The following is a 973822-nucleotide window of genomic DNA, read 5'->3' as shown; positions in this document are numbered from 1 at the left end:
GGTCGCTTTCTAGGGAGCGCTCAAAATGCCCCGCTTCAAGGAGAAATAGGTCTGCCGTGTCCTTAGAGGCATCAGTAGCGTTAGTTGTCACGGTCGGGTTATTTTTGGAGTATTTAGTAGGTTTTCATCACTTTTATGGTTTAGTCTAGAGAGGAGAGGACTGAGAAGGGATGTCCGTAATGCATATAAATGTCTCAAAGGCGGGCGCCAAGAGGATGGTTGCCAGGCTCTTTTCGGTGGTGCCCAGCGACAGGATAAGGAGCAATGGCCATAAACCAAAACACAAGAAGTTTCACCTCAACATGAGGAAAAATTAATTCATGGTGGCAGACCTCTGGAACAGGCTGCCCAGGGAGGGCGTGGAGTCTGCCTCTTTGGAGACATTCCAAACCCACCTGCACACATTCCAGTGTATCCTGCTCTAGGTGGGATGGACTGGATGATCTGCAGAGGTCTTTCCAACCTGAGCAATTCTGTCGTTCTGTCTGTGAATAAGCTGCTGAGCACAGTTCTGGCTGTAACTCATTTCCTGCTGAAGTTCCACACAAGAGCAAAGCCTGCAGAGCGTTAACTTTCCCAGCAACACACATTCAAGCATCCTTCTTGGGGCAGACAGAACTGCTTTTCTGGAGAGCTATAATGGAAGAATTTTTATTTTTTTTCCCTTACAGAAATTGTAAACACTCTCTGGGGTTACTTCTCGACTTCCATAAACAATTCTCAGTTTATTTCCCATGCATGTCATGGTGCAGTCCCTTTATGAGCAGTGCAGAATAACAGCATAAGCCTCACTTCCCATCCCAGCAATACATGAGTATTTATGTGGCCTAATAAAGTCATGGCATTACATCTCTTGCAGGCAGGAGGGCTCAAAGTGCAAAGATGATTGATGAGAATTCCATTTTCAAACACCAATGTTTTAGTGCAATGTTTCAATAAATAATTTAGAGTAGCAAATCATTCATTATTCATATATGCAACTAAAAAAAACAAATTCAACCTTTTCAAAGCCTGACAGTCACTGCAGAGGAGAGAGCTGTGAAGTTTGGTGCTGTCTTCCTTGTGAGTAAAGGGAAGCAGCAATCCAGCAGTCTGCATGCCACATATGCAAGTAGCAAAGGTGTCTTCCATCAACCAAAAATATGCACAGGATGCTTGGGTGGTTGGACAGGCCAGTCATTCAGTAAATTAAGTTTCTGCAAATCCAGAAACACGAGTACTGAAAAACAGCAGCCAGTCCCAAATTGTCCATGTTACTTGAGAAGACTGAATGTTATACAAAAGAAATAGAATTAAATGGTCCATCTTGGGCAGTACCAGTGTCTTGCATACCTCTGATACTGGGGATAATTTCAACTCTATGAGCCCCCAAGAGTGGCTTTCTGCAAACATTATACAAGAAAGACAAGGTTTATAGAAAGAGGTTATGCCTTTTATTAGGCCAATTAGGATGGCTGGAAAAATGAGACAGGGTTTCAAGTATATAAAATATCTTTCTTCAGTGGAAATAGAATTCTGTTGTTCAAACAAAACAAAAAAATTCGAGGTCAAATACAGGTTGGAATCAATTGCTCAGATCTGAATTAGACATGTATCATCTAATTTTTGAAGTAGAAGTCATTATTTTCTGCAGACTAGAATGGATGTTAATAGGAAGGATGTTAATAGGAAGGAACAGGGAGATGGTAAGCTCCTTGGGATATCCTTGGGGCAAAAGAAAAACTGGCAATTTATAGGTTGTGGAACCCAAAAGGACTAGTAAAGTATGAGAGGGAAAGGAAAATCTGTGCAGGAACACCAATACTGAGTCTGTGGGTTTTGATACCCAGTACATGTACCCACAGACCTTGCTGTACCCACAGAGCAGCCCATCAGAGCCAGACCTTTTCCTGGTTCATGCATGTGCCTACCTGGTCAGAAATCAGCAGTCACTGTATAAAGTCAGGTACATTCACAAGACTGAGGCGCATCTTGCAAAGATGACTGAAGGGCCGAAGATTTGCTCAGAAACATATTGGTACAAGCAGGGTGTTTCACAATCTTTGCTTTAGGGAGTTTCTGTGTGGTCCTGCAGGGTCCGTAGTGTCTAGGACTGCACGCGAGAAAAAGTCTGCATAAAAGCAGCACAAGCAGATTTGCCTTTATCTTCATCTTTACAGCTTTTAGGAACAGTGGTGTAAGTCCACATCTACAATGAGACTTCCCTCAGTTTTTTCTCTCTTGCTCTTACACTCTTTCAGATCTACGTTTCCCCACCTTAAGGGAATTCTCAGCTGTAAAACAAACCCACAGCTGTCATGGTGCCCCATCCACGTTCCCACTGCTGATCATTCTGTGTGTGATGAGGGATGCGATGACGCTGCAGATGTGCAGAGCACATGGCTACGAGTGCCAGCCCCAGGCTGTACCTGGGGGGCAGAGCAGCCTCTGCACAGCACCAGCCTGCACTGACAGGGCAGGAGAAGTGCAGCAGCACCACAGAGGTCAGGGAGGCTTCACTGTTACCACCTCATCCATTTGTGTGCCCAGCAGCTCTCAGGGCAGAGCAGGAGGAGACGGTAGCCAAGGTGAGCACGGAAACGCCTGCAACAGAGTATACAAGGAGCGTGCTTTGTGGTAGTATTTATTTAGGAACCGTGAGTAACTACAGCTGTAGCAGTCTCATCTTTGCAATTCTGATGGTTTAACAAATAGAGAGATCATTAGCATATTTTTATTAAGGTACAAAATACACCCCATTGTTGCCTAAAACATTTAAAAAAAAAAACAAACGTGAGGAAAGCTCTGTATGCTCTAAATCAGATTCACAACCTTTCTGTATAAGGAATTGTGGCAATACTGTGTTTAGTATAACAAGAGGTTTTCATCAATCGAAAAGGAAAAGACATGCTGGCAATCTGAACTTAGCAACAAAGAGTAAAGCAGTTAAAAACCATCGTGTCATCCACATTAACTGAGCTTTGAATGTAGAAGAGCAAATCATATGAAACACATACACAACTAGGTAATATCAAACAACCTAAGGTTGATAATGTACACACCTGTATTAAAGTACACTGACTACTTAATGGTGAGGATTTAAGGTAATGATTTTTTTTAAAAGAGGTAACCTTTGAAATGCAAATGGTTGCGCTTTACACACAAAAAGTGGAAAAGAAAAATAATCACTTTTGGAATGATACATAGATATAAGACACACTGGTTTTGGATTGTGCATATCACCTTGCAGCCTCTGATATTACCTCTGAACAACAACAAAAAAAAATTAAAAAGTGCCAATACTGTGAAAGGAAAGCAAAGTTACTAAGTCTGAGTGCATTACCAATTTCTGAGAAAAAAAAAAGGGAGTTGGATTTTTTTTTTGGTTTTGTTTTTTTGCGCCTTTAAAAAGCGCAACAGCCTTACTGGTGCAGGTTGAAGACAAAAACAAGACAGTCAAGCTCATAAGGTAGAAATAGGTCCTATATAGGTTAAGATTCTTTGGAAACTGCTAAGTATAGACGAGTTTGTAATCCAGGCTACTATCTTTTTGGCTACTCCAAAAATCTGTGGGAGTTTCCAGCTTATCATCAGTTGAAATCTGTTTTGCAATTTCTAAATATATGCAAGTAAAACTTTAACTAACTTGTGATTCCACTCACACACATGCACAGAGAAGTCACTGATTGTGCAATAACCTGTTTTTTCACAGCAGCATATATATGAATCATTATTAGACTGACCAGAAACACAGAAAATATTCTCAGTCTTTATGTTTTCAGTCTGTTTCTTAAACAGGCCGCTGTAACTGCGTGGAAGTGACAGGCTCCATAAGGGAAAGATGACAAAGTGTGATCAGTTGGCTAAAAGCAAGATCAGGAGTATCTTGGGAAACCACCTGGATGTTTAATGTTTGCCAGTATTACAACAGCACTAACAGCACACTGACAAAGGGCAGCAAATGTGTTTGAAGTTAGGAGGACTGTGAGATTCTGCTTAAAGCAAATGAAAAATGAACCATGCCAACATACAAATTGCAATGCTGTCTGTGTCAAACCTTCCCTTATAGCAGACACAGCTCAGGGAGCAGCCTATTCCTTAGGACTGGAGAGATTCACTGCATGTCTGGCCAATGATTCCTTGTAAAGTATATATTGGGGAGCCAACTTAGCTGGAGTTTTGGCTGAGGAAAGTGATGATGTAGAGCAATGAGCTCAGTAAATAGACTAGTTTTCTTTAAGATGTTCAGAATATAAATGTAGTCTTGTTTTCCATACATTTGATTTTAAAAATAGACTGGGCAACTTAGTTGATGATTTGCTTAAAGTCAATCCAATCATGCTGGCAACTTAAAAGTGCCTGCTGATTTGAATTAATGCCCACAGATAAAGCAAACAGGTATCAACTGATCATGCTGAAATAACATTCCCCCAAAGACCTACGTATCACACAAGGTGCTTTTGATAACTTGGTTTTCTGAGCCTTATAAGGAGAGTCTTTAAATATATTTTTTTCTTTTCTTTTTTTTTTTTTTAGCCTTGTTTCATTCTTCCTCCTCCTCATCTTCTTCTTCTCCTTCTCCTTCTTTTCCCATTGTTTCCACAAGGAGCTCTGCGGTGCACGTGGCTTCCCCAAGGCTGTTAACAGCTTTGCAGGTGTATTTGGCATCATCGTCCCCACATACTTCAGAAATAGTCAAAGAACAGTTCCCTTCCTCATCATAATCTATCTGGAAGTGACGGGACTCCTTGACAGGCTGATCATCCTTGTACCACATTACCTCAGGGTCAGGATATCCTGCAAGAGCAGAGAGAGAACAGCAACTGCAATAAACGAATATTTTAATTCCTTTACACTCTAATTCCCTCTCTGTGTATGGACGTGCCAACATGTTGATAGACAAATATTTTATTGAATTCTATGTAAAATAGATGTAGATGATGCAAGGCTTTTTTCCTTCCCATTTACCTGAAACAACCTTATTACGAATAACCCAAATTGCAAGTGAGCGCTATGGTACTCGCTGGATTCCTCTTTCCACTCCTTTAGCAGTGCCAGCAGACACCTTTTTATGTGTCACATCCAGCAGCCAGCGAGGGACTCCTGACAGTGTATTTGAGGCTCACCTTACACTGCAGCTTTTCTGGAAACCACAGTTCCCAACATCAAGATTTAGAATTTCAAGGGTAAAACTGTTTTGGCTTACAACTACAATTTAATATCTTTCTCGGGTTGCTTTGCCATGGCTATTCTAAATCTTCCTCCTCCTAATCTGCTCCTTACAAGACAGCCTGTCCTGTACATGGCACTCCCATTTTCTCTCTGTGTTTGTTAGGATAAGCCAGGGAGTCTCAGAAAAACATTTTGATTATGCATCTCAACAGGAGTTTTGGAGCCTTTGTGAAGCAAATGGCTCTGCAAAGCCTCCAGAGCAGGGCTGTACAATGCCTGCTGGAGAACAATCCCTTATACAGTACTCTTGGCTGCTATAACAAATTCAAGGTTTGCTGTCTCAGCCAAGTTCTGGACTGTGATGGGAGCATAACTTCCCACTGAGCAGAAATGAAGTGCAGCAATCCTTATTACACAATGAACATTACAGCAATACACTGGAAAGTTTGGAACATCAGCTGTGGTACATCCATCTGTTTTATTCCATGCAGTACTTGTGCACATACCCCTCACGCTGAGCATCCATCAGCAATAATAATCCATCCTCACATCTCCACTGTGAGGTAGGAAACATAGGCAGTGAAAGAGATTGGGAGCACAGAAACAAACAAGCAGAAGGTCAGTGAGGCAGTTTCTGAACCTCATTTTAACATCATAAATTAACTTGAACACATGCAGTATGGTACTGACTCTATCCCTTCTGTTTTCACAGCTCTTCTCTCCTAATTTCTAGTTTTCATCCACAGCTGAGATACAGAAGCTTCAATCTCATTGCAATAGAAGTGCAAGTGGTCTTGGCTTTCAGACTGCTGGGCTGACCACGCCCGTGCTCCTTAAGTGCCTTCTTCTAAACTTATGCTTTCTGTCTGCATATTCCTGTCTGAGTTTTCTTTCTCAAACTCATAAATTTAAAAAAAACCCACAAACAACAATACAGTATTTTCTAGATGTGACTTATGTAACCAGAGCAATGATATTAATATTACTTTTCAATCATATACGCTGTTAGGGACTTCTTTGCTTTTAATACAATGTATGTATGGCTTAAAGTTATCTTGAGGCCACCTGAAATTTGTCTGTCATTTCAGAGAAGTGACCTCCCACTAATTCTTGGTCTCTGCTTAGCAGTCTCTAAGAGTATACTCTTTCAATTTATCGAAATATGTTGCATCTTGTTTTTACTGTTTCTACCCTCAAAAATCATATGACAGTTCCCACTTGCTATTCTGAATCAGTGATTCACACATTGACTCTTGTAGATTTCTGTTCTATGGCAAGCACAGAACAAGTTCAGGCAGCTCCAGATAATTTCTGTTATTGCAACACATTCATGCTGTGGTAGGCAGATATTGGTAAAGAAAAATGGCACCAACCCAACAACAATACAGAAAAAAACCCTGAAAAAGTCAAACTGCTCAATGCAGAAAACTAGCAAGGAAGGAAACAAAGAAACAGACATGCTTATTCAAAGTACCTTCAATTTTGCAGTCAAATCTAGCAGCACTTCCTTCCACAACCTCCAAGTCAAGGATTTTTTTAGTAAAATATGGCTTTACATGGGGCTTTTCTTCAGCCACTTCTTCAAGGAAAGCATCTGCAGGAGAGTGAAGAAGAGGTAGTTAACAATTTTACAGGGCATGTTCTCAAAAGATGCAGTTTAATTTTTAATTACCAGATGGTAATTAAAGCATCTTTTATTTCACTTAATTCTGTAAGACAATCGGGACAGCGAGGACTTTGGCTGCTTAGTTTTGTGCCAATCTTTTGCAGCTGGACAAAGATTCAGGCCATAAATAGAAAGAAGTTGACTTGCAGGCCACCATGCTACGCATCGTCAGTATTTTTTTTCTTGAATTTCTTTCTAACCAAACCTGGGCTTTTGCTACTCAGGGGAATAAACCAGCTCCACTTGTATCAGGCCCACAGTCTGTGTGGGTTTGTCAAAATTACTTGCTCGATTCTCAGCAGTGTGAAACATTTGCACCTCTGATTGTTACAAACCACAAATCCACATTTTAGCTGGGGATGTAGGGGAATAATGCAGACACATTATTTTTTTCCCCTAAATGCCCCATCTGAGGAGCATGGTTAATGCAGGGTATGTGTCTTGGTTACAGCAAGTGTTAATACTTTATTGCTTGCTCGCCTGCATGAGAAGGCAATACATCACTGTCGTCTTTGTATAAACATGCATTCCCAAACTCAGAGAAAGTGCAGCTGACAAATCTGCCTTAATTCTTTGACTTTAAAAAGAGAAGAGTTTACTGCCTGTACTTATACCGGGACATTTTGAGTAGCAGAACAATATAAGTAAAATTAATTTTTGAGAGATTTCTTTAAAAAATAGGAAGATTAAAACAGAGAGAGAGAGACAGTGAGAGAGCAAGCAGGATTATCCAACTCAATGATTGGTCTCTAGCATTTTGCTAAAAGTTTTAGTAAGATTGATTCAGAGAGACGTAAAAATATGGTGCAGAAAAATTCCTTACCTTCGTTCTCTGCTTTGTCTGCATTTATAGGGCTGGTAGGCGAGCTCCCAGAGGCCTTCCTCCCACTCATACCAGAAATCATTGCCATGGATGACAGTCTTCCTATTGCTCGGACAGCATGGCCTGTTTTCTAAGACATAACATAAAAGGCTTCTGATCAATCCAGTCCAACAGGCATGTGATTTTCTGCAACAATCGTGCTTCGGACAAATTATCTGGGATCTCTGCAAACCTCACTGGAATTGTTGGACAAACTGCTTATATATAGCTCTGTTGTTTTAGGAGAGACAGAGCAGGCTGGACTGAATTACCAAATTTAGTTGCAGATATAAACTTCCCCTGATGAACTCATACCTAAATGAATGTCTCTGTTAGCCGCGGATAAAAAGCACTGTGCGAGAGGAGGGCCAGCAAGAGAGCTATGTCCTGTTAAACTGGAACTGAACTCTGGTGGGGGACGGCTCTCTCCACAGCCATATGGGCTGGACTGAGCTTCATCAAAGGCGAATAACGAGCTAATATGGAATGAATGAGAAAGTACCATCTGCACGATGGAAGCAGACCTCTGACAGGATCGAGGACCAACCACCAGCATACTAAAATATGCACAAACTATGCTTTAGTACGGACACTTGTATTTCTGTACAGCTTGCATGAGCTCCAAGAAACATGTACAGTAGAACATAAAAGGAAATATAAGGTAGATTTATATAAATTAATATTTTGTAGGCTGGATGCAAGATTTCACACAGCAGCTCCTCTAGCTATCAGATGGATAGCAGCACAGATGGACCTGCTACAACAGTCCCAGCATTAAGAAAAATGAAGATATGAAGACCAAATAGGTCAAAGAAAATTATTAAACCAATTTGACCAAATCCATGAGAAGCTTGAGGCTCCAACAGGACAGAACTACTGGCTCAGTAGCATGAAACTACCACAAAATAAAGTGTCTTTGCAGAGGCCAGGTGGATAAATTTTACCTGAACTGTTCAGGTTCATTAAGGACCACATAACCCCCCATTCCTCAGTGGCATGGAGAGGGGAGGGAAGGGAAGAGAGATGGGCATACCCCAAAAAGAGTAGGAAAAACTATATTTGAGCTGATATGCCTTTTAGCAGCCTGAAATGGAATCACCGCGTGCAATGTATGTGCAGCTGTGCACTCTCCTACTGCTCGATGCAGAAACCAAACCCACTGTCCTGCATTCACACTCTGGCCACACCAGAGCTTTCGCCAGCATCAGAAACCACCTGACGTGACGTGTTTCTCAGAATCACAAACATTAAAAATAAAGAGACTTATTAAGATATTGAGCCCGATTCCATGTCCTCTTCATTACCTGCCATTTTCTTCTGGCCATATATTTCTTCATCCTATCTTTGGAAAGTTTTTTGGCTTCCATGTTTTTGGTGTCTTTTTGCAGCCAGGGATGCTGAAGACATTGAGTACAATTGAAGCGACTCCTGTTTTTACATAAAAAGACCTGTCAGTGTTGCCAGTAACAAGAGGCGAACCTACCTGCTGTAACATTGTTTTGTGCTCTATTTTCTGGGAGCTGATTTTCCTGTTTCCTAAATTTAGCAACATAAATCACATGGCCCTGCTTTCCCAGCCCTGCTTATTTCTTAAACTCACTTTCATAATTTCTGTAGATATTTTTGAGAGAAAACTGTGCAATTTTAACTGTTAATAAAACATTATAAAACAGAGCAGGAAAAGCCATATGTTTTAGCCGTGGAACACATAGAACAGAGCCACAGTGTCAGTGATTCAGCTACTTCGTGCTGGCAGAACCCCATCCCAGATCTTCTTTCCTTCACTTACAGAGATTTCTCTGTCCCACCACTTAATACCATCCCGAATATCTTAAAGACCAGAAATGTCCAAATCTCTCAAGTCACACCCATTCTTCACTTTGCTCAAGGGCACAGATAAATAACCCTCTGCTCTCCATCCATCCAATTGCTAACTCACTGGAAGAAGTATGTTTCCTTTCCTTGCTCTGTTCAGGCACTACTGCAAATAGGGCTTCCAACTCTGATTTTTTTTTTTTTCTCGCCCAATTACTGCATTTATAGGAAAGCTGCCTACTTAGAGGTACCACACTTAGAAGCAACACATGGCAAAAAATTGCAACCCATTCAGATCGAGACAGGACACGTCATGCAGGAATCTGTGTCACGAAACAGAGGAGATCGGGGTGGCCACACAAAACCTCAGGGTGCATCTTGCCCGAGGGAAGGGAAGGGCGGAACGAGCCGGCGATTGAAAGCGGGTGCTCCATTCAGCCCCTGCTCCCTGCGGTAAAACAAGCGAGCGCTGCACGCACAGACAGGCGGGCACCCAGAGCTCCTTATAAAGTATGGCCAGAGGTGCTGCGGCCATGTGGAGATTCACAGCGGGGAAACACGAGCGACAAGCTCAGCTAAAATGCAAACACAGAAAGTGTATCAAGTCCAGCAGCTTTACTTCATGTCTTTCTTTAGCAGATTGCTGATAAAGTCCTTGGCATCGTCAGAGATTTCATCAAAAGCCTCATCATCGAAGTCCCACGTTGCGGAGGTGACGTTGGCGAGGGTTTCGTTGTCGTTGTCACCCATGAAAGGAGAAAGCCCGCTGACCCTGGGGGTAGAACAGACAGGCAGACAGGTACAAAACTAGCCGTGTCAATTTGCAAATTATTGCAGGAGTGAGTTAAAATGGTGTGACATCTCCTATACTCAGCAGCTCTTTATCAATAAAAGCTCCTTTTAAAAACATAACAAAAAAAAAAAAAAAGAGAAGGACTCAAAGCTAACTAGTCTTATGGGAAAGAAACTAGAATTTTGTCAGCAAAACTGAAAGGCACATTTTTCTTGTTTCTCTTTTCCCCAAGACATTTTTGAGGAGAACTAGAATTAGGTGAAATTGGAGCATACTATTTTGTTAAATGACTTGTCTAGTCCTACATAAGTAATCCTGGAACTTTCACATCAAATTCAGTTGAATATCTTTTTTTTTCTTTCCTGGCACTTTCGCAGAATTACAGAATTATTAGGGTGGAAGGGACCTCTGGATATCATCTAGTTTCAGAGTGACTTTGCTGTCTTTACTGTCAAACCAAGGTTTTTTTGTACATTTTGTTCCATTGACTGCTGCAGAGAGAGCCCAAGAAGAAAGATGCACAATGAAATCATGAAATCCACAGGGCTATTTTTTAAACAAACCCACCCTGAATTATATAGACAGATAAAACAGTGCTACATCACTGCAGGCTGTGGAGTTATGCAGATGCATCCAAAAGTAATTTGGTCTTTATGTTCTCAGTCAATCATGACGATGCATGAAATGGAAATAATACTCTCCTATCACCTACTTGAGCTTCCAAGGCTTTTTACTCAACATAACTGATAAATTGTCTGTGAAAGGCAATTACAGAACATCATGGTGTCATTTTTGCAGAGTATTTTTCTCCAGTGGAGCATTATCCTTTATTATACTATGCCTTTGTGAATCTGGATACCTTTGATGCCTCCATATCGCACTTTCAGTAAAAACTTTCAGGTGAAAGGTTGCTTATTCCTTAGAACTACAAGTTAATCGGTTTTTCTGGTCTTCCTGGCACACAATTTACTGAATAATCTATTCTTCATGAAATTTTACAGACTTTATTTGCTTTCTCTGTACAATTGTGTTAACCAGTTAAAACAACCAGTTACATTTCAACAATAATTTCTTTAAAATATGGAAAAATAACTCTAACTTATTAGGGTTCTGAAAATACTATATAGATATCATACTATATGAATACTGTGATGCCACTGAATATCACAGAACAGACTGGTAGAAAAAAAGACTGGGGTCAAATAAAGTGAGCTATAAGATTAATAATATAGAATGATCTCCCCCTTCAAAGTTATTTTTCTTCCTTTTTTTGCCTCTAATTACTTTCAAAATCTGATTTGGAATTTGTTCCTAAGGATTTTATTTCTATAAGCAAAGCAGAAACACACACTCTTTGAAGTCTCAGACAGAGCAGATACTAAATCTTTTACCATTTCTGGAAGTTGTGTGCAGTATAGCAGACTCCAGAATCTTATGTGTATACTTCAGAAACTTGTTAGTAATAATACATGAGATGAAGATAAAAGGTTTGTTTATTCTCAGGCAGAACAAGGTAAATCAGAACAGAATGTATTTGGTGTCTTACTTTCCATTATATGGGGTGCATTCAAATGCAACAGTGAAGCATGATTTTGTAAATGTGTAAGGTGGCATAAACCTATTTATGAAGATATAACAGTCACAAGTTACTGAAAGCTGAAAGACTGACATGCAAAAAATGCTCATATAAACTAACTTTACCATGACTGTTCTCTGTGTTTGACACTTACTTTACTGGAAGAGGGAAGGTTTGTGTCTGACAGCACTGCAGAGCTGGCACAGCTGTGGCGCAGTGAGAGGCTCTGCTCTGCCCTCACAGCCAGCAATCGAAATCTCTGTCCTGGAATCCACAAAGTGTTCCTGCGGGGCCTTAAACCTATCTCCACTCCAAGAGCTAAGCATTTTCTTATTTATGGCAATGTCATTTTTGTCCATAACATTTTTAGAAAGTGCAAAAATCTCATGCAGACTGCACTTCTGATTTCAGTGCAAAGTTGTCTCTTTTTTGACTTTGTAGTAAGTACAATAATCCCTCAGCCAATTCAGTGGCTTAGACAATGACAGGTCTGTGAAGTATTTTTTTAGTTCACTGACAATAGAGGAGATGCACGTCTGCATCCAGTTAAGCTTCCAGAGGACACACTTAGGTAGCCAGAGCAATAACAATCCCATTTCCCTTCAATACTTGATTGAAGTATGGCAAAGGTGACCTTTGCGTAGTATTACCACAAATAGTGTTGTTGCAGCTCTTGTGCTACATTAGACAATATTTGGCCTATTTCCAGAGATTAAAGATGCATTACTGAGAGATCATTTGCATGCTAAAAAGACTGCTATAGGTACAGAGACACTGCTTCATGTGGGAACACCACTGCTCCACACTGCCATAAGAAGCAGTGCTTATAAAGACAATCTAAATTTCTGGGCAAAGGAATACTGCATGTCACACACAGTTTAAAGTTCTGTAATTTGTAATTTTTTTTGTTTGGTTGGGTTTTTTGGTATTTTTTTTTTTTCATTTATTTTAGAACTGCATGACAGAATTATCTGATAAAATCTTAAATGCTGTGGTAGGATTGCATTTGGTAAATGACTAGGTGGTTAGCAGTTAAGCCTCCATTCACTTTGTCATTTCCAAACACCAGTGTAACAGTTCCCATTCAAATGTTTCAATGAACCTATTTTCTGAATGTGCTGTTGAAAATTTATAAGGCTAAAATAACTTTCTCTGTCTACTACAGTTTTACACTCTGAATCAGTTGCATTGTTGTGGAAATACTTCTAAGGAGAACTAGATCCTTGTCCATAGTCAGAAAACAAAATCCAGCGACTCGTGTAATTACAACCAGAAATTCTTATCTTTAGCAGAGATTTCACTGACTGAAGTTTTGGTTGTTCATTTCTTAATAGCCATTTAAAGTAATAATGGCCCAGCAACTCTTTTGACAGTTAATGGAAACAATTTCTTTTTGGAATGCTTAAGTGATAAAGATGAGCTACTGCACTAGAAAATTAACTCTGTGCTTACACTGCGAAGTTACTGTTAGACAGGCAGCAGGTTGTTTACTGAAAACATTCTTCCAGCCACTCAACCAGGCATCTTCCTGGCATGTTAAGAACTATTTGTTTAGAAAATCTTTCAGAGTTTCCACTGCTAAATAAAGAAGAAATATATTTTATCCTGTAGAAGTTCCTTAACGTTTATTGGTCTGTTGTAACAAAGCTCCAAGTGCAGACTTAGAAATGTTAAGATCAAAAGGGCCCAGTGTGCACACCAGTCTCTGTGCCTGTATAACAAACACCACGGCATTTCAACTGGAGATCTTTGCATTAAGACTCCCACTAGTCCAAGGAAGATGACTTTGCTGCTTGTCCCAAAATGTCAGACTCTGAGCATTACTCTGCAGGCAGAGCTTGCAGCAGCAGCTGACTGGGACTGCTGGCAATGAGCTCCTCCTCACAGTCCTTGCCTTGCATTAGCAGTGCAAAAAAAAGCAACCCATCTCAGTATGGAAAGTAGTATCTGCTTCTGATAAACCTGTGCACGGCACGTCAAATAAGCACGTAACGCCTGCAGCCTGGAGATCATGTAGTAATTTCATTCTTTTACAAGTGCAATAAAACAAATAAATAGTGTCAGGCTACTTTGTGGGGAACACACATCCATGGGACAACACCACTTTTTCCTTAGCTGAGTGCTGACTGACTCCCACACTGGTTGTCTTCAGGAGAAGAGACCACTAAACCCATGAAAAGAAGAAAGCTCACTGCTGAAGCAAGGGTGTTATGCTGTTCTCATCCTTGTTTCACATGCCCAGTGGATTACTGAGGAACCACAATTTGCCACGGAACAAATAAAACGTTTTCTTTTGAGCGGTACTGTCTTGAAATTAAGGCCTTCCTAAGTTGCTTTAAGGAAAGAACAAGGAGTGTTCTTACATCTTTATATTGAGGAGGCATAAATTTTTGATACAACATGGGGCTGAGTGTAAGCCAGTATTGTGTCTTGCCTTATTGAAGTTCCAAGTCAGCACACCCAAAAGATGAACGATGCCAAAAGATCTTTCAACCAACCCAAACTGCCAAACAAGGCAGGAATAACAGCAGTGATGAACAACACAATAGATAAAAAGGAAAGGGAATGAATGTTTGAAGAATCAGGGTGAGTGCAATTAGGAAGGTGCTGAAGGAGAAGAGTGTACAGCAAGATCAAATGTGATATTAAAACACAGCCTAAGATACAGTACATTAAAAAATATTAACTGACAGAGATCAGCTATGCTGCAAAGATACACTGCCTGGCACTGATAAAATGAGAAGAGCTACTGGAAAGCAAGCAGAGGTTTGAATCAGCCACAGCCAATTCCTCCCTGAAACTAATCAGATCCTGTGGAGCCAGAAGGAAAAGGGCTATCCACGTTCAGTGTATGTACATGCAGTGCTGAAAGCTTAGACTGAAAATTGGTTTGAAATAAAGATAGAATTTAGAAATTGTTTCAGATTACTAAATATTGAAAACACTTACTATCCATCAGAAAAGAACTAGAAATAGAAAAAAACCCAATAAGCAAATTCAGCAATGCCTAGAAGAATGAATTCTTTCCAGAAAGAGCTGGAAAGAATTCAGGAGGTTTAACCTTCATTAGATAAAGGTTAATGTAAATGCAAAAAGAAATTCTGAAATAGACATAAATGGAGATGATATACAGAAGCTATAATATTTGTGGCCTGTTATTTCTAAGGCAATAGATCAACTTAAGTATGTGGGACAGTCCTGTGATACAGAACAGGACAGGGAACAAGATAAAAGTGGAATATAAAAAAACTTAAAGTGGAGAATACAAACAGGGAAATTTAAGGAAGAACAAAGACAGATGAAGAGACAGGACTGAATAAGTTATCCAGGAAGATTTAAAGGATTTAATGCATAGCTTAGAAATGTGGAAAGGGAACCCATGAACTGTAGGATGGAATTAAGTCAGTCATGTCATAAGGAAGACAGATGCAGATCCCAACAGGGAGTGTGATATCTGTACTTATGCCTGCACAGCAGAGGGAAAGGAGAGGGGGTTTGCTGCAGGGTTTCGTCAGAAGTGCTGTCACCCTGCTTCCTACTGAAGATTACATCCTATTTATTCTTCTGCAGGGAAGACCCTTCACTCAGAGATCTCTTTAGCATCTCTTTGCTAACCCTGGTTTGTATTCACTGTTGTGCAGCACATCATGGAAACACAGGCACTTTCTAGGCAGGTTACAGGTCTCTCAGCACTCTGGAATCCTACCTTAAAAGAGATGTTATGTCAAGTCATGCAGTAGGTGCTCCCTGCTGCTTCACTTAGATCAGGTGGTGGACACAGCAGCCTTGGGCCATCAGCTGCCTGTAGCAGACCTGCCCTCGAGTGCAGTGCTGCTGCAGCACTCGCCTCTGCCTTCATGACCCCACTCACCATGGCAGGGAGAGACGGTGCCAATGCCAAGTTACAAGCACAGTGATGGTACATGAGGCAGACAATAAATGAGCGAGTCTTACACTTGGTGCATGAGGTTTGGCGGTTCTGAGCTTACAATCAAAACAGGAAAGCAGAGCTACAAGTAAAGAGATATGCAGTTCTCAATGACTTTTATTTGCATTCTGCAATGATGATGTGATGGTCCATTTTAGATAATGGCTCATAGCTCTGAGTCTGTAAAAATAGCTGGGCTTTAAGAAAGTTAAGACAGATCAGGAACCTGTCACTCTGGGGTGGAGAGGGAAAGTCCAAGTGATGACTCACAGGTCTTTCCTAACTTCTACTACATTATTCTTATGGCAAGAAAGACAAAAGCTGATTATTACTGCTAATCACTATTGTGGCAATAGCTATGCATCAAAAAAAGATTTTCATTATGTTTGGGTAATGTAGTTTTCCCCTTATGAGCGGTTAAATGAGCTTAAATACACCTCAGCAAACAAGTAATTTCTTAATATATTTCACAAGGCATATCAGATCAGCTGCGTCAAGTGTAACACCACCCCAACCCCATCAGCTGGGTGGTACAGCATCCAAATATCTTGCTTCTGGTGGCACAGAGAAACTGGGAAGAAGCAGTTCTGCCAGTGCTGGCATAGTGTTTGGCAAGATGTTTCACCTTTTCTCCACCTGTTTCACCTGCTCCCTTTGTTTTGTCTACTTAGATGATGCCGGTGTTCCCCAGCACGGACTGTACAGGAGCAGCAGCCCTGGCTCCATGCCTTAGGAACACACCACTGCCAGCACCGATTTGTGCCTTGCTTGTCTGTCGCTGCCTGTACGGGGAACACACGGAAACTCGTCACACACTTTATTAACAAATGCCAGCAAAAGACGCGGAACTCCCCAAAAGGGCGGGTAACGCTGCGGCCAGACCTCCCCTCCCCAGGGTGCAGGAGGCCTCCAGAGGGCACTGCAGCACTGAGGGTGTGCATGGATGTGCCCGGAATCGCCATCCTGCCTTCCAGGAGCCTGCAGATCAGGAGACCTCGAAAGCTAGAGAAATGCATTAATTTGTCTTCCGAGTGCTGCCTGTGTGGTCTGCATTATTTGAACTACAGAATGATCCAAACGAGCTTTCAAGATCTAGAAAGAAGTGCTGGAAGTGAATGGAAAATAAAAGTCCTGTAAATAAACTGGCAGAACAAAGTGACCTTGAAGAGTGTAGCACACTTCACATAAGAAACAGAAGATAACAGAAATATTCAGAGTCTTCGCTGGGAGTAAGAGAGAGTTGATGTAGTAGCTTTTGCACAGGACATGTAAGGGAATTATGTTGCTTAGTTTGGAAATGAGAAGAGTGTGAGAACAAGTACAGGCTCCTGAAGCAAGCAGGAATGCAGAAAGACCAAGGAAAGATGAGGCAAACAACTATGCATTGCCAGGTGTCAAGGAGCAGGGTAGCCAGGGCAGTGGAGACTCTTTTATTAAAGGAGAAGGGCATGGAGAGGAGCCTTTTAAAAGAATGAGCGCAAAGCAAGTCTTCTGTTTACTTACTGCTGAAGCTGGAGTGAGGAAGAAAGAACTATGCTCCAAGCTGAGCTTTTCTTTACACTTGTTTATGTGGCATCAAATATGTACAGTCACAGTGGGAGGAAGAACAGCAAGTGTGCTGTTCTAGGCATGGAGATGCTGTTTCCATATACATTTCTCTAGACTCATTGATGTTCATAAGCACGTGTTATCAAATCATATATAAAAATCAAATCTAATACTGAAATATGTAACCAAGAGCTGTAGCTAACCATCTCTAAAATGCTTCCACAAGCTCAATTCATGCTTCTTATAAAACATATTTATCCAGTGGTTTGTGCTTAATAATAAATTAAAATGCACTCTGAACAGATATGGTAACACTGGGATACTTAAGTGTGTCCCATGAGACCCCAAAGTTTCACAAAAATTTTCTCTCTTGTAATAAAAGAATGGAAATTAATGGTTATTAGTGCATTTTTCTTTAATATCTGGAAGGGAAAAATAGTTTAAAGTTAACAATAAAATACTGTCGCACTGTGTTTTTAAATGAAGTGTCGCCGGTTTGTGATGTAAGGAGTACAACACTAAATGGCTGAACTTCCCAAACTGCCAGTTCTGCAGTTTACCAATCACACCCTTCAGAGAACACAGAACTTTTATTAAACATGCCGGAGCTGGTAATTAGAATAGAAAAGGCCTGAAAATTGGAGAAAACTTCAGAAGCTGATGAAAATTTTGTATGTTCAGCAACTGACAGAATTTGTGTTAAAAATAGCAAAGGTACTCACAAAATGTAGCAGATAACTCCTATACTCCACATATCTGTTTCATATCCAATGGGTTCATAGTTTATAACTTCTGGAGCCACAAACTCAGGTGTCCCAAAGAGAACTTTCAGAGAACCTGCATTTTCTGTGAAGAATAAAAGAGAAAACCATTAACTGCTGCATGCAGATTTTTAAAACCAGTTATTCTCCAGTAACAGGAAAACCAGTTTTGCCCTTATATTTGTGATTTTTTAAAAGATCCTTATCAGAACCACTGAACTGCTATTTTCTTAGCTGATACATGTATAAAAATATTTATTTATTAAGCATCCTCAAGCATATTGCACTGTACAATCACATAAGAAGGTTCCTATTGCAAGAAGCTTCCATAAGACCAAGTCTAAGAAAGAGGAAAAGTGTCATATTTGGATGTCTGAAGTACAAAAGTGTTTGAGCCTCCATCCCCTTAGCAGTTTCACAAGAGGATTGCAGGAATCCAGTGTGAGACAGAAGTTAAAGTTTTCACAAATTATCCAAGACTTATCACAGCTAAGGGCCCTGTGTGTTGTGGTAAAAAGAACCAGTAGTGATAAAATTATAATAACAAGAAATAACTATTTCAATCCAACACATTTTTTCTAGCGTAAATAGGAAAGAAAATCAATAATGGGTTGCATGTCGCTGAAATTCGAAGTGGCACTGGCCAGCAGTGAAACAAGAAAGGAAACAGATGATGATCGTCTGTCAGATCACTGCCTCTCAGTAAAGCTGGACTTGGGCATGCTCTCAAAACTAGTCCTGCCTACAGCCACACCTGTGGAGATGCAAAGTGGTGAAGGGGAAGCACAAATCATCAGCCTTCAGTCATCATCTGCTCCAACCTTTTATTCAGCTGGCCTGTAGCACAGGTGTTCCACATTTGTCTCTGCCTAAACACAGTGTGGATGCTTTTAAAATGATCTACAATGAAGCACCTGCTACCAGTATGAGCTGAAAGAATAAGGTCATGAGACATGTGAACTCACTTGTCATTTTTCCTATGCTGGCCCACCAGTATTGCTCCACTGGAAAATACAGTGGTGAAGGTAGAAGAACAACCTGTTCATAACATAGTACTGCCAGTTTATTCTGCCAGTGTGCAACTGAGTGATATGTCTGACTTCCAGTCATAGTGTGAAACACAATGTAAGTCACTAAGTTAGAAATTGTTAGGCAAACTCAATGGGCTCATTTTCATCAATGCTCATTCTAAATAGGATGGAAGAAGAAAAGAACAAGCAAGATGAAGAAGGAAGAAAACTAAGGAATAGATTAGCGACTGGGGGAAAAAACCCACATCCCAATAAAAGAATTGTATTATAAAAATATAAAAATGTCAGAAAATAAATTGTTTATGACTTGAAACAGGCTTGGATTTAGGTCAAGAAACTCTTGTCCAGTCTGCACATGTGCCTGAGCAATCAGTATCTGCCTTGAGTGAGATTCATTGCATTATGTTTATCTTTTGTGCAAGACTAGCATCCAGATTAGGCACAGCAGAATGTCCTAATAGGGGACCATTGGTCTCCCAAAGAGATTACCATCTAAATAAAACAGATATGGATGGGAAGGAAAACAGATGTAGCAGAGTTCAATCCTGCTCCTGTTAAGGTTACCATGAGTACAGATATTTGCAGCTCTATAATCAAGAGAAAAGCTTAAAAAAACCCCAAACAACAGCAAATCAAAAGTTTTGAGAAGACTACAGTAGAAGTGAATTGTCCACAACACTGAATCTTAATAGAATATTTTTATTTACCAGAACCTACTTTACCAAGTTTTGCAACAGAAACGCTGATCTCAGCACTGACTCCACTCCCACTCTCACCTCCATTGAAAGCTCTTAAGGCATTTCATGAAATGTAATCAAACACCTAAGGTAGTGGTCTTTTGAGGTGTGGAAATCCCCAATTTACCAAATGAAATCTGAAGGATATATGGGTTAATAACTTGCCTAAAGATTTAACACTGTGCTTAAGGCAACTTTCAAGCACTACTGCAGCAATTCACTCACGGTCACGCCTCTTTCCCATTTTAAATTCCGTGAAACCCTTTTTGCTCTGATTAAGTATGGTTATAGTAAACTAATTGCAGAAGCCTTATTGTTACATGTTTTCCCTGTTTTCAGAGACCCCTCCATGCAGGGAGTACCCATTTCCAGAGACACACAGACAGAAGAATGCTTGGGAGCAGCTGCAGGAAGTCACCCATATCCTCCCATGCAAGTTCACCAACATCAAGACCCTCCTGCCAGATCTGTGACCAGCCTTTAAAAAGCACATTCAAAAACTATTCCACAACATCCCTACAGTCACATAACCAGTTTTCTTATCCCAAAAAGTAAGATCCTTTTTCTAGTATCCAATCTGAAGTGACTTAGCCCAAAAGAAGGGCAATGTCTTCTTCACAGTGGCCATGAGGACAGAGAGATCACCCTTCCTTTTTCAAGTGCAAATAAGCCCAAGATCCCATTTTTCCATTTGACTTCTTTTTAAAGTCAACACCTACATTTTTTTTCTAACTGTCTTCATGAAAAGTTACTGAAATTTATGACAATGAACCTGTTTTCCAAAAGCCTAATCGTGGTTGTCCAAATCTCAGGCTCAGATTTTCACATCCAAGTTTGGAGGCTTTTCTGCGCACTGTGTAAACTACCATGAGCCACTGTGTATGCAAAAGTCTGGTGTATGAAATGCACTGTCCATACATCAGAGAAATGTGGGGGTTTTTTTGAAAACATGGCATTTGAGTGCAAGCATAAAGTGTGAAACAACTGATACAGCATTTTCTGTGTATAAAAGAAAAAAGAAAGGAAAAGAATAAGATCTTTTCTATGCAATAATATGTCAAATCTTTACCCAGTTGTTTACAAGCTTAGTACACAAGTAGGATCTGTGTTTGGAGATCCCTTAATTCAGACAGAAAACTGACAAGCTAATTGGAAACTGTTGCTGACACTGTGTATAATCAACTGATTAAAAAAAAAATCTTTACAGTACTCAAAAATCATTCGCCTTTCTCCTCAAGAGGTTTATCTTAAACAATTTTCTACATGTCTTCCTCAGCACACCAAAAATGGTCAGGAAAATATCCCACTGCAGCTTTGGTATTTCCTGACAGTGCAGGAGAACTAATTAGCTGCAGAAGATGACTGCAGAAGGAACTGATCTTAATATCTTTAAAACTGATCAAAACAATGAATATTTAGAGGCATTAGTTTGCACTGGTTACAAAATGTTAAAAGTAAATCTCAGAACCTGAAGTGCAGAGTCAGCCATTGCTCCCTTCAGCAATCCCTTGGTTGAGCAGTTTCTGCTCAGTCACAGTCAGGTCCGTAGTATGAGGGCTCCAGTCCCACATCTATCAATGCCAAAGTGACTTTGACAACCAATTTCAAAATCACAAAGTTTGAAGGAGCACAAGTGCCCTCAGTGCACCACGTAAGACAATTGACAAGAAGCAGGCATTAGTGAAAAGCATTTTTAGCAATTTTTGCAAGGAAATGAAACAGCAGAAGTTGTTTTCTGCTTTTGGAAATCATCTCAACCAAACTGTTACAATTGTCTTCCCAATGAACAGAGTGCTTTTGCTTTATGGGCATGAAATGGCAGGGCACTTTCTCTTCCTAGGGAAATGCCACACACAGCGGAGTTATCCAGAACAGCAGCTGATGAATAGCAAATACCTATAGTGGCCTTTGGCAAGAATTAGCAACATACTAAGCCATACAGCATTGTAAAATCAAAGTCAGCATCAGTGCCCATAGCTCTCATCCTTCTACATCACAGAAAGTTATCTGGAGTTTAGAGATTTGCTACACATGGTACGACTGCAGCAGCTCACAAGCTGGTGTCAGCCAGGCAATGCACAAGATTACCAGAAAAATGGAAAAGCTGATGGATATGAACAGGCTACTGAAAATAGGATCTTCTGTTTGCTAAATGTCAGTTTAACTGTGGCCTGAAGTTAAAAGTAGTTGAAGAAGTTTCTATAAAAAGGCCATTCTGTGTTTACATTGTATCTCTTGTTGATGAAATCCACTCCCTGCAGCAATAAATGTATAGTTTTCAGGCTGACAGCTGGAACATCATGGGCTGAAATCTTTCACACACCTCTGATAACCAAAACATCAGCACTGGAACTTAGTTAACAGTTTATCTGTTTCCTCAACAAGAACAAAATCCAGTTCATGTTCCTAGAACACCATTGGCTCCTTTCTACTGAATGAACATAAATGGCATTAATTTCTTTTTTTAATAAATAAAATAAATATCTTTGAGTTAACAGTGTCCGTGTGACCAAGATTCATGCAATACACTTTTGGAGCTGAACATCATGTAAAATTCTGAAGAGTGGATTTGTTTTCCCCCATTCATTTAAAAAAGTATTTTTTGTTTGTTTTCATAAAATTATATTCTTGGGAATGCAGTAGTCTGTTACTTAAGTGTCAAAAGAACTAGGATGAGCAGCATTTAGGCAGATAACAAAAACCAGGTGGTAGTAATTCCAAAATGTACTCTTCCAAAAAACATTGTTCTATTTTTAATAAGTATTAAAAATAATTTTGTTAAAAAAGGAAGAGAAAAGATTGCAAGTAGGAATCTAGCTGTGGACCCCTTATATAGAGAGCAAGAATTCATATGAGTTGTCCCAATCAATTATTGTCAGTAGAGCCACAAATCTCAGCTCTCCCAGTAACAGGTTCATAAATTATTTTTGTTCCTTTTAATTCTTGGAATATTTTTTTTCTTTTGTGAAAATACAAGATTAAAAAAAGATCAGTCTGTGCTGATCACTAACACTGGAAGCACAACTGGAGGGCTGCTTTTTAGAGCTGAACTAATACTGAACAATGTGAAGACAAGAACCATTGAAGGTCTTTGGCTTTCAAGTTGCAAAGCATGCTGGAATCTTAGACCAAAATGAATGATAGAAAGCTGCTGAAAGCAGCTTAGGAAGAGGAGGAACTTGTCAAGTGGTACTTCCCCCTTTGTATTATTTTTAAGTAGTACTATTACACAGCTCCATATAGAATTCCTCTGATTTTTAACATGTATGAAAATATCCTGCTGTTTAAGTTAAGAAGTGATAAAACTAATGAGTAAATGCAAATCAACTATAGTTATCCAGATCTGAAAGACCTCTAGAAAATCACCTTAATTCCTGTGATTACAAAAAGTTCAAGGTTTTGTAGTATTCATGAAGTATTTAGTTAGAAAGTTAGTGATTTATAGTTTCCTGTAATAAATGTATTTGTTAACATTACCACTACTGTGTATTTTACCTGTAATCTACAGGGATACCCTACCTATAGGAACAGACACGTAGTTTGTATACAGTTCACTGCACACTCCTCTTGAATACCTTCTTTTTCCCTTTTGTATTTTTTCCTAAACCCAGAACTATTTATAGGAAACATTATTTACTCTTTATATATGAAAGACTATATTAGGTAGCATTGTCCTGCCCCTTTCCCCCAGTCAAATTGAAATAGGCAGAGAAGTCATTACCTAATCTTCTTGCAAGTCCAAAGTCAATGAGTTTGATGCTTGTACCAGTTTTGTTGACACACATAATATTTTCTGGCTTCAAATCCAAGTGGACAATACCCTGCTTATGAATGTACTGAACTCCTTCTGAAATCTGCTTCATATATTTAATGCACTCTCTCTCTGTCAGCTCGAAGTCTTCATCAATGATGCGTTCAAAGAGCTCTCCTCCAGAAACCCTAGGAGAGACAGAATAAAAAGAGGACTTCTGCAACATTTTCATTTGGGGAGTAATCAAACTATTTCTTTTACAGAAATACAGAGAGTTCAAGCTTGCAGTAGTCAATTCAGGATGCAATCTGTGTTTTGTAACAGCACTTTCCATAGGCACAAGGATAATATGGGAAGAATCACCTCTTGTGTGTGGTATAAATCAATAGATGTTTTCCACTCTGAATCTCTGCCCCAGGTGAGGGCTGTGAGACACCCATACTGTTACCCCAGGCAGTAGGGATTTATATCCTGCCTTTAGGATCCATCACCTGCAGCTGACAGTAAAGTGTGTGCCATGTGACTGTCACCCTGCTGACATGTGTTCATAACACCACTCCAGACTCCAAGCGCACGTTTCTCGTTGCTTCCTTCCCTCCTATGATCCACCACTACACAAGTGCAGACAACATAATTTAGAAATAAAGAAAACTAAAGTACGTAGAATGGGTCCCAGAAAAAGAGGACACAACTTCTAGCAGATGAGCAAAAATTTGGGAAGAGGAGAGATTGAGAGCAACAAAGAAAGGCTGAAGAAGGAAGAATTCTGATGATATGGTCAATTGGAATGCAAAGCTCAAAGGGTAAATTACTGACCCAAGTGAGTTCAGAGGGAATTTCCTCCTTAGCTATGACAGGACAAGGATATAACCCACAACACTTTCAGTGCTGCGTCCTCATCACACTCCTTGTAGGACAATTCCATTTTTATGCTTATTAAAGATGTGAAATAATTGGTCTTTTCACGGTAGAATCTCCTGGATTGAACTGTCAGTGGAACTAAAGTGGGACATTTTTAATCTACATTTAAAAAAGCATAATTTAAGTTGTGGTTTGTTAGTTTTGGTGGGGTTTTTTGTGTTTGGTCTTTTGTTTTGTTTTGTTTTACATTCTGAGTAATCACTCAACTGGTTTATCTGCTTGCATCCAAAGATGGGAAATACTTTTTTCTTATGCTGCAGGGGAATGACCCATTGAGAAAGGATCAAACAGTGATGAGAGCTTTGCTTTTAGAAATCTGTTCTAAATTAAAGACACCATAGTCTTTATATGGTTTAATATTTTGCAGCATTCGTGCTTATTGCCAAATGTAATTGCACATTTCACTTACAGAAAGAAAACACAAAACTGAAAGCTGGCCTTGCAATTCTTGCAGGTTGCCAGATATACGATTATATCCCTCAAGTACCAAACTGAAATTGAAACATCTGGAGTTCTGGATGCATTTGTTGCTTTGGCTATAAGATTTCAAAAGAAATATGTAATTAGAAATGCTACTGCAGCTTCCTATGAGCATGAAAATAGTAAGAATAGCATATGTTTGACAAACCGAGAGGTTGTGTTGTATTAGAGCACATTTGTAACATAAAGCAATAATATGGCCAGAGCTGTTGAATAAACATTCAAGGGATCTAGTATTTTGTTACTTCAGTAAGACATTAACCAGAATGGAGGTGTTTATGAAAACATCTGCAGGCAAAACGTTTATATCTGGAGCACTGTGCAATTCCAAATGATAGTCATCCTAATACTAAAATGTACCAGTTGTTTTTGCCTGTTTAACACAGATAATCATGACTTATTTTTACTGTAAATGTGCCATAATTTTCAGATCCTTAAAGCAAAAACTTTTCAGAAATCATACCATTGTCTCAAGCCCCCCTTTTTAGCATATTTTTGGAAATTAACTACTGTTAATACATCTGCGTGCTGGTTTTACCATGGGAGCTCTAGACACTCTGGTAGCAATGTTAGATTAAACTGCTATGCATTTATAGAATGAATAATGTTGCATTTATATCCCAAGCCAAATCCAGTTTAATTTTTGCCAGATTAGGAAGCTGAATCAAACCAGCGCAGATCAGGTTCTACCCATACACAGAAGGAGAAGTTGGCTTTGTTCAAACAGCCACAACTAGTTCAGAATCCTCTTTTGTCTTCTCTAGATGAGGCCATAGACGAAAATATTCATGTCTATAGAACCACAGAATACACATTTCAAAATTGTTTTATTATAAACTTTAGGTCGTGGAGGAACAGTGAGAAGAATCTGTTGTCCAGACAAATTCTCAGCTGCATTTTAATAAATCTATCTCCAAACCTTAGTGACTTGTTCTGACTTAAATCACACCAAATGAATGGAGTTTAGTGCTGAGATTTTTCTCCAATAATCTTAATTTGCAATACAATAATCTTTTTCTGATCTATGTCAAAATGAACTGACTATCTGAAGTATATAAAAACTTTAAGGCACTTATCCCCCGTGCTGAATGACATTTACAACATGATACTATTTTTCAGATTTAGTTTTTCCACTGAGATGCTTATTGTGGTACCAGTACCTTCCTATATTTGAAAAGGAAATGCCTGAGACTTGCCCCTGACTTCCAGCAAATGGTAGATGGAAAGGTTTTCAGGTAAGAACATCTTATTATAGTGTTTGATTTAAAATTAATAATAAAAAAATCTGATTTTAATTTAAATATGAAATCAAAGCATATAATATAGTGTAATGAAAAATATTAAAAGGAGAGAAGGTGAAGTCTAAAAGGTTCTAAGAAAGATATGGGAATAAAATTAAAATGAAAAATTTATAATAAATACCAGGAAGAAAATGCCAAAGCTGCTTCTTACCAATAGCTCCAATTCAAGTAGAGGGGGATCTGCTAAATTCCATTCACTACTAAAATCTGGTTTAAAATGAGACTAATAGCAGGTAAGCTGGATTTATTTGAAATCCGTGCATTACCACAGTTCTGCTGCAGGGCTGGGACACACTGCTGCTGCCTGCTGCTTGACACTTGGAACTTCCAGTGGGGTGTCTCAAAAGCCAGAAAAGGTGGCCACCCCAAACTAAAATCACATCCTAATTATACTGGTTAACAAAGCTACTTTAAATTTGATTGCACTTTTCCGTATTTTTGAAAAGTAAAACCCGCTTGCTGTCGGGGGGAACTAATGGAGTGTAAAGCCATATGCTATTCCAGACTCTTTATACATCTCCCTGTTTTCCATTAGGTTTGCCAGCTCCCAGTTCCAAGCTAAGTAGGGTTCCCTTCCCTTACCATCATCAGCTTGCTCAACTGCTCAGTCTAAAAATAAAAACACCTTCTTGCACATAAGTTCCAGGGTTGTAAAATCCAATTTTTGAAATATGCCAGTGCAGTAGTAGTTTGCACATAATCTAAGCAAGTGCCAAGCAAGCAAAATAGACATATAGTCTCCTTTGCCTCAAACAATTTCTATCTTACTCAGAACTTGCAGCTAGCAAAAAAACTGCTTCTCCTTCTTGCATCAGACAGCACATGAAGTAGGTGTGGCAGCAGAACAGTAACTGATGTAACTTTTTGGGAAAAACATCAGCACAGATCAGGATTTAATTTTCCTTTCAGCTGCTGCTGCCAAAAGTATGGGATTCAAACCAAGAAGGTGCATTATGGAGGATGCAAACAGTGGTCATGTTGGTCATTATTGTTTGTGAAGCCTGACCATTACTTTCCATTTTGAACTGTGTAGATTCTTCTCTTATAATAAATTTTGTTGCAAGAACATGTATTGAATCTTCTTTTTTTTTTCTTTTTTTTTTTCTTTTTTTTTTTTCCCCGGAAGTAAATATCTACTATCTTTAAACACAAAGGTACCCAAGTCACAGCCCTGTGAGATGCTTTACAGCACTGCTTCTGTGGTGCTTTTCTGCTGCTCCCCACAGTAGTGTGGCATGAGAAGCCCATGATGAACAATTTCTGGGAGGTAAAATGGGTTTTGCTGTCTTACTCAGCAAGAACAAGACAGTGGCATAGCCTGTCTTCAAATTCTTTGTTACTTAATTATATAGTTTTGGATGAAGTTACTTTCAAGTAAAGGAGAGATTCCCTTCTGCAACTGCTACACCTGGGCCGTCATGGAGAATTTGTGTATTGACCTTGGGGGCAGATCAATTAATGTTTAATTAGTTTTTAGGGAAAACAGCGTAATCTTTCTGCATCTACTGATCTAGATTTAGAACATTCACTGCCTTTACCTGTGGAGATTTTTTTATACAGAACTTGTTATAAATAAATGTTTTGCAATCAAAGTATTTATGTGTTGCAGGAAAACCACACTGGGCTAACCCTTTAAGGTCTCTTAAAAATATAAAAACAGGATATTATGAAAACTGAAGTGTTCCTAATATCTCTTGAGCACTATAAATTTGTCATGATAAATTTTTTATGGAAATTCAACTATTTTATTAGAATGTGGCTTAGATTTTTGCATTCTGATCCACATCTTTCCTACTGTCTGTTGTGCACCAACATTCAATTCTCTGCAAGCAACATCTGATATATTCTTCAATACATGTTTAGAACTGCCTAAAGGAAAAAAAGAATTCTCCTCCTTAAACACATTTTTAGTTCTAAATGAAAGTCCAAAATACAGCTTACTTTCTTTCTCTGCTCTCCCAAGCTGGCAATAAAAGAGTGAGCTGCAAACATGTACCACATGTACTTTAAAAAACAAGCAAACAAGACAATAAAAACTGTAACACATCTTCACAGATTTTTAAAAGATACAACACAGATTCACTTACACAGTTTAAACAAGTTGGATAAATACTTGGAAAACCTTGCAAGATGAGAAAGCCATCCAGGCCCTGCAAATCCTGAAGTTTTTGACAGTTCTACATCTGGGTAAGTTGCTACTTTTGTATACACAATTATTTTCAACATTATTACCTTTGCCAGTGTGATCTGCTTTATACTTACATTTCCAAGACCATAACGATGTTGGCTTTTTCTTCAAAGGCATCTACACATTGGACGAGTTTTGGATGATGTAGACAGTTCATGATGCTGATTTCATCCCTTATGTTCTCTTTTTCCTTAGCAGAATAGGCTTTGAAAAATTTTCCTGCCCAAACTTTTCCAGTCTTCTTTTCAACAAGCCTAAAGACTTGTCCAAATTTTCCCCTGAAAATATATAACTATTTCCATAAAATGTTTTTGCAATGTATGGGCCACCACGAATAGCAACATTTTACTAAATATTACAGCACAACCAGTCCATTCTGAAATAAAAGTGTCTTAATTATTGTTCTGTAATGATTTTGTGCAGAGTAATCTGCAAGAACTCCTGAATGAATTTAGAGATACCCTGCCACTCCAATGAGCAAGTTTTATATAAGTGTTCAAAAACTGGAATCCTACCAGGTTTTAACTCAAGTGACTGAAGTCTTTCTGCACAGTTTTCTATAGGTTGTAGACCTCTGAAGGGGCAGCAGATGAGACATGGCAGACGTAGGATACAGGTGAAATTAGAATCTGAAATGCTCAGCACTGTTATTTCACATTGCTGTATATGTACAATTCTACCTCTACGTTACACTTATCAAGATTTATTAATGACAGCACACAGGATCCCCTGGCCTTCAGCACAAATCACTGAAAGATTATCACGGCATGCAGTTCACACAGCCACGAGTTGGAGCCCTGAGAAACACAGCCAGGCTAATCACTGACCTTCTCTTAGCAATACTATTAATGCTCTTTGGGATTATGACCCCTGTCAACAGAGGTTCCAGCCTGTGGGCAGGATAATCTTATTACTGCTAATGGATATAATGGAAATGCAAGTATACAATGTGTATCTTTTTTTTTCAGATAGCTTTTAGAACACTGACAAACAAATGAATCCTCTAGCTTTATTCATTTGTGGGCTCTGTTTTCCTTGCCACAAATACATGTAAGTGCCTATTTAAAATTATCAGTTAATAAGAGTAAATGATCTTTATGGAGTGGAAGCCAACAAACGTTAAAATCTATTTAGCAGGGGCCCAGCTGGAATGTTGAAAGTGCAAGACACCGTCAAAGAACGAATGCATGTGATCTTTATAATTGACTGGTAGCCTTGAAAACTCTGTCTTGAAAAGCACAATACAGTACTTACGATCCCAGCCTCTCTTCAATGTTATAGACATCTGACACCTTCTGTTCAGTGTTGATTGTAACCGTCCGATATTCCACCTCTGTTTCTTTTCCCTCTACAAACAGGTATCAAGGGCCATGATTAAAACCTCCAGAAAACGTGAATGAAAAGCACAGACTTGCATTTGTCCTGTTTAAAATATGCACTTCTTACCATCGTCAGATAGCTCCGCTTCATCCTCTTTAGGTTCTGTGATGAAAATAAAAGACACGAATAACATTTTATATAGGATATGGTAGTTACATAAGACAGTCAAATTATTCACAGTGACATGGACAACTGATAGATCCTATGGCAAAGCAGCAAAAAGCAGTCAGGGAGTTTGTGCATTAGCTTTATAGTTAAAATCTCTTCACCACTTCTACATGAGTATTAACTACACAATCACAGTCTGGTCACCATTTCTGAATACATCAAGTTCATGTGGTTTGCAGTACTTGTCTATCACACCTGCCTAGTAGAAACATCAGCATGGTCCATCAGTTCAAAGTGACCTAAGAATTACCTCTAGGAATGTCCTAGGGAAATAGAAAATAAATTAAAAATATTAAAACCAATAACACTTCTGGTTCAATGACAAATCTTTTTCTAGCTTTGATATGCCTTTTTAGGATTGCAAAGCCAAATGTTAAGCAAGTTTGTACATGAAAAGATTTCTAAATTTTTCAGACTCAAGATATCAATAAAATTTGGACAGCATGCATTTCTCTGAGCATGGCTGAATTTTGTAATCATTGAGGTTCAAATGGAGCCTCAGTTCTGCAGCCAAAGACAGGCAAGATGTTGGCAAGCCCAGTGACCTAAGTCAGAGTAAAAGCTGACCTGAGTGTCCTGATTTTCATTTTCAATTTTCATCTACATGAACTACCAGTAGCACTGTTTTGTGAATTGCTCCCTATATTGCCTGCAGATATGCAGGGAAAGGGGGTATGGCTGGGATGTTGTTCTATATTACTGAGATGGGTTGGGCTTGCTCCTAAGACCTGTGGCTATGACCAGTAATTTGAGAAGCTGCAAAGGCAGTTGCACAGTGACCTGTTCAATTCTCCCCGTAGCTGCTGAAGCTGCACTTTGCCATTGGGGAGTGCAAACCTAACCAAGGGATTTATCCCTGCTGTGTCAACAGATTTATGTTATGAAACATTAATTCAGTACTCTGGGTGCTGTGAGGTGCTTAAGAGTACAGAGTTATACAGCAGATGAGAAGAAAGCAACAGAAATAAAGGATGCAGGGTGAGCAGAGAGCTGCTCTGGTTCATCACCCTTTTACATCCAACACATAATGCTGCATCTGTGTGCTGGTAGCAAAGCCAATCAAGCAGATATAGTCTGTTGCTAAAGCCTTTCTCTCTTTCCCTCTGGGGTTGTGACCCTCGTATGTTCCAGCACAGACGAGCTGGTTTTCAGAGATCTACCAGAGGAGCAGAGAGGGAAGCGAGCCTTCCCCACCCGAGGTTGCTGTCCTCAGATCTTCCTCAGCTCCAAACCACCCTTGCATAGAGCACATCGCATTTTCCTCCCCTTTTAAGGGCTGCATAAGGGAGCTGTTCCCAGCCACACTGCCAGTAGTTAATGTTTGCCAAATACTGATTAGGCAAGAAGTCAGTTCCCTGTTCTGCAGTGACATGGTATTGAAGCCATGAACTAGAAACATTTTGGTCCACCGGTGGAAGCCTAAATTATATAAGTGGAACGTATCTGAGCTTGGTAAGTGCTGAGTAGCTGTGCTAAAACCTTTCTCAGAAGTGAGTCAACAGTACCAAATTTTCCTCAAACATGGCAATGTTCACTTTAATCTGTTGTGACTTACAGCCTTAGCTTAGTAGCTGTTTTCTTTAAATGCACAGTGAAAATTTAGCCATGCCTTTCTTCGCTATGATTATATTGAGATTGCTAATATGCTCTGGCCACCTCAGTATGAAAATCAGTAATCAAACTTCCTGGCAGCCACAGAAAATCCCTGGTTACTCAGCTAAGTGTTTTCATAGATGGCAGCTCGAAGTCCTGACTTTGGCAGGTGATGAACACATGCATTTTCCACTGACTTTAATTAAAGCACCAGTTATATTCACACACTTGAAAAATCACTCTTTAGATGACTTGTTCTTTTTCCACACTAGCTGCAGTATCAGGAATTGAAATCAAGAAGCCATGGGATTGGGAGCACAATGACAACCCACCCTCCTGCAAACAGAACACATTATCTTTTCACTCAAAACAACTTTTTGTTGCTTTTTTTCTGTATGTATCACAATGACTCATACACTTTCTAACATTTTTTTACTAAATCTATATAAGAAAACTCTCAGTCTTAAAAATAAAAATATCTTGTTTGCTTTTGTCTGGTACAGATAGTGCTTGCTCTAGGAAAAACAAATATAGAGAAGAGTCAGGTCCCCAACTCTAGAAGGTGTTTGTCCAGCAACTAAAGAAAGAGGGCATTCAAACACAGGGAATTTTTTTATGAGGAACCCGTACCATCTATTCAATTTTATTGCTACTCTTCATGTTATTTTTCCTCCCTTTGAAGAGAAGGTGCGTTTTCATTTTGAGTGGGTTTTAAATCTTACAAATAGCAGGAAGTCAATTCTCAGAATGCATCCAATTTATCTCTTGAGGAGAAATATGATTTACTTTTGTTTAGAAATGTCTGTTGAGAGGCTTACACAGTTGTGTGATGCTGCATCACTTTGCTATCATTTTGTCTTGCTTTGGCACTGAAAGATAACTTCACAAGGGCAAGGTAGAACACTTAAATCTCCAAAGCCCTACATATATAAGTAAGGAGCGAGAGATACAACATACAGTCCTCTCCTCAAAGGCAGGAAAAATGGCAAAATACATTATCCCTGGCACAGGATTTTTGCTGAGATGACTATCAAAGTTGTCTACAGTAGGTAGATGTGGGTGTGCACAAAAATGCATAAAATCAGTCTCTGGTTTTGAAAATAATGCTGATATTTGTGTGTTTCAAATTTTAGTACCAGTTTCTGAATGATTTCTGCAATGATCCAACTCTGCCTATTAGTCCTTTGAGAAGATCTTAAGCAAAAATTAAGAAGTAAAAGATACTGAAAAATATTTTTCAAAGTACATACAACTGTAATCAAAAACCTTAAAAATATTTTTAGCATCCATAAAGTGGCAAAACCAACATGCTAACTCAGGTAGCCTTGAATTCACAAGATGGGTGTACTAGAGGCAACAGGACTGAGGTGCTTTATCATGCTAGGATTGAAAGCATGGGAACTACAACTAGGTATGAGATGCCAGTTCAGTTTCTGCTTCATATTCTGTGCTTGGCTAGCAGCAAGCACGCTTACTTTTTCCAAAAGCTAATTTGGGATAGTGTTTATGGCTTGTTTTTCCATGGCGTGTCCAGTATAAACTATAATGAATCCATCAGTGTATTTTAGGTGATCCACCAAACATCATTTTCCAACTGGGCATGGACTGAATGTGTAATGTGTGAAAAGTTTTGTCTCCCATTACCTGTGCACTGCACTGCAGAACCCTGTCAGCCAGCACTCACACGGCAAGCCAGAAGGAGAATTATTGGTTGCTCTCACCAGGCAGGGATTTGGGATCCCTGAAGCCAAGTTTTCACACCGCAAACACGCAAATTTTATGTTCTTAGACACCCACATGGAGTCTGGGAAGGGCCTTCAGCACACACAGAGCGAGCACAAGCACTGACCGCACAGCAGCACATGCAAAGTGTGTGCAGCTGCCTGGCCTCACTAAGGAACTTAAGATAGAGTTTCATTGAATTTAGATATTTTTTCTCCTAAGAACTAACCTTCTTGTTTCTCTCCAACCTTTACCAGCTCAGACTCTTGGCTGGGCTCGCTGATGCCGTACACATTGGCAGCCCGCACACGGAATTTGTACTCCCGGTCAGCCTGCAGGTCCTGCACGTTGAAAGAGGTGCTGCGGCAGGTGGTGAGGTCAGTCCATTTGTTGTCCACTGAGTTCCAGATCTCCACGGTGTAGGACTGCACTGCACTTCCACCATCATAGGAGGAGCCATACCAAGAGAGAGTGAGGGAGGAACTCCGTATGTCTGATGCACAAGGTGTGCCGGCAGGTGGGTCTGGCTTATCTGCAGAAACACAAGCAAAGCACCTTGGATGAAATTGTGAGGATGAGAGACGGAATTACCATTAGGCTATAACTGGCCCTAGCTAACAGCCCTTTTCTTTCCATTCCTTTGCTCTGCTTCAGAGGTTTGTACTGCAGAAAGAAGGAGCAACTGGACCGCAGACAGATGTACATGAATTACTCAACAGGGATGCCAATCCCACATTGGCTTCAACACGGGTTGTTCAGTTCCGTGGGCATCTGGCTAAGCCATGCTGAAGCCTAATGCCCTTCACAGGCATCATTACAGAAAGTGGAGACTAAAACCAGTCACAGCTATGCCTGCAATCTCCCACAACAGTACAAACCACTCCTTGGTGATCTTCCTTAGAGGAATATCCCTGTAACAGTCCCATCACTGTGATGCTCTTTTTTCAGTTCCCTTCATCTGCTTCCACACTTCAGGGCTATTGATAACCTTTCACAGCCTCATAATGTGCCACTCATCCAAGCATACCTGGGTAGCAGACATACTAAAACCACTTTGTTGGCATGAAAACAAGACCTTGAAGGGTGACAACTTTGTCTGCTAACAATTTAGTGAACAACTTCACCTATCTGCAGTTTTCGGAAGCCTACTGCACTTTTTGGTAAGAAGGAATTCAATTTAGAGTACATCATTTCAATATTGAGAATTTCTCAATCTCATATGTGTTTTGGAAATTGTTGAGGAAGTGGAAGATAAAAACTTCTGGTTTTCCTCAGTTAGAGGCTTGCTCCTGCAGTCCTTATTTGCATTACGAGATCAAATATTACCAGAACCTGGAGTGCAGATGAGCAGCCAACTATGAAAACACCCGATAAAACACAAAAACCTTGCAGTTATACAACTTTTTCAAAGTTAAGTTTAATGATTAGTTATCAAAATTAATGTTCTTCTAAGACAGAAAAATGATGACTTTTTTAAAAAATTACTGATTTAGAAAATAATTGTGGGAGTTAAGCACTTCAAAAGACTTTAAAGGGAACAAATATCTTGGAAATAATCCTCTCAGAAATAATCTAGCAAAACCTACAAAATAATGATGATGTTGATCTGGATGAACTAGTGGCCAAAGGTTGAATGAGAAATCAAAGGATGGGATAAATGAGAGAAGATGAAAAGAGAAAGCCAGAAAGTGTGAGATCCTACAAACATTGGTTACACTGGACATGGACTGATAAAAATCTTGTCCCATTTTGCTCATTAAAACTGCTAAAGGACATTATCACTTTCTCTTTAGGAAAGGCATAGCTGACAAAGCCACTTTCTCAGCAATAAAAACATCCAAATGCTGGAGAAAACTGTTGTGGACTTTGATCAAAGCCTTACTGTGGCAGACTATATCAGTTATCCCTCCATACTCATATTATTATTCCTAGGAAAATTGCTGAACAGACAGAAATAGCCACAGTTTCTCACAAACGTGCCTTTAGTTCTTGGACAGAGAAACCTCTCCTCTGACTGCTGTGGTTTTCCTCATAGAGAGGGAAATTGGGATAGTCTAATCTGACAATTAAATATCAGTGCACTATTTGGAAGAATGCAAGTTTCGTTGCCCACTGTTTTCCCTTTAAAAAAAGGTTTTTAATTCCTTTTAGTTCAGTTGTGATGAAAAATAGATCTCCGTCCACAACTGAAACACATTAGAAGATATATAAATAGAACTTGTTAAGTATGAGGGAAAATACTGTGAGGGAGGAAGGGAGATGGACACTAAGTTTGCCACTGCATTCAGTAGAATGCCCAGGTGGAAGAAAAAGGGACTGCCAGAATCTAGGTTGTCCTTATTCATTTTGGCAACACTTAAAACACCGTTCCACTAGGAGTCATCATTATACAGTACATCTCTTACTAAACACGTGTCAGAGACCATATATCCTTAACCCCTGGAATGGCTTATTGGCCCTGCTTAGTTGTCACATTTTACTCACCTCATTTCTGGCAGAATAAAAGGGACTAATAAGCATGATTTTATAGTGTAGATATAATGAACTCAATGACAGAGGGGTTATATGGTTTGTCTATGATGAGAAAGAGAGATTGTAGCAAAAATGAGAACTGAATCTTCATCTCCTGGAGCCTGAACAGCAGTACCCCTCTTCCCCATACCAGTCCTGCCCCAGCCTCCTTGGAGCTGCAAGAAGTGAGAATTCAGTGCTCACACTGTTTTCAGTATCAGAACTCCTGTACCACACTACTCAGCCACCAGAAAGCTGGTTGCATGGTACACATGGATTGTATGATTTCAGTCAGACAGTGGTAACAGCCACCTTTTTTTTCACTACAGCTTATTACCCATGCAGACCTTGTTGGGAATGATGCTTAACCAGTCATCTGTCCTTTTCAGAATCTTTGCAGAAGAATATTCAGCTCTGTGTCTTGTTTCCCTCCTATATAACCATTACTTTATCATCTCAAGATGCAGATAGAACTTGAATAAGTATTATCCTAAATCCAAACAGAACTAGAGCAGTTCTGAGAGCAAGAGGAAAATACTTGGAAGAAAAAGCTAAGCCAGTAGTTCATCACCTTACAGAGGCATCTGTTCAGGATTGTCAGTGTAGTGGTTCTCTGACACCTTCTGTGCACACAGCTTGATCTGGATGGTATGTGTTGGCTTAAAAATAAAGTGTTAGGTTGATCTAATGCTCTGCACTAAATTTTATATTGAAGGACGAAAGTGTGCCTGTGTTTCGGTATTTGCAGAGCATGGTAGCCTGCTTCCTGTGCAGGACATGAAAATACATCTTCCATTGCTGACTTTCAACACACTTCTGTTTTCAAATGAAACTCTGGGCATGATTTATCAGTTTCCCAGGTCACAGTTACCTTAGTGACCTCTCTTTCCATGACTCACCTAGATAACTGCAATCCCTTTGGCCAGCAGTTTACAGAAGCAAGGTTTAGCTATGTGAGTATTGGAGAGAAAACATTCATGGCCAAGGGGACATCAGTGGCAAAGGAAATGTTACATGGCTTTAGACTAGTATGTGCTAGCCTTGGGAATATTTATACTTTCCTAATAAATTTTTTTCCAGTAGGCAAAGATGAAAACCTGCAACCCTGGCTGGGCTCTATAGAGCCAGAAAGATGCATGTTTTTGTTTGAAGTCTACCATGTGCCACTGCTTGCAGGTCTGTTCAGTGCAGAAATACTGGGTGGTAGCTGCTATGGGAGATCATAAACAGGAATGAAACCCTAATCTTTGCTCTTTATTAATATGACAGATGTATATGTACCATTTTACCATGCTTAAAAACTATTTGATATCAGGCTGGATGGTATTCTACAGCTCTGCACATTCAGAGAATCTGCAGATGGTCTCTCCATGTGCCTGTTTTGTTTCTCACAGTTTATTCTATGGGGATTTTAAAGGTTACCGTGTATTCATTGGTCTGTATTGAAAGCTAGAATATTTTGCCAAACTACATTCTCTTCTGGAATGTGAAACCTCTATCAGCACAATTAATTACTTCCAATAAAATTATCCTGTGGGTTGAGGAGGGATGTGGGAGACAAGCACAGTTCCCTATTCTCTGACTTTCCCATCTCCAATATTTCACTGCATGCCATGTACAGTCTTTGACACACACAGACATATTTCATACTTTGGCTTATGTTAGGAGGGCTTTATATTGGCTTTATCAGACCACAATTTTGTTCTTCCTGTTTTGGACCAAACCATAGCTACGAAACAACATGTAAACTAGAAGGAAGGGAGAGTATCAAAAAACACACTGCTCCTTGTGAACATTTCTATAGGAGAAGGAATTAATTTAAAATATTGAACTGTAACTTCAATTTCACTGTTATATGCAACAAAAGAAAACCACCATAAGATGTCTTAACTATGTGAAACTAGGGGTACTCCAGTCTTGGCTAACTTACAGCACACACATAATGCCTAAATTAAGATGTAGCTAAGCATTATGATATTCCAGATTGTCGTGGTCAAACTGGCTATATCCACATGGTCCTGTTGAACTTGATTAGAATCCTACAAACTCCAATGCCTTTGCAGCAGACAGTTCTTACACCTCTTTTACTAGGATGCCTGATCACCTCATTTGCCTAACAGTATGACTGCAGAGGCTAATGAGGTATTTGGAGGTTGGACAGTTAAATGCTAAGGGGGACTCAAGCACAAAGCTCCTCACATAATCTCTTTAGGAATATCAGTAGGGCTGCCCCAAGCTGGCTTCCAAAGCCTTGTGGCAGGCAAAGGAGATGGATAAGCAGCTAACTTGGCCTCAAGCCTCACTCAGGGACTATTCTGCACAGAGACTGCATTGAGTCACTGACTCAAGCAGCACAGAGGAGACAGCAGTAGCAACTCCTATGTGCCATAAGCCATGCAGAGAGGAGGAAGAGGGGAGTGGAGGTGACATGAAGGAGGTGCTTTCTTCCCTTTGTGCTCCAGCAAACTAGGCACGCTATTAAAAAACCCTACTTCTCAACAAAGGGAGGCATAAATTACCACTACCCCAGAGCAAGGAGGACAGATTCCAGTTTACTCTTTGTGGCATGTATTCCTTGGGGTAGATGATAAGGTCATGAACTGGCCTCACATGAAATGTATAAGTCACTTTTAAGACCACACCAGGATTGAAACACACACTTGTTATTTACTCCCAAATTGAATTCAGCTGCACTCCTTCCTCAGACAAGTTCTTGGAAATACTTTGGTAAACAGGTTTTGATATACAGCCTGGAGTAACCTTTAATTAACTTGTATTTGTGCACTCTGAGAAGCATAAAACATAAGCATGCCCAGCCTTTAAATCATTGCTATTTATCAGACAAATTTGACTTGATGTCCTTGCTTTTTTTTTTCAGTGGTGTATAACCCAAAATTCCTTCTGATAAGGAAAGGGATTTTCTCGCTTTCTGCATAGGAGGCAAACCCACAGCTCATCCAGGACACCCACATAACATGAAACTGTGCAATCTAGAGCTCACTGCCTTCTCCCCATGGCTCAGTTTACAGAGCCCTCGGAACATAAGAACCATTCCAAGAGACCAAAAAAGGCAGCAATCTCCTTATCTGAGTGCAGGGAAATGGAAATTGTTCTGCTACTTGATGTGAGGGTCGGGCTGAGCCAAAGATAGGGCTTGCTGTGCATTAAGAGCTTGGAGGGCCCTGGCCCTTAAGCAGTGATGTTGTTCCAGCAGAAAGCCTCTGAAAACTGAGAACAGCACAACCACAGCCTTTGAAAAGTGTTTTTTTTTTCTTTTATGAACAGAGACAGCACTGAAGCAGTGTCTCTGAAGTAGTTTTCTTTCTCTCTTCTCAAAATTGGTTTGTTTTCTTTCTAAATTCAGTTATCATATTACTGTATAATACTATTATTAGCTATTGTGATATTTGTCTGCCAGATAAAGAACAGACAGAAAGAAACAATTTAATTCCATCCCACAAGCTGTTTAGCCAGAGAAGGTATTTAATATGCTGCAAAAGCCAGTTGAACACTGTCCATGCCGACAGCACTGGCAAAGCTTTCATTTGAAATCCATCAGCAGGAGAAAAGCAAAACCATAAAAGGTCATAACTGAACTCGGCATTATCGCTGACAGGGCTCAGGGTCATGGCAGACCTCACTGCTTTCCTTGGAAAACTATGCCCTGTAGCTCTTTTTCCAAGGGAGAGGAGTGCTACAAGTCGATGTATTATTACCCCTTAACACCCTGTAACAAGCATTAACACCCTTCCACATGTCAGTGTACCACAGGTTTAGGATAAAATTATACTAGAAAATGCCTGTGTTCTCTTGCAAAACAACACAAGAGAAACTGGAATGAGCAGAAATTCTCTCCTAATGAAACATGCTCCCCGGCAGAGCGGAGGACACAATGGTCAAAGTTCATTAGCTCAGAGTTTGAATTTCACACCTCCCCTGTAATATACACTGCAGACTGCTCTCACCACATTGCCCCTCCCGACAACTCTGACATAAAACTAAGTTATTTAAAGACTGCCCTTTTGAGACCTGTGGATAAAGTAGCTCACAAATACTGGTGGCCCAGAGCATCACTTTGTGCTGTTGGGGTAACTGAGGCATAAAAGAGTAAAATGACCTCGCCCAAGGACACACAGGAGAATGGAGCTGGGAATGAAACCAGAGCTCACCACTCCCACGCAAATGCCCTCAGCACAAGAACATCTCCTTCTGCCACAGGCCTAATGGAACAAACAAATATATAATGCATTCTCAGGAGCCTTTTTCTAAACCATCTGCTCCTGTGCCTGAATCAACAAGCTGTTCGGATTACTCATGTGCTACACATTAGGTATCTGGTTTGATAACTGATTGAATTAGAGCTCCCATACCTGTCCACTGAAAGGCAGAATAAATTTGTGGAGTTTCCCCAGTAGGACTACCAGCAGATTAGTCTCCACTGGAGTTCGGATCCTAGGAACCCTATGTTCATGTGCATGTTGTGATGAATCATTTTTTAGTAACTAAGACATTCCTAGCATTTAACAGCAGGTAAAACACAGGAATTTTGCTGTGAGGAATAATCATGATATTTCCTTTTTTTTGTTAGAAAAAAAGGTGAAGGTAAGTATCAGGCGAAAGTAGTTATGCAGGGAGTTCTACTGAAATTTCTCCTAACACAAATGACACTGAAACCAGATGGCCATTCAAGGAATAAACCTGGATTAGTTTACCAGCACTGATGCAAAGGACAACATAAGCTGGTTTTCCTCTACACATTGTTATCTTGCTGTGAAAATTTAATTTTGATACTGCTGCAGAGTTTTGCCACCAAGCATTAGTTACTATACTGTTGAACTACAACAGCAGCAATATAAGACACATCTTCCTTAATCGCCAGTCTAGTTACCCTTTAACCATAAAACCAGTGACAAAAATCCTCCAGCAATCCAGAGGAATTTAAAAGGTTGAAGGTTAGAGACTGAGTCCACCCACATATTCCTACAAAATTCACTGCATTCTTGACCCAACTGTAAACAGGGAATCACATGGATACTGCAAGATATAATTTGATGCTTCTCAAAAGAAGCAGCTTCAGAATCATTATGTTAGCACTTCTGAACTGCAGTATTCTCTGTCAAGTGTCTATGGTTGTTCCACTTCACTGTCTGCTTCACAGATGTCTGCACTTACTTGTCCAGAGAGGGAACAGTTTCTGACCACTGCTGGCTCCACTCAGGCTGAGCACTGAGCACTGAGCCAGATCTCTCAGGCACTCACACAAAATCCTTGTAGAGCCACTGTGAGCTGTTGGTTCTGCTGCCACATTTCCTTGTAATACAGTTTCGGGGCAAAGAACAAATGCTAATACAGCTTGCATATATGTGACTTGTTGAACCAGAACAAAGCCCTTCATACAAGCAATTAATAATCCTACCATTATGTTCAATGACTATTGGAGTTAGTGATGATCAGACCTTGTTCTCATTTAAAATTGTATTTTCTCATTTCTGCTTTGAAAGACTCTGCTCATACAGATTCTGCTAAAGGCATGGAAGTAACAGGTTCCTCACAGAAAGTAACTTCTCCATCCCAAGTCAAATAAGGAATGGAGCAGAGGCGCAGGCATTACTAAATTCTTGCTATACAGCTTGCATGCCTGTGTGCATCATCCCTGTATATGTGTTCTTGAATACTTGCTTTATCACTTTCCAACAGTGCATAAAGATGCAAAACACAGTATGTACACCAATGCTTAGAGTAATAAAAACTCATAACTATTAACTTTAGGCCTCTTGGGGTCTAGTGACACTGCTCTCTTTTTTTTTTTTTTTGCATATATCTACCATATAGCTTACTAATCACCATGATACTTTCATATATATATATGTATACACACACACACACACACACAATACCACACCAGGAACAATACAAATCTAAGGGATTTAGACAAACAAGGTTGATCAAAATCAGCTTCCAGGTAGGTAGTACATGTGTTTCTACTTCTATATCTAAGAAAGAAAAAGACATTGCTAATATCCAAAGTATTCACCAAACACTGATCATCAGAAAGCCCTTGTATATTAGTGACTCTTTGTTATAGTCTCCAGTATAAAAACCAAGTTCCTTTTTCACGAGTGGTTACAGATTGGGGTCTATCACATAGCTAAAATGTTCAGAATCATGAATTTGATGAATAGGTCCATATACATCCAATAAAAAGTATGAAAGGAGTGAATATTCCTTGCTGTCACTGTAGAGTGAGGGCTCTTCCTTGCTTAAATCATCCCTATCTTACACTAAGCTCATCAATGGCTCATTCAATAGCTTTGGCAACTCAAGTCCACTTTAATCTGACACAGTGTCTGCTGTAAATCATTAGCTCTGTCTCACATCAGACCATTTTGGTTTTGGAACAGACACATGATGCAAAATGTCCCTTGAGAGATCACTCAGCAAGGAAATAGCTTATTTAAGAGAGCTAATCATAACAATAGAGAAGAGCTCAGCATGCACATTTTGGGACTAGTCAAATCCTTCAAAAGAAGATGTTGCTTAACTTGAATATCTCACTTCTACTGCATGTCTCCCAGTATTATTAATGCTTATAAAGACAAAGTTAAACAATGAATCAGTGTAAAACTCAAGGCTCAGTCCTTGTGTCTGAGTGCTGTGTGCTCATCACCACACCATCAGTGAAAAAGTCTCCTCTAACTTATCTACATATCAGTGGTTTTGGTGTGTGGACTGCAAACAGCTCACACTGGAGGCTGAGTGTAATGGACACTTTGTTCATTGATACTCATTACAATTGCAAAGGAAAAAAATTCATTACAATAAAGTTGAATTTCTTTCAAGAGCATCTTTTTCCATGGCCCAAACTGATCAAATCATATATTATTCAAATGCTTTGTGTCAGAACCTCTGTGCAGTTCAATTAAGATTGTAGCTAAAGTCTGAGTCTGACAGTGCGAGCAGTTAAATTTATGACTTTAGGAGCCAAATTCAAAGGACTGCAGGGTATCTTTGTTTCCCTAAAAGTCATTATTAAAAATGATTTATAAAAATTGTACCCAGATAGAGTTTACAATCTAGGACTCAGGGTTTAAATCATAGCAGGATCATTTCTGATTTGAATCCTGGCAAATAAGCTCAATCCTTTGTCCCGTGGTTGGAGGTTAAATCAATAACATTATTTAATGGGGTTTTTTGTGAAGAAAGGTGTTTGACAACTGCAAGTATAAAACCAAGATCCAGGATGTTCTTAAACATCCTCAGGAAGGTCTTTAGACCTGCTCAAAGCAGGATCAGCTATAAGGTCAGATCAGATTGTTCAGATGCTTATCCAGTCTGAACTTGAATACCTCCAGGGATGGAGACTGCACAACTTTTCTGGGCAACCTGTTCCCTGGTATGTGTTACAGTCCAAATTTAATTTAAGAAATGCTTATTGGAGTCTTTCACATGAGAAGCTTGCCCATCAGCATGAAGGCTTTGCAAGTTGTAAGAGGTAATAATAAAAGAAATACTTCTTCATTAACATTTATTTCATTTTATATTTTAACAAATGTCTTTGATTTGCCAAACTTCAGAACAGCCAAGCCTGTTAGCTAGCTCTTTGAGAAACACAGGACTGGGTCAGCTCAGACACACTCCTCCAGAAAGCAGATGTTCTGTATTTGTAGTTTCCCTCAATACATTCAAGGCTCAGTTGTGGACTTTGGTCAGGCAGCAGCATTTTGAGCACTCAGCATACATCTGGATGTGCCTTTTACCGCTAAACTTACAGGGAGGCAGCTCACACAGAGTTTAGAGCCTTATTATAAGTAGTTGAGGCAGACAGAGCTGATCTCTAGCACCAGGACTTTCTCCACAAATGCTTGTTACGAATGCAGAGTCAGAGCAAGGCAGGTAAGTTTCTTCCCAGTACTTTGGATGGAGCAGAGAGAATGGACAGGCAGGAATTTAGGACTAAGAATGAGCTTTGATAGAGTCAGAAATCTCAGGTTCTGTATATTCAGAGAAACATATCTTCCCTATTTTGATTGGCAGGCTTTGGAGAAAAGTACTTTCCAACGTTCATGAACATTTAACACCTTTAAAGGTGCAAACAGTGTGAAGGATTTTGTCTCAGTAGTGCTATTTGAACCCACTTCCTACAAGGAAGACATTTTTACTCCCTTTTCCCACATTTTTGAGTACCCAGATGGAAAAGTCTGGCCTTAAAAATGCATGTGTAACAAACTAGGAGTCTTGAGGCCTTGTCATGCCTTCGGCAGTGCTGACATCAGCAAGATGTCTCACTGAAGAGATGGCAATTTTACAAGAGAATTTATTCTTTTTAGTTGGAAAGAGATAGCTTGTCATCAGCCAAAACACATGGCAAACTCCTGCACGTTGTAAGGATTATTCACCCAACTCTCCCAAAAGCATCTCTGGGAATCCCACTGTTCTCTGGCACATTTCTTAGGGAAGAGCAAAGCAGGAGGCTGAGATGTAGCTTTATAAGGTTATAGAATTCAAAGACTTTCCAACCAATTAACTCCAAAGGACATAAACCAGTGACTGTTATAATAGTGAGTCAAGGCTCACACAGTGACAAGATAACAGGAATTGTCGACCTAGTTCAGCTGAAATAATCCATCTTGCCCAATAACCTACTATAGTCAGCAGCCTACAGCAGTTGTCTAGGAAAGAGTGAAAAGAAGGGGCATGTAAAGAGCAATTAATCTCCTGCCATTCTTCTAGCTGCTAATCAGCTGTGTTGGGGCTTTGGAGCCAAATGCTGCACCCAAAACAATGTATACGATGATTACTCAAGGACCAGTTTTTCCTGGAGCTCATTTTTAACTGAGTTATACTTCTGACCTGCACAACCCACTGTTGGAAGAAGTAGTACAATTTATCTGTGCATCATGTGAAAATTACTGATTCTATTTTCTTCTATTCCTGAATTCTCTGGCACGTTGCTGGAATCTGCTTGATATTTATACTCATTCATTCAGTTATCTTTTAAGCCACAGACTGGATGAAAGAAATTAATTTAAATAATCAGGAGACCTTTATTGACAATATGTAGAGCAGTGTGCAACCAAGGGACATTCACTCTGTAGCAGTGGATATTGTACTTGAAAGTGTGATTCTACTGTTAAAGTTCACATGTTATTTACTGGATTTCTGGAACGAATTTCCAGTTCAACTTGGGTTAAATACATTTTGCCATTGATTTCATTGGAATCAGGTACTCGTCTTTGGCCTTATACCCGTGTTTCTTCCCCTGCTCACAGTCCCCATGGCTGCCAGCACAGCAGAGCCAATGCAGTTACAAGTGGTGGCTGGGATGCAGCCTTGCTGGTGGAACTATAATTCATCCAACTACCTGGGGGAGCTCTGCCCCACCTTATGTCATAAACCCCCCGCAGGCCACAGGTAACAGAACCCAGAGACAGACCCATCCCGTGGATCAATATTTTACACCAATCACCATTTTTGCTTGTAGAACTTCCCTAGATTTCCCTGGAAACTCTTTGCTGTGCAGCCACACCAAGGTGGGTTCATTAGCCCTTTCAGACCTAGATGTCACAGCTCTAGATTTTGGCTGATACTCCAGCTAGCTGGTCTAGAACCAGGCTGCAGGTTTATCTGCAAACATACTGCAGCCTACAACTATCTGCAGCTGTCCACACCCTGCTGCAACAAACCTGATAGCCTGGAAGGGTCATCTGACAAAGCTATTGGAAGCTTTAAGTTACATGTGGAAAAAATATAAAGCCCCTACATATGAAGAGCTTCATATTCCAACCAGAGCGGCTCTGTTCCCTGCTTTCTGTCACTGTAAAACAGCAGACAATTGTAGGAATTTAAATTAAAAGGACAAAATCTCCCTCCCCAAAGCAACAGGATGTTTTCAGTTGCACAGACTTTTAGAAACTACCTCAATCCTTCCTGAACTAACAGTTTTAAAATTGGCAGTTCAGCAAACATCTGGATGCTGCAAACACTAAATGGGAAAAACAAGTGGTATCTAACAAAAAATGGAGACAGGAGCTGTTTTTATCTTGTGGGTGGATTTTTATTTTTTTTTTTAAGTCTGAGCTATTTATATCTTCGTCTGGAATTGGAAATTTTTCAAAATAAACACAGTATAGCCCTAATGAACTTGCTTATAGTCCTTATTACAATGTCACTGCCCAGTCCTGATATTTTTTGAAGTACTAGTTTTTTATTTTAGTGTTTTTAACTTATCTGATTATTTTATTTAATTTGTTGTGTAACTTTATATGCAATTCAAATGCAGAGTGATGTCTGAAGAATGAGTATATATATAAAACATTATCATGGACTTACCAACAACTGTAAGGTTGACTTGTGCTTGTCTACTGCCAAGTTTGTTCTCTACAACTAGAGTGTAACATCCACAGTGTTCCTGCTTTGTCGATGATATTGTTAGCTTGCTGCTGTTTTCATCATTCTCAATTTTAATATATTCATTTTCTTTAATCTGCCAAATAAAAAAAAAGTTATAAATATCTTCATATCTGAAAGAGCTCAAAATATTATCATATTTAACATTATCTGCAGATAACTTTATCACAGAAGTGAAAAAGTTCAGGAGTGAAAAGTGCAGCTGCTAAACCACGCAATCAACACAAAGCATCTAGAAATGCAGGGGAACTTTATAATGACTCCAGTCCTGCAAAGGCAATAGGGAGCATTGTTGTTACTGGAACCCCACTAAAGACCAGGAGTTTCACTTTTCTAACTTCTCTTTGACAAGCTGAAAGTGGAAACTGTGTAATTGTCAAAAGAACAAAGTTTGGTCTCACGTATCTCACAGAAAGCACAGTGGACCAAGGGTTTAGCCCCAGTTCATTTGCCATTCCACTACAGAGGCCGAAGGTGCAAATCATCCATGGCTGTGACTTTTGCCCTCTTGTCTTAACCAGCCTTATTCTGTACTTCCACATAAACCAGAGCACACAGTTTCTTGGGTTTGAACAGTTAAAGATGATGTTGACTGAAATGGAGATGTAATGCTGCAGCTGTGCAGAGAGACATTCAAAGAGCAGAATGAGCTTCCCTATAGCACTTTTATTTTCTGCAGAAGCGAAAATCAAAATCTCTGCTGAATACCATGGGCATATTATGAACCAGTTTTTAATTGAAACAGAGCTATCATAGCATAAATGGCCAAGGTGACTTAGATTTTAATCAGTATTAGCTTGAGACATGACAGATTATTTAAAAAGCTCATAATGCTACACTGCAATTAGAGAAGCTGTACACTGTGTTCTTATGAAACAGACAACATAATGTCAATGCCCTTCTTCCTCCCACCACTTCCTTCTTAGATAAGTGACTCTTCCAAGTCATTCTCAGAATTTCATTAAAAATGAAGACTATTTAGTTTGCCTTATCTTGTCTCATATATCCAGAGAACAGAAATTAAAAGTTTAAGAGCAGGACTTTCCCTGCTCTTTCCTCAACTGAGATACTACACATGCACTGCCATATGCCCCAAAGTAACCCGAGAAAGATTCTCCTACAATAACTCAGACAGAAAATTAACAAACGGGATTATGTAGCATTACAGTTTAAATTATACTGAAAGTTGCTCTGCTCTGGCCCCATACTTGTGAGATTCTAAACTCCTTATGTTTTGCTTCATTGGAATCAACCAAAGGGTAACAGTAGAACTAGATCTGTGTTATTCAGAGAAAGCCCTGAAAGGATGCTCAGCGGCTTGCATCGGTTATGGGGAACATGAAGCTGGATCCCTGTATTCCCTGGCTTTGAAAGGCTTTCCCCTCTTCAGCTGAGCACAGCTGGAGCATCCCTCCACTACACTGCTACCACGTACAACAGCATGGGTCACAAATTTGTGACATTCCCTTTCTTCAAGTGAAAGGTATTTGCCTGGAATATTCCTGTGAGTAGCTCTCTTGCACCTGAGGGAATATGAGGAAGGAATGTGGAGAGGACAAGTTCCTTGGCACACTGCAGCAAACAGTGGAAGGGCTGAAATCACAACTCACCTCCTCCTGGGTCTGCTCAAATAATGAGTATGAATAACCCCCAGCAAATTGTTAAAACACTTGGCTGATTTTCACTTTTAGGATTGGGAATGGAACAGAGCTGAAATCAACCACACTTATAGAAGAGGAAGAAATCCAAGCCTAGAACAATATGTGGTGAAGTATAAGAGAAAAATAAAGCAAAATAATGGTGCAGCACAGGACATAGTAACTGGCTCCCCATTTAAAGTAATAAATGAGAGACTGCTGCCCTCACTTGTCCTCCTACAGTTTTTAGTAGCCTTCCTGAAGTTTTTTTTCCTTTTCTATCTCATTTGCCATAATGAACCATATAAAAATTTTTATGTAATTTTAATATATGTTTTTGCAATACTTTGTCTCATAGTGAATAACTAAAAAGAAAGTATAAAGATGGTAAAAATAGAATTTTACAAAGGAAAAAATATGTCGAATCACAGATTATGGATCTAATATGGGCAATAGGAGCTGCTAGTCTCTGTTATCATATAGCTCTTGTATATAAAAAAGGCCTTCAAGTCTATGTAAATAAGATTATGGTTTTCAAAAATTAACTCAGAATTCTGCACAAACCAGAAACTTACTTTTGAGGGTACATTTTACCTAAATGTTAAGATAGTGTTTAGCAAAACCGTACACTGAATGTCATTGGAGCTTCTGAGACCTATTTTTTGTGGAAAGAAGTAGTTAACTACAGAAGAAGTAATAGTCTTGAATAGTAGTAGTCTTGAAGCTAAAGAATTTTAAGAAAATATAGGAGTTCAGGAAAAAAATCCACCCTTTTCCCTAAAGTAAGAGGTTATTTGGAGTTAGGAAGGATGGACTCTGGAATACCCTTTGCACTAGCAAACTGTTTTGAATTCTTTCAGTTAAATGCTGACACATCTGGATTTAAAGTCTAAACTTCCTTCTAGGAGGAGATGTTTTTATTTATGCTCTATAGAGTGCATAACAAGTTCAGAATAAAGTAAACAGAATAGCAGCTCCAGTACATATTTATACTTGCTCTGTCCTAACATGACACTTCATCTTCCAGTTTGAACTTGCATATTGGTTTATTTAATTTAAAGTGGTTTGATTCTAAGTTGTTTCATTATAGCAACTCGCTTCAGGAGCTGTCCTTACGGACACTTGTATTATAGTTTAAGTATATTAATTCAACTAGAAGGAACTTTAAACCCAGAGTGTGAGGGCACTCATGCCATGGATTGCTGTTGTGCCTTGTACGGTGATATTTGTGTTGTCATACAATTCACTCAAGCTTTTTATATGGCATTTTGCCCCTCTGACATAATTTTAGGCTCAGTATCAATGAAGAAGTCATTTTTGAAGAACAGAAGTATCTCCTGTGACAGATACTTTTAGATACCTAAATATTCTCCATCACCTATCCTTTAATTACATGGTCTAAGCCTTTTCACAAAGAAAAGATAATTTGTTATAGGAGGATACAGGCAGAAAAGGGTTTAAACTGTAGCAAGAAAAATTTGGGTTTGGCATCAGGAAAAAAAATTCTCCCACTGTAGATATTTAAGCACTACAATAATTTGCTAATGGAGATTGTGAAATCTTCATTAGTGGAACTTTTTCAGCAGACAGGAGGAAAACATCTGTCAGGAGTGACATGTTCCTCAGGAAGGGAGATGGACAAATGGGAAATGGTCATTGGTGCTCCTTTCCAGCTCTACTTTTTCAATGATTGTTAAAGTAGACCAAAAAACAATTTACCTCCTTACGAAATTTCATCCAGGTGCAAGTTATGGGTGCTGTTCCTACCACCTTGGCAAACAGTTCCACTGATTCACCTGCACGGACTTTTCTATCTTCTGGGAACTGAGTAATCTGAGGAGGAGCAGCTGATGGGAAAAATAAAATAAACAAAATCTCTCTTTAGGTTTCTATACTTTATTTTTTTTAAAAAATTCAAAACACATACATGTCTCAGCTCAACTGTTTCAGAGCAGCATTTGAAATCCAGATTAACAGTTATATGTTGTTTGCAATGAAACAATTCTGTGGACATTGTTAATTCTAGTGGAGTGAAGCAATAGCAATCTATCCACCCGAAGTTTGCTCATGCAAAACCAAGGTACAGACATCCAAAGGACAAAAACATTTAGACCTACCACTAGTTCCAAATAGACAGCTTATGAAATTTTTTTGTTGTGGATTTTTTTCAGAAAAACTTATTTTTTTTTTCTTTTGCACTTTGTATCTTTGAAGAATGGCTCCAGCTAACTTCTGATCAATCTCCATGTGTGGAGGGGGTCTGCAAACCTGCTCCCTGATGTCATCAGCAGCACTCAGAAAAATTTAAGATTCAAGACCTATGAAGATTCCGGCTTCAGTAGTCAGATAAACATTATGTGGAACAGAAACATCATGAGAGACAAGGAAGGAATTTGGTGTCTTTATCCATCACACTAAATTTTCCGGTGAGCAGTGATGAATCATTTTGTTTGTGTATTGCAGTGCTTCTTTTAAACCTTGCTGTCCCATTCATACTTCTCTGTTCCTGAATCAGACATTCCTCCTCCTCTTCCCTCTCACTGCCTGAGTATCAATAGATGGCAGAACATCTCTTCTGCTAATAGTGCTACATCCTTGTCTCTCAGTTGTGATACTGAGTGTGTCAGACTCTGGTAGCTGTTGGGGTCAGATGCCAGAAATATCATAGGCCAGACAACTCCAGGGTGAAATCTGTACTGTTGCTTTATAAAAGCAGCACAATAAAAAAATATTCTTGTGTGTGTGTGTATCGGAGGGGAAGGGGGCAGACTTGAGGACCTATTGACAGAAATGGTAAGAGGCACTCCCTAATATTAGAATGACCTCACTGCCAAATATAACATTCCTTTCCAAAGCACAGGGCTACTGGGCATGAAAAAAGTGCTTTCTTTTCCTTTTCAATGTAATTAAAACAAAGAGGCCTTCCCCTCGATCCTCTAGGCTTTTTCTTTGAAAAGTCTTTTTTAAAATATCTGAAGGAAACTAGGCTGAGGCACGTATCTGGTGTACAAAACAGCTTGAACAGTTTAAAAGTCTGACAAAGTTTCAAGACACTGAAAGCAGGTTCCTATAGAGGAACTTTCCATGTAACTTTTAATATAGATAGCTTTGCCTAGGAGACTGCAAACACATGAACAGGCTACCATAATGCCAGTGATGAGGAAAAGTAGAATCTATCACCTTATCTGTGGTAGCTACTCATGCAGAGGTAGCACTCTGTGATACACAGAAAAGTCTCTTTTCACAGAAGGCCAGGGTATGTTGTGGATATGTAGAAGGGCACGAGCAACACACTGCTCCTAGTATTTCGTAGGACCCTGTCTCAGACAGACCTTGCTATAGTTTATCTGATAGTAACTTCTTTGGACGCTCATAATTTGATTCTTAGTACAGTGTAACCTCATAAACAACTCTGAAAAGGGACTTACCCACCATTTAATCACATATACAAACAAGTTTATTAAGTGAACAGCTGTACTTGGACATGTGGGTGACGTGCAACAAACTACCTGCTTTTGGAGGAGTCTTTGGAGCTGGTTTCTTCTTCACCGTTGCTTCGCCTAGTTAAAAAAAAAGACAAAAAATCAAACAAAAAGTAAACCATGTTAATTCAAAGGTGAGCTTTGGGAGGCACCAGATTAACTACAAACATCCATATCAATGCCTTGTGGGTACTGGAAAATATGATATGTTCTTCCAGCATATTAAACTTAAGAATTAAAAATACTTTCTAAAAACACTTTTAGTATCCTGAATGATCCTCAGAATATTCACAGTTAAAGCTGAAACTTTTAAAAGAATCAAAGAAATCTGCTACACGTCTCCCATGATCTGTCATAGTCCATTCCTTATAGCAGTTTAACTGAGGAGAAGAAAAGATCCATTTCATACTGAATTTCTGCTCAGATTTCCAGCATAATCAATGCTAAATGAGCTCAGTTAACACCACGTACTGCTTGTCATACCACTTGTGAGCTAGCAAAGAAACAGTGATATACCAACAGTAAATACTAGTATCACCCCTCTGCCTCATCCTATTCCCTAAACAGGTATACATTTTGGCTATATTCACACACACACAAAAAAGGGTCATGGCAACAAAAATATGGCTTAGAACTTGAAATCTGGACATGTAAAAAAGATAATGTTCTACAAGTTGTGAATTGTAAGTAGAAACACAGTTGAGAAGAAAGGTAGGTAGAAAATGGACTATTAACTCTTTTTCACAAAACAAGAACTAGAGGCCACCCAATTAAATTACCAGGCAGCAGGCATAAAAGAAACAAAATTATTTTTAAATACAACATGCATAATCTGCGTTCACAGACACATAAATGTTTTACAATGTAGAAACATAAATAGGTTCAAAAGCACAAATTAATCGGAGTTAGGTCTAGTGGGGGCCATGAAATGTAACAGTTTGGATGCTTTCAAACCACTGAATTCCAGAAGCAGAGGAGCTCATTCCTTTTTGAGCACTCTCTTTTTGTCTGCTGTCCTAAGCGTCCTTGTCAGAGGATGGTGTCTGCTGTGAAAGAACATTCCTTATTTCCTTATATAAGCTCAAGTAGGCAGCTTGATTGCAGTAGTCTGGCTTTTAAGATGTCATTGCCTCCAAGGGAAGCAGGATGTACTAAGTGCTTTAGAATATCTGGCAGAATACACATAGGTGCCTAGTGATAGCCATAACAGTCTGAAAAGTTTTGAATTTTTTTGTTCATTGTTTTCTTTATTTACTAAAGTTATTTCAAATTAGAAAGACACTGAGCAGCAAAAAAATCACCCTAAATTCACCAAGCCAATAAAAGCAGGTTTTTTTATTTTAACTCCTTTAACTGCAGCAAATAGAGCTGATACCCCAGAACTTATCATCTGATGCCCCATGAAACTTGGCAGCCATGAGCTGCAAAATCACCTTGGGAGTTTCATGCTATAGCTCAGGCAACAGACAGATATGAAGACTGAATTTAAGTTTTAGAGTAATTGGACATAGTAGGTGATGTGCTGTAGGTTACGAAAAGACCAAATTATTTCAAAACTACCTAATGGTTTAGCTGTCAACACCAGTGTTTATTCAGTTCATTCTGGAGAATATTTTGCTATGCAGTGAATACAGAAAAGTTTTTGCAACCTTTCCTTTTATAAACCTCTATTTTATTGTGATTTTCTCTCAAAGTATGCTTAGCTTTCATATGCTCTGCCTTTATTGATTTTGCAGGAACTAGAAACACAATAATGGAGAGGTAGGATATTCTTGCAGTACTTATGGCTGAGTCAGAAAAGAATAGTTGCATATTTGCCAAGGAAGCCTTTCTTCGATGACTGTCAGCTCAACAGAACCGGTTAAAGGATAAGATGAGAACTTGTGAGGTGTTTATCCTGGTGTAACTGGACCTCCAGGGCATGAGCTGTGTATCTGTCCTGCTGCATCTTCCATGTGGACTTCATGCTTTTTAAATTGAGGCCTTCAAGGAGCACAACTGTGATTAAAGGGACACACTACTCTTTGGACCACCAGTAGAGTGACACGTACCCTGACTGCTGTAGTAAGTGACAGCAAATACATTTCCACATCCTCTTTCCTGCCAAAGCTGTACAAGCAAAAGCGACAAGTAGTGTTTTCAGAGCAGCTTTCCTCTTTGTCATTGCATGGTCACACCCTGAGCTAAAACTCTTATTTCAGGTTGCAGCCATATTCCATGGATGAAACTACTTTTATTTTGAGGTGCCAGCTGGAAGAGCTGTAGAGTCTGCCATCTGCTTTTAAACATTCCTATTAATGCAAATAATGCATTAGTTACTCATTAGATGCACAATCCCATGTAAATTAACTCAGTTATATGATTTAAAAATGTGTAAACATTTTTGGTTTTGCGTGTGCTATATTTAGAGAAAAGCAGACTCTCTGCTTTTCTCTAAATTGAGAATGAAGTAGCTGTTGGGTCTCTCCTCAGAGCTCAAATGGCTTGCAATACAAACTACAATGACACAAATTGGTTTGCCTCCACACTACGTTAAGCTTGATATGAACAAAGAGCAGCAACGATGAAGGAAAAAGCACCATTTGTGAAGTGCCATCTTGGGTTGCAGAGTTTTTGTTGCTATTTTTCAGAAATGTCACTGCAGACAAATAGAACAAAAACCAACTTCCTGAATCCAGTATGATTTTCACTCAGCTCTTGGCCTACATTGCATATTTGTTGCAGTACCTCAGTAAACAAGCAAAGTGCTGGTGGAGTCATCACACTCTCCAAATGTTCATGTTTCACACTGATTCTTTAATGTCTCTAAAGCTTTTTTCCTCCTGGCTGACAATGTAATTCTCTTCCTTTGCACAATAACTGCACAAAATGGACATCTACATACTCAGATACCCCTCTCACTTTTCTCTGCCTATTATCAACCACTCAGTTCATCACAGAAGGGATCCCAACTGCATAATTTGTTCATTCACAACTACAGCCAGTGACATTCAATTCATCACATTAACAAGAACAATGATTCTATACATGCTAGGATGTATTATGAACCACTAGGTTCATTTACCCTGTAAGTGGAGTAAATTCATGGTAAAACTCCTAGCCCTGGAATAACCAAGGCAGCAAAGCAGAGATCATGAACACATCATTTCATTCAGCTAGGGTACTTCCTTTTATAAGTAAATAAAATTTTTTTGCTTAAATTTTAGTTTTTACCCTCCAGGACACTATATTCACTTAACTGAGGATATACAGACTGTCACTGGATTTCATCAAACCATGCAGGCTTGCTGGAAGGTCTGGCTGAATATCCTGTTTTGCAGACACAAATAGCCCTGAGCAGAAATGAAAGGCAGGGATGGGGTGGAAGGGGATGAGTACAAGGACAGGTCTCTGGCTCTGTGAAGCCATCTTCTTTGGCTAATAGTGTTTACTCCACTGTTTGTAGATCTTCCTTGAGAATACCAGCTCATCTTATGCATCTTTTTGAAATGCAACTTTTGTTTCAAAAGCTGCTGGAGACAGTGAAAAAATCTAATAAAATTACCAAAAGTTCACAAGGTCAAATGACTGTTTTCATTAAAATATTTGAGCTTCTTGGAACTGTTAGTTCAAGTCTGCTTCTGCTGCATTTTTTTTTTTTTAAAGACTGTTTGTCTCTCTTTTGATATTTACATTGAAATAGGCTGAAGCTGAAAACCAGCCTGGAAGAAAAAGGACTAATATTCCCCCCTTAAATGAATCTCCCTTCTAGAAACAACTTAACATAAACATTAAAGGGCTGGTATTTACATAACTTTATAGGCAGGTTTGCCTCTTAGAGAGCTTGTGTTTGAGTGAGGGGGACATAAACTAAAAAAAGGGAAAGATCCCATACAGGCTGTGAGCTGTGGGACATTTGGTTGTGCTATTCCTTTCCTCGATGGTGTATTTGTGAGAGCAGATATGTTCAGAGCCTCTGTGTTTCTTTTTTGCTTCCCTTTTTTGGAATTTTACTAAAAATAGGCATAGACCTCCCCTGAAATGGCTCTCTACACAACTTGCTTTCATAGAGCATGAAGTAAAACTCTTAGGATCTGAAAAAAAACCAGTACTCAAGATAGTATTTCCAACTAATCCATAATTCCTACTGTCTTCCCCAGAGGACATGCCTAAAATTATGTGCACATGCTCTGTAGTGATGGATTTCAGCACCTGGTAAACAAGTACAGGTATTACCTAACTGGGTTAACATAAGGATGTTATCCCTGCTTCTGTCTGCTCATGGAATAGCTCAGGATAGGAGAAGGGCTGATGATTAGGGCACTCTAATACTACAGACACATAGGAAACAATTTTCCCCTCATGCAAAACATGTCAAGATTTCATCTTCAGAGTTCAAGAGAAACTGAAAAAAGAAGTCATGTCTGTAAGGTGTCAGACACTATGGTAAGAAGAATATTTATGGAAAATTTATGGAAAACGGAGATTCAAGTATCTGCTCCTTCTTCCCCATCTCACTTGAATCCTTTGGACTTACAGGATATGATATTATGAGGTCTCTCTTTTTCACATGTAAATGAATCCCTTCAGTGTAATTTCTTTAAAAGCCTTCTGGGGGTAGATATCGGGGTCTGAATCAAAGGTGACTGTTTGTCTGTAAAGTTTCACTACTCCTTGCTATGCCAAAAAACATAGAATGACTGACAGCTAGAAGTGCAGAAAAAAATCAAACACTTGGCCTTGTGGTCAAGGCAAAGAATTATTCTGATCTATACTTGTTTCGCCCACAGACTTAGCTGATGGTACAAAACCTTGTTACAGGCATTAGCACAGACAAGATAAAATAGGAGAAGGATGATGGCTACAACTGTAGCAGAAAAAGACAACACATCATTATTTACCAATTTGTTCATAAATCCATTAACCTATGCTAATTGCTAGAGAGTAAAATGACAGTCATAATGCACCAAACACCAGCAGCCTGAAAAGGTTTGGAAGCTTTAAAAGTTTTGCTACGTTGCTTCTCAAAGAGCAAATTTCTCATAATATTTAGTATCTAAATATAATAAAACAGAAAGCAACTCTGATTAAATTTGATGAGAAGCAGAAATTAGAAAACTAAATTCCATACAAGTCAGTTATTTGAGTTTGTGTGCTTCAGAACAGTTTTTAAAAGCTTTTATTTTATTTTTCATTAAAAACAACTGTCATTTTGTTGCAACATCCCATATTTAGTTTCTAAATCACGCAGAGATTGTACTCCAAGTGAAAAAAAAATACAGACTCCTCCGTCTCAAAATAAAAATAAACCCCAGGAAATACTCACTTTTGCATTGCAGTCACAAGAGAGCTAGCATACACTAGCTTCAATAATGTGATATGGTACACTGAAAATAACTCAGTATTTGAAAACAGCTTGGGTGGAGGAATAAACAATTCCATAGCAGTTGAGTAGCAGAGTGCTTGAGCAACCTCTGCAATTAAAGCAAATCTGAGCAGTGCAGAAGAGATGCAGTATCAAATAGAGCTTATAAACAACCCGGGTCATGTGAATTCCACTAAAATTCCTCTTGGTGGGAGCAAGACAGCAACGTAAGTTTCTTAAATATAGATTTAATTTTCACATTTCCCATGTCCTGCAAGGACATCTACAATTAGATGGCAAAACCCTGTGCCCAAGTGTGTAGGAACAGGAATCTAAACTAGGTTACTAGCTACCAGTCCATTACACAGGAAAATACTGTCAGGTCATCTGCACATTCAGGAGCTCCAAGTGGTGTCAGTGGGAAAAGCTACGTACTATGTGCTTTTTGCACACTAGTGAAGCCATTGGATTTAGGTCCCTGTTTTATAGAGAAGAAACTTTGGTCAATGCTTCTATGACATGCCTCAGATCTGCGATTTCTGGTCAATGACTGAACTGGAAATTAATGATGCACAGCACCTCTTCAAGGCCGTGTTACAGTAACTATCCATTTTTCTCTGCATGAGACAGTCAGTAAACATTTCTGTCTTCTTCTGTCAACATACAGATATGTAGGTTGGACTGCATGAAATACACATGGAAAATACTGTTCTGTGCCAACATTAACTCAGAAAATATCAGTATGGTGAGAGTTGTAAAGTAACTTGGCAGAGGTTCAAAATGCCTACCCAGCATTAGTGAAGCAGGGCTGAACGGGGCACTCAGGGGAAGGGATTGGACAACAAATTAGTTGTTTCTCCATAGCTCACTTTATACATACAGTAACTGAATTTTCTTTTCATCTGTGGTGCAACTAACCTTCAGTCTCACCAAGTTAAATTGCCTTTTTACTTCAGCCCAACTTGGCTGTGAGGCCCTGTGGCACCCTTGAGCCCTGAGCCTGAGGAATGAAGGCAGCACCTTTCATAACCCAGAGTTTCAGAGAAATCTTATTTAGGTCTTAAAAATAGCTAATGGCAAGTTGATTTACATATACTAAAAGCGGAATTTTCAGCTTCCCTTAGGAAAAAAGATTAATTTTTCCTTGAAATGTTTGGTCAGAGGCTTCACTGACAACGTAAGTCATGTTGTTCCAACACACTAAGTACTTGCACTCACTGTGCAGAAGATGTCTTGGATCTTGCAGCAGCCAGGAGCAGAGCAGCATGAGCCTTCTGGGAAATGAATGGGACTAAGGGAACTGGCTTGGATAGCCTCTTTGACCCTAAAAGCATCCCAGGGACCAAAGAGGTCAGGAGAAGTACAGTCACCAGATCACAGCTGCTATCCAGCCCTCTTATTTCTGTAATTAAAAGAACATCTCTGACTTGATCAGCTTCCTTAGCAATTGAGTTCTTCACTTAGCAAGTGGCAAGTTTTATACTTGGGACAAAACAATCTGACATGAAATTAAGATTTTGAAACATTTGACATTAATCAATGCCGTGTTTCATATTATTTCCATAGAATGGAAATCAACAGAAAATTGGAAGCATTTACTGGCATAGTTATATATTATCTAAACTGGACGCATCAAGTTTAATGGTTTAATGACATTTTCTTAAAATGGTGTTTGCAGACTTGGATTTTCTGACAAGATTGTTTATTAAAGAGTAAATAACAGAACTGCATGTTAATCACTTGGCCACTGACTCATAATTTTTCCATGGTAATTAATACTTAGAATTCCCCCCACTAGGAAAAGAATATATTAACATGATAAGGAGTCCTGTCTAACACATTTACTTTCATGTTCCAGAGATGTCACTGGGCAGCCTTGTATTCAAGTACCAATAATGCTAAAAATTCAGATCAGGGAAGATAACAGTGCAACCTTCCAGAGGATTTGATCTGGACAGTGTCACTGGTGACATTTTATTCAGAACCATCAGCAAGAGAAGTTACTTTACCAAAAATGTGTTTGACATGAAATCAAACATTTTATATAGTAGCAGATATAAAAGATTTAAATCAGCAAGGTACCAAATACTGCTAAATAACTCAAAGGTGTGTGGAGAAAGTCGTTTTCTTTGATGTAACTTTATTTTTAACTGAATGGAAGAACTCACATTTGTGCAATCAACCTCTGTGCTGGGTCATCCCTTCAATGTATGTGGTCTGGATACCAGAACAGTGGGTTTAACAAGTGTTACTCAGATGAGAGAATCCAGGATATCCTGTTAAGTTTTCATACCAATGATTATGACAGGTGATAATTGCCATTTCTTAATATTTACTGAAAGTAGTGCTGTGAATTAGCCCTACAAAAAAACCACTGGGCATTTCTTTCCAAACACTTTAATCCAATGCTTAGATTTATGAGGGTTATTTTCTAAAGCATTAAAGCCATTTTTTTTCTCAGTAGCAATAATTGGGATACAGTTTCTTCCTACTATAGTAAAGTTATGTTGCAGGGCTTAGCTGTGGTAAAGTTTAAAAAATAGCATCTGGCTTCTGTAATGTGCCTTTTTCATCAGCAAATCTCGAAAAAAGCCTTTAAAAATATGCTTTTGGAAATTATTGGGATGTCAGTTAAAATAATCTGTAGTATTTTCGATATTGCATTTGAGCTAATGATAAGACTGAGAATCATGAAAGCTGGGTTCCAGATCTGCAAATGAATGTGCCTGATCATGGGCTAATTTTGGTCCCCAGCTTAAGACACATTAAGGACAACAACATATTTGGAAGTGTGGAGTAGTAATAGTCTTTTTTGAAAAAGAATATTTATTTATAAACCTTGAAATCTTTATTTACTCTTAAAAATCTCAAGCAGCACTTTGATTTTTCCACAGTCTGTTGTGACAAAAACATTTATTTAATAGGCACTGAAGATTTTGCAAGTGGCTTTGGTAATTGCAATAAGCCCTTCCCTTTAAGCTTACTTTGAAGTAACTTCTAATTTCAAAGGGAACTGGACACCTAAATCCCTTTACAGCAGTTTCAAAGCTCCCTACAGAAATGTTCAAGTGGTGAGAATTTTTGGCTCAGTGTTTCTGCTGCAGGGCTGTGTCAAACTAGAAGACCCTTATATTACCCACTGATTGTTCTGGCATAGCACAGAGAATGCAATATGGTAAATAATGAAGGGTTCCAATTTTCCACTGCCTCTTTTAGTCTTTTATATCTGCACAGAAGAAACTTGACACTTTATTATTCTAACTCAGTAACATTTGACATCCACCTAGAGAAGACACGAGTGGCAAAGCCCAAGTCAGTACAGTCAGTGCAGAATGAACCAGCTCCAGAAGTGCCCTTCCTCTCTTCTTCCTTAGGATTTTTTCACCCAGATTCAAAGGTGGATCTGTTGGTTATCCTCAGAAACTTCGCTATTTATTCTATTTATCATTGGAGAGTTGCATAATTATTAATAAATTATGGTGACAGAATACTATTTGTAAGCAAAAAGAAATACATTGTAATTTTCCTAATTTACATGGGAGCAATCTTGCTGCATGTAAAACTGCAAGCATCCATTCAGAGATATTGTTAATTACTGAATGATACAAAGCTGCCTTCAGAGATGCTCTTCTGAGAATAACTGTCTATTTTACACCAGAATCCAGTATATAGTGCATATCAAAACAAGTAATACCCAAAATTCTACTTACTATTGGATTTCTGTAGCTTATAATACCCAAGCTTCCAGTAATAAAATTATGTTGTCAGAATGAGCAGTCAAATGAACTGGGTCAGCAACTCTTCTCACAGCGAGACAAATTCTACAGGTTAAAATACTGACAAAATTCACCATTCTCCACAAAAAAGAAATGTATTGATCTTTGCTTTCAGGACCCTAAAGTTAATTACTTTTCTGAAGGTTCCTACTGGGGCAAAAAAACAAGGATCACTTATAATTTATCTGAAGAGAGAAAAGGTTGACATATCTGCTAACCATGAAATTTGACTTGCACTTCCTTACAGAAAGAGGAAAACATGGATCTTTTCTCCTGAAAACCATTTGTAAAAGTGACAGAGAGTTTATACTTTCTGTACCCCATAGAGTATATACTGTTGTGACTGAATTCACTATCCAAAATTCGGAATTCATTCAGTGGCATTTTTAGGAATTTTTGTTCTCTGTTTCTTCAATACCGTTCCGTACACTCTACTCGCCATTAGGACTGTTGGTGACTTGACATGGCAACAAAGGCTAGAAGGGATTAGAGTAAAAATGTATCTCCTTATTAGATTGGGACATCTTAATTCACAGCCATTCTCTATTAACCCTCTTTTCAAGAGAAATAAAGTGAAGATGCACAAACTTCTGACTTGTTAAGCCCATCCTCTTTTAAGTAAGGAAATTTACAATCTCTGCATCTGATAAGGATTTCAGTATCAATTGAAACTGGATCAGTTTTGTGTATTTTGCCCCTGACAAATGTACAAATAAAACACTCAGGCAGACAAATACCCACTGTCCTCAGGGACTGAGATGTTAAAAATCACCTGTGAAATCTCTGCAGCCAAATCCTTTTAAAATTAAATATATATTTTTCAAAAGTTTTCCAAAAATTCTTCCAAAGCCCAGTTTCCTAACATTCTCTCTGGTTACCTTGATCTTTTCTGTGCAACAGAAAAGATGGTTTATAGGCATTTTGAAAGAGCTTATGAGAAATTCAAGAACTTGAAACACTGGTATAATGTGCTATGGAGCAACCCTAAGAAAACCATTCCCCATTATTTCAACCTTCTTTTCCCAATCATTTCTGTAGCCAGAGTAGCAAGCTTCTGTTTTGCTACCTATGTCCAATTTCCACTAAAATCAAAAGCAAAACAAGCAGGATGTGGATCAGGTCATACATCTGCATATTTAGACTGAATTTCCAACTCACACTTTCCCCTGGGAAAGCTGCAATTGATAACACTGCTGGCAGGATCAGAGGAAATGTGTGTGTTTGTGTGCATAGAAAACACTATTCAAAACGCTATCCCGTGGAGATTTAAACAGCTTTAATATTTTCTTTTCTATTGATGTTCAAGAACAAAATGATTGTTCCTAATTGCTACCATTTACAGCATTTGAAGCTCAGATGCAGAGGTGGAGAATGTCAGCGTGACCCTTCCCACACCTCCACTCATTAGTGGCTGGAGTGAGAGTTATAATACTCAGCCAGCAACTCAAAAATAGCTGTAGCACAGGGCATAGATCTATGTAAGTGACAATTTCAGAAGCACAGTTATTACCTGTGATCATCAATTAGTACAAAACTGCACTGGGTCCTGCTTAAAGCAGCTGAAACCCTTCATGCTGGAAGATCAGATCATAGCTTTTTATTTTTGACAGAGCTGGATAAAATATTTCATGTTTTCATTAAACCATGTCTTTATGTTTTTTAGGGACTCCCATGGTGGACATCTTAGATAAACAACTTTCAAAGTCCAGTTTTGATTTAAAAGATATTTGTATCCCCTGTCCACTTAATTTCAAAAATAGTAGTGGTATTAGGAATTTCTAAACTGACATTAATGTGCTGCCTTTACCATTTAAAGTTTCCTCTTAATCAAATGCATGTTTGCAGAGTCACAAACATGGGAATTTATAGCTAACTTGTTATTTCAGAAAGCATTAAAAGCAAGTTAAGCATTTGGGATTAAAACAAAGAATGCAAAATTCCCCAAACCACTCCATGGTCATGGAAAAAAAGGACAGATTATGCTACAGCACATTTCAGCCAAGATGCCTTGCCTACCAGTGGTAAAACGCTATATTGTCTACACAGGACACAACACGACTTGAAGCAAACTACTCGAGTATTTCTGTGCTTTTTGGGAGGCAGCCAAAAATAAATTGGTGTCACAAGTTTATTGCACCATTATGAAAAACTGAGAGCAGAGCGGGCTTGGTTTGAAGTCACAGTTTCAGCTCTTACTTCTAATCCCCACATGGCAAAAACTCATTTCATGTGACTTATGTGCAAGGGCTAAAGAAACAGCACAAGCTTCTGATACTGTGTCTGCATACAGAAGGGAATGACCACAGAATCCCAAAGCACTTTTCTGTTTCCACTGAAAAGAAATCAGTCCAAATCCAGGTCACTTACTCTCTGTTGGCAGCACCGGGGGAAGTGTGGTCTTAGGTTTCTTGGTCTTCTTGTCAGTAGGCTTTGAGGTCTTTGAGGCATCTGCAATCAAAACAAATAATAAAATACAAACCCTATTTAAAAATTAATAATGAAAAAGCTGTCTAATAAAATGTTTGTTTTGGATCTTTCTGCTAAGTTAGAGGAAATTGCTGTCCTTCAGGTTTTTAAGAAAGATTTTCTGCACAGATTTGCTCGTGAATGTTACATTCTGAAAGGAAGAAGGAGCAGAGAGGGAGAAGCCCTATATGAAAGCAGCTGCACTGAGAACCCAAGGAAGCAGCTAGACAAGAGCTGCCATCTAAGCTGATAGGTCTGTTTTAGCTGAATAGGACAAAGTACGATGTGCACAAAGCTGCATTAGGCAGTGTATGGGAAAGGGAAACATCATTTCATCCCAAACAATCCCTTGCCATGCAATTCTTCTATTCCATTGTCTATATAATCTATACCTATTTACCCATTTGGAGAAGTAGCATTTCCTCCATATGTTTAAATCTTTCTAAGAAAATACTGCTACACATTAGTTCATTCCTAAATAAAAATGGCAAAAAGGCATCATAGGACTGAGGTTTGATGGATTTTATTATTTTCACAATTGCACAGCTCATATCCAGAAACTGGCTCATCACTGCAGGCTACACTGACACTTAAGAGAGACAATAAAGCTCCCTTCCACATGTTTCCCTTATGACATGGACACATTAATAGAAGGTGCAACTGTTTTTCAGCAAGGCTATTCCAGGTTGAACACAATCAGAAGGCTGGAGCACCTCTCCTACGAAGACAGACTGAGAGGGTTGGGGTTGTTCAGCCTGGAGAAGAGAAGGCTCTGAGGAGACTTGAAAGCCCCTTCCAGTACATAAAGAGGCTACAGCAGAGCTGGAGAGGGACTTTTTACAGAGGTCTGTAGTGACAGGACAGATGGAAATGGCCTTAAGATGAAGGATGGAAGGTTTAAATTTAGATATTAGGAAGAAATTTTTCACTGTGAGGGTGATGAGGCACGGGAACAGGTTGCCCAAAGAGGTTGTTGTCTTCCTATCCCTGGAGGTGTTCAAGACCAGGTTGGATGGGGCTTTGAGCAACCTGGTCTAGTGGAAGATGTCCCTGCCCATGGCAGGGGGTTGGAACAAGATGATCTTTAGGTCCCTTCCAATACAAACCATTCTAGTTTCTATGATTCTGTAATGCAAATCCTAACAAGCTTCACTTGATATTCAGCTTTCAGAGGATTTGTGAGTGAGAGAGCTGTTTGAAATTTGGTTACCAGACAAAAGATGACGTAAATGTTATGGAATCAGCTATTTCAGTCACCCACTTATAGGTACTAGAGCGTGAAAATTCATCTAAGTTTCCTAAAAAGTTAAAAAGGGAAGACAGAATCTCCTGACAAACAATTCAGAGTAGGAGGCTGTGTGAGATCTCAGTTCAGACACTTGGATTCTACAGATTTGACAACTGAAGTCAAACATTCCTCCAATCTTACGTAAGTCCATGGTGCCAAAAGGAATATAATGATAATTATGGCTACTTGTTGAGTCTAAAAACCGGCATCTGGGATCCTAACAGCAGACTGAAGAAGGGAGAAATTTTAGTTGTTTTTTTAGATCACAATTCTAATTTAAAAATAACAGTCATCCCCTCTGCCAGTCAGACACAGGATATCAAATGGCGCCTTTCCTAAATAGCTGGAGTTTGCTGTGGTGCCATTCCTCAAAAAACTCTTCTCAGCAGCACGCCAGGAGAGAATGAAAAAGACAGATGAGGCAGCCACTGTCAAGGTAAGGAATGTGGTCATTCTGGTGCCCAACATCATGTGAGCAATGAGCTCCTAATGCCATGGGTGCCACCACCACAGTGAGCCAGACAGCTGATATCATGTCATTCGTATCATCAGGCAATGAATACGGCATGAGCTGACAGCCTCCCATGATCAAGATTTTGCAAGCCAAAGTCTACCTTGCAGCCTCCTAGAGCATGCATTGTCCAGCAGGAAACTGGAAGCGGGAAGTATGCTAAGGGAGGCTTCAGGAAGAAAAGGAATGTACTTGAAGGAGATCAGACGACAAAGGAAAAATACGTAGGTGACTGAGATATTTAAAAGATGCTAAGGCAGCTCTAGAGAACTGCTGTATGCTAAGCATTTGATGATCTGATCCTTTACCACTCTGCATCTGTGGTAGTTAAGGTGTTGCTTAAAGTAGTTAAGATTTTGCTTAAAGCCTCTTGATAGTCTTCTTTGATCTTCAGCGCTGGTAAAATTTATTACTTTAAATTATAGAAATATAAACAATAGTTTATCAAATATCTAATACAGATTACGCTGTGACCATAGTATCACAGAAGGTGCCATTACAGGAGCCAACATAATTAATTGTAATTTTATGTCTAATCAATTCCCTTTTCAGCTACATGAAGATTGATCTTTAGTGAGGATTTGTGGGACCATATTCTTACCTCATGTCATGTAACATTAGGAAAACAAATAATAGTTTTCTTTTCTAGATCTCCTGCCCCAAATACCACATCTGCAACACAGTTGTGAGGGTTCAGTACCCAAGTTCTATATTATTAGGCTTGCTGTTTAGTTTTGTATTCTTTTTAGTCACAATGGAAAGTCTCAAAAGTATTTAAGGATGAGCTCACCAGAAGGTAAGCTGGTAAGAAGCACATTTGGTTACTTTAAGCCCCTTAAATAACTTAAACTCCATGGCAGTTTTATAAGTCTGAGTCTCACTCAACCTCACAATAAAATACTTGCCCAAGGCCAAGACTTTTTGGCAAGAGTACAGTGTCATCAGCATGACCAAGGCTGAAAATGAGTACCTCCATGTTCCAAGACTATGGCATACAAGGATGGTTGAGCTGCTAATTTGTTTATTTTTGCTCACTTCCACTAGAAAACCAAATGACCAAACATCAGTGAATGCAAAGAATTGGAAAGTTCTAGGTCGAGAAACGTGCCCTACACAGTCCTGAGGCAGACTGATACCCAGGGTCTCACACTGAATTCTTACATGCTCTCAGAAGATACATTCAACTCAGAAACAAATCATACAGGTTCAACTGACTGCTCTAAAAACCTTGTAGTGATACAGTGGGCAGCAGGAGGATGTAGATTATTCCACAAAGCAACGAGAGCCCTTGGTTCTGTACTGTCTCTCTGCTCATGCCTCTTTATGGTAGACATTGAATTATCTATTGACCAAAAAGTGCAGAAGGGAAGGGGGTAGAGCTCTTTCTTTTTTGTGTAAGTGGTTCCTAAAGGCTGGTATTGGGAAATAAGGGGGGGGAGGAGGAAGTTCTGAGGAAGGGTTTTCCTGTATCCAGCACAATACTTACCTTCTACCACCACTTTGCAAGCACATTCAGCTTTTCCTGCTGAGTTCTCAGCTATACACTTGTATTCGCCCCCATCTTCAGGCATGGCCTTCTCAATGGTAAGTGAGCAGAGTGTCCCTGGTACAAAGGAGGGAGAGATCAAATGTTACATTGCAGTTCACAGAAACCTCAGTGCTATTAAGGAACAGAATGCATCAAGTGAGCCAATCCTTCACCACAGGTGATCTTCACTGCTAGAAAAACCTGTATTGGCCTTAAAAGTTTGACATAAAAATTGGAACCTTATTAATGCTAAATAAATAAAACCACACTGATAGATAAATTGAATCTTATTGCTGTTCCCTACGATACTCAAAGCTGTCCCTGCAGCCCTGGACAAGTTAATGGATAAGGGTAGAGAATACCCAGAACAGCACCTCTGCTGCTCTTCTTTGCCTTATAGCACAAACCAGAAGTCCTCACTCAGATGATTTTTTCCAAAAGTGCTAGTAGTTTAGGACTGTAAATAAAAGCATTACTGTCAAAGAGCCATGTGCAATATTTTGGTTCAGCCTTATCTCTACCAATCCCATGAACATCCACATGTAAAAGCAGAACTTCAGCTTAGTGTCTAAGTTTAAAAATGCCACTGAGAGACATTGTCTTTTTGCTTGAACTATTTAATGAATAAATGTCTGGTATTGTAAAGCATCCATTACAAAGCCCAATATAACAGTGGCAATCAAATTTGTCACTCTAACAAATCCACTTCTTTTCAAAGAAAAAAGCCAAATTTGACTTAATTGGGTTTGCAGAAACAGGATGCAACATAAGCTCCGTAGTTACCAAGGGAAGCTTGGTATGACCCAAGGGAAATACGTTTCCTCTTAAAAATTAAAACTCTGTGAACCAAAACAGAAGTTGTTCCCAGTAGGTGGGGGATGAGGAAGGGAAACCTAATCCCTTATGTTCACTTGCGTTGCTTGGAACAAAGAGGTACTTTCTTTCCCAATTAAAATGCTCCATACTTTCCCCTTCCAAATATCCCCCATTAAGTGAGGGTGAATTGTGGACTTGCCTTCTTCCTCACTGGAAAGCTGTGCCTGTCCACTAAACACAGCCAGAGACATTGTGCTCTTCTACCCCACCTACATCTACCCATTGCTGTTCCCTTGTCCAGAACACCTCTCACCCCCTCCACCTACCTCAGTTGCAGTAAAACCTTCCCCCCTTCCTCCATTTACCTTTCTCACAGTCTCTCCTAATTAATGACAAGATTGAATAGTTGTTTGTTTTTTTGTTTTTCAGATATCTACCCTGGTTCCTGAGATCTAGGAAAAGTTCCCAGCATCTCTACTTGCCCCCTTTCTCTCTATGTTAACTGGAGGCTGCCTTCTACCCTTCCAGAGTGCTTGATCTCAGGTTCCCCATCAAATGTATCCCCTGTGATGTGAGAACCGGCAGAGGCACAGATGATGGTGACTCATGAAAATGACCTTGAAAGGTCCTTGAAAAGAACTCCCCTTCATCAGAATAACTTGGGAGTTCACTGATTCTCCTTGGAGACAAACTCAGTTTTGATATAGCAATTATGCTTTTGGCATTGACATTTTCCCTCACTGTAAACCTGGATGTCCTTATTCAAGACAAATCTTATAAAAAACACTCAAATGGTTCCAAACAGATCTGGTTTGCCACAAACACACAAGGGTTGGAAGAAAATTTTTTTCCCCCTCTTTATCATCCTCCATAAAATCAAGAAGCTCTAAATAATGACTATTTTCCCCCTGAGAAATGATGCAAAAACTATCTCAGAAGAGGAGCACTGACCCCTCACTCACATGTGCTGCGCTCAGCCAACCACAGAGTGAAAAGAAAATCCACGTGCCTTCCCTGAGGCAACACTTCTCCATGAGTCAAGCCAAAGCCAAAAATGTCACGAGCTGCAGTTCCATTCCAAATGGAGGAGAGACACTAGAAAAGTATTTTCACAGGCATCTAGCAAATATAAATTCACATGTCTCTGCTGTTTAAAGAGACAGTTGGAGAGCAAGCCAAAGATAGCTTCCAGTCTAAGAATTTGTATAAATATATGTAACGTGATTAGAAAAGTTTGCACATCAAAATCTAAAAATGCTATTGCAAAAGGACATAAACTATGGAACAGACACATACATATGAAGGAGATGTCTGGTCACCTTCCTGCAGGAAAGGAGTCTGGCCTGTAAGGGCAAGTGAATCATGAAGGGACTGGAATAAAGCAGAATTTACTTTAGTTTCTGCTGGAGAAGCTAAGAAGCCCTTCCTAAGCTTGCTGAAGACTAATGTGACAGAAGGTGATTCCTCACCACTCATACTGTAGTGCTGCCCATACAGCAGTGTGAGTTAACACCTCAGGGGAAACACTTTGTTATGTGGCACATACAAAACAGAAACATCTCACCCTTACAATATGTAATTTCCCACAGTTATACCAAAATCTAGAAGCAAATCCTAGGGTTTTCTCATGATGATCTTCGACTTGCCATATGCACTCAGTGCTCTGCTGGTTTTGCTTTTAAAATCTAGCTCTGGACAGTCTGTGTGGCAGAGCTCTTATCAGAGCTCCACTTGGCTTATTGCGCTGGGAGAAGAGTTCTCATGAAATAATGTCAGTTTTAGTCCTTCCAAAATAATATTTATATGTGTTGAATTTTAATAAAGTTATTTTGTGAGAATGAGGATGAAGGAAATCTGTTTCTTTCAAGGGCTGCATCCTTCTTCTGCTAACTTCCACCTCCCTGCAGCAATAATCTGTATCCTATTTCCCTCCAAGTCTTCATTCTCCCCAGGAACTACACTGGAACACCACATGCAAAGTTCAAGGGGATTTCTGGGCTTCTTGCTGCCACCAGATAAAATCATAGTAGCCCTCAGTGGAGGAGTGCAGGGAAAATGAGATAATTTGGATCATTCTCACTTATTTAGCCACTAGTTTCATGAAATTTTAGACTACTAGGACTTGGTATGAAATTGGCCAAAGGATTGAGAAGTATTGGCTGTGTTGGATTGGGAGTACAGGGGAAGTCTGAGAGAGCATGGTTTACAAACCTCATTTTCTTAGAAAACCAGAAAAAAAACCCAACAGTGCAAAAAATCAGGCAAAGCTTGGTGAGATTTTATAAGGACAGGAAACTCCTCAACAGGCCTATGTTCTGTGATCTAGAGCTACAGTCAATTCCCGGGGCTAGAGGGCCAAATGTCTTTCAATGAAGTATTTGGTATTTCCTCTGCAAAACCCCTTCATGACCTGAAACAAGCTTATTTTCTCATAACTGCTAGAAAGCCCAGACTCGTTATCCCAGTTGGGTATTCTGAAATTCTGGCACTTCAAAAATCCCAGTCAAATAAAAATATTTGCTATCCATTTTGTCCCCCCGACCCTCTACATTTCTGAGAACCAGGCCAAAGACAATTTTTAAACACTGTCACAAAGTGCAGGATTGGACTAAACATGAGTGTTGGAATCTTCCACTTAGACATTGGAACTACTGCAGCTCTAGAAAAGATCTTAACAGCCACAGAAACTGAGAGTGTACTGGGGGCTCTGGTTTAGACACACAAAGCCTTTCCCTTGAATTCTGAGCTATTAAAGGATTCTCTGACTTACTCAAAAATAGTGCAAGGCAGTTTAAAATATCTCCAGGCTTCTGCATTCTTTCCATGAAACTCCACAGAAAGTCAACTGCAGATATAAAACAAATATACAAACCAACAAAAAACAGTTCCTTAGTCTTGTTCCCTGCACTGGCATCTTACTGGCCAACCTCCTGACTCCTATCTGTGATGCAGACTGAAATTTATGCCTTTTTATTTTGTATCCCATGCAATAAAAAATTACTATGGAGTATTTAGGCAACATTAATAAACACCGGTCTATGAGAAATTGTGCCTAGGAGCCATAATAATTTTTAAAGAAACTCATTGGCTTATAGTGTTAATTTCCTAATAAATCTCAAATTGTCTGGGAAAGTGCTAATATGTGCTATATCACAGTCATGTTTAAAAATGGGAAGTGGGTTGACTTGGAAAATATTGACAACAGTTACGACAAAAGCAAAAACAGGGAAAAAACTTGTGAGTTTCAGAGAAGAAAAAATGTCAAATGTAATTACTGCTAATTGATAGAGTTTTAAGGAAAACAACTTAAGAAACCTACTTTCATGATTCAATGAGATTAGACATTTAACTGGTAAATATGTTGTGTAAAGGTAATTTTCTTAATCTTTACTGAAATATTTGTGATATATCACATTATAGTGCTTGCAATTATTATATTAATGACATTGATTTAGGAAGAGTTAGAGATGCCAAAATAAAGATCTCAAGAAGGTGACAATAGGAAATCACCACTCAGTCTGTTTCTAGTGGATCTCCTCTGTGATCAGGCTAGAACCAAAGTTATTATGTATTTAATCTTTGATGTAGAAGTATTCATAAAATAACATTGATAAATTTACAGATGCTAGAAAGAATGTTGGAAAGGGAAAAGACAGAAAGAGAGAGAGAAAACAGGGCAGTCCTCATAAAAAATCTCGTTTACTTGTTAAGCTGAGTCCTATTCACCCAAGGAAAAAAAGGGGTTTAAGATAGTGAAAAGAAACGCATCTATGGTGGTAAGGGATGCTGTATATTCCAGATTTAAGGTTTTATAGAGAAGTACTAAACATGAGTTCCAGTGTTGGGAGGTAAGAAAGAAGACCAGTGACCTCCAGTAAACACAGCAGTAGGAAGGTGACCTCCATCTCACTGATGCTGATACCAAGCATACAGTTCTACTGCCTATTTTCTAAATAGGATAATAAATCAACAAACAGCAACTGGAGAGGAGATATCAAAAAACCCCCACCAAAATAAAACAACTCTAAGTCTCCAAGGGCTCAGTGAAGTGCATCATGGAGAGAAAGTCAGTAAGAACTTAACTTTTCAAGTTTCAAAAAGAACACAGAGAGAGAGAGAGAGGTATCTTGGTCACAGAGTCAAAGCCATTCTATCCAGTTAACAATAAGTAATTGCTTTGTTTCTTGATTTAAAAACAAAACTCTCACAAGAATGGTTAGACATTGCAATAAATTACCAGTGGCTATAGCAAACGTGTCTCTTATGCTGTATTAAAAACTACACTACATGTATTTCTGGAATAAGAAAGATTAAGACAAAAATGGCAGTGTAAAGAGAAATGTAGCACATGGCACGTGACAAACATGGAGTTGAGTCAGAACTGATGCTCAGATGATCTTCCCAGCCTTAAACTTTCTGAAGAAGCTTTTTTTTAAGGTGCAAAATTCATCTACTTTCAGCAGTATATAGAGTTGTGTTAATTACACACCAAACTCCTACTCAAAGTTAATTAAAAAGAAAAAAAAAAAGTCATGGCAGATCCTTGTTAGACTGGCAGACACAGACTTGCACAACTGATAGGAAGATTTAGGAGTTATGTTAAGTCACAAGAAAGTTGTTAAGGCATTATTGCTAATAAGATTACCAAATCTTTATGCTGCCAAGACACTTAGGAAGAAAAAAAATGCTGTTTTAAAAAAGCAATGCAAACTCAGGGCATTTTCTAAGCTACACCGTCACTGCTACCTCTGTGTTTATGTTAGGCAGTTCTTCTTCAATCTATATAGTCACATGGCACTTAATCTATCCAAAAAAAGCAAAACAAGCTGACTTAAAAAAGGGCAAGTTTGCTTGTTTTGACTTGTTATTCACAGTGCATCTCAGTTGTCCAGTCTGGTACAGATGCTGGCTTGCAAAGCCCTTTTGCTGTTGTCTTATAGAACACTTTTTGCAACCATGCAAGAAGTTTCTTGGTGGATTTTCTGTCCAAGAATGAGTCACACAGCAGGACACTATCACAGGGCACTGCTGTGCCAGTGCTATACAACTGTAAACCAAAATGGGCCCTGCTCTAAAGAGTTCATTGTGTGAGGAAACTTGTTCTATTCAGTCCTTATATGTCTAACTCCACTGTAATGTCTGCTAGAGCCTTCTTAAAAACATTTTTCCAAACAAAAATTCCCCCCATAACTTCAAACAAAGAACTCTCTCATATTAAAGTCAACTGTCTCTTAACCATGCAGCACCTAACCCCTCCATAGAAATGCTCTAATTTATGAGGACCCTCTTTTGTTTGTTTGTTACTAACTGTAATATTTACTTTGATATTTCACTGGCAAAACCCACATTAATATCTATCCCAGGAATGTAGATAACTGAATTCTGGCAAGTTTAAAAGAAGAACAACATAAAATCAAACCATTGACAAAATTGTACCATGTCAGACTTGTTTGTAAAAGAGAGGTGGTATAAGAGCTTTGTCATAAAAATGACACTTGAAGCAAAAAAACCACTCATGCCAATCAACTGACACAACACTATTTGGGGAGTTGTTAAAGGAAATAGAAAAACAAGTACTGATGTTCATGATTTCAAAAGGAAGCAAAGCCGTATTAATAGCTGAAATGTAAAATGGAAGGAATGGGACATGATTATTAGATATGTTGTGAATGTGACATTCAGTATAATTCTGACTTCAAATTGCTAATGTAAACTTAATCCTGGAATCATAGAATACATTGCAAGCCCTGGATTTACTACCAGAATACAGCACAAATACTGCATAAATATGCCTGAGGATGAAGGTCTTTTCTGGAGCAGGGTTTAGTTTTTCTTTTGCCAAAGGCCTCATCAATCAGAGATTATTCTGATCCTGGTGTTTGTATTCAGGCTTCTCCAATGGAGTAGAAGCAGGGCTAATACCCTCCCTTCTCCTGCACTCTAATGGCTAAACCACCTTGGACAGGCACTGCAACCACAGAGGAGACCTGTGAACAGCATTGTTTCTAACAGGTAAAGGGCCTTACTACCAGTTAGGACACATATTCCAAGGAAAGTTATTTTCAGTGAGTGACTGCATAATGGGACATAGTTTTGCACAGTTTGCCTGTCGTGTGAACTTGTTTCATGCAAGTACACTTCTAAGTTTGACCTTCCTGGCCATATATGACACTTGCTTAATCACCTGGGCATGTTCCTGAAGCCAGATTTTATGTATTTATCTTTATAATATATTTGGCACCATGAGATGAACAAACTGCTGTCTCTTTTTGCTTTTTTTTTTTTTCTCTTCTCTCTTTGTGGGCCAGTGGCCCATACTAAGATAAGCTAGTAGTATGATAAGAAGCAGATAGACATGCCTTACTCTAGATACAGGATTTTCCAGTATCCAACTCACTGAAGAACAAGTAAGTTATTATTTTGTGAGATACCTCTGGAAAATCTGAAAAAAACCACAAACCTTCTGTGGTCACCAAGAAACATCACGGCTGCACAAAACCAGGTGGTGAAATGGCTAAGAATGGACCAGCTCTGTCCTGTTCCATAGTGGATTTTGTTGTTGAACACAAAAGGAGCAAGATCATAACAAAGAAATAAAAAATGGCTTTGCAAGATCTAAATTCATCAATGTGAGCTAGGGTCTGTTTGCTCTGAATTCCTCTGCTTCCCCAGAGACTCAACCTTCTTTCAGCTGAGGATGATTCTAGGGGATTATCTCCAGGGCCCATTAAATGCTGCCCCAAGGTTGGCCAAGGGCACTGCTGCTGAAGGACATGACACCTGTGGGTGTGACAAAGCTGCATATGCGTTCAGTGTTTGGTGCAAAAGGTGGAAACTGGGATTTTGGCTTTGGGCTGCTGAGTACTGCATCCATTTTTATTGTTGCTCTCTATGCTTGATGCTGCTTCAAACACTATCTATGAGACTAATCCATACAGTTTCCCTATTGAACAATATTTCCTGATATTCATCCTGGATTTGTTATTTCTCAATTCTAGTCTGTAGCTCCAATTATTCCTTCTCCTCTCTTGGTTTCCTCAACTATGTACGTGTTCCTAATTAGGGAAAAAGAGAAAACTGAATTTCTGTGAAATCTGAAACTTACTTGAAGTAAGTATCATGCATACCTAGTTAATTACTTAACAGTTGGCATGAAAGCATCTTACAGTGGGAAAGCAGCAACTTCTCCAAGTGCCAAAGTTAGCAGGTACTGTCAGGAAAAAACCACTAAATTAACCATCATGCAATGCACCCCCTCAGCATACCAGAGGGTAAGTAATAAGGTTTAAAAAAAATAGTTCTAATCCTCATTCCATTTCTTTCCATTAAAGGAGAAAACTTACTGCCCTGTGGAATATTTCTTTCTAAGATCCTCTGCAAATACATGCAAAAGAAAGCCCGACTTTGAAGCACTGATAACACTGACTACCTAAGCTTGATTCAAGTGTAACAGTGCAGGCACAAGTAGAACATAAGGACAGTTTCTTCACTCCCTGCAAGAAGCTGTCCTGGAACAGTGGATTCTGTGTGCAGTAGGGAACCTTTGTTCCCTACCCCAGTGGCAAGCACTGCTAATGTGTGACACTCTGGACTGTTGTGACCAAGAGTCACCTCGTCCAGACAAACTGGGTGGGATAGGTCACACACCCGGCTCAGGCAGGTGGCAGAGCATTCCTGTTACTTCAGTGTAAACACAGCTACACTGGATTTTCAGCTCCACAGTACCATTTTATAGAGTGAATATGAGTTAAGGGATTATAATGGTCAATTACTCAGATTATTTCAGTCAGGAAAACAGCTTTCTGCAGTACCATAACACTAAAGCTTTGGGATTTTAAAAGGCTCCACCATAGCTCAGAAGCTTTGATACAGACATTATGTCTATCTGATGTACTTTGATAGGAGACATGGAACTTTAGGATGCATAATTTCTTTTTCACTCGGAACAACTCCAAGAAAACTCTTGAAACCCTTATACCCCAGTGTAAGGCAGGTTAAATTGGTTGATCCTGTCAGTCCTCTTTGCAAGGACAGCGTTTCTACCAGTTAGCTTTTTCTCATGTACATGGCACTTAACCTTATCCTATACAGTCCCCTCTGGTGACAATCATCATCTACTTTTAAAAAAAATAAAATCATGTTACTTCAGACACATGCCAGACACAATGCACCTGCTACCATTTCCCTTTCTCCATCTAATTACTTTGGTATCCCCTAAATGTACTATTTGGGTACCCCCACTCTATCTGAAGGCAATGTTTCTTCTGATTGCATCCTCTTTAGAAGAATGCTTATGTGTCAGTGCTTGGAACACTGCATAAGGATTCACTGGTTGTGCTGAACCATTGTGCATATTAATTTGGTTCTCATTTGGTAACACTAAAAATAGTCTGGACTGAATGAAGAAAGATTCAAAACTAGTGCAGATTCAAAAGAGTGCAGACTCCTGTATGAAGCTATAATTCTTACTGTGAACATGAACTACAATATGCCAGACAGTGTCATTCTTCAGATAATTCCCTCAGTGTTTTATGAAAAAAACATGAAGTAAAGAAGTTTTTTTTGTGCTATCAGTTGTCCTCTCTATTTTTGTCCCAATGAAAATTTATTTTGTCTAGATACAACATTAACTTTTGTAAAAAATACACTGGAAAGCAGTTCTCAACTCTGATCTTAACTATGTAACTTGAAGTTGTAGTAATTTCTTTCTGTGACACAACCCCTCTTTGCTTCTGTGTTTTTCATTGCAATAAAAAGCCTGAAATATTAAACACACAGAAGAATTAAATTAGAATTTGTAAACCAGCAATAATATTATTATGTTTTCAATGTTCTAAATCCTTAAAGTTCAGTTTAAATAAGCATCATGTGCCAGCTCCTTAAACAGCGTTAGCAATGTAAACAGCATTTAAAAATGCAAGAAGTTCAACTTTATAAAAATTACATCTGCAGGCTGTTAAAGGGGAATCTACAAGAAATGTCAAACAATACTGTTCCTTGTGTACTCCACTGACATAACAAGAAAGCTGCATCTGGAAAGAGTTACTGACACAGGACTTACATAAAGCATCACATTACCTTTAACAAACTAAATATTATTAATCAAGAGACAGATATAACAGTGTGCCATCCAGCTGGCTTATAATTCAATTAATTTACCTTCTTGGGAGATGACAATGGACTTCGATGACTTGATGGCTTTGCTGTCTAGAGTCCAGGTGACAGCTGCCGGGGGATCAGAGGAAATCCGACATTGTAAGACCAATTTCTCACCATCTACAACTTGAGCATCCTGAAGTTTCTCTGTAAAGGAGGGTGCTGTTCCTTTGCTTGCTGGTGGTTTGCTTGCTGGTGCTTTGTTTTCAGCTTTTTTCCCAATTATTCCACCATCAACCACTGCACACCCATGCTCACAGTTTCTGTCGTTCTTCTCCTCTTTTTTTGCTGCTGGTTTGGCAATGGGGGCTTGAGAATTGGGGGTCGCGTTCTGGGCTTCAGAGTTGGCGCGGGCGTTCGGTGCTGGGGTGCCAGCGCTGCCATTCTCTGCAGGTGGCTTTTTCTTTGAGCCCAGCACAGACCTGAAATCTGTAACAGCAGGTTTAGGAGGTGGCACCTTCTCTGGTAATGGGGTTTTTGGGGTGCCTTTCTTGGCCAGCACAGAGCGGAAGTCCACCTGCTGAGGACCATGGACTTTCCTCTCCTCCTCTGACAAGGTCTTGGGTTTGACCTGCCGCTGCAGGTTTGCTCGGAAGTCCATTTGCTCGGCTGGGATTTCCTTCAGTTCCTCCTCAGAAAAACTTTTGGTGCTGACTTTCTTGCCTAAAATGTCACGGAAATCAAGTTGCTCAGCTTCCTGCTGCCTCAGGCTTTCCTCTGTGTGTTCCCGAGTTTCCACTCGCCTTTTCAGCACACCTCGGATGTCTTCCTGCTCTTCTTCAGCTACTCTGGTTGCACTGCTGTTCTTTTTGAAGCCACTTGTTCTACCAAATGTTAGTTTACCATGATCTCCACCATCTCTTTGCTCTCCAGAGCTGGCTGTTTCCCTCCCACTATGATCCGAAAAAGAAAAGAAAGAGAGAGCCAGGAAAGGGGCTGGTTTAAAAATGTCAGGGAACAATCTCAGAGCAGGAACAAAATGTGTTTATAGAAGGGGAGGTTGATTAGAGGAGCATACTCCATTAGTTTATTGCATCAATGATGACTTCAGGAGCCATATAAGGGCACAAACAAAAAAGATCTTCTCTACTCTGGCTTGGTACAATGTGCTTAGCTTGTATGATGAAAACAATTTGTTGGGTCACATTTGGGGATTAGGTTGAACAGCAGCCAGCCTGGGTCTGTAAGGGCAGGGAATTAACGGAGCAAAAAATAGAACCCACCCATGCAAGTCCCTGGGAAAAATACTCACTCTCTGAGCATTTCTGCTGTGGAAGCTGAACTCTCCCGCAGCATCAGAGACACCTGGCAGCTGCATTCTCCAACTTGGTTCCTGAAATATTTAAGTGAAATCAGAAAAGCAGAGGTTTCTCCCTCTGTAACTTGCTTGAGCTAAGTGATTGTGTATTGTACTAAAGCAGCTCAAACCCAGTGGCCTCCTGCTTTCCTATGCCCAGCATTGTGGTGGTGGACTGAGTGGATCTGGACCCCTTATATTTGGAGCCAAGCTATCTCAAACAGCTTTTACTGATTTGTTGCTATCTGCACTGGGAACAGCATACTCCCTGAACAAAAATCAAAGCAATTTACAGCATGAAACAACTGCAAACAAACGAGCTAAAGGAAAATAAATACAAAAGCTGGAAAATCAAGTCAGAGGAAGGGGATATTTTGCAAAGCTGAAAATCTTTCCAACCATGCCTACTGTTTATTTATTCAAACCCAAGCCCTTAAGTTTTTTAATGTTAAGATATTAAAAGCAGGGTCTCATTTCCTTCCCTCCCCCCTGGCCCAACCAATCAGCAAAACCCATCTACATGGATTGCTCCAGCCTGTACATGTTTATATTAAAAAACATAAAAGTGTCACCATATATGGTGCTGAGTACTTATTCTTCCTTTTGCAGAGGAATACCATGGATGCCTTCTGGAAAGGGCTCCCATTAAAGAATTCATTTAAAGTGCTCCCCCCTCCCCTGCAGCTCCCTCCCTCCCGCAGACATATATCATTCTTCCAGCCCCAAACAGCTCTTCTCCGCTTAACACAGGAGATGCCAAAAGCAAAATTTAACTCCCCCAGGGCAGCAGTTGTGTAACTGTTGCCACCCCTCCCCTGACTGCTATTAAAAACCCAGACTTGAACTGATTGAGGACTGGAGATCTCTTTTATTAGTGAAAATACTTCTGTCCTTCCCAGTTTAAGTATAAGGTTTTGAATGGACCACAAAGTTCTGGATGATTTTTCTTTTTCGAATAAAAATAATTCCTGCTACTGAAAACATTTCCTGGACATGAGCAAAACACATGTGTGTTGAGGGGGAGGAATGGAAGAGAGGCAGGTTTTCACAGCTGTGTTTTCCTTTAAAAAGACTTGCTAGATAAGAGCACCTTCAAGTCTACTTAGCCCTGAAGTTTAAAACATGGACTCAGGACTGCCTTTCTGTTGGCTTGCCATCAATATGTTGTCCTGCCTGTTTTTTAAACTGCATGGAAATACATTCCTAGATATGTTACTGTTTGGGCGATAAAACTATAATTTCATCCATTTGTAACTTGCAGTAAAGACACATTGTAGGCAAGATCATTAACACAGATCACAGAATCACAGATGCAGCACAAAGTTTTGTCTTTATAACAGCAATTAGTGCCATCACCTTTTCAGAGAGATTTCTCTTGCTTTCTATTGTTTTAGAAAAAGAAACAGTGGATCAGCCTAATATGAAAATCAAGCCTTCAACACCACAAAGAAATCGGTGGGTTTGACCAAAGTAACTGGATTGCAAAGTAAAGGCCCTGCTGGTAGGAACATATCTTACTTGACCTTTAGACCATTAATAACAAGAAACTATAGAAATATTTCCAACGCTTTTATATCCAGTAAGTCAGAACATGTACACTAGAAATTATTATTGAAGGCACTCCATGAGGACAGCAGTGAAAGCCACAACCCTTATTTCCTTCAATACAAAAAACTAGATAACATCTGAGTACCAAACATAAATTGTCCAAATGGCAGGAGAGGATCCAAGTCGATGCAAAGAGTAGTTAACTGAGCCCCACACTGGAGACCTGCCATTCTTACTTCCTCTTATGTGTGGCCTCCAGTTGGAAGCAAGAGAAGTAGAAAGAAGGCAAGACAAATGGAAAGATAAATAAAAAGAATAACATGTCATGTCCTCCCAACATACTGATTGGCATCCAATGATGGCAGGGTACCAACATTGCTGAAAACCTGTTGTCTTGAAACAATGCATTTCAAATTGTCCCCTGTTGCCACTATTGAAACTCATGGTTTTTTTTCCTGCTCCTCAGAAGCTTTTAAGAAAAGCAGATACACTCTGGAACTGCTCATTCACCAGTGCTGTAGTGCTGTTAGCAGGCTTTTGGTTTACCAGAAGATTCCTCCTGTTCAGGACTTAAAACCAATCCAAAACTGACAAAGGAGAAGCCATGCATGCTGAAGTATAGACAATTTACAGCACACATCAAATAGTGAGGCACCACTGCTCAGCTTCTGTCATGACCATATGGCAAAAATATTTGCCCACAAGAATTGTGTCACCAGTGGGAGAGGTTAAAGTAACAGAGACAGCACTCTCCCAGGAGAGGGATTTAGGGTTACTGGATGTGGTCCTGACCACTGTGAAGAATAACAGCATTTCTGCAGGACCCATTTCTGCAACGCATCCTTCCCTCTGCAAATTCTTCACTTATGCAAAGAAGCAAATAAGGAAAGCAAAGTAAACCCTTCTAAAGTAAGCTAAGTAAGCTATTTTTCACAGGGTTTGGAAAATAAAGGAGGGGGTAAGAAAGATGGAGAGCATTTTGTTCTTTCTATTTTTAAAACCTTGGGAAGCGCTTATAAATTACGGTAACAGTGGGACACACAAGTACCTAGATGGAAAAATTATTCACAAGGTAGTTTTTTGGTCTTAGTTATAATTTCCAATTCAAGTGAGTGGCTATGATTCAAGTGAGTGACTAGACTACTGGATACAAACCTTGAATCTGTGTCTGATTCATCACATCCCTGTTCAAAAGTGTAGCCTCCTCAGGGCAAGTCCTGCTCCCACTGAAATCAAAGTGAGGATTTTAGGAGCAGAGAGAACATACTGTTGTCTTCTGAATTCAGTGGCAGAGTCTATAAAGGTAAGTTAAAAACATTGACCTACCTTGGAAATCACAAAATGGAAAAGGAGAAACAAGCCAAGAAAAACTAAGAAGGACTGGGGGGTTTAGATGCTAAATTCAATCAAGAATAATTCTGGAAGCTTGGTAAATATTTTTACATTTATGCAATTTTAGAATCTAGGCAAGGCAGAGATGCATAGGGGCACTTAGAAAAGACAGAGCTTTGCAGTACACAAGCACATCTTCAAGTCTTTCACGTCTCTGCTGTTTTGAATCTTGGCAATAAAAATATTACTTGTGCAGCTTGAGCTTCTCCATGTTGGTATTTTATCAGCAAAACCCTAGACACAGATAGATCTTAGTGTCTCTGTTGTTCTGGAATAATGATAGACATGGATAAAACCTATGCTTAGGAGCTATGCTGTAAAGAAGTGCCTGGAAGTGTTGACTTTTGCAGGACTGTTCTGTAGAATACTCATGCACAGGACTTATCTTTAAAATGTCAAGGAATAATAATAATAATAAAAAAAACCACCAAAAACAAATAAAACCCCAGCTGCAAACCCTGAAGCAGTTTTAAAAATAGCTCTCTGTCCTATTGTGGGATCAGTTTTCCCTGGAATGGCTTTTATGTTCAAAATATCTTGAAATACTAGTTTCTTGGCAGAATCTACTCAAATATTTTCACTGAACCTTAGATGAGACTTATTGTCTGCATGTCCCTAGGAAGCACTCTCTGGAGGAACAGGATTGATTATAGTTGGGGTACACAACAAAATTTCTTACCAGCCTACCAAGTGTGAAACAAATATTGCAGAGTAAATTATATTTTCTCAAGAATAAACTGATAAGGGGCAATGAAGGTGATCCCTAGTTATAGCTGGTGCTTCAGAGCAGGAAACTGCAAATCCTCAGTAGGAGGGTTTGCAACTTTTCTGTGAGTTAAATGGAGAGAAAGTCCAGACTCCACGAAGTTTTAACCCCAAAGAAAGCAACTAATCTACTGGATCACAACTTAGCTGACATAAAGCAGAGCAACTCTACTGGCTTCAAAGAGGATGCTCACTTGAATGTTTTGCCAAAAGCTTTTTCTACCTGAAAGACCAATCATTTTATTTGCATTTTACAGCACTGAGTGGGAGAATGGAATGAGAAGGGGTCACGGTTTTCTTCTCTAAAAATATACAGTGTGTTGGTAGCAGAAAACAAGGTTTGCAAACTGTATATTACAGAATGACAGAACTGTATTTACTGTTTAGTGTAACAAAATGTAATCTGACAACTGCTTTTTATATAACCTGAGTTGCAAAGTATTTGAGGTACCACTGATTTATAAAACAAATGTTTACCTCTGATTTTAAGCAGATTATGCAAATCTCTAAACAAAGACTAATCAACACTAACCAAACCTTTATGGAAGATAGAGTGGGGGAGAAAAGAAATACTTAATGTCTGAGAAGACAAAGGTTAACAAAACAAATGATTTGTTTAAGGAACTGCAGGAGGATTTGTGAGGTCTCTCATGTTGACTGTGCTGCTACAAAGGCTTTGCTCATCTAAGAGTCTCTGTCCAATTCTCACAGTTTCTTTGCTTACATCTTCCTTTATGATGTACACACTGTGTGAAAGAATGTGGGGAAGTCACACTGGATATCAGCACTTGCATCACTGGAAGGATGCATGGGACAGAAGGGGAAACAAATATCTGTGTTCTTCTGAGTGAAAAAAAGCATTTCTATTTCCCATTTCAAGCATCTTGCAGGCTGTAAAATGTCCAGATTTCAATAGATGAACTGCAGTAGTGGGTGACTGGTTTTTTTATATTTATGAAACACCAGCCCTCTAGGCCTGAGACATAACAGGTTCATTGGACCATTATTAGGATAATTAAAGTGGAGAATGCGAATATTGAGGAGTCAGAGGTTTGTGTAAATTTAAAACAAGGACCAGGAGAGGCTACAATGACTTCTCTCCTAAAAGTCAGATGCAGCAGTCTGCTGAATAGTAAAAGGCAAACCAAAGATGTGTTCTAAGTAATGATATGGGTTGGGAAGACAGAAAGCCAATGAGCAATCACTGATGGATCACAGTAGGATCACACTAAGCTACATGTCCTCATCACCTCACTGTGATGAAAGGAGAAAGAACTGCAAGAGACAAACACATCTTTTGTTAAACCCACATTTTTAAGACCAGAGTTTTAATTTGTAAGCAGCCAACACAAACGGAGAATTGTGGAGGCATTAGAATAGAATTTATAACTTAAGAATAATGGGGAAGAAAATTGGAAAATAATTAACACTGGAGGAAACCATGCCCAGACTAAATTAATGGAGTTGGAGAAGGAGTGACTCCCTAAAAGCAGCTATGCAACATGCTTCTAAAATTAATACATGAAAAGGAGACTAACATTTTATTTGAAATGAAAATTATTATGTTTAAAAACAGTCTACTGTCAACTCCTCCATAAACTCTTCAGTGAATTGACTTGTGTTATTCCATATTTTTAATGGACTTTGTAGGAGTTTTCAAGAGGAAGACACTAAATGCAGTTCTCCTCCTCTCAGGTACTGCTAAGACTGTTTCTGAATACATAAACACTTCTCAATCAAGTATTCAAGACACATGCAGCCAGTTTGACAGTTATTTAGACAAGACTATTTAGGTCTGAAAATTATTTTAGGTCTATTGCAAACTTGAAATTATACAGCTCACTTCTGGCTCCTTGGGTATTCCTGAGGCCATTACTTCTCTGTTACTCACAGTACATAAGCAGTTGCCTAAAAGCATATGGCTTTCTGTTACCTGAACAGTAACTGGAATTTTACAAATGACAGCAGGGCAAAATGAGGTATCAGCATTCCCCTTGCTCTAATTGCAGCACAGCTTTGCTCATCATGGATTAGAAAAAGCCAACAGGAATGCACTGATCTTTGTGGGATCTCCAGCTTTTTCTCCAGTAAAAGGATTAGGGAATAACTGAAACTAGCACGTAATCTGCTGTTGTTTTCTAGCTACATTGCTTTTTCTCACCCTCCCCCAAAAATTGTTCTCATATGCTGATTTTCTGAAATTATTTTCCAAGTGTACATTCTAGAGTCATGATATTGCCAGGCTTCCACTTTGAAAAATGACGAATGTGGCCTGGGTGATCACATGATCATTACAGCCACTTCCAACAAAGTCTTCCACAAAGCCCTCTTGTCTGTCCTTTGTTCTTCCTGCCCTGTCTCTTTCTTCCATCCCCGAAGTTTTGCTGAAATATCTCTTTCAGTTCAAGTGAAACCACCAGCTTATCACAAGAGAAGATGCCCATGCCTAGGGCATACATGCACTGAAATGTGGAAAGGTACCAGTAGAAGGTCACAGCTCTCCCAGTCTCTGCTCTCTCCTGCAGAGGTGACTGACCTTAATAAAACTCAACTGGCATTTCTTATCCCACCAGAGGTATTGAGATGTTCGAACACCGAGTGGTGTTAGAAACACCACTGATCCCCAAAGAGACATAGATGCAAGGATTTAGGTAGACATGACCTGCACAAATCAGCATCAGGAATGTCCTAGATGACCTGGGATGATTGCAAACAACGAAGTTGTTCTGAAATGAGCCAGTTCACAATTTATTACAGACTATAAAGGGCCTAAATCTACTGAACAGCTTGTTTGCAAGAAGGTCATGGCACATATGGCTCTACCTACATAAATGTTAGTAATAATACTTGAAATTAAGTGCAGAAATACTTCATCATAGGAAATCTTGATATTCAAGAGCTGTAATCTTCTAAAGCGCCTTTTTCTGGTGAAAAGTGAGTGCCTCGTCTGACTTTAAATACTAAAATATACTGAAGCTCCTTTGTGTCTGCCTGTGGTAGTCTGTGAAAACACACCTTCAAACTAGGCAACGACACAGTGACATGTCCATCATTTGGGCCACACTGGTTGGAAAATAAACTATAGCTATAAAAGAATAGCTCATTGTTTAGAGGCTAAATGGGTGGCATTTATTAAGAAATTCCCCCTCTCCTTGTGTTAAGGAGACAAGAGTAATTTATTTTGCAAGCAGGCAAAGGACAATTCAGACTAATCCATCAGGACTAAAATGTTAGTGTGTGGAGCAGATCAGACAGTTTTCTTCCAGTGTAATGGATTCAAATGTGAATTAAATAGTTTTAATTAAAAAAGCCACAAATATTAGCCAAGTAAGGCAATACACCTATGCACAGTAAATAGCACAGAGTAATACATCAGTTTAAAGTTGTACACTATGTTTTCTGTAGTCACACAGGTGCTCTATTATTACACCTAATCTTCACCATTGGAGATGGAAAATGCTGTGACACTTTCTACAAGATAAAGAACCAGCAAATGTAATTTTTCATTTAAAGAACAGTTATTTTACCAGAATAAAATAAAAATAAATTCATAGAATCAAAGAATCAACCGGGTTGGAAAAGACCTCCGAGATCATCAAGTCCAACTCTTGATCCAACACCACTGTGGTTACTAGACCATGGCACTAAGTGCCACATCCAGTCTCATCTTAAAAACCTCCAGGGATGGTGAATCCACCACCTCCCTGGGCAGCCCATTCCAATGCCTGATTACTCTCTCTGTAAAAAATGTCTTCCTAACATCCAACCTAAGTAAAAAACAGCTCTTCCAGATTTTGTAGAAATGACAAGATGTTCAAAGCATCAGGGTGCCTCATTTCAAAGATACATCAGAAAAAGGGGAATACAACTTGCATATAAAATTCAGATATTTCAAACATGGCCAGGAAACATTTTTTCCTGTTAAAGGTATGGATAAAAAGCTTGTGTAATGGCCCTTCCTGGTCAGGCTGTTCCCATGGAAAGCAGGCATCTTTACAAATACCTAGAGAGACACCAAACATCATAAACAATAACTCCAAACTCAAGATACTGATTGTAGTTTCCCTTGCTAGAAAGTCAAATTGCTTCCCATACTGCTGCCACAAAGCTTGTTTTTCAGGATACCTAAAGGAAATCATACTGCTTTGTCTTTTTTTTTCCTGACCCTTCTTGTGTTTTCTTTTTCCTCTTTGAGTTTTATTAGGTCTTTTCATCCGTCAGAAATATTTTATTCCGTTACTACCCTAATGTTTCACGTGAATAGAACGGAACTCTTGTCTTCTTCAGGTGGGAATTTCAAATTGAGGGTAAATATAACTAATTGTTCCAAGGGAACAAGCTTTTTCACAGCAAACGTACCTGAGCTGAATTTCATATTGCCCTGCATGACGAGTCTGCACATTCCTCAGGACCAGTGTGAAGATGTCTTCATTTTGCAGGATTTCACATGCTGTTCCTGGCATTATTTCTTGCCCATCTTTAAACCAGTGAACAGTGGGGAAAGGATCTCCAGCAATGGCACAGGATATAAGGACATTTTGCCCAGGAGCTGCTGTCACTGATCTCGGTTTGCTTATGAACCAGGGCTGAATACCATCCTGGGGTTCTGTAGTTTACAAACACAGATTACAAATCAGAACAAAATGCCAAGCTTGAATGTAACTACTAAGTTAACTAATTTCAGGGAAAGCAGTCACAGGCAAGGAAAGTTATTTTGAACATCCAGGGTATAAGTTTTTAATCTGAAAATAAGTCGGGCTTTAGTTTTGGAAGTAACGTGTTCGTACCAAAATGAATCATTTACTTGGCACTTTACTGGCTTTATCCAGGCTTATACTAAGAGCAAAACAAAGAGACTTTAAAGCTGCCCTAAAAGGAATCTTGGAGATTTGTCCTTAGAGAATATGGGTAGGAATAGCTTTAAGGGTAAGTAACAGTACTATGACTGCTGTGCAGCTGAGAGATCATGTAGTAAATCATCATTAACAATTCCATAAAATTGCATTTAATATAGAAGATTGACCCCAAGGTTAGATCTCAGGGGGGCTTAGAGGATAGAGGAAGGTCTGAATTCAGAGCAGAAAGTGACAACGGGCTGCAGACCCATCCCTGGAGGCACAGTTTGCTCAAATACTGCAGATAAGATTCTTTGCATTAAAAATAATAAAAGTCTCACTGATTTCCAATAATTCTCAGTAATGACTATGAGAAAATGTCAGTATACAGCAACATTAAATGAAGTCCCCTGTCACAAAGGTAGTGAATGCCCAGTCATAGGAAGTTTGTAGGTATTTCAGTGTTTACTGTGGGATTTACATAATATGTGGAGATTCAAAGTCAAATTTTTTACAGCTAGTACTCAGATTGCAGAAATCATGTGTTCCTTACCTGCTACCACTACAATGTTAACATTAAAGCCAGGACACCTTACTTCTAGGCAGCTTTTCCAAATACTATGGCTTCAATTAGAAATAAAAACATAATTGAAAGGTTTACTTCAAGTCCATAGCTAAGTAAGCATGATAATTATAATTTGCAGCTGCATTTAGCAGAAGTTTTGCACTGTCCCTAGAAATAGGACTCAGGAATGCATTTTTGAAATAGTAACATAATGTTCCAGAGTGAAAAGGTTTTTTTAAAGATGCTTCTGCTTGATATCCTTTTTAATTCAGATGCAGAGACAGAACATGTAGCATCCCTCACAACAAACACTCATGTACTTTAAATAGACACTTGAACAGCACATTAAAATTATTTTAGCACTTTGTAAGGTGAAGAGGAACTTTATACCTTGTACTGTCAATGTTGCCTGGGTTTGACTTTCGCCTACTTCATTCCAGGCTTCACAGGTGTATTTGCCTGTGTCTTCAGGAAACACCTCCTGGATGTAGAGGCTGTACTCATTGCCTTTCTTCTCAAAGTGGAAATCTTCTGTCTCCTGGATTTCTTTCCCATTATGCAGCCAGATAATTTCAGGAGGTGGGTTAGCTGAAAATTATGAAACAACAAAAATCAGAGACACACAAATACCCACCATATGTTGATTAAGACCATTATTAAGGTTGGTAGCTTTTTTTGCCAACTGATTCTGCAATTTCATCTTACAAACATTCAAGAATTTCATTAACTCTTTCAGTGCTGTGTAATGTGGAATAGTCCGTCTTTTATTGGTTAAAATAAAAATGAATAAGGGAAGCATGTAGACAACAGAGAGGGAGAATGAGTTCTAGATCCCACAAAGGTGGTTATCAAGAGTTTCTGTTACCAAGGTTCACACCAGGACTGCTCTTTTCTGCAGCACTACTCTTATCCCAGCTGACAGGAATTCAGTCTTGTTTGGTTCACAACAAAAGCTGTTACAAGTCCACCGAGACTTAGTTTTAGTTCAACAACAGGACCCAATAATAAACTTATGTTATTATTATATCATTCCAATGAAGAAACACTTGTAGAGGTCTGAACACATTAACACTGGACAATGTTCATCCCCCTGAAGATCCTATTAGACAAACCTAGCTTTTAAAGAACCGGTTCCTAGAAATATTATTTCCAAATGCAAAGACACCTGCTAAAAAGATGGAAAAAACCCACAAACTTTGCAGCAGGATTTAATTTCTTAAAATAATACTGTCCTATAGCTACGCACCTGATACCTCCACAGTCATTATCACTTGACTTCCATCCATTACTTTGAGGTCAGTCAGGCCTTTAAGGAAGATGGGTGCAAAAGTCTTGTTTAGCTTGGCAGCCTGTGCACTTTCTGCCTTCTTGCTGCTCTTCTTTTCTGTGAAGTTAAAAAAGAATAAAAGGGGTCTTTTAATGGAATTTTCCTGACAAAATGACCCTATATTCAACATGATTTTGAGACAGTGGTTTTGTTTCAGCTTTCAGAAGGTAAAAATAACTGAAACCACCCAATATAGCTGTTTTGCTTTGCCAGTATTCCAGGCAGACAGACAAGAAATGGGAATGGAACTGTCTTTGTTCCAGGAATCCTTTTAAATCATTGTTAAGAGATATCATAGAGTATCATTCAGAAATTACACTCAGTTTCCAAAAATACACAAAGCCAGGTGAAAAAAAACCCCAAACAACCCAACAACTTGTAACCAACAACTCAATGCCTTTTTTAATCACTGCTAAACTCACATTAAATTTTAAGGTTTGTTGCAAGTTGCTATTCTCATGATTGATAAGTTAAAAACATAAACTCACAGGATTACAGAAGCTGCAACTCCGCAAGAAACTACAAAACTTTTGTTTGTTAGATGGTCAGTATTGAATGGTTTTGAGTTCACCACATTCCTCTCCTGTAATTCAATTAGGCAACTGCTGGTGGGAAAGTTTGAAACCTGAGGTTATCAATATATATCCCAAAACAAACTGTTGCATTATGGCTTTTAATTTTTTGTTGTTGTTTTGAGGCTGTACAGTCAAATGCTGAGTGCTGGAATTAAATTAATCACTCTTAAAATCTATCTGTGATATGTTGTTTCCAGTATCCACAGTGATCTCTGTCTTGGATCCGGAGGCTATGAAGCAAGACCATTTAACTGTGATCTATGTGGTACACCAGACCAGGAAATTCACTCCTGTTCTAAAAACCTGAGCAAAGAGAGTTGTGAAGCCAAAGCAGTGATCATGACCAAATGCAAGAAGTCATAAATATTTATCGGTCACTTGGATACAGTTTTTGTTTAGCTTGCATTCAGACCTTTTACGTCTTGCCTGTAAAATGCCAACCCTACATTCTATCCATACATGAAAATAGCTTTATTTTGCTTATTCCTACCTTTAAAATTTTCAAAGGTATACCAAGAACATCCAAAATAGTATTACAGCAACATAATGTTCCAAGCTGGAGAAAAATCATAATTCATAAAATTGGTGATTAGAAAAAATGACAGCACATCACTGAGCAGGCCCACTGAACCTCCCAGAGGCAAAAAGTTAAGTTTGTCCCAGGGTAATTTGAGCTCAGTGTAAATTTGGAAGCTGCCTGGAAGGGAAGTTTTTCCTTTTCTCTAGCAAAGCTTTTTCTAGCCAAAATCTTGTCTCGCTGGCTCATGTCATAGGTCTTTTCTTGGCAGTGAGCTTTGAGACATTGATGCATGTGAGAATGGAAACAAGGGACCTGACTGAGACCCACTGGGATCGGTGTTATGGTCCTACTACTCTGAAGTGCCTGATTCACCATCAGACCACATTGATCAGTGTTAGGGCTTCCCATAGCACCTGCTTGTAAGTGACTGATGCTTTACAGAAAATAGCCATGAAGTTGGGTGAAAATCTTCTACAGTGATGAACTGCTGTGGTTCACCATATCCCTCTGTTTTGTAATGTTTACTCAGGGAAATAGCTTCAAACAATTGCTGTACTAAGCAATATCAGCACATGCTCCTTCACTGCCCTGATGCCTTCCAGAAAATCCTTTTGTCCCTCAAAGTGAAACAGATCTGTGGAGGAAAGCAGAAACGCACAGATTTGGAAAAAAGGAGGAAAAGAAGATAAAGAAAGCAAGAAAAGAAAAAAAAAACAAGAGAATAGTAGGACAGAAAGAGGTATAGGGGAAAAAAAAGAAAAGTAGACTTAAAAAAATATTGTTCCCTTTATCCCTTTTACTGAAATAACTAATAACATTGCAAATCTAGAAGGCAGATATGCAATAAATGGAGAGCAGGGAAAGAAAAAAAAAAAAAAGCAGAGATGTGGCTCTGGACCAAGAGAAAAACAGGCCTGGGTTCTGATCAGAAAAGTTCAAGTCTTCAGATAGGGGCAGATAACAACAGTTAACAGTGACCAGGGAACAAATTTGCTCGTAGTGGCTCTAGCAGCAATTCTCCCAGACCAGACTGAGCTGCCTCCAGCAGAGCCCTGGTACAAACAGCATTAAGTCTGAGCAGCTCTTCCACATCCCTCCCAACTGGCTCTCTGCTCCATTAGACTGACCTGCCTGTTGCATGTAGTCTAAATAAACAGATTTTTATATTCTAGGAAGACAATACAGTATAACAGCCTCAGCTTATTAAAAATATATGGGTGAGCAACTGCAGAAGGAAAATCATTTCCCAAAAGGAATTTTTCAACAATGCTAACTCCTCCAAAATATGTGCTGCAGAAATGAAAGATTCATGTACTGGAATAAAATCATCTTCTCGCACAGAGCTGCAGAAACATCAAATGGAAGCAAGCAAATAATTCACAGTAATTGCATATATGAATCACAAACCCAACAAGTTTACAAAAAATGTTAGGTCTCAATTTTTCTAAGTTGTCTCAGGCAGATGTTGGTGAGGAGACCTATTGATATGAGTGACATTATGAAGATTTACTGGGGCCACAGGCCTCTACCCCTAAAAGAGTGACCTGCAGGATTAAAGGATGAAAACCAACTCACCATTTTTACTGATCAGTGCTCATACTTCATAAATGAAGCTGTCAAATTGAAATGAATCTGTCTCACCATTGCCCAAAACTTAAAAAAATAATAGTGCTTACACTAAATTTAAGCACTGCATAGGTTTGTGCTGATCTCCTGGATGAAGGCCAGTTCTGTGCTTAAACAGAAACTTATGATGGCAAGTATCAAAACACCAGAAGTCTGTGGTACGTGAGTAGTAAAAAACTTAAAAGAACGCAGCTTAAACAGTTCAAAAAAAGTTACTGGAGAGACAAATTAACTATTTCAATAGGGGAAACTGAATGTAATTACGCAGAAGAACATTAAGATAGATTATTAAGTCTGAAATATTGAAAACTTGAGGCTTAGTCCCGGGACAGAAACAAAAGCAATTTTCTGAAGGTATTCCTATCCTTGTAAACCTACCGTATACAAATGCACATACACTTTGATTTAGTCCTTGAAGTATTACCTGATTTCTCAATACCTACTGTAAAGCAGGAATGAAAACATCTCCCTGTCTGTTGCTGATGTTCTTCGGAGCACAGGGGCAGTGAAGGCATTTTTTACCAACGGATATGAAATCTGTTGTACGTAAGAGCTCAAAAATTAGAAGCTATCATGGCTGAGGCAACCAGTACTCCTAATCAAACATGTGGCATCCAGGATACAGAAAATATATGTCTAACAAGTCTGATTCCATGGCAACTTGAATAGGCTCTCTTCAAAACACAAGAATTCTCCCCTACTTTTGAAATCTTTATTTTTATTGGGGATCTTTTATCCTATACTACTGTTGTTCAGAAGTGTATATTCATCAGTAGCATATGTTTATTGAACAAACAACTTAATCAAAATATCACAAAAGCAGTCCAGTGTTTCTCAACTTGGCAGCAACAATTAAAAAGACTTTCATTCTAAGCCATAAATGCTATTTGTTCATTAAGAAACCACAGGGGATCATTTCATGTAACATTTCTTGCTTTGCTTAAAATTTGATACTGTGGACTTCTAGACTTAGAAAAAAATTGAAATTACTACTGCCAACTTTAGTTTCTCACAGATGTTTTACACAAGACAACACGGTCAGTTTTAGATATGTTATTTAGTTTTATTTAGTCTTAATCTAAAGTCACTGCATTTTCTCCGAAGGGACAGATACAATCATGCAAAGGCCATATTACAAAGACTGAATGTTAACTATTTTCAAATTCTTCTGAAGCTTGTAAATGCTTTTAGTTGTTTATTTATGACATAGCACCACGCAGTGACTCAGTGTTTGTCTGATGAAGGCTTTAACATTTCACAATTTTACAATGAAATAGCAGTGCTGTACATTTTCACAGATTATTTTAATATAAGGGCTTTTAATACAAGGGCTTCTTCAATTTTAACCTTTACAGGTCTTGTTTGGAAAAACAGCAACCAAATTGATTTTGGAGGGACAAGAAGGGACGCTGCTTATTCAAGATTAAGCAAATAACTCCCATTCCCATTTATGCTGAAAAGATACTGCGTGATTTTACTTCCTTTTGAAAACACCTGGCTAATTATTTCAACAGGAAAATACTACAAGGAAAACCACACACAAAACCCCAGGAACTGTTTGCAAAAGGGTAACTTCAGAAAGTGCAACAACCACAGAAGTTCACATTCCCTGGCCACATCTAGGTGCTTGCTATTATCATACACTAGGAACAAAATCTGTAAACCAGGAAAATAGTGAGCAATCAGATCAGAAAAACAGGACACAAATAAGCAAGCTGCTAACAACAGGTCGGTATTAGGATTGCTTTCCCCTGGTCCTCTAAAGTCCCTTTCACCACATGAACTCTGCTGGGGTTCAAAATCCAAATGCTCTCAGTGAGAGCTGGCTTCAGAGCCCATGGGAGAAGGAAAGAAGAAAAGGAAGAAAGCAGAGGTAAAGTTCCCAGCTCAGATACTGCAAGTCACTATGCTTCTGGCTGAAACATCCCCTTTCAGAACACTGCAGGGTATTTTTGCTGCCAAAACTACAGACAATAAAAATGCAGCATATCTGGCACCAGAAAGGAAATGTGGAACGTAAGGAAAATTTAGTTTGACATTAGCATAAGGGGATGACTTCATTATGTATCTACACATCCTCAAGCTTATTCAACTGGATGTGAAAAAGAGGAGATCCGATCTCTCTCTTCCTATTATGTTAATGCTCTCTAATCGCCTATAGCCATTTAATAGCTCCCTCATCACTCTTACTTCTTATTGCTTTCAAGGTTCACCTCTAAGAATGAAAACAAGGAACATAAGAGTCAACACAGAGTGACTAAAAAATTCTACCCCAGGCAGGTTATTTTCTCCCTCCCTTTCCCTTCCCCAATCAACTTCTGCTGGTGGACTCAATTCCCCCCACCTGGATCATGTCAAGGCACTTCATGAGGAACATCAGGGAGCACTACCCAGGGTGGGCTTGATGAAATACAGGTACATTTCAATAACTTGTTTTCAGACTGTGCAATTAGTTTACTTCATCGTAGCTTATGAAAGCTGCCACGATTTTTTAACCACAGCTGTTGGTTTCCTGCAGGTCAAACCATGAAAGATAATAGAGAAGAGAACTCTGATTTTCTCAAATGCTACTCACAGAGAACAATTTTCGCACAGGGCTGTGGTCTGGCACAACGTGTAAGCCCATGTAAGGCATTTCTGGTGGGCAGTAATCTCTCTGTCATTTCAACAGGCTTTTGATAAGGCTTTACACAGGGTGTTTGATTTAAAAGTCCACCACAATGATCCCACTTACATGGTTCCTAAGATTTTTGCCTTTCCTCAGGCTTTAACGTGCGTGAATGTTGGGAAACAGCAAGTAATAAGATGCACAGCTCAGTGGGAAACACAGCTTGGGAGCCCAGAAATAGTAAGCAAAGCATGTAAAGGGTACTTTATATACCCACATATATTTTCTGCAAAGCAAAAGGAACACAGGCTTTTCCCACAGCATTCCCTTACCCCTAAGGGTTCGGGGTTTTTTATTGGAAAGACACTCTAATAAGCATCCAAGCCTATGTTTAAAAAAGCCTCTCAGTACATTAAATCTGCAGAGATTAAGGAGAATTTAAACTCTTCCAATTTCTTACAAAAAAACCCCGAAATTCTCAGCATATTTGGATGGCAATGGGAAAATATATATTACCTCTGATAAACAACTATTTCTATTAATCTCTTATTCTGTTTTCCATTATTTGTGCAATCAACAGTAAGGCACTCTATCTACAGTGACCGTATCAAATTTCAGATTATTTGTTAACCTGTATTAATAGAAATTTAAGGTGATAAAAAAATGCTCTCCTATTATTTGAGTTTTCTCAATCCAGGTGTTAAAGAGTCCTTACACAAATTTGACCTCTGGATATCTCCAGATTGGAAATTATCATTAGAGGAGTCTTAATGTTAGCTGTGGGCCTAAGCCAAAATACACTTGAATTTTTTAAATTCAAAGATTCAAATTAAAGGTCTGAATCAGAACTTGGGGACTGAGTGGAACTGTAAACATCTTTATATTGATAACCAAGGGCGAGTTATTGTGTTGAAAGTGGAAAGAAGTTAAAAAAAGAATCAATATCTGCGCTGTGGCATGACCATCCCCAGATCTGCTGTTGACACTGACGTGAGGAGAAAATCCAGCTCAGGATGCAAACTTTAGGAAGGTCTCCAAAGACTGGACATGGCCTGGAGTCAAAACAGTCAACATTTTAGGGACATCATATATTCTAATAAATTTTCTTCTTCATTTGCCTACCAGATGTACTGAAGATGTTTTCATGTGAGCTGCAGAATGCTGACATCTCCTGTTGAAATATCAGGACTTCAGCATGCTCAGCCCTGCACAGAATCACACAGTAACTGAGTTTGGAAGGAACATCTGGAGAGTGGCTATTCCAGCCCCTGGCTCAAGCTGGGTCAGCTACAGTGCTGCATATATACACATATATATACACACATATATATACACCTCCCACTGCACCTACATGTGCAGTAACTCAGCGGCGCAGGACCAGGGTTACAAATGGTCACAAGTTGAGGACACACAAAGAATAGAGTTTGCTGCCTTGTGTTCAGAACACCGCAAACAACTTGCAGTGTTTAGTCTTACAAGAGGTTTAATTATACTCAAGGAATCTGTTTGCCAGCATCATGTGGTGAGCTGCCAACTAATGCCTGGTCTGAGCCGTGCGGAAGGACTGCCTCAGCAACATTTACCATTTATGGTGTTTAAATATCATTTTGGCTCACAGGGTAATAAGTCAACTGAGCTGAGGAGAATGCTTAACTCAAAAAGCTCTGCGTGAGTGGGCTCAGAGAGAGCAGCAGCAGATTCTACTAAAACCTCTCAAAGCAATACCCAGGTTCACACACATCTTTGTCTTGAAAAGAGTTTCACATCCTCAAATGTTTTCAATGTAAACAAATCCAGCTGCTACCAGAGCTCATGTTAACAATGATATCAACTCAAAAATCAAGATTTTGTAAGGCAGAAAATAGATATGAGGATACTCATCTGTCTTCCTGTAAAGTGTTTTTCCTCAGGCCTGAAGTGATATGGTCAAAACATTTTCTGCAAGTTTCCCAGGAAGCCCAAACTTGATTTATAATGGCATAAAAACAATTGAGAGTTTTATATTCTTGAGACATGTAGGAACATTTCTGCTTTATTAAAGATCTCAGGTTAGTATGCCATTTTGCAAACTGAATTCATGAGAACTAGATGTTTAATGACCTAGCAGTGTTCTTTACACATCTACCTCCCATCATTTATTTCTGCAGTTCTAATCTGTCTTTTGTAAATGGAAGGTAAGATTTAAATATCCGTGGGAGATGCTTTCACTGAAGAGCTGTATGTTGTGCCTTGCATTACACAGAAAAACTGTTAATCTAAGACTGACAATGCCCTAAGGCTATGCTAGTTCAGGATGGTTAGGGATATATAGAGGAGACCAAGTTCCACTTTATCTCATCTGGCAATCTCTTTATTTTACTCCAGGCCAGTCTTCCAGCCCTACACTGCAGCCCATGTATGCTCCTTCTTTCCCAAGTCTTTCCTCTGTATCACCAGGTCATCAGCATTTTAACCTGTCTTGTCTAGTCAGTTTGTTCTGCAACTGAGGTGTCACCCCAGAAATCCCACTGTCAAGAGGTTGACTGCACCAAGGAAGAATCATGATTTGAGAGAACAGCCAAAACAGAATGGAATAGACCATTTCAGCTGGATGGGACCTACAAGGATCATCTGGTTCAACTACCTGACCAGTTCAGAGCTGACCAAAAGTTAAAGCCTGCTGTTAAGGGCATTGTCCAAACGCCCCTTAAACACTGACAGGCTCGGGGCATCAACCACCTCCCTGAGAAGTCTGTTTCAATGTTTGACCACCCTCTTGGTAGAGAAATGCTTCCTAACGTCCAGTCAGAACCTCCTCTGGCACAGCTTCAAACCATTCCCACACATTCTATCACTGGATCCCAGGGGGAAGAGCTTAGCAACCCACTCTCTGCTTTCCCTCCTCAGGAGATATCTCAATTTGGAGTGAGGGGTCAGAGATACAAAGTAGACGGCTGGGTTCACAGCAGATCATTTTGCAGTCAGCAGACTGAATTCCTCCCTGACAGCCTCACTGGAAGTTTCTGCAGCCAAAGTGGTGTTTGCTTTTGCCTTCATAACTGTCTGCCTTATTAATGACTAACCCTGTTTGCAAGTTATTTATATCAAGTAATTGCTCCTTTGTCACTGTCACAGACAGCAACTCCATGGAAGGCCTGAGAGCGTGTACACCTACCAAATACATTTATAAGGCAGCTCAGCTGGCTCACTGCTTACAAATTCCCCAGCATTAGATACCAGTCTGACTCAGAGAACTGCAGAAAAGGTGCTTCCCATATGCTAGATCAAGCCAGATTATCTCTGCAGTGAAAATGTGCATTCTGCTGAGGCAGAATTTCACCTTCACATGCACAGTCTCAATTTTTTGTGTGGCTGTCCGGGTAGATTTTAATTGAATTGCAGCACATCATGATGTATAGAGGTACTGCTTCCATCACAAAAAAAACCTGGGCTGTGAATGAACTGAAATGCAATGGAAACACAACAGGAACAGTCAAACACATAAAGCACAAGTGTCCCTGAGGATGCCACTGATCTAATGAGTTACAGCCCCTTCAGCCTCTGGCAAATCCACACTGGCAACAGAATTAGTTACCCTGTGGTAACATTAAAATAGTTCTGCTCCTCTCTTGGGGGAGTAATCAAAAGGATACTGTACTAAGAATGATGTTAAGGAATCCCTCAAATAAGACAAATAAGACAGCTTGAGAGCAAGAAAACTTTTGAAATTAGACTAATATGAAGGAGGAAAAAGAAGAAAAAGTACAGCAGTGTTGTATTTCTGGGTAAAAGTTGGTTTCAGAATGGAATTCTAAAGCAAGACTTGTTTGACATTTAAGTTCAAAAAAGATAAGGTAGTTTGACTACAGCATTGTTTGTGGTCAGTTGTCTCTTCTTGATTAACTTACGTTAAAAATCTCTTGAACCTAGACATTACCCCAAAAAAAAAGAAAAAAAAAAGGTCTGTTTATGTGGACTGAAACTCAAGCCTTCGTTAAAATGAAGCTGCAGAGAAGCACTTCCAGTGGTATACAGCTATACAAGGTTCCTACCCTCTGTTCCATTCCTTTACTGCAAAGGAATGATGGACACTTCCCTTAGGCAACTTCTGGAGTGTTTTTAAAATTGAGCTTATTCTATGAGATAGTTTGATGGCTGACTCTTTGAGTTCCCATTAGCTAATCCACATCAACTGATCTTGAAAACATTCTTTGGGGTAACACCATGCCCACGCTTTCAAAATTTCTCAGGCGTATATTCAGTTAACAGGTTTTACACGTATTTTGATGACTTCCACTTTTCAGCTGAAATTTAGAGCACTTACAGAATGTGGCAATCTAAGCTGGGACAGTTTGCCCCTTGGCCAATGCAGGGCCATTCCCATGTCTGTTGTAATAACCATCTGTTTTTTGCCATTCTGGTACATAACAGCTTAATGTTCGCGGTATTTGATCACACCACAATTGATGCAAGGGTGAGGGTTTTTTCTTTTCTTTCTTTTTAAATTAAATTATTTTCTTTCTGTCAACATCTCATCTTTGTTTTTCATTTATAAGAAATGTTAATGCAATTTCTGACATTTGAATTTTCCTCATTCTGCAAGCACTCATCCCTCATTTTCATCCAAATTTGGCTTCCCTTTTACTGGAAGTGATTTATATTAAGAAACTGTCTTTAGAGTGCATTGTTTATGTTGATGGCACATCCTCTATCATTAAAAGCTTCCACACATGTTTTGCTTTTGTCCTTCAGTTTTGGTCTCTAGCTGGCATTGTGTTTCACGTTTGGTCCTGAGGTGCTGCAAGAAGGCAATTAAAAAAACCCACCCAAGCTTAGTCTTACAAGGGTTACAGCTGCTGGTGATCCATACCAAGTGATGTACTGAGAACCTTGGGACACTCTTGAAAGCACTGGAACAGTTTCTTTGATGCTCATGACAGCTTACTCCTGACTTTTCAATATCGTAACAAAACCCCTCTCCCCTTCAGTTAGTGCTCTGAAACCAATTATTACATAGCCAAGTGGTTCCACAAGTCTACTGGTCTGGAATGCCTTTTGGGCATTTAATAAGGCTAGACTTGTGTATTTTGTAAAGTCACCTACAGTCCTTTATATTTATGTTATGCTTGAAATACAGCAAAATGCTTTCAAATAAGCAACGACTGTGAAAAGCTGTCACAAATATCACTGTAGGCAAGTAAGACATCATACTTTGCTTACCTTAGGCAGAAATGTGTATCTCAGAGAAACAGAGCTGTAGCCTCTCAATTAAGTCTTCAAAGAGAGGCTGCTTATTTCAGTGATAACCTCCTTTAAAAGCTTAATGTCTAAGAAAGGTCATTCTGAGAGAGAAAGAAAAACAACCTATGACCTAAAGACACAATCTCTCATGACTAGAGGAAAAGACTCCTACCTGAAAGCTTTTCTTCTACCTGGTTATATTTTACGGTCCCATTCACACCAGATGGAAGAGTGACAGGAACAAAACAAACTGCTTTTCCGGAAAGCATCTCCCTTCACTGCTCTGATAAACTGGTTACCAGCAGGGACTCTGACAGGCTTTCAGGTGACTAATCTGCTCGTCCAGTGATCAATGAATGACTACAGTAATCCGATTGTAAGGGCTACAGGCTTCCCAACATAGACACATGCTGGGGAAGCTGCACTGAAAAAAAAAAAAGCATGAACAGAAAGTGGTGGGGGAGAAAGGGGAACAGATGTGAAGTCAGGAGAGTGCACTGCTGGCAGGGAAGGAGAAATGAGGTCGAGAGCCAATAAGCAGGAACAGCAGTATCTGCTGAATAGCATTTGCTCACCAAGAGCAGCAGTATTAGGCCTCTATTTAAAAAAAATAAAAGCAGTGTGCAGAAGACAAGCATCAGCAAAATGGGTGGCTGCAGAGTATTAGAGCCCACAGAAATACCCTGGCTGCCAGCCTGCCCTGCTGCCATCACTACCCACACTTCATGTCCTCTGTCTTGAAAACAATCAGTGATGCTGCTGCCTGGTGGGAGGATGCTGGATAAACCTCAAGGAGAGTGCAGTGGATCAGATATTTTGTTTGTCATCCACAGCAGAACTGCAAGACAGGACATTCTCCTAGGAGTCAGCCCTCATGTAGCAAGCACTCCACTTTGATACCATCCCTAGAGAAAGCTGGGGAAGGCAATTAACTACCTCCCCTACATGGAGAGGCTGTTTGCAAAAGAAGAGAAGCTTCCTACATGCAGTATTGATTTGGTTTGGCACAACAGAGCCCATCGTATGTCCTACCCCAACTCCCAATCTCCTTCCAGTCTGTAATCTTGTGTAGTGCACTCAGGTATTGGTGTGAATGTCAGGTGGTTAAATATCCCTTTGACACATTTTTTCTGCAGATGGATCTGACCTGTAATTCCTTGTCAGTGATTAGTTAACTGACAGAGAGAGCCACATGTCAGAAGGCTTATCTCAGGCATGAGGCAGACCTGAAGAACAGTCAGTATGTCTGCGAGTGGCCTTACCTTCCAACTAGACCAGTTATTACCAGGAGCTGTCTTGTCTTTATACTCTGATTGTCTCAGGCTCAGCAAAGCATGAACACCAACTTACTACACAGGTATATCCAAAGTCAATTCAATTCTCCTCACCTCAGTTTCCTATTCATAAAAAACTCATTAAAACGTTCAACCACCCTGATAAAAAGCTGATTAATATTAATATTCAACTTCAGTATCTGCAATCTCCATCAGCATATAATCACCATATAGTTCAGGTGACCTGAATGTACCCTGCACATCCCTTTTTAAGGAAGTGGTTTGTTTGATTGTTTTTAAATGGGATGCCTGGTGAATTTAAAAAATGGCTTGTATACTTATTTTCATAACATAGAACAACATGAAAATTGTAATATGAGATGTGAACACCAATTCAAATACAATAGCTTGCACATACAATAACAGAAACAACTCACTCATGCACGTTTTTTAAAAACTTTAAAGAAAATTTGTGCATCAGCCCCAAAGTCTCCCAAATATTGATTTTTCTTTGTATAAAAAACAATGCAAAGGTGTAAAGGAAAAAAAAATCTAACATTCTCAGAGTAGCACATGGCACCAGGAATGTCTATAATTGAACATTTGAGTAACCTGGACCATGTTTATCACCTGTGAGGTTTTCCTGCATTAGACCAATTAGTCTGGCATTACCCAGTGCACCCGACTCACGGTTCTGTTAGAAAAAATTCTCACATTAAAGACATTTGTTAGGCAGGTTTTCAAAGAAGTACTGCTCAATCTCTGTAGTTCATGTCTCCCTGTATTTCAGCTGCAAGAAACCACTGACACAGGGAAGACGGATGTCAGGATTCAATTTAGTCTACTTAGTCTTTTACAAGGCCAAAATTAGCTTCACCTTGATTAACTTAGTTTCTCCACAGACTACCTAATGGATCTACCCCAATTTACTCGGCCTTTAGATCACTTACTTAAGGAAGTGTCATCTTACTTAAGTGATCTGATGCTAATTTCTCACTTTAAATAAGCATAAGACTGATTAGTTTGAATTTTTTAAGACCACAGCATTTCTTATGCCCCATCCATATGAAGTGTGGGACTTTTCAACACAGTGCCAAAAGCCTCCTACAAATAGCTAAGTACCTTCAGTGTTTTTCATACAAACCCAAGGAATAATACTGAGGCTGTCAGTGCTGGACAGAATTTATCCTTCTTAATAATAAGGAAGCAAAAGACAACCATAAATGAATCTGAGAGTGATGACTTAGAAGGAATGCTATGCCACAATAAGCCTAGCTAATTATCCAGGGCCCACTGCAAAGTACTGGAAAAAATCCCACCTTTGTATTTGACAGGACTTGGAGCAGTAGCCCTTTATGGGGCAAAGGGCCTTTAAAATGTTTTCTACATTAACCCCACAAAAGAAAATTTCCTTTGACAAAAACAAAACAACAGACATTCCAAAGGGCAAAGAACACGCAGAAGTTGATCAGAAATCATAATATGTGGCTAGATAACACCTGTAACCTACCAGCAGGTTTAAGCACCATCCCCTAATATAATTCAGACAGGGATTGAACAGTTTGCCACTGACTATCCTTACTGCTGAGTTTTCTGAGTAATCTGTGAGCTGAATTTAATTTAGAAAAATAAAATTGAGTTTTATTGTTAAGGCAGACTATTCACTCCAGGTAAAGTTTCCCCAGTGATTGCAGCACAATGTTCCTTCATGAGATCCTTACAGTACAACAGCAAAGCCAAAAATGGCAATATGAAGTGAAATGTAGACCCAGATGGACTCAGAGATGTGTCCAAGGACCACAGTAGCAAGTTAAGGAAAAGTTGGATTCTGACACTAGTTGGATACTGATGATAAACCAAGAATATCCATTCCTTCTCATATTAAATAAAAATTACTTGCCACATACAAAAGGGAAATATTTCTCTAACAATGAATTAACAAACTGAGCACTGCATGAAATCCTTAAATCATCTTGGAGACAAAAATGAACTGGAGAAAGATGGGTTACAATTCAGAAACAGTTTTACAGACTTTATTCCAAAAATCAGTGTCCGGTCAGGAGACGATTTTTGAGGTTTTCTCCCTTTCTGTATGTACAACGATTTTTTGCTGTAATCTGCTTGCAACAGCTGAGCATTTAGAGAAGCCTTAGTGACAGCATTCAGAGACTCAGAGAACTCTAATGCCAATAAGCTTTTGCTAGAGGTTCTGATGGAAAAAAAAAATACATGAACAGATAAGAGATTTGGAGACCACGATTTTAAATTTTGTACTATTTTTGGCAGACAAATCCACATTGATCTGAGTCTTGGGGAGAGTTACTGTAATCCTCATGGCAACAGGGACATAATGAATTTTAGGGACGAAGCAGAGGGGACAGCTAAAACTGTGAAAATGTTGAACACGTGGGTTTACAGCCTATCATGCATGTTCTTAATTCTGCTCTTGTTCCTCTCACTCTGCTATTCCATGACTCCCAGAAAACAGAATGGGACGCAGAAGAGAGGAACTAACTCCCCATAATGGTGGCAATGCAGCTTTCTAGCCCCAGACTAGCTAAAGAACAGGAGGAATCCCACACAGTGCAACAGTGACTACGTGGCCTGAAATAGCCCAGCAGAGTACACAAGCCCAGGGAAAGTCTAGGTCACTGCTGCTCCCACGTTAGCATTGTATGTCAACCCTAAAATAACTCAGCAATGGTTAGCAAGAGTAAGAGAGGGGCTGTCTTTTGGGTTTCTGAGTCCCAGTGAAGGATCAGCAGGTCCCATGTCAAAGACAGCTCCCTCGAGATGGGGGGCTCTTGACCAGCCCTTAGCTAATGCAGATGAAATGCTTCAGAGAAATTATAGGTGATAGCTTTGAGAACAGATTAGTTTCAGGCTTATTTTAAATCAGTGTTTTCCTACTTTGTACTTTTTTTCAGGGGTGGGAGGGCAGGGAACTACTTTTCCAGTCTAGTAATCAAGAAATTAACTCACAGGTTTACTGGAATTTGTTTTCATTTTAGGTTTTTTAGGGAATTCATACAGACAGAGTAGGGGCAGGCATAGCACTGAAGTGCTATAGACAAACATCCCAGAACACTGCAAAACAAAGACAAATCTTGAGATCCCAGGGATCAGGGTACATTTCCCATCAAACTGCATGTACAAATTTAGGGCAGGTATTATTTAGTCATAGACAAAAGGAATAGTTCCCTTGGCAGCTGGCCCTCACAGCAATATATAGTGACCAACTATATAAATTTGGAAAAATATCATTTACAGGTGACAAATACCAAACACAGACTTGATTGCAGAGGGAGGAGGAGTCTGAGGGAGGGGGATTGAAGAGAGAGGGAGATGATCATCTCCAGGCCATAAAACAAAGCACCTGTATAAACTGATGCCAGGGGAGATTGAAAGAATAAAGACCATAATAATGGATGAATACTACCTCACTGTTGAATTTATCAATGGAATTCTGTCATCTCTTTTCTTCATCGTGAACTCTGATCTTTTAGACTGTGTTTGTTCAGATCCTGGTGCAGAATTATGGCTTTCGCAGACAAATCAACTATGTCAATTCAGCACTGGTACACCTTTCCCAGAACAGCCTCACTGCTCTCTGTGCACTAAGCCCTTGGTAAGGTCAGAGCATTAATACCTTTTTCTGAAACATGAATATTATTTTACACTACACAGTCCTTAAGCACTTAAGTTGTACATACCTCCAAGGGGCAGAAAAAGTACCCAGCTGACAGAAGCTTAGAAAAAATATGGAATCCACTTACAACCACCTCTTTTAAGTGTCCAAGATTACTTTTGTTAAAAAATATTAGTTTATATGATTTTAGTAATTACAATAGGTTGAGATATTCACCTTTGACTGTGACCTGAGCACTGCAAGATGCCTGTCCTTTGTTGTTTTCAGCCAGACAGGTATAAATGCCATCATCTTCTGGTAGGGCATCTTGGACAGTCAATTTTGCAACTCCATCTTCAAAAGTGGAATGGGCATATTGAATTGGCTGATCTGCAGACAGAAAGGAAGAGAATTGACTTAACACAGCCACAAGTTTCAAAAGCACATCTAGTTTTCAGTGAAATCTGGATGCCTAACACCAGCTCAGTACACTAAAGTACAGAGCCAAATCCCTCTCTCTGGTGCACAGCCACTGCACTCTAGTGACTACAGCCAGCAGCATCCCAAGCACAAAGTGTTTTATGGTTGTCAGACAAAGCTCACCATTAGATTCACTGAGTGCTACCTTGACTAGCAGCAAGAGGGGAAAGGTTTATCCTTACATTTTGGATAGATTCTCTTTCAGCTGGATAAGACAGGAACTGTCTTGTGTGTTTGCTTCAGACATTATTTCCATCATGTAATTTGCCTGGAACTAGGTAAAATGCAGATAGAACTAGATGTGCAAGATCTGTTGGGCATGGAGGACCACCTGAAGTCCTCCACAAGGTCCTCTGTAGTGGAAGACATTCCAAGAGAGACAGCAAGATCCGTGGCTGATTTACAGAAGTCAATCTGCACTACAGTGTTAGTCCAGTAACAGACAGGTGTGGTCTGATCTGTGGTGATGCGACTATTAAAGAAGTTCATTTTAAGAAACTGGTTCCTTAAATTGCTTTGGAATGTGTTTAAATATTAGTGTAGGTGGTTTAAAGTTGCCTTGCTATTGTCTCAGGAACTGTCATCAATCTTAGCCTTGCTTTCTGAAATGCTTCTGCAATCTGTTTCCCCAATATTAAATAGTTTCCACTACTGACTCATCTTTGGTTGCTTTCCCAGTGTATGCAATGCTTAAGAGGGCCTGATACCTGTGCATAAACATCATGATGGAAAAAGAAATTAAAGTCATCTAAGAGAAGAGGATGAAACAGAAATTGTGCAGGACTGAATCAAAGACATCTGTCATTTGGGAGTTGATGGTCAAAAGGAAAGATCAATATTGATTTCATTGCCAAAATAATTTCAAAACAGGACAAAGCTCTGGGGTTTCTAAGAAGCAGTTCTGTACTATGAGGATAAATTAAGTGATGCAACAGATTTTTCTCTCATCTCTGATTTTCAACACTGGCAAACTCAGAAGGCAGGCATTGTCTGTGCACTATCTATCTGCATAAAAAGTTGGGGTTTTTTGTTCCTTTATTTATAAGCCATCTGTTTGTTAAGTTAGCAAATTTTCTATTGCATTAATAATTGGTGTGAATATTCAATCAACTACCCAGAAAACTCCAATTTTAGAATAAACTCTCTCCACCTTTGTCACAGGTCACATATTCCTATTACTGGTTCCCTTGAGCTCCTTTTCACTCAGTTTACACACAGACTGTTGTAACTATTATGTTGAACCACATAGTTTTTGCATGTGGAAATAGCACTGTGCTCAAATATGTAGATGTAGAGCTAAAGCCCAAACACACAAAGTTTTCTGTAAGAGGACACTGGGCATTGGACTGCCTTCCTGGTCCAACTATGGAATATCTATCCTGTCTGGGATTCTGACATTCAAACTATTAGTGGGGCCAAATGATACAATGATGCCACATCAGAAATGCATTTGAGATAAAAGCTGCACCATCAAAACCAGAAAAATGCCTTTTTATTTCTGTTGTAAGTAAGCAAATGAATAGGGTAAGTGTTCTGTGTGGAAAAATAAAATGTAGACTCCTTCACCATGTCCTCAGATCTTGTCAGGGCTCTTTTTCACTCCAGCTCCCAACAACACTGTGGCTATTTTTCAGCAGTATTCACCAAATAGTGAATTCACTTACAGATCAGCCTTTTCATTAGGCCCCGGAAAAGAAACACAAGCGTATAAGCCCTTAGGAATAACCTGCAGCAAGATTCTAAGTTACATCCATAGTACTTATATTTTGATGTAATAAAAACAATACTCCCAGTAGTGAAATGTTCCCTTCTCCAGAGGCAAAACAGTCAAATCTCCACGACAGCTTGGCAGCAGGAACAATAACAAAAAATACCTTTCTACTGGCATGTTATGCCTGAAGAAAGGAAATTTTCCCCTGGCCCATTTATTAAAAGTTTTCTGGACAAATCACAAAGCTATCCTAAAACCAAACACTACTCAGAGAATTGTTATGCTAAAGTCACGATCATACTGTTCTTAAATTCAGAAGAAAGAGGTTCAATTCAAGTCTGTGAGAAAAAAAACAACTCAGAAAGCAATATGAATAGAAAGATACTTAAAATAGTAATACACTCCTTATTTCTGCAATTGAAAAAGAAGTTACCTGTAAAGTACTTAAAGAAGATGAAGTAAGTTGGAGTGACACACTGAAGTATTGTCAAGAGAGCACATGCAAAAAGTTATTTATAAGGCTTTGGTGAGGCCAGAACTAAAACATAAGAAGTTTACTTTCAGAGTATTTGCCAGTAAATCAGCAAAAATTCAGAAAGAAACTTAAAATAAAGGTAGAGTGAGAGCAATAGGGCAAAAGAACCATCTTGAAAAAGTTATAGAAAAGCTTTAATGGTAGAGTTGCAGAGAAGAGCTCTAATAAAATTCATAGTTCAGTCAGGTACACTTATTTGTGCAGTCTATGAATATGGAAAAAGTACTCATCCCCACAGATTCTGAGATGTAATTACAGACAATGCAGAGCACACACCATATACTTTTTGTCTCGGTTGACCTTAAAGAGAGGTCACTCTGCATAATGCTTGGAAAATGTTTGAACTCGTGTGTAGTCACAGCTGGTAAAAATTATTGGTATCTAAAGTAGTACTTCTACTTGTACAAGAAGTTATTGCAAGGCTTTTAGTTCTCTGGTGGTTTGGATTCCTTGGAGATTGCAGGAAGGCAGACTGGACACCATGAAGGCTGTTCAGTATCAAGGGATGGCCAGCCTGGAAGGAAGACTGTTCTGCTTTCTTACTTCCCCTTCTTTTTTTTCCTCCTATTTGTTTCTCAAAGCAGCCTTCTGTTCGTGTTTCTTCTGATGTGATAACTTGGCCTTTACACTCATTTCACCGAGATATACATCCTTTCCTCACGATTCTGCTTAAAAATTAATTCTGGCCTGTGATCGCTGTCATGCTTGGGAGATAATTTGCATTTGATATTTTCTAGTGAACTTTACCATCCTGTCCCGTAAGATTTTTATTCCTATGGAGTTCTGCAAAAGTGCTGTGTTTTGAACAGCAGTGTGGTTGCTCTCAGCAGGCTGCTTTTTCCTCTGTCGCAGCCAATCAGTTGTGAATATAAAAAGCTTTATATTCCAAATATGGACCACAGATGCTAACACATCTTTTTTAAAAACAAAATTTGTCTGCCTGCCTCAAATTATATACTGTGAATATACTGTTTTCTTCATATGGTCAGTTGATGAAAGACTCCACCAAAAAGCCACTGTTATGTCTGCTTGGAGTAATATTTCAGGACCAGACATACAACTTTCTCCTTTATTTGATCATGGATATAAATATGAGAAATTTGTAGTATACAGCTAGCTGCTAGACAGAAAGGAAATGTTTGCATTCAAATGGATATCAAAATAGCCAATTTGATCCTTAAGTAAAATAGTGATCCTAGGAGCGTACATGGAATTATCAACATTAAACAACTGTTTATAATCCATTCAAGTTTGTATCAAAATAGTATATAAACAGTTATTTCTCATAATCAGTTGCAAGACAGAAAAGCATTAAACTATAGTGATATGTTTTAGGAGTCTGGAATGAAAGTTCTGTGCTTGTGTCTTTAGAATAATATATGATGTCCCTGATTTTCATTATTATGATAGTTTCTGTTACTGAGACTCATGACTGCCTTTTGATTTAAGAGCAGAGTTAATACACTGACTTTTTACAGAACCCTGATGGTTTGAAATCCAACTAACTACAGCAAAAATCCACCTGTATTTTCCTCCTCATAATATTGATCCACCTGCAGTCAGAAGCTTGGATGCAATATAAACATGGTCATACCTGAACAGGGGCAGACTTATATGAGATCAGTGAGAAGAAAGGTCAGCGTAGAACAAACATCCTGAAAAAAGGCAGGGGGGCACAGTGCATCACAGAAACATGTTGCTTATTTATCTCTAAGCTGTATTTTTCAGGAGACAACAGTCTTCTAGTTAGCACAGCAGAACATGGTTACATAAATGGAGGCTGTTTTTGTGCCTGATAAACTGTAAGTCATTTGAAAATCAACTCAAAGTCAATCACCTGAGACAGGAAGATGCTCTCTGTGTGAAAATAACTGAGTATAAGTAGATCATTCAATGACTAAGGGAATACTTTATGACCAAGGATACTCTTTTATAAAGATAAAATGACTGATCCTGAGCTGCAAGACAATTCTTGCAGAGCCCAGCAATGATTCTACTCACATCTGCAAAGGAGGAACTTCAGAGTAGCCTTCAGACAGAGAAACAAATTTTGTCCAATGGGAGAGTGTCAGAACCTTTACTCACATGTTTTATGTTGTAAATAAAGCATTGGCCTTTCTATTCTAGACATGGGGTTATTAGGAAGGTGAACAGACCACGCTGTGGGAACATACCAATCTCAAGGTCATGGTTCATTTGCCCTGCCACCTTTTTCAGTTATCCCGCTTTGAATGACTAAAGAAAAACAGAGATCATGTGCAAATAATTAATTTTAAAATAATCCTGGAAGAAACATCTTTATGGCAAAGAATGCTATTCTTTGTTAATAATCACACACACACAGATAGACAGCCTGAGAGAGTCTGCAAAAAAATCAATTGCACTTCAGGAGTAAAAGAGGTAATCAAGGGTTAAGCTGCATAAATTTGTCGAGTGTTTAATAGACATGGCTTTAAATGGAAAGAGCCCTTAGCCAAAGCATGTAGTGCCTGGATTTCTGAAATCATTTGAAATCTAACCAAAACGCTGATGTTTGGGCCTAGCTCTGGTATTCAGAGAAAGTTAAGGGAACTTGACTGTTCAGTTGTGTAATGAGGGCAGGGTGGGAGATTATGCAGTCTGATAAAAGTAAAACATATTTTGCTTTTCAATTTATTTTTTTAGTCAGCTTTAGGCAAACATTAGAATCTCAAGGAACATATTTCTAGCAGAGAAGTAACCAGAAGAGCCATGGCTTCAAGACCTTGGGAAGGTAGCTGCTAATACCAATTATAACCTGCCCAGCTGATGGAAGGCTGGAATCAGGCATTGGTTTCCTTCCTACTGTAAAGAGGGATAGACTGCATTTATTTTGTTTAGAACTTATTATCCCTGCAGGATCACAATGCCAACCTGTTATGCTCAGAGCAGAAGCTCGTGCCAAAAGGGTGGGGGCAGCACAGGATTCAGCACAGGGCAGCAGCACCACAGATTTGTCACACATGGTGAGGGGCTGTTTGACACAGCCCAGGTAACTCACCTGGGCACAGCCTGGTCACCAGCACAGCACAGGCGTGTCACAGCTAGTGAGGGACAGTGTGACACAGCCCAGGACACTCACCTGGGCACAGCCTGGTCACCAGCACAGCACAGGCATGTCACAGCTAGTGAGGGACAGTGTGACACAGCCCAGGTAAAACCCACCTGGGCACAGCCTGGTCACCAGCACAGCACAGGCGTGTCACGGCCGGTGAGGGACAGTGTGACACAGCCCAGGTAAAACCCACCTGGGCACGGCCTGGCCCTGGTCCCCAGCGCTCCCTGCTGGGCACAGCGCGGAACTGCGGCAAGGCAGAACCTTCTCCAAGCACTCTTGGCGCACGGGATGTGAGCGTAAGTAAATTTTCTTCAGGTGCCCCGGGGGGTTGTATTGGGGTGATTTAGAGCGCTTTGTGCAGTATTCAGAGTCTACGGGTGTCAGGTGTTGCAGGGCAGGGGATTCCTTACCATTGAGAAGCCACGTGATGTGAGGCACAGGGACCCCTCCCACGCAGCACTGCAGCACGAAGTCTTGTCCTTCACTCACAGTGCAGCCTTTCAAGACACTGGAAAAGCATGGAGCGACCTCTTCAACTTTAGGCCCTTTAAAACCAAAATGAAAACAGGTCCTTTAATCAGCTTTAGCACTTAGCGACTTTTTCTATGTGTGCTTAGGTGACATGGCTGGGCTAACCATGGTGATATGTTTTAATGATTTTGAGCAGTGGCCTGGTATAAGAAAAGGGGGTTTTCTATTATCCACAAGGCAGGCATCGTCAGCCCTCAAGCTCTGTCTTAGGTGGTGGTTTTCTGTGCCAGAATCCACCATTTGCAGCCAATCACTGTAAGTGTATGCAGCATATTACCAGAGAGCTCAGCACAAGGAACAGGAAAGATAATTCTTCTCTGCTCTTGTCTGTCTTCTCCCAGTCCCCCTCCCAAATCTCCCCTGGCTGGCAGTGAGAAACAGGGAGACTTAAGGATGCAGTTTATAAGTCTCTCATGAGACAGAAAGAGAATATCTTGGGTATTCTAGTTTAACTTCAGGTACAGCAAAATGCTGCATAAACATGATCATGGATACAGGACAAAACCTAAAACCAGGTGTAAACATTAGAATTGAGGATAAGAATTGCTAGAGGCCAACAAATTTTTCAACCTAGTAAGACTAGTAAGACAGTGCCTTCAAGCTGAAAATAATTTGTCACTGGGACGTGTGCTTGAATTTAGCAAAATGCAATTCTCATTCCTTCCCTTTTCTTCTTATTAGCTTTACTGCACCGGATTGTTATGTGCTTTAAAAATATTTCAGATTTTCAGTGTTCTATAGAAGTGCTTAGCAACTTCAAAAGAATTAAATGCAGAACAACAAAATCTTTGACAACTTGAATTAAATACAAGCATCAATAGAAAACCCAAGTAAAGAATAGGCCTCCCTTGATACAAAACAATCATTAAGATGGTTTTAGCTGTACAAACAACAAAAAATGATAAGTCAGAAGGGAAACTGATGCAAAAACTGTCTTGCCAGCTGTCCCACACCACATTACTCACAGGGGTAGGAATCTGAATTAACCTGCATTGAGAAGTCAAATAAAAATCATGTGGTCACCACCCTCTGACAGTTTAAAAAAGCCCAGCCACAGTTTTCAAAGTGCAGATGGGCTCACGAGAGCTACTCACTCCTGACAGTAAACAACCAGCTGGTGGAAGTCTGGCCTTTGGCGTTGACAGCTGTACAGCTGTAAGATCCACTGTCCCTCAAACAGGCTTTCTTTAACCATAGGCAATGAATCCCATCTTCTTCATATATTTGAATATCTTCTCCAGCTTTAATAGGTCGACCTTCTTTGAACCACTGCAAGTCTGGTTTTGGTTTCCCTGAAACTAGACAATCAGGCATTTGGATTTTCATGAACAGGTATTCTCCTAAGTGTAATTCCATTATTTACTTTACTGTAAATTAGGTACAACTCGCACATACATAATTACAGAAACCTTAATGGACAATACACAGAACTATTGTAAAAGAAGACAGTTTGATGTCCCTGCTTTAGGTGGTGCTGTACCAACAGGCAGGAGGGCCTGTGAAAGCAACCCTGATCACTGTTTGCAGAGAGGATTCACAGGAGAGTTTCTTGGATTACTCATTAGAGTCCATTAGGGATGTTCCACTGTAACTCCCTGCAGACACCTTGCCCTTGCAGATAATTATGAGTTTGTGCTTTGGGTTCAGTGCCAAATGAAAAGGCATTCACTGGCTTCAATAAAAACTGAGTAATCTTTCTCTACAATAGGGACTACATTTCCTGCCTAACAGGATCATGGATTAGTTAAAGCTTGCAAAATGTTTGAGATGCTCTGACAGAAAACAATTCACGTTTTTAGTACTAATGTACCTGAAAAATAACCTATTCAAAAGGTGCCATGATCTTTGGAATTTTTTTGCCCCTCCTTACTCTCTGAGCTTCTGATATAAATTATCTTCCGTACTCATGGGGCAAGAACTATCAGGAAATGAAATAAATTACCATGGTTGTGTGTGTGATTTTTTTTTTTTTTTTTGCCTCCAGAGACATAAAATCCAATTTCTCTCTCATTTGTGGGAACACTTTAAGTGCAAATACAATTTAGAAAAAAAAATAGCAGAAAAATGCTTCCAAATTATTTTCTACTAAAATTGGAATAGAAAAAAAAAAAGATAAGTGTTCCAAATCTACTCCCCGTATTCAGCAAAACGCAGCTCTTGTTACTCTTCTGAGAGGGTTAAAACCTGGTCAAATTTTGTGGAGCAAACTCTAAATCTCCCTTTTAATTCTGACTTTATGATTTCAGCTGTTTGGAAGCACTCAGGTCAGGTTGACCAAATATGAGATGTAAAATTAGATGCCACAAGGGAAATGCAGTGACTAATTGTATTTCCTTATCTGATAAATTTTTTGGCTCAAGGGCAATCTAACTAATTACAGTTCTGGAAAGTGTACCATCCATTTAGTCTCTTGCACCTTCATATAGGAGGGCCTAAAACTACCTCCTAGAAAGAGCAGCAATGGTTATATCTGGGGAAACCCCAGCTGAGAGAGGAGATGGACACTGCAGTATGGGATGGTTTGAAAATTTCATTAAGACAAGTATTGTGGAAATAGCATTGGATTCTGCATCTATTTCCAACAGGCTTTAGGAGGAGAACTTGCTGAGAAAGAGGAATTGCTTCCCCATTTCCACACACAGAAGGGGAACCTGACTAAACCCAGGGCCTCTGATAACTTTCATCCCTTTACCTTTGCTCTTGAATTTAACCTCCTGGCCTTCTGATGCTTCCAGGCTCTGTGGATGGCTCTCAAACCGAGGGAGAATTCCCAGGGGCTCCCTCTTCTCCTCCGTTATGGCCTTCTGGGCTCCAGATCTGTTTTCTGCTTCTCTACTCCTTGGACTGGCTTGCCTTGTCAGAGGTGGAGTTTGTTGAGCTGACATCAGGAGCTGCACAGCCCTTTTCCTGTCTTCCCCCTGTCTCATGGAAGTGGCCTGGGGTTCTGCCTTTGGTTCTGGTTGCAGCTTGACAGCTTGAAGAGTGATGGTGCTTGAAGTTTTCTGCAAGACTGGAGGTCCCTTTTTTCCTTCTTTATGTTCTTGAGGAGACACTGCATTGGCTTCTTGGTACTGTCCCTGCTTACTTTCTTTGCCTTCTCTGGTGAAGTAAAAGGACTCTTTCTTTGCTGACACCCTGTCTTTGGTTTCAACCATGAGTTCTGTGCTGCTGCATTTCAGCTCTTTAGCAATCCCATTGCTAGTTGACTGTTTGAATTCTGAATTTTCAACAGTTTTAACAGCAAGTGTGGTTGGTTTTGATGGCATGCTAAAGAAAAATGAGAAGTTTACAGATATATGACACTGCGTAAAGACTAATTATTATCAGCACTGATATAAATGTGCAAGCCCTTAGCGAGAAGGTGAAATGAATAGCCTTTACATTCTTTCACACAGATGAGCATGGATAAAAGAAGCGGAGTGAAAAGCTTCATAAAATGCAATCAGGGCTCAGACACTGTGTCAGCTGAGGAATTTCTGGATACAGATCCACTGCTCAAGTTCTAACAGGTTTTGTGAGTCAGATACTAAACTTTCACACACTGCTTTAGATAGTCTAATTACACAAGACCCTGAATGACCATGATGTAACACTACTTCATGCTTTCATAAATTGAGGTCAGGTATAATTATGGCTCAAATATCACATAAAATAGTTCCCTCAAGGGAAATGAAAATGTACATTGTGCAGCAAATTTACTATTTCTAATTATGGTGTCTTATGATTCAAGTGATTTTAAAAGAGGACTGATAGGAAACTTGACCAAAGCCTAGAGAAGGGAGAGGGGGGTTTGGCAAATTAAAAAAAAATAAATTGGATGGACATGGCAATGTCAGCTATGGATTTATTAGGTGGAGTTTCTCAGAATTTTTGCTTTCCTGGACCAGACCAGAACTCTGTACTTCATAATGTTGCCACCAGTTCCACCAACTATTTCATAGGAGTCTACCAGGACAGCTGAATTTGGCAGTAAAAAAGAATCTCATTCCAAGTAAACATTTCCTAACTTCCAAATACAGACTGATCCAAAAATATTTATCACTTTGTGAGGAAACCTCATCCAGTAAATGTCAAAATTAATGCACTGCAATTAAATATTCTGAGAAAGTACTACATAAAAACATACCATGGTGGCTGAGCATATGTGTCAGTCTTATCTGGACCTCAAATAGAAAAGAAGAAACAGGTAACTTATACATATAATACTGTACATAATTCCATACATTTGAAAGATTTTAAGCAAAGTATATACTTAAGAACCTTCATTTTTAATCCAATGAAATCACGATTGACTGTCACCACACTGAAATTGGTATGGACCACAGCAAGCTGCTGAGCTGAAACACAAAGAGGTCTTGGTCCATACTGAGACATTTCTGGGTCATGTTCTCAAGTCCCTTGAGAACTGAAGGTTTTGTGAGCCTCAAAAGCTCTGTGTTGGGAGAGAGAAGTAAGGAAGAGATTCCAACTGGGAGGCAGCTCATCAAATCTTATGATAACTCCATAGAGATTGCAGAAGTGGAGAAAGACAAACCATCAATCAGTGCTGCCCCTGAGCATGCTTTCAGTGAAATTGCAGCTGTCCTCTGGCTAAAACACAAAACCGAACTAACAGTAGGAAAACCTCCCAAAACATGGGCCCACCTGTGAACATTCACCAACTCATTTGCTGTGTAGCAAGTGTTATCATGTTTAACATGAATAACACAAAAGCTAATGCATCACATTTTTTCACTTTGCAACACCACCAGGAAATCTGGGAGCATGGCTGAGCTATATTGATTTGCCAAGGTGCCTCATCAGCTGCACTGATAAAACTGAGCACATATTTGCCCACAGTCAGTCTCTCAGTATGTAATCCTCCAGGCATTTTCCCAAACCTTGACAGTATTTGTTTCTCTTGGGGGCAGCACGAGTTAATAAATAGTTGTGAGGAGAGAAATACCATTCCAGGTCAAATACCAACCACATCTCTCCATTTCCCCCTAATCAACACTTCAGGATGAAACTTGTTTTCTCCTGGTCAGATCAAAGTTGCACCTACGCTGTTGTCTACAAACTACAGTAGAAAAACATGTAATAATTAATTTGCAAAATAATGAATTTTTCAAGTCATCAATAAGCACTCCATAAAAATGCTTTCAGAGTCTCTGCCTCAGGGAAAAGACACAATCATATGGTGGATGATACCCTGATCTACACTGTGTTTTGCAAGCAAAAATCCACATCTAAATGCTTGGACTTGCCATACCATTCAGAGTGACCAAAAGAATCTATTTACATACAAACAAAAGTTGCAGTGGGAAAGGGAAATAACCCATTGACCTCACGTCAATAAACCTGTCAATAAACAGTAACAGAAATATAAAAAATAAAGCTGAAAACAGATTGGATAAATGTAGAAGAGGAAGCTGAATGGTTGCAAACAAGACAATAACATGCAACCCTGTCAATTAAAAAACTGTTTTCCTCCTCCCCCTCTACCTTCCTCTCTGTGAATTTGGAAAAAATGTAGCTACTGCGGCAAAAATATCTCTATGTGAGATTGCATGGATTTGAAAGAAAATGTAGTAATTCTGAGCTTCTTGACTGTCTGTTAGCATCTTGCAGCAACCCTGACGACCTGATTTAATTGATAATGAAAGAATTAGGTATTATATATTGTGGTTAGGTAAGTGGAATCATCCAATTAGTCAAGGACGTTGCAAAAGAGTGCCCTTTTTACTGACCTGTACTAATCCAAGAAAGAATGCCCACATTATTCAGAGATGTGGTCAGCATCTGAAGCAAACATACACCACAACTGACTTTGTGACCCCAGTTCTGCATCATCTCTCGAGGCAGATAGACCCATTACAGAACAGAAAGCTCACCACTTCAGGGGGAGCAATTAAGGATAGAGTTTCATGTTTAGAAAAAGACTTATTGAAAAAACCCAGCCTTTTCTATAAAACCTCCGTTGAATAGGCAAACTGTAGAAGCTTCCTCTACAATGCCTTCATCAGATTGGAACCTACAGGTAAAAAGTACAGCTTTAAGTTATATAAAGGTTCTGAGCATATATTGTGGTTCTGAGCATCCCAAATGTTAATGCCCTTGTTATTTATATTATTGATACCTTACAGAGTGCCAGCATTGATGTGAACCTAAAAATCTTGCAACAAAAAATTACCCCACTGATCTTATGACTGCAGCTGAAGCCAGCAGCTGTTGATTGGATTATTTAACTGCATCCATTGACTCCTTACCCACAGACTGAAGAAATTCTCTTTAGTGTGGTTGCTGAAGGCTGTATTTTGAGGCTATTGTAAAGGGCACCCTAAGAAGTATCAAACTGCAAAATGAACTGTATATGATAAAGCATATACAGAATAGAATGTCCTAAACTATTTATGCAAAGACACTTGTTTCCTTTACAAGCAGTGAAATAGGTGGGGTCGGGAGCTGAGAAGCCTAAATTTTAATCTCATTAAGCTGTTCTTTACAGTCTAGAGTTATGATTCTTTACTTTACTTCCCTAGTTCTACAAATATAGAACAATTTTTTTTCCCAAAAGAGAGTTGGTATAAATGTGCATCTGGTGCTAGTATTCAAGAAGTACAAAATTAATTACTGATTACAATGACAAGTGAAAGGCTTCCATTTGCTGAAATGAAAATCTATATTCAAAACATATAAAAGTCCAAATCATAGTAAAAGTGAAAACTCGGTTTTAAAGAAAGTTGTTACAAAGCACTTCAATAGCCTTTTTTTTCCACTGAACCAACGCAATGTTTACAGCTGCAGCACATTCCAGGCTACCACAGTATCATTTAAGGAAGAGAGAAAGAGGAAGACAGTGGGGAAAAAGTGAATGTTTCTTGTGGATATACTGAGAACACAACCAGAAATATTTTAAAGGAAGGTCTGTGGTTCACTTTTGTCTCTCCTGCAAACTCTTTGCTGTACCTTGCACGGTGAGCTCTGCAGACACAGATGCCTTCCCAGCGCTGTTTACCACTGTGCATGTGTAAATTCCCGAATCAGCAAGCTGAACATTTTGGATTTCCAGGAACTGGATGCCTGTTTTCTCGTACATGTTGAAACGCTCATTTTGCTGCAACTGAGTATCACCCTGCAAATGTCACAAGACACCATGAGACAGACAGCTATTGTTAAGAGAAGGGGAGCAAAAATTTGTTTGGTAAAACACCAGGTCAAAATGCCTTTCTCCTACTTTTTAGCCAGATTCCTTCTATGAATAATACTCATATGGTATAAACAAAAAACTGTGTCCAAAATTCTGTAATTCATGTCTGCAGGAGACTGTTTTTTCCCTCTCTTTTGTCATCTCAGTTTAGTTTTGGCTTTTCATTATTTATTATACCCATATTCCTAGAAAAAATTCTTTTCACTCTATGTGGGCTCAAACCAGTTTTGTCTTCATGCTTGTTCCAGGAAATCAAACATCTTCTAATAAAAAAATCAAATGCTTGTAAGTAAAAGCTTCCAAGTTGGAGAGTAGTTCTCTATCCCTCAATAGCTCTTTTAAACTGTGTCACTTCAGAAAGTGCAAAAAGATTCTGCATAAGAGGACCTCATCCATGGCCAGGTGGAGGTGGCAGAAAGTTCTAGGTATACTAAGAGATGCATTGCTGCAACACAGCTCCTTTGCAGCCCCATACTAGAGTTATATCCAAAGATATGGCTTTGAGATAGGAATAAATGCATGTAGTTCTATGCTCTCTGTTATACAGAGCAGGTGATCAGAATGATAATTTTTCCCTTTACATTCTACAAAATAATTGACCACTCAATTTGCTCACTCATTTGTGAGCAAATAAGTGGTTCTGCTTCAGCACCAGCCACTAAGGACAAGTGCCTTGCTATCAGGCACCACAGCTTCTCCCATCCTAAGTTTAGGAGACAAAAGCAAACAAATCTACAATTTGTAGGGCTTTGGTCAGTAAATATTTGGGGAACATTACACTGTTTACAAACACTGTCATTCTTGAATTCTATCAACCTGCTGCTATCTGGGTGCTGTAGGTCCTAAAGGAATTAAAAACTAGTTCACATCGGGGGGGGGGGGGGGGGGTTAACTGATAATACAGAAGCTTCTGTTCTTTGCAAGTTAACAAGTAAGAAAATTGGAAAGAAAACGATAAGCAGAGTAAGACATTTACACAAAGGCTTATTCATCAGTTCTGAAAAGTGTCATTTTAACTGCTGATAAAGCTTCCACGCTGCAAGGAAGGTGGTCATATGTTGTCTCTGCAGTAGCCATGTGGTCCAGCAGTCATGGAATTTCATTTCCAAGAGTGTCTGAGGCAGAGCTGAAACACCCACCACTCAGCAGGACCCTGCAGTGCTGTCCTGATATGACCAGTTGTAGGCCTGAAGTTGTTCACAGGTAGCCAAAGCACATGCATGAATACCAGTTAATCCATGCCTTATGAACAGGGATGCAAGGACAGGATTCACAATAACAACCTTCCAATAAAGCTCTGATAAAGAGCAACTACACATTTGCATTTTAAAGGCATATGGACTACAGAAAAAACTTCGTGGTGTTTAAAATAGATACTAAAATAATATTATGAAAGTGTGAAGAAAACCAATTTAACCAAAAGCAATGGATTGAGGGTAAGTTCAAAGGAGTGAACTGGGTGTCTGCAGGCCAGCAATGGTATCACTACTGAACCTCCAAACAACACAACTCTGGTATTTTACAGAAAAATATATGCAGAACCTGCAAGTGTTAAAATATGTTTTTTAGGGACATCAGTATGAACAGAACATATGGGGCTGCTAATAACAAGAACTTTACTTACTTCTCCTTCAAATCAGAGAATGAATGCCAGATTATAGCATTAACGCATTATAGAAGCTGACAATCAATACCAAAATGTAAAATATAACCTCCAGCAAAAAATGTATGAAGAAGTACCAAAGTGTAGATCCAAACTGCTGGACTGGTAGTCCCTGCTTCCTGCTTACCACACAGCCCTGAATAAAGAGAACCGAATAACAAATCCTGTTTTGCATGGAGCTTCATGGCTGGAAACCCTGACCGAGTGTGGTGGGACTGGAAGCAGGCTGTTGTGGAGCAGCTGCAGTGCAGACTGTCCTGAGAGCCAGCAGGTCCCAGAGAACTGCCAGCAGCTGGAAGGAGCAGCAGACTCCAGGTGGAGCTGCCAACTCAAGGAGATGTCAATGAGTTCTCCCACAGCAAGAGGCTGCTTGTTTTCAGATATGTGCCCTGGCATTCTTGTATTACAGACAAGGATAAGTCTAGAATAAAGCAGATGATGACTTGGAAGCATTTCCGTGTTCTATGAGCAATTTTTCTGTTTTGTTTTTTTTTTATGGTTTCTTCCCCTCCTCCTCCCCTCATCCACCAAAAATCTTAAGACACCAGGAGAAAATCTAGATCTTCTTTGGTGCTTTCAGATGATTTTTTTGGTACAAATATTTTCAACAATGAGACAGATAAAGGAGAATTTTATACTGAGAAAGAACACTATTATCTTTTGTGAGTTTATTCAGCATAAAAAATGAGGAAAAATACCTCTCTCCTTATATGTAAATTCTCAAGAGGAATATTTTAAGTGTCAAGTGCATTTCCTTCTTTCAACTCACAAAATTTCAAAAGAGAAGAAAACATAAATTTTTGGGGAAATCATACCTTAAACCAAGTTACTTGAGGCTGAGGTCGTCCTGTTATTTTACACGAGAATTTGCCTGTTTGGCCTTCACGCACAACAACTCTATTGGGTTTTGTAGCAAACTTAGGTGGACTTTCTCCCCAGATGCTTGGCCTCTGCTCCACAGATGGAACAGCAAGTCTTCCCCTGGAAAGGCAATTTACATTCTGGTTTTACAGAAGAACTGGAAGCTGTTGTGGTTAGAGCACACATCAGGTAGCATTTTAGGCCAGCGGTCTGCCAACAAGGGTATATAATTGGTGGCAACCAAGGCTGTAGTTACTCCATATTTTTTTTGGCCAATGGAAGAAATGGAAATGCTGGTAATTACTGCTTTTGACTCCTCATGCAACTAAATAATATTATGCTAGGTACTGTAATCTATCATATGCATAACAGATCTTGGGGACATTTTCAGTTACTTATAAGCAGAGCTGGGCAAACCAAATGATAGGAAACACTGTATGCATTTAGTTTTTCCCATTTTCTGTTTCTTAGTTGCCTTCCTAATAGATTATTTCTGCAGACTTGTTCACTGTTCACTGTTTTTTATCATGTAATTTGTTTTGCTATTGAGTGCAATGACATAGTAATTAATTTCTGATTTATGAATCAGCACTTTGTTTTTGCAACACTTCTGACATGTCCTGGTAAATATTTTTGGTTTGGGGAAGAATTTTGTTTGTAATCTCATTACTGCAATGTTTGCAAAGCAAACATGAAGAAGGCACAAAACCAAAGTACACCCATCTCGGGTGAATGACTGTTAAGTGTAAATGCCCAACTCTACTTACATGGCTGGCACAGCTGGCAAATGACAGGTGGAATGAAACTAGAGTGGCATCAGTGACTGCAGTCCAAAACCATAAACAGTTACACAACCATAAAACATCAAGCAATATTATAGGATGAAAAAATAAAAAAGATGCAACGTCAGGTCTGTTAATGTCAATGGGAACACACTCACTCTTTGCTCTGAAGCCTTGGTACAACAAAGACACATTAGCAGATGGCAGATGGTGATTTCTTTTCTTTTTTTTTTTTTTCTTATGTTTAATTTCAAGCAAACTGAACCATTTTCAAGGCCTTTGTTTCCAGATGGCCCTTTGCCACATGCAAGTAAGATGTGTCAATACCTCACCATTCCTACCAGGTGTCAGATACTAACAGAGACCTCATTGCCTCAGTCCAAGGTGCTGCCAAGACATGATGGTTGCCAGAAAGGCAGCTTGAGGTGTCTAAGTAAGAGATGATACCATAATGAAAGGGTTTACATGGACAACAGGACCAGGAAGAAGTATTGAGAGAGAAGGATGACTGTAATATGCTAAAATGAAAATTGCTTTATCATATAATTGAATATCTGATAGCTTTTAATGTCGTCTTCCTCATGGTACCACTAAAGAAGGGTATAAATGTGTATTAAAGAAGTCTTTTAGTGACCATCTTTAGGGTGTTTTAGGTTCCTATAGTTATATATCTGTGCACATATACTAACTCATTAAAAGAAAATCACCTACTAGCTGGCCTGCAGCTTTCTGGTTGGTTCCTAAACATGCACAAATGGAAATGTATATTTTTTTTCTTTTCCCCTTTCCCCATTTATGTAAAGGCATAAACTTGCCATACCATAAAATTATTAATACTGAACAGGAGCAAAACATGGGAGCATGAAAAATGAGGACAATCACTCTAACTCTGTGCAATGCAGTGGATTAGGATTGTGCTTTGTAAAGTCTGAATGTACAACAAAACATAACAGCAAGCTTAACTGTCCTTTCTTGCTTTGATTATTTGTCCTGCATGTATTTCTGCAGCACATTTACAATACAGACTTTATCATGTAAAAGCCTTCCTGATTATTTACCATTTTCTTTTACTTAACCATTTTCACTATTGTAATCTCAGTTAATTTTAAAATTCAAAACAAAGATAAACAATGTTCATATCAGTGATGAAATTAAAATCTTCAGTTGTAACTATCTGTATTCTGATCACTAACGTAATCAGAAACATGGATTTTTGTCTATATCCAGGGAGACTCATTGCCAGGGACGTGAATCAGAAAAAATTCTGCTTAAATTCAAACTACTTATAAAACAAAATAATTCAGCTCTTGGAAGAATTAGGTCTGAGGTTTTTAAAACAGTGGCATTCACTTAATTGTAAATGTTTACTGAAGTGCATAAAGTACATGACAAGAAGTAGACTATTTTATGTGCCAGCTTAGATCACCCCATCGGCCCATTCTTGGTACCAGTTATTCCAAACCAGAGCATTTATTTCTTCCGGACTACAGTTTACCTGCTGTGTTGCTTGGAAATATTTAAATTCTGTGTGAGAGAAGGCTGATTTCAGTTGCTTTTATTTCTTACTGACGACTCTTAAAGCAGTATTTGCTCTGTCTTTATAAAGAGACTGTCAGGTCATGGAAGTTTTGGGGAAGGATTTCTGAGTATCAGAGAGCAGAGACAAGAGAGTGCAATATCACATCAGAGGACGGTGCAATATTGCAGGTATCAGCAGGATGTTCTGTTTTCAGCCAGATTAATTCCTCAGTCAGCATGTGGGAGCACTAGCTGTATCCTCACAGTCTCAACCATTTTGCTAACCCTGCAGCTCTCATGGTAGCTATTCTGCTTGGGATAAATGGAGATTTTCAGAAAGAGTAATTTTACTTGTTTTCTGACCAAAATATATTAAAGTGTCTGGCAAACAATATCAAAGCCATTGGACTTCTTACCCAGGGGTTTTGGCACTGGATGGCAGGCTGTATTTCATCAAGGAGCTTCCTGTAACATAGGATAGAAAAACGGGAAGTCAGAAGCTTTGTCAAGACCATTGGGAATTACAGACACTAAAGACTATGTAAAATATGCATTTCTACAGGTTTCAAACGCAAAGGAGAAATGCAACATTTGCAGTGTAAGGTTATGTCATCTGTAGTCTCAAAGTTAGGCTCTCCAATTTCAAAAACAAGCTTTAGCACAGTTACTGTCTACTTAGTAGTAACAACACTGCAGAGTATTAATGCAAAAATATTTTTAAACAAGTGAATGAAACACTATGTTTAATTTCTACAGTGCAGCACTAATTCGAATTAAGATAGCAAAAGAAGGTTTTTGGACTGTGAAAGAAGTCTTTACTTGTTTGGGTTTTCAGCCCCATGCTAGCCCACACCACCTTTTCTGTAAAGAAAACAAATCTTCTCCCTTGCTGCCGAGCGCAGGAGGGAGATCCCTGCGCAGCCGTGTAATCCCAGCGCCACCTGGTGCACACAACGCCCGGGGAGCTTTGGGACCGACCTGGGAGAGACCCAGAGCCGCAGCATCAAACAAACAAGTCTGATGGCTGTGAAAAAAATACTTGTTCTAGAACCTTATAAGAACCCACATCACTGTCAGACAGGACAGCCATGCAGATGGAAAGACTGGATCGTGTTTCAGTAGCATTTGTCAAGTAACAGTCGGCCTCACACAGGTATCTTTGCTGAGAAGAGAAAAAAATCTGTGCTTTGCTATCTTGATGCATAAAGGGATTTTTAGAATAAGGACCATATAATTCTCAAACTCTGAGAAATTCAGTCATTGGGTACTGCCTTGAAGTTTCTTTTAAACTGCATCAAAGCCCAGGTCAGAAAAACTGATATAAAAGCAGCTTTAAAAAAATCTTCCACCTCCATGTAAATTATCACTCATAAAGTTGTCATGGCTTAAAACTAGGGGCATAAAAGATTTTGCATGATTTTTACAACAGAAGGCATTAATAATCATGCCCAGATCTATACATATTTCAGTATGAACTCTGATGATATCTGTTAGAGATTTTGACTGTGAATAAACCTAAATGCCGATTGCTTCAGGAATGCTTCAGATTTTTTTCTTTGCTTCAAGAATTCAACACAAAGTTGTGACCAGAGAGGTCGTGACATTCAACAGATCTCTGACATGACCAAATTGCAGTACAATTGATTTCAATCCTTCCCTGGCTTTGTGTCACTCTTTAAATTTTACATTTGGCAGTTTGCAACTATCTAATATGCAGATGTTCTCTTAAAAATTCCTGGGTTTGATCTTGGCTGTTTCCCGTGTGACATTAAGCATGTGATTACAACCAGGCGTGCAGCTGAGCAAATGGCAGCGTGCATGGAGAACCCCAGAAACCCACTGATTCAGTGTGCCTATTTGTGAGGCAACCAAGATGGCCACAGTTTTTACTGCCTGAGAGAAAATGTTAAGTTTCCAGGCCTTTGTTTCTGTCCTGAGTGGTGACTTCCATGAAAATTACAGAGTTCATAGCAAAATCTGTAAAGCTAGGACTTGTGTTAGCTGGGCATCATCATACACACCTCAAACTGAACACACACTTTATCCAGCGGCAGACATTTAGTTCCCTGAAAAATGCCTTAAAATGGGAAGTTTCTCTTGCCCCAATAAGAAAACACAAGTTGTGATTTTAACTAGACAGTTTAACTCAGCTTATTCCTTTAATTAAACTCTATAATCATCACTGCAGTAATGTAAGTATCCTCTTACCTTCCACTGTCAGTTCCACAGTCACTTGACGAACCCCACCATCATTTGCAGCCTCACAGGTGTATTTACCACCATCACCTTCCTGCACACCTTTGATCACCAAGCTGAACACCCCCCGAATGCTGTGGTCCATGACATAATGGTCTCCCTCTGGGACAGGATGCCCATTTCTGTACCATGTGATCTGGGGCTCAGGGTATCCTCTGACCTGGAAAGATGTGAGAGAGATGGAGAAAGAAGGTAAACTTAACAGATGATGACATCAGGAAGAAATGTCGGACATTTAGCAATGCAGTGGAAAGTTCTTGACACGGGAGCTGTTAAACACATATTCTTTGCAAGCCAAATGGCAGAACATAGTGAAATGAAAAAACTCTTGGATAAGTCAAACTTAAAATCATAAGACTAGTCAGGCAGATAGATACCTATGCAGAAAATCTTCCCACTTCTATGGTTTCTCCACAGAAACAAAGTGACAGCGCCGATGAAGAATCCTTACCCTGGGTCCTCACTGTTCAGAAACTGAAGGGCAATAGTGCTACTACACCTCTAAGTATGCAAGACTACAAGGTAGCCAGACCAAAAATTTCTAGTATGATTGCCAAGGATTGGGCTTATAATGTTAATGTAATGAGATATAGTGGCTCCTGACAATATACAGGCAAGAAATGCAGACACGTATCAAATTTTGCCTTGATCTTTAAAAGCAGAAGATAAGGAGTTGCAATTTATGAAAGTGTCATTAAGGGTCATTCTCATATTATGGAGGGAGGGAGACTATAAGCACCTACACATATTCACACAAAAACACTACTCAAACAGCTTTGCGGTCTACCCAAAAGAAGAATTTTCAAAAAAATGAACCAGCCGTGCGTTCATTAAATATTAATATATCCCTTCCTGCTATGGCATTAATGATACCTTCAGATTTGCAGACAGATCCTCAGTTGGTATAACTGAGAATTGAGTTATTGATTTCAACTGAGCTGTTGCAACTCGATGAGGATCTGTGTGTTTCTTTTGCAAAAAAAAAAAAAAGGAAAGGGAAAAGCAGACATACACCAGTTTCCACCAACAAAATGACTACTCAGGCAAAGGTTCTTCTTCTGCTGTATGAGAGATCCCATCCCCTTTGAGGGTCACTTTACTATGTGTTAATTGTAAGTTTCTCCAGTCATCATAACAACTCCTGACTGCAGAACTTCTCTCCTAACCCCCACTCTGATATGTTCACCCCCCATCTTCCAACTCTTTGATCCTTTGCCTACATGTCATGAAGTAACTGAGTGGATCAAGATGAGCTGGGATGAGTAATAGTTGTGGCTGTGTTTGCTCACTGGGAAAGAAGTACTGTTGCATTCTGAACTACATTATCAAATTTTGGCAACTGAACAGGAAGTCCCTTCAACCTCCAGGTGGGCAAAATATTGATGATCTATCTTGATTTGAAGAAGGCTTGGTTGTGGCTTGGGCGAATTCCTCCCAGCATTCTCCTCTCAGTTTCCAATCCTCTTTTCAGCTCTGCTTTCTCTGACTGCACAGCACTTACTTTCCAAATTAAAATCTTTAACCAACCAACCTTACCCATTCCTAGGTTCTCTTCTTTCAAAACCTTTCATTTTTAATCCAGCCCCACCTCTCTCCAGCTGGGTTTCTCATCTGCTGGAGCTTAACCTACAGCTGTCAGAAATTTTTCTCTTTCCTTTAATTCTCTAGGTATCAGTTCAGAGAAATTAATTTTGCCAGTGATGTGATGACCTTTTCTTCCTGACACTACTTACTCAATATAAAGGACATTAATGTTTGCCAAGTGCATGAATATGCTGAATAAGCTGAAGAAACTTTCCACTTTGGTACAAACTTCTCCAGTTCTTTCTGAGTCTGTCTTTACCTAAGCAAGAGCCATGTTCCATGAAGAATAAATTGTGGGATCCTGCACATTGAGAGCTGATTCCTGTTTAAAAAAACCTGCAGCATCTTTCTAAAGCCATTTTGTGGCCATGCCTTTTCTTTTCTGTGCTTTCTGTAAAACAACAGCTCCCACTCAACCCAGAATTCTAACCCTTCTCCAGCAAATTGGTTTAGTGCTTACTCAGAGCACAGGCTCCAAGGAATATCTTTCTCAGCACAATTCATTTTCAGAAAAAGGGAATTGTGAAGCATCAATATGAGATTGTTACAGTACTGTAACTCCTGTTAGTTGATAATGTGCTCACTGGCACAGAAAGTACTTGTACCAAATAACTGCTTCTTACTATTAAGTTGTCAATGCCCTTGTACTCATCTTTTCATTCTAGATTAAGAAACCAACAGAGAGATTAAGTGATTTACCCAAAGAGTTACTACCTCTCATTTTTACTTCACTAAATATTAAGATTTCCTTGAAATATTTGAGGTAAAATGGCTTTCAAACTGTTACATCAAGTAATACAATACAGTAAAATGACAGAGTAGCACTTGAATGATGTGAAGGCAGAACCACCTTTTCAGTGCATTACATCACAACCCCTTCACTAAAATCAGTCTAACCACATCTGTTTACAGCTGCTGAGATTCTGGCCTGTGAATGCAAGTCATCAATTACACATCACTTAATATATTTACTGGTTTTTTCCAGTTCACAGTAATTCTTTCTGGTGTTTTCGTTGTATTGTTCAACCCAGCTTCAAAGCTCCCAAGTATTAACATTCCATCAGTTATCCCAGGGAACAACTGGGGTCGAAGCAATGGGAAGTACCTTTCTTCCTTTTCCTTTTTGTTTTATAATATTCTTAAGTCCCTCTTGGACCACATGAGGCCATTTTTAGCTGACCCCTCAAGCTCTGGTATACCATTATAAGTGTCCTTCCAGTATCACATGACTGAGGCTACAATAAGTATTTTTCCATTTCTTCTATGTGTGTTTATTTTATGTCTGTGTTATTTTGTTCATCCACACCTCTACACTGAGGAAATGCCACACCGAAAATTACAAACACAGGCAATCAGCATGCCATTTCCTTCCAAAAGTTTGAGTCATTCCCTTCCCAAACTCCGATTTTTTTTCTTTCATTTTTTGTCAAAAATGAATTGATGGGAAAGCAGAAGTTTACAGAATTGCTCTGTTGCAAGGATTTATTTCAGGTTTGGGTTTGGAATGTGTTTCAAACTGAGCCAGACCTCTCTGAAATACATAGTCTTGCCATAAAAGTGTCAGGGACCCTTAAACAAATCACTGGTTACTGGGTTTTGATCCTAATGGATCAATTCCAGAACTGCAGCAGGTTTTATATTCCTCCCAACCTTTCCAGAGCTCACTAAAAACATCTGCCTTGAATAAATCCACAGCAAACAGAAATTTATCTGCTTATTTAATGCCCAGCAGCAGAAGGCTATAACCTTTATTTACAGCTTGGCCTGTGTGAGTATTGCCAGTTCCATTGAGGCTACAGCTTCTCTTTACCTGTTCTACAACAATAACAAGTGGAAAATTGACAGCAAGCAGCAAATAGCCATTGTATCAGCACAAACATGAGTTTTGAGTTTTTATCTGGACGCATCAATTGCTTAGAGTGTTCCTGGGAAAGTCTGCTAAGGTAAAAGAGGCCTTCTGCTCTGTGCAGAAGGGGACAGCAAGGGGACAGAGCTGAGAGAGAACCTGTTGTGTGTGAAACTCCCAGAGTTAGGATTGTTTTGCATCTGGGTCTGAGGGAATGCTATTGAAGAGGGCAGCACCAGGTGCCCAAAGAAAAGAAGTAAGGGGTCAAAAATAGAACAAATCTATGGAAGCCGTACACTAAAGGATAGAATTATTAAAAAATACACCAGTACAAACTATTCCCCTCTGTCACAAAGCAAAAGGCATTCAGTGACCACCAATGGCAAATATATTCAGTGATCCTTTTGCTTGTTCAAAAGGAAAGGAAAGATTTTTTAAAAATTAGCCTATATCTAAAAAGAGCTGTTTATACACTAATTTCAAAGAACCATAGGTTTGCCTACTTAGACACATCACTGGCTCCAGTGAGGTCAACAATGAACGTAAACCCACAGCACCCAAAAGAGTCAGCAGTAAGTGACAATAAACCAAAGTGTAAGTGAAACTGTGAAACACTGATGGGCTGTGAACCATTATTGAGTATTTCTCACTTTGACAGTAACACCTAAAGACTATTAGAAATGATGGCAAACATTAACATGACATATTCAAGCACTATAATCATTATACTGGCTGAGGTGTTCAGTGCTTGATGTTAAGGACTAGATAAATGTCCCATTTTCCTACTTAAGGTCATATTTAACACACAAGCAATGAGATCAGGAAGAAAACAGCTATCAAAAGGATTTATTTGCTCGCAAAATCTCCTCAGATTGCATCATATATAGACAGGCACCCACAAATTGTACTAAGACTGGCAACATTACAGCTGCTAAGAAGTCGCTATTCAAAATAACTCCCCTCCTAGAGATGATTTCATATGCTGCAATATGAGTTCACTAATGACTAAAATTGCTCAGAAGAGACAATCCTTCTCCCATGAAATCAGAATTTTAGGACATCCAGATTTTGTCAGCACACAGAATTCAGTTGTGCTGCTATTTCTGTAGACTACCTTTGCCTTAATTCCACAAAGTCCAGAATTAAGACCTATGTGTGTGTTGTATTCAATCAATTCAATAAAAGAATCAGTTGTATTTGTGGGGTTCGATCCATCTGAAGAAACTTGATTTTGAATTTACATTTGAAAGACAGAAATATTATCTATTCACATGCTATTCAAAATGAAGCTTTCAACCTAATTTTCATACCTTGCTGCTTTTTGAGGAAGGTTGTCCCCTTTGTTGGCTCTTAAAGAATAACAGGGTGGTATTTGAGGACACGGTTTAGTGGTGAACATGTGGGGTGAGAGGTTGGTGGTTTGACTTGATGATCTCAGAGTCCAACCTTAATGATTCTATGATTCTATGATGTAACACTCCAAAATAAGCAGGTTTTGTGCTCCTGCAGCTAAGTGACACTGCTTTTTGACACTTATTTCTCAGTGAGAAGAACTTGGAACTGCCCATTTATATTTGAGACAGACAAATACAATATATACTTCTTACAGTAAATCTGTACATGTACACGAATAAAGCATTATGCAAATACAGACTATTCCACTTGTCTTGAGACTTTTAAGGATATGCAGACCTTGAGGCTACCACGAGTGATGCTCTTAGCCTGTATCTCAATCATTGCAACACAAAGAAATGATTTCTTTAAAACACTGATTGTTGGTACTGTAGTTAGCATATTTATAGTTAGACTGTAGCTTCTGGAAGTTGTAAAGCAACACAAAAACAAGGTTTGGATGACCTGGGTAACAAGTCATATATGAAGAAAAGCAGTAATGAGAAATGTTTTCTAATGCATAAAAATACCTGCAAAGCAGAAGAGAATAAGCTATTTCCCACACCACAGTGGACAGGGCAAGCACTAAACTTTCAAGAGAAATTGGTCAGTGGGTTGGTAGATGATGTCTGACAGCAGTGACCTCCTCTAAAGGAACAGCAGGTGTTTACTTATGTGGCTACCTGTCTATCTTAACATTAAGGAATACCAGAAACTGAGGGAAATTTGAGAAGGCTTTGTAGCCCATTCTCTGTTCCACGCCCATCTTCGAGCAGAAACCATCAATTTCTGGGAGCTACACATCAGAAAAGGCCACAGAGAACAGAAGCTGCAAGGGGATAAAATGAGCATAGCTTCACTTAGGGTTGTCAGATGTTACCACTGAGCTCCCAAGTGTTTGCTGTGGGCAGATGATTAGAAGTCACACCAGAAGGACACGTCAAGAGACGTGAAAAACCACTCAGAGTATGTGCCAAACTTTGGCCTTTATTCTGCTGCCTGTGAACTTGGCATAGCAAATACTCATTACTACTAGGGAGTAAACTACTTGCACTTTTTGCAAAACTTGGAGTAATGAGCTCATCTGAAGGTCATACAGTTGAAGGCTCTCATGCCAAGAGACTCAATCCAAACAGTAACAGCTGTTCTGTGGATGGAGCTCATCCTAGGTCCTACAAAAAAAGAGGTGTTTCCCATAGTCATCAGACTCTATCCACTGTCCCCTACCTTCCTTGGACTGAGAGCCAAGAGATTTTGGATCTGGACCTTGATTAAAAGACTTGTGAGGGGAATTAAGTACTTGAGAACAAACTTAGCAGAGGATGCTAAGAATTGGATACACCATAACATGTAAAGAGAGCTGTGCATTCAAACTAGAAAAAAGCACCACTTCTTGTTTTAATAGTTTATACTGCTGTGAACTCCTAATTTCAGTCTTAGGAAAGAAGTACTATAAAACTGTTGAGACTACAACTGAACATCATGATTACAGCCCACCTAATAGGTAGTATAATTTGATTTTAATTTATTTTTATGGTTAGTGCAGGTGGGAGACACAGTTCTGGCCAGTGCAGGTCTTTTGTGAGTCTTGTAACAAAGCTTCTGTTAGGCTCAAGCTGCAGTTTGCTTTAACAAATGAACAGCAGATGTTCTTGATAAAGGAAAGTGGACATGATACATTGTTAAGCTCCTTCTGAGACTTTAAACACACACAAACCATATCTCAAGAATAGCTTACTCCTTTTAAAAGCTTGCTTTTAAAACAGAGAACTTGCCTGGCAAGGTTAAACATGAAAATGTTAAATATTTGGAGACTTAGCTATAACCTTGCAAACAAAGTGAATAACCTGCCTCTTCTACAGAGCAGTCCAGAATCCACAGCTGTCTCATTAAAGCAAAACTGCAGTACAGTAGGAACAAAAATGCTCACCTCAAAGCATTACCTAATGTGCATACAAGAAAAAATAATGGTCTTTCTGTAAACCTTGGGTGTGTTCTATTTTTCTACTCTGTACTCATCAATGCCAAATGGCACTTCATATTTTATAGTCCAGACACCAAATATGAAATCCTTTTGCAGATGGCACCCCACCAATTTTACTTTTGATTCTTTAAAAGCAGTTCCGCATAATCTGCTTATTCTGTATCTGCCTTTTCAACCCCTTTTTGCAGATTGCAAAGGTGCTGAACACTACATATACTACCACAGTTCTTTGGGGGAATCAGTTTTTATGGTACTCAGCAGGGAAGAATTTATGACCTATCCATGGAAGACATGGTCTGCTAACTGAAAAGCAGACAGCAGCTGCAGATAATTTCTTCTTCAATCTTCTACATTTAAACATATTTCTTTTGTGAAACTCAGTGTCAAGGGTTTCTAGAGGTGCACAGAGTATTGGCTTTGTGCTCAGTCACCAGGGTGTAGCTGTTTGAATAAAGCATTGCTTCCCCAGGTACCATAACCTCAACAAGTCCATTTGTCTTATGTTTTTTTCTGAAGGACTCCAGTGGAATTTCAGAGTAGCACTGTGTGCCAAGCTGCCTTCAGTTTATATAATTTCTGAGTTCAAACACCAGTCCCAATTAATGCAGCTCTTTAGAGAATACTTAAGCCCCACTTATTTCTTTAGGAATTAATCGTATGTGCTTTTCTTAAATTAGATGTTCTTTCGTTTAAATAATAAATTTAAATTTACTGCATTTAAAGTAACACTGTTATAGGAGTCTTCAGACACCCCAAAATAACCTGAAACATCATTCAGCTGAAATTCAGAACACTATCAAGATGGATTCTACCCTTTCCTGTACAGAGGACACGAAGGGAACACACTGTATAGAGGAGCACGTGTCGGTGTAGCTGGGATGTCAATCAGCAGCTGAACCAGAGGCTGTAAACCTCTGTTACACTAATGGGGGCATTTTCACACAGATGTTGCTGTCTCAGAGTGGCAGAGCTGTTCTGATGGAGCTTTGATAAATCATTCTACCAGTAGCAACATCTGCCTTTTTACTTTCCCCACACTGTAGCCAGCTGACCTGTAGCCATTAAGTGCATGACAAGAGTTTTATGCTAACCACCCACAGAGCTCACCTGGACCTTTTTTCCTGTAAGTACAGGTTTTCTAAACTTAATATGGGATTATAAATAGACTGAATCTCTGTCCATCTTTAGTTCTATATTTAAATTTAGTCATTGTCTGATTTTTCCCCATTTTTAAAAAGGTTTCCCTAGGCTGCCAATTCAAAACCAAACAGGTGCCATAAACCTTGGATAAAGACTAGGAGAAAGCTTAGCCTATTTCCTCCAATGCCACCCAGATGCCATCCTGACACACAAACTTGACAAGGTCTCTGCAAAGTGGTAAAATTCTGGCATTTTATCAAAGTAAGAGTGTGCAGGAAACTGAGTTTTGTACAAACTGAAGACAATTTCAGTTCTGAAATAGGTAGCTGCCACTCGGGAAAGTGTAACTTTGACTTCATAACTTCACAGCCGAGGATCTGAGACATGGAGACAGTCAGACTTTGTCAAACTTACACTAAAAGGAACTTAGTTTCCATATTTAGTAAGGTTAGATCAAAATAATCTGGCCATATTTCCTCCTTGCCAACAAATTTTCTATTGCAGGAATCAATGCAAAGACTGAAATGAAGCTGCAGCACAGGGAGGCCACTGCTCTTCTTACCACAAATAATAACAGAATGTGTTTGTATACAGATATCAGAGCATAGTATTGAGTGAACAGTAAAGAGGATCCAGACAGAATAGGTCCAGAGTTTTGGCAGCAAAATGAGAACCATGTAAAATAGTGTTACAAATAAGAGCATTAAGTCACTGCCACAGCAGAATGTGAGCAACTTACTTAGATACGGCTCTGTCAGCTCTGAATAACTTCAATGATGCCACATGTATGGGCCAAAAAGATTTGAAAGGCAAGGGCAAGCACAAGAGCTCTCTAAAAAATACAGAAGATAAACTTAGAAGCCATCTCTTGGATGAAACTCTCATCAATTTTAATGAGAATTTTCTCTGGTTCTGAGTCTCTCCTCAAAGCAAAAAATAAGGTAAACTGCAAAGATGAAGCTTTCTTTCCACTTTCTTCCCATGGACCAACTTTTAAAAGTTGATAAATTTTGTGAGGTCCTGAGTAGCTTAAAATGCTAAAAAATTGCAAAGAAATAGCTGACCTAAGTGCATAGTTAGGGGTCACTTAGGATTATGCTGTAAGGATGTAAAGGAGTTCAAAGGGAAAAAACTGTGGCTGCAGAATGGAAATAAGCTCTTGCTAGTTGTTCCACACAGCCCACTAAGCCCCATAAAATTTGCTCTCTTGCACTATCCTCCCAGCTTTGGTGATTCTGACTCAAGATGTCTATGAAATATTACTAAATGAAGCAGCTGCTTTAAGTCAGTAGCCATGAGTTTAGGAGAATTTCAGAAGTTTCCTGGTAGGACCAGTGCTCATTTCAGAGCAGCAGTAATCTTTGCTAGAGGATTCTGAGAAATCAGACCGGAGTTTCACTTTTTTGTGAGAAGTTTCAGAACAGGAGCAGTTCATTCATTTCCAGTTCAACAGGACAGCCTCATTTCCTGTGTTTGCCACTACTTTTGTTCATAAATTTTGTTTGGCAGCAGTAGAGGATTGAAACATAAAACAGTTTAACACAATAATAATAAATTTTTGGGAAGTTGTCTCCCCTCTTCCCACCACCAAAAGCTTAGCTTTTAAGACTTGATGCACATTTTTACTTTCAGTTGTGAATCCTTCATTCATCCTTCATTCAATAACAATTCAGAAAGGTGGATAATGGTTGTTTAGACCCAGCATCAGCACAAGGAAGCCCCCTGAACAAGTACAGGATGAAATGAACACCAATATTTTGCTCTGTCATTAGCAAAAGATGTGCACGTCCCCACTTAGAAACTGTAAACATTTTGCTGTTTTACCTCACAAAACTGATCACAGAATCCAGATGCTCTGAGCCACAGCTTGAGACTGGGACAGCATCAGGTCAAAAGACTCTGTTGATACCACACAAAAGAAGCACAACCAAACAGCATCAATTATTTTCAGAGCAACAATCCTTTCATAACAATAATATTTGGGGTTTGAATTGGCAGACACTTTTTAAAGACGACAATCCACTCTGTTTCTTTTTTTTCTAAAGAGAATGTTCATCATTGACCGCAGTAAAACTTGCAAAAAATATTTTTCCTTTGCACATTATTTCTGGAAGACTGAAAGACTTTGTTTTTTTAACTTACTGATGTGAAGTTTCTGTCTTAATGGGACATGAATTTATTTTACATGTCACTGACTACTAGTGGCCCTGTCTTCTTGTAGGAGCTATGCCACTGAACAAATGAGCTTCATACTTTCCTAGCTCAGGGATGTTGTTCTTAGGGATTCAATATCAGTACATCCTATTAGTACATGCTATCAACAGATAAGGAATCTCTACAAATTTACAAGAGTACACACAGTATGCATGACCCATTGTGGAAAATTAATTAAAAAAAGAGAAAATATATGCTTTCATTCTGTGCCCAAACACACAGCTACTGGCAAATATGTTTAAAGCTATGAAAACCATAATTAAGGGCAGCAAACCGCATCTGGAATGTAAAGTGGTAACAAACACTCTGTGCTCTGAATGAACATGCCCTCAGCTTCCCACCAGACAAGATTTATCTCCTGCAATTCAGGAGCCTGGCCATGGCCACAGAGAATGCTAAAACTTTGTTGCTGAGTTGCCTGCACAGTTGCATGTGCATTTAAAGACTGTCTGCTGAGAGTGACGAATGCTGCTGGCAAAGGCTGTGCTCTGGATAGGCTACAAAAACTCTCCTCAGTTCTGTGAACTGCTTTGTTGGTGCTTCCTGGTGGGGCTGAGAAGTGCCATTTGTTTTAAACTTCATTAAAAAGTACAACTGATGGGATTACAAAGAGATATAAAATGCAATGCTGGATTGTGAAGATTTAAATACATTAGACAACTAGCATTTCTCATTGCACTGTTTGTTCCATTATGTGCAACTTCTGGCCATGCATTAAACAATTAAGACTTCCATACAAAATCCTATTGTGGAACATCAACTGCTCATCAGCAACTGTCTTTCATCCTGTAATAATCTGTTAAATCTATAAGCTTTCCCAAATACACACATACACTTTTTAATAACAGCTTAGGAGAGGTAATTCAGACAGCACAATGTATGAATGGCTGTGTTTAAAATAAAAATAAAAATGAAGAGCTGAGCAACAACTGTTTAAAAGGAAAAACCCTCAAAGCACTAACTGAAATACTAAGTACAAATTGATATGGCTATAAATTTCTAGTTCAACAGTTCAGGATAAATATTTATAGACATGCTGAGTTCAAGAGAAAGTTTGTGGGCTCGCCTCTTCTTTCTAATGCTTTCTCTCAAAACTGAAATTGCTGTGATCTTGGTAAGAGAAACACACATGTGCACTCAAAAGTAGCTCCATTTGTTTGGGTTGTGGAAGAAGCGCTTACTCTGCTTATGCTTTCAACAGAGCTCCACTTCACTGCCGTTGCTGACATTGCTATTGAGAGGTTTGAACAAATCCAACAGTGTTTTCCATTAAACCTGTGGCTGTGTAATAGTCTCCTGAGCAGACAAATCTTTGTCTACACTTCCATCCATTAGCAGATCCCAACAAACGAGCTTTGTGTCAAGACTCTGAGGACCTAATTCTGGCATTGAAAAGGTGATGCCCTTAGTCCATCAGCAGTCACCTAAATAGCTGTGATATTCACACCTATTGCAAATCTTAACTTTCTCTTCCAAAATCAGAAGCTATTTATCTCCAAGAAGGATAGATTTGTGTCTGAGGTACTGGATGGGAATTGAACCTCTGGAACACAGCAGTTCAGCTCTGAATCCAAGCATGTATATCTGTGTGATCTTGCACAAGCCAATAACTCTCACCACGTCTCAGTACCCCACATAAATGTCAAGGAGGTAACAATGACTATTTCCTCTGCTGCTTTAGCTAGGAAGGCCAGCAGAGAAGGATCCAACTCTACTCTGGCCTGTGTATGTGTTAAATACCATCCGCAGACATACACTAGGACTCTACTTGAATTAGGCTGTTTAAGTGGTACCATGAAATAAGCAAAAATCAATACCATTTGCCATAGTTCTTTAATCTGTATTTCCAAGATTTTATCATAATTTTTCTTCTAGTGCCTTGGCTTTCAGCATAACTTTGTTTTGAAATATTTATATTTGCCTCCCTGCAGAGACGAACTGCTGAGTTATTCTTTTATAAGGGAACACCAGGGCTCATATAGACAAAAATAATCAAGCTTAAGTATATTGAACTCTTGTTCCAGGGTGTTCACAGAACAGAAAAATTCGTTATTCACTTTATTTTTTTTTAATAATTATTTATAATTCATTATCTCTCTTTACCAGTATGGGAGTATGACATAAATGAATTAGATTTCACATACTACCATGTGTGTGGGTGCATTTACAAACCTTCTACAAAACAGTGTGCACTACATTAATATTCTAAGCTTTGCAAAAACAATTTAAATAATACATGCACCATAACTATAGGTTTGCTGGTGTATAATGGGGCACATGGAAAGAATGGCAAACTCTCAAGCCACAGAGTTCCAATTTGACTCCACTATGCAGTTAGAGGAAAATTACCATTCTGATTCAACGTGAGTTGAGAAAGTGCAGAGCTGGATGAAATAATCTCAATATTCTGTTGCCAAAAGGCAAATAACCATGAGCAGAACTATTTAATTTGTCAGTCTTTGCTTCTCTATTTTCTTTGGGCTATGTGTGGAGATTGTTGACAACTTCAAATGAAAAGTTTTTGTATACATTGCACTTGGCATGAAGTATGGCTTTTAATTAGTATTTTAACAAGCTAAGCTGTTGTGTTTATAATAAATGCTATTTCTATAGAGTAACATTTACCACAGTATTTTGAAAAGGTGCAGAAAAAAAAGGAAAATACAGAAAGAAACATAACTTATTTTTCCATTTTGCCTCATTCTTCACGTGAATTACAAAGGTCTCCACATAAGCAATAAAACAATGCAAAACTGACTATGAATTTGTACCAGTTTTAGCCATAGTATTTTCAGAAGACAAGAATTGCTTTGTTCTGTCTGGCTACAGGTTTACAGTGATGCACTGACTTACAGAGAATAAAGCTGTCTTCATCACCAGAAAGCCTAGAATTTTTTTTGAAAATGGAAGATTTCCAGGTTTCCACTATGTCTATTCCTAAAACTCCTGTGAAGAATAAAGGCATAAGAGCTTAGATCATCCCTAGACTCTCACTACAACATATTCTTCATGTGGGATGGCTAACTCAGAGGTCAAGTCACCAACTTGTGAGTCAACAAACATGATTTAATGCCCAACTTGGTTGTCAGGTCTCCTAGAAGAATAAAGTTAACATATTTAGGCAAGCAATTCCAAGCCCTTATACTGGAAGAGTCACCTCAGGGACATTCCCCTCAGTGGAATGCCTTGATTTTCTGGCTCCAGCTAGTGCAGAGAGCTTTGACATGTAATCTCTGACTGCAATAGGAGTAGCAGTGTCTCCCTCATCACACACCACCCCAACACATCAACATCTTTCCTCTTCCAAAGGTTATTTCCCCAACATAAGAGAAGAACACAGAGATGTGTATTCACATGGGATGCTGAACTATGAACTGGCTCAAAGCTGACTTTTGGCTTAAAAATCTTGATGAAGGCAAGTTTGTCCCCTAACAAACACTGAACAACGAGCTCTTGGCAACTTAGGTACAAAACCAGGTGCTGTTTCAGGCCCTTGCCAGAAATGCAGAAACCTCCAGTAACCAGATAATGTCTTACAGACTGAACACTAAAAACTGAACTGGGCACCAATGGAAGGACAATTTGGCCTTGCCTACTTTTGCTCCTGACTGTATCTGCTTTTGGGATCCTGAACCCAGTTCATTGCTTGCCATGTCTGGGACCAGCAGTAGACCCTGTCAGAGCCCATGGACTGCCTGATGTGTGCAGAGCCTGTGGGACTGTGCCCAGCTGGTGATGGCACAGCTTGTGTGTAGCTCCTCCTCAGCTCCTGGCTCATTCCTCTGGGCAGCAGCCAGCCCTCCCTGCTCCCTGTCAGACAGACTGGCTTCTCCCCTTCAGTAATGGGTTCAGTTGTACACGATTCACAGCAATGTTTCTTGCTGTTCAGCATGCACTTAGATACTAGGGAGTCCAGATGTTACACGGAAAAAAAATGATGTTGTCTGGTTTTGCCCAGTAGGTTTCCGAACTTCATACTGCATCCATGAGTGAACAGAGCCAAGCAACATGTCAAAAGCAGAAATTTTTAGCTTTGGAGTCTAGGTGCTGGAATGAGTGTGGACTGAGCAAAACCACAATGAGTAATGATGTGTTTTGATTATAAACCTTCTCCACATGTGGCCTTCTGCAGAGATTCTGAATGCATCATGCTTGCCAGCTATTAATGACTACCTTCTTCTCCTGCATCAAAATTGTGACCCGGTGGCATTTGGTGCAAACTCTAAAGGACACATTTATAGACAGTCAAATGCATCCTTTGCTATTTTAGGTGGGGCTCTCGTTGTTATATGTGGCACTGAGCCCCTTCCTGACCTTTGTGGTTTCATCACCCAGATGGAGACAAGGGCCTGGAGTGAATTTAAGCCTTCCTTATGATGGCAGAAGGCAAAAATATTACTAGTTAGCCAAATGCTTGCCTGATGATAAGCATTCTGTTCTACCTATTGGTAAGCTAGAAAAACAAAATTTAAGCTAGGGGCATATTTGTGGAAGAAAAAAAAAAATCAACCAAAATACTTTCCCCACTTTTTCATCCCTCTCACACCACTACAGGTTATTGCAGGGCAAGGAAAAGAAAGTCAACTACTCACACACTTCCATTTACTAGGTCTTTTTTAACCTTTAAACATATTATGACCATGAAATGCACAATTCCCCAAAAAATCAAATTTAAAACATCGTTATGTTAAGTTGCAGTCATGTTTCATATACTGCTAAGACCATTTACTTAAATAAGAAAGCATAATGTTACATGATGAGTTTTATTGCCAGTGGAATTGACCACAACAAAGACTTGTGCACTGACCCAGAGGAGCAAGGGAGACTAGTCTGGAAAAGATGATGATATTTTTCAAATTAAAAGCAGAACTGAAGAACCTCATAAGACTTTGTTGAAATTTGAGAGATTCATGATTAACCATCATGGGACAAGAATAATAAGAAGAATTATACTGACTGGTTCTACTCTGACCTACATGATCTCAATCTCTGATTATATTTTTGTTCAGCTATTTAGGATATGCTGATTAGCTGTTTTTCTCTTGGGAAACCACTAGATTTTGTTCTATTCCCTTTTCAGACATTGTTATGCTATCATGCCTAAACAGTGGACTTTATGATTAGTCACGGTATTTAGTCCACCATTATTTTTGTAAAAACTAAAGCTCCTTTACACCACAATATGAATATTTTATATCTCCTTTTCCTCTGGAAATTTATCAATACGTAATTCAAGATTTTTTTTCTGATTTCTGTTTAATTACTATAGAAAATAGCAAGTCCAGAAATCCTTACTAATGAGGTAAATGCTCTTCAAAATCAACCTTAGGGACATCCTTGTAGATAAATTCTTAAATAAACACTCTTGTCCTCTTTAGCTGACACAAACCCATGCTTTACAACTATACATTACAGTAGCAGGTGATCACAAATCAGATACCTTCAATACCCTTGTCAGGGTCAACAATTTGTTGGCTTCCTCAATGCAAACTGGGGGCAGGTAAATGCAGTTAAATCACACAGATTTTTTTGTCAGCTTATCATGTGATTTAAATTGCTTCCACCTCAAAATCCAAAATACTTGGAAACACATTGAAGAAAAAGTAAAGAATGAAAGAAAAAGTGGTGACCAAGAGCAGCACAAATGCATGGCCTGGCTTCAGTTAAAACAATGCTGATTTGGGTGGATACTACACAATATAAGATTGTCTTTGTTTTCATATGTACATTAGTTAAAGTGTTATAAAAAACTTTTATTATTATTCTTACCACCATTATTATTAGATTGTTTTTGATGTTCCTTTAATTACAGCAGTGAGTACCACAACAACCAAGAATAGGGACCCAATCTTTCTGCCATTGCATGGACCAGCAGAACTCCTGTCCCTAGCTGGCTGTAGATAAGCAATTAAGGTGGGAAAGGAGACAGAAAGTAAACACAGTAATAAATGGGATAGGGGCAAATAGCACCTTTCTCCCACAGTTTAGTGGGTTACTGAAAACAGGATCAATTATACAAAAGAATAAAATCAACCCTGAAAAATAGCAACTCAGAATAGGGATACTGTATGTTCAGTGTTCCCCAGTCATGGCCTCTTTCTGGCTTAGAAATTTTGTCTGGGTGGAATCTGAGGATATTCAGCATTGTCCAGGATTTCTGAACATCTGGCAGATTGAAACAACTCTGCAAAAGGTCTGACCAAACTTTGCTGCCAAACATCCAGAAATATTGGCTGTTGCCTCAGCACATGCACTGATTGGTTGCATGGGACAGTGTATTAAGTGCAGCAATTTTAAGCATCATCACACACTCTGCACAAAGACTACACAAGGAATGCTTAAATACTTCTACCAGGAAAGCCCTAAGTATAACTATGATGGCCACAGGTGAAAGGCAGACAGGTATGAAATCAATTTATGAGAAGTAGAAGTGGAGCATACAGGCCATCATTCCTGTCTAAAACCTAGAAATTTCTTGAGCAGCAGTTTGCATACCTGCAGTTTTTTCCAAAGGACATATCATTTGCAAGGCAGGGAAAATGGGTGTCAACACATGGGTGGTTGTATCAGTTGATGAAAGGAACTGTCTTTGAATAATTCTGGGATGACACTGTGTGGGGAAGTAATGTTGAGTGGCACCTTAACCACTTCCCAGCAGAGCAGCCACTTCCATTTTGGCCTTGTGTAAAGCTGAAAGTCATTTGAGACACTGTTTCTGTATGACAATACAGAGTTATACAGTAAAATAAAACCAAATAAGATGATGCATGCATTACTCATGAGAACATGGGTATGGATAAAAAACCAGCACTGTGGTAAGTGAATATAATGGGAGGTCGATTACACCAAGGAAGGAGACATAGCAGTAGAAGATCCAAACAGAAAAATGTGCAATGAGTTGTTCACAGCCACCTGATTTGTGTTTATTTTTGTGGGGTTTTTCATTTCAGCTGTCTACACCCCAATGTCTGTCTGATACAAAATGTCTCAGTAACTACTCGCTGCACCACATTTTCCCCAAGAATGCTCAGTGGTTTGTGGAAAGAAAGCTCAAATAAAATCTCCAGTCAAGTGGAGAACTTCTGCAATTCTTTTCCCCTCAAAACATGCCTCATTATTTTGTATCATGTTTCTGGGAGTATCACAGTGCATGTTAGTTTTACAGATCAGTAAAAGTCTTCCCACAGCAATCACTTCCATCAGACAACTGTCTCCCATGAAAACATGGGTCTTTTCTGGGTTTCCTCCTCAGATGGTCAGAACAGGCACCCCTCCAGAAAGTGCAGATCCAAATCCACTGGCAGCTTCATGCAATTGGCTGCCCAGGATGTCTTATAACAGCAAGCATGTCATGCCAACAACAAAGGATTTTGCGCCATGTCATCCTCCTCTGACATGATATGCACTTCTGTCAGTTCCTGCCATCTGAAATCTTGGCTTACAATGTAATTAGTGTTTACTTCTGGAGTGCCTGCTGATTGAGGCTTGGAAATGGAGCACACATTGCTGCTTTAAGCCCCAAACTAAGAGAAGATACCAAAGGTTTTGCCATGCAAAGCTGGTACAGCATCCACAATAAAATAAAATAGTTAGAAATCAGTTTTTCCAGTTTTTAGCAGGCAGTTGAAAGAATTTACAAATGCTGTGGGAGTGTTTCTCTTTAACACATTCTTCATTCTTGAAATGCTTCCCTATTCTTTACCTCTTAATACACCACATAAATGGGTCTCCTCTCCATCTCAGAACAGACAGCAGAATCATTGTTGATCTTCCCAGTACCTTTTGTTTCCCATTGCCTAATCCCAGCTCATTTTCTCAGGCAGGATGTTTCAAACAGTACCTGTGCAATCAGCAGTAGCAAAAGCAACTCAGACATTGGCAAACTGATGCACATCATTGGACTTCAGTGATTTGAACAAACAGACAGGGTGTTGCAACAGCAGGGTGGTAAAAGGACAACCAGAAAGTGCATTAAAAGGGCAGGATTTGACATTGGCCTGGTTGACCTTAAAATTTACCATCCAGGTCCTTTAGATGGAGGGGGATGGAAGGAGAAGATTTAGTAGCTTAATATCTTGGTTCTGCAGTGGACCATGTATGATGGTTCACATGAAGCAGAAAAACAACCCCCACTTCACTGTTGCCAAGTGTGCAGCGCTTTATCCAGGGAGAAAAATTCTTTCCTGACCCCTAGGCATGCAGTCTGTGGTCTGTAGCATGATATTTGGTTGTTCCTCTCAAGTAGAGCTGTAGCACAAATATTTTTTAGGCTCATAAAATGAATGAACATTAATATTACTCTCAAAAATTATACCAAGGCAGGTTAAGTGCTTGCTGCAATCAAATGCAGAGGTTAATATCACTCTGGACAGGGAAGGGTTAAGTGGAAACTGATGGTTCCTTGATTTGTCATTTTTAACTGCTTGACTCTCTGTGACATTACAGTAAAGAACCAGATGTATTGATGCTATATTTTTTATGTAGTGACTCTATTGCTGCCTAAGTTCAGCAAAATTATGTGCAGGCATCTAATCACATATTTATCAATTAAAAATACTTGTTTTGGTCAACCACCTTAATTTTATTATTTTTTAAGGCAAAACCCCTGATGCAGACTATTGTATTGGTCTCAGAACCAAAGTTTAAATTGGAGGGGAAAGATGATCTTCAAGGTCCTTTCCAACCCAAGCCATTCTATAATTCTATGTTTCTATGAAAGATCACATGAAAGTGGTTCAGTGGTTATAGAACACTAAAGATTCTCATTTTTTGTTCTCAGCTTCTCCAAGGGTTTGCTGCAGAAACCTGCATGTCTTAAGTATTTTTCTGTACAGAATTTAACATGGACTAGGGAAATGTGGATGAGAGTTGACTCCTTATGTGGGCAGTCACGGAGCAGAGCCCTGCTGGAGCCAGTCCATCCTGCTGCTCTATTCACCTACACACATACCTTCAGATCCTGGTATTTTTTCCTGCCCCGAGAAAGCTAATCTGCTTTCTAAGATTTCCCCAAAAAGTAATGAAAGAATTTTTTAGTCTTCTAAATGCAGAAAGGGAACTGGAGGATTGGCTTGCCACCTTAATACACACATGACAAGGCTCACAAACCCCAGCAAAAGCTGAACCTGAGCCATCAGGATGGGCCAATTTAGGCTGAGAGCAGCACTTAGGCTGTGGGTATATGTGGGTACAGAGTGGAGTCACGGCAACATTTAAATAACTGCTCAGTTCTGTAGTGGAGATGTATCTTCCCCTCTAACAGTTAGAGGGGAACTTACAGCTGGATAAACTTGGCCAATATTTAGAAGTCAAATTTCTAAATATGAAGGAGGAGGTCTTCTCAAAAAGGATGGAGTTTCAGACATAAGACAGGTTTCAGTCTTAAATCACTGAAACTGTAGTCCCTGAAAGACCAGTAAACAGGATAATAAAATCAGGTAGGCACTAAAACATGCAACATTGTGGAAATCTGTGGCCACCTTCTGCCCATCATAAGAAAATTGTACAGATTTGCAAATTTCAGTGAAAAAATCTTTCGAGGGGCTTCTGCCCAGCACTTACATTAGTATATGCTTGCCATCCCCATGAGAGTTAGAAAAGTTAGTGAAACTCATGAAGATGTTTAAAAGCTTTGTTTCATTTGACAGTGAGTACAATTAAACTATTACATCCTTGTTGATCTCCTGTGATGTTTTTAACCTTTGCTATGCAATAGTGCAGCTGAGTTTCGGAACGTGAGAGACACCGAAACAAATTAAATTTTAAACTAAATACATGCATGATGACCTTGTACTTGTAGGTCAGCATAGTAATGTGCTCTGTGTCCTAATTAACTATCCTGCCAATTCAGAAAGTAAAATTTAGGAACACCAAAAGTCTGTAAGACTTTGATAGGATACTCTGCTTGGATTACAAATGGGTCAAATGTTACCAGCAGCATCAAAATACCACCTTCTCTGACAATTTACAGATGCTTATTCAAGTGCTATGGGCTGAAAAAGATTTTCCCGTTCTCTCATGTGACACTTGCTACAGAAATCCCCATGATATTTGCTACAAAGAAAGGAATCTCCTTCATTACCATGCCATTCAGCATTATAAATCCAGTAGTGTTCAGAAGAATTAGAAAGATTAAGATATACAATCACAATTTAAGATGGCAAAGCATTGATAAATATTCTAGTGTTTAATACAACAGAGAAAGAAGCATCTTAAAATCTGGTAACATTCTGGCCTACTCTCCTTTTCCAGGAGTTTCTTAAAGGCTCTGACAGACAAGCTATGATGCCTTAACACGAGGCATGAATTACTGTCCTGAGCTGTTCACCTCACACATGATGTGCAGTTAAGAACAGCACATCAATCAAGTCCTAAGGAATTGAGAACACATAACACAATTTCATAATAATCTCGAATGGTTTCCCTAAAAATCATCTCAGTAATTTAGTGGTGAACAACTGAGATGTCCATGCAGCAGATATTTGGGGAGCATCTAGAGAAGGTAACTTGCCTTTCCCTTACTAAGTGTTTCTACCCCTCAGTTTGTGCTCCAGGCCAAAATCATGCTCATACTTCTGAAAAATGATGATTTAACTTTTATGTTGAGGTCACACTGGAAAACTGAGATCTGCAATCAGATGTAGATAAACTTCCTGAGATTTTAGTAAGAAAACCAGGGTGGTAACAGGAGGAAGACAAAAAGGCATTAAAGGCAACTCCAGTTCCTTTCTACCTCCTACATTTTGGGGCTATTTCTCAATTTCTGCACTCCCCTTGATCTTGAATTGCCATTTCACACAACTTATCTTACATGCTGATGGAAAGAAAACCAGAAAGTTTAATTCTGAGGCCCTCTCTTCCTTGTTCACTTAATGAGAATACAGGATCACCACAATATCAGATTTATATCCTGTCTTGGATTCTCAAAATGTTTGTTCTTTCTGATAAGATCAATTCCACTGCAGAGGAACTCTTTGAAGAAAAGCTCCTGTCTAGCCATTTTTAAAACTTTTTATTTTCCTTTCGCCTGAGTCTGGTTTAATATTTACACTGCAACAACCCATCATAACATCTGTAGCCTATTTTCCAGGATAGAAAAAACTAAGTATGTTGAGTAACTTCTATTACTAAATCTTAATGAATTGTTTTGGTTAAGATTGTCCCTCTGAACCTGTTCTTCTGAACAGGTCCACTGTTCTTCTGCACCTCTGAAACACTAAAGTGACAGAAGAAGCAACACTGTACTAACCAGTTGAAGATGGAGCCAGATGACAGAAGCTCAGCAGCTGCAGCTATTAAGTGACAGTATCCTTCCAAACTGGACTAAGACCACAGACAAAATACTAATGCTGTCACCCCCATTTTAAGAATGGAAAATTAAAGGTTTTAGCCATGCTCAGATACCAAACTGGCAGAAGAGATAAATTTAGATTTTCATAAAGCAGGTCCAACCCAGGACTTCAATCAAAGTTTTGTCCCTTCAAGGAAATTCAACTTGACAGTTTAATTAGTATTGAATTTGTGTATTTTTTTCCATCTACTAAAAAAATCTCCTCAGACTTTACTCTTCCAGCCTTCAAAGTGGCTTTAAACAGGGGATAAGTATCCCTGGAAAATTAACACTTTAAAACCAGATCTAAAAAGAAATGCAAAGCAGTGATGGCACTCTAGCTTGTAGGTCATTATATTTTACAGTTGTTTCCATTTGACTTAATAATAAAAACTCTGTGGAGTGCAATAAAAACTGGAAATATCCCACCTGAGCTTTTAATTAGGAAACACATGAAATGTAAACCCAAATCTTAGCACATGCTTCAGCTTTGATTTCACTGTACTGTTATTGCCAGTTTCAGTGTTGTCTGGAAGAACTAGTTGGAATTAGAACAGCATTGTGGCACAGGTGTCACAGGCATAAAGCAGAAACACGTTGCCATTTTCTCACTGTGTTGGCATCAAAGTGAAACAATCATGAGAAGAAAAAAAAAAGAATAAGTAAGAAAGGAAATGCTCATTGGGACTGCCCAATGTCATACACACAAAGAGTTTCTGAGTGGTGCCTTAAAATCACACTTAAAGTAAACATTTTTAAAAAAAAATAAATTACTGAAGGTTTGATTAAAAAACTGTTCTTTGTTTTGAACACTTTCATTGAAATTTGCTTTCTATGAAAAATGCCAACTTTTCTTCAAAAATCAAATCCATTCACTATTTCTGAGTTTTGCTTTTGCACTTAAAAATTCATATACACTCCAAAACCTGTTTTTCTGCATGGCTCCTGTTGAAAAATCCCAGTTCCTGGCTTGCTCTTACATAAACAAATAATATAAATATCAGATGCCCTCTACCGGCCCTCTGTTTAAGTTAGAGTTTCAGAAGTTATGAATTTCCCAAATTCCTTCTGGCCCTTGCTTTTGTTACAGTAAAGTTGCAGTTTCCTGCCTCTGTCAGACAAGTCCCACCACTTCAAAGATTAAAAGTGTGGTCAGTTTGATGACGTAGCTGTCAGCATGCAATCAGAGTGTGACATGAACAGAAGGAAGCTGAAAGGACTGGGAGGGAAAACTAACAGCTCCAGAAAAAGGAATTGGGGTAAGAGAAGAGAAAGGAAGATACCTAGAACAAGCAAGAGTACATAACAGGATTGACACATTAAAGAAACATGGATGCCAGGAAGCACAGTTCAATGTCCCAAATATGAGGGAATGGGTAAACCTGGGACACACAGCCCACTGCTCACCAACCCTTTGGGTTAACAAGTTTTCTTGGACAAATCAATCTTTCCTCTTGAAAATGCTCTTTATGCTTTCAGATTAACAACATTTGTGGCAGGTGGTGCAGATACAAAACTGTCACAACACTGGTAACAGATTCCTAGCCTTACTGGGAAGAACATGCTGTGGCAGGGTTAGATTTGTGTCACACATGAAGCTCCATGAACAGGCAGATTCAGGATGCAGGGGTGTGAATATGCAGTAGGAGAATATGTAGAGTTGTGGGAGGAGAACATGCTGATTAGAGACAGCCCTTGAAGCAGTTTTCCACTGATAATAAACTCAGTGCCTGGCACGCTCAACGAGGTCATACTTAGCACATACTCAGGTTTTGGAACACTCTCCTCTACACAGAAACAGATCTGAAGAGCTCCTGCTCCCTCAGGAGGGTAAACACCATGTATTCCTCTTGAGTAAAGGTCCTGTGTTGCAGAGGCAACTTCACTGTCTTTACAGCCTACTGGTCAGCTTCAGGAAAGGGCAAAACCAAAAGGAGATTCTTACCAAAGGGATTCTTACCTTCCCCTCGAATCTTGCAGTGGCTCCCAGCTGCACTCGGATATTCCGAGGAGGAAGAGTAAATGCTGGTGCTTCAGCAGGGACAGGGGGGCTGAGTGTCAGGGAGGTTTTGGAGACTCGAGTAGATGTCACCAGTTTCACGTCCCCCATGATGTGGACTGTAAAAGAGAAACAAGTGGTAGTACAGAAGCTGTGATGTTTAACTACAGAAACAGCCAAGACTCAGACAAGGGGCAGGCAGATGTTCCATATCTGTGCTGCATTTGTATACACAGCAGGAGTCGTCAGCCTAAGGTGACAGGTGCTATTTTTTGGGCTGGGAACTGAGACCCAGGAAGATTGCCTGGTGTGGCTACAGTGGTGGTCAGGGTCACAGTCTTGAGGTGAACTCAGCTTGAACTCTCATTCCAGGCCAGAGCCTTAACCAAAAAGTCATCCTTTACAACTGCATTAAAACGTAATAACTTATTTCGGGAGGATATTTTCACAACGTGACTTTGATTTTCCTGGCCTGGAATACACCAAAATCAATAAGTCTCAAGAGTAGAGCCAGTGTTAAACAAGTGCCTATGAAATAAAGAGACCTCTGTTTGCACTGGATTTAAGTTGCAGGCGGGAATGTGGAAAATCTGATTTTTCATACCGAGCTTTCAAGATCTTAAGAAATATCTGGATATCTCCCTGCAAAGTACTGCTAGTACAGAACAAATGCTTCTGCAGAAATTCCAAGTCTCTACTTTACTGCAAATCCTTCTTACAGCACACAGACTAGTAAAATAGCGTGGAGACCGAATTTCATAATGCTACAAGAATGGCCTTTTAGAGACCTATTTACAGATATCTGCCTCAGAGGTTATTCTTCTGCTGCACAGCTCATCCTTCCCAACAAAAAGCAAAAATTATTCTATTTTTTAAAGGTAAAATTTAATGTTTTACAGGAAAAAAAAGTAGTAGTTGACCCTAGTTCTAATTCCTTGAATCATCTATGTAAATTAGAAGTCCCACTGTAAAATTTCTATTTAATGGACAAGTTTAACAAAAAAAAACTCCTGGGAAATTTCTTGACCCACTAATAGGTCATGTTAAACCAATGAAAAACACTGGGCTTCCAGTCATAATCCTCTGCCATACACACCAAACCATGACAGAATATGTATTTATTCATCTGATTCTGGTGAAAGTTGCAATAAACAATTTCAGTGTTGAGTAAACACTGAAACTTCAATTTGAACAAGAGAAAAATCAATTAAACTGAGGCCACATTATTCCTGACTGTATGAAGGATACTTTTCCTAGGACAGGCTGCAGCTGTTTGGGGAGCAGGGGAACAGAAAACTCATTCATTTCCAAATGGGACTTACACTCCACTGTTGCACGCAAGCACCTGCAAACCCAGTCTGAGAATGTAGTTTTCCACATCACATACCTGACATGCTCCTTAAACAAACAGAAACACCTCTACACTTTTTGAAAACAGAGGGTAGCTTCTCTCAGGGAAGGTAGTCTAAAAGTTAGATCTTTAATCTGAGTTAGAAGTTTTGCCTCTCTCACACCCAACAGATAGAGGCACCTCCAGAAGGTGTTTTGTTCTAAGGTGAGGGAAGCATGGCTTTCTGCTTTGCAGAAATGTAGTTCCTGCAGTTGTCAGGAACTATAGTTTAGAAGGTAAATCCTTCCAAGATATCAGTCAAATTATGTACACGCACAGATTTTCAAAAAATGCTTGAAATCTCCTTCCTCATTCATAAGAACCCAGACAATGTGGACTTCAGATTTCTTCTGGCACAATGCTCTCTTAGCATTTCTGTATATCAACATCAAATTGCCCAGAAAATCCTCTAGTGTTTCTAGCATTTGAATTGCTGAGACCAACACAGAAATGAAGATGATTTCCTTAACCCTGATGCAAAGCTTTAAACTGAGAAATTCTGCCTTCATCTATATGAGAGTTAATCCTGCAGTGAATGTCTGTATTAGCACTCAGTCACTTGAGAGCACAGCATAAGTCTCCCTTTCCACTATAAGCAACTCACAAACAGAAAATAAAACCAAACAATTTTATTTTTTTACCTTAACTTATCAAAGAACTGTATGAAATCAAATTATCATGTAAATAAGGAAGTAACTGATTGTATTCCGGAGACAAGAGGTGAAATCAAAGGCTCACTTATCTTCTAACAAATGTACTTAGCACCTGAAGGGACAAAGAGTGACAGTCTCTCACAGCTATAGTCACTGTAATAAACAACAATTTGCCTGAGAAAGAGAGAGAATGATTCATACAATTAATTGTTCTTTCATTAAGGACAAGACTCCAAATTCAGTTCTCCATTCAGCTAAAATCACAGTTTATCCCAGCGGACTTTCAATTAATTACACAGCTGTAAACTGCTGCATAAGGAGTCCATATTTGCCAGTACATTTCTGAAATTTATTTTTCTTTATATATTAAGACCAAACATTTCCCAAATTGCCATAAATATCTATTGTGGTCTTTTTTCCCTCTTAGTATAGATGCTGATAATTTTCTATCTTCTTACCTCTTCTGAATTGGCCTAAATCTCATTTTAAAGTTTATTTCTCATTTTCTTTTTTTTATATCCTTTTCCACAGATGATCACTTTTCAACATGCTCAGCTAAACACTCAGTTTTGACTTTTCCTTCCCACTTGTCCTTCTCCTCTGCTAAGATACACACAGTCTACAGATGCCAATATGTGCAATGTCTTTCTAGCTGTGACACTCTTAAACAACAAATCAATCTGCCAGTACGAAACTGCAATAAAATTTTCTGATCACCAGCAGTGACAATAGAGTGTAAGGTATAATGTGGATGCTATGAAAATTTTCTCCTGTCAGCAGACACTGTAATGCAACACAAACTATATTGCAGTGAAGTTGTAAGCCATAAGAGGCCAGTAACAAAACATATCCTTCCCCATGCATCTGTATCAACTTTGCAGAGTGTTTACAAGACTGAAACAACACCAGAAAAAGCATGTACCACCTAAATGTTGTTTTAAAAATAGCATTTTAAGGGTAGTAAATTTGAAAACAAAACGCAACAGTCAACATTCAGAACCCAAGTCAAACTTGATATTCACTCATATAAATGGAATTCCGTTTTGGTCACTGCCATTGTAATGTCTGAAACAAGCAAGAGAGAAAACTCCATGCACTGCAGATGCTCACAGGACTTCTGTAGGGACCAAATGCTCAAGTATCTGTCCTTGGATGCAGTGCACTGCTTACACAGTGACTGTGACACCTCCTTACCCACAGAAACCTGGCTATGGTCCAAGGCCAAATTCACCAAATACCTGAGACAGCCACCAGCACACACCTGGAAAATACACTGTATCCAACAGGAATCGCTGGCCTCCAATGTCTGGACTGCACTGGACAAACAGTCCTGTGGCCAAAGCCCAACTCCAAGCCCTACACAAAATGAAATTTAAAAAAAAAAGAGAAGGAGGGTAGGAGGAAGTAGAAAGAAAGAAAGAAAAAAAATCCTGAACTATTAAGCCACCGTTACTGGTCAGGTTACATTTCTATTACATATTGGTAAAATGCCAAAAACTATCAACAAATTGATGTGTAATAGAGTGAGGTTGTAAAGTATAAAATGAAGAAATAGCTAGTCTTTTCCATAAGCACATCTTGCACAGATTTACATTTTTTCTAAATAAAGTGTCTAAACAGGACTGAATTTACAAATTCAATAATAGCTCAAGTCAGCACAAGCAGTTTTCTAGCAACATAAGCTTCTAATTATCCACATTTAGCAGTCTGACTTTAATTATCTATGTATGCTGAGGATGCTTCTAGTAAATAATTAGGAAGTATCCTTTTTCAGCTTAGAGGATGTTTAACAATTCTGTTCCCAAATAAATAACTTAGTTCCATGTTGTGCAGTCTGGTGTTACTATGGAACTACCATGTGAAAGTATTTTAAAGAAATAAAGTTCCAGCGAACAAATCTTGTTCAAGCTTGCAAGTTGGTAGACAGGAAGAAAGCAGATACTTAAAAGCCATGGAATGTACCTGATTTTTTTCCTTTTATTTAAGCAAATCTATAGAATGAGGATATCCCTAAAATCTTTTTCTTAGGTATTTCAAGCCTGCTACTGAATAAGGTTTCAAGGATGATACGTGAACTCCTAACATTTCATTTCACATGCTGTGTGCACCTAGACTCTGGTCTTTAAACAAAACCAACTGTAACTGAAGCTGCAATACAAACATTGTGGTATAAAACATAAGAGAAACCCACCATGCAAATGTTGGCTTGTAGGGTAGGGATGTGGTTAGACAGCATTTCTAATCTGGATTTTTTTTTTTATTCTTAATCCTTTCTAAAAAGCACATAAATTCTTACAAATTCTCACAGTGTGCCCTCTAATCTTTCTAATACCAAAGCAGACTAATGTGTTTCAAGCATTTTCTACTGGGAACAAATCTCTGTCACTCAATACTCTGCTCACAAAAATAAACCCAAAAAAGCAAACACTAAGAAATCCACCTCATAGGTTTTTTCTCCTGCACTTATTTTATGTAAGTAAATACTTACCATCAGCTTCCTACATAACCATTTAATTATACCAATTTCCTTTTACCAAGTCCTTCCTCCGAGGCAGAAGAAAAATGAGTTGCAGAGAGTGCATGTGTGTGTATGAGAGAGCAAGCTCAGACAAGTGAGAGGAAACCAGAGGTGCCAGTGGAAAAACCTTTGATTTACTGATATTGCAGCTCTACACTAAGCAGCACATTTTCACTTGGTCCAGTTATTCTGTTATTTTAGTCAGACTGGATTCAATAGCCCCTGAACCATCTCTGAAATCTGGATACAGATTTTGAGGGCTTTAAAAATAGGAGCGAAAGGACAGGCAGCCTGGGGTTGGAGCATTTGTCTGCTGTTTGGGAGTCCTAGTTGAATTCCCTGCTCCGTAATGGGCTGCCTGCATGACCTCAGGCAAGTCACTAAGCCTCTCTTTTGCCGTGGCTCCCCATTTGTAAAGTGGGGATTATTGTGCTTCCTTACCACAAAGAACTGCTTTGAGGATAACTATATTAGAGGGTGGGAGTCAGGCTACAGTAAAGGACCACATAAATAGCCCGACTAGCAAAAGGCACAAAATTACCATAAACTTACAGGAAGCTGGATCTCATTATACCTTTCTTTTTTTATAAATCAAATGAGGGATGTTTTCAAAAGGCACATATTTTAAAACTTTATGTAAAATTTACTCTCTTATGCAGATCACTGAACTGAGTTTTGTTAGGGACTAAATGCTATACCTTATGCTTCAAAACATTCAGTGTGTAAAAGTTTCTTTCAATTCTAAACCTGCTTGACAGCTTCCCCTTCTCACACACCTTATTTCCTTTCCTAAAGCTTCTTCCTTTACCACAGGACTAGTATGCACAAGGACTAACATGTGGTTACCACACTTCTATACAAGTCTAAAACTTAACACATTCTCCACAAGACTACAGACATGAATTTTTGGGGCCATATAACTTGTGACTACATTTTCAGTCTTGCTCCACAAGACTAGACAAGGAAGCATCCTGTCTCCTGTCAGCTACTGGTACCCAAGAGACAGCACGTAGGAAAAACAATAAACAGTAAAGGATCAGCAAAGGTGGTGAGTTCATGTGTCAGTTTAGGAGATGGGAAGAGGTTGGAAGCCGGAACAAGTAGTGAGGGACTTGTAACATCATCAACCATAGTCACACTGGTGCTCTGGTGAAGGAATAGCAAAAAGATGTTGCAAATAGGACTAATTTGAACTGGCAATACTATTAACACAAGAGAAATAGATATTTTCCTTTTCTAAGGGACAATAGGGTACTGTCCACAAATCATACTTTTGTGATGTTCAGATTGCTTGTGCTCTGCTATTTGTAGGTCTCACTAAGTGCTCTGGTCAAAGCAGAACTTCAGAATGTGTCCTGACACTATAGGAGCAAGTGAGATTTTCTGTCAGTCCTGACTTGGTTGGGGATTCTTTATCACTCCTGACTTGGTTGGGGATTCTTCCTCTGTTATCTCATCCATAAATGATCATCAATATCCTTCTTGTTCTGAAAGATAGTTTCTAGAAAAGTTTCTAGAAAAGTCCTCCTGTAAAAAAAAGAAATTGCAAGGCATTTTCCACCCAGACTCCTAATTGTCCTGCCCTTTTCGTAGTAAAATTTGATAGCTGCTATTAGACATGGCAGTAGGAACAGGACCAGATGCCAAATCTTCATGCACAACCCCATGATCCAAAAATTTTGCAAGCTTAAATTCTGGCAACACCACGCATGTAAAATTCCTGGTTTTGTTCCTACAACATGCATTTGCATAACTGACCCACACAAATGGGAATTACAGATCAACTTGTAACTTGTGCTAAAGCTTAGACTCAGTAAAGTGACAACAGAAGAACTCCAAACTAAGTTACACTTTGATTTGTGATGATCGCTTCAAAGATTTTCCCAGAAGCAAGCAAGTTCTTCAAATCCCATAATTTCAGTGCCTTGAATCCCACATTTGGCACATCAGCCATGAGGCCCTGCATTAGCAAGGATCTTGCTTGTACATGGAAAAAGGAAAGTACAGGTTCAAACTGTTCCAGGTGCTGATTTTAACAAAATACTATTACAGCCCCTGTGTTTCATTCTGGAATAATTATGTTCTCCAGGATGCTTCAAAGGCTGAAATGCCATTAAGCTCCAAAGGAAATGTAGCTGCATGTGAAATTCTGATACAGAGTTTGACCTATGAAGTATAGTAGGAGCTCTCTGAAATGAAGGTCATTTTTTTAAGTAGCAATGTATGATATCTTCTGGGAGTTTGGCCTACACTGTTAGAGATAGGAGGAGATTAAAGGTGTTTTGGGGTAGATTTCCTTTAGTTTACTGTGTGCCTTTTGTATCTTTGCAAGAAGGACAACTATTTCTATGCACTCTTCCAGGGCTTCTGTGATGCTCAGTACATTAATTTTTGTTGAATATGCAAATCACCACAGTGGCTACTGTAGAAGTGGCTGAGAACAAACTTCATAACTAATATTCAGCTGAGAAGTCTCTAAAAGTCACTAAAAGATATTGTCATATAGCTTAGGTGACACAGAACCTCATTATTTTTAGTGGAGAGATGTAAGAAGAACATCTATTTCTCTAATCAACAAATTTTGTGCTTTTATTATATTTGCATAACTAATGCAGCATGGACTTTAACCTGAAATGATTTCCATGGTACAGTAACATGGATGAGTGAAGAATTTCATCCTGATCTTATGTAAAAGAATATCTCAAGATGATGTTAATGACCTATATTTATTTAAAGACAGGTTTACTACAGAAGAAGAAGGATGGAAGTCAAAACCTCTATTTATATAAATCCTATAAGAAAAAAAAACAAACAAATGAAAAATCACACATATCCTTTTAAAGGAAAATCATGCCCTCTGTAGGTGTCTGTGCTGCCCAGCAAAAAAATCACTCACAACCATGAGACTTTCTTCCAGATACACACAGTTGTAAACATCTTGTAATTTTCCTCAGCTTATCTGAGCTCTTTAGGATACTAAAGATACCAGGTTCACTGGATCTGTAGAGATATCCAACTTCACCTACTCTCAGTAGTCATGTTGCTGCAACAGAACATCCAACATGGCCCCGGTATGTGCCCTCGAACAATTGCACCTTAAAGGTTTATTGATACACTAAAGTAGCTGCAGAAGGTATTTTGAATACAAGGAAGGGTGTGGAAATACATACAAGAGTGAGAAATTATTGTATACTTCTGAGAACATAGAATCATCTTCATTATAAACAGACACACTACAATTCAATTATTCCAAAACCACTGAGCCCTACATTTTAAGAAAGCAGTTGAACATGTGTCTTAAAAGAATGCCATCACATTTTAAGACTCAAAACCTTGCATGTTTAATTTCAAACATCAGATTAAAAAGCAGTAAATCAGGAGAGATCACAGGAAACACAAGTCCTTTGCAGCTGTTATCTTAGAAGAAATATGAATAACTACGTGTGATGTGCATTGGGCAGGTTCAGTAGAGCATCCATACCTAACAATTATTTTATAGCAGCAAATTGAAGCCAGAGGGAAACCCAGATGGCAAATGAGATGCAAGTTGGGCTTGTTCTTGCTGATTCCAAATGGGTTTCCTATGGAAGCACACTGGGGAGAGTAATTAAATCTGACTTCAAAACCTCCTACAATTCTAGTTTATAAGCAACATTTATAAAAGAAAGAAAAAAAAAAGCATGACCTACAGAAAGGTTTTCAGTGAACTAAGCAGGAGGTCACTGGAATTAAAATCTACTCGTTTTCCATTAAAGGATCATTTTTAATGCTCAATATATACCAAAATCCAAACAACTTTGTCTTGAGAAATTTGGACTAAAAATCACGATCTGAATTTTGTCATTGACAGCTGGTGTCATAAACAATCAAACTTCTAATAACACCTTTCATAGTCCTTAAAGAAGGTTATGCAGAGCAGGCACTTATAGAATCTGAAGAAAGAGAGATTACACCAGTTCTCATCTTACCAATAAACCTTCATATTTAATTTCTGCCATTTTCTTGTGCTTTACAAGTACAGAATAACTGCTACAAGTTGGTGTTTATGATAGAAACATGCATGTGACAAAGACCATCCAAAATTCAGGGAGTCCTCTGGGTGTGGGTATGACCTTGATCACCAAACAGCAGGACCTGGACTGCTAAGCCATTTTTGCAGGAAGGAAAACAATTTTCCCAGTACTGTGCTGCCTTTCAGGACATACACTGATACCAGTAGCAGAGGAATCTGCAGGAAGACATTTGTTTCAGGTCATCTTCACACAGCAGGTGAGAATTACCACTGTCTCTCTCCAGCTCACATCTATGTGTCACCAGCAACTGGACACCAAAGAATACCTGAGGATCAGCTGGGAATCCCAGATGACCATGTATATTTAAGAGGACTTAGGTGAAACATTTGGAATAGAGGCTCTTGAAACCATCTTGAAATGCAGCTTGCAATTCTAGAAAAATTTTCAGTGCCAGTGGAGGTGAAGCATGTCAGGCTAAGCTGATAATAGCAGGAAGTTTCAGGTACACAAGCACAAATTTGCAACTATAACTCTGGCTTCAGACCTTAATACTCAACATACACAAACCAAATAATACTGCTTTGCTAGCAGTAGTACTTAGCACTTAAACAATGCCTTCCATTCAAGCTCCTTAAAAGTCATTTATATGCATTGACTCTCTCAGTATTGAGGAAGAATGATTCAGTTCTTCTATTACCTCTTCTAAGATTATAGAGAGAAAATAAAAAGTAAAAACAAGATCTCAAAGATACAAGAGTTGAATAAAAAATGAAAACTTTTTAAAAGAAAGGAAAATCTTATTCCCTATTTATCTGGTAAGGTAATTCCTTTTAGCTGAGTGCAGATTTCAGCAAGGCTTCTAGCAGAGCTAAAAAGTTTACTTCTGGTGCATGTAACATGGGGCAAGTTTTGAAAGGTCTGCCCACCACTTGATTTAAATAAAAAGATTTATAGAATCAGTCATACTGTAGTGATGTCTTGGTGGTAGAACCTTATGCTAAATCAGCATATTACAGTGGAATTCCCTTTGGTTTGGGTTTCTTTTTTTTGAGTTCCACATTTCAAAGAATAACCACAGCATTAACTTTCCTTGATGCTGATGCTGCAGGTGGCCAGTTGCTATTGCCCATTTCCAAGCCAGTAGGACCATAAAATTGCATGAAAGGTGAGTCATGGAAGATTTGTGGTTCATAAACCACAGAAGTTTAGACTCTAAATTTTGCTTTGTGCTTCAAATATATCCAGAACTCAAAAACAAAGAGACATGGGTCTGCCAAGTTCTATGCCATTTGGGAAAATGAACACATGTACTCTACTGGCTGAGGTGTGTGAACCCTGGGGTAATATTGGAAAGAAACCTGTTGCCTTCAGCCAGAGATAGACAGGGTCGTGGATAAACACCACTAAGTTTCAAATTATACTGCAAATACTTAATACTAAAGGAATTAGTCCCTCATTTGAAAGAGCCACTGGTTCTTCATGCTGAGACACTCTGCACAAAGCCAAATTCTATGCTGCCTTCTATTCTATGAAGTCCCATTAACTGTCAGCAGAAAAGCTAGTCCATAAGCTCTCCTGGAAGTTTATTTTTTCTGGAAACAGAAGGTTTATTCCTGTATGCAAGCCAGAGTAGTCCACCAATCAGTGCTATACATCAATCCTTAACAATGTATTTGGCACAGTAAAGCAAACAGAAACATCACCTTGCTGAAAAAGTTATAACATAGATGTGAGATGGGGCTATACAATGACAATACCTTCTTTTTTCTTAATTAACAAACAGGCCGGTAATTTCCTAAAACCACTAGATAGCATGAAAATCTTATGGTTGCAAGATGCTTCAGACAGTTGGACAGTTAAACCTTCAACAAGAACATCTCCAATAAGATTGCAGAAGAAATTTTTCTACATGGGTAACAGCTCTCAAAACTTCTGGATAGAGCAATGTCTGTCCAAGGGAATGAGTTCGTGGCTGGCCCACAACACCCACATGATCCATCTGACACATGACATCTTCCTGTGACCTTCTTCCCATCTATATTGATAGATAGATAGAAGTGAAACCTTTAAGAATGTCATCCAAGAGAGCTGTAACAGAGATCAAGAAGTTAAAGCAGTCTTCAGATGATTAAATGTGAACCCTATATGCATCCTTTGAGCTGGGGACTTCTTTTCTACTTTACTTCCACTGTCCAGATTTTAGCAACGATGTAATCAAACAAGACCAGCTCCTAACACTGAGGCCATCTGTCTGCTCTTCTTACAGCTGGTAATGTCCCACAGCCAGTGCTACAAGCTGCACTCCAAGCCTGAACCAGCTGCAAACTTCAGAAACAAGCAAACAAAAAGTGGTGGCATTTTTATAAATTCTTAAACTGAATAATTTCCCAAATGGGCCCCACTATATGAAGTTGAGGTGGCAATTATACTCAAACAATCAAGCTTGCTGCAAAGAAGATGAAGACAAATTTATTCTCAATATACACAGGGAATAAGATGTGGAGTCATAAGCTTTTAATTGTACCAGGGACAAATCAGACACTTGGGAAAAAGTTTAATAATAAAGAATTGAAGGATTCCTGGAAGATATTGCTCAAGGAGTCCTGTGAAGTCTTCAGTGCTGGAAGTCATACAAATGTCTGTCAGGAATGACACATACAATTGATCAAGCCTTGGATATGGAAAAGACTGGATGGCCCTCTGAAGTCCCTTCCAATCCCATGACTCCATGATTCATATAACAATTGATGTTAAATTTGGACTACAGTATAGGACTTTCACATGCTGGGTATGGGCCAGCAAGACAACTATTACTGTCTAGAGAACACAATAAATCTGAAAAGAAACAACTGTTATGAGGTAAAAAAAAAATCAGCCTATGAAAACGACAACAATATCAATCTATAAATCATTAATGTTGCAGAGCTTAGTGAGGAGGAGTAAGACAGAAGGAATCTGGTTTAGCCTTAATTAAGCACCAGTTTGCAGATCTCAGCCAAATGTCCATTTCTGACAACCAGTGAACACAGTTTTCATTTGAGACTACAGAGGGAAGAACGTGCAGGCAAAGAAATTAATGCCTTTAAAGAGACATTTCCATCTTCAAATATAAACTGTCCTGTTACATTCAAGCACCACATTGCATATAAAAGTTCTTTTACATACTTTTTACTGGATTTGTAAAGTAGAGAGTTACAGTAAGTTACTTAGGTCACATCACATTTGTTCAGCTTTGTTCCACAAAAGCACACAATGTGTATTCTCAAAGCTATCAGCTTAAAAGCATATATAAAAGAAGATTCAAATGTGAAACATTGGTTTGGAGCCTCTTCATACTTCCATGGGGCTTGTATGAACAGAAGAATGGTCGGACTCAGTCTGAGATCCAGAACTGTCCTAACTGCTTCCAGCTGGGAGACAAGGCCAAATATCAACATTTACTCCATCAACAGGGAAAAAAAACAGTAGGAATAATAAAATCTTTCCAGCATGTCCACCATGTTTTCCTATCCCCTTCTAAAAGGCCTAAATTGAGCAAGACATAGCACTTCAATGCTTTTGTGAAGATATTTTACAGAGACCTGATCCCATCAGTCCCATCACCTTGTCTAACATTCAGAGCAACTGGACTACTCTTCTCATGGGCAGTGAAAGGTAGGAGGTGAATACACTGCCAGGCAGAGATGATCCCTAGCAAGGACAGAACAGGGAAAAAAACCTGTGATTAAAACAAAGGGGAAAAAAAAGAGAATAAGAAGGGAAAAGAAATAAACAGGAGATGAAAGAAACAACTCTGAAGATCCAAAAAGTTGCCAAGGAGGGGTAGGAGAACAGGTCATACAGGCAGAGAGAAAATAATAAAGAACATATGATGAAAGCTGTCAAAGACCAACTAATATTCAGATATACTGGCACTGTGGCTGAGAATCATGGTGGTTCCATTGTTGCATTCAACAATTTTAACTGAATGAACTTTAGGACACTTTCTCTGATTTCCAACCCCTCCAATAAGAACAAACAAATGATCCAAGAATGAGCGAGGTTCGTACAAACCTCTTTTGACTGACTGTCAACAACAAAGTTGTTAGTTGAAGAATCATTCTCTCCAATGTCACCTTCCCCATTTTTTAAGCTTTTATATTTCTCCCCACCCAAGTGCCTCACTCAATCTCTCTAGTTGCCAGTTTAGGGCAATTCTCCTTTTTGTGAGATCCCAACAACTGCTCTGCGGGCCAATACTGAAAGTGAGCAGGTCAGAAAGACGCCAATTATCCAAGTGTTTACACAGATGTGAATAAAAATATGCAACGTTGATATTAGAAACAGAGAAATGCATTCTTCACTTTTTTTTTTTTTAAAGATAAAGCATTAAAGAAGACTTTAAAAAACCCCCCACATATGGAAAAAGCTAGTTCTTTACATGTTGTTGACACTTCACATCCCATTACCTCTTTGGTATATTTCTTACATATACAAAAATTGATTGCATTTTCTCCATCCTTTTTTTTTTTTTTCAGTTCCTTTTGCATGTAGTTCCCCTCAGAGATTTCTTCTTTGATGATAGATTAAGAAAATCATCCCTCTCCTTCACTTAAATTAGGTCCCACTACCACACTGAGATAGTTACGCTTCTTAGCAGACAAGCATATTAAAGCCTTGAGATAAAAATTTAACCTTGCTCTGTTAAATTTATTCTGACAACCAATTCCAGTCATGAGGACAGAGGGCAGAACCTGGCCAGTTTCTGTGTTCTATCCCTGACTACACATTTTATTCTACAAACTGTATATTGGAGATGAGCAACAGGCAAAATAATGTTGTCTCACTTCAATTTTGCTGAAGTCAGTAGAAAGGTTGCCAGTGCCTTCAGTGAGACCTGAATATGGAACCATGTCCAAGGCAAGCTCTTAATTTACAACCACTTGCCAGGAGACTTCTGTGAGCTCCATACAGAGCTCTACAGGCCCTGAAAACCACTTTAGAACTGGAGACACTTTTAAACTCTGCAGAGAAGCTCTAAACTAGATGTGCCTCAGGGATTCATTTATCAACTTAAAACATAACATACGCCTTAGTTCTAGATGTTCAGACAAAAGGCACTTAATTATGTTGGAAGTAACAAAAGAACTGGGAAAAGTAATCTTTGATTAAAAATATCAAATAATTTTGTAAAGCTTGGAAAGGGGGATTGAGAAAATATCAATAAAATCCATACAATTTCATACCAGAAACAAGAAGAAAGTTACCCCATGACATTGTCACAGAAAGTGTCAAATTAACATGAGTTCTGCAAGCCACATAGGATCCCATTTTAGACAAAAAAAATCTCCATGCACTGAGAAGGTAAGAGAAGAATAGAAAACTACTTTTCCCGGTATAGTCTCAGATACAGCATAGATACAATTCTAGCAAAGTGTGGTTTGGCCAGTTGCACAAGAAGCTTTTCTCTTCTTTGTTTTCTCAAAAAAACAGTGTTTTTTGAATAAAAGACAATTATATCTGTATCAGAACCAGTAAATAGAGAGTAGAAATAATTTCACTGAAAACTGCAAAGGTACCCAAACAAAGTTCATTGGTCTTGCTGAGAAAATTCCTGGAATATTTGAACCTCGTGATACATAACCAAGTCTGCTGATCATGGAATGTTTGTGCTTCAGATTTAAAAGATGCCTCCAAAGTCACATGCAAAATAATTGATTTTTGAAAATTGCTGTGAGTACAAACATGAATTAAGAGAAATCAAGCCCTTAAGTACCCACTTGTCTCAAAATAAAAACAAGAGGACTCATCAGAATGAGGTGGGGGTTTTTAACATCAGGTATGGTTTCTGAGGAATCTAGCTTTGTTCAGAGGAATAAAGTAAGATAAATAATGAAAATAAGACCGTATGAATAGATAGACTAGTTAAATGTATCACTAAACAACTCCAAATCAACATAGCACTATTTTGACAAGTGTCAGCAAATTGTCAACCCTCAGTAAGTACCTCTAGGATCCATAGCACAGGAAGCTGAGATGACGATAAAAACACAAAGACCTTTTTGCACAGTAAGTTAGAGGTCTGTAGTGGAATTCCAGCCATGCCACAGCATCAGTTTCTGTGACCAAGCCCTGGCAGTGCATTGCCACACAGGCTCAGAGAGCACAGGGATGTCACAGGTTACAACACAGGAAGATTTCCCCTATGCCTCAAATACTGTTCCTTCTTTTCCTGTAAGTTCAACCACTTTACTACTTTCTCCAGTAGCCATGGACCCCTTCCCTTGAATCACAGAACCATTAAGGTTTGAAGAGACCTCCAAGATCACTGAATTTGACCTTTGAGCAAATAGCAATGCTTTTGTGATTAGTATTATGTTTCCATAAGGGAGAGGAGTGTTTTAAGGTACAGAGCTAAGATCTAAGCTGGTTTAAATCAGCCTGTTTTTGTAGGGCCACAGAAATGAACCAGTTTACACTGGGTAGGGATCCAGTAGCACATCTTTCTGTAAAAGTTTTGGCAGCTCACTGTAAACCCATTAATCTTGAACTACACTAGTAACAGTTCTGGAAGATCTGCAATCACAATGACTCTGTATTATTTATTCTACTGCTTATCTGACAGGAAAAACCAGCCTCTAGGAATCTGCCTGGTGAAGTACAGGACAATGCATGATTTCTGCCTCTGAGGCAACAGCCTCATATTTGGAATTACTTTGTTATCTGAAACCAGAGGTAGAGTAGTTAGTGAGAGTTTTCTTCTTTAAATGAAATAGATGGTCTTGTTTTCAAATAGTGGAGACATTTCAAGGCATCTTTTTTATTGCTTTAATAGATGACTTTTAAGCAGAGTAACCCAAGCAAATTCCACACAAAATCCAGTAATTTGAGGAAAGGATTGGGATCCCAAACTTACAGATTCTGCTTCTGATACTTATTCCCAACATCACCTCACAGACTCATGAACACAAATTAAAAAAAAAACAACAAAACAAAACAAAAAAACAAAAAACCAAAACACTTTTTGAGGAGTCAGGGGAGAAAAAAAGGCAATTCCAACAGTCAGGACAGATACTGAAAAGACTTGCTACTGCCCTATTTTCTAATTTTAAGTTTCTAACGAGCAGTAAGAGCAAGAACAAATAACAGGATGCAGCAGAGTTCCAAATAAGAATTGGTTTGTTGCTTTAACAGACAAGAGCAACTTTTCCCAGCACAGTTATCTAAGTCCATGAGATATCCAAAACAATTATTAACCACTTACTACAAAGAGGTAGTTGCTTCTGTGCTGGAAAAGACAGACACTATCTGGATTTATTGGTGCTGTGCATGAAGAGAGATCTGGAAGAAAATAAGAAGTTAACAAACTGTTACAGGTTTTTGATATTATAATTAGAAATCTTTCGAGCAAAACTTGCATAAAGAACACAACTGCTCAATTTGAAATGGTTTCTTGTAAGTCTAAAATTTAGGCCAGTTTCCTGAGGTTGGCTAACATTTCAGTTACCATTGCCATCCCTAATCACAGCAAGTTTTTCCTTCCAGCATTGGCTTTTCTCTGAATTTGAAACCCAAGCTTAATGCAAAGCCACATCAAGCAGAAACAGGACAAAATAGATCCATGCTGAGCCTCTATGGGTAAAGCTGCAGAGATTCTTGCTGCTCTAGTCACAATAATAGTTTTAGCTGAAAAACTACTGGTCCATTTCAGGAAGTGGCTGCTTTGCTGCTGTGCCACACAAAGCCACAGAGAAGTGAAGCTAGACTTCTCCCAGGGTTTTTTTAACATATATTAGCTGGGACACAGCAGCATAGAATCTTAAAAGCTTGTAAAATGAATTAAGCAGACAAATGCACTGTATTTGTTTTCAGTTCAGTAGAAGGTTTTAATATTGAGTACATAGGAAGGAAGAGACATGCTAAATTGAACGAGCCTGGAGGCTTAAAGTTATATTAATTCCACTTGCATTCAACCATGTGGATCCAATGATCAAAGAGATTTGGAAGCCAGGAGGGAATAATGGAAATATCAACACTCAGCAATATTCTGTTGCCTCAGGGCAGCACAGGACACTAACAGATGTGAGGAGAGCAGCAGGGCCATCTCTGCTCACACTGAAAGGAGACAGGAACTACAGTCACACTGGATTTTCATGCACCAACCTCAAACCTTCAAGATGCTGTTATGAAAGTGTGCCAATTGCACATCTACCCTTTTGCTTTATAAGCTTTATAAATACTGTCCTGGTTTCGACTGGGGTAGAGTTCGTTTTCTTCTTAAACCATGTCTTGTAAAACCATAACAGAAACTTTCTATATAAAGCACCACTAGTGATGGCCAGCACCTCTTAGCATGGCTTTGAGGAAATGAAAGATGAGCACCAAAACACAATTGTGGTAACTGAAAATTATCAGGTAAGTCTTTTTAAGAGACCAGAGACAGGGCTGTGGAGTAAGCAAGTGTTTATTTGAGCACTTGCCACAGGAGATAAAATCTTGGTTTGAGCTGTTTAAAAAAGCCTTTCCAGATCTAGCATATGTATTTTGCATTATCCAGAAGCAATAATAAACTAAGCTAGAAATATCAGCTGTTTAAAAAATAAAAAAAATTAACCCTGCCCCCAAGATTCAGAGCAACTTTTTGCCAGAAGGTTCCTCCACCAGCGCAGGAGATTGCACTTCCAAATCAAACTAATAATGAAAGCAAGTTCTCACAGTATCAGGGCCTAAATTGTTCTCTACATTCTTGTAGAAAGACAGATCAGCTGAAGGCCAGTGTATTATTTTTTTTATTATATGCCAAGCCTTAATTCTGTGAAAGAACGGACCTGATATTGACACGGGCTGCAAGTTTAAAACAACTGGTTAAAACTGGACATGTAATGAATAACTTCATATTTAGCTTTAGTATTCAGCCTGCCTCAACTTAAAATAGGGTTAATACCTCACATTCAAATTCCACTGAAATGAATGGGAAGGTTCCCCTGATTTAACAGAATTTTGATCATACCTTTTGGCAAACTTCAACAGTTACACTCTTTCATATTCTTCTGCACAACACTTCCATCCAGAGAAGTGGAAAGTATTCTTGCAGCAACTGGAGATTGCTGGAAGAGTATTTGATGATGAACTGTTCCTCCACAAGTGTGCTTGTTTTGTTTTTAAAGTAGCAATTGTTTTCAAGGACTAGAGGACTTGGATTTTGTTGTTCCTAAATGTGTAAGTTCTTTGTCTTTCTGCCTTGTTTTAAAAAAGTGCCAGTGATAACTTCCCTGATGTCTTGCAGCATTTTTTAAATAGTTTAAATTTACTTTGGGAAGGTCCTGTGGTACCTTATAAATCTCCCAGAGAGTAGAAAAGGATTTTTGTGGGCTTTCTTTTTGCCAGATTTCCCCATGCTATGTGTATTTTAACTACTACTTTCTTTAGACTGAAGTGCTGCCTATGTTTTAACCCCCCTTATGCTGAGCTGCTGTATCTTCTGCATGGAAGATTCAAATCACCAGAGCCCCAAATGGTCTGTTACATGCAAAAAACCACTTACATTTCATTCATATAACTGGTAGATGTCCTTACTGTTCCAACAAGATAAGGATTGTCAGCGTGCAATAGTCAACTAAAAACAAGTTCCACACAAAGACATGTATCTTCAGGTAAAAAGGTGAATGATGAAAAGTAGATAAATGTCTACTTATAGTTTTTTAGCCTTTCAAGCTGTCTGTGCTGTTACAAAGCTATTTTTCCTCCCATTCTTTGAAGATGGCTGAGCTGATTTTCAACTACAAACTACTGAAGGTTGGGGTTTTTAAATAATTTTAAATCATGAAAGAAAAAAAAGAATCAATGGGAGATTTGCATTGTAAATGTTAAAGAAATGAAAGAGAAATGCAAACCACTTAAGACATAGCAGTGTGCCCTCTGGTTTGAAAATACCAGCCATTTCTCCCTAATTGCTAGTCCTAGTTAATGTCAGTCCCTTTCCTTAAGGACTGTGTTGACAGATACATAGCCTTGCACATACATAAAGCTCTTCATGAATTTAGTGAGTCTAGTTAGACAGGCAGTATTAAGTATGCAGACCTAGATGGAAATAAAGATGAAGCAACAGCCGTGGAATATAGGATACAAAATCTTGGTACAACTTTCAGCCAGAAGAAGCCGTGAAGGTCCTGAAGCCTTTAGATGTAACTTTACTGGCATCTGGCAGAAGTGAATCCTTGGCAATACTTCTGCATTTGAGTCAAGCAAACATTGAGGAAAGCAAATACTTTAATGGTAATGATTGATTCCAAACTTACAGGGCATGAAAAGCATCACTGTAAGACAGATTGGGGCACTGCTGACAGGTTTAAGGCTCAAGAACAGACATCCAATAAAAGAGCACATAAACATGGCTAAGTGAGACATCTGCTCCAAGTTACTCAGTTCATCCACAAAGGTGACTCTGGTTTGCATTGTTTACAAATAAATATAGCAAATAATCAGGCAAATCTGTTGCAAGTTAAAGCATTAGGAAAAATACACCCTTTACAAGACCTCTTGCAGAAAGACACCTGATAACTGGAACTCTGCAACCCAAATTGCTTACAGAATCCTTTATCTGGGTTTACCTTTTGTCTCTTCTCATTTCATTTTCTGGTCTCACAGGTCACTTTATTAGTTATGTTTTACAAGCAAACATCTTTTCTAGCAACAAAGGGTATCAAAATTTTGGCCATATGCTTACCATTACACCCAAGACTCAACAATCAAAAACTATCTAACCAGAAAAAGATTCTAATCTTTTCAAAATACTTTGGAGACAAACTTATTCATCTATAAAGAAAACAGACAACTTGTTTGGACTACTACATATGTAGTATTAGAGACTAATGTGCTTAAAAGACCAACCTTGCTTTAAGGGAATCTCAGTAAGAAATTTAAAATGAGAGCTAGATTTACAGCTGTAAACTCTTCCCAGGACAAGCAGTTTTCCTATTAGTGCATCTTCTACAATCATCTGCTTTCTGCAGTGTGATTTTTCAGTCTGATCCCACTGAGAAAAGAATTAGCCATGGTATAGTGGCTTCTCCTGAGCTGAGCCAAGTGCAGAGCATTAGCTCTTGAGTATTAAAAGTCAGATTTTAATTTGTTACAATTTGTTTCACAGAGGTTACTAGCACAAACTAGTAAGGAAAAGCAGCACATATGAATGTCTTCCACTGTTTTAAAGGAAAACAATCAAGATCAGCTACAGACTATTAATTTTCCATTCTAACAAATGGTTTAACTTCCAGGATCAACTCGACTTTCTGGACTGGATTGACTCCATTGGACACCCTACTTCAGGCTGCATATCAGCTGCTTCAGAGAAAGTACATGATGAATCTCATTCACTGAGAAAGGATGCCAGAAGAAAAAATAACATCTAATAACACTTTAAAAACAGAGAGGTGATTTTTATGCTGACAGAAGTACTGCATTAACATTCTGGAAACTGGTGTACTTTCAGTATTGAAGACTCAGAGTCTTTTGGCAGCTGGCAGGGACAATGATGGCACCTTGCTGTGGTTAAACTGGAGGTGTCTACTACTGTCAACACACAGACTACACCTCTAAGCTTCCTCTCTTCATGAGGGACAATGCACACAAGATAATGAGTAAGGAATGAAGATCTGTGTATCCTTCTAAACCAGCACATCACAGGAATAAAGATAAAAATAAGAGTGAAAACACAAACAATGAAAAGACCCAATTAAGCCACTGTTGACAGTCCAGCACCAAAGCACCTTCTTTGCAGGTCAGGTACTGCCTGTTCTTGGCACACAATATGTTTCTACTCAGTAGGGGCAGAAAAGGAGATATGTAAATTGAACTGCTGAAGTTCTGCAGAACACTGGGAGCTATTTTGACTTGCCTTCACTCAGTACAATTGCTATTTTCTTTTTGCTGAAAACATATTTATCACTGCAGTGCAAAACAGACATGAAACCACAGAGAAATCAGGATATTACAGCTGGTGGAGGATCAAAATATCTTCATTTGATCCTATGTGGATCATCACAAGACTGACTCTGTAGGGAAATTATTGCAGTATCAACAATGAGAGAAAACAGATGAAGCAATACCTGCTTATGATCCATTTTTGTCAGCTCCTGACCTCTCACTAGTGCCAAAACTTGGAAAAAACACATACTAAATTAAAACCTAATGGCTTTAAATGTTGGAAAATATACTTCTCTGGAACGAACCTCTAATAAAAAAAATAAAAATTAACATCTTCTGCTCTTGTAAATTTTGGCTGCTCCATCTCTATTCATATTCTTTCTTTATGCCTGCAATGACATCACTCAATAATAGGGAAAATGGAAACTTATTGCAAGCTTAATTCATGGCCCTTTAAAGGATTCAAGATGCAAACTGTACTGAACTAACGAATTTACAGGAATGGGACCTTCAAGAGTTTTATGCAGATGTTATTTAGAGGTCCAGACACCCATGAACAGTGGAAAATACAATAATTCAAAATTCAATCATTGACATATCTTTAACCAGAAGAAGGCTATACTAGTTTTCAGCTTGAATCATAAAAGGAGGAAAAAGAACTTAAAACATAATTTTAAAAAATGATTACTATAATTTGCAAAAAAAATTTTAGTCTAGAATTTTCATGTTTAATGCTCATAATAGTTAATTTCTTCTTCTTTTATTGACTACACAATATAATCTTGTTTATCTAAAATTCTTTGGGGATTTCTGAATCCACTTGAGAACAGACATTCATGATAGGGGAATGGAGGGATTACAATGAATTGCATCAGTTTTTAGAAGAGGTGGAGTTCCTTTAATGTAGTCTCTTAAAGTGAGCCTTTGTTCTTTTTTTATTGCACTGAGAGGGAGGGGACAGGGGAGGAAAGTCCAATCACATATTATATAGCAAACTATCCTTTAACTGAGATTTAAATTAATTAGAGCTGTTAATTTATCTGTAAAAATTATATGCTACTCCCAGTAAGGAGTACAGAACTACTACTAGTTTTCATAAGATTTTTCAATAACTAGAAAAATATTCCCTTATACACTGAGTTCCCCAGAGAAATATTTCTTCCCCAGAGGACTGTGCAAGGAAAAGTGTTTCTCACTTCTAACAGCAAGCCTGCCCAAAGGAGAACCCTCCTTGTTACCTCTGAATTCCAAGACATCCAAAATAGACAGTGCTTTGCCTTATCCACGGTTAACGTGTCATTGCTGAAACAATTGCTTTCAGCCACTGCTTTTGCCTGTAGCTGAAAACTTGATGGCTTTTAATAAACAGAGATTTGGGATTAGTCTAGTGCAGCATCACGCCCCATTCAGAGCTAACAGGTACAGAAGGAAGAGAGGTACAATTCAGTTTCCTCTTTTCCTTTGCAGTAGCTAACTCAGGTTAGAGGCAAAAGTGGCAGCTACACCTAGAACTCTGCAGGAAAAAAAAATGAAAATAGCATAGTACAGATGAGACAACCTGCCTGGTAAGAAAGTAAGGACCTTGGCCAGAAACAAGACTATACTCTACAGGTTATTAAGCAATCTGCAAATAGAGAAGGTAGAGAGGTAGACAACAGATTCATACATTAAAAGAAACACAGAATAATCACTGGTCCTGTAAGTCAAACCTGGTGGGTTTAGGTTTATGATACCCTATCATAGCAAACAAAATCCACCCTAAGATGCATCTCAGCCAACCATGGGCATCCATCTCCTAAATTGGGACTGAGCATAATAATCAGGGTTACTGCTTGTATGCTTGAGCTTTGTGAACACAGGTGAAGAGAAAATAACCCCTCTGTTTAAAAACATACTGTACAACTCCTTGATTCCAGATATTTCCAAAAGACATATAAAAACTCTGCAAGAAGAGTGAGGTGTAGAGACTGACAGCATACATAGAAAAACATTTGCCGCCTCCCTTAAGATGATCTCTTCCCCAGAATACCCAGGAACACAGGGCATCTTTCTTCCACATGTATTGATCACTGCAATCTATAAGCCTAAATTCTTCTATAAGCCTAAATTCTTCTCCTCTGTGCCAGTCACCAGACTCTTGAATTTCTGTGGATCTGAGTGAGACCCAGGCCTTTTCCAACCAAAAAAAAAAAAAAGATAACATTTACAGCTTTCACCCAGGATGATTTGTTGACTTTGGAAAAAAACAGCCTCACAAAATAAGGTTACTTAAAAAAAAGAATCTGTTTACATGAAAAGCACTAGCACAGGACAATATTTCACTCGGTGGTGGAAATACTGGGCTGTTACTCTTGATGTTTTTGCTTAATAAAACCTGATTGCTTTCCAGTTTTTTATCTCAAACTGAGATCAATACATTCTTAATTAGATGCTATACAGACTTCCCTGTAACAGAGACGGTGGCAATTCTCTTTAAAAGTTTGCAAATTACCCCTAAAAAATAAGTAATTACCTTTGTGCCATAACATACATATTTTTGTTATCACTAGCTGACAACTCAGCCTGACTGAGGATGAAGAGAGTTTATTCTTATTTTGTGTTTCAATTTGAGTATGAGCTAAGAAGTGAGACATTTTAAGAGACTGCCAGTTTTCCCATAGTTCTGACAGGAGAAGGAGACAGCAGTCCTTCCTGAGGCTTGACACACCTAACAGTAATACTACCCAGCTGCACTTTGTAGCTCTCTTCAGTCAAATTAGTATGATTGTTTTTAAAGGTCACACTTACAGTGGACAAAATAACCCAAATCACCCTTATGAAGCTTGAGTTCTCTTTAAGTTTCTCTGTTTCACACAAAAAGCTAACCCAAACTTCTCTTGCTGCTTCACACAAATCTCACACTTAAGCATGTTCTGGACAGATACACACACTTGTGCTCACTTTGGACATTTTTGACTGAAGTGAGTTCTCAGAAACTGAGGGGAAACAGTGAGACTAAAGCTCAAAAATTTCCCCCTGTCCTGTGCTCTAAGGCTGGCTGTACACTCCAGTTTTTCCATAACATACCTGTGCTACAGTACAAACAACCAGAGATTCCAGCCTTCAATTGGCCTATAAGTCATTCAACATGATTTATGGGAAGACATTCTGCTGTGACTCAGGAGTTAAAGCAATATGGTAACAATAAAGAAGTGAACTATCAAAATCATGTAGAATCCAATGAGGCTTTCCCTCAGCACCAGTTATAAGGATGCTTTATAACACATATCTGTCCTTCAAAAATAAGACAACTCTAATCAGATTTTTAATAGGTCTTCAGATAAGTTATAAACTGGACCACAAACTGGAAATTGAACTGAATTCAAAATAGTAACTGAGAATTTTTCCTGAGTTCAAAGTTAGAAGAGACAGCCCAAAGAAATCATGCAAGAGTTCCTCCACTTATTTAAGAACCTTTAGAGAAGACATCAGTCACCCAAGATGTCTCTAAAGCCATATTATTACTTTTTAAGATTTGGGTATCTCAGTTCTACTGAAAATTAAACTCTCCTTTAGATTCCAACTTCTGAGTCCAATTCTACCATCAGTAACCACCTACCCAGGTAGGTACAATTATAATCAGTTAAAGTCATGTTTTTATCCTTCTGAAACATTAAGTGGACTGAGCTTCTTTAGTCTGTGGCTTCAAGGTATTTTTCCAGACAGTGCATCATTCTTTTATCTCTTTCCTGAATCTTTCCCAATTTCAGCCTTTGTAAATTGTGGCTATCAGAATTGGATATGCCAAGTGTAAGTGAATCATTGTCTCCACAATGTTTTACAAAAAAAGCCAAAACACCCCCACCTCTCTCCTCCCTGACTTTCCTTTCCCTTCTCTAAGTGTTCAATAAGAGCTTAATCAGATCTTTTGCCTACAGCATCACAAGAACAGTCCATATTTCCTTGTTTATCCAGTATTAGTCTCAGAACATTTCCAAAGCCACTTTCAGATGTAACATCCCATTTTGTGTCACCCACATTCTGCTCCCATATACATGATCCAACAAGTGACTGTTACCACACGTGAGTCTGCCTTGCAATAAGATTGAGAGTAGCACATATGTGCTCCTTACATTATTAGTTAAAAAACAAACATGAAACCAAAAAAAAGGAAAAAAAACCCCAAACAACTCTCTGTCCCAGTGAGGCTGGTATGCTGTCAATAAGTCCTTGGAATTATCCACTCACCTAGAATCAGAACATGGTGTACTGCAGTCAGGGTGCTTCTGATATGAGGGAATTTCCCGTCAGATTTCAGTAGAAGCAAAGGTCAGGAGACAATCACAGTTTTGTATGTGTTGTACAGAAACACTAATTTGAAACACAGTGTGGATAAAAAGTATTGAATTTGATCCATTTCCAGTCAATCTTGGAAACAAGTACTGGGCTTTTACTGATGTATTAATAGATGGACAAAATTCACCTCTGATGCATTGATGCCAGGGATGGATTTACTTGGAGCATTTAGCCTGCTAATCCCATTAGTGAAGGCCTAGTTGATAGAAAAACCATCCCAGGAGATGTCACTACTTTCCCCTCTAGAAATACTAAGAAACAACAAGTGAATGATTTAGGGATTTTCCACACATATCATTCATACAAATCTTCCATTGCTTCATGCTACTGACAGTCAGACAGGTAGCAAATATCACAAAGTGGCAGAGACAATTTCAGTGGGGAAAAAAACCCAGGGATTTTGCTAAATCTGTCTTCTACTGAAAAACTCATAAATGGAAACTTATTTGGCGTCTTTGTTGGAGCAGAATTGGCAGAGTAAGATGGAAAGCAGTCCTGTATCTCATTACTTCCTCTACTATCACTAGCTGGAAACTTTGGAAAAAGAGGCCCCTTTCTGTTTAGATACAAACGTGATGTTGCTGTACAGTGTGTCTGCCTTTCTCTTTCCTTCTCCTTAGTTTGGATGACACCTGCATACAAAGGCTCTTTGTCTTTTTAAAGCTTCGCCTACTACTGTTTATCTCCTACCTGACATCTATTTGTGATATCATAGGCATTTCCTAAGTAACAATAACAATGTCAGCAAAAGATGGGTAAAATGGCACCACCACACAAACATATGTACTAAAGTGTTCCCAATTTCACTTTAACTTGGTGTAGTTAAACCAAGTTTTTGGTATTTTCATTAATTAGCTAAGTGCAGACAGATACAGCTTTCTAAAAGAGGACTGCAAGTTAGTGCATAGGATGAGCAATATCAACAGCTACCCAGTTCAGCCAAAATGAGACAATGATTAAAGGTGATGGGAAGAAGCATAATGTGTAAAAAACCCTCTGCTTCATGCCAGGATTTCCCAGAAATAAAAGATGATGAAAAAAGACATCAAAAGCTATGATACAGGCTTGACTGCAGTTGGTGAACTATTTCGAAAGAGCTGCATTCATAAAAGGACACAGCAGCTGCTTTAACAGAACAGGAAAGGTGTTCTTACATCTCACATAAGCCTAATCAGGGCAGTACAGTATTCTATAGACACATCCAGGACAGTTCAAAGCTAAAATAGCAACAAGAGCATGCTAATCCACTGGACTAATTATCACTCTTGAGACCTCAGCTAATTTTTCAAGGTATTTGTTTGCATAAGATGTATCAGCACAGAAAGCAAAACAGTGGACTCTCAATATTTTGCCTTGCTTTTCTAGGTTAGGAAATGCAGTTTCCATCCAAGAGAAGCAGAAATCTGAATTCTATCGTTACAGTCCTTAAAGTCTGACATTGAAAAGACAACATGACATAGCAGGCAGAACAGTCATCTAGCAGGATATGGAATAGCTGACACTATTTCTGTATAAAGCTAGTTAATTTTTCACTTTTCCTTCTTTTTTTTTTCTGTAGTTTACTCAGTGCAAAGCATCTGTGTGCTTGTATAGAGCCAAGCACAATGGCATCACAAGAAGTCTTTTTTTCAGTGAAACAAAAATACTACATTTTTTTGTTTCCAGGTTCTCACAGTAGGGTAGGGCTCTGTCTCACACATAAAGGTGTTGGGTGAAATGGAATACTATATCCAGAGCAGCACAGAAGAAAACAAAAGCTTAAGTCAGTCATATAGCACAAAGAACCATAGTCCCTTTGCACATCCAGTCTTTAGCTACTCATGTCACAGCTAACACTGGAAATTAGCCCCCCACCATCCTCTTCTCTCACTAATAAACTGATTTCTTTTAAAGTCACACACACTAAAGGGCACATTTGCTACAATTGTGCTGTATTGTGTTCAGACAAAACTATCTCCAGTCAGATTGGGCACTTTAGACACGGTGAGATCAAACAGCTCACAAAGTCCTTTGATGGAAATTTAATTCTTTAAAAATATGCACAAGGTAATTGAAAACACATTTTATGATATTTCAGATTATAAACAGCAGATCTCTGGCTGGGCTGAACAAATAGCATTAAGCCTTTTTCTTCCTTCTGAAAAACCACAGTGCTTGGCAGCATGAGGCACTGATGTGTCTTCTGTACCAGCACAGGGAACCAGTGATTATAATGAAGAGTTTGTGTTAGGATGCAAATTGTACTCCAACAGAAGAAACTGTCTGTAATCAGTTATTGTTCATTCAAAGCCATTTTGTGATATTAGCATGTTTTTTCAAGATCTAGGCACAAGGCCTGGGTTTGTTACATCTCTCCCCCAACCCTTTCCCTTGCACAAGTCTTTAGGAAAAAGCAAAAGTAAGTATTCTTTGCTCACAACTTCCAGTCTTATCATCAATCCCCTGCACTCAAGAACAGTATAAAGTGCAATTTCAGCTTTGCTCACTTGATTTTCAAACCTCCCTGTCTTCGCTAGTACTGTGAAACTTTGATGAAACAAATCTGTATGCAAGCTTTATAGAACAACAATTATAGAGGGAGACATGCTGCTTTATCCATGAACTACCACTTTCACACACATAGAGATCTGTTTGGTTCCATCACTAATACTTTGTGTATTTGCTACATGAACAAGAAAGCCCTGAGCAGCAAATGCCATGGGCTGTCCAAAACTCCAGTGTTCCATGCTGCCAGACTACTCAACTTTGCTTCTATTTGTGCAGCAAGGCAGGGCCCTGTGTTGGGTGTCAGAGAAAACACATGTGAGAACAGGACAACCAAGGTCTCATCTTCCTCTGAAAAAGACAGGATGTTAAGGGGGTAGAGTGAGCGAGAACTTCTCTGGCAAAACCATTTTAGAAAACACCTTTGTAACAGATGAAGTATTTCACTCAGGTTACTGTGAAGCAGGTAATTTCTAATCAAAGAAAAAAAGTACAAAAACAGCCTTAACTTACCCCCCAAAGAAATAAGGATCCAGGAGTCCACAGGTGTTCAAGACTGTGGAAGACCCTGCTTTAGACTCTACCTGAATCATACATAAGCCAGCTATGACTTAATGCATAAGTGTCTCAGTGCATTTAAAACGTCTTTTAGTAGTAAGAGCATAATGATTCTGTGTCTCCACTTTCTCCTATCCCAAGAGAAAAGAGGTGGGGGAAATCTAGAACTATCTGGAGTTTCTTCTGTGGCAGAGCCACAGAAAAATCTTGATGCTCAATACACCAGGAGTCGGGGTCAATTTGAGATTGTGTTGCTCTTCATCATTTGTAATATTTTTGACAGACTTGGAGTAGCTAAGGTCCTACATTTTCTTCTCAAACTACAAATTATACTACCTCAGTCCTAAAAAGGAAACAGCTATAATTTTTATTTCCATGGAGTTGATGTTTCTGTTAATCTTCTTCCATGTCAGTGACCATTGAAATACACGGAACTTTTACTCCTGAGTTGGAACAACACTGGCCAAGGAAGGTTGGAAAAGTGGGCCAACACTGACGTAGCCTTTCACTAGGGCAAAATGCACCTTGTTGCTTGCTGCAGCTTCCTCACTGCTTAAGTCACAAATAAAAAAGCAAAGACAAACTTTTATTGAAGAAATGGTATTCACCATCTCCCTCTCTGCTTCCCCTCCTATTTATATTGATAGAAGCCTCTTCATTGTGTGAGGATTAAAGAGAAACCCTAATTTTATAGAAAATTCTTCCTTCACTTCAGAAGAAGCAGTTGATGTTTAAACTAAGGCTTCCTGCTTTGTTAGTTTCACAAAAACACATACACCGACTGGAAAAAAAATGGTTTTTAAGTGTTAGGGTATCATCCTTGTTTTAAGCCACTGCACTTGCTTTCCCTGGGTCACTGAAAGAATGTGCTGCCCTTCATACAAAAGGAATAAGAAGTTAATGTGTGAAGTCTAAAAGGCTCCACTCTTCCATAAACTCTTCATCATGAAGAGATTCTTCATCCTAACTAAAGTTTTGAAAAGTGAAACAATCCAAAAGTACAGTGTAATCTAACAATAAATCAAGCTTTAAAGTGACAGCATGCTGAAACTCTGCAGGAGGAATTGCAATCCAGTGTGTAGGGAGGCATCTGTGCCTAGGTAAAGCTCAGCAAACCAGTGGTCAGGCAAAACAGAGTTGGCTCCTTTTTGTTCTGCACCACACTCCCTGGGTGAAGTGAAAGTACAGGAAAATGAAGTCTTTCCCTCTCACAACTGAAGCTACAACAATGGAAATCACAGGGCAGCATTGACTTGTTAAATAGTTTCTGCTGGCTCTATTTTAAAGCTCCAAAGGCTTTGAAGTGGAGTTGTAAACTCAATTGATTTCAAACAAAAGGCTAATGTAATCCACTTTCAGCACCAGTACCATGCTGGCAAGTGAATACAACCTTCTCAGTAATCGAAATTACTTATTAGTGTTTAAAGCAGTTCACTTCAGTGTTTTCAAGCCACTTAAGAAGTTGGACAGGAATGATCTTGGCTGAATTCAGGCACAAGGAAAACAAGCCAATATCTGGACCTGTTTTACTGGGGGACAGTGAGGTCTCTCGGAACACTGACATTAATATCTCACACATCCATGTGCCCTTTTTGTCCCAAACTGCTTTCCAGGTATTGTAGTTTTATATGTGACTTGTTACACACAAGTCCTGGAGTGCAGCCATCTCTGAAGTGGGATGCACAGATTTAGCTGTGCAAGGTCAGCAGAATCAATTAGGACAGTAGTAGACACTTTATCAGCTTAAGGAGCTGGGTAGCCCTCAGATTCAGACATTGGAAAATGGAAAGTTTGGGAAATACTCGCCACCCTTTAAAAAATTTATAACACAAGTCATGAAAATGTGGCAACAAGATCAGAAGTCTGCAAGAACAGCCAAATGGAAAAAGATCTAGGCAGGAATTGATTATAAGAACATGGGACAGACTGAATGGAATTATCAATTGTAGAAAGTCTAAGAAAAACAGAAACAAGTGGAACATAGAACAGGTCAAAGATTTTAAACCTTTCCAACAAGTTTCACAGCATTTGGCCCTTTCTTAGGAAAGTACATGTGATATACCAGAGAAAAGGAATGACTCAAGGCAGAGTGTGAAACTAGGCAGATTTTAAAGTGGCCTTGACATACTTTTACATACACACAATAAAGTTCCACTGCCTGTTTCATGGGGTTTGTGTTTCTAAACAAAAGGTAAACCCATTGAGTTGGGATGGAAAAACCTCCAGCTTAGTTTTCAAAGACCAGTGCTTGGCAATGGGCACCCAGGATAAAAAACACAGGAGTGATTCAAACTTCCTGGGGTAACTGGAGGCCTGTTCAAGGCCCAAGGGACTAGAATTATGATCATATTGTTCAGCAAATGTATTCTGGACTAGGTCTGCTATTTGACCTTTCAGGTCTCTTGCAAAAATCTACTACGTCATTAATGTCCAGCTAGATTTGGATAAGGAGAATCTGCTTTCAATAAGTGTCTGTAAAGGAAGAGAGGGAGGACAGAAACTTATTCAAATTAACATTCTCCTATTTTTGACAGTTTCCAACATCTGTCTGCTCCTTGCTTCTGCAGAACTGACTTCCATGTGAAGAGCTCTCCTTTATTGATAATGCTGATAATCTTCACTGATAGTCTACAATGAATGTCTTGTAAAGCTTTACTACCTTCCTCTTCTACTTTCATAGCCCTTGACCTCATTCCTGACTGAAGCACTTCAAGGCTAGCAGTGTCTTCCCCAAAACAGGACACTGAAGTCCTTTAACATAACAGCAATTTGAAAAATATCAGTGACAATTGTAATTAGAGGAATTAAGTCATGTTTGATATAGAGAAAGAGAAAGAAGATTTTTAGATGTATCTCAGCCTCTCAGAATGGTTTATTTTAATACACTTCATTTATTTTACTAACTTTATTAATTTTAATTCATTTTATTATTTAATTAATTCTATTAATGGTTTATTTTAACACACTGAAAATAAAAGTTCATACAGTAAATTTCTTCCATGTTCTCTAGCACAGATGAGCACAAAACCATTTTTAATGGAAATGCCAATTCCTCTCAAGTCAGATTACATAGCAATAGTTCTCCCACTCAAATTAAAAATTTTGTGCTAAATGAAAAATAGAAATAATTCTTTACTTTGGTCAGTAACAAAATACAGCACGCACAGCCCTATCTCAAACTTCTACTCACCAGGTAGGAAATAGTTTCTCCTTCAGAACAGATAGGTAAAAATCCCAAATCCAGGAAGCAGGTAAACATTTTGCAAGTCAAAGGTGTAAAAGAATTTGGTGAGTATGAGAACGCTAGCAGGAAAATACATGCCTAAATCCAGAGGAAATGTTATTACAAAGGTCTATTTTTCCTTTTCTTTTCACTCACTTCAAACTTTCTCTAGTTTGCTGCAGCTCATCTCTAGTTAATGTTTAATTGAGCAGACTGGGGTTGCAGATACTGGGAAGCCGATGTTTAGCTTGCCCTGTGCTGTTAAAGAGAGCCCAATACAATACTATTCACCTTCATTACACACTCTCGGTATTTTTCTGGCTACTTTGATGCACAGTGAAACAGTTAACGTTCACCTTTCGAGCTGTATCCACGCCATTTGAATTAGCCATCCATTGAATGAATGAGAGGAATTCAGCACCTCAAGGCTTGTTTCAGGCTGCCTGCCAACTCAGGTGGCTGCGGCAGTTTCTGCACTCTTTCAACAGGGTTTCTCCACAACTACAAAAGCTAAAATGTTAGTTTGAGAACTTCTAGTAATAGAAATGGAGTATAAGTGTAGTATCTGTCTAGTCCCCAAACTTTACCAGTCCTTTTGAAGGAAAAGCCTGTCAGTTACTAGTTGAAAAGTCCTGTGTCTGCCCGCAGTTCTTTAATTTTCCTCAGGACAGCCTTCTTAGGAAGGCAAAAAAATTTCTTCTGCTCCCTGAAGATGACTTTCTTGGAGCTGTGTATGTTTACACTGTATATGAGCTGTATTTCAGTGTGCGTGGCCAGGGATAAATGCAGCCACCTCTTCAGTCCCAGAGGAGTGTGAAGGCTGGGCTATGACACAAACCACAAAAATAGGCAGTGGGCCAGACACCAGAAAGCAAAGCAATTCTCATTCCTAAGTACTTGCTGGTTTCCTATTGATTGCAGTGGGAAACTTCCAAGTTCCCACTCCCAGTCTCTGGGACAGCAGCAAAAATACACACTTTCTGAGCACAGCACTAAAGAGGTCAACAAAACAGCACCACCCTGCAGCTTCACTACACTGGCTCACACACCACTAATGTGACACTGGCATTGACCTGGAATTCACTCATGGCAGTTACAGGATTAAACAAGCAAAATCCAGAGTGACAAAATCTCACATGCACTCTGCCCATGTGAAATACAATTGTCTGTCACTTGTCAAAGGAGCTTTACAGAACTAACAGCTTACAGTACTGCTTCCTTCACATTCACAAACATGAACCAGGGCACCACACTTCCATTCTTTCCACGACAAAAGCAGGAAATTCCCCCCAACCATTATTTCAATATTTAAAACCCAAAGTGGACAATCAGAAAGGTTAGAGGCTGGAAAGAAGCATGGGTCCCAATTCAAGAAGCAACAGCTAAATTACCTGGATAACAGTAAATAACTTCAACAAACAGAAGTGGAAAAGGCTTTCAAGATGATTAAAGTAACAGCAAGTGAAACTGAAGTGAGTGCATAGATGCTACTAAAGTGGCAAAACAGAACTGAGATCAGCACCTCTCAAAGCAATCATTCTGATGAAATGGATGGAGCCACACTGAACTCTGAGAAATTCCTAGATGAAGTTCTGGCAGACAAGGCTACTGTGAGCCTTGATGTATGAAAAAAGGAGTAGAGAATAAATTGTAGGATGTAGTTTGATCATTAAGTGGAACATTACCAAAATATCATGTCTGTAAATGAAGTCAGACAGCTAGAGATGTTGGAAAGCAAGCCACAAAACTGCCCCAGTGTCTCATTCTTATGCATATCCTATCTCCAGTGACCATCAGTAGCACTTGCCTTGGGAAAGAACACAAAGCCAGGGTAAGCTTACAGCAATTCTTTCCCAAATACACCCTCCTGGCTTCTGGCAATCAGCAGTTTATGGACTTAAGAAGTCAGACCATTGTGTTTCATAGTCCCTGAGTTTAACCTCTATGAATTTAACCTCTTTCTGAACCCAGTTTGGCCTTCTTGACATTTTATTGCAGTGAGTTCCACAATCAATTGCACATGCCTTGTATGAAAAAAAATCCCCAAATTGTTTTAAATTGCTAGTTGTCTAAGTTTTACTGAGTTCTTCCTTTATTCAAATGAAGCTATGTCTGATTGCTCCTTGTTTACCTTCTCCCCATCATTTTTAGTTTTATGACACCCTCAGCCTCCAACCAAGATTTTTTTTTCCCCAAACTGAAAAGTCCTCATCTACTCTCTGGTCCTGTGGATGTCATTACACACCCACGGTTTTTCTGCATATCTCTGAATCCTTCTGAGGTCTATCAAACCTTTCTGAGTTATAGACAGAGCTGCAGATACATGTTATGGAACTACCAGAATAATTATTTCTGGTTTATTCCGTATTATAATTTCTAACTTTTTTATGTGGCCACCCCCGGAACTGACAATTTGAAAGAACTATCCACTATCTAGTAATGCCAAAACCATCCTGCTCTACCTAAGAATTGAAATTACATTCTCCATTAACATATTACATGTAGATTCTCAAAACCTCAGTTGTATTTGTTACTACAGTACTTTCTCACAGCTAATCTAGAATTAGCCCTGACATAATGCTCAACACAACAACATCTCCCCAATGCTGTAAATGTAGGAGAACAGTCATTCCACTTCAATAAAGTTTTTCAAGTAGAAAGTTGTCTTGGGAATAAAGCATACCATGAACTAGTCACATATCATCCCTAGCACTTAAGGATATTTGACACAGAGAGAGACAAAAAGCTGCAAGAAAACATTCCCTACATTTCTTAAAACTTGATCTATAATGAATAGAAGCCTGAAGAAAAGCTGTGTGATTGATTCTCACTCTCAGCACTCTTGCTTTTTCCCCTTCTCCAAGAGTATGATATAGGGATATAAACCAGTAGCCTCAATTCTTCACACAAACACACACACACCTCCCAAGTTAACAGAAAAGATGAAAACCAGCTGCCTTCTAATTTGCCTCTGCTCTAAGTAAGTGATTCCCACATTTATCAATATTTCATCTAGCTTTTTTTTGGCACCAACATTTTCCACATCACTTAGAAGTAGAGGGGAGACTAGGGATGGGAGGGGAGAACGCAAATATAACTCCCACACAAAAGAAAAAAACCCCTCACTGGTGTCAGGTTTCGCAGTAGGACACTTTCTTTGCAAGATTATTCAATGCCTTTAATGATTTTTCTCTCACACAACAAAACTTTAAGTCATTTTCTGATTTTAAACAACCAGAACAAGCAAAACTAATATAGGTTCCTTTGGAAGTAGAAGAATGCTTCTAATTCACTAGTTCTTCAATGTTAACTCAAAGATGAACCAATATTAATGCACTCTTTAAAACCAAATGTACCTCAAAGGGTGCTTGGAAAAGGTTGCTTTCTTCTCACCTACTGAGAGCTTCCGGGTTCCAGACATGCAACAGCAGGTTCCAAAACAGAAACTGGCTCAGGACACTTCTAGGATACCAAATCCACAGGTGGAATGATGCTTCCCTGGATAGCAAGTGAGAGAAAACTACTTCTGAAGGCTCTTGGGAGGCAGAACTGGAGTTTTATCCTACGCACCAAACGCGCACACGCGCTCCGTCCATAGCACAGGGAAGGTCTCTGCCGGCTCCCTGGTAACCAGTTTTCTGTTTTGTTGACTAGACTCTTGGAAATCATTAGGGAAAGAAAAGCCTGACTTGGCAGTAGTGCTCTGGACTCAGAGTACACGAGTTGTGCCACCATCAGTTTCTGTGAGAAGGGGTAACTACAGGGACCTTTGTCAAGGTATTTAATCTTTCCCAGGCAGAGTTCCTCACCTCTTTGCTTGCAAAAGGATGGGATCCTTGTGTTTCTTAGTGGAAACTCCTTATCCCAGGAGCTTTGTCTGTAGTTAGTGCTTGTACAACAACATGAACAGGTTTCTAATCTCCAGTCCTGAGGGATCTTGGATACACACTTTAAGTATCAGCTGTTATCAATGACAACATTCACCTCCTCCTTCCTGTCCCCACTCTGTTCTCGTATTCTTACCCTTCCCTTTTTACTAACTCTAGCATTCACCCAAGCACCAGGGGATCTGGATCAGGACTAGATCAGGACTGGATCAGAAAAATAAAATCATCTTACATTCAAAAGGACCAGAATTTGGAGTTTGAATATCTTCCTCTATTCCAAGATGCGAGTACATGGTGTCTTAGAAATGTATTCTAGGTTAAAGTCACAATATTCCTTAAATTCCTTGTTGAGGAGAATAAGAGATGTAAGAAAATATAATTTCCATGAAAGATCAATAGACAGAAGTTGTTTGTCACATCAGGAAAATATGGTCAAAATGTACCATTGTTTGCTGAGATCCAGGAAAGTGTAGAATTGGGATAACAGAAACAGCTTCGGAAACTTTAAACTGGATGAGGTGTCCATGTTTATAAACTATGAACTGGGATTTTGAGCAACCCAGTCTGGTGGAAGGTGCTCCTGGTCATGGCAGGGGGTTGGAATGACATGAACTTCGAAGTCCCTTCCAACACAAACCACCCTATGATTCTACAAACCAGGACCCCAGACAGACTGAGAGTTCACCAGTTTTACGAGATGCTGAAGGAGGTCTTTGCCTTACCCAGGGATGAGGATGAAAGAAGGAAAACCAATAAACAGATAATATAATGGCCGAGTCCCAGGAAATGTTAGCTGGAAAGGAACTCTACACATCCCTAACACAAAATCCCACTTGAAGCAGAACTGTCATCAATACCCAAATAAATCAGTTGGGGTTTTGTCTAAACATGTCTTGAATACCTCCACAGACATGCCACAAAGTTTCTGGGTAACCAATTCCACTGCTCCACTATCCTGCCAAGCTTCAATAGCAACCACTCAAGCTACCCCTCATTTTTCCATCTGCCACTACTGAGAAAAAGCTTGGCTGGTCTATCTTTGTAGCTCCCCTTCAAGTAATTGTAGGCTGTTATTTGATTGACAGCTCAGTAGCAAGACTAAATATGAAAGCTTTGTAAATCTCTCACTAGAGTAGGATACACTTAGCAATGAAATCTCTTGGAAAGTAAAGAGTGAGACTGAAGAGTAAAATTTTCATTTTCCCACTAATTTGGGGAATTTTAAATTATATAAAATAGTATACAGAATAAAACAGTATATTTCATTAAAAGTAGAGTTCAGTTAAAAGGGACATTTTTCTTCCACACTATTTAAAGAGAAATAACTTTTGCCATATTGGCTGTGATTCCAGGCTCTCTATTCCTCCCAAGAAATAAAATAAGAAATTTCAATATAAGCTTATTTTCCCATTCTAAGATAGGACTAGAAAAGGGGAAGAATTTAATGAGTATTATCTGCTCTGTTGGCACTCAGAAGGGCTATGAATGAGAGAAAAAACACCCCATGGAATATGTAAAAATGGATTTAATTACAAAATATAATTATTTCCTGCAAAAATATCCATTTTAAAAGGAATTCTCTTCCAAGTTTACTGTCATTATTACAATCTAAGTTATATACTCAACTCTATGCTATTACAAGACATTTGTACTAGCCTGTTTCCTTAACCAAAACAAACACACAGTCTAACTAGAATAGTATGCTTAAACTAGACTACTATGCCAAGATACTGCACTTTCACTATTATTTGGTTTTCTTCCCTCTGCTTCTGAGTACCTTTGGGATGTGTCTTCATAAAGCAGCTATTGAACTAACACAGAAAATTGCAATATGTATTCAAGTTACTTTAAAGATAAAATTTTGGACCAACTAACTAATTTTGGGGGGAAAAAATGATGCATTTACCTCACTGAAACCAAAACTGCTCCCTAGGTAATTCTCCCTGACTCTAAAGGTCAAGAGTACATAATGTTTCCAACTCAAACTACTTGTGTTCTTAGATGAAAACAGGTTAGTGACCAGATCCAGACTGGGTGCAAATCCAATGAATTCATATGGTCTCAAACACTTTCAGAAGAATAGTCATGGTCGTGATAAGCATGAGCTGGTCCATCCCAAGTATGAAGCCCTTCATTTCTGAGTGAGAGTTGTCTAAACCTGGCCATTCTCATAAAAATCAGCATTTCCATACTGTCCCAGTCTCCTATGCACTGAAGTCAAGCTGCTGAAGAACCACAATGAGTTTTTTTACTGTCTTTCTACATAAATTTCTGTTCTTATTAGGTGGCTTATTCAGCCCATATTAAAAAGTTCAAGTCAAAAAACTGCTGCAGTTTTATTTAAACAAAGATTGTGGGGTTTTTTAAGAAAATGTATCATAATTTACACAGAGAAGTGACTGGTATACTTTTAATCTTAAAATATATTCTATACGGCTGTAACTTAAGGGTTTTGTGCTCATTTTCAAAGTATACTTAACTAAGAAAAAACTGCAGAATGGTAATTTTGTAAAGAAAAATGGAAGGAAGAACTCCAACACCAAAATATTTGTAACATGAAACAGCTCTTTTCTAACCAGAGCTTGACCACGCTTTTCAAAAGGAGAAGCATCAATTATGAAAAGAAGGTGATGTTTGGTGAATTTCCCAGAGGCTACAGGATGATTAGGACAGTGGGCAACATGTAGTACAAAATGTACTGTGCTGCTCTCACAATGAGCTCTCTTGAGTAAATGGCTCAGTTGCACTGTTTATCAAAGGAGAATAAACACAGACACGAAGGAACACCCATATCTGAACCCCACACTGGTGTAAAGTTGTGTTTTGCTTCAGTATAGGCAGTTAGGGGGTGGGGGTGTCTATTTTTTTTCTAAAAACATTTCAATGCAATTTTTGACAATTACAACAGTCAGAGTAAAAATGAGTGGAGAGGGCATGCAAAATGCAGAAAGCAGGAGGTGGAAGAGAGCAGTAGTCTGTCAAGTCAATAGTTTTTTTAAGCCCTTGTTTTTCCCTCATCGCTTTTCCCCAAATCCAACTAATTGGGAAAAAAAACATCAGACAACCAACAGCAGTATCCCCACTGGAAGACGGATGTCTTCTATAGAGCTCATCTGCAACGGTATTCATGTTCCTTTAAGCCTCTGTTTGAACAATATCACTATGGAAACAGATCTGTGATGCCCTGCACCTTATCAGGCCTTCTCTATTTGAATTCTCTTCTTGTGTTTTCAACAAAGCCATTCACTGAACCTCAACTAATCCAAGATTCTGTTAGGGGTGAGGTTTTTGCTTGGTGGGTTTTTTTCCCCTTGACTACTGTGTCTCTTCCAAAAGGTTCGCTCTCCCACTAATGCCATGTGACAAGTTTTATTTGACTCACACCTCTTCAGTTCTTAGCTCAAAAATATTATGGCTGTATTTATTGCCTAACAGATTCTGTAGTTTTTATTCCTCCCCACCTGCCCCCCAAGTGACATAGTTTTCAATGAAAATTCCACTCATTCAACAGCAACTTTTTCATTTTGTTTTTAGCTGTTCAGACTCTGCCTGCATCTACATCAGATGTGCCTGTAAGTTCTCTCTAGAGCATTCCTGGGTTAGAGGTATAAAGGGTTACATCTTTGTAATGCCAACGGTTTATCAATTCCAGATGCATATGGAATCCCAAATCCCATGTTTACAAATTCCAAATATTAGAATACTTTTGGGGAACAGAGAACAGGAGGGGAGCTGGGAAGCTTCAAGGTTACATTATGCAAATGAAAGAGGGCAAATCTAGGTTTGTCCTCACTGCATCCAAATCTGGTGCACAGGCAAAAACCAGAGCAATTCTTCTGCAAACTAAGCAAATGTTAATACTGCCAAGGCCTCTGCAGTGGTAACAAATTCATGTTATAATCCTCCACCTAAGCAGACAGGAGACAAGTGTTACTTAAGCTTCAAGTTTTTAATGCTGCCTATAACTGTAATTCAAAGTGAGGCTACAAGAAACACCTTTAAGGAGAGTTTCTGGTACTTTCTAGTGCAGGGAGGAGATGGAGTCTTATCAGCTTGCAAGAGAGTTTGGTGAAGAGAGGAATGGGAGTTATTAAAAAAAATTATTTTATTCTCTTACTACCTTAGGTATTCTGGGTTAGCTGAGGAAGCAGAAGATACAGCAACACAGTAGCCTGAGACATGCTGTAGTTCTCAGAGTTCCCAGGTGGACTAGTTTAAATACAAAGGCAATTGTCATTAGCTATGCAAATGAGTTGCACAATAGAGAATTAATATAAAACCCGACTTCCACCGCGACAAAGCAACTGTATGTACAAAGATGCTTTAAAAGCAGGTGAAACTAGAAGAAAGCACACAACTCAAACATTCCTCTTTATAGATTTAACTGCATTATTTCTAGGCTTTCATGGAGCAAAATGTCTGATGGAGGCAGGACAGCACAGTTCACAAGCAATACTTGCTAGGGCTCAGTTACTATTTCAAATGGAAATAAGAACAAGTTTTAAAAACCTCATAGCAAACCAGTTGATACTGCAGACTTGTGTTTTCTTTCTCTCTCCATAATACACCACCTAACAGCTTTTGTGAGGTGTAAAACATGACACATTGCAGTAATGGATTTTAAGTAATATGTTGCACAGCTAATTTTGGTTTACTGAGGAACGAGTTTAGGATGCAGCCAAGGAGAGGACTAAACACATTGCTGATTTTCAGGGATTTCAAAGTTGTGATATAAAATGAGGAACTAGGAAGAACTGTGCTAACTTAATCCCTTGCCATAGCTCACCTTTGACTGGGTGAGACTGGGGAGTTCCCAGGGGCCCTGTGCATAAGGCCATCACTGCTCCAGCCTCCTCTGGCACAGACGGCGAAGGAGCACAGCAAGAGGTCAGCTGTGCTTTTAGAGAGCAACAGTTCCACACCAAAAGCTGCAGCTTTACAACCTAGTTGGGTTAACTTCCATGTGCACAGGCGCTCTGGGTTCATTTTGTTTCTCATCTTAAACACCCCTCTTTTGGGTTTCACCCCCACTCTTGATAGCATACTGTTAACTGATACCAAACCACCCAAACCAAACAGAAAAATACTTAAATAACACAATTCAGAGTAACAAAAGGCTGGGATAACCAGAGACATAAAAGTCACGGGTGGAAAAGGAACAGTGAATATATTTAGGTTAGAAACTAGAAGAATGCTTCCAATATGGCAGAGGAGCAGCTTCCCACTAACTAAAGAAGTCTAATTTCACTGAATTATCAGAGTACGAAAGAGGTTGTAGGGCACAGTTATTGCAAATAGGGCTGGACAGGCTTCCCTGGACCACTGGGTCTCATTTCCTGCAAGGACAATGCCAGAGTTGGATACTTCTCTGTCCCACATTGTCCTTTCATTATGTTGTGAAGTTCTCTCTGAAATGACTGAAAGTTGTGCTTATATTTCTGAGGGCAGATCTGGGCAATTTGCCTTTAGCCTCATACCACTGGATACACTTTCTTTCCTCCCTCCCTGCCCACAGTTTTAAGAATTAAGCTGGGAACATAAATCTTTATTTCAGATTTCCTTGGTTAAGTTGGACTAAGCCAAGACACTCCCTGCCCCTCTCAAGCTATAGCAGTGAACCCATTTTGCAGTAATTTCTTCTCCTATGGAAGACACTCGCCAATAGCACTGATATGTATTTTCTGTCCACATTACTTTGATTTTGTAATCCAAACTAGAGCAAGACTTTGGTTGCTTCTGTGTTCCTGAGGCTGCTGTGTGTCCTCAAAAGACAACTGAAGTGGTGAAATGAATTTGGAACACTGGTTTTCCTTGAAAGCTTTCTCACAGAAAGCTTTAGTGATCCTTCCGCTACAGACTGATCACCAGACAGTTGCCATTAATTACTGCATGGAGACATTTGGCCAGATATACACAAGACACAAATCATGCATTAGGGATTTAGCTGGTTTAGAACTATGGCAGAAGGAGTTGTCTTTCTCACGTTGTGTCTTGTATCCATCCTTTCAAATTCCTGTGGGATTTTTGCTGACCTGCCTGTAGAAAGAAGCAAGTAGGACTCAGGAGTGAAGCTGATGAAGCACAGGTCACAAACTGAATTTAAATGAAGCAGAGAAGTGGAGCTTTGCCAAAACTATGAGCCTCTCCCTGCTACACTGCACCCTACCAGCCTAGAGGCTGTAGCAGGTTTGAACCCACCATTAAACCCACGTCTAAATGGAAGACTCTATTTCATGGTCTAGGAGAACATTAATTTGATGATTAAGAGAGAAAACAGGGTTTACAGCATTGTTGATGCAAGCAGCAGTAGAACCAGCTGCCAGTCCTCTTGGAATGAGGAGGCACATTGCAATAAGAACCACATTTTCTGTAAGAAATCTCAGAGAACATTATGAGCAAGTTGTCTCTAACATCTCAGATTTATAGCATGACCTGGCTCAGAATCATTGCAATTTCAGAGCTTCCTCACAACAAAAACTGTTATTAAGGCTTGAAACTTTGGCCAAGGCTTTTATTCCTATAGCAGTTTATTATCTCCTCCTCTTCTAGCCCTGGAAGTCCAACAGCACAATGATCTCCCAAGGTTATATGTTAAAACATGTGCAACAACAGTTTAGAGCTACAGCATCCACCTTCCTGTACAGTACTTTCTCACAAGCCACTGGTGGCATGTGGGGTCCTGAGGTCAGCAAAACACATCATCTCATTCCATCTTGATCTCTTCTGACATTAAAAGAGATCAGCAGATAAGAAAGGAAGAAAATTGCCCCAGCATGTCTCTACATAGAATCAAGCATTTATGTGGATATGGTGTGAGGCAGTAATGTAATGAAGGTGAATGAAAGAATCCAGGGAATTTTCTATCTCATTCCTTGTAAGCTATGATGCACAAAACAAATGAACATGACTGTTTGTACAGAGAACAGCTCTTCTAGACACAGTTGAACTGGTTTTAAAATGAGTCAGTGATGGCGAGACAGCACAGCTTGCAAATCCCACCAAGAAAGAAAATAAATTTTCAGTTAATTAGGACAGGGACTTCCCACTGGATCTGACTCTTTTCCCTTCAGAGAAATGAAACATTTTTCCTAGGACTGAAAGGACTCAGATCCAAAGGAGGAACCACACTGTGACACTACCAGTCTCCCAGCTGATTCTTCCGCCCAACAAGTCTGCACTTTATGTATTGATACATGGAAGAAATCCCCTTGTAAGGAAAAAGAGATTGGAGGTTAATCTTTGCTTTAACAATAAAAATATGAAGCTACTTCACAAACCATTTCAGTCTCGTGGGTTAAATGGAACCAGTTGTATGTGTGGCCATCATGCAAACAAAACACTGTCACTAAAAAAGAAAAAGGTGTTTCTTGTTAGCACAGAAAAATGGGTAGGACACTACACTGCTGTCAAAAAGGGACAGTCTGGTCATTCAGTTTGACCCACTGGATACTGTCATTAATTCAGTTTAACTCTTTTACATCTGTATTGAGCCTGGTCAGTGCTGCCTGGTTGAAGCACAAAATACAGGAAGAAAATTCTAAGCAGTGGGTGAAGAATTTTTAACAGCTGCTGCCTGCTGCATTGATTGAACACAATTCTCAGAAGTAAGTCCTGTGAAATCCAGTATTTGCCCCAAGAAACACGTCTGGGATTATCCCATAGATTTCACGTGCACAGAATACATGCAGCTTCAAAAGACAACTCCCTGCTGACTGAAGGAGGAACAGGTATTATGGGGCTTTTAAGCCTCTGCAAACAATATAGATATCATATCCTTTTCCTGTATTACTCTATAGACTCCAATAAATCTACAGAATTCAGCTTACCACAAGGCTACTGTTTTTCAGACCGACTGACCCAATGACTGGTATTTATTTGCTGAGACAAGCTCCATAAAAATAAAAAGTAAAAAACCCACACTCTTCCTCCTCATCACCACAAAGATGACATCTTGTTGCCAATCTGCCTTCCAGGAAGCCATATGGAAACAATATCAGTACCACAATCTATAGGCACCCTTCCAATGCATTAATCAGGTCATTAGAGTTCAATACTGACAGCATCTTTAAGAACTGGAAAGGATAAAGCTGTGGTAATAAGGCATAGTCAAGATTGGTCCCCAGGGCCTGGTTAGATCTTCCTTTCCTTTGGTTTTTCCCTTTTTTTCTTTAAAGATCATACAGCATTAGCATTTTTTCCCCCCAGTATTTGGTTTAAATTTACCATTTCTGAGAACCTTGAAGCCCAAGCAAGGCCTTTCAGTTTGATGCACAAATCCATAATGGAAAATGTATTCTGCCTCACTGAAGCAAATGCAAGTCCCCTCACATGAGCCAGGAAAAGTCACAGGCTTCTGCCTTGACAGTAGAGTTACCCACATAAACCCTCAAAAAGGCATTGAAAAAGTCTGGAGAGAATTAAATGGGGCATGACAATGATTTGGAGACTGGGGAAAAATAGATTAAAAAATATAAATATATACATATGCACGTATTATAGCCAAAACCCACACAAAGTTCAGTTTAAGATGGTTACAAGGTTTCTTATCACACATAACAGTACTTTCAGGGGGAGAGTTATCTCAGAGACATACCAAAACCCAGGGGTGGAAAACTGAAGCTGCAGAAATCTAAATTTGACAGTGTCTTTCTTCTAAAGCATGAAGAAAGATAACAAATGGGGGAGGGGGGGAAAGAAGGTGTTACATGTGGTTTTGGTCTCCTATCTTCCTTTCTCAAAAGAAAAGAAACCACATCGTTTTCTGAGAGATCTGTTTTAACAAGTTATTGAGCACCTTATAGCACAACTGAAAAGAAGCACACTTTTGGAAAGCAGCAGAGAAAAAGTAGAAGGAAAGCAAATCCCCCTAGATTAGAAAAACAAACAAATCACAAATATTCAGTTTTATCTGCTCAGTACAGTTCTCCATTAAAATAAATAAATAAATAAATACATCAAAATCACTGCACTGGAAGCAAGCAGCTGTTTGTCATCTTGGACAAAACTCTTTAGGGGCAGTGAAAAGGCTTTACTCTATGTTTGCACAGAAGGCTGGCATAACATGAGTCCGAGTTAATTGTTGTACTACATAACTCCATAATACAAAAGGGAACACTCAGCCCTTGTTCTGAATTTAAGTTAACCAGAGCTGTTCAAAATAACAGCATCAAATTCTGACACTGATCCGAAACTCGGGTTTTGTTTTCACAAGTTGAGATTCAGTATTTGTCAAACAGTTCAAAACTTTTTATTTTTCTAGTAAGCTCATTTTTTTTTTTAGTTTCTAGAGGTATTTCTGTCTCCTATAAGTCTGGAAACTTTGCAGAGCAATATTCCTATAAAGCAAGTTTAAACTCTCTCATTTGAAGATGGAAGAAAGTGAATAACTTCATCTGGAAGGGGCAAGGTAAAGGGAATCCATGTATTAAATTTAAAGGGTTAGTTTTATCCTTATTTCTTTATTTTTTATGCTACAAACTTTCAAAAGTAGCTAGTAATAGCTTGATGTCCAGTTTATAAGCACCTAAAAACCTTTGTGATCTGCAGATGGAACGAAACAGATATGGGTAAGAAGTCAGAATTAATGTACAGTTATCAGAGATTCAGTCTTATTTTGGAAGAAATTATTACTTTGTCTTGCCTCTATTACATAATTTTGAGCTAATTAATCCAGCTGAACGAACAGAACTAATATTAATTTGCAAGTATAGGGGGAAAAAATATTACATTAAAGACTCACAGTGAATTAGGCTAAAAAAATTCATCCCCAAAAAAATTCTCTAATGAGCTCCAGAAATTCTGCATGTGAAGCACACACTTTAAAGGTACGAATTTAAATATTTAATAATACCTAAATATTCTCATTAGCTACATTTGCATTTCTAAGTGTCATTTTTGTTGTTTTCCCCCCCGGTACATCAAGTTAAATCCAGACTAAGCCTACATTATTGGTAATGCAAGTGTATTCACTCACAAGTTTTATTTAGTGGCCTCCTAAACTTATTTTAGTAAGAAAAAGACAACTTCGCATTCAGACATGGAAACAGAAGATTCTCCTGGCTTACCTTTTTTCAGGCCTTGGAGAAGTCCCTCCAAACTCCTTTCCTTCTGATACTTCCTTGTAAAGTGTTTGAAACCTAGTGATGAAAGTAGTAAGAACTACATATTTGACGTACCATTTGAAAAACATTCTACTAGAGACCCTACAAATAATTCAAGTCAAGGAATGCATTGTACAGTTACAAAAACATGAATTATTACACTGTTGAAATTATTGAAACATAAATATCAGAATAGTGAAGTCTGGCTGGAATAGCTACACAAACCCACCATTCCATCTGCAAAGTAGAAAATGATACCTAGATAATAAGGAAAATCCTTCCAAAGCCTGGCACTAAGAACTATACCACAGGTTCTCAACAGAAGCCAATGACTGCAAAAGACCCTGAGAGCCACCAAAATTTCATTTGATAAGAAATCACTCAAGATTGGATTAGTCAGATACAGGACTGTAAGAAGTGTTCTGAATGGTGAAGTCCAGTTCCTCTCTGGGACAAGGAACTGTTTCCCTTGACATCATTTCCCTTGCACGTCTCACAACGAAGTGATGAGGTCCAGGTTTTCACCACAGCTGTTGTTTCAGTCGGCTTTGACGAGCTCTGCTCAATTTCACTTTCATTCTTTTTGCAGTAACTCTCACAGTGCACAACTTGACTTCATTATTTAGCTCATCATATGATGGGGAACTCCTGCAACTCATCAGTAAAGTCATCACCCAGAGACAGCATGTTCACTTCCAACAGCTTTCTGCTCCAGGAAGATATGTAGTAGGCTTGGATCCAAGTCTTTCAAGAACAAAGCACAGACACACAGCTAGATTTGAAGCGAGATTGGTCCAGCACTCACTGGTTAAGAAAAGGCTCAGACAGACAAGCTCTGCAAATTTAGGTGCATCTATTTACAGAATGCAAGGACAGCTATAGCAGGGACAGGATGTGCCTCAGTAAAAACAAAACAACCCAAACAAAACCCCAACAAACACTCCAATCCTGTGCTCCTAGTAGAAAGAATGTATATATAACTTCAGTGATACAGGGTAAAGAGAACACAGAACTAGGTTTATTCCCCTGTCTAGGTTTTATTAGTTAATATTAGCTTCAATTAGCTAAGCAATATTAATCAACAATAACTTGTTTGCATATCTTGTTTCAGTGCTGGATTGCGTCTATAAAACCAGCTCTTATAAGTGCATCTATAGAGAGTAAACATCTGTACTGCTCCTTCAACTGCATGCACATGCTTTATGGAATAAGGACAATCTTCCAGTAATTGCACAGAAGTCAGTATAAACACGCTTCAGCTCTTGTAAACATGTCCACAGAGACCTCTCATATAACCACAGAGCATTCTCCTTCAGGTTTTTTTTTTCACCTCTGCAAAACTGGAAAAGCAAGGCTACCTTCTTGTCAGATGTTTTAAGTGCATAGGTTTTGAATTTTATACATAATCCAGCCCATGATTTCAGGAGTGCAAAGTTTTAATCATTACTGCACATACTGTGTGTATGCAAAAGGTAATAACATATCCAGCTCCATTAGCACCCAGAATGCTTTCACACCCAGCTTGTATCCCTCTATGTTAATAGAAAGCTTCCACAGACTATTGCAATACTAATAGCTGCTGTATACCAACAGCACATGAGGATGTTTAGAAATACTCAGTATTAGCCCCTGGGGGAAAAAAAGGGGATGATATAGTGCCAGTCATTTTTCTAGATATACAGTTCTCCAGTGGAAAAGAAACTTCTAAGTGCAGGGTACCATCCAAAACAGATAAAACTATAAGGGCCACTTGTTAGGAAACACAAAAACCAGCACTGATATAAGGGTCATCAAACAAAACCAGTGTATAGCTATTTAATTTTAAGAAAGAGAATGACATAAGGATGTGCCAGTAAAGAAAGAGGATGCTAAAAAGGAGCAGTTCAAAAACCAGGAAGCCTCAGGGAGAGTTAGGAGAGTATTGCAGGGCATAGGTCACCCCTTAGAAAATGGATTGCTTAAGTAAAGACAGGGGAAACCCATAAAACATGGTAAGTAAAATGTAAGCAGGAAGTTAAGAGGGCTAAAAGACAATCCAAAAATTGCCTGCAAACAAAGATCACTGTGTAGTAAACAGCTCTTGAAATACATCAAGGACAAGAAGCCAGCTAGGAAAGCGGTCCAGGTGCTGGATGACAAAAGGTGTAACAGGGAGAGATGGGGATAATGCAGTTGTAGAAGAGAAGCTCAGTGAATTCTTTTCATCAGTCTTTACTGCTGAAATCTTTGGGAGTTTTCCACATCCATTGCACCCTTTGTTGTAAATCTGGCAGAGGAGCCAGGCCAATCCGAAATAAAATCAGGAAATACCAGACCAAACAAGGAAATTAGATGTTAATAAATCACTAGGACAGAACAATGTTCACACAAGTTCTGAAGAAATTCAAATATGAATTTAAGAACCACTAGCCAAGGTGTGTAAACCAGAGCTATACTGGCTCTGGCCAGTACTTGAGGACTTGCAAATCCTGCCTGCACAACTCTCAGTTATGGGAAGGGCTGTGTAGAAGAACCTGGAAACCACACTTTGGCAAGTTCAACTTCATTCACAGTAATGAATGCAGAACATAACAGAGTTCAAACATTAGAAATAATAAGAAAGCAAAGGATAGAGCTTAACAGGCTTTTTAAGATGCAGTGGAATCAGCAGTGCAATTCCTGGGATAACCCCTGGGACTGCTGTTACTCAGCATGTTTATCAATCAATGACTAAACTAACAGATTGGGAAAAAAGTTGGCAGATAGACATTGGTGTAGTAATTCCTCAAGACAACATCAATTCTAACTATTCCTACTCAGAAGCTGGAGCCATCCTTGACAGTTCTCTTAAATCCTTGGTTCAGTGTTCAACAGCAGTCAGGAGAGCCAGAAACATCATCAGAATCTTTGAAAAGAGAACAAGATGAGGGATTTCTGCAACTTCACACAACCTGAGCACTTCCACAACTTGAGTGTTATAACTTGCTCTCCCCATACCAAGAAGGACACAGCAAGTGGCCAAAAAGGGCAACTAAATGGAAATGGAGCAGACGCTTTACATGGACATACTTTTTAAAAAGGCTGTGACTCTTCAGTTTGGAGAGAAGGTTGAGGGTGGATATGACCAGGTATAACAAAAAACTCATTAGCTGTTAAATGCAGAACTCTTATTTGTCCAATCCTACAAAACTAGAACAAGGCAGTACTCACTGCAACAAGCAATCAACTAATTTAAATAGAAACCACTTGTTTACCCAGCAGGTTACAAGCTTCTGGAACTTGCTGTCACGCAAGCCTGTGAAGGCAAAGGATGTCCATGGGTTCAAAAAGGGATTAAACAAACTCTGGACAACAGGTCTATAAATAGACACTTAAAGGACTAAACAGGTACACATCCTCTAATATCCTTAACACAAGAGCTGTGGAAACTGGAGAGGTAGGGAGAGAAGTGGATCTCAAAAAAAAAGCTGTTGAAGGTTCTCCTGTTAACTCGTCACAATATCGGGCTAACTGGAACACTGAGCCAGTTCTAATGTCATTTATTTTTTAGATAGACTTCAGCATTCCCACATATTACACCACTTCCTGAGGATAAGCAATGACCCCAGCAAAGTAGCAAGGTGATAGATTACAAACATTCATTACCCCTCATGGCAGGGGTGAGAGTGGGACAAGGAGATACCGACAGCAAAGAATAGGAAATAAAACAATTTAGACCAGTTACAGGTGCCAGAACTTTTCTTATAACACCCTTCCCTCTGAAAGCACCTTTAACATCTGTACACACAGTACAGACATCAACTACATAACAAGTATTTTTTTTACCCATATAATTTAATTTTTAATTCACCAAAGTTTCACTTTAGAAGTATTTTTTAAAATTAACACCATCTTTGAAGACAGTAAGTTATTTATAGCTTTAAAAAATGTAATCAGCAAACTTGTATTTCCTGTCTTCTAAGTGAAATATGAGCTTCAACAGAAGAAAAAAAAACTCACAAGAAATGCAATTACAGCAAGTTTGTTTTCAAGACAATAAATCCTTTGTTTTGAGATTCAATTTAGTTCATCATCCTGTTTCTCTTACAGTTTAAAAAAAAATTTTTTTTGGTTCTTCAGGAAAAAAATTCTTTGCCACACAGATAAAAAATTAACAAAGTTTGACAAAGTTCCCTTATTCCTGCCCTTGACACGATCCATCTCAAAACCTTACACTCGTAATAAAACCAGCTAGAATGGAAATAGCACTGGAAAGCTATATAGAGAATTCTGGTCACCACAGAAAACCTCACAAGCATGAACAGACATGAATCATCACGCATTTTTCTCCTTCCCCTTAAATTAGTGAGAAGTAGGCCTATTACTGCAATTTCCTGCTCCAATATCGATATCCATATGTTGCTAATATAATATACAGGTACCTGGCACCCACACGGGACCCTGAACAGCTCATGCACTGATGAATCTTCCCAGCAAGTTCAAAGAGGGTTACCTCAGTTGTCAAGCAAAGTACAATGTAATATAAAACCAATATAACATCAAGTACCAAAACTTATTTACACATTTATGTTTGCTTTTACCCTCCGAGACAAAGCAAAAGAGTGGTAAAGTGTTTGCAGTTAGAAGATACTGCATTAAAGTCAATGTGGAGAATGGAGTAAGGTCCACACTATTTTACCTGGAGAACTATCTGACCATCTCTGACTGTCCTTGCTGGTGAGATGCTATGCCAGTAGTTGACTTTTATAACCTTATTTTCTGGCTGTTACTATGGTCCAGTCAGGAACAGAGCCCCCACTTCTGCTCAGACTAAACAGGATGACCCTAACATTCACAGCTATAGCTTGGAAATTCCTTGGAAAAGGAATGTAACTGAGTTCCATATCAGATAAGAACTAAATAGATTGGATGAAAACTAAATACTTTACTAGTCAACTGAGATGAACTCAATAAAGGCACACTTTCAGGTAAAATGAAGGAGCAGTACTTCTGCTCACTGAGTTTAGAAGCATTTGAGGAAAACCCAGATCAAATAGCCATTTACTGACTTTTACTCTCTCTGAGATGTGCTTAATTGATCCATCAGTATCCCAGCACTCATGTTCAGGCCTACTTTAGCATGTAACGAGCAAAATTCCCCATCAGTTGCAATAAAACCTTGGTCCCACAGGTCAGGACTGAGCTAAAATGGAGGGAAGCGCTTTGGAGCCTGCCTGGCTGTTGGTAAGGCCTGCCCAGCACTGCTCCTGCCTTGTCACTCACCCCTCGGCATGAGGGGATTCCCTCAGGGATACTGACTGCCATCCCGCAGCCACAGCTCTAGACACATCCCTCATAGAACCCACTGGGAAATGGCCTGAGGGACAAGAGGCACAGGGGCCCTTGAGCCACCCCAAGCCAATCCCAGATGGTTTCCACCAGCTCTGGCACCAGGGGAGCCCGAGTGGTAAAAATTGCTACACACCAGAGCGTGTCATGGCGCCAAAAAGCCCATCAGCCAGAGAACATCTGGATACCAGGAGTTAGGGAAAGAAAACAGCAGCTCCTGAGGGCTGGAGGCACCAAGTGGGGTCACATCCTGAGGGACAGGAGTCCTTAGGGCTGCTGCTGTCTGTGACCTGCACTGAGTGCACAGCAAGAGGGGACCACAAAGGAAGGGGTGAAGTAAATATTTCTGTAAGCGACTTCATACTTGTTTGTGGTAGTCTTGTTCTTCAGTATCCAAGTCGGTGATCTGAAGTTTGTATCAATTGACAAGAAAATAATAAAAAAAGTGTAATTCTCCGACTTGAGGCTGCTTTCCTGGCTACACAGAGGTGGCTTGCCAGAGCACCACACAGTTATGGCACATCCCTGAGTAGGGTTGAGGCAGCACAGAATGCAAACCCTGCCACTCCCCTAGGAATGCCAAAACTCAGACTTCACAAACCCTCTTCCATTCAAATGTGCTCACTCCACTCACAAGCACGGACACTTTCACAGCAAAGTGAAAAACTGCGGTACTGCAAAGGAACAGGAAAATGAGTAGGAATAAGAAAGGGAAATGTAGAAAAAAATGAAACAAACCTTCTTTCACCACTCCTCTCTCCATGAGAGAGATGCACCCAGACATGCACAGGTTCACAAGCCAAGATCTCTTCCTAAAAAACCTGCATGATCCATGCTCAGATATTTGCTTGCCTCTTATATGAGTTCAGTCAGCACTAAACGCCTCCAGCTGGTTTCAAATTACAGCCAGGGGAAGTAGTACTATGAAATTCCTCACAGCCACCCAAACCATTACTCTTGTATTTTTTTCCATGTGGGGTCATCACACCCCCTCTGGAAAGCTTAGAGGCATGATACCACTGCAGGCATCTTCAGAGAGAGCCTGACAATGGTGTATTATGAGGCTTGTTGTAACATCTTTTCAATATTCTTAAGGTCCAGTGGTTTAGAGAAGGGGGTCTTTTGTGTCTCCTGTCAGTTCCAGGAAGCTCCTGTCACTGGCATGGAGACTGCATATGGAAAAGGGCTGCTAAATAGACCATTTAAAAGAATATAGGCCCAGTTTCGCTCCCACATCACTGAAAACCATGAATGCTGCAACTCTGTTGAGGTCAGAGGAACTGCACTGCTCTGGTGCTGGGGGTGAGACACCCATACACCAGCTGTTAAATTTCAAAGCCAGGACTCCCTCTGCAATGGTCTCTCAGGCTCTGTCCAAGATACACCCTCTGAGACTACCACAGCCACAATGTCAGAACTTATACAGTAGCAGCAGAGGCAGATCTCACCCACCTAACACACCACAGCACTGGCAGAAACTTACGCTGCACAAAACAGAAAAGGCTTCTCACCTCCAAAACCAGACTGGACTTCAATTAGTGATGTGGAATCAGTAACTCTCAGACATGAAGCACTGATTTAAGACCTTCCTCCTCATCTTACACCAAAGGAAAGGAAAGCTATGATCTTAAGACATCTGAGGTAAATAACCTGAGTGAAGCCGGCCATTCTTGACAAATTTCTCTTTCCTATGTATTTGAAACACAGCCTGTTTACTGCTTCAGGTTTGTAACTTTCCTTTCGATACAGTCAAGAGCATAAGAACATACAGACAGTGGTTCCCTGACCTAGTCTTTGACAGTGCTTCTTACAGAACATGCCCTTTATACTTTTTTTTTTACCCAGCTAGGCTGTTAATTCTTGCCCAGGAGAGATGGTCAGTGTTTTGTCTTTTTTTTAATGGCACTGATTCCAAATACATAAAATATGTGAAGGAAAAAAAACCCTTTAATATTTAACAAACTACTTACATCATTTTCAAGAATCAATGGAATTATATATCTATTCCATTAAGCAACAAGCAACTTCATAATAGTTAACATTGCCAAAAATATGATTAGACAACTATGTTATAATGGGGTATTAAAGCAGGCATCCTTATTATTATTTGCACTGCACATTTACACAACAAATGAAATTGTAACTCTCACTTAGTATATATGGAAAATCTCACATCCTTATTTCACCTTGTTTATCTATTGTTTCACACCGTAAATATTTATAGAATTTAGAAAAAACAACATCACCTTGAAACGAAATGCAACAATGTCCTGATAGGGAGCTGGGAGCTCTAGTTCCTCTGCCCCATGCTGACTGCAAAATGCAACTCTTTACAGGCCTTGGCAGCAAACAGGAAACTTGCAGTACTTCCAGGCAGATAAGAAAAAGCTAACTCACAAAACAGGGATCCTTTCATTATTTGGATCATCTCTGAGAGTGTCTGTACCACTGTGTCTCTCCAGCCACTCAAATCCTCTTTATAAGAGTATTTGCAACTCAGTTCTTGGTCTCCATGTTACTCACTCATCCCTTAACATTTTGCTGAGGTTAACAATCAGGATAGTGATTTTTGCTACTTAGCAGTGGTTCCCACTGAAAGCTGGATTACACTGGTTTAAAGAGTATATAAAAGGTCTCAGGATGAAACTACAGCCTTGGTGATCAGATTATCCTTCACTACACAGTTCCAGTGTCCTTCTGGGCACATTTTTCTGTTCAGATATCATCCTGCCACTCTGCAAATACATCAGATCACAAGACTGCTGAAGAATAACAGAAAAAGCAGTAAAAAGACAACTCAAAATAATGATCTTAACCTGCTGTGCAATAATTAGAAATAAACCGCAGTGGGTGTGTAAAACAGCACATGCCATCACTCACTTTCCTCAGCCAGGATGTCTCTGGACTCTCAGCAATTTATCACATTTCACAAGAAGCACCAGTAAGCGATGCACATGACTGGCAAATAGAGCCAGTCATTTCTTCTCCCACAGGTTATATCTTCTACTTTCACTTTTATGATGAAGAAAAGTGAAAACATCCCTCAGTGACAACTCTGTATCCCTCTGGCACATCAGCTGCAATACAAGCCCTAAAACATCTTTGGTACCAAGGAACCTATGCCTACAAAACAGCACTTCAGTCTGAATAATTAATATGCTGTCAGCTGGCCGTGTTTTTGGCAAGTGAGTGAATTTAATCCAATTACAGCAGAGGTGATGAGGTCAAGCTGAGTCTTAGTAAAGAATCACCAGCAAGACTGTCCTCAAAACAGAAGACAGTGCAGCTTGCTAGACTTCTTCAGAAGAGCAGACACGCTGTAATGAAGTTTAGCAATGCTCAGACTTGTTATAACAAAGGTAAGTGCCAAGAAACTGCTTTGTGCCAGCAAGCAGAAGAGGAAAAGGATTCAGCAAGAACACACTTTGTAAAGCACACTGTAATCCTAAGCACTTAATTGCCTTTGGCAAGAGCTGCATCCCATTGCTCTCTCAGAAGTCGTTTTATCTGCAACTTGATGCTCACAGCTACAGGGATGAATGGAGTGGGGGAGGAGAAGAAACTGAGGGAACCAATAAGAGAACTACAGTTACCAGTCTGTCTCTACTGGACTACCAAAGCAAAATATAGAAAATATTGGTGCCTGCAAGGCCTGATCTGCACATCAGATGAATCCAGAGAGCTCTCATAGCAGCAAAAGAAACTGACCCTCATCCAGGCCCTTTGAATTGCCTACAGGGGCAGGGAAATTTGCTGTAGAGTTGGACACCTGTATTTATACTTCAGTACTTATGTAGGGCTGGCCTCACTTCCAGACATTCTGACTGAACCCATATAGGTCAGTGTAAATTTGAAGGTATAATCAGAATTTGCTTCTTTTCGCTGCTTATAATGCAGCATTCACAAATATTTCACAATATGTTAACCCCAACTCATTGTTCCCACATAAATGGAAGACTCAAAGGTAAATAATGCACCAAGCCTCTTTAATTAAATAAGGAGTCTGTGGGAGGAGTTTTTGTAGACCCTTTTAAATCTTAAAGCCTACCAACTGGATGAACAAAAGGTAGATTAGGCTCACATGATAAATCCCAGCAAACCTTAAAAGCCTTTGTTAATAAGTCACTAAGGGAATTTCTTTCCCCCCTAGAATTTCTGCCCACCAGAAGTGAGAGTTAGGATTATTTGAGTGAGTTTGCCTTCCAGCAGCATTAAAGGGGTATATGCCTCATGGAGCTCTAATCTCCTCATTTCTATAGAGCTCAATTCTCCTTTCATTTCTACCAAAGCAGAACTAGTTATTCCCAGCTTTTATACAGGGAGCAGCTGCTGAAACTCCAGAGGCACAAAAATGTTTATTAAATTAGTCAAGATGCCCACAAAAACTAAACTGGAATTCTATATCAACTTTAGTAGCAACAACAACAGGAGTACAAATGTATTTTCATTTCATCTTGGCATTTCTTTCATGTAGCAGGTTGCTAATGAACCTTTTAAGTTTCCATTCATAAGTTAGTGTTCAGTAGCTTGTTCAAAGAGCCAAACAGCATGTTATTCTGGCAATTAGTATACTCTTCTGTTTGTAGAGACACTTAATGAAGACATTATTAGAGACAGACCTTGCTGTAGCATGTTCAACAAACCCTGTACAAAAGACCCAGATTTTAGCAAAACCCACACTGTAATCACAGATGACACAGACAACATTTAAAGCTGTGCTAAATTTAAAAAAATCTCCCAGAGTCCATCCTACCTGAATCCATCTGGCTTCACCAATGAATCCTTTTCAGCACTATGGATTAATCATATCTTCTCTGCATGCAGTGCTGAAATCCAAACAACATGTAGTCCTAGTGTACATCACAGAAGCATTTCTGTCAGTGAAGGGGATGGAGGCAGCTATACAGGGTTTGCTAGGATGCTGTCTGGCACAGTAGATGCCGCTGAAAAAGTTTAGATAGTCTACTGCAACACATGCAGCAATGTGCTTCTAGAGCAATGAGAGAAAGGACACCTACCTTCCAAAGGGAGGTTAAAAAAAGAGTCATTTAGCATCAAAGAGAGAAGAGTGTATTAACCAGCCAGTGGGAAAAAAAAATTATCTTCGTTACCTCCTAACTCATACCTGTGGAACAAAGTTTGGAAAAGCTATTGAGTGCAGCTCTAAATACAGCAAAAGCAAACAACCGCAGCATGTTTTATTATGAACTTGACAAGTTTATGAAGGAGAGGAGACAAGTCTGCCCACAAAACCAGGATCACTTCCAGCCCATGCTCAGACCTTAACTCAAACTACCTAGAAGAGTCCAACAACCACAGACTGTGGCTGCAGTTCTCCAGTGTCTAACCAAAAACTTCAGCCATCTCCTTACATGGCTTGCAAACAGCTTCTGAGCACATTTTCTGGATTTAGACATCCACAACTTTAAGGCACAGCATTTGGAACTGTTCCGAACTCTATTTACATCTGCATTTTGTTTTAGGAGGGCTCTGAAAGTAATTTGTAGCTGTTGGTTTGTAGTCTTTCTAAATACAGTGTATTTGGCCTGCGTAAGGATATTGGTATGGATTTTGATTGACTGTAAAAATCAGATCACCACGCAGAGGAAGTCCTAATGAACTTAAAGGAGGAGCCAGGGAGAACACAAAACAGACCAAAAACTGGTGAAAAATTGTGCAGCTCTTACATTTAACTTAAGCCAATGGCAATACATAATCCCTGCTCATTTCAGACTTTATAAATTCCCTTTCAGCATCCTACAAGCAAACCAACAGAACTTCACTAAATTATTTCCTTCATCCTCCTTTGCACCATGCAGCAAAACAACTAAAACTATGGAGAGATGCTTGCAACAGCAAAGTATCAGATTTCTAACTTGCTTTGCAGCAGACCTACTAAGATTTCCCTACAAGACCAATAAAAATTGGGTCAGCGATATTAACTTCTGTGAGCCTCCCACATTTATATAAAATCCTAGCTGTGATGTTTATTAAACCAGACACTCTCTTTCTTTAGATAAGCTCATGCTTATCTAAAAAGGTTAAATGCCATTAATATATTGCACACCAGCACAGGACATGCTCCCTATCATTCTAATGACTGGTCCTCTGGCAGCAAACATTCTCCTACTAAAACAAAGTCAGTCCAGTTACTTTCAGAGTTAAAGCACTTGTTCTGTAGCATTAGGATGCAAAGTGTTCAGGATGAGTGTAATATTAGTGTATCATGAAAATGTGTTATCATGAGCACTTTGTTACAAACTACAATGCACACAGTGACCAGCTACAGAAGAACAGTATCATTTGAGGAAGCAGAAAGTACTTTAGATATGTACCAGATGAAAATTAACAATTCAGCTATTAGTAAATATAATTCTGATTTAAAAGCAGAAGTTTCCTAAAACGCGCTCTTAAGAGCCTAGTTCCAGGAACATCTCAGCAAACAAAGTTGCACAGGAAGACACATATCATATTTGGCAAATAATAATGCAAGTCATTAGCAAAATAAATAAAGATGTGTGCAGGAAGTAGAGGGATGTAGATAGTAGTTCTGTTAGGGATTTAAAATACAAGAGGAACTACTACTTTTGTTACAGCTTCACTGACAGAAATGGCTTTCCAGCACTGCACAAAGAGGTAGCATAATTTTGAAGTCTCAGTAGGAACACACCTTCTGCACGTCCTGCAATTCCATGCTCACCCCCCATAGGGCTCAATGCTTGGAATCCTCTGGGAAGTAGGGTGTGTGGAATCAGGTATTTACATTTATCCTCTCAGCCATTCCCTTTGTAGAGAGCATAATGTAGCCTTCAAAACACTTATGATGCCACTTCCTGACTCTGGGAGAAGTATTCCTATGGATTTACTCTGCAGAAGACAAGACTAGTGCTTTTTAAAAAGTATCTTTAAACTGTAAGAGGAAGGAAGGAAGGATTCTCTGTCTTTCCATCCCTGGTCTCCAACCCCTGCTAGTCTGCCATGCCACTCCCTTCCAGGCTGAGTGCAGGGAGCAGTGCCAGGCCAGAGTCCAGATGTGCATACACAGGAAAGAGGATTAAAAGGCAAAGAATCCCCAAAAGTACATTGCTCTACAGCATGAAAGCAGCATGCAGAGAAGTGATTCCCCCTCCCTGCCAAGTTAATGATTTTAAATATTCATCTCCTTCCCCCAACCTTATGCAGCATGTGTCACCAGGATTTACTCTTCTCTCAGACACTAAGCATATTGTGCAACGTGGTACAAATTACTTTGAGAACAGCAGAAGTTAAAAAAAAACCCCGACACATAATTTAGTCTGAAACATTAAAGATGTGCATGTGGAGCGAAGGAACATTCCTACATGTGCCTCCACATATGCACCTTTGTATTTGAAAGGCTCAGGAGTCCAAAGGAGAGCCAGAGAGATTATCCTTACAACCGAGCCTATAAATACTTTTTCCTAAAAATCCTTTGCTACCTGCCAGCAGAGAAGAATAAAACTTTAACAAATCATACATAAAAGATGACAAGTACTTACTACCACGTTTGCTTGCTCTCGGATTAATGCACTCTGGGAGAGGAGCCGTAGGTGAGCCCTCCTCCCTGCAGGAGCCCAGCTAACGCTCTCGCAGGGGACGGGACGGGACGGGAGCTGGGCTGAGGCACCCGCAGGAATCCCGCGGCTCCGGTGCTCCAAGCCCGGCATGTGCCCGCAGCCCGAGCCGCTGGGCTGGCCCGCTGCAGCGCCGCTACCTCGTCCCTCCGGAGAAGCAGGTTTCCCTCCTTCTCCTCCTCCTTCTCCGCCTACTTCACCTCCCCCTGCGGAGGATGCCCTGGTACCCCCCACCCGTGCCCGCCCACGGGCTTCCCCCCGCGTCCCGGGGCGCAGCCGGCAGGGAGAGCCCCGCGGCCACGAGTCCGCCCGCCCGCCGAGCTCCACAGCCCCGGACCGCCTCCCAGAGCCCACCTGCCGCTCGGCTCGGCTCAGCTGGGCTAGGCTAAGCTGGCCGCGGCTGCCCCGCACAGTCCGGGAGCGGGGGAAGCGCGGAGCCCGCGGGGGAAGCGGTGCCCGGCGGCGATACCGGCTGTGGTCTGCGCGGCTGCCTTTAACTCCTTCCCTGCGGAGCCTTGCTCGGCAGCGGCCGGGGGGCCAGGGGGAGCCCCGGGCACGCCCAGCCCAGCCCAGCCCAGCCCAGCCCAGCACCTGTGGAGCGCACCTGAGGCGGCTGTGTGGGGGCTGTACAGAGCGGGGCCTGGGGGTGTATGAGGAGTATGTAGGGGTGTGCGTGGGCACTGTAGGAGCTGGGCACAGGAGAGCCATGTGGTGGTTGTGTAATGGGTACATGGGGGTTATAGACCGTGTATGTATGGGCTGCATGTACGGGGAAGCACAGAGGACTGTGCTTATGGGCTGGCATGGGACATGAATGAAATACACACGGGGTATGTACGTGTGTTCTGGGGTGAGAGCGTATCCTGCATTTAGGGGGAGTGCACAGAGGATGTATGGTATGGGAAGGTCTGCGTGGGACTTTGATAGGATGTCTGAGGGGAGTGCAAGCATGTGGGTGTGTATGGGGTGTGTAGAGGTCTGTATGGAGCTGCAGCCCTGCCATGCACTGCCCCAGTGCCAGCAACGGGGCACTCTCACAGATGCACAGGGGCCTCGGGGATGGCTTTGCCTCCCCTCCTCCTCCAGAGCCTGGCTAGGGCCCATGCGCTCGCACATCTGTCTAGGGATGTCCAAATCTGGGACAGGGGATTTAGTTTAATAAACCGTTTACAGTTAATTGTGTTAAGTGCTAAATTAGTGTACGAAGGAAGAGCAAATGAGAGATGGGGACAAATTGAATCCTCTTCAACAATAAGACCTTAGAACTGCTGTTTTACAATGTGGAGCTGGAGACCCTGAAGGGGAGGGGTAGGGAAACCAGGTACATTGCAAACTTAAAGCCTTTTTATTCCTGTATTTTTTAATTTTTTTTTATTTGCACATTTAAAAAAAACCTAGTCAGCTATTTATCTGAAATGGATTTATAGCCAGATCATAAACATACATGGGGATAGACACAAAAGATAAAAGATAGACATAAAAGATAGACAAAAAGCCCAGGTTCTATGGATAAAGCCTTTTTTTTCTGTTCTCTTGCTTTGTCCCGCGCTGTGGTCAGATTACTGCTGGGTACCTTTAAATGTGGTTCTGAACTGCTACGGAAAAAGGAAAGAAAAAGATGCAGAGAACTTCCCTCCTCACCAGGCTCTAAGATACCTCTGGGGTGGTAGAGCAAACGACAGTCCAGGTTACAATTCTTTCTCTCCCCCTCACTGTTTCAGCAACCATCAACTCAGAAAAATATGGCCAAGATAAGCAAGACACAGCAGAGATGTACTTCACTGCAGTGATGTCAGGAGTTTTATATTTGCAGAGACCTCAATGTTTTTCATTTTGATTCTGAGGTGAATTTTTCTGCCATTGGTAGAGCATGTGCCCTGCTACCTGAGTAGGCTGTACAAGGAGGCAATGCTTGCTTTTTTTGGTACATCATTCCTGGTACCTGAGCACAAGCCTCTGCAAAGGACAAAAACAGTTACCAGTATGAGTCTATGAAAAGTTATAGCCATTGCTTTTGACTCTTTCAGGTGCAGTACAAAGTGAGTGAACTGGGAGGAACTGCTGCTGCGTCTTCAAGAGAAGGTGGTGATAGTTTTCTTATTCCTAATTTCTTTAGATTCACCCTGTTGGGAGAAGAAGAGGCTATTCCTGTTTTAAAGGCTCTGGGACTTTGAAAACAGATTAATAGAGACTTATTTTTTTTATTTTTATTTAAACTGGAGTCACTGAAATGGGAGTCCTGAAGAAAAGTAACTTTGTTGTCGGAGGTTCTGAGTACCTCAGTCCTCTCACCGTTTCTGTTAAACCTCTCTCTGCAGATTTTCTTCTCTATGAAGTTACAACAGAGTTTCAAGAAAATTTTAAGAATATCTGTAAAGTAAAGTAAACCCGTGAGTTGATACAAATGAATTTTAAAGACAGCTCTTGGTCAGTTTACTTCACAGGTAAACTGGTGCCAGGTAACACCATTTATAGTACTAGCATTCAACTGTATGTACATACTGTGCTAATTACATCCAGCCAGTCTGTTACATTGTCTTTCTCAACGCAGGGTTGTGGCATATTCTGGATTGCCAGATGTTTTCCTCTTTAGTCAAAAACAAGTGGACATACATCCCTGATCTTTGATGAATTGTGTGACTGTAGTCACACTGTAGTCTGCACAAGCACAGAATTCCACAGCTACATACCCATTGGCACATGAGCTGTTAAAAGAAAGATGCTTGTTGTATGAGCATTTTCTTTCTGCAGATAAATGTTTATTTGGCATTAGAATGAAGAAAGGATATGAAAACCCAAGAGCTATGCAGAGCCTGGTACAAGCTTGCTTTGATCGTCTCCATGGTCTGACTGAAGTCTGTACTGCCAACACCTTTTCGGAAGGAGTTTTCCTCTCAACATTTTTAAGTATTGTTTTAAGGAGATACTGCTCTGCATCATGCTTATGCTTTTCTGTGCTGATTTTTAGCCTAGGCTTCATGAAACCCATTTTCTTTTAAATGTTCTCATGTCTTACCAGTTGGGAGTTGCTGCTCTAGACAATCTTGTAATAGCATCACCGTATCTGCTTTCAATTTAAAATGATTGCTCAGGCCCTAAACACTCACAAAGAACAAGGCCCAGTGTTGCCAGTGAACCCACATCTGCCTTCAGCTGAGAGGGAGGAGTAGGAGACACTTGAATTGTGATGAAAGCCACTGAGCTCCATAAGGAGAGCAGACGGTGCCCCTGCTGGGTTTCAAGGGATTGACTCATTTTCAGCAGAGCTCATATATTTCTCTTTTTCTCTTGTTGTTTGTTTTTTTTTTTTTTTTTTGCTTGCACAAATCAGATCAAGAAAGAAAAAAAAAGAGTGAGGGATCTCCCATCCTAGTAGAAGCCAGTGTGACATCACACTTCGTGCCCAGCCACAGTTTGTCCCCAGAGTCTTTTGGGACCATTTATCTTCTAGTTCAGCCTTTGTCCTAAGAGCTCTCTAGGATGCTGGAAGTCAATAGTTCCACTTCTTTAGATGCAGATCCTAAATGTGATCAAGTTTAAAACAATGAAATTTCAGATATGATGTTTAATGAATGCTGCTCACTAGAGTAATCCTGTGCATTCTTAACTGGCTGCTTGAGAGTTGTTTTTAATTGTAAACATCCTTCGCGCAGCTGCTTCAGAGACATGTTTAGGAAACAGTGGCTGGCTGTTTTTAAAAGATTTCAACTCATCTTGACCTACATTTAGATTTTTGTAGCTTACAAGCCACGGACTGTAACCAGCAAAACCCTCAGAGAGCTTATATAGCTTCTGTAGGGCAAGGAACGGGAAATGAGTGAAGGATGAAGTTACCCGGCTGAAGTGTTTGGAATAGTGAGTTACTGGAGCTGAACTACGGGGTTCAGATGATTATCAGGTGATTAGAAGTACAAGGAGCATAAAAGGAGTAAAGATAAGCTCTCCTTTTGCCTTGTGCTTTCTTCCCCATTCATTCTTTCAATTGCAACCTTTCTGTAAAATCCTTTAGGCTCCTTTCAGGATAAAGTTCAGGAGGTGCCTAAACACAATTGCGTTTTGATATATTTGGGAAGTAACTTTATTGTGAAGAAACACACATTCATCCATTTCCCAGAGCCCATTCTTTCTTTTCTTCTGACATATGAGGGCTTGGTTTTTTGCTTTTTTTGTTTTCGTTTTCTGAATGTAAAAAATTCATTCACTCATTCTAAAAGCAATGCAGTTTCTAATCTCTTGAGATTAGAAGACAATCTTCTGAAAGGGAGCCACTGTAATATCTTTCCAAATCTGCAGGCAGACTAAATTATCGTCTTCATCCTGCTTATGTCTTTGCTGATCATGAACATAGAAAGCATTAAAAGCCTGTGAGTTTCATGCTGCAAATAGAGATTGAGTACCTAAGGAGGGAGGAAGCCAAGAGGTCAGTCACAGTGTAGTACTAACATTGACATAACGTTTAGTCCAGCATCAATTCACCCAGCTCAGGAGCAAGAAAAATGAATTAGATGTGTCAGCAAAAGACCACACAGGCAGTTTATTCCTATCTGGTAACTTGTACAGATATCTGAGCCTTTACACTTTTATGTTTGTTGGAAAAAGGCAGCAGGGCTATAAGCATTTGGCTGCTAGGGAAATTTCATATTTGGAAACTCAGCAGCTGTTTTATCCTCTCGTATTTAGAGGCTGAAATAACATATAAGCTGGTGGAATAAACAAGGAGAAGCTAGCAATCTCACTGATTTTAAAACCAGCTAAAATAATGTACAACCTGTGTTTCAAACTAGCAAAATGTTCAGACTAGCAGACCAAATATTTGGTTGTGTCAGCAAAAATTCTGCACCTTCATTTTTTTAAAGCCACTGATGGTGTCAGAGAACTTAAGCATTAAAGCATTGAAAATATTAACTGCTTCTGACTGTTGCTGAATGAAATCCATTGGCAGAGTGCTATTGGTTTTCACGTAAGGCAAGTTATGGATAAAGGGAGTGGTAACTGTGTTATGCAAACAGAGAAACAGGTACCAACTGAAGCCAGATTGACCCTGCAGAAGAATCATAGACTCATAGAACATCCTGAGTTGGAAAGGACCCACAAGGACCACCAAAGTCCAACTCTTGACCCTGCACAGGACAGTCCCAGAAATCCTGTCATGTGCCTGAGAGCATTGTCCAAAAGGTTCTTGAACTCTGTCAGGCTTGGTGCTGTGACCTGGGGAACCTGTTCCAGTGCCCAATCACTTTCTGGTGAAGAACCTTTTCCTAATATCCCTCCTAAACCTTCTTACAGTTCACTATAAAGACAATCAACAGAAATACGATCTTGCCAATCTGCACCATGCAGTTGGTTTTTCCTCTGTCATTAAATGGAAACAGATAGTGCCTGCACGTAGGTGGAAGACACAGCTTTTTGTCCTGAGCTCTCACTTCAGCAGAGCTAAGTTCATATTGATGGGGGGAGTTTTGAGATGATTCAGAGGCTGGAAAAATTCAGCAAATATGCTTATTACTGTTTCTACCAGAGCATAGTTACATTCTGCTCAACGGCCCAAAGTAAAGAACTTCCATTACATCTGCAGTTAGTGCCCATTCCCATTCCCAGAGACCAGCCAAGACAACTGTAGAGTATAATTTACTTTTATTACAACTTTCAGTCTCTAATCTCAATTTCTAGCCTAAAGAAAGAAACACTGGTCATGGCTACATGGCTACAGCATGATTACAGAGATGCACACAATTCTTATTTTATTTTTTCTCCCCCTTTTTTTTTTTAATACAAAGCTAAGGAGTGCAAATACCCCAACTGTTGGGAATGAAAGCGAAGAACTGTGATAGAAACAATGTCTGATAAGTGTTATACAAGACAGATGTGTTACCCTGAAGAAGTAAACACGATAAATTGAGAAGATATATTTGAAGATTGCTTAATTCATGGCAATAAAGTTGTTATTATTTGACAAAACTCAGGTTAGGTAAGTTCAACAGTTATAGGAGAGTAATGCAGTGTTTGTAATTAAAGGTTTTTGCCAGGAAATTCTGTTCAGTTATAAACCAATACACAAAAAGTAGATATGCAAGAGGATATTATATTTACGTGTAAATGCAGCACATGCCTGACCATGCTCCAATGCACTTTTGGGATTTCCAACCGCTCTCAGCAGGAGTTTCACATAAATAGTTCACTATCTATATTTTGGAAGCCAACCTCCAGTTACACTGTAGATATAACCAAATTTCTGTATTTATAGCCAGACCTCTACTGCAGAGCAAGTGAAAACATGCAATTTAGGGAGGGGAGTACTCCCCTCTAGGCAAGGGAATGCAGGATTTCCCAGACACTTCCAAAACAACTGCATTTGCACATCATTCAACTATGGCATATGCTATCTGAAGATATCATATAGATGTAGCTAGTACAGTTTACAGATTTAGGGAGAGAGAAAATGAATTCTTTACTAGTCCCCTTCCTTCTTTTTCCCTGAAAGAGGAAAACATTCATTTTTACCAAGCTTAATGAGAGAAACCAATCCTCTATGTCAGTGCCCTAGCTGAGAGTATTGTCAGCAAATTCCATTTAGACTAAAAACTTTAAGTCCCTGTGGTGGTGTCAAATTTCTCAGACTTTAAGTTAAAAATGAGTTTGGGCAGATTAACTAGCTGGGACTTGAAGATAAAGCTGGCTTCTCTGAAAGAAATCTGTTTTACACAGCGTTAAGTGTGCTTGGTTCCTCTTTTATTCAAAGAAAGCAAAGGAGTTTTGTGAAAAGAGCCTTCAATAGGGTCTTTTCCTTTTAAAACTGTGGAAGAGTTCCAGCCTGTCTGTAGCATTGGCTTGAACTTTGTTTTTCTCCAAAGCAAGAACCCTCTAGTTTTCAGTGGCTTCCACATTTTTTTCTCCTCCTTTTGTAAAATGTGCCAGTGAAGTCAAGTGTGTTGTATTAATTCAACATTTTTCCAAACATTCACACTTAGGACCAAAAAAGGGAACATTTAATAAATATAACCAGGAATATGTTGGAATGTTGATTTTCTGATGATCATAAGAATTTTCAGTCATAAGGTCTAATTAAATATCCCAAATTGGAAATGCTTCCAGTGACTCTTACGTCTCCTTGTTATCTGGTGAAACATTTTTAAGTCAGCCCAAGTGGCTTCTGTGCCAAAGTGATATTTTTAATGTGAATAACACACATACACAAGAGATTGCATTAAAATTCACCTAGGCTAGTGACATTTTGGCATCGCTAATCTGAAAGCATCAATTTATTTCTGTGCACAGGGGGATAACTGGCAATGAAACAGCTCTGCAGTGGTAATTGTATGCATTTGTCTATAATAAAATTTTTTGACCTAAGAAAAATTTGTCTACATGTATGGCAGTTTGGACTATCACTGCTGACATTCTTCAATTTTGATGGAGTGGGATAAAAGGGAAATAAAGACATCATGTGAGACAGTTTTCCAAAAGTACTATGTGATGGTGTTATCCAAGAATAAAGCATTTTTGCCAAGATTAGATAAAGAACACAAAAATGAAACCCAGAGATAACGAATGACTGATTAACCACTTCTTCTGATCAGGAGCAATAGAAATGCAGTGGTACTCAGATAGCCAGAGCTGCTTTGTATTAACTGGTAAAACGAAAAACATTCTAAGAGACGATCAGCGCCCCAAGGAGCATCTCCTCTAAGTAGACAAGTCAGACAAAGGAAGCTCATTGTTTTAGAATTAGGGAACTGAGGCACAGAATAATTGTGTTGTCTGCAGCCAGTCTGTGGTAGGACAGTAATTGAATGCAGATCTCCTCACCACATGCACATTCTCTATCTATATTCCAACTGGTCAGCTGAAACAACCTTTCATTACTGCTCTGTCAACATACCAAGAATTACACAAGACCATGAGCATTTCATATGCTTCAAATCCTCTTCTCCCACCTCAGTATTTAAAAGCGTGTAGAGCAAATACTTACCATAGACACCCTGAGTTCTCCAGCCCAGAGAGCAGGTTGGAAGTTTACAGTCCATCTGGAGACAACTCCTCCTGCAAAATTCCCACTGATGTTCTATTTTGAACTTCAGTTTCCTGTTGCAGGATCAAATTTTTCTTTAAAAAAATCTTTAAAATAATTTCCAGCATTTCTTGCTGTAGCTGTAAGATAAAGCTTCATTTACTTTAAGCTAAGATCTGCCTTCTTACCTTACCTCACACATTGACCTGTACCATCCATACAAAGAGTAAGACTATCATAGCACTAAAGGCAGTAAATGCAATTCTCAGGTGTACCAATAACCAGCAGAATCCAGGTATTAATCTTATTTGTGTCAATATAGTATTTGGAGAAATCAAATACGGAAATAACTACAGGGGGGTTTTGGGAGACCAAAGAAAATTAGAGTCTGGCCACTTAGCTGAGCTCATTGACTGCAGATGAAAGGGGCAATTCACAGTCCTACTCTGCTTCTAGGCTTTGACACAAGGAGGGCAGAAGGTGTTCCCCAAAGCAAAGTATTTTCTTTTATAGACCTGTGAAAATACCTCACCCAGTGGGGCTTCACAGGCCTCCTGCAGTACAAATAACCAACTGTCAAAGTCAGGCCATTTGTTTTGCTAAACACAACCCTCTCCAAAGCATTTTTATGTAACACATTTGTGTATTTTATTCATACACTTCTTAACCTACTGGGAATGAGGGAGGAGAAAGCACTTAGAGAACAAACTGTGAAGGCTTCCATTTGCTCACAGGACAACCAGGCAGCTATTTAAGAACTTTGGCACATGGGCCATGATATATACAGCATTCCATGTGCTTAAAATGAGGAATAGTAAGAAGTAAAAGAAATAGAGAACACTTTGGTCCTTCTCTTTGATGGTTTCTCTTTGCTTGAAATCCAGAACATCTTACTTTGCATGACAAGAAGCTTAGCACAAGGGAAACTTACCAAGTAGGAGACAAATCTATGACTCCTTAGAAGCTCTGGCGTGCCAAATGGGTATATGTTGGCCTCACTGCCATCATCAGTGCCAAGTCACACTGGCAGTCCTGCTGCCCAGCTCTTTCTTCATAGTGTGACGAAGCCAAACTCTATATCCTACAGTATTCCTCTGTTACAGTTTGCTCCTGGAGCACTACCCTAAAGCCTGTTACTTTGAAGACTCAGTGTTTGCTGGTGTCCAGGAACACATTCAGATTATTTCAAATCATGCTATTTCTCTGTTCCCAATGTGTCCTGTTGCGGGAAGTTCCTTGAGTTAGACCTTCTTCCCCATCTCCAGAGGAAGGGGTCCTTTCTCTGTTATAGAGGAACAGAACTCCTCAAGGAGAAAAGCAGCTGACTCTGTCCTGTGTTCACCCTTGAGCTAAGCACAGAATGACTTACTTTTGGGCTGAAAATGGCTGAGCACAAAAATGAGTACCAGCTCAGAGATACACATAGTACTGAAAAGAAATACAACTCCTTTTTTCCTCAGGTCTTTCTCTATTCAACTTCCTGGTCTCATCCCACGTGCTCCCTGTAAGATATACTGTATCTGCTTGCAGTCACAATATGGTTCTTCTAGTACAGTGTCACTATGAGTTGCAGTTCCAGCGACAATTTCTTAATACCAGTTTTGCTCTTCCTTTCACCTGTTCCAGGAAAGGAGTAATTTAAAAATAGATTGTCTTCCTTGCAGCAGAGAATCTGCAGACATCAAGTTTGGCATCTCTGTTCTCTGCAGCCCTGCAGTGAAACATTGGGTATTCAAGTCATTTCTGATCAAAAGAAGTACTTTTGTCATGGGCTGCTCTATGTCCTTGTAGTTCCTACATTTTTTGGCAGCCAAATCCAAATGAATACACTTATAGTAAACACTCTGTTTTCACACAGCATTGATGCAGCTCAGTGTCTGTTCCAAGCAGTGCCAACTCCAGCCCAGCAACAGGACAATCTGATCCCTGTCTCACTGTAGCGTTTGTTCCTCCTGTGCATCACAAGATTTGTTGCTGCTTTTCAACAAATAAGCAGACTAATTCCCTGGACACCAGTCTACTGAAGCTTGGGTTGCTGTTTATTTGTATTTCTTGATCAACTACAATTTTGGATTCTAGGTGTTCGGTTTTGGGTTTTTTTTATTCCAGTGGAGAAGAATTTATAAGAAATCTTTACTGCGGGCATTATTTAATCATGTGCATTCTTGCAGCAGGCTTTCAAGACATTTCTATCTCTCTCTCTTCTATCCAAATTCTAATTTCCAAGCAACCTGTAGTAGCTCAATTATCTTGTTGTTCCCCCACTTCTGTCACATTAGCTTGAAATCAGACAATGAGTTCAAACCTATTAAAGGGACACAGACAGATACCAGGATCATATAAGCCTCATTTCCTTGATGAAGTAAATTAACATTTCAGATGGTGTCTGGTTCTCATTGCTCACAGTCTAGACGAAACAGGCATACATAGGACAGCCGGTCTATTAGGTTGAAATTTATTTTTATTTTTACTATATTTTCACAGAAAAGAAACTGCAAGTTTACAGTAAGAATAATTTTATGTGGCTTTAGGGACAGCTCAAGAGAATGGTTAAAGAAGTAGCAGCTTTTTATTTCTATGTTTCCAGATTTATTCCAGCATAGGTCAATACTGATTAAAAGTAAGGAGTGTCTAAATGCAGCTCTCATTAGATGGGTACACACTGCAGACAGCACTGGTTGTCAAGGCCATTTTGATTTTTAGAAGTTATCTCTAAATTGTCTTTTTTGGATATCAAGTCCTCCCACTGCTTCCAGGTGATGACAAAGAAACCAGTACAAAGACATGAAAAAGTAAATATTACATGAAGGTTGGAAACAGACAATAGGTGTGTGTGTGGTGGCAGGACATGAGCAGTAACCTGCAAACTAATGCTGAGTTTGAAATGGAAAAAAAAAATGAGGGAGAAAAGCAGACAAAGGAGAAGCTTTGAAGTACACTCCAATGTCACAGCTGAAAGACTCCATCATGAGAAATAAAAAGTGAACATAGATGGATATTGCTTTATAAGTGCCCATAAAAACTGGATGTGCAGTACGACAGTTGTAATAACCCAAATGCTGTGAGTTAATCCATACTTTTTTCACAAGAGCACTGAAGCTAATCCATACTGGCATTAGCTTCAGTAATTACTCAGTGCAGGTGCATGCATTTGCTATGCCTGTAGCCAGCTTTGATGCTGCTCCAACACAAGCTGTTAGCTGGGGAAGGACGGCAGCTGTGGGGAGGTATTTTGTACCTGGCACTCATTAAGATATCCAGCATATATCCCTGCTGGAGCAGCCAGGATTTGACTCTGGTTAAAGTGTGTACTTCGTGGATTTTTCTTCTGGAAGTGCTTTGGATACAGAAAAGTGTGACTAATGCTTTGTTATTCCACCATAAGGATTAACAAAATACTAGAGTCTTTTAAAAACAATGTTGTGGCTGTAGGAATTTTTTGCCTTTATGTGTGTACATGTATGAATATATATAAGTATATATGTGTCACTGTCTTTAGCATGAAGGCAATATTTAGTCATTAAGCGGAGGACTAAGATCTTTCCAAACCTTAATCTGGAAAAAGGTGGCTAGTTTACCTCTCTGGCCTCCAAAACAGACTAAGATGTCATTGCAATGCAGATGTCAACTCTGATCATTATTTTCAAAAACAATTCCTTTGAATGAGCTTGAAATATTTGAAGATTCATGGCTATGACAGCTCAAAAAGCTAAATACATTTTTGGTAAACTGCAGAAACAGAGCAGAACAAAAATATCATAACCAGCAAATTCTTCCAACAAACAGTATTTTCAAGCTTTTCCCAAATTTTCAGACATGTACTAAGCACAAGTTGCTTACATCCCCAGATCTTTGGTGTGATTTCATGACGATAGATGTTTCTACCGGAGTATTGCAAAATGTCCACCTTAAAGGTGGAGAAGACCAAGTCCTGAAAAAGATACATGTAAAGTGTGAGATCCAGATGAATTATGGTAATATCTGGCTGTTTATCTGTATGTTTGCTGCAACAGATGAGAATCTCTGCTTCCACACAGAGAGTGTTACTTGAAAGGTACCTGGACAGTTTTATGTGTGGGGTGTGGTTTTTTTAAGATCTAAAAGTATTTCTGTTACATCTTAATTATTCCTAAATCAGCTTATTGCTCAGACTACTTATCTCCCTAGTAGTGCTAATTTAGCACCTTCATGGGCCACCTTCTCAGAAATTATGGGCGTTTCAATAGAGAGAACAACCTTGCTGCCCAACCAGTTTCTAGGCAGGTGTGAGAAGCATAGAAGAGGAACGGATGCTTCCACATGTGGATAGAAAGTGTTGGTCTCCAGACTTGCCAATTTCCAATGCTTTCATAGACTTTAAGGAAAAATCAGTTGCAATTTTATCCCTTAATGAAACAGAGAGAGGCTTCTGACCAGCCGTCTTTCTCTGCATACATATAAGTTGTAAAACATGCTCACTTCAGTTGAAACACTGCATTCATTTCTCCCTGAAGCATCCAAGAGGCTGGGGTTACAAACAACCAAAAAAGACTCCAAAATCTTACCCCAAAATAAACCGTAGAAAAAAACCCTCAGCCTACATGTTTTGCTGCCAGAGTTTCACTTTCAATGGGAACTGTTTGACATGTTTATATGTTGCACATATTGCTTTTATCCCCGAGTGCGAGCTCATTAGTAGCAGAAATGTGTCTCTCATGTTAGCTGGAGATTGGAAATTAGGGGTAGCGTAGTCACATCAAAGTGAAATGTTTTCACTGTAGCTGTGGAGCTCAAGAAACATTTTAATTTCTTTACCACAGTCTTACAATGTAATCTAATTTGGGCAGCTTTTTATATCTCAGCCTCCCGCTTTTAAATGGAGGTTAATAATAGTAATAATAATAATTAATTACACATATTCTTTGCCTATTTGTATGAGACTTTCAGGACTATAAGATTTACGATGACTTTTTCCCTATATCCCTCATCCTCTAAAACAGAATCTAGTTTGCAGTCTTTTAGCCTTATAACAGTAGCAATAATTATGTTGACTGCACAGAAAAATGGCCTCAATTAATGAACAGAATGAGCTAGAGTCTCAGACACAGATCAGACTCCTATTCATCATTAGAGGCATTCAAGTGCTAAATGATTTGCAAGAAATCTTGTAATTAAAGCTCTAACGGTTTCTCCAGTGCAAAAGATTTTTTTTCTCTGAGAACATTTCAAAATAATTTGTTATATGTCTAGAGAACTGAGAACATGAATGAATTAGTTGTTCATGGAACTATGGCTTTTAATAAGTTAATCTCATTAAGACAAATGTAATGATAGATTGAAAACAATTAATCAAAGAGATCTAGAAACACAAGCTAAGTAAAAAAATTGCATGCTTTCATTGTACATTGAAACCTTCTTAAGTACTGACAGATTGGCTGCTCATAACACACTTCTACCTGAGGCTTTTGACTCTACAGCTGCTTTTGGAAAGCTCATTTCCTCTTTACACACAATCTTTGTCTGAGGCATCAGCTTTCTCATTTGGCTTCAATAAAGCTGAATAACCAATTTTAGTATTTTTATGCAAGTAACATCATCTGCTTTTACTGTGGCTATGTATGTGTGCAGTCTAGAGAGAAGGGAATTAAGAAGTAGGATTGTGAAATTATGTATGGTACCAAAGGAGATGTCAAGTGGTCCTGTTATCTTGCTTGCCAGTACTGGATTATGGAATATCAACTGAAACTTCAAGGAAATTTATTTACAACTAAACAAAATGGAAGGTGATGCCACTAGTCCCCAAAATCACCTCTACAGATTGATGAGAAATTATCCCATCTCCCAGCATTCCAGATATGCCTTGGATTGCAGGCACCCAAGGGCATTATATTTGCACTACTGTTTCAATTAGATTTGATGTTTCCAAAGAAACGACATACCTTGTGCCTGCTAGAGGTAACTGGAATCCTTTGTAGGACCAGGCATGCTTAAACTGTAAACAAAGACATTCCAGCAACAGTTCCTGGAAAAGAAAATTAGAGAGGAGAAGCCTAAAACTAATAGAATATAAACTATGAGGACATCTAAATATGAAGCTGGGCCTCAGGTGTTTCAGTGACTCAATCATTCTGGAAATGAAAAGACGGACGAGTCAACCAGCCTTGTGTCTGCTGCTGTTGATTGTGCAGAATGTTTTTTCCTCCTTTATTTACAAAAGAAATTTTCTCCTTATCTCATCTAATTCTCTCCCTCTCTCCTTTTCACTTTCCCTCTCTCATATCCGTTTCAGTCACAGTCTGACTTGCACTGTCATTCACTGACACTGTAACAAGTTAAGCCCAAGCCCTTTCCTTGAGAAATGAGGGAAGCAATGGTATTCCTAGATTTGTCTATCTAATGATATAGGCAGCACCATCTTACCTTGCCACCTTTAGAGCCCTCATTCATGCTTAAATGACTTCAGATGATCAGAATGATACAGGAGAGCTACAAAGCTTTGGAAGTCATATAGCAGCAAGTTTTTGCTATATGGTAAGTCTTACAAAACTTACAGGCTTCACTTTGCCCTGAGCTCTTCAGGAGAATTGCATATCCAATGTAATGATGCTGGCAGCGGGTCTAGCATTAATGCTCAGCAGTGCAGGTGAAAGACCTTTCCCAGGTCAGCTCCAGCTGAATTTCCATGGAAATTTCTCATGAGAGATTAGGGCTATCACAGTCACCACTCCTACCTTCTGCAAATGTCTAGGGCATATTTTAAGCTTGTCTTTCACCAAAACATAGAATTTAGTTGAAAAGAAAATAAATAGGACAATACAAATGTATTTGGTACATCCAAGGCTCGGGTAAGAGATCCCTGGCAGAATCCCACTGCCAGACAAATCATACAGTCGCATATAGGGAAAGTGTTTAGGAAAAATCCTGCCTGAAGTTTAGCTAGAAGTTACTCAGCCTAACTGTAAAAAATGGAAATATTCAAGGAACTCTGGCATCAGGATTAAGTTAGTGCTTTGTGTTTGTCTCTATGTAGCAACAGAACAAGTGGACAGGAAAGCAAAGCTTTCCTCTTTGAAACCCCAAAATAAAGCTTGTAGTAGTGATACCACATTGCTGGGGTAATTTGTAGAGTATCTTTTTAAAACTGGTTTTCTGTCACTAGATACAGGTTATAGCTGGTGCATAACTGGAACTTCTTTTCTTTTAAAAGCTGTGTCTCAGTTTCATATCTCTTTGGATGGTGATTAGCTTCACTAATAAATTTCAGGCCTTGATCTCACTGGAAGCAGATTCAGAATGGCTGTACAAGGGCATTTAATGTTATAATGTTATAATAAAAAACTACTTGAGTACATTTCTTACTAGCAAACTGCTTCTTTTGTTTCTGAAGCACCAGACACACAAGCCTTCTTTTATCACAAAGTCTCAGATCTCTGTTTATTTGTGTTAACCTTTCCTGTACATAGTAAAGCTTTCCATTGTAAGAAATGGATCAGGAGGTGTCATCTTGGTACTGATCCTTCAGGGAAAGTGATGATAAATGAATAACAGAGTGACACAGTGATTCTGAATTAACCGAGTACACATGTAAGGGTTACACAGATTTCAGAGTGGTGAATATTGCTGGTGGTGTTCTATTTGTAGAATAATAGAAATTTGTAGAAAAATATTTGTGGCCCTCAGCAAAGGAGGCTAAAGAATATGGAGTTGAATCTTTGTTTTTAAATATTCTGGGATGACCCTTTAAGTCGTTCCCTGTCTGTGGAAAAAGTCAGTTTTCATTAAACTCCAGACACCCTTCTAGTAGTAGTCCTAATATTCTCTAGATCAGTGAAAGCATTTGGTAAACACATTGGGCCTGAAGCGTATTGCAATTTATATGAGAATATGAGACTATTGCAATTCATTATCAATTAAGGATGGAGCAGGAAGAACAGAATAACTGCAAGCTTAGCCAACACATCCTGTCAGCTATTAGTTTCTCTATTAAATAGTATAAGCACTGAATAATTTAACAAATACAAGTCCTGATACTAAAACTGAGATTCAGAGCACATTCATAGGCTTGGAGCCAAGATACTTACACTGATCACAAGTGCACAGGCTTTATAAGCGTTCTTTGGAGAACTTGGCTTGAAGTTTCCCTGCAAGTTAAGCTATGATTTATAATGAACTACTCACAGACATTCAGATGTCATTATGGTAAGTGTTTGCTTCCTCCAACGGATAACTGAGGAAGACTCTTATCCCAGTAAGAATCTTGGGAGGAAGATGGGAGTAGAACCATATACAGTGTGGTATTTGCAAGGAGAGAAGTATGGCAGGAAGGAAAGGGAGAGGCTTTAAGGTATAAGCATAAAGCCACAAAGATTAGACCAAGAAATGCAAAACTGCTCCAGAGGAAAAGAAGTGCAGTCTCTGAATGTTAATGAGTGCAATAATCACAGAAGGAACACATTAATTGTAACCTTGATTTAATTGTCAATATTTGCGAGAGGTGGATTGGAACAACGAGACTAGTTAATGTTCCCTTAAACTGTCAGAACAACTTCTTTAGAATCCTGCAAAACCACAAATACTAAATCTCTAGTGCCTCGACGGACTACACTGCCAGACTGTCTAGAGCATGGGCTGAGAGTGATCAATTACAAGCCTTGTGACTCAAGTAATGAATCTTCTCGCAAGCCTGTAAAGTAATCTTCAAAAGGAAAAGGGTTCTTTTGCTAATTTTTGGAGCCCTGAATGATTTTTCAACAAACCCAGGCACTTTAAAATGACTTCCATTTGCAGTCCTCCCAGGTCTCTGTAAAAGAAAAGCTATTTCGGTACATTTAGGCTATAGGTGTGTTCCTGTTTACAAGGTAAAGAAGCTGCTGCTCAGTTACTTCAGCAGAGGAGATCCAGCTGAAGGAGCCAAGTGAGGGGGAAATTCTAGACTTTTAAAAGTTGTTTCTGGAATTTAGAAGCAAAATGTTTCTAATTGTGGCTTCTGTGGGATGAAATGACTGATGAAACAGTGTATTTGGAAGATGTGGCCAAATCCCAAGCAACCACTTTCTGCAGCATGGCTGGATGACAACAGCTTTTGTTGTAGCCGGGTAAAATAGCATTTTAGAAATTCCCTGAGCTGTTTACAAAGGAAGAAAATCAGCTTCAGATAACTTTTAGAAATGGTCCCTTTTGTACTCTCATGGGCACCAAATTTTGGCGTCGCGCAAGATCGTGCTTGGAGACCATTAGGCAGGAAGGGGCCTGTACTGCAGGCACATGACTATTGTCCTATCACTTTTGGAATCTCTGGTGGAAGCTTCTAAGAGGCCATCAGAATATATTTAGAAAACATCTCAGTAATTTAAAATATTAATGGTGAACATGTGTTGTAACTGCAGTTAATCAAGTGTTGATAAAAGAATCCGAGTGTAAACAATTACACACTCCCCAGAACATTTCCTGAGTGGCACTAACAATAGCAGCTCTTCTGTACATGGCCTGAGCTGGTCTGTGTGAATGAAGGGTGTCTGAATCTCCCTGGTGGGCTTGTGGTAATGATTTCTGCTCTTGTTTCCAGAGCCAGCTGCTGGGAGAGAGGCTCTGCTGCAGGGACTGCACTCCGAGTCTGGCGCTCGGAGAAGTGATTTCCCAGGGGATGTCTTAACCCTTTTGTAAGGGTTAGGGCTGGATTATGAGATTTCAGAGGCAAAAGTGGAGTAAAGACAGTGATGGCACATGAAGGAGTGTTTGAGGGGTGTTCACCAAACACAGTGAATGAACAGGCTGGGCTGTGACTCCTTGGTCTGTACACAAACTGCTCCTGCTATGTCAGTTGACACTATGGTTGGTGTTGCTGCCTCCCCTTGCAGAGGGAAGGTTGGTGTTTGTGACTCCTTGAGATGAGGCATCTCAGAGGCTTCCTAACAGCATAGCAGTGGTTGCAAGGACCCTGTTCAGGTACGCTCCTTGGAAGAGCTAGGAAGCTTGAACAGATAAATATCCATATCTGCTCAGCATATGTTGCACCGAGCAAATTGGACTGATGATGGACAGTATTTTTAAATTAAAAATAGTAAGTGCTTTTGAAAGAACTCCAAATTTCATCTGAGCCTGTTGTTCCTTAGTCAATGGCTGCTACGAAATGAATCACCTAACCTCTATCTTCATTGTTTGCAGAGAGGCTCCACTGCTCTCTTGCACAGAGGATCATGGTTTAAAAGCTGGACTAGGTGTCAACATTCCCATGTGGTTGCTGTTACAGAGGGAAAGTGACAATCAGTAGTCCTTAAATTTCATGGCCTGGCCCAGGGGTCTGTGCGAGACACAAAAATTGCCATAGTGAAATTTTTTCTGAATGGAAATGCAAATTTATTTGGAGACACCACCAGTTCTGGAGAGAGCTCAGTGTCATGGTGAACTGCTGCATCTCTGCAGACTGGGAGGGAAGGGGGATGAAGGTTGAGGGAGTGTATGTGAACATCTTCATGGTGTTGTCAGTCTGAAGTCTTGGGAGGCAGAGTTGTTGGCCCCACTTTGCTTGTGTTTCTTGGAAAGGGGGTGCTGGGGCAAGGGTGTTGTTGGGATGATCTTAGTATTGATACTAACTATGGAAGAGAACTGGCATTCCCTAGGGAATAAAGAAAACCAGAAACTGATGTTAAAGCTATTTATACTCTAGATTATGCCAAGAAAAATATTTTACACTTAGCTTAATATCATAATTGCAAGTCCAAAACCATCACTGCTAGCTTCTAAATACAGAATAGAATCTGGGAGGAGGCAGTAAGAAAATATATGTTTTGGCTTTATGTTTGCAGCAGAGAAGTAGCCAGAATTCATCATGGGCTTGGACAAAACAAGGAGTCCTAAAAGAAATAATACTTCTAAGTAGTCTTTAGACATTCAAATACTTCAAGAGCCTATAAACCACATAATGTTAACTGTAGCACAGGTGGCCACTACACTGACTAGTTTAAGCTGCTCTTTTTGCAGTCAGTAAAGCACCAGTTTTAGACTGTCTTTGTAAAAACTTCAGTAATGGATGTTCACATTCATGCAAAAAGGAGATTTTCAGCCTATGTCACTACTGTTGAACTTGCAATGCTACTGGTGTCACCTCATGACTGGGGGTTGTCGCATGACTGTGCACTGTGACTGAAGTATTTTGTGGGGCCAAGAGGTATCTGTGGGATAATATTCTCTCCATTCTGTGCCCTGATAAACAGAAGATATCTGTGAAAGCACTGTGTTTTTAGTTCAGCTTGGTATTTTTTCTTCAAACAGCATGTGAAGTCATTTACTGATGATGCATTTAAGTATGACCACAGCACCTGTGTAAATCCAAATCTCAGTTGACATATTTTGTTCACATGTGATTTCATCCCTAAAAATCACCATGTAACTGTGGCATTTCCACCAAGCATTGGGAGGAAAAGCAGTGTCATCTGCTTACAGAGAGGTACCTTTCCCTCAGCTCACTGCAATAACAAGTGAAAACAGCTATAGTGAATACACTGGCCAAGACAATCCAGAAACCATCCATTTTCACAGATTAACAGAAATCTGGAGACTAAAAACTAAGGAAATTACTTTCTTCTCTACTGAAAAGATTTCTCAGCATATGTATAGTGTGTGTAGACACCGTATGTGCTCAAGTGTGCATCTTCAAAAAAGCCCATCAAACTCTCTCCTGTTCTTATGCTGCAGAAAGGCCTGGTCATCTGCAATAGTGATTGAAGCTTGGGGGAAAGGACAGGTTGTTCTGTTCAGGCTCCAGCTGGTTACAGCTAAATCATAGGAACAGTCATGCAAGTTACAATCACTCTTAGCTTCACCTGAAAGCAGAGATGCTGAAGTGAGCTCAGCAACAAGACCTCAGTTTGACTGCCCTGTATCAAAGGCTCTGCAGGCACTGTGTTGTGTAAAGAAATTATGGAAGGGATTCCCTGAATTTTGGGGAAGATGGATACTTTGTCTAACACCATTTGCATTAATCTTGATTAAGAACCACTTGAGATGACCTGCCTGAGCTTAGTTGGAAACAGGTCATGACAGATCATCTGATCTACCTAGGATGGTTTAGTGCTAAATCTGTGTTTGGACTGAATTGTTTTTCATACCCGCTTTAATACTCAAAATCTGACGTGAGATTTTCATCTGTCCGTGTAAGTTCTGGTGCAGTGGCAGGTGTGCAGACCTGTCCTAGCTAGTCTATTCAAACTTGAATATTTCTCTGTGCTATTTGGGGATCATTGCAGTGACTAAATCTGTGATTGTTTTTAAATTTTTTTTTCCTTCATCTGTTTCTCTGATCTAACAAGGGAAATGTTTCTTTCCCTTCTAAGGAAAAAAAAATCACCCTTGTTAAGAATGCCTGAGTAAGTCAGTGACTTAAGAAAGTACTTGAGGCACAAGCAGAAATCCCTAGGGGGTTTTTATATTTATTTATTTTGTAAAATATTGAGCTGTAAAACCTTCCTTCCATACACAACTGCATGATGTTGCCACTTGATCACAATCGGTGTCTCAGGTAGCTTATTTACACACACAGATGCAGCACTGGCTTCACTTCAGCAAATCTTTCATTCCCTATGAAGTTTCTGATGGAATTGGACACAGTAGTAAGACAGCAATCCTCTGTGTCAGCAGGGAGCCATTACCACTCCCCAGTTCTTGGAATGGGACACTGGACTACAGGCATTTATTGCTCAAGAAGTCAGAGGAGGGAATTACATACAGGTTAAACTCAGGTATTCAGGAGTATTGTCCAATCTTTTCTATTTTTCATAAGGAAAAGTGTTCATAAAAAGAAAATGACTGTTAAGAGCTTGATGAAATGTGTTTTAAGAGTTCCTTTCTTTTCACACCACTGAGAAGTGCAGATGTCAACTTCACAGAATATGCTTTGTAAAAATGAAACTCCTGTAACTTCTGTGTTTACAAGAAAAATCTAGAGGAGGCCACATAAAATCACAGAATTGTTTGGTTGGAAGGGACCTTAAAGATTATCTTGTTCCAACCCCCTGCCATGGCCAGGGACACCTTCCACTAGACCAGGTTGTCCAAAGCATTGTCTAACCTGTCCTCGACCACCTCCAGGGATAGGGCATCCACAGCTTCTCTGGGAAACGTGTTTCAGTGTCTCACCACCCTCATAGTGAAGAATTTTTTCCTAATATCTAATCATGATCACTGATATTGTAGCTGCTGAGCTGTTACTTCTAAGTTTATCCTTGCAACAGAAGAAATGATTCACAGCAGCTATTGCTGAACATAGAATAATGATTTCATGTTGAGCAGAGCAGTTTCATATATCCTTTTTATTTGGAGGCTGATACAGTGATGGATGGAACCTGAAACAAGCTTTTCTGGCCAAACTGGAAAGTCCTGCTGAATACTTGTTGAGCTGTATGATCAAGTAGCCACCTGTGATAAATTCCTCTGCCCAACTAGTTGTGCTTTTCTCAATTTGGCATCCTAAGGTTCAACTGTAGATCTTTTCAAATCCTGAAAATACACTATAAGTACTTACAACACAGTGGAACAAAATCTTAAGCTGTTTTTTTCATGATCCTGGTAAAACAGTGGGTGTGGAAGAACAGGCTTTGAGACGCACAGGAGATGGTTCCTTTCAGAACTGCCCCAAACATCTCATGGCTGTTTACACGAGTGATAGCCTGGCTACAGAAACAGGCTCCACAGCTGGCTGCCCTTTGTCTGATTCCTCAGCTCTGAGGAAGGTCTGTACTATTCTGACACAATATATCTAACTGAATTTAAAGAATACCTTTTATTTGTTCCTTAGAAACAACTGCAAAATTTCTTGTGCAACACGAAAATGACTCGTATAGCTGACACAGTGGCTCAATTCATTATTGTATTCTCTTGCCTCTTGCAAGCTCTCCTAAAGTATCCTTAACAAACCTGAAACAGAAAGGGAGTTTGAATTCTGTTGCAAATACAGTTTGACTCCTCTACCTCATTGTAGGGATGTGTCCAAAACCAGAAGTCAAATGAAGATTGTATTGCTCTTATTGGGGTGGTTGGTGTGAGTGCTGGATTTACACAGATAAAAATTCTGTCCTGCTTCCAAATAGAAAGTTACAGTTTTTAGCTGCTGGGGAAACAAAGTTTGGCGTTGGAATCTAGCCAGGCAGCTCAATCAATTGGATCACAGTGAAAGGTTCTTAAATGTAACTCAGGAATGTAACCTAAATCAGGAATTTAACTCAGTCAATGAAAGATACAGGCCTAAGGACTATGTGTGTGCAACAAGGATGAATCCTAGTAACTCCCAATTCATCATATCCTGATCAATGAAGAGCAGAAATACGTGCTGCAGCTTGAGCTACTCCAATGTTCCAAGCATTGGTGTTGACAAAAGTGATGCCTTTGGTCCAAAGTGAATTTTACCTCCTTATTACAGGAATAATTTTTAAACTGCTTTATGCACCAAAGATAAAAATTTCTTTCTACTCAATTATTTGGGATCTTATTTAGGATGTACTTGCAAGACTGCAAATTTGAGTGGTCAAAACACATGACAAAATGTGCAAATTTAGGATTTCCTTTATTTTCTGTAGGGATTATTTACTATAGACACACATTAAAAGAATTGAGTTTGTAAGCTTTCTGTTGAGGCTATCAGAACACCAGTTATGCTGATTTCCACAGATTCAGTGCCCTGTTTTGGGTTGAATCCTAGAAGCCTTTCCCAGCTTTAAGAGGCTTAGATATTTGATCTTGTTGAATTTTGCTTCCACAACAGTGCACATTCATAATGCCCATAAATGGGAAGTTTTATAATTCATTAGGATGCTATAGTCCTGATTGACATGTTTGAGTACAAAACAAAGAACCACATTAAAGACGTTGTCTCCTTCCTCTTTCTTCTTCTAAGCTTCTCCTCCTTGCAAGCGGATACACATTTCAAACCTGCTCATATGTCATTATCCCCAAGAGGGTTTTCCAGTAGTCATCTCCTGCTTTGATAGGACTGACTTTGTGACAACGAACAGGACAGGAGTAAGATGGTGTAACATCTTCCCTCATTGAGACAAAAGTGAATATAAATGTTCTCAACCAAAGAACAACATGCTTGGGTATCTTGACACCACAGCTGCCTACTATCTTTGGCCAGGACAAATACCCTCCTTCAAATGGAGAAAGTCCTAGCTGCAAGAAGAAAACTGAATTAGTTTGTCTATTAATGAATATTCTCCCCATCTTTCCTCAGCTTTCTTGTGAGTTTTAAAGACTAGAATTTATTGTAGCTTGTCTTTAATCCCCACCGTAATAATAGTTTAAATCTTGCTTAGCTTCTGCACTGAAACTGCTTGTAAATATTTAATTAAAGCTTTCATACCATCAACCTTATATTGAATGTGAACACAAGGAGTGTGGAGAGTACCAAGAAATCCAGGCCAAGCCTTAAAAGCATTCTAAATCACTGAAGTCACTATTTAGTCTAACTTTCCTTTTTTGAAGCAGGAGTGCCAGTTGGCATCTTCTGTAGTATGTGTTGTCTTCATACCTTTGTATGACTCAGTTACCAGTAACTAAAATAATCACAGAACTGCTTCCCAGCACAATGCATGGACAGCATCCTAACTTTAAAATGTGTTCATTCAAGCAACTAACCATGAGGGACTTTTCTTCTACTTGGAAACATACAAGAAAACAGTACCAGGAAGCACAGCAATGTTTTCTAGGAAAAAAAAAAAAGCAATTCTGTAGAAAGAGCAATCTTAAATTCAGGTCCTTATATTGCTGTTTCTTTTCCAAAGATATTTTCCCTGAAAAACAGCACTGAAGCACTGCTAAGAGCACAAGAGGAACAGAATGGTGGCAATAACACCACCTTCCTGTACCTGTACCTTAAGCACTTATATTATGCATATTCTTGAGACTGAGATGTGGAAAGGCCTGGTGGGGAGAACAGCAGACTGGAATCATTCCCCCTTCCGCTCCCATTCCTGTGAGAGTCAATCTGGGTGATTCAGTCCAGACTCTCTGTATTTATGCCCAGTAGATGTTTGACATCTCAACAACTGTGGAATTTCCATGGCTTCCTCACACTGTACATTCTGGTGCTTTGCTAACTGCACTGGTTTGCCAGCTTGCACTAATTCCTAATTTGTCTCCTTTGTGTCAGCTGTGCTGCTTCTGTTTCTCAGTGTCGTCCTGTTTGTTCTGTGTTTATCCACAGGTTCTATATTCTTTTACTTTAGATAAAAATCAAACATTAGTAAAAAGTATAACCTAAAACAGAACTGTAGAAAGCAACAGAACTTTGACAGTTCTTCTCTTGCTCTCGCCTGAACTCTCCATACACTTCTTCCTTTGAGTAAAATGGTCCAAAGAGAAAACTGAGTTTTATCAGTGATGAGTGAAAAAGGATTACTTCATGTATTTTATATGATCTACCATACACTACAAATCCCATATGATGGCTGCATTTATTTTTGGAATAGCATGATCCTGACTTAGCAACTGTAACTCTCAGCATTCCTGCTGCTCTGTAGACACCTCTTCCCTGGCCTCTACCTGTGGAACCTTTTGCTCATGTATAGCACCTTGCAACAGTTCTTAGGGGAAGGAAAAAAACCCCATGAGTAAACAAGTACATTTAATTTTCAAGTATAATTAATTTTGCAAGTAAAGAGTATAAACCTAAGTAATAATTAAAAAAAAAAACAACAAACAACATTTATATTTTATATAAAAAGCCAGTTATTTCAAGTTGTACACATCAAGGGAAACAGTGCCACAGCTTAATAAGGAACAAATTCTATCCATAGCTGAAACAGCTAAGCACAAGTTATTACATAGAAATATACATATCTGCACCATACTTATTAATATACTTTAGAAAAACCTAATTTTTCCGAACAAGGGCAGCCCATTTGCCCTCCTCATAATCATTGTTTCCTGATGTTACTCTGCAGAGTCCTTTGTAACTTGGCTATGTTGGCATCCAAGGCTGCTAAACTATTCTTAAAGTCCTCTTCATCTCGAGAAGTAAATGTTGAGAAAGAAGTTGCACTCCACTCAGATCTCACTGATAAACCATCAAATGAAATGCAACTAAAATCAGCTGGTTTACTACCTTTTCTCTGAGAAATCTCTGTTGGAAATGGCATTGATACACGAGGGTATGTACCAGGCTGAGGTTGGTCTGGTTTATCTGTGGAATCTTTTGCAGCTCCACTTGGAATGACTTTTGATTTCATTTGGACTTTGTCTCCTTCCAACTTTGCTTTATCCCCTGTAAGTTCAAGAGTGTTTTCCACAGTCTTTTTCACACTGTACCCAGCACTTAACTTATCCAGTACAGTTGGATCCTTTGATAGCTCACGTCCACACTGTGGCACAGAACTTGGGAGCTCACAGAAATCCAAAGTTTTACAAACCCCTCTACTCTGGGGTAGCACACCACTTCTGTCAGAGACTGGCTGCTGTTTTTTAGAGGCACTGCTAGTCAATGGAATATAAATTGTCTCATCCAACTTGTTTTGGTCATCTAGTAAAGTCCCAGAATCACTAATTGTTTCTGCATCTTGGTTCAATGAAGTTTGTAGTGCTCTGGGAGCTGATGTTCCTTCTTCTACGAATGTACTGTTTATTTTACTTCCTTCAGCATCAAACTTTTCATAGGCCAGATTTTGCATTTCCCTGTTTCCACTTTCATTTGCGAATTGAAGATCTGTATCTATCAAAACATGATCCATTTCTAATTTTTTAAGGTAAGTCATTACTGCAGTACTCCCAGGAAATGGCTCAGGCTGCATCTGCTTTTCGTGGTCTTCCAAAAGAGACTTTGAGAGAGCTTTTTCAGGTTTGGGTCTAACGTTGTCCGCTGTGAGGTCAGACAGAAGCTTGGCCATACTGCCCTGCAAGGTTCTGTTTAGGTAAGATCAATACAACAGGTTCAAAATTAGTCACTAAAAAGAGTAGTTAAAAACTTTTCTATAGGACCAAAACAGTAGATTTATCAGACTGTGGCAATGCTCTTTCTACATATTGTCATAAAATGTAGTACAAACATGAATCAATTCCAAGTTTCTTGAACTTTTCTTCAGCTTAGTATGGTTATAAAACAACTCAAATAGCACAACCCAAGGAAGTTCTCCAGATTATTCCTGGTTTATCTGACTTTGTGTGGCACAAAATGAAATAAATTGATGCCAAGAAACTGTTCAAAGCAGATAGAAGAAGTTATCAAAATCCCTACAAAATGTTTTCTGAATTATTGTTCCCATTACATCTAAAAATATTATAAAAAACATTATAAAGGAAATAATTCTTCTAATTTTTTGCTTTGTACATCAAAAGCAATTCATGTTTAGATGCTTAAGTCTATAGCAGATACATAAACACAAGCAATAAGACATTATTATACCACCATCTGGTGGTCAGTATAGCAGCCACAGAAGTGTCTAAAATTCTACTGAATAATTTGAAATGTTGATTAAAAATATTCTGCTGTTTCCATCAGTACCAACTATAAACATGACAAACAACAGTTTTGTTTCCTGTACACAGAATGTCCAAACCAATTTTTTGTGCATACCACTATGCATCTGCAAAACCCTATTTATGTCTCCCAGCTTGCTGCTATTTTTATCATAAAAGACTGTGATAAAATAAATACACAATAGTAGTTCTAAAAAAAAAAAAAATGTGAGTAACACCACCTTCATTCAGTGATTGAAGAACTTCTACCTCTACCCATAATTATATCTGGGCATAATCTACTTCAAATGTCTGTACAGTAAAAGAAAGGACTGCTCATTCCCACAGGAAGAGCTTGCTGTGGGTCCTGAAGGCAGATCTTCTCTGCCAGTTGTTCTCAAAACTAGACCAATATCTAAACCAGTGTAAAAAAAAAATTCAGGCTAAGAGTTAGTTTCCAAATTCTACACCTCAAGGGAACTATCAGTACGTTTTCAGGTCCTTGCCCTTCCCATGGAACAACTTACTGCCAGATCTGCTATTAAGAGTTAAAACTTCACACAAGTTACTGCAGATGTTATTTTACTTTACCACAGAATTCAAGTCATGGAATATGACAACTCTGTTTAAACAAAATTATATCACCATTGCTACAAAAGTAACTACCAAGAGAAGTTTTAGCCTGTGTTACCTCTTACCACCAAGATACTAAGATTACAGTAATCCACAGCATAAAAAAAAAGAAAAAACTAGGGAAAAAAAAGAAAAAAAAAAACAAAAAAGACCAATGTCAAGAGGCAAAAAAAAAGGCTTAGCCACCTGGTTAATTCCCGCAGTCTCTTAACCTCGGCATCCCGCTGACGTAATGTTATGCCCAAAATCTTATTTTCTTTCTCTGAAGCTTCCAGCTTAAACTGAAGGCTCTTCACATTTCCTAATGCTTCTTCCACTTCTGAAATGCCAAGAAGAATTTACCTAATTATTTGAGTTCTAAAACATTAAACAAAGAATAACCAAATTGAAAACACGTACCAATCTTGAGCTTGGTGGAATGAATGTCATAATGCTGTTTGTTTTCAAGCAATTCTTCTTCTTTATCTTGAATAACTTTTGCAAGATGTTTATTTTCTTCCTTCTGACTTTCTACTATTTTAAGAAGTTCTTCATTTTTAGCCTGCAGTGAATCAAGGCCTTTCTGCGATTCTTTCAATTGACTCTGGAGCATCATATTCAAGGACTGCAAAGAAACTACTACCAAAAGTAAAACATAAAAAGTTTAAGTGTTTTGTATGGTAGTTTGAATTGCTAAACCAAACTAAGTTTTTAAATAATCTTGGTAATATGCATTTTGGTTACAAATAGATTGTATCTTGCAGCAGCAGGATAAAGCTCAAGCTTTCTTCTTAATTATCTGTCATCTTCATTTTAAGAGGCACATAAGGAAAAATAATCTGCTTGGCAGCTGAAGAGCCAAGTCTGACTGTGGAGCCTAAAGAGGTCCAACAGTCCATGCAAATGCAGCTGCATGATTAGACCCACAACACTTAGTTTGGTTGCCACTAAAGGCTGCAATACATACAGACATAGGAAGATACAAATATATAAATAAAAAATAACAGTATCTATTGAAATAAAGCTGTAACAAATATCCCCCTGACAAGCAACATTATCAGTACTTTACATTCATAATTGCAGCTCTGTCCAGATTTCTTCTCACTGGTGTCTTGTTCCCTGAGTTTCTGGTTTAATATTCTTAGTCTCCTAAATGTGAATTGTGAAAAAGCACAAATTCAGAAGTATTAGAATTAGCTCAAAAGCACTGCACTTTAAATTAGTTTGGTAAAAAGTTGCTACTGAGAATTAAATGTCATGGAATGTTTCAGAAATATAAAAAAGTTCTAATAACATGTACTTCTTCAACACAAAAGACCCTTTGCACATTCTGGTATATATCCTTCCCCCTGTTCTGAAGTCAAGTGCTACTCAGTAATGCATTTGAGAGCTCCCCTGAAATGAGAGACACTTTTGCATTTGAGAATGGTCTACAAAAAGAATATGAGCAGGCTAACTATGTTGATACAGTGCATTGATCCCACCCAGCCAAAGGCCCAATCATGAGATAACCAACACTATTAAGACATCGGTATTAACTGAAGACTTGCTGTGTGTATACAGCCTTACCAACACACTTTCTAGTACATAAATAGGGAAGAGCCCTAACATGTCTACCATGACAATGATAGAACACAGGCAATTTAGAAGAGGCCAGTTAAAGATGCTTTAGGCACATCTGCAGTAAGCACAGGATCGCTGACAGTTCCTGACCTGCGCAGCTGGGCATTTTCACTCCTGAGAGGCTGTAAAGCCAGTGCTATTTCAGCTTGGATGTTTGTACTTCCCACTACAGCTGGGAGCAATGATATGCAACCTTCTATTTCACTCATCAACCTCAGCATTTCTGAATCATCTGCAAGAGATGAGGGAAAAAAGGACATTCAATAAACCTATAAAGCTGCAATATGACAGTAATATTTTACATGTGATTAAGCAATCTACAAAGTATTTTACTAGTATCTACATTTTTTTTCCCAAGAAAACCTAATCTTTAACTATATTTATTTAAAATTGCTATGCTTGACTATGAAAACTATGCTTTACATCCTCAATAGAACACAAGTCAGCATCTCTCCAACCAGCCTTGGTGGGACTGCTGTTGCAACATGTCCACACTGGGCCCTCTCTCAGGAGAAAGGTCTGTATATGAAATAGGAACAATCCTTACCCCAGATGTTATGATAATGTTAAAATAGTCCAAAAACAAATTTAATACTTATGCAGAGTGAAACCTGAAGGTATTGCTCTTGTGGAAAACCATGCTAAGATGTCACACACCATCTGACACACACAACTTGCAGAAACTGAAGTGCTCACATTTAACAGAGCTCTTGTGTTATTTGTACGTAATAACTCCACTGCACAACAAAAATGTCCTCACCTTGATCTGTTATCAGTTCTCTGAGTTCACCCAAAAGATATTTTACAGTCATAACTTTATGGGCTGTTTCTTCTGGACTTTCTCTTCTAGACTTTAGAACTTTCTTCATACAACTTGTCCTACAGCCTGTATCTCTCACTGGAGCTATGTCAAGGACATTCAATTCATCTTCCTCACTGACCATATCCTCACTGTGCTCTTCAGGAGTATCTTCCTCCGTGTCACTTGAGCCATCATGTTGTGCTGGACAATGCTGATGGCACCTCTGTTCAGTGCTGCCATTCAGTCCCTCCCGTGATTGTAACAGGGCCAAGTGAGCTTGTATGCACCTTATCAAATCTGCTTCTTTGGTCTGGTGCTCTTGGCTTGGGGTCATCTCTCTGGCAGAAGATGCTGGGATCAATGTAGGCACTGTAGGGATCGAAGGACCTGGTGCTATACAAGGGACCACACTAGGAAGAGCAGTGCCAGACTGCACTTGTGCAGCAGGAGCAGCAGAAACTACTGGGAAAACCACAGGTCCTCCCATCTCTGGCACACATTCACTGGCACTATCTACAGGAACACCCTGCATAAAGAATATTCAAATTAAACAAAAACTTAACATAATTTCTAAATCTTTAAAAAAAAAAAAACCAAACAACACTACTTTTGTCTGACTCAATGTAGTCTTGATCATTCTTTACTAATTATAAGAACAAATTATTAACTGAATAATTTTCCTCTATAATAAGGAGTAATTAAAATGTAAATCTGGTTTAGATTGTCTTTATCTTAAATGTTACTGGCAACATTAAAGCACAGTTCTTTTTCAAGTGTTCTATAAAGAAAAAAACCTCAGCGGTGTTTCTTGAATCCATCCAGAACAGGGAAGAAAGAATAAAAAAAAAAAGGACAACACTGTTACCTTTCAAGATTTTATGCAGATGAATTTCAAAAGTCAAGGCCAGCACTAGCTACACATGGACTGCCTGCAGATGGAAGGTAAGTCTACAGTCTTACAGATTCAAGGTGCAAGCCCTCTACCACATTTCCTGAGGGGGTAGCTGGTTCTCTCCATTAGTTCTATTCTATACCCTGAAATACACAGGCATTTTAACATGTGCCTGTAAGATAATACAGACTGTCTGAAGAAATTATTAACTTGATCATTGGCAGGGAAAAGCTCCATTTGATATATGATTTCTTCTATCAGGAGTTGGTTAATGATCCTAATGTGCATTACTGAGAATGCCATTAACAGTAATCAGTAATTTCCTGCACCTTCCATGTTTATTGTCCATTACAGAATTCCCCATTCAGAAACAAGCAGCCAGTTGAAATGCCTCTAATTCCATTTTTTGGTGTCTATACAAGATGTGTTTTGAAAAGTGATATTTTCTCTATTTATTTTGTTCATCGTTACAGATTGAAATATGCAATTTTTTTAAAGGAAAAGCATTAGGAAAACTGACAAAATTAAATGTATAAATAAATAGGCAGTGCTAATTCAGTATGTTTATTAATAGTTAGAATCAAACTTCTACTTACTGACTGAGTAGTCAAGGGATTAGCTGAATGCTGCAGGGACAGTCCTGATGTGGACGTAGGTAACAGATAATTAAAAGCTGCAACATTTTGACATCCTGAAAGAAAACAGCAGAGATCAGGGAAATTTGGGGCAAAACTCTTGCAGTTAAATAGTCAGCTCTACATTAATAGTTCCACTAACCCTGATTTGAGGTAGGAGAAGGAGTTATAGTAGGAATTTCATTACTATCCTGTGGTGGTTGGCCAGTTATCAGAGACATCTGAGTTTCCACATGCTCACATAGTTTCTGATACATCACAGGAGACTGCTGACTGCAAGGCACATGAATAGGTTGAACCATCTGATTCTGTGCTGCACTGGAAAGTTCTTTCTCAGCAGAAGGTGTGGTGGACGAAGGAAATTTTCTATTTGATATTGGCACTGCAGAGAAATAAGGAACAAAAAACCCACCTGAAGTTGCCTGTCTTCTCGAGCTACACAAACCCATTGTGTTGTCTGGCAGATTCGTAAATGCACTCAACTTTCTTTCTTATACATGTAACTCAAACATTTGTGAATTTCAATAACTGTTTACTAAACATTTAAGGTTTTAAGAAACAGTAATTTATGTCTACACCCTTTTGTGGATTCAGTCTGGGATCGGCCCATAACAAATGGCAACAATTATTTGAAGCCTTGCTGTATCTCAGTAAGTTGAGGAGTCTTTTAATGTTGTTCAAGAAAAAAATCAAGCCCAAGAAAGCCCACTTACGAATTTCTTTTCGGACAGGGGCAGGAGTAACATTTCTTGCTAACCCCTTCTTCTTGGAAGTATTTCCTTTGGTTAGCAAAGGCTTGGAAGTAGGTGCTTTCCCAGGTGGTTTATGGATAGCCTCCTTTCCTAGTATTAGTTGAAAGAAAAAGCAGTCAACAAAACAAATCAAGAGAGTATTACGAAACCTAAAAATGTAACTTGCATTTTCAATAGCTACAACCTGTAGCCCCATTTTGTATGAAATTCTTCAGTAAAGCTGCACACTGGTCAAGTCCATCGTGGATAGCATCAACCTGCACAAAGAACACTGCAGTCAGAAAATGAGTACCACTGTTTTCTTTCAGTAAACTCACGTTTGAGGGGAGTATTCTCCACTCTGTCACCTGACAAAGAACAACTGATAACCAGAAAGAAGTTTTCCATATACTACTTTACAATTATATGGACTTTTGCAAACATGTAAATTTCACAAAATAACTAAATTGTGTTGTTGCACCACGTCCATTTGCTGGATTTTGTGTCTTGGTAACTGCATGTGTGTCTTTTCTAATTCTCATTTCCATGTACAGTTAAACTATTATCTACAGCCTATTTGTATTTTGGAGACAATTGGTTCAGCACTACAGAAATCCCAGTGCTGCAGCACTGACTCCATACCACTCTTTGTGCTCTTTTCAGCACAAAAACTTAACAAGTGTGTCTGTTCTGCCGAGACCAGCCCCCGTCCACAAGCAGCACATTTGTGTTTGCAAAATGTATCCCGTGCTTTAATGAGATTTGTCAGAGCCAAAGTCACTGCACACAAAACCAACTTGCTTGAATCTGCAAGGTGCAGTACAGACTCTCTTGCTTTGCAGGAGCTATTTCAGGTTCAGATTTACCTGCTTTTCTTCTGTTACTCATGGTATTACAATTTCCCTTCTCTTTAGATAACAGGGATGACTGTATTAAAAAGTCACTTAATTACCTGATTGTCAGAGTCGGTGGAAAAGAATTCTGCATCAGAATAACATCCTCTCCTTAAGCCAACCCTGAAAAATTTTATCAAGAAAAAAATAACTTTCACTTTCTGAAAACTTTGCATGGCTGCAACAAACATATTTAGCCGACAATAACAGCTGAAGTCAAAAGCAAATTCAGTCTCCATTCAACAATCTTACATACAGCTAGCAATTATAAAAATTCAATCTACTACAAATAAAACATATGCAGAGTCAACTCTCTATTTTTGCATGCAAAATTTCTATTCAGTTTGTGTCTGTCTATTAATGGGCTGCTTAGAACCTGGCCATACTGACTTTCAGTTAAAACCTTTTCTTTACATATACAACAAATTTTGGTTAGTTGTGCAGTGTGACAAGTATAAGATTCCCAAACACTCACACATACACTCAATCTTAAACAGTATTTGTGATCAAAGTCTTACTGTTTTCTTCCATTTGTTAGCTTAACTGCTCCTGACAGCCTTCCAGAGGACAAACCCTGTTGATTACAGAAATACACTTTGATTTTCATGAAGTACTTTCACAACATACTTGAAGACTACCATTGCCCCCCAGTTCCAAGAACTTTTGCAGAAGTGGATCAGTCCAAGGCAATTTACAGCTCCCAGGCCAAGGAGGGGGGAACTGCTGCCACCAGGGCCTTAAACTTGTAGGTGTCATTTCACAAAATGTGCCTTTACAAAGCATGATGCTTTGATAATTTCCACAGCATTCTATAGATACAGTGATTCACTTACTGACACGTCGAAGAGCTGATGTACAAACTCAACAAATACCCACCTGAACCTTGGGGACTTTAAGGATCACACACCACGTGCACACAGGGTGGAAGAACCCTCACACACTCCAGAGTCACAGGATGGGTCAGGCTGGGAGGGACCACAGTGGGTCCTCTGGTTTAACCTCCCTGCTCAAGCAGGGTCATCCCAGAGCACATGGCACAGGATCGTGTCCAGACGGTTCTGGAATACCTCCAGTGAGGGAGACTCCACACCCTCTCTGTGCAACCTGTTCCCCCCTTTAGATATTTATACACATTGATGAGGTGCCCTCTCAGCCGTCTCTTCTCGAGGCTGAGCGGACCCAGCTCCCTCAGCCTTCCCCCGTAAGAGATGCTCCAGTCCCCCAACCATCCTCGCTACGCTCCGCCGGACCCGCTCCAGAAGCTCCATGCGAGACTCGCTCAGAGCTGGACACCGCGCCCCGCTGGGAGCCGGGTGGGCCCCGGAAGGCCCGACCGCTCGCGGGAGTCGTTACTGGATGGGGAGAGAGACCCCCGCAGCTCCCCTCAACCCATCCGGGTACAGCCGGGTCTGTGAGGCCGCGGACGAGCCCGCCCCGCGCCCTCAGCCCCCCGCCCCGCTGGCACCTTGCGCGGCCGCGCAGCCCCCGCGGCGGCCATGGCCCCGGCCCCGCCCCAGCCCGCGCCCGCCAATAACGGGCCGGTCCGTCCGTGAGGGGGCGGGCCTAACGGAGGGGGCGGGTCTAACGGCTGCGCCGGCGGCAGCGGGCGCGGGAAGGGGAAGGAGCGGCGCTGCCGAACGCGGCTGGGGATTGGTGGAGAGCGGGCGCGGAGGAGCCAATGGGAGGAGAGAAGAGGAAAGGGCGGGGCCAAGGTGGCCGTGAGGGGCGGGCGCGCGCCCCGGCCCCGCCCCGCCGCTCCTGAGGCGAAATTCCCCAACGTAGGCGAATTGTATGTCCCGGTCCCTTAGAGCTCCTTTCGGAGCAAGAAAATCACTGTAATAGAACAACTGAAGGAAGGAATATGAGCTAGGGGAACAAAAAAGAGGATGAAAACAGCTCAAAACGATGTGAGGCAACTACCAAGTTAGAGCCAGAACCACTGCTACATTTCTCTCTTAAGGGAGTTTCCAGAAGTTTATAGGTAAATTCTCATTGAAGTGATAGATGTGGGTGCAAGATTTAAATAATGAAGAATTATTCCAAGTCGTTTAGCAACAAGTAACATATGAAAAAAAATCCCCACACCCCAATCCCATCCTTTAGTTTGAAGATACACAGATCAGCACTTCATCATTTTTATAAAATACATCACACTCTTAAAATATGTGGGAAAATTGAGCCTTGCAGGTGGGTGGTCACAAAATCAGAGAATCAATTGGGTTGAAAAAGACATCTTGGATTCCAACCTGTGACCCACCACCACGAGGTCAGCTAGACCACGGCACCAAGCGCCAAATCCATTCTTTCCTTAAACGCCTCCAGGGGTGGTGACTGCACCACCTGCCTGGGCAGCCCATTCCAATGTCTAATCAACTTTTCTGTGAAGAAACTCCCCTGACGTCCAACCTGAACCTCCCCTGGTGCAGTTTAAGACTGTCCGCTCCTTCCGTGTGGTCCCTTGGGACCTCCCTGCGCTGCCATCACAGCCCGTGTCCTGTGTCCCCTCAGGGACACACAGGATGAAACCAGGCTGGCAGCCAGGCACAGGGAGCTGCTGATGTGCTGTGTGCAGGCTAAATCCATCGGATCTTTGTCCTCCACGCTGGCTTCCAGCTCGTGTTAAACCTGCTGTGGCAATCCCTGAAAACACTCGTCCGCACGGATCATCAAGGACAGTGCCTCAGGTTCCACACTCACAAACACACCCTTGTGTTTATCACTGGCATATCAGTATTCTGCATATCCTCACTTTTATTAGCTGAATAATAGACCTGCTGAACACACAGCATTGAAAGCAATCACATTGACTCAGGCTGAAAACTATGCTATTAAGAGTACTATAGCAGAAGTAAATATACATAGTCAAACATCTCTGCTCTCCCAATGTGTAAATTGTGTTGTTATTACTGTGTTAACATTTATGCTGAAACTATACTGAACTCAAAGTAAAAATATATTGTGAACATATTTATCTTGTCAGAAATAAACCCAAAGAAAACAGTAACCCAGAAGGGTTTTCTTGCAGAAATTTGGAGACTGCTTCAGTTCTTCTCTTTGAAAAGTTTAAAACAAGAAGATCACCACAATAGAACAGCTGAAGGAAGGAATATAAGCTAGGAAAAAAAAAATGATGAAAACAGCTCAAAAAGATGTGTGGCAACTATGAAATTAGAGCCAGAGCCATTAGTATACTTTTCTCTTAAGGGAGTTTCTGGAATTTTATGGATAAATTCTCATTGAACTGATAGATGTGAGTGCAGTATTTAAGTAAGGAAAAATTATTCCAAATTGTTTAGCAACAAGTAACATATAAAAAAGCGCAATCACCCCACCCCAATCCCATCCTTTAGTATGAAGACACACAGATCAGCACTTCATTCTTTTGCATCAAGAGGAAAATAAATACAGAAGGCCATCGAGCTCAATTCTTGCCAAGTGAACCATTTTGAAACTACAGATGAAACAGCAAGGTTGCCTTATAAATAATTTTTTAAAATGTGGAGAACCACTGAATACCTCTGGACCTGTCTGTAATGGTAAAACTGTGATTTAAAAAAAAAAATAAATTATTCTTTGTCTTACATACCAAAATGCTTCAATGTAATGTGCTGAGTTCATACATAGTTATGACATATTGTATATCATCGAGATATACAGAGAGAAAATTAAATGCCATATCATGAAACCATTTTTATCTTTTTTTCCAGTTTGACAGAAAACTAGCATTCCCCAAACATTTCCAGCACATGACTTTGGATATGGTTGAGGCCTTTGGGAAAGCAAACCGACAATCTTCCTGGTTTCAGCTGTGGTGTAGAAATAATGCTTAAGTCAATTGGAAAAAAACATAAAAAAGCTGGTAAAAAAGCTGGCAAATGTGACATAAACAAAAGTATAGTATATGTGGAAGAAAAGACTCAAATCATTAACAAAGGAAAAGCTGTCTGAATTATGAATAATTAAAACATATATGTGGTTGCATTTCAATCTTAATGCTTGAGGTACTGTCCATATTGCATGATGCATCACCAAAAATAACAAAAAGCTTATTCTTACCCTAAACTATTTACAGTGAGTTGAAATACCAGAGTCTTACAGCAACTGTATACATGACTGATGTGCTTAATAAGGAAGAAATAAATATATGTAGAACAGCTTTCAGGGATCACAGATTTTTGAGGGGGCAATTCTTAGATAAAGTAAAACAAAGCTCTTTTGTTTCAGGAAGGAAAGCAAAGAAAATGAAGCTAAAGGTGAGAGAAGACACTTATCAATCAATCCAGTTTCATCAGAAAATGGGACCTTTCCGGTACCTACCTAGGAAAACCAAGGCATATTTGCATTCAGTGTAAGTTTCAAAAGCCTCTTGCTACCAGTACCAAGTTCTAGTGACCTAATTAAGTACTAACCTAAGCAGGATCAAGCAATAGCACAAACTAATATAAAGTTTTCCTCTGAATGGATTACAACCAGAAGTTTGCTGGACTTAACAAGGGAGCATTTCATGAAATGAGAAGCTTTTTGTAAGATCAGTAGGCCAGGAATATGTTTATTACTTTGAGACTAGTTTGATAGTTGCCCAAATCCCTGTAAGTGTCCAGTTAGGGAATAAAGCTACAACTTGAATACTGGAAAAAAACCAAACAACTCTTTTGTTTATCTGTCTGTCTTTCAGTCTACAGCTGGCCAACAGAAAAGGGGAGGTGAATAGCAATGAATATATAATTAATAATGCAACCTGCAGAAAACATGTACTTCAGAAGCAGGTATGTCAAAATCATGCTTAAGGGATGTCATATCAATTAAAATGGACCCTAGAACTGTAATGCAATTGTAAAAGAGGTTTCAAAATGATCTACACTAGATTTTCAATGTTTCAGTCCAAGACATGCTTTAGTTCAATCACACGTAGTGAAAGCTGCTGCAGGACTCGCTGCGTGGTCTGTGTGGTTCAGAAAGCCTGGCATCAAATTCTGATTTTCTGATATATTTGGAATTAATGTGTCTATAAGGCATGAGTTTCTTCTTCCTGTTTTGTAAATATAGCGGGAGAAAAAAATAACTTGGTCTGTCTGCTCACATGTAAGTGAAGGATCTTATGTAAAGCACATTAAATGCTCCTCACCTTGAGAAGTTCTCACAAGAACGAGATCATGAGGGTCTTGACTTGCAGGAGACATCACTAAGACTAAAGCTGTTTTGACCTTTCTGAGCTGGTGGCAGTGTAAGTAACACCTCGGAGTGCTCAGACAGTGGATGACGCTGTGCTGACAAAGGACTGGTGCGGGAGGTTTGATCGCCACAAGATGGAGCCACGAGAACGGTAAATAATTCTCTCTGCATGGAATCCAATGCTTGTTGTTTCCGTACGATAAATCCAGGCACATTTTTGTTTAAATAACGCTAAGAGAATTCCAGTGATATTTTACAGAATCTTTGTCAAAACTTGTCTTTTCGGGCAATCCTACTGACAGGAATAATGTTTTGTTAGGGAAAGTGCATGTATGAAAATAGTACTTTTTTGGCTAAAGCACTATTTATTTGTTTCTCTACTAAATATAAAATCTACTGTGACATCAAAATGACCTTTAAAACCACATAAACAATTTTCACAGTATGCGAGTTTAGTAGCAGATCTAGAATCTGATGGCTTTAGAGGGAGAAACAAACTCTAACAACAGATGATTTTCTCAAATACTCATTTTCATTCTGTGTTAGAAAAAGAAATGAAGCAATAGAAGAACAGCAAATAAAATGCCTGAACAGAATTGTCCCTAAATAGAGTGTTTGTCCCAATTTCCTATGAGACAGATTTTGGAAGCAGTACTGCAATGTGAGTGTTGAAGTCAAGGGTCAATGAAGTTCGTCCCACCAAGGTTAAATCCTATAACACTTGTTGTTTTAGGAGCAGATTCATAGATAAGTAAGTTATGGTACCTAAGAGACTTAAAAATAATATCGTTCTGTTGCAAAAAGCCAATAGATCTTTAACCACAAATTTCTTCTTGAAGCTTTAACTTCCATTTGAACTGTACCAGCTCCTTCAGATTGTCTCAGGGGGTCCCTTCCAAGCTAGATAGCTCTGTGATTCTGATTCAGAACTTTTTTCTTCCACTTTTTTTTCTCCACATCCACTTTTGATTACCTCAGTGTAATCTATTGCCTTGCTCACATCTGTGGCCTAACCTCATCTGAATTAAAGTTATCAGCTGGGAAATAAAGCTGGCTATACCAGTATAATAACAGTGCCATAACCAGTGCTCTATTAATTCTCCACATGATCCCACATAAGAATTATGGAACTAAGTAGTCTTCAGTATGTAAACCTTTGCCCAACTCTGATAATTAGGATGAGCAAGAGGTCCTTCCCTAATATCTGCAGTGAATCAATCCCATCAATGCATCTAACTAGTCACATCAGCACAGTAACCTGGTTGTCTTCCACTGATAATAGAAATGCACAAATCCATTTTCCTCTCTCTATTAAATGGCTAAAAGAAGTCACGCCTTTAAGTGCTGTCAGAAGTATGTAGGTACTTTTCTGAATCCATAGTGAAACCCGTGACTGTATTTCCTGGGTTGTCAGCATGAACTGATAAAGCTTTTAAATTCTGGTTTCTTGCGGTTACGTGAGAGGACTGCAATCTGCTTTCCATACATATTGACTATCAATTGCCATTAGATCCAAAACCACTCCCTGCCCTTTGGTTTTCTTAGTAACTGAAAACACGTGTTGTGGTACTGACTTCAACTCATATTCTTAGGTTTCTTTGACAGAGACTGTCTGAATATTAGGTAGTGTGGAAAGATGCTGATCTGTTTCCTTTGACAGAAGGGGTTTGCTCCGGTCTTCTACATTAGCTATACAAAATCTGAGTGAGTGAGAGCAACAACAGACAGAACCAGGATACTTGTAATCAGTCCTGGCTGCTGAGTGATGCTGGAAACAAAGGAACTCTTGCACTCACCCTGAGAGCAGAAATGGCTTCAGCAAACTATGAGATGAACCTTACAACCTTTGTCCCTGTCTCTCCAGCTTTCTTCCCCAATGCTTAATCTGTTGCCAATTCTCTGGAAAGGAAAAAGCTATTATAAATATTCTTGCCTCATTGATCCCTGAAAAAATATAGTTAAAGTAATTCCCCTACTCCTAAAAAAGATTTCCTCCTGATTTTTAGTGGTTACCTGGTTAAAACATGCGATTGCACATGCCGGTAATCGCAAAACATCGGTCTCCTTTTTCAACATAAACATCAACTCAAAAATCACAATATAGAGGAAATTCATTCAGGACACCATGAAAGTATGAACAAACTTAGAACTCCAATCAGGAATGCCAGGCCTAAAAGCTTCAGCCACTCGATTTCTTCAGTAAAGCGTCCAGTATTCCCTACACTCGCAAATAAGTCTTTTGAGTGCCTCCCACATGTGAGCCAGTCCAGCTACATGCAATGTCTCTCTCCCTTCCATCTGGAGATAAGCACAAACTAAAAACGCATCACAGGAAGATGCATGCTATTTGCCTCCATTCAGAGGAAGACAAAGTTTTCTGTAATCCAGTATCACCCCTGAAATACTTGAATTGGGCTTGACCTAGGTTTTTTTTTTGAAGTGTGCTGTGATATATAGGGAGCATCAGTGACATCAGACACTAACTGGGTGCCCAAAGCACATGTTTGTTGGGTATATCTAATAAAGATTATAGCAAAAGCACTCCATAAGTAAAATGGAAGGAAAAAGTAGAAGCACATAAATGATTACAAGTTATAAAAATACAGGTAAAATTAACAGTGTGAGTACAGGAAATAATTACTTCTGTAACATCTGGAAGGATGTTAATTTTACAGAAGTGTGGCCTGACTATAATTCAAGATTTGTTAGTAGACATTTATTCATGCATATTCTTTCTTTGGCAACTTGTGTGAGCAAGTGATCTGAGTTTGAAAACCATAAATCTTCAGGACCAAAAGAAGCACAGCTGAAGAAATAATCTACTTTCTACTACATAGAAACAGCTAATACATCAGTATTCATCATCCATTGCATTTATATTAACCATACAGAACATTTATAGACATAGAAGTGGAAGCAGATTATCCAAACTACAAAAATGTAGTCAGTGTAACAATATAACTGAAATAATAAATGTAGTAAGAAGCCTATGGATGTAAATTATCAATGTTTTATGTATTTGCCCCAAAGTGGGGAGTATATAATTTTCTTTTTGATCCAGGACTTTTAAGAGCTTTGATGTGATGTCTTTCCATGCTGTGCAAGGCACCCTTCCTGATGTCTGGGGGAACATCACCAAGGGCCACAGGAGCAGTTTGATAATTCAGACCTATGGCATCAAACTTAAAATATAAAACCAAAGAAGGCAAGCCTAGAGATCACCTGGACTCTTCTTCTGCTCCAAGGCTGGGTCAGAGACATCTGTGCCCATCCTTCCAGGAGCCTGCCCTTGAAGACCTCCAGCCTTTCCTCTATGTCCCACAGCCCTGAGGGCATCAGTGGCCTGAATAGCCCTGACCAGCCTCCCATGGAATAATCTCTATTCCCGTCCTTGGGCCCAGGGCTCTTATTTCAGCCCAGCCCCATCAGTCCATGCCCCAGCAATGCCATAGGATGCCAGGCTTGGGCTGTACCACAACCCTGCTTTGCTTGGCCATGTGCCCTCCTGATCCCAGCCTGCTGGTTTGACCCTGGATCTGCTGCATTGCCAGAACTCGCCAGATAAGTTTGGCTTGAGCTGCCTCCCCTGGCCTGCCCTGACTCCTTGCAGTGGGATGGGCCCTGGGTGGGGGGTCTCTGCCCTGCCAGTTGTGGCATTGCATGTGGCTCCTGGCTCTGAGCTACCATCCCCCTGAGCAATCTGTTGCAGTGCTTCACTGTGAAAATGTTTGTTCTAATCCCATCTTAAATCTTCCCTGCTGCATTTTAGCCTACTGTTTTCTTTTCTATTCTCTGTGAAGATGGAGAGCATCACTTCCCTTTCTTCTTTGAAGTAGTGTTTTAAAGATTCAAAGGTAATTATTGTGTCATGTTTGGTATTCCATTTTCTGTGGTAAACAACCTGAAATTGCTCAATCCTGCCTGTGGGTTCTGTTTCATAGAATTTTAGTTACTCTCATCTGAAGGCTTCATCTGATACACATCTTTCTTGAAATATAATGCCCAAAACTGGACAAAACACTCCAGTTGAGACCTTACCAGCGCTAAGAATAACAAGAGGATTACATCATCTGTCTATAAATGTTACCCTTGTTTATATTTCTCAGTACAACGTTTTTCTCTTTTGCAACAGCACTATGTTGTGAACTGAGGTTGAATTTGAATTTCACTATAGTCCTCAAAACTTTCTGCAACAGTGTGAGATATCCACTTATTCTTTATATTGTGTATATTGTTGCTAAACTCTGACTCACTGCAGAATTTTGCACATTCCCTTATTGAATGGCTATCTTTTTTTCCACAATATTTCTTTATTACTATATTAGCATAACTTTTAATCTAGGTTTCATCCTCTGAGTCCTTGGGGTTAGAATCTGCTCCCTTTAATCTATCCACGTGTAGCTGCCTTTACACACTTCTTATATCAAATACTTTCCCTTCCTATCAGCAAAGTAGTTAATAACACAAACATTTCAGTTACCATTTTGATTCAATGTTAACACAACAGGATGATGAATCGGTTCTGCCAGAAGGTGTTGGGGAAAAATTCAGTGTATGGCACTTGCTGTACTGCTTAGTTATTCCAGGCTAGTCTTGCTGCTGCAGTGGATTGGCTTCAGAGTGTGGCATGGGGTGATGAAGAAACAGGTTCACAACAAGCCTTGTAAACGTACATACCATGCCTATGTGATTTTCATTTACATTATTATTGCATATTATTTTTGTCAGTTTGAGGAATTCCGTGATATTAAAAAAAACAAACAAACAAACCAGACCCTTCTGCACGTGAACATTATGGGCTTTTGTTATCTCTCTAGGGAATTAGGTAAAACATGGGCCTGATGCTACTATCCATTTAAAATGGAGTCTCAGCTGGGCCATTGATGTAAATGCCATTGATGTAAATGCCTGCAACTCCATAGTAATCAGTACATTGACCCAAGCAAGGAAGCTGACCTGTATTCTCAGTTTAACTGCTGGGAACTTTCTGAGAGCTCTAAATACTTTTTACTCCTTTTGGACATTAACATAAAGCATTTGAAATTATTAGGAAGCTTACTATTTATTTAATAGTGGGCTTGTGATTATTTTGTTTATAAACTAAATAACAGTGCTGAAAATGTATCATAATCTGCTCCTTGAAACAATAAGGAAATGACCAAAAATACTCATGTGTTAGATATGTTTCCTGATGTAGACCTGAGTCTACATCAAAGGATGCAAGTAGCAGCTTGAAGGGAAAATGTTGTCTTCATCTTAAATTATTCAGTAGAATTAAAGAGCATTAAATCATTGATATTATCATCTGCACCTAAATTGTCTTTTCTGAGAAAAGAAATTATTGATGTAGAATACACCTTAATCCCAGGAAAGCATTTATCCTCTAAAACTGGCTTTGCCTAACATGTTTTATAGGGTGGGAACTATCCTTCACTGTTTCTTATCCTTCACTTCTCCAACACAGTCTTTACTTGGAAAGTCTGGTTTTGATCTTCCATTTCATTTCAATATTTCTCAGCTAAAGTTCTCAAGCAATCATTTTTACTTCCACTTGTGGAATAGCCACGTAAATCCTTCAGTGGTATCCCCCTCATGATATTTTCTGAAATTTTTGGGCAAATACCTACAAAACCTTTCCCAGGATCTGTGTTGTATCTCTTTTATGTAAAAAAAGTTATACATAAATCACCTAAAAATCACTGACTTCTACAGAACTGAAGTTGTACAGAAAGTGACTGGAGATCTTTTCCTATCTTATGACTGTTTTCTTATGAGAAATTAATTTAGTGCTCTCACTCTGCTTGCTAGTGAATATGTTAGCATAATTCATGACTCCCACAGCAGAGAAGGCTGAAAATATAGAGACTTGAAAACAGTTTTTCCTTTTCTCATGTAAGTTATCTTGTATTACCGCCGAGGGACACCGCCTGGCTTAGGCAAGGGAAGCTTGAACTGCTGTGCCTGTGCATCTCCATATGGAGAGACAGAAAGGAGCTATATATAAGCATTTCTCTAAGGCTGCATCCTCTGTACTTCTCCAACAGCTTAAATTGCCTATATTGACTTCAAACTCAGATGTTTTGTGACGGCTGTTATATCATGGGACTGGCTGTCTTGTGAGCTCTGTAAGCCTTGCCTCAGGTGGACGAGGGTCTCCTTCTCAGAGCTGAATTTGGCTAAGGTGACCTGGTAGGTCATACAGTGATGACCTGACATGCAGAGACTGTCCTGGATTTTGAGCAAAAAATTTTTGAGCAGAAATCATTTTTTTTCCCCACCTGTTTGGCTTCTGTCAAGACGTTGGATTTTCTCCCTTTCTTTCTCTTTGATTTGATTTCCAGGACTTATAACTTATTCACAGCTTCATTTCCAGTTTCATTCTCAGAGATTAAACTGATGGCCTCGGTCTTGGTGTCAGTGTCAGAGCACATGGAAAAGGTTGCTGACCTTTTAAGTTGTTTCAGTGCTCAGTGTCTCCCACTGAATTCCTTACTTTTACTTGTAACTCTAATCCCCATTCCAAGTCCAGTAGTTGCCATCTCGCTTAGTTTATTTCCTCTTTCTTTGCCTTCTTTTTGCACCAAAAGTGTCAGTCCTTTAGTTATGATGGACCTACCCTTACAAGGTTCAGTGCTGGTGTCTTGCTCCCCGTCCCATCTGGTCTCTTCCTGGGAGGAGTGTGACCTATGCTGTCATGTCATGAGCTTAGTGAGCACTTCAGTATGCATGGGATAGACCCTTGAAAAGACTACATGTGCTTAAATTGATATTATTTACCTTAGGTTCAAAATTCAGGGTTTTTCTAAAGATTTCCAGAGCTTGATATTAAAGAGATGTCTAATTTCTTTAACAAAAAAAAAAGTCAGGAAGGCAGATCTGATTTTAAATATTTTATTTAGCATTTGGATTATATTTCTGCACATGAACCAGATGATGAAACTGAAAAAAACTATTTACAGTCTTGAAATTTATTCATCTACTTTTGCTGTTCAATGTGATTAAAAGTTAAATGAATGGAAAACAAATTGTTATAATAATCTCCCAAGTGATTACTAACAGACAAAATAGGACTTGGAAAGTGGTAGCTCAAAAAACAGTAAAATTAAAAAACACTTTTGGAGTTTAATTCCTACTGTGCAGAATGCTAATGGAACTGGTGGATCAAGAAATCATGCCAAGAAAATTGCATTAACTTCCTAAAGATTTTTAAGACACATCAAAAAATGACATCCCAAAAGCTTGAGCTCCTTCAGACCTTGTCCATCTTTATTTCTACCACTGAAAAATTACCAGCCCATGTAATGTTACTGCCCATGTTCTTTGCTGTGCTTAGTGGAAATTTCTCAGTGTAAGTCTGGTAATTCCCATCTTGCTGTTTTTAAGTCAATTATCTCCTTTTCTGTACTATTTCACCCCCTATTCTTGTTCCACTTCTCAACCCTTTTCAAATCTTCATTCTGCAATACCTCTCTGAACCCTTAAACATACAGGTCACCACAAAACTGTCCTGTAGTAGATAGTCTCTTCCCATTTCATGACCAACATCCATGCAGATATCCCACCTCTTCCTAATTTTCCCATCTTAACACCACCCTCTCCACCACTGTCCTCTGCATATTAAGTTGTTCCTGCTCCATGCTCAAAACTCCAGTTATCTCCTTCGTCACCTGCCTCTCTGTGCACTGGCCCTCTATCCACATTTCCAAGAGCCTTCCCATTTTCCATCATCACCAGAGACTCAGGTTTTCTCCATGAAGCTTGGCCAGTCTTAAGGAGAAGAAACATTGGACTTGGTTCTAGAAGCATCTCTGTGATCCCAGTTGTAGTCTACTGGCAGGAGCAAGGCTCTCCTTTCCCTGCATCCCTGTGTGAATCACAAACACCCTGATCCCATCAGCTGTGTGATGCCCAAGGAAAGATGAGGCTGGGGAGCTTGAACAGGTCACTGTGGCACCAGAAAAAAAATCTGTTCACAATCATTCTAGAGATCAGCAAAGGACAGAGCATTTGAGCACTTCAGGGTGGTCACCTTGAAATACTTTTGTGGCTCAGGATAGAGAAGGTGCTGGTTACACACACCTGCACTGCCAAATGCCTGAAGGTGGCACAGAGGGTGTAAATGTGGTGGGGGGACAGGGACAGCACATGCCCTTGTTCAGGGAGCTTGCAAACACACTTGTACAAATAGAGTGGCCCTGGGCTCGAGGAGCTCCGTGTCTGGGAGACAAGGGCTCCACTGGGACCAAGGGAGAGCAGCCTGCAAGTGTGTTTCTCAGGAGAATGGCAACCTGTGTGTGACTCTGAGGGGACACCAGCACAATATGGTTTGAAAGTCCAACTTGGTTGTCACCTTCTAGAATTTAAATTATATTTAAATTAGGGCCTATTTTATGTTTTTGTATCCCCCAAATCCCCTGTTTAAATTAACAATTCAAGTGGAATGTTTTAGGCAGACAGCCTAAAAGCAGAAGCTCCAGGAGGTCATCTGAACACTGAAATGTAAAAGCTTTCCAAAGGAAGGCAGGGTCATGGTAAGGCCTGGTTCCTTTCCATTTACTCTGAAACAATACATAGTATTAGTTCAAAACCAACAAATTAGTATGCTGCAAGTAGCTCCCACTCATTGTGTATTGCCTTTGTAAATTGTTCGAATGCTTCAGTCAACAACCTTCAAATGCAAAACACATTAAAGGATGAAGAGTTAGAGTCATGAAGTACAGCACATTATGAATTACATGCTGTCAGTATATAACAAAATAGATACAAATATATTGATGTAGACATAAACTAGATATCTACCAAAAGAGATCTGTAAATAATACTACTCCGAAAGAGGGATCATTCAGTAGTTAGAGCAGAACAACTACAGAAATTGCACATTTTTGTAATTATTACAGTAGAAAAACTTGAAAGGTTTTATATCAGAATAGTGTCATTCCTGCAGTCTTCCTTCAAATTTATGGAAGGTTGGTGCCGTTGTTTCAGGTGACAGGAACTGTGCTGTATGTAGACTGCAGTGAGGTTGGTCCAAAGGTCAAGCCCAAATAACTTCTAGCAGAATTTGGCAGTACTTTTTTATGTGAGTTCAGTCTACAAATGAAATAGAAATGGTTATTTTGTTTCTGCATACAAAGTTTTTTGCCCTTCCCAATGTTTTTGTCTAAAATTGCATCTAGGCATATCTTTGGAGGTCAGGAAATGCTGGGGAGTTATCCTGCTGCTTTGTGGAAGTGAAACAACAGGGATATACAACTCTCTTCTTTCGACCAGCTTTTTTTTTTTTTTTTTGCACAGATACAATCTAAATAATGTTGCTAAATCATAGTTCACCAAAGCATGAACTGGATCTTTGGGTGTAGCCAGCTGAAGTCTGTGCTGAAGTGGTTGCAGGCTTGCTGAGGATTCCTGATGAAGTTCTCATGCTCGATTATGTGTTCCCCTATGTAAGTGATTCATGTTCTGAATAGGCTTTATATGTCCTAGAGAGATTTGTTGCTAACCAATTAGCACTAATAATATTACTTTCTCCTTCCTGTTGATGTCAGGGTAGGCTTTTGTGCTTGAAAGTTGTGGGAAGAGGATGGGCATCTTAATTACTGAGGGCTGGATCATGCTGCCTTGTAGGGAAACTCTGTGGGAGGAATACAAAAGAGAGCAAGATTCCTCCATCAGAAAAGAAGTAGTAGAAAACCAACTTCTCCTTCCCCCTGCACAGAAGGTGCAGGGAACCCTGTCTCTAACACTTGTAAACAAGTTGCAAGAGACACTGGCCTTAGCAGCAGCTGGACTTCGTTCTCTTCAGGTTGGCAAAACACTGCTTACATAAAAGGACACAGAAGCTTGGTATAAATTAAATCCAGAAAACTGTATTTATCTCTTTTGTAGACTCCCCATAGCATCTGGGAAATGAACAGTTATCAATGCACTTGCTCACCTTCAGGATTCACAGAAACCATTTGGGAGTCATCTGAAAATATTCACCTTGACTGCATATACATAATTATTTTTTTCTAGATATACATATTTATTTTTAAACTTACTGCTACCTAAGCTGGTTATGACAGGCAGATAATTTTAAATCATGTTTTGTGTGTTTTAGTAAGTCAGAATATAATGACAAAACCATCATGTTTCTTTCTGTGTCTTCTTTAAGGTATTTTGTGATATTCTATTTCCCCATTGCATTGGTTTGAAAAAAACATAGCAATAATCTAAATATTGGGCAAACTGTCAGGGGAGCTTAATAGCTTTTATATCCCTGCTGAGAGGGTGCAAATGCAGTAGAACATGGGCACAGAAACTTTTTTTCTGCATATTGCTAAGAGCAGAAATAAAGCTTATGGAGAATGAATTGAATCAATCCAAGAAACTGCAAATATAGACACTTCTTCCTTGAGAATATTAAATTAAGCAAGTTTTATTGATATTTGATTAAATAATGCACATGATTTTTGTTGTGACTCATATGTATATTCTATTATTCTCTGCCATAATTTATTACTATGCAGAATAGTTCATAAGCCTTTTTTAAATAGGAGTGTATTTAATTAATCTAAGGAGAGACATGAATTCTTTTAGCATAGCACAGTAATGATGAAACCAAAGTGTTATAACCTTATGCTTAAACATAATGAGCAGATCCAGGTGTGCCCAGGCAGTGTCTCAGAAGTGCTGTGTGGTGTCCACATCACCATTCCTGGGAGCAAGTCACAGGAGCTGCTGTGGACATGCACACTGCTAGCCTCAGAAAACTCTGCTTACACTCTCCCCCAGTTCGTTCCTGGTGATTCATCCTTCTTTAATCCATGTTTTGATAGGAAGGTGAGCAGAGGAAGAGAGGCTAATCAATCCTTCATGGATTGGAGCACTGGGATCATTTGACAGAAGCAAAATAAGAGTCAGCAGCCCAGTCAGTGGAGACATGCTGTGTTTGCATCTTATCTTTCAGGAAGAACAAATAGTCTGTGAGAGATATGGGAGAAAGACAATGAAGAGGAGTTTGCTGGTTTTGTATCACCATACCCTTAAATAGAGAGGGAAGACTTGGATGTTTATTATTTCCTTATTTGTAGCCATAGCCAAGGGAAACAACAGCCTTGCACACACAGCCTTGCATATATGGTCTGCTCTTGGACCTTAGCAGGGTGCAATATGTATGTAGGTGGAGGGTTTTGAATACTGAATACATTTTAAAACTCAGATATTCCCATTCTCATGCCAAGGATACATCTTTCAGCAAGCCTGGGAGGTCAAAATCAATTATTTACTGTAAGTTCCCTGTTTGATCTTGGGTTTTTGCCATCCAGTCTGACAATCCAAGGGCAGCAAAATTAACTAGGGCATCTCCTTAAGGCTGCAAATTTTCCATTCCTTAATTCTCTGGTGCAGGTGGGATGACACAGGAATGGCATGTGGCCATGGTGCTGTCACTCATCCTAAATGACCCCTGAGCCTTTCTAACCACCTGCTGCTCTGACACTTGGCAGGAAAAGAAAAAGGACAGTTATGGTCTGGTTGCTGGATTTTCTTATTTCATGGCCCCAAGGCGTACTGTTTATCACAGTTCATTTGGATCTCATCAGGCATTCCTCCACTCCAGTTCTCCTGTAAATCCCAGGTTTCAAAATAAAACAGAATAAAGCATCCAGAGTAGTTTTCTCTGTCACCTTTCCATGACCCAGCCAGCATTCAGCAGAGAGGATACTACACCTGCAGCAGGGAAGGAACACTGGCTCACCCAGCCTTGGATGTACCTGCAGCTACTTCCCAGCTTGCTGGGGAGGAGGCAGAAGAGGTGTTATGTGAGGGATTTCCAGCTACAGTGATAACAACTGATCCTATAAAAAGCCTCCATGTTTTCAACTTGTCATCAAATACATATTTTTCTTAAGTCAAATTGGCACCACAGGAACTACAAGCCATCAGCAGGTGAAGGCACAGCACCTCTGACATGCTGGTGTGCAAACCTGTTTGCTTTCTGATCTTGGCTTTGGAAGTTTGGGATCAAAGAATGGAGGTCAAAGTGAGATAGAAAAAGGAAATTCAATGTACAAGCTGTGCATAAGAAATGACATTCTGGATCTTCACAACAGTTCTGTGCATCCACCTTGTATTTGTCACTGCTCACTGCCCTTCAGTCTCTCCTTTCTTCTACCCTCCATGGATTTCTCACTCCCCATATCTGTATCCCTCTGTGTCAGGGAGGAGATTTCAGTGTCCTACTGCATCTGTCCAGGTGTTCCCAGGCACAGAAAAGACCCAAACAGCCCAATGAAACATTTTTCCATAGAAGGGTCTCTATGCAATGGTATATTGCAGAGTTACAAGGTGATATGGCAGCTTGGGAGAGCACATTCCTGGGAGGAAATTTGCTTTGAGGACATCTGTGGATCATATATCACCCCCTTAAATAATCCACAGAGATTTACCCACCCAGCAGCCTCAGCTTCTTGGGCTACTTGGCACATAACTGAGAGGTGTAAGAGCCCAAACCATGAGTGCAGGGAAGCCTCCACCACCACTGACGTGACTGGCAGGAGCACTGCCCTGCACTGAGCAGGTAAAAACACACTGGTCTTCAAAAATCAGCTGGGTGCCCATGTGGTATCAGTCCAAACACATTTGTTCTAGTTGTCCCCAGTCCTCTTCCCCATCAAAGCTCATGTTAAGAGGTTATTTACTGGCAGCATTACAGTAGTGCCAAGGGACTGTAGATCATTTGGTGTCAGAAGTTCAGTGAGTAGAACAGAGGAGGCCTCAACATCATAAGTAGATCTCAGACATCCATTTGTGTTTTCTCTTTCATAGAGGTTTCAACTAACATGATTGCTCCACAGGTTAAGTGCAAATATGTAGAATTACTTTGGTGTGGTTGTTGTCCTGCAACTTATTAAATCACATAAATTTGGTCATGAATCTTAAGGCTGATGGTGGTGTCCATCCCGTTGGTGTTGACACTAGGCTTTAGAGCAGTCAGATCCATGATTAGGAATTTGATAACAAAATAAAAATAGCCAGCAGGACTTCCACTCCATTACAAAATAAAAAGAGGCTGTTTAAATGTTTCTGACCACATAATCTTTGCGAGACAGGTATCTTGACTTTAGACACACAGTATGAGCCAGAAAGCCTGTGAAGGTGGTGCTCAAGACAGGCTGAGGCAGCAAAGAATGGGAACATGTGAACGTGCAGTTCAGCAACTGAGAGCCTCTGTGAAACCTCTGCAAGGCTTCTCAGCAAGTTAGAGGTGCTCTACCTTAGAGTTCTTACCATTTAGCGGAAACCTAGAAACATTTCTCACAAATATTTGAATGTTTGGGCAACCTTCATAAGGTCCAAGTGTGCAGCTGGTGCCCTGATGAAGGGTTTGTTGTGAGGTCTATCTGGGCCCTGTCTTGTGCAGAGACCTCACTGCAAAGTGCACCTTGAAACTGGCACAGCAAAGTAAATGAGCCAGGAATCTCATGCTGGCTGGGGGAATCTTTAAGAAGAACAGGACAGTTATAGAAGTCCTTTGTTACCAGTAAGCTGGGGGAAACCCACAACTGGGGAACACAGTCTGCTTTCCTTTCTTTAGTAGGAAAAGCTTTCAGCTGCTTTTTTATCTGCCCCACTCATAAATTTGAAAAGAAACACGAGGGTGAGGTAAATTCCTCTGCTCCCTTTGTAGATCCCTCTGTGGAATGGCACTGTGTGGTTTGGATGGCCCACGCTGACTAACCCGGGAGCCAAGTGCAGTGTCCACCCATGTGTGTGCTGTGTGATGGGGGCCATTGGCAAATGTGACATGCCTGATTCTTGTTTTCCAATTGTGCAGCTCACTCAGTCCCCTGCCCATCACTAGGAATCTGCCAGTGCAGATAAACATCTCTTGTTTTGGTCTGCTTTAATTAATTGGGTTTTTTTGTATTGCTAATGTTAAGAGCAATAGAGTTACAAAGAGCTACAAGAGTTACAAAGAGCAGAACGTAATGAAAGATGGAGATACTGTGTGTACATCTACACATAATTTTAGCTAATATCTAAATCAGCAAAATATCTAAAGGATCTGAATTTTGCTTTGACTTTTAATTATTTTGGTCCTTTACCACACTCTGTTAATGCTGCATCAGTATACTGTCAAATGGAAAGCCACAACTCCATTTTAATAGAACCCATACTGAAAATTGGAAAATAAGATTGAAGATGAAGTTTTTGACTTCTGGGCTTTATCAGTCTCTAGGAAAAAATTTACATTTTCAGTTGAAGAGAAGAGGAACTGGGAAGCCAGAGCACAAAAATGAAGAAAGATGAAAGCAGTTGAGAAAAAAGAGGAGGAGGTCAATGAAGCAAAAAGGGGTAGAGGAAGAATGAAAGGGTCAGGTGCCCTACTAGGAAGAAAAAAAAAGGATCAAAGGGTAGGAAGCCAAGTACTAGAAGAAAGAATTATAATTTTCAACAGTTAGGGAGAAAACTAGAATAGAGGAGTCTTAACGGTGCATAGTTGAAAAGGGAAATTGAAAGGTACTAAATCAAAAATTTATAGTAAGACAGAACTTGTGGGGGAAACAGAGAAGCAGAGAAGAGCAAATAAAGTAGCTGCTAAATGGAGAAGCATTCTGTCATTTGTAGCAAGGGATGGTGGCATAAGAACAGTAATAGCTTCAGCTGTTCACCGAGAGGTGTTGGAGATCCTTTTGCAGTGGTGCAAAGAGAAATATACTTTGCTTGTTATGTTCAGCTGAGGCTCTTCAGCAAACTGGTGGGAGCAATTAGTACAGCTGATGGTTTAGCATTCTTTCCATGCTGGTCTGCTGGACCTCTTTTTGGCTAACACATGATACTTACAGACATTTCTTTCAAAGCATTAAATTACAAATTAAGAAACTAATGAGAAACTCATGATAAATATGATCCTGCTTTTAAGGACCTGAGCTTGGTGGCAGAAACTGAATAATGATCTTCATGTGGATTGACCTTCAGGAAGGTTATCAGGTGGGAATGGAAGAGAATCAGAGTGACTTTCTCATCTTCTGACTCTGTTTTTTTCTGTATCAGCTCTTTTTGCAGCCTGTTTCTGTAGGTGGTGGAGAGATTTGAAATCTTTATCATGGGATCCTGCAGAGGAATCCATAATTTCCCTAAATTCTTTGCATATTTATGCTGAAAATGATGCAGCAAAAACACTTTTCTCTGCATATGTTTTCTTTTGCTTGCACCTTTTTTTTTCTGCTGTATTTTTCAGGGTTATTTCTCCATTCTCTACTATATGACAATCATTAGTGAGGGTTTTATTCTGATATTGTGCCAACAAACGATCAAGATTTTTAGCACCTGTTTTGGATTTGGTTCCAAGAACACAGCAGAGCAAAATAGGATTGCCCTCCCTCTAATTTCTGTGTTGGAAAAAAAAACAATCCAGAAAAATCAGGCATAGACACAATGTTTTTTCTGTAAAAAAAGAAAGAGAGTGTCAAGAGAGAAAATGTATTTTTAAAAAATAAGTTCTATTCACTAAATCATAACTTCTGATTAGATTCCATCCTGTTTTCAATGAACAGAATAACAATATTAATATTTGCAATTTTAGTGGCATTCAAGTAAATGGCAGAAGACCTCCAGTTCACCCTCTCTCCTTGCAGTGTTTTGTCCACTAACAAGGGAAATATGTAAGGGATGATAGGTCAGCAGAGAAATACTGAAATCAGCCTCAGTCATGAAATATTGAAAATTTGATGGAATAAATTATCTGGCATACAGGCTGCAAAAAGCTCTCAGAGGTAGAAAAAAATAGTCAGTGGTATTATTAAATCTTGAACCAGATCCTTTAGCATCTCCACAAGACTTTCTTCTAGGAGTGTGACTCAGTTTTAAACATTACATTACCAATGTAATGAAATTTTAGCAGAAAGTGCTTCATTGCTTGAGATACTTAAAAAAAACCTGATAAAAGTAAAAAAAAAAAAATGGTGGAGAATCATGCATCCTGAAAGGGAGATTAAAATTATCATCTGACTCCTTATACTTCTAAAAACTCTTAGATTTTTCTAATGGCAAATGTGGGCAATAAAATGTGAAGAATTTATGTGCGTGTGCAGGTGATGTTATCCCCTTCCAGTGATGACCCCAATGACTTTCACGTGTTGGACATCTCAGCAGAGTGGTTTGCAGAAGACTTGTACATGCATGTGTACAAAGGAAGTCAAAGAGGACAATATCACAAAACAAGAACAGAATTGGTTATTTACTCTCACAAAAAGAATATGCAGACAAAATATTTAATGGATATGCATTAGCAGACCAAAAAAAAAAAAAGCTCGTTGCCTTGCAAAGAACCTGTTAATTTTCTTCTTTTAACCTCTTTTTGTGCTCACCTCCAGTTGTCATGTTCCTGTCTCAAATCATGAAGTCACCTGTGCATATGCTTCAGTGAATAAGAGCTCTGAAATGGGTCCAGCTTAAACAGCATTGGGGGGAAAATGGTATATGGAAACTTGTCACATTTTCTAGTGAGCTGTTGGATACTGTTGCAAGTTTTTACAGTGTGTTGACATGGGCATGTGGCAACTGAGGGAGAGCATGGAAAAGCTGAGGATTTGAGCCACCTTCTTCCCTGGAGGGAGCAGTAGCTGGTGAATTTTAGCAAGGGCCCAAATGGAAGTGGCCACTAAATGGAAGTGCTCTGTAGGAGTAATCTGGGGTTCAATCCTGCTGCTTACAGGCATCAGTGACCCCTTTGGTGCTGGCATCCTCCTGCCATCAGAGCTTAAGCCTGGGCTCTTATCCATGGGTTTTGTATACTGTGCATGGCAGCCTGCAAGTAGGATATTGTGTTTTCAGCTCCCAGCTCTATAATCTATTTTTCTGAAGTTTAGGTGTCCCTACTGCCCTGCATTTTGCCTAGCATGATTCTTTCTTGCCCAGTTTCAAAGCTCTAGAGTTCTGCAGCCAAGACAGGAGTTTCTTGCTCTGCCGTGCTGGGGGTGGAAAGATATTCTGGGACAGTGGAGAAGACAACTGAGGTTAAAGTGCCACTTTGTTTATTTCCCAAATTAGCCACAAGGCTCATTTCAGTAAATGTCATTGTAAATGAGCAAATTAGACTGACTTCATTGTTACCATGTTATTTTATATAATTAAGGTTCAGAAAGACTCTGGAGGTTTTTTTAGATAAGAAAGAAGTGGTGCAACATGACTACAAAATTTTTAGTGAAAATAAAATAAAACCTTGCCTTTTCATGACCTTGAAGTGTATTGCAATGAAAGTACTGAGTGGGGTACTTATCATAAACCCTTTAAGTGCAGAAAGTCTATCTCCTTCCATTGCCTAAACAAGATTAAACCAAATGGGATTCTTTTTGAAGTTTTGCCTTGTACCTAAATTACAGTGCCCTGGAAGAAAGGGGCATGGGGGAAGAGGTGGACCAGGGTGGTGCTGGGTATAGCAGGTTGGTGTTGGGCCAGTGGGAGATGGGGCAGTGCTGGGAGAGGAGCCCTGGGTGGCCTGGTACAGAGCCATGTGGTAGCAGAGAGAAAGACCACCATGGTGGCCTTCAGTTGCTAACAAGGGGAAAGGATAGAGACTGACATCTAAATAAAAGACAAATCTTTCTATACAGCAGTTGTCTGCTAGTCAGGAAGGCTGCTAAATCACAGCTTTAATTTAGAGAAAGAGCTGATGTATTTGAACACACAGTGAAACTAGAGAATCATGTAATCATGTTGTTACAAAGCTCAGCCCTTCTTCTGTCTGCTTTGTCACTTTTCTCTTCTGGATCATTTGAAAATGAGAGCCTGATTTCTCTTCTGGCACTGGAAAGGCAATCACACATGCCTGCACAAAGCCCCTTCGTGTGAGTCCATCCCCACAGGTCTGAGATGTGCTCCTCCCATCACCTACTGACACTGGCAAAAGGAGCAGTGTCTTCTGCTTCTCCTGTGAAGCAGCTGTTGCTGTACAAATAACAACATAATGACCACAGGATGAAATTACTTGGCAGTGAAAGCTGGAACAAAACTACTGTTGATTAGCTTAGCTGCAGCCAGAGTCTGCTTTTTTCCACCTTTTGCTTTGATAAAAGTGGTTGGAACTCTTACACCAAATAGAGGTATTTGTTGTAAAGACAAGTTGCCAGTAGCATAACTCTGCCCACACCATGCAAGCACCATTTATAAAGTGTGTGGGGGAAAGCTAGAAAACACAAGGAACTTGCATATCTGCATGTTATGTACTGTGAGTTGAGTCTTCATCAAGCCTTTAAAGGAGCATCTCTTCAGAAAAAAGCAAGTGTAACCAAGTGTATGATGCCAGTGAAGGATAAATTCTTTATTGACTGAATCAGATTAGTTAATTTAGTTGTACCCAGAGTCCATGAAAAGCTAGTGAAAAGGGAATCTTTGGATCAGGTTAAGAGAAGTGGAACAAAACCATGAAAAGGTTTTGATATGTCACAGCACCTTTGAATTAAACCAGACGTGATGACTAAATCAGAGTCCTTGGACTGACATGGAGGTTTCTTTTCTTGTCAGCAGAGACTTCTTTGTGCCTGGAAATCCTTAAAGATTATTGTTGGAGAAGTGTTTCTGAGAGATGAAAGAATATTTGTGCCTGCCCAACCTGCTGCAGAGCTAAGCACAAATGTAGGATTCAATCTTGCCATACCATTGCAGTGTTGCAGCTGTGATGATCCAACCTTAATGTATAAGCCTGGCAAATGACAGAGCAAAACATTCTTTATTTTAGATGAGATAGTATTACTGGGAAAAACAGATATATTTGGGGGAATGTGTACCTCTTTTTAGGGAAGAGTATTTCAAGGGCCTTATGGAAGAGTTATGTACTCAAAACCATATCCAGTGTCTCCCAGTTCTACCTGCTGAACTAATAGAAGATATTCCTTGCCTTTGCACACCATATCTCCTTTTGTGACAGCAGTGTGATTTAAGATACAGGATCTCTGCAATTTATCCTGTTTAGTTCTGCTCATCTTCTGTGATGAGGAGCAGCTGGAGCAGCCCATTGCTGCCCCACCTCTAATTTACCATGGAAGAAATGTCAGGTGAGTTAATAAATTATGGTGGGGAAGAGGGGTTTTAGTAAAAAACTCACTGTTTTCTAGCTGTTCTGTCTTTTGTGACTCAACATAAAGCAAGTACTGGAATAGCTGCAAGGTTTTGGTAAAAGCTTAATGCAGGAGGCACATTAAGGTAGTGAAAAGTCACTTTGGCATTATATCTCACTTTTATTTTTTCTTGCCTTTAGATAAGGAATAATCAAAGTGGAAAGAAGGAATCAAAGAAGGAATTTTATCTTGCCTCTTTATATTTTAATGTGTGTTTTCTCTTTACTTGAAATAAATGGCTTTTGTTAATTCAATCAGTGGTCAAACATCTAGAACTTTCAAGTCTAATTTAAGACAATAATCCTTGTGTCTGAAGAAAAACACACCCGAATCCCAAATCTTTCTGGCCATGTCATGAAAACAGTTTAGAAGTAAAAGTTTTGTAGGTATTTCCAGTCTTGGCCAAGTCTTTCTTTCACACTCAACCCCCCTTTATTCTCTGTGGATGCTTTTCACTTTAGTGTATTCTAAAATACACAGCTTTTCCTTTTGTTCCATTTTTCACAGTCTTCCTCGGTGACTTATTTCTTTCTTCCTCTAAAGTGCAAAACCTGGGTGGAGAAAAAAAATTTGTAATTGTATGTGCTCATTAATCCCTGTGATTTCAATTATACACAGGGCAGGATAATTGCAGTTTGAACTCAAGGCTGGCTATACAGGTCTCATTGACTTTTAAAATATGTTTCTGACAAATGGTTTTAATTAGATTCAAGTGATGGGGTTGCTATTTTGGGTATGTAATCTTCACAAGGTATTTGTCCACGAAGATTCAAAAGAAAAAAAAAGTCTCTTTGAACTTTGAAGGAAGTTTTTATCACTGGAAAAAGCTGTCCTAAGAGTGGTCAGTGACACATTTTAAATATGCAGCTATGGTGTTCCTTATACTCAGTCATGATAACGTCAAATTCAGAAATGCTTAGAAGTTATATTGAACTTGTGTTCTCTTTTACTCTGAAATCTTAGGCTAATGATTCACATTCATATATTTTAAACTAATGCAGATTTATGGGGCTTCAGGCACAAAGAGCCATATGCTTCCTCAAGCAGAGAGCCCGGAGTGAACAAGACACTTGAAAGACGCTCCCCTATGTGCCCAACACATGCTTGCTTGCACAAAAGAAAAGAATCTCTATGTTAAAATACAGTCACAGTTTCAGATCCTTACGGGCTGCAGAGCACAAAGATCTGATCCATCACTCTGTGAAATCGGTGAGGATTTTTCTATTGATTTTAGTCAGAGATAAATCAAGAAGAGGCATTTTGTCCAAACTGAAGAGCCGTGAGTGTGTTAAAACAAATCAGCTGAGGAGCCTTATCCTGCGTTATTAAGAAATTCAGTAGAAAATGAAAGTTATCTCATTCCTTCTTGCAAAATATCTCAGAGAAAGGATAAATGGGCAATATTTAGCTGGAAAATTTGGAGGTGTATAAATCTTTTCTGTTCTGTGAGTCTTGGGAATCTTTATCAAAGATGCTGCTGCCTGTGCAAACACCAACCAGGTCCAGGGGTGATGTTCCCACATGTGCCTCCCCTCAGCCCCTCCTTCACTGGACGCCCTTTGCTGTTGATTGCTCTGAGCCATAGCAGGGACCAAGAACAAGAGAAGGCAATTTCATAGTGCCTCCCAGCAGGAATTTTGCACTAAAAATCTAGCTGCTACACTCTCGTTCTCCATTACTATAATATTGCAGAAACGATGGAAGAGCCTTTTTTCTTAAATTACAAATCTCTAGTTGCAAAGGAATAAAGCCTGTGAAGAGAGCAATTTGGTGCTGAGGCAACTCCTTTCTATCCTCTGCTCAATAGCAACCTATTTTAAGATGGTTTGGATAAAGTGTTCGACCTCTTTGGTTTTTGACAGAGACTTGGAGTTTGTTTGAAGACTCTCTGTGTCAGCCCAGCACGTTGGCACTGGGAGCGTTCGCCTGCCGAGCTGAGGAACAAGGCGGTTCTGGTAGCGGAAGGCCGTGCGTTACTCAGTAATCTGCTGTCCCATCCACGTACAATTCAGCCCCCTAAATCTCCTCATGAATCACATTCTTGTTTATTTTCCACTCTCCCTGATTATTCACTGATTTCCTCAGTGCTGATGTTCATAATGGGAGGCTGTTCAGAAGGTCAAAATGCCTCTCGCTCTGCGCTTATTATTTCCCTTTTCCCTTTGCCACTAGGAAGCAAGGCTGTGATCAGTGGCAGAAAGGTTTCCTCATGTGTTTATATTTTTAAGTTAATTTTCATCTATGACTACAGCTAGAGTTAAAACCTATGAATATCTTGCTGGTTTTCTGTGTGTTGAAAAAAAGAAACAAAAAGCAACATATTTTATTGGATATTCTTTCCACTGCCTTACAAGAGAACATAATAATTTGCCATCCTAAAAAAATTTTTTTTTGTTGATGGTTTTTTAATTAGTTGAAGCATTTTTAATGACTTGTAGTGTATCACCTGCAGTAAGAAATCATGGATATTTACAGTAGAGGGAGCAATAGCCCCACTGCTGCTCTATTTCCCTTTGGTTGTCAGTCGTGTTAGAGCTTTATAGAGCAGACATATAGAGAAACAACAATTATCAAGATAAAATGATGTGTTCTTTTCTGTAGTAAAGTTTCCCTTGTGGTTCATACTAACTATTGAAGTAATACATTCTTTTATAAAAAGCAGAAAATTTTGCTTATGGGGAGTCGTTTTACAATTCAGCTGGCTAAGTGGAACTTCAGCTGGATAAGTTTCCACCTGAAGGAGATTTCCTTTTTCAATTGCTACCTTAAAATTATGCTCTTATCAGAATTTTAAATTATAATCAGCATATTTAGCACCTTTTTTTTTTTTTTTGAGACTTGCAGAATGGTTTAAAACCTTCTGAGTGTTTTATGCTACCTGTGGTTAACAAGGCCCTTCTGGTGTTGCTATGGAAATTGTGAGGTTACAGTATACGCAGGCCAGATCCTCTCCTCACTCAAATGGGAGTGGAAGAGGTGATGGTGGTTCAGCATCTCTTTGTTCAACTACACTTCCCTTAAGCAGGAGGCAGTCAGAAAAATTAGGAAATTTTTTGGGAAAAGGCATATTAATGCGGGATGTTGTAAGACTTCTATTCAGTGCAATGAGCCTTGCAGGCTATTTGTAGTATCAGCCTTCCCAGACTGGACTTTTAACTGCAGGTCAAATAAAAATCAATGCCATTACTGGGCAACCCATTTCACTAATCCTCTGGGTGGTCACTTGAGAAAGATTTCTGTATAGTAAAATATATTTCCTTACATTAAAGGGCCTCTTGAAAAGGAGGAGGAGGAGGATGTACTTGGCATGAATGTGTTAGCTGAAGTTTTTGTGTGAGGATGCAGTGGCTGCACATCAGTGTAAGGTTTGAGCTGGAAAAAAAAGAAAGTTGGCAAATCAGGAATTTTCCTATGGGGTAATTTTGAAATTTTTCTTAAAATGTAATACTTAGGTGAAAACTTCCTAGTGAGTTCTATTATTCAGGCTACAAATTCCTCCAAGCAAGGAACTATCTACAAATATGGTCTATGTGGTAAGATAAGATCTGATCTTATTCTCTGGGTATTAAAGTAAAAATGAGACATCATAGGCAAGAAAAAAATGTAGGAATAGAGCTTTTCTCTGGTGGTCACTGACAGTGAATAAATATTGATCTCAAGAGTGTTGTCTTTATGAAACCACTCTTCTTACCAGAAATGCACTTTATAGCCTCTTTGAAAAGGGATTAGAGGAAGGGAGGGAAAAAAGAAGGCTTATGGCTCAGATGATCCTTTTGCCATTCAAGATGAACTGTCAAAACATTGTCACTTATTGTCACTGACTCATTTAAAAAGCTGAATCACTAATGCATAAATGGCTCTTGTTCATAACATGATTTAAATGGAATGCCTCTGATTTAGTTTAGTTTAATTTGGACATCATACCATCTTTACAGAATCATGTTGGTGTCACTTCCATTTTCTTGTTAAAGATTGCTCTTCAGCAATTCACAGCACCACCCTTTCATTTCACTTTGGCAGCATTGCCTCCATACGTGCACACTGACAGTGGCTGGGGTATCATTGTTTTGTTGTAATTACATCATAATGTCTTGAAGCAATTAATATTACAATAATATGTTACAAAAAGTATATGTGATGTGTGCATAGCAGTCTGTGCTGTAGCCCTTGTTAGACTTGTACTGAAGTCTGTTTGCAGGCCTCCAGAGAGGGGTAGTTTGTAATAAATGCTTGTACAATAATTAGCATTCCAGTACATTTCAGCAAAAAAAACCCCAAACTTTCTACCTTGTCATAATTAATTGCCTTTTTCTGTGTTAACTCAAAAAGAACTGACGCATTAAAGCTATTTTTAACCAAGAGGATGACCATAAGGTTGACAGTTTATGAACCAATTAACTCTCCACTTTTCTATAGCACTCCTTGAGCATCTCAGAGCGCTATAAACTGGAACGAGGATTCCTTGCCACTCCTGGGAGGCAAATAAGTATCACCATAACCATTTTACAGAAGTATGAAAGAGGTACAGAACTGTGAATTGCTTGATGTCATTTTGCAAATCCGTGGCAGAATTGTTACAAGATCCAGAGATTCCTGTGCATGTATGCAAATCACCCAGAGGCTTTATGTATGAAAATATGGTAGCATTTAAAATCTTGTAAAGGGCAGAATACCTTTAAACCAAAACCAAACCCCCCAAATCTTTGTGTTCATGTTCAGTGCATTCCTCCTGACCAAAGCTCCCCTGTTTCTCCCTTGCGGGCAGTGTAACTGGAAGGCAAAGGATCGAGAGGGAACCTCAGGATCATCAAGCCCTGCCACTTACCTGACAACTCTGTCACACGTTGTCAAGTTTTACTGATCAACCTCCAACTCTGTTTTTTATTTAGATACTTTGTCTTTCACTAAGATCATAGAGAAAAAGATGGGAAAATGAGATTTCTAGAAACATGGGTAGAAAACTGCCCGTTGCAGGGAAAATGAAAGCACTGCCCTAAAGAATCAGAAACTACAAATAAGAGTCAAATCTTGCAGTTCTTCTCTGTTTGAAATCTTGGGGAAAGGCCAATGGCAGTTTTGCTTTAGTTGAGAGTATTTCCAAAATGAGTAAGGAAGTGACAGCCCTGGAACTCCAGCTGTCTTTCTGTTGACTCCTATGATAATTATACTGGACTCTGAAAACATGGGTGTCTTTTCTTGTGGAGTGAACAGAAAGCAACATCTGTTGGGTAGGCTCAGAAGGAGGTTTCTGAAACCTTTTAATGGACTGGTTTCTCAGAGACTGTGACAAACTTTTGTCAGAGGGAGACTTCAGAGTTGACTCCTGTGAGGTTGAAAGTTCACAGCAGATTCTGAGTCAGTAGCTCCTCTGCCTGATGTTAGTGTCTGAAAATGTCCACCTACACTGTTATGGACAAAACCAGAGCACAGCAGGGAGGCAGCTCCACGCCTTGGCAGAGTGTGCCATATGTAGTCATTTCTTTAGGGATTTTTGAAATTATTTGGCACTTAACACCTACAGAACTGTAATGGGAATGGAGTGCCTAAGTCTACTGGGTTCTTGGCACATTCCCAGCTTTCCTGGTGATGTTTTCCTTATCTTCTCTATTCCATTTCATCTATCTCCTTCTCCCCCTGGGTTTGCAGGAGATAGCAAGAGCTCCTAGGAGGAAGGAGAACATGTCAGCGAGCAGTAGCATGCTTTGGTGCTCTTCCCAGGCACAAGGAGGACTAAAGCAAATGCAGCCACTGCTGCTGCAGTGGGGATGTTCAACTCCCTTGAAATCATCAGGCTCTATTTTAAGTGTATGCTGTTTTGTTAGCATACCATAAACCACAGAAAGTGTTACTGGGCCTGGAACAACAAACCACGGTGTCCCTGGTGAGGATGAGAAGTCCATCTAACTTCTGTTTTCTTTAGGGACATATGTTGAAGTATTTGTCTAATGCTTTCATGGTTGTGTTTCTTGCACCACTAAATGTATCACAGCAAAATCCAATTCAATTTTAAGAATAATCACTTTGTAGTGTGGAGAATATACCTTTCAATGTTCAGTAATGATCTAGAAGATTAATTGAATAATGAGGTGGTGAAACCAAGCAAGAAAGTATGGAGGACTGGGAGAGTGTCCTGAAGGATTTAATAAACTGGATGATTGGGCAATATGATGGCAAATGAAATTCAGAGAAGATAAATACATGATAATGCATTGGAGGAAATAATTTAAGCTGCTCCTGTGCACTGATGTATTCTGAATTAGCTGCAACTTCTCAACTGTAAGAACTTGGTGTTATTGAGGGTAGTGCAAGGTCTAATAACTGATGCAGAAGAAAGTAGTTGGGGAGATCCTGGACCACATTAGTACAGGGTGGAAGAATAATTTTCTGAACAATGTGCTTTACTGAAAGCAAATAGAATGCTAAAATATTGATCTTAATTCAAGGAAAAGAAATGTCTCCTGACTAAACTTCCTAGGATTAGTTCTGGTTCCACAATCTAAATAGATGATGAGTTGTGCTGACAGTAGTATTTGAACCCTGGGTTTTTAGCAATAAAAGCATGTTATACTGATCAGACTGAAGAGCATTTAGATGAAATTCAGTCTTCTTGATATTAGAGGGGCTTTTAATTTCACCAGAGCAGGGAATTTACTCTACTTTAACTACAGTTAAAGTCTGTAGTAGACTTAGGACACTTATGTACACTACTGACTAAAACTAAATGCTGCTGTTGTCCCAGTGTTGCAGATACAAGGCATAGAAAATATATTTGGTCTAATAAGTTAGACAAGATAACACTCATTGGTAAATAAAGAAAACTATTTAGTAGAGAACTTTAATCTTCATTGCCCAAATTAGTTTTAATTTGGTTTCCCACACTTGAAAAATACATATATAAAAAGAAGTGTGTGAAACTTTCCTTTGGCCGGGGGAGAATCAGCACAAGTATGAGTGTATATCCACATGTACATAAAAGGAACAGGAGGGATGGCCTTTCAAAGAAATTAAACTAAAAGGATTGAAATGCCATTACATGTAAACAAATGCAAAATCACGGATTTCAAACTATATTTGATTGTGTGAGTGGTAATAATGACTGCAGTGTTTATTTCTGTTGCCTAGAAAAGCCACATATGTTTGCAATATTGACATTTGAATCTTAGATTCATTTGTCGTGTTCTGCTGTTCCATTTTATAACTGATGAAGAGATGTATCTTTGAGATAAAAGTTTCTCCTGGACTTGCAATTGGTTATTATTTAGCACTTGCAGAAAGTCAGACTTGGGGAAGGGGTGGCTGGGTTTTGGGTGTCACTCCTATGAGCAAATGGGGACCAATGTAGCTGTTGCCCAGACTGTGCCAACTGGGACGAGTAGACAGAAGGGGAGGGGATTGTGTGTCCCTTGGGCACCAGAGTATCCTGCTATAGCACTATACCATCCACCATAACTGGGAATGTGGAAATTGCCTCTGTGCAAGAGATCTGCCAAGACTTCTCATAGAAGGAGAATTCACCCTGAAGTAGTGTGTTGTGCAGCTGTAGATCTAAGAGTATTTCACTGAACCATAACGAATTTAGCCTTTCCCTGAAGGCAAGAATACACAATAGCCCTGTTGCAGATGGGTTAATTATTATTTAGAGGGGTAATTGTTCTCTTGCATGTCACAGTTCGCAGCATAAAGAAACCTTGGATTTGAATGTAAGAATTCTTACTCTCAATATTTGTTTCTATCTAATATATATTTATTGTTCTGGCTGTTGCATTGGAGTAGAAGTTGTTTTTTTCCTTTGGCTACATACCAGACTGAATATTGATGAGCATGTGCTGCGTGTACACAGGTTCAGTTTTTCCAGTAGCCATAACTACTCAGGCTGCACAGGCACCCTGTATTTCACTTTCAGGGTACCTGGCTTGTCTTTAACCACCAACCATTTAAAACAAAAATCCCTGAGGGAAAAAAAGAACCCAAACCCACAAACATTTTCAAATATAGTCAAATATTGATTTGCCCCAGACAGCTCTACCAAGAAACAAAGTCCTGATGAAATGAGTTATGCTTTCTCTAATCACTGACAAGGTGGTGTATGAATGTCTTTGTAGATTTGTGTCTGTGTTATATACCAGGTCTGCTGGTAAAACAGCCTGTTCTACCAGGACCAAAGAGGCTTGGTCCAAAGACACTGGATCTTGGTAGCCAGATGGCCTATGGCCTATAGCTCAGACTTCTTGCAGCTCTGGAGCATGGGCTGTCTAGTGCTGGCTATGAAATAAAGCATGCTAGCAGAGCATAGCAAGGAATTAGTCTTTCCAGATGTTCACCGGAGCCCAAGGAAGAGCTGACACGACACAGCCAAGGAAAGGAAGATGGTTGGTTCTTGTGTACACTTTCTAGATTCATTATATCAGTCAGAGTGATACAGAGAGCTTTTTTATAGCAGATAGCAGATATCAGTGTTCCTAAACAGATCCAGACGACCACTGAGGGTTTACCCTTTGAAGGAAGGCAATGCTTCAGCTCCAGCAGCTGTGAGGCATTATGTTTTCAAAGATATTCAGAATCATGTGTGGTCCTTAAGAATTTATAGCACAGCTTCCCTGGAGGTCAATTTTGATACCAGCCTCTATCAGACTGACAGATGGGGCTGTAGAAATACCTACCTTGAAGGCAGCTCTTCTGCAGAAAGTATGTCAGTCTTACCTGCTGTTATATAAATGACCTCCCTCTCAGAGCAAGTGTCACAGTGGTTAGGAACATATTGTTTTGAAAATAGTGTCTTCAGATACGGTCTTGCCTCTTCTGCAGAACAGTATCATCTGTGTTTTCCCATCTGGTTCCTAATTTTGTCTCCTTCTAAGCTGTCAGCACACCAGATCTGCACTTCTGCACGAATCTTGGTCCCATCAGCACTGGAACTAAAAATAAAAATATCAAAGTGGCAATTTGTACTGAAACCCCAAACTATACAAATCTACAGAGGCTCTTTCTTGAATGTTCTGCCACTGAAGCATCTCTTTTAGGGTGAAAAACATTCATACTTGCAGTTGTTGGAATGGTCACAAACCTCATCAGGAATCTTCAATACACCATATGTACATTATCCTCCCTGCCTGGCTACGTCTCCTTGTGAATGGTGGGAATCCATCCCTGACCTTTTAATGCATGGAAAGTGTAAAATACTATAAGCAAGATGTGGTGGCAGTAGAGACCTACTTTTAAAGTTCAGAGCTAAGCTGGGCTATGAGATCTGAGAGATCTGCAAGCAGTTAAGTGCCAGTTCTGGAGTCATTGCAGAGAGGAGAGGAAGGCTGGGCCTCACCCCAGGGGCTCTGGGAATCAAGAGGATGTGGCTGCTTGGACACATCTTCCTCCTTGTCTAGTTAGGAGTCTGGTTGCAGTCACATGTGCTTCTCTTGTATCCCCAGTATCCCAACACCTGCCCTCTGTCACGCTTGCCTGTAGCAAGGAATACTGCGAGGAAGCTGGAGCTACTCTCTGTCCTTGTGAACCTCTGCTTATAGGCAGCACTGAGAGGAGACCTGCTATTAGGCAGAAAAGAAAAAGCCAAAAGGACCATAAATGGAGGAGAATGTCTGAAACCTTTCCAGCCATAGCTGTAAGCCAGGCTGAAAATATACCTGTGGAAAGCGACAGAAGAGGAATTGTGCTCAGCAGGACTCTCAAAGTTCTCTGGAGAGAAGTAGTTACTGGAAAGCAGGGAGACACTGAATAACTGAGCCCTGCTCATTGTGTCAGGAGGAGTGATGGCTGCCCCTGAGATCTACCTGCAAGAACTGCTGTGTGTGCTTTCAGGAATGTGGATGAAAACTCAAAGTCACTGAATGACTCCAGTGCCTCAGATTTGGTCTCAGTAATTTACTGATTGCTGCCTTCAGAAATGCTAATTCTGATTTTTCAAAACAAAATAAACCACCACAAAATCCAAACTGCCACAAAAAACCCCACTGAGAGGTATCTTCTAACAGTTCCTTGAGTGAGACTCCACAGATAAGAACTTATCCAAATCTGTTACATGAACAATACTGTGATGTTCACTTAAAGGCAAAATAAAATCTATTTGATTAACTTTATTCATTTAGGTAATTATTGAAAAAACATTTCACTTATTGTGGGGAGTCTGGTGTGAATATCACAATGTACATGTTCAGTGTTACAGCTATTGCAAAGCACTGAGCAGGATAAACAGGTACAGAGGCTGTGAGGATTGCTGTCAGGATTTATGAGGAATGTATAATGTACTTTGTAGTAAGGAGGTCTAGGGGATTTTGAAAGGTTTTCACCTGATTCAGTAAGAATGACTTAATCATTTGACATCCTAAGGATACTTTTAATGTGTTAGCTAATTAAGTTTACTAGAGCTTCTTAGAGGAATCCAAAGCTTAAATATTATGGCACATTTAGAGATCCAATAACTTAGTTTTCTAATTTTTTGTAAAAAAAAAAATATAAACGGGGTTCACATTGTTTTTTGGGTTTGCATACAACACCACTACTTTTGTCCCAGGAAGAAACTTCTTTCTCACACTAATTTATATTGGTGAAATGGAAAACAAGTTAGTATTTATGTCCAACCATGTGTGAAATTAGTATCCTACAAGTGCACTGAAATGAATGCTTGTGGTAATAAAGTAGTAGTCACTGTTTAATTTTAATGCATGCTTCACTTCAAAATTGGTTTTCTGAATAGCTACCATGTACATTTACATTCTTCCCCAAACACTTCAATATTTAATACTTCCTTTCTCTGTTCTAGTTCTGTAACTCTTTCTGCACTGGGCAGAACTTGCCTGGGAGGTTGCTTGGAGTTTAGGAGCTCATGTCAAATAAGTACTGCTCAGTATCGCTAAGAATCTGGCAAAATTTCAGGATCAGGATTAAATGTTTTCAGGAAACTTAGTTAGAATAAAATGTTCCAGCTTAACAGTGCTTAAGGCTCATGTTCTGTATGTACATAAAAGTACAGCATAGACTTGGCCGATACAAGCTTTTTTCAAGTCTGCTGTAGCAAACAGAACCTGGCTGAGGGATACCGCCTTTGTGATTAGATTTATTTATTTTATTTCATTAGTTAACAGAATCTGTGATCCATTAGCACTTATTAGCAACTTATTTAACAAACGTATCCAAAGAGTTGCCAGGGAGAAAAGGATTTTCAATCACTATTGGCTCTTCTAGATGCATATCTGTAAGCTTAACTGGACCTGTAACTTCTTGGATGCATCAGCTGTTTTGCTTGCTGCTAATTCAGTTTAACTTCTGTGGCCAGAGTAGCAAATGCAATTCTGAAATTTATGGAAGAGACATATTTGTCTGTCTCCTGATGCTAGCAAACCTCTGTACTGCCACGTTGATAAAACAACTCTCTGTTTTTAAAATTGTCTTGCTAATTGCTATCACTTTCTTCTGAGCAGAGTGATGTTTCTGCAGAGGAGTGATTATTGCTCAGCTTTCTGTCCAAGTTAGGGGAAATGGGAATTTACATCCACTCTGAAAGCAGGAGTGTGGATAGCGACTGAGTAGACATTCCCACTTCAGCTGTGATCCAGAGAGGGAGGATAACCACAGTGGGGATGATGCTGAGACAAGGGCTTTGGCATAGAATTAGAGCTTGCTCCATGCCTGCCCAAACAGCTATTCTACATCTAAGCAAAGGACAGAGCTAAGCCACATGTGTAAATGTACATGTGGATGCTGCAAAGCCAACCTTGATGTGCACATGCTGAGCCAGAAATTATCTTTGGCATATATATGGGCATTTGAGCCTACACATATGAAACGTGTCTTCTCCCTCCTCCATCCTGCCCTCGAGTCTTCTCTGAATACCCTGTTTCTGGGGACTTGCAGATTTTCCCTTGCAACATTCCTGATAGTCTAGAACGTGGATGGAAACTTCCACCCCCTTGTGCCTGGTGCCATTTAAAAGCGTAGTAGTCTCAAGTCTAATACCTAAACATAGGTCTGAACGGGTCTCTGGGTGTGAGAAATTCTTCTCACATACCCCAGAATGTAGCTGCAAATAAATTATTAACAAGGCAGCCTTATGTGCTTTTAAGACTTATATTTTCCTCTTCTGCTATTCAGGTTTTCTCTTGATCCCACCTATTAACACTCTCTGTTTAGACGTTGCTGTGTCGCTGAATGGGAGGCACTTTCTGCACAAGTAAGTCTCTGCAGCCCCTTGCAGGCTGCAGCTCCTCTACTGAGCCTCCAGGGTGGTTTTTCTCCCTGTCCCTTTTGAATGACAGCCCTTGCCCCTCGTACTGTGTTTTGCAGCTCTGGACTCCTGATCCTTCGTGCAGGACACCCATGTTGCATGCGCTTTCTCAGAGTGCTATTCTGTTTCCAGCAGTGCAACTGTCCTAGAGCCTTCAAATGCATTTCTTCTGTCTTGGATCTGCTCTCTTGGAAAGATGAATTTTGCTGATTTCTTGTTCAAATTCTTCTCCCTCCTCCCATCCTATAGCTTGCAAGCTCATGATGTTTAGGTAAAAAGTGTTTCACTCAGATGCCACCTATTGCCATCCCACTGGAAAACTTGACTGTAGCAGAAGCCTTAAATCAAAAGCCTGTGTGACAGTTTCTGATCTTTGAGCGGCTTTAGGGGCTGTCAAAAAGAAAAACATTCGTACCTAGTTAAAGTAAGTTGTGTGGTATGAATTGAGCATTTGTCAAGTTGAGCCATGCAAAAGATTAAAAACTGTGTCTGTCAGTGAAACTAGTGTATTTTGGCTTATGTAATTCTACAGGGGTTTTTTTGTGTTTTGTTTTTCAAGGAAACTGTAGGTGCCTTCAGCATTTTATCTAAAAAGTGAATTATACATTGCAGAAAGTATTTTATTCTTTATTTAACGGCTCTTCTTTGAACAACAAAAACTGTAAACTCCTTGCCGGGACTTGAACGGAAGTCATGGTGGTTCCCACTTGTTAATGATATTTTACAGTGACAACCCTGTTCTGCTTGCCGTGTTAATAAAAATAGTAGCTCAGTGTCTGGGTTTGCACTAAAATTTACTGATAGCAGACTGTGGTACTCCCCACCCTGCATTGCCATGGTGTGTGCAAATAAGAGGTGTGTGCAAAATGTGACAGCAGGACTAATGCTTCAATGATAATTCCATGAAAACAGTGAATATATTGTGCAGAGCTTCCCTGGCTGATGGAGCTGCAAGCAGAGAAGAACAAACTTGGTGTGTCTTGCACAGCAGAGATGGGCAAGAAATATTCACAGCTAAGTCTTGATAGACCTTAATGAAACTCTATGCAAAAAAACTCTCCAAACACCTTTATTCTTTAAAAAGTGGAACTTCTCATTTGTTTTAAATTATGAGAGATTTGGGACCATTCTTGTTGCAATGACATTTTTCTGTGAAGAAAAAAATAATTTGTTTTCAGAAGATATTGGTATTTTATATGGTTAAATATGAGTGTCTTAGATGGTTTAATCATTACCCAGGAATCTGTGTAGGTATTGGGATGACAGGCCAACTAAATGAACCACTCCCTCCCTCAGTATTTTCTAACATGTTTGATTGCAGGTTATACAGAAAAATGTGCTTTCTGTAGCCTATATGATTTCTACAGCTGGTGCTGCAGGCCACGCCTGCACTGTTCCTAATGAGAGGGGAATATAAATCTTTCCATCACTGACAACATTCACTCCCTTTGGAGGATGCTAAACCTTCCCTGCTTATGAGTAACCTCTGTCTAGCTTCTAAGGATGCTCTGCAATGCTTTAACTCTAAAGCCCACCAGGTTGTAGCAAATCCTGAGTGGATTCAAAGTGCTTCATGAGGAAGCCACATTCTTCCCAGCTACCAAGACTTTAGCTCACACTCCTGAATGAACCTGGGGGAGAATGAGGGTTAAGGAGTGAATCTGAGTTGGGCTAGTGAGTATTCAGAGATGAGATCTTGAGATGGGATTCAAAATGGTGCAGCTTCCTTAAGCCTGGAAGATGGAAAGCTTTTCTGCTTTGTGCTGTGATGTGGAAGAAGGGGTGAATGGTCACTGAAGAAAGTCTGGTGCTTGAAAGACTGATTGTAATCAGGCACTTGTACTGTGGTAATGCCCCACTGCTGGCATGCCTGATACTGAGGTGGTCCTGGAATCCTGGTTGTCCTAAGGAGGTGAGCTCAGAGACAGCACAGGGGTCTACAGTGAGCTTCAGCAGCCTGGACATAGCTTTTGTGTTGCTATTTTCTGCAGACAGTTGTGAAATGACCCTTTTTATCCATAAGCATAGAAGGATAAATGGCTTCAGCTAAAACCAGCGTGAGTTAGGCATGGGAAATCACACTACATCAGAGATCAGGAGGGAGGGAATAAGGCAACCAGAGGGAAACTAAATGCTAGATGGATCTCTATAGGATGTTTGCCCTTTTCTGAGTCTCTGGGCATGACATATTCTGTTTCAATTCCAGTAGTAAACAGTAAGGTCAGAGAAGATGTGACTGAGATCTCTGTGCTCATCCTGCCTGGTCATTACCATTTTGAAAGTTAAGTTTCTGCAGGGAAATTTTCAGTCTTTTAATCAAATACAATATACATCCAAATCCAGCCTTCCTCTCACTCAGCTCTATTGAGAAGAGATCAGGTGGAAGAAACCTATGCTCCTTTGGCATCTAAAGTAATCTGGGCTGAAACAGGAAAAGTTCTGCCAGGCTCAGTTGCTAACCTATGTACGGATTGAGATCTGATCCAAACAGTGTCACTCATAAGCAGTTGGCTCTGACACTTGTGTTATTCCAAGTATTTTCTGTCTTGGGATGCACTAGACTGATACATCTTTTGAAGTGCTCCAGTGAGTGTCTCTGTGGTGACCAGGTTCTCAGAGGTGTTTTGTCCTCAAGTCCCTTAAACATCAGAGTTTTTCAGTGGCACAGGAGTGGTGACTGGACATTACTCCTATAGAATAACGATACAGAGTCCATGGGGATGTGCTGGCTAAAGGACTTCTATTCTTGAGAGTGATGGATGGCATTTTACAGCAAGGATGGGTTATCCAAGAGTAATAGAGCCAGAGGGCTGATAACACTAACAGTTGCTTTTTCTTCCTAATAGTAGAGGAAACAAAAATGGAGAACTGTGAGGTGTGAGAGTAACACTCCTGTTTTACAGCCGTGGTTTGAACAGGTGAAACAGCAACATTTCTCCTTAAGCAGGCTGCTCGTTTTAGAGCAGTTACGTGATTATAGAAGAATGAGGAGCTGGGGCAACTTCAAATAGGTGAACAGCAGAAGAAAGTGCCCAAATGGCAAACATCTGTCTTGCTGTCTATCTCTGCCTGTCTGTGCTTGAAATCTTGATAGCTGGGCTCAGGGAAGAATATTTAACTCGGCAGCTAACAAAGTACAAGTATTCCTCACAGCACTCCTTTTGAGACGACACTTATTGTCCCAAACCACAAATACCGGAGTTACAGTAGAGAAATCAAAATCGTTTAGTGAGTTGAATCGGTGTCTGACCTGGGACCAGGGTCTTGGCTTTTCAAACTCCTTTTTGGCTCTCTAGTCACCTAGGATTATAAAGAACAAAATATGAAGGCATACCTGCAACAACATGCAGTTTCACTGATCGTTTCCAAAGCAATAGTGCCCTACAGCTCATGAACATTAAAAAAAAAAAAAAAAGAAAGAAAAGAAAACCAAGGAAGAATTTTTGTGTCTGTGTAACCACAGTAGCGTTCACTTTCGCTGCCCGAGTACCTGCCTAGCTGACAGCCGAGCGCCGCGCCGAGCCCCCGCGGCTGCTCCTCGCAGAGGAGACATGGCAGCGGTGCCGCCCGGGGATGCACAGCGACACGGCTGCGGAGCGCACAGCGGTAGGGAATAAAAACCCCCTGCCGGCCCCCGCTGGGGTGTCTGTGCTCGCACCTGTGCCCGGCCCGCCCCGCCCGAGCGGCCGCGCCCCGCGGAGGGGCTGCTCCTGCGGCGGGGGCGCCGCGGCCGGGCCGGCCTGGCTCAGGAAGTGCCGGCAGGGGAGCGGCGGGGGCGGCCGCCGGGGGCCGGGCCGGGCTGGGCTGTCAGCGCGGCGAGGGGCAGCGGCGGCAGCGGGGGGAGCGGAGCGGAGCAGGTCGGAACAATAGCGGGCGGAGGGGAGGGGGCCGGCGGCGGCGGGGCTCGGCACTCGCACCCCGCCCCGGCCGCGCCGCCCAGCGCAGCCCAGCGCAGCCCGGGGGCAGCGCAGCCCAGCCCCGGGGCAGCCGCCCCGCAGGCACCGCGGAAGGGATGATCCGGGCGGCGCTCGGCTGGGCTCGCTGCTGAACGCGCCTCCATCCCTCCCTCCCTCCTCTTCTCCCTCCCTCTTTTTCTCTCTCTCTCTCTCGGCTCTCCTCCTCCCTAACTCACTGGATATTACCAGCCGCCGGGCTCGCTGCCGCCTCTCCCCCAGCCATGAATCCCGCCGAAGGGGCGGCGGAGGAAGGCGCTGTCCCTGACTCCGAGGTGGATGCTTTCTTCCGAACAGGTAGGGGAGCTGCGGGGAAGGGGCCGGAGCAACACCGGGCCCTGCCTCCGCCGCGGGATGCGGGGCTGGCGGCTGCGGCGCGGGCACCGCCGGCAGTGGAGTCGCGAGTAGGGGAGAGGAGGGGATGGAGGGGGTCCCTGCCTGCCTCTTCGCTTTGTCTTCTTCAGCCCCTCGCGCGTACGTGCCCCGGTCGCCTCTCCCGCCCCCCGGGAGGATGTTACCCCGGGGCTGCGCTCCCACCGCCTTGGGAGAGGACCGGCCGGGCCCCCTCCCCAGGCAGGCACAAAAGCCCCGCGGGGATGCTCGGGGAGAGCTGCCGCGTTGTCACCCCCCGCAGGAGGCAGCGCCGGCTGGGCCCCGCCGGGCCCCCGCCCCGGGCGGCGGCACCACCCGGGTACCGGCCGGTGTTTGGGAGCGGAGCTGGCCGCCTGCCCTGCCCACCCCGCGCCGGCCGGGTGGAGCGCCGGGAGCTGCCCCTGCCGCCCTCGGGTGGGCAGTGAGGGCAGAGACGCCCCGGGCAGCGCTCGCCTGCAGCCTCGCTGCCGGCCGGGGAGGCTGACCCCGCGGGGAACGGCTCGCGAAGTATCTCAGGGCTGGGTGAGAGTCCTGTGTTTCGCTCCCCGGTTCAGAGGATGCTGAAGTGGAGCCAAGTGTAGCTGGGCTACGGCAGAGCGTGGTGTTGCTAATGAAGCAGTGGTTAATTAAATTCTATGGGCAATAGCTCCATGCTGGGGTCCCCACTGCATCACCCGTTTGTGGGGTGGTATTTGTGTGGGAGCCACCAGCACAGTATCAGCATCTCGAGTGAAGCAACTTGTGGTTTGCATGACACACCCCCCTTCTCTCCCTTCCCTCCATCAAAATCTTAAGAAAGTATTATAATCTTCTTGGTAGATTTTTAATTAAAAATTGTAAAGGATTAAATGCTTCTTTCACAAGGGCATTGACCCTTATGGGCTAGGACTGACACTTATTGCCACAGCTGTTTGTCAAAACTCTGCTTTTCAGCTGTTTTCCTCCCTCTACCTGCTCATTAGCTACACACAGTGCTTTGAGCTCCACTTACCAAAAAGAGATTATGTAATCACCAAAACTTTAAAGAAGTAAAATCCTGAAGGCCTGCAGCAGCTCCCTGCTATGGTAGACTGCACCCCATTTATGTGAAAACCCTTTGATCCAGAGGATAAGTATAATAAGGTCTGGCTGTGTGTATCTTGTGATCCACAAGTCATTAAGCCATAGGATATTTGCTTGTTGATAGCCTACCTGGTTACAAGCTAATTTCCTAAGTCTCAACAATGACAGATTTGTTAGGAGAAAAAAAAAGAGAAAAATAATGCACCAATTTTCCTTTAAAAAAAACCCCTGTTAATTAAGGTTTCCCTCCACCTTTTTCCTCTTTCCCCTTCTTCACCTCAGGCTGAATCATTTCTCTGCAACACTTCCCTCTCGACATAAGCACGTTAGCAGAATTGAATTTGGAGAGAGTCAAACCTATCTAGCTTATATGAAAGAGGTATTCCTAAATGAGGGAAAAACACAGGGAGGCATGTGGCTAGACATTTCTACCAACCTGCTTCCTTCACCTGAAATTTCACCTGTAGATCCACAAATACACTTGTCACCTGCATTATACATTTAACATGGAGATTTCAGAGATTCTTCTAATACTTCTGCTTGAGGAAACAAAATCGCAGGAACCTGGGCTTGGAAGGGGGGCCTAGGCCACATCCTTGCAGTGAAGCATGTATCTGTAGGCTATCTCTGATGCTTGTCTCCTTTACATTAAGGTTCATCAAAGAAGATGGCAAAATTCAGGTTTCTGCACCATTATGTAGCATCTTGCGTCCAAAAAGATGATACGAAAAAAGCGCCGAAGTTATTAGTAGTTAATTTTGATTGTCATTGGTTAGAATGGCTGGGCAACATCTCTGAGAAATGGGGAAAGCACGAGAGCAGGCACGACTTGTGTGAAATGAGACTGTTGGTTCTCTGCATTGTTTGGGCCCCCTTCTCTTCTGGGGTTTGTGTGCTGCTGTTGTGCCTGTCTGAAGTTGGGTTAATGGATGGCTGAGAGAACAGCTCATGTGGGGCTTGGGAGAACAGTTGTAGCCAGGACACAACTGACTCTCCCGCACCTCTCAGGCTGGCAATAACAACCCTGCCTGAGTAGGGACTGTGAGACAGGGTCTGTTAGACCTGCAGAGACCTGCATTGACTTAGCATCCCTTTCCCCTTGGTATTATCTTTTTTTTAATTCTTTGTCCTGACTTATATTCTGGTTTTGTAAAGCATAACCATTGTCTTATGTGCCGTTGTACATTCACATCAAATAAAAAATGAATCTGTGTAGTTTAAAGATTAGCTGCTCTAAAAGCACATGCATATACTAAACAGCCTAAACTCTACCCAAATTCACAGCTACCACATGGAAAAGCATGAACTCATTATTCTCCATGAAAATAACAAGGGTCCGAGTAACTAATATCTCTCTCAGAGGCTTTTAGCAAGCGGCTGGGCTTTGCACTGAGCCGGGAGGATCGATAGGCTGCTCCCTGGTACCGGCAGAGGAGGCTGATGCTGGGAGTGGCGCCGCACGCAGAACAGCTCCCCCAGCAGCACCCAAACACTCGCGGTACCAGTCCCTTATCAGCGGCGACAATTGAGATAGCAGCTTTCTGAGCTGTACCTGGAAAGTCAAATTGAAAAAGTTAACACCAGGTAATAAAGGAAGGTCTGTTCTGGTGCTTAACACTGATGAGAACTAGGAATGACTTTAGAAAGAGGGTGGATTTAACACCTGTGTGGTTGATGCTGGCAGTCAGTTAAATCTCCCTGGAGACAGGCAGGACAGGGACTATTCCAATTTTCACCATGAGATGTACGCGGAAGGAATTCAGGAATTCTCCTTTAGACAATCAATCCTGTGTTATTGGGATAAAAATTAACAGGCAGGGGGACTTGAAGGGCAGAAATTACTATAGCAGTCTCCAGCTCTGATTTCTAGGATAACACTGGATGCTGAATTGCAGCAGTAATTTCTGTGTGATGTCTGTCGCTTCTGTTTGAGCTTATGTTTCAGTAAGAAACCAAATCTATGCCTAGGTATTCCTTATTAAGTTTCTTATGTCTTATTTTGGTGACAGATAAAATATGAGCAAGTTCTCTGGAATTCTCAGTAGTCTATATTTAATGTGTACTGAGACTTCTATATTGCAAGGAACAGAATCCAAATACTTATTGTTTCAAACATAAAGTAAGTCACTTTGTAAAGTGCACAAATGATAGATATCCCTTGGATACAGACACAGAGGGAAAGTTTTCACTTCCTGCCTAAGCTGCAGTAATTTATGCAATGTGTTTTGGAAACAGAGGTGAAACACATGAGGAAACCCTTTTCCAAAAGTTTTTTTACAGAGGTCAGAGACAGAACAATTTAGCAAACTACCAATTACTAACAAGAGTAATCATCAATATTTCTTATCCACTATCAGGTACAGTTTTATTTTCTAATTTATTTTTCTGGCACTTAAATATAGCATTGATTGTGTCTGATATGAAGATGCCAACTTTGTCATTGATACTTCCCGTGTGTGAGTCGAAAATTGATGTTGTTCCATCTCCTTTGAACGCGATGAATTATTCTGTTTGCTTTCTGCTTTTCATCTGGTTATACTTCTAGCATTGTTCATTTGTGCATGAGTGACTGGCGGCTCTGCTGTTAAAATAACTTTAAAATAATTGGCAGTGGCCAGGCTGTTTGATCAATAGATGTGCTTGAGATGATGTCTGCAGAGAAGTGCTCCTCGAGGTTGATGGACTCAAGTGTCTCCTCGTAGAGCAGGTAAATTGATTCAGTCGAGTTGTCACTGGGGGTGAGGTGTTCGTGTGATGCCTGGCTTCCTCACCTTGAGACTTTTTAATTCATAAGGCCTGGTCTGGCAATGTGTGCTGATAAAGGAGGCTCTGTTGCAGAAAAGACTGTCAGGTCTTTCCTACCACTTGGAAAGCCCTTGTGTTCTTTGAGGTGATGCTGTTAATTAAAAGCTGTACCACTCTCTGGAGGCTTTGACCTCTGACCCTGTCAGGAATGTGAGTTTTGTTGTTTTCTTTCTTTATTGTCTAATGCAGGTGTTTTTTGTTTTGTCGTGTGATTGACATGGGGGAGGAGGACAGTTATCTCACTACATGTGGGGCCCCAGAAGCCTCTTGTCACTGGATACCCCAGTGCACGTGGAAGGCTGTGTGGCTCTGCCCTGCTGTTGTCCCATCTTCTCCACCTCAAGACTTTGAGGCAGCTCTGTTAGTCTGGGAATTCACGTATAGACATGGCAAAGGACATAAAGGTGAATCAAGAGGTCTTGGTGAGAAGGCTGTCCTCTTCCCCCTCTCACCATGCTGATGCTGCTCAGAAATGGGGCAGAACCTGCTGGTTTGTGGGGTCTTGTGACAAAAAGTGGATCTCTTTTTGTCTGATGCTGAAAGGGCACAATTTAAATGAGTGATTTATATTCAGATAATAATTTCTTTCCTATACTACTTCCTTCTTCCTCACTCAGAAGGGCATCAGGGATGACATCTGATAGTTATTTACAATGTGTTTGTTCAGGATGAGATTGCATTGTGTTATAGGCCAGTAGAAAGATACTTATTGTGTTTGATATTAATTCAATTAATATTGAACAGAATTACTTCCAGAGGAAGGGGCCTTTCACACCCAGCTTCTGTTCAGAGCTCATGTGTACGGAAGTTCACAATCCCTGATTTCCAGGACAGGGTGCAATAGGAAACATAAGCCCATAGCACAGACATTAGTGAAGTGCACAGGCACACAAAGCTCGATGTGGCACCTACAAAAGCTGTTGGTGGGGGCCTGTTGCCTGTGTTGTGTTTTGGGGTTGAAATTCTGAAAGAAGAAAATTGTATTCTTGAAGTCATCAAAAAGGAACAAGCTTCCTAGTGTTTGTGTAGACTATTTTGCCTGTGGCCTTAGATGACCATGTGTGTCTTGGGATGATGAGTGGCATGGATAGAAATGAGCATCCAACCTGGCCAGGTAGATACAGCTGTTGCTGTTTCCTACCACCTGCCTCCCATACTGTATTTTTTATCAAGTCCCACAATAATAACCTACCGGGGAAACATGAGGTTTTAAAAATGGGTTTGGTGGGTTTTCCTCGGTGTAATTTCCAAGCACACCCCCATGTTAAGAGCCTGTTGGGGAGTCCTCTGGCTGGACAGGTGCTCTGGGCCTCTTGAAGGTTGGGAATGAAGTATTCTGTTGTTTCAGCTGCTGTGACCTTGTGGTCTTTGGGAAGGTCGATTATGGATGTCGAGCAGCTTTATTGCTCCATGGTGACATGTACCATACAGTACCCAGTGGTATTTTAAGTATTTCATAGTTACATCAAAGAAAATACTTATGGAGTATTAGGCCTTATAAACCCATAGTGCTGTGTCTTTTATGGCTGGAACTTAAATTCATGAAACGACTTAGAGGTATTTGTGCTTTTGTTTGATTTGGACTAGTGTCCTGCTTTTAATATTTCTTTGGATAAACAACTCCCGTTTTACAGCCTTGCATGGCTCACGCACCCTGTGTTTAACTGAAGGGACTTTGCCACTTGGGGAATTTTGCCTAGAGAATCTGGCAGGAATAACAGTGAATATTACAATATACGTTTTGCAAAAGAAAGCTGGATACAAAAAGTCAAGTATGATCGTCTGAATGGAGAACCTTAAAGTGTAAAGGGCTGTAAAAGAAAGAAGTCATAATATTTTAAATTATTTCTTTCCCACTCGGTCCTGGGATGGATCGTGTTACTGTTGTACAGATCCAGAGAACTTCAGAGGAATTGTTTGGGAGTTTTCACAGATATAACAGAAAACAGAACTTGGCCCAGACACTGCAGTGGCAATCGTAAATCTGGGTTTAAGTCAGTCACCTGCGTGATATGTGGACTGCAGTGTGTTGAAATGGGATTTAGAGCATTTTGTGCTAAGAATAGAGTAACATTTCAGCAAAATATGAAAGTATACATGTTATATTTCAGATTTGGTCCAGAATGAGCACTGCGTTTGAATCCAGGGCAAACACTTTCCTCTGTTGTTAGTCATTGTGAAGGTCGGCAACCTGTGTGATTATTGTGGATTCATGTTAGTTTCAGTTGTTTTTCATTTATTTTATTTTTAACTATTCAGTGAAGGTTAAAAGGGGTACATGGAAACAATGTATGTTCAGTGCTGAAGAGTGTAATATCATTTAAAACATTTGTTGAAGTTTAAATAATTTCTGTTTCCTAATCAAGGGATTAGAAGATAATTCTGTTTCTACTTTTAAATATAAACATAAATATTCATTTTGTTTGCTCATTTTCATTAACTAGTGCCTTGAATAAATTGTGGTTTATTGGGGTGCTTTGTGTCTTATCAACGTGTGGCTTTGCTACTAAAATCTAGGAGTGTTTTCTGTTTCTTTCAAATTACACAAGCTGAGAACATACAGGTACATAGGTCTAATTTGTTGCACTTCCACTTCAAGGCAACAAATTACCTTTAAAACTAAAAATGGAATTCCTTTTTTAGTAACCTTAATTATATGAACCAGCATTTCAGTTTCACTGATGGAACAAAACTACCATAATTAGGCAGCCTGTAGTTTTTAGTGTAAGGTCACATCATGCTTTGCTGAGAATAATAAGAGGAAATGATCTTCAATTTAACATCTCGGTGACTGGCAGACCAGCTGCTCTAGTCATTTCTTTTAGTGAAGTGGCCTTGGGAAAAAGGGTGAATGTGTGTTGTTTGTAAGAGAAATTAAATTAACCTTGTTGCATAATTGGTACCCACATAGACATGGTGGAGTTTTCAGTGTTTTAAAATACATTTTGGGGATGGGGTTGGGGGGGAAAGTGGTGAAGGGGAAGGTGTGATATGTGGAATAAGCTGTGCTGAAGTGGCAGAAGACATGCCTTACCTTTAAAATAATAATAAACAACATTACAAGGAAAGATTTGACACCAAGACGTTGCTGTCTTCTGGGGATTGTGACCATTTCTTTACCAGGTGAGTGCTTGGTGAAGCAGTAAAGGCAGTAGGTCAGGCATGCTCAGGTGCAACTGAGATAGAGAGGGTGGTTTATTACCTGAAATCAGAACATATAGATATATATCTCAAAAAGAGCTTTGTATAGATTCACCCGGTAATATCGGCGCTGCTGGCACGGTTCCTGACTCCTGGAGCGTACTCTGGCGCTCCCGCTGTTTTAATGGCAACTGGCAGCCTACTTTGGGAGCAGCATCGTCAGCTGGAGACAATAGTGTCTGATTCTTGTTTGTCAGCCGGGACAATGGCCCTGCTGATGGGCTGCGGCGGAGGGGAGCAGGCTGCCTTTGTATGGCAGTGCCGGCATGGCAGATGGCTAATTGGACATGATAAACCACGGGGGCAATGGGGGAGAAAAAGGAGATCTGCGGGGATTATCGGCTTGTATCCCCCACACTAGGGAAGAAATGTATTTTAAAGACGTTATCAACTTTAGCGCTTTGCCATGAATATATCCTTCAGTAACGAAGGAGGAGGACACTTATCTAAAGTCTTGCCTTAGCTGATGTGAAGTTCACTTTATTATCTGGGAGGAAATCCCATTACTCTATGGCAAGGTAGGCAAACATGTGGCCCCCAGAGACACTGGCGTGGCACTTAAGAAAATTAGCAGTGCATATTTTTCACCAGTCTTGTAAGCGAATGTCAAACTGTTGTGCCAAACAGCATCCAAGCTGAAAACAAAAGAGCTTTGCCAGCTGTGTTCTTTAGGAGTGGAAAGTTATGATCTACCATAGCCTGTCTTGACATGAAGAGATGTCATTCAGTGTTGGAGCACTGAAAAGCTCATTAATAAAGATGGAATTTCTTTATTGAAATGTATTTTATTAATCTTAATAGAGTATACACTATGAAGCCAAAAACCTGAGACCCTTGCACAAACAAACCTTTGCTTATTTAAAACATCTTAGTGAAAAATGAAATTAAAGCCCCAAGGTTAGGTCCACAAAAATGATCAGAGAGGTTGGAAATGGATTCTGTGAGGAAAGGGTTCTTCAGCCTGGAGAAGAGAAGGCTCCAGGGATACTTTCTCATGGCTTTTCAATATTTAAAGTGGGCTTATAAAAAGATGAGTAGGGCCTGTTGTGATAAGACAAGAGGTGATGATTTATACTAAAAGAGAGTAGATTCAGACTAGAGATAAGGAAGAAATGTTTTAGGATTAGGGTGGTGAAAACACAAGCACAGATGGCTCAAAAAGGTGGCAGATGCCTCCACCTCTGTAAACATTCAAGACCAGGTTGGACAGGGCTCTGAATAACTTGATCTTTTGGAAGATGTCGCTTCTCATGGCAGGGACCTTTAAAGGTCCCTTCTGATCCAAACTATTCTATGATTCTAAAGTATCCTAGATAGTTTTGCTACGAGATATGTAGGCTTAGCTAATGGCTTTAGTGGCTCCAAGCTGTGGGCTGTGAGTCCAAGGCTGTGCCCACAGCCTGGTAGCAGAAATCAGAAGTTCATCCCACTGGATGCATTTTAATTCCTTGTTTGCTCCCTGCCACCCCCGTTAAACAGCAGGAGAAAGCACACCACAGCTTGGGGAGTAACTCCACAGAGGAGGTATGAGGAGTAAGGCTAAAGGGGGGTGTGTGTCGTGTGGCTGGTGGTTGTTGCAGTGAGCTGCAGTCATCGCTGGCTTTAGTTCCCTGCTTTGTAAAACGGTATCAAGTGCCTAGAATACTTTGCTATTTTAGTGTCTCTCATAATAATAATGTTATGGCGTATAACAGATACATTTAAATTGTAGTAAAAATAAATCTGCAAGAGGTTAAAAATAATAGCTAGCAAGAAATAGGCAGTTCTCTGTGGAAGCAGATTTACTTTCTGTGGAAATATCTGGACTGTGTTTCTCTTCCACTGTTTACTATTGTCTTTTCCCACGGCACGAGTATAGTGGAAACTCCAGATGAAAACTTTCAGCGAGTTGCCTTTGGTTTCACAGGCCTTTCATGTGCTGTACCTGTCAGTCTGAGTAGCTTTTGAAGCTATAGGTGCAGGAGACTATTCAAAGTATTCTGAGTGAATGCAAATAAAACTTTGAATTGGGCAGTCTTCTTATAGGGTCTGTGATACTGTCATGTTATGATGATTCTTTACCAGGGTTTATTATTTGTATTATTGTCAGTCACTGATTAGTTTCTTCTGAAGCAGATGCCCTGGAAACACTAAACAAAAATATGGTCCTTGCCATTGAGTGCTTATGATAAAAGCTGTCAAGTGGATTGTGAATTTCTTTAACCAAAGACTCATGTTTTACTTTGCTTTGTTTTTAAACATATCTGAAGGACAAGCTAGAGGAGTTACAGAGTCTAACACTGGGTGTGGAGCAGAGGGAATGGCTGAGAATAAGGTACTAGCAGAAAAACAGGGAAGAAATGAGAAGCCTGTAGGGAAACCATGGAAGAGTGCCACAAAGTTACATCGCAGAGCACTTCAGAACTGGAGGGCACTTGGCTGAGAAAGGGATCAGAGTCTGCATCCTCTTTGGAAGGGAAGCAGGTGATGTCAGTATGGGAAAGGTCAGAAGCCAGAGGAAATCACAGAAATAAGACAACAATATGTTTGACTAGAGTTGTAACTTTTGGGATGGAAAGCCAAAACTAGGGGTTTTTTTTAGAGAAAAAAATTGAAAGACTCTCTGGGTACACAGTGAAAGCAGGGAACAGGCAAAACCTGCGCACGTACCATGCTTAGGCTGAGGAAAGCAGCCGTAGGAGGTACTGCAAAGCACAGGAAAAATAACAAGGTTTTCTCTTCTAGGAGATGTCCCATATCATTGAAGACTGTTATTATCACACTGCAGTCTTTTAATAGTGATGCACCAAATGCCTGTCTTGCTTTGATGCTGCGAAGAGGAGGCATTTCCGTATGAAGCAAAGACACAGAGCCAGAATCCTTGGGTGTTCTGCTTCACATTTAATGCATCTTGTTCACAGAAATATGTCATGAAGAGCCAACCTCCTTGGACTTGACTGCCACTCTGTTCACAGCAATTTAACTTTCCTGCTCTGCTTTTCTGTGCTGAGGCAGGGAGTTCAGGAGTGATGTTAATTGAGTCAGTCTGAAGCATTCAGATAAATTTAGTCTTAAGGAGCAAGTCAGGCCTACCGGGTAAATAGTAATGATCGTGTGAGTTTGGAGGACTTAGATCTATGGTGTGTGAATCTCCAGTTAACAGCTTGCTCCTATTCAACTCAGTCCTGCTCAAAAGTTAGCTGGGGTGTTAAATAGGTCAGCTATCTCTTACAGGTGCCTGTTAGTCTGTAATCTGTCTGGTGCTTCAGGTTATTTGTCAAATCCCTAATGAGATGGTCTTGAACTATTTGAGGCCAGGAGAAAGTTGTTAACACTGTCTCTGGTACTAAAACTGAGCAGAGGGGAAACCCTGTTGGTTGGATGAGTTTAGACCTATTGAAACTGCTCCGTGTGGTAATGGGAGTCTGTAAAAATGACACTGCCCAACATGTAAGCCCGTATAATGGGAAAAGATTTTTTTTTTTTTTTTAAAGCTGATTGACTTCCTCATTGAGCTGTGCAGTAAGGTGTAACTAGCAGCTCAGACCTGGCTGCTGTGATAGGGACTAATTCCAGTATTTTTCAACTCCATCATGTTTCAGCCTGGGAGCTTTATGATGCTCATTTGCAATACCTCAAAACCAAAGACTGGCAGGTTCTTCTTTGGGTAGTCAAAGGACAAGTTTCTGTAGCATCCACCTCCAAAATCAGGAAGTGCTCAAGATGTGCACAATGAACAATAATTTCTTTGCTTGGCTCAGCTATTCTCAGCTCCCCTTGGTGTGCAGTAGTAATGGAGATAACAGGAATTAGAAGTAATACACAGAATTAGTGCAGCATTTCAGAACATTTTAAGTGTCACAGCCTTTGTGTAGAATAGGGAGATCTCATCTATAAAAAGGGATAACCAGGCACAAAGCTGTAGTAAGTGGTTTTCTTGAGTTTGTGTGGACTTTGTGTTCTTGAAAAACCCGTGTCCTGGGGGTGGAGCAGATCCTGACGAAGCTGCATGGCTTTACCTTCTGTTGGTAGGGCACAGGCCAGGAAAAGCACACCAATCCTTTTCTACTGTAGGATTGTCAAAAGTCATGGCTGAAGTGACAAGTGAAATCAGAGAGATGTGCAAACACTTGGCTCTTCTTAAACCACTTGATATGGGTGCCTATATATGGATGCAGGTGACCTACTTCAGACAGGTTGTACATCTTGGCCTTAGTCCTGGAAATGAGATTAACACACCTTGCCTATGTCCACACCAAGAAGTCAAATGGTCTTAAGATTTTTATTACACTGACCATATTTTTAAATATACGTAGGTCAGAACTACAGCTGGTATAAAAAATGGCCTGATGCCAGTGACAGCAGAGGAGCTACAGTAATTTACACAGGCAGAAATTTTGGCCTGTGTTCAGCTGTCAGACTCGTGTGGGGATGGGGCCAAAGAAGACTAGTAGCAGAGTAAGGATATTTCCAATGTAATGTGTTAAGACATCCAGATGATTTTGCTCATCACTGTGGTACCCAAATGCTGACAATGAGGCACTTGGGCTCTGGGTGTGTTCTGCTCACTATTTGGTAAGGTCCCCTGTGCCCTTTTTGTAATGAGCATGCTGCTGTGAAAGTTAAATCTATTAAATGCTAAATGTAAGAGAGATTTAATGACATGCTATTAAAAAGTTCCACCTACCTAAGAATGCTTTGCTTTCCAGCCCAGGTTTGCTAATATATTCCATATTTTGCAGAGATCTCTCCATGAAGAGAATGCTGTCAGGAGCCATTTACAGCTCTGATTCTGCTTTGTTGTCATTTACAAGTGCCAGATTCCCTGTTGCTGCAGAGCCAACCACTGTGCCAGGAAGTTTCTGCTGTGGATGTCTCTCATGGGCACGTTAGTTCCTTGGGGCATGGGAAGGTGCCTCCTGACTGGTTCCACACAGCCGAATTTAATAGAGCTATAACCATAGTATATGATTTCCTTTTCTTGGCCTCATTTTTCCTCATACTTTTTCCTCTTGGAATATATCTCGCAAATGTAAAACCTGTGTCTTGCTATTCCAAACAGGGCCATTTGCTTAACATGGCATTATCCAGGGTAGAATGGCCTTCTGAAGAGTACCAACTGATTGCACACACCACCTGCGTTTACATGGGGAGAGTAATGCTCCCCATGTAACATGTGAATGAGGCAACTGCAAAGAGTTCTAATTAGGTGCTGCTCCAAAGAGTAATTTTCCCACTGACAAGAAACAGACAGTCATGTTACATCTTCCTTTGGGAATATATAGACAAAGGAAAGTTTCCTCTTTGGAAGTTATCTTTAGAGACAGAAGCTGTGGGAGGTGTAGTACAGGCAGTGATCACCAGCCTGAGGGCTGTAGAGATTCGTGTGGGAGCTCTCTTGCCCCTGCAAATGCCTGCGGCAGGTTGACCTTGGCTGGTGCCCATCCGGCCATTCTATCACTCCACTCCTCAGTAGGTGAGGGAGAAGAAAACAAGATGGGAAAAAACCTTTAAGGGATCAAGGTAAAGGCAGATTAATAAAGAAAAAGCAAAGGTTGCATGTGGAAGCAAAGGAAAACCAAATATTTTCATCTCTACTTCCCATCAGCAGGCAATGTACTTCCTGGGAAGCAGGGCTTCAGTGCACATAGCAGTTGCTTCAAAAGACAGGCATCATAAATAACAAATTACCCCCCTTCTTCCTCCTTTCTCTTACTGTTTATTGCTGAGCAGACATCATACGGTATGGAATACTCCTTTGGTTCATTTGGGTCAGCTGTCCTGGCTACATCCCTTCTCAAGATCTTGCCCACCCCCAGCCTACTGGAGAGACAGGGAATGTTGGAGAGACAGTGCTGGTGCTGTGAGCACTGCTCAGTAGTAGCCCAAACACTGGTGTGTTATCAACACCTTTCTAGTTACCAGTACAAAGCACAGCACTGTGAGGGCTGCTGTGAGCCAGTGTGTGCCCTGGTGGCCAAGAAGGCCAGTGCCATCCTGGCTTGTATCAGCAATAGTGTGTCCAGCAGGCCCAGGGCAGTGACCGTCCCCCTGTGCTCGGCACTGTTGAGGCACCACAAATCCTGTGTTCAGTTTTGGGCCCCTCACAACCAGAAAGACTTTGAGGTGCTGGAGCATGTCCAGAGAAGGGCAACAGAGCTGGGGAAGGGTCTGGAGCACAAGTCTGATGAGGAGCAGCTGAGGGAGCTGTTTAGCCTGGAGAAAAGGAGCCTCAGAGGAGACATTGCTCTCTACAATGACCTGACAGGAGGTTGTAGCAAGGTGAGAGCTGGTGTCTTCTCCCAGGATGAGAGTAAATGGCTTCAAGTTGTAGCAGGAGAAGTTTAGATTAGATATTAGGAAAAATTTCTTCACTGAAAGGGTTGGAACAGGCTGCCCAGGGAAGTGGTGGAGTCACCATCCCTGGCGGGATTTAGAAGATGTGTGGCTTTGACACTTGAGGACATGATTTTGTGGTGAACATTTTGGTGGTGCTAGGTTGATGGTTGAAATTTATGATCTTAGAGATCTTTTCCAAACTTCACAATTCTATGATTTTATGGGGAAAGTTAACTCCATCTCAGCCAGATCCAATTCTACTGCCCCTCCATTGCTCCTTAGTCCAGACAATAGCCCTTACTTTTTACTGGCTGCAGGTCCCCAGCAAAGTCTTTGTTTGACTCATGTATACCTGGAAGATTGGAGAAGTAGCAAACCCATTCCTTGGCTCTGTTTTCTAGATGTCCCCAATCCAAATGGGCCTCCAACTTTTACTGAATGAGAGTGCTATAGGGGGAGTCTGTCTGTTCTTTTCCTCTTGTCCTGGGATGCACCATGACCTCAGTTTGTACACAAAATAGTTTTAACGTCAAGTGGTCAAGACAGAATCTTTTACAGATTAAAATAAAAATCTTGAAACTAATAGGAGAGCCTGGAGGGCACACTAAGGATGCCTAAGTGGCAGGTGTGCAAAGAGCACAGGTAAACAAAGCAGGACTATGAGCTCTTTTTTTTCTTTAATTTTTTTTTTTTTTTTTTTAATCTGACATGCAGCTATGTTAACAGCTGCAGCTAATGACTTCTGAAGGGATCTCCTCTCCTGGCTTCCTTTTTGCACTTCCAATCTATGTATGTATTTTCCCTGAGAGCTGTTCCAGAAACTGCATTAAAACCTCTCTAGTTATTACTTTTCCTACTGGTGTGCAAACACCCTGCAAACGGTGGCTCAGGCAGGAGCCTGAAGCAGTTCAGTTTCAGAGGAAACCAACTGTAGCAATCTATTTTTAAAAGGTTATTTTGATGAATTGGATTTTATGACCTGATTTGAACTGCTGTTGAGCACCCACGTGTTATGCTGCTGCAGCCTGGACCCACAGGAGTGTCACTGTGTGCTGTTTTACCATTGGAATCCTGTTTGCTTTCTGTATCAGGCAGTAAATCCCAATCCTGCTTGTCCTGTGTGTCGATAGTGGAAAACTGCAGATCTTTGGCTGAGGAAAGTAAAACTATACTTGTTACATTGCAGTTTCTTGGCTGTCCTGTTTCCCTTCAAGGAGTGGAAGTCTGGAGTTGGGGCTGTCACCTTTTGTGAAACACTTTTACATTTCTTTTGATTATCTTAAAAAATTATTTAAAAATCCTCCATGACCAAAGAGTTTATGCAAGAGTTTACATAAGATTCATCCTTAACTTTGCTATAGAGTTACAGATATAGGTACTGTATTAAGATGTTAAAACACCAAACATGCAAACCTCTCAACTACAGAAAAAGAAACTTGAACAACCTTGATCCAGAAAACCGCAGGCAGTTGCACCATCAGTCCCTGATGCCTTGTCTGGACAGATCTTTGCAGAGCTCCTCTTACTGTCAGTGGCACGGGAGCTTTACTGTGGGATTTTGGTGGGCAACAGCCTGGGCTTGTACTTCCTTGTAGGAGGCATTCAGCATGTAGGAGTGAATATAAACCTTGTATTCAGTGTCTTGAAACTGTCTCAATATTTCTATTGTGTAATTCTACACAGTATTTTAATTGTGCTGAAGTAACTTGAGTTTATTCTCAATCCAGAAACAAATGGGAAAACTGTAATGGATGGTTTTGAATTAGGTATTGACGCCCAAGAAAGCTGTCTAAGTGACACACTTTTATACATGGATAAGTAAATGAATATGTTAATTTGGAACTTTAGGACTTGTCATGGGGTTTTTTTCATTCTGAAGTCCTGCTGGGACTCTTCTGACAACTGAGATTTTTAGATGGAAAGCCTGCATGGATGAGTCGGTGCTGATGGCTCTGTTGTTGGCACTCATCCATTTGAGCCCCCAAGAGTCACCTAGATATTAAAAAGGCACTTTTTTTTTTTAAGTTAAGACTTGAAGCTCATGGTTTTGAAGCTGTTGGTGCAACTAAGGTATTCCCCAAGCAATTTCTATAGAGAAAGGCTGCATTTCTGTATCCTGGCCAGATTCCTCTTGATATAGTTATGTTGTCTTGCTTTTCTACATTTCTGCTCTTTTCTACATTAACAGCTCTGAGGTTATGCTTTGCAATGCTGGTGTGCATGAGTAGTTGCTGAATTTGACTGTATGAATTGCTGCACTTAATTATTGAGAGGTAATTTGTATCTGTGATTCTTCCATAGGGCTTCAGGGTGAAGATCATATTATTCTTAGCCCCTCTGCTGTTTTTGCATAACCTCCCTTCCTCTAGTCAAGGTAAAACAAACACTGTCCCTGGCAGCTCTGTGTCGGGAACAGCACATGCAGACACCGTGTCCAGGCACCCCATCCTTCCCGGCTGCTACTGAAGCCGTCCGGGAACACACGGGCTTCCCCTGCGTCACGGCCCAGCCTGCCTGCCTGAAGGAAACCTCCTTGGATCCTCGGCTCTTCCTGCCCAGCTGCGCGTGGCTCCAGCACGTCACAGCTCGCTGTTTCAGACGGCCAAGTGCGCTGCCGTCTGCAGCACGAGAGGAGCTGTAAAATGCTGTTCCACAATGATGTTATTGTTATTAAAGAAGTTTATAAATTGTTAAGTATCACGTGTCGGTCAGACAGAACTTTCCTACTTATGCTGCTTGATAAGAGGCTTGTGAGTGAACACCTGCTCTATGCAAAGATGGGGGAAGGCAGGCTCTGGGTGTCTACAGCATCCCAAATCAGTGAGTGCTTTTTCTGGTGCTGACTGGAGTTGAGTTCCCAACATCTCAGCCCTCTTCTGCTTCTTCATGCGTTGTGTTCATATAGTGTTAAATTAGGGTGCAGCAGCGGAATTACAAGTTCTTCTGACAAGAGCTCTTGAGCTTCTGCATCTGTAACTTTCCCGAGGCTCCTGTAGGTAAAGCCTGGCGTACTTCATCTGACAGACAGATTGAGACTCCTGACTGTTTACTCTCCTGGTGTCAGTGCATTTCGGTGCAGCCAGAAATGTTCATCCTAAAGTTGTAGGTATCCCCAAGTTATATTTACAAGCAGCAATGTTGCAATAGAAATGCCTCAGACGTAAGGCATTAAGCAGGCATAAAGCAAGAAAGAGTGTTACATCCCCATGAGGTGAAACAGTTCTGCCTTTTTGGGTGGGAACCATAATTTGTATATGGGAATCCAGGCTTTTAATTTTATGCATTTCACCTTTTCTGCTCTCTTCGGGGTATGTGTCAGACCAGAAGGTTCCTCAATTATTCTTGTTCATCTTAAATATCAGTTATCCCCTTGCTGTGTAAACTGATCCATTGCAGAACAAGGATTTTTTTTTGCCTTGGAGTAATCCTAGGAGAAAAGATTGCTGCTGTGAAAAGCAAAACCCTTGGTCTCGTTATTCTGTGTTCCTCTTGTCATCATTAAAACTCCTCATGTTAGACCATGAGCAACCCACATCATCACTGGCTTTCCCTGCTGCTAGAGCCTGCAGTGAGACCATAATCCTGCATTTGCTATCACAGTGTCTTCCCATACAGCGTGATTTTACAAATCTAATATTGTGCTTTCTCTGCAGGAACAACAGTAACAACAAGCCAGGCTGCAAACAGCAATGTTAGCAGAAGCAAACATCTGACAGTGCTGGACAAACAGCAAGCTAATTTTCACCTTGGAGTATCAAGGTTGTAGATAAGTTTAGAGGATAATGTAAAATTATGGAGAGGAAGGTCCTACTTCTGCTGTGGCCTACTGGATGACATTAAGCAGTTAGCATTGCTCAGTGCCTCAGTTTCCCTCTGAGAATTGGGTAATTGGCTGTGGATAAAAAGCTCTATAAAATAATAGCACTTAAAGCAGTGCATATAACAGTTATTAACAGAGAGTGCTGTCATCATCTCCGCTGCATAAATGTGAGGAACTGAGGCAGAAAATGGTTTGCCAAGAGCTATTGATGTAGCTGGGGCAAGAGTCCTCATTAGACCCCTGGAGCTGCCTGGCCAGCCTGCAGGCTTCGTGCTGCTCATCACCCTCCTGCCCTACCCCTGAGTGCCCCAGTGCAGGGTGGGTGCACGGCAGCTGGGTGTGTGGAGCAGAGTGAGGCTCGTTCCTTTCACTGTTCCTGCTGAGTGAATTGGAAAAGTAATAAACAAAATCGTTTTTATCTAGGAAAAATGCTCTAGAGCCCTCTGTTTTTAACAAGCATTTGCTAGTAGTGCAAAGTATATGGGACAGCGTTGTCCTAATTAGTTTTCTGTCAAAATTAACAGCCTTTGAGTTCAGTAGGAACAGATTTAGGCCAACATAATGTCCCTGAAAAATTCACAGAACTTTTTGCTCTGTGGTTTTGTATGAGTTGAAGCTTCAACATCATGGAACATCCTCCGAGCAGAGCTTTACTCTTCATTTAAAATGTTCTCGCTCTTTAAAAGTCTGCTCCTTAGTGTAATTTGAATCCATCTTATTTTAGGGTATATATTTAGTATCCAGCTGATTTTTTTCCCTCTAAAGTTCTTGGATAGCAAGTCCACTAAGAAATCCATTGCCAAACCAGTTTAGGACATTTGGAACTTCAATTACCTGCTGAACTCTTAAAAAGTAATCTGGTAATGAAAGCAGTGAATGCATTCTGCAGTGTTTAAAGATTGCTTACATAGATAAAATGGTTTTGGCTGCGTGTCAGATAAATACTTTTATGATGAAGCATATGTGCAACCAGTTTTTCTCCTTTTTTTGAATGAATCTGAAGAGCCTAATCCTCCAGAATATCCCCAAACAAATTTTGGATTACTAGACCCTCTGTTCTTAACTAAAGAGAAACATTTAGTGTTTTGCACCTAAGCAGCATCTTTCATCTCTGGATCTTGATGTATTTTACAAAGCCAAATATGTTCAGTCTAACCAAACTTCTGTGAAACAAGAAAATATCATTTCCCATTTTAGAGCTATGTTAGCCAGCAGGACATGATCTGACTCTCATGTTAGGCTGGTAGCAGAGATTGTTGGAGGATGATTTGGGATGGAATGCCTAGGTAAGAAACTTGGGCAACAGATTCTTGGAGTCTTGCTATTTTGACATTGACTTGAATGTGGTCCTGGTCACGAGCCTGATGGCTCTTGCAGTTGAACAAAAGAAGTGTGCAAAACTGTTGGTCTCCCACTCTGAGTTGTGGATTATATCTGCACGAGTCCCTTGGTGAGTTCTGGCCATGCCTGGGGAGCCAAACAAGGGCTCTGATGTGCATAACAGTGGCCAGCATAGAGGGAGAAAGATCTCAGCCACCTTGCTACCATACAGGTAACACCTGAGGTTTTGCTTGTGGGAGAGAAGCTTCTCAGCTCTTCCAGTGTGCTTCCATTTTAAAATTCACTTTTCTGGAGTTGGGTTGGCTGAAATAAATACACACTTAGCTCTAGTTTGAGAGGTGATTGAATTACTGTGGGATGCCTATCTCTGCATGTGGCTGTGTAGTATTAACAAGTCTATTCTAGTCACCCTAAAATGAAGAATTTAGTTGACAAATGAAGACCACTGGTACCAGAATGGTGGGGGTTCTTTTTTAATTGTGATAATGGAATCTGAAGCTGAGTAGTGTTTCCTGTGAATCATACCCTAAATTTTTACACTCCATAGTTCATCTGTGACACTGAATGCAGCCTCGTTTGCCATTTTTTTTTCCTGAACAGTATCTACAGCTGTGGCCAGATGTGCTATTTGGCTTGCAGCTGAACTGTGTTCGAAGGCTTTGAACCCAAGCCAGGCTCAAAGTGGCTGGGCCCTGTCCCCACTGCTGCAGGGTTGGTATCTGCAGGCGTAGCTGCACGTGCAGTCCTTCTCTAACCCAAATCAGTCAGAGTGATCTGGGTTAAAGAAAACCCTCCATGCTTTTAAATAGTAAGGCAACCTGGATCATTTTGACACAACCGGGTTAGGGAGCGACTGCGTGCAGACATAGTGACAGATTGGAGGGGGCAGTAACACAGCTCTGCTGAGCCGAGATGGGAGCTGGACCACAGGCCGAGCCCTGACTGTTGTCCTCGACAATAGTCTTGTTTATAGGAAATCATTAAATAGTCGAAGGGCTAAAAGTGCAGCTGATGTTTCCCAGGTTTGGCCTCTGATGAGCAGTTTGCAGCCCGATGCCACCTATTGTAGATGTATGTTCCTGCTCAAGGGAACATACTGGTAGTGGCTGGTTTTAAACCTACAGGCAATTTAAAGCAACTTCAAGGTTCTACTAAACTGTGCTGAAAGGAAGCTGCTACCCAGGCAGTATTTTCTGGATAACAGCAGTGTTTTTCAGATGTTTATGCACATGACTGACATGTGTGTAGTCTTGACATGAGAGGTGCTCTATGGGTTTTCACAGCATTCTAAATGTGCTAATAAGGGGCAGATATAGCAAGGCTTTCTGCAGAAACTGAGTGAAAACATTAAAGATTTTAGTTCAGAGGGGATAGTATGAAAATCTCTGGAACTTTGTCTTGGGCAAGTTTGTAAGTGTATGTGTTTGACACAGGACTTGACAGTGATCTCATTGATTTCTGCTGGGCTATGACTCAATTACTCTGGTTTAGCATCTTTGCATGTGAGACCAGAGTTAGGCCTGCTGAAAGTATGGATGCTTTTTCTTTCCCCTTAGGGAACCCATTGGCATTGGTTATGCAGGTCATGTCCACATGCTGTGACCTATCTGCACAACAAGCCACCACTCTCTGTCACTTGTCATTAGATATTTCCAAGATATCCTCAGCTATATAAAAAGCATCTTTTCACCCTGTCTTCCCTTCCCAGGAGACACAATCCCCTTGTTCCCATAGCACACACACTGAGTGCTGTGGTCTAGCTCCCAACCAGGGCACTGTGTTCTTGCCATCATGGGACCTCTTTCAGTTTCCTGTGGAGGCAACAATAGGAGAATCCTGTTTTGGTGCACAGGCTCGTTCAGGAGAGTTGATCATCCAAATAAACAAGTGGAGGAAGTCCTGCTGCAGGGAGGGGTGTGTGCATGGCGGTGAAGAGAGCTGGCTGGGCCACTGGATGGGGAGCCCCCAAACACCCATGTCATTGCCTTCAGTAATCCCATCTGGTGTGTGTTGCAGGTGTGTTGATGGTGACTTGTGACAGCTTCATGTCCTCTAGCCCTCAAGCTGATGATAACCGGAAAGAAAAGACTTTCTTTTGCTGGGAATTATTTCAAAATGCATTCGCAGTGCAAGGCAGTGTTTCCTCTGGCTGTCTTAGGTGAAGACTTGACCTCTCCTTCTTTCATGTCTCTTGACATTTATTTGTAACAAACAGACCTAGATGTTGCAGTATGTTTTTCTGGGTCATTGAATGCATTATATGCTTGTCCTTCAAAGAAGAAATACACTATCTTTCATCTCAGCCCATCAGCTTGTTTTTGTTGGTTTTACTTTTGTTGTAATCTTTAAAACCCAGTCATTTTGTCAATAAGCATTATTCATATGAGAAGAAATAACTTGATTCATACTGGAAGCACAGTTCCTTGTGCACACACTCACACAGGGCTGTAGGCTGAGGCAACAGCCACAAGTCCAACCCAAAGGGCCAACTCCACTGCTGTGCAGTCTGGGGAGTTATTTATACCTGAAGGAGTGGGATGCAAAATCCCATGACAGTGCTCAGCTATCAGTGGGGCTGAGCTATCCCAGAACACAGTGTGGCCTCAGGTGGTTGCACTTGGCAAATTTAAAATTTCTCCTGTGTCATGAGTACATGCTCCCTGTCCAGGCTCTCCTGCTTGCTGTGCTATATAGAGAAACAAGTCTACATGCAGCCTACAGGCTGTCTTCAGCATTTTGGAAACCTCTGTGCATGACAGTTTATCAGCATATCTGGAAACGAGCTTGACTGACACAAACACACAGGAAAAGCTGCATCCCAGATGCTTTTGCTATGATTTCGTTGTGTTTTCTGGGAATACTTGGCATTTGTAGCAGTCTGTCTGGTCTCCTTCAAATCATGTACCTGCCTGGAGGCTAGGACCCTGTGAGCTCATGGCTTGAACTGGAATTGGCTACCTTCAACCTTAAACACCACTTTTCTGCAACAACTGTCTTTTATTTGTAGAATTTCTGTCCAATTTCATGGTATGCAGGCTGTTTCACTTACCATTTCCCATGCTTTTTCCACACTGTCTCTGCATCCCAGTAGTGCAATGGTCTCCACATAATCTCATCCTGAAAATTTTGGTGGTAACAATAAAAATGTCTATGTATATTGATGGTTCCAGGAGAAACCTCTTCAGCTTTTGTTGAAAAAAGAAAACCAGGTAATTTGACATGTTGGACAAAAAACACTAATAACTGAGAAAATTGTTTGAAAACTTGCCAGAAAATTAGAGTAGAAATCGTTAGCTCATGAGTGCTGTATGTTCTCCAACAAAAAGACTACATTTTCTCTGAGAACAAAGGACACCCTCCTTCATTATTTTGTTGAGTCAAAGCCATATTTCATAGTGAAGAGAAAGTTTTGCTGGAAACTCCTTGTTCACCCCTGCTCCTCCAACTAGTTCATTAAGCATCTTCTAAAAAACCGTTCTGTTAATTTCCATGCTTTAATATTTTTGTTTAAAATGTGTTTTGCTAATATATTAACAAACAAACAAGCAAACCTACGACCTGCACGTGCCAGAGTTAATGGAGCTGTCAGCTCTGTTAGTGCCACAGTGATTGATGGGTGCTCTGTTGGAGTGGCCTCTTCCCTCTCTTTCTGTCTTGTCTGCATGTTAATGTCTCCACTCACTGAATAATGATGCACTTTAACACAGATTTGTCTTATTTTTGTTTCTGAGTGCTGGCAGGGCTGAGGTTATGTCTTTGTTTCTCCAAAGTTGGAATAATTCAGCTGGAGGAATTTTACCTGGAGTTGAGCATGCCCTTGCATTATGGGAGCACCAACCAGTAAAACCAGTTGCCATGTAGTATTTCAGTGAATCTGCAGATTTGTTACTAGGGGAAGATGAGGTCCATATCTTGGAGCTTATGGGATCACTTGGATCTGCACGAGTGTGCCTGGCCTTTTGGTGTGGTTTCAGCATGAGAGAGATGTGGGTTTAGGGGTATGAGGAGGACACACCGGAGTGGAGTGTTTTTTGGCTTCTTGCAGGAGTTTTTCCAGGCAGTTCCTGGGGGAAACTTCTGCAAATAGGGAGCAGACAGGGAGATCTACACCCATGTTGGACTTGGATCTGCTCCTGAGCCAGCTTGTGGGGACACAACCAGTGGAATTGTATGTGATTCCCTTGTGGATATGCTGGTGGATATGTGATGGATGCACTTGACTTTTATGCTTTATGTACTGGCATCTGAAGCTCATGTAAACCTTCAGAAGCAATGGAAAGATGTCCATAAGGATGATTTATTTTGATCCATGAACCACATATCTCAAATGTATGAATTGCCAGTATTTTGTAGAAATGTTTAAATCCAAGTGGTCCCAATGAATTTTAAATTTTAAATTTTTAAGTGTTTCTATTGAAAACAGCTAACAAAGTTTACTCCTCCTCCACCCCCCAAAAAAACCCCAACCCTAACTCTATACAACTACCTGAAAGGAGGTTGTAGCAAGACTGGAATCAGTCTCTTCTCCAGAGTAACAAGTGATAGGACAAGAGAAAATGATTTCAAGTTCCATCAGGGAAGGTTTAGATTGGATATTAGGGAAAATTTCCTCACCAAAAGGGTTGTCAAGCATTGGAACTGGCTGCCCTGGGAAGTGGTGGAGTCACCATCTCTGAAGGTGTTTAAAAGATGTGTTGCTTAGGAACACAGTTTAGTGGTGGCCTTGGCAGTGCAGGGTCACCATTGGACTTGATCTTAAAGGTCTTTTTCAACCTAAGCAATTCTGTGATTTTATAATGCCTTTAAGAGTTTTTGCTTGTCACAAAGGTGGTCCAGATCACTATTTATTCACTTCTCTGTGGGATGAAAGCAGATAGGCTCCCTCATGCAATGCCCCTCCTGTTTATCCTATTCGATATTCCTGTCTCTGGTATAGGTATTTATGATAGAGCCAGCTCAGCGTATTACTAAATTTCCAAGTCCTTGGTTACATTGCTAGTAAGAATAAATATTTTAAAAGACAAGGGCAATTTGGAGATCCTGGGTTAGGTGTAGCAATTTAAACAGGAAAAGTCAATTGATGCTCTGAATAGCATGTACCAAGACTAGTGATTTAGCAGTGTGGGAGGAACGGGGCTTCAGGGACCTCTGCCACCAATGCATATGGGATAGTTTCAAAGATTGCAAAAAGACCTAAAGATATTTTGATCAACTACTGCCTGTGTGATTACAATGTGTAAGGAGGGTATATATAAGAAGTAGGAAAGGCAAGATTCCCACTAACAAAACACAGTGAGTTCCCTACGTATTTTTATACATTTTAAAAAAATTGTATTTTGGGAGTCTGGTGGGTTAAGGAGGTCCCAGGGCTGCTGTCTGTGTAGGATACTTGGAAATCAGGAGATGTTAAGGGTAAGTGATTCTTTCAAGATTACAATTCCCCTCTCCCTCCGTTATTTACTTCAAAGATTAGTCTTGAAATAAAAGAAAATCCCCCGTTCCTGTTGACAAATATTGCAGAATATAGCATGAATATATAGTGTATGTGTGGGAAAGCAGCAATTCACCCTGTAGCTGCAGTCAATTTTCTTGCTTTTTGGAAGTCATAAAGTAGCAGAGTTCCAGAAGGACAACAGAGGCTGCAGTTTGCAAGCTCTGCTCCCTCCTGCTCTCCTGCAGTATTTATCCACCAAACTGTGCAGAGGGCTGTTAGTCACCAAGGCACTTGGGGATTTATCTCCCTTGCTGGCTTTGTTTCACTGAGGGGTATGGAGATTTCATCCCTTCATCAAGCTACTCTGGAGAGGTTTAGTGTTGCGAATATGCCAGTGCATGGTACAGCTGTCATATTCCTGCTGCTCGAGCAGAAATTTATGGCAAGGAAAGACAGATACATGTGGTGTTGGGTTATGAGACTGACATATTTGCTGTCATGTCTCATAGCAGTTTAGGTGAGATAAAGCTGTTTTTTGTTTATTTTATTTTGTCATGGAGTGCAAAACTTGAGCAGAAATAAGGGGTATTAACAAATAAATGAAGCCTAATTTTCCTGTTGGTGTAAATTTGGAATCTCTGATTAGAGATGAATAAAAAAATCAAGCTCAGCTAAGTGACTCAGAAGCAGACAAGGTAGCAGGCAGTGACAAGCACAACCTCCAGCATTCTGGGGATGGCATCCCAACACTCACGGGGGACAACGTGAGCAGTGCTCACCTGCAATGGGGTTATCACAACTTCACTGAAATTGTTTTCATGTGTGAATTGTTGTCTTCCTTGCAGCAGCTGTCAAAATCCTCCCTTGGGTATCGTCTCAGGTTGGTCTGATCCTGCTGCAGGAGGCCACCTGAACCTGGGCCCCCTGAGAGTTTGTTCCACGCCACTGATCACGTGAGAAGATGTGCTCCACCACACTGAAATGAAGCAATTAGGGAAAAATGTGGAAAATGCGTTTTGAGCCAAGATTTTGAATAGTTGTTACTAACTTCTTAAATTTTCTGGAGCCTGCTGGTGGTTCTTAAAACTAGGACTGGTCCATGCTGCAGTGTCTTTTGTGGTGATTTTTGGTTAGTATTTATGCTTTGAGGCCAAAGATGTGACTATTGGTGTCAGAAGCTCTTGCCTTAAGCAAACCAAGTAGTGAAATAAAGGTCAGAGTTTCCTTCTCCTCTTCTATACCTTCACAGTAGGTCTGTACGCCCATAATCTGTCCACTGAATGTGATTTAGGATGTCTAAGAGGAAAAGGATATTTTCCTGTATATGTGAGTGTATTTCTGTCTCTGAAGTAAAATGTGAAGAATTAAAAGGAAAAAATCCCTTCAATATGTAATTTCCTCCCTCACTTACTGTATATCCTTTTAAAAATGTAATTCCTATGACACTTGGATGTTTCAGTGAATTTGTTTGAAAAATCTTACAGGTGATTCCAAATACTTATTACTTCCTTAGTGGAAAATCAGTTTCTAGAGACTTCTTGGCAACTGTCTTTTTTTTTTTTTTTCCCTGTCTTCCTACATCATGGTCACACTTTCTTTTCTAATTTATTGTCCAGCTCTTTAGGAAAATAAATGAATCTAGGAAAGCCAGGTTTATTTGCTCTGTGCCTGGTTTGGGCATCATTCAGCCTTGCTCCTATTTGGACAGTTCCAGCTTTTTAACTTGTCTTCATATCCTTTCTGTTTCTCTGGGTGGATTGTGTTAAGCTCCTGGCGCTTCTTCACATGTTTCAGAATTGTCACAGCAGGGCTGGTCTGGATAGTGCAGCATAAAAGCATAGGCAGTTACTGGCCTTGCCCTGTGAGGGGGAAGAGAGAGAATTAGGACAAGTACTGCACATTGTACTCTGGAAAAACAGCAGGCTTCAGTAGAACAGGAATATCTGTGTCTGTGTGGCTTGCAGAACATGTGGAATATAAATCTGATTTATTCTAGGAGTTTTAGTTTCGCATTAAAAAGAAGTAAATTCAGATGTACTTTTTTTTTTCACTGTTTGACTTGTCACATGGGATGACCAGAACCATAGAGGGAACATTGACCTGGCTGTGGCTTAAGGCATCAGAAAAAGTGTGTCCTTCAGGCTGGGATGATTCCTTCAGGATTGCTCAGAAGAGCCGGCAGTAGATACAGACCCATCTACCCTGGACATGGCTGAGATGTGCACTTAGTGCAGATTCTGCATTTACCACATTGACAGGGTGGCACAATGTATTGCTACGAGCTGTCTTTTGTAACACTTAACTTCCTTCTGTAGAGCTGCTGCCAGATGTGTTTGGGGTTTATTTCCCCTTTGTCTTACATATCTTTTTGTGTCCCAACAAAAAAGCTGCTCTGCGTATAGATCTTAAATAATACTGCTGTTCTGATACAGATACTCAGCCATCTGAAAAGGAGACCCACTCTGTTTTCGTCCAAGACAGATGTCCTAAAAAGGAAAAAATAAAACCTTCATGCTTGCTTTGAAAATCTTGACATTCACTCAATTTTTTAGAAAACTGATTTCTTAATTGCCTTTGCCTACAGAGAAACTAGAAATTGAATGACTGCAATGCTCGCTTCTTTTTATTATTTGTATATTTTTGGTGCTTCACAAAGAATATTGATATCGGGAAAAAAAAGCTTGAGCTGGTTTTTTTCCTTTTCACCTCTGAATTTGTCAACCTCTGTTATTTAAAACCTGGTATTAAAATGTGCTGGACATCTTTTGGTGCCCTTGGTTGTGATTTGGCATCAATTTATATTGTGCCTTGGGTGAGATATTTTGTTGTTAGTTTTCTGAAGGTTAATTTCTGCTTTACCTAGAGTATTCCCTCAGCTAATGCAGAAATTTATGGTTATCTGTCTTTTATCCTTTGGAACAACAGGAGTTGATGACATCTGAACACCTTTACAATATGAAACCTCATTGCTTCAGTCATTAGGCTGCTGAAGTGTACATATGCTGACAAATTCACTGTGTTGCTGAGCCTTTAGTAACTAATATTCTGAGTATCACCAGTTCACAAACAAGCAAACAAAAATCCCAAACCAGCACTACTGAGTATCTAAAGCAACCCAGTTGTTATAAGTATCAAATACTGCAATTTGTAAGCAACACATAAAGGTCTTGTCTTCTCCCTCATTGTGAAAATTGTTTTGATACCTGAGCTTTATGGATGCTTCTGTTAAAAGATTCAGATTGCAGTTCCTAATATTAGATATATAAGTACATTTTGGACTTGAATATGAGTTGAGACTGCATTTTGGAAAAGAGCTATAACATAGCTCTCTTGGGCATCTGCAAATGAAGTAATTTGTCCGGGAATGTGAAATAGGTGTCTGAGATGGCTGTAGCTTTCAGAGTGTACGAGATGTATCACAACTCATACTGGTGTTTACCTGGAGCATCCTGATGTCCACGATGGGAGCTGTATGTCTATGAACATAGAGCAGCCTGTGGTGATGCTCGTGCAGCACAAACAACAAGGTAGTTTTGTCTGTTCTGAACAACCCAAGAGATAGAACTATTTCTGGTCTGATTCATTAACAATGGCATGTTTGAGCTTCCACACCAAATAAGGCTGTGGTAGCAACAAAAGGTCAGTTTTCTGTGACTTTTGTTTTCCATGGTTGCTTTTATTGCTTAGTTTGGTGATCAGGTGCTCTGATAGAGTAGTTCACCTAATGTCTCAGACATGCAGCCTCGAGCAGAGAAAATCTGAGAAGGAAAAATATGTTTTCTCTAAACAGTGCAATTAGGAGCTTAGACTGATAAATGCAGCTCTGGCAAGTATTAAACAGTGTGTCTCAGACTGTTTGTTTGGCCCCAATTTGTTCTTCATGGAGTGACTTCAACTAAAATGTCAATGCTGTAAAAGATTATCACCCTTTAAAGAAGAAGCAAGACCTTTGTAGGTTATTAAACTGTTAGTTAGAATTTGGGTTCCTGACACCTCTAGTATAGCTGTTTTCAGTAATCCTTCTTTCAGTTAGGTCAATGAGAGCTTTTTCACTGCCTTTGGTAAGCTTAGACCACTCTGCAGCACAGAGAAACTGAGATCAATGATTTACTGAACCAGACTGGTCTGTTCCAACCACCAAAAATTCCATTTTCCTCTAGTCACCTGATCATTTCTTCCATTGCTGTTCTAGCAGACGTAAAAAGCAGTAGAGTAGCAGCACTACCAGAGGCTTACTCAAATTCACATCTGTCTGCTGATGTAGCAAAGCTCTGTGCCCTGCTATCTGTGAGTTTTCCCCAAATTATGAAGTGTGCACATACAGAGAGGCTTCCCTCTGCCTCTCCCCAGGGCCATCTGGGCTTTGTTTATCTGTGTGTGAAGTGGGGGATTTTATGTGGTGCACTGTCCTGATGCATGTGGAGTGAGCCAGCTCGCTCAGGAGATGATCTGGGTGTTGTGAGTCTCAGCCCCAAGCACTGTGGCTGCACCAGGAAAGAGAAGGCTCAGCATGTGCCCACGGGGTTCTGCTCTGTCCAGGACCAGCACCAGCCTCAACTGGTGCCAAGCTGCCCTCCAGACCTGGATCTTCCCAATCCTGAGATTATGGTATCAACAATTGGGGTACTGATGGGAAGGCAGCTGAAATGTTTGAGCTTTGTTTCATATTTAGTGGTCCAGTGAGCCTACATCTGCTTCGTCCTTCATCCAGTTCCATCCATTGCAGTTTATTCACTGCTGTGCCCCTACAAAACAACCTCTGGCAGTTTACATGAGCTGACTAATTGCTCCTGTCTGTAATTTTGCCTTCACACCAAGTCACACAGTGATTTTTAAACCAATTGAGGACCAAAAAATGGAACTGAAGGTTACAAGAGGCCAGGCACGGAATGAGGGGCTGCTCATCTGTCCCTCTCATCAGATCTGCGGTGCTGCCCATCCTCCAGAGTGCCAGGGATCAAAAAGCGTGTTCTTGCTCTGCAGTGCTTTCTTACTCTGCTGCTCTGTACTGGACTGGGAGGCTGCAAAAGGAAAGTTAGAATTTAAATTTTAAAACACATTCCTACAAAGTGATGATATGGAAATATGGAAATGATATTTATTTGGTGGTTGTTCTTCGTTGACTGTGGCTTTTCTATGGTTTTTTTATGGGTGGTTTTTGTTGGTTTTGGTTGGGGTTTTTTTGTTCCCCCCCCCCTTCTTAACAGTAAAAACCAGTTCTGTTTTTGTCAAATTCTTAAATCTCCAGTCACACTTTCTTTGAAGCAGAGTATGATCCAAACTGGACTGCAAAGGCTATTTTTGCACAAGTTGCAAGGAGACCGCATGCGGTCACAAAACTGATCTTACTTGAGATCATGTGATCTCACTTTACCCCACACCATCCTGAAATGTGAGATTTACACTGAGGCTGATAAGAGAAATTTCTTTCACTGGATTTCCTGCTCAGAAAGGAACTGCATATTTTACTGACATGGTTTGATATTGCTGGAATTGTGAGAGAAGTTGGGCTGTTCCCAGGATCCCTGTTGTGGACCCTGCCAGCTCTGGGAGCCACCATGGATGGGGTTGGCAATGCCCTCTTGGGAGGGTACGTGGTGCCAGGGCATGCAAACCGCTGTGGGGCTGAGGATCTTGGCATCACAGGGTCTGTGGCTCAGGAAAAGGCTGCCAAGCCACTAGGGCCCCATTTTTCTTTTGGAAGAAAACCAGGTTTTTAAATACTAAAATCCAGCATTAGGCAACAGCTTTTTCTTCCCCGCTCTTGTTATTGCTGACCCAGAATGAAGAGAACCATCCCAAATCCTCTTCTCTCAAAAGTTAACTATTCCTTGGATGTCTCCCATTTAATTATTTGTTTAATGTGGTCCTTAAATCCCAACAGAAGGAGATACAGCCCAGACAGTGTGAGAGAAGTCCGTTTAGTCTAAAACAATCTTTATGAGAACTTCCTTGATTATTCCATGAAAAATTTCTGCAAAAACTACCATGATTGCTTTTTAATTTTTAGGATCTGCTATGGTTATAAGACTGTTGCTGTGTCCCATTTAGGAAGCTGAGTGGAAAAGTAATATAAACATGCACTTTATGTGTGCAGGCTTATCGGGTACAGCTGAAAGATGAAGGCTTTGGGCTGGCATTGTCTCCCACTACAGAACTGTTTAATATCAGCCCAAGAGGAGACATAACTGCACGCAGCAGTAGGCAGTGATACAGCAACACTCATTAAAACAGGGTGAAAATTATATATTGATTAAAAGTTTTGTCATATCCAAGAATGCAACAGATGGTTGATTTATAGGCAGGGAAAGGTTATTTACTCTCAGTTATTTGTGTATTTCAGCAATTCAAACATACCCAGTTGCAACACCTGGAGAACACGTGCAGTAATTAATAAGCTGACAAAGGGAAGAGGTGATGCTGTGGTGTCCTGTTAGCGCCCGTCAGCACCGAAACACCGCTGAGCCCTGGCGAGTTAATTCATGGAGCAGCTGTGAGACGTGGGGATTATTAGCATCTCTGTTTTGCAGATGGTACTGAAGCATGGAGAGGTGGATGAAATGCTAGGATTTGACAGTGGTGGGAGAATAGAAATGGATCCAATTTTCTCCTGTTTAACTTCAGAACCTCCTTTCTCCCACCACAGCCTCTTGTAATAAAAATTAGACCCTGTGTATGAATAGTCCAAGTTTTACTTGAGCATTTTGTCTGATACTCTCTGAATAAGCAGTAGAGGAGGACAGGAAAAGACTTTCACAGAGCTGCAGCCTCTGAGGGGTTGCTAGCCTGTTAATGGGTTGGATTGCAACCAAGAAACCAGTGAGAAGCTGGTCGACCTGGCTCCCTTAAGCTCCCCCCTGTTGCCTCAAGCAAGCAGAAAGTTACTGGCTGTGCAAGGTGAAATAACTCCACTGTCACCCATGAAGTAACCTCAGACAGGCTTGGTGGGGGTAATGGTCAGAGAAGCTGCCTGAGTTTGATGGAAGCAAAAACTGAAGGGAATATATCTGCCTATTTTGGCAACAGAAAGATCATGGAATCATACCTGATATAGGGGTGCAGATCATAAGAGCCTGAGCCTGCTTTGCTGGATTTCAAAGAAAACAGGGGAAACAATACAGTAATAATATTAACACTTATGAGCATCTACCAGGCAGTCCAGAAAACCAGGTTTTGAGCACCAAGCCTTCATTCTGCTCCATTAACATCAGTGGACTGCCCAGACTCCTCCAGGAGCTTACTCATCCCTTTTTCCTCCAAAGGAAAGTAGAACTCCTTGAGACCCTCACTGATAGTGAAGTTGTTACCCTTGTGGTTTGATGGCAAGTAGGGGTACTTGACTTATTTATTTATGGCAAATAATTTGAGGCCTCAATCAAATCTGGCTATGTTGGTCATTCAGGTGGTATGTGACAGTCTACACTATCAAGTGTTGAGCTCACTAAATGGATGAGATGGGAAAGATGAACAGTTCACTAGGATAAGCTATGCTCTGTGGTTGCATCTTTTAAAAAACCCAAGGTGTTTGGGTAGTATCTGTATTTCCTGAATGCTGGCATTAGGAACACAAGGTTCTAAACTGTTGTTGTGTAGATAGGAGATAGTGAGCTCCAGAGAGCTACACACTAGTCTTAAGTAATAAAAACTCAGCCTTTAGGGAATAAGGAGTTGGATGTCCCCTTAAGCTTGTCTGACTCATATTTGGTGCATATGAGTGAGGTTCTGAGATTCCACTTAAAGCCATTGTCTTCATGCATCCCTCGAGATGACACCACTGAGATTCCCCTCACTTTTCTTTCCTTTTCTTTGTTGCCTTGTAGGGAGTTTCTCTGTCTCCTGAGCACACCTGTCCTTTGTAACAGTCATAGCTTTGGAGGTCTTTAACAGTTCAAGATCACCTACATGTCTAAAGAACTGGGACTGAAACTCTCCAAATTTTAATTTCAGATTTCTCTTTTAGAGAGTGATGGATGAAATTTCTTGTTCACTATTGCACTGGTGCATAATTCTAAAAACAAGGTGAGGGAGGTACCCACTTTTTTGTTTTTCTGTGTGTATAATAAACTTAATACTCAGTTTGTCAACTCCCAGCTTCGATTTTATAATTTAGAGTTAGTCAAAGTGCAGTTTGTTCAGCAGCCTCATTAGGTATTTATGTTTATAACTGCTGATTTAAACAGATTCAGCTTGCAAAGGGCCTCAGAAATCTTCAAAGAATATTTACTAAAGGTCCAAGACAACACAGTTCTTCTAATTGTATCCTAAATTCAATAGGGACATTATGCTGCTGGTTTCATGCTAAAATTATTATTTATATTCAACAAAAGAGACACTTCCATTTGCACATCTATCAGTTCTTGCAGAGCACAGTTGTTTTCTCAGGATATTTCTTACCTGCACACTAGTAATTAAACAAATAAATAAACAAATGCCTTGTAAAATGGGCTGAGAAATTGAATTTCGCTAAAAATACAGGGAATGCCAAGCCAGCTTGTGTGTGGGCTAGATGGTTATACCAGGTGGTGTAGAGGTCTAAATGACAGTTTATCAGATCCTTTAAAATGACATAAAAAAAAGCTACTCTTCTGATCATAATTCTGGAGAAATAGTGTTGCCTAGAGAATAAGTTTTATAGCACTTTTTTAGTGTTAGTAAGCTGTAGCTAAAAGTAGGAAATATATGAAGACTGGAAGTGAAAGTCTTATATTTTGGTCTAATTTTAGGTAAGGAGACACATTTTGTGGATTTAGAAAATGGAAATTTCTTGCTGAGTAAACCCAGGCTCTCTAGCCCCACATTTTATTCTCTTTCAATGCTGCTCATCTATAATGAATCCAGTTTTAGCAGGTAAAGTACTGAGTGATATATTAGAGCCACATTTACTGCTCTGGGGATTAAAATCACATAACAGAGCAAAGCTGAAGGGAGTGCACTTTCAATGAGTATGTGTATCTAAGCAGGGAAAAGCAGCTTTCTATCATCCTAGAATTGATACAAACCAGCTTAGTCACATTGAGGAATCACTACAAGAAGTACAAACCCAATTTTGAATGCACTTCTTTGTTCACTGTGTTGGAAAGTACAAAGGTCAAGTTAACCAAGGGACATCATGAGATGATACAGAAAAGATACAGTAGGAGAAAATAATTGAAAACAAGTACCCATTTACTTGTTCCCATACACTTCGTAGGTGGTAAGAGAGGGATGGAGTAGTGTCATTAATGCACTGTCACCATTGCTGGGACTGAGATCCATTCATACAGCGTTGTGTTGAAGCATATAGCTTTTAAATCAAACCAGCACAATTCCCACCACCACCAACTCTGCAGCTAGTTCAAGCAGATGCATTTGCACTGTGTTTTGGAATTCCAGGTTCTAGCAACAGAAAGTCCTTATTGTGCTGACTTTTCCTTATTTTGGTGTTATAAGTGAAATAATGTGATGTAGCCCACGAGAATGATGTAACAGAGTCCTCTGCCTGATTTGCAAATGTAGAGTTGTTTATCAGGTCTTATATCTTCTGAGCTGAGTAGGAAGGTCTTTGTCATGTCCCACTGAACATTGGAAAGATGTGGTGCTCACCCAGTAATGACTTAAACCAGAGAGGGGATACTAGGAGGAGTTGTCTCGAACCTGAGAATTTTCCCTTCTTTTACTGGGAAAGCACAAAAAGCTCTTAGTGAGTCTTTGGAGACATTTGAAGGCAAACATCAGGGTGATACCTGCCCTGGGAAACTAGCAAGGGATGTTCCAGGTGATGGGATGCATCTCAGGGAAAGCAGAGCAGCATCTGAAGTGTGTTGCTTGATGATGACTTTGGCACACTGCATACTTGACAGTCCCAATAGGCATCTTTTGAAAATTGGTCCTTTCAGTAGTTATTTTGTGTAAAGGTATAGACAGGGTTAGCTTGTCAGGATTTTACATGTGTTTCTCATAAGCTCCATGTGCAGGTATCTAAGTAACAGTTTACAACTCAGCAATGTGTGAGAATGGAAAATATTATTTTTGTTGTATTATTGGCTGGATGACTGAAGTTTCTCATAAAGGATCCAGTGCTTCTGAGGTGCCTGTGTCTGGAGGAGCCTTCATGGTCGGAAATGGATATATCTCGTGGCTCAGGACTGACTGCATCCCACACTCTGTAGGAATTTGAAATGTCCATAGGAACTGAAATGCTGTATGTCATTCAGGCTAGACAATTTTTGGCCTTTTGAAAGTTTTCAGTGTACACAGGCTGGGCGTGATCCTGCTCTCGTTAAAGCTAATGGGAGCTTTGCCATCAGCTTCATAGGAGTAGGAAAGAATCTGTCACAAGCTATGCCTATCCAAGCCATGGATTATTTTGCACAAGTCAAGGTCTTTGCTTTAGTTGCCTTTTTTTCTTATTGCTAGGTTTTTCTTTATTATTTTTATTCCAAGTGTACCCAGAGACCATGACTGAGCTTTACTATGCTGTGCACTGTACAAACAGGTTCCTGGAGGGGAAACATGCCACAAAGAGCTTGCAATGTAAACAGGAAGATAAGGGAAAGCTGGCAGGCAAAGAAAGAGGGATGTGCAGAAAGGATACAGGATAAAACTTTGTTGGAGTGGCGGGCAAGGATGAGGAGTGCAGCCAAGTCTCTTTAATCCAGGTTCAGTGCTTCCAAGTGCACTATTCTATTCTGTGCTGGAGTAATTTTGGATCAATTCTGATGGGATTGAAGGAATTTTCAAACTGATTTCAGCTGAAGCACTATCTGCCCCTTGCTGTCAGAGGGCAGCAGGAGGAGGAACAGAGTTTTGTGTATTGGGGAATTACAGTACCTGAGTTATCATGGGGAGTAGAAGCTACTTACACCATTTCTGTTTGGCTTACCTGCTTCTCTGAATAACAGTTTGCCTTCTCAGGAAAGCTGTCCTGATGCTGAATGATTCAATGTGCTGTGGCATGAACTGCTAATAAGATAAACACAATTAATTGGTGTTTTTCTTATTGGCATTTCAGAAATACCAGAGATCCTTGTTAAAACGGGAGTGAAGTAAATCTCCTGGAATTAAAATGCACCATTATAGACAGTTTGTTTCACACGGGCTGGTTTATTCCTTGAAACTGTCTTCACCTGTTGAAAAAAGGAATTAGGAAAGCTTCACAAGTTCTAGATTTGTCTCAATGAACTCATCTAGTCTCTTCAGGGCAATATCCCAGTCTTCTTCTGACTACAGGACAAACATGGTATCTGTTTAGCACAGGAGAACATGAATTTTACTGTGAGCAAAGACTACATTGCCCACACAGGTATGTTTATTTTAAATATGTTGGTATCAAAATTTATGCCAGGATAGAAATCCTTTTCTATTTTCCAAGGTCTAGAAATGGCTGAAAACTCATTTCCCAAGTGGATGATGGGGGACATTTTCGTGCTAAATTTTGAGTGAAATTAAGTCACTGTTGCAATAAGAAAGATTACATCCTAATCTGGTTCCTCCCTGTAGCAACATGTACAACATGACAAGTTGGCTGTTGCTGTCAGGAGCTCTCTTCTGTATGTGATACTATTTGAGAAGTAGAATGCTATGGTGTATTTAAGGGCTGTGTTGTAAAAATGCATATGCATGGGGGGGCTAAAATTAAGGTTGCCTGGGTAACCTTAATTCTGGCATTTCCTGATTTTTGAATGCTATTTTGCGCAACCTTCTCATTGACTCAGAGTGGTGCTTGCACTGTGTGCTATTTATATGCACATGGTATAAACAAAAATAAATGTTTTGTAATGTTAGTGGTGAACTTCAGCAAGTTATTTGTTCTTCATGCTGGAGTTGTTTTGTCTTTGGGGTTTGTTTTTGAACATTTTAAACAGTTAATATTCAGAGGAAAATGTTATGGATTTTGTCCTTTGCATACTCAAGACAGCTCTTTTCAATTGAACCTGGCTGTGCAGGGGTGAATCAGGAAAGATTTTTGCTCAAGTGATTTCTATTTCCTTTGGGACTTTTCTCCCTGTTTTGCAGTAGTTCTGGATACAGCTTTTCAATGAGTAATATGTTTCCCCTACAGTTTCACTTAACTAGAGAGATCAGGATGGAAAACATAGCATCCAATCAAAGTGATGTAATCTCCAAGGGAAAAGTTTCTTCAGCCTGCTATATGTAGAAATTACGTTTCTTTTTAGCAGGTCTCCTGGATCAAGCTGTTTTGCACTTCTAGAAGGGAGTGACTGCATCTAAATGGATTTTCTCCAAAGTAAAATGTTCTCTTTTCTTTTTTGGCTGTGCTTTTAATAGCAAAAGTTGCTTTAACTCTCATCAATTTCTAAAGAAGCAGAACAGTGAAGTTCACTGAGTCATCTGAAAATGTAGCTGATAGGTAATCTTAAAAGTTGAATTGAGGAAGCAGTGACTGGAGTGTAACCCATGATGTATGGGGAACTGGAGGAAGTAAAGATGAATGAAGTGTTTTATTGGAGGTGGGAGCAGGAAGGAAGCAGGTGGGCAGAGCCAGCTCTAAATCAGATAGCTGTAAATATGGTGCAGGTTATTTTTAATATTATGTCTCTCTTTCTTCTAATGTTGGGGAAAGTATTTTGGTTTCCTGAGGCCTGACGATTGAACAGTGAAACAAATGTTGTTCTGCCATGACTGATGGTGAAATCAGAGTTGCAAGAAAACTAGGGGAAGAACCAGGTCAGTAATTAATTCATCTTGACTATCAAACTCAGTAAATCTCATTGCCCTTTTGAAAATGAGGAATGAGGGCAGGTAAACACCTTCCCAGAGATGTGAAGGGGTGCAGTGCTGGGGTAACACCTCCATCAGCAAGTTAATGGCTTTCAGCAGTGCTGTGTCCAACCCACTAGACATGACCTCTTTCTAAAAATGTTTGCTTGCACTGTGATTTAAAATTAGCATTCCACCTCGGCACATCATATGATTTTCTAGCAGGGGTAGAGTGAATAAGAGTGTTCAGGACACTCCCAGTATCAGCTGTTTTAATCTAAGTACTAAGGAGGAGTTCAGTGTCCTTCGGACCTGCTTTCTAGTCTGGAACATGCTGTTCCTTTCTCCCATCCTGAGCTTTACAATATGCTTTGGGCCAAATTGTCTGCTGCAGTAAACACCCAGAGTTCCATTTGAGTTCATACGATCCCAGACAGGTCTTCTTCCCAGTGGGGGCTGGGGGAGGGTGGGGAGTATTGTATTGTAACTTCCCCAAATCTGAGCACTGCAATCACAGGGAGTTTGAAGTTAGAGACATTTAAAATAAATCACTATGCTATAACATGAAATGCACAATTAAATCAGTCAAATAATCTACTTTATACTAATGCCCTGCAATAATGCTAAATGTGTGATTAAGGCATTTTAGTAGTTGTGGTCCTAGAATAGATGCAGCTGATTATGAGGCACATTTGAGATATTTCTTCTTCTCCTTGTGGTATCTTGTAAGGCAAAGACGATTCCTGCAAGACAGAGCAATTGAATCTTTGATTTAATTTGCAAAATGAAATTCAACCTAAGTATTGATTTGCTCAGAGTACTGTCACAGTGAGATCATGCAATGACTTGCAGCATTTTGTGCCAGCTTCTGTTTCCATCAAGATTACTGGGAACTTTGTCACCGACTTCCTGGGGAGCAGCTCTGAGCTGTTCACGTGTACTTGTCGTGCCAGCACTCCCACTTAGCAGGGCCTGAGGACAAACTGGTCTTGGAGGTGATGCTTCGTTGCTCAGAAAGCCAGCAGGGAGAAATGTGAATCTTTTGATGTGAGGTTCTCAGTCACTTCCTGCACTAGCTGAAGCCTCAGTGCCATGTGGTTGTCACTGCTGAGCTCCTGTATCCATCACAGCTCTTCTGACCGAAGGCCCTTGCACAGATGAACTTCTACCAGTGCAGCTGTGCTCACCCTGCCTTGGAAAAGACCAGCACAAATCTGTCAAGCAATTTTACCTTTTTTATTTATAAATTCTGTGTCTGCAGCCCCATCAGCGCAGTTGTCCTGGTTTGATTGAAACTCTTGCACTGGCACAGCTCTGTGAGCTGGACCAAAGACCTCAGCACATCCCTGACAGACACAGTGTGCAGGCAAAATTATGTGGGCATTTTGACACCTCCTCTGTGCTGGTATAAGCCTTCCTTGTTTACTTTTCTCCAGGCCATGACATTCTCAGTGATTAAAATACATCCCTTTGTAAAGAAATTACAGAAACTGGTCTTGCCCTGGAGATCTGCTCAGTGCACATAGTGAAAGTCAGGTCTTGGAGTTTGTTACTCTGCTCTACAGACCTACCACCATTCCAGCCAAAAATCCTGAAAGTTTTCCTGTTTCTGCACTGTCAGAACTACTCTTACCTGCATTTATCTTGCAAAGCCTCCCGTATAAACTCATTGTCTTCCAATTTACAAACTCATTGTCTTCAAAGTATGCTCCCAGTGACACATGTACAACCCAGAGAAGGAAATAGTGTTGGCCAGATGACACAGGAGCCATAATTAATGAGTAATGGATTTACACAGCACTGGACCTGGGAGGACTTGTATTGTTACCGATGATGCATGAGCCAGAAATAAAAAGAATTTGCCTTGCAACTTGAGGTGAAGTTTGCAGCAGTGCTGCTTTACTTTTAATCTCAGTGTCTTGCTGTGGTGGTTCTTAACAGCCGTACAAGCCATGTAGTCCCGTTGTACAGTCACAGTGCAGGGCTGAGCAACACCACACAGGAAGATGGCAATCCTGAACAAAAGGAAAGCTCTTCCTGAAGACACAACAGTCCTCTGATGAGGAAAGCAAAACTTTTTTTTCACCCACCGTGAAAATATGTGATGAAATGTGAAATTCAGGAATACTTTCCATCTCCTAATTCACAGCTTTCAGATCAACGTCACAGTATGTTTGAAAAATTAATAGCTTCAAGCTGAGTTTTGTCACAACATCCTCAAGTTTGTCTTTACAGCCCAACAAAAGCACAGACAGTGCTGGTTAAGTTGCTCTCTTAGGCAAGTCTTCTGGTTTATTTACTTGAGCGGTGTTTAGTTACTAAATATAATTTTAGGGCCTAAATTCTCACTGTTAACACTTGGATTTACTCTTATTATAATTTGTTTGAAACCAGCAACGCTACATTGTTACAAGAATGAAGTAAAAGAGAAATCTCTTGCTTCAATCTAAAGAGTTATCGGGTGCTAACAGTTCTGAGGAGAAAGGGCCAATATTTTCAATGCAGGATTCTAAAAAACTTCGACATTTCAATCCATATATGGCCGTGTCTTTAACACATGCCTGCTTTCAGACATACTGGATCTCTGCAGCCCTCATTGACATAAATGGAAATCAATGTGTTTGTTGCTTACGGTCGCGTAAGGCTCTGGGTCTGCTTTACACATGTGCATGCCCAGTATCCAGGACTTTGAGCCAGATGCTGAGCCCCCAGCTCTCTGGGATGGTTGGGCTTACCATTCTCTCTTTCTTTTTGATGGACTTCCTGTACCAACCCTGAACATTTGTGAGCAAATGAACCGTATTGAAAGCACAGAAGACTATGACAAGACTTCCTTCAAGTCTCATCAATGCTTTTCCTTATCATATAGTTTCTAGCTTCCAGACCCCAATACTGGGGCCGAAGTGGGCTATTGCTGAACAAGATGAGATGCACACTTTTCTGAAATAAGTGGCTTCTGTTGCCTCTTGAGTGCTCCCAGCCTCAGGAGCGGGTGACAAGGACCATTATTCAGATGTGGCTTGGCAGAGTCACTAAGCTTCCAGGCTGGCTACAAGTTGGTTCAATTGAGCAATTTTACACAAGGCCAGTGGAGTACTTCTTTCTGTCCTTTTTTTTTTTTTTTTTGCTTGTAAGAGAACAAAAAACTTCATATTCTTTGAGTTTGATTGGAAAGAAAATGATCCTCTACTACTGTATTTCCCAAACTGCCACATAATCCAAATAAGTCTGGATTTGACTGAACTCCTGTAAGAGGCTTAGTGATATCTGAGCCATTGTTTTAACTTAATGCTGTCTGATGGGTTGATTACACCTAGTGCTGCAATGCTCAGAGGTTTGTTTTGTTTGTTAAACTGTGGATAAAGAAGTTCATTTGAAGATGAGATCCCTTTCACCATAACAGAAATTAACAGGTCCAGCAGTTGTTCATTTGACGATTAACAGCTCCTGGCATGTCTCACTGGAAGGGCTTTTCAGGTTGGACTCCCAATTTGCACTTCTGATCAGGGATCTGTATGATTTTGGCAGAGCTGTGTGCACAAGACATGATGATTTTTTGGATGTTTCAGTTGTTTAATGTAAGAGCCTCTCTCGATGGGCCTCAAATTCCTCACTTTCACTGCTGCAAATTTACTGCAAAAACTACCCAGTGTAACACATCCTTGCTTCTTCTCGTAATGGATGAGATTCACTGGCATAATGTTCCTTGTTTGTTCTTGGCTAGCCAGTGTGATTTGCTGAATGATTACCTGCCAAATCTGAATTACATGCCTTCTTACACCTTGTGAGGATAAAAACATGACAAAGTATCAGTCAAAATGTTGTCTCTGAAGCTATTGTTGGTAAACTATAACTGTCAAAGGGCATAATATTAAAGGCAGAAGAGTAACTCTGTTCAGATCTTGTAACATATAGCAAGAATTTTTTTTCCCAAAACTTTACCATCAGCTATCAGCATCAGGAAAGTGTCACAAATGGGCATCATTAGAGCTGCAATGCTCAAATCATGCTCCCACTCATGTTAGATGTAAATGACCAGAGCACATTCACAGCACAATGCTGGAGTTATTAAACACTGAACCAGATTGTATCCTAGTGATTACCATCATGAATGTGCTCTAATGAAGTGGATATTTTGGAGGAGACATGCACCTCTCTGGTCGCGTGGCGGGAAACGTGCCCAGCACCTGTGCCAGGCTCCCAGCATCAACTGTATGTCCTGCTCTGATGCCAGGCCTGTGCTTGAGCTGCTAGATGGGAAGGAGAGTTGGGCATCATGAGGGCTTGAGAATCCCAGGGTGTTTAATTATAACATCATCTGGCCAGGAGAAAGTTGATACCAGCGTGACAAATGAAACTGAAAACCAAAGAGACTCTGGGGAAAGAGGCAAAATTGATTCCCTCTTGTCATGCAGGTATCGTGTCTGATATTTCAGTGACATTTATGGTGATTAAATAGAGAGGCTCTGAAAACCTGTGATTTAAGTTTGGGGTTTTTGTTTGTTTGTTTGTTTTTTTAATTTTACTTTAAAAAAAGAGTAATTGGGAATTTGGAAGAAAGCCTTTATGATCTCTTTAATCAGTTGGGGAAGACTTGGTACTGTACCAGCTCATGAGAGGCTGGCCTCACAGCATCTCTTTTCCTGAAGTAGTAACTGTTCGCTATATCATCTATAGTTTGAACTAACCAAAAAAGTATTGCACACTGGGGAACTGCTCTTTCCAGCCTCACTTCTTTCTATCATTTGTATGAATAATGTCATGTCATGTGTTAGCATAACATACTCCCCAGGTTCTTGCCATATTTTGAAGAATTGACTTGATTTTTCTCTCCCCCCTTCCGTGATGGTTTCAGTGCTGTTGCATTCCTGGTGTTTGAGATCAATCCCATATGAGCTAATGACAGCAGGCAAAGTTATAATTCTGATAATTTTATTAATTTATTATTTGGTGACACCAAAAGCCTCAAGGAGGGTGTAGGGTCTTTCCCAGGACCTATACAGGTGCTTGCTGCCTGGCATCCAGATTTGAGCATGTATTTAAGGGCCTAACTTTTATTTTATGCTCCTAGGTCTCTACAGAAATGAATAAGAATTTAGGGTCCAGATTCGTCAGAATATTAGACTTTTATTTTCCATTGATTTTCAGTAGACAAAGTCTCATATGTAAAGACTTATGAGAACATGAAGTAGATAGTGTGGATGCAGGTTTTGGAGCGAGTGCTGTAGCCTCTTAAGTATTTTGATAACTGTCCATGAGTAAACTCTTAAATTAATGAGTCACATGTTGAAACACCTTTTGAAATCTGTGCTTTACTGCTTTAACTGCTGCACCTGAGGCTCACAGTCCTCTCCATGTGGCCTGGCATCAGGGGGGACAGCACACCAAGCTGTGCTTATGTTGGTTAGGTACCTCCAGAAGTAGCAGGTCTTTTCTTGCCAAAATTATAACCTCTACACCTGGACACTATGCTCTTATAACTCCAATAAACACATATGGAGCTAGTTTTCCAATTGGCAACAGCAGCATATTTTTATTTGATGGCACTTGAGTCCTAAGTGGGGAACATGCTATTAATAATAACTTACTGAAAATATTTTGTAGTGAATTTATCACTAATGCAAAATGTATTTTCCTTTTTTGGAATAACTTCTCTGATTGCTCATTGCATACTGGTGGATTTGGGCGCAATGGCCTGTGTAGAAACTTGGATTCTTAATAACAATTTCTTCTCGGATAACTTTAAAGCTATTACGTTGGAAACTTACTGGTTTCATTTTGTCATGATTATAAATGCAAATCTGAACTGTAACTTCTAGTTATTCACCAAATGTTCCTCACAAGTATTGTAACCAACAGCTAAATTTGGCATGGATTGGGTCCTATCCGAAACCCACAGACAGGAGAGAGGTAGAGATCACATTGGCACACACAGCTGTATTGTTGGTATTATGGTCTATATGAACAGTCTCATTTAGGGTCCTGTTACAATAGGAGCTGTTCATTTCATCGTATGTGGGATGAGAGGTGTAAACCTCACCTACCAGGAGGAAATCTGTCTTAATGTGCAAGGCATACAAATTGTGAGGAATGGGCACTGTGCTATAAAGCCCTAAAGGCTGGCAGGTGACACTCCTGCTGTCTGTACCTTTCTGAAGCATTTTAAGATTAAGGATAACTTCAGGACAGGATCAGGAAATTTTGGTCACCAGCTCACCTTCAAGGAGAGAAAATAACCCTTGAAGGACAAAGTATTTATTTACTCATTATACTATATATCTGCACACTGCTTCTCAGCAGGTTTTTATTTAAGAGGGAAACCTAAGGCATCCCTCTGCCCCTGCCTGAATCTGTTCTTTTTTATTTGTCTTGCACAGTCTTGGAGCTGCAGTTTCAGTTCCTACAACACCAGAGTCAGGGCAGTGCAGCACATTGTGCCAGTGGGTACCTGTGTCCCATCCGCAGTGCCTGCCCTTGGTTGGGCTTCTTGAGGGCACAGATCCTAATTGGGATTTGCAAGGCTCTGGTTATCCATCTTTCTTCATTTTCAGTAAGAACTCAGTGCTAGTTTACCTTCTTCTGGCTTTCTTGGAAATTTCAGCCTGACTTCGTCCTGAGCTGGAAGAGGACCTGTGACCGGCACACAAACCTGATGTTTCATATCAACAGGGAAGGCTGAGCTGCAAATAGACTTAAGAAACCTTAGTAGATCTCCATTGATGTTTTTCAGTCCCAGTAAACACTTTAATACAATCTTGCAGAGTGCTCGAGGAAGGAACCGAGATGGAGCTGGACACCTTTGAAATAATAAGTAACTGTGCTCAATGAAGGGGACTGATACCCAGTGGCTGAGAAGGGTGGTTTAGTTACTTACTGAATCTCTCCCATGCTCTGATGTTCATTCATCAGCATCAGCTCTCAGATAGGTTCCTGTGCCATCAGGTGCCTCCCAAAGCCCTGTTCTAGTTTCAATGCCATCACAGCTGGGCATTGGTAGCCACACCAGTGGTGGAACCTGAGGCATCCTCTTCAAACACAGCCTCAAATGTGCAGCCATTTGTGTTGGCAGGAGAAATAGATTTGTAATGTCCCGTGTCATTCCTGCAATCACTAAATTTAGAGGGTCCCTACCTGTCATTACAGGTGGGCAAAGAAGATCATTCTGGAGCCCTCCCCTTTCCACAGATATTGTTTTTTCATTAATATCTAAGAGAATATTTGTGATTCTCAGCTCAAACATGGGGCTAAATTGATAACTGCTCTTATGCTTACAAAATACTTCAACCAGAAAGAGGAAATGTCTGAATTTGTATAGTCCAGCTTTGAAAAAACATTGACTTTCTCTTTATAAGAAGAAAGATTTTGTGTTGAAGGAGAAATGGAAAACATTTCCAGACCTGGGTAAGTCTCTTATATAAGCCATCCTTTCTTTTCAGATGCCCAGTAGTAAATGATGCAAATGAAAAAGATACAGTGTGGGGAGTACTATTTCAGTGTAATCTTCCACCTCACGACTGATGCCTGAATGATTTTATTATAAGAACAACATGGTTTGGGGCACAGTGTCAGAAAGTCAGCTCTTGCCTGGAGCACACATTTGAATGCCAGTAACTCCTCTGTTCTCCAGAGAAATCCTGCTTCCTTATCTTTTAAAACTTTTTCTTTCTATGCTGAATAGTACCACTGAATTTCAAACACAAACCCATTGAAAAGGCTTCATAGAAGTGTGTGCTATGTTGGTACTGCAGGAACAAGTTGCCTGCATCAGGGAGAAAACACAGTCCCAAAGAGCATGTGGAGGGATAAATGAGGATCAGTGAGATTTACCTTATGTAGACATATACTAGGCAAACTGTCATTGTTCTGGATATTGTGCTGTTCTTCAGAGTCTGCACCAAGCCTGTCTATTTTGGGAGAAGAACTTCCTGTCCTGACCCGTGAATACCAGCTATATTGAGTGATATAATTAATGTTTACTCTGTGGTCAGTCCATAACATATCTTACCTTCAGGCTAGTGCAGAAGTGCTGTTCTGAATTACAGCCTCCCACAGGGAGTGCCTAATGGGTGTAACTCATGGAAATAAATAACCTTCCTAGGGCAACACGGGGCCTGCTCACCTGCAGCAGCTTGGGCAGCCCCCACACTCTTCCCTGCTTGGGACACATGAAGGTGCTGACCTGTGTTCTCTCAATCTTTTCTCATCATCTTATTTCAGATGTTAAGCTGTCTGCAGTGAATGTTGTCTTAACTGTGTGTATGGTGGCCAGCTCAGTTTTGGTTGAAAGCTTCAGCTGCTGCCGTAACACAAACAATAATGAAAAGGCAAATAGCTGCTGCTGCAAGGAACCTGGAGCAGCAGGGATGGGGAAGCTGCTCTCCCATCTATATGGATGCTGTGGGTCTCAAGAGGAAAGCAGCCTTCCTCACCCAACACTGTAGCATTGATTTTTGTTTTCTGGGAATCAAATAAACCCCAAGGTGGCTGGGATGAGAGAAGCAGCAGCAGTAATAAGAGGAGGAGCAGGAAGCATTTGGCTGGTGTTCGAGAAAGGGAGAGAGAGTTTACCTTGCCTTCAATTGCATGTGAGGAAGGTTGCAGAGGGGCAGCTGCTGGAAAGCTGAGGGTTCTGGGTGCTGACGAGCAGGCAAGTTAAATGATGACTCAGTGGCTGGGTTCTGATGTTCAGACCTGGTCACTGAGCTGCCCTAGCTGATAAAAAATTCGATGTTGTTTGGGTGTAACATATTTCCTTCAAAAACACGTTTCCTTTCCCTTTCTACCCTCCACCTCTCTTTAGTGCACAGCCCCAGGCAGTAATTGATTCCCAGAACCTTGGAGATGAACCTCTCAGCACTTTTCAGCTTCTGCACTTTTGGACCTCACATTAAAACCTTTACTCTTGGCTGGCTATGTAGGGTGCAGCACATTTCACAAATCTGAGGGCATCTTGCACGACAGGGAAGCATTAAAGGGAAGGAAATAGTTTTTCTGCCCAGAACATAATTAAACTAGAGAATTCATTGTCTCAGGAGGTTGTAGGGTTATAAATGGATTCAGAGAGGGATTTAAGGAACTCCAGCAAAAATAGTTTGTGAAACAGTTTAATTAGAATTTGTTTCAGAGAAAACTCTTAAACAACTGTTTGCTGGAAGAGCATCCTGGAGAAGCATCACTTGTCAGGTGCCTGGGTCTTATTGCCCAGCCCCTCTGTGAGGTTCCTCTGGTTATATCAGTCCTTCCTGGGGTTAGATTTAGGGCAGGACAGGTATAGTGCCCCAGCATGGATGTTCTCCAGAATGATGCTTATTATATTATCTTTGTGACTTATTTTTTTTTTCCCTGTGGTAAGTATGAGAATAAAAAGAAAAGAGTTAGTAGGATGAATAAAGGTGAGACGTGCATGTGTATTCTCACAGGTCTCAAGAGAGCACGGTAAGTCCTGTCTCGAAAAACAGAAGTAACTTCTTGGGACCCAGGGGCACATGAGTCCTGTGGATGTGGACACTGTTTCTGCTCGTGGCTCTTTGTGTTTCCTGTGCAAACTGGGCTTTAAAGACAGCACAGAAGCATTTTTTTCCTGCCTTGACTCACTGTATGAGTATTTCTTGGCAAATTATTCTGAGCAGAAACACATTTGAGAAAATCTGCAAGGTTTTATTTGAGTAATCTGTATACAAAATTAGAAGCTTAATTTGGCAAGTGAATTAGGTACTCTGAAGTTTTTGCTGGTATCTGATTTTGGACCAGGCGGGTTTATTTTTGTAGCTGATATTACTTATGTACCTATTTAAATGTCATCGTGCTGTATTGAACTCTAAATATGCCACCTATAGTAGTACGTAAAGAGTCAATGTGTTTTGGTTTTTTATCAAACATGGGAAAATACTGATGTATAAGCATATTGCAGTCTTGATTTCTTTTACAACTTCTTTAAATGCTTAACAACTGCAAAATCCCAACTTCAAACACTTCCTGCAACTACTTAGGGATTAATTTGAATTAAGATAGTTCAAATGCTGGCATGTAACTAAGAGTTGGGCTTTAAAAAAAAAAATCTTTGCAAAATGAAAGGATTTAGTTTTTTTTTCCTAATAAAAACAAACAGCTGGGTCTCCCATATGGTATTCTCTTGTAAAATATTTACATTTGAAAGGCGCCCAGACTCCTTGCAGTAGAATACAATTTAAACAATGAGCCTAAGTGAAAAAAATCTATTGTTGTTGATTCTGATCTCAAAGGTTTTTAGTAAGCACCTTCCCTCTCCGACCTCTCTGCTCATCGTTAGTCTGTGCTCTTTGTGTTGGAAGATTTTCCAGGTTGAGTAACTCAGTGTTTCCCTTTCTGAAGAAACAGTAATTTTCATCAAAGCTCGACCTGATGCATGTCAAAGGGTGTGTGAGGAGAAGGCTATGGTGAAGGAGTGTGGGGGGGAAAAAGGGTAGAAGGGAATGAACTCTTAATACATGAAGTTTTGTAATGGTTCACTGCTGTGAACTGCAGAAAAGTTGGCTGTAGGATTGTGTCCCTGGAAGCACTATCTCTCCTTGGTTAGTGGAAGCAGTTTACTTGGCTGCCTGGCTGCCAGAGTCTGTCTTTTTTACCCAACTGCTAGGATAAATGTTAACTTTCCAGCTGGAATTGCTCTGTTTGCTTTCACAGTGAAAACAGAACTAACCATTCTGGTAATGTTATTAAAAAATATTTGTCATGTCAAAAAGTCTTGCTGCCTGTAATTATGTTTAAACATCCCAAACTGAATAGCAACGTTCAAACTCAGCTAAAGTATTTGATTGGACTCAGTTAATAATTACTAATGGCTGTGCAGCTTTTATGTAGGACTCAAGGGAGAGAATAGGGGAATTAATGGCAAGCATATTTGGAAAGCAGTGAATGACTGAAGAGCATGAGGTCTTGAACCTCGTCCCGTCCTGTGCAGGAAGCAGGGCAGGGAAGGCTTGTGCCAGGCCTGTTTCATAAAGCAAAAGGTCTAATTTTACCAGATTAAGGCAAGATCTTAATAGAAAACAAAACAGTATTTATGGCAGATGAATGCAAGGGTGGTGGGAGTTTCTTTATCTTTTTTTTTTTTTTTTAAATTTCTGTTTTGTCTCAAGCCCACAGCAGTCTCTTCGCTGGCTGTGTTTGTGCTGACGTTATGCTCTGCAGAGCAATGGGGACCTCAGTCCGTAGCGTTTCAGCAGCAAACTCTGATTATGGCTCTTTCATGGTGCCGGACACATCATCTCCTGAGCCTGCCAGACACCCACGGTAGTTTTCTAAGGCCTTGTCTCTAGGGGAGTTATATCACTAGGAACAGCAACAGTGCTACTAAACTAATCCGTCACTCCCTAATGTAGCCCGAGGCTGGAGAGTTAAAGGTGCTTTTCACAGAACAGACTGTTGCCCAGGGCAAGATCTACCTGCATGGACAGAGGTGAGCCCTGCAATGACCCAGTGATGCCACAGCAGGGCTTACATGGGACACTGTATTTATAACTGTGTTGGTATCAAATCACATCCCTGACCAGCAGTCACACATGGGAGGGAACTTGGAAATTAGAGATAGCTGTGCAGTTTTACTTTTTATTTTATGTCACTCCTGTTTACCAAGGCCCCTTGGTGTAAGATTCCCTGCAGTCCATGAGGATGTAGGAGTGTGTTATAAGGAAGCTGTTTTACCCTATGTGATGACATCCCAAAGAATTAGTTTCCAGCACAACTTTGTCCTTTCTCCGGTTTTGTTTTTTTTTCTGTTTTTTTCCATTCTGAATACGTGCTTTTCTAGTTGTAGTAAAAGAGTATTTCCCATTTGAATTATTTATCAGCTCCATCCAGTGCATGTTGTTTCTCAGGAATAAATATGAACTCCTGATAAGAAGGTAGTTTTATGCTTTTTGGCAACAAGCACAAGGTGGTCCAAAAGAGCTGCATCTTTTAATTATATGCAATATTTGGACTTTAGGAATACATTCTATTCAGAAATAATGTGTTGCCAGCACCTTGAGAAAAGCCATGAGACTAAAGAATGCTTGTTTTTGTTGCCTAAAAGAAGGATTGTAAGGATAGTGTTTGTGATACATCTGATGTTTGAGATAAACTTATTATTGGGGTGTGAGCAGCATGCTGGTTTACTTGCTGTTTTGAATGGAAGAATTCAAAATTCTGGGTTTACAAATGCATTTTTTTTCCTAATTGAAAAGGAGAATCTGATGAATCAGAACACATGAGCAGATAATCTGCGTGCTGAACTGATGGTGTCTTTGAACAAATCTTAGTGGTGCATTTCTGAAACAAGTGCTAGAAACTAGTGACCATTTTAAAAGCAAGGCAGGAAGGGCACAGCTATTTTATACTGGAAAGGAAAGCACCTGGCATGGTTACATTGATTTCAGAGACCTACATCACCCGCCTGTGTTTTTGGACAGGTCTGGAGGAGATGGCAGGAAGATAATAGCAAGTTCAAGGGGTGCTGCTTACAGCAAAAAAGCCCAAAGCAGCGATTTAACCCCTTGCTGGCTGCTGCTTTTCTCCTTGGCCATGTGTTGCCCTGGAACAGCTGTCGGCAGCTCCGAGCACACCAGGCTCGGTGCACACAAAGGCTCAGCGACACGGAGGTTATGACCTAATGTTAATGGTGCTGCCATTTATTGTGTGGCTGCCATGGGACTTCCCCTGCTTTGTCTAGGGTCCTGACTAACCTAATAGTCTCTTTAAAAAGCTTCCTTGCACAAGGAAGAATTGTGAAATCAAACTTTCTCTTTTATTGTAGCAGCTCCTGTTTACTCTTGACGTGCTTGCTCAGAAAAGCTATTTGTGTCACCGCTGGGGAGAAGAGAGTAGGTTCCTGTGCATCTTGTTTAATCAGAGTTTCAAATGGTTGTTTTCTAGGGGACAAAAAAAAAAATCGGGTCAGCAGTCAAGGGATCTTTTTATGTTGATGGTGACAGTTTTTATTCTGCAGGAGTTATAATCTAGATGAGAGAGGCAAAAATACTTGGGGACAGATATCTGGCTCTGTAGACTAAAAAATGTTAAGTGTTGCTGCAAGGCTGAATGTAAGTCTTTTTCACTCCACTGCTCTACTGTATTCAGTCATGTAGTGGTGTAATTTTTCACCATAGATTTTCCCTTTTAAAGTCTATGCACATCTGCTTTAAAACTAGCTGTAGTTTGTTGCTCCCCACCAATCAGATGGTGGGAAGCGTACATTTATTACATGCTTGAGGGTATCTATTATATTCCCCCAATAATAATATGAATAAATGCTGCAGATCAACTATGATTAATGATGATAATAGTAATAATTAAAAAATCAGTCCTTAGATATCTAGAAGACATCTATCTATCTATCTATCTATCTATCTGTCTGTCTATCTATCTATCTATCTATCTATCTGTCTTCTATCTATCTAAATAGAAGATCTCTTATCTCCAGTAGAAGATAAGTCTAATTACTAAAGGGCAGCAAGGATGGAGCATTGTCCTCCACTTCAAAAGCACAAGCCCTTTGCTAGCAACATCTGTTCAAATTTGTCTGTGCTTATTAACTTATAGTTGACCTGTAGTACACATTTAGGCAGTCCTTTTCGGGATGGTGAAGGGCAGCACTGCTCATACATGCTGGCCAATTCATTATAATTAGTTTTGCAAACTGGGAAATCTAGAAGAGCAAAGGTTGATTAGGCACAGGATAATCAGAGCTGCAAAATTCAGTAAAATGCCATTTGGTTTTAACTGTGCCCAAGGGATACCTAGGGGAAAAGCAGATTATAGATACATCACGGTAGAGACAGTGCTATGCAGTCATGTCCAGAATTATTCCCAATGTTTTTATTCAAGTATGCAGTTAAACTTGCCCTTTGGTTAGACAGATTTAATTTGAGATTCAAGTGCCAGAATGAGTAAGGTATATTTCAGGTTCTTGTAGCCATTGCCTCTAGCTGGTGCCTAAAACTGAGATGTCTGAAATAACTATGTGCTTGTTAAAACCTTTGCTAGGTTTTCATTCAGAAAATGATAAATGGATGGGCAGGAACAGGAAACATTTAAACTGTATGAACATAAAAGCCTCATGTGGCAGTAGAAACAGAATAGTGGCTCTTTGCCAAATGCCTGGGACAGACACAGGGCCCTGAGCACCCCCACGTACTTGTGATGCCAGCGCTCAGCCACATGGTGAAATTCTAGCTCGCCAACTTTGTCTCATTACTTGGAGAATCTGTTTCAAATTTACTTATATAAAAACACCGCAACCTATTAAATATGGCTCGTTACCAAGTTTAAAGGAATCTGTAATGGATATTTCACAAACCTGCAGGTAGTGGAGGTTGCCCTTTGGACAGTTACCTAAAATGACCCTTTGCATGTTTAAACCATTTAATACTACCACTGCAAAATCAATTATAGGGGTATTTTAAAGGAAACACATATTGATTAAGAGACTCCTGGGATCCTTTAGTGGTGGTTTAGATTTGTCACAAGGATGATGCTGTCAAGTGTCTGATGTTTCACAACTGGAGGTTGCATAGGGGCACACCCCTGTTTTATCTTACTAGAGGCATAGGAAAGCCCAGCACCTCAGACAGGGTAGACTGGTGTGGCATATTGTTCAGCATCAGTATATCACCTTTTGAAACATTGCTTACCAAAGTTGTTGGCACATTGTTTGCAAAGCAAATCAGAAAATATGGACCTCAAGAGGTTGCCTTGTTTATCCCCTGCTTCACGGTGGGGAGAATGACTCTTGTGTTATACCTGGCAGCTCCAGCGAGGAGATACCCACAGCCCTTGCAGTGGCCTCTATTCCAGCACTTCACTCTATACACCGTTTTCAAATATTTTTCCTCAAACTTTATCTCATTTGCAGAAATTTAAACAGTAATCTGCAAGTCTGAAGCTGTCCTTTCATGAATTTGTTTGAAAACCCATAGTGTGTTTTCCATAGACCTTTCTGATGAAACAACCCCAGCTCTTTCAGTCTTTCCCAGGACCTCATGTGCTCTGGACCTCTGCACACTTGCACTCTTCTTTTCTGGCCTCCCTCCAATATATCTCTATCTCTAGGGGGACTTTTTGGTTGGTTGTTTTTTTGTTTTGTTTTGTTTTTGTGAGTGACAAAGTTACAGAGTGTTTGAAAACAGTTGATTGGGTAAAATAGAAGGCAAAACTGAAGAATTAACATTTCATTATTCAACTAATTCAGCTTGTTCCAGGTGGCCCAGTGCCAATTTAATGAATTTCTTGTAATTCTGATGGAAGAGATTTGGATGCTTTTGTTTCCTAATGTAATTGTAATTCACTTATTGTCTCTTTACTTCCTCCTGCTCCATTCTATAGTATTTACTTGCTGCTAGTTTTCAAATGGAATTTTTGAGTAACTGAGAATGAAATTAACAGATCCAGCACAAGAAGGTGGAAATTTACTGAGTGTTCTGTTCCATCCCAGCCACACACTGATTTATCTCTATCTTCATCTGCAAGCAAGCTCCCCTCTCTGCTTTCTAACTCTGTAATTCCTGCTGTAGTCTGGGACATAAGAAAACTTCTGTGTTTCCTCGCTATCCTAAGATTGTTGAGACTGTATCCTAGCTTTTTCTTTGTGTCTAAGGACAGAAAATTCAGCCACAGAAATAACCTGAACTTAATTATTCTGTGTTTTGTGAATATAAATCTTGAATGGCTGACACCAGCCATCCTTATGGCTCTAAATGAGAACAGAATATGGTCCTGCTTGTTTGTAGAAAAAAAAGAAAACCCACATAGTTTGGACTTTCAGTGATATTATCTTTTGGTTTCTGATCTGTCCAGTGGTTTTCAAATTATGCTTTCTAAAAAGTTACTCATAAGGCATCTGCTGAAGGATTTTTGGCCTAAGCAGATTGGCAAAGTGCTGGTTTTATGGGATCTATATCTGGGTTCTTGACTGTTATTGCTTCTACTGGCTTATCGTTTCTATGCTGATTTGCAGCTCTGACTTGTGGTTACCTGCAGTAATAACTTTGGCCCTTTCCACTGAACAAATGGCCCAGTTTCAGAAGTGGAGTTGCAGAGAAGTTGCAAATCAGGGCCACATGTATAGACTTAATATTTGCAGGAATATAGATTGAAGGCGCATTTCTTTCAAGGGAAAATGCCAAAAGGACAGAGCCTCATGGAAGCCAAAAGTTTGAGTTGTGCAGTGAAAATACTCCAGTTGAAGTCATGCTGAGATGACTTGAAAGAACAGCTCTTACCTAAGTTGGCAACAAGAACAAGAAAAAAACATTTCAAAAAGCACAGCCCATTACGAGAGAGAGGCATCAACCCTTGCAGTTGTTCAAGCCTCTGAATGAAACAACCTCCTGTGATGGCTACATGTCTTCTTCAAGTGTTCTTGGGTTTGTAGCAAAATGTGAGAGAAATTTTCAGTAATCTAATACTGTAGAATAAATTTCTGTCACAGCTGTGTGCAGAAAAAAAAAAAGAATATAAACCACTGAACTTTCCCAAACTCAAAGCAGTGTCTTGGATTGATGAAATGGATGATGGAGACCTGTGCATGACCGTCCCCTCTTCTGCAGATTTCGTAGCCACAGGGTGTGATGTGGTGACAACAGGCATTTCCTGGCTGGGCCTGTAATTCTTAGAGCAGAATATTTTTCCATGCCTCAAGTACAATGAGATCTGAATGTCCTCTTTTCTTCTGAAGGAAACCATCTATCTTACCAGTCCTTTTCTTCACTAACTAGCTGTGCTCAGCATTTTCCAATTCACACTTGTCTAAGTGATAGAGAATAGTTAGCATGGACTTTCAGTCTTGAAAAATGCATCTTGTGGAAGGAACCATGTGCTGTCCCTGTATTTGGAGCTCAGGACACTCAGAAATGCTGAGAAATCCCCAGTGGTACATGCTGCTACATTATGGTGGCAAATAATGTCAGAGGGAGTGAATCTGTACTGAGAGACGGTTGATGTGAAGGAGCTGATGTTGGCACATTGTGCATTTCAATTGTTGCACTTTAGAGTGGCCCCATGGATGCCCAGAGCACCCATTTGTGGGTTGTGTGCATCAGTCATTTGAGCATCATCCCAAAGGGTGCACTTTGGGTGCCCATCAGCCCCCTTGGCAGCACAAATCAAAGCACAGAAAATCGGAGCAGTTGGGAGATTTCTTCAAAAGTGCTTTCTGGACCTGTGTGTGCTGCTGCAGTCCCTGCACCTGCTGTTGCCCTTGTGAGGTGAGGGGCCACTGCCTTCGTGACTACCTTATCACTCCTGCTCCTCTAATCAGTGACAATTATTGCTGTGGCTCTGAGGGATGAATGCACATCCCGAACTCTCCTTTATGTTCTCCTTCTGCAGCGCAACACATTTGTCTCTGGCACCGTCTCTAAAGCTCCACGTTGCAATGCAGCCCCTACCATCGGCCATGGGGGCTGGGCTCTCCCCCTCAGCCAGGTGAAGAGCAGGAACTCAGCTTCCCCTCCACCTCCATCTCTCCCTGGGAGCTGTGTGCATATATCAGCACTGCTCCCACTCAAGTGCTTGCTATTTTGGAAAAGAGCAGAGAGGATATCAGCCCCTGTGTGCAGCACTTACTGGAAGTGCCTCACTGACTCACAGCAATTACTGGGGTATCTGAGGTTAAGGGAGTGATGAGTAATTGCGGTCTTTTTCACTTCAGGGATGCCAGTCTCCTTATGCATCCTATGGAGAGAAGTAATTTGCAAGCCTTAAGTAAAGAATTTATAATAGATGGATTTTTTTTTTTTTTTACCTCAACAATACTAGCAGTGTCTCTAAAATGTCCCTTTGCAATGACTGGGGATCTCTAGGAGGATCCTGACCTTTCCCTGCATAGCCCCTAGGAAATTTGTTGTATCACATACAACACAGGGTCATGCCTAAAATTTACCTCTGGTTCAGCATCTATGGAGCAAGAGCCCAGTGAAACCAGGAAGGATAAGATTCTTCCTGAAAATCTTCCAAGAGTGCTGTGTGCCTCTTCTTTATCAACTGGTGAGCCACGTCCTTGGCAGACTAAGGATTGATGCCTGATAGCAGACGTTCCTGGGAATACAAATCCCCGCGCTGCCGTGTTACACATTCATAAGGCAATTATCAAAATGGAGGTGATCTTGCTGAGCGTATAATTTGGATGCTGAATAATCTCCACTCAAACGTAGTGTCGGGGCTGACTGAAGGAGGTGTTTTTCACGCCTGAACGTGTGTATCTCAGAGCAGAGAATACAGCCCAGCAGCTCTGGTGGCAAAAGCTTATCAGTTCAGTGCACCCACAGAGAAGAGTCCATTTACTGCAGTTGCCTCACCTTCCTGAAGCAGATTCTGTTGCAGAAATGCTTAGTAATTATCTGACACTGTATATTCCCATGGATTATTGCAGTTCCACCAGATGTACCACATGGTTGTTCCTACTTTTCTTTTTAGGCTCAGCATGGTTTTACTATGGGCTTTTCCATGTGCCTGTAAAAGAGCGAGTTCGGCTGTCATTAATCTCTTGCCCGCCTTCCATCACCAACTTTCCTTTCCTTTTTTGTGATGCCTGCTGTGCCATCTCCTCCTGGAGGATGCCTGCCACAAGGGACTGAGGCTGCAGCCCATACACATTTAATATTTGAACTAAAAATACAGAGATGTCATTCCAGTCATTTCTACCCTGAGGCCAGACAGGCTTGTAGGGTTTTTTATCATGTAATGAAATGCTTCCAGTGACACAGTCTAAATGAAGAATAATAACTTATGCATCTTGTGGAAATCAATTCAAAACTGAAATGTAATTAAAATTGCTTTTGAAGGAGGACAAATCATGCTGAATTCAAAATATGGAAAATTTAACTTTAAACACTTTTCTGAAGAATGTTGGGTTTGGTTCTGATTCACTGAAGTAATGAGAGGCTTTCAGAGATCAATGTTTGTCTAAAAAATACTGCCTTCCAGTTATGTAGTCCACATGCAACGTGAGTGGATGAGACCATTCACTGGAGAACAAGTTTTGGTATCACTATTTAAAAGCAAGTCAAACAAAGAAGCTTTGAATAAAAGCCTTCATCCTAAGCTCTGGGCAGAGTAGATGTGGGACTGAAGAGTGGCTTGTAGGGTCACAGCATCACCCTTTATTCTTCTCATGACAAGGGTAAAGTGACCTGTGGCAGCTCCTGGGTTTTATTGCTTTATGGGACAGTATAAAGTGCGGGTTCACGAGGCAAACCTCCTCTGGCATCACACTTTCCAAAACTTTCGGAACTTTTGGACAGTGTCTTCTATCACACTTATAAAGCTTCAGATCTAAACCCAAAAATGAGCCAAATTAAAGCTTTTTTTTCCTTGATGGATCGTGGTTATGCAGGGTGGATTTCTGACACTATTTTTTGGGGCTTAAACCAGGAGTCCATCATGGCCTTTGGGTTTTCCCAACCCCAATCAGGGCACTGGGGCACTGACCTTGAGCAGACCCAGCTTTCTGCACCAGCGCCCATTCAGCCAAAGCCTGGTAATTGTGCAGCCAATTAGTCTTTGTTGGGAGCATCTGTGACAAAATACACTTTGTTTTAATAACAATCATTATTTGTAAAGCCACTAAAAATTAAAACAGATGCAGCCATTATGTAGCTGCTTACATTTGCGTGGCTCTACCGGCTTTCTTCAGTCATGAGTGAAATTGTAGCTTGTTCAGGGAATATGACAGACCCCTAAATATGGTGATCAGGCAAAATATTTTCACCCGGCTGCCTTCACACAGAGGAGCTCACACACGCCTGTGCTCCCAGTGGCTCAGGGTGAGACAACGAGCTGACAGATTCCTGAATTCAAAATAAATTCAAGTCAGCCTCAAAGGCAGTGAAGGGAGGGGAGTATATCTCTTTCTCTCCCTCCCCCTCTTCACTCATGTGAGTGTTTGGTCTTGGTAAAGCTCCAAATTAAGTTATAATTTTCAGGTTATAGTTCTGCGAGCATTTTTGTGAGCTTTTGAAAAATATTATCCCAGGAACTCAATTTAAAAAAAAAAAGTTTCCTCCACCTGTAGTGGTGGGAAGGTATTTTCTGGTAATTACAGTATCAGGAGTTACTGTTCTTACATTTTTCAGAGACCATCCAATCTTTTTCAAGGGAAAAATTGCATCAGAAAAAAAAATACATCAGCTGAATGCTCATAAAACAGTCCTGGAAATACTGTTTGAAAATGTCTAAGTCACGACTAAGAAGACCCCAATGTCTTGTCTCAAAGCCTGGGATTATATTCTTCCATTTTCTTAACATGTTCATTACCAGCTAACACTGCAGAGGTCAGTTAAGGAACATTTATATCTGCTATGAGAAGTAATGGGGACTTGTTCAAAGTTTTCATTGTATTGTTGTCTGAAGAATGTGAGAGACTAGAAAGGACTGCAGTGAGGCAGATGTCTCAGTTTAGTACAAGCCTCACTTGCTTTTTCCAAATGGTCCCCTATTTGCCCAAAGTTCCTTTCCTTTTGGTGCACAGGGTGGCTCATGCCATGAGCTCATACGAACAGCAAGGCCTCTGCTCTTCATTTGCTAAAGAGAACAACAATGGGATTCTCTTCTTTTTCTAACCTTCATCTTTCACATCAGAGCCTTCTTCAGAAATTGCTCTTCCCCATCGGGTCCTACCTGCCTCCCTGTTTCTGACTGTTCCCTGAAGTTACAGTTCTCAGGAACAACCACGAGTTATTGGACATCGTGTGTCACAGGGAGCACCAGGACATGTAAAACCAGAAAATCCTTATCATGATCTTTAACTCTCCTTCATTTTTCTCTGGTCATATTTCCTGCTGTGTTATGCATCCAGTAGGGCCCAGTTTAGTCAGTACCTGAGCATTTCCATTACAAGCACTGGGATGAATAGTGTCAGCAAGAGCTGCTCACCTGAGGAAGATCTAAAGCATGGCACTGGAATTGCAAGTTAGATCTCCTTAGGCACCTATTGGCTTTACTTCTAAATCTGTTTAAAGTATATTAGGAGACTTAAAAGTGAATCACCCAGACCTTTAAATAAATAATTGATCCTAACCATAGTCTTGTAGGGGAAGTTGCTGAGTAGAAACTTTTTTCCACATTTTTCAAGTCACAGTCCGGGATGCAGTCATGTCAGTGGACTTGTCCAAAACGCAGACAGACGGTTTCAGAAGGAGATTAAGAGAGCAGGAATTCCTGGCTCTTGGCCCTGCATTCAGACCGTTTGCCCTGACAGAGAAGGGGAAACCACAACACACCAGGCTCTTGGTTGGAGTGCACTCCATTAAAGAGAATACGAGACTTTTAAATTAGGCTCTATTTCAGCAAGGTGCTTTCAGCGTGCACTTAATGTTGTGTGATTTATGCAATGACTTCACATGTTTTCCATGGGGTTACTCACACTTAATGTTATTTGTTTGCTGAATCAGGGCCTAAATCAGATCTTCTTTTAAAACTTCCTAGTTAATTAGTGATCTCATATTATCTTGTGCCCAGAGCAGTTTCCAAACCGGCGTTTTAGAGCCTGTGGGTACAGTTAGCTTAGAGTAATCAAGATAAATGTTGGATTTGGAATGCTAGTCCTATTCAAATTGCATGTTAACTAAAAATACTGTTTGCATATGCACTATTGAATGCAAATAATATTGAGGAACTGAACTGGCCCATGTGTGCAACTGAGGAGATGTTAAAGATCAGGAAGAAGAGGGAATAAGCAGGAAAGCCACTGGTGTATTGAAGAACAAGCCTCTTATTTCTGTCAGATTCGTGACACAAGGTTTTGCAGTAACTAGGGACTATTTTTTTCCAGCTGTTGTAACTTGGCTTAAACTTATGGTTAATTTTTCAGCTGAAGTAGAGGCATAAGATGATGGAAGAAGGCTGGTAATGCGTTTATACTACGTGACAGAAAGTCTGTGTTCAGTTCTTTTCCTTGCTATAAATGTCCTATTGGTCTGTGGGCAAATCTCTAAAGTTCTGTGGGCCTCAACTCTCTGTTTTCTGCTTCATGTTTCATTTATCCTTTGGTTGCATATCCAGAGTTTGGGCTTTGCAGGACAGAGCCCAGTGTCAAAAAGCTGAAAAAGTTACAATACTGCTTCTGGAATTTCCATATCCCAAGACCTAAACACATATTTTCCATCTAAACAAGTCATTTGAGACATAAAGAACCATGTCAATGGATAACCATGAGTCCTAGGAACAAATCTTCCCTAAGGGCAGAACTTTTAGAAATATAGAGATGCTGTCCAATGCATACACAAAAGAAAAATCATCTTTTTTCCAACTCCACGCATGATATTCATTATTTCTACCATGTAATATTCACCTTAAATAATACTGACACTTCATGCTTAAAAGTATTTTGAACAAGACAAAAGGGCATATTGATCACACTAAATACTGTGAAGCAAAATACAGAGTTTGAGCTGTGATCCTCGATCAGGCTCTTGGGGAGGTAAAACCATGGAGCACTGCATCTGAGATCACAGCCCTGAACAGTGCAGGTTGTTGTGGTGGTACCAACAGGAGCTGGGAGAACTTCAGCATATCCCTTAGGGAAACAACCTAGCTTCTCGTAGGATGGTATTTTCACAAAAGAAATGAAGCCAGGAGAGTAATTTTTCTTTTTTTCCAAACAAATAAAAATGACCAAACATTGTAGTTCATTTTATTTTATGATTTGATTATTGTACTTTGCATGTTATTACTTGTGTTATAGAAACACCTACATATATTAACCAGACGTAGGGCCCAGTGTGCTAAAATTGTATCCTTCTGTAGGACATTTGACTTGCATATCTTCTTCCCTGGTCCTTGTGCAGCAGGGTTGAACCAATGTAGTGTTGTTTGGTCTTACCTTGAAATGGAATGAAAAATGACTCCTTGACATTTCTAAGATTGCCCCTCTCCATTTTCTTTAATATTGATTGCTTGAAGGAGATCTAGCCTGTGAAAGTAAATAATCCCAAATACACCTCAGAAGCACCACAGAGTAAATTCAGATGAAATAGTTAAAGAATTAATGCCATCTTGTAATAAAATTAATAATTTTGATATAATAGTAAAACTATATTTGTTTTCTTGGTGTTCGTGCTGACATAATACTATTGTGCATTATACTGAAACAATACTGAATACATTATACTGCATAGTACTGAAAGCATGAGGTTGTATTTAAAGTTCATCTTTATCACACATGGTTTCAACTTCAAGGTGATGTAACCTCCAAAGCAATTAGGAAGTATGGAAAAATTTACTTGCTGGGTAGAATTCATCAATTAATTTGAACTGCAATAGGAGTCTGTGTAGATGATTTTAATCTCCATGTTGCCAGTAGTTCTCTATGGTGGAGTAAGATAACATTTTATGACCTGCCAAAGTTGTTTCCATTTTTGACACAGATACCTGGCATTACTAAGGTTAAGTGCAAGGAACCAGAGGGAATTAAATATGAAAAATTTATTAAAGGCAGAGAGAAAGATATTTCTACTATATGTTAAAAGACATCCACCCATCACTGATAGTCAGAAGCTGCGAGATAGACTTTTTTTTCCTAGAGTCCTTGCAAAATAATCCTGGAACTGTTCCAGAGTATTCAGAAAATCTCTTTACGGCAAATAGTATCGAAATATATTGCAAATCTTGCACCTCTTTTCCAGCTGTCACATTAAGCATTGCTAAGGTACTGAGAAGGAATTTCCAGATATTTTCATTGTCAGCCTACCTCCGCCTCTCTGGTTGTTGAAGCTTTACCAGTGGTATCTGTAGGGAAACCTGACCAACAAAGAGCTCTGAATGCTTCCTTTTCTTCTTATACAGCCAACCTGTAGATGATCCCAGTGCTATCAAGTCATGAATAGGCCTTCAGCCCTGGGAATACACACCAAAAAAGCATTGCATAATGCATAAGGCTCCACATCACTGAAACTCCTGAATGCCAGTTAACCACCAGATCTTTTTTTCTAACTTGTATGTGAATAGCCATTTCCAGGGGTTTCAGTACTGGGGCTGTAGTTATTTGGCCAGCAGTATAAACCCACACTAGTGCGGAACCTAACGCGTGATTTGCAGCTAGAACTAGGAAAATTGGTCTCTGGCTTTTATACCTGTATAAATAGGTATATTAATATAGCTATATTAATATAATAAACAGGAATATTGATATATCTGTATATTGATCTGGACATGTAGATACCTCATTTGTAAGTTCATTCAAATACAAAACCAATTAAATGATCTCTCCAGAAACAGTTGAAATTGTAAAATATACTTAACAATATTCCATGAAAATGTAGAAATAAAACAGGGGCCTAGCTAATACAGCTTGAAATTGAAGGTCTTCAAGCTTTGCCTGCAAGTCCATTGAAGCTGATAGAGGGATTCTCATTGCATTACGTAGGACTTGCGTTTGAGTGCAAGTGTACACCAATATTTTAGAAGCATAAAATAGGAATAATTGTCAAAGCAGCACATGAAAATACAGCAAACAGTCTAAAAAGCTGTTGAACTAATTAATTAAGGGAATCCTCCACAGGTTCTCTGTGTTGTGTTAAAGTGCTGGGAGTTTGGAGATAATAGTAGGTGAGGTATAATTAAAGGGCTTTTCAATTTAATGCTCCAAAGTTTGAGGTCTGCATGGTAGATTATCAATCACTTAGCCTGGATTTTATTGCGTGCCCTATGCAACTCAACAGCTTCTGAAGAAAACTAATTTAAATGCTCTGAAATGTACAGTATTGATTTGATGTGTATCCTATTTGATTTGAAGATGGAAAGCAACACGAGCCTCTGGTCTTTGTCCTGGATTCCTGTGTTCAACACATGGTATGTCCCAGGTAGGAAACAGTCAGTGAAATGAAGAGTTTCACGGGCAGAGCAAGCACAGGGTCTGCAGTGATGCTTCCCAAAGGTCCTCCTGGCTCTCAGCAGACCAGTGCTCCATTCTGCTGTTTGAGTAGAGGCATTACCACTGGGGAAAAAATTCCCAGTTAAACACATGTAAACCTTCAGCAGGGCTAAAGGGGATTTAACTGCATGGGGGGATTTAACTGTAGGCATAACTTGGCAAAAATGGGAAAATTATATGAGAAATAATAAGTTTTGAGCTAGGGAAAAACTGATGAGGCCTTGGTAGCATTTGATGGATAATTTTTATTCGTCAGTCCCCTTTTTCTCCCTTATGGTTATGATTTCTTCCCTCAACTGGTTAGAAAAGTACTTTGCTGAACTGGATGTAGTGGTGATTCTCCCTTGCACAGATAAGGTTCAGATGCCAATGCAATTGAATGGGTGTGAAAAATATATCTGTGGTATAGGAGTGACTCCAATCACATGTTCTTTTATAATGCATTTACAGATCCTTCTTTTACATTTAATGCTGTATAGTGTCACTAAGGAGATGCAAAAGGTTGTTGCCTGTAGTTACAAAGGGTCTCCTCATTTATCATCATGAGCTGTTTTGATCAACAGATTGGGATTTTCAGCATTTCCATTAATGAAGAAGAGGTTTGAAAACCTGTAGATCTTTGCAGGCAATGTTTGCTGCTGCCTTTCATTGTGCATACGAGCACTCAATAGAGACTATAGCAAGTCAAAAGGCTTAGTGTGAAATTTTGTGTGATTTACATGCAGTAAGATACAGGAGGTCTTGAGGAAAGAGTCGGTGTTCAATAACAAAATAGTCTGTGGGAAATGCAGCCAAACAGCTTTAAGGTGCTTTAGGGGAACTAAGGAGGTTGTCAGCAATAGGAGTTGGGAGGTTTTAATCACTGAGAAGTGTGGGTGGGACTGTCATCACCAGCCACTGCTGACCATAAAAGCTCATTCCTGCAGCCCTCAGGCAAGGCTTTCCTTGCCTGAAGAAGCTGTATAATCACACCTGAAACGCCCCATCACTGTTAATGTCTGCCAGATCATTTCACAAAGCATCTTTTGGTTATAACTATGTGAGCATCCTTGCACTCCCAATAACTAAACATTATTATCAGCTGGTGGTTAGGAGCATATGTCTTATGTTCTGTCCACAGAATAGACTGAATCTATTTACATTTTGGCACAGAGGCAAATTATATAGGGATGGTTTGATCAGCATTTATAGGGAGGCCAACAGCTCCCATGCCATCAAGAACAACGTAAAAAGGCTGTTTCTTGACATAGCCCACACAGTTATGTTTGATGAACCTGAAAATGTTTTGTACAAAGAGACCTTGCAATGTTTTGTCTAATTGTCACAAAATACTAATGATATATCCAAGTTGCTGTTGTTTTCCAAAATAAAGTGGTAATACTCAACAAGGAATAAAATCTTCCCAGCAAAATGATGTAATACATTTAAATATGTAAACTCTGTAAGTGGCTCTTCAAATGATTTGAAGGAAGCCTATAAAAAGAAATTGGACACTACCCTTGTTTGCCCTACACAGAGGGTCCTCCTCAGCGTTTTGGTGCGCTCGGGGTGGTCACCAGTGCCCGCGGGACACCCCTAGCTGGTGCAGAGGTGCAGAGCTGTGCATAATCTCCATTTCTCTGAGGCAGAGACCATGCCAGCTGATGGCTCTTGGGTGTCCTTCATCCACAGGCTGGCTGAGCGGGTGACTGATGTTCCTAAACAGCAGTTTAGCGCTGGAGAGCCCTGGGGGCTGAAGTCATTTATTTATGTGCAGAGCGTCCTGCACTCAGCAGTGCAGTCTCTGGCCCCTCATGGGAAAGCACCCAAGGCTGCCTGCATGGGACCCAGCTGTCCTAGGCATCCTGGTGACTTTCTGGCATGGATACATGCCTGGAGAAACTGTCCAAAGGCCACTAACACTTTTCCCATTCACCTGTGGTTCCCAGGTCAAACTGGGAAGTCTGTTACTGGTGTTCCCTTGGGAGTGGTAACGCAGGCACCCCCAGCCACAGCCACGCTTCCAGCTGCCAAAGCACCTTAAAGGGTGGCTTTGAAAATGCTGGAGTTGTCCCTATAAGTAATGGCTGGAATGGACATGTGAGTGAATGGCATGGAAAGTGTCTTCCAAAAGAGAGCAAAAAGCAAGGGTATTTGGGAAAGTCTGGAAAACACGGATGCTATAATAGAGCCTTAAAGCCGTACAGGGATTTTACTTCCAGGAGACGTCAGATAGACTTGAACTGGTGACATGAAAGTGACTGTGCAGGGCTTCCTATGCCCTGATTTGTCTCACTCCATCTGAGGAATTGCTGTAATATATATTGGTGTTTGACATATCTGCTGGTAAACAGTTTCCTAAAGCAGGGATGGAGTGGCAGAACAGTTAATTTATGGATGGCTTTTTTCCTTTGTCCAGTCCATATTCTGCTTCTCAGTGGAAAGAAGATGTTTACAGTTGGGCTAGATTATCAAACTGCCACTGATGTTATCAGGAGTGATGATTTAGCATTTATTTTTACCCACCATTAGGAAGTGATGGACAGTGATGCCTCTGGCAATTCTCACCCACGAGTATTTAAAGGAGCCAGTCACAATTTTATGCAATCAGAGTTCTTGTTGTTGTCTCAGAAACAAATTAGAAGTTTAATTAAAATCAGCACTGTCTTTATTGGCTACAACTCCAAATATCCTAAAATGATCAGACATATGTCTGCAGCCTTTAGAATTGTGAATAGTGAACAGTTGCCAAACGCTGAAATGAAGGAAAGTGTTGGCATGCATTTAAAACCCATATAAATGCTAAATTAAATCTTTTAGATTGGATAATAATCTCCATATTTATTTTAAACTATTTTAAGTATATCTGTCTCAAAATAGAGCAAGGAGGCAAAGGGAACGACATATACTTCAGACAGAACAACATTACTCATCAGACTTTTAACTTTAATGATCACAAGGCTTTTAAAAGACTCTCTGTTCAATACTCTAATGTAGAACATATTTTCAGCTGAATATTTAGGACAAATAGAGTCAGTTGCTACAAGACAGAATCAAGCCTCCAAAAATGAGCTTTTGAGAGGCCCTGGGATGGCACCATGGCAGGGAAAAGCTGGTCACTTCTCATATAGTTCTCTTCTCCTCCCCATTATGCTCGTTAGATTACTTAGTTTATGTTTACTTTTTAAAACTGTAATAGAGTTTTGTTGAATTTGTATTTCTTCTATTTTAATTTATGTCTTTAATTTAACAAGACTTTGGCATATATTATAGGCAAAGAGTCTTGTTCAGGAGAAACATTGGTTTGAGGAGGAAACTGTCCCAGTGTGGCCTGGATCTGAGTGCAGATGTATAGATTTACATGAACGTGAATATGTCAGAAAACTTCTCCTATTTTGCTCATTAAAGGTTAAACCACAGGCTTGGTAGCTAACTTCTTCTTGAAGATATAGAGTCAAAGAATGTCTGCATTCATGAGGTGTCAGGCTGTCAGCAAAATAGAGGAAAGAATCAAAGACAGTGTAAAAAAAGGCATTTTTATTTTAAGGTCCCTTCTGTTTTGCATGCTTGAGTTTGGCAGTTTCACGGGGTCTGCAGGAGTGTCCTTCACTTTCAAACAGAACCTCAGTGTTACACAATGGATCTCACCCAGGATGTTGTAAAAGCCCTTAATGGTCCATGTTGTGGGATTTAAAGCTGCAGGGTACTTGAGCATTCGCCTTATTTGTTATGATTTTTTTTTTCCTATGCAAAAAGAAACCTCAGAATTGTACATAATTACTAATATTAGACAGTCAGTGTGTGGTAAAAATAACATTCAATCTTGGTGTAGTTATAGTTGCAGAGCTGTTCTTGCTGGTAACAGCCACACGCTCAGATGCTCCACCAGATCACGTTTGCCAAGAGTCCGACTGACTATTCTGCAGTCTTTATGTACATAGAGACTGTTGCTGTGGACAGAATTGTTATTAAAAAGGCAGAGAAATCATGCTTTCTGCTTTTTCTGTCCCATCCTGAAAGTGCCCTTCCAGTGCCCATTGTAGCAGCTGGTTGGGTGAGAAATCAGAGGTGCACAGAGGAAAGAGTTTGAATTTTCTTTTCTGTACGTGGATGCTCTCATCAGGGCTAGTGGTCGATTGCAGCATGATACTGTTGTTTTCTCCATGTTAGAAGGTATTTTTTATTCCTTAGATATGTGCCTTGATGACACAGGGAAGTCCAGATTTCCTTCTGTCACTGAGACAGACATTCTTCAAGTGTAGCCCCATTCTTCTGGCCTGCTTTTGTTAATCATTGTAAACAGGCCAAAACCCTCATCTCCCAGAAATGAGAAAATAGCAACAGTTCCTTTGGTCAGTGATGTGTAGGAGGAGACAACACATCAGGAGGTTTATTCCCAGAGAAGTGTTGCAAGTGGGCTTCAGGCAATAAGTTTGGTTAAGCATAAACTTGGTAAGCATAAATAGTGTCCCAATAAAAGCAGAAATAGTAACAGAATCAGATGTCCAATAAAGGAAAACTTAGAAAATGTCTCAAGTGTTCTGTACTACTTACAGTTGTGAATGTACTTAAACCAAACCTCTGTTTCTCACCTTCCTATCACCAAAAAGGTATTATCAGGCACAAGGTTGTTTAGGGCTGCAAGGTTTCTCCTTCCTTTCTGGCATACAGCAGGGATCATTTGATAAACGTAGTCAGCTGGAAGCCTTATGCAATGTTGTGCACCTCAAGCTTTCAAAAACTGCGGGTTGGGCTCACCAACGTCTTGAAAACAAGATTTGCAAAAAATATATTTTTGCTGACCTTTTGTATCTGTATCTTGGCCTTTAGGCCTCTAGGATCTGTCCTCTGAAAGTTTACATCGTTAACCAAGTTTAAAGGAAAGTTTCAGGAGGTTTCTGGTAAAATCAGGAGCAATCAATCTCTGGTTTATGGTATGTTAAGTCCAATATGAACAATAGTGGAGAATTGAAGTTTTATATCATATTCTCTTACGTGTAACATATGTACTTCCAGATGTGACACAAATGGGACTTGTTGATATTCATCCAACACAATGCACTGATCAGGCTTTAATTGTATGCAGAAATATTTCACTGATTTTATTGAGATAAAATTCTGGAGTTTGGAAACAAATTAGTCAGGCTTATTTGAACACAGTTAAATAGACACTCTGGGAACCTGCAGAGTTCTGGGTGTTTTCCATTTCTTGTAAGATCTCCAAAGTTAAATTAGAGCAAAAGGCATCATTAAAAGGCCACACAACTGCCACAATTGTCCCTCCCCAACCTGTAATTACAAATAGTTCCCACCAATTTGCCCCACTGACCTCCAGTGAAGGTAAATGAGCATTTATTTGACACTGTGTTGCAAATTGTTCCGTGTGTTTCTTGATGTACATTGAACTTTTTATTCTTTCCGCTTTGTTTCTTTGGTTTTGGGGGAATCATGAGTTGGTAGTATTTGCTTAAAAGTTATAAAAACAAGAGAAAGAAAACTTTAAAAGCAAGAGGGAATGTGTTGGCAGAAAAAAATCCATTTGAAGCCACTGGAGAATTCCTACTGTCACTTGAAATGGCTGTTGTGAGGGGAGATAGTGCAAAGGCCTGGATTTTTAAATGTGATTAAGATAAACAAACAGTGTTTCTTATCCTTGAGCTGGTTACAATCTAATCCAAGCAGCTAAGTGTAAGAGTGCATTTTTGGCCTTAATTGATATTTTCAATAATGTCAGTGCACAGTCTGGAATGATCACATTTTGCTTTGACAGCGCAAAGCTTTGTGTAAGTTTTCACCCGTACCACTGAACTATAAACATCGCCTGAGCCAGCCCAGCAGAGCTTGAACGTTTGAACTGGGACCCACTTTGCCTCGAGTGCGGGAAGGAGATGTTCTTGCCCAGAGCAGAGTTATCAGTGCTGGTTTAGGGGGACACCAGCAGGGGCTGGTTGCAAGAGTTTTAGATTTTATGGGTCTGATTCCATAAAGTGCCTGGCCATGAACTCTCAGAGTGCAGAAGGATCTGTGTGTGTGAGAGAGCCAGGTAGGGCTTATCCCAAGATAGTTTAGCTGCCTATTCATGGTGCAGTTTCAGTATTAATGGTGAAGAGAGAAATTTTTTAAGTACTGATGGATGCTAAAGCTCCTGTGCAATGTCTATCACAATATATCCTCCCTGGTTATTTGTTTTAAGAGTGTTAAGTCCATCTAATTTCTTTGTAAGTCTGAGGCTGAAGTTTTTGTTGGAATCTCTATCCATGAGCAGTGTTTCCACTCCTGGTGGGTTATTCCATCTGTCCCAGAAGCATGCTCACCTCCAGCCAAACAGGACTTTTGCCAGAGGGTGGTTCTCTCTCACTCAGAGCTACACTGCCCTGTGCTTAGAAGGGCAACAGCAAAAGGAAGGATCTCAAAAGGAGACGTGAATCCTTCCTTATCCTATCCACAGTGCAAATCAAAGCTTTGTCTGCTTGTTGCTGGCCCAGGGTGTGGGGAGCAGGTGGTGGCTGGGGAAGTTGCTGTGGGTGCTGGGAGCCATCCAGACTTCTCCATGTTTAGGTGATCTTGAAGAGCCCTTGGGTAGAACAGCATTGCCCCCAAACTGCTGCCCCAATGCAGTGGATCTCTCTGCTCTGGGCCTGGCTAAAATGATGCCACCATAGGTTATAATATAACATATTACAGAGAGATTCGTAGGTTTTCTGCAGCAATTTCCATGATTTGAGTTCAACTGTTCCATTTGGCATTTTAGATTCTGCCCTGCCCCCAAACCCAGGAGCACAGAGGGTGAAAAGTTACAGGAGGAAAAACTACAGCTTTTCCAAGCAGCAGTTACGATTTGATTTAGACTTGAGTGGAAAAAAGCTCACCAAGAAGCAATAACAAAAGCGAAAGAAACCAAGTCAGGATGCCACAACATAAAAAATATATCCAACAAATAAAACAGGAAGGGAAGATACAGTAATTCTCTATTTTCTTTTGAATTTAGAAAAAAGAAAAATCATAATGCTATAAACCCATATCAGTTATATCTTAGCCCATTTTGTTTATTTGGAGTAGGAAAAGTTTGTCCTTGTATTCACTCAAACTAACTCATTTGCTTCAGGTAGTTTGTTTACAGAAATGAGCGATGACACTACTTTTATTATTTCTGCTTCATCCCAAATCTGTATCTTTCATTTACATTCTTTAGTGGCCTAAAATTATAAATACCACTTTAAAGTTAGTTTGCCTGTGGGAAAAGAAAACTTGGGACACGTTGGCTGTGCAATCTTCAGACCAAACCTACAGCATCAAATGAAAGAGCAAAAAGGATACAGATAAGGCACGGTGGGAAAACCAAGAGGGGTTAAGCTTAAAAGCTGCTGCTCATGAGAGTAAATGGGAAATAAGATGTGGAAATGCCATATTTCTTGTCCATATGAATGGAAACGAAGTTCATCTTGACCCTAAGAGCCAACGCTGACATGGCAGAGCACATCCACATGCGTCCAAGGCTGGTCTGAGCAGGACAGCACTGGGCTGTTACCAGCTTGTCCCCTTGCATCCTTTTCTGCCTCTATGAGAGGAGGAGAGCCGTGGTCATGGTTGGCCCTATCATGAGAAAACTCGTAGCTTTGAGTGCTGAGCGAGCTGGGATTTTAAGAAAATGAATGGTTTAGATACATGTGTTTGCATCCAGGGGCTGCTACTGCTCATGTTCTCCTTTTACCTCTTTCCAGTGCTGTAAAGCAAAGGCTTGTTCTGAGTTTCCTCTCAGTTTATCACTCCTGGTATACACGTGCTTCAATTCATTAAAAATGTAAAGTCAGGAATCTCTCTGGACCAGTTCCTCTTGCTCAGTAAGATATAGAGTAAGACAAATAACAATTGGTACTACCATGTGAAATATTGTACTCACTGTGTCCATGCTGACCCTGCAGCACCAGCCAGCTGGCTCCTCAAAAAGAATTTTAGTCCCCTCTGAAACCTGTGAAACAATTCACAAGTTCACACGGCCTCGGTAGCCAGATCTTGCCAAGGTTGGCTGGGATCCACACCACCCTGCATGTGGGTAGTTCAACATGCCAGACTCTTGAACAGTGTATTTGGAGCTGGTTGACGATTGTGTATTTATCAAACAAACCTTATCTGATTATATTAATTCACATCCTCTTTGTGTATTTCACTGTCAAAAAAACAGTTTAACCTCTCCTTAATTTCCATGACACATCTACTCCGGGATGAGGAACACCTGTACATAAATTCAAGGTCTGTTGTCCAGCTAAAACCTGTCTCTTCATATGTCCCTCTTGCTATCTTCCATGCCAATGAAGAACTCCATCTACTCTATGGTAAAGCTGGTACTGATCCAGACATCTGACGTTGACTGCACGAGACCTAATCCGTTGCACCAGATCTTGGTTTATTTCTTGCTCTTTCCCAGTCGTCAATGAGGATCAGTTCCCAGAAGATACTGTAGAAGACATGGCTTTCCAGAAGGCAAGACAACCTGGCCATCCATCTGAGCAGGAAGTTTATTGGTAAATATGAATCAACTCTTAAGTAATACAGGCAATATTCAAACAGAAATATTGCTAATTGTGGTGTGTTGGCCAGGGGAGCTGGTCAGGGGAGAGAAAATGTAACGAAAGGCCTGTGGGTCGAGATAAGTACAGGGAGAGATCCCTCACTGATTACCATCCAGTGCAGCCTTCCCACAGGATCACAGCCTCCTTCAGGCATCCCCCTGCTCTGGCATGGGGTCCTCCATGGGCTGCAGGTGGATCTCTGATCCCCTGTGGACCACCATGGGCTGCAGGGACACAGCTGCCTGACCATGGGCTGCACCATGGGCTGCAGGAGAATCCCTGCCCTGGTGCCTGGGGCACTTCCTCCCTCTCCTTCTTTACTGACCTTGGCATCTGCACAGTTGTTTCTCTCACACATTTTAACTCCTCTTCAGCTGCTGCTGCTGTTAGGCAGGTTTTTTACAGCCTTCTTAAATCTGTTATCCCAGAGGTGCTACCGCCATTGCTCACAGGCTCAGCCAGCAACGGGTCCATCTTGGAACTGGCTGGCATTGACTCCATCAGACATTGGGAGCCTTCCATCAGCTTCTCACAGAAGCCACACCTGTAACCTCTCCCTGCTACCAAAATCTTGCCACTGAAACCCAGTACACTACTTTAGACCTGTCTACTAGCAAAGAAACAAAAAACATGATTACTCCATTCTGGGATAGCCAGAGCCAGTTTGGGACTCAGAGCTCTTACATGCACACCATAGCATCCCAGGGACCTTCAAGCAAGTCTACTAAAACAAATTTCACAGCTCTGACACAGTTAAGATATGTTGATTCTTTAACCTTTGATATTTGCACTCTACAGTTTCTTATGATTATACACTTAATCCTGGATTTAATCTTTCAGAGATAGGGCCAGGCTCTGCATCCTCCATCTCACCAAATGGATGCCAAATGGCTCTTTTGGAAGAACAAGCTCACATAAATATTCAAGAGATCCTCACCAGCAGCAGAAAAGGCTCAGTTATGAACACTTACCTGGCAAGGTAGGAAAGGATTTCAGTTTGGCTCACTGACACCTTCTGTCTCTATCCAAAGCACAGAGCCAAGGTGTTTTAAACCTGCCAGTGGAGAAGTCAGGCCCCCCAACAAGATCACCAGAAGTTCTATTTTAGAAATGGTCTGGTTTTGCTTTCTGCAAAGATAAGAGTTTAAAATATTTAAGAAAGAAACATGTGTCTTCCAAGGCACATAACTCAATTTCAATGGGACTTTAGAGACAAATTTTGCAACCAGCATCCTCATTCTTTCCTTTTCACTTATAGGTGACTGGGAGAGCTACAAAGCTATAACAACAGGGCTCCTTTCCAATATTCTATATGCATATGTCACACAGAGACCTCACAGACATCTATCAGAAGTGATCTCAGAATTTCATCCAAATTGGCCAATATATCCATCAATAGTCTTTCCAGAACTTGAAGAAACATGGAAAAGCTGAGCTTACAGGACATTTGGGTACAGTGGACTGTATGGACCAGTGGACCCAATGGACAGACACACATTTTAGATCCACTCCTTGGCTTTTCCCACCTTTTGCAAGAATAATAATTATAAAAAGCATATCTATCTCAGCATAAGGTAATCTAAGCCCAGCTCAACTTGCATTTTGGAGACAGCCTTTCCACCAGACAGCTTGTGGCGCGTGATGAGCACTGCGTGGGCTGTTCAGAGGACAACAACTCCCTGGGTGTGTGCCTTGTACTCCAAGGGTGCTCATGACTGCAAAGGCCTTGGTCTGTCTGCAGGGGGTTTTTGATTCCTCACTGTCATCTTTTGATGACAACTGCAAAGAAATGAAGAAAGGAACTCCTAGAGGTTAAAACATGTCTTTGTGATGGTTCAAATCAACACTCAGTTATGAATTTGGGGAGTTGGGGTGTTTTGTTTTGTTATTTCTTTTTTCTCAAACAATCTTTCAGAAGAGCATGCTTGCTTAGAGCATCTCAACTATAATCTGTGACAAAAATGAAGATTGTTTTCTTGACTCAGAATCAGCTATGATAAACTTCAACCATGTGTGTGTATGTGCATGAGAAAGTGAAAGAAAAAAGGAAATTTTAAGAGAAGGACTTAGCCTGAAGAGCTAGAAGCTGTGTTGCTTACAGTGCAGCAATCCTTTTGCTTCAGGCAGAAGTGTCGAAGGCTGGTAAAGGGTAGTTGATTGAAGACAAGGACACTGAAGGTATTGAAAACATCCAGCAAGTGGGTAACTTCTTTGTTCATGGTGATGCATTTCCCTAAATCAGTTTGCTTAGAGTGAGTTATCTGGTAAGAGCTCTGCTCCTTGTTTGAATGAGAAGTGGGGATATTTAATTTGTGTCATCAGAGGCTAGGTAATGCTAAATCAAGGCAACTGTGCTGACAGATGGGAATGCTTAGTCACAACCAGCTCCTGGAGGCTGTAAGATCTACGATCTATGAGGACAAGTACATTTGTTTTCTTACCAATGATACGGGAACAAGAGGCCCTCTACAGAAACATTGATTAGGTCTTATTTTCTCTCCTAATGCTTTTAAGTTCATCTGATCCCTCGTAAGAACTTGTGCCTACTTATCCTGTTTAATTTATTGAAATACTTTAAGCCATTCAAATTATCCATAGGTACAGAAGGACAGATAGAAGTGTCTACTTCAGCAGCAAAATTGTCTTATTTTGCTGCAGTTTGGAGGAGAAATAGATGCTGAGACTGAGAGAAAACCCCACTGGTATGCTGGATGTATTCATGGCAATTAGTCAAGGAGCTATCAACAGGAATCCTTACATTTCTTTTGTCTGTGGTATCTTGAGAATATCTTTTCCCAAAGTACAATAAACTTCAGGAGGCAGAGAATGCTACAAGAAAATTCCAGATATGAAATACAGTGTTTCTTCAGTGTTATAGAGAGAACTCTGATGCTTGTAAGAATCAAATAGTAGATCAGACCAATAGTCCCTTTAAATGCAAGTTTCTGGGGTTTCTTTGTTTGGTTTTTTTTGTAGTTTGTTTGTTTGTTTGTTTGTTTGTTTTTGTTGTTGTTGTTTGTGTTCTTTTCCTGTGCTTTTAATATTATTTTGCTTTTTCTGTGTCTTTCTTATTTATTTCCTCCCTGCTTATTGAGACAGAATTGCATATAAAACATGTTACAAAAGCAGTGGTGCTATTTGTTTCAGGGTATTACATTTTTCTCATCATTATCAATCTGTTTGGGGGAAAGTTCCATAGTGTGCTTTGTTCATGACAGGTATTGAGAAATGGATGTTTCTATCAGCTTATATGTCTCCTTTTCCTTAATGATTGCAGTCTTCTGCCATTGTAAAACTAACTTGATCTTACTGGAAAACAGATTTCACCTAATGTGTGTTTGTTGCAGAAAGATCTAATCATCTAGCCTGATAAGACACACAATGAGTACATTGACACAAGGATAGGATTCATAAGGAGAGCCTCATAAAGGCATTGTCGATTTGGGTCAAAATTTGAACAATCTGAACTTTTTTGAACTGACATCCTCCCTCCCAAAAGCCACAAGGAAGTTTTCAAGGCCAAATGATTTGTCATGAAAAACTTCATCTGGCTCAGGGACTGCAGTCTGGGCTTCCCTGAGTCAGGGTTGCTTAGGGGCCACAAGAGCAAAGAAGAAATATCCTCTGTTGTTGGACATTTTCAGGGGAGCAGGAGTGGAAGGGAATTTGTCTTGGGGGAGAAGGGGCGGGGGGATTTGTTGGAGAAGAGAAGATGGGAGCAAGGAAAGGAATTACAGGAGGAAAAAAGGGTTTATCTGTGGGCCTTGTGGTCTCCTTTGGTGATGCATTTAGGGGTTCACCACTGTAAAATCTGTAAAGGGTACCCAAGTGTCCCTTGGCATATACCCGGGCTGGGGTGGAGCACTGTATCCAGATGCTCCCACAGCAAAGAACTTGTCCTTCGTTACTGTCCTCTCTAGACTTTGCTGCTGACCAAAATGGTATTTGTGTTCATTCCTCAGCATACTCTTTTGCAACCTCAGTTAAGAAAAAGTTCAAGCAAGAGCTGTGCACTCAACCCCATGAAAAAGCCACTGTGGCCTTGAATCTTTCCTCCCTCTTCAGATGTTGCTGGGGATGCATTCTTTGAAACATTGATATTGTGTTGCTTCCAGACTGAGCCATTTCAGGATTGTGGTTAAATATCATATTGTTGAAATTACTGCTGTTGATATTAAATTGGCTGGATGGTGACTCTTGCTTGGGGTTAGCACAAGAATAAATTCCTTCTCTAATGACTGCTTTCAGGTTCAGCGCCACTAACATTGTGCAGCAAATCTGTTCTGAATGTGCTTAACTAAACCTCTTGGCATTAACAGATGTGTTGCTTCCACTGGTGTACACAAAACAGAGCTTGCAGAATTTCTTTGTTTTGGGAAATCTGGACTCTTGAAATCAAAGGGGTGAACTGAACGTTTAGAGTAGATTTATATGTGTTTTAATTCTTGCCCTGTGGAAATACTGTACTGTCTCTTAGATGAGATACCTTTAGATTTACATCCAATACCACTGACAAGATGTCTCTTAAAATTTGACATCTCAGTACAGTGCCACATACTATTTCAATGTGGAATATTTTTCACTCATTCTGTATTCATTTAAAACCTGCTAGTGCCAGCAAAGAACCCCTAAAAAGTAGTAATTCTCTGCCAAAGTAAGCTTGGAGATACACAGGAGACAGGGCATGAGAAATGCAATGCTCTGCTCTACTATTTCTCATTTACTTGCTAGAAGCAACATTTCCATCTTGGTTCTTCTGTTTGTGTTGTTTCATGTATGCGGATGTTCTGTGTATTTGTTAAGCACTCGTAATTTTATCAACTCTCTATGAGATACAAATATCACAGCAATCCCTTCCTGGGGGATTTCACAGCCTGGAAAATGCAAAAGCAAAATAAACACCTGGGTCAGGATACCCATAAGTCACCCAGGCTAACCTGAGGGGACAGAGCAGCCCTGCAGAAAATGTGTCAGTGAAACTTATGTTCTGATCTTGGAAAAGAAATGAGCCTTTTGGAGAGGTTGGTCTAAATGGGAAACATGAACTTTTCTGTGCCAGTGTTTGGGTGAGAGGGAACTGTTGGATACCCTTTTTTGATAGTAGCTGCAGAGGGTGAGGCGGGGGCACACTGAGATGGGAGAGTGGGCCCTGTGTGTGCTGCAGTCTCTCAAGCACATGAAGTGGAAAGCAAAGGTGGTAGGTGGGCAAGTCGCAGTAAGTGGATCGGTGGGGAACCCTCTTGAGATGCTCAAGGATGTGTCCTTGAGATGGTGGGTGATGGGGAGGCTCAGCTCGAGGACAGGGTGGCCATGGCCAGCTTTGGGTGTCTGCCTTGGGCCATGTCTTTGCCATTGTGTTTAGCTCAGCGGTTCTCTGATCTGCAAGGATTTGCAGCCTTGCACCTTCTAGCAAGAGGCCCTGTCTTCTGAACAGGGAAAGGCTGGGTTGGAGAGGATCATAAAGCAGAAAGTGGTTTATTTTTGTGATGACTTTGTGATTGTTGTTTACATGGATGATACATAAACTCTCTATCTCCTTACTTTTAGGCCATCTCCTGCAATCTACAGCATCCAAGTGGAACCAGTTATGTTTATTTAAACAAACTGTCGTGTTCTGTCCCTTTTACAGCTTGCTTCAAGTCTCTCTTTTCTTACTTGAACCATTAGTAGTCTGACTCCAAAGGGGAAGTAATCTTTCGAACTATTCCTGGTGCCTCTAGGCACAATGTGGGAGTCACTGTCTTAATAGACCCTTCTGGAGATTAATAAAAAGCAGTTGCTGAACCAGGGGGGACTCAACATCTACTCTGTGCGCATAGAGTGCTTTTGGGGTGTACTCTCAGTAGGGGAAATTTCTTCATGACAAAGACTCTTCCAGAGGAGTTCATTGTGCATTAAAAAGTGTCAGATTTTTATTTATAATGTGAAACTGAGTAATTTGCTCTTTTCATTAACCTGTGAAAGTGCAATTGCCAGAGGTCTAACAAAATCAGCAGAATTGAGGCCTCTCTAATAATGACAATCAGTTTCTAGCCTTAATTTACGAAAGAGAAACATGATAGTACTATGTGCAAAGCCGTTATTAACTTTGTAATTAATTTTCTACATTCTCCTAACAGTCTTTTTGCCTCGGTCATTTGCTTTATAAATCTTTCCTGGAATGCCATGGGTCTAAATTTTTAAAATTGAATGTAATTAATGTATAAATGAGGTCATTTGTGTTGTAAACAATGCTAGGAATTCTGACTGAATAAGTAAACGGATCTTTTAATTCTTCTGTTGTTACTAGACTACCAAACACTGTCAAGAACCATCATCTCTAGTGATGGATCTGATCTAAATTGCTAGACAAAGATCTTCTTAGAGTTTAAGTTCACAGTTGTTTATATAGTCCTAGTTAGCTATTCACAAAGCATAATCAGCTCAGGCAAACATCTGGCACGTTTAGAAATACCTGGAGTGGGATGTGCAAACAGTGACATCTATACAGAGCAGAAGAAGATTTAGAAAAGGTTTTGCAAAACATATTGATAAGCAACTGGACAAATTCAGTTTGCTCCTTAGGCCAGTTTGTGAAAGACTGACACTACTGTGGTGGTTGAGAGATACTGCCAGTTCTCTGGATAATAATTTTTGAGCCCAGTGGGAAAAGACTGACTATGACTTGAGTTATATCATTATTAGACTGCAGAGAAAACCTATTGTAAAGGGTGGTTCTGAAAACTCGAGCTGTAGAGAAGGCTTTAGATCAAAATGTGTCTTACACCCCAGGGAACCCCTCTACAAGACAGAAACCCATAAGAAATGGGCATTGTTAATGCTGGTGTTGATTGTACTTAATTAGGGCATGAAGCTGGGAAGCAGTAAATCTGTCAGTTTGTTGGGTTTTTTTCTAACTTTGACCTTAACTTGCTTCAACTGTTTGAGTAGTTTTTTTTAAGCTCTTGGATAAGGATTAAAGTGTTTTTCACTCTCTGCTACTCATGGTGATAACATTATGCTTTACCTAGAGAAATGGCATTTAGCCTTTGTGTCATCCAGGCCTCCTTTTCAATATGAGTGTAATATTCTCATTAAAGAGGCTGTTTCTGGAAACTCTTATTCAGCTGCAGAAGCAGGGCAGTGTTACTGAGCTTGATACCTACAACTTATTTCACCCTTCAGAAAGCTTGATTTATCATTAGCATAAGGCCCTCTCAGAGTCTGGAAGGGCCAAAAACATGCTCTTTTGTGACATATTATTTCTGGGGAAGCACAAACACTAAGTCAGTGTTAATGTTAGGGTGAAATCATTTGAGTCAAATCAGTGGAAGCTTTGCCAATTGCTTTGGAAAACCCAAGCCTGTAACATAATGACTAATTAATGAGAAAAAATCCTCATCAGGAAACTCAAGAAACACACTTGCTACCTCAAAAGTTCAAACTCAGTTTACACTTTGATGAAAACAAGAGAATGTTAAAAGCTTGGAATCAACTGGAAATCAACAAACCATAAGCCTCTCCATGACTATGCTTTTCATCCCTGCTCCAGGCTGTTAACCTAATAGGAACTCATTGATAAGAGCATTAAAAACATATCGATAAACTGATGAGAAGAGCTGTGCAAAACAGATGGGCCTTGGAAGACTCCCTTCCCAGCTGCTAATCAGTCTGCAGATACTTTCCAGCCTTCCAAGCAGCCAATCTGAAAAGCCATTTACTTTCACACATATCAGGATGGAGTTCTAGCAGCTGGAGCTGAGTGAATAATTACTTCAATTAAAATACATTCTGTGAGAGGTCAGTGAATATTTGGTGTAACAACATATCTAGTACTTAGCAGCTTAGATGTGTGCAGATTTTTCAGCTGTACATACATACAGGGTGTCACTTTGGGCCAGTTGTGAGAAGCCCAGGAGAGCAGCCAGGAGGTCTGGTTTTCACTGCCCTGCTGTCTGATGGTGTTTGTGGTGGGCTGTGGGGTTGGAGGTGGCATGTGGGACCAGCACTCATGGGTGAGGTGCTTCCCTCCTTGGGTCAGGACTCAGAGAAAACCATTGCTTGCCTCGGGGTTGGACTGAAGACTCACTGACACCCGAGACATTATATATGAACACTGAGCACGCAGCTGGATTGTCTTCTGTTATTATTATGCAATAACTGCACAAAAATGCTATTAAGCTACACATGAAATTAATTGAACATAATATGGAACAGACTCATGAACTGACTCCATGGTCTGTCTGAGACATCGTGGTCTGGTATCCACAAATATGGATTTATTTCTAGGTCCTATAACCCGTTTTAGTTGTGACAGATAGTTAAGGCACCTGACAGGGTGTTCAGGGAATAGCATGTCCTAGCTCCTTGATGACCTACTTATTCTATTTGTGGAGATATAAATTCTACTCATCAAAAGACCATGGAAAATATTCTTAATTTGGAAGCATTTTCCTTTCCTCTTTTTGAGCCTTTCCATATAAGTATCCCAGTCTGAAAAATTTTAGTCCTTTCCCTCTTTTTCTCTTTCAGTTGAATAGTTCAAATTCATTGAGCCCTCACCAACTGAAGGGCAGCAGGGGCTACCCAGGTAAGGGGCCCAGGCCTGAATTGCAGCAGTGCACCAAGTTCCCAGTAAGACATCAAGGCATCTGTTGTGTGACAAACAGTGGATCACACCATTAAGTTTTGCTGCCGTGTGCAGGATTAAGTAGGGGACTGTGGGTCAGGATGCATCTATTGACTTCCATGCTGATTGCACAACTGTTTAAAGGAAAATATTTTACCCAGCCAGGGTCATTAAAGGATCTGAGCCTTAGCAATTCAATTCACTTGGCTGCCTTTTTTTTTCCCCTGTTTTTTTTTCAGGGGGAGGAGGGTGTTCTTGTTTTTTGTTCGTTTGTTCATGGGGTTTTTGTTTGTGTTTTGTTTGGTTTGGTTTGTTTATTTGTTTCTGGAATAAAATCAAATTTGATACAAAGATAGTGAGAACTGGAGAATTGACATAGATCTTCCTGTAGTCAAATCTATGGCCAGCCATGCTCTTTATATAGTTTTTCTCATCTGAACTTTTTTTATAAAAGAGGCAGTAGTTAGACCCTGTAGTGCAGTCAGATGCTTTATTGCTGGTAAACTAGGCTTTTAACAGTCTCATTTAAGATTTATTTTTCTATACCTTTATTTTTTATGGCGGTTTCTGCATCACTCAAAATTTCAGTCTCACTGTAGCAATACTGATTATAAGCTGCAGTAGTTTTCCAGTTCTTCTTCCTGTTCTCCTTTCGCAGTCCTCAGTTTGCAGATCCCTTTTGTAACATCACTGAATAAAGAACTGGGGTTCAGCTGCTGTAGCTCATTAACCTAAATTACTTCAGACCTGCTGCCTTCCACAGACAAGTCCCACTTTACTGTGCACGTTGTTTCTTCTATAATTTTTCACCTTGCTTTGTAAAAAATACGTGGTTCTGGAATGGATTCCCAAGCAACCTGTATTGCTGCTGTACTAGAGTGACGTGCCTTCATCCCCCTTTACTGCTTTACAAGCCTTTTATCAATAAGGCATTACAGTAGTAGCAAAGTTACTTTTACCTCCTGAATGCTCGTGAAAATGTTCAGAGTCTTCAAGCATAACAATAATAATTCCTGAAGAAACCTCTGCAAACACCCATCCCTCATGTGTGGTTTGAGACGTCAGTTAGCAAGGTCTGAATTCATTTAAGGCACACGTCATTGGTACTCTATCTTGCTTATTATTAATATGGGTGTCGTGCTACATTAATTTAAAAATTTTATAAAAAGATAACTGCACTGTATCAATACAACTTCAGACTTCAGCAGCCACACTTTGCTGCCTCATTAAAGAATTAAAGCAGGTTTGTTTGACAAGATATTTCAGTGATTGAAGTATGCACTGAGGTATTGACCATATTCATCTTTATCAATTGCATTTTTTATTAACTTTTGCATTCACTTCCTTGTGGTTGATGTCAGACTCTATAGTTTATAGTTGTCTTAAATCTGTGCTTGTACTTTTTCAATGTTGGCACAGCATTAATTTTCTGCTAAAGATTTTTCCCTGGCTTAATTTGCAGGCCAAACTTCTTAGCTGGGGTTTAAGACTTTTGGCTTTGCTGCTTCATGTTTTTGCATTTCTTTCCCATAGATGCTGCCTGAAAGTGTTTTCAGGTTTTGATTACCTGGGTTCATCATCTTTGCATGATGGGAATTCATTGTCCTACTTCTCTCAGGGCAAAGTGCTTTTTTCCCTGGTAACAATTCACCTTCTAGTGTCTAGCAAAAAGGGCCTACATAATTGCTAGGATTATAATTGCTGTTATTTCTTTTTCTGTAGAGGTTTATATAAAAATTTGAAGTGTACAGAAATACAGCTGAGGACGAATAATTTACTGTAGGAAGTAGATGTGCACTCTGTTCTTACAGAATGCTCAGATCTAAAATGAAAGTTCAACTTGGCTTCTGGTGCAGCATGCTGAGTAGTTTTCCCTTTAAAGACTTTTCCTCCTTTTTCAGTGAAACCTTTTCATGTAGGCCTTTGCTTCCTTGAGAAGATCTCATGCTGCTTAATGTCAGTAGATACACCCACGGCTGGTCAGGAGGTAGATGTCAGAAAGGCATCCTGCTGGGTTTGAATTCCCGAGGCAAGCCAGGTGCCCTGCTCAAGGAGAGGAAAGAAGCTGAATGTTGCCTCGTGCAGCAGTCAGTAATTTTCCCTGGTTAAAATGAAGCTTTGAATTTAAGCCCTGTAGTCCTTCCCCCACAAGCCCAATCGAAATACTTACTTCTTTTGTTTAAAAAGCATAAATCACTATCATTTCATGTACTTGTGCAAGGCATAAACTGAAGCTATCTGCTTTTTCATTATAAAGACCTCTATTATTATGATTTGTATTATATTTGTTTTTTGCTATTTGAATTTTTAATCTTTGATGTTACTGTGGTCTGTAGCAGCATGGCCAATAACTTTTTTCCTTGTGTTTTGTCCTGTCCTGTCCTATCATATCTTATCCTATCCAACATTTGTGTAACTGTGCTCCTCATATCCAGAGCTTACTGTCTTTGAGTGGTGCATTAGGCAATCTGAAGAAGATCTGAAACACACGACAGCATTACCACAGCTTAAGGAATTATTATGATTTGGTGAATAACTGACAAGTACAAATATGTAGTACTTCCAAGCTATTAACAAAATATGTACAAAAACCTGGACATCTCTATTCAAGAAAGGTGACAAGAAGGGCTATTGGTGTAATCAGAAGACTGGAGAAGATATATATGGGAATGTCACTGAAAAGATACTAAAGGGGTGATTGTTTATTTACCTAGAATAATGAAGACAGAGGGTAGGTAGGCTTTGTTTTCCTGTAAATCCAGGAGGAGGTAATCTATTATCCCACCACTAGAAGAAATTGATCTCCAGCTTCTTGTCTAGTACAGATTGTCTCAGAATATCAGGTCAAGTTAGATTGGGCTAGCAGCTGGTCTTGGAAATTTTCTGTGAGTTTTCTAGGAAGCAGGAAACTTAAACTTGGTCATCATTTGTGAGAACATTGTGAAGTTCTTCAAAAGTCCAGATAGGTCCTTTCAAATCATGACCATTGTTTAGTGGACTGGATCAGACATCTTGAGGTAACTTCATTTCCTGTGACTTGTAAGCGTCCTGTAAACACTTTCAGTGATGGGCAAAAGGAGAAGGTGGAGGGTCCCGTGACCAGCTAAGGTCACATATGCACCAGGCATGTTCCAGCATGGCTGGAATGGTGTACAGACAATTGTTTCAATCAGCTTGAACAGAAAATGAGAGACCGGGGAAACCATAGGTAGCTATTACTTATGTGAGAAGCAAATCCTGGGCTGTGGCCAGTCATCGTGGACTGTTCCTCCCCTTCCTACACTGCTGGACTCTGGAATCAGGAGTTTGATCTTCAGAGAGTGTGGCTGATGTTGCTCAGCAAAGGCTGCAGTTATGGCTAGTCCTATACTCCCTAAATCCCTACAACTTCTACCACCACTTGGCAACACAGAAAAAAGAGGCACAAAATTTTCAGTGAGAGCAGCTTTACAGTACTTTTAATTGTCATACAGTTGATAATCTCCCTTCCCCCTCAGTGTTTTCTGACTGATGGGTAATTTGATAGATTCAGGATGATCCTGGAAATATGCGTGGAAGACTTTTTGTCTTTTGTTTTGTTTTGTTCAAAGAGAAATAATTAATTCCCTTCCTGCTGAATTCAATTCTGTTGCAACTTAGTTTTTATGCCTCATCTTACCACTTGACAGGCAAATATGTTTGTGTAAGAACTGGCTTATTAAAGTGGGATAGCCCAATAAACCAGAAGTAAACCCACTGAATCCTAGTAATATCCTTGCCTAACAAAAAGCCAAATCCCATGCAAGTGTCCTTGTTTATTGTTCCAGATTACATGAAAGTTGTGTCAACCAGTGATGGGAAATAAATTCTTATTTTTCTTCTGATATTTGAGTCTGAGGGTAAAAGAAAAGAGGAAATATTCAGCTCTTTGAGCAGGAATGCCATCTGACCTCAACTCGGAGATACAGGCCAGATGTCTGTGTACCTATCCTGGAGGTCTGTGGGAGGGTAATTTCAGGGCAGAGATGATCCAAATTGTTGGGTGCCAGATAGCTGGGACTTGACTGACCACAAATATTCGGCCACATTTGGATGACTGATGTTTTTGTTATTCTGAGGGTAGGTGTTTCTTTTTGTCTTTTCTTACTGCCAGGGCTTTGCCTTTTTATGAGCATCTCTGGTGAGGGGGAGGAAGGGTTGTTGAGTGCAGCAGGTCGTCAGTAATTCCATTGCTTGGAGTAGTCTCAAGCTGTTCAGAGAGAATAACCTCCCTTTCTCCTTATTAAATGCTAATAGCACATTGGCTTTTGAAAACCTTTCTTTGCTCAGGTACTTGGCTGGAACCTGCAAATCCTGGTATTTTATGGAGGTGGGCTGAATATTTCAGTAGCTGCAGAGTATTGTGTTCCCATAGCAATGGAGAAACCTTAGTGCCTTGCACAGGCACTTTCATGATTCACAGTTAGGAAAGAAAATTAAGGGAGAAGGGTGGTAAATCCTACACAGTCCTGGTTCTTTGGGACAGTTTGTCGTGTCTGCTCCTTGCTGAGGGTGAAATGCTGACATGGCAGTACTTGGTGAGTTGATCAAATCACACTGAAAAGGAAGACGGATGGTAAGATTTCACGTACTGGGGTGACTGTTCACCTGGATACATGTTTCGTATCCTGGCTGTCCTGTCCACAGATGACAACAGGTGGGTTTTCCTATTTGTGTCTGCCCACCACACCTTTGCTGAGGAGAAGGAGTTTGGGAACAGCATTTTCTCTGCAGTGCCATTCTCCACTCTGCTTTCCTTTTGATCAATGCAGAGTAAAGAAACTATGCATTGTGAATACCGAGGCACTGAGCTATTGAGGTAGCAGCTGCATGGTTATGGTTTTACCACCTTCAGGAGCAGCCAAATTTGGGAGACGAGCTGATGGAATGAATTGAGAGAGAGAGAAGTATCTGAGTATATTTTCTGTAAAATAATCTTCTATCATTTTTATAATTTCTTTGCTTGACAAAACATAGAACCAGAGAAGCAGGGGAAAAGGGAATCTGGATTGTATAGTCAGATTGTCGTCTTCTGAACAATGGAGAGACACCCAAACTTCTCCCTTAACAGGCTATTTCTCTTTGGGATCCCAGGTTACAGCCATATCAGCTGGGTTTGGTGGTGGAAGGGTTTACTTGGACAAGGACATCAAGGACTGGATGCCATCCAGTGCTTGGAAACAGGTTAGGGTGATTTGTGCCCTATCACTAATGTGCTGGGGCTGTGCCAGGACACATTCCTCTGGCTTCTCAGAAAAAAGCAATCACTGGTTTCCGTGTATGAATGTGCAGGGAGGAGCTTCAATTGCCTCTAGCCAGCACATCTTTGAGAGTGCTATTGCAGTGACCTTCCAGACCTGTTGTGAAAACCAGGCTCAGAAATGGCCCCTGAATACTCAAAGGAAAGTGCACTGTATTAAACAGTTGTTTCATTAGTAGGAAGAGGCATACTGAGATCCCCTCTCTGGAAGCTGTAGTCAGCTAAACTGAAACAGGAGAGGTGGGTGACACTTCAGCAATCAGGGTTATGGCATCTACAGTAGCTTTCCAGCATATGTTGAAAGTTCTTAATTACCTGAATTTTTCAATAAAGATTAAATATCTTTCTGAAGTAAATGATCTAATGGGACCACAGCATGTAACTTCATTTCCAAGAACTGTTAAGGAACTATCTGCAGCATGTCTGAAGTGGTGGATCTAAATTCCTGTGCTTGTGATAGTCTCTTCTTGCTTCACAAGTATCCATGCTTTGATTATTTCTGCAGATACCTAAGTAGTGAAACTAAAGGGGGTGATCAGGCAATGGATTGACACCAATTTCTGCACTTTATGCTTTTAGGCCTAAAGAATTCTCAGAATGACTTTCCAAATACTTCTTGACTCAGGCTTATTTGTTATATATGTCTTACTGATGAAAGAAAAAGCATGCTGAAGTAAGCTGCCTTGATTAAGGCCACACAGGAGGGCTCTGACATTACTGAGACTGGAAACATATCTTGATTTTTTTATTTTATTTTTTATAGCACTGAGGAGAGACCATAGGATCTATACTGGTATATTCTCTCCAGTTAAATTAGCCTGGTTCTACTGGTACTTGATATAGTGAACTGGAGAATTAGAGTCCTTTGTCCATTGCTAAGAAATAATGGGGGAAAAAAAGGCAAGACAAGTCTCATTTATTTTGCATCCCATTCCTTGAGCTGAAAGAAGTGTTTAGCTTGTGAATTTAAAATCCTGTTAGCAGATACTCTTATCTATGTGGCCGAAAGAACCTTGACAGAAGTTGTAGTAGGAGCAGATGAGAGATGTTGAATATTTTTCACTACATATACCTTCTGACCATCTATGCAGGTCTGGTGACAGATTCTGGCAAAGGCAGTCCAACATTTTTGTATTTAATGATGTGATATTCCCTGTATCAAATCAGCAGAGCTGAAGATTGAAGCTCTTTCACAGGCTGCTCATTATGTTCCTAAGCAAAGACAAAGGCACAATTGTGCATTTTTCCTCCATTAATTAATAAACAGCAACACAATGGGAGTACACATAGTGCCTTTTATCTCTGAACTTTGCAATACTTAGCAGAGGTAGATAACCTTCTCAATTCATTCAGAGGAAGAAGAACAAAGGTGAGGACCACATCACTCAGTGAATCAAACAGTGCTAGTGCTGACAACAAAGTTCCTCCGGTTCAGCTCCACTTACAAGCGGCTGTCAGCTACCAATAATCAATGTATTCAATCATGACTTGTAGCTCCTGTTCTATATTATGATGAGTTACAGTGGCATACATAACTGGAGTTCATTTTTAGTGTCTGAACCATAAACAGTTTTAAGAGCAAGTCTTCTTAAATGTCTCTCAACATCACCTGCTATTTTTAAATATTCAGACCTGTTTTCATGTAAATGTTGCTGATCTCTTTGTCTTCTCAGGAAAATAACATGTACTTTTAGGTTGCTCTCAATCTGACAAAAGCTAAGATATCATAATAGTTCCCTCTAGCAGAAAGAATATGCTATCTGAACTATCAGTGGGATGAAGTTTAGCTTTTTTAAGAATTTAATCTAAATCGTGAAATATATCAAAGATCATGGTGATTTACTAGAGCTTAGCTAAACCTCCTGAAAGTTCTCCTTTAATATTCACTCTACTGAACTTCTGCTTCTGACGGTATTTGAAATGTCTGAGAAGTTGAATTTTCTTTTTACAGAAAGCTCGCTTGATTTAGCCCATGAGCAACAGCTGTGAAGATAATAGACCACTGGTGGCAAGGAATAAATTATATTGGCAGGTTTTGTTATCAAGAGAGAAAAAAAACGGTTTTAGAATAAAACTAGGAGGTTGATAATGCATTTCTGCTGCATTTATAAGATTTCCTATGAGCTTCTGCATAGCTTTGTATAGACAAATTGGTATAATTCTTAACCCAAGCGAATATTAGAATAAATATTTAATCAAACCACTTATAATGTGAATCATAGAGTGAAACATAAATCTCATGTACAAACTTTCTATTTCTTGCCCTGAATTTTGATGCAATATTTATTGACTAGATCAAGTTAAATAATTTAGGCTAGCATAGCTGGATTTCCCAGAGCTGTGTGTACTCTGCCTGTCATTTACCCAGCAACCTTCCCATGGACATACCTTGTTTGCCATCTTTCCTTCAGGAACAAGTGAAATAATAAATCTCCCAGTATTTTTGATTTCTGCATCATGAACTTAAAATGACTAACACTAAAAGTAGAGGCAGTGTCAATAGGCTGCTTAGTAACGAAAGGGGAAGAAAGCAAACCCTGCTGTATTTTTTGTCTCAAGTATCTCTTCAGCAGATTGTTTCTGTTTTTGTAGGTTGGTTGTGCTATGAACAGCATTAATGATATAAACCAGTACATACTTGCATTGTTGTTAGACCAGAGGGACTTTCAAAATGAGTGTTTCAGGAGACTGGGCTCTCCCCAGGCTGCCTGTTAGAGAAAGTAGGACAGTTTGAGCATCTGATGTGTGCCAGTGTGGTACACTCTAAACTCTTTCTGGTTTCATAAATCTACGGGGAAGTGACTCTTCTTTCTCCCAGCTCTCTGATACCTGAAGGTGTTTCTGTGGCCTGGTGCCTTAGCTCTCTTTTTGGACATATAAATCTCCTGGTTGTCTACTGATCTTGTGGCAATACAGCATTGTATATTTTTTTGTTGTTACTATTAATATCTATAATTTGAGACTAGAACAATTACTTGCAGTGAATTTCTTGCAGAGATGTTCTGATCTATGTCTGAAGTACTTCTGGTTTGGTCCCTCATTCAGTAAGGAGACAGATGGCCCAAATGAAGAGAAGATACAGGGTCGCTTTCCTGATGTGCTGTTCCCAAAAAACACATTTCATGCTACTTCTAAACGAAATCCTGAGACTTCTCTTTACTTCCTGTTCAGTGCTGTGACCTCAGTGCTACAGGGGCAAGGCTGAAACCTGATTTTTGATGTAAGAAACTAAACCTTGTGTGGAAGGCCTCTAAGTAATCTGGTGAGTATGTTTGAGTTCTGAAGTAAGCAGTTTTTCTATAAGTTGCCCTGGCTCCTTTGCTACTCAGATGCTTCAGTGATAAGCACAGTATAGGCATTAGGATCAAGAAGTTAGACAGAAAAGAAAAAGAAGCAGAAGAAAGAATTTTGAGCACTGTAGATAAAGAAAAAGCTACTGAAGCATTAAAAAGAAAGAAACGTTTTTGACCACAGGGATCTGTATTGGGTTTGCGTGACAAGGTTTTGGTAGCAGGGGGACTACAGGGGTGGCTTCTGTGAGGAAGTGCTGGAAGCTTCCCCCATGTCTGATAGAGACAACACCACCTGGCTCCAAGATGGACCTGGCCGAGCCCATCAGCAGAAATGATAGAGCCTCTGGGATAACAGATTCAGCAAGGGGTGGAAAAACATGCACAGCAGCAACTGCAGCCATAGAGAGGAGTGAGAATATATGGGAGGAACAGCTCTGCAGATCCCAAAGTCAGTGCAGAAGGGCAGGGAGGTTCCAGGCACCGGAGTGGAGATCCCTCTGCAGCCCATGATGCAGACTGTGGTGAGGCAGCTGTGCCCCTGCAGCCCATGGAGATCCACACAGTGGAGCAGAGACCCACTTGCAGTCCCTGGAGGGCCCCACACTTGAGCAGGGGGATGCCTGAAGGAGGCTGTGACCCTGTGAGGAGCCTGTGCTGCATCAGGCTTCTGGCAGGACCTCTGGACCTGCAGAGAGAGGAGCCCATGCTGGAGCAGGTTTGCTGGCAGGACTTGTAAACCTGCAGGAGACCCACACTCGATCAGTCAGCTCCTGAAGGACTGCACCCTGTGGAAGAGATCCACACTGGGGTAGTTCATAGCAGACTGTCTCCCATGGGAGCAACCCCATGCTGGAGCAGGGGAAGAGTGTGAGGAGTCCTCCCACTGAGGAGGAAGGAGCAGCAGAGATGTGATGACCTGACCACAGCCCCCATTTCCCATCCCTCTGCACTTCTGAGGGGAGGAGGGAGAGAAAATTAGGAGTGAAGTTGAGCCAAGGAAGAAGGGAGGCATGAGAGGAAGGCACTTTAAGATTTGGGTTTATTTCTCATTATCCTGTTCTGATCTGATTGATAGTAAATTTTTCTCCTTTCCCCAAGTCAAATCTGTTTTGCCTGTGTTGGTAATTGGTGAGTGACCTCTCCCTGTCCTTATCTTGACCCATGAGTTGTTCATTATATTTTCTCTCCCCTGTGGACAGGAGTGATAGAGCACTTTGGTGGGCACGTGGTATCCTGTCAGGGTCAGCCCACCACAGGGTCTCAGATACCAGATTTTTATTGGCAAAGTAAATCTGTGCTTTATGCAGCACAAACATACAGAGCAGCAGTGACCAAACAAAAATGAAATCTATCTCTTGTCATTGAATTATAAATAATACCTAACATATGCATGTAATTATGACCAGGATTACATATACACAGAGAGCCAAGTGAGAGCTGTAATGTCTATGCTTTAAGAACCGGCAAGGTCTTTCCAGTCCTGTAGGGATTATAGGGCAGCATGTTCATTTTACAAATATGTTTGTGGTCCTAATATGCCAATTTCTGTTTCTGTTGAGTTACTGTTGTTTTAACTCATCTTGACAGCTGTTTAACCTGGAGATCTTTAGTTATATTGTCTTGGGGACCTGGAAAACTCAGGAGATAGCTGAAGGGCTAACCTTCAAGGCCAGGTTGTCCTCAGATGCCATGCATCTACATATCCCACTGAACAAAATGCTGACTGTGGCAAGCATTGAGGGAGTGAAAAAATGGGAGAGAAAAATCCTTGTTAAAAATGTGACCAAAATGGTAGCAAATCTGTGGTTTTGTAAGTGGTTCCCCACTTATGACCAAAATCCTGTGTAGTTCACTGTTACTAAATTGGCAACACCTGTACCACTCTCACATCTCTGCTGCCTCCAGAAGTGTCAGACATGGAGAAAATCGAACGGCCCAACAGAGAGACAAGGAATGCCTCTCACTTGATACCAGCTGAGCTCTTATTACACATATTATTACTGATACTTACCCCGAAACGACTTGGATATCACTTGTTTAAGCAACAGGGAAAATCCATTATTTTTCCCTGTTGCCTTTTGTTATAGAAGAATTCTGTTAGTGCTAAGCTGCTCCTAGGAGAGGTGATCAGCTTGAAACTCTTCCATTTAGAAAGGTCCCTCCTTTGTGAGTCCAGATATATCCTACTGGGAATTATCTTGCTCTTCCTGACATCCTGCACATCTTGCCTGTGCTCCTGATTTGAGCTGCTGGTCATGGAACACAACAGCAGTGCAAGGGACATGAGAAATAATGGAGCCTCCTACTCTCATCAACTTGGAAAACTGATCAGATGCCTGAATACTGTAACTCTGAGCACTTTTGCACCAAACCCACTAATGTTTGCAGAAGTAATTTTAAAAATCATTATTTGTTTGCATTTTTGGTTGTGATCATGCAAAACAGAAAAAATTGACAATTACCTTAGATATCCTATCAGGATAAGGCAGACAATTTTCCCCTGCAGCTTAGTTGTAGCTCTTTAGGGACTAATAAAAATTATAATACTCTATCTTGTTTAAATCATTAAGTAACTTTATCCAGTTTTGTAGGAGAAAATATTGTCAGATTATCTGCCTACTTTGATGTAGAAACTTTTCCTTGGGTAAAGCTTTTTCCATTGAAGTCTTATTCATGTTGCTTTTATTATTTTATTGTTTTCACACGTGGACTCTATTATCAGCTTAGGGATGAAACAGTGCTTCTGTATTTCTTTAAATAGAGAGTTCAATGAAAATAATATTAATCTTTCTGGGATATTTGTTCAGCATTATGAGTAGCATATCTGTGGCGTCAGTGTAAATCAGTTTATGCAGAAAGAAATGACATCTCTCTATTGACCCTAAAGCATTGTGGGTTTGCCAAGTATTATTTTGCAGCACAGATATCTACTACTGATTACTGTGGTCCCATGAGAGGGTCTATTAGCTGTAACATTGATTTTTCTTGTGCTCTTACATATATAGGAAAAGATGTGTTTGCTACAATTCATTTGAAGGGGGATCAAACAAGTTTTTTGCACTCCTCTAACCTCAGCTCACAGGACAGTTTGGGTCCTGCCTTCCTAGGTGATACTAAGGTGGTAGTGCAAAAAAAAGGTAGATTTTTTTTAAAAACCATGGGATAATGAGCTACAAGTGAAACTTACTGAGCCTGTACTGCCTTATTGTACTGGAAACTGGGGTGGAAAAGAGAAAAAGTCAAAGTTGGGCTCTGAAATGGAGGGTGGTAGCTGATGCAGCACCCTGGCCAGGACCTGACCACTGCCCATAGTGGAGGATGCCAGAGAAATGCTTGTGGGTGTACCTGTCCACTGCTCAGATCAATTCTGTAGCTGTATCAGGCGTGACAGGCCCCCAGTGCTGCACATTAACTCTTGTCACACCGTCAGGTCTGGATCTGTCTGCCCAGTGTATTTTTAGACGTGATTTGATAGAGAGAGAAGTGCAGAGACTTGCCCTTTCCCTGTGGAGGGGATCTCTGATTATCCCTTTAGCTGCTGCATTCTTGTTTGGCCCTCTCTAATCTACTGTACCTCTGGAGGCATTTCTATTGCACTCATTACTGTGGTATGTGAGCACTGTGTGCAGTGAGCTGAAGAGCAGAGTGAGAGACAAAAATCCCCCGGCAGGATCCTGCACTATGTTCTGCTTCTCTCTTTTCAGGATGGTGGGTGGGGGGGGACTGCTGAGTTTGCTTTTCCGCTTCTGTACCTTATGTATCTGGCCCCAGGGTGGTTATTGCTTTCTGTGGTTCCCGTCCCACCACCATGTGCTGGAGTACTTCTTATATGGGGGTTTCCACCAGGATTCCAGCACACCATAATGACATCGACCGTAACACAGCTACTGCTGTTCTGCCCAGATAGTACCCCTGAGTTGCAAAACAGTGATATCCCCCATTAGCAGCAACATGTGTCCTCCTTTGGACCATTTCAGAGTGATGTGATTTTTAAAGCCTTTTTTGTTTGCTGTGCTCTGAACTACTGACTCACCCCCTCCTTTTCTAGCTTGGACAGCTATGCAGCTCCCTGTGATCCGTGACCCTTCCCCTACAAACAGGTCTTTATCTTTTCCCTCTCACAAGCTTGTATGATCCTTTAATTGCACTGCTGCCTGCCTGTGCCAGGGTTTAGTCACAAGGCCTCAGTGTGTGTTTGCTTCCTATGCTGAATACCTGAAGGATGGTGGTTTTGTCCTATTCCTTGGCGCAGAAGCAAATTGCTGCCAGAGAAGCTGAGGGGTGAAGAGCCATGCACAGAAAAGTAGAAGCACATCCAGCTCACACACTTGGTGGCAACTTGGCATGTTAGGGTCATGGTTTCCTGTAGCTTTCCCCCTCTTATATCCATAGTGTTATAGAAAAAAAAGACAGGCTAAAAAGTGCTGGTTTGGCTTGGAGCCTGGGTCTCCAGAAGATACAGTTCTGCTGACTACCCACCCTCCGTGGTGCTGCTGAGGTGCCTGTCTTATTCTCAGCTATGTCTCCCTGTGCAACATTGCAAAGAAACATACTTGTCTGTGATGGTTCAAATGCTCTGGTAACTGCCAAGGTGTTTCTTTTTTCGTCCTTTTGGCAGGGGATCCCCGTGAGGTGGAAAACTCCTGTTTTCAGCAGTGATGGAGAGAATAAGAGCGACTCGTTCTCCATCTGCTGAGCTCCACTTAAATTGTTATTCCTTCATGCTTTCTCCACCCTTCAAACATAAAATTGGCAGAAACAAATGAAGCTGTAAAATAACAGCTCTGAATTAAAGCTTAATTGTGCCAAGTGCTGTTAAAAAGAGCATTGCCCTCAGTACGCTCTTAACACTTCAGCTGTTCTGGCTGCTGGGAAGAGAGGAAAGTGGTTCATTTTTACCTGCCTGGATACTATGGGGTTAATAGACCCCACGCTGGGTCGGTCAGTGTTAAAATCATTGTCTGGAACAAGTGGAAATGCTGTGGAAGCCACTACAAATGCAGGTGAGCAGCACCAGCTGATAGCCTGGCTGTTAAGAGCGGGATCTATGGGATTGCCAGTGAAAATACCCAGAAATGGGCTGGGCGCTGCTTAGAAACAAAACCTAGTAGGAGCATGCACAATGCTGCTGGGAAGGGGTGGGATTTTCACTTGAGTCATCAAAGACTGATGTGGGTGTCACGTCTCTTGGACGAGACTAAGTGAGCAATGTAATGCTGATCTATCATAAACATTTGTTTAAAGTCTTCCCGGAGACTCACCCCGGCCCAGGCAGGGGGCTGGGTGCATTTGCTGACTGTCAAGCAAACCTGCTTTGTATTCATAGGAAGGTAGCAGCGTGTCTGAAAAGCTGCCAGATTTTCTATTTAATTATCTATGAGGGACATGTCACTATTAGGGCTGTTTCCTATTTTGCATTCTTTGAGGAAACACAAGAACAGGCTCCCTCTGCCAGTGACAGGGAAATTCAAGGATGCCTGAGACGAGTGGCTTTGCTGGGGCTGCAGCTCTATTAGGGATGGTCAGAAAAAATTTGGCAGAGTCCACACACTGTGCATTGCAGCTGAAATGTTTTGTGGCAGCTGGTCTCAGGGATATTTTCTAAACGAACAATTTGGGAACCAATGCTGACTGCAATTACTTCTGAAAAGAAGGAGAAATGTCTCCATCAGACCTCTCACCTTTTCTGCCTTGAAACAGATATTTTGACTGTACTGATTTTCCTGTAAAATTTGAAAAGATTTTCAGTCCAATGATGAACTCAAACAAAAGAAAAGAAAGTATCCTTTGTTCAGCTCTAGATTATGTCAGGGCACGGAGATTCAGAGAGCAGCATATCTGAGAACCTAAAAGCCCTTCTTTGGTTTTTGTCAGTAAGAGGATGCATGTCCTGTGTAGTACAGGCTGAAAAATCTCTTTAAAACCCAAGCTGATTTTCACTGGGGTTGAGTTTGGTTTTTTACTTTCCTTTTCCTTTGATTATTAATTGTTGGGTTTCTCTGTGGTGAGGAAAACTGGTCACTCAGAGCAATAATCTCAAGCCTGTGCCTGTCAGATAAAGATATGTGGTTAATTGGCTGCAGCGAGAAGGGTGTCTCATTTAGATGATTAGCTTGGTCATGGGTCTTCAGGTGAACCAGCTGACCAGGTAAATGCAGCTGCCTGATGAGCCTGTAGCAAGACTATGTTGCTTATAGGTAGCATCAGATCTGGAGCTGCCCTGGACCTTTATTGTATGTCATGTCTATGCACTAAATGGGATTTATTTGGAGCATCATGGAAATATTAGACAATAGAATAAAATGAACAGATCTGGTTACCAAGGTTTTGAATTATTTAGAAATTCAACTTAGACGTCTTAGAGTGTGGTGCTCCCAAGAAAGTTACAACATCCAGGGTATTCAACCAAGAAGAGTGGAGCTCAGATTCCAGCTCCACCACTGTTATAGTGGATAGTGCTGGGAAACAATTTTTCTTAACATTTTTCAAAGGTGACTGTTTGTTTTGGGTGCAGGAGGTAATGTGCTGTGGGCCTGGTTTTCAGTTCCAGAGCCAGGAACTCGTGCAAGTGCTTAGAGTTCACCAGTGCTGAGAATTTGTCATGGCCATCCTCATATTTGACGAGAGAACATTATAAAGCTCAGAGTCATGAATGTCTTTTGAAAACTGTGGTGATGGGCATGTGTGGAACTGGAGTGGCAGCACAGGCTTCAGCATCTTTCAATCCCTCATGCAAGTACTGAGGAAAATGGCAAGTTAAATGGAAAAAATGGCATCAAGGACTTTGGTGCAGTAAAACAAACATGAACATTAAATTTGCAGAATTTACAGTGGTTCACCCTTGAAAGCCTTTGGAAATGAATGGGAAATACAAAATTTAGTTATTTATTCAGGCAAACCAGGTTTCTGGTATACCCTTTCCTTCAGAAAGGGATGTTAGCGAGTGATTCTTGGTCCAAGAAATGTATCTTAAGGATGAATTTTTTAAGTCAGAAAAGAAAAAATAGAAAAGCTTTATGGACATTCAGGGAAACTTTGGCTGAGAGCAGGTCAAGATACAAAGGAGCCACTACTCTACCCTTTTCCTGCAACTTTATACTGATATTATTGGAAAAATACATTAGCAGATGTGCACTTTATGAGAAGAGTGCAAGTGGCCATAATTAAGAGAGGGGTGATGTATTATTTAAGAGTAATTTGCAATTAGTGTTCCTAAGTGCTATGCTATATTATTAGTTTCTTCTCTCTGTCTTGATCAAATGCAGTTGGAAAATCTGAAAATTACTAATGATGGAAAAATCACTACGAGTACATCTCTAGCCCTCTGGACTGAGAAGAGCTGGAAGAGGAATTGGCAATTTGCTGCTCTGGTTGCAGAGGGCAGGTAGCAGAGCAGTGGTGGTGGGACCCTGGGACACCGTGGTCATGAGAGATTTTGAGGGAAGATGTTATCTGGGACTTTTCAGCCAGTCCAAGGCTGTGCTGGCAGGGCTGGGAGGGAGGGGATTTGTGCAAAGTTCCCATGGGACGACATCTCTGCAAACACTTCTCTCCTTGGGACGGGATCTCCCCATAGCAGGAAAAGCAGAGCTTTGCTGTCAGACCTCCTGGGTGTTCACTGGGAGAGAAACCCACCTGGCACCAGGCCTCTCAGCCCTGCCTGTGGGGTGGGCTTCTCTCACCTGCTCCTGACTTTATCTTTGTGAATTCACTGGAAAAGGCCATAATTATGCTTCACATGTCCAGTGACATCCAAATGCTGATGGTTTAATTATTTCCTGCATGGTGTTGAATAATGGATGTCTCATCCAGTGTCCATGCTTCTCCATGGACATTGGATGAGACATTTACATGTGCTTTGGGACCATGGAAGAGTTTTTCAGACTGTTGGAAGCTCTTTCTCCACGTAGGCATGAGGCAGCACATGTCACCACTGTCACATAATGCCAAATGAACAAGTTTCTCAAGCTCTTCGTCACCTTCCTGCGTTGCCACATTTTCCTTTCCCTTGGCAGATTTATCTTTGGAGCGGCTATGGCCAAGAATGATCAAATATAATTGATTATTTCAGACAGTTCCCCACTGTTCGTGGCTTTAGTAATGTGGTAGGAATATAGAAGTGTTCAACCTGTAATGTCAGTGCAAGCAATTAAATATTTATCATATGTATAGTATTCCAGGGAGTGATTTGGGAGTGATTAACATATAGATTTGCATACAGGAGCATTAAGGAACCCCATAAAGTGGATCGTTCATTTCTAAAAATATATGCAGAATCATGTTTTGTTTTCAAATTTTCAGATATATGAGTTTAAAAGAAACCTGAAGAACTGTGATTGACATGATCCTGTAATTCTGCTTGCTTCAATGTCTGATTATGCTCCGTATCCCATAGGGCAGCCATCTCAAAGGCTTCTTGTCTATCTATGACTGTCAGTCTCAACTGTTTCTGAATCAGCAGCAGTTTTAATTTGAGCTGGTGTCACTGTGAGCACCTAGTCTTAATTTGCATGGTTGGAAGCAGTCAAATAGCTGTGGCTTCACAAATTCTAGTTTATCAGGCAAAACATGCTAATCTACTGTTAGTGTGCTCTTAGCTTACTCCAATCAGTGGTGGGTTAAAACCTCCGTGAAACAGCTGCAGATATCCCCCGAAGCACGTTTTCAGCAAATGTATTTTATTTCAGTATTGAAGTGGGCTTAAAGTGCTCACATACTTATTGCAACTCAGTGGATGGGGAGTAAATTGCTGAGCTGTAACAGCTCAATCATTTTTGGTTATGGGAATGTACCCATTCTTTCTGTTTTTATTAAGAGTTTGATTTTTGTTATAGGTCAAATTTGACTTGGCAATGACAAGCTGGAAATGCTTTTGAGTCTTTTTCAAAATCAAGCAGAAGAACTTCACTTACAATATTTTAAAGTGTTTTAAATTCACTGTCACTGGTGCTACCTGGCCATTTAAGCTAGGAGCTCATTTCTTTCATCTGGGCAAATGAAATTGCTTTACTCAAACTAGAAAACCAGGAGGATTTTAAACCTCTTTTCACTAAGAGGGTATTTCAGTCTCTCCTATGGCAGTATGTGAGATACATGCCCAAAAGTGAGAGACCTGGTTTTTTCTCTAAGCCAGGCCTATTAATGTGCTTGACAATGGTCTGGCTTGTGGAGCTTGTGCTGAATCCTGCTGTGGACCTGGCAGTTCTCTTGCAGAGATCACATCCCACCATCCTGTTGGAGGTTATGGCCCACAGAAGATGTGTTTGTTCGGCAGCTCTGAAATATCTTTCCCTCTCCAGAAAGATAGGAAGAGCTGTGTTTGATTCCACAAAGCTCCACAGATGTTAAAGGGAAATACAGAATAGAACTGAGCTAACTTACAGATATTGCAATGTCTACCTTGCCATCAAGTTTTAACAGAAAATTATGGCTTTCAAAAAGCTTTTGCATGTAATGGAAGTGAAGAACTTCAATTGGAGCCCCCCCCATCACAGTTCTACTCTTAATGACAGTTTCCAGCATATTTGCAACAGTCAACATGGCTTGAAGTGTTTAAGAATCATAACGAGTCAGAATTGCCAAAATCTCTTTTATTAATATTCTTTTCATTTCAAGTTTCTTGGGTCCTGGGGGCAGAAAGAGTACCAGAGTGGGCATCCAGAAGAGTGGGTGACCAGAGGACCAGAGGTGTTCCTCATATTACCTTATTTCCTGTCTTACCAACAACACTGGTTCTAAGAAGTGGCTTTTTTCTGTATAAAAACTCATTTCAACTAGAGTTAGGAGTTTTATTTCTGCAATATGCATTTTTTGTGAGAGAGTTGGCTTAACTGTGTGAGATTTGTAAATATTTGATACATTTATTTTTGTTTTCTTTAGTCTTTTAAGTGTTCAGAGCACCAACGCGATAGGATGCTGGGAGTTTATATATTAACTGTGGATATAGTGATGCTATTCTGGGAGTTAAACTAGATTCAATGTACAGCCAACATTTCTTTTCCAGTTTTTGACTTTCTTATAGAATTCAGACTAATGAGGAACAAACCTGAAAGAGTTATCGTTTGTGTGTACTATCATGATGCCTGATGGGATAGCAGGTTGTTGAATCAGCTGGTTTTAGAGCCCAGGTACCAATCCCGTGGTGTTGATGAAATTCCATAAAAAGAAAAAATGAAATAAATGGAAAGGAATAAAACAAGGACCAAGAGTTGAAATATTTTATGAAACACATGCTAAATCTCCCATCTTTAGGGCTGGTGGCCTACAATGGAGCAGAGCACTGGGCCAAGAGGAATAAATCTTATTCTAAATCAGTGAGACAATTTTATGCACAGCATGAATTTAGAAAGGGGAGGAAGGGAGGAGGCCATAAGACAAAGCTTAGCAGAGACAGAGAGGTAGAATGTGTCTGCAAGAGAATGCAATCGTAAAAGGATAGGAAAATTGACACAATATGAACAAAATAAGATGAACTTGCTTTTTTTGTTCTATGGCACTTTGTCTTCTCCATCAAAGCCTATTCTACCATTACCTCATCCTTGTGCTGAGTACTAAACTGTGCTTTCACTGGGTCATCTGTTGTTCCCAGGAACTTTACTGCCCATTCAGATCACCTCGAGCCTTGATTTTGCATTATGTCCATGGCACTGGGGTTAGTCCTGATTTATGTTGTTCTAATCCTATAAAAATCGCACACTTCATCGGTAACACTCAGCATTTCTTTAGGGTTTATCATTCATCGATCTCAGAGCACTCTGTGGCAGTAAATAATGATCACTTCCAGCACACGGCAGATGATTAAAAAAAAAATGGAAAGCGGAGAGCACTTGCATGTTTTGCCTGTGATCACATGGCATGGTGGGGAACACAACCCAGATCTCCTGATGCCTTGCCTATGAGGTCATGCTGCCTCCCTAAATAAAATTAAAATGGAGTTCTGCAGTAAAAAGGAATGACTCCGCTCTGATACCAGTGTTAGTGAGGTCAGCAGTGGGCCTCCCCTAAATAACACTGTGTTACTGTCAGATTCACTGGGAACACTGTTAGACTCCTTCAATAACTGGAGAAGAAAGTGCCCAAGCTTTGGTTTCAATCTGTACGCAAAATGCTGTAACACATGGCAGCAGGAGAACTTCAGCAGGTGAAAAAACAGTCATTCATTTCACAGTTTACATAGCAAAGCAAGGATTTGCTATATCCATCCATTTTGCATCATAGCCGAAAAAAACACTGATTTTTTCCCTAAGGTAGCAGTGTCCCCTGATTTATCTGTAATTTTCTGAGACTCAGCTATCTTCGGTGGGATGCATGTCTATCCCACTATCCCCTTCCCTCTCTTTCTACTCCATTCTGATTGGAAAATGTGTTTTTAATATTGTGAATCAGACATTGTGTTTTCATGCTACCAGCACCACAGGAAATTCAGCCCTTACTAACAGTAAAAAAAGATTCAGTGATTTCAATTGGAAGGGAGTTCAGGACAAGTGCAGAGTGCAGTGTCCCACCACAGGGATGTGAGGATGGGGGAGCTGGGCAGCGGTGGCCATTGGGAAGGGCTTTGGTCGTGTGGAAAATACAGCACACTAGGGAAAATGAAAAGCAGTACCAGAATATGAAGCAGTTGGGATGGCTGCTTAGGCCTGTCCCAGTTGGTCTGCTCAGATGCTCAGCTGGCACAGTGTTGCTGCTGTATGATAATGCCTCGTGGAGAAACGGAGGGTCGTGTTGCTGAAGAGCACTGAGTTTGTAAGTTCCCCTGTGAAAATTAAAAATTTGGGTTGCCATACTCTAAGGTGAGTGATATACACGAAACTATGCCTGCCCATACGAAAAAAAGGTAGAGAGAAAAACAGGTTACTGTTTCATTATCTGTAGGTCTACCATTTGTCTGGTTTTCCCTGCAAGCGTACACTTTTTTCTTCCTGAATTTCCACCCCACCTCCCCCTCCACCCCCAAAAAAAGTGCTGTATATCAAAAGGCTTGGACAAATGGTCCTAGCAGATGTTTAGGCCACCTTAGTGCACATCCGTTTATTTGTGTTGGACCTGTTGGGCTCTGTGTGGTGTGTGGCCCACTCAAGAAAGGAAAGTTTTCCTTACAGAGAACAGGGAGACTCTGCTTCAAGCAGCCTGACCCCTGGGTATCTTCTGGGGACTTCTTCAGTAAAGCTCTCTATGTCAATGCAAATGGGTGGGTGCCCTGAATTAAGATGCATTTTGCTGGGAAATACTAAACTTAGGGGCAGTGGAGCTGTTCATGTACATGATCATAAAATAGTCTGTGATAAATGAGAGGGCAAAGACGTAGTGCTGCTTCAATGAAATGGAGCCGCTGTTCTTTTATCTTTCGAAAATACAGCTGTGATTTATCTTCATGGGTCAAGGTCTGTTTGTGATCCAGTAGAGGAACATGTAGGAATCTGACAATGAAGTATCTTAATACTGCAAAATTGACCTGTAATACGGTGGTGGCCTGCAGTGACCTGCTGCACTTTCATGTGCTTCTTCACAGCTGTGAGTGGTCGGGGCATCTTCTGAGATACTTCTTTCATGATAACCTGTCCATGTGTGGTAAGTCACATCTGTAGTGATGTTTTGCCATGACTGACCACTTCTTTTTAAAAGGGTTTTTAAAGGACATGTTTACTATGTATGCTTGATGGCAGTAAAATATTTTGGTTGCTTTAAAACATCGTAATAGGAACAAAGAACAACTTTGAAGTTGGTGTGGAGTTCTGGCCTTCCTTTGCTTCGGTATTTCAAGTTTATACAGAAAAGAAATACTGGGTTGCCATGGTAACTGCTTTTTCACAGTTTCACCCCGTGTAACATGCTATAAATCTTTCTTATGTGCTAGATGGACAGAGATAAGGAAGTAAAATGTAGGCTCAGAGTCTGATGTATGGAAAGGTAAGTATAAAGTGTGATTATGTGGAAGTAATTCAAGCAGGGCAGAGCACACAAATGTGCCAGTCTATCAGTGCATCTCTCTCTATTTTAATTAGTATTCCTCTCTTGGGAATACCTGCTTCATCGAATTCACTGTGTTCATAGGCCATCCAGTAGAACTGAAATTGTAATGTTATAGCTCTGTCACGTGGCTCATGGTTTTCTTAATAAACATTTCAGCCACCTATTTCTTAATGGGATTTGCTCAAAGCAGACTGACAAACAGTGTTTGTGATGACCTCTGTGGAAAATCATTACTGCCTTGCAAGGCAGTTAGTGTCCCATAAATCAGTAAGATTGTAACTCCACCACTCTCCACAAAACGCAGCTCCTGCCTCCTCAGTTGCCCTGCCTGGCTTGCACATTTGTGCTGAGGATAATGCCTGTGATGGGCTAATCTCCCATTGCAGTAGCAGATTTTCTAAGTGTTTCAGTCCTGTTTGACATATAATTTGTAGCCAGTGTCTAAATATTACTAAGGAAAAGCTTTAAAATACAGAGAACTGTGTGTCATAACTGGCAAACATCTCTTGATCATTTTTGGGAGTGCAGCAAAATTCTGGCCTAAGCAGCTTCTGCCTTGGAAAAAACTTTCAAACCAAAGAGAAGCAGCAAACAGAAGCTTTAAGGGTAAGGACAGAAATACAGGGGTGACAGAGCTCTCCAAAGATCATACAGAGATGCAGCAGTGTAGTGGGGAGCCGAGGGGAGCTGAGCCCAGAGTCTGTCTGGCTGTGACACATCCCCAGGTTTGTCCTCAGAGTAGGATTTTGTACATGTTCATGACTTTGCATGAGACAGAAAATTGAACTTCTCAGTGTCTCCCGGTGATTGTAACCTTGATGTATGTTGCAGGGTGAAGCAGGGTGAAAACTGAAGTGAGAATCTTTTGAGTGAAAAAGTATGAAATGGTTTATTATCATTTTTCCCAGATTTTAATGACATCCTGGGTGCGCACAGAGAAATATGAAAAAAAAGCAGTGTTTGGTCACAGAGTGTTGTGTCTTACAGGCATTTGCCTTGCAGGCATTTGTCTGAGAACCTGATATTCATGAGTTTCTCAAGTTCACCTCATCTCTTCACCATTTTTCATTTGTGGGGAATGTGTTCACAGTGAAATACACATGGGAGACAGTACATTAAAACATGAATAACTGGGAACATGCTGTACTTCTCTGCAACAGGTAGATCAAAACAACCTAGAATCTCCAACAAAAACCTGGCTTGAAGCTCCATTTCTGTTTTTACTAGTGGCATGAATGTCCAAGGAGAACCTTGAGAGAAAGCAAGTGCTTGTAGCTGTTTGGCTTCATCTTTTTCTTAACAGATACTAGGAGGCAGTTTTACTAAAACTCTGAATACTTGATCTATGCTTCACCAGGCTGGTATAAAGGGAGATCTGACACCTGAAATACTGGTTTGAAGGGCTATCCCATGCTCTGATAATCTGCAGCACTACAGCACCACGTTGGTTCTTACGGGCGAAATTCTTTTTGCCAGGCCATAAACTTAGTAGAGGAAATTACCCACATGTTATAATTAAGTTAGAAGTGTTGTGGCTAATTGTAAATATCCATATTGTCTTTAGTTATCCTGGACCTAGGGGGCATCTCAGACAAAAGCCTAAAATTCAGATTCTACTTACTGCAAGAAATAAGTTGGACAGCATCTGATTTTGTTTGCATTGATTGTTTTGTCCATTAAGCTTACGCACAAGAAAGCTTTTGTGAATGAGTACTGGGCTGTAGGTAGGCAGCATAAAGAACTGAGAGCAGGATGCTTTGCTTTTTACCAGACATGCCGTGGTTGGGGGCATCAATTGCCAGGAAAGTATTGAACGGGAGACAGATGGCTGACCTTGTAATGGGCAGCGTTAGGGACTTGTTATGGACCATTTCCTGGATGAGTGAAGCACTTCGGCACCGCTCTCATCCTCCACCAACACTGGAAACAAAAGGGCCTGAGAACCAGAGCCAGCCTTGGCCATCGGGCTGTTCCTGGCATAGGGCAGGGTCACTTGCTTGGGAGCTTCTGTGTGTAAAGAGAAGGAGCTGCAGCCTTCACCAGATCCCAGAGGTTTGATCCTTAAATAAGGGTGACAGGTATTACTTGTTAAAAAATAAGAATTATTTGCTGTCTGGAGGATAAGGCTGCAAAATGACACAGCAGCAGTGATGGGGTCACTAAAGGCCTTTATAAGATTCCTGGGTGCTGAGTGTTTGCAACTTTCTATGAGTCTGGAGTCCCAGATTATTTCATTGGCTCCAAAGCACATAGGGCTCTGGTCATTCAATGTTTTAGAGCATAATTTGGATTTCCTGAGTTACCAAGGTTTTTTTCCAGTTGAAAACAGGACCTGGACAGGAGTCAGTGGGACTTAGCACTTTCCCTGATGTTAAGTTGGGATGTAGCCAGAGTATACATGCAAAGGAGTGGGGAAAATTTCCCAGACATGATGGTTTAGATGTGCCCATGTAAACACTGTCTGCTTCTCCTGATTTATTTGACGATGTCACCTGGATAAACTTTTACAATGCTAGGCAGTACCTTTGAAACTTCATCTCCTGCAGGGAATATTCGCATCCCACTTTCAGGCATTTGATCTGGATGCTTCAATCAACAACTTAGGTGATCTGTACCAGCTCACAGCAGTCTCCAGCGGCAATTCAGAGCCTCTAAGCATCAAATTAGAAGCCACTTCTAAAGGGAGGGTTTTTTACATGCCTTTTTCTAAATCTGAAACAATCCAGTAATGCTCTTTAAGTGCACTGTAGGAGTTTATAAGAAGTCATTCAGTGACTGCTTTGGGAGCCTTGGGACAAAAAGATAAAAAACATCTTTACTTCTACTCTGGCTGACTCTGTTGCATCCAGATGGAGAATAAGTCCATGTCTCAATAAGAACAGTATTAGGTTTCTAGGGGGTTAGAAGTTAGAGGGAGCAAAGCACATGGTGAAATTACTATTAGAGGTGATGAGGATGTTGACTTTTAACATGTGCAACAGAGTAGAGATGATGATATTTTTGTAATGGTTGCGTAAAGGTGTGTTAGGAGGTGGAAGTGAGGCTTTCTGTCTACTTGAGGTCACTCTTTCTGTACTGAGAGTTGAAATCTTGGACAACTTCTGACTAGCTTGAAAAGTTTACTGAAGCATTGAATAGCTTTTCGGCCTGGTTCTCATACAGGGCATGGCACAGTGAAACCCTTCTCTAGAAAAGGGATCTGGTGCGGTCACTGGGCAGGTAATACGTGTGCTTCTTGGCTAAAACGTTTGCTTTCCATTGAACTTTATGTAGAAATTCCAGATGCATCCATGATCTTGTTAGTAAGATAACTAAATCCAGGTTACAAACAGAAGGCAGCCTCTCCTGTTGTTATGGTACTTTTAATGCATCGATAAAAAACAATAGAAATTTTTTCAAGAGAACATAATTTGCATGCACTGAAGTTCACTCATACTGTCATTTCTTCAAAATGGAAGAAATTTGGTTCGGTTTTCTAGGGTGCAATCATCAAATCATTAACATAAAAAAGGATAAAGCAGTAATGAAATGGAAATAATTTAATTAATCATATTTAAAGGTTTTTCATATCTGTGTCTTGTTACTATTTATCTGCTTTTTTCTTTCCTATCTCAAATCTATGGCAGATTACAAAAACTGGAAAGCTTTTATTCTTTCTTCACCTTCTAGAAATCTGTATGAAAGGCAAACCATACAGGCACACACACTAAACTGTTAATGAATTAGCATCCTATTTAATTTTAAAGACCCCATCAGGAGACAAACCATAAATAGCAAATTATGAAATTTTGCCTTTATATGTGAATTACCTACAATACTCCCTCAAAAGAAGGTTTAGTCCCAGTGAAAATTATATGCCCATATCCTCATATATCCAAAGCATGTAGCATAAGCTTTCCTTTAAACTTCTGTAGTGACTAAATGTAAGTTCCTTGTATTTTTTGAAGTATCCATAATTGATTGAGATTACAAAAGTGTGACAGTAATTTATCTTTTAGGAAAGTTGCTTTGCATTAATCATACTTGGTTGTGGGGAGAAGTGCGGTTGTGACTTTTCAAATTAAGCAGCCACAGAGAAAAAAACAGTGATTTTCTTCAAGTAAGTTAATGTTTTGAAAATTATTTTCATTTGAAAGCAAACAATCTTGAGAGCTGGGTTGGAGAAGGAGGAGCGATCTTTTATTTTTATTCTCATTTAATGTTCCACCTTCGTCCTTGCCATTTTTGTTGCACTAAAAAAATTAATTAACTTAATTGAGTTCATTTGGAAATAGTAACAGAAGGATGGCAGATGCATTTGTCGACCCTCTCCCTAATGAGGGAGCATTGTCTCATTCAGTAGCTGCCCAGAGCTGTGTGTGCATGGAAGGAATACAGTGGTGGTCCCACTGCCTCTGCCTCTTAATGAGCAGAAAAAGTCCCTCCCACTTTATCACTGCTCTGTAAATAAAAGCTGCAAAGACGGTCCTGCGGGTCCCCTGCTGGGGGGGGGGGGGGGCAAGGCCGTCACTCTGAAGCCTGTTCAGGGGCTTCGTTCTCTATGTGTCAGGATCAAACAAGTTTTAGTAGGACAAAATCCATTGGAAAAAACAATTGAGAGAAAAAATGAAGATGTTTCCATCTGGAGGCAGGAGGCGGATGCCTCGGTCCTCTGTGCCCCCGCCATCTCTGAGCAGCAGGCCTTGGCATCGCTGCTGCAGCCCCATCCAGTCCTGCCTTTCTCTTCCTGGGGGTATTTACAGTTGCCAGCTCTTTGTCAGCCTTTCACTGGGTGTTTGCACAGCACTGGCTCCTGATTTCTGTCAGGGCCCCCAGGTGCAACTGCTCTTTTTGAAAAATCGTTCTGCACACCTGAGGAACAAGCATCACCTGGAACAGGAGCTTCACTGAGAGAGATCCATTCAGTGTGAAGTTCCTGCTGGGATCATGCAGGAGAAGCTGACTAGATGGAAGACTGAAATAATCACTCAGAGTTGAGTCTGAGTCTTTTTTCTTGCATGAATCATCCTTTAAAGAAAATAAATAATTCTTCACTGAATTTTAAGGCTGAAATTGAGGTCATTATTGTGGGGTTTTTTGTTTTCTCTATCTAATCAGACATCCAAGGAGACAGCCCAGAAGTCAGAAATGGGCACAGGGGGGTTGGGAGCTTATCCTTTGTGGCACACAACCACCCTGGGGTTCACATCCTCCTCCCCCCGAGTGCAGTTGAGTAGCTCAGTTTCCCGTGGTGCAGGCACAGGTGAAGACAGCTCCTCTCCCACATCAAGCCTCACACCAAGCTCCAGAGGTCCAAGTTTGTCTCATCATTTACGGTTTCAGCCTGGATGTTGAAAACATCTGCTAACCTGTCTACAGGCATGGAAAAAAAAGGGGGGATTTATGTATTGTAGTCAACTTGATTTAAAGAGGTAAAAGTTATTGCAAGACGAGGAGGCATCAGCTGTTCTTCCTCGCAGAGGGAGAACCACCACATGGCCACAGTAGACTGTTTTTGGCAAGCACAGCTGAAGTGCAATAATGTGCGTGTTTCCTTTGAAACATGGGGGATGAGCCATGAAAAATGCCAAGCAGCTCTGCAGGAACAAGGCACGCTTGGCTTTCCTCACTGCTGAGCCCTGTACCCCCGGGGTGCCTCTGCTCCTGAGACCTTGGTTTACCACACCTCCCCTGTGCAGCAAAACACAGACACACATGCTTGAGGTTAAACCTACTCCTAAGTCTTATATAACTCATTAAATACAAGCATATGCGTTTAAATGCTCTCCTGAGTGACACCCTCACAGCACATGCCAGCAAGCACGTATTTAATTTCATGCATTTGGTGAAATGTTGATTTTGTTTTATTTATTTTGGTGCCTGGTGAGAAGGGAAAGCTTTTTTTATTTAATTTTTCTGCAAATTTCTGTGTAGAGAGTGTTGAAAATAGGGACTCTACACCATCAGTGAGGAGCTTTGCTACCTACTAAATCTAGTTACATCCGCCTGTGGTTTTTAAAAATCCATGGTGATTTTTAAATGAATATGCTAAATAGTACATTAGGTTATTTTCATGACAGCTTTTATCTTTAATATCTGGCTACAAGGTAAGAGGTGTTGGCAACTGGGCATGATGTGTAAAAGCAGAGGCATCATTCCCAGTGCCCAGTACACCTTTGACAACAAACAAGCAGTAACATTAATGCATTAGAGAAGGAATATGGATTCCAGTAAAGGAGATGCCACCATGCAGTCCCAGCTCATGGGAAAAGATCCTAGCTTTGCTTGAATTTTGCATGACTATGGCTTTAATGGAGCAAGGGAGGATTTTGAGGAGTTTTCTCATACATTTTTCCTCCCAGTGAACACCAGCTTCCCCCTTGCATGAGGTGTGCAGTTTCCCTGTTTAGATTGGTCTAATCATTACAGACCTGGTTCATCAAAGCTTTTAATCATGTTCTTAACTTTAGCATGAAGTTAATGAGCATGCTTTGATGCTTGTGGGTTCATCTCTGTAGTACCTGCAAAGCACCTCCTGGGTAGTTTTCTGTACAGAAAATCCCATGCAGGAGCGTTATGTGCATAAAACTTGGCTGCTGGAATTTCCGATCTGCAAGCGAATTGCAGTAGGTCCTGTAAGAGCAGAGTGGAAAGCATGGTGTCCTAGATCTCCCTGCTGGTAGACCCTCTTTAACATTAATATCAGGGATGGAGGAAGGAGACTTTGGCCTAATTGTTGGATGCTGGATGCTAGGTATGAGCTGGCCTAATTGCTGGATGCTGGTACGAGCCTGTCACTGAGAGTGAGAGAGTTGAATTTGCATCAAAAAACGGTACAGTTCTAATTAGTCACCTAAAATTGTGTTAATCATCAAGCAGCTGAAAAAGACCACTAATCAAAGTCCTTAGAGCTTTTAACAAATGTTAGCAAGATCACTGTAAAGCATCCAGCCCTTCTACTGGGCATCTTGCCCACAGAGCTGATGGTATTTTGCAAAGGGTGTAAGTGTGATATGTGAATCTTTCAGGTCTGGTCCTTTAGACTTTCCTCTTATTGTGCATCTGAAATAACTTCAAAACAAATCAGTGTAGGTGGACTTCGTGGAAATTGTGGGAGGGAGAGACTGGACCACCAGGGAAACTTCCAGACTAACCTGCAAGGGCTTACGTATGTGTGGTTTGGGATCTGTGGTGCTTCAATATGGAAGTTCACACAGGAGGGTGTCCATTCCTCTGGGACACTCAGGGAGATGTTTGGATTTATCATGTATCTGAAACTTCCGGGCTTGTGGCCTTTGCCAGAGCTTTGGTGTTAACCTAATATAAAACATTTTCTTTAAAATAATATACTGATATCTGAAAAAGAGAAGAGGAAGAACAACACAGGAAATAATGAGATCTTTTTTGACAGCATCACTGTGTTAAGCCAGTTTGTTTCAGCAGAGGTTTTGGCTTGGGATCTCCGCGGGGAAAGATGAAATGCTTCCACTTTTCTAAAAGTTGTATTACTGGCTTAGTGAGATTGTTATGTTTCTCTTTCTAAATAATGTCTTCCAGGTCTGGAAAGCAAGCCCCCTTTCATTGTCTGGAGTGAATGTGCAATGGGGTTGGTGAACCATAAATGGACCTATTTGAAAGCACTCTCTTCAGAAGGGTTTCTGAGGAAAGTGAAGGACCAGACAACATATTTTTATTATCTTTAAATGGTTAAGAGATGAACTGGAAAACTGTAGCCTAGTTTACTTAACATCTCCTGTTAGGACAGGAAACTTATTGGAAGATTTCTCAAATGATGTGGTAAGAAAACACCTGGAAAAGTGTATTTTGCCTTTGGACAAGCGGGGTGAGAACTGGCTGGGGAGGTCATGGTCAGCCAGCTTCTGGTGACACTTTAAGATATCGGTACCATGGCAGAGGAAACGCATTTTGTAGAAGAACTGCACTGTAGAGGCCTAATGAGGGGGAGGGAAGGAAAGAGGCAGGTTTTAGAAAGAGGTCTGCATGGATGAGCAGTGGCAGAGGAGCAGTTGTGTGCTGCTGGAAACTGGCCAATAACAGATCAGCATAGATGGAAAATTCAGATTTGAAAGGGGTCGATGGCGTGGAACCCTGTGGCACAGCTCCGCTCCTCCTGACCAGCTGGTGAGGCAGCAGGAGGGGTACCAAGGCAGATGTGGTGGGAGACTTGAGGCTTCCAACCCCCCAGGCCTGCAGCAGCTGTGCCCCTGCAGCTGGGGGTCCACTGTGCACATGGGACTGTGCCTGCCCTGGGTTGCCTGCTTGGTACTGAGGAGCACAGTCAGTGTTAGGACTAAGAAGCTCTCTTGAGGTATCATTGCCTTTGTTAAAACAGTATGAATAGACAAGATTCTGGGGTTTTTGTTCTGTAGGTGGGGGGGTTGTTCAGGTATAAAGGTTTGACCTGAAGCAGCGTTAATACTTTCCTATTTATTTTCTGTCATGCCAAAATGAGAAATATAAGGTGGCCATGATGTCTTATACTCAAAATCTATACTGATACAAATGCATGCAATTGCATATATTCATCTCTTTTGGACACAGGAGGGAATTCTTGCTCATCTTTAAAGGTCATTGTCCCTAGTTTGTCTAATAGCAAAATATTAATTAGGGTAACTGGTATAATCCTCCTTTATCCCTGAGAGTCTGCTAAAGCCTGCATCACCCTGCAGGCTTACTGCCAAATTTCAGTGAGTGCAAAAGATGCCTTGGATTTGTGGGCATGGTCATTTCTTGTGCTGTAAGTAAATGAAATGATCAAAATGCACAAGCAGCATCTGACATTAATTGCATGAAATACCATTCTATTGAGAGTTAAACAGAAGAGAAATTCACTGCTGGAGACTTCTTGTCTTTGAGATTGATGATATGTAGGACAACAGCCTTAAAATTCATTATTTAAAGTTCATTGGAGGCTGCTGACAGGGGAGGCCATCTCGATGAAACGAACTCTTCATGTGGGATTTCCTAGTTTCTCAAACAGGGTTGGGCTTTAGAGAAGACTGTGTTAATAGGAGTTAGATCTTTTGGGTTTCCCTTACGTTCTTTGTAATGCCCAGGAAATCTGTGATGTTGCCCCCTATTCTCAGATTCAGAAATAAGGTAGTGCAGGTAAAGACAGCTGCTTGGTGCACTGTGTTTAAAAAATGACATTTCCATTCTTGTTTGGAAGCAAAAGCACTGTGAAGCTTATTAGAGCCCAATTAACGTAATATATTGCAGTTATTACTCTCAGAATGATACCAGACATTCCCCTCGGAGGGGGTAAATTGAATCCTCATAACTGGCATTTAAACAAAACTGGAAACCAGCACTTAATAATAGGCAGTAAAAATAGAGAATATCATTGTTCCTCTTCTGAATTCAGCTAACTCTGGTTGCAGGTGAATAATTAACCATAGACTTCCATCTTTTGTAAAAAAACAAAGTAAAAAACAAAGAAAACTTTAGCCTGAAATAATCATTACGCTTCATAACGTGGTTTGCTGTCAGTATAGAGCTTAGAGAGAAGGAGGAAGGTTTTATGGTCCTCAGCTTAGCACTTGATGGACATTTATGGACTTTATCAGGCATTTCTTCCCAGGCCCTGCTCTCATTTTCCTAAAAGACAAGGGTAATCATTTTTCAGTCTGCTGCAATCTGCTAGACCTCTTAATATGATCCTTTACTGTTAATACAGGAAAAAAAAAAGTGTTCCAACTAAAGCCTTAGGCAGAATTCTCTGTGTCCTCTGGTCCTCTGCAACATGATGGGAGAAAAATCTAGGGTTAGGTTAGTGCCTCAGAAACAAAAATTCAATGGCTACTATGTTGCCCACAAATCAATATGATTTTCAGGCTTCTGAACAGAGCTTGGAATTATTTTTGTATTGTAGCAAACAGTTTATTTGAAAGTCCTTTTCTCTATATATCTGTTTTTTCCATGATCCCCAAATCACGTGGTTTTAAACAAAATAATTATTACAGATACAGGAAGTTTTAGTACATTAAAGCGAATTGCATTTAGTCAGTTCTTCCTCATGCCTAAAAGAGAGGTTGCCATGGCAAGATGCCAAAGTTGTCTCCATAGATTGGTGTGTTCCCAAGGCTTAGCTCAGTGCAGCAAAAACTCAAGCTGGGAACAACTAATCAGAGAGTTCCGTGGGAGGTTCCCCTCTTGCTTCACCCAGTAGTGTCTCTATATTACACAGAGACCTACTAAGTAAGAACACTCAGTGCAGACAGTTTTGGAGAATGGTCCTTGATTTAAAATGTAGTCCCTGCTAGAAAGTGTCAGCTGGAAAATTTGTCAGTTGGAAAACTGAAAAGTATACAGGGAAAGAATGCTGAGTTGCAAGACCTGTTAAAGATGTGGGGATCTATGAAATAGAAAAAACCATTGATGATCTGAGGGTATAAAGTTATTTTCATCGCATATAAAACCCAAGTAAAAAAAACTTACTTTTTTTTTCCCATGTAACCTGAAGTAATTATGACAAACAGCTGGCAGGGAGGAGCTGCCTTCACAGGCCAGTAGTGACCACGGTCTCCTCTGCACCACACTTTTCTGAGGTCCTCCCCACACTCACATTCAGCAAGAGGCTCAAAGCCATGCTTAGATGCATTAAAGCTCTCTTAAAGGTACGATTAAGTATTTTATTAAATGCAAACCTTGTCTGAATTGGGGCAGTCAGTACCAAGTCTGCCTTTCTTCCAGCCTGCTGCCTTTCCCCCATCCTGAGGGCTCCGTGCCCTCAGTGGAGCCCATTCCCTTCCCTGCAGGGTGTTGAAGGCTTGATTACTGTTTGTTAAATGGTCTGAAATCCTCGGAAGGAAATTGTCACAGGAAGGCAAAATATTGCAAAATATGTCTGTTTTGATGTACTTGTTAATAGGTTCTGGGATCCCTTGGAGATGGAAAGTGCTGCATAAATGTGAAATTTTAATTATTTCATGTAGCATTACTCATGCAAAGGTGCTGCAGACCTACTTCTATCTGATTAACATCTGAGCTGGTTAATTTCAAATATGTTTAAATATCATTATTGGACAAATTGAAACTACAGACAAAACCTAATTTGTTGTTTTACATTGATGGTAAAACTCCATTATTATTTTTTATGTAACTTAATAAAGATTATGTGCATATATTAATTATGAATAAAACTACAATGGAATGGGTCATGAGTGGCCAGTATTTCAGTGATTAAAATAACAAAGCACAGTGGAAAGAAACGTAAATAAATCGAGACCCGTTTTTAATTATTATTAGCCTCTTTTGTCATGCAGGTCTGAGAGTGGTGCTGCCGATGTCCATTGCCGTTTAATAGCCTCCTTTGTGTGATTCCAATTTGCATGAGATTTACTCGGGAATTGATTCTTCTCCAGCCCTGCTAGCTGCTATTTTGGGAAGACAAAAGGGACCAAGTATGGTGCTGTAGCTCCAGCTTAGGGCAGGATTTCAAGAGCTGCACCCCGACAGGCTTTGTATGGCTGTCAGGCTTTGTTTTCCTGAGCTGCTCCGGTCCAAACGTTGAGTTTGTGAGCTTTCTATCTCAGAGAATAGAAATAATAATAGTTCAATTATTATTTCTAAAAATAGAAATAAGAGACAGTCCAATTTTCATTGGACCTCAGGCATTTAATAATCTTTCAATGATTCCTGCAAGTTTGGAGCTTCTTTATAGCATTTGAAGCACAAGTGTCTGTCTGAGTTCCTCACTCCTGCCCTAGCAGCCCTGTTCCTGGAGCAAGGAGCAGGGCAGTGCCTGAGCCCTGCCAGGGCAGCTCTTTCCCTACCTGGAAGCCAGCTGCCTCTCCAGGGTCCTGCAGGAAGGGTTTGATGTATAGGAGGCAAGAGCATATAAGGGACATAGATTTACTAAGGAGACTGTGACTGTATTTGACATAGTGCAGTATAACCAGAGCTCACAGGGTGATGGAGGAAAGGCTCTAACACAGAGAAATCGTCACCAAATTATGTTCATGGCCTTTCCAGTCCCAGGGTGTTGGGATTTGGAGTGAGTAAAGAGGGCTTTGAGCCACCCAAGGCTCCTCTGCCCCATGGGCTGTTTGCTTTATGCTGCAGTTCATAGCATGGTCTCATGGCAGGTGGCCTTACTGAAGTGGCTCTTCATGGGCAGTCATGGCTTTTATTTCCACAAGGACTGGAGTCTTCTGGGTTTTTACCTATGTAACACTCACTGAAGGTAACTTCTTGTGTAGGTGGGACCATGACTGTGTTTGCTTTCACCACCAACTTGACAAACCTGTGAAGGTGTACAGGTACAGCACTGAAGATCAAACATGGGAAATGTAGTTTACACCATAGCCCTAGGTATCTCTGTTGAGTTTGCAGACAAGGGTGCCAAGCAGTGTTGGTGATAGAGTGATTTTTGGGATAAAAAGACCTATTTAGCAGCTTTAGCACAAAAAAGATTACAAATTTGAAGAAAATGAAGAGGTAAAATCTAAATCAACAGAAAGAATAGCTCAGCTGAAAAACTGAGGGTGTTGTGACAGGGGTTTTATGCAGTCTTCAGAGCAGAAACATATAATTCTAGCACCATCTGAGTCTCTAGGAGAGGCCAATCCTGCATGGTTCAGATTCTTGTAGGAAGCAGAGCGTTGGTGGGAGCTGAGATGACAGAGCTCCTGGCAGGATGAGACCAGGAGCTGGCATGTTTTACAAGTGGCTCTTTTTGCTGCTAGCAACCAGCTCTTCTTTGACAAGTAGAGAAATAAAATGAGTGATGTGCTTTTTTGGTTCAAGGAAGAGTTTTAAAATGTGATGGAGAGCTGCCAGGATAGGAGACAGCACTCCTCTCTTGCTTTGCTTCTGATGTGCAGCAAAGATGAAGGTATTGCCTTGAAATAGTCTCCTGCACTGGGCAAACAGGAAAAGATAAAAGGGAAGAAAAGTGGGAAAACAGTCTCGATTTAGACCATGGCAAAAACAGTGTGCAGAGTAGCCTCTGTAAAATGTGTCACAATAGGAAATCAATTTTGAATTACACTATGTGATGCATACTATATTTTCCATCCTTCATTGTAATGAGCAAACACAACCTTACATAATGATGGCTTTTTAAGAGATTGCCTTTGGCTGAATTTATTGCCAGACAGATATATCCCATGGCATTTAAATTCATAATGCTGTGAAATGTGCAAGCTGGCTGAAGTGGCAGGAGGATGCTTGTAAAACTTCATGCCAGTGAGGGCCATCTTTCTTTTGCTCTTACACCTCATTGGTCCCTTGCAACAGGTGAAAACCAACAGAAATTGATGCCACAGATCTCTTGCAGGAGCTGTGTCACCTCCCTTTTGCTGTGCCACAGCAGCAGCAATGCTGCTGTAACAGGAAGAAGGGGTTTCCCTCAGCATTGAGATCCTCTGTGCATGTATCATGTCCTGTAGGTCTGTACCAGCAAGGAAGACTGAATAGCTGACGTTGCTGAGCATGCAAGATGGTGGCAATTGTTGAAATAAATTGTTGAAATAACTCTCTGCACAACATGGGGTAGTGAGGCTCGTGCTGTCTCCGTGGAAATCCCCTGACAGTTTAGAACTGACTAGCTGAAAGTTGTCAGCATGCAGCGTCTGCAGTTTCACATTCCTCCTCTAGACATTTGGGCACATTTTCCAGTGTTGGCAAAACAGTGTCCTTGAGTGAGCCTGTTGGGCTCAAATAGAGGGGGAGACACTCATCTCCCGTGCACATTTGCTTCCTCTGCCTTGCAGCTGAGGATGCCAGTGAAGATGCAGGTTATAACAGTGACTTTTAGCATGTGGGCATCCTTCCATTCCAAAGCCTGTGTATGGATGGAAGGAAGGATATAATTTCATGGAAGCCGGATATTTCATGTGGATAATAACTTTCAGAGGCTGGATTTGAACTAGATTGCTGTGCAGGGAGTGCTGTACTAATCGATTGCTGCCTTCCAGCAGGCCAGCAAATGCACTTTCAGTTGAAGTTGCAGTGAACTATCCTGTTTTAGGGTGTACTCATAATTGTCATGACAAGATGAGATTTTCACATTTTTCTGTATTTTTGGTACTAAGTTTCTTTCTTTGGTATGGTGAAATCCCCCTCTCCTTTTCAGAAACTGTAGTATTATTTAATGAATATGAGCTCCCTTTCAGCTTGGGTGACATTTTCAGCAATGCTTAAAATGAAACTCAGTGATTTATTTACTTCTGGAAATAGCCAACCATCCAAAATTCATCCTGGAATGTCAGAATGCTTCTCACTGAGTTGTGTTATAACCCTACTCAGCTGCATGAGATGCCAATTCACTTAAAAAATAGAAAAACTGAGGGCCCAGTTCCTAGTTTTGTAAAGTGAATCAAAAAGATAATTTAAATTAAAAAACAAATGTTTTTGAGTTTCCATTTTGGAATCTAAACTGGATTTGGTTGAATTATTCACTGTGTCTGCAAATTTTTTGAAAAATGTTGGTATTTGTCCTACATTTGTCCACTGAAATTAGGAGGTATCTCCTGGGTCTGAGATGGATGAGAGGTCCCCAGTGTGGAGCCTTGTCCTGACAGGTGTACAGGAGCCCTTCAACATACATATTCTCTGCAGCCCGGCTTCACCGGCTCTTTAAGGATTGCTTCCTGCATGTTGAGAAGGTCAAAGCACCATAAGGAAATTGAACACAACTTCTTGACATTTGAGATCATGAATTTTCCTTTTGAATTAGAGCAGTAAATTTGCAAGTTAGTAAGAATAAAACTCTGAACCCTTCAGATGGTTTGGGGAGGGGGGGAATGACTCCAATTAAATCCTCCAGGTCGAGCAGTCCTTACTCGCCTGGTTTGATTTTGGTGAGCTGCCTGAGCTGGTGTGTACAGAAGTGTGCTGCTGTTTGTTTTGTTTCCCAAAGCACAACTGCTACGAATCCCCCAGTGACAACAACAGACCTGGACGTGCTCAGCTGTGGCAGATTGATTGTCTTGGCTTGCCCTTGGAGTCACCGGCTGTTTGCACAGCACACAGGGATGGATATATATCACTTTATCCCTTAGAAATGTGGTGAGCTGAAGCTCCCCAGCAACAGAGACTGGGGGATGCTTAAATGCAGATCTGGTTTGTACCTGTACTTTTCCTGTTCTTGTTACCCTCCATGCCTGCTGCTCACCATTGCCTCAGCTGGTCTAGAGGGCTGTAGCCAAAATCCTGCCCGGCACCATTTTTTCAAGAGCAGAAAGCATTGACATCCAGCCTGCATTTAGTTTACTCATCAAATGCAACCTGTGAAGTCTGAGTTCAAAGAAATGACCATCTACTCCAGTTTTTGGAGGAGGCAAGAGGAACTGGCTGCTCCCCAGCTCTTGGAGACTCCAAGAGGCTAAACTCACCCAGCATATCCTGCAAGATGAGTAGGGAGACTGGAGTTGTCTGAAGAATAGCATGAGACCTGGAGTTAGACCAGTCTGACTAGGATTGAAAAGAACTGTAAAAAGCAGAATAGCACAGCTATTTTATTAGAATTTTCCCAGGGAAGCACAGAGCGGTCGGTAAAGGTGTCTGGAAGCAGAAATGAGCTATCTCAGCTGCTTGTGTAAACAAGTGGTAAATCTAAAGCCAAATTCAGATCTGGTTTGCAACATATAATCTGCCTTGGTTTAACGAGGGTTAATGAGGTCTAACCCTGGGCTGGTAATGGGCCCTGAGAGGTTCCTTCTCTTCTCTGTAACAGACCATGGATTCTGCCTCTGTCACTGATAATTATTATGACAACAGTGTTGGGTCCAGAGCCAGGAGACTTATTTGTTCTACATAACAGCAACTTTTCAATTTATGTATGTGTTTTACATTGCTATTTTTATTATCACTGGACTTATCCAATTAGTCTCTTCTAGTTCCAATTTCTATAGTTATTTGCAGTACAGTTGTACTGCAGACACACATATGGCAGCATTTCTCATATCACTACTGTTTCCTATATGGGGTTCCCCCAGATTTTGGGTGGGTTTCATTAGCCCCTCCTACACAGGTGTGTTCCAGCTTACAGTCACCACTTCAGCCCCTTAGCCCTTACTGGGTCCTTGGTCTGTGTTTGAGCAAAGCAGGGAGTCTTCCTGGCTTCTGGTCTAACGTGGGAGCCTATAGGACAAATATTAAGTTATATATTTTCTAAGAACTGCTTCTGTCTACTTTCTTGTGTGGTGCCACATCTTCCAAGATTTTAACGACTTTTTGTTTTCTTTTCAAAGACAAATATTTCCTTTCCTTTTACATGCTTCATGCATCTTTTCAGAGACACACAGGGGATTTTTGAATCACCAGTTGTTTCCTTTCAAGATCTCTTTGAAGATCCCTGGGCCTGTACTCCTTACTCAGCTCCTGGGTAGCTGCAGGGTCCACGCTCCGTGCAGACTGCAAGGGAATGGCTTCCAGCCTCTGTCTCACCTAAGAGTACCCGGGGCTGCCTTGTCTCTCTGACTTGTGGCAAGTCAGTCATCCCAGTCCATGGTGGAAGCAAGTAACATATATATGACTGTCATTGATAAAAATTCCTTTTTCTCATGCCCGGTGAGATGTGCCTCCATGTTAAAGAGCAGCAAGGCAAAACATGGGCAAAGTGAGAAAATGCATTCCTATACTATTTGCAGTCAGAATTTAGATAACAATTATATAGAAGAGGTGGAAATTTTCACAGCTGGTTTGTGCTAAAGAGTGAAGGGCTACAGCAGATAAAATGTGCTCAGCCTCCAACAAGTTTAAAGGCACCTGCTGAGAGCAGCCACTGGGGAAGGGTAGAAGTGGTAATGCTGGGCTTGTTCCTGAAAACATTCCATTGCAGTAACGGGAAGACTATAAGTGGTTGACAAGATAATGTCCCAACTGATCCCTGGTACATTTCTGGGCATGTCCTTCATTTAGGGTCACCATCAGGATGCTGGAGCTTTCCCCATGAGCGCTACTCCCACCTCTGTGACAAAGGTGTCTGGTGTCCCCACGGCACTGATGCTGCCCTTGCCTGGACACTGCCCACCGTCCTGGGGTGATTGTTCCCGCAGAGGTGACCATCATTCCCTCAGCTCCATGCCAAGATCTTCACAAAGTCAGGAGCCTTGAGATATGTTTGAAACTGAGAGGCAGCAACTTGGTCCATCTGTGAAGGGGGTGGCACTGTGTGGGCCAGTAATGGGGTCCCTGGCTGTGCTGTGAATATTGGCCTCCACAATCCCACCTAGTTCTGTCCATCCCTCCCTTGATCCCAGAGAGAGGATTTAAGGTGTTCTGGCTAATTCTGTGAAGCTGCAGCTCTGCAGCTCAGCTACCAATGCCACCCTGGCGTCAGCTCCCTCTGAACTTTGCAGTCATCATGGAGGCATGAGTTGGCTGTGTCCGTGCTGGTGCATCCATCGCCACAAAGTGCAGGAAGTTTTCCCTCTGCATGGTGCTCCATCATTAAGAATTTTAGCACCAGGTGTAACTAGTAAAGCCCAGTTACGAAATATTTGTTCTAATGACGCATTTGTAGCATTGCTTTTGTTGCTCTCAACAATGGTAATTGCCTGGGTCCCTGGAAGACCCTGCAGCTAAGAGATAACCATGGCCTTTCTACTGCAAATATGCCTATGGGTAACTTTTTATGCATATGCAGTCTCATTAAGCCATCTGTAGAAAATTAGACTGCTTACTGTTCTCAGGAACAGGAACTGGGTTCATCGCCTTTCTAACAAAAATTGTATATCTGTCTAGAGCCTGATGACTTCATTTTAATTTGCATCAAGGCGGTGGTAATGAAGTAGGCTTGATGAAAATGAAAAACAGACTATGAGAACCTCGCATCAGTAGTGAACTACTGATAACATGGTCTCATTTTCAGTTCATCTTGAGTGTGCTGTGCATGTTCTGGGAAAGTCTCATTTTGTATCCTGAGAACATCAATCTATCAAAGACCTCTATACCAGTGTTGATGCTGTGTTCTTACTGCTTATCCTCTTACATACATGTACTCTCTTTTTAAAGAAAACATTTATTAGAATTTTCATGTTTTTCTTCTCTTTTTGAAGGGTAGGACAGTCCTTTATTGAACACTTGACTATGCTGGATTGAGACGGTTTCATTCCCAGCTTTTCCTCACTCTGATACTGCAGTTTGCCAATGGCATAAATAGGATTGTGCTCTTTCCCTTCTCCTACTCCATGTGTACTGTCTTTAGAGATTGTCTTGTCCTTGACAAGTGCTAACTCAGGAACCCAGCTAATGCAAGCAGAGGTTGCCAAAGGACGGACTGGAATGTCCCATATGCCCAGACCCTCATCCCAAGTGCAGCCTGGTTTTGCTCACCTACAGACAAATCTCTAGATGTAAGACTGCTGGAAAGAAAAGGTTGTTGCTGTGTTGGTGACCACACTGCCAGGCAATGCACAGTGTCTGTGATGTGTTAGACACTCAAAGTTTGGGATCTTAGGTTAGTCAGCGGAGAAAAACTGAGGTTAGGTTAGTCAGCTTTTGCCTAAACTGTTGAAAATCTTCCTTCATGCCGTAGTTAAAACCCTGTGCTGTTTTCCAAAGTGTTCACCCTCTAAAGCAGTGTGTGTGATGCTATTTGGCCTAAACATGTGGGTTTGCTTCTAATGGCAAAACTCTGGGCTGAGGAAGCTCGAAGGCACCCCAGGATCTCAGCTCTCTGAAAGTGCTGTGGGTGGGGTTGATGGATCCTACTTCAGAAGTTTACAACATTTACACCTCCATCTGGACTAGTCAGGAATCTCTTTGTTGTTAATTGTGAGATGTAGACACTTTTAGAGAGTGATGCATTGATTTTTTTAGATGTGTCTTTCAAATGAGATGAATTCTCCCCTACATCGTCCCATTTCTCTGTTCTCTCCTTTGATTCTGTTGTAAGCCATTTGTAGCCCATGAAGCAAAACCACCAAATGTTGGTCTCTTCAGCTGTCTTCCAGCACCCTGCTGCAAAAGGAGAGCTTACAGCTGCCCCAGCCCTATGCAGAGTGAAGGCTCATCAGGAACCAAGGAGCTAGGTGTGCTGCAAAGTGTTCCTACCTGAAAAAACAGTGATCAAAACCCACAACCGAACATATTCCTTGAGCCTGCATGGTGCTGTAGGGCTTTACTACTTTCTGTGCACATCTTTGCAACCTACTGTATCTCTTGTATTTTCTCCTGCTTTACTTGACCAAGGAGCAGCTTTGACTTTGAAAGAAGCCGTCAGAGACTGCAGCAATCTGCACTCTTCCACTCTGTGCTGTTTGCTGCTTGAGGTGGAATCCTCACTTGCATTTTGCCATCACACACAGCCATATCTTACAGTCAGGGAAGCAGACATTGCATATGGAGCACTGATTTATTTCATACCATGCTCTTGTGAGGCAGCCGTGGGTTGAAGTGGAAGCGCACGAATCGGCCACTGCCATTAGACAGCCTTAATAAATATTAATTTAAGTGTGTGCTCTCCTGCTAAGAAAGTCACTGGTGAGCAGAGTGCATGCTGGCAGCTGTGCATAAATTAAGCTTTTACATTTGCTGAGTTCATGCATAGCCACAGAATTGCATGGGGAGAGGAGATGCACCGAAGTGGGCAGATGCACCTTGATGTCATCCCACCACGGAGTCCATCTAGTCTCGGTAACTGACATGAGGAGTGTCTTTGTTTTTACTTTTTGATCCTTTTACAAGCGACACTTGGTTTGATTTAGTAAACTTTAGGACATGATGATTTGCCAAGGCAGATAATTTACACCAAATCTGGCAGTTTTGCCAGCAAGTAATTATATTAGAAGTAATTATATAGCTTCAAATAATTCAAATAAAAAGCTTCAAATTTCTTTCTCTTATTTTTAACTTTTAGGCTTTAATCACTTAGAAGATAGTGAATAATTTCATTTTTATTTACAGCTTACTTTTCATTCATAGTTTATATCAAACTTGCTAAGATGGAAATTGGATTTCCTTTAAAATGCAGAAAACCTGCACTGTAAAATAGCTTTAGTGTTGGTTAAGTAAATCTACTTTCCTTGTCCTGGATAAAGAGTTTTGGGGTTTTTTACTAATCCATGTATACTTGTATTTTAAAAGGTTTAAAATATTATTTCCATGTAATAAACCTGATTATTTTGGGCAAACTGTCCTTCCAAATTATTAAGTCCCAGTTTTCCACACTCATTTCTTTTTGATGTATCAGCAGGGGAAAACAAATCTTCCTGTTGTGTTTTGTTTGTTGGTTTTTTTTTCCCCAGTACTCAGTCCTTTTCTTAATCCTGGGTGAACTGATTACCCTGACTTTACTGAATTAATTAACCTAAGCTAAATGGATCATTCCATTGAGGCAGTAAATGTTTGCAAGGGTGACTGAACCTGGCCCTAATGATAGATAAAGCAGTATCAAAAGGAAAGAGATGTGCTAGATTTTATTTTCCAGGCCTTTAAAGTTTTCTGTAAAACTCTATGTAACCAAATGCATACCTCAGTCATTCCTAGGTCCCCAGGGATCCATTGGTTGTTACTGATTACCAATGCTAGTCTTGATCTAAAAGGGACAAGAATTGATTTTAGAAGGGTATGTAACACTTTTAAACGGGATGAAAGTTTTTTTGTGTCCAGAAACATTCACTAAGAGATCTAGCTAAGTGAATAACCTATGATTTCAGGATTGAATATAAGTACAAACTGAAAGACTTATTATTGTTAGCAAAGATAACAGTAGATTTTTAATACATAATTCTTATTATTTATCTTTAGGGTTTGTAGAGCTAAGAGTTGTTTATACATTGCAAGTCAAACACAAAATAAGTACTTTATATGAAGAAGAAAAAAAGACATGTAAATATATTGGGTTGGATTTAGTTGAGCGAGGTTATTAAATTATTCAGTTCTTCATGTGATATTTAGATAAATAAAGTCTCATTTTCCACTATGCAGCTGATCTCATTAAAGGGAAAAAAAACCCTTTAATGTTTAAACCATCCTCTAATTCTGAGCAAATCCCTAAGAATGTTCTAAGGAGAGAGAATTCTTAAATCGCTGGATTTTGTATCCTAATTAAATCTCTTGACAGCTCTCTGCATTATGTGCAGCAGTGGTTCAGTGAAATACAGGAGGTGGAGCTCAGCTTTTCATGAGTCTCCTTTTTTTACAAAATAAGGCTTATATTTCCTTTTTATTCTGTGTACTGAGCAGCCCCATGTCCGGGTGATCCAAGTTCAGTTACTCCTTGGAGGTGTATGTTATCTGGGTTTTTTTCTTGACTGGGAAAGTGGGACTGTCCAAAGGAGGGGTGGATGTTTCTAGCAGTGCAACAAATTAGGAGGAGGAGTGGATCCATTTCTGAAGATGTCTTAAGAATGAAGTATGGGATTTGACTGATAGATTTTAAACTATAAATGGATTAATTAGTGTGTGACTGAGATCATGTATAAAAAAGGAGCCAGCTAATTAAGTCTGAGCAGTACTCCAAATGCCTTTTGTACTGATGACTGGAGATCAAAGGCTAGAGAGAGTTTTTAAAGATTATATTTCTTTAAATGAATAAATGAGCCTCACTAAGGGTGGACAGGGCATTCTTTTCAGTCAATCCAGGCATATTTTCTACCTGGTGGATATGCTTAGAAGTGTGTCTGGGTTTTAATTGATGCTTGGGTATTCAGATATATTATACTCCCATGCATTATGGAAGAATAGATTTGTACTTTTGCATTTTGATACTTAATTTAAGTGCAAGAATTTTTCTCCTATGATTTTGGCTCCATTCTCAGAGATTCTGGAAATTTTATTACCGATGGACTGTAGCTGCACCAATCCAGGAATTGCATATGCCCTAGAGACTTAGCCCTCCTTTCTTTCAAGGAATGTAGTCAAGTTTACTCTGTCCTATGTCTCTGCTGCCAGCTCTCCTTTCTTTCTGCTGCTACATGTGTGGTGGCTATAAATACACACCAGATCTGGGGATTGTGGAAGTTTGTTGGGGGGCAAGTTATAGTCATCTTGTATCTCTTTGTGGTGTCACACAGGACAATCTAATCCCAAGCCTTCTTGTTTTGCACTGGGCTTTTGTTGGAGAGTTGTGGATTGGAGGCAATAGCAATGGAAAACAAAAAGTATCTCTGTGATGTGCTGAATGCCTGACATCAACACAAAGTTCTAGGGAAAATAAGGACACAGCTCAATACAAAGGAGCGCTGAATGTGATTAGGAGTCTAAGTGGCACTTCAGTTTTTCTTTAATATTCCATTGCTTGAGTTTAAATAGAAATGATGATCTCCCGGAGCAGAACAATCCAAACCCAGATACATTGTTGTGGAAGTCAAGAGACAGTAGGAAGACAAGTCTGGGGCAGAAGGACAGTACACCTCACTGAATATACTTCTCTCTGCCCACAGTCACAAAGAACCCTATTCAGTATAGTTTTCATGTTTGGACATGGTTTTGCACAGTTATTTCTCATGTTTTGACGCTGTACCATGGTACTTAGATGTTGATGCTGGCATTTCCAGACTTATGTGATGTTGATGTAAATTTTCTGTGATGAAGTTGAGGGAATTTTTTCTTATAGACAAGAAAATGGCAAGGAGGAGGCTGCTAATTTTTGATGGCTCCATTCTAAACTGAGAGCTATTTCTGTGTGGATTTTTAAAGAAAAGAGTAGATTTTTGTCACTTATGGGGTTGGCATAGACCAAATGATGTCTTGAGGTCCTGCGTTTTGATTTTGCCAAGTATGTCTTAGAAGCGACCCGGCCATTTGGAGTTACATCATTTAATTCATGAGATTTGTCCCTTTTCCTGTCCTGTGGTTCAGCTACCAAAATTTAAAGGATCATTTAGGACCATGAGAGTCACTGGTTGATGCCCAAGTGAACGTGCAGAGTCTCCTGCTGAGGGTCTTGACAAGCTGGGCAGCAGATGAGGTTTATAAGATATTGCTCCTGGCAATCTCATCTTTCAGACGTGGTCTGATGTGCAAAGACTTGTGAATGGGATTGAAGGAGGATTTATTGTCCTCCTGCCCTGGATGGCCCAAGGTGGAGTGCTGTTCTCCAGACTATGGATTGTTTGCAATATCCCTGTTGCTTCCCATGCATCACAGCACAAACTACTTCAGTCTGTAATGCTCTTGGAGAAATATTACTTTTTCATGACAGTAAACATCACTTGATGGATACTCCAAAACAGGTTTTATTGACCTTTGTGTCTTTTTATATTTTCTGATTTGTTCCTTTTTTGGAAAATTGTGTCTCGGATAATCCATTGTAGAACTATATAATTTCAGAAATGAGAGTAGCTGGAGGCTTGAAAGCATCTCCTATTGCCAGGTTTGACCAGTAACAAAGGAAAATAGGAAATAGGTGGTTCCTCAGCATTTTCCTCCTGTGTAGAGTGAATTGATGTTTGATGTCTTTCAGTCTTCAGCACTGGTTTAAGCCAAGAAGGACCTCCACCTCACAATGTGCAGATGGGTGTTCTGCAAGCACCTCTTTCTTTCTCCACTTCAAAACAGAGCACCCAACAAATGGTGATGCTGACAGTGGTATTTGGACATTGATAAGCCCAAGGCACAACCTTTAAGACAGTGGTTTTTTAACATACTCAATAGCAGAGTGGACCTTCGAGTATCCAAATCAATAGGAGATCTCCTGGACTTGCAAAAAAATCCTAAATACATCTAAGAACAGATCTGTGTACAAAGAAGTGTAAACATTACCTTGTGGGTCTTGCAAAATCCACTTAAATGGCTTTCCTAGATCTGCAAGCAGGTACTATTTGGAAGACAGATGACTATCGGCCAGTGTTCAAGCCATATCTCCCTTTCTCAGGGCCTAACTAAATGAAATTATGCCTCACAAGCATTTTTATTTGCAAATAAAAACTGCTTGAAAGCATATTATGGACAAAGGAAGAATTCTGTGGAGAGTGAGATGGAATATATTATGCCTGTTCATAGAAATTTAAACTGGGTTATTCGGCAGGGCACAGCATGCACACAACTACCTGTATTATGGAATATTATAACTGTATGTAGTAGACACAAATCAAGTGCTATTACATAAAAATGTTATCATCCCCATTATTCTAATTCCAGTGGCCATTTTGCCCCGTTCAGGTGCTGGAGTTGCTCTCCAGGCCCACAAAAGCACAGAAACAGCAAAAAGCTGTTTGTTGCTCAGTTGCTCATCACATACAAGTCTACAGTAAAGTCTTGTATTCAGGTGCACAGTATGAGCCAATCTGTTATAAAATTGGGATGGTAATTCCATTCTCTGCAGAGATGTTAAGTGAAAGGCCATTAGGGATGTAAGTTATCAGGAATTACAATGGAAAGGACAATTCATTTCTATGTAAGGGTATCGATCACTCTGCCCCTGAAATCAACGGTGTCACCCCCAACACCTTAATCAGGTGGCAGCCAAAAAGAGCCATGGATGTAATGTGGCCTGCTGCTGGACAAACAGCACATGCCATCTGGGAAGCCAGAGCAACACAGTGAGTCCCCACTGCGCAGAAAGCCAGACATCTCACAGGTAGGGATGGCAAAGCAAAAAGCCCCTTCCATGCCAAAGCATCTCCAAAAATTGTCTCTTTCAACTCATAGTAGTGTTGCACTTCTTTTATACATAGGCTGGTAATCTGACAGGTCTATACCATCCATACCTGTATATGTGTATATATATATATATATATATATATATATATATATATATATATATAAATAGGTATACACAAACACAAGCATGCTCAGTTTTCTCTGTCTGGCTTTCACAACTCTTGACTTTTGCAAGTGGAATGAACAGTGTATTTATAACAGAAGTTATATTCTTTGATATTTCTTTTTCTTTTTATGTGGATGAGTTTCTAAGCTGTGCTCTCACTGCCATCTCAGAGCAGTGCTGGTGACTGGGAAGTTGCTTTAACAAGACACAAGCAGAAATCTGAGTTTGATCTAGGTAGCAAGTAGTCAAAGGAATTTGAGATTATTGCATGGAAGAAGGGATGGTTAGTGCAGAGCACTCATGTACAGCTTTTTGAAGGCATGAGCCTTTATTGTGGTTTTCAACCTTCTAAATGAACTTAGGGTGCAGAATATTCTCTGGGTCTTTGATTTGCAGCCACAAAGAAACAGAAGGAAGCCCAGGTATTCAGCCTGGCTCTCCCTTCTTGAAGGCTGGCATACAAATAAGGATGCCCTAATTATGCAAAAATTACACCTGCAAAAGCATTCTTCATTTGAAATCTAACCCTGTCTGAAATGCAAGACGGAAAGGAAAGCTGGTTTTGTCAGTGAATTGGGAAAATGTGGAACTTATGTCAGAGCAACTGCTCTTATATGTGCTGCTGCTGTTCGTCTTTCACAGGAGTAAAATTTAATAGGAATATGTTTATTATTACCTCATAAAGCCAAGCAGCATTTTAGAGCAGAGTAAGAAAATATCTTTGATGGATTGTTTCCCCCCATTGGAATGAAATCCCAGTGAAAAGAATAACATGGTTAAAGAGTCCTTTGGGAAGCAGAGGATGACGAGACTGGAAAGCCTTCTGCCATTTCACACCAGCCTGTAAATAAGCTCACACCTCTCTTCTGACTCTTCGTGTCTCTGACATTTAATTTTAGGACATACCTGTGCTTATATTACTGTCTCTGGAACTAGCAGCAGTTCTTCTACTAACTGGATTTACTTTGGAAATTTTTGAAGCTGTGGGCAATAAAAATTAAAGTTGTCCTGTCCCTTTCTAGAGTTACTTGGATGTGAAAGCCCCAGTGTATTTCACACCTCCAACTGCTTGTAGAGCAGGGTACTGTGAGTGACGTGTGTGCTGGGGGAGGTTTTGCAGCTGAGAGCTGGAAGCACAGGGAAATGGATCCTGCTCCTGAGGCGTGTTGGCTGCGGGGCCTGTGTCCACTGCTCCACCTGTGTGCATCGTTCTTCTGGGTTTTTGTGATGCCAGAAGCCACAGTGACTGTACTTCTCTGTCTCTCTGCTTGTAAGACTTGGGCATGGACAGATCACTTTGAAGTTTAAAGGGTAACTTAATTGACTCTAATGGACATTGTCTCTTCCCTGTTCTTGATCTCTTCAAAACACTTTGAACTCTCCCAACTAGAAGTGCTAAACAGGTGAGCAGTATTTTCCCTCCTGCACATACTAGAATATCCTTGTTTTTCTTAGGGGTTTGAAGGGTTGTTTCTGTCTCTTGGCAGAAGAGCATCATAGTCTGTTCCTGTCTATAAAGAAATACGGGTAATTTGATTAAAAAAACCCAGCACACACAAATAACCTTCACCATTAGTCATCAAAGGTGTTAATAAATAGAGCACATAAATATTGCATTGACTATCTGTCTCAAATATTACAACTCCCGCAAGATAAGCTTCATTATAAGGATTGACCTGTCTCTCTGTGTGTTGAAATTTTTATGGAATTATAGCATGCCGTGAGCAAGGATTACATGGGGGAAGCAACTTAAATTACCTGGAGATTTAAAGATTGGTGGGAAAAAAAAAAAAGAGAAACAAAAGCCAAGTCCATTGCTGCAAGATCCATGGGGGGAAAAAAAACCACAACAAAACTAAACCAAAAAAGCCCTCTCCCCAAACCCCCAAACTCAACAACAACAAAAACCAAAACAAACAAATAAACCCCCACCAATCCGAAACCCCCAAAACAAACAACAAAAAAAACCCCAAACACAAAACGACTTATAGAAGGAGAAAATTTAATTAAAAGATTGGCTTGGAGGCAGCAGCTGAATCAGATTTACAGTCTGAAGATCTAGGACACCCCTGCATCTCTTCCATCTGGATCACTTACTTGTTAGGAAAGACAGTTTACTATTACACAGCTAACATTTATGAAACCACAAAAATAGAAACGCTAAAAAACCACCCACCACCCCTAAACAGAGAAATACCCCAGTTTAGGGCAGTGTCTTGCCCCAGCCAGTGCTGAAGGTCAGCTTTGGTTGTGATGTTTTCCCTCCCATACGACTCACTTTTCTGTTCAACCTCTCAGAGACGTCCATCTCCTACCAGCAAATCTCTGTGGTGTAGAAACTAGAGATGAAAATCTAGGTGGTCCTGTTCTCCAACTGTCCTTTGCAGAACATTATTCGTAAGTATAGTTGTCATTTACTACTTCGTTATGTTAAAACTGTAAGTGGCCATACTGCTGGAGATGAAAGTAATTTGAAAGTGCTGTCTTTCAAGGTGTTGAGCATCCTTATGTCTATTAAAGTCAGTGGGAGTTGACAGCACTTATCACCTCATAGGAGGAATTGAAGATCCCAGAGGGTTTGAGTTGCACATTACAAAGCCCCTCAGGGAAGGAGTTTGTCATGATTTATTTGTCTTTGAATCTCCAGAGTCCCCTGTGGTGCTGTATAAATAACAACACCCTTCTGGAAATGCCATTTGTGCAGCCTTGGTAGCTGACCCACTTATCTTAAACATCTTAAGCAAGATCCTACTGTTAAGCTTCAGGGTGCAATGTTTGTGCTCTCAGTATGCTGAGCAGGGGGTGCTGGCGGAGATCTGGGGCACCCAGCCCAACAGCCTCCCCTTCAGCATCACAATGGGAAGTGACACGGGCCCAGGGGCTTCCCCTGCCCTGGGAGCACACAAGTGCCTCACTCGTAATTAAAAGTTTATCTGGAAACTAGTTTATCAAAGAGGTGACCTGCAAACACGGCAAAGAACAAAGAATTTTAGGACAATGTCTCCAATGTCGCAAAGACTGAGCAGGTGGGGGAGATTTGCAGCTTTTCTCCCTGTCCTCATTAGTGGGCTCCCAGCTGCTGTTTGGGGAGTCCAGTGCAGGATGCACTCAGCTGCCCGAACCATGGCATAGGGGAAAGCATTCATCCTCCACCGCTGAACGTTCCTGTGTTTTGCCACTGGTTTTGTTAGTTTAGTTTGAATGGTACAGCAGACAAGCTCACCCTTGCCTCAGCATCCTGCCTCCAGCCTGTGGTGGAGTGTCATCACCTCGCAGTGATGTAGGCATTCCCCTGAGAGGGTGGATCTCTCCAAGTGATCCACACAAGGTGCATCACTGCTCATTTCCACGAGCCCGATCAAGCAGATGTGTCCCCAGGTGGGAGCATGTGAGACCCACTGTCTAGACTAGGAAGAGAGGGGGAAAAAAAAATAAAATCTGACATCTGTTCGATGTCAGATGCCCCCCCCTTATCCTGCTGCTCAGCATGCCGACTGAATGACAGATTTACTGCAGATAATGAAGGCTCTCCCTTTTAACACAGCCCAACTGAGGCAGGTTTAAAGGGCTACTTTGTCAGCTCCTTCTGATAGAAAGGTTAGATATTCCTTTGCTTGTAGTAAGTGATTCCTCAGCGAGCAAAGAAACCCTCCAAGCTGTGCTGCTGGTGCATTTGGTACTGGGAGTGTGTAGAGTGGGGAGGCAGGACGCCAGCTCCTGTAGCAACTTAGGTTTGTGTCTGTGCAATTGCATGTGATGTACCTTTGGGGGTTGTGGTTTTGTACTGGCTGTAGTGGGGCAGGGGAGGATTTCAGGCTCAGCTCTGCAGCTCGAGGTGACTGTGCGCTCTCAGTTGAGCGGGTAAGTCACGCTGCAACCCAGGCACTATTAGCGCTGTCACCAGAGCAAACCTGTTTGCTGCTCACCCCTGCTCAGCTCAGGACAGGGTTGCCTTGTGACTTGCAGGACAGCAGTGAATGCAGCTGCTCAGGAAGCAGTTTTTCACTCGGTTTTGGTCATTTTGAATTTCCCTGTTAGAGCTTTCCTGGACTTGGTTAATTCAAATTTTTGATTTTAGTCTTCACTGCTGTTTTCTCCAGGGGAATATGGAGGCTGAGCACAAGTGCTGTTTCCTTCTGACCATACCAGCCCCACCATTTCAGCAATGGCAGGAGCTCTATAAAAGCTTTTAAGCAGGGATTGCAAAGGGATTGCTCCATACTAAAGTGCTTTCTGATCAATGATTATCAAGGTCAGCTTCTACACTGTAGAAGTTTCCAACCTACTTGTTAAATTAGAAATTTTTTTAGGGATGCAGTCCTGGAAGTGCTGCAGATGATGTGTGTAAGCCCTCCTGCAGAAAAAGCTTCCAGTCTAATTCAGAAATACTTACATCTGTTTTTCAGTTACTTTACAACTTTTTTACCCCCCTTTATTACATGTTCATCACCAATAAAAGAAAGGAGAATCTAAGATCCAAAGTTCATTTCTCTGGTCAATTTTTTGTCTCTTGTGAAAAAATTTTGCTGCTAAATGCGTTATATGCTGTGGGAGACAGAGCTGACAGGCTCTGGGCTGGGAGTTTGACTGCTAAATCCCATGAACAAGGCTGCTGATGACTTTGACAGATAGCATGGCTTTTATGTTGTGGCTCAGCTTCACATTAGATTTTTTTAACCTCATAATATTGGGATCTTCTCACAAGGAGATGCTCTGACAAGCTGAAATATTAATTCAGTGATTGCTTGCTGTACATATCTCTTATGAAAATTAAATTCTTTTGACTTTCTCTGTAATTACAAGCTGCACAGTGAGGGTCAGGGGCTTGCTTGGGGACATGCCTGTTGATGAACCAGTCACTTTCTGAGTTTTTTTCAGAGGCTTGTCTTTAATGTTACTCTGCAAGGGACATCAGGACCACACAGAGGCTGTGGAACACCCCAGGGTTGGGGTGCACACAGGGTAACGTGAGATCTAATGTGTAAATGCAGAAAAGGGGCCCAGGATACAATGTGGGTTGTACACCTTCTTCCATGTTCCCTGAATAGCAGGAGCTTTTCTTGCTCTCTTATGCAAAAGGATGGGTTCATCCATGGATTTTGGAGACACTTCTTCCCCAAGAGCCTGGCAGCCATCCCCTGCACAATGGTTCCGCTCCCCACAAAGCAACAGAACGAGACCACAGGAAAACCACACACTGGGGTTGGTCCGTGACAACATGGATGAGAGGTGTCATGATGGCTGCTCAGAGTAGTCTTGCTCAAAGAACCTTGAGGTTCATCCTTGCCTGTGATGTTACTTACCAAGTAGTTCACAGCCTCCTCTGGTCATTACTTTGTGTTGAATTTTGAGAAAAACTAAAAGGTTGCTTTTTCTCAATTTTTTTTTTTTTTTGGGAGGGGAATATCAAATCTGCGAAGTGCAGGGTTTTATTTAGGCCTCACTTGTGCCAGTGAATGAATTAGAGAGTTGTGGTGATGCAGCTGATTTATATGCAGAAAAATGCATAGCAATATCCAGTGCAAAGACTGGTGCTTCCAAGGAGGAGAGGATCCCATATAGGGGTTTATGTCCCAGCCCAAATGCAGTGCAGAGCCGCACAGCCAGGTAGCAGCTCATTGGGGTCTTTCCTTCCTCTCCTACTTTTAAAGTGTGTCAGCCCCTTGTGCTGCAAAGCCAGATGGCAGACTCAATGGCTCCGCAGTCCTGCTCCTCAGGGAAGCTGTTTCCCTCATGATGTGATCTCTCTCCTTCTGTGGGCCAGATCCTCAGCTGGGAAAAATCATAGCAGCTCCCAGGGTTTCACTGCAGCAATGTGAAGTTACAGCTGCTGACTTCAGCTGCTGAGGATCCAGCTGGTACCAAACAAAGAGCCCAATGAAAACCTTAGCTCATGGAGGTAGCAGCCAAAAATTCAGATGAACAGCTGTAGATCCAAAAGCAAATCCAGGCTGTGATGTCATTGATCAGCATTGTGCCATTGTACTAGTGCTTTAAACCTGATGCTGCAATAAATGCAGCAAAAGTGTTTGCTACACCTGCACAAATCCCCTTCCAGACCCAGGGACTTGCAGGGCTGCACAGACGTACCTGAAGTCAAAATCTGGCACTCGGCTTTCCACCTTGAGCCTTTGCTGCCTACTGTTGGCTCCCTTCGACAGGTGCCAGCTGGCCCTCAGCCTTTTGCCTGGCTTGGGTCTGGGGAGCAACATTTTCCCCCCCCACTGTCAGTGGTCAGCCAGTTACGACGTGTTTATTCTTGTTGAACTGATGAAACACTCAGTGGGGAGAAACGCCTGCCAGTCAGTTTGGTAGGAATGGGACTGTTTCTCATGCTGTGCCATTCCTGATGTAAAATCCATGAGGAGTACAGCTTTGTGCAGGGTTTTGGAAGATGCCCACCAAGCTGTGAATGAAGGGCTCCAGTGGATTTCAGCACGGCTTTGGTCCCAAAGCATCCAGGGTTTCTGGCAGCAGGTTTCTTCCAGCATCACACTTTATATATATACATAATTATATATATTGGATCTCACTTAGTCGTGAGTGTTTTTCTTTTACAGGAACGAGGAGATGCACAGAAAGGAAATGTAATGGCTGCATATAGGAAAAATGTTACTTTCTTTGGCTTTAAAAGTTTAGTTCGTACAAACCACAGGAATATTCCTCCTCCCACTGGGAGAGTCAGGTTTTGTCTGCGTATCATGTCATCTGTCCACATTATTTTGTATCCAAAGAAATTATTAAAAGTGATTGAAAAATCAGACTTTGAAACAGTTGGTATGGAAGTGTGAGACCTGTCTATCACCTTCCATCAAGGAAGTCTTGGCACCTCTCTTGCCGTCTGACAGTTCTCCTCCCTCTGCTTCTGTAAAACAGAAATGCTGCCTGCTTTGGTAGGGGAACACAACCTAGTTGATACCAGCAGATATTCTGGGGATGGCTCACCACGTGACCTGTTGGCAAATACTCTTGTTAGAAAACTAATCCTTTAAAAGAGAATTAAAGAGACTGGAGGTTACGAGTGTGCCCTGCAAAGCATGTTGGTCTCTGGGATATGGTCCACAAGAAACCCTTTTCTGCTTTTTGTAAAGGAGGTGCTGTCTGTTCTTCATCGTTGGCCTGTTTGATTTTTTTCTGCTGTCATTGGTGATGCTTTCTTGGTCAACGCCCTGCACCATCATCAAGGCAGCTTTTCCTTTCAACTATTTGTTTTCCAGCATTATCCCTTTTCTCTTCTGTTTTCAGAATTGAGGGATTGACCTATTTTCTCACTTCTTTGTGTTTCTGCATCCAGTCTTCCCCTGTTTTATTATTAGCAAGCTGAGGCGTCACTCACTAATCTGGGAAAACAGCCCTGTCCCAAAGTAGCATAGCCATATGCCCAAGTGCCTTCTTGAGTTTAGAACTAAATCCATGGCCTTCTCCTGCTGTCCCCCACCAAGAGAGAGCTGTTTCCAAGCAAGGACTCCAGTCACAAACCCGAGGCCACTGCAGGATCAGTACACAGAGTCAGTTTGGCAGCCCCAAGCTGTGATTAGGTTAGAGACTGGGATTCAGAGCTGTTGACTGCTCTGCTAAACAGCTCATAGGCAGCAGAGCAGCTGCAAGGTGGGAGCAGCAAATTTGGACTTGCTGCTGACACAGACTTTCAGTAACCAGATCCTGGGTGCAGAACACCTCTGTATAAAATAGTATGTATACAGCTTTATGTACAATAAGAAAAACTAGCCCACATGTTACTTTTTCCCCTACCTGCTAAGTTACCACATATCTACAGTGTCTTCTCCACTTGCTGTCATTGATTATAGAGAAGGTACTTGCCTGCTGAAAATTAAGTCAACAAGATTGGCTTATTCATCCTGGGTCTGTCCTCATTGCCATCTTGCTCCAGGGAAAAAAAGAAGTCTGTCCACCTTGACATCCTTCCTGTCAATGTCTGTCACTCTTCTTTCAAGCTACTGCCAATTACTTTTCCCAGTGCCAAGACTGGGCTCAGGGAGCCTGATATTCCTCACTCGCTGTCCTGAACCTGGGCCCTCCTGGTGTCTCATCTGCACCTCATGGGGAGTTAAAGGGCTTCCTCCATACAGATTCTTCAGACTATTGCTCCTGCCTTGCTGATCCTCCCGAACCCTCCAGAGCACTGTTTGATTTTAATTGTTCTTATCCCCTTTCTTGGTTCATTTGACATACTTGCGTGTTGCCTCGCATTTCATTAATTTTTCATTTTCTGCCCTCGGGAAATTTCTCTCCATTTTTGGCATGTTTCCCTCATTCTCCCCACAGAACACTGAGTCAAAGAAATCATTTAGTTTCCTAGCAATATCCGCCTCATCTGTCATCGAGAGATAAAATTACTAAAACAATGAACAAAAGGTTAAAAAAAACTGGATGTCTCCAACTGCTTGATTATAGGTCCCTGCAGTCAAATACTGGTTGTGTGTGTATTTTCCCTGTATGCCTTCACATTTACCTCCTGCTCACTTCCCTCCCTGTGCTGAAGCAGCTTGGTTTGATCTGATCCATCCTTCTTGTCTAGAGAACGGGGAGGAAACCTCATTTCTGTTGATGGGACAGATGGAAGGTGTTTGGAGATGTCTCTTTGTTGACTGTCATTAAAAGGAAGTATAGAGTGGTTTGTAGTACTAGAAGTTTTACTGGGATGCTTGTGAGTAGGAATGGGCAGTGCCTTTGCCCTCTCTAAGTGTGTAGGTAATGCTCAAAACATTGGGCAGACAGAGCCAAAAGTAAGTAGGAAAAAGAAGTGAGTCTACTTAGTGGAAAAGAGGAAATTCTTGGTTTATTATTATTCATACTGTAAACAGAAGTGTTTTTCTTGGGCAGCACATTGTACACAGCACAGTTATTAGTGCTGAGGACAAGGATCTGCTAGTGGATATACCTAATTTCTGCGAGTACAGGAACTCCTTTGGGTGGCAGGGGCTCACATAGGTGTGATGGATTTGGTGAATGATTGAGGGCTTCCTCTGGTTTGCCTTCTGGATCTTGAGACAGCAGCTGTTAACAAGGTGTGCTGCTGGTCCTCATGGAGCTGGGCATGGAGGAGAGCACCAGAGCCAGGCCCTGTCCTCTGATGCCTGGTGCAAACCTGGAGCTCTTGTGGCACTGGCGTCGCTCAGATGTGCTCTCTTCTAACTGGGAGTTAGTTCAAGACCTTTAAACCCCCAGAGATCTTCAGGTCTCTGAAAATTACCTTGAAGGTTTTGCACAAACAAGTGTTATGTCCCAAGTTTGTAAAATTGAATAAAAGTTGTCTGAGTCGTCTAAAATTTATACTGGGAAAATCTTGTTCAAGAGAATGAGATTATCTGAATGTTTCAAACAGCTGTCAGGCTGAAGCTTGCTTTTGTCCCAGATGTATGAATTTCCAGCAATGTCATTAACTGGATTGTTCATCCTCAGCGCTGTATGAAATTCCTTCCTGCCATTGCCATTGAAGGGAACAAAGAAAGAAATAAAAGGCTGGGTGGGGTGGGGTGGGTGTTGCAGGGTGCCTTCTGCTTTCCTAGAGTGATTATAGAATAAAGCTTCTGTCAAAGCCAGACTGTGCATGTCAGTGGATATGTTTCATGTGATAAAGGAAAAAAGGTGACAAACCTCTAATTTTGTGTCCGTCTGGAAGGTTCTGCTTTGGGCTTCTGGCAATTTTGGCAGTTATTTTAAAGGTGGAATCCAAAGAATGTAGAAATATGTGATGACTTTTTGGCGTGTTAGTACCAGCCAAAGTCACCAAGTCACCACTGTCAAATGGCAAAAGTGTATTTTTGAAGCCTTGACAGCAAATACCTTTGTGTTTTGCATTTCAACTATGGTTCAGTTTGGGCTCTTTGAAGATCTTCTCATCTGTGCTCCTCTGGGTTGGGATTTTCTCTTCTAACATGTGACAAGGAACTCTTCCTGTTTGAAAAAAGGCCATGACTGTGCCCTTATAGTGCATTGATTTTCATATTGTTTAAGCACATGCAGAGCAGAGAAATATTACCAAATCATGACCTTTATTTACAGACTAAGTAAATATTGGTAACCATTAAGTTTATATCAAGAAGTCAGAGGAAAGGCTTATGTCCCGTCACTGATTGTCCAGAAAGCGTGTGTGTGGTCTGTCCTTTACAGCCTGTGGCCACACTCTGTTATGAATTTGCCAGAAGAATCAGTCTTTCAAAAATGCATATTTTTCCCAACTGCTATGGGAGTAGTCCTAGACCACTTGCTATTCCATAACTCTGGTAAGTAAAACACTGTAAGTTTGCTTTTCTCATCTTAGCTTGATGACCTGTGATGAACAAAAATTGAGTGAGGTATTCCAGTTTATTTCCCATGTGCATTTTAATTCTGCATCCAATGCAGGTTGCTCCATCAATTTATATTTTTCTTAGATCAAGAGTTGCTATTTAATTTTTCCTGGTATTTCAGCTGTTTCAAATTTGCTCTTTTAAATGCTCACTAAAGCATCAGGATGACAGTTAGTCAACACTTGGAAGTCTGTTTTATGAAAAAGTTTGACATTACCGAATTTGTTTTCTTTCAAAACTAGAATAAACCCAACCTTGTTTGAATTTCCCTTTGGGACAGAATTTGCAAAGCTAGAGGTGAAATACCTCCTTCCACCATAATTAAAAATTGCAGAGGGCTGAAAAAGGCTACAGGAATGAAACCTCATCTATTGGCAGCACAGAGAGAACTCCACCTCTAAGAGAGGAGAAAAGCGTAGGGATTGAACAGACCTGAATTTTAAATCCACCTCCATGGCCCATTATTCCTGTTGCTTCATTGCATTTGGCTTCAGAGCCCATCAAGGCCCACTCCGTGTCCCCACAAATGCGGCAGAAGAGGACAGGGATGTCTCTGTCTCTCTTTCTTTCTCTCTTTCTTGTGTTTAAATGTACAACTCCAGTGAACTGTAGTATACACCACCAGAAGAGGATATATGACTCCTTTTACATTTTTATTCAAAGGAATTGGAATTCTCAGGTGACATTTCATGTAGACTCTAATGATCAGGCTTATAACACGTGTTCGCATATGTATCCTCTTATATAAAATCTCTACATCTTGCCGGGGTGCCAATGACTTCACACTGTAAATGTCTTTAGTGCCTTGTATGTTAACAGCCCTAATTGTTTTCAGTGATCTGTCGTGAATTGTTAGCTGAGGACACCAGCTTTTAACAGGAGACGTTGCACTAATTGCCCAGTTTTCACAGATTGGCTAAACCTTTGGCCTTCTGAAGTTTGTGTGTGTGTGTATAGTCTTGTGAATGGCATATAAATGATGAATAGAGCATTCAGCTGTGCTGGCATCCTCTAACAGGGGCTACGGACCTTAGTGGTTACTACCAGTGAGTTCCTGGGAAGTGACAGCCAGCTGCTAACGACTCCGGCTGCACTCTATGTTCAGAAGCTTCTGGAATAAAAAGACACTACAGAGTTTAGCATTTGTGTGAGCCCTTGTTTAGCTTTGAATTATTTGGAATCTTGTTTCTTGTAATCTGGGATCACATTATACAAACACACTTCAGCCATAAATTCTGCAGACTTGTAGAAGTGGTTACAAACCCCAGTGCTTTGAAGTGGTGAAAGCCCTTCCTTGGTGCTTTACATGGTGTCTCACTCATTTGCAACTAGTGAAATTCAGCTATAAAAATTCTTTTCTTAATGAAAGGAACTTCTGTAGTAAATAATTCTGACATCTGTGAAGCAACCCAGAATAACAGCCATCTTCAAAGAAACGTGACTTACAAATTTCTGATTACTTGCAACTCTTTCCTTCTCAGAGATACAGGATGTAGAAAGCCAAAATAACTCACTGCTGATCTGACTCTGCAAGACGCATTTTTGTAGTTCCAGGATGAGGGCCACGATGAAAAAGCAATTTGAGCATGACTCTGAGCTTCACCTCTGGCATTTGTTGGCTGCAGTGGCTTCAAGTTGCTGTAATAGTTTGGTGCTATTGTAACGTGTTTGTTTTCACCTAGTGCATCTGCAAGACTCAGGTGATAGCTGTTGGGTTTCAGATTTTTTTAGGGGGAGGAGTTACGTGCTTCAGGGACTCATGTAGAAGATGTTGATCCCTCTGAAGAGCTCTTGGAGTTATCAAGCAGTTTCTGAGGGCTGGTGATGTTAAACAAGCCTCTGTATGTTCATGTCGCTCATTTGAACTTATTACTACAGATTTTAGGTAGATAAGATCCAAAACCATGTGGAAATGTTTGTGAGGTGCATTGATCAAGTATAAGCACTTGCCTTTGAATCACAGGCAGGATTTCTCTGTACAAAGATCATAGAGATGATTCGGAATGGTAGAACCTTTAACAGATAAAAATGTGCTGACCAGCTTTACTCTTTCATATCTTGACTACAGCTGATAGGGGGTTTTCTAATCCTTGGCTCCACAGGCTGTGCTGTTACTGGGGACCTGTCAGTGTAAAGATCTCATGAGAGTAATTTAATGGCAAAAAGACATTTTGTCCAGAAGACCAGGAAAAACAGTTTGGGGACAGTAAGCATTTCTCTTGCTGACCAGCTACTGGAGTGAATCCCTCTGATTCTTGGTTCAGCACCTCCCTGCCCTGTGGTAATTTTGTCCTGCTATATGAACCTGACTGTAGGTCCCCTGAGCCAGGCTTGTGGTGGTGATTTCCCTGTCCACAGTGTCACTCCATGCTGCTCTGTGGTGACAAATAGCCAAGCTGACAGAAGATGCTGGGACCAAGGGAGAGCCCTCCTCAAATTGCCAGATATACACACCAAATTTCTAAAGTTCTCATGGTGATACAATTTTTTTGGTCCTTGGGTCAAGGGGTGCCAGAGGCTGGGGAGTGATCATTGAGGGAGGGAGCCCAGCAGATGGGCAGGTTATGCTGGGCAACCATTTGTAAATTGAAACTTGATGGTTGCAGGAAGAAAATGAACCCAGGTAATGGAGGAAAAAATATTTGGTTTTGGCAGAAATTTGGAAGCTCTGTTTCCATCAGCCTCTGTTAAAAGAGTAATTGTGACTCCCTCATACTTGTTACACAGACTTTTATTTTCCAAAGAAACCAAAAATTAATAGATTCTGAAAGTGTAAGACCTTGCAGTGCTTGTGTTTTGATTTATGGCTCCTAATGGCAAAGGAAGCAGTACTGTGTGAACAAATTATTCAGAGATCAGAAAAAGCTGGGGGGAGGGAATGGGGAGAAACAGGAGGCTACTAAAGAAATTTGCCTGAAGAAGCACCTAAAGGGATCTCCATTTCCCAGTGGAGAGCTGGGATAAAGTGTGCAGCACTGAAATGCAACTGAGCCTGTCCCAGATGTATATTCAGCAATGCAGAAAGAGGAGGCAGAAATGCAGAGCAGAAATGTTGTTAAATGTGGGGGAAAGGAGGATGTCTGGGTTTTTGGGGGGAGAGGATTTTTTTCTGTGCTGTGCTGTGCTGCTCTTGCAGCGGTGGGAATTAGGAGGCTGCCTGGTACCACAGCAGGTCTATTGAGGACTCCAGTCTGAACCAGTACTTTAGCATTCATGATACATAGACTGAACTGCTGACAGCCCATTCAGCAGGGCAAGTGAAAAGGACAAAACTGCCCTGTGTTCTGCTCAGCTGCACTGCTCTTTGTTTCGAACTAGTACAAAAATTCCACTCCAACAGTAAAAGGAAACTCACATCACAGTGTAAAGCCTGATTCCTACTAGTAGTCGATTAAGCAAGCCTTGGCTGTACCTGATATTCCAGCAGCTGAGGTGTGGTGTGAGATGCCAGAACGCTATGCTTTCAGAATTGCAGGTTGAAAGAGTTTGTCATTCGATAATCTGATCTGCACAATTCTCTTTAATCTCTTTTCCTAGTAGAATCCTTAAGTACGCAGGAGTGTTTGGCAGAGAAGGGATGGATTGTGATATATCTCCTTTTGGAAACTGACTTTCCTTTTTAATAACAATGAACATTCTTTCCACCCATCACTTTTGTGACTGACACAGGAGATGTAGTAAAACTCCTGTTTAGAAGAAGTGTTAGGTCAATCTGCAGCATTTCCTACACACAGGAACAGTTAACATCATTGTCTGGATGAACTCCTCAGATTTACAGCCAAGTTCTTGTTTGAACTTCCTAAGCATGCTGAAGGATTGATTTTAGTGTAAACACAACCTGCTTGCAGCACTGACAATAACACCTTACTTTAGTGTGAGCAGGAGGAGGATGCACAGGGGATCCAGAAGGCTATGTCAGATACGACACTGGGGGTGAGATTTTGCCAGTGAAAGCAGACGTTTTGAGGGTTTGTATTTTCAAATTCCCCTTCTGGAGCCTCCTAAAAAGATGTAAGGTTTAGAGCATGTTTGTCGCTTCTGTTCTTGAAATCTCTACCCCTTAAGAGGTCTCCTACAGTTGCTAAGAAACTGGGTTCTCCAAATGGACATCCCTTTGAAAATCCTGGTCTTTTGTCAGAAGTATTTGCAGTATTTCAAAGCAGACACAAAACATTCAATAGTCCTTTTTTTTTTTTGGTTGTCATTTTTGTTGTTGTTGAGGTTTTTTTGTTCGGTTTTTTGTTGTTTTTTTTTGTTTGGTTTGTTTTGTTGTAGTTTTTGTTATTTTTGGTTTGCTGCTGTGGGCAAGAACAAAAAGAACCATCTTTTCTCATAGAGACGCCTGACAGGTGAGAAATTTGGCAGAGGAAAGGATGTCCATCATCCCTGGACTTAGGAGGATGGTGCTGCTTTTATAATATGAGAAAATTGGTCTATGTACACAGGGCAAACACAGCACAATCCCAACTCACTCTGGTCTCTTTTCCAGGCCTGCGTGGCTAATACAGGTGAGAGGGAAGTGTAGGGGCAGAACAGGGAGCATCTTCATCTTGAAGGCATGTCCAGCTTTTGCCGCTCAGACTCTGCTTTTTCACTGCTCTGCATATCCCTATATCCCTGTTCCAGACCCCAAATCCTGCAGTGACCAGGCTCAAGGAAGAATGTCTGGATGGTAGAGTTGTTCTTGTGGTTTCTGTGGTAAAGTGACCAAGAGGTTGGCTCAAACAGGGCTAGCTAGAGCACTACTGATGCAGCAGCCTGGGGCAGTCATTTCTCTTGCCTAGGAGATGGGTAGTGGCTTTGCCAAGCTTTTTAATGTGGTAACTTGTCAAGTGCACTTATAGCTGCTTGATTATCTGTACATTCCACTACTGTCTGACATAAAGACATTCTCATGTGAGCTGTCCTCAAAATCCTTCTCTGCTTCTCCATAGAAGTGAAAAGCCATCATCATCCTTTGCACTAACACGGTCTTGTGTTCTTCCCTGGGAAAACAGCCATCATTTGAGCCTATCACCAGCCTCTACCTTGCTCCATTTTTTGTTTAAAGATATACTATCTTATAAAATATAAATCAAGGGCCAACTTCTTCTCTGATTCATACACTCCATGCTACCACCTGGTCCTGAATCTGCAGTGACTCCTTGTTGAGATTTCCCATCTCTTTCAGAGGGTGTTTCATGCATGGATTGGATGTACTGACTTGGCCTTGTAATGATATGTTTGCTTGCAGTATGTTATTTAGCTGCTAGTTATCTTTGCGTACTGTAGAGAAATTCAGGCAGGATTTGCTGCTTGGTAAACAGGAAGGCAGGGTAGGAACCAAACCCTTTTTATTCGTGTCAACTCCTTTAGGTTTTGTCTATAACAAATACCTGCTGTTTAAGAAAACTGTGTGTGACAGGAGAAAAATGGGAACAAAATGATAATGGATTTTCAGCTTGGAGAAGAAATTGCCTACTGCTTTTATTCAGATTCTGGGTTTGAATATTATCTTCTCTGGAAAGGTTTGATGAGGTTTTACCGCCAAATATCAGGATGTTTTTATCAGCCCCATACCCTGTCTTCTGGTCACCGTGGAAAAATGGATCATTCAGGCCTGTTTCATGTTCAAATCAGCAGTTTATAACTTGAGCAAATTAGCCTGGAATAAAGAATTATGGCTTGGATGTCTGTCTTCCTCATCTGCATGAATTTACAACATCTATTTGAACTGGCACTAATTTGTAGTATTTAAAATAGCAAAGGGCATTTAATTGAAGAGAACTGACAATGTGCAAGGAATAATAGGCTGTGAAAGGAATAATTGGTTATGAGATTACAATGCTAGATGTTTTCTTTTTCTTTGTAATTTGTTTTTAAGCCTAGGTTAAATTTCCTTTTCTGTGCATATAAGATAAGCAGTAGTTATTGGTCTTGGTTTGAAATGGTTTCTCGATTTCATTAAGAGTCCAAAGCATCCTGGAAAAACAGAGGCACAAGCCCAGTGCACAAGTCACACTCTGCCTGAACTGCTGATCTGTAACAATGCATCAACCTCAGACCTGTGGATTCCTCCCTTGGTTTCCAGATCTCCCAGCTATAATGGTTTCCTCTCTTGAAGTATTTTTCCCTCATTTTTCCTAAAAATGCTTTCCACAGTAGTAGCATCCTAGGATGTCTAATGGCTGTTGGGTGTGTGTCACACAAAGATGGACATAGCTCCTATTCATGCATTTAGAGAAAGTGGGCTGTGAATTTTCTGGTTTCCATGAGCTGGATATTGGGGTATAGCTGTAAATGACAGCCCAAGTAACCAAGAGGTAAGTTACTAGGCTGTTTCTGAGGACAAGAAAAAGAAAGGACACACGTGTTTAACAAATTATCCCGAAGCTTTTCACCATCATCTTAATTGTTAGTTCCTCATGATTTCCTTCCATAAATAATTATGAAGGAGAAAAGTCATAAATTATAACTTAATTTGCCCCAATTAATGTTGAATGATCAGTGCAGTTTGCAGAATTGAGTGATTCAGCTGCACTAATGGATTGTGGTGAAAATGGGTTTCTGTCATGTTATATAATGTTCTGTTATTGTCTTTAGCTCAGCTCATGAGATGCTAGAAAATCTCTTGTTTGCGCTTGCTTGGAAGCTGTAATCTGTCTCACATTGCCAAGCGAATTACGTGGGTTTTCTCCTCAATGCTGTTACCAGGAATCCTGACAAAGTCCAAACCAGGAAATGGCTGGATTTCTTATTCAAGGGTTATCTTCATGGCAAAAAACCCAGTATGGACTCATTACAGATAAGTGTATTTGCTATATCCTTCTCTAAGATCATGATCTTACATATTAATTTTCAAGACTACCAATTTCCCAACGGTTTGACTGGGATCTGCAAAAGCCATTGATAAGAGTTTATTTCCTGTCATGGGACTAGACTCTGCTTCCAATTATCATCCTACAGTTTTATGTGCAACAGATCATTGACTATTTAGAAGACAGGATAAAAAAAATCTGTATAAAATGTAATTCTTTTAACTCGTGCCACGTTCAAATTTTCTTCTTTTGACTTTTAATTGTGCAATTTCACAGGATAATATTTTCATTAAAAAGTGGGTCTTCCTGTCTCGCTTTCTCTTTTTTTTGATTCCTTGTCCTCATTTCCACATGTTAACTGTCTGTTCTCACCCCACTGCACTTTCAGCTGCAGAGGCCTGGCAGTTCTGAGCTATCACACAGTCTTGTTCTTTTAGGAAAGCCCTATATGTTGCATTAAGTTTCTGTAAATTCCAGTTGCGTTAAAGGAAGATCTTAAGGTAGTTGGATTACCCTGTTTTCAAGAAATAATATGTCTCTGTGACTTGAACAAAAATGTATTCAGCCTGAAGAAATGATAAACATTGTCTCCCAGATGACACAAGTTCTCTAACAGGAACCTTCTATAAAGAGATACGGCTCCAGATGAGCACATCTCTTTATGACTTTCTGACTGACTTTCAGCACAAGTTCCCTCACAACAAAATCCAGGCCTTGGCTGAAAAAAGGCCTTGGAAAGGCATTGGAATTTGGCCTTCTTTGCCAGAAGAACATGTGGCTGGGACCCGTTATGATGGAGATGCATCTGAGGCCTTGGACGCTTCTCTGGTCTGAAGGAACAGTTTTGACTTGCAGCTACAAGCCCTGTGTGAGACCTAATTTCCCTCACAGGACAGCAGGACAAAGGAAAAAGATAATCTAGTCATTAATAACATCATATAACATTTTTCTGCTGCACATTCCCCTTTTTTCCTCATTTTTGGTATACATTCATTTTTTTTTTCTTTTGCCACATTATTGGTTAGTTGACCCAATTTAAAATCACAAATTCTATCAAACACAATATTCCAGAGTGGGAAGCTGCAGTGCTTCTGATGTGCTTCCTCTTCAGGTTTTGGTCTAGATGTGACTCTTTGACTGGAAGACTGGAAGCAGGGGGAGTATTTTCTTTCTGAAGCTGTCTGGGTTTTAACCACACTTAAAACACTGCTGACTGCCAGCTTCCTCTCTCTGCCCTGCTTAGTACCTCCCATGCAGATATATGGGACAAGCACTTCAAATAATGAGAGGTAATCTGGCATCAGTGTGGGTTCACCTGAGATTCACTTGAGTGGAGACAAACTGATTATTTCAAATTTCAGTGTGTAGATTTTCCTATTGAGGACCAAATTTGCATACTCATTTCACTGAACATCTCAGAGTTGGGGCATATGTCTTAAAAGTTGAAGGTGATGGTTTTGGTGACCAAGTGTTCTTGCTTCTGCAAAAAACAAACAAAAGGCTTGTGCTTGTTGCCCCACACTGCAGCTCCTTTCTCAACTGTGTTGGCAGCTTTCAGGCTCATAGATGGAGAAATTATATGCTCCAGTACCCAGGCAATTAGGTATATGATTTCATGTTTTATTTTCAAATCTGTGAACTTTTGGAACTGTTATTGCTCAAAAATTGAGTGCAGTCTATTGCAGATACCAGGAAGACTTGAGGAGGAAAAGATCTGGGCTAACACCCACTCTGTGCTTAAGTGCCTCTTCCATCACCCAGACTCCATACCTTCTGAAGATCACTACTTGCTGTGGTGGGAATTTCAGATCTAATGAAATGTTTGAAAGCTCAGAAGATTGAGAATGTGTAAGCAGACTCCTGAGAGAGGCACCTTTTTGAAGTGTTTAGTGAAAATACCTGTAAACATCTGCAGCGTGGAGGATAAGCAAGTGACTGGTTTAGTCCTGGTCTTTGTCAGCAGAGGCCATGCAGTGCATGGCACGAGGCTCTGCACAAGGGCTGAGGGGCTTATCCTGAGCTTCTGATAACCCCATGTGAGGCTTTCCCATGCCTCTCTTCCTTCACCCACAGAGTAGATTCACTTTGCCTCCAAGCACGCAGTTCTCCATGGCAGCTGCTCCAGGACAGGAGTGATCCTACTCAGGTGTGTTGTGGAAAGCTCAGAGATGACTCAGACAAGCTGGGTTTCTTTCTGAGTGCAGTATTTGCCACTCTTATTTCTCACTTGCTTAACTAAAAATTTGCACTGGGCGATGAGTTGCACCCAAAGGTCTTCACTGGGTCCGAACAGGCAAGTGGGGCAGCTGAGAATAGCTCTGGCTGAGCACCCTCTGCTGGAAACATACTGAGGCTTACACTGACGGTAAGTTAGACTACACCCAGTGAAGTTCAAGCAATCAGCAGACTAATTGCTCAAGACTTCACTTGGCAGCAGTGCTAAATGTGTGGAACTTGTAATATTTTCTCACTTTTCTAGAGATGGACATTTTCTTTCAAGAACAGCTTTACATCTTTGCTTTCTGCCTTTTAATTTCCCTCTGAGCAAACCGTACAGAGAAAACACCCACTTACCACTGATGGTAAGAAATTTTCTTGGCCAGTGAAAAGACAAGATGCTGCTTCCAGGCTCTGAGGCTGCTCTCAGGAGTTAGGGAGACATGCTGTCCCTAGCATATGGGTGAACTGAGATACAGGAAGAGCGAACCATTTGCGTGTGATCACGTTACATCTGTGGCCAGCATTGAAAAGCAAATGTTTCCAGCTAACTCGAGTAACCATTATCCTTCCTTATCTTGGGACCACCAGGGAAAGTGTCAGAGCTTCCTGGAGACTGGAGCTGGCACAGCAAGACCCCAGGCAGAGCTGCATGGAGCTGGGGGAAGATCTCACATATAGGGCCACCTGCAGCTTTTATCTGCCTCACTATGACACGGGTTACTTCCTTCACAGGCTTTTGGAGAGGGTACACCAAGGAAGGGAGGGCTGTTTCCTTCCAAGGAATAAAACTCAAGTGTAAGTTCAGTGTTAATTTCTAGAGAGCTTTCTTAAAGGAGCCACAGAAAGGGGTTGGGACCTGCACTGATGTCTGGGTATCTCCATTATCTGTTTTGTTGCAGGAAAACAGCTAAATGAATGGTTAGAAACATCACATGTTTATAAGGCAGTAACTGTTTCTTGGGCTAATTTAATTTATATGCAACTTTTGAATAAGATATACATCCTGAGGCTTTTAGCCAACAGATTGTCCGTGATGGCTTTATTGCCAGATTAATGTGCTATACCTCTGTGTTACTCTTAGCATACAGATACGTGGTCTCCTTTTTCTCATCCTAAAATAATTTAATAAGGTAAAGATAAAAAATGAAATGAGCTTTCAGTATCAATTTAATCTGCAATGGGCTTTCAATATCAATTTAATCTTCAGCTATCAGTAGTGGTGCACATTAGCCATAGCTGCGTGCTTGCTCCCTGCTGTCCCTGGAGGGTCTCTGCAACCTTGCTGGTATGCCTTAAAACTGATATCCATACCTTAGCCATCTTGGTTTACTTCTACATTTAACTCAGCTCTGAATTTTCTGGATTTCTTTTTGTTGTGGAACAATTACAACTTCCCACAAAATGCTACTTTTACTCTCAAATATCTGAATTTACTCAACTTAAACTCCAATTTAATGTTTATTTTTCTTGTGAATCCAAGTAGGAAACTTTCAGGTCTGAGCCAGTAACTCTACAACATCCTGTGCTGTAAATGGCAAGGCAAATCCATTTCTTCTTATAAGGAATTTAAATAATTCCCAGAGGGATCATGAGGAAAGTCATACATAAGTGTGGAACTGAAGGATGGCTTCAGCAGGGTAAATCTACAGTTCTCTGAATACTGTGCAGGGCTGCTCCTCTCTGCCTCAGCATGACTAAGGATAGGGTTTAATCCAAAGTCTAAAGCCAATAGTATTGGGAGGGTTCTGTTTTCCTTTCAGCCCAGAGCATTTCATTTGCTACCACCCTACCACCCCACCTGTACAAGGCCCCTTCCCTGGACATCGAACATCCCTGAAGTCTCCAGGACTCAGCTCAGCTTGGAGCACTGTGAGGGAAGCCAAGCTCTCAGCCTGAAAACAGAAATGCTGCATTACTGGTTGGGAACTATTCACATTCTCAGATGAGGATGACTCAAATAGCACGAGCTGTGACTAGTGCTGGGAAAATATCATCCGGAGGATGGAGTGAACCACAAGTACTCCCATTCCTTCTCACTGTGCTCGTTTCAGAGCCCCCTTGACAGTTTATGAAGGCAAGTCAGTAGCATCTTGTTGCAGGAACAGCTTTGTCTTGCATGACTGTGGCTCTAAAATCTCCAGGCAGATTTCATCATCACGGGCAAGACCTTGGCTGGGGCTGGAGTGGGAAAGGATTGGCAATTGCCTGACACTAAAAGGCTATGTGACTGACAGGACTCCTTAGGAGTGAATATGTCCTAAGCAGCACAATTAGCATTTGAGGCTGCACTTTCCTTCCCTTTACACCTGAATACATACACAGAGCCAGAGAACAGAAATGCATCTCTCAGCACCATAACAGCCGTAATTGGTCTGATGTTACATTGATCACAGTGCTCTTTAATGATGGAAGCCAGGAGCGCTGCTTTCCAAATGAACAATTTTACACTTAGCTAAAAATGTTAGCATTTGGATGTAATTAAACACCCTTGCTTGTCCTTGTTGGAGGGGGATAGGAAAGGGGGGAGAGCCACAGTAAAGCTGCGAGGATGGCCTGGCAGTGCTGCCCCTGCAAGCAGGCACCTCCAGCTTATGAAACCAGCGTGGAAAGGCCGGGTGTGTAAAACCGGCCAATATTTTGGAAAGTTCCTCTCAACTCGCTAACTCGGTACATCTGTAAATACTGGCCATGTTCCCAGCCTTTATTTTCAGCCCACTTTTCCAGTAAGCTCTCATACATTATCTCTTTGGTTGCCATCATACGTTGTCATTAACTTTCAAAGGCACAAGGATGGAGGAGGCAAAGCCCAGCTCCAGACAGGGTGGCCATGGTGGCTGCACCATGGGTCACGAAGGAATGCTTTGTGACAACTGGTGAACGGAGTGAACACTTCTTCAGTTTACCCACCATAAATTGTGTTCACATACAGCTGTTAGCTAAGGCTTCTGCAAATCCTTTGCAGGGCTCGAGGAGACCATCCCACTGGGATCCACAGAGCAGCACTGGGTATAATATGTGTTTGACTGGTGGCATCCAAAACCATGTGGCAAAGGAGCTCAGAAGGAAAGAGGGAGGGATGAAATGGAGAGAAGCTGAAGAGTGGAGGTTTTGCTGTAGGGAACTCACAGGGGACATGACAAAGAGCTAGAGGATCTGTATGTCAAGGTGGTAGGTAGCTTATCTGTAGCAAACCAGGTTTCAGGAGTTCTTCTGCCTCTGGAACATCTTGCTTCTTTCATCTGCAGGTCAGTGGGGCTCAGATACCTGATTACAGTGTGTCAGAGTTGCCATGAGGCAAACCTGCTAACCTACTAACCCCTACAACGCTGAGGTTTTACAGACAGCTGGAGAATGGTTGAGTTACACATGTGCACATGGGTCTGTGTAAGCAACTTGGTGTTGTAATGCAATAATTTGCAGCTGTCAAATAGTTAATGTACACTCAGCTTGCAGACTCATAAATTTTAGTTTAACATGCAATTCTGCTCCGACAAGTGTCTATATAAAAATAACACCTTGCTACAGAAATGATCTGCTTTCTATGTGTAATCACATGCAAATCTGATTAATTTGCTGACTAAATTAAGGGGAACAGTTTTGAAAAATGGGTACCTAAAGTTAGCTACATACTATTTATGTACTTAAATATGCAGTAAGATTTTATGTGGTACTTAAATCTTGTCACTTCAAGATGCCCTTGGAGTAGCTTTTAAAATCAGATTACCTTTCTGAAGCCCTGAAGCACAGAATTAGATAAGTGGGTTTGAAAATATTGTCTTCATTTTTATTCCTTATTATCTCTGAAGCTGGAAATACACAGCCACTCCGGGAGCGAGCAAGCAGATTTCTTTTTCATTCCTTTTGCAATTGTACAAGCCAAAAAGATGACAACTTAACTTCTAGATCCCAGCGTGAGTTTGTAGACCTGGTAGTTGGAAAAGCAAACCAAACATCTCTTTTACTTGTAAACTGACTGCATTTGATCTGGAAATCATTGAGACGCAATAAACATGAACTCCATGATCCTATTTTTATGGAGTCAGAGTAGAACCACACGTAACAAAACAATCATTATAATTGAATAGCAGTGCTTTTGAAAAAGGGCTGGATTGAAAACACTGATGACAGAAGCCTTCTGTTTATCCCTGGAACAGCAGTGACAGTGGTAGCGCAAGCTACAACACACTGTTCCTCAAACGATTGGCACCCGAGGGACTCACTGGTGTTATGGCTTCAAGGGTACTGTTTTGCCCAGTACCTGTTTTCTAGCAGTGGTGGTGCTCCCAAGCTCCTGGTGCTGTAAGTGCTGGTGGGTTCAGCCACATTGCTGAATAGGTAGAGCCGACTTAGGGCACTTCACCTTGCTGGCACTTGTGTAGCTACACTACTGCTAAACAGTTTTCAGAAGCAAAGGGGTGAGGCACTTGCTCAGTTGCTGTTGGTTGTTTGGTCTCCACAGACAAGCTCACTGCTGTTCTGTCGATTGCTGCTGGCTCTTCAGGGCTTGGACTTCCCCCCCACCCCCAGTCTTTTTATGCTGACATCTGTCTGTTGGACTTCAAAGTGCAATCTTTCAAAGCCACAGAGTCATGTGACTTACCAAACACTTAAGGGATGATCTGCACAAATAGGGGCAGGCTCGCTCCTGGAAGAGGCATTCTTCTGTCGTGATGCATTAAAACAGATCTTTGTACTTGGGCAATAACAAAGATTCATTTGAAAGTATCAGCTATCATCAGGGCTTGACCTCTTCAGAAAGTATTCTTTAGTGAGCGCTTTAAAGTGGATTTGGAAAGATAATTATTCTTGTCCTCGGGTAGAATCTGGGCAATTTATGTGCTCAGCTGACTTGCCACTTTGGCTTCAATGGATATTTATTCCCATAACGTAAGATTTCTGTGCATGGTTTTGCTGTGGTGGCTGAGAACGATGGTAATGGGCAGATCAGATACATGCAGACAGAGATACTGTTCAGGGTGACACATCCCTAATTGTCAGTAGTCTTATAGCAGCAGTGTGCTCAGTACTGTAGCACTTCAGTGCAGGAGAAGAAGAGACTGTTTATCTCTTTGTTTTTCTCTGTGTGTGTGAGTTCGCAACATTCGCAAAAAAGCACCATCTCATGGCCGTGAAAAGGCTGATTGTCTATATTTTAAGCCAGTGTACCACTCAGAAAATTGAATTTTGTGCCTCTCCTGCCTAATAACTTTCTTTCTATAATATTTCAGTATGCGTTTTTTGTTCCCAAGCATGCCATTATTGCTTTATCCTGCAGCTTTCATTAGTAGCCAGTGTCATGTATCTTGGATTTCTGGAGTTAATGTACACCTTGCTATAAATGGATATCACAACATTTGATAGGGCTTCCTAGGAAAGTGCTAGAGAGGGTAGATGTATGTCCACAGGCTGCATTTTCATCATATCAAAAAATTTAAGCAGGCATTACCACGAGGGTATTTTTCTGGCTCTCTCAGTCCCATGTAATATCTCAGAACTCTACTGTTGGGCACTGGGCCAAATCCTGCACTGGGATCCACTGGATGAGGTATAAAACAGAGATCTGCGGACTTGTGAACATTTCCATGACATGTTCCTCAGGAATGAGAGCTCTGTTGTAAAGTCCTATCTACTTTTCCAGGGCAAGTTTATAAAAGCTTATTATAAATGTCCTGCTTCAAATACCTGGCCTTGACACCTGTGCTCTGCCATCAGTCAGCTCCCATGAAATACGGGAAATTGCATTATGTGTCTGGTTGTCTCCCACCATATCTGGCTCTGGCCATTTTAGGGACTTTGGGGTAAAAACTGCTCCCCATTATCTGTTTGTGCAGCTCTGTACCAGTGCTGCTGACTGGACCCCATAACAAAGCTGCAGGATGCAGGCGTAAGATGGATGGTGAGGGGCACCAGCACAACTACTATTTTCCGTGACTGACACACGCATGTTGCACCAGCTGGTGGTGGCAGAGGGGTGGAAACAGAGCTTCTTAATGTGCACCTGCTAATATAAATTAATTATTATAATAATGAAGCCAAAGCGTGATGAATCTATTCTCTCCAGCCCGTCTTTCATTCTGCATTTGCTTTGGAAGCAGACAGAAAAATCTCACTGCATTTCTTTCTTTTCCTTTGTGCAGTTAGTTTGCCATTTCTGATTTGTCATCACTCCTAATGTTTCATTGACTTCTGGCTGTGACTTGTCATTTATTCAAAGCCTTATTAGCACGGTAGTGCCTAAGAGTTATTGAACAACTAACATAATGGATGAGTCATTCCAGCAACAGAGCTGGAGTTTGCAGGAAAAGGTCATGGAAATCCTGGGTTGAGTTGTAGGCTGGAAACATGGACACAGTCTGTCCTTTTATCAGCAAAGCCAGAACCAAAATATGAGAAGGTGTGTGGGTACATGTTTGTGTGGGAGAGCAGGGATGCCTGGCATGAGATGTTTATGCAGGATGGATTTGTGGCCAGGGAAAAATATAAAAATGGGTTATTAAAACAGCTGCAGCCAGAGGAGTGAAATCTCACCTGGAGTAGGAGATGTGGGAGAAAGGAGATGTGTTTTCCTTTCATCTCTTATTTACTGAAGATAATAAATGTCCTTTGGTTGACTGAACTGGGTTTAGATGGAGGTCTACTCCTCAGTGTTATATTCAAGGAAGGCTTGGCAGCCACCTGCAGCAAGATCCTACAGGGTGCAGTAAGTCATCTCAGATCCAAGTATAATTTCACTATCTTTAGAAGACCTTCCTAATGAACTATGTGGACTATTACTGACACTTTGCATGTGACAATTTCCTCCTGCCTAGAATTGCTATTTTTTGCAGAGCATGCTACTCAGCGAAACCACCAACCAGTAAAATCCCTTTAGAAGAAGGGAAAATGTGTGTGGGAAAAGGATTTTATAGTTCAGTCTGTGAAATTAAAAAATCATTGCCAATATATTGCACTTCTGTCACCTCTGTTGAAAGCAAAAATTGCAACCTGGCAGTGGGCTGGAAAGAGGGGCCCCAAACTATTTCCCTGTTTCAGGGATGAGTTGGATGGTCATTTGACTCCAGCTGTCAGGGATCTATAGAGCAGCAGCTTGCACCCTCTGGAGATCAGTCAGATCTCATTAACCTGTAGCCAGTTATTTGTGCAGCTCCCCCTTAGTGAAAAAAGGCAATTTGCTGAGTTTAGGTGATAATCTTTTAGCCCGTTCCATAAAGAAAGGTATGTTGGGGATGAAGAACTTATTTCTGGTAACTCTGCTACCCAGAATCATAGTCTAATGGGTTTAGTGGTGAACTTGGCAGTGCCGGGTTAACAGTTGGACTTGATGATCTTTTCCAACATAAATGATTCTATGATTCTGTGATATGTAAAATGAGATTAAATGCATCTCCTCTGTCTTTGAAGCCTGCCCAATCACTTTTTGTAACCCTGCCTTCTCGTGAGTATCATTTCAGCAAATTTTAGGACTACTTGTCCAGGAAGATATCCAGACAGCTCATAAGGCTTTAATCCCAGTCATCTCTTTATATGTGTCCTTAGCTGCAACAAACTAAAGGGAAGCTGTGTTTTCAACCCATTGGTGATCCTTTTGAATTCAACAGTACAATAACATCGCAGGTTATTAGCACAAAAATGTCAAGCTTCTTACAGCACTAAGTCTTAGGGCTATAAACATTTATACTAGCATGCTAAAGAGATTTGGGCATAAGGGGCCATAACTGGCATCAGGGAGCAGCTGAAAATATGAGTAGGCTAACATTAGATTAAACAGAGGCAGGCTGTAATTTAATTGGCATTTATACATTGAGAGAAGGAAAAAATAGTAAGTTTAAAAAAGAAATGCAGCTAGGAAGCTTTTGGAAATCAGGGAGGTAATTTGCTTTCCAAAATGATTCACAGCATCTCGTGTTAGCTAATTAAGAAAACAGCAGGTCTGTGAATTTAACAGCAGTGGGGTTAGGACTCGGTGGGCTGGGCTCTCATCCATGTGTTCACTGGGGTCTGTTCCGCCCCCTCAGTGCTTTTGCTCTGCCCTTTGGCATCTGGGGGAGCCCGGCTTCTTCCAGGGGGCAGAGTTACAAGTGGCTGCGCTCTGCGATAGGAGCCAAATGAGGGTGAAAGGGGCAGGTGGAGAGGCAGGAGATTATCCATTGACTGGCATGACTCAGCCATCCATAAAATGATGTTCATTAATGTTTAATGTGTGTCAAAAATGTCAGCATCCGCAAGAGAGGCAGATAAATTATTTAGCCCTGTGAGTGTCTTGCCCTCCCCCTCCAGCTGATGTATGTAAAATGTTTGCCCTGGTTTTGTTTAGATTTAGGATGCTGTTGGGGAAGTTAAAGCAATTGCTGTTACACCCAGAGTATTTCCTGGTGAGATCCTCAGAGGAGCTGCTGCCACTGCCACTTCACAGTTCAGTGCTTTATGAAAGAGGTCTGGGAAACCTGAAGTCAACTGCAAGTGGGTTATATACAGGCCCTGCTGGTGGGCTGTGGTTGGTTTTATATTGGTTTACAGAGGAGTAGACCCTGGGAAACTAAAATAAGAGCAGAAGAGTGGGGTGTGGAGGGAGGTCCTGCTTGCCAGGTAAGGGCTGCAGAGTGGCTGTTGGAGTAGCCCAGCATTGCAGCATAGCCTGAGCCTTCCCTGTGCCCCTGAGATGTGCTCTGCCTGACATCACCTGGAGTGCTTTCTGCTGCTGTTCTTGCTGCCTTGGTTTTGTCCAGAGATGCATCACCTAGAGGCCTGCAACTGCCTTTCCTGGATGAGCTGTGTCCTGCTCAGGGGTGGGGACAGCCTCTGCCATCCCACCAGGGACCCATGTACACCTCTGCAGGGATGATTTCTACTTTTGCCTGCCCTGTTTCAAGAGCTTAGGGCATGGATCTCCCTTTATCCCTAACCAGGGAATTCATGCACAGGAAGGGAATACTCCCCTTTGAATTGAGGATTTAGGTTTTCTTTTTCTTCTTCCTTTTTTTTTTTTTTTTTAAATCAGCTTCCCAGGGTGACACAATAGCTGCAAGCAGAAATCATAAGCCCTGACAGAAAGGAAAAGGGACCAAAGGAGATGAGCAAAGGCAGAAATGTATGCGGTCAGATGGGATTTGAAGCGAGGTGAGATGGGGAAATGTAAGCCTAATTAATAGTGAGGTGCTAGTTTGTGAATGGCAAATGAACCACAGTCAGAAATGACTAATTTAAAACATACTCTGACACTCGTACTAGACACAGCCATGCTTCTGAAGGCAATGGGAACTTTGTCAGACTGTGCATCCATTTAGATGAGGCATGTTAAAATCTGTCAGAAAAATTAAAAAGAGAACTCTGCATTAAAAGAGAAAATATACAGAATGTTTTTAAACATTTTTGTTTGTTTGGGATGTTTTTTCTTTTCTAGGGAAGTCACAGGTTTTGGGAAAAGGATCTCAATTGGCCTCTAATTAAAGTTGCTTTCTTACTGTCTGGCATGAAATCCCCTGAGAGGCAGATGTTTGCAAAGCACACTTGGGGCACTGGCATATGGTTCCTTTGTAAGGCTGGCGTTTCAGCTAAATGTCTCCTCAATGTTGTACATAATTAGATATTTTATTTTATTTTTTTTGTCCTGGAGAAGTTACTGGTGGCTTGGGACCTCCGGGATGTGAGTGGGAGGCTTTCTGGGAGACGGATGGGAAACCCTAAGCACGTCCCTGATATGTGACAGGTGCTGGCAGATGCCCTTTTGCAGCTTTTTGGGAAAAGCCTGTTGACTAAACCAATGCCAGTTAAAGGAAATTATTCTAACCTACAGAATTTAATAGAGGATGAGACCCTGGGTGCTCAGCTTCTACAGCTTCACTGGGGCCCTGCATCCTTCCTACAGGAATCCATCAGCAGTTCTAAACTTTTTATGGGATTATAAAATTCTGAGGAATGTTTCCATAAGGAACCCAATTGTAATTGAGAAGGGAGTGAAATGAAAAGAAAATATTCATGCACACTAGGCCTGGGTAGAAACCATGGCTATGTCTAAAATGTGACTTCAGATTACAAATGGCCCGTAGCTGTTTATTAACACCATAAAAGTCTGCTGCATCTGGGTGGTCACTGATGTGTAGAGAAATCTGTAGATTGCAAGACACTTAACGACTAAAAGCTCAAGGTGCTGAATATACTTATTTCCCTTTGGGGCAGCACATCTATCCCTTGCACACTTAAGAAATAAAACACAGGATTTTGTGTCAGATGACCTAATTTTTCCAATTCTCCCAACGTCTCCATTTTTTTTCCCAAAAAGCCCTTTCTGTGATCACCAGAGCAAGTCTTTCGTACTGTCAGTGCCTCATTTTTGCCTATCTATAAAAGTGCACTGCAACAGTTCCCTGCCTCAGAGAGGTTTTTTGAGGCAGAATTAATTCACATTTGTAAGGTGCTTTTGAGGTCTGTGAACCTGACTGTGCTTTACTAATGTGGGCAGTCATTATTTCCGTTCTGCAGAGAGGGAAACCAAGATCTGGCACAGTTAAAACAGCTTGTTCAGGATCATAAAGCAATTTAGGAGCAGAACCACAAATAGAGCCAAGTCTTTTGACTAGCAGTCAGATGTGCTATCCACAGGGCTACCTATAACGTCTAATTATTTTTCCAAGGGTAGGAACTGAAAGATCTCAGCCTGATTCCAAAGTCCTCATGAAAATAAAAGGGAAACGCGTACAAGATTGACTCACAGTCATTGAATTCTCTTAGCATCTCTATTAGTATATGTTTAAAATGAAATTATTAAAATCCCCCATGGATAGAGTTGAAGCAGAGCCTTGGCCGCAGATTGTGCTTAAATTCAGTATCCTTCTGAGGCTTTGAGTGGTTTTGTGCCATCTATTGAAAGGCAAAGCCTGGCTGTCAGCTTAGGTGGTGTGCACAGGGTGGGACGTTTTAGGTTTCAGATGCTGAACACGGCTTATTAGAGGCCACACGTGCTCAGAGGCTGATGAATTTGCATGCTTGCTGCAAGCGGCTCTATCTTTCTTGAGGCCTTGCCTATTCTTTGGCGAGCTTTCAAGCTGAGGCTACTGTTTAAATGTGTGGACATTCGAAGGCTGTGCTGGGAGGCTCGATGCTGTCAAGTACCTTGTGGAAGGAATAACAATCTTAGCAATTAGCAAGGTCCCCCAAACCCCAGCCCTGCCTCTCTCAGTGTTACAGGCAGGGGAGGGGGGGAAGCTGTGCTGGCAGTGGCTTTCCCTATGCAGGAATTCAAGCAATGGGAAATCAGAGGATCTAACCTGTCAGTGTAGAGGTGGCAGAAAAGCAACTGGACCTCTGATATGCACTGGCAAAACTTGGAAGCAGAGGTAGCCTGTAGTACTGCCACCTGATAGCTGTGACCAGAAGGATATTTCAGTGAGCAGTAATGGTGTATAATTAATAAAATGAAGGACAGAGTAAGGAAACAGAGAAAATAATATTAGTCATGGACTGAGGCTAAGTATTATGTATAAACCCAATCTTCATCTTTTCATTTTAGAATAAATGCAACAATGTAATGCATGTGACTTCTGTCTCAGCTGGGATAAGGAGTGTGGCATGTGGTGCAGTGGGATTAGTCTTCTGTGCAGATCATCTAATTGTTGTCCATGGTTCTTGCAACTTCTGATGCTGTGGCACGAGTCTGTGTGTCAGTCTGCACACTTGATCTGGTGGCTTGAGAAAGAGAATGGAGGATGGAGGGGCACAGATACCATCCTTGCCTCAGGGCTATGATGCTAGTCCAACCTGCCTTTTCCCCCTGTCCCTGCCACACTCTGACCTGCAGTCCTAAATGCTTCCTGTGAGACCAGGTATTACCTTTATTGGTTATTAAGGAGAAGTATATAGCTCTGGGTTAATCTTCAGTAATAGTTTGTAATAATATTTACAGCTTAATTTTGTGGTATTTCTGTCTGGTGCTGCCTTTAGAATCAATTCAATTCAATCCAATCCTTCCTTCCTCCCTCTGTGAAATCAAAACCTGCTCTTCTGCTGCCTGCAGCGTGCAAGTATGGCAGGAGAGCGTGGTGGGCTCCTGGGGTGCTCAGGGCACTAAATTGCTCTTTCTTTGCATCAGGGATCAGGCTGTTGTCCGCAGAGGAGCGACCAGCAGATGCGGAGTGTCCAGCCCCATTTATCTCTGCCAGATGGTGCTAAAATAGTAGTCCAGAGCACATGTTGCTTCTATTCAACCAAATGCTTGTGCCATGCTGTGGCCTCTCTGCCTCTGAACCAATGAGCCTCAGCCAACAAAATCCCAGCGGCAAAGGCCCCAGCAGCCCTTGGCTAAGCCCCTCTGCACGGCTTGTGGAAAATCAGAGAAATCAAACTGGGAAGGCTCACAGCCCTGCAGGGACAGACAATAGCCTGCAGGAAGGGGAGGAAGGGGTTAAAGAGGGTTTATCACACATAAAAAGTAAATATTTGAGGCAGAAATGCAGAAGGAAAGAATAATGGAGAGAGAAGGGCAGGAGGAGGAAACCAGAAGTGTAAAGGGAAGAAAAAGGAGGATTATATTCTGCCAGAAAACAAAGGGATGTTTGTATGAGAAAAGCATTGGGGAAGCATTGGGGAAATGAGGGTTCAGCTCTGCACAAACTTACTGTCTGACACAGGACAAGTCAATCTCTCTGTGTCTCAGTTTGCAAAGGCTGCAATGGGAATAATAAAGTCTCCTTTGTTCTGCCTCTCTCTGCTCACATCAGACGTCCCTTCTGTTTGTATGTTGTAGAAAGCCAAGATGCCACCATACTGCAAACACGAGTAAAATCCACTGAAACTTTGAGGGGAAAAAAAGGAAGGCAATTAGACTATCATAAACCTGGGAGGTAACTGCCCCCAAAACTCGGGGGTGGGGTGGGGTGGTGGTGTAGAAATACAGGAAAGGCCTTTACTGAGGGAAGAAGAAAGAAAATATGGACCAGATTAATCCTACTGTTGCATACTGGACTCCAGTGGAGTTCCTCGAGGGATGGGTTTAAGCCCAAGGAGTTCAGTTTTGTTTGGTTAAAGAAACTTTGTGCCAAAGTTTTTAAATAGTCAAATCTGTTCTGAGAACTATGAGAATGTGGGCTGCCTCTCCTGAAACATTGCATGGGACTTGGGATGAACAACTCCTGCTGAAGGCATCAGGAGCCAAGTGATTAAGCCCCATGCAGTGCTCTGACAGGAGGCCTTCTTCTTGCCTACGCATACTTTTTTTAAGTATAGAAAGTATTTCCATATTTCCAGCAGCTGATCTTTATTTGAAGCCAAGAGCTGCATTTTTCAGACTAGAACTGAAGCTTTTCTAGGAAAAGCCACTCTGGAGCAGATCATTGCTCCATCTAGCCCCAGACCGTGTCTCCAACAGAGGTCCTGCACTCTGCTTAGAGAAAGCAAGCTGAAAGCTCACAGAGCTCTCTCCAGGCATAATTTATACTTCATTCCAAGAGTTAGAGCTTGGCTTTCACTTCAAAGTCTGTAGGCTTACATTCTTTTCAAAACTCTTGCTTATTTTATTAATCTTCACAGTTCCCTGGAGATTGTTGTTTGCAGATCTCCAACCTGTTCAAGAAGCCCCTTGAGCTGCTGACCTCCATGTCCTGCAGCAGTTGAGTTCCCCAGGCCAGCTGAGGCATTTATGCAGGGGAAAAAGGAATTTTCTCAGTTTCAGGATTGCTACATTTAACGTGGAAGCATGCCTTAAGCTTCTCGTCTCACCCATCTGGCTTCTCATTACAGCATGTCATCTAAAACAGTGAGCTGCTTCTGCCACCCAGGGAATCCCTGCTGGGAAATGGACTGTGCGTGTGTGATGCTGCTCTGCCCTCACATGTGACTCAGCCATGCTGAGGATCCACTCTTAATTTTCCAGTGCTTCCAAGTTTACAAGAACACATTATGCTGTCAGCTGCTCAAGCTCACATGGTGTGCTCTCTTCTCCTGTCGCTGGAGTGATACAAGTTTGTGGCCAGTCGTGGTGTCCCTGTTACGTGGATGGCACACTAAGCCAGGACAGGAGGGAGGTGTGATGTGTTGCAGGGTGACTGGGTTACAGCACTGTGCTCTCTGTGTCTCTCTTTTGGTAAAGAGGAGATTGCAATATTCAGATGTCTTGGCAGCTCTTGGTGAGACCTGCTGGGAGAAAACAAGAGGCACACTGTTGTGTAGTTCCATGCTTATGAGGGTGGTGAACCTGCAAACAAATACCTGGACAATGGGGAGGATGCCTCAGTGTCCAGCCTGCCCTTTCTTCATACCTCTGTCCTCTGTCTGTCTACTGCAGGAGGGCTTGGGTCTTAGAGGGGTGGCAGGGAGGAGTAGGGCAGGATACAAAGTACAGCCTTGGTGTACATGGGGCTCTGCAGCCAAAATCAGATGGTGCTATGCAGACATGGCCTTGGATCCAGCACGCAAACAAACAAAACAAATGTATTAGAAACAGCTGGGGAATAGGATGAAAATAAGCATTTTTAAGGATATGCTTATAATAACTTATGAGCTGGGGAATGAATAGTTGCTACACTGGACCCTCCTGGAGACAGATTTACTGTTGGTTTCGGGGTCCTTATTAGAGCCATAGGTTTTCCCATTTATGTATACCTTCCCCTAGCCCTTGCTGGAAAACCTCATAGCATGTGCTGAGGTGTAGCCTCTAACACAAGGATTTTGTCAGGAACCGGAATGACCTCTGAAAGCAGTGGCCATGGCCTCATCTGGGGGTCATGAGCTGCCACTTGGTTGAGCACAAACATGATCCAGAGTGAGGGCATTGCTTCAGGCACTGATCTGCCTTCAGGAGTTTCGTTCCTCATCCTGAGGGAAGTTTTGCAGATCTTGGGGCTTTTTGTTTATTCCCTGGCTGTAGGATGGGCTCACGGTTTTCTAATTCATTCATTGTGTTGGAGCAGGTCTGACCTATCCTGAGTGATACTAAGAAGGGGGAAAGTACCTTCTGGCAGCACTGTCCCCTTTCAAGTCTTTTCTTGCCTCTCCTGTGCACAGTCAGGACATTGGGGCTGTTAGCAGAGAGCCTCATGCCTGCAGCCTGCCCCGCTACAACTCAGGAGATGACCATCTTTTAAAGTCACACATTTCTCTCCTGGCCTCCATGCGCATTACCTTCGTGGTTTGCAGCCCTTCCTTGTAGAAGAGTGTCTGAAATTGTCCTTCAGCCCTCAATATAGTGGGCTTTTGCTAAGAAGTCCTTGTTATGTGCTCTACATACACCCACTGACTTTTTTTCTAATGTTCATTAAGATCTCAGTTGTATAGTGTCTGTGTCTGCTGCATAGTTAAGTGCCTAAGAATTGACTTTGCCATTTCCCTGAAAAATTTAATAAATATTGGCCAAAAATCAACTTGCACTGACACTGCTGAACATGCAGCTGGATAAGTTTGGCCCACTACTCCATTTGAGTGTCTTCAACACCCCGTGATGTGTCTAGCACATTGGCTGTTCTTGTTTGCTTCACAGTTGGATGAGATGCTTATATATAAAGCTGCTTAAACTCCAAACATTGCCTGTGGCTGACAAGTTCCTACCTTTGATGTGAGAGCTAGCCACAGCCAGGGATCTGAGACGTTATTCTTGTTAGGAGGAGAAGTTAATAGCAAAGTCTCCTATATTTAATACAGAGTGCACAAAGTCATACTTACTTGATTACAGAAAGACTTCAGCAACCAGGACGCTTGTGCTTGGTCCCAAAACACTTTACCGATACAATGCACTCTTTAGGGGTCCCTCAGGACCGTGCTTTGGTGACTGTTCAAAATGCAGCTACATTGGCCCTGGCTTTTCATTGAATTACCTCACTCCTTTGTCTGCTAATTTTCACTAGCTTACCGGTCAACTTGTGCATCTTTTGGAGCTGAGTGCCACAGAGGTGACACATGAGAGCATACAGGGACACACAGAGGTAGCTGTAGCCTTTGGTCACCAGTGATGGACGTGTTTACATGTACGAGATAGTCTTGTTGCACAACCTGACTGTGAATGGCAAGTGCTGCCTCATTTGCCATTAACAGTAACTCAGCCGTAATAATACTAACACTTGTAGTTCAGCTGCAGGTGAAAATGGCTTTTACAGTCTTCATCCTGTCTGTTCCAAATGTCTGCATGGAACAAACCACTGTACTTTTGCAGGCTGCATGTTGGAAGTAATAGGTGGCAGTATAAAGGAGGTGCTTTTATCCTCAGTCCCACTTTCAGTCCCAAATGTTCGGGTATCATTTGCTGTGTTCAGCAAGGAGGGTGTGATGGCTGCAGCAATGTTGCCTTGTCTCTAGAAAGCTGCTTAGTGAGAAGACTTTCTTTCCCTGGTACCATTTCAGAAGATCTGCCTGCCTGTGAAAGGCAGAAAGTAAAAATACAGGGTTTCAAATGTGTTATATTCTTTGGTGAGCTGGAATAGATTTAAGGCCATATGGAAGATCACTTGTCATGATGGGTATTCACTACCCAGTGATGGATGACTTATTTTTCAGAGTAACTACAAAGATGTCCTTCAAACCCACCTTTTGTTTTGTAATTGCACTGATGGAGTAGCAGTGTCCAGCTTTGCTCTGGGGTTATCCATTACTGCTGGGCTTTTGCAAACAGAAAGATGCTGCTGGTGCCTGAAACTGTCAGCAGTTCTTTTTCCGAGGCTTTCAGGAGAGTAAAAATCTGTGATTTCTTTGGTGAAATTTTAGGAGACATGAAATAATTTGGCACTGCAGGGAAGGCAAATGGCCTGTGCAGGTACACTTAACATGTAAATCAAACAGCATGAATTACATGAGGTTGTGTTGTGGCTTCAAACTGCTCCTTACCCAGGGAACACTCGTCAGGAGCATGTCCTCCCTCTGACCACAGTCCACACCTGGAGATGTCTGGGCAGTGAAGGGAGAAGGCTCCTCGCTTGGTGTGCAAGCTGGACATCTCCCAGGCTTGATAGTATGGTCTTGAAAAATGCAGCAGGGATAAATCTGGTTACTTGGTGGGAAATTTGTTAACCTTTCAGAACTTCTGAAGGGTAGAATGGTGAACTGATTCTCTGTATTTTTTTTTTACAAGCATATCTCTATTGATATTAATGCTGTTGGTGTATCAGCCATTTGGGTCCATTTGTTGGTGCTTTTATGTAATTTATAGACTTTCTCCAGTCTGATTTTAAAAAACATGGCATGTCCATGAAGCTGGGAGCAAGGCCATACTTCCTATTAATGTGGCTTTCCTGTTTTTCTCTGTTTTGCAGGTTCTTTTCGAAATGATGGTTTAAAAGCTGCTGATGTCCTTCCTATACTGAAGGAGAAAGTGGCCTTTGTGTCAGGTGAGCACATCTTTTCTTGATCCCTCCAGCTCAGCATGAGCACCGTCTGCCACATCCTGGTCCTTATGGCGCTGCAAAGTCATGAGGGACCAGCTTCAGGTTTTGGCCTTGGTAGTACTTAAATTAGCTCTTCTGCTAACAAAAGGACTGTATGTGGAACAGGGCTATCCAGTAATACTCAGAGCATTGGAAACTGGCCCATATTGGTTTTCTTCATATTCTGAGGAACAGGTAAATGGGCAGCACAGGTAGGATGAAATGCAGCTTCTCAGCTCCAGCCTAGATGTGGGCTGTCTCAGCACTCAGGGCAGCTCAGGGATCCTGCTTTGGTTTCAAGGTCAGTGAATAGTGTAAATTCCTGTTTGTAGGCAGCACTCTGACCCATAAATCACTGGTGTTCCATTTACAATCCCAATCATCTTGCAGTTAAAAGTACCATTGATGCTGCATTTGCATAATAACTCAGATGCTCAAAGCTCTCCTGCCACCCTGTACAAAGATTTACAGCCTTCATTCAGGAGACAAATCTCGAGGACCTGGGGGTGGATGAGGACTAGACAATATGGAAAAGGCTTTGAGAATAGCTTGGATGATAATGTTTCTGGCATGAATTACAACTTGTCAGTGAGAGGGGGAAGAGAAAGTCTGAAGCAATCATAATCTTGCATGAAGTCACTCAAACTGGCAGCATAAACCCAGGATATTTCCAGTGGCAGCGTTTCTATGATTGCAAAGCACTCAGGCTGCTTACAGTGAAAAAACTTGCATCAAGAATAGCCAGCTCCCCTCGTTTGCAGTTTTTGTTTTTTGTTTCCTGCATCTCCACAGTAATGCTGACTGCAGAAGGGAGGAGAGGAGCAGCAAGGCTGTTTGGTGCCCAGACTCTTCCTCCTTGGCTCTCTCCCCAGATGTGGAGTCAGGCCCATGAGGATGGGGCTCATCACCCTTCTGAGCCATGGAGATGCTGTCCAGGCAGGAAAAGCTTTTGCCTTGACTAATGTTTGGTGTGAGATGTCTTTCCATGTAGCAGCAGCTAAATAGTGCAGGGATCATGAGTCCGGCAGTGACTTGGGCAAACGATTTCTGGCCCTATAAAAGCTAAACCTTCTCATCAACAACATGAAAATCCAGGAGTTTGAGGGAAGTTTCTGAAACACCAAAAGCCTCACATGGAAATCCAAGACTATCCCAACAGTCCTCACATGCAGGAGTACTTTATCTCACACTGAAATCTCCTTCTGAATGTCCTGAAATGTTTTATGTGGTTGTTGGCTTTCACTGCTCTGAAGAGGGGAACATAGTCGTAAAAACACAGTGTACCTGCACCCTTGTTTGTGACACAAAAGCTGAACTGGGTGCTCTGGGGAAGTGAAGGGGAGGAATTTAGGCAGGGACTGTACTGCAATTTAGTTCTTGGCTCCTGCTGTTGCTTTGCATGGAAATGACTGCAGGATCATTTGGTAATTCATGGAATATTTAATAACGACAACCTGTCTGGATTGTTTATATAGCCCCTTGCACTGTTGGTGCCTGCGTTCAACTGTGAGCCAGAGGGTCTCACACCAAATCATCAGCTCATTAGACACTATTCTGGGCCAAGCTTGCCTTTGGGTGGGAAACGGTGTCAAATAAGCAGCTCCAGCATGATCCCCTGGGGTTTTGCACCATGATCAGCTGCAGGCAGGGTACAGCTTGCTCCTTATAGACTCACCAGCCTCCAGACTTGGATCTGCTCAAAATGTGCTGTTCCTGACACAGCTAGATGTCCTAGGATTTACACCTCCTCTTCATGGTCTCCAAATGCAGTGAATACAGCCAACAGTTGCCAGAGGCCTTTGCAGGCAGAACACTTTGTGATTCTGGTGTCCCACTGCAACAGCCCCAGCATCACCTTCCAGCCCAGAGTGTAAGTACTGCCCAGTCTTCCCCTGGGTTGTAATAAAGCAGATTAAGAAAAGGTTTGAGCATTTCAACTGATGACTGAGTTCTTTTTACTTAAAATGGAATAATTTCGTAGAGTATGCTTTGAGCACAGAATGTTTTGCAAAATAGAAAAATCAAATAGTTGGACTTCGCAAGATAAAAAAAAAAGTTCTGTAGTTAGCACAGACTCTGAGAGCACATGGTGTTTTAATCAAGCTTCCTTGAGGAAAAGGAATTTTATTGAGTCTTCTTCAGATTTTAATGCTACAGTTAATTTTAACGATAACAGTACAGTAAAGTTGTTGAGGGGGCTCTCCTTACACCAGCAGAATTTATCAGCACGCACAAAAACTCTCAGCTGAACCTCTCAGTTGCATAGTTTATTTCTTTTCCCATCAACTATGCCTCACCAGCTGGTTTCTTAGTCCATGATTCCACAGGAAAATTGCAGAGAACACACAAGACCCCTCAGGGAGGGGATACACCACTCTTTGTGTTTCAGTGTGGTGGATGCTCCACACGTGGACCCTGCAGAGCAACAGGGCAGAACAGGCAGGGAAGGGAGAGCGGCTGCCGCCTGCTCCGGAGCAGGCACAGCAGGACCTGCCTGCACAGCCGTGTCATCTCAGAGGAGCACTCAGGCTTTCACAAGGGCACTTAATTTCAGAGTTGACATACAGCTCTAACTAGCTGGGCATGGATTCATCCAGCCTAAGTGCTGTCTGGGGCTCTGTGCCTGGCACTTCCCCTTGGCTGACTCAGCTGGCAGCGAGCAGCAGGCTCTGCATCTGCATCCCTGCGCTGTGGGAGAGTTGAGGGATGGTGGATAATATCGGGATTTTTTCCTGGAACTGGTTCTTGATTTCTTCCAGTGATCTCATGCATGAGCTAGACTGAACCCAGAGTTCATGTGTGTGCCTAAACAGCACCTGAAAATCCCATTCCATAACTCACATTCTGAGTGATGGACTGAGCAGTCACAGGGGCAGCATGTCCCGGCCATCGCTGTCTGATTGCTTCCATCACTGACCTCCTGGAAGCAGATTAAGCAGGGGGTTGGCAGGGAGTGGCTTTGGCCACCTGTTTGTTGTCTAAACCCCAATAAAATCTTGGCTGTGCCTGGATGGTTCACTGTGTTGCTTCCAGCAATGGAAAGGCTTTGGGAACCATTAGTGAGTGAGTTACAGGCCAGAGACTCATTTTTGTGTTCTGAGAAGGAGATGAACACCGAGGAGAGGAAATAAAACAGATTGTAGATTATTTTAGGTGTTTTTTTTCAGTGAGAGGTGGTGAAATATTTTGGAAACTGGCCTTATAGTCTTTCTTGGGAAACACAGACGCTGTTTTAGAAGAGTAGTGTAATTTGGGGCGTTGTTCAGCTGCTTGATTGTATTTATAGGAGATTTCCTATTGATCAGTGCAATGCAGGAGGAAGAGTATGAGGCTCTCAGGAGAGGGAGGGGAATGTGTTGCCATGTTCCTTTCCCATGCATGGAGCTTTTAATGCACTTAGGCTATAAAAAGCTTCATTGTTGACTAATGTCATGGGTCTCGCTGAAAGCATTTCCCCCATCCCACCCAGAAGAGTTTCTCGGGATCCTTCGCGGTCCTTCTGCTCCCTCGAGGGCTCAGAAGAGCAGTGGTGTGTGGGCTTCCACCTGTCACCCAGGTGCTGTCTGCTCATCTGCCGAGGCAGGAGTACAAAGGAGGAGGCTGGCCAGGTGTCTGAGAGGCTGGTTGAGTGCTGAGGAACCAACAGCACATGGCAGAAGTGTGTAATAGGCTGGTGAGCTGCTGCAGCTGTGACAAGCCTAGCTCCCAACCCGTGTGTTTCACAAAGTAGGAGGTTTTTCTGTGGACTTTGGGCAACAGAAGGCACAAAGCAGGGAGAACTGGATGTAGTAACAGCTCAGCCATCTCCATCCTTCAGAAGTCCACTGTCCCCAGCACCACATGTCTTGGGAGCAGCCTTGTGAGGTGAGTTTCAGTATAAATAGACTGGGTGAAAGGACAGCTTTGCAATTAGGTTCCACCAAATTTAGGCCAGCAGGTTGAATCAGAGAGGAAAGCTCAGAGAGGGAGACACTGACCTTCCCAAAAACTTGTCCAAAGACACCACAGGTCACTTATTGTCAGAGGTACCACATGTGGAGGAGCATGTTTTTTCTTTTTATGTAATGGATGAACTTCACTCTTCAGAGAAAGGGTTGAAATGAGACCCCCAGTGCCTCTGGGCACTGGAAGACTTCACATCCAGGTTCCAGGGGTTCTCAAATGCTGATTTGAGTACACTGGAATTTGTACTGAGTTGGGAATAAAACTAACTAAAATATTTAATTTTTGAATAAAAGTAACTAAAATATTTAATTTTTGAACTATATAAACATTCTGTATTTGCACGAAAAGTTCTGATTTAAATTAAAAGTTTCCATCCTCTTCTTCCTCTGAAATGGAAATTTCAAATGAAACATCAATAATTCTTCTGTATTTTGTTACAGAAAAGTCTCTTCCATTTTATACCATTCCCTATTAACATTGGGGTAGTTTGAAATAAATGAAAATTCCAAGAAAAGAAAATATGCTATTACAAAAACATGGCATTGCTTGACTATTGAATTTTCCTAGTGGTTTTGGGCCATGATGCTTTCATCAGGAATTTGCTGCTGCATTAATAGAGATTTTTCTTTAAAGAAGAAAATGAAAATCTTTAGACTGTGACATTTCCAGGTCTTTTGATGAAGTCTGAGCCTGATATGTTTTTTTTTTTGTTTTTCTTTGTTTTGTTGTTGTTGTTGGTTTGGGTTTTTTTAATTGTCGTTTGATTTTTTTCTTTTGTTTTCCAAGAGTGTTAGCTGATTTTTGAGGATAGAGAAGAGCTTTTACCTATAGTGTTTGTTTAGATATCTTCATAGGTCTCTAAAGTTAAAGGAGAAATCAAAAAGTCTCCTTGGATTTCTGATTTCATTTACAGGTAGTAAATATAGTGTGCAGAATCAGTTAGTTGCTCTGTATTTTTCCACACATTTTAACCATAGCCATGGGACATTCTGTGGAGAATGTCTCGTTACTGCCAGCACTTACTGTCCCCGCATCCTGTCACACAGGTATAGCTTCTCAATTAATGTCAGGGACTTTGAAAAAAAACAATAAAAGGGAGGAACTGAGTCTGTGAAGGAGGAAGGTCTGTATATATCCCATCCTGTTCCAGCTCACAGGGTTTTCTTGTCCTTAATATAAGGACCCAGGAAGGTGACTGTAGCACTTGAGATATTTAAAACAATAACACCCAACCATTTGAGTTGTTTTGCAGTAAGATGTGCTCTTCTGTCCCACTAATGAGACTTGTCAGCTCTGGAAACTTCCTTATTTTTGTGAAAGCACTTTGGTTCCAGGCTTGTGTTTTTTTCCTAAGGAATCAATTTTAACTGACAAGAAGCTCTGAAATTCACAACTGGACATCCTCTCTGTTTCTTGTCTTTGTGGGGTTTTTGTTTGTTTGTTTGTTTGGGTTTGTCTGTTTGTTTCTCTTTTGGTGTGAAAATATAGGCTATTTGAAATGGAAATACTTTGCTAGAATGTACAATTTCAGAAACATTTTCATCTGCCAGTGTTTTCCAGCTCTAGGCTGAATTTCTTCCTAAAGCCGGAGGGGGGAAAGACTTCCTAATAGCAATTACATAAGTCCAGTAGCTTAAACTCTCCCCTGAACTTCCATTACTTTGCAGGATCCTCTTTTTGGCTGTAGATGTTGAGGACTTCCCTGCTGGGGATGTGGCAAACCTGAGCAGCCAGTTATAGTGAATCAGTTTATCACATATTTCTCTTCTCTGATGAACACCAGAAACTTTTCCATTGCCATTTCTCCATACTTGTCTCAAATGAGGAAGACAAACAGTGTGTGATCAGGGTGAATCTGGCCTCTCTTTGTTTCTCCTTATTCTCTACAGCTTCTAACATTGTGCCAAGTGGTGTGAGTTTGGAGTGTCTGTCAATACCACCATCATCCAGTGCTGTGTTCTTCCCTCCCTATCTCCAGGGGCAAGAGGGTGTGCAATGGGCTATTTTGTTTTAGAAGACTTGGGGGTTATTTTGTTCAGTTTGTCAATTGATTTTTAAATATATACGGCTATTCCCATACATCTGCAATAAAGGAGGCAAGATCAAAAAAAAGTAATTTGCATCTGAGGCAAGAGGCAGAGAGGTTTAGGGTCAGTTTTGAAGAGGAGGGTACTGGTACTCCCTTGATACTTCAGAGCAATCCAGCTACTTCCAGAGGAAAGAACAAGCTTCTCTATACATTCTCTGGAAGTTTTGCTTTCCACATGAAGAAGCTTTTCCTTCCTTTTATTGAGTCTCACTTGTCCTTAGTTTTGCTTTGCTAGCGTAATAACTTGAGACCATTTCCCCAGGGGCTTGTTGACCAGCATACATTTAAAGTTAAGGAAGTACCCCAAAATACTTGCATAAAGCAGCAGAAGTGTATTACAAGCCACAACAGGTGGTCTCTTCAAATCCATGCAGTGGCTTTTTGGAGGGCGATTGCAGAATAAATCTACTTGGTAGGAGATGGGGACCCTCCAGGGATTGCACTGGGCATCCTGACTACAGCCTCTGATCTGCTCTGCCAGGAAATCTTCTGGTGAGATCAACTGGTCTTGTTTTTGGAGTCATTAACCCTAAATGTACTGCTGTGTTTGCTATTAGGATTTGATTCAGGTGACTGCACTGCAGCTGTATTAATTGTCAGGTGCGCTTGTTGTGGGAGCTTACATTTCATCACAGTTGCATTAGAATCACCTGTGTTGGAACCAACGGAATTTGAGGGCGGTCACACAGATAATCTGTATATGACCCATGCAAGACATTACTCCATTTTGAAGCTGGAGGATTTTTAGTGTAGAAATTTGTTCAGAGGAGGTCTAGTGGCAAGCAGTCTCACACAGCTCAGCTGTGGCAGGGAAAGGAATGTTATTTTAAGACTGGATACCAATTCCTTGATACTTTCCTTTCCTAGGAAGTCTGTCAATTAGATTTAGAAATCCAGAGTGTATTGTTTATCATTGCATTGAAGTGCCTGACATCAGCTGAACTCCTGTCTCCTAGTTCTCTTCATTGTCATTCACTTTTTCACCACATTTTGGAGTGAAATACCCGTTGAGGATTATTTCAGCTCCTCTGGAAACTCACTTATGGTCTCAGCAGAGTCTGCAACCTCAAGATGGATCAGCATATGATCTGCAGGGTCAGATGAAGCAGTGTGTTCATTTGAACTGCAGAGACATCTGAACAGGGGCCAGAGACACTGTGTGCTGCTCCCGCTTCCGTTCCCAGTGTGCTGCAGGACATTAGACAAGGTACTGGGGAGCCTTGTCTGTGGGGATGTTTCTCTGAGTCTCTGGTTAATCCTTGTGAATTTATGCTTATAAAAAGAGTGAAGAAGGAAGTAGAGGGTTTGGAACCCTTAAATATGGGTCACTACAAGCAGGTAAGGTATTGTGGTTGAATGGCTGATAGAAGTGGAGAGATGGAGCTTGAAAACAGAGCTTGATAAGATCATTATCTGCTTTATACAAGGAGTCTGCATTAATGGAAACTGATAATTTCCTGTCCTAAACAGGACTGGCCATAGTTGGAATTCCAGCTTTTTGTGTTAATGGGGATGAATGTACCTCAGGACTTGAGACTGGTAAGGCCAGTACAGAGAGTTCGTAGCAGCAACACTCAGGGTTGGGCAACATCTTGGCTTACCTGTGGGCATTTGGGGCCACCACAGGCAGAAACATTTGGGCCTACTGCTAAGAGGGTTAAGATATCAGTTCGGGCAGCTGCTAGGATAGGGATCTTCTTGCTGGAGTCTCTTTCTCCTTGGATGCATGCTTGACTAGATGAGTGGTCATCAGAAGGCCGCTGACTATGCAGCCTGCTTCCATCCAGGTCTTCTGAGGTTTCTTCAATATTTTCTTTTAATGGGGTGTGCATCACAACTCCTTGTGCTATCACTGCAATATCCCCTGTATGATTTGTGGAGGAAAAATGATGTAATTCTATTTCTGGGAATAAGTGCTGACTTTAGCAATGGGTTCATATAGGCCAGAAGAAAGGGAGATGGGAAGAATCAGCAAGGAAGCCACTGACTGGCAAGGCCATCAACAAAGCATTTTTGTAGAAGAAATGCAAGACATATATGGCTAAATATTTGTTCTCAGTGTACTCTGTGCCCTGAAGAACATGTGTTTTTCTAACTCTTTTTTTCCAGAGCACTAATAACCAGACCATCTGTTTGCCTCTCTAAATCAGAGCAAAGCCCATGAAAACTCACCTTGAAAACCAATAAGAAATTATCAGCTCTTTGTTTTAGCATTTAATAACTGTAATTAACAAACCTAATGACATGTTTGATTATTGCATCTCATGTCTGTGAGTCCAGGGGGAGGCAGGAGATGGGACATATTGATTAAAGCAATTGAAACTCTTTACTTCCTTCTACTTTTTATTTCCTCTTAAAACAACGTGCTGAGTAGCTCTTTGAAGACTGTTCATATACAATTGATGTTGAGATCATGGCTGACTTGGGGCAAGATTAGCCTCCTCGAGTGGATTACTGACAAGCACAGACAGTTTCAAGTACTATGAAGTTCTAACATAGTGGGCCAAGTCAGAAAACCTCATTTCTACTGGTTCTTCAAGTGAACTTGCTGTGGGATCTGGGCTGAATTTCTTCCCCTCTCTCTGTACTACACTATTGCCCTCAGTAAAAAGATAATAATAAAGAAAAGGAACAATATAAGCTGCCTATACGGCTGATACCAAAGGATTTTCTTCTTTTTTAGTGTCTGTTGCTACCTGTCCAGAGACTCTGTTAGGGCAGATAGGTGTCCTCATATAGACATGTTTGGTGTCTGAAGTTTGATGGTGGTAAGATCATATTTAGGCTGCCTAGAAAAGCTGACATTTTTGGTTATAAAGTGCAACAAGAAAGGTACATATTATCAGTATTTAGAGGAGTAAACCACAGTTACTGAAATCTGTAAGCCTTATGGTGAATTAAACATACCATGGTTTGTTCTGGAAGAAATCTGATGTTTCTTCATACAGGCTCTTGATAAAATCATAAATTATGCAGGCATTCATAAAAAATACAGATTTCTCAATAATTGGGATTGGCTTGAGTTGAACTGAATAATTTGGAAGCAGCTGAAGGATTCTAATATGTATGATGCACTTGTAATAATAATTTCACCCTATTGCTCAAAGCATAGAGCAGTACTTTTATCACAAATGAGAAACATTTGTTTCTAAACCTCATATATCTTGAGATTTGCCCCATGTCTCGTTGTTTTTCTGTGCTGTAAGACTAGAATGAATCAACTCAGGCACTTATTTATCCTTCCATCATCCAGAAACCTCCAACTGGGTCATCATGTAACCTTCCTCCTCCAATGAGAATTAACCCATTTTCCCCAGTCTGTCCTGGTAACTTCTGACCCTGTGCCTGAGCCTTATTTATCCTGCTCCCCTGAGGACAGTTTAGATGAACCGTCGAGGGACAGTTTTTATCCTGAAGCAAAGACACGACGGGAATGTTCTGGATCCTGTTTCCTTTTCTGTAGCTGAAATCCTTGTGTTACCATTAGTAAAATGGTCAAGAGTTTTCTCACTTTTTCAGCTTACCAGAATTTAGATAATTTTTAAAAATTATTTATTTATTCTGCAGAGCTCACTTTGGTGGAACTGTAGGTGTCAAAGGGGTCCCAGAAACATGAGTTTTGGTTTACTAGGTAAAGGTGAATGGGCAGCATCAAAGTGATGAGGGCTGATTGGGAAGCTCATGGCCCTTTACAAGTGTTTCATATCCTGGGGGAGGATTATAACTGTGGGCTTGGATGTCTCCTGATCTCATCTCTTAGTACTTTTTAAAGTTGTACAAATATTTAAATAATTGGGAATGAAGAAACAGAGGGAGCCTGACTGTGTAGAGGGTAGCATGATCTTCTGGGATGCAGTTCAAGTTAAGGTCTCTGCTTCAGTGAGTATCTGGAAGCTTTTGAAAGCCTTAGTTACATCTTGATATGATGGGAAATTTTTCAAAACCTTGAAAAGCTTCCTGTGTTGAAAAAATATTTCCCTCCAGCTTTAGTTACTGTACTGGTTTGCCATTCTATAGGCTGGCTTGCTTTTCTGTTGGACACATCGTGCATGATATAATGGCTTTGGCATTGATGTGGTGTGTGAAATAATCTCAACAAAGGGAGAATGTACTTAAAATGGAAAGCTTTTTTCATAAAAAGGTCTGAAAATTTAAATGAGCTTATTTCCTTGTAAATTGAATCCGTTTTACATTACACCCCCATTTTCATGCTGTGTGGCAGAGACATGGACCAGCCAAGGTGACACTGGATTCCAGTGGACCTTCCTCACCTTCGTGGTGTGAAGCCAAAGGCAAACAACAGGCACAGAGATTTGGGGCAAGATTAGGCAGGACAGTTTTTTTTCTCCATGTGTACCCCTGTCTGCATGAGGGATCAAAATAAGGATGACATCTCTTGCTTTCCTCTCCATTTTTGTCTCTGAACAAATCAGATGTGACCTGGTTCCAATGGAGAGTTGCACAATGTAGCCATTCAGGTATGTTGCATCCACTGGAAACCATGGGAATGTGGACTGATGAACTGTAACATGGGGTACCAGTGGCATCTCTATTAGTAGAAGTTTAGATGAAGTTTGTGTAACAGATTTTGTCTGGTACAGGCAGCAGCACTGTAGAAGACTCCTTAGACAGGTCTTAGCAATTAAAAAAAAAATAAATCTGTATTTTAAGAAAATGTATAAATAGTAACAAGAATGTTCCAGTAGCACAGACTTCAGGTGCCCTGAGTTCTGCATGGGGCAGTGCAACATGGATCAGTGCTGGAGATGTGCATGTCCTTGTGTAGCCTTTTCTTCTTGTTGGCCAAGTAAATTAGCTCAGAGAAGCACGTGATTTTCCTTTCTTAGGAGTGATATTTCTGGTAAAGGGATTACACTTTTAGTGCAAATTCATCTGCATTTTTACAGCTTGTTTGTGAGGTCCTTGCAGTTCCATGGTAGCTTTTTGAGCTGTAGTTTTGCTATGGCTTTTTCCTAGATAACAGTGCAAACATGTATCTAAAAACACACAATTCCTGGAAAAATTCCTGAGATAATACGTGAAGAAAGAACTAAACATTGAATAAGGCATTAGACTTCAGTTTTGAGCTTCTTAAACTTTAGTCACAGAAGAGAATAAAATAAGGTACAGTAGAATAGATCATATTCATGCCTGTACTTGTGACTGTATAGTTCAGAGTAGAGTCATTCCTTTATGGCTAAGCCTTCAGACAATTGCTGTAAAAGACTGAGTGCCAAACACTGGCAGTTTAAAGGGAGTGGATTTTAAGACAGGAAAGCTACAGAAAAAAAAAAAAACCAAACTAAAAGATTATTCTGATTGCCAACAACTTTCTAAATAGAAAGCATAAGAGGCATGAACTTGTACTCAAAATTTCAATTTTAATGAATTATCTGATAGATTAGAATGTTGTACTGCATAAACTTTACTGGGATACATCCCTTCAACCTGGCAGGACGTTGTAAACTATCTTGCAATGAACTGTGCAACACACTGAGCAACAGTAAAAAATGCTTTCACTTTCCTGATGTTGACCAGTCTAAAACTATCCCCACAGTAGGATTTCATTAGCTTTGCCTGCTTGGATTGGCAGATATATTAGATTTGATGGGATTAGGTGAAAGAAGAAATGCTAGAAGCAATTTTCCTAGTGTGGGCTTTTTTTTTAATATATATCTTCCCCTTTGGAGCTCCAGCAAATGCAAGCCTGTCTTCCTCAATTAGGCAAGCCTAAAAGCTACAGAGAGTGCATGGACTCTTGAATGTGCTGTAATTTATGTTTATCAATTCAGTGCACATAGTTTTTTTGACATGTGCTTCCTGCCTGATTTTCTAACAATCCTTTATTTTCCACAGGTGGCCGTGATAAACGAGGTGGTCCTGTCTTGACCTTCCCAGCCCGCAGCAATCATGACAGAATAAGGCAGGAAGACCTTCGGAAACTTGTGACTTATTTGGCCAGCGTGCCAAGGTAAAGCTCGAAAGAAAACACTTCAAAGCTTAGGGTGGATGGGTGGGTGGAGAACTTGTTCTTGGCAGTTGCTGCTTTCCAAGTATGAACATTTAGTACCTTGAGTTCTTGGGGTGGAGGGACAAAAGTGTTCCCTTCCTTCTCCTGTGTACACCCCGGTGGTTTTAATCGCACACGTGGCAATGCAGGAGCTCCACAGCGGAGGCAGTGTGAGCAAACCCAGGCTCCTGGCTTGTCACAGCAGCGAGGAGCATCTCATTCCCTGTGTTTCTGTGCAACTGTTTTAGAGGATTGCAAAGGAGGAGAGTGCTCAGAGGCCTGCAGTTAAATATAGCAAGCTGCAGAGAGCCTGCTGTCTTGTTTGTTGCTTTCTAATACCTTGTGGGAGGTTCAGGAGAGCTGGGGAAGGGGACTGTAGTTGCTTGGGAGGAGAATGCGCCTGTACAAGGAGGCAGATTTTCCTGCTCCAGCACTTCCCGGAGATTTCTCCAGGCTGGGGAGGGAACATAGGTGGACTTAAGGGGAAGCTTTCAAAGAAAGCCATTTCAAATTGTTCTGAATGTAAACCAGCACCTTTCTCCACATTAGTCCCTGTGGCTCTCCTCCAACAAATAGGTCCCCATCCTTTTCCCAGGGATGCTGGTGGAAAGGTGTGTTGCCAGAGCATGTTTATCTTTGCAGGCTTTGGGAGACCGTTTATAGGGCTCAGTGCACAGGCAAGTATTTCTGATCCAGCCTCAGGGGGTATGAGGCTATGAATGCCCTCATCCAGCTTCCTTTTCCTGATTTTAAGCTTGCCAAATATCCTTGCCCAGTAACTACTGCACTGGCTACTGAGATGAATGTTATCCCCAGGTAGGTAAGGGGCTGAGAAGGGACACTCAGGGTTGCAATAACACACCCTGTGCCACCCAGGAGCAACTTCTCTTTTAAAGCCACTGTTAAGCAGTGCTCATGTTTTTGCAAAGAGTGTGAAGTTAGGACATGAAAGGCAAGGGAATTGGCTGCATCTGGAAGTCAAGAGGTAAGGGTCTCAGGTCACACATGCAATGTGCAAAGAACAAAGGTCGTGTTTGGTATGGAAGAGGGGTGAGGGTTCTCTGGAGACTCATCACTTGGCTGCAGAGAGTGAGTGGCAAAAGCAGCTGCGTGTGCCATATCTGACAGTGCTTGTTCCCTGGATGTCACAAGTCCTCTGGTGATTAACTTTTTGCTGCGTTGAACTTTCGGTCATCAAGGTTTTGTTAGTAGTTGAATCTCTGAATCTGTTTGCTTTTCTCCCCACCACTCCCCTTTTGTCCTCTAGCCAGCTCTATTTTCACCCATATTGTGAGCGAGATTACGGACATGCTGTGGGGCTGGGAGAGCAGTAGGTCACTCCCTAGGAGTGCATGTCCCAGGGCTTGACAATCCCCCTCCAGCTGCTGCAGTAATGAAAGTACTCCCTTACATCTTATCATTTCTTTGCATAGTTGCAAGTATGAAGATATGACATTGCTTGAGGTTGCAAGCAATTGCAGAGCAAAAATGACCTTCTAACGTGTCAACCTTTTTTATTAATTGCTTTTCCCTCATGGAGGTGGCAGCAATAGCAAGATACATCCCTTCTGCTCCCCACTCACACAACTAAATTGATTAGCTCAGTCTTTGATGCTGCTTTTGGTTGCCTTGCTCTGGATCAGTGCAGCAGTGATTTTTCTCTGCTGATGCAGACACTGGGGTCAGAGGTGCATGCTGAAGGAGCCAATACAAGATCTAGCTGCCTGTCTTTCTAGAAACACTAAAAAAGCTTTACCCCCACCGGTCCCCACTGCAAAGCCTTATCCTGCCCTGATGTGTGAAGCCTTTGGAGGATCAGAGAACATTTCTTCCTCTGTGATACAACCACCCATTCAGAAAATGTGCCAGCAGTGAGGGACATGTGAAACACTTCTACAAGCTTCCAAAGGATCCTTGCAGATTGGACCTCTGGAGACATTAGCTAGAGTACTGTCTCCTTCTTGGGATATTGCACATTGAGGGGTGTGGAGCAGAAAGTAGCAAGAGTGATCAGTGGGTCTTGGAAGAGTAGCCTGTCAGGGAAGGATTGAAAGGGTAGAGTTTGTTCAGCCTAGGGTGTGAGTAGGGTCTGTGGAAGCACATTGTGACACTGCAGAAGGAAGGGATTCACAGGGCTAAGACAAACAAAAGTGTTACACTGAAGCAAGTGAAGCTTAGGCTTGTTATAAGGAAGAGATTTCTAGTAGATTTGTAAGTTATCTAACTTCTTAAATCCTTCCATTACTCTATAGACAAACCTTTGGCATGGGTATAAATGTTACGAGGAGGGTATGATCGATCATGAGGTGATGTCTCTTGGTTCCTTCTAGTCCTATTTTGTCTGGTGCCACAGATGTGAACTTGCTGCTCTAGGAGGGAAATGTGACCACAAACTTCATGGGTCTGGCACGTGGGATTATGTAACCTGTGTGGTGTAAGGAAACCCTGAAAACTCATTTTCCCTAGACATTTTGTTCACTTCAACAAGGGCAATCAGCAGAGCTTTCAAACTTATTTACTTTTTGGAAACAAATATATGGACAGAGCAGTTGCAATTCCTATGGTTGGCTCTCAGTTCATGTTTGTTCCAAGATGAGTGCTATAGTGACTAACTGCATCAGCCATCTACCAAAATGAATAATTTCATTAGCGGACCCTCTGAACAGGATGTCAGGAGAAACTGCTCTGATGTTGAGTGCTAAAAGCAGAAGAGTTTTCTGTGCTAGCTGAAAAACTGGAAATTCTTTTTTAGTAAAAAGAGACTGTAATTCATCATATTGACACCAGGATAATAATTCTTTCTTTATTCCCGGTGCATTGGTTCCTGAGTGAGACAGATTGCTATCCAGGTTGATACAATCTGTCACTTAACCCTTGGTTTATATCTTAATGGAGGGGGCAGAGGTGGCACAGCGCTGGGAGCTTTGAGCAGGTATGAGATTGGTGATGAAATGTGATGATAGATTAGGGTAAGTGAAACCAGGGTCTTGCGAGCACTTTTGAAAGTTTCTGATTCAGCTTTCTGCAGTTCCTTTTTCAAAACCAGAATAATAATGTGGGTTTTCTGAAAGCGGCTGTGTGTGCTTGAGTTAGAGCAGAATAGTGAGGGCTTTCATGCAGCTGGGAGTCATGGTCAGGCAGGTGCCTGCAGGCAGCGGGGTTCCCTGTGTGGTTGAGGATTACTGCGTGGGGGTGAAGACCTAGGAACGCAGTTTTTTCCTTTCCCAAAATGGTAACCTTTCAGTCCATAGTGCCTGGGGTGACTTAGGGCTCCTGGAAGGTTCAAAAGCCTGCTCCTGCAGTCTTGGGTGCCAGGAGAAGGTGGTGAGTGGGTATGTGACGGTGTGAACTAATGCAGTCCTGGTTCGGTGCCCTACGTTGGCTCTTTCAGGCAAATCACGAGGTCCTTTTCTCCAAACAGTTCCACTGTAATTAGTTACTAAGGAACTAAGACTCTATTCATTAGATGTAAAGGTAATTGCCACGGATGCCAAGTTTCTACCACTCTGCCATTTTCTGCTTGGTTTACATTTGCACTGATGCTTTCTGGGTAGGCAAAGCTCTATTTCTTGTGAATCAGGATAGCTCCTATTTATATGCAAATTTAAATGGATGCGATATTTAGAAATTTGGAGGGCGTGACTGAATGTAGGATAACATGGTGTTTATGCTCAGGCAGAGGAGGGGAAATCTTCTGGCCTTGCTGATCTTATATTTTAACACCAGTGCAGTGCCATCTATTCCAGTAGACTGAGCTTTGATTTATATGTGTGGAAATGAAAGTAGCACCAGGCCAATCTCCTCTGCGAGCCCTTTGGAATTAAGAATTAAGTTATGCGTAGGCTATAGGAGGATAAAAAGCAGACAGAATATTATTAGCCTGAGTTATCTCCTCGCACGGAGAAGCAATACGATGAAGGAAATGTTCTCTGTCAGCTACAGTGAATCTTCCGGCTGAACACATCCATCTGTTCTGGAGCCAAGATAAGCAATCTTCTGTGCTCTCTGCAGAGGGGGAAACCCGAGATGCCTTGGAGGCCTGTGTTTTTAAAGACATCTACTTTTTATTTGTCCTCTGTTCAAAAACCTGCTCAAATATTTCCCTGTTCTGGGGGACATCCAGGGCTCATAACAGCAGCAAAGTGTTTCCAAGAGCCAGCCCTGTGTGTTTGAACAGTTCCTCAGAGCTGCCCGAGTTTGATGGAAGGTGCTAGGATCAGTAAAACAACTGAAGTGCCTCTAATAATTAGTTCAGTGACTGGGGCTTCGTAAAATTAGAACAATACAGGGGATGGTAAAATGTAGCAATACTCACCCACTCTTGGATTTATTTTAAGCTCTCCTCTGGTGACCTGTGGTACTGTATATATTAGCTCCTCTGGCCAGGAGTAGTGTGAAACTCATTTTGTTGATTGATAGGAATTAAACCCTAGAGCTCTGCTTTCTGTTATGTGATCCTAGCACAAAAGGAGCTTTTGAGGACTTTTTTTTTCCAGAGGCTATTTTAGATCTACAAAAATAACCATCTATTTAAAAAATAACACCAGGGAATTCATACTAATTTTAGTAACTAAATATCTGGTGCCATCGATAATTATTCCACTGTGCACTTGTATCAAAATACCACAGTAAAAAAATGAAGTGAAACTGATGAGCCTAATGGAGGTTTAGTATTTTCTTCAGATATAATTTGATTTAACAGATAATTGTAAGGTATTTTGGAGCAAGAGACTCATTAGGAATATATAACTGACACGAGTGCTGGGGATTTTAAGAGCCTTCTGCCCCCAATAGCTAGTTAAAATCCAGCCTCTACTGTGTGTGGTACTGGTAAGTGATGTTATTATCACCATCCGTTAGGGATTGGGGGACTTCTGTTAAAATAATGGTGGTCTTGGCTTGTCCTATTAAAGGGCTTCTGACCACACTGCTCTGTTTTGCTTCCTGTGTCACCTTACTGAGCACCTCAGGACCAAGTTACACGTTCACTGCTTGTTGGAGATCAGGTCTTCAGAAGAGGATCTCTGATTTAATTCCAGATGTGGTAACAACCTGTTGAGGCATTATATTCCTAGATGAGTGAACAGTGGCTATAATTGGCATTCTGCAGTGTCTACAGCTGCAAGCTTGGCAACTTTTTACCAGAAACTGCTAGAAAATGTGGACTTCCTAGAGGTGCAGAGGCAGTGATAAGAGCTGCCAGAGCCTGGGGAGCAGGAGTTATGAGAAAAGATTGAAGGTGTTGGGGATGCTTATGTTAGAGAGGGAAAGTAAAAGCGATGCGTTACAATCCACTATGCAAGACTGAGCTAAAGTAAACAATTTGGCCTCAGTCTACACTGCAAATGGGACAAAAATAAAGGCATTAAAATCAACAGATTGAAGAACTGAAGCAGGTTTCTTAGCATACCCATCTTAGAGACCCTGTTAGAAGGCATATCAGGAGGGATCCAGATCTTGTCACTCCTGTCTTGCAAAAGAAGGATGAAAACAGTCTTTCCAGCTCTTGTGATACTGTTTTGTATAAAGATGTGGGGTTTTTTAAAACAGGTACATAATTTTAATTTCCTATGTTTATTTTTAATCCCTGGAATTATTTTTTTTAATCCACCCAAACCTTAGGTAAGTGGTGGGAGCTTCAGTACTGGTTTCCAAATTATTTCCTGCTTTTATTGCCTGTTGCTGGTTTCTTGGGATAGTGTAAGGTCTGATCTTGCACAGCTCTGGACTTAAATCAGATGTCCTCTTTTTCTCTGTCCTCTGTGGGAGGTGGGAGTGCCCTGAGTGGTTCCAGCTTGGTTAGCTGCTGAGCCCTGCTCTGCCTTCCAGCTTGATAACAGTGCAAGTGTTTTTAGTCTGGTTTTGTGATGGGCAACATAAATAACATGATACAGAGATTTGCAGTTAATGTACTGTGACTTGCACAGCTCATATAGCCTTTTTCTTCTAAAGACTAATAAAGGGCAGGGTAAACTGGGCTCTGAACCTCACTTCTATTAGCCATCATCAGTATGGGTTTAATGGAAGCATATCTCTATTTTGAAATAGAAGCAAGTGAGAGTAACCCGATGTTAATATTGAAACAACCTCATGAAGATTTGATTGCCTTATTTCAGAACAGTAGTTTGGGAACTCAAATATATAAATAAAATAAAGGTTTATGTTATTTCAAGACTGAAATTGTTATTTGAAGTAAATTACTCAAAGGACACAGAAATTACTTTGCAAATCCTTTTGCAAGCTGTCTGTCTTGTATACAAAATTTTTGCACCGTTTTGGAAGACCCGAAAATCTGAATTCAGTATGTTTCTTCACACCAAATTATACAATATTTCTATGTTCTTAAGTATAGGTTGTTCCATTTCATTATATTTTAATTGGATTCCAATAAATAATTGAAATTGCTGATTGCCACATGCAGAGAAACTGGGATTTCAACTTGTCATTGTGTTTTTAAGCATTCTATTCAACACTCAACATCTGCTTAATTTTAGACTATAAATCTGCAGTTGAAAACAGTTAATATGAAGGAATCCCTCATTTATTATGTCTGAATTATTTCCAAGGCAATTGTTCTATTTTGCAGTGTAGGGAAGGGAGTTCAGTTTTCTCTTACTGCCAACCATGTAGACTCATGCTGAGATTTCAAAGTCATATTGGGTTCTTTATGATTCATCTGCCATCTCCAACAAAAATTCAGTGGGTTAATGATTTGAAGATTTAGGATTGTGGAGGTAGCCCTGCAGGCCAAGTTTAACATACAAAAAAAATGCACAGGTCTGGAAGAGAAGTTCCTTTTCCTGGCACTGGGCTGTTTTCCAGCCCAGTGAGAGCTCAGTCACGCCTTCTTCAGTGGAGCCAGGGAAAAGGGCTTGAGGAGGCACACATCCAATGAAACAAAGGTCACTGTTTTACTTTGTGCTCTTCCCAGGCAGCAAAGCAAGTGTCTCTACCCAGTTCAGGACCAATGCCTTTTGGTTTTACTGATCTGGCCTTTTTGCTTCAGCCCCACCTTCCCAGCTGTGGGGTGTTTCTCCTCACCACAGGCAGTGCATTCAGGCTGCAAGTTCAGAGCAGCCAGAGGGATGGCAGTGAGTGGAGCCCTTCTCTGCAGCCCCCCATGTCCTCTGCACAGAAAGCAACCAACAGGCAGCTGCTGCCCAGCTGTAGCTCTGCAGCACCTCCACACCTGGCTTCTCTCTTTCTTACTGTGAGAGGAGGGAGTGGATGGCTCTTAAAACCCTCTGAGAAAAGTCAGAGATGCCTGTGGCAGTGCTTCTCCCATGGCCAGGGGGTACAGGGCTGACCTGGAAATATGTACCTCCTGTATGGGTGGTGATTTGGTGCAGCAGCATCAGCTGAGCCTTCTTGAGGGTTGACGGGCTGTGCTGAGGAGTGTGTTTCAAGGGTCTGAGCTTTGCCAAGGCCCTGAGTAAACCTCAGCTGTCTTCTCAGGGGAGTCTCAGATGCTGCTCATCTGCTCTGCATGAGCTGGGAGTGCTGATCTCTGGCTCTCTTGCAGAGGATGGTTGCCTGCCCTGTGCAACTGCTCCCTGTGTTGCTGTATTTCTGTTAGCAGTGTTGTAGGTAGTGCCTGACTGCGTTTCCAACAGGGGGTTCATGCTGAGGATTCTGCTTGGATTTCTCCCAGTCTGGAGTGAACAGTAGAACAACCCCCTTCATCATGTATGCTGCCACTGCGAGGATACAGGAGCCCCCATGACCAAGTGACACTGCCAGTGGCACTGGCAGGGTCTGGAGCCTGATCCCATCCCCTGAGCTGTCTCACGTACAGCTGTGCTGCACACTCTGCTTTTTGAGCTCTGTCCAGGCCCTCGGACTGGGGATTAGATCAGCATTGTTCCTTGTCCTAAATGGCTTTTGCATGTTGGTTGTACTGGAATTTTCTGCCTGGAAGAAGGAGCTGAGGTGATGGAGAAAAGGCATAAACTTGTAAACTAGGATATATTCTGCACCCACTCGCTGGTGAGGGAGCTGGCGGGCACCACAGCCTGCTATAAATTTTATGCAGAGCATCATTTTCTCCATCCTCTTTCTCAGTGGTTCTCTGACAAGTGGTCTGTGAGTCTCTGCAGTACACCTCACCGTCCAGCCCTCCCTGGCCTTTGTCGTGCTAGCGCTGATGTAAAGCTGTTGCGTGTTCCTTGTGGGCCTTTTAACCATCAGACCTGTGGCTCCACAGTACTCTGAGAGGTCCAGGCAGCAGTGACTAGGAGAATTCCTTGGAGAAGGCAAGTTTGTGTTAACGTGGGGAGTAATTCAGAAAAGCTAAAATTAGCAGGCAGAGATGTTTTGTGGGAGCGCTGTGCTGGCAGCAGAGCTGGCACCGGCGGCGTGTGGTTCCTCCTGAAGCTGTCAGCAGCTGTCAGTGGAATGTGCAGTGGCTCAGCCAATCCTAACTTTTCTTTTAGGTGATCTCTTTCCTACGGTTTTTGCAGAGACTGTTCCACTGTGGATGCTTGTGTTCCTCATCAGTAACTCCAGTATGTGTTATATCCTCTTTACTCTCAGAAATTATTACAATTTGGAAGTTGCTTATGCCATCCTCTTCATGGATGTCATTAGAAGCAGGAAAACAACTGCTGTGCTTTGCAGTCTTCTTTGTAATGGGAATATTGTCAAGTGTATCTTAATGTCAGTGGAAAGCTCTTCTGAACTCCCATTGAGAATGGATGAGACCTTTACTGTGTGCCAATATGGAACAAGTAATGGGAGACACAGAAGTGGAGTCGTCCCAGCCCAGACTGCCTGATCCTTATCCTTACTGGATGTGTGGAGGTATTGTGGACGCTGCTCCAAAGTCTGGATTCCCCAGTACACAGCTTGGGTAGGACCAATGATGCATTTTCACAAATGTATTTTTAACTGTGTCTCCAAATTAATGATTAATAGCTTGTGCCATCGTGCTGTCTGTCAGTCACTGTAAAACCAAATCTGTCAGAGAAGACTCTCAAGAATATTAAATTCTTACAAATTTAATGAGAATAGACAGCTGCATCAAGGAAAGAGACCTAATTAGTGTCCACAGAGAGGGAAAGGTGGTCTGAATTCAGCCCTTTTCAGAGACTAGAGGTGTGGAGGCATCTCCAGAGCATGTAAGAGTCACATTGATTCTCTAATGGTTAATAACAAATGTGTAAACCACCACCAAGGGTTCGGCAGTTCCCATGCTCATAAAAGCATGTGCTAGTTTATGGTATTAGAAAATTGGATCATACTGAAATAGAACAATGACCAATTCATGGTAACATGTGGGATTGAGTGTGGGTTGGGACTGGTAAACTTTGTCTCAGAGGTTGGGATGCTCAATTCCCTGCTGTTTGCAAGTTTGGTAGACAGTTGTAAATCTCATCAATGGTTTCTTCTCATTTTCCACAAGGTGCTCCTAACCAAGTCTGTGGTATTTGATGTCTTTCTTGTGGATCCTGGCACTGCTCAGAGCTCCCTGTGGATCCTGCACAGCTGCTTGCAGCAAATGTGATTGTAACTATGTGGTGTGAGACTGTTGGGCTACTTAGATTAAGAGAAAAAAAGAAAGAGATGCTTTAACACAAAGTAAAATCAGAAAAATAAGAAAAATAATTCTAGACTCTCTCCTTTCCCCCTAAGAAAAAAGAGAAAAGTGTAACAGAGACGTGCTTTTGGCTTGGCAAACATTGTCTAGTCTGCAACGTGTGCCACAGTGTACTTTTCTACTATTAACAAGGGAGCGTTGGTTTTCCCTGCCTGTGTACACAGGGCTTTACTTTATGTCTGACTTTAAAGAGAAATCTTAGTCTCTGGAGAATTTCCCAGCAATACAGTATTTTAGAAAGTTCCTTTGTGGTACTTCACCAACAAGCTGAAGCACCAGAACAGCTCTCTCTTGTCCTACGACTGCTTTCGGGGAGATACCTTCCACCTCTTGCACATACCTGTGCTACAGCACAAATGGGAAAGTAGGAACCTGCTGTAGGTTTGATGCTGCATTTACAAGGGATATCTTTGCTGAGTGCTCCTTCTGGATTAAAGTCATTGGATAGAAATTGTAGCAGAGGACTGGTTTTGTAGAATAACTGCATCTCTCTCTGAAAACTGTAGCAGCAGCAGTTCATCTCCAGCCAGATTCAGGCTGCTTTCATAAGCCTTTCCCATGCCTTTCCCCCATTTCACACATGAATACAAAAAATTGACAATCTCTAATATTAATGCAGTGTTATTAGCAAACTTGCACTAGAAGGATGACTTAAGTTTGATAGATTATTTATTTGAGCATCTGGCAAGCCAGATGCTTCTGCTATTGATGTTGTCATTGAGGATTGAATAAATATTACTTTTTTGAAGTTTAGTATGAAAGAATTACTCATTAAAAACCTTTGCTTGGTAAAACTCAACCCTTCTTCCTCCACCAGTCCCAAACCAGGGTCCAGCATCCAAGCAGTTATAAAATGTACCCATTTAAGGAATAGAATAATATGGATACCAGCACAGCATTGATATGGAGATGGGTGGGATCCTTAGCAGGAACTTTATGGTATTTTAAAATACACATTGTACCCATACAGGGGCTGTGACACTTTAGAACTCCAGGGAGTGTTTTCAAATTTTCTCTGCAGGTTACTATTCTGCAAGGCATGGTTCATGGCTCTGGTGTTCTTGAGGCATGATCTGCAAAACACTTAGTTTCAGGTCAGGACTGAATGCTGTGTTCTGAAGTGCTGTTGCATGATATTGAGTTGCTCCATGGGCAAACATCATGTCCCACTGGGAGTAAAAGGGTTTTTTTCCCCTTAGAGAACTCCAAGTGGGCTTCTTGTACATCTTTCATCAACTGTGCATGTACACTTTGTATGTCATATAGAAAACTCATGCTGTCAGTCATGGTGGATGGAGACTAATATTCGTTAAATTATATTGCTACAAACTCTAAGTCTAAAATAGTTTCCCATCATTCTTCTTTATTTGCATGTTAATTTAATGCTAGTGAAAAATTAGCTGCAAGAAAGGTAGGCTTCTGGTACTGATTACTGTTCTTTCTTGGCTAAGTACCAACAACATCCCTGGCTATGATGATTAGTTAGGTCTCTTCTATCTCAGTCTTCTGTGATTCAGCAGCTGACTGCCCTAGAGGCCAAAGTCCTCTGCTAATGCAGCAATGCAGATTTTTTTCCTTTTATTGCTTTTCTGTTGTGTGTCAGTCCTAATTGGAGACTAAAATTACATTTCCTTTTTGGAAGAATTAGCAGCTCTTCTTAGCCCACCAACTAAAGACTATGTTTATTAGCAGCTCTGCTCATGTCTTTTGTGATCTTTGTAGGTGATAATTGCATGGACCCTGAGGTTTAATTTAGGTCACCCATTTAGGTCACATTTGCACTAAGGTAGGTGCCATCCTAGAACATAAGAGAAGACACACAGTCAGAGTTTCCTGCATTTTAGTTCAGGACTCAACACTGAGTTTTCTTCTCCCTTGGCTTAACTGTATAACCTGAATTTACCAGTCCATACTCCCTAAAGTTTGGGAAACCAAATTAATTGATATTTTACATCTTGAAGATATAAAACCCTAAGTGTTTTGGTTATAGGTATGCTGTATGAGGCAGAAATACACATCCCCTTTAATGGCATGCACTGATTAGACCTCTAATTTCTGGGAGACAGGGCCTTAAAGCTGCCTTTCCCAGTGCTGAATTGGGAGCACTGTGTAAGAAATTGGCTGTGTACTGTGTTACTGCCTGACCTGAGAAAATGTGCTTGAAAAACCTGTCTCCATTACAAATGTACCATTTTGCCATGCAGTGATTTTTGGGAGTATAAGAAGAATGTAGGGGAGAACAATAGTTCCAAAACCCAACCTAAATAAAAAGCATGTGCCTGATTAACTAATGGGTGATCTTGCACACGGGAAGAATGGCTGGAAAAGCTTATTAGTAAACTCTTAGTTTAAGAATTAATCAAATGGATAATATGTTGTTTTTCTTTAAGACCTCTTTTTTCCTCCATTCACAAGACAGAACTGAACTCTTAAAACACTGATTAATCACATCCAATTTTGTGGTTATGTCTCCTTATTTCTCCATTCTTCTGTTTCTATGACATTTGTAAGTTAGTTCAGAAACTGCATCTGGAGAAGCAAACATTTCTGGGATCACAGATTAGTTTAGATTTTGCTTCCCACTGGAGATTTGTGGTAGGAGCTGCAATTCCATTCCAAAATCTAATTAAAAAGCAGGTACATAGGAAAGTAGTGAACAATCTTACCCATAGGAAGAATGTCTGGGAGCTTTGCTTTGTTAATGAACTGTTAGACTAGGAATCAAATACACAAGCAATATGTGCAGGTATTTTAGGGTTTCATTCTTCTCTGTTCACAAGGCAAAACTCAACTGTTATATCATTCCCCACTTACCAGGCTTACTGTAAATCTCAGTTTCTCTTTAATTTCCAGAGCAGCCACCCCAATGATTTTGCAGTGTTGGATTGTTCATGGTAGGTGACAGGGAAATATGGTCAGCTAAAAAGGTTTCCTGGGATTTTCATTTTGGAATGAATTGTGTAGGACACTTCACCTCTGTAGTTTTATGGACTGTTAAATTGTATCTGTGGTATAATAGCATCAGCAGCACTTATCTGATGACCTGTTGGGCACTACTAATTATATGAAAAAGGCATACATTTTTGTTAGGTAAAAACCACTCAATACCTTTGAGAAAAAGGCCACTTGAGAATCCACCTGCTGTAACTTTGACACAAGGTTTAGAAATATTCATCTAAGTGAATAAGGTGCTAGTTGTCTTCATTATATATTTCGTACATTCCCAGGGGCACTTGGAAAATTAAAGCAGACATGTTTGATAAGGTACAGAAAGTGGAACAATATAAATCAAATTAATGTATTATATACAGTACCAGTGCAAAGCTGTCTTGATCTCCATTTCTGGGCTTTTGAAATTGGTGACGTCAGTGTTTTCAGGAGCTGAAGTCCATCTTGCCAATATTGTGCTCACATTGCCCTTTTAGAGGTTGACTTATAATTGTTTTTACAAATGAAAACATATTTTTCCCTTTTTTTGTGGGAGTGTACAAATGCACAAAGAACTTTAACTGTGTTCATGCTGCCTTGAAAAGATGCCAGAAGTCAGATGTGTAATTAGGGATTCTGTTAAAAGTCTAATTCCTGCACCTGTGAACATTTTTTTGGCACATAGCTTGTTGAGTCCTTGATTTTCTTTTTGTATTTCTCATTCTCGTGGCCAAGGAGTAAGTTCCTTTTCAAAGGAAATTTTCAGAGATCTTCTGGGGTGTAATTTGTTCTTTGTTGAAGAGCAATACAAAAAGGTGGTTTTCTCTGCCTTTGTTGTTAAGTGAAATACTCTAAAGCATAACATTAGACCCTGTTTTATTTAACACCTGATTACTCATGGTAAAGTTCTTTAAGATCCTTTTTAACATGTTGCGTGTTAAGATGCTACAGCAGGTTATGACAGCATTCTTGTAGTGTGGGTTTGATCGTGCAGTGCTAAATGTTTCTGATGCTGTGGCACTTTATGTTCTAAATCACATAAGTTCAAATATTGGTCAAGTTCAAACAAAGCTAATGATAAACTATTTTAGTTAGGTGGGGCAGAGAGAAGAGCAAAGAAGCCTTTATCACCAGATGATGTAACAGGATTTTTTGTGTGGATTTTAAGGTAGTTGGAAACAAATTAATATATCAGGTAATTTTATGAGTGAGTCTCAACTGATTTATCAGACCATTAGTTCCTCCTACCTTTGATTGGTGCCTCTTGTGAAGATCACAGGATTCACCTGTTGCTTCTTCCAGGATACAGCTGACTTCCAGAATCTGAATGAATTGAAAATATATATCTACTCTGCAAAAAGAATCAAGCAACAAATGAATCTCAAAATAACAGACTAGAAAGAATCTATCTAGGCAGCCATTACCAACCCTAGGACTTTTCCACAACTCCTCTACATCTTAAGACAGAGCAAAGATATTTATTCATTGTGTAAGTTGCCAGGGGCATAAGAAGGAAATCATCAAGGTGGAAACATGCATTCACCATATCTGCTCTTAGTCACAAATGACAGGAGGATATCAATACTTTTCCAGGCTAACACATTAATTTACTACAATAAACTTGGAAATTGATGCAAGAAGTCAACCAAAGCAGTAAAAGGCCTGCCTGGCCTGCGGGCTTCTACTTACCATGTCCTTTTCCTAATTCTTAAGTACTGTCATCCTCCTCCAGAAAACCAGTCAAGTGTGATCATAAGTCCATCCATATCCAGCAAGTGTAAACATGTGCTTCATGCACCATCTTAATTGCTTAATCAAGCTCCTTCTATTGTGAGGCACAACCATCCAAACAGGAACCAGATGGAAGATATTTTTATCAGACGGACCATGGGATTGAAGAAACACGGTCATTGAACATCGCTGTCCTTGAAAAACCCAGCATTAGGATGCGACTGCATCCATGCAGCACCCCCACAATGGGATAATTCAGGCAGCAGCAACTATCATAGACTCAATCTTACCTCTTTATTTTCAGACACCAACAACCTGTGTGAGTTTGCTTGATGGACATAAACACTCATTGATAATTATTTCAGAGGAGCTTGTATCAAAGAAGATTGAAACAGTTATTTACATTTGGAATCGGTAATTACAAAAAATACAGGCATAGTCAGTTCTACTTAGAGTCATTAGTTTTGTGGGTGATTTTAGCATGTAAGTTGATATAGTGTCACTCTCATAAGAGACCAGGGCAGCATTCTTATTATTTTCAAATTGTAGGAAAATGTCTGAGTGTATTGGAGCTGTTTACTCTGCTGTTTCTAAAGCATGTCATAGCAACAGAGATTTTAATCTGTTTTCCTTAGTTTTATCTCATAAAACACTTAAAATTATGCATTAGGCTAGTGCTCCTGTGGGTTCTACATCAAATCCACAGTAATTGTGGTTTTGCAATCTTTTCCACTATAGGCTTCTAGTAGTAGTTTGATTATGCTGTGATCGCTTTTTTACTCCACACAATAAAAAAAGAGCAAAATCTTTGATTATAATTGCAGGCATAAATATTTGGCTAGGTACTTTCCTGGTCCTGATTGACAGCCTGAATTGTACACCACAGTCATCAAAATGGGAAAGAACTTATGTGAATAATTCGTGGCTTTGACAAACATTGTGTCTGAAGGTTTGTGGTAAAATTAACAGAAATGAAATAGTTAAGAATTGTGGTATTTAGGCTGTCAGAATTGGGTTTTTAGTTAACACCCCAATAAGATGGAGAGTGCAAGTTCACTATTCTCCTTGTCTCATTGTTTCCTTCCACTGGCTGCAGACTCAGCAAGACAAATGTGCATTAGTTTATATTGTCAAGGCTATCTTTGCAAGCAGATGGGCTGGAAATCTAATTAAAAAACCCAAAAGCTTTGATTCTGGCAAAAAAATAGAAAAGTCTTTGGGACAACCCTAAATCCTCTGAGTTAAAAGGATCTTCTATGTCAATGCCATTCTATTGTCCCACTTTATAAATAAAATATGAAGGGCTCTGCTTTCAGATAGACCCATAAATGTGCTCATTTTTGAGTTTAATAAAGCATGTATATTCAGTACAATTAGATAAGCATATGTGTAGAGCAATAAACAACTCCTATATAAAATCAGCATAAGTGTAAAAGAGGATATATCTCAGCATGGATAAATAAGCACATGCTTAGATTATTAAGTGATATCTCTTAATCTTTTGTGAATCAACCCTGAAGTGGCCAATGACTATTTGCAATTCTCCTTGTCATTATGTATCCTCCTCCCTGTGTCTGAAGATATGGTAAATACATGTTCAAAGGAAAAATGCACTAGTTTCAATAAAGAAAAGTCAGGTAACATGCAGAGGTAGAGTTGAGCTGTTACATAGAAAACACAAGAAAGAAGCGAGTAACCCAATTAGGCTCACCTGGCTCAGTCTCATCCCTTGGACTGCAGTGCTCCAGCCATATGTGAAGCTGTAATTGAAAAGAAAATAGTTACATATATTTGTGGTATCTCAGTATCAGGGAGTTACACTTAGTAGGCTTTTCTTAAACTGTGTGGTGTGTCCAGTGTGGGGCTGGAGGTTTGCACAGCGACTGTGAAATGGCATCTGTTGTTTCTCATTAGCTGTTTTCTGGGGGGTGTGGGGATATGGCTGTGGTGGTTCAGCTTGCTACAGAAAGCTGCTGTATTAGGCCCATTTCTGCACAGGATGTTATATTGCATTAGTTTAACTGACAGGTAGGAAACCATTAGTCTGGTGGAGTAGATGTGGCCTGTGATGTATGTTTGATGAGTCTTTTCCAGATCAAATGAGAGACTCAATATTAGGCCAAATATCCTTAGGTGCAGTGTTTCATGATTCTTCTCTCTCTGATTTTCATTACCACAGGCTTGCTGATATCAACAATAAATTGTAGGAGTTTTCTGACTAGCAAATTCCTATCATTCCTATCCTGACGTATGTTAATTTGTCAATATAATTTTCAGGTCTGGCAGCAAGAAAAGCACCACCTGGGGTATGTAGTTCTTGAGATGAATAGGGTGATGTGTGTTCACATGTGGTACTTGTAGATGGGCTTGCCTGGAAGTTTTATTGTGCTTTTGATAGAGATACAATATAGCTAAGAGGGAAAAGGGAGCAGGCGGTTGAAACTACATCATTTATCTGAACCTGCTTTAGCTGATAAAACAGTTACTCTGAGTTTTTCCAGTTAGAGGTGACTGATGGGTGGAGGTAGTTATGGAAAACTGGAATTACTTACAGTCATGATGAAAGTTGAGGATCATAAGGGAAGCAACATTAAAACTGTGTTGCCATGACACCAGTGTGTGATTTCCCATTCATGTGGGAAAGTGCCTTTGCATGATGGACTGTAAACCCGAGAAGACCACACACAGGCACCTAAGGAGCTCAGTCTCCTAAAAAGGTGAGAGTATCTGAGGCTGGAAAAATACCTGAAGTGATCTTGGGAAGACAGGCAGAGCATTAGCTCAGAGACTCAGTTGAGGTTTGCACGATTATTGCCAGGATTTGGTTCCATAGTTTGACTGTTGGATTTGTCTTTGGTTTCCAGAAGCTTTTTGGATCCAGCTTTCTCACTCTCAGGTCTTCCACTCCCTGTGAAATACAGAGTTATTGACTTGTTTGTGCTCAGTCAGCGTCAGTGATTTTCATCTCTCTCACATTTATGTCTCCACAAATAACAAGGGATACCTCACATCCAGTAGCTTCATTGGCAAGGCTTAGCCCCTCTTGCTGGATACAGACAGAGCCTGGCCTTGCTAGGAGACAGATTCAGAATAAATGGGATGTGAGCTGGATGTTTCGTAGCTGGGTTGTCAATAGCACATCAGTTTCCACTGTCTCTTGAGAACTCTGTAAAAAGGACTTTTTCCACTCTCAGTGGCCATCATGGTAGTTATCTGAAAGAATGAGTAAAGTCTGCTGTGTAAATGAATGCACAAAAATTGATTTTACAAGTGTATCTTATAACATAGATTGATTTGTAGCTTCAGAGCAAGCCCTTCTGAATGTAATACAACAGGCAGTCTTCACCCAGCCTAGCATGGCAGGAAGTATCTATCTGATAAGGGAACTATTTTAGGTAAATCATTGTGCCTATGAAGACCTGCTTTGTTTGTATATGGGTGGAACTCAAAAAAAAACCAAAAAAGGGTACCACTCATTTATTAGTCGTGGTCAGCCCTCATTGTCCAACCCAGGGAAAAAGGAGGCATCAGCTTTTTAATTGTGCAATTCTAAAGAAAACTGAAATACTCTTGTAGTATCATAGCAAAATAGACCCGTAGAAGGGACCACAGAGTGTTTCTGGGATGTAGCACTCAACCTTTCCTCCTAACAGATACACTTGAATCCAGTGTTTGTCCTTAAATAAAACATGGAGTGGGTGGACTCTGGCCAAATCTTGTAGGTCTCAAAGAATAGTTACATCACTTCTGCTTAGGAGATAGAAAGTGCGAATCCCGTGCTGAACTCTGCACTGCAAAAGGGCAGAAGCCAAGTTGCTAAGTTGTGGAAGAACTTGCTGGTTTGAAGTGCAGATTTTTCAGTGAGCTAAAAATCCAAAAGCTTTAAAAGATTCTCACAAAAAAATACCTCTAAAATGCTATGGCAATCAAAATATTTTGATAAAATTCAAAATTTCCCGCCCCATTTTTTTTTTAGTAGACTGATCAAAAAAAGAAACGAAAAAAAAAAAAAGACATTTCATCTGAAAAGGACTAAACAGAATATTTTGCTGCTATAAAAGCTTTTTTTCAGTTTTTAATTCAGTGGTAGTTCCATGAGAACCTGCACTCAGTGTCTCATCTTTTCTCCCTAGTTCCTTATTTTAATTACAGCACCTCTGTAAATGGATGTGCATTGCTCTCCAGCGCTGCCAGGAGCAGCGTATGAGAACCGACGAGTGCTTACTGCAAGAAATGTCACTACCACGTAGAAAAAGGGATTTTACCATCTTTGAAGAGGTTTTTTTTCCTGTCCTCATCTATGAGCCCAGTTGAGCCCTGAATCAAATGTGCTAGTCCCAGAGTGGTTATACCTGCTTGCATCAGCACGGAATTTGGCATGGTGTCTGCCTCTGGACATATATTGGATTTTACCAGGTGCTGCTGTCGACTGTCTAGACCGACATTAATCACCCTTTGCATGAGCCGAACATGTTTGCAGGCTTATTTATGCTATAAAAGTTCTTTCCCCTGTGGGTTTCTCTGCCTCCAACAACGCGTTTCAAGGAAATGTATGTATTTGCAATCTGGAGACTTTCCACTCTGGGGTGACCGTGTTTTACAGTGCTGACTGGAATTCCTGGAGCTGTTCACCATGCTCCATTCACTCCCTTGTTAAGTCACCGATGTCGAGAACTGATAAATTAGGATCCCGTGTCTAAGAGCCCCAAGCACTCATTGCCCAGATGAGAAAAGTATCCTTTTCCTTATGTGAAAATCTGGCGGTGTTGGCTGTAGACTAAACTTCATAGCGACTGCACGTGAAATGGACTTCATGGTCTCCTTGCTTGGACTATGAAAAAAAAGCTTAAAGTGCAGGCAAAAAGATATATTTATTTTTTGAATCTTATTAGTTTGGTTGTCCTAGGCACAACCATGTATATTTATTTCTCATCTGGAATCCAGTGGATTTGAATCTTCAAACTTACTTTTAATAGCCTCTGCTCATCCAAACCTTTTCAAGAATAGTGTGTTTATATTTCAGCACAACCCTAATATTTATTTTTTCCAGCAAATGTCAAGAATGTGTAATTTTCATTTGGTAAAGCATTTTTGTTTTGTTTCTGCTAAATCATCTCAAATACAAGACTTTAAATGCTCAAGAGAGAGTTGAATGCTACTTACTGTTCAAATATTTCTTTGTTGTAGTAACAAGTCTTTAAATGTAGCCCTGCTTCAACAAAAACAAAGCCCTGATTAATTTCATATTTATCTCAGCAGCTGTTTCAAGGAAGACCTGCCAGACAATGATCCAAATATAGGAGATGTGCAACAACAAAAGGGGAAGAGGGTAAATGGGTTTAGATGAAGGCATCATTTACCAGCGGAAACTTAACAGGAATGTGAAAAATTATAATATTCATCCTTCAGATTTGGCTTTAATAGCTGTGATTGTGCATTTTTGGACACAGCTGTGTCTTATATCTTTGCTATTTGAATGAAGACAGGAAGCTTCTCAAATAGTGTTTATTTGCTCAATTAAATAACAGAGCTCTGGATTCCAATTCTGGTCTGTAACTATGTCGATCAGGATTTTTACCTGGGTGGAAGAGAGCACAACACAAACCTGCTGAATTCCGATCTGCACCTCTTAAAATAACTCCCAGAAGCTCATGGGATCATGGTTACATGCAGGGAAAAGGTTTTCTTACACCTAGTTGGTGTCTGAGTTCTTCCTAGCTTATATCATTTTACAACAGAATTGCTTTGAGTTCAGAGTAATTTTTTTTAGAAGTAAAAATCGAATACCAAAATGAGTTACTTGCTTGAGAATAGCAGGAGGGCCCTTTCTGGCACCAGTTAGCTTCTGCCAAAGTATTTGGGTTTTTTCTGTCTTTTTGTTCCCTCCTGTTGACTTGGGGCCAGGGGCAGGGGTTGAATGCAGACATTGTGCAGCCCACACATCTGCATTCTTGTGCCATTTGCAGTCACACCGTGTGTCCCCTAAGAGCAGTGGCTGGAAACCAGAGACAGAAGGTTTGTCTCTGCCTGGACCTCACTGGCTCCAAGTCTTTTTACAACATGTCAGTGAAATTTCTCTAGATTGCTGCTTTATGTCCAGTTCCAGCCAGTGTGAAATGGGCTTTGGTTTCTTTCTTTCCTTCTCTTTTTAAATAAGAGAAGTGAGAATGAGTGATTCCTTTTCTGTGCTGAAAGAGAAAAAACAAAGTTAGATCACAGCAAGGAAGAAATGGAGGCTGGGTGTCTGTTTCTTCTCTAATTGCAAAAAAAGCATTGTGAAACCAAGTTAGGAAATGTAACAAGGAAAATTTAGGATGAAGACTGTCTACCTACAGTATTTTAAGTAGCTGAAGTTCTCTGGTGGGAATTGTTATTCCAGAGTAATGGTGCTCTCGAGATGTGCATCACTAAGTTCCTCCACTGGTTTCTGATGAGTGGGCACGTAAGGGAGGTGTGAGGATTAGGAGTCACAGGTGCCCCAGGATCTTTGGGAAGACAATCTGCCTCATCACAGCCAACAGCCACAGTCAGTGGGGGATGTGGGTGATAGCTCAGACTGACACTGTGACAGTGCAGGAACATATCAGTTAACTGGGATAATTAGCCACGTCGAGTTTGCTGAGAAGGATTAAATAGAGTAAGCTATTTTAATAAATAACTGTGATTCAGGAGTGCTTGACAAACGGGTCTACTAAAAAGGACTTTGCCTGGTCCTCTGCCTCCTGTACTGGAAAGTATATTACGAGTAGAGATGACTATTTCTACTGACAAGGTGATATTCAGGCTCATCATGGTGATGTAAAATCAAAGTACGAAACCCTATAAGTTAAGTTGATTATAAATCTCTTTGTGTAGTTTCATTTTCAAGCTGAGTAAATGAGCCACAGACAAAATGAATAAAAATTTGCAATTAATCAAAAATATTAACACATAAATTACAGAAGTGATCCTCAGTGCATTTTGATATGGAAACTAGGCAGTGGAATTAGTTTGGTCTCAGTATGAAATGAAGCCTTTGGGATAACTGTTTTTGCTCGGAGGCTTTCACATACCTGTTTTCAGATACCTCCTCTTCCTCTCCCTTTTCCACCCTCAGCTTGTGAATCATGTGGCTGACTATAGCCACATTTGTCAAAGGAATGGTGATCTCAAAAATAATTGGGTTCCTGTAGATTTTGTGCTTACAAATTGATGCTTGAAGAGCTACTTGTTATGCTGAGAGTGTCTCCTGACAAGGTTACACCGACCCACCTTAAAAGAGATCTTGCTCTCCCCGTTAACAAATCATATTTTGAATGAGATGCTAGCCATGTCAGATCTGTGCTTTTAATGGTCCAACAGGTGTGCTAAATGTGCTGCTTCATCATTAACTCATGACTGCAAAATGGGAATGGAGATATTATGTTATTTCAGCTAATCAAGTTCTAAAGCTTTGAAATGCCAGAAGCTTTGGCCAAACCATAAAGATGAAAAATACACATAATCAGTGATAGGTATTTGAAAGATTAATCAGAAAGCATGAAGTCCTCAAATTCATTTGGTACCCAGCAAACCAGTTCGTGCCAAAGAAAATACAATTTAGAATGTGCCTGAATTAAAGAGGAAATTTGAGAAAATAACCTTATGAAAGCACCCTAGAAAAAAAATAGAGGCATTTATTTGGACAAAATTATCACATCTGCTTCTGAGTTTCAATTTTATGCTTTTTTTTTTATTAAATTCAGATCACAAGTACTGTTTTCACAAATATTCTAGGGTGTTTTTATTGAACTTAGAAGCTGGTCTTTGTCTTTTCTTAAAAGCAGTGTAGCAACTGAATTGACGTATCAACTATCAAATATTTTGTGCTCACCGTTGCAAATCTAGTCCAGATGAGCACAGCCAAAAGTCTGATGGATTGTCCAAATACCTTGATCTGAGCGTTTTTTCCAGCTTCTGGTCAAATATCGATACCGGAAAAAATTAAGCACCACAATCAACATTAATTGCCATACTAAAGTGATTACTTGTGCGTAATAGATATGTCTTGATGGAGCATCTTGGGAGCCAGGAATAACGCATTTCTTGCTTGGACAATGTGGAGGAAGCTTGATTGCTACTGATGCTTTTCCCGGATCAATTGCTGAATTAGGAAGGGTTTCAATTGTTGCTTTTAAGCAATAAAGTTAATAAGCATGGCTACACTATTCAAAAGGAACCTCCGGTCATTTCCTTAATCCATGCTGAGGTAACTGAAGAAAAATGACTGACTGTCAAAGATGACTAATCTTCACAGGTTGCCTCACCAGAATTTATCAGTGCTTCGTTATGTCTATGTAAGGCCAGCTTTTTTGAGACCTGATCAGTAGCTGTGAATATTTGGATATTGCAGCTTAAATTTTGGTCTATTTTTAGTTTTGTTTTGTTTTTTGCTTTTTTTTTTTTTTTAATTAAACTGCCTTTGAGGTGTCCCCACATTTATGCAAATCTTTTGTACTTTCACATACGTGTTAAGTTTTGGTTTTGCAGATCATTATTACTCACTATTTTTAATTCCCTGGATTTGCATCTATGGTTTCCTGAAAAGTAAATTATTGGAATTCATTCCCGACAGCTGAAGACTGTAGTATGAGTATAGGCAGCTGGAGACCTCCACCAAGGCAGGCTCCTTAGACAAAAGCAGCGTAGCAGATGCCCTGAAGAGTTTACAGTCTAAATAATTTTCTTATCTCCCACTTCTTTCTCTGAGATATTAGTGCCTGATTAGTATCTGGCTACCTGTTTGTACAGTATAAGTGCTCTCTCCACAGTAAGCTTGGCAACTGAAAGCAGAAATAATGAGCAGACAGCTTTCTGTCTTGCAGCAGTTTAACCACTATTAAATAATAGCTTTTGACAAGCAGGTTTAAAAATCAGGTGCTAATTTTCTGCAGAGTCAGAAGAATGTGCAGTTATCACTGTGCTGGGGAGATTAAATTGTAGAGACAAGACTACAGACCCTTAGATACTGTTACAGCTCAGTACCATTCATCACATTAAAGAAAAAATTTGCAAGCAGAACTACTTCTGCAAGTACGTGAAAAATGCTCTTGAAACAGAGTTAGATTTTTTTCACAACAATAAATACCATCCATTTGTATGTTTCCTGCACTAGGATTAAAAGGGATACTCATCTTTGCACTTATTTCATACAGGAACTTACAGGCTTAGATGATGGATGAAGTAGAGAAATCCTCTTTGTAATTAGGAGCATCGTTTGGAGTTTTGTATTACTAGTGAAAGAGTTGTTAATGTTGATGTGTTTTGAACCAAAGAAATCTATGATTATTCTTCTTCCTTTCCTCATTCTCCATCCCTGTTTCCTATCAGTTTCATACTTTAAATGTTGTTGAAAATTTGGTCTATTACAAGGAGTGTGGATAGGGCTGGTAGTGAATAACTGTTTTTTCAAGGAAGCATCTCGATCCCTACCCTGGGCTGATGTCCCAGCCTGGTCCACAGCATCAATGGTTGTTCTCAACTGGGAATTGTTGCCTTTTCTTCTTCCACTGAAAACATACTGTGAAGTCTCCAAAACCCTGTCTGATCCCTCTACTGCTTCTCTGCACCTCCTGGGCCTGCAGAGCCTGTTATCTTTCCGTAAACAGACTCCAGCCCACAGTTACGTTTCTTAGTTCCCTACCTGGAATATCTGTCTCAGCGCAGACTGATCTTCTACTCGTGGTGGTAGGTAATCATGGGTATGGAGGTATCACACTGCCCATGCTCCAAAGCTGGGGACAGGGTTTTATTTTCGATCTGTTTGAATCTAAGGCTTTAGTTCAGGTTCATACACAGAAGATGTCAGTCCCTCAGGACATTCCTGTTCTGCTTACTGAAACAGGTTTTTATGTCGTTCATCAGTAAGCATTAATTCATTGGTTTAGGTCAGATTTGGTAAGTTCTCAGGATGGCAGCAGCCATGGGGAGTTGGAATGGAGCTCGTATTGGCTATGCCTTGCTGTAGTTGCACTGGGGTGGTGATGTGCTTATTTATTTATGCCAGAAAAGAGAGATTGCACTTACCTGTTACTTCTCTGCTGTTGGAGCTCTCCACATTCCTGTATGGCTCCTCGACATCTTTGTCAAGTGTTTGGAGAAAAAGAAATCCTTGAAAAAGTCAGGTCAGTATAACTGGGATCAGTGACTTGACAGGAGTTCCCAACGACTCTATAAAGCTTTGCAAGAAAAATAACACAAAACACAAAACGCCTTCTATTCATCCCTTTCTGATTTGATTCCTTGTCTCAGCTCTTGTTCCAAAAGCCAAGAGGCAGTAGCACCACCAACAAAGCTTCTTTTACAGCCTTTTTTGGCATTAGTTATGGAAGGATTAGATGTCTGACCTTTCAGCAGTAGGTAAAGGGAGAATAAAAAGGTCTGTATTCTTGACAGTGTTTGGAAGTGCCTGGTCTCCCTAGTTTTTCTTTGCACTGACTGTTGTATGCTGTGTGCTCTGGATATGCCAATAATGTTAAGGCAGAGGACCAAGCTTGTTGTCTTTGACTGTTACAGTCTGGCACTGTTGAGACTGTTCAAGCTAGTGAACTCTCTTAACATATATTAATCCAGTGTGCCTCCTATGAAGAGTATCTAAATCCTTGTTCCAGCCCAGAAACCTAGTTGTAAGCTTTAGAGAGTTGTTTTCAGTTAAATATATAGGAGATGGATCTTATTAGCAGAAAGAGTGTTTTAAGAAGTTAAAGAGGTAGAGTGAAGTGAAAATCATCCTGTCTTTGTGCACTGAGAGTATTTGTGTGGAAGCTAAACAGAGTCTTACAATTTCTGCATTATACCAGTATGTAATAATATCTGTCCTCGGCATATTTCAGATTCAGTCAGGTGATATCATTCAGTGATATCCAGTATCAGTTACTATTTTAAATTATCTTACATATGCCTCTATGTACACAATATTGATCCTATTTATGTTGATGTCCCATTTGCAGAAAAGTCAAAGGTTCTATATTCATGTATTAAAGAGGATTTCTTGTTCTGTACCTCACTGTTTGTTCATTATACAACATATGTTCATGTTCTGCCATCTTTCTTTCATTGTTTTTTTCTGTTTTCATCCTCCTTTCTCCTTTCCACACTTTCTTTCTTCCAACAGCTTCTCTTTCAGTGGAAAAGGCTGTGACCTCCATCCCACTTTAAAAAATAATAAAACTAGATCAATATAGACCATTCTGGCATCTTTAGTGCATCACGAATAAATTTTACTCCTTTACCATACCGATAATGTTACTGGGAATGGGGACATTCACATTTTGTGCAAGAGTTTGTGTCCTAAAGCAGACCCATAGCTCTCAAGACTTCAACACTATGAAAAGCAGATATATTAACTGGTCAGTCAGAGGAGTAGACACTTCCTAAATCTCATCAAATGTTGGATCTGCAGATGGAGGATGACACTTTTGAACCATACCTCTTTCCCTCAGGACAAATAATACTACATCCCTTAAAAAGCTATACTGAAATCTGCCCAGATTTGACTTGAATCAACATGTCCTTTTATTCTTTCTCCTCTTGAGGAAAAAGAGAAGTGTTTGCAAGCTCTGGTGTCGTTGGACCCCATGCATTGCAAGTGACCAGGCCAGATATCTGTCTTGAACTTCTGACAAGGGAGGAGCACAGGCTGGCAGAAAAGCCTGACTGCAGATTGAAAAAGATCCAACAGCATTTGGAAGATCAGTCAGGAGGGAAAAGGGCCCCAGTGATAACAGTGCACATGCTGAGTGACAAGGACCTTCCTGTCAGGGAATGATTGCCTGGCACTTTTCTGGAAGTGACACTTTTTTTTGAAAAGCTCTTAGAGGGACCTCTGAAAATGAAGGTACCCAACCTTAAAAGTGGCTAGTAATGTTAAGGCACAGGACCCTGCCTGTTGACTTTGGCTGTGGGTTGAATTCAATACATTGAAAGCAGAATCCACTCTAAGTACATATAAAGAGCTTCTATACAGGCATATATGATTCTGGTTTCAATTGTGTGGAAGTATATATGGTTTTAGTGAAAATTTGCATTAAATGTGTTTGGCAAACTATAATATGGACACTTGAATTTCATGTAAATTAGATTATAGTAAGATTAATACAACCTTTCTGAAAGCCTTCATGCTGTGCAATATTTTGTCTTTTATTTTAAAGTATAACATTCCTTGCTTTGCCGTGAAGCATGGAACACTAGCAACAAAAGTTAAGTCTCAGTGTGACTTCCCACAATATTAATTATAATGATATGCTTGTATTCCTACAGCGAAGATGTTTGTAAACGAGGATTCACTGTTATTATCGATATGAGGGGATCCAAATGGGATTTGATCAAGCCTCTCCTAAAAACCCTTCAAGAAGCCTTTCCTGCTGAGATTCATGTTGCCCTGATTATAAAACCTGATAATTTCTGGCAGAAGCAGAAAACAAACTTTGGCAGTTCCAAGTTCATCTTTGAGGTAAGAGCCACAAAGAAATGCATGGTAAAGTATTATCTGTGATGAGAACTTTTCTTCAGGTAAAAAATAATTCCTACACCCTGTGACTGAAAGCAAAAAGTACATCTGAGGACTGGGAGTGGGAGCAGGAGTGGGCTCATGCCCTGGCATCAGGTTGTCTTCTGAGTACACTGATGGAATGAGTTGCATATTTCATGTCAGAGGTTCACATAGTTCATTTTGCTGAGGGTTTTTTTGTGGAATTTATTTTTGGTGGTGTTGCATTAAGTCTTTCCTTTGTTTCTCATAGGAAAAACCCATCAGCAAATCAGTTAAAATGCTAAAGACAAAGTTCTTTAGAAGCAAGTGTGTGGGTTTGTTAGTTGCCTTCTATGCAGCTTCATGTAGTGACTTTTTTTGGGTAAAAGATATTTACTAAATTGGCACCTCTTTATATTGCCACCTCCTTCATTTAATTGAGCTTTACAATTCAGGGGTAACATTATCACGTGAATGATAAGGTACCTCAAGCAGTGCACTTTAGTTTTTTGTGAATTTCAGCTTCTTACATGAAGAGAAGCAAAGCTTAGATGCATGAAGTGCTCATACTTCAATCATGCCCAGCCATGACTTAGTCATGTGTTGTTTTTTCTAATTCACTGAAAAACAATTATATTTTTGGCTGTCTTACGAATCCATTAATTCCAGAGAGACACTCAGATTTTGCATCTCTGGAACTCAGTAGAAAATTTGGCTATAGCTCTTAATGTTTATTGCAATGGAAGACTGTATTTAAGTATATATTTAAGATTTGTTGACATCAGCGTGATATAAATATATCCTTATTTTGAACATTTCTTTGAAGCACTCTTGAATTGGTATGGGGAATTAGATTGGTGTTACACATCACACAATTTTACATTATTATCACAATTTAAGTATTTGTACACTTTCCCCACCTGTTTCACAAAACCCAGTCAACTTATAAATTTTGCTTTGATTAAATAAGTCTTTACATTCCTTGGCTACTTTTGAGGACTCTGCCATCAAAATAACTTGCACTTGCTATCCCATATGCTATCCCATGCTTCCCTCTGAAAGCAAGGCTGCCTCCATTCTGGGTTTGTTACCTCCAGAGATCCCTGACACTTACTGAAATCACTGCTCCTGGCAGAGGCAGCTGCCATCACAGTGCAATGGGATTGGCAATGCTGCCTGTGGGGAATGAGATGGATTGGGGCAGTGGGAAGGAGGAGGGAGATGTATGGACACAGAAGAACGTGGAGCAGGAGGGAGCCTGTGCAGAGACTAGAAATAGAATAGTTTTGCGGGATGGGGACTGTCTATTTAAAAAATATATGGGTGCTGAGGGGCAGTCCCATAGTAGCCCAAGAAAACACAGGGTATGCATGTATATCCAACGCTGAATTTCAATCCTCCAGTGCTTTAGTAAACAAAAACAATGTCTTCCTAGAGCTTCAAAACCTAGAAGTAGAGTAACAGAATTAAAATACATATTTTTAGAATATTTGTTTGTTTTTAAAATGAATTAATAGTTTCTGCAGGCTTTTTTCTGTGTGGAGTTGGTGTGATGATAATAAAGAGTAAACTGTGATCAAGCTATTCCTCATAGTTACAGATCTGACTCTGTATTGTGTTAAAAGCTCTGGACTTGTTTGCTGTACATGCTGGCACACATGAAGGGCATTTAAATTTTGTGTGTGTTGTTTGTGCCTTTGAGCCTTAGTCTGTCTGCTGGGCTGTTCACGTGGGTGTCTGTAATGGGTTACAAGATTTTGGACTGGAGGAGGAGCGTCACTGCTTTTGCTGTGTACTGGACCACCTGCAGATACTTGGAATCATAGAATGGTTTGAATCCTTCAATTCCACAGTGTAAACAAAGATTTCCTAAGCTGTGGTCCACCCTGCAATATATGCACCACAATCCAGGAACTTCTCTTTTAAAGGATTCTTGGGGCTGAGGCTGCTGCTGCTCATCAGTAAGCTCAGGCTCTTGGGCAGCTCGTGCTCTCATAAGAACTGAGTATCAAACAAGCTTCACAGTTCAATATGACCCACATTTATTTGATTTATGTGGGGCAGCTCACAGGTACCTTCTCTGCACTGAACTGTCATGGTGATTTCCCACAGCTCGGATCAAACATGAGGGCCTTGGCAGGAACACACTGCAGTGGAAGGCAATGTAAGTCTCTACTGAGTTGCCCCATCCACAAATTCAGCAATAACCAGTGTCAGTTTTAAGGCCAGATTTCTCTTTTGAGCTTAATGGAAGCATTATGTGTGTGCCAAGGGACTGTAGGACCCTTAGTGGAGGCTAAGGATTTGGATTTTGTGTGGTGAGACTTCAGCAGAGTGTTTATGTGTCACAGTCCAAAGTGAAGCAAACCCACAGATCTTCACACAAAGGAAAAGGTTTGGTTTATGTATGTGGACTCCAAAGCTGCCTGGCACTTTGAGGAATGGACCAGGCAGCTTAGTTATCAGTAATTCAGAGATGCCTTCAAGATTATTTTCTTTCTTCTGCTGAAAGAGTCTAAATAGTGGACAGCACTTTTTAAAGTGATTTCTAAAAGAAGGATGGTTACCACCTGCCTGCCTATTAAGATTGTTTTCATTAGAGTTTAAAAAACTCCTTAAAAACTCAAACCTGAAAAAAGGAAATTTCTACAGAATTTGTGAAATGAAAATCCTTTCTGCTATCTCATGTCAAATTTTGTCCATGATTAGACCAGTGCTTCCATTAGCTTGACAGGGGGATTCCCAAGTGTTAACCATGAGCAGAAGTGTTTTCCTGACAGGCAGTTAAACTGTTAAATTGAGTTATCTTCAAGGGGTCATTGTCCAGGTCAAGAGATTTAAAAATTTGAAAAACTTCTGAAGCTACATACTTCCCTTCCCACTGTTTGTTGGCTCTTCCCACTGTCTTCCCCTTTCCTCAAAGCAAGGAATAATGCAAGAAAGTTTTAAAATAATCTTTCTCCTGAGCATAAGTTCAGTACAATCCCAATTTTAATAAGTTCCAGAATGCCTGATATTTTTAGATAGATACAAATTGGAAGAAAAGGCTTATTATTAAATTTAAACCAGTGGTCAGCCTGTTCTTTTGGACATAATTCAGGAAAATGATCACGACTTCAGGTGTTTTTCTTTGTAGATGACTTTTATAGGATTGCTGTGACTACTGGGTTCCTCCACTTCTGAAGAGCACAAATCCTTACAGTCTTTAGAGGCCTGATCTTTAGGGGATAGATATGCAGTCACTGATGAATATCACAGGCCTTTAAGGACTGCCAATTTGAGTGTTAAAATGACAGCACTGAAAATCTCTAGTTACATATGAAACCCTAAGCTTGTATTTCAGAAAAAGAATAATTTGTCTAGAATAAATGGGAACAGCTATCGGTTGTTGCATCCTTAAACTGTAATCTGCTTTCCAGACACCCAGTGCTTTTCTCTATCACTCAGTTACTGAGTTTGAATGAATTAAAACCATCTCTCATTGACTGTGTGTGATTTGTGAGCAGTACTTTCTATGGGCAATAAATTCTAGTTGTTAATACTCCAATGACATTTCACTTTTACATTGATTTTGGCTTAATTACATTAGGAATTGTTAATATGGAAGAGATCTGCCCGTGGCTGAAGCCAACTGGAATAATCTGGAAGAAAAAACTCAACACGTTGTGTGTTTTGGCAGGTTGCAATACCTGCTTCAGTTCACATGCCTAAAATATTTGCTTCTGTATAGCCACTGGCTGGGGTGTAACACAAGTAGCAGAATCCCTGTAACACCATATACCTGTTCAGCGAACAACCATGTCCAGATATCAAAAAGCTGCAGGAAGATGTCTTCAGTGTCCAGCTGCGTTGATGTAATCTGTAGCAGAAGCATTCTCATTATTTGTTTTTTGATAGTCAGGCCAGCTGAAAAAGGTAGACATTATTCCAGTAGATATAATGTCTTTTAATAAATAAGTAAATCAATACCATTAATAGCAAAGTTTCCTATCCAGTTAATTCATCAAAATTAAACATAGTCCTCAATGTGTTTTACAATGTTCCTTCAATTATGTATTGATGGGGAAAATAATCACTTCATGCACCAGGCATCGCTTTATGGATTGCACTGTTGTTTCTGATTAGATGGTCACTGATTCAAATGCTGTCCTTTTCCCTTCCTTAGACGAGTATGGTGTCTGTTGAAGGCCTGGCAAAACTTGTGGATCCTTCTCAACTGACGGATGAGTTTGAAGGGTCCTTGGATTACAACCACGATGAATGGATAGAGTTGCGTGTCTCATTGGAAGAATTCTTCAACAGTGCTATCCATTTATTATCAAGGCTGGAGGATCTCCAGGAAATGTTGGCTAGGAAGGAGTTCCCAGTTGATGTTGAGGGCTCGAGAAGGCTGATTGATGAGCACACACAGCTGAAGAAAAAAGTGATTAAAGCTCCCGTGGAAGAACTGGATCGTGAGGGTCAGAGGTTATTACAGTGCATAAGATCCAGCGATGGTTTTTCTGGTAGGAACTGCATTCCTGGAAGTGCGGATTTTCAAAGTCTTGTGCCAAAGATCACCAGCCTTTTAGACAAGCTGCATTCCACCCGGCAACACTTACATCAGATGTGGCATGTCCGCAAGCTGAAACTGGACCAGTGCTTTCAACTCCGGCTTTTTGAGCAAGATGCTGAGAAGGTAGGGAACAATCTTTTCCTTTCATACTTTAAACAAGACACAATTGCAAGGACACTGTGACCATTTTTTCTATAAGTGGCAACATGAGGTGTTCATCCCAGGTGTAAATCTCATGTTGTCAGCAGATGTACTTTGTGTGACTCGTAAACCAGATTCATTGAGCTAATTGTTGGATATAGCAGACATAATGATATCCAAGAGTAGCTTGTCTCTGTGACTTTTGGTGAAAGTTAATCTGATTTTCTGTGTCACAATGAGTATATTTAGTAGACATTAGCACGAGAATTGGGCTTTTTTTCAAGTTTCTTTTGCAAGGCTTATGAATATATTTATCTACTTGTCACAGCACCTAAAGAAGAATGATTTTAGGGTTTGGTTCACTATGATTATTGTTTGCACTTCTTGGAGTCTATGGGAAATTTGCAGTTTAAATCCTCCTAACTGTTACCTCGAAGAACATTTTCAGTTTCCTGTTCCTAGGAAATCCCAACAAGATTTTAAATGGGTAAAATCTTTAGTAATGGCTTTGCACCAAGACCGTGGCCACTCAGTTCCCACAGAACAGATCTGAGTCTATGTTTAGGTTAAACATATGAACACTCCAAGAGAAAGTATTCTGAAGTAACAGCAACATGCAAAGCCCAGTGTGGCTGTTTTGCATTTTAAAGCACATAAGGATGGCTTTTGAATTCATACCTGACACTGAGTCAGTGCCCTGTTCCTGTTCACCAGCACAAGACCTTATTTGAGAAATATTTAACAATAAAGTATTCCATAGAGATTTCATCACACCTTCCTGTTTCTTGGATGTTTGCAATGTAGTGTGTCAGCCTGAATGGCATGTAGTGTGTCTTGAAATGCAATACAATATACAGAAGTATGTAGAGCAGCAGAAGTACAGGTAAGTAACAGGGACTTAGGAAGCTAAAGTTTCACAGGTGTACAGTACCACATCCTCATTTCCTGCCTCTTCAGAAGATACTAATTCAGGAACCTGTATTAGATAAGGAAGTCCCCTACAAGCAAAGCATAGCAACTTGTCATGTTTGTTGAAAAGGCTGGCTAAAAACCAGCCAGAGTTCTCAAACCAAGTCTCACAAACAGCAGCATGTACAAATTTCACTAATACACGGTAAAGTGTGCTCCTTACTACTCGAAGTTTTTGTCTGTTTGCCTCTGGAAGCACATGCAAGTACAGGTTTTGGGAATTTACTTTATAAAAATTGTGTTGTGCCAGAGTCTTGGCTTTCTTACTGCAGGAATGCTTGACACTTTCTTAGGTGGTTTTGTGAGAAGTCTTTCCTGCACATTTAAAATTCTAGGCCAGAGAGGTAGGGTACTCTCAGTGGAAGGTACTAAGCTCTCAGACCCATGTTTATCTAGTCTGTACATCCATCAAAAACACCAATCTGTGAATCTTCTCTTCTTAATGTATTATCCAGTTGTTTCACTAGTGTGTCTGCCTGGACAGACCCAGGGGGATCTCACTGAAGATGGTTTTTTTAATCAGCTACAAGTTAGTATTATTTTAAAACATCAGGGAAAAGCACATTGCTGAAACAAACATAATCTTCAGTAGTGCTGAGCAACACACATGACACTGTTTTTCAATGCATGTACTAAATATCTCTAAGACATGTTAAGACTGAAAAGGCTCCATCATTGTATAATCAATCCTCCTGTTGGGAAAACCTTCAATTCAGATGAACCCCTCCAAAATAAAAGTCACTGCAGCATCACTCAAGAATGTGTAAGGGCAGAATTTTAATTCCAAATGCTCCAGTTTCTTCTTCTCCCTTTTCCTTGTGTGTCAGGTGCTGTAAGGAGATCACTCAATTCTGTGCTTCCCAGCAGTGGTTGTATTTCAGTGGTCCAGTATGGATTTTCAGTTTCTTTGGGATTATTCAGATGACTGCTACTTAATAACATAATTTTTAAATTTATGATTGTGATTATTAGTAAATTATTAATATTTAGGAAGTTGTGATGAATAAAGTTATAAGCTGAAAGCCTCTCAGATCAAGTCAGTGTCTGAGAAGTTCTTGTTGCCAAGCACTGTTCTGTAGTGTTGAAGGAAGTCTCCAGTATGTTTCCCTTTTACCTCCTGAACAGGAATAAAAGGATGGTGTGATGTAAGTCTGGCAGTGTGACAGCTACAATCTTTGCACATGTTATTCTGAGGTTGTTAAGTGTAAGGTTTAGGCAAGTCAACAAAAAGGTGAAACCTTTGAGGTGAAGGATGAAGCAGTGAGAATGTGATTCCTGCCTTTGTAACACTGTCCATCTTGAGTGACTCCTGTTTGACAAAACTGGCATTCTGGTATTCTTGATGTCTCTTATTCATCTACCTCACATTAACTAAACACACAGTCTTGATTTGGCTTCTCTCTGCTTTGGCACTGCTTGCCTTTCCTTGACTGCTACATTTTCCTGAAGAATAAAAAATATTTTGTTGTTTTATACTTTCAAATCTGTCCTTTTAACTTCCCCAGTTGGAGAGTCCCTAAACTCTTCCAGGAAAGGTTGCAGACTCTTTAACTTCACGTTTCACACGCGTAGACTGATTTAAAATATTGATGTGCCTTTTCCATGTAGCTGCCTTTTGCAGGTCTCTTTGAAGTAGTCTGATCATCTCAGACTGGAAAGTACTTGTTTCATAAAATGTTCAGAGCTAAATCAAGTCTGAGCACTGTCTCCACTGTAGAAATAACCACCAGTGTGTCTGTGTGTTGAATTTTAGAGTTTCCAAGTACGTCCATTTGCTCAGTTGCACTTTACGCTCTACATGTAGGTGTGGTAGCAGAGCCAGGATAGTCTTCATCTCCCAGGGAGAGGTGCAGCTCTTTCCATCTAACCTGGATATGTCATTTAGTTCTAATCAAATGACAACTCTAATACCCTGTGAAAGCTCGAATTCCAACATAAAATTCCGAATATAAACAAGGTTTTAGATTGTTTTTTTTTTTTTTTAAATATCTCTGTATACTCATTGGGTGATATTTCAGGAAACCTGTTCTAATAAGGAGAAAACGAACAAGGACTTTCCATTTTCTTGACATCTGTGATTTCAAAAATTTCAGGTGTCCTCATTACCTGAAAAGTTCTCAAAACTGGGATAGAAAAAAAAAAAAGGGACACAAGAACTAAAAACACAGAGTATTTTAAGGTAGGTTAATTTTTGAACCCTTTCATATTAAAACACCCCAAATGTTCCAAGCAAATCAATTCAGTTTTTTTCCTCCTATAGATCCCCTCTATTGGAACATTTAGAAATGGCAGTCATTGCCTTGACACACAAATCATACAAACTACAGGTATTACAACTTAGAGAAGTCTGTAGAGTTGTGTGCTGAACAACTCCTATTATTGGCAAATAAGCGGAATGGGTGGCAGTCACAGCCTGGGTTTCTCCCACTCAGATCAGTGAATGAGAGCAAAGCTGTCTATGGAGAAACTTTGTCTCTAAGTCAGGCCTTTAGGATTTTATTTTCCTGTACTGGGGCCAAGGGAGGGGAGAAGTGGAGCTCTCACATAGGCAGAAGCAGTGCAGTGAGATTGAATCCCCAGATGGAGACTGGAAGCTCCTTGAAGCTCAAGTCAGCAGGCAGGTCAGCCACGTGGGGAGCTTTGGCAGAGGGGTGTGAGGAAGCTCACATGCTGTGCAGTGCTGACTGTAATGATCTGCTGATAAATAACACATTTCAGCTGCTGGCATAGCTCTGTTCAACAAATTTATTCCTCACCAACTAATATAGAAATACGTATGTACATACATATAATTTTGAAACTAGAACTGAGGCTTCAGTATGTTTTTACTGGGTAACAGGGAAAATATTTTTAGTCACCAGTAACTTAAAAAATGTAGCCCAGTCTAAACTGAATATTGTTTGAAACAAAAAAACCACGATCTGCGTAGATCCAACTATTAGAACTATCTGAGAAATGATAATTGGTTGGTTGAAATCTGGACAGGGAGGCTAATTCAGGCAAGAGTCCACATGTTTTGCACTTGAATAAATACCAAAAAAAGACAAAAATTATCCTTACACGCTGTACTTTCCAGCTTTTCTGGAAATCATTTGTAACTGGCACCCAATTTGACTTTTTGTAGGAATTTCCACATCATTCTGGGTTGATTCCATATCAATTTTACTACCCTGGCATGTATGTGAATGAAAAACAGCTATCATGATGTAATCAGCAATGTCCACATTAAGTATAAACAGTATAGTCACCAGCTGGACTGAACTGAGAGTCTCCACTGTAAACTTGTCACAGCAGAGCAAAGAGGAGGCTGCTCTAATACCACTGGGGTCAGCCCCAACAGGAGGCAGAGGGGGCTTTGCACGTTCTCTCTGTCCTCACCTCCCCTTCTGCTTCCTGACTTCCCATCCACTACACAAAGGCTGACTCCAAAAGATGGCAATGGTAGTTAGAAAATGCCACAAGTGAATTTCACTGGAAGTTTGCGGTGGGAGAAACATTTTATTTGGATCAGGCCAGCTTTGTAGAAAGTCTAGTGGCAAACCACAGGCCACATCTAGTCTTCAAGGAGCAGTGAAGCATCAGGCTTGCAGTCAAAACCAACTGCCTCATGCACACCAAAGCTTCCCTTTGAAAAAACACAGCTCTGCCTGTGATTTTCCCTGTGGAGCAGGCTCTGGGAAGCTGTGCTGGCTGCTGGGGGCTGCCGTGGTGCTGCTGCTCTGCAGGTGGCTGCAGTGAGAGGGAGTGGGAAGCAAAAACGGCTTGCAGCTCATACCCCACAGCAGCTGTTGCTCCCATTTCCCAGGTGATGTGACCAGCTGGAATGGCAGCGAGCACAACAGTGATTGGAGTGTGAGTGATTGGGCAGTGAACACAAGAGTGACTGGAGATTAACAATGCAAAGTTCATAGATAGAAGACAAGTTTGGAGGGGGCTATAAGCAAAATGATTGAGGGGGAAATAGGGTGCAGTAACAGTTGCATCAATTCTCCTGCATCCTGCTCCCTTTGCAAGTGTGGGCAGTGAGACCGTGGCACTGAACAGCACACACTGTGTCCCTCCTTTCTCACACCTGCTTCAGGCCTCTTCCTCAGTCAGATTTCCTTAAATAAGGGAACTGATATGTTATTTTACTGGATAAGTGCTATTAAACTTGGCCCCAATGTAGTGAAATAAATAATTTGGCATTGGTTTCCCAAGGAGGAAAATCACAGATATGTCATCTATACTAGATTCCTGTCCAGTATCCTATTCCAATCCCCCATGAAAGTATTGGGAAGACTTCTACTGATTTTCAGCAGAAGCACAAGATAGCCATTAACTAACAATATACCCACCCTGAAGTGCTAGAGAAAATTTAGGAGTTCCTTGTTTAGAATGTCACTTAAGACCAGACAGATTTAGTCTAGAAAAATACAGATAAGCTCTAGCTCCACAGCAAATACAGTGGAGGGAGAAGAGTATCTGAGAAGTATATAATCTGAGTGTTTGAACCATGCTCATGTTGTTATTGAAGTATTACATCTGCCAAAGGTTCGTGTTCCTCAGAAGGAAGGAATGCTCTGCAAGCTACTCTTCGTGTAAAAAGATGCAAGATGGCTTTGATGGATAGTAGAACGTAAAATGTGGAAATTTATGGTGTGGTTTAGGTGAGAAAAGATGGCTTTAAGAAAGAACCACTGATATCTTGATGTTTGAGAGAAGGAAAACTATCAGTATATTTGTGTCTGTATGATACTCACTTTAACTGTTTCATACATTTCTTCCCCTCTACTGCACTTAAAAATTCTGGTGCTGTATGTTCTGTAATAAAATGCATTACAAATCTGATTGTGTGATCCTTCTTGCTAATAGAAGGCAGTTTATTTTACTACAGTCCATTAAGTAGAGCAATTGTAACTGCTCCTTTAGTCAAGTGATGTGTGGGGAAACATTTCATAGAAATGGGTCTTAGTTGACTTTCTGGAAAAGCAGCACAAGAAAGACTAAAAAGATTATCTTTTTAGCAACATCTTCACTTTCTTCTACATTTCCCATCACCTCATTTTTTTTTTCCTTTAGGAGTATCAAGAGACCCTCGAAGTGATACATAAGCAAACAATAGAGTTTTTCTGTTTGCAATGTCCTATTAACCCTTAAGGATCCAGATAATGTCAAAAGGCACAGCACCTGGGACAGACTCCTCTAAGATAAAATCCACTCAGTGAAGGACCATTTCTCCTCTCTTATTTCACTGCAGGAAGGGCTCGGTTTCTTTGATCTGTGCTATGCGCCAGATATACAATTGCCTCCAAGATTTCATGTGAATTATTGGCTTAGAAATTACTGTAAGAGGGATGTGTCCCAGGGAAGGAGAGTGGGAAGCCAACAAGGGGAGTACTAAGAAGCTGACAGAGGGAGCTGTCATATGTGAAATGAATACAAAATGAATGAGTTCTGGGGAGGTGGTTAATTAGGACTGGGGAGGAGGCAGGAAGCATATTAAGAGGGGACAGAACCAGAATCAAGATTGAGAGCACATCCTTAGTGCCTTGTGTCAAGGAGAAGTACATTTGCCCTGGGTGCTGTTTCACTGTGAAAGGATTTGTTACTGAATGAATGGTATTTAACAGTTAACAGTAATAATCATACAGGCATAATAATCATGGATTAGGCATGGATTTTTGTATAGGATTTAGATTTCATTTAAGTTATGTGAATACCACATTGGTGTGCAGAACTCAGCATGCCCTGGATTTTCCATGTAAGTACTTACACCATGGATATCACAACAGCACAGTAAGTGAGCGTCACAGTAAGGAGCTTTCCTGGAGATTTTGAGCACGGGGGGTGTTGTTAGACCTGGGGTAAGCTCTGTAAGACTTCTGCAATAAAAGGAGTCAATGAGCTTAGTGTCTTCTGCACAGACATTTGACTGAGGGTCCAAGTGAGGCTCATTTAAGCATGTTTCTTTTATCCTTAGCCCATTCCAAATGTCTGTGCAGAGAAAGGACAGGGCCTTGGGGTATAGATACTGTCTGGGAAAGGCACTGAACTGGCAGTCTGTGTTTGTGAACAGGCGTGTTTGCTGAGGGCTTTATGAGAAGAGTGACCAAGAATTTACCATTGAGCATAAATTAAACCTCTTACCCATGGTCTCAGAAAAGGCATTCTGAGAGGACCAATTTGTTGTTGGTACCTACCCCTCTCAGACCAAAGTATCTGCTTCACTCTTCATTGGGTGAAAACACTGAGTTTTAGGCCAGTTTTAGCTGTATCCCTGATCTGATTGCATTTTGTTGCTTGAGGTCTCCCTGAGTTGTCTGCTAAGAAGACAGAGACCTGGTCCTGTACAACAGAGAGAGTCTCAGCTTCTACTGAAATCAGTGAAGGACTCACGGTGTCTGTAAGAGCTCCCCCTGACAGGCACTGCCTGAGCCAGAAAGTGTATCATGTCTGGTAAAAGTTTCTGACTGTGGCTCCAGCCCTGATGGTGGCAGGATTAGCCAGTGCCACCTGCTTATGGTAGTAAGACCATATTTTTGTCTGTCCATGTTGGTGCCTCCCCCTCCAGTATTCCAGTTGTGTTGGTACACATTTGCAACATCATGGGCAGCCTGATTTTCCAGCGCTTGAAATACTCCTAATATAAGAACAACAAGCTTTGAAAGTGTTCTTGACAAAATTGGTTCTCATTTTTATCATAGAGAAGGAACATACAGATCTCTACATTTGTGGATTTGGAGTAGATGTTGCTCAAGAGGAACATTTAGTCTAAGTATTTTAAATTGCCTTTTTGCATCTTTGTCTCTTCTCATGCTATGGACTCTTGAACAGAGCACATAGTGTCTGTTCTCTCTGGAAACCTTGTTTCCAAATCTGGCGTCTTCTCCCTCATATTGCCAGTGAAAAATGCTTTCTTTTATAATCTGAAGTTTCCCTTAACATATGGTACCTTTTTTTTTGCTATAGAGATTCTCACTAGACAACTGTTCATAAAATCAGACTTGGGATGCCAATATTGTGAAGGAAAGTCAGCTAGCAGCTTAAATAAGCGGCCATGTGAATAGAAGATCATCTTGTCCCATCCTTTGTACTTAAGCCCACTCTAAAACTAGAGCAGAGGAGAGGATAGGCCTCGTGTTCAACATGAAGTGTCCCTGACACAGAATTTCCAATACCAGGCAGACCACAGAAAATAGGTGCAGATAGGTTCCCAAATTGTTGAATTGGCAGACACTGTCTTACAATATCAGATCTTAAAATGTTAGAAAAATTATTATATAGGTGATATGGAAAGGAGGCTTAAATTGAGACTGAGCTGGGTGTATAAGCAATAGTTAAATGCTTGTTTATATGGCATGTAGCATAATAAGGCCCTGAATTTGACTGTGGTATTGGTTGTTTCAAGCAAAGAAGTGCATATTTTCAGTTGTAGAATGCCCTTGGAGATGTAAGGGTATGGAAACATTCCTACTGAATACAGATATATATGCACACATGGTTTGGGTTGCTTTAATACGATACTGCAAATATTTGGCTTCACTTCAGCTGTTTTGAGCAGGACTTTTCTGATAGCACCAATCAAGCACAAAGGACCAACACGGGAAGTACATATCAAAGAGGGAAACTGTATATTCATTTCTAAAAATCTGTTTATTTCCTCAAATGAATGTATGCCAGCTCTAATCACTTTTACTTAATTACTTCACACATCTTAGAACAAAGAAGGTTCTAAAAAACAGGTGAGAATTGAAAGCATGTAGCAATAACTCTATTGTAGCAGGTTTTCATTAATTTTCAGTGTTTATTCAAATGTGTTCTTTGTTGTGTTTCTTTTTCTTTTTCCTTCCTGCATTTTAAAATAATTGAATTCTTGCTACTGAGTGCTGCTCCTGCTTTGTCTTGAAGCACATTGGTGCTCTCTGTCATGGGTAAGCACCTATGAGGTGTTCAGTGCAGCTGAATAGACAGTATGATGCTATGAATACATCTTTACTGATTATTTATATGAAGCTCTGTGGTAGCGTAACAGGGCTTTGGCTCATGGATTTCCCAAATTACTGGGTTTACTGGCTCTCAGAATTTAATTTTTGTTTTAATAAAACAAATAAAAGAACAAAGTTGGCCTAGAAGCAGAAAAAATGTTATAACCAGGGTGGTTGTGCACAGAGTGTGTGTTGGCAGTTCCTTTTGATGCTATGAGCATACATGTCATGTGCTAAAGAGATTTCATAGTGGGATCAGCACCTTCATTTTGGAAGGCTCTCAGAGTGGCAGCTAAACTGTGTCAAATCTGCAATTTCTCTCACCTAGTCATGTACACAAAAGAATCATTGGGGAACTGTGGAGGTAAATCCTCTCCAGCATCTACAAGGATAAATTATTTGAAAAATCCTTCGCCTTTAAGAGGAAGATGAATCCTGCATAGCCCATATCTCTCAGTTCAGGAACCTGCATGTCGGGACTTGCAGTCTTTGCAGGCTGTAGCTCTGAATTAAAGATGCAGTGAGCTGACATCTGCTCTGTTTAATATGAACTCAGCTTCTGACAGGTTGTTAATGCCATCCACAATTTGTTGTCCCCAATCTAGAGTGAAGAGTTGCTGGAGCGGGAAGTAATCATGGTGGGCTCTGTGGGAAGTGTTCATTATTTTGACCACTGCTAGTCACACTTAATAAGATCCTGTTCTTGGTACCTGTAGGAAAAAAAAACACACAGATTTTTGCAAGATCAGGAGATAATTATAGAAGTTTTCAACTTTCCTTAAAGCACAAACAGAGCTCAGTTCTGCTAATTGGACTGTAAAAGCAAAAAGTCTTCATTATTAATGATATTCCAAAGAAGCTTTCACCGTGTCAAGCTTGTATTCTGCTACTTTCCTATTTATCAGTCAAGACCACGGGGGGTCTTTCCCTGTGTGCTGATAGCATTGTGAACGTTTGCTTTTCTGCCTTTCCATCCATCAGTAGAAAGCTTGGGGACAAAGCTAACAACCACAGGACAAATTCACAAGTACATACCAACTGCTTTGTGCTACTCCTACAACTGAAAGCAGCTACAAACCCTGTTTTGCCATCTGGTTTGAGGAAGTGTGGGATTGCCTTGCCTGCTGAGCAGAGCAATACAGGGAACAGGGTAAATATATATCAGAAATCCTCTTCCTTATGGCTGTTATTTTAGTGGTGAATGTCACCTACCATTGCTGCAACCATCATTTCTTTCCCTGTGGTGAAGGGGGCAGGACCCCTTTTGGAGCCTACCACTGACATTTCTGTTTCTCCTGCAATGAGTCAGTTGCTGGTTTGACAGCTCTGAGGGTACAAACTTCCTCCCTTCACACTTCCATGACCTGAGTTCAGACTCCAGAAGCAAAGCACATTAAGAATCTTCTGAAGGCATTTGTACTGATTTTTCAGATGTGGACAGCTGTCCATCATGAAGGGCAGTCATCTGCCAGACACTGATTTCTGTTGATCTGGATTGGCTTTGGAGCAGCAAAATGGAAGTACAAAGGATGCAAAGTTCAAGGCTAAAAATTGGGAATTAAAAACCACAGGGGTTAACTGCCTTGCCTCCTGTCACAGAGAAAGCCTGTCCTGCAGTAGGAGCCCCAATCTGATGTGTAATATAGATATCTTAGTGCTTTCCTTCTTTCTTTTAAAATTCATTCTGCCCTGTTCTGCGCTGCCAAATCTGGTGGTTTGTTTTTGTTTTGTTTTGGTTTTTTTATTATTTTTGCTGGCAGCTAAATATGTTGCCTCCACAGCACTTGGAATTGAACCTGGTCTTTTCAATGGGAATGTAAAAGCAATAACAATGCCTTTCTCCGCTGCTGTAGCTCGGGAGGAGGAAGCCTTGCGCATTTCCTTCGTGCTGAGCGTGCCCTATAGCATAGTTACAGCACCAGGGGACACCTTCTATCCCATTTACACTGGATCATCCAACACGCTCCTGACCTTTCGGTGTAAGAGGGCAGAACATTATCCGAGGGATGGCGTAGTTCCTGCTTTATGTTTCCAGGCTCTGGCAGCAGCCGCCTCACAGCCCGTCCACTCCTGACTGTAAGGAAACGGCTCTGCCGCTGCTGGAGCTGGAACATGGTGTGCTCTGCTATTTGTAGTTTCCTGCTGCCGACACTGGATACGCAGTTACTATTCCTCTTGCTTCCTCCATGAACATTAAAATGGGTCCAAAAATAATTGAAGGCAGTATGTTCTGGTGGAGTATTTTTGCATTTGCAGAAATTTCCTCTTTCTTTTGCTTGCCAATTTTGATAGGGAGCATTTCAAGACCGTTTCAGCATCTCCAACTTGGCACCGCTGGGAGGCACAGGAATGCTCTCCTGATCAGTATGGCACAAGAATCTGTTTTGGCATCTGAACACAGACATAAACCTCATTTTTAAGGATGATTATAGCATATTTTAAGCATGAAGTTGTGTTTTATCTAATGAAGACTAGAAGACCCAAATGCTCTAAAGGGCAACAAAGCCCACACTTCTAGAAAAAAAGAGAGAGGCCAGCACATACAGAAAAAGAGAAGAAAGCTGCTTTTTTTAATTTATTGCTTTGATCTTCAAGAAGGTTAGGTGATAAGAGACTAGCTGTCAGGAAATAATGTAATTAAACTGTGCATGAGGTTCACAGACTTACTGTGCAGCATCTTTCAGATGTAGCCATGTGATTATTTCTAAATTAATGTCTTCCTGGCCTGGCTGAAATGCTTTCAATGGCCCACACTTGGCAGAGCTTGGGATTTTAAAAGTGTATCTTAAATTATGCTTCATATCTATTTATAGGGAACAGATAAAGGTGGGTGTGCAGCTGAGAGGTTGCCTACCCAGGAGTTGGTGAGGGTTTTTTAAGAGGAAAAACCAGGAGCATGGTCTGTGGATCACTTCCAGAAGTATCAATGTAATTTTAAACCACATCATTCTGTCTTTGCATCTTACATATCATGCACATATCATGATGGAAACTAATTCAGAAATATTGTCTTCAATCTTCATGTCTCACAAGGCCCCTCTGTATTATTTGGCATCAAAGTCCTGGATGCCTTGTGTCCTACACAGGTGCTGAAGAGGTGTCGTAAAGGAAACAGTCTTGAGTTGAGGAATTTTGCTCAATTTATTGCTAATGAACACAAATGTCTGCTCTTAATTTGGGTGTTAAAAGGAAAAACCAGGACGCAATGCCATAAACACCTACTCTTCCCCAAATTCAATTTCCCTTAATTTTGTCTTCGTTTATACCCAGTCCATCAAAACTTTTTTGGTGGGGTGATGGGGCAGGGATAATATTTGTGTAATTTTTTTTCTGCTGCTGTTACAGCTATTCTCTGATTCTTACATCTTTTCATCTGCTGTTCCTTACAGTCCCTGCCCTGGCATGAGCCACTCACTGTCCCCCAGGTGAGACCCCACAGAGTGTCTCCAACCCTCAGCAGCCATCATTTTATTTCCCTAGCACCTTGTATTCAGGTGTTCTCTGGCTGATGGGTGTTTTGGCACCATGGTCAGGCTCTGGCGTGTGGTGGTTCTCCCCCCTGGGAGGAGAGGCCACCTCATGAAATCCAGGGGGATGCTGAGAGGGCAGTGAGACCCAGTGCCACCTGTGGAGCCACCTGTGCCCCCGCACCAGATGAGGACACTGCTGTCCCAGCTCTGCAGTTTTGCCAGCATTGAGGAAAACATTGGGCTGGGCCCAGAGAGTGGTGGTGAACGGTGCTGCGTCCAGCTGGTGGCCAGTCACCAGTGGTGTCCCCCAAGGATCAGTGTTGGGCCCAGCTCTGTTTAATATCTTGATGGTTTAGATGAGAGGATTGAGTGTACCATTAGTAAATTTGCAGATGACACCAAGCTGGAGGGGAGTGTCAATCAACTGGAAGGCATGAGGGCTCTGCAGAGGGACCTGGACAGACTGGAGAGTTGGGCTGATTCCAATGGGATGAGGTTCAATAAGGCCGAGTGCACTTTGGCCACAACAACCCCATGGAGCGCTACAGGCTGGACACAGAGTGGCTGGAGAGTGGCCAAGCAGAAAGGGACCTGGGAGTTTGGATTGACTGGAAGCTGAACATGAGCCAGCTGAACATGAGCCAGTTCAGGTAGCCAATAAGGCCAATGCCATCCTGGCCTGTATCAGGAACAGTGTGGCCAACAGGTCCAGGGAAGTGATTCTTCCCCTGTACTCAGCGCTGGTGAGGCCACACCTGGAGTACTGTGTCCAGTTCTGGGCCCCTCAGTTCAGGAAGGATATTGAGGTGCTGGAGCAGGTCCAGAGAAGAGCAACAAGGCTGGTGAAGGGACTGGAGCACAAGCCCTCTGAGGAGTGGCTGAGGGAGCTGGGGTTGTTTAACCTGGAGAAGAGGAGGCTCAGGGGAGACTTCATCACTCTACAACTACCTGAAAGGAGGTTGTAGCCAGGTGGGGGTTGGCCTCTTCTCCCAGGCAGTTATCAGTAAGACAAGAGGGCACAGTCTTAAGCTGTGCCAGGGGAGGTTTAGGTTAGATATTAGGAAGAAATTCTTTACAGAGAGGGTCATCAGGCATTGGAATGGGCTGCCCAGGAAGTGGTGGATTCTCTGTCCCTGGAGATTTTTAAGATGAGACTGGATGTGGCACTTAGTGCCATGGCCTAGTAACCACAGTGGTAATGGATCAAGGGTTGGACTTGGTGATCTCAGAGGTCCTTTCCAACCTGGTTGATTCTATGATTCTATGATTGAACCAGTTGATTCATGGGATGGGGAAACAACCGGTGCACAGGGGAAGGAGGGCTGGGCCCCCCAAAATCCAGCAGAAAGCTGATATCCTCTGCTTTCCATCTGTGCAGAGATCTCAGCTCCAGCCACAAAGTGCCATGGCATGTCAGGATTTTAAACCTGTGATTACACCACAGCTGTATCTTTGGGTCTCAGACATAGGTGGGTTTGCTAGTGGAAATGCCATGATTCTGGTACAAAACAGTAAACACCCATCTGGCAGTTTTTGTTTTTCATGGCAGCTATTTGGAATGACAAGAATGTCACACATTCAGCCAGGAATAGAACCAGGGTCTATAGTAAAGTCACCAAACTTCTATGGCGTTTTAGAACCAAATGAAAATTTCTTCTGAAAACTGAGAGGAAGATCCCTCATCTGGGAACCCACTGTGATGTTTTCATAATTTACGTTGTGGTTTGCATTCACGAGACTGTTGTCTGTTTATATCTTTTAGTATTACAATTTGTGTTCAGCCAATGAATTAATTTGCACTTAGACAGTAGGAAGTTCTCTGTAGATGATCTGTGCCCAGGACAGGCCATTTCCATTTTAAGGAACAGAAAATCCTTTCCAGGAATGCCTGAGTGCTTGATGTTATTAGGTGTGGTGGAACGGTGCAATATTTCAAAAAGCAAGCAAACAACACAGACGTATAAAATACGCCCAGATATCATTAGTCATATTTATCTGTTTGGGAGCTGTAATTTTCTCCCATCTTCAACAATAAAATTCTTGCTTCTTTGTTCAACATTATAGGAATCACATGCTTTGTGCATGGCTGTGGCTTGATATCTGTCAGGAAAAAAATACACAGTTCTCTTACTCTGGCATTTAGTAGGAACATTCAGTGTGAATATGTTGGAAATGGTGCTCTGATATAAATACAAAGCTATTTGTCACGTCACACATCTAGCTGATTTTCTAGTGGGTTGACAGTTGGGCCCATTGTCTGGAATAATTTAATGTGCTGAAGCTTAAACTTACTGTACTCTGTGAATCATATATACAGATATTTATAATGGAAAAACTGTGTTCATGCAGCATTGAGGTTACACAAATACAGCTGTGGGTCTGAATCTTCAGCTGGTGTAAATTGGCCTTGTTGGAACGGCATCAATTTATCCTGGCTGTGGACCGCTCCGAACACATGTGAAAGGGAAAGATCTGGCAGAAGTATTGCCTTGTCCATCACCATCTGTAAACAAGAGACAAACAGAAAAACAAACACAACATTGTATTTAGGCCCTGGCTTAGCAAAGCATTTAGATGTATGCCGAGTTCTATTTTAAAGCTACAAGTAATTTGATTTCATTAAGGCTGTATTTATAGAGTGGCGACAGGAATTACAGCATATTGGGGCTTTTTTTTCTGTTGAAGCAGTTTTCATCAAATTTGTTGATCCATGAAAAAAATTAAATGTGCCATCAAAGTTTTCTTTAAGTACAGAATTTATTCTGGGGCCATTACACTGCTGCCTGGTGACCCTTCACATACCCAGCCCAGTGTCAGGGCCCTGTGGGCACTGATGGACATTGATGGCCCTGACCAACCTCACCTCCAGCTTTTCCACAGCCCTGCCCTGCCAGGCCATGAGCCCTGCTGTGCCAGACACTGAACAATCAGCTGCTTTTGTGGCATGACCTGGGACCTTCCTCATCCTTGTGGACCTGTGCTGTGGTCACAGGGCTGTGTCTGAGCCTGGCTACCCTCACTGAACCTGATCCTGACCTGCTGATTGATTTCATAGTCAGGAAGCTTGGACTTGTTTGGCTACCAGAACTTGTGTGATGATCTCTTGTTTAAACCTGGTTACTATAAGCTCTCAGGGGCTGTGGGACCGGCTCTGATTACTGAGGGCCCCTGTTTTACCTGCTGGGTCTTTGTTTCTGGTTTCTTGCCCCCTTCTGGCTTCTTGCCCAGCTAGTCTGGACAGCCAGAATCAGCCCTCTGTTCCACTGAATTTAGCTCAGAGCTTAAGAGTAGGGATTTTTCTGTTTTCTGGGTAAATGTCCTGATTCTTCAGGCTGTTGGCATTTCTCATGTGCTCCTTCATGGAGATGTTGCACTTCTGTTGGCCTTTCCCAGGCCTTTCCCAGATGTACGGGTGACCTAGACACTAGTTCCAATTAAACTGCAGTTCTGATTCTAGTCTGGATGCAATAGGGGACTTTCTTGATTGTCTTTTATAAAGATAGCTCACACGCAAATCTTTCCTGGATCAGGCCCTTGCATGTCAATGCAGACGGTATATGTGCCACAAATCTGTTGCACAGTATTATTTTTTGTTCAAGTACTGGCTAAATTCAATTGCAAAAGATGTAAGAAATATGTCTTCATTTTTGTTTAATTGAATTGCTGTGAATACTTGAACTCCCTTAATGAGATAGGAATAGGCCTTGTAGCTGGAAACTTTGTAAACCTCAAGAGAGGGACTCTGGCAGTTACTGTTCTACGTGTGTTATTATTTTGTTTATATTGTGGAAACATATGAAAATGAACTTGCTTAGCTGTAGATGTTCTCAGAGTGGAACTTTCCACTTTCTGTTGTAGATTACTTAGTTTAACATTGGCCAGACAGTTTTGAAAATCCAAAATGCACATGGACTCTTATATGGACCTCTCTTTAATAAGCAATGTATGCTTATCTCCAACCTTTCCCAACCTGTGGATCATGGATATTAAATACCAACTTAGTAGTTGGTAAAGGTATTTGATAAAGCAGATTTATGGTTTGAGGATTCCAATTTGCTATAGCACTTGCTTTGAACAATTGTATGGGGTCCACAAATTGGAAGAGACAGAAAAGCACTAATCTAATAGGGATTTAATCTGGCAAGACATTCATTTAGATTACCAATATTTTTCTCTTTGTTAGCAGCATATGGAGGCATAGTGGGAGAATGCATTTATGCCTGGTGCATTACATGTGAGACTACCAGGAGTTTATTTCAAGACCCTGCCTCATATTTTTCCTAAGTGCTCTTGAACTTGCTCTTATTTGGAACATCACCCAAGTTATTCTTTTCAGAGCAAATCTGGTAAACACTACTGGTCTTTGATACTATTTACGCAGGAGGCTGCCAAGAGAAAGATGGTAAGTACTGGTGATCCAGTACTTGTTGCTCTTTCATTTTTGTATCTTCTTTTCTAAAGTTGATGCCAGAAGCAAAGGTTATCGTACATGATTTCAACTGGAGTATTTCCAGCAAAAAGAAATCAACATTCCACAAAGTGCTACTAGGACCTTAGTTGAGATTGAAAGATATCTGAACTAGAACAAATGCAGAGAGAGGCTGTGTGTCTTAAGATGAGTTAAAAGCACTGGGCTCTAGTAAAACAAACAGCAGGAGAGACAATGAACCCTCACCAGTCCACACTGGAAAAGGTTAAACACCCGGGAGAAGAACTTTTTTAACTTGAAGGAAAATGTTAGCCTAAGAGTAAATGTGTATAAACTGGACATGAGTCTTATTTGGGTCAGAGAGTGTATGATGAGTTCAGTAATGAGCAGAAAGTTTCTGGAACTGCTTCTCATAGGAGAAACTGAGCTGAAGCACTTCACTAGTTTTCAGGTGGAGCTTCATCCCTTTATGAAAGGAAATTTTATACTGTGGTTAGCTGCCAAAAGCAGTGATTGGACTTGATCTGTATGTCCCTTTGGGACCCTTTTCTTTATATGTATCCCATATTGTTCTTCGAGACGGTGTGGTTATAGTGGTTATCATTCTGCCCTTAATTAACCGTATGAGTTTGCTATTTACAGTTCAGAACTTACAGAGAAGATGATTTGCTACAAGCTGGTTCATAATTAATTCCAGCCCTCATACAGTGTTCAATAGATTTGGGATTTATTATTTTCAGCATGTATAAACAATTTCATTAATGAATATATTCAGTTCACTGGCTGCCAAAGCCATGAAGGCTCTAATCCTCCCATCAATAACACTTGGCATAGGGTGTGCTGCCAGCTCTGTGCTGGGCACATGATCCTGAGGTGCTCTGCACCACTGTTCCAGAATCCAGTGCTAATGCTTCTCAGCAAGCTCTGACAAAAGCCAGAGAGCAGAGGTTTTTATCTGAATGATGTTATAAATCTCATTTTATCTGAGGTAGGGCTGGACTGTGCACAGGCTGCATACATGCTGTTCCATATCCGTGTTTCTTCTCTGTTCTCAAACAGCTGTTCTCACCCTGTACTCGCTAGCCTGCCAGATGTTACAAATCCAGGGAAAGCATGGAGTCACATTCTCCCTCAGCAGGACTTATTCATGACCAGCTTGAGACCTGCTGTTTGGTCTAACGCTTAACCTGGATTTTCTAGTAACTTATCAACTAGGATGACAAAACATGAGGTTAAGAACTCATTGTTGCCAGCAGGACTGATGCTGGAGATGTGATCTGATACCCTGATCTCAAGTGAAGTGGCCTCAAGACCACATGTATAATAATTACTGGTGCGTGTATGATCACTAATGACAGTCAGGCTTCTCAAAGCACTGGGCAGAGACCCTTTGGATCATTCTTAGTTCTTCTGACTCTCTCATAAAAGTCTAATTTCCTTAATTAAATGTAGCACTTAACATTCTTCAGCACATGCATTCAATTTCCTTTATGTATTGTTTGAAACGAGACTACAAGAGATAATCACATTGAAAGTTGATCTTCTGTTTTAAGTGTGCTTAACTCCTCTCCCCAGCATCTCAGTCACTGGAAAACTCCAAATGACTTAACTGGTCTCCAGATTATCTACAGCAGTGTGGAGAAGTGCTAGTCTGGGAAACATTGAGGACATTTGGTTCATGTGTTTTTAGTGATATAATGTCCAATCTTAGTTATTTTGTGCTGCTGTTTGGTGAGAATTCATGAATCCAGGAATGATTAGAAGGCTTACGAGAAGAATTAAGTCACTGGCAGTCACCATAACTCCAGCTAAGAAGTAAGTCATAGGAATAATTAAAGATCCAATAATTTTATGATAATCACTTGGCTAGGTTTGCTAAGACAGTCTTTTTCATGGATGGTATGAGATCAATTGATACAGTGCTGTGTAGCAATGTTAGAATGACAAAGGAAATCTCAGTTTGCTGAGACACTGTATGTGGTTTAAGCTGATCTCATAGAGCACATTAGCTAAATTTTGATATTTACTGTATTAAAAACTCACTCCTTTGACAGGGAAACTAACTTGTCAAAGGATCTTGAATGTTTTTTCAGGAGCCCAGATTAACCCCTTGAAACTGGGGCAGTCCTCGCAGGGTTGAGTGAAACAGCAATTGTTGGGTCATTGCCATGTTCACATCCGTAATGGCGTGTTTAATTAAACAAACTAGGCAACACACTCACTTCAGGAACACAGGAAGCATCAGAGTTTCTCATGTGGGAAACAAGTTTAACCTGAAAGCTTTCAAGAAATATTGCTAGTAATGTGGGCCAGGCCAGACAATGTTGACAGACCTTCATATTGAAACCTGGCCACACACTGCAAACCTGCTGCAAACTTTCACAGCAGCATCACAAGTTGTCTGACATCTGGTATTTTCAGCACCTCAACTTTGAGTCGTATTATTATGAGAAATTTTTTTTAAGTCCATTTTAGACTTTGTGGTCAAAGAAAAGAGTTTGAAAACACAATCCGTTAGATCTCAAAAGCAAATAAGACCCCATTTTTAGGTATTTATTTATTTAAATACCACAATTGTTAAGGAAATCTCATGACCTGTGGGACTGTGTAATACTTACTGTTTTCACGCATCTTTGATTAGGAGGGTGAAAATACAAAGTATTCCATGATGCCAGACTCCCAGTACTCTCTTCTGGGTACTTGGGAAAATGTCTACAGTTAAGTAAGCATTAAGCAGAAATGCTTGAGAAGTCTCTGAAGGAACCAGCCCTGGAAACAAAATCAGTGTAGATACAAATCCAAGCAGTACTGAGCTCAGACTGTGCTGTTTTGAGGGTCAAGTTGGCACTTCTACACAGCATGGGACTGTGCTGTGCCAAGGTACCAGTTCATCTGGAACTTCTTTGGGTACCTCAGACACACTATTGCATTGCTTAGGGTTGGCATGTCTGCAATTTTGAAAAGCCCTGGCTGCTTTGTAAAGCAAGACTGTTTGTAAATACTGCTTGTTATTCATTAAGACTCAGGAGCAATTCGTGTTTTCACAGAGCAAAGTCATCATTAACCCTACTTCTGACTGTACTGAATCTACATCTTTTTTACTCTGCATTTGTTCCGAGACGTCTTGCTTGATTTTCTCCCAGCTCCAAACCACATGAAATGCAAACTTCTTCATTCTCTGGGCATTTGTGTGAGATGTGAGAGAGTCAGGGCAAGACTCCAGATCATATTGATAGGGGATAATTTGCTACAGGCATAGGCCAGCTGAAACCAAAATATTTTTTTATGAATAATATCATAGAAGGATGCAAAGTCTAAACTGAAATTGAGTCTCTTTCAAAATCTGTTATTGGCTGTGGATAGAAGTTTAAAAACCATATTGTTTTAAAGGTAGTACAGATTTCATCATCAAAGTCAGTTGCTCAGTGTTGCTCAAAACTCTTGAAGGACATCCTTTAAACTGTTGTTGTGTATTTCAGTTGATTAAAAAAAAAAGACAAAAAAAGATTAATCATCTCCTAAAGTTCCTTTCTTTTTCCTCATAGTTTACTATTTTATATTAAAAGGCAGAAGCATGGTTTAACTTAAGCTGGATTCTCATCCAACAATAAGTGTGTAGATTAGATGGAGGAAATGCTCCCTATCCACAGAACAATAGATTACTTGTTTAAATTACGTGTCTTAAAAAGATCCTGATTCGGCTTTACTGAGCATAAAATATTAAATTTACTGTTTATTTTTAGTGGATTGCTGCCAGTTTTCTTCTCCCTGAATGTCTTTAGATTGTTTAAAACATTAAAAAATGTTCACATCAAACATATATCTACTTACAAGAAATCTCTGTTGGTCTCTCAGCAGAGACATAAAATCTTGTTGTTGGGATGTGAACTTTGCTGTTATGGAATTTTCCTTTCTTTATTAGCTTTATGGCTTTTCTCTTCTTTTTTTTTTCCCTCTAAGACCGCAAGTGTGGCAAATTATTTTGTGCTAATGTTGCTTATTAAATCTTCATAAAGTGAGAAAAAGGAATCCAATGAGAAAGCTTTAGATGACTCTTCAAGTGTACTAGGTTGTTTTGTTCTGTTTAATTGGCAGTAATGTTTGAAACCCTTGACCTCATCCTTGCAAAAATGTTGTTAGTTATATTTCCTGCAAAAATGGTGATAGGCCTGATCAGCTCCATGGGTACAAATGAGAAATTAATTGTGTCATTGATATCACTTTGGACTTGTATCTTTGTAACCTGAACCAAAATTGGCCTTTAGGACTATTCATCAACATAAGATACAAGGTGGTGCAGACTCTGTAGCTGCAATTGTATTTGCATAAATAAAAGGTTAAAAAGTCAGGCATATGTGACAGATTTTTGGGACCAGGTTAGTGTAGCATGTCTGGTGACACTTGCAATGTTCATTTGCCTTCTGTTGAAAGGGATATTCAATATTATCTTTGCAAATCCCCTGCACAAAGCAGTGCACTCGAGTGCTGAATGGAGTGCTCAGTATGAAATGTTGCTTTTACTGCAGGAGTCGTAGGTGCCCTGTACAGGGCCTTTTCTCTCCTCTCGGGAGCACCATCTCTACGGGGAACGGGGCACCGACCCTGAGCAGCTCCAGCAACATACCGTGCCTGAGCAGTGGGCTCCGAGTGTTCTTCAGCTGTCACAGGGCAAAAGTTGTTATTCAGGGCTAAGGAACAAACCAGCTCTTTACTGGAGGACATGCAACTATTACAGCAAGGATCTGGACTCATTCTGTGACTGTAAGGTGGTTACTCAGAAGCTGCATCGCTGCCTTTTGACCCTAAACCACTTCAACACCGAGGATTGTACTCACCTGAGCTCTGCTGCCTCTATAATTAGCTTTTCTTTTCTTATAAGGGATTAATGACTTAGGGTTTCATTTGTTTATTTTTTTATTATGAAAGAGTCCTTATTAATGGACAGTCCCCTACCTTGCTGGGATGGAGATGAGGGAAGGTGCTTTGAAGGGATTCTGCAACAAAAATATTTGCAGAAAAGAAGAAATCTGAGATTGTATTTGCCTGCAGAACTGTAGTCAGGAGTAAAGAATTAAAGGCTCTCACTTTCAATGCATTTAGTCTCTAATACAACACAAAACACCAAAACATAAATGCACTATCTCCTACCTGACTTTTGACAGCTTATAATGAGTTAACGTGCTGCAGATTGAAATGTCACATTAATGTACTTCAAAATAAGGAGTGAGTTCTATCAGCTTTATTCAATATATTTCTATCTGTATCTGAAGTACAGAGCAATCCATTTTGCTTGGAAATACATTTGGAAGTGGAAGAAGTTGAAATGTGTGTTATTTGTAGATATTAATATAATACATTTTTTTTCTTTTTCTCTCTTCATTCCCAAAAATAATAAGTGGAAGATAGACTAGGTTATGGCTTAGGAATTGCAAAGACCTGGGAAATATAGGTGTAGGAAGTCAACTGGCTATTTGAATGTAACATTTGGAAACTTTATGTACAGACGAAAAAGAAAGGGGGTAGATAAAATTGCATCCATAATGTTTATGGCATTTTTGGTCCATTTGTGGATTAAAGGTACTTTATGAACTACTAGAACTTTGGTCAGTGAAGCAATCCCTGATTATGGTTTACTTATAGGAAAAGACTATGGGATCAGCTTTCTGAGGAACGTGCTTTATGAATGTTTTCCTGGGTCTGTCATTCTGTTAATAATGAAATATGATTATAACTTCAATGCTTCCATTGCTTGACAACAGCTTATTTTAATGAGGAGCATAGATGAGGTGATTTTGTCTGTGTTGCATATACATCTATGAGCATATACATATATGCATATACATATATTATGAGACATAACAGGATTTTTATATTTTGCACTGTCTCTCATTGTTTCCATCCTTGTCTAACTCTTTTTTCCCCTTTATCTTATGTAACTTGTAGATGTTCGACTGGATCAGCCACAACAAAGAGTTGTTCCTGCAGAGTCACACGGAGATCGGTGTGAGCTACCAACATGCCCTTGACCTGCAGACCCAACACAACCACTTTGCTATGAATTCCATGGTGAGTTGAGAGCATAATGTGAACAAGACATGAGGGAGTAAAGGGCCTGCACAGGGGGCCATCTCCAGTTCAGAGAGCACCACGGAACTGTGAAAGGTGAAGTCAGGAAGGTCAGGCTGGGCTGTGGCAGCAGCCCTCATTCTGCAAACAGTGTTGCTCTGTCCACCCAGACGCTGATACATGATTATTTCCTTGACATAAGTTCAGCAGAGTTCTGTGGAGTTAGTTTACATTTTGGGGAGAAAATACAATATTTTTTAAGCTTTGACATTTCTTTGATGGGGAATTATTGAGAGCTATAGGTGGCACCTTAATAATTTATGTTTCTACACTCCTACCCTGCTAAGGTACTTTTTAGAACCTTGAAAAAGAGACAATAATCAAGCTGTCAATTGTGGCCACAGTAGGATTTTGCCTTTTTCAATTATTAATCAGGCAGAATTTTTGAATGCGACTAAATTTACCTTTTTTCTTCAAAAAAAAAAAGATCATCACTATACGTTTATAAGTGCTTTCCTCATTTTCTTATTCCTTCCAGGCATAAAGTGTTTCTTCTGGAAACTGCTCTGCTTTCAGCACAGAAATGAGGACAGAGTGTATTGATGTTTTGATTGTTGCAGTGGGTTAGAAAGATGCACGTATACCCCCTGCTGCAATTGCACAGTGCAGAGATAAGCCCTCTCTGAATGCTCTCTGCCAAGTACACCAAAGCTTGCCCTCAGTAAACCAGCTCCTACAGGTGAACCTGCTTATGCTCTGCATGGTCAGGCTACAGCTGCAAGGAGCTGAGACCTCAGAGGTGGTGGTTGATGTTAAAGTTGAAGGTGTAAGTCACTGGAGAGCCACACCTGCTGTGCTGCTCAAGGACAAGGTACTGGAGAGCAGTTGTCTGAAATGTGAAAAAGAGGTCCTGGCTGCCTGAGGTTGTTAAAACCCCACACAGCTTTCATAATGCTACAGGCATTAAGCCTGGTATTCCAGCCAAATTCCAGCTTGAATTCCACCCCCCATTTGCACCTAGCTGGCTATTTTCCACTTAAAGCACTGTGCCCCACTAGGGCACTGCATAACAGTGGGAGATGAATAAATGTTTATAATGCCTATTAATGTATTTATTATGATTATATCTGAAAGAAGCACTGAAAACCAGGCTCTAGGCACTGATTTATAAGCTTGCCCTCACAGTGCCATCTAGCAAAATACAGGATGGCACTGTCTCCATATAACACTTGCTGCTCTCAGAGTCCTAACAAATAAATGTGTCCTGGAGGTTAGTACATTAAAATTCATTTGGCTTATGAAAGATCCAGAGTTGGTCATAATTCTTCAGAAAACACCAATGGAATTGGTGTCAAACCATGGAATTTTCCTTTATTCTTTTTTTGTGGTACTGGATGGTATTATTTTCTTAAAATAGCTGAAAATTAAGCTTGGAAAGGGATCATTGCTATTAATAGAAAATTAACAAGTGACAGGAATGGTCCACCTAATGGAAGAAAAATTATTTTCCCCCATTCTTATTCCATCTGTCCCCAAGTACAGTAAGAGATGATGCCCAGTTCTGCCCTGTTTAATGGGACTGAAACATACGGGGGAATCCCAAAATGTAACAAACGTGCCAAACCCTATGTATGTTCTTAGATAATCCTATGTTCTTAGATATTCCTATAGGAATATAAATAAAAAAGAGTAGTACAACTGTATTTAATTTTTGTATGCTATTTTTTGTTTAGCTTTAGTTGAATATTAGACCTGGAATCCCCTCTGATGACGGGGTGATGTCTTCTGTTTGGTTTTGGATCAACATCAATTCATACAGAAAACAGGAACAGTTTATTCAACTTAAATTTCCATTTTAAAATTTCTTGTGATACACTTTCTCAGTAGGAACTTTTTTAAAAAATTGTTCAACAGATTTCAGTTGTCAAAGAGAGATTAGATAATGAGTTGTGGTATTGTTACTGCAGTGTGGCAAAGTCAGGTTAAAAAAGACTGCAGAAATATTTCAGGATACAGAAGCAACTCAGACCTATATTTTTCTTTTTTTTTTTCCTTCTTTTTTTTCCCCCAGTCTAAATGAGGCCTCCATGGTATTTTTTGGCAATATCAGAGCTTTACTCAGTGATTGAAATTCCTCACAATCAAACAGGTTTTTAAAGACTTTCCCTGTTGCTGAAAGGCAATTTGGGCTGTGCTTCTGCACAACATTTCAAGAGGGTATTTCAATGCTGGGGTTACACAGGCTGGCATGTGAGGTGAGTTTTACAGCCTGAAGAGTGGAATTAAACAGGGCTGTGGAATTAACCAGGGCTGTTGTCCTGCAGAAGGCTGGGCATCCTATTTTTGAAATAGCTGATGTGGGGATGTATCAAACTGAAAGGATATTTGGAAAATAGTGGGAAAAGTGTAATAACCGTAAGCCGCAGCTACTTGAACTAAACTGAAGCTGCTGCTTTTATGTCAGTAGTGATGTACTTTTTTTTAGATGGAGAAGATTCTTTGCTAGAAAAATGTGGAGTGAGTCCCAGTGTCTCCGCAAGACAGCATTGTGAACATGAGGGTGTTGGCATGCAGGAGACATCACTTTGCTGCATTAGAGTGTTGAGCTGCATACTAGTCACTCCACAGGTGGTAAAGCATGCAGGAAGAATGAGAGGAGTCTGAAACTAAAGCAACCCTTTCCTGTCTTATTTTTATGGCAACATCTTAGTTCACTTGTTCATGCTGCTGTTTGATTTCTGTTGGAAAATGACTAACACATATTATTTGGTGATATTTATATTTCAGTAAGGATAGTAGGTTTAGGCCACTGTTACACTTAGGTGCTGTACACTTTCAGAGGAAGAAATTGTCTTTGCCTTGCTGTCGGTTCCCAAAGACTCTGCTCCTACAATACTGATATACATAAAATACTTTTGCATATAGAGAATATTCTTGCATTAAGGATGGCTGTATGTTTTGCAGGGAAAAACCCTACAAGCTTCAGTGGAAGTTGGATCTAATCTTGGATTTCTAAGGTGTTTTGTTTTGATTGTGTTTGTTGTTGTTTTTTTTTCTTTACACTGTGCCTAGTGTCCTTTAAGCCTGGCATAACTAATAATAGTTAAAATATTGTCTTCAGTCCCTCTAGAAAATACACACTCCAAATGTTTATTGGGTCATGCTTTTTGTCGCATGATCTTCGCATACATCTCTATAGGCATGCTGTGACCAAAGCTCCTGCTTGGAAAAACAATTTGTTGCTCTGTTTGTTACAATAATAATTCTTCCTTTTAAATGATCAATGTGGGATGTGGGGAAAATCATATATTTGAGGTAATAAACTGTAGTGTGTTATTTTTCTTTCAAATAAGGACCATAGATTATTTTTTTTCCCTGTGATTCAAGGCAGTGCTTGTTTTCACTTCAGTTTCAAAATAAATTATGTTAGTCTTTATCACAGCTGTATAATGTTTATACTAAAGCAATAATACTTTTCACAAGGATGAATATTTAGCTCAGACCTTTTTTGAGGAATATCAATAGTCTAATAAATCCACTAGAGAACAAAACCCTGATGTTTCGATATGGCACAAAGCAGACTGGTTGTAGCTCTGCACCTGGATACATGGTGTATGTGCCATTTGCTCTGAGTAACTGAAGTTATTCCTGTTGCTTTTGCCTGGACTTTTTTATGCCTGGATCTGTTAACCTCCTTAAAGAATGACTTCCAACTTTCTGTGGGGAATGCATAAAAACGGCAGCATTCAGAGCTGTCATTGCTGCCTATCCTGCTGTCTGACACTACATGGACACCCGTGCTGTCCTAAGTCACAATATATTTCAAACACGTTACAGTTATCATGTGAAGGCTAATAGTGTCTGTTGAAAATTCCCAACATCTGTCTTAAATGAATGGTATTTTTCTGTATGTAGGCAGAGCTAAAATGCCATCCAATATTACTCTGCAATAGGCTGCATGTAATGGGCCTTGTTATAGAAACTTAAAGGTCTTAAAAGATATCTCATGAGTTTTTTTTGTCACTGAAACATTCTGCTTTGGAGTTATGTGTTAGGTTCATTTCACATATGGTTTCTAAACTCACAATAATACAGTGTAAACTGGTTATTTTTAAATTTTGTTTTAAAGAACAACTCAACAATCAAATTTCACCTTCAATTAATCTGCAAAACCCTTCTCTAGCAGCCCACCTTTGCTGCTTGCCATCACAACATCTCAACTAGTTCTCTAGGAAATGAGATGAACACAGCCAAATTCCTTGCAGATTTAATGCTTCTCACTCCTCATTTTTCTTTTGTGAGTGTAAGGTATTCTTTTCATAAGTGTATCATAAGAAAGTATTGTTCCAGCTAGGGTTGGAGGGTTTAATTAAGAGGGAAGGTCCCCCAGCATGCCTGCAAGATGATCAGGGCTGAATTACTGTATTCCCCTGTGGGATATCATTCCACAATTCAAACTCCACTACTGTCAGTGCTTATTGCTGAGACTGAGGGCTCTTGTCCTGCCGTGTGCTCAGGACCTCAGCAGCGCGTGCCTGTGCTACAGGAACAGCTGTGTGACACACAATGACACACACTGCTGACCACACTCAAGGCCTTGGTTGGGCAGCAGCAATGGACTAAGAATCGGTGCACAAAGAGGGGTATGTTCACTTGCAAAGCACTGCACAAGGCCTTCCTAAACTGTAAAAGAAACTGTTATGCATCATGATGCCAACGTACGTGTGGGGAAATTTTTATTTTGTTTGCCAGTCTGGTGATTTTTAGAAGGCAAAAATCCCCTTTTTTTGACTAAAGTTTCAAAGCTGAAATAAAGTCAATACCAAATTAACTCCAGCATGTGGAGTGCTTTTGGAAAGTTTGCAAATACATGTAAAATAAAGTTTTTTCAATGATGAAGGATATATATTACCCAAACATTTGGTGTATCTTAGTGTCATGACTACAGAATGTCAACTGAAGTGCTTTTACTTCTATACATCAATATATTGTTTTTTAATTGTTTGACCTATTGTGGTCCTATATAGCTTTGCAGTCCTTTCTGGGGACATCTCTATTTTGAAAAAAAGGTGAGGCCTTAGATTAAGATTAAAGTGAGACTCTTCATGCATCTGATGAAGTGGATTTTCTGAGCCTAAAGGAAAAATAAAGTCACAGACATTAGTCACTCTATGTAATTTGTATCATATAAAGATAAGAAGATCTATATAATAGTGACACAGAAAAAAAAAATCTCAATTCACTCAGTTTTTAGAGGTGAACAAACCAGAGGGAAAGGAAGGTTTAACTTTGTGAGATGTCGACAGTTGAATTTTGTCAGCATAGATTTTCCATTTTACTCAGACCATTACACATTGGCAGATAAAGACGAAAAAAAGGCACTTAACAATCTTGTGCTTCTTCAAGGTGGAAAAGAAATGTCTTGCATTTTGTGAATTGTGGTCAACTAAATGTTTTTCTCTTGAAAGTAAATTATGGTGTGCCTTGAAGCCATACTGCATTTTATATCAATCTGCAACAGAAACCCGTATCTTCCAGTTTTTCCCAGGGATTTCGTCTTTTCCAGTAATAGTGACATTGAGCAAACGTCCTGAAATTGTAAAATGTCTAGTAGGATGTGCTATCCTGAGTTCCAGTTCTTCAGCCAAATCTTTGCTCTGTCATGTTTTTCGGTGAGACCTTGAACAAATCTTGTGTGTCCAAACCCCACTTCAGTGTCTCTGCATCACTGAGATGGGATGAAAAAAATGAAGATAAAGAGTGCATGTGTCAGGAAAGTGGAGGTATCTCCACTGAATGAATTTTTGGAGCTACAAAGAGCACATCCTGGTTGATACTGGATTGGAATGCTCAGAAACTCAGACTTGTTCAGAAAGGAGCAGGGGAAGATCAGGGCTCTCTGTTTCCTGAGCCTGTTCCACTTGGTGCACTAAGAGTGGAGGTGTGGGCAAGTGATTCCCAAACTGCTCCTTGCTTTCTGCTGAAAAAGCTATGGAGTTAGTGAATTGGTACCCTTCCATGAAAAATTCTCATATAGGAAAGAAATTTCATCCTCATCTCTGTATAAAAATACAACAGACATAAAAAACTATAAATGTCTCTGACTTAAAAAACAGACTCTCAGAACATCTGATGTAGTTCAATACCTTTACCTTCCTGCTAGTTAACATGCCTATACACTGTAGTGAACCAAGGAATTCACAGTTGTTTTCCCATTGCATTGCAGTGGCTGAGATAATTCTGCAGGGAAAAAAAAATAAAATCAGGATGAAAGCAACCATTTTTTACATGAAATCAAAAACTTCTCCAGCAATTTTTCTTTTCCTTCAAGCACAGCAAAGTTCCATGTCTTGTTTTGACACAACTCATCCAAGTTTTAGCAACTATAATGTAGCAGTGCAGTCATGCTACACTGCTTTCCACCAGAAGGACTGACCTGAAATATTGCAAAATGATCTTGGTTGAGGCTTAGTCATGAAGACTTTCTGGGAAAAAGGCTTAAATATTTAGTCAGAATTCCAGTTTTTAACCTGGAGGGACACAAAGAAGTGTTTGACTATGGCTGGTGGTTAAAATTTGAAATCAGAGTATCTTTCTTTAGTGTACCTTAAACTCCAGAATAATTTTGATTGGTTTCTCTAACTGTACTGGAAAAAAAAAGAAATTCTTTAAAATTAATCTGACAATTTTGGGCCAAGTCCAATTTTTAAGAAAAGGCTTTGTGATCAGGGGAAAAAAACACAACTGAAGGCTGATTATTGCTTTAGATCTGTGTTATTGAGGTGGCAACTTTCACAGTCATGGTTTTACCAGGGAGAGCAGAGTGGCTGTATGGGGTGTGGCTCCATCCTTTTGCCCTTTATCACCTGCAAGTATGATGAGTGTACTTCATAGTTATACCTCACACTTGGCAGACATACTTTGCCCTGCTTTACAACTTAGTTTGGAACTGTGCCTGACTTGGCAGTGCTCTGTTGTGTTTCGTGTTTGGATTGGCAGATACCTTTCCACATTGTACTCCCACTCACTATGATGAGATCCTGCTCCAACATACACTTCCATCTCTGATTTATTATTTGCCCATGAGTAATACTGTTAAAATCATCAGGGCTGTTGTCTGTCCTTGCACATAAGGGTCTTACAGATTCTAGTCTCAGAAATTCCTAAAGCCCTTTTGAAATACTTCAGTGAGACAAGAAAGCAGCAGTAAGTCAACACTAGCAAAACATCTGAAATTCTGAGATGCTCCTTTCATCTGGTGAGGAGGAAAGAGAAAGGAAAAGTGCTTACATCAAATGACATTCCAAAAATGTGCAAAACAGCTGCCATTTGTCTTTTGATGGTGCATCTTTGTAAGACATTGTCATGATGGCTATTTATTTTCAGCATTACATTCCTATGCAGAATGGGGGTATTGTAATGCAATTATATTGCTGTCCACAGTTCAGTTTGAGAAAAAACTGTTCTTCCACTTCTTCAAGGATGAATAAAAACTGTAATGGAAAATTCTTATGAAAGAACAGAAAATATTACCCTTTTAGTAGGCTTTTTGAATCCTTCTAAATGCAGAGTGAAGTTAAATAATATCTCTGCTAGAGAACAGCTTAAAATAGCCTGCAGAAAAGATAACATTTTAACTGAAGCCTATAATGTAATAGACATTTCTATGGAAACACTTATATGTCTATAGAATATCCTTATGAGCTCTTTTAAATTCTGTGAGACTTTTCCATTTGTTGACACTGCATGTCTATAAAGGATTATCAGAGAGTTCTCAAAGGACAGAAAGCAAACATTTTACTTATGAATACATGGATATAGCATCCAGATATATGAAGTAATGCAACAGAAATAATAAAAACGTAGAAACAATAAGTAGACCCTAACAGGGGAGTAAATAGGTGAAGTATGGCAAATTAGTTTTACATAAATAAATTCAAGTAGAGAAGGGGAGATAATAGTGTTAGATAATGGCATAGATGAGCAAAAAGATTCCAAAGGGATGTATTTTTAGAGTGGAAGGTAGTATGCCTGCTATTCTCGCATATTTAAGCAGGTGCTTGATTGCTCTCGCTGAACTGCTTGGCTTTACTCCAGCTGATGGTGTTTGGAATGTGTAATGAAAGCAGAGGGTAGTCACAGTTCTTCCTTCTCTTTATTTATGTGTGCTTTTTAATTTTCAGAACGCCTATGTCAACATCAATCGAATCATGTCTGTTGCGTCAAGGCTCTCCGAGGCAGGCCATTACGCTTCCCAGCAAATTAAACAAATATCCAGCCAGCTGGATCAAGAGTGGAAGAGTTTTGCTGCTGCTCTGGATGAGCGCAGCACCATCTTAGCCATGTCTGCTGTCTTTCACCAGAAAGCTGAACAGGTGAGTTGCTTTTGTGAGTGGCAAAACGATCCACTGCTACATCGATAATGATGATGCTGCAATTATTACTTGATGGCTTTTGGCTTATGTGCAGAGAGGTTTAGAGCCTTGTTCCTAGTGGCTCAGTCTCTCAAAAACAAATAGTAACATTTCCACCCCAAAAACGGCCCATGTTCCCTGGTGGGCAAGAAATTATGTTTTCACTTTAATAATGAGGAGTCTGATCATGAATGAAGTGCAATGGTGCAATAACAAGCTGTTTTGTTTCTATTGCCTAATATTTCGTTGGTGCTGTGGATAAATTCAGGATTATTATGGTCAGGAAGACAGTATGTGTCTGCACCCATATGTATATGTGCTATGTGCACATAGGAATGTTCATACATAGGACATAGATCCATACCAGCAGTCAATTTCTAGGAGCCAAAGAACATTATTGTTAATGAAACTTACAGAATTCATTCTAGCACTTACTCTTGCAGTGCTCTCCATAGCCCCAGACTTTATTAGACCTCACTAAGTAAGAGATTTCAGAGACAGGAACATCCAAGAAAATTTTCCATGTCCATGAACTCTGGTTTGTGTCTTTAAAACTACCAGAACGATTCCATAATTCATAACTACAAAAGATTTAAAATATGTCAGTGAATAAACCTTCTGGTTTTTTTGCACCTAAACCAGGTCCACCTAATGATGATGGCTCAACATCGATCATATGTTGATTACATTCATTTTCCAGTGACAAAGACTGCTTTGGAGCTCTTTTCAATGTTGTTGTGTGCTTGTTTTTCCAAGTGGTTAATATCAAGGCTACCGAGTGGGTGTTCTCAGCGTTTATAAAATGACCCATACCTGAAGCATCTGAAGAAGAAATTGTAAGATAAGCCAGAAACTGTGCCTCTTAAGATGGAATTTATGTATAGAAAAGGTTAGCTCAGAGAGTAAAGATTTTCCTTATTGTTTGTTTCTGACTGTAGAATTATAATGGATTTTTCTTTATTCTGTGTTTCCTATTGACAACAGGCCATAGCATAGAGCAATTACTCACCCTACTGGGCACTTACTCATGTAAGCACACTCTGTGCCTCTGATGGGACTGATACTCAAAGAAGATTCCCAGTACAAAAACTTTCATCTCCTTATAATAGGCACTGTAGTGTTTAGGAGTAGTCTTCATGTTAATAATTGTCAATCATCATGTATTCATAAAGAAAACTCAAAAAAAGAACTTATATCCAGTCTATAGTCACAATGTAAATGTTTAAGGTTTATTATGAATTAGCTATTACTTCTTTGCGTGGTTTAGGATTGGATGTTTTTGGGGTTTTTTTTATGAGTGATCCCCTATTTTTCTGAAGTGTCAGTCTTGTGAGCTACTTATGAGGTATTGTACAGCATGAAAGGCAATAAAACAGAAAACTGCACTGAACTGTCTCTGAAACTAAAGGTGACTATGTTTTGTCTTCTTGCCTTTTGGATACTCTCAAAGTGGGTATTTTGCCTCAACCTTACCTTGAAAAAGAGCCACAGTAATGTCACTCTAAGCTTTGGGTCTTTCTTCTTTACAGTTGTATGGATGGGTCTGAAAAACCCAGTCCTGCCTTGGCATGTCCTCACAACAAATTGAAGTTTGTGCTGTCTGACAGAAGCGAGTCTCATATTACTAACAGACAATTTACTAATTGTGATAGGAGTTGCTCCTCACTTGCAATAAAAGAAAATTCAGTGCAAGATAAATGCTGATGTGAAACCTGTGAATTCAGATTGCTGCAAAAAAGAAATGTGGGTGTCAGTGTGTCCATGAGCCAGGACTAAAATTTCAGCCCTGCCTTAGTAACTCTGGTAAAATAAACCAATGACCCAAAGGCTAATAATTTAGTCATTTGACTTCTGTATAGTATAAATAGTGAGGTGTTTGAGATTTGGTTTATAACAGTGTTATCTATCCAACATTCATTCAAAATGTGATTCTTTATTATTTCACATCACGCAGGGTTTGGTTTTTTAAACTTAATTCAGGGCTTCATTATTTTACAATAAATAAGGCTTAAATCTGTGAAGCAAAGATGTAGATAAACCCATTATTTCCTCTGTTGCAGATCAAATCTGGTTTTGCTCCCTTTGTTCTGTCAGTAAGGGTAATCTTGCTGTGGATCCAACCATTTTTCCCACAGTGTACCCCTGCTTCCCTCGCACAGATCTGATGTGCAGATTGCCTTTTTCTCCACTGTGATAAGCTGCTACAGTCTCTTTGTTTATTCCTTCCTATTGATTGAAGTTCTCTGTGATACCAACAGGAAGCCAATGTATTAGGACCATAATCTTCCAGCCTTTTGCACACCCCAACCTGCAAGGAAGTTGTTGGTTTGGGACAGAGATTTTTGCAAAGCTCTGCGATTTCTATAACATGCAAGCTGAGCAGGAAGAAACTTGTTTTTCGAGGTCTCTTCCTAAAGACCTCACACAGAAAACTGCACAGAATACAATTTATCTGGCTTGGAAGGATGAAAGGCTGAGTCAATTCTGCTGGGAATTGAACCTCACATCTGTCTTCATGTGCCTCAGAATCACATCGCTTTCCTGGCTCTTATTGCAGATACATGTGGCATTTTGAATGGGACTCAGCTGAATGGATTCCTGGATGAAAGCTTTTTTATTATTATTATTTTTCTTTTTTTCCTTATTTTTTTTTGTGGGTGTGCACACACCTGTGTCTTCCTTAATTCTTTTAAGCACAACCTGTACATACTAAGTCATCATCAAGAAAACAGCAAAGAAAAGGAAAAAATGGAAGAAAAGAAAGAAAACAAAACAAACCATTCCAAGTTAGCCTCCAGCCAGGGATCCTTCAACACGTGTGTCTGATCAAAAGCCAGTAAACTAAACTCCAAACAACTTCTATGTCCAAGTCAGGGTACCATTCAGCAGATTCAGTGGAGGTGTTTCCCAAATGTCCTATAATTCCACCTGGTACAAATCTCTTGATTGTTTATTTTTTCTTCTTTCCTCTTTCTGTTGTTTTTTTTTTTTTCCCCCCTCCCTTTCAAGTGCTAACATGGAGATATTCTAGTGCAAAAGAGAATCTGCTTCTGTATGTTTAGGTTTGTCTGAGCTATTCAAAGTTGCAATAGAACATGGGACAACGTGCCTTATCTCACTGTGATTTCAAGAGACCTGTGCTGATGTTCTCCAGATGAGATTCCAGCTCCCTAACTGCCAGATGGGGGAAGCACACATACCAGGTGTCCTCCCCTGCTTGGATGTAATCTCTGAAAGCGTGCTAAATTGTTCATAAGATGTTCACTGTACAGATCCTGTCAGAATGAACACATTAATGTTTTCAATCAGCTGAGAGATCTCAGCCAATTAATTCTGGTTCAGAATTCTACCCTCAGAAGTGCACAAGCAGAGTTACTCTTTAAGGTAGCAGGTGTTAGGTGCACACACTAGACATTTATGCTGATTCTCAGAAAACTGACCCCTGGCCATTTGTTTCATATTACTTTACTCCCCAACCAGGAAGACTACTGTTCTCATCTCTCATTTCTGCCCAGATCTGTCTAAGCACACTCTCAACTCCCCTGTATGAGGAAAGGAAATGAAAAAGAGAGGAAAAGAAAATAGGGAGGAAGAACTTGATGAAAGGGAGAAAAGGAAAATCCAGTTGATATCTACAAGATACAGGCATAAGACCAAGATTACTTCTGCATTAGATAGGGAAATTCCAGAAACAGCAACAGGAAATATGGAATTAACCTCATACAAAAAAATCAGGGTATCAAGATGTATTAAAAGTCACTGAGGAAAGTGGCTTCTTGGCCTTCTTCCCACCTTTCCCCACAGCCATTCTGGAGCATGAAAGCACACTAGAGTTTTGTTCTAAATTTTCTGGGTCCTAGGAGAACCACCATGGTTATTCTGCAGCTTCCACACAGAGGCCTAGCATGCAGTAGAACTGTGCAAATCTGTGGAGAAATACAGAGTACAAAATGTCTGAGCTGTGCTTTGGAGCAACCATGTGACACAGCACAGCAGTCCCTGAGGAAAGTTAGTAAGAAGTGGTCTGAGAATACGTTATTACCAGCTAGAATCTGCATACAGAATTTGCAACTTAGGTGAATAGGTTGTGAGTCAGTAATAAGTGTAGGTCATTACTTTAAAGTTACTTTTGGATTGGATCAGAGGCACAAAGATACCCTATGGACTTCTTTATTTTTGGGGAGAAATTTTTCTCAATCTTTCCTGAAGCCTTGAAACGCACGGACAATTATTATTTCAAATCTCATTTAAACAGTTTTTATGTTCCCAACAGGAGATATTCTAGTCAATAGACTAACTATAAATTTAAGCATTCAATTTAAATGGTACTGAGTATCCAGTGGACAGTAATGGCTCCTGTTCCAAACTAACAGTTAGTAATTTATAATTTTAAATGCAACTTCTTCCAACTCATTCAAGTGGTGATTTTTTGACGTGAATATGCTTCTAGCATGAAGGGTTACATTGAACTAAGCTTTTTGTGCCTGCCACAGTGTGTGACAAATAATAAAAATTAACAGAGTTACATTTTTCAAAATACCCAAATCAATAGTCCTATGCCATGAACTAACACTGTAAAAATCCTTAAAAAAAACTTGCTCTGCGTATGTGACTCTACATACACAGCACAGACCACTTTGCATTGTTTCAAGATATCAGAGTAAAGCATTCACGGGCTGCATCTCTTAAAAACTTTTTAAACCAGATGATGTCAACTGCTCCTGCTAGTGGCAGAAGCAAAATTAACAAAGTAATTGATGTGACATTGTCTATATCCAGCAGATCAATGCCAGACAACCTGGTGGACATGTGGTTATATGCATTGGATCTTCTTGAGACTTCTCCCACCTACTGTGCAAATCACAGTCCGGGGATCCGGCAATAGATGACTTACATGACTACAAGAGCTTTTACTAAAATTGGTAGAATTCTGCAGTTTTGATAAGAGCCATAACAGTGTGATTCCAGCAGCAGGAGCACTGGTCTATAAGGTATAAAGGTCTTTTGTTCATTGTTTCGATCAAGAGGTTCATGGAACATCCCCAAAAGGGACTGATCTCGGCTCAGTGCTCTTACACTGCATAGGAAATTATGTGAATTCCACCGCCTTGGCACAAAATACGATGACTTCAGCTCTATGCAGGGGTGTTTGGGGATTTCATCTGAACAGATTCGACAGATTGTAAGTCAAACCGATCCAAGAGAACCTGCCATCCTTTCCTCTAGTCTTCTGGAAAGCATAGTTGTCCCTGATAGATTTGTACTTTGTAGACAGGAATGTTTTGGAATTGCTCTTTGTCACTGCATCTTTGTGCACTGAAGTGTTTACAATGCAAACACTTTATATCCTTGATTACACAGCAGCATGGTGAATAGCTTTACAGTACTAATAAAAGAGGATGCTGATGCCAGAGTTGAATTGGAATTCTTTGCTTTGAATCTCATAGCAATTCATGCTGCAAGTGCTTTACTAACAAGCCACAGGTGAACTCTTCAGGAACGGATAAAACTGTGATTCTGGAGTGGTTTTGTGGCATTATACATTCATCCTACAGGGTACTGCATCTGTTATATAATTAGCTGTTCTTTTTTATAAATAACCCAAAGTATGGCAGGCTGATTTAACAGAAAAATGGAGGAAGAGAAAACATTAATGAGAAGTAATGAGGTGGCATAAGACAGTTAGTATGGGCAAAATATGAACATGTGTGCTGTGTCATTGAACTAAGCCCTGCTTAAAAGAAAAACAGGGTGGGAACCTTAGAGACTAAATTCCTCTTTTCTTTTGCAGAACAGGCAGCACACAGCAGAGCTTCCCCAATTTGTTCTGCCAAAGTGCATCAGCACTACTCTGGAGGCCTTTAAGAGTGAAAACATATTTTTTTCCACCCCTTTGCTCCCCAGAGTGTTCAGTTTCTGGCTGGCTGTTAAGGCTTCCAACCAAGGTGCTAAACCATATCAATTGCAATGGCATTGCCTTTTTTCTTTTTCTTCCTTTTCATGGATATCTGCCCACTGGCTGCCTAGCAGTCATCAGATGGTAATGGTATCTGAGCACTGCTGATCTGGGCCAGAAGAACATGTGAGACCCAGGGGGTTAAAGCCTTGGTATCCTATTAGCAATCCCACTGAGCTGGACCAGGATTGGGAACTCCTTGAATACACACTGTCCATCTTTCACTGAAATGAATGTGGAAAGTGATTTTAATGGGAGTTTTCTGTTGCTCAAATGAGTAGTGTTCAGGACAGGTAAATGACTGAGGGAAGACTGACAGATGAGACAATGCCAGAAACAGCTGGAGCTGTCACTGTGTCCTTTTGTGCTTCACGCTGATGGTTTTTTCTAAACATGCTGCAGCCTCCCTTTTTGGATTGCAATATTGTGGCCTCCCTGCATGGTATGCGAAGACTTTTAGAAGGAGTGTTTGCTGAGCCTGGTTAAATGAGCATTTGTTTTTAATCCAGAAGAAACAAAAAACATGCCTTTGGATCTAGGTGTCCCTCAAGTACTGAGGAGGTGACAGGTACGCACCGTTCCAAGGTGCCCAAAAGGACTCTTTTATAATTGTTATGTTTTTCTCAGTTGTTGCTGCAGACATAAGTGGCACTCTATGAAGTTTTCTGATGTTGATGAGATGTTGTTCTGTGTCACTGTTGCTTATGGTTCCTGGAATTCAGTTCCTTTCAGGTGTGGATGCCTGGTGCAAAATGTGCAGTGACGGAGGCCTGCCCTCAGAAATGCAAGACCTGGAACTGGCCATCCACCACCACCAGACCCTCTATGAGCAAGTAACACAGGCCTACACAGAGGTATGTGCTTCCCAGAGAAAATGTGAGTATCTGTTAAGTGATAACAGACATCTGACTGCATTTAGGAGCATAGCTTTTCTAAATGAGGTAGGTTCTGGTTTCCATTTCTGCAACTCTTTCAAAGATGGAGTCAGACCTAATCCCAGGCTGTAGTAGGTGACTCCCAGCAATCTGCTTGTAAGGACAGAACAAAAGGACAAATCTGAGGGACAAACCCCATACAGAAATAAAATCTAGAACCAATGTTAGCACCCAAAGAAGAACCATTTCACTGCCTTTGCTGAACTGGGAACCCTTTTAAGCCACCAGCAACTTTACTACTTTTGCTTTCCTCCTGTGCATGAGTCCAGGCTCTAGCAAGGGTATGCTGATGGCACAGAGCATGCCAAAGGCTTTTTCCTTTAATATACAACATCGAAGACATGTAAGGTCCTAAGTGCAATGAATGTTGCAAAAGGCTGTGCTTTAGACAGAATCTAGAGTCATTTAGACTGAAAAAGATCCTTAAAATCATGAGTCCAACTGCTGGGCTAACACTACCAAGTCCACTACTAAATCCTGTCCCTAAGCACCATGTCAGGTGTATTTGTATATACTGTTGTAAAATACTTCCAACCTAAATAGGTATGCGATTTTTTTTTCCTTTAAAAGAGGGTGGCAAGAATGCTAAGGCAAATTCTCTGGCATTTTGTCAAAAAAATCCACAATCCACATGAAGTTCTTTACTTGCTTTTTCCCCCATTCAGGCTGCAGCATGAAATAAAAGCTATTGACAGTCAACACTCAGTGCCTTTGACTGTGCAGTCCAGGGTCTGTGTTTAGTCCATGTCATTTTGCAGAAGGGCTCCAGGACCTTCCTGGCATCTAGGAGAATCCTTTTAGGAATGAAACTAGTCTAGATGTTCATCCCAAATATGGGCCAACCTGCACTTTACCCTGGTAGTAGGAATCCATATATGTTATCTGTTATATTCTGTTAAACATGTGTCCAGGACTCAGGTTTGTTGGAAAGTAAACGTCAAAATTACCTGAACACTTGGGTTTATTTGCATTTCTCATTTCCCTGTACTGTGTTATGCTTGACTGTCTTGCTGGCTGTGAAAGGATTGTGCTCCTTGCAGTTTTCTAAGCTGGACTAGAGGACTGTGGTAGTGTTTGCTGTACTTAGTAAGTCACCAAGTGAAGACTGCATTATGGAATATAGCAGCTCTCCTACATGCCCAGCCCTTGTTCTGGTCATCGTGGCCTTGTAAGAATCTATAGTATACAACAGAAGAGAAACTGATTTGCTCTTCTAGGCTTGGTGGTTTGCACTCACACATACACAATGCAGTTGTGCAGATACCTTGATGATAAATATAAGGAATGTTAGATACAAACCTCTTCTTTCCCAAATGCCTGCAAGATTTTGAGAGTTAGTCAATTAGAATGAGCAAGTCTGGGTTGCAATGACAAAGGGTGCTTCCTTATTCAGTCCTTAGGCTTCTTGGAAACAGTGGATTGTGTGAGCAAAGACAGAACAGTCTTGTTGGCCTCTAGTTGCAACTATGAATTTCATACAAATGCCCAGTCAGGTGAAACTAAGTTTTTTAGGTTGCATTTAAAAATATTTCGAAAAACTATGTCATATTGGGATTAAATAAAAAATAATAATGTTTGAAACTGGCATTTTGTTTATAAGCCCCAATGTTAGATTTTGTGAAATCAAAATTTGTTTAAAACTCATTACCAAAAGCAACTGTTAACATCCATATTGCTTTTGCTGATGCTTCCTCAGAAAGCTATAATTAGTCACAAGCACAGCTGTTTAAAACATCTCTATACTATTTTACTAATAAGTAAATTTTTAAATGGTATGTAGAATTGCCAGAAAGGTTATAGTCTTTCATTTCAGAAATGTTCATTCCTTTTTCCCACATGTGGTAAGGCGAAAAGTCTTAGGAGTCCTGCCTCCTATCCACATGCCTATTCTCCAATCTATATAATGCCCCTTCTCATAGCAAACAATGTCTCTTCCCTCAGAGCTCTCTATGGTAGGATGAAAACTGTAGCATTTTCTTTCCTTTTCATTATCATTGAAAACTCCTGTTTCTATTTTCCTGCAGTCACTTAAAATCTCTGTTTCTATTTCTATAATTCTGAAAGATTTGAAATAAGAGTAATCATTCCTTGAAATAACCATTTAATATGGATATTTAATAGGATACTAGCTAACATTTAATATGTTATGGGCCTATTATGTTCTCTTACAGAGTATAACAAAGCAGTTCAAATTCACTTCAGTAACCTAAGAGCCATCCAAAGAATCTTAGGAAGACTCTTTTTATCCATCTTGCCATAATTGTAGTCATAATTATTTGCCTTATTTCCTTTATTAAGCTTGAGTGAAGCTTGGAACTAGTGGAGCTGGAGATCATGGACATGGTATGCAATCCACATCTAAGAAAACTCCTGCACTAAACCAAGCTGCTGGCAGAACAGGCCCTCTTCCTTTGAAGAACTTAGTTGTGGCGTTGCTTTTCTTTTGGGTAGAGCAGGGCTGGAGGGAGGAGAGGCACACAAGGTGTATACCTTTGGCAGCTTTCCCTCTTGCAAGGAGATCTCCTCTTGATTTCTGTAGCCAGGGTGTATTTATGTTGCTCCACCAGTGTTTCTTGTGGATGAGGAGACAAAAATCTGCTGAGGAGACAAAATCTACTGCAGACCTCTACTGGGGTAAAGATAAGGTTAGGAGGGAAAGAAAGGCTTTCTCCAGTTATGGTTGATGGTAAGAGCATCTTCTTCACTGTGCCATAACTGCTCTTCACTCTCTGTTCCTACATGGTATATTCACTCTAAACCCCATTTTTTTCCCCAGTGCCAATCGTAGCTGTTTCACAGATGGCACTATTAGTCCAGCCACTTGCAAGGCTCTGGAACTCTTTCTTACCCTCTTTATGGAATATCTGCAGATTTTAACTTATTCTCTAGTTATGTATAGGGCATCCATGGAGATTATTCCACTAGCACAATAAAATCTATTTTTTGCTTCACCCAAGGTCACATAACTTTTGCATTCTGCCTATCCTTCTCCTACCATGAAGCCAAAATGCAGGAATATCACCAGATGACAGGAGTGTATATGTGTGTTGTGTCAGGTAATGAGCTAAATTTTCCCATGAAGTCCATCAGCAATTCTATACTTTTCAAAATAAGTGAGAAAGTATCAAGTTTGCTTTGACAAATGCAACACTGGCACTTACACCTTACTGGGACTTCAAGTCATATGGGCTCCATTCAGCCTAAGACTTTTGCAATGCTTAACAATACGTCATTAGTGAGACGTGAGTGAAGTGATGTGACTAAGCTGGGTTGTTAGTGCTTGTCTCCTTGCACAGTCCTTGAAAAATTAAAAAAGATTCACATGAAAAGAGATTTGTTGATTTATTTTTGCAGTTACAAGGAGAAGGAAATGACTGCAAGAGCACAGTAGGTAGCTTCTCGATTTGTGAAGCTGCTCCCTTCCTTTCTGAAATGTGTTCAATTGGAGAACTCTGAGAGCACAAATCTTCTGAACTTATTGATTGGGAATGCAGTAATATTCACAACAAAAATACTTTTGGAAAATAAAGTTTTTAAGCCAAAGAATTTCAGAGCTGCAGAAGATATGAAACTCTGGAATATGTATGTAATCCTTGTGAATACTGAGTACCACTGGTTACCTTATGGTCAGCGTGCTCCTTGCCGTATATTTAGTCTGGTATGACAGGACAGGCATGTAAATTGGAGAGCACTGGAGCACTTCTAGTAGCCTCCAATTTGTATTAATGATTATTGGCAGGACAACAGAAGCCCTTAAAGTCTGGGTTTTATCTCTGGCTGTGCAGAGAATAACTGGAAGGCTATGCCCATCAGGGAAAAATCATAACTTGTAGTCTCTGAGGCTTTTTAAATAGACAGCAGAAACAAATTGCTATGCAAGAGATCAAAGCCTACATCCTATAGAAGAGAAAGGAGTATGAGACAATGCAGAAGCTGTAGGTATTAATAGATCTATATTATGGCACAAACTTTCCAGGAAAGTTGTCCTGAGTAAAGCATGTCCGTCATATTTTCTATGCATTCTCTGCAGTCAGGGCAAACTTTTGAACCTGCATTGTTAGTCCCAATTCTGCTGTGATTGCTATTAGTGTAAATCAGCAGGGACTATACTAAAACTGTTGTACCACCACCCAGGGACTGATTCAGACCAACTGTAATCCCAGAGCCCAGTAACAGGAGCATAGTGAACATAGACAGTGAATTTTAGCCAGTGCAAAGAGGGAGTTTCTAATAAGCTGCACCCAAATGTGTCCATAGCCTTGGTTTCCTGTTCCCAGTGATTAAGTTGCTGCTGATTGTCTTCCCACAGATAAAATAGGATGTACTATGCCTTATCTCTTTGCCTGTCTAGAAGCTGCTTCTTCCTGAGTATCAGATAATACCATATCCATAATCTTGCCGAGGTAACATCTGTGCCTCAGTGTTTCCTCCTGAAGTCCTCCCTCATATCACCACTATCCACTATTGCTGTTCCTTCTGTGACCCCAGAAGGCACCAGCATGTGAAAATTGTTCCAGCTGATCTTCAGCAGCAACTGAATTTAGTAGGGAAAGCCACTCCCTATGGACTGGCCAGTTATTTCTGGATCTTATTTCAAATTGCCTTGAATATTTAAAAAAATCTACAAGGATTTACCTAAGCCCACCCAACAGTCATAAATATGATGAGATTTGACTCCAGTTTTTGCCAGTATAAATCTCAAAGGGTCTCTTGATTTCTCTGAAAATGCACCAGATACACAGTGCTGCAACAGACTGGGACGTGGCATGACTTGCCAAAAAATACCCAAAAAGTTTGGGTATTTAAGGATATTTGCTACATTTGAACAAGCAACTTACAATACAGAAACAAATGAGACTTGGCAATCCTTGTGATGTGTTTAAACTTTGACTGATAATGTTCAAAATTTAAACTAGATGAAAAACATTCATTAATCTATTCCCTGGCAACATTGGTAATTGTGATTGCATAGAAATAAAAACACTTTTCAGAAAATCTTGTCATTTTCATTGCAGTTTGTTTTAGAGGGAAAAGAAAAAATTGAACCAGGAAAAGAGAGGGATTCTAAGAGCGTCCTCATTCACCATTTCTGTTGAAAAAATATTTTAATTTTGTAACCTGCAACTGAAAAATATTTCAAAAAGCCATTTCTAGAGAACCAGTGCATGCACACACTTTTTAATAGCAATTTGGTTTTTATGGTTCCATTTTTCATATTGCCCCCGCAATATGAAAGTGCTCCAGGAATGTTCCAGGAAAAAATTCTGGCATAAAAAATCTGTCATTCTTTTTCTTTAAATTCCCAAATGCCTTTGCATCTGTAAATGTATTTTAATATTCTCAAAAAAAGTTACATGTGGCTGGCTTTGCATTAGCTAGCCAACTGTAGTCCTTTGAAAATGGAGACCATAGGTTCCTCTGAGCTATTCCTGGGGAAGAAAAGAATCACTGTCATATACTAATTTATTTTTCACTGCCACTAAGTGAAAATAAATGAAATACAGAATGGAATGTCACACTTCTCAACGTATAGACATACTTAGTAATCCTTCGAAGAAAGGACTCTCCTTTATCATACAGAATATGAATGACTCTGCCATCTGTGGTTTTCTTAAAATGCCACCTCCTCACAGAAATAGGCCTGCTATTGCAAATGCCACCTGTCACTAGCCAGGATATGTCAAAGATTTTCAGTGCCCGAGTGTCAGAATGTAACATAGCCTTGGGATGTGTGCGTGCAGTCCCAGCAGTGCAGTACCTCTGCTCCTGCTGAGTGACACAGCAGGCTCACTAGGAAGCAAAGGCAAGTGCTGAATGTGTAACTACAAGTCAAAAGGAGATGTGATGAGGTCTTTCTTCCTTTTTGACTTAAATAAGGAAAACACACAGGGGAAAAAGAATGAGCTAGAATGTTCTCTGTCGGCTACTGAACGTTTAAGTATCAGTGCAGTGAAGTAGACCTATTTCTTCACTCAGGTGAGCCAGGATGGAAAAGCCTTGCTGGATGTTCTACAGCGTCCCCTGAGCCCTGGGAATTCTGAATCCCTCACTGCTACTGCAAACTACTCCAAGGCTGTTCACCAGGTGTTGGATGTGGTACATGAAGTCCTGCATCACCAACGGCGCCTGGAAAGCATCTGGCAGCACAGAAAGGTCCGGCTACATCAAAGGCTGCAGCTCTGTGTGTTCCAGCAGGATGTTCAACAGGTAATATCACTACTAAAAGAGATAAAAAATGACCATTTCTTTTCAACCCATAAAGATTGGTGACTCGTCTAGAGGCTATTCCCATAACCAAGGTTTCACAGGCAGCTCTATATATGCTAAAATCCTAATTCACCTTTCAGTACATCTCTGTTTCACATTGGCAATCATCAATCAGTCCATTGATTATTGATCAGTCCATTCCCCATAAGAAATGTGACACTATTTTCAGAGTTCAGTTTTTCACAAGTGAGCAATTAGCTGTAGGTGCTCTACTGTTTCTGAGAAAGTGATGTTTGATTAAAAAAAAAGAATTTCAAGTGTAAAAAGCCATTGAACTGTGGTGTATTTCACTTTCCTGTGAGGAAACAACATAGACATTTTAGTGGTGGTGTTTAGATGATCTTTAGATGTTCCTCTGCTATGAGTTTGCTGGCTCCAATGAACTTCACACCCCAATGTTCCGAGCCCATCTCACAGAGGTACAGTGTGTAGGGTACAGGCTCACCTCTGAGAACTTAGGCTCCAGGTGAATAACTTTTCTCTTCCAGAGGAATCCATATGAATGGATAAGTGACAGTAGGTGTGAGATGCCATGTTTGTAGCTGCCTAATATGCAAGCACAATCAACAGATGTTACAGGGCTCTGCTCATTCAGGATGGTGTGGTTTGTTAATGGGCCCCATTACAGCCCGAAGCAGATGTTGGTGGCAATATGGTACTTGCTTAAATGAAGAGCCTGAATGCTGTAATCATGTTTATGGAGCATTCTAATGTCCCTGGGGTTCTTTATGTCATTGCTTTCCTCCAAGTGAAAAATGAGGCGGAGACAGAGCAACAAAATTGTCACAAGTAAAATAGACATGAACCAACAAGGAGAGGGGACAGGCAACTTTAATTCAACATGCAAATCTGGGGTCCTGTTAGTGGCACAATTGGAGTGCACCAGCACAACTGCAGCTGTAGATGTCCTTTGCAAATATGTATGACCATTTCTTTGGCAGTCTCGAAAAGTTTGCCATTATTTCTACCTGCCTAATTATTCCTCTAAACCCACAAAAATATTCATGCCGTATATATATAACTAAAACTGGGACTGAATGTAGTAAATGCTTAATTTAAGCAACTTTGCTTTCATTATATGTCAGCAAACATGCTGCATGGTAATGAAATTCATAAGCTATATATTAAATAGAGCATGTTAGAATACTTTCAGCAAACTATACAAAGTTAATAAGTTTTAGGGTTACAATCTCAAAAATCAAGGGTTGTAAATTGTGATGGTTTTGTGATTTTTCTAATTGTGGTATATAATGTCAATAAGAATCTTAGATGTTCTTCATTCCCTAGGGTGATTTACACTTTTTTTTTCGCTCTTTCCAAACCAAAACTTTCTCTCTTACATCTTCTGAATTCAGTAGAAGCATTTATGAGATTCATTAATAAAACCCATTCAGACTTTTACTCTCCACATATACAAGGCAATGAGGCTGTGTCACTGGGTTTCAGAAGGAACAGGTCTTTTGTATGTACTGTGACTTTTGGTGAGAGGAAAAGAAAGAAGCAGTAAGAGTCACTGGAGCACCATTGCTTTAGAGAGCAATACTCTGTGTGAGTTCTGTTGGCAGCAGTCTTTCCAAATTTTTCTCTTAATGGGTAGTTATTATCTGGGAAGCAACAACTTAATGACAGACGTCTTTCCATCCTAGCACACACTGGAGGCATCTCTTTGTCCTACTTAGAAAGTAGAGAGGAAGAGATGAATCATTCTGTTCACTAAACATCTGTACTATTCAAGATAAATGCTTTGTAACTCATAAATGAAATTATCAGCTAAATGTGAAATATGAATTGTAGATTCCGTGAGGAGGAGGAAGATATCTGAGGATGTTGATGAGGGCTTTGAAAATAAACACCTGTATATTTGTCGTGCAATTCCTATTATGCTTATTTTGTTAAATGCCCATCAGTTAGCAGATGAAGCTCTCTACCTGTATGTTTTCACTAAAGATATGCAGCATTTATCTGTAATAATTTCTTGACTTGTCAAAATTTAATAACCTTAACTGACTTCTTCCTGGTTCAAGTCTAAAATGAAAATATGTGGGAGAACAAATCGTGACAGGAGAGCTTAGAGTTTATTAGAATTTGCTGTCTTCTAGACAGGTAATGATACAGTGCAGTTTCTCTAAGGAAGATACTCCCCTTTCCACCCAGCTCAAAATTAAATGTGTTCTCAGAGATGCAGTCTTCCCTGTCAGGATGTCCCGTGGCTCACCCTCTCCAGCTGTTGGCTAGTACAGTAAAAATTCTGGTGAAAGATGATCTCTCTGTCAGAACTTTCACTCCCTCACTTGTTCATCTATACCTTTCTCTTCATGTCACCTGTTCTGTGTCAATCTTGTTTTAAAAGTGGATGTGAATAGGGACAGGTTTTGTTGTTTTGCACGTTCTTAATACAGACTCAAATATTATTTTGCATCCTCTCAGTCTGCTATTAATAGCTATTAATAGCTTTTGGGAAAGACACATCTCCAAGAAGAGATACTTATGGATCCTGAGAGATCAATAATTCCTCATCTAGCTACTCTAGTGAGTCTTGCCAGAGGGATCAAGTATTTGGGCATCAATATCAAGTGTTCACATAGAGGCCTTGCAAAACTAATTAGCTGGATGAAGGCTTTATGTAGGCCAAGTGTGTGCCATTTGGACTGGATTTAAGGATTAAGATATGTTAAACAGGGCTCATTCATATAATTCCTGGTGTACTCTGCACTGTTTGCAAGGCCAGACTCCATGCTGTATGTACTAATGGCAGGTCAGGGCTGTGTTCTCAGATAGTTTCACACTGTCAAGGAAATACTTCTGATTCTAGCTGGGTTTTAGTTTGAACTGCACAAAATCCTTACAGTCACAGCACAATCAAAATACATGTTGTGCTGTAGAAAAAAAACAGTGTAAACACTATGGATTGCTAGGTTACAATATTAATGTAAGAAATGTTATGCTATAAAATATCATTAGAAATAACTATTACTTCACACCATCAGACATTTTACAAGACTGTTTGCTATTATATCTATGTATTAATACAATGACATCCATTTGCACATGTGAACCAAGGTAAATAATGGAGTGCTAAGGACAATGAGTAATGAATATACAGTGTTTTAAAGAAGGAAAGAAAATAAATGGCGTGAAACTGCATTTGCAGCCTTTACAGGAAGTAGAGCACCATTCACACAAAAGCAATAGCAGTTAAGACAATTTGTGAGCTGTTATGAGGCTCTGCACAGGCAGGAACTGACAAGGAACTCTTAACACTAAAAGTATTTAGGATCATTATAAAAATGTTGGGTTGCTAAGTGTGTAAAATACTTAATTGCTTCAGTTGCTTTTTAGAAGTTCTAGGGTTTCGGATAGGGAAGAGCTACAGTGTTTGATCCTTTTAGAACACAGCTGTGGGAAGAGGTGATGAGATTCTGTCCTGCAGGCAAGGAAAAAAAATCCCTTTGGCATTCACACTGGTATTTTGTAATTGCTGCAGATTCTTCAATTTTTGTTACCTTTTCCCTTTTACCTCTCTCTGCTCTGGGTCTTCCCCTTCTGCAGACGATTTACCAGCAAATTAACACCATTTCCATCACTGTTGAGATTTGAAATTGCTCTTGTGTAGGCTCAAATTTCCACTGCTTTGCACTGTTATATTCTGATTTATCCTGCCAGCCTCTGCATGCATCTCTCCATGCATCTAATATGTTCCCTTTGCCCCTATGAACATCAACACTGAAAGAGCAAGAGTAGGATAAGGGTTGTACCAGGAGCAGATGTTACCATGCAGCCTTTGAAAGAGGTGAAGGAAGTTTATAAGGCTGTTCTCCACCTCATTGCCTCCCCCATCCCATTTGTTTCATATGGGCAAGAATTTCATCTGAATTCTCTACTTTATAAGAAACTCATTCAAGAGAAGTTTTAAAGCCTGAAGCATACCTGTTAAAATAGAAGGAAAATGGAGACCCATTAGATGCATTATTGAAGTGGTCTGGGCAAACCTTGAACTTGGTATTTTAACACACTTTCATGGCAGAATAGTCAAAGTGCTATTCTCATTCTACAGGCCTTATGGCTTCTCACAGAAATTCTCGGTTCTTTCTGTCATTTCCATACATACATACAACACATAGCCTGGCACAGGCAGCCTATTTCTCCACAGACTCACATAATTGTCCCAAGGTCATGGCTGGTGCTACTTTCTTCTTGCTTCACTTTGGTTGTGTTGGCTGCCTGTAAAGGAAGAGCTGAAAAACAGGTGGATGTAGAGGTACTGTGTGGGGCGTTTCTTGGCTATGTACACAGTGCTGAGGTAGCTGTGGTGGCTCTGCATGGCAAAATGGAACAGGCCCATCATGCCAGATGAAGACCAGTGGCAAACAGCAAGATGACACTAACAAACAAGAGGGTGGGGGTACTAAGAGAGCTAGGACTGTTGCCTTACCAGCTGTAGCGCTGTCTGAAATCTTCTTGGTTATTGAAAAGATCAGGCTGGACTAGTGTCAGGTTCATCTGATTTCTCTAAATTTGGGGATTTGCCTTCTGTTGGCTTCATGCCCAGATACATTAATGGACATAGTTTTGGTTCCCTTGCGTGGTTATCTGCCTCTGGTGACGGATAAAAAGGCCATGTGGCCATTCTGATAACATTACATTTACCAGCTGCCATTGTTGTGGGAGACTGCAGAGTATTGCAGAGGAAGGGCTGTCTCTCTTCATAACCAAGCACTTTAACTTGTAACGTGTCTGGCTTTTACTGGCAGAGAAAACAGATCAGGGCATGATTCCGACATAATTTGTATGGAAGAGTGTCCTGACGATGTCTGTCTGTCTCCATACACTATCTGAGAATGCTGAACACTTCATGTGATACATGTGATCTATGTAGTTCATTTGCAGAAGAATGCTAGGGTACTTGAGGCAGTTCATGTTTCATTTAGCTCTCACACCAGATTTTAGAGGATTAGGTCTGTACATCCCCCTCCCTGCCACATGCACATGCATACTCAGTTGTTTTGATCATTTGATCACTTCAAGGCAATGAAGAGTTCTCCACCATTCTGTAGTTTTCCAACGTGTCATAGTTTGTTTCAAAGACAGAAGAAATCAGACTATATATCTCCTTTTATGCTTTTTTTATAATAGTACTTGTAAAACAAGAGATTTATACATAAACAATTGCTAAGAAAAAGAAAAATTAAGTCAGGATTATATTTACTACCAGATGACTTCAGCCACAGCACCCTGCAGAAATACATCACATGCTCTGTGTGCCATCTGAGCAGATTTAGCCTGTAAGTAGCTACCCCTGACAGATCACTAATTAAAACATTACAATTCAAAGCATCCTAGAGAATTTTCACAACCCCTTTGGTAAATTGATCAAGTCATGAGATGCACTTAATGTTTTTCATTTATATGTTTATATTTTCAAGGTATTACTGCTGTAAGTTCTCTGAGCTTAGAAGGTATATGTGACCTTACCAGCCATGAGTGATAGTGAGTACAGGTTCTAATTATGGTTGTATTGCCCCCAAAAATTAATGGAGAAGGAACTCAGGAATCAATACCAGTAAAACTTCTTGGCAGCCTTCTCCCGATGGGATGCAACAGGAGGGAAAGCAACCTTTTGTCATCCGTGACCTAGAGATAAATCCCTTTGTTCTCAATAACTTTGTCCTTCCAGCAGTTGGTGAGGCCACAATGTCCTGGTTTGTTATTTGATATAAATATCTCACCACAAAATTCTGATAGACCATACAACTTTTACCTACAGAGCTCTAAAGGACCAACTTAATAATATGTGCATGTGTTTCCAAACCCAGGTATGTCTCTAACAGCCTCTTATGCTGTTAAATCTTCTCTGCTCTATTATTTATGCAGTAAAGGATGGTACAATAGTAGCAAAAGGGGGTTTTGTTTGTTTGTTTCCATCCAGTCTTCATCACAGACCATGCAATAAAACATTTTGGCAACTGCTTTTTTAGGGCAATTTTCGTTCCATTCCTTTTGTTCCTGCCAAAGGAACTGGCACATTTTCAGTCAATGTGAGTGCGAGTCCAGGCAGTGAACAGACCTGTGGCCCCACTCATCTTCTGAAGAGGATTAACAAGTAACTAGCTCTGTCTTGAAAGTAAAGTGGTGGTTTATTTGTGCTGATTAGTATCCTGCAGATATTATGAAAGGAATTAATAACAGCATGGCCATTTAAATAACAAAAACGTTGCTGTGTGACTTATTTGCTTATTTTGAACTCTTCAAAGAGGACTGCCATTCCTTAATTTGGACCCTCAGTAGCATGGGATTATGCAGTAGTTTCAGATGATTTCTACTGGCTATAGACATACCTCTAAGCTCTGGTGGCGGCAGAGAGTAGTAGAATAAGAGCACCCTGCACAGCTACACAATCCCTACTTCTCAGTGACCAGATTGTGTTGGATTTGCTGCACAAGGCAGCCATGCTAGGAAGGAGAATGAGAATGTTGCCCACCTATTTTCTGGTGATTTCATATGGATGTTTCCCTAGTTCCTTTAGCTTGTGAAGACACAGAGCATTTATAGACAGTGCGCTCAGGGTTTCCAACACAAACAGGACAGGGTTCTAGAAAAAAGAACACAACTGAAAGCAACTTGCCAGTAACTCTGGCTTAGAAATCTGCCCTTTAAAAGGCCAGAGCAGAGCTTCCTGACTGAGAGTGCATATACTTGGCACATTGATACTTGAGCATGTTCAGACAGTGGCTGTTGGTACAGAGGCAGGCTCTGTGTTTCTGTCCAGGCAGTCACATTTGCACTCTGTAACCAGTGATCAGTGCATTGTGTAAGAACACCTGGCATGTCTTAGGCTATCAGGTTAAGAAGTAAATTGCTTTAAATACTTTGAACTCACATGAGAGAGAGAGGGAGCTCTGTTCTAAACTTCTGACAGTGCTCTTAAATTTAGACCAGTATTATCCTGTATTTTTTTGTGCCAAAATTCATCACAAAGAACTATAGTTTTAACTTTTCATTTAATGATATCATTCTGGAAATTCCTTAAAGGTTACTGGTTAACAGTACACTATCCTCTTCATAATTTGATTTAAAGTGTAACTTCAAATTATCTGGAAACAACCTTTCTCTCGTTCTTCCTCTTTCTTCCTCTATATGGTTATTAAGCCAAGAAGACAATTGTTCTTTGTGCTTTTAAAGAGTCACTGATGAAAAAATAATAATGATCACTTTTTAATTTATACACAGAGCAGTAGTGCAAGGGATGTCAAACTTCAGGGGCCAGATTCAGTTACCAACTGAAGTTTACTTAAGACTGATGTATGAGCAGTGCGAGAACACTTTGATGAGCTTCACAGCTGTCTTGGGAGATAGGATCTGTAGAAATCTGAACCAGCCAGCTTGATCTCTGAACCTATTGAAGTGAGAAGAGGAACTGAAAAATAAAATTCCTTTGTCTGTCAAAAAGAGGTTTTCTTCTTCAGAGCACTGTCTGTCCTTCAAGACCTACTACTTTCAGATGGTCTGTTTTGCTGCTTCTTGAACTGCAAATGTTTGGATTCTAACTGAGAGCTTACGCTAAGAAGGCCTTGTGGAAACCCTCTGAAATCTTACTGATTGACTCATTGAAGTTTTAGATCTGTCTTTTAGTGGATGAAGAGGAAACAACTCACAGTATAAAGAAATGGAGAAGGTGATATAAAGATGCAGTTAGTTCTCTGTAGGTAGATGTAACTATCCGTGGTCTGTATTTATCCTGCCCGTTGTTAGTATCGTAACTGAATCATCCAAGTCAGGAGCCTAATGCGTGGGCTCCTTTTATGGTCAACAGAGAGACACTGGCATCTTCAGAGAATGACTCACTCTGTCTAAGATCTGAATTGTACCCTGGATACTTCCCTCTCTTATTCTTGACTGTCAGGGAAATAATGATAAGGTAGGCTCTTCAGACCAGACCTTCAGTTCTCTACCTAATGGTGGGTGAGATGTATTAGGATGCAAGAGCCCAAAGCCTGTGTAGTGTGAAGCACCTCTAACCATTCTGCCAGACATTCAGTGTCTCCTGATACAGGATTGGCTTTGCAGAAAACTGCAGGGAAGTCAGTCCTAAAGGAACTGCTAAAATTTGCTGGTACACTTAATCAGAATTTGTAGTCATTATGTATCATGTCCTCGTTGTCTTTTTCTATCCCAGGATTGTTTGCATGGCAGCATCCCTGAAACTATCATGTGTAGTTTATTGTTCCTGAAAGGCATCCTTGGCTCTTATTGTGGTGGCAAAGGAGGAGAAAGAATTAGGCTTGTCTGTTACTGATTAGCCCTACAAAAATAGGAGGGTTGTAGTGGTGAAGAAAAGAAATAAAATAGAGTTTTCTCCAGAAATATGTATGGTTTTTGAAAACAACTGCTAGAATGTAATTGTCACTAAAGACATGGAGAAAAATAAGATCTTTGAATAGATGTAGACTGGAATTCCAGAAAACTTTCTCCCCTGTAACTTTAAGAAGCAATAATAACAGTAGTTCTTCTTTCTTATTAAGGTTTCTTTCATTTCAGGATTATGGGTTTTCTAAAAGGTTGATGTTGAACAACTTGCCAAAGGTCACTGAAAGCTTCATGACTAGAACTTTTCATCTCAGGATGTCTGATTAAGAAATCCCTGCTCTAAACTCTCAAAATCATTGCTACTCCAGTTTTACCCCTTATGGAAATGTCTTATAGGATTTATTGGGACTATCTAAAAATGAAATAAGGGTCTGTTATGCTAAGAAAAAAATATGCTATTTTGGGCATTGGTTTAGGAGTCCAAAATAGTCATTCTTTTCTACTCCATTTGTTTCCCTTGATCTTTCCTTTCAATTAGCTCCTGATATGGCCTCCCAGCTTTTTTGTCACTCAGAGTGATCAATCCTCTTTCATATTGCTTTTGACTGATGGCCAACAAAAGGTATTTTCATTTACGTGAGAAAAAGCCTTGCCAGACAACAAAGAGGGTAATGATAGCTAGTTCCCAAAGTATAACTATAACAATTTCACTGTGTTTTCCTCCACAGAGCAGCTGCTCAGCCAGCTGGTTACTTTCCCCCCTGGTAATGAATTACACTCATGATTTGAGATTATTATGTCTTGCTGGGTAGCAAGAGCCAATTTAGGTTGAGCTGATCTGGCACCATTACCTGTTTCTCCTAGCTGCTCCTCTCCCTGCTAGTCATTCCCGCTAGTTCTCACTCCTCCTTCTGGCAGCTCTACCCTACTCCGTGCCGCAGACTCCTTACGCTATCCGTGCTCCACAGGGCTGTGCCTGTCCTGTTGGCTGTGCCTGCTTTCTGTAGCTGACTTACCAAACCAACTTGACTGAACAGTTCTGGTATTTCTGTCCTTGAAAGAGAGGTTGTGCACTATTTTGGACTAAACAGACTGTTTTAGCTCACAGGAGACTTTTAGGTGACTTCTTTTGTTTCATATTCCTCATAGGGAACTCCTACTTACAAAACTTCTTGCTTGTTTTTAAAAGCTGTAACCTGGATTGTAGTTCTGGAAGCTATTGCCTGGGTTGGGGTAACCCTTCAGGCACATTTAGACAGAACTGGTTGGCTCAAACCCCTGTATTCTGTTACAGCTATAAACTTCTTTTATGTTATGCTACGGTTCCCTTTTAACAGAAATGTCTTTCAAATGTGAAAACACACAAACCAAACATATTTCAGGCCTGTCCATTGGTCTTTCACCTTTGTACTCCCTTTGTTTTGATAGCTCTTGACTTGTTTCTTTCCTGCCTTTTGAATTTTTTCAGATGAAAAGTGTGTTGAGGGATAGAGAATTTTTTTTTTTTTGGCTTCAGCAACATATAAAAGTTTCTGACCTTGAGACAATTCCCTTCCCAAATAAGGAGGAAAAGTTGTGGGGGAGGGAAATCACAAAATGAAACTTTTTTTCTACTATTATTTTCCCTTTCCCTCCAACAAAAACTACTAACTTCACACAATCAAAACACATTTTGGGTATTGTTACTGCTTGCTTACCTCCACAGGATTTCAAAGTGCGCAAGGTGTCAGGAAACAAGAAGAGAAGGAAGTTTAGAGAGCCACTGAGCTAGGAGAAAAACAAGAAAGAAAGCAGTTTTTCACAGAAAACTTCAGTTTGGAGAAAACTGAGTTTTTCTTTAAAAAGGTTTCTGCTCTTCATTCTGCCTGTGACTCTCACTCCTAGAGTCATTTAGGTGTCTCCTCTTTTCTCTTGAACAGCTCAAGGTTGCTGCTTGCTGGAGGGACTTTTCATAAGCCTCATCCTGCTTGCACATATATTCTTGTTTATTATTGCATTACTAATCTGCCACAGGACTCTGGGGTCACTATCAATTCATTTGCCTCCTACAAACAGCTCCTCACTGCTGTTATCCATGGCCTCCTTTGGTGAATCTGTGAGGTTATTGGCCTTTCACCCTTCGAAACCCTCACAGGATCCTTTTCTGCTGTGACATATAGAAGAATCAACCATAGATTACACAATGATGCAAACATCCTGGGCTTTTTATCTCAGCTCTGCTGTGTCCTGCATACCCAATGCCTGGCTCAGCATGGGCTCTGTGTGCTACATGCAGAGCTTCTCACACACCACAGTAACTCAGCCCTTTCCCCACTTACTTGCAGTACTGAACTGTGACTTCTTTGCCCTGGACACCCTGTGTCAAGCACAGCTGGTTTACTTGAGCGGGGATTGACAGACAGGCAGCATAAGCAGAGGACATGCTGCAGTAGCCCTACAGCAGGAGAAAAGGTGTGGTGCAGGCTTGAATCCCTGGGCAGGACCAGTGTCAGGGGAGCGCTGCCAGCAGGTCAGACACAGCCTTGCACTGCATTCCTTTCTCCCTGCACACAGCCTGACACACATAAACTGGGAGATAAAATGTTTGGGACATCTGGCTATTTATTTAAAAGACAAGAGATCCTAGAAAACTCCCTGATGAAGAATATCCACTCCTTTTATCCTTGTTCTCCTTCTCCTTTCCCACATGGTTTGCACTCTTGTATTTTGCCTCTAGTCTCTAATTAGGTCAGAGCCCTATGGAGAAAGGTTATGTTTTCCTAGCTGTTGGCATGATGCTCAGCCCCAAAGGGCTCTGTTCCTGGCAGGGCTGTTTAAGACTTCTGCAGTGCTGTGCCATCCTGGTGAGTTTTTCTGTAATGCTACGAGACTCTGTACCAAGACCCATTTGTCCCAGTTGGGATTTGTTCTCTTACTAAACCTGTCTCTGCTGTGTGCTGTGATTGTAAGCCTTGTTAAACCAGGATGATTAAATCATCTGGTCCCAGTAGTAACCCAAAGCAGTGCTTTATTTAATATCTTGGTCAGTCAGCAGTTTCCTTTGCGGTGAAGGAGACAACTCAAGCACAGTGAGGAGTGCCTGTGTAGGGCCTGGAGCATAGTGCTTGCATTAAAGACTACCCTGTTGTAAAGCTCATCCTTCCTTTATCAGTCCTTTCTAATTGTTACTTACCTTTAAATATCTTGTTTAAACTAGTAACAATTTAGGTGGGTTTATGCTATCAAAATGTGCATTTAGTGACAGAAGTAATGATATCGTTATCTTAGTCTGAAATTTATCTATCAGTGGATTTCTTTCTTTGTTTTACAAACTGAGGCACTGCAAGGGACCATAAAGCAAATATCAGGGTTGGAACTGTGAAGAACAGTTGTGGTTTTTTCTGAATCTTTATCCACTATTAGTTTTGTTTTGTTTCTTCTTTTGAAGACCATAGCCACATCTGTCATTGGCAGAGTTAAAATAAGTAGTCCTACTTACATATTTGAGGATAACGTACTTTTCTAAAGAGCTCATGTAGCTCCTCTTTTCCCTCCTGTGTGCCTGCTGTATTTCAAGGGGTCCTTTTACATTTTTGGACACTCCCACTGAGAAAAAATCCAAAGCAAACAAATGCAAGGAAAACACTTCACAAGCCACAAAGGGCCACACTTTAAAATGCACAAATTTCTCTATAGAATCAGAAAACTTTTCCTCACAAACATGAAAATCAACACTGTGATGCTGTGTTCACAAACATGAAAATTAGCTGTGATCATAGATGTCATTAGTAACAACTTGGAGGTCAAGACCTTAGAAATCTAAATCAGCTGGGTCCTGAGTGTGTCTCTACTTACTATCAAGTTGCAAATACTGTTTTTCTGTCAGTGTGGTGCCAGGGAAGCAAAGCAGTTACTAGAGGTAGGAAGAAACACAAGATGCTAAATAACTATTTGAAGAATTAATAAAATCCCTAGTACAGATGGTCACAGCAGAGTCTGAGCATTAACTGAACATACAAGAGGTTTCTAATAATTAGGATATTGTTTTATCTGTTGATACCGAAGAGCTGTAGAGATCCCCTACATAAGTGCACATGAGGAGGGAACTGGGCCAGACACTGAGCATGCTCAGATATTTCTATTCCTGAGAACTTCAAAGCCTAAAGTGGTGGGAGCAATCAGAAAGGAAAATGAAATGGAGGCTTGCTTGAGTAAAAAATCAAGAGCTTTGCAGGTTGCCTTTTCTTCAATGCTTACTCTGCCTGGGACAGTGTTCTTCCCATCCTCTTAAGCTATGAGACACCTGGGATATTCTTTCAGAAAACACTGATTATGACCAAGCAAACAGCCCAGATGGGGGGACCCAGACCTTAGACTAGATATGGCCCCAGCTCTGCCTGACACAGCAGTCGCACCCTGTAAAACTGATCTGAAAGGACAAACTTGGGACAAGAAAGAGAGACCTGGGGAAAATGTATTAGCCTCAGAAGGAGAAAAATCACTGTTCTAACTAGTGCTATGGACAGCAACAACCAAAACCTTCTACGCACCCTAGGTAAGAAAATACTTCTGAATATTATTGTTGGTAAGAGACTGACAGATTTGATGAGTTGTATTACTAAGTGATCACACTACAGCTAAGTGCCAGGTGTGATTCCTGAGAGCTGGAGAAAAGACTCACAAAGAGCAACACCAGCAGCATAACTGCAAAAGAAATATTCTACCCGCCAGCATCAAGAAGCTTCATGCAGAGCGCAGCATCATCTTTCTATGCTGATGCAGAACACACTTTCTGTGCCTTGTACAGAAGGAGCATGTACAAATGTGGTTATTTATAGCTTCTCCACCCACATTCAGCTTTGAAATTTGCTCTAAAAGAAGTTCAGCATTTAAGGAATACAACAAGGTTTTTAACCTGAAGATATTTTCTTTTCTTTTGATTTCCTTTAAAACAATATTCTGGGAACATTAGTAGCAATCCAGGCATTAAGGAAGAAACATTAGTTCTTCATTTGTCTGTCTATTGTTCTCTTACTTGGAATGTTTTTAAAGCGGCAGTTGCCAAATTTTGTGAAGTAAAATATTTAATCAAGAAAATTAAAGATAAGTGGGATACATTTGATAAACGTGAACTTTGCCAAAGGAAAGCAATGTTAAGTTGAAAGAAGTTCTTTCTCAGGGTAGGAGAGGCATGTGTATATTCCCACTCCCTTTTGGGGAGCTTGCATCCTAGAGGCTGGGGCTGTGTGACCTCAGCCAGTATCCAGAGGAAATGGACAAGTACTGCTGTGACAATGCCCAGCCTACACCCAGCCAGCTCTGCCAGAGCCCTGAATGGAACGTGCTGTTTCCAGAGACATAACTAAATCCTACATCTCACTAATTATTAGAGCTAGGAACAACTCTTCTATGCATGAAGGTGGAGGGGACTCCAACACATGGTACTCTCACTATTCTCCAAATGTGAATCAGTTTCAAACCATCATGATATGTTTATAGATGTAAAGAACTGTACAAGTACATAACAGCCATCTGCAGAAAGCAGAAAGCAGACACTGGGTTATTTTTGCCATATAAGCCTGTGAAAAGGTAATGAGTTAAGGTGGAGCAGGAGGCAGTGGGTACCTCATCATGGCGTGAAGTGAGCAGCTGTGGTGCTCATGGGAGGGCGGCATATCTGGGAGCAGACAGGTAATTCTGACTATTGTCCAGGTTTATAGGTCTACAATAATGTGAAAGTTCTTGGAGGTGGGTGGGGAATGGAAGAGCACTGCTACAGCAGGTCACCATCAACTTTTGAGCCTCTGCTCGAAAAGTTGAGAACAGTCTTATTGGTGCACGGGCCATTGCTATGAAAGATACTTAGAATGTCTTCACTTAGGCGTACTCTGGAGCTCTTTCATAACTATTTGGCATACTTTTGCAATAGAAGCTTCTAGGAAGGGGGTGCCTGGGGGAATTGTTATTCTGTAGAGATTTCCACTGCAGAAGCTGTTGATGAACAAGGATCCTGCTGCAGGCACTGTCTTGTCTGGATAAACTCCTACAGTCTTGTTTCCAGATGGGCTTGTAGGATATCTGTAGGTGATAGAAGCAGTGAGAAGTGTGAATAAGACTATATGCGTTTATTTTTACATATTTAGGACACTGTTCTGGACCCACTTGTCTCAGTAGTTGTATAATTTACTCAGATGTGTTCACTAATATCAGCTGTGCTTCACAAGGCTGCCCCCACTGCAAAGAACACAACATGGATGTTCTGCTTTTGACAGACTAGTGGGGTTTTTAACTACAGAGGTTAGATTTCTGTTGTTAAAATGAGAAATTGTGCAGAGGTGAAACTTTCACAAAATGTCCAGAAAGCTCATAAAAACACCTACAATCTGACCTCATGGGGACTTCTTTATTTGGTTGAATGTAGACAAAGGAATAAAGGAAGGTTTTTTAAATGTTTTAATTGGCTCTGTATTTAATTCCCCTCGTTAATTTAGTTGCAGTATGCAGCAAAATACTGATAGGTCTTTAAGGTTGTTTTTCCTTCCCAGGGTAAATGGGACTGCATGTTTTTTCTTTTGAAAAGACCTCCTTAATTATGTGGTGGTATTTGGAATAGCTACAATTAGAGAGCAAAAGCAGAGAGTGATTAAAAAATCATACTTAATAGCAGCTGCATTAGTTCCCTGACTTTTGAAAGAGACCCAGGCACAGTTGAGTACATACATACCACATGGAGGAGTTGTGATGAAAAGGAAAGGCAAAATGATGCTCAAAAATTTTTGACTGACTTCAGGGAACATTATCTGTTGTAACGTTTTAAGAGAGATCCTCCTTGAGAAAGGATTGAAGAGGCATCAAAGTTCATCCTTCTTGTCCAGTCTTCAAACTATGTTAATGAGTGTAGCTCTGTTCACTCAATTCCACCTTAAAACAAACAAACAAACAAACACACCCAATAAAACCCTGAAACCTCAGACTGCTTGTCTGGTGATAGTGGGATATACCACCTCTCAAGCCAGTTTTAAAGAAGTGACTTATTACTTAATGTCTGAGGCTGAAAAAGCTTCAAGGCAGCTTTCACTCCAAGCACTTCCTCTTTCAGCCTTGCTTATTGCATCTGTAAATGTGGGTAATGTCATTTCAGAAATGTGAATGGAGTCATTTGCTGAACTGCAGTGCTGGGCATTGAACCAAATCACTCCAATTCCAGCCTGCTTTAGATATGAAATCCTTGTTGCTTTTTTGCTTATTTCTTAAAACTCTAGCAGGAGTTGATGTGTTTAACCAAAGAAAAGTGAACACAGTAAGGCACAGTTCCCTCCCACCACTGCTGAACTGCATCAGCAGGGCTGTATCTGCATGGGGAGTGCACTTACCTGCATTAACCTGTGCAGCCTGGGACATGCTGTCATATGAACTACATATGTTCAGAAGGAAAACAGAACATGGTGTGTGTCCAGAGACTCAGGTTCTGCTGGATGCATGCATAGTTCCTGCCTTTTAACTTGACAAACAGGGGGTCTTTGATCCGCGTTTGCCGAAGTCAGTTGAAACTTTGCAGTGGCTTTTGGTGAGAACAAGATCTGAGTTACAGACTCATATATAGATGCCTCTGAAAATAAAAATAATTTCATGGGAGCCAAAGATGATGTTTCTGGTTTAAACATGAGGTGTGATCCCCATCTTTAAAAAATCTGTCAAAAATACTTTACTGTACCACCAACATAAATTTATAATGAAGAAAGAAGTGAAAAAGGGAGCTCAGTTTTTATTATGAGGTAAAAAACCACAAATGAGAATGGCTGAATTTTGTTTTGGGTTCTATTATAAACCATTAATAATAGCAGGAAAAGCCAGAGGATAAGTTCCTTTGTATTTTGGTGTATTTTTCTCAGCTAGACCTTTAGTTGACATTACCCTGCTGTGACAGGGCCAGGGATAGGAGGGAAAAGGAGTCTATATTCAGCAATGATTTGGAATACAAAAAGAAACTGATTTAAATCAGACTTTGTGCATTTTATTCATTATAGGGGATTAGGTCTTATTAAGTCTCTTTCAGTTGTTGTGGTTTTGGGGGGATTTTTCATTTTGTTTTTCTTCCGATTCCCTGTGTTAGTTCTCTCTTCCCTGGTGCTATTGCTGACACCAAGTTCTCCCAGAGGGCTTGGTAGAAGGCATGGGACTGGGCTGGCCATGCCAGCCTGCACAGAGCAACACTGTCCAGGAGATGGAATTGCAATGGATAGAAGCCGACAATACCACCCTGGCTACTGCCTCCACTCAGATTCAGTGGTCTCCCTGGCAAATGTGCAAATTATCAGTTAGAGGCCCTTTTACCTCCTGATAAGGGAATGGTTCATGGGTATCCTGAGAGCACATCTACTTTGAACTGCATTGCTCATAAATACATGCATGATGTGTAGCTTCTAGTTCTTCTACTGGAAGAAAATGAAGTATTTTCAGCCAAGAGATTCTCTGTCTTGTATTTGCAGAATGTAGTACAGTCAGGAAGTCTTACTTAGTAGGCTTGTACAGTCTTGAAGGGCTTTGACAGAAAAGATTGGATTTTGTTGCTGTGCAGAGTAACAAAACATTTACATTAAGCTTTGGACGTAAAGTATGATCTGAAACACAAACCTTTTAACTACACTTCCTGGTTACAAAAAAGCAGGCTTGGCAAAAGCAGAGCTTTTGGAATAGGAGGTTTCAGACATGCAAGGCCTTGGAGTTACTGGGCATTCATAATAGTAGCTACAGAGAAGGTAAAGATAAGGTTTGATTTTTGTGAGTGGAAACAGTGATGAGACTATAAAACCGCAAGTTTTGGAGTGCCATATGAATGCCTGGTATCACACCAGAATTTAGTTATCCCATTGTATCTCAAGAGCAAGCAATAAAATGCTCATGGTGGCAGCTTGATACTGCTTGGCTTCCTTTCACTGACATAAGCCTTGCAGATTTTTAGAGGCTCTATTCATGTGTTTGAAGTTAGGCAATGCTTATGCACCTATTCGAAATGACGCCTCATTTAAAGCTGAATAAATTGGGTGGAATTGCTCTGGAATTTATTACAACTCTCTTACCAAAGAGTTAAACTAACCCCTTTGAGCTATGCCAGGTTTGTGCTGTTTTGAGATCAAGATCTGACTCTTTACTGCTTAAAGTGTAAAATGTTATAACTTATTTTCCGTTTTCAGAGTAGCCTAGTTTTAAGAGCCACTATGGCAAAACAGTGGGTCTTAGAGTAACAAAGATTAATGATTCCCATGGCTGAGGCACTTCAATGGGTCATCTCACTCAGGAAATGGAACGGTTCAACATGGGCCTGGGTCAAATGCAGACGTCGGGGTGCTCTGTCACTGCTAACACAACAAACTGCATCTTAATCACCAGCTTACACTTCTCATCTCCTCCTGTAGGACGAGGGCAGGGGTCAGTGACTGGTATATTTGAGCGAGCCTCAGTGTTCGGGCTGCCCAGGGAAGTGGTGGAGTCACCATCCCTGGAGATATTTAAAAGATGTGTAGATGTCTTAGGAACGTAGTTTAGTGCTGGGTTAGTGGTTGGAGTCAATGATCTTAAAGTTTCTTTCCAACCTTAATGATTCTGTGATTCCTATCGAAGTTATTCTTATTTCATCTTCATTCATTTATTCAAAAAGATATACAGTTTAAAAGATGTGAAAATGCAGAAATCTTTCAACTAACTTCAACAACAGATATAGTTCCTTAGAGTAATGAATTTATTACTTCTTTCAAATTTTGTATTCATGTAAAATGGGTGCATATCATGAGGACTTGCTTAGAAAGAATTGTTTCCCAAAGAGGTTTTAATTTAAATCAGATAAACATATGAAATGTTTCTTATTTTTCGCGGTTACTGATTAGGAAAGATACTTACAGAAAGACTTCATTTTCACAGAGCTATGTTGAAAAGTCTGCCCTTTAAAAATAGTGCCCCATTGCTTTTTTTTTAAATTTAAAAATCAAATTAACTTTTTTAAAGTTATTAAAAGACTTGACCTTAACTGCACTAATGCAATCATCTTGCCAGATTTCCATCATACAAATTAGCCTAGAGGAAGAGCAATTATCATTCCAGAACTTTGCTTAATTATTGCCTGATTGCTTCTTCAACCTTTTCCCTTGAAAACCAGTCTTCCATTTCTTTCTTCCATGTTTTCCTATGTTATCCCATACGATCACCATTCCCTGCAAATGGACTGACAAGAAGGTTTTTCCCTGACCTCACCTGGGCCATATTTATTTTACCAGCTTAGGCGTACCATAGGTCTCAGACTTCCTGTAGGCAGAATTTCAATTGTCAGCAAAAAGGAGTGTGGAGAGGGCTCTGGAACTGTTTCTCTTCGAAGCACCTGCCTCCCAGTGCTGTGCTCAGATGAAACCTGTCTGAATTGCCACTATTATTATTTTTGCAGTTACACAGATCATTCTAAAGGGACAGTTATGGCTATTCTTCCTCCAGGTAGCATTTTGAAACTGGTGGTCATCCAGCCATATAATGACTGTAATAGCCAGCACACTCAGCCTGCTGTAACTGTACTGAGTTTTATTTAATTTTCTTGGTGACCTGGGTTTGCTGTTTATTTTGTTGGGTGTGTAATTGTGCCCCTCAGGAGATAAGGAGACAGGACATGCACATTATGATAGAAAGAAAAGACTGCCTCTACCATTTTTGATCTTAAACAAGTTGGGGAAAAAAAAAAGAAAGAGAGAGAGATTAACATTGTTTTAACTCACATGTGTGTCCTGTAATGTTCCTACCAATATACATTGCTGACATCAGCTGGGCTTCTTGAATATATTTGGTTTGTGTTCTGCTTCTGTTACAGGCTCCCAGCAAACAGTCATGCTTTTGAGCCTGATGCTCAGTTTGCTAACTGGAAATTAAGCACAGTATTAGGAATCTCCATCTGGGAAAGAAAGGGAGCCACCTTCTCACCTCCTAGCCTCACATGCACAGTTTCTGCAGTCTCATGGAAGTTACTATCAGGGTTAATGGAGCAGCTCATTTATTTCCTCCCGTGGACATCCTATGGGACTGAGCAGAGGAATAGCAGAAACAGCTACCCCAGTGAACTCGCCTGTAGTGATGGGGTCAGTAGGGGGTGGGATGGGAATTTGCCATAGCTGAAGGAAAAATACCAAGCCTCTTATCCTGCCATTCTTTCAGAAGTTGTCTGTGAGTTTTGATGCTTCCTGGGTGATTCCAGGGACAGCTGCAACCATGCTTGGAGATGTGTCTTGAAGTTTGAAGTCAATTACGTTTTTATTAATGCAGGATTATCTAATGGACAGCCTGGATTGGAAAATGCTGCCTACATGGGGAGTGTGTCCACAGAGCAGTGGTTAGCCTGGATTCAAATTGCAGTGAGGCAGGATCAGGCTTTCCTGTGCTAGGAGCTGTCAAGCAGGATGGAGCTCCTGGCCCCTGTCTCAAGTAGCTTTCAAACTAGTGTGAGTACAGTAGTAAATACACTGAGAAAGAGAGCTGGAATATACTGGAGTTAAAAAATAAATGTTATGTTTCAAGAAACACCTCAGATGATGCATCTGTAGTACAATATTTTAATTCCAAAGAACTCATGACTTACAGCCTTTTCCTAGCTAGAAAAAAAATAGTTTAGCAATTAAGGACAATTAGGAAATTTGAAGATGCAATTTGGAAAACACTCTTAACTGCATTTTTAATGGCATCTTCAAGCTCCTTAAGTTTTTAAGGAGTAATTAAATTATTTGAACTAAGTTACTGTAACTTCAGTGGCTAACTCTATCTCAAGATGTTAATTTTCAGCAGTAGAGTAAGTTACACAGTCTGTGCTCTCAATTAAAACATTAAATGTTTATCTTGAATTATTACACAGTTATGCTGTTCTAAAGACATTTCCTCTCTTCAGAGTAAGGGAGAATTTCTCCAAATTCGCTGACATGTAGATGTTTACAAATGCTGGTGATTTCAGGTTTAACTGTGACCTTTCAGAGTTGTTCCTGTATTTGCCACAGACTAATTGCTTAACATTTCTCATTATTTGCACTGGAGAGTAAGTGCTTTGTGTCTGTCCAGATTTATGTTCTTGCTGTTGCTATCCTCACTCAGTTATTCCATACATCTGCTATTCCGTACCTGAACTCCTCATTGAGAGCAAACTTTCTGTGCCTTGTAGAATGGAAACAAAGATGTGATATTTCTCCATGGTTGCAAGTTATTGTGAGCTTATTAGATGCAAGTGCTTTATATAAGGAAAAATGTATTTTTTTCAGCATGTTAGTAAATGCTGAGAATTCTTTTGTTAATTAGGGCTATCAGATTATCAGAACCTCATCCTAATATCCTGTCTTTTGTCAGCTTTCTGGGACACCCCAGCAATTCACTTAGTCTTTATATATATATACGTGTGTGTGTGTATGTATGTGTATATATATGTATGTAATATATGTATTTTCCCCTCCTTTTATGCAAAATGAAATTATAGCATTTATGTATTTCACAAGATGGTTGTGAAAACAAATTCATTGAAAACTGGAGTGGTCAGATATGTTAACATGGTTTTCCGAGGCATAGAACATGCTGTTAAGCAAGTTATTCTCTAAGAGTAATTATTTGTAGTTATTTCTCGAGGGAATTGGCAGCAGAAAAAAAGACCTAATAAAACAATTTAAACCACAACTTTTTAAAGAGAAGGAAGGGTATGTCAAATCTGAGACTTGGCACTCAAAGCACAGAAAAGACATAGGAAAGAAGTAATCAAATAGGGTGTCACAGCAAATGTCTTAAGTGGATGATTTCTAGATTATTTTTTTAATCTTGTCTGCTCACAAGGATTTGATTTATTAAGTGGGTATACAATTTTGATACCTCAAGGGGTATTTCATATCTAATTTTATAAATTAAAGATTTGGAAACCTAATCAATACCTGCATAGATAACTTTGGAGGGAAGTTTTCATGGTAGAGGAATGTCAGGCATTATGGAATAACTTCTCAAGTGCAAAATTAAGACACTGCTGCAGGAGTTGCCAGCTCTTATATGAGTCCTGGAACAAAGGCTTATTACCCGTGTATGAATGTTTTATCACTTTGGTTTTTGGCTTTTTTTTTTTTTTTTTTTGAGAGTAAAGTTTCCTTTTTTTGACCAGTACTGTGGTCTAGATTAATTTTCTTTATTTTCATCTTTGTTAAAAGTGGGTGTCGTGTGTTTTATTTCTTACTCTGAATTGAGGCGTGTAACAAAACATCTGTTTATAAAATGGAAGAGTCAGTCCCTGTCAACAGTCACCTAATAGTGACTAAAACAGGCCAGTTTAACATTGGTTGGGATAAAAAATTTTGTCTTTATGTAATTACTACTTCAATGCTATAAGCATGAAAAAGTTCCTGGAATAGTTTCCTGTAGTTACAGTGAGTGGCTATCAATTATTAATAAACAGAAAGCACATACTGCATACTAATTTAATATGAAACATTGTTTAAATTAAAGCCACTTGCCATTTAAAAAATAATATTAGATGAGATTTTTTCCAAACTTGAATTTGGGTCTGGTTCCATTTTTAATAGGTAAGTTGAAAACTACTGACAGGAGGAAAGATGTTGTTAATGGAATTATTTGCAGACTGTTAATGACACAAATGCTAGAAGGCTACCCTCCAATAATTGTTAATACAAATTATATAGAGATTCCTGGTCAAAAATATATTGCAGAAAAGCTCTTAGCAGACCAGTTGGCACACGACTGTCAAACAGTTTGAAGGAATTTATTTAGGATTCTCTACCCAGAGCAAATGGGAGACAAACTGGTCAGAGAAAGGGAAGCAGGAGGTAATGACTGTACTGCCAACACATCTGGTCCTGCTTCCTCATACCCACAGTGTGACTTGTGCCAAATATGTGTTGTCCCTGCAGGACATAAAGTACTTTGATACCCCATTTTGTGTAATTATTTGTACTCTGTGGATGAAAAATATGTTGTAAGCACAGAGCATTAATTAAAAAATGCTTTTCCCAGCAAAGAAATAGGGCTGGAACCTAAGTATATGTGTATAAAGCTTTGTTTGTACTTAGAACTTCCTATAAAAATATGCTTGCATTCTACACTACAGAAAATGCTGAGAGCCCAGGTGGTTTAGATTCTGTACAACCAAGCCATGAAATAGTTTTACTTGCCTGAAATAATAATTAAAAAATAATCACATCTTCCATTTTTCTAGTCTTAGGTTTCTGTGCTTAATCAATAATACCTGTGGTAGTATCACTATCCTGGGGGTGCTTGCAGTGTCCTATCCCTTGTGTGACAGACATCCCAGCTGTTGTCTCCTAGTCCATCAGCATCAGTAGCAGTGAGGATCCACAACTCACTGCGAGTGCAGAGCTCCTCGCTGGATGAAGTCCTAGCTACTGTTACAGAAATACCAGCACTGATCTTTATTCCCTTAGCTTCTGTGTATTGGGAAAGGGATGTAGAAAGCGTGGCCATCACCTCCTGAAATTTCCCAAGCTTATATGGTCAAATTGGTTTTTTTCCAGCTTGCAGTAGACCCCAAACAGGTTTGATCTAAATTTTAGTGCCGGTGTTACTGTGAGAAGAAACTCCACGTGGATAGTCAACATAGAAATTACCTATTTTTGAAAGAAAATTCTTTAACTAAGAATATCAGATTTGTCACCCTACTTTTCCATAGGGATCAGTAACATTTGGAACTCGAAACTCGAAAGACTTGGAGGGTGCACACTGTCAATATTTTATGGCCTACAGTGAAGGTTTCTTAACCTTTTCATTCCATTTTCTCTGATAATGCCTTCTCCTCACATAAAAATAGGTTTCGATTGATCCTTCTGCCATGCTTTTGTACTCACTCTCACATTGACATATGAAATCAGTTATTGCTGGTTTTCAGTTTACTCAAGGAGCTCTTCAGAGGAGGGTACTTCCTGTAAAAGATTCCAGATTTCTGATTCCCATTCCCCAAAATTCATTTATGTGAAAGTAAATATTTAATATCTGCCAGGCTCAAATAACTAAGCTACACTTCAAAATAAATTGAATAGTAAAAATTCAATAAACCTAATTTACAGTAGCATCTATAAACATTTATCTTCTGTGTAGTGGAACGGACTTTGACAGATCTGCATGTGTTCAGCCATAGCAAGTAGAAAGCATTCCTCTGCAGCTGTTTCATCCTCACCCTCACAGGGTTTCTCTGTGCTGCTGCTACAGGAGAAGTAACTGGATGTTCTTTTTTGGCAGGTACTGGACTGGATTGAAAATCACGGGGAAGCCTTTCTGAGCAAACACACAGGCGTGGGGAAGTCCCTGCACAGAGCACGTGCGCTGCAGAAAAGACATGATGATTTTGAAGAGGTAGCACAGGTAAGAGTCTAAATTGGAGACTTTTGCTGTCTGAAGTGATTTTTGTTACTCCTTCTGTATACTGAGAAAAAGCTATTGCTGTGTTGGGTCACGCTGCCCACTTCAAACATTTGGAGCTGAGCAGGATCCTGTCTCCGAGGTTTGGAAGTCAGCATGCACGCTGCAGAGCATGGCAGCGGCAGGAATTACAATCAGAAAATCACCACACTGGGTCGATGAAAGGTCTCAAAGCCCATGAGAAATTGCAAGCAGTTTACAGGAAAGCATCACAAACTGTTGGGACATAGAGGAGAATGGTTTATGAGAGACAGTGATAAAAAAATCAATTGTAACTCCTGCAGTGGAGACTGAGGGCCTTGAGAATAGGGTGGGAGGCAGTTAGCCAAGAAGCAGGGGAAACACTAGAGTGTGTTTGCAGTGAGGGCAACTACCTTCCACTCCTTCTGAGAGTACAGTGGAAAGGAATTTTTGCTTCTTTTGGAATTAGAGGCAACTGTTACAGGTAGACCTACCTTCCTTCCTTCCTTCCTTCCTTCCTTCCTTCTTTCTGTCCATTTGTCTGTCTTATTTTTCTCTAAGTATCCATGGCCAGAAATTATCCAGTCTCAGCTCTGGCTGTCAGATCATGTTACAACATTTTGGCTTAGATTTGAAGCATCCTCTATCTGTAATTGATAATCTGTAAATCCATTAAAATCCTGATTGATTTGTGTAAAGCAGAATGGATCAAATGCTTTGTCTTGCTGGTGCACCCGAGGCAAGTTGTTGCTGCAATGTTTCACTGCATCTTAAGACAAAAATTTACTAGACTTTAGTTTTGGTTTTCTGCAGAACCATTCCCATGTGATGGCCTAGTTTAGTTAAAGATATTTCCAGTAACAGGGACATACCTCTTTCACTGTTTCGTCAGGGAAAATATTTCACTGCCTGATGGCAGCTACTGACTAGATGTTTATTTTTTCTCCTCTCCCTCATATTCAATTTATATTTTTCTCACTCTTTTGTTTTTTATTATTCCCTTGTTTATATCCCTTTGGTCTTATTTATCTCTCTTAAGGAGACAAATGCCAGGAAAAGGGATGAATTAATAAGCCTGAAATGAATATCTGTAGAATGTTGGCATGTCTTCTCTGATGTGCCTCTTAACCGTATTAAACATATTTAATTCTGCTAGCATGTTCTCATTCACCAATCCCTTAGATGTCTTTTCTTATCTATGTGGTTGGAAATTCAGATTACCAATATTCTTCTTTAAATTAGATTTTCAGCTGTTGATGGAGTATCCAATTGCATGGCTTGCTAATGAACTTTGGTGTTACCTTTCAGCCGTGATGGGAAATCTTTACATACCATTGACAAATCACACAGCCTGAGAGCAGCAGTTCTAGATTGATGGGTTTCTAAAATGTCATGGGACCACCTGTGGATTTAAGCCTTCTGGTAACAGGCTTGAAACTTTGAAAATTTAAATCTGCAAATTTATTAAAATGGACCTGAGGCTGGAGGTTGCAAATCGTGGCTCTACAAGGCCTCATCCAGTGTGAGGTTTCCTCCTGAAATCAGCATTAGATGCTTTTTCAGAATATATACTTGAGTCAGCTGTTACTGGATACCATCCTGGGCTAGCAAATGAAAATGAAGATCATACAATATACAGGAGCTGAAACTAAGTGATTTCATATCCTTACTGGCATTATTATTTTCTAAATATCCCTCCTCTGATACATTAGCTTCATAACTCTAGTTCCATCTCTCATTTCTGGATCAGATTAGCTTTTTTTTTTTTTCTTTTTTACCTCCTCTCTGAGACTATTTCACTGGAGATGTAGGAAAAAATTAAGAACAGGTGAGAAAAGACAGAAAAATAACGTGGTCTTGACAATAGAGATGAGAGCAAGCCATGTAACTGTCTGCACATGGAAACAACAGCTCATTTAAGGCTTGCTTTGCTGGCTGATGTAATTAGGAGATACATCCCCTCATCAGGATCGAGGAACCTTACAGATGTGCAGCTTGCATGTGTAGGTACTAAGGCAGAATATAATTAGTTCACTAAAGACTTTTCTAACCCATCTGTTAGTCCTTCTTCCCTATTATTTTAGCATGTCTGCCTGTGAATAACTTTAGACACATTTCCTTTCATTTCACGAGGCCAAATTCAGAGCAAATGAATCTTGTTCACTGGCTCACCACATGTGTTTAAGTGAGGGGAATGGAGAGGAAAGAGAAAAATGTAGTTTGCTTGGTTATGAAACCTCTTGGGCTCCTCTGAATCTGATTCCTTTACATCCTATGTGGTAGCATCAATGAGCATCTCATTGCTCTGCCTGGACAGCTTAGAACAGTCATGATCAGCCCTGCACTCTGAGAATGAAGTTTATGGTGCCTCCTAATTGGAAATAATTGACGCAAGTTGAACCTGGTTATTTCCCAACAGCTTTGACAGGAGTAGTTTCCTCTGGTGCATTCACGAGAATATCACTGCTAATTTATGAGGCCTGTCTGCAGTGTGACACTGGAATGTGGTGCTGGCAAATGGACATGGGGACATGCAGTGAGGGGAAGTGAAAGGAATCTCAGGCTTTATCTGAGGTCAAGGACTTGAGAATACAATACTCTTTGCTTTGGAAGGAGTAATAGTGAGGGTAAGAGGGGAGGCCATAAATTTATCACACCTGGAGTTCTCTTGCAGAAGCTTCTAGCGGGGTCGATTTGGGGGAATAAATCTCCTCCCTGCTCTGATTATGACCAGTTTTTATTCTTCCTGACTCCCTTCTTGATGCTTAACTCCTTAGAACTGGTTAGTAATTAATTCTAAGTTAAGTTTAAATATTTGCCATTTTTCTCAAGCTATCAAATGTCTTTGCCATGGGTGGATGACTGGCAGGACATATTCCCAGTACAGCCATATAATAAAGCACGTGTGCTAACATTCTAAACAAACTGTCGAATTTGCCCATTCCTCTCATCAGGATGTTAATTAATAACATTAATGGCAATAAAAAGAGTTCAAGGTTTTTTCCTTAAAAAAGTAAATAATAAAAAATATCATTCTGACAGATCTGGTGAGATTGACAGTATAACCAATAGTATTTGCTATTGGCAATTCTCTGATAAAAACACTTAGCCTGCCATACAGTATAAATCTATTTTCCAAAATATATTTTCCTTTAGCTCTGATATATTTGGTCTTATCTCCTGCTGTTTCAGGAAGGCATTTACAAAGGTCAGACTAGAAGCAATTTTAATAAGTTTTCTTGATATTGTCGACAAAGGGCAAAACATTCCTGGTTTTACCTGTCTGCATGTAAAGCAGAATTGTGTATCCAGGATTGCTGTGCGGAGAAATGCTCTGATTGACTGACCTGCCAAGGCACTAGATTGAGAGGTGGAACGTGCTCCCTCTATGTCTGATTAGAAACTCCACAGATTGATAAATCTAGATGTAATGATTCAGTCAGGCATGGCCCAAATAGATCACATTCCTGCAAACAGCTGTGCTTGGAAAATGTCAGTGATTTTACAGCACTGTATTGTGGGCAATAGGAAATATAATTTGGGGCCTCCTTCTCTCATAACTGCTGTTTAGACAAAACCCTGGCAATTTTTCTGACCATAAATACACTACATGGAACGCACAGATGGCAAATGTTTGAATTTGGATTAAAAAGCCTGAGCTCCTGGGAGGGAGGTTGTTATCTTGTATATACCTGCAACTGTTTCTCAGGCAGTGCTAAAACTGTTCACAGGCTGCCACCCTGAAAATACCAACCTCAGCACAGCACAGTGCCTACTACCATGCAGTGAAATTTAGTAGTCAGGCATTATCGAGATATGACCAAAGGAATATCACTCTGAATGTAGCTGCAGTGTTCCAATGACGGCCTCATTGCTTGGCTGAAATTATTTTGTGCAAATCAGATAACCACAGTCCAGCCACTCATGGTTGTAAATCCAAAGATAACTTCATTTTAGACTCTTTAACTTTTCCTTATTCAGGGCTCTTACCCTGAAAACATCATGCCTTCCAGTTGGAAAAATCTCCCCACACTTCAGCACTATCAAGCTGAGCTGCACGTGTTGGAAGCCCGTCTTTGTAGATAAAGAGAGAGGCCACAGATCATTTTCCTTTCTGCCATTCCCAGCAGCCAGAGGTTAAGGTGGCCTTCTCAGCATTCTCCTCTGCTCACAAAGAGCATTGCTGCCTTTGTGCTGGTGCAGAATTAGGAAAGATGCTGGGAAACTGCTCTGTTAATCCCCCGCATTCTGCTGCCATAGGACTGAGTGGTTTCGTGCTTTGAATGATCCAAAACGAACATTTCTTTAGTCTTTCTGCCTTTATGAGCTTTTCCATCAGATGTGCTGTTAAGATTTCCTATCGTGTAGGTTTATCCACATTTTGGCAGGCGAACGCCCACCAGTGCGGATTTCAACCTGCAGATGGCAGTCGCAATGCGCTGTAAAGCCTTTAGCTCTAATGGTAAACACAGCCGGTGTTTCTCGTCCAAACTAACCAAACATTGTCTCGGAGTGAAATGAAGCAGAAGTGGGAGCTGGCTCGCTCGCTGTCCCGTGGTGTTCTCCCACCCCTGCCAAAGCCCACATTGTTCAAGGTCACTCAGAAAAACAACCCTCTTTAATATTTTTTTTTTTTTTTAAATATAATGCTGGGCGATCCCTGGTTTAATGCAAGGTAGTGTTTGTCATCTGTGTTTATGGGATAAGCTGCTCTCGGATCTGTAGAGCTGCTCTTGGGCCACATTAAGCTCACTGCTAGAACTGATTTTGTATCTAGTACCTGTGTGTGTGTTTGCGTGCAACAGCGTGTGTATTTTCCAAAATCACCAATGTTTACAAGGTAAAATATCACAACTCCAGCACACAACAAAGCATGTGTTCTGAACAGCCTTGGCCCAAAATGTGTGGGGTTGTCCCTTGTTATCAAACACAGTGAGAAGGGTGACTGGAGGTGGTGTGTGGCCATCAGATTTTATGGGGTGTGTCCAGTGTGGCAGCTCTTGATTCAGGCCTCATAACTAAAAGAGTTTTGATTTAAGTACAGGTTTGGATCCTTTATTCCCGACTTTGCAAGTTTGACAGGCTCCATTTTGCCAAGGTATACATGCAATGCAGTGGACTGTTCCTGAGATACTACAAAGAAGGAGAGCCAGACAAAATGTGATCAAAAATGCTGGACTTTGCAGTATGACATTTGAGAAGCCATTCAGTTTTCCTGTTCTTGGGTATCCATGCTTGCCTTCCTCTGAGACAGCTTTTGGAAGATGATGATTAAGCACCTGAACACTGGCTTCATACTGTCAAAGTTAAGCTTACATGTATATACATAGTTCTTTTAAGATTCAGCTCTTCCTTTTATATTTGTCTTGGGGAGGTAAATGTATTTCCTGCAAGGGAAGGCTTTCAACAGAGACCTGAAAGCCAAGGGCCTGTATCAACTACAAGAAATCAAAGATCAGGTGATTTTCTTCATCTAAGAAGTAATTTGTTCTCCAGTGTTCCTGTCTGGCGTATTCCCTTCCTCCATTGTGCTGTTCCTAAAATACTGTCAGTTCAGAGTTTTCAAAAAGCTCTTGCAGATAAAAAAGAACTTTTAAGTGTAAGTATGGTGAAAAAATATGATTATATTGTTTGTCATGTGAAATATCCATTGGATTCAGTAAGAAATGCTGCAGGTACAAGTGGTATTCTGTGATCTCTCAGTCCCACATAGTTTTACTTGAACTGCTTTAAAACTAAGTGTGGTAATAGAGTAGTCAGGCCAAAGCTGAATTGCAAACAGCTACTTGTTTGGCCTTCAGAATAAAACCCTAGTGCTTTCCCATACAAATTCCCAGCTCTGTTGGATGTCATTGTTCTAAAGTTTGGCATGAAGTTCAGTACTGATGTAAAACATCTAGGAATAAATTAGGAGCCCATGTTGATAATAAGCACGTAGGAAGCATTATCCCTGGGTGGTTGTTTTAATTACTATTTTGTTATTTTGTTTCACTTTTTAAAATTTTGTGACCTACCTGGTTGTTGAAAGGAATGGCTTGCTGGGCATACTGGATTTTTGCCTTTGGGTTGAGTGACTGAAGTCCTATGTAGGATGAAATATTAGGCCAAAACAGGGCAAAAGCAGACAATTAAACCTGGTAAGAAATATACTCAAAGTTGGCAATAATAACTGTGCTTTCAGAAATGCCAAATCTCTATAATCTGCATTTTTCCTGTTCACTTCATTTATGTAAATGTATTCAATTCTACACTGGCAGCAGATTACACAGGCCTTTGTACCGTGGTACAGGAGCTCCAGAATTCCTGGTTTCTTCCCCTGGCTGGCAGCAGGATGCATCTGGCAGTCACAGGCAGTAGAGATCAGTGAAACTGCCAATACATGGGTTGTCTGTGAAAGTTATCTTGGGACTCCTGGATCCAAAACCTTCTAAAAGCGTGCTGAAGAGCCAGATAGTTTATCATGGAAGCAATAGTGTAACTTTGTGCAGGAAGTCTTGAAGCCTCTGGGTGACTTGGGACATATCTGCATTGCAAGGACAGAGATACTGAATTGGTCCTTCTCAACCTGAGCCAGGAACCAGAAAGGCTGAGAAGGGCTGAGCAGAGTGCCTGTGTTGGATGTGGTGCTATGGAGACTTGACTGTCAGATCTAAGTCAGAAGCAGGTCATGTTTTTTCCCTGAGGAAGTGTGATACTCTTCAGATGCTATGGATATCAAGACTGTGTTCCATTGCATAATCTAGGCGTGCCCATGGAGACTGTTAGCAGGGGCTGCTGAAACAATGTCTTAGCTGAGCTTCTGGAAGCAATGGAATTGAGTTGGTAGCCATTGGTACTCCATGGTCTAGTGGGAGACCTGTTTTTAGAGAGGCTCTGTAATAGTACAGAAATCTTCCTGGTCACCATATGAAGAGCTGTGCCTATTATGCTGTGTCTCTGAGTTTGAATTTTAGTGTATTTCTCCTCCAGCTCAAAGTGATTTTCTTTCCTATTTCTTCTCTTCCAAAATCACTTGACAGCTGGATCTTTTCATTAAACCTCCTGCAGCATGATTCACAATCTAAATGCTCCCTATAAAATCTCAAGGTTTGGCAACACTGTGCATTTTTTACAATTGCCAGGAGCTAGCTTCTTATCACTGGTTTATTTGGGTAGGTTTATTTTTGTGTCTTTAAAATATGTTCCTTTAATTTGCCTATAAATGCATAATTCTGTTCCCATGGCAGACAGGGAGACAATGAAGCTATTTAAGAAATATGTATTTTTAATTCTAGAGGTTCTGGAAAATAGAATTTCTATTGTGTGGGGAATTCAGAGACTTTTGAATTAATTTCTTTTTGAATCAGAAAAGACAGACAAAGCTTCCTAAAGAAGAAAAATCCTGGAATTTGTTTCTTCAAGGCCCCAAACTTCTTAAAGAGAACATTGGAAAATTATAACACTGTGTGTTATATAGGCCATGTACTAAACATACATTCAATGTGGTACTGATGTCTCAACTGAATAAACCTACAGCTGAAATGAATGGTATTTAAAATTGATAATTTCTGTGAAATATACCTGCTTACATGAGCTCTTCTGTTCTGGCTGTCCTGTCTATGTTGATGAACACCATCATCATCTAAAGGCTTTTGAACCTCTCTGGTCATTTTTCTTTGTGCTCTTCTTATTGGCAGGTCAGTGGGTTATCAAACTGTACCTATTGATTCTGGAAGATTAATTGCAGCAATGTCCAAATGTCATTTGTAATGATGGTGGACTGGTACTCTTCAATTTCTTGTAGCTATTGATAGTGAGGGGGCTTGAGGGGAGAAAAGTGACACTGTGAAACATAGCAGCATTTTTGCTTTCTGATTCTGTTACAGGGCAGTAGAAGGAGCTGGCCATGGCTGTGCTGCTGCTCTGGGACAGCCAGTGCTGGCCTTAGGAGAACAACACAACCTGAGCCACAGCAACTGGATTAGGACATTGCTGCAAACAAAAAATATGCTGCTTTGCAGACACCAGTAAAGGAAATTTCATGTAGATTAAGCCAATATCAGAGATTTATATTCAGTAACAGAGCAAAATAATTTTCAAGGTCAGGTTTTAAGTATTCATTAACACTGAGCAAATGTTCTGGAAATAGACTAACTGGGTCCGATTGATCACTCTGCTGCACAAGACTTAGAACAAAATCACACTTCCAATTTCAGATAAATTGCTTATAATTAACTTGTTCCGAAGAGTGGAGAATCCAGTTCCATGGCTCTGCACTGCAGAGAAGCTGCTTGGCTGTGTGGTTGTCCCTTCTCTTCCAATCCCTAATTGTCCAGATGAAGGATGTCCTTAGTCCCACAGCAGGTGTTTGATTTGTCTAAAAGCTACACTTGCATTATGAGACTATTGCAATGTTTTTATACTGATTATATATAAATAGAGAGTATTCAATCAGCATTTTATTGCATATAAACCTATTTTTAAAATTTATTTCCTTGAGATAGAGTTCTGATCTCAGTTTCCCCTGTACAAAAATACGGTAACATCAGCGGATTTGTAGAGGTCTTTTGGAATTACATGTGTGTGAATAGGGACAAAACCCCTAAGGACTATATAAATAATTCACTTGTTGATTCATTGCTTGTAATCCAGCCATTAATATTGCCCTCCATAACTGTGGTCTGTGAGGTCTGGTTTTGCATAACCAAGCCCAAGGAAGCACTGGTTTGTGTCACTATGGGAATGGGGTCTGGTCTGAGGCATTTAGGCACCTTTGTTTAGTGTCTGGTTCAGAGCACCAGCACATGCAGAAGTGTGGGTCTTTCTCATCCTTTGCTGAGCTAGGGAGAGAAATTAAAAGATTGGCACGAGAAAAGCAGGCAAAATCGGCTTTCTCATGACATTACATTTCAAATGAAGCTACTTTTGGGAAAAATAAATTGCAGAATTTGCCAGAAGTCAGGAGCTGAGACAGGAGGTGTTTCTGAGCTGTCAGTGAGTATGTGCACACATTACTCTTAGCATGATTGCATGTATTAGTATGCAGCTAATACAATAGAAACCACTATGTGCTCCAAAACAATGACACTGTCTCCTATTAACATGCAACCCTCATTTTTATTAGACTGTTCTGTCCAATGGATAAGGTTTTCTCAATGCAGTTTTTTTCTGCACAGTGTAGGTGTCTCCTCATGACACTGGTGAGATCCACAGCCATGCAACAAATGCAGAGCCAAACCTGCTTTTACCTCCCTGGAGTAATGTAAAGGCTCAGTTCAGAAGTGCACAGTGTAAAAGGGTGTTTGTGACTCATTATTGTCAGCAATGGAAAGTGCAGCATTTACATTAAATGTGTCAACCCAAGAGCTGAAGTGAGTGCATTGAGAGTTTGGTGGAATGAAGGGTGTTTCTGAGGGGAGAGATGGTTGAAAGCACTGGTTTTTGGCAACCGACTCCTGGTTGTTTTGCCTGTGGCCAGGATTTATATTGACAACCAGAACTTGGATTTGTCAATGCCCAAATGCCAAAGTTGAGTGCAGGAAGGACTGGAAACCTGCAGTGGAAGGGGGGGAGGTCTGGTGCAATTTCAGTGTTACTTTTTGTTGTCTTCTGGGGTTTGTTTTAGACTCAAAATGGGCCCAGTTGAAACCTTTCAAAAAGCAGAGGTACATGTTTGTTCCTACCACAAAAGTGGTTCAAACAAATACTGCCCAGCCAGGAATGCATTCACGTCATTCTTTTTTGGAAAAACAATAAACATTTCTGACTCGAGGTGTAAAGCTGCTCCTGCCAGTTCCAGGCCCTTTCTCTCCTCCCAGTTCCAGGCCCTTTCCCAGGGGATTCATAGTTTTACCTGTGCCAAAGCACAGTTCCTCAGTGCACACCGAGTGATGGGCGCTGTTCCGGCTTCACTCCTCTGTCGTGCACTGAAAATCAAATGAGAGGGAAACAGCCTCCCAGCACAGCCAGGGCTGTGCAGCCACGCTGAAATACCAGCCATCTCACCCAAGTGCGATGGGGAATTGGGTCACTGGGTCATTTAACCATTGTAAATTCAGGTTTTTTATAGTCTCATGGAAATGTGGGACAGGAAAAAAAACCCAGGTATTTCAGAGCACAGAGCACAATCCGATTTGTGTGTTAACATAGGGACATGAAAAGAGGAGATTATTTTGGGATGTGAATGCTGAGAGGAGTGTTATTTGCTGCTTGGACCTGCTGGATGTGCCTCCAGGATTGGGGCAGGTGCCTAAATCCTACTGTTTGGGGTTTGGCACAAAACTGGAACTCTGGGATAGCAGGCAGAGAGAGATCAAAAGACAACTCAAACAGAATTTCTCTGATCTTTGCTTTTGTCTCATATCATGGCCAGTCTTATCCTTTGGGGGCTGATTTGGGATTTCTGGGGGAAGGGGGATTGGATAGGGAGAAGGAAGGATTCAGTAACACTAAATAAAGAATACACCAGAAAGCTGTCAGGATTTTTTTTTATAGTAAAAAATGTGGCAGATGTTGACTGTAGAGGCAGTATCTCATATGCCTGCAATATTCCTAGAGATCTACTACTTGCCAAAAAGCAATACATTTTTTACCATGAAGATTTCTGGTGGGAATGCCTCTGTACCAGATCTCTCACTGTAAGTCATTATTAAGATATATTTATCTCAGATCATGTGTGGCCCCCTAATAAGGGCCAGAAATAAAAACACAATATCTTTCTAAATCTTTGTTGTGCTTATGGATAAGCTGAATTGAATTTCATTCACACAGTAGAACACATTTTTAAAATGCATCCCATATGAATGCTTTCTGGCCAACATGAAAAATGTTAGTTCCTGTCTGGAACTTTTCTGAAGTATAAGAATAAGTCTGGTGTAAAATAAATAAAATGGTCTATTACTTCCAGGGTAGTGAAACATCTTTCTATTTTTCCTCATTATAAGTACACAGTACATCTCCCTAGCTGTTACAGATTTTAATCCTTTTAAATTTTAGGGAAGAAAAAGCCCTTAGTCCATTTTGCTTTAGTGGCACCTCTGAAGGACTAATTTGACGGGTAAGCTGTACAGACAGTTCACATGTCAGGGAAATAACAAAGGTGAAAAATTGGTTTATAAATGTAATAAGATTCAGAGAACGATTTCTACTCATTTGAAACAAATTCCGATGTGTAAACCACAATGGAGAGATGAATTAATGTTGACAGTGAAGCGATTCTGAATCCAAAGGGACTGTCTTGCTGACCTGCTTCTAACGATGCTAAGCTGGAACAAGGAGATGAAGTAAAAAGTTACTTCAACTTTAATTGAAGCTGAGGAGACTGTTTTATTCTTGTAGATAGCAGAAGGGCATTCTCCATCAGGTTACCTGAGGTCCAGAGAGTCGGGGGATGGAGGTAGAGGTTATTTCAGTGGTGCACAGGTGGTGTGTTACCATTCCTGTTCGCAGGGTATGTTGAGAAACCTCCTTATGCCAAATGGAAATATCCAAATTGTGAACAAAACCAAAGTGCTCGTGTTTTATTCTAATTGTGTGTCTGTCTCCAGCAGCCAGTGTACTGGAGTGTGAGGTTTACTCTGGATGGAAAGTAATTTATTTTTTAAGTGATTGATTTATAAGTGATTCTTTACTATGACTTAAACTTACCTGAACAAATAGAAGGGATACAGGAGAACACCAAGGGACTCCCTGCTTGCCTCTGAGTCTAGAGGGAACACAGACAGTGCTAGCACATGGCACCAGCTCAGCTGCACCACAAGATGTGGTGCCCTCCCTGAGAGCATCTCCTGTACCACTCCCACCTGGGTTGGTGCATGGGAGTGGATGCAATGCAGCATGTCAGGGGGGCTATCTCTATTTCAGAGGAGCAGCAGCAAAAATTTAACTAAATCTCTCCATCCTTCCTCAGGTAGCAGCACTGCACTGACCCTGTTAAAGGGCTGTGGCATGTCTTCCTCTGTATTTTTTCTATCAACAATCAGTTTGCTTGTCAGAGGTGGCTTTTCGCTTACGGCAAAATAGTTTACTGCAGAGCTGGAGGTCCTGTAGTGCATTAGTGTTACACTTACCTTTTTGCAGCAGCCTGTGTAGCATTTTTGTCATATATTACCAGACAGAAAGAATGATTGTTACGTGATGTATACACAGCACCATGTTATGCTCCAGACTGCCTTGTCTCTATGTTCAGCTGTATAGCAATTCTCAAGCTGAAAGCTCTGGAGAATTTGGGTCAAAGTTTTGCTGAATTTTCTTCCATTAAACATTATATCATTCCATAAACAGTCCCATGTCACTTAAACTGTGCTTCAGTAAAGATGTTATAACTGTCTTCACATTAATGGAAATAAAAACATAGCTGTGTCAGGGTAGTAGCTGTGGGGGAAACAGAGAGAGGAAATGCTTTGGTGTCTTATTTAAAGTAGGTTTAATAAAAAACTAGACAACAGAAACAAAACCAGGCAGTTTACAGAATTCACATTCTCACAGGTTTATTTCTGCTCCTGTTCTCAAGGCAACAGTGCTGGCAGTTGTACTTGGTACTGGCTTTTCCCAGTGCTGCTGACAGTCCAAAGCCTTCTAATAGTGTTGTTGCTGTGTCTTCGAAATCTCCAAACTGTGAGATGATATTAAACCCAGAATGCCTGAAGTTATTTCAATTCAGGATACCAGCAGGACTTGATAAAGCTGTCATGATTGCACTTTTGTCTGTAAGGCTCAGAAAAGATGTGAACTGAGCCTTTGGGACAGAAAATAATATCATGCCCTCCTAGGTTGCTGCTCACCTTGGAGCTGCTGCATGTTTATTTCTCCACTTGCCTTCCCTTTTCCTCTTATCATAAAAAAGTTGTGAAGCTTTGCTGTGAACTACCTGTCTTTTTGGTAATATTAATCATTTAAGAAGCTTTCAGAAGGAAGTGCATTTCACTCCTGACAGTCTGGCTGCTTGTGCTCCCTTGTCATTTCCACAAAAGAACATGCTTTCCTCATTTTTGCTGAGCGTTAAAGGTTCAGTTACCAGACAGTCACTTGAGCAGGTCTCAAACAGTTATCAAATCATTGGGCAGTGCTAATACTGTTTTACTGGTACACTCACTATGCTGCATAACACTGACCAGTTTGGTTTCACATTTCATACCAGAACTACTCTTATGTTTTCTTCATTGTCCTGCTCTGTTTGTTGTTGTTCATTTGCACATTTCTGTTCCTGGGGAAGGATGTTCTCAAAGTGAAGGGGCCAGACTCTTTTTGTGTATATTACCAGGGATCAAATGCTAGGATAAAGCCTGGCCAATAATCATGAATTTCAGATATCTTTCCTAATTCAGGAACCATCAAATATTGAAACAGCAGCAGGAGTATTTCATCATCTTTTTTTTAATATGCTGTTTTATATGCTTCTCCCAGAAGAGCAGTAGGGTGGCAGAAAATAAAAATTAAAATGTTCTTATAAGCACAAAATGAGCCTACATCTAATTTGCTTTCGCAGCTGGTCACATCTCTTGGTCTCGGGAAAGACATTGAAGATGGTCTTTATAGGACTAAAACTTCATTCTTGTGCCAAAGAAGTCTTCTCCCAGTTCCTATGTGGCGCTTCACAAATCAAAACTTCTTAAATCACATCTCACAAAGAATAAAAGTGCATGGTGCAAAAGTTCTGGTAACTGTGAACTGCAGTTTCTTCAAGGATGTGTATCAGAGTCCAGTGTAATGATGCAATGATATGCCCTCCTTATAACACAAAGTAAGCAGATTGCTTCCCTGGAAAGCGTAGAACTATTTATTTATCTCATATTAAGCAAACGCTTAGTAGTTTATTTAATAGAGGAGATTGCACATATATACTGACTAAAATAAATGGGGGAGGAAAGGGGAAGTTTGCCAGACTGCAGGTGAAACCTTTGGTGGGTATAGTCTTTTTACCTACAAAAAGAATAAAATGCCTCATCTTTCCGCTTGCAATAAAAACAAATTAATCTTACAACATAAAAAAAGGAAAAGCAAAAAAAAAGCTTTGAAATCTGTTTGGTCTTTGCCAAATGTGCTTTTGAACATTCTGATTTAGAATAATAAAATAGCTCTCGTGGCATTCAAACTAAAGTCCTTGCATTCATGGTATTCTAAGGAGCGATAGTTAAGTTTACCCCAGTGAGCTAAAAACGTAGCTTGTTCTTTGTGTATATGTAGCAAGTAGACAGACATGTGCATCTCTGTGTCTTAGCATACTTACTGATATTGGATGTTATGTGTGATTTTAATTGTAATTTAAAACATTATTTCACTATATATTTCATTGTCATTTTATTGAATAATGGTTGTGATCAGACTGGAGTTAATTTGCGAGATTGTGGTAATAGGAGTATTCCCTACTTGATGTATGACTGCACTCCTGATTGAGATGAACAGTTGAGAGGATAAAATATACCATAGCCAACATTTTTTTTAACCTAAAGTAAGCACTCAATATGAAATAGCACAAAGAGGAATTCTTTTAGCTAATGTATTTCCAGCTAGTAATTCTAATCTTGCTTATTTATTGGTTTAAAGGTCTAAGGCAGCTTAGAGTCAATTTATCTAGGGGTTCAGCATTTGATGTAATGTGTAACTGTCACTCTTTTAAATTCAAATAATAAATTCATCTTGGTTTGTGTGTGAACCCCGAGGGAAAATCATAAATAAAAATAACAATACATGTAAAAATATCTGGTTCTTGTCAATGATCAGTGAAGATTCTGTGTTGTATCCACGTTAATCATTCCTGGGAATATTTTATAACTAATTCACACTGAAAAACCCCATATGCTTATATATATATATATATTTTAATATATATATTATATAATTCAGTGAAACAATGGAATTACTGGAGGTGTAAACAGTCATTAATATCACCATGATTTTATATACGGCCTTTGAGCCATCTGAAGTCAGACACAAATTCATGTTCCCCAAATCTGTGGATGTTTTTGAATAGAGCTAAGCTTCAAATCATAGAATCCTAGAAAGGGTTGGGTTGGGTTGGATTGGGTTGGAAGGGACCTTTAAAGGTCATCTAGTCCAACCCCCCTGCAATGAGCAGGGACATCTTCAGTTAGACCAGGATGGTCCCATCCTGCCTGACCTTGATTGTTTCCAGGGATGGGGCATCTACCACCTCTCTGGGCAACCTGCTCCAGTGTTTCAGCACCCTCATCATAAAAAAAACTTATTCTTATCTCTAGTCTGAATTTACTCTCTTTTAGTTTAAAACCACTATCTCTTATCCTATTGCAACAAGCCCTACTAAAAAAGTCTGTTCCCATTTTTCATACAAGCCCCTGTAAGTATCAAGAAGCTGCAATAAGATCTCCTTGAAAAACATCAGTGAGGAAAGTAGCAATGGATCAGTAAATATAGATACCCATACAGAAAATGTCTAAAGAAAAATAATTTAAGGCATTGTGAATGATGCATGGTCCCACAATGGGAGATGAGAGGTGTAAGGACTTTTCAACCCCATATACCAGCTGCAAAGATAGCTTTTCCAGGAGCTGGGAGAGAGGTTTTCTATGCAGTGCTGGTCTGCTGAAGCATAGGTGACATTCCAGGCACTCTGGTTCCTAGGCTGTGTTTTTAAATAGGTGCAGTTCTGATATTAGTAGTAATTTCATTGAAATTGTCAAGTGGTTGATACTTGGACACACATTCACATTTGCTTGCACTCACTAATTGAGACCCTTATTTGTTGAAAGTAGTTAAATAAATGTGATTAATTAATTTAAAGACAGGCATGTTCTTACACGTTCATCAAAAGATGCATATAATAACCTGTAGTATTTGAAGAGCTCAAACTTCAGGAAGGAGAGTGCAAGGAGAACTGGGTTGATATGACTAGGAAAAACTTAAGATGAATTTCCATATTTAAGGAAAAACAGTCTGACAAAAAAGGGGGTGATGGAAATCTCATTAGCCTGAATATGTTTTAAAAGGTCTGAAGAAGTTTCCATTCTAGTATATAGTAGGGAACAGTCATGTACTGATACAGCAAGTGGCTGCATGACCTCTGAGAGATGTTCTGCCTTTAACTTCTGTAACTATAATTCCTGGTAAGTCTGTTTTGAATTAGAGCAATAGAGCACAAGTAAGACTATAGGTCTTGATTTGATTACACGAAATTCAAACAGAATAAAATCACATCTTATATTAGATCTTCATATGCACTTAGCCTTTGCCCTTCTTAAGGGGGGAGGAGTTTTGACAAAGATGGATGCTTCCTTAAATCCCAGATTTATTTATCAAAGAAATGTTTCATTGTGGTCACTTATTTTAGCTTTAGAATATCAAGTTACTAAAGATATAATTCTCCACGAAAGCCTGACTGTGAGATCACTTAACCTCAACAAAAAGCTGGACTTAATTTTAACAAAGTAGCTTGAACAAAGAATCTGATAGCAGTAAGTGAGCTTCATAATTAAAGATAACAGTTTATAAGGCTTGAGAAGAAATGCAGAATCAGCTCCATAATTATAATTTTGCCAATGTGAATCATGTTGTATTTCTTTGGGGAGGAGTGCTGTGCTCTGTTTATGCACAGAACAAGGGTACAAAGCCTCCAGAGTTCTATTTTTAGCCCTTTGCCATTTTTTGTCTCCTCCTTTGATCTTGAGTAGATGTCTAGGAGGCTGACCCAGTTCTCCCTGAAGTCAGTAAGATCCTTTTTACTGTTTTCAGCAAGAGGTGGATCAGGCTTTGAACTTTGTCTCGACATCCCATCTTCCCAGCAAGAGTCTAATACAGAGATTTCATCTGTGGTGTTGGAGAGTCGAGTCACGAGCCTAAAGAACATGAAGATATCACATCAGAGAAAGACTAATAAGTCCCCTAAGCCTCAGTCTGCAGGCATAATATGGGATTCACATCACTAGTCTTTAGTAAGAAAGATCAGATCTAAGCTAGTCATCTTTCTCTCTGTAGTCGGTACTTAGTGGTCTCTAGAGATGCCATTTCTTCCGTGCCTTTACATGGTAAAACACAGGTGACAGAGCTCTCTGAACCAATACCAGGAACCTTTGCCTGGAACTGCCTTTCACAGCCCCAGAACCTGATCAATACTGAATAAGGCAGACTAGTGCTGCCTCATTCCCCTTCCGCATATCTGAACATCTACTTGGGAAGTGAAGTCTGGGGGATGTATTTGTGTTTAATGTGATGATGTATCTGATCACCTGCCCTGTCCCCTTACCTCATGTTTTTCCTGATGTTTGCAATTAACATCTTTTTCTGGCTGATGAGCATGGTTCACAACACATTGGAGAACTTGGAGACAGTTACTATGAAAACCTCTCAAATGTAATAAACAGCTGTAAAATAGTGTGCAAGGGGAGATTGTTCTGGAAAAAAATTGCCCAGATAAGAGAATGAACTCTGCCCTGGTCTAGCATTTGACACAGCTATTTTCAGTGTAATCAGCCTAGAAACACACAGAAATAAACTAGTTACAAGTGTAGTTCCTAGGAGTATATAAAAACTACATGGAATAATTTTCTGTAAAAGCAGTCAGGTCAAAACTGAAATGCTGTGCTAAACTGATTGTTGTCTTAAAAATATGTAGAAGGGTCAGTGAAAACGCAAATATATATATATATATATATATATATATATATATATGGTTGGTACTTTCCTTTTTTTAGTTTGAAAAGGATGTTAAGGCACTTGAAGGCGTCCAGAGGAAGGCAACCAAGCTGGTGAAAGGGCTGTAAGGAATGTCTTGTGTGATGGGAACTCTGGGTTTGTCTGGTTTGGAGAAAAGGAGGCTGAGCAGTGACCTCATTGCTTTCTGGAGCTTCCTGTGCAGGGGAAGTGGAGAGGGAGCTGCTGATCCCTTCTGCCAGGGATCCAGTGATAGCACACATGGGAATAGTTTGAAGCTGTTCCAGGGGAAGTTCAGACTGGACATTAGGAAGTATTTCTGTAGTGAGAGGGTGGTCAAACCATGTAACAGACTCCCTAGACGGTTGGTCAATGCCCCGAGCCTGTCAGTGTTTAAGAGGCATTTGGACAATGCCCTTAACGACAGGCTTTAAATCTTGGTCAGCCCTGAAGGAGTCAGGCTGCTGGACCAGATGATCATTGCAGGTCCCTTCCAGCTGAACTATCGCATTCCATTCTAATTTGTTTCTAACTCACTAAGATATTAGTCATATTAGTCATATTATTATATTATATCATAAATAATAAAGGCAAAATAACTGTGTTCTGCTTAAACCCCGTATCAGTCCAATAATTAACTGATGCCTTATCCAGTATCTTCTCATTTCATTATTTTTTTTTTTTTAGTTAGGGAAAAAATGACAAATACTTTCAAACCAGAATTAGGGCCCTTTGGTTGGCTTGTACTGAGAAATGCAATGCTATTTTTTGTGTAACAATTGAGGCCAAGCACACACTGCATGCAGGCAATGCTCTCTGATGCTGAGAGTTAGTGCAACTCCTACTCTGGGCTAAAAAAGATTTGAAGAGAACAGTTGTGGAAACACTTCTCTGGCACAACGACTGTGGACAAAATAATGTTAGTTTCAACTTTAAGGAAATCTCTTAGGAAGCAGTTTGCTGAAAGAGTTGTATTAGGATAGTGCATTTCCAATGCAAAGATGGTTTCATGTGCATTAACTTGGAGACACTGTGGAATCTCGGCTGAGATCTACTGCCTAGATCAGAGATGAATCCTGACATTTTGATACTTGTTGGTCTGAAATGCAAAGGAAAGCATGATAAATATAACAGGAAAATGTCACATCAGTGTTTTCATAAACCTTTTTTTTCAACTTGCTATAGAATATCAAACTGTTAACAATTAATGAGATAAAGTTATAGGGAATCCTGTTAGTAAATATTCCTGTGGGATAAGACACCAATCACCTCCAATTCTGAATTGTGATAGCGATTGTTGTATAGGTTTTTATAGTCTATTTCTTTTCCATAATTGTGTTTCTTTGTTGTTGTTTGGAAGAAACAGAAGGCATATGAAAGCCCCCTGATTTCATCTAAAATTAACTTCAAAAGCATATATTACAGGCATTTCCACTCTGGAACTTGAGGGGTGCAGCTTCAGTTCCTTGTGTTTGCAGATTTCATGATTGAAATAGGTCATTATGCAAAGATTGGTATAGAAAGACTATTAAGAGATTTGAGGTGGAAGTTGGTTTTGTGCATGCAGTGGTGCAGAAGTGTGTAATGCCAGTTAGCAGCTCACTGAAAACCTCAAGGTTTGCACATGACAGTTCTCTCACAGGTTAATACAATATTAGGAAAAAATGCCCACAACCCTAAAATTTCAGAAAGCATATAATTTTATAACTAGTAGATTATTTTTTCTGTGTAACTTGTGCTTTTATTGTTTGGCAGGAACTCATTTCCACAGATGCAGAGGAGAGATTCTTCCTGGGATCTCCCCTTGGAGGGATTAGCCATTTTTGGTGTCACTTTCCTCAGTAAACTTTCCATGGATCTGTGGTTTGCAGAAAAGGGGACAGCCACGATTGTCCTTCTAGTAGGAAAAATTTAATTCTGCAGTTACATTAGGTCTTAACCTTCTTCCAAAGTTTTGAATCTTGATGCCAATTTGGAGATGCACCTAGATCCTGTGCTCCTGGCAGATCCTGCTACACCTCAAAAGGGCTTGGAATCTGAGTTAACCTCTCCTGGCTGGGGTTACTGGGACAAGGAGGCATTACATGCTTTTCTTCATCATAAGACTTCATTCTCTCTTGGATTCTCACCCTGCATGATCCAGGGTTGTATCACATCAAGAAAGTACAAAGTGCTTCAAACATATAAAATAAAGGTATCTACTCTGAAGAGCTTACTAACAAGAGAGTAAGCTCAGGATGAAAATGTAGGGAGCAGGGGAGCAGTGCAGGAAGTATTATAGTACCAACCAGGATATGAAACTCTCAGGTTCAACAGAGCATTGGTTCAGCACTGTAGAAAAATACATGTACATAAAAATATTTGATATGTGTAACAACTTCTGCTATGATTTATGAGCACTTTAAGCAGATGAACAGAACAGAAGTAGAGCAAGCCCTCACCAAATGACCTCCAGCTTATTCAGCCTGTGCTCTGTGTAAATCTCAACAGATGACAACAGATGACACTTCTTTCATGAGTACAACAAACTGGAGTTCAAGGCGAGTGTGGTTAACTCCCAAATGTGGCTGTTTATCTGAAATGTATCTAAGCCTCTTAAATTTGCAGCAATGAGCTGGAAATCTCTCAGCACCAGGCCTTCCTTCTAGAATGGCAGGGATAAAACCATTGGTGTTTTTTTCTGTCAAACTGCATCTGTTTTTAAACTCCAGACACTTACCTGTGAACTCAGCAGATAAAGGCAGAAAAAGAATAGAACAAAAATTTTTCCATACTTAAAATGCACCGTGTTCAAGCTTTCTGTGCATGACACATTTATGCAACCATGTCCAAAATTAGGTATGAATGCTTCAGGGAAGCATCCCTGTATGCTGACAGTGCCTGTCACAGCCCAGGGAAAACACTGTGTGTGGCTCCTTCCACACCCATCCAGCCTCCTTGCAGAAAATCCCCTTTACCTTTGGAGAACCTTGTTCAATGCAAAGGGGCTTCTGCGGGACAACTGCATCTTTTGTTGCCTGTGCAGTGTGGCCAGAGCCTTTGTTGAGGCCAGTCTGCATTCTTTTTCCCCAGATTCTAGGGTTCATCCTCTACCCCTTTCACCAGTGTATTTATATCTGGTCATTGTATCAGTGCACTCCCCTTATCCACATGTAATTTGATGGAGCACGTGTTGGAGACAGTAAACTTGTAATGGTTTTCAGCAGAGATGGACATAAGTATATTAGGGACAAATGCAACAAAGCTGTATTCATACTGTATTTCAACAAAGGTGTTCTGTATCCCAAATCTGTGCATGAGGAGAGACTGAAGGCATTTAAAAGTATACTAAATAACATGTATAAAAGCAGAAGCAGTCTTCTACTCAGGGAGCTGGACTGATGTTTGAGCTGTTGTAGTGGTAATGTGTGAAAAACCCTAGTGGACTAGACTTTGAAAAATAGTGCTAACTTTGGCATTTGCTCCAAATATTATTGGAAGAGGATCATTCAGAAAGGATGCTGTTAAGTGAAACTGGACCCTAAGTCAGATCACATTATGTGGAACATTTTTTACAAACTCTCATCTGAAGAGATTTCCAAAAAATTATTATTAAAACATAACATTTTGCTGCTGTTAACAGCCTAACCATTATAGGAGTAGCCTGAAAGTGAGGGAATAAAAAATTTACTATTGGTAACAAAACTGCCTCAAATATGTTCTTCACAGTCCAAAAGGAGAAATGCAAATACTGTATATTTATAGTCAGCCCTCAGAAACTGGGAAAATGAACAGTGAATGAGCTGTTTTCTTTCTTCTTTTTATAACTGGAAATATTTTCCCCCATTAAACACTTGGAGGTCAGTGCTCCATTTTTGTACTGAATATTTTCTTAAACAACAACTGTTGACTGCAGCAGGATGTTATGTAAGTAGGAACAACATGACTTGATTCATGGCTTTAATGTTTGACACTGTTCCTTTAATGCTCAGCAGTACATGGGTGTCCACAGTGTTCAAAGGTAGTTTGTGTATATGCATCAGTTGAGTACATTTTTAAACCAAAGAGGATTTTGAAAAGGAAAGTGCTACAGTTCTGCTTCTATTGATGAGGAGATTAAAATTCCCAGTGGGAGCAGCCTTAGGCCAATGCTGAGCGGTTGTGAAGAACTTGCCTGATATTGGAAACACTCTTAAGCTGATATCAGTCTCTCCTTATTTTTGTTAAGTGTTAAATATCACAGAGCTAGTGGCCTCATCTTGAGTGAAGAAAGCCTTTCTATAACAGCAAGGGCTGGCTATGTTTAGTTTGCTGAACACAGCTGACTAAACCATAACTCCATAGATATGGAGAAGATGACTGCACTCCCTGTCCGTTTCTGCCGTTTTTTATGAGACTCTCTGGTGTTTTAGTTGAGTGGTGTTTTCCGTAAACATGAAAGTAAGAGAAAGGATGGGTAGGTGGTTTGAAACTTGAGGTAAGTTTGGTGGAATTCCCCTCTGTTCCTTGACAGTCTTGCGTGTCTTGGATACATCACTTCACTTATGAGTTCTTCAGTTCCCTCTCTGTTAAGCAGGAGTAATACATCTCATACAGCAAAGTCCATGGCTATGGGGTAAATTTGTTCAGGATGGTGCAGTGATCAAATTCTTATGTAATGCAGGACAAGTAAGTGCCTCAGACAAACTGGAAATGAGCATTACACACTGGCAGCTGCAAGCTAATCACACAGACTTACTCCATTTAGAAATATGATGCAGACCAGGAAAAAAGTAGAAGGGGCTTGAAGACATGGTCGTCTCAAGCTATCTCACAAAAGCTAGTGGAAGGCAAGTATTTCTTGGGGCTGAGACATCTCTGGCTAACATGATTACATGCTGTAATGTGAGAGCTGTTGGGAGGCCATCGCAATAAGCTGGTGGCTGAATGTCACGTGAGACACTGTAGGCTTCTGAGGTGGTCAGCCCCATTTGCTTCATTACATTATCTTTGAGAAATGGCAGGGAACTCGGAAATAAACAAGTGGGCAGCCCTGTTGCTGTGTCTGGCAGTATTGAGCTGCAGTGGTGTGTTTCAAATAAGAAACTATTTCATGTGTACTCAGGGATTAGTCTATGGGGCTTTATACATTCTCCTTTCACAGATGGCAGTGCCAGTAGGAAATATTACTATTGTTTTAAAACTCTGGTAATCACTTGCTTTCATGCCTTTGAAAGTATAAAGAGCCTCTTTCAGGGGTTTAAATGCCACAGTTGTATTACTCATACTGTGTTTCTTGCTTTGTTTGCCGGTAGAATACATACACCAATGCAGACAAGCTTTTGGAGGCTGCAGAGCAGTTGGCTCAGACTGGGGAATGTGACCCTGAAGAGATCTATAAAGCAGCCCGGCATCTGGAAGTACGGATTCAGGATTTTGTCCGGAGGGTGGAACAGAGGAAACTTCTCTTGGACATGTCAGTCTCCTTCCATACCCACACCAAAGAGGTAAGATGCGCATGAGGGAATTTTGCTGTGTGTTGTAGGGTGCTGCAAGAGGCTGACTTTGAAAACTCAGATCACAGAGAAAAGGCATCTTCACCAGACAGGGCTGATATTATCTAGTTCATTTCATGCAGATGACTAACTGTCGTAACGAGGAAATAAAATGTGAATTAGACATATGAGCGTTACACTAAAATACAGGGGCAGCAAATCAAGTGGTACTTAGTTCATGACTAGAATGTATTGTTAGAAAGTAAGAATTCTCTTGTAAGAACATGAGTTGATATTAACACATTAGGTATCAGCATGCCAGTAGCCTGATATGTATTCTCAGAGGGATTCCATTTGAATGTAATGTTAATTAATTTAGCCATTATTATTATGTGTTACTGGAAATCTTACATTGTTTAATGAGTTAGACTTGACTTTTCAAAGTAACTCTTAAAGAGCAAATAGTCTCATACTGAAACAGTGAATCAGTGGGGACCTGAATAAATGCTGTTTAGTGTAATTGAGAAATATCCAGAGATAAGGCTGTCTTGCCAGAGATACAGTGGACAGGACATCAAATGGGAGGCCACTGGGGATGTAATTAAAGCATACTTCAAATTTTTCTGCAGGCCAGAGGCCATTCAGTGGTGAGTGACTTTTACAAATAGGGTTTCTGCTGAGAGAGAGATGGAATTAGTTGGGATGGTTGTTTTCATGCTCTGCAACATCTGTTTGCAAAAGCACTCTTGATCATGCCTGTGTTTGTTGATTTACATGTTACAAACCAGTTGTGTATAGCAGGCTTCAGTGTGTTGGGGAGCCTCCTGAAGTAGAGGGTGTGTGCACATGTTCATATTTATGTGTGTGGAAGATGGACTTACACCATGTCTACTATAGCTGTTGGTACACGAAGGTTTTTCTTTTACATTCTGCTTCTGCAATATACTCAAATATAGTTAACTTTCAGCTTGTGAGTACTGCTGTTGTTTCCAAAGTAGCTCAAATGTTTGCAGCTATGCTGGTTTGCCACTGGGGAAACTTAATTGGTTATTTCCTCAGTAAAAATTATTTCTTAACAGTTTCCTACTGTGATTAACCTTGCTTCACCTATGCAGGTGATGAGTAGTCAAAAAAAAAAGATAGGCATGACTCTAGGAAGTTTTTGGTGTAAATATTATGTGTTCTATCATCAAAATTTCTTCTGATAATTACTGGTACTGTGTAGCCTAATTTGGGTTTGGGAAATAGAGCTTCGTTACATTAAGGGTTTGGGATTGCAGTGCATTATACTCACTCCTGTCTGTCTTCAACAAGAAGGGAGTTTACCTGCTCCAAACACCTGGTTTTAATGAGCTCCGTTTTGGTGAATAGAAAAGCAGATGTATAAAAATGAACATTTTTTGAAAATTGTTTTAAAAACCAGTCTTTTGTGATAGCATCAATGCTGTTTCATAAGGTGTTGAGAGTAAATGCTAAATCTCTTCCTCATAAGTGTTTACCCATGGGACAGATTGGTGTCGTGATGCCTTTTTGGAAAGTTCAGTAATTACTTCATGTCACTTTTAAGAAGATCCAGAGTGGACAAACTCTGGGTACCTCTCTCCTATAAAAGTCCCTTGCAACCCAAACTATTCTATGGTTCTATAATTCTCTCTCCAGAGGACCAGTCAAGGGAGCTGTAGCATAAAACTGGGGCATCAGCAAAGTCAGGGTGGACACAGGAATCCATGTCCATCAGAATGAATGAAAGCTGTTGGGTTGGGTTGCTGAAGTTATTGCAGTCTCAAACAGTTGCCCAAAATCTGAGGATGCCCAGTAGCTCTGCAAGAAGAAGGAAGTTTTTGTTTACTTATTTCTGTGTTACTTCATTCCTGTTGGGACCAAACACTGATTTTCTGGAGGTTCAATGAATTTCACTGTGTGTCACTACCTGCTTCCTTCAGGGACATTTTTCTGCACTGGTGGGGGTCAAGCAACTCAATACTTCATTTCTTTTGCCAAAAATAACAAGTGAGGAAATTGCTGTGGTTTTAGTGTTTGTCTGCCAGCCGTAGGGATCCCCACAGACACAGTGAAGTAACAGTATACTGCCAGGGATGAACTGGTACAAAGGGCAAAGCATTACAACAAGAGAGCCTTAGCACATGTTTGGATCTGTATCTGCCTTTTTAAGCTATAAATAGATGGGCTCAAGTAGAAATGACGCATTGCTTGGCCTTGCTTGGCTCTTCATGTATATTGTGAAATATACATGAGTATACCATGTATACATACCAAGGTAATTGTCATTCTTCAATACTAATAAAAAACAGATACACATTTAAATAATAACAGATAGAGGGAGGCCCTGCAGACCTCAGCAAATTAGAGAACTGAGCGATCAGCAATTGTATGAAGTTCAACAAGGGGAAGTGACGGATTCTGCATCTAGGATGGGACAACCCTGGATATACGTACAGACTGGGGTAAAACAGTGCCAGGAAAGGAACCTGGGGTCCTGGTGGATGGCAAGTTGAATCTGAGTCAGCAGTGCCCTGGCAGCCAGGAGAGCCAACCATGTCCTGAGGGGCATCAGGGAAAGCATCGCAAGCCAGTCGAGAGAGGGAATTGTCGTGCTCTGCTCTGCACTGGGGCAGCCTCACCTTGAGTATTGTGTGCAGTTTGGGACAGCACAATATAGGAAAGATATTAAGCCATTGGAAAGTGTCCAAAGGAGGGCCGTGAAGATGGTGAAGGGCCTTGAGGGGAAGCCATGTGAGGACTGACTGAGGTCGCTGTTCAGCCTGGAGGAGGCTGAGGGGAGACCTCATTGCAGTTACAACTTCCTCAGAAAGGGAAGAGGAGGGACAGGCATTGATCTCTGCTCTGCGATGACCAGTGACAGAACCCAAGAAAAGGGCCTCAAGTTGTGCCAGGGTAGGTTTAGGTTGGATATTAGGAAAAGTCTTTTCACCCAGAGGGTGGTTGGGGGCTGGAACAGCTCCCCAGGGAAGTGGTCACAGCACCAAACCTGACAGAGTTCAAGAGGCGTTTGGATGATACTCTTGGGCACATGGTGTGGCTCTTGGGGATAGGCTAAGGGTTGGACTAGATGATCCTTTTGGGTCCCTTTCAACTCAGCATATTCTGTGATTCTGTTTTTTTGGCCCTAATGCAGGGAACTATGGCCTAGATGTATTTTTCATCTAAGTTTCACAAATTCTCATTTTTAAACGTTGTATTAATATATTGAGACAAAACTGGTTAAAGAGAGAATTAAGTAGAAAGAATCTGTCTTACTGATGCTGTTTTTATGGAAGTATTCTAAATATCTTCCTACAATGAACATGTTTCTTCTGACAGTCTTCCTATCACAGATGAATTGTGTTTCTGATGTGGTACTTCTCAGGTGTGGATGAATTCATTGATTGTGAACTTCTCACTGCTTCACCTGTACTCTGCCCAGCTCTTCATCTCCACGTGAGGCTGCTCAGATTCCCAGCACCTGAGAAACTCTTAACAGCTCCTATTTTTGAAAAGTGATTTTGTCAAAGAAATATTTCCTTTTGTAGTCTGTCTTCCTAGAATTTCTTCACCATTAGGGAGTCATTTAAATGCAGATATCCCACGGGTAATGAAAGTTAAGCATTTTTTTTTATAGTACAGTGGACTTGAATTACTGCTCAGTTCATATGAAAGCATTATAAGAGGATTCTTTCTGCTAAACACTTACTTATACAGTTGAAGGAATATGAAAAATAAAGTCAGTTAAGCATAACAATAATTCTGATATTTTTTTAAGTGACCTTACTTAACAATAAATGCAATAGGCTGAAACAAGGACTTTCTGGTATGGTAATAACATTTTAGAGGCATAAATTTAGAGCAGTTCCCTAAGTGATTGCTAGTGTCATAACTCATGAGTGATGTAGTTGTCCTGCTACCATGCCTATAAAAGAGTTTTTGTGCGTCCCACTGTCCTACAGTATTCATTACACTCTTTTAGCCTGTAGTCAATATTTTTGTGCCCTTTTAGACCAAGGTATTCCTGATGGTGCGCACAGAAACCTGATACCTTGGGGATCAAATCCAATTATCTGGATGGCAGGGTAAAGTTATAAATTATTATCGCTGGCATAAATGCATTCAACAGTCTTGTACCTGAATAATTTCTCTCAGGATTAAGTGTGATTGAATTCAGGTTTTACTTCAGATCTGAATAAATTATTGGCAGGATTGTCAGATCTTACACTTTTATCACAAATCTCATGATAGTTGAAGTTTTTCTGTGAGTTTTCAGCTGCTATGATCAAATGATGATACAGGGTTCTTGGCATTTGATTTTGTTTAAAAGAAAATAGTTTTTGAGCCTCTTGGAGAAGAGGTTGCAGATGTGATGAAATCACACCCTGAAGACTCAAAAACCTCAAGGCAAATAATAAAAACATCTTGTAATTCATTGTCTGAATCTTAATAATTTAGTGTCTCACAATTTTATACTTAAGATTCTGAAGTGTACTTTACAATTCCATTAGAATGTAGACAGGAAACAACACTGTCACCATTTCCATATCATTAAAAACTTTTAAAATACTCTTGCTTAATTAAATGATGATTTAGGTTTGTTGTGTTACTTGTTGTATTGGCTGATAATGCACTTGCTAACTTAAGAAGAAGAAGGAACTTCACTGAATTTGAATCCTTCTACAGCATATTGGTCTTAACTGAACCACAAAGCAGTTCTGCAATTGTTTCGTAGCTCTTTGGGGCATGAAGAGCATGTTCTACCACTTCTAGGCTTCTCATTTCTCTGTGGGCTTCAGTTTTCCACTCCTGCGTTGAGTCCAGCAGGAAAAAGCCAGAGTAGTGTGGTTTCAGGTCATGTGCTTTGTTGGCCCTCAGTGGGTCAGAAGAGCAGTAGGATGAGGTGCTCAGGGCTTCCAGCTCCATGTGGAGCCTGCCAGGTCTACCTGGCCCACAGAACAGGAGGATGAGTATGCTCAGAAAATATTTTATGTTGAGAACAATGAACTGCCAGACTCTTAACAGGTTCTTACTGAACGTGTGCAAACTGAAACTTGGCAGAGGTCTTCTGAGTGACCAAATTTGGGAAAATTTTCACAGGGATGACATAATGTATATTCTTGACATTAAGGCTAAACCCTGCAAAATTTCAAACCCTTGCTTAAAAGCATGGAGGGTCTGGAGCATCTCATTTGAGCAGAAATAAGACTCCTAACACAGGCAAAATAACTTCTTTTTCCCCTTCCTCTCATTCTGGACCTTTTACCTCAAATTCCATCAAGTTGTACCTTAGGCAGATACCTGGTATGGAAAGTTTCACTCCGAACAGCTTATCTGATAAGACCATGAGAAACCGAGAGCAAAGTCCTGGACCATTAAGTGTCAGACAACTTCCTGTACTATAACCTAAATTATTTGTGGTCAGCAGGTCACCTTGGTCACCCCACAGAGATCAGTGAGGTTACTCAAGTGAGTAATGGAGTGGGTCTGCCCTGTCAGTCAGGAACAGTAACAGCGTTTTATTGCAGGCACTGCTAACTTTATTTTACTTGATAACCAAGACCTGTGAAATTAAATTCGCTCTGCTTCAGCTGAATATTGTGATTAGGCGATTATATCAGTGTAGATCACTAATTTTGACAGGGCTTGTCCCTCACTTAGAGGCAGAGGGAGCAGAAAGCTCATGGGGCTAAGGTCCGCTGCTGTTGACTCTCCTCAGAAGAGTTGACAGAATGTATCGAAGTTAATCATGGAGCAAACATGACAGTGGTTCTGGGATATATAGTGTAATCCTGTCATTCATTGTAAATTGACCCAGGATTCAAAGTTAATGTTACAGTTGTTTGACTTTTACTGCTAATACTGACTTTTTTTTTCAGAGCAATTGCCCATTCCATAATAGAGATTTGTGGTGCAGGGCATATACTCAGTTTAGCAACTCCACTTCCTGGCAACTTCTGGAAATTCTGGAAAAGTCTTGTTCTCTGAACATGTCTACCACAAAGTATTTGTCTTACACACTTACACACTACTCCTGTCCTGAACAGCGCTTTTGTTCCTTTTCTTGTATTATGTCCAGATTTAAAAAACAAGGAAAAGATGAAAAATTGAAATGACCCAAACTGTCTCTGTGCACATAAAATAATCACTGAGTGGCCATTTCACATCCCATCACTTTACAGTGTTAGAATGAAGTACTGTGTGCCTTATTCAGAAGCTAGAAATTTGTCCTTCATTGGCATAACATTACATTAACCTGCAAACTCAAACTTTGAAAGTCTCTCTCACTGCAGGGCTGTGAAACCTCAAATCTTAGACTTATGCCTTTTATAAGCATGAACATTATTTTTTCTGGGAGCTGAATCCGTGTAGTTTGATTAGGAGAGTATTATAAGCATAGAAATCATAAGACAAGAGGATGAAAAAAACCCAAATGCTTTTATAAGGGATTGAGTGCACCCTATGTAAGTTCACAGACCACCAAGTTGGGTGGGACTGTTGATCTGCTGGAGGAAGGCTCTGCAGAGGGATCTGGAGAGACTGAATTGGTGGGCTGAGGCCAGTTTTGTAAGGTTCAATAAATCAAAGTGCCAGGTCCTGCACTTGAGTCACAACAACTTCATGGAGTGCTACAGGCTGGGGCTGGAAAGTTTCCCCATGGACAAGGACCTGGGGATGCTGGCTGACTGGCTGAACATGAGCCAGTGTGTGCCCAGGTGGGTAGGAAGGCCAATGGCATCCTGGCTTGGATCAGCAATAGTGTGGCCGTAGGACCAGGGCAGTGACCACCCCCTGTACTTGTCTCTGAGGAGGCCACACCTTGAGTGCTGTGTCCAATTCTGGGCCCTTCACTTCAAAAAGGTCATTGAGGTGCTGGAGTGTGTCCCATGAAGGACAATGAAGGACAACTGGTGAAGGGTCTGGAGCACAAGTCTTATGTGCAGCAGCTGAGGGAACTGGAGGTGTTTGGTCTGGAGAAAAGGAGGGTCATGGGGGACCTTATTGCTTTCTATGACTCCCTGAGGTGGTAGTGAGATGGGGGTCGGTCTCTGCTCCCAAGTAACAAGTGACAGGATGAGAGGAAACGGCCTCAAGTTGTGCTGGCAGAGATTTAGTTTGGGTATTAGGAAATTCTTTTTCACAGAAAGGGTTGTCAGTCATTGGAACAGGCTGCTCAGGGAAGTGGTGGAGTCACTAACCCTAGAAGTGTTCAAAAAATATTTGGATATGGAATGTAAGGGCATGGTTTAGTGGTGAACAGGGTGGTAGTGGTAGGTGGATGGTTGGACTTAATGATCTTAAAGGTCTATTCCATCCTTAATGATTCTGTGATTCTAAGTAACTGCTGGGTGTTTTGGTTGGTTGGTTTTCATTTTGTTTTGTTTTGTTTTTTAAGTGCTCAGTTCCTAAACATTCTAATATTCTCATCAGAGGTGGATTTGCAGGCAGAAAGCAGAGGTAGAATTCAACTGCCAGAGCTGCACATAGAGGTTACGTGTGTGCCATCCCTTGCCTGTGTGGCAGATCCCTTGGAGAAGATAGATGGGTTGTGAGCTTACTGTTATCATTCTGATAATTGTGGCTATGAAAAGTGGGTTTTTTTGTGTGAGATATGTAAAGCAGCAAAATAAAAGCAAATCTCTCTCTAGCTTCAGAGGATAGACTGTGGCTTTGACCAAAATGCCAGCATTCACTAGTCATTAACTTTGGTGGTTTCTTTCCAGAGTTAAATCTTGTCTGTAAAGCTACCAATGACCTGGGACTGAGGAAGAAGGACAGCTGGGGTGGTGCAGGGTGCCCTTCTTTCCTGTCCATTTGTTGCCTGAAAGCAAGTTTTTTTCATGAAGGATTAAGAAGCTGAGAATGAAAAGAGCTGTGGTATCCTGGCAGCACATCCCGCTCTTGAGCCGGGGAGTTTGAAGCACAGCCAGACCACTAGTGAATAAAATTCTGCCATCTGTGATGGCAAAAAATTGTGGGACAGAATCAAAGTAATAAGAATTAAATGCTTGTAAATGCAGCCACATAAACCAAATGTCAGGAACGCAAACCTGCTGCAGAGCGAGGGCAGGCACATGGAAGAGAAGTTTTTTCAATCTTTCTGCCATGTACTAGCCAAAGGATTCCTATAGACTGCATCTAAGTTCACACTTTGCTATCCACATTTTTCAGGCCATTCACCAGCACTGCTGCTGAATGATGGCTCCACTCAAATATTGTCAATGGCTTTTGAGGGCTTTTGCATGTGTTTTGTGTGTTATGGAGATGGGTCTCCAGCCTGTATGCCCTGTTCTCCAGATAACTGTGGTTCATGCTGCAGCTAGAAGGGAGTTTTATGAACATCTTTAAATAGGACGTGCCAACTCACATAAAGTACCTTTTTATTAGACACGTGACTGCCCGTTGTCCCGATTGCCTGAAGCTGAGGAAGATGAGCTTCCCCCAGTTCCAGTGCGTGGGCTTTACCTCTGTGTACAAGGCAACAGCGTGGGCAGCTGGTGCCTGCAGTAATTTGTGTACTGAGTAAATCTGCATCAAAGCCATTCAGAGACACTCCTGTAACTCACTCATCACTTCAAAGGCACGTTCTGTTGTGCCTTAAGTACACGTGTGCAATAGAGTTATGCAACAAGTTTAAAAGGGTGTCAGTGTAGTGTTTGAAGTTGATGGATCTAACAAGACTGTTTCCTTAAAGAAAGGCCCCACAGTTTGTTTAATCCTTAGCAAGTTTCAGAATGATTTGGAATTGTCACAAATGGTTTATTTCTGAGGTTCCTAGGGCATAGTGCACAAAGTTGCAGAAAAGGCTCAAAGCAGCAGATCGGGGTAAGACTGCAAGTGGCCAGTCACTGGAAAAAGCACAGAGGAAAGAGATGGTGCAAATTCCATTTGAGAAGTAGTGAAACAGTAAAAAAGTAATGAACCGGTGAAAAATTAAAGGAGAATGTAATGGTACCTGCATTTATTTTAGTAAATTGCTGATTTTGTAGTATGGAAAGCTTCTCCAGCACCAAATTGTACTGTGTTACACTGGTGTAAATCTGAGTAAATCTTTGATATAGGAAGAACTTTTCTAAGCCTATTATCAGAATGATCAAGTGCAGAATTTTCTTGGTACAGTTGCTGAAGTTAATTACATCCAGATTCATAATTACAAGTAACATATTAAAATTACAGTAGAAGAGGAACATGTTTTTACAATTTATGATGGTAGTAGAAGAAGCACAGAACATGTACATCTGATTCTTCAGTTATAAGCCAATTTTCCCTCCTAGAGCAAACAGTCCCTGAATTACATTTACATGACCTTGAGCTGGGGATCTACACATTCCCTGATGTAAGCCTAGCTACCCAAAGCATGTTTCCCTTGAGAGGAGATTATTTTGTGCTATATCAGTCTGGTCCATGCAGGTCTTGGAAGAAGCATCAGATGTTTAGGCAGTGCAAATCCTTTTGCCACAGGCAAGGTTACTAATTAAAAAGCATCAGCATACAGAAGCACCAGATGCAGCCCAACCAAGGATGAATGTCAATAAATTGGCCAGGAAAAAGCAAGAAAGAGGTTAGGAAGAGATCAGATTTTTCACAGAATGTTCCCTTTCTTTCCACTCGTCGTTTCTTCCCAACCAGTTTGGTGGTATCTGACGTTACTTCTCGCAGCAGGGAGTTGTCTTACCATGGAAGTCACGTATTGTGGCATTTCATGTGTAGTGTCTGGTCATATCCCATCCTGTCACGTTTTATTATGTGTGCTGTCATTATGTGACACTTCACTGGTGGCATGTGGTCACTTTGCAGCTCATCATTACACACATCGTTTTCTGTGTTTCTGTTGACGTTTCCACAAGACCTTGAATGTGACTTTGGGCAATGTTGTTGAAATACACTTCCAATTTAAAACAACCACCAATTCTTTCAACTGAAACAGGACTGGATGCATTCTAAGTGTGAATAAACATCACCTGATGTAGGTTAATTGTAATTGTGCTAGAAAGTTTTAGCATCTCCACCATTTTAGTGTGGGGAAGTCAAAGTAGAACAGGCAATTTAGTAAAGGTTGTGCAGTGAAAGCAGATGCAAAACAGTACTTGAACAGGTGCTTAAACATAAGCACAGACAAGTCCTGCCATAAATTACTCTGAGCTTGAGGTCTATGTGACTTCCTAATGCATATTATGAAAAAGCTAAATGGAATAGGTTTGTGTAAGCCTGTCATAGTAGCAGAGTCAAATAGGGTTGATGGACAACTCTCTGTGGAGCAATTCTGTTTGTGGTTTGGTTGGATTTTTTTTCCCCAGCCCGCCCTTGCTTCTCTGAACAATTCATGGAGTAGCACCAGGGTCCCTGTATTTCACTGAATTCTTCTTCATTCTGCTCTAGTCTTCATTGCTGTGATGAATGTTCACTTGCTGAGTTGTCATGAGCACCTTTTTGGGGGCCTGTCCTACAATACATGATGCTTCTCTAACATAGTGAAGGGGTAGCACATATACCCTGGAAAGTTGCTCCTTTCCATTAACATGCTTGTTTTGAATGACTGGCAAAAAATGTTGTACAATGGTAATTTTCATGGATTGAACTGTCTGGTTCTTTGCTGTGCAATGGTCTCATTACTCAGTGTTTTTAAACTGCTTTTGAGGGGAGTATAACTCATCTCTGTCACTTACAAATAGCAGCATACAAACATTGGATGTTTAACAGTTATTCCAATCATGCAGGCAACATTTTCTTAGCAATCCCTTTAGGTTTCAGGTTTTGTTTAAAGAGTCCCTTACTCTAAGTCAGAAGCATTAATTTCTAAGTAACAGACACAGATGTCCTTCAAACCTACAGTAAGTGGTCCCATTAAGTACTTGAGTAAAATGAAGGGTATTGCATCAGCTAAAATAGCTGGGAATAAAGAGCTGTATTGTCTCTTGGATGGTGGGAAGCTGCCTGTGTTTTATATCCAAGAAAGATGCAGAGGTTGTTACAATATATGAGAGGTACCAGATGCTCCCTCAAAAGAAAGAAGGGGTGTCGTTCTTCTTTTCCCCTGTTCTAGGAGTCAATTATCTAGGAGATAATTAATTTTCTTGTGTAAAGCCATGTTACCTTGATAAATAAAGCCTCAATTCTGGAGCCTCTGTGGACCTTCAGCATGAACTTTTTAGGGTGAGGTATTTGCCTGAGTCTTTTGTGCAGCTGATAATTATAACATTTTTGCATGTGGTTTGGATCAGTCAGATTTGTGGTCGAATCTCTCTGATAGACATAGTTCAGGTTTTACCACTAATGCATTAGTATCTCCATATCCAATTAATCATACCAAAGCCCAGATCAATCAAAGGAAGCACAAAAATTATTTTTCTGTTTCTTCTTTATGGTTTTCAGGATTCTGCATTTTTGACTTAGTACATGTTAAATAATGCAATGCAGAAGTTATCTTCTTTTCTGGAGACATGTGTCACTGGAAAACTTAGTAAAAGTCATCACAGGTGTATGTGGAAATATTGCCTTAATATTTGGAATGTTTGCATGTATCTACATATTCCCTCTGCACGGGATCAAGTTTGGAGTACGTAGGTGAATGGATCAGGTGCTCACAAATTTTGCTTGTGCTAAGAATAAAAGAAGTCAGTTTCTGCACATATGAAATAAAAGTTGTGCTGTGCAATGTGTGAGATTTCAATGAAAAATTGAAACAGTTCACTCAGTCTAGACTATCTAACTGCTTAGAGTAGGTCACAGCATGAACTGGAAATGCACAAGGTGTCTAGTGATTTGGGGCTTTAATAGTCAGGATTTTTTTTTAAGTGCTTGAATAGTTGCAGTGGAATGAAACATCAAGCACTAACAGGGAGTGATTTTCCTGAGCAGTGACAACCAGGATGTGATTTCTGTTTCATGATTAACAGCCTTTCTGACTCTGGTGTTGCAGTGACAGTGTAGTTCATCTTTTCACTGCTGTGGCATTCACAAGTGGGGCTTGGTAGCAACTTATTCCAGGTGCTATTAGTTGTAGCACATAACCTGGGAGATTTTTGAATCAGGTTCCTATTGTGAATTGTTCCTGAAAGATCTTCCTAATATTATTGACTGATCTTTGTATTAGGGTTTCCCAGGGATTGGTGAAGTCTAGAGGATTAAAGGCCTCTGAGTCAAGGATGACCTAGATTCTGATAGATTTTATTATGCAAATCCTCACAGTCAGAGGTCATTAATGGAAACATCTGAAGCTAATATGAGTTAATATATTTGAATGCTCTCAGACATTAATGAGTGTTTTGGTTCCAGGTGAGTACAATAGAGTTTAAGTATTTTAAAACTGTTTTGATTTAGAAGTGTGCTCAGAAAGTGATTTAGGATCTTAAATGTCAAAATCCTTTTGGCTGCTGGTAAAAGTTGGGTTCTGAAGACACTTTTGAAAGCAGGATTTTCCTCTGAAATTGGGGGATTGGAAACTTTCTACTCTGCCCTTTCTAATGATGATTTCAAGAGATTCCTAACATTGAAGCAAGTTCTTGATTTCACTGTCATTTTTGTAAAGGAGTGTTTTTTGTTATCTTAAATGGGAAAACGAGATATGACAAAGAACAGAAAGAAATTAAAAAACTGTTGGCTTTCCCACCTCGAAACAGGATGATGGTTTAAACACATAGCCATTTTTCTCTTCTGTATTTACAACGTGCTCTGTTACTTGAAGATCTGCTAAGCAGAAAAAGGAATATTCCTGAACAACCTGGTCCTCGTCTGTTATAATGCAGCTGTCCCTACTGTTTGAGTGGCTGTAGGGATTGGATCAAAACCAGAAAGATTCTGAGTGTAATTTATATATAAAGGCATTAATGCATTTTCCTTTATGGTGGCTTCTCAGAGTTCAGGGCATGAATCTAAGGCCACAAATGAAAAAAACTTTCTATTTGACTGTTTAAATGTGTTTTTGTTCTTTCATTTATTTCATAAGCCTGACTGCTTACTTACATTTCATTCTTTTATACTATGCCTTTTTCCTGAGAATGTAAAAATATGTAAAATACCCTGAGCAAATACATTCCATTGCAGGCCAGTAGTAGTGCAGTCCATTATGATTACGCTACTTATGAATAAACAGAGGTGTTTACCCAAAATATTCAAAGGTGACTCTGAAAATCTGAAAAGCCTTCAAATTAAGCATATGTTTTAAAACTTGTTTTTGTAAGTCTGTCAAGCAAGGAATCAGTAACAGAGGTGGGGACAGAGCACAAGGTGTTGGGCTCTCTCTTTTCTGGTATCATGAGCAGTGCTGGGACAGGTTCTGATTTTGATTATTTTGGTTTAGGTCAGCATGATATCCCTGAAGTCCTTAGTGTGTGTATAGTGTAGCATTTGGTGACTGGCCTTAGGTGGAGACCCTGGGCTGTGAGAAGCTTTGCTAGCTGGAGCCTTAGGTGTCCTTGTCCTCCTCTCGTGTTATGTGGACATGCAGAATTCGCAGTCTAAGAAGCAACTCATTTTGAACACAAATGGTTTTACCAGCTCTTTGCCACCCACACACGTCTGTTGTCCCCTCCATGTGCACCCCTAGGTTCCTCTGAGACCAACTGCTCTGCAGCTCCCTGGAATGGCAGGCAAAGCTACCTCCAGCACCTCGCCCCTTGACATTTCCCAGTGCACTGGCGCAACGTGTTGTTTCTCACTCCCGTACTTCTCTGCTACCTCACAGCATATACCAGCAAAATGTGGGTTAATGGGGCAAGCATGGCACAGAAAACAGTCTCTCTGGTGGAGTCATTAGGATTTGCTGGCAAGCTGCCAGCTCAGTAGGTGGAATTTTACACTCACTCTTCAGAGCAAGCTTAAAGGGGAAACCTCCGTTCGCTTTAAGCCTTTACAGCCAGCAAGAGGCTGCTGGGACATGCCTGCCCCTGTCCAGACCTCTGATGAACAGCTGGCTGGAAATTCTCATCCAAGCACTTGCAAATGATTTGTTGCTGTGATTGTGGTTTTAAAATTGGTAGTCAAGACCATTTAAAATTAATGCATCTGCATGGGGTTGATTGGTGATATTGCTGTCTCCTATGTTTGGATTTTCCCAGAGTTAAAATGCAGAGTCTGAAGTGCATTTTGAGGAGGAGGTTTAAGTGTTGGAAACAAAAAAAAAAACAAAACCCCAAACCCTGGGAAGGCATAGCTGAGTAGGCACAGCTAGACTTCAGCCAGTACCGTGCATACATACCAAAGATTTTAGGTCTGTTCTGCAACAGGCTTCAGCTGCATGTAAAATTAATAGCAGCTGATAGTGCTCAGCTCCTGAAAGGGTTAGGTTGTCACAGCTGTAGGAGTCTGTAATTTGTTACTTGTGTAAAGAGTTAATGAGAGTAATATAATTAGTTATTGTCGTAGAATAAACTGAAATTCAAATTAATTTTTGAAAAAACCTACCTCATACTGTATTTATCTTACTTCCTTGCTTTAAATGGGATCGATAACAAATGTATCTTTTTGATTTTAGAAATTTTAGGTCAGTTTTCATGTGAAACATGCAGCCCTGTTTAATGCCTATGGATCTGGAAATAGAGAGCAAAAGGGTTAAATCTCAATCCCTCTGTGATTTATATTTCCCTCCCCTCCTTCCCAGCTGTGGATATGGATGGAAGATCTGCAGAAGGAGCTCTTAGAGGATGTCTGTGCTGACTCTGTGGATGCGGTTCAGGAGCTTATCAAGCAGTTTCAGCAGCAACAAACAGCCACCTTGGATGCTACCCTCAATGTTATTAAAGAAGGGGAAGATCTAATCCAACAGCTCAGGTAAGCATCCACCTGGAGGACAGGTGTTGAGAAATCTGATACATGCTGTGGTTTAGAGGTGCATAAATAGGGAACTGTAAGCTAGGATTAATTGGGAGAGTTTATTAATTCTTTGCTTATTTATAATTCTTCAGATTCCTTGAGTGTTTCATTGAAACTGCAAGGAGTGATTTGTGTGGACTGATTAGAGTAGTCTGTGGATCAGCATGGGTTTTCTGTTTGACAGAGAGATTATTTATAGGCACAGTGAAGTGAATTGAAATAAATGTGTTTGAAGTGAATATTTTTAGTTGGTATTTATAGAAGATTGTTAAATGGTTGTGAGCCGAGGCCTCGTGATTTATGTGGTTATTCCCGATTTAGGAGAAGTGTATTCCTCTTAATAAAATACACACGTGTCTAACAGTCTTCACTATTTCATTTTGCATGCAGCACCCTTCTATTTATCTTTGTCTATGTGGGGTTTATTCATAGTGTCAAAGAGGCTCTTATACTGCTGGTTCTCCTTGCGTTATGAATTAAAACAGCTCATTTTGCCTGATTTAAAATACATGAAGAAGTTGGGGTTTGGGCTTTTTTTTTTTTGCTTTCTCAATCTGCAAGTATCATCACATGAATGTTTGCAGAGTAAACTTATATAGAATTTGTAATTGAGAAATCTCTCTCATTTATTCTTACAGTGGTTTACTGTGCCTTCAACTTTGTTGACAGCAGTGAGTTTTCCTGCCTTTAAGGGATGTACTGAGTGTCAAACCAAGTCCAATGCATCACTTATTATTTAGATCTTTGTATTGTTACAGGTTACCCTTATTTACAAGCACACAGTGTGCATGTTCTGTATACATAAATACTATGCAAATCTCCCAGGTCTTATGCATTTCACCAGACACTGTCCCAGAGAGTTAGATCACCCTCCTCACCCTGAGCTTTCCTAATCTGATGCCTTAACTTCCCACCTGAAAAGTTCAGAAAACCATGAGCCATGATAGGAAAAGCCTAAGATGCTCTAGAGCAGAGTGGATAATGAAAGACTGGTGGAGTTCTGCTCTTAAGAGCCCTCCTGGAGTCCTTGAGCCTTCTACTACTGCATGTGCTGAGCTTTTCTCTATGCTTTTTCCTGTCATTCTGGAGGCAGAGTCTCCTGTGGGTCAGAAAAGAGGTCTGAGAGGGCTGCTCTAGATTTTGATTGCCTTTCAGGCCTGGAGAGCCCATGTAAATTCCTAGTCTTGCTGTATATGGCTTACCTGCATCACAGTGGGAGAGTGAGGGATCTGAGCTCTGGTACTGCTTGTTGAGATTAGAGTTAGAGAGGAAGGATCAGAAGCAGACATAGCTAGGTTCCATCCACCTTCACCTTTACTGATGAGAAAAGTAGAAAAGAAACATGCTGGGTTTGGAAAGTGAACTGCCAGAGGGAAGGAGTTTTAGCTAAGAATGTATGTATGGCCAGCCAGAGCAGATAAGTCAAAGTTCTGCATGGTAATTTCCCTTTATGCACAGGAAGTGTTTGCAAACTTTATGGCAATTCTATGAGATCACAAAAATAGCAGTGAGATTCTGAATTTTGGTTATTCTTCCCACCTGTTGGTGTAGCATCACTTCAGTGTGAACACACCTGAAGTGCCTGAAAGGGACCTTGTATATGCTCATCAGGTGGAGTGTGGAATGGTTTGTGGGGTTGCAGAAAGTGTCTGTGTTCAAGCAGTCCTGGTTCTGGTTGTGGGATTGGCCTAAAGGTTTTTTGCCTGCACCTGAGTCACAGGAAATTGGCATGTAGAGTTGGAGCATGGCCAGGGTAATACCTGGAGCTGGAAGTCAGTGGAGCCTGGGAAGAGGTGAACTGCAAGATGGTGTGTGGGACTTCAGCTTTTTCTTAATGTAAACTTAGTCAGTTCTTAGTTTCAGTCTTTGAAAAGAGACAGTGGCCTCAGCTTTGGGACTTTTGGTTTGGAATTGGTGTCATGTCCAAATATTTGCAAAATGCCAAGGCAGGTTTTGTGGCAGTTGTGTTTAACAAAGAACTGTTGGGTTTGGTGTCTGGCTTGTATTCTGGGCAGTGAGCAAGGTGGAACAAGGTGAGCATATTTGTGCAAAGTGATCCCCTGCTTCTGATAAAGTCAAGACCAGACACAGAGAGAACGCTGTCTGGAAGACAAAACACACAAAGGTTTGCAGTATGGAACTGTCAAGATGATCTTATTGAAGTGTTGGTTTTGAGCACTCTGACTAACTCCAAAGCCTGTAATGGGATCCTGGACTCTTGCAAATAGTGAAACAGAACTGTGTGGAAAAAACCATGAAGCCGCCTCTGCATGTGCCCACTCTAACAGCTTTTGTGGCTGCTGGTGACAGTAAAGAGGACACAGATAAAGGATAAAAAGCAAAAAAACTAAAATTGCTGCAATCTTTCCTTAACACAAGGTTGCATTTCACAGTGTGGATCACCTTGTACCTGCTGTGAAGAATAGCTGAAGATTGCAAATGCAACAATGAAGGGAATGAAATACATCGCTCTTATTAAGCATGTCATAACACAGGTTAAAAGCAATAAAATTACTAGAGCTTTGGGAAGTTTTACATTTCTTATCCTTATCTTTGAGAGAACAGATATTGGTTTAGAAAAGATCACTTGTGTAATGGCACTCTGTGTCTCCTCCAGAGGGGTGAAGAAAAGCTCAGCTGCCTGAGCTAAATACGATACCTGGAACTGTCCTTCACACAAGATCTTCAGGGCCACTGTGAGTACAGAGATCAGAGATGCTACCTGTCAGAAATAAAACAGGCCTGGCTACCAACTCTGTACCTGTCATGGTTAACATTGGAAACTTTTTTTCCATCCTTCCCTATCAGTGTTTTACTGAGGTGATCATCGTTCTCAGCAGCCAAGGCAAAGAAAATGTTTTGAACTGCAGTTCTAGGGGTGCTGCTGGGGGCAATATTTCTGCTCATCTGTGAAAGGCAAAACAATAACTTGCTTCAGTGAGGTGTGAAAGAGCAGGAATGTTAGGGGCTGAAAAAAAAGCCAGTGAAGAGTTGTTTATTTTACCTTTTTTACAGTAGTTCAGCTTTTGATAATGGGTATATCTCACTGAGCTTTCTCCCAGTTAAAGCACTGAAAGTGGTTATAGGAGCACAGTGTTCTTTTTTAACAAACTCAGCAGCAATGTCCTGAGTTCAGTTTTATGTTCCCCAAAGTTTATTTTCTTATATCTTCTTCCCAATAATTTTCTTGAATTTTATAACTGTAATCCATAACCTTTCAAAGATTAGTAAGGATCTTATATTAATTCTCTCCCAGAATTTCTCACCAGAAAGAGCAAGAAATATTGTGACAGAAGCATTCCAATCTCAGAAATGTTTTTTTTCTGAAGGGAGATCTTTCTCAAACCAAACTAGTCAGGGATTGTCAACACCTTATCTGACAGGACTGTTAAAAAAATACCAGATTAATACTCTTAAACCTTTGTTAGTATCAGTCACTGAAATGCAAGGGTGGCTTGATTTGGAGAGTGAAATATTTAATGAAAAAGAATTTCTAAAACTAAGTGTGTCTCTAGATCCCATGAGAGATTATTCAACACCAGTCTTGAATAATTCATTGAGTCGTTTAGGTAATATATGAATAGTAATAATCCTGCATTTGAATGAAGACATATTTCATGTCCTTTTATAGAAGACAGGTGCTGTCTGAAGGAAACAGAACTTGATTGGATGCAGCCTCAGATTAAGCTCTAGTTTCAAAATCTCACCTAGTTATTTTCATCCCTTCTACCTCTGTACAGCTCTAATGTAGAGGCAGAGAGAGGGACTCTGGGATCATCAAGAACTTGAAAACAGACTGACAGAGTGAGGCATAAACCATAACACCTGGAGAGCAATATTAGTGTAATATTACCTTATAAGCAAGGGAAATTGGTAGTTCTTGCTTCAGAATAATGCTGGAGCATCTGAAGTTCAGTGTATCAAACATCAAATATTTGAGGAAAAAGAGGCAAAACACATCCAAAGAGCTAACTACTGTGCAGTTAATAGCATTCTGTATTTTTAGTTTTACTCTTAGACTTCAGATGTTCAGGCAAATGCTTGCTCTTTTCCTCTAAGGCACACTGAAAACAGAATAACGTGTGTGGTTTTTTGCCTTAAAATCTTGAAGGTGTGTTTTAAACATAGTTAAATGACTCTGTGTCAGTGCCTAGTTCAACTTAAAACAATTTTAAAAAATTATACTTGGTTTTTTCTCAATTATGCTCAATGACAGGGTTAAATTAATTTGACTGTACGTTGTTTTGATCAGACCCTACGTGACGATAATTCGCAAAGAGCAAAGCATGAGAATTTCAGTTAAGTTCTGTAGAAAACTACAGAACTATAAATGCTTTGCTGTATATTTATGGAGGGAAAATTCAACCCAGAAAAGGGGAATAAAAACCTAAAAATTGCAAGCACGCTAGCACTCTTCCATAGTGGGGAGACTCCATGGGAACCCCTCCTCAGCTGCCCAGGTTTGCTGGACAGAAGAATGGCTCCCAGTCTCATTTGGTCCCTGCAGGACAGTGTGGTGGCTTGGCAGCATTACCTGACATCTCACTCATCTCCCAGTATTGTCAGCTGGGTCACTGCACATGTGGGAGTTTGTTGGTGCACTGATAGTCTGATAGGTGCTGTTGGATTTGTAATTGTCCTCCCCACCTTCTCCAAGGCAGAACTGGAGATCGATAGGAAAGATGGTAAGACCTGCTTGCTTACCCACTTCATCCTGTCATCCTACCAGTGTATTTCGTAGGGTTTTCTGTTGTCTTGGATTAAATGTGCCAAATAATGCAGCTGCTCTCACACACCTTTGAGGAGGTTGGATGGAGAAGACCATTGCATCTAAATCTTGTTTGAGCCTAAGTACTAAAGCCAAGATTAAATTTTGGCCTCAGAGTTTCCTTTCTGGTTCTTCTGAAAGCTGAGGGACCTATTGTGGAACATTTGAGGATAGCTTTCAGCTCTTTATGTCTGCAAAGGTTATTTAACCATGAAATAGTCATTGAAAAAAAATTACTGAGGACATAACAGACTGTAGGTGAGCTTATTAACGTATGTGAGAGCACAAATAGAAAAGGAACTGTCAGGACTGTCCTTTCAGGTACAACAAACTCCCTCTTGGTCCTAGCCCACTAGTTTAAAGGGTTTGCTCCCTTCTGCTGCCTGTATATGGAAAATGTAAATGGAGCAGTATCTGACCTGTTACAGGCATGTTTCATTTCAATTACCCCAATGAAAAGACAAGTCAGTATCTCTTGGAGTGTTTGAAAGGTGTTTTCCTTCAGTGGAATTTTTTACAGTGTATTCTACATCTATTGCTATACCACGTAATCCAAAGGAAATCAAGGTATCCATACCCCTTGGTCTAAAATGCTCATAATTCTGATTCAATTAGTCCATAATTAATAAAAAAATGCAGAAAACTAGCTTGTAAAGTTCTAGCATCTCTGAGTTTGATGTGAGTATAGGCTGGAGCAGGTCACTCTGTAGGATTAAAGGGTATTGCCAGCCAGTCTCCTCAAGAGAGGCATTGAGATTGATGTACCATTCTCTTCCCCTCCCAAGTATGCAAGGTCACAGTGTCATGACACAAGAAAGGATGATCCTCTTGTTCAAACTTTGTGCCGAGCTCAGGAGCCACAGGATTTTGGCGAGTAGACGAGATGAGTCTTGCATACACGTTCCCTCAGCCCTTTGTGCTTGGGTATGCTTCTCAGCAGCACACAGAATCACAAGTGTGTAGTTCTTGCTCTTACACGTTCCCTCAGCCCTTTGTGCTTGGGTGTGCTTCTCAGCAGCACACAGAACCACAAGTGTGTAGTTCTTGCTCTTTTGCCTGCCTTGAAGCTGAGCTTTAACCATGCTTTCTGCCTTGCTGCAGGGACTCTGCGGTTTCCAACAATAAGACCCCACACAATAGCTCCATCAGCCACATCGAATCTGTCCTTCAGCAGCTCGACGAGGCCCAGGTACAGATGGAAGAGCTCTTCCATGAGAGGAAGATTAAGCTAGACATTTTCCTTCAGCTCCGGATTTTTGAACAGTACACCATTGAGGTAAGAGCTGGCTGCATGACCCGAGAAAGGTAGAGCTGTGGGACAGGGAGTGCATGTAAACATGCTCTGTTGGGATACATCTGGAGCTCTTTGATTGTGCTCAGCTGTCCAGTGAGGGACAGAGAGAGAGCTACAACCGTGTTTTAATTCAGCATGTTGAGCCTAAAAATATGCTTTAGGATATAGTGCTGGAATGCACTGAAATAGATTCATGTGCACTTAACTGACTGTGCAGAGAATCTGCCTGCTTTGCAGAGAAGCTTCATAAGGTGCCCATGTTATAACTCTCTGTTGACTCGAGTCTGTCAGGGATTTGAATGTGTCACTTCTGAGTGAGGTTTGTCTCTGCAGATACAAACAGATACATGCTTGTCTTTAAACCACAGAATGAAAAAAACATGTAATGCATAAAAGGAAGGGATATTTAAAAGGTGGGCTTCTTAAGCATTACAGTGGATTTATTTAAAAAGGAAAAAAAAATTAGAGGGGTAAGTTAAAGTGCATTTTCATGTCCTTATGTAAAAAAAGGTCTTTCGGTTCTGTCTTGAAATCAAAAGCACTGGATGGAAAACTTATCAAAACACTAATAATTGAGGTATTCTTGGACTGAGAAACTTTGAAGAGACTACAGCCAATCTCAGTAATTACTTGCTGTAATTCTGATAGGACATGAGGGAGAAAGAACAGCATGTAAATTAACTTGTGCCCACAAAATCTCTGAAAGACTCATGTCAGCATTTGTGTCCTTTCTGGGTTGTGTTCTTCCTGCTGTATCCCACTGGTGCTTGCTCAGTTCATGGAGCACTTTTGTGTTTTGTGATGATACATTCCTGAAGGCATTTTTTGTAAATCTGTAGGTAATCTCAAGGTGGGTACTGGTAAGTAATGGGAGCCTTAGAGTGCCTTGTTGTATTCCGTGTTTAAGACATGGCATGATGAATTATAGTGAAATAAAAGGCTGGAAACAGAGGTGTCCTGTTTCCTGAAAGGTGTCCTGTTCTGTGACTGGATGCCAGAGATAGAAATCAGTGAGGAGTATCTGAGCTTTTCTATTGAGACTGCACAGTTAGGTATTGTAATAAAGTCTGTCCTACAGTACTTGTTAATTATGTAAATTAGAATAGTTTCATTTACTTGCCAGTTATATGCAGCCTCCTTGATACTGAGAGACAGTGTCTTTTGTATGTGTGTGTAAGTATAAATGTATGTGTGTATTTCATGTCAGATAACATACTTTGCCATAAGAGTAGTATCTCCTATATTTTAATAGAAGATTTCAAAAATAAAGAAAAAAAAAAGAAAGAAGCAGTATGTGCTTCTGAAACACCCAAATGTGTCTGTAGAGAGTATATGGTGAATCCACGTGAGTTATTCGTTAAGATCTCAGCCTGTTTCACTACAAATTCTAGGTCTGAACCTGGAATTATGTTCATCAAAGTAAAGACCTTAAAAAACCAGAATTAAAATAAATCACCGCTCTCAAATTCTGTTTCTTTGTAAATAGTCTTTCAATCAAAGATCTCACAGACAGTTACCACCCCACATGACTTTACTGATGGGGCAGCTGAGGCATTAGGAGATCATGTGGCTTACACCAGTCCCTTCCATATGTGATGCCAGAATGGGAAGACTGTGTGGATGCCTCTGATTTTGTTTCTGCATGAATCTTACTTCTGTGTATTCATAGAATGGAGTGGTTGTGATACATTAAAATATTTAAAATTGAAATGTGTTTCAGAGTCGTCTAAAATCAGATTAGCTAGAAAGGATTTTAAAGAAAATCATTAGTTGTCACTGCAGATTTTCTATTTTTTATCATATGAACATCTGAATTCCCTCTGCAAGATTAATATTACAGGGAAATCTGAGAACATTTTTCATAGAGAGTCTATGGGCAGATGATTTTATTTAGAAAACTCCCTCTTTCTGAACAAAGTATTTTTATTTTAGAATAATTATGACAATTTATAGCTGAAAACAATGAAAAATATATCCAGGTCAGTATCTTAAATTTTGTAAGTTCATTTAGTGCTTAAACAATAAAGGCAGTTTGATGGGTAATAAAAACAAAGGCATTTTGAAATAAAATATTATATGAGACATGTATGCTATGCTTTTCAAGGAACAGCTGAATTGACTCAAACTGACACAGTAATGATCCTTAGAAAGTAGATTGCAGTCAGTTGCCTCAGCTTTTTAATAAAGATTCCAAGTCAGTAGGAAACTGTTATAAGAATTAACAGAATTATCTCATGCCATTGTGGAGAAACAAAAAGATTTTTTTCATCACTATAATTAAAAAGCATGTAGTATTGCTGATGGTTGACTATTCCAAGCTGTTGAGGGAAAAAGACAAGGAAATTTAAATCAGGAAATTAAGTGGTTTTTTCTACTAAAGACAAGTAGCTTGAGCTATGAGTGGAAATGTATTTAGGTTTTAATTTTCCATAATAGCCTAGATCCTGCATAGATTAAGAATCGTGAAATAATGTGTACCAGTATGATTGATTGTCAAATGAATTTCTCCTCTTCTAGTCTAGATAAGCCCCCTTCCATCTGTCCAAAGAGCAATGCCATATTGAACACATCCTTAATGAAAGCCCTCTACCTGCTGCAGCATGTTAATCCTCCCTGCACTCACACAAACTGTCTGCAAAAAGTGGGCCCTCCTGTTCCTCCCAGACTTGAACACCTTTGTTTCCAATTTTCCCCCCTCAGATCTGTGTTCTCACCCTGGGTTCTCACGTTCTTGAGCTCCAGGGAATCCCTTAAGACAAGGACCCTTCTCTGGCAACTCTGGTGAGAGGGAGACTTGCATATTTATGGTGGAAGCCAGAAGGATGCAGCAGTGGGAGCCCATCTGCTCCCCACAGCTTTAGAGAAGGCTGTGCACCAGAGCTCAGCCTTAGAAAATAGTTACCTCCTCTGTTGTCTCATTCCATCCAGTTCTGGTACTGAACAGTTTTGATTAATCTGTTAATTTTCCCTGCTACCATCTCTCTCTCTCTCTCTCTCTCTCTCCTTTCTAATTAACAATGCAAACTGAAAATATTAGGATTTTTAAAAGCTCACAAATGGCAAATGAGTGATTTGCCTTTTGTTTTATTTAGAAAGTGTCTGACTGTCATTTGTTCTTTGGAAACCTTCCTTCTCTGACTGTTCTCCCCAGCTATCAAAATTCGTGCCATAGATCACATAACCCTTTCCTTTGGCACTCCTTCCTAAACTCGCACTGTACCCATCTGCTTTGTAGCCCTCCTGGTTTGTGAGCTTTTCTATAATCTTCTCTTCTTGACAGAGGTTTGGAGCCCAGACAAACTTCAGGATTAATGTTTGCTGCACAAGCAACACTTACTTCCATCTATATAGGCATTATTGGACCTTTTCTTGTACTTCAATGAAATCTGCCAGCTATTGTTGCATTTTGTCTTCAGAAAAAGTATTTTACTTTAAGAGAAGCCACCTGCCTATTTTTGTGACAGGGCAGACCAGCTGTGTTCATTTAGGACTTTTAAAGGTCTTCTAAGCCTCATAGGCAGCTTTTGTGTTGTACTTGAGTCATGGCAGGTTTGGCAGATATGAGTTTGGATACAAACCCACAGGCACAAAGCATGTGCTGCCTGCTCTTTCTTGCCTTAATCTCATTATATTGACTGATATTTACACACTGGGTTCTTGGGGTAAATTATGAAACCTAAACTATGGCAACACCTGGAATCAGACACAACAGAAACATGAGAGAGCCTGGCTGTCCCTATGGGAGGCTATTTTGCCTTAGGTTTTAACACCATAAAATGACAACCCATTCTTTATTTCGGAAACATGTCTAACTCTGGTGCCTGGTATGTTTTATTCCTTAACCAAGTCACTGCACTTTTCAAGGCAAGATGGGATCATCAGGATTTTATGGTTGGTCTTTCTCTATGATACAGACTTCAGCTGAGTTAGTGTGAGTAGTCAGCCAGGTAACTCAGGAGATTCCATGCAATGTGAATGTGGTAGCTGATCCGCTGTGAGGAAATGGGGTGTAAGGCTCAAGGGACAATAGCTGGCAGACATCAGCAGCAGTCCACTGAGAATGTTATTCATACAAAGCACAGTCTTGCTCCAGACTGCTTCCTATATCCTTAGGAAGGTCTGTCAAGTATACTTTGTCCCTTGCCTCAGAAATAGTAATTTTAAGGCTTATTAATGATTACTTGCATGAGTGCTAATGTAAAGTAAAATGCTGAGTAAATGCATAAGAGCCAAATGGTAAAATACAGTGAGTTGCAACCCCTAAAAAAATTACTGTCATCCAGAGTCTTTCTGCACATTTTTTCCTTATCTTTTGTAGAGAGATGATCAAATTCACCTGTAGGCCTCTATAAAATGCCGTGACTGAAAACAGGAATGATCTCAGCCAATGCCTGTCTAGCAACAGTTGTTGGTTACCTCCAAAGAAACTTCCCTCTCTCTTTCCAAGAAGTACTCAGCTCCATCTCTTGTGTGTTGATTTTTCCTACAACTTGTAGGGATCTGTTCAATGCTAGACAGAGCCTCTGCATTGTCTGAGAGTGACATGGTTCCTACACCAAGACATAGTGCTGGAAGGGATTAAGGGGATTCCCACTATACAATATAAATTTGATCTTGTATGCTGTATATTATATTTTAGAAAGCCCCATGATCACTTAAATCTTCACCTGCTGGATATCTAATTTTCCACTATTCAATTTCTTTGACTTTATTTCATCTGCTAATTGAATTTTTCAGCTTTGATTTCTCTTGCTGGCTCCTCTGGCTGTTCACAACCATCCCTGAGCATGAGTTTAGGAGGAAACAAGAGCCAGCTTTCATGGTAGTTTATTTCACTGTTATTTACAACTCACTTGAGTTTCCCATTCCAGGTTTATAACACTAGCAGACTTTTTCAAGTGAATTAGCTGCCTACATAAGGTACAAGATGTTTTATAGCCCCCTCATCAACTTAGAGCTGACACTCAGGTATGAGCTTCTTTGTTAGAAATGTTAGAGAGGGTTTGAGATAGATTTGAAAGAAAGAGAATGGTGAGAAGAATTTCAGCCTGTCCTGTTCATAAGCTGAACTCCTATAATGTCTCATGCTTAGTGAGCTTTTGTTTCTCTTTTCCATCTATTCCTAGTTTTCAAATTGCAGGTCACTTCATTTTAAGGAAAGGAATACTCTAAGCTCTTCTGGGCACCCTGTCCTTTGGAGCGGAATTCCATTGTTTCTCTTGATATTTTTGGGACTCAGGAGTCAAAAGCACCAGAGCAGAATCATCACTTTGACAGTCCTTTCACACTTCAGTGGCTCAGGTCCCTACTAAGCCAGTGTGGCATCTCTGTCTGTTGTCAAAAAAAAGGGTGACAGCGTTGCCATACTGCACAGCATCAGCCAAAACCAAGGCCTGAGAAGGAGGAACAGCAAACTTTCTGCTTATATGATCTCCAGAAGTGACAGTTTCATTTACTCTTTCCTACCTACAGCTCCACTACCATATATCTTTGGTATTAGTCTGCTCCTAGATCCAGTTACACTGTCACATCCAGACCTCTGCTCCTTCAGCCTGCTCTGAACACCAAGGCAGAGCCAAGTGTTGCCCTTGGCATTCCTGGTGCCCAGTCTCTGATATGTGCCTTAGAGATCTGGTCTTCTCTACTCCATTATAACTCCTTTCTTTCTGCACTCACAGATGCTCCCTCTGCATCCAGGAGTTAGAATCACCTCTTTTTTGATTCCTTCCTGGATTGTATCTAACATCTCATGTCATCCATCCTCATTCTCTGCTGATTCCGGCTGTAAGGCTGCCAATTTTTTCCTCTTGAAATGAGGTAGAAATTCCCTCATCTATACAGATCTGCACTGTGCCTGTGTGACTGTTCTTCCTGTCCTGTCTCATCTCTGTGTTTTACCCACTCTTCTTGCCTTTGCTTCTCTTCCTACTTGCACCATCATTTTTCTTGCAATCTGCCTCCTACATTTGCTTGTTCTTCTCAGGCATCTTTACTCCTTTTCAGATCCCTCTTGCAAGCCCACTCTCTGTGTTGATAGCTTCTGCTCCCAGGAGAGAACTTTCTTCCCCTCCTCCTCATATGCCCTTCCTCAGCCCATACTTTGGAATATCAGTTCCTATGTGATTCATTCGCCATATAGCATTTATTTTCTATCACTGGATTCCTCATTTCCCCTCTCTACCTCCTTCAATTGGCAAACAAAATTTTCTGGTTGGCATTAAACAAGATGACTTTGGATGTCAAACACTGAATTAAGGCCAAGCAAGCAGCATTCAAGGCTCAGCAGCACCATTTTGTAGAAAATCTCAGCAGCAGCATAAAAAAAAATATACCTAAGGATTTAGATAAGAAATTATTTGAGACATACAATTGCTTGCACAGCAGCTGCAGCAGCTCTGGCAGGCTCTTTGGCCTAATTCACAAGCAAGCTGCAATGTAGGCATGAGATGCCTGGGTTACTCCTGTTCTTACTGGTTTTCACCTGTGTACCTCTTCTCTATACCTCTCACTCTGCTCCAGGGTTGAAGGTGAACATGTCTCTCTCCATTTGGTCACATTTCCTGCTGGTGTTGCAACATGATAAATATGGGAAGCAGCAAATGCAGCAGTATTGCCACAGTGGGATTTTGGATATATTAAGTTGCTGCTTTAGGAGGATTCCTGCCTAAAGAGAATGTGGTCTAGACTGTGGTCACTGTGTCTGCATGAAAAGCAGACCTGGCTGTCATAGTCTGTATATCCATTATAGCTCTGTGATAGTAACATGGAGCTGACACAAAACCCAGTATTTTCTCACTTGCTTCCTCCATTTCCCTGATAAGGATATCTCAGGTAACTCAACACTAGATTGGGTTCACTACCAAAATTGCTCCTCCCATTATCATTGCAGCAGGAGCATCTGTTTCTGGTGAAGAAGGAAGAAATGTGCTTCCTAGGCTCATTGTAATCATGAGCCTTTGTCATGTCTTTCTCTTTCATTTGTATTCTCGAGTCATTTTACTTTCCTTTAGTAAGGAAGGCCTGTTTCTTGGCCCCAAGCTTATATGACCCACAAAGAAGGAGTGTGGCTTCTTCCAAGGAATCAGATGAAGTGTGACTGATATGTGTGCAGCTTTCCTTGGAACAGTGTGGGAACGGGGGGATAAGTCTGCTGCTTGTACTAGTGTAGACCTGTGCACTGCTGCTGTTGCTGTACATGTGACCCTTCTGCTTTGGTACAATTTCTTTCTCAAGCCAGAGCAGAGCAGAGCTCAGGACTTCTATTACATCAGGGCTTCTCTCACGGCATATGAGGTTGCTGAGGTCTATTTAGGATCACAAACACTGGGAAGTAAAGTGAGTAAACATAAGTGCTGTCAGTTCCTGCCACCAAAAATCTAGCAGATGATCAGAGTAAACTCTGATCAGCCATTCTTCTGTGTCAAAGGGGAATAAAACAAGTTCATGGCCAAGTGAGCTTCATCTATGAAATACTTCTGACACAGGCTCAGTGCAGTCTTACCACAGCTCAGGACACTTTTGTTTGATGCAGTCCAAATTTTATCATAGATATCAAGGCCTGACCAATCTGTGAAAGCATCCATTTTTTAGACTTGAAAAATATACATCTGTAGTTAACAGGAAAAAGCTGTAATTAGGCAGCTCTGAAGAAAAACAAATCATTTTCCCTATACCCAAGTCAAACCAGTAAATTCACACTCTGGGAATATTTCCAAATGGTCCAGTTTGAAGTACAGAAAATGCTGGGATTTTGAGGCATTGGCTGTACAGACAGAAAAGGAAATGTCTTAATGAGATATGCAAAGCAGCATGGTCTGTGGGATAGGGCACCAGATTGGGATTCAGGAAACCTGTGTTGTTATCACAGCTCTGGTATTGCTTCTTGCCTGAGTGTGCTTTAGATTCCCTTCTAGCCATCTGTTAGTCTGTTACTCAGAGCAATGTACCCAGCCTTCCTGTACATGCTTAGCCTGAGAGATTCAGTGATGTTCCACCTCTTGCTGTGCCTGATCCCTTCCTCTCTTCCCCTAACCCAGCACATGGGATGATTGGCACTCCTTCATCAGCCCCCACTCAAAGGCTACTTCCCTCCTTCCTTACTTCTAACCTCCACACTGGTGGCTGTGCTCTTGGCCCTAGTAGGGCTGGCACTGGGGCAGCAAACCCTGCTGGACCTGTCCAACTGTCCAGAGCTGCTCAGGTGCAGGCTTAGCCTCTGTTCCCAGTCCTGACAATGTAACACGGAGCACCATGGGCTGGCCTTCCATCTCGCATAATTTATCAGCTTGTGTCATCGCTGCCTGTACTGTCCTTCCCTCTTTATTTGGAACCACTCATTTGATCTGGGAAGTGTTGATAATAGAACAAAACCCCTCTTTGCTCCACTATCTACAAGGGACAGGTAGATATTCAGGAGCATCTCCTTCTGTGTGCAGAGCCTGGTGGGAGCTGCTTGCCATCACGAGGATGAGCAGCACTGGTTTCCTGGGAGCAAACCTTCTCCTGAGTGTTTGTAGGTGCTTCTCTGCTACAGACATGTCTTGAACACAGGCCTGAGGGACAAAAACCAGTGCAGTCAGGAACAGCCATCTCCCCATGCTCAAATGGAAATGATTGTAGATTTAATGATAAGAGCAATGCTGATCAGTGTCCCTTCCACAGCCAAGTGGATGAGTTACTAAGAAAAACAGCACCACAGCGGAGAGGTTTACCCAGGAAGTATTGGATCTCAGCATATTTGTCAAACTTCTGCTGATTCCTTCTTACGTCCGTCATTAACTCCCCTGACAGTTCAACCCTACAAAAGATTTGTATTTTTCTGTCCTGGATTTGACATCCATAGAAGTAAATGGGATGGAGAGATTTTGTTTTGTTCAGAAACTCTCAATCATAAAGTCATGGCTCTCAGAGCAAACTCATGTAACACATTATTTGGTTGTTTTAATCTTTTCTGTTACTGTCACTTATAAATGGTTTTAGATGTCTTGAGTGCACATATATAAGAATGTCACAGGAAATTGGGAAGTACTTTGTGAATCCTTGCAAAATTTCAAATAATTATGTGTTAGCAGCCTGACAATCCATACAATTAATTCAAACAGACAGTATTTTTAATAGCTCATAACAAATAAAGTTCTGATTCACTTGTGTCACATGCTTTTCCATTAGAAAGAACAGAAAGGGCTTTGTATTGAACTTTAAGTGTTACTGTCATGACTGTAGGAACCTGCTCTCATTCTGAATTCATTCTGCTGTTTGTAGTTTTTGAAACGAGGTCAAGATCACCTCAGTTCTGATTACTGTTAGCTGAACGTTTGTCTCTAAGTGCAAATGTATCTAGTAAAACTCTTCTCCAGAACATTTCTTCATAACTGTTAAATCTGCCAGTAAGTCTCCGCTGTCCAGGGACTCCAGCTGTGATATGTGAATGAATCAGAGGCTGCTGGAATCAGGAATGCGGCCAAAGACAGTGTAGAGATAGTTATTATTTAAAGGTAATTGAGTGGAATGGGCAAAGGAACAAGCTCAAGAAAAATAGAAACCCCTCAGGATACCCATGCTCTGCCTTTCACCCTGCAGCTGAGGTCCCAGGTTCTTGATTGAGTCTGCTTTTCTGCTTCGCTCAAAAAAAAGAGCATTAAAACTGGTTTTTTTACTCCTAATACAAAACTGTACTACTGTCCATTCTAACATGAGAAGGGCTGAGAACTGGTCTATTTGGTTTATCTTCCTAAGCCTGTATCGGATATAATGTATGTTTTCTGGAAAGGAAAACTGAGTGGAAATTTTTGAGTCTTGGCTACTTAGGAAGTTAAGCGTCTCACTGCACACTGGTGCTGAAGAACATTTTAAGTGAGAAACAGAACTTTTCACTGCATCATAATGCACAAGTGGGAATGTAGATAGCTAGATTCAGAAGAGTTAAAACTAGGTATGAGGAATTAACCTATTAATCAAAATTGAGGCATTTATTTAATAATTTTAAATGCTTTTAAAAATTGTATTCTGCACAGTACCTATGTGCTTGACGAATTCCCATTTCTCTTTTTCCCCCATCTCTCATTCATAGTCACTAGAATATTCCCTCTTTTTAGCCTGCAGTAGCAGAATCTAGGTTGAGGTGAGACTGATGTTTGGCTGGCTGCTGAATCTTGCTTTAATTGTAGAGGCAAAAAGGGAGAAGGACTTTGATACCAATTGGCTGCTTGTGGACTAAGAGGTAAAACAGAAAGTACAATAAATGGACTGCTAAAATTATCAGACTTTGTGTCACAATTAGGAAGCAGAGAAAGCAACAGAAGATTTTACATGTTCCCATGAGTTATTGGCAGCTTATATAGGTCTTTGGTTACAGCCAGGTACCATTCCTGAATCTACTGGTGGATCTCCTGGCTCTTGAGTGTGATGTTTCTGTGTTGTGTGTTACATCTGTGATATGTAATAAATAGTGTGTTGCAAAATGTTTGTAGAAACATTCAGGCCATTTGGGGATTATGTGGTTTGCAATTATGCAAGCATTATTTTTTCATTTAAATTTTAATTTATTCAGAAACATTCTCTCTACCATCCATGCAAATATAGTGGGTCTTCTCTTCCCGTGTCCTTTGAAAGGTATAAGGGAAAGAGGAGGTGTCCAAATTCTTGTTGGGCTGATAATCGTGTTATGGATCCTGGCTTAAGAAAAATGTGAAGTGTGACCATTAAGTGGGCAGGATCTGGAGTGTACTGAGGCTGTGGTTTGAATGTTTCTGGATCAGAGTCGAAATGTGAAGTACTTTCTGATCCAAACACAGTTCAAGGTATTTCATTGGTCTTGAGCGAATAAGGTGTCTGTCTTCTGCCCATGAAGGTTACAGCAGAGTTAGATGCCTGGAATGAAGATCTGCTGAGGCAAATGAATGATTTCAATACTGAAGACCTCACTCTGGCTGAGCAGCGACTGCAGCGTCACACTGAGCGCAAGTTGGCCATGAACAACATGACCTTTGAAGTCATCCAGCAAGGGCAAGATTTACACCAGTACATCATGGAGGTCCAGGCTTCAGGTGAGCAGGAAAATTTGATCTCTATTTTACATGGGGGGGGGACACGACCAAAAAAACACACCCAAAGCAAAAACAAGAAAAAAACCCAACTCCCACAAAATATGTTTCAAACGAAAATAGCCCAATACGTATTAAATACATCAGCTTTTAACATAACTATGAGCAATACCTGTTTCTCCACACTGGAATTGTTTCAAAAGTTTTGGTAATTATTGGATTCAGGATTATATGTTAACTGCTGCTTCTTTGAGACTGAAACTCATGGAGGAAATGAAGCTAAATTTCAAGTTTCATTCAGAAATTTTCACAACTGCAGGATGGAGTTTGTGATTGACTCCAAAGTGGATGGAGAGGGGAGGGCGAGACAACTTGCTGTGGTAGGCCTTTGTCGTTGCACCAGCTCAGAAACGAGCACTGCAGAGTCACAGGTTACAGATCCTTGAGCTGGGCAGTCAGACCTCAGGTCTGGATGAAGTCTAGTTGTTCTAGACTCCTAAGCTTGTTAACCTTCCTGCAACTGGACTTTATTGACTGACCAGATGTGCTGGCTTCCTTCTCCACAGACCTGAGTGCCTGTTCCCTGTGCCACATTTCAGGGTGCAGACATGCCCAACAGAAAGAGAGAGAGGAGTGAGGGGAGAAAGTAACTAGTTTTGCAAGAGTCCTCTGGGAAAGAATCCAAATATGAGAGCCTTGAAACCAGTCATGAAATGGAACTCTTGTTTCCAGCCAGTTCTACTTGGAATTATTTTGTATGAAAAGGGAACATGATAAACCATACTGGAATTTTCCTTTTCAGAGTGCACTTGAAATTTAAAGGTAGCAACTTGGATGTTAAAAAAACCCCCTTTGGTATGTGCTCTTGAATGAAAGACTTGATTCATTTTGATAGGGAGTCTGTCTGATACTTTTACTCTGCTTTTCAGCAGTAGGATCCTATTTTCTAATACATCATATGAATCAGGATTTTTGTCTCCTTGCATTTTGTGTTTGGAAAAGGAATATCGTAATTCAGATTAATCACTGCATAAAGCCCAGAAGTGAATGTTACTTGTGAAGTGCTTTAACCTTCTTAAATGTCTGGAAAGAGTGCAAAGCAAGAGCAGTTCCTTCCCTCTCAATCTGCACTTTTGAAATAAGAAGTTTTTATTCTTTGGCAAACATTTTACCTCTAGGCACCTACATTTAAAAAAATCTGGCAGTACTCAGCCTGATTTGGCAAGCTGAACTCAGCAGAGGCTTAAGGACTGCTACAAGAGTATGTTGTGAACGAGACAATCCAGTGCTTTGTGTGAACCGTGTGTGTGAGCTTCTCTGAGATCTACCCACACGATGTCTGGCCCTGTACTTCAGCTTCCTTGCTTTCTAGGACAGAAAACTTGTTCTAATAGATTGGTTCAGATGCTTGTGCTTTTTTGATTGTTTGTTTTTAATCGTGGAAGAGTCATACAAGTAAGAATCTGTGGGAGGTAAAGAATATGATCCACAACAAAGCCAGAAGTTTCAGTGACAGATTTTTTAGAAAATAGAAAATAAGTAAATACTGTGTCTTTCAAGAAGTTAGAAACAAATTCTTTTGGATTGTAGACAAAAGATTAGAAACTAAATGAAGTGACTTGTAAAATGTTTTTGTAAGATTATCTAAGATCACTTTCTATGAAGCCTACCCAATAAAAATCCACTGCTCCCAAAGGCAAGGAAGCAGAAGCCCATAGGAAGTAGCATAACTGTAGTTAATCAAAGATAATGGTAATGTCTGCCGTGCATGGAATGCTAAATGCTGGGAGAATGGCAAAATAAGGGAGAGAGATGGTATGTGGGAGCCTACTGTTTCTTACTTCAATAAAGGACAATTATACTTCATAAAAAAAGTGGTTTGATTTTACTCCCTCTTTCTGAATCCTTTATCACAGTCATTCAGTGTATAAGGTAAGGGATGATTGTTCTTAACTGCCAGAGCTGCAAACTTGCAGGAGTCCTGGGAAATCAGCTGCTCTTGCTGCTTCCTATTGTACACTGTCACCACTGCTACCATCAAAACTCAGCTGTAGCTATAGAAGATAAAGCCAGAAAAAATGTGATTTTCCAGAGCCATTCTACCTAACCAGTCACCCTTAATTGACCAAGTTTCTTCCTTTCCCTATAAATCTCTTTGAGCTTTATTCTTTTTAACATGTCACACAGGAAACTGATTCAGTTTTGATCACTCTGTCATTTGGCTTGGAGGTCTTTAAGCCAGCAAGTCTGTCAGATAGAATCACATCCAGGTGTTTCCATGCATGATGCCTTTTTTCTCAGAAGTCTCGTGGAGGTAGAAAATGAAGGTTTCAGACATTTGCCCATAATTTTTGCATGTCCAATGCAGACTTGGAGCAGTGATTCTTACAGGACTGTGGAGTGTGTGGAAATCCCTGTGAACATGCTCATGTTGTTGCAATAAATCCAGAGGTTCAGACTCTGTGTGGATATTGAGGGCATCTGTGCACATCAGGCATCGGCGCAAGTCCTGTATTTCCTAAGTTCCATACAGCTCAAGGTTATATTCCTGTGATTCCATCCACTATTCCAGTGCATGTGAGTGAGCCTGCTTTGGATTAGCCTGTTTTCACCAGCAGAATAATTATTTTTCAAAGAAATGTTTGGTTTTATTAGGGAATATCTAAGATCTGGAAGTCAGGTTGTGTTTTCTGAAATTTAGTAGTACTTGCAAATTGTCTTCATATCTCACTAAAATCTATGTCTTTAACTAAACTTATTTGCATTTAGAGGCTATTATAACAGTATTCTTAACCAAGACTGGACTTTTGAATGAGCCAGCTCTTTTTATTTCAACAAACCTATCTGCTATTTTTCCAGTTTTATTGTAGCTCTCTGCTGCTGATAGCAAAGCTAAATATGTCGGTAAATATTCTCAAAAATGGATATTGATTTTTTTGGGTGCCTAACTTAATACGTTGAAGGGTCCTGGCATTTTCAAAAGTGACAGCTTGGACATTTCTGAGAAATCCATTTCCCATGGAAAGTTTAGGATAACATTTTAGTAGTGATTTAGCACTTTGGTCCAAGCTGCAGTGATGACACAGTCATGTAATTTTTTTAGCATATGCAACTTAGTAATTCTCATTCTAGGAATTAAAAGAGTTACACTCTAATAGCTGGTTATCATATCATATCATGGCTAGGCTTCACGAACGAAGATTTAGGAAGGCTCTATCCACGTTTGTTACAAGCACACTGGTGGCTTATGAGGCCAATACGAGATAGACATATCCAATTGCAAAAGGCAATAGCTGGTTAATTGATTATACAAATTTATTTGATTATTAAAGTCCATTTGCATTGTCAGCATCATTGTCATAATGAGCCCTACAGCTGGGAGTCTCTCATGGTTTACAGAGCTCCCTTTTTATATCTTAGAAGCAATTTGTCTAAGTCAAGCCTGAAACACTGTAAAGCTGAAGTTGGGGACATTTATTCAGTCCCAGCCTGATATGTGGAAAATTCAAAGCCGTTTTGGTTCCTGGTCATCAAGTTAACATTGTTCACCTTTTCTCCCAGCATTGCATTACTTAAAAGGGAAGTGGAAACCTATTACATTTTGTTTGTGATGTCCTTTATAGTTAGTTATAACTATAGTTTATATTGCAAAGAAGAGAATATAAACTGCTATCGCAGGCTTCTAATATTTCAACCTGAAGCAGATTCAAAGCTGTTTCAAAACAGTTTTTTACAGGTCAAAAAGCTTTCATCAGACTGAATTGTATCTCACATTGCTAACAGTTCAGGTGTCACTAATGCATGTTTTGTAGGATGCCAGTTAGTGTGGCTCAGTACTCTTTTCTGTAGTATTTTTTAAAAAATATTTTCAATTCAATATCGTTCCCTTGACATCTGCTGCACTGTTTGAGATATCAGAAGAAAATGGCAACCACGTTCGGTTTATCAGAAAGTCACCTGTGCTTTTCGAGCTGTCAAAGCACAATGTAAAGATAATATGTATGAAATTATTCAGGAAACAAAGCTTTCTATCTTGCAAACCAATTCTTGAGAAGAATAAGCGTTCTCACCGCATGTGCTGGCACTGTAGAATAAATCTGCATGACATATGACAAGCAGGAAAGGGCAGATCATTCATCATGGGGAGCGCAGGCTGCCCTTGGATAGCATCCCAGGCAGTTCACTGGTTGCTGCTGATGAGTTAGCACAATCAGAACCAGACCAGCTGAGTGTGCACGAAGGAAAACCGTGCATTTAATATCCAATAGGTGTAGTGAAGTCAAGCATACAAAAAGCCGTCATGTCCCGAGGATACAGAACCATATGCAGGCTAATTGTAGCAACAATGCCTGGTGTCTGGCAATTGAAAGGAACTTCACTCCCAAGAATAGAAACACATATTAAATTTCCAGTTTTAAATGGGAATCCAGGGGCCATTCCACTTTATTTGGTAATGAAGGAACTGTTTTGTTTTGGCTGGGAAAGGGAATAAGCCAATCATTTGCATTCCCATGTGCTTTTTCTGATAAAACCAGAAACCAGAAAAAGGGGATAGGGTTAGTAATAAGGTCATGTTTATTTTGCACACTGTCCTCTGTAGATATGGTTGTGAGAGAGAAGGAAAGTCATGAGTCTCTGAGGAGGATAAAGGAGGAGGCCAAGACAACTTTCTAAATGGGTTTTTTAAAGTGTCCAAGTTTTTATTTCAGCAGCTTCTAATTAACACATTTCTTATATTATTCCATGAAATCAAATGGCTTTGGAGAAAAGTGCAGTGTTTTCTCAGCATTACTGCAATTAGATTATTTTTATATTAGGTTCCTGATCCTTCCTGCATTGAGGCCAATGGCAAAATTCCAATAGACCTCAGTGAGGGAAGAGTTGGGTCTTTATTAGTTTATAGTCACAGGGATTACAGTAACATGGGATGACATCATATTTCCTGCAGGCCAGACTTCCCCAATTGCACTGGTAACATACCCAGCAATGTTATTGCATGGGTGTAAGCGAGAAGGAAGGTGTGAAGCTCTGTGTTGTATTTCTTGTAATGACTATACACAAGGCTCAAAGTGTCATAAGAAAATTCAGGAGGTAGGAAGGGCCTCAAAAGGTCCCTCTTTCAATCTCCTGATCAAGTCAGGGCCAGCTATGAAATGAGACCGGGGATTATCAATCTCATGCAGGATGCAAGGGACAGGGAATGTGGTACCTGTCCACCTTTTCTCTCTGATATGTTATGACTGGACAAAAGCCAGTCTGTGGAATAATTCTGAACTGTAGGATGGTTTAAACTAATTAATTTTTAATGATCCTGTGTCCAGATGGAGAAAAAGTTTGGGCTGTGGAGATCTCTGTACTTGTAACACCACTGTAGATCTGGTGACTAGAGTTTACTTCCTGTATTTCACTTTTGTATTTTCTTCTTCATCTCTTTTCTCTTCTAAGGTTTTTTCAACATACATTTCTAAAGTGTAAATTAATGAATTACTGTAAGAAAGGGAGTTTTTTTCTGTCTTTTTTATAAGTTTGATGTTCATGTAAGTTTCTGAGAAAGACTCTGTCTAAATCATGTCCTACTGGCCAGATGCTGATGGGCAAGATGAGCAATGATCACCAGAGAAACACTACTTTGTGGAAAAATGTAGTGAGGCAGAGTAGGAAACTGGGAAAGCCAAATATTACGTGTGAGAAAATTTAATGAGAAATAATTACTCAGATAGTTGCAAATCAGTGTGTTAGGTGGCAAAAAATTTTGAAATTCACATTTATGCAAAATTGAAATTTCAGTGATCTCTCTCTCTCTGCATGTTACAGGTATTGAGCTGATCTGTGAAAAAGACATTGATCTTGCAACACAGGTTCAAGAACTGCTGGAATTCCTTCATGAGAAACAGCATGAGCTGGAGCTTAATGCTGACCAAACTCACAAGAGGTTAGAGCAGTGCCTACAGCTCCGGCACCTACAGGCTGAAGTCAAGCAGGTGAGAGCTTTTAACCACCCATAAGGAGTTTAAGTGGATTTTCAGCCATTACATACGTACAACTGCTAAACCAGCTTTTGCCAAGCAGCATACCTTTAGGAGGACAATCTTAATCCCTCTTTGCTTAATGATACTTGATTTGCTGACAGGCTACAGAGTGGCCCTTTGGCTTCATGAATAGATATTGGGAGTCTGCGCAGAACTGACCCAGTAACTTCTCAACTGGAGAAAATGCATCAAACTCCAAGTGTTCTGAGAATATAATTATTTGATTTGGGACTCAGACTTAAGCTGAGGTGGAGAATTGGCCCAAAGCAAAGGAAATTGAGCTGCGAGGTCTAAGTATGAAATTATAGTAGTTTCACCTTTTCACTTATTGCTATACAACTGTTGACCTGCAGGAATCTTTAACATCTTCTGGTGATTCAAAAAATTCTGGCTGTGGTCTTTAGATCCAAGGTCTTGTTTAGACATCTCAGTATTGTTACATTGCCTTTCTTTCAGTTTTCATCCTAGTGTAGGCAGTCATATTCTGCCTCCATTGGTTTTCCCTAATATTTAATTTGGATGTCTCATGTTTCTTTGTTTTCCTTTGCTGCACAGGGTGACACTCCACTTCCTGGTCCTAACCCATAGGTGGCTTCACACTGCAGTGTATGTCTGGATTTCAAAGGAATGGTCTTGGTTTCATTAGGAGAACCAAGAACATCTTTTCAGACACCTGGAATATTGAGGTTTCTATTTTGACTGTACAAGTGGCTGAGGGGGTGGGAGAGGTGCCCAAATACTACAAGGTGTTCATTGAAAAGATGTGCTTATTTGTTTACTACATATATATATATATATATATATTCATACATATGTATATATGTATGCTGAATCCTTAGTACATATGATCATAAATATTCACTTTTGAAGAGGGAATAGCCAAGTGATACTTTACCTGAATTGTTTCATCATCACTGGACAAAAATCCTTCATTCTCAGACAACACTCAAGCTAGAAGCTGGAGCACCTTCACTAGTGCATACATTTTCTTTCAAAGTCTGTTATGATGTGAATATTTTACAACCCTACCTAAAACCTAAAAGTTGCATAAAACTATCCTAAGTTTTTATTTTTAAATGTAGTAATTTTGCATTTGTGATTATTGAAGATGAACTCCTCATGAAGTTCTAGAGCTCTGTAGAGTGCTTTGGCTTTCTTCTGGAAAAAAAGAGAGACTCTGTGATATTTATAATCACCACTGTAATATGATTATGAATTGTATCCTTTTATTCCCATAGGTTCCCCAAGTTTCTTACACAGAGCTTAGCTAAGCTTGGAGTTTTGTGTGATAGATTTATGATCAAGTAGAGACATTTTATGACAGAAAACAGGAGGTTGTACCTGTAGTAGAAATGCTAAAGATGCAGGTTGCCCACTTGCCCAGGATGAAGTGCAGTGGGTCAGGCCTGTGGCTGCTCCTGGAGCCATACAGTGACAGTGCAGCACTTTCTGCAGGTACTTGATGTTACCTACCTTATATCAGGTATCTGCCGGGCCTTAAGTATTTTACAACCCAAAAACTACCCAAAGGAAGTAGTTGTAGGACTGAGCTATCTAACACTGTGAGAGAACAGCTGTCTTTAATTAGTATTTCCTTGATGGAGCTTGGGACCATGTGAGCTCTCGTTACTAAGTGACCTTTCGGCAAACCAATAGTGAAAACATTTTATTTGTTCAGCTGAATACTAAGGGCTCCTTTGCTTGTTAACCTATAAATTACCACAGCTACAGTTTCCCTCAGGAAGAGGCCAGTTACAATATTTCTGTGTCCTATCTATTTGGTTTCCTGTAGATGAGTCATATTCCCAACCATTTAGTGGGATTGGGAAATATATTGATTTTGGCTTGTAGTTCATTTCCAATCTGGTCCAGGTTTCCTTCACTTTAATTTTAGTGCATCTGAGACGATGGATGATCTCATTACCAAATTGCTCTTGCTCTTGTGAGTGGGGTGAGATGTGGTTGCTGCAAGACACCTACTGTAGCTGTGTTAAGTTCTGCTGACACAGTAAAATTGGTCAAGGCTGCTACATGTACATGTGTTTGCATTTTGATATAATGGCTCATGGAAATAAAAAGTCTTTTAACTGTCTCTATCTATTTAAGTTTCATTTACCAGAGATTTCTGCTTTATATCATATGCACCAAGGGTTTGAATGCCAAGACAATGAACTGAAGTTTGGGACCATTAAAGCAGAACGATTCCAAATTAGATGTTCTGTGAACTGCTTTAGAGTGGAAATAGTAAAGATCAGTAATTCACAAACTCTTTGTTATTAAGGAAGATCCTGCCCAAGCCTGATTTCCCTCATTTGGATCCTACTCATTTCTGACAGAAACTACAGAGGTTGGACTGCTTACATAAAAGTAATTGCAGAATAGATTTGTGGAGATCAGTTTAAAGAAAACAAACTCTAATGCTGCGCCTGCAGCTGTTTGGCTTCCATATCCCCTTATTTTATCTTTGTATGGTTCGTTTTTTTTTTTCTTGATAAGTGTTGAACTTGACCTAATTTTCTTCAAGATATCCTCACAGTGCCCCACTACACTTGCTTTCCAGGTTGTTTTGAAGAATATTTAATCCTTTTGATGTGCCTGTTATCCATCTACTTTTGCTGTTTGGCATTAGATTTGCTTCCATATGCATATGCCCAAAGGATGATGGGAAGTAGTCATTTGAGAGACACTGAATGTATTTGTTTTTTCCTAATCTAACATCAAATAGCTCCTGGAAACCTTATGCAGTTTTGAACATGGCTAAAATTTCCAGAGGTTGTCCTTGCTGATGGCTGTGTCTGTGTGGTACAGTCCTGTCAAAGAAGCTATAAAGGGTCTGGAGATGTAAAAGATTCACTTACATTGTTTTATCATTTAAACTTAAAAATCTTTTCCCATCCAACTTGACAGGTATCCATTGCAAGGCCTTAAGTCTTTTTTAGAAACATGAAGGAAGGCATTTGGACTAAACTAAACAGTAGATAAAAGTACTACATGATACAGAGCTCTCATTCCTTAAGAATGGCTGCACAAAGGGTGCCTCAATGTTTATTTTTCCTGGAGAATCTGCTTCTGTGCTCAGTGAAGATGGCAAAGTTTCAGGGAAGAAATTATGAATTTTAGAAGAATTTGGTTCTATTATTTAATTAAAGACAAGGTGTTGTACAGGAGTGTAGCCTCTTTAAAGCAAATTGGAGTCAAAAGTGGGAGTTGTTTCAGAACTGTGGTGGCTGCCCTGTAAATAACCCATTCCTTGCAGAGAAACTGTTCTCCAGTGTCAAGTGGCTGTTATATAAGATGCTGTAAAAGTATTTCTGCTTCTCTGCTATTAAAAAAAAAAAAAGTTAGGCATTTTAAGAGAGTCTTTGGAGATTTATTTAACCACAGAATTATTTAATCAGTGCTTCTACAAAGCTGATAAAATCTGTAATTTGTAGGAAATGTCTGTTTAAAGCCATCTTTTTCTGTCGACCCAACAGCATGTTGCCAGATAACGGTGAATCTGTTAATACAGGAAATGATCATAGAAGGGTCTTGGTGCTGTATTAGCAGCTTCCCTACATATTTTAATGACAAGGTATTAAACACTTTATGAGTAGGAGTCAGCTTGTGAGCAGGTCTCGTAAACCAGATACAGAGGTGTAAATGCTATATTTTTAGCATAGATAGTATTTTCTACACTCTAAATTGTCCAAGTCAGGATGTATTGTGGTGTGTAAAATGTGAAAGCATGTCTTGCATTATCGTGTCCTCACTTCGAGTCTTTCCCAGGTACAGTGATCCTTTGATTAACTTCAGTGTTTGGTACCATGTAGTTGGTAATAATGTAGGTTTCTAGTCTGATGGATTATAGAAAATACCAGTCAATATAATTTCCTATGATAACTCGATTTCTTTTCCTATAAATCTTTGTGGCACTTCCCACAGGAACAATTACACCTGATGATGAAAGAAAGAAAGCTGACAAATGAAATCTACCACACTGTTGTACTGAGCAGAATGTAATTTTCTACAAATTAGGGTCAGCTACATGTGTAGATGGCTCCCCTTTCTTTCTCCTAGGGAAAACTCATTTTTCTACCCTACAGGGAATTGAATGGCTATAACTAGGGTGATATATGATGTAGGGATACAAAAACAAAGTAACAGAAAATTTGTATTTCTTTCAGGCAATTTAATGGATCGCTTGGTGAAAATGATAGCACAAAAGGGAAATTACTATGTAGAATACTGCAGCAAAGTCAATTTTGGAACTTTGTAAATCATGAGCTATATTTAGGGCAGTGACTGAGCAGTCAGGATTTCCTGTGCATCCATGAATTGGATTCAGCAACTTTCTGGCTTTACTGGAATAATTTTACACCTACAAAGGTAGAAAATAAGCTTTGAGACAACACAGAAAAGAACTTGCACATGTGTTCTGGGTGCTAATTTCCCAAACATGTATCTTAAAAAGGCAGAAAATGCTGCTGCTTAAATGCATGAGTACAAGCTTGATAGATTAATTATGTATATTTAGGATTTGATTCTGCAGTCATTACAGCATGGTTTGCATGTCTACAAATAATCTGAACATCTCTGAAGTAAAGTCTCTTGATTAAATACAAAATGCAGGACCTGATATTTATTCCTAGCTCTGCGTGCAGGTGGAACTCCAACTGCATATTAACTCTATGCTAGATGAAACCATCTGTGCCTTCTTCATCCTCACCCCTAAGCTCTGACTTTTGTGTAAAAGAAATACAGACAAGGGGGGCAGAAAGGTGTTGCAACATCTATGATGCCAGTTGGAAATTTGAAAAAGAGAGAGATATCTTTGTTTAAATTCAAATCTCCCTCATTATGATTTGTGGTTTTGCTGTGAGGTATTTGAGGGGAACATTCACTTTTGTGATCAAACCTTGGAAATGAGTGCCCTTTGCTATCTAAATATCCATGTAAATACTTTGGAAGTTTAATTCTTCAGGCAATAACTTCTTCAGTAAGATCTTTGCCAGTAAAAACGTAGGTCATTCTTATCCTAGGATTTCTTTCTGCTCCCAGATTCAACATGAGACCACAGTGGGCAAAACACATGGTTGTTCACCCAGCCTGAAGCATTTTCTGATCTGTGACTACATAAACCTTAGTACTGAAGCAACCTTTCCATAAGCATATCCTTTCTTTACAGGTGCTTGGCTGGATCAGGAATGGGGAATCAATGCTGAATGCAAGCCTTGTCAACGCGAGCTCCCTCTCTGAAGCTGAGCAGCTCCAGCGAGAGCATGAGCAGTTTCAGCTGGCCATAGAGGTAACACCAAGGAGTTAACTTTGTTTCTCCTTCCCAGGTGAACATCATACAAAAGGTTATCTCTTGAGCATCGATCATTGCTTGCTTGAAGGAAGGGGAGGAATAAAAACTTTAGAAAATCAACTTATATCAAACTGATAATGTAGCCAGAGGCTAATAGTGAAATAATTATTTATAACCTGCAGCTAATTTTTCTGCTGTCAGATATCAGCCTTTCCATTCATGAAAATAACGCTCACACATCTCCTGGTAATTTCTTTGATAACAAAATAACATTGAAATTCACAAAGTGATCTGAAATGGGAAAAGTTTGTGAAGTCCGTTTCTTCCCACATCCACAGTTTGCAGGTCATTTCACAGCATTCATTTATGAATATCTTTGTTACTGGATAATGCTCTCACACTAGATCATTTTCATTCAGCTCTCCTTTTGTGGACAGCAGAAAAGAAACTCATTCAAACTCTCATCCTCAAATAAGTTTGACAAAGAGGCAAGAGAGGCAATTTTTCAGAATTGCCTGCTAAACTGCTTTTGCCCCTTCTTGCTCTGGAGTAACAACACATCTTTGACCTGGCCCTTGAAAACTGGTTGTGAGCCAACCCATTTGCCTCACTTACAGGGCCAGGACTTGGCAGGAGGAATAACACCTGATTTGAGCTGCTTTCCTTTGAATGAGAAAGCAGTGGAGGGCTAAGGACTCCCCTGAGTAGGGCACTATAATATTTATAGTTAAGCTCAGTACTTCATGTATCTCTGTCAGTACAAACAAACCCTACACTCACAGGGTGTGCTCACTTCAGCTGCTAGAAAGAGGTTCCATTGCTTTCTCCCATTCCTGTTTAACAAGGTGTATGTGCTTCCCAAATTATGTTAATTGTTAGCTACTTACAGAGCAAAGAACAAGCTGCAGAATCCCTATATATTTGAAAACTAAGCCAAACATTAAACTAGGAAACTATGGAAATTCAAAGAGATGCCTGACTGTGTGAGGGGGGCAGGGGGAAGAAGGAGGGGGGAATGTCTACTGGTAAACTTGGAATAAGTCAATATACATCCTAGTGTTGCTAGTAAGTATAGAGTTTAAATCTTAGCTAATGATCTATTTGGATCCAACTCCATTCACAGTAAGGAAGGAGTAGCTGCTGCAGCTCCTAAAGGAAAAGGAAGAAGTTTTCTGTCAATTCTGTGTGAGCTGGCTGGTACCAAGCTGTGCTGACCACATCTTGGCAGCCACCACCAGACAGCAGCGGGGAACAAGACACCCACTGGCTGAGTTATCACAGCTTGCTGCCATCGGGGAAGTGCTTGTACTTGGTGGTAAATGCAAATCACAGAGGGAGAAGAGGGTTACACCACAGTAAGGGGAAAATAAGTTTTTGAAGGGAGAAAACACTAGATTAAATATTTAAAATGTTTAAAGCTCAACATGGGGAAGAGATCAGCAAAGCACACAGGGTAGGCCGTTCTCTAAAGGCATTCTAGATGTGGAATTGATTTTCAGTTGAAATCCTTTAAGTCTATTTAAAACAAGTATTACAATTCTAACATCAGTAAAGCAGCTGGATATTAAATTTAACCAGTTGTTCTTGAACATCTTCCTAAGTGTTTCTGCCAAGTATTAATGCTTACTTTTTGCTAATAGCTTTCTCTACATTGCAGTATTCATCAGTGTATTACTAGATGATTTCAAGCTTCTTTCCAGGTTCAAGGACTAGATCATAAAAGTATCACATGAGAATTTGTCAGTGGCAGTTACAAATGGGATGTAGCACAGAGGAGTCTTTGAGAGATTTTAGAGCTTCTGTTCAGAAGATTAAAATCAAATACTGGACTAAACTATGTCTGAACACAGTTACTCAAGAGGCTTTGAAGGGACTGGGGCTATTTTACTTTCAGCAGGCCACAGACGGAAGTTTAGCCACCACTTGGTAATTCTGAGGGGAGCTGGTACAGGCTGGGGAATGGGGCAGTCAGGAATTCAGTCCTACCTGTAAAGTGGCCACTGAATAAATTGAGGAACGGTGGAGAAAATGGTTTGACCCTCCCCAGTTCTGACCTTAAAGGTAGCACAGTCTAGTCTCTAATGTGAGTGAACTGACTTTCAGAAATGTATCTTTGTGGTGTAGTTCATGCACCTTAGTAAGACATCTCCATATCTTCTGGTATAGATGTTTTGTATCCTGTGGACAGGACAATTACAACACACAAGTAAAGCTGCTGCTGCCAGGTAAATTGCCTGGCAACAGTCAAATTAAGGTGATTAGGCCCATAGTTTGCCAACTCCTCGTTAGGGTTCACTTTTGGATCTGCAGATTGTGTGGCATGCAGTCAGCACTGAGGCTGGGTGAGAGCTCAGCACAACAGCTACCTGCTCTGGGATGACAAAATGGACCCACCAGGAACCCCACCCCAGGTTGCCCAAGGAGCAGTAGCTGATCAGTGGAGCTAACCCATCTTAGCAGTGCTTATGTGTTCCAAGCTCTAATACTGTGTTGCAAATATGTGTGAATAATTGAAACTAAAATGCTTTGCAGAAAGTAACTGTTAACTGAAGGTAACCCTGAAAATATTTCACTCTCTCGCATCTCCATGCTCACGCCTCGCCTCACCTTTCTACCATACATCTGGCACATCTGTACGACCTCTCTTTCCTCCCCTCATACACAGTCCCTCTTTCATGCCACTTCCTTACAGAAGACACACCAGAGTGCCCTGCAGGTCCAGCAGAAAGCCGAAGTGTTGCTCCAGGCTGGACATTACGATGCCGATGCTATCAGAGAGTGTGCTGAGAAGGTGGCCCTGCACTGGCAACAGCTGATGCTGAAGATGGAGGACAGGCTCAAACTTGTCAATGCCTCGGTGGCCTTCTATAAAACCTCTGAGCAGGTGAGCAGTGTTGTATCTGGGCCATAGCAAACCTATTTCTGAACCAGTCTAAATTCTTTCTTTGGCAAGTATTGTAACAAAAAAACCCAAACCAGACAAAGCACAACCCCCCAGGGAAAAAAAAACCAAACAATGGCAAACAAAGAAAACATGGACAAAAGAAAAGCAGCAAGTGGTTTGTAATAACTTTCATCTTAAAATTTTCAGTGAAGCAATGTAATTCTTGAAGTTGTTTCTTTGGAGTTTTTTCCACTTTCAAACAGCAATAATTTTTGAAATCCCACCATTTTTGTTTAAAGTTCTCATGATATCAAACTTAATTTTGAGGAATATAAATCTGCTTTTACTTGAGAACTGCTTGCAGTAACTGCTTGTTACTTTGTGAGCAGTACTAGCCAATGTTTTCACTAGTAGTTAAACACCACCATGCTGAAAAAGATGCCAATATGCAAAGGGATTTCTCTTAAATCCACCTGCAACACAGATAATTACAGCAGTAACCCATTGTATGTTAACATTCCAGGTGGTCATGAATTTTAAAACAACTTCCAGTTGGCTGCTGGTATGGTGGGATTATTCATCCCTTGCACAAACAGGTGCCATTTCTACTGTAGTCAGTGAGAATTAGTGCCTCAGTGTGGCTACTCGAATAGCCTTGCCTGATATAATTCACTGCAGTCAGGCAGTTGGTGTTAGCACGGACATTGCAGGAACCTGTGGTTTTACACAAAGGGCAGCAGCGATTGCCATGACATTTTCTGTTGTTATTATCATCACACAGTTAGTTCCTCAATTAGAGAACCGGACTTGATGAGATTTTTAACACAACTAAATATGTTATTAGGGAAATAACTTGTTTTTCCTTAACATCAGGCTGTTGATGATCCTTGGGCCACTTTTTGGTGTCATTTGTTTAATGCATTTTTAAGATTAAAATGAATTAATTCCTTATAATGAATGTCTTTCGCTCTGAAGAGTTTCAAACAGATTTACAGTCCCTGATGAATTCAAGATCAAAATGAATTACTGCTGATGGAGCTTTGTGAGAAATGAAAACCATTGAGGGATTCATTAAAGCATTAGACAGTTAAATGTCCTGGCCAAAACATGCATAGCCAGTAATTTATCAATTCAGTCTCTCTTCCTGTTTCCAAGTCATAGACAAACATACACTGTAGTGCCCACCAGTTCATTCATAAGTTGTGTCTATTCAGCAAATGTTTAGAGCAAAGACCGTTCAGTCCTTAAATGCTCATGAACTCACTGCTGCAAGTACTCTGTCATCCTCTCTTGGGCTACACAAGTGATCTACAGTCCTTAAGGGTCTGCTCCCTGACTGGATGACAATGGATTGAATGATTTACTGGATCCTGAATTCTCTGAGTATCTAGAAAAAACAGCTAAAAGGGTGGAGAGGCTGTCACATCCAGCTGAACTTTTTCACGCCTGTCTTCCCCAAGCATATTATGTTCTTGATGTTAGTGGTGAAGCCCTGGCTTTCAAATAGCCCAGTTTCTCTCTGACTTCATTGACAGCCCACTTTACATTCGCTTCTCTCATCATCCTAACAGAGAGAGGATATTTATACGTGCAGGGATGATTCTTTATGGAAAGGTGTGGATCCTAGGCAGTCCATTTACTTTCATTAAGTCACCAAAGTCCAATAGAATGTCAAGGTTTTCAAGAAGTAAAATGCAAATGCTTTTCTATGCCTAAATAACACAAGGGTTACTTGCTCTCCAATAAATGTTCGAGAGTGAATGCTGGTTTGCGTCCAAACAAGATGATTTTAGATTGCCAAATGCATAATGTCCTTGCATAATGCATAGTGCACAAGCCTGGCAGCAGGATCAGTTGATCATTTCACTTTAACTCACCAGTTTTAAAATGGACTTTGATGTTCTCTGGAATGGTGGGTGATGCTGGACTCCAGACTGTGCTCTTAATCATGTGGGGCCATCTGAATTAAAACTGTGTTCCTATGAAAGTTGCAGGAGTAAGCAAAAAAAGGATGAACATGGTTAGCTGGATCCCTAGCAATAACTGACTGGATCTTGAGTCATCTCAGCAGGGGACTGTGTAGGAAGAGCCCTCTGGGAAAGAAGGGGAAAGTTCCAAATGTTCTGGAAAACTTCTGCAGTTTTTCCAGTGCCTCCACGAGCCACTGAGAGTATTTTCAGGATCCGCAGCACAAAAGACTCAGCTTTGTCTGAGGCCACTGCATAATTTCCAGGATGTGTTGGTTTATTTACCTCATTCCTACTATTCTACCAACATAGAAGATACATTTGTGAGCCCTGTAGAGTGGAACATCTGCATCCACCTAGGCTGTGACACTAATTTAATATTTATTGGTTTCAATCAGTCTTTACAAAAGCTGTATAGGGAGCAACTACCATGCAGGCAAACAGAATTAATTCCAGCTTCAGGAAAGTATTTAAACATGTGTTTTTCTTTAAGTATGTGCTAAGTCTCTTGACTTAGGTAGGATTTAAACACATCCAAAGCATTCTTCTATAATAGGGATTGTTTCCTGAAGGATCCACTGGGTCTGGACTGATCTCTGCCTTGATTCAACCTTTGTACTCCGCCCCCCATTATCTATTAGAAGAGAAGAATGATTTATCAGCAGCCTTAAAGCAGATAAATTTTATCCCAAACAGTAGAGATCCCTGTGGGTAAGAAGAACTGCTAGATCATTCTGTCCAGGGCCTGTTTTATACCCAGGTATCCCCATGCTGTGGCCCATTAGCACAAAACATTTAGATTTGAAATGTCATTGGTCATAGACTTTTACTGAACATGCTCCTCCTGTTTAGATTGTAGATAACTGAATTACTGTGCTCTGGATGTGTTTCAGGTCTGCAGTGTATTAGAGAGTTTGGAGCAAGAATACAGACGGGATGAAGACTGGTGTGGAGGTCGAGATAAACTTGGACCAGCAGCTGAGATAGACCATGTCATCCCTCTGATCAGCAAACATCTGGAGCAGAAGGAGGCTTTTCTCAAGGTCTTGTTTTAGTTCTTTAATAAATCAGGAAAACTCTTCATTAAGTTGACAGGTTAGAGCAGTGTTAGAGCAGGTAAGTTTGAGAGGAGGTTCTGAAGTGTAATTCCAGTTCAGCTACTGGCTGGCTGTATAAATCCCAGGCCAGTTTTACTTTGTTATAGCAGGGGTAATAAGCTTTATCATCAGTGCCTATTTCAGAGAGATGTCACCGGGACTGTTTGGGTGGTATTTGCATTGCACTGGCAGAATGCTTCTTGTTGTGCTGGTTCGAAGTTAGAATTCTCAAAATTGCATTATAAATGACAGCTATTACTCATTATTTTGGTGTTGGCTTATACAAACCATCCAGCATTTCAAATTGTGTCCTCCAAGCCAATAACTGAAGAACTAATAACAACTGAAGCAACCGTGTCTCTGCAAGGCAGCACTAGGACGGAGACAGAGATTTCTTCCTGCCTTCCAGGTGCTGCTTTGTAAGAACTGTGCAGCTGACAGGCTGACAAGTGAACTGTCAGCCAGCCTTTCACCTTCCACTAAAACTGGTACACAGCATGAAACTACGCTTGCTGTCCAGGCTTAAGAAATTATGCCTCTAGATTGTACGTTTTTTGAAACAATTAGTACTTTTCTTGAGAGATGGGTTAGGTTTGGTTAGACTGAAAATGTGTGAGGTACCAGTTCTTTACAACCAGTTGTTTTATTATTGTCATTAATTCCCTTAATGTATAAAATGAGCCATTATATTGAAAATTACTTATGTTGTAATACATTTATGAGGCTGTTAGTTTATTAGCTGAGTTTATTGACTCAGCTGAAGGTCTCATCCTCCCAGATGAAAGAGAACTTCTCCCTGCAAAATAAGCAGAGAACTCCCTTGGGTGCCTTTTGCTTTCTTTGCTCATCCTTACTGATTCTTTTTGGTGGGGACTGTTTTTCTTAGGCCTGTACACTGGCCCGAAGGAACGCCGAGGTATTCCTGAAGTACATCCACAGGAACAATGTCAGCATGCCTGGAGTAGCAAGCCATACCAGAGGGCCTGAGCAGCAAGTGAAAGGTTGGTGCATTGGTGCAGTGACAGCACTGAAGGTTTTGTTTGCTTCCCCCTCTGCTGTCTGCTCATCCCAAAGTCTGTGCACATGCTGAGAAGGCACCCTAAGTTTTGCCATATACCATCACTAAATGATGCCTGTGCCTGACACCTTTAGAAGGGATCCCTCCTGTGCCAGGCGGGAGTTCTTACACAGAACTGGCTGCTGCAGGTGGTAATGGGGGAAATAGAAAAGGTGTTTGAAGCACAGGCTTCTCTTGTCAGAAGAGTTTGTGGAAGGGACACTGCACCAGCCCCCATCATGCAGATTGTTAGCTGAGATCATCAGACACTATTTTGCCTCAATATCTAAAAATGCATAAACAAATAAGCATATATCAAATACACAGTCTGGATGCATCCTGTTGCTGCTGAGCACTGGAAAATAATGAACCCCAAACTAGTTTGTCCATAGGATGGATCTCCTATTATTTTGTCCCTGGAATTCTGTTTGATGTCCTACTACATCTAACAATCACCAGCAAAAGTACCCACCTGCACTTATTTTCTTTTGGTCAAAAAATCAGCATTTACAATCAGATGATACATCTGAAATGTCTGAAATTCTTCTATTCTTCTGTTTAATAATCAGTTGTTAATCTGTGGCAAGAAATGCTCTGAGGTACAGATAGGAATGAACAAAATAATTCTGCAGAAATAAAGCATTTTTGATATTATTACTGGCTTCCTTAGAAGCTGCAGAAAGCTACAGGTTAAAAGCAGTGCAGTCATTATATATGTGGAAGGGATAGGAACTTTGGTTATAAACAGAAAATGAAATTGGTGCTACTGAAGAGGTTATTTTCCTTTCTCTCAATACCAGTCCTTCAATGTCAAGATGACTTTGTTCACCCACTGCTGTGTCAAATGCTTGGCATTGTTATGGACATTTGTTCCTTACAGTTGAAAATCATGGGAAAGCTAATCAAGCCCTGACTCAGCAAGACCTTAAATGTGCACCTGATATAAGCTTGTGAGTGTTCCTCGTTGAGCTTGTTTGAAATTATTTGCTTATGTAAAAATCAGCTTGTATACCAGTCCCTTTCTAAGCCAAATACGTAGTTCTTGTGCCTGGTGACTCTATCCACAGAAAATGTTTGAAGTGGACACTTCAGTTTAGAATAAAAGCATCATCTATTAGGATATTTATTGTGCTTCCAATGCAAAGTTATTAATATGGAGTAAAAATTAATTTTATTCAGAATAAACCATTGATGCAGAGACCTGATCTAGAGCACCTACAACAAGGTCCAAGTTGCCTTTGTCACTCAGATCAAGTTCTCAATGTCCTCAGCAGGGACTAGGCCAGGTTTTGCAATTAACTTCAGTATTACAAATTTTTTGACCGTAGTCAGCATCACACTTGCACATGGGGAGGGATACATCCAAATCTGTTTGCCACCTGTGTTGATACATAAGCAGTAAATATAAATATATTCAGAAAGGTCTTAGGGTGGGAGAGGTTAATAAGAGGTGCAGTAAATGACCCTGAGTCACTGTAAGGGGTTAAGAACCTGCCTCATTGTGCCAATAGACCAGGGTGCAGATGCTGTCCGGGCTGTCTGTGCCCGAGCCCCCTCTGGGGGCTGCTCTGCTGTGGGGCAGAGGCAGGGGCTGCCTCACCTGAGCTCCATCCATAGCCATGGATGACACATGACTCAGCTCAGTTTAAATAGAAAAACTGAAGTTTAACTAAGGTTTGTGTTAGCCATATAGTATAAATCTCTTGCATTCTCTCCATGTTGTCTTTTTGGTTAAACCCATGGTGCTTTTTCAAGAGTTAAATGACACCCATTTATCAAGTTGATACAGTCTGTCTGTGCTCTTTTGAAGCGGTTTTGAAGGAGAACACAGGTGTCCTAGACTCAAAGGAGTAGCAAATCTCCTGCAAATCTCCTCCTAAATCTGTGTGTCTGTCCCATCCCCACCACATAGAAAGCAGTTTAGAGGACCAATGACAGACCTCAGCCCAAAATCACAGCCCAGGAGTAGCTGCATGGGGAGCACACAGAGGGTCTCCAGGCAGCACAGCTGTAAAGAAATCTTACCAAACTAGGGGCTCAGGTCTGAATTAAATTCAGTCATGACCAGAGCTCTAATGGCAGAATAGGCTTTGGTGCCAAGTGCTGAGTAGCCTCTGGCCAGAGCAACAGATGAGGCAGTAAAAGAACAACTTCTCCTATGTCACCTGGTACCTGACTCCTGAAATAAGTAACAGAAGAGAACAAAAGGACTAGAAATCATATAACCTGCTGTATTTACTGGAGTAAATCCCAAACTTTATCCTAGCATCTTTTCCTTTACCGGATAATCCTCCTGCAAACTATACTTTCTTTGTGTTGGTTTTTTGAGTGTGTGATTTGTTTGGTTTGTTGTTGTTGGTTTGGTTTTAAAGCAGCCCCTTTGAATCAATGCTCGTTTTTAAGAAGTACGATATTGGGCACTCTTGCTCTCGGGAATGTGTGCACTTGGCAGAGGGATTAAATTCAGCTTTTTATGGCTTATTTCTGTATGCACTCAAAGAATCACTAGTCATGCAGGTGTTTTCCTTTGCCCTATAGCCATTCTGAGCGAGCTGTTGCAGAGGGAGAACCGGGTCCTTCACTTCTGGACCCTGAAGAAGCGGCGATTAGATCAGTGCCAACAATACGTTGTCTTTGAGCGCAGTGCCAAGCAGGTAGTGTAAAAACCCCACTTTGCCTTTCTCTCCTGGCAGCATGTAAATATGTCCTGTTATCTATGTAGTGCCTCTGTGTGGGGTTCCTGTTGCAATCTCAAGTTGTATTTAAACATATTTAAACACTGTAACTATTGAAAATGTGACTAATAGAGATTTTTTTTTAAAATACAACTAAAGATAATACCAAAACTGAACAACAAAACTCAGTATTTTTGCTACCTCGGATTAATTTCTGTATTTGTTCATTTTTTTGAAAATAAATATAAGAGCAAACTTGTTTTATGGAGCTATTACTGAATGAGAAAACTATCTGTGTGAAGATTTATCTGTATACAGGTAGAATTCCCTACACTCCTTTTTGTCCTAGAAAACATAGAGATCTTCATGTATCCTTTCCCACCTGCTTTCATTACTTTTTTCTTTATGCATGCTCCTAGAAAGTATTTTAGTAGACACAGTATTAAGTCCCAATGGGTTTGCTATCCTTTATTTGGCAGGTTTGGGGGTTTTTTTGCCAGAGCATTAGTTCTTGAAATACAAAGACTATTTGTTTTGTTTTTCCTTTGATTGTTTTTGATGTTCACAGGCCTTAGACTGGATCCAAGAAACAGGCGAATATTACCTCTCTACTCACAACTCCACAGGGGAATCAGCAGAAGAAACTCAGGAACTCCTGAAGGAATATGGGGAATTCAGAGTACCTGCCAAGGTAAACAGTGATTTTAATCTAATTATGCAATCTACTTCAGTCTGTACTTATGGTTCTGTTTCAATGCCTCAAATCTCTAGTAATATTCTCTTGATTTTATATTTTCCTTCTAACATTCCCAGCCCAGAAGATAAACGTCTTTTGAGAACTGTGATCTTTCATTTTTAGTAAGACACAGACATAAAATGGAGGTTTTTTCCACCTTGGTCAGTACTGGTTACAGAGAATTTTTATTCTGATCATAAGGAAGAAGAAGTTCATTTGTATACCGAGCAACCTAATGAGACATACCCTAATTCCATCATCAGACAATCATTCCAGAATGGTATACAGCACATAATTGTTCTGAACACATCCAAGGTCATGTTGGATTCCTGGCCTCTTTCTTCTGTCATTGGGACTACAATTTGCTTCACTTATTCCAGCTGTGTTGCTCACAGATGATCATTTGTCTCATTAGAAATAATCTGCTGATCCCAACAAAGTACTTGAAATAGATGAGTTTTAAAACTCTGGGGTGAACATTTTTGAATAGAAAACTGCATTACCAAGAATCTATTCATTTATATGGAGCAATTCTGGGAAATCTGGTGGGGTTTACGGAGGAATGGTGATTGGATCTGCTTCAGGCAAATTAATTCAAACCATAAGTAATTTGTAGACAGTGAATCCACGGGAGTATTAACAGTCACTGATAAGGATGTAAATTGCAAAGTCAGACTGCAGGAAGACCATGGCTTTGGTATTATGTAGCTGTATTTCACTGTGTCCTGAAATTGATCTTCTGTAATCCTTAAATTCCTCATTAGGCTGTCCATGCTTCCATGGGTTTGATTCACAGGCTTTGTGGTGTTCTTGTCTCCTTCTTTTCGCTTAGCTTGCATGTTTCTGAAAGTGTTAGACAATTAGCAGTGGATGGAAGTTAATTTTATCAGACAGGGACATGTACAACACTCTTTTAACTAATTCTGAACTCTAACCACCCATAATTAGTCCACCTGAAATTATATTCCAGTTCATAATTTCCATAATTTAATTTTTATCAGAATAATCCACATTCATCCTGAAGTTTCAAAACTATTTCAGCTCTCGACTTACCCTCGGATTGATTTTTATACCTTGTTCCTATTAACCATTACTGGCTGCTCCTTACAGTGACACATCTAGTCTTGCTCCCTAGGGCTGTCATAAATCACTTTCCTACTGCTGACCTAGGACACTTTCACTGCCATGTGCAATCTGGTAAATGCATGTCATTCCCAGACTGATGTTATACTCAAATTAAGCTGTAACTGAAAGCCTTCCTGATACAAATAACTTTCTGGCCAAACCAATTATTTGGAATGCAGAAACACTAGTAGCCTTTGGGAATGAAACACACTTTAAATATGACAGGAAATCAGATTTTTACATCTCCATACCTACCCTTGCTTAGATACTCAGTTTGTTAGGATGACCTCTGATTCAGCTGTTAATTTATTATGGTGGTGAAATTTCTTGAATTTAGTTTTGGGTTTGAAATCTGCTAGATATTTTTGGTGTGACATGCATTTGTGGCCAAATTACTGATGACAAGTACCTGACAGCATATCTTGCTTTAGGCATGGTGGAAAGTCCTCCTCATCTGAAAAGAAACTTGCCAGTACCTCACTTCCTGGGATAGACTTGGAATTGGAGCTAAAGTTTATAACTAGGTTCCTTGTGCCAATTTCGCACAAAGTTCCTCAACATGGAAAACCATCATAACTATGGGATATTGAGAGCATAACGGGAATAGAAAAGACCTCTGGAAGGTTTGGGGGCTCAATGTATCTTTTGGAGTTCAGGCATCTTTTAGTTGGTAATGTTCTAACTGGAACTAAAATACTGATGGAGGCTTTTATAGTAGACCATGAATTTGGATTTAAATTCTGTTTGGTTTTGAAACAAAGTAGTACTGACTCAAAATCACTTCTTGGGCTAATAAGTGTATTAATGACTTGCCTACACAGATCTGCAGAATGACCCAGGTATAGACTCAGAGTAATTTGGTGTGTTTTATGAGGCATGATTTTTTAATCCTGTCTTCTGCTCCAAGGCTCACAAAAAAATAAGCTTTTGGTTATAGGAAGGAGGCATGTCTAACTTCCAGCATGTCTTCTTTGTCTGTATGTGCATGGTTTCAAAATCTTGATTTTTTCTATTTTCTGCAGCGTCATAAGTGTCCTTATAAAAATGTCTTTAAGTTTTACTGGGCAAAGTTTTCAAGTGTCTGATTCCATATAAGATGAAGCACAGACAACCTTTAATGACGTATAAAAAAAATTGCGAGCTGCTTTTGATTGCTGTGTAAATTAAAAGCAAAGGAAATAATTCAACATAATCAAGGACCTTCTTTTGGGCAGCAAACAAAGGAGAAAGTGAAGCTCCTCATCCAGCTGGCCGACAGCTTTGTAGAAAAAGGACATATACACGCCACTGAAATTAGGAAGTGGGTCACCACTGTTGACAAACGCTACCGGGACTTCTCTCTCAGGATGGGGAAATACCGCTACTCCCTGGAAAAAGCCCTTGGAATCAATACAGAGGTACAGTAAGACCATGTCCTGCTGGGGTTTTATACCAAAGCTGAAAGTCATAGGGGAAGGTGAAGGCTGTGGTATGAATGGTGCAGGTTTTCGTGTACCCATTAGAAACACTTAAAGCTCAGCCAGCCTACCCAGCCAAGCTCAGAACTGCCCCTGAAGAGAAAACTTCTCGCTGTGGCAGATCAATGATATGAAGAGGAGGCAGATGGAGATCAGAAAGACTTTCTAAACAAGTGTTTGCACTATTTTCCAGGAGACCATAACAGCTCTTGGGAAGGAGGGGAAGCACATTATTTGAATAAAAGTCTATGTTAATTTTAGTATAAACCATAAATCCTGATCCCGCACCATTATTTTGAGTTTAACTCAAATTTTGCCTGTAAGTTTCCATTCTCTCATCCTTTAACTAACATAAAAATCTGATCCTCAGCCTCACCTCTGAGCTATTTTAGGTGACACAGAGCACACAAGAGAAACAAAAAATAGAACCTCTTGCTGTTCCCTGCCCATAGTATTAAGGGGGAGTGCCAGAAGCAGAAATGCTTAAAAACCTTTCAGAAAATGATTCTTCAAAATTAAGTGTCAGAAAGAGGAATAAATTCCTTCACACCCTCAGATGCTTTAAATGTACTGTTCCTTGCAGGGTCTGTGGTTTACACAGAGTTACTAACCACAGCCTGGAAAGGTATTTTCATGGTAAATGACCACTGAAAGTTGGGATTGTCTCTGCAAGGTTCTCTACTTTATCAGGCTATTATTTAGGAAGTCCCACATGAGGCAACTAATTTAGATATGAAAGAGTAAGGTAAAATATAGACATTTTTCATCGATACCTATTCCTAGATAGGAGTAACAGTGAAGACTACAGTGAATATCATAGTTGACATTTTTAAGATGTCTCTCTCACCTTCTTCTCCTTCTCACGGTAGTTCTACTTCTCTCGGAGTTTCCTTCTTTTTGAGATGATCTTACTTTTGTCCCTTCTTACCCATTTGATCTCATGAACATGCTGCACTTTGCTCAACAGTAGGATTGCAATGAATTTAAAATCTGTACTTTTTTTTTCCTAGGATAACAAAGACCTAGAACTAGATATTATTCCAGCAAGTCTTTCAGACCGGGAGGTAAAGCTGAGAGATGCAAATCATGAAGTCAATGAAGAAAAAAGGAAGTCAGCCAGAAAGAAAGAGTATGTCCCAAATGCTCACAGCCTGCCACGGCACATTATCTGATAAAGAGTGATTCTACAATATTTGCATGACCAGAACTGACAGACAGTCCTATAATTCCTTCCAGTTGCAAAGCTACTGAGATAACTCTGCATATGTAGGATGGAAGTTGTTACTTGTAGGACAGAGAATTTCAGAAGATACACATTGAATTTCTTTTGGGTTTAATCAGTAGTTACTTTTGGAAAGGAAAAGCAGTGAGTCAAGCACTTGGATTAACCCTGATATCCTGGCTTTATGTGAAAAGTAAAACGAACAGGAAAAAATAAAAACATGTTTAGATGTCTAAGTATTATTTTAACTTCAGTGACGACTAGAGGAGTTAACAGGGTTTCAGTGACACTTGAAGTTTAGGTTCAAATTTCAGTCAGTATAAAACTGAGAGACCTGGAATAGTTCATACTAGAGGAAATACTTGAAGAGTGCTTGTTGTACTTAAATCTAAATCCAATATATTTTCAAAGTATTTTGTCTTGATTTTTGTGCAAGAATATTTGGAAAGTATTTGTATATGTAGTCCTTCTCAGCCCTCTGAAATCGTCACTATAGTGCCTAACTTTGATAAGAAACCATTTCTGCTTTAGGAAATGTCATTACTCTTGGTCTGCCTGTGGCATATTTTCAAAACATTGGGCACTTCAACTTTGAGGTGATGTCTCCCAAAATCCATCTGTATTGCCACAGAAGGTCAAGTTTTAGGGTGGCTTACCACTGACTGTCAGCAAAGGTCCAAGTGTTTTGGTGAATCTCAAGTCCTTACTCCTGGGGAAAAAAAATTTGAGAATCAGTTGGTTATTAAGGATGGGCACGTAGACAGTAAATCCCAACTCGGGGCTGCAGAAATACAACTTAGTAAGATTTTATGCAGAAAAGATATTTAGAAAATAAAAGCCCTTCAAGAGACTGGGATATGAAGTGGTTTTTCAGTCATAGAGCTGAAAGATGCAAAGTAAGGCAGCTGAAGGTCTAGGGTGGAAATGCCTGTATTTACTAAGACAACAGGAGGATGTTTTTCTGTTCACTGTACAAATGCTTATAATGCCCCAAACACCTAAAATACTTTATTTTTTTCAGATTCATTATGGCTGAGCTGCTTCAGACAGAAAAAGCTTATGTCAGAGATTTACATGAATGTTTAGAGGTAAGTTACAGCGCGGGAATTCCCCAGTATTCCCTGGGAGCACGTGTTATCCTTTGCAGTGGTGATGTTCACTTTACTGCACAGGCTGATCTTGGCAGGGCTCTGTGTGAAGGTACCACCATTGGTGGTTTGCTGCAGAGCCACATCCTGCTGGGAGTGGGAGCTGGGTGGGCAGCAATGGGAGCTTGTTTCCCACTGGTAGGACTGTGCCCTGTTCTCTCCACTCTTGGCTGTGTCTGCACCTCCACAAGCACCTCAGTGTGCCTTGATTGGCCAAGCTTGTTGGTTTATTTTTCTTTTTTTTAATGGATTCATGGAGCATTTTTGTAAGAATTCTAATCTATTCCTTTGAATACTCACTCTTATGCTAGAGAAAGATCCAGATTTGCACACTCAAATACCTGGCCTAACTGTACAGCAGGGTGTTCCTGAAAGGATCAGTGATATTCAAGGCAACAAAAAGAGTGTATTTCAGTGAAATCTTTCAGCTTTCTTATTCCTGCAATCAGAAAGAGATTTTTATGTATCTAAGGATCCTGAAGTGGCAAATCTGGCCTATCTTTCAGCTGTTTCTACCTGCAGTATTTGAACACCATCAGGTGGACAGCAAAGACTGGTGTTGTTGACTTGTTTCTGCTTTTTCCTCAGAAAACTTCTAAGTGTCAGCACTTCGAATTTCTCTGGAGACCTTTCTGTAACACTGGAAAATTTGGGTTTTCTTAGCTTCTTTGTTTAATCTCAAAGTACACAGTACCCTTGTCAGACTGTGCCCTTGGCAATAAACCAGGGAGATCTATTTTTTTCACTGCATTTACTCTAAGAATTTCTGGTGCCTTCCAGACTTACCTTTGGGAAATGACAAGTGGAGTGGAAGAAATACCAGCTGGGATCCTCAATAAAGAACACATCATCTTTGGCAATATTCAGGAGATATATGACTTTCATAACAAGTAGGTTTTCCTAACAGTTCTGTTAATGTTTAATGACTAAGGAAACCAAGGGCACGTATAGGCACTTGTGTATTTCTGCAGTGTCTGCAGAGAACACCTACAGTACAATGCACACAGGAGTGTAAAGTAATTCATCCAGATTTGTAAAATAATGTTTGATTTCTTGTTTTGTTTCTTTTACAAAAATGATTTGCAACTTCGCCTTCAGCTGATTAACAATATTAAAGTCAGAGGATACCAATGCTTTGCCGTCCTATACATGTTTTCCATCTCACAGCACTAGATCTAGTCTGGACTCTTGCCTGTCAAAAATATGATCCTGGAAAACATGAAGGGCAAAAAATGAAATTGATGGCATGAGCTGGGTTAATAAGTAGCTTTCCTGCTACTTCTTGGAGACTTTCTATATTTAATCTGTAACTAACAGTACTCCATTTTATTAAGATAAGACTGCATACCACATCAGCTTAGAGGGCATTGTTTCCATGCTATAATGTGAATGTAACTGCAATTATAAACTTAACATTTAGGGGCGCTGAATCCCACAAGTTCAATCTGAATTCCAAATCTGTCTTCAGGTTACATGTCAAAATGTAAATGGTTTTGAAAACAAATCAGGAAATCCTTCCCTGGTCAAGTTATGGGAGATCTTAAGTGCTTCAGCCAGACAAATGTATTATCACATACACATAAATATGGTCCAGCAGAGCCTGCCATACGCATGCTTCTGTGCAAGTAGCTTCAAAGCATAGCAGGAGAGCAGATATAAACTACATATTGCATTAAAATTGACTTCCAGCCCCCAAAAAAATTCCCTGTCATAGAGGCGAATAGTCTCCTCCCATTTAAAACTATGTTAGGGTCACCCAATTGCCAGCCCACTTGCCCTCACTCTGTGGTGCTATATTTTTGTTTTGATGACCCTAACTGATGCCATCAGATTGCTCTCCTTTTTGACTTTCCTCTGTTCCCAGCTGCCATCCCTTCAACCCTCAGTCATGCCCCACAGCTCCTCGCTGCTGTCATTTCTCCTTTCTCTGACATCTCCTCCTTCAGCCTGCTGCTTCTGCATAATCCTTTTTCCTATAAAACTTGTAACAATACTAAAATAAATTTCCCCTCTGTCACCTCTACCAGTGTCCTCCACAGCCTTCTCCTTTGGCTGGTGATGTTAAAGCATCTTCCAGACTGATTCAGAATCCATGTCCAAAGAAGGACAACAAAGATGTCTGGTGAAGGGTCCAGAAAACATGTCTTAGGAGTAGCAGCTGAAGAAACTGGGGTTGTTTAGTCTGGAGGAGAGGAGACTCGGGGGGGACCTCATTGTTCTCTACAACTACCTGAGAGGAGGTTGTAGGAAGGTGGAGGTCGATCTCTTCTGCTGTATGTCAGGTGAAGCGATGAGAGAAAATGGCCTTAAGTTGTGCCAGGGGAAGTTCAGGTGAGGCATTAGAAAAAAAAAAATCACTGAATGAGTGGTCAGGCATTGAAATAAGTTGCTAAGGGAGGTGGTGGAGTCACCATCTCTGGAAGTGTTCAAGAGGTGTCTGGATGTGGCACTTGGGGATATGGCTTAGGGGTGATTATGGTGCTGCTGGGTCAATGGTCAGACTGGATGATCTTGAAAGTCTCTTCCAATCCTGATGATTTTGTCAGTTGGGGAAACAGCATATTCACTTGCTGCTTCTTCTGCAGCCTCTGTTTCACATTTCTCTTTCCACCCAGGCATTGGACAGGGCTCTGTCTGCAAACAGAGATGTCACTTTGTGGTACAAGTTGTTGGGAGAAAGTTGATTAAAAAATTTGTATTTTGGGAGTTTACTACTTACCTGTGAATGTTGAGTTTTTTCGAATTATTGTCCTTTGTCCAGTGTGCTGAGTTCAGTGATGGACAGCTGGCAGCCTTGGGCTTCTCTTTTTGTTCTTCCTCTGAACCACTACACAACAACTCTTTGAAGATTCATGTTCTTGATTATCACTTTGCAGCCCTGGACACACTGACTCTCTACTAGGGATTGCCATCTTTTCCTTTCTAGAGGAGTCAGGCATGACTGTACTCAAAACCAAAGCACACCTTGGCAAGAGACACTTTTTGCACTGGCAGGATGCTTGATTAGCCTCATAATCAAGATACAAGCATTGATCATTAGTACTGATTAACTCATTGGTCATTCTGCATCTCCTGGGTATTTGAGTGTAACTAATTACTGGTGTCTTCCTCTTTCAGCATTTTTTTAAAAGAGCTAGAGAAATATGAACAACTGCCTGAGGACGTGGGCCACTGCTTCGTCACCTGGGTAATGAGGCTGCTTCTTCTCATTATTTATTCACATTAATTCCTGCAGCACAGATGGAAACAAGCTGGGAATAGGTGCAAGGGTTATGTCCTTGGTGATATGTGAGATGGGGAGCTAGTCTAGAACTACAACTGCTTTGTCCTTCTCCTGTCTCTGGATGAAAGGTTCCTCCCATAACCCCTCTCCTGAACAGTGTGAAGGCTTTCAGAGCCTCTCTCCTTGTCCTGCACGGACCAGCACAGCTTCTGCCTCTGCTGGTTTCTGTTTAACAGGAATTGATCAAACAAAACCTGTGTTTGGGGTTTACATTCATTTCCCTGTGAAAGGCCATAGGAGGACAGACATTAAAAATCTTAATATACCTTCCCTAAAGAATTTTAGTCATGCCAAGAGAACTTTACAAAGGCATGAATAACATGTGTTATCAATGTTTTTCTCCAGAAATTAATGTCAAATTTCTGAGCCACCGTGCTCTCTCATTCCATTACCCAATGCCAGGATGATTTCCAATAGGACTTTGAAATCTTGATGCTAAGAATCTCTGTGGGTGTAGGAAGCTCTGGGATTTGGCTACAGTGATTTATCTGTATGAAAGCTATTCTCTTTTCAAAATATTTACCAGTCAAGCCAGCCATCTTCGTGTTTACTTTGATGGTTTTATTCATATTTCAAAGCTAGGAATTAGTGTTTTAAGAGTAATGATGGAATAATTTCACCTATCAAAAAACTGAGCATGTTTGGATGATTTCAAATGGGCTTTTAATTTAAAAACATGTCACAACTATTGATGAAATGGATTCAGGAATATTGTTTACAAAGAAGAGGTTACATATTTAGAAAAAATGGATGCATTTATATGCAAAATGTGCATCATTCTGTGCAAAATCTTCATGGTACTTTTAAGACACTACAGTATCATCTCAGCAATAGTGAATGTCCGGAGCTGTGGGTATGGTTACAGACATACATGCAATTGCTTGCCCAATTGCATGGTCCTGTTGTTTAGATACCTGGAATAAAAAAATGCAATAGTAATAAAAGGAAGCCATCCTCCTCTTTTATTTGCCTGCCTCTTCTTGAGACCAGAGTACAGCAATATGAGGTGGGAGTGCACAATTGCTTTTTATTTCCTCTTAAAGGTAAATAAATTAGGAAATAAAATGCAAAACACTCCTAGCACAACATAAAATTTGAGCCACTTAAGTATGAGCCAAGGTAGGAAAGGCATCTCTAGGCCAGGTGTCACAATTTTCAAGTAAATAATGTTGGCTCGAGCTAGGTTAAGCCAGGTGAGTCTCTTGCCCATAGTTTCTACACTGGCTTTATCTTCAAGTAGGTGATAGAGTCAACACTTCATGGTTTTGAGACCTGCAGACTCTTGGATACAATCTGTGTAACATCATTACAGCTCTTAGAAATTACTTTATATCTGGATTAAAGTTTTAGGCTTTCTCTCTGTTATACTTGTTAAAGAAAGCCTCTCATAGCCCTCAGAACTGCTCAGGTAAGGTATGAACTTTAAAATCTTCTGTTCCTAATTTACAATTCTTGTGTTCCTTGATGGGGAGTGGGTGTGTGAGAGGGTGTTGTCGCCTTTATTTATCCTGGTAAGCCTTAATAAAAGACTGCGGGAACAGAGAAATAGATGATCTTGCATTTCCCTTGATGTTTGTTTTCACAGGCAGATAAATTTCAGATGTATGTCACCTACTGCAAAAACAAGCCTGACTCCAACCAGCTCATCCTGGAACATGCAGGGACTTTCTTTGATGTAAGCAGCCATTGCCATTTTCCTTCCATACACCTAGTGTAGCCGAAACACCTCCTTTACATCTGAGCAGTGGGTTCATTTCTGTGCCTTGGTATTGGGGTTTTCATTCCACTGCAAATATCACATGCTGTGAAAACTGAGAGGCTGTGGTGTGATGTCTGATCTTCATCAGTGTGGCAAGGTGGTTTGAATTCTTATGGGAACTTTTATGCTTTTTTCAGACCAAATCCTTTCTAAAAATCTGGTTTAGATGTACTCTCTATTTCTGGGTTTATTGGTAAGGCAGATTCTATTATGTTTTATGATCTGAAATCCCTCAGTCCAAAACAAGATTCTGTCTTCCTGTTCAGCAAATTTTACCCAGCCTATTACAGATTTGCTTCATCATGCTGGTAAGAAACTCCATTGACTGCAATTAGACTATGTTCCTAACAAGCACTACACCTGGTGAGAAACATTTTTAGGCTCCAATCCCAATTTTGTAGGCTGAGAAAATTGTTAACGTTTTTGAGTACGTTTAAACTAAGCTCTTCCTCTTATTTTTGGAACCTTATCCATTCTGCCATATTCGTCTGCTACCTTATAGTTTTAATTAGTTGCCTCTCTGAAAAAAAGCAGTGCTAAGACCTCTTTCCCAAAGCACTGAAAATCTGTTTGCAAATGTAACCACTCAGCAGGATCCAAGCTGTGATGTGGTTGGCAGCTGACATAAATCAGCTCCTCTGGGGTCTGTATGTGCCAATGGTTGTAGCATTTCAATCACGCTCGACAATGAAAGGTCTCAAATGAGCCAGAAGAAAAGTGATGAACAACTTTTTCGTTTGCCTTGGTTTTTGCCTTGTTACCAAATGGTCCAAAAGCAGAATGGAACTGAAAGGAATTTTCCAGGAGATGGCGCTTGAGCCTGTTGAATGGTTCATACTGGTCGGTGACTCGTGGAGGGTTGTGAGCTGCCCTAGGTGTCCGTCAGTGCTTTTTGCACAAGTAAAACTGTTTTCTCTGCTAAGCTTTTCCACTCCAGCTCTCTATATGGGCTGGAAACCTCAATGATGTTCCTTAGTAGTGAATATTCCTGTGTCATCCTCTGCTGTTTTGCAAGGGGAGATGTTTGCTTTTCATCGGTGCTGGGCTATACCCAGTGACACCTGTGCAAAAAGAGAAAGATGACTATGCCCCCCAAAAATCTCCAAGGAGTCACCCAATCTGAGTGACTAAAGTAATGCAAAGTACCTGTAGATCCTTCTTATCTTGATCTTGGAGAGGCAGTGTTTCAGTGACAGCACAGGACAGTCTGGTACAAGGAATACAGAGGAAATGGCTGGTTCTTTTGTTCCAGGTAGAACTTGGAATTTCCCAAAACACCCTGATGATGAGAGTGAATTATTTTGAATAACACCCTTAGTAAGAAGTTTGCTTGAAGATCAGAAGTATACAACCCCTCAAATTGCATAAACTGTCATAGAAAGACACCTTTGAGTTGAAAACAAGCAGTCCCAGTAACCTGCTTGAACTGTGGAAAACTTGCAGCTTCAGGGCTCACTGCAAGGATTAGCTAATTAGGAGAAGGAGCAAAGACAAGTGACATATCTTATTGGAAACCATGAACTACTAGTGTTGCTATGAGAGGTGGGATGTTCTAAGGGTACAAGTGAAGCCATGTATGTAGATAAAAGCAGTTTCTTTTACTAGACCAGCTGAGGCAGGTGGAAAACTATGCACTAACTCTCAATTATGAAACTTGCCTAGTTTATCTTTAATGAAGGATTAAGACTACTGTCTTCCCTCCCTACAGATCATGCTCTGTTTATAAAATTCAGAAGTTGTTGGTATGGTTATATGAGCTGAAAATTGCATAGGGAATGAAACTAATGTGCTTATTCTGATATAACTGCAGTAGACATTAATTTGGTTCTTTTGCTTTTTGTATTTGTCTTGTTCATTATCTGAGAATTTCTTAAAACTTTATTCAGTAGTTTCAAAGATAAATGATGCCTACCATGTTTAGCAATTTTTAATATTTGTAATACCATAAACTTCAGGCTAGCAAGATTTTTTTTTTTTATTACCGACATACGTTAGCTCTCGAGTTGGTGGAAATCAGCATGTTATTGAGGGGATCAAGTTGATTTTAGTGTCTGTTATTTGAGCAAGCTTTGGTCCTCGGGAAGAGTTTGGTTCAGTCACCTACATGCTTCTGCTATTTTAAACATTTTTTTCTTTAAATCTTGGAAAAGATGATATTCAAGAAGCTTCAGGGCACTTTTGACTTGCATGACCAGCATGGAACATGCTCCTTGACTTTGGTAGCACTGCAGAGCATTGTGCTTATGCATGGGTGGTGGTTCTTGAACAGTTTCTCCACTGATCTGGAGTGTCCCTTAGGAAATGAGCAGAAGCACAACCAGGGTCTCAGCTTCTGCTTACTAGTATTTTTTCTGAAATTGCTCATCAGATTTGTGTCATGCATCACAAAACCTAAATGTCTCATGAGAGTTTTAGTGCTGAAATGGTCTACTTACCAAATCTTTGGTCTGTACATCCAGTTCAGGATGCAGTTTGTCCTCCTACCAACCAACTGTACACAATTAGATGACATCTAAATTTGTGAATCTCTTTAGACATTTGATACAAAATCTAGGCACTTAGTCACTACTTCATGGCAAATTCAGCAGTCCTGATGGTATGACATTATATTTAAGTATTCCTGTCTCAATGTTGTCCATCCAAGGACTTCTGAGGGTCCTGTGCTGCCCTACGCAGAGGATATTTTTGGTGCTTGTCTGGGATTCTGTCATTGCCTCAAGACTACACGTTGATCCTGCTCTGCAGCTCATCTGGTTTGCAATACACAAGTACCAGCACACAGTGCCTGTCAAATATCTTCATTTCTTCCAGGCCTTTGGGACATTTTACCCCCCAAGGAACAACTAAAATTGTGTCTGGTGGTGAGCCATGGTGATGGACTATAACGTGAGCCAAGCTTGCTTTAAACAAGCAGGGCAAAGTAGAGAGCACAGAGCCTGTGGTCAGCTTGCTTCTGAAACCTGGCAGCTGCTGCAAAGCTCAGACACCTCTGTGCTCCCTGTCCCCAGAGGTGTGTGAGACATGTCTGCACTGCTGGGCTCTACCCTGCACAGACCTTTCTCACTTCCATCTCCACCCAGAGTAAGTCCAGATCTCTCCAGCTGTTACAAAGCCAACCCAAGACACACTCCAGCAGGCTGTCATCTTACTCCCACGCTTCAGGGACCAGAGGGAGGAGCTGCAGGGAGAATGGCCCTTCCCAGCAGTGTACTTGTCTGATTGCCATGTAGCAGTGCTGTTGCTACAGCAGGGACACTCCACCAATCCACTGTGTCTCCACACAGTCTGACCAGGGAGCATCCTGACAGAGCAAGGAATGCCCAAAGGGGAGGCATCTTACTGAGAGATGCCCTGCTGTTCAGAGAGCTGTCAGGAAGGAGTAGTGCTAACTTGGTTACTTGGATCCTACAAAAACAAGTGTACTTTGCCAGCTCCAGGAAGTTCACAGACGTGGCTGAGGTCTTGCTGGCTCCTGCAGTTACAAATTGAGTCCCAGCCATGTGCTCTGCAGGCTCAGTTCCTGTGTGAAGCCAGCCATGACTCAGCTTCATGCAAACTCCATTAACCCCCAAACAGAGCCCCTTCCCTTTTGGGTCTTGTTCATGGCACCAGAGATATTTTTTTTAAAAAACTCATCTGCTTAGAAAAAAAAAAAGGCACACGGTGTGAAAAGTGGGTATTTTTGCATCCCATCATACAGATAAACATTGGGGCTAAAAAGAAGCAGTAACCTCCCTAGTACTCAGCAGAAAATCAGACTGTATACAGAAAGAAAATCTCTGTTCTTGGCAGCTCTTTCCCCTTCCTTTTCTGTACCTTCTTCCCTTTACAGTCTCAAATTTACCCTTCAGCATCTGGAGATAAGTCCCATTCCCCTTCCTCACCTGCTCCCTTAGGAACTGTGGATTTCCTGATGTCCAGGAGCAAGGGGAGGTATACCCAGGGCTTGGTGGAGACAGAAGGGTTTCCAACCTGTTCTATTTCAGCAGAAAATCTGCCTCTGTAGGGAATGAGTTTGAGGTCTTTTAGACGGCTAAATATGTGCATTAGGGTGCTGTAGGATTTTCAGGAGCTCCTAACTTGCCCTGGAATCTGTTGGAGGGAGGCAGCTGAGCCCTTTGCAGACCTCACCAAGTGCCTGTCTGTAATGTCTGCAGAAATTCATGAGCACATCACACTGATCAACCCAGACATTTTGGTTGAGGTTCAGATGGCGAAACAGAAGTATTCAGTGCTGTCACAGGTATCATAAAGGTATCTCCTGGGACCCACGTGCCACCTCAGAATAGCATGGGTCTGTCAGCACTGTGTCAGACCTGTTACTCACATGGGGATATTTCAGCTACCCAGGGCTCTCAGATGGTACTAGATGACTATGTTTAGACAGCTAAATTACACCCTACGCATGCAATTTAATTTAATGTCACTTCATTTTAATTGAATGTTAAGACTCTGCTTTCAGCCTTCATAGCTAGGGGAAACCAGATGACATGACAGGTAAGTTATATTTAAATCGAAGCCTGTGCAGTTTTATTCAGCAGAGCCTCAGCTTGACTTGCAGAGGGACCCTGCAGTTTAAGTGGCCCTAGGGGGACTCTGCAGTTTATTGCCAGCCTCTGAAACCACACTTTAAGCATGGGAGCTTAAAGAAAGTTTAAAAAACTAAATGTAGAAATGTAGGGATCCACAGCTAAAATTAGCTAAAATTAGTTATGGGTGGTTCTGTCTGGCAGGGGATTAATAGTTTTCCATGACTGACTGCTGTTTTTATCTGTTCTAGGAAATTCAGCAAAGACACGGTCTGGCCAACTCCATCTCTTCTTATTTAATCAAGCCTGTCCAGAGGATCACAAAATATCAACTCCTACTGAAGGTACCTTAGTGAGCTGCACAAATCAGCTCATGCAGAGCAGTTCACAGGTGTAATGAGTTACCTTGCACTTAAGGGAGCTGCTTCATGACCCCTAAGCAGCTGCTGCTGAGCTGCTACTCCTACTTCCCAGGCCTGGGCATGACAACAAAGTGTGAAATCAGGTTGGCTGTTTTAAAGGAAAAGACTCGTATAAAGAAAGAAAAACCAAACCAAAACCAAACAAACCAGTAAAAAACCTTTTCAGCTAGCTTTCATTTTTGTTTCTTTTGCATCCAAGTGGATTTCATCCTCAAAAGCAACAAATGGGAAAAGAAAGTTGAAGGGATGACAGAACTGTTTATTTTGCTTCTTGCCAAGTTTCTGATGTAGTATTTTGATTAAAGGCTTCAATGATGGTAGCAATGAATTTCGGGAAATTTCACTGACTCTTGACAGAGACGCCTTCATTGGCACTGGATTCTGTTTGAGAGCTAACATGTTCGTGTTTGAAGAATCAGGGAAAAGTTCCAAGGACTTCCAAGTGAAACATTAACATTTCCCACTTAAAAAAAAGGCAGACTTTGTTGTTTTTTGTAAATTGGTTACAGGTTTTTCTAGTATCTTGTGCATAAGTTAATTTTAGATCTTACTTAACCAGCCATTGTTCACTTCAAACTAGTAAGCCAGAGAAGAAAAAATTCTGTGGGTTAAGGGAAAAAACAGATTCTGTCTTTGAAAACCTAGGATCAGATATGATACTTCTCTTTAAATCTTCCTGTGTATATACCAAAGGAGTGATATGCTGTACTAAGAAGGTACTTGCTACGTTCAACACACTGACAAATCCGTGCTTTATACCTGTTTACTGAAACAACACTCAGGTTTACCATAGCCTTGTGAGTGCTGTGGGACAGCAAACCTGCACTGCATAACCAATCTGCTGGTGGGAAGGCTAAAGCACCACTTTGGTCTCTCCTCAGATGAATCTTTCCTGAAAGGCCCTCCCTGCCCTGGAGTGCCCACCAGCACTGCAGGATCAGGCAGGAATCCTGCCACCCACTGGGCACAGCTGGATGGAGTGGTGGCTGCAACATGAGCAAAAGTCCCCAGAAATCTTCCAAATGCACAGTCTCACTTGAGAGCACCTTGCTTTATCTCGTTTTATAGTCATTTCTGTTTGATCCCCCCTATTTGTGAGCATCCACAGTGGGGTTTGCTATAGTTCAGCTTTCTCCTATCACTGGTAGTGAAGCAGTTGCATGTACCAAAAAACACAGTCAGACACAAAGCCAGCATGTTGGTCAGAGTTTGTTTATGGGTGTTTCTGCATTGCTTCTTAGGAACTGCTGACCTGCTGCGAGGAGGGCAAAGGGGAGCTCAAAGATGGTCTGGAAGTGATGCTCAGTGTCCCAAAGAAGGCCAACGATGCAATGCACGTCAGCATGCTGGAAGGTAGCAGATGGGCAGGTGGCCAGGGCAGGGGAGGGACCCACAGATAAATAAAGCCTGCTTGTAACTTGTGTGGAAAGTTAGTAGAGGTTGACTGTAGCAGTACTGTTGTTTGATCATAATTTTCAGGTACCTTCTGGCTCCTTTCTGATATTTTTCCACAAGTCTTGGAAGAATAAAGCTGGCTAGGAAGTTTTGGGGGGTTATTTTTTTATCTCTTATGTGTGTGTGTATATGTACATGCACGTGTATGTACATATATGTGTACAATGTATGTATATATATATTTAGTTAAAACATTCTTTCTTAATGAAAAAAAAATCCTCCTGAAACAGTATCAGTTAAGCTGCTGGCAGCCGTAACAATTATTGGAGCAAAACATTTCTAAATACTGTTTCAACATTTCAAAAGTTCTGTTTTTCTGAGTCAAAACAGCTTGTGTTTCAAAATGTTAGCATAATTATGCCAAAGATGTAAAAAATATTATTTTAAAAAAAATTAAAATTACAGGAAAAATTTGATTGGCATAAAGTCTTTTATTGGCTTTTTGATGTGTGGAGTATATCTAAAACTTAAAAATTTTATTCTGGACACAGATACTTTATTTTCTCAAATGTTTTCTTGGCCTGAGAAAATAATTTCCAACCTGGCCTGAGTCAGAACCAAGAAACAAGCAGAGTACTAAAACAGGTGAAACATAGGAAACTGTGCCAGTAGCTAGGCAGCACATTAAGACCAGGTAATTAAAATTGCAGGAGAGCAAACTGACCCAGCGTAGACAGAAACACTATGAAGATGGTTTTAACTGTGGTGTCTGGTGAAAAACAAGGGTTCCCAACATAAGATCTGGATATTCTGTCCTCATGAGATGATCAGCCCCACACAATAATGAAGAAGCAGGAATGACTTTGTTAGGGTAGCCAAGCACTTAGAGAGTTGTCTTCTGAATAAGACATTACTCCTGAATATTTGGAGCAGGGACCAGGACTGCTTGCTGCTCTCCAGAGCTGTCTGACAGAGCCAACCAGACTGTGCTGGTGGTAGAACAGCCCCCAGCTCTGGAGAGAAGTGTGACCCGTGAGCTGCCGAGAGCAGCTGCTGAGACAGGAACTTGATGGCACCTTGCACTGCGGACTCCCTTTTCTCCAGTTAAGTGGAGGGAGGGAGGGAGGGAGTCCTGTGATCCTCAGCCATGTGAAGGTGTTTGACAGGCAGCATGAAAGATGGGAAACTTCTCCTGGAAAACTTGTTTCAGACACCATACCACTTCACTCAAAAGATGTAGCTCCCCCATGCCACTGCTCTCCCTTGAAGGTTGGTTGACATGCTTGAAAGCATCATGGTAGAGTGAGGCATTTCTACCCACCACACACTACATTTCTCTGAATTTGTATTGACATGCATAAGATTTCTTGCAATGCAGTTCTGTGTACAGTAACCACCACTGAAACCTTCATAATGTTTGTTTTTAAGTAATTCCTACTACAGTTTAGCAGCAGTCTCATTTAGCACATATGATATATTTGCCTCTGGTGAAATACTTACATCATTGCAGTAGGGAAAAAAAAAAAGGGAAAAAGAAAAATATTTTCACTGGGGCAATGGGTGCCAATAAAGTCCTTTCAGGATATGTGTAAAAAAAGAAAAAGACTTTTATTTCAAGTCCTTACTGCTCTGGTGTTTCTGGGAATTGCTGGTCCTAAGAATAAATAAAAGCCAATCTGTTTTGTGGTTTTAGGGTTTGATGAGAACCTGGACGTCCAGGGAGAGCTGATTCTTCAGGATTCCTTCCAAGTGTGGGATCCCAAGTCTCTTATTCGGAAAGGCCGTGAGAGGCATTTGTTTCTCTTTGAAATCTCTTTGGTGTTTAGCAAAGAGATCAAAGATTCTTCAGGACACACAAAATATGTTTACAAGAACAAGTTACTGGTAGGTGTGGCTGCAAAGAAAACATTCTGGGTGTTGTGTTTCTTGTAGGTAGAGGTGGAGTTTGGTAGATGGCTCTCAAGTCCCCATGCTGGGTTTGGGATATTAATGCCACCTGGAAGGGCTGGCTCTCAGTCCTGCAGGGCTCACCTGGAAGTCAGCTTGCAGCGAATCTGGAGAGTTTTAAGATAGTGAGATGTGAAGGATGGGTGGGAAATGTAAGCAGGATCAGTCAAGCCATTCAATTCCCTGCCATCCCCAGTGGTCTTCTGTCTCTTTTATCTATGTGTAGCAAAGCAGAGATAAGATCTCATTCCCTTACCCATCCCAGCCACCCCACTTCTTCCTACAAGTCCAAAGTTTTCTGGACTCATGAAGCTTCATATATATGAAATCTCTCATCATCTTTCCTTCACACTAGACCTCAGAACTGGGAGTGACTGAACATGTTGAAGGAGATCCCTGCAAATTTGCTTTGTGGTCTGGACGAACACCGTCCTCAGACAATAAAACAGTGCTGAAAGTAAGTCTTTTCTGTTTGTTTTCTTTACATTTAGAGCTTCTAGTTCAGGCCTTGGGAACACTACATGAGAGGACAGTTTCTTCCTTCCTCATATTCCCTTGGCTTCCATGTCCGTCAGTGGGGTCATGCCAGCATCAGGAGCACTTCAGCTCTAAGGCTCCAGTTGGAATTGGAAATGTGGTTGTGCAGCCTTGCTGGAATTGCATCTCCTCTTGCAGCCTGGGTTGAGTAGTTGCACAGTGACACAGGGCACATCTCAGGGTGTTTGGCTGAGAGGTGTAATTCTTAGTCCTTTGCCACTGGGCATATCAACAGTCACCCATTCCTCAAACCTCCAGAGCTGACAGCCTTTTCTGTCAAGTGAGTTTCTAATGAATTCATATTATGGTTGTTTTGTCTGAGGAAATCCCATTTGTGCACTGATAACCTATTTCCCCTCTACAGACCATGCTGTATTGCTTAGCATTAAATATGTTTATCCAGAGCTTAGCTGCTTTGCTGCTGCTTGCCAAGTAGATCTGGTAAAAATGCTCTCAGTTCTCTGGGGGCTACCAGGTAATCCAGTACAGCAGAGAGGACAAACAGGTAATCATGCATTTTCATCAGCCAACCACGATTCTTCTACACAGGAGGTGACATCCTGAGAACATGATAAAGTCTCTGTCTTTCTGCCTTGTGGAACTTTAGGCATCCAGTATTGAAACAAAACAGGAATGGATCAAAAATATCCGGGAAGTTATTCAAGAAAGGATTATTCATCTGAAGGGAGCTCTGAAAGAGCCAATTCAGCTCCCCAAGACACCAGCAAAGCAGCGAAACAACAGTAGAAGGTAACCTCAACCATTCCCTATAACATGAAATCATTAATGTTTTCTCAACCCAGTGTAGTGTAGTGTTTGTGGGCTTTTTCCTCTAGTCAAAACAGTTTTCATTGTCTTTTCTTTTTATATGTTGTCTTGGCAAACGTAGCTAGAAAGCTTTTCTATGTGCAAAGATCTTTTATTGTACTGCACTCCAAAGTATTAGAGAGAAACAAACAGTAAACATTCTTCCAAGTCCAAGGTTATGTTTCTTTCCTAAAGTAGATTTTACTTCTTCACATTTGAATAAAACCATAATTTTTTCCCCATTTGGCATTTTTAATTGTTTGAAATGAAAATCCTAGTTGATCATGACAGTAAATTATTACAGTGAAGGATCTGTTTTTATCATCAAATACAAACTCATTTCAGCCCGTGAAGTAATACTAATTTTTCTTGTCAATTTCTTTCAATCCTGGATTAAATAGAAATTAGACAAAATGAATTGTTCTTTCTCTGTTGTGGCATTCCCAAAAGCCACCTGTAATTTGAGCACCTCTATTTCCTCACAAGTTTTATGCCTCTCTTACTTCAGTATGTATTATAGAGACATCCAAAGCTTAAGTATCCAAGGTCACCCAGGAGACCTGTACCAAGGCAGAGATCCAGACATTTCTTCCTGGGAACAGGCACCAATACAAGAGTTTTCTAGTACAGAATGGAGATCCTTTTTTTTCTTTGTCCTTAAATATGTATTTTGGATTATTTAAATGTTTCATTTGAAAGACCAGTAAAAATTTAGAAGTTTATCTATACAGCAAAACAGAAGAAAATACCCTCTGTTATCAGCCTCTTAGAGGTAAATTTGTAGACCCTCTACACTGTCTTTATGTTTGTTTGGATAGCATATTTAAGGCTATCCAAACTTAAATTTTAAATATGCAGTATTAAATTTCTGAAGATGTGGTTCCTGTGAGGCAAAAGAAATGCCCTTTCCTTCAGCGTTACATGTAAACTAGGCTGAATGCTTTTGGTTAGGGCAGAAATCTAATTGAAGGAAGATTTCTGCCTGACACCCTCATTACACAGATATTTCTGAATGCCAGAGTCTTCTATGCTGTCAATATGCAGGCAATGGCCATCCTGTTTCCAGCAACAAATGTTGTGATTATGTGCTAATCCCAACCCTATGGCTAAGGGTGACATCATTTTAAATTGCAGTTAAATAGCATCATGGGCTGCATTAGTGAGGTAATTGTGGCACAAAGCCAGCTCTGTCCCGCTGACGCTGCTCTTCTCAAATCCACCTGTAAAGCTGTGCACATTCTAAGGTGGAGTGTTCAGTAAGCGTCATTGTTCCCCTATTATGTCTCTTGCAGAGATGGAATAGATGATGCAGACAGTCAAGGGGATGGCAGCAGTCAACCTGACACCATTTCCATTGCATCCAGGACGTCACAGAACACAGTGGACAGTGATAAGGTAGGACTGGAATGTGAAAATACATGGTAGCTAATTGCCTCCTGGAAAATATAAGTGAAAAGCAGAATAGAAGGCAAAATAAAGCAACCTGTCATCTACTGAGTGAGTTGAAACTTCTATTCCCCCTTGCTAGGCTATTAAATTCCAGCCTGTTTCTATGTGCTCATCAGTACTGCTGTTGTACACGGTAACATCTCTGTTGCTGCAGCTTTTTGTGGTTAATACAGAGGCTGGATTGGCTCTGAAGAAACACAGCCCAGAGCAACCTTTTCTTCCCCAGTAGAACTTGTCCCGTGAGAGCCAGCTTCTGAATAAGCAAACAGTTGGTTATGTTACATATTTACCCTCTGAGCTGAAATCAGTAGTTTGTTGGCGGGAATACAGGTGCTTACACACCAATGAATACAGCAACACTGGGATCCTGGCTGGTATCTTGAGAGCCTGGGAGACCTACCCTTTCCAGAGACTGTGATTCTGGACCCCTTTCCTCACAGACATATGGTGGAGCATATGGATGGCCCCGAGACGCGCTAGATTCTGTTGGAATGCTGCACACTGTCGGCACGTATGTACTCATTGTTTTACATGTCAGACAATCTGAGTCCAGATTCCCAGCTCCACCAGGAGGCCTCACTTCAATTTGTCACCCTGATACTTCCAACTGTGGTCTTCCACTGAATTAGCAATTGGTGCTAGGAGTAAATTGGTGGTTAATAATTACCTTTGCTGATGGGGTTTGTCATATCCACTGAGATAATGCCCGTGTTCACGTCATGTGTTATTTAGAAACCACAGGTAGCTTGAAAAAATATCAATTCTTCCATGCCTTTATGGATTTATCTGTTTATCAGGGCTTTAATTATGCTACCACTTAAAAAGGTAGAAGGGTGTCTTCACAAAATCAGAGTCCAAGTTTTGGTTGTAAAGTTCACAGGTAAGGTTCAGTGCAGGCATTATTTTGAAAGCTGGCCTCAGAAATATAAGTTAATTGCAAATAAATTACCTTTGTAAGACCAGCTATTGTATTTATCTTAAAGGCACGTCCCCATGATTTTGCTTTTTTGTCCAATAATGTGCCTTATAAAAGTATTGATCCTCACAATCCAAAGGCCACTGTAATGTATGCAAATACTTTGCCCGATGTCTGAGAAGTATTTTCTTGTGTCTTCAACCCTTCAGTGGACTTGCCTTACTTTCTGCGTTTTTCACATTTATCATTCCTGATAAAGGCCCTGACTTCAGTAAAGTACTTGAGCTCATGTTTAATTTTAAGCATTTGCATAAGCTTTGCTCGTTTACCCCAAGCCCATTGACTCGGTTGCATGAACTCTGGTAATGTCTAGGTGAGATGCTCCATATTGCATGCTGCAGCTGCATACAAGAGCTATGGTGCCAAGTCAGGCTGTACCCTGAAAGACAGCCCATCGTGGCAGGAGTTTGTTTAAGGATGCAAGACTGGAAAGGGTTATAGGAATTTCTATCCAAAACCTTGTTTGAAATGAATGGTAAATGTGTATGAGATAAACTGAGTACCAGACCTTACAGGGAAGAAGCTATTACCATTGGGGAACAGGTTATGTCATGCTTTTAACTTTTTTAAGGTGGGTAGGTTCACTTGCTGACTTGAGACTGTGTTTGTGTGTCCTTTTATACATTTAATGAATAGAAATTTGAGTGTGCAGCTAAGGCTTAAATACACTTGTCTGAGATGCTAGTGCATCATCTTTAACTAGAGAGGCAGTTCCTGCTGAACAGCTTCCTTCTTGTTACTGCCAGAATACTGTGTAGAATTTAGCTCACAGACTGCTGCATTATCATGTCTTTGCTCCAAGGAAAATCATGTCCCTGCATCTCTTTACAGTTCTTTCTTGGTTTTTCTACACAATGTTACCCAAATTAATGACAGATGAAGCTGAGTTGTCTTATTTCCCATTGAAGAGGCACAGAGACACACCTGCATTCAGTCTCAGTTCAAACATCTGTCTGTCGGCAGATCCAAAGCTGTGCAAGGACCCGAGACACACGACTCCTAGTGGTGAAGTTTTACCACATGGGAACAATTCACTGTCATTCTAGTGAGGTTATTTTACTCTCCAAGTTTAAAATTGTATTTTTTTTCCTCCAGTGTGTAGTTGAGCTTATCTTCTAGGATGGTCTGAGTGAATGTCAATGGACTGGGAAGTTTTATATTCTCACATAGGCTGGTGCTGGTTATTGACAGTGGAAGACTGGACCATATTACGCTCTCTGATTCAGTTTTCTTAGCAGAGTTAATAGCACTTGGTAAACACTGTAACATAACATGCTGTAATTAACTTGTGTGGGACTGATAGCAGCTCTGATAGGTAAGGTGTTCAGCAAATAGTGGTTTCCCTGCCTATTTAACTACAGCATAATCAGCAGAGCTCCCCAGGAGCTCCAATTCAAGCTTTGGGGCTTTTCACAGCAGTAGCCTCCATGGATGACCTCTCTGTGTGCCCCAGTGAGATCTCCTTCCTGTGGAGCCAATAGAAAGAGCTCTTACCTTTAAAAACTCTGGCTGTTCACGGCAGCCTCATTTACAGCAGGGTTCTGCAGTGCTAGCAGTGTGCCAGGATGGCGGCAGATTATTGCTACATTGGGACCATATATGTGTTAACTCTGTGCCAGAAACAATTCTCAAGTAACACATAAGAGTTGACTCTCTGAAGGCAAAAGAATTCAAAGATCCAGCTGACACACTTTGTCTTTTCCCTAAACCTGGCTATTGCACCTGAGGATTACCTAACACATTTGCTGAATGTTCAGACAAGAATGCCAAGCAACATTTTAGACAAAGAAAATCACAACTTCTCAAAGATAATCCATCTCAAGTAGCACTTCTGCTGTAATAACACTCCTCATGCCTCAAGTCATATGTATTTCTTTCAACTTATTTGTGAGTCAATTCCTTCTGGCTTGTGAGTAGTGATTTCCATCTCCTCTCATCCCAGCGCAGCCCTAGAGCTAAGCTTTACCTTTGCATTTCAAACTTCTAAAAATACAGAAGGTTTTTGGTTTTTAAGTGGGAACGAAATAGCATTGCTGTAAATTCAGCAAGGATTTTGTTTTCTCTCAAGACAGCTGAATGTAGCCACAACATTTATCAGGGGGATCATTTGATGCAGAGGACAGAGCCCTTGACTGGGGGCCAGAAGAGCCGAGTCCTCGTTCTGCTCCGTCACTCACATGTTGGAGGCCATCACAAATCATATTTGGTGACACAATACCCTTTCCTCTTTCTTTTCTTTGTTTGGATGAGGAATTGGGGGGAGGGGGAGACAGGAATTCTTGCAAACATTACATTTGTACATTAATTATAGCATTACCCTCTGTTGTCCCAACATAGGATACAGACCCAAATTTGGACCTATTTTTGTACATTAAAGGAAATTCACAGCAGCCTTTATAGTAGCAGACTCTGCTTTAAAAATATTCTTAATTATATGCCTGACTCCAGAAGTGTTACTAAGCATTTAAATATTCAGGCTTTCCTGGCTGCAGGCAGTGGTCAGGTAATTATACAGACTCTTCAGATTAAACAAATTAATAATGTTCATGTCTGTTTAAATTAAATATCTGATTAAGTAGCTTCTTAAATCTGGATCTTAGTGTTTAATATTGTTCACTTTCTTGGATTTTTGTCTCTCAAAAATATATAAAGCAATTATCCCTGGGCTCAAACATTTCATTTTCATTAAATACTATATAGTAGAAATACAAACTTGAAGTAAAGTCTGTAGTCTGCACCTTTATAAGAGGTAAGAAAGAGACTACATATAAAATGTTAATTTTTACATTTGCAATCCATAATTTTTTCTATATGCAATTTATAATCTAAAATATTTCATACAAAGAATTATTTGGATTGTCATTTGTATTGTGTAAGTTTTATATAGAAGGCAGAAAGCTGGTTGATGACCCAGACTTAGTGCTAAAGAATCAATAGATAATGAATACTATTACAGCAATTGTAATTCCCATTGAGCATCCAGGTCAGGTCTTAGGTAACCTACTATGCAAAATTTCTTCATCCTTTTCCAAAAGGCAAAGGAGAGAGCTTTTGTTCTATACAGTAAGCCCTCTTCAGCATGCTATCTAAAAACCTCTCCTTAGGGAGAAATCCTTGCCCTATTCAATTCATGGCACACGGGATTTCAGTCTTTATATTTGGATTCAAAGCAATGGGGAATTACATAAAGAAAATGCTACATGCAGGGCATTCTCATTTGTTAAGCCCATTGAGCTGTTGGCTTGTGAAACAGCTGTTTCTGGCGATACTGGTCCATCTTACAATGGCCTCTTTTGTCTTGGTTTTTGCAGAATACTGAGGAGAGCAGTTCTTATTTCCTTCTGTTGTTTTTGGATGTGGAAAAAAGCTCTGAAATGTGAACTGAAAACTTTTTACTCTCTAAAAATAAATATACACAATACACTTTTATCTTTTCCATTAGCTGCTAGACTTAGCTCATGTTTGAGCAGTCATGAGACTGAGATCTTGGTATTATAAAAAATCTGGGAATAATAATTTTTCTACTTGAAGGTAATCACTGTAAGAGGGGAGATTTTAGAAATAAGGCTTTTTGGAACAAGTCACTTAGGGGCAAATTCTCTTTTCTTGAAAGGTTTCTAATCAAGGTGATTTCTCCCCATGATATTGTTGCTGAAGCAGGAAGTACTGCTTCAGTTTCTTTATTAGGAAGAATTCTCAGTTCCTTGGAAGTTTCCTTTCCAAGTAACACAGATATGAGGAGTGTCTTGATCCCCCTCTTTCTTTCTTGAGGCTACTCATCATTTTGAGTTTGAAATCCATGAAGTTGTGCACCAACATGCTGCTCTTTTTTCTAAACAGGTTGTGTTTCCTTGTACTGTCACTTAGTGTTAATATGTGTTATTTAAAAAGAAAAACACACACACACAAACCCCCAAAAAAGTCCATAAACCCCCAAAACAACATAAAAACCCAAACAAACAGAAAACCAAACAAAAATTAGCAAACAGAAATGCCCACTCATTACATAGTAAAGGTAACTTGCTGTGTTGCATACCTCACAAGGAGGCCATAAGGAAAATCACAGAATCACAGAATGGGTAAAGTTGGAAGGGATGATTGGTAGGGCTAGTAACCTTTAAAGGAAAATCTCCTTGAAATAAGAACATCAACATAAGGAAGAATAATTTAAAAATTATGAAAATATTAAATATTACTTTGTCAAATACAGAAAATGCAGATATGGGATAAATATGAAAGGGATCCCCATTTTCATAGATGGAATTAAAGTCACAGGGAAATTAAAAGCAATACCATAAGGCAAATGCATACATTAATTCTGCTAACAAGAGCACTCTTGCTAAGACTGAGCTGACAATTTAATTTCTACTTAGTTTCTCAGCAAGGGAACTGACATACCAAGCAGAATTAAAAACTTCATAACAGATCTCTGTCTCTCTTGAATGTTGCTAAAGTATTCTGTAGCTCTCACTTATATAGTTTACTTTCCTGAAGCATTTTTTTTTCTTTTGGACCCCTGGTACTAGGGTTTTTTTAACCATGTTTAAGCTCTAAAAAAATATTTACACAGCTGGTGATTGAAGCCCTCTATCCCTCTGACATTATTATGACACAATGTGTGCATCCCATGATCTGAGTTTTGGCCTTTTCTATCTCTGCCAGTGAGTTCTGTGTTGAGTCATGTGTAAGAGACACATTTCTACTGCAATACTGGGGGGATGTCAAAGGGCAGGACGTGTTGGCCCCCAGCAGTGCTTGTGTATGGCCAAAATGTGTCACTGTGGACTGGGGTCTCTGCAGTACTTGAGCAGTGAGACTGAACTGAACAGTCTCTCTCTGCCGGTGTTTAGTGGGTGCTGTGGATTGTAGCTGATGTAAAGGAAACTGGAAGGTGTGATGTAAACTCTTGACTGTGGCAGAGTTAAGGAAGAGCATGATCATGGGAATATGGAGTGGGTGGTGAAGCAGGTAGTCACTTAAATACAAAATCTGGACTATTTCTTCAGCAATCTTCCTATTTTCTGGAGCACTGTGATAGGTGCCAGCACTTGGTCTGCCAGGTGAGGCTCGGCATTGATCTGAAGAGGTTTCTTCCTCCAACCAAGATGTTTTAGTCTCAATAAATTACATTAGATTAAACAGTTGTGAGTTTCTAAAGGGCAAGGAAAGGAATTGATTTGGACTCATTTATGTAAGTATTGTTGTGGTTATTCTGCACTAAGCCTGTTCAGGCAAGTGATGTGCCAGAATTCAGTGTACTGTCTGGAGTGCTGCTTCCTTATAGTGATTGATGAATTATGGCACCACAAGAAAAATTAAATTTATGTAATAGAAAATGACTGCTGACTGTTAAGTGAATTTTTCCTGTGAAGGTATGATAAAGAGGAGTGAATTATGGCCCAGAGGATGTATTTCTATTGCTTGAATGCTGCCTAGCATTAGTGCAGTTGTCACACTGAATTCTTACTGCCCTCACCTGTGGAAAAGGGAAAACACGATAGTGATCAAAGGAAAACCTGACAAAACATTTTGGCACTTTAATTAGCCTTCTTGAGTGCTCACTAGCTATAGGTGGTTAACTCTCTGTCATGTAGTAGCAAAATGTTTATCTTATCAAGGAAATAAATTGTTCAGCCAGGAGATGACATCTCTCTCCTTTCCCTCTCTGTCTCTCTAATGGTAGATTTTTTAGGTATTTCCTTGGGCTTTGGGTGACTGTCTCTCAGTTTTTGCTTTGAATCTTAGCTAGGACCCCTGTAAATTCAAGTCTTCCCTCTGAATGGTTCCCTGAAACTGAAGTCATTGAAGTGACACTTGGAGCTGATAAAATGAGACTGGGTTATCTCTGCTGGCAATGCTTTCTTTGGAGTGAACTTGCCTTTCTAATCACTGATGCTCACTAATGGCACTTTTCTTTCTTCTCTCTTTCCTAAGTAAAGACTTTCTCTCTACTTTCTGTATTTATTATCAGGAATGCAGCAGTGCCAGCATTATGAAATATTCCAGCATTTGATTTGCAGAGCTGTACCTGCCTGTCTACATTTGAGATTTTTCAGTCTTTTGGAAAATAAACGTGAGGCTCTTGGAGTGAAATATAACACACTCAAAGAGACAAGGTATAAATTAAATTTTTTAGATTTCTAAATGAAGTCTTCCCAGGACTTAAGTGCTATACACATTTTATTTAAATTGTTGTGCGAAGTTACACAGGCACTCACAGAAAATTCTGAACCCCAGAGGGGTTCCAAATAGTTACAGTGCTCAGTGTTAGACCTATGCTCTGCCTTAGTATGACTTAATCTCTGCTTTAGGGACTTGGTTGATAGGTCTCACTGCCTTTTTTTGTCTACACCAGTCACCCCATGGCTTTTACTATACAGGAATTTACCCATCTGCCATCTGCAAGCAGAGTCAGTCAACAGCTCTTTTTTTATTGTTTTATAATGCATGTAGCACAGGATCTCCAGCTCCTCAAAACAGGTATTAATACTGGCTCTGCCTACAACACATATCTCCCAGGACAATTCTGGGGCCTTTGGCCCTCTTTTTTTCTCTATGAACTTAGAAAAAATGGACTTTGGTCTTCCCTGGATTGGAATCAGATTCCAAAACAATAAAAAAATTAATTCTTACCAACCTTAATCTTCAGCCAGGTTTAATCCTGGTTTGAATTACATGTTACCTCTCTTTTCCAGCACCCATTTCTAAATGTAACAAGTAGATGATTAGCAGTTTACCTCTGAGAAGAGATCTGTCAAGGGTGCAAGTGCTGCTGAGAGTAAGGACATTTGCTTTCTGTTGTTGCCAGCAAAGGTTTGCTGCAGCTGTGGGTGGAGGCAGCACTAGCCATAGGCTGTCTTGTTTCAAAGAGCTTTCTCGGAAAAGGTGTATGTGTTCTTTTGAAAAACAAAGTAAAATATGATCAGCTGCTTTTAAAATATAACACTTGTTGGAAGCACTTGCAAAATTCATAGTGATTACTCAGGGGACTTTCTCTAACCAGGTAGTGGAGCATTATCCATTTCCTATTGTACTGCATGGCTGGACAATTCCTCACACACCTACTACGGAGATGATGAAGTGGATGAATTTCCCCAGAGGTCTTCTTTTTTTATCTAACAGTTGAATTTTAGCAAGAAATTTCCCAGAGATTTGACTGTTTCGCACAACCCTGGCTTCATCACTGTGAAAATATAGCAAAGCCAAGACAAAGGAAAGAATGCATCAGAAGCTTCTGAAGGGGACCTTTCATTCTCACATCAAATGACATTTAAAGTAATATGAATAGCGCCAGATTTTTAATTGTATTATATTGATAAAGTTTTAATCTCACTGTGATTGTTTCTAATGTACCTAAACAAAAGACAAAACCAAACCAAAACAAACAAAAAAAATCCCAACAAAACCACCAACAAACTGCCTATTGAGAGTTTGCTGACTGTGGAGGATCAAATTCATGGGCAAAAATGAATGAATACCTAGAGATATGGACGTCTGCAGTGCCCATGGAAATAGCAGTCATACTGTTCCTTGGGTAATATTCCCAGAAACTACCTTCATAAAGGGCAGACAGGAAATTTGCCATGCCTCTTAAATATCTCAGCTGGGATTTCTGAAAGTGCTGTGGAATTTTAGTTGGACTTCTGCTCTCAAAATGCTTGGGCACAATTCTCCCCAAAGGAAAGCCATTCCTGTGGTGGTCAGTGCAGGGTCACTGCTCAGCACTCACAAGTTTATTTCCAGACTAGTGCCAGAAGCAGCAGATATTTTCTTAACACCTCTCCCAGGGTTTTGGTTTTCTTTCAGCTATAAATAACTGCAGATATGAATCCAGATGCAGTTGAGTGATCAGATGCTGAAAACAGATTCAACTGAAAGTCCCTGGAAGTGAAGTCCTACAGGAAGAGATTCTTAAAAGATTTATTTTCAGCATTTTCCTCCATGCACAACTGGCACCTACACCCAAGGCGGATTGAGTATGCTCCACTGCTTTTATAAAGTGCATTCTTTTGTAAATTTTCATGTCTATTGCTATCCATTTCATAAAGAACATTTGTTATTGATTTTAATAGATTTTTTTTTCATTTAGGAAATAAGGGTCAGCATTTAGTATACATTCAGTCTTATTCTTAGATCATTTCAATCTAATCCATCTTTTGGTGGAAAATAAGTAAATCAATAACATTTGAAAATATAAGTCAAGTCCTTCTATAACAAAACAAGTGTATGGAACTCCTTCAGGCTGAAACTCTCCTAAAACATTTTAGGTATGAATATCAACACTTCCATGTTGAGTGTATTTAAATGTATTTTCTGTGGCAACCCACTTGATCTCTCCTTTCTAGTCCTGCAAGCAGTGTGAAAATCAGATTCTATACTGATGTGCTGATGGACACATTCCTCATAAGGGCGCAAGGCACACAGATAAAGGTCATCTTAGTTCATATAGCAAGTATCCTAAATTCACGGTAAATGTGGTATCTCTCAATCACAAGACATTTCTGAAGAACATGTGATCCTGCTTAGACAGGATGGCTGTAAATTTAAAATGTCCAGAATAAGGTGCAGAGTGGTGCCTTTGAAATGATGGCTGAAATTCAGCTGTGAACAACATTATGGTCTTAAATGACAGGAAATAAATCAAGGTCCACATCAATAAATCTATATTACTAAACACAGAAGAAGATATTTTGATGCCTATTGTGAAGAAAGAGGATGTTTAAGTTATAGGGATGTTTAAGTGAATCAGTTTGAAGCAATCAAAACAGATTAAAAAGGAAGGAAGTGCAGTAAAATCCCTATCTTTATTTCAAAGATATCACCAACCCCAGTCATTTTAAGACAGAAGAATAAAAATAAATTATTAATTTGCACAGAAGAATTAAAGAATATTCTGGTTTTCAGCTCTAAACCGGGACCAGCTGTTGTTTGACTTTTATAGATGTGCTGTGGTTTTTCAAAGAGCCAGATGTCAATGATTTGTTGCCATTTACCTTACATTAGAAACTGAGTTGAATCTCAGGTGTCAGAGAATTTTCTAGCTCTGAATTGATCTTTGACTGATTGGGAAACACTTAAAACTGATTCATGTTAGTCAAAAATAGTATTTTTTTCCAGCAAGATTCCATCTGTAATGGTTAGACAAAAAAACACCAACATATATATTAAGAGATCAAGAGATTGAGTTCCTTCTTCCTCTAAATATCCACTAATGAGTGTGAGCTCAACTGTAAGTCATTAAAGGCCATTTCCTCATCACTGCTTATCAAAATTAACATTGTATTCCTTCCCTTTCTTCTCATGAACAATTCCTTTTCACTTCTGTTCTTCCACAGCACAGGATGTCAGTCCTGGACTGACACTGGCCCAGGTGATTCCTTATCCTGCCCACAGACTGACCTGCTCTGTCACATCTCATAGGGGTACACTGGCACCTGCCCAGGCCCATGTTCCTAAAAATCTGAGCACCACTTTGGAAACCAGCCTGCTCAGGACACGAAATGGATACTCCTGGCTCAGCATCATGCTGTTTTTCTGTTGATAGAAGGGACAAAAGGTGGCTAGATTGTGTGGTTCCCCAAAATGAGGACATAAATAGAATAGGAATTGTCCATCAGTATTCTGTGGTTGTCTCTGTATCTATTCTTGGGCTACCAGATCATCTAAAGTGCTCGACTTGGAAAAAAAAGGAGCAAACAGTATTTAGAACTTGTTTTTAAAAAGGGTATTTTATTATTTTTTTAATTTCATCTCAAGTTCTACCTTCTATGTTGTCATTAAGCAAGAAGTTATTCTTCATCTAAATCTGATCATTCTCCTTCTGTTCTTCAAAGAACCTGAGTTCATATTTATTTTTCCTGTGCTGTTGTTTTGAGTTGTTTCTGGGGTTTCATTCTAGTGATTACAGTGTGTTTGTTTGATTTGGCTGTACAATATTAAATATATCCCTCTGGAGGAACAATATGTTTTCTTTTTGGCATACATTTTTTTTATTTTAGAATTCATCATTTGTGTGCCATTAATGCTTACTAGAAGTGCCAGGTTTGTTCAAAAAACTTAGAAAACCTTGGAACAACATGGTTCCAGCTGTAAAGGGCATATAGGGATAACACAGAATAACTGTCTAGAAAGGAAGAAAAGTTCAAGTAAGATCAGAAATTAGTGTTAGGAACCAATCTCTGAACAACACTGTAAACTTCATTGATCAAGGATGTTAGAGGACATGGAGATCATTCAAGTTCAAAGTTAATATTAGCAAGAAGTTTGGTATTGGAAACAAAACTGTCTATGAAGGAGGGTGACAAAGGGAAACAGTTCCAAATTCCTTTTTTCTTCGTATAGGGGATCAAATCAGGAAAACACAGATATTCATAAGAAGACCTTTAATTCGGGTGTGGAGGTCTGTACTGGTGAGCAGTAGCTCTTAGGCAGGTGTTCAGAAATTCTGTTGAAGGGTCCTTTTTTATCAGGAGTATGTGTGAATCTGCACACAGTAGCTATTGCCACCTTGGATGTAGTCTGAGTTATGCTGGTGTGTGCTGGTGGCCTTGCCCAGATCTGGCTGACTCTTGGTGTGCTGAATTTATCAGTTCCTGGGGATTAATCAAGGCTGCTTATCTCCAGAGCTGATCAGTTCTTGGGAAAATTTCACAGCCCACCGTCTCAGCTCTTACTTCTCCTCCCTTCAGCTTGCTGTCTGCTGGTAAATGTTTCTCCATCCAAACCTGTATATAGAACTTATATAAAACTCATTCACACATTCTCATGTGGAAGTGGCATGGTGAAATGCGTGATCAAGGGCAAAAGAGAGCAGGCAGACAGTGAGATAATTCATTTTAACTCTTTAACCTCAAGTCTTTGTGTGTTGCCTGGTCAAGTACAGCTATGACCATGGAGGACCATGAAGTATCACAAGAACATAGGTACTGCAGGGGGAGGCAATAGAAGGAGATGTAGGAATATGGAGGACAAGCCACAGGGAAGCACAGAGCTGTGCAAGTAGCTGAGGGAGGTGAAAGCTTCCAGGAGAACTGGAGGAAGAGATCACACCACGCAATGTATCATTATTTTATCTTCTCTTTCCCCTTAAATCCCAGTAAGGGTTTACCTCTTGTCACCCCTAGGTCAATTAGGGAAGAAAATAAAAGGCTCTGAGTTATGGGGAGGGCTATTCTAGTTGCTTCTGCTCATCCACAAACTCATGGCCTCTTCAGTGTTCTGAGGCAGTATTTATTCTGGAGCCAAATATTTTTGCTGCAGGATGCCCCAGGAGGCACTTCACTGCCTTGGAGTCAGCATTCTCCCCACCTTGTAAACCACATGCATGCCTTGCTACTGGCAGCCTACAGCTGAGAGAGAGACATCCAAAGGTCCCCTCAAGCCTCTGTTTCCAGAATCACAGCGCTGCTGCTATCCAGACAAGCTTTATTTTTCTGTTTGGATCTTGCCCTAATTTAAAACTAATTTAAAACAATCAAAATCAAACTCACCCTCCTCAAATGTGGGTGAGAAACAGAGGGGTGTGAAACATATGGCACAACTCCACAGGCCCTTTTCTCCCTGGGTTCACTTTTCCTGATACTACAGCGTCACTTCCTGACCATACTTGCAAATAAACAGTTATTGAAAGAACATGGCTGGACCACACATGCGTATTTTCCACTGTCATGGAGAAAAGCTTTGTGTTGACTAGTGGTTGTTTATTTTTGCAAGAGTCAGTTGGGTTTGTTATTGTGACTTTGGGGCAGCATCTCTCGAGGTGCTGAGCCTTCTTAGCTTGCAGGAAGAAGTGAGGGTGGGAGCTAGCTGTGCCCCACAGGTCCTGGGCCTCAGTTGGCATCATTACTTCTAAATGTTTTCCAGTGTTGATATTTACTGCATGATCCTAAGGAGTCAATAGGAAAGGACAGCAGGAGTCTACCCAGCAGAAGAAATACTTAGCCAAGCCATGTGATGTTCCTTTAAAACAGGAGTTGTTGTTAAACCATCATTTAGAAGTGTGATATTTATATAGATAAGAAAAAGTAAATTGAAACACAGAAACTTCAGCTTTCTTGCTTGCTGCAGACAATGCAGAGAGCACTGATTTTTGTATGAATTTAGCTGATTGTCCTTAGAAAGGTAAAGGGCTGTGTTCTGTACCTGTTGCTCCATGTAAAATCGGGCAAGTGCCATTCCACTGGCTGATCTTTACCTTCACAGTTTGGCATCATGCGTCATGGATAATCCTCCACTGTGCACGCTTCCAGTGTGTGCTGGGACACTTGAAAGGCTGATGGCACCCTGTCTCTGCTTCCCTCCTACCTTCCCAGCAGCAGAACCCAGCCTCCCCCAGATTTGTACTGGCTTAAACAGCTGCTGACTGCAGGGTACAGATTAGGGGCTGAGGGCTGTTCTGGAATCACCTTCTGGCTTTTGTTGCAATGCTGAGCAGATTATGGCTGCAACACCCCTCCCTCTGCTGCTCAGATATAAGAGGTGTAAACCAGGTTTTCAGGGGTTGTTTTTGTGGGTTGTCTTTTGAAATCTCTGAGGTTTCATGTTCTTGCAAAGGTCCTGGTCTCAGTGCTACAGGCAGTTATTTTGCAGAAACTCTCCCATAGCTCTGTAGTTCTGCTGCCCTCCCCAGCAACTGAACCTTTGGTACCTTTTACCTTTATGAAACCTCTGCCCTTCAGACTTCCTAGGAGAGAAATCTGAGGACTGAGAAAGGACTTTAAAAATCAACCCTTTCTCAGGCTCATCAAGTTCCTCCCTTATGACCTTCTCTTTGTATGATGCCCATGTGTTATTTATGAGCACTTGGCCACTCATTTCCACCAAAAAAAAAAAAAAAAAAGGAAAAAGATAACATTGTTGAGGCTGAAATGCAATTAATTACATGGCACTGGAGAAAGGGGTTGGTGAGAGCTGTTATACAGGGTTAGGCAGCTGTTGGGTCAGAGGTGCAAGGCAGAAAAGATAAGTTATTTGAAAACATGGAAAGCAAACAGGATGATAAGTAAGTCAGTTTTCTTTCACCAAGTCAAGGAAAGCACCTCACTCTGCACCAGATGAATATCTGGCTTTGAGCATCTCGTAGCTCCACACCAGATCCAGCCTTTCAGGAATCCATTGCTGCTCAGGGTTTTGTTTCAGTAGTAGCAGGATTTGCCTCCAGCCTTTGAACAAAACACTTTCCCTGTGACGGAGGAGATAAATGAATAAAAATAGTTCAGTAAGAGCTGGGCTAAAGCGGATGTCTTCTAAACAAATATACAACTTATTTTCCATCTGCTCATTCCCAGTCCTTGATTGCTGTGAGAGAGAAAAGCAGCACTGCTGCATTTCAGGAGAACCAGAATGTGCCTCTCCAGGTGCAGATCTGAAAGGTGGCCACTTGAATCCATGAACCTGGTATTTTTGTTGACAGGACTAATATAGAAACTGCTAAAATTGATCCTAATGAATGAAAGTTTTCCTTTGCATTTCTTAATGTATAACTGATTAATTCTCCGAAGAATTCTTCTGGGCATCCCATCCCTATGTAAAGACTATGGCTAAGTGGCTTAATAGGATAAGTGTTTTATAATGACAGCTCTGTCATGTTTTGGTTGCCTCTTTTCATTTCAGTAACAAGCATAAGGGAAGCTAATGTCCCAGTAAACAGGGATTTGTAATCACCATTAATGGAGATAATTCCCCTCATGGGGAACAATAAAAAATATCATTGCAAGAGCTAGAACACTTTTCTAGCTTTGCATTTTCATCACAACAGATTGTGTCTCTCTTGCTAAATTTCTTTGTGCTGTAGAGGAGAAAATAAATCTAGCAAAGAGAAGCAAATTTAAATCACTGACATAAACTCTTGATTGGGGACAATAAAGGCGTGACTCTGAGTGTCCCAAGACAGCATATATATGATTGAGGAAAATGAAATAAAATCATGGCAGCAATTAGCAGTTTAGTGGGTTTTAAATGAGCCCTGAATGATGGCAGAATTAAGAAGAGCTTTGCCTCTTTCACATTATCATCACTAACGTGAGAGGTCTTGCTGTTTGTTCTATTTTGATGGTAAATCCTGTTTTAACAAATATGCTGACAAGCTAGAAAAGAGCAACCAACTTCAATTGCATGGGATGTCTATCTCATATTCTGTAGTCATAGATCTCAGGCTACTGCAAAGCAGTCAGTGTCATTTTGTGGCTGAGAAAACAGGTCACAGAGCACCGATGTGATTTGCCAGAGCTCACACTGCTGCCCAGCACGAGGAGAAGTTCTGTCTCAGCCTCACTTGGTGCTGAATCCATTGGGCACTCTTTCGTAAGGGAGATCAAGGGACAATACTTGTTGGTTGTCAGATTTGTGTTGCTATGCCACAGGGGCTGAGAAAGAATCACTTGCCTACTGTTTTCCAGTTACTTTATGTTCTTAAGAAAGCACTGGGCAAAGGTTGTTTTGATGCTTTGCAGATCTGACCAGAAAAAGTGTAGCAAGAACCTTATTTTGTTCCTGAAACTTTTTTGGGAAAGCACTTTTCTGGGGCTGAATACCAGGTTACAAATTAAACGTGCTGTAAGTATGAGAACATACAAAGGAAGGAGAAGCCTTTAAAAAGCCATTTTAATGTTATTTTTCCTTTCTTTTCAAAATGCAGAAGCAGCTTGAGGTGCTCAGAAACTCTTGAAATCTGGGCTTCATGTCTTTAAAACACGCAGTGGAGATTAATACATTGGTTTGGTTTCTAATGAAGTGAATCTTGGAACTGGATTTCAATATTTGCTGCAAACGTTTTTATTTAAATGCTTTCTTATTTATGGTGCCATGCTTACAATGTTATGCATAGCATTATCTAACTATTAACTCGTGTGACAAGATGGATTTTAGGATTAAATAAATTGTGAGCATTCCTTTTAAATTGCTGGAGCCAAAGGGGTTAGGAGTGTTAGATTATCCAGCAGCAGCCATTCTCTCTGCATAGCCTCATGGCACGCTACAGGAGTTGTGGTGGCTGAGCAGGAGGGAAGAAGTCACTGGAAGCAGCTTGAATTGCACATCCTCTACTCACCACATAGGGTAGGTGGCCAAACTGTTTCATGAGCAGCAGGCAGAGAGGGGGAATGGTAGCTTTGATTCAGCACAATATAAGCTCTATGCTGGGCGTATAGTTATTGTCCTTTGAAATCAGTCAGATTTAAACATTTTGTGCTTTTTTTGCCAAGTTGTGGTTGGTATGCTGAGCTACTTTTTTTGCTTTGCTCAATTAGCATTATGAGCAATGTGCTAATGCAAGTGATTATTCCAGGAGCTGTTTGAGGGGCAGCATGTTTCCATTGTGTGACTGGCCCCAGTGATCTTTTAGGTGCAGAAAAATAGATGGTTCCTCTTTTCTTCAACTGCAATATAGCAAATAAAGAACTCACTCATGTAAAAGTGTTGTGTTAGACTGCATGTATGAGCTGTCTGCATTCAGCTGCCCATCACATATGTGTGTTCCCACCTCCACTTTTGGAAACCAGTTATGATTCCAGGCCAAACCCTGTTCCTTTTAAGTATGTGAGGACTGCCTTTAGCAGGACCTGAATCTGTAATCCTTCTCAAGCAGGTTATTGCCTTGAACCTTTATACTTGAAACTAGAGAACATTATGAGCCTGATAATGGCTTTGAGCCAACACTAATCTTTCAGTCAAGCAAGAAAGAGTCGTGTTTTTACATCTAAACATTAAACATTTCCTTCCTGCTGTCACACCTGTTTCCACTAACAAGTGTGGATTGCATAAAGAGCTGCTACCATTTCAGTCAGCTGTTCCTTGGAAAAAGTCATCTTCTATACACACCTTTCCAGTTTCCTCTAAAGCATGTTCTTGGGTGATTAAGTCCTATGCAAACAAACCCTTGACTGGGTGATCATTTCCTCACCTGTTTCTCATATTCATATATTATTGCCCTGTCTGCTACATAGTGTGTTTACTCTGTCTTCAGATTTTTGAAGAAAAAAATTAAATTTATCATCCGTCATTTCTCCATACATCTAGATACAACCTCTTTGTTGCCAGGAACTTTGTTCACTGAGGCTGATTAGTCAAGGAAGTGTTTTTGTCCCACCATCTAGTGTTAATTTCCATCAGTGATTTGACTGGATGAAATGACTGGTGCAATTACTCAGGTCAGTATGTCTCAGTGTAATCAGACAAAGATATAGAGTTTATCTTATTACATTCACTTCACAGAAATCAGTGTCAACTTGAATGTCACTGTTGAGTAAGGCTTTTATGTTCATGGAGTGGAAAATGAACAGGAAGAGGGAGGACAGAAAAGAATGAGTTTCTCAGTTCCACAGAAATGACATCACGAGATGTGAATTTTAGTAAGAAAGAACTAGCAGAAGGAGCAGAAGGAATCGTGTGAACCTGCCTCTATGACAGTGGATAAACTGGGCATGTTTCAGCAAAATGGATAAATGGGAACAAGTGATACTGTGACTTTCTTGTCTGTTCTGTAGGCTTGAACAGCAGTGTGACTGTTTTGTCTGATCTTACCTGTAAAATGGAGAGCACAGGGTGCTTGTGACAACTCTTTGGTCTGATCACTGTGGCTTTTATTTTGCAAAGATGAGAAACACCGTCAGGCAGTGTGACTGGATAGCAAGAGGTGGGAATGAGTCATCGTGCCTTAAGTGCAAAGGTAGGGAGCAGAAGAATGGGAATAGCAATAAAGCTTAGAGGCTGAGATGTGGAAAATAACAGGGAGTGAGGCATGTGGAACAGCCCCAAGCTGTGGCTGGGTGTCCCTCACTTCGGACTTGATCCCATCAGGTCCACAGTCCTCTGGAACTGTTTGTGTCCAGGTGGCCAAATGGGTCTTGCACACGGGTTAGAGCAGCCCGTGGCAAGGGCCCCAGTGCAACTTGATTGTCCCGCTGCAGCTGAGCAGGAATCTGACACTCACCGAATACACCAGGGAGCCTGTTGGCTGAGATTCCTTCTCTAGGAATGAGACAGTATCACTTAAAGATGCTCTTGGTGCTGCTGTGCTAATGTCTTTCACAGAAGAGTAGGAGAAATGATTGGAAATACCGTCTTTCGGAGAAGGCTCCTTGCAAGCAAATTACAGACCATGAGTAATTAATGCATTTGACAGCAGAATTTCTGATTTTACAACACATTCATAACACCTTGGAGCACTCAGTACCTTGTTAACCCAATTAGCATATGCTAAAACTGCCAAGGAAATCTGAACAGTTATTAATCACATGCCAAACTGTCCAAGATCATGCTTTGTTATTACTGCAGAGGCAGCTAAGATTGGGATAGAAGCAGTTTTAAGCGTCTACGTGCACAGGCAATTGGTTACAGCAAAGCCAAATAATACTGAATCAGAAATTAATATAATAAAACAAGCCATCCTACCATAGACTGTCTTGCCTCATCAGCACTGGCAGAACTATAGTAGTGTATAAGCGGAAGTTGCTTATCCTGAAGCCATAAAAAGAGCCCTAAATGGTTTGTGCTGAGAAATCACTGATAGTACTGTTCCAGCCCATGGGCTGTGCAGGTTGTTTCTAGCATGTCACAGAAAATGGAAGTGTTAGTGAAAGACAACTGCAGCCTGCAGGCAATCAGACATGGACCTATGCTTGTATTGAGCAACTCCAGATTGTACCCACCATGAGTCATTTCCAGCCTCTGGTGTTCACAGCTAACATTTAAGTACAGTTCAGCTCACAGGCACAGGTGATCCTTGACCTCTGTTGCAAGATAGCTTTTACAGGTGTTAATGCAATGGGACTGTTTGGTCCTGCCCAGGAGGAATGGGACAGGAGATCTATGTCACAGTTGGGCTGCATTAGCATGTCCATTAGGGAGTTGCTTTTCCTTATCTGTTGAAGTTCCCAATAGCAAAGTCTCTTATAATAGAAGAATCGTTTAACCTATAGAAGTCAAAACTGGTATGGTTTCTAATGACATAGTAATGGGTATCTGTGTTCCTGCATGAGATATAAGCAATAGAACAGATCCTGAGAAACTTCAGAAGTTGAATTTAACCTAAAAATGAAAACAGTAAGAGGATTCATAAGTATCAGATCATTTCACTTTAACTGTGAGTTGATACAGTTCTTAAAGTCTGCTATGTCTCTTTTGTAGTTAATATCACTGAATTGCAAACCTGGTATATTGACTCCAGGAACAGCAATGAAATGACAAATAAAGAGCATGAGTTAATGATGGATTAAACCTTGTGCTTGTAAGTAATGCCAGTTAGCACCTGATTATAGAAAATAAAATTAAGCTAGCTTGGCATTTTTTATGAAGTTATAATTCAGCTAATAGAGGAAACAGTGATAGACTTTTGTGGCCATTTGATTTGGGCCATGTGACAGAGCAGAACAATAGAAAATAAACATGGCATGTGCTAAACGATGGAAACCTGGCTACTTGACAGATATAGATATAATAGCATTATTATAGGGCAGACAACTTTGTAGAGAAATCCTGAAGAGACTTGTGCTTACCTTTGTGACAGGAGAAAGTTTTAAACTTTATTTTCTGTGGAAACAGTGTTTTCTTTCATGTTTTGCACATCTGTTTGTACTCTGCACTCTAACAAGTTCGGTACTCACTGGACAAATTCCAAGCAAATCAGCAGAAGCTTCTGATCTCAAAAATAACTTCTGTGGAGATCAGCGTAAGGATAGGGACAGCAACCCAGAAGTAGCTCTAATTAGGAGAAATGCAGTAGTATGAAGACATGTCTTTGTGGACACGCACATTACTGAAGACTGCACATGGCTGAGAGGCCTCATAGATGCTTGACCCTCAGGAGAAGCTTCCATTGTATCTGGAGGGTGACCACACAGCCCAGACCCGTGGGAAGCTCGCCTGCCCTGGGCCTGCTCCGTGGGGACTGCTAGTTATGCATGAGAAGCCAAAAAAATTAGAAGTATGCCACTAATGCCTGCAGCTGGGTGAGCAGTCAGGAGCAAAAAGAACAGGCTGCTGATCCAAACAGATCAGTAAGCTTGGTGCAGGTAAACAGGACCAGCCCTAACACACAGATCTCATCGTCATGGAAGGAAGAATATCAGCCACACTTTTAGGCACAGGGGTTAGTAGGGGTATTGAGGAGACTGGTGACTTCACCAACACAGAGGTGGCTTTTGTCTTGCCAGAAATAAGCTAATCCAAACAGCATGTTTCTTGCAAAAACATAACCATTAGTTCAAATGCAAGTTTGTACATGGTCTCATGACAAAGTGACTGGCGCTATCCCTATTTCCAAGATGCAGAAGAGGTATAGGAGAATGGAGTCATCCAAGTTAAACACTGACCAAAAAAGACAGTTGGAGTTAGAACCAAGATGTCCCAGGCAGTGGCCTTCTGCTAGGTCATTTTACCTTCCATGACTGTATGTTTCCATCTTTAAGTGGCAAACCAGTCCATACAAATGTAGAAATGGCATCATTTTTATATGAAGGTTCATAACAGCTTGGGGCACTCAGCGCTCTTGAGACATAATTATAGTCTGTCCCACTGCTAAGTCTTTCAGATTTTAATTATTTTGCAAACACATCTGTAACAGGATATACAAGAACAACAGGGTAACAATAACAATAAAGTTGTGTTGTGTTTTTTTGGTATAAACTCTTTGGTTTGAAGTTTACGATTTATGTGTTCTGGAACTGGATTATTGCCTTATAAAACAATGCAGCAGCCTTTTCTCATTTAGTTAGCCATCTATTTTTGTTAGGGTGCTCTATACAATGCCTGCAATAATATTATAAAGGTGCACAAAGTTCATTATTTCACAACAAGCAACTAGCCAAGACCATTATTATTTTTACAACAGCCAGGCTTTCTATTGAAATATAGTTTGGATTATAACCTTTTTATCCTCTTCCCTCTTTCTCTTTTCTCTACCAAAAGCTGAGATGTGCAATTGTTCCTTTTCAGATTGCTTTTCCACTCCCTTACAAAACATGTCGTTTTCTGTGAAATGGATGGATTATAATGGGAACAGATCAGTGATAATGCATTACTGGAATATGGCCATTCCTAAGGGAGCTTATAATAATATCCAGCCTTCCTAAGCTTTAAAATCTGCAGTTTGGACAGCCTATAGCTCTAATATGGAATCTAGTTCTGAATTTTCCCTGCACTTAAAATTCTTTGATGCTCAGTTATTGTTTGGGTTCTGCCCTCCCTGTCACATTGCCATGGCAACTGCCTTGCGTAAAAATCCTCTGCTCAGACAATACAGCCACTGCTTTATAGAGGGCCTACAGGCTCAGAAAAGTTGAAATTGTTGTTCAAAGAGATTACTCGAGATTAATGACTCCGCTTTGAGCACTGCACAGCAAATTTCTGAAAATCGTAGTAATTAAATAAAAAATACATGCAGGTGGTTTGTTCTCCCAGTCAGGAGTGTTGACACCTGCTGGGAGTGGTGGAGTTACAGTAAATCTGTAGTAAAAACACCTGTGGGTATTATTCCAGCATTTAGTTTTGTTGTGCTAAACAGCTCCGGTGTGTAATTAGCTGTGGTGGTTTTCCTTCGCCTGTTCTCTGGTTGCAAATGGCACATGTTGGCCAGGGTTTGCCACTGGGACTGGTGTGAGTTGGCTTTTCCTGGTCTAGTGCTGGTGCTGTGCTCACTCAGCCTAATGGCTCCATCAATGAGACCAGTGCTCTGTTTCCTGCCCCCAGCCTGTTGTAATTCTGTGGACACCTTACTGGTTGTAAGGAGGATGAAAACAGAGCTGCAAATTGCTTGTGCTGAATCATAAACCAGGATGTGTTTTATGAGCCCATTAAGTACATGCCTCTAATGTTAAGCATATGCTGTACTCTGCTCCATAGGAATAGAGTTAGCACTGGCTTGAGGTTAAGTGTATGTTTTAAAGTCCTGCACTGGCTTGAATGTCTTAAGAGTTGTGAACCTCACTGGGACAGTGAATTAAACACATTGATTAGATTTGCAAAAGTGTTAGCTGTTTTCATATTCAGTAATAACATCTTTACTATTACATGCCACATTAGTTGTAAGCAGCTGTCATGCAGCAGGATTTAAAGTTATCTTAACAGAAGGCATTTTGTCTTCCCCAAAGACAATAGCACACCATTGGTTTGGGCTTTGCCTCCCTCTGAAGGTGAGCAGTACTCCTCAGGCTAGCCTCCAAAATCACATCTGTTGGAGAGCAGTATATCACAACCTTATGTTACTAAAACATGTGTATTAGGAAAAGCCTAGCTTAGGAAAAAATCATGGGTATTCTAAGGGGATAAAAATATTAACTCAAACCAGATGCACAAAGGCTAGGGACATCTTTGTTCACTACACAAGGTCTTTCAAAATCTGTTTCAGAACTTATGTCTGCCAGATATAAGATCTGAGTTTGTGTACATCAAGAAACCTGCAAATATGGGAATTAATGAAAAATCAGAATGTGTTCACAATGTCAAGCAAAGAAGAAATACATGCAGTCTGAAAGGGAACAGTAATTCATTTTGAGATCTAAACCTGTTTTCAAATTAGCTGTTTGTATGCTAACTTCCTCAATTCAGAAGCTTAGCCATCTGTTTCAGTTAATTAGCTAGCCTTTGGCTGAAGTTTAATCATTGTAGGAACAAGAGGTAGGGGAATCAGCAGTCCTACAGGATTCACAGAGACCACACCCATGAGGTTGAATTTAGCATCAGATCCAGTGCTTAAAAAAAAGGGCAGCTTTGCGTTGCTGCACAGGGTAGAATCTCTGCCGGGGCCAGCGTGGCAACTAAGACTGGTGGGGTGGCACAGCTGCACTGAACCATATTTTATTGCTCCTGGAAGATTCTTTGGTTTTGTTTCCATATCCAGGATATGATCCTCTTTGACGACTGCTGGCTTCTCCCTCTCTGTAGTGAGAATAGCAAGGTTGATAATAAATAAATTTGTACCTTCAAATTTGCTAAGCTGATGTTCATGGCTGAAATAGTCTGTCCTCCTGCTTGTGGTGAGCTGTAGGTCTGGGGTTAATTGTAGCAAATGTAAGAAGCATTCAGGCACCTGGGCCAGCCTTTTTCATTGGGGTTATTTCATGTCAATTGCTGCAAATTAGACACATATAAAATTTATAATGTGTGGGAGCCTGTGCACAGAAATTTAGCTTCCTCAGTATTTACAGAACATAAAACAGTCCTCCTTGTTCAAGGCTAGGATGAACATTTCTGTCACACTAGGAAAGGCAACCTTATTTCATTCTGCAGCTGCTATTTAAATTCTACAAGATCCTTTTAATCTTAGGCAAAGTTCAGAACAAGATATTTCAAACATCTGCTAACTATTATGGGCCATGCCTGTTAGTAGAGCTAATAAATTATAGCCAAGAACAGAATCAAGTGTCTTAATAGTGGTTTTGTTCATTGCTTCAAAGTTTGTCCTCTTTCTATGTTATCTGTTCTCTTTTTGAGCATGGTAGCCTGCAAAGGAGGTTGTGCTGTGAGTGAGGTGGGTGGGATCACTGTGGAATGAGGGTGACACCCTCTAGTTTAAGTAAGGGGAAAAACAACAAACAACTTGGGTTCTCTATTCCAGAACAGAGGGAAATCTAAATAAATCACAAAAACGCACCCTCTGTGCTATGTGCCAAAAACAAGATGGGTGGGTCTAGCAGAATATGGGAGAGAGGGCATTTTAGTTTCCTCCAAAGGGGAGATAACAGATCAGCTTTCTCATTTGTCATGGAAACCTTTTGTCAACCCAGTAACAATGACGTCAAGGTGGCAGTGGCACAGAGACAGGATTGGTTAATGTAGCACACACCTGTTGAACTGCCAGAGGGGAAGGTATGTTGGCTTTTACATTTTCCATCCCTGATTCTAAACAGCTTTGGTGAATGAAGGTTTAGGAAGTGTTACTCAAGTCCCAGGGCAGTTTTCCTGAGCTGTGGCAGGTTCCTACTCTGAGCAGATGGTGCTGGAGCTTTCACTTATGGAGAAATCCAGCTAAGAGGCATTTGCTCAAGCAGTGCAATTGTACAAATCATCCTCTTTTTGGTATCCATTTGGAGGGTGGGGAGAGCAGACTTGTACCTCAAAACAACAGCACCAAATTCCTTAAGTGTTTGCTTTGCTTGAGAGTAAAGGCTTTGCTAGTGGTTGCCAAAGGAGTTTTTTAGAAACACTTCTATGAAAAGAGAAAACCAAACCTATATTTACTATACCAGATCTATAGCTGTAGATGTATAGCAGAGGACTGTAGCCCATTTTTGAAATGACAGTTTTCCTGCCTATTTTTCAGGCAGGTGCTATGCCTTTGTGTTTAGTGTTGTTGAATGGCTACTTTTTCTTTTTGTGAAGTGACATTAGATCACTTTTTCACTTCATTCAGTGTTGCTTTTGTGGCTACCTTCCCATTTTCAGTAATTAAAAAATGTTTTAACAATTCCTTTTAAAATAAGCTTACTTCTTTTCACAAGAAAAGTGTGTAAGCAGGGAAAGCAGTTCATTTTTTCTGGCATGTTCACGTTTACCAAAAATCACAGAGGATGTGTTTGCAGAAGACTTTGAATCAGTTAAAGTATTGCACTGTGTCAATAGTTGATGCAGGTTCAGTTACCATGGCTAAAACATGAATTTACATTGGTTGCATTTATTTCCTATGGTAACACAGATAATTCTCATAAATTAAAGTATACCCTTGTTATTGCTAAACAATATACGTAAAACAGAATAATTCCTATCATATGGTTTGTAAGAAGAAAAGTAGAGCCTACTTAATGGATGATAATTCAAATTATATTGGGTTGCAGTGTGGAATTAAGGCTGAGAAAAAAGAATGACATAAAATGACGGACAGTCGTCAGAAAAAGAAAATGGAGTCAGCCAAAGTAAATGATATTTACTGTACAAATAGAATTCACCTGTATGTAGGGATGCCAGTGAGCGGTAGAAATTTTTGCAAGAGAACCATCTGGGATTGTAATTGTCCAAATAGCCAGTGCTGATAACCCATGGCATCCTAATAGAGACAGATGATGTCAAATGCCTGCCAAGTTTCAAGGAGGTAGAAAAAAATAACTGGGTGATAAGCATTGTTTTCTGTAGAAGATGAAATTGTTTTTCACATGAAAGAAATAAGGTTTAGCTACATTAGTACTATTGCCATTGTGGTCTGTGTAAATACTCTGGAAATATCTATGAAGAACTATAATTCACCTTGGCTTCAGTTTGGAAAATGTTGCACATTCATCTACATTTTTTTTTACGCTTATTACTCGTGATTTCAGCCTGACAAAGATATTTCGTGTGATCTAAAGTCTCTGTAGTGTTGTTTGATTTTATTGGGGACTTCAGCTGGAAGGCTAGAAAAAGGCATTATAGACATTCCTGAAATAAGACTCTTCATAAGTCTTTACTATCACTGATAGGGAAACTGAGACACGGCAGAATCTATTGTCTAGTTTTGGAGGTGCTCTTCTTGCTTTCATCATTAATATCCATGTGATATGACTGTGGTCTCCATAATAAAGTTGCCATGTGCTTGGCATAACACAAAGAAAATAAGTGGAGACATGGAGTCTGGGGAATGGAACCAAGTTTTTTATTTCTCAATGACCCACATCCCTCTCCCCCAGACATAACAGAGCATCCCACCCTGTAAGATGCTGCAGAATCATGTGATCAAATGGTTTCACCACATACTTAAATCCCTCTTCCTTTTTTGGGACTGCTGCTTGTTTTGCCTGATTGCGAGTACTCACATCAGTCCTGACTCACAAAATAGCACCCTTTGCAATTTAAGTCCTATTGATTTTTACTAAGCTTGTGCATAAATGTGGCTGCTCTTCTGTGCCTCTTTGTGCCTCTTGCATCAAACTCTGCAAATTCAGAAGGGAGCATAAGAGAGACATTTGTCAGTGTACAGAAATGTCTGTTTACCCCTTTACATTTCTTTTTGGCTTTCTGTGCCAAACTTTCTCTTAAAATTCTGTAATGTGGAGATTTAGCGGGGGGTGGGAAGGAAGGAGCTTGCTGCTGCAGCTGGACAGTGCTGTGACCAAAAACCTCTGTCTGTCTGCCAGGAGCAAACCTGCCTCTGAATACTGTTTCCCCTGAGTTTCTCTCTTTTCTGCAGGGACTTTTCAGACTTACTTTTCAGACTCTCTTTGCTTTTTTCCCATGTCTCAATGGTGCATATTACAGACAAAAATACCTTTGATATAGGAGAAGCAAATTCATTTATCTGCACTTTTGATCCAACCAGACATTAGTTATGGTACAATACGGAGCAGTGTGATAAAGAGTCCCTTTTTTTGCTGAAAGGACAGAAAGGGGACCCAGAAAGAAGAGAAGGAAACAGTGCAGGCTGTGATAAGTTAGGTACATGCTCTTAATAGGGTTACTACTTGCTAAGGCCTTACATGTGAACCCCGAGAAGGAAAAATGATTTGTATTGTGTTTTTATCATTTTCTTGCAGAAATTTATCATTGAAAGAGCTACCGCCTTATAACCATAGTGTTAGGCATGGTGATGCAACAGTAAATTCCTATTTCATGCAGTAAAGGCTAATTCATTTTCTTTTACTTCAAGCATGTTTTCCCTCCTCTTAGGACTCATTCTGGCAACCAGAGCATTTCAGCAGATTCTTCTTTAGATTGGGTGGGGATTAATGAGATTTGAACACACAGCTCTGCTACTGTATTACCTGGGATAGAGGAAATTGCTTACTTATTATTTATCATTCTTGTTTTATGAAAGGAAACAGATGCTTATGCCAAAAATCTTACAGTGTAGACGAGGTAATAGTGAATTCATAAAACAGAATTTGTTGGGGGACAAATAATTCTGTGACTGAAAAAGGAAATATTCAGCCAAGAAAGTGTCCTGTTGGATGTTCAGGTTAAGTAGGTGGGATAATACAAGGTTAATAGCTACAAGCACAAGTATGGCAGGCAGGCTGTGGATGTAAGAGTAATAGGAAGTGAAGTTGAAGCAAGTGCAGCAAAGATTAATAATTTTTTCCTTCATTTTAGGATTCTTCAGTATGCACTTTCAGAACCTGATCTCAGATTCAAGTTTTGTATGGGAATTACTTGGTTTTGTTACAAGTGCTGATCAGCACTGAAGGCTGGGTATCAACCAGGCCAGTCACTGCTGCTGGTATTCACCATCTTCTTTTGCTTACCCCCAGGCTCCCATGTTGCCATCTGTCCTCCATCTCTGCAGCCCCAGTTCTACCACAGCCCTATTCTTTTCCAGTGCTTCTATCCCTCCATGCATGGGCTCCTGTTGTCCCTCTTGCCTGCCCCTAGGATGCCACAAAATCCCTTGCTAGTCCAGCTGAAACAAAGCAACTCAGATCCACTGTCAAACTCTATGGATTCACTGTAATAGAATTTTTTACTCAGTTTATTTTTATTTCCCAGTTACTAGCAAAAAATCAAATGTGGTTCCCTTGAGCACACATCTTTAGATCTGCTAATTAAGGATAAGATGGAGATTTAGCCGAGGGTTTTCAAAAGAAACCCAGAGGAAGTTAGTGTTCGGTTTACACTGAACTTCACTGACTTCAGGCTCTGGTCCTCCTCTGTGACTCTGAAATCCCCAGCAGTAACTCTAATTGAGCTGCCCTGAACGTGTCCTCCACACAGCTTTATAGACACGCTGGATATGGTAATGTCAAACACCAAGTGTACTTGGATTTCAGGCTGAAAATGTTACACTCCTCTACCAGAACCTTTTGTTTATCCTGGACACTTGTATTACATGTTGTCAAATACCCTGAGGATGTTTTAAGCTCAGGTCGTGTCACCTTCCTCTGCATCTGTGGAGTGCGAAAGAGAAATATGGTTTTAGGGAACAAAAGAACACGTGTATGAGTGCTGTGGATAAACATAGACATCTGTCTGTGAAAATTGAGGCCTCCATATTGATTGAACTGAGTCTAGCAAGAACAGAAATGAACGTATTCGTCCGGGAACAATTCACATGTAACAGTGATTGCACAGGCCATAGTATTTTATTGGAAGTGTCTTCAGGGAAAGAAATTAAGCAGGAGCTGGGAATGTGCTTATCAATAGACCTTATTATTCTGCTCATCCTTTGATAAATGAACATAGCAAGTTCTTTCAGGCTCCTCTCAATCTTCTACTTGTTTGTGCTGGACTTCATTGATCCATATTTAGCCCTCCTGATAATGTGACGTGACAGCAAATGTAAATGGCAAAGTCAATGAGCATTTCCTTTTAGTTGAAACAAAGCAAGTCAGATCAACTATCAAACTCCTTGGATTTATATTCTTGTTTGAAATAGAATTTATTACCTTGTTAGAAACTAAAACAAAACACACCAAAAAAAAAAAAAGCGTGCAACCATTTTTTATTATTGTAGTTAAAGAAGAAAATTTTATGGGAGGAGTGTCCTTTGGGCATGCTTCAGTCAACTCTATCAAACAGAGTGGTCAAGAATGATAAAATTCAAAACCTGCAGCTGCTGGTTCCTTTGGGAGTCACATTACAGTAGTACAAGCAACAGTCTTTTATTTCAGAAGGGAAGCATATGATGGAGCCAAAGGCCTTTCAACACTATTTTAGGTAAGCTGATCTGCATAAAGGCCATTGTAATCTCTTGTGCTGCTCAGGTTTTAGGCGATATTTTCTTTCATAATGCTGTTTCTGTGTCCACTGAAAACATCTGCTTAGACGTGCCAGGCTCGATCGTGCACCCTGTTACATCACTTGGCAAATGAGGTCACCTCAAGTAAATAGCAGTATTATGGAGAAGGGAATGAAAGCTTCAGGATTTAACTGTGGGACTCAAACCGCAACTGTTGTGATGGCTGAAGATCGTGCAGCAATGCTGGAAAGGCTCAGTGGGTGCAGTGCACAAGGCAAGCAATAGGGAGGACTCAAACTCAAGTAATCATCTCTCCCAAGTTCCTTTTTTCTCAGTGCCAAACACTCTCTGAGGGCAAACTCCTGTGTTCAAAGTTGGCTTTGCTTCAAGCAGAGTTCGCCCATGCAGCAGCAGTGGCCTGGTTTTATGTGGTGATTAATGGGAATACTGAGGTGAAGCATATCATTAGGATGATACTTTAATATAACAACCAGTAAACTACAGGTACTGGAGAAAACAGCTGGGGAGAAAGGGAGAAGGATCTGTGGGGTTGCCTGGCTGCCTCCAGCTGCTATCAGACTCACTGCAACCACCTCACCCAAACAGCACCCTTAGTTTACATTGCACCCCCAGCCTCTTAAAGTGTGATTTAAATTTACCAGGAGCATTATTACTCTCAACTGATGAAAATTCATGGGCTGCATTGGGTGCAATTGAAATAGGCCCCAGATGGCCAGGCTGCACTGAGCTCAGCCACATGCCCAGTGCAGTACTGGGGCAGGGAAGTGCCCTCAGCCATCACATGTTCTTCCAGCCTGAAGCCTCCCTGGCAGCTCTGCAGTGCGACACTGGCAAGGGGAGAAGGAGCAGGAAAATGTGCCAGCCAGGAGCAGGTCTTCCTTTGGCAGCTTGGAGAAGAACTCACTGTCATCATTCTTCCCAATGCATTTTCTGTATCTCAAATCTGGATTTACCTTTCCGTTCTGTTAGACCAACCTACCACCGAAAATCATTCAAAGCAACTTCTCCAAATCCACCTTTGAATTAATTTTGGGCCTCAGGCCCTGATTTATAGTAATGGGACCTAGGGACCAACAATAAAAAAGAAAAATAGCAGCTATTAAATCTGTAAAAAGGAAATGACTTGAAAACAGAGAGGGATGCCAAGCTAGCCTCTCCAGCAATGGCAGAGGGGAGTCAGACTTACAGGACCATATGGCCTAGACATAGTTTAAATAATCTCCTCCAATTAAAAACAAAGCCAGTTTTATGTAAAACATCTGTTCTGCAAATTCATCAATTTGAGCAGAAAAAACATCAGGGGATATTTTAAATACTTCATTGTGGTTTTGGTTTCTTTGTTCAGATCCTCACCCATTTTGAGAAGCTAATATCCCTGAAGGAGGAGTGCTGGGGTTTCCTATGATGCTACCAAGCATCAGTGCAGGCTTTTGCATTTCTGTGTGCTGTGCTCCCTATCCACGGTGCCTTCAGATATCCAGAATTTATTAAGGAGTTGTGTGTTCCAGAGCACCTGAGGCAGGCCAGTGAAGATCAGCAGAGGGTCTGCTGGAAGCTGGGCATGGCTGTCCACTGGAGAGAGTATTTATCTAATGTAATCAGTCTAACTTGTATCTAAAACACAGTGGCACTTGGCTACTAAATCCTGATTCCTCCATGCTGGCAGAGGTAAAGAAGAGAATATAAGATTATCACTTTTCTGCCTTCAAGCACTCACTTCTTACATCAGGACCAGGAAAGCATAGCTTTGAAGCAATCTATAACTTCTAGTCTTGAAAGTGTCTGCTTTTTGCTTGAAAGGGGAGGGAAGATCAGTTGCAGGTATTGTTTGAAATTTTATCACTTTTCATAATTTCATTAAAAGTGTAACTGTGCAGACAGCAATGTACCTGTCTAAAATAATTATCCAGATTATAAGGGAAATATAATCTGGGGATATGTGTATTGAGCAAAATTGATTCAGTGCGCGAACTGAGATTCACTTTGTTCTAAAGCATCCCTAAGTGATCTTACTGTGCTTTTCCTCTGAGTGTCATTTGTTTCCTTTCCAAGAGGGCATCATTCTGATGTTTCTCCTCTGGTTACTGTGAGCCATTGTTCCCAGTTCTTCAGGTAACTATATTCATTTTGCTGTAATTTAAAAGCTGAGGTGGCTAATCAGGGACCTGTAGGTTCTAATTACTCTCTGATGTTGATATCAGGGAAAACATAGATTCCCTGATGATAAACAATTAGTGGGGGGTCATACTCAGCTGGGAGCCCTGAGGAGCAAATAAGTCTTCTGTAAGATTTTTTCATTCCTCCCTTCTCAAAACTCTGGTCAAGGCAGAATGCCCCAGTTAGATAAAGACAGATGTGTGTATTGCCCACCCTTTGCAAGGGCTCATGTTCTTGTCCCTTGTTTCTCTAAAGCTTTTGTTGGACTCAAATTCTCCTTTTCCACCAGCATCAGGTATGTCATGCAGGCAGCTGGGTTTCTATTTTAAACTCATCAGCTGTGAAGAAAGACATTTTACTGTGCACATTTTGCATCTGCTGTTTATACCTGAAGGTGTTTCATGAACTTCCTTGCCAGAATACATGATCAGATTTTGTGTACTTGCTAGGAGTGTCTTGGGAATTGGTGTCTGATGAATCATCTGTGACTGGAACGTTTGATCCCCCAGATCAAGATTGCTCAGACTGTGGCGCACGTAGAAAAGAAAGCAACTAGTTGGTGCTTCCTGATCTCAATCTATTCTTGCATTTTTATTAACCCTGGGTGAGTTTAGAACATCTTGTGGTTGCAAAAGACAGCAGGTAGGGTTTACCCTGGAGGGTTTCAGCCATCTGCCTTGCTCACCTTTCTTACCCTCTGCAGCGCTGGCAGGGTTTTGGAGCCAGTCGTGCTGGCAGTGTGTCTGAGGAGCACAGGCAATATCTGCTCCATTTTGTGCCTCTCCAGGGAAGAAAAAGGACTGGAATTTGGGTACCAGCTCTTTGAGCCAAATACCATGAGGAAAATGTCAATCTTATAGGATCAAACACAGACATGCTCTGGTTCAATTTGTTGTGTGAAACAAAGTGAATCTGGTTGTCTTTATCTTCAAAAGAATTTTTTATAGTTAGAAGTACTGTTTCATTTGGATCGACTTTAGTCTTACTTTCTGGAAAAAAGGTTCCCGAAATAATTCAGACAGCTCCATTCAAGCTGTTCTGCAGATGTCAGCATATGCCATAGTCCAAAATCCAACATAGTCCATGGTTTTGTAGTGGAGACTCCAGCAAGAGATGCTGGACAGGAAAGGTATGTGCTATTTGAGACTATAACACCAAATTTCCTTTCTGTTAGCATATTTATATGTCCCACGTGCCATCTCTGTCTCTTCTTCCTGCTGTGGAATAACTTGCTGTGTTTATATTTATAATGCTGCACATCCAGATGCCTCTCTTATCTCCTTGCTGAGAAGAGCAAAGATGGTACATTTGAACTACAGGATGTCACCATTATCCTAGCCATGTGTTTGACTAATTGGCTAAATATAAACAGACCTTCCCGTGAAGCTCAAGCAGTGCTCCTCTCTGTTCAGTCAGACAAAACAGAAAGAGTGGGAAGCACCAAATCCGTCTTAATTGAAAATGGGTAGAGGGGCCTGAGGACTAAGAAAGACTCGGAGATGAGCCAGGTATTCCCCAGTGAATTTCCAATTCTGAACTCAGTCCAGAGCCATTCTACTGACCACAGTAGGTTATTCCTGGTTCAGTTCATAGCTCCTGAAATACAGTCTGTCCCCACAGAAACACCTCCATACAGATGCAATAAAGCAGTCACCAGAATCGCTGGAGCTCACAGTTCAGCATCCTTTAGAGCTGCAGAAGCTTTAGAGGCAGGAACATAGGTGACTCAGAGTTCACCCTCCAAACAGAGCCTGTTACAGAGTAAGAAAACTAAAGGAATTCTCTAGCACTGAAATTCTTCAAAGGCTTTTTCTGAATTTGATCTCTCACTCTCTAACGTCCCAGTAAAAAGAAAATCTCTATGATATTACAGAAATTTTCACAAGGAGCTCTGTGGGGGATAAGATTTCTCATGCCTGTCCTCCAGCTAGAGTGACAGCTCATGGATTTATTTCAGCACAGACAGAAACAACATCTAAGTGGTTTTATTCACTTTTTTTAAAGCTCTTGATAAAAATGCAAATCCCATTCTTGCTCCTACTGCCTTTCTCACCCTCTTGAAATAGGCTGTTTATGGTGACTAAATGCTTCTATGCAAAACTGGCTTTCATCCAAAACCAGATGGGCAGAAAGCCTAAAAGCAACAGAAAACTAGCAATTTATATTAGGCCACAGTGCTGCACCACACAGGATGCTTTGTTTAAACTAGCAGAGCTCTGTGTGCTATTCAATAGATGTAAATAACCAGCTAGTGTGGATTTCTGCAACAATGTTGGCATATTTCAAAATACTTAAACAGACTTCAGACACGCACCTCCCAAATACCTGCTCACCCTATTACAGAGCTAATTGTTCCCACTTTACTTTCAACTGGAGTGGATTTAGTACTACTTAAAATCTATTTTAGAGAGAAAGAAGGACAGCCTGTGACCTGATAGGTATTTTCTGTCTGCAGCATGATGAAAAATATGCCTCTGGTGTTCAGCCTTACTTCCTCTGGCTGCTGCTTTGTGGCTGAAAACTAAACAGGTGCAGCAGTGGCCATGAACACACACTGTGATTCAGGAAATACCATCTCATGGTAATCCTGCACTAACCAGTACCTGCTGGTCCCTGGAGCTGAGCTGGCTCCTTCACTTGGAGCACCCTGGATGCCTCTGCAGCAGGGTATGACTGGTTCCTGGGATCATTTTGGTTGCTTGCACTTCACCCTCCTGCAGCTGATGGGCACTCAGTTGGGTGTTCCCAGAAGCAAAAAGGTTCATGTGAGTGACGGAGCTCGTTCACCAGGGTCAGTGTCTGACAGTGCTCTGAGGTGTGTGAGCAGTGTCCTGCAGCAGAGGGGAGTTGTCAATGGTGTGGTTGGGACCCCGCCTGCACTGGTGACGTAGGGCACAGCTCCATTCTAGCTCAGGTTTGACCTGTGGTAGAACATCCTCATGAAACACTTACATGCTGAATGCACAGTGATGCTTTCTAACCCAGGAACATGTGAAGGCAGAGGACGGGAGATGGTTTGCTGATGGCAGGCACAGTGGAGGCAGGTTGGGGCTGCTGCTGGCTTCTTTCAGGGCATTAGGCTCCAGACTGCCTGGGGCCCTCTTGCTTCCTCATTACATTTTGCTACTTGCTTCTTCCATTTCCTTTTCTTCCTGATTTTAAGGCTGTTGCTTGCTGTGCAATTCATTAGATCTGTCCCTGTGTCAGATCTTTCAGTTATGCCTTGTGCTCTGCAAAGGCATGTTGCATTGTTATTTTTATTTTTATGTGTCTCACCAATCTTGTTGTGCCATATACAGATTAGGGTGCTGTCTGGGTTTTAAATATATCCAGTCAGTGGCTTTAATGGTGGTTTTAATCACAGGAATAATAAAAGTGAACGTTACATGTTAAAATATGAAGCCATTTACCTGTGAAGTTCAACCTTAAGGGCATTCTCTATTTTCTTTCTCTTTCCAAAACAAATGCAATATGTGTGAGAAACCAACAGCCTATCTGTATTCCTATTTGTGTGCTCCAACATAGAGAGAAGCATGATGCACTTCTCTGAGACTGGAAAATTACTCCCTAAAAACAAATTAAGTAACTAATGGCTTGAGCGATCACTTCATAGGTGAAAGGATTTCTGTCATCGGGAATCAGATGTATTTGCATTATTCCTCAGTGGCTTAACAAATTGTGCATGTATTAGTGTATTGTAAGTTTTCTAGAGAGATTACTTTGCTGTGGGCTAATTTGGTAAGTAAATGTTCTTTGTGGTGTGGTGGTCTGTAAGACACAGAACAGGCCTGAGAAACACTTGGAAGGCCTTGGGCAAAAGGAGGGAGCTCCTTTTCTGTTCTTTGCAGGTGGCACCTAAAAATGATCTATGGGCCCCTACCTGAGCTAACTGCTTGGACCTACTACCTGCACCTACCTGTAAAACAGAAACTGCTTAATTCCACCTGCCAAAGATGGGCTCTTTCCCAGAAAATGTGTTATTTTAGCACTGGCTCCAAGTGGTGAGTTGGAGCATACAGAAACCCCTGATCCACAGTTTCATTCAGAGAATGCTGGAGGAGCAGATAATATAAATTCATACCGCTTCCAGGAAGCTGAGGGAGGTTGGCTCCCTCCCTCACACATCAAAGGTATGCTTCTAAAGCCAGGGGGGTGAATGTCTCCCCTGCTGAGGAAGAGCTTGATCACATCAGGTGCCAAGCAGCTCCTACAGGGGATGATTACTTCCAGTTCTCATTATTTTAAATTGCTATTTTTAATGAGTCAGAGAAAACAGGCACACAGGGCTGGATGGTACCTGAGGGTCATGGGGCACACCTGCATCCTCTGGGATAGTGTTTACAGGTGTTGCCCAAATTGAAGCATCTGTTTGTGTCACAGATGTTTAGTTATTTCAGAAGGCCTGTTAGGTTGGCTGCCACTCAGGCCCCAGTGAGGAGGGCAGAATCACAGGCATGGAGCAGGCAGCTGCTTAGGGCAGCACTTCCCAGGCAGATGCTCCCTAGGAAATGTTTTGTTAGCCCCAAATTGCCCCAAGTGCTGTTTTGACCAGGCCTTTTCCCCTGGATTATTTCAGGGCTGTTTCACGTTTCCTGCCTAAGCAATAAAAATTACTTATGTTTCAAAATTCAGTTTGAACCATCTGAAGAAAATTTTTTAATATTCTGTAACATCCTCTTCCTTTATTATTGAAAGCAGTGAGTCTTGGGATCCTGTCTGAACCAGCTCCTTCATGCCCAGACACTGCACCTCATCCTTAGATAAGCACATTGAAGACAAGCGAGAGTTAATTCTTTATAGCAAAATTCACTTGCTGTGTGATGGCAAACACGGACACCTAGTGGTACTCGGGGACAGGGCATGGAAATGCTCTAAATAGCTCTATGGGTGATAAGTTGATATAGCAGAGTATTTGTTCACGTTTTCCCCTAAAAGAAGGAGAGACTTGATTATTTTCAGAGAAGATATGATAGATGGCATAATTTGGGGGACAGAAAATTTACCTAGCAAGGAATAGTGAAAGAGTTAAGGGGAAATTCATCACATTTGGTGAGATTTGTCTGTGTATTTAGCAAGAAGTAATCAGTTTTTTTCTTGTGTCTTAAATATCCCACACCATACAAAATCAGATATCATATTGGATCAAGGAGATTTCATACTCCCCAAATTAGTCCATAGCAAAGAAACCTCAGCAAATGCCACAGCAATATCTTATTCTTACCATACCTGTGAATGTCTGTACTCCAGTTATGTGGAGATTATGTCAGTGTGACAAGAGGTTGGTTTGCTGATAAACTGCCCAAATAGGTACTACAATGATCTCTTGTGTGCTTTCATCAACCCATTGAGCTCTTTCTGTCGGGATTAATGCCAGCAGTTTGTCTGAATGGCCTCAAACAGCTGCCGTGGTTTGTTTTGTTTGTTTTTTCTATTTATTTACAAATAATCTTTCAGAGAAATATTTCCTTCTTCTTCCCCAAATCTAGCATTTCGTCTACGGCAGAGACACAGGACAGGTGAGAACCAGTCCTTGTCCACTGACCCCTTTCTGTAACTGTGAATATCACCCCTGTGAGTGGGATTTCTCTCACATCTGCATTGGTCACACAAACCCCTATCCCACTGAGTGGGGAGACAGGCTGTTCCCATGGGAGTGTGTATTCAGGGCTGCTTGGGCTAAGATAAGGGATTTTGAGATTGTACTAGCTGAAGAATAAAGTCTGTAGAGATGAATGTGATCTCCTCAAGGGTTCCCCCATTCAAGCTGATAAGCAGACCCCAGTTTTCACGGATTTTGCATCTTACAAGATTTATTCTAATTCAGTTGGATTGACAAGTTGTTCCTTTAAAAATATTGCATGTTATCCTTTGTTTTAGCTTCATATCCTAAGAAAATTAGGTTTATGGTATTATTCTGTTTTAAATCAGCTTGTTTACTATTCTCATCTTAATAACTTTTGGATCAGTGAACTAATTTCCATCAAAATTTCTACCAAGTGTGACACTGGAATAAGGACCTCAAAGATCTATGGATACTTCAGGGCAGTAGGCAGCATGTTGGACAAAGAAGGAGGGCCCCTAATGATGGGCAGACAGCAAGAAATCCACATTGCAGAGGAGCATTACAAAAGATTCCTCATGCCAGAAAACTTAGATTTGTTCTCACACCTTTTTAGACACACGAGAATCCAACTCTGAGATCCAAATCTGTAAAAAACCCAAACTTTGTTAAAAACAAGCTTGTGCAATCCCTTCTTCTATTTTGCTCTGCTGTATGCACAAGTGCTTATATATCCAGTCTCTGGTTATAGAGAGACTGTGATTACACAGAGACCAGAATTGTTCATCCAGAGTCACAGGGTGTGAGGCTGAAGGAAAGCAGCAGGTTGCCAGTGCTCAGTACGGAAGTAAGATGATACATTTATTCTTAGGTACAAATCCTGGAAGTCAGCATATAATCAATCACTCTGTGTTTATATATTTACACCTCTGGGTTCCATCAGAAAGCATGGGAGGAGCTTTTCTGATCTGCCCCCTCAGGATTTCCTAGTCTCCCAAGAGGTCCCTAGAGCAAGACGGGGGAGATGAGGGTATGTTTCTTGTCTTGCAAGAAAAGAGAAGCTGTTTCCTCACTGCACTGGTGGCGTGTGGGAATGTGTCTAGGTCAAGCTGTAGAGGGGCAAGCTGGAATTTGTCCTGCCCTGAGGCACAGCACTGAGGCAGCCTGGGCTATTGCCCTTCTAGAAAGTCACCCCAGAAACTAAAGCAACACAAAAAACCCCAGGGTTTCTGATGAACACTCACAGCTAGAAAATTCATAGCTCGAAAATTCCCCCACAGCTAGCATTCAAAAGGTTAGTGGGTGGGTAGCTTTGGTGTCTCACTTCAGCCCAGGAAAATCAATAAGAAGTAAAGGAAACCAGGGCCACAACATGTTGAACTTTGACAAAAGAAATTATTAACTTGGCTTCTAAGGAATACAAATCCTGTCTTTGCCAGTGTAAATATGATGCAAAGATGATTGCTTTCATCCTACCTCCTCTAACGTCTATTCCTTTTCTTTTTTTTTTTTTTTCTGTTGACCCTGGGCAGTTGTCTGGAGGGTGTGAACTAACTGTGGTGCTCCAGGACTTCACAGCAGGCCACAGCAGCGAGCTGAGCATTCAGGTGGGGCAGACAGTGGAGCTGCTGGAGAGGCCGAGTGAAAGGCCAGGCTGGTGTTTGGTCCGGACCACAGACCGGAGCCCACCTCAGGAGGGTCTGGTCCCCAGCAGCGCTCTCTGCATTTCCCATTCCCGCAGCAGTGTGGAGATGGATTGCTTCTTCCCTTCAGGAAAAGGTAGGCAACAGTCTGACAGGTTTGAGACTGTTTTGGATTTTCCCTTTTGTATCATGTAAGTGCAAAGCTGTTTGGGCTGCTCCTGCAGTTGGCGTGGGTAAAAGGCTGTTCAGTCATTGGTGAGTTTTGTTCCCAGGTCTCTGTGAATGGGCACAGCACAAGCCTGACTCCATGTCCATGAATCAATGTTTGTACATGTGTGTCTTCTGCTATGTGGTAATCATTATTGTCTTGAGAATATGGATAAAAATAAGACCTTTAAACAACAAAGGGACTGTTTCAGTGCCTAATGGCCTACTGGGAGGGGAAGTCATGCTGTATATATACCCAGGATGCCCCAAATTGTGGATATGTTATTTTATGAGTACCACAGTGCACACCAGTTCATGTTCTTTTAGTATAACCCTACTGCCTGTCTGTAATTGCAAAGAGGCCACCAGTGAGTACTGGTACACACTACTGCCTTTTGAACTGGAGACATTGTGTGTAATGGCACGGTAAAATGGGGAAAGAATACAATTAGTGTGGAACAAAACACATCCCTGGTATTGTCCTGAGAGCTTGGGCTTCACGTGCAATGAATGGTGAAACGCTGTCTCTGTGATGTCTGTGGCCTCTTTAGTCGACGTTCTGTTCTGAGCAATGTGTGTCCCACGTATAGCATCCATGCAGCCAGGCTTAGGAGACGCTCCAGACTGATAGACCAGAACTGGTTCAGCTCAGTGTGGCCAGAGCAGGTCTCCTTTTGGCTGTGACCCCACTTCTGGCCATGCACAACGCAAGGAAGGTCCAGGTAGGAAAGGCTTGTATCATCCCAACTTGAAGCCTCCAACCTGAACTGACTTTTTAAATTTTTTTTCCCCATCTGCATTAAGAGAAATAGAATTTGAATCATTGTTGCTTGAGCAAGTTAAGCTTGGTGGTTTTGTTTGTTTGGAGAAAAAGCACTGAAGCTGAGCTGTAGTCTGTCCTCGTTCCCTGCCTGCCCTCCCACTGCGGAGGCTGGGAGTGGGACACATGCCCAGGACAGAGCAGCACTGTAGGACCAGGGTCTGCTATCAGACTTTCCCTTAAAGAGGCATCTGAGCCAAATCCAGGGGAGGAGAGCTCAGCTCCTTCTCTCAGATTCGATGCCCTCAGCTGTCAGCTCTGTTTGTGGTGTGAACTGCAAACTCCTCACACACCTCTTAGACCCACTGCCACCTCTCTTGCCTGTCACATGCCCAGGGCCCTGCCCTGCTGCTGCTGCCACAGGAGCCTGTCCTGGTCTGCAGCTCTCCACTGAGAAGTGCTACAGTTGCTTACATGCAAATTAAATCTGGGAATAAATGGAAAGGTAAAGCTGAGAGTCAGCCTGGCCTGTGTAAGAGCAGTCACTGCCTGGCATGACTCGCAGGAGGCCAGGGACATGTCTGCTGGGTGCGTGGTCCAGCAGTCGGGCTTGTGGCCTCTGCTGAAGGACACTTCACTGGGTGACACCACTCAAACTTCATATTATGTCCACCAGGTTGTAGAGCTTTTGCTTAAATGAAATATATCTAAAAATTGTGAGAGTAGGCTGTGGAAAGGGAGGCAGGAAATCCTGAGGATGGAGACAGGGTGGTGCAGGGGCTGGAGGCTGGCAGGGGACATGGGAACTCTGCTTTTGGCATGACTGCATGAGCTCCAGGGCACAACTGCACCACAGGTATGGCAGGATGGGCACAGTGCTGGGCTGCGGCTGGAGGTCCAGATCTGACTTCCAGATGCCTGGAAGCCACCACGCTGTGTCAGCAGAGCACTGAACCTTTGCTAGCATGTTTTGCCTGCCAGTGGGCAGGTTCTCTCACCTGACATGCTGCCACAGCTTCCAGGTTGGAGCTCGCTCTTGGCCCAGCATCTCTAAACAGCTGCCGAGTGAGTCTGGGGACAGCTGGCTCCAGCCGTGTATTCATGGCCTTTATTTCCTTATACCTCTTTCCCCCTTGGCCTCAGTTTTCTTCCTGCACATACCAAATCTGTATTAGGGAGCCTCAGTATTAATGAGATCTCCAGAAGTGCAGCTAGAAATAATAAAAATAACCACCCTATCCACTATTTTGGCTAGAGTACAGCAAATAGGCTCTGTGTCTAATCAGTTCTCCCTCTATTAGGAAAACAGGAAGTTGTTTAAACTGAACGAACAGATGCTGGGAATAAAGAAAGAGGGGTAAGTTTAAAGGGGGAAATGCAGTAGCTGCTGAAAGAGCCTGCTGCTCTTATGAGATGCTGGAAAGATTAGCATGATAAAGGGCTTCTGACTATTCAGGGTTATGCCCTTCTCTCCTTCCAGGAGCTTTAGGCACAAGTTGGATATAGAATTCCTTGATCCAGGCTTCCAAAATTTCTGGCCTTTCTCAACAACCCAGAACAAAGGCTGGCACATCTTACATCAACATTAATGGTGTTCCCAGTCTGCTTCAAGTATGTAAACATACACAGTGGCAGGAAAACAGGTTAACAGCTGAATTTTGCTTGCAATTACCAAGACACATAATTCTTTGCTTTTACAAGCACTGTAATTTCAAGAACAGAAAGTACCTACACTCAAAACTTAACATTTCTAATAATAGAATTTGCCATCTATTTTAGAAACATGCAGAGTTTTGCCAAGTATCAAAACATAGTTACATCTGCATAGAGGGAAATGGCAAATTACTCTGTTTTGTCTTATTATGAGTTATTGTGGAGTGTAAATGTAAATCGTGGCTTAGAGAAGCTGCCTACTATCCTTAATGTGCAAGAGTAAGGAAAGTAATATGTCAGCCAACATCTGAACATATACTTAACAGATTCGGTGGGATCACCAGGACATTTTGTAAAGCATCAGTGCAAGTCCTCATCAAGCTTTTTTAAAGAGTCTAACCAAAAGCCACTGGAAATGCAAAACCAAAGTTCACAACTGAACATGTGCTCTGGGTCTTCCTCACTCTTTTACACCTCCTTTGAAAACAGGTGGTGAATTAACATAAAATATTGCAAAAGGAAAAATGTGGTGTCAACAGAACAGAACAAACCTAGAAGAGAACACTTCCTACCTTTTGTAATGAAATATCTGTACAGATCTCTCCTATCGATCAGTAAAAGTGCAGAGACTGTAAGGACTGGCCTGCCAGCCTTCAGTCTGACTCCTGACTGTGTTCCTTTGGAGGATATACACTTGATTTTTTCAGCTCAACACACAAGTATCCTCCTGCCTGTCCTTCCTTTCCGATGATCTGACAGTGTTTGCAATTACCCTCTATAGAAAGGCAAACAGATTTCTGGAATTAACCTTTTGCAAGTGATTTACAGATGATTGAGTAAAAGGAGCTCTGCAGTCTCTGTTACTGTACTGCAGAATCTGCAGGATGTTTTTTTTTCTGACTAGCATCCCTAGGAAGGAAAAAGAAAGATCTGTGATACCAGCAATGAAGCTCTGTTTGAACTATTCCACATGACTAATTACAGGAAAGCTGTGACTTTTATTTCTTTTATTTCTCTTATTTCTCTTTTACCCTATAATTGAGATCTAAAGTATTAAACTATACATTTCAAATTAAGAGAGCAATCCACTTGGATAGAAAGCAGCATCGTGATCTAGCCAATATTCATTAAGCATGTTGCCACAAGCATATTCCTGGTGTCAACCTGTTAACTTTGAGTGATTCCAAATTTGAATTTGGCCCATGAAACTATTAGATGAAATCTTGATCATAAAAGTTTTTGTCTTATGACCCCTTACACAGCATTTTTCTTCTAAGATCAAATACACAGAGTATTTCAAAGAGAAACAAAGGTTAGTTCTTGCAGTAATTTTAAGCAACCTCCACACAAAAAGAAAGCCTTAAAAAAAAGGTAGAGTTTCATGGCACTTGTTTTGGATTGATGATATGTGAAAGGAGGGTCCCATTCAGGGCCTCAGACCAGATCCTGCCCACAGGATGCTTGTGTCTGGTGCATATCTCTGGAGGAGATAAGGAATATATTTTTTTAAGATGCTATGCAAACATCTTGCTGTGCAGGCAGACGGCCACCTAACAGCAGGGCTTTGGTGGCAGTGGTGGGTCCTTGTAACAGAGCAAACAGAAAAATAGTTGGATCTCTTTCAACTAAAGAGGGAACACAGGTCTTGCAGGGCATATGTTAGCAGCGTGAACATCTTGCCTGCACTTCCCACATGGGTCACTTTGGCCTGGTCCATCAGCTGGGAGAGCATCAGACTTTGGGCGGGAGGAGCAGGAGTTGTCACAGCTTATGCATTTGGAGGGTCTCCTACCCAATCCTACAGCCAGAGAGAGCCTGTGGCTGGGAGGTGCAATGGCAGGCTGGGCTGTGGCAGAAGGAAGCAGAATAAGGATTTAACCTAGTGAGAAGGGTGGTATCAATGAAAAAGAGGTCACACTGAGACTTGAAGTTTTGTAACTTCTCCTCGTGGGAAAGACCAGATCGTTTAATACTTTAGTGTGCAAAGCTGGTCAGGGTAATCCGGCTCGAGTTGCATTTTAAAGTCTCTTTCCTTCAGTTACTGATCTCAGAAGAAGCATCTGTGTAGGGAAAAGCATTATTGTTTCTTCCCACGTCTCTTTTTAAGAACATCTTGGATTTTAGTGCGGGAAAAGAGTCTAGGTTGCTTTTATTGTATCCCTGTTCCTGTTGAGTATTAAATTGCGATCTGCATTGGCTCACGCATTTTCTCTGCTGTGTTTTAAACAATCTCTGTTGCAAACATATTCCATGGTAATGATTCCTGATGTCCCAGGGGAGCTGTGTGAGGACGATTCAGAAGTTTTAGTGTGCTGCATTAAACCTTCATTTGTCCTTGTAGAGGCCGAGAAATTGTTTTTGTTTTTGAAAGTCTTAATGAAGAGCAGTCGATTAAAATGTTTGCAAGGCTCTGAACTAAAGGAAATATTTCATTAGGTAACACAGTTGATATAACTGTTACATAAACAGGTCGTGGGGTTTCTATTAAACAATGTTCAGGCTCCCATTGTCAATATAAATATGCAATATTTAAATTAAAAAACAAACCCTCACCTCTGTTCTTATTACTGCTCCAACAAGGGTGTTCAGAGTCAAAATTTCATAGTATAGGCTGTCTTTCAAGAGAGGTCACGTGGAGCCCTTCTGCTGGCATTTAGTGCCTCCCTGTTACAAGTTCAGGACATAACTTATGAAGAAAAATCACATCAGGAAAGTTTTTGCCGCATTTTCACTCCTTTTCAATTATGATAGAGCAACTGGAAACAAGCCGGTCAGCCAGCATGGTGTGACATGGCAGCTCTCGGTGGGCTGGCACCAAGGCCTGCCATAGCCCAGCTCAGGACTACTGCTCTGCCTCAGTGTACAAATGTGGCTCTATGCAGTTGTGAAAGGAATGGGAAAAGAAAGACAAAAGAACTCAAAACCACTTTGCTATTTCAGTCAGGTCACCTTTTTCCTTTTTTTCTCTGCTGTGTCTCCCTCCTCTCCCTCTTCAAACGATGTCCATCTATCTTCACTTTCATGGCCCTTCACAGTTTCTCCCCACCATATCACTGCTTTCTACCTCAGTGGGCAATGCCTGCCCCAGAGCTGGAGAGCCGATGATGCCTCACTCCCCGACCTACTGGTATATTTTGATCCCAGACCTCTGTGCTTTCTCCTTCTTCAAAGTCCCTCTGCAGAAGAACTCAGACACTCATAAAGTGTCCATGCTTGGAGTTATCCATCTTTATACCTTATCCTGGACTCTATTATCTCCTAAACAATAAAAAAATGAACAAATATTCAGCAACAGTTGGCAATACGGGTGATGAGATCTGATTCTCATCGTGTCTAAGGGGTAGGCCAAGTTGAGGCTGAGAGGATGAGCCATACCTGTGTAGGGATATTCATGTCACTATGCCTGTAGCTCTACCAGAGATTTTACCTGTTGGGCACATCAGAAAAACAAAACTATACTGACAAATCCTTGCCTAGTCAACCCTAAGATGCAGTGTCAGTCCAAGCACTACCTGAGTAACTAAGTAAGCTGGACACAGCCTGACCAAGCATGGGAAACATGTGGACACAGATTGTATGCGGGCTGTTGGAGCCATGCTCTCATGGCTTGTGAACAGCCCTATTTCTCTGATGTGGTATTTCTGTGTTATGATTTTTTCTTGTTTTCAGTATGGCATCACCAGATATTAACACCTACATTCAGCCATGTGGACTTGTTTAGGACATACCAGGTACCACTAAAATCAATAATGCTTATTGCTTCAGCTGCTTTGTTATCTAATCAAAGCAAAAGGCCTCCAGTGCTCTACCTGAGACTTTATTTTTGTGGAGAAGTGCAATTTTGATGAATGCTTTGATAAAACAGGAAAGGCTATTTTGGGGGAAGTTGCTTTGCTTTTGTACGGTGGATTTTTATTATTTTAAACACAGGAGTCTTTGTTTAAAAGAGAGAAGGCCTGCAACTTTTCTTGTTTACTTTGCCTTTGCTTCCCCTTCTGACAGGGGGTAAAATATATCCACCTAGTCCCCTGACAGCTTAATCCCAAATTTCAATGTACAATGTCTGTGCTGGTTTTATCACTGGGAAAACAAACAAACAAACAAAACCAAACAAACCAAAAACCCAAAACAAACTAACATAAAACTGGAGGGAATTTAAAATGCTATGGCACACTGAGCTCACCAAGAATGCCAAAGGGTTCAGCACTTGGTCTGACAAAGAAACTGGCGAGAAACTCAGTAGTGGGACTGAGGGCAGGGGAAGATGGATCTCAGCTCCAAAGAGGCTTTCTCTTATGGCCTCTCTGGACCTGTTTCCTCTCTTGCTTTTTTTTGCTCTTGCCTTATTTCTGTCAGTCAGAAGTGTTGAGAACAATACTCAGGTAGATATGACTAAGCATTTTAAGGTGAGACAGAGAAGGAGAACTGAGTTGCCAAAACATAACCATGCATTCTCCCAACTCTTTGATGTTTCTCTAAAACTCTCACATCCTGCTGAAGTTTTCTTGTAAAGTCATTGTTCGAAGGCATTTTCATTCTTCCCCACAGAGAAGAAAAGAACCACTTATGCAGAGTCCCCCTCTGTCAGGCTCAGGACTGCAGTGTCTCACACAGCCTCTTGTGGAAGCCCACGCTTTCCAGGGCCAGGTTAAGGCAATCCAGTTATGTCCCTCTTGCTGTCCTGCAGAGAAGTGAGAACCTCCCTCCTTGGCTGCAGCTCACAAAGGGAAGGTCCCAGCTGGTCCCTGTTGCTGGGACCTGGCTGCTTAGGTGAAGGGTGAGTGGGTGGCTGCAGCCCTCTCCTGACCCCACAAGCCATCTGAGAGGGAACAGTCTGAGAGCACTTCAGCTGTGCATACCTGGACAAACAAGACTGCATTGGTCCTTTTTTAACAACTTCAAAGATATGGTGGAAAAGGGGTCTTTAATTTTTATTGCTTGTTTATTGACGTCCCAGCTGTTGCGACATCAACAAAGGCCAAAGACAGCTCTACTGAGTAAATACTATACTTTTAATTAAGTGAGATAGTTTCCCAGGGTAATGTGGGCTGTGAAACATCCCATGTGGCCTAGTGAAGACCAGAGACATCTTCTATATAAAGGACTCTAAGCGAGTCCCCAGCTCTTCAGTGATCCCATCACATGCCTGTTCACAAAATGGCAGAGCTCAGCCTTCCGCTGTGTTCGCAGGATCAAAGCAGAGTGAGAGGCCTTTGAAGGGACTCCACAAATGGTGCTCACAGAGTCTTAGCAGTGGTGGTTGTACTGAGAAAGGACTTGGGCTCCTGCTGTGGTAATGAGGTTCAAGAGACCAGGTCAGGTATTTTCTAAAGCACTCTGCACAGTTATCCAGGGAAGACACCTACTGAAAATGGTCTGAATATTCTTTTTATTAACTGCATAGGAACCTTACAGATGCCTCCTGTTTCTTCTCCTTGGAGCTGTGGTGCCTCAGTGCAGTGCAGACACCAGAACAAGCAGGCAGCATAGAGAGTTCATTTTGTACCACGAGGTTTTATACGAGCTCTGACCTAAAGCCAGCAGCCATAGCATCTCCATGCCTCCACCACACTAGTGAAAAACAAGCAGCCTGGAGGAAGGGTATAAAAATAGCTCCTTGAGTGAAATTTATTTCCTCTGTATTTAGTTGTGTGTCTTGAAATACATGTAGTGTGGTGGGAAGGGGGGAGTTGTTCTGTAGCGCTTGGCCCATCGAGTTAACAGGAAGGTCATCCTCAAAGATCAACGGGAGCATGTGCAGGACTTGTGTCTTGTGTTTCCTCTGAGGCCAGACTAAATTTAGCATTTTCACAGATGGACATTGAACCATAATCCATCTAGGACTGTGGGGTGAAGAGTGGAATCTGCTTTTTCTGTGTAACCGGCCTTAGTGCACCACTGTTCATTATTACCTCATGGTTTTCTGCCTTGCTCAATATTCTGTAACTTACTGCCTGATCCTTTTCCCTGAAATGTTTAAAGTTTGAGCATGAAGGAAAAATAAACTGCTGGTTCTGGGTTCATGCCTGACATCCCTACTAACTTAGTGTCAAACTGTAGGTGTACTTTTTAACAGCACCATCACAAAGATTGAACCTATAACTGGTACTTGCAAGAATCGCAGTAACGCAAATACTAATGACTGATGATTTTGACTTACCTAAAATGTTGCCTCCCCACTCTTTTAGCTTCCAGACAGTTAAAGGGACTATTCCTAAGCATAGTATTTGCACCCTGCAACGCCTATATACTGCTGGGCTGGTCCTTCCGTTGCTAATCTTAAACAAATATTTTATAAGCATGTTTTGAAGTGAACTACTTCTGCTAAAAACCCCATTTCCCTGACTGGTCTGAGCCAGAGATAGGCAAACTGTGAAGCAAAGCCCATGTATATTAAATGATGTATTTCCAGTAATAGAAATTATGTTTCTGTGTATCTGCTTCAGCCCATTGCACAGATTTGATATATTGATCCTGACATGAGAAGCCTGATTTTCCTGTCATTTACACAAGCATTTTTTCAGAGCACTTGTTCCCAGGTTACACATTTTGCAGAAAAGCCTGAAACAATGTCAACTTTGCTTAGTTCAGATTAATCCCAAATTTTAGAAAGTGGAATTATTGTTCTTGTCACTCTGATGGTCTAAAAATCTAGAGCAGGAGGTCATTTATATAAATATCAGTGTATCTTTTTCCATTCGTATTAACTGGTCTTATAAATGATATTATCTCTTCTTAAAAATGTTGCCTTTAACTCTAGAATCTTATTTTTCTTTTCTTTAAGGCATAGTCTTTGACTACATTTTCCTTAAATCTGTTTAAATAGGCGTCTCACAATTCAGAACAGGATAACAGAGGTTAAACCATTCTTGTTCTTGGATATGCTAGGCATTTATTAAAAGATGCTATTTTACATATGTATTATATATTCTTCATAAATGCACTGAACAATTATTGATTCTGCAGAATTGAAAAGCAGTGAAATAAGTATTTTTATTTTTTCTTTCCAAAGTTTGCAAAATACAAATTAAATTTTACACAGCATAAAAATAGAGATAATTGCTTGCATATTGCAGGAAAGATTGGGATGGCCTCCAGCCTCACTAAAGGTGTGCCTTCCAACAGAAACAATAATCATACACTTCACATAATAAAGCAACCCTGACTTCTCTTAAGCAAGACAATTTGCAGTTCATGAGTGTTGGTGACTCCTGTTTTCATGGAGTGAACGCTCCATTTTTTTTCACCAATAACATTAAACTGCCTGATGCCAAACTACAGGTCTTTTATTGTCCTTTTCTTTTGGAAGCCAAAAAGATTACAAGTTTTAAAGTAGCACCCAGTGTTCATATTTCAAGGACATTTTTCTATTTTCTACACTAGGGAGGAACACTGAAATCTTTGAACTCAAGACATACTTCTAACAAGTATTTTTAGGTCTTCCTACATTTTAGTTTTCTTTCAGACTGTATTCCAGTTCTTTAGTTTGAAACTCTGTAGACTTCATGTATCTTCAGGATTTTAAGGTAATAGCTGTATTTTGCCAAGGAATACATACATACTCAATGTCCTTGGAAATCTATGGGAATTGCATTTAGGTACTAGAGAACAGATTCTGGCTGTAAGAACCAAATGGCATTCTTCAGAAAAGCACTGAAGAATTTATTAACTCTGCAGGACTCTTACTCAGTGAAATAAGAACACTTTTCCTCTCACTAACTGCAGAAGTCAAATCAGGTTTCATGCAGTGTGAAGGAATCGGGGTGCTCTTGCTGCAGAGGAAGGACAATTTGACCTGTGAAAAACCTTAATGAAAAAAAGCTTTGTGCACGAGTGGCCAGGCAAGGTAGTTCAGGCTTTGCACCCTGTAGGCTTCATGGTCATTGCACATCTGTTCAGACAGATCTGCTGTGGTTGTGCTGTGCATACATAGTGCTGCTCCACGGGACAACTGCTGGTACACAGCCTTCACTTGGGATTTATACACACTCTGCAATGTTCAGTCTGCTGCAGCCTTTCCTTATTATTCCAAAGATGTGCCTTTCTGCACGTAAAGATGCAAAAATGTACATTCCACTCCCATCAGCTTCTGATTGCCATCATAAAACAGGACATTCAGGCTCAACAGAGTTGGGCCTGTGCTCAGCAACACTTGGGGCTAGTGCCTCTCCCTCTTTGCTGAGCAAAAGATAGTCAGCCAGATGGAAGTACCTGTTTTATCTCACATGGGGAGGCTGAACCTCTCTGAGCATCAGGTATGTGTCCTGTGCCTACTTGAGAAGCCAGGATCTACCACAGTGAGTGGGATCACTGAGGCCAGGAGGCAGCACAGTAGTACAGGTGATGCAACTCCAGGCTTTTGCAGTGAAATCTGAACAATACTGACAGGAGAACCAAGGCAGACCAAGGAACCAATCTGGGCTAAAACAAACTCTTTTTTTTTTTCCACCCTAGGTTAATTTTAACCTGGATCCATTTGCGGATCAGATTCACTGTGAGGCTGCACAAACATTTCTGTTGGCACAGGGGAAGCGGCAGGAAGGAGCAGGCACCTGGGAGAGACAGGAAAGGCAACAAAGGGTTTTGGCAGGGCTGTTGGCTCTTGACAACTCAAAGTGCTCATGGAACTATCATGTAATGTGGAGTTGTTACATACCAAGATTTTGCCTGCACATAGGGATTAAAAAGTAGTCCATGACATCATGTACTTGTCCCTCTCACAGAAAGACAAGAGGTTTTTCTGTCCTGTGGTGATTTGAAATGCCAGTGTGCAGAAATCCAGCTTTTGGCAATGCCTGATGGTACCAAGCAGAAGGGGGATTTCTAGAGTATTTGGTGCTAGACTAGCAATTGCTCTCTGGTATTCCCGGGAGCAGCATTTCTGGCAGTGTATCAGCAGAAATCCTGCCCGTCAGAAAGCTAACCTCCTCAAAATGCCATTACTGTGCTAGTATGTGGACACCAAAGAATGAAAGCAGGCAGAGGTTCTCCACACTGAGAAAAGCAGAAGGGTTGTTTTCTAGCCAGTCATTCCACCAGCTGATAAAAATAGCTTTAAAACTACTTTTTTTTTCAATTTTCCTCACAGCAGGTTGCCTGTTATGTGTGCCCTTGTTATTTATACCCACCATAAGTTTCAATAACAGCTTTACAGGTTCTTTTATGCTTGTCTTAGATCTGGTATTGTAAATCAGAAAGCTTTGCCATCCTAAACATTTGAACAGTAAGAAATCCTCTGTTTTCTTTTTACCCTAGAATAAAAAGGAAGTGGAAAATATAGTGAATGCAATAATTTGGTCTGAATAAATAAAAGCTTTTACAAGATTGACATTGAATTTTATTTTAATTCCAGACCAATTCCTCCAGATTGGCAAAAGAGAGAAAATTTTCTCTCTAACTAGCAAATAGTGTATGCCAGTTTTTAAATTTTTCTTCTACCTTGCCTTGAACCATAATTGTGTGGGGTACTGGGTAGAGGAAAGGTGATGAATAGAGTTTGCAATTTGCTGCAGCACATCTCAGGGAAATAGTCTGAATACTCTTTCATTAAACAAACAAACAGGTAAAACAAAACAGGTAACAACTTCCTCTAAGGAAGGAGAAATGTCATTTAAAGAAAAAATCAGCTGTGGCTTCTACCATCCAAATAGAACAACCTCAGGCAAGTTGAGACAGGCAGGCCAGGAATACTTTTGTTACACTATTAGTTTATAGTTGCTAAAACAACAACTCACCTTTGTCAGGCACAAGTGGGTGAGGCTCCTGTTTGTCTTGGAAAGCAGACTGTGATGGGCTGAGATAGGCTTATGATTTCCCCACTGAGACCCAACACAGCAAGGCAGGAGCCAAAACATGTCCAAAAGGCAGTGCTTTAATGCTTCTTGTCTTCTGTCATTGGCTATTGCTGTAACTCCCAAAGATATGTCTCTGTTCTAATGGAGATAAGTGCTTCAGGAAACAAACACACAACCTGCTTTAATTTTTTATTTCACTCTTTTCTGCTGAAGGGTTTGGTTTTTTTTTATTCTGACCAGTAGTTTGTTCGGGATGTGCCCACCGTCCAGCACACCTCTCCAACAACCAGTCAATACCATACTAACATAACGTGGTACGTGGTTTTATTTACTGGACCTTGTAGGTTAAACTAGTTCATGAGATGAAGCTCTTTGCTACAGCCTCATCTGAGTGTAACTGATCTGGTGGTACTGCTGATGGGTCAGAAAAGCCCTCTCTGCTCAAACAAGACCTTGCTGAAGCAGTAGAGCCAGTACAGGAGCAGGTGAACCTACCCTGAGGTCTTGGAGGATGCTAGCAGGGCTGTATTTTACATCAGCTTGTAACTGTTTTCTTAAGCAACTCGCTGCCAGCAAATGGTTACTGCTTAGGAAGAAGCTGTATATATAGTGGAATTGGTCCTGTGCCCAGGAAACCAGAGGAACTGGACAACGTAGGAATCTGTTCTGAGATCTCTGAGAGGCAAAGTTAGACTGGAGGTTGAAGGGGCACATGTGTTCTGCAGATGTGTTCTGCTCCTGAGAGTGGGTGAAACTATTCTAGATTATACCTACCTGAATATTTTTGGGGTAACTCTAAATTGCCTTGAAACAGACTGAATCACATGAAAGCAAATATATGTATCTCATTCTGTGGTCTGCTCTATGGCCACCCACCTTTACTTGATGAACTTTTATAAGATAGTTTTGGGGATAAGTCTCCAAGAGACTTCTCTTCTTCCATAGACTTTTCCTTCTTTATAGGATGCTGAGAAAGAGAAAAGATGGGTTATAAATTAGGAAAGAAAGTTAGGCTAGTGTCAGTAGGGGGGTTCTGATGTCCAGGGAGGTGGGTTGAGCAGTCTGTAAAGGTGAGGTCCATCACAGCAGAGCAGACAGGTCTGGCTTTAAGGTTCTACAGTAGAGCTGGTGTGCCAGGATGTTATGAGGTCATGGCAACTCTACTGAGTTGCCATAAATCCATCCCGTGCTGACATCTACAGCAGAGGGATCAGGAATGATATATTCTAACATTTGCTGAACATATGCCTACATTTCAGTTCAGCATGGAGGTTGTGCTGGACTGTCTATATTTCTTCTTAATTTGTTTGGTTTAGCTAGTTGAGAATGTTCTTTTTTTACCTACCACTGTGCTGAACTGAGGAGCCAAAAATCTCTCCTTGGAATTGTACTCTCTTGAGCCAGGAGGGAATATGACTCCATTTATTTATTTATTTTTAATTTATTTTATCTGGTTTAGTACCCAATAAAGTTGTTGTTTTTTCCAACTGGCACGACAAGGCTCTGGCTATTTTTAAAGAATGTGGTTCATTTGATTTAATCTAATGAATGTTTAGTGCTGTTGAAAATAGCTGGAGCCAGAGCCAAGAATAATGTGCTGAAATGTGCTGGTTGAGCAAGGACTGCTTCACTCTGCCTATCTGCTTTCCCTCCAGTTGTTCAGATTTACCTGGTTTTGCAAGTAGCGTTTGCAGGCAAGACATATCGATCGCGGTGCTTTTTTATACTGACTCTAAAGGCCAATAATATCAGAGCCATATTTTGTCACTCCCATTTCAAGATACATCTAACAATAACAACTGTTCTTGCTGTTCAGTATGAGATGTCTAATCTCTGTTTCAGACCACTTTAAGGGAACGTGAAATGCTAATATCCTTTTATTGCACATAGAAAAATTGAGGCATGAAATGGTAATTTTTTCCTCTAAAGTCACCCAGAAAGCAAGTGAGAGAATGAGTAATGAAACAAGTCAGGTTGCATCTACTGGGCTCCCGAAGTTGGTGTGTAACTCTTGATTTCTCGATGAACTGAAACAAGGCCATAATCTGAAAGCAAGTTCTGTTAAGTCTTTACTCCTGGTGTTTCTCACTGACTAGTTCTCAGTCCATGAGAATGTCCATGTTTACTGTTCTGTCTGCCCTGTGTGAATTGCTCTGCAGAGGTACCTAGCTCTCCCTATCAACAAAATTTAAATTTCATGCATGTCCTTGTACTATCTGAATATGACTCTGCAAGTCATATCACAAATTTAAATTATCTCTTTAAAACTGTAAGAATCCATCTTCCTTTTGCCATCCATGAATTATTTCTGTTAGATAGTTGGTTTCCAATTCCTTCCTAAGAAATGAGTAGCTAACACTTAAGTTTCATTGGATTAAAAAAATAAATCAGCCATAATACATCTTATTCCATCATAGTGGTGCCCAGAGGGATGGATTTTCTGCAGAGATCACTTTACACCCTAAAGCACAATGTAGGATTGACTTGCATAAGTAACGAACAGATGCTCCTGACAGCTATTACATTATTCATCTTCCTGTGTATATGATGGGGGGAAGGAAACAGCACCTGTTATTATGGGAGAAATATTGTCGCTGCTGTTCTGCATTACAGACCTCCAGGGCAGTCTGAGCTAGACATTTGTGTTGACCCAAAATGAAGCCATGCCAGTTTACATCCCCTAGTTGCTCTGTCCTGCGTTTCCCTCAGTTATGTCTGTTGGTGTATAACCTAAGAAAATGAAATAGCTGCTGCAGGTATGAGGGAGCACTGGAGACAGAGAAAAAATTTATGTTCCATCTTTCACCCCAAATTTTGCACAGTGAGGCTGGGTCAAAATATGAGAACTTATTTCCCCTCTATGACAAAAGTAATTTTTTACAGGCTTTCTTAAATTTCATATGAAAGCAACTCATATGCCTGGGGACTCTCTAATGGTGTATTTAGGAGCAGACAGAAGTGATTTCCTTGTCATCCTGACATTAGACTGAGATGACTTCCCTTCTATCATATGGTTTGAGCAGGGCAGCTCTTGGCCCATGGTGCAGGCATACTGCTAATTGCCTTAGTTTCAGATGCAGCAAATCAGCACCCTAATATTTTCTTGTCCACTCCACTGCAGATAATGATTGTGTTTAGAGTATGATGCCAGGAGATGTTTCCTCAAAGAACTCCTGTGACTCAGCTTTTCGGTAAAAGGGGCTTATAACAAAGAGAGAGAGTGCCTTTTTACATGGGCAGATAGTGATAGGACAAGGGGAATGGTTTTAAAGTAAAAGAGGAGAGATATAGATTAGATGTTAGGAAGAAATTCTTTACTGTTAGGGTGGTGAGTCACTGAACAGATTGCCCAGAGAAGCTGTGGCTGCCCCATTCCTGGAAGTGTTCAAGGCCAGATTGGTCGGGGTTTTGAGCAACCTGTTCTAGTGGAAGGTGTACCTGCCTATGGTGGCTGGAACAAGATGATCTTTAAGGTCCCTTCCAATCCAAACCATTCTGTGACTCCATTCTTTGACTCAGGCATCAGTTGGAGCAAGGGTATGGATGCTTTCTTTGCCAGGGGACATCCAGGTTATTCATGACCACAGTCACATACTCATGCATCCTGCTGATAATCTTCTAGTCCCAGACAAGCAGCTCCTCATCCCTCACCTAGAGCAAGTGGGCTGTACAGATTTCCACCCCCTCCCAATCTCTGCAACTCTTCTACATCCCAAAGGCCAAACTCCCTACTTGAAGCTAAAGGCTCAGTGCACTTGGCAGTATAGTGCTGCTGCTGCTGAGTGAAGCAGGGGCTGGAGCTGAGCTAGACTGCACATCTCCCCCTCTGCTTTATAGGAGCTAATTGGATGGGTTGTGATTATTAAGAATATGGCTTTCAGTCTTATTTTGTGAAATATTTATTGCATGTATAATTCATCAGTGAGTATGCATAAATGTATGGGGGTTTAAAGAGTAACTTCTTAAAGATAACCTTCAAGACATTGCTGGAACTGTAGATTGGGGAGGGGTGGAGCCTGCCTCCCCCACAATAATGACTTCAATTATGTTTTAATTAGGCAAAGAGTTTTTTCAGAGCTGAGATTGCACCTTAATTATGTTTTAAAGTTTGCTGCAATTACAAGAGCTACGAACTTGCTTCCAAACCCTCCTCACGGTCTCAAGACTCCACATCCACGTGCTGGCTTAGCCAAGCTTCGTTCCCAGGCGGGGTTTATTGCAGTGCCTCTGCCGTCACACACTCCACGTTTTTCTGCCGTTCTCTGGCTTTCGGCCGATGTCTCCGAGCATCCCGGTCCCCCGTCGCTCCAGGCTGTCCGCGCCGTGCCGGGCCCCGCCACCGGGTGTCCTCGCCGGCTCCGCCACCGCCGTGCCAGGGACTGCTGGTCCAGCACGCCCCGCCGCCGGGCTCCTCTCAGTGGACAGCTCTTCCGAATTTAGGGCTGAAATGTGATGCTTAGGATGTTTCCTAGTTTCTTATAAGAAGAGTCTTAAAGGTTTTCTTACGCTGACTTTTAAAACCCACCGAGAGCTGGACTCTGGTGAACCAGGCACTGTATATGGACTGCTCCTGCTTTGGAGCCTGTATTGCCCATCAGGGCAGATGCCACGTGAACAGTGAAATGCCAGTAAAGAGCATGTTCATCTTATGCATCTTCTGTTTGCACAAAGCAAGCTGAGATCAGGTGGGAGGCATCCAGCCCATGGGGCAAGAGGTGGACATGGTGTGTGAGGGTGGGTTAGAAAAGAGAGATGCAGTACAAAGTAGAAAGCAGAGAAGCGAGGACCTGCCTTCTCAAAATAGCCCTTCTGGAAGTTTCCTGAATCACTCAGGCCCTAAGCTGCTGCCTTCTTACTGCCTGGCACTTCTGGTAGCCAAAATAGCCACCTTGAAGAGCTGCTTCTAGGGGAGCCGTGGCAGGGACAAACAGGGAAAGGAAGAGGTGCAGAAGGCAAGGGTGTCCCAGCTGGTTCCCTGTCTACCTTTTCCTTCTCTGGCTGCAGCTGCGGTTTCTGCTATGTGTGTGACATATTATCTCCCTGCTACAGGCGTAAGAGCCCTGAGTGCACCCCCGAGACATTCCCTTGCAGCTCCCAGATAGGCAAAGACCCAAGTCAAAGAAAGACAGGACACACAGCAAGAGGGAAATAGAGTTCCAGTGGCCTTCATTCTTGTGTACTGGAAAGCACCTTGGTGCTCAAGGGCATTGGCAGGAAAATTCTGTGTGCTTAAGGCTTGTTGTGAAGTTGTTAGTCATTCCAGTGAGGTTGTAGTTGACAAACAGTTCCTGCAGAGCAGCCAGAAGTAAAGAAGAGAGTTTCCTATTTGCCACTGTGGTGGAGGGAGTCTCTCAGGGAGGGGCTCTGGCCCTTTACTGGCACCAGGTCCTGAGGTCCTTCTGCCAGGATGGCTCCAGGGTGTGCATGATCCCAGCTGATGGTTACGTGGAATCAGCCAGTACAGGCCTGCCCCTGGACAGCAGCACCCTCTACATAGGCACAACCCAAGGTGGGTTTGTGAACACTCTGCTGTGGCCACAACCCTCCCTTCCTGTCCAGAAATGGCTGTTGGCCCCACGGGAGTGGCACAGGAGCCATTACCAAAAGCCTTAGTCGAGATGACCAGTCTGTGGCATCAGTAGAGCCGTGCCTGCTCAGGCTGAAGCCCTGGCACACAGAGGCACAAATGACGGCACATCTGCCCTCTGCTCTTCCCTCTCAATACCTATTCCTGCCTAGGAGAAGTAGCTTGTTGGGTTTGTTCAGGTTTTGATGCAAGAGTGCAAAACTATGATGCTCTCGCTCTGGAATCCTGCCCGACCTCTCCTACCAGCTGCCTCCAGCAAGATTCAGGATGTTTTTGGCACCTCCAGTTTTCTATGCTTTAGGTGGGAAATCCCAACACAACAGGCTGGCACCTTCCAAAGCAAGCTGTGCTCCTGGATCTCAAGTGTCTTAGTCCATGTGTCAGAAGAGTAGGCATTCCCACTGCAGTGCTTCAGGCAGGTCTACTGCTGCAGAAAGCAGGCAGAGCCCTTGGGATCACAAGACAGCTGGGCAGTATTTTCAGCTAGTTGGAAAGAGTTTTAGCTGTCAGATGCTTAAGCTAAGGAATGGCACTGGGGGAAGGGGAGACGGGGAGGAGAAGTTGTGAAGTTTAAAAAACCCGTAGCGGTACAAGTTTTGCCTTTTAAAGGCTTTGGAAGAACCCCCCCTCCCACAACGTATCGGGTCTTTACCAAACTTCCTCCCAGGCTTTTTTTATTTCTCGCTACCGACTTCGCATGCCGCCTGCTCGGGCACAGATACCGCCTTTCTTCATTTCTTCCCCCGAAAAACTCTCTCTTCCTCCCAGACAGCGGCGGGAGCCCCGTCCGGCCGCAGCTCCGCCCTCGCTGGCGGCACCGCCCCCGAGGAGCGCGCCGGGCTCGGGCACAGCGGCTCCGGTGCCGCGGCCGCCAGCGGCTCGGCCGCCCATCACGGCCGTTCCTCAATAGTTTTTTGCCTTCAGGGCTTTTTTTTTTTTTTTTTTTTTCCCCATTATTATTATTATTTTTTGGTTTGTTGTTTTTTCCCGAGCGGGCCGGTGGCTCCTTGCCATGAGCAGCCCGAAGGCAGCATGAAAGCGGGCAGGCGCGGCTATCCCGCCCGCTCCGGTGTAGGATGGCTCCTGGCGAAGTACTGCTGCTGCTGCTGCCGCCCCTTCAAAGGTCGGTGGGGCCCGCGGGATCCTGTCCCGGGGGGTTGCTGCGGGGCCGGGAGGTCAGCGGTGTCCTCGGCAGGGCAGCGACCCCCGGCCGGCTGCCCCGGGGACAAGCGGGGAACAGGGGCGGGCGGAGGGACAGCGGTGCCCTCGGTCCCGGCGACAGCGGAGGGCAGGGACAGGCGGGGGGACAGCGGCGGGGCAGCCGGTAACGGGCACCGAGAGCGGGAGGGCTGTAGTTGATACAGTTTATACAGTTATACATTTTATCATTACTTGGAGGAAACACCCTGGGACTGTACGGTCAATAGGGCGGGGAGAAATATTTGCTTGAATGAGATTTTTTTTTTATTATTTTTTTTTTCCTTCCTCTCTAGTCTTTCTTGGGCTCGGGTAGGAGCTAAATGCTTTGAGAACATCTGTTTCTCACAGTTCACAAATCTCTGAATGGTGATGGGGGGAGGTCTGGGGAAGCTGGCTGAGCTGAAGCGCCGAGAGAGATGTGGGAAAGCCAGGGCAGCTGGAGAGCCTTGTAAAAATAAAATCAAAATCATGGAACAGTGCAGCTCAGATGCTTTGACTGAAGGTTTCCCAGCCTGCAGTTTTTATGCTGTGATATGGCTCTTGAACTGGTTCTGAATAATGTGAGTTTTTTGGAGATTGTTTGTGGTATTTGTGTTTCCTGTTCTCTGGATGGCCGAGCAAAATGTCCTGAACAAAACTTGGCTTTTGTTTTCTGTCTTTTTTTTTTTTTTTTAGTAACTGTAGCTTTCAAATGCATTTTTTGGTAACCCTGAAATCCAGATAAAGAACAGATAAAGATGACTTTGAGGATGACTGAGACTACTAATTTCTTGAGGCACACATATGCAGTGCAAGAGCCCTCTTTCCTCTAACCTATTCAAATCTACTGAATTAGAGTCATGCTTATGTGGTAATAGCAGAAAACTAACTGGTGATGGAGTTTGCCATGGCTTTGTAAGACACTGATCTTTTTCAACCTGGGGAGAACCCACTACTTCATGCCAAATAAGTGATTCTTGAGGTCAACACACAATATTCCACTATTTTGCAGCCTTTAAGAAGGAACATTTAATCTGGTTGTAGGGGTAGGGCTGCCTGCAGAAAGGTTGTGGTACTAAACTACTGTGAAAGCCAAGTCTCTTGGACAGTCTGTGCTTTAATGTGTTGGCCCATGCAGCAGGCTGGAGAAGTATTCAAGCTCTCTGACAGGGCTTGGTCTTATACATGTTGATTCTAATGGATTAAAATCTCCCTGCTGCCTGTCCTGCCTACAGATGTCTCTAGAAGGGGGAAGGGGAAGCAGCTGGCTCTTCTCTCCCCATTTGAAATGTTAACTTTGTTTGCAGTTCTAGTTTATTGAGTTGGTAACAAAACGTGTTTTGTGATACAAATTGATTTACTTCTCTCTTGTCCTTGGTAACAAACTTCAGGTAAAACTTGTAAAAGGCTATCTGTCATGTTGTATTTACTAAAGAAAACCAGAGGTAGTCAGATGATGGAAATATTCCCTGAATTTAAGCAGGTACCAAGCTGACATTTGAGTAGGGATTCAGGTGCCTCAGATTACAGCATCAGTGCACCCGTTTGCAGCTTCTGCCATTAAGCTTGGAGATGGTTTACTGTGGCCAGTAAAAAACAGACTTTTGAAGCTCTAACTTCATGTGCTCTGTGTTTTCAGTGATCACCTGGGCTTCTGGAGGGGACACTGTTATCCCAGGGCTTCTCACTGATCTCAGCCTTGCAGTGCAAATGGGTGACTGTAGCTTGTATTTAAGAGAGGTGTGAAGCGCCTTGGAACTATTCTCAGTGCTGCCCCATAAGTGACCTTCCCTTTTCCTTTGGAAATTCGGCTCTGCTTTTTTCTGGTGACAGATGCCTAGTGTATCTTGGTCTTTTACAACAACTGAGTAGGTTTTGTTGTGCAAATAAGAACCTTTGGGAGAGAGAAATTGATGAGTGTGCAGTCTATGTTCAAACACAGGTTGTGTTGGTATGAGCTGCATCACTGCTTTTCTTGCTGTGGAGCTTGGAAGTGATGTGGATGCTTGACATCCTAAATAGCAGCAATAATGCAGAGCTGAAAAAACCCAAAGCATAGGTCCCCAGTGTATCATGAAATACGTAAGTTTTGTGTAACTGGGCATTTCTCTGAAGGATTTTGACAGATGACTCAAACTACTCTTTTGCATTAGTCTTCTCCCATCTATTGCAGCAGTGGAGACCTTGATGCTACTTTTTTGCTTTCTTCTCTTGGTGAGTTTCTGATTCTGTCAGCTTTGCCCATGTACAGAGCTATTGGGATCCATCCAGAGAAAGCAAATGACACTTAGTAACATTTACAGTTTTGCTCTGACCTCAATAGTCCCCTGCATGAACTAAATAAGGACTACTTGTCTGTTCTGAAGTATGGAGAGATATGAATCCTAATATAGGAGTGCCTCAGAGCAAGAGTCTGTCACTTGCTTTCAGCCATAGAGGGGTGTAGTTAGGAGCAGTAAACTAGCATAGCCTCTAGGCCAATGCCCTTAGTAAGCCAAGAGTGGGCAAGGAAGGCTTTTTGCTGTGTCTCCTAAATGCACAAATGCAAAGTGACCTAGTGTAATGGGATGCTTCTTAATGCTGCAAAACTGGCCCCGATAAGAGGGTTCAAATTCTGATGGTTTTCTGATAGCTAGAAAGTCATTGAACTCTCCTTAGAAATCAGTCCAGGACTTGCAATTATATACCTTATATGTAACAGATATACCTTATTTTCTTTTAACATGAAGTCTATATCTCCTTAGTTACCAGTGTGGCTCAGATTAGAGGTTGCTTTAAGAGAGTACCGATGAGGGAAAGTGAAGAGATGGGAAGTATTCCTGCTTTGTGAAATGTTTTTCCTAAAGGTCCACTGCATGCCTTGGATGTGAGGAGCTTAAAATTTTGTTGCCTTTAAGCACAGAGCAAAGTCCAGTGGGTGAGTCCCATTACTCTACACTACCTTCAGCGTAGGGCTTTGAAGCTCATCAGTGGGTGGGAGCATGGAGATTGGGTGGAGACTAAATTCCAGGCTTTGATGCACAGGGAGCTGTAAAGACTAGCCAGTGACTCAGATTTAACCCAGAAATTAAATGCTGTGTGCAAGGCCTTATTTAGAGGACATTTTTTTGCAGTAGCTCAGCTCATTTGGTTCTAGCCCAACCTGGAGCATGCTGGGGTCTCATTGCCCTAATGGGCACCAGGAGGGTAGAAAGCACTAAAAAGGTATAGGAAATGCTTTTCATTAAGCATGAGAAGAGAGATGTTCCCATCTACTCGACTTGAGAAGCTGGCTATGAGTGTATCAGGTACAGACAAAGAAAGTGGTTAAAAGTAATCAACTGTCAGAATAACTTCTAGAGTTCAACACCTTACACCCGGTTGTAGGTAATATTATGTGGCTGCAGAGTGGTTTCAGGTGAGAATATAGAATACTTTCTGCTTGAGGGTAGCCAGAAACTGGGAGGATGGATTTAAATGGATGTGTTATATTGGCTTCAGTAAAGAACATGTCCTCTGCCTGCTTGTACAGTTGCTCTTCTGAGTAGGCTGCTGATTGTATCCAAACTTTTCATTTCAGAACAAAAGAAACTTAACCTGAATGTCAAACCTTTAATCTCAGTGTGTTAAAAATGAAAGGTTGAGTGTATTTGTGTCTGTGCTAAGCTCCTGGTAAAGCTCTTATTTTAAATTTTCTCCCTCCGGCTGCTCTTATCTCCTACAGTTTTGGTCTTCCTTCTGCTTTTTTTTTTGTTTGTTTTACTATCCTCTTTTTCTTTCTTTCCTTCCTTCCTTTTCCTCTTCTTGCCTGAGTCTTTGATTTGTTACTGCTGCTTAGCTCTAAGATTAACAAAGACAGCTTCTCTTGACAGAGTGATGGTGACTTATGTGCAGTGAAGCGAGTTCAGCCAGCCACCTTGTACATCTTTCCTAGCTGGTCAGAAACAGAGCCTTAACTGGAAGTTAGGAAAACAGGCATCATTGCAAGGGCTGTCAACAGCACGTTAATAAAAGTTATTTCTTCATTAGGGAAAAAGTGAGATCTGATGGTGCTTTTTATAGAAGGTGCTGACACTTACAGAGAGCTGCAGAGCTTTGCTAAGGAAACTGGTACCTTTGTGCTGAGTGGTAGCAAGAGAGTGATCTGCAGTATTATATTCAAGCCCATAACATTTCCTAATTTGAACATATTTTATTTAGTGCTTCAGGCTGAGCCATGGTTACACTGTGTAAAGCATAATGGAATGCATGGCCAAAGCAGTTCCATCAAAATTGAGGCAGAGGAGAAAACAATAGTAAAATTAAGGGTGTCAACCAAAGCTTGCTTAGTTTCCTGGTCCTTCTTGAATGAGAAATATGAGGAAACTGTTACCTTCCCCAAATAATCTGCTTGGGTGATGTCCATCTGTTGCTCATTAGTTGCATCTCAGTAGAGTCAAGAGGATCAAGTGTACTGGTCTTCTGTAGGCAGTCTTTCTCTCTCGTGCCAGAATTGAGCTCTGCTCTTTCTCCTGGCAAATTCAAGAGCAAATGGCTGTGGTGAGGTTTGTGAGACTTGTTATTTCCTTCCAGTTCTATTAAGAGAAAACTGGTAAGCCCATGACAGGAACATCTCTTCCAAGTCCTGTGTTTTCCCACCTCTGCAGGCTGAGTCAGGAGTCAGAGTAGGTCATAGCAGAGGGTTATTGGAAGAGACAAAAGAGTTGATGAAAATGCTGCTCAGTTGAGCAAGCAGGATTAACTTGACAAGGTGAATACTGTTAGGAAAAAAAATACTGTTTTTATTAGTGTGAAACTGTGCTTTCCCACACCTGCTCTACACCGTCCTGACAGATAGTTCTGAGTTAAATGTGTCCCAAAAGCATGACTGACAGTCCCCATGCCAGTCTTTTGGGTAAATAGACTCACTACTCTAAACCTGTTAGCATTTGTGTGCATGGCAACAACACAGGGGGATTTCAGGAGAAGACCTGGGTCTGATAAGTAACCTCTGAACATGGACAGAAGGAGAAGCATGGCCACTGCTCTGCTGGCAGGCGGGGGGGAACAGTTAGGTCACTATAGGATTACTCAGTTTTAAGTGTTGTTAAATCTTACCTGTTTGCAGGAGGGTTTTTTGAGGTAGGAACCTTGTTCATGGATACAGCAGGTCAGATTTTCAGTGGGTCTGTGTTACTGTAAAATATTAAGTGTCCAAGAGCACAGGAGGTTCAAGGTTTTTAGAAGTGCTGGTTGCTGCACAAGTCTTTCTGCTCACTGCTCTCATCTACCACCAGCCACTCTCTGTAAATATGATGTTTATCATATCAGTGCCAGAGTTGGGATGCTTTAGGAACTTTCTCTCCGTTTCCAAGATCCAAGCAATAATAGTGTTACCTTTTTTCTCTCTTTTGAAATTTATGCACACCGCTAGACAGCTCTAACTACTTTCAGATCTTAATTGTCTAAAATATATAGCGAGAGCTTCCATAAAGATCAGCTTGCAGTTAGTAGTCTGTAGGTGAATACGTGGTTGGGGATCCTCATTATTCAGATTGCTGCATTGTTTTCACCTTCTATACATTTGTCCAGCTTTAAAGAAACATGGGGTTTGCTTTTATGTAGGCAAAGCTCCTAAACTTCCCATTCACTCCAAGAAGCATATAGGAATTTACAAGGCTTTATTCATCTTGCCAAAAGCCTGAAGAAGGGAGACTTTATTCTAAGTGAAAGAGAACAGATAATTGTGAAAAATATAGCTTGGGTAACTCCCTGCTCAGTGCAAAAACACAGGGTAACTAAACATGCTGTTTTCCTATAAAATAAGTGCCAGATAGATGTATTGTTCAGGAATTCAATGCACGGATGCTGAAATAAAACCTATCCATTTTGAAGTGAAACAAAAAGGGCAGTTATTTCACATGACCCCAGAAGGTTTTTGTTTGGGTTTTTTTTCCCCAAACTGTTATATTTCAGCATACACCTTGTTAAAACTTGCATACGTATTGGGAAAACTAATCTATCATTTCAAAGTTAAAAAAACCCAAACCTCAAAATATTTCGGTCTAAAAATAGCATCAAGATACTTCTCAAACGCACCAGAACACTGTTTCATTTCAGTCTAATTCTTGTCTGTTAACAGACCTTATGAAAACATTTTCATGTTTGGCAAAAGTTGCAGTTTCTTTTCAAAAGAGCAGTTGGTGGGCAATCAGTGATTACAGCAAGGATCTGCAGATGTTGTGGTTTTCAGTTCAGTAAGGAAATCCAATTTTCTGCCAGTTTAGCCACTGCGCATCAGTTGCTATTGCAGGACAGTTCAATTGCTAATATTGTATCATGTAATTCAATGTCAAGTAAAGATACTTTTTAATCCAACTATAGAAACACGTCAGGCTGTTTTCTTAAAAAAGATGCTTAGATCACAAGTAGGACTTCAGGACATGTAAAGAATTATTAGAAAATACCTAATGAGATAAGCCTGAATACATTTCCCTTGGCCATCCTTTGTCGTTGGAAAACCACAAAACACAAGTTAACCTGTTTGCTATTAGCTCCTAATGTTTCATGTGGCTAATTGTGCTGAAACACAAACCAGTCCTTTAATTAAAGGTAGTTAGTGCATCCCATTGGGTCTGCTGTTGAGTTTGACCTGCCTCTCAATCCTTCAGCCTCTGGCCTGGACCAGCCCCGCAATCCTCTTCCCAGCAGGCTGAGACCATGGAAATCGCACACATCACCTGGGCTCCTTTCAGATAATTAGGCCAAAATATGAAAATTTCTTCAGTGAAGTCCTAATGAAATGAAAAGTAGAACCTGCAAGCTGAATTTAGCAGTTAATAATAGAAGAGCCATGGGGGTTTCTTCTCTGTGATGGGGAGAGACCCATTGTATGCTTCAGTTTACTATACAGGAGCTGTGGTTGTTCAGTACTTTCAGAAAATGAAAAAACTATGTCTCCTATTTTGTGTGTTGCCACAAGTTAGGAATTCCTATTCTCTTGCCTTTTTTGCACCCCAGTACACTTGGTTGTTCCATATGGTACAGCCATTGCTAGTCCTGGTGCAACTCAACAGCTTTGAAATCTTGGATCCCTGCAAAATTGTATTTCAGGCTGTGAAGTTCCATAAAGGGATGAAGCCTGGAGGCCAGACCTGTTGGGAACCCATTAGCAAACATCATCCTAAGGAACCAGTAGGTGGTTTCTGGTCAAGATTATTATCTTGTGTATTGGAAGATTGTAAATTAAACATGGAAATTTAATGTTGCTATGTACAGGAGAGCACAAGTAGAGTCTATATGTGAGTTTTGAGCAAAGATCCCCTGTTCACTAGCACAAAACAGCATTGAATTAGACATTTAAGAAAGAGAGGGACTCTGGCCCATGATAAGAAGGGACTGGATTTAGCGACCCTGGAGGTGTCTCCACTGTTGTGTGTTCTGAGCATTTTTCCATGTTCATTTTTCACATGGAGCAAGCAGATCAGAGCACAGGGAAAAGCTGGGAGTGGCACATCCCCAGCTGCAGCTAAATCCTCTGAGGACACTTTTTCATGCAGTTCAGCCGTGCTGACAATTACAGCTACAGAGTACAGCAGCCGAGGATGTGCCCTGTTATGCTGTGTTGGATTTTTGTCTCATCTCTTCATAATGCACATGCAGCTTTAGTGAACAGAGGTTTCTTGCATCCCGGGGACATGCAGTACAGTCATAACCTATCTGAAAACACATTACAGCTCAGTGGGTGCCCAGAAATTTTCTTGAGGTCATGTAGGAAACCGGTGACCAACTGCGCATCAAATATTCAGCAGTGATAGCTTCCAGATTCACATGGACCAGTTGATTTCAGGCGCGCGTGCCCTGGGAAGCACATCCCACACGTACCCGAGATCATCTTGTTCTGTGGCACCAGTTGGCTGTGGCCAGAACAACACCCACGGCGCAGTGGGGAGCAGCAGGGTTGCGCCGGGGGGGGGAAGGCAGCACCCGAGTGGTGGTGAGGCAGGAGCACGAACCTGCGTGTGTGTTCCTTCTCATGGACTGGGATTCGCTGCAGTCCCGGATCAGATCTGCTCATGTGGAGCACCCCTGATGAACAAGGCCCCAGCTGTCTGCTGCCACGGGAGCGTGTGCCAAGGCAGGCCGTGAGGAGTGTTGCACAACTGGTATAATTTAACCGCATGCTGAATAAATACACTTTTGAGAACTCTTTTGAAGAGATGTTGCCTAATTAATCCTGCAGGGGGTATAATATGTATACTTTTGAAATCCAGTTTTAGCATCCTGCAATTAGCTTTTATGGCCTAAGGATTTAAGACACTCTTTAGTTACTAATGGTAATCTGTTTTAATTAGAAATGCAAATGTATTTTAGATCCAAATGTGTCTGAGTGGTACAATGTAAAATGATGATTCACAGCGAATACCATTGAAGTGCCTCAAGTCTGGTATTCTTTGTACCTTCTGTAGTTTGAACCCTGAGGATCAGCACAATATTCAAGCATTGCTCTCAGCTGAAGCCTGTGGAAGCTGAATAGATTTCTTTAGGAAATGGAATAAGTATTAATCAACAGGGATCCTTTCTAGAATGGCAGAAGGAAAATCATAGCTTTAGGCAAGAAGGAGGCGAATGCTTTGAATGTTAGTGGTAACTTCAACTCCACAGTAGCAGAGCATAGCTCCTGCCAGGGCACAGGTGCTGAGCAGACAGCAGCATCTTAGTTGACTTTGTCTTAGTGTCAGAGAAATTACTCAGGCTTAAAGATCCCAGGCTGCTCATAGGTGGGGGGGAGGGCTGTAGCTGCTCAGCGCTGTGTTGCTGTAAAATTTGATCCAACAGTGTGTCTAAGACAAGCCTCTACAGCAAGGCAAGCTCCAGACAAATATCTAAAGGATGATGCTTGTTGAATATTCACTGCAGTCACTTGTCCTGGAGATACTAAACTATGAGGCAGGTCGATGTCTGTGATCAGACATCTTACATTGCAGTAACAGATCGCTTATATTTGACAAAGTCTTTCTAAAATCAGAGCCTCTGCTGCTAGACTAATCCTTGTGTTGTGTTCAAGTAAGTGTTTCTTTTACCTGATTTCTTTGAAAGACGGGGCCAAAAGAAAGCAACTACTCAGCAATAGGGAAGATGGCTTTTATAATGATTATAGTTTATTAGACGTGTTGCTTGGTAGAGCGTTTTTACAGCTATTTATGATGAGAGTCAGTGATGCAAATGGGAATGAAGCAGCACAGTTTATGCAGTACACCTCTCCACATCTCTGTTAAGCTGGATGCAGAATTGTTTTCCATAAGGAGGCTGCTGGTAGGGAGCAATGGTGTGGGCACCACAAAAGCTGTGGGAGGTTCTCTGTAGCCCTCCAGAAGTCAAAATCAATAAGTTTCTTAGGACTAGCCTTACTGGGAAGGCTGGTGGCTGGGTCAAGGCACTTGCACAGTTTCAGAGGGGCTGAGACCTCAGCAGGGTGCTGCAGGGAGCACTCCTGTTCCCATGCAGCAGATGCTCTCTGAGACTTCAAGTTCCTTTCTTGCTGACGCAGATAGAGTGTAGCAGTGACTTCGTCACCTGAAATTTGATAAACTTGTTGACTGGTATCAGAGGGAAGGTTCCTCACAGATCTTCTCCCTGCCCCAGAGAGCTGTCAAACAAAAAACCAAGGCGTAGATCGCGTGAGCCTGTTATATGGGACAGCAAGTGATGTTCTGATTTTCCTGCTTAAGCTGAATGAATGAAAGCTTCCTGCAAGTCTAACTGATGGTCTTGAATGTGCAGTTAAAAGTCTCCGAGCTGCTTAGCCATTTCCCTGTGCTGTGTTCAAAGAGCAAAGCATCACAAGCACCAGCAGTTCTTATCTGTGTGTTTTATTTCCAAACCGCTGTTTGCATTGACTTCATTCATTACTTCTTTTAATTCATCCCAACCAGTACCTTTGCTGTGAGCTTGTATTTTCCACTAGTATTTCTGGAGGACAAGAGTGTGGAGGAAGCTGCTTTGGGCACCAGCCCTGGAGGCTCCAGCTGCAGTGTGTCTGTCGTCAAACACCCCAACCTCGTTGTTCTTGGTGGTTACGTGGTGTCCACCCTTGCCCTGCACCACTTGCAACTTATTCTTATTCCATTCTTTTCTTTTCAGGGGCTGTCAGAGCCTGAATAATTTAAGAGTGAACAAATGAGAGACGTTCATGGAGGACTCTGTTCTTACCTAGGCACAATTTGACAAGCATGTAGATTGCCTTGGGTTTCCACTGCACCTACCACAACTTTACTAAGTGAAAAGCCCCCTTTCCCAAACATCTGTGTCACTCTTGCTTAGTAAAGTTATTCAAGATCAGCGCCTTTGGAATTGGTTGGTAAATGGACAAAGACTTTCTCTTTGCCCGGAGCTCCTCACAGCCTCCAAGTACCAAAGAGAACTCCACAGCACTAGAAAGCAAGAGACAGCTGCTGAATGTTGGAAGCTACTGCATTTGGCAAAAGAAGCTGATGCTAAGATGCACACAGTTGTGTTTGTTTGTTCTGCTTGTTTTCTGTGCTTTCTGAGGCCTGTGTGTGCCTGGAAAGTTTAATGACCAATCCCTTCTTTCTCAACATGCAGTTTTTCTTCCTATCCCAAAAAGCTTTGGGTTCTGTTCTTGCTTTTTTTCCAATTCCAATTTTGTCATTGATATTCTTCTGTTGTTTCCATGAAGAATTGTTTGGGTACATGGCCACACTTTCCTTTGAGGTAGGGAGACCTAAATATGACATTGAAATGTCGTTGTCCTCCCTCCTCTCCCCCAATTCAGCAGAGTAGTCCACCTTGTCATAGAGATTGCTGGCTTCAAGTGTAAGCCAGAGTTGACCTTAGCAATGATGTCATTTAACTGAGAAATTACTTCAGAATTCTTACAGTAGCTCAATTTGGAAGCTGCTGAATGAAGCTGACCCTTGACACTTCACAAAAGAATAAGGCTTGTGTTGTACTAACAGCTGCTTGGAAACCATGTGTAATAAAGTTTGTTTTTGTGCCCAATGTCTGGGATAAAAGATGGTATTTGCCGACTCTGGTACCCTTACGCTCCCAGCAGAGCAAAACTGCTTAGATCAAAGTTAAAAAGTCTGCTTCTATGTGTGGGTGTCTAAGCATTTCACAGTTCCTTATGCTAAAAGTAACAGTGTACTTGCAAAGGCCAGCAAATGCTGCTCTTCTTGTTCAGCTTCAAACATGACATTTACCCCCTCATCATCCCATATAGCTTTACATAAAGGTTCAGGTTAAAAGTTTTTTTACGGAACGTGCATAAGTCTCCCATCAAAATATATCAAGGGAGATTTTTGCTCTGTGTTTGGGGCTTTGTTATTTTTGCTGCTGGAAACTTCAGGGTCGGGAATTATTTTTGTCACAGAACAAGGACAGTGTAAATACAAAATGTAAAGTAGAACTTAGAGAAGTGCTTCAACGACTTGTTTGACTAAATTGAAATAAATGTTGATTTGTTCAAAAAAAAAAAAAAGCATGCCCTTTCTGGATCTTGTTAGTCTTGACTTTTTATTTCCTTCCTTTGCTAAAGCAAAATGTGTGCCTCTGGCTTCAGAGATCTGCTTTCCCAGCTGGGAGACATTACGGGAAGACTACTCCAACGTGTGCTCCCAGCAGATGTGTTGGACTTGCTATTGCTGTGCTCTGGGCTGGTCCAGGACATGTGCTGGGCACAAACTTGAGGCAAGAGAATGGGTGAATGAAATCAGGTGTGTACGGATAGTGCATCTGGCCCTAAAGTCTGCTGTGTGGAGCAACTACTTTATTTCTGAGCTTTTCCACAGCCTTTCATTCAGTAAAAACCTATTCTAAAAAGCTGTTGCTTCAAGGTTCCCTTGAAGGTACATTATTGCCCTGCCTTGAGTCATATCTCATAGTATTTTGGGATAGGAGCTGGCTAGGAGTATCTCACCAACACGTTGGTGGATTCACTGTGGATGTTTATTCTCTTACTATGTGAGGGGTCAGATGGGACTCTGAGGCAGGATGAATTGGGCTGATAAATGGAGACAAAAAGGCTCAAACTTCCAACTAGAGAAGTTGTAGATACCCATCACAGTTGTAAGCTGTTATATGGAAACATATTTCTGAGTGGGACACTCAGAGAGGAGGACTGCAAGCACTTCAGCTGCTCTTCAAGTGCTTGGTGCCATAGGGTTGAGTTGCACACTTTCCTGGGGCCTCTTCAGAGGCACAAAGACATGTTCTGCCTTCATGTGCAGCAGCTCCTCAGTTAAATGCTGATCTGTAGGAAACAAGACCCTGCCCTATATTCACCTGAGGACTCATCCTGCTCTCTTCCCGGTGCTCTCCCTACCAGTCAGCTCTGATAAAAGCTTAGATCCATATGAAGCAGCAGATACAATAGAGAATTCCTGCAGCTGCTCCTCTCCCTAGGCACTCTTGGAGAGTACTGAAGTCATGTTTTATTTCGGCAGGCTCTCTCTGTGCATTCCCCTTGTGCTGTTTCTCTCCCTGGAGACCCAGCTCACTCATTCAGCACGCTCTCAGGATTTCAGTAACTTTTCTTGCAAGGTCTCTTGGGACCACGCGCCTCTGTGCTGTTCCTCCAGGCTTTTGGTTTTATCTCACTCTTTGAAACTTTCCCAGAACTGCAGTGACTTTTCTCTGACCTCCAGGAACTGGAGCTCTTGAGCCCTAACACTCTGACTGGCACAACCAAGACCTGGAGACTACTTTGAGATGTCAGCTTTCCCAGCACATGCTGGATGGAAGCTGCATCTGAGCAACACCAGCTAAAAATAAAAGCTATTCAACTGAAGCTAATGGCAGGTTGCCATCAGTTATTGCTCATTAAAGTGGATTGTCAGATGCTTAACTTCAGCTAATCATTCCCTGCTGCGAGATCGGCCTGGTATGAAGCGTACTCAAATGTGGGAAGGGGATTCACAATAACTAAATTTAGCCAAGGGTATAATTTCCTCCGACTCCCTCTGTAGTTAATGGAAAGAGAGAGGCTCCTACAGAGTGTGAGTCCCACTCTGCATCACCCTTGGGCAGAAGTGTGTGCAGCTCCTTGACTGCCAAGAGCAGGAGGTGAGCTACGGCGTGACACAAAAATGAGCAGCTCCAAGTGACAGTGTTTACCCACCCCAGCTGGGTGAGTGCTTGTTTTCCTCAGCTAAGGTTTCAACCTGCAAGTAATAATCAGAAAGTTGAATGTGAAAGCCAGCAGATAGGTGACCATTTCCCAGAGGCAAAACCCATATGCAAAATCCCCCAGGAGCATCTCCTGCTTTGCGGTGCGGCTGAAAGGAATTCTGCAGATCATTCTTTATCTCAAAGCAGCTCTTCTTTCATATTTCCAAGAAATACCAGCTATTTAATAATGAAACAGTGTGTTCTGAATGTCGTGTGATTAATTTAGATTCTAGTCCTTTTTTTCCCCTGTTCTTTTTGGAACTTAGTCATGTTTGTGTGTTTGGCAGTGAAACAGAAAGTCAAATTTTGAGTTTTTACATTACAGTCAATGATCAGAAAGTTTGTCCAGTACATTTGCTACTTTGTCTATTGGACTAGAAACTTTTTTATAAAATATTTAACTTCAGACCATTATTCTTGAGTTTGGACAGAAGTCATTTCATCCATATAAATGGAGTTGTGAAAATCCTGCCAGATTGATTTGTGCCTTTTGATGGTACTTCCAACTTGAAACTTCAAACAATACTCCCAAGACACAAACAAAAGTCAGTTGAACCTTCTCAATTTGCTCATTTCCAGGAGATTATGGAGTTAGGGAGGGCATTTGAATCTCCAAACAAAATTAGTATTTAGATTTCAATGGCGTAGTTTGAACGTGCCTTTACCCTCTGGTGTGGAACTGGCTCCTACATGGTCTCGTCTCATTTTTAGCTCAAGCTGAAGCACGGGGCAGGTCTGCAGTTGAACACGTGCAGAGTGGCTGAGCAGAGCTGGGAGCCAATGGGGAGCTTTGGAAGTCTCCAGGGCACGTTTTGCAATTCCATTGCGAGAGTTTAATGTACTTCTAATCTAAAGGGCTTTCCAAGCCAGTTGTCCTCTGTCTTTGTCTGACATGGGCACTGAAAATTTCGTTGTGTTCACTTACACTCTTCACTAGAGCCTTCTTCAGAGGCTGTGCCTGAGGAAAGAAACAGCTTATCTGTTGACATAAGAAGTTGTCAGATTCATGATGTACATTGTTAAAACCTAGTTTTTTTACTTGAGGAATAGCTGTAAAGTGACTTTGTATTATCCAAATGTTGTTGCTTCCCAAACTTTTGCAAATCCATGCCAGGTTTTACATGCAGAATAGGCTCTAACACTATAACTGGGATTGGTACTGTCATCTGCCTAAGCCACAAAGTTTTGTAACCCTGACTTGTGCCAATAAAAATGTTTCACTGAGCATGTTTTGGACATTTAATACAAAAGCACAGAAGAGACCAAAGAAGCAGTCTTCATACCTCATTCTGCCATCTTTGCATGTGTCAATAGAGCTTTAGCCCTGAATCCCTCAAGCAGACCCAAGGTGGCTCTCAAAGCAGCATTTCCTAAGGGAGATCATAAAACTTCAAGAAGCTGAGAGCTGTGAACTGGAACCTACGGCCTGTATGCTGGACATGCTCTTGGAAAGGGCAGGAGAGGGTGCATTTTGGTGGTTTAGATGATTCTTGTTTGTTTAGTGTGAAATTCTAACATAGGGGCTTTGAGCATAGGGTGGGTCTAGATGATTCCTGCTTTCCAAGGTTTGTTTTTTTTACGGAGATTCCTATTCTTTAGGAAGCTTGCTCAAGTAAAGACTGAGTCTTTCACCCATGTCTGATTAAATTCTGTCTTTGTCAGAAGTATTATTTTACAAGAATCACTAAATGTGGAAAACGGTCTCTGCTGAGCACAGCAGAGCTGATTTATGTGCTCATTGGTCAGATTGCCATTACTGGCTTTCATTCACAAGTGGAATTATTTCTGAAAAAAAAAATCATTGATTTAAATGCACATTCTGGGAGGATTACAGAGTTCCCATTCTGACACATTTTCTTTGACTTCTGTGGAAAAATCTTTTTCTCTCAGTCTCTTTTTCTGGAATAAAATTTCTGGAGAAATCGAGCCATAGATAAATGAGAAGAGGATTCACCTCACCTAAAGCAAGGTTGTGCCCTGCTCTACTCACCTGTCTTTATAGCTATATTCTGTATTATCTTCTGGTTATGGACACATATTTCTTTCCTATCATATATGATCTGTGATTATTATGTACCAAAAAGACAAGCCTGATGTTTTCTTTGGAGTTGCTGTGAGAGGCCTTTCCCTTTCCCTGTTAAAGAGTTGAGTTCCTGCAAAGGAGTCTGGTGCTGCATGACTGATCAGACAGACCTCCTCTCCCATGTGTGCTCTGGGGAACAGGGAGGTAAAAATAAAATGCCTTGAATTTATGTTCCACCAGTAATTCCTGATGACTCAAATGGGAATACAACTATGCCTCTAAAACCAGGTCTGTGAGATTTTCATTTTTCCTTTCACCCAAGGTAGCACAGAACTGGAACCTTCCATTTTTCAAATACAAGAGCTGTGCTTTTATAGATGTCCGTTCATTTGAGCAACAACAACAAACATTTCATGTCTCCAGCAGTGCAAAAGCACTGAATGTTAAAGCTCTTTGGTCTGGCTGAATATCTCTCACAGTCATCTTGCCAGAAGTTTTTTGGAGGTTTGCTTAGGAGTGTTTTGGAAACCATCATTTCTTCTCTCTGAATGAATGGTTTGGCCAGGAAATCAATCTAGCCACACGAGTCTGCTGACCTCCCTACACCCATTTTGCTTCACCAAATACCTTTTTTTAGACATGTGTGTCCTGGGACACTGGTGGGAGGACAACTGCTCATGGCAGTGTGAGGACAGCCACTGCTTCGCTGGTCCCTGTGGGCAGCAGCAGCTGCCTGAATTATCACGCGATGAGCTGCTGCATCTTTTCCAAAAGCTCTCTGGCTTTTCTTAAGCAAACTTTGTTTCCAAACAGCTCTACTAATGCAGTTTGCAAAGCACATATGTGCTAGTGCTTTGCAAGAAGAGCACGGTAACGTGTTGTCCTCTTCCGCTCGATCCACCTGGTGTCTGCATCTCAGGCCAGTATCAAGTGTCATGATTGATGTGTTTGTAGCTGTATGTGCTGCAGAAGCAGTGGAGCTCACACAAGCTCAGCTTAGGAGCTTGTCTAAAAGGTCTTTCCTGGCAGATTTTTTTGTGTTTCATGTTTCTGTCTCTTATTTCACGAGCTCTGCTCTTCCTGGAGCTTCAGTCCTGCCTCTGCGACCATGTCAATCTGACCTGCTTTATGTGCAGAGGAAATCACTCTCAGGGCTGGCAAAACAACAAATGTGACTTGCTCACAAATGTGTCAAAATTTGCAGTTCCTTTAAGAAAGAAAAGGAAAAAAGGTTATGAATATTGTGTGTGGACTCTCGGTGTGGCTTTTGCATAGTGCATGTGTGGTGGTAGTGGTAACTGGAATGATGAGGTTGGGAATACTTTGTACCTATGTAGGGTGCTGGGTAGAGAAAAGTCACCCCACCTCGAAGGGCTCTAATGGTGGCTGGGGAGCAGGGAGATTCGTACCAGTCCTTCTCTCCCACCTCCCTGCCTGTCCTTCAACCACAAGGAGACTACACTACCATGTAAAGGGAAGATAAGGCCATGTTTCTAGCCTTGGGCTGCGTGGACCAAGCAAAGCCCAGGCTCTGTCCTAAATGCCTTACAGTGCTCCAGCAGGGCAGTTCAGCAGACAAGGAGAAAGAAGGGGACTTTGTATTTGCCAGGGCTGCACACAGCATGGTATGACCAACCCACGTTTAGTAACCCCTTGGTAAACAGCCTTTTTCATCACCAAAGGCATGACCTTGGGCAGGAAAATCCAGAGCCTTGTTCAGGTGGGACTGTTGCGTGGTGTAACACGCCTCCCTCTGGAAACCTGTGGATTGGCTTTCGCAGTGGCTTGTGGCTCTTGGGGGCTGATGTTTGGTCTGCAGAGTTTTCCTGGCCCTGGATAAAACTTTGGACAAAATTCTTGCAAGCAGGGAGGGTGAGCTGTGGGCCAGCTCGGGACTGGGGCTGTTTCTGCCCACCCGCTGCCTTACCTGGAACGACAAGGGACAACTGACTGTCGCTTCCCCGGGCCGGTTGAGCAAAGAGTGCTGTGGCAGGAGAGGTGCTGTGTGTCTGTCCATGCCCTGGCTGTGGCTGTGCTGCCTGGGTAAAGGAGAGGGAAGCAGCAAGGCTGGGGCCTGGCCCTGCTCGTAAAACCAGGGCTGTTTTATGGTGGAAATGGAGGTCCCTGCCTCTTCCATCATGGACCTCAAGGTTCCTTTATCTGGATATGCCTTGAGCCTGCTGGGCTGACATAGGATCGCATGTCACAGTAATAAAACCTTCGGGTGGATGGGGTTGTCCCAGGCTCCATTAGCCTCCTGTCAACTCCCTTCCATTACCAGAAGTTAAATTGGCAAAGTGCTGTCAACTGGAGGTAGGGATTTGGACTATGTTACTTACAAGCTGTCGTAAAAACCTCTCTGTACGTTAATCAACAAGGTGAGATCAGCTTGTCGTCAGTTCTCCTGAACCTCCCAGCGAGCCCAGTCCCCACCAAAGGCAGTGAGTCTGTGATATGGCTGCTTGCTCCAAGTCATCCCTGGGAGTGGCAACCTCACAGAGTGATCAGTTCCAGCATTTCTCCTTCTGTGACTGCAGCCCAGCTCCCTTTGCACCAGTAATGGCCAAAGTTAATCCTCCTGCAGCAGCGGTGGGAGCATGAGCACCTGAGGGCACTCCTCTTGGCAAAGCCCCTTGGCAAGGAGCCCTCAAGCTTCCCCCACTGCCTGTGGGGCTTTCAGTGGGTGAGGGCACTTGGAAAGTCAAAATCAGCATGATGAAACACTGAATTTTGCTGATGCAAGGTGCACTGATAAACTCGCCAAGCATCACGTGGAGCCTGCGAGGGGGAACTATCCAAAGGCTTTTGAGTGGAAGATAAGCTGCCCCCGATAAACATTATCTTGCACTAGTTGATTTAACGCCACTTTGTGTACATGAAATAACATCAACAGGAGCTGGCTAAACCCAGACCTTTCTGGCCTGCTATTTTGCCCCTATGGAGGAATGTCAGTAAGTCACCTGGGATCCGTCCTCCTCCCAGCCCCCTCTCTCACTTACTCCTCCTGTTGTCAAAAGACAGATGATTTGGATTTTCTTCCTGTCTGGGAAATGAACTTTGACTTTCTCTAGCTTGTTAAAATGATTCCTGTATGTTCTAAAAATCTAACTTTTGACCTCAGGTATGTAATAAATTATTGGTTCAACTTCTGACTGAGGCTGTGTATGGTTATAAAATATTCTGACTCTCACAGTCTGTGTTGTACAAGCTGGCAGACAAGGCTGGCTGCAGGCTCTGCCCTGTGCACAGCCAGCTGGGAGCAGCAGCTCCACTCAGAGCAGGTACAAGCTCTGCATGCTCATAGCAGGAACTGGCTTCTAAAACAACACAGGTAATGATTCTCTGGAAGAGTAGCTCTCCCTCAGCATTTGTACAACCCAGCGTCTCTAATGATATTTACTGCTGAACTGAGAATATCTCAATGCACCAGGCTATGTTCATGTGCTATAACTTAGGTTTTTGGTGTCTGCTGGGGCAGATAAAATATTCAGAGATAACAGTCTAAAAATGTTTAATAACATCAGCTGACTGCTTTCTGACTTGTATTTTACAGGCGTGTGACAATGTTTGAATTTTGTAAAAAAACCCTTCATCTTAAACTGTGTGGGATTAAACATCGAAGTCCCCGATTGCTCCTGGGGAGGGAGTTGCCTTGCCATGGTTTCAAAAAGTTGAAAACAGGGCGCTTGTTCCTAAAGGGCAATTGAGAAATCTTTGAGCAACTTGTTTGTTTTGGTTTTAAAACCTTACTGACGTTTGCACATCTCTGGTCTGTTGCGTTTGGGGGGAGTAAGGAGGTTGCACCCATTTCTAAGGTGCTAGTCTGAACATGTATATTGATGACTGCAGTTGAAAGCACTTCAGCAGAATCTCCTGCTAATGGGACTATTGGTTAATTTAAGCCTGTCTTCTGTCTCATTACTGAGAGTTTCCTTTGATTTGAATAGTTTGTCATTTTTTGTAATTGTTCATTCCAGTTTCTTAGTTCTAGGGAATGTGTGAATTCTTCTGACAGGGTGCTTTCAGGGGCAAAGGAAATAATTTTAAGGTACTTCAAAAGTTAGTAGGTAGTCTAACTAACAGTCATGTAACTGGGGTCTGAAACCAGCTGAGAAACAATTATGGAATCGGAACCTGACAATGTGTTGGTGGTTGTCAGGTCTCCTGTAGCAATCTGCTTTTTGTACTTATTTTCTTCCTGGCAGTTCACACTGAAATTGTGGGAAGAAGCTGAAAAGTTCAACATTTAGCATGAAAGTCAGGCTTTCATAAAAAACTAAGTAACTTTGCTGTGTGTGATCTTTCATAAGGACAGATAGTGTGGTAGGAAATGAGAGAAGTGTGTAAGATTGTGGGAAATGCCAGTTGCAGGGCATATTCCACTCTCTGGTGTGCAATAAAGTTTACACAATGTCCATAGGTCACAAAGCCTTTCATTGAGGCAGCTTGTATTTTCATGCTTAGTGCTGCCCAGTGCTTGACGTGCACCAGGGAGCAGAGGAGGTGCTGGTATGAGCTCTCACCTGTATCGCTTTCTTCCAGATGCGTATTCGGTCTCTGCCAACGACAACGGGGGCAAGTCTGATTCAGTGGCCAACTTACAACCTCAGCCATCCCTCAACTCCATCCAGAGCTCTCCTGGCCCCAAGCGCTCAACCAACACCCTGAAGAAATGGCTGACTAGTCCTGTGCGCCGGCTGAACAGCGGGAAGACCGAGAGCAACATCAAGAAACAAAAGAAGGTGCGAGATGGCCGGAAGAGCTTTGACCTTGGCTCGCCAAAGACTGGAGACGAAACTACTCCTCAAGGAGACAGCGCAGATGAGGTGTGTGTTGGTGTTTGTTGCGGGGAAAGACTGTGTCTCCAATAGTCTCTTCTATGGTCTGTGAGTCATGCTTGAGTAAACGCAGTTCCCTCAGGGTCTAGAGGGAACAACAAATCATATGTAAAATCGCATTGTTTAAAGCAATTAAACAATGTTTAAAGCTGTGTTGCAAACAGCTTTGTCATCCAAAGAGCAATGGAATATATAGGGAAGAGCATTTCAGAGTTTGCAAATGTTATTGTCCTTTGACTAGATTTTTAAATAGCCTATTAGAAAGCTGCCAAAGATAAAAATGAAATTATTCTTGAGCAGCAGAGGTTCGTATCAGCTTTATCCTACTATACCAGTGTAATTCCTTTTTGAAAGAAAATACTCAGCCATCTTTCTGTTAAATCTGCTATGTTTCTGTACCTACAGTTTTTCTGCAGGAATGTTCTTCACCAGAGTGGTGCTTTCCTGATAAAATGAATGAGGAATTAAAAACCAAAAGTGCAAAAGATACTAACTGAATGCAAACAGAGGAACACATTTTAAAAATTGTACATTGAACAGTTCTTATTTGAATGAAAAAAATACTATTCTATCAGCACACAGCTATAACTGCCTTAGCTGCTTGGCTGACCTATAAACTGTATTTCTGTAAGCCTTAGAATGCACCAGGATTAACTGGCAAAACCTTAAGTCGTTATTGCTTCTCTCCCATTACCTGCAATTCTGTCCATCCAAAGCAATATTGACCCTGGGACTAGGGCTCAGATACCTAAAAAGGTAAGGGAAACCCGTCCCTGCTTCTAATTATATCTAACTTTTCTTCAGAAGAGCAAGAAGGGTTGGGGAGAAGATGAACCAGATGAAGAGTCTCACACACCTCTTCCTCCTCCTATGAAGATTTTTGACAATGATCCAACCCAAGATGAGATGGTAAGGCCTCTCCCCTACTATGTAATTTTTCTGTTTAAGTGCATTTCTCGCATAGCTATACACAGTGGTTTCATAGTGGTCTTCTAGTATCCGGAACTAGCCTAGACTTGTGGTTATAAGAGACTCCTACAAGCAAATCATAATCTAATACCTTTTTCCAACTGGATTTACAGGTAGGACTAGATAAGCAATTTAGTCCTGGCATCCCATTTCATGACAGGTTGATTGTGTGCCTGTGCTATGTGTGGTCAGAAACTCCATTCAGACTAATACATCTAATTTAAAAGTACTGTTGGTGTCTGGCTGTGGCAGTAGAAATGGTATTTGGTGGCATTATGCTGGTGGTGGTAGTTCTCTGACGTTAAGTAGAGTCTCTTGAGCGTTAAGTCAGAATTTGCCATGGTAGATGGCACAGTGGCTTGCAAAGTCCTTCAGTTGGTCTCAGGATGAGAATCTGTGAATGTGGCTTTCACAGTGGTTTGCATTGACAGTCAGTGCAGGTCCTGTCTGCACGTCCTCCCCCACCCTTTCCTGGTTCTGTCGTTCTCCCTTGTAGAAAACTATCCTCCTGTTTAGCAGTTTCCTGCTTTCCTGCTGACATCTGTTTTTAGCACTGCCACTTCTGTATCGCTATCCTCTGATTGTAATTGCTGCAGGCAAAGAAGCAAGGATAGGGGAGATTAATAAATTGTCAGACAAAAAAACAACCCAGAATGTTCTTGGGGAAGGTTCAGGCAGGAGTTTGGAAATACAGAGAGAGAAGGATGTAAATATTTCTGGGACTCGAGGAGCAGAGCGATGGAGTAAAGGATTTGGGGGCTTTCTGCTAATCTGTCAGGAAATGTTATGACATTGTGGTGGCAGCGAGACCAGAAGGAAGCAGCTGGAGTTGTGGACTCTTGCCCTTTCAGTGCTATGTGTGCTGGTGGCTGTCTGGAGAGGGGCAGAGGCGAAAGGTCGGCGAAGCAGAGCTGTGGTGGATCCATGCCCAGCACAATAGCTGTTGCTCCTGGCTTGTTCCCCATGGAGTTTAGCTAAATGTTTGGGGGCTAGCTTGCTTTTTGTGTGTGGGGGGGTTGTTTTATTTTGTTTTTTTTAAAGAAAAACAAAACTGATTTAGGTCAGGTCACTATTTTTGGTGTCCAACATGCCATATGACTTCAGTATTTCTTAAATACATTTCTGACAGCGTAAATGTTGTGGAACTAAACTGTTTTCTGCTTCTGATGTTTGAGCTTTATCAAGTGTTTTGGCATCCTATTTCTTTACCCACTCCTAACAGACGAGATGTGTCTGAAACCCTTTTTCTCTCTGTTTTTCTTCCCCTCCTCAACTTTTGTTATGGGGGAAAAAAAAAACCCTAAAGCTCACAAACCTGGGTCCCAAAATTCCCTGGCACAGAACACTGTGTTAGCAATGTTCGAGCCATGCTGGAGCTGAAAGCTCTCTAATCACGTTAATTTGAGCACAACTTCTTCCTCATGTGCTCCCTCTCTGCTTACAGGCACAGGCTTAGGTTGGACCAGCAGCAGCAGCATGGGGCAGTAGCTGTGGCAGGGGTGAACTGCATGGTGTGGGAGGTGACACTTTTCCCTGAACCCATCTGCAAGGCAGCAGTAATCGTGCCTCACTGCTCCTGGAGGCTCTTAAAAAGATAAATTGGAAGATATCTTTGTATTAGAAATTCATAATTTGCTCCCTGGGAAATAGAAATACAATATTTTGATTTGCCCCACACCAACCAGACTCTTGTCAATCCCAGAAGTTTTATTTAACCCTGAAAGTCTTGTCAGTAGCAAATGTTTCCTTGCTTCCTTTAAAATCTTGAAGTTATTTATTTTTCAGAGATATTGAGCAATTTCAGTTAAAATAAGTGAGAGCAACAGCTGTTTAGTGCCTCCAAAAATTGGACTCCTTCTGCTAGAATGGTTATGTTTGGCCATTATCATCAATATTGTCCAGTATCTCTTCAAAGTCCTTATTTTCAGTCTTCTTCTTTTCCTAGACATGTCTGTCTGCATTGTAGGTGAAACAGGCTGTCTGAGCTTTAACATTTGTATGAGATTCCTGCATTACCAGCCTAATTCCTTAATTATCAGCCTGATTACCTGTAGTTTTTGTTGTTGTTGTAATTAGAATTGCTGATTAGATGTATTATTTGTGAAAGACAAGACGATGACTGGCAGGCTGTTCAGGTTTCTGCTCTATCACAAGGCTTCTGGTTAGGATTAATCTCCTTTGCCTTCTTTTTCTTCTCCTGGGGCTGTGTCACTCAACAGGAGAAACCTTCCCAAAGGGCTGCAGAAAGAGGTGGCCAGGTGCCTAATTCCTGCCATCACATTTCCACCTCTCATTCCCCAGCACTATTTAATCTCAGATGCGTGTTTGTTGGCACCTGCACAATGATTTCACTGGAGTAGCTGCTCTCCAGAAGACTTTTATTAAGCAACTGAGAGATGAATAAACTTTTTAATGCAAAATTTATAAAAATTAGCCATGCTTTAGTCTGTGTCAGCCTGCTGAAAGCAGGTTATAAAAGGGCTTATAGTTTTAGTCAGTGCTTGTATTGCCTTCAGAAGAAATGTACATACAGGTGAGCTAATAAATCCCAATTCCCATGGCTATTGAGTGGGTTTGGATGTTCAAAGTGAGGTTTCCCAGGACAAAGATCAAGGAGTGATATGCCCTTATAGAGCAAAAACCTTAAACTAAAACTGAGTATTTCACACAGAGCCATGGGGGTGCTTGGGAGCACATTGAAGAGGTCTTGGTGTTTCTGGAGATCTGTAAGTGGAGACATCCAAAGACACGACATGATGTCAGGCACCTAAAATTGAATACCTGTGACCAGCAGACAGGCATAGAGGCAAGACTGTGCCAGGTACCCAGGATAGATGAGACATGTAGGGGTGTTTTTTCTCCACTGGTTGCAGAGAGAAGAGAGGGAGTTACATGTTTTGGATGGCTGAAGTTGCATGAAGGGGAGGTGTCATCCAAGTTCATTTGGAGTTGCAGTTGATCTGTGGGGGAGAGGGAATTATTTGTTCCTCCCTCCTCTACTGCCTGTAATTCTGTGTGTGCCTTGTGCTTAACTGCACTTATTAAATATGTATGTATGGGGGAGGGGGTAATTTCTTACTTCTGCAGTAAGATGATCAATTTTCTGGAGTCTGTAAGACCACAGATGTCCTTTGAAGGAGGAACCAGCCGACTTCAGGAGTATTGTGACCTGCTTGTAAATGAACTTCAGTTCTTTGATGCTGTTCCCTGGTTCCCAGTCTTGGAACTGCTGAGGGAAATGTGTAGCCAGAAGTGGATGGCAATTCCATGCTTGTCTGATACGGCGACACTCGCTCACCTGTCCGTGCATGTGGCCCTCTAACCCTCCAGCTCCCCTTCCGCATTCGTTCTCCTGCCTCAGAAGCTTCTTCGCTGACCGCTTGGTTTCCTACTCCCTTCTCATCCTTTTAACTTGCTTTTCCTTTGCAACCTGGTGTCTTGCAGTCCTCTTCTTTGCTAGCTGCTCGACAGAGCTCCTCCGATGTCCCAACTGCTGCGGATCTTGTCAGTGCAATAGAAAAGTTGGTCAAAACTAAGCTGGTAAGTTTAGTGTTGTGAAAACTGTGTACAGAACAGGCCTGACGTGACTGTAGGGAAGTGCTATAAAGGCTGCCTCTTGTTTCTGGCTTCCTTGCTTTCTACCTTCATCTGCTATGCTTTTATTAACCTTGTGTGCTCTGCCTCTCAGTAGTGTCTAATATTTTTGCTCCCCTTATGAGGTGAAGCCCACATCTCACGTAGGCTCTACACTGCACAGTCAAAAGTCACTTCTGGAGTGGGCTTTGCAGAGCATGAGTTATTGTACTGTTCTCTTTCTGGGGTCTTGTTGGTATTCAAATATTTTACACAGTGGGATGTTTTGATTGTTTTGTTTTAAAGCTTGTTCTGAGGCACGGGAGTTTTACTGTGTGAATTTGTTTGGTATTCTGGTTTCTCTTAAAAAGACCCTCTAAAGAGTAGAACTGCTTGAAGTGCCACAGCTGTGCTTTAATTTTACAAAGATTCATGTGGCACTTTTAATCTGCCTTGTCAACTCTTTCTTACAGGGACTGGAATAAGCAATAAAAATGCTTTGGAATTAATTTGTTCAAAAATTTCAGTGTCGTACACTCTCCCTGTCTGATCCCATGTCTGCTGGGCAAGGAGTAAATCCTGTTTCATATCCTGGCTTCTCTTAAGTTTTCCCTAAGCAGTTCAAAATCTTAAAATCAAAGCTAAACCTTTTTCTACATGTTCCGGGACCTCTAAAAGTAGCTAAATGCTTTCTTTGAACAAGTTAAAAGCAGGATTATAATGGACCTACAAAGGTTCATTTCCTTACATATACTGGAACAGTGAAGAGAGAAAAAAAACCAAAACAATCATTAAATTACTACAGCTCTGTGCAAGCAGTTTTATCTAGTGAATCATTTCAGAAGGTTTTGGTATTTTCTCGGTTTGACATATTGGTACATGGAAAGACTCAGCATTCATAGCGTGCTTGATAAGGAGTGACGGGTGAAGGAGTTCTTTATGGGAAACCAAGAAGGATATTCCCAGAAAATTTACTCAAATAGTTGTATTCCATCGAGGGACTAAAAAATTGAAAAGTATTTCATTAATCCAGTTAGTCATATTTTTGGAGGTTATTTTATTTTCTCTCCCCCGCATACAGTCTATTAGACCATTACAGTTACTTTCCAGGGATTTGGGGGAAGCTTTAATTATTATGGAATGTTACTGTGTGTCCATCTTTCTGTTTCTTTTTGTGTATTACTTTATTACAAGAATCCCCATTCAGCTTTTGGCAGAGAATCTTTGACCACATGTAGCCTAACAATGGTCCTGATTGAGACATCAGGATATTTCCAGGTTGTTTTGAAATAATTTGGAAGAGTTTTCTTGGAGCTACTGGAATATCTTTTTCCACCTTCTAACAGAAGGACATTTTCTCTATTTTAAGGCTTCTTTTTGTGGGGTCCTACATCAACTTAAAATTAGTTTGGTTGTGTTTCACTAAGTCCTGCAGGAAGGTGTTGCTGAATACTCTGCTTGTTGCTGAATACTCTGTAGTGTTGATTGCAGAACTGACTCGAATAGTTATGCTGGAGTTCAAGGCCTATGCTTATTCTGTTTTCTTTGGGGTTTTTTTAGACCCTTGAAGGAGGATCTTACCGAGGAAGCTTAAAAGATGCCACTGGCTGCTTAAATGAAGGAATGACACCTTCAACGCCCCCCCGAAACCTTGAAGAGGAACAAAAAGCCAAAGCAATGAGAGGCAGAATGTAAGTTGTATTGCTGGTTCTTCTTTCCAAAATGTGCACCCAAGGAGGACACAAAGCAGCACTGAAAAAGTGAATGAACATGGAACTGGGAGTAAAACTGTGTTCTGCTTGCTTCTACTTTTTGTTACATTTAAAAACACTTCATAAAAGCAATTCCACACAGGAGGTTCATCATCACTCTAAAATGTACAGCTTTTACCCCAGATAGCACATATCTAGTGCTGTAAAAGCCTCTGAAAAGCTCGACAAGTATTACTGAGATGTTTGCATTGGTAATTACTTCATTGCCAGTGGTGAAATCAGCTCTCAGAGGGGGAATATGTGATTGACCTTGTTAGCTACCTTCAAGGAATAGAATAGAGAATCCCACTAGGATTTTTTGAATGAGATAATATATTTTTTTTGCCTTAGTTATTAGCGAAGGAAGGGACAGGATTCAGATGCATTTTTGGTGCACCACTGAAGAGAAAACTTCATTTGGGAAACCCTCATGTTCATGGTAATGGGAGAGAAAAGAAATGGTGACGGCTCATGAAAGTTATTTTTTAAAATTATCTGTGCACTCCCTTAAATGTAAATAAAAAAGAACACTTGTCCCTTCAAAGCCTATAATGATTAAAGCATTTCTTAAATGCATAGTTCAGCTGAAGAACACAGAGAATTGGAGAAACAGAATCAAGAATTATATGAAAGAGAGCTGAGGTAGCTGTTATCTTTGTATCACCTCTTGTGCTAACAACGGTAACTGCAGCGATCTAATCAAATGGTAGATTGGGGGGAAAGTAACGTTCCATACAGCTCTCATTGGAGTGTGGAAAGGTGAGAGGTGGAGGAAGAGCAGCCCATTTGGGAAAGATACCAAGCAGGGAAGGAAACCAAGCTGGGGAGAACAAGGAGGCCGTTAAGAGTAGAAGAGGAAGTAGGAGCAGTGTCACAGGACTGTGAAAGCCATCATTTGCTCCTGCAGTTTGTTGTAGGAAGCCAGAGAAGTGATACAGTGAAGAACTGGAGCAACTCCCAGCAGCAGACAAGGACATGACACTCCTGGATGTATTTCTGAATGGGAGAAGTTTCCTACTAGGCAGCTTCTTGCAGGGAACATCTCTGCCCATGAGTGTCTCCTGAAAGTTCCTCAATATTACAGGTTCTGGACTTTCTCTAGCAGCAATTCATTAATTAGGTAACTGGCAGCAAACTGCAGGTTGCAGTTTTAGTGCAGAGACCTCTGGCACTGTCAGCATAGTTACAGGAACACTCTCTAGCGTGTGATGCTTCTGGCAGGGGAACTGGTAGCGTGTTATGTGTAATTAATTAGTAGCTGCCAGAATTCCAAACACCAGGATGTTTAGGAGCACCTGCTAGTGGCTTTCAGCACAAGACATCTGTCTCTGCTCCAGCTCCTTTGTGTCTGTGTTCTGTATCTCTGCAGCTTCCTGGGCTTAATTCCATAGTCATGTGAAGCAGCTGAGCTCCCAGCTCGAGCTGTGATCCCCTATTCCCTCACAGAACAGCAGCTGAACCCTTGCACAGGCATGGGCAGTAATGTCCTGTGGCCCTGGCAGCACACATGTGCCAGCAGCTGGCCCTGGTTTTAGGAAAATCCTATTCCATCAGGCTTAGTTGCTGCATTTCTACAAGCAGTAAGACCATAGTCTTATTGAGTGTCATTGTTCAGTATGGATCGAATACAGAGTTACCAAAATATACAGATATTCAGATTTAATCAGAAGTGAGGAGGCTCTACCCTTGTTCCAGTTCGTGCCAGTTTAAATACAGCTGTGTAGTCAATACCTGCTGGTGACCAGGGCACTTTGCAAGCAACTGCCTGCCCTTGCTCCGTGTTATTAGAGGAGAAGATGAGTGAACTTGAATTTTTGGCTGCATACATCTTAGAAACCTTAAATTTGGGAGTACCTCTAAGGTGCTGTGTCAGGTAGGCTTCAGAGAACAAATAGAGATGATCAAGATTGATTTTTCTGCTTGCTAGGAAGAGGGGAGCTGAGGGAATGCTGGTGCTGAGTTTAAGGCAAGAAGTGGAGGTGCAGACCCTGGATCCTAATAGAGTTGTAAACGTGCAAGTTTCATCTGTTCACCAGAAACCTGGTTGCTGCACTGATTTTTAATAAACACCCACCTGCCTGCATGACCTGCAGCATTAGGTACTGCAAGCACCTGCTGCTTCACTTTTAGAGCAGAATTTGGCCAGATAACCTTGTAGGAGGGAAAGGTTCTCCCCATTCCCTCAGCAGCTCTCTGTGCTTGTGGGTAGCAATGCAAAGGGAGGGTGGTGCAAGCTGAACAGCACCTCCCAGCACCCGTCCCCGGGCAGAGGGGATGTGGTGAGCCTTTCACAGGGGCACGGTGGGTCACCACAGAGGGGGCTGTACAGCACACGCTTGCTCAGGCCACATGGTGCTGGGCTGTGAAAGAGCAGCCTGTTGCCTTTTGCCCCGCACGTGTTTGCTGCCCAGGCACACAACTTGGCAGGGCACTTTGGAGAGCACAGGCATCTGGTGTGGCCGCTGCCAGCCCTGCCTTCTGCCAAGGGGGATGGATTTCACTCTCAAACGAACAAGAAGCTGTTTGACCTTTTTCTGACACATGTCCTAAGAATTGCCTCCGCTTTGTCTGAGCAACAGACACGTTGGGAGCGCAGCAGGAGCAGGATTTATTTTCTCAGTAACTTCTCCTAAGTCTCTCCTTGCAACACTATTCTGTTTTCTTTCCCCTCTAGGTATTTTAAACCAGCCTTTTATCTTAGCACTGTTTGCCCTCAGCCCTATCACTTCAAGTGGGTCAGTCTGCTGATTGATGTGGACATGAAAGCACTCCTCTATCTAGTTAGCCTTGTTATGCTGTAGCAAACTTAAGCACAGATGGAGTTTATTTGTCATGTGCCAACTCTATGTATTGGCGTAATTGAGAGACAAACTGTCTGCAGCAAGCTGTAACTTTTTGAAATTGTCCTCGAAAGAACATGATGTGATTAGTCAGTTTGACTTACTTAGGAGGGACTTTTTTTAGCTTGCTGTTGTTTGCATGCATCAAGCCTTCATTAGATGACTCTCCTACATGGGATTATTAGCTCTGAAATCAGTATTAAAACATTCAACACCCACACATAGATTACCTAGTCTGAAAGATTAAGCTCTTAGTTATGACGGGAGAGGGGATTTGTTTTCCAAGTATTTGAAACTTCCGAATTAAAACTTAATAGATGACTCTTGGGCAAAGCCAGAGGAACTGGGACAAGAAATCCTCTCCTGCTTGCCACAAAATGGGTCAGGATATGTCTCCATTGTTCTCAGGGGGGGCTGTGTAGGGCATGGAGGAGGGGAGGTCAGGGAGGGGTAGTTCAAAGTGCAAGCAGCTGGTTGTGCTGCTGCTCTTGCACCATCCTGGGCTGTGGGGGCAAAGAGGGATAGGAGGAAAGAGTGGTTAAGAAAATTGTGACTACCCTGACCTGAAATGTGACATTTTTTTTCATTTACATTCCACTGAGCTCTAAGTGAGTGACGAGTGACACGTTATGTGATCTGAGTGACAGTGGGGGTTTATGGTGAAGTCATATGTGGTAAGAGGAGCAAACATCAAGGAATGTGGTCAAATATGTGTGTGTTCTGTTTTAATATAGGTTTGTCTTAAATGAGCTGGTACAGACTGAAAAAGACTACGTCAAAGACTTGGGAACTGTTGTGGAGGTGAGCTGAAGCAAACCCTGCTATGCAAAATGTTTTCCCACTAAAAAGCACCATGCTGACAAGTGACAACAACAAAAATACAGCATGAGAAACAAACTGCTTTATTTTGCACTCTGCTTCCATGGTCCCCTTCTCATGTTGACAGAAACAAGGAGAAATGCCTTTGGAAACTATTTTTGTTTCCATCTAACAAACGTTGTGTTTTAGGTCCAACTCCAGTGTGCAAAGATTTTTCTTGGCTACCCTGCTTATGACAAACTCTTTCTGCTGTAATGCAGCCTTGGGGGCAGTGGTGGGGAAATAACTTTTGCTCCTACCACTTATTTCATGCTTTTTTTCCTGTCATATTGAGTAATGGTAACAGATACTTGAGTTAGCACCTGGGCTAATGTTCTGTGTCTGAGTACATTTCTAGAAAGTGGGCTTGGATCTGTGTTGAGGTGCATGTGTGGACCATGGATTATTGTTTTGAAAAAAAAACCTGAAAGAAACTAGAGTTTGGGGGTTTTTTTCTGTTATAAAACAGTCTTTCTTTTTTTTTTTTAACTTCAACTTGTGAAGTTCCCTAGGGATCACCTGTCAGATCCAACTCACTCGCAGGGTCCATTTTTTTTCCCAGCAAGGACTCAGATCTGGAGGCATGTGATTCACTAGTGGCATTCACCAGTCCAAGGAGAATTGTCAGCCTATCTGATTTTCAAGAGCTTCCAAACTTGAAGACCTTTGTCTTATGTTCTGTTTATATCATGAACCACTGACAAACCTGACAGGGCTGCAGTGCTCCCAAGGCTTACAAATAAACTCTCAGGAGTTGTGAGAAATCCTGTTCATGTGACTCTTTAAACTTACTGCTTGGCTTTGTGCTCTCACAAAATACTCATGGTGATGAATGGAAGAACTCTGTACAAAGTTCTTCTTCCTCTTACTAGAGAAGCCAAGAGCTTGATAAACTACTTTGTTTAACTTTTATCTTACATTTGCACTTGTCACTTCAATTACCTCTAATAGTGGTTTGTGTAAGTATTGTAGATATTCTAAACAAATTCTTTAAAGTTTTGTTTTAAGCAAACTGTGTAATTTAAAGTATCTAGTTGGGTTTCTGGTTTTAATTTGTACAAAAGATATTTTAATGCCGATCACTGATCCTTAATCCTAAAGGGCTTCATGAAGAGGATGGAAGAAAAAGGAGTTTCCGAAGATATGAAAGGGAAAGATAAGATCGTATTTGGCAATATTCACCAGATCTATGACTGGCACAAAGAGTAAGTTTTTCGTTTAGTTCCTTTTTAAGCACCTTTCTAACCACTGTCCATAAAGGATTCAGCTACATGGTGTCTGTATGTCTAAGCTGCTTTTAAATGAACATGAGCAGGTCATTCAGGGCTGAACTTCCAAAGGACATTGCCTGTCTTTAAATGGTCTCTGTTGGTTTGTAAGTGCTGCTTAATAACTTCACAAATCATAGCTACCTTGAATCCTGAAAACATGTTCTGATTCATGTGCTTTTAGCCACAGTTTCACTTTACACTAAATCCTGATAGAGGGCTTTGTCTACCCAGCCAAAACTGGCACAACTGCATGATGCAAAGCATCAGTCTTACATGAAATCATTTTTCCCAGTGAAAAAAAAAAAACAACTTTGGTGGACTATAGCTTTGCACTGCCTGGCTTCATGGGAGGATGTTTGTCATGCTGTCTCTGATCACAGATACAGCTTTATGCTGGTTCAAACACTATGCCAGGAGTGCTGGTCAGTGTGACAGAAATGCTGCACACAAGAGTCTGCTCTGTGTCAGAGCTGTGCTGCCAATGGCTCTGCCACTCCTTGCTGGGGAGACGCAGCAAGAGGCTTCACTGGGATATACCACTGTGGTCCATCCACAGCTCCTGAGCTACGGCTCATAAGCATTCCCAGCATGGCCCTCGGGGAGTTGCTGCTTGTGGGGTATTTGCTGGATCCTCGGAAAAGCTATTGAGGCTGCCATAAATGTGTTTTGTGGGTCACAGCTGTAGGCTCAATTCATCCTACTGATGTGCAGTAGCAGTACTGGAAAGTCATGAACATCTTCACACGCAGCTGATTGGGTCATGAAGGCTGACCATACCAGTGGTGTTTGGCTAGAAGGGCAATAAATGCAAATTCCTTCAAGATCCTTCTCACATGAAATCTCTGACATACTTTGGCCTAATTGATGCTTTTGGCTCTGAGTTAGGAACTCCATTTTCCCTGAAAATCTTACTCATCCAAGTAGATTTTGAAAAGCTGCTGGAAACACAAATCCTGGGCCATTTCCATTCATTTATGAACAATAATCTCTTGCTTATGGACAATATGATCATCATTTTAACTCTGTCACTCAGAAATACTCTACAGCTCCAACTAACTAGAATTTGAGCATGCATGGGCAGACTTGAGCAATGGACACTGGGCTGGATCTTCCTTCAGCTCTGGACATTTCCCTCACTCACGAAGCACAGTATACTTCTCATCATGTGTCCCATAGGTGCTTATCTTATAACCTGGGCCTGTCCTTATGTTCTGACAGATGACCTTGTGAGCACAAACTAAGAAATGTCAGGAAAAGCTTCACCATATATTAAGTTGATTCCCGCAATGGAGTGTTTTTACCAGAGCCATTCCTTGTTTAGCTGTGATGGTAGGAGTTTTCTGTAACACATAGGAAAGGATTCCCTATTTTTAGTTCTGCCTATCTGGGTCAAGAAGTCTATTTAAATGCAGATGAATGTAACATTTATAGAGGACTGAGTTATGGGAGCAGCTTTATCTAATGGTAGTAGCAATGGGGATTTTTATTTGGGACAGATTTCCAATTTGCATCCTTTTTTTGTGATTCTGGGATTTCTTGGGACCAGACCATTGCAGGCATGACCTCTCCCCAAATCTGGCTACTGTAGTAAATCCACAGAGGTATTTGAGACAGAAATCCTGAAGTGAAAAAGAGTAAGTTCATGGATAGGGAGATTGTCAGGGTTTGCCAGCCAGATAGAAAAATCTAGCAGTATTTCTGAAGTTTACTTTAGCTGATTTTACCTCACTTTTAGGCATCCGAGTATATTCTTGATAAGGGCATTTGTGCTGGAATGAATGACCTCCCCAAAGCTGCAGGCCCAGATAGAGATGGTGTTTATGAATTACATATTATGATTTATTATGAAACTAAAAACAGTGACAAACAGAACATACTGTAACTCCACCAGCAAAACGTTGATTTGTTCATTCAGGTGGAAACTGCTGCGTCTCTTTCACATTGACCAGTACTCCAAATCTACTCATGCAACTGAGAATTCCTGGTAAAGCTTCAGTTGAGTTTTCACAAGTATTTTGGTACATGGAAAAGTTTTACTTTGGGAGTTCTCAGTGAAGGAAAGCAGCTCTTGTAATTAGTAATCGGCACTTTCTGAAAATTGAAACCACTGTAATAGTAAAGAAGAGCAGACAGTTTGCAAGAAAAGACCTCCACATTTCACAGCTCTCATCTAATGCTTTAGAAATCCCACCATTAAGGGCTGAAGCCAAGCTTACCTTTTCATTTATTATTGAATACTATAGCTAAAATTGTACTGACGTATCTGAAGGACGACCAGTTTGCTGCTGGGATGGCCTAAAGAAGTATTCTGAAATGTTGATGTCCTTTCTTTCAGCTTTTTCCTGGTTGAACTGGAAAAATGTCTTCAAGAACCTGACCGTTTAGCACAGCTTTTTATTAAGCATGTAAGTTTTATTTTGTTACCTGTATCTAGTACAATTGTCATTTAGGGTGTGATGACTCTTTTCCAAAAACGTCTGTTAGTTTTCATGTCTAAACTTAATTTAAACATCAAGTAACCCTTTAGTTATGCATTTTCAAGTGTACAGCTGAATTGCACTAAGGCATTAATTAATTGCCTTCTTGCAAACAACTTATTTTGGAGGCAAAATTGATGTGGCCAAGGACATCTGCCAAAATATAATTATGGCAGGTATTTGCCAACTGCTACAATTTACATGTTCATGTGATATTAGCCAGAGCACAACTCTAGCAAATTTCAGACCTGCCATTGTGGGTATGACATCTCTCACTGGCTACCCCGTGGAACCTTCCCCTTGCTTAAGGTGAAGTCTAGAACAGAACCAGTTACTGATTTTCTTTCCTACTTCAGCAAACTAAATCTTTGATTAAACTAAAAATAAGGAAGACCAAGCAGAACGTCATAGCAATTCTCTGCCACCCTTCAATAACAGAACAGTAGCCAAAATCTCACCAGGCTACTGTGCCTCTTACCTTCACAGGAGCGGCGATTGCACATGTATGTGGTATATTGCCAAAACAAACCACGATCTGAATACATAGTAGCCGAGTATGAAACATACTTTGAGGTAAGCACGGCGCATTACACATTACTACTGCTTACAGCTGGGAGTCCTAGTCAAGTAGACTATTCTGTAACCCGTGGGATTTGTCTAAAACAAACTCTAGAAGATTTTAATACTGCTTATACTGCTGAAGTCTCTGCCATAGGGAGAAAATGTTATTATTTAATTGATTTCAAATTCTCCTATTGTTAATTTCTAATTCTCCTATTGTTAATTTCTAATTTAATGCAGTGCTGACTGTGTGTGGCCCTTATAGTGGCCCTGCACTAATTTCTATCCAAAATAAAATATGACTTTTTAATCAGTAGTCTACAAACACGGGAGGAGGTGAAAGCTGTTGGAGTTGGGTGGTGCCTCTCATAAATTCCGATTAACTTTGTCTGTTTCAAAAAGTCTTTGGGACTAGACATGTTTAGATAGTAATGTGAAAGAAGCTTGTTTAACAAGGGAAGGATGTTTCCTTTTACCCCAGGATGTGAAGCATGCCTTGCAGGACTTATTTGTGAGCTAATCCTGCTGCAGTATAAAGAGTGATCTTCAGACCTTGCAGTGCTGCTGGGTCAGCTCAGAGGGGGGAGGGATCCTGTGCTTTCCAACGCCTTCCAGCTCGGTCATGACTTTTACCCAGTCCTTGCCTAACTAAGATATGCCAGATTTTTAAATCCTCAGAAATTCCCCCTTGTAAACAAAAGATTAAGAACAGACCAACTTTCTGTGGAAATAAGTCTCTGCTGAGACATTTTATCGTGTTCTGTCTTACTCTGTGATTGTTTGCAATTGTTTTTAATCCTCAATTTGTAGGAGGTTCAACAGGAAATAAGCCAGCGGCTAACCATCAGTGACTTTCTGATCAAACCCATTCAAAGAATAACTAAATATCAGCTTCTTCTCAAGGTGAGTGGAAAGATCCACTTTGGACTAAACTATAGTCTGTATGTTGCATTAGATGCTGTTATTTTAAGTCAGCCTTAGACATAACTGAGGAATAAATTCATCATATTAAGAGAAAAGAGGAGTCTGCTCTCTGGGCATACAATGACAGAGGCCCATGGAAAATGTCCAGAGGGCACGAAGGCCACATCTGTGCAAGTTGTTTGTAATTTAGGATAGTAAACAGATTTTATTTTTTTTTTATTTTCTTTTGGGATTTTTTATAGAAGAGTAAACTTCAAATAGGAATTTTCTTCCTCTGAGGTTTAAGAGCAAAATTTCAATTTTTTTTTAAATTGAAACAAAGATACACAAGTGTGTTAATAAAGTCTGTCTTTGGTGCTGAATGGTGTGCTTTTAGTAAATGCTATAGCCTCCATTTCTGAATAGCTCATTTCAAATTACCCTAAGAAACTTATTTCCAGAATATTCTGACGTCTTAAAATTTGGGGAGCTCCTCACAATTTTTTTCTCAAGGAGCCTGACCATTTTGGGTTATACTGACTTATCCACAATGCCAATTACTCAGCATTTCTGAAAATTCATCCTGAGGGGTCTCAAGCTAATATCTAAAATCGGGCACGTCTGAACCCTACCCTGCAATCGCCAGCAGCACCGGAGCTCGCAGCTGGTTTCTTCTCTCTTTTGAACTAACCTCAAGCAGGCTGCCATCAGCCCACAGTTTGGTAATTGCACACTAGCAAAGAGACAGCAGCGCGTTCCCCAAAATGCCAAAAGGAAAAGAAAAACCTTCATGTGTGTGTGGTCTTGTGGCTTAAGGCAGGGACCAAGTAAGCATTCCTAAGGGCTAATCCCAGCTTTGTCTTTTTTTATGTGATGTTTTCAACAATCATCCGCACCCCTTTTCCATATCTTTAAAGTGGTTATGACATTCAGCAATCTCTGCAGATGGATTTATTAATATTAGCAAATTTTTTCTCAGAAAATGACATACTGAATATGCTTTTTTTCCTTTTCAAACTGGCACCTTTTGTTCTCTCTTTCTGAAGTGCCTTAATGCAAACCTTTCTGCTTTCTCCAGGACTTCCTGAGGTACAGTGAAAAAGCTGGTCTGGAGTGCTCCGATATAGAGGTACGTTTTCATGTCTAGGACAATACTGCTAATGGCATTTTGTATGGAGGATTGAAAACCCCAGTATTCCTTTGACAATAGTTGAAGATCCTGCTGGTATTCTAAATGTGGTTTTTCTCTTAGCTTAAATCAGAATTAAAAAATGACGGCACAGTCCTACGTTTTTGGTGCCCCATCCTCTTTTTAGACATTAGCACACATCTTCAGTGCATGAGGGCCTCACCATGAAAAACTGACAGCAGCAATTGTGCTATTGAACTTCATTATTTGACACTGGGCTTTTAGGAACCCCCTGATTCTCTTGTAATAATTCAACATCCTTTTTCCTCAACAGAAAGCAGTTGAATTAATGTGCCTTGTACCAAAACGTTGCAACGATATGATGAACCTGGGTCGCCTCCAAGGCTTTGAGGTATGTATTAGTGTTCTGTTCATAATAATAACTAGGCAAGGAAAATTATTTTATCTTTCTGTGATTGTCTCTACTCCAAGCTGTTTATTTGATGGTTTTTCTTCTCCAGTACTGAGCTTACGTGTTTTGGTGAGGTTTTAGAGGTGAGGGAGTAATATACCTCTCACTTTAAACTTGTGATAATCTATCTATTGTTTCTTCAAAATATAAGGTCTGTAAAAGCTTCTGCAAGCTTTAATGAGACTTCTTATAGCTATAGCCAGAGCAAAATAATTGATGAACCAGCCTGCTCTGCCTATTTGTAAGGTCACCTGGCGTTAACACGTTAACAGCTCTGACTGACTTTGGCATCATCCAGGAGGGGACTTTTGAGTTACAACCCCACGGGTTACAACTTGTGGTTTGCAGTTAAGCCAGTGTAGGCTTTCGTGAGATGTCTTATCTCCAAAATGAAGTAAAATTTGTCTTACTGTCTTATGCACTGTAGCATTCCTACGAGCAGGTAGGTCCTGGTTTTTTGCACCTTCAGAAGTGTTGTATCATTGACTGCTGGTTTAGGGGGTGATGGAGAGCTCATGACTAGAGAGAACAAGACACTACAGTTACCAACGACATAATGGGAACAATGTTTGAAATGAAGCATACAAAACAATCTGCTTTGAGACCTCTTGCTTTTGGTTTTATATGCACAACCAGTGGCAATGAGAGCAAAGAAAACTTACGTTATTTTTCTTAAACTGAGGTCACAATTTACTAGATTGCTGCTTTGATAACCTGGGGGGGATATGTCTCACATGAATGTGGTGCTGCCTGGAAAACTTGGACTGCATGAAATACAGCAGTTCGTCTTGTGGGACCATGGTGGGTCAGGGTTTGTAATGGTGGTGCCTTGTCTGCTTCTCAGGGCAAACTGACAGCTCAAGGCAAGCTGCTGCAGCAGGACACCTTCTACGTGACAGAGCAGGATTCCGGAGTTCAGTCTCGGCCGAAGGAGCGCAGGGTGTTTCTCTTTGAGCAAATAGTTATCTTCAGTGAACTCCTTAGAAAAGGATCTCTAACGCCAGGCTACATGTTCAAGAAAAGCATAAAGGTAAGACATGGAGAGGGAGAGGCATATTCTGTTTGATAGTCCTATAAAGAAATGTTTCCAATTTTCTGTGCTATGAGACTGGTTCATCCTGTTATATGTGGACAGCAATGTGCAGGAAACATTTGCATCCTTTCAGTGGATCAGAAGCCATTTAAGACTGTCTCTAAATAAACCACTGGGTATCTAAATTTACTGGGTAATTTTTACAAGGAACACAGCCAGGGCAGGTCCTGTGTCATTCATAGCTCTGAGTTAGCAAATATTGCTACAAAGCCTGCAGTAGTCAAAGGAAGTATGCAATAATCACTTTTAAGCACGATCATAAAAGGTAGGGGAAGGTAGAGTATCAAAAAGAATCATCTTAGGCCAAACTGTAAGTCGATACTAAACCTTTATGTGACATTACTGGAAATACTCTTCCCTAATTCAGAGGAGGGCTGTTAGTTCAAATGTGAATGTTGCATGAGCATTTCAAAAATAAACAAAGCCACACAGTTCTGAAAATGCAGCTACGAGGAATTATAAAACCAGCTAAACTATAAAGAAAGCTGTAAGAAATTAATTTTGGTTTTAAATAATCTGTCCAGATTATGGGGATGGGACTAAAAGTAAAAACTGAAAGTGACCAGGAAAAATACTTCTTTGTTTCCTTGTTTGTTTAAGGGGTTTTATGTTTGTTAAACAAATGCAAAGTTAACCTCTGAAATGGTAAGTGAAGGTGAATGAATGCTGCACATCTCCTGGTAGAACAGCCATTGCTGTGCCTGCAGAAAGAACAAAATCACTGGTTCATTTGAATTTCTTGATCATTCGAAACTGAGAAACCAGTCTGGGATTGATTTCCTTTTCAGAGATACAGGTTAAAAGAGATGTGAGAGAATTCGCCCACACAATTTCAGATTGTGTTTGCTGTAAGTTTTAAATGGTACATTAATATGAAATAGAAAAGAACAATATCAGGTGAAATAATGCATATTAACCATGTATAGCTAAACAAATCTATGATAAACAGCATATTTACTGAAATGGGGGCATCATCTTGGCTGACAGAAGCTGCAGCATTTACTGAAAAGCCTACATCCATTTGCAAGTCAGTATATTTTATAGTTTCCAACCAAATAACAGGCTATAAAGAAAAAACCTAAAGCGTATAAATAAACAATCATCTTGATTTAGATGATTGGCTTTGATTTTATCTTTTTGCTGATTTAAATCATTATTAACGTTGGAGATGGAAATAGCATGAATCATTTTTACTTCAGTTTATTGTATGTATAACAATGAGGCTTTTATCTGCAGGAAACAATTCCTGAATTGTATATTGTAGATAAAGAGAGAAAAATAAATCTCTCCTAATGTCAATAAAATTAGCTTGCCCCGAGGGTATGAGTTGCTTTTCTAGTTAAACAGCCTACGAAAGGAATGATGTTCCCACTGTCTGAGTTTAAAATTTTTTGTGTGATAATTTTCCAGTCCCTTTTCTTTCATTTGGCAAAACAGCTCATTCTCCTACAGCAAGTGTGGGATCCCCAGTGGCTCCATGTGCATCTCCCCCACCACAGTGTGGAGTCCATGTGCTGGCAGCTCTCACACCTCTCACACTCTTGACTACCAGCCCATATTTCAGCTTCACGCTGCTTTTGCATTTCTCTTGTGCTTTCCCACAGAGATGAGCTGTGCCTCACAGTGCAGCAGGACCATTCCCTATAGCAGGATCATTCCCTGCCTCTCTGGGCTGTGGGCATCCTCACCTCACAGTGGAGCCGCCACCTGAGACAGCACCATAGATCCCACTTCCTTCCTCTGTGTCACAACCACTGCTGAGCACTGAGGTCTCTCTGTTAGAGTAAAAAGTACATATGACTTCAAATGCAGCTGTTCTGGTCTGTCAGGGACATGAGGCTCCCAAATATTGTTCTCCAAGGTCTGTCACACTCAAACTGTGACAGAAGCTTCAGCATGATGTCCTACATTAGCTAAGAACCCTTTTTTGTGCAGTGAGGTAATTAGTGTTGAAAAATGGCACATCCCTTCTGAGATACTTCTCAGTTGGGTACCTTTCAGACTCTCAAAATACCTAAGTGGGAGCTTTGGCAAATGCATCTCCCTGAGACACAAATAGGTGGTTTGAGGCTCTGACCTACACGTCCTTTTCCTGGAGTCTTAACAGGATTGACTTGCTTGCTTTGGCTATCAATCAGAGGAGGAAGAGCTCAGACCAAAAGGAATACCACTGTCCAGGCTCACTGTCTGTCCCTTTCCTTGTCCCCACGTCAGGGGAGTTTCTGCCTCTCTAACTTCACAGGGATCCCCTGAACCAAAGGAAGAGGCTAATTCCATCTTGCAGTTTGAATGCTAGGCAGAATTACCACGTGAAGTGGATCTCTCCATATCTTGACAGATACTTAGAGCAGTTGAAGATAGACTTCTAGAGGAATGTTACTGCCTTAGTCTTCAGAGCTGTCTGCTTTTGACATGAAGACTCTCCCTCTTTTTTTTTTTTTTTTGAGAGGCTATGCCAACCTATTCTTGTATAGTATCCAGAGTATCTCAGAAAAAACTAGAGTTACAAGTACACTTAAAACAGAAGCCTCACAAGGACAGAACAGCAGCCAAAATTACCATCCATATGATTTCCAGAAAGAGCATCCATGACTACAGTCAAGTGAAATGATTGCACACAGGTGACTTTAATCTGCAAGAAATAAGATCTGTTGGAGCATCAGGGGAAAATTTATCTTTTTTTTTTATATCTGTGCACAGTCCATTCCATTTTTAAAATACTCTAATGACTGAGATTTTCTTATCAAAGGATAAGAGATGTAAACATTTATTTAAATTGGAGGAATGATAGACTTTATTACCATATTAATAGGAACATTTTTTTCTCTATTTATGTGTTACAGTAAACTTTTAGCACATCAGTCAGATCTATGTTACCTTAAAATAGAAGTTGTAAATCAAGACAAGGCAGGTGGATGTCTGGTACATCTATCAGAGCTTTATTAAACATCTTATTTAAGATTTAGATTTATCTGGGTAAATCTATATGAGGCAAATTCTACTGATTATGATCTGACAGTTTCTCATTGGACTCAGTTATTTTCAGGAACATTTCACAACAGTTTTGATTCTTGGGTAACGTTAACTCATGCTCCATGTAACATGCTTACCTTGACTTGTTTCAGATGAACTACCTTATGATTGAAGAAAATGTGGACAATGATCCCTGCAAGTTTGCTCTAATGAGCCGGGAAACATCAGAGAGAGTAATTTTACAGGCAGCTAATCCAGAAATTCAACAAGCTTGGGTACAGGACATCAACCAGGTCCTGGACACACAAAGAGATTTCCTAAATGGTACGTACGTGATCTTTGCTCTGTGAACAGTCTTAAGTTCTCCAGTTTGACCAGTTGGTATCAAAACCTGGATGGTTTTGTGCCAGTGCAGTTGGCTTTAAATGAGGAATTGTTGGAATAGAAATAAGCTCCACTAATATTTAGCTACAGACTTTTTTTAAAAAAACCTTGTGAGAACTCCAGAGGCACTGATGCAGGCGTTTTCTGTTCCTTCCACATCTTTGTTACTTGGTTTTTTTATTTTTGATATATTCGTTCTTACCCTTCCAGGACTTACTGCCCTGTGAGACCCTTTTTCTACTGAAACATCTTCATATACCCTATTTAGCCCATCTTCTGTGAGACCAGCAAGCAATTTGATGGGATAGGAACACAATCATCACTATCTTTGAAGCTAAAAGTAAAAATAGATTTATATTAAAATGCAAGCTTAAGGATTTACCTTAAACCTATAAATAAATCCAAGAAAATTATATTGTATCCAGTAGAGCCTGTCCAGTCCAGAACATTTTAAGTGGCTTTTAGAATGTAATCTTATTGAGGCTGACTAATCTTTAAATACGTTCTTTAGCTTTGCATTTCATTAAAGCAGATGTTTTCTGTCTTTAAAATCATACTAAATCCACGTTGAGCCTGTGCTGTGTAAACTTAATAACAAAATATTCCCTGTGAGTTCTTGCTCAAGCTGTCTCTTGATTTTCTCTCTTCAATAGGGAAGCCCTAAAGAGTACAGGGCTACGTTCAAAGCATCCACAGTTCACAAATGTAAAACTTAGTACAATTACACTGTAATATTCAAATTTTTCATATTTTTCCTTGAAAAAGCAAAGGCTACTAAGCTTGAGAAACAGGCTGTGCACCAAAAGACTCGTTAGTGTGACTGTTCTTTTGTTTTGCTTTAAGAATCAAACTGTAAAGAAAATATGTCACTGATGGATATATTTCATGAGGAAAATGCCATTCATCTGTACCTTTTTTTAATCATATTTTGAGGGGCAAGTTGAGAGAGAAAGAGAAAATGCAAGTACCTACACACTGATTTTGCCAGAAGCTTCTGAGAATACCAGATGTTTGACAGGAGGCTGGAAGCCAGGCATGACCGTGATAGTTAGTGGTGGAATTAGTATCACAAGTGGACAGTTAACTAAATACCTTTTAAAAGCACTGAGTAGAATAGACTATTTCAAGATAGATTGATAAATATTCATTCACATCTTACTGCTAAAGACCTTGCAGCTGAATCTGCTGTATACAATAGAAAAATGTTACTGTCAAAGTCGTTGTCAAAGTTCTCCCCAACCTTCCTTGCCCTGTGTGGCTGATCTGCAGCAGGACCAAACCATTTCCAGCTGCAGCTGAAGTAAGCAAGTGAAACTGGCAGTAACTGTGGCATAAATACAATCTGCTTTTGTAACAAGGGTCACCACGCAGGTTTTGGAGCCAGTTAATCTTCCAGATCTGTGTTTGTGTCCTTTTGAAGAAAATGGTGATCTGGCGTCCTCCTTGATTTTTTTTTCTTTTGTTCTTTAGTATGAAGTGATTTCTTTTTGGAGTTGTTCTGCCTTTCTCTGGAAGGAGAATGCTAGAGAGTGTGGTGCTGAGCCTTTCTGTTTTTCTTTACTTTTTCTCTTGTTGGGAAAGACATTCTTTCTGTTGTGGTTCCCTGGTGGGGCTGATGCTGTGACATTATGTCCTCTGTCTGCCTCTTGCTAGACTAGTCTCTCTGCATTCCAGTAGGTTTAGTCTGGTGCATGTACACAGTATTAATTGACTATAAATCATCCATTAAAGCCACATGACATGCAAGAAACCAAACCCAAAGGTCTGGGAATGGTAGTCTGAGCCCAGAAAATCTGTTCCTTTCCTATTCATTGTGAGTTCCAGCCCTGCTCCCTTTTCCTCCAAGCATAACAAATTATTTATTTTTTTACAATCTGGAATTTTTTTCCTTCCCTTTTCCAGTGTAAGCTCTCTTCATGACTGTGAAACATGCACTCTCACAAGCAGACTTTTTTTTTTTAAAGGCTTATGAAGCTGTTTAGTATTGCCTGTTGGGTGTTTTCTGGAGAGGCCTGGACTGCTGGGGTTGATGTCTTAGAACCATCTATACTTTCTCACTTGCTGGTCAGTTACAGCAGTTTCCTTGAACCAAAGCAGCTAATGTAAAAAGCACATTGAAAGCCAAGTGCCAGTGCATCATGTATAAAGAGTATTTAGTCGTCGCACTTTTGGGAATATGCAAATGAGACTTAGGGATCTTGGCCTGTATTTTCTGAGGTTACCAAAATTCACTGTAAATGTATTATGCATCTCTTAATCAGGTTTTCATTTATTTTGACTAGGGGATGTGGTTAATTTGTATGATTTCAAAGAACATGAATGCAGACGTATATTTTAGCCCACTGTGTTGGTTAGAGAAGCTGTTCTTTGCAGTAGCTGTGTTCAGTTCATGCACAGCACGGTGTAACATGCTTGTGTCCTGTCTGGCCATGAATGCACCGTGTGCTTTCATGGGTGGCATCTCCTGTTGCTGTTCAGTTTGCAGCTTACGTGTCTGTTCTGTTTGGATCACTCCACACACCCCCTGCAGCCCTTTGCAAGGCCGTGGAAGGCGTGTGGCTAATCCTTGTCCTCCCTTGCAGCGCTGCAGTCGCCCATAGAGTACCAACGCAAAGAGATCAGCTCAGCGGTGCTGAGGCCCCAGGCCGGGAGGGCCCCTCAGCCCAACAGCAGACCCCATTCCTCTATCCCAGTGGGGTCTGAGAAGCCTTTGAAGGCTACAAGCCGTAACCCATCTCTCCCACCCCTGAAGATATCTACCTCCAATGGCAGCACAGGGTATGAACACTCACAGCCTGGAGACAAGTATGAACAAAGCAAGGTACTGAGCTCATCTGATAAAACATGATCTCATAGCCCATTTCTTGTGCCATAGACGATCTCTGAGGTTAGCTCTATCAGCTAACCAGGTCGACAGGAATCAACATACTGAAGCAATGGTGGAAAATGGGATTTGGGATTAAACAGAGACTGCCATCTAGATGGATGGCATGTCAGCTGGGAAATGGATACAAGAGCCTGACCCTGGAGCACCGAGCCCAGTGTTTTTCAGGGCACTGTGCTTGCAGATCTGGTGAACTAGATATCCATTTGCAGTACTGGCAGCAGCAATGTTCAGGCTTCTCTTAACATCCATTAACCACCCATTCCTGAAGAGGTCTACTCTGCTGGTATTCGAAGAGTTTAGACCTTTTGCCACGTAACATCTCTCAAGGTGCAAGCTGAAAGTCATAATTTGGGTGCACGTGCATTGCACACAAACCACCAAAGAGTCAGTAGCCACCAGCAATGTTTCAACCCTGCTGCTGACTGAGGTTGGCCAAAGCCACTTTCAATATGACCTATACATAAGTGCGAGTATTCATTCAGCTTCTAACATTGAGCCTTCATTGGTCTTTCCCCCACTTTGGCTCAGCACAGACAGTTCATCTGTAACACCCAACAAACAAGAACGCACAAGGGGCACCGTCGCTAGCAGCTGTGAAATCTGATGTGAAATAGGAGATTGGTCTTTATCACATCATTGCTACCTTTTAGAGTCTTAAAATCCTTTTCTGCCAATGTGAACTTCAAGTGTTTTGTATCTTTTTCCCTGGTACGGTTCTGTTGGAAATAAAGTATCGGGATTGCTGCTGAGAAAAACAGGTTCCTTAGTGCCGCCCGCTCACCGGTTTCTGTTGTGTCCATTTTCACAGCCTGATTTGGGAGGGTGCAATGGGACCTCTTCCATGGTGGTGATTAAAGATTACTATGCACTGAAGGAGGATGAGATCTGTGTGAATCAGGGACAGGTGGTTCAGATTCTTGCTATCAACCAGCAGAACATGTTCCTGGTGTACCAGCCTGCAAACGACCACTCTCCGGCCGCTGAAGGATGGATCCCTGGCAATATCTTGGCTCCCCTCACTAAATCCACCACAGATAATAGCGACGGAAGCATCAAGTAAGTGCCATGTTGGCTTCGCTGGGAACACTGTGTGGATTTTTTGAGGAAAAAAAAATAATAAATAAAAATAAACCCAAATGGTAGGGCATTCCTGCTGATTTTAATCTACAGTGCCATTGGAACAAGCTGGTCAATCCGCAGCGTCGGGCAGCCATGGTGGATAGCTCGGGTTTTGCTTATTTTCATTTTGTGGGGGTTTGTTTATACTTTGGAGAGAAATAAAACCATAGACGGTTAAAGATATGCTTTACGTTACACCATTTTACACCGACATGGACCTGCTTGGACTGGACTTATATTTATGTTGTATTAAGTTACTAATCTATATATTGGTTATAACAGCATCTAGCAAAAAAAAAAACCCACAAAAAAATCCAGGCCCCGTGTTGGACTGAGGTTCGCTTCTCAAGGAGGAGAGATTTTGTTGTCTATGGCAATTTCCTTGTACAGCTTGTATCTTTTTTTTTAATTTTGTTTTGATTTGTTTTATTTTTTTTCTGTTTGCAGTAACTTTTGTAATATACTTTTTGGTTTGCAAGTCCCCCATCCAAGTACATTCCTGTATAAAGTATTTTGCACTATTTAAAAAAAAAAGGAAAGAAACAAACTCATATTGATGAAGTCAGGTTGTGCAATATAATGGATAGTCGCAATGTTCATCATTGTACCTGTAATGTAACTAATTTTAAATGTACTATTTTAAATATGTAAAATAAATTTTCACCATGAGCATGTTTTAATGAGGTAAAAGAACTAGTTTGACCCTTTTTTTTGGTTTTGTTTTGGTTTTTTTAATTTTGTTTATAATATTTTGTTGCTTATTTAACAAATGTGTGGATATATATTTTTCTTTTCTGATTTTTAGAACTTTGTCAGTCTGAAATGACTAATGCAAGAAAGTGGTTTTTTGGTATTAAATACAGAAGGTACAACCCTCTTTTCAGTAATACCTGTTGATTTCTTTTAACATCTAAAATGACTAGATGGTAATGCATGATGTATGCTACAAATTGTGTTACCTTACGCAAGTACCTCAAGGCGCAGAATTGAACACGAGGAAAGATTTTGTGACAGGTTCGCTAAAAATAATAACTTGATCTCTGCTGCCATTTCAGTTAAGAGAAATTGTGACTTTACCTGTCAGTCAGTAATGAATGCTACCTGGAATTGCATGTTAAGCCAAAGGAATTGCTTAGCACGTCTCTTGCACATCCGCCACGGCCATTCCTGGGTTCCTCTCTAACCACAGTATGCAACCACATGCCCTTAGATTCATCCACTGTACCAGACTCCTGGTGAAGACTGATTTCATGGCAGCTGTACAGTAAAATTCTGCACCAAATTCTGTAGTCTGATGAATTGTGGCCAGAAATGTGTAACAAAATTGGAAGACACATACATTGCACTTCTCTCTTTCTTACTGCAGTGAGATTTAAAGTCTTAAATAATTTTTTCAGACTCAAACAGCTAAAAACAATTCTGAAAACAAAATCAGACTTGAATTATAGAAGTCCTTTGGGTAAAAAAACAACCTGGAACTGGTGTTATCTTCAACCCTATCTAGTCTGCCAGATCATACTGACTAATTAGTTTAGGTAATAAAATTGTTTCTTAACAAATCCTGTACACAAAATACATGGTAATCCAGTAGTGCTGTCACCATGTATTATTCACCGACAGGTCAGGGAGTCCATCAGCCACATCCTTGACTCTTACTGTATCTTAAAGGAAAACGTAACTGTCCAGAAGTGTTGGATAACTTCCCCTGCTCTGCACATCTCATTTGGACCTTCTCCAGAAACGCCCAAATACCAGTCAGCACTTACTGTCTGGCTGAGACTTGCAAGGTGCTCTGGTGCTCCTTGTGCTCAGGCGTGACTGCCCATGCCAACCATGTGCACTGGAGACACTGATCCTGGTGGCAAAAAAAGTCAACATGACCCAGTTCAGTTTTGCGTCAGCGGCAGCATTTGCTTTTTGTTTAATTGAGCTATTGTACAGCTCCCATCAGGTGCTGAAGTATAACCAGAAAACGCTTAGGAATCAGACTTAGTGTCCTTGGGGGAGCGTCAGCTGTGGGGCATCCTTTGAGTCCTACCTTGCTAACATACTGCGTTTTATTGGCATCGCAGGTGATCCTTGGATTACATGCAACTTGCTTTGTAAAATGTGTCAAGGTACTGTAGACGTGACATGTGCCAAACTTTGGGCTTAAACATGCAAATCAAATTTGCATGACTCGAAGGTGGGCAGATGCTTTGAACCTGGTTCCCAGCTCATCACCCTGCTGTTTTGAGAGCTTTACGTTTTAGACAACATACCCCTTCCCAAATTCCCCCCCAACCTGTCCACTATTTAAACCAAATGAAATCCATATCCAGAACTGGTTTGTTTTTTTCTTAATTTTTTATGTCTGCTTTGATATGCAATTTCTGTTGTCGACACAGCATTGCTCTTACAAAGGGTGACATGGTCTTTTATTGTTCTTTTCCAAGAATAAGGTCATAGGAACAGTAATAAGGAGTGAAAAATGTACTGGAAATGGTGCCTGCTGTGATGCTAGCCAAAACCCATGGGCTTCCTGATGTCCTCTCTAACTCGATTGGCAAAATCAGATGGGAAATTCTTGGTCTTGAGAGGCAGAGAACACGTCATTCTAGGAAATGACTTGGAAAGTTAATGATGCAGCTCCTATTTATTGAGCTATTTGTGTTCTGAGCAACATGTAGCAAGCAACACCTTGAATTTCTTAAATTTTTTTGTGTGCTGTACTGAGTAATCTATTAAGATTATTCTTAAGTATTTATATTTCACTGCTTTTAACCAACAAGACTGAGGACCAGATTGGTCTTTTAACTGTAGCAAAATTGAATAAATTTCTATTTGTGGCAATGCAAGACAAAGTCCCTGAAACCAGATGACCAAGTTCTAGTTGCCTATGCTTCCATCATGGACATTTTTTTCCTGCTCCATGCATATGAACAGCAACTGTGGCACAACATCTGCTTTGCAGAACTCTTTGGTTTTTTAACTTCAACTCTCATTGCTGAAATTAAGACAGGCATATTGCTGGGGGCTTTCACCTTCTAGGGAATTGCAGTAATTGCAAATGTGGATGCTGGTTCCCCTTTCCAAATCCTTCCTTCCTTCTATGATTTGCCATTTGATTGCTGCGTTTTTTGGTACAACAGGAAGTCATGTTCATGGCATACCCTGCGCATGAGAAAGCGGGCGGAAAAGGAGAGCAGTGGCAAAAATGAAGCCAATGGGCCACGTAAATCCAAGGATATTCTGGGAAACAAAGTCTCTGTTAAAGTGAGTAAGGCCATCTGAAAACTCTGTGCTGCTCTCCTGCTTCCCATCCTTTCCACCCCCTATAGTTCCCTCTCCTGAGAGAGGGAGGGGGCGGCAATTTTGAGTTTGGGTTTTGCTTTTTTTGTTGATTTTTTTTTCAACTTTAGTTACCTCTTTTTTTTTTTTTTTTCCTTTTTTTGTAGTATCCATTTTAGCAGGATTTTTGCATGCAAGATAAAATGCAGCCTTTGTTTTTTGTTTTCTTTTTCCTGGCATCTCACATGCAAGTAAGTAATCTTCATTAAAAAAACCCAACTATATACGTGGTTAAATAGCTTAAAATTGGGACATTAGTGATTTACTGACCTCTAATCTAGCCCAATCTGCAGCTCCATCAGAGCAGCTGCAGCAGTGAGACAGCCACTGGATGAACCAATGGCCTTGCTGAAGTTGATGAGTTTTCTTTAGGCTAATATTTCACCACATCTCAAGATAAGGGGTTCCCAACCTTGAGATGCTTAAGGTTTTTGGTCCAAGGAGATGGTCTCAATGACCTTTTTCTTTCCATGTTAAACAGACAGGGCAGAGATGCTGACTCTGTCTTGCCAGGAGAGGGTCTCGTGTGTGTCTGTTCGTGTGTGTGTGTGTGTGTATGTGTGTCTGCGTCTCTCTCTCTCTCTCTCTCTCTCTGAGATCTCCCAGTATGGAAAAGGTTGAGAACTGTGGGGTTAAGCTCCATCTTCTGCTCTGGGTGCCTGACTACTGTGCTCCAACTCAGAGGATCCATCCCTATATACCGACCATGAGGCCTGCTCAGGACTCATCTGGGGCTTTCCCCCCAGAGGGAAACAGAGGCAAGCAAACACTTGTTGTGATTTTGACACAACCAAAGCCCAGCCCTGATTCAGGAAAGCACTTGAGTATGTCCTTTGGATCCACCTCTCTCCAGAAGAACCCATGATTAAGTGTTTTCCTTTGCAGAGGCTTTCAGTCTTCCAAGCCTAGTGAAATAGCCCTGGCATGTGCAAAGGGAGGAACCTGCCACTGCAACCCAGGTGCCCTCACACCCACCGTGCAGCCGCCCTGCAGCGCCGAGGAAGGACTGGGCCCACGGGAAGCAGTTGCTCCAGCATGGTGGCACAGTTCTTCTTCCTCTTGCTTCCTCCTTGTTTTTACTACGTGAACAAATTGCAGAATCACTGCTGCTTCTTTGGCAAACGCATGTCTTTGCCCTTGCTTCCCTTGTTCTGTTGTCAGTTTGTTTTTAGTTTGTTTTTTTTTAGGAGCATTTTCTCTACTGTTACCCATTTCCATGCTGCTCACAACTGTGCTGCTTTGCCCTGACTAACCAATCTCTTTTCTAATCTCTTGTTCTCTTTCTTCCTCTTCATGCTGCCAAACAAGGAGACAAACAGCTCAGAGGAATCAGAGTGTGATGACCTTGACCCCAATACTAGCATGGAGGTAGAGACAATCATCCTTGTGATTATTTTTTTCCCAAGAAAATTTTCCGTTTTGAAATGCCTTTGCTGAAAGGGGAGCTGGTGGGTCTGTATCACTTGCAGACATGTGCCAATTCAGTGTGAGTCACACAAAGCGACGATTCTGGGTTTGCCAAGGGCTGGAGTTTGGGCTGCCTTTGTGGTGGGAGCAGTGGAGGAAGCTGAGGAACAAGCTCCTGCTGAGCTAGAGGCTCGTGTAGTCACCTTCAGTCACTGTTTCCCGCCTGGTACCTCATTCCAACAATAATGCATGTGTGTCAACTCTGATAGACATAGCAGCTTTTTATGTTAAAAACAACCCTTGCCCTGGCTGAGCTGCTGGTCAAGCCTCTGTTATAAATCACTGGAGCAAATGTTGTTGTACCACAACCAGCGCTTTAAACTATCTAGAAAATCAGAAAATACAATGTTTCCTTTTTCTTCTAAAAGAGTGGGAAATTGCATTTCTGTCAGAGTACTGAAGGACAATGGTAAAAGAGCTGTGTGAATGTACTCGTATCACAGGCAAAGCTGATGCAAATAGGTGAACTCAAATCATGGTACATTATGCTACTCTTTTTCCAGTGTGAAACCACCAGTTCTAGTGGAGTGCCTTGTTGAGAGAGCCTGAAGGAGGTTAAAATCATGAACAGTTATATATCTGGTTCTTCTCAGTCCATATCTTGCAGGATCCATTTTTTTTTCTGTGTACAGTGGCCATGCCAAGCATTTCTATACATTGTACCAATGCTGAAACAAGCAAAGACATGGTTCAGAGATGTAGTAGTTTTGTGGCAATGACAGGCCAGGTCACTGGAGAGCAGGGATATCTGTGTCCTAGCAGATCTCCCGGATGCTGTTAGCTAGGCTGCACTATAAACATCCTGCAAAAGAAAGCTGATCCTTCTCCTGGAAGGAAAAAAAAGAAGAGGGAGAAGTGTTTTCAGGTGCACCACCTTAGCTGTTAACCTGAAAGGTTGCTTTTATTTTAATTGTGTTGGGATGTGTACTAAAGGAAAGCTTTTGACCCAGCTGACATCCTGGAGTTTGAATTGTCCTTACAACTAAAGCTGCATTATTCTCAGGGGTGTGTTTACATTTTCAAAGAGCATTTTGCCAGTCACAGGTAATAACGAGAAGTGTATGTGTTTGTTAAAAGGCAGTGCCCAGTTACTGCATGGGAGTCTGTGCAAGCTTTCACTCACTGAAAATTGCCCTGTAGGGTAACAGGTGGCTGAGACACAGGTGTATTGTACAGAGCTGGGTAAGAATCACTGTTCTTTTTGAAGAGGATTTCTGTGTTTTGACTTTGCTCAATAGGAGGAAAAACAGATGTTTTAAAATTGCCCATGGGCGTATCTGAGTCCTACAGTTTTGGCATTTCTGGTTAGTTCCAGCATACTCCACATGGGTCTTTTTAATTGTTTGATTTGGGTTTTTACCATGGTGCAGTCTACTGTTCTGAAGTTCAGGAGAAAAAAGCATTTCTATTTAAATCAAAAGACATTAATGCGAAGTCTTAGCTATGATATCAATCTGTTATTGGAGGGGTAACTATGTGCCTGGTGTATGACTCGATTTACACTCAGAAACCACATCCTGCATCTCCCAGGTCACTGGCTGGAGGTGCTAGTGTCACTGTGCTGAAGTCCCCAGGAGCCACACTGTTCCTCATGGCTTGGAAAGCTCAAATTGGCTTCTGAGAAAAACTCTCTGGGGCTGAGCAAATGTTTAAAATGGCAGAGGGAGAGAAATTAAGAGAACAATTGTGGGGGTGACTTGCTAAGGTCACACTGTCCTCCAAGGAGCAGCATGGCCCTTGCCTTGTGCTGGGTTTAGTACATTTGCAGCCTGGAGTGATTGTGGTCAGCTCGTTGGTCTGACTGAGAAATCCTGGGGCAGGGGATTGCTGGTATCCAGTATAAACTAAACAAAATCATCTGGAGTGAGCAAAACAAGGACAGGCTCATAAATGCTCATGAAGACCTAGAAGAGGCCATGAGAAAGTCTGATCTGTAAAGGTCTGGGGTATTCACCTACTGGGAGCCATAGTTGTTCTCCCTTTCCTTTCATTTTGAGTGTTTTTATTCTCCTTTTCAGATGTGTTACAAGAAATTACCTTTATTACAGCCTTGGAAGCCAAAGTCTTTTCTCATTAAAACAGAGGCAAGACAAACTACTTCCACCACCGGAGCCTGGTTCAGGGCTTCATCAGTGTTCTGGGCTTTGTGTACTAGGCTTAAATAACTGTTAAACAGCTGTGCTACCCCTCCACCCCTGCCTGTGTGTGCAGTGAACATCACCATCTCACCTGGTTTTCCTTTCCCTGCTCTGCATGGTACATCCCAGCAGAGCCACTGGTGACCTCCCAGGGCAGTTGGAGAAAACATGACCAGCTGCCCAAGGAGGGAGAAGACCTTGTCCTCACACTTGGCTAGGCTCGTGATGGATTTCATAGACACTGGGAGTGCTGTGTCCCAGCCATCAACATTCAGAGGTGCATGAGGCCCTTCCTGTGTCATTAAGGTGGAGTCGTCTGTAGCTGTCATTACAGCCAGGTAATAACAGGGCAAGTCACCTGGCTTCTCCTATAGGACTGTCACCCCTGACATCCCTCTTCCTCCCACTATGCATGAGAACATGCACCCAGTGCTGAAACAGAGAGAGCAGTCTCTAAATGCAAAGCAGACCTATTAATTACATGGAAGTGTCAGTGCAATTTGCCTCCAACCTACTCACTGTGTAAGAAGTTGGTAAGCTGGTCATAGTATCCATGAAGTCCCTCAGGTACTGTGGCTTTTCAGATCTTGCTTGGCTTGCTATTTATGAAATACCACAGTAAATTCTGTTCAGGAGATTGCCTTTGTTTCAAGGGGACACACAGTCAGAAAGAAATGTGGAAAACATATATCATGAGAGCAGGAAACTGAAATTCTGGGTGACACTGCTTAAAGGAGCTAAAAATGCCATTACTGGGGTTTTGCCCACACAGGGACATGCTGGCCTCAGAGAACTTCTTATTCATTGTAGCTTTAACTAGAAATAGTATCTCTTGATGACTGGCTTTTTTCCCTCTTTATTAATATGTAATGAAAGTGCATGAGGGTGGAAATGAAGTTTGATTTTTACCTCTAGTTTTCTGCTTTATGCTGTAGTTTCACAAAACAGAAGGCACAAACTCATCTATTAAATATGTGGGTGTCGGAGCAGGCACTTAAGGAACATGTGTAGCCACGTGAGTGATAGAGGTAACCTATATTTAAGGAAGTTTGGAGACTCCCTTTCCACATGTCTGTAGTTAATTGCACAGAGACAGACAACTCCACTTCTGGGAATAAGGTGTATGCCCTTGTGAATCAGCAAATATCATCCACACCCGAGTCTGGGGTCCTGAACAGTGACACAACTAATTGTCCTACAATTCTGTGTCGTAAAGTCTCATTGGGTTTCGATAATGCTAAGGGGGTCATAAGTCAGCTGTGCAGATCCCATTGGGCTACCTCTCCTGTCTAAGTGAATGATCTTCCAGCAGTCTGAAGGTCTGACTGAGCTAAATCTCAATGAATCCAGCAGGAGCTTCTCCCCACTCTGGGATGGACCCCACACATCTTGTTTTGCACAGCAGGACTCCAACTGCAGCGTGATACAAGTACTGCTGGTGGACACGTCTGTCACTGAGCCTGTAGTGTTTGTTCCTCTGTGTTAGGAAAGATGAAACCCAGGCCTGCCCTGAGTCACTGGACGTGCCATCATTAGATTAGTGAGCTGGGCTGTTGCCAAGGTACATATGTTGGGCTTCTTAATCTGCTTTTTTCAGTTAATGACATTTTAGCGTTTTAGAACTACTCAGAGACACTTAAAGCAAGATAAGCACTAGGAAACATCCTGTAAGGATGAATACTGTGTTGAGTAAGTAACGGCTTGGTGGATACAGCATTGGCTCCAAGTCAATACTCAGCTCAGGCCAAGAATTCCCAAGTGCTTTAGGCAAATACCTTCACCCTCTGCCTGAGGTTGTCCATCTCCAGAGCAGATCTAACATACTCTCTTGGCAAAATCTTGTACAATACTGGAAAGAAAGCCTTTCCTGGCCTGTTATTACAACGTGAATGATTACAATCCTGAGAACTCCCTATGTTTCCCTGGGACAGCCTCCATGGGCAACACCACTGTGCTGCTGCCCTGCCCTGAGTAGCCAGGGATTGTTGAGACAGATCAGGAAGGTGGCTCACCAGGTGTGACATAGCCTGAGCTGGCAGCACAGACATGGTGGTTTAGCTTTTGGAAAAGCAAGATGTAACACTTCACGTGCAGGAAGGGATACAGTGCTATGAAGTGGTGCCTGGAGTACAGAGACATCCAACAGCCTCAGCCATAGAAGCAGCCAGCCATTAAGGCCTTGCAGCAGGAATCTGATGAGGATGAGAGGTCTTCTGACTGTACAACAATCACCATTCCTTGTGGCTTCTCCATCACTCTCAAAGGTAGCTGAGCCCATCCATGCTTAGGTGCCAGAAGGCATCCCCCATCCCTGCCAAAAGGCTGATGCCATGGGACATTTCACCAGATGCCATTTTAAATTATATTTTTTCTTTGCTGGCACCTATCCATGTGTGATGGAATCCTTATTTGCTCATTTTATCAGGAACTTCCTCTTGTTAATTTGTTTCTCTTTTGGGGAAGGGGAGGCTGGTAACACCATGAGCTTGTCACCCCAAAAGTCTCAAAGTAAAAGTTGACCTAGTCAGTCATGAGTGATAGATCTTTTCCTACAAATTGGAGTTGGCTTAATTTCTCTGTAACTAATTTCTGGGAATCGTTAATTTTTTATTTTTTTTTTTGAGTAAGGGAGCAAGGAATATGATGCTGACTCTACTATCAGCATGTGCAAATGTGTCAATATTTTATTTTAACTCGGTGACCAAGAGGTGCCATGAAGTGTTTACAAAATGCTGAGCTGCTTGTCTTGGAGTAAACATGCCCTCTGCTGTTTAGATGAAGCACAGGTCTTGTTTCAGAGGGCTTGGTTTACAGCCTAGCCTTATGCTTTGGGGGAAAAAGAAATGTTCTCACTCCTGGTTTTGATATGCACCTCTGAAATTGGATTGAAACATGGCATCAGAAAAATACAGGCATCTGCAAGACCCTTCTGTGCATTGGTGTGTCTGAATTGGGCATAAGCCTCCTCCGGGGAAGTGGAGTAGGAATGGCAAGGACATCTCTGCAATGGAAAAGCAAACCCTGGCCAAGGTGAGAACCCTCTCAGGCAGCCGAGCTGTGCTTTCAGAGCATTTTGGGACCGGTGGCTTCTCACTCCCCACCAGATAAAGCATGTGTACACAAATGAAAGATAAGCTTTTGCTAAGAATTAGGGCAGCTGGAGTCGCTTTGGAAGGGGACTTTACAGTTACTGCTGCAGATGCCTTTCTGTCTTTATAACATGAGCTTAACAAATGAGGAAAAAAGTGGCCCAATACTGCAGAATGCTGAGTTGTTGGATGAAGCACCCATGCCACTTTTCCAAAGCCTGACTGTTGAGTTACACTTAATTCACATAGATCTAAGTCACTTAGATCCCTGCAGGTCCTCAAAGGCATTCAAGTACGTGTCTCATGTGCCTTTCTTGATTTGAGTCCTGAAACCATGCAGGCTGGAGGAGGGAGAAGGAAGGTCTATTTCTGGCTTTTTATTGAATAACCCTGAGACATCCTCCCATTTCTTTATCTCACACCCCTCCCTCCAGCTGCCTGTCTTTACCTGGTCAGTGTTGGACCCCGCATCACTTGAGCAGAAGCTGTTTCATGTTCTGCCTTTGTCACCTTGTGTAAGGTTTCCATTTTCAGCTCTCACTGTATGGGAAACAGAAACTCTCCTGGCCGTGGAGGGAGCTTTGTAAGTTTTCACCTATGCTGGATGAAGCTACAGGTATTTCATCCAGTGGAAAAAAAAAATCTATCTCATTTCAATTAAAATTTTGTTCCAAGAAAAAAGAGACAAGCTGTGTTTCCTACCTGCCTTGACAACTAAGTTTCATCCCTTAGGGTTTGTGTTTGCATGGTATGGACTGACACTGAAGATGGTGTGAGAAGTTTTCATGTTGGGTAGTTCCATCCCCATGAGTTTGTTTGCTCACAGGCCAGACTGGCACCCACACTGTGGCAGGTGGTGTTTGCTGGAATTTCTTCAAGGAGCCTTTGTCAGCATGAGACCCTGGCCCACCTTCCCCTGCTTATGGCCCCATGGCCAGGTTATGGCTGTCAGGACTGAGCCTCATATTGCTTTTCAGAGAGAAGTAAAAATCCACAAAAGCCACATATCCAGCAGGGTTTTTTCCACCTGTTAAAGCAGTGCAGGGCATTCCTTGAGGCAGTGATGCCCAGAAGCCAGGACTCCTGCATCCCCACAAACACCACTGCTGCCCTTCATCTTGTGTGGGAGCTCCCAAGGATGGGCAGGGGCTTTAAAAAGGGGGAAAACGTGCTGGAGAGGGCAGTCTTTCAGATCCTTTTTTCTGAGGGAGAAGTCACCTGGATTTGGAGCCCACCATGTTGCCCATGCAAACATCCCTGGCAGCATCATGTGCTGCAGGTGCATGTGGTGGCCCCTGAGCCTCAGTGGCTGCAGGAGACCTGCACCCCTTGCCCATAATCACCATGTCAGTGCACAGCACCTCACCCTGCTTGCCAGAAGCCCACCTGGGCCCTTACCCACAGGGATTTCTGCTCTTCAGAGCAACCTGGCCTGGCTTTCATCTCTCTGCAAATCCCTGAGGAAGAAAGAGGAAGAAATTGTGAAAAGTTATTTCCATGGACTTTAAGATCTTTTCATATAGCTTTTTGTACAGAGCATCATTTTAAAGAGGCACTTGGCAAGTGCATCCACCAGGGAAACCAGCCCTGGCACCAGCAGGAGGCTCTGTGTGAGCAGTGAGTGAGTTCCCATCCTCTGAGGGCAGTGAGGCCACGCTCTGGAGCCCCCTCTCCACCCACAGGAATTAAAAACCTATTTGGCAAATGAAGAAATTGTCTCCAAATCCTGTTCCCTAATTAAGTGATGTGCTTTGGTAGCACTTAAACATTCTCATGCAAACAGACTTTTACTTTTTTCTAAGCTTACAGCAGGCAAAAGCTGTGACGTGGCTGTGGGGGTTTTGTTAGGTAACATTTGATTAATTAAAAGATGAAGTTTTGGGAGAGGAAACGTAAATTTTACCCACAAACTCTTCCAATATTATCTAGCAGTAATAATTTTATTTCTGCTATTCCCATGGTGAAAAAAACATTGGTAAGGCAATTATTATAAATTATTGTACCTTGGATGTCACTAGAAATGTAGAATTCTTTATTTGTAGGTATATTCATTACATTCATCATTGTAGTTGCATCTTCTAATGAATCCTTTAGAGTTATAAAATTAATATAAAGTGTTACGGGTGTTTCTTTCTCCTGATCTCTAATCCTACAGGGATGGAGATCGGTGAATAATAAGGGAATTTAGTACATGCTGCAGGGAAGGAAGGGGAGAGCTTTAGAGGATGGATCTCTATTTCAGTTAAGCCAAACACTACAAAAATGAAGATGTATGTGCAAATGAGCTGATGCCTGGGGTTACTCAGCTGAAAAGTAGATGGTGCCTCTGTGAGGGAAAGTGGCAAGCAATGGTATCCACAGAACAGCTTTTTCTTTCTTTGCTGTTTGTGTGAGCAATACAACTAGATCATAGAGATCCATCTCTCTTTCTTCCCATGCACAGAGGGGAGAGAGGATGTTCTTCATCCAGTACCCACCCCATTGTGCCCCGATTTCTTTCTGTCTGCAGGGTCCAGGGGGCCGACCACACAGCCAGTCAGTCTGTACCTGGTGGACAAAATGTAAATATAAATCTTGAAGATGCATCTACCTTATTTTGAATGGTTTTTGCTTCTATTTCATGGCCTGGTTTCTGAGCCTCTGCAAAAACCTCCCATCAGCTTTGTCAGGCCACGAATTAGGTCACTGCTTCATTGGCATCTTCCAAAATAGCTCTGAAATAAATAGTAACAAAGGTATTTAAGGTGAGATAAACCACATTGGGTTTTTTTGGTGCTTGATATGAAATTGTTAGCTTGAATTTTAATGACAAGGCCTTACGAGATTATTAAAACTTTTAAGAGGGCTAAAACCCCTATACTGTTGTACACTACAGTTTAGGTAGGGTTGATTCTGCGTGTAAGAACTTAGTGGCATTGTCTTTGCTTTTCACTACTTTGCTTCCAGAGTTACATGGAAACAAAGTTAGCACACAGAGACCACAGAGAGACTAGCTTTTCAAGCCTTTGATAACTTGATCAATTAACTAGTTAGATAAAATAATTCCTTGTTATTCAAACATAGTTTCAAGTTGGAAAGTTTCCAGCAGTCCAGTGAAATGAGTGAATTTTTATTCACTGTGATAAACCAAGAGTTGTTGCAGGACTGATCCTCACCAGTGGGCAAAATGAAGTATTTCTGGTTAAGTGCTTTACTTTTTTTTTTTTCCCTGAAGCTGAGCAGAATTTAAAAGACATTTCCCCAAACCTGGTTAGTGGCCAGAGTATTCATGACATGCCCCAGGTATGTGGTGACTGCAGGTGCTGTGCGACATGGGTCTGGAGCCAGGCATGGGAGGAGCACAAGGAGAGTTGGGAAGAAGAGTTGATGGCTTCAGCATTATCACCCAGGCAAAGAGAAAACACGTCCACCCTCCTCAGCCTTGGTGCTGTTGCCTGTTACCTGTGATGTTTTATCAGAGATGAAGAAGCCATAGCTTTTCTTTTACTTTCCCAGCTGTGCCCAGGCCTGTTCTGTTGTCACTAAAGCTTGCTGCACCTTCTGCTTGTTAGAAGGCACTTGTTGCCATTGATCTGTGCTTCTGCAGTACTGGTCAGGTTCACCACCTTGTGAAATCAGATGTTTCTTTTTTACCATCCAGAAAATAAATGCTTTTATCTCTTTGTATTTTGCAGATAATCAACCCCAATTTCATTCAAGAAGGTGAGTTAAGGACAGCTGTGCAGCAGCTGTGATTTACTCTGGTGCCACAGCATGCTCTGCACCCCGCATTTGCAGCAAAGGCAGCATTTGCAGCAAAGGCAGCTCTCCACTGCTCAATCCCCAGGGAAAGTGGGCTTCCTGCTGGCTGCTCAGTCAGACAGCCCAGGGCCACGGGAGAGGCTGAACCCTCCAAATCTACCCTCACAAAGTCTCATCCTCCTGCCAGGGCACAGGGCTGAGGGTGGACAGTTCCCACTACCTCCTTCTCTGAGCTGTTGACAGCTGGCTTTTAATGAAGGGGAGTTTTGGTAAAATAATCCCAGGACCCCCACCTGTTTGGGACCCAGATCCCATAGTTGGTCCTGTAATGTATCCTCTAGACTTGTATGACTCTAGACATCCTCACCTGTAGATAAAAAGTGTCATGTGTGTGTCCCCATGGTTTTTTTTTACAGTGGCTCCTGAGTTTCTTGTGCCATTAGTGGACATCACTTGCCTGCTTGGTGACACAGTGATGCTGCAGTGCAAAGTCTGTGGACGACCCAAACCAACTATAACCTGGAAAGGACCAGATCAAAACATTCTTGACAATGACAACAGCACAGCCAGTTACACGGTGTCATCCTGGTAAGGTCCTGCCTGTGGATCCCAACACAACTGGTCATGATGGTCGTGTTCTGCTCAAATATGGCACCAGCCCAGCTACAAGACTCAGTTAATCAAGTCTGTCATGGTGTACAGGCACATGGGTGCACCACACATTGGGTAGAAAGGGTCAGACTTTGGGGCTCAGGTAGCCCTATTGTTTCCTGAGCTGAGTGTGCTGCTGGCAGATGTGAGCTTGCTCCTGTTGACCTGAGCCAGCTGCAAGCCAGAAGCCAGAATGCTTACAGCCTGCTAGTTTGGCTAATATTGCTTCTGCCTTGCTAGCGCTTCTCTGCTTGACTTTGATGCCATGCTCACCTTTGGGACTCAAGCAGAGCAAGCCCCCACCAGCTTGCAATACTATTATTGGGCATTTTCTCATCTTATGGGCAGAGGTGGCAACTCCTGCAGTTTTCCTGAGCATTTCCTCAGCTGTTCCTAAAAAAGCCCACATGTGCTCCTGGGAAGGCTACATCTGGCTGTGCTTGGACAGAAAGATGCTTGTCGTGATGTTTCCAGCTTGGCTAGGGAGGAGGAAAAATATCTTTACAATAAGCATTGGGAAGATTCAGAAAGATCTGGAGTTGAATTCAGGTCAGGTAACAGCCTGATGCTGGATGCTCATCTGCAGCTTATATAAGCTTATATAAGCAATTTGGGCCAAACTGCAGTGGAAATCTCCAGGAGGCAATCTTTCATTTGAACTTTTCAGCGCTTCTGGCTCAGGCTGAAATGAATCCAGGAAGTACAAAGCCACTGAAAGTGAAAAATGAACACTAAGAGAGAAGGGATTTTACATGTTCACTAAAAAAAAATTAAATATGATCAGGAGCTTTCTTCAGAGACCATTTGCTTATGTGACTGCCCCAGAGCATCAGAAATTGTCTTTAGCCATTACTTAGTAGATCGCCAGTGCCTTATCTTCAGGCTGGGGTTGGGATGGGGGGATTTTTCCATACAGGGTTCTGGTTTTCATCACAGTCCTCTGTCTGTGCATTGGCTCCCTGTGCATTATCAGCACTTGTATTGTCTTGTTACTCACATACGTTTTCCAGTGAAGACACTGCCTGCCAAGGAGAGGCCCAGAGGAGCAGTGCCTCTTACAGATCTTGCTGGCACGAGTGTCTGGATTGCAGGGAAAGAGGATATTTTTGTCCTGTTTTAAACCAGTACAGTCAGACCAGCAAAAGCTGCAGTGTCCAGACAGTTATCCCAGCAATGTCCTTCTGCAGTTTCCGACAGATTAAGCATTCGAGAACTAGCCTAGTTTTGCCATCAAGGGAACTTACTGTTGGCTCTAAGCTGGGTCTCCAGTACAGCTATAGCAGTTACACAAGCAAAATCCTTTAATTCAGGCCAACTCCCACAAGTTGCATGTTTGAAGACTGAAATGTGCAAACCAAAGTGACTATGAACAGACCTGCTATAAATTCACTAGACTCTGCAGAGCTGTTTATTTTCTCTGATTGGCCCAAAGACTGAGCGTCTCTCACGAACTCGGCGCTGTGCTCTTTATCCCCAGCTCTTATGAGATGTCCAGCCTTCCAAATGGGGGCCTGGCAGCAACATAACATCAGTGGCACATGCTCCAGGGGTCCGAAACTCCCCAGAAATGTCAGGCACCCTGTGCTGTGTGACTGCTTTCTGCATCTGCAGGAAGCCCAGTTTGTCTGGTGTGTGTTGGACTTCACTGCAGAGGTACAGCAGCTCAGCATCTCCTGAGATAGGAAAGATTCTGAGATAGGAGATCTTTCCACATATATGGAGTCTAAGCATCCAGCTCTGCACAAGCATAGGAAATGTTCAACTCCTCAACTTTGCTTGCTGCTTGAGTGATCCTTCATCACCTCCTCTGAGGCTATAACAGACAAGCAGATTTGCCTGGCAGGCAATTTGGACCAAAGCTTTCCTCAAAGGTTTAATTAACAGCCTAATCCTGATATATGAGGGGTTGTACTCAGGTACCAAATTGCTGGGGGGGTGTTCCTTCAAATAAGTTAACAAGATTTGTGTGTTTGTAATAAGGCAGGACAGGAACTGTATAAAAACCATTAGCAAGTGAAGCAGCACTTTATAATTGGGGCTTTCCTGCATTCACAGTGAGTCTGGAGAGCTCACCTTGAAGATCTGCAACCTGATGCCTCAGGACAGTGGTATTTACACCTGTGTGGCAACCAATGAACACGGAACCGCCTCAACCTCTGCAACCATCAAAGTCCAAGGTAGTGCATCTGACCTTAACATGTGGGATTTTTCCTGTACAGGATCCCTTAGTGGGGGCTGAGAGCACACAGGAACAGCCAGTGCAGAGGCAGCCGGATGTGGAGCAGTGCCAGGTGAATTGAGATGTTAAAATCACAGAGCCATTCCTCAGCCACAGCTCCCACTGATGGCTGAAGGCTTTGCATGTTCTTTGTGCTTGATTAAGTCATCTGATCATAAACATCACATCTGGGAAATGAAAATGCATTGGCACTGGTTCAGCTCCTGCATCCTGCTCACAGCACTGTTCTCAGGGGCTTGGTGAGGTCGGCCAGGGGAAGCTCAGCTCCCTTGGGCTGCTGAGTGCCTGAGGAGATGACGCCCCAATTAACTGCAGGAAGCTCTGGGCTTTAGAATCTGCCTGGAGCAGGGGGACCTGGGATCCAGTGACACCGATTTTCTGCCTCCACCTCTCTCTAGGGGATAGAGGAGGTGAATTAAGGATTTGGCCTGGGTGAACTGTTCTGCAGGATTCAACTTGGAGACATGTCTCCAAGCCTGAATTCTCAGCACTGTAATTAGTGACCCATCTAATTGTAATAAATACAACATAAGGAGTCAATGCTCATTACCTCCAGCTTGGAGGTAACGTTCTGGGATCTGCTAGCGTGAGAGATGAGAGGTGCCTGCTGTTTTGAAGGAGAGGGTCCAGAGAAGAATGTCTAACTGGAGACTTACAGATGCAGCAGTGTCATGAGCATCTAGAAGTCAATTTGTTTGGCCTCACCAGATGCCCTAGAGATATAATTTCCCCAATTTATCCAAGCGAGTTAGTGGCTGCACTAACTACTCCTGTGCTGAAGGGAGCCCTAAGCACAGCACAGAAGAATTACTGGTCATTTGTCAATCTGCTGCCAAGCACACAAAGCCTCATACAGACAGAAGAGCTCTGAATGCCTTGCTTGTGTCATTTTTGGACACTTCAATGGCAACAGACTCCCCACCCTCAAAACCTAGCTTGCTACTTAGTGAAGTCCAACAGATCCTCTGCATTCCAGGGGTGATTCTCATGGCTGGTCTTACAGGGAGCTCTCTAGGCCTCACAGTGAGCTGACCACCAGCTGTGAGCAAGAAGAAATTCCCCCCATGCTCTAGTACTGTGGGACCATGTTGATGCAGCAAGGCTTCTCTCCTGGCTGCTAATATGGAAGTACCAGCCCCTCAGTGGTAGGTGAACGGGACTGTGACACTGCCTTTCCTCTGGCTGTGCCAGAGTAAACCACAGTGCTCCCTCTACAAGGTGCAGCTCCTCCATAGTGACCTGATGTACCTGATGCACCTGATCTTCAGAACAAAGCACTAGCACTTGTTGATGTGATGCTGGACTTGGTGCTTGTTTTCTCTTCCCAAGGTGTCCCAGCTGCCCCAAACCGTCCTATTGCTCAGGAGAGAAGCTGCACCTCTGTGATTCTACGCTGGCTCCCACCATCCAGTACAGGCAATTGCACCATTTCAGGCTACACTGTGGAGTACAGAGAAGAAGGTGAGTGGTTTGAGCTGTGCCCTCTGGCTGAGAGAATGAGAACTAAGTCTCCTTTATGTCACAAAAGGTCCCAAAAGCGGTCCCAAAAGCATTTTTACCACCACTGGTGTGCTAGTAGTTGTACTTTACAGATCCCAAAGTCTTAGGCCAAAAGAAGCCCTTCTATCATCCAGTCCAATCTCTCATATGTTACAGACCTTTCTGTTTTCTCCAGGCACTTATGACAAGTAAAGTGTGCTAAGCTAAAATATATCCATCACTAAGGTATCCTTTTATCATTTGCCTACCACTAGGTAGAAAGATATCCATCCTTTCTGGCGTGTGCTTCCCAGGAATGCCAAAAACAAATCAGCTTTATTATTTTTTTGATCTGGATAGAGATGCAGATCCCTGTATATTTTTAAGCTCAGCTCTGAAATACATTCTTAAATCCAACCATCCTTTTCCCCTGAAGAATGAAGTAGATATTAAGTGCACTGTTTTCCCAATATACACAGGCTCTTGAAAAGGGCATTTGAAATTATTCACATTCCTTTTGCATTCTTCGTGCAAAAGTGTGAAGGTTCCTGGGCAGTAAATTTTGTCTTAGATATATGGATTCTGGTTTTAACCCTTCGTGTTTCAAAAATGTAGTAAATGTGCAAACCTAATTACTCCATCATATTAATTCCTTCTCTTAGCAAATACTCTCCCTTTGGCCCTCACTGTGCCATCAGTGTAACTGGCATTTTTGTGAGAGAATAAAAGTTCCTCTATTAACAACAGCCCCCAAAACAAACAGCAACAAAAAAAAACAGCAGGGGTTTTAGTTTTCAGTATTCCTCCCACTCCACAGGTAAAACTGACTCTTCCCTGTAAAACCAACTTGACCTTGTGAGACCTGGCAATCAGAATTTGTCCACAGTGCACAGAAACTATATGGGTCATGGTAAATAACATAAAGGTAAAAGGCCCTGAATTTACTAAAGATAAAATTTTATATATTCTTGAAAGAAATCACAGTCTGTGACAGGGCTTAGTGTCCCAGGGTTCCTTTTCTGTTCTGTGACCCTGTACAGATGAGTGAAGTATTGCTCCTTTGGATACCACACATTAGGCAATGGTTTTGTTTCTGATAGGAGCAGAAACACATGAGAGCCACACATTTCTTTGCTGCAATTCTGCTCATCTGCAAGATACCTGTACTAAGCCTCAGAAAGCTGGTTCTCCTCCTGCAGCTGCAGCTGTCACTGTAGCCACCACATCTTCATCTGCAAAAGCATTTGGATTGCACTGACACCCTATCTCAGCTTCATCTGTGACTCCTTTGACCATGGTTTTGGGGCTTTTTTTGCAATATTTCTGCTACTGTTTCTCTTATAGCAGAGTTGTCATCAAATCAGCCCTCCACTTCTGTGTTATCACGCTGCCCTGAGACATCACTTGCAGCACACAGCCCCAGCACACAGCTGGAGAGAGAGCTTGTCCCTGGGCTGCACTTTTTCCATCAGTCAGCTGAGGGGCATTTCCTTCTTCAATCATTTAGCCAGATGGGAAGGTGGCTACAACACAATATAGCTTCCTGTGATCCATTTCTGGTGTAACAGTCTACTGTAACATTGCCTCCTAAAAACCCTGTAGATTTTAACATCTCAGGGTTAAAACCCAACATGTGTTGGGCAGAGAAAGTCTTTGCCCTAAATTCAGGCAGTGAGACTGTTTCCTTCAGCTCTCTTTCTCTCCCTATGGTAAATGCAGGCTCACAGGTCTGGCAGCAGTCAGTAGCCTCAACTCTGGACACATACCTCGTCATTGAGGACCTGGCCCCAGGCTGCCAGTATCAGTTTCGAGTGAGTGCCAGCAATCCCTGGGGGATCAGCTTGCCCAGCGACCCATCTGAATTTGTGAGGCTCCCGGAGTATGGTGAGTGGGCAGGGCAAGGAGGGGCTGATGTGCACAGGAGTCCATCTGTGCCATTTGTATGGTGTGCTTTGATGGATCTCAATAAAAACACAGATCCTGGACCTGGTAGAAATACAAGAAAAAGCCTGGGAAATAGCCAGCTCCTGCCACCATTGTCATGTCTTCACCTCCATCCAGGCTCACAGCCGCCCTCTGCCATAAAAGCTGTTTCAGTTTCCTAGCAGGTCCCTACTTTGTATCCCAAGACTATTTCTTGTCTTTATCTCTGCACAACAGGCTCTGTGTCCTGGCTGGTGTTCCCCTGCTTTTCCAGCAATGCCGGCTGCACCAGAGGCTTCTGCTGGGCATCCTAGCTGGAAAGCTGCAATTCCACTTGCAGGACATACCCCCTTGAGCAATGCAGCTGGAATAGGAATCCTCAGTGCTGCAGGAATTTGGGGTACAGCTCACTCAGGACAGTGCTGTGAGCAGACCCCACATTTCCCCATGTTTTAGCAGCTCCAGTGTGTAATCAGGTCTGTGACTGGCTTGAATAGCCAGTGCTGGATGGTACAAGAGTTCACACAGCATAGCTCTGTCTCCCAGTTACACACATGCCCTTAGACTGTCTGTGTGGCCCTTCTCAGCGCAAAATTGCAAGGACAGATTTGAGTCCACCTTATCCACACCTCTCTTTGGCGAGCTCTGGTGTTTAGTGGTCCAACACACTGCAACTGTGCCTGAGCAGTATGAAACTGGACTCTTAGTGGCAATGTTTCCTATTTTAAGTAATACAGTCCCACATAACTTTAAAATATGCTGTTTATATTCCTCAGGAAACTGTCTTTATAGTTTCTGAATGTTCTTTATTCTCTCAAAGACTCTGCTGCCGATGGTGCCACTATTTCGTGGAAGGAAAACTTTGACCTTGCTTATGCAGAGCTGCATGAGATTGGGAGGTAATATTAACCCTGCTTATCACTGCAATAAAACACTCAAACAATGGATTGAAGCTTTTTCCTTGGAGGAGAGTTTAGGTTTCTTTTGTAGTTAGCCTGAAAATGCTGCTCCTTTCAAAGAGCATTGCACATTAGATACTGATTAACATACTAACTAAATTTTGGGTTTCAAGGTCAGTTCTGATTTGAGGATTGCAACTTGGCAAACTAGTGAACTATTAGGCAGCCAAATCTCTGGAAGCTGGTATCTCCTCTGTCATCTCTGATTTGATGTCATCTTTTGAAGTCATGACAATTTACTGGTTCTGGATAAGCTTAACCTCAAAGACTGAGTTTGCCAAAGCACTTGGGCATGTGACTGACTTAAATCACACACCAAAGCTTTGCTGATTAGGAGGGTCAGTTGAACAGGAGCCTAAATAGGAGCTGCATATGTTGTGATCCCTGGGTGCTCTTTGCAGACAACAGATAAGGGGCATGCAAACAATTCAGGTTAATGCAGTTAGTTCTTCAGCTCAGTGGTCAGAGACCAGTAATTCTTGGGCTGAAAGGACAGGAGTCATTCTGGTTCTGTGTAGAATAGAATGATGTAAAAGCCCAAGTTCAGCACTGGGTGTTTTACTTTCAGGAACGGTACTAGGCACTAGTCTGTACGAGCTTCCTAAATGCTTTCCTGACAGCTTTTTTCTTAATTTCTTACTGTGCATCTGAAAAGGTGAGACAAAATGTTAGGTTAGCGATTATTTAATAAGGCTGTTCTTTTACTTGTCTGAGAAAGTTTGGTCTCTCTAATAAAGCAACCGGAGAAGGGAGACCAAAGCTAAAAAAAAAAGATATAGAATCTGTAAAAGTGGCAGCAAATTGAACCCAGGGGAGGTTGTTAGAGGACATCAGCATGGCTGCACAAAGCAAAGTGACACCATTTGCTCTCAGTGTTTGCTAATCCCCAAAGAATCTCTACACCCAGGGTAAAAGACGGAGAGCCTTTGTTGGAAAAGGTTATGAACAACTTGTTAAATCTGATTCCTTGTGAAATATTAATGTGATGAATGAAATAACACTTAGAAAATCACTCTGTTATTGCACTGAAAACTAGGCGTGATTTATTCCTGAGGCCACTTCATTATTCTGTTTTCTTTATCATTTCAGGGGTCGATTCTCCATAGTAAAGAAATGCGTTCACAAAGCCACCCGGAAAGACGTTGCTGTAAAATTCATTAGTAAAAAAATGAAAAAGAAAGAGCAGGCAGCACACGAAGCAGCTTTGTTACAGCACTTACAGCATCCTCAGTACATCACTATCCACGATACCTACGAATCTCCTACTTCTTACATCCTAGTTTTGGAACTGTAAGTACGCAGAGCTGCAGGTCAAGTGTCTGGATAGGAATCACAGCCCTATTAAAGCCAAGGATAAAATTCACCCACTCCGAGTTCAACAGGGCAAAGATTTTGTCATCTGCTTTTTATTTATTGTGATGTCAAATGAAAATAGCCATTTTCTGCAGAGTTTCCACTGTCTTTTCTTTACAGTAAATAAGATTGAGAGGGACAAATAAAACTGCTTTCTACTGTGGTGAAGCTTGGATAATTGTGTCCACAGTTAGTTTGTCCCATTGAATAACATTAGATTTATTTGGGCAGTTTTGTCCACTTTTAAAGTAAATATATATTTTTATATAAATATGTTTCAGCTAGAATAAAGCCTACATCATTCTAATACCTCTTGGTGAAAAGGCCTGTTTAGCAACCATGCTTGCATCTGTAAGGAGAAGTAACAACCACAGTCTTTGTTACAGTGTGTTCAACAAAGTATATTTGGGCTATTTGATTATTTGTTGGTACAGATGAAAAAAACTAGGTGGAAAACTTTTATTGGGTTAGTTTTCCCACAGAATATATTACCAACTAAAAATGTCAGTGATTTTTTTTCTGCATTATGCAACCAGCTCTATAAATAAACAGATGAATCCAAATAATTAAGAAGCTCTGTTTTCAAAGGGATTGCCTCTGTCTATTGAATCCATCCTTAAGCAAATGAGTTTACTTTAAGACTGTTGCTAAATTTGTCAAGGACCAGAGATAACAACTGAGGATTAATCATTCTACCATGGCCTGTGGTATCTTGAGAGATCATTAAATACTCATCAGATCTTGCATTGTAGTTTCCTCCATTTTTAGGTCATGAAGTTTCCATTTCAACTTTGTTTTCAAATATTAACTGTTCCTAGAGATACCATGTGATCTTTCATGTGCAGGGTTTGATTTGTTTGTAGGATGGATGACGGTCGTCTCTTAGATTATCTGATGAACCATGATGAACTCATGGAGGAAAAAGTGGCGTTTTATATAAGAGACACAATGGAAGCCTTGCAGTACCTTCACAATTGCAGAGTGGCTCACTTAGACATAAAGGTAAGAACAAACCAGAATGTTGCTATTATTCCATGCCCTGGAACAGTGAGTTCCCAGCTGTGCAGATAGGGAGGAGGTGCAGTCTGTACTCCCAGGAGATGATCACTAAATGGACAAGACTGCCTTTCAGACCTGTTCATCAGAGGAAGGATTTACTGACCTGCAGCGCCCGGTTTTTGCCTTCAGACGAGACACACCTGTTTCCTTGACTCACTGGTTTGTTCTTAAGGGCTTTTTGGATTTAATGAAGCAGGAGGATGTCTGAGGCAAGAGTGAGATGTCATTAGCCCCTGACTGAAGGGGAATTATAAGTTAAATCTATGGGATATGGTTTGGGCTCACACCTCTGCCAACTTAGCCACCAAGCTCCCTGAGCAGAGCTGGCTTGTGCCCAGGCAGCTCAGGGCAGGCCAGAAGGAGCATGTGTCTCCCTCACATCTGCACCTGTACCCTGGGGAGCCCAAAGCAAGGGGATGGGAGCGAGCAGGAGATGGGGGGCACTGGCAGAGGCAAAGGAAAGCAACACAGTGCATTGTGCTGCAGAGCCTGAGAGGGGAACTGGGTGGGAAGTACAACCAGGGAGAGGTTCAGAGGAAGAACAAACAAGAAATGTAGGTTCTGTGCACTGTGGAGAAGATATTCAGGCATATTCTAACATCACACTCGGATTGGTACAGCTCGTACCTCCTTTTGTTAGTGCACATGGCAGGAGGCACTGTACTGTCCTGGATTCAGCGTTGTACTGCTGCCCTCCCCAACATCCCAGTTATACTGGATGACAGAGAATTAGCAATTGAAGTTATGATCAAGTGTTTTGAGTTTTGTGATCTGCAACATTTTGATTTTGGTTGCCAGGATATCAGATAATCTATAACTTTTTGCAGACTTAAATGCCAATTAAAAATGGAGAAAGAGAGATGAATTTTACTTTCCTAAATAGTGACAATCCAGCTTCAAGGAGATCTTTTCTCATCTCTCTAAACCCCAGAAATGTCAGATGAAGTGATACTTTCATTCTTCTGCTGCCTACTACTGCTACAAAAAAAGTTCCATTCGTAAAGTACCTTACGTGAGAATTAGACACAAAAGGCTAAATCATCCTGGTTTCTTTCTATAAGATTGTTTGTATTTATAGGACCTGTCAAAAAGTAGGTATCACTTGCAGGTAAGAAACTTCACTGAATACTCTGTTTGATCATAAGATACTTACCAGAAACAAGGTGGGAAGCTAATTTTCTGTGACCTATTTACAGTTCTTCTGAATGAGAGATGCTAAATAAAGCACCTTCTGTTGCTAAGTGGGAAGCAGGAAATGCACTGGCAGTGACAGCAGACATAGCCATGGACTGTGCTGTCCCAGGATCCAGCTCAAGGACATGTTGATTTTGTTGATGCAGACTGCACAAGAGAAGAGCAAGCAGAGACTGGAACAGCAGTGTAGTGAACTTTGCTTTACATATATATATAGCCATGAGGCAGCACTAAAATATGAATGAGGATGAGGGAGAGAAAAAGGGATCTAGAGAGTGTGCAAGAAGTAAATTCAGAAATCATCTCAGAGACAACAAAGGAAGGAAAATTCATGTTAAGTCCCCAGAGCAGAGTGTGTAGGCAGTGCTCAGCACCTCTCACTGAGAGAGAGACTAAAACAGAGAGAAAAACAACTGGGATGAAATGTAATTGCACCCTGGCCTGGAAAGCATGATCGTGTCCTGATGTGTAAAAGTGAACACTGGCAGCTCCATTCATGTCAACTGACAGCAACAGTAATGGCACACATGAGAGTCCTTCCCAGGATATGTGGTAGAGGGAGAAAAGTTGAACATTTACTCCATGAAGAACATTTCTGTTACAAGTTACACACACTTACTTAGCCAGTTGTCATGTGAACAAATGGAATTTAAACTACTTAGAGATACACAAATCTCATCAAAATTTAAAAATCTGTCAGTGCTCTTAATCTGTAGAGATTAGTTTGGGAAAATAAACTGTAAGTATTTGGGACAAAGTGCAAAATCCCAGCGTGTTGCCCTAGTGCAAAAGAGGATGTTGTCATCACAACTTCAGCGCTGATCTGAATTTAGAGCAAACAGCAGCTGAGGTGGTTCTTTATCATTCATTCCCCTGATCTCTACCTTGCATGTCTGATTAAATGTGAGTTTTGATTGGCTATTAAACCTACATGAAACCTACACATTTTATTTGCCAAAATATAGTATAATTAAGTTTGTATTATTGTATTTTCAACAGCCAGAAAATCTGCTCATTGATTTAAGAATCCCGGTACCTCGCGTCAAGATCATTGATTTGGAAGACGCAGTTCAGATCACAGGTCACTACCATGTCCACCACCTCCTCGGAAACCCAGAGTTTGCAGCTCCTGAAGTTATCCAAGGCCTTCCTGTCTCCCTTAGCACAGATATCTGGAGCATTGGTGTCCTCACCTACGTCATGTTGAGTGGTGTCTCTCCATTCCTGGATGAAAGCAGAGAGGAGACTTGTATCAATGTGTGCAGAGTAGATTTCAGCTTCCCACATGAGTACTTCTCCGATGTGAGTCATGCTGCCAGGGATTTCATCAACGTCATCCTCCAGGAAGACTTCAGGAGAAGGCCAACGGCAGCCACCTGTTTACAGCATCCATGGCTGCAGCCACACAATGGCAGCTATTCCAAGATGCCACTGGACACCTCCCGCTTGGCCTCCTTCATCGAGCGCCGCAGGCACCAGTACGACGTGCACCCGGTCCCCAGCGTCAAGAGTTTCCTGTTAAGCAGGCTGAACCCAGGCACGTAATTCCTCTATCCCTGGGGTCCTACGCTGCTGGTCCTGAGGCAGGAGCGCCAGGAGCAAGCAGGCACCAAGCAGATCTGTCTGTACATAGCCCCGTATTTGGTGTTTGCATTTCACCTGGCCTCCCCAGCTGCAGGGTACAGACCACTGCAGAAGTGGCAGTACCTGGGACCAAGGAAAAGGGGGGAACAGCAGCAGGGACCCGCTCCCTCTCTTGGGGCACATGTTATTGTCACATCCACTGCCAAAAAAGGACTGCGGGAAGCAAACACCAACTGGAAACGAGAGCCAAAATTGCAGTTGCCTTAATCTTTGTGAGGCAGCCTTATAAGAAATCCTCTTGATCTTGCTGAACTGAATTAAAAATGTACAAGAGATTAGGAGTAGGGTAGTAGAGGGGAGTGAGACCAGGCTGACCTTAGCACGTACAGCAGAACCAGACTGGTCAGTTTTTGCTGAAATCATTGCAAGCCTGCTCCAGGTTAACAGACAGACTTTTCATGCCCCATATGCCCAGGTCTGCCATGATTTCAGTGGGGACTTTGCCTGCGTAGGACATGCAAGATCAGGCTCTAGTCACTGCTGGATCAGCTCCCGTGGTGGCGTGGCTTAGGTACACTCCTGTGGCGTGGTAATGCTCAGACCAAAATCCTCCATTAATCCTTGGGCTTTCTGCTGTGTCAAGTCAACGTGCAGCACCTTTTGCAGCTATGATTAAGGCAATGAATCACTGGAGCAAATAGCTGGTTCTGACTAAGCACAATGGGACTATGATGGTTTTTTTTAAAAGCATTTTATACACATTGTACAGAAATCTTTTGCAAAACCTGTGCATTGAGAAAAGGCTGAGTCCAATTTTTGCAGTATCTGTAAACTAGATGATGATGATGAAGACAATTTTTTTCTATCACAGGTTTTCAGTATACATATATTGTATCATATATATAAATATATATAAATATAAAGGTTACTGTTCCATTTCTAGTTTCAGAATTGCTCGTCCCAAAGTCCATCTGAGCCTTTCAGAGTGCAGTAGGAGTGGTGAGTTCATTCTTGTGCTTACAGCTTGAAAATCGTTTTCAATGTTTAAAGTATGTCATTTGTTTCATTTCCAAACTTGTAAATATCTCTCAGCCACCATTAGCACCTCATCACCAAAGCATTTGTGAGGATATTTTTATGTCCAAAGCCTACTTTGTAATAATAAAAAAAATATTCACAATTAAAACATTTTTCTCTTGCAAGCCAAGTTGCAACATCATCATATTGATGTTACAGTGACGGAGCCAGCCTTAAGTATAACCAACACAGGGAGTCTGCAGTGACAAATCAGCAGTTTGTAGGCTGGCCAAATCCTCTCTCCAGCAGTGGGACTGGGAGGGGAAACACCTCCCTGGCTGGGGCTTCCCCATCCTACTGCCATACCACCATAGAGATCTACAGCCTCTTGGTTGACCATCAGAGAGATTTATTTTTTTTCCTCTGGCATGTGAGGACTTTGTCTTGGTGCTGAGTGCAGTTGCTGTGCCTGTAGTGGGATGTTACCAAAGGTTTTCCTAAGGAAAAGGGCTTGATCTGACCGTGTGTGCTCAGTATAGACTCTCTTGTTAGTGCAAGAGTCAAATTTGATTTACTATCCAAGTAACTGTACTGTGAGCCTGCATGAGCAAAAGCTATCTCTGCCAGCAGGTGGTGGAGATACCCTGTGAATCCTGTTAAATTCTGAGGGCTCTGATAGCCCTTTTTTTGATCCACCCCTCAGCTCAGTTTCATGGCAGGTAGGAGACCTGGCCCTTATCTTTGTGCTTGCTCTATCAGTACGTGGGGGTGGTCACTATTTTGCTAGTGGAGAAGAAAGGAGGCTCAGCAAAAAACTCAGTGTTCATGGAATACAAGAACAAACCTTGAGATGGGAGAGTCACAGTAAGAAGGGTGAGCACAGTCAGAAGCAGTGCACGAGGCTTTGTGGCCAAGGGAGAGAAATCTAATACAGGGAGGAGTTGTGGAAAGGCTTGGAAGAGACAGTGTTCACAGAAGGTTAAACTTTTTGGGTCATATAGAACCTATCTCAGTTTCCCTCTGTAGTGCAGCAGCTGATTTTCTAAGCAACTCAGCAGCACTTCTTAAAAAAGACCAGTCTTGTCCTGAGCAGCAGTGCAAAGTATGCAATTTCTTAGCAACTGAATACAGACAGCAGTCAAGGGGTGTCTTTAATTATAGCACCTGCCTCAGGTACCTTCTACAGAATTGTCTGTACTTCTTCCTATCTGTCAAAACTGGCTCTTTGTACTGTGATTGCACTGCCCTTAAAAAAATGTTTATGGAAGTGTGGTCTATAAAACCCACAGCTTTTATTAGGCCCATGGGTACAGTTTAAGCCACAGGCTTTCTGCTTGGCATTAATATGAACAAATTCTCATGTATCACATGAAACTTGGAGTTATTTAGCATTTTATTTTCCTTCCTCCTGCATTTGCATGTCAAACTGCAATAGCAGACACTTTGGATGCACAGTGGGAAAAAGCTGGATTGCTTAAGGGAATATTTAGGCCTCTCATTGCTATCAAATAATAGAAAAGAACACCCAAAAGGCTGAAAGAGGATACATTATTACGTTCTGAGATTCAAAAATGATTCCTTGTTGAGAGCTGGAAGTGCTAAACTCTGAAGACTTTGAATGCTATGGGGTTGCTTTCCTTTGTGGTTTTGCTTTTTCCATATACACATTAGAGAACTCCTCTTCTTGGGCACCACTCTTCGTACAGCACATTCAGGAGTATTTAAACCTGTTAGAACTTCTAGATAACGTTTGTGATTATCAACCATTCTTGTATTTTGTCTCAAAGATTTCTTTTGCCTGAATAATGTCAAGTTGACATGCAATGCTGCCATATGATAGATACAGAGGAAGTATTCTGAACTTGCCCTTTTGAGGTCTTTCTCAGCCAATCTGTGGCCTCTCTACAGATCCTACAGGTGCTGTAACTCTGTTGTAAACTGTAACTTTGTTGTAAAGAGATTACAAAGCTCAGTAAATTGGCCTGGAGTGTACCCTCTGGGTGAGAAGCACCACAGCCAACTCCCTGTGCAGCATTCTCCGACTAGAGGATTTTTTGGTGCATGAAATATTGCCTGTAGCAAACACAGGAAAACAGTTTCTTCATAGAACTCCGTCAGGCCTTTACAAAGCTCCCCAGGCTGAGCTGACTCTGAGGGGAAGATTTCTGCCTGCAGCTGTACCACTCCAGGTGTTCCCAAGACAGCCGAGTGAAGGTGTGGTGGGAGCTGCACTCTTTAGCTTCTGCAGCAGCTCCAGACCCTGAGCCAGGATGACCAACAGGAATACTGGCAATGGCACACCATGAGCTCCGTGCAGAGTGGCACTTACCCACACAGCCACCACCTTCAGACATCTCCACAGCGCTCCTACCCTGCTCTGACACCAAAGTGTTGCTCACAGTGTTCCCTGGCGCTGGGTTGGGTGACAGGAAGGCAGCAGGTGCCAGTAAACAGAGCCCAGAGGACATGATGACATGGGGTGCTCTTTATTTAAGACAGCTGCATTTAATGAATGTGTCTGGCAATGAGATTTAAACTAACTGGCCTCTCTCCACTTCACTTGGAGCAGCCTGGCCAGGCCATTTGACTCTTAGCCATCAAACAGGAATTCTGATGGCCCATGTAACACTGTCAGCTTCCATCAGGTGTCTGAAGACCTTGCTGTCCTGTGGGAGACCACCCCATCCCACCACGCTGCCAGGCCCCCTACACATGTTACTACAGGGATGAAACACAGCCAGTCCAGGGTTCTAGACTTTATTTTAAAGCAATATAGACTTCCAAATTTAAAAAATTTTCCCACTTACACCAACAAATTTTGTTTATTCTTACTGCCCCTTTATTTTAAAAGACTATTTTTTTTTAGTAACAGTAATCTTTAAAAGCATTTTACTGGTAAACTGAGTTAATGCTGAGACAAAGTCTGTGCCCTCAACTGACCCATACAAGTGCTATGGCTTCAGTGGACTTCATTAGCATTTCTGATGATGCTACTAGGCCTTTGTTACAAAGACTGTGCCTAAAGGCTGAATGCAGAGCCACACATCTGACTATGTATAACCCTATTTTAATACCCTTGCAATGAGGGGACTGCATCCAGTAACCTGGGATAATATAAACTTCAGAGACAGATGTAAAGGCTATTCTGTATATAAAGGTCTAACAGATAATTAACATGTACAGGTGCTAACCACCTGGTTTTGTTTCAGTTCCTTTCACTGCAGAGGTGGATTCTCCACTAACACAGGGCTTGGATTAATTTTCCAGCTCATTTGTTCATGTCCCATCAGAAAATGGTGCTTTCCCAAGGAAACAAAATAAAGTCCCATTTTACTAGGCTGACTGCACACTGCCATCAAGTGATGAACTCTTGTTCTGGGATCTGTATAGTGCTGAGTGTTTCCATAGCGTCAGGATGCTGAATGTTTGCTGTAACTGTAGTCTTTATTATGGAGCTAGTGAAAAACCAACATCTTTTCTACTCAAGCCATATTTCACCTTCATGTCCAACTTCTGATGCTGGTGCTTTTACTTCTCTTTCTACCAAACTGTTCAGCACTGCTCTGCCACTGAGGTCAATTTGCTGATTACTTTTGGAAGGCAAATGCAATAGGAAGTGCAAAAAAACCAAACAATAAAAAAAATAAATCTATCTCAGACTTATTCACCGAGATCAGAGCAAACAGTTGGAATGTATTGATGCTTTTCAATCTTTGCAACAATCCACCGAAGGAGGAAAAAAAGAAACAGTATTGCTAACAGCTCAGCATTTTCAAGGTGCAAAGTAATTCCACAGCCTTAATTATTTCAGTGTATTGCTGGTCTGCCTTAAATGTACCTTCAGTTTTATTGCGGATTTCATTTTGTATGCACACAATGTTGGTTTGTAAAGGCAGGTTTGTAAATATTTCCTTTGTAAGTCTAATCACTCATGTGTACTGTTGTGAGGTGACTACTTGCTGTCCCATGTTGTTGTTACTATACTGCAGTATATATGATCATCTACAGATGTAGCTTCGACTTGTACATCTCCTGTCCTATAAATAGAGTATACTAATGACTCCGTTTCTGGGTTTTTTTGATTAAATAAAATTATTCGGAGAAGACCGAGTCAGTCTTATTTCACTTGTATGGCATCTTTCTGAGGCCTTGACGGCTCAGGGCTGGCTGATGCCTTTATTCAGCTCATCTTTTTCGGAGGGATCTCACAGGAAACCAGCACCGGGGACCGTCACTGCAGCCAACCCTCAGCGTGGCTCCATCCACCCAGCGGCCTTTTGGGTGTCACCCCGAGAGAAACGCGGCGAGAAACTCGGATCACATCCAACCCTCCCCGCAGCGGCGGTTTCTGCTTCCCTGGGGAATGGGGTGACGGGAGAACCTGGAATCGCTGCGCGGCGTGGGGTGGGGGGGCCGGGGCGTGGGGAGGTGGGCGCGGGGACCCCGGGCTCTGTGCGGGGCTGGTCCCCACGGCGCGGACACATGCGGGGATGGGCGGACACATGCGGGGAGATGCCCGGCCCCGCCGGGTCGGGGGTGTGTCCGCCCCGCGCTCCTCCCGCTGCTGCATCACTTCCCTGCGCCGGGACGGGCGATGGCGGCCGCGGGCATCGTGGCGGCCTCGCTGAGCGGGGCGGGCGCGCTGCGCTTCGGGCACTTCGTGCTCAAGAGCGGCCGCGCCTCCCCCGTGTACATCGACCTGCGCGGCCTCGTGTCCCACCCGCGCCTCCTCCGGCAGGTGCGGGACCGGGTGTCCGTCCCCGAGGGGCCGGGGGTGTCCGTCCCGTGCGGGGTGACGGGTCTCCTGCAGCTCAGGGGGGAGAGGGGACCCGGGAGCGCTGCTCTCCAGGGAGCCCTTCCCGGGGCCGGGCTGTCGGATCGCCGTGGGAACATGTGAAGGAGCGAGGTTTTCATTGCTTCCCGCGGTAATGCATTAGTTTAGTCACTTTCGCGCCCGTCCGATTTTGAAAAGCGTTTGGTTTTCCTTTTTCAGGTTGCGGATCTCCTCTTCCAAGCAGCCAAAGATGCGGGTCTGGTGTATGACTGCGTGTGTGGTGTTCCATACACGGCGCTGCCGCTGGCCACAATTATCTGCTCAGAAAATCAGGTCCCGATGCTCATACGGAGGAAGGAAGCAAAAGACTACGGTAAAACCATCAAATCAAGACTTTGTGTCAACTTGCTGTCTTGTTTGGGAATTACCTTATATACTGGTGATTCTTTTGTGATGTACAGCATTTCAGTTTAAGGTTATTTAAAAAGCAGCTCCTTTTCACCCTAAAGCATACTTCCCACAGGATCCCAACCTGATCAGGCTCTCCCAGCTGTTGCCCACTAGGCTGCAGCTTGAATCCTGCTGTAGTAGGTTAGGAGAGTCTTGAAGGGTGTTTTTTGTTTCTTTGGGTTTGTTTGTAAGGGGTTTCTTTTGTTTGTTTCTATTCTTTAGCAGTGTCTTTTTTTTTCTCTTAGCCCATTACTGTGGTTCTGGGTTAGTGGCCTCTTCCAGAAACAAGGATTTATAACTCACATTCTCTAACATGCTGAGCAGAACTTTTTGCGTACTGATTCCAAGAAGAACCTTTCTAGTCCCTTCTTCATTTATTTCTCAAACCCCTTTAATTTTCCTGTGGTCCTGTAATCAGTAGGCTGGGTTAGCAGCAGTCCCTTCTCTACCCAATGAACCATTTATCTGATTTTGATAAAGGAAGAGAGGACTGAAGCATTAACCTGCCATATAACTGGATTTCTACGCATGATAAGAGCTGTCCTGTTCCAACAGCGTGTAATTAGAAAGTACGCTTGTCAAGACTAAATGCTACTCCTGTGTCAGGCAGTGGGCCAGGCATGGAAACGTTTGCTTTTCCTTCTTGTGAAGCACAAGCCAGTTGTGACAGCAGTTAACTGCCTGACACAAAGTTTCTGGTGTCATAGGGATTGCAAAGCTGTACATGTGCTTGTTCTCTAGGCTGCCATGGTCTAAGCAATGAACTGCATAATGTTCTCCTGCTGCTCTGTGCTTCCTGGGAAAGCCAGGCATCCTTTGTTGTTTCCCTCCAGGAGGCCTTTCATGGATGTGTAGCTGTTGTTAGTTAAGACAAAGGCATTTGGGGCTTTACTTCTCATTGTTTAAACAGGCATATTGAGCACAGAATGCTGTCTGTGGAAAATAGGAAACATGCTAAGGAGTGCCAATTACTCGTCTGCTTTAAACATGTTTGAAATAACGAGAAAATAGTTCTGTAATTCTGAGTTTTCAATTCATGACAATAATAAACTTCTGAAGTCATTCAAACATTTGAATCTGTGCTGTTAACACTGTGTCAGTTTTGTTAATAGAATGTAACTTCTGGAAACATAAAGTAGTATTTCATGAGCTTGGAAAAGTAACAATCCTTATTAATTAAGTTACAGATAAGCAACTGAGCTGTGGTAAGAATTGTGATAACTGGTATCACATTCTAATAAACAAATTGCCTCTCCATACTGACAGTGAATGTGAAATTCCTAATCTCTTGAAGTCCAGTTCCATTGGAATTCAGGATATGCTGTAGTTTATGCTTGTATGTGGAACAAATATGATCTTTATTTTAGCAGAGCAAGTTAAAGTTTTGATACTTTTAAGGTTTTTTTGGGTCTTTTAAACTTTCTTGATGGAATGTTTGCTTTTTATTTTTAAGGTACTAAGAAGATGGTAGAAGGCACCATTAATCCGGGAGAGACATGCCTGATCATTGAAGATGTGGTAACAAGTGGATCCAGTGTACTGGAAACTGCAGAAGTTCTTCGGAAAGAAGGATTAAGAGTCACAGATGCCATAGTGCTGTTGGACAGGGAGCAGGGTGGGAAGGCTAGGTTAGAGGAACATGGAATTCGCCTGCACTCTGTGTGTACCTTGTCCGGGGTGTTGGAGATTCTCCAGCAGCAGGGAGAAGTGGCTGCTGAGATGGTTGAAAAGGTGAAGGAATTCATTCAGGGAAATATGTTTGAGTCAGTGGCTCAGAATGGTCCTGCTCCTGTGAAGAGACTCTGTAAGGAGCTGAGCTTCAGTGCTCGTGCCCAGCTGCCAGGGGTGCATCCTACTGCAGCCAGGCTTCTCATGCTCATGGAAAAGAAGCAAACAAACCTGTGCCTTTCTGCTGATGTCACTAGCTCCAAAGAGCTGCTGCAGTTAGCTGCCATCCTGGGCCCCAGCATTTGTATCCTGAAGACTCATATAGACATCTTGAATGATTTCACCCCAGAGGTAGTAAAGGAGTTGAGGACCCTTGCAGACCAACACGAATTTTTGATTTTTGAAGACAGGAAATTTGCAGACATTGGAAACACAGTGAAACATCAATATGAAGGTGATTAACATCAACCTTGATTTACTGTTACTTTGCTGCTGGTGTGTGTAACTGCAGTGCTGGCACAGGTTGCCAGGAGAGAGTGTGGAATCTCCAGCTTTGGAAAAGACTCAAGGTGTCAAGGGCCTGAGCAACCTGATCTAGCTTTGAACCCTGCTGAGAGGGTGTGACTTCCTGAGGTCCCTTCCAACCTAAACCTTTTTATGAATCTGTAGTTGTGCTCAGTAAGTACTCCTGAGCAGTTGTCTCCTGTGAGAAACTGCAGCCTGGCTTCTTAAGGCAGCCTGCTATTATTGTGTGATTGTTACAGCTTTCATTTGACATTGGATCTGCAACTGTAGAACTGCTTTTCTCTTTTGCTGATCCTTATGTCCCATATGATCTGCATACTGTCTGGGAAGATAGCACCTGTGACAGTGGATTTCTAGTCTACCATAAATGTCTCAGTGAATAGTAAAGGTGAGATATTAGCAAGTGTTTGTGACAAGTAAACTGAGAGGTTACACTTTGTGGTTATCAGCTATCAGAACTGTCTGATGAGACTGAACTTGCAACTGTCAAGCTTCAGTAGTAAAACTGTCTTTTAAAATGTGAGTGATTTAGGGTGCAGCTGGTTTTGTTTAACTTGTGTTTCCTGTTTAACAGATTTCTGGTGACTCTTTGTCCATGTCTTCCTCTCCCTGTTCCCAGGTGGTGTATTCAAAATCGCATCCTGGGCAGACATCATTAATGCCCATGTGGTTCCAGGCTCTGGAGTTGTGAAGGGTCTGAAGGAAGTGGGTCTTCCTCTCCAGCGTGGCTGTCTCCTGATTGCTGAGATGAGTTCCCAAGGGTCACTTGCAACGGGTGAATACACAAAAGCTGCAGTAAGTAGGCAGACTTGCTTCAGGTTAAAAGCTTGTAAAGTGTGACACGGAGGTTTTATGTGCTTCTAATATTTGCACTTCCAAAAGTCCCTCCAGCTCTAACTATTATAGGTGTTTTTTCCTTGGAGATTCAGGAATCTGACAGTATGGTGGTTAAAGGTTGCAGCTGTAAGCTAGTGATGAGAGGTGGTCAGAGTTCACACTTGGAATTGTAGTAAACATGCCAAGTTTGCTATTAGCAGCCCCGCTCTTTTTTGTTTTTCTTTTTTTTTGTTGTTTTTTAAGCAATGTTCTAATTAAGCATAATTTCTAATTAGTTTAAATTCATTCACTGTAGTATTTATAACACAGAAAGAAACATAACATTCCCTTCCCTGACAGAGGGGTGAGTATGGGCACTGAAGGAGAAAATGAGGCTGCACACACAGAGTTCAATTTCAGCACTTGTCCACAACCCTTTTTGGTGTTCCCCTTTTTATTCATATTCTCTCATAAACAGCATTTGTTGTTTTAGTTAACCGAAATTCCCAGGATCATCCCAAACCAATGCCATGATCCCACACATTCACACTTGCATCATGTGGTGGCTGTGTTCAGCCACGGCAGAAAAACACGTGCTTGTCAGGCAGGCTGGTTAAAGTGGTTTTCCACTTTGAGACATAACATTCTGTCTCTCAAAGCACTTAGCCAAGGTTGATCCTCCCGTTTGATTCCCATTAACTAAATGCAGGTGCAGAGTGACTCAGCTTGTTCCCACAGGTGAGTCAGCTCTGGGTGACTTTACACTGGTAATGCAAGAAAAGGTGTTTCAAACCCCTGCCTTGCACAGCTTAGTGTGTCAAAGGGTGGATGAGAAACAGATTGCTAGTCCATCTGAATTTTAGGTATATCACTTCTAACTCTTCACTGATCTTCAGGTACAGATGGCTGAAGACAACTCAGATTTCGTTTTTGGATTCATATCCGGATCTAGAGTTAGTAATAAACCAGAATTTCTTCACTTAACCCCAGGGGTGCAGCTGCAAACTGGAGGTAACGTTTTCTTGAATATTTATAGTCTGTTTGCAAGTACAGGAGTGATCTGGCCTTCAGTGAAGAAGTGGCTTCTGAAGAGAATTTAGTTGCTGACTCTCTGTGGGAGCAGTCTGTTTGCCACTAAGGGCTGTCCTCCATATTTCTGGGTATGCTGATCCCTTTCCTGGGAGCTCTGAAAGGCAACCAGCAGGCTACACAGCCTTTTTTCTTGTTTTGAGGTCCGTGCATACCATAAAGCACAGTCCTGAAAACACGTGAAATGTCTTCAGACAGATGTTAGATTAGATGTTAAACTACTGAGTAGTAGAAAAAAAAATACAACAAATACAGAAGTTCAGCTGTAAGACTTGTAACTGACACAGATGCGCAGTATCAATTAATTGAAAGTCTTCTACTGACTAAACAAGTTATCACTGAAGCAGATAGGGGAGATATGTTTCTCTGCAGTACTTAATTCTTGTGAAACCTAAAGTGAAGTCACAAGGTTTTACGTTAATGTTTGGGGAGTTTGGCTGTTTTAAGAAGGCTGAGGTTTATTTCAGTAATCCTGATCTGTGCTTCTTTGTGTAACTGCTCCATCTATTCTGATTGGTAAATCATGAAAAAGGAGGGTGCTGGCTGTCAGATTTGATCTGTGTAATAGTATTTGTTGGGTGGTGACAGAGCTTCTAGTTATGTTTGTGGATTGTTAGGATTAGAGTTGGAACAGCATACCTGTTCTCTGTTCCAGCATGTCTTTGAAGATTTGTAATAGATATGGTTTTGTAAAAACTAAAAAAAAAAATGGTGTCTCTGTTTCAGGTGATAACCTTGGACAGAAGTACCTGAGCCCCAAGGAAGTTATTAGTGAAAAAGGTTCAGATATCATTATTGTGGGACGTGGCATCTTGTCAGTTCCAGACCGCCTTCAGGAAGCAGAGAAGTACAGGACGGCAGCTTGGGAGAGCTACTTGAGCAGGCTTGGTGTTTGTGCAGAAGATTGAAAGCTGGACACTGTCCTAGTCCATAAGCAAAGCTGATGGAGCTGCAGCCACCGTGAGAGTTCCAGCTAAAACGTCGACACTTCAGCCTGTAAAAAACTGCCCTTTTGGAGAAAAATCTGTTACTAAGTTGTTTTAATTGTACACACACAGATCAAGTTGTACTTGCCATGGTTGTTTTTTAATATTTGAGTTTAAGAACCCAAAACTTCATGACCAGTTTTTAGCCTTAATAGGCTTTCTTGTTTGAAAAATATTGCACAGAGCACTCCAAGGGTATTTAGTTGGCTGTTGTTGCCTTTGTTTCTTTTCTCCACCCTCAAATTCCTTCTGGCTGTGGAAACAGTATTTTGCTGTTCTTCATAAACTTCACCCTCACACCTGACCTGCTGCCTCATTTTCACAGGTTTATTCAGCTCTGCTGTTTCCAAGGAACAAGTATAGGTTTTAATGCTGTATTGTGAAATTGAGTTATATGTTGTTTAATAAATACCTTTTTTGCTACTGTTTTCCTGTCACTTTCCTATGCACTCTTCCTTCTGTGGCAGTATAAAGTACTGTTTTCAGAACCCCAGTATCATAAAAAAATAAATCTGGTATGTTTGTGACTGCAGGAATTATCATGATTCTGTTTACAGGAGCTGCAAAGAATTTGTCAGAGCAGTTAGTTGTTTTGTGCTTAATTACAGTGGAGCTGTTGATTGCTCTAATGAGAAACAAAAATGTACTTTGTTGACCTTTTTGTGACAATAGGTGGAATACTTCCAGGATTTACTTTCCACTCTTTGCGGTGAATAAGGAGAAGCAGAAATATCTTGTACAATTGGTTTTAATTAGAAAGTAACCTTATGTATATCTAGCGTGTACGTGGTGCAGATTGATAAAATTTTCATCCCTCTCAAGAAGTCCAAGACAAATGGTGATGCAGTTCTAGACTGTTGCTGTTCCAAAGCACACAGAGAAAGCTGAGTTCTTTTGTTAATACACTTATCTGTAGACTAGGGCCAACTGTAGTGAGAAGAGAGTTTTTGGCATTACTGCTGAACTTTCCACCAAGTCTTTCAAAATAGGAGAGTGAAGGGGTTTTTTTGATTGGATTAATCTATACAGTGTCTAAGACTGGGGGAGACCAGCTTGGATCTGAGGGCTCTGCCTTATGCCTCTTGTATTAGTGACACTGTTCCCTGTTGGCAGTCAGTTTAGAAACACACAACTGAACGATTTTGTGCTGCCTGGGTGTATTGGGTGGGATGACTTTACCCTTTGACACTCCATGTGCTCTGGAAGTGCCCAACTCCCCTTCGTGACAGGGCTGCTTGTGTGGCTTATGATGGTTATTGTGGAGAAAATATTAGAACTTTGTCTATGTGTGTGTGTGTTTTGTTTTCCTTGGGGCTACCAATTCTTCAGTAGTCATGTATCATAATTTATGTCGGGAGAACTCCACCCTGGGGAAGATGGAACGTGATGATTGTGTTGTATATTGTTCAGATGCCCTGCAACAGTCAGTCAGTCAGGATATTTCACATCTGCTTCTAAGAAATTCCAGTCCTCCAAAGTGAACAGAGGATTTGGGATTTGTTTGCTTTCTCATTATCATGGCCTTGAGGCCTGTAGCAGAAACAAAACTTCCTCAAGTAAACTATTTTGCAGAAAATTACTTTTTCCACCAGAGGGAGCTGAGACTCTGTTTTTCAGGAGCGTTGAGGTCCTCCTGGCTCTTTTATAGCTAATAGTTTCCAACGATGATACCACCTCTAGATATCCCTAAGATGAAAAAACATCTGGTTTTTCAAACATTTAATATGCATTTAAACATCATATGAAAAGATAAAACAGTAGTCTAAAACTCATTTAAAACAGTAGTTTATCCAAGAGCTGCCTCAGGCTGAAGCTCAGCACTGTGTGTTGTTGTAGGCTTGCTGTTACAGCGCAAGCAGAATTTCATGAGTTCAGTATTTTCCACTAACTCTGCTGAATTGTGTTTGAGTGTGTGGCTGATATCCACAGAGCTAAATCCCTGAGCAGGCTCTTTGGAGAGCTGGTTTATCAGGCCTCTAGCTGAAAAAATAGCAACTGGATTTGGAAAGATGGAGGTGATCTAATATCCAGTCACTTCTAGAGGATATGCACAACTTCTTGCTTTACAAAACAAGTTCTGAGGAACAGATCAGTTGGGAAGCTTCATTTCACAGTCCTTTGTGCACTCCAGAGAGAACTGTATTCTGGCACTTCATTTGACACCAATGCCGCAAACATTTCAATTAGTAAAACAAAAACCTGCTACCTCCTATATGCATTCTCCTGTCAGAATGATTATAGTAAACAAGTGTGTGCACTTCCTTTGAGGCACCTGAAAGTGATTAAAAATCCATTTCAAATTAAGAACAAATGTTAATTTCCTTGCTTGCCCCTGCTGCTCACATTCACTGCATAGTTCTTGCTGTTGGTCCCAACCGTTCCTAACATGGGAACTAGGTCACAATTTACAAAACTCATTTGCATCATAATATATGAATCTGAAAGTCTCGCAGTTCTGTGATCTGATTGAGTCTGTGGTAGAGGCATAAGGCTATATGTAGGTTGCTGTGTTTAATATTATCTGGCAAGTAGGCATTTATATGAAATTGTGATCCTTAATCCACTCTGGAATATGGTTTATAACAGAATAATTAAAGGATATCACACTTTTCATAGTGAAATTAGACTGTAACCAAGCGTTGCCAGTGCTTGCAGCAGAAAGCAGGCTGTCTTTCTGCAATTTCTGAGCAGCAGTTTCTGAGGTCTGTTTGAGGGACCAACACAAGCTGGAACCACTAAGGAATTGTTACGTAGCTTTTGATATTTGTACATAAAGTTCACTCTGTCTCTCTGAGGTTGTGGGTATCTGTGTATAGCACAAGGAGTGCTGTGTCAAGAGAACCCAGCCTGGGCACTTTAATCAGTATAACTGCGTAAGAACAGTGCTTTACTTGGACTTAAAATTCCTGCGAGATCTTGATAAACCCAGCGCTGAACTAAAACCAGCCAAGTTAAAACTTTTGTCTTTAAAAGTATGATTTGTATGTCACAGTATCAACATTGCTTTATTAACCAATAACTGGCAGGTCACATTTTAGTTTCCATAGCCTTGTCTACGAAAATTTTTTTGAGACTTAATCCCAGAAAAATAACTGAATCACTTCCTATGTGGAAAGCCTGTTGCTGTGGATTTTTTTAGTAAGAGACACAAACATGGCATTTAGGGAATAGCACCAAAGGAATGTGAAAGACCCAGAGGAAGTTTGTTTCCAGATCTGACTTTTGGAGGTCACTGTCTCAGGGAATGGTCTGTTTTGGAAAGCTTGTGACTGAGCTGTGGGCTAGACGGGCTGGATGGTTTGTTTGTTTGTTTGTGATCACACTGGTGGTTCTTGGTCGGCCTGTACCACTGTGACAAGTACAGCTTCCAAGTTCAAATGCTGTAGGAAATTAAAACTCAGCCTGCTGCCTTCTCCAGCTTCAGGTTTTCTTCTAACTCCTTTGGCAGGCATTTGCAGGCTGGGAGAGGACACCTTGCCTGTGTGTCTGGGCTGACTTTGTCCTCAGTCCTGGTTCTGTTTCTGCATGACCCATGTGCTTCTCTGAACATTTTCCCATTAGCTGGTGCCAACCACAGTCAGGCTGTGAAAGTGCAGGGCTGTGGTGGAGGCTGTGGCCAGCATGGAGAACAGGAGGAAGCCTGAACAAGGCTGTAACTGCACATGGACTCAGGAACAGAAACATGATGGCATGATGTCACAGGCTGTGTTTAGCCCAAATAGGTATTGCAGGAGGAGAAGCTAAACAGTACAGTCACTTTTGATCCACTCCTGAACAACTAATAGTAGCTATGCAAAAGATACTTTGACAAACAGGACTATTCAGACAGGGAAATTCTGCAGTGTTCCCTGCAAGTGATCATTTCTGCTTTGCTAAGGGGTATCATTTTAGGCTGATGATGGAAACAGCCATAAAGGTGACCTGGTTATAAGGGGGAAAATAGTGAACCAAAGAAGATCTCTGCTCAAATACTGACAGAGAATATGCCTGCCACCCTGGGAGACAGGCCTGGGAACCAGAAGCATCCTTGAGAAGTGCAGCTGGCACTTTTGAAGTGCAGCTAGGTACCGAGAAACCAAAGATATCCAGAGATACCATTGATAAGTGCAAAAACAGTACAGCAACTTATCATCTGGGAAGGCAAAAAAACAACTCTGGAAAAGGAGGAAAACATTCTGAGAAAGGAAGAGTTGGTAACTGCAATTGGCTGTTCTAACTCACAGAACAGAAAAACAGCCTGACAAAACAAAAACTGGTCTGAGAGAACAGAAAACATCACCAGTTATTGGCTATGCCAGGTGAAAAATAGAAATTGGCAGCATCTATTGGCTGTGCCAGGTGGTGGTGCTCCTACACCCCTTTATGTCTCCATGGTATAAATAGGACTTATTTTTTACCCGAAATGGAGCCTCTTTGCTGCACAGAAACCCTTTTTGTCCATGAGATTTCTTCGGCACAGCAGACCCTCACCAGGGACACCAGGCTGACTCCAGGGACACCAGGCTGACTCCAGGGACACGAGGCTCCACAGTGAGGATCGTCGTCCCCGTGAGACCTCATCCACTGTCGGCTGGACCCACTTCTGGAAGGGGTTTGATTGCCCTCACTGCTGGGATTGGTTTGGTGAGCACTTAGTACAGGTAACATTTTTGAATATATATCTTTATATAAAGGTCTGCATGTTAGTAATTACTGATAAGTGCATTTCCTACTTTACTAGTAGTAATTCTGGAGTAATTTGTAATACTTGCTGCTAGTATTGATTGCAGCTGCTGTGGAAATATATATGTCTGCTTTATGGTAGTAATTTGTAGTAACTTGTAGAGTAGATATACTTGTTTTGCCAAGTGTAACTATAATTGCCTTGATAGTAATAAACTGTAATGAACAAGAGAACATAGGTAATAAATCCTCCATGTCTCTGTGGATGACAGAGTCAGTCAAACCTACAAAGGGTTGCAATCTTTGCATACTCACAGGCCATGTACCCCTTCTGGGCTGTGGCATTAATTCGTGTCAGAAGTGGGGCTCTGTGATACACGGGTCATGGATCATTGGGAAAAGGCAGTAGAAGAGCAGTGAAAATAGCAAGAGATTTGTGGAAAACTCCTGTGTGGGACAGGGATAGCGTGTCTGAGAATTGGTTGACTTGGGAAAGGCTGTGAGCTGAGTTTCGGAGGTGGCAGGACACTCAAATGCAAAGCAGAGAACAGCAAGGGGCCCTTCATCAGGCTTCTCACAGAGGCATCAGAGGCCATGGGTGCTTTCTTTAGCAGTGCTAGGCAGGAACTGGGATCTTTGCAGCAAGCTAAGGATGCAGAAGTGCGAGCAGTTGCCTTTGAATCCTATTGTTTTGTTGCAAACCAATTATTCAGTGAGAAACTAACCTCAGACCTCTGGCTGTACAACAGCTAGAGCAAGAGCCTACATGGCTGGGCTCAGAACAAGATCATTGAAAAGATACAAATACTGAAAACAGAAAACAAGGAGGAGGCTTTGATTCTGGCAGCGGGTCTTCCTCCCCCGCTTCGTTACCCGAGCTTTGTCGGGATAATGCAGCCTCCTTGTACCCTCACATTAAGAATTCCCCGGTACTACTCCAGGCTCATGCTGGAAAGGAAGGTGCTCACCCGCCACCTGAGGGGTCACGATGACCTCTACGGATTTTAATGATGCTAAGGCTAAGGCAGCTGTCCCTGCAGGACAGCAAAAGCCCCATGAGGACTGGGTGGGGTGGGTGGTGCAGAGCTACCCACTGGGGGCTAGAACTGTGATTCTTCACAGGCTGAGGCTGGACAGATATTCCTGGCAGGAAGAATATTTCTCCTAAACACTGATGCAGGGGCCAGAGTGAATACCTTCTCCCTGTTATTATTGATCATAAATGCTGTTACAAAAGTGGGGGGACTGCTGAGCTTCTTCTCCTCCCTCTAGTACTCTTGATGGATTTTCTGGCTGGACGATGAGACTGGCTGCTCAGGATGTCCTTAAGGGACAGGAGCAAGCCCCTGGGACATGATGGCTGTGCCAGCAACAGCAGCAGGGAAAATTCTTGCAAAATGCTGCATCTAGAGTTGCCAAAAAACCTGGCCTTAATGTTATGGCATGAAACCTGACACTGGAATGCCATAGTGGCCCAAGGGCTACAAAATTGACAGTCCTTATGGGGAGGCAACAAGGACAGAGAAGCACTCCCAAAGTGATAGTCTGTAAAAGGGAAGGTCAGGTCAGGGTTATCCAGAGGTTAAAGGGAGCTCAGAGTAAAAAGAATAAGGGACAAAATGCTTGAAATGCTGAAATTAATCAACCTGATGCAAAGTGATCCCCTACAAACAGGACCATGATCTGGAATGGAGACACTTACAGGATCACCTGCAAGGAACAGGATTCACAGCAGGCTGGTTAGAGGAGATGCCCATGTTCGTCTTGCACAGACTGTGGGACAGACTCAATGGGGGTGGCACCAGCAGCCTCTGGGCAGGGAAGGAGCCATCTCCCCTCAGGAAGCTGCGGAGATCAGTGAGGTCTTGCCTCAGCCTCCTTTTCTCCAAACTGGATAAACCCAGAGTCTTCTGGAAGCATGCAGAGACTTATTAAATTGTGGGGCCCAAAACCACAGACAGTATGTGATTCAATTGTATTTAATTCTCATTACCGAAATCCCTCCTTACCAATGCTTAAAACTTAATCTACATAGTTAAACCCTCTTTATAATCAACATACAGATTTGTATGTTCTCTGTCCTTTAACAGGTTACTGTCACGGGCCATGGGCTTCCTCCACTCCTTCAGATGTTCACAGACAGGCTGTGACTTGGGCCCCAGCTGTCAAGATGGGTGTTCAGGACAGAAGAATTAATATGTTCGATTGTTGAGCACCAGCACCACGTGGTTTGGATCATCACTGCACTCGTCTGGTTCCTTGTGAAACTCACTCTTCCTTGGTTCAGGTAATTTCTGCTACATTACTTCCTACAACATACTTCTCACACCACAGATTACTTTTCCTCCAAGGTTAAATATCCTCAAAGCACACACTGGATATCCTCATACTTACATATTACCCACCAAGTACACCCAGATCCTTGAGCAAATACAATCCCATTAATGGATTTGCCTTTTCCCATGGGAGCAGCAATCCACACTGCCTTCCCCAGCCACTTCCCAATGTGCATGACAGGGACCTTATCTCCTGCCACAGTATGTAGTGGGTTTGTGTGAGCAGGACCAGGACACTTGTTATATCCTCTGGTGTTAACCAGCCAATGGGCTTCTGTTAAACTTGTATTCCAGTGTTCCCATGCCCCATTGCCCAAACCTGTCAACATAGTCTTTAATGGTCCATTATATACCTCAGTCCTTCCAGAGGCTTGTGGGTATAGGGGGTGTGACACACCCACTCAATGCCGTGTTTCTTTGCCTAGGAGTTTATGAAGTTATTTTAGGAATTTGTCTTATTGTCTGATTCAATTCTTTCTGGGGTACCATGTCACTACATAATGTGCCTCTCCAGGCCTAAGACAGTGTTTCTGGCAGTGGCATGGCTTACAGGATAAGCTTCTAGCCAACCAGTAGTTGTTTTCACCATGGAGAGTGCTTGCATTAGTGCATTCGTAGTCCAAAACAGTCATTTTGCCAGGCTTTGCCATATCAAAAACCCAATCACGATCCTTTATTGCAGGGAGATTTTACTCACATGGCTCACTTGATTGCAGCACTTGTTTCACACTCATGAGTGACCTGTATGTTGGCCTCCATGGTCAGGTCCACTTCTCGATCATGAGCTCATCTGTAGGTTGCAACTTTCCCTAGATATCCCAATGCTTCTTGGGCCTGTCAAGCTACAGACAGCTTACCCTTACACTCCCAGTATAGGTCCACCTGAGCTACTTGGCAGCCTTGTCTACCTGTTTATTGTTTTGGTGTCCTTCAGAGATGCGGCTTTTGGGCATGAGAGCATTGCACACCTTTATAACCATGTTTTTGTACCCAGTCACCAATATCCTGCCACAGTGCAGCAGCCCTGATGGCTTTGTGCCTGTGCTCACAGTTGGTCCTTTTCTACTGCTGTAGCCACCCCCACAGAGCATTAGCCACCATCCAGCAGTCAGTATAGAGGTAACACACTGGCCAGTTTACTTTTTCAGCAAGCTCTAGGGCTAATAGGATGGCTTTCACTTCACAGAATTACAGAATATGCTGAGTTGGAAGGGACCCAAAAGGATCATCAGGTCCAGCTCTTAGCCCAGGATCCTCCCCAAGAGTCACACCATGTGCCTGGGAGGATGACCTAAATGCTTCTTGAACTCTGTCAGGCTTGGTGCTGTGACCACTTCCATGGGGAGCCTGTTCCAGCACCAACCACCCTCTGTGTGTGAAGAACCTTTTTCTAATATCCAACCTAAGCCTCCCTGTGGTGGGTTGACCTTGACTGGACGCCAGGTGCCCACCCAGAAGCTCTATCACTTCCCTTCCCAGCTGGGCAGGGGAGAGAGTAAGATGGAAACAACCCTTGGGTTGGGATAAGGCAGTTTATTTAAAGCAAAAAGCAAAGTGGAAGCTTGTGCGTGCCTCCATGTCCCATTACTTAACGCTCTTAACATAGTTTTCAACTGTCCACTATACCTCTCAATCTTCCCTGAGGCTTGTAGGTGATAAGGGATTTGATAGATCCACTCGATGCTGTTTCTTTGCCAAGAGCTTATAAGATCATTCCAAAAGTGATCTTCTCTCTGGGGTCCCATGTCACCACAGAATGTGCCTCTCAAGGCCTAAAATAGTGTTTCAAGCAGTGGTCTGGTTTACAGGCTATGTTTCCAGCTAGCCAGTCATTGCCTCCACCATGGTGAGTTTGTAGCTCTTGCCTTGGCAGTGGTCTGTCCCATATGTGTTGCGTGATTGCACTTAGGACGATCTGCTCCACAACCTTGCCAGGCACTGAGGTCAGGCTGACAGGCCTGTAGTTTCCTGGGTCCTCCTTCTGGCCCTTTTTGTGGATCGTCATGACATTTGCCAACTTCCAATCATCTGGAACCTCCCCAGTGAGCCAGGGCTGTTGGTAGATGATGGAGAGAGGCTTGGCGAGCTCTTCTGCCAGCTCCCTCATTAACCTTGGGTGGATCCCATCTGGTCCCATAGACTCCTGGGGATCCAAGTGCCTCAGCAGGTCGCTAACTGTTTCCTCCTAGGTTACAGGGGGCCTATTCGGCTTCCTGTCTCTGTCTACCAGTTCCAGAAACCAGTTGTCCTGAGGACAACCTATCTTACTCTTGAAAACTGAGGCAAAGAAGGTGTTAAGTACCTCAGCCTTTTCCTCATCTTTAGTGACTATGTCCCCCCCCATGTCCAACAAAGAATGGAGGTTTTCCTTGCCCCTCCTTTTGCTATTGATGTATTTGTAGAAGCACTTCTTGTTATCCCTAACAGAAGTGGCTAGATTGAGTTCAAATTGAGCCTTTGTCTCTCTAATTTTCTTTTTACATGACCTAACTATAGCATAGCCTCTTTCATTTTCTGGTAACTTGTTGTATGGTGGTGCTTCTTGGGCACAAGTCACCTCTTCAGGCAATGCTTCAAAATCTCGGCCTTCTGGCCAGCCCATAATCTCTTCCAGGATTCTTGGGAAATTGGGTTTTCCCATTCAGGCTAGGATGGTAAGCAGCCAAATCTTTTATTTAAAGGAAAATGACCCCTTATATACCCTTCGGGGGGCATGTGACCTGCCTAGACCCAATCACAGTAGAATACACATTGCCCATGTGTGTGAGTGTGCTTCGGGAGACTACAAGACCCAGAATGCCTCACCCTGCATCCCTGGGGCATGCCTCCTACAGCAAATTGTTCTTTCTTTTTCAATTCCTCTTTCAATTTCCTGATCTCTAGCAAGGCATCCCAGCTGTTGAGTGTGGGGAATAGGGCCTGGAAAAAAACCAGACCTTTGCAGAGAACAGAACAACTCATTACAGGAGTGAGCTGTAACTCCGAAAACTGCCGTTTCAACTGCTGTGACAGCTAGCAGCCAAACATAGAATCATAGAATCAGCCAGGTTGGAAGGTGTGGCTTTATTCATATAATAAATAAACCATACAACCCCATTGCTTGGATTTCCAAGAAGCAAATCCATTTATTGGAAGCGAACATCACCTTTTATATGCCTTCAAACAACACATGATTCACTTAGCCAGCCACCATGGGACTTACCACTGTCCATGTATTAGAGTATGTTTTGGGAACTACATCTCCCAGAATGCATCGTCCAGCATCCCTAAAACATGTTCCCCACAGGAAGGGACCTCTGAGATCATCAAGTCCAACCCTTGATCCACTACTGCCATGGTTACTAGACCATGGCACTAAATGCCACACACATCATTGTGGCTAGGCTTCATGAATGATGATTTTGGAAAGGGCTCTACCCACATTTGCTACGAGCGTGTTGGTGGCTAAAAAGGCCAATACGAGATAGACAGGTCCAGTTGCAAAAGGCACAGCAGAAGGAATCCTTAGGTGGTATATTCTGCAAGGCACGATTCTTTCTGCGTTGTCTTTTCTCCTCAAGAGTGATCCTGTGTGCTTTCTCCAAAGCATCAGTGGCATTATAGATGGTGTGTCTCCAGACCTCCCAATTGGAGGCCAGAGTAGACCAGTTATGGTGATCAATATGGCCAAGGCTGAGATGTTGTTTCTGGGAGTCCTTGTATCAATGATCCTCATGGGTCTCTTCCAACTCAGAAAATTTTGTGATTCTGTGTGAAACAGTGATATTAACTATAACTGTGTGATATTAACTATACATAAATACCCTGGCCCCAAAACACAAATGGTCTTCTGATATTTTCTGAGTGAGAATCCAGGTGAGACTATGCTCCCCAGCTGCACTGTGAAGTACATTTTGCTCAGCTGGTCCTGTCCAGACAGGTTTATGAGCTACTGCATGAGCTATCTCCTGTTTGATATGCTGAAAAACTTGTTGCTGCTTAAGGCCCCACTCAAAATGGTTAATCTTTTGAGTTACTCAATAGAGAGGGCTCACGGGCTGACTATAACCTAGTATATGCATTCTCCAGAACCCCACAAGGCCTAGGAAAGCTTGTGTCCTTCTTGTTAGCTGGTGGAGTGTGTGAGTCAGCATAGGCAGGCAGCCAGGACAACCACAAACCCACGGCTAGAATGCAAAGAGTAAATTTATTTCCATTACCTCACTAAGCAGGGGATCACTGAAGCAACACCCAGGCAGAGTCACACAAGCAGAGACATAGGCACTGTTAAACTCGGTCCATGCCAGAGGATCACTGGCCTGCAGTTTACATCAGTTTATCAAGGGTTATTTCCAGCTGCAAGCTCACTGGAGCATGGTGCATCATGTTTATGATTCTGTTGTCATCCCTACACACTATTGGTCCCTAATGGAAACTGGATAACAGTGGCCAGTGCATTCATAGTGTACATTCCTAAACCTACTCGCTCTCTCTCATAGGTCAGGGGGTGGCAGCAGATGTTCTGGCACCAATTAATAGTTTATTACAGATATTAAAAGATGTTACAATAAAAAGATAGATATTAAATACAGAGATTTACAGTCCACCTCATCCATCTACCACTTTTAACCCATTCCTCCCAACATGGGGACATAGTTGCTATCTTGTTGATCACATCCATAGGCACCTGATGGTGTCCTTCATGCCATCTTATTCCCAAGAACTTAATGTCCTGTGCAGGTCCCTTGATTTTGGTTTTCTTTATGGTAAAAACAGCTTTCAGAAGAAACTGAATTACTCTTTCTGCCATCTCAAACTTCTGCCTTGTTGCTCCACACAACAATGTCATCAATCTATTGTAGATGTTCGGGGCATCACTTTTTTTCCGAACAGTTTATATTAGTCCATGACAAATGGTAGAGCTGTGCTTCCACCCCTGGGACAGTCAATTTCATGTGTACTGGACACCCTTCCACATGAAAGTAAACTGTGGCCTGCACTCTGCTGCAAAGGAGTTGAGAAAAATGTGTTGGCAATGCCAATTGTTGCATACCACTTGGATGCCTTCCACTGTAGGTCGTTTTGTACCTCTGACATGTTGGTACAGCAGCACCCAGTGCTGGCATCACTTCATTACGCCCACAATAGTCCACTTTAACCTCCACCCTCCATCAGACTTTTGCACTGGCCATATAGGACTATTCATTAAAAGGTGAGTGAGTCTTGCCAATGACTCCTTGGCTCTTCAACTGATGAATCAGCTCATGGAGGGGAGCCAACGAGTCTTGGTTTGTCTGATATTGCCACCAGTGCACCATCGTGGTAGCAATTGACACCTGTTGTTCTTCAACTCGCAGCAATCTCACAACAAAGGGATCTTCTGAGAGACCAGGCAGGGTAGATAGCTGCTTGATCTTCTCTGTGTCCACAGTGGCTTTATCAAAAGCCCCTCTGGGTCCATGAAGTACCCTCTCCTGTGGTAGTCTATGCCAAGGATACAAGGGGCCTCTGGGCTGATCGCAATGGGGTGCTTTTTACACTTGTGCCCTGTTAAGCTCACCTCAGCCTCCAGTATGTGCTTATTATAGGAGATCTGGAAATTGCAAGTGGAGGGTTTGGGATGTTTTTCTTGATATTTCATGATTTCTCTGGTGATAAAAGGTTTTCTATGGGAGAAATCTTCATTAAAGACTTCTTTTAATCTCTTCAGGACATCTTTTTCACAGAGTGGTATTAAACTGCCATATTTCTTTGTAAATTCATCTAGAAATTCACAAAGCTATGTTGCCAATTGCTCATCAGTTACCCGAGAAGTTTTTTTGCTGTCTTTTTTGTCTCTTTTGTGAGTTCCTGATTTCAGTCCTGTGCTTTCTGGTGAAGGCTTTTCAAGAGGATTTTTACAGTAAGGGTGATCTAGTAATATTGAACTAAAAATGTTTAAGGAGTCTTCTCTTTCCCTTTGGTTAGGGCTATTTTCATTTTGTGTCGGCTCCATGGATAAGACTCTATTTGTATGATCGGATAAAATATATTTTTATCTCTTTTATTTTTCTATTATCAAGTTACCCACAGCTTGGGATTTGAACAGTATTTCTAATATTGATCATTCATTAGGATATCTTCTAGTCTGGATCTCATTTTCACAGGAGCACTGTAAGTGCCAGTTGGTTCAGTTACATTCCCGAGGTTGTCACTGAAGGTGACAATGATGTCAGTGAGGTTGCAGGTGGTGGTGGTGCAGGACAGGTTTGCGTGGTGTGGCATCATGTTTTGGGTGTAGTTGTCCAGCACAGGATCCTGTTCGATAACTGCGTTGATCATATCAGGGGAGCAAAGGTTTGTAGATGGAACAAGGGACAGTCCATATGCTTGAGCTAGCATCTCAAGTTTCTGTATTCTGAGCAGCAGGTGGTTGTTGGCATGTTCAAGTTTCTTCAGGTTGTTTTCTAGCTCTTTTGTGCACTGCAGGTCTCTTTGCAGTTTACGGATGTAATCAACTGAGGCTTTTAGGATCGTTGTTTTATCCCAGCATATATTTGGGTCATTGGGTATTAAAGTGCGCAGTTCTTTTAAATGATTATTAATAAAAAATCTTCTTCTTCATTCATTAAAGTTGTGTTTGTCTTTCTTTTGTCTCTCTTTAACTAATACTCTTGCTTCTGAGTCTGTGAGTTCTCTTTTAACATTAGGAAGATTAGCTGGACATGAGTTGCTGATGTTTAGTTCTGGAGGATGCACGCTTTGGTTGTCATGAAGGTTAATTAAATCGTCAAACATGGGCAAAGTATTTGTCATTTTTAGTGTAAGGATTCACGCGGCGGCAGGAGTTCAGAAACAACGCACAGACGACCAATATGATCAAACGATGTTCAGTTTATTATTTAAACCGCTTAGCTTTTATACAGTCAGCTCCTTCCGGGTACGTGATTACAACAAAGCAATTGGATAGCTCAGTCCGTGCACGCGCTTCATGCCTTTAGTTCATTGGTCCCGATGCCCTGTCCACGCGTCCTGACGTCAGCCGCGCCGCCCGAAGTCCCTCCTACCGATCCGCCTTGGGGACTTTCCAGCTTTCTCTTTATCGGTCACGTACACACAGTTTCACACAACTTGCAACTATAAACTGTTCTTTTAATAACCTCCAAAGTTATGTCAAGTGAGGCCTACCACTCCTCAGAGCCGGTCGTATGGATTGTTCTCAAAGTGTCCATTGTGCTGTAAATACTCCACAAATCCCCCTTTCTGTTTTTGAACAATCCATACTTGATTGAAAGCCTTGTGGATCATTTTCATTATACATTGTAAAGCACAACTAGCAATTACTACACAACAAATTATAGCTACCAAAAGTGTCAACCCCTGAATCACCAATCCTTTCACCCACCCAGTGATGCCAAATTTACTAAGCCAATTGGATAAGGTCTAGGTGTTTGCTTAGCCAATTTGGTCTAGGTGTTTGCAGCTGCCTATTATGCCAGTCCACTATGGCCCATTAGCAGAGATGACCCCACAGGCTGTGAAGGTGCTAATGCCTCCCTGGAGGGGAGTTATCAAAGCTGAGTCATTAGTGTGAAGACAAAGAAACACTCCTTGTAGAGTTTGTAGCCTGAGGTGTCAGGTGTGCCCCAGGCAGCTGCTGGGAATGATCCATTATTAACAGTCAATCAGAAATGACATAAAGGCTGTAGAATACACAGTTTTGGTTACACCCACATAGTGATAAACTGGTCCCAGCCCCTGTAACTAGGACACCAAGCCATGGGCTGCCAGCTTCTCCAGGAGAACGCCGTGGATGACAGTATCAAAGGCTTTGCTGAAGTCCAGGTAGACTACATCCACAGCCTTTCCCTCATCCACTAGGCCTGGTCTTTTCCCCTCTGCCCTTCAAACCTAATTTAAAGCCCTCTCGATCACTAGGGTGACAGGCATCTCATTTCTAAGTAAGGAATATCCATATTACCTAATATCCAAAAGGAATGAAGCGATTTTGTTTTTCTTTCAGGTCATCCTAACTGCAACATCAGCAACCAGAAACTCATACTGTTATTCCTGGATTTTGGTCCTACTTTATTCATCATACCGATTTGGCAAGTTGGCATGAAATGAAACAACATCATGAGCATTTTTCTTTCTTATAATTTTTGTATTATATCTATCAGCTCTCGTAATTACATTATTGCTTGTTCCCTTATTTCAAGAATGGAATAGTGATCACGTTCAATTTATGAATATGATTTCTCAAGCAGGCAACAAATTGGATTGTTAGTATTGCTTACACCACCCTTGATCATTAGATGCCAAATTTTGATGCCCAGCAGACCCTGTCTCCATAGCACCTTGGAATCAACCCAATTTGGCATACTTACTCCCCAATACACCAAATTATTGACAACCTTTAAATCACATTGATATGGTGAGGCCCCATGGTGCATTATGATGCTCCAGGACATAAATTCAATCTGGGCGAGGAAGACAAGCAATTGTAATTACACTTTGTGTTACAACCACACCCAAGCATGGTTTCTGTGTAAATAGGACAGCATACAAGCTCATATTGATTCCGGAAATCTCATGGACCTGAAATAATGAATCAGCAATTACAAACAAAGGGGTTTTTAATGGACTCTGGCATCTTATATGGGACATGAATAACATGAATTGTGAAAGATACTGTAATCTCATCGGTCCTAATGCTACATGCTGCTGTTTACAGAGTTGGCTTAGTACTAATGATAATTGGAACATAATGATGTAACATAATTGGCTGTATAGATCGTAACCTCTTTTGGACATTCTGATTAACAAAACCAAATTCTTTTTCTATTCATTCTACAAACATGACAATGACTATGAGTGAAGCTGGTGGTCAACTTTTAACCCCTGGAAGGTTCTGGCTTTGCAGCAGTAATCCCTCTAAGAGTCTACCACCACAGTGGACAGGCTCTTGTACTACAGCACATCTTGCTCCATAGGCATTTCCATCTCCAGATTTGACATTTAACTTTCAACACAAGCATTAACCTGTAGGTAATCAGAGCAGAGTGTTTAACCCTGCAGTAACAAGACCATCTAAGTTTGGACCTGCACTATTTCCAAACTTGGGTATTGCTTAATTAAACTGAGTAGTTGTTATTAATTTCACTACACTTGAAATTACCCAAAATGTTAATATGGAAGTTCTAAATAATCTACAGATGGAGATTAGCTCATTCTCACAGTTGGCTACTGTCACAGGTAAATTATTAAGGAAATCATCACTGTGGGGTTAACTAAACCTACTTGGATTGTCTTTTAGGCACACAAAGGGGTATTTCTGTGTTAATAAGTACTAACTACCTGCTGCTTCTATGCTAACAAAGCCAAACAAATCGAATATGAAGTGAATGTTACTCAGCAACACAATAGCCCAAGGGCAGCCCCCGCCCGGGGTCTGGCCAGTGGGCCAGCCACAGCAATAACCCGACTGCCAGAGCCCAGAGCGTGGGCACGGCGCTTCTCCGTGACATTAGCTCTTGTCTAAGCTGCAGGGTCTGTGCTTTTCTATCTTGTATCAAAGCACTGACTGCATCACTTTTACCCAAAGCAGTATGGTATACTCGTGCCTCAACCAGCAAACCCTCTCAGGAACTTCAGCAGCTCTGGGCCTGACATGGACATGGGTCTCCTCCGCCTCACGCATTAGGAGGCAAGAGAGACGCACCGGGCAGGTGTAGTCTCACTCCTAGTGACCTGTCAGTGGTCATGGGCCACAGGGTGGAGCAATGGGAGCAGCCCTGATTGTAAGGGGGAAAATACTGAACAGAAGACGACCTCTGCTCAAATACAGCGAAAAAGCCTACCAGTCTGGGAGCCAAAAGCAGCACTGGGAGTGCAGCTGGGTATTGAGAAAGCAGAGAAATCCTGAGATACCATCAATGCAAGGTGCAAAACTAAGGAACTGTAACAGCAATCTATCTACTAGAAAGCTGAAAAAAAAAAAGGCTGGAGAAGGAGGAAACCATCCAGAGAAATGAAGAGTTGGTAACTGCCATCGTCTCTTCTAACTGATAGAAGAGAAAAAACAGTCTGGAAATACAAACATTGCTCTGACAGAATAGAAAATACCATCATTTATTGACTGTGCCAGGTGAAAACAGATGTTAGCAGAGTCTATTGGCTGCTCCAAGTGGCAGTGTCCTATTCCTCGTTATGTCTCTGCGGTATAAAAAGGACTTAATTCTACCCCAAAATGGAGCACCTTTCTCTGATGCATCCCAGTGTGGACAAACAGCTGTTCCCCATGATACATCCCTCACCAGGGATGCCAGGCTGACTCCAGGCTCTGTGATGCGGATCATTGTCCAAGTGAGACTTTGTCCATTGTCAATTGGCCCCACTTCTGGGATGGGTTTGATGAGCACTTGGTACCAGCAAAATTTTACATATATGTGTGTATATATAGATGTATATATATGTTCTTAGGGCTGTCCTGTGTGGGTACAGGAGTTTGGACTTTGGTGATCCTTTTGGGTCCTTTCCAACTCAGGATATTCTGTGATTCTGTATATACATATATGTATACACATATACATAGACAGTGGCATACACACACACACACACAGACACAGACACACACACACACACACACACGGACACACACAGACACACACACAAAGGCATAGAATAATTTAGGTCGGAAAAGACCTTCAAATTCATTAGTATATATTTTTAGTCTGTGCTGCCATCCAATAACCCTGGGAGCTGAACACACAAGAGGAGGGTTGCTGCCTTTCTGAGCATCCTGTCTGTTTTTGAAATACCTCGGAAGTTAAACACGACCTCTTCACTCCAGGAAAGAAAGATTTAGACTAGAATCATAAAATCATAAAATCACTTAGGTTGAAGAAAATCCTTAGGATCATTGAATCCCAGTGTTAACCCAGCACTGACAACTCCACCACTAAGCCATGTCCCTAAGTGTCTCATCTACTTGCCTTTGAAGTACCTCCGGGGTTGTTGACTCCACCACTTCTCTGGACAGCCTGTTCCAATGCTTGACAACCCTTTCAGTGAAGAAATTTTTCCTAATATTCAATCTAAACCTCCCTATGGAAGTATACTGTTGGTATATTGTATATAGAAGTATTTAGACTACTTCTAAAAATTACCTTGGCACAATTTGAGAACATTTCCTCTTGCATTAAATAATAATTACTGATAAGTATATTTGCTGCTTTACTAGTGGTAATTTTATTGTGACTTGTAAAACTGAAATATAAAATTGCTACTAATATTCTTTACTGCTAATATTGATTTCTGCTGCTGTTGATTTGCTTGTGATGGTTTTGGCTGGGATAGAGTTAATTTTCTTAATAGCAGCTAGTATGATTTTGATTTTTGCTGGAAACAGTGTTGATAATACAGAGATGTTTTAGTTACTGCTGAGCAGTGCTTGCACAGAGTCAAGGCCTCTTCTGCTCCTCACCCCACCAGCGAGGAGGCTGCGAGTGCACAAGGAGTTGGAAAGGGACACAGCTGGGACAACTGATCCCAACTGACCACAGGGATATCCTAGACTATATGGTGTCGTGCTCAGCACACAGAGCTGGGGGAAGAGAAGGAAGGGGGGGATGTTCAGAGTCATGGCATTTATCTTCCTACGGCACCATCACCGTGAATGAACCCAGCTTTCCTGGGGTTGGCTGCACACGTGCCTGCCACACTGAAGGAATGAACTCCTTGTTTTGCTTTGCTTGTGTTCAGCTTTTGCTTTGCTTATTGAACTGCCTTTGTCTCAACCCACAAGTTTTCTCACTTTTACTCTTCTGGTTCTCTCCCCTATCCCACTGCAGGGGGAGTGAGTGGCTGCATGGTGTTTGTTTAACCCCATGTCTGCTGGGGTTAAACCACAACAGCCTTATAACTGTAGCAGTTTGTATTATAGATATACCTGTTTTGCTAATCATAAGTATGCTTGCCTTGATAGTTGTGACTTGTAGTAAAATGCAATAAAGTAATTTAGGAAATAAAGACTTTGTGTCCTTGTGCATGACAGGGTCCTGCAAACCCACAGTTTCAGCCTTTGCCCACCCACAGGCTTGGTGAGCCTGGGTTGTGTCAGCTGAATGGAGAGGTTTCTGACAGGCTCTGTCCAATGAACACCAGCATAAACTAGAGGGCATGAATAAAGGATGAAATAAACTGCTGGGTCTCTGCTGTATTGTTTTAACTTTTGGCAGTCTGGCACTAAAGAGGAGGCAGAAGAACAACAGTCAATTCCAGTTTGGCATGTACTCAGTTATGGAGATGATAAAAGGGCCAGGAGATGCTACTGGGCTGCAGATGTAGTGAGTTACCTCACCTTGGTATTTCCTGTCTCGCATCTTAGTGATTCCCTTCTCAATACAGTAGCTCCTTCGCTTTCCGCGTGGCTGGAGAAATCCAAGGTGCAAGAGTGTGCAGAATTCATCTTCCAGAGCTCATGCTCTGCCTTGAGCTATTGAGCACCTTAGTCCACCATAAAGGGCAAGAGGATGCAGGAGGGCATGTCTCACTCAGGCTTGTGTAACAGTGAAGGGGTTACACTGCATCTCCACAATTAACAAAGTAATGCTGCCATTGGCCTTGACTTTTCCCAAGGAATGGTGTTCTCTCCTCCCCCAGAAACACCAGCAGCGCAGGGAAAAGGCATTGTGAGCCCCAGGCCTGGTGGCCCTGCAGCAGCAGACTCCAGCTGTGGCTGGGGAAACAGGAGGAGCTGATGTTGCAATGGCATCCGGATTCCAGCTTGGCTAGACAAGCACTGACATTCTTCCATCACATTTGACCCGCTGATGCGTTTTGCTGGAGTTTTCATTATGGAATGCTAGCTGTGGTCAGGCTGTGTGTATTTACAGACACAAATAAACTGCTGCTGACTAAAATACACCATTCTCATGACTGTGCTTGGCACTACACTTGCAGGGGTAAAGGCAGATCTGCTTACACCATCATGCAAAGCCTTAGCATCACTTCCTTCTAATTTTTCAGATGTAACCTTGTGGATAAGCTAAATTTGGTGGGGACGGATGGGGGCTGCTCTGCACTATCCACTGCAGTGCCACAGGCAGCAGGATGCTCTTCACTGACAGCACCAACTATTCCCTTCTTTTTCTATACTGGCTTGGGAGCCTGGCCTGTGGCATCCCTCCCTTGCTTACTTGCTCCCACATTGTTCCCTGCCCACTCTGCAGACCAGTCTGCTTTACAGCGGAGCATCCTTGTGCAGGGGAAGGAGGGCACTTGCAGTCCCATCCCCAAGCCTTTTCTCTGCTCTTTTCCACTCTCCCTGCCCAAACCACCCCTTAGCAATGAGTCAAATCTTGGCTCCCGACAACTGCCTGGATTGCGCAGTGTCTCGATACTAACCCAGTGTTGGGGGAAATGCCACAGCACAAAGGTAATCTGCTAGGGTGCAAGGGAAAGGGTGGCAGGGGGGCACTGCCCATGCCTTTCCTTTCAGAGTGCAAAGGGATGGATTTATTTTTAAATTGCTTGGTCCCTTATAAGTTGATTGCAGCAAAACTGTATTCACAGTGTTTGCTGCTTTGGGTAGCAAAGCTGGTTTAAAGCATTCCTGTCCTTCCTTTCTCTCCACTTTTCTTCCTGCTCCCCCCTTCCCTGCCTGGGGCAGTATGGCTTGTGTGAGGCAGTCACATGAACCATGCTAAAACTTGCTCTGTCTATTCATGATGATTATTTTTTGGCTGTTTCCTATTTTTAGTTTTGTAATAGTGATGAAATCTGTCTTGCCAGCCTGGCACTAGGCAGTGGGTTAGTCACAAAATCCAAATGCTCCTTCCCATTGTGGCAGCATTAGTCCCAGGTACACAATGGGACAATGTCTCAGCCTGCAAACTTAAGCCTAGACCTCAATATTGTGTAGGAAACATGGAGCTCTGAATAGCTGCTCCTATGCAGTGCTCAGGCCTGTCCTGATGCTTGTGCTGTTGTGGAGAGGAGGCAGGACAGCTCCCAGCCCACCCACAGTGGGTGGCAAAAAGCCAAAGGCAAAGGCACCACCAGCATCTAACCAAAGCCTGCCCTTGCACCCTCCACCCACTGTTGGGGTAGATTTAGTGGAATCAAGTGGGAAGACAGGGTACAGACTTCATTTGCTTGAGGTTTTGGATTTTTTACCCTACCTGATCAGTGCCGATGCTGCCAATGTGCCACTTGCTGCCCTCCTCAAAATCCCCATTCCAAGATATTTCTAGTCTGGTCTGCTGCATTTCTTCAGTGCTGCTAATAGGAGGAGGGGGAACCATAAAATTCTTGAAGGAGAGCTGTTCATACTGAACAAATAAGAGCTTCTGTTTATAGAGGCAAAAACACATTAAAAAAAAAATCCGGAAGGATGGGCCCGTGGCCCTTTTCCAATGAGAAGAGCAAGTCAAAACAATGAACACCATTTGTTTTTGCTTTTCCCTGGCAAGCTTCCTTCAGCTGACTATTGCATGATCTGCTCAGGGTGAAGAGCCAAAAAAAAAGAAATTTAAAAAAAAGAAGGAAAAAAACCCCAGGCAGTAGCAATTGCTCCAGCTTTTTCCTCCTGTGTCGGCTCCAGCCCCGCTGCTGTCTGTGTGGGTTTAAAGCTGCAGCTGTCAGCATGGTAACCCAAGCCCCAACTCCAGAGGAAAACACATGGGACTGGGGGAACGGTTTGGGTGGGGGAAAGGTTTGGGTGGGGGAAAAGAAACCGAAAAAACAAAGCGAAATGTATGCTGTAAAGCAAAAACACTGTGTTTTATTCAGCTCCCTTTCCAACCAAAAGCTCAGGGCTCCCTTGCTTTTCCAGCTGGGCTCCACTGGACCCCACAGCAATAGTCTTCTGGTAAAAAGTCTGAGGTCTGGATGAGCTGCTGTGTGCTCCCAGTTGCCCTCCTGCAGGCACCCAGGCCGGATGCCTGCTTGCACACTCCAAGGGATGGGTGTTTAATTTAGTTTCCTCAGCCTAAACTCCCATTTCCCTTGAGCTCCCACCAGTTTCCCATCTGTTTAACACCACCAGCTCAGAGAAGGAGCTCCTTGAAGCACTCCCCGCCCTGGGTCAACACCAGGGTATTAAATCAACATAACTTCTGCAGCAGTCCCTGCGACTCCACCTCCTATTTTTATAGCTATGCTTTGACTGATAAGGCTCTACTAATAAATCAATCAGGCAGTACCACTCCTGCTTGCAGTAGCAAGCCCCATTTTTCGTGGGGGGCTCAGCAAGGAAACAATGAACTCTCCTCACAGCCATCAAATATGCACAATAGTTTTATTTTGTTTTTTATATAAAAAAATCCTAAAAACTGCAGAACATTTGTATCCTAATTTCTTACACAAATTCTTCCAACACCTTCCTCTTTTTAAGCTAATTCCCCCCTAAGAACTTGTGATGGCGTGGGTTCCCGTGATTTTTGATCTAGTCACCCTTTCTAACGGGATATGTCTAAAGCTGCAACATGGCACCTGGTTGACTTAGTTGGCAGGTTTAATAAATCCAGAAAGCTGGGGTATGGAGTCACACACGGCTCAGAGTCCATCAGCACAGGCAGGGAGCCTGCCTCCACGTCCATGCCTCCAGAATGAACCAGACCTTTCTCCTTACTGTGCAAATAACAGGCTTTGGTCATCGACCAGTCCTGTCGTAAGGGATTCTCATACCTGAAGAGGATCCCATCTTCAAGTGGGGAAGCAGCACGTACAGTCAAGCAATTGTCCACAGCAGTGCCAGGCACTCAGACCTCATCAGTCAACTGTACCGTTGTAAGACTTATTGAGCTTGTTGAAGGTGAACTCTACGTTATGTGTGGAAATTGGCTTTCGGTAGAGAGGGTTGGATGCCTTCGGAGAAAGGAGCAAAGAGAACAAGGGTGAGGAACAAAGTCTGTGTCATGGTGAAAATGTGTCAATTAGTTTGGAGATAGCACTATGTTTAGCTTTGAGTGAATTGAGCATTAAGATCCAAACTGCAGTGTTGTTTATCCAGAGATGGTCCATCAGACACACCTTCCATCCTGCCTGCAGGCAGAGGCGATGCCCTCAAATGCTGATCAACCCCACCCAAAGCTTCCCAGAAGGACCCCCTTGGAGACCTGACCAATCTGGCTGCCACCACAGTTGGGGTGTGGTCCTCTCTCCCCTACCCCCTTCAGCCTCAAGCTCTACTGGGAAATAGATGATGAAAGCAAGGGCTGGGTATAATTTTGCAGAGCGTTTGTAACTTGCCAAGGGGAAGGCAGTGCGACATGCTGGACCCTGAAGTGTGCTGCAAGGCACTGCAGGGCATGGCACCTATATCCCTTGTTCCTGCCACCCTTCTCCATCACTGCAGAGCTGTTTGCTGCCAGCACATCCCAACAGCACCCCCATACACCAGCAGCACCCCTGCCCCAGGCTCACCATTTCATATCTGGCCCGGGAGCGTTCGCTCTGGAATCGGTCGAACTCCCGTCTGTCGTGAATAGTGACGAGCAGCTTCCAGAGTGCCAGCAAGATGATGCCAATCAGCACCACACTGCCAATCACTGCCAGCACGATCGTCACAGCGCTGGGGGCTGAGCTGCAGGCTGGTCATGAGGGAGAAAAGGTAATTAGCTCCAGTGTGAGTGTAGCCTGTATCTGGGTCCTGGAACATAATAATCTGGACTGCAGCCACTATGCGAGTGAACTCAGGGCAGCACTAGCAGCAGTGACTAAATTAAAAAAAGCAACAATCCCCTCTGAAATCAAAGTGTTTTGTTTGTTTGTTTTTTATTATTAAATAAATGCCTTGCTAGAGGCAGGTCAAAGGGACAGCTCTCATGCATGTCACCAGAGCTGGGATGTCACGTAGCGCTCCAGGGGAAGAGTAGGGCTGCAGTGCCACTGTCCAACAGTGACGCAGGGTTTTAATGCCAGGTGACCCATGTGGGACGCAGAGCATTAAGGTGCCTCTGGCAAAAGCCAGCTTAGCCTTTGGCCCACAGGGACACAGGTGATCTCTAAGGACTTTAAGTAAGTACATTAACTGTCAGCTAATCAACTAGTCTTTCAATTAAGTGCAAGCTGCAGCACAAATTAAATAAAACATAAGGAATCTCAGTCTTTCCCATATTGGCCTGTGTCTCAGAGGACCAGAGCAGATCACAAGAAGCTACTGCTGGATGCTTGCCAGCTTGTCCTAAAACCCCATGAGGAGTTTTCTTTGAGCAACTGCATTGCATGTGATTAAAATAATGCTGGGAAGCACAGCTGTCTGTGCAGTCTGGGGAAGGGAGCAGGGACACATAGCCCTTACACTGCCTGGATAGGAGCTAGCTCTTAGGCAATGTAGAAATCCTTAGTTGGTACAGGGATTTCCTAACATCCTGACTTAACCAGCAGCACCAGGTGTCCCCTTCTGATGTTTTTGTTCCTGGGGGCTGTATCCCCAAATCAGGCATGCTTTTTGCTACCTAAATAGGCTCTATTTATTTTAATTCAGTATCCTAAGTTGGCAGAAAACCCTTCAACCATTTGCTAGCAATGCTGGCAGCTCAGGTGCATATTTTACTTGGAGTCCTTTTTTGACTAAGTTGGGAGCATTTGTAGTTGGGTTTCAGCACTATAAAACACTTCAGTTTAAATCATCCCAGTTTATCTGCTCACACACACAGCCAGTGAAACCAGCCTTGCTGCAACTCGCTGGGCTGCAGCCCATCACCTCTCCTAAGGCAGCCTCTGCTGTTAAAAAGGAAACCAAAGGAGGGCCAACCTGGCTCTTTGAGGACGGTGAGGTTGGATTTCCCACTGGGAAGCTCCAAGTAGGTGAACTTCATGACGCAGTTGTTCACCGGGTAGGCGCAGAGGATCGCGCTCGGGTCATCCGTTTCTGGAACGAGATGTAGAGTCACAGAATTTTATTTGGGAAGCAGGCCTGGAAAGCAGCACACTTTGATCACGACTCATGCAAATTGTAACTGAGCAGTGTCCAGATTTACTGCTTGAAAAAATGTGGCACTTGGCAAATGTCCCATGGCAAACAGACTCAACCTCTCTCACACACACAAGCACACACACACACTTTTCCTTCACACAAGTCTGCTTTGGCAATAAATGCTGTTTTCTTCTTAATTTGCTAAATTTCTTGAAGAGTGGAAGGTGAAAACAAGGGGCACAGACTCAGATGGGGCCAGCAGCAGCAGCCCATGGCCAGCTCATGCTCTTCCAGCTGTGCTGAGTGGCTCCAGCTCCGGAAATGGCTGAGAAGCTTGTTTTTAAAGAGTGAGATAGAAGAGGAAAATGTGAAAAGGGAGGAGAGGGGGAGGAAGGGAGGGGGAAGGGAGGAGTTGGTTGGAAAGATGATGTGTAGATGGGTCACAAGAAATGAGAGGACTTTCATATAGGTACTGTATGTGTGTTTGCCTGTCTAACATACCACCAGGCAGAGCCTGTTGCTGCTCTGGTCAGTCGAAGATGCTCCCTGAGGAAGGCTGCTTCACAGAAGCAATTTAAGATTCAGCAAAGCCATCACCTGAGGTTTGCAGCTCTATCTTCAGGTGTGATTTCAGTAAAGCCACTGCTCTGCGTGGCCACAGCTTGTCAGGTGTCCCCATTGCAGGGACAGTGACTGGAGGGAGATGGGGCAGCATCTCGGGCCATGAGAGGTAGCTCTGCTGAGCACATCTCTGCAGGCCTGCATGGGCTGAGCGTGTCAAAGGAGAGGAAGGGATTTAGGGACCCAGTGCTATGGGCTGGCAAAGACATGACCTTGCTTTAGGCACCTGGAAAATGCTTCCCACAGCTCTCTTCCTCACTCCTATCCGTGCCTGTCTGTCACGCTGAAAAATGATCGCATTAATGACCACTACTACTCCAGCCCCTTAGCCTTCTCCTGTCTGTTTGTTTTTCCTTTCAGTGCCTTTGACCTGCATACAGTTTAAAGATTAATACCCTACATTTCAACAGCTGAGCCCAGATGCAGCTGCCCCTCTGGTGAGTTGCGACGAGTTCCTGGTGTGGACAAACCTCAGCTGTTCCTACCCTGGGACACAAAAACCTGCTCTACCTACACAGTGGTAGCAAAGGCAGGGCTGGAGAAGTGCTGATTGTTACAAAGTAAAGTACTAATTAGATTAATATAGATAAAACTTCCATGTTTCTTGACTAACACCCTTCTGAGTTGAGCAGCAAACCTTAGTTCCTCCTAGCTGCTTTCACTCCGATCCTTGCACCGCTATTCTGCTAAGAGAGACAGGGATTAAAGTCTCAATAGTAATTATCTCTGTTGGTCTTCACTAGGTTTCAGAGATCACATGTCCACTTAGAGAGGTGTGAGGGCCCCACTGAGTTTTCAGGTCCACTGATGTGTGCTGTTGCCAGGTTCAGCTCATGCTCCTCTTGTGTTTAAACTTCCTCTCTGGAACCACTAGGAATGCAAATGAGATACTGCAGAAGTGAAGGAGATCCTGCAGAGTCCAAAGCAAGTCATACAAGCCTCCCACAAGGCAGCATTCTGGCTTATGAGTCCAATGATTGATGCCTCTGCCATACAAAGCTTTGAAGAACTGGCTGCTTCATACTCAGAGTCAAAAGGCACTTGAGATGCTCCAGGGTGTGCTCATTGCAATTTGATATTTAAGGAAGTCCCATCCTCCTCTGCCAGGGTACTGCAGATCTATGTACTGTGTGACAAATATCAGCATTTAGCCTCTCAGCAGGGACTTATAATACGTGCTGAATAATACAGAAGTGCTTGAAAACCAGGATTTGGCAAAGTCCGCCTGTAAGGAAGTCCATAGTACCCAAGAGCTTTCTTGAGGAATATTTTGCTTTATCTCTTCCTCTAGCAGCCCAGATCTCCAAGCACCACGTGCAATCCAACTGTAATAGTTCAACAAAAGCATAAGCATAATTCCCCAAAATGTCTTAAAATAGAAATTTGGCTGTGTTTTTCCCTGAAAGCCATGCAGGGAGTTTGCAAACCATAGCCCAGCCTCACCTTCCAGGGCACAGTCAGCACAAAAGCTGGCTTTGGTGTGGTACAATAACCAGGCAGGAGGGATGAGCTTTAACCCCCAGTATTTGCTGGCTCCTAAGAAACATGGGCCAGCCAGGCACCAGTGTGGTGGGGGGAAACAGTTTTCCCCCTGAAGTTCTAAAATGGTAAATCCATGACAACCAGAAAGAAGCTTTGTGTAGTTTGGACTTCTACACCTCTCACAGTGTGCAGGTGTAGGTGCCCTCCTGGCTGAACTGCAGGGAGAATGGAGAGAACAAGAGCAGGTGTCCCAAACAGAATGGTAGGAAACCTCACTGGTCATAATTTAAAAGCTAGAAACTGGATGTAAGAGGAAAATGGGAAAAACATCACCTGCAGGCAACTCAGGGGGAAAGGAGTGAAAAGGCAAGCAAGGTAGGGCACTCCTACCTCTATAAAGTATGGGAAGAGAAGGAAATGTCAGATGCAGACAGTAATCTATCCCTGATTGATCTACAACCCTCTCTCCAAGGCGTATGGCTAAGAACAAGGTCAGGATTGTGATTAACGCTGTCACAAGTTTGGAACGCCTCTACTCCTCCCAATAGCAACCAGGACTCCCAGAATGGATCTTGAAAAGAAGGGGGAGAAAGTAATCTGCTGAGATGCACACGTAGGGTGACCTCTAGAAGAGGGCACAAAGGGCAAGAGAGGACCTTGCCAGGGTGGCTTGTAGCAGTCAGGTCTCCCAAAGCAGAACTTGTTTCCAAAACAGCTTTGCTTTTCCTTACAAGCTCCCTTCTTCCAAGATGAATTCCTTTTGTACTCTCTCATGGCTCATCTCTTCTTCCGTCTCATCTGACCTCATTCCACTCCCTTTGCTCCTTGCACTGGTGGTAGTGGTTAGATGTGGTAAGATGTTATTTAAGATCAAAGAGTTTTTTACTTCATTATAGATTATAGCCCAGAGAGAGTGCAACACATACCACGTATACACATATACATACTACCTGCACATATACATTTCTAAATACTAGGTATTCCCTGAGGGTTTCTTTACAGATGTGTCTCGGTCTGGTTAAGAGGAGCTCAATGCCACAGTCACTGGCTCCCACTGCCTGCAGTCCTGCTTGCTGCCAACTTACCGAGAACATCCACAGTGGTGATGATCTCGTCCTTGCAGTGCTTTTGGCAGGTTTGGTTATCAGCCAGTCTTCCTGAGTTAAACAGCTTGCATTCAATGCAGTCCCTGCAGGAACACACACACAGGGGAAGATTAAGCACCCACAAGAAATTGTATGAACACAGAGATTCAGCCCTTGGAAAAGGACTCCCAGAGTGCTGCACATCTGAACCACAAGGAAAGAGTAACTTCAGGGCCAAGCATCTCCATCTCAAGGATGGATTTATTCTAGAGGTGGATTCGATTAAGGTGTAAAACAACTGGGAGGTTTGGGGTATTTTTGCCCTTTGGATGTCTGGAGCTGCATGTCAGCTACTGCAAAATCCTGCCTGAGATCAAGGCAGGCAGCACTGCTCTGTACTAGCCTGAGGCTGATGCCCAGGCCACCTCAATTGCTGTGAGGCCCCATCCTCCCCTCCTCTGCAGCTCACAGCTCTCTGGACCCAGATGTTTGCAGCTCAGAGTGCAGCAAAACTGTAGTTGCCAACCTTTCCTGAAGAGTGGGACAGCACTGGAAATGAATAGGGACATGAACCTCTGTGAGGACTGGAGCAGCAACACTTGTTGCTGCTCTACCTGGGATACTTTCAGGTTGCTTGGCATGGGCTCCTAGCAGTAAAAGGCTTGCCTGGGCGGATCTCCCATGTTTAACAAAACAGGAGTAATTCCTTAGCTGAAAAGCATCCCAGGATACAAAGAGCTGCCCTTCCCACCCACAAGAAGACCCTCCTGAAATGCCCGTGAGTACCTTTTAGTGCTACAGACACCTGGGCAGGTGGGACACTTCTCACACGTCTCTCCAAAAGCCCCTGGCTCGGTGCACTGACACCTCCCACAGACGCAGGCGCCCCTGCCACTGCACATCTGGCCATCACTGGAAACACAGCTGTCCATCTCGGTGGAGCAGTTGCAGTTGTCCCCGATGTAACCAGCGTGGCACTTGCACTCCCCACAGTGACACTCTCCATGACCTGAAAGCAAGAGCAGGGGAGAGGCATCAGCAGCATTCGGGGCCAGCAATCGGTGCTGTGCCCAGCAGGAAGAGCTGCCAGAGAGACCTTATTTGGCAGAGCAACAAACAGATGGTGATGGGAAACACCTAGATATCAAATTAATATCTACATTTAGCAGCAAAAAATACCTAGTCACTGATCTCCCAGCTTCCCTCTACAGTTACTCAAGACAAATGGGCACCTCTCCCTTCCTACTTTTGTATGAATTAATCTCTTCTTTCTCTGTCTACATCAAAAGATATGAAGATGGAAATGGAGTAGTGCTTCCTTGCTGGTTTTGAACACAGAGTTTAGCAGCAAAAAGCCTAGCAGGTTGCCCACTTCATAAAGTCTTTCCTACCCTTCTTTCCTAACAGTTTTACTTAAGAAGTTCTCACAAAAACCTTGAAAAAAAAATTAAATCAACAAGCAGTGTCTTCTGTGTCCAAATAGGACCTTTGTGTCCCAGCCAGAAACATGAAGGTTGCTGGGACCAGCTGAACCCCCTCAGGGAGTAGCTCAGGGCTTCTCACAGCACAGATGGATGAAGAAACCGAGTGAAGGCACTCTACTGAAACATCCCCTTGCAGCTACGGGGTTTAGCAATGGGCTGAGAAAGTCAATAGGCTCCAAGGCTTTCAGTGACAGTAAGAGCAGTGGCTGGCTGCCGAGCAGCTGCTTTCAGAGAGGCATCCATCAGCTTGCTGGAGAGGCTGCTTGAAATCCTCCTTGGTCAGTCCCTAGGAGAAGGGATGCCTTTGAAGGCACAGTTCATAGAGTTGAAGGGTCTGTATATGAGGCTCATCAGCAACCTCATTACAGCTCAGCTTTCCCACTGGAAACAGCCTGAAGCACCCCAGACATGATAAATTATATACACACTCCTTTCATCGACACAAAACCACTGATCTCCCTGCCTCTCTCATCGCGCCAAGATTATGAGAGAGGCTGTGGACTGTCAAGCTATATCCCTTGCCAAAAGTCACAGGAGCACCTTCTGTTTTACTAGGCATTTCATATGTCCCAGAACATCACAAGTTGCCTTCCTACAGCCTCTTTTGCACTCCCACCATTTGCTTTGGATCCAGCCTGAAAATTCAAACATTACCAGACAGAGGAGATTATGTTTACAAGATCTCTAGAGGTGATCTACTTCCCTGCCTACATCTGATGGAGATTAAAATCCCTTGCTCTGTTTGCCTTCACGGCAACAGCCTTACCCTTTCCCCAGACACAGATGTACAGGCAGGTTTGGTTTGCCCCCTCCCTACAAAGCTTTGGGTTTGAGCCCATGGGCACAGCTATGTCCACAACTGCTGCTGTTCAGGGTACAGCTGCAGGACTGGGACCCTCACGACCTCCACTTCACAGGCAAACCAAATGGGGTGTCTGGCTCTCATTCACAATTAATTCAGGCAATTGGTCTCATATACAGCAGGTTTGGTGCCTCCATGGCAATGCATGTGTCCAAATTAGCTATAAATCATGGATTTCTTAAATGGGCACTATTTCAAAGAATCCAAAGCAACTGGCATTGGGAATTCATGTACATGGCATATTGTAAATGCGTTCGGGCTTGAATTTGAGCTGTGAAGGACAAGAGAAGCAAGCCAATGGCATTCATATTGCCCCACAGTCCTGACCTGGGTGGGAGCTACTGGACAGAGGGGCAGAGCCCCTGTATCGTCAGCCTTAGCTCAGTTCTCCTAGGACACCACAGAACCCAGCACAAGATGTGAATGCATTGGTAATCCGTCTCTGGACCATAAAATGATTCAGTTTTTAAAGGCATCAGTGCCAGGCCATAGAAGGCTAGAGAGACTGCACATCCCTTCCAGCCCCTGGCAGGCTGGAGATGGAGCCTGGAATGACTGTTGGATGGGAAACGGCCATTTCCAAATAATGCATCCTATTAAACCACTGTGATCGGAAAACTTAAGAAACAGCATCTTAAAGGAAGTGGTTTTGTTTATTGAAGGGGATGAAGAAAAAGCTGTTTTGTATGAGGGTGACTAAGCATGGGGTGTGACCTTAAAATTTAGAAACATGTTGACATGTGTTTCCTGCCTTGGCCACACTGGCTCACTATGCAAGAAATCACTGGCTGAAGCTCACCATGGCAAATATGCCAAGAGTGGGAATTTTCCATCTTGACCTGTAATGGCAAAGATGTTACAATCTTCTCTGCCTACATCAGTTTGAAAGAATGGCCACTCCTGCAAGCACCATGAGCTCCATTTCTGGTGCCATTCATCTCCCACACAGCCTGAAACTCAGTGAGTGGGAAACATTTATTTCTCATATGGACACAACAAGAGTCAGCCCACTTCCCAATGTCCGGCTGGAGCACTGGAGATGGGAATCCACTCTGTCCTCTTTCTGAGGACACAATCTGAGAGGAGTCTCGAGGTAATGTGGCACTGAGTCTTACGGTGATGATGAGTCAGAGCTGAGGTTTGCAGAGTCCTACCCAGTACTCACATTTTGCAGGAAAATGTGCTGCACATTTCCAGTCACACACAGTGCTGATGTGGTCAAGCAGTCTCTGTGCCATCTAAGATCATGTCTGCAGGAAGCCTTACACCACCATGGCCAGGAAAAACCTCTGCTTTACTTCCCAGTTTCATTTCCAAGATGACAATCCGTTTTCAAGAAGGGTGTGTTTCAAGACACCTCTGCACCGGCAGCAGTCTCGTGGTGCAGGACATCACACTGGACTTTAACCCCCTTCAACTTTGAGATTGCACATTCTCTATTAAAGCCGGTTTGTGAAGCCAAAATACATTCATTATGTTCCTCAAACATAACAAGAGATATTTTCTTCTGTTCCCACCCTTGAAATGAGACAAGCTTAGAAGTTTAAAAGACGGGAAATTAAATGTTCCCTTTGAATTTGATAACATACTTTCCAAGCAGCTCTTTTTAGGGGGCTAACACAGAACACATATCAGGGAGGCTGCAGAAGCATGCTGGGAGGGTGTAGCAGAGGAAAGCAATGCTTTTGTCGGGGAAAAGCAGTCCCCACACTAAGTTTGACTACTCTGGGATCCATCAGGGCAGGAGCCATGGGGTGCATTGCTCCTCAGAGGCATCCTCTTCCCTGAGAGGCCACCAAGGTGGACTGAGACCCACAGCCCAGCCGGTGCTTCCCTCTCTCTCTCTGCCCTGAAACACATCCCCATCCCACTGCTGTGCCCCGGCTGGGCTGCACCTCTCACTGTCACTCAGGCCAGCTTTTGGCAGGACATCCAACCATCCTCATTTCACCCCAGCTGCCTCTGCCTTCCCCCATCAGCTGCTCACCAGGATGACAGCTATAGGCCAAATCCTCCCTGCCCTCACTCTGGCACCACAAAAACCCGGGCTGGCATTCCCACACCACCGCTGTGTCTTGCTCTGGTCCCAAAGCAGGATCATTGTCAAACTGGGATAGCAGCTTCTGGCAGAAGCTTCCAGCCTCTAACCCTGATTGCATCCCAGGCTTCCTGAGAGCAGGCTGTGACCCTGCTGAGCAGGACAGCCTGTCTGCCCTCCATGATAACTGTCCGCCTTTTAGGAATTGTACCAAGAGGTCTGAAACTCAATGCACTAAAAGCTCTCTCACTAGGGATTTTGATAGAATAGAATGTGGTTTTCCTAAAGCTTCCTACTTCTGGGGACCACAAAGTTATGCAAAAATACCAGTTTTCTTTTGAAAGAAAAAACATCATCCCAGTTTTTACGGAGAGGGCAAAAATGTTTGAAAACAAGCCCCCTTCAACACTTTTTTTTCAAACCTTCTAGAAAATTAAACCAATGTGCCTACCACACAACAAAAAGAAATCCTCATGATTTTTAAGCCAGTTTCTTGGTTTCTGAGCACTCGGGAGGGGAAAGATCATACTGTATTTTCTTCCCATTTAATCAAGCCACTTATTTTTTTTGCCTCTGTGCTCACACACAGACTTTGGGTCAGGAACTCCAAAGGGCTGTGCTGTTGTCATTTTTGGTTACTTGAACAACTAGTTTGAAATAGGAAAAGCCCCAAAGGAAAAACAATTAAGAGAAATAAGTTATGGCAAACGATTTCCAGATTCCCCGGTGCCATCCCTTTAAGAAGCCCTGGCTGCTGTGCCCAGCACCTTGAGAGTCCCAATGCAGAAGACAACATTTGTACTTCTGAGGGGTGGATTCATCAAAAACATCTGCTTATGAGAGAAGAAGTCAAACCCTATTGATGCAGAGCAGCTTGAGCATCAGTTTTGTACCAGATCAGCCAATCTCTCAGCAGAAGTGCTCAAAATTTGTGGGAGAGGCTCTATGAACAGCCCATTTTGAGTGGGAGGAAGAAGGGCAGCAGAAGAGGCTTTGGACACTTGGAAAACACAGACCTTTCCATTTGGGAAAGGGCTATGGTAAGACACAGTGCCTGCTTAGGCAAATAAATCATCCTACTAATCTCTTTCCATGACTCAAAGTAGCCAGCACTGCACATCAAGAGGCCAGGCAAAGCAAGGTGAGGCAGCCTGCCCATGGCACAGCTCAGGTCCATGGCTCTGCCAGATGGTCAGCACCACTAGGGAGTCGGGAGAGCTCAGGAAATTTTAGACAGTGAGGATGGGTTTAGGATCCATTCCCTGGGTCATGACAGTCTGGCAGTGGAATCAAGGGTGGCAGGTTGGCCAGAGCATCCCCAATCCCCGGAGCCTGCTGAGCATAACAACCTCCTTGTGAAAGCCAGGCTACTATGTAAACACAGACAGACAAATGTCAAGGGACCAAGGTTTCTGTGTAATCTGAAATTCATCCTCTGACTGCCTCCATTCACACCAGAAGAGAGCCTGCCCACACATTTATCCACAACGCAGTACTGCAGCAACAAAACAAACACTAAGAGGTCAGCAATAAGTAAATACTGTTTTTCTGAATGTTATTTACACCAGACACCATGGATCTGTGCATCTTTCAGTTGCAATGGATATTTATATCCTGAAGCATATGGGTTTGACCAAGAACTGCCAAGGCTTTAAATAAGCCTTTATTTCAATCCTAGTGCTGGCTGAGCTCACCAGTCATCAAAAATAGCATCGGAGATGCAGACTAATGAAACCAAAGGTTAAGGAATAAATACAGGCTTGAGCTGCTAATTTAGCCATGGGTACCAGAAGCCCCATCACCAGCTCGACATTACTGACAGCAATCACGGTGCAGCACTGCCATTGCAAAAAAAAAAAAAACCCAGTTCAGTATGCTGATTTCTCATTCACTTGGGAATTTCTGGGTTAAATCAGAACTGGACAGGGAAGACAAGGTTTTGGAAACTGCTGTCTCATGAAGGCAGCTGAAAGCAATCCGAGGCAGGCGGATTTCCTGTGGCAGCCCTGGCCAGCCTTTCCTCATTTTCCTTCTCTCTGCTGCAGAAGCAGAGGTGAAATGCAACCACAAGATATGGCTGATGATCCACCAGAAAGCCAAAATGGGCAGAAAGGACTCATTTCCTGAAAGAGATCTAAAGCTGCATTTCTTAAAATAAAGCCTTCCTTTTTTTTTTTTCTTCAAGTAAACTCAGCACTTCACAAATCTCTTGACTTCTGCTTACGTTAGTGCCTCAGCCAAGCCTGCCACACGTGGCCTTTTGGATGGAGACCCAGAGCTGGGAATTGGAGCTTTTAGGTCCTGCTGCCAACTCTGCTACCAATGCAGGGAAAGATACGGGGCAAAGGCTGCAGTCAGATCCTCCCAGAGACACAAGCACTTCATCCTGACGGGGGACAATTGGGATGGGTGTTTCCTTTGAGCCATAGGCCCAAATACCATCCCAACACATAGGGCACATGCTCATCCTTGACTTTGTCACCCCTTAAATAGCTGACATAGAAGGCACTGCAGGAACTGCTAACAATTCACATAATTCCTCAAGCCAGATCAGAAGATGGGGGTGTGTGGGAATCCTCCGGGGTTTTCCCCCTCCTGTGTTTCCCTCCAAACTCCTCACTCAAGAAGTGCCACTGTCCTTTTCTATTGACCTTGATCTCTTCACATGCAGGTGTTTATTGGGTCTACCATGGGACGCACCAACACCTCTCCCACAGCAGCGCTCCTCTCTCCAGCCAGCTCTCCAGCCCCCCTAACAGATGAGACTTGCTCACAGATGAAACCCCTCTGGATGCAACTCTCTCCATTTGTTTCCTTTCTCCCCAAAAAGTCTGATAAATAAAGGTGCTTGACAAGAAAAGCATTTTCCACTTGGCTCTCCCAACCCTGCCCAGATACCACCAACACCCCTGGGTCCAGAAACAGGAACTTCTCCACCACTTACATACTTCTTCGCCCATCTCTGCCCAGGTCTGCCTATACAACTCTGCACTTAGCCTTCAGCTTTAGTCACTGTGAAGGCTCTGGAAGATTTAGAAACATCAGGGGACACATGGTAACCATGCACTTCACTGAAAGGCAGACAAAGGTCTTGAGAAAACCTATAGCTCTGCAACCCTTCCACTGAGGTATGGTGCTCCCACGAAGGACAAGCTTCATCTTCCCTGATGCCTGAGTAGACTCCTACCAGCTCCTACTGCACAAAAATCCTCCAGATATGTTCTTAAAAGAAAACCTGACTCCAAAACAAAGCTGCATGATCCCAAATCCCTGAACTTCAGAACCAAACTCTATGGTTCAGGTCCATCCTTCAAATGAAAAGCAGACTAATTCCCGTCCTGCTGAAGCCCAAGTGGGCTGAATGTCCTTTCAGCTGGACCTTGTTGAGAGGAGTGGGCTCTGGAGCAGAGAGATATTCTTCCTCTGCAAAATTCAGTGCCATGGGAGCCTTGCCCAGTTCTGTGTTTGGATGCAAACACATAATCTGTGATGCAAGTTCACCAAAGGTCTATGGTTTTGGAACAGATTTTTCCCTTCCCAAAGTACCTGGAAGAAGTTAGAATATCACTCAAAATAAGACCAAAAAAAAGGAGAAAGAATGAACCCACAGCCTGCACTGCATTTCCCTTTCAGGTCAATTATTTAAAGCCAATTTTTTAAACCAAACTGAGCAAAATTCACAGGTTTTCATTGCATGTGAACAAGAAATGCAGACACAGAATTTCACTCACCTGCTGGTGGGAGGCTTTCATCTGCCTCTAAACTCCAAATGCAACATTCATTTCCAAATGTGCATATCTGTTAATTACTTTCATCAGATGGACCACATTCAAATGCCAAACTCAGTGAGACACTGGCCAGAAGACCATTTAAAGGGAGTTTGTTCTAACACCATCTTCTCTCTTTGGGGAGTGAGTGGGCTTTATTTTCTGAGTTCATCTTGGTGGGGGTTTTTTTTGGAGCTTTCTATGGGGCTCCTGGCTGTGGGAGGGGGCAGCTGCAGCAGGACAGGGGGTTTGGGTACCTGCATGCACCATCAGATGACACCTCCAATTGCAACCCACATGCTGTGCCACTTTAAGAGCAGAGACCCAGAGACGGGGCTCTGGCTCCCATAAAGACGTCAAAGACGTCACTTCTGTATTCTTTAATTCTGCCCGGGCATTTAATGCCTCATTAGTATTCATTAACGCTTGCAAAAGGTCCCCTCAAGGACAAGGAGAAACCACAGTGAAAAGAGGCAGGAACAGCAGCGCTCTGTGTGGGTTGGTCCTCAAGGAGCTGTTGCCAGATTTGGGAAGAACTGCAAGACTTGGACAGCAGTGAGAGCCCAGGCAGGGAGAAAGGAGGGGTAAGAAAGGGCAGCTTTGCCCTTTCGTGCCAGGAATGGAAACTCTAGTGAGCAGTACTCAATACACTGGGGAGAGAAAGTCCAACTCAGTTGCTGTTTCATTGTGAAAGACCAACACAAACCCCTGGTGTGAGCAAGGTGGGGCAGACAGGGTATGCCTGCTGCCAGGAACACCAAGGAAGGTGAGGAATAAACACAGCACTAAGCACAAACACAAATGGAAGTATCATTTGTGTTCCTGTAAGAAATCCATGTAAAGATCATAAAATATCTCAAGTTGCAAGGGACCCAGAAGGACCACAGAGTCCAACTCCTATATAATCAATATTATTTAATAGGCAACAACGTAATGCTAGTGCCTAGTGGTACAATACCTAATAGTGCATTTATTTACTGTGAAAGAAATGCAGAGGAGCATATACATTGAGCACAGAGCATTCTGCTAAGAACCATCCACTGCACTGATGGGCAGCCTCTGACCTGAAACACAGCACAGGAGGTCATTAGCAGCACAATTAGAGGAGGGACCAGGCATTTTTACACTGCAGCTACAATCACTGGCCATGCTTTCACAGGTCACAGCAAGCAGATGAGGGTCACCCCGTGCTGTTTGCCCCAGCCCAGAGGCCATTTGAACTCTGGGATGTTCATCCTTTTGAACCAGCACAGAGCAGGATGGGGAGCTTCACACTCTTGGAGGGCAGCGGCGCATGACTCAGGATTAAATTGGAAAGAGAACAGAAACCAGGTTAAAGGGGAAAAAATAAATTTGGAGAAGAAGAAGAGAGAGATTGGGGAAGGATGGAAATGATACCGTAGGAGGAAGTGGTAGGGAGGTTTCAGGAGCCTCCCAAGGACTGGAGATGTGAGGAAACACATGCACTGAGTCAGCCCCATTCACATCCAAAAGGCCACTGAGATTTTGCGTGCCAAATTCCATGAAGACAAAATTTGGAACGCAAAACACCTCCCACATGGTTCTCAGCCCCTCTCTACATCAGGGCTATGAGCCACAGCTCCTGCAGATGAGCACAACCAGAACACCGTGGGACACCCTGCAGTTGATGTTCAGGAACCCTTTGCTTGCAAGGAAAAGTCAAATACTGCTACAGAAGAATGCCACTGCCAGCCAGCCACTCACACAGCTCAAGGGTGGAATCTCTCTCCACCCTTTCAAATTATCTGGGAGCCTGGGGCTGGACATCCCTGCTTCCCAGCACAGAAGGTGCCTCTCTGGTGCAGGGTACAGTGGGGCACTACAGGCTGCCCGCAGTGGGCAGGCACGTCCCGTATATGTCTTTGTCATTTCTCCTCCTCTTCACACTGTGTAAAGAGTGGAGAGTTTCTCAATGACACTCCACACTAAAGTCTGAGAGGTTTCAAGTGTTGCTCTCAGAGCTCAGTGCGGTCTGGCAAAGCATGGCCAGACCCACCCTTTCGGGAAGGCATCGTGCAAAGCAACCTGGGATCACCTCAGGGCTCAGACACCAGCTCTTGTCACCAGGACAAGACCTAAAAGCCAACATCCCACATGTGTTGGCAGCAGCAGGCACCTCCACAGTTCCTTTCTCACCTGCAGAAATGTTTTCCAAATCACTGCTTAAGCAATCATGTGCTGTCTGCCCAAAATGTTGCAACAGCATGGTAGCCCCATGCTCTGCAGGAGGTCAAGCAGGAATGCAGGAATACCAACAGCTGATATCAGAAAAGATCTCATAAGCAGGGCGAAAACAGCACCAGTTTCAGTGGGATGAAGGTGGATTCAGGTGACTGCTCCTCCAGGTAATCTCCATCACAGTCCTCAGCCCTGCCTGCCCCTGCTGACCTGGACCTTACATGTTTTAGGCTGAACCACAGGACGGAAGTAAATGGAGCTGATCTAAACCTTCCATTTCTTTACACTAATCCATGTGATCAGAGTAAGTGCAATATGCCCAGCTTCACAGTTTAACCCCAAAAAAGGAAGAACACAACAGAGGTGCCTCATTTGATTAATTTCTTACTAAATGTTTGCAATCTATTCTTATGGGAGCCAAAATGTTTCACAGCTGGAGGGGAGATGTAAGCTGGAGAGGGGGTGCTCACCCAGGCACAGGTGGTCTGGCCTCAGTTCCTCACAGCTATGGGACACAGTAAGTGAGAGATTTATTTTTCCTTCTTATTCAGGTGGATTATTTTTGTTTTATCCACATTTGGGACAGGGCCCTTAGCTGAGCAGCTTCTGCAAGTGACAAAAGCAAAGGACAAATGGGAATGCAGCAAGAAGAAAGGTTTTTAGGAAGCTCTAGGATAAACATGCAGTCTGACTGAGTCTTGATCACATCTTAAGAGAGAGATTTTACCACAGCGCCATTGTCTTGTTATTTATTGTGGCCATAAGGGCCCCTGGGCTATGCAGTGGCTCTGTAGAGAGGAGACCTCAAGATACCTGAAGCCAAGTTTGCTGGCTGCTAATGGGCACCCTGTGCCCACACAGCGTGACCACATCTACATACTTTTGTGTTTTATAGCCCAGACTCAGCTGGTTTTTAGCTCCTTGTCCCCTACCCTGCTCTTTGGTGAGGAAAAGGGACATTCAAAATCCAATAATCCACTCTAACGGAAAAGGATTTTGGCTCAGAGGACTTTACCTGGTTCTGTTCACCCCAACCCACTCCCCTGCCCTGCAGCCCTGACAGCACACACAGCTGCAGCCGCTGACCGGCCCCCTGAGCCCCCAACCTGCTGCTAATGACTGGGACTATTCCAAAGCAACTGGTACTGTGAGGCTGCAGCTCAGTGACCCAAGCTGACACTGCATTCTCTGTCACCAAAATATAAGCCTCAAATATGGCGGTAGATGTGTGTTCCCCATCCTCCTCCCACACGAGAAGCAGAGAGGGATTGATCTGTGAGGCAGCTGCCCCAGCGACAGAGCTGCATGTCCCTGCAGCTGCGTGGCTCACAACTGCACTAGCACTTAGCAACTGCCAAAAGATTATTTTTAACTTCCATATTTATATGGTCATTTTATCTCTCCCCTTCAGGTCCTTTTTTTACTAAGCAGTGCTCAGATTCCACCTTTTTACACAAACTAAATAAAAAAAAAAGACCCAAATCAAAAGCCTAAAGATAACAAGACTTGACATAACTTAAAAGGAAACACTGCAGATGTGGTTTAGGCTCTGTTCCCTATCTTCCTTCTGCAACAGGCCAACCTCTTCCCTTCTGGTAGGGGTACATTTGCTTCATGCCACCCCAATCACGGCACAGCCACAGACAGTGGGCACAAAAGAATCTTCCCTTCCTCCCCAAACCACACTCAACCCACCACCTGCACCTCAGAAATTAATAAATCAACTACCCATTTCTTCTTCTGGTAAAAGCTTACATATTAGGAATGAAGACAATTAAGACCAAAAAAAAATGCTGGTGTGCATCTGAAAAATGTGGATCACCTTTATTCTCCCACCTCAGCTTTCACATGCACACCAGCATCTTCTGTCCAGGCACTACCACTGGGTAGGTGAATAATAAATACAAAGGTGTGTGTGGAATAAAGTCTATTTCACTAGGATATGTCCATGAGCATAGTGATTTGTACAGTAACAGACCCAACCTGAAACCCCAGGGTGGAGATACCAGCAGTACCATCAAACTCAAGTGTAACTCTCAAAGCTCGGGGCTGTAATGCAGGACCAGAAACTGAGGCACTGGCACCAGAGCCATTGTCCCACCAGATGCCCTCAAACACAGCACTGTTAAATGCCATTCCGGTGCTCGGGACAGGGAACACCAAAAACAAATTGCAAAAGTATGAGTGAGATTTCTAACTTGAGGCTATGTTAGAACAAACAGAATAGCCTTATCTCCCTGGGCTTTAGTAAAGGCTAAAACTCCCTGAGCTTCCCCATTTACTAAAACCAAGAGAGGAAGCATTCAGAAGTAAATACTGAGGACTTGTACATCCTCAGCAGTTTTTGAAGTGGTTTCTGGAGGGCAGCTGGAGTCGCATTGCATGTCAGCTTGGTTACTCTCTGCAAAATAAGCAGTCACTTTCCAATGAGCTGTCCCTTCTCACATCCCATCGCAGAAGTGATTCTGGCACTTGCATGTACCTGCAGATTTGACACTTTATTGCTGAGCTGAGTTTTTTGTGTCACTGGAAGCCCTGTGCTGGCAAGTGAGGCCATTCTCCACCTCCTCTGCTCCGAGGCATCGCGATCACGCTGTTCTTTAGCCAGCCACAATCTTTAGTCACCTGAACCAGTTAAGATGCTCACAGCAGCTTACAAGCTAGAGAGACTTTCCAGGGCTTGATTTACAGGTGCATAGCATTTATAAATCTGATTTATTGTCTAATTCTAAAAAAAAGAAGAAGACAAATCCCAAAAGATCTGATCCCAAAGCTGCGCCAACGTCAGCAGTTGCTGTGTTGCTCAGGCAGTATGGATTTTCCAGACAAATCCTTTGTGTTTTAGGGGGAGGAATGGCTGCAGTGTGGTGAGTGCTCTTCACTTACACCTCATTAGCAATGTGCTTGCACACAACCAGAGTCCTGGGCTGAAGAGCACAGGACAACCACACAGGGAGCCAGGGAACAGTGGTGATGGGTGAGGGGAAATTTCTCTAGAGACGCCACGATGCCATATTACTCTGCATCCCCCCACTCAAGAAAAGATAGGTCTGGGGCAGTGAAGCTAATGAAGCTTGGCCTCTGGCAAGCCAGTCTCTCTTCATTAGAGGCAAATGTGTGATGCCCTCAGTGGGGCCTCTCCTCCCTCTTGCCACCTAGTTTTATGGCACCTTCAGGAATGCAATTAGCGCAGAGATGTTTCCTTCTTTGTCAAACTGCCTGGCAGGCAGCCAAGGGGTTCAAAAGCCTCTGGGTTGTGCATCCAGCTGCCCCTTCCCCAGCACAGCTGCAGGCAGGAAGGTTTTCAAATCCCCTCTCACAGCCACCCACATTTCAGAGCAAAGAGGCCAGAGCGATGTGGCGAAGGTTTCAATGCAAAAAGGCAACTTCTCCATCCAGATTAAAACTGGGAACAAAGGATTCTTGGATTTGGGAAGCGACTGCCTGCTTTGTCAGAGCATGGTGCTGCGGACAAAAAACACAGCCACATATGTGCAAAGCAGTTTGCATGAGCGGATTTTTACCTCTCAGCTTGAAAAATGTGTTTTCCTCCTGGTCCTCCCCCTCCTCTTGGGTCAGGTTGGACTGGCTGCTTTCCTACTGGCTTGGCCTGGGATAGGCACTCAGAGGTTCATGATATCATCTCATTCAACAACTTGGGCAGGTGTAAATGCATTTGATGGGAGACACCACATCCTGTGTGTGCTAAACCTGAGGTTGGGTTCCATTGGGGTGAAAACGCTGTTCAAAATACAGTCATCAGTAAGGCACTAAGAGGAGGCATTAAGTGCCTTCTATGCTACCAGAGGATTCATAGAGTATAAATAAAGCCCTTGACAACAGTGATGAGTTCCCCTCATGGGTGGAAGCCAAGGAACTCCCTAGCAAGGACAGAGACAACAAGCGATCTGCAGCAAAATGACAGCTCCCTACGTGCTGCTTTTTTTGGTTTGTGCGTTAGCTAAAACCCACTGGTCTCTCCTTGCAGTGGGATTCAGCCTGTACTGGGTACTGGGATGCCAGAGCCTTTCAGGGACAGACATTGTGCCCAGTGAGGGCAGAGTGGCACTTCGCTCCCTGGAAGGAACGGGATACCCCATGCAACTGCCCTGGAAGTCATCCTGCCCCCAAGGCATCACCTAAACCCTTCTGGCTACCAAGTCTACACAGCTCAGTGCTGAGCTAAACACACAATCTTTTTCAAGAAGGCCTCATTTGTAGGAAGGAGAGAGTTTGCATCTGCTAGAACTGCCCAGGGATGTTTGTGTAGCAGAGGGCTGCTTGTCAGGGGCAGCTTTGGACACAGCCTCCCCCCCCCCACAAGCTCAGACACTCTTGGTAGGCTGGTGAAATCCCAAGCCTCTTGGCCTGACAAAACCACCTCAAAATGTTATGTCACTGGCCCAGCGCTTGCTACAGCTCAGATTTAGCATCATAACTGCTGGAATAAAAAAAACCCCAAACAATGAAGCCAACAAACCAAGAGCAATAGAAATACCAGGAGGCATAGGGAGAACCAGCCCACGCAGCCATGCCAGACTCCATTCCATTCCTGGAGCAAAGAGGCTGCTTGGCCTCAGCCTACCCTTTTGTTTTCTTTCATAGCTATAAAAATAACTTTTAAATGACTTTTAAAAACTTTGGCAGATCTGAAAACAGCTATGCTACTCTTCCCAGCACCAGACACCCTCCACAGGGACAGAATCAAGCAGGTGCAGCAGAAGAAACGCAATTTGCTTTCCTGTGGAGCGGCAGAGCTCTGGCTCTCCTGCTGAAAAGGAAATTTGAGCAGAGGGGTGTCCTTCTCTTGCAGCAACTGCTACACCAGTAACCTCCAACCTCTCTTTATAGCACTGCTGCCCTTAAATATACTCCTTTTGGATGGGATGATGCTATCAAAGCAATATGGTTCTTTGGAGAACCCCCAGGCAGTACTGCTCTTAATTACTTCACAGCCGAGTTTATTTTTTCCCTCATCTACTTTCAAATACCTTTTTCCTGCTTGCTCACCCCTATTTCCGCTCCTGCATCAGCAGGGAGAGTCCCAGCCCTCCCAGTCTGGGCAGTCACTGTGGGAGGTGGTACTGCCCTTTCTCACTGCTCTGCAGCAGGGAGCTCCAGAGCAAATCCAAAACCCAGAGTATCACTCCCCTTATCTTCAGCAGTGACAAAACAGGCTACAGGAAAATCAGCACAAACATTCTCTACCTCTATAACAACACGATTGTCTCAAGCAGCCAGAAACTTGCAACCAAAGGGTGCCCCATCACTTACTGCCCAGCTCTGAAACATGCAGGGTAAGATAAACAGCAGGGAAAAACCCTGCCAATTCCCTGGAGAAAATGTGAAAAATAGCTATTTTTTTCCAAGCTTACACTTGTTTCAGAAATTCTGTCCAGGATTTTCAGCTAAGGAAATATTTTACTTGCTTGAAAGCAGGCAAAGTTTAAAAAATCCTTTGCCCAGATCGAACTGGGGGAATTATGTCTGGGGGCTAATCCAGGCAATTACATTCAAGGTAAATTATGTGACCTTGGACTGATGAGGTTTTAAAACCATTTTAGCAAACACAGCTAAATAACTCCTCTGCCTTTGTTTAAGCAAAGCTGACTGGCTACATCTTTCCCAATGAATGACTTGTTTTCCTAGTGGGAAGAAAAATCTATACATAAAATACCTCTAGGAATCTTTAACACAGCTTTTCTTTAATAAGTAACAGCCTGAAACACAACCTTTCTTTTCACTTGCGATGCACCAGGGGATTACTCCAAATGTTTCATCTTTAAAAAAAGATTGTTTCTGCCTAGGCAGGGAAGGATGGCTCACATAGAAAAAATCCAGCCTATGAAAACACCAAAAAGCTTCAGAGGATTCTGAAGCCTGTGCTAGTTTACTCTTTCCTAAGGATATATGTTAGTGTGCAAGAGATTTGCATAGTTACATCAAAATAACATCAAAGCCAAGACTCCGCTCATCTCCGTGGGACCCAGGCAGCAGACAAGCCTGCAGGGAGCCTTTCACTCCGACACCTGCAAACCCAATTCTGATGGGGATAATGCAATTTTGGTTCTTTACTCTGGATGCACTTAAACCTCTCCCTCCTTTTTCCCATAAGGAAAACTAAGAGAGCACAGATTTCTCCAGAAACAGGGTAGACTTGGGCAGGTGGGGCAGGCGCAGCCTCTCACACACTGTGCACAGCCCAGCCCAGCAGCCTTCCCCACTTCGGGGTGGTTCCCCCACTGCCACGATGTGGAGGGCACGAGGGAGGAAAGGCTCCTACCTGAGCAGAGGACTCCCTTGTACCTGGCGCAGGAGAAGTCGTCGCACTCGCAGAAGGGCCCGTAGATGTTTCCGAACTCGCTCTCGTAGCACAGGCACTGGTTGCAGCTGCACTCCCCTCTCCCGCTGCACAGAGGTTTGCCCTCCGCCTCCCGGCACATGGCGTGATGCATGTCCCCGCTGGCCCCCTCCTCGCACTCGCACCTGGCCCCCAGGTAGCCGGGGTCGCACTCACACAGCCCGCAGGTGTAGGTCCCGTTGCCGCTGCACTTGCCGCTGGCGGGCGCGGCGCGGCCGGTGCAGCCACAGCGGCAGTTGTAGGTCACGGCCACCTCCAGCGTGTCCCGAAAGCCAGCGGGCTTGATGGTGAAGGTGTGCGAGGTGTCCTCGGCAGGGCAGCTCCGCGCCTCCACGGCCACCTCGAAGGAAACCTGGAGGGCAGGTTGAGATGTAGGTTAAGGGGCACGGCCCCAAAGCAGCCGTCAAGGGTGTCCCAGGAAGGAAACAGCAGATGTCCTGAGGAAAATCCATGGAGCAATTCCATGGAGCGGGGCCAACTCAGCGCATTGAGCTTCGTTCCCAGGTGTGCAAAAAGCCCCCTAACAACTGCACATCCAGCAAGAGCACCTGCAGCTCAAAGCACCAGCATCTGCCATGAGGGGTTGGACAACCTCAGCGTTGTAAAACTCTTTACTGTCAGCCATTTACAGCAATTTTCCCCATCAGGAACCCTTGCTTTCTGTGAGATGGGAAGGAACCCACCTATTTCCAAAAAGAAACAGGGCAAAACTCTAGCAAATAGCCCAGTTTCCACGCTGTTAAAAATAATAAACTCTGTCAGAACAAACACTATCAAATATCTAACCAGCACAGCACAAGGGCCTACAAGATCATGGATTCAGAGGGTTTTATGGGACTCCTGATTTGCACATGGAGATGTGCACCAGCCACAAAATCCCAAGCTTTCAGCATGCCATTTTTTTTCAACAGGCCATTTTTAATGGATGCTTCTATCAAGACTGACTTCAGAAGAGTTACACATCATTATATGGTTATACATCAACCCCCTACTCGTTTTATGTGGCTACAATCCAGTGTCAGGGATTTTCTCCTGGAGAAAACCAAGGTCATATAATGGCTGCTCCTTTGGTCCCTGATTTAATCCTGTTGTTTGATGGGGCCAGCCATCACTGCCCAGAGCTGCCTTATAGCAAAGAGGATTAACCTTATTCCAAGGAAATGAGACCCTTTCCTCGGGTCTCATAATTCAGGAGGGAATTATTTCTCTCTGGAGATATTTGGGGGTCACCTCAAGTTCTCACTGTCTGCACTGTCCCACATATCAAGGGGTGATGTACAAAGGATGGCAGAGCAGCCACCTCCAGTGGGAGAGCTGCACCCCCAAGAAACCTCCCTTGACATCCCCCTCCTTCCCAAGGCCTGAAGCAATTAAGATAGGAGCTCAAATTACAGAGGAGAAGGAGATCAGAAAGCAAGCTAAAGGGATCAGGGTAATCCTGCTCCCTTTCACCCACTGACACCCACAGCCCCAAGACTAAACCCCAGCAGATTAGGGTCCGGTGCCAGCATTATCCTCTTTGGGGAAACTTTCTTAGCAGGAGTCAAATCTTGATCCATGTGGAAGCACTGGGGCAGAAAGCAGTTGAACAATACGGGAAGGAGGGACACGACCCCCACAATCCTGTGGCACATCTCCCTGTGCAAGCACCTCTATACTCAGGGTGCACCTAAAACAAGAGTGGTACCAGTGTCAGCTCCCTGCTGCACTCACTGCCAGACCTCTCTATAGCACAAATTGCAGTGGCTGGAGCAATGCCCCTGCTCCTGCCAAAGCCAGGAGCTCGGGATTACCTTTGCTTCCTTGGGGGCTCGGGCTTTGCCATGGAAACAAAGCGCTACCCACTTTTACCCACCCATCCAAGATACAGTAAAGTCAGCTAAAAAAGCAGGGCTACCTCCCTTTTTAACACTTCACATGATCCTTATTTGGCGGGGTAGAACTGCTACTGTTGACTCTTTCAAACTATTTTTATATGCCTCAGCACTGAGAGCTCTGGTATGTTTGCAGAGTCACTCTTCTCAAATAAGGCAATCAGGCTGCTAACAAACCCACGCCCATGGCCTCAGACAGCAAAAGTCTGGAGAAAGGGAGCAGGTTCCCCACTGGTCTGAGCCCTCCTGCCCTAGCCCTGCAGCCCAGCAACCTGTTTATCTGCTTCAATACTCAATTTAAACATGCAAAGCTTAGCTTTTTTGCTTTTTAAAAAGCACAGGATGGATTATGCCATGTATACTGTTAACATTAAGGAGGAAATGATAATTTTAGTCTGTGCTGCCATCCAACACCCTAGGAACTGAACACACGAGAGGAGGGTTGCTGCCTTTCTGAACACCCTCTGCCTTTTCTTGCAGTACCTCCAAAGTTAGCCATGATCCCTTCACTCACTGACACAGGAAAGACAGGTTTAGATTAGAATCACAGAAGCATGGAATCATTTAGGTTGGAAAAGACCCTTAAGATCACTTGAGTCCAATCACTAATCAAGCACTGCTGAGCCCACCACTAACCATGTCCCTAAGCGCCACATCTACACATCTTTTAAACACCTCCAGGGATGGTGCCTCCACTCCTTCCCTGGGCAGCCTGTTCCAATGCTTGACAATCCCTTTGATGAAGAAATTTTTCCCAATATCCAATCTAAATTTCCCCTGGTGTAATTTGAGGCCATTTCCTCTTGTCCTGTCACTTTTACCTGGGAGAAGAGACTGCCACTCACCTCACTAGACCCTTCTTTCTCGTAGAAAGCAATAAGGGTCCCCAAGCCTCCTTTTTTCCAGACTAAACACACCCAGCTCCCTCAGCCCTTCCTTATCAGACCTGTGTTCCAGCCCCTTCACCAGCTTTGCTGCCCTTCTCTGGGCACACTCCAGCTCCTCAGAGTCTTTCTTGAAGTGAGGGGCCCAAAACCGAACACAGGATTTGAGGTAACTCACCAGTGCCAAGCACAGAGGGTGGATCATTGCCCTCATCCTGCTGGCAATGCTATTTCTGATACAAGGCAGGATTCTCAAACAATAACAATGAAACCTGAAATATCTAATGGACTGGGAAAAGATCAGCAGACCATGGAAATAAAAATTTCACAGCTGAGAGTGTGATGTGAATATCTGGGATTACAGGAAAAAAACCTGTTCTTGACTACTGTGTTCTCCTGCCTGTTTAAGACCTTTACCTCAGTGCTGTAGACAAGACACCTGTATTCCCTCTTTCCTCACAGCTGACCTTAGGCTGATCTACACCACTCAGAACTATTTCTAGAAGAAACACACTCTCTGGGTTTTTTATATCATCGTGGCACAGCATGAGAAGAGCAGAGGAAAATGAGCAAAACTATATTTTATTGCCCAGGACCACTCATCGAGAGAGTGAAGTAGGTGAAACAACCTCTCCAGGGAACAGACTGAAAGGCAGACTCACCGTATCTCCAATTTTGAGATCCCCACACTTCCTGAGCCCAGGATAGGACAACCCATCCTGGCAGGTGGCAGTGAAGGTCAAGCCAATGTCCTCAGGGCTGTCCCAGACCGTGAGCTCCACCTTGGACCGAATACTCTAGAAACATAACAGAAAAGCAAACCATCAGGCTCCCAAAGACAGGTGGGTTTCTTCTGCTTTAGTCTCTTCTCCTGATGTTTCCAGATGATGGCTAGGACATCTCTGCACCTATATGAAAAAAAATCACCCCTGCAAACACATTGACATTTGAGTTTGACTTAACCAGCCCAAAAAGCTTCTGATGAACACAACTAGACTCATGGGGGGCTGCCTACACACTATGATAAGTGTGATAACCATAGCAGCCAGTACTGAAAATATATGGATGCACAAGAGAAAAAAAGAAGAAAACATTCTCAACCCCAGATGGAGCATCTCTGAAGTGAAGGTCAGAGCTCTGTGTGCACATCTGCACCTCCTCCTCCCCATAAACCAGCCCCTTAGTGAAGTGCAAAGCCTGATTCTCCACCAGCAGTTGTCCTACAATGTCTGTGGTACAGCACAGAGAAGGTGTAAAACTGCATTAACCTCTGTCCTGCTTTCTTCTTTTCACCCAGTTGGTCAGAAAAATATATTTTCCCTCCTAGGATAATGTGCCAAACAAAAAGCATCCCTTCATAAGGATCAGCTGGAAACAATGCCATGGGAAAAAATAAATGAACAATCTCTTTCTTTGCAAAACTTTTTGAAGTGAAAAGCATTTTTCATCAGTGAGGTTTTGGTATGCTCCTACTCTCTTTCTTCTGCTTCTCATCTCTCCGCCCTACTGCATGCACAGACTTTTTAAGTCACAACAAAATGAAGTTTATAAGTATTAATTTGGAATTATGTTTTGTTTAATTCTTCCAATGGCTGGAACTGATTTTTATACAAGTGGTGTCCAAAAACGACAAAGTTTTTCAAAATGGAGCTTTTTGTACAAATATTCTTATTTTCCAAAGCCAGCTTCCAGCTCCATCTGTCTCCCCCTTGTCTACAACCCTCACCAATGAGGTCAGATTAAGGAAAAGTGCTAATTCAGACCTCTTGCCAGTACATGTGATGACAAACCAGGGTTCACAGGCCAGCAAAGAGCCAACACTTTTGGAAACGGACAGGAAGTAAATGAGTTTTGGCTGAGTGAATCTAAATAGTCCTTCAGGAAAGAAAGGAAAAATTTCCCATCTCTCTGCTATAACAGAGAAGCTGTTCATGGGGTGGCAATTGGGACCATCCATCACCTCTGGGCTCAATGTTGCATGTGCCAATAAATCTCAGGATACTGCTCGGCCCCAAATTATCCTGTAGAAATCAGCTGCCACACTGATATGCTCTCCTGTCTTCTTTCCCAGAGCATCTTGTCTGGGGCATGGCAGAAAACAGGACACCATGCCAGACCTCAGTATGACCTTGCAAGGGCTCTTCCTATGTTCATACACAAATGCCAAGTTTTCTTATTACCCTCTATGGTCATTCTGTTAACCTAATTGTGATTTGCACTGTTACACAACGATGTCTTCTGACAGCACCACAGCTACCACGGAGGGCAACCAACATGAAACACATCCAAGACCTGCCTGGATTTAGTTTAGGAAAGTGCTTTTTAAACCAGTGTCCCATTTTCTCTCTTTGGTCCAAACTCAGTCCTGTGTCTGGGCACAGCCCCACATGAGCCATTCCATCTCTCAGGTATGTTGAGATTTGGGGGAAGGATTTGTTCTTAGTTTTTTTTAGTTTTTTCTTTCCTGCCCTCTTAGTGAGGGCAGGAAGAAAGTAGTCCCTGTTCTCTTCTGCTTCACACCTTGCAGGATAAGGGACAGAAGACAGCATGCTAGGCAGAAGAAAAGAGAGTTGGAACATGAAGGGATGGGGGGAAAAGGACCTTGAGGGTAATGTAAGACCCACACAAGTCCAATGTGTGGATCAGTGGAGGGAAGCAGGGGAGAGAGGACCAGAGATGTCCAAAGCACTGAAGGGAAGAGGCTGAGCTCAGGCCCAGAGCACCAGCCACTGGCACCCTGCAAGAGAAGATGGTCCCTGTCATAGATTAAGGATTCCAGGCTCAGAGTTTCCTTTCCATAAGAAATAAAAAAAGGTTTACTCCCACTTAGAAAACAGAATTTTAACCTTCTCCCTCAGTGAGAATTTCCTCCATCATTTCAGGACAAAAACAAAGCTACCAAGAGGGGATGGCTGGGCAGGTGCCAGGTTTCCGGCAGCCTCAGGCTGCCTGCGGTGCAGGCAGGAGCTGCCAGCTCCTGGCAGCACACCCAGGGATCCCGGCCCACACCCACCACCCAGCTGAACAGGCAAGAAACCAGCCCACGTCTCAGCAGCCACTCATCCCACAGAGGTCATTCCATGGGGCACACCTTGGTCTAAGCACCCTAGTGGTTTCCAGCCGGCTGCACCGCAAAGCTCACAAGCAAAGAGACGGAGGGAGCAGATGTGGGGGTGTCAGATTCCCAACAGTTTTCATTAGCTTATATCTATCTGCAAAGGCTTGAGGGGTGCTGAAATGGAGGCACGGATGCATATTTCATCCATGAAACTGAGGCAAAGGGATGTTTTCATGTGACGGCGCTGAGATCACAAGCAAAGCCAACGTGGAGTGAATGTTCATTTCTTTCTCCCCAGACAAGCTTCTTATTCGCAAGACTCTCCGTCCTCAAGGGGACAAACTGGGACAACTGGGCTTTTGTTTTGCAGTATCTCCAGGGCCTCATTAGCAGCATTAGCTGTTCATTGCCTTTCCTCAGAGGGTGAAGCTTTGGGAAGCACTCTTCCTAAGGGTATAACCAAATGCTGTTTTAACTGCAGAGAGCTGGAGGCAAAGGAAAGATGACTTTTACAGCATAACACAATCCTACATGGCCTCTGGATGTGTGAATTCCTCCAAAGATGTTCTTCCTCGCTCCGTTGCACTAATGAGCACAGTACTAAGAAGAAGAAAGTTGTGTCCATGGGTCCCACTCATGAATAATTCTATCTGAGGGCTGACCCGTTGTGGGGTCAGATCTCCATGCCCAGCACCTAAACAGCAATATCTTTCCAGGATCATGAAGAGTTGACTCATAAGGATTCAGGGAGAAGACCAACTTGTGATGCACAGAGAGCAACACAAGGATGTGACCTCAGCTGGAGCTGGTCTCATCCTTGGGAGGCCTCTGAACATCAGATAACAAAAATATAATCTATTTTACCTACTGGTGGGGTGCTCTGAAAGAGAGCTGTTTTAGATGGAGGCTGTATTTTGAGGGTAATTCTGCACATGAGAGATGTGGGGTGAAATTTCTGCTGTGCTGCAGGCTCTCTTGGGCATCCCCATGCTCCTTCTCCTCCTCACACACCTTGCTTCCCTCCCCAGGGCGAACATCCCAGCCCAGCAGCGTGCAGAGGACCAGGGAGGGAGGCGGCCAAGCTGGGTGGAGCCTGCCAGGGAGGGGGGAGCCCGGCTGGCGGAGCTCCTGGCACTTTTCACTTCAGCAGCTGTGGTATTAAAATGCACTTACGTTGTAGGCTTTGACGATCAGCTCAATGATATTCTTGGAATCTTTGTGCAAAATCTCCACTGTTGTCCCAGGAATCAAGGCAGTAAAGTTCTTATGAAAAAAAAAAAAGGAAAGCAGAGGGTGAGGAGGGACCGACCCCATGCCAGGGACATTGGCCACACACGCTGCCCCATCACCCAGCGGTGTGCATGGAATGGTTTGGCTCCCATTAACGTGGAGCTTTCAAAAGTAAAGCATCTTTAACGAGGCATGTCAAATATTAAACAAAACTCACGGCCACAGGACAGGGACAAACAGACTTGGGTCTGCTGCCGGAGCCGCTATGCACTCGGGCTGGCCCAGGCAGGAGGGAGGTGCAGCTGCCCCAACTTCCCTCACAACTCTGAGCATCCCCAGGAGAGGGGGTGGAGAATGAGCTCAGCCCTCCTGCTGTCCATGGGCGAGCAGCAGCATCCCGACCATAGCAACACGGCTGCTTGTTGTTTCTGCTTGAGTCTCGAGAGCCTCAGCAGAGGTTTCCAAAAGCAACCCCGCCTGAAACACCATCCATGCACCTGCAGAGCAGCAAAACCCTGCAGAGCAGCTCCAGACACAGGCCAGTCCTTGTGCCTAGGGCCACCTTTTCTTTTGGGAGGCTAGAGCAGGAATGGCAAGAGAGTTCTAATTGTGTGTGGCATGTCAGGGCCCTGGACTCCGTGATGGAAAAACACAGCTGGGCAGAAACACTGTGCATGATTAGGTAATGGGATTAAGTCACTGCAGAATGGGCTGAGCAGGTTTCTGCTCTCTGGCATGCTGTGTGCTGGCAGCCGTCCGAACATCAAGATTAAGATGGAGTCTATTTTAGGCCTTCACATGCTCACTAACACATATATATCTGTTTGCTCTAAGAAGCTTTAGCGCTTTTTGCTGAAAGGACTTAGCAGGGCGGGACAGCGGCTGAGCCTTGCCTGCCTGCACCAGGCAGCATGTGGCCATGGGCATGCACACCTATCACTGCACACACATGTGTTTGCCACTGCACACTTGCCTGTTTGCAGTTGCCTCCACTCCCCAGGGCATTTCATTCCATTCCTCAAGAGGCATTTCAATCTCCCCCCAGCCCGGGCGGTTTAGCTGTGCTTACCTTGTAGAGGACATAATGACTTTTTGTAACAGCAAAAATCAGGTGGATGTTGTTTTCAGCGAGTTTCTCCCCAAGAAGCGCCAGGGAAGGATAATCCTAGGGGCAAAAAAGGGCAGAAAAACTGATGGGTAGCACAGAAATAAAGATTAATCTCATTGTTCTTCTCCTCCCAACAGCAAAATTTGTTCCAGACACATGCCATGTTTCGCTGTAGGATGAAGTCCCTGATGTACCAGCATAACCCCAGCTGAAACAGTAGAAATCCCTTAAATATTTCTGCTGCACCCTTCACTAGAATACATGACTGAAAACACCATTAGCTACAGCAAAACATGAAACACTGAATTTCTTTCTTTTGTTCCTTCTTTCTTTCCACTTTGCCATCAGCAGACACATGTGTGTACTAACTAGCTGCTACCTCCAGGGATGAGAGGCAGGGAGATCTAGAACTGCAGCAAGTGGATTTTTTTCTCCCAAAGTGGAAACATCCATTGCCTGATTTTTCTGCATACTGGGACCATAAAGAGATTACAATAAGCTCTTTAATTCTGCAGATATCCCAGACAGAGAGGACGGCAGGGAGATACTGCTCTAGATATCCACAAGCAACAAAATAACGAACCTGGGCTCAATTTCAAGAGACCAGCTTGAGTTTAGAACTCCCACCTGCTTCTGAAGTGCTGTCCTTGGAAAAAAATCCACCTGATTTACTTGCAGACTAACGGGCTGATTGAGAGCCTCGGAGATTCAAACATGGAAACACCAAGGAAGCATCCCCATGCCGGCTCCACAGCATTAACTTCACATCAGTACAGGACTGTGCTCCCTTATGCATATATATACTTACCAGGATTGCATGGATGGATGGAAAGGGGTTCCACCACAGAGCCCAGCTTGTGGCCATAACACAAGCCACCCAGATTCACCTCCCCTTATGCGGTGACATCCATTCAGGAATCATAATTAGTGCACTATTCTGTAGAAGGATGTGCTAATGAGGTGGCAGGCAAGTGCTCATTCATTCCAGAGGTTTCCTACACTGAGTTAAATTTTAAAAAGGGCTGATTTGCCTATTTATTACTAAGACCTATGTTAGTTTTGTGCTCAAAGGCTGTGAATAAGAGAAGCATTCTGTTGTACTCGCTATTGTAGCCACATCACAGTAGATACAGCTCCCTCAGGAAAAAGCTGGCAGTCCACTGGAGATTTTAGAAAAGGGACAACATATTCTATGCTTCCTCTACACTTTGCAGGCAAAATACAATGCTCTTCAGGACACCAAGTTAGTTTTCACTCTCTTGCAATGGGCCCTGAAAGAACTCGCTACACGCCTAACTTGTTTTTGATCATCACAGAAGCATTCACTGTGGGGGGATGCCAAAAGGGAACAGCAAACTTTATTTGCAAATTGCAGGACCAGGTCAAACCATGCTGGTCATGCGCTGTATTTGCCAAAAGATGCTGGAGTGGGGGGGTTGGCTGGTCTCCAGAGAGGTTCGAGGTCGCTAAGGGCTGGGCCCCTGTGTCCCACTCACCAGCTGGCTGGACGCACTGTACTCGTTGGCTTCATTCAGGTGGCACTGGCCATCATGGGGCTGCACCAGCCCCCCCAGCTTCCCATCCAGGGCTATGTGTGGCACATCATCCGTTGTGAAGACCAGCAGGTGAGATGCCTCCTTACGCCAGCCGATCTTCTCCTGGAAGAAAACAAAGCCTGTGAGACAGCTGGTCTGCCTCTGCCAAGCCCACACTTCACCCCTCACCCTGCACATGGTCCCAGCCACGTGCCTGGCCAGCAGCAGACTCATTAGCACTAATTAGGAGAGTACCATGCTCCTGTCCACCCATCCCTGGTAAGAAAACAAAGTGTCAGGAGCCCATCCAGCATTTCCCAGCATCTCCTTCCAACACACTTACTTTAAAAGGCATGAGGAGGTATGTGGACTGTCCACCAGACCTTCTCTACCCAGATCCAAGAATAAGAATTTCAACTGCTTTTACGGCCAAAGGAAAGCTGCCAACTTCCTCCACACACATTTAATCTGACCTTGTTTCCTCAGCTCTGTGGAGCAGCCAAGGCAACAGCAAGAGCAAGAGCAATATCCCTGCTCAGCATTTTCATTACCGCCCGCTCATAAAGGCTGTTTCTGAGCTGTGACGGACAAAGTGAGATCCCTGACCAAGGGATCTGGCTTTGGTGCACCTGCATTCATGCACAGGCACTGTGCCCTGCTCCCCTTCTGCACACATCTCCTGGAAGCTGTGGTGCCTCCAAGCCTCTGCCATTTCATTGTGCACCTCTACACATGCTCCAAACGGCTCCATCCCCCCTGCACCACAGCCCAGAAGAGCAGGGACACACACAGCCAGAGCAGAGTGGGGCAGGGACCTTTAGCATTGGTGCTGGCACTGATCCACATACAGCTGCCCTGCACAGTTCGGCCATGAGCAACTTCTGCCTATTTAAAAACATGGTAATGCCAAGACATGCTCTAGTGGTCCCTACAAAAGCACTGAAGTGTCAAGCACAGCACATGAATTGTCCTCCAAACCCTCCTTAGTCACTCTGTGCAAGGACCAGACATCACTGTCTTCACATGGAGAGAGATGCAGGGATTTTTTCCAAGTAAAGAGATAAGATTTAGATTCTAAACATTTCCTTCCCATTGAGCTTCCCCAGGTTTCCAACTTTGCATCAGCTCAAGAAGCAGATCTGTGCCTACAACAGCAAGCTGAAGCACTTAGTTGCAATGGAAGTGGAAGGAAACAGAGGTGCCCAAAGAAAATTTTTGGAAACCACAGCACTGCAGCAAACTCTTTTGCACTCACTGGATGCTCCTGCTCATTGTCAGCTCATTGCCAAGCAGGGTGGGTTGGGGTCTTGCTGCCAACCAGGGCAGCTAGATCCTGCCATGGCACAAACTGGAGCCAGAAAGGCCCATCACCCGGAGGTTCCCCTTATCCTGGCCACCCTGCCCATCTGCCAGCAAAGACACAGCTCCACACCTTCCCTCTCCACACACTTCCAGCTTCTCCATCCCTCCAGATCCTGGCTCAGAGCAACACCACACAAATGCTTTGGGAAGGGACGAGGAAAAAGCTAGTAAAAGCCTACTGATGGGAACATGGTGCAGATGAAGATGCCCAGCTCCTCCAGAGCTTACTGCTCAGCTTATTTAGCAAAACCTGGGCTCTGCCCTGTTTACCAGCACACGAGCTGCCACAGTCCCACAGTAAAGGCACTTCCTTATGGAAAGCAGGCGTGGGCAGGGCAGGAGGGTAGAGCAGGCAGAAGGGTGCAGAATCATGTCTGCTAGCACAATTTTCGCCTCTAAATGTGAGTCATAGCCCAAAGGCTGCTGATCTTTCTGATAAATATAACTCTTCCTTCAGGGACACTATGCCAAAGTAGACTCCTTTTTCCTCCCTATTTCAAAAGGTATTTTTTCTTCATGGTATTTTAAAGACCCACGCGATGCAAATAAGGCCATAGGAAGAAATCCTTGGCAACACACTTCCTTTGCCGTGCACCAGCACATTACAGTCCAGCTCAGTATGCAATGAGGACTTATTTGCTCTGGGAAGCAGGATTTATTCCACTGAAGTTACCCAACTGGACAAAAGACTAAAACATCATGCCAAAATGTAACTTCTTAAGAACTCAGCCCAAAAGTGATTAAAGCCCTAACAGTGCAAGAGGCAGATTTCAGTCTACTCAGCCACCAGACAGAAGCCCATCCAGTTCACTTTTCTTTGAGTATCCAAAGCTGATTTCTTTTTAAATGATTGAGGCTAAGAAACTTCCAAAGAGATTAGAAGGATTAATCTGAGTTTCATTTCCTTAGAAATGTGCTACACACAAAGAAAAGGAGCTGCATTTAAGCAGCAGCTAAAAAAGCCACTTCAGGGGTGATGCTGCCGGTCACCTGCCTGCTAAGCCCACCTTTAAATCATGGGTTAAGCACCCCTTTGCAGACAAACTTTTCATGCCTCTGACAGAATTTCCCACATCAACAACATCAAAACTGCTGTGACTGCTCAGTTCAGGAACTCACTTCCAAAAAAGCAACGAGCACCCAGCATCCAGGCACTGAAAGCATTTGATGCCTCAGAGCATCAGACCAGTGTGTTTTGGATGGGGTGGCCAAGCCGATGCTGATGCCACACCGAAAGAGCTGTAGGTCTATGAAAATCGCCCCCAGGGAGGCTGGCATACTGAGGAGTCACTGCATCTCACAGTGCCTCTGCCAGCGGCTTCCAGGCACTGGAAAAAACAGCTCTTTAGCATGCAATTTCCACTGAGAAACCCAGAGCAGCACTCTGCTCCACTTAAAACAAATAACCAAGGAGTCTTTCATTTATTTTTATTGGACTGGGATTGTTGAACAAAAAAACCTGCACTGATGCCTGCCCCCTCATCTGGTTTTTGATCCTCATGGGATATAAAGGATTTTGAAAGCAGGGGTGGGACTGGACCCAAAGCAGAGTAAGGTGGGAAGACGTGTTTCCACAGGGCTGGGCATGCTGCGGGTCCTGTCCCTACTCCTACAACCAGTTGCAGTTGTCTCCCATACCCCAAACAGCTTCTCACTCCATACAGCCAACAGTGACAGGCAAAACTGCCACAGCTGCCTCAGCACAGGCCTCCAGATACTATTGAAAAGGCTGCAAAACCCATGAACAGTATTTCCACGCATGAAAAAATATCTAAATTTATACTTTGGGCACTGAATAAAATCTGTTCAATTGCCAAGATATCAACTGCCAGAAAAGCCCTCTGGATTCATCAATATGTCTAAAACCTCACCAGTTTCTCAGGTGCAGACCTTTTTGGAAGCAAGAAACAGATACAGGTGCAAAACAAGAATGCCTTAGGGGTTAAAAGCCAAAACCTCCTTTGTTTGGTGTTGCTCTGAAAGACACCTCAGTGTCTCCCACATGTCTTCGCTATCGCCATATACCAGTGTCGACCAACTACTAATCAAAACTGTTTCAAAAGACACTTTATTTTTCAATCAAACATTATCTCCTTACTGCATCTTAGCATATAAGATCTGAAACTTACACATACTACCAAGCCATGTGAACCTTGCACTTGGAAAATGGCAGAAAACCAAAATACTGCAAATGGAAAATGTAATTATGGAAGGTTGATTAATATTCCTGGCTTACTATTTTAGCATCAGAATAAAGGCTTATTGTCTATGGCTCTTTCACTGCCTCCAAAATAACATTTACCATATCTTCATCTGTCAGAAAAAAGCCAAATCCTGGGCCTGCTTGTTAGTCTGTATTAGCTGTACAAACTTTCCCCACTCTTTGGGTTGAAAACCAGGCCAAAAAATTACTCGAGTGCGACAGAGCTCTTAGACAGCTCAGGCAGAAGAAATGTTTGATATAAATTACTGTATAAAAACACCTAGTCAACAAGAGTAGGTATTGTTTCTGACACCTCAGAAGGGGAGGGGAAGACCACACTCAGACACCATGCTTGGAGACAATGAGGCTCTGCTATGCCATGGTTAGCTCTCCCCAGGACATCCCCCCTGATGCCACAAACTCTTCTGCTGAGCACAAAGTAATTCATGGTCAACACGCTGCATCACCCAAAGGCAGGGGACTTTCTAAGGTCATAACTGCCCTGGAAAAAGCCAATGAGATGCAATGGGGTCCTAAACCCACCCCAGAAAGTCACCAAGGTACTTGTACGCTGCTCTCCTTGCATGGTGGGGAAAATAGTTCCTGAGCTAACAGAAACTAGTGACTTTGCAGGGTTTCAACCCCATGTTACTCCATTAATCACTGTGGATGCAAAACACTATGCAAAGAGCATCCACATCACAAGCAGCACTTCACTGCCACCCCAAATGTCCACCACCTTTGCCCTCCTCAACAGTGCTGAGCCTCACCACAACCCCTGGCCACTGACCAGCCTGGGCCATCACTTGACCGCTGTGAAGGAAATTAGGCACTAAGATCCCCTTTTGACTGTGGGGCCAAACATCCTAGTGTCAAATCAGCTGGCTTGAAATTTTGGCTTTTTTAACTCTGGACAGAGTCTTTGCTGCTTATGGCTGGGATCAGAGGCAGCTGCTCCACCCACAGCAAGAGGCTGCCAAGGCAGCACGAGTCACGGCACAGCTGGTTCTCCTGCCTCGCACACCAGTCCCATGGTCTTTCTCTCCCACACCCAAGCTTCAGTAATTGCAGCAGTAACTGCTGTGGCTGCAGAAACTCCTCCATCATGACCTGCCAGATCACACCAAGAGCCACACATTGCACATGCTCACCTTTGCTCACCCTTCCTAGAGGATGCTCAGTCCTGAATTTAGATGGTGCCAGAATCTAACTTTGCCTTATGAATTTAGAAGGGACGAGGCTGTGCACTCAACAACAGTCAAAGATTTTGATCCTTACCAACAGCCTGAGATGGGCACAAATGTGCAGGAATTATCTTGCAGGTCTCCTGCCTTCCACCAATACCTCCAAAATGAGTCCTTGTGATACACACTGAAATATTGCTGCGCCGTAGGGAAATGTTGTCCTGTTTTTGCAGTAACATGGTGGAAGGGACTGCAAAAAACTACGTGGTGGGTGGCACAACTAAGTCACCATCCTGAGATGTCCCTATTCTAACCATGAGAGCCACCTCTCCAAAACTGAGAAGCACTTTATACCCAGACAAGTATTGGGAGTAGCTCTGTAGTTGTGCCAAGAAAAATACCTGTGTCAGGCTAGGAGAGGCAAGATGACTGTTGGCTGGCATCAGATCCAGTGGGGCAGGTTCACTCCTGCCGAGACTATGAAGCGTAAATGAAGCCAACCCAGGTGGAGAAAGATCTGCTTTCCCACATGCCTGCATCCCATCACTCCCACAGACGATGCCTATCTCCCGGCTCCCATAATTCAGACGCAGAAGAAAACATCAAAAGGACTTTGAAAGGCTGAAGCAAGCAGAAAGCAAATTGTATGCCAAGAGGGGAAACAGCAAAAAGAGCCATTCCTGGTGAGCAGGGAAACTCAGCTACACGTTGGAGTGCAGCAAAGACCTCCATCCATGACAGACAAAGGGATATGGAGCAACCCACTACTCATTCCAGAAAAATATTCAAGCAAGCATCTCCAAAAACCCTAAGGTTGTGGCTAACATGGCACCAAGCTAATGAACTCTGCTCCAGTTTCCTTGACAAAGTGGGAGAACAGGCTACCAGTGCCCGGAGGTGGGATCATCCAGCCCCACACGCAAAGGGGTCAGGTACGAGCAGTAGGAACCAGCTCCAACCCTCAACATGGGTCAACCACTGCAAGATGTGTTTGACACACTTAAGAAAAGCACTGATCTGACATGTGGTGCTGCTGTACAAAAGTGTATGTAAATCTTACAGGATTATGTCCCAGGTGCTCAGGGATCAGCACCTACAAGTCTAACTGTGTGATGAAATCTCAGCCCTAAATTTGCATTTGCGAAAGCTCTGTTTTTATCCCTTTAAACTAGAAACAGCATTAACCTTTTTTCCTTTGCCTGTTTATCTACAAAAGCACATGAAAACAATAACCTCTGCTTTTCAAAGCATTTTTCATGATTTCTGCAGGAAAAATTTTTAGTAGTTACTTCCAAGAAATGGCATATTGAAGCTTTACCCTAGTCCAAGAACAGAGCAGAAGCAGCCTCCTCCTCCTCTTTTGCTTTGTTGTAAACCCTTAAAATCAGGGCAACTCACCTTGCACACAGCTGCCTGCAAAATCGCATCAAAGCCACCCTCTGGAGCATCTCGGTTGCGGGAAACCTTCTGTTTCTGAACTTCTTCGTTAAAACGGTCAACTTTATCCGTCAGGGACAAGAGGTGGCGGAAGCCAAAGGATGGGACGCAGCTGGGGAACAGCTTGTAACTGTGAGAGGAACAGAGGAGTGGTCAACTGGGAGGAATCACATCAGCAGCCAAGAGCCGCAGAGGCTCCCGGCTCTACTAGGTTGGTTTCTAAAATTCTTCATTTAGAGGGCTGAAATACTCTCACAATTCTTCATGTTTTGGACACTTTGATTTTTGGCTATCTATATACAAAACCCTACAGTAGAACCCATATTTTTTTGGTTTCCCCTCAGGAGCTTTGAGAAGCTGAAGTTTCCAGAGATCCCACTAGGACTGAAAATCTGTCTCCATGTACCGTGTGAGTAGAGACACAAAGCACCAGCCCACCCTGGGTCAAGCAGCTCTGCAGTTTCAGCACCTATAAAGTGGTTTTCACATTGGGAATCTGCAGTGAAGGATGCAACCCAGTGATAGGGAGGGTATGTCTTCCCAGCAGGCTATGGAGATGGCTATGGGGACTATGCCCCATGCCTGTAGAACTGATGGGCTGGTGTCAAAGGGCACCATGCAGGAGCATCACTGATGAGAGGTACCTTTCCCCTGTTTTGCAACATTGATTTTCACTCTGTCAGCCAGTTTTCTTGCCAGCATGTGCCACTCTACACCCACCGCACATCACCAGGCACCTGGCAATTGCCCAGCATGAGATGCAATAATAACTAACACCAGCTCATGCTTCCTCCCACTCTCCCTGCAAGCCAGTGAGCAAACACCGTCCCTGCTTTCCAGGGCGTCACTGGAGCAGAAAGGTAGGAGGGGCACCCTAAGACACAGAAATGCTTCAGCAGGCTACCAGAAAAACTTTTTTTCCCATACAAAACCATGAGAAAGCAGCTTTGCTTCTCACCACATGGCTGGGAGAGCTCAGCAGAGCAGCTCCTGTGGTATGAGAAATCAGGGAGCATGTGCAGGGGAGAGGGATGGGAAGGGTTAAGAAGAAATGTGTTTACAAAGGAGTTGGGTTGGCACTAATTCACTCTTATCTTCAAAGATAAAACCCAGAGAACAATTAAAAGCCTCTGCTGACACATGACCCTCTATAGGTAAGTTGTTAAGAGGCTTTTTACACAAAGGAGTATTTAAGATTTACCACCACTGAGAATTCAAATCCCTCACAAGGGACCCCAGAGCAGGGATTTCCACCCACACAGCCCTGCACACACCTAACCATGGGGCACGTCCCACTGTCCTGGGCCTGGCTGCCAATTGGAGCCATTCCCTATGATCAGCCCCCATGTCCACTTGCACACAGGGCCAAGGCAAAGAGTTTGCAATGTCTGAAACCTCTGCACTGCAGGGTCTCAGCAAGCTGCTCTTAGCCCATATGATACAAACCCATATGGTTTGTCAGAGCCCTGCTGCACAAAGAAAACACTGACACACTGTAGGGTCCTACCTCCCATGAAGATGTATAATTTAATTCTTTTTTGTTTGTTTCACACTCCAGGTTTGCTGGCAGAAGCTGCAAGGCAGCAGTAGGGCAGGCGCCCCATAGCTGAGCAAGGGCACACAGTGGTGTGGGCGGGTTATCTTGGGCTGTGACCTCCACAAGCCATATCACAGAGAGACAGGCAATTAGGGGTTCAGTCAGGCACTCTGCCTTCCTTATCTTTTTAAATTTAGTGTTTGTTTCCTTCAAACTATCATCTCTCTTGGACGACACCATGGCTGCAGGAAGCCACTTCCTGGCTTCCTGGGAGGTCCCACCCAGGATGCTGAGTCAGGAGCAGGGATGAGAGCAGGCACAAGGGATCCCAACCTGACCCTGTAGGAAAGCAGGGCTGCACCCCACCCAGGACCTGCAAGTCAGACATCACCACAAGGAAGTGGAGGAGAGAGCCTGGACCAAGGGCAAAAAGCACCCACTGCAGCTCATGTTTACTTGCAGCTTTTCATAGAAGCTGAACAGTTTGTTTTGACACTAGAAATAGCTGCAAACAAAACCATACCTCACAAACCTCACTGCAACATCAGTGAGCCACATGGCAGCAGCCAGAGCCCGCTCACAGACTGGGCAGGGGAAGGAGATTCCACCACAGAGCAGGGAGCCAGCACCCCTGGTTTGGATGAAGGAGATATGGCAACTGGAAGGGAGCACCCACCAGATGAGCTACCTTAGGCAATCCTTCCTAAATACTTTCCCAAGAGAAGGCTGGCTTGATGTAACCCACAGAAAGAAAAGCAACCACCTGGGAAAAGGCAAAAGTACATACAGATATCCTGATCACAGTGGGAAAAGCTGAGGAGACAGCTCTGGATGTCCTTGATGAAAGGTCATCGGTAGTTGCAGGTATTGCTGAGCTGTCCAGTTGCATCCTCTCCTCCTTTCCCAGCCCCCTCCTCCTGCATATTTCACTCTATTCCACTTGGCAAAAGCCATGTTACTCCAATTAAATCACAAAGCAGCCAAACAAAGTTACCAAGATTTCTCCAGCTGGAACTAAACTCTGTCCCCAGCCCTCAGGCAACATGAGTGGTATCAGAGACTGAGAATGATGGAGGTGACTGAGAGGATCTCTCAGAAGCCACACCAAATTTCTGGGAGAAGTACTATGAAGAGGCATGGTGTGCTGTGCCATTGTGGCAGATCCACCTTCCTGGCTCAGTCAGTGTGGTCACTTCTCACTTCATGGCTAAAGTATGAGTTTTCAGTGTTAAAATCCATTTGACTTTCCACTCTGGACAGAACTGGTGAAAAGAGAATACAGATAATTTTTGTCTGGTCAACAGTCAACGTGCAGTGAGATGCCAAATGCTTGGTCAGTGCCAAAAGCTGGCCTAGAAACTCACAGCTGATGCAAGCTCTCTTTATCTGCCTCTCATGCTTGAAGCATGCACAGAGCTTGGCACCCATTCATGAGGTGATCTTACAATGTAAGTATCCACAAATGGCTCAAATAAAAATGCTAACCTTACTGTCTTTACATGACTAGAAAGCACCTCTCTGATGGATGAGGTAAAGACGAGGACTAGAAAGTGTAAACGGTGACATCCTCCCAGGAGGGCACTTGCTGCTGTATCCACTCTTTGATTCCAACATCCAAACCCATCTGAGCCTGGACACCCTCCATTACACCCAATTTCACTCTTGCATAATCCTCAATTCAGTGGATTTGATCCCAACTCTGATGGCTAAAAGGCAACAAAAAGACTCTTGCAAAGACACTAACAAACAAAAAAAAAAGGAAAAAAGGACAGAAGGCTCTCATATCACCACAAAGCAAACCACATCACTTGTGTCTTTTGCAACTGCCAGTTTGCTTCCTTCTACAGCAATAAAGATGAAAAAACCTGCCTGATGCCTTCAAAACACTCTACGAGAACTCATTAATCAGCACTACACCCCATCACAAATCTCAGTTCCTCCAAACACTTTTGTTGGGAAGGACTTACATTGCCTTGGTCTTCTTATCTGTAAAATGCAGACAAAAAGCTTATTTGATTTACTCAAGGCCAAACTATGACTCAGAGCTAGGATCAGAAATCAGGAATTTCTGGCTCCTTTTGCTTAACGCCTGTAAAAAAGCTGCCATGTCTGCATCCTTTTCAGGTACTTAAAAATAACTTCAAGCTCTCTGATACGATAGTTTCCTATCTCTAGACACAGTGATCTCCCAACAGCCACAGCAAAACTGGAAGTTGTCCTATTTTGAATTGCTCAAGTATGACAGCCATGGCTTATCAGCATTCCCAAAAGCTGAGGCTGAAGTGTGGTTCATTATTTAAAGCAAGAATGGAAGAGGAGACTGCAGCCAGGCTGTGTGCAAAGACAGGGTTTGTCCCTTTAGGGTACAACCACCACTTACCCAATGCAGGGATTGTTTTGGTATCTTGGTGCTGTGTAGGAGAAAGGAGAAATGTTTTTATCCACAAAAGAGCCAAACCCCAGACGGAAATTGCTCGTGAGCTTTCGCATCTCTTCAGCCAGCTTGGTCCCCAGATTGCGGATATTATCCAGGTCATCGTTCATGGACAGGGAGAGATCCATCAGGTAGTAGAGGTCCACAGGATAGTCCTCCACTTGCCGAACCTGAACTCGGAAGGAGGTCTGGTCACCTGCACACACACAGGAGTTGAGAGTGGTGAAAAGGAAACTCCGAGCACGCATAAAATCCAGACTGCACATTCTTTTTTTTTTCCACTGCAGAGCAGATAGATCACTTGCAAAAGAAGATGGTCAGGGGAAGCTTTTCCAGATTCATCCCTTAGGAGACTACCAGGAAAGCAAGTACTGACGTTGGGTTCTCTTAAGCTATGTAGTGTACTGGTTGGTAAGAAAAAGACACATCTATGGAGTGCACGTCTCTATTTTAGCTCTCTGGACATATGGTAAAATGTCTTTCTATCTCATCTGAGAGAACATCTAAAGGGGGGACATGTGAAAAATGCCGTTGCCCTGGTATGTGTACAAGGGTGTTTTCCTAGAAAACTGGTAAGAAAAGCAAGCAGAGTGAAACTCAAATGGATGTTTCGTGGACTACTGAGACAGGGACCCTGCTCATGCTTACTTGGGTACATCCTCAAAGCAAACCAGAAGGAGTCTAAGAAGTCCTGTACAAAAGAGAGAATGAGTGAAGCAGGAGGAGAAAGTAGAAAACAGTCACTGTGAGATGAATGCAAGATGTCCTCTGAGCTGTGCAGGGAAGAAAAGCTGATGCAGACACAGAAGAAAGACCTTTAAAGAGGACCTCCCACCCAAAAAAGAGCTGTGCCACCATGATCCTGAAGAAAGCAGGGCAAAAGGGAAGTGAACTGGAAAAAGAAGGTTGTTAGGGTGACCCAGGGAAGCACTGAAGCAGAGGGTAAAGCTTCCTGAAGTGAAGAACAGAAGGGAAGGACCTGACAGGGCTGAGTCACAGGCTGTGCAAATGTGAAGACAAGCAGAGGAAACCTGTCCCTGACCTTCCCCTTTGCCAGAGTGTTTTCTCTAGGAATGCCCTCCACAAGGGGTACCAGGGGAGGCCAATGCTAGCACCACCTATGTCTCAAAAAAGGTCAAGAGGTTTCAAAATGAACTCAACTTCACACCAGACAGGAGGCGGTAAAAGTCTGCCTTATGCTTTGCTGAGAGACGGGTCTAAATGGAAAATTCAGACTACAGCACCTCACATCCCAGCTGGTTTGGAGATCCCATGTCCTCAACTGCCACCTCAGCCCCTTTTCCAGCTCAGTGGAGCCTCAGACTCAGGGAATCAGATACTTAAAAGCCCAAGTTTCCCCTCCTGCCCTCTCCCAGCCCTTCATGGCCAAGGCTGAACTTTGGGTACTGGCGAGTTCTGCAAAAACACTTGTGGCTTCCCCTCTTCTTCCCCCGAAATGAAAATCAAATTTTTTAGCATTGTGAAAACACTTCCTTAACCACTTTATTGTTCTCCTCATTGTGCACAGCGGCACAGCTGCTCCCACTTAATTCCAGCCCAACAGCAGCAGCAGCATCCCAAAACTGCCGTGCTGGCAAGGCAGGCCATGAGGGGCTCTGCAGCCCAGCTGGCACCAGGGCCAAACACTGTCCCTGGCTCCAGAATCTGCTCTTTAGTGATCCCTGCAGCCATCTCCATGTGTTGGGAGCAAGTGGACACCCTCCCAGCCCCTCGATGAAGGAGCCAGAATCCCAGCACCCAGGAGGATGCATTTAGAGGTTAGAGGCTGCCCCTTCTGCAAACAAAGCTGGGAAGGGTTTAGATCCCCGTCTGCTCTTTCCTCCACCAGCTCCCTGTGCATCTCCCACAGCTCTGTGCTGGGGTACCAGAGGAGTCAGCTATAGCTCCTCAACCAACACCTTCTTTCTCTTTAACCATCTCCCTGCACTCTGCTACAACCTCACTGGGAAAAGGCAGGGCTGTGAGAGGCACCACGTGCAAACACGCAAATGTAGATATTGCCCAGATACCAGCTGTAGGAAGCAGGAAGCTCATGCCATAAATACTCCTCTTTATTCTCCCCATCTTTCTTTTCCAGCAGGACAGGACTTCCCTGGCTGAGATGTGGAGTGCAGCAAGATGCAGCTCAGCACTGGCCCTACAGTAAGCAGAGATATTGAGGTGGCTTAACCAAATCACAGAACCCTAGAAAGGTTTGGATTGGAAGGGACCTTAAAGATCATCTCATTCCAACCCCCTAGACCACTTTACTCAAAGCTCCTGTGACTATGACTCCATCCAACCTGGTCCTGAACACTTCAGGAATGGGGCATCCGCAGCTTCTCCGGGCAACTTGTTCCAGTGCCTCACCACCCTCACAGTAAAGAATTTCTTCCTAATATCTAATCTAACCCTGCCCTCTTTCCATTTGAAGCCATTACCCCTTGTCCTATCACTACAGGCCCTTGTAAAAACCCTCTCCAGCTCTCTTGTAGGCTTTCTTTAGGTACTGGAAGGTGCTCTTAAGGTCTCCCCAGAGCCTTCTCTTCTCCAGACTGAACAACTCCAAGTCTATCAGCCTGTCTTCACAGCAGAGGTGGGCCTGACGCTGTACCTGGCATGCATTTTGTGGGGGAGCAAAGAACATAATTTATGTAGTGCAAAACCTGTTAGCACTGATTGCAGGGTAAAAAAACATGATTGCAAGCTTGACTCTAATTCAGTGCTGCAAAATATGTTTAAATCTGGAAAAATTCATTCCCATGCTGATGTTTTTCATTCCTACACATTTTTCCCACTGGAATACCCAACCCTTTCAGAAAAAGAGGATGTGTCCTTCTGCGTTTTGCAACATTTCCATTTCCAAAACACTATTCTTCCTGCCAGAGAGGATTTTTGGTATGGTCTGATCCAACCTGCCTCTCTTAATAGTTACAAATTTATTAGTCCCTGAGAAGCACCAAAAACTACAGGATCCTGTGCTTAGTTCTTCTTTTATTCCTAACTGCACAAACCAATTATCTCAGAGAAACGACCACTAATGTATGAAGATGTAAGTGCAAAAGAATTTATTATTCTCTGTGCACAGTATTACTCTCACACTTCTAGGGATAATCCAGCCCCCTCCTTCCTCATGTACCGTCACCACCATCCTCTCCTTAGGGCTTTTATTGAAAAGTTTTAAAACTCAAAATTTAATTCAGAAATGTTTCTCGGATACTGTCACACAGAGGCAGTGCAGAAACTGGAAAAACTGATTTTGGCCAATTTAAGAACACAAACTCGACAACCGTGCTTATCCAAAAAAAGCTTTTTTGTGCTTGGTGAGGCTTATGGCTTGATGAACAACACAACTTGCACCTATTACTTTTTTAATTCCTTTTACACTATTTATATTATTCATTTAACTAGGACACACTGCTTTATAGCTGGACTCAGGATTAAAAAGCAATGTAATAAAAGCTAAATGCTCAATCCAAAAGCTACCTTGGAAGGACATCAATTTAATGCCTTTGGAGTTTAGCTGCAGACACAGATTTGGGGATGTGACTTCTGCGACAGGATGATGAGATCAAACTGCTTGGGTGGGAAGAGCAAACAATTGACAATCCACTCCCTTCTGCTTCTGCTTAGCAATTGAAGAATACAAGATCACCATTGCCACAGACCACCGCATGAATTCATCTTTGAAATAGTACACCCTTCATGCCTAAAATTAAATCAACATTGTCTCCTTTTTGTCTTGGGTTCATAGGGTGACATCCATTCTCTCAAGATGAAGGATTAATGGATAATTTAAACTGTGGCTGCTAATACAAGGGTTTAGGAAGTCAGTAGCCCAAAGGAGGAGTGATGCCCAACATCAAAAATAGAGCAAAAATGGGAGATACTCTTACAAACATCTAGGTATCTACCCCCTCCTGCAGTGACTCTGATGCTCTGCAAGAGGAGCACAGGGAGGGGAGCTCGCTGGCTCAGTATGGGAATTGCTGCAGGGGTCCTTGGGGTGATTCCTGCAGTTCAGCCCTGACCTGGAGGGCTTCTCTGTCAAGAAGAACTGAACATGGCCATGAGTGTGGTCCCCTGCAAGGGCAGGCAGAAGCAGCACACCAGCCCTCTGCAGCCCAAGGTATCTGACAGCACAGGCCCTGGGAAGCCACAAGGAGATGGACCCCTACGTCCTGCCGCAGATCAGAGTGGTGGGAATCAGCGCCTTGGCTGGGCAAAACTGCCAGGGATTGGGAAAGGGGAATTCGCTGAGCACCAGGCACTGAGCATGAAGAGGGGTGTACAGGAGGCGAGACGTGGAAGCTGAGTCGGCCCTTTCTGCCAGGAATTGCCTCAAGAAAGAGGAGTAATAACAACTCCCTTTTTTTAACGGGAGCAAACCTGTTTCATCAGCAGCACTGAGTGGCAGAAGCCACGCATCTAAATGTACATACAGTGGTGACTGCTCTCAGGTACCTGCTTTTAAGGCTTTGAAGCAAAATATTTTAAGATTTGAGGGTTTGACTGATGACAGCAGTCATATTGCTGGAGAAGTTAACTGAGAGCCATAACAATCATCCAACCTGTACAGCTAAAACAGAACTGCTGCAGCAGCTGGTAGGCTCTGGGAGAGCACCAGTAGCATGAGCACTAGCTCCAGCTCCTGTTTTTCTTGGGCAAAACATCATATTTCCTTTTTCTATATGCAAATGAGAGCTCTCACAAAACTGTAAGCCTTAGAAACCCACACCAATCGCTTATAATGAATCAAGCTTTTATATTTGCTTCTTAACACTGCAATAAAGAGCTTTTTTTTCCCCCCTTCAGAAATATCAGCTGCCACATTTTTGCAAGAATTCTAAACCCACATTAAAGCCTCCCCCCACCAGGCAAAAACTTTTGATAACAAGCATGCTCGCATGGCTCAGATGAGACACTCCCTTTAAATTTTTAATTAAAAGGAAGAGATTGAAGAAAAGTGATGGCTCAGGGGAATGAAACAGGGACCTGGCTACAGTCCAAGGCCTGAGTCACAAGTTCAAATCTCCATCTTCTCCCTTGATCCAATGGCTCTTTCGCATACCAACAGAAAACAGATATGTGGGTTTGTTTCCAATTTATAGAAGGAGCCGTCTCAGTTTAGAGCCATGCACTGTCAGCTTGGTCGAGGATCCGAAGTTATTTTAACTCATTCTATCCAGTGATTCCATTTTTAAGCTGAGCAGGTTCCTTTTAAACACATGCAAGGGTTAAGACTAGTATTGGCAACAGTTGTGGGTGGGTTTTGATTGACTTTGCCCAACAGCAGTGTCCTCTCACAGAGGACATGTGCCTCAGCTCCATTTGTGATGCACCACCGAGGTTCACAAGTATGGAAGGGGCCAGCAGTCACCTGCTTTAGTGGGTTATAAGGCCATGAGCTACAGCACCCTCTCGGCATGTCCTGGTCACCCCTTCTCACTTCCCTCACACCCCACATGGCAACTGGGGACTCACCAGGACGAAGATTCAAGGCGACCTTCTGAGGCATAATCTGCGTGACATCCAGGTGGGTCTGGCCAGAGCCCTTGCTGCTCAGAGGGATGTTCTTCACCACGCTGATGCTGCTGCTGGGGTTTTCGATGGCTCCGGCACAACCGTTCGCAATCAGGTTCTGCAGGAAGTCGCACCGGGATGCGATGGACTTTGTGCTGCCAAACTCCTGGGGGGTGAAGAATGGACAAAAGGGAAGTGGAGGCGAATACATCAATCCCCACAGCAGGGGCTTTGTTTTGACATGCTGGTATCTAGCAAATAGGAGATGACAAGGAGAAGCTGGTGTCCTTTGTGGTGACTGTACTTGGAAGGAGCCTGGAGCCTTTCAAAGGGACCTACCAAAAAAGGAAACTCTGCAAGGATTTGAACATTGAATTTGCTCGCAGAGCATCGCAAGAGAAAGCTAAGCCTGGGTTTTCAACCCAGCCACAGCAGCAGCACTTGCTACCAGCCCTGGTTTGGGCCACATGACAGCAAGGCAAAATGTCTGGTTTGCTGCATGGACAGCCCATTGCCATCTCTAATATTTTATGCACAAGCATCGCCTCAAAGGAACTTGGCAAAAGACAGAAGAGAGGACAAGGAGGTGACACCGAGGAAAGACGGACAAACCCACCAACCAAATCAGAATGTGAGCACTGAGGGAGCATTTTGATGTGGGCAGGCTGTCCTGGGCAGCTTTGCTGGAGAATAAGGGAGGTGGGAGAGACTTCATGGGAGCTGGTTAAAACACAGTCTGTGCCTGCCACAGGCAGTGAGGCACAGGCAGCAAGGTGCAGGCAGTGGCTCACTCCCAAAGGACAGGCTGCCAGGGCCGGGAGTCTCCCAGCACCCGTCCCAGAGCTCCAGCCCTTGCTGCGAGCCTCGTGCGTGGAGCACAATGCAGCCTTGTGCAGGGCAGCACTCGGGAACAGCCAGCCACACAATGCAGCCTTTTGCAAAGAGCCCATTTGTTAGAATGCCTTTTTTTTTTTCTCCTCTCCCCAAAAGTGCCAAAGGGAACAAGTCACATGCCTAAAACTTACTGGATTTTAAATGGTCGATTCCTACTTATTTCTGCACCACAACAATAGAGACAACCCTCTTCCGCTCCAGGGCCGAGGGACTAAAATGACATGAAAGAATGCAGAGAAGATGCTCACAGCCATGCCAGCCCCTCCTTCAGCTGTGCAGCCAAAACCAGCATGGGGCTGAATAAACCTCACTTGTTGCTGAAGCTCCAGCATGGCAGAGGACAGAAGACATATCAAGGAGGGAGAGGTTTCTGACAGATCCTGGGGTAATCTCCATGAGTCCCTCAAGGACAGCCTCAGATACAGGGCCCTGGGACACAGAGGCTTCCTGCTGCATTTTTCTCACTACAAGGTCCCAACGCTATTTGAGAAATGCGAGATTTGCATTCCAGCATCCAGCACCGGGGTCCAGCCAAGAAACCGACGACGGCACATCAGATGGATACGAACACAAATTTCTTGGAACGTGTCGTGTAAACAGATGAACTTCCAAAAAGGAGGACTGGGACTATTTAAGTCATCTCCAACATTACAGAAGAAAAATCAGAACCCCTCACAAAACTGAAAACAACGCCCATCCTTTCAGAGCAGCACGTTTCAGGCAGCCTTGGAGAAAAGTTTCTCTCGGATGTGGTTTGACCTCAAGTCAGGGAAAAGCTGGCGGGGTCCAGGTGCTCTCCTGGGCATGTCCACCCAACAACAGGGCACCTGTGGGGAGATGCTCTCTGGCTCTCCCAGTACCTGGACCCCAGCTCCAGGTGAGCACCTCTGCCAGCTGATTTCTGCAGCCACCCATTAGAAAGGACACTCTAACTGTGCAAAAAGCAACACACAAAAAAAAAAAACCATCCAGCCTCAGGGGTACAAACACCTGTGGGGATGGGGATGCAGCTCAGCACTCAGGAGGGCAGGACTGACTCCTATTTCTGCCTGATTTCTTACCCAGGAAGCATAACTCTGAGCAGGGGCGTGACAGTGGCCTTGGGAAAGCCCCAGCAATCACCACAGCACCCGCAAACACCCTCCTGTGCACCCATGGGTCAAAACTCAAAGCCAGAACTGGGGCTACCAGGTACTATCCAACTCAAGTGCAAAGTTTTCTGTGACAGAGATCAAGGCTCATGGAGGTTCAATGAAAGGCAAAAAAGGATGAGCAGATCTGGGGAATAAAGGGCATTGCACAGGTCCAACTAGCTCATGAACAATCACGCTGAAAGGCAACCCCACACCAGCTGGTTCAAACCCCAAGCAGAGGACCCCTTGCAGTTAATTAAGCAATTCAAATACCTGCCAACCATCTGCCTGCATGCCTGCTTTGGCAAGAAACCCAAGAGATGCCCCACACAAGCAGGATCTACCCCAAACATTATTTCATGCCACAGAGAAGCACTGGCTTGGGAAGGTCCCACCGAGTCCTCATCAGTAACTCTGCCTGTCCCCAGCCCAGTGGGCACGTTGCAATCCAGCCTCTGTGCTAACAAGCTCACAAAAGCCAATGCTCACAAGCAGAAACAGTGAATGGAGACAACAGCGTGACAATTACATGCTCATCAGTTTGACAGTTTTAAGACAAATTGCTTGGTTCATGCTATAAAAATGGAGAATAGCACTGACTATCTAACTCCTGACTGGGCATGTCCCTGACATTTTTTGCTTTAATCAATCCAGCTCTGCATTAATTCAGTCTGAAATATGCCTGTTTTCTCCATTAAAAAAAAAGTGGACATGTTCCCTTTAGGAACATCATTGAGTTTCCTTCCTCATTCTCCAAGCGCACATTCCTGAGATGGGAGAGCATGGGGTAAAAGCACCTGCTGGAAAATAGAGGGTGCCATTGGGGAAATTTCTGTTCAATTAATCAAAAAGGACATTTTGGCTTAATTAAGATTCCAGCAAGGATGGAAAGGCTACAGCAGTCTCCATCACCCCAAGAGTCATTTTCCCTCTGAGCTCTGTTTCAAGGCATGCTCAGGTGGTGGTTAAGGCCAACATTCACATCTCCTCATCTAAGCACCACTGAAATCAACACCTTCAAGTCCTGCCTTTCAAGGTATTCTTCCAACAGCCAACAGAATTGATGTCTGCTTCCAAACTTCCAACAGCCCAAGACTTGTGGTTAGCTCAGCAGCTCCTGGGGGCTCTAAGGCTGCTGCATACCAGAAGCTGCTATCATCAGCTCATCCATCACCACCCCTTTGGAGATGATGAACACAAGCAGAAGTGAAAAGAAGTCAAATCAAGCCAGGTTAGGAGGTGGCAGTCATAAAGTGACAGCATTGTGACTACTCTGTAAGCATCTACCTACACACATACTCTTATCCTCACAATTCAAGGCATATAAATTCAAGGAACCTTATCCTTCCTGGAAAATTATCGGGATAGGTCTCCTTGCATCCACAGGATCGCCTTCATGCACTCCTAACCCACAGCTGCAGTCTATGACTGTCTGCTGCTCTGTGCTTACATGGAGGCTGGATCCAGGAGTGCAAAGGGTGATGGAGGAGAATGAAACACTGGGGGAGCCTGCATGAAGTGTGACTGTCTCTGGGAAACAGCACAGCTTTCCTGTTCAAATTGCTCCTCTCCCACAAACAGATAGGATGGTACTGCCAAGTAATGTTATTCCCCAAAGGAAACACAAGAAGGTATACAGAGAGATGATGATAAATAATATTAAACTTTGTGTGTGTGTATATATATATACACATACTACATATGACAGACATCTCTACACTTCCTGTACACATAATACATACACACATAATACGCACAATTATATACAGAATTATACTATATGTGCTGATAGACTTCTACTATGTATGCTTCCTGACAACATTATTAATTGTTGCCTACCAAGTTGACAAAAGCTAGCCCAATTTGCTCCTAAACCTGTTAAGTGAAAGCAAAGGGAGCACAAAATACACACAAATCAGGCTTATTGAGGTTCTACCACAACATGACTACCATCTGTGGAATCCACTCCAATATCTTACCCCAATATTTAAACAGCAGCAGAGCTATAGAATTTGACTGGCATATACTCTCCCAGGCAAATGACAGCTGAGGAAAACAGATTACGAGCTATTTAACAAATTTAATAACCTGACTAGGCTGCAACAGAGGGAAGGGGAATAAGGTGGTGAAATGACTATGAAAAGAAAGAGGATATTAGAGAGTTTATAATATTACTTTAAAACTTTTGAAGTCGAAAAACTCTAGGTGTCTTTCAAAATCCCATTACCTCACCTGATGATCTCAGCTAAAGAGAAATAATTAGGGTTTCAAACAGCAGATTCTAAAAAAAATAAAAATACACAATTAGAAAAGAACTTGCTAAGTTTTAGCATGTAGCATGTAACGGGGACAGCAGCTTTTAAACATGTAGCTCTTGGCATGAAACACCTTGAACTGTGCTTTTAAATAGCTGCTGCAGGCTAAAGGTCAGGAAGTATTACAGCACTTCCCCGTAAACACCCATCTTCCTTCTTGGCCTCTCCATTCCAGTTTGGAACACTTTTTTTTGGTAACTATTCTGTTTGCAAGATAAGAGTCAGGCTGCCAGTCCCATGGGCTGCTGTACAATTAGTGGTCACAGCGACCACCAGACAAACATTTCCACTGCAGCATTTTGCAAAAAATTGTCTTTTGAGGCCAAGAAGTAAAAGAAAAACAAAAAAACCCAACAGAAAAGCACAAGCTATTGGGTACCCATAGCTTAATAGCCAGCGTTCCTGGATCCAATCTCACCACCACAGATTAGCTGGCTCGAAGAGGAGCTCTTACAGCTGTTTACAAGATGTCTCAGAAGAGAGATCTATTGCTTTACCCTTTCCCTTCTGCACACCATTTGCCTTTCTGGAAAAAACAACCCATGAAGGCTATTACACTGTCCGGCAGCGTGGTGTTTGTAGGGTTACAAGTTTTTCCCTGGAAAGCTGCAACTGTGCTTACAAGTAAGTGAAAAATGCAGTAAAATAGACCTGGAGAGCCAGCACATGGGGTACATCCCAAGACCCAGCCAAACCATGGGGAGTGGAAGCCACTTCTGCTCCATGTTCATACCCATCCCCAAACCCATCCTCTGCCCTGAGGAGCTGCAGCTGCCCCAGGCAGGCCTGGCAGGAGGAGGGATGGAAGCAGCAGAGGGGCACATGGACAGTGCCTGCATTCTCAACTCAGCATCACCATCTATAGCTGGAAGGTGAAGCGAGTGCTCAAAATGGGACCAGGACGGCCACACTACAGGAGTAAGGGTCAGCAGGGAACAGAACAGCAGCATTCTTGGCCATTATCCACTGCCCTGCAGTTTCTCAAAGCCCAAACCCAGTTCCTGGCACAGCAGCTGTGCCTGCAAGTAGGCAGGATTTTTCCATGCATCTTTAAGCACCCATCTTTCTCTCTTAAACACTCGGGACAGGCAATAAGCAGACAACTGCTATCTATGCATCAGATGTCACCAAGTCTTTCATGCACCTTGTTCTCTAGAAATTGTAAGTCTACATGATAAAACATATACTGGATTATATCTATCTATCTATCTATCTATATCTAAACTGATGAGCATCTCCTAGGGAGCAGGGAAAGATACTTGAAATTTCTCACAAACAAGGAAGTGCAATTAAATTACAGGTGAGCAGCTTCAGCATCATTACAAGGATGTATTTTCACTCTGAAGTGCTCGGTTAAGCTGTGCAACTCATGGCCACGGCATGGCATGGATGCCAGAAGCACAGGTCACCCCCCCAAAATGACACAATAGATTCAGAAAGGAGAATTATCTTTCTTACAGACAAAGAGCCCATGCCATGCCAAGCCACACGACAAAGGACACGTAGCAAGACACCAGCCAGGGGCTTGGGGCTTTTTAGGGAGAGAGCTTCTGAACAAGCCTCCCTCCAAGACAGAGCCCATGCAGGGATCCAGCATCCACCAAAAACAAGAAGGTAATTGAAGGGACAGAAGGACTGAAGGAACAGTGCTGCTCTGTTGAGGATGTGTGGGGGCCAGTGGGGTCAAAGACTTACTTCCTATGATGTGAAAAAGCTGAGGAGTTGCAACACCCAAAATATGCTCTTCATGGAGCACCCACTGCCCTCACTCACCCCTTCCAGCATGGGACCGACTCAGGAACAGGAAGGGGAGAAAAGCTCTTCCTTTCAGCATTACAAAAAGCATGCAAGACAAACGAGGTCTGCCCACATACCTCCTTGGAGCACCAGGCACACTTGGGATGGATGAGGAGACACTCTTCGCAGGATGTGGCACTTCCACTGGTGCACAGATTGAGACCTTCAACAAGAGAGAACAAGAGAGCAGGGTGGGCTGAGAGGTTACTCTACTCCAGAACAGTGTTCAGGGGCGGCCTGAGACATTCTTAATGGTAAACATACTGTAAGTTTAAACAAGAGCAAAGAATCTCCCAAGAGCTAAAAAAGGCAGAAGAAGCTGTAAATCTCACTCCACCTGCGAGGAGGTCTTGTTTTCTTTTCTTTCTCCAAGATAAGCAAAAAGGACAGAAATTTGTTTTGGGGTGCTGAGAACCTCTGAAATATGACTGAACTTCGTGACTTTTCTTCCCTCTTTTCAATGGTTTCTGGTTAATCAAAGAGTTCAGCTATTCATCTTCCTAATTAAATACTTACTGCAGACAGAAGGCAATAGCTGTTTGACCAGCCTGAAACACAGAGCTGGGCTGTCTGAAACCCCCTGAGATGCTAACTTTTAAGGTCACATCTTTAGGCACATCTTCTGAATTTTTCCAGCTGAATATATTTAAATTTTCATATTAAAGCAATCTTGGAAGATGCTCATCTCCCTCTTCCACACAGGTGATTTCCAGTGGACTCATGTTACAGTAAATTAATTCTATTTTATTTCAAGAGTCATTTCCACAGGATATCCAGGTTAAGCCTGTCAGTGTGTTTGCACTGGGACATGTCCAAGGCTGGCAGGGATGGAAGACACTGAGGGCTCTCTCTGCCCATGAGGCCACCAGGACCATCAACCAGGGCACCAGTGATGCTCTTTCTCCTGTATTGCTGGTGTCCAGCAGCACAAGGCGTACCAAGTGAGTTTCACTTGCAAAATCCACAATTTGGGCTTTGGTCTTCAAAAATAAAGTAGAACCACACAAGTTAAACTGAAGCAGACACCAGTGGTGTGGGCTTTGAATGCTGCAGCTTGTTTAAGCATGCCTGTGGCTATGAATGTGCCCTTCGATACCACCGATGCCCCAGCTCCCCCGGGTGCAGCTATTAACTTCCACTGTCAATAACTGATTAAAGAAATTGTCAGCCCAGGATTCAGCACAGAGGCTGCATACTCCAAATGAAATGCCTCAGGCTTGAACTCCCAGTCTGCTATTTTTTCCAACCCAAATGTCAATAAAAGCATTGTCAGGCCTCTGCTTCCAGCCAGTTGCATCTGCAAATACCAGCGCGCCATGCTGCTACTGGGTATAATCTGTGCAGGTTCCACAGACTTGCCGATAGCTGCTGAAGAGCCACACAGAGTTTTCTCCTGTCCCAAGAACTTTCTGCCACAAGAGCCTTGGAAGAAGGATTTTTGCTGTATCCCATGTGAATATTGCACCAAAAAACGAAACGCAGTGGCCGCCTGGGCCACTCCCACACAGGGCCAGGCTGTGAGCGCAGGAAGCAGTGAATCAAACTGGACAGCTGGAGGAAAACCTAGCATGCCCTGGGCTAAAAACAAAAAGAGGATAAGTAGATCCTGTCAGTCATACTCAGTCATCACTGAGGCGTGACCGTGTCAGAGCCCTGCACTGACGGGCCTCTGCTGCCCACAAGGTGGTTAATTCTAACCCGGGAGCGCCAAGCCCTGGACTTTCTCTATGGCTCTCATTCAGACAGGCTCCTTGGGCTCATTCATACCAAACAAGAGCCTTCTTAAGGATGTTGGGTTTTTTCTGGCTGTTACCACATACCCAGGCGTTTCATTCCTTGTTCATGTTCAGAAGTTATATTCCAGCTCCTGGACATTGCAAGAGCTCAAAAGACGAATAGGTAATATAAAGTAAAATGTAACTTGTTCAACTGAGTTATAATTTAGACAGCCATTAACACTTGCATTTCCAAACCCCACAACATAGTCCAAAGCCTCTCCTCAAGAGCTGCTGCTTTGCCAATGGTACATGGGGTAACATAGCAATAATAATGTGCTTTATATAGCAAACACTTGCGTTTGTACTCTGGCTACCCTGCCCTGGTTCTCCCACAGCTCCACTCGCCCATCTGCATGGAAATAGGATAATATTTATCTCCATTTCTGACTGCTGGATTTTTGAGAGTTTACTTAGTAACAGCTGAACGAAAACCAGGTCCTCCTCCTTCCACCGGGTGCCATGACCAAAGCAGCCCACGCTCCTGTGGCCAAGCCATGGGGTGACATTCCTCCCAGTGGCAGCTTTTGAAGTTTCAAGTATGCTTTTCTTTCCACTCTGCAGCAGCACTAAACCATTTCCAGCATTGTTGTGAAAACAAGAGCTTTGTGAAGCCCTCCAGTTTTAGACTGAAACCTGAGCTTTTTGAGCTGGAGTAGAAACACGCAGGATTTTCCAGATGCAAGTCTTTGCTGTGCTTGATTCAGCACAGTCTTTCCGGAATCGGGCAAAGGAAGGATCTGATGATGCTCATGCTAGTCCAGATCCTTGCAGATGCTGGGGCAAGTCACTCAGTAAGACTGGAAGAAACTCAGTCTGCTCCTTGACTTATGATACATTTAATTAAAAGACTCCTGAAAATCAAGTAAACTTCTTATAATGGGGAAAATTCCATCCAGGATTTAGCTGGGATTACTCTGGAGGAAAATAATCCACCCCCCTGGATCACTGAGCTGCATAGCCCACATACAGTCCTTTACACTGATGCCACTGAGTACTAAGCCCTGCACCCTGTTTATTTTGCAGACCAGTATCCAGCAGGCACTGGAACGTCTCCAAATGACATCCTTCCCTTGGGTTGAGCTGCAGGAGAGTCAAAAAAGCAGAGGAAGACAAGTGTATCTCACTAGACAGCAGAGATTTTAATACATCAAACCAGAGATGCAAAGCGAGATAGGAACTCTCATGAAAGGTACTCAACAAATTTACTCATAACGATGCTCCAGGCAATCAGACATCATTTTAAACCTGTTCTGCAAGAAATCCTAGTTTGGGCAACTCCTCAGAGATGAATGTACTGGCCTGCTTGGGAAAGGAAAAAAAAAAAAACTGATGTACATTATTAGAGATCTGTGAAAAAAAAGATCATTTTATTTATGCTTCCAATGAGCATTCTAACAGACTCGTCCCCGAGATGGTCTGCTGCAATACTGAACCATCAATTTCACGGATCAGAGACACAGAATAAATAAATAAATAAAGCGAAGAAAACCTCTTCTGAGCTTCTGCAGTCGAGTGCCACAGCACTCTGGAAGATGTGCCTCTTCTTAAGATCACTCATTAAAACATTAAGCAAGGAGAGTAAGTACCAGACTGGTGGACTCTGAGCATTTTGTGGGCTCCCTTCATATAAAAAAGTTTCCCCAAGTGCTCAGAGAGGAGCGAAACCCCATTTTCAGTACTACTGGAGTGGAGTCACCAACTGCACAGCGACTTGTGTGTGTGTGTGTGTGTGTGTGTGTGTGTGTGAGCCGTCAGAGCATCCCCACGGGAGATGAGGACCACTCTCTGAGTGTCACGCAGACTTGGGTGGACGACACAAGGTGCGAGTGAGGGACGGTACGAGGTGCGAGCGTGGAGATCGGTCACCGGCAGGGCGAAAGTTTCTGTGTGGCTTTCTGCTACCGCTCCTCATCCCATCGATTAACACACAACGCTCAGTCAAACATAACGGGGCAGCGCTTGTCCCTGAACAGAAGTGGCTACAGTTGCTTCCATTAAGAATATATAGCGAGCGATGTGTATATATAGCTGTTCTGCGGTTTTTAAGGCGAAGGTGTAACACCCCGCGAATGCAGTCCGTGCCCCGCCGCGCTGCCGGAGCGCGGGTCCCCACCGCTCGCAACCGGGACCACAGAGGGAAGGGGGGGCAAGGGTGCAGCGCAGTGCTGGGGGCCGGCGGGGATGAGCGGGAGCCGCAGCAGGGATGAGCGGAGAGCCCCGGCCCCGGGCAGGGGGGCAGCGCGGACCCGCGTCCCGCCGGCAGCGCGGAGCGGGCACTCGGCAAAGCGGGGCGGCGGAGGGGCAGGCAGCCAGGAACGGGGGCGAGAGGAGAAGAGGACACAAACGGTAACGGAGAGCACCGAGGCGGGTTTGGGGGACAACCCGCCTTCCGGAGCGGCGTTCGCGGGGCCCGGGGCGGCGGGAGCGGAGCGGCCCTTACCTCTGCAGGGCTGCAGCGGGGCGGCCAGGAGGAGGAGGCGGAGGAGGAGGAGCGGGGGGGGCCGGCGGGCGGCGGCGGGGGCCGGCAGCCCCCCTCGGCGGGGCATGGTGCGGCGGCCGGGGCGGCCGGGCAGCCCTTCCCGGCCGGGCCCTCCCCGCCGCCTTTTGTGCGGCCGCGGCGGCGGCGGCGGGAGGAGGAGGCGGGGGCGGCGCCGCGGAGCTGCCCGGGGGCGGCGGGACGGGACGGGATGGGAGGGTGTGCGTGTCCGCGTGTCCGTGTCCGTGTGTCCGTGCGCCTGTGCGTGTGTCTGCCCCGCTCCCGAGGGCGCGCTGCCGGCTCCCCGCCCCGCGCAGGGAGGCGTAGCCCAGTCCGTGCGGACGCGGAGCGGGACCCGCGGGCACGGCCGGGCCCAGTCCCACGGGTGGGTTTGTGTGCGCAGGGGCACACACACGATCACACGGGCACGGACAGGCTGCCTCTGCACGCCCGCCCGCGTTCATACACAGCGCTCGCATGCGGACGTGAGTGCCCGCATGTGCGTGCCCGCATCACGCGAGTACATGCGTGCGCAGAGCATCCCCGCACCCGCACACACGCACCTGCGTGAGGACACACGCGTGCACGTACCCGCACACACATATATGTGCACACACACGCGTATATCCTTCACAGACACACTCACGGATCCACAGGCAGCCGGGCAGGTACCTACAGTCAGACACGCCCGGTGCACAGACACACGCACAGACACACCCACGTCTGTACCCACAGGCACACGAAGAATGCGCGCCCTCCTCTCCCGCTCGCAGCAGGGCTTGCGCTCATTCCCCACGGGTCAGTGCCTGCTCTTACGTGGCGTTTTCCTGCTTCAGGGATTTTCTCTGTGCAAACAGACTGTGTCCATCTGCTGAAAGGCTCTCTGAGCCAGGGCACCCAGGCAGCGCTGCACTGCCTGACGGCTTTTTGGCACTATTCGTGCACCCACCGCTTGGGCCATCAACACTTCAGATCTAGAGGAAACATACGATTTACTATTGTGTTTGGGTTGCTGGAGGGCTTTCTGTTTTCTTCTGTTTTTAAAATAAATCGTAAACCAACCACAGAGCTGATCATTGATTTTAAAAGCAATTTGTAGTAATAGGTAACTTACCTATGACCTGCAGCCCTTCATACCACTTTAGCATAATGTCTAATAGATCTCACCGTCAGATTTTGCTTAAAACACATATGCTGTGTTGCTGTTCTCAGACAGAAGTGATTAACTGTTAATGCCACCTGCCAAAGTTTCCCTTTATGTGCACTGATTTCCAATGCTGCTTTCACAAACCTCACTGATTTCTTTAGCCTCTCCAAAGCACTGGGAGAATGCAGGTTTGCAGTTAAAGTGACTATTTGTTGTTTTAGGAAATACACACCTACAAAAGTTGTAGCATTTTAACTGTCCCAGTGCTGGTAAATCAGAGTAACTCCTGTTGGGCTGTCGGAGCATCGCAACCATACTGCTTGCAACCAGTGCAAAAATATCACTAAATGCCTCACTGCCATGGTAGGAATGTGGTGTGTGGGCCAGGCAGTGACCTACAGGCTGCCCTCAAGCTTTGTCTGTGCATGGGGAAAGGGACAGCATCATCTCTCCCTGTTATCCCAAGAACACAATAAGGTTCATGCTGTCACCCTTTATTAATAATAAAATTAGTATTGACCATGTTGAGTCTGACCTGGAAATGCAAGACATTTAAAGCAGGTTGTTCCTCTGTGGTATGTTTTTAATATTCCTGTGAAAAGAAAGAAAATTAAATGCATAGCCTGCACTTGCAAGAGATAAAGTACCTGATATGAGCTGTACTGCCCCAAGAAGCCTCATGTAGACCTAGAAGTCCCTTCTCAGATCTTCTGGCCATGCCCAAGTCCCCCGAGACATGACTACATCTACTGCCATCTATGGATAGGCTCATGTGTGAGAGCTTTAATCACATTTGTAGTAGGAGCAGGGAGACCCTCATCCCTTGGCTCTGTGTCTGCCATGCTGACCAGGGACTGCTGGGTGGGGGAGCAGATGCACAGGGGCGAGTGGTGAATGAGCAAGAGGGAAAAAGGAAAAGCAGGATCACGGGAGAAAAAAACTATTTGGAGGGAAGGAAACCACCTTCTGAGACTCAACTGTGGCATCTCAAGGAGCAGAGAAGAAGGTTTGCGGAAGAAGGCATTGCTTTCAGAAGGAATGTGTTGCAGTGGGACTGGAGCCAGGCGAGGCGTAGGAGCTCACCAGTCACTGGTTATATTTAGCTGGGCTCAGTCGAGGTCGAGTGCCTGCTCTTGCTCTCTGCAGGCACCTGGAGCATTGCTACAAGCACCCGGTGCCTGCTGTGCCCAGGCTGACCTCATCCCACAGACCCTGTGAGAAACCCCCACGAAAAGGGAGAAGGTCAGGAGCTGGTACATCTTTTCAGCCGTAAGCTGTTGTCAGTGCTCAGCATCTGCTATTTGTCAGGTACTCCTATCATCGTGTTTTTCAAGCCAAACCCCTATGAAGGTCCCACAGGGTCACAGGACACATAGCTCATCCCATTAGACCACTGTTGATGAACAGACTACAGTTCAGGCCCGGGGCTCTCCAGGGAAAGACCCCTGGAGCTGCAGGGAAGGAAGTGCTGTGGCTTCCCCAATGAGAACAGTGTTAATACCCTTCTCCAAAACCAGTGCTATGCTCTTGCCCCACATGCAGCAGCAAAAGGGGATGTGGTTGCACTAATGACCAAGTGAGCAGCTGTGACACCAAGAGGGGGAATTTGCAATGGCTGAACATGGGGAATGCACCCACCATGGGGTGGGCAGCTGGGCCCCAGAGCAAGCAGGGAGCCTTGTGTCCCTGAGGTTGGCCATGGACCAAGAAATGAGGTAGGAACAGAGGTAATGTGTGGCCTGGAATGAGCTCTCCAGAGAAAGTGTTGATATAAATCCTTCCTTTTTGCTGGTGATAAGGGTGCCAGACCAATGTGTTTTTCTGGGTGTTTTGTTTTTCTGGAGTTAGGGATGGGGTGGCAATAGATGCCCAAAAAGAAGATTGTCTCCTTGTACAAAACCAGATAATCCCTTCATCTTTCTCCTGGGATTTCCTTGTTCTAAATAAGGGACTGAGAAAAAAAAGCTATTAGTGCTCATGTCTTAATGACATTGTTATATGATATACTCAGTAGAAGATGAGTTTGAGGCAGCACCAAGATTTTGGGATGAGAACCAAAAGACGGGCTCTGTCTCCTGGGGATCATGAAAGGATGACCTGCAAAGTTACCCTTGACCTCCAGGAACAGCTATCACCACTACCTATGTCTTTTCTCTCTTGACCATCATGTCTCCTGTCTACAAAATGCCATTACTGAGCATCACATAGCCCATAGGACTGAGATCCCTCAAGCTCCTTGAAGTATTTAAGTGCCACAGGTGCCCTGGGACTTGAGTTTTCAGTATCATTGCACAGTTCTGCTGGAATATAGAAAGGAAAATCCCGGTCTGGGAAGGCCTGATCTTTGTGCTCACTTTCTTATCATTTGCATTTTAAAGCTATAGTCAAAGTAGGACATAAACCCAGTGTATCTGACCTGGGCATGCATTTGCAAGTGATGCAATTGTAAGTTGGTTCTTTGGCTCATTTACTATCAGTTAAAACAAATAAAATCCTTTATCGGAGATACTTCAGATGCATTAAAGATAGGTTTTCATTGTCATATCTTCCTTGTGTCAGGAAGGGTGGATAAAAGCATCTGAGTCATGTCTAGATGTCTGCAATGGCACTGAAGAGGTTCTAGATTTTTAATGATGACTCTTTTTTCTGATCCAGTCTGAGCAAAATGCCAGTCCCAGGTCACTGTCCAAGACAACTGCGTGTTTCAGGATGAAGCTCCACCTCTGCCTTAATGTTTCACGAAATATTGCCACCATCCTGCAGTAAGATCCTCTGACTTTCTCCCATTTCTAGACTCTGTGGTATAAGTTAAGGTTTGCTACTTAGCTAGCAGCTCCAACTGGAAGAGATATCTTCCAACTGGATGTAACTCATTATAGCCACATTTTTTGGTATAATATTCTACTACTGTCGTATCAACTACCATATTTGCATTAAATTCAGAAACCATAGGATCCCAGACATGCTCTCTAGTGTGCCAGAAGGACCAGCTAAGACAGCTAAGATTACCCATTTCATGAAGTCACAGTGAAGACAGGGATGGCTGGAGGGGGAATTTGGGTGCAGCCTGGCCTCAGGCACCACTGGTGCACAACAGGTCCTGAACATCCCTCAGTCCTTTGCTCCAGGCAGCTCTCTATAAAATAAAAGATGGTCAAACTGGAACCCAGATGGTGAACAAGCTGGACTGATTTATGGTTTTAATAAAAAGGATTTTGGGGGGAGCTAGGGTCAGGCTAGGATGTAGAATCAGAGCTATGAAATAAAAGGCAAACTCATTTGAACCTTGGAAACCTCCACCATGTCACAAACAGTTCTTGTATTAGGAAAACACTTTCTTTTCCTTTCCAGATCCTCACCATGCTGCTGGCTGGGTCCTCCTGGCTGTGATGTGCTGGGAAATGGGAGCACAGAAGCACAGGCTGTGGGCACCCTGCAGCTTTGCTGTCCCCACACTGCCCCCCTCCCAATCAGGCCACAGACCTGGCTGATGGGGTTTTCACCACCATGGAAAAAGTTTGTGTCCTGCTTTTTCCAAGGAAACTATAAGAAAAAATACAATTCACACAAAATTCTTGTCAGTAATAGGCAACTACCACATGCCAAAAATTACAGCCATGAATTCAATCCTATTTCTATTCTCTGGTTAAAGATGCAGCTGGTGTCGCTTCTGCCTGCTATAAAAATAGATATAAAAGTATCTATTTTTACCATCTGAGAACCAACCTCTGTTCTCAGACACTCAAGAGGTACTACTCCTGACCTGCTGAAAAGCAGCATTGCAACATTGCTGGGAAGCAGAGAGCAACACCTAAAATTCTCTTGCCAAGTTTTGACCCTCTCCTACATGAAAAAAGGCAAAGTTCAGCATAAATCTCTGAGCAAGTCTATACCTGAAGCTGCTGGGCTGGAAAGTGAGGGAGGTACGTGGGGGAGATTTTCCTCATGCCTCTAAGGTGCAAAAACTTGAGTCTTTCAGACAAAGATGATGAAGCCAGACCAAATATGGCAAGTTTTGGTGTTCCTACAGCCCCTAGAGCAGGCTGGGGGGCACTTGGCTGCCCGAGCAGCTATTTCAGGAGGGGCTCACTGATGTGCTGAACTGAAATGGGTGATGGATATCTCCAGCCATAAGCCACCCCAAAAAATATGCCCATATCCCCCGGAGTTAAGGACTGTGCCATCAAAGGGACAGGCGTGGGGATGCACAAGGCTGTGACACAGGAGAGGGTTAAAAATTATTAGCTCCATGGAAACCCGCCTGTGGTATCTGTTAATGGTTAGCTCCAATTAAAATGTGCCTTTGGTGTGCCCTATCCTGCAACTGCAAAGAGCCAGCTCCATCTTGTGGCCAGGGACTCTGCCTGGTCCCAGAGAGGAAGGAGCGAGCGGGAGGAGGGTTTGATAGCTTGAGGATCCGTCCCCACCACCCTGCACGGCGTGATCAGAAATATTCTCTCTTCCTGCACTTCTTGCCTCAGTTGAACCTGTCCCACTTTGGTTAGCGCTCCGGGAGAGCCACAAAAGCCAGGAGTATTTGCTGGACACATCTAGCAGAGGGTTTCTTATAAGCAGAGAGCCCAAAGAGATTCCCTTTGTATGCCTATGTGTAGGGGAAGAATCATTAAATATGATTTAAAATGTCAGCAGGTAAAGCCAGACAGGTTTGGCTCCACTCAGATCTCTGGCAAAATTCCCACTGAATGAAGTAAAAACTTCAGTCCTAAGCACCTGGACAAGCAGAGTGCTCTGGAGGTACAGACAGATTTCCGAGGAATTCACCTGGATCTGTGCAGTTTGGACCTCCCAATGTCCCATGCAGCTTTTTCAAATCTCAGTTGACACTTGGCTATTTAATCTCTACATGAAATAAATCACTGGACTCTGGTATTTTGCTTGTTTTTCTGGCAAGCAGTTTTTGCCCAGCATGAGCTTGCTGCAGAGTCTGTTCACACCAAACTTGGAGGACAAAATAGTTGAGAAATACTGAAGTCTACAAGGAAAAACCTTGCTTTTAAAAGAATAATAATGTACTGTTACACATATGCAACACAAGCCCTGTTTCATTTATAGGAATGATATACAGACCCAGATCCACAATTCCTCCCCAGAGACCCCTATTCCCATTAATGTCAGTGCAAGTTAGGCACTAAAATACCTGCCTGGACTTGACCCCTGGTTCACACCAATTTAAACATTCCTCTGCTTGAGAGGGGATTAGGAACCTTAGCACTATAATGACCTTTTGAATTCATTGACTGTTCCAGATATGAAACATTTCTTTTTTTAACTTCTGGCTGATTTACCCCATAAAAGGATCTCTATGGATAAAAGACTTCAGAGAAAGACTTTTTTTCCCCAAAGTCTCATTCATGCAGCAGACTTTCTTTCCCCAGCTACATCCAGACATCAGGGACAGGTAGCAATGCCACTGAGGAGGGTCTAGGGGGGCTCTCTCAGGAGCATTGAGGGATTTCCTTGCGATGGACGTTACTCTGGGAAGCTGTTAATGTCACTTTCAAAAAATGACTGCCAAGAGATGACCAAACTGGGAAACCAGCTGGGACAAATGTCCCTTTAGGGTGCTACCAGTGTATTAGTGTTTCAGAATGGGGGGGGGGGGGGGAAAGGAAGAAAATTCTTGGTTGGCATAGATGCCCACCAAAAGCAATGTCGGTCCTTCCACAGTCCTCTTTGGAGTCCTGGGCAATATTTTTTATTCCTCCCAGTGCCCTGTTTTTCTTTTTCCACTTTATCTGGCCCTGAAAGTCTCCCAGTTCCCCTGGGGAAATCTCTGCCATGTTTGGGCCACCAGCTGGGCAGATATTTTCTTTCTCTGCTTCCCTTGATGTTGCCCACCCTAGAGGGTGCCATGGGGGACACTGTCCAGGATTTGGAGACATGGCCCAGGGAATTTGGAACAGAGGGAAGCAGATGAGGCACAGATCCTTCATAAGCTGTTTTGCTTCTACCAGGAGAGGGAGAGTGGGAGCTGTTGGTCTTGGTTTGTTTTTCCTGGAGGAGAAGAATAGAGTTTGCTCTCTAGAGATTTGTCTTTGGAGCTTGTGTGTGAAAGGCAGCACCTTCCGCATTCAAAAGCAGGAAGCATTTTGCATTTTTTCAGTTGCTTGCTTGTGAAATTTTTTCTTTGTTTCTTTTATGAGACTGTTTTTACATAAACAGCAGAGCCTCATGTACAGCACTTACCCTGCCTGTCCCTGTTCTATGAGCAGCCTGAGCATAATTAGGACATACAAGACCCACTATGTACCCATGAAACAGGCATCACCTTTCAGCCCATGCTGTGTTGAATAAAACAGGGCAATGCATGCAGGTGAGAAATGTGCCTCTGACCTAGGGTGTCCATCCAGTCCCAGTCTCTGCCCCAGAGACTGTAACAGGAGGGAATGTCTTGGGGGCCCAGTTCCTTTTATAGTCCCTTCCTCCAGCATACCTGCTTTCTCATCCTGTTTTTAGGCATTTGCATCCTTGAATTTGCTTAATCTCCTCTTGAACCTGCAGATACAGCATCCACAGCATCCTGTGACAGCAAGCTCACAGCTTTGTGTACCCCTGGATTCTGGTGGGTGTTTGGCTGCCGCCCTGAGTCAGTGGCTTCGGAGACCCACCAGTGAGAGCTCAGTGTGTCTCAGTGAGTCTATAGGGTGTGATGGGCTGGCCATGCCTGGGCACACAGCTGGGTACTGCAGCTCCCTGCACCTGCACCACTGGGCTGTGTTGCTCCTCTGGTCCTCAGGATCAGTGCTGCCTGGTCCTGGTCACTTATTAACAACCACTTTTTCTATTTGACCTTATCCCTCCTGTTACCTAGTTACTTCACTTACTTTCCTTTACTCCTGTTAGCTTTTTATGCTATGTTACCTTTGTACTTCTGATAGCTCTGGCTCCTCCGGCTGATCCACTGCACACTGGCACATATATGAAGCTCCCCAACAGCTTCATCTATAAAAGCAGCCACAAAGATATCACTGACCTTCTCTGCTACATTATCATCCCCATCTGCCCCTTTTATACCCTTGATATCAACATTCCCACTGATTTCCTGACTACCTTTGTGGTTTTGATGCATTTAAAGAGCCTTGTATCAGCAACAAGGCAATTTATGGATTCTTATTTTTCGCCCTGTTTATTTCCTTTTCAGTTGCAACCTGACATGTTTTATGGATTCCCCTGTTCTTAGAGCACTTTGGGCTTTTACGGTTGGGTTTGGGGGTTTTTTTGACTAGTTGCTGTAAAAATCAGTACCTTCAGCTCATACCCCAAAACCTGGAAGAGGTCAATTTAATCATACTGGGAACCCTTGGTAAGGAAAGCTGCTCCATCCACAGACACCAGACAAAAGGTTTTGAAGTGGAGAGTGTTACTGTGCTAAAAATGGTAAGGTGAAGGGTGGAAAATGGGGATAAAATAGCAATTGATGACTTTGCATTTGCCAAACTTGACAAATGGCATTCCTCCTCTCACAGGAGTGGCAGATGAGGCAGCGTTAGGCTTGCCTCGCTTGCCTTGCTGTGATTTGTGGCCCTGGGCTATTGAACCCAAAATTTCAAGCACCATCCCAGGTCTCTAGGTTGTACCAAGGTCCAGTCAACCTCCTGAGCCCCAGATGAAGCCAAGGTGGTCTCCCCAAAACCAGCTAGGGACAGTCATGTTCACCATGGCACCTACCTGAATGCCTTCAGCCTTCACCTGAGTTTCTCTAAACACTCTCCATACTGGGGGTTTCTGTTCGGGAAGCCATTCCTACCAAGGAGGTGAACACTTCTCGCTGGAGGAGAGGTTCATTATCCCTTACCTCTGTCCCTCTGGTTGTTAGGAGTGCTATTGTTCACCCTGAAAAGAGCCAGCCATCAAACTCACAGTACAGAAGAAATGAAAAGTAGGACCTCTTGGTCTGTAATAGTGTCTTACCTCCATTATTCACTCTTACTTGTTTATGCCTCCAGCCTGGCACATCACATGCAGGATCTATGTAAAAACAGTCTCATAAAGGAAAAAAGGGGTGGTTCTCACCAAGAGATAAACAGAAAAAAATGCAAAGTGCTTCCTGCTTTCAGGCCTGAAAGGTGCTGCTTTTCACATGCTAGTTTGGATGCTGGGCTTTGCTGGTGAGAGTGTGGATGCAGAGTTTTAGGTCTCAGTTTTCAGGCTGCTTTCAGGTATAAGCAGTGCTAACAACAGCAGGCCTGATCACCCCACCCATTCTTACCCCACATCCCATTACATTCCTGTGGTGCAGCTCCTCTAATGCAGCTGCCCAGACTCATGTTCTTACCCCACTACCATCCCCAGCACCATATCCTTCCCCTCCCACCCCACATTGGTTGAGTATGCTTGGGTGTATCCAGAAAAATGAAGAATGGCATGTGACTGAAGCTATCCAAATATCCCCATACAAGTACATGTTATAACCAGGTAAACCTCTATCCCAACTCCTTTAGCACTGTTTAGCACAACCTGTGCAAATGTGCCAAGCAATTACACTCTCTAGAGTAATTTTTGGTCTAGGACAAAATTAGGTGGCAGACTTGAGTGGCAGCACCTTTCCACCTCCTCTGCAGGTCATGTGCCAGCAGGACACTCTGCATCTCAGGGAAGAAGATGGGTGGGAAAATCCGGGATGTGAAACAAGTGTGGCAGATCCTTGGAGCCTCTCAGCCTGCAGGCATGTCCTCACTCACACAGATGGATGAAGGTTGCACCCAGATCCCTTTTCCATACCTGGTTGGATTTTGAAGGATGGACAGCTGAAAGAAAGCATGAGCCAAGCAGCAGCAGCCATAAAACACCACAAAGAGCTCTTTTCCGTTATCACATTTCCCAGCAGAATCACACACTGTTAATAGCCAAAGAGAAGTAAAATATCTGAAAGCTTGCCCTTTCAGTACAGAATTCCAGTCCAGATAAAATAACTGTATCCGCCTTTGAAATGCTAAAGAGTAGTAGGCTCACTGTGGTATCTGATAGCCCCTCCCTAGCATGGGCTAAATGAGACCTGCTTGCAGTAGCGGAAATTAGCTTTGAATTAGAGCAATGAAAATTCCAGCCCAGCTAAATGACACACACACCTGACTATTTTTGCTGCTTTTATTATCAGTGGCAGCAAATATCTGGATATCACACCCTCAATAAAGTTTTACTGCATTAAAGTTTCGTTTATCATTGAGCTTTCAGCTGCATTTCCAATCTCTATTGCTTTGCAAAAGAATAGGAGATAACACTTAAAGGCCTTTTCATGTGCCTCTGTAGCAGGCTACTGTTACTTGTATTTTAAGGATCCTCTGCCCTGAGTGGATGGAACCAGACCATTCACTTCAATGAAAAACCACAATGACCTGTCCGGTGGGCTGCTATTTCTTGATATAGAGAAATCTCTTTATTTGACTCCATGTAACCCCAAGTTTCACTCTGCCATATAAAGAAGGGGAGGAGGGGGTATTCCAGCAAAAGCAGCCAGCTGAAGGAAGTAGAAAACTACACTCAGCTTCATGACTTTTTGCCAGTTCCTGTCTATATCCCACCCGTTTTCCAGTGTCTCACACCGTGCAAACTCCCCGGAGTGGAGTTTGCATGAGGTTAACGGAATGCTGCTGGCAGCAGAACCTTTTCCTGCTGCTGAAAAATCAGAGAAAAAGGGAAAAAGGAGAGGACTTAGCAGAAGTATTAGAAGCTGGGAGAATCTTCTTCACCTGGGTTATGGTGGAGACACACAGGGCTCAAAGAAAAAGAAAGGGGCATTAGCCATGCATTAAACTGCTGGGGGAGGGAGCCAGTCCCCCTTGCAGGGCTTTATTAGCTGGAGGAAGGATGGGGCCTCTGCCTCTTGTGGTAAGTGTAGCCACCATGCCTTGCTTTGCTCCTCACGGGTGAGTAGTCTCAGAGGAAAAGTCAAGAAAATAAGACTAAACCTCTACCATCCTTTGAATAAGGTATCATGACTAGCCAAATCCAGCTAGCCCTGCTCACATGGAGTAAAGGCTACCTTAAGCAGGTTGAGATGCACTCAGATGGTGGGCATTGGCTAATGCCATCAGAAGCTACAGGCCCTGCCAATGGCAGACACTGTGCAGCCAGGTGACAGCAGCAGAGGGGACAGGAGTCAACAGGAAGAAAGAAATAGTGAAAGCCCAGGAAAACAACAGAGACAAAATGGCACCTTTTCTCACCAGTCTACTTCTGGAAAGCAGGGTCTACTTTCTTTTGCTAGAAAAGCCACACGAAAAAGATCAGGACTGTTTCTTTCTCAGTTTTCAACTGCAAAAATTAGGAGCTCGTTTTGATCATGGAGAGCACTGAAAATATGTATCTGCATGGACATCCTGGTAACCTTTACAGCCACATACAGTGTTCTCAACCACTGACCCCCAAACTTGTCACTTAAGCTGAAAGATGCTTCTTTTTTCAGCTGTGTGCCATTAGCAGCTGCCATCAAAGAGAGCAGCTTGTCCAGCATTTTCAAAGGAGATCCACTGCATTAACTACCCAGTTCTCACTGAAAACAACCACTGAAAAGTGGTGCCAGCCTTACAACAATAAACATTTTAGCTTCATTAAGATTTAATAACATTTCTGATCAGAACCGCTGAGTAAAAGCTGGATGCTGATGTAACCAGTCTGTGCACACTTGTGTCTAAATTCAGCACAAATTTCAACATAAAATAGTCTCCAGAGTTATAAAAAACCCACTTACACCACTGGGAGCAACATAAGAAAGTCTTGGTACTGAGAAAAAATAATGTTTAATAGGAAAAGTTAATCTGCATATATAAGATCCAAACCAGAAAATATAACAGAATTAAATGATGTTTTAAATGAATGTAAACTATAAATATATGTACATATGTGTGCTTATACATATTTTATATATATATATATAAAGGAAATGTTAATGCTAGCCAATAGATAATGCATACTCAGTAAAATGTGGATTCTTTTACAGATAGATTTACTGACCATATGTAAGAAATCGGGGGGAAAAAAACCAAACACCAACCTTAAGATCATTCAAATATAAAGAGTGCAAGAGAAAAAAAAATCTAACACTTTCCACAGGAACTGAGAATATAAAATCAATGCAGTTGGGTAGCAAGGAGAACAAAGTTGTTTGTTTGAAGATATTGTTTCTTGCCATTTTATTGGGAAGGAAGGCTGTGGAAAACATCAGACAAGTGCCATTGTCTTACACAACACATGTCAGCAGAGATCTGAACAAAATGCTTTCAGATAGGAAATACGGGGGGTTGAGGAGGGTAAAAAAGACTGTACCTGATATAGTAAAGTAAAACAGGGTAGGATCTCATGAAGAACAGTTTTGATCTGCCCAAAGCCTTAGTTGAAATTGAGTGAGCACAAATAAAGGTAAAGGTCTGGATGCTGACATTTTTCAGCATCACACATACTGCTTGGACCATCTTCCAGAAGAACTGAAAACCAGCAGGATTAAAATCCTGATATCTTGTATACACTCGCTCTCTTGCCAGTGTACTGACCTTCTCAAAGAAGTCTAATGTTTATTGGAGCTCATTAGTTTTTTCAAAAGATATCTTCTTCTTTTCCCTATCCCCTACTACATTTTCCCCTTATTTCAGAGTTGTCCATGATCTCTTTCAGGCGGGGGTCTTCTTTTAGAAAATCTTGAGAGAATCTGGAGTCAAGGACTTTGTAGTCTCCTCTGCTGAAGTAACTGCATTGGTGAGAGGCTGCGAAACTCTTTGGTCTGACCCATTGTTGCAGTGGTCGTAGGTCCTTCTACTGCTCTTGTCACTTAGTATCTGCTCTGCATCCTAAAGCCCCCACGCTCCTGTGATGTTTCGTACTACAGAGAATTTAGACAAGAGGAGAAGAGAAATGAGAAGTAGCTCTGGGTCAGAAAGTTCCTTTCTCAGAAGAGTTCAACATGTAGCACACTGCATGTGAGAGCCCCTTCACCAACCCTCAAGGAAAACCAAACAGGCAGACTTGAATCAGTGAGAAGTAGACACCTTTGGAAAGTTAGAAATGCCCAAATCCATGCAAATCTGACCAATCAACTAACTACTTAGATGTTTTTCTTCTCTTAATTGGCAGCTTTTTAAAAGCTGTTGGTTTTTTTAAACATCAGATATCCGGGTTGCTCCTGTCACGGTTTAGACCTCAATTCTGCAAAACATGTAAATGTATTACAATTAAACAGATTTCTTCACTTAACAGGGACATTTTCTTGCACCACAGAGGTGGAGCAAAAATGTCATTTCAACAAGATTTGAACATACAATGTGCTTCCTATTTACTTGATTCATGTTGAACCCAGCAAATTAATCATATCATAGCATACACTTCTCAAGGCCCAGCTTCCTCTACAGCTCCCTTGCAAAATTCAGGGATAAAACAGGCATTTTTTTTTAGAACACGCCTTCCAGCTAATGACACACCTCTACTGACCAGGCTCCTCTGGGCTATAGCAATGCAAAAGCTTCTTCATGGCACTTCACACTTTGCCCCTTTGCAGCGCTGCAGCAGCTGCAGAGGCTCTTGCTGTGAACAAAGCAGCAGCAGAGCAGGTGGGAGGACACCGACCCTCTGGGCAGCTGTCCCAGCTTAAACTGTCTGTAAATCTTGCGTGATGCTGCAGCTGGGAAGTGCCACTGCAGCACCTGTTGACTCCACAACTGGCTTAAAAGAAGCACAGGTGGTAACAGCCTGTGATGCTTGCAGGCACACTTGTGGTGAGGAATGTTTGGACAGTGCAGTCAAATGTTCTATGACACAGCAGACCCCTGGGCAGCCAAGCTGTTGCTTTGGCCATTGCTTTTCACTTGTGACTCAAGGATGACTACTGGGACTTTAGAGAGATCTTTATGAGTTGAGTGCTGATCTCTGTAATAAGGCAAAGTTTTTCAGCTGACGCTACAGTTGTTTGGATGCCTTTATACCACTGTGGCCTTCTAGATCAAGGGAGGATGGACAAAGTGAAGTTTAGGTTCCAGCAGTGTCTGTAGCCCACAATACTATGCTCGTCTGTAGGACTTACTCTCTAGACCCTTCACCATGCAATTCCCACAGGTCTATGTGAAACACTTACCAAATCATCATAATCCCTCTCCAAAAAATGACCTTTATTTGTGGAAGGTATCTCATATGGGTTGTTTGGCTGATATCCTGGGTTTGCATGGCCAGAAGTGGTCTGGACTCTGGGGAACGTTATGGTCGGTCTATCATCAGAGATATCTGTGTCGGAATATCCTGACTTTATCAGCCTCTTCTTCTCTGGATTTTGTTTGTGTTTGGCTCTTCAGAGGAAATGAAAGAACAAAGGAGGTTTTAAAAGACCATTTAGTGTGCCTTACTTATTAAGTCAGTCAAACTTATTGAGTTGTCCACTCCCACCTTATTTTGACTTCTCAGTCCTGTTCTGAAACTCACAACTGATTTTTGTAGCATACCTACTGCATAACCCTTGTTATCATTGTTATAATTGTTATTATTGCATAAGAGTACAAAGTTTGGCGTCTTTTCTCACAGGTGAGGCAAAGCTGCCAGGAGAGACAGAGGGGGACTTTGGCCTCTTTCAGCTAGTTCCTAGGGTAAAGGAGTTTCTTTCAACCGCCACTAGCTCTAACTGACTATCCAGAGGAAGAAATGAGGCATTCATTAGACTCAGTTAAGAAAAGGTGCCCTCGTGCCTGCAGCCAAAGCTGGACAAGTACACTTGACACCAGCTTGTGCACCTGCTGGCGAGCAGTGTCTGCTGCGGGCGGTCTCGTAGGCATCGTTGCTTGGGCAGTGCTGGGAGCAAAGGCAGAGGAGCTGCTTGACTATTTATTGTGTGGAGAGAAGTGAGGAGGTGCAACTGCAATCAGACATTTGCCAGTACACCAGGAATAGCAAGCTTTGAGGAGATGCTTGGCTGAAAATTACACCTGTATTGAGCTGAAAAGGCCATACCAGGCCTTGAGCTGAAGTGTGAGCAGGGAAAGCTGCAGAGGGTCTGAATTTGGGCCACACAGTCTTCTGATATCAGCATCCTTCTTCAGTCTTATCCAGATGCCATATCAATACTGGCTAGGGCAGGATTATGACTCATGGATCAGGTGTGTATTTTGAAGACTCGACTGAAGCTTTCATAGTTGAATTCACAGCAAGACAATAAATGCTTCTTGGAAGAGCACATAGGTAAGAGCAAATTCTGATGACTGTATGGCTTAAATGAACATGTCTGCCCAACTAGGCCTGCAACCTCATCCACAGCCCTGCTCCTTTCTAAATTTCTGCTTAGTTCTCTATGAACATGCAGCAATGCAGCTTCAATTATAAGAAATACTCTTACCTTGCTGAAATTACAGAGACTGCTATCACTAAACTCAGGATAATGGCTCCAAGAATTGTACCCACTATTATAAGGATGAGTTCAGTGTCTGCAGAAAAAAAAACCAGCAAACAAAACACATCAATTGATCAATTGAAAACTCATGGTGAATATTGAAAAACAAGTTCTGTACCTATCTGGAAGGAAGGAAGGAAGGAAGGCAGGCAGGAAGGAAGAAAGGAAGGAAGGAAAATATGGAAGATGTCATTTATTCCCAGGCTCCTTGTGCTTACAAATGTCTGTGGGCACAGGAAGATGTATATCAAGGATCTGCATTACAGACCATCTCTTCTGAATGCTATTTTGATCACAGCTCAAGTTCCTGACACCATGCACTGAATGGTTTTACACATAGTTATAGCTGAGGGACAGGAACAACTAAGAGGGTGCAGGGGTTCTTAAGCTAGTATTGCTGCTAAAATGTGTAGTTAGGTATCAAACAGGCTCTTTCCATGCCCTAAGCATATAAGGCATAAGATAAATTTCACTCCTTTTTTTCCCTAAAGTTTCCCTGCTGTAAGTGCAGAACAAAGGCATGCCTAAAGGCTGCTACTTGTAATGTTTTTAATTTCAGACAGATTAAACATTACCAGGTATTTTTCCACATTATAATTAAAAATTGGAAATTCTTATACTTACTGTCAGTGCAGTTCTCCCCGGAATAGCCCACTTGACAACTACAGGAGAGAACACAGAAAAAGAAGAAAGAAAGAAAGAAAAGATAATGTCATTAAGCAGATGATTTTTAAAGTCCTTTCTAACCAAACCATTCTATAATTCTATGATCACAAAACAATAGTATATTTCCCCCTTTTATCTGTAATTTCACTGCAAGGTGTGTTCGTTACAGGTTTCCTCTTAATATTGAATTCTTTACTTTCATTAGAGTAAAACAATCTGAGATTTTCAGAATGATTGGTGATCTGGGCACTCAAAGTTTCAAGTTCTTAGTCTGAAAAACGTTAAAAAGACCTAATTTTTCTAAAGAACTAAGCTCTGCACCTCTGAGCCACTGTCTTTATCAAAAGCCTCAACATAAGGTCTGTAAGGACTGGGCACTCTATATCTTCCTTCCATACTAGTTTCTTGTGTTTGAAATATATCAACTTTATGGTAAGAAGTGTTCAGTGTGCAGCAACAATAACTACAAAAAGAGCTGAATTAATGGACATGGGGAGTAAGGTCCCCCTGCTTATTCACCAGAGCAGAGCACAACCAGTCACTTACTCAGCTTTACCAGCAAAACACCACCGTTCTGCTCTGATCCTGACAGAAATACCCTCAGAGAGAAAACCAAGATGAAATAACATAGGTCTGAAAGTTATCAGGAAACACTCCCCACTGAAATCAATGGAAACATTCCAGGGATTTGATGCCTCTTGCTCTAATGCCTGTTGCTTACTAAACACTTCAGCATACCAGTTCCCACGGTCCATTTACTCTGAGTTTGTGTTTATGTAGTGAAGTAGTTTATCCTCTTCGCTGACTCATGGGTGACCCTGGGCCTCCTTGGCTTTCCTCTCAGGTATTATGAGTGACCACGAAAGACTAATGCCAAGCAGTAAAAATGCCATAACTTGGGACACAATGGGAATTTGTCCACCGGTGAACCACCTTAGGCACCTCTCTGATTCACACAGCTGCAGCCTGTTCCTCTAGACTGCGTCTGACCCCATGTCAGATGTCCCTCTCCCCTATCTTTGCCTAGAACATGGGAATGCAGTAAAAGGCTGAATACTCACGGTACGCATTCTCCATCTTCTCCATCTTTCTCTTCAAAGTTAGTCATACATGTGCATTTTGGGATCCCTTCTTTTATTGTGCAGTACTTGTGTGCTTGCGCAGAGCAGCTTTTACTGCAAGCTGTATTTTCAGGGGGAAAAAATACGAGTTAATTGAAGATAGCCCCTCCCCAAATCAGTGTTAAAGGTAGCCCCTCTCCCCCCTTTTTTATTGCACTGAGAACATATACAACTCTCTCATTCTTCAAAGCACCAGAATGGCTTTTTTAGGACTATACCTATGTAGAACAGAAACTGAAATACAAAAGTACAAAATTAGAAGTAAACTGGCTTTGTTTAAAACCATTCAGCTTTATCAAAAAGGAAATCTATCTAGACTGCATCTAACATAGGCAAGCAATGACCTGCAGTTTGATCTGACAGCAGATAATTTGTATTGCAACTGATCTAAAACTGGATCAGATTTAGACAGGTTAAGACAGGTTAGGGGCCACAAAGGCCTACACTGGATCACATCTCACTGGGCTTTATTGCAGCCAGCTTTCATAACTTTATCATAGGTGTTTGAAATATTTATTGTTTTTCTTAAAATCTCATATCTTAGAGCTTTTTTAGTTTCTGTAGTGTAAAAATTTTAGTTTCCATAAGAAGAAAATAAGGTACATCTCAGGGCTTTGGAGGACAGCTAAAAATATAAACAGAGTACCCATTAAAACATTCAAAACTGTAAAGAAAGTAAACTCAACAACTAACAGCTCCTAAAAGTCACAGAAATAATTCTTTCCACAAAAACCTGTCTAAATCCAGGTCATGCAAACCTAGAATTATGAACAATGAACAGGTCGTTGTAGTGCATCCTGAGGGTTCTAGTTCTGTCAACATTCCCATAGCTGCCTTCAAGTAGCATGCAGAGCTTATTCCCAAAATATGTACTAGCAGAGAAGGCTGTGAATATAGGATTCAATTTGTTCCATCCTTCACCTGTTTAGGTTTCAGTTCTTACCAAGAGTCTAACAATGCATTTAAAGAATTGCCCATTCACTGCTTTCAGTGATGATTTTGTCAAGCTTTAGTAGTTTATTCTACTGGAATAGAATTATGGATGTGTTCAAAGTGAAATGTGAGAAGGTGTTTCTATGGCTTTCTTAATAAGACACACATTCCATGATTTTTAGAGGTCAGCACAATTGCACAGCATCCTTTTTCAACAAGGGACTGAGACAGGGAATAAGCAGGTCAGACTTTCAGGGATAGATAAAGGAGCAAGGTTCTTACCTGAACAAGAACGATCATCCCATTCTGTCTTTTCTAAACCACTTTTGCACTGGCATTCTGGAAACGTGTCTTCTACACAGACTGTGGTTTGAGTATCACATTCAAACACATCACATTTCCTTGCCTCTTTAAAAGAGAAACAGGGAGCAAACCTGAGTACTAATAATATTTCGTAGAAAGCAGTGCACTTGCTCAGTAAATCATAAACCGATTATTTAGTAATTCTAAAGAAAAAAAACTTGTGAGTTCTTTTCCTGGGACATCAATATGCAGGTTTTTGGACCAGCCATTTCTTTTCCCTTGCTCTTTACCAGTTAAGGTCCTGTTTCCATCATACATTCTGACTTCCTTTTTCTCAGCCTCCTGCAACTGCCTCCAAACCTTCCTGGCTTCCAGTCTATGAAAAGGGAATTTCTACCCATAAGTTCATATTCTGAACACTGGATTTCTGACTCACCTTGAAAAAAACCCTACAGAAAAAAACCATCACTATTCCCTTAGTTTTTTCCACAGTTGAACTGTGAGGCCCAGATCCCATACAGCTCTACATAGATATAAATATTTATGGGCAAGCAGCTCATTTCATGAGCAGTGTTAGTATCCTTTTTGCCCAGTACATTGCTCTTTAGATGTATGACCCAGTGGTGGGAATGGTTTAAAAACCTCAGTGCATGGCACACATTAGAGGGATGTGCTGGTGCTTTTCAAGCTCTCAGGTTTTTTCTATTCCCTCTCACATTTAGGAACAGCACACAAGAAAATGTCGTGGTTGAGGTGGATATGGTCACCTCCAGAGACCAAGCTCAGGCTATAAGCCATGAAATAGACAATTCTAATTATTAGCTATACCTTGAGAGAAAGCTGGTTTCAAAATAGGATCATATTAAAAAAAAAAAAAAGAGAGAGAGAGAAAAAATCCATAGTTTATTTAGGAAATCATTCTCCAAGTAATTTAGTAAAGCAAGAATTTACTAGTTTAGATCAATGAATCACTTAGCTCTGTAGCTAATCAGTGAGGCCTCATTTCAGTTACCATAGCTAATTATAGAAGTCTAAAGAGAGTTTCATCCTATTTTTCCAGAAAAATACTGACTTACTCTCAGAAGGACAATATATGTCTGTATATATTTTATCCTGATTTTTCCCACCACTTAACACTCAGCAGGTTAAAATCACCATGCCATTGCTTACTTAGGAGTAAGTATTTTCCTTCTCTTCTCTACACAGGAAGTAGAAAGCCTTAATAAGACAAAAAAGCCTAGCACTGCATGGTTGAATCTTCAAAATTATACAAGATAGAACATTAAGCTCCTTAAAATCAACAAGGCTTGTGCTTTGATGGGCTTTTATGCACACAGAAATCCTCCAATCAGGTCTCGAGATAGGAACCTCTGTTTCTGCTGATTATTTACTTCCACAGTAAGGAGTTACATACCTTCGTAAAAAGAGACATAGGACGAATTTTCTTTTATTGCTTGTCGTACTGCAAGAGAAACTGATTCATTGGTCACACTTGAGTTCTCCTTAAACAGGTTCATCACGGTTACAGTCGTTTGAGAAGCACTTCTGGATTTTTCTGAAGGTCTGAAAAGTACAGATAGTTCCATTTTAAAGTCTCATATAATCCATACGAATAGCAAAGACAAGAGAAATTTTCTGCCAAATCTCCCTCTCTCCCCTAGCTTATTTCTTCCCATAGCATAGGTAATTGCCAAGACACCTGCAAATGAGTTTGTCTAGCTTAGGAATGCATTAACAGCCATCTTTCTAGTAGATCCAAATATAAATAGGTAGCTGTTGGATTTAATGCTAACAGCATTGCTCCTTCGTGTGCTGTTGACACACAGTTGACATTTTTAACTGAGCTAACCTCAAGTTAGCTGCAGTGTGGAGGACCTTATCTGTTAAGCCCTAACTTTCACATGCTTGCATCAGCCTTGGTGTCATCCAGGCATGGTGTGGAGAACCCATCCTGAAGCATGGTGAGGATAATTCAGGGTATGACCATAGTGAATTCAGAAGGGTCTGTTTGCAATGTAGAGGTATCTATGCCAACTGCACACTAGCTGGGCTGGATTCAGCTGGACATCAGCCTCCCTGGGGCGAGGTGGAGAACAGCAGTGACTATCCAGTTCTTCAGTTAAACTTCATGCTGCTGGGATATGCACACAAATATCTTTAAGTGGCAGATTGCTGTAGTACCTTGAGATGTTACTGTGCCCTGTGTGTTTGTCACAACTGCTCTGTTGGAAGTTACTGCCCTCGCAACCCTGCTGGAACAACACTCTGCTTAACTGCTTAGTCCATGGGGTTCACTGAAAGGGCTTACACTGCTGTGTGTGCTACCATGCCAGGCTTTGCTTGATGTGGCTTAGGAACCACTCACAAAGAAGCTGGCAGAGCTCTGGGGACAGTAACGGAGCTCTAACAGATGGAGATGGGAAGAGAGAGATATCTCAGTGTCCACCTAGACCAGCAAAGGACCTTATTTCCACAGCTACAGTCACCACAGCTCATTCAATTCAACCTGCCATCAGGAGAGACCAACAAGTGCACAGTGAGATGCATTTTGTATGCCTTCTGTAATAAGGGTGTTTTTTAAATTAATTGGGAGTTCGAGCTGGATCTCCAAGTATTCATAGGAACCTCAGAGTTAACTGTTACAATTTCAGATATGTCAGATGTTACAGGGGACTGCTAGTTATAGCATAGTGCTATATCCTACATGGTGCTAAAAGTGGGACATCCGCAGTGGACCTGTCAGCCAGCCCATTTCACAGACATTTTGGGGGAAAAATGGGGCCAGCATTCCAGAAACCTTAAAAATATGAAAAGAATGTCCTTCTTTAAGGGAAAGTGTTCTGAACTGAACTCATCTGATATCTTTTATTGAACTGAGTATTCCATGGGGAACAGATTAAAATGGGGTGTGTGGGAAACACGTACTGTGCAAAAAACAAACTGGCAAACTTACTGAATTTCCACGATGACTGTCTGTTCATAGGTCGATAAATTTCTGAAGGCCTTTTCAAACTATAAAAGAAGAAATGAATTGTGGTTAAAGGAAGCAGAAACATAGACCAAAATCACATGAACCACTGAGGCTTCAGCTGTAAAGTTTTAATCAAGAACATGCTACTATAGGCACAAATAAAGCAAGCTGGTCAGTTACATACACTGGCAGGGTGTTGCAGAAGAGGAGTAGTGGGGTGGTGCTGTAGAATATGGGAGGACAGGGAGTATGGGAGAGCAGTGGAGGGAGGGAGATTGAATGTCAGGCAGTGCATTAGGATAGCTGGACTGGACTGGACTGGCTGGATAGCTACAAACACTCTATTGCAAACTCACTGCTTAGGAGGCTGTCTCCTAAGCAGTACCAATCTACGAGAGAGAAGAGGGAGAAGTAGGCATCCTTCCAGATGGCACATGTCCCTGAGATGCAGTGAAATGGGATCATAAGGGGTTGATCTTGTGGGGAGAAGCACAGCACTGATGAAAGCACTGGGAGTGGAATGGAGGCAGTAGAAAAGTCACTGCTCTCCCTCATCCCATGTGAAGCAAGGAACAACTAGTGGTGGCAGCTGCCTTCAACTGCCACACAAGCAAGAGACACCATGAGAAAAGGATAGGATGTCTAATTCAACTGAAATGAAAGCTAAACTATCCTTTTCAATAACATTAAAATAATTTTCTATTCTATTTTCACTTTTGCATTCTGTTACTACATTATGCCTATTCTAGTCCTACATATCATTCTCTTCTGTTGCCATGCCATGAACAAATGCTGGACAAAAAAATTGAGGAAAATATTTTTAAACATTCTGGAGGAACAATTTTTGGTCACTTTCTGATAAAACATTCACAGGAAGCAATATAATAACAGGCAGAAATTGATAATCAGTTTTGATGATTTCTCATTAATATCTGGTGAATATTTTTTGATCAGATGTCTAGTAGAGGTGCATATCTCTTCTTCCTTACTACCAGAAAGAGACATAAGCAAATCCACTTGTTTCAACATGGCAGTATAAATTAAACTGCTCATCTTATTTTTCCAGGAAATCATTTACCAGATTTTATGTACAATCATAGAATACTCAAAATGTGTAGTATCCATTTAATTAACAGCATTAAAATGCTAGTACTGGTAGGCTTATGGAAGAGGCTTGTTATTCAGGTATTTAGAAACAGCTGAACAGCCATTCTGAAAAGTTTGTGCTGTGTGAAAATGATAATTTTCTCAAAAAAAAAAATTGTTCATTTTTACTTATACCCACTGAGTATTGTTGAATCTCCAGTGAACAGTGGAGTTCAGAAACTCAGTAGGCTGAACAACTTCACTCAGCCCCATTGTTTCTGGAGAGGGACCGGTGAAAGATGCAAAGCAATTTATGTGAGAACTCCCCAGAATCAAAGTGGTATTAAAAATGCAGACATTACTTTAATCAGGTACTTCCCTGAGGGCAAAATTCAAGTCTTTTACAAATAGGTCTAAAGTAGTATGAAGAGTTCTTTGAAAGAAGTAGTTTTCTCAAGTGCAACTCTTCTGGGCTCCACATTAAAGGCAATGTGTGTCCTCTCTGTCTGTATAACACCCAGTACAACATGAAATATACAGAAAAAAACCAACATTGTCACTCACAAATTCTGATACACCGTTGAACACCTCTTCATATGCTGTGGAATTCACAGTTTTAACACTATCATTGGAGTATTGATTCACACTAATGACCCCTGGGTATACATCCCCTGAAATGAGAAGAGAGAATACAAGTTAGAAAGCATTCAAGAAAGTCAGGTTTCACCTTAGAGTTCTCCAGCCTTCAGTAATGGGGAAATACAATGCGGAAGGCAACCATTGCTATTTTTCATATACTGGAGGGATCAGTAGGGAACAAATGTTTGCTCAATCAATTTAGTCACAATGGGGTATTTACTCTGGCTACCTGGGAAGAAGGCAGGATCCTGGGCTCAACCAAATTGTCCTGATTATGAAACTGAATAACATTAAACTGTCAGAATGGCCTAAAACTAAAAGACTCTCCGTGAGGTGTTACAACATTTAATGAGAAAATATGTATATAAAGGACTCCAAAACTGCAGCTACTAAGCAGGTAACATGGTTCACCATATCAGAGAAAGTGATTCAGTATCAACCTGCTTCTTAGGCCTCACAAGTAAATTTGAGAATCTTGCTTGCTGGCACTTAAAATATTTGCTCACACACTTGGCCTTCAGCAGCATCTCAGAGAAGCATTTCAACAGGACGGTGATGAGTATTGGGGAAGTCAATCTGGTTGTTCAGAGGTCTTCATGAGTTTGGACCTTTGTAAATCCTCAAAACTGATACTGATGGTAGGTTTACACTTGCATTTTTTCCTGCTTTTCACTCATTTCAATCTCCAGCACCCCTGACAGAGAACTCAGCTTTTCCTAGAACCTTAACCTCTTTGGCTCTCACTCTTTTGTGAGGTAACAATCTAGGTCATTGTAGCAGTGGCTATCTGCAAAGCAAGGAATTGCTGAGCAGTCACTTTCCCAGATTGATTATGTTTTCAGTTATAACATGAAAACAAGGGATATGGGAAGAAAAATTCACCTGAACAGGCAACTAAAAACACAGATGCCCTTCTGCAAACTCACCTTTGTAACAATTCTTATCCTCGTTGCTATAGTAGAATCCATAGTCACACTGGCAGGTATACTTGCTTTTTAAAGAAACACATTTAGCAAAATTTCTTCCACAAGGGTCTGAACTGCAGAAGTTCTCTGATACAAAATTGAAAGACATTGATGTTAGTATTTCTATGAAATTGCAATAGCCAGTTCACATATAAAATACTTCATATATTGAATAGTTCATGTGTACTTCTACTAAAGGAATCTACCAGGTATGTTTTAGAGAGTATAGATGCAATTACAGAGCACACAGCTGTATGTTGCTTGCTTAATGTCCATATAGTAACTGTTTTCCCTATACAATCCAGCAGGATATCACAGTGAGGACTCGGGGTATGGCTGAATTTCATTATCTGTCATATTGAGCATTCACAACTCTACTTAATACAACTAAAACCAAATCAAACAAAGAAAGTATATCAAGGCTTGTCAAAGTCAGTGACTGTTAGAAAAAGGCAGACTACAATAGCCTGTGAGTCTTTAATACTGCACTGGTGCATACTTGCCTTATTATGACAGTCATGGCACGGTCCATAACTGCAGACAGACTATTAAAATGAGGACTCCAAAGTTAATTATCATAGTATATTTTCTCTGAGTAATTGTACCTTTTGTAAAGATTTTAGAGTATATATTTTATATCTATCACTAATTTAAATGGTTAAGAAGTAATTAAAAGTCATATTTCAATATAAATTATACTTAGGATGGTATTACAGTTCTCTTCCGAGACAACAGATTCTTCTTTTTACCCTGCCTGGTATCTTTCACTTAACTCTATAGGTATGTTCTTGTGGATAAGACATTTTCTGTGCAATGGGGAAAAAAACAGTAATTTTTATTCAACCTCCAAAAAGCAAAAAGAAAAACACTGAATGAAGCTACAACGCCTCTAAGGTTCATCTTCAGATATTGTTTCCAGAGACCCTACTGAAGCCAATATTTTCTCCTGATGGAAGAGATCCCAAGTAGAAAGAAACAACACTTGTGAAATCATCTAAACACAATCCACTTGCAGCAAGAGCCAGCAGGGAACAGTGATGGGGAGACACAGTATTAAATGGGGACATGTTATCTACTCTGGAATGCCCTAGTGGGATGGGGGATGGTGGAGTATGGAGAACACCTGGGAAGGAAAGATGTACAGTTCCCCAGACAAGGCTCCTGGGCTCAGCCCTGTGCTGCTGTGTGCCCCAACTCCCTCCCTGCCTGAGCTCCAATCAATCTAGGACACAGCTACCTGCAGGGCCCTGGCAGGGGCTGCCCTGGACATGTCTTTGCAGGGATCCTCTTCTACCCAGGCCTGCTGCAGGCGGCAAGGGCAGCAAGCAGGAAAACAGCAGCCTGCATATTCACAGCCTTGATCTGGACACCTTTGACTCCCCTGGGAGAGGATCTCAGGGAAACCTGGGCACAGGAACTTATCCCACTCTGGGGGCACTGCAGAGCTCCCAAGTACTTGGGTACTCCAATATAATCCCACAAGGGGCTGCCTGAAGTGATTGCTCCGTACCTGGAGATTTTGGGGTTGTAATCACTGGTTCTGAAGGAGTTGTTACAGTTTCATTACCGCTTCCTGATGAAGAGAAAAGAAACATGGCAGCACTGCTTAGCATCATCTGTTGGAAAAGCCTGGGAAAACTGTGCGTGCAGGACAACCTCTGAGAAAACTCCTTGGTCCCTAAACCTGGTCCCTCCGTTCAGCCCTGTGCTGCTGTGTGGCCCACCTCCCTCCCTCCCGGTGCTTCAACCAATCTCAGGCACAACTCCCTTGAGGGCACCAGCAGGGGCTGCCCTGGGCATGTCTTTGCAGGGATCCTCTTGCAGCCTGGCCTGGTGCAGTAGGCAAAAGTAGCAAGCAGGAAAACAGCAGCCTGCATATTCACAGTCTTGATCTGGGCACCTTTGTCTCCCCTGGGAGAGGATCTCAGGGACACCTGGCACAGGCACTCATCCCTCTCTGGGGGCACTGCAGAGCTCCCTGCAATTCAGTTCCTCCAATCTGTGCCCAGAAGGGGCTGCCTGAAGAGATTGCTCCTTACCTGGATTATTTGTGGTTGTATTCACTGATGGGGCAGTCGTTGATTCAGTTTCATTATCGCTTCCTGATGAAGAGAAAAGAAGAAACATGGCAGCACTGCTTAGCATTGTCTGTTGGAAAAGCTTGGGGCAACTCTGTCTGCACAGGACAAGCTGTGAGCACGTAGGTGGTGGGGGAGCCATGAGGGGCTGAGCAGCCAAAGCTTGAGCAGCCTTGCCCTGCCTTGGGCATCCTTGCATGTGGTGCCTGTGTCATCTGATGTGTCTGTGACCCCTTGTCCCCCAAAGCTCAGGGCTTGAACACGTGCCCCACACGGGCACTGCATTGCCCACAGCTTAGCTGTGCTCCCTGGCCACAGCTGTCTTGGCCACAACCACACACGTATTCCACCTGGCAGGAAAGCTCCCTCCAGCTTCCCAAGGAAGCACCACACATCCAGGAGCATCTGTCAGAGCAGCTTGAGCTGGGCCATCAGCCTCCTACAGACTGCACACCCTCCACTCCCCATAGGGAAACAACTCCCAGAAGGGCCCTGGCAGGGGCTGCCCTGGGCATGTCTTTGCAGAGATCCTCTTGCTGCCAGGCCGGTTGCAGGAGGCAAGGGCAGTAAGCAGGAAATTGGCAGCCTGCATATTCACAGCCCTGATCTGGGCACCTTTGACTCCCCTGGGAGAGAATCTCAGGGAAACCTGGGCACAGGCACTCATCCCTCTCTGAGGCACTGCAGAGCTCCCTGCAATTCAGTTCCTCCAATCTGTGCCCAGAGGAGGCTGCCTGAAGAGATTGCTCCTTACCTGGATTATTTGTGGTTGTATTCACTGATGGGGTAGTCGTTGGTTCAGTTTCATTATCGCTTCCTGATGAAGAGAAAACAAGGAACATGGCAGCACTGCTTAGCATTGTCTGTTGGAAAAGCTTGGGGCAACTCTGTGCGTGCAGGACAAGCTGTGAGCACGTAGGTGGTGGGGGAGCCATGAGGGGCTGAGCAGCCAAAGCTTGAGCAGCCTTGCCCTGCCTTGGGCATCCCTGCATGTGATGCCTGTGTCATCTGATGTGTCTGTGACCCCTTGTCCCCCAACTCTCAGGGCTTGAACACGTGCCCCACACGGGCACTGCATTGCCCACAGCTTAGCTCTGCTCCCTGGCCACAGCTGTCTTGGCCACAACCACACACGTATTCCACCTGGCAGGAAAGCTCCCTCCAGCTTCCCAAGGAAGCACCACACATCCGGGAGCATCTGTCAGAGCAGCTCGAGCAGGTCCATCAAGCTCATACAGCCAGCACACCCTCCGCTATCAAAAGAGGCCTTCTCCCCAAGAACATTCCTCAAGAACATTCCTCTGAAAGTTGGAGGCACAAGGTTGTTGATGATACTGGGCAATCGTGATGGGAAAATGGGAAACTATCAGGAAGGTTGCATTCCTGCAAGTCCCCCATGAAGGAAGAGCTGAGGGACTGGGGAGGCTGCCCCTCCTCTGCGTGACCCCAGCAGGGGCTTCGACCCACCTGGATGGGGCTTCCCAGTTCCACACTGGGACAGGTAGCTTGGCCAGGATGGAGGATGACAGGGAGGGACTGCTCCCTGGTCCCCAAACTCAGTCCCTGGGCTCAGCCCTGTGCTGCTGTGTGCCCAGCTCCCTCCCTGCCCGTGCTCCAACCAACCTCAGGCACAACTGCCTTCAAGGTGCTGGCAGGGGCTGCCCTGGGCATGTCTTTCTTTGCAGGGATCCTCTTGCAGCCAGGTCTGGTGCAGGAGGCAAAAGCAGCAAGCAGGAAAAGAGTAGCCTTCTCAAATCTTCCCCAACACTTGCTCCTTGAGACAAAGAGCAACAGGGAAATGGGGGAGGGTCGAGGGAATTCACAGCCTTGATCTGGGCACCTTTGACTCCCCTGGGAGAGGATCTCAGGGAAACCTGGGCACAGGCACTCATCCCTCTCTGGGGCACTGCAGAGCTCCCTGCAATTCAGTTCCTCCAATCTGTGCCCAGAGGAGGCTGCCTGAAGTGATTGCTCCTTACCTGGATTATTTGTGGTTGTATTCACTGATGGGGTAGTCGTTGGTTCAGTTTCATTATCGCTTCCTGATGAAGAGAAAACAAGGAACATGGTAGCACTGCTTAGCATTGTCTGTTGGAAAAGATTTGGGCAACTCTGTCCGCACAGGACAAGCTGTGAGCACGTAGGTGGTGGGGGAGCCATGAGGGGCTGAGCAGCCAAAGCTTGAGCAGCCTTGCCCTGCCTTGGGCATCCCTGCATGTGATGCCTGTGTCATCTGATGTGTCTGTGACCCCTTGTCCCCCAACTCTCAGGGCTTGAACACGTGCCCCACACGGGCACTGCATTGCCCACAGCTTAGCTCTGCTCCCTGGCCACAGCTGTCTTGGCCACAACCACACACGTATTCCACCTGGCAGGAAAGCTCCCTCCAGCTTCCCAAGGAAGCACCACACATCCAGGAGCATCTGTCAGAGCAGCTCGAGCTGGGCCATCAGCCTCCTACAGACTGCACACCCTCCACTCCCCATAGGGGATCAACTCCCTGAAGGGCCCTGGCAGGGGCTGCCCTGGGCATGTCTTTGCAGAGATCCTCTTGCAGCCAGGCCTGGTGCAGGAGGCAAGGGCAGTAAGCAGGAAATTGGCAGCCTGCATATTCACAGCCCTGATCTGGGCACCTTTGACTCCCCTGGGAGAGAATCTCAGGGAAACCTGGCACAGGCACTCATCCCTCTCTGGGGGCACTGCAGAGCTCCCTGCAATTCAGTTCCTCCAATCTGTGCCCAGAAGGGGTTGCCTGAAGAGATTGCTCCTTACCTGGATTATTTGTGGTTGTATTCACTGATGGGGCAGTCGTTGGTTCAGTTTCATTATCGCTTCCTGATGAAGAGAAAAGAAGGAACATGGCAGCACTGCTTAGCATTGTCTGTTGGAAAAGCTTGGGGCAACTCTGTGCGTGCAGGACAAGCTGTGAGCACGTAGGAGGTGGGGGAGCCATGAGGGGCTGAGCAACCAAAGCTTGAGCAGCCTTGCCCTGCCTTGGGCATCCCTGCATGTGATGCCTGTGTCATCTGATGTGTCTGTGACCCCTTGTCCCCCAAAGCTCAGGGCTTGAACACGTGTCGCACACGGGCACTGCATTGCCCACAGCTTAGCTCTGCTCCCTGGCCACAGCTGTCTTGGCCACAACCACACATGTATTCCACCTGGCAGGAAAGCTCCCTCCAGCTTCCCAAGGAAGCACCACACATCCAGGAGCATCTGTCAGAGCAGCTCGAGCAGGTCCATCAAGCTCATACAGCCAGCACACCCTCCGCTACCAAAAGAGGCCTTCTCCCCAAGAACATTCCTCAAGAACATTCCTCTGAAAGTTGGAGGCACAAGGTTGTTGATGATACTGGGCAATCATGATGGGAAAATGGGAAACTATCAGGAAGGTTGTAATCCTCCAAGTCCCCCATGAAGGAAGAGCTGAGGGACTGGGGAGGCTGCCCCTCCTCTGCGTGACCCCAGCAGGGGCTTCGACCCACCTGGATGGGGCTTCCCAGTTCCACACTGGGACAGGCAGCGTGGCCAGGATGGAGGATGACAGGGAGGGACTGCTCCCTGGTCCCCAAACTCAGTCCCTGGGCTCAGCCCTGTGCTGCTGTGTGCCCAGCTCCCTCCCTGCCCGTGCTCCAACCAACCTCAGGCACAACTGCCTTCAAGGTGCTGGCAGGGGCTGCCCTGGGCATGTCTTTCTTTGCAGGGATCCTCTTGCAGCCAGGTCTGGTGCAGGAGGCAAAAGCAGCAAGCAGGAAAAGAGTAGCCTTCTCAAATCTTCCCCAACACTTGCTCCTTGAGACAAAGAGCAACAGGGAAATGGGGGAGGGTCGAGGGAATTCACAGCCTTGATCTGGGCACCTTTGACTCCCCTGGGAGAGGATCTCAGGGAAACCTGGCACAGGCACTCATCCCTCTCTGGGGGCACTGCAGAGCTCCTTGCAATTCAGTTCCTCCAATCTGTGCCCAGAAGGGGCTGCCTGAAGAGATTGCTCCTTACCTGGATTATTTGTGGTTGTATTCACTGATGGGGCAGTCGTTGATTCAGTTTCATTATCGCTTCCTGATGAAAAGAAGGAACATGGCAGCACTGTCTAGCATTATCTGTTGGAAAAGCTTTGGGCAACTCTGTGCGTGCAGGACAAGCTGTGAGCACGTAGGAGGTGGGGGAGCCATGAGGGGCTGAGCAACCAAAGCTTGAGCAGCCTTGCCCTGCCTTGGGCATCCCTGCATGTGATGCCTGTGTCATCTGATGTGTCTGTGACCCCTTGTCCCCCAAAGCTCAGGGCTTGAACACGTGTCGCACACGGGCACTGCATTGCCCACAGCTTAGCTCTGCTCCCTGGCCACAGCTGTCTTGGCCACAACCACACACGTATTCCACCTGGCAGGAAAGCTCCCTCCAGCTTCCCAAGGAAGCACCACACATCTGGGAACATCTGTCAGAGCAGCTCGAGCTGGGCCATCAGCCTCCTACAGACTGCACACCCTCCACTCCCCATAGGGGATCAACTCCCTGAAGGGCCCTGGCAGGGGCTGCCCTGGGCATGTCTTTGCAGAGATCCTCTTGCAGCCAGGCCTGGTGCAGGAGGCAAGGGCAGTAAGCAGGAAATTGGCAGCCTGCATATTCACAGCCCTGATCTGGGCACCTTTGACTCCCCTGGGAGAGAATCTCAGGGAAACCTGGCACAGGCACTCATCCCTCTCTGGGGGCACTGCAGAGCTCCCTGCAATTCAGTTCCTCCAATCTGTGCCCAGAAGGGGTTGCCTGAAGAGATTGCTCCTTACCTGGATTATTTGTGGTTGTATTCACTGATGGGGCAGTCGTTGGTTCAGTTTCATTATCGCTTCCTGATGAAGAGAAAAGAAGGAACATGGCAGCACTGCTTAGCATTGTCTGTTGGAAAAGCTTGGGGCAACTCTGTCCGCACAGGACAAGCTGTGAGCACGTAGGAGGTGGGGGAGCCATGAGGGGCTGAGCAACCAAAGCTTGAGCAGCCTTGCCCTGCCTTGGGCATCCCTGCATGTGATGCCTGTGTCATCTGATGTGTCTGTGACCCCTTGTCCCCCAACTCTCAGGGCTTGAACACGTGTCGCACACGGGCACTGCATTGCCCACAGCTTAGCTCTGCTCCCTGGCCACAGCTGTCTTGGCCACAACCACACATGTATTCCACCTGGCAGGAAAGCTCCCTCCAGCTTCCCAAGGAAGCACCACACATCTGGGAACATCTGTCAGAGCAGCTCGAGCAGGTCCATCAAGCTCATACAGCCAGCACACCCTCCGCTACCAAAAGAGGCCTTCTCCCCAAGAACATTCCTCAAGAACATTCCTCTGAAAGTTGGAGGCACAAGGTTGTTGATGATACTGGGCAATCATGATGGGAAAATGGGAAACTATCAGGAAGGTTGTAATCCTCCAAGTCCCCCATGAAGGAAGAGCTGAGGGACTGGGGAGGCTGCCCCTCCTCTGCGTGACCCCAGCAGGAGCTTCGACCCACCTGGATGGGGCTTCCCAGCTCCACACTGGGACAGGCAGCTTGGCCAGGAAGGAGGATGACAGGGAGGGACTGCTCCCTGGTCCCCAAACTCAGTCCCTGGGCTCAGCCCCGTGCTGCTGTGTGCCCAGCTCCCTCCCTGCCCGTGCTCCAACCAACCTCAGGCACAACTGCCATCAGGGCTCTGGCAGAGGTTGCCCTGGGCATGTCTTTCTTTGCAGAGATCCTCTTGCAGCCAGGTCTGGTGCAGGAGGCAAAAGCAGCAAGCAGGAAAAGAGTAGCCTTCTCAAATCTTCCCCAACACTTGCTCCTTGAGACAAAGAGCAACAGGGAAATGGGGGAGGGTCGAGGGTATTCACAGCCTTGATCTGGGCACCTTTGACTCCCCTGGGAGAGGATCTCAGGGAAACCTGGGCACAGGCACTCATCCCTCTCTGGGGCACTGCAGAGCTCCCTGCAATTCAGTTCCTCCAATCTGTGCCCAGAAGGGGCTGCCTGAAGAGATTGCTCCTTACCTGGATTATTTGTGGTTGTATTCACTGATGGGGCAGTCGTTGGTTCAGTTTCATTATCGCTTCCTGATGAAGTGAAAAGAAGAAACATGGCAGCACTGCTTAGCATTGTCTGTTGGAAAAGCTTTGGGGCAACTCTGTGCGTGCAGGACAAGCTGTGGCCCATAGGTGGTGGGGGAGCCATGAGGGGCTGAGCAGCCAAAGCTTGAGCAGCCTTGCCCTGCCTTGGGTATCCCTGCATGTGATGCCTGTGTCATCTGATGTGTCTGTGACCCCTTGTCCCCCAACTCTCAGGGCTTGAACACGTGCCCCACACGGGCACTGCATTGCCCACAGCTTAGCTCTGCTCCCTGGCCACAGCTGTCTTGGCCACAACCACACACGTATTCCACCTGGCAGGAAAGCTCCCTCCAGCTTCCCAAGGAAGCACCACACATCCGGGAGCATCTGTCAGAGCAGCTCGAGCAGGTCCATCAAGCTCATACAGCCAGCACACCCTCCGCTATCAAAAGAGGCCTTCTCCCCAAGAACATTCCTCAAGAACATTCCTCTGAAAGTTGGAGGCACAAGGTTGTTGATGATACTGGGCAATCGTGATGGGAAAATGGGAAACTATCAGGAAGGTTGCATTCCTGCAAGTCCCCCATGAAGGAAGAGCTGAGGGACTGGGGAGGCTGCCCCTCCTCTGCGTGACCCCAGCAGGGGCTTCGACCCACCTGGATGGGGCTTCCCAGTTCCACACTGGGACAGGTAGCTTGGCCAGGATGGAGGATGACAGGGAGGGACTGCTCCCTGGTCCCCAAACTCAGTCCCTGGGCTCAGCCCTGTGCTGCTGTGTGCCCAGCTCCCTCCCTGCCCGTGCTCCAACCAACCTCAGGCACAACTGCCTTCAAGGTGCTGGCAGGGGCTGCCCTGGGCATGTCTTTCTTTGCAGGGATCCTCTTGCAGCCAGGTCTGGTGCAGGAGGCAAAAGCAGCAAGCAGGAAAAGAGTAGCCTTCTCAAATCTTCCCCAACACTTGCTCCTTGAGACAAAGAGCAACAGGGAAATGGGGGAGGGTCGAGGGAATTCACAGCCTTGATCTGGGCACCTTTGACTCCCCTGGGAGAGGATCTCAGGGAAACCTGGCACAGGCACTCATCCCTCTCTGGGGGCACTGCAGAGCTCCTTGCAATTCAGTTCCTCCAATCTGTGCCCAGAAGGGGCTGCCTGAAGAGATTGCTCCTTACCTGGATTATTTGTGGTTGTATTCACCGATGGAGCAGTCGTTGATTCAGTTTCATTATCGCTTCCTGATGAAAAGAAGGAACATGGCAGCACTGTCTAGCATTATCTGTTGGAAAAGTTTTGGGCAACTCTGTGCGTGCAGGACAAGCTGTGAGCACGTAGGTGGTGGGGGAGTCATGAGGGGCTGAGCAGCCAAAGCTTGAGCAGCCTTGCCCTGCCTTGGGCATCCCTGCATGTGATGCCTGTGTCATCTGATGTGTCTGTGACCCCTTGTCCCCCAAATCTCAGGGTTGAACACGTGTCGCACACGGGCACTGCATTGCCCACAGCTTAGCTCTGCTCCCTGGCCACAGCTGTCTTGGCCACAACCACACATGTATTCCACCTGGCAGGAAAGCTCCCTCCAGCTTCCCAAGGAAGCACCACACATCTGGGAACATCTGTCAGAGCAGCTCGAGCAGGTCCATCAAGCTCATACAGCCAGCACACCCTCCGCTACCAAAAGAGGCCTTCTCCCCAAGAACATTCCTCAAGAACATTCCTCTGAAAGTTGGAGGCACAAGGTTGTTGATGATACTGGGCAATCATGATGGGAAAATGGGAAACTATCAGGAAGGTTGTAATCCTCCAAGTCCCCCATGAAGGAAGAGCTGAGGGACTGGGGAGGCTGCCCCTCCTCTGCGTGACCCCAGCAGGAGCTTCGACCCACCTGGATGGGGCTTCCCAGCTCCACACTGGGACAGGCAGCTTGGCCAGGAAGGAGGATGACAGGGAGGGACTGCTCCCTGGTCCCCAAACTCAGTCCCTGGGCTCAGCCCCGTGCTGCTGTGTGCCCAGCTCCCTCCCTGCCCGTGCTCCAACCAACCTCAGGCACAACTGCCTTCAGGGCTCTGGCAGAGGTTGCCCTGGGCATGTCTTTCTTTGCAGAGATCCTCTTGCAGCCAGGTCTGGTGCAGGAGGCAAAAGCAGCAAGCAGGAAAAGAGTAGCCTTCTTAAATCTTCCCCAACACTTGCTCCTTGAGACAAAGAGCAACAGGGAAATGGGGGAGGGTCGAGGGAATTCACAGCCTTGATCTGGGCACCTTTGACTCCCCTGGGAGAGGATCTCAGGGAAACCTGGGCACAGGCACTCATCCCTCTCTGGGGCACTGAAGAGCTCCCTGCAATTCAGTTCCTCCAATCTGTGCCCAGAAGGGGCTGCCTGAAGAGATTGCTCCTTACCTGGATTATTTGTGGTTGTATTCACCGATGGAGCAGTCATTGATTCAGTTTCATTATCGCTTCCTGATGAAGAGTAAAGAAGGAACATGGCAGCACTGCTTAGCATTGTCTGTTGGAAAAGCTTGGGGCAACTCTGTGCGTGCAGGACAAGCTGTGGCCCATAGGTGGTGGGGGAGCCATGAGGGGCTGAGCAGCCAAAGCTTGAGCAGCCTTGCCCTGCCTTGGGCATCCCTGCATGTGATGCCTGTGTCATCTGATGTGTCTGTGACCCCTTGTCCCCCAACTCTCAGGGCTTGAACACGTGCCCCACACGGGCACTGCATTGCCCACAGCTTAGCTCTGCTCCCTGGCCACAGCTGTCTTGGCCACAACCACACACGTATTCCACCTGGCAGGAAAGCTCCCTCCAGTTTCCCAAGGAAGCACCACACATCCAGGAGCATCTGTCAGAGCAGCTCGAGCTGGGCCATCAGCCTCCTACAGACTGCACACCCTCCAATCCCCATAGGGGATCAACTCCCTGAAGTTCCCCGGCAGGGGCTGCCCTGGGCATGTCTTTGCAGAGATCCTCTTGCTGCCAGGCCGGTTGCAGGAGGCAAGGGCAGTAAGCAGGAAATTGGCAGCCTGCATATTCACAGCCCTGATCTGGGCACCTTTGACTCCCCTGGGAGAATCTCAGGGAAACCTGGCACAGGCACTCATCCCTCTCTGGGGGCACTGCAGAGCTCCTTGCAATTCAGTTCCTCCAATCTGTGCCCAGAAGGGGCTGCCTGAAGAGATTGCTCCTTACCTGGATTATTTGTGGTTGTATTCACTGATGGGGTAGTCGTTGGTTCAGTTTCATTATCGCTTCCTGATGAAGAGAAAAGAAGGAACATGGCAGCACTGCTTAGCATTGTCTGTTGGAAAAGCTTGGGGCAACTCTGTCCGCACAGGACAAGCTGTGAGCACGTAGGTGGTGGGGGAGCCATGAGGGGCTGAGCAGCCAAAGCTTGAGCAGCCTTGCCCTGCCTTGGGCATCCCTGCATGTGATGCCTGTGTCATCTGATGTGTCTGTGACCCCTTGTCCCCCAACTCTCAGGGCTTGAACACGTGCCCCACACGGGCACTGCATTGCCCACAGCTTAGCTCTGCTCCCTGGCCACAGCTGTCTTGGCCACAACCACACACGTATTCCACCTGGCAGGAAAGCTCCCTCCAGCTTCCCAAGGAAGCACCACACATCCGGGAGCATCTGTCAGAGCAGCTCGAGCAGGTCCATCAAGCTCATACAGCCAGCACACCCTCCGCTATCAAAAGAGGCCTTCTCCCCAAGAACATTCCTCAAGAACATTCCTCTGAAAGTTGGAGGCACAAGGTTGTTGATGATACTGGGCAATCGTGATGGGAAAATGGGAAACTATCAGGAAGGTTGCATTCCTGCAAGTCCCCCATGAAGGAAGAGCTGAGGGACTGGGGAGGCTGCCCCTCCTCTGCGTGACCCCAGCAGGGGCTTCGACCCACCTGGATGGGGCTTCCCAGCTCCACACTGGGACAGGTAGCTTGGCCAGGATGGAGGATGACAGGGAGGGACTGCTCCCTGGTCCCCAAACTCAGTCCCTGGGTTCAGCCCCGTGCTGCTGTGTGCCCAGCTCCCTCCCTGCCCGTGCTCCAACCAACCTCAGGCACAACTGCCTTCAGGGCTCTGGCAGGGGCTGCCCTGGGCATGTCTTTCTTTGCAGGGATCCTCTTGCAGCCAGGTCTGGTGCAGGAGGCAAAAGCAGCAAGCAGGAAAAGAGTAGCCTTCTCAAATCTTCCCCAACACTTGCTCCTTGAGACAAAGAGCAACAGGGAAATGGGGGAGGGTCGAGGGAACTCACAGCCTTGATCTGGGCACCTTTGACTCCCCTGGGAGAGGATCTCAGGGAAACCTGGGCACAGGCACTCATCCCTCTCTGGGGCACTGCAGAGCTCCCTGCAATTCAGTTCCTCCAATCTGTGCCCAGAGGAGGCTGCCTGAAGAGATTGCTCCTTACCTGGATTATTTGTGGTTGTATTCACTGATGGGGCAGTCGTTGGTTCAGTTTCATTATCGCTTCCTGATGAAGAGAAAACAAGGAACATGGCAGCACTGCTTAGCATTGTCTGTTGGAAAAGATTTGGGCAACTCTGTCCGCACAGGACAAGCTGTGAGCACGTAGGTGGTGGGGGAGCCATGAGGGGCTGAGTAGCCAAAGCTTGAGCAGCCTTGCCCTGCCTTGGGCATCCCTGCATGTGGTGCCTGTGTCATCTGATGTGTCTGTGACCCCTTGTCCCCCAACTCTCAGGGCTTGAACACGTGCCCCACACGGGCACTGCATTGCCCACAGCTTAGCTGTGCTCCCTGGCCACAGCTGTCTCGGCCACAACCACACACGTATTCCACTTGGCAGGAAAGCTCCCTCCAGCTTCCCAAGGAAGCACCACACATCCAGGAGCATATGTCAGAGCAGCTTGAGCTGGGCCATCAGCCTCCTACAGAAGGCACACCCTACACTCCCCATAAGGGAACAACTCCCTGAAGTTCCCCGGCAGGGGCTGCCCTGGGCATTTCTTTGCAGGGATCCTCTTGCAGCCAGGCCTGGTGCAGGAGGCAAGGGCAGTAAGCAGGAAAACAGCAGCCTGCATATTCACAGCTTTGATCTGGGCACCTTTGACTCCCCTGGGAGAGGGTCTCAGGGAAACCTGGCACAGGCACTCATCCCTCTCTGGGGGCACTGCAGAGCTCCCTGCAATTCAGTTCCTCCAATCTGTGCCCAGAGGAGGCTGCCTGAAGAGATTGCTCCTTACCTGGATTATTTGTGGTTGTATTCACTGATGGGGCAGTCGTTGGTTCAGTTTCATTATCGCTTCCTGATGAAGAGAAAAGAAGAAACATGGCAGCACTGCTTAGCATTGTCTGTTGGAAAAGCTTGGGGCAACTCTGTGCGTGCAGGACAAGTTGTGAGCACGTAGGAGGTGGGGGAGCCATGAGGGGCTGAGCAGCCAAAGCTTGAGCAGCCTTGCCCTGCCTTGGGCATCCCTGCATGTGATGCCTGTGTCATCTGATGTGTGGATGAGGGCACTGTGCCTACCATTATGAAATTAACAGATGACACCAAGTTGCAGGGGGGTGAGTGTCAATCTGCTGGAAGGCAGGAAGGCTCTCCAGAGGCACCTGGATAGGCTGGATTGATGGACCAAATCCAGTAGTATGGGGTTCAACAGGACCAAGTGCCGGGTCCTGCACTTTGGCCACAACAACCCCCTGCCGCGCTACAGGCTGGGGACAGAATGGCTGGAGAGCAGCCAGGCAGAAAGGGAGCTGGGGAGTCTGACTGACAGGAAGTTGAACATGAACCAGCAGTGTGCCCAGGTAGCCAAGAAGGCCAATGGCATCCTGGCCTGTACCAGGAATAGTGTGGCCAGCAGGAGCAGGGAAGAGATTCTTCCCCTGCACTCAGTGCTGGTGAGGTCACACCTTGGGTATTGTGTGCAGTTCTGGGCCCCTCAGTTCAGGAAGGATATTGAGGTGCTGGAGCAGGTCCAGAGAAGAGCAATGAGACTGGTGAAGGGACTGGAGCACAAGCCTTCTGAGGAGTGGCTGAGGGAGCTGGTTTTGTTTAGCCTGGAGAAGAGGGGGCTCAGGGGAGACCTCATCACTCTCTACAACTACCTGAAAGGAGGTTGTAGCCAGGTGGGTATCAGTCACTTCTCCCAGACAACCAGCAACAGGACAAGCAGGCACAGTCTAAAGCTGTGCCAGGGGAGGTTTGGGTCAGACATGAGAAAGAAGTTCTTGACAGAGAAAGTGATTGGGCGTTGGAATGGGCTTTCCAGGTAGGTGGTAGTGTCACTGTCCCTGGAGGGATTTAACAAGAGTCTGGATGTGGCGCTTGGTGCCATGGTCTGGCAGATAAGTTTTAGGTCAAAGGTTGGACTCAATGATCTCAGATGTCTTTTCCAGCCTAGATGATTCAGGAAGGAACTGCTCCCTGGTCCCCAAACCCGGTCCCTGGGCTCAGCCCTGTGATGCTGTGTGGCCCAGTTCCCTTCCTGCCCGTGCTCCGACCAACCTCAGGCACAACTGCCTTCAGAGCCTTGGCAGGGGATGCCCTGGGTATGTCTTTGCAGGGATCCTCTTGCAGCCAGGCCTAGTGCAGGAGGCAAAGGCACCAAGCAGGAAAGCATCTCATATCTTCCCCAACACTTTCTCCTTGCAGGAAAGAGCAGGAGGAAAATAGGGAAGTGTGGAGGGTATTCACAACCGTAATTTGGGCACCTTTGTCTCCCCTGGGAGAGGATCTCAGGGAAAGTTAGGCAAGGGAACACATCTCTATGGGAACTGCAGAGATCTGTTGGACTTGGTTACTCCAGTCTGTACCCAGAAGTTTCTGTCTGATGGTTTTTCTCCTTACCTGGAGTTTTTGAGGTTGGTGGTACAGTTGCTGATTCTTCTCCTTCTGAGGTAGCAGTGGTTTCTGATGAAGGGAAAAGAAGAGAGTTTGCAGCTCTGGGAACTCTGTGCATGCAGGACAGCTTAGGAGGCAGATACCTGCAAGGGGTCCTGTCTGGGGCTGAACAGCTAGAACTCTGGGTAGCCTTACCTTGCCTTTGGGCTTTCCCCTGGCCTCATGCATCATTGTGTTACTTTTTCTCTCACAGTCATTTTCTCTGACCCTGCCATTGGAATCCTTATTACCAATCGCAGGTTTAAACTCTCCCTGCCTTTCTCCTCTACGTGAGTTGTAGGCACACACATTTCTCCCTGCAGTGCAGACTGTCAGAGCAAGGTCTGGGGCATCCCATTCACTAGGAAGTGACCCCTGGGCTGAGCACTACTGGAGCACCATTGAAAACTCTCTGTAGACTCTTTCAGAGCAGTGGAAGGATGACTGCCTTTGCTAGCACCTGCTCTTGTGCAAATTTATGTGGACACTGAAAGCAGACAATTTCTGTTCAATGAGTGCTTGTTCTGCTACATTATCGTCAGCGGTATCAAGACCCTTTTTCCTGAATCACAATTCCATGCAGTTATGACAGTTTTCATTATTTTTTGTCTTTTCCTTCCTTTTATAATTCTTTCTAAATAAAGAGAAACCTTGCTGATACCAGACAATAGGTAAAAAAATTTCCTCACACTTTGGTTTCAGCATTCCGTCATTGTGTTTACTCTTCCAAAGTATTTCAGATATTTATTTTGAAGTTTGTTTGTTTGTTTTTAATTTATTTAAACTGTATAATTCTCAACTCTTGGTATAAATGTGTTGGGGGTTTGGGGTTTTGATGGTTTTTTTTGGTTGGTCGGTTAGTTGGTTGGTTTGGTTTGGGGTGTTCTTCTTAGAAGTAAGGAAAACAAATACTAAACCAGCCTTAGTGATAAATGTGTGATACTTACAAATGGCCAGTTTGGATCATATGAACTAACTTTAATATGAATTAGTTAATATATTTTAGGAATAAACTTATTTACTCTGAGTTATGCTGCTGCAATCATAATTTAATCTAAAACATTAATAGCATGCAGCTGTGGGACTAATGCATTTGTGGCTAAAATCTGTGTCACTATCACACTCTTCAAGCTGATATATTAAAAAATATTGCAAATCTCAGTAGACATTTGAAAAGTAGGCCCCACTTTTCTGGAGTTTTGTAGTACTTTGAAAATCCAAAGTGAGGAAAATCTTTTAAACCTTTTTCTCCTAGTCAATAAAGCTTATGTAGAAAAGGCATGTGAAAAAGACAAGTAATCCATTTGTCTCCTCTACGTGAAGGGAAAACATGAGCAATTGTACCAGTTCTCTGCCAATGCTTCTGCCTCCACTGGTCACTGAGTTCTAAATACAGCATTATGTGTTCCCAGTCAATGTAAAGAAATGTACTTTTTCCTATAACCATGATATAATATGAATCTAAGTTAGCCACAAGCCATGGATGTTGGGGCAACAATCCCTTACACAACTAGCCATTTTTTTACAATGACTGTTAGCCTCAAAAGGCTCTGGCTAACAGTTGCCCAGGAGTACCCTTTGGACTCAGGAAGAACAGCATCTGTGGTGACAGCAGAGCACATGAGCTACAATTGAACCTTTCTGATGAACTTGTCAAAGGTAACCTGAGCAAAGATGGCTGATTTATGGCTCTGTGTGCCTGGACCTAGCTTTCTATGTAATGAAACAGGATATGTTAATGGACTTAAGCATTTACTGCGGCAATAAAGAAATGGATGTTAGGACCAAGGTTATGGAACAGCAGAGACATCTGGCTGCTGAGCAGGGCAGGGCCCTTGCCAGTACTATTCAAATGGACATATCCTGCAAGGCTTTTAACAATGTTTGCTTAGAAAGAAAAAAGTTTCTGGGCTGACCCATTCTGATGCAAAGTCTGTTGAAGAAAGTGAAATACATTGCTTTCAGTAACTCTTGGGTTAAGATTTTTCACATCTTGTTGTTACCTACAAGCCTCCAAACAGAAAACCAACCAACAGTCCTGAAGACTTCTATGCTCATGATTTATAGCTGAAAATTGGTCTGTAGCATATTGTAGATGTTGCTGGAAATACATATGTTCACTCACAGTAGTCAACAGAGCCCCACAACCATCTGTCACCAATTGCAAGCTTAACAGGTCCTAATTTGGCTCATACCTCTGTAATTTTATCTTTGTATTACCTGGGAATTCCTGTCCTCTCACAGCTTCAAGTTGCCACAAAACTCTTCATATAGTTGCTTTAATTCTACTCCTGCTGATGCCTTCACCCCCTCATATCTGAGTATCAGGGAAAGGCAAGTTTGGGCGGAGGCTCTGACCCACAACAACCAAGTTTGTCACAATGCCGGAAAAAGTAGTAAGTGGCTTAAGGAATGATACCTGCCCTTTAGTTTGAACAGACCACGGTACAAGCCTTTTGCAAGCTAGTGGTGATGTTTCCATTAATTTATTTCAACAGGAGGGAACTAAAGCTCTGCAAGCCAGTTCAGGTGGCACTGCTTTCCAGACAAGGAGCCTCTGGCCGGAAGGGCACTGGGGTGGAACAGTTGCACCTTTTGTTATGAGTGTAACAGAGCTTGAATTACCTGGCTTTAGTGTGGAAGTCCTGCAAACTGCTCTTGGAATAGGCTAAATTAGGTTAATCACAGGCACCAGTGATTTTGAATTGTTCTGTGAACAAGGAAAACTGTTGGCTTGCAGTGACATCTTTCATCATTAATTAATCAAAATCTAGACATGCTGAATTGTGTATCACCACTGACTTCTCAGCAGCTGCTGAAAGTACTAAGCAATCCATTCACTGCCACACAATAGTTGCTCTCATAAATCCCAAAACAGAAGATAGTGTTTCTTACCTTTCAAAAGGCCCAACACCAGGCTGAGCAACACAGCGAGGAATACACGGCGTCTCATTGCTGCTTCTGTTGCTGCTGCTACTTGCTGCTAAACCTTAGAGAAAGTGCTTTTCTCCTCTGGCGTCAGCTCATTTAAGGTCCCAGCCACAGGTAGAAAGTTCAGCCCTGAGCTGACGTCATGGTGGCAAGTGGCAAATGATAGATTCAAGCTGTGTTGTATTTCCTCTTCAGGCTGGGAGGAGATTTCTGGACTGGCAGCGTTCTTCCTTTAAGTCATAAATATCTGACACAAGGAAGTTACCACTAAATAAGCTGACATGGGAACTGACAGCACACCAGCTATCCCCTGCTAGTTTTCTATACCAACACCTTCAGTGCAAATTAAATGGAGGGTGCCATATAACCTGTTCTTAAAGTGGAAGAGGTGACCCCATCCCAAGGCATGCTTATTATGCACTTGGAAAATAGTACCTGGGATCCACATGCTCACTTCTCTTGCAATAAATTACCAGCACAGACAAGCTCCATGCCTCAAACTCTGATTATTTCTTTCTTACAAGCAAAATCCTGTGCCAAAGCACTTCTTACTGCTTAACAGGGTAAAAAGAAACAGAAAACACCCGCACCTTTGACATCAAAGAAGCAGGACTGACCTTGGCTTTTCTGGTAGTGATTATGGCTGTTTTGTTTGCTGCCATCTTATGTGTGTTGTGGGCTCGCTAAAGTGGTGGACCAAGAGAAGGAGGAGCAGGCAGCACAGCCAGCAGATGTTTGTGTTCAAGTGGCAGCATTCCTTTCTTGAGAGGAAGTGTTCTCCTGCTGGGTTGACATTTTTAAGTAGGGATGGTCAGGCTGGAGCAGGAAGCCTATAGCAGATCTAGAAATGACAAATAACCCAGAAGGCCATGAAGCAGGTAACACAGCTGTGATGCAGGGAAAATAGGTTGGAGACTGAGACTTTTTGACATTGCATGCCAGGAAGCCTCTGAAAATTGCCAGATAGAGACCAAGATGGGAAAAAAGGTCTCTTTGGGGAGGATTTGGTTTTCTCGAACTCTCTTATTTTTAGCTGCCTCCCCTGCCTAAGTTCTCCAGCTGAACAGTACCTTTGTTCTGCTTTGTGCTCCAGTAAAATGCATTGCTTGAGACCATTAGAAATCAGATGGGCCACAGTGGTTTCCAGTTCCTCCTTTTCAGGCAAAGGTGTAATTTTTCTCACTTTGAAGGTCTGGGTGATCCTGTATCCTGCCACAACTGCCAGTAAAGTCTTTCTGTGAAGTAAACACAGATTATCCCATCATTATCAGACACAGACAAGAAGGATGAGCAACCCATTGGTTATCCCCTGCAAAGTCATGTCTAATGGCTATGTAGCTGGTCTCTGGCAAACTCAGCTGCCAGAAACACTGGCAGGTTATAAACACACTACTGAATTCCAGGTAACAGCTCTGTGTGTTAAACAGCTCTCCCTTCTGCTTTTGTTTGATCTTCTGTTTTAAGAACAAGAAATGAAGTCTCAGGTACTAATCTCCTATATTGAAGGGGTGGTTCTCCTTGTATGTAGGAGGGTGGGAGAGACCAGAAGTATTACGCAAGTAATTTCTCAGCTTAGGGTTGTCTTAAAATTTTACCTTGCACTGAACCAGGAAACACTGTTGGCTTGCAGGTAGTAAAAACGGTGGTATGCCTCTTGCTGGCACGGGGAGTGAACTGCCTCATCCCTCTTCACTCTGCCATGTGAACCTGCTCAGGGTGTGGAGCCTGAAATGTGGGATGATTTGTCTGCATCCTCCTTTGCTCCTCTGTCCCCGAAGCCCCTCCAGTGCAGCCTGCTCCCCACTCCTACTCCTAATCTCCACAGTGATACCCTGGCAGCACCTACCCTTCCTATGGCAGGCTGGGACAGGACCCCAGACCCCTCAGGAGCTGGTGCTGAGGGGGATGTGCTGGTTTGGAAGCAGCCCACGCTTGCTGTCAGGGAGCTGCAGGGCCGAGGGCACTGGGGGTACCAGGAGCAACCAGGGCCCATTGCACTGCCCCCAGCTGGGAAGCAGGGCTGTCCTGCCAGGATGGCTGGGGCAGAGCCAGTCCTGAGCCATTATGGGGGCCCCTCAGCCCCCCTCCCACTCTGGCTGCCTCTCCAGGCCATGCTGGATTCAGCTCCTGCCCCTGCTGCTACTCCCTCCCATACCAGTCGCCCAATCAGTTCCTCCAGGCCCCTCCTTAAGACTCCACTTTGCCAAGGAGCTGACAGAAAAAGGGGAGGAAATGGCTGGGAAGTGTTTGTCCCCTGTGCGCTGTGCTTCCCTGCTTGATCAGCGTCCAGCCTCCACCCCAGGCCACCACCTCCCTCCCAGATTCAGGGGCATCCAAAGGGGACATCCAAAAACTAATCCCAAAGTCTCATTAGAACAACACATTTCAGTGCTGTGATCCCCTCAGACATCAGCCATCCGAGGGAGCCGCAGCACGGGCTTCAAGTGGAAATGGGTGTGCAGAGGGAACAAACCTGACTGTGGAGGGTGTTTGGCAGAGCTGTATGCCACTCATCGTCCAGGGATGTCCATGTCCCAGATCTAGACTCTTCAGTCATTGCAATACATTCAGATTTTCCAGTGTTGCCTCAAGGTGCAGCTAGACTAACCCAGGTCTTGAAATCTTCCCGTTGGCTGTGAAGTGAGTGTGTAGGAACAAGAGAACTTCTCAGGGCACTATTGAAAATGAAAGTCAGGTTCTTCAGCAGGTGTAAATGGTGCAGCTTTGCTGCCTATACTAGTGTCTAAAGGTTGAGCATGCAGCCTGCACGTTAAAACTTTTCTCTACAGTAAATGCACATCAGGAGCTGGTGTATTACCTGTATTTTTTGACTTTGTTTCTATTCCTACCTGATTGTTTATATCTATTACGATCACAGTTTTGGCAGAGTGAATCATTTGCAATGCAAAAGGCACCAGTTCCTCCAGGAAATAATGCGCTGAACAGACATACATCTTCACATACCAGAATTTTCGTCTCTACTTGCCTTTCCCTGTCCATTTTGTGACACACCAGTGGTCACAACAGGGCCTCTCCAGGAAGAAGGGGAGTGACAGGCTGTATGTGCCCCATTGCTTGCCGATTTGTGAGGGAATTAGTAATAGAGATTCAGTGGTTTAGGAGAACAGATGCAGAGAATTGCCAAAACAGGAGAACTGATGTCAGTGAAACATCAGCAGGTACAGTTATTAACGAAGTCATTAGGCACACATTTAGACAATAGATAGTTGACTGCTAGTCCAGACAAATTCAACAGCCACAATAGTTGTGATGTCCTTCAAGGAATTATGAAGAAAACCTTCTTTGAAGAAATAACTAAATAACTTTCCAGAAGCTGTAAAAACAAATTGGTGTGTCAAAGCTCAGATATAACACTGAACACTGAAAAATTGTCATGGAATAGAAACTATGCTATGTTTAGTAACAAACACAGTAGTTGCTCTTGTCAATGCTTGTTTATGCCAGCAAAACGAAGTATCAGAGGTAAAAGGCCTTATTATCTATTAGGAAGTTCATAGTCCTGTGTAACCTCATTATATAAGTTGCATGTAATCAAGGGGCTATCATGCTACCAGAAGATATACAATAAAGTAGGAACAAGTGTCTTTTACAGCTCTTCATGTGTGTCATCTTGATACTTTCTTCCCACATATTTTTCAATCCTATTCCTTACCGGATTCCTCTACATTTTGCTATCTCATGTAAATTTGGTTCATCCACTATATATTATATACACAAGCAGAAATGTATGTTGTAATTAGCTAAAAGTAAAAAAAAAACCTTCAGAAAGTCTAAATCAAAGTGCTATACATACAGATTCATGCATAATCAGGGGAAGCAGATGCACTTTGACTTCTTTTCAGGTGGTTCCCAAGATGGCTGAAGGCACACACAGTGGGTGCATTCAGTGGTCTCAGAGGCACTGGTATGCAAATCTGAAGTGGGCAGGACTGTTAAATCATGTACTTGTCCATAACTCCAAAGATCTTTTACCTAGTCCCATGGCAATGTTGTGACCCATCCTTTCTTGCTGTTAATTTCCTTAAAAGTTACCAATGTCACATAGAAAGTAGAATAACTTACAAGAGTCTTGGTAACAAAACTGAGGCACAGCTAACAGTCCTTCTCTTGCAAATGAACAGAACCGCAGAGTTCATCATGTTTCTCTCCCCTTTATTTTCCCACCAGAGTCTTACTAGACAAGGAGCAGGCATAAAACACAATTCTGTACTGTATCAAAACAGAAAGTAGACAGAAGTTTCAGGATGTAGCAGGAAGTATGTCTTACACTCTGCATTGCTCTGCGAGTAGCACCCACTTCATCTGAGGCAGCTGTCTGGTGTGGGATCTTGGGTCAAGAGTGAGGGATGTCTTACCATGGGGTGAGCTGCTCTCTATGGATGCTTGTCTCTTTTCATGGCTTCTGGAGGAGCCAGATGGTGGGTTCAAAATGGCCACCTAATTTTTGATAGGACAGATGAATCCCACCTTAGTCCCATCTGATTGCTATCATAGCCATGTTGTACTGCTCTGGAGCAATATAGGAAAAAATTGACCCAGCTGAACATACCTGCCATTGCTCCAAATGCTCTTCCACATCATGGTTTTTCCCAGCAGCCTTCATGGATTCAAGGTGCCCTCCTTCTTCCTCTGAGGGACACTCAGCTGCATATCCTTCACAGTCCCCAGCAGCACTTACTGAGACAGGAGTGATCTCACTGTGGTCAGGTCCAGTCCCTTGCCCTTGCAAACAGCCCTGCTGCACCTGCATCTCCTGAGGTTGTCCTCCCTTTCAACATGCACTCACACACATAAACACACAACTTCACCAATTCCAGTAGGACGAAAAATTAAACTGATGAAAAATTAAAATTAGACTGAGTTGCTCAGTGCTACCAAAATAAATGTATCAGAACACAAGTTGTATTTCAGCTGAGCAGAAGTTTGTTTGGCACAACAAACAGAACATACTCATTTCCTCACTGCTTTTCAGTTTAGTTATTCAATCAGGAGGCCCCATACAAAGAACAAAAGAACTATACAATTTCTTATTTTTGGGATTAGATTTCTAATTATAATTAAAATAATCTAAAAATTGCATATGTTTTTCTTTACAGGCACAGCTAAAGAAAATAAAAAAGCAGAGACATAGTAATATTCATTGTTTTATTGTATCCTTTTATATTACTGACTAGAACGCCAGATTTAATAATATTGGATGCAGGTATAAAAATAATCCAATCCTTAAAAATTATATTTTGCTACTACAGTACTGTATAATTAGTGGAGGTTGAAAATATGATACAACTTTAAATAATACTGGTTTGGAAAACATCCTCAGAACTCCAGCGACTTGGAAGCAAACATTCAGAGATAAAGGGAAGGAAATGGAGCAATGTCAAGAACATAAAGCAGGTTTACATTCAGAAGAACAAACAAATGCTGAAAATTTACCTTTTGAAACAGAGGTGACAAAAGCTGAGCTTTACTACTGCAATTCTGAAAGCTGCTCAAACAAACCATTATGCTTTTACACAACAAGTTTGATCCTCTGATAGGAGAAAGTCCTGCAGAATTTAACAGGGTTTAAAGCAAATGACCGAGTTTAACAGAATTTCCTTTAAAAGTAGTAAGTATTTATTCTGTTGTTTTGTTTTGTTTTTCATAGCAAACCTATCCTAGGAGCTTTTATTGGAGACCTTTTTTGTCAGGTGAATTCTAGGGCACTGTACAAGAGAAGTGATAAGTGTTTACTGTATTGCACAGGACTTTTCCATATAGGATTTTGCAGACCTGGGGGCTGCCTGCTGCAGTCATTAAGCCAAGCAAGCCTCCCATTCCTTCTAGCATTTTACCAGAATAAAGACTTAGCATTTACATACCACTTTTGAGAAACATCAGCCCCTGTCTCTAGGTGTTCCCTCAACAAGGATATTGCAACATGCAATACAGACTAGACACAGAAGAGGTGTCATCCCACACCTCACAGTACTGATGCCACATTTCTGTAAATTAGGTGTATTCCTTTTTTTTATTTATTTCTTACCCCGTCATGAGCATCTCCCCTGCTTTTGAATTTCAGCAATTCAAGGGAATAAACAATTAGATACACATTGAAAAGGTCCCAAACTCTTATGAGCACATAGCACATACCCCTTCTGAAACTAGGAGATCTTGCTTCATTTCTAGAGAGACAAGTAAGAGTGAACTGAAGAGTAGTTGTTACGTGTGACTGCAGGAAACATCTCTACATCCCTAGAAGATCTTACATGATAGGGAACAGGTTGGCTGACCAGTAAAACAAATACATAGAATTCACACTCACTCTCTTCTTGGGAAGGTGTTTCAGATCTTTAACCTGTTTTGTTCAATCTCACATAATACAGGTCTTGCTACAGCAGTAAGTATACTTTAAAAAAATTAGATACAACATGGAAAGGCAGCAACAGTATTACAAAAATAGGCACCCAGGTGACTCTGATGGTGGAATAATTCAGGTCTAAAAAAAAACTTCAATACAGTCCATGGGAGAGTTACCCCAGTCATTATCATGGATGCTGGATTATATCCTTTGTGTGTTAAGAAGAAAAAACATTAGGCATAGGAAGAGCATTTAACTAAAATGCATCTGTTCTTGTTAATTTAAGGCTGAAAACTGAAGATTAAAGATTACTATGGGGGGAATGAAAAGTTCAGCTGTACGTGGAATGGATAGGGCCATTGACCAGCATCAGAGACAAGTCTCAGCACTTGGTGTATCTGCAGCAATGTCCAAACTCATCTAGGGCTCTCTCAGGTCCCAGCAAATAACCTTTACAAGTATTGGCACAAATAATTTCACAATGACAAACACCTCTCTCTAACGGTAATTTATTGCTATTTTAAAAATCCTTCTACTATCACTCAGTTTGGAGGCAGATACTGATTCACGAGAGGTGACTCAGTTTGTGACTATGACAGTAGGACTTACAAGAAGTGCTGTAATAGCAGTGAGATGCATTGCTGCTGTGAAACGTAATGCTTTAAATGTGGAGGTAAAAGGGCATCAACGTGTCCTGTTTTTATCACAGATAGCCCAATTCAGTGCTGCGAAGTTTCAACAGCATGAAAAGAAACCCTGATTTTCCCAGTGCAGCTTGGAGGGCTGGCCAGGGAAAAGCAGCAGTGCATGGCAAGGACACAGGAAGGCTGTGTGTTAGAACTGCCTTTTGAATGATCCCTCAAATACGCGTTTTGCTGATCTGTTCACTGCAACTGCCTCTCCTATGCTGACTGCCAGGGGTATTTCTATAGGTGAGCGGCTTTTGTCAGTACAACTGACAGAGCACCATAGCAGCAAATACATGCCTGTCACAACTTTTCCTGTCAAGCAACAGAATTAGCATTTTTTCCAAAAGTAATTAAAAATACACCCCCACAACTGCCCATGTGTCCTTACTGACTGCTCCCCTAGATTTCCACAGTAGACAGGAGCAATAGCAGATTTATGTGCAGTGCTGGTGTAGTTTTTCTTCCTTCCCCCTCATCTGGCTGAACCACTTGCATCCTCCTTACAAAAAACATGCCACTTCGCTCTTATCCTCTTGGATAGTGGAGAGCGATTCCCCTTGGCAAAACCACCCAGTGTGCTCAAAATTTGTAATTTGGGGTAGCCAGTAATCTAAATAGTCTGAGAAATGAGCTGCGTTTATTTAGACATCCCATGGGGAGTTAGGTAGTGAATAGAGAAGGACCCACATTTGAAAGTGGTTTGATGACACATAGACACCCTTCTTATACCCAACAGGAGCAACAAGTCCTACTCCACTGCCAGAGGCTGCTTAGTCTGTGGCAGACAGGCAGAGAGGATCCCAATGGCGGCTTTACACAGGGGCAAGTTGCACTGAAACAGGCCACATCCCTGCTGTGGCCGGGCAAGTCCATGCTGGGGTGTGGCAGTAAACAACTGCAGTAAAATAACCACCATAGACTGTGACAAAACACAGGGCCCTGCACTCACTCCTTCTGTCCCAGCAGAGCTGGGAGTGGGTGGCACTTGGCTGAAGACAGAAGCACCACAGCACAGGTTGCAGCTGGGCTGGTAGAGACCCAGAGGCTGAATCACCCCAGGCTGCATCCGTCACCTTCACAAAAACTTCCTGGATCACTTTGTGGGAAAGCACCTGCACTCATCTGGGTGCTGGCTCCTCCTGCCTAAACCCTCTCTTGCCTACTGAGCAGGACCTCATAGGACACCCAGAGAAGGTGTGGCAGATCAGGAGAGCCCCTTTCCCTCCTCCTGTGGACTACGCATTGGCTCTGTGATTCCTTTCTTAACAAAGCTAAACAGAAGGTCAGGCTGAATGGATAACTCCTCATAAGAAATGCCCCAGTGTTTACCTTCTTTGGCAGAGAAAAAATTTCAGTGCAATAACATTCTCTACTTTGGGACCAAGTTTTGTAGTCCTCACTCAGAAAATCCTGCTGCATTTATTGAGATCCCTTCTCCTCAGATGGGGCTTTAAGAAGAATTTGAAGATCATTAAGAAATTAAAATTAATTACTTACAAACTTTTGTGTGCTCTCAATTAGATATAGTCCTATCTCAATTTCACTAAAATCCCTTGCAATTTACAATGTGCTGTGAGACACAGACCAGGAGTTTTGTTCACAGAGTTCATGTTACTCTTTGCATAGAAGGACTGACCTGCAACTGTAAATTGGTATTTCCTACTTTGAACTTGACACACACGAGTGCATCACCCAGTCTTTGAACTAACCAAGCAATTAAATATCCTTTCCTCTTAGCATAAGCCTAACTGCTTCCCAATCTGAGGAATTGCTGACATGTGGTCAAATCATAGGATTCCCATCATTGCTGGGACACACTTCCTTTTTGACAAGCTGCTTTAGTAAATAGGGGCAAAGTCCAGTGCTCGTCTATATGCTTTGGATTTAGATTTAGCATGATTCCCAGCTTCCCCTTTTCTTTTGTAACAGAGACAAAACCGTCCTCCATACCATGGGAAAGGCAGTCCTTTCTGTCCTGGGCACTCTCAAAAACAGAGGCAACTCACCCACACAGAAATGACCCTGCCAATCTCCTCTTTGAAGGATCCCACAGCACAGCAGAGTCAAGTCCTTAGTTCTCATCAGCCAATGAATCCTGTGCAATTAAGAGATCAGCTTCTAAAGAAAGGGGGAAGAACATCATTCATGGACTGGAAACACTGATAAATGTGGCAGGGAACAGCTAGTTCCTGTGCTTTACCTGTTACATCATTTTGGATACTGTAATTAAAGATTTCCTCAAATACAGCTCCCTAGGCAGCAATACTTCCCATAAGCATCCATTCCTTTCCTTCCTACATCTCGGATAAGCTGTGTACTACCAGCTGCAAGGCTGATTATGGATCAGACAGGCTTGAAGTTGCATGCATTGTCACCATAAGTTCATGTAAGTGCAAAGGATACTGCCCTAGGCAGTTCTGCTTTTCTGAAAGCCCACACTGCTGTCTCTACATAGTAGATAAAAGGCATTAAAAGACTGCATTTGTGTGCTATGGCTGGTGCACCAAACTGTGTCTTCTCAAGCACACTTGTGGTGCCTTTCCTGTCTTGTAGTTTTGAGAAAACAAAAGCAACTTGAGCAGGGACCAGAAACCTCTCAGCCAACACAGCTAATAACTGCCTGGTGCTATCTTCCCTTCCTCTGGGTACCTGGTACTCACTTTTGATAGGGAACACAACAGACTTTGAAGTGCTGGGAAAGGATCTGGGAACTCACACCATCTGTAGGATGCACGTACCTGCTCCCTGACAGAGGGCTCCTCATCACCCCAGGTTTGCCTCCAGTGAGTGACCACACAACACATGAGCATCTGAACTGCTGCTCTTACTTGGGGTTAGGCACTTTGGGAGACACATCCTGTGATCCTTAGTGCTTCAGTGAGCTGAGCTACCTCACAAACTTAATTGTAGGCACTGTCTTTTAAAGCATGGTAGGGGAGAAGGGAATATCAGCTTATGTACACACTACAGAGATGGTGGGTTAATGGCTAAGGAATTGTGCAATTTGTTATCCTCATACAAGCAGCCACCTTGAATTAAAAGGTGGCTTCAAGAGAAGGATCCGCATCTGGACCCTGTATCTGGACAGGAATATGGATCACTCAGATTAACAGTGCAGTAAAGATAAGCGGTAAATACACTTCATTATATTTCCTGCATGTGGGTCGGGGCAATCCCAAGCACAGATACAGAGAATGGACTGAAAGCAGCCCTGAGGAGAAGGGCTTGGGGTGCTGGTTGATGAGAAACTCAGTGTGACCCAGCAATGTGTGCTCACAGCCCAGAAGTTGTGTCCTGGGCTGGAACAAAAGCAGTGTGGGCAGCAGGTCAAGGGAGGTGATTCTCTCCCTCTGCTCTTGTGAGACCCCACCTGGAGTGCTCCTTTCAGCTCTGAGGGGCTGAAACATAAGAAGGAGTGAGTCCAAAGGAGGTCATGAAGATGCTCAGAGGGCTGAAGCCCCTCTCCTATGAAGACAGTCTGAGAGAGTTGGGGCTGTTCAGTCTGGATAAGAGAAAGCTCTGGAGAGAGAAAGAAAGAGAAAGCTTCCAGAGTAGCCTTCCAGTACCTAAAGGAGGCCTATAGGAAAGTCAGAGGGACTTTTCACAGGAATATGTAGTGATAGGACAAGGGGGAATGATTTTAAATTGAAGAAGGTAGATTTACATTAGACATAAGGAAGAAATTCTTCACTATGGGAGTGGTGAGACACTGGAACAGGTTGCCCAGAGAGGTTACCCCATCCCTGCAGGTGTTCGAGGCCAGCCTGGATGGGGCTTTGAGCAACCTGGTCCCTTCCAACCCAAACTATTCTAGGGTTCTATAATTAGTAAGATCTCTTTAAGTACACAGTTCAGGTCAGAATACACTCCATGAGCTTTCAGTCTGATGTCTGTTCAGGGTTTTGCTAATATGACTTAACATACCTGGGTGAGTAAACCTGCCTGGTCTGAGTCACTCGAAACTAGGATGTAAGAAAGAAAAACACTTCAACATAAGTGATGCTAGGAGTGCAAGCATCATGTTTTTTCTCTGTTAAATGCAACTGCCTGCAGTGAGCCTTATTTTCCAATGTCCTGAAAGCCTCCACAGCTCCTACAGAAGGCAAGGTGGACTGTGGAGATTATAAAATGCAATGTTTCATCCTCAGTGCCCAGAATTCAGGTTCATCTGCCAGCCAAGGCTGCAGCATTACTGCTCTTTCACAGATTCCTCTTAAAGAGCATGCTGAATGCACAGTTCATCTTTTTCTTCCCTGTGAGCAATTATTCAATATTATATTGCTGTTTCTACAGGCATTTAAATCCCTGCAGGGATACAGAACCCCAAAGGATCCTATATGGAAGTGCCATGACGATGTGCAGTGGCATCACTTCTGAACAACACTGGTTGACAAAACAACAATATACTTGGACTCTTCCTTATATATAGAAGATTTTCAAAGCAGCACATAGGAACAAATGTCTTTTTTCAGTCAAAATTGCAGTGGTATGACTAACCTTCCCACACTCCTTGGAGACAATCAACCCATGAATTCAGCCAATATTGCCAGACACTGGGCTTCAGCAAGGACCCAGCCACCTGGAGAACTTCTACCAGTAAAAAGGTGAGGGCCAAAAGTTGAACCAGTTTCTCTGTTGTGCACAAAGCAGATAGCAATGCAGCAACGTAAAAGGGAGTGGACAAACTTGCCCTACCAAACACAGTTGCACAGTGAATCTTTGCATGAAGGCTGGCTAAGAAGACAAGCACAGTCAACAGTGAACGAGATCTGTAAACAAAACACTCCCTAGTGGTATTCAATGCAGAGTGCTGGGCACAGTTCATCTGCCCGTACTGATCCATGCTTGCCGTGTAGCTTAAAGAGTGAAGATGCAGCATAGGACGAATTTGGAGTACATGTGTTAGCTTCCATCTGGGTCTTTTAGGGATGTGCACCTTGAGCCATTCCCTCCTCTTCCTCCTCCTTCCCTCTGCTGCTCAGCAAGTGTAACAATACCTCAGGGCAGCAATGCTCCGCACGAAGTTCAAAGTCCTTCCTGTTAAATGGGAAGAGTAAGATTGATGTGGCCTGAATTACCCAGGAAACAGATTGTACCTGGTGACCAAGGGCCACAAAACTGTGTCCATCTGCCACTCCCTCTCCACTCTCTGCTAAAAATAGTCTCTTCTTCTGGTTTCATCACTAATGAAGGATGGATTGTACTGTCCAGGGTAGATGCATGAATGTCGAGATCCAGGCAAACCAGTGTAGGGAGGATAAAGTCCGTTTCTTTCCAGTTCAGGATTTCTCAGTCCAGGTGGCTGTATTAGCAAAAAAAAAAAAAATTAAATAAAAAGGGTCTTATTCTCACACTCAAATCCTCCTTCAGGCACAGCTTTACCACCTTTCCCAGCAGTTATTTCAGTAGCTAGAAGGAACGACATGAGTGTTTATGATTTCTATTACCTATAGTCATTTTTACTGTGGGAGTTACGTATTGCCTGAAGGGATTATTCTGATGAAATCTTGATATCGACATCTGGCCAATGAACAGACTTGAAGTTTACCTGACTCCACCAAGTGCAGTTTAAGTACATAGTTAATTTTTAATCCAAAAGAATTCTACCATGAGCTCAGGAATCGAAACCACTCTCACAAAAAGAATATTGTCCCAGAGCCATCCTTAAAGGAAACAATTCTAGAAAATCAAAGCTAGTCTCCTGCTCTGAGTATTACCGAGGAGCACCTCTCTCCCCATTAATGATAGATATCTCCTCTCCCAACACAGGCCCTCAAATTATATATCAAATACAAAGTGATCTGACTTTCTCTTCCTTTCTCTTAATTAAGGTAATCCCCTGGGGACACTTGGCTGAGGAACGCTGATGTCTAAGACCAAGACTGTACAGTCCTTTCACCCAGTGAATAACAACAAGCCACTTGGTTTGATCTGTTACAGAGCAGATCCATGCAAAGCCCTCATCACCCACTGCTTGCTAAAAAGTTCCCCTTTCAGCATAATAAGGGTCTAAAAAATAGTTTAGGAAATGCATTTTCATTTCCAAATATTTCATTCTTAGTGGAAGCATGAAGGAGGATTATTTTCTTTCATGCTGCACAACCCAGTAAACTTGCTTACTGCAAAACTTAAAATACAAGCCAGAAAAAAAAGTAACGTTTCTGTTCTCTGCTCTGGAAAGCAGGGAGTCCAGAATGTGTGACGTGGCTGAAATCCTGTGACCTTCACTCTCAGGAGTAACCCACACACACTTTAAGTACATGTAGCTGTAGATAAGTGACAGATGACACACCAGCATCACAGCTCTGGATACAAACATTAGCAGATGGTACCAACCATAACAGCAAGTCCTATGTTTGTTCCTTTCTGTGCCCTACACAGCCTATTACTCCTTGTTCCCTCAGAGTTGAAGGGATGCTCTTTTTGTACCCTGGAGAGGGAAGGAGTAGAAGAAAAGAGGGGTCCTCAGTGACCAGCATCTTCCCATTTTGGGGTGAAGTTCCCCAGATGGGGTCTCAACCTTCCGCATCATCGGTGAGGGTGGATGGGAGAAAACTACCTACAGTGAATCCTAGCAGTCTATCCAAAACCCTTAACTGTCCTTCTCTCTCTAGGATTGGGCTTTTTGGGCATTCTAACAACATGTTCCTAGACATTTCTCTACCATTCTTCCTAATGACATCTCTTTGTGATATTCAGCACAGATAATAGTTAGAGCCCATAGGACTCCTGATGCCTTGCTGTCTATGGAAGACATTTGCTTTGCCCTTTTATCTTGCAGGAAAGGGATCTGTACTTTCAAAAATAAAGGAATATCTCTTTCCTGTATCAGGCAGAAAGAGTTAATAGTTAAGCTATGGATAGATACCGAATAATACACATCTGTCATCTGCAACAGGTTCTTGGTGCTTCCATTCTCCTGCATCTCGATGGTCTCTCTGCCCCACTCCTGTGCCCGGGGATTCTTCGGATATTCAGCATAAGGTGACATCTGGAAATCCCCACTCTTGAAAATCAGTTTACTTATGTCATTTTTATTCTTCCTGTTTATAAAAGAATGAGGGAAAGTGAAAACATAAAACTTATCCCGCTATCTTGTATGCACTTCTGACATGATCTCAGGAGAGATCACCACTTCATGTTATGAACTTGACTGGGAACAAAAGTCACCTCAGAAGGACTATAGTCCAATCTTCTGCTCTGAAGCCAAGTCAGATATGAAATCAGACCATGATACTCAGAGCACTGTCTAGTAGGATTTGAAATCTCCAAAGACAGAGATGGGAATCTCTCTGAGCGACCTGTTCCACTGCCTTACTGTCCTCTTGGTGAAAGAATTTTCCCCTACATTCAGTTTGAACCTCTCCTGTTCCAGCTTATGCCCCTTGTCTCTTAAAAAAGCGTGTGGTCATCTGAGTCAATGAAAAAAATCCTCAATTTTCTTGAGGAAGAAAAATGTATGGGAGGCCCCACGCTATTTAAGTCTCCAAGTGATTAACTATAGCACTTCTAGGCACTATGTTAATTCCTAAGAAAGAAGACTTGCAAGGACCCTGTCTGAATGACACCAAATGCCCCTACATGAGTACCATGTTGTGTGAGTGGACTTCCAGTTCAAAGCAGAGTACCCTCCAGGAAGCCACATAAGCTGCCAAAGGTGAGGACTCATTAGAAGGTCAGTCCACCCCTGCAGAGATCTGCACTGTGGGGTCTGGAGTTGTACTGGCCATCTCACCTCCTGGATGGGGCTTGCTGGTCCCCCTGGCTCAAAACACAGGGTAACAGGGGCACACCACTGTGCCAACCAAACCACTGCCACATCTATATTACCAATAAATCCAGCTGCCAACTTTATCAGAGAGCTCTGAAATCCTAGATTTGGGAACTGGAATGGTGGGGAGAGGGTGTTACTGCAAGGCATCCCTTTTCAGAATACATAAATCATGAAGCAGAGCTTCCTCAGCAAACATATCTTGCCTCCAAATTGAAGCTGCCTGTTGGTACTGGAACTATGCATGTGTGCATGTGTGTGTCTGAGAGGGAGAGACACACAGAATAAGAACACATGCAGGATTTGTCCATGAAGGAAAATGAAAATAGCCATAAATACACACAAACAGCACTTGAAAAATGGCAAGTATAACCTCCCCTGTTGCCTAAACCTCCCTTTCCTCTTAGGTTGCATTTTTGGAGTCTGCTTCCTGGCTTCAGAGCCTTAAAGCTCTGAGTGGGAAGGACTCCTTTGCCTCTCCATCCTTGCAGGACATGATTTCCAGGTGTATCATTAAGGGACAAGCAGTTCAGTTGTTTAGCCTGGGTGCTGGAAAAAAAAGAAGATACGCCCCAAATGAAAGCACAATGTGATACCTCAGTGTCTCTGATTAACCCACTTGCTTAGCTATCCCTATGCTTTCACTTATGTTTTGGTCCTTCAGAGTTCACACATGGAGCAGTAAGTGTGGTGTAATCCACTGAGAGGACACCATGGGTGAGCCAGGCCTGGTGGTGGTACCTACCGGCAGCAGGTGACGATCAGGGCTATGCCCATGATAAGCAGAAGTCCCCCTCCTGCAGCCGCAATCACCACAGTGATGAGCTGATACGCTGCAGACAGGAAAGACAGAGACTCGCTTAGAAACAGTGGTGTGGGTTTGAAACACTAAAGTCAACATATCCACAGTCCTCATGCAAAGGGATTAACTGTCTATTTCCCATCTTCCCTCCCTCTGAAATTTCAAGTGAAACAGATGGTGTTGGGGATCTCCTGACTAAGGAAGAACAAGTTTTTCTTTCCCTAGAGTATGGATTCCCTTCACTGATAGATCAGAATAATTCAAATTATATTTCATAGATTCACTTTGGAATATCTTGCTTCAAGACTGCCCACTATATGTGCCCACTATACTCATGACGGAGTATCCAGGGAAAGGAGATCTTTCCTTAAGACATAGCATTAAGACAGCTTTGTTAAATAAGGTCGACAAAATTAGTTTCAACAGAAAATGAAGAAACAAAAAACACTGACAAAAGCAGTGTGTACCTACTGCATTTTAGACATAGTCATTTGCAATTATTTATTTCAAATCTCCCATTTCTGACACCATGGAAAATAAAGAAAATTTGTTACTCACGGTTTCCACAGTTGAATCCACCTAAGCCAAATGGGCAGCTGAGAACAGAAAACAATAGGGAGTTTCAGCGGCTTAGTTGTGCTGACAGGTCACCAAAGCAAGGATGGTGGGGTAGGAGGAGGGCAGAACAGTCACCATACCTCACACAGGTCTCATTTTCCAGCTTATATCCATCTTCACAGGCTAAAAACAGAGAGAAGGGCCATGAGCACCACGTAGTGGTGCAGGGAGGCATTTCCCATCACTGCTTCCCACGGCAGCCCCACCCCAACCACCCTTGGGGCCCGGCAGCAGCACCGCTGCACAGCAGGAATGCGATGCACTTTGATGGGATGCAGTATGTCCTCTGCAAAACACCGTGCACTTAAATTCACCTCCCGCTGGTTTTGACAGGACCATTTCAGGGCTTCCAGGCAGAGCCAGCTTGGAGTCTGGCACAAGGTGGGCAGCTGTTAATGTAATTTCCAGCAGAACTTCTTCTTGCCCAAATAAAAACTCACTGCACACTTGTACTGCTTCCCACAAAACAGCAGTGTAAAAAAATCTGCAAGTGCCTCCAGCTTCTGTTTTGAAACCTCATTTGAACAGTATTACTTTAGCATTGGTGCACATTATTAATTACTTTTAAATGTTAGTATTGCTACAAAAAGTTGTGCTAACACAGTTATGGTAACCCAAAGTGGTATGATAATGGTTTTTTCTTGTGTCACTTTCTTTTCTGATCTTTCAAATTTGCAGCAAAATCAAATTTTGAGATATCACATTTTACTGTACAATAGAAATTAAATTTCTTAGGTCTAAATAACCCAGAAAATTGCTACATGCAAAATGTTGATGGAAAACTGAAACCATTGCTTCAAAATAAAATAACTTCTGTGCTTATGGACAGCTATCCCATCAACTGAATTATCTGAGGAAATTATACTACCCTTCTGATGAACAGGAAAGGAGATGATACACTGGACACACAAATATAAGATTCAAACTACTGATGAGATCACTGCTTTTCTCAGCAATAATGCTTTCAGAGTTCTTGCAGATCTGCTGCCTGAGCAGAGGCAGTGAAGGTGGTCACTCAAAGACCTGAGCAGGAGTGACACAGACACAGTTGCTTTGGGCAGAGGGACAACCCAGGGCCAGCACATGCAGCAGCCCCTGGGGGTCTCCAAGACATCACCCAGAGGTCTGGGAAACCCCTGCATCACACTCCACAGGGAACTGTTAAGTGAAAACAAAAGTGTTCATGGATTTTTTTCACCCTCAAACACTATGTGCTTAAAACGGGTGAGGCAGCAGCTCTCAAGCCCTACTCCCTCTGCCTTGCTCTCTAACTGTGGGGATAACCCATAGCCAAAAGCTCTGGCACTCTCTAACACCAGCAAGCAGGGAGAAGAGGAAGCTTCCAGCAGAGGTCCCAGCTAAGCTGCAGCAAAGCCCTCTCCCCCTCCTGTGCTGCTCCTAGCACACCGGATGCCTTTTCCCACTGGAACAGCCAGGGATTGTATTGTCAAAAACCCAAAGGGCAGGAGGGGAGGAAAGGAGAGAAGACAGACAAATGTTGTCTATTAAAATGGGTTGGTAAAATCACCGTAAACCAAGACAGAACTAGCATTCTGGATGGATTCAGAAATTTATGGTTCTTCCAGCACCAATAACAAATTATATTGATGCCAGCAGTGAGCATGGGACTGTGACCTCCCCGTTGTAATACAGGTCACAGAACTTCCCTGAATTTAATTCCAGTTTCAAATCGAGAAGGTGAATTGGAGCTACATTTCAGAGAAACAGCCAAGACTGATTTTAATATTTTTAGTGACAGACAATCAACCACAACCTTGGGTTCAGATGCTCACAAAGTTAATTTCCCCAGCCATTAAAAACATTCACCTTCTTTCTGGTCTGAATTATCCCAGTGTCAAATTCCAGACTTTGGATGTTTACTTACCAGATTGGTAAAGGTTATATGTTCCCATTTCTCCTCCTCACCACCAAATAACTCCTTTACCTTGAATACAGCCAAGGGCACTGAGATCTTTGAGTCTCCCTAATTATTGCAGCTTTTCTCCAAACAGTTCTCTTTGATCCTCTTGATTTCGGTTCCCAGAAATAGATGTCAAAAGCCCAGGGATAACAAAATTTCCCATCTTCTGCCTGCCCATAATGCCTAAATGCACCCTGGCATCATATTACCCTTGGAAGCCAGAGTTGGGAATCTCTTTTTTACCTGCCGGACCCCCTTCGCAGCTCTGCCCAAGTCTCTGCTTTCCAGGAGATGCAACACACAGTGTGCCTGGCACTCTGCTCTTGGATGTTTGGCCTTGCTTGTGGCCATATTGAAAAACTGTTTGCCTATATACCATTTACAAAGCATCCCATGTCACTCAGCCATTTTCCCTGCAGGATGTGTGGACACAGATGAGTGATGCACTCACATCATGAACATTGCATCTGCAGACATAGACTTGCAGCCACTGATACCAACAATGATGGGATGCTGAAGCCCATGATACCTGGTCTTGCACACTTTTCTTTGCCCCATATAGCCCCACTACTCCTTCATTACCTCCCTCATTACATTTATTTTGCCATAGCTGGGGATGAGTAGGGTGAAGTTCATTATACAGCCCCATGCTGCATCTCATCATGACACTTTTTGTACTGGGTATGTTTTTCTCCCTCTAAGATGGTTTATTTGAAGTGAAGGAAGAGACCAGAGGTAACTGGGCAAGACTTAAGAGCCTCAGTCAAGAAACAGCAGGGCAAGGGCAGTAAATCCCAAAGGATCCTTGCTGGGCTCATTCATAACATTGAGGCATTAGCAAAAGATGACTGGATGGATTACTCCTTTCACTTGCTAACAAAAGCAGACTGAAAACACTATGGAGTGAATGCTCTACCAAAATGAACTACAAGATCAGGCAATAAAAAAATCTGCAGTGCAAGGGAGAGAACTCACTGGAGTTGCCTTCTTTAATGAGCACAGCAGCCCCATGTATCCCAGCCCCAGCTCATTGCTGGAGTTTTGGGAAGGCCTGCAGGAGTGGGCAGGCAGATGCTGGAGGCCACCCTAACCTCAGCCCTAGCCCAGTAACATGTGTGGGGCACATACACCTTGAGCAGTCTCAAAGCTGGAGCTGTGCCTTGAGCAGGAGCAGCCTTGGGACCTCACTGGCACACCCTTCTCGGGCCAGGAGGATATAGGGGCAGTAAAGAGGAAAAGCAAGATCCTGAATACTCATTTCTCTCTCTTACTTAAAAACTTGGTGCTTATGTCTTTTCCTTTCCTCACCCTGCCTTTTCCTGCCACTTTGCTTTCTCCTTTGGCATCTTTCCTGCTCCTTTGAACATGTCCCCAGGAGACCTTGCACTGTCACACTCACTTGGCAAGCTTTCAAACATAAGCAGGGAACAAAGGAAAGGCCTAAGTGTAAGGGGCCAACCAAAGCTATCGAGTTGTGCTCTTCAGGATTCCTTTGCCTTCCCAAAAGATTCTCAGAGGTCTCTTTGGAAACCTGCTTTGCTGCTCCTTGCTTCATTCCAGAAACACTCTGTACTAGTAAAAATAGCATGTCCTTGAAAAGTTGGCACATTGGGTTTGTTGCTCTGTTACTGAAATAGCCCTGAAGACACTAAAAGGTTGAAAACCAGCAATGACCCAGAGACAACTGAACTGCACATCAAGAGGTACCCTGGCCAACATGTTGAAACTGCTGTGACTCAAGGGACTCAACCCTTCCTTGGTCCAGGAGATGCTTTTTCAACCAGAGGACAGATGCTGCAAAGCAGGACAGAATAAAACCTGGGGGTTGGGGCAGCAAATTCCCCATGCCCCAGCAGCTCTCCCAGCCACACTTGCCTTCCCACGGGGGAGACCGGACAGGGCAGCACAACAGCCACTTCCCTCTTTGCAAATGCTATATTTGGAGCTACTGCACCGCATTTTCATGACCCACAATGAGGGTCGGATGCTCACGAGACCTCAGTTCCTGTTTAGGCACTGGAAGGGCAGAGATTTTCAAAGAGGCTAGCATATTGTATGCTATATTCATCAGCAAAATAGCCCTAAATATCAAATGAGGGCCATAGCTTGACTTCTGAAAAGGCCTTTAGAAACCCCAACCCCCTGGCTTACCCAGATGGGAACAACTGATACCGAAAATCTGGTATCTTGTCGGAGTGTGGCACCATGCAGTTGGAACTATCCTCATGCACTACAACCTAAATCCCACATCAAACCTGTCACTCAGACACTCTGAAGCCGGTCAGTACGATGTTTCCTACTGACAGCAGTGAGCTGAAGCTGGAACTGAGGTCTCACTGTGTGCAGGTAGGGTTTTTATATTTTCCACGGAAAACAAGGTCCATAAGTAGGGAGTAACCACATGTACAAGATGTTAAATCTCTTAGCCCTCTGCAACCATCGCATCCAAGTGCCTTACAGCCTTTCAGGTATTTATCTTCACAACACTGCTTGGTAAGAGATATGAACAAGACAAATAGAGTAACTTTCCCTGTGTCCCCACTGTCTATGATGGAGTAAGAATTGGGTAAAAATCTCCCAAGTTTCAGCTCAGCTCTCCAGCCACTACATATGCCCTTCTCTGACTCTCTAGGGTCAATGGAGATGGTCAGTATTTCCTAATAGAAATCCTTCCTCCAACATACAAGATGAAGGGAAGGAAGGAAAACACAAAGAGAAAGATTTTGCCTGGAGCCATAGAGTGGAGGAGAGGTAGGACTATGAGATGTCCATCCCAGAATCTGCAGAACATGAGTTACTTCTAGGCACATTTTCCTCACTCTCTGATCAGATTTGGAATCGACAAAACATCTCCTCCTATTTCAACAGCAACCCAGCAGACAGTGCCAGAAGCAATATATAACCACTACTGCAATTCTTATTGATATGTCATCAGAAAACTGCATTTCTTAAGAAGCCCTACAACAAACACTGAAACTAGGGAATGGACACCCTGATCCTACAGATGTTATTTTGATCACTGGCATGCAAAGACCTTGTTTAAAATGTAGCAAAACCAGATTTGTTGATCTGAGGAGTAGTTAAAAAATAATGTAACATTTAAGCTTAAAATTTCTACTAGGAACTCAGTTGAAAAATAAATTTGTAATCATTTTCGGATACAAATTTTTAAAATATTGATGATGTATTAATATAAGCTTGTGAGTTTAAAGCACTTCCCCTAAGTTCACTGAGAGTTCAGACAAAATCAAAACAGGCAGAGAAACACGTCATCTCTGCTCTGTGCCACTGAACTGGAGCCCAAAGCAGCCAGGCCCCTTTCTCCCTCTCCTCAATTGCTGTGACTCACAGCATGCACCAGAAAGAGATAATATTATTCCTAGAGAGAGACTGTGTCTTCAGTGTCTGCTGAAAAGCCCCCTAACTAAATAAAAGAAACTTGAGCTGCTAATATTTATTCATAATATTGAGCTTCTTGCATGCACAGGGCTATGCACACACACTCATTTCCACCAGAACAAAAAGTTTAAGCAAAATTCAGGGAAAATGCACCACACAGAGAGCAATACCTCTGCAGGAGTGGTCCATCTTGTTGTATTTGAAGTACCCACTTTTGCACCGGCAGAGTGCAACTCCGTCGAAGTCAGTGCATTCCGAAGTTTCCTTGTCACATTCAGGGTCTTTCTGTCCACACAAGCTGCCAACTGTTGGGAAGAGGTGGTCGACATCAGCATGGCCCTTTATGAACCCACCATTATGCATATTTGCTTTCCCCAGGCATCACATTCAGCTCATGTGCTGCTTTAATCTCTTTTTTTTTTTAACAGTGTTTGCGCCATTAGGAGAGAGGCAACATTACCCTATGTCACCATTTCTTGTGGATAATAAATGTTTCAGCTCTGAGGCAGAAGGGGAAATGAAAATGAAAAATTTGGTTTGGCTCAAGCTGAAACACATTCACCCCATGAGACAACTCAAAAAATCATGTTTTAAGTTTATATCAAGCAAAATATTTTACTCAGCCCAAACCAATTTTTTTCCGTTTCAATATTAAGCACTGGATTTTTTCATTTTTCAAACAAAGAATTTGTCCTTTCATTTACATTACTTTGAAGCAGTGTTTTACTTTAGAAAGTCAGATTTGTTACAACGAGCATTCAGCAAAACTGTGGATAAATGATGGAAATTTTGTCACCAAATTTACATTTTTTCCTGGGAGGTCAGACTAAATGGAATGAAGAAATATTCGTGAGAAATATGATTTTATGGAAAATATGTCACTCATTTGGCACTCACCTTATATAGACCACTCCCTGCTAGATCCAATTTTTTTCTATCTTTTTTTTTAAGTACTTACTTTTAAGTACTTAATTCTGCTTATTTCAAGTTAGAAATAGACTTTACCAGAAGCATTGTATCAGAGGTAATGTGTAGGTATAATCTGAGTGGGTCTAGCAAAAAATTTAATGCAATCCATGGTGCAGTGTGGCTTTAAAATATAGCACATTTCAATAAAAGCACACTAAACTTCTCATATTCATGTTTACTTTGCCAAAACGATACAAGGAGTTTCCCTCTACAGCCAGGTTAAACACTGTCACCCTTCATCCTCAAAACCAAACCTCGAAGCCTTGTTCCCCAAAGTCACAAAGCTCCACGTGCAGCAGTTTCCGTGCAGGAGACCATCTTTCAAGGGTGCTCACTCCATGCATCCTGAGGTACCTCTCAAAGCTAAATCTCCTCTATCAGTCCCACAGGAAGTGAGAACCAGAGCCACAACCAGCAACCGGGTCCACCTGAGAAGATCACGCACAACACTGGTGTCCTTCTCCACATCTTTCTGTGCTGCATCCACGTTCCCCTTTAGCAGGTAGAGGATTCAGTACAGAAATCAAAAGGTCTTAATTGTGAACCATCTTTACACCCCGCAACACTGAAATTGGGCAGGCAGGAGAGACGAGCTCCCTGTGCAGCCTCCAGCAGCTCTAATCGACTTCACTGGAGGGGTTTTGTTTCTTGGCTTTCACACCATTTCTCAGCTCCCAACCATGTGGGTGGAATTAAGACTTATGCTTTTTTGATCTGGCTGGGCCCGGTGTCACATCCCAGAGATGAAAGGCTGCCCTACAATGCCTCTAATCCGGTGCTGTGTGATGTTTTCACAGAGACGCAGATTTCTCACACATGTGGCAAAGATAAGGCTCGGTATCTGGGTCCCTTTTGTACTGTGAGGTTCTTAAGATGACTCCCATTTAAATAAGATAAAATGATTCATAGGGGCTTTTCCAAATGCCAAATCTTTCTCCCTCTGTTATAAAAGAAGCCAAATAAAACATCCTTTTCTCCTCCTGTCATAGTTCTCCAGATGCTGTTTACCTCTGTGGAGTGGTTTCAGGTTGGAGATGAATTGGCAGGCTTCGGTGGGGGATTTGCAAGCTCGAATGTAGCTTTTCACACTGCTGATAACATCGTAGAAAGTCACGTTGGATGCTAAAGAGAACGTGGATTGCACTGAAACATGCACAATATTTGCCTCCCTAACAGAAAACAAAACAAAACAGCCCTGAGTATCATGGGTAATTCTGATGTCATCATTAGCACCTTATACATAGGACTCTGATTAACATAAGCCATGTTTATCACAGACACAGCATTACATGCATTGTAACAGACCTTAAAAACAGGAAAAAACTACACACAGAGAAGAAAATTTGGAGCTGGAAGGGATGCTGGTAGCTCACTTTGGAACCAGCCATAAATCCCTCCTGGGAAGCTCCCAAGCCTGTCCCAGCGCTGCTCAGGCCAGGAGAACCAGGCAAGATGGTCAGGCATTCCTCATTCCCTGTACCACTGCCAGGATAGATTGTATCAAGCCCAGCACCAACCCAAAATGGAGAATGTGGATCTCAAGCTGAACATCCCAAATGCTCAAGTTTCTCATTCTTCCCCTGGTAGCCTTAGTCTTACCTGCTTGCCTTAACAGTGGAGTGGTGGTACCCCGGCAAGCCTGACAGCGATGCATTGAGCTGCAAGGAAGGGAAGGAGAGAGCAGCTGTTAGTGCCCCAGAAGATTATGGAGGGAGGCAGCCCAGTGGGACATAGCATGGAATGGTCCTCCTGCTGGGTCATTGACTCTATCCCCTGTGCTTGCCAGAGGTACCTGCTGAGACCATGGGGGCTCTGTACATCCCAGCAGTTCATTTGCTCTATAAGAAAGATGCACTGCCCTGTTGCCAGTAAGAGATGGACAAAGTCACTATCGTGCAGCCTTGGACAAGAACAAAGACTTGGGGATTTTGACATGAGCATCTGCCTGAGGCCCCACTCGGCAGTGACCACAAAGGCCAAGGATGAGCCAGATGTCAGCAGGGAGAGAGCACCGTGCAAGGCTGATCTCAAAGCAGCACCTCAGAGACTGAACATCTTCCAAGGAGCCTCCCTGACCCTGGATCTGTGCAGTTGTTTGTATTTACCCCCCAGCGCAAGCTGTGTGGGCAGCATCAAGGTGACTCCCCCCAACTCCTCCCCCATTTGGCAGCATCTCCACCTATTCCAAAGAGCTGGAATAAAGTGCAGCCAGTCCAGGAACTGCTAACAGGATGAACCTGTGCATGCAATGAACTGGCTAAAAAATGTACAGAGATGTACCTATCCGCAGCCCAGGGGTCTTTTTGGAGCAACTGATGGCTCAGCCTATGGGGCAGCCAACAGCTCATCCAGTGCTTGTGCTCAACTGACTGAGGGTCACACGGCTACAGTCAAATGGCTGAAAAACTCCACCCAGAGGAAGGTATGTTTGGGTGGGTGCTGCTGCTGGGCTTCATCCCACAGCGTTTGGCTGAGAGCAAGGTGGCTGCAGCACAACCTGCTCCAGGATCCATGAGATTTACTAATGAGTGGTGGGGCCCAGAGTTACTGTTTTAATGTTTGACCTCGGAGGAGCACTGATGCCCTTTTGAGATGTGGAAAAAACAATGAAGCCAGAAGACAGTAGGAGAGGATGGAGGCTACTGAAGCGTGTATCCAGGCACACCACTTCAAGAAAAGGGATCCAGGATTTTCCAGGCAGATATGCTGCCTTAAGCTCCATAGGAGCCAGGTTTCTCCACTGCTGTCTTGACAGCTGGGGCAGGGCAGAGGAGAGGAGCATGATGGGTTTAAAAGAGTACATTCACCAGTCCTACTTACACCAGACTAGGGTAGTTCAATGATTGAAAAGGCTAAACCCATGCTGCAGACTCATGGCTTCCCATGACAACCACAAGAGGAGCAAAGGGAACTTGTCCCACCAGCATTGCCAAAGTCCCAGCAAGGACACTCACCACGGCCAGGATCTCGCTCTCAACGTGGAAGAGCTCTGCATACTTCCCATGGGTGATATTAGGTTTCAAGGGGACCTGGCCAATAAATATTCTCACTGAAAAGGAAAACAAGACAAGTTAGTTGGAACACGTCTCTGTGCCGTATGTAGATGTGGTTTCATCTGCCTTACATGAGAGGCTGTTTGTATGGAAAATATCTTTACACAGCAAACAGAAAACTCGCGTCTGAGAATCACTGCCCCAGTAAAGCAGAGTCACAGCCTTGGGTTTTTTCCCAAGTGTTGTTGCAATGTTCCCAGAGTCCCAGTCAAATTCCAGAGCTTAATGCTGCTGAACAGCCAGCATTTCATTGCAGTGTTCATACATTTCATATAGGAACACAGACTAATTTAAAAGGATTCCTGAACACAGAGAGAAATTGATAAAATTAGTAACAAGACAATAAGTTACAGGTACCAAAGTTATTTATGATAATTTGGGGTAAACATGTCAAATCTCTTACCCCTCCCTGCGATGGAAGGAAAGCAAACCAGCAAGTCAAAATAAAGCACCGTAGAAAGGACATTTTTATTTTTCAAACTGTTGGAGAGAATGAGCAATGACATTTGAAAAGAGGTCCAAAAGATGCATTTTTCTGTGCTTAGATTCATATTTGATTCACGGCAGCAGAATGCAATAATCTGAGTTGTCCAGACTTGGAGAGATAATACCCCTAAATCTTGTATTAAGTGTCATGAGATACTCAGTGGAAATGAGAACTCAGAGCTCCAGCTTTATGTTCCACCAGAAAAACAAATATGGTTGCAGATAACATTATAATTCTTTCCCATTTTTTTTCCATCCAGAGCCTATCTTCACCACAAATTTTATATCAGACAGCTTTAATATAACAACTCTGGACAAAAAATAAAATGAGAATCACCTTCACAGTAGTTATATAATCTGCCTGTATCCCATTTCAAGGCATAATCAAAACAACTCTCTAAATTAGAAGCTGACACATTCCAACTCGAAGAAATGTTTCAAAACACTCTTCAGGGACACCTCACCCATGTTTCCCTAGTAAAATTTCCATGCCTATAATCCTTGTTGATTAAGGGTCAGAAGAAAATCTGTCAAAACAAATTCCCCTATACAATGGGACATTGTAAATCCTTGAGAGTCTGCTAATAGAAAGGAGGGGGTCAGAACCTGAGTTCCAACTAATAACTGTGCTTCTAAGAAAATGCTAAAGATATGAGACAAGACCTTGATCTTAGAAAGACTTTCACGGCTGCTTAATTTTCCGCACATGGCTGATCCCACTGAAGCCAGGTTACACAATAGCCCTGCTCACTTCTCCCAAGCCAAGTGCTGTCACCGAAGTTTGCACGGCTGGGAGCTACAATAAGCTGCTGAATGCTTTTTGGGGGGTTGTGAAACACATTGGGAACAGAAGGGACATGTCTGTCCTTACTAACAAGCCTGAGCCCACTGCTCCATTGCTGCATTTTCAAGAATCCCTCAGCTATCTCTGCGCCTGCTCCCCGGGCAGCTCAACACAACAGGCATCAGACACCATACTCGGGTAAAAAGTAAAAGGCTCTGACAAAAGTGGTGGCTGGAAGGAACATTAAGCTCCTGAACTAGTCTGAGCCCAAGTTAATTTATTTTAGAAGATTACAGATAATTATTTCCATCTTGTCCTCCCCGGTTTTTCATTTTTCTTTTCTTACCTAAATTGCACTTTCCTTTTTCCATTTCATATCCAAGAGGACACTGACAGATATAGGAGCCATGGGTGTTGTTGCAGGTGGCCAGCGCAGGACAAGGATTGGAAAGACATTTATCCACATCTACAAAAGCAGAAAAAAATCCCAGGTTACAGTTACTGAATCATAAAAATCATCAACTTTTGGGCTAAAAAAGATCAGCTCGGCTCTCCTTCTGTGACTCCCTGAGCATTATCAGATGCTTCATTGCATCATTTGCACTTACTATTTACCCTGTTTCTAATTATTCTGTTGGAGCTGAAAGAATAAATATAAGCCACTTGAATATTTATTCAAAAGCCTTTGAGGTCCAATGTGGATCCATGTTAATATGAACACTCAGCTTGTTTACAGCACTGCTCATCAGAAGATCTCAGAGTTCTTTTTGAAGACAAACAACCCACCGGTTATTGATGGAGAAACCAAAGAATGAACCTCGAGAGCCACAGCTAGACATGGGAGCACAGGCTGCTTCACCAAGTCCTGCCCTTTTCATCCAAGCCCTGTTTCTGTGATCCAAAGCTAGTGCTTGAACACTGATACAGGCTGTAGATTACCCAGTTACGGTGGAAGCAGCACTGGCTGCTATCACCTCTTTTTCCAGGGCTCCTCCATGCCACCCTGGGGATGGGCACAGCAGTGATACCTGTCTGTGCCACCACTCATAATGCCCTTTCTGCTGGGTGAGCAAGGGTTTGGGGAGCAGAGACCACTGTGATATATGGCGTATCAGGGGATTAATGACCGTAGTCTCAGATCATTCACAGATCAGCCAACTCAAATTGCAAATTCTGGAGAAGATATCCAATACTTCCCTTCAAAAAAAAAAAAAAAAGATGTCCTGGTCAAAAAGGTTCTTGCTGTGCATGTCACTCACTTGAGCACCAACACGTGTCACACACGTGTGTAAGGGCAGACCACAGGCAGGGCTGTGGACTTGTCAGCAACAAGGTGCTACAAGACAAACAAGACAGCTTACACAGCACTCATACCTATTTTGTGGCTGCTGCTGAGCACTGCAACAGAGGCAAGAAGGATTGAGTCTGTGGTTAAAGCATGAGGCACAAGAGCAAACCCACGTGTCCATTTCTGACGGCACTGCGGTACACCACGGTATCACACAGGCTCTGCAGACCAGCACTCCAAAGCCAACCTCTGCGGTGGGAAACACCATTCGATGTAATCTCATGCCTCAACTAGCCTGGCACAGCTACCTCAGCATCAGCAAGAGGCCATTTAGTGTCTCTAATCTAAGCAGCCAGAAATGAGTGGGTGTGTTTTAAAACAATGGCTTTCACTTGGCCATCCTTCAGTTTGTGCTTTGTACATTTTTTTTTGCAGGGACTAGGGCAGCTCTTCTCTCGTGGTAGTGAGTGCCCATGAACAAAGCACCATGTCCAAGGCAGTAGAAGGTTCTTTTGTATTCTGACAAATGGCAAATATCGGTATTCAAGGGAAAGAATAATTTGGCAAAAGCGTGAATCTGTTGCTAAAAAGGATACACTACTTTAATTTTTCAATTAAAAAAAATTCATTCCCCTACAGTGACTTTTTTTTTCATGAAGCCATAGCTATAATTAAAACTAATCAGTCTGATAAATAAGCTTTAAATACTTAATTATTGGATGGCATATATATTATTGCCAGTATTTTACTCAGATTAATGCCTTTAGTGCACACAATATGCTACAGCAGCATGAAGGCCAGGCTCTGAACTTGAAACACATAGCCAATTTCCATTCATATAAAACTTCAGTAAATGTATTTACTTGAGAAGATAAGGAGGTTGGCAGTGGTAATAAATGATGTTAATGACACACTGAGCAAGACTATGGTACATAGTCTACCAGGAGAAGCAATGGGCCCTTGAGTATGAGATTATTTAGTGAGATGGGGAGAAAACAACCATAAGTTGTAATAACAGAAGCAGTTCCAACACAAATACCAAGTGCTGGCCAACTGTATTTTCTCATTAATAAGATAGATATTAATTGATATCAATTGATATTGTTAACTTATCATCAAATATAAAATGCATCCTATGCTTACCTGGAAGGTCAGCCAGCTTTATTTTCTCAAAACTGTCAAATTTCAGCTTAACCTCTCTATCATAAAAGTTCACCAAAGTGCTCACCCTTATTCCAGCAGTTCAACTTGATTGCTAAACCCTTAGCTTAAAAATACCAACATGGAGACAGAGTTCTTGCCCTCAAACCCTGCTGACAACAGACATGTCATACATACGTACACAACCCTTTGATGATGCTTAAAATTGGGACCCAGGTGTTCCCGCCCTCCTCGTCCCTGCCCCACCACTGATGAGTGTGCCATTATACACATTACCTGTTGCTGGAGATGATGTCCTCAGCCCCGCCGTGCTACTGGATGGAGGAACAGTGGTTGGTTTGGTAGCAGCCAAAGTAGTTGCAATTCTCACAGTGGTCTTGATGGTTGGAGTGGCTTCAGAAGGACTTGTAACAGGGATGTTTTCCTCGGTGACTTTACCAGGCTTTGCAGTGGTCGGATTCACAGCTTCTGTGCTTTCACCAGTGGTATACATGTGCTTAGTGGCAGTGGGTGTTTGAGCTCTGTGGTCCTTCGTGGTGGTAGCTTCCCCTGGGGTTGGCCGGTGACTGGCCGGTGTTGTCAGCACAGGAGGTTTGACCGTGGTCAGTGCCACTGCGGGGACAATGTTGCTGTGGTTTGTTGCACTTGGTGAGGAACTAAGGGCTGTTGGACCAACCCGTGGAGCAAGACTGGCTGTGGTGAGCAGTGGTGCTGCCTTCTCAGAGCTGCCCTCCTGGGTGGTGGCAGCTCTAGGCAAGGCAGTCTCTGTTACTGTGACAGGAGTGGACACAGACACAGTGTGTCCACCAAGCAGCTCCATAGGTGCCGTAGGGAGAGGAGACACGGTGGAGTTGAAGGTGGTACTGTTTTGGGGCTGGTGTGTGACACTGTGCTTGTTGGTCTCTCTGGGTGAGCTCCCAGCCGTGGCAGCTGTGGAGGGCACCTGCCTGACCACCGTTGTAGCTACAGTGATGCTTGCTTGATCATTGTCATTGGACTGTGAGATGGGTGAGGGTGATGAAAACAGAGGCAATAAAGATGCTAATGAATAAGATGGGGAAAGTAATGAGGAAGTGGGCAAGGAGGATGACAAAGCCTGCAGAGGGGGTGAAGATGCCATCACAGAGGACAAGTGTGGCTCAGGTGATTCTGACGGTGTGAACAGATGACTTGGTGGTGGTGTTGGTGACAGCGAGTGATGCAGCGATGACAGTGAGGAAGACACTGGAAATGCTGATGAAGATAGAGATGATCTGTTAGTGACCAACAAATCAGAGTCAGTGTTGAAGACAGTTGTATTTTCTATGCTGTCTGTAGAAGTCGACAGTTTGGAAGAGTGTACCAGTAGTGGCTCTGTAGATGGTTCAACAAAACTGCTATCACTCGATGCATTGGTCCACCTGTCCTGAGACACAGAAGATTTTGATGCATCAGAAGGGCTGGAAATTTCAGAAAAAAAGGTGGAACTTTCTGAGGAGTCAGCAGAGGTGCTGTTATTGGAGATAGACAGGAGGGTCCTTTCTCCTCCTCTGGTATATGTGGTTGAAATGTATGTGCCATCCGTATGAGAAACAGAGGTCCTTTTCTCAGTGGCATCAATGCTACTGACTGGCTGATGGCTACCTGAAAAGTCTGGAGTAAAAGGACAAAATATATTAGAAAGACAGAGTAATATGAAAGTAATTTGATGTTGTATTAAAACCAGTTGTTAAATACAGATGATGTTCTTGTCTGTGAACTGGTCCATGCTCTTCTAAAAATTTGGAGCGCCATCCAAGCATGGGTATGGAATTAGGGGTCTTGTGCACTCTTTAATTGGTTCTAAAATGGGGAGCCCTGACAGACACAAGGCTCCAGTGAAACGTGTAGCTTTCCAAAACACTGTTCTTCACGTATTGCTTTTCTAAAGTGATTGAGCACTTAACATTCCATGATATTTGTTGCAAGCTAAGCAGGAAAACCCATCTGTTCTCTTTATCACTCGTAATTTAAAAAACTCATAACCTCTTCCTTTTATCCTCCATTCCCATCTACAGAATATCCATCTTCTTCAATTTGTTTTTAGACACAGTGAACTTATGCCTCTGCAAGATGAAATTATTACATTATGCTAATTTCCAGCTTATCATAAACTCATTGATTCAAAACTTTGCAGTTAGGAAATCGTAAATGAATAGTACATCCGCCTGCAAAAAATTCAGATTATTTAGCATAAAAGGTAAAGTCAATCCCATAATACAAATGTACAGCCATCTCTAAAAAAAAAATAAGGTATTGAAAATTTGGTTTAATTTCACAATTGACTTAGGTCATCATGAAACACTTCTGAAAGCATCATCCAAAAGAGACTGGTTAGGATGCAAAAAAAGTAATGCAACCATCAAAAAAGGAGGGTTCGTGATTTCACTTCTGGAACAGTTTCCCATCTATGTGTGTTCTGACTTTGAGTCCTTTGATGAAAATAACCCCCTGAGTGAACTCACAGGTGGCATTGCATGTAGTAATGAATAAGAATTTTATGTACAACATAGATAAAAACAGGAAAACATGAATTCCCCCAAAATGTACAGCAGGGAACATCAACTTACTTGTGAGATCATTTTGGAAAGAAGAGTAAGTGGGTATCTTGGAAGAACGTACAAAGACAGTCTCTGTTGCAAGGTCTGTGAAGTCCCTACTGTTGGTAGAGGTGTTGGCTGTCCCACCGTGTTCCACTGATGTTGGCTTAGCTGGTCCTGGAGAGCTGGCAGCTTTGGCATAGGAAGAAGATCTCTCCATGCCACCAGCCAAAGTGCCATCCATTGCCGAGTGCAGTATCCTCTCTTCACCACCAGCAGACGTGGATGAACTGTACACAGGATCAGTGACGGGGCTGGACACCCTTTCCTCAGCACTTGAGTTGCTTAGGGAGTGATGGCTGCTGCTAATGGCTGGAATAGGATCAAAAAGCAGGCATCCTGTGAGCTCTACAATAATTCTGTTTGGAAATGTAGATTAATAAAATTGCACAGATAAACACAGATTAAAAACATGTGAAGTAGATCTCACATATCTATCTATCTTAAATGTGGATTTGACACAAAAAGCCTATTCCAAAAAACAGGACTAAATCCAGAGGGACAACTAGTACCATTAGAGTCATAATAGTATATTTATGTTATTTATAATTATCACTCCAACCCAGACAAGCAGTTGATGTGTCCTACAGCGACAAGCTACGTCTCATTCTTGAGGCCTTTCCTGCTGAGCATCGACAGCTGCGGATATACAACACTAATGGGCAGAACCACCACCATTTATAAATCCTACCCATGACACCTGCAACAGCTGTGACAGGTGCTAGTGGTCATATCAACACCATGGAGGAGGGGAAGGGAGCAGCAGTCAAACACTATCCCAGAGTTCAGAAAAACTCACTGGAAGGTTCACCAGCAGCTGAGAAGTAGGTGAAGACCCTGGATGAGATGGTGACCTTGGGCTCTGGGTACCCTGCTTGGCCAGATGGCATGTGTCTCACCCCAGGCCAAGCTGTGGAGGATGGGAGGGGGTTGATGCGGGTCCCCCCAGCTGTGTCCAGGTGAGGTGTGAGGCTTTCTGCCTCTGTGCTCCACATGCTGTGGCTAGCTGCAGCTTGAGATGTCTCCTCCCTGTGGCTGGAGAGTGTGGTTGAGATGTACGTGGTCTCAGTAGGAACACCAGAAACTCTTCTGCCTCTCCCTGAAATTGCAAAGCACAGATATACATACATACATATACACACACATTGTGTATTAATAATACCTTTGAGGCCTCTACCAGTAGTCAAATCTGAATATTTCAACCCCCACAGCAGAGGTGACACTTGGTGACGAACATCACTTATTTGCTAAGGGGGATTCCCAGATTGTCTGTACTTTTCCCCTTTATACCAGAAAAATAAAACAGATTGGGGTGCATGGTTTTTCTGAAGGAGAATCATGGCAGGGAGGTAGAACATGGTCTTGAATGTCCGGCAGAAAATTCCCTTGGGCAGACCAGTGAGTTTCAAACCATTCTCTTGTGGGACCCTGGCAGCAGAGCTGAGGCTGAAACATACAATAACTGGGATATAAGGAAAGGCAAAAGGTCTACCAGTCCTCCACCACATCTCGTGCCAGGCTCCCCAGGTTTGAGACTGAGGCCAAGGCTCCATGGCAGCCTTCACAAGTGGCCCAGAAGAGCTGCCTGGCTGTCCAGCTCCTGACACAAGGAGCTCTGCCTCAAGTGCCATGAGGTGAGTAACTCACCAACTGTGCAGTGCTCAGATGCCTTTCACTATAAACCAGTCTTACTAAAACTGCAAATATAGTTTAAAGCTAGAAAAGGAAGGGTGGGAGCTTGGGAGGCAGGTGAGGAGGAGGGAAGTCCTCCACAGCAAACTGGGAAATCACAAGACCCACCTGAAGCACTTGGTGAAGGAGAAGGCACTGAGATGCTGGGAGAAAATGCAGGCAGCAGCTTTGTTGGAAGCTCACCGAGTCCAGCATCACCCTGTGAAACGTCACTCTGCTTCCCAGGCTCTTCTGCTGATGAGGACAGCAGAAGGACCACGTCCAAGGTGCTGGTGCGGGGTGGAGTGGGAGCAGAACTCCCTGCTGCACTGGATGCTCCATGGGTGTCCAACATGGGCACAGCACTCCTCTCCTGATCAGTGGTGATTATCCCTGCACTGGGTGTACTGGTGAGAGGCAGGTGTCCTCCCGTTGCTGAGGTCCCTTCTGCTGAGAAAGGGCAAAGCAAAATGGATTTATGTGCCCTAAGCTATGAACAGGCAGGTGTGCTCTCTTCCACCACTGCCCTCAGGCTGACGGTACAGATAGAACGTGTCAGAAGATCCAAACCTGGAGAAAACACTAATTGTGAAGACACAACCCCTTTCTGTGCAAGGAGGTGCTGCTCACAGGAAGACACCCTGAAGAGGGTACTAGAAACAAGTCATGGGAGCACTTTTGGGTCTGCTTCCCTTCAGTACTGCTCCTGGTGCCGCAGTCCCACCATGGGCACCACGTGCCCACACTGCCACCTCAGCACCCGCAATGAGCAAGGTGAGATTATGCAGCACCCAAATTCCTGATACTCAGAACAAAGCATGGCAGGCTTGTATGGGATCAGTATATACTGCCTTTGCACCCCAGGGTGGGAGTCAGGAATGACTGGTGCTGCTTCTGCTTGTATAAACAAAGCCAATAGGGCAGACTTGAAATTGTGCTGTCTCTGAAAACACAGCAGATCTCGAGGCCAGACTGCTCTGGCCGTAAGGCTGGGTTTTTCTGGTGACTAAATATAAGAAACTTCCATTTTTCCCTGGAAGTTGAAATTTTCATCCATAACGTCCAACACCACTGTCCAGCACATTCTAGCATATCCTCACTTCTCCACAGAAGTCCAATGTCTACAGGCAGAAGCCCCACAGACGTGACCAGAGCTCACCTGGGGAAGCGCTTTCCGAAGCAGATGGTGAGCCTGTGAGCAATGGATTCGTGGACGTCACGGTGGCACCTCTGTCTCCACCACCCGGGGTTCCCAAAGAAGACTGGGAATGGCCTGGAGAGCTGATGGTTTCGGTACCAGTGGTGGACATCTCTGTCGTTTGGGCCAGCCTGGTGCTGGCTGGCAGAGACCTTAACGTCCTCCCTCCACTCTTGGTGCCTGTTACGGAAACGGAGGTGCCAGTGGTGGGGAAATCGGTTCTCTCTGTTGACAGGATGCTGAATGACACATGGCTGCTTCCAGGAACTAAAATGTGATAAAGAAACAATTTACATTTTTACACATATGAAACTATAAATAAAAATGAACTTTCTTTCAGTAACACCCAGAGGCAGCAAGTACAAACACAAGTAGAAAATATGAGATGTCAATCCGGAGAAAACAGGAAATTTCCAAATACATAAATCCTTCCTAGAAAAATTTGTCTTCTAAAAAACATAGTTTTATGCTGAGAAAAGTGCTATTATATAAAAACTGTTGACATACTAATGCTGTACACTTGATTTTACCATTATGTGCCTGAGCGCACTCCACGCTGCTAGAACAAATATCGTGACAACCCAGAAAAGCCTGGCAATCAGTTCAGACAAGGCACTATGCTGAGAAGTCTGAAGAAATAGTATCAGGGCGATCAGACCCTTCAGCACCACAGTATGAAGGACCAAAAGCAGCATGAAGGACCTCAGAGACCACATTCAAAGCAGCCCTAAATTTGTTGAGCTGGTTCAATTTCTGGGAAGCAGCACGGTCCAAGAGGCAAGACAGAAGGTAGGAACTGAAATCTGATCCCAAAGACTGCAGGGACATGATCTAATCCTCACTTGCTTAGTTCTCTTGCCTATAACACGGAGATAGCAACTGGAGATATTAAAAAAGGACTGCTATTTGAACGTTAATTATTTTTCTTGGCGTGATGGAACTTTCCACACATGTGTCCCTTCCGTAAAAAAATTTAAACCACATATTTTTAGTCAAGCAAGAGCTGAAATATTTCAGACGCAAAATCACACTGCATCCTTCCAAACAGTATATTATGCACAGCAGAAAAGAGTCGGGCAAGTGCAAGCTGCAGTAACAATCCTCCTTTGGCTTATAAGAAAAATGATATTTCCTTTCTAATGTGAGCTCACCTGGGGAAGGGTCTTCCGAAGGAGAGTGAGAGTGTGTTAGGGAAGAGTCTACCACCCGCTCGGTGAAATCCGTCATTTGCATGGACCCGTGAACTCTGTAGGTCTCTCTCACAGGAGATGTGGACAAGGATCGGATTGTGCCCAAGGCCCTGTATGTGCCACTGCTGGACGTGGAGACTTCTGCTGCCCACCGGCTGCTGCCCGTGGCAGACCTCGGGGTCCTCCCACCCCTGCTGCTGCCCGTGGCTGAAATGGAATCGCTGGTGGGTGAGGAAAGGAGGAGGTTTTTCTCTGCCATTGAGCTGTTAACTGGTCGTTGGCTGCTTCTGACACCTAAGATACAATAAACCAGGGTTTGATTTATGCATACAGAGCTATATACATTTGAGTGACTGTTTGCATTTCTAAACTGTTCATTGAGTTGCTCTGAGAAGAGGTGAATCTCTCAAGTTCAAGCACATGTGCCTTACTAAAAGCCATGAAAATCAAAACCCCATGTCCTACAGACCAGCCTGCACGGCAGACATAGCATGAGACGACAGCTGCAAATCCCCAGCAAGTGTCTCTGGCATGGTAAAAGTGTGTGCATGTATTTCTAACTGATGCTCTTCCCAGCACAGGAGTTTCATTAGCAATGAGAACGCTGATGTTTTTCACTTTCTCACCCAAAAGCTGAGATCCACTCTCCCCCTTCCCACCCACCCCGCTGCCAGCCCTGTGCAGACAGTAATAAAAACATCCATGTATCCAATAGTGACTAATGGCTGTGTCCAAAGAAAAACAGAGCAGGGATGTGAAGTCTCATCCAGCCCCAAGGCAGACAGCTTTCAGACTGACAGATTTACCTCTGGACGTGCTTTCAGAGCTTGTGAGCAAAGGATCCCCGGGAGGGGCTGGGAGATCAGTAGCTTCCCGTGAGCTGTTGGGACGATGTGTCCCAGTCCCTAAGGAGGAGGAGGTCACCCCCAAAGAGCTTGTGGGGCCGGTGCTGGTGGCAGAGCCTCTTGTCAGCCCAGCTATGTGGCCATTTGCAGTCCCCACTGCCACGCTGGGCACGTCAGCACCACGTGTGCCTGAGTGCAGCGTCGCCTCTTCTGCAGCTGGGACACTCTTGGGTTTGTAACTGCTGCTAAAGGCTGAAAAAGGAGAAAAGAAACACAAAACTGCATACACACAAATGAAAACTCCTGGGTAGTTTTCATCCCTATCTACTTCATCTACTACCCCTCACCTCCTTTCATCTACTATCAGTAGATGTAGACAACATATGTGTTCAATACGGAAATATTTAATACTGGGAAATCATTAAGATGGGGAAAAAATGGTCTCTAAATAGGAACTGCTGAAGTTGTTGCTAGCAAAATTTCACTGAAAGTTTTCAAGGAAAATCTATCCTCCCCTTCCAACAGGAATAATATTTATCCATACTTTCATTTCTGTGAAATGTTTTTAAATGTACAGAATGTGCCAAACACAATATTATTCCTCCTTTCTTTAAAATAAAAAGGATGTATTTTGTTAATAATAAATCTTTAAATAACGTTCTGAGATATACAGCTATATCAGAACTCACTTGTGGAAGTGTTTTGTGAAGCAGGTGGCAAGCCTGTGAGCAAGGGGTCTGTGAAACCTCTGCCATCACCGTCCTGGGCACCCATAGACATCCCAGGGGTCTGGGCTGAAGAGCTGATGATTTCAGTGCCAGAGGTGGAAATCTCTGCCACACTGACCAGCCCAGTGCTGGCTGGCAGAGACCTTAACGTCCTCCCTCCACCCTTGGTGGCTGTTGTGGAAATGGAGGTACTGGTGGCAGGGAAATCCGAAGCTCTCCTCTCCGTGGCTGAGTTGCTGGATGGCTGGTAGCTGCTTCCAACGGCTACAGTACAATAAAAAAACTGGATTTATACATATGAAATTATAAACAGATGGATCCATTTTCTTCCCAGATGCTTACAGCACACATACAGATATTAAGCATGGGAAGTTTTCAATCTGGACAAAGTGCTCTTTTGGAAAGGCATTAATCCCCTCACCGCAGGAAGGCCTTGCACAAAACTCAGGGCTTGCTGCCAGGCTTCACGAGAGCAGGGTGTCTCAGACAGCAGAAAACCTCATGGGAAAAGGACTGCAGAGACTTGCCTTTAAATCCCACCTCTGCTCTAAGACTGGTGGAAGTCAGCCCAGGCTCTCTTAGTGGTTTTTTTGTGGCTTGAAAACTGCATCAAACAGCAAAGGGAGGAAACTTGAGTGCAGCCACATCGCCATATGAGCCTGCAGTTCACTACACATCCCAGGGCTTAATGGGACACAGGGAAAAATATTTAAGGAAGCACAAAAGAGGGTAAAAGAACAAACTGTAGACTAACTGAGCTCACCTGTGGCAGTGCTTTCCAAAGCTGGGAGAGAAGGGACAAGTTGGTGCTCCGTGGAAGGCCCAGGGAAATGTCCCTGTGCCAGGGCCACTGAGGAGGGCACAGAGGCCAGGGGCTGAGCTGTGAAGCCAGGTGCTGTCCTTTGGATACCAGATCTCTTCTTTTCTGCAGCCCTGGTGCTGCTCCCAACAGCTGTGGCAGAGGGAAGGGACATGTCACTGTGAGAACCCCAGAGATGTGCTTGCCCCGGGCACAGGATAAGGACTCAGCAACACAGGTCTTCAGTAAGTTCACGTGGAGCGGGGCAAAGTCTGTTTTTGAGAGCTCCAGAAGTCAGCTGCTGCAGAGCAAGCGAGGGGAAGCCAATTTGTTAAGCACAGGCATCTCACCCTGTCTAGCTGAGGGCAAACCCACTCGGTGTGGCCATAAGTGTGGGTTCCCAACCTCCTGTCCCACTCCAGCACCACTCGGGTGGGAGATACAGCTCAGGTGGGGCTGGGAGCTGCCCTGGCTCTGCAGTTGGCACTGGACCAGTGGAGATATTTCACAGCTGCAGACACCCACCCTGCAGAAAACACTGTGATAAGGTCCAAAGAACCTTTTTTTAAGTGGAAAATGCTGGGGGTTTGGATCAAATTATTTTTTCCACTGCTTTTTCCTGCTTTCAGCAGGGAATTTCAGCTAACCATCCAAATAATAAAAAACAGAGCACATGCAAAACAGAGCATCTTCTCTGTTTCAAGAAAGCAAAAGCTATAAAAAGGCTTTTTAAATCTATAAAACAAAGCTGTGGGCCAGCAGAGCTCACCTCTGAAAGCGCTGTCAGTGGCAGGCGATGCTGTGAGCAAAGGGCTTGTGGAGTTCCCTGTGACACCCCTGAGGTGTAGCAAGACCTGGTCTGCACCAGTCTGGGTACTTGAAGCTCGGGGGGAGGATTGGGGCTGTCTCAGGGAGCCACGGAGGGCAGTGCCGAGGCTGGTTCCCCCACTGCTCCTGGAGGGGCTGGGTGAAGTGGCTGCAGTGTCCACGGGGGAGCTGCTGGACAGTTCTGTGCCCACCCAGCTGCTCACCAGTCGAGAGGGGCTGTCAGTGCCTGCAAGAGAACAGGGGAAAGCAAATGAGAGCCCAGAGATGGGCTTAGCTGCCCACCCAGCATCCCCTGCTGTTACCCTCCACCTGCCTCACAGACCACAGGCCCTTGCCTGCACTATGCTCACAGCAACTTTGTGTTTCGGAGCTGCACCAAGTAATTTATATTTTTCCATGCCAGGAGAAGCCATATGGGTACTTCTCTCTGCCCTCATGCATTAAGCAAGTCAGAAAACTGCCCTGAGCAAATAGTGGAGAGCTGGATCCACAAAGCTCTGTGATGCTTAACCAATGCCTAGTTGCTCAACAGCACCTTTTTCCCAGGTGTTGGAACACTTGCTCAGTGTTCCCAGGCTGAACTGGGATGGCTCACCTGGGTGATGAGATTCTGAAGATGAAGGGAGCAGCACTGTCCTCATTGTGTTGTTAAACCCCAACATGTTCCAGACCCCACGGTGCCCACCCTTTGTCCCCTCAGCCGAATCAGTGCTGACGGTTTCCAAGCCTGGTGGTGTCCTTTCAGCAGCTGCAGGGCTGTTGGGAAAATCCAGAGCCCTCTTGCCTCTCTCCTGGCTGCCTACAGCATGGTGATGGCTTCCAGCATCTGTAAAGCAACACAGAGAGGGTCATGTTCCCCTTGGAAAGTTATTTCGTCTTGGCTGGGTGGCAGCAGCATCACCTGCAGTGGTACCCAGCCCTACCCTGCAATAGGTAGGGTCACAGCTGCATCCCTCTGCTTAACAGAGCACAGTTTAATTGCAAGAGGAATTGGCAGGAACAGAGGGTTTCTGCCACCAAAAATTAATGGCATTTCAAACTTTGTCTTCATTTGTGAATGGCAAAAGAAACACTTTTTTATTTTTTTTAAAGACATTAAAAATGCAGAAAGCAGTAAGGAGCTGATGCCAGGATAGCCAGCAGCTGGCAGCCTGGGCATGCCAGCTCCACATTTTAGTCTCTAAGTAGAAAAAAAAAAAAAAAGAAGGAATTAAAAAAATTAAAGGAAACCTCTATGCTCACATCTCAGACATGTATTTCAGACGGAGACATTAAGAAAAAAAAAACTGAGGTGAGGACAGGATGATCAGCACAGACTTATTCTGCTACTGTGGGAAACAGGCTTTGATTTAAGTGCGTGCTCAGAAGAGTACATTGGTTTACTTATGGCTGAAGATTATGAACAAGCCCAAAGGGAAGTGTTCACTTGCAGGATTTCCATGTGAAGACCTCAGCTACAAATCATGACAGAGCTGGTCAGGCATCCTTAACTTGGGCTCTTATAACCTGGGTTGGGTTTGTGATGGGGTTGAGCTCCTCCTGGGAAGGAGGTGTGGGAATGCCCAGGGGTCTCTGCTCTGAGCTCTGTGGATGGGCAGGACTCTGTGGGTACTGCTGGGTAGTGAAAAACAGTGGCAGCTCTTGAGAATCATCTTTGTTGTAATGTTAAACAAAACAAAAAAAAATCAGCTTTCCTGAGATTGGATTTCTTCCAAAAGTCTGCATTTGTAGCCGTGGGGCAGGAACACCTCCTAACCCACTGGCTATGCTCAGTCCATGGGCTGGGCACAGCAAACCGGGACCCTCCCATCAATAAAACTCACCAGGAGGATGGCTGTGGGTGGGCAGGTGGGTTGCTGTCCCAGCAGATGGGTTGTCTGGGGGTCCTGCTCCCGGTGGGGTGACATCCCCATTGCCAGCCAGAGGACCAATGTGCCCCATGACCTTGCTCCCCGCTGGCACCGCTCCGTGTTTGGCAGGAAGTGATGCCCATTCCCTGCTCCCAGCCAGCATCATCACCAGCTCCACACTGTCCACCGGAGCACCAGGAGTCCTTATCCCTGTGTTTGAACTTCTTCCCTCCTGATAGCTGTTTTCAATGACTAAAAGGAAAAACAAGAAAAGAATTTAGATCCCATCAGCACTGGATGTGCAGGCTCGGCTCACTGCAGTAACACCAAGGCCAAGCTCTGAGCTCAATTACTTACACGACAGAAAAAATTTGCATCATCAAAGCAGAGACCTGACATTTATTTTTGGATTGACACCTGTGGAAATTAGATTGGTCTGTGGGATCAAATGCCGAAACCCACCTTTGTGCACAAGATTAATTCAATTCAGCACCCTCATACCTTTTTGTGTGTGCGTGTGTTAGGAGAAATAAATCTTTAAAGGAGGCAAAAGAAAAGTCTGAAACAAATAACTGATGGAGATAGGCACAGTGTAGAGTCCATGGGAAGAGTATGTAGGTCTCCTGAGCTGATGGGCAGCTGGAGCCCAGCACAGCCCATGTGCCCCATCCTGAGTGTAAGATGGGAGAGGAGAGGGCTCCACAGCTCTTTCCACAATGAGCACTTGGTCGATGTTTGTTTCACACCTGACCTCAAATTCCATCACCTGCAGAGAGCTGGTGGGAAGCTGGCTGAGAAATGTAGGGGAGTCAGGAGGGTTGGCATAACCCATCCAGACACCACAAGGGACCAGGGACAGAAGAGATCAGTGTATGGTGGGGATTATACTGCCCATCCAGGCACTGAAGCACCCCAAGGTGATGGACATTTTGGCATATCTGACAGTAATGTCTATCAGAATATGAGAAACAAGACGAAGTTTGTGCATCTACATGTCCATTTTCTGTGAGTAAACATGGCCATAGCCCCTGCTCACCCTGCATAAACCTTGTTTCAGTCTGCTCTCTTGCTCCTGATACAAGGCTGCTCCAAATCCCCACCTCTCCCATCATTCATAGTAATTTTCCTTTTTCAATAGAAAATGAAGGAAACACATTTATGGAATAAATGTTGGTTCCCAAGCCACCACTGCCCTTTAGCTTTGCTAGCTCTTCCTCTGCCTCCAGTTGCTCCCCACCATGGTGATGTCTAACGGCAGCAACCTCCTCCCCTCTCTGCACAAGTTTCTTCTGCATTTCTACTATCAGCTCTAACTCATGGACCCAAAAATTACTTCTCACAGGGGCATCAACAGGCATTACATGCTTTAAGGGATCTTCCAAAGTACATCCCTGGAATACAAACATATTCCCCAAATAAGTCCTAAGAAAGGACTGAAGACGTTACTCGATAGCCAACTCCTCATCTCAGTCATTGACACTGACTGTCAGCAGCAGCAGGACTTGGTGTAGTAGCTGTAGCTTCAGCCTGGGGTCTGTCATCCAGCCTGGAGCTGAGCAACTAGTAACAGCTGCTCTGAGTGGTTCCTGTGAGATTTGCTGGAGGAATTGGGGTTTCCAGCCTGTGGTACCACCTAGGGCTGTGTGAGGATTTCCCTGCACATCAATCACACAAAAACCAGCAGCCACCATCTACTTTACAGCCCCGAGACTTGGCTGGCACTGCAGCCTCAGATGATCTCCAAAGCCCACAATAAGTCAAAGCAAGTCCAAATCTGAAACAACAAGATCCCAATTTTGTCCATCTTCCTTATAACCAAAACACAGCCCCTGGGCTAAAGTAGCCCAACACACACTTTTCTTACTGAGTAGGCAGAATGGGAGCCTGGCTAAGAAAGCTGCAGTTTTGGGAGGAGAACTCTCCCCACTTTGCAGTTCAGAGATAGACCAGGTTATGGGACTTGTCCTGCATGTCATGTGCATGGCATCAACAGGGCTATGGATGATATACAAGCAGTAGCTAAAGGCACCATCTCTGCCCAAAAGCTCTGATGTTGAAGGCTAAGCTTTGCATCTGTTTTTGGCCTCGGAGTATTTTCTATAAAAAAATTGTATCTCAGAGAAACACCGGTGGGACACCTCTCCCTTGTCTTGTATGTCTCCTTTGGAGTTGCTGCACCTGCCATGACTGAAGTGGTAATTTTCGAAATGCTGTCCTCTATCCGTCTGCAACAGCTCCAGTGGGAACTCACCAAAAAAAAGAGGTGTACGTGGGACAGTCTGTATTTCATCCTGGAAGTCTGAGCACCAAGAGGGCCAAGGAGAGAAGCGCTGTAATGGAGTAGAGCCACTGGGGTACCTTTACTGACAGCCCTAGCACTGGTTGTGATGCCCACCTTGCTGAGCACGCCAAACAGCTGCTGCCACCCAGAGCCCGCTGTGAGCCACCTCCTGTCCCATGAAACAACCTTCTTGTCCTCACGATCTTGACAAAGGGATGCAAAGTGGCAGGGGACACTTGCTATGTACATCTGCAAGCCAATACCCAGCCTGTAATTGTAGCCCACAAGTCCATTTATAGCAGCCCTGAAAACTGTGAGCGTGCTGGAGGGCAGCACACTGAATTTCTCTCCATTCCCCTCTCACTAAAAGCTTTCAGCTGTGCAGCCCGTACTGACTGTAAAACCTCAGGGGCCAGCTTTGCTGCACAGAGAGAAGGCAAAGCAGCAGATGCTTAAAGAAACCCTTAGGGGATGAGTATAGACAGAGGCAAATCTGCTTTCCCAGGTTGCCAAGTCATTTGTCAACAAGGGCTCTGGATAGGCAGGCTAAAATATATAGCAGGACACCACAGCAGGCATTCCATTGCCCCTTCTTAAAAAGTAACCCTGGAAATGCTGGTAAACAGTGCCTTCAGCTACGAACCTTGACTGAATGCAACTAGTTCAAAAGTAAAACACTGCTGGTTTCTTGTCTGGTGGTTGTTTGCCCTGGAAATCCACCTCAGAGTTTTCTCTATCCTCTTTTGGCTCTGCAGAGCTGCTGGGAATAAACTGAAGCACAACCCTTCCCCTTATCGTGGGCGCCAGCAAACCTGGCTTTTAGTGCAGCCAGGGAGTGGAGGGGCTGAATAAGAAGGTATTATTTACACAGGCTTTTTAGAGTCATCTGGCATTTTTAACTCTGCCATGCAAGGTATGCCAGGTCCTGGTGCAGAGAGGAAAACTTCGTGCCAGCAGGGGCTCAGCTCCCCAGTTCACTGGGTGCAGAGCATGAGTCATGCTGGAAAATCCAACCCACAGCATGTAGTAACGAAACCCCAAAAAATCAGGTTGTTCAACAAAATAGACATGAAATCTCAGCTGATCACACATCCATCAAGCCTGCCAGAAGTGCAAGACAAACACAATCTCTTTTTTGATTTGCCTGCAGACATTAGACTTCAAAGACAACCCTCCTCTGGAGCGGATAGACTAGATCAAACTTCTTCCAAAAAAATCCACACAAGACCATCTGGCCTCCCCTGATGCATTAAAGGCTTTAAGCAGAGCGGCCCTTTAACTCAGGTGCTGATCTGTCACTAACAATTTTGTCACATCCTAAGCTGCCAACTGCTTTCCACAGTTTAACTCCACATGACCACAGCCATTGACAAGTATTTGACTTCCAGCACAAAACCCTCCTGCCACCCACTGCACCCGTGTTTTCCTTCCTAGTTAAAACTAGCAGTGATGCTCACCAGACAGGTCGAGGCTCGGAGTTACTTTTTCTTTGCAAGCATAACAAGTCCACAGCTTGCTGCGAGCTGAGTTATAGCTCAGCCAGGACAAACAGATCAAGTTCCAGCTGATTTCTGGAGGCTTTGGGCTTGCCCCTGGCAGCCCAGTTGGATATCTACCTTGTGAGACTCCTGAAAATTCCCTTTTGGACCAACAATTTTTTGACTCCATTCCTGATGCAGCACGGGAACTGCCCTGTTCCAGAGGTGGCTGCTACCGGGGCAGCATCGTGGTGATGCTCAAGACTCAGCCATGGGTCAGCACAACACCAAAATTCTTCTGCCATGACTGTGATCTCACACAGATATTTTAGGGCAGGGAGAGAGGAGGGATGTATCCTGCTAACACCCCGGGAGCAGCATCCCCACAGACAGTACCTGGCAGCAGCACTGCAGCCAGCCAAGGCACACCATAAGCTATCCCAGCCCCACTTCTTTCCTGCACATGGGATTTTTTTCTCCTCGAAGGGCAGAAAAATGCTTTCTTGCCTGGGGAACACAAATTTAATCCGACTTTGCACATAAGGAAAGCCAAGAGCAGTAGATCGGCTGCCCAGAGTAGCCCTTCACTCCGGAGCAGTCCCTCCTGGGGAGGGCGGCGATTCCCTGGGGAGCATTCCCGGTACGGCCGCCCATGCAGCGGCTGTTTTGCCAGGGCAATGGGCCACCCCGGGAGCATCCCATGCAGAGCTGTGCGCGCGTGAAGCTAAAGCAGGCTCCTCCCGAGGACAGGCAGCTATAATTGCAAAGCCCACATCTGTTAACGTTGCATAATCTTAACATCATCCGAGGTTCGCAGAGGGGGAAAAAAAAAAAAAGCTAATCTCAACTTGGAAAACTCCTTGCGGGCTGTAGGAAAAGGTTAGGAAGAAAGGCAGGCTAGGAGGGAGAAGGAGTGGGGAGCAGAGCCGGGGCTCTGGCCCCGCAGCGGGTGGCAGGGGTGGCTGCGGTCCCTGCCGGGGCCGGGCTCTGTGCTCTGTTTTGAACGGCTGCTGCGGATGTCGGGATCATGGGTGGAGGCCGGTTAGGAGCCAAGTGAGTTTGTGCGAACAAAAGCTAAAGCCCTAAATCTGGACCGTCCAGGGCTCTTTGGGATTTTCAATTTCCTTCCTTGTTCTTGCTCTGAAAGAAGCAGTTCGAGTTGGGGGGAGAACGGGGGGGGGGGCTGAAATGGAGCTTAAAAAAAAATTCATACTTGAGATGGGTCAGTTGAGCGTAAACACACTGATAATATTGCTCAGGGAAGGTCCCTCGTGTGCACTAAGCACGGGAAAAATGCAAGAGGTTTTTAGCCACATGCGGTCAGCCCTATTTTGCCTTTTTTTTTTTTTTTTGATATCAAGAAAAGGAATTATTCCAGCTGGATTAAGAAAGATGGCAAGACAGGGTGTATGGAGAAGAAGAAGCCTTTACAGAGCCACTCACCCTGTTGTGGGGATTGGTTTGGATGAAGTACCCTATAGACACTTCCTCTGGCAGTGCCCTGGTCTGGTCCTTCTGCTCCTTGCCCTCTCTCCACTGGGTTCCAAGCAAAGCAGGACAGCAATTCACAGGACTTTAAATCATTTTAACCACAATAGGAAGGATTTATGCAGGCATCAAAGGTGACTCGAGCATTAATGTGTCAGCTCAAGAAAAGTGATGGGGGCTTAATGCTAGCAGCAGCCCCTGGGAGCTCTGAGTGCCAAGGTCCAGGTGGTTCCTGCCTACCTGGCCACTACCAGCAATGGGTGCCCATGCGGGTGGGGACACTGGCATCATCCTCAGCCCCTCCCAGTACCAGGCCATGGCACTTTGCTTGCATTGCTGCTTTATGAGACAAAAACACTCTGCACTTCCACACCACCTCCCATACAGGACATTGGAGGATGCCAAAGGCCATTTTTGCCTCCTACACTTTTTATCATTATCCCAGAGCCTAATGTTTGGAGATGCCACAGGAAAAAGAAGGATCCAATTACAGCTCTTACAAGCAGTACCCAGAAGCAGGGGAACAGGTTTTCCAAAATAAAGAGTACACAGATATCTGTGGTTCTTTCCAAAAGCATGGGATGCAAGCATATGGAGTGCCCACAACTGGGGATAAAACCTGCACAGTGCAGGGACAGGATATTGTTCTGCTTATCAAGCGGTTTACATCCTCTTAGTTTTGGTGTCCTAAACACTTCCCTGGGGACCGGCAGGCTCCCGGATCACCAGCTCAAGTCCATGAAATCCTAAGCTTCTTACTCATCTTTCTTGGACAGTTTGGTTCAATCCACAGATCCCTGGGACCACATGGATCCATGGCACCACCTGTGCTGCCTGAAAACCACCAGCCCAGGGCTCAGAGCAACTCCTTAAACCTCTTTTCGTTAACTTTTGGTTTTAAATGGCTTTTTAGCAACTGAATTAAAAAAAAAGAAAAACAAAGTCCTGTTTTATTACTGAGTCTTTGAAAAATATATTCGAATACAAGCCCACTTCCAACAGCGATAAGCTGCCTCATGACTACCCATACTTCTAAAAACCACATAAACATGCCAAGGTTCCAGTAAAATCCCAGTCCGTCCATCCATCCATCCATCTGTCCATTCAGTGAAGAGGGGACTGAGCCTCCAGCACCTCGGGACCTCCTTTCTGTCTTTCTTGAGCAGAAAGCCTGACATAGCTGTATTTTCTTGCTTGACAGCTTGTTTATATTCTACCTCAGAAGTGTCCCTCCAGGGTTGCCTCCTGGTGTTAATGTGGGAAAAGCCCCTGCAGTCCTGGGAGTGGTGAAGGCAGAACCAGCTGACGGGTCCCAGGAGCACTACCAAAGGGATTTCTTTCTCACTGTTTTTAGTAAACATCAGTAAAACTAAGCCAAAATAAATCTCCCAAACTGCACAGCTCTCAGAGCACTCACACCTCCTCTCCAATCCCTTTTCCGCTGCCCTACTATGCTGAAATGTCTCCAACTACCCTGCCTGCACCGTGGATCCCAAATGCTAAATCCCAGCACCACCGAATTCACTTCTAAAACCCTCTAGGCTTTTCTGTAATGTCCTGCAGAAATGTTACACAAAATATCACCCACGCATTGCTTCTCCCTCTGCTTTCCAGGGTTTTTAAAGTCCCCTGGAAGCTTTTCTCATCGGGAAGGCAGTTGTGCCCTCACCAGCACTCATGAAGCCAGAGCAAAAGCCACACAGGGACCCAGCCCCGTGTCGTTTTAACTTCTGCTCCCATCCGAGGGTAGTGCTGCTGGAGACTGTCAGACGGCTCGGGAGGAAGTCTCCTGGCAGGGCTCCACCAAAGTGGAGTTGCTAGGTCACTGGAACAATAAAAAGGCAAGAAAAAACATCCTGGCTGCAAAAAAGAGAGGGGGGGGAAAAAAAAGAAAAATCCATGGTGGTGTGTACAGTGCTGGTTAAGTGGAAAGAAACAGGCTGGAGAGGCTGGAGGGAGCAGGACCATGCCACTGTCCACTTTTGCAAGCACGAGACTTCATTTCTAATATGGATCTTTCTCCAGAGCTCTCACACAAGTAATTCCAGAAACCTGGAATCTGTCTGCAAAGTTTGCAATTGGTGAAAATCTCACATGGGACAATATTTCCAGGGGAGGCAATTTGCTGCTGCTATGGAGAGATTAATTGCCCTTTGCGTGTTAGCCAGGCATCACAATCCATTGGATGACTTTCTCATGCACCCCGGCAGCTGCCCATAGTCATTTAAACTGTATGCATATATCAGTATAAGAAACCTGCCTCCAAGCCTGGTTGTGTTTCAGTGATAAGAGGGGGAGCAGCTTCACGAGGGGCAGAGTACCACACAGACCTGGGGTTCGAGCTCCTCTGTAAGAAAAGGTGCTAGAGACTTAGAAGCTGCAGGATAAAATTTAGCTTTCTGAAAAGTCTAATTTCAGGGTCAGAAGGGAGCATTAGCTCATTCTGTCTGACCTCATGATAACCAAAGTCATTCCATGTAGCTTATTTACTCGAGTATTAGCTCAGTGACTTGTATTTGATTTAAACAGATCTTTCAAGGGAAAAAACCCCCAAACTATTGGTATTTGTGATTATTTGGGATTTTACTTAAAGCCATAAGACCAATGGGCCGAAGCACAGATTTTTCTGCACAAAAGCTCAATGCCTATCAAAAAAGCGATGCCTGGGAGTGTGAAGCATACATGCAGCAGGAGCCATCTGCCCCAGGGGCCAAGAGCTCAGCCCTTTGCAGACCAAGGAGAAAACAAGACGGTATTTTCAAGTCAGACTCTGGAAACAAAATGATAGGTCACTGCTCCGAAGTGGTCTGAGCCCAGGAGCTGCTTCCCACAGCCAGGAGGGGACAATAAATACTGGGAGGATGGAGGAAGAAGTGGGAAAAGGGGTGCTGCCATGAAGAGAGGCAACACTGGGAGCAGCCAGGGACTGCCATGGATCCCTGGTCTCCCAGCCGAGCCATGCTGCTCACTGATGCAGGCGGGCTTTGGTCCAGGTGTCTTGACCAGAGCCTCACTCCAGCAATGCACTTAAGAATTGCTCCCTAGGGAACTATTCCCTGTGCTTAACATTAAGCACGTGCCAAAGAGGTTTGCTGACTGTCAGTCACACCAGGGATGATGACCAACCTCGGAACTGAGCAACTTCTCAAGGACGTGGTGGGGATGAGAGGGATGAAGAGCTCTCCTGGATGCAGGAGAATCACAAGTGGTAGATGCAGTTTGGTGACACACAGATAAAAGGTTTGCTGGATTCCTCCCGCCATGTAAACTAGCAAAATGTAATCCCATCCCAGGGGAAAACTGGCAGTAAGCCCAAGCCTTACACCCAGCTCTCACCCCCCAGCTGAAGGTGGGATGCAGGGCATGATATCACGATAGTGAGAACCTCGGATGCTCCCATAGCTCCCACTCTTCCAGCAAGGGACAGTGAGACTTGTGAAGGGATGGAGAAAAAGAGCAAATAGGCAAAAAAATAAAGCAGCTTAAAGAGAAATTAATCCCCAGAAGAGATAAGGGCCCCCACCTCCCTTCCCCCATCTGCTGCAAAAGGATGATGATCTAAATCGCATTTCCTAGATGACACCACACCGATCTGACGCCGGAAGCGGAGGTGGCAGTGCTCAGGATGGCGCCGGACCTCCTTCTTCCAGGGGATGAGCCAGGTCCTTCCCCACTGGCACTCACCAACCTGTCATTACTGACATGCAGAGAAACAGCATGCCTGGAGGCAGCTGGAGCAGACTCCTGCTACCCTGCACCACTCTCCCAGTGCCTCTGCAGTCACATGTTTCCTTTCTGAGAACCAGGGGGGAAGGGATTTACCATTTCCAGTGCCTTTCTGCACGTGTTTTGGGGAGGCTGAAAAACAGACACCTTCTTTCAGGTGTGGCCAGCAGTGAAGTGGGTGACAGAGAAGGGCAGAACTGGTCTGTCACCCTCCAAGCTGTCACTGAGGACTCACAGGGAGTCAGGGTCAGGTCACATCCTACCTTGATGCATACGGGCACAGTGTGCTGAGCAAGGAAGCAAAGAGGAGCAAGAAGTCAGAAATCCGTACCCAAAACCCATCTGCCCACACACCAACTCAGATTACTCAGCGTAGAGCCACCTCACATCAACTGTCCTGGCATGTTCATGCCATCAGGTGACCATCAACTTCAGTCTTAACCCAGCACGTGACACAGTTTACCCAGCACCGTACGATCTCCAGTTTTACCAGCAATTTACAGGACAGGATCATGAGGATCTGTCTGCATGGTGTGGACTGTTCTCAGAGACCACAAAATTGCTGTTACTCCCATTCCCAAGGTCAGAAGCCTCCTGGTGCTCATTTGGCTTTCTTCGTGCATCATATTTGCTCCGTGTCCCTAAGAAAAGACCATCTTTATGATTATTCTGATTATTCTTACCCTGATTATGTTTCCCTCCTAAGAAACATCCTTTCAAAAGGCTTTTATCTGCAGGGTTGGCTGCCAGTCCAATACTGCAGCCCCATTCTGCATTTGCTGAAAGAGCTGATAATGTCCTAAAAAGAATTAACATTTAGATGTTAGCCCTGTAACCAAATCTGAATCAAACAATGATGACTGTTCAAATGCCTAAAGCTACTCAGGGGTATTTTCATTTAAGCTCTACCAAGCTTGTACCAGGGGTAGGGAGCTTTCTAAAGATGCCTTTGTGAGCACCAGCTACTAAAACCCTTCTCCTTGTCCCTTCAGACACAGATACAATTATGCCCAGCTCCGGCACGAAGATAAAGGCTGAATTACAAGAGCAGTATTATGCTCCACAATCAGGGTCCTTGATTCCAATTGACAAGGAAAGCAAATCATGTGCAGTTGGTTTGCGGATGCTTTCACTCCTGGAAATCATTCCCATCACAGGGATAGAAATTAGTTCAATAGACAGGGTTATCTTTTGCGTTTCCCCCCCAGATTGCTAAATTACCTTGTCAGTTTGTGAGATCTTACAAGTTATGCAGGGTCAAACCTAGCCAGCATTTGTCTGGGATATTTCTTTGCAGAAAGTTTAACTATCAGCTGCTACAGTTTCCCTGATAAGAAAGTGTTTTCTTACCTATAATGGCACAACTGTAAGAGGACAGTTATTCAGAGATGCTGTGAAACTCTTCTCATTTTTAAAAACGTGTTAGATAAATATCTTCTGGGGTGATCCTGCAAGGGGAGACATCTCAAGATCCCTTGGGAGATGTCTTGAGATCGCTTCCAGACCTGCCTTTTGCTTTTATAGAGCACTCAGAACCAAGGTCAAATGAAAAACCCATCAAATATCCAAATCCCAACTTCCACCCCCCAACTTACACATACTCCAAAAACTGTTCTCCTCCCCCTAAAATAGATCCTGATGCCCTGGGTGGGTGTGCAGCAGTACCCTCCTGCTAGGCTATCACAGAAGGTATCTTTCAGATAATATATTAAAGCCAAATCTTCAACTTAGTGTGATTCATCCCTGCTTCAGCAAAGTTCACCAGAGCGTGACGTTTCACATCGGTCCTCGGGGCTTAAGAGATTTTCCACAAGAGGAAGGGTGTTAACGCCAGCATCCTAACAAGCAGTGACGTGAATAATTGTGCTCTATAGATCTAAATTCCTCTTGTCACTCCAGATGCAGAAGTGCCTTTTAGCATGCTCTTCAAGAAAAAAAGAGGCCTCCTTTGCTACCAGCAACCAAAGAACCCTGCTCATCAGTCCAAAATGCCTGCACAGGGTTTCTCTCATGGTCTGGAGATCCTTGCGGGAATCTAAGGGTGGTTCTGGTAGCAGAAATGACAATGATGTCTGCCTGGTTATAGAGGAAAGAGGTCAGGCTGATCCTGTAACAGCCTTTAAAACCTCTGCCATCACAGCTTGCTGAAAAATGCTGAGAAAAACGCCCTAAATGTGTGTGTGCAACATGATGTCCTCTGGGAAACCCAGCCTGGGCTGCACCCCTGGGACAACAGCTAACCCTGCTGAGTTAACCCTTTGTGCACAGTATGCATGCCTTTCTATCAGACCACTTAAAATTCCTCCTCACTCTGTTCCTCATGATTTCATCTCAGAGCTAAATTAGCTCAGAGTTAAAAAGAAAAGGGTGTTTCCTCCCAAACTTCAGCTGCGAGGTCCTCATTACCATCAGACCACTGTGTAAAAGGTCCCTCAAACATCTTCGTGTTTGCCTTGGCAAAAGAACTGCAAAGGTCATGGCATTTCCAGAGGACTTTTTCCAAGCACCAAACTGGCAGTCCAAGATGGGGTGCTCACACAGGAGGGTAAAGGAAAGGACCTGCAGCATTTGGTCCCCTTGTGAGTGACACGGTCACCCTCAAACAGCTTAAACTGGCCTGACCACAGTCAGGATGCTGTGAAAGCAATTCTAAAGGTTGTCCTAGCTTCATGTTCCTGTAAAGAGTGAAAAGGCAGATGGAGCTTGCTTCTCCCAGCAGAGAGTCAATCTACCAAAGTCAAGGTGCTTGCACAGGGTATTTGGACTGCTGGACAGAAAGCAACTGGGTTTGCACCCAGTGTTCCTGCTGTGTTACCCTGCCTGTCTCTGCATACCCTCTCTTCTCCTAGGGAAGCAAGACAATGGAGAGGGTCACACTCCTCCTGCAGATGCATGGACAGAGCCATGCAGGCAGGGGTGTCTGAAACAGTTCTTCTGTCTGGACTCAAAAGCCTCTGGAGATCAGCTTTGAGCTAGTGGTATTTTTTAAATACACCCAACCTGGGCTTCTTGTGTGACTCTTGGAACTGCAGCTAATGTTTCCAAGGCATTTTTATCTACCACCTCAACAGCCAGAAGGTCTTTTTCTACCCCTCTAAGTGATTCTCCTGTAATGACAACTCCAGGAGTTGGGGTTTTAAGGAAAGACAGCCAAATCTTAGGAGGCTCTTGACACAGATCCTGACTTTTGGCAGCAATGCTCCCTCGCCCACAGCTGAGATGCTGACTGCAGCTTGGGAGATGCTTAAGTAACCAACTGCAAAACTATTTATCAAATGACTCCAAGTCAAGGGCACAGCAGATGCAAAAGCAGATATAATCCTCCTCAACTGCCCTGCCTGCACAGAGGACAGGCAATGGGAAACTGCTCCATCCAAAGCCACAGAGGGACAGGGGGCAGCAGCATGGGAGCAGAAGCAGCTTATAGGATATTACACCCTCTTTTTGCATTTCAGGCACTCTTTAAATTATACTTTTATACCTCATGCGTTTCATACTGGTTTCTGAAGAGATGAAGCTCCTGAGACAGTTCTGTTTGTCCTCCTACAATGAAACAAATTAACCTGGAAGGCAGAAACTTCCAAGACAGCAAGTTCCTACAGGTTTTGTGAAGACAAACACTCTACTAGAGAAGACTCTAGTGAGTGTCCGACTTGGGGAGCTGCTGCACCCAGACCAAGGGCTCAGTGAACGTCCTGGCCATGGGACCCACACACACTTAGCACCCATAGAGTCGAAAATAAACCATGGTACACACTAACACCACCCACCCTGGTGGCAAGCAGAAGAGAACAAACCACAGGTACTGTTCACAGAGTAAATTTCTCAAATGTCTCTCTCTTCCATGGGTTTGCCCAAACACTGACAACTCCAAAATTGAGCCTCTTTCTCCCCTGGTTTTATACAACCAGGCTTTTGTTGCCAGTGATTGGAAACCTTGCATCCTTTTACCCTCCTCTGTTCACCTTGGCTCTGCCTGCCCCTTCTCCAAGCTCTTCAGGACCATGGGTGGCCATCACCCTATCCAGCACACAGCTGAGATAAAAAAACAAATTAACAGCAAAGGAGGGATGTGACCTAAGATCCCAAAATCTGTATTTTAAACCTCACAGTATTCAGATCCTACAAGAGGCGCTCATTTTAAGCAGGAACTGGTTCTTATTCCCTTTTCCCCCTGTTCTCTCCAGAGCACTTCAGTAGACTGGGTCTGACAGCAGCGTTACTATAGCACAGGCAACAGCTATGCTAACAGCCTGGAGAAGCTGAAGTTTACAGAGCTTCCTTTACTCAAGGGAACTGCATTTTTCTAAGATTATATTATTACTTGGGCTGGTCGCTCAGTAATGCAACATCATTTCCCTTTTGGGTGGGAAAGTTCTCTCCTTGTCCTCTGATGCAAATGATTTCAGCCTGAAAGGATGAACGCGGACTCTGCATGAACTGTGCCCCTTGCTGAAGCAGCAGGATGTTATATATATAACACCTGGGCATTAAAAAATATATGGTGATGGGTGCACAAACACAAATCAGCTGTATGTATGCAGAAAACGGTGAGAGGGAAGGGTTGTCAGATGTGACAAAACCATTTTCTCCTTATAGGCACCCACAGATTTCATTCTTTCACAATGCCTGTGCTTGTAGCTCTCTTGCATCTCCTCTAGATGAATATCCCAGCAAATGAACCTCTCATATTTACAGAAACAGCAAATTACAATGCAAATATCACAAAACTGCTCAGAGAAATAAAAATTTGAATTTGTAATCAGGTCTGTTGCCACTGAAAATTGGATTCTGCCTTCTGTGCTCAGCCATTCAGGAAAGAGAAAAAAACCTATTGTATGACCTACATCTTCAATTGAATGTAAATAACAAGGCCTGTGGTTGGGGTATTCAGGCCTCGTGACAAGCTTGCTCACAAGCTACAGACTATGGATTTTGTATTGAACATTGTCAGGGAAATATTTTGAATAACCAACCTTTAATTTGCTTGGAGCACCCTCTGACACACTGGCTGGTCAACTGCCCCAAAGTTTCCCTGTACCATTTCAACAGCAGAAAGATACCAGAACAGGTGCCAGGATCTGGCCATGACTCTTTCCAGAAGAGCTCTGTGCGTATCTGAGTGGATCAGCCCAGATTTAAGCAGTGCTATTTGTCTGCCCAGAGACAACCTGACCCCCTCAGACCCTCCTCACCTCCCACACCATAGAAACTCTCTTGAAACTACTTGGGAAAGGAAAGCCAGAATCCAGAGGGTTTACACTGGCTATCTATGATCCATCCAGCTCTATTTTCTCTGGAGGTATTTCACAGGTTGCAGCCCTGCCTGGAGAACCCTGTGCATGTCAGGGGCAGCTGGGCTGGGCAAGGCTCAGACAGAGGCAGAAAGACAGCATTTCTGTGCTGCAAAAAGGCAGCAGGCTGAGCCACAGCTGAGCCCTGCCACTATACTGGTTTTGGAAATGGTACATAGTGCTCATCAATGGGGAACACACAGTGCCAGCCAGTAGGTCTTTCCAGCAGAGACTCCAGAAGAGTCTCTGGGAAACACAGACGTTGGTGGTGTCTTAATCTCTACACCACAGCACTGAAACTGTCACTATTCTGAGAGATTTTACTGCCTTGATTAGCTTGTTAATTGACATAGTTCTTTATTCTGTTGGGGTTGTTTTATTAGCTTCACTAAAACTATCACAACTAGGCTGATGCTACCAAGTTTCATGTTTTACGTTTTACATTTTGGTTGCACAGTCCCAGTCTCAGCAGCATCCGCTTGTTTTGCACTACAACAACCAAGACCAACAGCCCTCTGCTAAATAAGCATAATCCTCTGCCACCTCTGAGAGATGAGATGGTGATGGAGCCATCAGCCTCACCAGCTGTGACATGTCCCCTGCAGATGAGCAGGATAGGGAGAAAGGAGGATGAAGCACATAGAACAGCTTGGGAGTTCAATCACAGCGAGTTTCTGACTGCCAGCCCAAAAACTGGTGTCTGTAAGAGCAGATAAAGGAAACAAGTTGTCCCAGAAACCCCATGTTCCCCTAAACTCCTCAGTATCTGCGACTTTTCATACTGAAAAGAATATTTGCTGAGGAAGGCACCCCTGCACCAGCAAAGCTGGCATCAGCCCCTGCAGACACGGCAGAAACTGCCCATATCCCTCGTCCTCCTGGCCACAAGGAAAACTTAAAGCAAGTTAAATTATCCCTTCAAAGTGATGACAGCTTCTGGAGCAGCACACACTGCAAACACCTGCTGAACAGGCACAGGCTGGTGCTGGTGGTTTGGTACTGGGAAATTAAACTTCGTGGAGAGCCCAATACCTCTTTAGCTACAGCAGCTCTCCCCTTACCCACTGTGCCCTGCTCACAGCTTAGCACGCACGTTCACTGCGCAGCGAGGTGTAAATCAATACGCATCACTGTGTGCTCCCTGACAGCCAGGTTACACAATTATCTCTCAGACCATATTCATTTAGCACTTAAATATTGCGCAAAGTGGTTCCACAGATTGATGTGAACCCAGCTGGTCAGTGCACAACCCTTGCTACCTTCTGGGGCTTGGGATGGGAAACGGGCAGAAAAGATGATCTCTAATCTCCCTCCTTTTCTGAAATACATTTTTTTCTTCTCATTTCTTTTTTGCTTTTAATTATGTACCCCAAAGGAGCAGAGCTAAATCCATACAACCCCAGGGACTTCGTGTTCACAGCATACCAACCAAATACACTTACAGCTCATAGAGGAGCAGTGAAGATGCCCAAGGCAGGAAAACCCTGCAGCCTTTTAATAGTGATGCGGAGGCGTGGGGGGTGATCCCTCCTTGTCCCTGCACCTCAGGGGTAGGAAGCATCATTCCTGCACCACAGTCACCTGAAATTGCATCAAAGCTAGACAGCAGTGTCTTATACTCCTCTGCATCAGTGTGACCGCAGGCAGAGCCAGGCTTCTGCCCCCCAGGAGCCACAAAATACATACTGCAAAATGTGAGGAAGGTTTGGAGGCAACACACTTTTCTGCAAACAAGCATCCTCAGCATCTTCGTCCCTCATGCCTAAATTTGCTTCTTCCTCACGCAGAAAGTTTCAGAAGAAAGTTAAAGAAGACATAAATAAATACAGATTGTTCATCCCCTCTAGGAGGGCTGGAAAGTTTCTTCCAGCAGCCAGCCTAAATCTCTGCTGCAAGTAAAGATGGTTCATTCTCAGGTGATTTCACACCTTATTTCTGGGGCTGCAAAGAAAAGTGACAGGGGAGCTGCAAAGAAAAGTGACAGTTGGCATGGGAGAGAGGGAGAATGGACAGAAGGACAGACACAGATGGCAGAAAAGCATATCAGCTTCTCAGGGCAAGCCCATTGCCAGCAGCCACATGCTGTGCTGGACACAGTGGCAGGGCACCCATGTGGGTCAGAAATAACAGGAAAAGGGACACTGAAGAAAAAGGGGGTGACCCCAGCCATAGGGACTTTTTCAGGGCTCAGTCCCACCTCTGGTGCCCTTGTGGTGTTGCTGGAATTATTACCACTTCACAGATGGGAAGCCTGGAATACAGAGACCTGCAGGAGGACAGAGATTGTAACCAAACCCTCACCTGCCCAAGGCTGGCAGCAGACAGTGCCCTTTCATTTCATTGGCACCCATGTGAAGTAGTTGCCGGCAGGGATTTCATGCAGGGCTTTGACAATATTTTAACTTTACTACCACCAGGTTTCTTGCTTCCTACTTCATCTTTTTTTTTTTTTCCTGTGTTCCTTTCCCTGGGTTCAGACTGTATTTTAAACACAGGCAAAAGCCATCTGTCCTCATCTCTCTGCCCAACAGGGAGGGCGGCAGATGCAGACTGAGGCACAGGCTGGCCAGGAAGGCAGTGAGGCTCTGAGGGCAGCCCTGCTCCCTTGCCTCATGCTTTGTGAGAGACTCAAAAGCCCCATTTCTACACCCACTGCCTCACCATCTGCTCGCTAAGCCCTGCCTGAGAAAGGGCTTTTGCCTCCCAGTCTCAGACTGTCTCAAAGGGAGATGTAATCTTCATTTCCACATAGTGTTGGGGTGATGGGTTCACAAGAAATGCTCCCCCCACTTCAAGCAAGTGTTTTCAAAGGCGGAAAATGTCTCCGAGGGGCAGGAGCAGTGGTGAGACAAACAGGGATTTCTCAAGCACCTGGAACTCAACCTGAGAGTGATTCAGGAGATTTCCCCAGCCTGCCCCCATAACACCAAACAATTCCTTTGACTGACAGGCATAGAGCTGGAGCTAACAGCAAGTGAATCGCAGCTGTCAGGACCCAGCGTAATTCATGATGCCGTTTGCTGGGGAGAGAGCTACTGCTGGGCTATTTATCACTCCTTCATGATGCATCCCCCGTTCCTTCTGGATGGGGTTGACATAATTCACGAGCACCTGTAGCTGCTGAGCACTAGCTGCACGGAGCAAAGCCTCCACCACTGAGCCAGGCAGCCAGACACTGGTAGCCTGACAAATGGATTTTCCAGCATGTGGACAGATAGTTGAGCTTTTCAGACTCTTAACAAAGGAAATGCATTCCTCCGCTGACTCTCAGGAGTCATCAAGGTCACAGGAAAAGATGCCAGATCGAAAGCTGAGATGAAATTAAATATTTTTTTCTGTCCACCGAGGAGTTTGTGCAGCTCTCATCGAATAATTGGTGAGCACTTTGCTGGCAAGTTGCAGAGTTTATTTTCACAACATTGGTAGCAGGTAAGACAGCATTATTCTCTCCCAGTTTGGAGGGCAAACCGATAGTTGGAGTAGCACAAAGAAGTGGCTGTGCTGGGAACAGACCCAAATCTCCTTCATTTTGAGGCAATATCCTAGTCACCAAGATGCTCTCACACAAACACAGCTAGTTAAGAGCTTTCTCATCCACTGCAGGGTACGTTCCAGCTGAGATCCTCAACTGTACATTTTGTCTAGTGTGGATACATCCAACAAAGGCACGCCTTAGGTTTGTGAAGAAAACTAAAATGTTATAAATGTAGATTTGTCACATTTCCTGAAATTGTACAGCCCCATGCAAGTAAACTTAACCCCAAGTACCAAAACACGATAATTAAAAGATGAAATTTGACAGTCCAGCCCAGGCAGGCGATCAATCCTAAAACCTACTTAAAACCTGTGTAGGACTAATTTGACATATTGTCTGCAGGTGGTATAATATGTCAAATTATGACAATATGTCATACCTGCAGATGCCCAGCACTTTCCAAACTCATTGAGAATTAGTCACCCTTAGAGCTATGTGTCCTTTTCAGTGAGCCAGTTTACTCAGTGACACTTGAAATGAGCCCAGTTTGTTCTGGGAAAAATATGGTTTGTCCTGTACTGAAACCAAATTCAGCACAATTTGCAAAGCATGAAACTAATCACTGTTCCTGATAACTACACTGTAGATGTAGCACGCAAAGAAAAATGTGACTTTATACATGACTAATCTGACAGTCTCTAGGAGACATAGAAAGAGAGGGTATTTATAGAGACCTAATAGCATCTGTCCCCACACCTGGATGTGGGTCAGCACCTAAGGTGAGATGAGGGCATGTCTGGAGACAAGCAGGAGGCAAGCCAGACTCTGAAGGCCACCGACAAGAACCACCAATTTCCTACCTGGTCAGCATTTTGGTGGGTCGAGAGTGTTGCCAGTATCCTGGTATGCCCCAAAACCTTTCTCAAGTTCCTCTGTGAAGTTTCCACCACTCACCTTCCTAGTCAGTCCACGCAGCTACAACGTGTTTACACTTTCCCACCCACAACTCCCATCCCAAACCTTCACCCACTGAAGCAGTTGACTGTAGCACGATGAGCTGGGCAAGATTAAAAAGGGAAAGGAGTATGGGGAGTGGTGGGGTGCTGCTGGTGTTACGTTTCGCAGCTGAATCAGCTCTGGGTGATGCGGGATGCTCAGCAGTCGCGGTGCGGCAGAGGGTGCACGGGGTCCCGCGCCACGAGAGACCCGCACGGTGTGGGACCCCACGCACTCTCCGCCGCACCGCGACTGCTGCCGGGATGAAATCCCGTCCCTATCCCCATCCCCATCGCGGGGCACTCACCCGGGCTGTCGGCTTGTCCCGCGGCGGGAGGCGAGCAAGGGCGGCCGAGACGGTTTCGGGACGGAGGAGGAGGAGGAGGAGGAGGAAGACGCCGTGGGGAAGCGAGGGGCAGCGACCCGGCTGGTGGGACCGGGACCAGCCCCAAGCCCAGCAGCAGCAGCAGGGTGCAGGCTGCCGGCATGGCGCTGGGGGTGGATGGAAGGGGAGGCGGGGGGGGCAGGGGGGTGGTTGTTCACATACCCGAAGCGGAGCAATGAATAACCACGTAAATAGCGATTTTTAATGAATTCCCGCTGCCCCCCCCCGGGGCGGCGCCTTAGAAGTGCGGGGTGCCCATGGCGGAGGGGGCGAGGGGGGGGGGCCCGGCCGGCAGCGGCAGCAGCCTGCGGCCAAGTGCCGGCGCCCGAAAGTAAAAGGGCAGGCGGCGGAGGCTCCTCCTCGAGCCTGACATCACCCAGCCGCGGCTCGGCTCGGCTCGGCATGGCCCGGCTCCCCACGGCCCCCCCCACCCCAGCCCGGCCCGGCCCCCAGCGGCCGCCCCCTCCCGCCCCGCGCAGCCGTCGGGCCGCCCGTTCCCTCGCCCGGCTGCCTGCAGCATCAGTAACAATAATAATAATAATAATAATAACAACAATAATAGTGTTTAAAATTATGCTTCTTTTTACTTTTACTTTGTTTCTCCTGCTGCATCCCCCAGCCGCGCCGGGAGAGCAGGACCCCCCTGCCCACCGCCCCCAGCCCCCGAGGAGGTGCCGCAGCGACACCGGTACCGCGCGTAGGTGCGGGCAGCGCGCAGGTCCCGCACCCGCGCAGCGGCACCGGCGGGACACGGCCGGTCACCCCCCCGCTCCCGCGCTCGATAGCCCCAAACTTAATTCCCATCGAAATCAAGTCCTTGCCAAATAACTTCAGCCCCTTTCTTGTTTATGAAGCTGACCCGCTCCCTTTGAAATGTCTCGGTAGCATTTGAGACTGCAAGAAGTTGGTGAATTTCCCAGGCCAGGCTGTACGGCAGGCAAAGGATTTCCCTTCATTGTTCTGAAATTCCCCTTCATAATTTCATGCTCCTGGTTCTGCGAGAGAGCACGCCACGGAGCAGTGGGTTGGGCTTTGCCTAAGCTGCCAGCGTCCCGATGCGCCAGGTTTAGGGTACTCGCTGAGCTCTCGCTCCCCTGGGAACAC

The 973822-nt window shown here is 42.0% G+C and overlaps 8 protein-coding genes and 1 pseudogene across 89 annotated transcripts; 3 read left to right on the top strand and 6 right to left on the bottom strand.

Annotated features, from left to right (window-relative positions):
- Window positions 1-2607: 2607 nt before the first annotated feature.
- On the bottom strand, window positions 2608-205677 carry MYLK (myosin light chain kinase). 4 transcript variants are annotated; one of them, XM_051787545.1, is made up of 32 exons: window positions 205454-205677; window positions 147526-147683; window positions 124029-124236; window positions 122237-122285; window positions 119475-119640; window positions 116756-116921; window positions 113934-113970; window positions 112500-113074; window positions 110902-111105; window positions 109687-109821; window positions 103712-103864; window positions 87943-88080; window positions 87087-87284; window positions 85656-85902; window positions 77547-77627; window positions 76298-77187; window positions 66281-66397; window positions 62897-62977; window positions 51437-51487; window positions 49647-49774; window positions 46213-46366; window positions 33602-33904; window positions 29956-29991; window positions 29764-29857; window positions 28584-28787; window positions 23590-23807; window positions 18062-18185; window positions 10114-10266; window positions 8984-9107; window positions 7641-7770; window positions 6626-6745; window positions 2608-4776 (listed from the first exon to the last, which is right to left on the bottom strand). In XM_051787545.1, the coding sequence occupies exons 2-32, from the start codon at window positions 147673-147675 to the stop codon at window positions 4523-4525; spliced, it is 5688 nt and encodes a 1895-aa protein (XP_051643505.1). In that variant the 5' UTR covers window positions 147676-147683; window positions 205454-205677; the 3' UTR covers window positions 2608-4522. The 4 variants fall into 4 exon arrangements, with proteins under 4 accessions (XP_051643505.1, XP_051643504.1, XP_051643503.1 ...); XM_051787544.1 differs by lacking the exon at window positions 205454-205677 and adding an exon at window positions 192594-192645; XM_051787543.1 differs by lacking the exon at window positions 205454-205677 and having other exon boundaries at window positions 113934-113964.
- A 20033-nt stretch (window positions 205678-225710) lies between these two features.
- On the bottom strand, window positions 225711-239727 carry CCDC14 (coiled-coil domain containing 14). 2 transcript variants are annotated; one of them, XM_051787561.1, is made up of 13 exons: window positions 239610-239727; window positions 238663-238718; window positions 238204-238267; window positions 237457-237529; window positions 237234-237362; window positions 236663-236902; window positions 236482-236576; window positions 234952-235519; window positions 234282-234423; window positions 233638-233717; window positions 232989-233204; window positions 232776-232908; window positions 225711-231404 (listed from the first exon to the last, which is right to left on the bottom strand). In XM_051787561.1, the coding sequence occupies exons 1-13, from the start codon at window positions 239640-239642 to the stop codon at window positions 230423-230425; spliced, it is 2811 nt and encodes a 936-aa protein (XP_051643521.1). In that variant the 5' UTR covers window positions 239643-239727; the 3' UTR covers window positions 225711-230422. The 2 variants fall into 2 exon arrangements, with proteins under 2 accessions (XP_051643521.1, XP_051643520.1); XM_051787560.1 differs by having other exon boundaries at window positions 225712-231404; window positions 232989-233207; window positions 239610-239725.
- Window positions 239728-278037: 38310 nt separating this feature from the next.
- On the top strand, window positions 278038-783700 carry KALRN (kalirin RhoGEF kinase). 16 transcript variants are annotated; one of them, XM_051787529.1, is made up of 62 exons: window positions 278241-278257; window positions 278797-278901; window positions 440459-440533; window positions 452460-452574; window positions 479144-479336; window positions 483520-484032; window positions 506829-506951; window positions 515135-515326; window positions 522044-522175; window positions 528233-528463; window positions 552065-552187; window positions 575083-575274; window positions 589865-590034; window positions 595946-596120; window positions 606988-607183; window positions 612995-613161; window positions 618377-618496; window positions 621165-621383; window positions 624244-624393; window positions 625334-625448; window positions 628043-628158; window positions 628748-628870; window positions 631255-631437; window positions 632508-632626; window positions 633741-633807; window positions 634648-634757; window positions 636985-637054; window positions 638736-638825; window positions 643690-643782; window positions 645102-645213; window positions 646949-647139; window positions 647558-647659; window positions 648347-648489; window positions 649839-649941; window positions 686207-686236; window positions 687813-688059; window positions 726818-727101; window positions 727921-728022; window positions 733216-733346; window positions 736981-737047; window positions 738206-738309; window positions 740711-740780; window positions 741339-741425; window positions 742224-742316; window positions 743395-743445; window positions 743780-743857; window positions 744762-744947; window positions 748136-748307; window positions 750950-751188; window positions 752063-752310; window positions 755505-755628; window positions 757012-757071; window positions 766072-766099; window positions 766555-766726; window positions 768845-768966; window positions 770358-770489; window positions 772227-772391; window positions 773251-773329; window positions 774479-774679; window positions 775606-775744; window positions 777995-778532; window positions 779523-783700. In XM_051787529.1, exons 2-62 carry the CDS (start codon window positions 278829-278831, stop codon window positions 779552-779554), a joined length of 8877 nt encoding a protein of 2958 aa, XP_051643489.1. In that variant the 5' UTR covers window positions 278241-278257; window positions 278797-278828; the 3' UTR covers window positions 779555-783700. The 16 variants fall into 16 exon arrangements, 13 of the variants coding, with proteins under 13 accessions (XP_051643500.1, XP_051643489.1, XP_051643501.1 ...); XM_051787541.1 differs by adding an exon at window positions 731527-731622 and having other exon boundaries at window positions 727918-728022; window positions 777995-783700; XM_051787530.1 differs by having other exon boundaries at window positions 278242-278257; window positions 621192-621383; window positions 727918-728022.
- A 449-nt stretch (window positions 783701-784149) lies between these two features.
- On the top strand, window positions 784150-790332 carry UMPS (uridine monophosphate synthetase). The gene is made up of 6 exons (XM_051787628.1): window positions 784150-784334; window positions 784590-784743; window positions 786274-786942; window positions 787633-787808; window positions 788726-788840; window positions 789645-790332. The coding sequence occupies exons 1-6, from the start codon at window positions 784191-784193 to the stop codon at window positions 789824-789826; spliced, it is 1440 nt and encodes a 479-aa protein (XP_051643588.1). The 5' UTR covers window positions 784150-784190; the 3' UTR covers window positions 789827-790332.
- Window positions 790333-800308: 9976 nt separating this feature from the next.
- Window positions 800309-803691, bottom strand: LOC127471140 (microphthalmia-associated transcription factor-like; annotated as a pseudogene).
- An 8451-nt stretch (window positions 803692-812142) lies between these two features.
- On the bottom strand, window positions 812143-870620 carry ITGB5 (integrin subunit beta 5). The gene is made up of 15 exons (XM_051787562.1): window positions 870409-870620; window positions 866268-866353; window positions 860013-860217; window positions 854475-854724; window positions 850519-850687; window positions 844333-844494; window positions 842798-842893; window positions 841672-841761; window positions 838103-838237; window positions 834605-835034; window positions 818758-818980; window positions 817972-818075; window positions 814622-814738; window positions 813289-813455; window positions 812143-812730 (listed from the first exon to the last, which is right to left on the bottom strand). The coding sequence occupies exons 1-15, from the start codon at window positions 870512-870514 to the stop codon at window positions 812635-812637; spliced, it is 2436 nt and encodes an 811-aa protein (XP_051643522.1). The 5' UTR covers window positions 870515-870620; the 3' UTR covers window positions 812143-812634.
- A 12109-nt stretch (window positions 870621-882729) lies between these two features.
- On the bottom strand, window positions 882730-912715 carry MUC13 (mucin 13, cell surface associated). Of its 50 annotated transcripts, none has more exons than XM_051787569.1 (23): window positions 912531-912713; window positions 909603-909665; window positions 907996-908058; window positions 907203-907265; window positions 905978-906040; window positions 903969-904031; window positions 902744-902806; window positions 901519-901581; window positions 900731-900793; window positions 899506-899568; window positions 898713-898775; window positions 896695-896757; window positions 896166-896228; window positions 894617-894742; window positions 893616-893722; window positions 891948-892006; window positions 890409-890557; window positions 888974-889099; window positions 887699-887819; window positions 886596-886633; window positions 885918-886005; window positions 884673-884880; window positions 882730-883427 (listed from the first exon to the last, which is right to left on the bottom strand). In XM_051787569.1, the coding sequence occupies exons 1-23, from the start codon at window positions 912586-912588 to the stop codon at window positions 883377-883379; spliced, it is 1887 nt and encodes a 628-aa protein (XP_051643529.1). In that variant the 5' UTR covers window positions 912589-912713; the 3' UTR covers window positions 882730-883376. The 50 variants fall into 50 exon arrangements, with proteins under 50 accessions (XP_051643529.1, XP_051643530.1, XP_051643540.1 ...); XM_051787570.1 differs by lacking the exon at window positions 898713-898775 and adding an exon at window positions 897488-897550; XM_051787580.1 differs by lacking the exon at window positions 899506-899568 and having other exon boundaries at window positions 912531-912714.
- LOC127471109 (uncharacterized) lies at window positions 896725-909592 on the top strand. Of its 12 annotated transcripts, none has more exons than XR_007904567.1 (3): window positions 897576-897655; window positions 899674-900072; window positions 903311-903367. XR_007904567.1 is itself a non-coding variant. In XM_051787643.1 (2 exons), the coding sequence occupies exon 2, from the start codon at window positions 908399-908401 to the stop codon at window positions 909026-909028; it is 630 nt and encodes a 209-aa protein (XP_051643603.1). In that variant the 5' UTR covers window positions 896725-896862; window positions 908164-908398; the 3' UTR covers window positions 909029-909592. The 12 variants fall into 12 exon arrangements, 5 of the variants coding, with proteins under 5 accessions (XP_051643603.1, XP_051643602.1, XP_051643605.1 ...); XR_007904566.1 differs by lacking the exon at window positions 903311-903367 and adding an exon at window positions 902468-902733 and having other exon boundaries at window positions 899674-900454; XM_051787643.1 differs by lacking the exons at window positions 897576-897655; window positions 899674-900072; window positions 903311-903367 and adding exons at window positions 896725-896862; window positions 908164-909592.
- Window positions 912716-917718: 5003 nt separating the features above from the next.
- On the bottom strand, window positions 917719-973082 carry HEG1 (heart development protein with EGF like domains 1). Of its 3 annotated transcripts, none has more exons than XM_051786662.1 (23): window positions 972641-973080; window positions 953569-953847; window positions 952341-952571; window positions 951687-951971; window positions 950882-951070; window positions 950080-950382; window positions 949352-949642; window positions 948507-948839; window positions 947317-947622; window positions 946287-946607; window positions 945286-945585; window positions 944457-944798; window positions 942145-943500; window positions 939766-939885; window positions 938051-938145; window positions 936696-936754; window positions 936105-936265; window positions 934298-934432; window positions 928888-928930; window positions 928748-928785; window positions 928133-928220; window positions 926485-926659; window positions 917719-924918 (listed from the first exon to the last, which is right to left on the bottom strand). In XM_051786662.1, exons 1-23 carry the CDS (start codon window positions 972819-972821, stop codon window positions 924769-924771), a joined length of 5781 nt encoding a protein of 1926 aa, XP_051642622.1. In that variant the 5' UTR covers window positions 972822-973080; the 3' UTR covers window positions 917719-924768. The 3 variants fall into 3 exon arrangements, with proteins under 3 accessions (XP_051642622.1, XP_051642623.1, XP_051642624.1); XM_051786663.1 differs by having other exon boundaries at window positions 946287-946604; XM_051786664.1 differs by lacking the exon at window positions 926485-926659 and having other exon boundaries at window positions 924776-924918; window positions 972641-973082.
- Between the last annotated feature and the right edge of the window lie 740 nt (window positions 973083-973822).

Source organism: Manacus candei, unplaced genomic scaffold (genome assembly GCF_025592945.1).
Source record: "Manacus candei isolate 608988 ecotype Guabito, Panama unplaced genomic scaffold, ASM2559294v1 h1tg000023l, whole genome shotgun sequence".
Classification (NCBI taxonomy): Eukaryota; Metazoa; Chordata; class Aves; order Passeriformes; family Pipridae; genus Manacus; species Manacus candei.
This window is presented reverse-complemented; position numbering and strand designations above follow the sequence as displayed.

What these genes read in the sequence shown, in the direction of transcription:
- CCDC14 (XM_051787560.1), bottom strand. Translation starts at nt 239,642, where the DNA reads ATGGCCGCCGCGGGGGCTGCGCGGCCGCGCAAG. An exon ending in CTAACAAATGGAAGAAAACA is followed by an intron (nt 238,268 to 238,662) that starts GTAAGACTTTGA and finishes AAAATTTTTCAG; the next exon opens with GGTTGGCTTAAGGAGAGGAT. An exon ending in AGAACTGATAACAGATCAAG is followed by an intron (nt 234,424 to 234,951) that starts GTGAGGACATTT and finishes CATCTCTTGCAG; the next exon opens with ATGATTCAGAAATGCTGAGG.
- MYLK (XM_051787545.1), bottom strand. Translation starts at nt 147,675, where the DNA reads ATGGGGGACGTGAAACTGGTGACATCTACTCGAGTCTCCAAAACCTCC. An exon ending in ACAGCAGAAATGCTCAGAGA is followed by an intron (nt 77,188 to 77,546) that starts GTGAGTATTTTT and finishes TTCGGATCATAG; the next exon opens with TGGGAGGGAAACAGCCAGCT. An exon ending in GGTTGGAGAGAAACAAGAAG is followed by an intron (nt 29,992 to 33,601) that starts GTTAGTTCTTAG and finishes TTTTCATCACAG; the next exon opens with AACCTAAAGAGGATGAAGCG.
- ITGB5 (XM_051787562.1), bottom strand. Translation starts at nt 870,514, where the DNA reads ATGCCCCGCCGAGGGGGGCTGCCGGCCCCCGCCGCCGCCCGCCGGCCC. An exon ending in TGATCGTCAAAGCCTACAAC is followed by an intron (nt 838,238 to 841,671) that starts GTAAGTGCATTT and finishes TTATGTTTCTAG; the next exon opens with AGTATTCGGTCCAAGGTGGA. An exon ending in ATCTCAAAATTGGAGATACG is followed by an intron (nt 835,035 to 838,102) that starts GTGAGTCTGCCT and finishes CCTGCCCTCCAG; the next exon opens with GTTTCCTTCGAGGTGGCCGT.
- LOC127471109 (XM_051787643.1), top strand. Translation starts at nt 908,399, where the DNA reads ATGGGGTTCAACAGGACCAAGTGCCGGGTCCTGCACTTTGGCCACAAC.
- HEG1 (XM_051786662.1), bottom strand. Translation starts at nt 972,821, where the DNA reads ATGCCGGCAGCCTGCACCCTGCTGCTGCTGCTGGGCTTGGGGCTGGTC. An exon ending in GATGGACCACTCCTGCAGAG is followed by an intron (nt 928,931 to 934,297) that starts GTATTGCTCTCT and finishes CTCTGTTTTTAG; the next exon opens with CCTGTGAAGATGGATATAAG. An exon ending in TGACAGATGTGTATTATTCG is followed by an intron (nt 924,919 to 926,484) that starts GTATCTATCCAT and finishes TTGCTAATACAG; the next exon opens with CCACCTGGACTGAGAAATCC.
- MUC13 (XM_051787569.1), bottom strand. Translation starts at nt 912,588, where the DNA reads ATGAGACGCCGTGTATTCCTCGCTGTGTTGCTCAGCCTGGTGTTGGGC. An exon ending in TACAACCACAAATAATCCAG is followed by an intron (nt 904,032 to 905,977) that starts GTAAGGAGCAAT and finishes TCTTTTCATCAG; the next exon opens with GAAGCGATAATGAAACTGAA. An exon ending in TACAACCACAAATAATCCAG is followed by an intron (nt 902,807 to 903,968) that starts GTAAGGAGCAAT and finishes TCACTTCATCAG; the next exon opens with GAAGCGATAATGAAACTGAA.
- UMPS (XM_051787628.1), top strand. Translation starts at nt 784,191, where the DNA reads ATGGCGGCCGCGGGCATCGTGGCGGCCTCGCTGAGCGGGGCGGGCGCG. An exon ending in AGTGAAACATCAATATGAAG is followed by an intron (nt 786,943 to 787,632) that starts GTGATTAACATC and finishes CCCTGTTCCCAG; the next exon opens with GTGGTGTATTCAAAATCGCA. An exon ending in GTGAATACACAAAAGCTGCA is followed by an intron (nt 787,809 to 788,725) that starts GTAAGTAGGCAG and finishes ACTGATCTTCAG; the next exon opens with GTACAGATGGCTGAAGACAA.
- KALRN (XM_051787541.1), top strand. Translation starts at nt 278,829, where the DNA reads ATGAATCCCGCCGAAGGGGCGGCGGAGGAAGGCGCTGTCCCTGACTCC. An exon ending in ATGCAGGGACTTTCTTTGAT is followed by an intron (nt 638,826 to 643,689) that starts GTAAGCAGCCAT and finishes TATCTGTTCTAG; the next exon opens with GAAATTCAGCAAAGACACGG. An exon ending in ATCCAACCCAAGATGAGATG is followed by an intron (nt 728,023 to 731,526) that starts GTAAGGCCTCTC and finishes GGTGTCTTGCAG; the next exon opens with TCCTCTTCTTTGCTAGCTGC.